General features: G+C 35.0%; 71 protein-coding genes, 3 long non-coding RNA genes, 1 other non-coding gene and 2 pseudogenes across 141 annotated transcripts; 43 read left to right on the top strand and 34 right to left on the bottom strand.

Annotated features, from left to right (window-relative positions):
- Positions 1-2,966: 2,966 nt before the first annotated feature.
- LOC140664787 (uncharacterized) lies at positions 2,967-13,145 on the top strand. Its single transcript, XM_072890260.1, has 3 exons — positions 2,967-3,135; positions 10,270-11,580; positions 12,639-13,145. Exons 2-3 carry the CDS (start codon positions 10,278-10,280, stop codon positions 12,803-12,805), a joined length of 1,470 nt encoding a protein of 489 aa, XP_072746361.1. The 5' UTR covers positions 2,967-3,135; positions 10,270-10,277; the 3' UTR covers positions 12,806-13,145.
- A 381-nt stretch (positions 13,146-13,526) lies between these two features.
- Positions 13,527-14,149, bottom strand: LOC140664790 (uncharacterized). Its single transcript, XM_072890263.1, has 2 exons — positions 13,924-14,149; positions 13,527-13,754 (listed from the first exon to the last, which is right to left on the bottom strand). Exons 1-2 carry the CDS (start codon positions 14,122-14,124, stop codon positions 13,527-13,529), a joined length of 429 nt encoding a protein of 142 aa, XP_072746364.1. The 5' UTR covers positions 14,125-14,149.
- A 2,352-nt stretch (positions 14,150-16,501) lies between these two features.
- Idh3a (isocitrate dehydrogenase [NAD] subunit alpha, mitochondrial) lies at positions 16,502-19,795 on the bottom strand. Of its 2 annotated transcripts, none has more exons than XM_072890261.1 (6): positions 19,653-19,795; positions 19,048-19,173; positions 18,265-18,437; positions 17,769-18,003; positions 17,428-17,706; positions 16,502-17,333 (listed from the first exon to the last, which is right to left on the bottom strand). In XM_072890261.1, the coding sequence occupies exons 1-6, from the start codon at positions 19,677-19,679 to the stop codon at positions 17,094-17,096; spliced, it is 1,080 nt and encodes a 359-aa protein (XP_072746362.1). In that variant the 5' UTR covers positions 19,680-19,795; the 3' UTR covers positions 16,502-17,093. The 2 variants fall into 2 exon arrangements, with proteins under 2 accessions (XP_072746362.1, XP_072746363.1); XM_072890262.1 differs by lacking the exon at positions 19,653-19,795 and adding an exon at positions 18,594-18,791.
- A 634-nt stretch (positions 19,796-20,429) lies between these two features.
- Positions 20,430-28,197, top strand: Rump (heterogeneous nuclear ribonucleoprotein rumpelstiltskin). Of its 3 annotated transcripts, none has more exons than XM_072890782.1 (9): positions 20,430-20,560; positions 21,043-21,415; positions 21,548-21,841; positions 22,202-22,448; positions 22,556-22,732; positions 22,813-23,261; positions 23,342-23,477; positions 23,716-23,802; positions 23,903-28,197. In XM_072890782.1, exons 1-8 carry the CDS (start codon positions 20,544-20,546, stop codon positions 23,769-23,771), a joined length of 1,749 nt encoding a protein of 582 aa, XP_072746883.1. In that variant the 5' UTR covers positions 20,430-20,543; the 3' UTR covers positions 23,772-23,802; positions 23,903-28,197. The 3 variants fall into 3 exon arrangements, with proteins under 3 accessions (XP_072746883.1, XP_072746882.1, XP_072746881.1); XM_072890781.1 differs by having other exon boundaries at positions 23,868-28,197; XM_072890780.1 differs by having other exon boundaries at positions 23,716-28,197.
- LOC140665071 (protein fem-1 homolog CG6966) lies at positions 27,350-65,395 on the bottom strand. Of its 2 annotated transcripts, XM_072890778.1 has the most exons (9): positions 65,200-65,395; positions 64,867-65,087; positions 34,276-34,435; positions 32,383-32,583; positions 30,889-31,140; positions 30,583-30,739; positions 29,434-29,872; positions 29,057-29,269; positions 27,350-28,958 (listed from the first exon to the last, which is right to left on the bottom strand). In XM_072890778.1, exons 2-9 carry the CDS (start codon positions 64,924-64,926, stop codon positions 28,554-28,556), a joined length of 1,887 nt encoding a protein of 628 aa, XP_072746879.1. In that variant the 5' UTR covers positions 64,927-65,087; positions 65,200-65,395; the 3' UTR covers positions 27,350-28,553. The 2 variants fall into 2 exon arrangements, with proteins under 2 accessions (XP_072746879.1, XP_072746880.1); XM_072890779.1 differs by lacking the exons at positions 64,867-65,087; positions 65,200-65,395 and adding an exon at positions 34,983-35,587.
- Positions 65,396-74,143: 8,748 nt separating this feature from the next.
- Gro (TLE family member transcriptional corepressor groucho) lies at positions 74,144-151,382 on the top strand. 5 transcript variants are annotated; one of them, XM_072890772.1, is made up of 16 exons: positions 74,144-74,715; positions 81,923-82,333; positions 103,835-103,941; positions 104,364-104,439; positions 114,592-114,636; positions 122,337-122,399; positions 122,491-122,565; positions 122,757-122,789; positions 124,579-124,941; positions 144,393-144,446; positions 144,846-145,034; positions 145,363-145,581; positions 146,286-146,353; positions 146,499-146,777; positions 147,096-147,699; positions 148,050-151,382. In XM_072890772.1, the coding sequence occupies exons 2-16, from the start codon at positions 82,298-82,300 to the stop codon at positions 148,155-148,157; spliced, it is 2,319 nt and encodes a 772-aa protein (XP_072746873.1). In that variant the 5' UTR covers positions 74,144-74,715; positions 81,923-82,297; the 3' UTR covers positions 148,158-151,382. The 5 variants fall into 5 exon arrangements, with proteins under 5 accessions (XP_072746873.1, XP_072746872.1, XP_072746874.1 ...); XM_072890771.1 differs by having other exon boundaries at positions 74,145-74,715; positions 144,843-145,034; XM_072890773.1 differs by having other exon boundaries at positions 74,146-74,715; positions 104,364-104,427; positions 144,843-145,034.
- A 2,946-nt stretch (positions 151,383-154,328) lies between these two features.
- On the bottom strand, positions 154,329-160,901 carry LOC140664775 (integrator complex subunit 3-like). Of its 3 annotated transcripts, none has more exons than XM_072890242.1 (10): positions 160,358-160,901; positions 159,318-159,916; positions 158,675-159,236; positions 158,388-158,583; positions 156,755-156,920; positions 155,914-156,462; positions 155,732-155,825; positions 155,265-155,632; positions 154,604-155,168; positions 154,329-154,501 (listed from the first exon to the last, which is right to left on the bottom strand). In XM_072890242.1, exons 1-10 carry the CDS (start codon positions 160,430-160,432, stop codon positions 154,427-154,429), a joined length of 3,249 nt encoding a protein of 1,082 aa, XP_072746343.1. In that variant the 5' UTR covers positions 160,433-160,901; the 3' UTR covers positions 154,329-154,426. The 3 variants fall into 3 exon arrangements, with proteins under 3 accessions (XP_072746343.1, XP_072746344.1, XP_072746346.1); XM_072890243.1 differs by having other exon boundaries at positions 156,755-156,917; positions 160,358-160,900; XM_072890245.1 differs by having other exon boundaries at positions 156,755-156,893; positions 160,358-160,898.
- Positions 160,902-164,782: 3,881 nt separating this feature from the next.
- On the bottom strand, positions 164,783-168,012 carry LOC140665045 (uncharacterized). Its single transcript, XM_072890725.1, has 5 exons — positions 167,793-168,012; positions 167,350-167,559; positions 167,018-167,171; positions 166,850-166,950; positions 164,783-166,738 (listed from the first exon to the last, which is right to left on the bottom strand). The coding sequence occupies exons 1-5, from the start codon at positions 167,811-167,813 to the stop codon at positions 166,496-166,498; spliced, it is 729 nt and encodes a 242-aa protein (XP_072746826.1). The 5' UTR covers positions 167,814-168,012; the 3' UTR covers positions 164,783-166,495.
- An 11,589-nt stretch (positions 168,013-179,601) lies between these two features.
- Su(tpl) (Suppressor of Triplolethal) lies at positions 179,602-256,015 on the bottom strand. The gene is made up of 10 exons (XM_072890893.1): positions 255,461-256,015; positions 230,372-230,419; positions 185,405-185,520; positions 183,913-184,029; positions 181,970-182,215; positions 181,671-181,741; positions 181,385-181,591; positions 180,446-181,298; positions 180,184-180,361; positions 179,602-180,091 (listed from the first exon to the last, which is right to left on the bottom strand). Exons 1-10 carry the CDS (start codon positions 255,602-255,604, stop codon positions 179,846-179,848), a joined length of 2,226 nt encoding a protein of 741 aa, XP_072746994.1. The 5' UTR covers positions 255,605-256,015; the 3' UTR covers positions 179,602-179,845.
- Positions 256,016-260,231: 4,216 nt separating this feature from the next.
- Blos2 (biogenesis of lysosome-related organelles complex 1 subunit 2) lies at positions 260,232-261,550 on the top strand. Its single transcript, XM_072890170.1, has 2 exons — positions 260,232-260,504; positions 260,588-261,550. Exon 2 carries the CDS (start codon positions 260,621-260,623, stop codon positions 261,098-261,100), a length of 480 nt encoding a protein of 159 aa, XP_072746271.1. The 5' UTR covers positions 260,232-260,504; positions 260,588-260,620; the 3' UTR covers positions 261,101-261,550.
- Positions 261,551-261,905: 355 nt separating this feature from the next.
- Positions 261,906-263,945, bottom strand: Eloc (transcription elongation factor elongin C). Of its 2 annotated transcripts, XM_072890776.1 has the most exons (5): positions 263,811-263,945; positions 263,246-263,305; positions 262,974-263,042; positions 262,618-262,811; positions 261,906-262,472 (listed from the first exon to the last, which is right to left on the bottom strand). In XM_072890776.1, exons 2-5 carry the CDS (start codon positions 263,276-263,278, stop codon positions 262,331-262,333), a joined length of 438 nt encoding a protein of 145 aa, XP_072746877.1. In that variant the 5' UTR covers positions 263,279-263,305; positions 263,811-263,945; the 3' UTR covers positions 261,906-262,330. The 2 variants fall into 2 exon arrangements, with proteins under 2 accessions (XP_072746877.1, XP_072746878.1); XM_072890777.1 differs by lacking the exon at positions 262,974-263,042.
- A 330-nt stretch (positions 263,946-264,275) lies between these two features.
- On the top strand, positions 264,276-266,086 carry LOC140664462 (phosphatidylinositol-glycan biosynthesis class X protein). The gene is made up of 3 exons (XM_072889589.1): positions 264,276-264,472; positions 264,557-264,686; positions 265,051-266,086. The coding sequence occupies exons 1-3, from the start codon at positions 264,339-264,341 to the stop codon at positions 265,504-265,506; spliced, it is 720 nt and encodes a 239-aa protein (XP_072745690.1). The 5' UTR covers positions 264,276-264,338; the 3' UTR covers positions 265,507-266,086.
- Positions 266,087-266,127: 41 nt separating this feature from the next.
- On the bottom strand, positions 266,128-272,851 carry LOC140664460 (putative inorganic phosphate cotransporter). The gene is made up of 7 exons (XM_072889583.1): positions 272,639-272,851; positions 269,816-269,949; positions 269,445-269,745; positions 268,316-268,554; positions 267,820-267,969; positions 266,757-267,134; positions 266,128-266,340 (listed from the first exon to the last, which is right to left on the bottom strand). Exons 1-7 carry the CDS (start codon positions 272,781-272,783, stop codon positions 266,128-266,130), a joined length of 1,560 nt encoding a protein of 519 aa, XP_072745684.1. The 5' UTR covers positions 272,784-272,851.
- Positions 269,704-275,105, top strand: LOC140664463 (uncharacterized). The gene is made up of 3 exons (XR_012046459.1): positions 269,704-269,792; positions 270,401-270,558; positions 275,027-275,105. It is a non-coding gene; the product is annotated as an uncharacterized lncRNA (long non-coding RNA).
- On the bottom strand, positions 273,776-282,635 carry LOC140664461 (putative inorganic phosphate cotransporter). Of its 4 annotated transcripts, none has more exons than XM_072889586.1 (7): positions 282,498-282,635; positions 279,256-279,389; positions 277,175-277,475; positions 276,451-276,701; positions 276,018-276,164; positions 275,053-275,427; positions 273,776-274,597 (listed from the first exon to the last, which is right to left on the bottom strand). In XM_072889586.1, the coding sequence occupies exons 2-7, from the start codon at positions 279,340-279,342 to the stop codon at positions 274,424-274,426; spliced, it is 1,335 nt and encodes a 444-aa protein (XP_072745687.1). In that variant the 5' UTR covers positions 279,343-279,389; positions 282,498-282,635; the 3' UTR covers positions 273,776-274,423. The 4 variants fall into 4 exon arrangements, with proteins under 4 accessions (XP_072745687.1, XP_072745689.1, XP_072745688.1 ...); XM_072889588.1 differs by lacking the exon at positions 282,498-282,635 and adding an exon at positions 280,640-280,658; XM_072889587.1 differs by lacking the exon at positions 282,498-282,635 and adding an exon at positions 280,596-280,615.
- Glu (structural maintenance of chromosomes 4-like protein gluon) lies at positions 280,292-291,028 on the bottom strand. The gene is made up of 11 exons (XM_072889582.1): positions 290,529-291,028; positions 290,010-290,378; positions 289,738-289,929; positions 289,451-289,630; positions 289,025-289,317; positions 288,648-288,927; positions 287,917-288,513; positions 285,285-287,629; positions 283,260-284,673; positions 282,488-282,639; positions 280,292-280,395 (listed from the first exon to the last, which is right to left on the bottom strand). Exons 2-9 carry the CDS (start codon positions 290,229-290,231, stop codon positions 284,535-284,537), a joined length of 4,248 nt encoding a protein of 1,415 aa, XP_072745683.1. The 5' UTR covers positions 290,232-290,378; positions 290,529-291,028; the 3' UTR covers positions 280,292-280,395; positions 282,488-282,639; positions 283,260-284,534.
- A 126-nt stretch (positions 291,029-291,154) lies between these two features.
- On the top strand, positions 291,155-291,226 carry Trnaw-cca (transfer RNA tryptophan (anticodon CCA)). The gene has a single exon. It is a non-coding gene; the product is annotated as a tRNA-Trp (tRNA).
- Positions 291,227-291,388: 162 nt separating this feature from the next.
- On the top strand, positions 291,389-292,652 carry Crcp (CGRP receptor component). Its single transcript, XM_072890912.1, has 4 exons — positions 291,389-291,528; positions 291,832-292,007; positions 292,075-292,342; positions 292,452-292,652. Exons 2-4 carry the CDS (start codon positions 292,000-292,002, stop codon positions 292,557-292,559), a joined length of 384 nt encoding a protein of 127 aa, XP_072747013.1. The 5' UTR covers positions 291,389-291,528; positions 291,832-291,999; the 3' UTR covers positions 292,560-292,652.
- On the bottom strand, positions 292,562-294,073 carry Denr (density-regulated protein). Its single transcript, XM_072890911.1, has 5 exons — positions 293,631-294,073; positions 293,283-293,367; positions 293,030-293,212; positions 292,805-292,944; positions 292,562-292,722 (listed from the first exon to the last, which is right to left on the bottom strand). The coding sequence occupies exons 1-5, from the start codon at positions 293,730-293,732 to the stop codon at positions 292,678-292,680; spliced, it is 555 nt and encodes a 184-aa protein (XP_072747012.1). The 5' UTR covers positions 293,733-294,073; the 3' UTR covers positions 292,562-292,677.
- Positions 294,074-294,368: 295 nt separating this feature from the next.
- Clu (clustered mitochondria protein homolog) lies at positions 294,369-308,646 on the top strand. 2 transcript variants are annotated; one of them, XM_072891118.1, is made up of 17 exons: positions 294,369-294,830; positions 300,235-300,512; positions 300,680-301,102; positions 301,382-301,748; positions 302,076-302,212; positions 302,401-302,681; positions 302,768-302,894; positions 303,222-303,396; positions 303,552-303,754; positions 303,881-304,025; positions 304,203-304,408; positions 304,508-304,714; positions 304,887-304,985; positions 305,122-305,466; positions 305,748-306,020; positions 306,277-306,402; positions 306,499-308,646. In XM_072891118.1, the coding sequence occupies exons 1-17, from the start codon at positions 294,716-294,718 to the stop codon at positions 307,156-307,158; spliced, it is 4,167 nt and encodes a 1,388-aa protein (XP_072747219.1). In that variant the 5' UTR covers positions 294,369-294,715; the 3' UTR covers positions 307,159-308,646. The 2 variants fall into 2 exon arrangements, with proteins under 2 accessions (XP_072747219.1, XP_072747218.1); XM_072891117.1 differs by having other exon boundaries at positions 304,508-304,732.
- LOC140665249 (uncharacterized) lies at positions 295,208-300,227 on the top strand. Of its 2 annotated transcripts, XR_012046576.1 has the most exons (4): positions 295,208-296,022; positions 296,125-296,772; positions 297,894-297,975; positions 298,625-300,227. It is a non-coding gene; the product is annotated as an uncharacterized lncRNA (long non-coding RNA). The 2 variants fall into 2 exon arrangements; XR_012046575.1 differs by having other exon boundaries at positions 296,125-297,975.
- On the bottom strand, positions 307,294-311,541 carry LOC140665246 (U6 small nuclear RNA (adenine-(43)-N(6))-methyltransferase). Its single transcript, XM_072891119.1, has 6 exons — positions 311,232-311,541; positions 310,732-310,948; positions 310,349-310,489; positions 309,883-310,240; positions 309,488-309,686; positions 307,294-309,369 (listed from the first exon to the last, which is right to left on the bottom strand). The coding sequence occupies exons 1-6, from the start codon at positions 311,334-311,336 to the stop codon at positions 308,821-308,823; spliced, it is 1,569 nt and encodes a 522-aa protein (XP_072747220.1). The 5' UTR covers positions 311,337-311,541; the 3' UTR covers positions 307,294-308,820.
- A 1,357-nt stretch (positions 311,542-312,898) lies between these two features.
- Positions 312,899-316,528, top strand: LOC140665248 (cytochrome P450 4V2-like; annotated as a pseudogene).
- On the bottom strand, positions 313,592-318,749 carry Rad51d (Rad51 recombinase D). 3 transcript variants are annotated; one of them, XM_072891123.1, is made up of 6 exons: positions 318,587-318,749; positions 318,019-318,128; positions 317,712-317,922; positions 317,200-317,376; positions 316,624-316,959; positions 313,592-314,443 (listed from the first exon to the last, which is right to left on the bottom strand). In XM_072891123.1, exons 1-5 carry the CDS (start codon positions 318,728-318,730, stop codon positions 316,636-316,638), a joined length of 966 nt encoding a protein of 321 aa, XP_072747224.1. In that variant the 5' UTR covers positions 318,731-318,749; the 3' UTR covers positions 313,592-314,443; positions 316,624-316,635. The 3 variants fall into 3 exon arrangements, with proteins under 3 accessions (XP_072747224.1, XP_072747222.1, XP_072747221.1); XM_072891121.1 differs by having other exon boundaries at positions 313,593-314,426; XM_072891120.1 differs by lacking the exon at positions 313,592-314,443 and adding an exon at positions 316,108-316,239.
- Positions 318,750-319,365: 616 nt separating this feature from the next.
- Dom (domino helicase) lies at positions 319,366-357,619 on the top strand. 6 transcript variants are annotated; one of them, XM_072891115.1, is made up of 33 exons: positions 321,017-321,242; positions 322,850-323,055; positions 323,516-324,326; positions 328,367-328,611; positions 329,472-329,798; positions 330,313-330,523; positions 331,174-331,397; positions 331,739-331,876; positions 332,696-332,789; positions 333,054-333,247; positions 333,507-333,605; positions 334,492-334,807; positions 335,160-335,334; positions 336,038-336,224; positions 336,398-336,534; positions 336,858-337,044; positions 337,139-337,472; positions 337,853-337,933; positions 338,550-338,801; positions 338,895-339,208; positions 339,736-340,028; positions 340,793-341,165; positions 341,475-341,671; positions 341,888-342,002; positions 343,175-343,534; positions 343,636-343,857; positions 350,102-350,137; positions 350,593-350,758; positions 351,525-352,015; positions 352,230-352,514; positions 352,725-353,537; positions 353,697-354,044; positions 354,395-357,619. In XM_072891115.1, exons 2-33 carry the CDS (start codon positions 322,861-322,863, stop codon positions 354,815-354,817), a joined length of 8,643 nt encoding a protein of 2,880 aa, XP_072747216.1. In that variant the 5' UTR covers positions 321,017-321,242; positions 322,850-322,860; the 3' UTR covers positions 354,818-357,619. The 6 variants fall into 6 exon arrangements, with proteins under 6 accessions (XP_072747212.1, XP_072747211.1, XP_072747216.1 ...); XM_072891116.1 differs by having other exon boundaries at positions 352,227-352,514; positions 352,743-353,537; XM_072891114.1 differs by having other exon boundaries at positions 352,227-352,514.
- Positions 357,620-364,190: 6,571 nt separating this feature from the next.
- LOC140664485 (uncharacterized) lies at positions 364,191-377,210 on the top strand. Its single transcript, XM_072889629.1, is given in 15 exon segments — positions 364,191-364,327; positions 367,174-367,301; positions 367,580-368,151; positions 368,822-369,046; positions 369,503-369,777; positions 370,263-370,301; positions 370,304-370,445; positions 371,074-371,238; positions 371,333-371,430; positions 374,588-375,060; positions 375,200-375,438; positions 375,576-375,809; positions 375,960-376,240; positions 376,363-376,552; positions 376,889-377,210. Coding segments are annotated over 14 exon segments (3,150 nt in total). The 5' UTR covers positions 364,191-364,327; positions 367,174-367,242; the 3' UTR covers positions 377,047-377,210.
- Positions 377,211-377,378: 168 nt separating this feature from the next.
- Positions 377,379-388,140, bottom strand: Mus101 (mutagen-sensitive 101). Of its 2 annotated transcripts, none has more exons than XM_072890054.1 (26): positions 387,793-388,140; positions 386,965-387,104; positions 386,679-386,814; positions 386,494-386,601; positions 386,115-386,321; positions 385,837-386,053; positions 384,788-384,925; positions 384,600-384,676; positions 384,343-384,512; positions 383,863-384,004; positions 383,438-383,555; positions 383,098-383,280; positions 382,548-382,729; positions 382,244-382,410; positions 381,738-381,943; positions 381,418-381,551; positions 380,976-381,206; positions 380,840-380,902; positions 380,528-380,703; positions 380,173-380,288; positions 380,012-380,076; positions 379,284-379,391; positions 379,003-379,203; positions 378,362-378,591; positions 378,221-378,284; positions 377,379-377,894 (listed from the first exon to the last, which is right to left on the bottom strand). In XM_072890054.1, the coding sequence occupies exons 1-26, from the start codon at positions 387,901-387,903 to the stop codon at positions 377,736-377,738; spliced, it is 3,849 nt and encodes a 1,282-aa protein (XP_072746155.1). In that variant the 5' UTR covers positions 387,904-388,140; the 3' UTR covers positions 377,379-377,735. The 2 variants fall into 2 exon arrangements, with proteins under 2 accessions (XP_072746155.1, XP_072746156.1); XM_072890055.1 differs by having other exon boundaries at positions 386,679-386,811.
- A 661-nt stretch (positions 388,141-388,801) lies between these two features.
- Positions 388,802-426,631, top strand: Sdk (sidekick cell adhesion molecule). Of its 2 annotated transcripts, XM_072891384.1 has the most exons (29): positions 388,802-390,098; positions 408,522-408,617; positions 410,341-410,520; positions 410,603-410,816; positions 411,057-411,230; positions 411,347-411,555; positions 411,813-411,963; positions 412,331-412,458; positions 413,067-413,180; positions 413,989-414,108; positions 414,308-414,463; positions 414,839-414,965; positions 415,282-415,583; positions 415,755-415,940; positions 416,041-417,335; positions 417,445-417,673; positions 417,807-418,109; positions 418,336-418,516; positions 418,811-419,026; positions 419,111-419,307; positions 419,618-419,814; positions 420,113-420,352; positions 420,515-420,712; positions 420,903-421,044; positions 421,332-421,610; positions 423,223-423,380; positions 423,602-423,764; positions 423,911-424,233; positions 424,323-426,631. In XM_072891384.1, exons 1-29 carry the CDS (start codon positions 390,005-390,007, stop codon positions 424,563-424,565), a joined length of 6,615 nt encoding a protein of 2,204 aa, XP_072747485.1. In that variant the 5' UTR covers positions 388,802-390,004; the 3' UTR covers positions 424,566-426,631. The 2 variants fall into 2 exon arrangements, with proteins under 2 accessions (XP_072747485.1, XP_072747486.1); XM_072891385.1 differs by lacking the exon at positions 413,067-413,180.
- A 378-nt stretch (positions 426,632-427,009) lies between these two features.
- Positions 427,010-430,070, bottom strand: LOC140665360 (probable aminoacyl tRNA synthase complex-interacting multifunctional protein 2). 2 transcript variants are annotated; one of them, XM_072891386.1, is made up of 4 exons: positions 429,746-430,070; positions 428,099-428,284; positions 427,747-427,963; positions 427,010-427,498 (listed from the first exon to the last, which is right to left on the bottom strand). In XM_072891386.1, exons 1-4 carry the CDS (start codon positions 429,932-429,934, stop codon positions 427,074-427,076), a joined length of 1,017 nt encoding a protein of 338 aa, XP_072747487.1. In that variant the 5' UTR covers positions 429,935-430,070; the 3' UTR covers positions 427,010-427,073. The 2 variants fall into 2 exon arrangements, with proteins under 2 accessions (XP_072747487.1, XP_072747488.1); XM_072891387.1 differs by having other exon boundaries at positions 427,011-427,498; positions 429,764-430,070.
- A 145-nt stretch (positions 430,071-430,215) lies between these two features.
- E(bx) (nucleosome-remodeling factor subunit NURF301 E(bx)) lies at positions 430,216-451,686 on the top strand. Its single transcript, XM_072891383.1, is given in 25 exon segments — positions 430,216-431,823; positions 431,825-432,818; positions 433,311-433,593; positions 433,919-434,127; positions 434,364-434,717; positions 434,923-436,071; positions 436,419-436,609; positions 436,809-438,303; positions 438,816-438,951; positions 439,697-440,001; positions 440,204-440,341; positions 440,416-440,523; positions 440,636-440,835; positions 441,007-441,213; positions 441,525-441,750; positions 442,009-442,317; positions 442,405-442,593; positions 442,825-443,058; positions 443,368-443,710; positions 447,399-447,603; positions 448,000-448,265; positions 448,637-448,804; positions 449,447-449,642; positions 449,873-449,957; positions 450,128-451,686. Coding segments are annotated over 25 exon segments (8,262 nt in total). The 5' UTR covers positions 430,216-431,754; the 3' UTR covers positions 450,331-451,686.
- A 4,185-nt stretch (positions 451,687-455,871) lies between these two features.
- Hps4 (Hermansky-Pudlak syndrome 4 protein) lies at positions 455,872-463,311 on the top strand. Of its 3 annotated transcripts, none has more exons than XM_072889677.1 (12): positions 455,872-456,416; positions 457,255-457,489; positions 457,584-457,814; positions 457,914-458,008; positions 458,143-458,212; positions 458,353-458,520; positions 458,636-459,033; positions 459,170-459,331; positions 459,417-459,754; positions 459,902-460,452; positions 461,177-461,403; positions 461,772-463,311. In XM_072889677.1, exons 1-12 carry the CDS (start codon positions 456,409-456,411, stop codon positions 461,944-461,946), a joined length of 2,658 nt encoding a protein of 885 aa, XP_072745778.1. In that variant the 5' UTR covers positions 455,872-456,408; the 3' UTR covers positions 461,947-463,311. The 3 variants fall into 3 exon arrangements, with proteins under 3 accessions (XP_072745778.1, XP_072745780.1, XP_072745779.1); XM_072889679.1 differs by having other exon boundaries at positions 461,177-461,411; positions 461,772-461,906; XM_072889678.1 differs by lacking the exon at positions 455,872-456,416 and adding an exon at positions 456,444-457,026.
- Positions 463,312-464,375: 1,064 nt separating this feature from the next.
- Positions 464,376-468,048, top strand: Hpd (4-hydroxyphenylpyruvate dioxygenase). The gene is made up of 12 exons (XM_072889680.1): positions 464,376-464,498; positions 464,768-464,794; positions 464,880-464,942; positions 465,248-465,352; positions 465,522-465,647; positions 465,876-465,965; positions 466,063-466,163; positions 466,438-466,515; positions 466,814-467,048; positions 467,469-467,591; positions 467,680-467,796; positions 467,934-468,048. Exons 1-12 carry the CDS (start codon positions 464,496-464,498, stop codon positions 468,006-468,008), a joined length of 1,143 nt encoding a protein of 380 aa, XP_072745781.1. The 5' UTR covers positions 464,376-464,495; the 3' UTR covers positions 468,009-468,048.
- Positions 468,049-468,200: 152 nt separating this feature from the next.
- Ntf-2 (nuclear transport factor-2) lies at positions 468,201-471,708 on the bottom strand. Of its 2 annotated transcripts, XM_072889682.1 has the most exons (5): positions 471,391-471,708; positions 471,205-471,276; positions 470,553-470,651; positions 469,991-470,111; positions 468,201-469,031 (listed from the first exon to the last, which is right to left on the bottom strand). In XM_072889682.1, the coding sequence occupies exons 1-4, from the start codon at positions 471,496-471,498 to the stop codon at positions 469,998-470,000; spliced, it is 393 nt and encodes a 130-aa protein (XP_072745783.1). In that variant the 5' UTR covers positions 471,499-471,708; the 3' UTR covers positions 468,201-469,031; positions 469,991-469,997. The 2 variants fall into 2 exon arrangements, with proteins under 2 accessions (XP_072745783.1, XP_072745782.1); XM_072889681.1 differs by lacking the exon at positions 469,991-470,111 and having other exon boundaries at positions 471,391-471,705.
- A 6,298-nt stretch (positions 471,709-478,006) lies between these two features.
- Positions 478,007-486,739, top strand: Ip3k1 (inositol-trisphosphate 3-kinase-like protein). 3 transcript variants are annotated; one of them, XM_072891231.1, is made up of 5 exons: positions 478,007-478,126; positions 484,430-484,747; positions 484,868-485,076; positions 485,174-485,645; positions 485,750-486,739. In XM_072891231.1, the coding sequence occupies exons 1-5, from the start codon at positions 478,022-478,024 to the stop codon at positions 485,963-485,965; spliced, it is 1,320 nt and encodes a 439-aa protein (XP_072747332.1). In that variant the 5' UTR covers positions 478,007-478,021; the 3' UTR covers positions 485,966-486,739. The 3 variants fall into 3 exon arrangements, with proteins under 3 accessions (XP_072747332.1, XP_072747334.1, XP_072747331.1); XM_072891233.1 differs by lacking the exon at positions 478,007-478,126 and adding an exon at positions 480,097-480,853 and having other exon boundaries at positions 484,414-484,747; XM_072891230.1 differs by lacking the exon at positions 478,007-478,126 and adding an exon at positions 480,098-480,853.
- Positions 486,740-487,233: 494 nt separating this feature from the next.
- On the top strand, positions 487,234-516,870 carry Centrocortin (uncharacterized). Of its 3 annotated transcripts, none has more exons than XM_072891228.1 (7): positions 487,234-487,760; positions 511,378-511,490; positions 511,732-511,880; positions 512,558-512,750; positions 512,840-513,114; positions 513,278-513,431; positions 514,984-516,870. In XM_072891228.1, exons 1-7 carry the CDS (start codon positions 487,688-487,690, stop codon positions 516,259-516,261), a joined length of 2,235 nt encoding a protein of 744 aa, XP_072747329.1. In that variant the 5' UTR covers positions 487,234-487,687; the 3' UTR covers positions 516,262-516,870. The 3 variants fall into 3 exon arrangements, with proteins under 3 accessions (XP_072747329.1, XP_072747328.1, XP_072747330.1); XM_072891227.1 differs by lacking the exon at positions 487,234-487,760 and adding an exon at positions 493,505-494,108; XM_072891229.1 differs by lacking the exon at positions 487,234-487,760 and adding an exon at positions 510,515-510,638.
- Positions 516,871-517,186: 316 nt separating this feature from the next.
- Positions 517,187-519,872, bottom strand: LOC140665298 (uncharacterized). Its single transcript, XM_072891234.1, has 7 exons — positions 519,681-519,872; positions 518,835-519,238; positions 518,477-518,694; positions 518,330-518,385; positions 518,017-518,239; positions 517,735-517,943; positions 517,187-517,486 (listed from the first exon to the last, which is right to left on the bottom strand). The coding sequence occupies exons 1-7, from the start codon at positions 519,752-519,754 to the stop codon at positions 517,408-517,410; spliced, it is 1,263 nt and encodes a 420-aa protein (XP_072747335.1). The 5' UTR covers positions 519,755-519,872; the 3' UTR covers positions 517,187-517,407.
- Positions 519,873-522,172: 2,300 nt separating this feature from the next.
- LOC140665141 (uncharacterized) lies at positions 522,173-523,957 on the top strand. Its single transcript, XR_012046557.1, has 4 exons — positions 522,173-522,712; positions 522,837-522,985; positions 523,246-523,464; positions 523,793-523,957. It is a non-coding gene; the product is annotated as an uncharacterized lncRNA (long non-coding RNA).
- A 1,586-nt stretch (positions 523,958-525,543) lies between these two features.
- Positions 525,544-529,521, bottom strand: LOC140664953 (F-box only protein 21-like). The gene is made up of 8 exons (XM_072890599.1): positions 529,182-529,521; positions 528,131-528,454; positions 527,597-528,050; positions 527,334-527,470; positions 527,124-527,235; positions 526,832-526,981; positions 526,360-526,642; positions 525,544-526,113 (listed from the first exon to the last, which is right to left on the bottom strand). The coding sequence occupies exons 1-8, from the start codon at positions 529,337-529,339 to the stop codon at positions 525,941-525,943; spliced, it is 1,791 nt and encodes a 596-aa protein (XP_072746700.1). The 5' UTR covers positions 529,340-529,521; the 3' UTR covers positions 525,544-525,940.
- A 3,541-nt stretch (positions 529,522-533,062) lies between these two features.
- On the top strand, positions 533,063-534,847 carry LOC140665387 (protein-lysine N-methyltransferase EEF2KMT). Of its 2 annotated transcripts, none has more exons than XM_072891469.1 (5): positions 533,063-533,326; positions 533,434-533,577; positions 533,662-533,850; positions 533,960-534,458; positions 534,549-534,847. In XM_072891469.1, the coding sequence occupies exons 1-5, from the start codon at positions 533,273-533,275 to the stop codon at positions 534,653-534,655; spliced, it is 993 nt and encodes a 330-aa protein (XP_072747570.1). In that variant the 5' UTR covers positions 533,063-533,272; the 3' UTR covers positions 534,656-534,847. The 2 variants fall into 2 exon arrangements, with proteins under 2 accessions (XP_072747570.1, XP_072747569.1); XM_072891468.1 differs by having other exon boundaries at positions 533,067-533,365.
- On the bottom strand, positions 534,720-564,573 carry Mical-like (MICAL-like protein). The gene is given in 15 exon segments (XM_072891442.1): positions 534,720-535,057; positions 535,135-535,247; positions 535,347-535,575; positions 535,657-535,792; positions 535,918-536,262; positions 536,417-536,642; positions 536,746-537,437; positions 537,439-538,161; positions 538,275-538,592; positions 545,994-546,082; positions 549,783-549,961; positions 554,917-554,939; positions 554,942-555,052; positions 555,054-555,207; positions 564,124-564,573. Coding segments are annotated over 14 exon segments (3,384 nt in total). The 5' UTR covers positions 555,072-555,207; positions 564,124-564,573; the 3' UTR covers positions 534,720-534,875.
- A 13,614-nt stretch (positions 564,574-578,187) lies between these two features.
- LOC140665382 (uncharacterized) lies at positions 578,188-596,934 on the top strand. Of its 9 annotated transcripts, none has more exons than XM_072891452.1 (18): positions 578,562-579,838; positions 585,625-585,845; positions 585,970-586,066; positions 586,154-586,204; positions 587,357-587,463; positions 587,564-587,680; positions 587,762-587,834; positions 588,728-588,927; positions 589,063-589,238; positions 589,326-589,399; positions 589,485-589,614; positions 589,706-589,927; positions 590,028-590,276; positions 590,457-590,513; positions 592,403-592,731; positions 592,856-593,108; positions 593,178-593,546; positions 593,696-596,934. In XM_072891452.1, the coding sequence occupies exons 2-18, from the start codon at positions 585,774-585,776 to the stop codon at positions 593,754-593,756; spliced, it is 2,637 nt and encodes an 878-aa protein (XP_072747553.1). In that variant the 5' UTR covers positions 578,562-579,838; positions 585,625-585,773; the 3' UTR covers positions 593,757-596,934. The 9 variants fall into 9 exon arrangements, with proteins under 9 accessions (XP_072747548.1, XP_072747549.1, XP_072747547.1 ...); XM_072891451.1 differs by having other exon boundaries at positions 587,354-587,463; XM_072891454.1 differs by having other exon boundaries at positions 578,563-579,838; positions 587,762-587,833; positions 588,733-588,927.
- A 4,686-nt stretch (positions 596,935-601,620) lies between these two features.
- Positions 601,621-607,563, bottom strand: LOC140665386 (uncharacterized). Of its 2 annotated transcripts, XM_072891467.1 has the most exons (9): positions 607,320-607,557; positions 604,348-604,413; positions 603,809-603,935; positions 603,558-603,688; positions 603,248-603,357; positions 603,014-603,159; positions 602,749-602,947; positions 602,527-602,643; positions 601,621-602,347 (listed from the first exon to the last, which is right to left on the bottom strand). In XM_072891467.1, exons 2-9 carry the CDS (start codon positions 604,405-604,407, stop codon positions 602,230-602,232), a joined length of 1,008 nt encoding a protein of 335 aa, XP_072747568.1. In that variant the 5' UTR covers positions 604,408-604,413; positions 607,320-607,557; the 3' UTR covers positions 601,621-602,229. The 2 variants fall into 2 exon arrangements, with proteins under 2 accessions (XP_072747568.1, XP_072747567.1); XM_072891466.1 differs by having other exon boundaries at positions 602,749-603,159; positions 607,320-607,563.
- A 548-nt stretch (positions 607,564-608,111) lies between these two features.
- On the top strand, positions 608,112-613,613 carry LOC140665384 (4-aminobutyrate aminotransferase, mitochondrial-like). The gene is made up of 10 exons (XM_072891463.1): positions 608,112-608,880; positions 610,326-610,453; positions 610,709-610,876; positions 611,161-611,247; positions 611,337-611,532; positions 611,611-611,783; positions 611,868-612,008; positions 612,124-612,281; positions 612,377-612,645; positions 612,716-613,613. Exons 1-10 carry the CDS (start codon positions 608,817-608,819, stop codon positions 612,829-612,831), a joined length of 1,500 nt encoding a protein of 499 aa, XP_072747564.1. The 5' UTR covers positions 608,112-608,816; the 3' UTR covers positions 612,832-613,613.
- A 132-nt stretch (positions 613,614-613,745) lies between these two features.
- Positions 613,746-617,600, top strand: LOC140665385 (4-aminobutyrate aminotransferase, mitochondrial-like). Its single transcript, XM_072891465.1, has 10 exons — positions 613,746-613,889; positions 615,136-615,263; positions 615,542-615,709; positions 615,949-616,035; positions 616,119-616,314; positions 616,395-616,567; positions 616,652-616,792; positions 616,883-617,040; positions 617,118-617,386; positions 617,469-617,600. The coding sequence occupies exons 1-10, from the start codon at positions 613,826-613,828 to the stop codon at positions 617,579-617,581; spliced, it is 1,497 nt and encodes a 498-aa protein (XP_072747566.1). The 5' UTR covers positions 613,746-613,825; the 3' UTR covers positions 617,582-617,600.
- LOC140665381 (VPS35 endosomal protein-sorting factor-like) lies at positions 617,600-623,182 on the bottom strand. The gene is made up of 18 exons (XM_072891445.1): positions 622,805-623,182; positions 622,536-622,623; positions 622,169-622,381; positions 621,920-622,079; positions 621,544-621,752; positions 621,313-621,443; positions 621,009-621,185; positions 620,587-620,931; positions 620,319-620,419; positions 620,052-620,233; positions 619,835-619,978; positions 619,581-619,744; positions 619,357-619,519; positions 619,067-619,259; positions 618,837-618,976; positions 618,610-618,771; positions 618,223-618,489; positions 617,600-618,136 (listed from the first exon to the last, which is right to left on the bottom strand). The coding sequence occupies exons 1-18, from the start codon at positions 622,819-622,821 to the stop codon at positions 618,041-618,043; spliced, it is 2,952 nt and encodes a 983-aa protein (XP_072747546.1). The 5' UTR covers positions 622,822-623,182; the 3' UTR covers positions 617,600-618,040.
- A 208-nt stretch (positions 623,183-623,390) lies between these two features.
- On the top strand, positions 623,391-625,328 carry LOC140665389 (SUZ RNA-binding domain-containing). The gene is made up of 4 exons (XM_072891472.1): positions 623,391-623,572; positions 623,991-624,055; positions 624,203-624,377; positions 624,458-625,328. Exons 1-4 carry the CDS (start codon positions 623,528-623,530, stop codon positions 624,647-624,649), a joined length of 477 nt encoding a protein of 158 aa, XP_072747573.1. The 5' UTR covers positions 623,391-623,527; the 3' UTR covers positions 624,650-625,328.
- Positions 625,329-625,657: 329 nt separating this feature from the next.
- Tlk (Tousled-like kinase) lies at positions 625,658-677,499 on the top strand. 8 transcript variants are annotated; one of them, XM_072891458.1, is made up of 16 exons: positions 632,927-633,082; positions 636,136-636,506; positions 640,348-640,433; positions 668,725-668,815; positions 669,071-669,333; positions 669,422-669,655; positions 670,910-671,002; positions 671,206-671,667; positions 671,763-671,966; positions 672,072-672,163; positions 672,285-672,432; positions 672,530-672,641; positions 672,752-672,890; positions 672,984-673,095; positions 673,194-673,301; positions 673,379-677,499. In XM_072891458.1, the coding sequence occupies exons 2-16, from the start codon at positions 636,476-636,478 to the stop codon at positions 673,589-673,591; spliced, it is 2,388 nt and encodes a 795-aa protein (XP_072747559.1). In that variant the 5' UTR covers positions 632,927-633,082; positions 636,136-636,475; the 3' UTR covers positions 673,592-677,499. The 8 variants fall into 8 exon arrangements, 7 of the variants coding, with proteins under 7 accessions (XP_072747559.1, XP_072747558.1, XP_072747560.1 ...); XM_072891457.1 differs by having other exon boundaries at positions 632,927-634,122; XM_072891459.1 differs by lacking the exon at positions 632,927-633,082 and adding an exon at positions 634,423-634,679 and having other exon boundaries at positions 669,422-669,592.
- Top2 (DNA topoisomerase 2) lies at positions 676,706-686,054 on the bottom strand. Of its 3 annotated transcripts, none has more exons than XM_072891441.1 (22): positions 685,709-686,054; positions 684,776-685,108; positions 684,439-684,682; positions 683,976-684,362; positions 683,660-683,899; positions 683,290-683,548; positions 683,058-683,227; positions 682,733-682,943; positions 682,058-682,646; positions 681,748-681,979; positions 681,392-681,591; positions 681,027-681,162; positions 680,655-680,954; positions 679,989-680,222; positions 679,737-679,925; positions 679,519-679,651; positions 679,291-679,431; positions 679,123-679,201; positions 678,965-679,047; positions 678,762-678,881; positions 678,562-678,674; positions 676,706-678,481 (listed from the first exon to the last, which is right to left on the bottom strand). In XM_072891441.1, the coding sequence occupies exons 2-22, from the start codon at positions 685,081-685,083 to the stop codon at positions 678,350-678,352; spliced, it is 4,500 nt and encodes a 1,499-aa protein (XP_072747542.1). In that variant the 5' UTR covers positions 685,084-685,108; positions 685,709-686,054; the 3' UTR covers positions 676,706-678,349. The 3 variants fall into 3 exon arrangements, with proteins under 3 accessions (XP_072747542.1, XP_072747540.1, XP_072747541.1); XM_072891439.1 differs by lacking the exon at positions 685,709-686,054 and adding an exon at positions 685,475-685,651; XM_072891440.1 differs by lacking the exon at positions 685,709-686,054 and adding an exon at positions 685,475-685,651 and having other exon boundaries at positions 676,706-678,478.
- Positions 686,055-686,767: 713 nt separating this feature from the next.
- On the bottom strand, positions 686,768-693,390 carry LOC140665388 (RNA-binding protein squid-like). 2 transcript variants are annotated; one of them, XM_072891470.1, is made up of 9 exons: positions 693,114-693,390; positions 689,832-689,872; positions 689,617-689,744; positions 689,370-689,516; positions 689,142-689,273; positions 688,778-689,039; positions 688,411-688,482; positions 687,565-687,680; positions 686,768-687,253 (listed from the first exon to the last, which is right to left on the bottom strand). In XM_072891470.1, the coding sequence occupies exons 1-8, from the start codon at positions 693,251-693,253 to the stop codon at positions 687,613-687,615; spliced, it is 990 nt and encodes a 329-aa protein (XP_072747571.1). In that variant the 5' UTR covers positions 693,254-693,390; the 3' UTR covers positions 686,768-687,253; positions 687,565-687,612. The 2 variants fall into 2 exon arrangements, with proteins under 2 accessions (XP_072747571.1, XP_072747572.1); XM_072891471.1 differs by lacking the exon at positions 688,411-688,482.
- Positions 693,391-694,533: 1,143 nt separating this feature from the next.
- LOC140664399 (uncharacterized) lies at positions 694,534-697,451 on the top strand. Its single transcript, XM_072889472.1, has 2 exons — positions 694,534-694,765; positions 695,647-697,451. The coding sequence occupies exons 1-2, from the start codon at positions 694,689-694,691 to the stop codon at positions 696,275-696,277; spliced, it is 708 nt and encodes a 235-aa protein (XP_072745573.1). The 5' UTR covers positions 694,534-694,688; the 3' UTR covers positions 696,278-697,451.
- Positions 697,452-698,052: 601 nt separating this feature from the next.
- Positions 698,053-711,929, bottom strand: Ttd14 (TRPL translocation defect 14). 3 transcript variants are annotated; one of them, XM_072889467.1, is made up of 10 exons: positions 711,410-711,929; positions 708,460-708,527; positions 707,721-707,758; positions 706,829-706,866; positions 703,201-703,329; positions 703,042-703,114; positions 702,282-702,682; positions 701,842-702,049; positions 701,215-701,396; positions 698,053-700,897 (listed from the first exon to the last, which is right to left on the bottom strand). In XM_072889467.1, exons 1-10 carry the CDS (start codon positions 711,447-711,449, stop codon positions 700,578-700,580), a joined length of 1,497 nt encoding a protein of 498 aa, XP_072745568.1. In that variant the 5' UTR covers positions 711,450-711,929; the 3' UTR covers positions 698,053-700,577. The 3 variants fall into 3 exon arrangements, with proteins under 3 accessions (XP_072745568.1, XP_072745570.1, XP_072745569.1); XM_072889469.1 differs by lacking the exon at positions 707,721-707,758 and having other exon boundaries at positions 711,410-711,928; XM_072889468.1 differs by lacking the exons at positions 706,829-706,866; positions 707,721-707,758.
- A 2,233-nt stretch (positions 711,930-714,162) lies between these two features.
- Positions 714,163-717,332, bottom strand: Slim (scruin like at the midline). 2 transcript variants are annotated; one of them, XM_072889470.1, is made up of 5 exons: positions 717,077-717,332; positions 716,441-716,902; positions 715,948-716,181; positions 715,318-715,644; positions 714,163-715,225 (listed from the first exon to the last, which is right to left on the bottom strand). In XM_072889470.1, exons 2-5 carry the CDS (start codon positions 716,879-716,881, stop codon positions 715,049-715,051), a joined length of 1,179 nt encoding a protein of 392 aa, XP_072745571.1. In that variant the 5' UTR covers positions 716,882-716,902; positions 717,077-717,332; the 3' UTR covers positions 714,163-715,048. The 2 variants fall into 2 exon arrangements, with proteins under 2 accessions (XP_072745571.1, XP_072745572.1); XM_072889471.1 differs by having other exon boundaries at positions 716,441-716,898.
- Positions 717,333-718,163: 831 nt separating this feature from the next.
- Rrp45 (exosome complex component Rrp45) lies at positions 718,164-721,900 on the top strand. The gene is made up of 9 exons (XM_072891500.1): positions 718,164-718,357; positions 718,513-718,607; positions 718,694-718,916; positions 718,990-719,207; positions 719,371-719,598; positions 719,890-720,017; positions 720,295-720,380; positions 720,501-720,612; positions 721,052-721,900. Exons 1-9 carry the CDS (start codon positions 718,292-718,294, stop codon positions 721,069-721,071), a joined length of 1,176 nt encoding a protein of 391 aa, XP_072747601.1. The 5' UTR covers positions 718,164-718,291; the 3' UTR covers positions 721,072-721,900.
- On the bottom strand, positions 721,161-724,361 carry LOC140665403 (tRNA (carboxymethyluridine(34)-5-O)-methyltransferase alkbh8). Its single transcript, XM_072891499.1, has 9 exons — positions 724,232-724,361; positions 724,042-724,097; positions 723,678-723,887; positions 723,376-723,607; positions 723,175-723,297; positions 722,900-723,100; positions 722,127-722,509; positions 721,904-722,059; positions 721,161-721,736 (listed from the first exon to the last, which is right to left on the bottom strand). Exons 3-9 carry the CDS (start codon positions 723,816-723,818, stop codon positions 721,161-721,163), a joined length of 1,812 nt encoding a protein of 603 aa, XP_072747600.1. The 5' UTR covers positions 723,819-723,887; positions 724,042-724,097; positions 724,232-724,361.
- A 122-nt stretch (positions 724,362-724,483) lies between these two features.
- LOC140665405 (small ubiquitin-related modifier) lies at positions 724,484-726,785 on the top strand. The gene is made up of 5 exons (XM_072891501.1): positions 724,484-724,658; positions 724,802-724,870; positions 724,959-725,036; positions 725,423-725,494; positions 726,360-726,785. The coding sequence occupies exons 1-5, from the start codon at positions 724,644-724,646 to the stop codon at positions 726,417-726,419; spliced, it is 294 nt and encodes a 97-aa protein (XP_072747602.1). The 5' UTR covers positions 724,484-724,643; the 3' UTR covers positions 726,420-726,785.
- A 1,286-nt stretch (positions 726,786-728,071) lies between these two features.
- Ubr3 (Ubr3 ubiquitin ligase) lies at positions 728,072-755,665 on the bottom strand. 4 transcript variants are annotated; one of them, XM_072891489.1, is made up of 28 exons: positions 754,689-755,665; positions 752,971-753,184; positions 752,592-752,720; positions 751,944-752,209; positions 751,556-751,800; positions 751,255-751,372; positions 750,760-751,166; positions 750,514-750,669; positions 738,044-738,225; positions 737,599-737,741; positions 737,319-737,461; positions 736,952-737,118; positions 736,629-736,872; positions 736,271-736,427; positions 735,283-735,582; positions 734,985-735,131; positions 734,669-734,823; positions 734,105-734,585; positions 733,787-733,932; positions 733,514-733,660; positions 733,062-733,370; positions 732,704-732,932; positions 732,336-732,539; positions 731,838-732,106; positions 731,249-731,605; positions 730,756-730,887; positions 730,503-730,642; positions 728,072-730,277 (listed from the first exon to the last, which is right to left on the bottom strand). In XM_072891489.1, the coding sequence occupies exons 1-28, from the start codon at positions 754,927-754,929 to the stop codon at positions 730,160-730,162; spliced, it is 5,946 nt and encodes a 1,981-aa protein (XP_072747590.1). In that variant the 5' UTR covers positions 754,930-755,665; the 3' UTR covers positions 728,072-730,159. The 4 variants fall into 4 exon arrangements, with proteins under 4 accessions (XP_072747590.1, XP_072747591.1, XP_072747592.1 ...); XM_072891490.1 differs by having other exon boundaries at positions 734,105-734,567; XM_072891491.1 differs by having other exon boundaries at positions 735,358-735,582.
- Positions 739,653-750,209, top strand: Orion (chemokine-like protein orion). Of its 5 annotated transcripts, none has more exons than XM_072891496.1 (9): positions 743,149-743,265; positions 745,182-745,809; positions 746,428-746,569; positions 746,907-747,047; positions 747,170-747,387; positions 747,755-747,975; positions 748,078-748,316; positions 748,409-748,538; positions 748,720-750,209. In XM_072891496.1, the coding sequence occupies exons 2-9, from the start codon at positions 745,306-745,308 to the stop codon at positions 749,051-749,053; spliced, it is 1,929 nt and encodes a 642-aa protein (XP_072747597.1). In that variant the 5' UTR covers positions 743,149-743,265; positions 745,182-745,305; the 3' UTR covers positions 749,054-750,209. The 5 variants fall into 5 exon arrangements, with proteins under 5 accessions (XP_072747594.1, XP_072747597.1, XP_072747595.1 ...); XM_072891494.1 differs by having other exon boundaries at positions 743,202-743,359; XM_072891495.1 differs by having other exon boundaries at positions 743,204-743,359; positions 745,189-745,809.
- Positions 755,666-756,131: 466 nt separating the features above from the next.
- LOC140664774 (small ribosomal subunit protein uS8A) lies at positions 756,132-757,713 on the top strand. The gene is made up of 4 exons (XM_072890241.1): positions 756,132-756,252; positions 756,793-756,927; positions 757,117-757,282; positions 757,583-757,713. The coding sequence occupies exons 2-4, from the start codon at positions 756,795-756,797 to the stop codon at positions 757,674-757,676; spliced, it is 393 nt and encodes a 130-aa protein (XP_072746342.1). The 5' UTR covers positions 756,132-756,252; positions 756,793-756,794; the 3' UTR covers positions 757,677-757,713.
- A 580-nt stretch (positions 757,714-758,293) lies between these two features.
- Positions 758,294-760,292, top strand: LOC140664717 (uncharacterized). The gene is made up of 3 exons (XM_072890132.1): positions 758,294-758,449; positions 759,108-759,296; positions 759,472-760,292. The coding sequence occupies exons 1-3, from the start codon at positions 758,399-758,401 to the stop codon at positions 759,700-759,702; spliced, it is 471 nt and encodes a 156-aa protein (XP_072746233.1). The 5' UTR covers positions 758,294-758,398; the 3' UTR covers positions 759,703-760,292.
- A 351-nt stretch (positions 760,293-760,643) lies between these two features.
- Sln (monocarboxylic acid transporter silnoon) lies at positions 760,644-766,253 on the bottom strand. The gene is made up of 7 exons (XM_072890131.1): positions 765,344-766,253; positions 764,665-764,927; positions 764,105-764,248; positions 763,715-764,013; positions 762,657-763,312; positions 762,008-762,228; positions 760,644-761,178 (listed from the first exon to the last, which is right to left on the bottom strand). Exons 1-7 carry the CDS (start codon positions 765,748-765,750, stop codon positions 760,991-760,993), a joined length of 2,178 nt encoding a protein of 725 aa, XP_072746232.1. The 5' UTR covers positions 765,751-766,253; the 3' UTR covers positions 760,644-760,990.
- A 1,574-nt stretch (positions 766,254-767,827) lies between these two features.
- Nmdar1 (glutamate ionotropic receptor NMDA type subunit 1) lies at positions 767,828-775,492 on the top strand. Of its 2 annotated transcripts, none has more exons than XM_072890129.1 (17): positions 767,828-767,985; positions 768,725-768,915; positions 769,272-769,523; positions 769,926-770,120; positions 770,186-770,286; positions 770,584-770,757; positions 770,981-771,094; positions 771,226-771,385; positions 771,603-771,819; positions 772,006-772,140; positions 772,340-772,497; positions 772,863-773,097; positions 773,289-773,437; positions 773,513-773,670; positions 773,911-774,083; positions 774,299-774,552; positions 774,718-775,492. In XM_072890129.1, the coding sequence occupies exons 2-17, from the start codon at positions 768,739-768,741 to the stop codon at positions 774,961-774,963; spliced, it is 2,898 nt and encodes a 965-aa protein (XP_072746230.1). In that variant the 5' UTR covers positions 767,828-767,985; positions 768,725-768,738; the 3' UTR covers positions 774,964-775,492. The 2 variants fall into 2 exon arrangements, with proteins under 2 accessions (XP_072746230.1, XP_072746231.1); XM_072890130.1 differs by having other exon boundaries at positions 767,829-767,985; positions 768,728-768,915.
- Positions 775,493-776,644: 1,152 nt separating this feature from the next.
- Lama (phospholipase B domain containing lamina ancestor) lies at positions 776,645-783,973 on the bottom strand. Its single transcript, XM_072890508.1, has 7 exons — positions 783,797-783,973; positions 780,666-780,927; positions 780,395-780,544; positions 779,334-779,580; positions 778,817-779,073; positions 777,849-778,083; positions 776,645-777,669 (listed from the first exon to the last, which is right to left on the bottom strand). Exons 2-7 carry the CDS (start codon positions 780,779-780,781, stop codon positions 777,037-777,039), a joined length of 1,638 nt encoding a protein of 545 aa, XP_072746609.1. The 5' UTR covers positions 780,782-780,927; positions 783,797-783,973; the 3' UTR covers positions 776,645-777,036.
- A 2,627-nt stretch (positions 783,974-786,600) lies between these two features.
- Positions 786,601-790,613, top strand: Tbh (tyramine beta hydroxylase). The gene is made up of 10 exons (XM_072890013.1): positions 786,601-786,977; positions 787,061-787,214; positions 787,312-787,458; positions 787,810-788,057; positions 788,244-788,397; positions 788,614-788,877; positions 788,992-789,222; positions 789,519-789,647; positions 789,790-789,964; positions 790,207-790,613. Exons 1-10 carry the CDS (start codon positions 786,832-786,834, stop codon positions 790,350-790,352), a joined length of 1,794 nt encoding a protein of 597 aa, XP_072746114.1. The 5' UTR covers positions 786,601-786,831; the 3' UTR covers positions 790,353-790,613.
- Positions 790,614-790,667: 54 nt separating this feature from the next.
- On the bottom strand, positions 790,668-800,966 carry Rhogap1a (Rho GTPase activating protein at 1A). The gene is made up of 13 exons (XM_072890012.1): positions 800,520-800,966; positions 798,600-799,089; positions 798,026-798,260; positions 797,561-797,840; positions 797,289-797,468; positions 796,997-797,212; positions 796,658-796,777; positions 796,326-796,570; positions 795,769-796,033; positions 795,353-795,635; positions 794,933-795,203; positions 794,440-794,611; positions 790,668-794,348 (listed from the first exon to the last, which is right to left on the bottom strand). Exons 1-13 carry the CDS (start codon positions 800,631-800,633, stop codon positions 793,926-793,928), a joined length of 3,294 nt encoding a protein of 1,097 aa, XP_072746113.1. The 5' UTR covers positions 800,634-800,966; the 3' UTR covers positions 790,668-793,925.
- Positions 800,967-805,236: 4,270 nt separating this feature from the next.
- On the bottom strand, positions 805,237-815,514 carry Ana3 (rotatin homolog anastral spindle 3). Its single transcript, XM_072891655.1, has 28 exons — positions 815,105-815,514; positions 814,806-814,990; positions 814,538-814,708; positions 814,305-814,450; positions 813,853-814,111; positions 813,597-813,755; positions 813,353-813,457; positions 812,756-813,277; positions 812,221-812,679; positions 811,902-812,111; positions 811,618-811,824; positions 811,284-811,457; positions 811,078-811,213; positions 810,668-810,898; positions 810,262-810,523; positions 809,894-810,069; positions 809,536-809,778; positions 809,198-809,421; positions 808,757-809,044; positions 808,309-808,546; positions 808,052-808,220; positions 807,777-807,973; positions 806,969-807,693; positions 806,681-806,885; positions 806,335-806,546; positions 806,081-806,221; positions 805,858-805,987; positions 805,237-805,782 (listed from the first exon to the last, which is right to left on the bottom strand). The coding sequence occupies exons 1-28, from the start codon at positions 815,148-815,150 to the stop codon at positions 805,508-805,510; spliced, it is 6,495 nt and encodes a 2,164-aa protein (XP_072747756.1). The 5' UTR covers positions 815,151-815,514; the 3' UTR covers positions 805,237-805,507.
- A 5,607-nt stretch (positions 815,515-821,121) lies between these two features.
- Positions 821,122-859,649, bottom strand: Hs3st-a (Heparan sulfate 3-O sulfotransferase-A). Its single transcript, XM_072891669.1, has 5 exons — positions 858,893-859,649; positions 844,711-844,803; positions 833,973-834,066; positions 831,187-831,400; positions 821,122-831,090 (listed from the first exon to the last, which is right to left on the bottom strand). Exons 3-5 carry the CDS (start codon positions 834,029-834,031, stop codon positions 830,188-830,190), a joined length of 1,176 nt encoding a protein of 391 aa, XP_072747770.1. The 5' UTR covers positions 834,032-834,066; positions 844,711-844,803; positions 858,893-859,649; the 3' UTR covers positions 821,122-830,187.
- Positions 855,958-857,390, top strand: LOC140665495 (uncharacterized). Its single transcript, XM_072891675.1, has 2 exons — positions 855,958-856,048; positions 856,258-857,390. Exons 1-2 carry the CDS (start codon positions 856,033-856,035, stop codon positions 856,752-856,754), a joined length of 513 nt encoding a protein of 170 aa, XP_072747776.1. The 5' UTR covers positions 855,958-856,032; the 3' UTR covers positions 856,755-857,390.
- A 455-nt stretch (positions 859,650-860,104) lies between the features above and the next one.
- Positions 860,105-867,258, top strand: LOC140665484 (probable protein phosphatase CG10417). Its single transcript, XM_072891662.1, has 6 exons — positions 860,105-860,379; positions 861,069-861,342; positions 861,505-862,330; positions 862,428-862,557; positions 863,172-863,627; positions 863,851-867,258. The coding sequence occupies exons 1-6, from the start codon at positions 860,269-860,271 to the stop codon at positions 864,091-864,093; spliced, it is 2,040 nt and encodes a 679-aa protein (XP_072747763.1). The 5' UTR covers positions 860,105-860,268; the 3' UTR covers positions 864,094-867,258.
- Positions 867,259-869,187: 1,929 nt separating this feature from the next.
- On the bottom strand, positions 869,188-872,304 carry LOC140665494 (BTB/POZ domain-containing adapter for CUL3-mediated RhoA degradation protein 3). 2 transcript variants are annotated; one of them, XM_072891674.1, is made up of 4 exons: positions 872,179-872,304; positions 870,504-870,816; positions 870,038-870,236; positions 869,188-869,954 (listed from the first exon to the last, which is right to left on the bottom strand). In XM_072891674.1, exons 1-4 carry the CDS (start codon positions 872,222-872,224, stop codon positions 869,763-869,765), a joined length of 750 nt encoding a protein of 249 aa, XP_072747775.1. In that variant the 5' UTR covers positions 872,225-872,304; the 3' UTR covers positions 869,188-869,762. The 2 variants fall into 2 exon arrangements, with proteins under 2 accessions (XP_072747775.1, XP_072747774.1); XM_072891673.1 differs by lacking the exon at positions 872,179-872,304 and adding an exon at positions 871,042-871,653.
- On the top strand, positions 871,896-872,932 carry Ift20 (intraflagellar transport 20). The gene is made up of 3 exons (XM_072891678.1): positions 871,896-872,019; positions 872,554-872,708; positions 872,789-872,932. Exons 1-3 carry the CDS (start codon positions 871,896-871,898, stop codon positions 872,900-872,902), a joined length of 393 nt encoding a protein of 130 aa, XP_072747779.1. The 3' UTR covers positions 872,903-872,932.
- A 567-nt stretch (positions 872,933-873,499) lies between these two features.
- Positions 873,500-875,805, top strand: LOC140665496 (transmembrane protein 234 homolog). Its single transcript, XM_072891677.1, has 4 exons — positions 873,500-874,122; positions 874,250-874,401; positions 874,490-874,649; positions 874,738-875,805. Exons 1-4 carry the CDS (start codon positions 874,107-874,109, stop codon positions 874,818-874,820), a joined length of 411 nt encoding a protein of 136 aa, XP_072747778.1. The 5' UTR covers positions 873,500-874,106; the 3' UTR covers positions 874,821-875,805.
- Positions 875,806-876,094: 289 nt separating this feature from the next.
- Positions 876,095-985,169, bottom strand: Blo (bloated). The gene is made up of 8 exons (XM_072891657.1): positions 985,003-985,169; positions 976,506-976,865; positions 961,006-964,577; positions 881,650-881,865; positions 879,212-879,372; positions 878,622-878,833; positions 877,682-877,957; positions 876,095-876,971 (listed from the first exon to the last, which is right to left on the bottom strand). The coding sequence occupies exons 2-8, from the start codon at positions 976,666-976,668 to the stop codon at positions 876,784-876,786; spliced, it is 4,788 nt and encodes a 1,595-aa protein (XP_072747758.1). The 5' UTR covers positions 976,669-976,865; positions 985,003-985,169; the 3' UTR covers positions 876,095-876,783.
- Positions 985,170-1,022,749: 37,580 nt separating this feature from the next.
- Positions 1,022,750-1,024,301, top strand: LOC140664484 (cytochrome P450 9e2-like; annotated as a pseudogene).
- A 927-nt stretch (positions 1,024,302-1,025,228) lies between these two features.
- LOC140665152 (cytochrome P450 9e2-like) lies at positions 1,025,229-1,027,437 on the top strand. Its single transcript, XM_072890904.1, has one exon. The coding sequence runs from the start codon at positions 1,025,485-1,025,487 to the stop codon at positions 1,027,003-1,027,005; it is 1,521 nt and encodes a 506-aa protein (XP_072747005.1). The 5' UTR covers positions 1,025,229-1,025,484; the 3' UTR covers positions 1,027,006-1,027,437.
- A 5,842-nt stretch (positions 1,027,438-1,033,279) lies between these two features.
- Positions 1,033,280-1,035,520, top strand: LOC140665488 (cytochrome P450 9e2-like). Its single transcript, XM_072891667.1, has one exon. It carries the CDS (start codon positions 1,033,729-1,033,731, stop codon positions 1,035,250-1,035,252), a length of 1,524 nt encoding a protein of 507 aa, XP_072747768.1. The 5' UTR covers positions 1,033,280-1,033,728; the 3' UTR covers positions 1,035,253-1,035,520.
- Positions 1,035,521-1,107,092: 71,572 nt separating this feature from the next.
- Positions 1,107,093-1,110,391, top strand: LOC140665491 (pancreatic triacylglycerol lipase-like). Of its 2 annotated transcripts, none has more exons than XM_072891671.1 (7): positions 1,107,093-1,107,237; positions 1,107,327-1,107,381; positions 1,107,453-1,107,598; positions 1,107,669-1,107,911; positions 1,108,633-1,108,800; positions 1,109,101-1,109,257; positions 1,109,387-1,110,391. In XM_072891671.1, the coding sequence occupies exons 1-7, from the start codon at positions 1,107,156-1,107,158 to the stop codon at positions 1,109,541-1,109,543; spliced, it is 1,008 nt and encodes a 335-aa protein (XP_072747772.1). In that variant the 5' UTR covers positions 1,107,093-1,107,155; the 3' UTR covers positions 1,109,544-1,110,391. The 2 variants fall into 2 exon arrangements, with proteins under 2 accessions (XP_072747772.1, XP_072747771.1); XM_072891670.1 differs by having other exon boundaries at positions 1,108,633-1,108,830.
- Positions 1,110,392-1,116,096: 5,705 nt separating this feature from the next.
- LOC140665492 (pancreatic triacylglycerol lipase-like) lies at positions 1,116,097-1,118,517 on the top strand. Its single transcript, XM_072891672.1, has 7 exons — positions 1,116,097-1,116,257; positions 1,116,344-1,116,398; positions 1,116,477-1,116,622; positions 1,116,705-1,116,947; positions 1,117,654-1,117,854; positions 1,118,134-1,118,290; positions 1,118,396-1,118,517. Exons 1-7 carry the CDS (start codon positions 1,116,179-1,116,181, stop codon positions 1,118,430-1,118,432), a joined length of 918 nt encoding a protein of 305 aa, XP_072747773.1. The 5' UTR covers positions 1,116,097-1,116,178; the 3' UTR covers positions 1,118,433-1,118,517.
- The last annotated feature ends 9,547 nt before the right edge of the window (positions 1,118,518-1,128,064 follow it).

Here is a 1,128,064-nt window from a genome sequence, read left to right as displayed (position 1 = left end):
CATCTCTGTAAAAGGATATCGACTTTGCACCATTGTACCCCGCGGTGCCGTTCTACCCCACGTTCCCCTATATATAAATTAAATATATCAAGTTAAAAAAATCAAATATCAATAAAATATATAGTTGAAAAGAGATAGTTGACATGATAATTTTATATGACAAAAAATAAGGCGATAAAATAATATATAAAGCTTCTTCAGCCAGTAAATTAATTTATTCACCAATATTCGAACTCTCAAATCCCAAGTCTCGTTCGCATGATTCTCCATTCACGTTAATGCGATTTTGATTCGCGCGTAATTTTACGATAATGTAAATTAATCTGGAAAAGATAAAACTCATTGTCAGAATCCGAGATACTCGCGCGGAGGGAGGGGGATAACTTTGAGAAATTCTTTACATAATTAATGAGCGGAACGTGTCGCGGGTGCGTGCAAGGATTTAAATCCCCCATCCTCGCTCCCGAATCGGCCGTGAAGAGGCGGCCAGAAGGGTAGAAATGGAGCGCCTGCTTGTAGTGCGAGCGAGTGCTTTCGCGCTTCACTCCCCTCGCGGTGGACCAATTAGCATCGTTTCACGTACGATGTGACGTAAGTGGTCATCCGGCCTGTGTGTCGGGCAAAGGGAGCGCGGCTGCGCGTCGCACAGGAAAAGTCTTGGTAAATAATAAATGCGCGCAACACGTCGCGATAAACTTTTGGCGCATTATTTATCTCCCTCCCATTAATCGACCGCTCGTGTGTTGTAAAAGAAACTAATTATTATTTCCCCAAGAAAAAGTTCCAATAATGTTGTCAAACTAATAGCGAATTCGGCTGGATTACACTAGTGCGCACGCAAATTTACATTAGTATAAGTAATTAAAAAAATAAAATATAATTAATTGTGTAAGAGTTGTCATACAGGGTGAGGAAACCCTGAAAAATTTTGAAAAATATAAGTTTTACAAAAAAAGAATCTAAGGCACGATCAATTCATTTTTTTCGTTTATTTCATATTTTATATTAAAAAGTATCATAACAAACTTTAAAATATTTCAGAAAATTTTTAATTGAAAGAAGTCTTATCATAGTGTTTTAGGAAGGCTCTCAAGGTAAGTTACAAAAATATGCATTTAAAAATAGGATATTTCATTTAAAAAATTAAAGGTGACCTTCATGTGACCTTCAAGCAACTGTCAAATGCTACATATTAAAATAAGAAATATTTTGAATAAATTATTTTTGACTACGATACGTAATTTTACAAATTTCTTGAATAATTTTAAGATTTCAACTATCAATGATACATCGCGGAAGGATTTTAAAAGGAACTTGAAAACTCTCTTTTGGTGAATTTATTACTTTTTATCCTCCCATTAATCATATTACATTACAATACAGAATACATTCTTAGTTACTCGCATCATTTGCATGGTGGAAAATTTTAAACGTTTATAAAGAAAAAAAAAAAAAAAAAGAAACATGTATACTTATATTACTCGGCGAAGATTTTTATCTCGCTGTAGAAAATCTTTCGTCGTGAGCATCGAGCACGATGATTGTACTCTTTCGATCTCCGATGGATTTAACGGGGAACCCATGTGTATTACATTCGCGCGCATGCATATACTCGTCTCTTCTACCTATTGAAAAGCACATCGCTCATTGAGGTGCGTTTCCATGCACGATTTTGCGGGCTCTGCCGCGCACATTACGCATCGAGGGAAGCCTCGATATCCTTTAAAATCTAAATCCGACCGCGAGGGGTTCGCTCGTCATCGATCCCATTGCGAAATTTACAATGTCGCGCGAGGGATCGATTTTCCCTTCTCGCGGATACCTATCTGTTGCCTTCCAAAGAAAATCGATGTCTGATTCGATAATGCTTTGTGTGTCGAACATTATTTATACAATAAGATATCTTTTTCTCAGATTAACAAAGAAATTAGGTCGTGAGATTTTAACTAAATTATCTGTCAAACTTGTATAAGATATTTAAGAGTTACTTTGCAAATGCAAAGAAACCTAGTATAATGTATAACGGTGTTGGTTAGCGGAGGCTTTGATAGTCTTATCGTATTTGTAAGATGAAGTTTCGCGCATTTCATCCTTTTATCGTTCATAGCACGGAGAGCCGCGGGGCCCTCTTCCCCGTCCCCCCCCCCCCCCGCCCTCGATTCTTGACAAATTGTGCGACGCATACACGTGAGTTTTTCAATTTCATCTGGCATTAGAGATCGGCGTGCTGAATCCAATCCCTTCGCGGTGACGTGCAAACACGTTCCGGATACGTGCATACGCACATCCACGCGCGGGGAGAAAGATTCTTCTGCCCCTCCCCCTCTTCCTCGCTTCCTATATCTGTTTTCCACTTTTTTTTCCCTCCGGCAGGGCTACCGCGAGAGCCCGAGAGCCTCATCCCCCCGCATTACTCTCTCCTTTTTAGTCTCTCCTCTCCCTCCTCTCATTCGCGTTACTCTTTCCCTGTATCTGTCTATCTTGCTCCCGTTTCATTCTTCGCGCCAGCAAACGCGCTGTCCCTCCCCCGCCTCCCCCACCCTTTCTCTCTCTCGCTCCCACTTCGTCTTTGCCTCGAAATGTGGCATTCAACAGGGCTTCCACGCTGCTTGCGGTGGTGCGGAATCCGCGCCGGTTTGCCGCTACGCGCGTGGCCGAGGGGCGGAGGGTGCATCGGGGAAATGATGCGCAGATTGGCCGGATCATCTCAAAAACCACCACCCTCCCGCCTCCTAGCCCACCTCCACCTCCTCTTTCATCCCCTCGTTCGTCCTCTGCCTCCCGCAGGCAACGCTTCCCGTTACTCTCGCACCCTCGTCGCCGACAGTCGCCAAGGGATGGAATACAACCCCCACCGCCGCTGCCACCGCCGTCGCCGCCGCCGCCACCGCCGCCGCCGCCGCCGCCGCCGCCGCCGCACCATCACCGAACAACCATCCCGACAGCCACGCAGCCGTCGACGACGAGTGACTGAGTCCTCCGATTATTATCTCATTTGCCGCCACGGCCAGCAGCACGCGCCGGACCACCACTCTGCGACAGGGATCCATAGATCATAGTGATTCCGGGTGACCGGTGGATCGTCGTCCAAAGCGGCACCAACTTCAAGGACTCCGCTGCTACTCGCGTGTGCAGGTGAGTGCAACTTCGGAAGATAAGACCTCTCTTAAAATATCCCGAATAAATTCGCAAAAATTTCACGAAATATAATTTTTGCATCCGCAATATTTTTAGATAGATTTCTGATAAATTTTTTTGAAAATTTTTTCAGTGTCTTTGGAAGCTATCTAATCAGAAGTGGTTCGTGATTTATTTCTTGTTACAGTGAAAACTGTCATGTGGATTAATTGTTTTTTTTTTTTAACGCAATTTATATTTACGCAAATCGAGATTCACTTATTAATATATAATATATTATTTCATTTGTGTGGTAATAGCATGATAATATTTTTTTGATCATTAAAGTTTGATTAAATGAGGTAAAGTATCCTTCGCTGAGATTTCAAATTCAGACTGGATTAACATTCCTTTCGCGAAGCGATGCAACTCTCTATAACTCTATAGCTCTGTAGCATTTAATGATGTTGCGGTTGTATCGCTTAACTGGCCTATTGCTTCCCGTCAGACATCTGTTGTGCATGTCGCATATACATGATAATGATGAGAACGATCGCTTCTACAAACACTGTTTTCTTTTAATGCAAGAATGCGACGCGTGTTAAATGTCACAGTAGCCACAATAATTCTCATTGCGTGACAATCGTGCGTTTGGCATTATATCCATCTTATTACAAGAGTAATATATCTCCATCTCTGTCTTATAATCTCCATAATTATTTTTCACATCTTCTCTCAGTTTACTTCATCTTCAGTCGAATCAGAAGCAATATATATTCGGATACCATTTTCGGATCTCTTGAAAAATAAAATTCCGTCAACAGACAATTTTATTTAAGATTAATATTCAACTGTGCTTATTTATTTCTTTCTATCATTTATTTGCACGTTACCGCGACTATATCTTATTATCTGTACAATTTTTCTCCACGGCTTTAAAGAGAGATTTATCAAAGGGCGTTGAATAAATAATGTTAAATGATAATAATAATAATAAGGAATCTGTCCAAAGACTGCAGGCTGTAAAGCCTTCCAAAGTGGCGGAGGATCGTACAGTGTCAGACTGTGATTATGTGTATTTCTCGGGGTCGTAAGATCCCCAGGATTCTTCCCAGAGTCGTTTGGCGGACGCATTCTCTTCGCGTGACACAGAAAGCAGGATGTTTGAATTACACAGAGAGTTCAACCGTAAAAAAAGCTCGGATTCTACTGCGACCGGCGACTTTTTCTTTCATGCAAAACGAGAAGATTTTACCATGAGAGCGTCTCGCAGTAAAAATATTTATGTGGATGGTAAAAGAATCGCGCGCGTCTCCCCTCGAAAAGAAGTTAAAGAAGTGAACTGTACTGTATAAAGATAGTCGAAACAGAGAGAAACGTTCTTCAGACTTTAAATATATATATATATATATATATATATATATATATATATAGTGTCATTAATTGTAATAAACGATTTATGCAAACCTAAATTTGGATATATTATGAGTTTTAACGAGATACTTATATATATATTACATATAAACTGTTGCGTTATATCGACATTAAAGATCTTTACACAATGGAAGCATGTAAATGTAGAAAAATATAAAAATATTTTATATGGAAAAAAAAGTGTCTAAATTTAAAATGAGTGAAATGCTGAGCATGTTTTGCAAGAGAAAGAGATTACTTATGGCGGACTCATCACATTTTGATAATTTTTTATTTCTTTATTTTTCGATACATTTTGCGCGATATACTTTTTTTTTTTTTAAATTTAGATTTCCAAAAATAAATTCTCAAACGATGGAAGATTGATATTTTCGATCTGCGTATTTATGCCGAGAAATATTTTGAAAATTGTCCCTCTCTTTCTATCTTTCTTTTCTAGAAATAATATTTAGACAAACCAAACTGTAGAAAAATATATAAAAATAGTTGGAGAGCGACTGAAAGTATCGAGAATACTGATTAGCTTGGACGCGGAAAAAACGCGCAGTCGTGACATATAACGATGCAAAATAAAACACACGGCTGTAATTGAGTGACGACAATTGTATCAAAATATTTCTTTTACGACAATTTTTATAGGAAATACCGGTGGAACGAAAAATACAAGTGCCATTGGCGATCTTTGAAATGAAGATAACATGCAAGACTTTAACACAATGGAAGCATGTAAATGTAGAAAAATATTATAAAAATATTTTATATGGAAAAAAAAGGTGTCTAATTAAATTTAAATTGAGCGAAATGCTGAGCATGTTTTGCAAGAGAAAGAGAGAATCTTATATATATATATATAAAATAGATATTAATAGCAAGAAGAGAGAAACATATATTGTTCAGTTGAACCAAGAGGAGGAATTCAAATAGCAGAGGGACGCTTCATTATTTGATATGCTCTGCAACTCGCGATGGAGATAGCGACGATAAAGAGTGAACGTCAAAAGGAGGTTACAGAGATGGAAAGAAAAGAAGAGAAAGGAGAAAGACGTAGGATCAAAAGAGAGAGAGAGAGAGAGAGAGAGAGCGTAGGGTAGAATCGTAGAGCGACGGGGTGGCAGTAGAGAGTCCTCGTGGCTCCCCGAGCGAGGGAACGCAGGAAAGGGGCAAAGGGGGGAGGGAGACGGAGAGGGGGAGGGATGGCAGGCCGATGGAGGTAGAGCAGCGCGAATGCAAATATTCGCAGCGACAGAGATTGAAACAATCCGCCAATTAGAATCGTCGACGCGAACGGGATTATGCAGATTCGCGCCGCCCGTCCGCTGCCGGTGGCAGCTGCTGGTAGCGCGAGCGAGCGAGCGAGCTTAATTCAATCCGCCGAGTTGTCTTATGAATCGTAAACCGGCCTTCCCTCGCGCGTCGCGTGAAACCGAGATTGTCTCTCCACGGGGACGAGGATGGCAACGACGAGGACGACGAGGACGAGGACGACGACGACGACGACGACGATGACGATGACGCGCCGTCGGCGACAGTGGAGTGATCTGCGCGCTCCATTCGCGTCGCCCACTTGATACGGAATAATAATGTAACGCCGGCCCCGTAAAGTCGCTTTACGGTCTTTAGAATAGCCGGTATCATTGTCTAAACGAATTTTCCGCGCGGAAAAAAAATCGCCCACATTCCCAGGGAAGATTCCCAAGTAGCACATATTCGTTTCAAAAACGTTTCACAAATGTTTCTGCGAAACGTTTTAGAACCGGCTTTTGAAATAGATCTTTTTTGTCTTGTCGAAAAGATGATGAAAAAGACATCTTTTCGTCGACTAAAATTAATTATGACTTTTAGAAGACATCTCTTAAAAAATGACTTTTTTTGTAGGTAGAAAGATATTCTTTTAGACATCTTTTAGTTATCTTTCTTGTCAGAAAGATAACTTAAAAAAGACATCTTTTCGTCATCTTTTAATTTTCTGTGCTATCTGGGCATCGTCTTAATAATGTGTATATATATAATTTTGAATTAAAAAATTAATTTTTGTTCTATTTATAGAAACGTAAAAAATACGTTTCTTAAACCATGATTTTAAAAATGTTTCTTCTTTGAAACGTTTCTTATTGGTGCTTGACGGTTAAAAAATATTGGATACGTTTATAAAACAAACATGTGCTACCTGGGATAAAATTAAATAAATGAGCTAGGTATAACTAATTGAAGAATTGTAATTTTTTAAAGCACCGTTGAAGTAGCGAAGAGGAGAAATTTTGCGAGAAGAAATCGTGGTCTTGTCATTGCAATCGCAACTTTGACATGCACCGCGCGATACGGATGGACGGAATTATGGCCGCGACGTTGTTGGAACGGCGGGCGCCGGCGACGGGCGCGTATTTATCACGAAGAGTAAAACTGACAGCAGTCCATTTCCCGTTCGTCCTGCCTGTCTGGCTGAACATAATATCTCCTGACGAAACAACGTGGACGCCGTTTGTTTGGGAAACAATGGACCGAAACAATGCCCCGATCCCTCTCTCTCTCTTTCTCTCTCTCTCTCTCTCTCTCTCTTTCTCTCTCTCTGGACGCGCGAATGCACGAACGACTCCACTCTCTGCTTTCCACGCCCCGTTGCTCTTTGGTCTTTCTGCTGCATCGAGAGCCTTTCCAGGGACCTCTGTTTTCTGTCACCAAGAAAAATTTCTTCGACAGTTGCGATCGACAAATTTATTCATCGCGATCAGAATCATCGTCAATTATATATGATTGTAAAATTCAGAAGTTAAAGTTTGTTGCAATGATTACTGAGAAAACAACATACTACCATGTTGTACAAAAGAATATAACTGCAAAATAATTTTTTAATTATTTTTTTAAGTAGATATTTATAGGTTGTCCCAGGTCCCAGATCTGCTTGTCCAAAGTGAACAAGTGTGAATTCAACCAAAACAAGGAACTTGTCTATCTGATATTTTGATCAAATTTTAAAAATAATACTTCCCTAAATCAAAATTTAATAAAAATGGGTATTGCTACTTGTGTTAAATTCAGGTATAAAATTAAAGGTATAAAAATCATTACTTAAATGATAAGAAATGCTTTGGAATATTTATTTCAACGTGCCTTTCATATTGTGTCTTTAATATTTGAATTTGATAAAAAATAGCAATACTCTATTTTCCTTAACCCTTTGAGTCACAGCAAGTCACCCAGAGACGCACCTTTTTTTCGTAGTTTTTTATTGTTTTAACTACTTTTTTATCAACAAATACTGAATTTTTTGTTTCTACAGAATCTCTAGAACATCAATAGGTGTAAAAAAATATGAACAGTCATTAATTGTTAATTGCAAAAATACCATATATAAACAAACAGTCAAAATTAGTATTTTTTTTACGAAAAAATGCATTTTCTACTAATCTATTATGACAATAAATACGGCAATTTTTTTATAATTTTAGTACACTGTAAAGTATTTTTCAGAATTTTTTTAGAATTTTCCACCGCGTTGTTTTTGTTAAATCTTCCTTTTTTGATAAAAAATATATAAAAAACAATATTTTCTGTTCTAAATTGAAACAGTTGTATCCTTTTTTGAATTTTTTTCTCTGAAGGTTTTTTTAGATCGCAGAATCTGAATCTAAAGGAAAAAAAATTTAATTTCCAAAATTTAATATAGGGATTCAATATGGCAGAAGTAAAATTTTGAAAATCTCGTCTGCCATATTGTATCTACCACCTTGAATTTTGAAAATCTGACAACGGATTCGTAATCAGCGACCTCAACCTTTACATACCAAATTTTATAAAATACTGACAATTAAAAAAATTCGTGACTCAAAGGGTTAAATTTTGATTTGGGAAAGCGCTTGTTTTGAGATTTGAGCAAAGTGCTAAATAGAAAAGTTTCTTGTTTTGGTTTACTGAATTCACCCCTTCAGTTTAAACATCCAGACGCAAATCTGAAATCCTGTATTTGCAGCGCAAATATTCGAATCTTGTGAAATGATTCTTCGGATATGCTGATATCAACTGGGATATCTGCGTTGACGAATCCTTTGTCGCGAGAATTCTCACTCGGCAACGAGAATAAAATTCTTCGCGAGAATTCTCTCACTTGGGCGAGACCGAACGTGTACTTGACAGAAATTAGTATTCCTTAATGGATGACGCGATACCCCAAGCCCAAGTTCTCATCCCATCACATCCTATCCGTAGACACCCCTCTTCCTTGGTCTTAGACTTAAGGCCGGGAGCCATTCAATTAATTTCAGAAGACAATAGTAGCTCACTTCCACATCGGCGAGTCGTCCTTGTACGTTCTTCGTACACAGTCATTACATCATCAAGAACGCGCTATTCCATTGTTCACAGAATATTCTCGATTACTTATGTATTGTAAGAAGAGCTAAAAATACGGGTCCATATTCGCATGTTTTAATCCCTCTTTTAAAACTCATGAAAAATCTTCCATTTAATCTTCACAAGAGATGTGAGAAAAATATCATTTCAAAGTAGAAAAATATCTTATAACGAAATTGCTGAAGGCACTAAATGATATAATATACTAATAAAAATTATATAAAATTATTAGGTAAAAAATTAATAACAAAAATATAGTCACAAAATTTGCTACCAGGTTTCAATTAATCTTACGTAAATCTTTAAAGTCCATGAATATCCAGTACGTATCGTATACCATACCTAACATGATATCATACATAAATGAACGATGTACGATTAGAAACAAATTAATAGACAAAAAGAAAGAGATGCCGAATGAGTTAGACAATTTGGCTATCATGTAAAATATTGCTTAAGGGGTCATGCTCAGTCAGGAAGCTAAAAAATGTGATTTGAGAATTTTTTTCTCAAAAACTGTAGGATTTTAGTAAAAAAGTTTTTATATTTGAGAAGAGAGTATGTTTTTACAAATTTCATATATAATTTTTTTATTAAAAAATATTAATAAATAAAAAAGATATAACAATTCTTTCGAAGGTCCCTTTGAAAAACTGTTTTACGGTGATTACTACAGCTCATATCTGGATCATCCGAAATAAAAAATTCGCAAAGATTTATTTAATATATTAAATTATCTAGTTCTTGAACAAACAATTTTTCGAAATATTGATATGGGACAAAATGGCAGACGTCTAAATTTGAATTTCTGATTTTGGATGAAAAAATCGCTCGTTTTTTGTCAATTAAAAAAAAAAACTATATCTACATCGAAAAAAATCCTTCGTTCAAGAAGTAGTTTTTTGTATCTAAAATAAACCTGTAAAATTTGAAACAGTATAAATAATAAGAATAAACAGAATAATTTGATACAGTAGTTTTTCGAGTTATCTTGGTCATCGATTTTAAAAATGCGGTTTTGAGGAAAACACGTTTAAAAACAGGTTTCAAAACAGGTTTATACTTAAATAAAATATTTACTTTTTAACTTACATAGAATCATTTCAGGCCCGCGTAATAAATTTTCGAAATAAGTTGTAGCCTCTAAAACATCAAATTGATACTTTGAATGCTTGTAACTCCGTCAATTTTATTCTGATTAATTTGAAGCTTACAGGGAATATTCTAAGATGTTATACTTACAGAAAATGTCAAAACCCAAAAGTCGATTTTTTTCAAAATTCTTGATCGAGCATGACCCCTTAAATAAATTTAAAGACTCGATGAAATAATTTGACATGATATAAATCTTGCGAGGATTTTATTCTTCAGCCGCCAAAATGACGACGACCACAGGCGACCCGTCGACTTTGAAGACCCCGGCCTCCCTGTCGGGCGGAGATCTCGTTTCTCGCCTGCTGGCGGCCACTCCTCCGTATCTGTACAACGTTCCGTTGACGCCTCACAGCTTCTTCTTCAGCGAGATGCTACGGTCCTTCGTGCAGGCCAAGACGGAAACAACGTCGGCCAATGGCAATGGCGGCGGTGGATTGTCCAACGCGTCTCGACGTCGCAAGCGATCCTGGAGAGACACCCGCGATCGACCGTTGGAGCTAACGACGAAGGAACGGTCCCATCATCATCATCACCATCATCACTATCATCCGCACTCGGACACCAATAAATACTACCATTCCACGGCGCAGCAGCAGTCCGTTCAGGTGCCGTCGGAGACGACTCGTTTGGAGAACGAGACCGGCAAGCGAGCGGACACCTATCCTGACGCGACGTCGGAAAATAAGGCTGGTGCGTTCGATCAGAAGCCCAACTTTGGCGGGGACATTCTTAAGCCCATCGATGAGAATAAGACGGACTTTTTGCCACGGCAGCACGGCAAGAACTTCTTCGATCATGAGCGACCGCGGCAGCACTTTGACGCCCAACTGCCGGAGAACGTCTTCTCGAGTGGCGGAGAGTCGCGGAAGGTTGTCAAACCGGAGGACTCGCAGCAGCTGGAACGCAGTAGCAGGAACTGTAATTTTGACAGCGGTAGGGGTTACGCGGAGGATCGCGCGAAGAACATCGTGTCCAATCAGGAGATCCAGGTGCCAGCAGGTCTGCAGCTACCTGATCAGAAGAAGCTCGACTTCCCGCGCGGTCCGTTTCTTCCCGGTTTACCCGGCAGAGGATGCGAGGGGGTTCTCCAGGGCGTCAAGAGCTTCGCCGCTCTACCTGGAGGCATATCTGGCAGCCCGGCTGAGTTTTTACCTGGACCACTATGGTACCCGCCGTATCCGATGCCGCAGTCTTATCCTGGCATCGATCCCCTGCACTTTTTCATAGACTTACGCGTCTCCGGTCACATCTGGGATCGCAAGCACGCCAATGAGCGGCAATTACCCTTCAAGACCAAGCATTGCTCGGCCTTTAGCGTGCCACAGTCCAAGGAATACAGCAATCGGCCGTTGAATCTCACCCGCGACGAGGCCACGACGTCCAAGAGCCTGGACGAGGAGAACACACGAGGTACCAATTATATCTTGAAGCATCTCACGAAAACATACCAAGAGATACAGCAGACAAGGATCTCCAGAACAGACACGTCGATGGAGAACGACGAGGACTCGAAGGAAATACACCAAGGTAGGAAACACTGTGCCATTCTTTTCGTTTCGAACTTTTATACCGGGTGTTTCGGTAAAGTTAATAAAAGTGAATAAAAATAAGATCTGAATAAAAGTTTACCTTTTATCGATCAAAGGTGTTTTTCTCCAATATAATTTTAACGAAATGAAGCAAGAGTATCTTTTTTTAAAGATTTTTAAGATTATTTTTTTCAGATTTTTAAAGAGTCTAAAAACAAAGTCTAAAAATAAAAGAAACTTACTGTTTCAACATTTTGTAAATTTGAAGACTTTATAGATGGTCCACTTCTGGCTTTCCGACATAAATCAAAAAATCTATCACACTATATTAAAGATCTTTGCTTAACGTAGAAATAATTATTATAAATTATTAAAATCTTCTGTAAAAGTTACTTAAGAAAAATGCTAGGAAACACTGTGTCATTCTTTTCATTTCGAACTGTTATACCGGGTGTTTCGGTAAAGTTAATAAAAGTAAATAAGATTTGAATAAAAGTTTACCTTTTATTGATCAAAGGTGTTTTTCTCGAATATAATTTTAACGAAATGGAGCAAGAGTATCTTTTTTTAAAGAAGATATTTTTTAAAGATTTTTAAGATTATTTTTTTTAAGATTTTTAAAGAGTCTAAAAACAGAGTCTAAAAATAAAAGAAACCGTTCCAAAATTTTGTAAGTTAGAAAACTTATAGGTGGTCCATTTTTGCTTTTCCGACAAGAAATCTATCACATTATATTAAAAATTTTAACATAACAATAATTATTATAAATTATTAAAATCTTTCGTGCGTTGTAGAAAAAAATTTTATAAGAATTATGGGGTTATTTTTATCTGCGCCCACGAAAGATCGCTTTACTGAAATAATTTGTATAATTTGTATATTTGTTATTGATTTTTTATTTTTTAATCTTTTTATCTGGTTTAAAAGTAGGCATCTAATTCCGAATTCACTATTAGTTTCGCTTATCCAACATGTTGAAAGAATTGTCAGACGTCATCTCCATTATTTTAACGAAAGAAGGAGGTTTATGATAAAACATTCGTGTTGCTTTTCAAGCCGGCGAGGATATCGCGAAGGTAGAAGACGCCGGTAGTACCCCAACGAGTCCCGAAGAGGAGAGGAAGGACCTACGGGCTCTGATCGGTCTTGAATTAGTAGTGGATTACGTGAAAGAGCCGAAGAGCGACCCGTCAGCTGAGCAAACGTCACAAGTAACGGAATAACTTGACTTATGTAACTGATGACAGACGCGCGCGCCGGACGGTCTTACCATTTTAATCGCTAACAATAAGATAGAGAGCCGTAGCATCGTTTTTTCCATTTTTCCTCTCGTTACACATTTTCAAAGCTGCACTCGCGATCGTAACCTTCGTCTAATCTAGCATCTCTGCCAAGGCAAGAGTCCGAACTAGACCGGATTGCTCCTTTTACAACTGTCATATATTTCCATGCGATGATTGTGAGGGAAAAAGAGAGAGGAGATATTCGCTAATTTATATAATAGTTATGATTTTTGCAAAAAATTTATTTTCCGAAGAATTTCTCTCGCGTGTGTACTTCCAGAAATTTATTTAACTTTTAATGCTTCAAGCGTCATATCGATTGCACTTTTGACAAGAGAATACTAGAGTTGTCCGACTTGATTCTGTGCGTGCTGAGAGACCAAAGAAGAAGTTACTGATCATTTCTCAGCGAAATTGAAGGGTAAAGACTATCGGAGTGGACAGCTCCGATCTGAATTCGACAATGTGATATGTAATGTAAATATTATAATAGTATATCCCAGTGTATCTATATGTTATATTGATAGAAGGTACTCGTTGTTGTAAATTGAACGTAATAAAAAGCAATGCGAGATTCAACTGTATAACTGTCTCGTTCGATCCTTTATATCGGTTTGCCTCCTGGTGATACGGCGACAGTTTAGATTTTAACGCGCGCGAGTCATGTGCTATCGTGATTAGCAATAACGCGAAGCTCCAAGATTACTTCACCTTTATTGTTGTCGTTTAATTTCATCAATTTCCGACCTCCTTGAGAAGGAACGAGAATGACATCGTCGAAGTTGCCTCGTCTGGTCGCAGCGGGCTCGATTAATTTATACGCGATCGGTCGATCTGCGTCTCTCCCTAATTCGACGTATGGTTTTTCCGGTGTGACAAGAGTGTACACCTAACGAAATAGATATGACACACAATCTGTCAAACTCAAATTCACATGGAAAATTGAGTGTAATAATACACTAAATAAATACAAGGATATTTTATTAATTTAAATAGAAAAAAAATTTAAATTTTGAATTTTAAATAAATAGAATTTTTCCAGCTTATTATTCACTGACCTTTCTGGTTGGAGATACAACGTTCTCGGTCTCGACTGGATCTCCGGCGGAAAACGCCAGGTCCAGATCGCGGGAGGCTTGCTCGCCTGGATAGATCGCATTATTTCGCACATTCTCCAAATTCTCCAGATAATAAACTCTGCCATCGGCATAGCTTGCGATAAAGACGGCGACCGCAAAGAGAATAATAGCGGTCTTCATATCCGGCAGCAGTTTGCTCTTGAAGATGCGACAGTTCGTGATGATAATGGAACGAGAGTTTCAGTTTGCCACGACGAATGTCGGACTTGTTAATCCGCGATAAGACGATTATCGCGCCGTCGAAGCAATTAATTAAACACGTGTGACAAAAAAAAGAAAGGGAATGACGTTCTCGCGTGGACGGGATTAAAATGTTCGCATTCGCAAGTGGATCTTTCCTGCGGATAATATTCCAAACCAGGGATGTCATCTCTCCACCAAACACTAACAATAAGCATCCCGCTTTTGTTGCAGGGTGTAATAAAAAGAGATAGGGTATATCTCAACAAGTGAGATGGTGCTCGATGGTTGTGAGTAAGCCTTCAATATGCATTGATATGTGATTAGGATTTTAAGACTTGTTGTAAAATGTTCTTCCTGAAACACTTCATATATTGTCATCGGGGATAATCCTCCACCCTCCGTTTCTTAAAGGGTCGAGGGGTATGCACAGGGGTATGACACGCGTTATTGAGGCGCGACGAGAAATTAAAAAGGACTTTTTCCAAAAGGATCGTTTCCATTCCGAGCGGGGTAGTTGCATCGCCGGTCCCGGCCATCCTGAATAATGCATGAAATTTGTTCCCCGGAATCGAATCGCGCCTCGTCAACGGCACGACGACAAGAGAGCGGGCATAAATCTAAATAATTTCAACCCTCGAATTTTTATTATTCCTATGACTACGATGGCGCGCGCACACACACGCACCACGTATACACATACACGTACACCTTCTCTTACCCCTCTTCTGCGATCCTTGAATATGCATGCGTCGCGCTTTCCACACTTCACCAGGAGTGTCGAGCCTTTGTGCAACTACCTGGCCTATGCACATCGCGCTTCTTGCATTGACCTCATACATGCTCGTTAGCATCACCGTTACATTGTACAGACGTTTTACAAGAGCGTAATTCGACGGGGGTTTATCAATTTTGCTACTGGTTCCCTCCTCTGACAGTTTAAAATAATATGACGTTTATATTCCAGAGCACATAATATTTATGATAAATATTTATAAATATTTATATATATTTTTTTTAAATATACAGTCGGACCTCTTATCTTACGACCCTCTATTGCTACGAAACCTCTTATCCTACGACAAAAAATCCTCTCATGCTACGACCGCGAAAGGGGAATTATACCCCCACTCTCAAATTTTTGTCGCAGGTTTAAGAGGAAGATTCCAGGCCGAAAATGTCGTAGGATAAGAGGTCCGACTGTATATTATATATATACTTTTTATATATATTTTATAAAAATATTTCGACATAGTTTTAAAATATAGATGAAATATTTTATATAATATTTATAGTAAGTAAAAAATAAATATTTATTGTAATTATTTTTTGTAAATATATTTTCCAAATATTTGCTAGGATATTTATGATCTATTCAATCTAAAATCTTCAAAATATTTATAAAATATTTAAATAATTATTATAAATATTTTGTGCTATCTGGGATAAAATATGAGAAACGCACGTCATCAGAGTATAAAAAACACGCCAAATATCTCTTGTCGAACATTTATACGCACTGATAAAATGTGTCTCATGTAATATTTTACTCAAGAGAATTCGTTATGATCCAGATATAAAATATTTTAAGGAGGATACAAGTCCTAATATTTTCTTACGATCTGTCAACGCGCGTGCGATTATCATGACAATTTATTTTCAATCTAATACGAGTATGATCGCGAAAAAAATTGTCGTCGTTCGTCTTAAAAAAAATCTAATATCGAAATTTCTCGAGAAGTTTGTCATTACTCACCCGGCGGATCGCGATAAATCACAGAAGGAATTAACGAGCGGCGAAGATGACACTTGGTCCCCTTCCTCGGCTCATCCTTTTCCTTCGCCGTTTCCAGCCCCGCTGTGAAATATAGCCGGTAACTTTTCTCATACTTGAGAGTTTTCCTCCGCATAGTGTGTACCATACCGGAGAACGACGTAAGAGAGTGGGGAAAGGGGAAGTTATGAAGTAGTCGCGGGATGAGTGCTATAACGTAACACCATGAGGAAGAGAAGGGAGAGACGATACATTTGTCCATGATGTTGATATTAAGAGCGATCAAGAGGACTTTTCTCAGACATTATCACTTTTCTTCTTTCCTTCGAAAAATCTATGGTGTTTTATTAAATTATGATAATAAGATAAATCGAAGATATACTTTTTTTCAAACAAATAAAATATACTTTTTTATAATCAGAAAATGTTTAAATACAATTTATGAATTCTTAAAATTGTTTAACGGGACAGAAAGAAAGAGAAAGCGCGATATAAATAGTTAATTAGCTAAAAGTAAGGAACTAGATGATTTGCCATGCAAAATAAGTTTTATAGATTTTTATTAGTTTGTAATACTGCGCAATTTTTGATATTTTAAACTATTTTTTCTATGAGACACACATATGTCTCGTGTAACAATTTTATTATTTTAAAATTACGATACAGCATTTCTACTATTTAATTTACATGGCTAACCTTTACAATTTTCTACTAAGATCCTTTCTCAAGGACTGAGATTAAATAATACATAATGATAAACATATACAAGAAACATGTTCAGTCGATGCAATCAACGATAGTGTATGCGCACTCTTACGAATAGAACGAATTTAAATGCCGTTCCATATTTGGCAGATCGTCGAAAATATAGACGTATCATGTCTGTAATGAACTAAGGGAGAATATATTCAAGAAGAGAAATTTCTATATCTGCGTGCATACGTGGACGCAAAAGAATACTCAACAATATCCAATCTACATCCGAGCCCAATCGTAGATTTACACTGACGCACATACAAGATTGTACGTACACAATATTAACAGATGGTAGAAAATAGCAGCCCTTTCGTCGTGAGCGCATGAATTCTACGAGTATTTGGCAGTTTGGATTTCGATTTACGAAATAATCTGCCTTTTATTTGGTTTGCGCGACAACCTTCTTACAAATCTCATTGGTATATTCGCTGCATTTTGCGGTACCGCCCAAATCACCGGTCAGATATTTCGCTTCTTTGATGGTATCATAAGCGGCATGCTCAATGATTTTTGCGTGGTTGTTAAGACCCATATGCTTCAGCATCATCACTGCAGAGAGTATTAACGCTGTGGGATTTGCTTTATCTTGGCCAGCAATATCAGGCGCTGTTCCATGCACCTAGAATACAATTGAGAATATTATTTCATAAAATAAGATTGATAAAAAGTTAAAAAAAAAAGAAAAAAACGCGTTTTGATAATAGTGGCCATACCGATTCAAACAGAGCTCCATTCAAACCAATATTTCCGCTTGGTGTGAGACCGAGACCTCCGACGAGTCCAGCACACATATCGGACAAGATATCTCCGTACAAGTTTGGCATAACTAGCACGTCGTATTGACTTGGATCTTGCACCATATTTAGGCAAACTGTGTCCAAGTACTTCTCTTCAAACTTGATAGACGGAAACTTCTGCGCGGCTTCTCGACAACATCTCAAGAACAAGCCGTCCGACATCCTCATGATATTTGCTTTATGTACAGCAGTGACCTATAAAGAGATTTTTAGTCAATATAATTCAATTAGTCCAACTTTAGCATTTTTATACATACCTTTTTCCTATTATTGTCTGTGGCATATTGGAAAGCAAATTCTGCTACCCTGAGAGAAGCCTCTTCTGTGATTAACTTAATAGACTGTACAACGCCTTCTACAATTTCGTGCTCTATACCTGAATATTCTCCTTCTGTATTCTCTCTAATAGTGACGACATCGACATTATCGTATAATGTCTTGTACCCCTCTAATGATCGACATGGTCGCACATTAGCATATAAATTAAATTCCCTGCAAATATAAACAGATAAGTAGACAGATATGTAAGACATGTGTATTTAATCTCAGAATATAAGATATGTAAGTAGATAAAGTGTAAAATATTTCAAATAGATACGGTGTGAAATATTTATAGATATCGCGTATTATCAAAGTATAATTATGTAATCATATATCACTGCAAGATACAGCTGTGCTAAGATTCAGAAAATATTTTCAGAGTTAATTTTAACTACGTTTGATTGCACAAGAATCGTGATGAAAGTGACTTACTTTCTGAGTGCAAGGTTGAGAGACCTATGACCTTTCCCTATCGGAGTCATCAAAGGTCCCTTTAGACCAATTTTATTCCTATTGACAGAGTCAATGGCTGCTTGTGGTATACCAAACTTGCCATCGGGACCCTTTACTGGTGTCACGTCAACTGATTCCCATTCTATTGGTACCTATTATTTTAGATACAAATTTTTATCAAAAATAAAGGAACTTGCTTGTTGAGCTTAAATATTAATATTTAGTTTACATCAGGTCTGGATAGAAGATGTAAAAATATATTGAGAAATATTATAAATAGAGTAATCATGTTATGCAATTCAAGCTACCTGAATGATTGTTGTAAGTTGAGTAAAGTATTGCAAAGATGCTTTCATTTGTTATAAAAGATAATTTTTCTCACTTTTGTAAATTTTTAAAGAATATAAATATACAAAAATCGCAAAAAATTCTTCTCTTTTGTCTTATTGTTAATTTTTCAGTCTCCTATATGCTTTCAAAGTTTTGCCATTTAAATTTGGAACAGCCTGTATATAAAATTATTATGATTTTAAATATTTTGATTACAATGACAAAAATTGATTCTTCGAACTCTACAAATTATACAAAGCAAAAAATTCATTGTTCACTTAAGATTACTGATAAGTATATTTAAATCACATTTTACAATTGAATCATTTAAAAAATTTAAATAAATGCCTTGATGAAGTAAGTTGTATCACTATATAGTGCAAATTGCAATTATTCAATAAAATAGCGACACAAAATGCGAATATACTTCACCTTGCCAGCATCGAAGATCTTTTGCACCGCGGCAGAAATTTCAGGTCCAATGCCGTCCCCAGGGATGAGAGTGCATTTGTGTACCTGGCTGCTGTAGAGCCGCGCACCGGTGAGCTTCAAAGAGATCTGTTAGCATTGACATTTGATCGTTAAAAACGATGCTCGAAATATATACATATATATATATATACAAAATTTCGATCTGTGTAACTTTGCGTGACAAAGAAAAATAGATCTGAATAATCACGTGAAGATCATTAAATTTTTTATTTAAATGAATAAATTCGCCGAAATTATACCGATTAGAATCTTCGGAGGATTACATCGCGACGGAGAGGAAAAGACGAGAAACGGGAAGGTCGTTACGGAATTAGAACATTGAGCTATATCGTTATAAGAGAACGCTATAGAGACGAAGATAGACGTGTAAGAGAAGAGAAAAAGAGAGAGAAAGAAAATGGAGTAAAAGCGAGACGGAAGAGCTAAGATACGACCCGCGAGGAGTTCTAACCTTGCTTGGAGCTGAAAGGACGCGTAGAAACGGACGGGATGACAAATCCTTGAATAATTTCGCGGATAACGTGACTCGTGATTCGCCTACTTACTGCTGTGCGAATCCACTGGGCTGCCATCGCCGGCGAGGTAATAGATTGGGAAAAAATATTATACACGACTCCTCTTGCTCAAAACTTGGCTCTGTGATCCGTGATCCGTACGGTTATGAAGAAGGGACGTTTTCGTGCGCATGCGTGACTTACGTCATTGAGCATGTAGTCGATTTCAGCAGACTCGTAACTCCAACAAAATAAGGCCCAAAGCAGAGCAGAAAATATATTAGGAAAATATTAATTGTTACTAATAATTATATCTAGTATATTTTTATTATGCTTAGTGCTTTTTTCTAATATTTAATTAATTATAATATTTAATATTAATTTTTTCTAATATTTATTTGATATTTAATAGGAATAGGAATAAATATTGAATATTAAAAAAAAAGGAAAGAGAGAAGATATCTCTTTCTCTCTTTCTTTTAATATTTAATAATTATTCTTATTATTTAATATTATTCTAATATTTATTAATATATTAATAATTGTATAATATTTAATAATTAATATTAAATACTTTTTTCTATTCTTCTCTCGCATCCACTTAAGCCCGTATCAGACTACGCATTAAAAATTGAGATTAAAGATTGAAGATTGAAATTTGACCAATCAAGACAAAGCAATTTTAGTTCCTTTTATTCTGATTAGTCGAATTCTAATCTTTAATCTTCAATCTTCAATTTTCAATTCGTAGTGTGATACGGGCTTTAGGAAGAACGAGGAACGTTTTGCGACTGTTCGTGAACGCGAATTTGACATCCGGTACGCGACTAGCGATTTCCTGTGACGGCCATTTTATACGACGCTCGATGTACACTCGATGTACTTTTGACAACTAGTTTGTAAGCTTGTGTTTAGAATATTCACGAGAACCGGCTTTCGACAATGATAAAGACGGAAGAGTAAGTACGAAATTGATCCGGATTAATCGCGCGATAAAACTCGTTAATTTGTCTGCGAAATCGTGCATGTGTGTGCGTGTATTGCAAGATGCAATGTATTCGCGATGCAAATGCCATTACGATAAAAATATTATGTTTCGATATACCTGATTTGTAATAATTTTCAGCACTGTAATTGTACTTCTATTAGGCGTAAATAAATTGCGAAATTCTATCTTAGCTAAGGCCATCTTATTCAGCTACTTATTTTTTCTTATATCTCTTTTATATGTGGTTTTTTTCTTATATTTGTTTAATCTCGTTTATATTTATGTATGTGTCTGTATATATGATGTAAGAAAGATTTGATGTATCATGATAAATTAATTTACTATATTCATGTATATACATATATATATATATATATATATATATATATATATGTATATACATATATATATATATATGTATATATGCAATTACTTTGCCATATGTGATTGTAGCGGTCAACCACAGAATAATGATGACAGAGACAGAAGTAGAGAGCGTGACCGTAATCGAAGGTCAGATAGACCAAATCGTATAAATTCAGCTAGCCGTGACCGCAGCAGAGAGAGAAACGATCGCAGTGGCAGGAAAGCTTCCGACAGGCGGATTTATGTGTCAAACATTCCTTATGATTTTCGCTGGCAGGATTTGAAAGATTTGTTTAGAAATGAAGTTGGCAAGGTAGCACATGTAGAGCTTTTTACGGATGAAAATGATAAACCCAGAGGATGCGGGATAGTAGAATTTGAAGATTCAGACTCAGTGAAAATAGCAGTAGATAAAATGCATCGATATGACATCAAAGGGAGAAAGCTTGTTGTCAAAGAAGTAAGTGAAAATATTTTCTAATCATTTAAATAATGTTTTAATAATTTAGCATTTTCACATTAATTTAATTGATTTAATATTTACTTTAATTGTAATTATTATATATTGAGTATATTTTTTTATATTTTTCAGGATTTTGACGTAGAACGCGATAAGTATGGTCGTTTAGCCACTGGTCGTAACAATGACAGAAATCGAGATGATAGATTCCGAGATCCTCCTAGGCCACAAGGGGGTGGAAGGCAAAATATGTCTGCACCCAGTGGAGGTGGTGGTGGTGGTAGTAGCGGTGGAGGCGGTGGTGGCGGCGGTGGTGGAGGCGGTGGGGGTGACAATAAATTCGGAAACACCTACGGTCTTAGTACACAATTCTTAGAGTCCCTAGGCATCAATGGTCCTTTGGTTACAAGGGTTTTTGTCGCTAATGTTAGTATAACACGAGTATATATTATACGAAGGATAATATTATTCCTTTAAAGCTGGCAGAATCATCTGTAGATTCAAATCGAACGAATATTGGAATATCTAATACTTATCTTGTACTAATTTGTACCAGCTAAGATAATTTTGTAACTCTGATAATTCTGTGCAGCTTTGAAAAAAACTGTAGCACTGCTAGCTTCCTGTTAAACTGGCAGGACTAAACCAAAACAAAAAAAGAAAAATATAAGACCAGAGATCCGATCCAGAGTACAAAATTATCTTCACTGATATAAATTAGTATAAAATTTGTATAAAATTAATATTTATGCAGTGAAGAAATACATGTTCTATTTATTTATTTAGTTGGATTATAAAGTCGATGAGAAGAAGCTGCTTGAAGTTTTTAAATTGGCGGGAAAAGTATTGCACGTTGAATTGGGGAAAGACAAGGATGGTAAATCTAGAGGTTTTGGAGTTGTTGAATATGATCACCCAGTGGAATCAGTTCAAGCCATCTCGATGCTTCACAATCAACAACTGTATGACAGACGTATGACCGTTAGACTCGATAGAGCTAATGAACCTGACATGCCACCCAAATTGCCAGAAGGTACTTGCGTATTCTTGGTTTTTTTTTTTTTTTTTTTTTTTTTTTTTTTAATTAAAGTAATATATGTTTGGTGTTTTTATATATAATTAATTTATTTTGTAATTCAGGTTTGAAGGGAATTGGCATGGGACTCGGAGCTGGTGGTAATAGATTGTTGGACGTAGCTAGAAACATTCCCAATGTTCAAGCAAACAGTCCACCAGTGGTAAATCCTATTTCAGCGCCTGTTTTAGCGGCAGGCGCTTTTGGCGCCGGTTTAAACAATGTCGTACCTGCACAATTAGGTGAGTTCTACATCTATTTTCATAGATAGGTTAAAATCTCGATATTGAGTGCGAACAGAAGATCGTGTCTTTGTTCACAGCATCAGCATTGTCAAATACGAATGCCGCGGCTCTTCAGGCTAGTCTTGCCGGCGCCGGTTTGGGTGCCAATCTCACTACTAGTTCGTTGTTGAATTCATCATTGACGAATGAATTGGCTTCGAATCTAAACAATTTCGGCGGTGGTGTAGGTAGTTTGAGCGGTCTGCAGGCATCTTTGGCCGGTGGACAAGGAAACAATTCATTTACCCCACGTGGACTATCAAAGTTGGACAATGATATAGGATTCGGCGGTAACAATGCATTTGGCGGTTCCAATTTCGGTGGCAGTGGCAGAGATTTCGACGGTGGCTTTAGTAGAGGAGATGGCGATCGCGTTTCCGGCGGTGGTGGCGGTGGTTTTTCCGGGAATCAAGGTCAAAGTGGTGGCGGCAACCGACAGAACTCCAACGGTTCACGACCGATGTCAGATACTATCCTCATAGGAAACGTATGTGCTTTGCTTTAGCGTCATATACTTTCTTTCAATGTTCTTCACGATTCACTATAATCATTTTTCTTGTTACACAGTTACCTCCAAACACAACATGGCAAATGTTACGTGATAAATTTCAAGATGCTGGAGAGGTAAAATTTGCAGAAATGAGAGGTGCTGACATGGGCATGGTACGATTCGCATCTGAATGGGATGCTGAGCGTGCTGTGAGTATCCTTTTACAAAACAATATGAATATGTAGAGAATATTTTTCTTAACGAAAAATACTTGGATTGAACATTAGTCATTTCTCTTTTTAATTTTATATTTTAAATGAAGTATGAGATCTCCAAAGTAGAAAACAAGGGGAGACGGTCAACTAATGATTGTCTACTAATCATTCATTATTACTTGGAAAAAGAAAATATTTGTGTTATATGAATTATTTTCCTTAATAATGGTATTTAGCTATGATGAATCGATCACGCATCGATGGCAGAACGATTGATGTGCGCCTATACTAAAAAGCCAAAAGGTAGTCTCGACGGATTCAAGGTAATGTTGACAGAAAAGATCGTATCGCCGAACTTTCGATGCTTAACCATAACTTATTGACGCAGCGTAAGGAAGCTGGGTGTTTGTGTGTCGTCTGCAGGATTGTTCTACTCCTGGTGACAATACTAGAAATTCATCCTAATTATCTGGCAGAGAACTTAGGACAGTGAATGCGAAGTATCTATCTTCAGAAGATCAGCAAGTTGTTTATGTGATGACTACTCAACGTTGAAACGGTCGTGTCGACTACTGACGATTACCCTCGCATCCCCTCTTTTTACCGTCTCAACTTTTTCGATTCTACATTGTTTATCACCAAATTATCGTTCCTTTTTACAATGGAAGTCTTTACTCTAATTGTTCACTTCTTAAATCAGTTTTTTTCTAGCGATCGTGACTATAGTTGCTTAGGCTTAGGTTTCATGATGATCTTACTATAAATCAGTAGGTTTCTTTTCAGTGTGTAGGTTATTTACAGTTACTATTTACAGGTTATTTACGGTAATTAGCGAATCTATAGTCTGTAAGTCTTTACTTCTTAGTTATCATGACGAGAGATTGATCGGTTCTCCATCGTTCCGGTCTAAAGTGCTTGACGCTTTGCTCGCTTCTGGGCACAGCTGGGCTCCATTACTGACTTACAAGGAAGGGATTAGAAATCGAAAGGATAATCTTTCGATCGTAAACATGCACTTTTAACGTTATAAAATCGTTATTCGCTCGAACTAAGATATTCCCGGCTTGCGAGATATGATAGGTACGTTCGTTTACAATCTTATTTTATGCAGATCATATCGTGGATTATATGTGTTGGATTTTTCGCATTGTTCGTACTTTCTTATACGTAACAAAAGGTACATTGTGATGTTTGACAGGGGACCGCGCTTCGTCACTGCGATTTCTGCGAAGTCATACAATTTATTATTATTATTATTATTGTTATTATTTTGTTTATTTTTTTGCTGTACCACGTTTCGTGCTACTGTTGAATCCTTGTAAACGATTTAACAACCTAAGTGCAGCATATGAGAAATCTTTCCTATAGTTCATTTTTTTAGAAAGGATCCCCTCTCTGTTCACATTGGCTTCGAAACTTTGGCGAACGAATGTTAGATGCCTTTATAAAACTGGATGACTAAATTTGGCTAAATTGTTCAGCGTTTTATGCACCATAATATGTTTACCAAAAAGTAAATTTAGTTTTTTGAGATGTCAAATGTCGATTTTTTAAAAATCTTATCAGTATGTGTAAATGGAAGAGATTTGAGAGTTGCTTCTAATAGAACGGATGGGATCAAATGTTTTCCGGGATGTTATTTTTTGGTAAACATAACTCCTCTCTTTCGCCATGTAGATCTCGAGGAACATTCTGTGCATTGTATAACCATTCTTGTATAACCACAATCTCAGTGATTGAATAAAATCCAAATCCGTTTTGACTACAAAAAAAAAAAAAACAAAAAAAAATACTGGTCGTTGTGTTTTATTTCTGTGCTGTTGTGTATGAATTTTTATTATAATTTTTTTAAACGACGCCACTCTCTTGTGTCGGTTCGGATGGATCTTGTGAAAGTGAGTTTAGCACGTATGTTTAAATGTAACACGTTAAAAAAAAGTGTTCCATAAACGCGTTGCATTTAAACAAATACGAGTCTATTCGTTTATTTTTAACATATCTTTAAATACAGATCGCTCTCCTGATTATCTTCCGCATATTGGGACATCAATAATCTGCGCAGAAGGAAAAAAAAAATGCTCGTTTGCACACATCGCAGGTGAGATACTTTTTAAGAGGCTTTTCTTCCCCGATTTTCCAAAGACATTCCGAGAAGAAGGAGAGAGAGAGAGACGATTGATGGTCATCTACCCCTGATTATCAACACAATTTTCTGTTCTGTCATTAAAGATGTTTTATTAGACAATTTAAAAGCGAAGCTCGCACCGAAATTCATCCGTATGTGATGTCACAAATAACGTTCTTCATCTCCAATAGCTTTTAATGGTATTTTTACTGTGCGGATGAAAATGAGCTTGATCGAGGAATTTTAATAGAAAAGGTGACCGAGAAAGGGATGATTAACACGGGATGTGATTTTCATCATTTTCTTCAACGTGGTGCGGGTGATTCTGTGTATGTAGAACTGTAGAATCATGGACGGCAAAAGATCTTCTCCGCGTGATATCAATGATTTGTATTCTATTCCAATGTATAGTTTTTATTACAATCTCTGTGTCGATCTGTATCGCATGCGGGAAACTTCGCATCTTTCCAAAGTCTAAATACAATAATTCTATGGTAAGTGTGTGTGTGTTCCTAAAATTCCGACGTTCCATCTGCGATTGATGATAGAAACACACTTTTTTAATGACCGAATCGTTCTCTCCATCGGTATTTAAATTAAATTCCCATGTGTTCGATGAGAGATGTGGTATTGTCCCCTTTTTTATTATTGATCAGAGGGCTGTGATACAAGAGTTATCCTATACCTTCGCCGATTAATAGGTCCGCCGATTTCAGAGGTCAGGAAGTGTTTGCTGTTTTGCCATTGTATTTATCGCAGTATAAATTTTACGAGAGAAACATTTTTCTTTCCCATAAGATAGAATAATGACATAATACGTATATACAAATTATCGTAGCGTAAGGAATACACTTTTTTTTTATTACACTGGGACATATAAATATACAACGTGGATGTCAATAATTATTTCCACAGGTCATGATCGAGAGATACATCTGTCCCAACGTGACCCAAATCAGGTAAGTTTTAACAGCCGACAAACAGTCACCTCACGCAAATATGTTGTTCTTCCAGGGAAGCTATCGCGAGCGACGTCGAATCTTGCGGGACGGTAAGTTGCATAGAATAAAAAAAAAAAAAAAGAGTAAATCGAAATCTTATTTTTACACTTGCATTTTTTTTACCTCGTCTATTTACATCATAAAAGAGACTTTCGATATATGGGTCAAGTGTAAAGATATCATCTTTGTAGAGAATGCGACGTCCTAAGTGTAACATGTCAACGGTGAAGTCAATAATTTAGACGCGGCGTGAATGTGTTAGTGATAAAGTAAGCGATTTGAATGCAACATGTAAAACCTATAAAATCGCGTAATATATACACGGATCATTTCGTACAAATTCGTCTTCGACAATTCGACAACCGCGTTAAAAAGAAAAAAAAAAGGTATTTTGTTTAAGTAACATGATTCAATACCTCGAAAGCAAAAGGCACCTTAAACATCACACGCTCGTTTATATATATATTGTACATAATTCTAATATAGTTTATATATGTGTATGGATTATCACATTTTTTAAATAAAGGCGAAGAAAAACTCGTCACTTATGAATGAATGAATCGTCAATTCCGATTGCTGTCATTTGCCCTAGGATATTATAATATTAATGAACCAACAAAATGTCAACTCGTATAATATTTTTTTTCAGACGTGCTGGAACGGAAGATATAAACGCAACACACGATTTTATGTCTCGCAATCATTTTTTTCGTACGCAGAGTAACATGTAAATATAGAATTACATTATTCATCGTTTATCAGAAAACTTTTATTACAAATCCATGTTTTTCTTTTCATTTGTTTATACAGTAAGGTAAAAAGTCATTTCTCTAAGGTTACACACTCTTGAATTCAACGTATATTTATCGTTATCGCTAAGCAATCGTCAACGTGGTATGTATATATATAATATGGCTCGCGCGGGGTTTATGTATAAGGGAGAGGCCTTTAATTAGCCGACGTAATAATAAAATCACAATATTCAATATCCCCACATTCAATACAACCGCGTTACAATGCCGATGAATACTTAAATTTATTCACAAAGATTTAGTCTTTCGTATCATCGCACACTCGACACCAAAGAGATCTATCCAAATTCATTATCGACACTCATCTAATTCACTAATCTCAACGATCCTAACGAGATGGCAAACAAGAAATTGTTAAAAAAAAAGCGTACGATTTTATTTCAATGAAAATATTGCCGCATCTTAACACAGTTTTAAATAACAAATATAATAAGATACTTAGTTAATATAAGCACCAAAAAGTGCATAGAGAAAATTTATGAATCAGAATAAATATAAACGAGATTTAAATTGTCTTGCATTAAAATTTTTCCATTCTTTTCAAAAGTATTTCAATATCAATCATTATAATCATACTATAGTCATATTAAATTGACATATATATACAATCTTTTACTTTATCAGACTTTCTTTTAATAGGGAAATGCACACACACATATAAAAACAACTTTTTTTTATTGTCTTTCTAGAAACTTTTATACTTCATGTATTTTTAAAAACAATTTAATTATAAATTTTTAAAATAAATTAATTATAAAGTGCAAAGGAAAGGATATCAATCGTTTAAAATTTTGCGCCAATTCTTTTGAGAAAATCTTGTTGCAAAACGTTTTACATCAGAAAAAAAATAATTAAGAGATCTTTTTGGGATCATGTGTGCTTTATAGTACATTGGGTAAGAGAATTATACTTTACGGGATCTTTTATTTTTATTCCGATATGTACTATATAAAAAGAGGAGGCTCAATGATAGAATAAATGAATCGTTAAATGAAATCTGATTCATCAACGTTCGAAGTTACTTCTGTTCTCGTCAAATTTTCTCAAAATCAGTCGATTGGGATGCTCCCCGCCGTGATATATTTCAATATCGGCGGTGTCGCGTCCTGTGCACGTGTACTTTCCTTTCGATATTGCTAGTGCATTTCGACAAAAGCGCGAAGGTGTTGGGGTACTTTACTAATCTTTTGAGTCTGCCTGACTACTCGGGCGGCAAGACAAGCGAGCTTGGTGTATTTCAAGGGATAAATCGAATCGTAAAGCTCTTTATCGCACAACAGCATCTCGAATGTCATGCCGTCGTTGTTGACGGCATCGAGATGCGCGCCGGCGTCAAGCAAATCGATCGATAAGGCCGCTCGCCAAGGACGCAACAACGCAGTTAGATGAAGAGCTGTGTTCCCGTCATTGTCTTTGGCAGTCACGTCCGCGCCGACTCTTAGCAAAGCCTTGGTCAAATGTGGAGATGGAAATTTGCACGTAGGATACCTGCCAACCAGGGCACCATCTTCGCTGTGGCTTAATTGTAACGCGTCGCGACCCTGAAAAAACAACACGTAAACCCGAAGACATAGATATTATAATGGTTGCCTTTACTTTCTCGATTCTTATTCGATATTCATTACTAGCGGTCGCTCACCTGTTTGCCTTTGGCATTTATTCGGACTAACTTATACAGTTCCTTATGTAAGGCGATGTATTCTTCACTACCCTCCTCCCCGGTCTCACGTGTCAACAGACATGCCAAGTGCAGGGTGATTACGAGGACTCTGTTCAAGAACGTTAGATCGCGTTCACACGCTAAGTCGCTCATTTTATCCAACATTTGCTTTCCTTTCGCTACTTCGTTAACCTGCAAATAATTTTTTACAAAGTGTAATGAAATAAAAAAAAAGTAAAATAAAAGTCGATGCAGATCCAGTGCTTTTTGTTATCTCGATAATGTCAATCTACGTTATCTACGTGAAACACTGATCGAGCCATATTTGCAGACGACAACGTCGTTTTCGTACTTACAGCTTTCTCGAAGACTTTCAAAAGATCTTCTCTTTTCACCGGTGGTACTCTACGACCTCTGGTTGTCTGTCTGCCTTCTTCGCCTACCATGAAGCTAAAGAGTTCGGTGAAACTGAATAGAGAGCTTTGCGTCATCGGATTTAACGGCTCCAGCATACTCTGCTGCATATCGAGAGCGTAGTTCCACAACTCGATACAGCGACGAAATTTACCCGCATCCGCGTAAACCGCCCCGCGATATCTGATGTAATAACTCGTGTCCGGATGAGCCGGTCCTAATATCCGTTCTCTAATCACCAGTGCCTGCATGCGCATCTCGTCTGGATCCGCCAACAAATCATCCAAGGCCTCGGGTTCGACTACTTCTCGGGCGAAATCGTAAGCGGCTACAAGGGGCAGGCATTCAGGTTTTGATATCATTGGGCCGTCTCCTCGATATCTGAGAAAAAATATTGCAAGACGTTAATTATTTTTAACTGAGAAAAACAAGATCAAACTTATAATATCGCGTTAAACAATTCAAGTAAAATAAAATATTTGCTTTCATGTTATATTTGAAAAGTATTTTCAAAATTATACCATATGAAAAATTCCAACATAAGGCATGCGGTTTCTGAAGTAGTCCACGGACATGTTAGACGCATATATATAAGTACTATTAATATAATGTGTAAGTGGTTGTGTTTGTAATTATCACGAGAGTTACATAAATTCAAAGGTCATCAGTCTGAAGAATGCGGGAGAAATTCTGACGTTAAAATCTTAGGTTCTGACTGGTCATTACAATATATAATTAATACGGTAAGAAAAATGAAATAATATCAAAACGTATATGTAACTAAATGTAAAAGTGCATACAGACGATCAGAGGTGTACTCGCTTATGCGTTAGATTGAAATTCATAAGATAACTAAAACATGCATCTAAATTAAAATTAAATAGTTAACATTCACCAAGCCCAAGCTGTATTAATTATACATTGTAACGACCAGTCAGAACCTAAGATTTTAACGTCAGAATTTCTCCCGCATTCTTCTGACTGATGACCTTTGAATTTATGTAACTCTCGTGATAATTACAAACATAACGATTTATTAATCGTTATGTTATTTGAAAGAAAAAATCGAAATTTTGTGAGTTTATCTTTACCTCTCGTCCATAGCTCGCTTCCAAAACTGGAGAGCGCCTATCATGTCCCTTTTCTTGTCCACGTACGTTGCCCCAAGTAACTCCAGCGCGTCGATGCGCTCTTTCCTGCTGAATAGTTGCGGAATGCTTATGAGGTATTCGACGATATGCGTGTGACCTAAGAAAGGGAGGCGAAGAAACGTTTTTCATTAGTGCTCGCTTTTTTCCCAGCTGTCTTATCATCGCGGAACAGATCGCTTCAGATCAGAGCAAAATAAACTATCTTAAGGGAACCTTCGAGTGATGCGTGGAACTTTCTGCTTTAACCTGTTACTGCTGCCGCGAGAAGTGGCGTCATCCCATACGAGTCCACGTCCATCTGAGCGCCGTGCTCAACAAGTATCTTCAATATCTCCAGGGATCCGCTCTCGGCGCAGTCGTGCAACGCCGTGTTGCCCTTCACGGACTTACGGTTCGCGTCCGCCTTCAGAGCGAGTAGGAACTTTGTGATTTTAACGTGACCCCGGTAGCATGCAATCATCAGACATGTGTGCCCGTGTCGATTTGCCATCTCGATATCTGTAAAGTCGAGCAGAGCGTTTTAAAAATTTGATTACATAAAGTAATTTTTTCTTTTCATATAGAAAAAAAAGAGGATTGGAAAAGTCCAGTGGAAAAGCCATGATAAATGGTCCGTTTTTATCGTCCTGGATTTTATCCAATAGATTCAACTGATAAAAACTGTAGAAATAATTAATGTGTAACACTAAAATATTTATATAACTTTATGTAAAAATATATTTTTGCTTTAATTAATAAATCATATTAATTACTACAACTTGAAAAAATAAAATGAATATAATAATAAAGTCTTTTTCAAATTAATATGTGAAATTTTTAAAAAACAAAAACTTTGGAAATATAAATATTATTTTATATTAATTTTTATAGTTTATTAACAAAAATGTAATAGTAACAGAATTAAAAATTTTTATTAATATAGATCTGATTTGTATTTACTTCGCAACATCTTCTAACAAAAACCAATTTATTTGCTTACATCGATTCCTAATCTATTATGGATTTTATTTTTGATACAGTTTAAATTAGAAAATTCTCTCTCAATTAAATATCAATAAAAATGTTTTCTATTTATTTTAATAGAAAAGACCAGTTTTTGCTGAATTTTCCAAATATCGGTTTTAATCACTGACATGAATTTTATCCGAAAAATGTGGAACTTTGCCAATCCTGGGAAAAAAATCGTGCTTGATCGAATATTTCATGGAATATTCCGTAAATATAATTTTATCGAAATTATATTTTCGCAAATGGTTCAGACTTTTCTACAAATCACGAAATCTTTTTGCGCTTTGCTATTATTTATTCAACAATTGCGTTTTGGAATTCATTGTTAGACGACTGCCAATATATGTATAGTCATCCTTGTTCACCGAATGTTAGACAAGAATGACGACATGCTAGCAATAATGTTGGAAAATTTTTATTATGCATCTAACTAAGTGTTTAGTATCATTTTAATCATAGAAATGTCATTAATCCGTTAGAATTATTTTCGAAAATAAAAATATTAGAACTAATTAAAGTTTTTTCTTATTATATTAAAATATAGTGACTAAAGTACATTTTTAAAAATTAGAAATTATATTTTTGTATATCTATAATAAAAATCATTCATTTTTTGTTTTTGGAGAATTTAGCTAATTAAAAAAATAATAATTAAAAATAGTAGTTTACGTAACTATAGCTGAATATTCTCAGCTATAGAAAATATATATTTATAAATTTATATTTTCTTACCTGCACCATGTTGTACTAGAAATTTCACGATGTCATAATGTCCGTCGAAACATGCAGCGCGAAGAGGGGTAGAATTCGTTTTCGTAATCGAGTTCACTTTGGCGCCTCGTTTCACCAACAGTCTGACTAGGGCCAAGTGACCAGCGGCTGCCGCGCACCACAAGGGTGGTGCGCCCTCGATTGTCTCGCCTTCGAAGACCACTGTTTTCGAAAAGAAACGTTGAAAAATATATAATATTTTAAATATAGGGTAAACTAGGGTATGATGGCCATAGCCTGTAATTTTTTCAATAATCCCTACATAGTGCGCTTTTTTAGTCATTATCAAAGATAATCGATATTTACAGTAATTTATGTGCATACATTATTCGAAATAACGATATTGTGAATCTTACACCATATTTTTACTTTTGACTACCTGCAAAGTTTTTCATTTGTCCAAAACTATTATAAATAATCGAATAAATTACAGTTAAGCTATCATAATTGACGTTAGACATATTATAAAGATATGTAAATTGTTATATGACCTATAATTTTTATTTTCGTTTACACTATTTTTTTATAAATATTATAGCCATCTTGCCGTCACTATGGTCATCTTTTCCTTAAAAGTTGGGTAAGATGGCCAATGCTTATGTTGTCCTATTTTGATAATATAAATTTCTTTCTTTTAATTTCCATAATATTACGTAATTTAAAATTCAGTGAAGATAATATGCCAAACACTATTAAAAAATAACAAAAATAAAAGTATGTTTTTTGCATTTTAAAAAATTATGGCCATCTTACCCGAGTTTACCCTATAATATCTTACAATTAATAGCAAAAGCGAAGACTTACAGCCACATTGCACGATGCCAGACAACAGGCAATAGGAAGTAACACAAACAAGAAAGAGAGAGATGATCTCTTCTTGCTTGTGCTATTCCTATTGCATTGTACAAGGGGCTTCACATAGCGAAAAAAATAATCACACAAACGTAGACGTAAAAAAAAAAACAAATTAAAAAAAAAATTTTTTAATATTATCATTCTTTATATTTTTTCTTAATATAATAAACAAACTAAAGTTCTTATACTTTTAATTTATCTTTTTTCGAAAGTAATTTTAGTGGATTCATGAAACTTTTGCGGTAAATTACATCAAACATGACATGATTTGGATATATAATTTTCAATTAGATACATAACAAAAATTTTTATTATTTATCTAATAATAAGTGTTTAGTAACACGTTAAACATAAAAATCTCATTAATTTATTAAAATTATTTTCGAAAACAAATAAAAATATCAGAACTTTAATTTTTTCTTATTATGTTAAAATATAGTGACTAAAGTACATTTTTAAAAATTAAAAATTGAATTTTTGTATCTATAAAGACTATTCATTTTTTGTTTGGTTTTAAAGAATTTACCTAATTTAAAATAGTAATTAAAAAAATAATAGTATACGTAACTATATAACTATAAATTTGAGAATGTGATCTATATTTGAAATAATGATAATTAGTTCATTTAATGTTATTAATGATATTTCACTCAAAAAATTTAAAAAATAACAAAAATTAACTTACAATAATCAAAATATAAAGATGTTAAATATTTTGGAGGAAAAACCTGAGACTTATTTTTACCTCCCAAAAAAAACTGTATTTTATGAGGAAAAAAAAAATTTTTTCCTACTTACATCTTTACACAAACATAATAATCGTAAATAAAATAATGAGTATACAGACTGTTTTTGATTGTAACGATCCTAATCTTTGCTATTTATATATTTGACCAAAAATCGATGGTAATTTATTGACATTACTTTTGCGTAGTTGAAAATTAGCCTCCATAGATGAATAGAACAAAGCCATTAATGAAAGAATGACTGTGGTCTTACCTGACCCAGGCTGTTCTACGTCTGCCCCGCATTTTTCAATTAGATATTCTGCCACATCATAATGTCCATTCCGACAAGCCATGACTAGGGGTGTTGCGCCATGGGTTTTGGCACCGACTAGTTGTCCTACCTCATCTTTACCGCGATGCTCCAGAAACACCTTTAAGGGAAAAGAAGAAATCACATGATACACGTGGGTCACAACTTTTATAATATGATATAATAAATTGCGTCGTAGTTATAAAACATTTGTAGACAAAGCGATACAAGTATTAAAATAAAAACTAATTGAACTTAGTTAACGACTTTTCTGCAAAAAGGAATCAACTCACAGAAATAAATTGAGATTGTAATATTTCGTGTAATAGAACAAATGTCAAAACTTCAGTTTATTTATCTTTGTAAGTTGTTAGCTTCTTGCAGAAAATCGTCCAAGTTAATTCAAGATTTATTTAATTCGTCATATTTATATATTTATAATTGATATTAAATGTTATGTTTTCACATCGAATCACTCTATAATTAATGTGTACTGGAAATAATATTTAAAAATGGAACAATATTGACAAGAGTTGTTACTATTTTCATCACAGGATGATAAATGAATGAAAACAGCAAATTTACAAATTTAATTTGGATAATCGCAAGGTGCATTCTGTCGAGAAAATATGTCACTTGAATGAATCAAAGCTCTCGCATCGACTTACGTTAGACAGTACGGAACCCGTGTTGGAGTGTTTAACGAGCTAACACGTTCACGAGCAAACGGATGTGCGGCGCGAGATGCGTGCGGGTAGAGATTTCAAAGTCGACTGGTTTAAAAGGATTATCGTTGCAACGCACACATACACGCACCGAAAACCTCGAAGGTTCCTCGAATGATAAATATTTAAATTCCAAAACCCCCTTTTTTCTTGTTCGCGTATGTATCGTCCTACGTTCTGAAGACTCTTCTCTTTGGTTACGATAATTTTTCTCTTGATCTTTCACAACTCTTCCATTCAGTCCTCCTTGTGAACTTTTTTTGTCAATACAGCCTCAGTCTATCTTCTTTTAATTATTGTACACAAGAATTTATGGAAACAAGTCGACTGTTTAGACGTCGTTTGGAGATAATATACCCGCAGTTATACTCGCTTCGACGTTCACTGTCGGTCTAAACACCACGTGGCTGTGGCGCACGTTTCATTTAAATGTTACGAGAGACGGGATCCTTGCATCACTGACACCTAAGAGATCCCCTTATAGACTTACGAGAAGATCATGCAACGAACCGCGAAGTGACAAAAGTTTTAGTCCGTCCTTCGCAGTTACACGTGAAAACGTATTTCGTCACCAAGTGCGCGAGATGTTAAGTATGTACCACGAACTAAGTGCTGAATAATTTTATAATAATGTACGACAACACATTAAACATTGAGAACAATTAAATTATTAATAAATTAAGTCTCGTAACTTCAAGAGGCAAATCAAATCAAGCCTCCCACGAGGCTGATTGAACGATAAACTCGCTTCACCTAAATTATCAAGCTCGAAAAAATTTTTTTTGTCGAAAGTCACAGATAATCAGAGCAATCCACGCGCGTACCCGCATAAAAGAAGACTGAGCACAAAAGTCGAACTCCGAACTCGCTGTCTTCTGGAGAAATCATCATTCTCCGGCCGTCGTGGATGTGCAAGTCCCGTTAAATGAATAATCGGAGGCCCATCGTGACAAGTGAACTTGCCACTTACGATGGTTCGCTCTACTGGGGAGGAAAAGTGGGGGCGATACTTTTTCGCTTTGTGTTCTTTCTTGTCCTTTTTTGTCCTCTCCCTCTTTTTAATGCTCCTCCTTTTCGAAGAGAAGACCTACATACTTTTCGTGAAAGCCTTACTTTGCTATACTAAAAAAAAAAGTAGTTGTTTTATATGTAACTTAGTATTTTTTTCTTTACTTAAAAATTATTAATTAAATAAATAAATATAAATTCATTTACAAAATTTTGATTAAAAACTCGATACTTTAATATAAAAATATATGATTTCTTTCTCCTTATAATGTAATTTACATTATAATATAGATCAAATTATTATTGTTATTGATAAAAAGAGAATATAATTTTACTATAACAAATTTATATATATAGTTTTGAAGAAAAAAAAACATGTTTCTATAAAATTTATTAATATCTAGAAAAATAATCAGAGAGAAAAAGATAAACATAATTGTAATAGTCAAATTTTATGAAAAAAGAAGATAAAACCGGATTTCACTCTTTTTATTAGTAAATTTTTATTAATAAAAATATAATCTTGTCATTAGACATCATCTTTTTTTGTTGACTTTAATTCCCTTTTAAGATACAGAATTACGTTTAATCAATTAAAAAACAAATCCATATTATTTTAATCTCAATAGAAATGAAAAATTCAATGTTTATTCGAGATCAACACAACATCTTTACTATTTTTATCTTATTCTTTTACTTCGGTCGAATCCACAGAATGGATGCCGTTATTTGTGTGACCGATTTACTTTTTTCGTTCGTTTAATTCATTCTGCTTCGACTCCCTACTCTTCCCCTTAATGTCGCGTTCTTCTTTGGTTCCTCGATAAAATGTAGGTAACAAGGTCAGCTGATGCCGAAACGAGCTCGTAAAAGATGAGCTAAAACATTCCCCTTTATTTTCGTTCTAAAAAGAAAATGCGCGCTTTACGAGCGTCTTTCCATCGATAATTTTCCACTTTAAAGAGACACGCGCGACAGCTGCGGCAAATGGTTAATCGTAGCAATCATGTCGGACAATCAATAACAATGACGAAGAGGCACCGAAAAGAATACATGAAGATTGTGAAACCGGGCTATTCGTATTATGTGACGAGTTAAAACGCAATAGAGATGCAATGCTTCTGCACAAAAATTGCAACTCCGGATTGCAATTGCGTGAAATTATGGTGTCGAATTTTCACGATGTCAGGAATAATATTTTCGCAACGCAAGTAACGAAATATTAAAAATGGAACAACTGCTTCGATTAATATAGAAAGAGAGAGAGAGAGAGAGAAACAACAAATTATTTTTCGTGTAGTAATTCTATTGTTATATAACGTTTGTCTCGTGGAAAACGGGCTATAACCAGCTTTTCGTCGGCTTTTTTCAATCGGCTGCTATTGATCCGTTTGCCATTTTTACGGTGGTTTAGAGAGAAAAAGATATTTTAGTACAGTGTTTCGGACCTCTTTTTCTTCCATACTAGCCCGCATAACAAAATCATGGAGTAGCGGCAGGAATGGGCGCTATTCCATTGGTCATATCAACGTGCATCATTTACGATCTTCCAGTCATAAATTTAACGTTAAAGTCAATTAACGCTAGGTGCAACTGCGGTCAAGCACCGGTACGCAACGAACACGGTATACATTTGTCTCGCGGCTGAATAATGCATGTGCAGTTGTTGTTGCAAGTGTGTAAGACACGTCCCACTTAAATTTTACGTTCGCCATTTCGAAAGGTTTAGTTTGCCTACGTCGCATTACGAGAAGTAGCACAAGTCGTAAATAGTGTTCTCCTCCTTCCTCAATTCATTTGCATTGTATCGACCTGACAATCTGTTAAATTCGTTGATATCGAAAGAATACTCTGATATGCTCGGACGCAAAACAAAGTAAACGTTTTAAATCTTACAATGTTTTAACAACGTCCGCGACAACGTTGAAGGAGGTTTACGAGCTAACTGATTCTATCATTGACAAGAGAGATAATAAAATATGAATGGATAGAATCAATAATAGTAATTGACATGTTTCTATAAATCATCGATAATAACTATCTGTAAATTAATCTCACGCATCAAGAATGATACATGAGTATTATGATAGGTATTATTAACACATTTGTTTCTATATGATAATTATTTATATCATATTTTATATACATTATATATATTTTACATAAAACTTAATTTTATTATATATACATAATATAAAATAAATTTTAAAGTCTTATATAAAATATAATAAATTTTTATATTATATATGAAAATTTATAAAATTTTATTTTATTTTATTTCATATAAAACTTGTTAATAATACCTCTTAAATATTGCTCGTATATATCATTATACAGAGTGGCCCTAAAGTTTGGAAACGGTCGAATATTTCATAAAGTATGCACTTTAGAAAAAAATGTTTCAGACAAAAAATTATAATGCTTAAAAAGAGGCATTTTGATGACAAATTGGACTCTGGGCGGCGCTGTCAAGATTAGATCAAGTTAATTTTACTTTTTTAGATGAAAATCCCTTTTTTATTAGATATTTTTGCAGCTAATATCGAGACGTTTTCAAAACATTATAATAAAGTTCTTTGTATGAAACGCTATTCAATAGTTTCCAAACTTTTGGCCCACTCTACATATCACATTCTTAATATAAATTAAAATCATAAATGATTTATATGATTACATTTATATCATTAATTCTATATTCACTCATATTTTACTATATATATATATATACATGTTATGACTGGCGTTCAATTTAAATTTCGATTTATTATACTACATAAGCACATTATTCTATTTTATATTACACTACGACATAGGTTTCTCCATTGTAAGTGAATTTCATTTAATTAATTGACATTGTCATTGTGACGTTCTTTTGTGGTTCTATTATTAGTTTTTTTTTTTTTTTTTTTTTGTAAAATGATTATACATCACGTAGATAATAACTGATCATAGAGCACATCTACTGGTTAACGAACTAGGGAAGGGCGCACAGTATCAGCTAATCATAAAGATCAACTTATGTACCAATATAAAAAACTACAATCACAGAAAACTCTACAGAACTCTCTACATGCAGATCAAAAATTTTTTATAACATCACGCTATGCGATACATGTCTGTAATTAACTCTTTTTACATCATATTTATTTTACTTTATTGATTAAATTTATGCGCTGAAGATGATCAGAAAAATCTGATCGAAACGTTCGCCTGACTGTTAACACACTAGATAATATTTTTAAAGTTAAAAATAGTTACGAATTTACTACATTATACAATTCATGAATTATATATTATTTATAAATAATTATATATTTATGCATAAATAAATTTGTTTTATTCATATAGTAATCATATAGCTCTAAAGCCAAATAATCTTTGTGTATTTTTATATATATATATGTGTGTGTATGTGTGTGTGTGTGTGTGCGTGTGCGTATGTGTACAATAATTCATGGTTACGTAAAACAGACACTTTATGACTTATATGTTATGTAATAGATAATAAAGTTAAATAAGCCTTTATATAATTTATAATTTTTTATACATTTTATTATAATAGATACATGATCTCTCTCTCTCTCTCTCTCTCTCTCTCTCTCTCTCTCTCTCTCTCTCTCTCTCTCTCTTTCTCTCTTTATTTATTAAGCTTTACATATAAAATATATTTTGTATTGTAATCAGCTTTTTTGTTTCAAACAAAGAAAAGAAGTAAACTCACGACCAATTAAATTAGATTTGAATTGGCGACAAATGTAATTTATGTGAGAATGCTGTGAAAACCTATCATGCTCGACCTCGACCGACTTGCTTCACACACAGTAATTGCAGTATAACATTATGTTATTAGTTGCGCGCAGATAGTCCAGAGCGGCGACAAATAGTTACCGCGAGATAATTATACGATTACGACATTCGAGTATTAAAAAATTACGCTCGCTCGGATAATTTCGCGTTGGAGACTTCGTCGGACAATGTTGTGTATAGCAAGCGATTATTTATTATCATAATCATATCTAAAGGTAAGCGCACAGATCTGATCGATAACGATTACAAGCGACACACGACACAATTGCAACGATTTAGAAAATGATTGATCGGCTGAAATGATTATTCGTCATTATCGGAGAAACCTGCAAGAAAATTGGATAATGCCTCTCACATGAAACTTTTGTGATAAATTACGCCAAACACAACATGAATATATATATATATATATATATATATATATATATATATATATATATATTGAATATATATATAATTTTCAATTAAACAAACATTTTTATTATGTATCTAACTAAGTGTTTAGTATCATTTTTAACATAACAATCTTATTAATCCATTAGAATTATTTTCGAAAATAAAAATATCAGAACTTTAATTTTTTTTTATTATATTAAAATATAATATCTAAAGCACATTTTTAAAAATTAGAAATTGAATTTTTATATCTTTAAAGATCATTCACTTTTTTGTTTTTGGAAAATTTACCTAATTAAAAATAGTAGTATACATAACTATATAGCTATAAACTTGAAATTGCGATTTATATTTAAACTAATTTATATTAAAAATAATTAGTTCACTTAATGTTATTAATGATCAAGAAAATTGGATAATGCCTCTCACAAGGCAATTTAATATATTTTTCGCTACTCAAAATAATCGCTCGATAGATTGTTGATTTCCGCCAATATAATAACGTGGATACATTCATTAAACGTTCTCAAATATTTTACGGAAAGTTGTCGAGCGATTAATTAACTTGGCAATGTTGTATGAGATTTGTTTCGCGAGCATGAATCTGAAAACCTCGATTAACTAGAAATAAAAAATCGTCACTTTTCTAACAAATTATTGTTTTGTCATACAAAAATATTGTAAACATAAATTTTGCGCAACGTAATTAAATTATAGACATAAATTACAAAAATAATATTAACAACGAGGCGCAATGTTCTTTTGTTAACATGACGTTCGCGATGATAATGACAATAACTTGGCTTGTAATACAAGTAACGCTTTGTCTCTCGAAAGATCATTCATCTATCAGATCATTTATTTATGCGCGATTACTAGAGTTTGATAATATCATGATAATTGAGAACGTAACTAATAAAAAGAAACAGAACAATCGTTGCAATATTATTATTATTATGCACAAATAATATATATTAAAGCGTTATAGATTGCTCGGACAACTTTGTAAAAATAATTCATAACTCACAAGGAAGAACTATACATATATTAAGATGAGAGATAATCATATAGTGTAGCTTTTGTATCTTTTTCTGTTTTGCTTGAAGCAACGACACGATCGAATTACAAATTAGGGTCGGGGGGGGGGGGAGGAGAAAGGAGAAAATTTAATATCTCAAAGCAATTTACATATCTTTTAAAAGTAATGTATATCTTAAACTTTGTTTCAGAAAAAGTTATAGTTTTAAAACAGGTTTTATCCGTTATTTAGTATTGATTTAATTTTTTTTTAAGTTCAGGTTCTTGTGAGTCATTGTCGGACGAAAATACACTCTAAAGACACTCGTGCACGCGCCTTTCGTCAGTCTATTTTTCACTGGAGACTCTTTCTCTTCTAATGCGAAAAGGAAATTATTCCGCATCATCATCACCATAGTATCATTGTCGGGATTTCCAACTGTTGTCGGGGTTGTTGTACCAATGTCCCACGAATAAAGAGGTCATCGCTTATAAATAATTAATCCAAATATTCTTAGCTGTAAACTTGACATTTCTCTAATAAATGTACCTCCTTTCACGGTCGCTTTCATCATAGCCAATCATTATATTAAATTATACGATATATATGATAATTATATGATTATATTAAATTATGTGATAATTTTGAATTATTTAATTGAGAAATATTTAACTGAAAATTATATACACCACGCAAGAAAATTAAACGGCCACTTTCTTCCATATAAAAAAAGGCCGATTTCAAGTGGTTGCAACTTCCTTAAAAATAATCGGAATAAGATCAATGAAAAAGTATTTCAAAGCTTGAAGTTTCTAGTTTTAGAATCTATAAATGAATTTCAATTATTTCTATTCGTCACAAAATTACATTGTAAGAAAAGGACGTCCGTCGATTGAACAAATTTTTCAAAAGTCTTCCAAGAATACCGAATTAAAAAAAATCCTGACACAATTTCATTAATTGGTTGTTAAAGAGCAGATTTTTAGCTTTATGGATCTATTCTGTAAGAAGATTTTCGCTCTATAAGCTCTGTAACTTTGAAAAATGTAAAACTGTAACGAAAATGTTATTCTATAACTATAATCAATCTCTACAAGATGTTATATAGCTCTGTAAGTGACATTTTTCTCGCCATAAGCGTTACATTTAGAGGTTACACTTCTTCTCCTTCAACTTTAATAGTTTTCAAAACGCAATGAATGATCCAAATTTTGGAATATTTTTGTATCTTCTGTTAGAAGAAGATTACAACAGGTAATTTTATTTATATTTAATAAATACAAACCCAAGTGATAACTTTTATTATTATTTTTCTAGAAATTATATGCGCTTGGAGAGAAAACTCTTACGAGATTCACAAAATCCATTTCATTTACCCGAAGAACTTAAGAATTTATTAAATATTTTAGATTAACCAAAAATATATTTCATGATATAATAATTCAGTTAAGACCACAATAAGAGGATCAAAAATACCATTTCATTTAAGTTAACTGCACTCTCCGATCGATTCAAACCGTTCAGTCGAAAATTTATTTACAAAGACTACTTAAAATATTGTCTACATAGTACAAAGTTATAGAGAATGTAACAGAATATCAAATATGTTATGCTTACAGAGCTCCGGATCTTGCGTAATTATAGTGTAATGTAAGCTACATAGTTTATAGAGATATAGCGTTACAGAGCATTTTTACAGAATAGATCCATTAATTTCTTTTTTTTAACGAATATTCTATGATTTTTTTTCGCCGAGATATTTATTATTAAAACAAAAGCGAGCTATCGAGCTTGACTTTGAACGCTTTATAACTAGTGAAAAAATAATCATTAAAAAAGCAATTTAAAATATTTTAAAGTAAAAAATTAGCACTTAAACAATTTAAAGAGAAAAGTTAGCACTTAAAATGCTTCTATGGTTTTTTAAATCATTATTCATTTTTAAAGCATAATTGTGGGTTAAAAATCAAGTAAAAAATGTACTTTTTTCTTTTTTTATTTAAATCAATAAAAGTTAATGAAAAAACGCTAAAATTTTCATAAACGTTACAACATTTACAAGTAAAAAGCATTCCAGTTACTCGTACAAAAAACTGAAGTGTTTTTTTCTGTAAAAAAACTTAAATAAATGATTATTGTACGATCATTTTCTCACTAGTTATATTACTACTTCAAAGTCAATAGCTCGATTTTTCTTTAATAATGAATATCTCGGCGAAAAAGAATCGTAGAACATTCGTTAAAAAAAGAAATTAAAGCTAAAACTCTGCTCTGTAACCCCTAATTAATGAAATCGTGTTAGGATTTTATTTTAATTCGGTATTCTTGGACAAATTTTTGAAACATTTGTTCGATCGACGGACGTCGCTTTTTTACAATGTAGTTTTATAACAAATAGAAAGAATTAAAATTCATTGAAAAATTCTAAAACTAGAAACTTCAAGCTTTGAAACGCTTTTTTATTGATCTTATTCTGATTATTTTTAAACAAGTTGCAATTATTTGAAAATTGGTCTTTTTAGATGGAAAAAAGTGGCTCTTTAATTTTTTTTGCGTAGTGTATAAAGAGCTATAAGAATTGTTTAAAGAAAAAATATTTCCAGCTTGTCAATAACAAAACAATATGATGTGAAGACAGAGTTTATAATTTTTATAATTTTATCTTCAACATTTATTGTTGTGAAATATATTTAATTTCTCATTTTCAAATATAATTTATAAATCTCTGCAAAAATGTCAAGATTTGCAAAAAAATGTTAATATTTACAAAATATAATTTCCAATTTTTTAATTTATTTATTAATAACTATACGTACATCTATACATATTAGTGCATAAATAAAACGAAATAAAAAATTATAACAAGTATCAGTATTGCAAATCTTAAGATTTGTAGAAATTTTAATTAAATATAAATTATAATTTATATTTCATCGCAATAAATAGAGGTAGATGTGTTACACAATACACATATACATATATACATATTTAAGATAAAACTACAGTTTCCAGCAAAGCATATTTTATTCTCCGTATTTATATAAAAGTAGAGAAATCTAAAAATAATAAATAAAGCTGCAGTTTTATCAAAATATGCTTGCTAGATATTTTTACAATCATTGCGTAAATATAACAGCGCTTGACATTATACAAAACAAGATTTTACGAATTTACGCAAATTATTTGTTTAAATAATCAAGAAATTGAAATATTTGTTTAAATTGTCAACAATTTGTTTAAAAAATTAAAATATTTTATTTGTTTAAATAATCAAATCTTTTTTCTTATTTATTTTTTTAAGTATTTTCTGACTCCACACAATTACCAATAAATTGTTCATTAAACTTACCCGCGTGAACGTTTCATCATCGTTAGACACGTGCTCCATTAGTTCCAACTGAATATTTAGATGTACCGATTGAGACGTTAGCGAATAATTGAAATCACGTAATGAGAATTCGAGATGCAAAAAATGTGAGCAAAATATACAAAAAAATTAATTTAATTTTAATGAATCGCTTATTATTATAATCCAACAACGTCGAAAGAAATATTCACTTATATTATTATATTATATACACAATCGGAATATAAATTTGAAATCTTATCGCGTAAGTTTCCCAGCATTTATGAGATGCAAATGCATGAGTTAATCTGCGATACGCGTTTGACAATTATCAGACACACAAATATTTGATGTGAAAAAAACACACAAATCTTAAGAAACGAATTTATAAGATTTATTTAAAAAAGTGAAGAGAATTTATTTTTATGTTTATGTATTATTATTAAAAGAAAATAGGCATTTTCGTCTTATTTAGACAAGCTTTTTTATCGATTACATTTATATGAAAAATAAAATTCAATTTACAAGTTAATTCGAGAAATAACTGAGATAAAGATGTAAAAATGAGATTGCAATCACACAAGAAAATGATTTTAGCTTGATTTAATCACCGAGCGAAGGAAGAAGCGTGCGTTTAGTTTAAAAACGAGGCAAGGACGACGAACAAGCTAAACGTAGGCTCAAATTATCACTGAAGTGACTTCCTTAAAGTAAGTAAGGATCTAGCGCGATTTCATAAGAAAGAAGGTAGGAGGGGAGCGATGTTCAATCACTAGCGCAACGTTGGAGGTGGATCGACAACTGTTGAAGTCAGGGATGTATTGAGCTTGAGAAAGTCGTCGGTTCAAACAGGTTCGATATTTAAGATGCACCGATATTTTCGTAGGATCTCGCGTATCGAAAATAAGATAATATCACAGAATAAAGTGATATTATTTCTATACAAGTTGAGGTAATTTATTTTGTCTTTTAATCATTTCAATTTTTTAGTAATATCAGTATTGGAAATTGATATTCATTCTTCTGTCACAAAAAATATCACGTGTTACAAATCAAAATTAATATCAAATTTTGCAATATATATCACTTTAATTAATTAATTTGCAACACAATAATGATGCATTATAATTATTATTTTATAATTCTATAATAAAGTAATATTTTTTGTTCTTTGTAGAATTTAGAATTTCATAAGAATTATTTTTACAATAAAAAAAAATATATAAGATCAATAGTTTAATCGAGCAAATTTTCTGGTTTGCTTGAAAATTGCAAAGTTTGAGCCATCACTGCCGGCAAGTCAGCGATTGGCCGAATCATACAAACGGTCATGCGGCCAAACACCTCGGTGCAGCTTTCTAATTGTTCTTCCTGATCGGCTCTTACCGGCAGCGAGCGATTATATAACAAGCTGTCACACCGGAGAAAAGTCAGATAATATTATTCGAGCGATTACGTGGCGCACGCGCGCGCGCGTGTTCTACGAGAAATTATTATGGTAAGAAACTCATACACGAAGCTCGCGTAATCTCAGAAAAAATTATGGTTTTTTTTGAAAATGATACTTACAATGCAAATATAATTAACTTGACATTCTTCATTCTTAAGAAAATAATTTTTTAAAACGCCAATAATTCATATATTTTTTTATTTTCCTATTTTTCGACAAAAATAAATTTCGAGAATCTTTAGAATCTAGCAAAAAATAACTAACTTTTAGCATTACGTTTTTTTTTTTTTTTTTTTAAGTACAAATTTTTTTTTTATACTTGTACTCTCTTTGATCTTTATCATTATTAATTTATAATATCTTCAATTTATTCTTTGACCTTTATTTTCACGAACTGTGACGTTTATATACATTTATGTATTGTTTTAATTATGAAGAATTGAAAAAGATCTTAACCAGACATTTCAATCCAATGCTTTAAGTTTGTCCTCAATTAATAATTAAAACAATACATACATGTCATAGTCAGTACTTTGTAAAAATAAAGGCCAAATAATAAATTAAAGATATGAAAACAATCGGTATTATAAATAAAGAATAATGCCGTATTATTATTATTTTAGAATGCTATAATAAAATAATATTTTTTTCAAACAAGAAACTATAAACTTGGCAAATAAGAGCCAACACGCAGAAAATAATTTTTGGGGTAAGGAGGGATTTATAAAATTCTCAAAAATGAGAATTAATAATCTTGGAAATATACCAAGAAAAATATGTGCTCTGTGTACTCATTAATTTCATAGAAAAATTATTATCTGCGAAATCGACGTATTAACATCTGTATTGGCTCTTATTCGCCAAGTTTATAGTTTCTTGTTTGTTAAACATTAAGAGTCTTATATTCGCAGTAATTTAGTAAATACTTTTTTCATCGTAGAATTTAGAATTTTTTGGATTGCTTGAATATATATATATATATATATATATATATATATATATATATATATATATATATATATAGAGAGAGAGAGAGAGAGATTGCTCACTCTTTCACCTGCTGTTTAGCTCTGGCATTGGGCTATTATTATAATTTACGTTCTGAAAAAATAACTCATCAAAATAATATTTATAAATTAAATTATCTACACGAGACTTTTCAATGCTATTTGATGCCAGCGCTATTGTATCGCGTGCAAATGTAATCTGAATGATATTAAATAATGATGGTATAAATAATGTATTTGCATTGCATAATACAAGGGACCTCGAGGAGATGCAACAGGTTATGCTAATATGCACTTTTAATGTAAATATTAATTCCTGTAAACTACATATAGTTTGAAATGTGTAATCATTGTACTTGGCATCGTTCGATGTCATATTTATATCGGAGTCTAATGTCAAACTTCTGACATATTTGTTATTTAATTGATAAAATTACCAAATATCATGGAAATCGCAAAATTACGCTTCTTAATTCAGTAAAACTAAATAAAATCACATCATCGCAAGTCAAATTAAAAATAAACTTTATAATAGGAATGAAATAAATTAATACATAAATTATTAAATTAAATTAATTTAAAATACAAGATGTTCTTAAAGTGACTATTTTGCGAAATAATAGGAATTATAAAAAAACACCTTTAAAATATAAAATAAATACAAGATATATATTTTTTTTAACAATAATAAAACCATAATAAATAAAGCTTCTTTACATATATGTATATACAGTCGGACCTCTTATCCTATGACATTTTCGGTCCAGAATCTTCTTAAACCTCTGATTCTACGACAAAAATTTGAGAGTGGGGGTATAATTCCCCTTTCGCGGTCGTAGCATGAGAGGATTTTTTGTCGTAGGATAATAGGTCCGACTGTATAAAGAAAATACCTATATTTTATAACAGTAACTTTAGGAATACCATGTATTGTAATGTAAAAGAAAATAATTTATTTCATAACAATTTAAATAAAAATCAAAGCATCATAATTATCAAAATGTGTAAATAAATCAAGATGGGGTATAATTAAAAATAATTGCAAAAATGATTGTAAACAATTAAAAATAATGCGGTGCTACATCAGGAAACGATGCATCGCGAGTCGCGTCGCGTATGTAAATGAAGTGTAAAGAAGTCGACTGGCGGAAGAAGCGAAACGAGACGCAGGATCGACGGCGCCAGGGGCACATAAGACCGAGTTATGTCAAGTTATATACAGCGCGTTTACTTTCTAACCAGCAACGTTACGTGGACTTTCGACGAAAGTATTATGATTGCAGTTGCAATAAGTAGTGATATTATCGATTATAATTCACTACTTACGAGGACTATTGCGAGATCTATTACGAGGCCTATTGATTAAGAATTGATTTAATACATACGTGTGTGCCAATGCAATTCACATGTAAATCAACGTACACTTATAAATTAAATTAACATACCCTAATATGTACGTATTTTGTAACTTTTTATTTTATAATGATAAATAAAACCATTATAAATAAAGTTTCTTTACAAATATTGTATTTTAAAATTAAGAAAAAAAGCGAGATACAAAAAATCTTAAACACCACAAGCAACTTTCGCTCATTTTTAGAATTAGTGTATAAAAAACAAATAAGAATTTTTACTAACAATGCCTGAAAATTGTTTATTGTGTTTGTTTTTTTTTTTTCCTTTTTTTTCTTAACTTCAGACAATTTGTAAAAAAATTTCATTATTTGTGCATTAGTTGTTTATTCTTTAAGATATTTTACAATATTACTATATAATTCATTTGAAATTACACATTTTATATATTTACTTATTATTTAAATATCATTGTTCTCAAATCAGAAAGCCGAAAATATTTAATTTGTCACTTGTATGTTCACAAAATAAAAATTAAATTCTGTTAAGTAATGTTATTTGCAGAAAAAAATAATAGCATCAATCGGAACTAAACAAATTCTCTGAATGTATAATTTGCATATCCAAGAAAACAGGAATAAGCGAGATCTCGATAAATAATTAACTAAGCAAATGCACGGGGAAGTATCGTCAAACAACTATCAAAAAAATGTAAGTCAAAGAAAAACAAGAATTTTATCATATTGTCAATTGGTATAAATTTAAAACGTTCGATTAAATGATTTTATTTTCGCTTTAACCCTTCTAACATAGGTTTTAACCATACACTTTAATCCCAATAATAACGTAAAAATGACATATATATACAGGGTGTCCTGTAATTGGTAAAATTCCTGTTAATGGCAGATTCTTGAGATCATTTGGAGCCGATTTTTCCTCATCGAAAATATCGAGGAACGTCATCATTTTTTTGCAAGTTTCCAATTTTATATCTTTATAATTAAGTAATAAATTAAAATTCTATTGAAGTAAATTCTATCTGAGTGATTAACTAAAAAATGTAGATTTGGTAATTTTTTAACTCCAAAAAGTTTAGTTGAGAAAAGCGTCTTTTTTTCAATCGCTTATAACTCGGAAATTATTGATGCCAACATTTTCGCTGAGGAAAAATCGCCTCCAAATGATCTTAAGAATCTGCCATCAGCAGGTTTTTCACCAATTATAGGACATTCTGTATATGTGTACATAATGCAATATAAGGTACATAATTTACTTGAAATTACAATATTTATAAATAATCATTGGAATTCCAAAAACATCTGCATTACTACATTGTTGTACGGTTACTCAACACAAAATTCACCCTTGTCATTGTTATTTCCATATTTCCAGACATTGTGATACCTGTATGCTTCTGAATTATGATTTTACACCGTATCATGTAGCAATGCGAATGAATACCGGAACAGCGGTGCGAAGTTCATTCGATTCATTAAGCCTATTGATCATTAGCATGCCGTAGTTGCTAATTACCTGCTCAATCACTGTCCTGATTTGGAACACTGGTATTTCGCATTCAGAATATTTATTCCACGTATTTATGATTCATGATGCCAGATTTGACCGATTTGGTAAAATAATCGATCATTTTACATATTTTCTTGAAAATGTCATCTCGATAAGAGATATAAATCTTATCTATTAATAATCTTCGAAAAAAAAGTATATTTTCAGAAAAATTTTATTGTATAATTTTATTTATTTCAATAAATTACTCAATTCCAAAAAAAACTTGTCTTGATTGTTTATTGCGAAGATTGTATAATTTAATCTTTCATATCATATGATTGGAAAACATATTCTTGCGATATGTCGCAATTGCAAATGAGGAAATTTCCGAGTGGATGACATGAAATGTTGACACTCCACGTATGAATGCGATTCTATGAATCATTGATAATGATCTCATGCAGTGATTTTCCGCGATTCAATAAAAATTAAGTGGATTTTTCGCGTGTGAAGAGGAAAATGCTAACAAAAAGACGCCAGTAGTCCGTTTTCTTTATAACTTGTTTTCATCTAAAAAAGCAATCATACGCATATTTTCCGCATTTATGAATATGAAGAACTTGTAAAACATGTTAAAAATCAATAAGGAAAACAGGAATACGTGATGAATAATGCGTTAGATGACGATCAACATCCGACTTTTACGTCGCGGCGAGAGATCATGCAATCTCACGTATTATTGCATTAAACGGCATAATATGCAAATTTCTTACGCTATTAAAATAAGACACAAAGATTCTCTTTCAAACTACCTTCTTACTTTCTTTTTAAAACAAACTACCTTCTTACTTTCTTTTTCTCTATTATTTTTCAAATATTTTTTACATTAGAAATACACATATATAATATAAACTATACAAAAAAATTAAAGGCCCACTTTCTTCGACATAAAAAAAGACCAATTTTCAAGTAGTTGCAACTTCCTTAAAAATAATCGGAATAAGATAAAAAAGCGTTTCAAAGTTTCTCGTTTTAGAATCTTTCAATGAATTTCAAGTCTTTCTATTCGTTACAAAATTACATTGTAAGAAAACGACGTCCGTCAAACTTTTCAAAAGTTTGTCCAAGAGAATATCGAATTAAAATAAAATCCTGGCACGATTTCATTAATTAGGGGTTAAAGAGCAGAGTTTCAGTTTTAATTTCTTTTTTTTTTAACGAATGTTCTATGATTTTTTTCGCCGAGATATTCATTATTAAAGCAAAATCGAGCTAATGACTTTGAACGCTTATAACTAGTAAAAAAAAATAATCGTACAATAATTATTAAAAAAGCAATTTAAAGTGAAAAGTTAGCACTTTAAAATACTCCTATCATTTTTTCAACCATTATTCATTTTTAAAGCATAATTATTACTTAAAAATCAAGTCAAAATTGCATTTTTATCTTTTGTTTTATATAAATCAATGAAAGCTAACGAAAAAACGTTAAAATTTTCATAAACTTTACAACATTTAGAAGTAAAAAGCATTCCAGTTACTCACATAAAAAACTGAAGTGTTAAATTTTTTTTCTGTAAAAAACTTAAATAAATGATTATTGTATGATCATTTTTTTTTACTAGTTCAAAGTCAATAGATCGATTTTGCTTTAATAATGAATATCTCGGCGAAAAAAAATCATAAAACATTCGTTAAAAAAAAAAAAATTAAAGGTAAAGCTCTGCTCTTTAACACTCAATTAATGAAATTGTGTCAGGATTTTTTTTAATTTGGTATTCTTAGACAAACTTTTGAAAAATTTTGTAACAAATAGAAAAAATTGAAATTTATTTAAAGATTCTAAAACTAGAAATTTCAAGCTTTAGAATGCTTTTTTATTGATCTTATTCCGATTATTTCTAAGGAAGTTGCAACTACTTGAAAATTGGCCTTTTTTTATATGAAAGAAAATGGCCCTTTAATTTTTTTGCGTAGTGTATAAAATTCTTTCAGAATCTTGTTAAAGAAAATAAATTTAATGAATTTATAATTTTCGAGGCATAATTAAAAAGAAAAAATCGTGCGAATGCATTTTCTAATGCAAGAATTTAAGTCTGTTCAAATGCGCGTAAAGAAATTAATTAATTAAATATTGCGAACGCATTCGCACTCTTATATTTACGTTTTTACATTGAGTTAATTGTTGCGACTGACTTGCTTTTCGTGGACTTCCGGCCTAGCTACAGATAGTACATGCGATAGGATATATGCGATATATAACGATAGTGCATGCGTATGTATATGCGATATATAACGAGTACACTCGCACGATTTCGCAAACGACAGGAAACATTGCAGGCAATGCTATTGATGTCCTTGTTAATTATGCTTTAGTGTCGATTAATTCATTAAATCGCAGCCATATAGCAATTGCATATATCATTATACGATCGTAGAAGTTTTTTTAATTCCTTTTTACTAATCAGAATTCTCTATATAGTTCATGATATATTGTTTCAAATTCTCACGATCTAGTTTAACCTATCGCAATTTAACATCATTTAATATTTTATTAGATTATGAAGCTTTATATTATTTAAGGATGTTTTGGCTATACAATAAAAACAAAAAATTATTAAAATTTAAAGATATTTCTTACAGTTATATTGTTTGGAAAATCAAATAAATAAATGTAGTTTATAAAAAGAATTAAAGTATACAAAAAAAATTAATGTATATAAAAATTAAAAAATAAATTAAATTTTTTAAAATTTAACTCTTAAATTAAAATTATTTAAGAATTAAATAGTATCAAAAATTTTTGATGGTACGTAAGTAAGTATCTCCTGAAATTAACTGCAAGAAGCAAAAAAATGAAAAATGCACACGCGCACATACACACGCATTATACATATAATATGTATATACACATACATATACATATAAATAACTATTAAACGAGTAAGTGTAACTAAATCAAGTTTTGCACAAATGTTTATTAAAGTTTTGTTAATATATGTGAAAATTTATATTTCGCTAATAATAATGTTTTTTTCCTTATTAAATTTATCAATAAGTACTAAAAAATGCGACTTTCCATAAAAATCGACACTAACTTTAAACTTAAATAATTTCCAAATCGTTAAAAGAATTGTGCACAAGTTTTGCATAGACACTCAGAAGAAATAGTACAAATTTTTATGCTTTTGTGAATGTTTTGATATAATCAAATACATCCTTAATGTTAACGTATCAATATGAAAACTTGATGTCAAATTAAACAAAATTTGTTTGTTATTCATAAGATTTAACACTTTATATATAATATTTTATATATGATTGTAAAAATGATAATGAGAAAGACGTATAATATTGATTTCGGATAAATAAATCTACATAGAAAAACAATTAAGTATCAATTATTAATATAAGTATCGTGAGAGGAAAGAGAACTCACAATTTATGAAGCTTTTTATTAGCATTTAAATATCTTAATTTCGAAAGTGTCGCATTAATCTCATCATTTATCTCGTATTTTTTATCTCGTATTTTTGCTTTTTACACGAAATTATGTCTTGGTTGTCTCTGACTCACCACGTATTTTACCACTGTACGAGTAATATTAGAACACAGAGGCATAGAGAATTCAGTGCAATTTGCTTCTTGAATGATGACGCGACACAAGACGAAAGTATCGCAAAGTATATTTAAATTTAGGAAAATAATACTTTATACTTTCATTAATTCATTTTTAAAATGCATATATTTTTTAAATATACAAAGAATGCTATCACGCACACACACATATGCATAATAGAAATGACAATTTTAAAAATATTAGTATTAATGATAAAATAAGAAAATATAAGAAAATATATTAGAATTTAATCTCACAATTTTTTGTGTCTATCAATTATTAATTAAGCAATAAAATATCAATATTAAATTTTAATAATTAATTTAATTTTTAGTATTTAATAATTTTTAATGTTGTAATTTTTGTAATGTAATTTATATTTTAATATCGTAATTTTATTTTTATTAACAACTGTTAATATTTTATTTCTAATAATAAGCTACTTGATTTTTATTGATATTTGTTTAATTTTTTGAATATCAATCATAAATCACAGATTTCTTTTACTGAGTTATTCTCTACATTTTGTGCAGAGCATCTGTTCATCCGGTTCTTTCTCATTCCATAGGAATGTTCGCACGCTCCTTAAAAGGGGCTGCGAACCAAGAGTCCGAGTGGTGTATTTCCAGGACAAAGTATCGGGAGACAATAACCCCCTCGAGTCACTTGCTCATGGAAAGATAAATAATATGAGAGGGTCGGTTTTCGACCTCGGATTCGTCTCTCGGAAGTTAAAATAAAGATTCAGTCCAGAAGTTCTGACGCATGTTATTGAACCTGATCCGAATGCAGAGCTGCATCGCATTTAATTTCGCATCCTGCTCGGATTTCATTTAGGAACAAAGACATCACAAATGTTGCTAAGTCAAAGCTTAGACTGAGAAGCAATCACTTTTCGGGAAAGACTCTGATTTGAAAGGATTAATTGAATAGTTTGGAAACTATTTAAGTTCAAATACAAAAATTCGAATTTTATTAATACAGTAACTTTTAACATTGAGTTCAATCAAAACATTGAAGATGATCAAAACCAATACGTTGAAACAAATGTTGTTTATTTTATCTAATTTATTAATATTACATAAATTTTAGCGTATGGCTCTTTAGCTCTTTATATTTTTATTCCTTTCATTATTTATTAATACGGTATTGTATAAGAATAAATCAACGACATATATATTTACCTAATCTATTTATCAATTTTTAATAAGATTTATAATAAAACGAATATATCAATCTAATTCTTATCAATATATAAATTATAAATCAATAAGCGAATAATCAAAAAATATTTCCCTATTTTTCTCTTAATATTCTATATAATTGTTATTTTCGTCTTCTTTATAGATTTATATCTGTAAGGCGGAATTATGGGGGAGCTAAATGTCAATCGCCAATGGAGTGATTATCACAAAGTCACGCGAAACGGAACGTGAAAGTATGTGATTACATGCTAATAGGGTAAATGGCGAGAGGTAACGCACGTGAAAAACGCAAGTCAAACGAAAAAAACATAATAAAGCGGAAAAGCGTGATCGTCAACATAAAACGTGAGTAATGGTATGTCAGGCGCAATGTCAAGGCACTGAAACCTTCCTGCGAATCGATTACACCAAGCTTGTAACGTGACTTTGAGAGATTCATGCTTTATTTGATGTCTCGGGACCGTGGAATTTAAATTCTCTACGAGATCGAGCCTGCAGCTGTATCACGAACTTGAAGAATGGAGTGTAGGAGGCACCTAGATTTTAGGTGCGGAAAGTGAAGCTCCTGCGAGAAGGAATCTGCACTTTTATCAATTGTTAGCTTCCAAAAGAGCTAAAAAATATAATTAAATATCAAAAGATGATAACACTAATATCACCAATCAAGATGGCGAAACCTTCCCCGCAGCAATTTTACCCCTTTAGCCTATTGTTCTATCTTTCAGATCCGTGATTTGTATGATTCAAGAATGATTGGTATAACGATCATCATTATTCCTCTACAACTTTGATGAGTTTCAAATATATTGTGTATATATTTAAACGGCATATTTTTTCAGATGTTATTTCTCACAAGCGGATATTTGAATATTTGTGTCTTCTGTTTACGTCTCTCGTTACGTCGCGTATGTTTTCACAATTTGATTCGAGGAACGAAACGTTCTACTAATCATAAAATGAGAGATATCTCCTTTCGTTGATATGGCTTGCTTCGCGTGAGATCAGTAGTAAGTTATCGATTTTTATTTTCACAACAAGTTTAATTTTATTTTTTTTAATAATTTTTCAATTTAAAAAATGTATGTGTGTTTATGTATAAGTATAAGAATATTTTTTCAATAATTATAAAAAGTATTTAAAATATATATTAAATATACAATTACGCAAAAAATTAAAGAGCCACTTTTTTCCATCTAAAAAAGGCCAATTTTCAAGTAGTTGCAACTTCCTTAAAAATAATCGGAATAAGATCAATAAGAAAACGTTTCAAAGCTTCAAGTTTCTAGTTTTAGAATCTTTCAATAAATTTCAATTCTTTCTATTCGTTACAAAATTACATTGTAAGAACGTGACGTCCGTCGATTGAACAAATTTTTCAAAAGTTTGTCCAAGAATATCGAATTAAAAAAAAATCCTAGCACGATTTCATTAATTGGGTTTCAAAGAGCAGAGTTTTAGCTTTAATTTCTTTTTTTAACGAATGTTCTATGATTTTTTTTCGCCAAGATATTCATTATTAAAGCAAAATCGAGCTATTGACTTTGAACGCTCATAACTAGTGAACAAAATAATGGTACAATAATCATTAATTTAAACTTTTGAAATGTACAGAAAAACACTATATACTTTGGCCTTTTGTACAAGTAACTGGAATGCTTTTTACTTATAAATGTTGTAAAGTTTACGAAAATTTTAACGTTTTTTCGTTAGCTTTCATTCATTTATATAAAACAAAAGATAAAAATGCCATTTTGACTTGATTTTTAAGTAATAATTATGCTTTAAAAATGAATAATGGTTGAAAAAACGATAGGAGTATTTTAAAGTGCTAACTTTTAACTTGAAATTGCTCTTTTAATAATTATTGTGCGATCATTTTTTTACTAGTTATGAGCGTTCAAAGTCAATAGCTCGAGTTTGCTTTAATAATGAATATCTCAGCGAAAAAAAAATCATACCACATTTGTTAAAAAAAGAAATTAAAGCTAAAACTTTGCTCTTTAACACCTAATTAGTGAAATCGTATTAGGATTTTATTTTAATTCGGTATTCTTGGACAGATTTTTGAAATATTTGTTCCATCAACAGACGTCGCTTTCTTACAATGTAATTTTGTAACGAATAGAAAGAATTGAAATTCATTTAAAGATTCTAAAACTAGAAACTTCGAGCTTTGAAATGGTTTTTTATTGATTTTATTCTGATTATTTTTAAGGAAGTTGCAATTACTTGAAAATTAGTCTTTTTTATATGGAAGAAAACGGCTCTTTAATTTTTTGCGTAGTGTATATACAATATGAATATAAATTTTATCAATTTTTTAAAAATTGTACTATCTTGTAAACATAAGAATAAAATTTAAAAAAATGATAAAATTGTTTATATATCTACTATATATCTAAGATATATCTAGGTAAATCTAATTTATCTTTAATTCATCTGTTTAGATATATCTAGATAAATCTAATTTTAAAATTTGCGCTTTGAATTTTTAAAGATAACTCGCAGAAACACATGCTCGAGATTTCTAACATCGGAAACGGAGTCAAGTTGCAAATTGGTGGCAACCTTGGAGCTGTCATCAGTGCGTTACGTAATTGTACGTGTGCACGGGACTGCGTTAAACGCACTGTTGGTAGTTCGACAACTATATTATCTTGCGTAATAATCACCACGTCACGTTGGATCGATTTGAAAAACCTTCTCCACGATGTGACCAGTTTCAACGTCGCGTCGACTGGTTGCTGACCAGTCTTGATTGCGTTAATTATACAACGTTAAACGTGATCGTGTTCGAGCAATGAAATAATCAAATAATTCCGAGCGTGCATGTTTCTCTTCTCGATAGAAATCATGTGGTAACCAAGATCATATCGTTGAACTATATACTATTGTAAAATACAACGCGATCTCTCTGACTTGAGACGCGAAATATGTAACAAAATCGAACCTATCTTTCGATGATGATAAGGCTCTTCCCAGCAATCCCGTTGAAAGGTCAGGGGTTCGTGAGATCGTTACTTGTCGATTGAGTGGTTCATTTCAGGTTACACCTATGTGAAGCTATTTTAATCATTCTATATGTATAACGCGCTCGTGATCGCCTGTTGACTGACTTTATAAATAGAATGGATCGATGCTATAGTGTTGTTCGTATGTGAAGTTGTTAATCGAACCTAACAAAAATTACGCTTTTTGAGAATAACCGAATTAATTGCGAATCAAGTATAATTTTCACTTGTAATGTACAATTTATGCGAGATATATGTGATTAATTTATTATATTAATTATATTAATTTTATTTGTTGGTACGTATCAAGAACTATCAGTGGAACAAATAATTACAAATTTACCAAAAATCGTATATTCTTATCAGATTGAATTTATTAAATTATATGAGATGAATTTTACAATTAGAGCTTTGCTCGACTTGATACGATTTGATAACTTTAATAATCATACGATTAGATAGATTGTTTCTCGTGAAAAATATAAGCAACTTATCAATCAACAACTTGTAATAGAAAAATCAATTACAAAGAAATAATATGGAACTTTCTCTTCGTCGAAAGATACTATGCATGTTTGCATTATTCATTGCATTGTAAGAAATTGCTTAATTGTAAGAATTCAGACATTTTTGTCTAAATTTTCAGATCTAAAATTAATTTTGTCTTAACCAGAATCATTGTTCTGAAAGTTCAGAAAAATGTTTAAAAATTCAGACACTCTTTTGAATAAAAAAAAAAAAAAAAATTTTAATGATTAAAACAAATCGTCTAAAATTATTTTCAGATCTGAAAATTGAGATAAATGTGTGTCTAAATACTTAGGCAATTTTGTTACTGTGCATATCAGTATTCATTTTATTATATCATTGTGTCATAAATAATCATAGTTTTATGATTCATATAGTTTCATCTCTGATTCTTCGTCTCATCTACATTTATAATCTTCACAAAAATTCATAATTCTTATTTTATCTTATTAATATTAATTCTTAATTTATTTTCGACTCATGAAACGCCGATTCACACGAGAAGTCTGTTGTCGAATTCGATGAATTAACCCTTTGAGTCACAGCGGGTCACCCAGAAACACACCTTTTTTTTGTAGTTTTTTATTGTTTTAACTCCTTTTTTTATCCACAAATACCGAATTTTTTGTTTCTACAGAGTCTCTAGAACATTAATAAGTGTAAAGAAAATATGAACAGTCATTAATTGTTAATTGCAAAAATACCATATATAAACAAACAGTCAAAATTAATACTTTACGAAAAAATGCATTTTCTACTAATCTATTATGTTAATAAATACGGCAATTTTTTTATAATCTTAGTACACTCTAAAGTATTTTTCAGAATTTTTTTAGAATTTTCCACCGTGTTGTTTTTGTTAAATCCTCCTTTCTTTGATAAAAAATATATAAAAAACAATATTTTCTGTTCTAAATTGAAAGTAATAGTTGTATTCTTTTTTAAATTTTTTCTCTGAAGGTTTTTTTAGATCGCAGAATCTGAATCTAAAGGAAAAAAAATTTAATTTCCAAAATTTAATATAGGGATCCAATATGACGGAAGTAATATATTTCGTCTGCCATATTGGATACCAAATTTTATAAAATACTGACAATTAGAAAAATTCGTGACTCAAAGGGTTAAATGACCCTAATCTGATCTACATTTCTTTCTTTCTCTATCCTTCTCTTTTTAACAACATACATATCATATATTCGTGCATAAACGTACTATAGTCTCACAATCAAATGCAATAACACCAGATGCGCGATAGCAGTTAAATAAACTTGCAGATGAGTAAATAGGTATATTCAAAGTCGATTCTCGAATTAGATTTCTCGAACGCGAGCGGTTGCCACGCCGTGGCAGCGGTAGCGGTTCGACGATCGATCCCGCAATTTATGATAGGAGTTACATCGCAAATTCTCGTTAAGTATCACGCGCGCGCGGCAACGTCTCGCCAATTTACTAACGGGTATTAATAGTCGCCCCAGAGCTAGCACTCTCTTAAAGCTACAAATACATACGGCATAGAAAAAGCATCTAATTTCATTAATTTCTCCACAGTGTTGTTTTGTGAGTTCGATAAATATTTACAAGCAGATTACGTACGCAGTAGCATACCTGAAATATTCATTGTCACGAATAAATACATTTTTATTGAGCCATGAGCATGCAAAAAAACATGTTGTGAACAACTCGGAAACAACGTAAAGATTAATGAAAATTTATTATATCTTACTTTTCAAGGGGCCTGAATTAATTCTTGACTTGTGGGCAAAAAATTAGGATAAAAGCTGCATTCATTAACTAGATTTATGTATAACAAGAATATTGCGAAGACAAAATTATTCTAATCAAAAGAAAAAATCCACAAGAGAGTATAAAATTTTTCCAAAAATTAATTTTAGAAAATGTATAATATTAAAAATTAATTTAAAGATTATATTATTAAAAATTAATTTTTTTCTTCATGTGTAAGAGAAATATCTTTAAAATACTGTCTGTTCGAAAATATTTACTCGTGATGATAAATTGAAAGAGATCTGAAAGTGTAATTGACATAAATGTAGACTTTAAAAATATATTTTAATTATAAAAAGAAAAAGACATTACAAATTTAAATAATATACAGTGAAATCGTCATTTTATATGTCAAGTTTAAAATGCAAAAAATTTTCGACGTGTAAAAATGTTCAAAGTACGAAAACGCCGTTATTAGCTCTAACAAAATTTACATCCACTACATTGCCATAATTTTTAAGTATAGTCATTATTTTAGACATCGATAAAACATTTCTATAAATTTCTCAAAAACATTTTCACATTTGAATACAATACATCAACGAAAAGTATCAGCGATTATCAACAAAATATATTAATATTTTTAAGATGCTTATCAGAACACGCATCGTGAGCGACCAAATAAACAAATGATAATGTCATGATAATATAAGAAAAAGATAAGTGGTTAATTAATTTAGATCTTAATCATTTTGTCCGAATAATAAATCGACACGGTTACTAAGTACAGTGAAAAATTTATATTTTGTTGACTCTCTTTCCGTTTGACACCGATCGATTAATTCGATACAACAACATACTGTAATCGTTGCTGCTCCATTAAAATTTACTAGGTTCCCTAATTGATTACCGTTGACTATTGCACGCATGCGGAATATCCTGCATCCGTTTCATTTGGGTGCCTATGAATTTGCGATTAATTTTTTTTTTTTATGGAAATAATGACGTAACCTTTCGACGACATCACGCATGCCAAATGTACTCTATACATAGTTAATGAATTGTCGACTAGACACTGCAGGCGAGCTTGTACACACAAATCGCTCGTGTTTACCCAGCGTTTAACGTCGCTGCCACGTCGAGAGCAGAAGAGACGCAACACTCGATTTCATCGATAAACCACGCAACAGCGCGATTTTGCGTTGGTCAATCGATGGTGCCCCGGCGATCAGCGCATCGAGAGTTTTCAACTCGCTCGGCGAATTCTCATTATTTCTACGCTTTTCATGATACGTGCCAAGCCAAGAGAGGCAAACGTATATGAAGGGTCGCGGGGCGACCAGGCAGATACAACCGTAAGAACGTCTATGAACGTCCCGCTACTAAATATAACTGCTGTTTGCTGAGGCTATTTCCTACTCGAGAGATAAACGCGAGTTAAGAGGAAAGAAAAGCACGCGCGTCCCTTGCTTTCGCCGCAGATTTTTGCCAAAAGAACTGAATCGTTTCTCCAGACTTTTACCACACGACATTATTATCAGCGCTTATCGAGGTGATAAAGTAATCTCAATGAATTTTTGTGTCAGTAGGATGGTTAATAAATATCGTCTTGATAAAAGGGGAACGATTGTTTAATTTAAACAAATCGATTGTGATTCAATATCGAGTAAAATCGGAATTAAATTTTGATGTAATTTTACAATGTCAGAATATTTATAGCTCTCTCTGAGAAAATTCCACGAATGTTATGACAAATAATAACAGCTGATCATGATATAAGGATACAATCTTATAACTAATTATGCGAAATTATACCTGATGAGCCTTAGTAATGCGATTATTTATAAATCTATTTTCTGAATTCATAAAATCGCAGTCTTCTACTTATATGTATTTATCTTTATCAATATCATATGCAGAATGTTTTATTTTCGCTACAAAAATCGATTATTAAATTAATTAAAGAAAGTTTGCTATTAAAAGTAAATAATAAATGAAAATAAAGATTAATAAATGTCTACATATGTGGTAATATATTTATTTAAAATTCCGAAATTCGATGTACAATATTTCTCTAACGAAATTTTGTTATATTGCGTATTCGTCGCGAGCTTGTCACAGATTGTTGCAGGATTAACCGTGCCAAACATTTCGAAATCGCGTACAGAAACAGAATACCGTTAAAGACAATTTTTTAGCACGGTCTGTTAACGCGCGCGCGAGCAAACACGGACAAAGTGACGTAGGTAAGAAAATGCTAAGAGATCGCGGGAAAACTTTCGATACCGTTGTTCACCAAGTTGTTTTACAAAGGAGAGTTAGGAGTAGTGATGGGCGATCTCGATTCGATTTTCAGAAAATCGATCTCCTCAAAAAATTGATTTTTTTAAATCGATTCTTTTTGTAGAAAATCGAATTTCGATCTGTTGATTTGATATACATACGTTTAGTGGTGCCAGAAGTGGCGCTTTTCAATCTGCGCACGAATAAAAAATTGAATAAATATATTTAAAAAAAAAAAAAAACGTTTTAAAATATTTTTATTCTTTTTTTAAATATTTTTGAGTGTCTCCGAAACTAATGTCAAATAATTTTATAAATCAAATTATTTTAAAGTAAAACATAATTTACTATAGTTATGCAAATATAATCCACCTTACAAAATCATGACTTTTTAGTTTTTGTTATGTAGTCTTGATTTTTTTAGATCGATTTTTAGGAAATCGATTCTTTTGGTCCAATTTTTTTAATACATCGATCTCAGTTACTTCGATTCTAGATCGATTCTTCTTAAAAAAATCGCCCATCATAGTTAGGAGTATTTAAACGTCGATAAAATCGTTGGAGAAAACCGGAAAACAGCAACCTTGTGTAGTATTCAAGGTCTTGGATATTACTAGCTTGAGAATTACACAATATACTCGATAAGTATGTAATAACAGAATCTAGTATAGAAAAGTCTCAGCAGAAAATTGATTTTAGCGCTTGCGATAAAAGTGTCACATTGCGGTGTCAATTACGTTTGTATGATATAAAGAATGAATGATAAACTTGGAAATAAATAACGAAACTTTACTCCTTCGCGAATAAATTTCTTTTAGGATAGATAAACATTTAAAATTACTTAAATTCGATAAGAAATTAAAAATTTATCCATGCTCAAAAATATATGCGATTAATTTGTAATTAATAATTAATAATATTTATCAAATGCCGAATTTAAATAGAATTGAAACTTTCTTGGGCTATTTCCATTTATTCCCATAGCAACGAGCTAACGATCAGGCAGCGAAATTTCGAAATTACGCTCGACAAGCCTGCGCATTCGCCATTTCTGTTTCATAAGCTGCGCGACGCGTCTAGAACGTCTCTGTGAGTTGCAAATATTTATCCTAAATTCGTGCGCCAACGCAGAAGCGTAGTCGCACAGTAATTTAATCGGAATTTTAACTGTCTTTGTCTATTCGACAAAATATTCCAATTATATTATATCACATTACTCGCGATTGAAGTAAATAACAAAATCCATACTTTTTACATTTTGTTTACTTTATATTACTTTCAATTTTTAATTACTTTTTAAGTACATTTTGTATCGTTAATTCGCTCTCAATATTAAGATTTAATATGCAAACAGATAATTTGTTATATTGTTAATTTTTATCTCCATTGAAAATATTACATTTATTTCATTTATATAAATGTAATATAAATTATAAGAAATCAATCTACAATTAAATGTAAACACGGTGCGATTAGAGACATTTCACAAACAAATACGTAAAAATTCTGGAGTAATTTAGTGGCGTAAGTACAGTTGCATTCGATCAAAGGTTCAGTTTTCAATCGCATCACCGTGTCAATATTTTTCTCGATCGCATGTCTACAAGTAGAAAAATATCGTCATCGAATACAAGATATCTGCGAAATGAAAGTGGGCTTTATCGAAAGCACTATCGAGAGCACTGTTTGTGCCACAACCTTTAAAAGGTCAGAGAGCTCGTCTGAGTGGTCCGATATAAAGCAAAACAGAATATAATTCGAATATAAAATAAAAATAGTTTCGTTGTAAATATGTACCCAAAAGTATGACGAATTATTAATAAATAAAATTTGATAATCGAGAGAAAGAGCAGACAGCCCGTATGTTTTTTAATACAAAATGTTTCTTCATTAAATATTCACGTGATTATAACTCGCGACATTCAGGCAGATATGCGTATAATATATATATATATATATATATATATATATATATATATATATTTAATACACACAGCAACTGTGTGTATTAAACCATTTTTGGTAAAATCTTGGCAAAAAATATTTACACTTCCATCTCGGAGCAAAAAAAATCATATCTCTATACGGAGTAGCTCACATGATAGCTCTAGATGTGGAATCATGTGTTTAAAGTAACGGTCTCGTAGAAACATCGAGAATTGAATCTACTCGGCGTTGGGAACGTCCAAAAGCATGTCCGAGAAACCTCGACAAACAAGATTTCAAACATCACTGCAACAATACTGCAGACTAGTTTCCCATTCTTTTCACTTACTATATCACGTATAATTTATCGAGCACGGAACAATAAAATTTCGTTTCTCGACCAGGCGAGTCGGATTTTCCATGCCAAAGATGATGGAAGCACGATGGAAAGTGGATGGAAATTTTTCAGCCGGATGAAAAATAGTGCAATATCTTTACGTATTTTTGACGTCAACCTTTCGACTCTTCCACATCCAGTACCGGTTTTGTAAGTTTGGTTCGACCGATATGTAACTGGCAGACCGAAATATCGGTCGCCCAGAACCATTATGTGCTAACAGAGTCCAGGGTACTAACCTTGAGACGTTTGAGTTTGCCGTCCCTCGCAGCGTTGTACACCACGTTCTTAAAGTCCATTTTTACATACTCCAGCTCACGTCACGTCGGCTGGGTTATCTCTCCTTCGTCGCACGTAGAGTGTATACACGTATTCCCTCTCGTCGACGTTGACGTCGTTGATGTCGTCGACACCCCGAAGACTGATCCGTTCGCGGCGCTTCCTCCGTCTCCCCCACCTACTATACGGTGGTAAAACGAAAAAAAATTCGCGTTAATGAGATCGCGTTACCTTTCGCTCGTGAAAACGTTCGAAACGCGAGGGATTGGATAATCCAAAGAATACGATCGTACGTATGTATGTACACGAAGAGTCGGGTCTAAATAACAAGCGAGGATGAAACAGTCGCGTTCGGCCCGCGTTTCCGTTCGTTTCTTCTCGTCAGGTGGCAGTAGCGATCCAGTCGGCTCAACGGCTCACAAACGACTGAAGTTGCGCCGCGCGCCGCGCGCTGCCAACCACACGGCAATCAATCGCCAGTCGATACCAGCTGTGTGCTGTGTGCGCGCTCGGTCCTCAGTCCGTCTTCGACGCCGCCGACGCATGCGCCGTGACGCCGAGCGCGACTTGACCCCCGGCCCCGGCGAGTTCGTGCGTCGTGCGTCGTGCGTCGTGCGTCGTGCGTCGTGCGTCGTGCGTCGTGCGTCGTGCGTCGTGCGTCGTGCGTCGTGCGTCGTGCGTCGTGCGTCGTGCGTCGTGCGTCGTGCGTCGTGCGTCGTGCGTCGTGCGTCGTGCGTCTCGTTTATTCCCCTCGGTCGGCTTCGCGCGAAAGAGAGTTTGTTTCCTTCTTTCGAGTTTTTTTCGCGCTTGCGGCGCTGCAGCGAGAAGGAAGGAAACTGCATGTCGATGCTGAATGTCTATATTCCGTTACCGACAGAGTGTGCCGCTGTCGAGCGACATATTGCGTCCCTACGCCGATAGAATGCGCACAAAGTTTCGAAAAGGTAAAGATTGCAGAACGATTCTCTTGATTTTAATTTTTATTTTAATTTTCATTTCAATCAAGTCTTTTATAACATATCTATTTAAAATAAGATGTCAGCATTAGATTATATGTCGAGCATTAGATTATTATTGATTCCAATCTTTTGATATATTATTCCAACCTTTTCTAAATACATTCATAGCGTTTTCGAGTAAAGCAATTTTGATCTTTTTGAAAGCGACTATAATGACATTATAAACTCTGTCTTGAGTTGCTAGGCATACTTGGATTATTAAATTAATCAATGAAATACTTTGAGTAAGCATTTGATTGATTAATCAGGGCGAAATATCTTATACTTTAAAGTAAAAATAGCATCAAATAAGAATATACTTTATATTATTTATATTAATCAAATTCAAAAACCTTTCAGTTAAACATACATATATGTTTATATAATGTATATATAGGATGTACCAGAAAGTAGGGGCAATATTTAAACAGTGAATTCTGCAGATAAATTGAATCGAAAAATCCTTTATTATTTTTTTAATTCGAGCTCTTTATCATTTATTTATTCTATAATTACCGCAATATGAAAAATTAAAAATGATATAATTAAACAAATAGCGTGACGCAGCGGACAGGCATGTGTAAGCGGTGAGAGGCTAACTCGCGACGCGCGTGCGAATTCTACTTAAGTTTCTTTATAGAAGTAATGGTGGGAGGAAGGACGAGACCGCGGTGAGCCCCCCCCCTTCCCCCCCCCACCGCTTTATATATACCTGTCCACTATTACGTCGTGCTATTCGTCTAATTATATCACTTTTAATTCATCATATTGCGGTAATTATAATTCGAATAAAAGAACAGTAAAGGACTTTTCGATTCGATTTAATCTGCAAACTTCTTTGTTTAAATAGTGTCTCAACTTTCTTACATCCTATCTCCTATATGTATATGAACAAATATGGCAAATTTTTTCATCATTTTCAGAGTGATCAAGCTTGCTCCATTCGAAAATGCTATTACTCTATTCTTATGTACAAAATGTTTTCTCGTGTAACAGTTTTTAGTCATTCTTGAAAATTTCATTCTACGAAAATATCGCGAAAAAAAACTTAACCGTTTCTTTTTAACGATTTTCTTCAGCGCTCAAAATAATCATGACGCGAAACGACGAATTGTCATGAAATTTGCAAAGAATCAACCAATCTGTGACAACAGATTAAGAATGTAGTTCCTTTTATCTTTTATTTCTCCTATTTCGATACAATCTAGGTACATGCTTCCCGTAAAAAGCGAGTTATCGCTTCGAACTATCGCGAAACGGTATTCGACGATAATTCGTGATATCGCATCCGTGGTAAAACGTATTCCAAGCTGGAGGAAAGGGGAAGGGAGGTTAACGGGCTGAATATTCCACGTTCCGTCGAGATAAGACGGACCTATTAGCTCCTCTTTATCTTTCACGTAGCTCGATATCCAACTTTTCCGTCAGAGCGACGATTATTCGAGGACGGTTCGCGTGTTTCGCCAGTTTATACCGGGATTTCATAGGAATAGTCAGAATCTTTTTACGATAGATTATTTTCTCCCAGATATGTCTCGACCTAGAATACGTGACGAGAAAGTTCGTGTTAATAAATCCTTGCGAAATCATTTCCGGTTGTATATACATACGCACGTGTCTCGTAAAATAATAAATAAATTTTCGCCAAATATATTTTCGCATCATCTCGTATATTGGCTCTATTTTAGATACATGCTTTGAAAGTAATTCTAGTTGATTATAGTTGTATGTATGTATATCAATGAGATATGTCCGTATGATTTCTCAATGACTTTGCGTGTACTCCATGTAAATATCGATTTTCTTGACAATGCAGCGTCTGCGAAAAAGCCGTGTAATATGTATTGCTCGCTATAATTACCGACCAAATTGTTACGGTTGAACTCGAAGAGCGGCTTGTTATTAGTCACGCGACAAGAAAACACGAGAAACGATGTTGTGCAGCTTTTGCTTTCGTGCGAAAATCATGCAAATTGCGAGCAAATCGTCATGCGCGTCACCGAGGAAGGAAATGTCACTCCGACGAGTCAATTAATTCCCGACCTTTCCTCGATCGATCCCTAAATAATTAAATGTGATTTTTTTCAGTATAAGAACAAGATTAGATCAAACTTAAGAAATCTCGAAATACGTATCGCATAAATTATTATTACATCACGCTATTATTTCTTGTAGGTTACATATTTTTTTGCACTATAGTCATATATAGGTCACAATATCTTATCGAAGTTTTAGCTGTCTCAAAGAGTTTGAAAAAAATCTACAAAAATTTATATATACATATATTATATAAATCTATGTATTTTTGACATTTGTAAAAAAATGATCACATGTACAAAAGTTAAAAAATGAATTTTAAACATTTTTTAAAATTGATTAAGGCTTTCGGAATATTCTATTGTTAAAGTATTGATATATAAGGTCAAAATTATCCATATATAATCTTTAAGAATTAAATATTATATAATATATAAATATATTGTGATGTAATATAAATATATAATATATCGTGTATATAATGTATTGTAATGCATTATAAATACATTACTTCTTATGCAATTATACATAATTTACTTTTGTAAACTTTTGCAACAAGATTCGTGAATTATATATATATATATATATATATATATATGTATATATATATATAGATATTGGTTCTCCCCTTCATTATGAATGAAGTTTGAGATCTGAATGTTATATTCTGTAGTGATTTTTCTTTCAGCAAACATATTCAATCTATATAACTAGCTCTGCTTTAGGAAACTCGGTTTTGTCAATCGATGCGGAAAATATTTTAAATAAGTTAGTACCATTAAATTGTTGTTTTGCACTTGGGTTAGACCTCAGCTTTAATATACAACCATAGTGTGAGATCATGCAATTCAGATTGCATTTATCAAGCGTATACAACATCACTTCCTTTGTAAAGTGAGTTTCAAGCTAGATAAACCCATGTGTTTTTCAGATCATAATTATAATAATGTATTAAATGAGCTTAATCTAATAACGCTTTGTAATTGGCGGATTTCCCTTAAATTACTATTTATGTTTAAACTATTGAATGGATCTGTTATCTGCACAGAGTTATTTACCTCCATATTGTATTCAGATCTCTAAGCTTTAAATCTTTATTTCACCAAAAGCATCATCGAACAGTCTATGGAGCGTTGAAACCATTAAATCGTTTGTGTATATTAGCTAATGAATTTTCCGATAAGATTGATTTCTTTTACACGAGTCTTATTCATTTAGGAACTCTCTCCCTGCTTCATAGTGCCTCCATTAATGCTTTTATTTATTTCTCTTATCTAATTTCACTACAATTCTGGTATAGTTAATATATTTCTTGTATACTGTTTTTGCATTCTTATGTATTTTTTATATTTTTATACTATTATTATATACTAAAAAGCTTTTCCCGTTAAATAAATAAATAAATGTATATGAAAAAAGGATCTGAATTTCTATATCTTCCGTCATTGTTGTCAGCGAATACAATTTTTTTTTCTACTGTTCGTGACTTTTACATAATACAAAGTTGGCATATTTTTTAATATTCACATGTCCCTCGAGGGATGAGAGTTTTCACGACAAAACAAATTATCTCCCGCTCACGGCATCGCTCTCGTAACTCTTTTTTCCTTATATATCCCTTAGAACGAACACCAACCGCAGGAGTGTATTTACGAAAGATTTCCAATTGTGTTTACGGCTGTTTTCCCGTATTCCCTCCAAGTAACTCCCCCACATTCGCAAAGACTCTCCTTCACGCGCTCACGTACACATACATACATATATATATATATATATATATATATATATATATATATATAAAGATTATATATATAAGCGCATATTCACGTGTCGAATGGTTACAAGCAATGTTCGATCGCACACAATATATATGTGCGTGTAATAAACGTGCGTGTGCGCGCGCGATCAAAAGTGCGGTGCGGTTTGTGGGTGCCTCGCGATGGAGGGTGGAAAGAGACGAGCGGACGTCGATCCAATCCTATAGACTATCAGGCGACCACATTCTCGCAAATTGCGACACCACCGACACCGGACTGAAGCCGAATGACAATAAGTCGACGGGCAAGCAGATGCGTTCGCATCGCGATCACGTACGCGTAGATTAGCGAACGTTTGTCCGGTCCACGACGCGTGATGACCGACACAAACTCCGTCGCAATCGTCGGCCACTTGCTTATTGTGAATTAGCTCGCTGCATCTGGAACAATAAATGTGTTAGGCATTGGGCAACAATAAACACATGATAATATAATACCTGTGTCTAAACCATACACGAACCATAAGCAATTATTAAATATTTCATTATTTAAATACACGACGCAAAAAAATTAAAACCAATTTTCAAGTAGTAACTTTCTTAAAATAATAATCGAATGAATTTCAATTCTTTCTATTTGTTACAAAATTACATTGTAAAAGAGCGACGTCCGTCGATTGAACAAATTTTTCAAAAGTTTGTTCAAGAGAATATCGAATTAAAAAAAGATCCTAACACGATTTCATTAATTGGGTGTTAAAGAGAGGAGTTTTAGCTTTAATTTCTTTTTTTAATGAATGTTTTATGATTTTTTTTTGCCGAGATGTTCTTTATTAAAGCAAAATCGAGTTATTAACTTTGAACGCTTGTATAATAGTGAACAAAATGATCGTACAATAATCATTAATTTATGTTTTTAAAATGTACAGAAAAAACTTAATACTTTGGCCTTTTGTATGAATAACTGGAATGCTTTTTACTTATAAATGTTGTAGAGTTCATGAAAATTTTAGCGTTTTTTTGTTAACTATCATTAATTTAAATAAAAAAAGATAAAGATGCAATTTTTACTTGACTTTTAAGTAACAATTACGTCTCCAAAATGAATAATAATTCAAAAAACCAAAGGAATATTTTAAAGTGCTAACTTTTTATTTTAAATTGCTTTTTTAATAATTATTGTACGATTATTTTTTCATTAGTTATAAGCGTTCAAAGTCAATAGCTCGATTTTGCTTTAATAATGAATATCTCGACGAAAAAAATCATAGAACATTCGTTAAAAAAAGAAATTAAAGGTAAAGCTCTGCTCTTTAACACTCAATTAATGAAATCGTGCCAGGATTTTTGTTTATTCGGTATTCTTAGACAAATTTTTGAACCATTTATTCAATCGACAGACGTCGGTTTCTTACAATATAATTTTGTAATGAATAGAAAGAATTGAAATTCATTTAAAGATTCTAAAACTAGAAATTTCAAGCTTTAGAACGCTTTTTTTATTGATCTTATTCCAAGTATTGTTAAGGAAGTTGGAACTACTCTAAAATTGATCTTTTTTATATGGAAGAAAGTGGCCTTTTAATTTTTTTGCATAGTGTATTTAAATATTTCCTATGGTCTAAACTGATGTTTTTTTCTTTCAATCTTGTTACTATGAATGTTTTAAACGCTCTATAACTTTTGTTTTTCTATGTTAAAAAAAAATTTATCTAAAATTAAAAAAAGTATATACTGTTGTTATGTAAATGAATATGTCAAATGTCCAAATTACATATTACGTATAATATGCATGTATGTTGTAATGAGACTAATTTTCCATGCACGTGTATATGTATAAACAGTCAATTGCGGTTGAAGTACAATGAATAGTTCCTCTCACGGTTCAGAAATTCTGTGTAAATCGCGATGATAAATCGCGATGCGTGGGTAGCTTGAAAACGATGCATCTCTGATACATCGAAATACTTGCCAATAAACACACACACACACTTATTTTCTAATGACGCATTTTCTGGCACCACGCTATCCGTTAACCTCTAATTTGCTATTAGCTTACAAAATGTTTTTAATTACATGGTTGCGTAATTTTACAAGTTACATTTTCAACTGACACTGAATTTTACAGTCTCTGACGTTTAATAACTTGCATAAAAAAAAAGGGGGGCGGAAACAACACACGCCGCTTATGTATATATTTTTTTCATGCATATTCGTTGATTCTTACGAATTTTTCAATATCTCCGATTCCATTATCTTGTCTCGGAACGAAACACGATGCGGCATCGTATCCCGTCGATTTCTATTCATGATGGATCACGCCAGCGAGGAAGACATACATCTCTCGCGACGAGATGCCGCAGGAAAACGCATCGGTGCAATAGTCGCCGTCGCCTCTCTCTCTCTCTCTCTCTCTCTCTCTCTCTCTCTCTCTCTCTCTCTCTCTCTCTCTCTCTCTCTCTCTCTCTCTCTCTCTCTCTCTCTCTCTCTCTCTCTCTCTCTCTCTCTCTCTCTCTTTGTCTCTCTCTCTCTCTCTCTCTCTTTCTCTCTCTCTCTTTCTCTCTCTCTCTCTCTCTTTCCCGCTCGCTTGGCATAGTATTGGAATTTCGAAAAGCCGGGCTGCTCAGGTAGACAGCCCTGATTTAGAGCATCCCCTCCCGCGGGTTGGCGGGCGTTTAACCGAATCGAGGATTCATCTCTCCTCGCGCGCGCCCTCAAAGCATCGCGCGGACGCGATGTATGAGCGATGTGTAATATGATGAGCACCAACACACACACACACACACACACACACACACACACACACACACACGTATACGCGCTCGCGCGCGTATTCCCTCGTATTTCCATCCCTTCTCCTCCCTCATCCACACGCTCGCGGCGGTTACACCCACGCCGAGCTCTCTACTTACGTTGCCGGTTGACTCGTGTTGTCCGGCGCTCTCCGCCACTTTGACTCGCTCCCTCTCTGTCGCAGTCGTAGTAAACACACATATGTACATATATATATATATATATATACCCACACATATATATATATACAGGCTGACACATTCCCGTTGCACCTCCGGTTTGTGGATTGCGGGGGCGCAAGAGCGGGCGCGAGAGGGAGAGATTAAGAAAGGCGGCAGTGCGACAGAGAGCGACGAGGACGAGGACGAGAAGGACGACGACGACGACGACGACGGGTGGCGGCAACGAGCGCCCCGCAGAGAGCACGGAGTATATATCCGTGGCACAAGAGAACGGCGAGGAGAGGAAGATGCTGTTGGCGGCGCGGGCGAGAGCATAAAGCAGGGGTGTCGATAAAGAGTTTTCGAAACTTTTCGCACGCGGCCGCGCCATCGAGAATATATTTCATTTGCCAGCAAGTCGCGTTGATCCCTCGCGTGATTGAAGATTGTCGGTAAATAACAATGAATCGCGATTTCAAAACAAGTGATATATAATATTGGCAATTATCAAGTGTCAATTTTGAAAAATGTAGAATGCGAACTTTGTTTAATAAAAATCCATTTTTTTCAATGACATTTTATTATTGTAATCTTGAAATTTAAAGAGGAAGTGAATGGAACAGTTACATCAAAAACTAATTAATCCAATACATTTTGCTCTTTTAAAATAGAGAATTAATTAATTTGTTAGTTAAGTAAAGATTTACCTTGTAGAATTACAATTTTTATTTTCACGAATTCTTCGTTTATAGTCTACATTATAAAAAATTAGTTTGGTATAATATAATATTTATGATTTTGAAATTAAATTATGTTCCACAGGAATACCATTGTATTCAAATATTTATTAACTTTTGACGAACCTGATCCGTCCAATTACTCCTTAAAGTTTTAATATTGAATTTATAAATTGAAATAGAAATAATTTGAGCATATTGTCGGCGCTGAGTGATGGAATTTGAGTGATCTTTGGAGAAATTTGACAGATACTAGGTATATGTATACCGTTATCTTGCAAATTATAATCGAAATTCGCCACAACGAATGACACAAGAAAGAAAGAGAGAGAGAGAGAGAGAGAGAGAATAGAAAAACGTTTGATGTAAAGACAGCTGCGAGTAGTATGTAGATTGAATTTTCAAACGCTTTTTGTGCGGAGAGGGGAAGAGCGGGGTGGCAAAGAGAAAAAGAGAGATACAAAGTCTCTTATTCGTAACCCACAAACTCCGAAAAGACGACAGAGAGAGATCTCTCGCCCCCGTCGGTCGACGCCCTTGACTCGTGCAGTGGAAGAAGAGAGGGGGGAGGGCCACGGGAAGGGGTAGGACAGCTTGCGGTGGAAACGAGACGGAGCGTAGCTGCCAGTGCCGCTTCTGTGTGTGTGTGTTGTGTACATGTGTAGGTGTGTGTGTGTGTGTGTGTGTGTGTGTGTGTGTGTTTGTTCGTACGCTCGTTCTCATTGATGCGTCGGTGTGGACCCGTCGCGGCGATTTTAGTGTTGGTCGTCGTTCATCGATGTGTGCGTTCCGTGGCGGCGGCGGCGGCGGCGGCGGCGGCGGCAACGGCAAGCGGCGTTCACACGTTCCCGTCATCCACTACCACTCGGCTCGCCTCGCAGTCGAGCGTCGTACGTTGCGCGACGCGGACGCGATACGTCGCTCGCTCGTGTTCCCGTCGTTCGTATCCCGGTCGCGGCATCCCGGGTCGTCGTACACGTACACATATACACACGCACACACACACACACACAGACATATATATATATATATATATATTCGACGTAGACGTGTGTTGACTTTGTGTGCACGCGTCTTCCCGTACGAAAGTGTCAGTGTCAGACGGGAAGCGAGAAAGAAGGAGCAGAAGAGGAGAGAAGGAGAGAGAAAGAGAGAGGAGAGAGAGCAAGAGAAAGAGAGAAAGAGAGTGCGGCAGGAAACGCGAGTGCTTTTTCACCGCAGTGCCAAGACAGATTAACGACGGAGACGCGCGCGTCAGACGGATTTCATCGTGTGCCTACAATCAGGATCTAGAATCGCGACGACCTGCGATGGATATTCCAATGAGGTATAAATCGCGCGTATATATCAAGAGGCCTTCCCTGTCTGTCTCCTTCTTCCGTATCGTAATTAATGATTTTCTTTTCTTCGACACGGCACGAGAATCTCGATTAAAAAACGAGCCGCGCGCGAAAGGTACAGTTCGTTGCAATAGTGGCGGCGCGCGAAGTCACGTGTCCTCGTTAGTTATGCGGCCAACTTGGCGAACGTGACGTGCGCCGCCTCGACGTGACGTATCGACGAAACGTAGATAATAGAGACGATGGATTATTACTTTGGCGATGAAGGGAGGGGGGAAAGAAAAAGAGAGAGAGAGAGAGAGAGAGAGAGAGAGAGAGAATAAGAAGACCTTTTTCGCTTTTCGTGCGAAAACGCGTCGCGTTAAGGTTAATCTCGTTAATCTGTCTCCCTCTCTAGAGTTTGCCGGCTCCAGGGCTAATAATTACAGCGCTCGACCGCGAAACTTTTGCGAAACGATGAGAGAAGCCGAAGATCGCGCGGCGGCGAGCCATCCGCAAAAACTAATCCCTCCTTCCCATACTGATCGAAGCTTAATTCCCTGCGCTCCACTTCTTGATCGATAAGGCACACGCGTTCTCTTCCGAGAAAACGCTGCGAACTCAGCCTTGTTAATTGAGTTTCAAACAACCGGCCCTGAATCCGCTCTCCAAATCTTTGCTCCTTGTTTAACGATCCTTGGTATTTGTAGATCGCATTCTGTCGTGACACGTTTAATAGATTATCGAGCAGGCGGATAAAAGTGATTAAACCTAGTAATTATTCGATGTCACAATTGTGTGAATATATATATATATATATATATATATATATATATATATATATATATATATAACTTCACAACAAATGGCATTTATACCACTTACAATTAGACTAAAATATTCCAAGAACTTTCGATTCCTTTAACGATTAGATATGTTAATATTTTAATTTTATTGTTAAATATTTAATTGCAAAGATAATTTAGCAATGGCCTTATAGTACAAATATATAGGCCTATCATGTAAAACTAAATATAATAGTATCTTAGATGTAGTTTTTGAACGGAGACTCACACACATTTGATCAATTTTTAAGCGATTTCCTCCCCCTCGATTTTTTTTATAATTTCTTAATTTTAATGTTAAATAGTTAATTCTTGATGGATTTTTAAATTTAATCAATTTATGAAAAACAACTGTGTATCATATTACCAATATTAAAGAAAGCAATCATTGAATAATTGAATATATCAAATAATATGTTGTTTTAATTAATAATACATCTTATTTTTCTATAAAAAATAACGAATCTTACTTGCGACGATAACAATTCCGTTTAAATCTTTACTGGTGCCACTTATGGATTTGGAGCAATGACGCAAGTAGTTAAATTAATTAAGCTGTTGCTTGTATTGTTGGTAAGAATCGACGGTGGAGAGAGTTGTGAAGTAATGAGGAAGAGGAGGAACGGATTAATGATGTTTCAGTGGGAAGTAATTGACGTGCACGTCTTGTAAAATCGTTCGGAATTGACAAGCCGCTCGAATCCGTTTTCTTTTATCATGCATGATTTGCGAAACTTTTACCTACATTCGGCGTCAGGAATGCCTTATAACATAAATTTGCAAATGGCAAGGCACATTCATGATATGATATAGTATATATACAATATATAATATAATAATTGTTATGATTGGAGCACACTGATTAAATTGAATGTTCATTAAGATATTCAAATTATACACTGTCCGTGCTGCGTGTCGAGATATTTGGTATTGTTTTGTTATTTAGATGTAAACTTTGGAAAATTGTGTCATAAATTTATTATTGAAAAAAAAAACAAAAGCTTCGATTTATTAGAAATATTATTTATAAGATTTATTTCTATTGTTTGTCAAATTAATTGATAATAATTCATACTGACGAATTCAATTGACACGATTCGATAGTTATTAATCCGCTGTTTAAACAAAATTTATATTCATAATCATTGTTCAAATAGAAGTTTAATAGTTATCGATTCCATTGTTTATGCGAAAATTCGCAATTAATAATCCGTTCTGTTTGAACAGAATTTTTACACACGCGTATTCTCTCAACTACTTCTACGAGCCATTTAGGTTCTTTCTCTCGCCGTATAATTATCGCGCTTTGTGAGATAAGGCACTTTACGACGCTATGCATTTTACCAAGTTCGCGTCGTCGTCGCGCCGCTAATAGAGGTACGATCAGCCGTATCGTAAGTATGCGGAATATTAGGACACACCGTCGCGTAATTCAACTCGAAGTTGTTAGCTTTATCGCCAACACAATAGAATTTTTACTTTCGTGTCGGTCGTGAAGGAACATTTTATTTCGCAGTTTGCAAAATCGACGATTTAATAATACAAATGTAAAAATTTCTTGCTCACTAAATAAATCCCAATTGTTTTATATATATATATTTTTTTTGCTCATATTTTTTACCGAAATAGTTGCAACCAAGAATTATACATAAATTATAATTTTAAATATTAAACATTATTTATATTTAATAAGAGTAATTTTTAATATTAAGAGTAACATTATTATTTTCAATTACAAAATATATATTAATTTTACCCTCATAATTTTATCACTTATTGTTAGAGAAACATTTTAAACTTACCTTGTGTATATTTCTTTTATTTGAAATATAGGTTTGCGGTAAAATTAATCAAATTTCCAGGACAATATAAAACGGAATCTATCGTGCAACGAGTATTTTGCACACTGGTTCGTGGCATAACGTGCATAACGATCGAAATCGCGGGACTCGTAAACTCGGCGCGCGCGGTATCACCTGCGATAATTAAAGCGCGGAACCGGCGTGTCTGGTGTGGAGAATCCTTTAATCCACGCGGTCATTGTGCGCCGCCGCTCGGCCATGTCGCGATAACGATCGAGAGGGTAAAGAAAATCATCTCTGATTAAAGATCGAAGGCCGAAGGCCGATTAGGCGAAAAAGATTCGTGATAATTTCCTCCTCCACGGCTTATTTTCACTGTAAAAAAATTGTCTAAGAATTCATTCACATTTTTGTCTGAATTTTCAGATCTGACAGTGAGTCATTTCAGACCACTTTCTACCTGAAAATTCGGACAGTTTGTCTATGAGAAAACTTTACGATTCGCGGTTATTAACACTTCATCTGCAGTTATTTTTTTTACGAGTTCGACAAAACCCTTTTAGGATTATAATTTTTTTCGAGTTTTTTAATTCGTAAGTGCTCTTTCATTTTTGGGTATTAAAGTGTCTTACAATTGGGGAAAAAGGAAACGGAAGGAGGGGAATATGAGATTTATCGATCGTATGGTCGCAAAATATTATAATTACGCGAATTTATTTGCATCGAAATCTCTGAAATCACTGAAATTATCGCGCTTTAGATGACCGATATCGGTTCACACCTACACTCCATTGACTCGCAAGACAATAGAGCGTGGGAAAACTTTTCAACGTTTGTGTAAATACAGGGGGTGTGGGAGAGGGGGATGAATTTAATTTTGCTCGGTGGCGATGGTAGTGTTTGCCGACGGGACGAGACGCGTCGCGACGTCACACGTCGGGTATATATTGTGTATATATATATATATATATATATATACATGTACACACATTATATATATATATATATATATATATATATATATATATATATATATATAATGTGTGTGTATCAAGCCGAAAAGTTTTTATCGTCCCAAACGCATTTGCTACAAATTGATGGAAATAATGGCTCAAATTTAGTCCTGGGTGAATTTTTCACGCCGACGCACGCGCGTATTATACACGTGTATTTATAAATATATATATAAATATAAATATATATATATATATATATATATATATATGTATGTATATATATTTATATACAAGCGCGTGTTATACTTATACATATATTCGTTCGCGAAATACATTATCCGCGGAGAATGGACTGTTAACGCGGTTATATGACTCCATTTTGTGCGTTACACGAAACATCATCCCGCGTTACAAAGAGCCCGTAATGACGCGTCATGTATATATATGCGATCGCGCGCGCGGCGAAAACGGTAAAAGCGTGAAAATAATAGACAACGTTATTCGGTCCGGCCACGCGAACGCGTTGCTTTTCGGACACGGACCCTCTCCTTCCCTCTCTCTCCCTCTCTTTCTCTCTCTCTCTCTCTCTCTCTCTCTCTCTCTCTCTCTCTCTCTAGTGGAGCGTACAATCGCAAAAATGTTTTCCGTAATTCGCGGCCGCGACACGCCCCTACGGCTGTTATAAAATAACGGCGCTGAAATCGCGCACGGCAATCTACGAGTGAGAAAGAGAGACAGAGAGAGGGAGACAGAGGGAAGGGGGGCACCGCAAATTATCCGTCCGCGCGCCCTCGCCGTTGTTAAATGGCCAATTCTCTACTTGGAAATTAAGCTATGGCCTAAACTAACCTAACGTCGCTGGCACGACCGGTGCATCCATCGGTTGAGTGTTTGCACGGTTGCTTTAGCGTGCACTTCCCTACCCGGTCTCTATCGCGTTGTCGTCGTCGTCGTCGTCGTCGTCGTCGTCGTAGTCATTGGATGTTGTACGAAACAGCGTCGGAGTATACACATATATATGTATATAGATTGATTCATATTGACTTATTTAAATGCCTGTGCGGTAAATGCGGAATGGATGTAAAGCGTAAAGCGAGTATTATGTTAATTCGTCCATAAAGTGATGAATTACGTATCACGTGTTTTATTTTGGAGAGAGAAAAGTTTAGAAATTTGCTTTTCAAACAAAAGGGTGTAATTTGTCTTACGGGAAAAGCTTTTAATGTAGCAGCATTAATTCCTTGATAAAGAATTTTTTTTAGTTATTGTGCCCTCGATAAACAACGGATAAAATCTTGCATAAATAATTCCGCGATAATGAGTAATTTCTATTTTGATTTTCCACGCTTTCTTCCTTCTAAGAAAGGACTGACTAGCTACGTTAAAAGTTAATAAATCTAATACTAATAATATAAAATCAATAATTAATTTATGAGCCAAAGTAAAGATTTGCCCTGTGTAGAATTAAAACTTTTATTTTCACAAATTTTTTTAACACTCACTATACAAATTTTGTGGACAGTATTACTGTAAAAAGAGTTTGATATAAGATAATATTTATAATTTTGAGATTACTACTTCTATAACATTATTATTATAATATTCCATAATTAATTCTATTTTATAGACAAGTCTTTACTTTTTAATTTACAAGTTAATTATTAATTTCATATTTTAAAAGGCTAAAAAATGCAAGGTCTATCTCAAAATTTATAAATCTCGAAATGTACAAAGGGCATTCAATAAACAATTTATTTATTTTTTTGACATAATCCCTTGCTACAATTATATTCTATATTGCTCTATTAGTTTTTTATGCAACAAAGAATTTGCTTTGAATTCAATTAATTGTCCCTGACGTTGTAAAAATTCGCGATTTATACAACATTTACCGTATTGCTTGAACATCCGAAAGTAAAGATTTAAATGACACCTTCAGAAACCAGGAATCTTCTCATTAAACGCTGTTCTTCAAAAATACACTTTTCAAAAGGACTTGTCATTATTGAATGAGTTTATATATACATATATAATAGAGGTATACTAAAATAGTTGTCAAACTATTTAAAATTGACGATAAGAATGCCAAATTATGGTTTTGAAAATATTTTTTTTAGATATTTTAATATTCTTTAGATATTTTTTAAACAACTGTTTAATTATTATTTACTTCCTTTAATTATTAACATATAGCACATTAAGTATAACATCTGAAAAATATTCATATTTCATGACATGGTAGCATCTCTGTAAAAAGATATCGACTCTGCACCATTGTACCCCGCGGTGCCGTTCTACCCCACGTTCCTCTATTAGATAAATCTTTGCGAATTTTTTATTTCGGATGATCCAGATTCGAGCAGCAGTGGTCACTGTAAAACAAGTTTTTCAAAAGGACCTGCGAAAGAATTGTAATATCTTTTTTATTTATTAATATTTTTTAATAAAAAAGTTATGTGAAATTTGTAAAAACACTCTCTTCAAATATAAAAATTTTTCTTTTTTTCTTTAAGTCCTACAGTTTTGGAGAAAAAAATTCCCGAAACACGAAAAACAAGTTTTCTTCGGCTTCCTAACTGAGTATGACCCCTTAATTCGTCCTTCGCCGTCGCTTAGAAGCAACTGTAAGAATTCCGCTTGGTTTTCCCCGGTAATGTTTTATTGCGGGATTTATTCGACATGTTTGACACGTTTGCGATAATGGTCGCAGCGCCGAGCCTTCTCTCTCGTTCGCCGTCGCTCGTAATGCACCGTGCGGCCGTCGCCGCGGTCCATTGAAAATTGCATTGTAATCAATGCGTCGTAGATCCTGGAACGTGACGTTGCGCTCAGCCGGCAGCTTTGCACCCGGGATACATATACATATACATGTACACACACGTCGGGCACGCTTTCTTTTCTTTTTCTATCCTATTTTCGTTGTATGTCGCGTCGCATCTCTTTCTTTCCCTCTCTTGCCTCCCCCTCCCCCTTCCCCCGCCCCTCCCTTTTTTCTTGCTTTTTGTCCCCTTTGGGTTCGAAACACGCCTCGGAGATTAGGATAAATGCTCCTGGAGCAGCGACGGAGCGCGCAGTTTACGCTCCTAGTAAATCGAACGATAAATTGATCGCTCGCGCCGTCGTAAAGCTTTGCTCACACGCGAGCCGCACCGACGAAATGAGAAAGCATGGTCCCCGCGAGATACAGTGCGGTTAATAGAGAATACTTTTTTTTTTTTTATTTTTTTCCAGCACTATTTCTCGAGAGAAAGAAAAATTTAAATGGCAACCGGCAAACAAATGTATCTCGATACATTGTAAGCAATTGCTTATAAGAATTCAGACACATTTTTGTTTGAATTTTCAGATCTGGATATCTGAAAGTAATCTGAATCAGTATTATTCTTAATCATCAGAGTCATTTCCCTGAAAGTTGAAAAGAAAATTCGGGCAATGTGTCTGTGAAAAAACTTCAGACCTCTATAGTTATTTTTTTTTTTTACAGCGTACATCTCAGCCTTTGAACATTATCAGAAATGATTAAATCGCATGAGCAAATTTAATATACTATAACATATTAATTGATGAGAAATATAATATAAAACATATAAAGAATAAATTTTCTTTCAACAGGGGAACGAAGACATTCTACGACGTGTGAGGTATTAACGGCGTGCGAGGAATTGCGAAGAATATTCGAAAAGTGTCTGTGAAAACGCAAGTCGGACTTAAGTCGAGATTCGTGCGAGATTGTTTTTCCGTTTCCAGATTAATCGATGAGAAAGTGCACTTGGACTCGCGATAAAGTAATCGCGATGAATCGCGTTGTGTTGTGAACAGTGCATAAAGAGAAGATCGATATAAAACCGCGGCCGTCGTCGAATAGAGTCGCCTTCCGGATCACGAGGATGCGTTTAAGTCTACGAACACATGGTCATGAAATGATCGTGTGCGTAGTGTATCGTGGATGCTGCAGCGATTTCTAAGAAGCAATTGCCTAAGACTAAGATGTACCCCGCGCCGGCGAGACATCCCGCCGCTCCCGTAAGTATATTTGCATTTTTCCTCTTTTTTTTTCCTTCTCAAACAAAGAAATCAACAATGACATAAAAGCTTGTTGGAGCGTATATAAAAGGTTAGATATTTATTTATTAAAAGAAAAATGAAAATTTGAGAGATGTGAATGAATTTTGTTTTAAGATAAATCAGAATAATACACTTTTACTATTCTTGTTTAATGTAAAGCGAATTTTAATCCGACGAATTTTAGTTGAATCACTAAATTAACGAAATAATTGCACAGAAGAAAAAAATATTCTTATTTTGACAATATCTTTAGTTTCAAAATGTAAATCTTGAAATGAACAGAAAAAATTTGCTTGACCGAAGACATTTTATATAGTTCAACCAAGAAAAATATATTCTTGTTATTTAAGGGGACGCTTTATTCTTGAGATGACAATTATGGTATTGAGATAAGATTATAATATTGTTGAAATTTTAGATTTTTAAATTCTAAGAAAATTATAAATTATTGCGTATATATGAAACAGGGAACGTGTTCATATGAATATATAATAAGTTTTGATTTGACACTTACTTTTTTCTGTGTGGTTTAGACATTTATCAGTCTTACATTTTGGAGCGAATTTTCCGGAGCTTTATACAGTATTTCTTCGTTTACGCTGTTATTCTCAACATTTTTATTTAGCATTATTCATTATGACGAGCGTCAAAGAGTAATATAGTGTAATTACCGCTCGCGCAGACACGAGAGAGAGAGGGACGAAAGAGCACGTGGGAGTCGAGCCGACCGTTCTCGCACTTCGCGTTACTAATTCGAAGAATGTTTGATTGTTCCTCTCCTTCCTCCGTACACGTCCCTCCTTCACCACCTCCACCACCACCTCCGCTCGTGCCACTCTTTTTTACCGCCATAATTTCACGCGTCGCACAAGCTCAAAGTTCCTTACGATGAAACGAGACCACCGGCGAATTTGCTAACATACAGACATAGTGGGGGGAGAGAGAGAGAAAGAGAGAGAGAGAGAGAGAAACAGACAGAGGCGGCCGTTAGAAATTGTGGGGATTATTTATAGAGCCCGCAAGTCAACGTACAACAATTGCCGTTCATAGAACCGACCAATGGGCGATATGTGGGCACCACTCGTTTGCTTATTGACGCTGATGTGGCGCCGCTCTGCTCAAGGGGCACAAAGTGACTCGATCGTTTCTTCGACGAGTATACTCGAAGCGCGCGACGATAACGTTAACTGTAATATTCGTCTTAATACCCAGAGTTGGCCGAAAAAAATCCGGTTTCAGTTTTTACTGTCCCAGACTTTTTTTTATTCAAAGGAATAAACTATGACAAAACCTAGAAAAATAACTAATATGTAACACTAAAATATATTTGTATAATTTTATGCAAAAAGATATATAAGGTGAGTCACGGAAACTTGACGATCAAAAGTAAAGTAAATAATTGAAATATAACTTAAATATTCATTTCTCTATTAGTTAGGTAATAATAGGATGTAGAATGCCATTCAAGTGTATTACTTCATCTTATTAATTTTTTAAAATTAAAAAAAAATTTTTTTTTAATTCGTAAGAATATATATCTATATTTTTGTTTTATCTAACAAAAAGTAAATATTTAAGTTATATTTCATTTATTTGTTTCACTTTTAAAAAAGTCGTCAGATTTCCGTGACTCACCCGATATTTTTGGTTTAATTAATAAATCATATTAATCACTATATTATAAGAATGAAATTGATATAATATAATTTTTTTTAAATTCAAATTAATATATGAATTTATATAATATTTTTTTAAATAATAACTTTGGAGATATAAATGTTACTTACTAAATTTTATATTTATAATTTTTAATTATAAGAAAAATGTAGTAATAATAGAATTAAAAATTTTACTAATATAGATCTCGTTTGCACTTTTATTTTTCAATATCTAACAAAAAATTAATTAATTTGCTTCGTCGATTGCTAATCTATTATGGATTTTATTTTGGATAAAGTTTAAATTAGAAAACACTTTCAATGGATGAATATTGATGAAAAGATTTTCTATTTATTTTAACATTTTTAATAGGAAAGACCAGTTGTTGCTGGCTTTTTACCGAAAAATACCAGTTTTTATCTAGTACCGATTTTACCCTAAAAATATATGGAATGTTGTCAACCCTATTTAATACCGCGAAACTACCGATAATTATCGCGGTGACTAATAGTACAACGACGTAATTGACCTAGGAAGAAGAATCACAAAAGTTAAGCGTCATTGTTAGCTCGATAATTTCTCCGCGAGCACTTGTCTCGAGGCGATAGAGTGACGATGATACGTACGATGATTGTACTGCTCTTAAACGCTCACGCGAAACTGCTGATAATTATCGCGGTGATTAATAGAATGACATAATTGACCCGAGAAAAGAGAGTTATAAAAAAAGTTATATATAATGTTTTTGCTCGATCATTTCTTTACGAGAATCTCTTCTAGATGTACAACCAATAACGAAATGACTGGTGGTAATAATGATATACGATACATATATAGATACTATCTTTAAGCTCGCACCTAACGACTGACAATATGTTATCGCAGCTGATTATTAGACATAATTGATCTAAAAAAACGAAACCAGACCATCGTTACGAACGTTATTATTTAATCCGGGAAACTAATTGACAGATGCATCGCGTGCTGTTAAAGAAATTTGAACTAGCCTTGCATTACGATTAAGTATAGAGTCTTTTGCTTCCGCGCCGTTCGAAGGGCGTCTTCTTTCTGTCGATAATAGCGCATTATTAGCGAGCTTTTAATGGAAATGAGTGGAAATTAACTGTGATATAGATTATGCGTAATAACGTTGCGAAGAAAGCGGTAACACACTGTTGCTATTAATAGCGGACGCATAATCAAGCGTAATCGTCGCCGCATATGATCGACTATTTACGCTCGGTCATTTGGCGGTTATTTATTACATTCTTCTCTCTTTGCGGCCTGCAAATGTCTAAGATGAAGGTTTCGTGCTTTACTTAATGTACGACGAGTAAAGCGAATTTGTCATAAATGGATAAACTCGAATGTAAATGTCATATTTTTATAATTATTACTACGCGAAAAAAAAATTTTGATATATATGTTAATAGTATAAAAACTATATTTAAAATATTCGCGACGCAGGGAGAATAAATGCAAAGAATATTTTTTTTCTATCTTTGTTAGTGATATTAATTATTTTTAAAAAAAGAAGGAAATTAATTTTTCGTACAGATGTAATTTTTTGAGTATAATCACACTCTTTTTTGTGGACCTCTCACTTATTCCATCTGACAGCTGATCGTCTGTAAAGCAAGAAAACTAGACGTGGAAGTCCTTGCCAACCAAATAAACGAATGCATTCTGGCGAGCGTTACGCTCGTAATTCTGTAACTCGATCTCCTTCGCAGGAAGGATAATAAAAGGTGAAATAGTTATTCGCGAGAGTCGTCCGTTGTTTTAGGACGCGTGTCTAGAAGACTGTAAAAAGCGAAGAAGTCAGGGAAACATTGGGAAGAAAAAGGAGGTCGGAAAGGAGAGTATCGGGGGAAAAGACTGAGGAACAGCTTTCGCAATTCCTCGAGTTTCAATAGACAGAAAAAAGGTGGACAATTACTTACTTATTGTTAGTTGTGGCAGTATACATGTTTCAATAACAAGTAATAAAACGAATAGTGTCAACAGCACACGGTGTTCCCAAGCGATCACCACCCATCCAAGTACTAATCGTGCTCAGTGTTGATTGACTTTAGTGATCAAACGAGAACTGGTACTTTACTTTACGCGATTTGACCGTTGACTATAACAAGTAATAAAACAAATGATTTTTTTTTATACGCGCCTAATATATTCCGGTTATTCTACTTTTTCTTTATTCAATCTATTTTTATGCGCTAAGTATTTTCAATCTGTCGTAGAAAAAAAAAAAAAATAGTCATCTCCGCGCGAAGGATGACACCCCTTCCCCCCCCCCCTCCTCCCCTCCCCTCCTATCGCGACGTTTATAATCCGATCGAATCGCGACGCTTCCGCTCTGAAATAAAAGAGGATGCGTGTGGCCACGTTTCACGAACGTGTCAGCTGTCAATCGCGCGAGCGATTCGGAACTATTCTCTCTCGCAGTCATCTATCGCTTTTGCCAAGATTAAAAAAAATAAAATAAAATAAAAAAAAAAAAAAAAAAGGGAAGAAAGAATTTGCCGCGGATGATCGCAATTAATAACGCGATGGCGTAACTAGGTGAATGCTCCTCCTGTCTATCCCCATGTTTCCTTTGGTTACGTCTTTGATTAATAGTTATATCTCGTGTCGCGGGCGCGTACATTGGAAGTTAAGCGAACAAAAGTGCGAGAGGACGAGCGCTCGCAACAGCAGCGCAGCAGCGTTTCTGCTGTGACGATATAGTTTGCGCAAATGTAGGAAGCAATATCGCGGACAACAAGAGAAAGAGAAAGAGAGAGAGGGAGAGAGGGAGAGGGAGAGAGAGAGAGAGAGAGAGAGTCTCGCGACGCGCTCTTTGCAAAATGCGCTTGGCTGAGCGCGGGGGCGAGAGCTGCACCGAGAGCGGGACAAAGGGACGCCGCTTTGTTTCGTCGTCTCTTTCTTCTCTCCTTCCCTTTCCCTCGCCCTCTCTCTCTCTCTCTCTCTCTCTCTCTCTCTCTCTCTCTCTCTCTCTCTTTCTCTCCCTTTAGCCCTGTTGTTCTCCTCGCCGACCTGCTCCGCGCCCTTTCGTGTCGGCTCGCTGTTGTGTCGTTTCGTGCTCTAGATTCCGCGGATTCTACGCACCTCGCCCTCTCATAGAGAGATCGCCCGCACTGGATTTCATATCAAAAATCTCGCCGCTTTATTGCTTTACCGTCTCCCTCCGTGTAAAAGAAAGACGGAAAAGTGTTTTCAAATTGCACGTTTCATTTTCTAGTTTATGATTATTATTACACACCGCGAGCTTTTTGTTACTCTAGTCTATATACACTATGCAAAAAAATTAAAGGGCCACTTTCTTCCATATAAAAAAAGGTCAATTTTCAAGTAGTTCCAACTTCCTTAACGATAATCGGAATAAGATTAATAAAAAAAGCGTTCTAAAACTTGAAATTTCTAGTTTTAGAATCTTTAAATGAATTTTAATTCTTTCTATTCGTTACAAAATTACATTGTAAAAGAGCGACGTCCGCCGATTGAACAAATTTTTCAAAAGTTAATTTTTCTAAGAATATCGAATTAGAAAAAAATCCTAGCACGATTCCATTAATTAGGTGTTAGAGTTTTAACTTTAATTTCTTTTTTTAACGAATGTTTTATAATTTTTTTTTCGCCGAGGTATTCATTATTAAAGCAAAATCGATCTATTGACTTTGAACGCTCATAACTAGTAAAAAAAATGATCGTACAATAATCATTTATTTAAGTTTTTTTACAGAAAGAAAACTTAATACTTTAGAGCCTTTTGTACGAGTAACTGGAATGCTTTTTACTTGTAGATGTTGTAAAGTTTATGAAAATTTTAACGTTTTTTCATTAGCTTTCATTGATTTATATAAAACAAAAGATAAAAATGCAATTTTGACTTGATTTTTAAGTAATAATTATGCTTTAAAAATGAATAATGGTTGAAAAAACGAAAAGAGTATTTTAAAGTGCTAACTTTTCACTTTAAAACATATATTAAATATACATTACGCAAAAAATTAAAGAGCCACTTTCTTTCATCTAAAAAAGACCAATTTTCAAGTAGTTGCAACTTTCTTAAAAATAATCGGAATAAGATCAATAAAAAACCGTTTCAAAGCTTCAAGTTTCTAGTTTTAGAATCTTTAAATAAATTTCAATTTTTTCTATTCGTTACAAAATTACATTGTAAGAAAGTGACGTCCGTCGATTGAACAAATTTTTCAAAAGTTAATTTTTCTAAGAATACCGAATTAAAAAAATCCTAGCACGATTCCATTAATTAGGTGTTAAAGAGTAGAGTGTTAACTTTAATTTCTTTTTTTAACGAATGTTCTATGATTTTTTTTTGCCAAGATATTCATTATTAAAGCAAAATCGAGCTATTGACTTTAAACGCTTATAACTCGTGAATGAATGATCGTACAATAATCATTTAAAAAGCAATTTAAAGAGAAAAGTTACACTTTAAAATACTCTTATCGTTTTCTTAATCATTATTTATTTTTAAAGCATAATTGTTACTTAAAAATCAAATAAAAATTGCATTTTTATCTTTTTTTATTTAAATCAATGAAAGTTACACATATATATTTATTTATTTATTTGTATATGTTTAGGAGAGAAAATGATAGATAGTATATTTATATATAATAGCTGCGAAACGTGTCGAATCTAGCTTGCACATTATTGAGAATTGTTTATAAATGCCATATAAAACATATACAGATATATGAGTGATGAACTTTTTTAATAGTCAATAGAGTAAACGATCTATTGGTTGCAAGATTGGTTTTGTGAATGCCTGTAACAGAAAAATATCGAAGGAGGAATATATTCGGGAAGAGAAAGAATTAACTGAAAAAAAATTACTCGGATACGACACGGCCCCCGGAATATTGTTTGCAGGGATTCTGCATTCGCGTGGCGATTGAAGAATCACGTTGTAATTGGTCGAATAAAAAATTGGGATTGCCACATGAAAATGATCTGCCCATCGGTCGGTTCGGCGGAGCTTTTTCCGCATATCGGGGGGACGGAAAAAAATTTGTCGATGACAATCGCTAATCAAATCGTTCGGCGACTAATTGTTCGGCCGAATGGCTCGTCCGAATTGGTACGAAGAGCGAAAATTGAAAATGTTCGCCGGAGGCTTCGTTGTGCTTTGAAAGAGAGAAAAGTCAGGCTAGACGTAACTATGCGCAGGAACAAATTGCATGGGCGGATAAAAAAAAAAAAAAAAAGAAAAAAAGAGGCAAACGTAAGAAAACTTCTTTCAGAGAGAAAAAAGAGAGAGTTTTACGAAATTTAATAAAGTTGACTAAAAATGTGTATATAATTGTTGCTCGAGCAATACGATGAAAAATATAAGCTCTCTAAATATTACAAGATTAATTTTTTCCCACACTTTACATAATTAGATCTCTCGTTTGCATCATTCTCTGCTTTAATTAATAAACAAACGAGATATTATATAAACATGATATTAAGGAAACGCACATATTTAATAATTAAATTTTAACTTTATTTCACGTTAAACTTAATTCGTAGAATTTAAGAGGATAGAAGAGAGAGTTATAAAAATATATTCTCATTTTCGTATCAACCTTTCGCGATTTATGTAACAAGCTCGTGCCAACGTTGAAAACCCTCTAAACCCGACCCACGGTCGGTCTTTCTCGCATTTTACTTCCTCTCTCGGAATAATGGAAACGCTCCAAAGTTTTTATGGCCACTCTCGCCTCTTCCTTGTCACGCGCTGCTCAAACATACCAAAATTCTTCTTCTTCCTTCTTTATGATTCCACGATCATAATTCGGTCCTCGCGCGTACCAGCAGCAAAGTGTAGAAAAGACATTGACCGATTTTAAGGTGTTTCCAGAACTACCGTATAAAATACTAACTCGCAACTAACTCTGTTTGCGGGTATTAAAAGCGCACATCGCTATATAATGTTGTTCGTCTCAACTTTGTTGGAATACGTCTATGAAATTTATTCGCGATATTCATGCATTTGTCACTTAATTGGAATAATTGAAAAATTTCGATAAATTAATATACAATATTAATGCGTCGATCTTTCATTCTTTATTCTCTTTTTTTTTCTCATTCGTAACGGGTTTCCGCTAGTAAGAACGATTCGCCGTCCGATGAAAAGTGCCTGGAGTGATTAATCGTGGGGATTAATTAATAGCGGGAGAAGGCAAGAAACGACGCGCGCGGTTTCCCCTGATTAATCCGTCACGTGAGTGTGTGCGGGATTTCACGAAATCGTAATCAAACGAATGGTCCTTTTCACCACTGCGGATAATGGACTATGATACATCGAAAGGGATTCTGTTCATCTCGTCCTTTCTGTACCATTGTTTGACCCCTGGCCGTAAATATACGTTATATCGCTAACACCTGGTTGGAGAGTAATCGCTTCTTCGAGCGTTTCAAATTGCACAACCTCGTTTCGATTGCACGATCTCTCATATTTGAAAAAAAACGCGCCAATTCTCTGCTTTATATTTTACAAGAGACCATCTTGTCATTTTATCATCAGTCGAGCCGTAAATCGATAAAGTTCCAATCGAAATTGTATTGCATTCTTTACTTATATAAGTTTTATATTTAAATTATATTTTAAATATTTACATATTATTTAATTAACAATTGATAATTTAGTTATTAATATTTAAAATTATATACAGGATGTCCCATTTTAATTCCTCCAGTCGAATATTTCAAAAACCAAGCCTGGGAGAGAAAAATGTTTCAGGAAAAAGTTGTATGGTTTCGAGGGGGCCATAAGATGGTACCATTGGTCTGACTTTGAAGAGTCATTTGAAGGTCACGTGAAGGTCACCTCAATTTTTTTAAATGGCACCTCCTATTTTTTGTTACATATTCTTGTAGCTGACTTCGAGAGCTTTCCAAAACACTATGATAAAATGTTTTTTCATTAAACACTTTTCGAGTTATAAGGCTTCAAAGTTGCAATATTTTGACATAAAATACAAGATATCTCGTAAAATATTCATTTCTCGATTATCTTACCCTAATACTTTTATGCACAGAATAATGAGACGAATCAATTGGTCTAAAGAAAACACATAGTTATCTTTAAGAAAAAATCTGAATTTGCAACTAGCAGTTACACATTTTTACTTTAATATAATTATGTGTTTCAATTACGCATAAAAGTGAATATTTTACGAGATATCTTGTATTTTATGTCAAAATATTGCAACTTTGAAAGCCTTATAACACGAAAAGTGTTTAATGAAAAAACATTTTATCATAGTGTTTTGGAAAGCTCTTGAGATAAGTTACAAAAATATGCAAAAATATATAGGGTGTTCCATTTAAGAAATTCAAAATGACCTTTACGTGACCTTCATGTGACTCTTCAAGGTTAAACTAATGGCACCATCTTATGTCCCCCTAGAAACCAAACAACTTTTGTCTGAAACATTTTTTCGTATTTTCCATATTTTTCGAGATATTTCACTGGAGGAATTAAAATGGGACATCCTGTATATATATATTGATATATTTTTTAAAAAGTATTTTTTTACAAATAGCACTCGCTAAAAATGTTAAATATCGCTAATAAAAGTATAATATTAAAGTACAGCGTTTGCATTAATGGTTTATAGTTGTAAATTCGAAAACCCGTCGGAAACTAATTACTCATTTCCCTCGGCGTGTTTGGAGAAGATACTTGGTGCGTTTAAGATTAAAGGAAGGTTGTGGACGAAGAGAGGAAGCCAAGCCGTTCGGGTTTCGTAATTGGTGAGTTTTAGCGGCATAATTCCCATCCATGCGCAGGGGCGTATCGCTCCGGCCTATGGCTTTTTAAGCGTCGGTCCTCGGTGTCCATTGGGGTAGTCGAGTTCGCTTTCCACTACACGCACACATACGCACACACACACACACACACACACTGACACAAACACATAAACATACACATATATACACAATCATTCTCTTTCTCGTTGTGTATACGGGGGGGGTACGAGGCTTTACTCGGCTGTTGGGATCCGTTAGGCTCCGGAGTTTGAGGGTAAGAACGGTATGACAAGCATTTGATGAGGGGACCAACGCCGCCCACTGAAATCCCAAGCGGTTCTCATTCTTGTTTCCGGAAATTACTCTACGTCACTAAAGCGCCAGACGCGCTCTCGTATATTTAACACGGAAAATGCTAAGCTATTTTCCACCACATGAAAAGATATCTCGCGCTTAGTTTTTTTTTTCTTTTTTTTTTTTCAATCGATCGACAATTAACTTTATATCATATTACTACGTAATATAAATTGCGTTCCGTTGTCGCCTTTGCCGGTTATTTATTTTCAGTCGTTTGCGCGATTAAAAGAAATGTTTATTATCGCCTTGACATTTTAAAGAAAATTTGATTTTAAATTAATAAAATTACTACACATTAATCCCGGACATTATTAAAATTAACATGATGAAAAATGGCAATCGATAGTGAATCAACTCTCGAAGACGCGTTATCGTAACGCGATCGGCTGCGTTATCGTTGCCGAGGCTTTTTATTGCTCGACTTTTATTGTTCCCTCGCATGAGAGAAGAGGTGGGCGTCCGCGCGCGCGGTTGGAATGTGTCTTTGGTCTCCAAGAGTAAGATTGATCACCACTGCAAACTGTGTGTCGGAGATGGTCGCAACACTCTTGCCACACACTGAGGAAGGGGAGAGGAGTTACCGAGTGTCCCCAACGCGAGTGGCTCTCAGAGACTGCTCTCTCTCTCTCTCTCTCTCTCTCTCTCTCGCTCTCTCTCTCTTTGTCTCCTTTCTCCCTTCTCTTTCTCTCTCTCTCTCTCTCTCTCTCTAACTAAACGCATTAGTTCGTTGACGTGCCCTGTGTTCGAGGTTGGGAAACCCTGGCGGGATCTTGTTCAACATTTACATTTACATTTACATGTCGAACGGGGATCGACCCTCGGCCAGCCTCGTTAAAGGACGAGAGAGAGAGAGAGAGAGAGAGAGAGAGAGGGAGGGGGGTAGGAGGGGGAAGGGGGTACACGGGACGCGGGGACCAGAAACATATAGACGTACAGAATGACTATCACTGCCGTCGCTCTCGCACGTTGAATCGTCGTCGTATATCGCGAATCATACCGATCGATCGAAAGAACGGCTGAACGCTGTGTATCGGAATGCTAGCGGCTGCCTCATAGCGGTTTCAATTAGCCGGAAATTTCGTTAGCTGCTTATTCGATCAGGTAGTTGCTGTAGGGTGAACGGTCAATCGGTAATTAACCGCTTGAATCGCAAACTTTGACTTTATACATTGTAATATCGAACGAGCTTTATCATCATGGTTATATCTTGCATTTCTAAAATGAGATGCAAATAGTTAAAAGGAAAAGTTTGGCATTATTTTGCCTCGCAATTTCGCGACGTATAACTGAAAGAGAGAATAAATTTTTTTAAATTTGGAACAATTAAAAAAAAATTCGGTGAAATTTATTGATTAATAAATATTGTAAAAACTGATTTTTGTGAAGCAAGATAAATTAATAAATAATCCTATTTGTATGTTTTCAATCGATTTTTTTCACGAGATGTTGATTGAGCAAGAAAAAAGATCGCTCTCTTGTAACGAGCATGAAAAAAAAAATGCTCGTGATAAGTGTAAAATCTCATTCGCTTTGCCTTGATCGCGATTTCTCGACTCTTTATAGTAAAAATAGACAATAGGAACGGCTGTGGCTTTGTTATCGATTTGTATACATGTACTTTTATTACGAGTTTATGTACATACGCGAAGTTAATTTGAAAATATACTTTAAGAACAAGAATTCGCTCTTTGCTAGTTGTGTCATTCTTTGTTAATGAAAACTGTCCTCTTTAATTGTACACCGAGAGACTGAACTTTTTCGTTCTATTTTCTCACCTAGTCTAACACACTGGATAATCAACTTGCGCACATTTTCTCGACATTTCGATTATTTTTATCCTATTGAATCCTCCACTATTATGAGAGACTCTATCCAGAAAAAAAGTTAATACATAGGAAATAGAACTCGAGTTTAGGAAAGTTGAGTTTTTCGCCAGACGGGGAGCGGGCGATCACTTCCGAGCGAAGGTTTGAGAAAACGAACAGGTGATACACGTCCCGTTGCTCTCATGTGGATAAAACGATTATCGTTCTCACGACGGCAGCGTATAAGACCAGGCTGGAGGAAAGGTTGTGATGCGCAAGAGCTCTGGCTGGCGAGCCAAGCTACCCCCTCTCGGTGGGACGCCTTGTAGGGAGACGCAAGGGCCGCAGGGGGATGCGCGCGCGCGCGCGCGCGCCCGGCAGAGAAAAAAAAGAGCGAGAGAGAAAAAGACCGACTTCCTTGTAGACTATAAACGGTTTCACCCCTCGCGTGACGAAGGCATTTACCGAAGGCGGTATCGTCCACGTGGAGAAGGACGATCGAAGCCACTCTCTCTCCGGTGGCTCCGGCTGGTACAGGCAAGTTCTTAACCACCCCGTGAGATGGCTACTCCGAGGATCGCCGATCTCGCTAGTGAACATCCCTAGCAACAGGATTCAGGCTTGATTCCTCTGCTGGCTGTATTTCTTTTCTAGCGTACGTTATTCATAAAGTCTTTGCGAACAAAGCGTCAATTTTATCGCCCGAGACGTTTTTTCACCCTTCTGAGAGATTCCTTTTTCAGGAGATGGATCGCGACCTCGCGATGAACAGGCAGAAATCCTGTTCTCCGCGGACAATGCTCGCGCGGACGAATCGATCTTGGGTAAATTACGTTCTTATAAATATTCTGTGTATTGTGTTACCAAATATTTCGTTGGAATTCATCTCGCCACGAAAGCTCATGAATTATTTAACTGACGACATTCTCTTCCATCGAGAAGACGATGGAAGCCCCGGGATCGTCGAGGATTTTCTAAGAAAGCCGCGACTTTTGGCACCAATTTCTATCCCCCTGTTATACATCCTTCCTTTCTTCCTCGTCCTTTCTCTCTCTCTCTCTCTCTTTCTTTTCCTTTTCTCTCTTCTCTCTTTATTCGAGCGCTGACAAATGCTCTTTCGCAGAGTCTTGTTTTAGCGGTGCGCAGATTAAGGAGGAAGAAGCAAAAACTCCAAGGGTGACGTCCATTGTGTCATACAATGGCACGTGTATTTGAAATGCGCACATGCATACACGGCATCGAAAATGACACATCTTTCACGTAGGTCACGTGCTACGAAGCGTCTGAAGCGCAAATGGAGATTGTCTTAATTTTTTCCTTTTTTTGTCATTGCACATCGAAAGAAAATGTTTTTATATAACCCCTGATATGTATATGTACTCATACCAATACACACATATAAAACCTGTAATGCCCAACGTGCGCTGGTCCATTGTTGCGACATGAAAGGTTTTATGCGATGGAATGAGAAGCGAAATCATGTTACACGAGGGGGGTGTCCCAGAATTATTAAATATTCCTTCGATCAAAGAAGACAAATTAAGTAATAGATTCTTTGATCACAATATTCCGAATTGACTTTTCTCTAATCAAATTAAAAAATTTAATTAAACTTATATTTTTTGTAATTATTTTAAATATTTAGGCCTATATTCAGAACGCGCTTTTATCGATAAAAATGCAAGTTTTTATTTCTGAAATTCTATGGTGTAAGTAATAATGTGAACTATATACTAAATGCGCGTATCAATAAAAACGTTTTGAATGTAAGACTTTAGTATCTGTATTATAGATTTTATCTTTAAAGATAAATCTAAATGGGGACTATAAATGGGATTAATTATATACAAAAATTGTTTCGCGCATATGACCCACGATATCTCTACTTCTAATCAAATTTTTAAATCATACATTTTCAATGCATTGATATATTTCCAGTAGTCAGTATAATCAATATTACAAATATTGCAGCTGTAGCTTCAAATGTTTATATATATTTTTTAGATAAAACAAAGAAAAAATATTTAAAAAAATGTATAAATGTGTATAATCATTGCAGTAATAAAAAATATAGAAGAGAATTATGACTTTTAATAATGTAAACTTGTAAAATTTAGCTTATTTAAAATATATTTATAGTAGGTATATTATTGCAATGTTTGAAAATAGTGAAAAATTAACACTTAGGATTTTATTGTGTCGAGCAATATAACACTGTGTTACAAAATATCAGTGCTAGGAAATATCCAGTATTTTTCTTTTCTTTTCGCTAATAATAATCAATTCAATTAGCGCGAGTATTCGATTGTATCGATTAAGAATCTCACCGATATCAGGGAAGAATATTACAGGGGGCGAATTCTTTCTCTTTCTCACGTTGATTCTTCTTTGGTTGCTGGGTTGCTGCTCATTATCTTAAGGGTCGACAGAAGACACTAAGGAGACTTCTATCGGCCGGCTGCGAATTACAGATTCGTATTTTACATATTACGGCTAAAATATAGAGAAATCGCAATAAAATTATGGTATTCTTAACCAGCAACATCATCTGCAGGTTTCTAGAGAGCGATTTTTTGGGGGAAAAAAGGTCGAAATAAAATTTTCAAAAATATGCTGCTAACCGCAAGCTACCGCAAATCAAGTGTAGCTGTTCCCTGAATTCGAATTCAATTTATTATAAATTTTTAAAAGTTGCAAAATCCGGCTCTTTAGAAACCTTTCAATTTTTATAAAGAATATATTAAAAAAAGATTCATGAATGTGAATTCATTTCTCAATGTTGATGACAATGACGCTGGAATTTTCTCGTCGGTTCTGTTGACCCTTAACATAAAATCGGAATCTATTCAAAGCGCACGCTTTTGCGCGCACCAAGAATTTTACCACGTGCTCTTTGCGCCCTGTGTGTCGCGCGTGTCCCTTCTGTTAGTTCATCTCTCAGTGTGTATGCGCTCGTCCCGTTTTCTGCTCTCCCCTACTGATGGCGAAGGACATTTGTTAGTGTTCTCGCTAACGCATTGACATTGATCGAGCACACATATGCTCTTAAACGCGCTCCGAAATCTCTAACGTGCCTATCCTAAACGGATATTATCAAAATTCACCGGACGAATACGTGATTATTTTGATGCCTACATCGATTTATCAATTTATTGGAATGCAGTAATTTTTGTGATCACATTGAAAAATATTTGGAACGTTTAAACTCAAATAGAAATAATTTAACTCTTTTGCGCTTACATCACGAATATTGATGTAATTCTGATTAATATTTGACAAATTTAGCGCGATACCGTGCATTTTCGTTATTATATATACATATAAAATCAAGAATAAAATTTTTGCAATACCAAAATATTTGCAATATCATAATATATATATATATATATTTTACGAGGTAATGGAAATAATTAACTCTTAAAAGTTACATATGGATTATTTTGATTCTATCGATATTTTAACAATAGGATTTCTCAAAAATCTTAACCAATAAAAAATGATTGAAATTTCTTTTTTAATTATTGTTGTACATGATCATTTTTTCCACGGATGTTCAGAAATATATATATATATATATATAAATTTTTATAGATTTTAACAATAAGACATTGTGATCCATATATGAGCAGGAACAGAGCAACAAAAAGGCATGACCTACAAAGATTAATATGTATTTTAAAAATATTTTTTATTTAACATAAATAAAAATTCCTTGATTTTTTTGTTTAGTCTTTTAAAATATAAATATTTAGCTAAAGTGTGATGATACTAAAATATCAATATCAGTGTTATTATAACAAAGCGCATCAATATACTATCGAGATATTCTAAGCGTCTCTCTCTCTCTCTCTCTCTCTCTCTCTCTCTCTCTCTCTCTCTCTCTCTCTCTCTCTCTCTCTCTCTCTTTCTCTCTCTCTCCCTTTCTGTTTCTCTTTGCGAATCTCATGCAATCCGGTTAGTTCTACGATGCGCGCAGAATCGCGCGTTTGCAAGAGGATCGTGATTCTATTAATTAATAATGATGATTAATGAAATGAATGCCGTCGACACACACTGGCAATAATATCGAACGCCTAGTCGCTTCGGGCGAGCGTGATTAGCTACGACTCTACGCTTCATAGAATAACGATTATCTATTCTCCTATAACTCCAGAGTTAATAAGTTTGCTTGAGATTTTTAATCTATTAAAATAGAATTAAAGAACTAGCTGTGCTTTTTCAACCGATTGTCTTATAGTCTAGGCTTACAGTCCAAGTCAAAGAGGGATGGTCGGAAAAGTGTTCCGGAAACGTTTTCCAGTGAAAAAACTGATTAATTTTAACTTTTACTGTCCTGGACTTACTATCTAATGGAATAAACTAGCAAAAACTATACGAATAACTAATATTAACATAAAATAGATTTAATATAAATCGATGCAAAACGATATTTTTGCTTCAATTAATAAATTTTATTAATCAGTATTAATTAAGAAAAATAAAATCAATATAATATAATAAGATCTTTATTTAATTTAAATTAATATGTGAAATTTTTGAAACAAAAACTTTGGCGATATAAATGTTTCTAAGTTTTATATTAATTTTTGATTTAATAAGAAAAATAATAATAACACAATTAACAATTTTTACCAATATAGATCTAGTTTCCATTTACCATTCAATATTTTCTAAATCGCTAATTTATTTATTTGCTACATCGATTTCTAATCTATTACGGATTTTATTTTGGATAAAGCTTGAAGGGAAATTTATTAAATTAAGAAACACTTTTTCAATTGACGAATATTAGCGAAAAAGATTTTTTATTTAAAAATTTTTAATAGAAAGAACCATAGTTTTTGTCTTTTTTTTTCGGAAAATATCAAGTTTTATCACTGGCATGAATTTTATCCAAAAAAAAATGTGGAATTTTGTCAATCTTATTTACAGTTAGTCTAGGTTGGTTCGCATCTGACATTAGAGGTAATGTACGAGAACCTTCACCGTTCTTTGTGCAGTGTCTTCTAATTACATTTGATACGCGATTTCATTCTAGACATGATTTTTTTTTAGTCGACCAATCGAGACTTAATTACGTTATGACAGCGGCACGGAATGTATGAAATAATTACACCGCTGTCTCGTAAAGGTTCTCTTTCTTCTCGTCGCGAAAAACTTGTTTGCCGTTAGTAGGACATGCACAAACCGCGCTCGTTTCGCCAAATAATTATCTCCTCTCGTTTTTTTCTTCCACCTTCGCTCGCGGATATTGTGTATCCATTTTTTGCGCCATAACGAACGATTACTTTTCGCTCATCCTTCTCCTTCCCTCTCGCTGCTCCTTCTCCTTCCCCACCGCTTTTAATGGCCGTTCATGCGCGTAATCGGCAGATTCGCGCGCATTCGCACGTTCCTGATGATGATGCTCGCTCTCTTATTATTTGCACATACGCGTCATCACTCCTCGTGCATGAGTTTCCTTCATCCGCTCGTTGTTCGATGCACGCGCGCGTCACATTGGCCCCGCCGATGTTTATTCAACTGCAGCTGCGTCAGCGAACCCGGCGCCTGAGCTGCATAAGGTTTGATCTATGCAAGAAGAACCCTATACTACGAGAACTCGAATGTCTGTGTTTCGGTAAATGTTTGTAAACGTACTTTCTATGATATATATGAAAATGAAAATATATAATCCGTAAAGTATAAGTTAAAGCGAACATTTACCCATATTTCTTTGCTAGATATAATATCTGTCTATAATGATAGTTACCCAAATTTGTAGAAATAATTTGCAAATAATTGTAGAATGAAATATCAAAATAACATAAGTATAAGAAAAAAAAAGAATAAATGATGCATAAAAGCTTTATATGTGATAAAAAGTAAATTTTAAATAATTTGGTAAAGAGACAGGTATTCCGAAACGTCACGATGTAGATGTCAAAAATAATTGTAACAAAGTAAAAGAAATTTTTCCTAAAAAAAAAAAAAAAAAAAAAAAAAAAAAAGTAGTAATATAGTTAGATGTAAATGTATATAATTAATTATATGAAAAGATCTGATAAAAAACATGTAATTTCATCTGATCATATAAATTTACACGCACACATGTTATCAGATTTTTTGTAATTAATTGTATATATTTATATCATTTCTTTTTCGAAATATCTCTTGAGCGAAGCGATATATATATTACGATTACAAAACATTAAAGTAAACAATACGACACAACACAATATAAAAAAAGATTTATTTAAGAATCGCGCCCTTGTTTTCGATGTATTTACAACTATTGATGATCAGGAGGGGGAGAAGGATTTATATCCGATGCGTGTTGGTTTCTCTCGTGGAAGCGCGCAGGACGCCTTAAGAGGCATCCTGCTTACGTCATCCGATCTTTGGGTCCCGTACCGACGCACGAGAGGGGGCAGAAGCAGAGAGGGGGAGGGGAGGGCTTGCCCTCCAAAGACCTATTACCTTATTTACGATTCGCACGGCCATTATCTCCTGGCAACAAAGTGAACCAGCCGGTTTTTCGATACTATCCGCGTGTATATACTCGCCGTGGTGAAAGAAAAAGGGGGGAACCTCTTTCGGACAAGAGACGAGCACAAAAGACACGCACAACACCGTCGTGGCGCAGTTTTGCGGTCGGGAATATGGAGGAGGACTTTTGTCTCTTCGTTCCTTAATAACACGCGCGTCCTAACATGGAAGACACGTGGTGACCCTGGCCAGAGGTAGAAGTGCTGCTTACATTACTATGATGTTAATAGGTATATTCATGCATTAGGATAGTGGAAATGTTTATTATATCCGTGGAATTTTACTAGTATTAATATTGGGATTTTATATAATTTTAATTCTCATGAGCAACGCGAGTAATATTTTATTTGTAATATTATAATAAAAATTAGAACAATTTAAGCATAAAGGAAGATTTGTACGTTTTACGCCATTTCGATCAAAGCTGTTTGCATTTTCATACCACTAAAATAATAGTGGCAATTTTACTCACCGCGATCGCATAAATAAGTGTTATCAGAATAATGACTCCAGAGTATATATACCTTTCTAATTTTGAAGTATGCTATTTAAATTTCCAAGTACCTATAAACCGACATTTACGTCAGATGTGAGCTACTGTACGACGATAATCGATCCTTTATTAGTTTCAAATCTCTTTGTACGATATATATACAGAGTGTATCGTAATTACCACATATTATGTAGGCGGATTCCCTGGCTTATTTGAAGACGATTTTTCCTCAGCGAAAATATTGAAGCATCAATAATTTTCGAATTATAAGCGATTGAGAAAAAGAGTTTTTCGCAAACTAAACTTGTGGAATTAGAAGATTAACATAATTATATTTTTCAGTTAATTTCGGATGGAGTTTATTTTAATAAAATTTTAATTTAAGACTTAGTTATAAAGATGTGTAATAGAAAAAATTAAAAGTTCCTAAAAAAATGATCCCTTTCGACATTTTCGCTTAGGGAAAATTGTATATATGTATATATATATATATATATATATATATATTTTTTTTGTTGTTGTTGTTTATATTATCTATATTAAAATAAAAATAATTAAACTGGAATAAACTAAATGTGAATTGAATAATAAATGAAATATTCAACAGTTATAATAAACAGAATACCTAATGGGTTTCTTTTTTTATTTTATTATCTTGCAAGTTTACTTACAGCGTTCATTTATCGCGAAAAAAACTTAATCGAGACAAGTTTAATGGACTGCAGTTTTTATCGAAAAATTTTTGGAGTCGCAGCCAATTTCGCGATCGAAACATTTCGCGATGGGAATATTTGCGCGGGAATGAGTGTTGGTGTCTGGTCAAATCGCAGAGGTATAGTACGTTAATTTTAACCGATGGATCGCCGTACTCGTTGCTGTTATAGGAGAGAGAGAGAGAGAGAGAGAGAGAGAGAGAGAGAGAGAGAGAGAGAGAGAGAGAGAGAGAGAGAGAGAGAGAGAGAGAGAGAGAGACAGAAAGAGAGCGCGAGGGAAAGGGAGGGTTTCGATGAAAACGAATTTGTCGCTGGCCGCGGCCACGGCGCAACAACCTGTTCGATGACTTTTCCGTTTGATGATTGCAACAAGTGAGGCCCACACCGCCGTGCTCTCTCCCAAACCATTTTACCACCGACAGCCACTCCCCGTTTCGCATTCAACAAGTGGCCAAATCATTCAGCGCGCGGGATCGCGGGATCTATCTGTCGAAAAAAAATCGGAATTTTTGAACGCGACGTGACTCTCTCTCTCTTTCTCTCTCTCTCTCTCTCTCTCTCTCTCTCTCTGTCTCTCTCTGTCTCTCTCTCTCTCTCTCTCTTTCTCTTGGCCGCCCTGGTCGTCTCGATCGATTCATCGTAAAACGAGGTGAAAAAATTCTTCGCATCGGCGACGGTCACATCGCAAGAACGAGAGATCATTAATGTCGCCATCGGGATTGCAACTCTTTTTTCTATAGAGTTTACTTTTACCGCGCGGCTAATTTCTGTGTTTGAAAATCCACACAAGCACGAATCGATGTAATGACAGTATTCAGCTGGTTCGCTTTTAAGAGACGCGCGTCCTTTCGAAATTCGATTGACGCCCTTTCACCGCAACGTAATCATTACTGTCATCGGAAAGCGCCGATCCTTTCCACCGTAATTTCAGTCGGCACGCCGACTGTCATTGGTATGTGTGCGCGCCTATATATATATATATATATATATATATATATATATATATAGGCGCGCACACACACATATATGTATATATATGTATACGTGCTCATATACCCGAGGTTTCCTCTCTGTAGAGGAAGTCCGTAGTGGTGGACTCGAACAAATCTCGTGGTATCTGGTGGAATGGGTCTCATTAAGGACGCCTTCACAGCCCTTCATCCTTGGCTCTTCAGGCCCGCGCCTTTGCCTCTGCCCTCTCTTCATCCTTCTCTTTCGCCCCCGCGCTCGAGACGCTTCGTCTTTTATATACCTGGCTGCCCCCTGCTCGCATTTCTGGGTTCGGTCTCGTGCGTTTGCGTGCGCCTTACGTGCCCGAAGGCCATTCGACGCTGCTGGTTCCTCGTCATTTTCGACTTTAAGCACCTCGCGCAGCTTAAATGTATTTCCAAAGGTATTCGGCGAAACGAGAAACTTGCACGCTTTTTGACCAACAATCTACCGCAAATATTTCCAACCATTAGCCACGAATGCCGCATGGATCTATTGAATTGAAAATTCTCTTCGCAGAAGAGAGTAGATTTTTTTTTTTTTGGAAAAGAATTAAAAAGAATTCAAGGAATAATGATAAAAAAAGGAAGAATAAAATCTTGTGCGCATAAATATTGGAAATGCGGAACACTATACAAATGAGTTAAAATAAAGAGATTTGTCTTGTAGAATATAATGTAATTTTAAAATCGTAAATATTATATCAAACTAACATTTTCATAGTGACTGTACAGAAATTCATGAAAATAATAATTTTAATTTTATAGGGCAAATTTTTATTTTAACTTACATATTAATTATTAATTTTATATTTTAAAAGTATTCGTGCAATGTGTCAAATTCTTGAATTTCGAAATGTATTAGATTTCTTATTATACTTTTGATATAGTTCTTCCTCGTGCGGTTCGTCCTTAATAGTGGAAGGTGCGCACGTGGATGACTGGTTAGGTTCTTGGCCTCAAGTTAGAAAGATCAAGCACAATACCACAAAGTGACGGCCAGGCTATGTTGGCGAATACGATTTTATTCGTATCACGAGTGCGTTTCGCGTACAGTTTTAACGCCCACGTGTATTCTTCGTCATTTTCTCATTGTCGTGTATACATATAACTAATCGAATCCGTTTCCTCTCCCCTTTTTCTTGCAGGGTGGCGGCGGTAGCGGCGGGGCTGCTGGCGGGCTGAAATTCACGGTGGCGGACACTTGCGAGAGGATCAAAGAGGAATTCAATTTTATCCAGCAGCAGTACCATTCGTGAGTATCTTTGTCTCTTTCCTTGCTTATGTTCTCTTTATCTTTCTCTTTCTTACCTTTTGCCTCGCGTTTTTATTTTCTTTTATTCTTTTCATTTTTTTTCGCTTTTTTTTTCCTATCTGTTCCATTGTGTTTCTACGAGTCTTCTGCAATTATTCGAGACAACAATTTTCCGCATTCACATTTTTCCTCATTTTTCCAATCGCAGTGAATTTTTTTGTGCGATATCGCGATTGTAGATCGATTCGCATGAATCGATGCAATTTTCTTTATATTTTATTATATGTATATCTGTTCTTCTCAGACTTTGTTATTCGTTTTGTTTATAATTATTATGTGTTTTTATCCTTTAAAAAATAAATTTCCCTGTAGTATTTATCTAAACCGATTCTATCCAATTGTTTTTGCTTTTTGTTTTACAGACTGAAACTCGAGTGCGAGAAGTTGGCTAGCGAGAAGACCGAGATGCAGAGGCACTACGTTATGGTAAGGCACTTTGTAAGTTTCTTTTTGTGTCTTTCTTCTCTACGAGGTCGAGCTTTTTTTTTTTCGCGAGTCGAGAGCGGTCGAAATCCAATAGCACTCGGACAACAATTTAGTTTCCTAACCGAAAATATTTGTATTAGTCTATCGGCATTTGATGATTCTTTTCGCGCAAAATGTGATAATACAATAAATAAACATCTAACACAAAGAGAGAATATTGTGAGAAACTATATATTAACCCGTTGAGTCACGAATTTTTCTAATTGTCAGTATTTTATAAAATTTGGTATATAAGGGTTTTTGGGATCGCTGATTGCGAATCCGTTGTCAGATTTTCAAAATTCAAGATGACGGACCCAATATGGCAGACGAAATATTACTTCCGTCATATTGGATTCCTATATTAAATTTTGGAAATTAAATTTTTTTTCCTTTAGATTCAGCTTCTGCGATCTAAAAAAAACCTTCAGAGAAAAAATTTAAAAAAAAATACAACTGTTACTTTCAATTTAGAACAGAAAATATTGTTTTTTATATATTTTTTATCAAAAAAAGGAGGATTTAACAAAAACAACACGGTGGAAAATTCTAAAAAAATTCTGAAAAATACTTTAGAGTATACTAAGATTATAAAAAAATTGCCGTATTTATTATCATAATAGATTAGTAGAAAATGCATTTTTTCGTAAAAAAGTACTAATTTTAACTGTTTGTTTATATATGGTATTTTTGCAATTAACAATTAATGACTGTTCATATTTTTTTTACACTTATTGATGTTCTAGAGATTCTGTAGAAACAAAAAATCCGGTATTTGTTGATAAAAAAGTAATTAAAACAATAAAAAACTATGAAAAAAAGATGGGTCTCTAGGTGACCCGCTGTGACTCAAAGGGTTAAAGACAAACGAAAGAGTATTATTACTTCACGAATTTTAACCCGACTTGTTTCTCTGCAAAATGTACAGAATTCGTTAAAAATGAAAACGAAATTCGATTATCAGCTTCGCGTGCGCTTCATGAAGGAAAACTTCGAGAAGTCTCATTCTCTCTTTCTCTTTCTCTCTTGACTTGCATTTGTATCAACACGCGAGAGAATGTACGCCAACAGTACAATAGGGTATTTATCGATAATGCATATGTGAAGGAAACAGGATATTATATAAAAGCGAGAATTGTGCGGGCGCGCAAATTAATGCGAGCCATTTTCTTCGGTTACGGAAAAACGATCGATATTATTCTCGTTTCATATTGCCGGGTTCTCTTCGATTTAGTTCCATCAGCAAAGGCAATTAGTCCAGCCAACCGTACTAATCGTATCGTCATCGGTAAGGAGCTTAACTTGGACTTACCTATATTAAAGTGCAGTACTAACATGGTCCAAAGTATTCGCCGCGAGTATCCGTTTCGCGTTGCTTTTATCTTCTTCGTTCCGAGACGAGTCTTGGATGTTATTATTATCATTACCCTAATAGATTTTCTCCCTTTACAAGGATATAAAATTATGTAACTCGTGGAGAGAGGTATCTGAACTTGAAAAAAATCTCTCGGACTGAGACGGTTTGTTCAGAAATTATGACAGCACGCTTCTATCTTTTTTTTTTTACTGATGTTTGAAAGAGATATTATCTTTTAGATAATTTTCTATATCTCTCTTTCTCTCTCTCTCTCTCTCTCTCTCTCTCTCTTTCTCTCTCTCTCTCTCTCTCTCTCTCTACATTCGTTATTTAATATTTCAAATAAAAGTAATCATTTTCTATCAGATCATATATTACTTGTACAGGAAAATTTGGACGCAGACTTCGAGAATTAAATGTTGTAAATAATATATTTTCGTTTCTCTGCTTTTTTTTATGAATAAATATTAAAAGGAAATCACGCAGATTGCAATAAAATGTTTTCTTAAAATTCGCGTATAAAGCGCGATATGAAATTGCAAAGTGAACTTTGTAACTTTTTTTTAAACACTTTTTACCATAAAAATATCACCATGTAAACGTCATTTGAAAAGTTACGTAAAAATTTCCGAGTATGTCATACGACTCGTTGCTCGTCTTCCACGGCATTCAAATCAAGCTGAGGAGAGACACGGTGGCTGGACTGAAAAATGAAAGTAAAAATCAAGGAGAACCCTCGCTCTTTTGTCCCGATACAAATTCAGCGTTGCACGAGAATGCGCTCTCGCAGGTACCGGGCGATTATGCGTTTCTGCAAATCGCTTTCGAGGTATACGAAAGCGAACGGCTCGGATTGGAGGGTCAATAACCTTCGTTATGCTCAATAGACGCAAATTTCAGCGGAGGCGAATGTTTATTCGGCTGCTCTACAAAGTTCTAGGATCGATTGCAAAAATCGAAAATTAAAACTAGTTTAACTTTGGCGATTTTCTAAAGCTAATCGTTGCGTTTAATGCGATTATATATAAAGATTCGAAATTTAAACTTGAAATTGTAAAACTGAAATTATGACGACATTTAACGCTGGTAATATTTTGCTAATTATTAGAACTTTACTTTATAATTTGTATTCGTTTAGCAAAAATAAGTTATTAATTTGACCTTATGTTGACTTTATTATCTCTTAATTACAGATTATAACATTTGTCAAAATTTTTGAAACTTTCTGTTTGTTAATTTATGAAGAAAGTTTGAACAAATTATTTTATAATACAATAGATAGCTCGGATATGCGCTTAATGCATTCTCGAGAAATGCAAATTTGAATTTGCGCGAGTGTGAAAGAGGATCGGCCAGTGTTTTGCATGCGAAAATTGCGCTCGTTTTACGTCAACTCTCTTCTCTGTTTACATCGCGTTAAAACACGCGAATTAAGAATTACTCTGGAAAATCAAGCATAAGATTCTGCAAATTGATATCAACGTCGGCGGCGTCGTCGTAACATTCGCATCCTTGGATTTCGAAGTCCTACACCACTGCCTTCTGTACGTTCGATCGTAATTGTCGCGAACTATACTGTCTCTGTAAACTGCTACACCGATGTGACACCGTGCAAGCAACCAAGCAGCAAGCTGGGCCGAGTGGAAGGGAGTCGGGGGTGCCAGAGGGAATGGATAAGGGGGGTCGGAGGTGACAGAGGGGTTGATGGGGGTTGGGAGTTGAGCCGGTAATCGATATCTCCAAAGTAAACGAAGAGAGAGATAGAGAAGGGGGGTAGCAGCAGGAGGAGTAGTTGGGGAGTTGGCAGAGGGTGGGCGATAGAAATAGCGGGCAAGAGAGAGGCAAGACTCGTCGAGGGAAGAGGGAGAGCGAGAATGCGCGCGCGAGAGAGAGAGAGAGAGAGAGAGACGCGGGCGGAGGGAGAGAGAATTATAGAGACAGAGAGAGAAATTGATGTCGAGGGTTTGTCAACCACCGACAAGTATTATATACGTGCAAGCCCTGAGAGAGGACGCGCGAACGAAGGCGATGGGATGTTGGTGTGCGCGTCGCGCACAGTACGTACACACCGCGCTCTATGCCAGCCGTATCTCTGATATTCTAATTCCACCCTCGTGTATTCCGAGGGTGTCTCCTACCACCTCTTCTCGTCGTCGCTGCCACCATCGCCGCCGCCGCCGCCGCCGCCGCCACCGCCGCCGCCGTCGCCGCCGCCGCCGCCGCCGCTGCCGCCGCCGCCGCTGCCGCCGTCGCCGTCGCCGTCGCCGTCGCCGCCGCCGCTGCTGCCACGCGCGCGCAACTTCATCCTTCGCGATTTTCATTAGGGTAACGCGCCGCGTAAATCCGCGCGCCGCTTCAATTTTTGCCCCTTCCACCCTTTTCCCCTCCCCTTTCACTCCACGCTTCTCTCCGAGTTTTCTCTCTCTCTCTCTCTCTCTCTCTCTCTCTCTCTCTCTCTCTCTCTCTTTTTCTTCTTCTTCGCCTCTTTCTCTTTTGTCCGCTCCGTCTTACGGATCATCGCCTTTCCACGTCGTTATGGAATATCTTTCCCTTCTCCCTTGTCGAGATACCGCCACCCTTGTCGCCCTCTTGGAGAATTTGATTGATATACTTGATTTATTTAGAGATGATTAATGCGTCCGGGATTATGTTTGTATTAGTGATAGGCGATCTCGATTCGATTTTCAGAAAATCGATCTTTCCCCTCGAAAAATCGATTTTCTTAAATCAATCCTTTTCTGTTCGATTCTTTTTGTAGAAAATCGAATTTCGATCTGTTGATTTGATATACGTACGTTTAGTGGTGCCAGAAGTGGCGCTTTTCAATCTGCGTACGAATAAAAAATTGAATAAATATATTTAAAAAAAAAATGTTTTAAAATATTTTTATTCGTTTTTTAAATATTTTTGAGTGTCTCCGATACTAATGTCAAATAATTTTATAAATCAAATTATTTTAAAGTAAAACATAATTTACTATAGTTATGCAAATATAATCCATCTTACAAAATAATGACTTTTTAGTTTTTGTTATGTAGTTTTGATTTTTTAAATCGATTCTTTTGGTCCGATTTTTTTAGTAAATCGATCTCAGTTACTTCGATTCAAGATGGATTAAAAAATCGATTTTTTCTAAAAAATCGCCCATCACTAGTTTGTATAGATTTTACTATAGGTGTAAAAAAATATATGCATATTGGAAAAAAATAATGCTTGCAAATTACGTGACTTTGAGAATGCATGAACTTGGGGTTTTAAAAATTCTATCTTTTATTAAAAAGTATTTTTATCTTTTCTCTCTCTCATCTCTTCGTTTGCCATTTGCTCTCTTTCTTTATTTATGATTCACATTTTTGCTCCGCAAATTTTTCGAGGAATGACATTTTGTATCTCACAACGATATACAGCAAGTGTAATTAAAGTGAACTGTTTCTTCGATAATCATCTTTTATCACATCTTATTAAAATGTGATCATCTCGTTCTCGATTTTTTATATTTTAAAAATTCATAAAAGTGTCTCCTTTAACGCGATATTAATTCCAATGAAAATAAATGATTCCGTTCATGTATTATATATCTGATCTTTTAATAATCATGCGTAAAATTTGCATTCCTTGAATTGCAAGTTACCTGCCGCTCGATTGCTCACAGGAGTTTCATTTTTTCCGTGACAGATTTGTCGGTGAATTAATTCTCCTAGCTTGAACAAAGTGACGGTCGAGATTTGTCCCTTCAATGTCGCGAGGAGAGATTAGTTAGGTATTTTGTCGAAAACAAGCGGAAAAATTTCCCGGGATTCCGAATCCCCGGGCCGTGGCCGAAAATTGATTTAATTTTCAATATGCGAACGTAATGATCGAACGAGAGAATTCGATGAGGGTATGAGGGACGAGGAATGAAAAAGGGGGATGAAAACGAAAAAAACCTTATCGAAAACGGGCCCGGGTCTCGTTGCTGCATCTCCGGCCCGCCCGCGCGAGAACGAGAAGACTTTCCAATTATCTATGTTTTTTCTCCGCCGCGTTTTTTCGCGCTGCAACAAATTAAACGTAACCCACATCCCTGGGGCGCGCTTCTCGATTACTCTTTGTTTTCCTCCTGTTTTTCACGGTTCGCCGTTTGCTTTCCACCCCGCGCGAGCCGGTACGCCTGGCAGATTGCATTTCTATCCCGCGCTCTATACGTTGTCCTCTGCTCTAAAAAAAAATTTTTTTTTCATCAACACTCGCGAAATTTTGCGTCGTGACGCTTGGACCGTGACGGACGATTCGGTTGACGATGCCGCGATATTGTTCCTTTATCCCCGCAAAATATAAATATCTACAGAGATTTTCTTTATTTCGCATTCTGACTAAGCTATTATTTATGAATTTCTCCTAACTTATATTTTAAATTAATATTATTTTGTACAGATAACACTTGACGCTAAACAAGAGCCTTATTTTATACAAGTATATCGAATAAATATGTATTTTATAAGATTTTATAAAATTTATTATTATTTTACCAAGATGTAAACTAAAATATCGAGAAACTTCTCAAGTATATTGTTATGATAATATACAGGGTCCCGTTTTTTCAGCCCATCCGTCCACTTTTTTTATTTTGAAAAGGGATGATGCTAAGAAGTTGAAAAAGATTTATTTATCATCTGAAAACCTATCTGAAGTTTCTGATGGTGGTTTCTGACTTTTAGTTTTGAAAAGCCCCTAAAAATACCGGAAACGGGGGCAACTAAAAAATTTTAAATTACAACATGGGACAACATGGGTCTATCGTTGGATAAAGCTTTTAAAAAGAAATAACTTTTGTTTGAAAAAAAATTTGATATCTTTTATTGTTACCAAGAAATGAACAAAAAATATTTGCATTTATTGTGACGCTCGAAAATGACCGAAAATTAATTACAAATGTCCAAAATCTGTCATCTTTCTATCCTTTAGCTCATACTGTCGATCGCCCTCAAGATTTCTGCAGAAGTAAAAGCTGGTTAATTGTGCGCGTTGCAATTAATGAGAAATACGCCGAACAACCGTCTTCTTGAAACCACATAACAAATTATCTGTGTTTATGTTTGGTCCGTGATTCGTATCACGAGTTTGACTCATGTTTATGTTTGGCTCGTAATCTGTACCAAAATATCGATATTTTAAGGTAATTTAGAAGTTACAATCAATGCAAGCATTTTTTAATCATTTCTTTCTAATGCTAAGTGATATCAAATTTTTTTTCTAACAAAAGTTGTTCCTTTTTAAAAGCTCTATCCAACGATACCCATGTTGCTCCATGTTGCAATTTAAAATTTTTGAATTGTCTCCCGTTTCTGGTATTTCCGAGGGATTCCAAAACTGAAAGTACCACCATCAGAAACTTCAGATAGGTTTTTATGATAAATATGTCTTTTTCAACTTTTTAGTATTTATCCCTTTTCAAAATAAAAGGGATGGACGGGTGGTCTGAATACCTTGTATTTTACTTATCATTCAATTTTATTTCCGAGAGAAAAAAGCTTGCAACTTCGTCTTTAAAAATATATATGATATACAAAAAGCTGATGAAGAAAAATTCTGCGGATATACCGACGTAATTTACACCGGCTTATTAATTATCCGTTAATTATCCGTTAATTATGGGCGCGACGTGTAAATTTCCGCGAAGTGAGTGAAGAGAGCGAAAAAGGAAAATGGGGATGTGAAGAGAGGTGAGAGAATACCAGGTCGAATCTAAGTACGATGTAACCAGAACGAAGAGTCTAAAGAGAAGATGAGAGAGCGAAAAAGAGAGAAAAGCGTAAAGAAGAGGCGAAACGAGGGAAAATGTCGAGAGAGCGACGAACGAGGTCGTCCAATCATCCTATCAAAGGCTCGCTACTAAAAGATCCATATCGAGTAATCGGAGGGGACGAAATTATCCGTACAACTCCTATTATTGGGTTCCGAGCCACGTGAAAATAGAAAATGAGAGACGGGTAGATGAGATCGATATCCACAGAACTTCTGCCGTCGAGAGTTTTCTCGTTATTTGATTACTGACTTACGCCGATATCTTTCCTTCGGCCATTTAAATCAAACTTCACAGAGCGCGTGTAAAGACATCGCCGACGAATATATGTATACATATAAACGACAAAATTAGTGTGTGTAGAAGAGTTTACTTTAATCGTGAGTTTACTTGAATCAATTTAAGGGAATTCCATTAATAATCATCGCTTAATTGTCACAAAAATTTCTATATTAATATAATAAAATAACTGACAACAAAATCATAAAATAAGAATAAAGTGTAAGTGAGCAAGGTACATAGGGTAAAGTAGCATAATATGAGAGGTTCTTAATATGAAACCCCTAATTATTTTACAAACGCGGCCACTACTTTTTTTTATAAGTGTTACTATTTCACGTTGATAATAGATAACCGTGAAATTGTAAATGACAGCAGCGTAACGCACGTGTGCGGACGAGTGTATGACGATTTTGTTAACGACGCTAAGGAAAGTTGTTGAATGTATTACTTCAAAGGAATGTAAACAACATAATTTAATAGCAATAGTTTGATATTCCTTTATCATGTTATTAACGTCATATACAACAATTATATCTTGGTGTTTGATCACTACTTTGGATATCTTACACGCACAACTTTATCATATATGTATATGATTTATATTGAATTAAAAGTTACAATTAAAGAAAATATAAGCTTTTCAAAAAAAAAATATCTCATAATTGACGCCTTTACCCTATATGTTATATATATTCTTACGTAATTTTAAAATAATATTATAAATATTGTAAATATAACGAATTTATCACATAATTTTTTAATTTATTACAATACAATCTAATATAATATTAGTATTTTTTTTATTTCTGCGCTGAAAAATGAAATACAATAAAAGTCCAAAATCTATTATATTGACAACATGTATTTAGATAAGTTGCTCGTTACTTAGCGTGGTTTTTCGAGGGCGGTAAGAGCCCTTGGAGGAAACGAATTATCGAGTCAACATTTGTTGCGCGATACGATCGCCAAGCTAAACTGACATGCACGGACGTAGACGTAGACAAGACGTCCCGGGATCGTTTCCTAAGAAGGAAGGAAGGAAGGAAGGCTTCGCGCGAGCCAAGTTCACCCGGCCGTAGTTATCGACTGCATTATTAAGTCGGTATATTTCCGTGGCTGATGCTATCGATCTCTTTGGGCCGAGTATCTCTTGGCCTGACCCGACATGTGTATTGCCTCCCCCTCCCCCTCCCCCTTCGTCTCTCTCTCTCTCTCTCTCTTTCTCTCTTTCTTTTTCACGATAAACCGCCTACCTCGAAGCCATTTGTCTCCGAACGAGAGAGAGAGAGAGAGAGAGAGAGAGAGAGAGAGAGAGAGAGAGAGAGAGAGAGAGAGAGACTAAAGGCGGACGTTAAACGACAGCCGCTAACCAATTTACGATCGCGCAAGCGCATCCAGCGGATTGCATCGTATGCACTCGGATGCAGTTTATCGAGACGTAATGTACTCGCTGGATCGAATGTCTACTCTACTGGCCTATCCCTCTCGCCCCTCCGTCCGCAGAATTTCGCCCACGAGAATGCCGACAGTGCGAGAAGATCGCGCCGGCGATCCATCGATCGCTCTCCGCGCGATTCGATACGTCTCGGGAATTTCGCACTTTGGTGCGCGAGCTATTTTAAGTTTGGCGCGAAAAAATGTGATTTCTCGAGGATTCTTTTGGTATTGGAAGAAAAAATTATATTTTTTTAAGAGAAAATATACAAAAAGAAGAAGATGCCAATGTGAATATGATTAGAAAATTAAGGGGTTATACTACTCAGGCGTGCTGAAAAATGAGGAATTTTTTTCTCCACTATTAATAAAGCAATCAAAGTAGAGTTTTTAAGGGTTTATTATATTGTTTTTATAGTGTTTTTAAGGTGTACAAAAATATTTTTTATTTTGATTTAAGGTACAAAATGACGTCGTGGCAGTAGATAACGTGAGAAGGTTTTTTTCCCGAGGAGGTAAACGGTGTGCAGGGTAACAATCTCCAGACAGCACCTAGAGGGGTGAAAAATTTTTTTTCATAATCTACATTAGTTTTTCTTTGAAAGAACAATTATTTAAAAATATTGATTTTTGCAAATTTGGTATCAATTTTAATTTTTTTTTTTTTTTCTTGGTAAAAAATCGATCTTAAATTGTTTATCGATCGTAAAAATCGTGTGTACTTCCAAAGAAAAACTAATGTAGATTATGAAAAAAAAATTTTCACCCCTCTAGGTGCTGTCTGGAGATTGTTACCCTGCACACCGTTTAGAGACGAACCTTCTCACGTTACCTACTGCCATGACGCCATTTTGTACCTTAAATCAAAATAAAAAATATTTTTGTATACCTTAAAACACATATAATAAACCCTGAAAAACTCTACTTTGATTGCTTTATTAGTAGGAATGGAGAAAAAAATTCCTAAAAAAAGCCTCATTTTTCAACACGCCTGAGTAGTATAACCCCTTAAGATGACGTTGAAAGTGCGTAGTCTCCTCTCCTCTGTTTTTATCTTGCGATTCTTTACAAAGCTTTCTTTGTGAATGACACATATATATCTCGGAAAGAATACAGTTTGTGATAGAACTCACCTACAGCTAATCAATTTGTGCTATTTAATATTTTAATTAGTATAATATTTTATAATTTTAGAATTACTATATTAAATTAATAAAAAGATAGACTCAGAATATTATGTAAACTGAAAATTGTGTCTTTTTTGTTACAGTATTACGAAATGTCGTATGGCCTCAACGTTGAAATGCACAAGCAGGTAAGTCCTTCACGTTAATGTTAATTTTTTAAATATAATGATTAATTTTCTCTAGTTAAGTAAGGGCCCGATTGCATCAACATTATTTTGGCTTTAAGCGAGACTTAAATGTATGTCTTTCTTTAATCATTTAGAAAGTAAGCTAAAGATAGACACATGTTTAAGTCTCACTTAAATCCAAAATAATGTTGGTGCAATTGGGCCTAAACCTTACAAGATGTGATTCGGTATTATTGTTTTGTTAATAGAGCATGAATTAAACAAGATAACGCTTAATCGTAAATAATATAAGTTTAGAATATTAAGTTAAAAGAAGGATTACAAGAGAATATTTTTAAATGTTATATATAAAATCTTTTAGAGAAAACTGTGTTTCTCAAAAATATACTTATTGTTAGACCATAAGAACGAATAATCGCGCGTAATCTTCAACTAACTTTGCACAGAGTTTATCAAGATCATATTCAACAACATTAAGGATTCCCTCGTTAAAGAGGAATTATATGAATCAGCTGTATAAAAAATTAATACATTTCGAGATTTATGAATTTGACATTGAGCAAAACACTTTTTTAGCCTTTTAAATAAAATAATTTAAAATTAAATCATTAATTTATAAGGTAAGATAAAAATCTGTTCTGTAGAATTAAAAATTTCATTTTTTTAACATTTTTAATTATTATAAAATTTTTGTGATACAGAGTCGCTATAAAAAATTTAGCTCGATATAAAATAAGATTTTTATTTATGTTTGTATTATAAGATAATATTTGTAAGATTTTAAGATTAAAATATATTCTATAGGATAAATCTTTGCTTTAACAAATTAATTATTATAATTTTATATTTTTAAAAGACCAAAAGTGCTTGGTGCAAAACCGGCAAATGTCAAATTCATGAATCTCGAAATACATTAAATTTACAAATTTTTGATATAGTTTATCCATAGAGTTTCTCCTTAATTGAGCGAGGAGTATAATATGTCAGTGAATCGTCTCAGAAATCGACCGCGGTCGCAAATGAGGTGTACGGCTGGCGGACGCGCTTAGGCCGGGAAATCGTGTAATTTCGGCTAATCAGAGGAAACAGCGGCGGGGCGGTCCCCTCTATCAGCAATTTTCTTAAAAGCGACCACGCGGTGGCCCCCTCGTCGCGCGGTCATGCTCAAAAGTGGGGCTCGCAAACTGGGAGCAAACAACCCTCCTGTCGTCCCGGTACAACGAGCTGATATTCATTAGCATTAGCGGCCGATCATTTCTCACCCTCGTACCCTGAGGCGGCGCTTAATGGGCCGAGGCGCGGGGAAGAGGAAAGGGGCGGACTACTCTCTCTCGGGTAGTTATAGGGCATAGCACGGTACCGAGATCACCGCGGAATTGTTTCCGGCGAATAATGCACGAGAAATCAGGGCGTCCCTCAAAAAGCGGTGCTATTTTAATCGGCATCGCAGATTTCGCGACGCAAATTTAAAAAGATGCCCTTTAAAATTAGAGCGAGGTTATTGTACTTTCTTAATTAGTAACGGAAATTGTCGTAACGTCCACGTGTCATTTCAAATTTAATCATCTTAAAAAATTAGACTTAATTAAATTGCTTAGTTTGTTAGAAAAAGATAATATATATATTTCGTATAAATAAATTTGATTTTCTTCTTTTAGGATAACGAAAATTTTCTAAATTCGTAAATATTGTATAAATGTGTATGTGTGTGTATGTGTGTGTATGTTTTAAAAGAGATCTTGAAATATATTTTTTAACGTTAGGTTACTTTTTTAAAATAAATGTTTTAGATCTCTTTAGTCTCAACGATTACAATAAAAATTTTAAAAGGTTAACTTTATATTTATAATTTATCAAATAATAATAATCGTCGAATATTGTTAAAAATTAGAAAAGGAAGATTTTTTTAATAATTTTGTTGGAAAATCTGGAAATCAGAATATTGCGACTTTAAACAAATTATAATGGAGATAAAGTAATGCGGATTCGCTTTTCTGTCGCTATAATTGAAAGAGAGATGAAAATAAGTTATCGGTTCTTCGCGACTCTCTAATTAACCGTGATAATAATCGCGTCGGTGCGACGCTCTTTGCTAGCTTATTTACTTTAATTGCCATTTTCCAGGCGCATTAAGACAATGATCACACGATGTACAAAATCAGATAGTATGATACATACTATATTTTGATACAATTTAACTTGATATATTTCTGAAAGAAATTTATACTATAATACATGATAAAAATAATGCTGCACATCTTTACTGTTAATAGAGAGAATCGCATAAAATTATAAATTAAATTACAAATAGAAATTCTATAAAATTACAATTCGAAATTTTTTTATTAATATCTAACATAACATTTATTATTCAATAATTTCATAATTATGCGATTGTAATCTGCATGTTTTAGTATAAATGTTAGTTAAGGAAAATTTAATTTTAATTCAGAGAACATATATCGTCTCTTACAAGTGAAGTCTAATTATCTTACATGTAATTACAAGATTACGTTTTATTACTAGTAGTTTTTCTCGTCCTTTTCATTCGCTGTCGGCGATTTAATAGGCACTCTGAAAATATATTTATTATTTTCATCCGGAGATGCTGCGCGTCGCGTTAGTCTCGAAACTTCCCCTCGCTTAGTAAAAAAAAAAAGAATAAATAAATCAAGCTCTCTTTAGTCGATCCCCGCCACTTAGCAGGCTTTCGAATCGCGGTTTTCTCGCTCCTTTTCAATTTGAACCCTCAAATGAAAACAATCTTCCCCTACGAGGTTAGAACCTTCTGTGTATCTCTGTCTCGTCTCTTTCTCCCATTTCACCACCCCTTTCGTTTTCACCCTTTTCACTCTGCCCTCGTTTTTCTTCGCCCTCTCTTTCTCTCTTTCCCTTGATTTCTCATCGCATCCCGCTGTTGTGTTCTTGCGACTCTCCCGCTCCCACCTCGTTCCCAGAACGCTCGGCCATTCCTCTCGGCATCTGCGCGACCCTCGTATCTCCTGCCGCAGCTCGAAGTCGACATTTGCCTCTCACCCATCCTACCGCAGCCACCACTTTACCACTCTCTACTCGACTAACTCGAATTTGTTGGCAATGTCCCAGTTCTTGTAGGTACGATTACTTCTCTCGCTCCATCCGTCGTCTCTCACCCTCAACAGGAGTCTTGAATTTTCTCCCTCGGTCACCCTCGTTCGCGAACATTGGCTCGCTTGTTCGATTTAATTGCACGATATAGACGACTGCTCGCTGGGATTTCTTAACGTATACACGACGAAGAAATGTAATTCTGAAAAACCATCATTGTTCTATATACAGGTTGTTTCAAACCACCCGTTCAAACCAACCTTTTTATTTTGAAAAAGGATGATGCTAAGAAATTGATGAAAGACATATTTATCATGAAAGCCTATCTGAAGTTTCTGATAGTGGCACTTTCAGTTTTGGGAACCCCTCGATACCGGAAACGGGGGCAATTTAAAAATTTTAAATTGCAACATGGGGCAACATGGGTATCGTTGAATAGAGCTTTTAAAAAGAAACAATTTTTGTTTGAAAAAAAAATTTGATATCACTTAGCATTAAAGAGAAATGATTAAAAAACGCTTGCAATGATTATAATGCTCCAACTTTTAAATTATCTTAAAATATCGATATTTTGGTACGGATTACGAGCCAAACATAAACATGAGTCAAACTCGTGATACAGATCACGGAGCAAAACATAAATGCGGATGATTTGTCATGTGGTTTCAAGAAGTTGTCCGGCGCATTTCTCATTAATTGCAACGCGCACAATTAACTAGCTTTTACTTCTGTAAAAGTCTTGAGGACGATTGACAGGATGAGACAAAGGATGGAAAGGTGTTTCCATTAAGGTGGCAGGGGTTTTAAACATTTGTAATTAATTTTTGATCATTTCCGAGCGTTACAATAATTGCGAATGTTTTTTGTTTATTTCTTGGTAACAATAAAAGATATCAATTTTTTTTTCAAACAAAAGTTGTTTCTTTTTAAAAGATCCAACGATACCCATTTGTTCCGTGTTACAATTAAAAATTTTTGAGTTGCTCCCCCGTTTCCGATATTTCCGGAGGGTTTCCAAAATTGAAAGTACCATCATTAGAAACTTCAGATAGACTTTCATAATAAATATGTCTTCTCAACTTCTTAGCATCCGTCCCTTTTCAAAATAAAAGGGATGGACGGGTGATCTGAAACAAACACTCTGTATATGCTTACTTGGATACTTTTTACGAAAAAGAATCTTGGAAAGATTTTTCGATACCATTCGAAAGTTAAAAAGGCTCGTCAAAATTTTATCGCTTTTAATCCTTAGGTTAATGCGAGGATATCGTTCGATAATATCGGTGATAAAACCTTTTTATCAATCGCTCTATTGGATTCTCGAGTCCGTCCCGTCGGATTCCATCAAGCGATCTTCGCGGGAAATGAGATTTGCAGTGGTGCGGAGAAAAATGGACGGCTCGCAAAAAACGTCCGCGATTACGCAAAAGAAAAGCGCGGAAGAGGAAGAACGGGATAAACTGAGCGAATCAGGGTAGCGAGGCGATGGCGGCGAGAATCGTAGAGACGGAAGGTAGCTAAAAATACATCGCGTTCTGGCATTACGTTTTCGCCCTATTTATCCATCGAATCGTACGTAACGTAACGTACATTCGGCCGCCGGCCATGTCTGTCCGATAGCGCTTATCGCTTAATTGAAAGGGTTGTCCTTCGGCACGGCTGCCACCTGCTCGTTGTCCAACTCGTTGTCAAGCCACCATCTACGGCAATATGTCGCGGATGCATTATGCGATCACGAAATCGGATTATTGTATAAGTCTTTGAAGAGTCGCGAAAAGGCCAAAGAAAATAGAGAATAGAGAAGCCAATATCGGGAAAGTGAGGTAAAACATTCATCGCGATATCTCTTTATTATACCAGACAAAATGTTAAAACGATTGATAAAAGAATGTAGTAAGAATAAATTGTGGGAAAGAGAAAATCGATTTGATCTTCTTTTATTTTTCGATTTGTCATAAAATAGATAATTTCGTGAATATATATAAAGCAAAATTTTTTTTTTATTCTTGGATAAACGATCAAATGGTTGTTGCATCCTAGAAGAGAGAATCAAGTTGAGAGATTGCTGCGAGGGAGAGGAGAGAGAGAGAGAGAATTGCATCAGCCCTAACGCGAGGGAATCTGCCAAGTTAAAATTTCGAGTCGACGACAGGATTCTACCGAAAAAGCGCGTATTCTCTTTGAAAGAATATTGCCACGGCGTTGTTGCTGGCGTTGTTCGTCGATACGAGAGTAACTACCATTTCCCATCGCGGGTACGCCCGGCGCCCGATAAAAAATGTGCAGGCTGACCAATTGCATATAACTCACCCTGCCTTTCCAGTTCTTCCTGCCTTCATGCATATATACGTCTATCTATCTGGGCGTTCTGTCTTTTACCCTCTTTCTCTCTGGACCTCTCTCGCCCTCTCTCGCTCTCTCTCTTTCCCTTTTTCTGTTTTTTTTTTTTTTTTTTTTTTTTTTTTTTTTTTTTTTATCATTCTCCCACTCTCTTTCTCTTTCGATACGCAACCTCTCTCTCATGTGCTCTCTTTCGGCGGTCGGGGGTCGCTTTTCCAGCGCTCTCTCGTCCGTACACACGTGTCAGGGTGTGAGCGAGCGAGAGAGAGAGAGAGAGAGAGAGGGGGGGAGGGAGGGAGAGAGCGAGCGCGTGTACACACGCTTGCGCTTGCTCGCACGGACACCTATGTCGCGCGCGCGCATACACCCTCCTAGGGGTCGTGTATTCGAGTTCTTTTATTTTGCCCTGTGGAGGTAGCAGAGGGTTGAGTCGGACGAGAGCACAGAGAGCGCGAGGGCTGGGGGCGATGACATCGATTTTTTACCCGTTGCTAATCTCAATGTTACCTCCTCCTCCTCGTCCTCCTCTACCTCCACATCCACCACTTCCTCCTTCCATCCACCTCTCGTTCGGTCATCTCTATACCCCTCCTTTCGTCCTCGTCCCCCTCGTCAACTCACTTGGTTCTCCTGCCCGCCGCTTCGCACCCCGCATCTCCGCCATCCCGGCCATCCGTTTTGCGGGAAAACGTGCATGTGCATCGGGCACATTCGAGAAGGAATAACCATTTTTTCGTGCTGGACAACACTCGCTCTGCGTCGCTCGCGTCCTGCAAATTCTCCTCGTCTCCCGACCGCCGCCTCCGACCAACCACCTCCCGCAACCCCCGACACCATCCTCCTCCCCCTCCCCCTCGCCCTCGCCCTCGCATCCTCTCTCCATTTTTTCGTCGAACCTTTTTTCGTCGCCCGCCCTTCTTCTACACCCACTCACCTACCTACCTATCCGTCCCGACTCCCTCCCACTCGCCCCCTTTGCCACCTACTGTCGAACAGGGCGAAATCGAACTGACGTGGACGCGGCAGTTTTCCATCTTTCTGTTCCCCGTGGGAACGATGACATTTTTTTTCGGTCTCTCAACTTTTAGATCTACGCGCCCGATTCGCCTGACGTGGAAATATCGCGAGGTAATATCGGCAAAACCAATACTATAAATAATTATATGCGCGATCTCACTCTCGCTAATTAACCACCGTCAGTTGTTGGTAAAGATTATATAAAATAATTTATAGTCGATTAAATATAACCACGTGAGAGAGAGAGAGAGAGAGAGAGAGAGAGAGAGAGAGAGAGAGAGAGAGAGAGAGAGAGATTTTCCGATTTAACATATATTATTAAAAGAAGAAAGATATTTATTTATTTATTGAATTGATTATGTATAGTTAAGCGGTACATCTATATATCTTTTATACTACGATTATTTGAACGTCACATGACGATCGCGTGAGATTAATCACCAATCGATTCGATCGGCGCGCATTAATGAGTAGCCGCTCGTTATACAAGAGTAGGTTGAGTTGAGCTCGCGTATGTTTGTTCGAGCAATCGTCGTTCTGCGACATGTAATTACGAGTACATCACGACGTAACCTCCGAACGACGCGACACGCGTGTCCTACGCGTTACATATACAGGGTGTCCCATTTTAATTGCTCCAGTCGAATATCTCGAAAACCAAGCCTGGAATTTTCCATATTTTTCGAGATATTTCACTGGAGGAATTAAAATGGGACACCCTGTATATATGTTTGTACATACACGATACGATTTGGATCGCTCTTTAGCTCTGTCGTATCGCGATTGCCCTTGATTTTTCAACTAATTCCTCGAATTCAAAGCATAATATATGACGGTGTTAAACCTACTTACCCATGCGATATTAAATTTCGTACAAATTCTCGACATTATACTCGCGCAATTTTACAAATGGATGATCAATCTGGAATTGACGTGTGTTGGTCCATAATCTTGAAAAATGGAGATAGCTAATTGAAATTGTGAAAAAATGTACACACACTTACGAATGTGTAAAAACAAATTCGTCATCTCACATCTGTTATTTAGATGTTACATATTCTCTTGGGGGGGGGGGGGAGGCAGAGGGGGGGGGGGAATATTACGCTTCAGAAAAATAATGTACATTTTATTTTTTTCAAAGTTGCAATTATTTTTACTTACGCTATTTCCAAGACGATTTATAAAACAAATTGCTTGCTTAATTAGTAGAAGACACAGGCTGAACGTTTATCCGATTATCCGTCATATGTTTGCAGACAGAAATCGCCAAGAGGCTGAACGCGATAATCGCGCAAGTACTTCCGTTCCTGGCGCAAGAGGTGAGTTTTTGACTTTCTGTCTGGCATGCGTGCCGTGCGATCTCACAATCGAGTGTGACGACGACGCGATAATGATAGCATGGCATTGCAGCATCAGCAGCAGGTGGCCAACGCTGTGGAGAGGGCGAAACAAGTAACCATGTCCGAACTGAACGCCATTATCGGGGTAAGTAGCTCAAGTAGTCAAGTTTTTGACATAAAACTTTAACGTTATCGATTTTAACGATGAAGATGGTAAAAAGTATATTTCAAAAAATACTTTATGTAAATGAATAATTCGGGCGAGAGATTTCAATATTTTAATTTAATTACTTATAATCGAACTGTTATTTGTTCATTTCTCTTTAATTCTTGCAGCAGCAACAACAGCAAGGCCTTCAGCAACTTTTGGTGAGTATTTTACATTACGTTTGATATATAAAATGTAATATAAATCTTTATATTGATAAAATTTTTGTGTCATTCTCTAGAAAATGACGATTCGAAACCTCATATGATTTACTTAAAAGTTTTCGCAATGCATTGTCGATAAAAGTGTAATAAAAAATATGCGCTATTGATAAAAAAGAGAATATTTTTACATAATCATCGTGCGAATTGCACGATTAGATTCTACAAAAGGCTGTTTAGAAATTGCATGTCTGTGATTGTAAAAGAGTTCAAATTTTTTCTTTTGTCTAATCTTTTTACTAATATACGCGATTTTAAGTATTATCAGATACCTTTGATGTGACAAGTCGATATTATAATACCGATTCGGCGTTTAATGTATTAGAAATAAATAAGGATTTAAGGAGAAACTAGATCAGCTACGTCAAAAGTTAATAAATCTAATATATTTCAAGATTAATGAATTTATCATTGTTCATTTTTAGTCTTTTAAAATATAAAATTAATAATATAATTTATGAGTTGAAAATTTGTTCTATAGAATTAAAATTTTTATTTTCATGAATTTTGTAAAGTCACTATACAATTTTCGCAATCCAATCATCGTAAAAAAAGCTAGTTCAATAAGATAATATTGATAATTTTGAAAGATTAAATTATAATCTACAGTACAAATCTTTATTTTAACTCAAATTAATTATTAATTTTATATTTAAAAGGCTAAGAGTGCTTTGTGCAATGTTAAATTCTTAAATTTCGAAATGTATTAGATTTATTAAACTGCAAAATATTGCCTATACCTATGTATATAAGAATTCAGACACATTTTTGTTTAAATTTTCATATCTGGCCGTTTAAAAGTAAGTTTCAGACAATCTGTCTTAATCCTTTGAGTCACAGCGGGTCACCCAGAGACTCACCTTTTTTTCGTAGTTTTTTATTGTTTTAACTACTTTTTTATCAACAAATACTGGATTTTTTGTTTCTACAGAGTCTCTAGAACATCAATAAGTGTAAAAAAATATAAACAGTCATTAATTGTTAATTGCAAAAATACCATATATAAACAAACAGTCAAAATTAGTACTTTTTTACGAAAAAATGCATTTTCTACTAATCTATTATGACAATAAATACGGCAATTTTTTTATAATCTTAATACACTGTAAAGTATTTTTCAGAATTTTTTTAGAATTTTCCACCGTGTTGCTTTTGTTAAATCCTCCTTTTTTTGATAAAAAATATATAAAAAAACAATATTTTCTGTTCTAAATTAAAAGTAACAGTCGTATTCTTTTTTAAATTTTTTCTCTAAAGGTTTTTTTAGATCGCAGAATCTGAATCTAAAGAAAAAAAAATTTAATTTTCAAAATTTAATATAGGGATCCAATATAGCGGAAGTAAAATTTTAAAAATCTCATCTGCCATATTGGATCCACTATCTTGAATTTTGAAAATCTGACAACGGATTCGTAATCAGCGATCCCAAAAACCCTTATATACCAAATTTTATAAAAATATTGACAATTAGAAAAATTCGTGACTCAAAGGGTTAATCAAAGGCATTTTTCTAAAAGTTTAAAAGAATGTTTGAAAATTCGGACAGTGTGTCTGCAAGAAAACTTCAGACACTTTGTCTGCAGTTATTTTTGGCGATGAACTATCGATGTAGCTGATCCATTCAGTTTCTCCTTAATGGAGAATTTTGTAAAAAAAAATGATGTAGGAAAAGAAAAAAAAAAGTTCATCATCAGTATTATCGTGTTATCCTTTTGTCTTGATGTCACAGCAACAGATCCATGCGCAGCAACTGCCCCACGGCGCGGTGGTCGGCGGTCTTCCGCCGGGCGGTCTGCTGGGCTTCGCAGGTGCGGCCGCGGCGGCCGCAGCCGCGGGTGTGCCGCCGCACTTGGCGCCGCCGCCGCATCCCGCGGCCGCAGCTGCGGTTCAGGCACAGGCGCAGGCGCTGTTGAAGCCTGCCGATCTGCAGCAGCATCGCGCGGCCGCGGAGACGCCCGAGGACCGTAAGCCGATCGCTTTGCCGGACGAGAGACTCGGCCATCGCTCGGTCTCGCCACCCGAGAAATTTCGCAGCCGCACACCCGACCTCGAGGGCGACCCCAAGAGGCGGAAGGAGGAGAAGCTAGGACACGTGAGTATATCCATTATCCGTACCGGTATCTGAAACTATCATCCCCGTTTTGCGCCCGCACCTCCGATCGATCGGCAATTCGATCGGGTTTGAAATTGTAAGAAAAGTAGAGACTGTAACTTGTAACAGAATGATTTTAAGCCTACTTTCAATTCGAGATAATGTTTTATTTGTAATTTTTATGTCAAATATTGGAAATGTCAAATACACACATATACATAGCAACACATACATCCAACGCATATAAAATTATAAATATACTTTTATCTTTAATTTTATCATTGATTATACAAGGTGGAAAAACGATCGAATATTCATATCATAAACAATACTTCAGACAAGAGTCATAAGGTTTAAAAAGACGCATTCAATAACAGTATAAGTTTGAGTGACGTTGCCAAAGTTAGATTAAGATCAACTTTATTATTATTATTTTTTTTTTAAACGAAAACCTTAATATTTTATTACATATTTTTGTAATTGATATTGAAATGTTTTTAAAATGACATATAAAGTCCAATTTCATCAAGTGCTTTTTGAATTAAATACTTTTCCAGTTATATACTTGGTATCATAGTTTTACGAAAGCGTCCTTTTTTCTTCGAGACGTCAGAAGTTTAGAGAGAATTTACGTATATCGGTAACAGGTGCGTACTGTGCATTGAATATTACCGGTTGGTCAGTGCACACTTAACTCTGGGGAGACTCATTGTCAGCGTAGGAAGAGTAGTGCATCACTACCGGCGGCGTTAGCCGAGAATTAAAATGCTAATTGCAGCGACGTCGAAAGCCGATAAAACGGCCGACACTCTCGACGACCGAAGGGGAAGGGGAAGAGAGGTTGAGTAAAGGGGCGCACGCGTTATATCGCCGGAAAGTAAACGCAAGAGTAATAAAAGGGCCGAGTTTAGAGTTGGGCTCGCGCAAAAAGGGATAGGAGAGCATCGATGCTAACTTCCACTTAACCCCGTCGAATCTATCGTGAAAAAAAAGGGAGGAAAAAGGAAAAAATGTGAATGGAAAGTATATCCTGCCGATAGTCTCTCGCGTGTGCCTATCTATCTATCGGCTTCTCGTCGGCGAGAGCGAGAGCTGCGAGAGCTGCGAGAGCGTCCCAAACGCAATCATGCGTTGCCGAAGTTTCCGTTGAAATTGGATTACCCCTCACTCGCTGCAAAGGCGGAAAAAAGGACCTGACCTCTGATCTCTTCTATCCAATTCACAGGAATCGTAACTCCTCCTTGCTAAGTCGGACGCTCAGTCGTCTATTTTGCTTAATGTCTAACCTGAAGTAAAATTTCGCGTTTCTTTGTCCGGAATATCGCGACGACAAAGCGCGCAACGCGCGAGAAGACTCTTCATGAGAGACGCAAACACGGACCGACGGACGGGACGCGAAGCAAAAGAAGAGGCAAGGGAAGGGCGTATAATTAAAAAGCGTGAAAACAGGCGAACAGTTAGCCGGGTCGCGCACAGCGCTAAATTGGATTATTTTTCTCAGCTGCTCCCTTACCTGTGCAAGCGTCTCGCTTACTCTCTTTTTAGCTCCCTTCATTTTGCCCTGTCGGTTTTTTTCCTTCGACGCATCTTTCGCGACGATTGCAGAACGAATCCATCAGCCGATTATGTATGTATCTCCCTTCTTTTTCGCGCGGCTAGATTTGTAGATTTGAGTTAATCATCTATTTAGTATGTGTTGTAAAATCGTCGAGAAATGTGGTAGCCATCTATTATATAGGATGAGTCATGTAATTCGAACGAGTTATATCTCTTTCACTTTGATGATAGGAAAAAGTGGCAAAGAGAGAGAGAGAGAGAGAGAGAGAGAGAGAGAGAGAGAGAGAGAGAGAGAGAGAGAGAGAGAGAGAGAGAGAGTTGAATGGTTTAATGATGCTCAACTTTTTATAATGTTACTTTTTTTTTTTTTTTTGCAAATTCGCGTTGCACGACTCATGCGGATGAAGAAGAAAAGAAATTAAATTACCTATAAAATATAAATGCTAAATAATAAATTACTTCACGAAAAAAGCACATTATAATATGCAAAGAACGTTACATTATTTTGTTTGTTCTTCAGTTATATTTTCGGTTTTCGAAGAATATATTTCTCAGGGGTTATTTGCTCTCTGATAACCTCGGATCAACACTGTTAAAATTGTTTCTGACTTGGACAACTGTGTAGTTGTCGCGACCAATTGTCGCTATCAAGCTGCTGGTAGAAAGCAAGGAACCGCGGGAACCCCACATTTTTCCCCTTTCCATCACGCTCTCGTATTATCGTTCCTTCTTTCTCGACGCACTAACGACGCGTCGTTTACACGGGCAATCTCTTCGGTCCCAAGAGTGTCAAGAGGGGAAGTTTGTTTGAAGTTGAGACATCGAACGGACCTGGTCATCAGCTGCATTTCCTCGCAACCGTATTGAAGTCACGATAAATGAAAAACGATTTTATGATATCCTTAACGTTTCAATTATAACTGTCAGAGCAAATATAAAGAATTCTACTTATACTCCGTTTGTATTTATCGTAATGTGGAATATAAATATTATTTGTCATTATTATATTGGAAAGAAATCTGGAAACTGAAATAAAATATTTTTATCATTATTATCTGAGCTTTAGAAACTAAAATAAAATATTTTTATACATTCAGGAATATGTTATTTTTTAATATTTTTTCGCGGCTAGGAAGTTAATCAGTCATTTTTCGGGAGCGGGAAATATCTATGCTTATTGTTAGGTTAGATTAGAAAGACATAAATTTTTTATAAATTGAAAATTAGATTTGTTTTGTATAATATTTAATTGTCAGATGTGTGTATATGTATGAAACATTTATATAACAAAATATAATATTTTTTACTGTAAAAATACAATATTTTTCATTGTATCTTTTAAAGAGATGGTAAAAAATTTTCATTTTTTTACAGTTATTCGTAAATAATAATTCTAAAACTTGAATATTTTTTTATCTATAATCATATCTATTGTATCTTTTTTATTTTATTTTGATAATGCCGTTTGTATTTAGCGCTATAAGCAGTTATATATATAAGATCCTATCTTTAGAATTAAATGTCTCAAAAACTAATGGTCAAATCATTTAAAATTTAAACAGTCGATGCATTATTCTGCTAATAACGTTTTATAAAAATTGCATATGATCCTTACTATTTTGGTATAACTGATTTTATATCTATTTCTGCAATTAATTTATTACCTTCTATTTATTTTTTAAATAATTTATTAATTTTTTTCGGAGAATCCTCGTAATCAATAGGAGCTTCAAACGTGTGTTTATTGAGAAATCCGCCACTGTTGTCGACGCGTGTTGATGGATGCCGAGTAGCTTGGCCAAGTCGTGTTCGGTCGTGTGTAATTCACGAGAGCAACGAAAACGCAGAGAGAGAGAGAGAGAGAGAGAGAAAGAGGAAGAGAGGTTGGCGTTTCCGGAAATGAGTTCTCGCTCATGTCCACGTTCGGATTCTTAGGTCTGCCGTACGAGTTCCGTATATACGCGCACGTCGAGAGAGGATTAGTCGTAGCTCTCGGCACACCACCATCTCCCTATATCCCATCGCTTCATCCCCGAGAAAGCATTAATCAAAGGAGCAACCGTACGCCCTGTTTCCGTCGCGATGAAAGCTGCTGCCGGTTCCCCACATGAAATCGCTATATCATGGGGAAGGGAAAGGGTCTATTTCTCGTCTTGTACTATCATCGAATCGTCCTTGGAGAAAGTAAAATCCCAAGTAAAATTTCAAAAATTTTAATGCCATTTACTAAGAGAATATCTGAACTGTTCATCTTAAATAAATGATTAATTTCACTGCTGTAAAAAATAACTGCAGACAAAGTGTCTAAAGTTTTCTTACGAACACACTGTCTGAATTTTCAGCAGAGTGCCTGAATTTTCAGACATTCTCCTGAACTTTTAGAAAAACGACTCTGATGATAGATCTTAAGACAGATTGTCAAAAGTTATTTTTAAACAGATCTGAAAATTTAGATAAAAATATCTGAATTCGTAGGCAATTTTTTTCAGAGTGTGTAGGTAAGTGTATATATATATATATATATATATATATATATATATAATACAATATATTTTTACAAGAGAGTATAAAAATATGTGCGACTTTATAAATGTAAGAGTGAATCAACTTGATATTTTCGTGGCAACACATTTCAACTCGACGGTAGTAATCTTTTTTTTCGCTCGCATCTTTTTATTTAGCGCAACTACTCGCGTACCGTGTAAATGAAGAGATGTCTGATTGTGTCTGGGTGTCCGATGGTGACCTCATTTTCCCTTAATCGTCATCCCGGCGTTGTCACCGGCGCTACTACGTTGCGAAGGGTGGAGAGGCAAAAAAGATTCCCGATAAAATCCTGGGATCTACCTCGCGCGCCCGCGGCGGTCTCGGTAATGCGACGGAGGATAGTGCTCGTTGTGAAATAACGTTTCAAAAGCGTGTCGGATGGCAAAGTGCATTTTTTATAGCGGCCGGAATGAAATTGAAGACGGAAAGTCTCAAACGTGTTAAATGGCAAAACTACAAAAATTTTCACTACGGTGTAAGATAGATGACGTATTATCACGTACGATAAAGTGACAAGTTAGCTAAGTACGAAAACAATTTAATTAATTATTATAATTCAAATTTAGAATTTATTTAGAAATGTACGCTGGCTATATTCCTTTCGAAATTTATTGCTATTTCTTAAAATTGAATTTATTTTATATTTCTTGTTACGATATTTTACGAGCAAGATTTGATTTATTTTTGTTATTTTATTTATTCGAAAAAAAAAAGTTGCGCTTATATACCGTGTATCGTTGAATGTGCGTACAAGTTTTCAGTTTTTATGGATTTAATTGAAATTCGCGTGGAGTTTAGACGCGCTAATGAATGGTAGTAGCTGGATTCAAGGCAGAATCGATGTTGGGTGTTTACGAAGACGACGGTTGAGGTCGGCCCGGTTTAACTTTGTCTCCTCGTTCTGATCCGTAGAAACGTGCAGACATCGAGATGCGCGTAGATGTACGGTAGATTCATCTGGTGGGAATCCGGGCGGCGAGTGAAAGGGTGGACGATAGTACGGATAGCACGAGAAACGGAGAAAGATAGCGCGAAGAGGAGGTGGAGATGAACCAGGAGGAGGAAGAGGAGGAAGAGGAAGAGAAAGAGCGTTGGAACGTGTTGGGATGGGTGGGTGGTTGAATTTTTCATCTGACCACGTCGAACCAATTAAAGCGGACCACGGTACCCAACCTCCACCTCCAACCTCTTCCACTTTTTTCGTTCTCTCTTTATTTCCGCCCCGCGTGCTGGCCTTTATCCACCCTCTCTCTCTCCACCTCCTCTGCGAGAGAGAGAGAGAGAGAGAGAGAGAGAGAGAGAGAGAGAGAAAAGAGACAGAAAGATAGCAGCCCTCTTTCTCGGATCTGCTCTTTTTTCCTCTCACTCGCACTCGTATACAACCCATCCATCCCCTTGGTCCCGGCATCGTGCATCCTCTTCCTCCCACCCCGTCTTCCTCCACTCACTCACTCTCTGGCAACTCGTTGGATTTTTTCGCGTCACGAGGCGGTGTAATTTATTTGGCCGAGGTAGAGAGGCACCCGCGGAGGTGGTCGACAAAGCGAGCGGGGGTTGGGTCGGCAGTACGAGGACTACGAGGGGGATATCGCGAGAGAATAGGTGGAGGCGGTGTGGAGGTGAGGCGGCACGGAGGTGACGCGGCCAGAATGAGAGCACGAGGAATAGCGCGGACCAGCGCGGGAGGGGAAGGGAAGAGGGCTGGTTTCAGTTTATTTTGTGGGTCCTACCTACCTACCTACCCGCTCGTCACTGTCCAACCCCGTTGGTCAGTCGGTACGTTGTTCCCGTTCTCTGTCTCGCTCTTATTCTTCCCCAACGCCGCGCTTCGTTTCCTCTTTCGTTTTTGTATTCGCACTCCTCCCCTCTCCCCCGCGTTTCTGTCCGTTCGCTACGCTCTTATACGTATCCCTTTTTTCCCTCTCTGTCTTTCTCTCTCTCTCTCTCTCTCTCTCTCTCTCTCTCTCTCTCTCTCTCTCTCTCTCTCTCCCTCCCTCTCTCTCTCTCTCTCTCTCTCTCTCTCTCTCTCTCTCTTTCTTTCTCTAGCGCGACCGTATACGTATATAATATAGTCCACTCGTTCGCTCCACGAACAGCAACGCGCCGATATAATATTAAAAAAACTCGGGACTTCCTGATGGATCTGCTCCTGTATTTTTCGATTACTTCGCGAGCACAGTTTTTTCCCGGTGCAATCCAACCCCTCCGCTCCGCCCTTCACCTGTTCCACCTGTCAACTCGAGAAGAGAGGGCTGCGCCTTCTGCTGGAAATTGAAAAGATCGTCGCTGTGATTTGTCGTCGCTCTACGGGCGCCTACGATTGTCTTCATCGAATGCGAACGATGCGACTACTCGTATCCCTTAATCACGCAATAACTTTCTCGCGAAATAAATGTATCAAGATTTTTTATCAATTGTAATTTTTATTAGCTACCCCTGAAAGCACAAAGAAAAATTTGTATTTCTCGTTTTCTTCAGCATGTTTAATACCTCCATCTTCATGTCTATTATTTATCGCCATATAATGTAATATTCGAGAACTCGATTTAAATTGTGTAATATTTTAGAAGCTTTTTCAAGTATTTTCGTTCCCGAAATATATATATATATATATATATATATATATATATATATATATATATATAAATCTATCAATTTTGTTTCCCTCAGGAAATTTGATGGCATTTTTATCTCGATGAAAAATCTTTTCCCAATGTTATAGAGCTGAAGCTACAAGTATCTACATACATATAATGGAAGGCTTAATGATGGAACGAAAAGGCTCGTTATCATTATGCTTTGAACGATCGAATCAATTTCTCAGCTGGAGAATCGTAGTTTCTTCGCTGACTGCAGATATCACGTCGTTCTAAATCGCGACTATCGATCCGCGTTCGCGTATTAACAGCGTCGATTAGATAACAATAATAAACGTCGGCGAGTATTACGCGAGGCCAGCTGCGCACTTCTTGGTCGATTATCGTCCACGCCGCCGGACTTCTAACTAGTTGCTCGTCGTAGTGGCTAATGAGAAGCCCGCTCGTCCACGAGAATTCCTCATCCATCATCCTTTCGCGCTATTTTCGATTCGCGCCGCGTACGTTTGCCGGCTATTCCTCGCACTCGATAATTCGCGCGTAAGTGTTCGTACTTTTATTGCTTCATTCACTGCTTTAAATTCATTAGTATTTATTTGTGCATCAGTAGAAGGAAAAAGAGAGAGAAAGCATCTCTGTGTAATATTATATCGGAATTTTGATTATTATTACATTAAGGAAAACTTTTATCTTTACCAATTCTTTGATTAAATCAGAATCAATTTTTTCGTCATCAAAAGAATAGAAACTGACTGATTTTTTAATTTTTGTAGGTCACATTTTTGTTCCTGATCACAATATTTTCTCACACTTTTAGCTATCTTAAAGTGCTTGAAAAAAAAATCTATAAAAATTTATACATATTTATTGACATTTGTAGAAAAAATGATCATGTTTTTAACAAAAGTTAAAAAATAAATAAAGAAAATTGTTATTGATTAAGGCTTTTGGGATATTTTATTGATAAAATATTGGATAGGGTCAAAATGATCTGTATGTGATTTTTAAAAGTTAATAATATTATGTGATCACACGTTTCGAGCTTTATGTTAAACAAATAAAAAGTTTCCGCTAGACTTTACTCTTTCGTTCTGTTCATGTGAATTTATGCATTTCCATAAAGCTAGAACTTATTCGCGATCCAAATAGTGTTTCTTGCTGACCAATCTCTCGGTCACCGTTCACCAAACACTAAGTGGTAAACAACTTGGTTATCGATTGCAAAAAGATGGCACCCTTCCCAGTTCTGGGAGAGAAGAGGAAGAGGTGAGAGGGAGGGAGGGAGGGGGGGAGGATTTCCGTCACTCTCAGAACCAAGTCTATCAATTCGGGTTGGCGTAACAAATTTTATATCCGTCTTTGCGCCTTATTACTTTTTCAGGCGCGAGAGCTCTCGGAACAGTCGATATCTCCGACGGGCGGGTTCTTGTTACAAAACGCTCTGTCGACCTCTCACAATCGCTTGTGAGAGACGTCTAGGTGGACCTGTCTTCCTCTCGCCAAGGCGGGATGTCGGGATCGTCTTTCTCCGTCTTGTTCACCCCCATCTCCGTCTGTGTCTCTTCCTTATTCTCTGCTTCGTCCTACTTCTCCACCTCCGTTTCTCTATCCTTCCTTCTCCTCCACCCGCCGCCTCTTCTTACTGCATCCCTCGGTGCCGCTTCTACCAGCTCTCTCTCTTCGCTAGGAATATAAAGATCTCGACGATCCCGGTTGTAGCGGCCGACCCAGTGGCGTAACTACGACTTTCAAAGCTCTCACCGCTTTTCTATTTTACGACGCGGCGTTTCTCGTGGCGAAAATCCCATCACGCCATATCTTGTTTCAGTTCTCATTGACGATGATACACAATAAGTTCCTTTCGTTGAATATTGAAGCGGTTTACGAAGCACATAGATAAAATGTTAACAGTAGATTTCTTGAGGAGTTTAACAACCGATCTTTTTTTCGGATAAAGCTTCTGTTACAATCAAAATCATTTAAAACGTAACAGAAAGAATCTTGAATTCATTTTTAGAAAAATCGATTTTTTAGCAAGATTTAATTAAAAATGGAAAAATTTATCGAAAACACAATGTCAGTTTGTTAGACCGATTAATGTTGGATTAGTGAATCGATCAATCAATTGACTATGTATAATTGAAAGTAGTAGTAGAGTTCAAATCTAATGATTGTGCGTCTCTTCTTCGATATAACGAGAAAAGACACATGTCCATCGTTATTCGAACAATTTCGAATTAGGTGATGAGAAGTAAAGCGTTCGACATGTTTTTGCAGTTGTTTTACGAATTCTGCTTTGCATAGTACGAGCTATAAGACGTGTAATACAATAATATCAATTAATATTTATTTCTGATTATCTTGAAATTAAAACGATATCCACATTCCTTTACTTTTTCGCTATTTTTATTGTATGGGCAGTGTTTTGCATAAATAACCTTGAAATCATCTAGATAAGAAATATAAGATTTTATCTCAGATAAAATAATTTATTTTGAGTTATCTAATAGATAATAGAACACAATTTATAAAGCATCTTATCTAGATGATTTTAAAGTAACATTGCTTTAAAAAAATAATTAGGGAAAAAATGAAAACCATTGTTATGTATAATCGTTATATATATTGTAATTCAGGCGAATCTTTCAGCGTTTAATAAATGCTTTCTCTAATTCTTTAATACATTTGGATCTTAGTTCTTGGACCTAAATGTAAGACTCAAATATATTAAAGAATTATAAAACGTTTACTAACGGCTGAATTATGCTGGATGCAGCCTCTATCTCTTAAATAATTTAAGATAACACATTTCTCTATGTAAGATAAAAATGTAAAATAGTACCATCCCATTATTATTTATAATACATAAATATTATCTCTACATATGTAAATATTATCATCTATCTAGGTGAAGACAATTGCATCTAAATGATTATCTAGATAACTTTGTCCAGATAACACAAAACATTGTATATAATGCAATCATAACACATTCAAAATTGTAACATTAAAATAATTCAACTTTTAACCCTATTTTAGAAACTGATTTTATGTTTATCGATTTGTTTTTGTATCGACATAGAAAATTATTTTCTAGCAATGCTATTCATTTCTCAAGTAAAATAAAATGTTGTTTAATGTGACAATCTTATTGCGCTCATTGCGAACGAACGACAGTGTAAATCATAATTAATTCTCAAATCTCAATTGAAAATTATTAAACGCATATTTTTGCACTTGATTTTGAGTAATAATAATGTGAATTATCGTACATCGGGAAAAGAAAGCACCTTGAATCAAAGAAATACCCGTGAATTGACACGCGGTTGCAAGTGCGCACTTTAGCGTGCATCGGTGCGCTTTGGCGCCTTCCTGTATCGTCATACGCACACGCATAAGCGTCGAAATGAGGCCCCCTTCGACGTTGACGACAAAACGTACACGTACACGTGCACAAGGAGCACTTGGGATACCTAAGCGGAAATTTCGAGGTGTGTACGTGGTTGCGAGTGTATCTGCCACGGCGCCTTGGGGCAAAGAGGGGCGGCGGCACGGGGGAGGAAGGAGGGGGAGAGTGGATGCTAGGAGACCGGGGTGGCTGCTCGGGGAATTGGGGGGAGGAGAGGGCGGCGTGGTGGTATGATGACAAAACATTCGCTCTGAGCTTCCGCAGGGAATCGGGACGCGGGGGGAGGAGGTGGCTCAATGTACAGCTTCGAAGGGGGGTACGGACTAAAAGAGGGGGAGGGGAAGGGGAGGGGGAGGGGAACGGAGGAGAGCTAGGTTAGGTTCGCGGCTGCTCTCGGGGGCCAGGGGTGACCGCGCGGGGGTGTGGGAAAACGTGAGCGCCGGGCGGAAAGAGACCCCCATCCACCATCCCTCATCCTCTTCCTCCTTCTCTTTCTCCTCTGTAAGCGAGGTGAAGTTGTACGGTCGGCTCCCCCGTCGTTCGTGTGAAACGCGCATGTACGTGTGTATATCTCGCGCACGGACGCGTATGGTCGCGCGCGGTTGTGTACACGAGTGTTACTACTCCGTGTACCACCCTTTGGCGAGTGTGTGGAGAACGAGCGAAGGGTGAGTGAGCGAGCGAGGGAGATGCATATATATATATATATATATATATATATATATATATATATGAGCGAGGGAGCGAGGGAAAAGAGAGATGGGAGACAGATAGATGGATAGATGAAACGAGAAAGGGAGAGAGGACGCGGCGAGGAGGTTTATATCTATCATTTTGTATTTCTCGCAGACATAAAAATCTATACCATCGCTAACCTCCGTCCGCCCACCGGCAGTAGTAGCAGCAGCAGCAGCAGCAGCAGCAGCAGCAGTAGCAGCAGCAGCAGCAGCAGCAGTAGCAGCAGCAGCAGCAGTAGTAGCAGCAGCAGCAGCAGCAGCAGCAGCAGCAGCAACACACCACGCCACACTATACTACATCACACTACGCACCACACTACGTACCACACCGTTTCGCTTCGCGTCAAAGCTTCGCGTCCCTTCGCCGCGACCGACCAACGCTTTCACCACCCATCCGAGCACCTTCTCTTTCCCTCTTCTCGCGACCTGCTCACCCTCGTCCCTTTTCCCATCCCCTTTTTTGCTCCCTTCCGTGCTCTATGTCGGCACCGAAACCTGGCTGTACGTCGAGAGAGAGAGAGAGAGAGAGAGACAACTGCCGCCTTTCTCTCTCACTCTCCTCCATCACCTTCCTGTACCGCGAGATGGATGACTGGATGGATGGATGGATGGATGGATGGATGGATGGATGGATGGATGGATGGATGGATGGAGTTGGGTCGCGGGGGTGGGATAGAGTAGAACGGGTGTGCAAATATCGTATTTATTGTATGACGAGTCCGCGTATCCCGAGCTAACGCCTCCTGTTGGCCCACCTCCTTCTTCTCCACCTCTCTCTCCTCAACCTCCCAACGCATCGAGAGAGTGAGCGCGCGTCCCTTTTTCCGACTTGCCATCTCGCCTCGTTGCTCCCCCCCCCCCCGGTTTCCCCTCTCGCGATACCTTGTGTATGTGTGCACGCGCCCGTTTCGCACCTTTCGAGAATGCTTCTTTCGTCCTTTATAACGTCCGGGACAGACTCGGACCACCCTGGGGCCGGGGCCCTTTATCAAGGGTGACTCGCTAAAGGAACGAGAAAGGAACGACATTATCGTCGCTGTCGTTGTGATTCTTTGTAGTACGATCGTTTGACAAAGATCGAGTTATCATCATTGGTACTCTTCTTTACCTTCTTCTCCTCTTCCTCTACCTCTACCTCTACCTCTACCTCTACCTCTACCTCCTGTCGTCTCTCGCTCGGCGGAGGTAATTATGAATACTGTTCAAAGCGAGGCGGGCAATAAGGACGCGCTGATTGAACGTTTAATAGGAAGTTTAATATCGCGCGCTCGGTGCCGCGTTCACGCTGCTTGGCATAACAACAAGTGGATTTACGACTCGGCTCAACAGAGGCACGAATATTCGATGTTGGTGGCCACGACCGCGAGCACACTTGAACGATCCCGTCGCGTTTTGTTATATACAAACTGATTGTAATTTGCTTTTATGAAATAATTATCGGACAAATGTATCACTTTATCTTGAACATTCAGAATTAGTTGGTATATCTGTATGATGAAAAAAAAAAAAAAAAAAAAAAAAGAAAGAAAGAAAGGAGAAGAAAAGTCAGAAGGTATTTCGGAAAAAATTTCAGGAGTGTTACATCTTACAGAATATTCAAGACTTTCTTGCATTGAAATTATAATACGAGATTGTACATAGTTTCTTATTCCAAGACATTAGCGTAAGTAATTGAAGAAGGAAAGAAAAACTTATATAAGAATTGAAATAGTAAAGTTGAAATAAAATCGCTAGATGTAACAGGGCGCAATATCTGTCGCCGAGTACGCGTCGTGTCGGAGAAATGACTCTCGTCGCAAGACACGGCGCTTTTAGTAAAACGCCAACGCCCCATACATGCGCGCGAAACGCGAGCGGGGAGGAGGTAAGAGCGAAGCGCGGGGGAGGAGGGGGAGGGGGGAGTCTGTTGTGGATGTCAGAAGCAAATGTGCTTTCGGCGCGGAAGGAGCTTAAGGAGCCCCGTAAATTTCCACACCGTGGAAAAACGACATGCACGAGCCTGTTGAAATCCTCTCGCCGAGCAGAAGGTCCTCCCTCCCACCCCTTTCTACCCTCTTTCGAACTTCGTTTCTCTCTTCTTTTTTCTTTTTTCTCTTTTTTCTCTTTTTTTTTTTTTTTTTTTGCTTGTTCCGCCTTTTATTCCCTTTTTTGCTGCCGCGTATCTCCCCGTCTCGCTTCTCCCCTGCCACCCTTTACTCTCGCGGCGCAAGGCTATTGGTCACTTTCGAATTTAATTTTCGAACACAGCGGCGATGCCGAAAACATTTACGAGCTATAAAGGATCGCCGATAGAAAGGTGCAAACTGCGGTCTAAAAAAATAAAGAAAGAGAGAGAGAGAGAGAGAGGGAGGGAGGGAGGGAGGGAGGGGGGAGGAAATGAAAAAGGGAATGCGTATGCACCTGACCGCAAAATGAACGAGAGATGGTAAACGTTACCATCGAACGATTTTTGTGACGTAAAATGTCGCATCGCGACGATGGACATCGAGTACCGTCGTCGAGTACGTCTCGAAATCGACCTGTCTGTGACGTCAGTTACTTTGTATTGCGTTAGCAAGATCTGAATCATGAAAACAAATCGTATACTTTTTTATTTTAAGAGATAAAAGCACTTAAAGTACCTAAAAAAAATTCACATTTTTTTATAGTATCTTATTTACGTGATAAGAGAGTATTTTATTTAGTATAATACTTTCTTCTAATATAGCAAATATATATACAATATATGATATTATTTTACTACTTTATTCTATACTACATTTTATTTTGAAGAGACAAACTGTGAAATTTAAGAGTATAATAAAACTAATTGAGTTTTCTATTATTTAAAAAAAAAATGTGTGTCTGATCGTAAATGACTTTTACTACTTATCCGCTCAACGGCTGATCTGTAGTAATTACTGCAACTTCGTAAATAAATAATAATAAGAATTGTTCAAGGGAAATATTAAACAAAAATTAATGCGAGGGAAGGGTGAAATAAACACGATCACAATAGTTATATCGTAAAATTTGTTCGAGTCGATAAATGTCACCATCGGCGCGCACGCCGTAATTAATGAATTATAATTGATAGCAACGAGTGCGATTCCCGCGAAGGTGAGAGTAAGAGGAAGAAGATCGGAGATAATGCGAGAGAAATGTAAGAGGAAGAGAGAAAGAGAGACGGAGAAACCGGAGAGGAAGCGAGAAAAGGTGGCGGAATAAAAGGGTGGAGGCCGCAATGAGCTGAGCTTTTCCACGCTTCCCCTAATTACATTTTCATACGAACCGTTTCCCCTTTATTTTCTTCTTCGCCCTACGACCATTTTTCCCAAGAGTTAAACCCCCTTCCACAGCTTGGTTCTCCGTCAACGGTTCTGCCATCCTTTTCTTCCGTTTCTTCGCTCTCATCTGTACTCTCTCGTCTCCCTTTCTTTCATTTCCCCTCCTTCTCCTCCTCCTCCTCCTGGTGACCCTTTCACCCACTCGCGCCTTTCCGTGCTGGAAAAACACTTTAATACGTTCTCGCCGTTCCCGTTGCCGCGCGAAGAGAAAAAAATATGAGAGCGCAAACAAGAGAAATATCTTCAGCTTGCAGTCTTCTCGAAATTCGTTAATTTTCGACCCGCGTACAAGTCCCGCATTAAGAGTGCATTAAGGAGCGTATTCAGCAAAGCATGGTTTCTGAACGGGACTCTCTAGGAAATGAATTCTGAGTTGTAAAGTCCGAAACCGAGATTACTATTACACTAAGAAGAGAGTATTTGCCAGAGTCCAGCTATAGTTTAGAACCAGTTCGAAGTCAGTTCACTGGATAATCATCAGCATCATCATTACCGATAATCGTGTGTATGTTCTTTAGACTCAGCTTACAACAGCAACTTACGATGATTTTCATCTCCACAATTTTGAATATAAAAAGATATTTCGTAATTTTAATATTCTTGCAGAATGTGTGTATGATTTGTATGCTCTTGGAGTAGAAAGAAATGTGTATTACCGTTATTTTTTATTTTATTTATTTATTTTTTATTTTTCATTATAACGGAGCTACCTTTGACCTACCGCCATTCTCGGCGACGGACGATTTTTGTTGTCGGCAAGCGAGTTTATTCTCCGTACGTCGTCTCTCGTCCCTCTGTGTATATTCTCCGTGCGTGCCACGTAATCGCTTTAATACATTTCCGCTGCGTCCTCGCTTCGAAACATAAAAGCGGTCGCCCCCGTAAAAGTTATGGGACAATGCTTACCGTCGCGTCGTCGCCTGGACCGAATACACACAGCACTCTATCATACGTATTTTGTATCACCGAGATTGACATCAAAAGATTCTTGTGGCACACGCCATACAAATTTCAATTTATTAAAATTGTCATAGAAAATATGTATCATATCATTGTTTTTTATTTTTTCCAATATGATATGTCTGGAGAAAATCAATTTTTTAGTTACGTCGCCAAGAAATACGTTTACACGATTGTGTTAGATTAGGTATATTAAAGACTTTACAAGGTAAGGTATAAAATGTAAAGTAAAAAAAAAAAATGGTCAATTTGCATGAGAATTTTATGCAAGTTTGCGCTATGCGAAAGAATGAAACGCCGATGTGCAAATGATATTCCTGCAATCAGCGACGGATTTTGCATGCGACGCAACAGCCGAGCTCTTGCATGGTCGGATAATTCCATTCCCGTCCGTGAGTGGACACGCTGCTTTTCCCATCGTAGCCACTCGCTTAACTTTGCGAAAGTCAGCAGTGCAGCGGTAGAGGAGACTAGGAAGAGGAAGAAGAAGAAGAAGAAGTAGTAGTAGGCGGCGGCGGGATGAGGAGACAAGGGCAAAGGCCTTCGATTCTTCTTTCGTTCTCGTGCGTTTGTTTACAGAGGACCTCGATAGAAGACGGCTAGCGCGGAACGAGAAGAGTGCACAGGATTCTGAGAGAGAGAAAAAGGAAAGGGAGAATATATAGAGGAGTCGAGAGACGGAGGGACCGTAACAGAAAAGTACGAAGGACAGGCGAGGCGAGGGGATTTGAAGGAAGGAACAAGCCGAGGTGGTGGAGAAGGAGGCGGATGAGGGAGCAAAAAAAGAAAGAAAAAAAAAAAAAGGATTCGAGGATTCTCGAGGCGAAGAGTCGAGTGGTTGGGTGGTCGAATAATAGAGCTGCCCTTAATACCGTCATCCCCGCGCTATCCCCGGGTTAAACGAGGGAAGAGGTCGGCGGAGGAAACAGCGCGCGCGAAAGAGAAAGAGAGAGAGAAGAGGGAGAGAGAGAGAGAGAATCGCGGTGGCACGGAAGCGAAGGACGAGATCGGGACGAAGAGAATCGGGGAAGGGGGGTGAGGATGGTCGCTCGTGGTTCGTGTGCCGACGCCGCAGTTGTCGGGTGGGAACCAGGAGAACGGAATAGAAGGGATGATAACATTTGTATCATATTTAACGCTAGAACGAGCGGGTTAAGGGGTGGAAGACAGTCTCCACCCACCGACCTCTTCTCCTTCTTCCTCCGTCTTCGTCTCCTTCGGTCTTCTCTCCTCCTCTCTTGGTCACCCTCCCGACCCTCCCCCTCCCACGGCCTCTCTTACGACCGCGCTCCTCCGTCGCTACCCTCTAACGCCACTTTGCGTCCCCTTTCCCCGCTACTCGCTCGCCACTCTCCGAGTAATATACCACTGAAATCAATACCACACTGCCTTCTCTATTTACCCAAGCTCATCATTCGTACACAAATTTATTGCGTGTCTCTAGCAGCTCGGGACATCCCTCCCGAGCTTGCCAAGAATATATCGGGCGATCAGATTGCTACGATTTCGTAGTAGCCCGACTAATGTCACGCGGCCCATTTAACGCGCTGATGATCATTCCTTCTCGGAAGCCCATCCGGGGCTATCTTTGGCAAAAACTATTTTCCGATTATCTCCTCTGGCTGTCGTGACGTGGGATAATAGAGATACTCCTTCAAAAACATCGATCCCGATAATGATGATGGAACAGAACGCATTTTGTTCTTCACCAAAATTTCTATTTCGAATGTGTACTATAAGAAATTTATATATCTTTTATTTTTATTATACTTTCTTATATACTGCTGTTATTTTTATAATTTCTAAATATATATTAAGAGAGTTTTATAAAACATAGGGGTCGCTCGATATATAACACAAACGTACGCAGTAAAATACTATGTAATTGTAAGTATAATTTAATAATTTAAAAATAATATACAGCTGTCTTACAAAAATTTACCTAACAATAAGAAAAAAAGTACTGCAGACGTCACTTTTAATTATCCTCAGTTTATATTAGCCCACCATCTCAATTCTGGTTTTCCCGCGCGAACAATTTTCTCTCGCGGAGCACAGCCGAATGTAATTTATGCACACGCTGGGACGTCGGGTAGGATCGCATTAGACGGCACGTGGTAGCTGGAGAGAAAATTTTTTTAAATACTCGCTCGCTGAATTATTTAAAACGCCGCGACGCGCACAGGTGGTTTTACACGTCCGTGTACGACGCATTCGCACACAATCTCACGCACCTCTTGATGTATGTATGTACATGCATACGTACGTACGATGCGTATTGCATCCATGTGAGCCGTTATACTTTGCGATATTACATTATTAGGCGGGCAACCCTACTATCGCATGCCCTGCTTTGAGCTCGTTATGCGTCACGTCCTGAGAAAACGGAACGGTAGTGAAGCAAGGGTCCTGTTCTTGTTACGAGGTGAAAGATAACTGATAAGTAGTGCTACTAGATAAATGCCGCACATAAATTAACCGTACGCGATACGTATATTTGTATATAGGGTGACCTATTTTAAATGACGCATTGATATTTCTTCAACGGAAACCAAAGCTTGCATTGAAAAAGATTTTGTACAAATGTTTTGTACAAATAATTTATTAACCCTTTCAGTCACAGCGGGTCACCCAGAGACCCACCTTTTTTTCGTAGTTTTTTTATTGTTTTAACTACTTTTTTTTATCAACAAATACCAGATTTTTTGTTTCTACAGAGTCTCTAGAACATCAATAAGTGTAAAAAAAATATGAACAGTCATTAATTATTAATTGCAAAAATACCATATATAAACAAACAGTCAAAATTTGTACTTTTTTTACGAAAAAATGCATTTTCTACTAATCTATTATGACAATAAATACGGCAATTTTTTTATAATCTTAGTACACTCTAAAGTATTTTTCAGAATTTTCCACCGTGTTGTTTTTGTTAAATCCTCCTTTTTTTTTGATAAAAAATATATAAAAAACAATATTTTCTGTTCTAAATTAAAAGTAACAGTCGTATTCTTTTTAAAATTTTTTTTCTGAAGGTTTTTTTTAGATCGCAGAATCTGAATCTAAAGGAAAAAATATTTAATTTCCAAAATTTAATATAGGGATTCAATTATGGCGGAAGTAAAATTTTGAAAATCTCGTCTGCCATATTGGATCCGTCACCTTGAATTTTGAAAATCTGACAACGGATTCGTAATCAGCGACCCCAAAAACCTTTACATACCAAATTTTATAAAATACTGACAATTAGAAAAATTCGTGACTCAAAGGGTTAAATTTTGATTTGGGAAAGCGCTTGTTTTGAGATTTGAGCAAAGTGCTAAATAGAAAAGTTTCTTCTTTCGGTTTACTGAATTCACCTCTTCAGTTTAAACATCCAGACGCAAATCTGAAATCCTGCAGCGCAAATATTCGAATCTTGTGGAATGATTCTTCGGATATGCTGATATCAACTGGGATATCTGCGTCGACGAATCCTTTAATTTGTGACATAATTTTATATAAATACACTATGAAATATATCTCATAGTTTATATTCTTTTAGATTTATTTTTTTATTTTTACCTCAATATTTTTATGTACGAAATTATGAGAGAAATCAATTGGCGTAAAGAAAACACATAGTTATTTTCATGAAAAAATATGAATTTGCAACAAGCAGCTACATTTTAAATGGGCCACTCTGTATACATTACATCGTATCACGTGAACGCAAATTTGTGGAAATAATAACGGTAGCTTGTTACAGATATAATCTGATATAAGATAAACATTGTACACGATAGTCGTACAAATTGTTTCGTGAATAATGATTTAACAATATAGCTTAAGTAATTGCAACAACTTTTAATTACGCTTTGTACGAATTAAACTTTAGGCACGCCACAAGGTCTGTCGAAAACATTCAAAGTGAATTAAAAAGACAGTTTTTTCCGTTCAAGTATTTAAGCATCTTTAGTTGATATTCATAAAACTTTTGAGAAACCTCTGCGAATTGGATTACATATTCATGAGCTGACGTGGATACCGTAGTGTTAGAGCTCATTAGTCGTGTCTCTAACGGCGTTTGCCGCTAACTTATTGTTAGAGCACAATCGGAGAGTTGTGCGAGTACACGAGATATCAAGATTGATAATGCATCTTTGAGGATCCATCCTCCAATAGGACACACAAATATGGATCGAGTTGCTCGGACGGGAGATGCATTATCAAAAGCTTGTTGATATATCGATCAACCACCGACTCGACGCTTACGTGAAACGTGAAGCGCCTCGTTATTATCATCGTCTTACATGTCATTTCTTTTCCAACTTTTCAGGAAAGCGACGCTGAAAAGAGCGATCAGGACTTGGTTGTCGATGTGGCGAACGAGGTAAGAAATTGTTATTAAAAAATATATAATTTGTCTAATTTTTGTGTCAATACACAAGCATATGTTGCTCATATAATTATATAATATACTTTTTTTACCTAAAAATAATTTTAAGTTTTGTTATTAATCACTTTGTATGCAAGTCAAAGTGATTTTACACACTCACAGTCTTTACATTTGTTTAACTATTGTTTAAATATTAAAATTATCTAGTCGAGAGAAATTTTGAAAAATTTGATTTAAATTCTTTTTTTTTTTTTTTTTTTTTCTAAGTATATGTTTATTTTGAGACATTAAAAGTTAAAAAAGTTGTGGCTCGCAAATCACATTCTTGTTCAAGTTCAATATATAATCTACGCGTTTGCATAAAATAAAAAATATATCTTTATGCGAAAGGAGGCGTCATCCCCGCACGCGAACGGAGAGCATTCGGATCCACGCGAGAACGGCACCCTGGAGAAGCTGGGCGCACCGGGTCACGTTGGTGGACCGGCATCAGGCACGGGATCGGCATCCGTGAAAGACAGGCCGCCATCGCGCAGCGGCAGCTCATCCGCCCGTAGTACACCGTCTCTGAAAAGTAAAGATGTAAGATCTCGCGGAGAGTAAGTTTATTCGGCGCTGCGACCTGGCCCAGTCGTGACTTTGTATCGCCTAATGTATCGAGAATTTCATCTCTCGCAATCCATCCAAAACGAATATAGAGTCAATCTGTTCGCGAACTATCGCCAGATGTTTTTTTATTATTATTTTTTTTTTCTTTGAATTACTCATATATCGCGCTTCATTTCGACCGGGCTGACACGCTGTCGACGTATTCGTCAGGGATTGACACGCGGTCGAGCTTGTTAGTACGATTGCGATGTAGTGTGCGTCTGCAAAAGTGGGTGCAAAAACACGGTGCGTTCGCCACCAGGTCGACAAGCCGGGTACACCTGTGGCGGCGGCGAGGGGCTCGCGCAGTTGTACGCCAACTATGGGCGGCATCCCTGGGCCCTTGGCATCGCGGGTCTATCATCCGCCATCGTCGCAGCAAACGCCACCGCAGGGTTATCAGGGCTTGCCATCCCGCGGCAATGAGCCGCCGCAGTCGCCCTCGCCATACAGCAACTTGCCATACGCGAGGCCCTCTATGGTGATTCACGACCCCGTAACTCCTTACACCTTATCACGCTTTATTAATCAATTATTACTCTAGAAGGTGTCTACGATAATATTTACTTTTTTTTCCAATTGTATCGTATGAATATTACAAATCCATGTAATTTCAACGTAAAATCTAAAATTGCTGGGAATATTTAATGATTCGACTGATAAAAAAAGTCCTCCTAGAGTTAAACTATAATTAGAGTCTCATGCCAATCAAACTCATGCAAATCATCATCGAGATCGACGTTTCTTAAAGGGACCCTAAAGTTGTTCTATATTACTGATCAAAATCTAACTTGACAATATATTTGCTTAATATAAAAGTTCTGCAATTTATACACACAAAATAAGATTGGTCCCCTCCCCCCTAAGAATTGCATGAAGGAATATTTGTGAACTTTTAGAAATGAGCTTAGAAGCCTAGGTAAAAAAGATTTCGTTGCAGAAAATGTTGTGCACTAAAATGTCTTTTACTAAGCTTCTAAACTTATTTCTAAAAATTTATAAATATCCTTTTGCTCAATTCTCTTAAATAGTAGGAACCTATCTTATTTTGTACATACAAATTAGGAGTCCCTTAAAAGTCATTTATGAACCAAACGAACGCATATATATACATATATATATATATATATATATATATATATCTTTACTCATCGTGATACCGAGTAATTCTACCTTTTTCCGCAGCTCGGTTTTGACAGTCACATGAGGATATCAGCGAGTAACGGGCTGAGCAACATCGCAGGCGGCAAACCGTACGTAATTTGACAATTTACGGTGCATGCATGAAGCTTTCTTACAATTAGATCCTTTTTCTCTTCCGTTTCTATCCCTTCTTCCAGCGTTTTATTGTAATAAAGAGCGCAAATGAAATATATTACGCATACCCGTTTCTCACAGGGCGTACTCTTATCACATGAACGGCGAGGGCCAGCTACAGCCCGTACCATTCCCTTCGGACGCTCTAATCGGACCGGGCATCCCGCGTCACGCACGTCAGATTAATACCCTGACTCACGGCGAGGTGGTCTGCGCCGTCACAATCTCGAATCCGACCAAATACGTTTACACCGGCGGTAAGGGTTGCGTCAAGGTTTGGGATATCGGTCAGAGTGTCGGCAGTGCCAGCGTAAAACCAGTTTCGCAGTTGGACTGTTTGCAACGTGACAATTACATTAGGTGAGAATACTTTGCTGTTATGTTTCAATAAGAGATCTTTTGAAAAGGGTGATCAAATAGAAGTAGAATAAGCTGTATGAACAAAGTTATATTTTTCTCAAGTAATCGATTGATGACTAAAGTGAGCTTGTTTATAGAAAAGGAGAAACGTAACTATTTTCTCTTTCGCATTGTTATGTAAATCTAAACGAAAACAATTACCGAGATTACAGAGATTATAACGCATTCTTCAGTATTATTAACATTCTATGTAATAATTTTGATAGCAAAATTAAGGGAGAGGAAGGAATTTGGTGAGACATGTCTTCTATCTCTCAGGTCCGTGAAACTTTTGCCTGACGGAAGGACGCTGATAGTCGGCGGGGAGGCCAGCCAACTGAGCATCTGGGACCTGGCGAGTCCCACGCCCAGAATCAAAGCGGAGTTGACTTCGTCGGCACCCGCCTGCTACGCCTTAGCGATCTCTCCGGACTCCAAGGTCTGCTTCAGCTGCTGCAGCGATGGCAACATTGCCGTTTGGGACTTGCAGAATCAGACGTTGGTGAGGCAGTTCCAGGGTCATACGGACGGTGCGTCCTGCATCGACATCTCTGCCGACGGGTCCAAACTGTGGACTGGTGGCCTTGACAATACCGTGCGCTCGTGGGACCTTCGCGAAGGCAGACAATTGCAACAGCACGACTTTACCTCGCAGATATTCTCTCTCGGTTATTGTCCGACTGGGGAATGGTTGGCCGTAGGGATGGAGAACTCAAATGTGGAAGTACTCCACGCCACTAAGTCCGACAAATACCAGCTACATCTACATGACTCTTGCGTCCTCTCATTGCGTTTTGCCTCCTGCGGAAAGTGGTTTGTCTCCACCGGCAAGGACAACTTACTGAATGCTTGGCGTACACCGTACGGTGCTTCAATCTTTCAGGCAAGTATTTCAATATGAATTTACTTTAGTTGTACATATACATTTTTTTCTCTAGATTATATTTTGATTTTTTCTCATCTCCCTGATTAGCGTTGGAGCTGCGTCGAATTTAATATATTATGAGATCATATGTGCGTGATACAGAATATACGTAGGATATAATATTCATTTCTTCTATTTGTCTTTGAACTTTTAAAAATTTGTCGAACAAAATCAATTTAATTAAAAACAAGTAGACGTTAAAAAAAATTCCTCTTTCTCTAAAATATTTCGTATTAATCATCAATTTCTATATATATATATATATATATATATACTATATTGTGCTCGAATTTTGTTAAATTTTGCAGTCTAAGGAGTCGTCGTCGGTGCTGAGTTGCGACATTTCCGCAGATGACAAGTACATTGTGACTGGATCCGGCGATAAAAAGGCCACTGTATACGAAGTGATTTACTAAGCCTGTTGTTTAACAAAGAGAAAGATTTGTTTTTCCTCTTTAATAGTGTTAAAATCGATCGAGAGAGAACTTGGTTAATCTCCTGTATATCTTCCCTTCGCGAGAAAGGGAGCGCGAAAAGTTTCCGAAAGTGGGATTCTTAGCAGCCTTAGGACCCTTTAAGACCACGCGACTGGTAATTGTGTACATATACGCATATGCGAATCTATAACGGAATTACAATAGAAGAATGTGAAAAATCAGTGTACGTGTGCGAGTGCGTGCGTGCGTATGATGAACGAGGATATCAGCGATGTATATTAATTTCTACTACTATTTGTCGCGTGTATACAACGAGCTGAACGCGTTGATGACTGTTGGAACGACCGTTAACGGAGCGGTTCGCATGCGCGCTAAAGTAAACGAGAGGAGCCTTCGCAAACGGTGATGTTAGACATATATGATTTTGTAGCTACGTAAATGTAGGATTATAACGCGCCTAAAGCGGATAGTCGGGCCGGTAATCATCAAGATAAGGCGTTGCAAGATTAGTCTCATCTATCAGCGAGAAATTGCATAATTCGCTTTTCATTGAAAAGTTTTCAATGAACGACAACGGCGTTCGTCGAGAAGTCACTTGAAACTTTTGCAATCGCTATATCTTCAAACGAAAACGTATCCTTCCTTTCTCGAACAACACAAAAAAGAATGTCTTAAGAAAAAGAAGCATTTGCAAAATGTCCGAACATCTATCTTTTATGACATCTTTGCGACGTTTGTTTTTTTTTTGTTTTTTTTTTTTTTTTTTTTTTTTTTTTTTTTTTGAGAGGCTTGTATTGTGTTGGCAGACTTTTATTAATGAGATGCACGTTGTCAATGTAAAGATAATCTGTTATGAATAATCAATATTGTAAAACTTTTAATCAGGGTTAACCGAAAAAGTCTGATGAGTGGAAAAAAACTATGATAAAAAATTTCAGTTTTTACGGACTTTATCTAATGGAATAAACTGACACAAACTATAAAAGTAATTAATACTGAAATATATTTATATAACTCTACATACACACATGCACACAAAGATATTTTTGCTTTAATTAATAAATCATATTAACTACTACAGTTAAAAAAATGAAATCAATATAATAACAAAATCTTTTAATTCAAATAAATATGTGAAAATTTTAATAGAACACAAAAATTTTGGAGATATAAATATTACTAAAGTTAATATTAATTTTTAATTTAATAATTATAAATAATTTAATATACAATAAGAAAAATGTGATAGTAATAAAATTAAAAATTTTTACAAATATAAATCTAGTTTGCGTTTACTTTTAAACATCTAACGAAAAATTAATTTACTTGCTACATCGATTCCTAATCTATTACAGATTTTATTTTGAATAAAGTTTAAATTAGAAAACACTCAATTGATGAATATCGATAAAAAGAATAAATAAATTTTTTCTATTTTAACATTTAATAGAAAAGACTAGTTTTTGTCAGTTTTTTTTTTTTTTTTTTTTTTCTAAAAAATACTTTTTATCGCCGATATGAATTTTACCCAAAAAGTGCGAAAGTTTGCTAACCCTGCTTTTAACTCGGTTCGATTAATTTCTAATTGCGACGAAAAAGCTACATCGAGTAATTTGTCGAACGTATTAAGTGAGAAGACAGCATCGTCTCACGCTTTGAACTGTCAGATCCTATCGGTGTCAATTTCACTATCATTAGTACTATATTGCTGTTTAGCATGGCAAACTTGGTTACAAAGTAAATACTTTTTTGCATCTCTCGTAAGCAGTGTTTTCTGTTATCTAGATGAAGTTATCTAGATAATCACTTAGATGAATTGCAGCAATTGCTTTACCTCATCTTTATCTAGATAATAATGGAATATATCATCTATATTTTTATCTTAGATAATAAAATGGATTGTCTGCGTTAAATTATTTAAGATAATTCTGCAATCAACAAAACTTAATCCTTAATAAGCACTTTTTAATAAATAAATTTGGTTCTTAGATTTATTTCCAAAGGCAACTCAAAAATAAGATTCAATCATATTAAAAAAAATCACTAAACACTTACTAAATGAGTTTTGTTCAATACAATCATTGTTTCATAAAATGAATTATTCAATATATAGTAATGTACACTGACTCACAACAGTGATGTCAGATTCGAAAGCAACATACTACTAGTGTTTTATATTATACTGTTTTCATTTTTTCTGTAATTATATTTTTGTAAAGCAACGTTATCTTAAAATAATCTAGGTAAGATGCTTTATAATTATGTATTATCTAGATAAACTTGAAATAAATTATCTTTATTTTATTTTAGATAAGTCTAAAATAAAATATTATATATCTTATCTTTATCTAGATGACTTCAACGTTATCTACGAAAAACACTGCTTACAAGCATAAAGAATGATACCTATTGTGTAATAATCGAATTTCTAAGTGATATGCGTGATGGCAGATACGCGAATGGCAGATACGAATTTGTACAGACTCCTTGTACATATTCGACGTTTTTGTGATTATAACGATTATAAAACGAGTGCGCATACGTTGCCGCGCGCGTGGACTTGGACTCTTTAAATATACCTAATGTAAAGTACAACCCCGTGTGCACAATCGAAACAAAACTATTTCTCTACTTTAATTAGGTGACACTAAAATGCGCGGAGATCAATAGAGGCGGATGACTTCTTGCAATTTTTAAATATCAATGAAATATTGGCATTGTACGAAAAATTGAAAGAGATCACGAATATCTTTATGTTAAAAAAAAAAAAAAAATATTTGATCAGTGGTATATAATTGAGACTTTATCGAATCAAATAAAATAAAATATGATAAGGAGCATTTTCGTAAATGCTTTCGTGAATGATTTCTGCTTTCGATTGATCTTCGTCCTGCGAAAATTAGCTGAATGAAATTCTCGACAGACAGACGAGCGCGAATTATAATGTATCATCGAAATGATTAAATTTGTGAAATTATACGGTCCTTCATTCTGTGTCCTTAACGTGAAGTAATAAAACCAAGTAAACCTTAAGAAAGACAGATATAGTTACTTTATTATATAGTTTTCGCAATTCTCGTCTTGCTGGCGAATATATGACAAATTGAAAGGTTTGATTAATGCATCACATATGTAGAGAAAGATATGTCATATAATTAATGATGACGTATCCACAAATTTCTTGAGGAAATAAATAAGAATCTATTCCACTTCTTCCCCACGCATTTTTAGCAATAATAATGTGACAATTGATATATTACTACACAAGTATATATGCATATATGATTTCATTTATTATCTCGCATCAAGTTCAATTTCTCTTTTTCTACTCTTTCTCTCTTTCTCAATGTGTAACGAAAGTGTCACGTGTGTGTGAGACAGAAGAAAATAAAATTGTTTTCGCAATGAGAGTTTTACGCGCTTTCTTGGAACGCACCGTTGCGTGTCAGAATTCATATAACGAATCATATTGTACAATATGACATATGTAATGTGTAAACAGCGATTATATCCAACATGAGTTAGTGGTCATTGCGAATGAAACATTATTCATCGGCAAACATTGATAATTGTCGCGTTTCTTTGTATGATAAAAATTATCTGATAAAAGCGCGTCACGAAATTACTGCACGATTATACAACTTTATAAAACGAGATAAAAAAAAAGTATTTGTGTGTGTGTGTGTGTGTACTCTTCAAGTACGCACGTATTATCATTGCTATAATAATGTCAGCGAGATAATTTATCTTTAAGATAATCCATGAGAGTAAGACTATCTCGAGGAAAGGTGGTGAATCGAGAGAAGAAGAAAGTAAGTACTACAAGATATATCACAAGTTTGCTTCCGATAATTTTTCGATATATTTACATTTTTTTTTACGTGTGTACAAGATCATTAAAAACATTAAATGTTTATGCGATAATCTGTCTATGTATTTACATATTCTTCCGTGTGTACAAGATTGTTAAAAACATTAGATGTTTACAGATTTGCATTCTTCTTCCTTTTCCTCACATATCGCTTCGCGCATGCTTTAAATTCTACTCTCTCTCTCTCTCTCTCTCTCTTTCTCTCGTCGGTCATCGTTTTTAAATATCCTCTGACGTATCGTCATTGTTTATATACAAGTAGAAAAGACTCTAGTAATGTCATTATCGTCATGCGTTATTACAAACGGAAAGGGAGGGAGGGAAGGGGAGGGAGGGAAGGGGAGGGAGAAGGAAATACTAAACACACATCCATTCTTTATATAAATTGTTCGCACGAACTCGTTCACAGACATGTCTGAAATTTTTTTTGTTTATCTGATTATTGCGACACAATTTCGTGTTCATAATTAATAGAGATAAAATCAAAGGAAAAACGTATGTAAGGGGAGAGGGGGATATGTGGAGGATGTTGAGAAATATAAAGTTCGTAAAAATGTAAAGTGTGTTTAGCAATTTTTCTGATCGCATCACGATACAATATAATCTCACATATACACATATATATTCTCTCATTGTCTTTTATCTCATATATGTGTGTATATATATATATATATATATATATATATATATATATAATTTCTATATTTCTATATACACATATATGCATGTGAGATAAAAAGATTACACATATATTTACTATTTATATACTCTATATATATATATATATATATATATATATATATATATATATATATATATACATATATATATATATATATAGAGACATTAAATATATGTGTGTGTGTGTACATATCTAGAAAATACATAATGCAATCTGACTTTTAGATTAATCACTTTTTACAGGAAATGTACATTGCAAATAAATGATGATAATCTCCACTCTGCCTTTAAGATTTAAATTTACAAAACGTTCGATCCAGTAGGGAGGGGGAGAAGACTACATTTTTTTCCCTTTCACTCATCTTTGGAAGGTGTTGCGTAGTTCGAGTCTTTTAAACATTTCAGAGAGAAACACGCATGTTTTGTATGTAGCATGATAATGAAATGAGAAATGACGTATGGTAAATAATGTGGAAATTCAATCAAATACTTTTAAGAGAATTAAATACTTATACAATGATGTGTGATAGACCGACTTAACGTGTATATAGTCGATCGTTATCTTTGCGAAACAATTTTACCTTACACGTCTATCTACCAATATCGGGGATGTAAAAACATATACAAAAGTACAATACAATTCATATTATGTCGCAATTAATACAATCGCAACAGATTACTAAATCACTCTAATAAAATTTAAAAAAAAATGATATAACATTGAATCGCTCCGATTACTTTAACGCTAACAATCTTCGTCATGCAGAACATATTTAAAAAGATATCCTTGGCGTCTCTCGAGAATAATTGTGTTCAATAAGCGTAGATGCGAACTGAATATATTTGGTCGTAAAACTGTACGCTTCTTGCCGAAATTCGATGCGCTGATTTACGGTCTCGATATTCCAGCAGAAAGTCCTTAATTCTAGAAAAGGAAAAGCTAACAATTCTTATATGAATTGCGTTCGGAGATATGGCAACAAATATGTCCGATTGCAGCGATTATTTTAAAAAGAAGTTTTATAAAAAAAAATAAGATACGACAATTATTTAAACAATGTGTAAAAAAAAGTGCAAAAGGGATATATTGTGTTCCTGTTACTCCTCGCAATGTTGCCAGATTCTATGCTTCTCGCTTTGCAAAAAAAATAATCAAGTGATTTGAGAGTTTAGTCCTGCTGTTTGGTAACTTTATTTGACAGATGCGAGCGATGGTCCGATAAATCTGCGCGTGAATATTTCGAGAGGAAAACACAGGGAAATAAAATAATTGACATACCGTTTTATAAGATTACTTATATCTGTCATAAGAATTATCGGAAAAAAGCAATCAATATTAACGTGTAAAAACATGTTCGGAATGAGAGAGATCGTGCTTAAAAATATGATTAAGTAGGTCTCACACGCCGATCTTAATTTTTTTTTGTTTAATAAAACGATTCAACAATAACAATCAGAGTCTCTGGCAATTTTGCTGTTGCTCTGAGCAACATTTACGAAACATATTAAAGGTTTTTCTGAATATATGTATACCTCTCCACGTTTTTTTTTTCATTCTTAACGTACATTATATTTACAAGTCGCGCTAAATAGATCTCTATTTATGTATATCATATTATCTTACTATCCTTAAGGCTAATTTAGCTTGCTGCACACACGTGACATGGTCCATGTGACATATGAAGACACTGGGTGGTCAGTCGCTGTCCGAGCCCACTGGATTGATCTTTTTCCTTTTTTTCGCTTGCTTTGGATTCACGATCTCCTCTTCCTGTAAGCGATAAGAAAAAAAGATGATTACTCAACGTTAATTTTTTGCTCTATTCTAATTTTTACATATACATACACACGCTGTTACAATAAAAGAACTTACTTCGCTACTAGAGGTACTATCAATGTGATATCGCGGAAGTGGTCTCTTTGAATTGGATCTTTCTCGCGTATTAGCACCGGTTTTCCTGTGACCGCCCTTACCACTGCCGCCACCAGTTCCTGAGGAAACGGTGTGCTTTCTCGCGGAGCTACTCGGCGGCGGTGGTTCGTTCTCCTCGTTGACTTCGGCAAGTGCGAAGAGATCCCCGTAGCTCTTTCTCAACGAGTCGTTGCTTGCAGCTTGCGCCTGTTGCAGCGCTCTCTGCATACCTTCCAAATGGTACAGTTGTAATTCCGCGGAGGACATGCAGTGCTGACGTAATTGGTCCAAATGGCCGAGAACTTGTTCCCCGGTAGGCGGTCCGGACTGTTGATTCTGTTTAGCACCGGAACGTTTCCGTTTATTCGGACTGGTCGCAGGATAACGGGTGCTAAGTAAGTTCGCAAGCAGCTCGCCGAGTTTTTCTTCATAGTCGCGACACCAATAGCGTAGCGCGGCCACGACGAACATGTCGCCATCAACGCTCTGCCGAGCGAGCAGTTGTCGTAGAAGATCCAACGTTGGCCTGTATAACATATAAAATTGTACATGAAATTGTTTTCATAATTTATACATAGGTTTTTTGATATGTATATTTAACTTTCAACTGTATTTTACTCACTTTTCTTGCTTAAGCATGAACAAAACTGAAGTAAGCGCCTCCGCATGATTGCGAAACTGTAGTTTGGGCAAAACCGGCAGTACGTAATCGATAGGAAAATCGTGCGCAAATATGAGCTGCCAAAAACAGTACTGCTCGAAAGTTTCCCAGTTTAAGCTAGCTGTTAATAACGCGGTGAAGGATTCTTTCTTTAGCATCTTCAGATGACCCTGCATTATTTGACAAACCAGATCCTGCAACTGGCACGAGTCCACCGTAGAGACGACCAAATGTAACAGTTGGACGTTCCCGAGGGCGACGTTTTGAAATTCCATGTACACGTCGGGCACGAGATAACATAACATGAATATGTTATCTTCATGGCAGAGCTGTAATAAAGACAAATGTATGTTATACAAAGCTACTCAAGTATACATATACGTACAATATTTAATTTATTTCTGTGTATCCAGACATAAAACTCGTACCTTCAAGTCCGATACCAGGCAGACATCCAATTTTTTCTCTCGCTGCGCACAGAAGTCCTTGTACACCGACGCTTTAACGTCATTCAAAACATTGCTGAAATCAAATATAGGTGATCGAAGTCAAAAATGTTTTCTTTTATTTACTGATTTTCTTTTTACAATTATTTTATTTTTACACTAACCTCGGCTCGCCTTCTCGTTTCTCCTCTTCTCTGCCCCAGACTTTCAAGAAATAAAGGAGGAGATAGCCTATTCGTGGTTGAACCGACTGCATTTCTGCTAGCACCCTAGCCAACAGCTTTCGCCTATTATCTTCCTCTTTGCACAATTGAAATTGATTTCGAAACATAACGAACAACGGAGTGCTTATACTGTCGGCTAACGCTTCCTCGTTCAAGTTATCCGACGGAAAGATCTGCGCCGTAATCTGCGACGATAAGATGGTCGATATGCAGGACGCTAGCGCGGGTATCATCTCGGCGTCTATCTCGTCCTCCACGACCATTTGTACTATTCTCTCCATCGTTTGACACCTCGCTTCATTGTCAGCCTCCGTGTGTAATGTCTCTGTGCTGATTCTTAACTCCTCCGGCTCCAATATGAGACGCAAATGCGATGTAATGTCCTCCTTCTTCACAACACAATTTGCATTCTTTTGATCGCTTTTTAGTTTTACTGTGGACAATGGTATATCCTCCTCGTCATCTTCATCTTCCACTTTTGTTACTATCCTAAAACGTAAATAAATTCGCAAAACTGATTTTATATCTGAAATACGTTTAATTTTTTTGGTTGAATTGACTATAATCATACATGTAGAATACATAATAAATAGTGCTTACATCACTTCATGTAAAACCGAAGCGTAATTGTCGATATTGATTTTTTATTGCTTTATTGATAAATTAATTATGAAAGCTATGGTTTTTCCATATCAAAAAGATTATTAGATTCATACGAATACTGTTTTATATAAAAACATTAACATATATTATTATAGAATAGACGTAATAGTTAATCAACCTGAGAGGAGACTCCTCCTCTTCATCACTAAACGCTGGTTCTGGGTCCTGTGCCACGTGATTATTCTCCACGGTAGAGTTTGTGGTATTCTCTATTACAGTCCCTGGATTGTGCTCCTTGTTGAGCTCTTCCATTTTACCTGAATATTTCATAACCTTATTACCTGCTTAAGGACATGAGGTAAAAAGTTAGTAAGCGATAAATGTGCTGAAAGCTAAAAGGAGTGAATCATCAGATTTTGCGCAAAAAAAAAAGTTTTTGCGAAGAAACACACTCAACATCATGTACATGTGGCATTTCCAGATATCTAAAAGTACTTCCAAGAATTTGGTAAGATTTTTTTTAGTGTCTTTCCATATTTTCAATGAAATACGTGTTCCAATTACGAAATTACATATTTGTATTGAACAACTTTTATCCAGTTAAAAAATGCCAGATTGCATATGGAGCCAAGCATAAATTTTCTTTAATTTGTTGATTTGACATTTTTATATCAAGATTTTATATAAAAAATTCTAACACACACACACACACAGAGATATACATAGAATTTGCAAGCACTACATACGAAATTATAATAAACAATAAAGGAAATTAATTTTGTTTAAATTTATATATATATATATATATTTTACTATTCAAGTATACTTATGCAATGTAGGATTGGTATCACAATAATTGAGATATTTTTTCAATGTTTTTTCTAAATACATTTGCCATATCTAATAAGAGTATTTGTTTTCTAATGTTCCAAAATGATAGTCTTAACTATCAGATGTATTTATCAGAGTGTCTTAACCCTTGTAAAAAAATGTTTTGATAATTCCCTAATCTTCTAAATATTTTTATTCAAAATGTAGGTAAAGTGAATATATTTTAAAGATTTTTGCTGCAATTTTCTAAAATGAGTTTTTTTATTGTATGCGTTTTCTAATGTTTTTCCCTCAAGAAAAAACATAAAGTCATTTAAATTTTAAGATGATAGATTTGCAAATGTACTGGAAAAAAAACTAAATAGCTTTCATAAGATGAATATTTGCATATTTTCATTTTTTTATCATAAAAAGTAAAATAATTACTGTAAAAAAATATGTACTGCATATTCAATATTTTAAGTAATTGAATATATGATTGATAGCTATATACATATTTATAATATATTAGCATATTATATAAATAATTTATTTGGCTTGTCGACTGCTTGCTAACAATATAGGAGCAAAATTATCAAAGAAAATTTTTCAAAAAATTCTCTGGAGTCCAATAAAATTTCCTGATTCTTCCAGATATAAAAGAAATCCTTGGTATTCAAGTTTTTTGTAGAGAGTATTTTTGCAAAAAGAATAACTACCTTATTTATTATTTATAAACATTCGGATATTTATAATATCCGACAATAATGACTTTAAAATTGTTTAAATTTGATGAACCGAAATGAAAGATATTAATAATCGTTGAGTGTAATCGATAACTTTAGAACTTAATAACAAAAAAAGCTTTCCCAATGTAACGATTATCCGAATTTGTGAATTAAAATTGATTCAAAGATGTTTGAATGCCAAAAATTTGGATCCCTAGCTTACTTTTTATGCAGGATGCGAGATAGTTATGCATGCAGTAATAATAATTTTACCAGGATCTGTATTTGGTGGTAGGCAAAACTCCTTGAAGGTCTCCCGTATTTTGCTCCGCAATTCGCGGTCCAGTTTCGGGCTATCGAATAACGGGTATAGGCTAGGCAAAACGCGTTTTTCCAAAATTTGCCGCAACGATGAAAATATCCCATTTCTCACTTTATCCGTTAGCGCAGGGTAAAAGTTTGGAATTATCTACGGACAAATCATATTTCTCGTGTTAGAAACGAAGAGATTACAACGATAAAAATTCGAACATTATGACACATTTGTGTATAACTCTCACCCTGCATAAAAAATCTAGAAGTGTGGCAGTGACGGGTGGATGAGACCTCATCGAATTGTGCATGACGAGGATCGCTGGCTCGATATTCATGATGTTGTCCTTGTCGGGTTCGAAGAACAGCCAATCGTAGAACAAGGCCAGTTTTGCGTTGCTGGCGGCTACGGTGGAGGTACACGTTGTGAATAACCAGCCTATTACCGCCCATCGCGGTATGATGTCGGAGCACAGCAACTCGTTCGTGGGATGTATGACTCCGACGATGAAGCGAATAAGATCGCATCTTAACGACTGAGATTCAGGTGTTGCCAAGTATTGCCTTTGGAACCAGTCCTGATAGCGCTTGTGATTACCGAAACGGACATTACTGGTGAGAAATACGAGTTTCCTCTCCATGTCCGGCGTCAGGCGAGATTGTAAAAATCTTCTCGAGGTTCTGGTCTGCAGTAACTGGAGAACACCATTAAAATTCGGACAAAGGCTTTTTGAATTGAGCAGTATGTCTTTCCACAATGCCTCGAACTCGGGTATTCTAGCAACGTTCTGCAGTAAACGAACCAAATCCCTGCAGAGGAAAAAAAAATGAAATTAACACATTAGTTTGTCCGATAATTTATTATTCGAAAGCACTAGTCGCTTTTTGTACCTTCCAATAGCTAAGCAGTCTGCCATTCGCTCTCTTATAAGAGACACTGTAAAGGTCACTTCCTTTTGTCGTAAACCAGCCAAGTGAGGCGCGTTATGGTCTTCTATTAACCGCAAATACGTGTATACAATTGATGCTACTAAAAAAGGGAACTTGTCCAACCACGCTCGATTCTCTTGAAAAATATCTAAGAGAGCGTCAACAAGGAATAAATTTCTTGGGGAAATATCTCCACCCGCAGCATGCCTCAACAAACTTAAACAAAGATTATCCACATTAGTTACACTAGTCCTTATCATTTCTCTCAGCAACCACAACAGTTGACTTCTAGTGACGTCATTTAATCTCAAATATTTCTCCAATACTAATTGATTGAGGTGATGCAGCACAATGGCAAGGCCATCTCGCGTGATTAACGTTAAGTCTCTGTAACTCTTAGCAGCATTCTGCGAGTCTGTCAAGATCACTACTAGTAAACCCAATGAGACCTCCTCGTGCGTTTTGTCCTTGCACACTGCATTGTTCAATGTATCGTGAACTTCCTTCTCTGAAAGTCCAGCAGTTAGATTTTGCAGCATCGAGTGGCATCTCTCCAATTTCTGAAACCATATTGTATCACTTGATTTTCCATAATAACGAAAAAAAGTATAAGCGAGAATAATGTAATGTTTTTATGTAATTCTTTGCAATAAAATCTTTTTTTTTTTTTAATTTTTTTTTTTTCTTTGAGAGAATACGAAGGAAAACATATGATGTAAAATAATTGAAGAGAATTACGAATTGAATAATCCAATAAAGTTGAAAATGTAAAAATTAAATAAAATCGTGATGAAGCTTTCTCTTACACAAAAAATATAAAGTTTATCAGAAATACTTATATGAATGAGGAAGGAAATAAAATCCTAAATTGAAATTTGGCGGGGAAACGTGCGTTTTCGCATGTGGCGCCGCCCGTCAGCAACGTGCGCGACCGTCGCAACAATGGCGGAGGCCCTCGCACCCGATACGTATCCAGTGACTATTTCAAATATTTATGTTACCTCTTCCAGCTCGTCCTTGTTCTCGATGCAGCTCGTGACGAGTAGCCGGGACGTTGGAGTCTTCGGCTGCTCCATTGCTCGTTGGCTGCGCCGCCGCCGGCCCGTGAACGTTACTCGAGGCCCCGTCGAGCCCTCAGCCCTCAGCCCTGTGCCCCTGGCCGCTTGTGCTCGCCTCCGTGCATCGTGATCGTCTCGTTGGCCTGCTCGTTCGCTCTATCTCTTTCTTTCTCTTTCTCTCGCTCGCTCGCTTGTACCGTCCGTCTCGCTCGCTCCAGCTGGGTTCTCCCTCCTCGCTCTCTCCCACTATGTGTCCTTTCTCTCTCTCTCTCTCTCTCTCTCTCTCTCTCTTTCTCTTTCTCTCTTCCTCTTCGTCGCCGTTGCGTGGACTATCCACTGTGTTTATTCCTCACTTCGCTACAGGCCTCCCCGACTTCGTGTACCGTTCCGATGCGATTGCGCATTGATAGAAGCGCCTAGTCGCCGAGAGGGCCCCCGTTTCGTGTTGCGATGCCCCCACTAGAATCTTTTCCCCCTCCAGTGAACATCGTTCGCCAATCAGCTCTCACCAGCCAGTACACACGATGGGTCTGGGTGAGGGTACGGTAGAAAAGTAGCGCAGGGTCGGTTCGTGCAGGGCGCTCTTAGGTGATAGGATAAGCGCTGGAGCTGGAGTTCACAACTCGATGTGACACGTGATAAACTTGACTCTGCTCGCAACTTTCGATAAATAATGAACAAAGAGGGAAAATCGATTTTTTTTCGTATAATATAGTATAATATGTATTAATATATATAATACGTGTAATAAAATAGTATTATATATATATAATATAATGTATACTTTATTTTACATTACCATTTTTTTTTCACAATGTATAAAAAAAAGTTAAACCTCCGATATATTTTTTTTTTCCTTTAGACTTTAAGCGCGCAAGCAGTGGGGCATTTTAATGACGGGACGAGCGGATAACAGAAAGAGTCTTCATGGTGGATTACGTTTTGCCTCTGCGCCACAGCGCAGACAAGCTTTGTGCAATTACTATAAGAAGTGTACGAGTCGTGAACTTCGTCCTTCATTCGCCACGCATTATTAATAAGTATACATATACATACGTTTTAATGAGGTGCGCGGAAACTTCGCGATTTCAACAGGAGTCACGGCTGCGAACTCCATAATGAAGAGGCGGGAAATAGTTACAACATAAACTTACAGGTTATTATTATGAAATGAATGGAAAATTGTGAATTTTATTGCAACCAAATTTTCCTATCCCAATAACTGTAATTTGTAACAAAATATATTATTTAAAATTTTTATAAATATTATTTTATAATTGTAAGATTATATCCATTCATATCTAAAAATAAAAAGAAAAATTTTCAAGATTAACGTATAAAAGAAACGTATTTGCTCTTTAAGTAACATTTATTCACGTTTTATTCCAAATATAAAAAAAAAAATTTCAAAAGGTTGATAAAGATCATAAAATATCGTAAAATCGATAGAGATCAAAGAAAAATCCCATTTTGTCGGTTTGATAGAGCCGAGGGTGTATCGCGCGAAACTGCGCATGCGCGCGCGCCTGCGCGTTGCGACAAGTACCGAGCGAGATCAGCCGCCTTTAATCGCATATCGCATTGGGCGTCCCGGCCACGCACGCTCCTTTCGTTTCCACGTCTCGTGTGCGTCTTCACGGAATATATTCTGCGATGCGTTTCAACTGCTTCCGGGGAAGAAGTGCAAACCCCGAGTTTCCAACCTCGAGTCTTGAACTTTAACTCTGTCCAAGTATCGACGAAAACCAGCTCCAGGAACTGCTCCGTCGACATTACCCTAACCCCTTGAAATTTCGTCTCGCGCGACGAGAGATTCTCCCTTCAGAGATATTCGCGTTCGCATTTATAGGAAACATTCTCAAGATCGAGATCTTGTCGCCATTTTTTTCGCAACGGGATGTAACGGGAACGAGAGTGTTACAAAACGCGTAACACCGGACGCGGCGTGCTGTTGATGCTGCTCTTTTATATAATGGCCATGTTCGCGACGACACCCGTGCAGCTGTGTGACGTCAATGATTTCGGAGGAGCATATGACAAAAATGCTGCAATTTCTGCAATTTTCTCGGCTGCCTCCGTTGATTTTTCTCTTGTATTTCAGGCGTACAATTCGATACATTGTTCCCTGACGAGTTCAATTCAATTTTAAATATAAACTGAGCCCCGAGTATCTCGATACTTTAGTCTTGAAAATGGATACTGGAAACTCTCGATATGATATTCGAAACTCTTCGAATGCTTCGAAAAAATTCAACTTGTCACAATTATATGAATTTCAGTCTACGAGTTTTCTATATTTAATATATCGCAGATTCGCGATAATATAATAATATATAATATATAATAGAATATATTTGGATTGTAAATTGTATTGCAATTAAAATGTGCAGATAATATTCACGAATCTATTTCTGTCGGTTGCATTACTATATTAGCTCTCTGATTCGCATCATCGCTTATAATAAAGGATCTCTTTGGTCGCACACAGATAAGAGATGCGTGAACGTTTCAAAGTTCCAAAAGAAATAATCAGCCAGCTCGACTAGCAATATATGCTTTCTGTGGATGTAAGAAATAACTGGACTGACTGTATGTGTGTGTAACCTGTGTACGAGATAGAAAACAAATTCTGTTTACGAGTAGAAAGGAGAAGAGGAGGCAGATATTAAGGATACATTATTTTATTGTTATGAAAAACGCGCGAAATTCTATAATTAATGCGATGCATTTAAACCTTTTAAAAATAATAAAAGATTAAAAATGAGCGAGAATTTTTTATCATTTTATAAAATTGCTTAAACCATTAAGTGTAAAAAACACATCGAGACGCAGGAAACATTTGTGAAAAAAATGAAGTCAAAAGTTAATGGTCGATTTATCTCATTTTTATCTCTTTAAGAACACAACTCGTTTACGTTATTGTCCTTGTAGAGCTGTAAGTTGAATGGTCATTTGTATAGATAGAATTTGGTAGTGACTGTTGATTCTTATCATATCACAGTTTTATAAGTCTTACAAGAGTCTGTTATACTTCGAATAAGCTTAATATACATAAACGCAACACAAACACACACACAATAACTCGACCGTTTATAAAAAAATGTCTATTTACAGATGCAAAAAATCGGCGATATAATAAAATGCAAACTGATTGGCTATGACTATAGCATGTTATTGATGCATCAAAAAAACGTAATATGCTTGAAACAAATTATTCACATAAAGTAAGTTGATTACTTACATTTTTATATTAGCAAGAAATACATTTTTTTATTTATATATATTACTAATATATGCATATATATATACATATATTACTATGTCGCATTGTGTTGTGGAGAATAAAAAAAATACCACTTATAATCATTTTTGACAGTTTCAAAAAAATACTTTTATTATTAGACTAAATATTAAATTTCCCACATTTTTCATATTGACAATTTATTGCATTTTAATATGTTGACTTTTGTTACAAACAAGCGAGTTAAATCAGCCCAGTTATTTCTAATGCCCATGCTGCGAATATCAATGAGACGCATGCGCCAAACAATGTCGTGTGTAATTTCATGTTAGAATTGTATGTGAAATAGGAAAGGGAAGAGAGCATTAAGCATAAAAAAATCTTGCATATATATTCCATAATTTTGATTTTTTTACAAAAAAATAGCTCCATTGATCGGATGCATACGAAATAAGTTTATTGTTGAGGTAAAAAAATTAAATTTATAGTAGAGGAAGAATAATTAATACTATTTTATAAATTAGATATAGAAAAGACGATTTCACACGCGAACATACTGTTCTTCAATATACGTCCTGTTTTTTTTATTTCGCAGTCATTGATTATTACTAGTTCTAAATTATTTATATCACATTATAAAAGAATGTTATGAATTTTTAATATTTAGCATCAATTTTTCTTGGAACTGTTTTTACTCGTTTTTATATTACTCATTAATATAATTATATTACTATAATTATTTACTTTTATCTTTTAACTATTTAGCTAGTTTTAATTCTGATAATTATCCGTTATAACTTTCTACACAGAAAAAAAGCAAGTGTCAAATCAAAACTTTATATACTCTTATGAACGCGTTCATTGTTTCATATATACACAATAATTTATAATCTTCTTAAAAGAACTTAAAAATCTCAAATTTCAACAATATTATTTCAATATTACAATTGTTATTTCAAGAATAAAATAATTATTTTAACTCTAAAAAGATTGTAATCTTCGATTTGAACATGTGTTATTTTCTATCCAACATTTATTCCTCTCCATTCAAGAAAATTATTTTTAAATAACAAGAATATATTTTTTTTTTTGTTAAACTATATAAAATGTCGTCATCCAAGCAAATTTTCTTTATTTAACGCAATATAATCTCATTTCAAAATTTACATTTTGAAACTGAAGATATTGTCAAAGTAAGAATATTCTTTTTTTCTGTGTATTCTGTTTTTAATTTGCTACGAATTTAAGATGTAATTTCGAAAATAAATCGAACATTCGAAATTCAAAGTTTTTTAAGGAATCGTATGTGATTTTTCTTGGAACTGTTTTTATTATTTTTACATTATTCATTAATATCACCGTAATTATTTACTTGAACTTTAATCAACTATTTAGTTACTTAATTCTGACTGTCCTAATTTTTCATCCTGTTTAATTTAGAAGAATTTATGATATAATTTCAAAAATAAATCGAATGTTCCGAGCTTCTTTTAGAATCATTATACAGGATGAGAAAAAAGTATGGGAACCATGAAAAATCTCGAAAAATTTAAGCTTTACAGAAAAAGAATCTATAAGGTAAGATCAAAGAAGGATCCGCGCAAATCTAAGGCAAGATTTATTAATTTTTTTCACTTATTTCATATTTTATATTAAAAAGTATCATTACAAACTTTGAAATATCTCAGGAAATTCTTAACCAAAGAAGTTTTATTATAGTAGTTTGGGAAAACTCTTAAGGTAAGCTACAAGAATATGCAATTAAAAATTAGAGTGTTCCGTTTAAGAAATTGAAGGTGAATTTTTCATTTTCCATACTTTTTCCTCAACCTGTGTATATCAAATTTGAAAGGATGATGTTTCGGGAATCAGGTTATATTATCCATCGATATAAACGCCGTTTTGTAATCTCTTTATCGTCTTTATTGCGTAACTATGTGATATCGTAAATCGCGGTTTGCAGGATAGTAAACTGCCGCGTAGCAACTAACGATCGGTATCGAATCGTATATAAACGAATACTTAACAATTTATAAACTGATGAATTACAAGTAAAATCTCTATTAGCCCTTTTTGAGTTTCATCCTGGAAATGATACTTCCCAGCCGAGAAAAGACTTAGGTGTACATATATATTATTCAGATATATTTCAATCGAAATTTATGAAGATGTGCTATGGACATCTGATATATTATATATTGTGCAAAAAGTAGAGAAAAGTGCAACGTTATCTTATAATACTAGATTGACATGCTTATACTTCGTTATTCGTTGTATAAGAATCACAAGGACGAGTGTGAATTTTAGAGATACTGTTTCTTGCTAAGTGAATTATAAGAAATACGAGAATTTTTTGAAATAGGATAGTCTCTTACTAGTTTTGGCTAAAACTTAGAAAATACATTCATTCTTTGCTAAAAATTCATACAGTAATTAAATATACTGGCAATGTGTGTAATTAGCACATGTTCCATTGAAATTGTCTCTTATAATTTCTATAAACTATATGTATAAAATTATTTATCACATATTGTGTGAAAAAATGTGACTCTCATTTAAAAGTAGATGTAATAATTAGTTAATTTTTCATTGTAATAATAAATATCGTCTTACGAGTGAATGATTTGTATATAAAATTGAAAATAATAATATGTGTTAGAAAGGTCAGAAAGATATCAAATTTTTCAATAAAAAAATAATAGTAACATTTAACTGATCATAGCCAATCGTATTATTTTTATCCCTATATATTATTTTTATGTTTGGCATCGGGATTTTATTAAATCTCTTAATTTAAACTATTTAAGAATGCACATTTTGAAACAAATTATCAACACTTACTACGATTTTCCTTTTCGGAATCGCTGTCGTGCTTGTGCTTTGCTGTATTTTGGATGTTTTTCCTTCTCGTTATTTTTCTCTACGTCGATATTTTCTAAATCTTCCTTTTCCTCAGGGAAGAGATCGACGGGCGGTTCTAGTAATGATTTTCTTTGGCATTTTACAAAGTAACGAAACCCTTTTGCCATACCAAAACCAAGCATGGCTATAGATATCGTTAATAACGCCATCAGTAAAGGATGCTGCAACAGAGTACAAAATGATTTTATAATCATGACAAAAGTAGTCTAATCTTGATTATTTATTCTTGTGCGATAATAATCGCAAAATGTAAAGTATGAATAAAAAAATACCGTTAGAGTAGGCTTGTTTGTAAAAACATAGTCAGCAATCACAACTATAACTCCTAATATAATGCCAACACCAGCTCCAAGCCACGGGATCTGTTGATCAGCTGTGAAACAATATTTTGTTATGTTTTTCAAGTCTTCACAATTCCAAGAAAAATTTATGTTACATACCTCTTCTGTCTTTAATCAGTGATCTAGATGCTCTGTTCATTGCTTCTAAAAGCTTAGGCTCATTTGGTTGCAAGGACAGAGCTTTGTTGTAAGATTGAAGCGCCTCACTAAAACGGAATGTCCTTAGTTCGACCTCACCTTTCCTGAAATAACCCTGAGAAACAGTCAGTATATTAGTTCATTCAGTATATTAATTTCAATGTATTTTTCTTCTCCTTACAGATAAATTTAAAAAAGTTTTCAGATTTTTAAGTAATTCATCCCTTTTAGGTAATTGATCTTTTATTTGTTGTATTGAATTTGACTAGTTTAAGAATATGCATCTCGTGTACTTTAGACCAGTCAGGCTTCAGTTGGATAGTCATCAAGGCATCCTCCATAGCGTAATGATATTGTCTCATCATTAGAAAGGCGAAGGACCTGTTACTGTAGAGAGAATAATTCTGCGGATCCAGTTTGATGGCATGGGTGTAATGAAACATTGCCTCTTCATATTTCTGTTCCTTGACACACGAATTTCCCTGCTGCTTAAGATTGTCCACCTAAATGAAACGAAAAATTACCTTATACATCTCCACAACAACACAACATATTCATCAATATTTGAAGGTTAACGGGAAAGATTTGTTTTTTTTCTTCGCACAAAATCAATTACTAGTACAAGTAAGTAATTAATATAGAGAATGTTATGTAATACCGCGATTTCTCATAATATAATAGCCATCTAATGCAAAATGTTAAGATATGATTACAAAAAGTTTAATATCAAGCTCACCTCCGTTTCTCGCGCATTCATTATTTCTGTTTTTTTTTCACGGTTTTGATTGAAAAATAACTCTCTTATGGAAAAATAATGATAAATCCTTGGATCATGTTTCTTTAAATCATTATCGGGATATTTTTCTCAAATTAAATATGATCGACAGTGAAAAACAGACAAACACCTGTCATGTCCACCGACCGGTGGGTGCAGGCGTGCGCGCGCGCGCGCGTTTTTGACATGTGTACACGTGACATGCGTATTCTCATGCACACAATCCCTACTAGGGAATGATATAAATCTTAAATTATCACAAATTATACATTTCGCTTTAAATCATATATAGATTCTTTTTCACCGCTATTATATTTCTCCTATTCTTAAAATAGGCATCAAAATATTTTACTATAGATTTTTATTTGTATCGTATTTTTTTAAATAGACAAAATATAATAATATATTGTGCAGTGAAGAAAGAGGAGGGAATTGTGGCAGCAAGAAAATTAAAAGCGACGTCTTTCATTCATGATTTTAATGTTCGAAATTCATTTCATACAAATTAAGTGGGGAGAGTTATAATACAAACTTAAGATATATACATCAATATTTCGTGAAATCTTGCTCATACAGTTATGCAACTTATATATCCGTTAAATCCACTGGATCATCATTCTCGTATCGTTAACCGTCTTATTACCTCTTATCTTTTTTTTTTTTTTATATGATTTTTTCTGCTCTTTTATGAGTTTACCTCGCCGTACACTATGCAACAAAACTTGGCAAGTTGTTCGAATAAATATAGTATTTTTTTTTATTTTAATTATCCGCGGCGCCAATCTTTGCGTTTCGAATCGGAGAATCGACATTCGAGTTGATTTTGCGAATTTCTCGCGATACATCCAGTCCCGTTCTTTCGGAAGCCATACAAAATCCGGCGAGAAATATTTTTTTTTCGACGAGATGCGCCACGTTTGCAAAGCAAACGAACTCTACGCGAGCGAGTCGATGTATTCTTTCGATGCATATTTATATTCATCTGTGCATCTACACACACACACACACACACACACACATATATATATACATACATATACATATATATATATATATATATATATACAGGATGAATTAGAAGTTGGAAAGTTTTTAAAAACAACAAGTTAAGATAAAAAGTTTGCTTTCAGAATAGCAGATGGATTTTTAACGAAAAAATCTTTCCAACGTTCTCCAAGACTTTCGTTCGAAAACATCCTATATATGGTATATTTTGACTTCTGCGAAAAAAATGGACAGAAATGGTTGAGACATTTGCCGAGACTTACGGACGAGCTTCTTTCACATTGGCCGCGAGAAGCTCGACGCAACTTATGGGACGGAAGTCACCGGATGTGTTGTGGCCCATCATTTCCGACTCGTTCCCGAGAGATCGTTGCCTTAATTTTTTTTAACACGAGATTTGTCGCTAAATCAATCAGGATTATTTGATTTTAATTCATTAATAATAGGTATAAATTTTAATCAATTTTAATTCGCCGCGTCGATCGATACGAGAGTGTTCGTTTCACTATTTTCGTTATCGGGTTTTGAGCTTCGAACCCGCACAATCGTGAATCACGAATCTCCCCGTGTATTATTATTTTAGCTTGCCGTTCGATTCAGACAAATTACAAACAAATTTTTCGCGCGATAACAAAAAACTATACGCATACGCAACAATCGAATAAAATCCGCTCGCTTTGTTTCTCTCTCTCTCTTATTTGCGCGCGCGCACGACATTCAATCCAATCGACGCAACTGGAAGATTAACAATGACGGAGGTTTAGCTCATTAAAATTATGTACAAATTAAATTAGTGTAACAACAGAGAGAAACACCAGAGAGACGGAAAATATGCGCCGATTCTCCGCTCGATTACGATCCTAATACATATGTACATATATCTGTTAGTGCGCAAATCACGATATCATCGCACGCGTGATTACTATCGTGAACCGCAAACAGACATCGCTTTTTTTCTTACGCATTCAAACTTCAACATCATTTTAATCGTCAGCATCGTCATCATCGATTTCGTCCACGTGAATTATCGTGTCGTATCGTCGATCAAATCGACTCGCCTTTCTCTCTTTCTCTTTTGCTGCCCTTTCGATTTTTCTCACTGTCACTATCACACATTTTTTTTGTTGCATGGCTTTTTCCCTCGTTTTTTATTCTCTCATGCACGATTCTTAAATAGAACAGAAAGCACGAGCACGGTTCGAGTTTGAAAATGTGGAGAAGCTCGTGTGGAACGTGATGAAATAGCTCTTTCAGCGAGAGAAACGAGTACCTATTATAGAAAAGAAATAATACTAATTCATAGTGAAAATAACTTAAACAACGTCGGATCTTTCGCATCCGAAATTCCAAGAGGGATGTGGTTGTAACAAAGAATACTCTGTATTTAGAAAAGTTTTTTGGCAGCCCAGTATATAGGTTTCGATTTCGAAAATAGTTTGAAGTGAGAGAAGTGGAGCACAAATTTAACGTTTCACGTTACGACAAAAACGATAAAATAAATATCGAATGTGGAGGCTGCTCCGTCACATGTGTCGCGCGCGAGCTAGATAAAGATTAAATCTTTGACGACCCGTTAAATGTTTTACGCTCCACCAGTTTTTGCATCGGCGCTGACATTTTTTAAATTGCCTCTGTTTTTAACAGGCCGTAAAAAGATTGACGAGATCGATTCGACGTTCGTTAAAACGGAATTTAGAACAAAAATAAACTAATAAAATTATCATAAATTAAAATTAATATTAATCATGACAGAGGATCAGCTAGGAATTTTTTCCTACACGTTAAAACAAATTATTAACTGTATTAATTACGCATAAAAACTGCACGATACCTTCGCTGTCTAGGGGAGACGATTTACTTTCGGGACGGAAATGCAAAGGGTAGAATTACGAAGCGAGATTGATCTAATTTTGATTTAGCCTCAATCAATTTGGATTTCCGAGGGACCGGCCGGTATGATCGGCCGCGTATAAAGACATGAGTATCCTGACAATCATTTATTAGGAAAGTCGCGTCCTGAAATTGCCTTGCGAGCACGACAATTGCACATCCCGGTAGAAAAATCGAAGACACGAAATCGGGAAGGTCGACGTAGCACCCCAAAGGCGGGAAGGCGCGAGAAGGACAGACTGGGAGACAGAGAGAAACGCGATTGAATTTATTAACCCTCCTTATTCAGCTCTTTTACCCGTAAATTATACCTAATATAATATAAACACACGTTAATTAAATAATTAGATTGCCGTTACACGGAATAGAGTATACACACAGGATGGCCACAGCCCTTCTAGCCTTAATTTAAAACTTAATCACCAAGTTATAATACACACAAAGTAAAATGGCAATGCGAACAAATTTTAATTTATTGACGAAAGAGCGAAGTGTATCTCGGAGAGTTAATGAGAGGAAAGGAAACAATCTATACCTTTCTCCTAAACTGGCATGTTCCACGTGAGCGAATACCGAAAACGAGCCCGCCACACAAATCCCTTTTCTCGCTTTTAACAATATAATTCCTCTTTATCCGCATTTTTTCGTTTTGTATACTTTAATTAGTGAATATAATATATATGTATAGGTAATATAATTGCAAATACAACTATGTAATGAATATACGAGCCTTTGTCAGGGGGAGCAATGCAGTCGTCATTAATAAAAGTCACGGGGTAGTACATTATACCTATACATGCAATCTTGAGTCGCCCGGTCGTCATCATAATCATCAACATCATCATCTCTCACTCTCACGCTCTCACTCTCTCATTCTTCTTTTTTCTCTCTCTTTGCGTCGCAACGCAAAAAATTTAGACGAAAACGCACGTATGTGTGTATTTCTTTGTGCGTGCGCGTGTGTGTATGTATATATATATATATATATATATATACACACGCACACGCACACGCACACACACACACACACACGTATATAAGTTTATTTTCTCGTCGTTCCACCTCTACTTCTCCTCTCGCGTGATCGGTGCTGAAAACTTAAGACTATCCTTTCGCTCCTTAAGTCACAATTGTCAGTCATCCGAGCGCGCTTTTTAAAAGACCTTTCTCTCTTTTTTATTATTTTCTTAAGCACTTATACAATATCTTTTCGCTCCTTCAATTGAGCACGCGGCGACCGATCTCTCTTTATATATATATATATATATATATATATATATATATATATATATATATATATATATATATATATATCTCTCTCACTCGGCGACGATCAATCATTCGCAAGTTTCAAGCCTGCGTGTCGATTGATCAGCTGCTTTCTTTCTAAATAGAGAAAGAAAAAGAAAGCTACTTTTTCGATGGACTTACATTTTTCTTTATTCTTAAGCGGATCCAAAAGCTATTTTATATTATCGACCAAAATTTAACCCAACATGACAATATATTTGCTTAATATAAAAGTTGCAATTTATAGACATAAAATAAAATAGGTTCCCACTATAAGAATTGCATGAAGGAATATCTGTGAACTTTTAGACATGACGTCTGACATGAGTTTATGTTTCGATCTTGCACACTCGCAGATGCACGAAAGCAAAAATTTTTTTTTACTAGGCTTCTAAAGTCATTTCCAAAAGTTCACTAATATTCTGTTATGTTATTCCAAACGCGGGCGCCATATCTCTTGCACGGACATACCGTAGAACTTTTTATATTAAATAAATATTGTTACGAGGCAACTGTCATTTTTCAATTTTTTAAATCATTTTTATATGAAATTATTAGCCTCCGCGTATTGTTTTTATAAGTACTTTAATTGGATTTATCAATCCTCTCTGTAGCCGAAAAAAAAAGATTTTCAAAATCTGTTCATGTTCTGTCAGTAATTTTGGATCCTCTTAAGGTTTACGCGACCTCTTTACTTACAATAAAGCATGATTAAAATTTTAAAAGTTGCTCTATAAATTCATCGACACACACACAGTTAAGTCAAAAGTTTTTTTATATATATTCCGTCGTAATAATTAAATTCGATTTTTATGTATGATTATACCTTAAACAATTAATGAGATCGGTCTCCAGCGTCTCGCGGACTAATCTTTAGTCTGATATGGGCGTTTAAATGACAGGAAAAACGTTCGATATGAATCGATCATCATCATGTCGAACAATCGCGTTTGCCCAGCTCGTCGCGTTTCTCTTTTCGTTCTCTTCTTCGTTCTCTCCTCGCTTCTTGGCGATTCATTTTAATCTCTAAGGCGCTTTTTTAAGTTATATATAGCGAATCTCTACGGTTGGCCACAATCATGGACCATGTTTCTATCCTCGTCTCTTTCTCTGTATCTGCATCTGCATCTGCATTTGTAATGTCGCGTCAACCCTTCATCTACGGATTCTCTGTATCTGGGTCCACTGAATGCGCATCTGTCTTCGCCACTCTTTTCTTTCATATAATCGAGCAAAAAGGAATGATCTCATAATCTTGTGTTGTATATTTTACATGCGCGCGCATACCGTAAATGTTTAAAATATACGTATATAAAATATCGCAAAGGGTTGCTTATTCCTTTTCTAATTGATCATATATAATCCCAAGAACAGACGCGAATCCAACAAATTGTGTACAGTAGACAGAGGGTTAACATCGCTCTTCCAAAACAAAAAAAAAAAAAAAAAAAAAAACTAACGCGTTTCATTATCTCTCGGCGAATATATTATTACAAAGTTCCTAATAACAACACATCACAGTCAAAAAGTATATCGCTATAAGATGAAGGGGACATTAATTCCGTTGTATAGGCTCGATTCTCTCGAGCAAATAAGTAACATGGGGGAAACAAGTAAAACTGGTGAAAAAAAGAAAATATATATATAGAAGTGACAAAGAATAAGTTTCGCTGCTCGTTCACCCTTTTATAGCTGTATCAAGTTAAACGATAAATGAAACCATATTGACTTACTGAATTATTGCAAAGAAAATATGATGTGATTGCAACTTGTTGACCAGAATTTTTGTCTCCGCGAAAAGAGAAGAAAGAGAATAAATATTGCGCAAGCTTGATGCTTCCAAATCAGAGATTCTATACTCGGGACTGAATTCCTTTACCAAGAAAGGTAGCTGCACTTTGCTCTCGCCGATTTTCTTTACTGGCCAGGTATCATTTTTCTAAATTATCGAAGGATTGCGAGAATTGAACGGAGGAGAGTGTGTCTCGATTCTTTCCTACGTCGGATGGTCTGATGGCGAGATTCCGTCAAGACAATTTGCGAGGGATCAGCACGTGATATGCTTGTCATAAAATAAAGGATATATATATATATATATATATATATATATATACTCATAAAATGATATGTCACAACTTGCACGATCGAATAATCTCGCGCTATAGCATAACTGAAATGTCCACTTGCGACTGAATCGCACTCGCATACCGATGATTTTAGATAAAGATATGCGAAATCATTGCGGGAATCGACCTGTCAGACTTGTTTTGACGAATATTGATTAATCCAGCGATTTATTTTCTCGGCTGAAATCTTGCTATTCGGATTGGTTAAATATTATTTCAGAATCGCCGCTTTCGACAAAGGAAGAATATTTGCTTCGATTATGTGTGTTCCTTGAGAATTTTCCTGTTGTGAAGAGAGAGAAACGGAGAGAACGGTTCAAAATGTCTGCCAAAGAAATGCCACCTTGGAGAAACTGCAAACAAATTTGATAGAGGAATTTGTCGCGGAATTCAATTAAACAGGACTCATCGCTACGGAAAAAAAAAAGATCTTCCCGACGTTGTATTGATATGGGAAAGTTTTATGAAAGTAGACACTTGTCTTGCACACTCGTAAATTCCGAGAAAATAGTTGAGTCTCGAATCTCTTCAAAGAAAAATAGACAATGCAAGTATACGAGAAAAAAATAGAAAGAGAAAGGTATGGAATCAATATTTATATATAAACTGTATATAATTTTTAATCTCTATGTTTTAATTTCACGTTATTCAAGTTATTATGCTTATCTTAGACTTGAGTATACCGGCTAATTTCATCATTATCATATTATCAAGGAAGAAATTCGCGAGTTCTCGTAGCCGAAATTTGTATTATACGTCCCTTATCAATCACTTTGCACATACTGATACCACTAAGAGATAATGCACGTAAGATTACACTATTTATATGTATATGTGTCTGTGTATGGTGTATACATACATATTATGTACAATAAATTCACGCTTTGCTAATATTGGCACTTGGACATTTTTCCTTTACCCAACAAATCGAGAAAAAAAAAATGAGAAAGGGAGAGAGCGGGGTGGAGCAAGAGGAGAGGAGAGGAGAGAGAAGAGAGAGCGAGAGAGAGGGGGGAGAGAGAGAAACACGAAGTTTGATGATTATTTGGATCTTTTGAGCATGAGTATGATCGTGTCTATCAAGCATCCACTCATCCGATCACGGATAATAAACATAACAACTTGACGACACTTAGGATGGTTTAGAGGCAGTATATATATATATATATATATATATATATATGTATATATATATATACGTTCTATGTATATATATATATATATATATATATATATATATATATATATATATATATATATATATATATATACGTAGAACGTGTACCTTGACACGCATCTAGAAATAAGGACACTGTCTTCCGCCATGTGCACTGAATTCGACTATCTGGACGTTGAACGAACACCTATAGCAACTTGGAAATAAGTGAACATATCCGCGTTGAGCGAATATTTAGAAGAGGAACAATGCTAGATTCACTGGGTGATCCAAGTGAACCAACAAAAATCTTCTAACGGTATCGAACGACGGTATCGATTCTTTTTTTTAAGTCACAGGGACGAGATTTTATTTTACTAATGTAAATTTTGATTCTCTTTCGTAAGAGCTAGTATAGATTAGAGAGATATCTTCGCATACATTTGTATACGTTCTCTCAACAAAAACTATAGGCGTGTACGATCCTACAACGAATTCATTCTGCCAAACAATCGAAAACAATAAGACGATACATCTCTTCTCTTTTTTACTTATAAAAACTATCCCTAATAATGATAGTCTTTTCTCGCAAACAATAACATAATTAAGGAGCAAGTGATAAGAGCACTTACATTCATTGAAAAACACAACTATCTCGACAACGCTCGAGTTTAAGGGAAGCGATGAGCGCGAAAGAGAAACCGGCCTGTTGCTTCGCTTAAGTAAGTTAACGATCGATATTCGAATTTTCTATTATCTCTGAACATGGTTTCGGTTCAGTCTCTTTGGCACTTTTTATACTCTTTTCTCGGTTGAATTATTAAGATTGGTCGGTCGACGAGGGTAATTAATCAAAGCAAGTACCGAAGCTTCCGGTGTTAGATCGTAGTTAACAAAGAATATCGCGCTTTTCCATTTTTATACAATATGATCGCAGCGACATTATTTACAAATGATACAATTTACAAAGGACTGGTATATGTGGTAACTATAGATGTTGAGTGAAAAACGCTCGACAACTCAAATCTTTAATATGGCACAGCGTAAAAGCCGCTAACCAGAAGAAAATCAATTCCTAATTCTATTCATTATTTGGTGAATATAAAATGAAAATTAAAAAGAAACATAAATTAATGTTATATACTTTTTTTTTTTAAATTATCTGTTTTAATACAAGAAGACCTGTATAAGCAGAATATAATTTATTTACTAATTGTAAATGACAAACAGGGCAAATAAGAGCAAGATTTGTAATGAATAATAATTAGGGCGTAAATTGTGTTATAATATCAATTTCACTTTCTATATTAATCTCTTAGTAAATCGTTATTACTTTAAGCCTATTACTTTTATTATATAATTTACTCATCATTGTGCGAATATAATGGTTTAAATATACCGATCGATTTCATCTTCAAATAACACTAGAATGGAAATATTCCGATTATATTTGATTTTATAAGTTAGTTGTCTACATCAACGTACAAATATATTCCTATATAAGTTTATTTGTACATACATATAAATATTTACATATAAAAATATATTTTTATTAACGCGGTTTTATCGCGATATTTAACACTGTGCCATATATTCGATTAGAGCGAGGTTCTTTCGATGCGAATTCTTTAACATTTACATTTTACCTTATATTTTTAACCAAAATATCATTCGTCATTTATTGCGTATTCTCAAAAAGAATCCGCACAGTTTGCATTTTAACTTATTGAGATTATATATACATATATATATATATATATATATGACTTTTGTAATGTTTTGCATTGCACAATTACACGAAAAAATTGTACAGTTATGTTTTGTAATAAAAAAAATTCATTCGATAACATAACAGATTTAACATTTTTATTATGTAGTATACATATATATCAATTATAAATAACTAGATGTTTTAAACCAAGAGAAACCGATGAACAACTCGTAATTATTTAAATTCAAAATGTTTAAAATTTATAAATTCTATTAACAATAGTAAATTGTAATATAATTATACTTGTTTCAATCAGATAGTAATACAATTATGCCTGTTTAAATAAAAAAAGGAGGAACACACAGAATTTATTAATCATTCTAAATGTTCTTATTGATAAATTGTTAAAATTTAATATCAGACAATCTTAAGAAAATTCTTAAAAGCAATATATAAATAAAAAAAATAATCACAAACAGAAATTTATATATTAAATTTAGATTAAATAGGTGAAATTTTAGCGAGGAAGAGATACATAAGGCAATTATAAATTCACCACTTTCATATTCGGTAGCTCGTCTTCAAAAATTTTTCGTAAGAATCTTACATCTGACAAACATTTCCACTGTTTTCTCTTTTAAATTTTATCTACGGTTCGATCGATGGTTTTAGTATATTCATAGTCACTTTTCGAAAACGTACATATTGAATAATAAAAGATAAGATTATTGGGAAGAAACAATATTTCATGTCCAAATTGATTGTTTAAATTAATGTAAAAAATGTTTAATCTTTAAAAATGTTTCGTTAGAAAAAGAATCAGATATTTCTAAATTAAACTAACTTTTATAGTTGATGAATTAAAAATAACAAACACACTTTAATATCAAAAAAGTGCATTTACTAGAAATTTATGTGTGTTTATTATATTACATATAAAGAATATGTAAAATAAAAGATTTATTAAGCAGCTAACCTAAATTTTTCGCAAACACAATATTTGAATGGAAATTATTTAATAATCCTTATGGCGGATAATTAGAAAAAATAATTTAGCACCGTAAGTTTCTGCCAATTCACTCAAAAAGATCACTTGGAAATCTCATCGCGATGTATTTGATGTTATCTTGATATCGTTTATATTTTATTTATTTGGATAATAATAACAATGATTGTGCAATAGTAATCATAATTAAAATTAATATAATTATTAATATAATTAACGTAATTAAAAATCATTTTTATGCAGATTATCACGAGTACTGTACACAACGATATTGTTCTTTAATGATGATTAATAATTATCATAAAAACTATATATATATTTAATATCAATTCTTTTTTTTTAATTTTATTTTTTTTACGGGAAAACGATTGCGTCGAAAGCGCTTGATTATTTATTTCTTTTTTACTATAATTAAAATTCTTTTTTTCTCATTTTAATTAAAATTTGAAATTGTTGAAAGACGTACATATTGTGACATATGTATGCTGTGCTTTCACAATTGAAATCGCTATTAAAATGATTTGGTCTTCTTAAAAGGTTCATCAATTTTTTTTTTTGCATCACCTACAACCTAATCCCATATAATATACAATCCTATTCGATTTGCTTATGATTGTTATTGCGCGGTCGGTCTTTTTTATTATTATTTTTATCTTTTTTTTTAGGCTGCTCATAGTTTCATTTCTTTTGTCAACCGACCATATCTATTATCGTCAACGAAGGAAAAAAAAAGAACGAAGAAGTAACAAAGAATCTTAAAATCACAAAGTACGGCCTTTCTCTCATATGTCGGAAGGTAACTCGCTTTTTTTACACGCCCTTTTTCAAGTTGCGACGAGCAATGCACGAATCGCGCGCGAAAGATACGTGCCAGCTCGTGGACAAATCGTGTGTATATATGTATATGTATGTGTATGTTTATGTGTTACGAGTCAGTTTTCTTTTCTCCTTTTAATGGACAAAAAGGAAACCCGGACGTGGCACACGGTAAGCCTTATTATCTCTTGGACCCTCTTCTCGCAATCGTATCTTATTTTTTTTTTGTTTCTTTTCTTTTAAATACGTACTCTCTTAAAATGGACGACACACTTGGACGTGCGCACGGTAAGTAACTTATTATAGAGTTTTACTATACTTTATCTCGTTACGCCTTCTCTCTTTGCTTATCAACAATGTCTTCCGTCAGTCGCCGCGAGACCAGCTTCAAATTTCCGTGTGTCTATACATCATTCGCATTTCGCTGGTCATCAAGAATGCCCTTACTACTATTTTTATTAATCCGGATGGATTTTTTGCTTTCTCTTTTTTCTAATTCTTGAACGTACTCGATTGTCGTCAGCCTTCATCAAACGATACCAAGAACTAATATTGGTCGAAGTTAGTGCGTGAGCCTTGCTCGCCATGGAAAGCCAACAAGTTGAAAATCATCAGCTCTCACGAGATGGGAAGGAAGAAGGATCAGCAGGAAGAATGTCTCGTGTACTCCATATACATACATATGTACACACACACACACACACACATACACACACATAATATATATATATATATATATATATATATATATATATATATATATATTTTGTGTGTGTGTGTGTGTGTGTGTGTGTGTGTGTGTGTGTGTTAGATGTTTTATGAATATCGTACACGAGATTTTGCAACCTTAAATCACTTGACTTTCCGGCAATAAAATCCAGGAACCATATGGATCGTGAAGAATCAGCCTTGGAACTTGCCGAAAAAATGCAAATTCTGCGACAATGTTGACAGTAACGTACCGACAACCGAGAGGAGGAGACGGGGAATAAGAGGCGGTCTTTTGAGTTTGTGTCAGTAATGCTGACTGTCGAGATCTCCGATGTTTACATTAGTGCTCGAAGTCGTGGTACTAACTATACCATCAATGTTGGTCGCAATTGACACTGTGTCTGGCGTGTTTTCGGCGTCGTATTCTAATATCAATCGTTTTATATGACTCAGCTTTTCATGCAGATAACTGAACCGTTGCTTCATCTGCTGGTATACGTGGTTTTGCTTAATTTCTTCATATTCACGCTGCATCTGCACCGCGGTTGCCTAAAAAAAAGAAAAAAAAGAAAAAAAAAGAAAAATACGATATTATTAATTCCTTTGTTCGAGAAAAAGAATGTCTTTAATGATTACGATACCTGGATCTCGATTTGATTGCCCGAATCCGTATGTTCTTTATATTGTGCGTACATATGTCTGAAGCGTTTCGCGATTACGACTACTTTAGAGTGCAATTTGCAATATTCATCATAGTTCGCGGAGAAATCTTCTTTATAACGTCTTTTCTGTTTCGCGTTGCTTATTGTCGTATAGTACCTGGATAAATATAAAACAATATAATGTTGCAGTGTTTTACATCGGTCAGCAATAATCGATAACATACATAGCAGATACACTTACGTGAGGTAGTCGGGGTATTCCCCGGGACTCTCTGGCCTCTCTAGTTCATTAGTCGGCAGCGAAATCGTCATTCCAGTAGAACTGGCATTATTGTTATAAATGTAAGAATTGCTACTGGAGGCTTCGCTTTGAGCAAGCAAGATCGCGTCACTCACGTCATTCGTGGCACTACTCCTATTTCTGCACTCCTTTTCCCTATTTCTCTCTTCCCTCGTGATGTCACGACTTCGATCACTCCTGTCCTTCCTATCGGTGCTTACGTCGCTTGCACTGCTTCCGGGATTTACGCTGACCATTGCGACATTGGCGCCGTTCTGGTGATGGCTATTTCTTTCACTGTCACTAGGTGACAACGTTAGATATGGCCGATTGGAACCGCTCGGAACCGAGACGGCACCATAGCCATTTCCAGTACCTCGCAATACATCACTATTATTCCTTTCGGCTCGGTAATCGGCGCGACTGCTACGTTCACGTTGCGTGTGCTGCCTCGATTCGCCACCGCCATTGCTGTTGCTGCTATTACTAGTACTACCACCACCACCACCACCAGCAACACTACTGCTGCTGCTACCACAACCACTATTACCACCAGCCGTACGCTCATCACCGGCGGTTGCACTGATACCACTATTACTATTACTGTAACTGTTGCTACCAGACACTTTTTCTCTAGTGGGGAGAAGATATATAGGTTCGGGTCTCTTATAATGCGATATTCGTGGTTTCTTCGTCGGTAGTCCATCACTACCCTGGTAGTATCCCGGTCTCTTATTGTTCAGCAGGTTGGGCGGGGGCGCTGTGATCGCCGGCGGCGAACCCGCATGGATGGAATTGGGCGATTGACCACTGCCTGTGAGTAAAAATGTATAATATGTATATATTGTTAAAAAAATAAAATTGTATATTTATGTACGGCGTATTGTAATAAACGCGTACCACTGGAACCATCACTCGAACCAGGTGGCGTAAGGTTCTGAGGTTTCCGCCTCCTCAGCAATGTCCTCTCCTGCTCGTTGTAGAAAGGCCAATCCTCCTGCACATCGTTCCAGATATGCCTTTGCAGGTGATACGTGTTGTCGCGCATATAAGCCACTTGTTTCAGGATTGTCGTCATGATGGGTCGTTCTCGCTCCCTTAAGCCCTCTGTGATTTATTGGAATATTAATATCGTGACTGAAGCTATATTCCGGGAAACTCAAGAGGCGTTCAGATTTTGTCTTACCTTTGTTAATACGATCGTAGAGTTCGGGTTTCTTGTAGGGCCTCAAAGCAAGGACGTGGATAAGTCTTTCTCTGTTACACGGAAAAATGTTAGATACTTTTAACTTAATACAAAGAGAGAAAATATTAATCTTTAATATAAATTTCTTCCGTATTTAAAATTTCATTGAGCATTGAACTTAAATCAAGTCTCATCTTATTAATCTGACACGAACGACAAGTTTTATTTCCGCATCTTTTATCTGAGCGTGACTTATTCTCTCGTATCCTTCAGTCTTATCGATTCATCAATGCACTTACTTGAGTGGCCTGCGCATAATATCGGAAATTTTTTTCTCCGGACTGCGAGTGGCCGCATGATTACTATTACTACTACTATTGCTAGCAGTCGGCTTGTTGGTTGAAGTTTTATGTTGATTGCTGCCGTAAGTTGGAATGCTCGTAGATTCCCGATGCTTTGGATACGGAATTGGTATCGTCCGTCCGGGTATTTGCACTTTCACCTTGCGTCCGATGTCTGGACCATTTGCTTTGATCACTCTCGTACTGGAAAAAAAAAACAGACGTAATTACTACAGAAACGAACGCAAACCCACATTAATCTGCATTAATTTGAAATTCTCTAGCGCACTAATAATTTGAATAATACAAAAAAATGGAAAGAGGATGATTAAAAAATTAAAAAGATGGAAAACAAAAATAGAAAATTTTATCGCGTTTGCATTATTTAAATTCGTTAAACTGTTAAACGTTACATATTTCTACCATATTATGTAGTTTATCAATGTAAAGAAAAAAATGTATTAAATATGATTTACGTCATTGTGCAGTATGCAAGAGCGAGAACAATTTCTAGTATTTCTTAGATATTTATATACAAATCGCTGGTCTTTTGTAAGACCGAACCTCGTCGTGTATATGTATAATTAATGCAATTTGGAGCATCGTCGCATAGGGATCCGGATCGATTAGCTAGTTGTGCAATTTTCTTCGACGCACACTGCAACGAAGGAGATGCGAAAAAAAGTGTTTAGGTTTGTGACGAAATTGCACTTGTGAGGCGCTCTTAACCTTGGCCGTGGTAACGACTAAACAAATTAGCCTCATCGTCAATGCAGACCCGCCGGGCGAGAGCGCAAATATTTAAATCGTGGTTAACAATTGCAGAGTCCTAAGATCCTGAAGATCGCGTTTCGTGCGTACCCGAAAATTTGAAAGAATAACAAGTGTTTTTTTATTATAAAAATTGATACAAAATTTTACTTTAATTGTCTATTTATTGTTAGTTTAAAAAAAATAAATTATTAAAATTTATTATAACAACGTTACATACATAGGTTGATTTCTTTCTTTTACAATATTACTTCGATCAAGTTGCTGAAATCAAAGTCATTCTTGGTACACTTTTTTTAGTGATAATTTTTTTTCTTTCTAACAAAAAACTTGTTTCCACTTCAACATTATAATCATACAATAATAAAACACATATGCAACAACGTTTAAATATGCGCAAATAATAGCATACTTGAATATTTTTATAATAAACAAAATTATAATAAAAAAATTATTAAACTATTTCATTTTTATTAATTTTTTTATATTATTAGATTAAATTATTCTTGTGTCAACACAAAATATTAAAAGTTTATTTTCATAAATTTTTATGTGAAGTCGATATAAAATTTTCGTAAGTGATTCATATGTAATTATATTCTATAGAAAAAACCTTTAATTTACAAATTAATTATTAATTTTACATTTTAATAAGCTACAAGCTTTGCGCAAATTCATGAATGTTGAAATCTAACAGATTGATTAACTTGACTAATTAAATTAATCCGTATAGTGTTCCTCTTTAATTTAGAGTCAACAAACTGCATTGAGATACGTCGGCGACGACGTGACATTCGAGGCATATACCTGAGAGCACGCAAGCACGTGCATGCAATTTTCTGCTAGTTTTCGTGACGACGTGTCCGCGACGCGCGGCTCGTAAATTCCTTCGTGAATCGCGCAAACATCCGTATCTACGAACGAAAGTTTGTAAAAGTAAGGCCACGACGCGAGCATTATTTACGGTTCCGCGATGCTCGGCAACCGGGAAATGGAGAGGAGAGGTACGCGCGCTTTCCTGCCTCCCCCCTCAAAAAAAAAAAAAAAAAAAAAAAAAAAAAGTCTTTCTCCGGAAAGATCGAACGGCTGTCGACGACCGTACGTCGTGCTGCTCGTGGGAATATCCATACCATTTGTTCTTGTTATTCTCCTCGGCGACCGCCATTCTGTGCCTAGTGGTCTCGTAAACGTCGTCGTTTGCCTGTATCCGCATTTTGTACGGTATGGCCCCGAGGCTCTCCAGATTTCTACGAAAGAGAAGAAAAATAAGGGAACAGAAGTAAATTTGTTAATCGATCGTACGCGATTTCTTTTTGTAATACTAATTGTAAGTAAAGAGACTTAAGATAATTGCGTGAGATTCCAAAAATATTATAGAGGGTGAGAAAAAAGTATGGAAATCCTGAAAAATTTCGAAAAATATAAGTTTTATAGAAAAAGTATCTAAGACAAGATCAAGGAAGGATCCGGCTATCTCTAAGGCAAAATCTATTCATTTTTTTCATATTTTATATTAAAAAGTATATCATAACAATCTTTAAAATATCTCAGAAAATTCTTAACCAAAAGTAGTTTTATTATAGTGTTTTGGAAAACTCTCGAGGTAAGCTACAACAATATGCAATTAAAAATAAGGTGTTCCATTTAAGAAATTGAAGGTGATCTTTACGTGACTTTCAAACGACTATTCAAGATCAAATCAATGACACCGTCTTATGTCCCTCTCGAAATCATACAACTTTTGTCTGAAACATTTTTCTGTAAAACTTATATTTTTCGAGATTTTTCAAGGTTTCCATATTTTTTCTCATGTATATATGTGTGTGTGTGTGTGTGTGTGTGTGTGTGTGTGTGTGTGTGTGTGTGTGTGTGTGTGTGTGTGTGTGTGTGTGTGTGTGTGTGTGTGTGTGTGTGTGTGTGTGTGTGTGTGTGTGTGTGTGTGTGTGTGTGTGTGTGTGTGTGTGTGTGTGTGTGTGTGTGTGTGTGTGTGTGTGTGTGTGTGTGTGTGTGTGTGTATGTCTGTGTATATATATATATATATATATATATATATATATATATATAATGTTATATCATACTTATATGTACATATCGGCAGGTTATTACTTGGAAAATGAATTAAAGTTGCGACATAATATTGCGGCAAGCAAATTAAAAAAAAAATCATTATTTGCATTTATATTTTTGCTATTAATTCGTGTTAAATCATCGAGATCGTACAAAAATAAATTGTATAAAAAGCACTAATAGTCTGAATCGGTTCTGCTGACGCAAGCATAATCGTTCAATGATGCTGTAGTCGCCAGTAGTCGACACCTGCTAGCTTACTAACAGCGCGTTAGTGTGTCAAGTTGCCATGATAAAACCACCTGCTCAAGGATGCTCCAAAGTTTGTTACGTAGCTCGGTTTAGATTGAGGGGATTACGTTTGAGAAGACCACTCAAAGTTACCGCGTCGAGTCTACTCAACGGAATATTATTTTATTTGATAATAATATTAGAAAAAAATAGAATGGTGACCCAAATCTTGCTTTCTCTTTCTATTTTCTGATTCGTCTTGACAATTGAAGATATAGGGAACACGCAGCCTATATATTATACATCTATGTAGTCGATACATACTTAGGGCCGGTTTGTCGGATGCATTCAAAGCCGCCCTGGGGACCCTCGATGTCTTGGTTGCTGGAAAGACTAAAGGTGAATCCGGTATATCCATGAATGGATGGAATGCTGAGTTTCTGAAATCAGAACAGGCAGAGCGTGTCGTTTATAGTTCGTCGTGTCCTCTTAATGAGATTACGTTAAATTACAAAACGACAGCTTACGCGATAGTGTCGTCTCTCACGGTTTACCATATATATGAAAGATTTTTTCGATTTTAATATATTCTAGTTAATCAAATTTATAATTAATAACTAATTTAATTTTATAATTAATTTAAATATAAAAATGTGCTCATCTGTATAAAGTATATTACATGCAATAGGTTCAATAATAGTCTCTTTCTTCCTTTTCCTTTTTGTTCACAAACTAGTATTAGCGATGTATGTTATTAGTTTTCTCGTTATAATCAAGAGAAGAGAATCTTTCATATTTATCTTTAACAAATTTGCGTGCACATCTTTAAGGTAATAGTGTCTCGAGTCTATCGTTAGAATAAATTGAAAGTAAATATTTAGAGTTTTAAATTAAGTCAGCAAGGCACTCTATCCAGAGAATTAACTGCGATTGACACAAGTGCAAGAGCAGGATCCGGCTGGCTTTTTTTCGCGATTCAATTTCATCGAAAGGCAGTCAAGCGAGACTGATCATTTCGCAATTTTGCGTATATATACCTCCTCCTCCTCCTCCTTCTCTTTGCTTTCACCGTTGTTTCGCCCTTCTCCCTCATCCTTGCGTTATTCTACTCCCCTTCTCTTCTCTCCGCACGCGGAATCTTTTTTTTTTTTTTTTTTTTTAATCTTAGCTAGTAATTGCACGGGAAGCATTATCGAATGAATTGAGAGGTCTGATAATTTAAATGAGAGCTTCAAAGAAACATGCGACCAAGATTGTTGATTATTACTTGAGCAGGAAATCAATTTTTTTCAAATGAATCATAGAAAAAGATGATTAAAAAAGAGCAAAAAGGTCATTTATATGCAATTCAGATTTTGTGAATGACAATGACGCAACAACGCAACATGACAAATTAATATACATATAGCGTTCTAGAACGGGTGGTGAGGGAAGGCCGACGCGCGATGACGATGAGCATCAGCGAAATGATGGTGACGATGATGACGAGACAGTACACGCGACGCCAGAGCGTACGTAATACAGATTGAGGAGCAATGAAGGGAGGGCGCTTCTCTCACGGACATTCATGATATCGAGGCCATAGGGGCTCCCCGAGCGTTCCCTCTTCCACTGATCAGCTGGGATAGATATCATCATCATCGTCGTCGTCGTCTCTTAAACGAAAGGTCGAATCGCGCGAAAATGCGATATGAAAGTTTGTGAAGGGAGCAACACTCATTGAAATTTTCTGTCTGTCTGTCTGTTGTCGGACCGGTTATCTTTCGGCTTGTCATAGCTATACCGCGAGATTCGCGGTATGTCTGTCCCAGACGAGTGCTCATTGTGCCCGTCAACACAGCCGGAACATCGACCAGCCGGTTTGGATTCTCACGCAGTCGTACGGATGCATGGGAAATCGAGATTGCGTGAAGGTCCCGATCGAGAGAAAAATTTTACTTGGAAATTATTATATTATTCTTAGGTCGATCTCAGCTAGAACGGCGGTTTTTTCCTCTCGGAAATCTTTCGTTCGCGTAGGCACGTTTAATTTTTCCAAATACAATACAAAAGTGGACACTACATTATCAGAGTTGTCAAATTCAATACACATATACGTAGATATATATATATATATATATATATATATATATATATATATATATATAATACAATTTTATTCTTATTCCATTTCAAGTGTAAATGTTTTGACAAAATTTTAATTAGATATACACCAGTTACACTTGACTTTGACATTCGAGAAGGTTTCAAAAAATGAGATGCGTAATTAAAATTAAAATTTCGTTGAAGAATTTCGACTTGAGATTAATCAGAGGATCCACAGATCAAAGTTTATCGGAATCGTCATACATAACGTCATTTAGTCATTATTGTGAAAAATAATCTATCAAGCTTCCATTTATATCGCATGTATAAAAAAGACAAGTTAGACTAGGCGCAGACGTTTCTGCGTTTCTCTCTCTCTCGCTCTCTATTTCTTTCTTTTTCTTTTTTTTTCTAATATCATAGATTGCATTTTTCATAATTTAAGTGCCGATAGAGGCATACCTAACTTAACCATCAACGGTTTATTTTGGTATGCTTTACGAACAGTGCAGACCATAGTAGTAGACCGTCCATCTACTCGCGCGTTGCCAGATTGAAATTATTTCGGTACGTAAGGCCACAGCTGAGCAATAAACGAACGAACAGTAATCGCCGCTCGTAGCATTCGCAACATTCCTACGTGTCAGGAGCCACCACCGGTATTGAGTCATATCTATATTATTAGGTTATTAAACATATCATATTAGATTATTAATTCACAAATTAAGAATAGGCATATAAAAAAAAATCTTTTTCTTCTTTCATTCTAGAATCCATGCTTTTGTACGTCATAAGATTTTATGTTTATTTAATAGAAAAATAGAGATTATTTTATATATATATATATATATATATATATATATATATATATATATAAATTTTCTTTGCATGTATGTTAATTTATTTTATTTGTATGACTTTGTTTTATTTGATCTTTTAAGCAAATCTCAGATATATTAACAAACGAGACAAAATAATTACGATAAGTTGTAAAGTTGTAAATTAAGAATTTTAATATATATTCATAAGACATTTATTTCAATTCACAATTAATCGTCATTTTATTTGTCTACCCACGATTGGAAACTTGGATTGCGTAAATATCATCATTTATAAACAAGAAAATTTCCTTATTTGTAGCTACCGTGTGTGAGAGATTCCAACGAAAGAGGTAATCATGAATGCACCATGATTAAAATTACGAGCAATTATGGTCGTCGGCCATATCGCTGAGACAAATGCAGTAAATTTGCTAATGAGTCTTATCTCCTCAATTTACCTGTCGCTGAGTCGGAATATATCCTAATCCTAATTTATTATTATTTTCACCGCGAATAATACTTTCGCTGTTATATCCGTCATCAATCATCGCGTAATCAGTGATTTATGAAAAAAATCCAAAGCATATTATGGCTCCGAAAACTTATTTATATTTCGAAATTATACATGCATTTAATAAAATAACGGCGAATTGATTTCAAGAGATCAACTGTTGAATAAAAATAAATATTAATAATAAAACTTATTTATTTCATTGTACGTTGTTATGAACATTATTATGAACTCATTGAACGTTCTTATGTCTGACATGGTAACATGTTGCTTAAAGACTTTTTTTGAAGAATATATCGGATATATAAGTGCGTACGTACACACCGCGAAGATTGGAGACGATGACTGACGTGTAAATAATAACTTAAATTAAATAATAAATATTTGGTATACGTCATCGAAGGAAGAAGAAAGATGGGCGTTTTTATTTGAAAAATGCGGCCGAGAGATATTTTCTTCGGAAGGAATCCTCCTCCTGAGAGACATAATGTCGAGAAATTCTCTTTTCCGTTAAATAAAAATTCTTTCTATATAAATCCTACTAAAAATAAAAATCCGTTTTGTTTTATATTACTGAATTAGAGAAGACTGATGAAAATTATCTAAAAATATACTTTTTAAATTTAAAAATATCACTTTAATCTAAAGTTTCTTTAATCTAAAAATATGTTCTCTCTCTCTCTCTCTCTCTCTCTCTCTCTCTCTCTCTCTTACTCGAATACTTATCTTTATTGAAATTTATATTAAATATTTTTTGTGTTATATCTCTTTGATATTTATTTTTTCTCTCTTTTTTCGTTTAAGATTTCTATTCGTTCCTTGAAATTTTCTTAAACTTCAAATTGTGTGGCTTCGAGCAAAGAGCGACCGGTCAACTGAAACGATCCCGTGACAAGATTGATCCTCGATCAATAAACTCAGGAGAGCAACTTTCACTAGGCGATCGTTGTCAATATTGAAGAAAAAGAGAGACACATATACAGGATATTTCATACTACCCGTCCATCCCTTTTATTTTGAAATAGGGATGGTGCTAACAATAAGAAGTTGGCAAGATATATTTATCATGAAAGTCTATCTAAAGTTTCTGATAGTGGTGCTTTCAGTTTTGGGAACCGCTTGGAAATACCGGAAACGGGAAGTAACTAAAAAATTTTAAATTGCAACATGGGGCAACATGGGTGTCATTGGATAGAGCTTTTAAAAAGAAACAACTTTTGTTTAAACAAAAATTTGATATTTTTTATTGTTACCAAGAAGTGAACAAAAAACATTTGCAATTATTGTAACGCTCGGAATTGATCAAAAATTAATTACAAATATTCAAAATGCCTGCCACTTTGATGGAGACACTTTTCTATCCTTCGTCTCATGCTGTCAATCACCTTCAAGATTTCTGTAGAAGTAAAAGCTGGTAATTGTGCGCCTTGCAATTAATGAGAAATGCGCCAAACAACCGTCCTGTTGAAATCACATGACAAATCATCCCTGTTTATGTTTGGTCCTTGATCCGTATCACGAGTTTGACTCATGTGTATCTTTGGCTCATAATGCGTAAAACTAAAATATCGATATTTTAAGATAATTTAGAAGTTTGAGCGTTACAATCATTGCAAGCGTTTTTTAAACAGTTCTCTTTAATGCTAAGTGATATCAAATTTTTTTTCCAAACAAAAGTTGTTTCTTTTTAAAAGGTCTCTCCAACGAAATCCATGTTGCCCCATGTTGCAATTTAAAATTTTTGAGTTGCCCCCGTTTTCGGTATTTCCGGGGGGTTGCCAAAACTGAAAATACCACCACCAGAAACTTCACGTAGGCATGATAAATATGTCTTTTCCAATTTCTTAACATCACCCCTTTTCAAAATAAAAAGGATGAACGGATGGTCTGAAACATCCTGTATATAAGTGAGAAATATGCATATCAACCCATTATGTAAATTCACGAATTGGCCAACGCACGCATGGTGATGATTTATCTTACTAGTTATTATGACAAATACACGTGACGACCTTAGACACGCGTGGAAACGCACGAGTGACATTCGAGTATGCGACCGAGATTTGCAACAACTCGTGGGATTGTCAGATTTTCTGTATTAAAGATCTATATACAGAAGGAGGAAAAAGTATGGAAAGTTTTACAGAAAAAGAATCTAAGGTAAGATCAAGAAAGGATTCGGCCATCTAAGATCTATTTATTTTTTTCATGTATTTTCATATTTTATATTAAAGAGTATTATGACAAATTTTGAAATATCTCAGGAATTTCTTAACCAAAAAAAGTTTTATTATGTTTTATAAAGCTTTCGAGGTAAGCTACAAGAAAATCCAATTAAAAATAGTCCCATTTAGAAAATTCAAGGTGACCTTTACGTGATCTTCAAGTGACTATTGAAGGTCAAATCAATAACACCATCTTATGTCTCTCTTCAAATCATACAACTTTCATTTGAAACATTTTTCCGTAAAATTTATATTTTTTCGAGATTTTTCAGGGTTTCTATACGTTTTCCTCATCGTGTATGATAGGTGCCTGTTTCAAGATTTTATTCTATTACAAAAGAGACAAACGGTTCAACTTTATTGTAGCTATTTTCTTTTTCGGTAATAAAAAGATAATTTCAACGAAGAGATTACTTGATTCTTTAGTGGAATAAGATGAATGTTTCGAAAACAATTTATTGCATTAGGCATTGCATTAGAAAAAGATACAATGACGTTTTCGCAGCCATATCTCTATGCATAGTCAATAGTGAAACAGAAGCGAGATAGAAAAGATAAGAAAGGTGTGTATCGGAGAGACCGACTGTCCCTGGCTCAGGATGACGCTCCATCTGGCACAAGGTCATCAGCGCCATCGTATAGGTGCCCCTTTCGTCTATGAGAAAATAAAGAAGAAAAAAAAAGGTGCATCTCGATACAAAACCGAACCGACCGGTGACCTCACCATCGTATTTTTATTTCTCCTTTCTCTACTACATATCCCTTCTCCTGTTCCTTCCACCACCTTGTTCTGTCGTTCCTTCGACACGGACACGCGGACTAGCACATGTATAAACTTACATGTACAGACGCAGTTGCGAGTGATGTCGTTAATTAACTCTGCCGACCGCGAATGGTAGGCACGTTCGATTCGCACGAGCATCGACGGCGCAGAAAATAATTCGCGCTAAGTGAAAGTAACATTGCGCCGGTTTTGTGCTGACGAATCGTCGCCGTTGTTCTACACACAATTGAAAAAAAAAAAAAAAAAAAAAAAAAAAAATTAGCTTAATGCATTCTCGCAACAAAAATGATATAAGATTGAGTAGAAATTTTGAGAGAAAGTAGTCTTTTTTCAGAGAAACCGTGTAGAAAAGACCGAAAACGTTTTTTTCCCAAAATTTACATGATACACAAAATTTCACTGTTTATTCGGATATTTTGACTCGACTGTGACTTTTATAATGCCAGTTATTTAATTTTTCTTCTTTAAGATGCCGGTAAATTCTATCGTCAACGTCTCGAAAGGTCACAAATTAAGCCGCGTTAAGTGAAAGCCGCAACCGATTGTAAAACTTAGTAACATAAAAAAAATTTATTGCGAAGACTAGAGTTTTAAACACACACACACACAAAGTAACATTGCAGGAAATTATATTGTTACGTCGCGCGTAATAGTGGTCACTTGTTAATTTGCGAGGGCTGTACTTACACGCGCGTCTATTTCATTTCGCATCGAAAAGAATATGCGAATAAATTTCCTCTACTGACCACAGAGGAGAAACTGACGGATTGCAGGTAGCAAAATGCTTGCTGAAATGTTACCACGGTCATTTATGAAGCATCGATACTTCCCGAAGACACATGTCAAAACCGTATTTATGCGGTCGTAAATAAAGGATCGCATAGCTTTATCGATAGAAGGACAAATATTCCATTCGGTTCGCATGATTCTCCGTTTATATATCTATAAAATTTACATTGTTTTACAGCATCCTAAATTTTATTCTCAATCTCGATGAATGGAGATGATATAAAACGTGGGAGGGAATTATCGAAGAAAGAGATGTGACGATTAATTATTATATAAAGTTTGTGAAAGTCAGATATCTTGTTATCTGTCTTGTTATTTTTTCACTATTGACAGAAATAAAAAAAAAGATAATCCGCCGAATCAAAATGTTTTATAATACTTTAAAAAAAATGTTCAATTTAATATCTACTTTAAAACTTATTATTAACAATTAGATCCTATTTAACAAATATTTAATCTATAGTTTTGTCGAAAGCTCCTTTTTTCACCTCTAATTTCGACTGAGGTTTCTCTATTAAATTTAGATTTTTCTTAATACGTGATAAAAAAGTTACTATAAATGACTAGAATTTCAAAACCATAATCATAAATTGCACAGATGACGTCTTTTTTATCGGTATTTTGAAATTTCTTTACCTTAATGAATAATAAGATAATAGTTAAATATACGCAGTAATATAAATTAAATTTTATCATTTAAACGTCAAAACACGAAATTATTATTTACATTGTTGAATTTTCCGTGCATCCAGGGCCTTCGCCTTGAGCTCGATTTATGCGACGTGTAATCCGTTTGTAGTTATTAGCATGGATTTATCCTGTAAAAACACTGATGGGGCTTCCGGGAAGAAATCCCGGGAATAAATAACGTCATTAATTGTTAGAATCGATTCCATCCTGTCTTTTCGATATGCATTCCATTCACTAAAGTCGATCCGTTTCCGCGCCAGGGTTAGACAACTCGTTAACCTCTTTACTTATTCAACGCCGACGTTGTCTCTCCCATCACAATTTTATAGCTGCTATGGTTTTACGAAACGACAGTTGCTACCCGGCTACGCGCTTTCATACCACTTATCGCGCACATGAAAGAATTCAGAGACATTCCTTACCAGAAATGTGATAAAATTTCTATAAATAGAGTTTAGTTTTTCTACAATTGAATTTTACTTTGTGCGTACATATTTCTTCACTATCATAATTTAATGAATTTTTTTTTAACAACAATCGAATCTCTTCTATCATAAAAATTATAAAATAGAATATAATTTGTAAGTACATTATACATTTTTAAATTAAGATAAGACACTTTTCTACGAAAACGTATTATTCGAAAAACTATTTTATTTTGATTGATATTTGAAAAGATAATAAATAATTCATAGAAAATTAAATTAAAATAAATAAAATTACAATTCGAATTTTTCGATTTCGCGATACACATTTTCGCAATAAGAGCTATTACTAGAGTTGTTACACATCGATGAGCATTAATGTATTTTAATGTAACGCGTTGAATTATGGCGATTCGATGAGAGAAAAATCAGCATTGCATTGCGACACAAACACGTTGTCTTGTGAAAGACCTGGGTAGGTTCCTCTTTATTTTAAGTTTTCAGGTTAATAAGCTACCAATATATATATAATGGCAATAAATAGCGAGGAGTTTCTAAGTTGCTCGCCTCGTGAATCTCTTCGGTTAGAGATTACGTAAGTCAAACTTCCAGGCTAGATCGCTCGCTCACGAATAGAAGAACGTGTATTTAAATGATTATGAAATTGACATCGCTAAACGTTAATCGGCGATATTGCTCTTGAAGTGATAGAAATAGAGTGTCAAAAGGAGTACATAGAAAAAGCATTTAAAATTTTCTTTATATTATAATTTTCATGAGCGATGAATTTTCGCACTTTGTGAAATATTTCAAATAAATCGAAAAATAAGTTTTTAAATCTTGTTTTCTACTCTTTAAAAAATCTTTATTTATTTAAGAATATCTTAACTATCCGAGAAACATTCATATAAAAAACTGTTATTGTTCATAAGAGATTAAATAAAAATTTCAATATAAGCAATAGATTGGAACATTTCTTGTAAATTCTATTTTTATCTATAAAGAGAGAGTAAAAATAACAATATATATTTCTTTTAGTCTTTTTCTTAATTTCTTAAGACCTTTTTTGTATGAATAAAGAATATAAATTGTAGGTTTTTAAAATATTTGAAACTTTTCTTTTACAAGGAATTGAACAATTCTAAAAAATCCTTTATACAGAATTCGTTTTCCATTTTTTCAAATAGAAGAAACCTTCGAATTTTCACTATTGTCCCGTCTCATATTGTTCAGACTGACAAATAGCCATGACTTACAAACGACAATGACAAGCAACTTAGTATTCCTCGTCTGAGAAGAACCTAGACCTAGTATCAACTGACAATTGCCTAATACAACGTCACAAATAGTGCGCAGAATTGGGTTAGAAAGTTTCTCGTAGCCTTCATTTTCGATGTTTAATGCAAACATCTATTACATCTTACTTAAAAATGCGCGTGAAAAATATTTGGCGAGTTTAATGTTCGTGAATGGTGTTCTCGCATGGCTTTTTCCGGATATTTTTCTTCCGATATTTTTATGACAAATTTCTTAAATTGACACGCTAAGTTTAAGCTGTTTCAAAGTATAAAAAAAGAAAGTAACATTAAAATTTACAAATTCTGTAACTTTTTTTGTGTCAATCTCCTCTCTCTCGTCGGCTTCCTAAATATCAAAATACTAGATACGCTTGAAAAAAAATATTAAAATAGACTTATATTTAGTTACATAGAATACATGACATACACGAGCAATTGCCAAATGCTAATTAATCAGATATGCTCATCGCCAACGTTCGAGGTCTTTTGCACGTGCTGGTATGTTGTCGATCATAAGGCAAAAAAGCGAACGATCTTGATAATTATATCGCTAATATAAGCAACAATATGCGCGATTGTCCGCTGATTCGCAGAAAGCGATTGAAAGAATCGTTTCGTTTGCATATTAAAACATACCTATATGTCTTATCGCGCGCATGCAGATAATGTTATCTAAATTCGTGTGTACGAGCGAGTTATTATTCAACGGAAAATTCAAAATACATGATTTTTTTACTTGTACTTGTAACATTTTTATAATATTATGAATGCGTCTAGTTTCTAAAAACTAGTTTAAAAAAATAAAAGAAACTCAATGTAATAGTAGAATAGTAGTCATTTAAAGGGAAAAATTTTACATGTGATAAAATCAAATATTTAATTTCAAAAATTAATTTTAAAATTTTAACAAATTGTCGAAATTTATATAAAAAATGTTTAGTTTTATTTTTAAACATTTGAAATTATTCTAATTAATTCTAAATTATTTTAAAAAAAGATAGATTAAATTACCGTTAGACACACATTAAGAATGTATCTGACAATGAGTTATCTAAAAATGGATGAAACTTCGAGGAACTCTCTTTTTTTCCTACACGGTAAAAAACATTTTGTATTTTTGTTGAAATATTCTTGTGTAGAAATTTTTGTGTTAAATTTTTAACATACTCTTATATTAATATAACATACTGTCGTTATGTTATTTTAACTTTCCTGCATTAAATTAATATTCACCGTTTCTAAGAGTTAAAACAACACAATTAATAAGTAAATCTTACACTAATTCACATTTTTGTGAATTAATTTTTTACATATTATTTGTGTTATTTGTTTACATATTTGCCTTCTGTTAAATTAACATTAAAATTAGAGTGGATAAATTGGGACACGAAAAATGTGTTAAATTTAACACATTTTTTATCGTGTATCTTCAATATACTAAAAAAATTTCAACCCTTATTAAGTTGGACCCCCTACCATCGCTAAATGAGACCGCACCTATTACAAAATTTAGTGCTAATTTGTTGCCATAGTCCGGATTTTGTTGCTCTTACCGTTTAGCAGGAATTCACTAGAATTTGTTGCTCTAAGATAGCGTGAAAACAATTTTAAAAAATTATATAGAAATATGAAAAGTTAATATCGTGTCGTTGCGTAACAGGTACGCCGCGCAGTAAAATCATTATAATTAAATAAAAAATTTGTTACCAGCATGTATATGGTATATAGTATATGTATAATTTTTTCTATAATTCTGATCTATTGATTTTTTAACCAATATAAATGTAAGAAATGTTTTTTTCTAATTTTAATACCTTTTTGCTACTATTATACATCCAAAATATTCTTAAGTTTTTCCAAAGCTTCTTTGATCCTTTGTATCATTCGTGACGAAAGGAAATGGAAAACTTGGAAGAAAAGCGGGCGATTTTGATTGACAAGAGTTCAGTTAATTTGAAAAAATAAATTATAAAGCCCAAGGGAAGGGGACTCTCATTGAAATCAGTGTCTTTATGCGTGTACAGATCGTGTCGCGAAAACGCGTGAAAGGTTGGCGATTTCAAATGCCAATGAGCCAACCATCGGTGGCACATTGCGCGAACTGATGACTCAGGAACGCATTATATTTATAGCGGCATACTTTTCTTTACTCTCTGCGAAGAGGCGGAATGAATCACGCGAAGTGTCATTGCACGAAATCGTCGCCGGATGAGTATTCGAAATGCGCGTATTCTCGTTTATCCTTTTCTCCTTCATTGATTCTTAAGGGAAAACCGGATCAGTTACGTTAAAAGTTAATAAATTTAATATAAATAAATTAATTTCGAGGTTTATGAATTTTACATTTTAGTCTTTTAAAATACAAAATTAATAATTAATTTGATTGTGAGTTAAAGAAAGGATTTGCTCTGTAAAATTAAAATTTTTATATTTTATTATTTCACGAATTTTTGTTTTACTATAAAATTTTTATAGTATAGTGTCATTATATAAAAAAGTTAGTTCAATATAAGATAATATTTACGATTTTGAGATTAAATTATATTTTACAAGGCAAATTTAACTCACAAATTAATGATTTTATATTTTAGAAAACTAAAAGTGTATTGCGCAAAAAATTCATTAATCTCTCGAAATATATTAGACTTATTATTAACTTTTGACGTAACTGATCCATTTAATTCCTTTTTAACCATCAAAGTTAAGTCTGAGTAATATGCCTACCTCGTCGGATTAATTTGTCAATTTTCCGTGATCAAATTTTTTTACGCAAATCAACTTTCTTTTTGTCGAATGTATTTTAAAATATGTACTTGTATTTAAATTATATAAATAATTAGTATGAACGCATAATCTGTTTTAGTTAATGTCCAGCGACAACTGGCTGTGTTCGTAAAGATAACGTTGTTGATTAGTATGTCAGTAGGTTGCTAATTCCAATTTTGAAGCGTCCAAATTCGACGACAAAGATTAAGATTCAACATGAGGTGCTCAGAATGTATGTTTTATTCACAATAATGTTATATTTTTTAATAAATTATCTTAAATTAATTCCAAATTTCTTGAAATAAAAAGTACTTTATTGTTGTTAATATTAAATAAATAATATTAGATAAAATATTGCACATGTAACTTGTTCGTCGTACAATTTTGAGAGATTTTCGATTTAATCGAAGAAGTGACGTTTTGTGAAATTCACAGAGATTGTTTACTTCGTGTACACGTGAATGCGTATTTTCTCTCTCTCTCTCTCTCTCTCTCTCTCTCTCTCTCTCTCTCTCTCTCTCTCTCTCTCTCGCGTTTACGTTAAAATTAGTCATAGTGAGCAGGAAACATTAGAGGCCAATTACATTAATGACAATACTGTACATACATATATTAAGAAACTACTGTAATTACATGAAAAATCCAAATTAAGTAATGTTATTAGCTTTGGAATCTTGGAAAATGTAATGAAAAACAAAATGTAAATATCAAAATTATCGTTCATTTTAGCAATGTTAATAAATGTCGACAATACTTTTATCATTCAACTTAACGTAAGCGAAAATTGTTTCTTTTATCTTTTTCCCTCCTTCTCTCTCTCTCTCTCTCTCTCTCTCTCTTTGATTTCCTGTTTTTTTACACATCTAAATTAAATTGAATATTACTGATTTAAACTCGTTAAAATAAAAAGTTTGAATAATGAAATCGAGATATGTGCATACAATTAACATACGTTATGAAGAAAATATTGAAAATTTCAAGATTATCCACTGGATATATCGACGCCTTTGTTTGTCATTTAATATCACACGCGAGTATCTTTACTATCGAAGCATCGTGAAAATATATTCCTTACACTTAGACGACACAGTTCCTTTTACATGCAAAGGAACCTTTGTTCAAAGCAGAAACCTTATCGATGGATCACACGGCGATCGCTCGAACGAGCTTAACCGACATCGATAAGATATATCAGCAATCTCGATGTCAGAATCGGACAATACTTGACCCCGCTGCTAGCTACCTGTTGGTAGATCCATCTAATAAGCAACGCAAAACTCTGTGTCTCGGGAAATGACGCTTCGAAGATAATGTCAAGACATCACGACAGACTGATAAGGTCTTGACGACGGTTAGACAAATGGCCGGAAATCACGTGGCTATTGCTCGAAAATGTTTTGGAATATCTTCACGTTATCGTTTTTCCTTTGTTTTCGACCACAAGACGTCGATAACTGCCTATTACAATAATCATACGACACTCAGTTCCGTTATCAGAGCGGATCGTCTAAAATTCAGGCGATAATGAGGTACAATAAAAGCATAAAATGAGCAATCATTGTTACATTGAAGGCAAAAATATCCGCATAAGTAAATCGAGCGAGAAAAGTTGCCGTTCCACTTTACTCGCTTGCTCGCTTAACGAGTTTAAGTTGCAATTAAATATACGGCGTAATTATGTGAAACGATTCGGTTACGTAGAAAAGAAACGCGTCGTTTAATTAAAGGGAAACCATCGCGAGAAATGTCCTCTCTCTTCTCTTCCTACGAGGACCGATATAGATTGAACGCATTATCGTAGCTCTATACAATATATAAAGCACAAGCTAAAAAAAAAATAATATATATATATATATATATATATATATATATATATATATATATATATATATATATAGATGACCTTTTGAGAGGTTAAGAAGATTCGACGAGTTAGTCTGAGAAAGACACTTTGCAATTCAACTTGCGCCGATCCCGATTGCGGTGAGCCTTATATTATTTTATCGCCTGGTCTTGTAACACGAGAAAGAGGGGGAGGGGGGAGGGAGAGAGAAATTTGTATCTACATTTTTCTTTTTCAAGGTAGTAAAACACAAAATCAGAAAGAAACATCTTCTCGGTAAAAGCGGCTATTCAAAGGGAAGGTAATTGATTGAGTTGGGTAAGTCTGGGAAGTTAAAGTGACTAAGATTTACTAATTAACAGGCGGAAAAAATAATTTCTAAAAATAAGAAAAGTAGTAATTAGAAAAACCATTATCAAGAATATTTGCAAACGCAAAGTTTTAAAATGTCCAAGATAAGACACTGAGAGATAAAGAAAGGAAAAATAAAAAATGTATTTATGCTGCAAGAAAATTTAATGATAAAAGTATATGAAAGTGCAAGATAACCTCTGTATCTACGGCGATAAAATTAAACACGTAAATTAAATTAACCAATACACGATGCAAGATTTCTAAAGGGAGACAAGACCGACGAGAAACAAAGTGCAACGAGGCTGAATAAAAACATTCTTCCTGTTTACGCGGAAACGATGCACCTGTAATAATCACAGCAACGACTACTAACGTCTAAAAAACATGTGAACAATATGTTTAGTCTAATTGTAAGCCTGAAGTTAAATCATTCTCCACCAAGCTGTAATATCATACACACAAATATTGGTTCTATTTCGAGCTTATCAATTTGCTTGGTAATACATTATACGTATATGTTTGTATATGCAAACATGTTATTTTAAATGGTGTGCGTGAAAATGCTAGATAAATTTATATGTATATGTATTTCCTTTATGTATATCATTTGAATTCGTATGCATGTGTTTCACTTGACAACTCGTTTTGCGCATGTATGTATTGCTTGAATCTGTGCGCACGTGTTGTGTTGTGTTGTATGTATGTATGTACGTAAATTACCAATACATTCCTAATAGAGTCTGCGCAAACAGATAACGACTCGTATCGTCAGATACACGCGTCTTGTACTTGTATGACGCGAAAGGTAGTAGAATCTCTTATCGGAATCTTAGTTTGTCAAATAAACTTGTTTTTCGAGTAGAGCGATAGTCTTTCATTGTATCATCTCACTTTTTCTTTCTCTTTCTCTTTCTCTCCTTGTTTCTTTCCCCTAATTACGCTGATAACAGCCTATGCCGAGTCGCCGTTCAATTTGAATCAAAGCACGAGAATGGAAAAACTCGCTGGACGATATTATTCTTATCAAGCTATTGATAATGCTAATGTTTCTCGATTTTTCATGTATCGACGTGTGTTCGCTCAATGCATGATTATCACGTAATAAACAAAATGAAAAGCAGCTTCGTTTTTTATTTAGAAAAATGAAAAAAAAAAAAAAAGAGAGAGATATTCCGAGACTTGCAGGCTTATAAAAGCGATGACGCGTACTTAAGCAATAGTGCATAATATTCCACATGAAAAATGTGTAATTAAAAAAATGTGTTATTCCTCAATACTACATAAAGTCTAAGAAATGTCATTTAAGAAAAAGGCATGATTTTTTTTTAACGCACACTTTAAATTTAATGAATTTGAATTTATAAAAAGAAAAAAGACCTCGTGTCATGTCTTTTTGTGAGCACCTTGACAATGAATTTTCGATGAGACATTCGCGGAAAATACCGGGCTCGCATAGCGGAGGCGTGTCCGCATTTTCCTGCAGTTGCCGAGGACAATTCTAAATCACCGTGGCTTCTCTCGCCGAGTATCCTGTCCTCCGTTTACTAGCCGGTGACGGCAATATGCGCGTTGCGCGCATATCTTGTCGACAAAATATTTTCCTTCGGGACTCCGAGTTTAGCACAACAGAGTCGGTATTTTTCTCCGACTTGTTGGGTCGTCCGTTAGGCTACGGAGACAGATTTATGCAAGTACAAAGAGATTCGTCGGATTCCTCGCTTTCAAAAGGCTCGAGCTTTTTTTTTCTCATTTTCTAGGAAAATTTTTTTCAATGGTGATCTCTCGAGAATTTTCGACAACCGTGTATGATTGATTTGCGCGACGGCTGAGTAAGAGACACGATTTAAAAAGTCGTAACCGGATTTAGAACTCAAGGCTACGTTCGCAAATAAAGAGACACGAGGTAAAAACAACGTTTTAAATATCACAAATCAGAAACCGAATGCCGCTAAGTTAAATGTTCTATACGCTAATCTTGCACATTCTCATCGCGCGATCAACGTTACATGTACACAATAACCTGGTCTGCTCACTTTATACTATATCTTATTAATAAGCATAATATATTCAAAATTAAAAGAAACTCGATATTCAAAAGAACGTAGCGTTGAATGAAATCGACAAGAGATGGGTGGCTTTTAGAAGTCTGATTCTCAGAATCGATAGAATCACAACAGAAAAATATCATATTAATCACTCGAACGAAAACACGATAAGATTCGCTCGAGGATCGAGCTGTTCGTTACTTCGTACCTCGTCGTACTCGAAGTATTTACACACGTTCAATGGCTCTTTTAAGAGCGTGTGAGTGTGCACGCGCGTCCTTCGGAGGCCCCTGCCTGTCGCCAACGTTTGCCAAGCCGAGCGCGACGTTGACGGGGAAAAAGTAAATGCACGCGAAGAAAAGGCCAGAGGCTTTACAAGAATCCGCTAATTACGTCTCGGGGATACAACGAAAATTTTTTAAGATCGTGAAACGTGTAAAAAAAAATATACACGTTACACTGATAGAAATCTATGAATTATCGTAATAAAAAACATGTTTATGTAACAATAAAGAAGTACGAGTGTATCGCAATGTTTTCTACAGCACAAAGTGAAAAAATAATACGTGCCGAAATACACACGCCGATTTCACAGGAATTGCCAGTTGTTTCAAAAAAAGATTCGATTGCGAAATATCAGTTCAATAATAAAGATATAAGGAATACGGATGTGATTAAAAAGCGTGACTGTTTTGAAAAATTAAAGAGACGCAAATAAGAATGAGAGAGAGAAAGAGAGAGAGAGAGAGAGAGAGAGAGAGAGAGAGAGAGAGAGAGAGAGAAAAAGTGAGTGAGTGAGTGAATGAGTGAGAGAGAGATATTGGACCCAGAGAAACGGCTTTGCGAAACGAATTGATGCGTCACGGGGAAACACGTGCGTGTAAAGTTGCATAGGTCTAGAGAGAGGAGAGAGAGCAAGAAGGAAGAGATAAGAAAGAACAAGAGGCAAGAAAATATTCCAAGAAACGAAGACGCGCACGCGCGGTACCTCTGCCAAGATAAAGAAAGTGAATTTCCGTTTTCACGGCGTTCCATGGAAGGCATCGGCCCCGAGAGTCTTCCGGAAGTAGTTACGATCGGATTTCTCGGTTGGCGAACGCGTTGGTAAGACCCAATGGTGGATACTAGTTACCATCTATCACAGCTAACGGCCGTCGGCAGAAGCCGATCTATCTTCGATATGCCATCTCGATTCCTTCTACATAATCGTCTGTCTCTTCTTCCTTTCCAACGATTATTCCTCACCTTTATTCCCTTCCTCCCTACTATGCCCACCCACCACCCCTTTAACCTACTTCTCTCTTAGATGATAGAGTTTTGTGTTTCTCGCGGTGTGCGTGTTCGTTTTTATTATTATCCACCACGCAACAATGATTGCGTAATATCTTTTATTAGACAACTTCGCCGGAGCGATCGTGAAATCGCCCGATTGTTTGCTCGCTCGAACATTGTTTTTGGCTGTATCGCGTGCGCGTTCGCCCATTAAACTTTGACCAACGATAATAATTGATCGCTTCGAGAAATTTAACGGAAAGAGTGATTAATAACGTTGAAAATTACTGAACACTACTAATTGTAAGAGACGCTTAAGTCCGTTGACAACAAAATGATTAATCTAACGTACGCACACGCATACTATTACTTAATGCAGACACGACGCGAAGCGTGACGCGTCTATATCTCCGGTTATATACTTGGTTCTTTCCTAGTCCGCCTTACGTCAGTGATGATCCAGGAAACGCAACCGCGCACGAGTTTCTCGAAATCCGATATATTATTTGTTTATTGGCAACGATGAGCAAGAGCAGATCTTGGCGATGAAACGACTCGTCAACGAGCTCGCGATATCGCGTGCGAGTCACGTGACAATTCGCTGGAAATCGAGACACGCGCGGATTACTGGGTCATCATCGCGTGTTTTCCGTAGACGGACGTTGCTGGATCGAAAAGATCTCTTTTCCGACGTCTCTCTCTCTCTCTCTCTCTCTCTCTCTCTCTCTCTCTCTCTCGTCTTGGACGACAAAAGAATCGAGATCGTCGAAGCCACTGCTTGAAAGAGACCTTGAAGTAGTGTAATAGTGTGACACAAATGTGTATGTGTAGGTAACGTGAGAGCCAACATAGGATGGAGCTCACGTGGCATAATCTTGCCATATGCAAAGATGTATATTCCGCGTGGGGCACATTCTTTGCCTCTTTCGGGCATCCCCGGGGGGATGCCACAGCAGAGGAAAGTCCTTGCGATTTCCATTTCGAAGGCGCGCAATTCTCCGCGCGATAATAATATCACGCCTTGGATTGATCCATACGCAGACACGCGATATATCCGTTCTCATCTTTCGAGAGGGCAACGTCCTCCCGCTTGTATGTCGCCCTTCCCCGCAGAGAGGAAGAAGGAGGAAAAGAAGGAGGAGAAGGAGAATATTGAATGACGATGACGTCTGTGCGAACACTGCGTCACTTCTCGAATTCCGTCAGCCTAGAGCAAGTCGATTGTGCCCAAGACGACTTTTCTGAAGTCGTTTAGCCGCTCGTGCACGTAAGCAGGAGCGCCAAAGAGCTTTCTCCTTCTCTTCTTTCTCGTGTGCACCTGACCTGGCGCGCGGTCAATGCACGTCCTTTCTTTTATCTCTCTCTTTCACTCTCAGGCCATTTGTTCTTTCGCCGTGTCTCGCATCGCCAGCCGTAATAATAACGTTCGTCTTCCTTCTCTCTCTCTCTCTCTCTCTCTCTCTCCCTCTCTCTTTCTCGAGTTCCTTAAACGAGCGAGGAGAGTACGGAGCGCATCGCGCTCCGGAGCCAGTCGTCGAGTGGCTGATTCTAGTGGCTTGCGCTCCACCTTATATATCCGCAAGACTCGATCACGTGGTTTGCATCCAGCATCCCCACCAGTCCACCTTTACCGTGGCTATATAAATGCATGCCGTTCGCGCTTGCGCCGCTATACGTAATACACATATACATACATTCATACATGGCCGCATACAATATCCATACATATCGCAAAGAAACCAGACGACCAATCGTGTTGAGAAGCGTTATTATGCGGACACAATGCGACGTCGCACATCTCCTTAAGTCCTCGTAAATCGTCACGCAAATTTGCGAAAGTGATATATACACGCGATGGGAATCTATGTGTACGTGTAATGTCGCGGGTGTACGAATAAAGCGTAACGATCGTGGGATCGTGTCTTCGTAACAAAAGCATAGCTTTCACGATGAAAAGAATGACCAATGTCATATGGCTTAGAAGTAAAATGAGATTTTTTAAATGTTTCTTCTACTGCTTTTTAATTGATTGCGTTGTGCGTTTAAGATATTAAATTTGTGTATTTGAGCAAGATTTCAAGATTGACTTAAAATATTATTGTCGTTATGCCATCCCCTCTCACTGAATTTCTCCGATTTCTTTCCGATCATTGGCTCCGTAACCATTTTTGGAGCGCGTGTAAGTTTCTGTTGAATTTCTATCATTTTTTCTTGGGAAAAAATTTTATTTCTGTTATAAAATTAAGTACAAATAAATAAATAAACAAATTCTTGTACCCGAAATTAACGTTTATGACAAAAAATCAAGAATAAAATATATGTAACGAAGAATACACTGACAATGAGAGAAACGTTTCGTATTAGCAACCAAAATTTGGTTACTAATGCAAAAGCTAATTGTTAGCATATAAGCAATTAAACCGTTGGTTAATCGTACATTGATATTAATTCGTTGAACTCAATTTATTTAACAAGACAAAACTGTTTTATATGATGTGCAGAGATCCATTATAGTGAAAAATAGAATATATTGTTATGAGAACGAAACAAGTAAGTAAGAATAATTCCAAGTAGCAAAATGACGTCAATATATCACATCTATGGGATGTAACTTTCTGAGATTTTTTTACCTTTTTTTTTAATAGATTACTTTTTTATTTTTGGACATATTTGTCTTTCGATTTTCCAAAAATTAGTTTAATCTAATATTCTTATATGGAAATATATCAGAAATTAAATTGGTAGAAATAGTTATCTTATTAGCTGCATTTTACAGGCTTCACATCATGATAAAAAGTTGAATGCGGATATAAATATCACATCGTTTCATGATAAAAAGTTGAATGCGGATATAAATATCAAATAGTGCATAGTAGTCGTATAGTGGGAAGTAAATAAACTATAATCCCAATACAAATTATATTATTTTGTCACTAAAAGAAAAATAACTTTATAAGTAAATAATCTATAACCCCGATACAAGTAATATTATTTTGTTAACATTACTAAAAAAAAATTTATTTTTTAACTGCGATCAAACTTTATATTATTACTTAGAAAAAGTAAGTAATCATATAATACCGTTTTGTTAATTCAAAAAGTTTACCAAACTTTGCTCGTCTAACAAAAAAATATTACACTTTGCCATCTTAACAAAATTGTAATCTAATTAAAAATAACTACTTGTGAATAATTCTATTTTTTTTTTTTTTTTTTTAATCACCATTAGTGTATAACTTTTTTCTCAGTGTAATCATTACGGTAGTATTCTTAATCAAGGTAATAGTAAAGTATAATAATGAAAAAAAAAAAAAAAAAAAAAAAAAAAAAGAGCAAGTATAGTTGCGATCAACGTCGGTTGGCGATTTAAAAAGGTTAAAGGAGGAGGCGAAAGGAAGAGAGAACCGAAAGGCATGCTCACGAGATGAGCTGTGTGAAGTGGGTTCGGGTTACTCTGTAAACGACCTTCTTAAAGACGGGTCGAGGAGGCGCGGACCGTTGCGATAGTAACCTACATAGCGACGATGGACGGCAGCAGAGATAGAGGTAGAGGTAGATGTAGAGCTGATCGAGTGCCTCTGCTTAGACTTGTTTACGGAGAAAAAGAGGAGACAGCAAAGAAGACGAGAATGACCACAACATGAGATGAAGACAAACGCTACAGCAAAGTTACTGTTATGAATATAACGTGAATAATTTTCATAGACCACGCATGATTGACGCATGGCTTCCCTCTTCTTCTCAGTCGCCTTCTCTATCCTATCTTACGCGATCACTCGTGCTCGATGAACCATGGCCTACGGAGGAGAAGCGGGCGTTCCACGTTCTACTATGGACGCGACCTACTGGTCTTGAAACGCGTCATTATGCGTTATAAAACGACATTATATACGCCGTAGTTGGCGATTATACCGAGGAAATTCGGACTCAATCTTTTTATCGCGACGAGGACTTGCGTTTTCGTAATAGATATACAGCCCACCCAGACCGGAAGAAAAGAGGGAGAGAAAGATGCCGATGACGATGCAACATTTTTGCTCTATCTTCGATACGCGCTCCCGTTACTTGAACAAAATAATGGAATATATAAGATAATTTCCTGCCTCTCCTAAACAGGATATTTATCATATATTTAACTAATTTTCTCGAAAACTATTACTTGTACAGTAAAAATGAATAGAACATAAAATGCGTTTTTCTAAAGAGATCTACAACTTTTACAATTTAGACTATTAAAACATCTTGCAAAGAAAAATTATTTGGTACCTTTCCGCAAGGATTCCATTGATTCGCGTTACGAAGCTTTTCGAGAAAACGACTGACGCGTGGGCGTTGAGTTGAAAGCAATGGGAAAGGAAGATGCCATGTGTATTACGCCCACCAGGCGTCTCGTGACGTCACCGGTTGTCGATATTACAACCCTTCTTCAAGGTGGGGTCGTGCTTCCTACTCCCGAAGATCCCTTGTCAATGCGCGTCGCGTCTGTTATTCGAGAAATTTGCGCCTTGTAATCGCCAATCGGATCGGACGTGACACGGGCTAATAATCAAATGACGTCGCGTCTCGCTCTCTCTCTCTCTCTCTCTCTCTCTCTCTCTCTCTCTCTCTCTCTTTCTTTCTTTCTCTGCCATTTCGGGAAAGCTGCGTGTCGGAAACTTCAGACGTGCGATTTCTAAAATGTGCAGAGAGAAGGAGCTTATGTAAAAGGAACCCCCTCCGATTTCCACAGAGGATTTCATAACACAATGCTTAGGTAATGGCTCTAATAAATTATGATAGAGAACGGCGATTAAGAAAATTACAGAAACATAGACATCAAAATCTGTCCGTCGTTAATCGAACAATCATAGTGAAGGTGAAAGAGCGGTAACATGTCAATGTAACGTCGGGATTCTTTGTCGACATCGTCGAACTGCGATCGCCGTTTATTTCCGTCGGTCGTGTCGCTATTTTAGGGCAGTGTCGGATTAATATGCTTTTTCGCGCATCTTTTGGTGCATCGAGATCAAGAAACGACTCTCTCACACTCTCTCTTTCTCTTTTTCTTTTTCTCGCATATTCCCTGTACGCTCTCTCGACGTACAAAAATATGAGCAAATGAGAAAAGGTAGGAGGACGATCAGCTGTGTCATCCAACGTATAAATAATTCCCGGCCTACTTTTATAACGTCGGTGCAACGCGCGAAGCCACTGTTGGCGGAGCTGATTGTCGTCGGCGTCGTCGTGATTGTCATCGTCGTCAAGTCAACGTGCTTCAAAGAAGACAAAGTGTGAGAGGAAACTGCGAAAGAGGACATTATTTAATGCTTTATCGAAACTCAGTGAGGCAAAGGCGAAGCCTTCCTTTCCTTTAGAGAATTTCTTTTTACAAAATAATTGATACACAAGTAATTACGTTCCTTATCTCCTTCCCTTCTTCTCCTTGCGAAAAATTGCATTAAATTCGTAATTAGTATTTTGAATCGCGCGCATCGAATAAACTTTAATTTTTTAATTTCCGATTCTTCCAACAACTTTATCTCGAAGGACAATGGAGATCCTCGTAAGAGATTCTTCTAAAATTGCTCATCACTCTCGATAAAATTAAAGTCCCGTGCAATGTTCCTTTTTTTTTTTTTTTTTTTTTTTTTTTTGTATTATAATAATTTGCATTTCTCGAATCGCCCCACTCTCGTTGCGATTGCTCGTAAAATCGCGATCGACATAAAAGCGTTGCGATTAAATTATCGGCGGCGTAACCTTAATCGTTAACGAGAATGCATTTAATGCGGATAAAAGGCAAGTACAAGCGAAAGAGAGAAGAAAGTTGAGAGAAAAAGAGAAAGATGTCGACATAGTTAATTACGACGGCGTAGAACATGCGATACGAGCGACGCGTTACACTTTATTGGCGTTACGTCAATCGTTGAACATACATTATCATTCTTACGCGCTCGTTTACGATGAAGAGCAACCTGCTTTCGCCGCAATCGATCGATCGCATCACCGTTTTTTCAATATTCATCATAAATATTCCAAATTTTTTCTTTGCTGTTTCACATACGTTTCTATGCACGCTTCATCGCCTTTCGCGATTAATCTGTCAATCTGCCATCTAATTTATAGAGACGCATATAGTAGAAAGAGATAATAAAATGTGTGATTCACGACAATGCGATTTATTGCACAAAGAAGCGCGTCGCGAATAATATTTACGAAAGTGCATTTGCATCAAACTCGTCTTTCTGGCATTCCTCGCCACAGCGGAGGCTGAAGTAAAGTCGGAAGGAAAGTCGGTTACGATAAAAGTCGACCATCTGAAAACCTCGATGTTAAGCGACGAAGAGTCAGCGGCATGAAAAAGAGGGAGCAACTAGTAATGCATTTGAATTAAACGTACTAACTACGCTCGTAATTATTTTATGAATGTGGGTAAACTTGTTTATCAAACCGAAAGAACGTTAGATGAAAGAATCAATTTTCACTTGTACATCGAGCTCGATACAGAGCTGGAAGCAGATCGTTATCCAAGCGTATTTCGTTCGATGATAGATTGAACGTCACTTGTTAATGCATTGATGAGAGAAAAACGAGAAGAATCATTTACGCGTTAATAAATAGAAGGAAGTTGCGTTTGATATCAAGGAGACGACGATGGCGGCAGCGGAGAGGAAGAAGAGGAGAGGCCGAAGGAAATTCATGTATGGGGAACAACGGTATAGCGAGCTCCATTCAGTATAAAGCCAAGCGAGGTAACGGTTTCCGGGCAAGGATGTGGCACAGCCTACATACCTTCGGTATGAAGTAGGAGAAAGAGGTAGCAAGGCAGAACGAGACGTTGGCGAATCAACGACGAAGAGTAAAAGAAAGAAAGAGAAGCCACGGGCGAAAAAGAAGAGGAAGATGGAGAGATCATCGTCGTTACCGGAGAAAAGATAGAAACGCAATTCTGTTTGCTTCCACTCGCTAATAGTCTCTGACGCGAGCAGCAGAATCTTCACGAATCGAAATCGCTGTAGAATTCTCTGCGGGGCGTATATAAGAAATGCACGAGCACATTCTATGCTATCGATACGCAAATATAGTCCTGATCGAAATATACTAGGGTAAGTAAAGTATGGAAATCCTGAAAAATCTCGAAAAATATCAGTTTTACAGAAAAATGCTTCAAACGAAAGCTGTATGGTTTCGAGAGGGCTATAAGATGGTGTCAATGACTTGACTTTGAATAGTCGCTTGAAGATCACGCGAAGGTTGCCTTCAATTTCTTAAATAGAACATCCTAGTTTTAATTGCATATTTTTGTAATTTACCTTGAGAGCTTTCCAAAAACACTATAATAAAACTTCTTTTGGCTAAGAGTTTCCTGAGATATGTTAAAGTTTGTAATAATACTTTTTAATATAAAATATGAAATAAGTGAAAAAAATTAATAAATCTTGCCTTAGATCGCGGATCCTTCTTTGATTTTACCTTATAGATTCTTTTTCTGTAAAGCTTAAATTTTTCCAGATTTTTCAGAGTTTTTATAATACTTTTTCCTTATCCTGTGTATCATATCAGAGTACATGAAAAATGTCTTGACGACATCGAGATATCAAAACGCAAATCATCTCTCGTAGAGAATCGTAGAATGATCTCTTACGACTGGCTTTCACTAACATATTAGGTTTGCAATCTTATCCTATATATTGCGACATACGTCTTTGCGCTTTGCAACAAATGTCTTCGAATTGCAAGAGACTTTTTCTTGGTGCTCGAAGGGAGGAAAGGAAGAAAGAGTGAAGTCTCTAGAAAGAGTGGATGTCGGGAGGATTAATTTACGCGGAGAAACTCTCAATAAAGAAATCGTCCGCTCGCAATGAACGCTGGTCGAGAGATCCGAGATTGGCCTTTTTTTCAAGCGGTCGTTAAATTTGTTCGTTTCTGGCAGTCGGAGGACCGCCAGCGAGCGTATTATACAAGAACACTTTCGCCGACTTGCCGACGTACTTGCTTTTACCTCCTACCGATCTAAAAGCGTGTGGAGATTCCCCTCCGTTCCTTCCTGAGAAGGTGACACCTGAAGAGTCGTACGCCGATTATGCCCCTTCTACACTGGGTGTCTTTCTCTCTCATCTTCTCTTTTTCGCGCGCGTTTCTAATCCTCTCTATCTTTCCTATTAACTCCTGAAGAATCCGGATCTATGCTTCAAGGTTTACATAAAAGAGGCTCTCGTTCAAAATGACCGATCTAGTTATCCTCGTGGGATGTATCTTTCGTTTTAATTCGTTCGGATAAAATTCAGAGCAAATTAGCACAATAGTGTTTATAAGCACAAAATATTTATGTAGATAAAAAAAATATTTAAAAAAAAATTTTCTCTTTTAAATACACATATGATTATACATAAAAAAATATATTAAAAACTCCAAATTGTTTTCTTAATAAGTACAGATTGCTGATAGGGAGAATTAAGAACGATGGAAGGTGATTCTATTTTTTTCAACACGCCGGTGAACGTGTAATTAAATATTTTTCTTAATTTCTTTTACTGAAATATCTTGAATCGCGCGATCCCTCGTCTCAACCATCGCGATGGGAACGAGAAATCTCTTCGACGTGTTTCGACATCGCGGGTTGCCCGGCGGCGGTAACACCTGTGTCGTTCTTTTCTCACATAAAAAAAGATCGCTTGTCCTTTTCCGCCCGGTTGCGATCCCCTTAATTGATCCATCGGAGATTTAGCGGCCCTTGTTAGATCGCTTCGGCCAAAACGGCTTGGATTATAAATAAGGATTATTTCAACGTTCGTTCGGCAAGGTTAACAAGTGGACAATTTTTCTGCCGATGATTATTGACTGTATTCGGGGACGATAAGCGCATTCAAATGCTGAAAAGGTATTCCGTTTTTATTGTTTACCGAAGGACACATTTATGGGATTTAAGATTAGATAGGTGTCAACGTCTGACCTATCTTCCTTTTTTAGAAAAATGAGTACAGTTCTTCTCACTTGCCTCCTAAAACGTGATAAGATCCCCAACATGCTCATCATTATATATAACTCGATATCCGTTTGTATAAACAGTCAAGCTATTATCACTTTGCAAACAATGAAATTATCTGGATCAAGGACACCCTATACATATTTAAATATGCCTTACATCGTCGTTTCAAAAGTATTGAAATTTTTATCAGTGTATATTTGGCGTGATATTTTTTTTATATTTTGTAAAAGAGAGAGACGGATGATATAACAAACATATAGAAAATACAGATTTAATTTTCTCTCTCTTTCTCTATATATTTGGTATTTGAATTATATTAAAATTTAAGCATTACTATATATATACATATACAATAAAAAATAAAATGTTAATTTTAACATTTTTTGCATGTCTCACAAAAAGTCCACTCTAAATTTTCAAATTGTGGTAACATAAGAAAATTTTAACATATGGACGCACAATTTTTTACTGCATATCAGTATGATTTATATGCGCGATAGACGCGTTTAGCTTTTCCCGAGAGATTTCAACGTTAGCTTACCGGCCTATCTGGAGCACAGCGGTCAGTAAAAAGCGGGGCTCCTTGCAGGTACCAGTAAGGAAGTACCACGGATCCAGTATAAGAGAAAAAGACGACAGTGGTAGCAATGGATTGAATGTAGATAGCATTAATACGGTCAAAATGAGACAAATTCCTTGGTAACGTCTGCTATTGCCAGGAGAAAAATTAACGTTTCCAGTTGCTGCTTGTCGATGACAAAGACCATTGTAATAACTAAACATTCCTATTGAAATCTGAAAATTATTGACTGAAAAGTCTGCAGTGATTCTACACAATGTCTATATATTAATAATATATACATATGTATACAAAGTACATGTCTAATGTAATGATAAATAACTGTTAATAGTTGAATTGTAAATAAATTCTAAATATTTTGTTAACGTTAATTGTAAATAATTTTCGTGATACACAAATTTGCCAACTGATGATGCATTGTATAATCGCACGCGATAAAAGGCTAAGCGATCAAAATGAGGCGTAGAGAAAAGAAGTGATATGCTATTTGTCTTAAGCGGTATACATTTTAAGTAAAGCGCGAATATTATACGCCTTATGGAGCAATTGGCACGCATTTAATAAGACGTTACCTGTCGACGCTGTTGTACGCTCCTCTTTGCTCAATTATTTCGAATTATGCATTTTTCGGTTTTATTGTGCCGTTGCAATTATTTAATCGACAAAAACGGCTATCAGTACGATAAACAGTTTATTGGGATAACTTCGAAAGTCTGTGATTTATTGTCGTTTTATGTTCGTTGATTTTAAGAGAATTTATTGATACACAAGCAAATATGATATTTTCAAAAATTATATGTGACATTGACATTATATTACGCAAAATGATGGAGGCCACTCGGTTGGCTCTATACAACCGCGCGATTGTTTGACGTTAATGCCCCACCATTGACGATTGTTGTCGCCTGTGGCATCATGCATATAGTTACGTCAGCACTTGTTGCGTAATTAATGTGCGAAAAGTATAACACATACGATAAAGAAAGCGCAACGACGTCGATCTTTTTGTAAAATTAAAAAGTTACGACGCGATGATATCGAGTTTTTGCTATAAGAAACAATCAATTCTAAAGAACTCCGCCAAAAACCCCATATATATATATAATTTTATTTTAGCCTCTATATATTAGTCGTAATACGTAAAATACAAATATACTTGAATAAAAATTGAGCTTAAGAGTCGACAGAAGGCACTGCAAAGACTCCTATCAAGTATATTCGTATTTTACGTATTACGGCTAAAATATAGAGAAAATTGCAATAAAATTATGATATTTTTAAGCTGCAACATTATCTACACGTTTTTAAAGAGCGATTTTTTGGAAAAAAGATTTAAATAAAATTGTTAAAAACGTGCTGCTAACCGCGAGTTACCGGATTGGGTCAAGTATAGCTGCTCCTTGAATTCGAATTCAATTTATTATACATTTTTATGTGTGCAAACAGAAACCAAATTGCAAAATCCGGCTCTTTAGAAACTTTCCAATTTTTATAAAGAATATATTAAAAAAAGATTCAGTAAGAAATATGATTTTTTTCGAGCCTACGCATACAAAAAGTACGAATATCGCTATCTGTATTTGTGCGTTTACGCAAATATTGTACGAATTAAAGGCACGTGCATTAATTTGTTTCGTCAGGTGAAACGTCGTACGCATAATACTCGAAAGGTAAAAAGAATAACTGAAATATTCGTTATAAATAATTCGTGATGCAATTATTTGCTTCACTTTTGAATCTTTTATGACCTGTTAATCTCGCGTATTGTATTAAAAACATGAAGTAATATCAACAAATTCCATGTATTTAATGTTAAATAAGAAAAAATTAACAATATATTTAAAATTAAGCATTTCTAATCTTTAAAGAGGCAACAATTTTTATTTTTATTTCTCAAAGAAATCTACCATTCTTATTTTTATGGCATACGGAGAAATCTTATCTAAGAATCATTTTTAATAAACGTAAATTGGTATACTATTTTCTTTCTTCGAAGAAATAGATAAAAGTGACATCGCGTATCAATTTGCAAGGAAGTTTTCATCTACCTTTCTCCGTATGAACGATAAGATAAACTGACTACAGAATAAAGATTAGTTTTTATTTTCGGGGTGATAACGTATTCTTTAACACAATAGAAATAAATATCGTAAAACGATGATCCTACACCCGGTATAAGTGTATGATGTATAAATCAAATTTCGGAGCAGAAATTTGACTTATACATCATGTTTTTTTTCATCAGGCATTTTATTGCATCTTTAATTAGTCGAAATGTTCATTTAATTATAATTAGCTAATCAACATAAAAAAAATATATATAAAATATATAATAAAAAATATAATAGGAAACATAAATTAATTTACCGCAGACAGAATAAAATTAATATTTAGCAACAGGATTCTTCAAAAATAAGATCTCACTTTGTATATAAAAATCGATTTAAATTGATTCAAATATGTCCCGTACAAATCCAGTTTGTAATAGATTATATAATTGTTATTACGTTCATATATCTTGATAATTGTAGCTATATATATATATATATATATATTGTCAATATTAGTGTATGGGATATATAATATATAATCGACTAGCCTAGTCCGTGCGAAATAACTTCGTTCCGATGGCGGAGTGAAAGTTATTCGTTGCTAATGAATTCGTAATTTCAACAAGTACGCTGCTTGCGTTACGATCTGAGAACGCGTATCGATGAAGAAAGAGGGCAGAACAAGCGGAATAGAATGGCACAGGGAGAAGGAAGGAGGAGAAAGAAGGATAGCGAGATGGTATATAGAGGCACGGAGAAGCGGGGAGAAAGAGAGAAAGAAGGACATTATGCGGAGAGTGCACACAGGTACGCGATCGTAGCCAGCTGTTCGTTCGTTGTTGCGCTCGCACGCTCGCGCCCGGAATTTCCGGCCTAAATCGTTCACACCGTCGCCACGGCTTGCTTACGCGACCTTGTCGCGGATTTCACTCGAGGACTTCGAAAGCGAGACGGCGCGATGGAGTTCCGCCGCCGTAATCCTTCGCGAATGGCGAGATCTTTTGATATCGTGTATAAAAGTTTCAAATATTTTCTACCACGTTAGAATTGGAAAACAATTTATAATCGGAGAATCTTAGCGCAGAAATGTAACTTTCATTAAATTATAATTATATTTCAAAGTATTATATTTTCGTAAATTTCATACATATTTCTTAAGGATGTTTAGTACCTATTTTTTAAAATGTAGGAATTTAATAAAATTTGCACAGATTGTTCTGATACATGTTCAGAGACTTATAAAAGAACCTGGAGTTGATTCACTGAAGTAATCAAAAGTTATAAGGATTTTAATTTGCAATGAATTTACCCGTCGATATTATTATAAATATAATTATTTTGTGGATATTAATATAATACGTCATAAAATGTTATGTATGTACATATCATAAAACTAGTTGTAGATAAATAAATATAATTAGGAATTCATTAATTTTTATAGAGCTCCACAGCCCAGTATTTAAGAAAAGCACGTAAGACACGGATGTTTATCTAGGTTTATTCGATACGATGCGGATTCTTAAAAATGTTGCATATACGTGTATGTATGTGTATAAGAAGACAGGCTCAGAAGCTCGATGATCGCGACAGGAAATAACGAGATTCTTCGCGAGCCTAGTAAGCGCAGATCGTGGCTTCGAATACGAGGACTACATATCTTCTGACTTAATTAAAGTAACGGAATGTACGAGCATCCATGGCCCCGAAATAAAGTATGTATCTTCAACTTCTTCACACATGCATACTTCTTACCAACTATCTCCATTATACATATTACATCTGTAAAAAGAGTTAGCAATTCTTTTCCAGAATTTCGATCTATGTAACTGATAGTTTTGGTTTGCTGAATATCACTGTCGTGATTCTATCTCGTTAGGTTATGATAAATCGGAAACTGTATATTCCTCATACGAGTAGCCTAACATAAATAAGATAAATAATTGAATAATCATCAATTATGTTTATTGCCTATCCATTAAAATTACCAAACATCTTTGTAGATAACTAAGATTTATTATGCAAATAATATTTAGTGGTTCTAAATGAAGTAAATTATTAAAATAATAAAAGGATTTGAGGATCACACATACATAAATGGATATAATATATATTAAATTAAAACAATATATACAATATATATATATATATATAAAATTATTAGATTAAATTAAAAAGTAAACAAAACTCATAATTTCAAAAATTAAAAAACCAAAATAATAATATAATAAATTTTAATACAAATTATATTTTTACTCGTAATTTATGTAACCATAAATATAATCAATAAGCTATTATGTAGATTATATCTGTATATAATCTCATTTTTTTTCCATCTACCTTTTCTTCAATTGTCACAAAAATAGGTATTTTATAGCCCGGATTAATGTCGATCGACTATTATTACATAATTCTTCTTTTATTATTATATAAAATTATTATCTGAAGAAACTCTTCTTGACGGTATGCATGCCTTTGCGTGACAGAAGACATTGAAATGGGAAACTATTTGTTTCCCGCATAGTTCATGCAGTGTATAGTTCGCATGAGAAAAAGTTGGCGCGCGCGGACGGCAAGCGGTGAAACCGCGTGGACGTACATAATTTTCAAGACACAAGCTTGCTCGAAACCGGTATACACGAATATGTGCGTGTATATGCGGTTACATACATATATAAACCGGTGTGTCTTTTCCTATCCAGGCCGCGCGCTACGATACGTCAGTCGTTGTACACAGGAAGCAGGGAATCCAAAACCGCACGGCGACACTCTACTTCCGGCCTTTACACGGTCCTTACGTTCACCTTAAAACACGTTTACGTTGAACTTCGCATGCACGACTTATGAGGAACATCTGCACATGTTACACGCAGCTTTATCGAATCCACGAGTGGGAAAAGCGGGGGACAATCTAACGATCGCGAAAGAGATCTCTACAAAGTACAAGTCTCGCGTTATTTATTGCATTTATTTTTCAGCTAACATTTTTTCTCTTCTTCGGGAAAACTTTGTGATTAAATTAAATTTTAATTTAATTTTAATTTTAATTTTAATTAAATTTGAATTCAACAATGTAGTATAGTGATTCTTTGTATGGAAATAGGATCTCCCGCGTGTATACACGCGTGTTCGAGGAGCGCGATCGATAAAGGTAATTTATTCCCGTGTCCTCGATAATTAACTATGCGATGTCCGCAGCCCCATGCTAAGGTTTACGGTGGCGAGAAAACAGTCGACGCGACGCCACGAACATGCTTACGGTTTTTTTTCGAGAAGGCGGCGCCTTTCGAGTCTACTCCGCAACGTCAAGCGTTCTCGCGAAAGCTCAAGCGGGAGAGAACAGCCCCGTGTAATTAATTACACCCGCATCCGTGATTAATGATTTTGTCTCGCTCGTCGACAAACAACGGATGCAACATTGGTTATTGATTTAGCAACGCTTAATTGCTGAAACAGAGTGGGCTTAGAACTGGATGGAGTATCGATATCACTATTGATTAGAGATGACAAGTTAGGTTGATGCTTATATGCTGCAAGTCTAGGGGATAAAATAATAAAACGCAGGAGATTAGGATTGATATTTGTTGTGCAATTTTGACAGCTGCGGTACCGCTATATTAGGCTATTTTATTCTAACGGCACCGGCGCCTACTAATTATCCGAAAATTTCTTCAACGGTATCGACTGACGTAACGCAGCCGGTTTTTAAGTTTGGCGCAGGCCTCCGCATATCCTCGAAGAATGCTCTCGAGCGTTCGGTCGCGCGATAGCATTAATTAATCAAGAGCACATGAGCCGCTCTCGACAATGCTAAAATTTTATGAAGCAATTTTATATTTTCGACACGCTCGTTATCGTGCGCATTCGCCGATAATGAACTTCACGGTCGCTGCACGTGTTATATAAATTTGACTTTATCGCCGATATTGGCCGTTATTATTGAACATTAATGCGTCGTCGATTCTACGGTTAATTGTCGAAAATAATTTCGTGTATGACAATATCTATAAAATATATACAATACGATGCATTCTGATGCAAAATCCGCTAACAATAAGTGTCTTTCATCGGTTTGAAATCAAATTTTAAAGAGACTCAAACTATTTAAATTTTACCTTTATAAATACTGTCCATAAATTTAGAATATTCCCAACATATGTGCGTACATCGATACGGACGTGTATCGCGGATATAAAGAAGTTAAAGCATTCATTACCCTTGCATGTAGACAGAATTTTCCACGATGGGATCTAATCGAGGTATAAAAAGCGCTAGAGAAAAGAGAGAGAGAGAGAGAGAGAGAGAGGAAAAATCACACGGGGATGAAAACACATGGCGGAGATAGTTGCATATTTTAGGCGAAATTGTTCTCACGACGGGAAACTCGATTGTTGCCTCTTCACTTTGATGTATCGTTCCCTTATAAATGCGAGTACAAAGGATATAACATCGATACTACTTATGATTGCATTTAATTGACTTGGTTTCAGCTTCGCGAGAAAACAAAAGTCAATAATTTTCACTATATCGGGTAGTAAAAATTGAAAAGTTTGCGAAGGATCTTAACATAAGTATATAATAAAATGTGTGGCTGAAAAATATGTGTCAATATTTTTATTTAACCGCGGCGTTTATTTTTCTGTTTGATTAGCAATATTATCCTCGATATCTCCTACTTTAACGAAGCCATCCATTTACGTCTTGACGTGTGGTAAATTCGATCGTCGAAGTTTGAGACCACATTGCCTAAGAACTCGCTTTTTAATCCGACGAATTGCGTTACAGGGTTTGAAATTATTATAGTCGTGGCACATTGCAGAGGCACATTTTTAACAGCAAAGTAAAAACGTATACCGTTACACAGTCGATCATTTATGGTTATTTCTTTTCCAAAGTAAGGCGTGTACCGTTTTCTTGGGTAAATTACCTAAATGCGTGATACTAATTATATTTATAATTAATTGTCAGTTGACCGCGTAATAGCTCCTCAGCACGAAACGAGATTTGGAGATTTTAGTCGTTTTTAATTTATGGAGATTTTTCTTCATATTGGTGAACTGTCTCGTTACGTGTATGCATATATTTGCACGAGAATAAATTTTTAAATTAATTTAACAAATTGAAATGTTAGTTTATTTCTTTAAATATATTTTAAGCGCAGAAAACGCAGCGCAAAATAGAAAACAAATTCATTGTAAAAAAGAAGTTTTAAAGAAGATTTCGAATTTGTTTTCTATTCTACGCTCCGTTTTCCCTCTCTGCGCTTAAATTAATTATTTGCTCGTTATTCCGTTGTGTCGTATTTATATAATAATTATATAGTTTTTTATCACTAACTAATTTCAAATTCTGTACATCTTTTCTGTACAGTAACTGCGCGAAAAGCGTTACATATTGATTGGGATCCTAAGGTAGTTTTACTGTTTAGTTACTAGACAAAAGCCAATATAACTGCTCAATAACCAATCAAAACCTGTATTAAATTTCTACCAGGGTAGAATCTAGATATTTTAAAATAGTAAACTTTTCTATCTGATATAAGATCGAGATTTCATCGATTGTATCAGCGATTGAAAATGTTCAGGGAATTTTCTGTTGATACTGTATATAAAGAACAAAGAAACGATCGATATGCATCGAGAAGAACGGAGGTAAAATTGTGTGGTGGTTAAGCCGCGAGTAAAACGTGAGCGGTTCTTGATGATATTTCTGTCGCAGTACGAGAAGCTAGCCGGTAATTTTCGATGTATACGTCACACGAACGAGGGGAAATCCAGTTTTGCAAGTTTCAGATCCTTTGGTTTCATGTCGTGTGTAACCGTCTCTCATCACGTGGCCAAAGTTTTACACACATACATATGCACGCACGCGCGCGCACACACACACACACATATATTTATGTATGTATACACACATGTGTGTGCTGGACGAGAATCCGTCGGGGTAGCCAGTTTTAAAGGCTCGATATGAAAAAAATTCGCGAGTGTCAAAAATAAAAATTGTTTGCTTAACTTTACGATCAAATATAATTAGCTCGCTCGTAAATAATGTTCGAAGATTAAAGGAACAATACTTCTCGTAACAAGTATGTATGGAGGAAAATTATTTTTTTAAACAAAACTTAAAGTCATAACTATATTTATCAAAATACATGGATCGCCACTTTTAGTTTTCTTAATCCACGTAATCTTTTTTTTTTTCGAAAGAATTTTAGATCAAAGCCTAAAATATATTCAGATGCATCCTGGCTTGTGCGAGACTCAAACGCTCGCTCACTTCACCTAAGGATTTCTATGTGGACATACTGGTATCTAAACTTGGATTAGTTGGACCGTCATTTATCACTGGGAAAGATTTTTAGCAGGCGATTTTCTTTTCAGCCCATACCTCACTGAAAAATGAGAGAAGTTGCGAAACGAGATGAAAGACAAGGCAAGGAGGAGGCCAACCTCGGCAAAAAGGTCTTTGGAACCAGTTTCTTCGGACACTTCGCAGCCCGTGATCGGGCTGAAAAATTTTATTTGACGGTTGTTCAATTGTGTGTGAATTGCCTCTTATATCGATCTCTCCTAGAGATCGACATAGATTTATTTGGACATGGTAACAGAGATATTGTCTAAACAAGCGATATGCTGTTTTGCAATAAATATCGATAATAGAGGGATAGGTTGTTCTTGATCTCTGATCTGTCGCAATCAGGATGCGTTCGATTTAATTCTCTCGTGAGATCCCCGCGTTTACCTAGCTGAATCAAACCGCTGATTTTTCTAGAGCAATCGCATGCGAGGCGAATGCGCGCATGCCATGGACATAAGATAACAAACCATGTGAATGAACGACGTAAACGAAGAAAAATGGAAAAAAATAAATACCACGAGAGTAGCGTAACACCCGCATATCGCCTACATACGCACAAGGCCGCGACGATAAAGACACACCTATACGGTATCCTAGAACTATGGTTCCGTTTATCTCATTCGGATAGTTTCTTCACGGATATTATTAATTTCCATATGTAATATAGTAAATAATTCTTCTCGATAAATTTTCAAAAATTTTTTATACTAATTGTAAGTGTATTAGTAACTGAATCTCGAAGAAAAATGCAGTTGGCGAAATGATAATTGTTGAGTTTCATCATAATGGGACGCCCTGTATATACATGTGTCCCGCATTCGATGCTCGCGCGTATCCTATTTACGATGTCGAATCTCGTTTACGTTAACGCTAACGTTTATGTTACTCCGAAAGGGGAAAGGGGAATTAAAACCACGATAGAATAAACGACTCTCGGCTCAAATTGTCGTTTCGCATCCCTCGCATTCCGATAAAAAAGTGTCAAATGATCGAACCGTTATATTTACGTACAATGCGGAAAAAATATACAAAACAATCTACTCTCTCGCGAGATATTTATTACCAGATTTGAAATGGCAAATTTGATGCAATAACGAAAGATTATAATTAAAAAACAATGTTTAAAAAATGCCGTTTTTTGTCCATGAATGGAAAACGTAAAAAACATAGTGAATCTTATAGATTTCAATCTGCTGAATACGATGGTACTAGTAGTTTTCATTAAAAATGTGGGGAACATTGTCAAGTTCTAAATTAAAGTCCTATTTCTTACTCTGTCTACGACTTATGCGACTTATCGTTACATATCAAGATTAGCCTCGCCACACGATTAGAATATTGAGTGTATGTGTATATATATCTTATATACAGCCATTTAAAGTGGGCCATTTTAAACAGTACGGTCAATTTTTTCGTAAACTAAATGAAATATCGAAAAATGTTTCAGACAAAAATTGTATGGTTTCGAGGGGGCAATAAAATGGTACCATTGGTTTGACCTTGAAGAGTCATTTGAAGGTAACCTCAATTTTTTTAAATGGCACCCCCCACTTTTTGCCATTTAAAAAAATTGAAGTAACCTTACTTTTGTCTGAAACATTTTTCGAAATGGCATTTTTAAAATAACCCACCCTGTATATATATATATATATATATATATATATATATATATACACACTCAATATTATAATCGTGTTGCGAAGCTAATCTTGATATGTAGCGATAAGTGGCATAACGTAGACAGAATAAGGAATAGGACTTTAATTTAGAATTTGACAATGTTCCCCACATTTTTAATGAAAACTACTAGTACCATCATATTCAGCAGGTTGAAATCTATAAGATTCACTATGTTTTTTACGTTTCCATTCATGAGCAAAAAACGGCATTTTTTAACATTGTTCTTTGTAAGTATAAGTGAATATAAAATTTTTTCAAAAATTGAAGGAAAGAGGGGGGAATTCGAAAAATCTAATTATGCAGTTTTAAAGTACATGAAAACCCTAAAATTTTTATTAGAAACTTTTTTTACAGTTCTTACCCCATTTCGACGTTTATTTACTCAAAAATATAAAAGCCGATTTTTCTCAAGAGAGTGTTGTATCAATGTAAACGTAAATGCAGTCTCCTGCTGTATGTTTAATAAAAAGTTTTAACAAGAATATAGTAATGTACAATAAAAAAATTTAAGAAAAGCATTTTTTTTCTTAGATCGTAGTTTCTACTCCTTGTTTTGCATCAAACTTATGATACGTGTTGTACAATTCTTAAAATTAATCGACGCATTGCGTATTGCGTACATAAAGGTCATCTGCGGAGGCAATTGCACGTCTTCGTCTCGCCGTTTTAATATCAACGTCGATATGCGATCCGCACGTATTCGGCGCGTCAGGATAATCACTATCTCCCAAGGCTCGCCACTTAAATCCAACGATCTTTTAATACGATATCGTCGAACAACATTCCAAACCACTACCTTTTACATCAATATAGCTGCTAATATATTCGACGTATTCTGAATATAAATTAATCATAAAATAGCAAACTAGTTATTTTCGCATTTTACATTTATCGCATGCCCTCACATATATAATAAACATATCTACAAATATATCAATAATAATAATCTAAATAGTGTCTCCAAATAATATTAGGTTTAGTACACATTAATTATTATAATTAGTTAGTTACTATATTATACAATATAAAGTTCCAGGATCCGCTCTTCGCTCTTTCACGATATCACTTCATCTACACGAGGCTCGCATAATAGAAAGATTTCCACTTATTACTTGTGCGAGGTCACATTCGACCTTCTGAATGCCGCGAGCGGACGACCTTCATTTTAGGGTTGCGTCCTGACGACACCCGCCTACCCGATGTGATTTCAGGTCGATTTACTTCTCATTGCGATGCTTAGATTCGACTGCTAGAATGGTAAGTGGGTCACGCGTAAAAGTAACTGTTACGGCAGCGACGTTTCGTGTCAGTCGCGATTGACCACAGTGGGTACCACCTTTATGCGTGCGTGTGTTGAGTGTGAACACATATTTTATACTCACGCGTGTTACACGTTGCGTGAGTACATACATGTAAACGGCTCAAGGCGGAAATGTTTATCACAAAGACAATAACGCACAAGAAAACTTCCGCCTTCGGAATTTGTCCCTGATTTTTCCTCTACCTTTTAGTTTGCAAATTAAACGAAAAAATTTGCGAAACGATACCCGATTGTCACTACATCGAAGTTGGCCCGTATTTCGTTCACTATGCAAAACGCAAAAACTTTCACACTAAAATATTGTTTCTTTTCAGAGAGAAATTAATTTTTTAATTGAATTCCATTCGCTCTGATTGAACTCCACTCGCTCGACCGATATTATTGCAGAAAAGAAACAATGCCATTGTACATTATAAAAGTTTTTTTTTTTTTTTTTTTTTTTTTTTTTTTTCCTTTTTTGCCACATATAACGTAACGAGAATTGACTCATGCGATTGCCTGTGCATTCTTGTGCAACTGGTGAAAACAAAGTTTACAAAATCACTCGGATCGAATGCCTGATCGATTGGCCATCGGATCAATGAAATTTCTCAAAGTTCAAACAGCCTTCTTTAAATAGCTTCATTATCACAAATGATAACCTCATTGCGATTCTCTTGCAGTAAACGTCGAATAGTGTATATAAATTAACTTAAAAGTAAAATGCTGAATTAAAAGAATTGAGTATTCTGTTAAATACGAGCATTTTCAAGGAAATATAAATTAACTTAAAAGTAAAATGCTGAATTAAAAGAATTGAGTATTCTGTTAAATACGAGCATTTTCGAAATATTCGCGGGAAGTGCGGCAATGTTTCTCACATAGTATGAAATTATCAAGGAAAGAGTATTTTCTCTCGTCGGTGTAAATCCGTTATGATTGACGAATTCTCGAAATATGCTCTTCCGCTTCTCCGAAAATCCGAGACCTTTCCATAAATTGGACATCATGAATTCTATCGAATCCATGGCACAATACGAAGAAATTGACATATCCGTCGTACCAGTTGTATTATCGTATGTCGAGTTGATGGTAAGGATCGTTCCTTCGATCCCATATAGTTAACAATATCTCGGAAAACCTTAATCTTTTTGCATGCTGATTCAAGGATATCAGCTGATGTGTACAATAGCCCAGAGAAAGAATGTCCTGTATTTTTTCTTAATTTCGCACGATGATATGGTAACAGATTTCATAAAATAACTTGAGGAACTGAAAACTAAACGGATATTTATTATGTAAATATCAGTAGAAAATTCTGAAAATATAAAAATCGATAACTTTTTTTAAAGCTTTTATAAAAATTGACAAAAAAGTTCAATTGTTTATTTAATATATAAATATAAAAGATATAAATTATTAAAATTTATTAACATGGAAACATACAGATTGCATACAGTTTGTATCATTCGATATATAATAGGTTTTTTATTTCGATCAAGCTACTTGAGATCGAAGTCGCTTTTGGTAAACTTTTTTAATAACAATTTTTCCTTTTCAACGATAAACTTGTTTCAATTTCGGCATTATAAATCACATAACAATAAATAATAATGTTCAAAGTTGTTCGCATAATTAGAGCGTTTCCAAACTGTTATACAGTGTAACCGTTACTTTTAAAACCAAACATTTTAATGTGTAGCATTGTGCCATGTCTACATAAGAATACTTAAATATTTTTTTATTAATAACAATAAAAAAATTATGGAACTATTTCTTTTTTATTCATTTTTCTATGTTACTAGATAAAATTATTCTTATGTCATCACATAGATTAAAATTTTTATTTTCAATTTTTCTGTATACATTTTTAAAATCGTCGTATAGTTACTATAAAAAAAGTTCGTTCGATATAAGATATTTACGATTTTGAAATTAAATTATATTCTACAGGGCTTTAATCTTTACTTTTTAATTCATAAATTAATTATAAATTTTATATTTTAAAAAGCTAAAAGTACTTTGTATGTCAAACTCATAAATCTTAAAATGTTTAGATTTATATTAACTTTTGACATATTTGATCTATATAGTTCTTCCTTAACGGCAATAATGTACCGGATAAAATCTATACCTATATATAATATAAACGGGCGCTCTAAGAAACCGAGTGAAAGGCAACAATGTGAAGGCGAATGTTCGCACATAACGCATACATATACGCAATTGAGTATGTGCGCGCACACAACTGTCAATCGCATCAAATATGCGCGAGGAAAAAAAACTATCCGTGTATTCGTACGAATAACAGATATTCTCCGCGTTAATGATAAAATTATGCAAGGAAAGCCAAGAGAGGAAAAAAATCCATAATCTGAAAGAGAAAGAGAGGAAAAAAAAAGTAAGATAATGTAGCGAGATATACGTGTCAAAGTCGTATAAGAAAACTCTCCTTCTTCATTCGATCGGCGATTGTTACACACGTATCATGGCCCGATCGTGCCGAGCATTGCTGTTATACATGAAATGAAATCGCTCATTGCGCACGCATACACATACGAGTGCACATACGTAGCGGCTGCCTGCGATCTGCAATTCAGACGGGTATTGTAAAGAAGGCATAAGCGAAGCTTGCTTCTCCCTGGATACGTCAGCCTCGACAAGGACGTCCGCTAAATGGCGAATTATACCAGAGTAATCGCTTTATGTTTCTGGCACCCGAAGCTCCGAAACGAATTTCGTTTCACGTAGGGAAATAAAAAAAAAAAAAAGGAAAAATATGTTCTTTTAGTAGTGCGGGACAATATTGGACAGACTATTAATAAACATATAATTTTTCCTCGAATTTTCACTAAAGAGAGTTAAAACAGACTATCGTCTGAAAAGATGGGATAACTTTGCAAGATTGTATCGTATTTTACTTGAAAGTCATAGATATATTTTGTCTGGAAAAATAGTGCTTTATGCTACTGTGCGTAACTTTCAATGATGTCAAAGATCTTGCTCTCCGAGAACTCTCACGCGAATCTGCTAACGAAATATTCCCGCAGAATAATTATTCAGACAACGAATGTGAGCCCTAAGGCATTACCTGTGCGCAAAGGTCGATGTTGATGCATCGCTCTTTAGAATTTCCAACAGTGGAAGACTATCAAAGGTCAGAGTGAAGTAAAAGACAAATAAACAATCTTCGTAGTGTAAATGAAAGAGGAGTTAAAGGAAACAATAACTTTTTATTGATTATCCGGAAAATAAATGAGCAAGAAAAGATTTGCAAGAAATTTTTAAATTCCACTTACATGTATATTTTGTTCTCAAATGTTTTTGGAATTCAAGAATTTTTCTGACATTTAGTGACAGATCAAAGTCACACATATTATTCTCTACCGATATAAGGATTAATTATGATATTGTAATTCACGATAAATCACGTAGGTAATATCATAAGTTAAAAAAAATCCATTTCAAATTAAACAAAGAAATATTTCGAAATGAAGTTGGACATCCTATACTTTATTTAGCTTATGTTCTCTGAGATCGATTAAATTAATTGTTTTAATTTTACTAAAATTAACGATAGAAGTTATCTTATCGAATTTGACATCATACGATCCGTTGCAACATATATGCATGAATAAACACCGTCTCTGAGACGATCTGAGAGCAAGAGAAACTGATGAAGGACGAAGGGAACAGGTCAATTACCTTCAGATCCACGAGAGAGATTTCGTATCGACGATCAACCGTTGCTGTCGTTAAGAAATACCCTAGTGGCATATGGTTGTTACGCTCTTCTTAAATATCGTTAAACACGAAGGTCGTTTTTTTAGTGAACATAAATAATACGTGTTAATGTGCAACGATAGCGATGATTATAAGTTTGTACTGAATAGATAAAAAAGTTGATTTCACCAACTTTGGGTCAATTAGTTAAGGCTCTTACAATTAGTTAAATTTGAATCAAGACCTAATTGCACGATTTAAGCAAGCATTAAGCAAGTCAATTAGTGATGATTTGATATTTTAAATGATTAATCAAAAAACAATATATGTAATTACTGTGTTTAAAGTACATATTTTTTAATTTTCATTCGTCTGATTTCTAATCTGATTAAGATTCGAAGGATACTTCTGTTAACGCACTTGTATACGTTACAATAAAATTGAACGAATCCAAATTAAGCGTACTTGATATGAAATAACGCAACTGCATTTTTTTAATTTTTTCAAATAACAAAAATACGCTCGATATTCAACGAGTTTTTGGTTTGAGAGATCGAACGGCGGCGGCGAGAGAAAATGGTGTATAACCTTGCTCGAACGACCTCGATCGCCTTCACCGAGGAACCTTCGGTGTGTGTGTGTGTGTATGTGCGTGTGTGTGTGTGTGTGTGTGTAAAGCCATGGCGAATACACACATATATACGGTCTCGCGACTGCTTGACCGGCTGGGAGATCGGACTCTCCCAACGCCACGCCGCTGTCGCGAGATCTCTCTCGCGTGTATAATGCGAGATGCGCCAGTGTGATGGTGTGAGAGAGATACCGTGATGACCAACTAAAATTTAATATGCATAATATATATACAGGGTGTCCGATAATTACCGCCTCACCTCTCTAGGGCAGATAGAGCAGGTCAAACTGAACATAAAAGTCCTCTATCATTTTGCGATTTGCACAATAATTATTAAACTATTAATTAAAATATATATATATATATATATATATATATATATATATATATGATATCGTTCGCTGAGCGTTTTTAATTAATAGTTTAATAATTATTGCGCAAATCGCAAAATGGTACAAGATTTTTATGTTCAGTTTGACCTGCTCTATCTGCCCTAGAGAGGTGAGGCGGTAATTACCGAACACCCTGTGTATATATATATATATATGTACACACACATACAAGCTGTTTCAAAAGACATTAAAAAAATTTAAGGGGAGATTTCTTAAGTTCAAGATAAGAAAAAAATATTTGTATAAACATGGGTCCGTTTCTGAAATACGGCCCTAGAAAAGTGTAGTTGAAAAAATATTTTTTTGCGAGTAAAATAATAATCGTTATTATATTAAATTTGAAATTTTAAGAATGTATAGTATTAGTAAAAGATCATAATCTGAAGTAGTCTTGAGTGATATTATCGCTGTTAATATTTTACCTATGTTGTTAGATAGTTAGAAACACAATTTTTATTTTTAGTTTTATCTTTGGAAAATGCGCCACGGCATTAAGGAATCAATCTTGTGCTAACAATAAGATTAAATAGTTGCTCAAATGTATCTTTCAAAGAAATTGCAGAGAGATTTATTTAAAAAAAAAAACTTGGAAAAAACGGTATTTTTTAATTTTTTCTTCAACACCCTGTATTTTTTAAATTAAGCATTTTCGTATATACATTTATTTAAAAGAAATGTTTTTCTTGTTTTGATCAAGAGAATCTCGTCTTAAATTTTTTTTAAACATACTTTTGACACATCTTGTACATAGAAAATAATACAGAATAAAGTATATGTAACATATGTGTACACCCACAGAAAAGATTTCCCGATTTAATGCTATTGTTCAATCTATTATAAACAAAATAATAAGACAATAAATCTTATTTAATTCGAGAGAGAAATAATTGGTTTAATTTTAAAATTATTTTAAATATAATAAAATTGTTTTATTTTATACTACATACATGAGATTGTGACGGTGACTAAACACATCAAGAATACTTTTTGTCTCGTAATCAGAAATCCTTTCGATGATTGTACATACAAAAAGCAAAATAAACTCTTTATAGAATTGCATAATGCCGTGGAATATCTAAAATATTGACAAATAATTACATAACTATTAGCCTCTGTTGATAAATTAAGAGAAAAAGAATATTGATATCGATGATGGATCGCATATCGTTTTCTCTCACTTTTACTTTTTTTCATCGAAAAAAAATTGTGTCGGGTTTTTTCCTTTATTCTAAACCCTTAAGACGGATATGCATGTCAATTCATTAAAATACAAGCATATATCGATGATGATTAACTCTCATCTCTCGTATTTGTGATCATCAGTAAGTGAAAAAAATCAATGTCGCAGAATATATCGTGTACTATATATATATATATATATATATATATATATATATATATATATATATAATGTCAATAGGCACTAAATAGATTCAGAGAAATACGATTGTTTACGAAATTAATAGTTTTAACAAATATTATAAAAGAAGATGAATAGGTACTTTCCTTCTACAAACGATGAAATTTTTTTTCAAAGAAAAAGTTTTATTTGCGCGAATGGTGAACGTTTTATATCTCTGTAATCTGTCATAATCTTTACGCGTAGACGACCGATAAAGTGGCGCTTAATGTTGCAATCTTCGTACGACTTTGATGATTCATACGATAAAATCGACAGCCAGAAGAAAAATTACTTATACTCACCCCTTCATTTTGTAGGAACTGTATTTTAGGTTTCTCGATGATCTTATGCTGAAACAGAAAAAAGTCAAAATTAATTCTCTTTCTCATAAATGTGCAGATTGTGAATACATACAAATATGTGTTTTAAGATTCAGTTTATTCTTAGAATTATATATACACTGCATTCGCAATATTATGATTTTTTTACTTTTTCTCTCTAACCTTGTTTTCTTGAGTTGCATTAATTAAGGGGTTATTTAGGGATTAAGAAGCTGAGCTCAACAATCAAAACTATATTACCTTAAAATCTCATAAATAGTTCCTGATTCTACCGCAAAGAATGATTTGATATTTTTATTTTTAAGTGGCGGGGTCGATATCGATTCAGCCTTCCCACAAAAAGTATTAAATTCCTGCCGTGTGTAATAAGCTCAATTTTTTTATTTTAATTAGTAAGATATGAAAGCTCATAAATAGCTCATCGTATATATATATATATATATATTTTATTATTTTACACTATTGATTTTTTTATTTTTGCAAGGTAGCGAGACCAGTTCGACAGGGGTGCAAAAAATTCCAGCCGCAGACGCTCATCACTAAAAGTTACAACAATAGTTAATTATTCAAATGAGAGATCGATTAGCGTAATTACTCGGTGTCGATTGCTCGTTTAACTTGATCTCGCGCAAGCAATGAGTCGCCGACAATTAACAAAGCAAACGCGTGCGATTAAGCCCGCATAAAGTTGAGTGTAAAAACGTGCGATTTTGTGCGTGCGCGTGAAACATATACAATATACACGCCTCTATTTTTTGACAATAACCTGTTGCAAAAAGAGAAAGTAAGAGTACCGATAAAAAAAAACATCATCTTGTTATCAAAACATGACGAAAAGATGTGTCGAAATATTTCTCCTACTTTCCATCTTAATTTTTAATTTAGTATTTCTTTTGATCTCTCGTTTGACATTATTTAATCTAATTTAATTTTAAAACAGTATGCTTTCATGATACCTAATTCCTCATGGCCGAGGAACTTGGATTCACGACGGTTACACTTTGATGGCCCACGGAAAAAGCGGCGGCGTTAGACAACGGCCGAGAAATCCATTACGGTCGCGGCGAAGGTTTTACAAGCGACTCTCTGTCACGCTCGCATGACAAACACGAGTATTGTTGTATATCCCGTGTGTGCTTGTAGATTGGTATTCACGGCGTAATACGGCGAATAATTATATTTCCACGGCGTGTTACATAAACGCAACGGAATAATCGAGCATCACCCTGCTCAGTCGCTTTCACTCAATAAAGGGATCCATTAGAGTTTTAATTATTCTAATAATCTCGCCTGCCTTTGATCGCATTTCGTTATTCGAAAGCGCGTTTCGCCAATCGCCGAATTTTATGCGTTTATTCACGCATCGATTTTTATACACACAACGGTTTTTAAAAAAATATCATTAAATTAATTTTCCTTTAATTTAGAATATTCGGAGAAACATTCTTAGGATAAAAGGCAGTTCAACGCAGGGGTTTAACGGACCCTTCTGCGACGCTCGAAAATTAACGATAGTCATCGACTGCACGCACGCGTGCGCATCCACATGGTGTTAAGAGGACAAAGTGTTTCCCTTCTGAAAGAGGGTGTCTTTCTCTCCCGCGGCGAAGTAAGTGAAATTTCGACGTCGCCATCGCTATTGTCGATGCGGGTCGTTGGCCTCAACGGTCGGAAATATGGGAAGGAGAAAAGGCGAAAGGACAAATGAAGGAGCTTACTACTATTCACTGATTAAACTCGTTTATGTGAGAACATCTATAAAAATGTAATAAATGATCGCAGGAAGAGGAAATAAAAAATTTCAAACAACGAGTATATGATTTTATTAGAAAAGTAAAAATATATAGAATGTATTTTATTGCACACTCTTTGTAAAATTTAAACTTCTATAAAATGTCCAGATTTTTCATAAAAAAGACTTTACAAAAGACTTGCGACATTATATAGAATTTGCATTTATATATCTTTATAACGCGCATAAAGTCAAAATGTATAAAACAAGAAATAAATAAAATATCAAGAATATAAAACAAAATGTTTAGATTTGTTGATCAAGAACATAATAATAACTGAATCGCACGCACTCTTTTCTACATTTCATTATAATTTGATGAAAACGAAAATGAGACGTTTCATGTTCTATACAAACGACCTCGAAAAGGTTCTTGCAAGCCACTCTCAAACAAGAGAACCTCCTCGGCGACAGGTCAATAACTCTTCGTCCTGGGTGCAACCCCTCTGACTTCTCCGCGTCTCTTACGCATCGCATTCTCACCCCCGACGGCGGCGGCGACGACGACGACCCTTTATCCCCTTTCTACTAGAATTGGATCTCCGATCTGAGTCCATTGCGTTAACAACAGCTCACCATGCATCTTAGTCCACGAGTTTTTCGCAGATTAATTATTTCTTCCTCTTGTGTCATATTCATCTGCTGGAGCGATCGATTTGTTAACTGTTAGCAAATAGAGTGTTCAAATTTCCACCTTAATGAAATTGCACGTGCGTTTTTTTCTAGACTTGATGAGTTGCCGTTGCGTTATCAATTGCTTTATCGCCGCTTAATTAATACGCATCTACAGAGACGCTGATTACTCTCTAATAACGAGTTAATCACGAGCTATCAGTAACATAACGTTAATGACTTGTTTATGAGAAAACGACGACAGTGTGATATTCCAGCACGTGTTGTTCTCCCGCAATATCAAGAAAAAAACTTGACGTCTAGTCAAAGTATTTAAAAATATGTACATACTTGGTCTTGCACGATCAGAAAAAGTTGAAAAGGCAAGAAGAAATCTATGTTGTGCGTGTACAGTTGCGTAAACATATACCTTTTACATCGATATTTTGCCACAAAACGTTTATTCGCAGATATTCCGAAGATGTCTGCGGGAAATATTTTCTCAAGTTGAGAACAGTGAGAAAAGAGCTTACCCAAAGTAACGTTAGGAAAGAGCACCTATATTACATAAAAATTGCTTTATGGCAACTTAAAATCTTTACTTTTTTTATGAGTAATAAATATATAAATGCGTGCATTAAAATTCTCTAGAAATATATAATACAATAGAGAAAAAGAGGAAAGTATTATATACATATTTCAATATAAATAAATATCAACAAGAGAAAAAAAATCAATCGAGTTTTATCTCTCTCAAAGCGAATTTTATTTTCTCAGATAAATGATAAAGTCGTATTTAATTATAGAACTACATTCACAACAATCGCTATAAGAAATCTCAGCTGCATACATCAAAACAAATATGTTTTAATTATGTTTTAATTAAACATAATAACTTAATATTTTTAGTCATTCCCTCACTTTTTTTCGCTTCCTTCAATGAGTAAAGGCGAAAGCGTGCACTTCACTTTGATTTCTGATTCAATTTTTTGCGATTCTACGCGAGTGCGAGCCGCGAGCGTTTGGCAATCATTCCGCAATCGTGATGTGAGAAAATAGGAACTATAGGAATATTTTTGGTTCGTTAACCCTGAATGCACGTAATAAATTGTTGTTGCTGTGCTATCAGCAACGCCGATACACGCGGCGGCTCTAATTCATACGGCAATCTATGTAATAACACGCGGTAAGAAACCACCTAATTAAGTAATTAAACACACAACTATGTGCTACGCGGTATCTATCCTCTTATGGCCGCGTTTAAACCATAAAACTGCTTTTATTAACCAGTTGAACTCTGTATTTTTTATCCTCAGAAAATGAGATGCATCTAGTACGTATATTACGAGCTATCACGGAATACAAAACGTCAATCGCATAATAAATTCAAGATATATTGCAATTATTAGGCAACTGATTCTACCAAAGATCCGCAAACCAATACTAATGAAAATATATATTAGTTTACAAAAGACTTTAAAGAATCATATACTGATATGTGTGTAGTTTATGATAAAAAAAGAGGGATTATATTTTATGCTTACGCACATAAATACAACTAGCAAAAATGTGGAATCACCGATGGCTGTCCACTTTTGTCTATAACCAGATGTTGTCGTGAGACTCGGTATTCACCGACGTGGAAAAGGAAGTGCTTTACCAAAAATCTCTCGCGTTCGCCGGCTCTCAATTAATTGCTTTGCGCAGGCATAATCGCCATGCGACGAGAGGCATGGTTGCCAGTTCGCAACAGGTAGACAGTAGCAAGCAGCACATGGTACGCTTATTTGCGACGAGAAATTCGCCAACACCGCCAACTGGTTCACTTTCTCTCAGGCGGCGAACTCCAGCCTGCTGTTCATTCTGCCTCCCTCGTACGTATATACACGCATACATATGCACACGGCGCACAATTGGTGCACGCGGACACATGTGCACGTATAATACATATGTGTACCGATCAATTTTGAAACCGATTTTATAAAATTGGATCGTAGCTAATCTAGAATCGTGGATACTCCAGCTTGACCTTAACTCTTTGACAGGAGACCAATAAAATTTTATATAAATAATTTTTTTCTATATATTTTATCAAGCTTTGAAAATATCTGTTGTCGAGGATTCCATTATTAAACATTATTAAAATTAAGAAAATCGAAAATGTCAATTTTCTCTCTAGTTCTCTTATCAGTTCCTCTTATCAGAGGGTGGTCCCTCTACATATATCTGCAAGTGCGTCTTTCCGCAGCTATATGAGATCTACAGTTTTTAACGCCGATTTCTAACGGCCTAGATTAGGGGATCTTATGGCAAGATATTCTCGGTGGGCTGTCACTGTCTTCCGAAAAGTGGCGATCGAATAAATTCGAATGAGTTCGATGTTTCTTATTGAATTTGAATCAGGGATCTTCGATACAGAGAGCAGACACATAATTCACTACAGAATCGCACGCTAATTTTAAGGTACAAACTTTACATATAAGGAATTCGTTACGAGGTCGATTAGATTTACAATTAATAATCGATCTTCACACGTAACATTACATTGCGCAACTAATTATGCATTTTGATCTTGCTAGAATTAAGAAGCGTTCGTTAATCCTTCGATTCTGCCGCGATCGATTATCTATCAACCTGCGAATAAACTCATATTAATAAGCATTATACGCGAAATTTATGCACGAAATTTGTGCACGAACGATGGATAGGTAAACTAGGTTCTAAAGGTCCGGGCAACGAGACAGCGAGCGTCGTAATCAGAGCGATTAGATGTACCTACGATAAGCGCGTAAAGTACTGCTTATTCGTTTGTCTGTTTAAACGCGCGCGTTATTTCTAAGGTCTCTCGGTTGTCTGTCGTCACTTTCAAATGTATGCCTTTCAAAATGCATTCGTACACGCTACTACTTTCTCGTAGCTTCCATTCCCGATCTTTGCATCATCGATATCTGCCGTTATTTTCCCGGCGGTCAGAGACCGCAAGAAAAATTACTCCTATTTCAAAGAGACCCGAGAAAACTTATTTTATGATCGCACAAAGATAAACTTTACGTTGAACGTTTTTGAAAGACCGTATAAAATTCAATAAAATATAATTGTGAGAATAAAAAAAAAAAATCAAAAGAATACTGAGATTTATTATAAAAATTATATTACTTAAATTTTATTATTTTATTCGAAAATAAAAAGTTATAATTTTTAAAAAATTAAAAAAGTGTAACAAAGATATTGCACGAGTAAAAATACCGGAAGCCTCAATACCATGCTCAGTTACGTAAACGATACGAAGCAAAAAGATAGGTACGTTGAAGACTATCGGTTATAATTACGGGGTGCTTGAGGAACATCTTGCGTCAGCGCTACCTCCAATAAATCACGCGTTACGTCAAGAATTAATATTTCCACGACAGCGTAGCGCGATCGAAACATCATCGGCAGCTCGAACTTGTACAATAAAGCCGCGATAGTCTTCGAACCTAAGATGATTACGCGTGTCTATAAATGTCAAACAAGTTTTACGTACCGTCTTTAGGAAAAGAAGAAATTGAATTCCCTGTTCGGTCAATCAATTGCCGCGATCGAATGAACCGCGCGAGTTTGCGAAAGGACTAAACTCTTCTCGAGCAGCGAAATCCATTTTAATTAATTCGCTTCGCATAAAAAGCAGAATATCCTGAGAGAAACAAGTAAGTAAAAGATTCCATGTATACCATCACATTGGAGAGCTGCAGAAAAACCGGAGCTGGTATTTAAAGCGTATTATTAACGCTTTATTTAGAAAAAAACTTCACAAAATCAGCATTTTCTCTCTATAAACTTTTTTTATTTTTATTTTCTTTTTTATTAGCAAACTTTAATTTTATCATCTCGCTGTTGTACAGTGTACAACAAAGTCTCTCATTTGCCTCTCAATATAAGAGAACAATAGAGTTAAGATTCGTTGGATGGGAAAGACAAGGGTGAAAAAGAAAAGAATGGCATTGATCCTCCAAACTGGAGATGACACAAGCTAACGAAGTTTGTCTTGTATTCTTTTCTTCGTAATCTCCGATCAATTATCATATTAATATCAAAACCCCCATTAAGTTAGCCTCTCCCCACCAACGTAAAATTAATTAAAACTAGTACTAAAAATAGGCTAATTAGGTGCTAAAGTCCGGAATTAGGTGCTCAAACCGTTTGGCAGAAAATTAAATTTATATTGGGTGGGACTGACTTAACGTTAAGTTGGCCCCCTCCCCCCCATTAAAAAAAATATAAAATAATTAAAAATAAAAACAAATACATAATAATTAGGTACTAATTAGGTGCTCTCAGAAACCGTTAAGATATATTTAAAAAAATTTTTTTTAAACTACTTTACACTTGTAAGTAAGTCAGTTGACGCGCCCATGATTTAAGTTCAAAATTCTGCCAAACAGAACGAGCACCTAATTCGGCGTTTATATATCCTGAAACAATATTAATTAACAAATATTTTGACACCAATAACTATCGAACACCTAATTTTTTAATAGTACTTTACTCTTGTAAGGTACCTTTAGAAAATTAGGTTCTCGATTGTTAATGGTACAAAAATACTCGTTAATTGATATTATTTTAAGATATGTAAACGCCGAATTAGGTGCTCGTTCTGTTTGGTAGAATTTCGGACTTAAACGTCGCTCACGTGTATAGCCTTACAAGAGTAAAGTCCAATTTAAAAATTAGATGCTCGATCTAAGTATCGTGTAAAATGGCACGTGCGCTTACATTGTATTTTTTACTGGTAATAATTGTCGCAAAGCTGTAAATCGTCGCGGAGCGTGCGCGAGATTGAAGATAAAATAAATTTACCGCCTTTGTACAACACGATACGATAAATAAATCGCGCAATTGCGTAATTTGCGAGGACTTTATGCGATCGTTTCCCGAGGAATATTTCCGAGTAGATAGAACGAGAGAGAAAGAAAGGGAAGGGAAAAGAAGGAAAGAGAAGAAAGTATGCAATGCGACGTAATTCGCTACAGTTAATAACGGCGATCCTGTCGTATAGTTTTTACCGTCGGTGGACAGGCAGATTTAAATTGCCAGACGGCGCGGCCACGACAATCGAATTACCAACAAGAGCAAACTCAGTTAGCTCGGGATACAATAGACTGCCTGTCCTGTCAGGACAACGTCCTTTTTTATTTTTCTCTTTTCTCGGTTGGCGAAAAAGTGTCTTGTGGAGTAGAGAGTAGGTGGAAAACAAAAGCTTGTGGATGATAAGAGAAAATGTGTGGGACTGAGGAAAACGAAGGGAGCAAATACGGTAAGACCGGACAATCGGGAATCATTATTTGTGCGTTTACCTTCTTAAGGGCAGATGGACAAGTAAAAAGAGGGAAGGAAAAACTGAGTACCAGATACGAGTACAATGAGAAGGCCCGAAAGATATCTGTCGCTTTTTCCAGTCAAGGATGTCGAATCGACGAGAAGCTCTTGTCGCCTCCGTAAGCCAGTAAGACGTAAGGATTCTTTTCGTTAAGGATTATATCAACTTGTTCCCAAGTTTGGTCGTGTCGATGTCACATCGATGACTACCTGTGTATCTGTGTACTCGCGTTTGTACCACGCCGAATTTCACTTGCTCTATAGAGGCGTGTTTATGCCGCGTTGAACCGGACGATTCACACCAAAGTTTCATTTTCATGTGATGAAATATGTTCTTATGAAAATTTAAAATATACATATAAATAAATAAATATATATATATATATATATGTGTATATACTATATACATATATATATATATATATATATATATATATATATTGTATACATACAAAGTTTTTACATTAAATCTTTTAAAGTGTTACATAAGATGTTTTCTCAAAAACTTGACGTCGTTAGAAAAAAAAAAAAAATGATTCGAACAAAATTGATAGAATTTGGAAGGGGGAAAGTTGATGATCTTGAATTTTAAATAAGATTTACTTTTCAAGGTCATGTAAAGGTCATTTTAATTTTTTTTTAAATAAAATTCCAATTTTTTACATATAGATTCTCGCAATATCCGGCATAAAAAGTTACAGATATGGGATGACCAAAAATTTACGAGTATTTTACATTTTAATTTGAAATAATTGTACAACTGTGAAATATCTCATGAGAAAAATCAATTGATATAAAATATAATAATTTTTATGAAAAAATATGAATTTACAACAAGCAGCTACATATGTATTTTGTGTCTTTTTCTCGTTACTCATAAATAATATTATGTGCATATATGTATGTATAGCAGAAAAATAAATTTTTTTCATATAAATGTATGTAATATTATTTTTGTATATATACAATATGTATACAATAGTATAATATAATATTATATTATATTATACTTAGATTTCTGTATAAGTCAAGACAGCTTCGTCACGAACTGCGGTGATAAAACGAAATATTAATAATCGTGCAACAGCATTGTTGGCCAAAAGTATTTTAATTTGGAAGTTCTGGGATTAAATATTCTGCGCACAAGCTTTCGGCGTACGTAACCGCAGGATTTTCCAACTACCACGGGAAACCGGGAAACGAAAGCGCGCATCCACGATAATCGCTCATTCTCGAACGTTTATTTCGAGAGAGAAAACGCTTAAATGCGGTGAACGAGTAATGACGCGTGGAATATAAAATGATAATATCATTAAACTCTATATGCGATATATCATCGCTTGTAGAACGCGAGTACACAGGAATATCGTCCCGAATGAAGCTGCGGCTTCTTCTCATTTCTTTATCGCCATTTATCATATCTTGAACATACACAACAGTTATCCCGACCGTGTGGCTGCAATATATTTTTTTTTCGCAAATCACAATATTTTGTCTATCTTGAACGACATGGCGGCTTAATTAATTCATCGGAAATTCACACAAAACTAGTTTCGTTCCTTTTATTTTCTATGCAAGTGCAAAATGTCCCACGTTTACCTCCGATTTTACTTAACTTTCTAGACGGTCAAGAAACAACTCATTCCATAGATCTACTTTTTGTGAAGTATAGTCACATAAAGAATTCGTACATTAATGTATTAAGATTAAAAACACATCATGCTAATGCGCGTAACTAAAATTTTTGTAGCATGATACTAATTTAATAATAAAATTTAAATTTAATAAAGAAATTGTGAGACGACGACAAACACAGACAATGACGGCCGGGCGGAGAGGACACCATCAATTATCGATTCGTAGAAACTCGACGACTTCGGAGACTTCGTAGTTTCTAGAGGGCAGTGACAGAGCGAGACTATGGAGTAACTCTTGACAGACACCGGACACATTGTCAAGTGTCATGAGCACTTGGAATGGGAACTCGGCGAGCGCGATTACGGGCCGGAAGTTATGTCGATATTGACAGAAAGCTACGGTAACATAGAGTGGCAGCTTCAATGCGGAAAGAAGCTCTTCTTTTCTCGCATACGAGTCATTGCTATTCATATCACGATTCATACATGTAAATCATGTTTACACGCTGCCGACGGAAGGACGACGTATGGTGGGGACGAAAACGGGAAAATAAACGGCGCCGGATATGTATGCACACTACTATCCTTCTCGTTGTCGGGTGTAACCGTACGCGGTTAAGTGTGAATGAGAACAGTATCTTCTTACAAAGTTAATCACACCACGGAGGTAAAAATTAGAGGTCGCTCGACGCCAACTAAGCTTGAGAACAAACGAATAGCATAAATTATGAGAGCCACATTTCTTTATGGAACAACGACAGCGCTAAAAAAACAATACAGGCTCATATATGAATAAGAATTCGAGAAAATAAGAATGCCCATATATATATATATATATATATATATATATATATATATATATAGAGAGAGAGAGAGAGAGAGAGAATCTGAGAGCGCAGATAATTGTTTTATAGAATATAAGTATAACATATATTAAGTATAATATTGTAATATAATAAATATAGAAAGAAAGACAGGGGGTAAACGCGAAGCAGAATCGTGTTTTGTACCTATATTTTCTTCTCCAAAAATTTAAAAATACATTATATTTATATGAAGACATATATAATATATGAGATAATATTATAATAAATAACTATAATTAATTAAATAAAATAACATACGAATATATATATATATATATATATATATATATATATATAATAATAGCTAAGTTGTGTAATATGAATAATTAATAAAAGTAATATTGTTAATAAAAGTATTCTTTTAAAATTTCTTTTGCTTTCATTATAAAATATGTGTTTTCTTATCACATCGGACAAAAGTTAATTTTTTTGTTCTATCCGTTATAGCTCTCTTGAAAGTATATTATGCTCATTATGTCGAACATGATTTATTACATTGAAATCGAATCCACATGCATAGCGTACAATGGATACACTTCGTTTCCATACATTGAATTCGATCGTTCAAAACACGATTTATACAACTGATTCTCAATATATCGTGTCGATCGATGACGCGAATTTGTATCGAAACCGAGTGGTTCACGCCAAAAACTTGTAGGCGGATAGAAATGTCACCATGCAATCGACACCTTATAATTCGTCACGCCGCAGCAGTGTTTCACAACCGCGTGTGCGATGAAAATACGTAACACGTCTAACAATAAGAGAGAAAGGAGCTGTAAATCAGAGAGAGAGAGAGAGAGAGAGAGAGAGAGAGAGAGAACAAAAGGATGCAATTCGTTGGACGAACTAGAAATGAAAAACAACCGAAATTAGTTAAATTTGCTTATCATTTAAAAGTTTGATCAATTTAATCTTAATTATAAAATTCTACCATAGCCTGTCTGCGAAATTATGGATAATTTTAAAACATTCGCAAAAACAGATGCTCGGCGTGATTTAACGATGAACGTAAGCTTGTCGGAACCTTCGTATAATCTTATACACGATAGATTGCCTTGCGCTTGAATCAACTGATCGAACGCACCTGTCAGGGGTTTGACGTTCCTTCTTACAGCTGATCTATTTGTCTATTAGTTTCCACGCGTATGTAAAAGTTTTGTATTCGTTTTTTTTTAGCGAAAAGTATGCGTTGCGCGAAACAAAATTCTACATCTTGTCGAGTTAGACCAAACGCACAATGCGTACAGAAAAAATATTAAGAATAAAAATGAAATATTAATATTAGGGGAAAAAAGAGATCTTTTATTGTGTGTTGAATTTTAATAATGACTGACGTCACTCGCAACATTCAAGATTTCCGCGTCATTAACCTTACCTCTCTTATGTACACCGAAAATACAGATAGAATCACGTGGTCGCACGTATCGCTGTACCTGTCATCGTCGCTCCAATATCACAAATTCATTAATTTTACGATCCCCCGTCTAAATTGCGCATTCTGCGAAGCACGCAATGCCGCGGGCTTAAATATGCCATGCCATCATTTCACGCTGTCAGAAAAACCAGAAGAATCGGGGTCAGGAGGTTAGGCTTGGATAATTTCGACGAAATTGTACAAATGCGGCCGTGTCTCTGTCCGCGTTCGTCCTATTTTAGTACTAAAAAACCAATATCATGGAACATTTGTTACGAATATAGTTGCAAACTGTATTTGCATTAATATTTTTTATTATGAGCCAACAGAATCGAGTCTTTGAATTAAATCAATTTCATTCATATATATTTCTAAATAATCTAGATAATACAATTTAACAAAGATCTAACAAGTAACTTATTATTTTGTAGCCCTTTTTATGTGTGATAGTACTCTATTATTATTTTTTTTTTTTTTATTATCAACTTTTCTTTACAAATATATGTTGCAAGAAGCGAATACTCATTTCAAGCGATATAGCCTCATAAGCTAAGTGTGATTCCATCCACTAAATATATTACAATCAATCGTGGATGAATTCGATGATTGTACTAAGAATAAAAAATTAATTAGATGACGGTCGCCCAAGTTAACGATTATTTTGCCCGCGCTCTTGACAAATCACGATCACTCACGAATTATTGATGATGGAATTCGAGATGGAATTGAATTATGTCTATGATTGATCTATGCGCAAACACTTCCGTATTGCGAATCAAAACATGTTGTATAAATTAGCACGGTACGAATTAGAGATCTCACAAAATTATTAAATTATTTTTTATCGATCTTATAAAAAAAACATACAATTTTACCAGCGCATTATGCGATCGACATGAAAATATATCTCAAATATTGTAATTACATATTTCATAAATGTCTCATATAATCCTGGATTAAAAACACCATCATAAGTGAGAGAACCGTTCTAAAATTTAAACGAAAGAAGAAAAGAAAAATCGTTTATACTATAACGCAGACATAAACGTATATTATGGTTTATTATTATCATTGCTATTTCTTAATTGTCTGGTAATTGTGTTTTTTACAAGAGAGCCTTTTTCATTTTTTAATATTATCGTTTTGTTGTTGTACAGTAGTCGTGCACGCTGCGTGAACTTAGCACACCATATTTTCGAATTCGATTTTTTGTGTTTAATCATCGGAACTATTTAAAATCTTTATATAGAACTTTAGAACTATTCAAAAGAATGCCAGAACTCTAAAAAAAATTTCAGATTTTTAAGTATGATGTGCCAAGTTCACAGGAGTCAATCGACAAATAGATAAACTGACATACCAACGTAAAACATTCGTAGAAAGCCAAACTTTATAGTCTCCACTTAAAAATACGTATTTAAATTCAAAAAGTATACAGTATAAAGATACACAAAACGTAAGTCATAAGCTCAACTAAAGTTTAACAAATTCCATTTTTTTAGATGTAGGATATAATTCACAAGTTAATCAAATTTCAAGATAGCACTTTGTTGAATAAGTAAAAAAAAAATTTCCATAGAAATCCGCACTCATAGTTTTACTATAATCCACATAATCCTTAAATAACATAATATTTTTTAGATGTATATATTTTTTTCCCTGCGCTCTTTTACTGTATTATCTGGCTTTATCGGATAGATAATGCGCACGAAAACATGGTAACATGCGATATCAGAAAAGTCTCAGTGGCGACAAGATAAATAGGTATAATATTCTTGTTTTTTGTGCATGCTGTTCAATATTTTATTGTGATATCAACTATCAAATTTTTCGTCGACACGATTAAACGTTTACAATTAAATTTATGCTAAATTTTTTTTCATCCGTACAATAATAAATATGTAGCTAACTTTTTGGTAAAAAAAATTATAAATATAGTTTGATAGATACAATTTAATATTTAGGCAGATATATAAATATAATTATAATAAAATTGTAAAATTAAAATAATGAAAACCAAGTAGTCTCGATCACTCTAACACAAAATTTTTTAAATAAGAAGAAATAATATACAAGAAGATATGTTCGGACCATTTTATAGCTTTTATAACTAACTACAGACGATTTAATATAAATGAAAATTACGATAGAGATCAAGCATAAAAGTGACAAGCATGAAATCGTAGTAAATCTAGTAATGAATTTTTCTCCCGACATAAACATGTGCGTAATTCACAAATCATCTTGAAGAAATTTCTCAAAGCATGTTCGACCTGTTTTCATCGAAAGCCGGAAACGCGTATCGATAGCAGCCGTTATGTTCCGCCTCGGATGGCGCATTAGATATACTTGTCTACCGGAGAATATCGCTTTTGTGATTAATTCCTATGATATCACCTTTGCAATATTGTTATTTGTGTTTGCATTGGAAATAATTCAGGCAATATGTCTAATCATGCAATTGAAGTAAATTTGATTTTTTGACAGACAAGCGTTTGAAAATCAGAGCAATTTATAACAATTCAGCTTGTACAATATTATTTATCTATTATCTTAAAAGAAATATAAAAACATTGAATTGTGAAATCATATAGTCACAATTGTAAATAAATATAAAAATGTTAACTTCCCTTCGACAAACAATTGAGTTTGCTGAATCTTGAGCATTTTCCGTATATTTCTCTACAATGCATTATCAGTATATATCTAGAATTGTTTATCGAACAAATTGTTTCCAGATGTTGCAAAGAATTAGATTTGTATCACATTAAACTTCCGATATTCAATAAGTTCTCTATAAAATAGTATCTGTGAAATTGGCACGACGTTTTATTAATTTTAAAAAAATAATGGCAGTTTCAGTAGCACTTTTCATAGTTCTATAGTTCTTGATAAACATTAAAAAAGTTCCGCATTTTTAATATCAAAAAAATAAAATATGACGTGCTAACTTCACGTTCCAGCACGGCACATCCTCCTCTAAAGTACAAGAAAACATCGAAAATCAAGATGTTCATTAAAAGTTCTCTTTTGCCTTGAAATAATAAATAATTATAGAATTGATATAGAATTAACGAGAACTTTTAATGAACATTTTGATTTTCGATATTTTCTTGTACTTTAGAGGAGGATGTGTCGTGCTGGAACGTGAAGTTAGCACGTCATATTTTATTTTTTTGATATTAAAAATGCGGAACATTTTTTAATGTTTATCAAGAATCGTGCCAACTTACCTATAATTAGTAAATTTAAGATAAAGCATATTAATTTGTGTTATTCAGACTTTTATAACAATACTGCTTTTCAATTTTCTTTGATTATTTCAGTTATTTTTATTATTGTTTTTTTTTTCACAGAAATAAACACTCTAATTTTGAAAAAAGTATGAATACTTTTTTATTTGAATTTAAAATAAATCATAAAGCAATTTAGACAGGCAGAAACAACAATTTTTCTTCAAAGGTTTTATTAAATAAAACAAAAATAATTCGATTGATAGTTCAAAAAAGGTCACTTTATTTAAATTTCTTAGGTAAAAAAAAGCAGCAATACTGATTAAATAAAACTTAGTTTTTTAAAAATATTTTTTTTGGATCTGTAAAAACTATTTCATGTAATATAACCTAGAAAAATTGTAAAGTATTTTCAAACTCAAACCCCGAAAGTTCCATAATTCTGACACTGTTCAATGTGTAATAAGATTTATTATATTGAATAAACTGAAAATATCGAATACTCTCAACTGGCCGGTTAGCGTAAAAAAAACACGGAGCGCCTTTTGTTACTTACGCTGGACTTAGCTAAGACACTATCGTGTCTCTTGATATCTTTAACAAAGTATAAAAATATTTAACGGTATGTACGTGCAAACAAAAAATATACTTGTCGACTCCTGACAAAATGACTTTGTATTTACACTAGTCGTTTAAGTTTCCCAGCTCAGGTAAATCTTTAAGTGTCATTCTTAAGAAATTAAGACATTAATACTAGAACTGGTGAGTTTTCATTATCCCTGTGAAGCCGGCCTTCCATTTTCAAAAATTTGAAAAATTTATTAGAGTTCTGATAGCCCCCCAAAGAGTTCTAAAAATTATCCTTAATAACCAAAGCGCTAAAATTGATAACAAAAAAGTTGTGACGTTTCAAAGTTGCAAAAAATGTGAAGTTGGCTCCCCGTATCTTTAAATGCCATTTTCTTTGTTTTAAACGACGGAACTATTTCTAAAACCGATAGAGAACTACAGAACTCTTAGAGGGGGGGGGGGGTTGGGAAAGGGGCTATCAAAACTCTAATAAATTTTTCAAATTTTTGAAAATGGGAGGCCGGGTTCAGAGGTGTTTTTGTTGTGCTAACAAATATTTTCTTGAGAGATATTCTGTCATAATCGCCCTGCACAAAATCAAGCGGCTTTGTACTTTCTTTCTTCATCGCCCCACTCGTTGAAATGTTTCAAAATATATTCCTTTTAAAAGAACATTTTAATTACGATCGTGGGGGGGGGGGATGGACGGCGCGTAAATTACCTCCATGGAACGAGTCGCGAGGCGAGAATTTTTAGTGCGCGCGTCCATGTTCTCTAACTGAGAAAGTGGTATTATGGTAAAACGCCGGGAAATTCCCGTAAGCGATTAACGCGACCGAGAATCCTTTTTTAAACCTGCCCTCATCCGTGCGATTTGCTTCATGTGTCGGTAAAATATAAAAACTTTTGTGACAAGCACCTGTGTGCCAGTTAGGGCGGATACATAATTATCGGTAATTAGAAGAGTGTGTATGATCAAACAGTGCAATATCGCGTTATATTATACTTTTATCCAATATTCAACAGCTTTGATTTTCTTTTCAACAATCTTTTTCTTGTATATTCTTTTGTATCTTTTATTTCTTTAATATCAGCATTTACTTAAATACGTAAAAAATTTAAAATAAAGAGTAAGTATAAAATAGACTTTTAGAGAAGAAAAAAGGATATATCGAAAAGATAATTCGTCTTTCATATTAAGTCCCATGATATTACCAAAATGCAGTGTGACGATGACATAGGATATTTACACAGACAATTGAAATGTGAATCCCGACGATCGCTATCTTTTATTGTTTAAATATCAGCGCCAAGGAGAGTTTCTACCATAATTATATAGTCACACATCTGGTATTGTATTTAAAACGTCTGAAGATTTCCATTAGGTCTCATTCGCCGCGGTCAGATTAATCCAAAAGGATTAATTCTCATTAAGTAATTTACAATAATACTTTGACTCGCGACTATGGTAAAAGCATGGGGACAGTGGCGTGACTCGATTCCCAGTTTGTAAAGTGAACACGCAGCATTAATTTCTTGTATAAGAGCAACGGCCTTGAGACGAACTCTTTTAACGTCCCGACGTCCTTAGAGAGAAAGGACGCCTCTCAAAGGCCTTCCTAGGAGAAAGCCTTTGCTCTGCTAGATAACCACACGGAATACCGACACAAGAATCACATCACTCTCCCTTCACCGATCTTTTTATCACAATCTCGAGACTTCGCCATAGACATGGCAACTGGGCAACTCCAACATTCGCGCACGTCGTGTTTTCTATCGTATACAATGCCTGTATGAAGTTAGTCCCCCATTTTTTTATTATGGATGTTTTGTTACTTGTCCCAGGTTGATCTAAGTTTCTTCTATATTCTTCCAACGTTACAAGTCAAAAAAAAAAAAAAAAAAAAAAAAAACAAAAAAGCAAAAAAACTTTTTTTTGAGTGGCCTCCCATTTTCCGAAAAACTCAAATTTTTTTTGTTGTTCTGGATTGTTCTAATTATTTCAAATATTATTCCAAAGTATTAAATTCCCCAAAGAAAAATTTAAAAAGATAGCAAAAAAATAACATAAAGCGTTCAAAGATTATTTTTATGTTTGTAAACATAATCCCATCATTATTGTTTTATGAACACAAAATTAAATATTCAAGCTCAAAATGAACAGAACAACCTGGAACAACTAAAAAATATCCAAAATAAAAAAATGAGGGGCTAACTTCATATAAACCATATACAATATTAACTTTTCCAATTCTACATCGATCACCATCTCCTACAGTGAACTTATTGTTAGACTAATCGTCCTTAATTAAAGTGTACACCTAATCGTTCTAGGTGAGATTTTTCCGCGCGAATTCATCAAAGCGCCGAGTTTCTCACTAATCTATCTCTCCATCTAGATGAAACACTAACAATAGACCGAGTGTGAATCAAATCCAAATGTTAAAATGTCGTATGAAAAATTCGTGAAAACCAACGTAAGAAAAGAGGTAACTAATGGATAATAATCAACGATAATAAAAAAAGTAAGCTCTGAGGAAATTCTTAGTTGTAAAATCTTTTTACACGTTCATAGAGAACAGAGGAGGTTGATGGAGTTTCAATCACATTACTTTCTCATCAATCCGCGACAGATGAGCCGACATAGGCACGAAACAAAATACAAGAGAAAAAGGAAATACCTCTAAAGTCAACGAGCTATTATTTTTAATGTGGGAGGAGGGAGGGGGGGAGAGAGAGAGAGAGAGAGAGAGAGAGAGAGAGAGAAATTTCTCGTGATAAATTGCGATAAGTAATAAAAGTGAGAGTAAATATCAAATTGCAATTTAATTCTTTAAATAATATTTTTTTCTCAAATAGATACAATAATAATTCTTTATTATATAATTCTCTCACATTTTCTGTAAGTTCAAAATTCCTCTCATTGTCAGCACTTTTCTTTTCATCGCACGCTAAAATTTTCTACGCGAACCAAGACGTGAACCTATATACCTTACCCTAACGAAGTCGTGTAATTTATACAACGAACTCTAAGTTTCATTGAAATATAAATCCTTACAAAGTATAATATTTGTATTTGATTAGGGAGAAGGGAGAAGAAACAAAGAAGGGTGCAATCGATCACTTTTATGTATTATATCCACGGATCGAGAGAGTCCAGCCGAGTGTGTAACCCATTCGGTAATTATTAGCCTGAATGCGCTGCGGCGCATGTTGCGTATTGCGTGGCGAAAAGGAAAAGCAAAAGAGGATGCCAACGATCGGGTGGGCGCGTTTAGGAGAAGTCCAACAATCGGAAGTTACAGCGCGATAACGCAAGTTGAAAAAACATGCCGTATTCTTTCGTCACAACCATGAAGATCTGTGTTGCGTCTTTTACCCCGGTATATGAATCACGCGTGCGAGAACGGAAGTTACTCGCTGATCACTGCCATGGGAATTTCCGAGCTGCAATTTGACCTATGTCGAGTTAAGTCCCAAGAAACATGACGATGTAAAAGAATTTCCATTTACCTTTTATGACATTATGTATTTAATATAATCATGAGTTTACAGTCTTATGTGTATAAAGTTGATCTTAAATAGACAATGGAGTAAGTCAATTTACTTCTGATTAATTCTAGAATAAGAATCATGAGGATTAGTGTCATCTCTATTAATCGCCCCGCGAAAAGAAATTAAGGGACAACCTTCGCTGTTGTTAGAACTCTTGGAGAGGACGAAAAGCTTAGATCTTCTCCGTGGAGGTCAAAGTTCACGAAGACTGCATTCTCAGGCTTTGTAAGAGCCATTGTCCTAACGACCACAACTTTTTACGATGCTTTTACACGGTTTTATCGTTTCAAAGTCTCAGACTAATACAACGCGACGATGGGTTATGTGTTAAACCCGGTGTCGTAATATTGCCAGGACTGGGATAATTCCGCGTTGCCATGACTCCCGGCAGAGTCTATACTCGATATAATGAATTCGTAATGACGGTTCTCCGGCAACTCCACAAATCAATTCACGCTCGTACCGGCAGTTTTACGTGAGACAGGCTCATCATCGATCTTTCGGGATTACCCGCATCATCTGATAATGAGCTACTCGAAGTCGCACAAGTTTTGCTCTCGTGATGTTGAAATGATTTCACCGATCGTTCTTATTGACATTTGTCGTTGGATGTAAAAAAACGATATTAGGTATATCTGGTTTGGATCGAATGCATATAACAACTATACAACTAAACACTGCGATTGAGAATGTTTCCGGGATATATCGATATTTATGTCGATATCTTATATCAGTATAAATGTTATTACGTCGAGATCATTAGAAAATTAGCCAAAACTTGCATGTGTTTATTTTTCGCACTTAAAAGGAAAATATTTATATATTAAGATTAAAATAAATCTAGCTACATCTAACATTATATAACGTAATATAAATATATACATATTGTCTAAAAAAAATTTTGCATATAAGACTGCAAATATCCTTTTTTCTTATTTAATTAATTATCATTTGTTTGATAATCGATGATGTTCACGAGATAATCGCAATGCCGTTAAAATATGTTGTTAAACATTGCTGATGGGTATGTTTTTGCTCCAGAGACGCATGCACAATGACATTTATATGACACCGTCGCTCAGTTGTATAATACGTTAATCATCGCACTAATTGACACGCGAAATTATGTCAGTAACTTACTCATTAAAGTCACTTTTTCCTCGTCACATTTACATTAGACGACTCGATATGATACATGGCTTTGAAAGGGAGAAGAAGAATACAATTGTGTGGTCGTAAACGTTACGAAATGCTTTTTCCATAGCGTCTCACCAAGTATTTGTATCAGTGCATGCGAATCTGAGCGCATTATTGCTAAAAGATAAAAACCAAGCTGTCTAGTTATCATAAAATAATATGACTATGATAAGACCTAGGTATACGCACGTGGTTTGATCGTAGCCCAGCAGCTATTTCATGCTGCATTCAGCAGCTTTTAATCAAATAAACCTTCAATCCCCTCCCCTTGTCAACAAGCTGATAATTAAACACGGATTAATTCTCCATTCCGAGATAATAAGCATAACAAAAATGATTGATATTATCAATATTCACAGTTACATTAATATGAGAAATATATATAAATATATGTATATAAAATATATATAATTATATAAATAAATAAATAAATAAATATATACATATATATATGTATATATAATTTCATAATAATATTGTCTGTATTGATAATATAAATATAGAATACATATAAGACTTCTAAAAAAAAGTATTTTTAAATTTTCTTTAAATATGTGAGGTGTTATATAATCTGTGAAATAGGTCGAGAATGTTTATTTGTGATGTTGCGTGTCACGGAAAAGAATATCGCAGAGCAAACGAGAGTAATATTTGCAACACACACACAGTAAGAGGCACGAGGTAAGCCTCTCCTTTTCACAAATGTATATATAGGTGCGGATTTATTTACGACAAAATTGTTACGGCAGAATTACCTATTTCTATATAATATGTTTGCATATATGTGTATGTTAAATGAAAACAAATCAAAATAAAATCATGATCGGCCGATATCAGCCGAGACAGTCGGTTTTACACACTTTCAAGGTTTTCAACGGCATTACTTTTTGAGGCACCTCCCCCTCTTCTTTCGTCTCCTGCGTAGCCGGCATTCACTTTCACCTCGCATAATTTATTCTACATCGAGCATAAATTGGAAGCGTTTGACATATATAAGTCGCCAATTTAATAGCATGATTACGAGATGGGATATCTTTTTTTCTTTTTTCTCTTTACTGAGACTATTTTAACGACCTTAATGTATACTTCATGTCACGAGATATGCACTTGGCGCGTTAAAATCATCCGATTTTCCCTTTGTCTTATATGTCCCGGTAGCATTGAGATATTTCTATGTGTGAGAAAAACCGAGATCGAAATTCCTGAGTTACAACTTGGCGTATGCGAATATTTAATTATGGCTTCTTTTTATAAATAAATTCGCGCATTTTTCTATCGCTTGAATTTACGAGACACTTAAACTCTCGCGATAACCCTTCCGCATCGACTACTAATTTACGACCGATTTTGTTCGTGTATTCTGACTTGGCTATTTAAAATATTTTGTCATTTGTTTTAGTTACGCATTGTGTTAATACTAACAAAGTGTAACACAAGAATTATAAATAGCAGTTAATTGAGAAAGACTCGAGAAAGGAAAAAAAATGAGAGAAACAAAATTTGCAAAAAGTAAAGAAAGAAAAGAAAGAAGTGAGAGAAAAAAGGAGCAATGCAATAAAAGGCTGTACAGCTGTTCAAAAAATTGCTTTTAAATATTTCGAAAACTTGCACATATATATTTAATAGCTGCTCAAGATAATCAAGAATTTTTTGAAAATTAAAAAAATGTTTGTAAGTTACAAGACTCCTGTTAATTGGACTTTAATGTCTAAGTTACAAAAATAAAGATTTTGAGAGTTTAGTAGAAAGATTATTATAAGAGAGTGTAGTGTTTTTTTTCTGAAGAAATTGTATATTATTACATTATGTAAGATGTCATTATAAATATTAGGTAGTTATAAATTAGTACCGCAGTAAATACTTATCCTTTTTGGAAAATTTTTAAATGACTCGCCTTGGTTACTTGGCCACCATTTCTTTTCCTTAATAGGTATCATGTCTATATGTATATTAGATATATTCCTTGTTTTCAAGGTTTTCAAGTCAATAATTATGATATGAAAATTGTTAAAAGTAGTGATGAAAAAAATAACTTTTAAAACAATAATTTAAAAAATTTAGCGTATACTTGTCATCTAATGCGTTAGCAATGAGAATTACTATAAAGAAAAGCATAAAGAACAGATTGTTCTAACTTTGATGATAATGTTAGAGAAAGGTTATTAATAAAATAAAATCAATATTAAATAATGAAGTAATTGCCAGAGAGACTAAATACATCATAATCCACTATATATCGTCATTTGAACGAACGAAAATCAAAAACAAAAATTAAATTAATCTAATAAGTATGTTTATAAGTCCTTTTATATATTTATAATGTTCTGTCTCTAAATAATAATTCAAATTATGACTATCCAATTACTAAGTTAACATATGTGTGAGAGAAAAAGAGAGAGAGAGAGAGAGAGAAAGAGAGAGAGAGACAGACAGGCATACGTATTCTCTTTCCCTCTCTTTTTATTTATAAAATATATATGCGATTGTTGTAACCCCGTTTCTTCGAGTTCAAGTTATTCGAGTTTCGAAGAACAGCTGTACACCTCTCGAAAGGGGCACGCCCCTTTTCTTTTTCTTACGGGATACAGCCAACGCAACAGGATCTGAACCGGCTTTTGGAATCGTAAAGGGAGTACGCTTTTAAGTTCTGCAGCTTTTACAACCATGTGCTATTTAAATTAATTTAATGTGCTCTTTTTTTCTCTATTTCTCTTGCCCTTTTGCATTTTTTGCCGTATCACGCAGACTAGGATTATTTATTTAAACATTCGATTGTTACTATAGCGGAAAAATTATTCCGATAGAAGAAAAATATTTATCGCATATCTCTTTAGGAGTTATATATTTGTATTCAAACTCTTTTATATATCATAGAAAAAAGATCGATATTAAAAATACTTCCATCGTTTTTAAAATTCTAAATAAATTCTAAATAAATGGCTTAAAACTTTCCTTTTTGATTAATTTATTTTCTTTTTTTGTTTTCTTCATTTATTTTATTATAATTATAAAGATAAGTTTCAAAAAAATGATTGCTTCGCTGTCTAACGTAAGATATGCATTCATTCGTTATCATTACATAAACTTATTCTCACACAGTATAATTATTATTTCGAAACTAGTAAAGCTTAATAATCAATTTATTTAAGTGAGACCACTGTGATTTCAATTGTAATTTTAAAGTACATATGTGTATTCTAATTAAACTTATTTCTTGCCAAAAACTCGATTAAATTTTCAGCAAAATCAGTTTAACAAAAATTTACATCGTTCTGATAATACAATGCTAACAATAAGTCGACTTTAAACGAAGTATCCCTTAAACATTGAATGACAAGTAAACACGACAATTTATGAACAGCGAAATTGTTTTATCGAGGCCATTTTCTCCGGTTTTATTGCGCTTCGCCACGACGTATGAAATGCAATTCGAGTTGAAGGCGGATTACAAGTCACGTGATAAAACAAAAAAAAAAAAAAAAAATGATATCGACGATAAACGGCGTAGCAATACATGTAATGCGATTAAATACTATGTATTTTTTGTTGACTCGCGGTCAACTGAAGCAGTGTACATATTTCCGCATTTAATAGCGTGATTTTGACGAAACAGTACTACGATTCTTCTATGTACTTTCAAATCTCGTCCGTGAGGTTAGAATCAGCTGATGTAATAATTCACAATCGCTTTATAACGCTTCATGCTCGTTAGACTTGTGATTGTGAGCATTTCTCGGTTTAAAGTGACAGAAAAAAATATGCGCGGTCAGAAAAGCGCCAGAGAAAAGCTCTTAAAAAAATAAAAAATGCATATTCTTTTCTTTACAACGTTGTCGGTATTTAACATTGATGGTTATGTGCAAGAGCATAAACGAGTGCAGGCAAATTTGCAGACGAGCTCACAGTTGAGTTAGGTTACAGAAATTGTGTGCTATCGATGTGATGTGACGTGAGATGATTCATCTGTTTTTACGTTCTCTACAAGAGAGGGAGGATCTTTCAAGAAAGTTGTGCGATTACGTCGAAGATACTTTTCTTTTAAATGCTTCGAGGACTGCAGCACACATGTGAAATTCCGTACGCGCGAAAGTGCGTGTCTAGCTTCGTGTTACGCACACATATAATAATTTTTCGGCTCGACTCAGTTTGTAATTTCGTGTTCTAGTATTACGTAATTATACCGTTGTCAAAGCAGCAGACGTGTCGACATCGCACGATTTGTTCGTTCGTTCACTCGCTCGCTGCTGCTACTGTTGCTGCTCTAAGTCATAAAAAGGAGGCGGTACATTGAGAACCGTATTGAATTTTCGGGTTTACCAGGTCTCGTGAAAAGTTCTTGGGGCCTTTCTCAAAGGAAGTGAAAGAGAGAGATAGAGAAGTGAAGGAGAGATAGGAAAAAAGAGAGAAAGAGCAGCTGTGCGAAGAGAACCGGCTCTCTCTCTCTCTCTCTCTCTCTCTCTCTCTCTTTCTCTCTCTCGAGCGTGATCTTCGAGAAGAATAGATTATGGAAAGAAACAGATAGGAAGAAAGAAAAGGTAACTGAGAAAAGGGAAAAAGGAGAGAATCACAACACGATGATCGGATATCTCGCCATCTCTCATTCTCTCTCCTTGGCATGATATTACGATATACATGTACGCGTATACCTACATGCCACCATCGCGACATACGCAGTCACACGTATGTGTGAGTAAATATATACATGCGCTTGAGCGTACAAATACACATCGAGGAGCGCGCGCGCGCACGCATGACGATCCTAGCCTCTCTAACGCGAAAAGCATGAATTGCTGATATGGTAAGAACTACTCACCCGATTCTTGAGGTATTCTTGGATGGCACGATACGATGAATCGGTGAGCTTAGCGAAGATTAGAGACTTGTGTTCGTCGAAATTGTCGTGCGACGACAAACCATACTGGACACCTGGTACCAGCGCCATTTCTCCGTCTCCCATTTCGTCGTGTGCGGCTTCTCACTGTCTCGCTCTCACTTACAAACTCAATTCCTCTTGGCGTAAAACCAGCTGACGTCTTCTTCGCTCGTTCGTTGGGGCTTGCCGTAAAACCAGCGTACTACAATAACGCGCACTTTTTTCTCTCTCTCTCCCTCCCACTCTCTCTCTCTCTCTCTCTCTCTCTCTCTCTCTCTCTCTCTCTCTCTCTCTCGTTTACCGCACACTCGCGTTTCTGTTTTAAAATTCTTTTTCACCGTCGTCGATCGGCGCAAAGCTTGCGCCGTACGGCGCGCAGAACGAACAGAGCCGACGACACCGACAACGGATATCTTCAGCCGGAACTCTTGACGCGAGACGAGATGTTACCTCGCGAAACGTGTTTTTCCTTCTCGCCACGCTCGCACCACCACCACCACCACCTCCTCCTCCTCTTCCTCCTCCTCCTCCTCCTCCTCCGCCGCCGCAGCCGCCGCCACCGCTACTTCCTCTCGCGCGCACGGTCACCGTATGTTTTCTATCTCTCTCTTTCTCTCACGATTCTCGACACACTATTACTTGCGATGAGAACCCCCCCCGGATCGGACAATGTTGCAGCGTGGCAGCAATGCACTCTGTAAGCGATGTTAACGAAGGCCCACCCTCGAACGCGCTCGCGATTTTCCATACACTCGACTATCTCTCAATCGTCACATATTACCGCACTGAGACGACTCATTTCAAATTTTTCTTACGATTGAATATCAGAATTGAGAGAGCGATACGAAAGCAGCGCACCCGTAGTTTTAGCGTAAAGAAACACAACTATACACTTTCGAACAGCCACCTGATAGGCGGGGCTTACGGAAAAGATCGTCAACCAATCGCGTCACATGCGACGGATAACCCGACAATCAAACCAAGGACGATCGCGCCGTCCTCGCACGGTGACGGCTAACGATCGACTGCCAGACCACTTTTATCGTTTCGCGCCACGTACCTTTGTCGCCACCTATCGACATTGGCACACAGTTTATTCGTTAATTCTTGACGTAATGGCGCATTTACATGTCAACGAACCGCGAAATTCTTTTTAAGCTCTGTGAAGATAATCAACCAAAATTAATTTCTCGAAATTTTAATAATTATTGTTTGTTTGTTGATTATTGTTAGCCTGATTTTAGTGTTTGCTAGTTATTAGCTTAATTTATTAACAAAATAAATCAATGTTGGGTAATATTGAAAGAGAGTGGTCCTCCTCAGTGGTCCGATTTCATTGATTTTCTTTTCCTGCTAGATTTCGATGCGTAGAAAAATTTTTTTGCTCTGCCGAATATTGGAATAATAAAAATATCAGTGGCCTTGTTTACACCGACACACTTTGATACGCGTACTAAATACTACTGGCCAATCATAGCCATTCCATTCTTTAGAAAACTGGCCATGATTGGCTAGTATAATACTTAGTACGCGTATCAAGTGCTTGGTGTAAACAAGGCCAGTGAGATTGATTTTTGTAAATATAAAAAATAAAACCTTTTCTTGCGAAATGGAGTGATTTGAACATTGACGAATTATTAAAATTCATAAAGGTACGTGTTCATGGTGTCGCTCGTCGCTCATATTCAGCGACAAAAGACATCACGTGACCAAAAATAAAAATACCAATTCGTCAATTTTGATCACGTGATCTGTTTTGACGCCAAAAATGAGCGACGAGCGACACCATGAACACGTACCTTAATTTACGTCTTTAGTATCTAGGAATTGAGGGAATTTTAAATAAGCGAGTTGGGAGTTGAAATCATATTGGCAGCACTGTATTTTGATGTAAGAGCTTATTTTCTCTGTCTCGATCGAAACAAAATAATTTGGTTATCTCGTGATTTATTGAGTTTGTTTAATAATGTCTTTGCAAAATTTTGGTGGTATTACATTTATACTGCTGTTTATACATCTAAATATAATGATTGCCACAGATTATGACAAGGGTAGGAGAGATCCATATGGTCCATATCCGAGGATACCTGATAAGGAGTTACTTAAGGTAACCTAACCTTTGCACGATTGTTACGGTTTTAATTTCTTTAATCTTGTGGCAAGTGGCCTTACTAGTGTTGATTTGTTAATCGTAACTTTAGAATTAGACTAAGATTGAGATTAATTTATAATGGTGAAAGTGTTTTATTAATCCCCTAAACTTTTGATACTTCTGATAACAAAAAAATTATAATTATTATTTATTATTTCAGAAAGAGATATCATTTGCAGAGGAATGCAAAAAATTCATAAAATCACCTAAGCAAACTTTTATTATTAATTAATATAATTGCTGTGTAGTGAATATACAATGTATACACATACAATGTATATCTTTTTAACAAGAAGAAAATATAGCAATAAATGAACATAATAATTTATAATTATTTAGTTGTGTTAATATATATACACACACACACATATATGTATTTAATATAATTTAATTAAAGGTTAAGAAAATGTTATTTTTTTCATATGTAATATACAAACTAATTATTTTATCTCAGATATCCTATAGCATATTATATATATGATCAAATTTTTTGTGTGATTATTTTTCTAGACAAGCCAAGTCAATATAATTTTTGTTAATAAAGATACACAAAATTATTATAGAATAATTTTATTTGTGAAAAGACAATTTTTATCTTTAGAATAGACATATATATATGTAAACAGATGTAGCAAAAAAAAATGTACATATATATCGAATAATAATTTACAAATCTTAATTTAATAATCCGATTATTTTTATATGAAAACTAGAAAGAATAGAAAACCCCCCCAAAAACAGCAGTAAAAGAGGATCATTCTGTTTTTTGTGTGACAAATAGTCAAGTAATAAAATAATCTCTAGTTTAACTTTTTGTTATAGGATCTTTTATCAATGGTATAATCCACATCTAAAGTCTATTCTTGCAACGATTATCACTGAACTTTATGGCATTCGTATTGAGTTAGCTGACAATCAACATTTCCATTAGATGTAGGTGAAGAATTAGATACATTATCTTTTTTTGATTTTAAATATTCTAAAAAACCAGAAAGATGTTCACTGTCATCAATTTCATAAGTTAATATTGGTTTTGTGAACATACTTATGACAATAAGTTTTAAATTATTTTTAAATTGTAAAGAATCTAAAATTACATTTTTATGCCGCAAAAGTGAGAATAGATTTTCTATGCAGTCTTGTGTAAGATGACCAGTCAAAACAAATTCAAAATTGCAATAGTTTAAAAGATATTGTACCAAATTAATAATTGAGATTGTAGAAAGTATAATGCCTCTTTGTACAGGTTTAAATATTCCTTTATCACCTATTTTAATTTTTTTAAAGAGATTAATTATCTCATGAAGAAAAGAAATATTATTATCATATATTTCTTTGTTCTTCATATCTAATGCTGTACAGCATGATCTAAAAGTCATTAATGAGAACCATTTAGATATTTGTTCAACAAACGATGCAGTAGTGCGAAATTCCGGCTTATAATTTTCATTTGCTAAAAATTGTAAGGAACTACTGACATGGGTTGAGAAAACATTTCTTACTTTATTTACACGCATTTTATTGTAAGTATTAGTACAATTAACATCATTATTGTAATTTAGGCGTAAGGAGAAATTCCAGGTCTTTTTGAGACTCAATTAAGTCATTAAAATATGTAATCTCTACCTTATTAGATAGTAAGTTGTATTTTTTAATAAATTCATCTGGCAAGATAAAAAATCTATTGGAAACTAAGGAAACTACTTTTTTAAATTTTTTAGAAGATGTGGTATATCTGCGATAAAATATAAAAATCTATGTAAAGCACGGGGATGTGATATATAATTTCTAAAATCAGAATATCGTCCCACATTTATTCTACACATTTCCATATTTTACTATTTCCAGGACCCATTTCAGAAGTTATATAATTTACATGAAGAGCAATGTTTTCAACTTTTTGAATTATCTGAAATATACAGTCAGACCTCTTATCCTGCGACATTTTCGGTCCGGAATCTTCTCCTTAAACCTCTGATCCTACGACAAAAATTTGAAAGTGGGGTATAATTCCCCTTTCGCGGTCGTAGCATGAGAGGATGTTTTGTCGTAGCATAAGAGGGTCATAGGATAAAGGCCGCCGCACACACTTTTACATAACGCATAATGCATATACATAAAGAAACTGATTGGTCTATAAACACATGCATAAGGAATTCAATCAATCGAATTCCTTATGTATGTGCATTATGCGTTATGTGAAAGTGTGTGCGGCGGCCTTAAGAGGTCCGACTGTAATACGCACATGCGTCTCTCTGACAACAGCAGCAGACGATGCTAATAAGCGTCAAAAAAGTAGACACTTAGGCCGGGTCTACAATAGATGTAATAAGCTTTAAGCCGTAAGAAATTAACTAATTACAATTGACTTTAGAGAAGAATAATGAATATGATTGGTTCATTTCTTATGACTTAAGGCTTACTACAGCTGTTGTAGACCCGGTTTTAAGATAGCGGCTTCCGTCAGCAATTTGGCTAGCCCCCACCACCGATACATTCCCTTCTGTTTCTTTTTTACTCTTTGGTCACTACCGTTTTTCCACCTACATAAGCAGTCTATTCTACTAAGTCTATGGTCTATGGTTGGTGTACATAAGGCCTATATGTCGATGGTTTTTACTGTTAATATTGGGTTGCATTCGGGCAGACACTATTCAGCGCTATTAAACTTGTTCTGTCCTTATTCACTTTGAGTAAATAACAAGTAAAGATAGAACGATGCTCTTTGCACTAATAGCGTCTCCTCGAACGCGGCCTTGATGTGATGTATCGTGCTGCGTACATTATTGTCTTGTTTTAACTGTTACAACAGTGTGCTGATCAAACCTTCAAGTATTTAATCAATGACTCGTAGAACACTAAACCTGACAGTATTAGACTCTATCTTAGTTAATCTGTGTTAATTCAAATCGTAGGATTTAATAATAGTAGGAATAATCATATCAATTATGGATCCGTCAAAGAACGAGACCGAGTCAACGTTAATCGAAAGTCTGTCAGGAGAGCAGTATTCAAGATGCGAATCACCAAAACGTGGCACCACACTTTCTACCAGCACCAGTAGTTTCGAGGCGCTGGATCCGCATGATCCGAATTTAAGTCGTTTGGCGAACACAATGTTCGAAAAGACGGGAGAATATCTGCAAGAGGAGCTCACTTCCACCCACGCAGACTATCAATTATTAGAACGCTTAAACAAAGAAACTATTGCCAAGTATACAGAATTGAAGATCATTTCATCGAATGTCGTGCAGTCATTGGATTCTCTGAATGAAAAGTATCAAAAGTTACAGCCGATTCTAGATAATATCAATCAAATTGATGATAGTGTTAGCAAACTGGAGCAAGCTGCATATAAACTTGCAGCATACTCTAAACGACTTGAAGCCAAATTCAAGGATCTTGAAAAAGATACAAAAACCAAATAAAGTTATATAATTATAAAGATATAAACCTTTGTCTATATGTACTTACATGTAATAGTATGTTATAATATCAGAAATAATTATTACTAATATAAATAATTATATAGAAAATATAAGGGTTTTCCAGCGAGCAAATATAGATAGAGGTAGCCCGTGTTCGTAAATTTTAGCTGGAATTGAAAATTTATAATATATGTGAACTGTAAATTTCCAGGTCCAATTCGAAAGTTTTGAATGCAAGCATTATGTCACACAATTGGTAATTAAATAGAGAACTTGTAAAAGTTTAAAAAAATGTTTGTACTTGATAACTAGTTATATAACATCGTATTTGTGGTTTTTTATTGGAAAAGTTCCTGTATAAGCAATAGTGAAAAGTATGTTTTTTAAATATTATATTTATTAATATATGAGTCTATAAAAACATTTTATTAAGATTTTATAAAAATAAAGTATTGTGCATTCCTTTGTGTATCATATAATTTATTCATTTTATAAGTAACTTAATGATTTATTGAAAATGATGCATTTTATTTAATTTATAAACTTGATTTTTTTTTTTTTTTTTTTTTTTTTGTATATTGATACAGTGTGTTTAGATAATTATAGAATTATTAGATGTAATTTTTAGTTATTGTACAAGTGTAAATACAATTTATATAAATTAAGAATATTAATATTTAAAAAAAGAAAAACATACTATATATATATATATATATATATATATATATATATATACATATATAATATTATATACATTCACACTTAATTTTACATTGAAATAGGATATTAATCATAATATAGCAAATAGGGTTAATAACTTAATACATAATATTATATTTATTTGTTGCTTAATGTTATTAACAATTTAACTGAAATAATGTACGAGTTATACACATGTGCGCGAAAAATGTGTGAAAAACAATCTATTATCAGTAATTGTCATATGTGTATGTGTATTTTACACATATACATTACAATATTACATTAAACATAAATTATTAAACGTAGCACACAAATAATATTAAGAATACATCTGTAAGGCTTCAAGATTGCATTGTCTTGTAGCATTAAAATGTCTATGCACAAGAGTAAAAGAGCTTAGTACGCTCAATTATTATGCTTCACTATATGAGCTTTCAAAGTATCACAATATATAGACACATTTAAATGATCATAATAAAGCTGCATTATTTTTGTAATTTAATTGCTGATACAGACCAACGCAAATATTTAACAATCTAAGAAATTACCAGCCATTAATAATTCTAGGGCGATTTCAGGTGCAATGGGAAATTCTGGTATTTCTGTACTGCTATTTGTGTAACGCACTTTGTAAGTGAAATACATACAGACTTTTTGTAACACATGAGACCTATAAAAAAAAAAGTATAAATTTGTTAAATAATTTAATTACATTTATCAATATATATCAATATAAGAAAACAATATTTTATATTATTGAAATATAAAAAATGAACAAAAAATCCATATATGTTTACTGTATTTTATATACTTACGGGATTTCTCGAAAGTTAACTTCATTAGCTTCATTCTCTGCAAACTGTCCAGGACCACTTAACATTGCTTTAATGGTACCGCTTGTCAATGCATGCTCTCTTTTTACAATAAACTCGTGTCCATCACTACTGACTAGTTTTACATACATTGCATTTGGTCCTTCACAACCTCCATAAATAGGGCCACTCTCTTGCTAAAAGTTTCAAAAGATCAATTATGACACTTACATACACATTTCAATTTCTTGTACATTAATAGATTATTTAATATAAACTGAAACCAATAGATATAAACAGTAGGATAAAGAAAAGGAATCATATCTAAGCAGCAAAATTTAATTTGGAGAAATAGGTACCACATGCAGGTCTTTAGATGATCTGCCCTCTTCTTCTTCGGTTTTATCGACACTTGCTTCCCCATTGGACTTGATCCAAAGAAATTAGTATCAATTAATTAATATTTTAATTTACCACAAGTTTTTGGCTTTTCAGAAAAGGAATGAATAAAATCTCAACATATAAAGCAATCCACTATGTGTATACATTTTTATTACAGAAAAGTATCATTATACATCCCAGTTACCACACAGAGCATTACAACATGCAAATAAAATTATTTTATATATACCTTTTCAGCCTGCATATTCACATCAGTTGACATGTTTTGCTATCGTACACAAATATTCTTCTAAAACAGAATAGATATGAATGTGTATATATATATATATTACAAATATATAAGCAGGTAAATTATATATAAAATAAATATGACTAAAGTGAAGTCATATTTATAAAGTCACTGTTTATAAAGTTGCAAAAAGTACTGAATTAAATAATATATATAATTAGTAACATCAAATAAAATATCCTGTAAAACAAATAGTAAGTTTTAATTAATTATAGCTTTTTAATAGCAATAAATTCAGTCATGTATTAAAACGTTCATAAAATATAAAAATAAATACTTTCTATTATTCCGAAATTATTTTATATTTTTAAGCACACACAAAATTATTGTCGAGTTTCTCTTTATTACTAATTAAGTTAAATAAAAATAGTTTGCTATTATCATCATGGATGTTATACCAATGCATTATTATTGTAAATGCTATCTGATCATACTTCTGGCTAGTTCATTCAGAAATATAGTTATAAATTATGTATTACGAAATTGCAAATAATTTTTTATATACCTCACACGCAATAAAGTTACTTCTTCTTTTATACAGATTTTCGTTTTGTATAAAAGGACGAAATACTACAATAAAGTTTCAGTCGGTAGAATTGACGGAAGCAGACGGGAATGACAGGCTAATTCCGAATTGATTTTGGAGCATAGACATAATAAGAATAGACTACTTACGAAATAGTCTGGCCGTAAATGGCATATATAAAGGTGCATTTTCACGAGCCCCTAAAACCAATCGTTTGAGCGATAAAAAAGATCACGTGACAACTTTTGTTGCTCAACTATTTAACAGTAAAGGTGCCTTTTCATGCTGACGCTCGACGCTCATTTTCAGCGTCAAAAAAACATCACGTGACCAAAAATAAAAATACCAATTCGTCAATTTTGATCACGTGATCTGTTTGGACGCCAAAAATGAGCGTCGAGCGTGAACATGAGAAGGCACCTTAATTATTGAACTATATTCTAACTGGAATGCGCACCAGACCAAACGTCAAAATCATGCAATTGGCGGTGATCTAGGCGTTTAAAAATGACAGTACGCGTTTCTGAATTAAATTTCTCGCAAATTGTCACGACATTGATTCTATGGACGCGATGTGTGCAGATTTGCAAGGGAATCGAGGCCGAAATCAAACTCGATGTAGAAGGAAGCGGATTTCATAGGTTAGAAATGTTCGATTATTGTGTATGTATGAGTAAACAATATAATACTTATCCGTGTAAAATTCTAATATTTTTCTTTTACAGGACATTAATTTATCACGCATATTTCAAGGATCTTATTAATAACAACTGTCAAGCTGCTATTTATATAGAATTACCGTCAGCATTGTACGTCAATGTCGACGAAATAGCAGAACTGAGAAGAAAGGGCACAGTATGTGTCTTAATTATACTAAATAATTTATATAGTTTAAACAAAAATAATTTTGCTTCTTAATACATATATTTAATTTCTCAAATAATTTCTTAGATAAATTAAAAAATTGCACGAATTATTTGAAGTTTTCTAAATATAATATAAATTTGGGATTACATTGAATAAAAAGTATTAAAGAGCAACATTATTTTTTATTATTGTACATTTTTGAATGCTATATAGTAGTTACATTAATTCAACAGCTATAGTTTTTTTTTACAGTTTATAATATATTTGTACATATTTTTATTTACATTTACTTAATTAGAAGTGTCTATTTGAAGGCTTAACTAATTAATGATATTAATTGATAACATTGCAGAGTACAATCTGTTCCATAGGTGAGACTGACGTCGAACTATTCGCCGAGAAGGCTGGTCGGCAAAACGTGACAACTTGTGCACCTGTAAGTTCGTCATTGTCTACTTTAATGATTCCACTTCATCAACGTTATCGATACGCTCGTGAGACCGGTGGCTACGTTGACGTAATCGTGCCTGAGCCGAAACTGCTCCTGGGATGCCGGGAAAGGGTCAGAGATCATAGAGTATCGAAGCTGGATCTATGCGAACCATGCGTCAATTTGGCAATCAAATGGCGCGAAATTCCGTATCGTATGTCAAATGATCGTACATATGTGTGGCCGATACCGGTCGGAAACTCGTCTATTTCAACGTTCGTCACTTATGGCACGTTATTGGCAACGATTATCGGCGCGATATTCATCGCTAATGCTATTCGGACCAATATATCGAAGAATCATTCAAAACAAGACTGAGGTAGTTTAAGATTTAATATATAAGTAATTTTGCAATGCGCTAGACATTTTTTTATTAATAATTATTCCAAATAGATTAAATATCCACTGTTTTTTAATATGAAAATTTAAAAAGACTTTATATAGTCTTACAAATTTTGCAATAGTGATGTTAAAAAATTTTTTAAGGTTAAATTCGTCGTTATTAGAGATTTTTAAACTAAATTAAATTAAACTAAATTAAATTCTAAATTTATTTAAAATAAATTGCAGCGTTTTTGCTACAAAGTCTATCCGAATTTGGTCGCAGGACTTCGTATATATATATATATATACATTTAATTCGATCAACATTCTCTTTATATGTATAAAGTGTCTATTATCTACATTTTATAAATATTTATATATTTGAGGTCTACATGCATACAGTTTACACAGCCCCTAGTCAAACTTTAATAGATATAATGAACAGTCATATGCACATGCCACATGTCTTCAAGATGATATCGCATTTTAAGTCATTAAGAAGTTATCACGCAAACCATATATCCACACATTTAAAATGAACACAGTTTAAAAAATAAAAAATAAAGAAAACAAGTGTCATATGTCGCGTAATTTCACACTTTCCTATTTTGATCCTCATGGAGTCTTTTCAATATTTTTTTCCTCTTCTATCGTTGCAACAGTCACCGGTGCCATCGATATTTTACGCACGTTGCTATTTCGCCTGTTTTTAATTTCGTCATTCCACTTTTGCACCTTACTGGTGCCGAATAGGATGAAGATTAGATTGCCCAATGTATATATTCCAGCCGATAAGAAGAACACGCTTCGCCATTGTAAAATATTAGTCTAAACAACAGAAAAAAATAATTAAATTCATTACGATTAGAGATAGCAATGTTATGAAACAGGAAATGCAGCAAATATATTAAAGTCCGACGAAATAAAAATAGAATAAAACTTATTTTTGATATGTAAATAACAATTATAAAAGAAAAAATAAAAGAAGCTATTCAAAATTTCATCAATATATCATCAAAATAATTTTCATGTTTGCATTTATGTCTCGATTCATCAAATATCGAATGAAAATGTAATCATAAATATTAAATTTTTTTATATTATATTTTTATAGCAAACTATAAATTCTAAGGAAAAGTATTTTACAAATTTTTTAATTTTGAATTCCGATTTAAATTTATGCTTAATATTATTCAATTCTTAAAATATATAATTAAAAATACGAAATGAGAAATTTTACGAACCGAATCTTTGATAATCACGCCTGCGATCAGCGGCGCGAGGATGCCACAAGCGGACGCGATGGTATTCGTAAATCCCATAAGCGTGCCGGCAAAATTCGGGCTGAGATCCATATGATTGACATTGTGGCCGCAGAAAGCGGCGATATTGCTGGACACGGCGATGACGAGGATGCTCACGGCTAATTCCGGTTGATCCTGTCTCATGTAACCCAGTCCGATCAACGCGATCGCTGGCGTCCACTGACCGATCGTGTTGCAGATCTTTCGTGACCTTTGCGTCGATACGATGTTTTTTCGGATGCAGAGATCGGACACGTAGCTGATTGGAAAGCTGACGATCCACGCCGTCAAGTAAGGTAACGCAGTCATCAAACCGTTCTGTGCAATTATTACATAAGGAAAAAGAAGAATGCAGATTATATTATTCAATTTAATTGATACAGCAATTATCTCTAATTTCATTAAGTTTGATTTTTTTTAAATTATTTACATTATTTATGTATGATATTTATTATTTATATATGATAATGAATATATATTAATAAAAATTAGATTTTAATTTTTTTCGACAGAGAGAGAGAGAGAGAGAATTTTTTTCAACATTAAAATTTAAAAAAATGAAAAATTATCTCACGAAGCCTGTTTTATATATATTTATGACAATTTATATAAAAATATAATTGTATATGTAAGGAATGCGCAATCTCAATATCATTAAATTTAATAGTTTGATTATTTTTTTAAATTTTATTTTTCATTAACTTTTTGCGACCGTCGTTGACTTATTTATTGACAATGGCATTGAAACTAATGTTCACCATGTTCATGATGATCCACCGGCAAGAACCTCGAATTGACCCGAGTTTGGCATATTAATCATCCTTCTATCGTTGACGTACGCATTGAACTATTAATTAATATTCCAAACGCACCATACTTAATTTTCGCAGTCGAAACACGCGCGCGACTCGGTCGAATTTCAAGGTCCAAGGTTTATTCCGAAATTTTATAAAAGCGCAGGAGAAGATTTATAATTCCATCCGAGATTGTATAAGAAACTCACTTGCTTGATGTCGAAACGCATAATCGAAGCCATATAGGATGGGATTTCTGTCAGTAGCATCCAGAATCCCCAGGATTGCGCGCATTGCGTCGCCAATAACGCCCAAACCGGTAGACTTTTGAATATAGATATCCACGGAGAGGAAGGTTTCTAAAGAAAGAAAAAAAGTTTTGCCAGACAAAATTCATCCCACAATCGCAAAATTTCTCTGAACTCAAAAATTTGAATTTAAAACCGTAAAATTAAGATTTTTCGTCTCCCCTTAAATTAAATCTAAGATTCTTAATATTTTTTATTTATTTATGTGAATTTACTTACAAATATATATGTATATAACAACGACTTATAATTTATAAATTTAAATCTTTCTTCTCTTAATTAAATTATAAAATTCTTGGACTAAATTTGAAAGTAAGTTTAAATATGTGACGAATTTAATTGATGTGAATTCTTTTTATTATTTTTTTTTTAATATAAGATTGAAGAAATACGTTACCTCATCGATCTCTGTTATTCCCAAGCTCGTCTCGATATACTCCTTTTCGTCAAAAGGTATGCTGGGATGTTCAGAGGGTGAATCCTTTCCAAATATGCAGAAACCGATGCCACATAAGATACTGAAGCTTCCCCAAACGTAAAAACAGCTGGGCCAGCCAATTGGTGATGCCGCTAGAAAGCCGGTACTCAGCAAACATACTACGTTTCCGATCCAGCCGCCGGAATAAACGAATGTTGCTAGAAAAATATGAAAAATATATCGCAAACCTGATCTCTCAAAACATGTTTAAATTTCATCTTTGAATCTTGCATAAATTTCGAGTATAAGTATTTGTTTTTATAAAATTTGCAACATTTTTTTTGGAAAATCTCGAGAAAATGTTGAGGATTAATGGAAAAAAACTGGAGAACAGAGAATCGAGAAATTTGTATAATTTATACTTGAGTGTCTTTATTACGCGATAATAATTATGACAAAAAAGGATTTTTTTTACGAAGCTTTTGTACCGAACAACAATCTCAACGTGCTTAATCGATTCAACATCACCAGGGGCTGTGATAAGATTTTTTTTCTTTATTTATCTACATCAAACGTGTCCGCGATTAAATTGCGATGCATTGTCAACCAAGAATGCTCAGTCGCAGCTATTAATTTTACGTCATACAACTAATTAAAAAACGATTAGATTGGAAAGAACGGATCGCAAATTGAAATTGAAAAAAATTGCAATTTGTCTCGACAAAATAAAATAAAGTAAAAAATTAAAATTCAAAATTAAAAATAAAAATCTAGAATACGCACAAAATGATTAGAAAAATATAACAGAATTATTATACAATTCGAATAATTTGTTATAATGTCAGTCTCCGAAGCTCTGCTTAAATGTTAATACGCGATAATATCTCACAAATCTTCAATTTCTGTTATAATTTAATTAAACGAAATGAGAAAAATATTTACGATTTGACAAGTGCATATAAAATTATATAAAAAATGCTAGTGGGTCTCCAAACATATTGATAACTCAACACTTCACTTCGATTAGAATAAAAAAAATTTGTCAAATAATTATTTATTATCAAATAAAAAAGCGACAAATTATTTATTATCAAATAAAAAAACTAACCGAGTCTACCGCGCTCTTCGGGAGGCGCCCACTTGGACAATAGGGTGTGAAGACACGGTAGAGCGGCGCCCTGAGCGAGACCGCAGATCACCCTGGCAGCGATCACCGCCTCCCACCCACCGTAATGAGCGGCTAACGGGCTGGCAAGGGTCAGCAGGCCGGAGATGATAAGGGTCGCCGCGAATAGTGTCTGTGCGCTCCATCGTTGAGCGAGGATGCTGGCGGGTATTTGCGTGCAGGTATAGCCCCAGAAGAAGGAACTAAGGATCATGTGCTTGATCGGCTCGCCCCAGTGAAACTCCTTCGGCAGAATGAGAAGGATCCGCACGTTTAGAATCTACGTGAAAGGTAATCGTCATTATTATACGCACCTCGAAATCGGGATTAGCACTATTCGCGTTGGTCATCGCCTCCAGAGACACAGAGGTCGTCACCCGGACGGCGTAGCAACAAAAGAAGCCCAAACACATGAGCACCACCTGTGTGTGTCTACATCCGTATCGTGCTGTGAGGATTAATGTTAATAATATGTATTATGATACATAAAATAATAATTGTACACTCTAATTATTAGAACGAGAGCGCGCAAAAAGATTAATTTATTTTTATTCAAAAATATTTACGAATTATTAATTTGCTGGCTAAATAATATTTTTGGAGAGTATAAACATAAAATATATCTAATAGTATTTTTTATACAACACGTGACATTTGAAAATCATTATGTACATACATTTTATTTTAAAATATGTATTTTTACATTTTTTTATTGCGTTTTTTCCTTAATATATTTTTAATATAAAATAATAACAAATTTAGACAAGTAAAACGTGAAAATTGAATTTTAAATTTCTAATTAATTTAAAAAACACATGTACAAAAAATAAGATTTATGATTCTCATTGATTGCAAATTCTTTTTTTGACTTTTATAACGATCGGTTTATTGTAATGCAGGTGATTATGTTTACATGGACGTCACGTATAAATGCGAAATCGAATACAAATTATGTCATTGTCATCAAGACCGCGCTGCGTCAGTGAGATCGCATACTCGGTGTTTGTACTTGGAATCCAACAACAATTACCCATTACGTCAGAGAAATCACTCGCTGGTATGTGAGTACGATCGATAAAATCTTAATAATCGTATTTATCCGACGGTTCCCTTACTATTTTATTCTTTATTCCGCACTCAATCCAAGAACGCGCAGAATGTGAATTAATTTTATAATTGCATGAGATACTGCTTTCATTTATGAAACGTGTCTTCTTCTAAATTCTTCTTGAAATACAGATTGGAAAAAAACTGATGAAGCGTAATTAAAGATTAAAAGGAAGAAATATAAATTATTTTAAAATATGTATTTTTGCGCAAAAAATTTAAATTGTACAACATAATGCAAGAAAGAGTAAAATAAATTTTGTAACGAGTCGTAAGAAAAAGATGCATCTATCAAAGAAAGACAATGTATTATTACTTTATTATTATGACTTTATTATTATCGTTAAGTTTGATATTGTTTAATATTCCGAATCAGTAGTCAATGTCCAAGTTTACTCTTCTTATCTTTTATATTTAGGCTGTTCACACCAATCTTTACTGATATAACGCTTTTTATATAATTTGTTTTATAAAAATACAAAGTGCCAATATGATACAAAATATTTGTGCAAAAGTGTCGCCAAAAGATCAATAATAAATATATTAAATAAATATATTAAATAAATATATTAAATAAATATTAAAACTTTATTATTATTTATAAACAAGTACTTTGAAAACGGAGCGACTTTATTATTATTAAACAAATATTGAAATCTTTTGTATATGTATTAATGAATGATTGCCTCAATAAAATATGTTTTAACGTTAACACAAAATATACATCGCGTATTAACATTAATCATTTCGTAATTGAATATTTGTAAATTGACTGTCGAATAATGATCATGAGCGTTCGCGATAATTTTCTCGATAATCCTATCCAACATTATCGTTATCAAACAAGTAATCGAAAATACTCGATTATTATCCAATACTCTGCTATGACATATTTGTGAAAATGATAATTGGCCGAGATAAATCATATCAACAAGATATGATAAGAAGGAAACAATAGATTTATTCAAATTTATTTTTTTAATTCTTTTAAACAGAACAAAAACAATTTTTTATATTGTGTTTTTTATTTACAATATTATTTCTATTTTTATTTCTATTTATATTTTTTATTTACAGTATAATTTGTATTATTTGTATTTTTATATGTCATGTTTATATTTTTATATTTTATAAAAGATTGTTAAATCTAATATTTATATATACAAAAATTAAATTAGTCTCAATTTTTCTATATATAAATATTAGATTTAACAATCTTTTATAAAATATAAAAATATAAACATGACATATAAAAATACAAATAATACAAATTATACTGTAAATAAAAACTATAAATTGAAAAAATTATTTTCAATCATTTTATTGTAAATCTTGTGATGTCACATATATGTGATATGTGTTTTACTACTGAATGTCTCATAACTTGCAACTTTAATTATATTAATGACAGATTTATTATAATTAATTTTTTTGTAAATATCGAGATAAAGAGGTTATTTGCTCTAATGTTTATTACAATCTTCATTATTGTAATATTTAACATTACAAATCTATATAATTAACATTCAAATTAGAATTCTACTAAAATTTATTTGAAGTTAACTAGAAATATGATTTTGATTTGATTTCTATTTCGCTTCTAAAAATTATTGACTTATTGTTAATAAAATTCTGCTTTCTCACAATTGCTTTCTAAGTCATGAACTATTCGTGCTTTCACATTTTGCTTAAAAAAAACTTTCTTAAAATTTTCTCTTATTCTCAGAATTTATCTAGAAATGTAATTAAATTTAAAATCAAATGAGCTGTCGTTTACTCTTTATATTTTGACGCAATAACAATTATTTTTTTTTTTATAAAAAAAGTAAAGCAATGTTTTATGTAAAAAATTCTCTCGTAAAAAATTTTTAATTAGACAAGTATCAATAAATTTTTTTACAACTCTTAAATTCCATCAAATTAAAATTTTTTTTTAAACAGGTTTATTTGCAAAATATTTTTTGCTTTTTCTAAAATATAATTTTTTATAGTATAAATATACTATTAATAATATGTATGTAACAAATCACCTTTAGGTTTATTCGGTGATATCTTCATATTCTCCGAGAGGGAAACGATAGACACTCTTTTCTTTCGCGTAGACGATGCCATTGCGATGAATTTCTCGTCGAGAAGCAGACACGGGAACAAATTACAGAAACGACTACGATCCATCGATCGTACTTACGTAGTTTTATACTGCATCACCGAAAACAGATTCTCCCACTCTTTTGCTCATTCAAACAACTTGAACGACGCTGTACACCACACATTGTTGAATTATCCTCGAGCATTGGAATCACTACGATATAACAGGATGTAATCAATTTGCATTATTAATTTTACGTCTACTCAACGTTCTCTCGTTTAATTCACATTTTCTTTGACTTATATATATATCAAACGAAATTAACATTTAATTATGATACAATTATTGTATAATTGAAAGGAATGAATTATATTCTCCGATTGCTTACAAATTAATATATCTTTAACAAAGAAAAAATATGTTTTAAATGAAGAAAAAAATTTAAAGAGAAAAAATTTTCTTTATTTATAAAATAAAGAAACTTAACTACATATTATATTCTTATATATCTATATATCAACATGTTGTACAAGTATAGAAGAAGAATTCGCTTGACATCGCAATTATCTTGAGGTAAACACGTTTCTTGAAAAATAATTCATTGGTTGAAAAAAAAGTGATTTAAAATTTAATAATATTTAATTAATTGTGTCCTAATTACGCACTTTCGTTTATATGAGCGTTGACAAGTATCAAAATTGATCGTGCCTCAATAAATAATCATTTCTTGTCTTTCGTTCTACAAAGATAAGTTTAATGCGGACGATTGTGATTTGTGAGTGTATGCATTTTCTTAGATAAGGATTCGCGTTTATAAGTTTATAAGTATCCAATATAAAATAGCTTTGTCGAAGTGAAATTGTATCTCTTGTCATTATATATCTATATACATATTAATCTTGAACAACGCGAGATAAAGAAAGAAGGTCAATATATGATCAATGGAATTTAAATAATTGAAATGGAGATAAATTATTAATTATTTTTTATTATTTTAAATTACACATTATTTTTTTATTATATATATTATTAAATAGAAATCAAAATTTTATAATTATACGTTTTTATAATCAATATAGTATGTAATCTGTTTCGTCATAAATTTATAGACAGTTTTCTTTTACCACTAATTTTCCCAGGAATTCAAAAAATTTTATTCGATTTGAAGAAAAATTTATCTTGTTAAATATAAATAAAGTAAAGCAAGTATATGTACATACAACATTCAAAATTGTATGTTACCTATGCAACAATATCTGACAATGAGAAATCAATTTAAATATAAAATAAAAATTCATTGTTATACGCACAACAATGTGGTTAAAAATCTATTTTACTTTTACCGATTAATCTAACAATTAGAGTTTGACGTTGCTCAATGAAAAAAAGTAGATAACGAGCGTACCAGTGTAATGTGTAATACAGTCGGACCTCTTATCCTACGACATTTTTTTGTCGTAGGATAAGAGGTCCGACTGTAATTGAAAGATTGTTATCACATATTATATAATAGAACAATAATATTTACAGCAACTTATAACGATGACAAATAGCGACTTAATGATGGATCGCAATTCCGAGATCTCAGAAGATTGATATTTAAAGTCAAATTTAACATATATGTAGATTAGTTCTGTCCTATGTATAATTTACAGTCATACATCAGTTGCTGCGGTAAGATTGAAAAATCCTAAAAGTGTATCATAATTCACGATTAACATAAATTTCAAGTTCTCTTATTTCTTACGTCTCCGTCTCGTTTTTGCCGTCGAGCTTCAACTTCTTCTGGATCGTTCCACCATTGTACTTCCCCTTTACCCCATATCATAAATATCAGATTACCCAAAAAGAAGATAGCCGCCGAGACATAGAACACGATATTCCATTGATACACGTTGGTCTGAAAAACGAGATCTTTCAATAGAGACTATATCATCGTTTCTGAATTAAATTAATGTGCATTTGAATAATGCATTTAAAATTTAAATGTCGCTCTTTGTATTTTCATCTTAAGCAAAATTTGAGTTTACAAAGAATAAAAGATCAAAATTTACATTGTAAAATAAGAAAAATCAAAAGATAAGAATAAGTAAAAAGAATTTATAAATGTTTTTTATACGCACATAATGTTTCAGAATATAAATTTTGTGTACACAAGAGATACCATAAATTTAAAAAAACTTAATAATTTCAATAATTTCTTTATATCTAATTTTATATATATATATATATATATATATATATATATATATATATATATATATATATTAATTTACGGATAATTGAAAGAGATATTTATAATTAGAAATGCGTATCACACTTTTACAAGACTTTCACGAGAACGAATATAATTACCTCGTCGGTGACGATCAGACCGCAAATCAGTGGCGCGATAATGGCTGTAATGGTGGCGAAGCAATTGGTGATGGACATCATCGTGCCGGCAAAGTTCGGACTGAGATCAATATGATTGATTTGGTAGCCGCACAGGGATCCGGCATTTAAGCCCACCGCCAAGGTAAGGATGACGACGGCCCAGGTATAATCGTCGGTGGGTACGATGCTCATACACGCCAGGGCGATGGCCGGGCCCCAGTGGGCCACTGTATTGCAAGTTTTTCTAACCGAGCCCCTGGACGCACCCTTCTTTAGCGAGTAATCTGCCAACCAGCTGATAGGAAAGCTGAGGATCCACATGGCCAAGTATGGCAGCGCGGAAAATACACCGCTCTAAAAAGAAAATATATATTCATTAATAAATTAATTAATTATAAAAAGTGTAAGAAATTAATTATAAAATATTGTTAATTATAAGAAACGTTTAACATGTAATCAATAAAGAAAATTATTCTATTTATGTGTAAATAAATGGGACGAACGCAATTAGGTTTTTCAAGAAAACAAAATGTTTTAAAACGTGAGTTTAGCTAACTTTGCAGAAACGTGAGAAATCTCGCATCGAAACTTTAAACGTGAAACAACGGGAATTGCAATAGGAATTTATACTCTACATATCAAAACATGTAATTGTTTCACAAAGTGATATTTTTTTCGAATAAGTTAGATTGAATTGGCATAAACGTGAGGAAACTCACAAACATCAGAATCCTATGGCTTTGACATAGATGCATCTTATTCGGTTAAATTAATGTTGAAATGTGTGTGATCTAATCGCGATAAATAAATTTTGAAAATTAACAAAATAAAAATACGCAAAACAATACGTGATTTTTTAAATATAAGAAAGAATTATTTATTATAAAATATGAGAAAAAAATATCTCCTTAAATTTCCTTTTTCTATAAAATTTTGCTATTAACCTTTTCTATGTTTTTCATTACGCCTGTCATGTAACTAGGCATTTCTGTCAGTAGAGTCCAATAACCCCAATTTTGACCGCAATGAACTATCATAAGGGCCCACATGGGTAGCGAAGTAAACATCTCTTTCCATGGTATACGCAGTTTCTAGTAAAAGATATGAAATCAAATCATAAATAAATGTATTATATTATGCTTCTTGTATATGCGGTTTATTAACAAATTATTACATAAATTTAAAAAATTTATCTTAAAAATGATTATCAATGCAATAATAATAATTACATTTTTTTAAAATAGAGTCCTCTTTATTTCACGATATTAAGAATAAAATCGGGGAGAAAAGTAAATATAAGATGTATATGCAGCATTTAAACTGCTTATGTCATTGATTTATAATATTATAATAAGAGTAAGTTATATATTTTTTTACCTGATTGGATTCATTTTCATTTTCCGTGGTTCTCAAACTTTTCTCTATAAACATCCTTTCTTTCTGAGAAATGTTACGATGTTCCGCTGGTGAGTCCGCTCCGAAATAGAGGAAAACCATACTCCAGAGTATCGCTAATGTACCAAATATGTAGAAGATGCTGGGCCAACCTAAGCTTGACATAGCGAGAAATCCGGAAATTGGCATAGTGATCACCGTACCGAATTGAGCGCCCGCATAAGCAAAAGTTCCTGATATGCGATCAAAAAGTAAATAACAAACATGTATTGGAAAGATAATTATCTACTATAAACAAAACAATTAATTATTGAGACTTTATACCAAATTTATCGATCGTTTCTCAATTGGTTTTCTAAAAAAAAAAAAGTATGAAAAGAAAGAGACGACGCAAAATTAAATACAAATTTCAATAAATTAAATAGAATCATATAATATACATTTTATATATTTTATATATTTATATAGAACGTCTAAAAAAATTTGTCATACCAATCGATCGTTAAATTTCTCAAATTTGTTAATAACTTTTTAGGCATCGGTTTACTTAATCATTTTAAAATACATGTACATATTTTTTTTATATCAAAAATAGGTTTATAAAAGTATATGAATTTTATTTTTATTATACAAGAAGCAATCTATGATATATAAACTTGCAATTATCTTTGTAATTAGCTTAAAATACCTCACGAAATATTCTCACCTAATCGTGCCCTTTCAGAAGGCGGCGCCCATTTGGAAAGAAGGGTCTGAACGCAAGGTAACAAGCAAGCTTGCGTAAGACCCATGCCTATCCTGCAAACCAGAACAGCCGGCAAATCCCATCGGCTGGTGACAATCGGTGTCACGATGTTAAGAATGCCGCACAGTAGCATCCCGATGCTGAGGAGCTTTTGACCGCTCCAGATGCCGGCGATGTAGCCGCTCGGCACTTGTGTTATCACGTAGCCCCAGAAGAACGAGCTGAGCACTAAATTCTTCTGCACCTGGTCCCAACCGTAATCCTGATGAAGTAATCAATATGATTTTCTAACAATTACAAAACTCTTTGATATACCTATATAATGAAAGTTTAGCAAGTAAAGTTATACATTTTAAGCAACAATTTCTGAGAGAGAATAACTCTTTCTATATATAATAAAATGACGTGTATAAAATTCAGGGTTGGGAAGTAACGCGTTACTTGTAACGCTGTTACCGTTACAGTTACTTTTTTTTGATAACGAAGTGATAATGGCGTTACTATTTTTTTTACGTAACTGTAACGGTAACGTAGTTACATTTTTTTAGTGACGATAACGAATTTAACAATTACTTTTATCGTTACTTTTTATATATGGAACTTATTTATGACATATTATATTTTCTATTTTCTATTTTCGTATATTCATTCTTCAATTATCAACAAATATTAATATAGGTCCGTATTTAGAACGCGCTTTTTGACTATATTTACAAATTTTATTCAAACCAAAATTTTCTTATTTATACTTTGAGTGTTTAAAAATTTTTTCCTTATTATTTATGGTTTTACAAATTTAAAAAGATTAATATTTTAATAATATTTTAATTATTAATTTTTTTAATAAAATATATTACAAAAGTATATTTTTTATTTAATTTTTGTTCTTGTTTTAACAAAGTAACGAATAGTTACTTAAAAAAGTAACGAATAGTTACTTTTTAAGTAATGATAACGATAACTAGTTACTTTTTAAAAGTAACTTTCCCATCCCTAATAAAATTATAATTATATAATAATATAATAATAAATCGTAGCATGAATCAACAAAGAAATTATCGCAACATCGCGATCTACTAATGCTTTCGTTGAGTATGATATAATAGGTCATTATCTATCGATTTTCTATCATTAGTGACCCTGTAAAGGAAATGATAACAGTTATGTGCTCTCGAGATTGTTATATATTTACGTTCAAGAAATTGAACGGGACTAAATCAGCGTATCAATCTTATGCTATATTTTCGATTAAAACAATGGAAAAATTGCTTCTGTAAAGAATCATCTACACGTGTGGCTAACAATTAGAGCTAGAGAGTTATCTAGCGATGATAAGGAAAGTATCTCATCAAGAATTGAAGTGGCCTTATGCACTTTAACTCTTCTGATTTCATAAACATGAGGAAAATTTCCTTACCCTGACATAGATTTCAGATTTTGTATCAACATAATTGTCGTTGAATTTATGAGACATATTCTACGAATCAGTAAAAATCGATTTATCGACGCAAGCAGTTCCGCTAGATCGATTAATTCAACAAAGTTTTAAATATCAATAAATGTATGATATAAAACTATTATGTACAATATATAATATTTTACAGCAATGTAAAATGTAAAATGTTCGATCTATATTATATATACAATATTGAATTTCTTTCATATCTTATATAATTTAATCATGAAAAAAGCTATATCAATTGTGCGTTTATTCGCATAGCGTTAATACAAATCGCATAAAAATAAACAATTTTGATACGTAAAAACATAAATCGACGATGTTAAATCAAATGTCAAAGATAAAATTGCAATTCAAATTGTATTTCATAAATGCAAATGAAATTATGATATTGCATGCGCAGATTTTTCCCGAGCAACAATAATGAGTTCGTTGTGTTGTTGTTATATAATGAATATACTCGATACGCTTATCTGACGTTTAATTGAACAAGAACATAGTCTCAAGTGTTTCAAATGGTGTTTAAGCGTAGAAACGTTTAAGCCACAAGAAGAGATTACAATAAAAGCATTACATAATTTACCTCGATATCTGGATTTGCTGTTTTCGCGTCTGCCATCGCCACTATGGCTACCGACATCGCGACCCTGAGACTGTAACCGATGGTCATACCCAGGAACAATAACAATATCTGTACGTGTCTGATCCCGAAGATACCTGCGGAATGATGATATCCTTTTATCTCAATAGTAAATGTAAAAATTATCTTGACAATATTATATTTTTCAATTGCTTATATTTATTGTTAGTAAAATTATTATTATATATAGGCTGTAATAAGAATCTTTTATTACACAGATTGGCCTGCTCTAAGAGAGTGTCACTCTTTTTTATTTCTTAAATTTTAAATTGAAAGACCAATAAAGTTTATTCAATCATACGAAAAAAGTTTTACGCGTGAGTCTATTCTGCGACTAATTTTTGGAGTCATTAAATAATAACGCGCTGTTATTTAATTAAAATGCCTTGTAAAAAATTATTTAAAATATTTTTTGATAATAAATTCGCAAATTAGAATTAGTGATGTAATAAAGATTTCATGAATTTTATATGAAAGACAATTGCCAAGTAAAGGCTGACAAAATTGATAGAAAAAATTTTTAAATACAAAACTTGTGTCTGGTTTAGCAATATTGTCAAGATAAGAATGACTGTCATTACAGTGTGCACATGTGTATCGAAATTAATCCTAAATATAACCAAGAGACATAACAGTTAAGTAACAGAGTTAAGTATAAGCAACAAGAAAGATACACAAAGATGAGTAAATGCAAAATTTATATAATCTTATATAATATAATCTGGAGACTCGTAGTAAGCAAAACTTAATCAAAATCTTAATTGTAATAGAGTACTAGCGAATAAACATGCTAAATTGTTATTATAACAAGAGGTAATGATGTGATATAATAATAATTAATGACAAAATATTTACCCATATTTCTCTCAAACTAAACAATTCTCAGTTTTCAACGTTTCGAAGGATCGATTAGAACTTTTGCTCAATGTCAAAGGAATAACCATTAAATTGTGATATATAATTTTTGATTCACTTTTCACACACACAGTTATCTGTGCTAATCTCGCGCGATAATGTAAGAATGATGAAATTCGATTAGCGCAATTATAAATATCACGGAATTTCGCGAAGGAGAGTGTCTCTCTAAATAAACCATGGAAAACTCAGTGTCAATATATATATGTGTGTGTGTGTGTGTGTGTGTGTGTGTTTGTGTATATATAGAAAAGGATGTAACTAACAATAAGGAAATTAAAAGGACTGCAGACTACAAATCCGGTTTGACTCGGTATCACTAATCTTACAGTTGTTTCTTACAATATATGTCAAATTATGACATGCACCTTACATACAGGAACACAATAAATAGCTATGAGCCGAATAATACCGAACCAAAATCGAATGAATCAAAGTGTCTATAGTGGTTCCTTGTCCAAGACTTGGTCTATATTATTAATTCTAAGGTCGCTGGAAAGGTCATGTTTTGTTAATTTGTAGGAGCTTTCTCTGACAAAACAAAAATAATTTGCGATGACGTTTGTATATCGCTTGTAATCTCTTTGATCGAAAAAAATAAGCATTTATTCAATATCATTATTAACATTAATAATATTAATTATTTAACACACGATAAAAAAATATCAGCTCATATAATTTATTTTTTTTTCTATTTATAAAATGTCACAAATTCAAATAAAATTAAAATTTCTGCAGGCTAATTTGCCATAACAAATTTGTTATTAACGTAATAATATAATTGTATAGAAAATATGGAAAATTATATAGTACTGTGTGTTGGTACGCCAGATAATAAGATAGCAGAGGAAGAATACAAAAAAAATAATGCGAAAAACTATTTAATATTTCCTTTAAAAAGAAATTGTCTTGAGATATATTATAAGTCTTTATATATTTTATTAATAAGATTTTGATTTAATTATCTTAATTAATTCGCTGTTGTCATGTCATTGTAAATTTCATCATATAAAGTAGTAAGCAAGTATAAGAATATAGAAATAAATATACAAAGTTTTACAAAATTCTTAAGAAAGACACGTTGCACAGCTGTATCCAACAATTGCAAAAAAAAGTTATCAACATGAATAATTACTGTCTTATATTTATTGAAAATAAATAATGGGTATACAGGAAATGTGAAATGTGACGTCAAACTTTATCGTACTGCTAACTTTTTAATGAAACTAGATAAAAAAATAATGTTGATATATCGTCGCTCGATAATCTAAATGCGATTCGATAAGATATAGAGATAATTGTATGGAGATAAACTACGATTTCCTTAATGCAATTAATAGAGATTTATAGTGTGATATATATACAAAGAAAAATCTCATAATGTGATTTATACAAAAATATACGCAACACTCATGCGCTTCTGGATCATCGATTACGAGAGAGGTAACTCACTCCGCGCGTCACAATTCGATCATTTTTTTATTACGATTAAACGAAGTAAAATTACAATTTACACGCGCGTAAATAATCCCAGATAAAATAACCAACGATAGACAGAAGTTATCAAATAACTTGAAAAATATTTTCAACATCATTCGATGATTATACACAAGATTAAAAATTGGCTTATGCGATATAATCAGATCAATGAAAGAAAATTATATTTTGAGAAAAAAATTTCACACCTAGAACTTTTCTTTATTTTAAATGTAATTTCTCGCCAATTTTAAAAAATAATACATACATATTTTATATATTTTTATCGTTATTCTTACTTTTGAGATTATTATTAATAAAGCGATTAATATCATCATTATTTTAATTTTTCCCTATCATCATTGCTTTTGATAGTAATGTACTTTGTTCACTGTAAAAATATTATATGATAAACAAATTTGTTTCAACTTTCCGCAGTCAATTGCAATTTGCTTGTTGATAAATTGTGTTTTTTTATAAATACGCTTTCAAAAAGTAAGCATATGTCACCATATATGTTATCTACAAGGTTGCTATTATATATTCCACGTCATAGGCAAAACATTTCCGTGTTTTACTGACAATGAAACACGTGACATTAATTCCAGACAAAACGTATTAAAAGTTTATTTCATATACAAACGTACTTTTAATAATTTCGTTGCAAAAACTCGATACATGATAAACCGGTCTCCGGCTAAATCTTTTTAAATTCCCTTTCTTAATGCATTTTTGTAAAGAAAAAATACAAAGCACAGAAAAAGTACAGAGATAATTTACATACATTTTCTTACACTTCAATTATTCACCGTTATTAACTTGACACCGACAATTATACAGTTGTTCGAAGATCTATGAATCACCAGTCGCAATCTCCAACATCCATCGATCGATTCGATGACAGATTTAACAATTCACTCTCTTCAATTTTAATCACTATAAATATGTATTGTTGTGTAAATCACAATTTGCAAACTTATCCCATGTTAAAAAAAAACTGAACCGGTTCAGAAATCACCGAATTAATATCGATGATACAAAATTAAAAATATTCTTAATGGTGGAGAAATTTTGATTGAAATCTTCATATCCAATAAAGTTATTCACTCGAAAAATTGAAAGTAAATCCAAATCCGTAATACAATTTATATATATAATTTCGAATTCATATCAATATGTCATAGATCTGCATCATTCTTGTTCGAGCAACCCTTAGTTGAAATTTTTTTCTGTATTTATATTTCAAAGAGAACGTATATTTCTTTCCCACGTTACACACATAAATTTATATTTCATAAAAATAGAAGTTTTTTTATATGTATATATATGTTATAAAGAAAATTTCCTCTCATAACTAAACACGTATATTTTTTCACTTTTAAACTATTTGTTTATTTATTGCAAAAAAAGATGCGTGCGTAGAAGAAATTCCTTAAAAAATGCAAAAATTTTTTAAATCAACTTCTTGATTACGAATCCTTTCATCACCGATTAAATTCTCGTTCAAATATCAAATTTAACAGTTATTCACAAGATCACACTGACGGTTTTCTTACAGCTCTGTTGTAAAATTGACGACATTTTCGACGACGCTTTTTCGATGTCGTCGACGGCATCGTCCTTCTTGATAGCCGTCATTTCGCGCGTCGCGTCTTCTCGTACTCCATTAAAATCTTAATCTAACACGTTGTAACGATACTTATATCGAGCTCCCCTTTCTTCTCCATCTCGCTTCTTCTCCCTCTCCTCATCGTCATCGTCGTCGTCACCATCGTCGTCGTCGTCGTTGTTATCGTCTGACAGGACAGGTGATTTACCCAATTTTTCCTTCAATAAGCGCGCGAATCGAGATATTTCATTGTCATGGATCTTTCTTGGGAGAAACTGCGAAAAGTATAAAACAAATCTAAAGTATTGAGGCCATTTCGCGGTAAGACAAATGTGATCAACCTTGAAGACACTTTTCCGGCTTTTTCGCATGTTTTATTCGGTCGGCGTTCGTGTTCTCATTTGTGATTAGCGTTATCACGGCCAGTTTTAAATGAATGTATTTGAACGTCCGAAATGAGAAAACTCTCGCCAGAAAGTTTGCATACACGTGTTTAATCTGTCTCTACAATATTTAATTACTATTATAATTAATTAACTAATAATTACGAAGGAGAAATTTATATAGGACTCTGTTTAGCAGAAAATAGAATAAAATTAAATGTAAAGTATATCTCAGTTACAGATCTATTTTAATTACAGTAGCGATATGTATAAATATATAAAAATATTTTTTTGCACTTTGCGTTTACTTACATGTCTGTTCTCTTTAATTGAACTATAATATATACTCTTTAATTGAACTATAATTATACTTTCCAAAATGAAGTATATATTTACTGGAAAATTATAAGAAAAAAAGAGACAGGCTCTATACCTTATAATTATACATAACTTTCAATATTTTACACTTTTACAGAGATCTTCAATTACAAGAGAACTGACAATTTATATATGTGTTACATATGTGTGTATGTGTATGACGTTATTATAACAAACTATAATATATAAGAGTCTCACTATATATTGAATTTATAAATTTATTACTAGAACCTATAACTATAAAATGTAAATTATTTTATTTGATATAATGCTTATTTTTCTCGTCATTAATTTATAAACCTATATGGTTTCTGAAAATATAAATTTAATATTATAAAAGAATGTCGTTATACAACATATTTAAAAAAAATTGAAACTAATTTCTGACATGGAGCATTACGCGATCATTTACACGCGTTTTAAGAACGACGACTTTCAAAGTCATTTGTGAAATCGTTCAGTCATTTCGTTAATTTTCGTTTTTTATTAACCGGTTCTTTGTTAACACTGTCTTGTATTTCCGTGCTCTTTCTGACAAGCCTGCTGGAACGTCGAGCAGATGTTTTCTGTGGTGTTGGACACACTTCCAAATCTGAAAGGCTGTAACACAAACAATTAACATTCAATAAATTTCAATTACAAAATACAGAAGTAAATTATTAAATCGCCCTTTTACTACTGCAGGAGTTTTAATGTTTCATATAATTGCTAGAAACATAAACATTTATATTTTTTGACTTTAGACAAATCCCAACATAATATTGTTATTTTTTACTGTTAACATTATATACGCAGAGAATGTTTTAATTTATTAGATTTATAAAATCTCTTAATCTTATCATGTAATATTGTTTTGATTATAATCTGTATCTTGAAAAAAATTCGATATAATTCATGTATAATCTCATTTTATCGTAAAAAATATATTTTTTATTCGCTAATTCGATTAATTTATTATAATAATAGAAGATATAACGATTCATTAATTTAGCAATGTGTGAAAAAAAAAACATTAAGGGAATTTTTGACATATTTATGTATGATATATATTTGATCTATGATTATACAAACGATTAAACCAATTCATTTCTACATAAAATTCCAATAAATAAATAAAAATAAATAAATAAAAAATTTTTTGTCTTTCGTATTAAAATATTGCTATAATGCAATTATCACAAATTTTAACAAACATTAATCTCAATGCCTACCCCAATTGATCGACTTCCGGCTGTTCTTTTTGTGATGTCTGCTTTGCGTTATTGTTTTTTGTGGCTGACATCTCTTCCACATTCAGCGAAATTTTCTTTGCTTTATTGTTCTTCGCACGTGGCGTCTTTTCTCTGTTTTGTACTACTTCTTTCGTGTCATTGTCCTTCATGGACAACACCTCCTCATTTGACTGTGTTTCTTTTGCATTATTATTATTTGTCGCAGGCGCAGTATTCTCCTTGTGCGAATTAACTTGAACTCGTTGCGACAAGAGTACTTGCGTTCTTTGCGTAGCCTGTGACGCGTAGGTCTTGGAAGTAAGTTGCGTGGGTGGCAAGATGCCGTTGTTCTCGTAGTAACGGCCCAGATTGAGAGTCACGCTCTTGGAACAATTATGCGTCTTGTAGATACCCACCAGATAGTCGGCCAATTCAAACATGTTCGAACGTAGTGAGATAACAATAAACTGCGCGTTCTTCGTGCGTTCTTTGATGTAGTTACCGACGATCGAGACATTTTTGAAGTCGAGCGCCGCGTCAATCTCATCCATAAAGTACAATGGCGTAGGTTTGTAGTGATGAAGGGCGAATACGAGCGCCAATGAACTCAGAGTTTTTTCGCCGCCACTAAGATTGCTGATGCTCTTCCACGATTTCTTCGGCGGACGTACGCTGAATGCGATACCCTCGCTAAATGGATCCAAGGAGTCCACTAGCTCCAACTCCGCATCACCACCCAACGTGATCATCTGGTACATCTCCTTTAACTTGGTGGTAATTAGGCTAAAACCATCTTGGAATTCTTGAATTCTACGTCGCCGAGCGGTTTCATAGAGGTCACGCATCTTGTTGCGCGTTAACGTCATTTCCTCCAAGTCGGAAGCACGGCGTATGTATAACGCGTCTTTTTCCTGATAATCCGCAATGATCTGCATATTAGGTATCTGCTCAGGTAGCCTCTTCTTAGTCTTCTGTAGATTCTGCGTCACCATTTTTATGTCTAATTGGTCAATCTCTTCGTCTGTCAAGTCTTTAAGCGGTTCCAAAGTCTCGCGAGGAATCACTCGTAACTTTAGATCCGCTATCTTCCGATTGTATTCGGGGATTACTTGTTGAAGTTCCTTCAGCAACTTTCTGCTCTCATGTAGTTTTTGATCCAGGTCAATCTTTACCGCTTTCATCTTGTCCTCGCGCGCTTGCAGCTTATTCAATTCGTCTCTTAAGGACGATATAGCGTCATCTCGTTCCGTCAATGCCTCATTGAACTCTTTCAACTCATCCATAATTATCTTGGCACGTTCTTCGAGCTCAGATTTCTCCTTTTGAATATTTCTTAATCTCTCCTCACAAGCGTGTATGTCGCTTTCTAGCGTTTCAATATACTTCTCTGTCTTCTTTACATTTCTCTCAGCAGTCTTGATGGCTACTTGTAGACGGCATATCTCCGCCTTGGCTTTGTCTATCGATTTCGTCAGCTGTGCGATTTTCTTCTGCTGATCCCGCACCCGATTACCAGAAATATCATCTATTTTGCTATTGATACATTCTACCTCTCTTTCTACCGAAGCAGAACTCTCCTTGACCTCGTCCAGATGCAATTTTGCCGCATCTAACACCTGCCGTAATCGTGCAACCTCCTTTGGATTCGATATCGAGTTGGCGGCTTTCCTTTCCTGCGCTTTAAGTTGTGCTTGCAATGACGGTTCCTGTTCCCTCAATGTCTGTACCTCGATACTGAATTTTTGTCTGTCGATTTTCATATCTTTCAAAGCAGTCATCAACACGTGGATCTGTTGCTCCAATGGCTGCTGTTTTGCTCTCAGATTATTGCACTCTTCAAACACAGCATCTAACTGTGTTTGCAGTTTTTCGATATCTGCGTTCGACGGTTCGCTCCTCACTACCTTTTGACCCATTCGACCTCGCAGTACTGAGCGTCCACCGCCACTCATCGTACCCGACAATTCAATTAACTCACCCTTCAACGTCACCACGCGATAACGTGTCGCGCCATAAGCAATGCGCGTCGCTTGATCCAAGTCCTGCGCCACTAGAGTGTCATGTAAAGCGTAGTAGAATGCCGGCAACACCCGTTCATCTTCTACTTTTATTAGATCAAACAGTCGATGCACATTTTCCGGCGTTTTGATCTTGCTATGACACTTGGATAAGAATCGCTGTTGTTTCTCCAATGGTATAAACGTTGCGCGTCCTATATTATGTTGCCGCAAGTATTTAATGCATTCTTGCGCCGTATTCAACGTATCCACGACAATGTTATCCAGTGGACCACATGCTGTTGATATGGCAACGTCGTATTTCGCGTCAATGGCACCCAAATCGCCCTGAATAGAGAAAATTTACGTGAAACCTTTCTTTTAACCATAAATAAAAGATGTAATAAAGATATAATTAATCTTGCAATATATTACTCAATAGTGAGTAAATCAAAGCATTTTATATGTAATTATGATAAAATGCAGTGAATTATAAATATATTTGCATTATATAATGAGATTTTGAAGCAATTAAATAAGATTTGTACATTTAGCAAATTAAAAGACCACTTTATCTCGATAATAAGTACACTTATGTTTCATTACGTTACAAAAAACTTCTATATAATATTTACCAATCTTCCGAATATTCCAGGCATCCGTCCTTCTCGCTTCTCTCTCATCAATGCATCCCGAATACGGTTCCGTGATGTGCTAGCTTGCATGGCAGAGCGTTGTTCTTCGAAAGCAATTCGCATCTTTTTTAATTGAGCAGTTTTCTCGATTTCGCGTGTTTTTGTCTCCTTCAACTCATCCTGTGCCTGTTTCAAGCTGTTTTCAGTTGGCGGAATTTTCTGTTCGAATAACGCTAACTGTTTCTGCCGTTCTTTAAGAGTGCTCTCTGTCCTCTCTACGGATTCTTGGAGATTTTCTAGCTTTTCTTTCTCAGTCTTCTCCACTGACGTATAAAGCTCTAGTTCGGACTGCGCAATATCGTATGCTGCTTTTGCCTGATCCACATTTTTCCTAAGAGATATCAGCTTCTTTTCCAAATCGGACCGCTCATTCAGCAATGGCTCCGTCTGTTTTTGCAAACCCGCCATCAAAGTTGTTAAAGCGGTCTCTTCTTTTTCTTTATTGATCACGTATGTTTCGATCAATTTCTCGCACTCTTTGATGTCTTTTGTATTCTTCTCTGGTACATTCAGTAATTCTTCCAGCTTGCTTTTTTCCTATCATCAGCATACCAATTGTCAAATGTATAATTTGATATAAATAAAAAATATATATAGCATTATAATTATTCATTTATAAATTTAATGTAATTTTTCGTTTTGATAGAGAGAAAGATAATATGAAAAATTACCGTCTTAGTGGAAGCTATGTTGGCTTTCCGCCGCTTATTCGTTTCGACCAGTTCGGCGTGTAACGATTCATCCTTCTTACGCAGTTCATCAAATCTCGTTGTAGCCTCATCCTTCTGTCGCTGTAAAGTATCCCATTTCTTACTCTTCTCCTTAATAACCTTGGTCTTTTCCTCTTTCTGCTCATGAACAATCTTCATCTCATCCATCAGCGCGGTCTGTTCCTTGTCTAGAATATCGTTTTTCGCGACATGTTCGGCAAGTTCCTTTATTGCTTGAGATCTGAAAAAAAAAAATACTTTCAACATTTAAACTGCCATAATATTTTAAAGATTTCTGATGATAAAATAATATAAAACTCTATTTTCATATTTCTTACCTTTTACAGTGGTAAAGTTGATGCTGTAATCTGATTAAAGTGTTCTCTGTCTTCAGATATTGCACTGCTTCTTGCATAGGCTCTTCCAGACTCTCCTTTTCTTTCTGCACAACTCTGAGACGATGTAACTTCTCTACTCGACGCTCCGTTAACATTTCAACCTTATCTGCTAATTTTGTCAGAGGTTCCTTATAGCGAGATGTACCAATAATGTCTTCTAGAAATTCTAGCATTCCAGTATCGTTTTCATTTTGTCCCTTAGGTTTCATCATTGCAATCTGTTCTACTTCACCCTAAAAATGGAAAAATTTCCCACATTTTTTAATAATATAAAGTATAACCTAATTAATATTATTATAGGTATATAATTAGTGAAATTTGATAAGCAAAAAGAAAAAAAATATATATAATTATACATGATTTTACTTGTAATATTAAAAACCGATTGTGATCCAAGTCAACTCCATGAAACCGAAGAAGTTTGGCAATTTCTTTAAACTGTACTTTCTTCTTATTAAGCTCGTAATATGAAGAATTATCTTTAAACGCAGTCCTAGATATAACAAACTCACTGTTTGGGATGACTTCATAGTCTCCTTCAAGTTCCTAAGAATAATTTAAATAAAAATTTAAATAAAAATAATTTTATTTTATTAATAGCATTACTATATATACTTTTACACTTTATATTTTAAAACAAAATTATATCTTACTTTGTCAATAATTCTTTGAAAGTGTATAGAAACAGTACAGCTATTCAGATTTGAATGATTGTTGGAATTGTGTATTAAAACAGAGATCTTTTTTGATCTGATCTTACTGGCACGATAACCAAATACAAACAGCATAGAATCTATTACATTGCTCTTACCGCTACCATTGGGACCAACTATTGCTGAGAAGCTCTGTAAAGAAAATTAGTTTAAATATCACCTATAACAGACAGATCTATATATGTATATGTGTGTGTTGGATTGAAATTTACTTTGTGAAAAGGACCAATGGTAATTGTGCCAGCATAACTTTTGAAATTCACATTGACGATCTTAGTAATCATGAGTCTTGGACCAGTCGTATCAACCTCGCAGAAGGTTCTCAGTGGCGGTGGGATGTATATCTCATCGTCAATTCTCAAACCACCCTCCTCATCTGTGTCGCAATCAGTGTTCCGTTCGTCGGCATCCATGCCATCGCCGGAGGTATTCATTTTCTCTTGACAGTCACTCACTGATTATTTTGAAATAAGTTTAGCCCAAAATTCTCACTTTGTAATTCGAGGTTAGCTCGACGATAATATTGTCCACGAGGATCATATCATCGGCATCGTTTGCGTCGTTCGGTCAATCTGAATGATCTAAGCATAAAGATATCACAAGCACGTTAAATAATCACATACGCACACATGATTTTTCACGTTAAATACAGAAAACAATGATATAAGGTTATGTATGATATATAAATATTATACACATAAATATTATTACGCTTCGTATAAATTTTATACCTAATATGTCACATATGCAATAATTCCGACGAGAGTAATTCCGAGGAGAGTATCTATCGTTAAATGTATGATAAAAATTAATCACACTGCCTTACAATATTTTTCCCCGCCATTTGCCAAGCCGAAGAAGCGTCGCGAATTCAAAATCCCGCTCGAATAACGAATTTTACTTGAATAACAATCCATAATAAATCTCGAATAACGCGATAATTTTAATCCCCCTGAAGATTCAGTTGTTACATACGAATTTTTATCGCTATAGAATTGTCACTTTTTTAGAACTCTCTCTCAGTTTTTCCGCAGCGATAAAATAATTCACCAAATATCGACCTTAAAAGACGTTGAATACAAATTAAATATACAACATGGCGGTAAAATGAATGAATATAGGTTGTGATTATTGTGGACATGGAAAATTTGTTCCGAGATGAGAGAGTGAGATTCTCTCAATTGTGAGATTTTTTTTTTTAAAGAACTTTCCCATTCGATTTTTGAAAATATCGACGATTTTTATTTCGCATTCTCGTATTTTCTTATTTCATATTTCACTTTGTTGGAAATGAAGCTTGCTTAACCTGAATTGTACTACGACTGAAGTGAGCCCAATTGGACTGTCAGAATCATATGACTCCGTGGCGCAACGGTAGCGCGTCTGACTCCAGATCAGAAGGTTGCGTGTTCAAATCACGTCGGGGTCAATTTCTTTTTTTTTTCTTTTTTTCAATTTTATTTAGTATAGTATTTGTTTCTCGATATTTTTATATACATATATAATAGAAAATAAATTTTTCAATATCAAATATGTATGATTATGAATTTATTTTTTGAGATTGCACTTTCTCGTGCACTTTCTGCACTAAATGAATGAATGTAAATAAGATTAGTACATTGTTAGATAGATGTCTTATTGTGTGTATTCGTCCTCTAAATTCTTCTTTCTACTTGGATTTCTATTCTAGTTGAAACGAAATATCTTCACAATATTTTCAATATATACAAGGTACTCAAAGAAATTAAAATCAAGTAGTTTGACTTCTTTATAACACAATCTTTTAAAGAAGTCAAATAGGTTAAAGAACATTTTAAAGATATTTTTAAAGATAATTTAAAGATGTTCAAATAAATATGTAAAAAAATGTCAATAGAGGCCACTTTGGCATTTGTTAGACTTTTTTAAACTTCTTGTATATATATGATCTTATATATATATATATATATATATATATATAATATATATTCAAAGCTAGCAAAGTTATTTTAATTCTTTTATTCTCTTAATTAATTTTTATCCGTTTATTTTCAGAGTTTCCGTACATATCGAGTTTATTCAATGTGTTGGATACTTTAAACATAATTAACCTATTAAGCATCATAATTTGAAAAATCGAAACATTTTATATTCAAAAACATTGATATACAATTTCATAACAAAATTAATATTAGAATTCTTTTTCATCTAAAAATTCACAAGATGAAAGTGTAAGTCATTGTTGTATTTATTAAATCTTTTTGTTTTATCCACAAAAATAATCTATGCATTTTTCAGTATAAAAGGAAATTGGAATACTCTTTTGAGCAATTACGAAGTTCTGGATATTTTACGAAATACAAAGTCGTATAAAAAGCAGAAACCAAATCAATTGGCAACCATTACTTATCAGACAATCAAATATTTGGAGAACACTCCATGTAAGACACAGAATCCAGAGAAAATCAGAGAGTTTTTGAAAGCAATAGAGGCTTTTAAATTGACTAAAGCTGAAAAGTTAGCTCTTCTCAATATCTGCCCTACCACACCGATTGAAATACAATTGGTATAGTATCTTTTTTTTTTAAATATCTTAATTAAAGCACTAGAAAAGTTTTATATCTATGAATTTGATTAGATATTTTGAAATAATTATTTTATATCTTTGACCGCAGTTAATAGAAGAAAGCGAAGAACGCTTATCAGAGAAGGATGTGGAAACTGTGTTGAAGATATGCGCGAAGGTACGAGAAGATAACGAACTTAAAGAAGAACAGACTTAATCTAAATCTTAATATGCCTTATTTAAATATATTTTATATTTACATTTTATTTTATAATAAAACATGTGATTAGAAATAGTATATTAAATACAATTGTGCATGCGTAATATCTGCAGCCTTATCTCTTTTGATCTCCAAGGTCATCTATAGAATCTTCATCAATCTAAAAAAAAACAGAATTTTCCATTTAAACATTTTTTAAATATTTAATATCTTTTTTTTTTCTCTCCTCTCTTATAACGTACTTGTGGCCATTTTTCTGGTATGACTTCAAAGAGATCATCCTTGACATCTCCTTGTATAACAATTTCATCATCTCCAGTCACACTGGATCCACAAGCAAATTTACTGCCAAAGAATTTTGCTGCTACCTTTAAATCTATATCTGTAAATTAAAAATAAAATATTTTTTATCATAAATATTTTATTTATTCATTTTTGAATTATAATTAATCAAATAACAGTATTACCAAAAGTGCTGAGACCAGTCACAACAGTGACAGATTTCTTTTTTCCTCTAGGTGCTCTAGAAACGGTTATTAACCGTGGTATGTCTTCTTTCTTTTTAGTCTTCAACATACCCTTGCCACCTCGCTTCTGCCGCTTCTTCTCGTCCTCTCCTCCACCAGCTTCTGTAGACCCATCCTCTGTGGCTGATCAAAGCATAATTTTTCAATTAGAAGCTCAAAATTATGCTAAAATTTTTCAGTTTTCTACAATTACCTAATTTCATTCTTTCAAATTCAGTAGGCAGATTCCTCTCCAGCCATTGCTTACACTTGTCATACTCAGGATAGTATTCGCAATACTGTAAATCAACGATTCAACTAATGTTAATCCTTATTATTAACTTTTTCAGTACCAATTTCTTTTCTTTTATAAAACATATGTGTCCTGTTAAAAATAAAATTAAAATACTAAATAATTATTTTTCATAATTTTTTGTCTAATAGTGTTCTAAAGAGCAAAATTTATACAGTTAGAATTAATTTTGATTATTAACTATACATTTCTACATTTCGTTTAATTGTTATACACTATTACAATTAATATTAAAAATGGCTAATTTACCTCAATAGGTAGCGAACAATTTCCGCAATATTGAACCTGAATAGGATAAGTAACATTAGGATCGGGTCCTAATCGAAAATCCGGCTGTTCTTCTGCTGACATTACTGCTTCGTCTAACCTCAGATCACGATTAAGTCAGGACAATTCCTCCAAGGATTACTAGTGAGATCTTCCGTTGTGTCGCGCCCTTGAAAAAACGACCCTTTTATTTCTGCAACACCGCCGTCAGCTACTATCGAATAAATCGCACCGCGCGCGCTCGTAGGTTAGGAATCGTCAAGAAGATAGAAATTTTCGGAGCGATTGAAGTATAGATAGTGCCTGGTAACATAGATAGTGCTTTTCGATCTCCCTTTGTTTTATTGATCTATTGAAGAAAGAGAGGGACAGCGAAGAATTTAATTGAAACAAAATTATTACAACTAATTATTAATTATAATAAAACATTGGATTATTATAATTTACATTATTATATAATTAAGAGCAAAGTGACAAGGAAAAAACATTTTCAATTTTCATTGGTTACGCCATATTGTTGCCTTCGACATACGCGAGTCAAATCTTGGCGCTATTGTTCCCTCTCTGTAAAATAACTAATCCATGCTCGAGCCTGGAGCATCCAACACGCCATAGAGCGGCTCGTGGGTTAACGAGCGGCGGACCAATCGCGGCTCACTGCGACGGGCCAATCGCGAGCGCGCCTCGTACCCCATTCGAAACGCACGTGCGGACCGCGGAACCGCGCGCGCTCGAGTAGTGCGTCGCCCCGTGAAAAAGTCGGACGTCGGACGTCGTCGTCGCTCTCCGTTTCGGTCGGCACCGAACGGACGATTCAAAAGGGTGTGCGTGCGCGTGATCGAATAATAAATCAGAACGAGGACCAGCGAGAGAGCGAAAAGACGGACGGAGAAGAGGAGTATCGTGTCAACCGGAGAAGAAACTAGAAGAATAGAAAGCGCGCATTATATATATATATATATATATATATATATATATATATATATATATATATATATATACATCCTATCGTTATCCTCATCGTTTTCTTCTCCTTCATCGTCATTGACATCGTCGTCATCGTCTAAATGGTTGCGGAAATGGCAGTCGGCCCAAATATCGACACGTCTGAGCGGGACACCGGTAACTCGACGATCCCCCTGCTGAACGGCAATCAGAAACATGAGACTGCAAAGACGACCGGTCAGTACAGATAATACGGATCCTCGCGCGCGATAACGAGCGCACGAGGCTGGTCGTGGTGCTTTTTAAGGTTAATCGTGTGTAAGAAAATCGCGCGACGCGTTTTTCAATTCGCTTGGATTTGGTTATGTAATCCCCGACGAGGACAACGGTTGCGTCCACGTCTCGCGTCTAGTTGACCATGTCTCTCAGCGAGATTCTTTCTCGTTTATGTCGTTCATCGCTCGTTGAACGTACTCTTCGAGCGCAAAGCCGGCCTCGATCGAGCGAGGGGGTGAAAGAGGAAGCGAGATGGAACACGTTATGTAACCTCGCGAATTGCGCGAATCTCAACGCACGGGGTCATGTGAGTCGCCATTGTTGGTGGGGTGGGAAAAACAAGGGAGAGGGAAAGGTCTAGCAGAAGATGTACCGCGGCGCCAACGAATGAATCTTTCCTCCCCAGGGTTGCATTTCAAAATCTCCTTGTAACGTTTGATTAATTAATCGGAGTAATCTTTGCTCTTTGATAGATCGATCGAACGTTACTTCACTTTATCGAATAGATTTTCAAATGCAATCAACCATTCCGGTTCGCGTGAAAGTATCTTCTCCCCTGATTTCCCTCGAATGCTAAAATATATCTGTATTTAAAATTCTTGTTTTGCTTCCTTTTTTGATGAATCCATAGCTGAGATATTTTTCAGAGTTTCTGCCTGTGACATCTCTCGAAATAGTCGGAGGTACTAATGAAAGGACAAACTTGTTTCCGACTAATTTGTGAAAGTATTCGAAAGTAATAATCGTCGAGATGCAAGTGAGAAGAAGTTGTGAATTGAGATCTTCGCGCTATTCTCTTCCAAAGTACTACAAAGACATTTACCAAGACAACTTGGACGGATAGAATGATAGAAAATTACAGAATAGAGATTCTAAATTTTCTTTGGCTTTTTACATAAATTACATAATAATTAACCAGTGATAAAAAATATCAATCCTCTTAAAATTAATGTAAATTTTGAAATGTTAACAAGAGATGCTTCTCAGGCAAGTGAAAATATGAGGAATTTCGTAATTAATTGCTTTGGAAGCCTGCTTCTGCATCAAATGATGAGAACGATAACATTCTTCAAATTTTTTCGAACCTATTTGGAAAGGGTCAATGATTATCTCGGATTTATGATTTGTCATTTACACAAGATGAAAATCAAACGTACGTACACGTGTGTTGTAATCGCGTTTACGTAATAGATTTCCCGTTATGTTCGTGTCTCGATTGAAAATTTGGATCGTTTTTTTTTTTTTTTTTTTTAAGTGATGTAAAAAAATTGTTGTGTAACGTCGATGAATCTCGATTTTTATGACGAAGAAGCGACCGTATGATGCAAAAGTTGTTTATGACGGACGAGAATGTACAATGCGAGATTGTCGATGTGAATATCGTAAAAATGTAAAGTTTAAACGTCGTCGAGTTTCGCGATACAAATCTCCGCATAATATATTGAGATGTAACATTCTAGGATAAACAACGATGTATGATGCAACATCGATACTTGCAAGTGACGTCAATATATATGGTCGCCTAGACACGAATAAGAGATATTTTAATAAGAGAAAGAAGAGAACCAGCTGATACATACTTTAATAACGTAAGATCGATCTTTGAAACGAATGAAGCGATGTTTAAAAGTACAAGGCTTTTGAATGATCCTCTCAAATCGATTTCATGTAAAAATTCAACTTCTTTTCTATCATGCTTTTTCTATCGTGCATTTTTTCTTTTTTTTTCTTTTTTTTTATTAATAGATAAATAGTGGAAAAAGGATGATGAAACATATGTTTCTCTTCCAAGGATTGACTTTGATTGATAGGAATACGCATTTTCGAAGGATACAAGACACCTGCAGGTAGACTTTCCACCGAGGTCTTTCCTCAACAGATATGGAACAGATGGAAAACACATGTATGTTAATGATCAGTTTGAAAATTCGTTGTTTGCATTGTTCTAAGTATTTAAAAAAAATTTAATAGAATATCTTCTCACAATCTTGGAATTTTTATCTTTTAAATTAAAAAAAAAAAACGAAATTTTAAAATCGTAAAATTTTGAGAACATATTACATCAGAAAATCCGGAAGATTCGAGAAACTTGACTGATCGAAGAAACAATCGATCTACATAACTGTTTGTATATATTTTCACGAGTTTAATGAAAAGCTAGAGAGGAAAAGAGTTTTGTTTTAGCGCATCCTCATTCATCTGTATCGAGGGAACAATTGTGGTGCGAAATCGTAATAAAGAAGCACCTACCGATAACGGGGGTTATCGGCGCCGGCTATTATAATGTTTTACACAATAGTCTACGTCAAATAAACATCCCTCGATGAAAATTCAGTCAAGCAAACTGACGCAATTTTTTAATACAATTGAAGCTCGTACTTTCACCTTTGAGCTCGCGTGCTTAAATCGATCCTCCTCACGTGTTTCCGACTCGTCTTGAACTCGCATATCTCTCGTACGGTAAACCCGTCGCTTGCACTCTATATTTAGCTGTAAATACTATATAGTCGTTCATCTATCTTCGCATATCTATCTTCGAGATTTAATATTCACACCTATTTTTTCTCGTAGATTCGACTTTTGAAAAGATACATGCTCATAAAATTCCAAAATACGTGGAAAATATCTAAATTATATGTAAAATTAACAAACGTTTTTTAAATTTCTGTATATAAATTTTCTATTATCTATATTTTTTATCAAATATACATTTATTCTTAATTTATTCTATATTTTTAAAATTCTAATTAAGTGATATATCATTTTAAATTTTAATTTTTTTAAGTTCTATTTTTTAACACGAATATATGTGCGTTTGTTTGCTATATTTTTTTTTATATTTCCAAATTTTTATTGCTTCGAAAAATGTTCAAAGTATTGTCTACTGACAATTTCGGCACACTGCATATTTGTTATTAAACTCAGAAATTATCGAAATATTATCAAGAAAAATTGATAAAAATTGTTCAGTTGTATCAGCGTATAAGGACACGAATAATCGATTACTTTTTCATTCCTGGCCAGGGTCAATGAATGATACGACATCGCATTGATGCGATTCAGGCCCGTGAATCAAATTAAGCGGTTTAATGGCGAAAAGAAAAACGTGAGCATTGATAATATTTCATACATAAATATTTTATTAATGATATTAAAGCCGGTTTCGCAGCACTGCGTAATGAACCGATGGTGTCATTCGTTAACACACTCCGCTTTGGCGACAGGTGTATAAAATATCTCATCCGTGATAATTGTTAATAATAATAATAATATTAATGTCGTGTCGCTCTCGGTAGACCTAATAATGTTCATTGATTTATTAACTCACTCCATTTGTCAATCATTATACGAACTAAGTTACGTATTACGATTGCATCTTATCTTAATAACTTTTTGTTTCAAATCTTAGTACTATGACAACTAGTAATATAGATAAGTGTAATACTTATTTCTTTTTTAGTTATTGAAAAGTGTTCGCATAATGATTTACAAAGGTTCTTGCAAAGATAATTTTTTGCTTTTATTTAGCAAGATATCTAATATTATTTATTTGCAGCAAAAAATATAATTGTCATATTTAAGAAAAAAAAAGAATTCGCAAATGCTAAAATTTTAATAAACGATTAAATTTTCCTTCCAAGTAAACATTGTTTTACAAAATTTGTAACACGTTCTTTTAATCCTACATATGTTATTTTGAGAAATAGATGTTTCTTTACACTATGTAATATGTAATCTTTTTCCCGTATTTACAGACCTTTCTCACATTAATTTATGATAAGATGCCTTATCTACATCCAATTACACACCCGCGTTGTAACCGGAGTACAATAATTCTACACAGAGTGACGGTGGAAGGGTACATACCGATAATATAGTGATAAGACAGCAAGTAAAAAAAAAGTGAAAAAAACTTATGTATTAAAAATTCAAGTATTTAAAATTTTGTTGACCAATCATCGAAAATAATTTTTCGTTTATGAGAAATATAATTAGATTAGATCTTTTACCTTACTGTATATGGTTCTACTATTTATGATTATTTACGTATAAAGAAATCTCTGAAGAAAAAACCAATACTGATTAAGCTATACAATTTTTCAGTTTTTTATTCGCAAAACAAATTTTTCCACTTCAAATTCTATTTAATTCTTGTCGACTCGAGTTATAGAACAGTTCTCTTATCATTCGCGCTTATCAACGACCAACATCGACAATTGCACAAGGTCTACGATATTTGCGAAATGTACCTTATCTAAGCACAAAATTTTAATTGTTACCTGTATGTATAAAATTGCTCTATTATGTGCTAGTTAAATGTTAATTTTAGGTTTTTGGAATGGAAAGAAATGCGCTTTGATCAGTGGAGCAAGTAAAAAAATTTTCTCGTTATTATAACAAAAATATATAGCATTTTTTATTAATACAGAAATTAATATTATTTAAATTAAGAAAAATTAATAAGTTTAGTAATGATTAACTAGAACTAAGCTTAATTAAAGAAATATAAGAAATATTACATAGAAAAAATAAATATTATTATAATGATCTATAATTGTAAGAATCACATTTAAATCAATAAGAACTAAATTAATTAGTTTTCTAACATTTAATATTCCAATAATGGAATTAAATTAAAGGATCCTGCAGATAAAAAAATGAAATTAAAAATATATATTTTTGTCATAAAAGAAGTAAGTCTAAAATTATTGTTAATGATGCAATCTTTCTGACTATTTCTGCTGCGTCAAAATGCATAAAGCAAACACGTGTTCCGATATACATAAATAGGACGACATTTCGGCGCGTACTATTTATTTTGTAAACGCATTGGTGAATGTAAGTGTCGAGAAAGTGCGTTTGAAAGCGCATCCACTATAATACACGAGACCACTCGGAGACTACGATGTATTTATATCTTTCTCACGAACGCGTCGCAACTCCCTTTCAGTGTCAGGGCGAGAGCGAGTTTAGGTATTATTCTGTAATTTATTCTTAATCTGATTTATATTCGGTGATATCTTTCAATTGAAAACCATGTTTTCTTTATGTATGCACATGTACGAGTCCCTACCGTGAAATATATTGTATAGAAGTTTGCGAATCCCTTCATGCATGTTATATTTTAAGTAAATTTAAAGAGCAATTGTAAATATTAGAAAATTTAAAAAATTTTAATTTAACTTAATTTTTTTATCATCGTGTAATTTTCTAATAATTTTTAGGCCATAAAATTTTGATAAAATTATACATGCGTCTGTGTAAATTGATAATAAATTTAATTAGGATTTTTATAATAAATATATGAGTTTGTAAAATAATTTGCGGAATTGTATTTCTTATAGACGGTGAATTGTATTTTCAGAGGTGAAACAGGAAGCAGAGGAGAGCGGAAGCACGAGTTCTACTGCGGAGAACGTTGTAGAAAAGGGAGAAGTCGAGGCGACGAAGGAAAGCGAGAAGGAAAAGGACAACAAGAATAATGACGGGAACGAAAAGGAAACCGACGTCACTGATAAAGAGAAAGATCCCACAAATGAACAAGAGGTTGTCTTTATTCAGGACATGGGTTTTACCGTCAAGATTGTCAGCCCAGGTTCTGAACCTTTTGATATACAAGTCTCCAGCATGGAACTTGTGCAGGTAATTGTTTGCCTTTCCATGATGGAACATTATTGTCCATATATTGTCTGATGGAGAAGAGTATTATTTATTTTATTTAATAATAAATTATTTTATTAATTTACTTTATATTATATTTATATATATTAAATTTATAAGGAATTATATAATATTTTTCTCTTTTCCAGGAAATCCATCAGCTACTCATGGATCGTGAAGACACGTGCCATCGCACATGCTTTTCACTGCAGCTGGATGGCAACACATTGGATAACTTCGCCGAGTTGAAGAATATTGAGGGCCTGAAGGACGGTTCGATCATCAAGGTAGTCGAAGAGCCGTACACGATGCGGGAAGCACGTATACATGTACGACATGTGCGCGATCTTCTCAAATCCGTGGATCCCGCGGACGCTTACAATGGCGTCGAGTGTAGCAGTCTGTCGTTTCTCAATGCCGTTACAAATGGCGATATCTTAGAGAAGAAGAAGACTCGAGCGGATTCGGTCGATTGCACGCCGCCCGATTACATCATACCCGGTTGTAGGGACAGGCCCTTGTTTCCTCTCCAGCCGCAGATGAAAGAGCAAAAGTGTCCGCCGTGTCTAAAGGTTAACAATTTTTTATTAATTGATTAATAATCTGATAGAGCTGAAAGAAGGAAGAAGAAGAACATTGTATATATCAGAATATAGTTAGTGATATTTTTCTCATGTATTCTAATTTAACTTACTCGAAGCAGCGTAAAATTACTATCCAAGGAAAAATCATTCAAAGATGATTAAGCAATAAATTTTTACATTTATATTTAAAATTGAATTTTATACTTTCATTTGAAGAAAAGAGAAAGTGAGACAAACTAAACTTTTAAACTTTTTACATTTTTCTAGGTCCTAACAACGTCAGGATGGAATCCACCGCCCGGCCACAGAAAGCTTCATGGCGATTTGATATATCTCCATGTGGTCACATTGGAGGACAAACAGTATTATTTGACCGCATGCGCTAGAGGTTTTTTTGTCAATCAGTCGACCAAAGAAGTGTTCAATCCTAAACCGGCCACGCCTAGCCACTTATGTCATAGCTTAATCGAGTTGCTGAATCAACTTAGTCCGGCCTTTAAACGAGGATTCGCCGCTATGCAACGACGTAGGACTCAAAGGCATCCTTTCGAGCGAGTGGCAACACCTTATCAATTGTACGCCTGGAGTGCACCACCAATCGAGCACACCATCGACGCCATTCGCGCGGAAGACAGTAAGTTCTAGAGTAAAAAGAAGCTTTCTAAGATTCATTTCAACAATAAAAAGAAAAAAATCTACATTCAAAATCTGAATATGCGTGAATATTGGTGCTAATAAATCAATACTAGATAATACCAATTTTATGATAAAAACTTTTAATAAGACCTGATTGCGTTATATTTGTGTTTAAAATAAAGCACTATACACACATATATACTACAAAAAATATACTACAAAAATATTATTAATCACTTGGAGATGGTACATAGGAGTAACCATAGATTAAATAAATCAGATTACCGACTAAATCAGATAACCAATCCTCTTTTATTCATCCTAGCTTTCTCCTCCAAGTTGGGATATGAAGAACATATCCCGGGACAAACTCGCGATTGGAACGAAGAATTGCAAACTACAAGGGAATTACCGCGTAAAAACCTTCCTGAGAGATTGCTACGCGAGCGTGCTATTTTCAAGGTACGCTGTGTGTTTCTCACATTAACATGTAATACAAAATAATATAATAATATAATAAAATTAAAATAACATTAAAATACTAACATAGTAACGCTAGTTTTTATCTTTATAATTTTGACAATAAATAATGTAATGATTCTTTTAATTAAAAATTTTTCTCTCTTCTTAATTATCTTTAAATCGTTTAGGTACACAGTGACTTTGTGGCTGCTGCAACTCGCGGAGCGATGGCGGTGATCGATGGTAATGTAATGGCGATCAATCCCGGCGAGGAAGCCAAAATGCAGATGTTTATCTGGAATAACATCTTCTTCTCGCTCGGCTTTGACGTGCGCGATCATTACAAAGAGTTAGGCGGCGATGCTGCAGCTTTCGTCGCACCTCGCAACGATTTACAAGGTGTCCGAGTATATGCAGCAGTAGATTTACCCGGTCTTTATACTCTCGGTACCGTCGTCATCGATTACAGGTACATTTCTCCGGATTCTGTTCAATGTTTTTTTTTCTGTTGATTTCTTAGTTAATAGCTAGTATCTCGTGACCTTTATCTTGTAGAGGCTACCGTGTCACTGCACAATCTATCATACCGGGTATCTTGGAACGTGAACAGGAACAATCGGTGGTCTATGGATCCATTGATTTTGGAAAAACAGTTCTCACGCATCCCAAGTATCTTGAATTGGTAAATGAATAGAATATATAAGCAAAATCTATATAGTGATGGATTAGTAAAAAAAAAAAAATAATTGATAATGAAGATGAAAATAATATAGACTCTCCTTGTAATTTTTTTTTTTTTTTTTTTTGCGTTAGTGATATAAAAAAATTGTCATTTTCTTAATTTTACTTAATTTTAATTTTTCTTTTAATTGAAAAAATATATATACAAATTTAATTAATTTTTTGTTAAAAAATTATATAGATCGATTTCTATTATTATAAACATTTTGGCATGTATTATAACTTTATTGTAACTTTTACACTTAAGTATCTTTCATACTCATTTTAGTTGAATAAAGCTGGTCAACAACTAAAGATCCTTCCTCATAAAGTGATCAACGATGCCGGCGAAGAAATTGAACTTTGCAGCAGCGTAGAGTGCAAGGGTATCATTGGTAATGATTCGCGACATTATGTGCTGGATCTGTTAAGGACTTTTCCGCCCGACGTAAATTTCTTAAAATGTGAGTCGAAAAACCGATTCTATTATCGTCGTAAGAAACTGTCCTAAGACTGTATTTGTATATGTATATATATATATATGTATACACACACACACATATATATATATATATATATACGCTTTATTTACTTTAAAAAAAATATTTTTCTTATTTAGTGGAAGGTGTGGAGCTAAGTAAGGAAGCGCGAGCTTTGGGCTTCCCAGTGGAGCATAAACACAGACTGGCTTGCCTACGTCAGGAACTCATAGACTCATTTGTTGAGGCCAGATACGTTCAATTCATCAAGCATGCAGCGGTTCATCTTCAGCAGCTCACGTCAGCTAGAAGATCTCAAAAAGAGAAAGAAGCAACTACCAAAGTAAAAAGACTTTTCTTCTTGTTATATATATATTTTATATTTTTATATTTATTACTCAAACTATTGCAAACAAAATTTAAACTAGTGATTGTAGAAGATAATGAGATTTAATAATTCTGGTATTAGGAAGATAAAAAGGAGGATTCGACCGCTATTGCGACAATAGATAGTAATAAGGAAGATTGCGCCCAAACGTTAATAGAAGCCGACGAAGCTAAAAAGATCGTCGAGAGCATCACGGATTCAATTACAGGCGGCGAGAAACAGGAATGTGCGTATTCAAATATACAAAATAGTCTGTAGCATCGATATTAATTTATTTTTATTTTTTATTTAATAGTAAATGTGTAAATATTAGTACAAAATAAAGAAAAAAAAATTGATATAGATTACAAAAAAATTTTACAAAAAAAGAACTAGTTTGATAAATCTTATCTTTGAACGATAGTGGAGGAGAGCACAAAGGAAATAGTACGAAGAGCTGCGGCAGCGGTGGGCAGTCTACGAGACGCCGAGTTTGACGTGAGATTCAATCCAGATGTGTTCTCGCCTGGCGTTAAACATCCAGATTTCAATGGCGACGACCTGAAAAAACAGAAACAATTAGTGAAGGACGCCGCGGATTTCTTACTTACAGTGCAGCTACCGACGTTCGTAAGTTCATTGTAAAGTTATAGTTAAATACTTGCAATTGATTTAATACGTCTATAATATAATTATATTTTTTCTCTTAATTAAATTTTTATTCTCTAGATAAGAGAGTGCCTAGACCACACAGCAGCTGCGATGGATGGCAGTACGTTGGTGGAGGCTCTCCACGGTAGAGGCATCAATGTCCGCTATCTCGGTAAATTGGCAGCCATGTTAGCCGCAGTGCCACAGCTTCAGTATCTTAATCGCATCGCTGTATCTGAACTGATTCTTCGATCGGCCAAACACATTTTCACCTCGTACATGCAGGTGTGTTTTTATGTGCATGTATGTATACAATGTTAAATTGTTCAAATATATAAAATTTATTTTGCTTATCTTACATCAAATATAATACTACTTATCTTATTAAATATAAAATTACATTATCTTCTCAATAGGTATCGTAAAATAGAATTGCGTACATGTATTTATTTTGCAGGGTACGGAATTGATGGGCCTATCCGCAGCTGTCAGCCATTTCCTAAATTGTTTGTTATCCTCGGCACAAATAATACACCCGCAACAAAATTTGGAAGAAGTTAGTTGTTTTAAATTACGCTTTAAATTACTCTACATTCATAATTAATTTCAAAATTAATTAATTCTCTCATAAAATACAATAATTGTACGCACAATAGTCAAAATTTTATTACAAGTTAAATACTCTGTATCAGCTTCAGAGCAAAACTGCAAAACGCCGCAACAAACGCAAGGGTAGAAACAACGGACCACAACAGTCAGAAGTGGAATGGGCATCATTAACGCCTAAATCATTGTGGCAGCAAATTAAAGGTGATTTGAAGGCCTATTATGATTGGGAAACGCCAAGCCCGGAGTCTCTGGACGCCACAATTGAACACTTCCATTTACAAAAGATTTCGCTGCTGCGTGGCTTCTGCATTAAGACTGGCATTCAGATATTGCTACGCGAATACAACTTCGAGAACAAGAACCGAGCGACGTTTTTCGAAGATGATATATTGAATATTTTCCCCGTCGTCAAACATATCAACCCTAGAGTAAGTTACCGATTTACTTTTTGTAGTAAATAAAAACGAGATATAATAATTTAATAACTTTGCAATTAAAAAAATAATCGATTTATGGAGAAATAATTCATCAGGTAGCTAAAAAATTAATCTTCAAAAAAAAGTTTTTTAAATCTCAATTAATATTCAGCTAAATCTTTTTAAAGAGATTGAAAAGAAAATCTAATAAATAATTTTCATTCAAGTTAAAATTATGGAATACACAAAATCAATTAATTTTATTAATTTTGATTTCTCTTGATTTCTTTTAGGCTAGCGATGCGTACAATTTTTACACAACTGGCCAAAACAAGATTCAGCAAGGATACTTAAAGGATGGATACGAATTGATTAGCGAAGCACTAAATCTACTGAATAATGTTTACGGCGCGATGCATCCCGAGATTGCACAGTGTCTCAGAATGTTGGCGAGATTAAATTACATAATGGGCGATCACGGGGAAGCACTCGCTACTCAACAAAAAGCAGTTCTTATGTCAGAGAGGGTCAACGGCATTGATCATCCATATACTATTACAGAATACGTAAGTTTGACTAATCATTTTAAAACACAATTTTATAATTTAAATAATGATAGCAAAATAAAGAGAGAATATTTTTCTTTGTATATTTTATATAAATTACATTATAGAAATTTATATATAAGTTAATAAAAAAAGATAATTTATAGAGAGATTAATATTAGTAAATAAATTTAACAGTAATTATACATATATAGTTATTTAATAATTCTTTATAAAAATGTAATTAATAATTTATTATATTCTGTTCTTTATACAGATACACCTCGCCTTATATTCCTTTGCCAATGGCCAAGTATCTGTATCATTAAGATTATTGTACAGAGCACGTTATCTGGCGTTATTAGTTTGCGGCGAGGATCATCCAGAAGTGGCCTTGCTTGATGTAAGTCAAAATTGCTAGTGTTCTCACTTGAGAATATATTTTTTATAAATTTTTAAAAGATTAACGTTTTAATTGCAATGCATTTGGTTTTTTTAGAGCAACATCTCGTTGATCCTGCACGCGGTCGGCGAATATGAGCTATCATTGCGCTTCCTGGAACACGCGTTAGCTCTCAATCTTCGTTATCACGGTCCGCGTTCGCTCAAGGTTGCAGTATCATATCATCTAGTAGCGCGCACGCAATCATGTATGGGCGATTTCCGAGCAGCGCTGAACAACGAGAAAGAAACGTATGCTATCTATAAGCAACAGCTGGGCGAGGAGCACGAAAAGACGAAAGAAAGCAGCGACTGTTTGCGCCACCTGACGCAACAGGCGGTTGTGTTACAAAAGAAGATGAATGAGATCTATACAGGCAAGTCTGGCGTGAGTTTGCCGCCAATTCAGGTGCAACCGCCTAGCATGGGTTCAGTGCTAGACATGCTCAATGTTATCAATGGCATTCTCTTCGTGCAAATTAGTCAGCAAGACATTGATAACTTTAAGGCGGAGATCGAAAAACGACAGAAGGAACAATCACAGTTAGATAGCGGTGAGGCTGTCAAGACTGAAAAGGACATAAAGAAAGATGATAAAGAAACCAAGAAAGTATCCATAATGGAGAAGATCGAGAAAGTCGAACAAAAGACGGAGACGAAGAAACTAGAAACTAACAAAGCTGGGACCTTAGAGTCGGTCGTGGTGGCGGAGAGCTGAGCTCTTCGCTTGTCGACGACGAACACGAGTAGATTTTCCTTTCTTTTTTTCTGAGCCCTAGTCCCTCTTTTCGTGCAAACAATTTTGCACGAGGATTATTGTATGTGTGTACTTTTATATATATATATATATATATATATATATATATATATATATATATAAAATACACAAATACTTGATATTTACTGTTTTGTTATATCGTCTAAATGCAGTTAAAAAGAGACTCTTGAAAAGAGACGAGATGCAAAACAATGTCGTCATAGTGTGTTTGCGAAAAAAAAAAGAATACATAACACATTCTCACGCAAAAAACGCGCACACTTATTTGTTATACCAAATGTGTAAAACAAGAAGATAAGGAAGTGCCATGTCGCTTAAAAAACAATCTTCAATGCAAAGATCTTAAATGTAAGAGGTATTGTGCCCTCTACGCATCATGAAATCAAAGAGCAATGTAATGTAATGTGATTTCTTCACTTGTGCGCGAATATATTTTTTCATATATTTTTTTTCTTTTTTTAAGGGCTAGGTGTTATTTCATCGAAACAATTTAATAGCATTGGAAAATTGATCGAATTCGTAAATTCTGAAAATCATCTTTTCTTTTTTTTTCTCTGTTATATATATTGTTTTATTCTTTTTAGTCCTTTTTATGAGATCGCTATATGCTGTTTTGGCCTTACTAGTCGTCATAAAAAAAAAAGAAAACACCATGATACACCTAAACTCGCGCGTATAACCCAAAATTTTGCATTATTTATTACAACAATTGCGTAAAAGTGCTTCCTCTTGTACGAATATTATTGATTTATATAATTTAGGTTTTTATTCCTAAAACATAAAACTTTACATTATATACAGTCAACACTTTCAACACAGTGATGTTAAGAATACAAATAGCATTGTTACCTCCATGTACGTTATAAAGATATAATTGATCGTTAATCGAGTCACCGCGATCGTATATTAATCGATTTCAAATTTCGGCGATTAGAACCGTAACGAAACAATTGTTACTATACTGTTATTAATAGTTTTTGTTTGTCTCGCCTGTTCGACCTTTCGACCAGAGTCGAAATCTCTCGCCGTGATTTGATCAATGAGTGATATAGCGATTGATAATTCAGTATGCAATAGTGATAGTAGCGGTAAACGCGGTTTTTAATTTTCGAAATAGCGCCAATAATATTGTTTTAGCGCCCTCTTAGAATTTAAGCGAAATACTTTAGGCCTGAGGTGAGAGCGCCAACATTTTTTTCGCTAATAGTAAAAATATGATTGATCAATCGTCAACGAAGTGACACATCGTCAATCATCATTGCCTCAGACGGATTCATTTTCGCATCGCAATAATAATCATAATAAATTAGTAGATTACACTTGTTAGCGAAATTGTATTATAAAAAGGATTATAATAGAGTATATAATTATAAGATCTATTATATTATACACACAAATAAAAAAGTTAAGAATTTGATTTACATATATCATCCTGTTACAGCAAACTTAAATATGTTGCATGAAATAAATCGTTTTGTATGTATAATACAGCGTCAATCTAATTTAAAAATATTTTCGGGAATCTTTCGACGTATTTTTCTTTATTATCCGAATAGATTTTTTATTGTCTGATTATTACAATCGTTCCAATGGAATAGCAACTTAATCAGAAATTTTCTTTCTCCTTTCTCTTCTTTTTTTAACTAATTTTGATGGATTAACGATCTTTTCTCTTACATCCAATTTATTTATCAAATACTGTCGTAGTGATTGTAATGCATCCAAACCACCGCTTCCATTTTCAAATATCATCCATACCTTAAATACATCATCTTGAACAATTGACTCTTCACAGTCAGGGCTTTCAATTTCTATCCAGAGTTTGCAAGTCAGTAAGGGGACGTGTTCAAGTACTTTTTTATCGGAACTTTCTTCATTTTCAGCCTTAATTATGGATGTTTTATCTGAAGAATTTTTATTAGTTTGCTCAATATCATTAGGTTTTTTTATGGTAGAGTTTGAACATTCTTCAGTTTCTACATTCGTTTTGATATGCTCTCCATCTTCATCCTTAACTCTTTTTAACGCAATCTGTCGTTGCGCTAAACGTCGTTTTCTACGTGCGTGCTCCCATGACCTCTCTCTAGCTGTTATTCGACCTGACCAGCTGTGAAAACTATCTCTAGGAATGGATAGGTCTTGTAATTTAATCTGTTACAATGACAAATTTAATTAGATCTAATTAAAAGTAATAAAACTCTTTAAATTGTATATAATTCTGAATTAATAATAATCGGTAAACTTAACAGTAAAAGAAATAATGCATTACATTTAATTCTTCTGCCGTTGTTCTTAGAAAACTGATTAAATCGTCCATGCAGGAAAATTTATCGTTCACAGGAAATGTTATCAAAGTTTTAAAATCTTTCTTTACGGACTGTACAATGGATTTTCCACTTTTTCTGATAACAGGCGCGTTACTCAAGTCCATGATGTTTTTCGGTAGAAAACTCCAAGCCAAACCCCACCTATCGACAAATGCAATTTTATTTCTAAAATCAGTATTTTATTTATTAAATAACTTAATAAGCAATAATTAATACAATTAATTAAGAAACTAATTTGTTTAAAATCTTTTGCTAATAATCCACGTATTAAAAGAGAATTTTAATAATAAAGTTGAACAAGCAAATTTTAATATCAATTTATATAACATTTATTTACCGTGTTGTGTGACCTTGGCAAAACTCTGTCCATGTTACATTCTCTATGCTTCTCGATCTTATTAGTTTTTTAAGACTAAACAAATTGGCTTTTCTGCCTATCATCGTAGTATAGATCTTTATTCGATTTCCTAAATCGATACTCTCCTTGATCATTCTTGTCACAAAGGCTACTTCACCACCCTTGGTTGTTAGCTCACCATCATTTCCGCTAGGCGCGTTTCTCGGTGGCAGATCTTTTGGGATTCTTTCGTCATCGCCATCGCTCTCGAAAAACGGCGGATTGCACATTGAAAAGTCGTAAATTTTATCATCTTCCATTGCATCCTTAAAAATTCTATCGGAATTTACTGTAACTACTACATTAAAAAGAATACCTTATTATGTAGATTTGTTTTTTTATCTCTTAAGCATCTTTCTCTTTGTTTTTTCAAATAAAAGAATAATAATTCTTTAATAATTCTTACCTTTAATTAAATTTTGCAAGTTGTTATTTATTATGCATTTCTCTGCATATTCCACACTTTTCTTATCTACTTCTGTGCCAATTATGTGACATCTGTAGATTTTTGCCAACAATAGAGCATATATACAAATCGCTCCTGTCCCTATATAAAACAAATTTATTTAAACATCTTAAATGATTCAAAACATCATATTAAATTACAAGAATAGAGGATACCTATTAAACATATTGTTATATTCGAAAAAAAAGAATGATTTTAAGAATTTAGTTTGTAACGCTTATTATTCTTAGATTAATTTTTTATTTTTCTACTTTTTAAATATAACATTCGTAAAATTTCAATTATGTTTTATACAAATTTTTCAAAGAAGCCTTTGTACTTACCAATGTCAATGCCTATGGTTTTATCCATTTCTAGTTTGTAATGCTTCATCAAATCTTCTATCCATAGAATATAATTCATGCGCAGAGTAATTGCTGGATTCAGATTTTCCGGTGGAATGCTCACATGTAGATTAAAGTCATGCTTCAAAAGTGTCTCTGTAAGTACACGTAGACTCTTTTTGTTTTGAAAGTCGATTCTGACCTTTCCTGCAATATCCTAAGTAACAAATATAAGTAGAATGCTGTAGAAAAATTTGAACATTTTGTACATTTGTCTTATCTAAGAGCATTACGTTTATCTTTAATTGTAAAAGATGTAAAAGAATAAGAAAAAAAGATTTGTAAGCAAATTTTTTTTCTATATTTCTGTTAACTTACACTTTTTTTATATTGCTACTTTCTTTTTTATTAAACCACGCATTACACATATATACTAATATTAAATTAGATTATATTTACATAATATTATTGGTTTTATAAAATTGCAAAAGATAGTATACCACGATTGCAATTTCGCGGAATTCTGGATACAAGACCGCAAGTTGTTTGTAATCCGGCGGTTTCTTGTATTTGTTTCTTGGATGAATATATCTTTTCACGTTCATCTTGATATCGAACGAAAAGGACCGCTTCGTTGGTTATAATTAATTAAAATTGCCAATTGATCATAGTTGAGCTAATTGGTCTTTTCGCGAATAATCATATGTGAGAGATGTTCAAAATACGCTGTCATATTTACTCGCTAGACATCAAATTGTTGCGTAGACTGTAGACGAACAAATATAATTTCTAGAATCTAGAGAATACACTATTTGGAGATTGGTTACACTGCGAATCAATCAGGACAAAAGAAACAAAAATTTCTTTACTCTAATTGGTTAGGTCCTCTGTCATTTTTGGAATAGGACTTAAGAGAACTGATTGGCTACCGCGTGAGACGCGCGTTTTTTTAACGTTGTTTACATTTTCTATATTCATTATCAATGTTGGGTCAATTGTCAAATAGATTCCTAAATAGCAAGACTAATGTCAAATAACAGCTTGACCGAAAATATTTAATTAATTTTTTTTAAATCAATGTTATGAATAATTAATCCAAGAGAGTACATCATGATTTCAAATATTTGAATTTTAACAAGTCTTAATAAAATTTGGAAATCACGCAGAAATACAGTCGCAAGACTATCTGATGATAGAATCTAATAAACGTATCAAATAAATGTAGATTTTTTTTGATATCATCATATTTTTATGTTTGCAAATTCTGTCAATAAAAAAAGAGGAAGCATATATATAAATAGAAACCATATGCACATAGCTCTTTATCTATAATATTATTATAAATAACTTTTTATATTACGTTTACTTTTTTAATTATCTATATAACACACTATTTTTAAGTATTAATATTTACTTGTTTATAATTATTTTAAATATCTTTAATATTAATTATTAGTAGTATTATTAATAATATATTATTATATTGTTGACATTAAATAATATTAAAAGTATATCAATATTTATCAATCTTATTAATGTTAAAATATAAAAATGTTATATGTTGTTAAAATTAAGGAGTCTAAATATATATTCGCGTTCTTTGTAATGTAAATAATGAATTATATTTTACACTATGTACATTTGACATTATTATCTTCCTGAATATTTTTCGAAAGTTTTAAGAAAAATGTTCATGCATATAATTCTCTACGGAATATGATGAACATCTATTTGACAATTGCACAATATTATTTTTACTTTTTTCATGATAAAAAATATTATAAGAAAAATAGATTCAAGAGAAAAATAATTTCGAAAGCGCAAAAAAATAGACTTAATTGAAAATGATTATAAACATAATATTTTAAAATTTATAACGATTAATTAAAAAAATTAGAGACTATTCTTATCATTTCAATTTCTTTATTTCCTTCATAGTCTACACTTTTCTTGCAGTGATTTTTAAACTTCATAAAAACGAATTACATTGAAAATTTTTAGTTAACTTATTAATTCCTGAAATAATAGATATTTTTTTATTATAAATATTTTTATTATAAATATACGATTGCAAGCAGATGCAGAAAGCTCTGTAGTCTTATATCCATCAAGAAAAACGGACATATCTGACATATAAGAGTCGTCAAATTTAATTGTGCAACGAAGGTTTTTCCTATAAAATATAATTTTCAGAGAAAGAGAAAGAGATTAAATCTATTATAAATTTTATAAGAAAAAAATTGTATTAATATAAACCGATACTGTATACTGTATTTTGCGCGGAATTTGTCATTGTTCCTTCATGCGATGATTTGTAGCGTTATATTTATTACTCTGATCGCTGTAAGTTATTTTGTCTTAAATTGTTATCAATTGTCCATAATTAAAGCTGCTAGATGTCTGCCAGACCCAAAACCACTTCCGTTAATTGGAAATGCTTGCTATCTTTTCAGGAAAAACTTTGATGGTAAAAAATGTTTATTTTTGGAAAACAAAAAAAAAACAGTAATTTTGATATTATTACTGTTATTACCTGCTATCCATCTTTGATTCGCATTTAATGTTAATTTTTTTTTCATATGGCTATTATAACTTTACCAAAAATTTCAGAATATTTAAATAGTATGTTGAGTCTTATGGATGATTATTCATCCCCTGCTCGATTCTGGTTTGGCAATAAATTATATATTGCCGTATATGAACCGGAACGAATAAAGGTATGTTTAACAAATATTGCAAGATAACATCAATTATAAATCTGTTAACGTCTGTTTTACTACATTTATATTGTAGATGGGTAAGAATAAAAAAATTATTTTATAAATAATATAAAATAATTATTATTTATAATTTATAATTATTATTTATAAATAATATGATCATTATATGCTACAGATTATTTTGAAAAATTATGGAGTTATTAAGCTAATATTCTATCTAAATATATTATATGTTTACATCAATGCAAATACAAATCCAATAGTATTATATTGTACATACAATATTTTAATATAAAGATATAAAGCAAATAAAATTTTATGAAATTACACAGACTGTTTTGCAAAGCTCTAGTTGCTTAGACAAAGGCAAAGTGTATAAATATGCTGAGTCATGGCTAGGTATGGGATTGATCACGGCTTCTGGTAAGTTACACTTTTCAGAATTTAAGTTAATTTCCTTTATACTATGAGTTTTCATAAATATATTCTTGAATAAATAATTTTTTCCTATATAAACTTTTAGCGTCCATATGGACTCATACTCGGAAAATGATAGCTCCATGTTTTAATGCAAGCTTATTAAAAATTTTTTTTGATACATTCACTAAACAATCGTTGACACTGGTAAATGAATTGAAAAACTTGCACCGTATGAAAAAGAGATCAATCTTTTTCATTATATATGGCTTTGTACCTTGGATATTATATACGGTAAGATTCAATATAATTTGATTATAAATTTGCCTAATTTAAAATTCGATAAGAACCAATTATTCTAAATTGGTTTTTTGATAAATAACTAACAAAAAATTATTCCTATTTGTATATTTTAAGTATAACTAAAAATCGAAATTGAATATTTATATTCTAAATCACTTAGATATAAGAACTGACAATTTTTATCTATTTATATGTGACATATTTAATAATGTTTTCATGTGATTATCTCTCTCTTTCCCTCTCTCCATAAAGAATCTACAACAGGGATGAAACTGGAATCACAGTCAAATAAAGATAATCGTTATGTAAAAGCAATTACAAGGTATAATTCTTACTTATTTTAATTATTGATAAAAGGATATATTCATTTTTTGGCAATATATATTTACATTTTTCTAAATAATACAGTCAATCAAATTAAATGGAAATTGACTTAACATCTCTCAATATATCCAAGTTAATAAGGAGATTGCAGTAAATTGCAATAAAACCATTTATGTACACAATCATTTCTAATAAAAGAACTTTGTTACGCTTTTGCAAATAATTTTTTAATAAAAGAATTTAAAAAAAAATGTTTTAGGGTAAAAGAGATAGTAGCAATTAGAATGCGAAATATATTTTTATTACCTAATACTCTATTCAATCTGACCCATCTGAATCGCGAGCAACTAAAGAATTTAACTTTGATCCATTCTTATGCCGATAAGGTATATGTAACTATATTTACACACCGGTAATATTTTATACGTATTTACATTATATTAATAGTATTTAATTTATTCTCACACGTACAGATAATACGGCAGAGAATATCAAATAAGTTAAATTGTACGAATAGAACTGAAAGTAGTAAGTTAATTCATCAAACTTAATGAATTTTATAAATAAAAGTATCAAATTTTATTTATAAAAATTTCTAGAAAGAGAGAGAACTTTTATCTATTCTTTTTTAAATAATATAGCTAATAAAACGTTTCCGGAAATTTTAATGGAAGCATTTCATAAGGAAGAAACGTTTACCGAGAAGAACATTCGCGACGAAGTTAATACGATATTAGTAGCGGTGAGTGCTATATAAATTATATTGTTCTTTGAAACGAACACAATCAGCAATTGCTGCCTATTTATTAATATTATTGTTAATATCAAGTATGTATTTCTGTTTATAGGGAAGCGACACAACCGCTGTAACAGTGAATTTTGCAATCTTTATATTAGCGAATTACCCAGATATACAAGTATGCATTCTATTCGTTCCAAATCAATTAAATTAGCATCATTTTTTAATAATTAAATATCATATACTACATATTATACAATATTATATAATTATATAAATAATTCTAAAAATATGTACATTTTACAAAAGGAGAAAGTATATAAAGAATTGTCGGAAATTTATGGTATTGAAGATCTGAATTCTGCACCGATCAAATACGAGGATTTGCAACACATGGATTATTTAAATCGTGTAATCAAAGAAACGATGAGACTTTTTTCTATTGTGGTTTATATGGTACTTTGTACGGCATTTGAAAGAAAATTTAAAAATAGGTTTGTTTATAAACATAAATTTAGTTAATTTTTTTTTAAAGTAAAATTATATATATTTATGTAAATGTATATAGATATGTACATATAAGCAGTTAAAGTTTCTTAACAGAGTTCCTCTAATTATATATAAAAAAAAAAAAAAAACATTTGGATCAAATGTGCAACTTAATTATTACTTTTTCAAAATAAACAACCCCAAGTACTTTTTCTATTGTTGTGACAGAGTAATATATGTACAATGCTAAAAATGATAAATTTAATTTTAAAAATATTTAATATAAATGTAAATTTTCTGACACAATTCCACGAATCTTTGTATATACTTAATGTATTTTACATTTGTATTGTAATGTTTTAGGAGATTTTATATTACCGAAAGGTGCTGATATTTTGCTGCCATTTATAAAAGTACATCGAAATGAAAGATACTGGCCGAATCCCTTAGTGTTTGATCCTGATGACAGATTTCTTCCACATAATATGACTGATCGTCATCAATATTGCTATTTACCTTTTAGTAATAGACCAAGAAATTGTATAGGTATAAATGTGATCATAAATGTCACATAATATTATATCTGTGTATGTATAATGTCATGATACAGTGATATTATTATGATTAATCAAATTGCAGGAAATATGGAATGATTTCGATGAAAGTCATGCTAGTTACTTTAATACGAACATTCGTATTTAAAGTAGACAAAAGGATTAAATTAGATGAAATAAAATTGAATGTAGCTCCATTATTAACTGTTATTAATCCTTTAAAAGTTAAGATTAAAAAAAGAAATGTATGACATCAAAATAAACATTTATAATAACGTAAAAACATGTACAAAGTTTTATGACATAATACATAATAATCAATTAGAATATTTAACAATTGACTGACCTTATAGACGGTTTATGCTGTGATCCCAGCATTGTTCACCATTACTATACAGAATGATTTCTCGTCTGATCTTAGATCTTTCCAAACAGTAATCTTTCGAGTTTCGCCGTATTGTCTTATTATCAATAATCTCGTGATTGGTATCCTCGCCCATAATATTCCTAATGCCGGTGTTATGGCGGCAGGATCTACTTGATCAGAAGAATTCCATTGAGTAACTGAGTTCACCGTGACCACGATTGCCTGGCATTCTTTCGTAAGAAATCGACATGCCTCTGCCAAATCATCAAGCTCGTAAGTCGTCTCAAGATCACGTTGATGCGCTTCTCGTGTTACCTTAAGAGAAATAAGAGAATAGCTGATTGTTAAAAATTCTAGAGGTTTACACAATTCCTACTTTTATATGTTATTTAATATTAATTATAAATCAATTATTATAAAAAATGGTATAAGAAATATTATTTCTTAATAGTAAGTGCGATACTCTTTAATCATGTTACATTAATATACATATTAAATATAATGAAAATATTTCAGAATTTAGAAATTATCATGAATAGATTTATCTATTGGTACCTTAAAGATAACTGCTGGTAAAGAATCGATAATCACGAGAGGGAATCTTTTTCTTTCAAATGACTCACTATTCTGCTCCGTTTTACAGAGAGTTACTAATTCGCGCAAACCACGTATTAAATCACGGGATGAACGTATACGACAGACTTTTGTACGTTGCAATATATCTTTTATAATCTGGAAGAAAAAAATATGGGATTTATATTTCTAAGTGTTAATAAGAATTGATTAAGATTAAGCAAATTTTATTCATATAATGCAATATGAAAAATTTATCAATATATAAAAATTTTAAAAATAATACACAATTATATTAAAAAGCTTTCACTCTACAAATATAATCCTATTCTTTTTCTAGAAAATGTTTTCCCTTCTTTTAATTGTACTGATATATAATTAATTTACAAGCTGTGTAATATTAAATTCAAATTGGTATTAAAATCTATTATTATCTAATCATTAATTCAATTTATTTAATGTGCCATTGTTTTGATTAACATTTAAAGTTTTACCTCCTGCCTGAAGTTTCTCGCCTTTAAAATTTCTTCGTATCGAAATCTAAAGAAATCTCCTTTCGTGTCAAAGTACCATACAATGATATCTGATTGAATAGCAACATTAGCAGCTATTGTCAAACATAATTGAGTTTTTCCAGAAGATGATGGCCCGCATAGTTCACACAATTGTCCAGGATATAAGCCACCTTTTAATAAATCATCCAAACTGTTCTAATGAGAATCAGAAATTAGATATCCATCTTGCATATATGTGTATATTTATCAAAATCATTTCAAGAGTTAATATGTGCCTCGAACATACCACTTTACATTGATTGGAACATAGCTGCGCTCTATTGCAAGAACTTCAATTGCATTCCTCTTTGTGCCACTGTAATTCTTCAATATGTACTTTTTTGCTTGCAATATATCCTGCAATTATTAATATTGTATTAAATGTGAATATCAAGTATGTCTAGTTCTTTCTATCAAGTTTTAATTTATTTCATTTTCTAAAAAAAAATTGATTAATAGCAATGAAAAAAAAAATTTTGAACTAAGTTACATTTCAAAATTTATTCTTTAGAGTAGAGTAACATTTGGTTTACCAAGACAAAAGAAACAAAAATTTCTTTAATAAAAAAATTTTAAATGCTCAATCTGTGGAATTATCACTTTTAAATTGATTCAACAATGTTAAAAGAGCTTCAAGATTATTGGTAAATATCAGTAGTAGTAGTATCAGAAATTAGTTCAAACAAACAAAAAAAACTTTTCTGTTTTTTTTTTATTCTAATATCTAAACATGAAATATATATGTGTGACACACAATGCATTTCCATTAATTTCTTTTATCTTATTTTTCTTTTTTTACTAAAATTATTACACACCATATGTGAAAGACCAGTGAAGGTTGCCAATTTAACCGGATCCGTCGTGACAAAATCCACAATTGTAATCACATTTTTTCGGCGCAATTTTTCTGTCACCATTTCCGACAAACTTGGATGAATGCTTGCATTCAATTTAATCATTCTTTAATCTTGGATGTATGTAAAAAGGCCAACAAAGAATTTGTATAAAATATGTTGCATATGTAAAAATTTTCAAAACAATTACATAAAGGTGGATAAGGGTATTGTTTGAGTGTCCGATTAAAATTAAGGCTAACACAAGTTTTTTTAACAAACAAGAGAGAAAGATTCTCTTTAGCACTGTTATATAAAAAAGTGAAATGTAATGATTTACAGATAAAAAAAATGCATCTCTCCAGCCAATATTAAATCAATCAATATATATAAAACTGAAGATTTTTGAATTACATATACATATTTCAACTAATAATCACGATGCAACGAATATCTAGACACGATAACGTGAGCTGAAAAGTCCTAATGACTTTAAAATCCACGAGTTGCAAATATTATGGAGAAACATTAGGGCGCTTTACAATTTGTCAAACGCATCGATACATTTTTATCTGTAAAAAAGAAATTTCTCTATTGGCTATCAGACGTAGGCTCTGAACCTATCATATTATTACATAAACCTCTGTACGAATTTTTAATGCGCGTAGTTCAAAAAGCGCGCACTGCGTGGGTGACCCCGGATGCTCTTCCGGCGACGATAATCCGTGACAACGCGCGGAACATCGGGGTGTCCGGAGTCGCTCACTTCGTCGAACGTTCGACGCGTACGCGGTTGTTAGGCATCGGACGGAAAGGGAGGAGACCCAGGAAGATCCGCGACATCCTGCCTGATCTTGGAGGAGATCCCGGAATCACCCGGTCGTTCGCCGAAACGATGATCGTAACCGCGCGTAAAAATGCCGCCCTGCGGCGGCACGCGTCTTTTCGCAAAAGACGCACGTGCGCGCACTCCACGATCGAACGGTGCTCCCGCGACACTCGACGGCACCGGCAACGCGAAACCGCATGTAATCGAGCGACATCGGCGACAATCGAGTGATCCCTGAGGAAGATCGATGCACAGGTATGTACATTTGTGACATAATGTTGCAATTTCGCTACCATTACGGTAGTAAAGGAAAAAACGTGAAATTTAACGTGTGCCACGTGGCTGCTACTTTGGGTCGGCCCGATTATCGATCGTCTTCCGCATGTGTGTGTGAATGCCGAGGTCTTTCTTTTTGGCTCTCTTAAAGCCCGATATCAGACTATTAAGATTTAAATTGCAGATTAAAATTTGATCAATCAGCTAAAGAAATTTTTACTTTTTTTACTTCGATTAATTAAATTCCAATTTTTAATTTTCAATCTTTAATGTATATTGTTTGATACACGAGCTTTAGCTAATCTGCATTTTCAAGTTTGTTTTCTTCTCTTATTATTAAATATATTTGAATATGCATTATTTTATTCTGAAAGCAGAAAGTATAGTTTATAGCATATATATACAGTGCAACTAAAATGATCTTATTAAATTTGTCCTTTTTTGTAGCGTTTCCTGGGAAAAAATGAAATAGAATATATATATATATATATATATTCTGTCTTTTTTCTTTTTCTCTTTTTTTTCTAATGTATATGTTCTTCATTTCGAGTGCACTTTGATGCAAATTAAAAGTGCAAACGAACAGTTAAAACATATATTAGATTATACAGGATACAGACTAAAGTTGAATCTGTATTTGTATAGAAATATCTCACTATATAGAATTGCATGTAAAAATCTATTAATCAAATAGCATCGTTAAATTAAGATAAAATAAACGAAGATTATACTGATTGATTAATCGAACATAATCTCGTACGGAACATTAATAATTTATTTTGTATGATTTAGAGTAAATTACGATATCGAGAAATTCATTATAGTGCAAGCATGTATTATTAGCTCGTAAGTAAATAACACGAAAATTCACACCGTGTATGTTGCGCGTTTTAATCTTATAATTAATTTAATTAATAATTAAAGAAATAATTAAAACAAATATATATATAGTTTAAAGTCGGAGAGAAAGAGAGAAAAACGGAAAGGTGCAAAAAGTTCGGTTAGAAAAAATCCATCCATATCGGAACAAAGAAATTTTAGCTCCCCTTATTCCGATTAATCAAATTCGAATTTTTAATCTTTAATTTCCAATGCGTAGTCTCTGATATGGGTTCATGAAGCTCGAGCGATGTTGAACTCGAGGTATGGATTCGAACGTACGAGCAGGTCGACCAATCGCGCGCGTCCATCGCTGCCACGTTGTCGCGCGCAGCAGCAGCGGCCGACCAATGGGGGAACGCGAGCCGCCATCTCTGCGCGACTGGCGCAAACACGGTGACTCGAGCGGCGGGGGGGAGACTGGCTCGTTTCGGCCGCGGCCGAAATTTGTCTCGTAGCCGTCGCCATGTTTAGAAGTGTGTACGCGTCCTTGGGCGTGTGGTGTGACAATGTATCGTAAAATATTAGATATAGCTCATGCGTCGTATATTACGTGAGGTACCCAATTGCGAGTTGACCCACGCGGCTCACGGGCGTGACGATCATTCCCGTGGATGGCGCACCTACGTCGCGGTAATTTGTGATTACATTATGGTAAGTCCGCGATCGTCCCGAAGCCAACGCCAACATGGCGGACGAGAGATTTCCTTTGTATCACGTCGCGCCGCGCGCTGTTGCGTCGGGCGGTTTCCCCACCCGTCGACGCCGTACGTCGTGTCCGGCGAGGCCGCTTCCTCGCGCGTCCCTACGTCGTCGCGACGTGACCTCCGTCCTGTACTCGTTCTCTACCGTCACCGGCACCCAGCTCGATCGTATAATAAAGCAGCGAACCCTCGATGCGCGACATTCTCGGATAGCAACCGGATCTCGAGCTATCGTGCGGTTTGCCGGTCCGGGATTTCGCGTCACTCGCGATGACACACTTCCTCTCCTGACACTCGCCGATCCCCGATATCCTGTCGTCATTTACGACACTGAATTTTCTTGTATGTATTGGTCGTATTCTGCGCAATATCTACTCTTATTTTATTTTTTTATTTTAATGAATCGACGAATCCGTATCCATTTACTCCGAATTCATCGGGTTTTTTTTTTCTTTTTTTTTTCTTTTTTTTTCTTTTTTTTTTTCTCTTCAATTTACATTTCCGAACGTTTTCGTCTTTTGACAAACAAATAAACTCGTATATTTGGAGATTATTGTTACTAGTATTTTTTTAGACAATTTACAATCTCGAATATAAAAGTTGTTTATACTCAATGTATTATTTAAAGAAGGATCAAAGTTTTTGTTGTACTATAAATCTGCTTGTCTATTTAACATGTTTATTTATGCACACTTACAGTATATATATTTTGCGAGATCCCAATATTTTATACACATACTATTTTTTCATTATATTTTTGTCTTACGTTTAATTAAGGATTAAAGATACATGTTGTAGGTATCATTTAGAATTATACAAAAATTTTGTCAAATCGTTGTTGTTCAAGTCTTTAAATTATTAATTCTATTTTATTGGATGTAATCTTTGTCATATTTTAAAAATGTATTCAAACATATTATATTGAAAAGAAATGTAACTGTACACCAACATACACAAGTAGATTGCTTTTTTTATTTAACCTTAATTCTTTATTTAAAAGTTACTGCACAATATTAAATGTCTCTAAATTTTGTTTTCTTAAATTTGCTTCTTTATTTTGTTTTCTAAAATTTGCTCCTTTATTTTAAGCTTTATATTTTAAATACTTTTTTATTAAGATAATAAAAAAATTATTTAGAATAAATCTTTTAAAAAATATATATATATGCATTAGTAAGATTATTTGGCAGTAAAATATCAAGTTATACAAGTATAATGAGGCAGAAATTTAATAAATTTATATATTAATCATAAAAAATCTATTTAAAGACATAAGAAAAATTTAGTTTTTATAAATTTTTTAAGTTTTTAAATATTAGAAATTTAATTATATTAAATATATATATATATATATATATATATATATATATATATATATATATATATATATTTTTAATGACTTCTGTTAGAGTATAGACTGATGTTATATTTTAAAACAATCGAATTTTCAAAGCATTTATATTGCAATATTTACGCTTCATACATGGTAAAACATGAATATTTATGTGGTGCAAGTCATGGTGAATCATTGTACAGTAGAATACTTTATCTTTTCAGCATAACGTGCAATGAGTGATAAGCAAGGTACACCTATCTTACCACCCCTTAATCGGGGTGCGGCTAATAATGGAGGAAATAATGGAGGTGCTGCTCAACAGACTGTCAATCTACAACAAGTTCTCGCTACTCAAGGCCTCAATGTGCTCTCTACTAGTAGCGGGCAACAGTTTGTCATTACGAGTCAAGTTCCTGGTCTTACACAGGTGAATCTCCATGCTTTCACATTTTTAAGTTAAAACATATTGTATGAAAAAAATATAAAATTTATATTTAAAGTATAGGGTATTTTATCTCTAACTTCATTATCTGACTCAGTAAAATATAACAATAATTAATAAATTAATCCCAATTGAGATAATTGTTAATTGTTATTATTTCTATATTATTTATTAATTTGTATTACTACTTATTCAATAATAACTTATAATAACTAATCATTAATTTAATTAATAAATAGTTTTATTTAGTAACGATTGCCAAAGATTACTTTATTCTTCATTATTTCTATTATTCATTAAAAGCATTGCTGATTGTTTAATTACGAATTATTCTGTAATTATATTAAATAATTATTAATTTATTCACACATTTGCACTTTAGCACAATTCTGTACTAAAGTTTTCTTTATGTCAACGATTAATACTTGCGTGTTTTTATTAATAGGTCATACCGAATAATATCACGACTAACGCAAGCGGAACACAACAAGTCACGAGGATCGTCAACATTGCAAACACGCCACCGCGTAACGCGGCGGGAGTGGTGGCCGGGGGTGTCAGTGTTGCCGGCACATCGCCGTCGGTCGCGTCGCGGCCACAGAACTCCACTAAGGTAGTGTTAGCGACGTCGTCGAAGCTCGTACGCATGGGCACTTCAGTGGGCAACATGTTCGTGGCGCCAATGTCGCAGGCGTCATCACCGCAAACGCGAGTGCAATCGCCGTCGCCACCGGCAAGAAAACGATTGAAATTATCAGAAACAACGGAGAAAGCGGTTGCGTTTGATAACAGCGGTTATCGTAGACGGATATTGGAGCACAAAATGCGGCGAATGCGCAATGTACGCGAGAAGTACGTCGAGAATGCGTCGGAGCTGTTCTTTTTGCATGTCGGCGGTAACATGATGGACTATCCCAATTGGCAAAAACGGCCTCCGACACCGCAATATTTACACTTTTTACGTCAGCATCCACTCGATCCAGACGATGATGACGAAGATCTGACAGCGCCATTGTCGTCGGATTTCTCGCAGTTGTCTGCTGTCACCACCGTTGCTACCAGCGCCGTCACTGCTACTATTACTACTACTACCACCGCTGCTGTCACCGCCACCCTTGCAAATGTCACCGCCGGTTCTACGATGGTACAAATCCCGAATCAAAGCGCGGAAGTTAAGATTTCCGGCGCGGGCGTCACGCCAATAGCGCTTTCCACTACTCTACCTGCTGCGGCTTTAGCCCAGCTCACTCAGCAAGGTAAATATTATCTAATAATTAAAGCGGTAAAAAATCTAATTTCTCGCCATTACTTCGAGCAATATTGACCTGACGTTTTCTTCGATTCATAATGCATCGAAACTAATATTACATTCGCAAATTAAACTATATGATATCATTCTTTTAGAATTGTTCACAGTGGATGCTTATTATGAGAGATACAGATTTTGTTTTTAATTAAAAATTGTGTGATTAATTAATAATTTTTATTAAAGCTACAACTGCTTTTACTTTCTAAATTTTACAGATCAATGCCATTTATTAAACAGGTAGTAATTTATTAGATATGACAATATCTTTATATTAGATATGATGAATTTAGAGATAGATATTTTTTTTATGTTTGGAGAAATTGAGCATTCTTGTTACAATTTAAAGAGATTATAAAAGTTATTTTATTTAGAAAATTTTAATTGCTATTATAAAATACTATTTGTAAAATGCTATATAATGCAAAAAACATGAAAGAAGGATTATATTTAATTAAAATCATATTAAATGTCACATATTAAACTTTGTGAATAAGTCGATCAAAACATGAGTCAAACTCTGATAAATAATTTGTGATCACTAGTTACAACATACACTTCTCTCGTACTTTAATAGCGAAAATTCCGTTTTCCGTTCGTTTTTCTCTTAATGTAGTTTAAGAAGTTTATTTTAACTCGAATGTATTGAATATTGTTACAGCCTTATTTGACTTTATCTTTAACATAAATTCTACGAATCTTTTTCACTTTTTTTTTTTACATAGAATTAGTTTTTTTCAAATAATTTGCATTAGATAGAGACATTATATATATAAAATATTACGAAATTTTTTACAAGAGAATGTTTTATTTTCCAATTAATAAAGAAAAATGGCATTTACAAGAAACAAGATATAGCTTTAATTCACTCTAAACTAATGTTAACTCTCAAGCACTAGTATATTTTCATAACTTTTTGTATTTTGTTACAACTTTTGTTAGAATATTTTAATAATTTCACATGATTATCATAACATTCTGTGGTACTTAAGAGTTAATTAAATATTGGCCTTAATTAGAAAACAGACCGATCCAAAGTTCATATAAATATGTATTTTTTATAATCAACAACTTTGTCTTTTCTTGGATATTCACTGTCAAGTATCTTCAAAATTAATGACTTTCTTAAATTTTTATCATTATTCTATATCAGTATTTATAATTTTTCACATCAATCAACAAAAATGAATCCTTGCTTTTGAAATAACAAATTCATTATCTGTTATTTGCTTTTTTTATTATTGTTTCTTTTTTTTAGTGCGACTTTATATAATTTAAGCAAACCATAACATGTTTTCTCCATTTCTTTTTTCAAATATAAATTTCTTTAGAAAATTAATATTTGTGTGTATTTTAAAGACAAAGATTGATTAAAACTATATCTAATATATTAGATCAATTTTGAAGTTGAATTGATCTAATTGTAAGCTATGCAAGATATAGCTTTGATGATTAAAAGTAATTAATTAAATATTAAGTAATTTGTAATAATTATTAATATATGAAATAAAATGTAATATATCACGAGAATGAAATTTAAATTCACAATGATTTTTGAAGAATCGACAAATGATATTTATTTTACTCAATATGTGTAATTAATTAGATATATTAGATAGAGCTTTTCTCTTTCTTTTCTCTTCGTTAAAATTTCTCCTAATTTTGCATCATCTTGAAAGAGTACTTTTTTTAACATTAATTATATAATAATAGACAAGCGTTTCCTTATTCGTGTTATATTTTATAGTTATTTACTTCTCAATATGAATAAAATCCGGTTATTGTATACCGAATAAATGATCATTTGCGCACCAGGACAAGTACCAGGTAGGCCTCAAGGGGGCCGCCATGGCATGGTATTTGCCTTCCGAGCGGCAATCCAGTCTTCACCATCAGTCACCGTTCACCCTCCATCCGCTTCTACTCTATCCGCACCTACGCTCATTATAGGTGATTACCGCAGCTCGCCTGTCGTGTTCGTTTCTTCGTGTTCTTCTTTAAGTCGCTCCGTATATTGATTTCGCTTTCGGGTAATCTATCAGTTGCCCAATTCCCTGAGTTCTCATCGAAACTCAATTATTTTCGTGCGATATATTTCCGTATTATATCTGTCGTACTCTTGACTTGAACTGTTTGAATGATGATCAGGAGACGCTCGGCAAAAAAGACCTTACCTATTGTTAAAGACATGTAGAAACTTGTATTTTTCATTTTTCAAATAAATTAGCTGTATAGAATATACTAGAATTGGCAGAAAGTAATTACATAAACCTTTTTATATGAAAAATGTTAAATGATTTTAACTTAATTATTTCTTAAAACTTTTTTATTTAAAAAATTTTTTTACATCTTTTTATATTTAACTCTCAGTAGATGTTTCACAGATTTTATAAGAAATATTACAATTAAAAGTAAAATATATAAAATAAGTGAAATATATAAAAATAAGTGGTCCGGTTAAAAGATCACAAATATTTGAATTTTAATTTCATTAAAATGAATTGCTTTGAGATGCAGTTCTCTTTATTAGAATAAATATTACTCATATAACAAATGAATCACATGTTACAATGTTTTTTCATTCCATGTTTACTTTATGCCAACTCTGCAAAACGAGTTCGACAAGTATAAATTACATGTAACTGTACAACAATGCTCTTTGTGGCGATCGACCTGATTGTTATCACATACAAACGCATGTTTTTATTTGAAGTTGAAGAATTTGTAAGAACAATGTACATCTATTCCTTGTCGTCTTTGTATCACACACATACACATACATTCTCTCAGATGCAAAGATGGAAGCGATTAGTTTATTTTATCTTAATTGGCGTGTTTCATGACGGTTTCATTTCTCGCTTTGGTAATTATTGTCAACCTTATAGATATATATCATCTTGTTTTTTGCCTGTCCTGTGGAATCTTCAATGTCGTCAAAGATTTATTATTATTTTTATTATTATTACTACTACTACTACTACTACTACTACTACTACTACTACTACTGCTACTACTACTACTACTACTACTACTACTACTACTACTACTACTGCTACTACTACTGCTACTACTAAACGCGTGAAGTGTATAATACTTTCGACATTTCAGAATACTGAGATTTTATTGTTGTCAATCTGTATAAATTATCCGAAATATCTCAAAATCTGATCGTTTGAAATATATTGTGATATTCTAAACAGGGAAAGTTATTAAGTAAAATTATATTATTGTGTTTATATTTTTAAAACTTATCTAAAAGCTCTATAAAATGTTGTTCTGACATCTAAGATTACATATGAGTTACAGTCGGACCTCTTATCCTACGACATTTTCGGAATCTTCTCCTTAAACCTCGGATCCTACGACAAAAATTTGAAAGTGGGGGTATAATTCCCCTTTTGCAGTCGTAGCATGAGAGGATTTTTTTGTCGTAGGATAAGAGGTTTCGTAGCATAAGAGGAGGTCGTAGGATGAAAGGTCCGACTGTATATAATAAGATATTTCTACCATAAATATCTATTTATGCTATAAATATTTAGAAATCATATTTAATTAAAAAATTAGAAAGTGATAAAGCTGTGATAATACAAAGAAATGTATTACATTGAGAATATGCATCTTGCTAGTAAATATGTAAAAAAGAAAGTATAATGAACAATGGATTAAGATAACTTTGTAAGTGATCAATATCATTTCAATTAATAAGTAATAAGAAAAATATATTGTTTAAGGAAAATTTTTAATCGCTAAATTATTTTATTTGGAACTTAAAATCTTTTAGCAAACAGTGATATATTGGGCGTTGAGATTGTTTCTGAAAAACAATAACTCCCTTTTCTTTTCTTCAGCAACTAAATTACTATTTATCGGTGTTAAATACGCTACTTCGCATTTGCCACCTCTGTGATTTGCATTTTTTATTTTATATATATATATAAAATTTACGTTATATATATTGTAACAATCTTTTCAACCGTGTTACCATTTTAGGTGGAACACCGGTGGTTACGGAACCTTCGAAGCCTGCGATAATGATCACCGCTCCAAGTCTGGTGGTGGAAAAGCCATCGTCGTCGATAACCACCACTGTCACCCCAAAAACGCCTACGACAACCAGTGCGCTCAACAACCCCCAGCCTGTCGTTAAGCTCGTTAAGTTGTCTACACCCACTACCGTAATTACTTCCTGTGATATCACGAACAATCAGGAGCAAATTGTAGAAAAGGCAAAACAGGTAATTATCATATTTTTGGTAATTAATTTTGAATACCATTTTTTTGCGGTATGAAAAATATTTATTGATAATAATTTGAATCGCCAGTGAAAATTAATAAGGAAGATAGTAAATAATCGACCCAAAGTGGCAAATATGCTTATTTGATTTTATTCGATGTTCGATATACAGGCGACGTTTCAACCTTAGGTTTAGGTTCTTATCAAATCTATAACGGAAAGATTGAAGATTTACGTTAACTTTGAATAGTTATAATGTTGAAAGATATATGTAAAGATTTCTTTAAAAAAGGAAAATAGTATTTTTCAGTCCTCAAACAAGTAAAAACATTGAACATACCTTGAAATTAACACGATACCGGTAAGGAATAAAAATTCAAACGTCACATTTATACGTCAGATATTCGACTGAATAACTATAAAAGCAATGACAAACAAACACAACAAGAAGGAGCAATGTCATTAAAAGTACTTTAAAATGTTGTTGTATATAGAGTTTAAATTTTCGGTATCTTTTTTCAGATTAATTGAATTGTCGAACTTCTTGTTGTGTTTGTCATTACTTCTATATTACTTCTATATTGAACATCGAATAAAATCAAATAAGCATATTTGCCAGTTTGGGTCGATTATTTATTATCTTCCTTATTAAAAATATTTATAAAACATTGACATTTTAACGTCTCCATTGGATATGTAAAAATTTTAATGAATTAAATTTAATTATTTTCAATTTATTTTCTTTATTAATTATTTTGTTATTTAATTGTGATATATATGTATTTCGAAAGAATCGGATGTATTATTTTTATATTTAAATTGAAACATTTTATGCTAATGGTCACGATTATTGGAATGTAGGAGGCATACGTGATGCAAAGGATCGCTGAGTTGCAACGTGAGGGATTATGGTCAGAGCGGCGATTGCCTAAAGTGCAGGAACCAGCTCGACCCAAAGCCCATTGGGATTATTTACTGGAAGAGATGGTCTGGTTGGCTGCAGATTTTGCCCAGGAACGTAAATGGAAGAAAGCTGCGGCGAAGAAATGTGCGCGAATGGTGCAAAAGTACTTTCAGGAGAAAGCGATTCAAGCGCAGAAGGCTGAAAAATCGCAGGAACTCCGATTGAAAAAGATCGCTAGCTTCGTCGCCAAGGAAATTAAAACCTTTTGGACGAATGTTGAGAAGGTGAGCTAGAAGAAAGTTACAATGTATATTTAGAAATTTTAAATGATCAATTCATTTATCATAATTCATCGATTTGTAATAAATCGATAAAAGAATTGTTTCAATTTGTTTTATAAATTTTATTACTATTATATATTATATGTATCACATTTTTTTCTTTTATAAAAATAGATTGGTTTAATTCTGCTCTTCACTATTACCCCACACTATTTAAGCCGACCTTCTCGATGTATTATTATCAGAAGCGTGTGCTCGTTGTGGGAACAGCAAAGTCTGCGCATTGTGTATGGTTGTTTGGTTCCTTAAATTCAACTAAAGAATTTAGCGCAGGACACGAATTATTAAATTACTCATATATAAATTGTATTATAAACACAATATCTTGCAAATGCTTTTGAACTTGAACAGATAAAAGTTTATTAATAATTTTAATAACATTATTTAGATAGAATATAAAACAAATATTTAAATATATATTTTTTTTTAAATAAATTTTTTAATAATTTGTTGACAGTTGGTGGAATATAAACAACAAACTAGACTGGACGAAAAACGAAAAAAGGCATTGGATCAGCATTTGAATTTCATTGTGGGTCAAACAGAAAAATATTCCACATGGCTGACAGAGGGTCTCAACAAGACTGATGGCCCACAAAGTATTCCAGCTTCTATAAATAGTTCGCGCATCTCTTCACCAGTTCCACAAGGGAAATGTCATTCCGATGGTATGTTTCATTCATAATATAAAAAATAATTAATTTTATAACTAATTTTATATAAAGTCACGTAATTAATAAAATATTTTAATTTACTGTTAATTTTATGTGTAACATGATGTTAATAATTATGTTAACATTAATAATAATAACATGACATTTATTTTGGTGCAATTATTGTTAATAAAGTTATTTTATAACATTATAATTTTAATAGTAAAACTTTTAATTATGATATTGTATAATTATTCTGAATACACTATGTAGTAATATTGTAAAAAAATTCTCAATTTGTGGATCTTTATTATTATAATTTATGAAAGATATATATTTTTTTAAGCTTAGTTTTTGACCTTTATTGGATAAATTAATTAAATTGTGCGTTGAGTTGCATATAAATTACTTTAACTAAATCTCTCTTCTGTATATAATAGATTATGTAAATATTATTTTGATTACATATAATGTTTAATAGACTGTAAATTATTTTCATTATATAATAGATTTTATTTTTAATTGTGTATAGATTGTTTTATTTTTAAATCGTGTGTTACTAAATTAAATTTCTATTTAGTTTAACTTTATTATGAATTTACTACAATTTTATTGTATTATATAAATTATTTGAAATTGTACAATATATGCATTGCACATTACAGAGGAATTTCAGCCAAATCAGAGTTCAGACGATGATGAGGAGACTATAGCTAAGGCCGAAGAAGAAATGAAATTGACGACTAATCACAAAGAAGAAGTGGAATTATTGAAAAGAGAATCGGAAATACCTTTGGAGGATCTTCTGAAGGACTTGCCACCAGATTATTTAGAAGATTGCAACAAAAGCCTATCGCCTCAAAATCCAACAAATGAAGCAGAACAAAATGTATGTTTATTGATATGGATAAAAAATATTTGTGTATATCTCATTTTTTAGATTAACTTTACAAAAAAAAAGAAATGTTGCTGCAATTTTTTTTATTTAATGTACTAATAAAAACAATAGGTAATGTAGAAACACATGGCAGTAATAATTTTCTCTTTTGTGCAAAATTATGTAGGTTTTAAAAATTGTTTTAAATTACTTTAATGAAAAAATTTTATTAGTATAATTTATAATATAAAAAATATTAAATTCCCTTTAAAAATTAATTAAAATTGCAATTTTTTAAAGCTATTAATATTTTGTAACAAAGATTAAACGAGATTTTATGATTTTTATTACAGGACAACAAGGAAGTAGCTGATGCAGATGCAGATTTTGTTGCAGCATCTGGTGAATCCTCGGACGAAGAAGATACTATCATGGAAGAGGAGAGACTTGAGGGAGAGATCGATTATAAACGAGAACTCGATGAGCTTAAGGTATAATTTTTCATATTTGTAATTATATTTATAATTATCAATTATTTTAATATTGAAAAATAAACGGGGACGCATGATTTTTTGTTTTTGTTTTTGCTTGTTGTAGAGATAGATTGCATAGATGTTGTTAGATTGTATAGTAGAGTGTAATGATAAAATCGAAATATTCAAAATTGATGTGTAAAAATTATGATTTGATTTCAATAAGAAACATGCAAAAGCTGTTTGCTTGAGTTAATATCTTCTATTCCGGCTCTCTAAAGTTTTGTTTTTAGGTGAAATTACTAAAACATATAAACAAGCTCTGATCTACTTATTAAATTATGTCAGTATGTTTTAGAATAGTTCATTATTATGCTGTAGGAAATAACAATTATAAAAAAGTATATCAGTATATAAAACAATACAATTTTCAGCCTTTTTCTTAAAATTTAATGTACAATACTTTAAACTGTGAAAACTTAAAGCTGTGAAAACGACTCTGCCCAATCTCTTGTTAGATCGCTAATTTAATTGTAGTGAGTTTTTTGAGTCGTCTTTACGATGAGCGAACAGTTGCATGTTAAATTAAAAAAAAAGATTGAAAAATGTATCGTTTTGAGACACTTTTTTACCGTACTGACGTAATTAGATCGGAGCTTCATATGTTTTGATAATTTCGCCTAAAAAGTGAAATTTTAAATGCTTTGCTAGAACAAAAGATATTAACTCAGAGCAAACAATTTTTGCGCATTGCCCGATTTTGAATATCTCAATTTCGATTTTTTCATTATCTACACCTCATTGTAAATGTATAAAAATATGCTTGTCTTTATTTAGGCTGACAACGAAATGTCTATTGAAGAACTTGCGGCCAAATACGCAAATATGTCGGACATGTTGATGGACGTAGACGTGGACGTGGAAGTTGAAGGTAATTATTATAATTGCATTTATTAATACATTATACGTAAAGACTTTGTAATTATATGAAGGCTTTTTTTATTTGTGTAAATTATTACGGTGATGATAATACCAATCCTGATGGTGCGAGATATTTGGTTTTCATTTATCTTGATTACCCTTTGTGCTGTAAAAAGAGGCATTTGTCTGAGAAAATTTTTAAAATTATATATAGCATTGCTAAAAAATGAAATAAATTTAATTTAATCAAATGCTATTTTTTATTCTTCTTTAGGTACGGATAAAGAAAACAGTGACAAGGAAGCAGCACCGGAAACTGAAGATCAAACAAGCAGTAGCGAGAATGAAAGTGAAGAGAGTGATCGCGAGAGCGACGAGGAAGAGGTTCGGACTCAAAGTGATACCGAGGCAGATGTGGGACTGCAATCTCTCCTTGAAGATCCATCTGAAAAACAATCGGATAACAGAGTGAGTTGTTATACTATACACGCATATATACATGAATTTTACATATATGTATATACATTACATATATATAACTTTTACTTTTTTCAATAATTATATCATTAAACTCACTACAAATTGGAGCGAGTTTGTAGTGAGTTATTTCTTGTTTTTGAATAAATTTGTTCTCTTATATATACATACGTATATATAAATATCAAATCCTATATATCTTATTTTTTGTAGTTTTTTCACATAACATGTGATTATTTTTTTGTTACAGATTTCAGACGATCATTCGGACGCTCGTAATGAAATGGATAATGTTGCCGCGTTAGCTGAAAGTATCCAGCCTAAGGGAAATACATTGCTCACCACTAGTGTAAGTCTTTATGTTTTTTATTTATTTTTATTAAATTTTATTATTCAAAATATAAATATGTACTTGGATATGTATAAAATTTTATGCATTTATTAATTTATTTATAATTTGTTTAATATTTGATATCTCAGCAAATAAAGAGTCTAAAATTAAAATTTTGCCAGAATGTAGTCTACTTGAAATTAGATAAAAATAAAATTTTTAATTTCTATGTATATTTTTATAAAATTTACTTTAGAAATGCTTTGTTTTTGTTTATAAAAATTATTGTCTCGATAATTTTTAATAGGGTGAAACTAATTTTAAAAGTGTTATAATTTATATGAGAATATATATTGCAAATTTTTGTTTCTATATTTTAATTATTTTACTCTGTATTAAAAAACTTAAATAATACTTGGCAAATAACCTTTCAATCCAAGGTAATGAAGCAATAATTTGCTCATTATCATTTATGAAAGGTATATTAATAGTGATAGTTTTCTTATGAATAAATATATGTTTATCTATTCGGGAAAATAATCACTACAAATTTATTAATAATTCTATACAGATTATTTAACTGTATTACATTAATCTTTAATAACATGTATTTGATAAATTTCGACTGTGATTTTTTTGCAACGTCCAAGCATCAATAATTTCCAAATTATAAAATCATTACACGAGAAGTTGTTTTTGTAAAGTAAACTTTAAATTTTCAATTAGAATGTAAATAGATAATAAAAAATTAAACCAAATACATATAAATGATAAATTCTGTCAACATGGTTCAAAGAATTTCAATAAAATTAAGTTCGTGATTTGTAATGACATCTTGTAAAAAATCTAAGTTTTTTAAAATCATCTTTTGTGTGCTTATTAACATTACATCTTATTTTTTCAGGTTGTCACTAAAATACCCTTCCTTCTGAAGCACTCCCTTCGCGAATATCAACATATAGGATTGGACTGGCTTGTCACTATGTACGATAGAAAGTTAAATGGCATTCTGGCAGACGAGATGGGTCTAGGAAAAACTATACAAACGATCGCACTATTGGCTCACTTAGCCTGCGAGAAGGGCAACTGGGGACCGCATCTTATAATTGTACCGACTTCTGTGATGCTTAATTGGGAAATGGAATGCAAAAAATGGTGTCCTGGATTCAAGATACTGACATATTATGGGACGCAAAAGGAGAGAAAACAAAAGAGAACAGGTAACAATATATAATGAATTAAATATAACTGTATATATTATTATAAAATATAAGATTTCTCTTTTCTATGTAAAATTTTTATATCATTATATATTTCTTTTTATCTTTGATTTATATAATTCATTCGCTGCCGACAACAGACATTAGTCCGACATGACCGATGTTTGTTTTATAGTACAGCGAGATAATAAAATTCTCTATAAAAACTCGCGTGTCAAAGTTCAATTCTGACATACGAATCCTGTCGGGAGAAACAAATATTTAATTCAATAATAATACAAATATTTTAATTTAATTAAATTTATTGTTCAAATTTATATGAAATATAACATGTGTTTTTCAACGTTCATAGGTTGGACGAAACCGAACGCCTTTCATATATGCATTACATCCTATAAATTAGTGATACAGGATCATCAAAGTTTTAGACGGAAGAAGTGGAAGTATCTCATCTTGGACGAAGCACAGAATATTAAGAATTTTAAATCACAAAGATGGCAGTTGCTCTTAAATTTCCAAACACAACGGTAACTAGTTACAAATTTTTTCATATTTAGTTAAGTGTGATAGAGTTTATAATTTGTGATAATTATATACATATAGTTTAAAAAATTAAAGATAAAATTTAGCATAACAGAAACACATTGAATATATATATCGAGTTTATTAATTGAAAAAACTCAGGAACAGTGATTAATCTACTTTCTTAAGAATTATTTTTACTAATTTTTCTAAATTTTTAATTAAACATTAATCATTGTTAAAATATTAAATTTGTTTGTATAATAAGTTTGAATTATCTTTATTTTAAAGATTCAATATAATAGTCTAGATCAAATTTTTTTTCTAACATTGTAAAAGTTAATTTTAAAATTTAAGAAATTAGATTTAAATCTTAGATTTTAGCAAATTTTACTAATTTTTTCGAAATTTTAAAAGAATAAATTTTGACCATTTTTGTAAAATGTTTATTATATATTTCTTTTTATCTATGATTTATATAATTCATTCGCTGCCGACAACAGACATTAGTTCGACATGACCGATGTTTGTTTTATTGTACAGCAAAATAATAAAATTCTCTATAAAAACTCGCGTGTTTAAGATGAATTCTGATATTCTGACATACGAATCCTGTCGGGAGAAACAAATATTTAATTCAATAATATTCACTCAATTTAAAATGGGAGAAATTATTTTATTTAAAGCTTGGCTTTTGATTTGTTGCAGGAGATTACTTCTTACCGGCACACCTCTTCAAAATAATTTAATGGAATTGTGGTCTCTTATGCACTTTCTTATGCCTAATGTATTTCAATCTCATCGTGAATTTAAGGAATGGTTTAGCAATCCTGTTACAGGCATGATCGAAGGCAATAGTGAATACAACGAGAATATAATTCGTCGTCTACATAAGGTCTGTACGTAGTTTTTTATCTTTTCTCGGTTTTTCTCTCTTTTCCTTTTTTTCTTTTTTATTATTATTTAATTTATAATATTATTAAAACAATTTTAATAGTTTTTATTCAGAATAAAAGATACATAAATTTTTTAATATATAATATTTAATATAAACAACATTCTCCGTAGGTGTTGCGGCCATTTCTCTTACGACGATTAAAAACTGAGGTGGAAAAACAATTGCCAAAAAAATACGAGCATGTAGTCATGTGTCGTTTATCAAAGCGGCAGAGATTTTTGTACGATGACTTTATGTCAAGAGCCAAGTAAGCCAATATCATTAATACCAATATATAGTGACTAAAGACGAAAAATACTTTAATTAAAAACGCAATAAAGTCTCTTTCATTTTTGTTTATAGACAAATATTTTATCATATAAAGTATATACGATTAAATAAAAATGTATTATTAATATTATTAATATATTAGAAAATCTAAGATGTAGAGAGAAATAATTTATTTTTATTTGTAATCTATATATAACAAAATAATCTCTATTATACACAAAAATTCATTTTTGTTATATATTGTTATAGAATTATTGCCGTTTATATTTTATCGATGATTTATTCCGTATTTTGTTAAAGGACGAAAGAAACACTCGCCAGTGGAAATTTGTTGAGTGTGATTAATGTGTTAATGCAATTACGAAAAGTATGCAACCATCCGAACTTGTTTGAAGTGCGACCGACCGTTTCCCCTTTTCAAATGGAGGCGCTCGAGTTTCTAACTGCCTCGTTGGTTTGGAGCGTGTTCGATTACGATCCCTTCAAGGTAAAACAATGACCGTTTCACGATACTCTTGCTTATTTTATTGAAATTTAATCAATTGTTACTTGATCTTTGCGAATGTATTTGACTTTTGCAGCACATTCAACTATCTAGCTTGAATCTTTTGCTATTAGATCTGGAGTTGACGCTTAGTGCATTCGTTGCACATAGAATGAGACGATTGCAAACACCTAGAAAGCTTATAGAGGAAATAGATAGCCAGCCAGAACCGACGCCAAGATGTCCGTCCGGCCGGATTAAGATTAACGTTAGATTGTCGAATCAAGCGAAACCACAGTCGTCAAATACACAACAACAACAGCAAACTCCAACTAGGCTGAAGAATCTTGCTGGGGTATTACCCACGCCAAGAGTGGGTACACCCCTTTCAATAAAATCATTAAATACCAGTCAGGCTGGTTCAGGACGAGGTAGGTCCAAGGCTCTTATATTTCACTATATTAACATTTTAACGATCTCATTTGTGCTAAAATTATTTTGCCAAAATTAATGTAAATTAATATCAAGATATAATCAAAAATTAAAACATAATCGAAATACAAATATCAAAGAGATAACATTTACAATAATAATAATTGTGCGTTAATATTATAACATATACTAAAAATAATATAGACTGATATTATACATATGTCTTTATATATGTTTACTATATATCTCTAGACTAATTTTATAGTATTTTTTTTTTATTTTTTAACAATTTAATTGGTATATTTAAACTGTAATATATATAAAATTATAATTAATCTCTCTTGTTTTAAATGCAAAATGCAATAATTTTTGTTCTTAGGTGTTACATTGAGAGTTGCGAGTGGTCAACAATTGCAAGGATATTCCGTGCAACTGGTGCCACATCAAGCCGGTGTGAAAGGTAACTTTTTTTATTTTATACTTTTTAGTAAATCTTTAAACGTTATTGATCTAATGATTGAACATTGTATAAAACAATTTGCTTTTAATTGCTTATAACTTGAAAAAAAAAATTTTTAATCTTTACATATTTCCAAAGTTTGTACCTATAATTTTATGATATTTCACATATCTTTGAATTTAATTTTGTCTTACATTTTGCATAATTATGCATATAAACCTTGAAATAACTATAATGTTATAGTGTGCATCATTAATCAGTGATTGCTGTTATTTCTCACTAGGCAATCATTTTTGCAGTGATGCTAGAATAAGTGTTCCTTAAACCAGCTTGTTTATAATCTTACCATTTATAAGCATTCTACAACTAAGGATACAACTATTCAAAATTATAACTTTCATTAAACGTGAAATATCTGAATTTTCTTATTTTTTTCTATATTTTACTATACTTTTATTATCTTTTCTTATATTTTGCTAAAATATGTTTGAAAGATTGGATGAGTATTCGTATTAATTTTAACATAAACAGCAAATGATATAAATATGATATATATGTTTATACATTATTTAAAATACATATGTGTATACATTAAATATAAATTTTTGTAAAACAGCTATCCCTGTGGCAACGCTGGGACATAATCCACAAAGTACTACTGTGACATCAACTACAACAAATGCGCAAAGAATCACAATGGGGAACGCTAGTCTCAGAGATGGCATTCAAAGACTAACAACGCAGACAGTTACGTTTAAGCAAGGCGATTCCGTCCAGAGATTAGCGATGCCTGGTTTCGCACAGTTGGTTCAAACTTCTACAGGTAGACATATTCTTTTGACGTCAAATCAACAGAATACTAACACAGGTTTGTTTTTGCGATTTTTATTAAATTATTATTTGCGGTCACTGATTGATAAAAGAAGAAAGAAAAAAAGAATAATACATTTTATGTTTACAGTTTCGTTTCCCGTCATGACCTCTAGCGGATCGCGTCTTACAGTACTATCCAAATCATTGATGGGTTTGTCACCCTCGACCGCTACGCCAGTGAACAAGGTCGTCAGCGGTGTGGTGACGACGCCAAGTGGGCGACCTGTTATGAGGGTGCCTCCTCTGAACGTTGCCTCGCAATCACAATCGAGCGGAAATAGCCAGCAGCAATCCAGTCAACAACAATCGCCATCGATACGCAGCATTGTCACTAGACAAGCTCAGAAGGAAGCCATTAAAGCGCAAAGTAAATCCGAACAGCCGAAATCCGAATTTCACTTGGTAAGTAAACACATACGTCTATAAAATGTTAATTCTTTTTTAGAATAATTAAATAAAAAAGAATTAGTAGTTTAACTTTTAAATACTCAATTCTATTTCCGAATAATTTTTATTTTTTTTCCTGAAGAATATAAAATTTTTACTTAATGATTTTTTTTAGGGTTGACGATTATCCGTTTTTCCGGATATCCGAAATAGAAATAGATTCGAGATTAAATATATTATTGAAGATTTCTGGATTCGAACAAGAACCAAATATCAATAATATATCATGATATAATATCATAATATAATATCATATATAATATAATATATAATATAATATATAATATAATATATAATATAATATATAATATAATATATAATATAATATATAATATAATACCATTATCCGGATAATCAGATATCCGGATATTTATAGATCCGGATGAAATCGTCAACCCTAATTTTTTTATCCTTAATTATTCCTCGTTAGATGCCCTGATATTTAAATAATAAAAACTTTAATGTTACTTATCAATTTACAGCCGCAGCTGGAGGAAGAAAAACGGCAGAGAAGACAGGCCAAATTGCGCTTCATGGCAAACATCAATGAGCGGAGATGCGCGGCATGTCCGCTTTACGGCGAAGATGTTTTTATGGCCTTGAGAATTGGCAAGCCTACGACGGCTTGTCGCTGGCACAATGGTTGGGTGCACTGCATGACAGCGAAAGACAACATTCGTACTCGCAAGCAATTCTTTTCACACACGGAAGCACTCGCTGAAGCTATCAAGAGTACAGAACAGATTGTTGAAGAACTAAAGGAAGTCTTTGAAAGGTTAATATGTGTAATAATATATAAATTAAGGCACCTGATCCCGGAGCCGAGAATTTTGAGTTTAACGGTGGCGACCTAATTGCGGTAGGAACAAGAATCCTATTTATGTTCTATCTCCTCTCGTATTGTCTTTTTCTCACGATTCGTTAGCCGGTCCGACGATTTAGAATCAATTATTGAATCGATCAGGGACGTCATTACAATTATGGTGGTACTAATCAGACCTCATTGCAGTCTATCTAAGTGTAGATTTCCATACGTCAGAATTTACATAAAAAATGTTTTTCAGTAAAAAAATTTTTATTTTAAGTTTAACCTGATTTTAAGCTTTATATATATTTTATTACTAATGAAAATATTGTACAAAAATATATTGATAAATATGGAATTCTAACCTTTCTTCCATCACTGACTGATTATCAGGCTTCGGGAAAAAATGTAAAGACGACTCTGGAATCTATTATCATTTGCAATATTACATATATTCTTCATGTGTACATATATATACAGTGAAATTAATTATCTATATAAATGTCCGACAATTTCTTAACTAAATCAAAATTATTTGAGATATAACGTTGAGCAAGCGAGAAATTTTTGAACATAAGATAAAAACGAAATTAAAATTAAATGATATAAGGGATTGTTCAATGAAACTAAAATTTTGGCAGCGGTCACTGCAAAGTGATCAAGAAATACAATTTTGTTTATTATATGTTATTTTACTTCTTAAATTTCTAAAATAAATTTTTATACATTTATAGATTTGTGGTCCACGTACCGGCTGTGCGCGCACCGACGCCTCGATTCCATGTGTCCCATCCACCGCCTCACAAATTGTGGGGCGAACGTCATTTGCGGGCCGAACTGCAAAGACAGCTGTCGCCAAAATCGGCAGTGTTTCATCCGATCTCGAGTCTCATGCTTACGCAATTCCCCGATCCTAGACTCATCCAATATGATTGCGGCAAGTTACAATCATTGGATCGTCTGTTGAGGAAGCTAAAAGTCGGAAATCATCGAGTTTTAATATTCACGCAAATGACTAGGATGTTAGATGTACTGGAAGCTTTTTTGAATTTCCACGGACACATATATTTACGACTGGATGGTACTACTAGGGTTGATCAACGTCAGGTAACAATCAATTTTTTATATTAATGGAATGCTATAATAATGATACGTTATGCGTGATATTTAAATTTTTTAAATGCTGATTTTATTTAGGATTCTTTAAATATGAACAATGGTTATTGAGAGTATATTAATCTTTTGTATTTTAAAAAAATTGTATATATAATGGGTGATAATTAAAAATGTAACAAAAGCCTATGAAGTTTTATGTATATGAGATATGTTCTTGTCGCAATGTTTGAAAAAAAATGAATGAAATGATTCGAAAATAATGAATAAAATTGCTAACAGCACTAATGATTCGACACGCAGATTCTGATGGAAAGGTTCAACGGCGATAAACGAATCTTTTGCTTTATCCTGTCAACGAGATCTGGTGGTGTCGGTGTGAATCTTACGGGAGCGGACACAGTAATATTTTACGACAGTGACTGGAATCCTACGATGGATGCCCAGGCGCAGGACAGATGCCACAGGATCGGACAAACGCGGGATGTACATATCTACAGGTACACACACGAATTAATATTAATAATGAAGAAATAATTTTAATAACTTATAATAATTTGTATTGAATAAGAATATATATATTTGATTGTATTATTAATATTATTAAAAACTATTTAAATAATTAAAAACTAGAATAAAAATTTAGACAAAAATTCTTTTATTAGTTTTAATTAACAATCTTATAGCAAATAGTATAACGACAATTTATATTTCAGATTAGTTAGTGAGAAGACTGTAGAAGAGAACATTCTAAAGAAGGCTAATCAGAAGAGATTGCTAGGCGATCTCGCGATTGAAGGTGGAAACTTCACTACAGCATACTTCAAAAGCGTAAGTACTTTAATAAGAACGTATGTTACAAATATATTGTTTTTTTATGTTAATTAAAAAATTTTGCAATTTCGATTTTTAGAAGAAAACGCGAAATTATTTTTTAACATTTATTAATTTAAATTGATCTATGGATGGCTTTTTTGCAGAAGAAAACTCTAAAAAAACCAGATCTTGCAATATTTTATTTCAATATTTTTGTTGAAATATTTAAATATCATCTGCACAAAAGGTCCAACTCGCATTGCGAATCGAGCGATATCTTATTAGGCATTGGAGCAATCAACATTTATTTCAATTATTAGTAGTTAAATATTTGCTGAATAAATCCAAGTAGGTTGGTTTTTTCTGTAGAAAATTATTATTTTTTGTTATATAGGTTTTCTGCAGAAAGCCAATCTATTCAAATATTAAACTGAGAAAAATAAAGAATTATATAAATTCAAAATTCCTCATTAATTTTATGCTCATTATGGATTTCTTGAGCTTTATTATCTATATTTTATCTATCTAGTTATGTAGAATTTATTATATTATCATATGAAACTAACAAAAAATAGATTTTTGTGAGTAGGTTCCTTCTGCAATTTATTGAAACTGCTATTGAAAATCAAATTTATTACATTTAAAAATTTTTAATTATAATTTATAGTTTAAAGCAAAACATTAAAGAGGATCCTAAAAGCTGTTCTATATTATCAACCAAAATCTAATCTAATATATTTACCTAATATAAAAGTTTTGCAGTTTATACGAAATAATATGTTATTATAATATATTACTCGGAATTGCATGAAGGAATATTAGTAAACTTGCTTAGAAACCTAGTAAAAAATATTTTCTAATTTGAAATTTAACTTGAATCAAGTTGAATTTTAAATTGGAAAATATTTTTTACTATTTATTACTAATATTTTAGACTTTTAAGCTCATTTCTACAAGTTTACTAATATTTCTTCATGCACTTCCTAGTTTACATATTATTTCATATAAACTTTAGAAAATTATATTAGATTAGATTTTGATCGATAATATAAAACAGCTTTTAATTCTCTTAAAGTTTAACAAAATTTGAAAAATATGAAAAATAACATATGTTTCACAAAATATCCTGTATCGATGTTGTTGAAGGCTATATATTTCAATTACATATATGATAAAATTATTTTCAGTCTACTATTCAAGATCTGTTCAACATTGATCAATCGGAGAACGATGCATCGACGCGAATGGCCGAAGTGTTGGAACAGAATCGGGAACGAGAAAAAGCTTGGAATAAGGAATCAGTGGCAGGTTCCTTTCAGGGTGGTATATCGAATCAACATACGGAAGAAAAAGCAGCGATGGGTGCTCTCGAAAACGCTCTTGCTGCCGCTGAGGAAGATCTTGATGTTCAAGCTGCGAGAACCGCGAAAGCAGAAGCCGTCGCTGATCTTGCCGAGTTTGACGAGAACATTCCGCTGGAGGATGCCGATAAAGATGAAACGCAAGTCAGCAAGGCGGAGCAGGAACTTCAGAATCTAGTTGCTCAGGTAAATATTTCTTATCGATTCGGTAGATTAATCGAGTCGTTTTCATTCATAGATTATTCTCATTTGTAATGCTTGTATATTAATTCTAATATTTTATTTAGCTTACTCCAATCGAGAGATATGCCATGAGGTTCGTCGAGGAATCAGAGGGCGCGTTCTCCGCGGCACAGTTGGCCGCGGCGGAACGAGAGCTCGAAGAACAGAAAAAGGAGTGGGAACTAGGACGGCTGCGGGCGCTGCGCGAGGAGGAAGAGCGACGGATGCGGCTGGCCGACGACGACGAGAAGCCACTCACATTCGGCCGCGAGGATGCGCAGAATCAGGTTAATAGCACCGCCGCCAAGAGCGGCGGTTCTAAGCGATTAGTTAGTAAGAGGCTAGCTGTACCGCGTAGAAGGAGTTCGCGTAGACGTCGTGGTGGTAATAGAGTAGGACGTGCGCGTCTCAAATCTTCGGAGAGCGAAAACGAGACTACCAGCACCGAATCAGATTCGGAGTCGCAAGAAGAGGACATAGTCGAGGATAGTCTCGACGAGGAATCGAGTCACACAGAGAGTCAGAGTCAGGGAGACGAGGAGGAGGGAGAGGGGGGTGGAGAAAAGGAAGAAGAGGACGACGACGAGGAAGAGGAAGCTAGCGAGGAAAGCGAAGATGGAAGGGCGAACGATCGCGATTATTCCGAGCGAGGGGGAGGTTTCTCGCGGCGAAAGGGTCGTTTAGCAGGATCCGGTTCTTGCAGCCGAAATCACTTCGATCTAAATAGCCCTCGCACTAGGTCTCGCGGAAATGTACAAATTAATCTTTGGACGCTGGACGTGAGTCCTATTCTGCCTGGTGTAAAACCAAATTGTCGGCGACAACGCAAGAAATTTCACCGCGCTAAATCCGAGGAAACTCTTTTCTCACCATCATCGGACACGTGTTCTAAAAGGAACGTACGTATTAACACGAACGCTAAGGTTCAGTCTATCAATTCTTATCAAAATGCAAAGATCTCTGAAGTTGCGGAGGTTGAACGAAATTCGACAAAAAATGATACGGATACGATCGACTCGAATGGTGTTGAGCAACGGGTTTCTAATCCCAAAGTGGAGCAACCTGTCGACGATCATGTAGAGCCAATGACGCCAGGTGCTAAAACGCAGTCGGAACAAATAAGAACGTCGGAATCGAAATCATCGGATAATACAGAAGGAGTTAAGGAGAAAAACGATGAAAAAATCATAAACGGCACTAATTTAATCACAGTCTGCTCTGTTCAGGTAACACGGTGTTCGCAAAAAATGTTGCCCGCAAATTATAAAAAATTCGAATCAGAAGTGAATCGTAACGAGGATGCCGAAAATCTTGACATAAATGTCAGCGCGAGAAATTCTCGATTATCTCCGAACGCGACACAACCAGACGCGTCTTTGAAGCGCTCGAAAGAATTGACTGCCAAGTCCGAATTTGGGATGTCCGCCAATTCTTTGTGTAACAACGCGCGAGGAAAACTAACTGCCGCGACGTCGAGAGATTCGGGAAGCGTCGAATCATCTTCGAGCCGTCCGCTTTTACGATCTAAAACGTTACGAAACGCAAGTCCCGACGCGATTGATAAGATTTCTAAACCGCTCGCGATATCTCGCGTTTCAATCGCACAGCGAATCTCTAAAACGAATACCGATAATACTCGTAGTAATACGGTCGAGGATGAAGATAAAGACGGTACATTTGATGATAATAATGACAACGCTGAATCAATAGTATCCTCGACGCGAAAGTATACTAGTCAAAAACACAATTTAAAGAGTGATTCTCGCGAGAATTTAAACGTTACCTCATTACAAATATCGGAAAAGGGAACTGACGATTCAATATCAAATGTGTCGGATTCTCTAGGCGCATCCTCGGTAAAAAGCGAAACCAATTCGAACGAACCCAAATATAAGATACGAAGATTAGAAGTCATAATTCCGCGAAGCGTGATAACTCGCAGTTCAAAAATTCCTTCGGTTATCAGCAATCATTCTGAGGAGAATAATGCGCGGTTAACAGACGATAAAATCGATTCATTATCGGAAACTAAAAGCGGATCGCAAATGAAAACGAGTCAAGGAACGCGAAGAATTGATTTGTCGGGCTCACAGCACTCAGTTGCTGAACAGAGCAGAATCACGCGATCGATAGCTCCTCCGTTAACGTCTTCACCTTTAACTGGCGGTGACGAGGTGACCAATTCAAAATTGGCGCCTAAACGACGACCGGACACTCCCCTTCCACGGCCGGTTACTAGATCCGCGGTATTTGTGAATCCTACGAGAGTTTCGCCTAGTCGAAGCGAGAAATACGTGACGCGGAATTCAAAGCAGTGTCAGGACAATGGCCTGGTGAGTCCGGTGATATTCAGACGCAGTAAATCGATACCGCCAATGAAACCGGAAACATCCGCTAAGGAGACATCGGCAACGACGATGAAATGTCGTCCAGATACTCCACGACCTAACATACCGCCCAATTATAACAACGAACAAATTTCCAGAGTGACGCGCTCAGGATTGACTTTAAATTCCTCGGCCTCCTCGACAAAGTCGGCGTCGTCACCATTGTTTCCTCCCGCTGCTTCCATGTTTAAAACAAGTGTCAAGCAACCGCGAACTTCGCCAACGAGCAGCGAGAACGAAACTCCTACGAACTTGGTATCACCAACCTATGAGAAACCTCAGAGAACCGCCAAGGTCGTAGCTATTCTCAGTTTGGACACGAGAAATCATCATAATAGCAACAAGACTATTTCGTCGATTCAGACCAAGTCTGTCGCGAGTTGCGAGACGAAGAGCCAGGACAAAGAGCTTCTCGTGCCACGATTGTCGAAAGATCAGGAGACAGATCGCGAGGAATGCGATTCGCCTGATACCAAGTCCAGGAGACTGCGCAGGGAAACGAAACGCGCCAGAAATGCTACTTCGGGTTCGCTGGAAGATGAGAGGGGTAATTCCGACGACAGTAGCGATAAGGAACCGATACAGAAAAGATCTTTTCGCTCGCATCTCTCTCCCACGTCCTCCTCTTCCTCCTCTTCAACCGTCGCGACGACGCGCTCTGACAAATTGAGGAACGCCACAATATCTTGAGTCTCGCTAAAGTGTCATTGTGGTGATATAGTTGTCGTCGAAGACCTGAGTTTTTTCGTCAGGAATACTATCGCTATTCGATTACACGATCATGTAGTCGATTGCTATTATTGTCTACTATTCAGTCCGCTTATTGCGCGTGTGATGCCGATTTCGCGTTCAATATTTGTCGCATGATATTGTCTCGTCGTTAATGCTTCTTTTATTAATATTTTTTTTTATATCGTATGTGATATATATGACAAATTGGTAGCACTTTTGTGATATATACACGCATAATAACAAACACAAAAAGATAAGTTTTACATATATATAATTTTCTTTTCTCTCTCTTTATGTTATATATATATAAACTTTTTCGAGATTTCAGATTATAAAATTGAAAGCATTTCTTGTAGATTTGGATTTTTATTTATTTCTCTTGCGACGTAAGAAAGAAACGATTGCATCGTAAAAAAATTAAAAAGTAAAAAAAAATTGTAATTTGTGATAGTTCAGAAAAATCTATATATTTCAATTTGATTGAATCTCTTAGATCTTTTTTATTATTATTTCTTATATATACTTTTATCGAATTAATTTGAGAGCTCGTTTTTCTTATAAAGAAATTAAAATGCAAAAAGTAAGAAATAATAAAATAAAGATAGGAAAGTAAATTACTTGGGGTAAAATAACGCGTTTTATTTTTAAGATTATTATAAGAGAACGTTAATAAGAGATAAAAAATATCATGGCATAAATATGTGATTGAAAATCTTGATTTGGGGTTTTAGAAATGCTTGGCGATCACATAGCGGACTTGATTACGCGTCTTTTGTCCTTATCTCATATTTAGCGCTTAGTGTTGTTTGACTTTTACTTCAAAATAACATGGCAACTTTTATTGGAAAGAACGAAAACTCTAGACAAGGAACACATACATGAGAGAAGAGAAAAATGAACTACATAATAATTAAATTAAAAATTGAATAAATAAAATTCAAAATAAAAATAAAATTTCGAATAAAGGAAATTGTACGAAAAGCATAATCGAGAGACAACATATTTATATGTATAAGAAAATATATATAATTAACTGTGTGAGAAAAACTTCAATACAATAAAAGAGAGAGAAAGACTCTTATATTGAAAAAAATGAAAGAATCAAATAGACACGTTTAGCGCTAACGTGAGACATGAGTACGCATCTGTACATAATCACAATACAGTTACGATAAATAATGCGTTTCCTTTTCGGGTTGTACCGCGGGTACACGTGTAATATTTATAGCGTTGTAAGTTGTGTATCTTCGGTCCCGCCTTCCCACTCTCTCTTATCTCATTTTATTTTTTTTCGTTGTAAAGGTAGGATCTGTTTCTTCTGACTGCACTTTTCTATCATTCCTGATCTGTCTTGCGTTTGCCTCTCATTTACGCCGAATATAGCATATTGAATTAAAAAAAAAAAAATATATATATATATATATATATATATATATATATATATATATATATATATATAGAAAAGTGCAGACGGTAAAGACGGATTTTTAGGTACGCGTGCATGGCGATTTATATAAAATGGTGTGATGAGCGAAACGGACGTGTGTATTATATTAGGAAAGAATGAAACCAGTGTAAAACGTTAGTCGAGCGATTGTCTAGTGCGCCATCCGAAACCATTCATACACACACACACACACACATATACATATATATATAGATGAGAAATGGGAAAATGATATAAAAAAAGGGCATGGGATAAAGTGCGTGATTTGATTCCACTCTAATTATTTGTTTCAGCGATTAAGTTGAATTTATAATTAAATACGAAGGAGAGGTTTAATATCTGATAATTTAATTAAATAGTAATTAGAGTGATGAAGAATTGCGTGGTTTAACCGGTTTATTCGCGAGAAAAAGTTTCAGTCGTGCCGTCTTGAACTACGTAAATCACAGAACAATGACCTGATTATTATATTACGTATTATCGTATATGCGTAAGAATAACCTTCCTCTGCTCTTTTTCACTTGCCTCCCTCTGTTCCTCTTCCTTCTCCTCCTGAAACACATATACACACACATGCACATACTGTAATATTTAAGTTGCGTGCCTGTATTTTGTATGATCGAGCGAGAGTTCGAAGAAGAAAAAAATAAACGAGATATTCCTTGCTATATATATATTATATATAGAAATGTGTTCCCTTATTTCTTGATGCGTTTCCAAGTCTGTGTCGATCAAAGGTTCAGTTCCGTTTTGGTGTCAAATCATTCTCAGCTCAGTGTGCTTGTTTATATATTTATCGCGATTTACTAGAACTTTTTCTCTCTCGATATCGGTTTGGTGTGGCAAGGCTATCATGACCGCACATTTTTCGAGAAGAATTATGTATCTTAGTATATGCGTAGAGAAAGAAAAGAAAGAGCTCCAATAAAATTGTTCATAAAATGGCACCAAAACACTGCCTTTGCCATTCCAAACTTGGAGTCCGCAGCAAGATATAAGCAGGCACATGAGTGAGATACGTCATTTATGCGTTACGTCACACGTATCTCATCCTATATATATATATTTATGATAATAATATAATAGATAAAGGAATATATCGTGTGAAGAATTCGTTTCTTTTAGAATATTTAGGATGAGAGGAACGAGAACCTTTGAGCGTCTACAGGGTGTCCCATAACCATCGTCCTATATATATATTTAGTTTTTATTATGAATTTTCTTTATTATGAATTGAATTCAAATTGATTTCTTCTTGGAAATTTTTTTATTTTTTTATATTTTATTTTTTATATTTTTTATATTTAATATTAATATTTTTTTTCTTTGGAAAGAATTATAGAAACTAGAATTCTAAGTAGCTGAGATAAATTTTTAACAGTAACTATATATAGATTATATAATTTATTAACACATTATAATTATAACACGCAAAAAATTTATATTTTGATCATGGAGAATTATGTTTAAAATCTGAAAACTAACGAAAATATGGGAAAGAGTAGCCCTTAACGCGCTCTCTTCTTTCTCTCTTCCTTTTTATTTTTATTATTTGTTGAAAATTTGCTCGCGCGTTGAGTCCGTCCTATAGTGTCTCACAAAACTATCATTTATTATACTGTTACATCCATATATATATATATATATATATATATATATATATATATATATATATATGTATATGTATATGTATGTATGTATATATGTACGTATAATATTTATATTTATTTGTTAATAAGCCTTTAAAATTCATTCTCGTTATTCGTAATTTAAACAAAGGCAAAAATTTCTAAGTGAGTTTATTAATGATTAAAAGGATTAAAGATGGATTATTAAAAAAGATATCGATAGTGTGGAAAAATATAGCACACAAGTTTTAGCGAGCACAGGGACAGACTTTATATGGGAGCGAGAATTTTCATATGTCTCACGATCTAACTCATATTTAACTTTAATGTCTTACAGATTTGGTTATCGGAACATACTATGGAACAAATGCCGGTAAGTCCAAAACAATTTTATCTCTTATATAAATTTGCAGGAAAAATTAAGCAAGACATGAGAAAGATTACTATATATATTTTTATTTATTTATTAAATTATTAAATATTAATTATATATATTTTAATTTATTTTTTATTATAATTGATATGTTTTAATAATTATCAAGTTTTATTAAATATTTTAATAACTATTTTTTATTGTAATAAGAATTAAGAAAGAAAAAATTTTGGACGAGTTTGTGCAGGGACCAAAAATATAAAATCAATTTATTTATTAAAAAAAAGTTGCTAAATATAATATACATAGATGTAAATTTAGTATAATATACATTTAAAATTAAAGAAAAATAGCATACGATTATAGAGATGCTTAGAAAAAATAAAAATCTCTATTTTTGATTTAAAAAGAACTTTTGGAAAAATACAATTAATTAAGCTAAATTTTTTTTTTAGATGTGGTGCCCTCCCACTCCTCCTACGACGGATAATGATGTATATATTGATTACGCTATGAGTTTTCTTTACGAGGATACCCCCATGACAGAGGCTCAGCTACCTCCAATTTATGTGAAAAAGGAGCGGAACAGAAGCAGGATCGAGGCGGGTCTCACTGACGATGGTGAGTTAATTTTATTATATATTATATACAGTTTGAGGCAATAACTATTATCACTTTAAATATCTTCGAATCCATAAGATCCAGAAACAGATTTGTGTAATTAAAATTGCATGGTACAAAAGCTATCATATGACAATAACAATTTTTGTTCAGATGGAAGCGCTTCGGAAATATCAAGGACATTTTCATTTTTTTCAATTTTATTTTTTAAATAGAATCTTAATTTTTTTTTATATAAATTGATTCTTTGTAATAATATTTTGCGTAAAAAGTTATAAAGGTATGATGACCAAAAATTGAATAGTTTATATTTTATATTTTAATTTCAGAGAGATATTTTATATTTTAATTTTACATAATTTTGCGTAAACTATAAAATGTGTAAATGTAATCTTGTAAAATATTCATTTTTTAATTATTTTGCCTCAATATTTTGATGCATCATATCTTCATAACTTTCTCCACCTGGACAAAAATTATTATCATATGATAGCTTTCTTTGTAATATGCGATTTTGGTTACACAAACTTTTCTCTGATCCTTATAAATATATTTCGAATATTATTCATTTTCTGAAAATATATTTCAGAATGAAAAAATTAGTCTTGTCATCACGCATTTAAATAAATTTTTATTTATCTATCAGCATTGAAAATGAATAACTGAAAATATATAAATAAATCCAATAACAAAATTTCAACTTGATCAAAAAGTTGTTACCTTATAACTCAACAAAAAATTCAATTACTAATTGCTTTTCTCGTAGGTTGCCGACCTATTAAGATGATGCGGCACAAAGAAGAGTCCGTGTATGCGCCAAGGTCTCTCTTCGATCGACCCTCACCGGCGTTGATGAAGATGCGTCGCGATATGAAGCTGCACAAGTATCGCGCGATCGTACGTCCACCGGTGACGGTGTTGAAGAACTCTTCACATGTCACTAAGAACTCACCAGAACCGGATCATGCGATAGACTGGTTAATCTACGAAGAATGGAGTCTTCTACATTCCATCCAAAGCTATCAGGGCTTACCATTGAACACGATAATCCTCTCGCCGGGTCATACTCCCAATTGGGACATGGTAGCCGACTGTGTCAATAATGGCACGCGATTACATAGATCGCCCAAGCATTGCAGAGGCAGATACGAGTCTGTGATAATACCAAGAGAAGAGGGTAAATTACTGTACGATACTCCTCCGAAGAAGCAAAAGAAACAGAAGGGAAGCGTTTACAAAACACCGCAAGTCTCCGAGGTGGGTTATTTACTCTAACACTGATAAATTCGGTGATAAGGAAAGTGTCGTAATTGAGAAATTGTAATTTTATAGAAAAATTTATCTGTATTTGTCTACGATAGTTTTTTCTATTCTCTCCAGGCGAAAATTTCTCCTTTATCAATTATACGATAAAAAAATTATATAGGAACTGTAATATAATCGATATCTTTTGTTTGACTTCTTTCAGCAGCAAAGTAAAAGCAACAGACCGATGAGGACATCACAATTGCACAATCAGGACAAGAATAATTCGTTCACGTTAATGGGTACTCAGAGATATGAGACTATAAAATCAGTATCTAATAAACGAACACCTACCGTAAAACCACCGTTAATCGTGAATCCACTGTTGAGGAGTCCGACCATTGCAGCTGCCCTGGTCGAATGTGGTATACAAATCGATAATCCGATGGTACCAGTGGACGTCGCTACGCGACGTGCAGATAGAATTGCCAAAGAAAAGATGAAGCATACGGTTAGTAGTGTAAAATATGTAAAAAAATAATTTGCATTTTTTATATAACAAAATTAATAGAAATACATATAACAATATATTCAAGCATTTAATTTTTTCAAATTTGTATTAAACTCAAGCCATAGAATCAATGTAATTTTCAACAAGTATAATTTTCCTTTGCTATATTAACACGTCACAAATAGAAATATTTGTTAATTAAATTCGTAGGTTTTTACTCCGGAACAGCAACAACAAGTCGCAGCGCGGCTCTTACAACATCAGCAGCAGCAGCAACAAGTCGCTCAGCAGCAGCTCAAGCTGCAACAGCAGCAGCAAACTCAACAACAGGCTGGGCAACAAGTAGTCACAAATTCTGTTGGATCTCAAATGCATCAGCTGACCCAAGCAATTTCAAATGTAAACAACGCTGGCGCTATGACCAGCGCAAAGGCCGCTGCGAATTTAACCAATGTGGCAACTACTACGGTGGTTACTACGACCGTGAAGGCTCGACCTGGTGGAAGTGGGCAAGTAATCATACAGGACACAAGAACAACATCGGCAAACGCTGTGAATTTGCAACAAGCCGCTCAACGAATTGTCACAGGCGGTTTAGCATCCACGGGTCAAGCTTCCGCTAATACGGCGGGTAGTCAAAAGGGAGGTTTGGTAGGCGTCACAATGGCCACGACAGGAAATAAGACCCCAACGGCGGCACAGTTGCAATATTACAGACAGCAACAAGTACTGCTGCGCCAACAACAACTCAACAAGGTATTGCAGACGCAAACTACTGGTGGTCAAAAGTTATCCGTTGCAATATCGACTACGGCAACAGCAGCGGTGCAACAGCAGCAGCAGCGAGCGGCGACAGCGGCCAATTTAATGAAGCAACAGGGTATTCCCACAGTGGGCACTGCGACAGCACAGACGGGTGTAAGCAAACAAACAATGGCCAGGCCTGTATCCGAAACAGAAATGGCGTTAATAAAGCGACAGGCGCTACATCAAGCAAAGACTGCGGCCGCAGCAGCTGGACAGGTGAGTGTCTTGTGATACAAAGACAAAGGAGACATTTTTTTTTAAATATAAATATAGCAAGATAACAAAATTATAAAATGTTCGATCTATTCATTCTGCATGTTGAGCGAGAATCTTATATTTTTAACTCGTGAAAGTAATCGATTGATTTTGCTGCAGATGTCTTCAACAGGCCTTACACCGGCGCAGATATTTGCCCAGGCCGGTTTGCAGGTACAACAAATGGGTACTTCTGCGAGTGGTACTCCGGTGGCGACTTTGGTTAAGGCAGCCAATGTGACGGGTGTTCGTACCGGGACGCCCCAACAAATTCGTCAGCTTGCACTTCATCCACAGATTATCGCTCAAAGGAAACTTGCAGGGCAGAAAGTCGCTGCGCAACTCGGTAAGGGAGGTATGCAGACGCAACTGATTGTGCAATCGCCGAAATCACTACCTGTGTCAATGCAGCAGATCCAGCAGGTGATAAAACAGGTGCAACCTCCGGCGGTACAACAATTTCCCCACGTATGTAAAACACTTATAGAAATAGAAGATATTGCTTTTCTTTTATATTTTTCAGTATTGCAATCCGTTTTGGTATCGCAAAAAAAATTGTTCATAAACTTGCTATTTCGGTCTTCTCATTAAATTCTTTGGATATCTCTCGTAAAAGTTATCCGCTGGAACTAATAACGATTTTGATTATTATTGGAATTTGAGAGGAGAAAAATATATTAAATATCTATTAAATATCTTTTTTAGAGCAAGAAATTATATTTTAGACTAAAATATATTTGAGCGAGAGACATATACATCCACGAGAAACGACTGGTGAATAGATTGATTAATAAAATGATGCTATTTTATAATCGCAGGTTTCAACTGGACAAACGGCATCTCAAGCTAATCCGATAGTACTAGCTAAATCACAACTGCCGACCCGTGTGATACCAGTTGCATCTGGATCCTTAAAACAGACCATTCAAGTAGTAACTGCTAATAACGCACAGTTGCGGCAGGCTATGCCTATTCAAGGAAAACCGATCGCTAGTGCAGTAAGACGAAGTCCCGGTCCAGGTTCCAGTCCAGGTCCGGGCTCGGGTTCCGCTTCCGGTTCTACTGCCAGTGCGGGTGCCAGTCCTGGCATAGGTGCTACCTCTTCATCCGCCATCCCGAGTTTGGCTTCTTCACCCGGTCTTGGTCAAGTGAGATTACAAACTATAGCACATTCGCAACAAATGCAGAAACAGCAGACCCAGCAGCAGCAACAGTCTCAACAGGACGCGCAACAAAAATAGCTTTGTATCACAATCAGACGGCAATCCTTTAAATTGAATTGGGAAATTCAGAAAGTGTATTGGTTTCGTGTATATATATTAAAAAGTTTTGCAGATATTTGTGTTAAAAATTAATTTTAGAAGCTTTTTGCTTGAAATATACATAGAAAAAGATAATTAGGAAATATTTTTTAATTAAGAAATATGAAATGTTTTAGGAATGTATGTGTGGTTATTAACAAAAAAAAATATTAGTTTTAAATAAAATATTAGCTTGAATATTTTTAATTAATTGTTAATGGAAATGAAGATTCAAATATGCTGAATCTTTTATAGACAAAGTAGGAAATATTAATTTGCCAAAGTAGAAAATAAAATATTTAAATAATTTGGGTTGATTATTGGCAAAAAAAGAAAGATTCTAATTCACTAAGAATAAAATATTAAATATTCTGGTCAATTAATGAAAGAGATAAAAAAAAATTAATGTTATTTTCTTTAAATAAATATTAATATAGACATATATATGTGTAAGTTTCTGACTTTCTCGATTCAATTAAACATTGAAAAGATTTTTTTTTCTTTTTTTCATGTTATAATCCTAATATTAGATGGGAATCTGAAGTTTGACAATGATAGCATAACACATATTAAAGATATAATATAAAGCATTCCAAGATTTGCTGCAAACAGTCGTATCTTGATGTTACATTTTGTGTCATCACAATGTAAAAAAATAAATTACAAATGGGATAAGAGAATCGGTTTATATCGTTTTAACGTCACCATTTTATTTTTGTTTTTGTAAAAAAGCAATAATTAAAATTTTTAGAATTTTTTTTATAATATCTTGAAACACAATAGCAAAATGAATAAATATTGAACGATGTTTAATGCACAATGTGAAACAAATTATTAATGTAAAAAAAAATAAGATATTCAAAGAAAATTGTTATGGATCAGTTTTCAATGTTGAATTATTATTACGTTATAAAATATTATAAAATATAAAATATTTTAATTTTAAATTTCAAATTTATATTATAAACGGTCTAAATATTTACAAGAATGAATATCAATTGAGTGTTACTAATAGTAAAAGTTGGATATACTAGTGCGCATTGATACATATAAAGATTATTGTACATAAATTTACAGTGGCATACATAATTAAAAAAGTAAAATCAAGAGATACAATAGTCTTGGTCAAGTACAACGCAGCGAGACGCACCTTGTATTAATACTAAGAGCTATCATTACTGTTATTTACGAATGATGATAATAATTTATACTATTGTTTTAATGTTTTTATTATTTTTGCTTGCATTATAAATTTGTGTACGATAACCTTTAGAATGCACTACTGCGGTCTAGTACATCCAACCGAATTTATTATAAGTCAAATTATCATTTACTTATTATGAAACAAACGTATCTGTATCGCGAAAATGAAAACATTATTCTTCTTTTTCTTTAAATACTATTTAGTGCAGCGTGCGATATTTTTTAAAGAAAAGTTTTTTGGAATTCTGAGCAAAAAGCATAAAGCGGTGAGTAAATACAGCGAAAAATATTATTTCCGCGATTAAAAATTCAAATAATTTTAATTTTTATAACAAAATTCTGAGGAGGTTTGAAAAGAGTGAATCATCTAATTTTAAACGATTGAATTTTTACAATTGTTATTGTGAACAAAACTTGTTAACGAGATCTTAATTTCTCTTTAAGTATTTTTATACAAAATTAAACTCGCCAAGATTATGATTGGTCAATTATCTATTTAATTTGCAGGCGGAACCCGTTATATTTTTGTTCGTAGTAATCGTTGTAAAAACTGTTCTACATTATCGAATTAGATGATTTACTTTGTCTATTATATATATATAAGTACTCATGATGTAAAATATTTGAACTCTATATTGTATATATTTTATAGAAGATAATAATGCGCCTGGTATACTATATATATATATTCTGTAATAGATCATAGTGAAAAAAAATACTTAATATATCGTCGATGAAATTACATGAAACAATTAATCCAAGCAATCTTCGAGAGATGTTTAAAAATTGTGTCTAAAAAACTCGGCTAGAAAATTAAGATGTTTCTTAGATGCTAAGAAAGATTGGGAAAATCAGAGCGTCCTCTATACAAAGATCGAAAAGATTAGGACTTTTATGTTATTTAAAAGATCCCTAAACAATTAAGACATTCTTTAAATGTCCGAAAAAATGGATTTGAAGAATTTTAGAGCGCGCTTTTTTTTATGTCTAGATGATATCTTAGAATATTATTTAGACGTCTCTTGGAGACTTACAAATTGTATCTCTGTATTTATGGTTGCTCGTAGGATATAGTAAAATTATTCTGAGAACGCGATGTTTATATTAGGACCGTTACAAAGTTACACGCGGTACGATACAGGGTTTCCATTCCGTTTACGTACAGTGCAAATCCATTTGGATGCAAGCATGTGACGTTTTCGAAAGAAAAATTTGTGACGTTTGATTACAAGAGCAAACATACGACGAGGCAGAAGAGAGATAATTATTTCTCAAAAAGATATTTTTTCTTATATATAAAGAAGAGCAAGTAATCCCAATTAAATGTCTCATTCTATACATTTGATTAAGAAGATATAGTTTACATGTGTCAAGCGAAGTTGACATATTGAATCAATCTTAGATGCATCATATGATACATTATTTTCTTATAATATTTTGTTCTGTACGACACCCTGTACGTATGTACAACATGTATGTATATATGTATGTATAATTTGTGTATTATAAGTGCTGAAATAAATCTCCTAAAGCAACGAAGCAGCTGAGAATGAGGATTTACTTTTATTTCGAGTTTAGAAAATTTATACATTAGCATCAATTTACATTTTTTTTTAATGTAATGACATCTTTAAACGTGAAGACTACGTCTTTACATTAAAAAGACATAAAAAACATTATGTTTAAAAATAAATTATGAAATATAAAGCATTTACAATTTTGAAGTTAAAAATTTACAAGATATTTAAAATGCAATAAAAAACCACATACGTTTCGTGTATTGTAAATGCTTTATGTTTTATAATTTATTTTTAAACAAAATGTTTTTCATGTAATGGCGTCTTTTTAATGTAATGACATATTCTTCCCGCTTAAAGACATTTGAATTTTTATATAATTTTTAATACATATAATATTTAATACACATGGGGGAAAGATTAATTTTAGGTATGAAAAAAGGACCTGATTTATTACATATCCTTATTGCAGCCAAAAATTTGTGTTTGAGACCGTCTTTCGAAAGTCTAGCAATTGCCATCATACAGATTTTAACATCAGACTCTTGTGAAGATCTCAGCTTCTTGAAATTAATTTAAAATTAAAATTTCTATTTCTTGTGTATCTTCTTGATTAGGTAAATAAATATCTTGGTTATATATAAAGCTTTAAACATTTTGCAATAATAATTGAAATCTTTTTAAGAATTATTTTCTTGTTCAATAACTTCTTTGTCATCAAACGTACAATTTTTTAACTATTTAAAAACTAGGAAATTTTTGGACTTCTCTTTTTTTATTTACTGAGAGAGATATTTCTATATAAATGCTTGTAAAAGAAGTAGAAATGATATAACATTTTTATGTATATATAATTGTATATCAGTAAAAATAAATGCTATATGTTATTTTCAGTGAAGACATTAAGTCATTGTATAAAAGTTAGTAGTTAGTATCACTGAATTGATATTTTAATTGCACTTTGCAAATATAGTTGTATTGGTGGACAACTGTATACATTTTCTTTTTTTCCAAACTATTATTATAAATAAAAAGTTTGATATTTTTTACTACAATTATTTTATTACTTATATCTTTTATTTGTTATTAAAATTTATATTATCACAGTTGAAAGGAATCTCGAAACGTAGTTTCTAATATAAATTTCGTTTCTTTTAAGGAGAGTTTGCTGTAAGGATATAATATTAAATTAATAAATTATCTTTTATATAATATATATTAGAAATTTTTAATCTAACAATAAGTGTATTTTACAAATTTTGTTATCTTATTGATAAATTCGGTCAGATACCGATAATTATTATGTTGTAAATGGTAGAATTATTTGATTCTTTTCTAATGGCTGTAAATACTCGAAATCAATTTAGACATATATTATAAAAAATAAAAGAAAAAGATGACATCAATCAATTAAAATTAAAAAGACTTCAAGAACGCAGTAATTAGGTTGAGTTTGGAAATTTCATCTGAGTACACTCGCCGAGGCTCGTACCATTTGGGAATGGGGGGGAGGGGGGTATCAAAGTGGAATTGGAGTCGTTCGGAAACAGTATATATTCGGTGCACTTTCAGGGGAAAAATTATCTACCCTGAATATGTATATAAATTAAAAAATATATACATATATATCGAATTATATAATATATATTTGTATATTTGTTACAGTATCGTAAAATTACTTAGAATATGCGCGACTGAAAACAATTAATGAATTAATTTAATAAATAATTCGAAAACTATGTTAATAAGTTATGTTGAAAAATTGTATGTTGGAATTCTAGTTTTCTGATTTTTCTACTTCTTTATGATTTACGACAATTTTTTTCAATACTCTATATTTACAAAGTATTTAAAAAAAGCAATTATATGGTAGATAGTACATACACAATACTAATTGTAAGTGAAAAAGGTCGAGTAAATATATAAGTCGAAAATTCAATCGTTTCAGAGATATAAACAATTTTGTATATTACTAAATGACTTTTTATTAGCCTCTGATGTGTCGATGAAAAAAATCTGTTCAAATCTTTATTTCGATATTAACAAAAAATATTTCATATATCTTTCTTCCATTTTATTGCACGTTTGGTATCTTTTTCTTACAGAGTCACGAACTCTCTCAAAAAATTCAGGCCTTTGTCGGATTATTTCATAAGCACGCTTGATTTGATCGTAACTTTTCTAAGTCATTTATCGGTAAAATTTCTTATCGGAATAAATAAATAATAACGAGGCTTTCTCATAAATAATAAAAATGGCAGTAGAGAGCAAAAGAGTACATCACAAAACTTATGATGTAACTGAAGGTATTATGCAGATCTAAGAATAAAATAAAAAATTTTTGGATATAATGAACAAAATAATTTAATACAAATTCATAAAATCAATAATCAAATTATAATTTTATTTCTATTTATAATTTGATTATTGATTTTATGAATTTGTATTAAATTATTTAGTTCATTATATCCAAAAATTTTTTATTTTATTCTTAGATCTATAATACTTTCAGTTAGGTACATCATAAGTTTTGCGATATACTCTTTTGCTCTCTACTGTCATTATTATTAATTTATTTTATTATTTATGAGAGAGCCTTGTTATTATTTATTTATTCCAATAGGAAGTTTTACCGATAAATAACTTAGAAGAATTACGTGATCAAATTCAGCGTGTTTATGAAATAATCCAACAAAGGGCTGAATTTTTTGAGAAAGTTCGTGACTCACTAATAATTCTTCTTCAGCGCAAATAAATATAAAATTGATTCGGTATCGGTGGTAATATATTAGTCGTTAAAAAACATAAACTGACCTCGGTAAAATAATTAGTCGCAAAAATGGTATAAACATACAAAAAAATAATAACGTTTATCGCAGTTATCTAAGATTACTCAGCGGTTGCTAAGCCAGGAAGTATTTTTTCGTAATTAGATATGGAGAATAGTGACTCGATTTTAGTGCCAGTTGAATCCTGGAAATGTTTTTAGATATTCATATAGACTAATTTGGAGTAATCTAAGTCACTAAACTGTACAATAGATTTTCTTAATAATTACTTACAATGTCGAATAAATCCACTTCCTATCGGAAGTAAATTTCGTATGCGACATGTCAGAGATCAATAAATCAGTCATGATAGTAATATAATAAAACCGCTATTTAACTATAATAACTGTGTGTGTTACTGATGATTATTAATTACAAAAGACCGATCGAGAATGTGCTAAGAGCAATATCTTAAAGAAATTTTAGTGTAAAGTAACGAAATAAATATATCATGTGCTGACCAGTTTTACATTGATTGTTATAATGAAAATATTTTTCTGAATATATACGCTAGATCAGCATGAGGAAAAATGTAATCAAATTAACATTTAAAAGAATATTTAGAAAGTTAGATTAATTAATAGTTGTGTTAATTCTTATTAATTTAATTGATTTTAATTTATTAGTCAAATACATATTTAATAATTTTAACTATATCTGCTCTCGTTCCTATTAAATCTCCAACCGTATTTATTAGCACGTTTATAGATATTTTAATTGAGAATTTTAGATGAAGGAATTTTTATCACTTTATTCGATACTTATAAAATATATTTTTTTGTGTTCTATTATACAATTCCATTATTAATTTACAGATATTTGCCAAGGGTAATTGTATCTGATGCCTACATGTCATTTGGAATTAATCTCAGGAGGTGTATAGATGATAATAGATATAGGTAATAACAGTTCTTTTATTCTTTGAAAAGTACATACTTTCTTAAAAAAGAATAAAAATGCTATACATACAAAGAAAGAATTCAAAATATATTATAGTAATATAAAAACATTAAAAAACAGAACATAGAATACAACGAAAAGCAAAAGTGTGCGTGCGTGTGTGTGTGTGTGTGTGTGAGTATGAGTGAGCATGTGCGTACGTACATACGTGCGTGTGTAATAATTAATCGTGAGCACACTTTTTTTATTTATCTATGACGACTGCAGATTTTAATTGTCATAACATCTTGATGGCATTATTGATTTTTTTTATATTATCAAAAAATCAATTAAAGTTGACATTAAAGTATAAATGAAATTTTAATTTTTTTAATAATATTATGATCTGGTGTCGTCATTGATCGTGATTGATAAAAAAACATGCTCATGATTAATTGTTTTTGATACGTAAAAACACAGTCCACAATTAGTAAATGATGTAATGATCTTATCTATTAAATCGAAATATAATTGGCGAAAAGATAATTCAGGGTAAAGAAATGAAGAAATTAGAACATATATAATCAAGTGATTATGTTATTTATAAGAAAAATGATTTTGAATATTATAATTATTATTTTAGTTTAATAGCACCTTGTTTCTTTCTAAATTTCTTTTTTATTTGAGATTTTTTAGAGAGGAAATTAAATTAAGATTTTATATCTTACTTTTGGTTCAATACCTCTTATTTGATAAGATACAAAAATCATCGATTCAATTTTAAGATTTCATGATCGTTTTATCACTGAAATCAATCTTTTATTGATTTGCAGGAATGTAAATAGATCAGTTACACCCTAAAGTTGTTCTAAGGTTTCTTCTGCGCGATTACGAGATCTGACAAATCAAAGGTAATGAAAGTTTTCTAGATCCACAATCAACTTTCCTGGCTGTGGATAATGGAATCTGCATTTTAGAGAGATGAAATGACATAAAGGTGTGCTAGGTATAATCTTTAGTTGAATTATAATTAAATCGATAAGAGTCACAAGAATCATAAAAACAAAAAAAATCGAATTAAGCATAAATCTGACTTTTTTCACAAGAAAAGAAGAAGTTAAAAATGTATCAGATCGATTTCCTACATTCTTAATATCCATAATAGAGAACGAGGTGTTTTAAGATAATTGATTTTTATTATTTTAGAACGCATGATAATATACAATATATACCAAAACAATAAATATATATATATATATATATATATATATATATATATATATATATATATATATACTTCAATACGTAATGAATAATTGCCAAAATTAAAAAACTGAAAAGCATCAGTTGAAGCTGACCTTCCCGTTTTTTCCTCAGATCGGAAATGTCTCTTCCATCTATCTGTTACTTTAAAATCTTAATATTTATATATAAAAACAATGGAAACAATAAGGCTTTTATATAAGAACTAAAAAAGATAATACGCCAATGAGAGGTAAAACATTATTATTTCTATATGTTTCCAGCTTTTTTTATTTCATTAATATTTATTACGGACTATCTTAACGGCTGAAACCGATTTGAGATTTACCGTTTGTTAATTGGAAGATAAACAATTTCTTTTTTTTGTACGTACTTTAAAATAATCAGTTATATTCTTAATTTTTAACCGTCTCCACATTATCAATATTTTTTTCATTTTTATAATTATTCACTGAAGATGGTCCAAAAACAGGAAATATCACATTAAAGAAAAAATTTTTTCAAACAATTATCTTATGTCTTTATTTCTTGGCTCTCATTGACCCATTATTTTTTTTTAAATTTATATTTATACATGTTTTCATAAAAATATTTATGAAATATAAAATAATAATTTTGTCTTAATATTTCTGAATATTTATCAAAGTCTATAAAGATATTTTACAAGTCCTCTGTAATTTACAATGTAATACAAAATTAGATGCCTGAACGACACCTTATATGTAAAATAATAAACGGGGTAAATTTAAAACTTGAATTTCAGAATTCAAAAATAATAAGAAGGAATACATCACAAGATTCTATAATGTTCATATATTATCTACGATTCATTATTGTTATGAAGGCGAGTGATAAATATAAATTCTTCGAATTATACAGCAAAAAAAAATACATCCTAAATAGTTCAAAGATTTTCTAAAAATATGTTAAGTGATTCTGTACAATAAGAAAAAACTTTAACTGACAAAATATTGAAAGTAAAGAGTATTTGAAGAAATCTTTGAAATAGACACGAGCACAAAAAAAGATCTTATAATAGAAGAATATATAATAAAATTGAGGGTGAAATATATAATAAAAACCTTGTTATTTATGCTTTGTATTTTAGATCCATTGTATATTTAATTAATATACATTATATATTATAATACATAAAATATGTGTGTGTGTGTGTGTGTGTATACATATCTGAAATTATATACTTGTATACTTGTATAATTTAGATTTAATTATATTTCGCACAAAATAGGAACATCGAATTAATTCCGCGCGCGCGAGATTATGTAAATATATTGAAATTTTACAATTAGTAATCAAACTTACAATTAGTAATTGAAATTAAATTTTTTTGTCATGATTGATAAAATTTTAATCTTTAAATTCAATTTTAAATCTTCAATATATAATCTGATATGGGTTTAAAAGTACCTTGTTTCTGACATTTTAGATTTCCCACTCTTCTTATGATTGGTTTACAATGGTACCTCAATCGATGGTACTTATATCTCAACTGATAAATCTACAGTCCAAATAGGTTTAATAATCGCTGTGTGTGTTATGGGTATTATATATATATATATATATATATATATATATATATATATATATATAATATTGGTCGAGAATCCGCTACGAGCAGTGTCTTCCAGAAATTTCATTGGAAAGTAAAGAAATAATATACGTATATATAAGTAATAAATATATTATACCAATTTTACATTGATCGTTATATCGATAATACTTTTGTGAATACACGCAAGGTTAGTATAAAAAAATGTAGTTAAATTAACATATAATTAACATATAATATTTAAAGTAGACTAATAATAAAATGAAATATATTTGTGAAAATAAAGGTATTTATAAATATTTATAACTTAAAATATATTTGCATCACTTAAAAAGCGTATGCAAACCATAAATGTATCCCTTACTTATTACATCAAATATTATGAAAAATCTCTTATATTGTACATTGTTTAATTATATATTTGTCAGTACACATAACTTTGACGTGCTTTCACTCACAACAAATAATTCTGGAACTCCGTTTATAAACTATAATATTTACATTCAGAGTGTATTTTCTACCCTTATTATAATAATAACTCTACTCTCAGAATAGTGTTTTCAAACGCGCGCAGTCTTTTTAGTGAATAATATATATTATTATCTTCTTGAATAATATATCATAATCTTGACAATATGTGTCAAGGTCAAGATCATTGACGAGGGATCCCCTAGTATACATATTTACCACAATGACATATCCAAATATTCCAAATAAAACGGATCATATACTATATATATATATATATATATATATATATATATATATAATATTGTTTGCTGAGCGTTTTTAATTAATATTTTAATAATTATTGTGCAAATCGTAAAATGGTAGAAGACTTTTATGTTCAGTTTGACCTGCTCTATCTGTCCTAGAGAGGTGAAGCGATTATTACCGGATACCCTGTATATAGTATATGATCCGTTTTATTTTGAATATTTGGATATGTCACTGTGGTAAATATGTATACTAGGGGATCCCTCGCCAATGATCTTGACCTTGACACATATTGTCAAGATTATGATATATTATTCAAGAAGATAATAATATATATTATTCACTAAAAAGACTGCGCGCGTTTGAAAACACTATTCTGAGAGTAGAGTATATAAAATCGTTTGCTGAGCGTTTTTAATTAATAGTTTAATAATTATTGCGCAAATCGCAAAATGGTACAGGACTTTTATGTTCAGTTTGACCTGCTCTATCTCTGTCCTAGAGAGATGGAGCGGTAATGTCCTCTAATAATTAGGCGGACACCCTGTATATACGTGGCAGTTGATGGTCGATTCATAAAAGTGCAATTCCAGCATATCATATATGCCGATAAATACATATGGAAAAACCAGTTTATGTAGGAAATAAGGTTAATTCCTCAGCAAAAAAGAGTAGTGATTAAAAGTCATCCACGTATTCATTCCAACTGAATGAATATCTTCTGAATAAAGTAATAAAAAGGAAGCATACAAGAAATGATTCATAGTGAAAAATAAGCAGGAAATAAAAAAGAAGTTACTTTTCACGTAAAATTTCGGTTATTAAGCTTGATCTGCGATCCTGTCAATGTTTTCAATATGTCACAGCTTTCTTTTTTTTCAAGATTGCTGATGATTTTTTGTATGTATTAATATTATTACGCATTACCGTAACATATGTATATACAGAATGTCTGGTAATTAATGAAAAACCTGTTGATGGCAGATTTTTTAGATTGGAGTCGATTTTCCCTTAGCAAAAATATCGAGAGACATCATCATTTTTTGTAAGTTTCCAATTTTATCATTATAATCTTTCTAATTAAGCATTAAAATTCTATTACAGTAAACTTGATCTAAAATTAACTGAAGAATGTAGTTTTGATAATTTTTTAACGTTAAAAAGTTTAATTTGCGAAAAGCGCAAATTTTTTCTCGGAAATTATTGATGCCTTGACATTTCCGCTGAGGAAAACTCATCTCCAAATGATCTCAAGAATCTGCCATTAGCAGGTTTTTCATAGGGTATCCGGATATTTGTGAAAAATAATACTTATTATTTCAGAAGAAATAAATAATAGATAGAGATTTTCTATATTTTATCATCAATTTTATTATAAATTGTTTTATAGTGATATTTCTTATGCAGTCGTGGCATTTGTTTTGAAGATTTTTTCAAATTTTTCAATATCTTTTCTACATTCAAAATATTGTTATTTAAGTGTATGTATGTATATATATATATATATATATATATATATAAATTAATTTTAATTTGTTTTATCAATACACAGTTTTTGCTCTCCATTGCCGTTTGTAATTAATAATAATAAAACAAGTTAGGTAACAAATCATATATTTACTCAACAAAGTAAGGTGTATTATAATTAATATCAGAAATTTTAACTTTATCATACATATATCGCAAAAACTCTAATAATAAATCACTGATATCGTAATTATGTATCGCATTTTCGCATCATTACCTAACCAGATATATTAAAACGATAAATGTTTACAGAAAAATTAAAATACAATTAAATATATTTCAAATGCGGACGTTTCGAGCTCAATTTTGAGGTTTCTTCAGCGCAATAATTAAAATATAAATTTAAAGCCGATTCCCATCTAAGCATAGGGGGAAGCCCCGTCCCTATAAAAAAATATAGCAAAACTTGAGAGTGCAGAAACTACCAAGGCTGACAGTACAGCCAGATAATCATTTGCCTAATCAAAAGCTATTTTCCTAAAATAACCACTTGCCTACGACATATACATATATTACTTAAATTGTTGTAAAGCATAGAGAAATAGGAAGATTAAAAAAGTGAGAGTTCTAATATAAAATTTATCTAGATAACTCATCGTACTCCTCGAATTAATTATTGAATTAATTAATTCAAGTTAGAACTCCCACTTTTCTCCTCACTTGACTTCCTACTTCTCTGTGATTGGTTTACAGCAATTTCTCAATATATATACCTGTACAAGAATTCTCAGTATCCTGTATACCTGTATATATATATATACATATAATTTTTTCATGTTACTGTGATTAAAGACCAACCTAGAATCTTTTAAGAACAGTGTCTTCAAGAAACTTCAGTGCAAATAAGTAACGAAATACATCATGCTCAATTTTATATTAAGTATTATCGTGATCGTAATACTTTTTTGGATGTACGCCAGGTTAGTGTGTGAAGAAAAATGTGATCAAATTAATATTTAAAAGAATTTAAAAGATTAAATAATAGATCTTAACTTTTTTTAATTTAATTAATTAATTTTAATTTATTAATCAAATATGTGTATAATAATTTTAACTATATCAAATCTCGTTCCAACATCTATTAAATCTTCAACTTTATTTATTAACGCGTTTATAGATATTTTAATGTAAATTTTACCACTTTATTCGATGCTTATAAAAATTTTTTTTATGCTTCATTTTATTGTTCTCTTGTTAGATACAAATTAAACTACTGGAAACGACGCGGTGTGGAATCTTTCTCGGCCGATCTGATCTTCGGCAATTTCAAGAATGCCGTGCTCTTTCGTATTGCACCAGGATGGCACATCGGTCAACTGCATAAGGAGGCCCGTACGAACGCACCCTTCGTCGGCTTCTACATCTTCCACAAGCCGTGCTTGTTATTGCGCGATCCGAATGTCATCAAGCGTTTTATGATCTGCGACTTCGATAATTTCTGCGATCGCCATTTCGCCGGTTCCGAACAAAAAGATAGTATTGGAATGAAGAATCTGTTTGGTCTGAAGAATCCGACCTGGAAATACCTGCGAACCAAGATCACACCCACCCTAACTAGGGGAAAATTGAAACAAATGTTCCCGCTGATGACGGAGATCGGACAGCCAATGATGAATTATCTCAAGAATTATTCGGAGAAATACGATGGTATAAAGCTGGTGGATGCCCAAGAGCTTAGTTACAAGTATACGACCGATTTGATCGCCTCGATTGCACTTGGCACCAAGATGGATTCCTTCCATTATCCGGATGAGGAATTCTCGTCCGAAGGTATACCCGGTTTGGATTTAACAATATATACATATAAATATAAAGAGTTAATTAATAGCAAAAAGGAATAAGTCAAGTAAAGGCAACTGATTATAGTGTAATATGTACAACAGTTTCTATCAAAACATTGTTAGTTATCTAATGCTACGAAAAATTGAAATTCTATTAAACAATATTATGTTATAGATATAAAAAACTTAAGATTTAAATTCGTTTTGGATTTAGAATCATATAACGTAAGAAAAATTTGGTAGAAATCAAAGTTCACAATTTAAGATATAAAGCTGGCAACTACATATATTTTTGCTTTTGAAATTCTTAAATTATTATGTAGTATGAAAAATTAATATAATTCTTGGTAATATTATATATATATATATATATATATATGTATTACAATTTCTTTAAATTTATAACTTAATTTTACAATTAGTAAATAAAGAGAGTAAAAAAATACACAAAATGTTTTAAAATTTTTTAATCAAAGGAATTGGTCTTTAACGAATTTATTAATATAAAATTATAAAATTAAAAAATTATTATTAACTCGGTCCATTTTTTTGACATCTATATCATAAAATATCATGAACTGAAATTCAAATATTGATCAAAGATTCTAAACATTATCGATTTATTAGGTATTTGAAATAACTCGAGAATGATTTTACAGTTTATGAATTCTTCCACGGATTCAAGAGGATGGTTGCTTTAGTAACAGTATTCTTCATGCCTGAATTAGTAGAAATAATTGGTACGAGAATTCTTGCAAATTCTTCGTTTATAAGGAAAGTCTTTTGGAACGCTATGGAAAGTCGCGAAAAGACTGGCGAAAAACGAGGCGATTTTATCGACTCACTGCTTCAGTTGAAACATGGCAAACAAAATCCCGATTACAGTAAGTAGCTTTAAATTGTAATTTATTTTATTACATTTTTTATCCTATAATACTCGAGCAATCTTATTATAAAAAGATGATCGATAGTAATTGTACTTTTTATATTGATTTATAAAGGATTTATAAATTTAGCAGTATTCAATATTATTAATTATTATTGTTATTATTATTATTATTTTAATTTTGTATTATAACATATACTCAATTATATAATATTTATATTTATATTATGCTTTATCATTTTTATGTTTTAATATATTGTATATCATCTTAATTCTCTTTCTCTCTCTCTCTCTCTCCATATAATATTTATATTATTATAATATTATAACACTATAATTAAAGTTTATTAATAAAGTTTAACTAGTCATGTATAAATGTAATAATAAAAACTAAATGATAAAAGTGATAAAGACTAAATAAAAATAATAAAATAATAAAGACTAAATATTTCAGAATTCGAAGGTGAAAATCTATTATATCAGTCCGGTACTTTCTTTTCGGGCTTTGAGTCGAGTTCTACTTGCATGTCTTTTACTTTAATGGAATTGGCGAATCATTCCAAATATCAAGAACTGGCCAGGCAGGATATTAACCGGGCGATCGACAAGCACGGCTGGACTTACGAAGCGTTTCAGAACATGAAGTATCTTGATCAGACAATAGCGGAGGGTCTAAGACTACATCCACCTGTGTCAACTATTGACAGATATACTCGTCAAAATTACAAGGTAAATCTGAAAGTCGAGCATAAAAATTTCAAAAATCTGATTATAATTTCGCAATATATCTAATCCGATCCGGAATATATCAAAATATGTGTTGAATGAAGAATTCTCAAAAACATTTGCTTTTTCTTTTTTGAAGTCACAATCTTGAAACATACATAAATAAAACTACAAATGAAAGAAATTATCGCATAAAAATTCTTATAAAATTATTTAAAGTATAGAAGAAGTAGAGAATTTTTTAGCATTCATTTCTCTTCTCTATTTTTTAATTTCTTTGAACAATATAAAAAATTATATTCTTCAAATATATGATAATGTTTTAAGAAATTTTTATGTATTTGAAGATTGGATATACATGAAAATTTAAACGGAAAATTATCTGTAACTAAAGTAATGTTGCCTTTATAAAATTTATTGTCACAAAAATTAAATTTATTAATGAATATAATTAAATTTTAACTAAATTTAAAAATATATAATTTCAGATTCCTAACACCGATATCGTCATCGAGAAAGGTACACCAATATATATGTTTCCTTATATGGTCTTGGATCAGATCCTAGGTTTTGGGATAAACCCGAAATATACAATCCCGATAGATTCGTCGAAAGTAATCATATCCCTGACGTCTATATACCGTTTGGAATTGGCCCCAGGATGTGCGTAGGTAAGTATAATAGTAAAGTATACAGAGTAGTAGTTTATTCTAAAAAAAAAATATATATATATATATATATACTCTCTCGAGGAAAATAAAAAATATTATACAAAAAAGTTCAAAACATATTTTAATAACATCAAAAGTAATAAAATCAACGAGTCGTCAAGGTTCTTACTTTTTTTTATTATATAATCTGCTGTTGCTGATCGATAAAAAAAACTCATGATTAATTAATGGTGATTAATGTGTAAATGCTCACGATTAATTGTTTTCGATGTGTAAAAGCTAGCAGTTCACAGTAGTCTTATTATATAATATTAGACTTATTTACTAAATCGAAATATAATCGGCGAAAAAATGATTTAGAATAAAGAAAAAAAATTAGAACATACATGATCGATTGGTTGTGTGTGTGTGTTATTTAAAAAAAATAATCTTGAATTTACTGTAATTATTTTAGTTTAATAGTATATTATTTCTTTTCAAATTTATTTTTTTATTTAAGAGAAAATTAAATAAGATTTTACCGCACTTGAATTTTGGTTCAATATTTTCTATTCGATAATACCATTTGATAAAATCATCATTACGATTAAAATTTCATAATTGTTTTATCATTGAAATCAATCCATAGGAATGAAAGTGGGCCAGTTACATGCTAAAATTGTTCTGGCGTTCCTTCTGCGCGATTACGAGATCTGGCAAACCAAAGACAATGAGAGCTTTCTAGATCCACGATCAACCTTCACAGCCGCAGGTAATGGAATTAATCTGTATTTTAAAAAGATCATAACGTCGAGTTAATTTTTTGTTTAATTGATAATATCGATAAAAATTTTATAAAAAAGTAAGTGAGTCTATTCATAGAAAATACTACGTTCGAGTTTTTATAGCGAAATATAATTCTAAGAACGTCCACGAGAGTATGTATGTCGTACAAAGCAATGTCTTAGATCGATCTCTAATAATGTCGTACGATTCCAAAGATAGAGTATAAAATATTTTAAGATAATTGATTTTTATTATAATTTTATAATATACATATGTTTTGTTATTTGTATAACATCAGAAAGATATTGGAATGTTATTATTATTAGAGAATATCTTTCCGACTTCGTTTTTATTTGAAGAAACGTTTCCGAGATAATATTTATTATTATTAAAGAAACATACGTTTGTTAAGCATAGTATTTTTTGCAAATCTTGAGACCGTTTTTATCTAATTATAAATCTATATTGTAATTGTAGAAAAAAGAAGCTTATTATATATAGGTACATATATATAAGCTTTTCTATATATATATATATATATGTACATGTACACATATATAGATAATGTTATAGATAAGACTGGATTATGAATGTATCTTTCCACTATGTTTTCTTACTAGTTTACGATATTATGCGACTTTTATTTGAAGACCAACGTTTCCGAGATAATATTTATTATTAGTAAAAAAGTATTAATAAAGATAGATAAAGTTTATTAGTGATAAAAAAACTTTATAGTAAATATGGTTCATAAAAATATAGTATTGTTATTTTTAATTTTTAATTACCATTAACTGTCAATTAAAAGTGACTGCGTCACACGCAATTGTATATATATATATAGATATATATTTAAGTTAAGATTATTTTATTTAGCACTCCATAAACTTATTAAAGGCCAAATACGTAGATATAATTACACAGTTATATAAAAAAATCATAAAATATGTAAAAAACATATATTAATTAAAAGCAAAGTAAAGATGAGTATAGAAGCACAGAATTACATTTTCCATATTCTTTTTTTCCTCGATAATATATTATTATTTTCTTATCCTACAAATAATACATTCAAAAGATGTTCAAAAGACATTCCAAATAAGATATTTATCCAAAGATGTCTCGGATATCTTTTAGACTGACTTGTATGCTGTCTGGGCAGCTAGTAAGCGCACGTGATTTTGATGTCAAATGACATCATTTGGAAGTCAAATAATTTGTTTCTTATAAGTAGTAAAAGAAAACGATAAAAATATCTCAGATAATAAACGCATCCCAGGTAGCACTGTTCGTTTTATAAACGTTTATTAAACGAACATGTGCTACTTGGCATGTCTCATTTGACGTCAAATTATATTTTAATGTCAAATGAGATGTGCATTTCCTGGGATACTGACTTTTTCATTCTCTTTTATTATTCATAAGAAGCAAACTGATTATTTATTTTTTTATTATATAGGAATAAAAAACGACTGAGAAATTAAAATTCAAATGCAATTCCTAAGCAATTATAAATGAATAATATCATCTTTTTATCTCGAAAAAAACACAAGCATTTTTTTATAAAAGTCTAGAAATTTTATTTCTTTGATTTCTTTATTTTTTATCAATGTTTTTTTTCTCTAAAATATATAATAAGAAAATAATATATGTATATATAAAATAAAATATATATACAGAGGATATTCTATTATAATCTTTCCATGCAATTATCCGAACTATTCGTTGTTTGAAAAAATGTTTCAAATGGAACTTATTCTATTTCGAAAGGAACATCTTGTGAACACAAATCTTGTGTGAGTGGAGGAAGAAACTTTGAAAATTTCAAAGTCAGCCGAATTTTTTTTTAATGGAACTACCTTAATTTTTGTATATAAACCGGCTCCTTATAATATTCTGTAAAAAGTTATAAAGATGATGACTAAAAATTGAATAAAAGAGAGAGAGAGAGAGAGAGAGAGAGTGTGTGTGTGCGAGATATTTTATATTTTAATTTAATATAATTTTGCATAAACTATGAAATATTTCGTAAACTATTCAATTTTTGGTCACCATACCCTTAAATTTTTTATGTAGAAAATTACAAAGAATCGATTTATATAAAAAAATTAAATAGTTCCATTAAAAAAAACCTAGATTGACCTTTAAATCCAAAGTGCCTCTACCCAGACAAGACTTACGTCCATAATAAGATATTCCTCTCAACACAGAGTAAATTTTATTTGAAGCATTTTTTCGAACACCTATAGTTCGAGAAATAATTGAGAAAGATTATAATAGGACGCCACGTGTGTGTGTGTGTGTGTGTGTGTGTATGTGTGTAAAGTAAAATATATAATACAAAATATATATGTTATAAAGTAATATAAAAAATTTATTGTTATAATTTATTGTAGAAACAAATAATAAAAGAAAATTAGATAATAGAAATGAAGCATACATATATAAAATAGATACAAAATAGAGATGAAAAGGAATAAATATATATAAATATGAAAAATCTATATAGAAGAGAGAAGGAAAGTAAATTTTGAGGGCATACATACATACATATGTCAGAAATACTTTCTCTAGTAAAACATTTGCGATTACAAAATTCTGATAATATTATTATTTCCACTTCATACACCAGATAAATGTCAGCATTTATCAAGTAAGATTAATCACTTGAAACTCACTGGGTGTTAAATAATATATAGTAAGTATAATATAAATAAATGTATTACTATCGGCATTATTATGATACATTTAACGGTTTTATAAATTAAAAAAATATATCTTGATAATAGACTGACTCTATTACTGATGGATATTATCGTTGCGATCGCATTTTCTTTCCGCAGTTACTATATTTATTATTAGATGCCATTTTTCCTCCTACTGTCTACATATTATCAGATCCATCGAATCTTTTGAACAGAATATATATACAAGATGTTAAGAATTTTCAAAAACTTTCTAACAAAAAAAACTTGCCAAGAATTAATCAAGGAGTGCGCGTAATTTTTTTTATAATTTTCTATATATATAAGAATTTAAAATTTGACCAATCATTGCAATTGAATAGTACGTTCATTTCTGTTGCAATGCTATTATAATTTTATAAGACACTTAGTATATCGAAAGAAAAAAAAACACAAGTACTCTCATGATAAATGACTCTGCAAATAGTATATGATACATAAGTAGATATTATAATTTTACTTTTACAGTTTAACGCAGCATTTAAAAGCGTACGTAGAATTTACGCGGAATTATTTTTTACCGATTTTACATATAATTTATAATGAGTTTCGTATAAAATTTTATAATTAAAACAGGATTTTATACAAGGAAAAATTTATAAAGAATTCACACAAAAAGTTTTGTAATTCAAGCAAAGTTTTATACGAATAAGTCTCCAGGAAGATAGATCCTTCGAAGAAGATTTGCAAAAAATGGCAATATTGACTGATTGCGTTTTCTTGGACATGCTTTTGGCATTCTCCTCTCTTTTTGCGACATTATACCTGTGGCTAAAGTGGAAACACTCTTATTGGCAAAGACGTGGTGTACGTACGTTACCTGGACATTGGTTTTTCGGTCACTTCAAGGATGCGTTACTTATGCGCAAACCAGTAGCAGTAGTCTTTGACGAACTGCATCAGCAAGCTGTGGATGACGACATAATCGGAATTTACATCCTACACAAGCCATTCCTACTCGTGAGAAACCCAGAACTGATCAAGAAAATTATGATTACGGATTTTCATGTGTTCTCGAATCGTCATTTCGACGGCAGAAGCAATTCCGACAAACTAAGCAGTTGGAGTCTCTTCACTATCAAGAATCCCGAATGGAAGCAATTGAGGTAAATGACTTGCGTACTTATATATAGGCATTAAATTCGATATACTGTACTTCAATATACTAATTATTTTATTCGGTTGGTTTGTTTGAAATTATTATTATTCGTTTTCGAATATAATTACGAAGAGACTCTGCTTCAGGACAAAAATGTCACCGGTGTTTACGAGCGGCAAACTGAAGAGGGTCTTCTTGCTTATGCAAGAGTCCGGGGAAATGATGAGAGAGCATCTGCATGATCAGTTCGCGAATGGCTCCAAGGTCATACCGGTACCTATCAAGGACACCTTCTACAAGTATACCACCATTGTAATAGCCTCCATGGCGTTTGGGATTCGGACGAATTGTTTCGACATACCGGCGCCGGAATTTTTCGTAAACTGTAAGTAAAATATAAAAACATTAGAGCATAAATAATTTACAAAGACGATTAATCAATGAGAAATTTGTGAAGATGTATCAAATTTAAAAATATGAGATATACGTTTTACCTAAAGCAATTTTTTGTTTCTTATATAGCACATAAGGCATTTCAACCGACCTTCTTCAGGGCTTTCCAATTCTTTTTCCTGTTCTTCTTCCCGGAAATTGGAAAACATCTGGGTAGTAAGATGCTCGGTGACTACACAGATTACTTCCGCAAAGTCTTTTGGGATTCTATGGATAATAGGAGCGTCACGAAGACGACACGGGGAGATCTGATCGATTCTCTTTTGCAATTGAAAAATGAAAATACAGATGATATGCATTTCAGTATGTATTCAACTATTGTACATATTCGAAGTTAATTAGTAAGTAATATTAGAAAACTGTGATTTGAGTCTGATATGGAATAAATAAATTCAAAATTAGGGCTGGCAAAATAAAGAACTTTCATATACTTCTTATTACGTGTCTTCTCAGAATTCGAGGGAGATGTTCTTTTTGCTCAAGCGGCGATCTTCTTCGTGGCCGGTCGCGAGACTAGCATTACCACTATGACCTACACTCTTTGCGAATTGGCCAAACATCCGGAAATGCAGAAACGCGTGAGAGAGGAGATCCTCGAAAAAATCCAGATCGCGAATGGCGTCACGTATGAAGCGGTTCAAGATATGAAATATCTACATCAAGTGATAAACGAAACGCTAAGACTCTATCCACCTGTGCCAATTCTAGACAGAATTCCCTTAGAAGATTATACGGTACAACAGATTATACAATTTACTACAAGTCGCCTCCCTTTCTTTCAATAAAGAGAATATTCTTTAGTCAAATAGAAATGTCAATACGGAGAATAATAGCTTAATTGAACACAAAATTACAGCTACCAAACACGAAGATAACTATCGAGAAAGAAACACCGGTATATATCGCATCACGCGGCATTCAGAGTGACCCCAGGTTCTATTCGGATCCTAAGCGTTTCGATCCTGAACGGTTCAGCGACGAGAGGAAGAATGAGATTGTACCTGGCACCTTCTTGCCTTTCGGCGATGGCCCGCGAAATTGTATAGGTTGGTGAACCATAGATTACAGATGGATTTGGAATGAATTTGACAGACTGTAGAATTTGCTGGAATTTTCTTCAATATTTATCATCGGTCTACCGTTCATTTATTACTTCTGCAAAAAAAACACGAAAAAAAAGATTAGTGAAATGTGTTAATTTTTTTTTAATCGTTGACAATCAAATTTCTGATGCTGCTTATAAAAAAATATATATTAAAAGAGATCAATTGGCGAATGATTTTAATATATGTTGTGTCTCTTACAAAAAAATTCTAAATCTGCTTATACACTCCCATTAAATTCTTAATCTTCTCCAGATTGATTTTTTATTTAATCATTAGGTATGCGATTGGGAATTTTACAAACTGCCATGGGATTGATAGCGATTCTACGTGATTACGAGGTTTCGTTAAATCCTTTGTGGATGTCCATCGTAGATCCGCAAAATGTGTTCACTACACCGCCCGCAGGATTCCTGTTGGATTTGAAGAAGCTATAATCGGTAGTTTTAATATATATATATAACTATATCATGTTAATCATATCTTAATTCTATTCTTATTTTGAAAATATAATTGATGTATGTTTTTTTTTCGATATTAAATCTAACTCAGAGGATAGTATATTTGAGAAAGATTATTGGAAATTTTCCATCGAAAAATATGGGTGTAAATTTACTTCCTAAAATAAAAAAACCATATAAAATTATTTAATATAATTTATATAGAATAATTGCATTAATAATATATGTATATACACAATTTTATATTGATTCTAACAATATATTCTTTTCGCTTCTCGCTTCGAAAAATAAGAATTCTAATAATGTCCTTTTTACAAAGTAATCAAAAAGATCAAAAAATACATATACAAGATATAAATATATAATCGATTAAAAATAAAATGTAAATTAATATACATATATGAATAAACAAAATATAAATATACGTATAAATATATAAAAAAACATATAAATAAATCTACCGAATCGTCATTCGATTACTTTTTGTGAAAAGGACTTTTATTTCAGCTACATATTTAACATTGTGGTATCAAGTTTACACCACTGAATTATGTACAATGTACACTATATTGTGATCTATATATTTTACAATGCCGTAGCGATATTTTCTCGTTTATGTAAATTTAAGTGTGATTGTAATCCCCGACTTCCGAAAAAATATCTGACTATTTCGGTAGTAACGTCAAATATTTTTTAAATTCCTGAAGCACACAGTCCCGTGGATTGAGGGGCTCCACTGCCATCAGGTAATCGTTGAGATATTGTGGCAAGAAGCAGAGGATACCCTTGCTAGCCAACATAGCCCAGTCTACAGGCTGGTTCACCTGTTACGTTTATAATATATGTTTATAATAATAATAATAATAATGTTTTCTTTTTGTAAAAAAGAATTTTGTAAAAAAAATTAGCAATTACATACATATATTTATAAATGTATATATGTACCATAAAATATAATCATATGTACATATATAGGTACTCATACATATAAATTATCAATTCATCTTTTCAAATTATATACGCTACACATATTAACTTTTTAAAAATATATATACTGGAAAATTTGGAAGAGAAAAAAACTATTAACTTTTAACATTTTTTTTACACTTCGAATAATTTATTTTAGAAAATAAAATTAGACACTATTTACCTGTTTCACATTGACGAAACAGTGCGTGATCCTGCGTCCAGACGAACTGGCATCATAGGGTGGTCTGTAATCAACGCAAAGGTATGTATGATAATGCATAATAGAAATCTATTTTCTTTATGAATTTTAATAAATGTTTACCTCGCTTGTGTAACTGAGCCTCCACCAGCTTCGATCAGTCTCTTGAATTGATCGTATTTGTCCTCGGAGACCATTAGCAGCGCCACCATGTCGGAAAACGGACCGACGGGTTCCTTCTGCAATTTCAACCGCCACTTATGCGCTGCAGCCGCGATCATTTGCTCAATTTCGCTGCTTGGTTCCGGAATTGTACGTTTGCTTTTGGGATTGCCCCATTCGTATTTTTCCTCCTAAAATTTATACGCATTCGAATATAAAGAATATGAGTATTGTGAGATTCCAGAGAAATTTAACTGTACTATATTCGAAAATAACGTTTTTTTTGTTTTTTTTTAAGAACCAAAGAATCGCAGTCATTAGTCTTTTTACCTTGCTTTCTATCTCTCAATAGATTTTAAATTTTCAAAAATATTCCTATTATTTAAGTTTAACATAACGTTTTATGTCAAATAACAATTTTTCACGTCTCAAAAATGGCTACATTGAGAAGCATAATATCGTACTTTGTTTTACAATAAATTATTTTCTGCTCTTCGATTTTCAATTTATATATGTTGAAAAAATAATACTTAATTGATCGAAAATATATCTATTAAGTATTTCTGTTGAATATGTAATATATCTAACAAATTCACACTAACATCAAGAAATTTGCCTTCTTGTTCGCAGTCACGTAGATATGAAATATGTAAGAGCCATTTTCCAGCAGCTATACTACCGAGCATCTTCTCATTTCTAGAGAGCCTGATGCATAAGAGATGCGTAGCACTATTGTCATATTTCGGATCCGTCGATACATCTCCGCCGAGGTTTCGTATCACTTGTTCGTACATTGCCTTATCCTGTTAAAATGCATTGAAGTATAGTGATTACAATATGTTAGATTAAGATTAACAACATATCTTTTTTAAAAACGTCATACCTTTATACCCGAGAGCATAAACCGTCGTGTTATTGATAGTTGATGTTCAGTGATATCTTCTTCGATCATGTCGCTCTGAATATCACTTGTTTGTTTGTCCAAAGTTAACTGTAAATATGAACAATGTTTAAGCAAAAATTGACAAATATCAGAATATTAAATAAGAATAAAGATAACACGTATAAAAACCATAAATTGGATGTTCATTGCAAAGATAAGAATATAAAAACAAAAAATTAAATAGACCACATAATAAAGTTATTTATATCAATTTCTGGCTTTTTTCTTTATAGTTTCCTGCAACAAAATAGCTGATATTTTAAATTTCTAACAATAAGATATTATATAAAAAATTATTTAAGAGACTCTCATTAACTCAATATAACATATATTTTAATGTTGCAGTAAATTACTAAAAATTATTAAATTTCAACATAATTTTTTTCAAATCAAATTTTCATGAAATTTTTATTATTGCATTAAATGTCAAAGCCAAAACTTGTTCATACCATTGCTCAAAGTCATTTTTTGTTCATGTTATATGCATTTGCATATTTTTTTATATTCTTTATCATGTCATAAACCACAAATCTTATTCATTTAATTTCAAGCATAAGAGTAGTAAAATGTATATAGACCAGGTTTATATATATATATATATATATATTATATGGAAGTTTCTTGCAGAGGAAAAATACAATCAATCTACGATCTATCAACCCGCATACCCGCTTTGGATGATTCGGATCTTCCCATACAATAGCATCGATAGGTTGTGAGTCTTTTATTATACCTGTGTTTGTAAAATAATTAACAAATCAGTGATAAAATATAATATGAAATTGGAAACATTTCTGCAATCTAATGTGTTCACGCGATGAGTACTTACATTTTTGTATGTCATCAGAAGCTTCGTTGTATTTCTTTGCACTTTCTCCTGACAATGAGTATCTATTTTCAGGAGTACGCGTTTGTTGAAGCATTTGATCCAACTTCGCTATTTGCCTATTTATATTATAAGACTCAAATTTAATATCATCAATTTAATAATATAAGTACATATATAAAACAATATATATGTAAATATAAAATTATATACAAAAATATAAATATTTATTTAATTTATTATTATATATAAAAATGTCTCTTATCTATGTCGTTCAAAACGTTTGTTTTATCTCATATTATATATCTCTTATCTTATTCATTATATTCCACAATTCAAAAAACAAATTGATACGTACATGTTTATTTCATTACTCGACTTATTTGACACTAGACTATTTTCTTCGTCAAAGTCGAGTTTCCGATTAATAGAGTCAGACGTTGATGGAGCATCTTTATTCTGAGCAGCCTCTGTCTCTTCAATTTTCTTCAAAGAATCATTATTCGATCTCATGGTTTCATTTGATACATCTTTCTGAATATTTAAAATATAGAGTTAATTGAAGCAATCTTAATAAATAAAGAAATAATAACATTTTAATGAGAAATCAACTGCATAAAATATTAAAACAAAATTAGACATGTGAGTTTTAAAGTTATTTATGTCTTACTTTTTCAGACTGATCCGCATTCATTAATTTGTCCCATAGCTGTCTCTTCAAATCTGAGAGCGGCTGCAAATGCAATTCTTAATTATACCTTGTAATTTGAACGCGTAGTCAGAAATCACAAAAGGATAGTACTCACGGTGCTAGGTGCGCGTCGTTTTAACGGCGGTTCCACTACTTGCAAATCCGGAAAATTGTCCACCCATTTGACCCACCCTTTTCGCGTGTCCGGTGAAGGATTAGATTGGAAAACCTGTCCATATGGGGACTCTGGAGTAGCCACATGAAATGGAGAAGAAGAACTCGGTGTCTGGTTCATTATAGCACTGAGTCTTTTGTTTACCAATGGAGTTTCGATGGAAATCATCTCCTGTTAATGTAATGTTATCAAAATGATAGTGTTATTATAAGTTATATATATATTTATTTATTATCCGCGCCTTGCGGCTTTGGATGACTTCCAGTTACACCTTTTTTTTACACTTTTTATATATATATTATCCTTATCATTTGCTATAATATATTATATACTTATATATATATATATATGTTACAAATAAAATTTATTTATATTATAATACCTTGACTTGAGGTAAATGGCGTTTCGGTGTAAGAATGATCCGCTCTTCTGTTATACTTGTTCTATTTTCGTGACTATTCAACGAAGTTTGTTTAAGAGTTGTTTCGCTGGTATTGGTGCTCGATTTATCTGACGCTATTTTAATACAAATTTAATATAACAGAGATTAAACAATAAACCGAAAAAATTGAAAATCATTCGCAATGTGAAATTAAATCAATGTATGTATGTATATTCTATATTAGAATATTTCCAATATTTAAAAAAAAACGGAAATTTAAAAAAGACTATAATAATTGATATATGTATAAATCACTTTACTTATTGTTTCTCCGACGAGAAATGGAGTTTCGTCTACGAGTGTTAATTGATCAGCACAGGTTTTCAGCCAATCGGCAGTGACAGCCGGTAGTTTCCATCTTACAGCTGCGTTGTATTTATTCCCTTCGGGGGTTGGACAAACCAGATGTGTACTGCCGTGCGTTTTCTTCTCCGCGTTAGCTTTTCGTGCAAACATATCTTGACATCTGAAAATATCGAAAGAATATATATTTTCGACGTACCTGTTGATATAAAATCATCCAATTTTCCGATTCAACTTTGTGTCCTCGATAACGTGAATAATTATATATGACTAGTATCTAATGTATGATTTGACTAGTTATACAATCAAATTCCAAGTTTGAATTTATTACTACTCGCTGTGATGATTACTAGTTGTAAGCTTTGAAAACATATTTTTGACGCAGCTGAATTGTCGACCAAAACATAATACAAGAACATAACTGTCATTTTAGCAACTTTACATATTGATAAATATACGTTACATAGCGCCAAGTTCTTTAGCCAATGCCGAAAGATAAATTCGTTCAGTCCCGGTATACATGCTCATCGTTATAACACACCCTGACAATGGTTTGCAAGGTTTTCTTATAGTGAACGGCTTGTGGTAATACATGACATCGACGATTCGTTCCAGAGTTATGCAATCTTCCTATAAACAAACCAAAAATTAGTGATTCATTAACAGTATTAGATATTAATAAAAAGAAGAATGTTTTATATTCACATATCTTTCTATAAGTTTAAAACTTTTAAAGAGAAATTAAAAAGAATATGAAAAACACATACGATAAACAAATCGGTCACAATTTCGTTGACTGTGTGTTTCAAAGGTGCTCCTTCTATAGGCACAACACCATAATCTGGGATACCGCTATACATTTTCGAAACCACGCGTCCACCCAACATTTCGATCGTTTCTTTTACGTTATTGTCCTCGTTCTCGAAGTCGGCCACGACAAATGTCAAACCTGTGTGTAACATTATATTCAGTTAAATCTTTAAAATGTATTTTTATGATGCTGTTTTTTTCTTTAAGAAAATGATCTTGCATAAGGAATTTATTTACAATCAATTATTTACAGAAAAAATCTAATTCGTCTTATAGTACTTTTTCTAATTATAATATTTCTCTCTCTTTCTCTTGAAAGATTATTATACTAAAAATATATGCATAGCTATCATATCTCTCGATATCAATATCCATTAACTGTTATCAGTTTCAAAAGAATATGAATAAAGTTTAATCACACTTTATACGATAAATAAATGAGCATACATTTATTTGTTTTTCAATAAAAATATGGAAATGAAAGAGTATAAAAATCTTTGATGATACCTCCGAGCAACTTTTCGTTTATTGTGCAGCTTTGACTAAGCGGCACAGAGCTGTCATCTTCCGCATTCTTAATTTGCGTAGTATTTAGACGAATTTCACTAGTATTACTCGAATTAGCTTCATCTTTATTTTGCGAAATAGATGTATGAGATTTCGTGTCGCTACACTTTGTAATCCAATTATCTACAATTGGAAAAGTATAACTATTCAATCTACAAATGTTTGCAATTTTTTCAAAAAAAATTTTCTCATAAATAATATCTTTTTTTAATTAATTAAAAGCAGAATCTATATAAAATACTCATCCAAATATATCATTAAAAAGAGTTCTTATTATTACCATTAGTTTCTTGCAAATATTGCTGCACGAGATCAGATTGTTTTTCTTTTACAACTTCTTTTTCTAAATTAAAAGATGGTATAGGTGGTCTTTTTGGTTGTTGCAACATTTGTAAATTCTGAAATACATAAACACCTACATTAGTTTTTGTCAACATGTTAATTTGTCAAAGCAAAAATACAGCAAATGCAAAAATCTATATATATGTAAAAATCATATTTATTAATATATCAATTTACTATATAATTAATAATAATTAACACAATTCAAAAGATAATTTTTTGTGGATTTTTTCTTTGCACAAAAAAAACTATATAGGCCAGAAGTTCTTTTAATGAGACATTTTGTAACAATCTAAGAAATCATAAAAATATCATAAATTTGAAATTGTTTTTTAATCGTTTTTTTAAATTGTTTATATTAACCTTCTGACTGAGCGGAGAAGCAGGCGTCTCTACGTTTTTCTTAGGTGTTCCGCTTTTTACTTTGAACAAAAAACGATCTTCTGGTGCAGGCCGTTTCAGTTTCATACTCTCTTCTAGCCATTCTACGTTCAATATGTAAGGACTGTCCAAAATAATATAAACAATAAAGTTGTAAAATTTTAAACATGGAAAATAAAAAAAACTAATTGATATAAAATGAAAGATTTACATATTAATATTAAATATATAAATTATTCAGAGTGTAACATATAAGTTAGTTAATTATAATAATATATACTTAACTTGAAATTTGAGAGGCCAGACCTCTCCAAATCAGTTCTTTTATTATTAGATTTAAGATAAAAAGTATTGTTTTTCAAAAAAATATCTTTTTATTAAAAGAAATAAATACAAATTTTTTTGTGAATTAAAATGTAAATAATAAATAATAACAATAATGAAATTGTATTTTTATCATACCATAAACCTCTTGATTTCATTGCTTTCAATTTCGCGGAGGCTTTATCTTCGTCCCCGACAATTACATGTGTTACGGCACTTGATATGTCATCAAAACGTGTCGCACCGCCTACATTAAATATTCTATTCAATTTATCTCTGATATTTGCCGGAAATCCAGCGAGATAAATCTGCAAAAATAAGATATTAATTACAAAATTAAAACAATAAAATAAGCGTAATGTACAAAAAAAATGTATATAGAAAGATTTATTTACATTACATCCGTCCAGAAATGGTCCAGCTGATGCTGCTTCACTAAAAGTGAGTCGATCCAAAACGGTTAACATAGTATCTAGAAGAAGAAAAGCAAAAATACAGTTTCATTTGAAATTAATACAGTAAATTGATATGATAAAAAATACGTAAAAATAACATTAACAAAAATATATTATTTAATACTTACTATTAAAGAAATTATTAGGTGCTGTATCCATAGGAGAGAAATTTGATATTGTTGAATTGTGAGTCTCGTTTATGTAATTATTGTGATATTTATCACGTGCTATAGAACTGATTTCAGAACAGTTGAATGTTTCTCGAGCTGAAAAATATATAAAGAAATATATTATTTATTCCCATTTTTTTATATTAAGAAAGAACTGGACGTCGTTACGTCAAGTTGAGAATGTAAGTTATGTCAAAAGTTTATAAATCTAATAAATTTCGAGATTCATGAATTGGACATTGCACAAAGCACTTTTAGTCTTTTAAAATTAATTAATTTGTGAAAGTATAAATATTTGCTCTCTAGAATATAATTTAATCTTAAAATAAATATTATCTTATAAATTAATATTACTAACTTTTATAGTGATTGTATCACAAAAATTTTATAGTAATTGTACACAAAAAATTTTAATTCTACAGAGAAAAGTTTTACATTATTTCACATATTAGTAATTTTATATTTTAAAAGGCTAAAAGTGCTTTGTATAATGTTAAATTCATGAATTTTGAAATGTGTAAGATTTGTCAACTTTTATTATATATCTGATCTAATTTTTCCTTAAATCAATAAATTTTATATTTTAAAAGGCTAAAAGTGCTTTGTATAATGTTAAATTCATGAATTTTGAAATGTGTAAGATTTGTCAACTTTTATTATATATCTGATCTAATTTTTCCTTAAATCAATAAATTTTTCATTATTATATTAATATAATATATAATTTTCAAAATATATATTCTCCAATTTTTCATTATTATATTAATATAATATATAATTTTCAAAATATATATTCTCCAATTATTTATAATTATCCAAAAAAATTACATTTTTATTATATCACACAGTTTTTAGTATTATTATGTATTATTCATTAAGAAAAATCCATTTATAAAAAAAATACAAAAATTATGAATTCGAAAAACAAATAAAAATAAAAAAAGATAAATTGAGATTTTATTTATACATTTAACACAAACTAATAACTTTCCATTAGTAATACATACTGTGTAACTTTTCAGGTGTTGAACACGCTTTCACAGATTTGATAATAAAATTGTAAAAAGGTAGAGCATATCCTACTTTAATACTTTCATGTATCCAGTCAGGTTTTAAACAAGCAATATCATTATCCATAGCATATTTTAACTTATCACTCATTGGACCATTTTCAGAAGCTAGAACTACTCGAACTTTTGTTCCATCAAGAGGACCCATAAACGTCTGCAAATATAATTCAAGTTACTAACACTTTCCGGCCGTAATTATGTAAGATTTAACTTACTCCTCCATTATCTTGTATCAAACATTTAATTTCTTCTTTCTGACGTTTGGGAAGATTTGTTGAAGTAACTATTAGGTTCATAAAAACTGGACATTTATATTTATCAAAAATCTTATCATTTGCTTGAGTCACTTTCTTCAAATTTGCTTCCCAAACGGCCTCTATCCATTCCTTCATCATAATTGGAATCTTCATTTCTATAGCAGCCTTGAAAAGAACATAGATAAATGTAGATATAAATTCTCCTAAATAATATATTTACGTTCAACCAAATAATATAATATTATTATATTGTAGTGTTACATATACATATATATGTTAATAGAAATTATTTGAAGAATAATTAAATATAGGAAGACATATGTATGTATGTACATACTTCATACTTTTGAGACATCACAGAGTCTGCTATCAAATGTGTGACAGAACTTCTTAATTGCTTTGTGAAAACACCTCCCATATATTCAACACGTTTTTGTATCTGACTCTACAATAACAATTAAAATTTGCAAATTAACATCTCATGAAATACCTATAGTTTATTCATAAAACCTATCAAAATACCTTGATTTCTGGAGTTACACCTGATACACAAATACACATTCCTCTCATGGCAGTTGTATATATTGGGTTCCTTCCTTCAGGAATCGGTTCTCCATTTAGCAAACAGATAAGCAAACATTTTGGCGATACTATTCTACTAAAATATAAATTAATATAGTTTATAACATTTTTTAAATTTCACATTTGAAATAAGATACACATTTGTTATTATAAAATAATAACTCTCTAATTATTTACATCTTAAATTTATTCATACCAGTAAAAATTAGCTTAAATTTGTACTTACGAGCATTTGAAATTTTTTAATTTTTCGAACAAGACACCATTGAATTCTTCTATAATAAATACATCATTTTTGGATGGTTTCATTTTATCACAAATCTTATCGTTGACCCATTCTGGTTCCAAGCTAAATTCACTACATTTCTAATTTGAACAAAATAAAATTTTTACTTAAATAATTGTTTGTATAATTCATTAGAATATTAGATATTAGATACTATTAGATATTTAAAAAAATTATATAAGATAGATATTAGATAATATTGTAAATATTTAATTAAAATATAAGCATACGCAAGCTCAATGATAAAAATAAAAAACATGAATTAAAAGTAATTCAAGCTAAATTCACGCAGTTGGACATGTATGTATTTGTATACATATTTAAAAAAGTAATATATCAAATCTAATAATAACACTAAATAATACTAAAGTCCAGATATTTTAAATAATATAATTATAAAGATGTAATCGCAGACTAGTAAAATTCAAATTGTTATAAATAAAAATAATAGTCATGAGAGTCAATATCCATAAAATAAAATACCAACATTGCACTTAATATTGAACCGAAGCAAACAATCTGTTTCATAATGTTTGTTGTATGTAATTTCCATTGTTCAATCTTTGACTTTAGTTTTGATTCAATATTTAATTGTGACATTTGTACATAAGGTGGTGAAAAAAGCACAGATAAAAAGGACAAATTTATAATAAAAAAATTTTAGAAGTAAGGTTTGTTCTTATATCATTCATGTAGTAATTTCAACATCTGTATAGAGAAATAAAAATGTATGAAAGAAGACATGCAGAAATAAAATAAAATACGAACGTTAAACGCCTGCCACATTTCCTCGCTGCAATCATTTTCAGACTCTAGATGATTCGGAACGACAAAGTAAATATTTACATTGCATTCTACATGACTTTCTTGAGTCGTCATTCTGATTTGTGCTCTAAAAATTGCACAGAAGAAAATGCATGTAACATGTAACTACGCAATGCAAAAGTATATACGAATTGGAGCACTCTAAACTGTAGAAATATTCGTCGCGAAACTTTAAAAAATCACATATCCTTCTTTTTTATCGTCGTAAATTTATAATAGTACAGGATCGGCAAGACGAGTAGCAAATCTCACATGCACCGATGAAAATAATCAGTGTATTATTATTGGCGGGACCATAGACTTATAATGTACGTAGACGGAATATTCGATACCAACTTAACAGATAAAACTGCCCAGATATGAAAAAATTTATATTCACAATATCCCTTTTACACGATACATAAAAATAAAATTACGTAGGTATATTGCTATAAATCTTACAAAATATCATAAACAATCATATCAGATACTATATAACTTCTTTTCAAATATTTTTCTCCTCCAAAACTCAGTTTATATTACAGATTTTAATTACAGATTAACATTAATATCTAAACTTGAAATTTTTAAAAAATCAACAGGTAAATAGTGCAAAAAAAGTAATATTTATATATTTAAAATACAGATATCTTTGTTTCATGAGCAACCGCGACGCGATTGCACGTGACGTATGAATTTTCTATGTATTCAACAGGTGATCGTCGCGGCATGATTTTCGAAAACTTACGAAATCGCTTGAATACACATTTTCAACTAGCGGAATCCCCCTAGCTGTGGCAAAATCTCATTGGTTGTCGCGCGGTCGCCATGTGAAACGGCCTTATTGCGACGCTTGCTCGTCCGGTGACGCATCGCCGAACGCGGCCGAGCGTAGCCGAGGACCGCCGAAGGTCGCCGAAGGTAGTCGAGCAAGCGCAAGCGGCGCTCGGCGGCGATTGGCCGATCAGTGTCATCTCAGGCGGGCATGCGCGTGTATGCGATTTCAAGTTGACGCTTCAACGTCACCCGAACACGCTCGTTGAACGACGCGCGGTGCATCCCGCTGATCAACTTAGTGATTCGAGGAGATCGAAAAGCAGGATACGCTGTCCGCACGCGGAGGGAGAAGGTACGATTTCGCGTCGAAACTTGTGTTCGAATACTCGCGCGTGTTCACCGTGTTATGACGAAATTTCGGTGGAATTCTGCTAGCGGTTTAACAGTGTTGTGTTCGCCAGGTGTTGCCAGGTGTTACCAGGTGAATGTGCGAGCGTTCGCGTCGCTTTACCTTCCCGCGGGGGGTTAGCGAAGAAGAAATTGTAGCGGTGACGAGGCGTGCGGTATCTCGCGTGAATCTTTCCCGCGAGACTCTCTCTGTACGAAGTTTACGTAATGCGTTTGATTAACACTGCAAACTTCGCGCGTGTTTGACGAATGCGTCGCGTGCGAGAAGACGCGAATTAAATTCGATCGGGGAATATCTCGTCGATCAGGCGACGATCGAAGGCTGCCGAGACGAGGATGGTGAACGGAGATCGAAGGTGAATAAGAAGGACGGGGAAGATCTCGGTCGATAGATCCCTCCCGTTCCTGCGGATTCTCACGAACGTGGGAGAACGAAGGAAGAAGAAGGAGGGGAAAACACGAGAGCGACGACGACGACGAAAACGCGCGTCGCATCGCTCTGCGAGGAATGCACTCGTCGCGGTGCAAACGGATCCACGAGAACTGTTTTTTTTTTTTTTTTTTTTTTTTTTCAAAAAACTGCAGACAAGTTAACTCGGCAAAGGGACGATAGAAGGGGCGAGAGTCAGAAAAAACGAAATTATGGATAGTGCGGCGGAATTTTTGTTGTGTTGTACAGTGCGTTTCTTCTGATTGCGCCTTCTTTCTTTACGAGAGGCTCACGAGTCCTTTCCGGAAAGTGCGAGAAAAAGACAGTGGCCGAGACACACATACATTTCGACCAGAGAGTACCACGCGAGATGCGAGACGCGAAAGACGCGAGCGTACGTGAAACGAAGACGCGCCGCGACTCGCCGCGATTGGCATAAGCTCCTTCCGGAGCTTCTTACGAGCGAAGGAACCAGGCGACGTTAGTGAAGAAAGAGGAACGAAAAGAGGAGAGGGACGGCGGTGAGGTGAGGTCAACGGCGCGCAACGGTGAGGTGAGAGGATGGAGCGGCGACCGGCGGCGACCTCCGCGAGGACGCGCGGCCTCCTCACCGGTCTTTGCCTCGTCTGGATCATCGGCAGCATCTGTGCCACCGGTAAGTCTCGATCGTGATCATAGATCTTTAAGTCGCGCATTTTTTTAAACTACTGAGTTTGAGAGATACGATTTCAGTAGGATTTTAAAAGGTCTTTGAACGAGGGATGTGAATTTAAAAATATGCGGCGATCGCGAACGATTGTTACACGTTGTGTCTTTCGAACGTCGTCAATGATGATTATTGGAAAATTTTGATAGACAAACGACGATGTGAAATATTATTTTATGACGCTATCCTGGAAAATTTCTGTGAAAATTGAAATAAAATAATTTTTGGAGAAACGGGAAAAAGGGAGAAAAAAAGCAGATGCAGAATCGATAGATACACTGGTTCTCGCATCAAATATCTGTGTTAATAATTTTTTCTTTCTCTCTCTTTCTTTCTTGCTCTATGTATCATCCGCTTTGAGAGATTCTCAAGTGCTACGCGTGATAGTACTAAATAAAACCGATGACTAATAAAAATTATTTCACAATCAAACATCAAATATATGATATGATACAAATAAAAATTACAAGATATTAATTACAAAACAATAATAAGACAATAAAAAAAGAAACAATTTTTAAAGAAACTTTTAATTCAAATAATTACATTAAATACAGTTTACTTGGAAACTATTTACTCAGCAAAAATAATTTAAATAATAATGTAATCAAAATTTTTTATATTATATAATTCAATAAAATATTTAAAAAAATATTTATCAGAATATTATTAGCAAATATTTTTAAAAAATTAAGCATTTTTTATAATATTGTATTAAATAAAATAATTATAATATTGTTATATATTAAAATAATATGATTTAATTTATAAATGACCTACTTATTTATGAAGGAAATAATACATTCATTGAAAAAAGTTAATTTATTTACAAGAAAAGATAATCCAGCTTATGTAAATAGATAAATAGCTATATAAATGTCGCACGTGACTCGTGCGGTGATTACTTCTCAATAAACGTCATTAGAAACCCTCAATGAACCAACACGTTGAGGGAAAATCTGCGAAATCTCCCCTAGAACGGTCCAGTGTGGCGTAGGAGCGACCCTAATTGAGATTTATTACGACGTTAATCCGAAGCAATTGTGCGAACGAAGTTAAACCGTTGACCTCTCGTCTCGATTGCCGGGGAGGATGCCTGTGAGCACGTGCCGCACGAGGACAATTCCAAATTAACCCCTTCATTTTTCACGTTTTATCTCACGTTTAAAAGTGTAAAAAGTATATAAATATGCGCATAATAAAAATTAAATATATACAAAATTTATTTCCGCTATGTTGTAGATTTGTAGATGGAACGTGGTATTTGAATAATTAATTTGAACTTGAATTAATTAAGAATTAATAAAAAATAATAAAATGAACTTAAGTAAAATAGTAAAATATATAAAATTTGACGAGTTCAAAGAAGACAAACAACAGCTTTTATTACTGTTTATGATAAATATGGTTTTACATCAAATTTTTGTCTTTGACGTTTTAAGTTGTTCAAACAGCCGAATTTTTTAGACAATTGAAATTCGATTAGACAATTTTATCATTGATTAAACTGCTCGAAGATTGTCGAAAATTACTACTTCAAATTGTCGAAAATTCAAAAAGTGCTCGCATCCTTCAGGTTTTCTAGAGATACATACAAAAATAAAAGACAAGAAAAAAACCAATCTCGCTCTTTATTTCGCTTCTAGCAACTCTGTCATAAAATAAGGACAGACCACCATTGATTAAATTTCCTTCAAACAACGCCAAGCATTGATTCTGGTCATCCAACAGATAAAGGGTGATAAGAGCGACAGAAGAGCTTCGTTCTTTACCGCCGAATCGCGCATATTCTATTTTTTCTGTCTCAAAGACGGAATATTCTTGTCCTCTAGACCGTTTTGTGTTATGATAACCGCAAAAAATCGCAAAATAACTGTCTGATCTGGTGGGATTTATAGCAGGTAGCTCTAAATATATACGCGTATCATATGTAACAAAACTGTGATAAGATTCTATATTAAAAGACGTTGAGAAATATTTTTATAATAGAATAATATAAAATAATATTAATATTAATATTAAAAAATAATTATAATCATTAATTATGGTGTTATTATAATTATAATAATTATAAATATTAATATTAAAATATTTATTAAATGTATTACAAATTATTATATTATATTATCTAGTGAACTTGGCTGAAAAAAGTAAAAGCTTATTTACATTATGCACAAATATACATATAAAAGGAAGTACATTCAGTAACTTGCGAGTAAAAGTCAGAATGTAGAAAACCGGTAGTGGTAAAAGCTATTGCCGGTAATGGTACCGTACGTGTATACTACGAAAGGTATCTATCACTGGCGTCAGCTCGTCCAACGTACAATAGAGGACAAGGGTCTTTACCTGATCCTCGACACAAGTTCCCTCTCCCAGCCCCCTCTCGCTCTCCTTACCTGTAGGAAAGTCCTCCATCTTTCTATAGTCTTCTACTCACTGTATCGAACGCGAGTACCTTTCTTCTGCTAGATAAAGCTATTGAGCGCAAAGCTTGAAGAGAACAAATTCTCTGCATTAGCTGTTCGTAAAACGTGACGAATTTCATAAAAAATTCAAACGGTAAAAAAAAAAAAAAAAAAAAATACAAACTTGAAGTCATCATTCTTAAAAAAAGTTTTGAAGCTCATCATTCTTATCGCAGTTTTTAATTACATATTGCATATTTTTTATAACGCATTTTCGTAAACCTTCAACAAGATGATTTTTAACACCATTATCGCATAACATATTTTGTGCAATTCATGTAGTCCTTTATCATTAAAAATTACAAAGAATATGTATTTTATATTCAATTTTATGTTAAGACATTGAGTATATTGTATAAATATATATATTTCTATTTATATTCAATGTTTTAATATAATATTTAATATGAAATACATATTTTTTGTAATATTTAATAATAAAGAAATGAAAATATTATATAAGAGAAAATGCTTATCTTATTGTTAGAAGAGTTATTCTAGTTTTTTAGTACATTTTTAAATCTAGCACTTGAAGCTTGAAAGACTCTGCGTTTTTCCTTTGATTGAATGAAAAACATTAGAAAATATATATAACACAAAAAAATTCATTTTAGAGAAAGTTGCATTAAAAGATTTTAAAAATATTTTCTTTACTTGGAATTTTAAACAAAATTGTCTAGAAAATCAGGGAATTTTTTACAAGATTTGAGTAATAGACACCTTGTTCAAACTAAAATTTTATCAAAGTAAAGTCTACTTGAGATTAATCGAACAAAAAACAATGTTTTTTGGCATCTATATATTGAGTCTTCTAAAGGTTAGTTTTTTTTTTAATTTTTTAAACGCTCTGTACGTGTGTTTTGGCATTTTTGTAAAAGAAAAATCAACTTAAGGAACGAGTTTAAAGTATTCGTGGGTTGAAATAAAGTGCCTTCAGTGAGGGACACCTTTTATAATACTTTTATTGCAACGCCATTCGACGCAACGTAGCCGACAGCACGATAACGATTTCTGTGAGTCGCAGTGACAGACAAAAACTCGACAGGCGGCGGGGATCGTTCGCGGCCTTTACCGGTATCAAGCGGCCTTAGGCCGTTATCCTCTCAGACCCTCAGCCGCCGTTCTCGAGCGACCGGATGTGCCGATCGTCCGTTTTGCTCTTACCTCTCTATCTTTACCAAGTCATCTTCATTATCGTTATCATCTCCCTGTCCTAGTCGTTTTTGATATCTTTCTTTTTCTCGCATATCTTTCTCACTTTTCTTCTTCCTGTCCTTTTTGCCGATTCGAGTACATACTCGAGTAATTTTATTAGAACATGAGAATATAAACGAGCAGTAAAAAGTACCAAGTGCGCATGTATTTTCATAGAAATATTTAATTTTTCTTTATTATTAAAAGGAAAAATATTAATATATTAGTAAACATGAGTATTTTGTATTTTGCGTTTTGTATATCTTTTTGGTATTTTAGTTTTTCTATTTGTTTTGTTTGTATGAGTAACGAACATGACGTAGTTTTTATAATTGGTATAGTTCGTTCTAGTCCTTTGTAGGGTTTTTTATAGTTATGGCGCTAATGTAAAGTAAACGTTGTAAAATAGGGATTTTAAATAGAGGATATATAAGTAAACATAAACAAGAACGGTATGGATGGATGAGTGAGGATAGGAAAGATTATGTAAACCAAGTCTTTTTTTGGCAAAAGTTGAAATAAATTTATATTATTATTATAAAAGGAAAAATATTTTGCCAGTTTTTCCAAAGATATTCGATAGAAAAGACGTCGCAGGAAGCTGTAAAAGATAAAAAAAAAGGATCATAAAAGAGGAAAAAAATTTCAGGCGCAAACCGGAAGACCTTTGAATTCCTGATCGACCGTTTTGTTTCCCGTCGTTCACGGCATCGAATTCTTCATCGGGGGGGCCTATCCGTCGGCTTCTCGAAGGAGAGACGAAACATTCGGAATGTCAGGAAGGAGAGGGAGGAGAGAGAGAGAGAGAGAGAGAGAGAGAGAGAGAGAGACAGCGCTCGCTCTCAGAGCGACCGCTATTGTCTCGACCTCGTTACCGTAGTCGCGGCAACGACAAAAAGCGTCGGGCCCCAAGTCCGCGATACCGTGTGTGTGTGTGTCTTCTCGTAATTCCCATTATTATTCGCCATGGAAACTCGTCGACGCGAAGCGACGCCACGGAACGCGGCGTAGCCGGTGCACATGAGGCCACTGACCGTCCCCCCGGCAAGGCTTTCTCGTCTTTCATGGCTTCTTCTCTTCGTCCTCTCTTCTCTCTTCTTCATCTTCTTCCGTAGCTTCTTCTCGATTTTATTTCCTCAGCTCAACCGCACCGCGTCATAAATAGGAACTTCTTACTACAGTACGTACAGTAGACAAGCTCCGTATATTTGTTTCTGTACCTACTTCGCCATTTATTCGCAACGATTTCTCACAACTATTTAATTTTGATTAAAATCTAATTGCAGTTTGAATTTACCAACGAAATTCTCGAGTGCCTCGCAAATTGTTTTCTGGTCGCTCGCCAATCTTAGATACCTGCAATTCCAATGCCGCATCGATTACCTCAGAACGCGCGGTAATCACGTTCCCAGCAAATTACCTGTGCGGGGACAGGGGAGATTCGCTTCTTTCTCGTTTTCCTTTTATATTCGTGTTGTCAAAAAAATTATATTAATATTTTGTATCTTTTCTTTATTTATTTATTTATTTATTTTTTTTTTTTTATTTAGACACTGTGGATGAATAATATAATAATTAAAATATAATTCATAGAAAAGAGAGAAAAATCGTAGATGCGAGATGAATACGATAAATTTCCATCATCATGAAGAATGGAGCAACATCACGCTTTCCGTCTCGCGATAAAACGTAATATCTTGGTGGAGAACGCGCAATGGAAAGAATTGCGAAATGCGCGACATATGCGTTTCTGTCACGCCCAGGAGTAGGCAAATTATACGGCTGTCGTTATTCACATTATTCCCAGCGTGAATCGTAGCGAGTGCATTCTCGCTTTAGGATTCTCGTCGCGGGTTTTTTTTTCATCTAATGCATTTTATTTCTTCCGCGTTTCCTTTGTTCCGCTGCTGACCACGCATCGCGGAAGACTCGCCGGTGGAAAGTGAAAATATCGGTGAACGCGCACGTTGCACACGTGTGTCTCTCGACGGTTTGCATTTTGCGTAACGCTGGCTCAAGGTCTATATCGGTAACGGAAATTCTCGCTCACCTGAGCACGAGCGCGAAAGGACATTACAGACGTAACTTAAAGCCTATCTATGTATTCCGATATATCCCGCATTCTTCGCACAATTAATCACCGATCATTACATCACGTTTCGAGTTGCAACGGATGACGTTTCTCGAGATGCGCGAACGAAGTCATTTTTGTCTCGAGAGATGACTGCATATTGTTATTAATAGTTTCTGCGGTTTACATAGGTGAATCTTTCATCGCATGGTTTTACATTTTGCACTTTGAATCGCGAATAGTACCTGAATAAAATATCACAGAGCGTTTTTCGAGAGTAAATCTTACAAAGATGGATATAAAATCATCTCGCGTAAACAAATTTACGAGGATGCTGCATCGAGTTGATCTTCAGGTTCGCACGATTCCTTTCTTCTCTTCAATTTCCTCCGCGTCTCACCCTTTGTTCACGTCTCATCCTGACCGCGATTTCCTGTTTCGTGTGAGAGGAATTAACGTCGATCTGTGTCTAAATCGTTCGCGATCTCCGGCGAGTCGTCCCTTCGGGCGATTTTCTACGTCCTTTCGCGAGACGAGTTTCCTTCGTGGCGAGAACGAGATCTGAAGGAAGAAGAGGGCGAGAGACGAAGGACGTCACGCAAAAGAAAAGATTGTGAGAAAGAAATTGCTCTGCACGCTCCTCGGAACACCATCTGACCTAAACACGAGTCTACATTGTAATTCTAAGAATTTTCGTTTTGTTAATTAATTTATTTATTTTGAATTAATATTTCAATATTTTAGATAGTACATAATAGAAAATAATTGCCTAAGTAACGTGACATAATATTAAATCTATTTCAAAGACGACTTATAATTTACGAATCGTAAATAATAATAATTAATTTTAATTATATTTAGTTTAATTAAATTATTTTTAATAATAATAATAATTTACGACTTACGACACAAAATACAAGATAGAATTCCATTTACGAGATTAGCATTGTATTTAATTTTACATGTCATATATAATATACGGAAAGCGTTTGAAGAAGTAAATTACACAATAATATAAAATTACAAATAAATTGTTTTGAAAGAATCGTCGATTATTTAAACTCGCTTGAAAACAATACAATATAAATCAGTAAAACGCACAGAATGTCTTACTAACAATAAGAGAGAATAATTTATTTTTAATACAACTTATATATAACATATAAATATATTTTGCAAAAAATTATGCATATTAAGGACATTTTGATACTGCAATTTCATTTGTTATGTCGCAATGGAACATAAAAATAAAAAACCGCACAGCAGGTGAAGTATAATTCTCGTAGACGCGTTTTTACTCCTCGTTGTTTTGCGTTCACGCAATGCCCAGTCACGATGACAGGGTAAAGCAGGATTTCTTCAAGGTCGTAAAATGAGCCACGCACAGAAAAAAAAAAAAACGGTCCGCATAATACATACTCCGCCACTTATATCGCCGCGTGTAGAGTCTGTCCGGCTGCACGCGTGCATTCGGCGCACGTACGCCAGAAATAAAGTTACTGGGTCTTGTTACATGAATCGTTTTCAAGATACACGCACCATGTATAAAAACTGTTTCAATTCAATACATTTTATTTTAGCTATTTACATTTGTCGTTGATTGAACACAAATAACTGAAAATCTCTTATATTGTTAATTAAGCATTTAGGAAAAATAATTTAGAGTGTCTACTCTTTAAAAAAAAATAAGGAAAATCTGGACTTCTCAGGAATTCATTGCGTCTGAAAAAATTATGGAATTTTTATAAAATTTTATTGAGACTCAGAGAATTTAAAGAAAAATTCTCTCTGATAATTTTGCTATTATATTGTAAACAGTCGACAATTCATCGATAAGCCAAATTGTGAATTTGTATTTAAAATATGTTGTAAATATATATCATCCATCTCTCACTTTATATATTCAATGTCTTAACAAAATTGAATATGCAATATATATTCTCTATTGTAATTTTTAGTAATATAAAAATGAAAAAAACGTTATGCAAGTAAAAAATGTTTATTTTATGAAAACTATCTATTTTAATTTTTGCCAGTATATTTGTAAATTTAGCACTTAAATGACTCTGTGTTTTTGTTTCATATGAATGAAAAGCATTAGAAAACACATACAATAAAAAATTTATTTTAGAAAGTTGCACTAAAAATTTTTTTCTCTCTGTCTGAAATTTTAAACAAAAATACTTAAAAAATTAGGAAATTTTCAGGAATTTTTTAAATAAGATTTAAATAGCTAACCTAACCCTGATAATTAGGATCTATGTCGTTTCATTGTTTTTATCCTCTATTTTATCATCTAAACAGAGATGACGGGAAAAGAAAAATCTATCCGTACCATCGATTGTAACATTTTTATCTCCGTAACTGCAAAAAGGGACGCCGCGCCGGTCAGAATCATTATTAGCGCATTGTATATCCATTAGGGCGCGTTAAAGGACCACCCTTCAGAGAACATCCTTGCATCCCTGTGCGCATCACACTTGTGCTGCATAAAAGTATTGAACCCCCGTTTACGTACAATCCCGCGGCGCACATGTCTCGACACAGCTGCCCTGTTCGTTTTGTTCCAGATTGTTCACTGAACTTCGAGTGCATTCCTCCCCCATCCTGTCTATCCTTTCACGCGTGCATAACAAGATCGAGGGAATGCACCCGCGCCGAAAACTTTACGGTGCAGCGCGTCGCGGGGTTGTACTTTGCGACGTAAATTTTAAGCCAAGTGTGATTTTAACGCGCGCATGATTAACACGTGGAAGGATCTGTTGCACTCGCGCGTGATGTCTTCAATCGAAAATCTTTGGGACAATGATTTTCTTTCCTTCAGATATACGATAAAGAAAAAATATTTATTGTAAACATATGAACGGACACGAAATTAACAATCTACCATCATGTTTCAATAATATTGATTTTCTCACGGAAACTTAAGAAAGAAATTTTGCAAACATGCATATACACAGTTGGAAAATTTGTATTAAAAACACAAATCGTATGTCCCAAGTGCTCCACAGAAATTTTTCTATTAATTTAACATGTTAAGCATATGTTAAATAATAACAATAATACAATATTATGTTACATTTTAACATAAAAATAAATGTAAATTTCATAATTGGATATAATTTTTGTGTGAAAATTTAACGAGAAAATAATGTTAAAGTAACATATGTTACATATATTACTTTAACATTATTATAATGTTTATGTAACATAGTCACTCTTATATTATAGAATAAAGTCAACACTTTTTTCTGTAAATTTTGACAGATAAATTCTGTCACTAATAATTCGAAACATATTTATAGTGTAAAATTAAAAATACGCACACATTGTGTTATTTTTATATTCTTTTTCAGTTACTTTAATAATATAACAGTTGACTTGAATTAACAGAACAGCAATATGTTAAATTAACAAGTAAATGTGTTAAATTTGAACATAAAAATTTTAACTAGGACAATTTTTAACAAAAAAACACAAATTTTCCTGTGTAATAAAATAAATAAAAAAAAATATTTTAAAATAATAAAAATAGTAACAAACGCAAAATATTGGCAATAAATAAATAAACAAAAGATTACAAGAGGATTGAATTAAAATGGAAAAGGAGAGATATAAAAAATTGAATAATCAGGATGTATGATACGGGTGAACAAATGGATTCCATCTATGGGAATGTATCTCTGGTGGGAATCTGCGTGTGCTAATTCGGAGTTACACCTCGTTGAACAAGCGGTTTTTAAACGCTCGGCCGGCACCGTTGTTACGATAACAGGCCCGATAAAACAGGCCCAGCGCGATACTTGCATACGAGCGACTTCTCTTGCAATTTCTCGCAACGATGCGCCTTTAACTATTAATCACCGTAATCGCCGACATACGGATGGGAGAATGTCAAACGTGTAGAAGGGAACCGAAGGTGTATACTTATGAAGGAATAGATATTAATGTCTTTCGATTGCACAGGTTACTTCAAAAACAAGGTACTGAAGAGAACAATTGTTTCTTTTCTTTTTTTTTTCCTACATTCGATCGAACGAGATTACGAAATGTTTCTGAGAAACGTCGGTGAATTTTTTTTTATTTATGCATTGTTTTCTTTCCTTGAATATATTAGCCGAATAAAACATAAATGAAAATGATAGTTTGTGTGTAATGAGATATTTTACTGTTTATATATTAGATGATATATATCTATATATATATATACACACACAAGCCACATGTGTATCGGTTTCTATCACGTTATCTTTCATAAATAGGGTGCTGAGAAGACAAGTCATCCGTTCAGGATTGAAATAAGCGGCTAGACGATCGCAGAGGAAAAAAATTCACGGATTGGAAAATCCCTTCGACGGTTCGTTAAAGTTAACCGCATTCCCCGACGCGGGTTATTTACGCTCAATAGAGCGAGCTTAAACTAACTCAATTTTCGCCTTTTTATGAGGTCCGAACGTGCGTCGACCCCGCTGACAACACGTGGCAGCAATTTCGTATGAGTTTACGTGCTCCAGCTTGCGTCCGATACCATATGTGATCCGGACTGCACGTTTTAGTGAGTGCACTTTATCAGCGAATAGTTATTTTAGATAAACCATTAAAAAAGGTCTCTTTCTTTAGTGGGCTCTGACTCATATCAATTCGGGCTATCATTCGATTATCAGAGTTAATTCAACATTTTAATCTGATAGATATATATGTTATATATAAAATATCGATTTTATATCCATGATTTTCAAGTAATTTTAGAAAACAAAATATATTGATGAATATTATGACGTTTTTTTATATTTATATTAATACGAATGAGATAAATTTTATATTTGCATATTTATTATTATATGCGAACTTTTTAATCCACAGAATATAATAAAAAATAAATCTTTTAATATAAATAGAAGATATTTTAATATGTTTCTAAAATTATTATAAATTAAATTTCTATTTGTATCTATTTGATTTTTATATAATTATATGTATACTAATTATTAATTTATTCTATTAAAAAATTTATATTCTTATTAAAATGTTAAAAATGCTATTTATTTCTCAATTAAAATACGTTTTTGGATAAATCTCTTAAAACAAATTTATAAAATTATTTTACAAGAAAATTGAAGAAAATCTTTTTACCTAAAAAAAAAAAAATCTAAAGAAAAGAGAAAGGATTAGGTAAGACGTGTAATGGATAACGCAATATTTTATTTGAACAAGACTTTCAAAAATTGAGGTATTAGAGTGTCTTTGGGATAAATAAACGCGTGTGCACGTAGCGAAAATATTTTCCCCGTCAACGTTTTAAATGACTTTCGTTCCCAAGGTGCAGCTTGAGATGCAATGCATCAATCAAAGCGGCTTCCGCACCCTTATGCGCGCAATCTCGGCGAAATCTCGCGCGATTTTTTTCGCACTGCGAAACCCCATAAGCCTTTCACGCGATGCAACAAAGGAACTAACCGCAACCAGTCTCGAAGGCTACGATTGTCCTAATTTCCCGACAACGACAGGCAACAATGGTGCAATGAGAATTTCGTAAACGATACGCATGGCGGATGCCACAAGTCAGAACTTGGCATAATTTATGGCGGTTTACGGTATTTAAGGAAAAGTTAGCCGGAAATATTTCAAGTATTATATGTCGTTTTACGAAATGTTTTCATATATCTCTTATTATTATTGTATTTCGAAAACTGTGCGTGGAAATATATATAAGAGGAAACTTGCGCAAGGTTAATTGAACGCGGGGTCACGGCCTCGCCTTCTGCAAGTCCCAGTGTTCTCTCTAAATTCCAATCCCGACCGTGAAACTCGCTCGCTTTGCTTCTGGTTTATTGGCGGACAGCCAAATATCCGTGGTAACGTGTCTCAACTGCCACCGACTTTTCGTACACAAGCTAGTTGAACACATTATATTGAACGATATCTCGTAGATAGACGCAAAAATAACGGGTGTCCCGAAAAAAAATATGTGAATCAGCTTATTACAGCCAAATTACAGCCCGTTATCAACTTAATCACAATTAAATCGAAATTTTTTTAATAGGATGTTAATTTCACAAAGACAACCTGTTCCTTGTAAGAAACATTCACTCCAAATTTGACAAGAAATAATTATTATATATATTGTTTGCTTGAATGCAACTATGTACACTTTATATGTAAATTGTATTCGGAAAGTTTCAGGAGAGAAGGAAAGTTCATCGCATGTTACGTCGTTTAAATCGATTAAACCGTCTGTCACTTGAGCAAATGACAGTTGATTAGGGTAATTCAAGGATCGCAAATCTACCTTAATTTGCAGTGGTAATTACATTTTTTTACATTCACGCATTGCCATTCTCTCATTTACATTTTGACAGAACACGCGAGGGTAATTTTAATATCGATTTAACAGGAAGGTGATTTTAACAAAAAGTTTCCTTTTATGTTACACGTTAAATTTTACATTGACTCAAGTTTTTTTATTCCTTAAAAGCAGAAAAAAAATATATTACGATGCTCAGAAAATTCGTTTTGCAAAAAATTTACTTATTATTTATTTCACAAATACTTGTACATATCATGTAATTTGGAAATTACCTTCAAATTAAAGTTTGACTTTTACACAATGATATTTATTATTATTATATGTGAACTTTTTAATCCACAGAATAATAAAAAATAAAAAATAAATTTTTTAATATAAATAGAAGATATTTTAATATGTTTCTTATTTACTTTATGCAAAATGATCGCAAAAATGATATTCAGAAGTTAGAAAATGAAAAGCAAGTTTCTGGCAGAATTCCTTCCAGGGAGAAGTGGTACCGGAGAAAAACATCTGCAATGTGGCGCGTCCTAGAAGAACTAGAGGTTGACCACCTGCAGACTGCAGTGAAGAGGGAGTTATGCACCTCTCCCACCCTTCAGCTGCAATATAGCTGAGGCTGCGTGCAGTAAGACGCAATGCGCAACATTTTGCGGTGCTGCCCCGGTGCTTTACCCCTTACCAATAAGCTGCCGGATAACCCCCGTTCAAATTCGAGCGCGCGAGCTGCACCTCCGAAATTATTTTGCCCAATTTTACGCAATACACTCGATTTCTAAACTCTCTCTTTCTATGCATATATTTTGTTGCGCTCCAGTTGCGCGCTGAAAAATTTCATGCAAAACTCATCTCTTATTATATAATACTTGATTTATCATCATTGTTATTATATAATATTTAATCTATAAATATATTTTATATAACTATCAGCATATTTTGTTGCACTTTAATTATACATTAAAAAATCATTCACGAATAATTTCCTGCATTAAAATATAATATAACAAAATTGTAATAATATACAAAATATAAGATATAATTATATCTTGGAGATGAATATATAAAAATAAAGGAATATTTTATTTTTACAATTTTTTTATCTTTATTTTTATAATCTATAAAATATTCAATTTATTTTTATATATTTATTTTTTAATTTTTTATATACTATTTAATTTACAATATATTTTTTATTTTCAAGTATATTTAAATTATTTCCAACAAGCATCTATACAAAATTCCATTTCCCTGCTAACAATAAACAGAACATGCTTCGTTTCTCTCTCGCAAGGATATCATTTGTCATACGCGTCCTTCGCAATGCATTGTCAGCAACCAAATTCTACCAACTTGGTCGTTTAAAAGATGAATGGACCGAGAATTCTGGGTCGCGAACGTGAAAGAAGAATTTCTTCATTTACTAGACAACTAAAGCCTTTCGTTCGCGAACCGTGTCCACGCCCCTCTGTAAACGTGCCACCCCGTTTTACCCTTGACAGCTGCGTCGCTTAAAATAGGGGTTTCTTTAGCGGTCTCGATCTGTATGTATACGTGGATATGAACATATGTTCGACGAATCACGCAATGATTGTCACTATAGCGACTCTAAACCCTCTGTTTACAAATTCTACGGAATGGAACGTTTAATTTGAATTTAGATTCTGCTTCTATTTTTCTGCCTCATTAAATATTCATAGAATATTTGAAAAAATCATTAAAAGTATTCTCTGAATTCAGAAGTTTTATAATTTTAAAAAGAAAAAAATATATATATATATTTATTATTATACTAGAATAAAATATATATTAATTAAAAATGAAGTAAAATATTATATAATTATTAATACAATAAAAGTTAATTATTTTAGAGAACTGATATTAAATATGGATAAGGCTAAATTTATTTTACTTACTACTAAAATTAAGAAGAATTTATTAATATGAATATAATTTAATATTCTGTAGATGGTTTTCTACAAAAGTAGAAAAATAATTAAAGAATTTAAATGAGAATTCCACTTAAAACATAAAACTTTATTATAAATATTGTAATGCATTTTTATATATTTATTATTATGTGTTTTTTTTCTTTTTTTAATTGACATACATTCTTTTTCTGACATATTGATCATGATTATTTTATCGACTACTACAATACATGTTATATAGCGAAAACTCACGAATTTCGATTTGAAAGTTATCACATCGTTTTCTATTAAGTCGTTTTCTTTAATTAAAATTCCACGAAAGTTTATTTCTAATTAGCTCGCGATTCGCATTCTCGACGATGTTCAAGCTTTCAACGTTAGCTTCAGAATGAACCTGCAATGAGCAATTTTTAAAGAGTATTCTGTGTGTGTGTATGAATATGTGTGATATATATTTTTCCTTTGATTAAGAAAGAAAATTTGAATCGATTTGGAATTGATTAACATTCTAAATAAAAGTAATTATCAATATTTCTACAGAACATTAAAAATGAATATAAAGGAAATGTACGCAAAACAATTATTATTTATCCTGAAATTTCATGTTTGCTTTTTGAGAAAGAGAAAGTTTTTATTTTTTATTTATTACAAAATATTATGATCTTTACATTATATTGTATATATGCATATTATTATACATATAGATGTGATAGCATTATATTAAATAATATATTAAATTTTATATTTACATATAAAAATAACGTAAAAAATAGCTAACCCTCTTTTGGAAACTCGACATGTAGAGAGCCGAAAAATTATTATTATTTAATCAATATTTGTACATTAAAGAAGATATATGATCATATTATCCATCAATAAAGTTCTATCTTGACAGTTTTGATAGCGATTCCATCCAGTGGCTTCGTAAAACAAAAATTAATTTTTCTTACAATTATCGATTTAAAATCTTATTCTAAAAAATCATTTTTATTATTAAAACCAATTCATTCAATAACTAAATTTTAATATAAAAAAAATTTATAGCAAAAGAAAGAATTGATTAATATTATCAATCACAAAAAATCGAGCTGAACAAAATTATTCGGACGCGTGCAGAGAATTAAAAATCCATGAGTATCTAAAATGAACATCTAAAACGCTTGGTGTTAAACGGCACGTTGCGGTAGTTGCACTTGTTAAATACTCCAGGAGCTTATGTTTACAATAATTAGTCAGCCGTAAATGAGAGTCTCGTTTGTACCGTTTTTTCATATTAACACTTCTCTTCTTCACGTTTAACAAAACCTTAACAAAAAAAAAAAAAAAAAAAAAATATATACATTGTGCGTAAAAATTTCAGGCGTTTTTGTATTCCAGTTTTAATGCACGATCTTTTATCCTGCAAAGCGGAGAACAAGCTAGCTGCGACAAGCCTAAAATACACAACGGTAATAAACGAGAAATACATATATAACGTGTAGAGTTTATTGTCACGACTTAAGTATTCAACAACCTCCTTTATACGTATATATTTCACGCGTGTTTGCATTGCGTATTCTGTTAGGCCCTGTTAGTATTATATAGTATCATCTCATGGCTGTGTGTGCGTGTGTAAGAAAGAGATAAGGAGATAACTAATCTGAGAACTGGAACTAATTCGTATGTTGGATACCTGGAGCGCAAACGAAATTAAATAAAACACATTTTTTTCCGTGAAACAAACTCTCGAGATGGAGATGGACGTTGGACAATCGCGTTGACAATCGTCCTGGAACGCTGGGCGTTTATTTCCTATAAAACATTTGATTCTTTTCCACGTCCAAATTACTAACGACATTGCTTCATTAATACTAACGAGCTGAAGAACGCACGAGAAGCATGAGCATAATTACACAGGACGTACTTTGGACAATATGTAATGTGAAATTTTCTTTAACGAATATACGAAAGGAAATAATGTGAAAATGTTATATTTTAAGATAAAAATTTGTTAATTTGTTTTTCTAAAAATCTGAATAATGATAGACATGTTGGAATACACGCATTGATTATTAAATAAATCTCTGAAATCGAAGATTTTGAAATTTATTTTTACATTTACAAAATTAAACTTTCGTGATAAATCTGTTATTTTTGCTAATTAAAAATCATACATTTTGTAGAGGAAAAATTGATTGATTAATTAAAAAACCATATTAAATATTGATGTCAGTGGCTGGAATATCATACCTATATAAATACCAGTCTATACTTTCGTTAACTGTACCTATCGAGCCGAATCGATACTTATAACGACTCAGGTGCGACACAATCATACAATCGTCCGTTCTTAGGATCTGGCAACGAGATATACAGCGTGACTGATTGCACCGCCTATGCACGCGATTAGAACGCAGACCGTGCATTACATGGTGTGCATCGACTCGGAATGAATTATTGGCTGAAAGGTAAACAACGGGTAGAAAACTATGTGCTATACTCGTCGCTCGTGATCACCATCGGTCCGTAAATCGTTATTACACATCTGAGGAATTTTTTCTATCTATAGAGCATGCTTGGCAAAATTCCATATTTTTTAGAGAAAATCGATGCTAATGGTAAAAACCGGCAAAAAATTCTTTTCTATCAAAAATGTTAAAATAAGTAGAAATTTTCATCGATATTTGTCAATTGAAAGAGTGTTTTCCAATTTAAGCTTTATACGAAAAAAAAAATCTTTAATATAATAAGTCAGGAATCAGGAATAGCACATAAATTAGTTTTTCGATAAAAGGGTAAACGCGAACCAGATCTACATATATTGGGAAAAATACTTTTCATTCTGTTATTATTACATTTTTCTTATTAAATTAAAAAGATTAATATAAAATTTATTAACATTTATATCTTGAAAATTTTCGTTTTAAAAATTTTACATATTAATTAGAACTAAAAAAAGACTATTAGATTTTTATTTTTTTTAAACTATAGTGATTATTATGAGTTGTTAATTAAAATAAAAAGATTTCTTTTGCATAAAGTTGCATAAATGTATTTTAGTATTATATATTAATTATTTTTATAGTTTTTATCAGTTTATTGATCAAGTTATTTGATAAAATCCGAGACAGTAAAAACCAGAATTTACCATAGTGTTTTTATTAGGCTTCAATTAACTTTACTGCAGAGGGTACTCGATATAAATTTGTCTCTCTTGTAAATCCTTGTATTTTAAATAAACCAATTAATTGTGATATTGAACATTCGTATTATACATCCATGGATGAATGTATTGTAAACCTTTTTATATTATTAATATTAATATATTAGTACATTTACATATTAATATATAAATTATTATATACTTATTATTAACCAGAAAAAGGATCTTTAGAGGTACTTCGTATATACATTTATATATAGATATTATATTTACTCTTTAAAAATTATTAAATATACATATTTTTTTAAATGCTCCGCTTTTCGACTTTTCACTCGCTCGGTACGTTCCCAATAAAGTGGTTTCACGGGAAACCAACGAGAGATTGTGGCACACCGGCAGTGCGCTCGTGTGTCAAAATCGTCGGAGCGTGGAACGTCCGGTAGGTGTGCAGGAGGAAGGTTTACATGCATGTGACTCGGCACCTCGGCATCCGCGGCCGTTCGTTCACATTCCTTCCTTTCGTTCGTCGGGTTTTTTGGAGCACTGTAAATTATTATACGTCTCGCATCCGCGGTGACTCAGTATCAGTCAGCTATATGGCATTCACGTGTAATAACACAATCGACCCAAATCTGCACACACATATATAATATGAGAAAAAATAGATTTATATACACTTAATTTATTGACAAAATACAAATGCATAAATTTTAGATTTGTACACAGAATAAAAGTAAGTGTCAAATCAAAACTTATATACTCATATGAACGCAACGTTTATTGTTTTACATATACGCAATAATTTATAATCTTCTTGGAAGAATTTAAAAATCTTAAATTTTAACAATATTATACTCTTATTTCAATACTACGATTGTTATTTCAAGAATAAAATAATTATTTTAACTCTAAAAAAATTATAATCTTCGATTTGAACATGTGTTATTTTCTATCCAATATTTTTTCCTCTTCATTCAAGAAAATTATTCTTAAATAACAAGAATATATTTTTCTTGGTTGAACTATATAAAATGTTCTTCATCCAAGCAAGTTTTCTTTGTTTGACGTAATATAATCTCCTTTCAAGATTTATATTTTGAAACTAAAAATATTGTGAAAATAAGAATATTCTTTTTTTCTGTGTACGAATTTGACGCAACTTTATCTCACAATCAGACCAACTTGTAAGAAACTTTTGTCAACAGGAAATTGACCTGAAAAAAGAAAACGCCGTAACATTTTTCTCATCTTTCTGTTCGCAGAACCACTTCAGGAACCGCGTTTCACCAATCAGCCGTCCAGCAGTGGCAATATACTTAGCGAGAATCGTACAAAGTTTCTGCAATGTCAAGCAAGAGGTAAGAATCGCAATCTAACATGAAAATCTCTCTAATTACATATTTGATAATTTCTTGATGTAAGAATAATAGTTTTCAAAAATTAGTTTGCTGATAAATTTTAATAACAACTTTAAAATTTAATAATGACTCTAATAATAACTTTCCTCGAAAAATATACGTTCTTTTACACGTTCTTTTACAGCTAAAAGTTTTAAACTTGTCATTTAGGTTTTTATCTTGCAAAACAAATTGCTGTTATTCTATTTTTATACTAAAATTTGAAACAACGAGATTCCAAAATACTACAATAAATTTAAATTTTATTCCTTTAATGAAAATATGTATATATAATTACAAAATGACACCAAGTGATATTATTTTCATTCTGTTTAGTATTAATATTTGCTAATTTTATCATTGTCGATGATTTAAATATTCCGTCCATTATTAAAAATATGACCAAAAGTATTATCAAAATTGATATTATTTTAAAATCTCGTTTTTTATCTAAAATATTTATTTTGAAAATTTATTTATTATTTATTTAAAAGAAATATAAGATTGAAGACCAAAAAGCAGAACCAAACTACTAGTATAGGGGCGAGTGACTATATATTTAAATTAAAAACAATTCAGATTACAAAATCAAATTACAAGTTTCGATCCTTCTCTTTAGAAACTTCATCAGTGGTACGTAAATAAAATAATTAAAACATTATTTAATAATATCAATATCATGTTGGTCGAGAGTTAAAATAATGATTAAAAATGTAAATAAGTAACGGCAAAACGGATATCTTAAGTATCGAGAAAAGGAATTTATTTTTATTTACTAGGATTAAATATTCTTTGATTTTAATTTTATTGTGCTTTAATGTCTGGTTTAAACACAATATTCTAACGAAATTATGTAATTTCTCAATTTTTACATAATTTATACACGAATTTAATAACAACCGCGTATAGTTGTGTGTCTCACTCGTTAATTATTTTTTTCTGCAGGCGTTAAATCATTTACCATCTCTTGAAATGTACTTTCGGACACGTTTCGCACGGTTGACCTCTACACCCGTTTGCCATTGCTTTTTGACCTTTGATCTTATATTTTTTTTATACCGCTAAAGCTTATGCAAATTGTTTTGTTTTAATTTGATATTTATTTATTATTATTAAAATTTATTTAAAAATATTTCAATATTGCATTAGCAGTAAAATAAATAAAAGAAAGATAGATATAAGGATCACAACAATGAGAGGATAAGGTTCGCCCATACGAGGTTCCATTGTCCTGTAGAAATATCGAGTAACGAGTGGATGAGACCAGATGAAGCCTCACCGATGCCCAGCACCGTGTAATTCGATCGTATGACCCTGTACTAATGGTATTAAATAGCTCGCGGTCTAACATTGTCGTCCGTGACTTTGCGAACGAGAACCATATTAAATCACTCGTGAATTTTTACATTAAATCGTTTTTCGCGATATTATACGAAACTGCATTTTTGAATAATTATTTTATACAACTTTGAAGAATCTGCGGTTCGAAAAAGTACACTTGTTAGTGAAAAGGGAATATTTTACGCAAAAAAAAATATATATATATATATATATTTTTTTTTTTTTTTTGATATCCTTCAAGCAAATTTGAATTTTAGATTACAATCTAAATTTAAACTAAATGATCTTGAAAAAAGAAAAATTATTTGTAGCAACAAACAAATTTTATATTTTATTTCCACAGGCAATCCTCAACCAAAGTACAAATGGTTCAAAGACGGGGTACCCCTCAGCAATGAGCTCACTTCCGGGCCTTACTTCCGTATACAAAGTACGCGACGAGAAGATGCTGGAGTGTATCACTGTGTCGCGACGAACGATGTGGGATCCATATTCAGCGATCGTCTCGCCTTCGCAGTAGCTTGTAAGTACCTCGACGAATCGTATAAATCTAGTTTATCAAGCTCTCGCGAATAACGGATCGACGGTTCTAATCTGTTTCTTAGATATGGGAATGTTTGATGATCTCACGGAAAAAGTGGTGACTGTTGAGTCGGGTAGCGCCGCGATTCTGGAACTACCCCCGATTGAGAGCCATCCCATCCCGGAGGTAACGTGGTTCTCCTCGGACGGAACACTTTTGTATGGTATAAAGTACGCAACGACTCATCACACGCTATTAATATTAAACGCTTCGGAAAGCGACGAAGGTCCCTATAGGTTCGTATAATTTACACAATCAATGGCTCACTTTATTTACTCCTTAGTACATAAGATTGCTTGTTCCCTGAATTCTGAAATGATGAATGAAAGAATAGCCTTTTTCAATATTAAAACTTGAAAATCAAATTTAAAGATTTTACTTTATGGTCTGCAGTTGCAAGATATTTGAGAGCTAAGAAAATTTCAATGAATTTTGACAAGTTTAAACTCACATCTTTCTGACGATTTATTGTGCAGAGCGAAGGCTATTAACACCCAATTGGGCAAAGAGGAGAACAGCCCGTTTTTCAAGTTGCAAGTCACCGGCGATCCATATGCGGAAGTGGCCCCTACTATAATCGTCAAGCCGCAGGACACACAGATAATCAAAGATCAAGATGTCACATACATAAATTGTATCGCGAATGCCAGGTAAACAAAAACTTTTCTACCTTTTATCACTCTTTTTTTCAATATTTATCTTAACAGGGTTCAATTTTTACTGCAATTTGGCAAGATTTGAAGCAACGAACCTGCATGTATTTTAGATCACTTCATGAATTACGGACCTTGTGGATGAAGGATGGCATTCCGATCGAAAATTCTAGGATATCGTATAGCTTCAACGATTCGTGGAATAGAACACTCGCATTGATCTCAGCCAACATAACTTACACAGGGATCTATTCTTGCCATGTAGATTTGAGGAGCGGTGGTTATCCGACTGTAAATGCGAGTGCTAAGGTTGTCGTATACGGTAAATATAATGTGTAATTAAGTACGTGATAAATGTGTAAATAATTGATGAAATAGCGCTCGTAATATAAATCACGCGATTATCTTAAAGAATAATAATATATACGATTATCAATCACTTGTTATTATAATATAATCAATTAAAAATTAATAATATTTTTAGAATAATAAATTATACAAAATTACGAATTAAAGTGTCCTAACAAGCGCATCAACAATTTTAATCTTTTCCATGAAATTCTCGTTATATTTTTCTAGAAAAACCAACGTTTATAACGGAATTAAAGAGGGAGACCCTGAGCGATTATGGATCCACGGTAACGTTACCGTGCGACGCTAACGGCGTACCGCCTCCTATAATTAGTTGGTTCCGGAATGCCGAGCCCGTTGATCATTTACTGGGAACCAGGTATACCTTGGCAAATATTTGATTTTGCGATCTGAAAAAACAGAAAGAAAGAGAAAGTTATAATCATTTCATCTTTTAAAAGTTTTACTGTTAAAACTTTTAAATTTGAAATAGTAACCGTTTTAAATTGAAGATACTTTTAAGTTATATATAAGCTAGTTATATTTCAAATTTTTGTTTGATTAATTAAAATATATACGTAACACTAAAGGAGTTACAAATTAAAATTGGTATTTTAATAAAATTTAAAAAAACATTAAAATATTTATAGAGAATATTTTACAATTTAAATATTTGTTTTTAAAGACTCGAAAGTCATTTAAATGACAACTGTATATAATTGTACACTTGTGCACGTGTTTTATAGATACATAATGGAAGAAGACGGCTCGTTGACAATCAAAAAATTAACTATGGATGACTCAGGAATGTTTCAATGTCTCGCGTCCAATGATGCCGGCGAATCGTCTAGTTATACATGGCTGAAGGCGAAAAGTGAGTAGCTGTCTAAAATTTCGTGCTACACCGCGATATTTTAATAGGAATAAATCATTATCATGTGTATACAAGGTGTTCGCGAAACACGTGATTAAACTGTTCTAACATCTTTTTTTTCGACACTGATAAAAAAATATGATAGTTTTACAAAAGTCAAAAGACTGTCCCATAATTTTTTTCTTGTTATTAATACATTGCAAGACTTATATAAACAATACACTATGATTTCCTAAGAAGAGATAGGAGTAACTATCATAAGTAATTTATAATAATTAAATAACTCTCATAAATCATAAATAACTATTACTACAATGTATGATTTTATAAAATGTGTTATTAAAGATTATATTCTTATCTTGTTCTCTTCACCAATATACAAATTATATAACATAGGTAATTTATTAATAAAGAAATTATTTAGCCATTCAAACATATGACATAAATATGTTGAAACGACATAAATACTATAAATGTTTGAATAAATAATAAATGCAGCACACACAATACGAATAGAGATGTCTGAGTGGCGTTTTTCACGAACACTTCGCGTAATAATGTCGCAAGCAGAGTTAATACATATGACGTGTTTTTTGTATGCGACACAGAAGAAGAATTAGGAAGCGGATTGAGAAACAGAGTTGCCCGCTGGGCGGCTGGCTACAATGTAGTCAGAATTCGCCAGTCTGACCACCGTTTTATGTTCTCTCATTATCCAGACAGTAAGAATATTGCTGCGAAATTTTTTCACTTTTCTTTTTCATTATCATTCTCGGCACATGCTTGTGAAGATTGCGTATAAATTTCACTTTTCACGATTTTTTGCTTCTTCTAGTGATAAATGTTTTTATAAGACAAACGCACCATGTTGGATATATCAGTTTTTTAGATGATTTATTGTTATTTTAATTATATAAAATTTTTATAGCGAAAAATTAAAAAAATCAATAGTTTTTTGTTTTTTATATGATTATATTAGTAATTTAGTAATTTATTTAGTTTAGTGTTTCTCCTTTTAAATTATGTAATGTAATGACGTATGAAATATTTTTGAAGAATTATCAAATAGAATGACTCATTATTATGTTTTGATACAACCATATAAGGATTCTTGGCACACATTTGCGGCATTGCAAGTAACACTGACACGCACGTCTTGTTCTCCCCAAATATGTTATAGATTAGAAATATATATTTTCAATAAGATCTGTTTTTAATTATGGATGTTTCACGATAAATATCTTATTAAACATTTAGCTATTATTTTAGACGTATTTATTGTGAATCAACCTGTATTTAGTCATTAGTTTGCGTAGTGTTGCTACTGAATATGTGTTTGTGTTTTGCTTTAAAAGAATAAGCTTGTTTTTTGAAATCAGTGTAAAGAAATAAAAAAAGAATAAGAATACGGATGGGTTTGATATACAATATATTGCAAGCGACGATCGTTCACCCTTTTTTCATTTGCACGTTGTGAGAAAACGTCGGAAATTGACTCGATATTAATGATGAAATTTCTGTAATTTGCAGCGTCTGGACCAATTATGGAAAAAGGTCCACAAAATTTAACAGTGTTGGACGGCAAAGATGCGACTTTAACTTGCTACGCAGTAGCGGCGCCTAAACCAAATACTACCTGGTACTTTAATGGTAATTAAAAATTTAATTATTAATTATTTTGTGTTAATTTATTATTTCAGTTTGGTATAAAATTATGATTTTATTAAATTATATTTTACTATAAAAATATTTATTCTTGTAAAATTAAGATAACTGAGATATTCTTTCTTACGTATTATTGCAAGAAGCATATATTTACACAACAAATCGCAAATTCTAATTACAACAGATACGATACCTGTGGAGATCGCCGGAAGAGTACAAGTCTTGGACAATGGTGACCTTTTAATCGCAGCGGTAAAGCCATATGACGCGGGAAAATATACTTGCATTCGCACGAATGAAGCCGGCTCTATCAACGGATCAGCATATTTGACCGTCATGGGTAATTATTAAAACAATTTTGAGGTAGATGTTATAAGATAAATAGAAACACACTTTTCACTTTATTTATTCCCTTATATTTATCCCACAAATAAACTGTTTCTTTAGAATTGAAGACAATTAAAAATCTAGAATTTTTAATTTTCTAAAATTATATATTTTTTTATCTGCATATCTCTGCATCACGTTGTATATATTATAAAAGTTAATTTAAATTTAAGTTTTGTAAGCTACTATATATGTGTTATTAAATTTTTAAGTATATAAAGTTTTTTTATGTGTAAAATTTTTTTTTAAATAAAAATTATCTTGTATTTTAATTTCACTTATAACTGTATTGTTTTATTATACATATATATAACTCTCTCTGTTACAGTTCGGACGCAAATTATCCAACCACCTGTTGATACATCTGTACTTCTCGGACACACCGCCGAATTACAGTGTAAAATTTCAAACGATCCTAGCGTCGTATACGATATGGCATGGTTTCATAACGCACAGTATGTATATAACGAAGAATATTATGTTTTTATATTAATACTTTAATATGATTTATAATATAAATTATAATATAAATAAAATTAAAAAATAATAAAATTTAAAAAATTTAAATTATTTACATTATACGTTTTAAATTATTTATATATTTTTTCACAAAAAAAAAAAAAAAAAAGTTGCACGATGCAAGTGTTAATTGTATGTGACTATTGACTTACTATCGAAATATGCCAGCAAAACTGTTTGAATTGAAAAAAAATAGATTCTACATAAGTCTTTCACCTAAAAATCTTAAAATGATTTTGTTTGTCGTTACAGAGTAATAAACACGCAAGCAAGTCAGAGAATAAAAATGCGACCGGACGGGACTCTTGAGATTGTCGCCGTTCGAGCTTCCGATGTGGGGGACTACACGTGTTCCGTGGTGTCGCCGGGCGGAAACGAAACGCGATCCGCTCGTCTGAGTGTGATCGAATTGCCATTTGCACCAATCAACGTCATGGCCACTCGAGTCGAGCGGATTTCACCGCGCACGATCAACGTCACATGGGTGCCCGGTTTCGACGGCAACAGTCCCACGAAGAAATTCATAGTTCAGAGACTAGAAGTATCTGATTTGGGTAAGTGTAATCCGGGTATAATAGACATATATTTAAAAAATATATTTCATAAATTTATAATAGAATAAATATAATGGAATAAATTTATATTAATTGACACATTTTATTTATTTGTCTATATATTATAATCATTTATAATGGATATTATTTATAATATCTTATTATAAACAGGACCTATAACTGGCCCGTTATTAAACTGGGTCACCGAACGCGACAACGTGTCAGCGACAAGCCGATGGGTATTGTTGAATAATTTGAAAGCCGCAGCAACCTATCAATTTCGCGTTAGCGCTGAAAATAGTGTCGGCGAGGGTCCATCATCGGCACCTAGCAACAGCGTTATTTTACCCCAAGAACGTAAGTGATTAAGAAGAGAATGACGATTCAATAAGAAATAGTGAACCAATTTCTGATATATATATATATATTGATTTAATTTGATTGTTTTGATCATCAGCGCCCAGTGGTCCCCCGATTAGCTTCGTCGGTTCGGCACGTTCGTCGTCAGAAATAATAACTCAGTGGCAGCCTCCACAGGATGAATACCGAAATGGTCATATTTTGGGATACATCCTGAGGTACAGGCTCCATGGGTACAATGACAGCCCATGGACGATACAGAATATCACCAACGAAGCGCAAAGAAATTATCTCATTACTGATCTGATTACGTGGAAGGATTACGAGGTGCAAATAGCTGCTTACAACGACAAGGGTGTGGGCGTATACGCCAAAGGCTTGCAGATTAAAACCAAAGAAGGAGTTCCAGAAGCACCGCCCACGAATGTAAAAGCGGAAGCGATTAATTCAACAGCAGTGAAAGTTTGGTGGAAGCCACCGAATCCGCAGAAGATCAACGGAATAAATCAGGGATATAAATTGCAAGCTTGGTTCGGCGGTAATTTTACAGAAGCGATTGAATATAAATCGATGACCGTACCACCCAGCTTATTTGATCCACTCGCTGAACAGAGTGCTATTATGATGGGTTTAAGGAAGTACACTCTGTATAATATTACGGTGCTTTGCTTTACCGATCCGGGTGATGGTGAAAGGAGTTTGCCCGTCGAAATACGCACTTGCGAAGATGTACCCGAAGAAGTAGAGAATCTGCAATTCGAAGACATCAGCGATCGTGCGCTGACAGTTAAGTGGAATCCCCCCAAAGAAACTAATGGCATATTGACACATTACCAGCTGAAATATATGATTAAAGACCTTCCAGATTCTTTGCGCGTCGAAAATTTTACGGCCGATGTGTTGTCAACAAAAGTAAAACATCTACAGGCATTGACCCATTACAAATTTGAAGTCACTGCGTGGACGTCAGTTGGACCAGGAAAATCGAAAATAGCGACCATACAATCGGGCGTAGAACCAGTACTACCAGAACCGCCTACAAAATTAGCATTGTCCAATATAGATGCCTTCTCCGTTGTCTTACAATTTACGCCAGGATTCGATGGCAATTCATCTATCACGGAATGGACAGTGCAGGCACAAACAGCGCGAAACTCAACGTGGTACAATATCTACGAAGTATCTGATCCTGACGCCAGTACGATCACCGTCGACGGTTTGACTCCTTTCATGCAATACAAACTTCGTTTAATCGCGAACAACGTCGTCGGTGCGTCGCAGCCTTCCGAATCGACCAAGGAATTCCAAACGATTCAAGCACCACCCTCTCATCCTCCTAAGAATGTCACGGTCCGCGCGATGAACGCCACTGAATTACGCGTCAGATGGATCGTGAGTATTTGTTATATATGATATATAATTTTTATATTAATTATTATTATTGAAAGGATATTTTATTAAGAGATGAACATAAGAATCTTACATATATAATTTTCTGTAGCCTCTACAACAAATAGAGTGGAATGGAAATCCACGCGGGTACAACATTACATACACGGAAGTACGCTCAAATATTTCGAAAAGCGTCACTATCGAAGATCCCACCGCAAACTCATATGTTTTAGAGAATATGGAGGAATTTGCGGATTATGAAATAATGATGCAGGCGTTTAACGACGTCGGTTCTTCAGCGGCAAGTCCAAAGGCCATCGAACGAACTCGCGAATCAGGTAAAACTATCAATTATTTTATGTATTTTATTTATCGTGAAAAATTAAATTTGTGAAAAAAAGTGACATTAAATCAGTTTTAAACTTTTTTTGTGTAATATGTAAAGATATATAATGCCAACATATTTTTCAGTTCCTTCTCTGGGACCGATCAACGTAGAGGCGAACGCGACATCCTCTACTACCATTCTAGTACGATGGGGTGACGTTCCTGTGGAACATCAAAATGGACAGATCGAGGGTTTTAAAGTCTATTATGGCGCAAATTCCAGATCGTCTTTCCAATACAAGAATATTCCCAGCAACACTACTTTTACGACTACACTAACGGAGCTCCGCAAATTTGTTCAGTACCATGTGCAAGTTTTAGCTTACACGAGACTCGGCGACGGGGCCCTAAGTATTCCACCCGTGAGAGTTCAGACTTTCGACGACAGTAAGATGAATTTTCTTTGCAATTAAATTCTTATTTAATTTTCTCATTTTATTAAAGACAATCAGAATAATTATAATGCAGAATACGATACTTATGTGTTTTGTGATATAATTATTATAATGTATAGAAAAATATTGTTCTAAATGAAAGAAATGCAACAAGTAACAAGAACGGAATTTTTCTAATAGTCGCTATCATGATATTAACGTTCTGTTTTATATCACAGCTCCTGGTCCACCATCTAACGTGTCTTTTCCTGACGTGAGCTTTACGACAGCGCGTATTATCTGGGATACGCCAGAGGATCCTAATGGAGAGATTCTCGCGTATAAGGTCATGTTTCATTTGAACAATAGCCAAGATCGCCAATTTTCCAAAGAATTCCCGGCGTCGGACAGAACGTTTAGGTATAAAGATCTTTTTGTTATTTGCCTAGATTTACATTTACGAAAAGAATTTTAAATTTAAATATATTATAAAAAAATATCTTGTCCATATATATTTCTATTTTCAATTTAAATATTAGAAATAATATAAGACTTTAGAGAATTCTAGAATTTTAAATTTTATTTATAACTTACGCACAGGATTTTCCGTATATTTTAGGATCATATATAAGTGCTATTATTTTAAGATTAAAAATATTGATTAAACAAACATATAAAAAAGCGAATTTAATATTACGATATTGTTGCTTGCAGAGCTACCAGTCTTGAAGCTGAGAAATATTATATGTTCTCTGTGACGGCGCAGACAAGATTAGGTTGGGGTAAGACTGCTTATGCGATCGTATTCACCACGAACAATAGAGAACGTCCACAGGCGCCATCGGTACCGCAAGTGAGCAAGTCACAGATCCAGAGTCGTCAAATAACATTTAGTTGGACACCAGGCAGAGACGGTTTTGCACCATTGAGGTATAAATATCTCTTGCAAACGCCAATTTTGGACCTGTTAAAAAATTGTATGTTAATCTTTCACTCTTTATATGATCCTGATAGATATTATACTGTGCAACAATCAGAAAATTCCGGACCATTCCAAACTATACCTGAAAGAGTGGAACCAACTTTGACATCCTATACGGCTAACAATTTAAAACCTTATACGCGCTATCAATTTCGTATTCAGGCTACCAACGATATAGGTCCTTCAGAATGGAGTACCGAATCTGCTCAAGTGCAAACTCTGCCTGCAGGTGCGTCAAATAACAATGTTTTAATTTTTAGTGATAAAAAATCAAAATGTTAAAAATTTGTATTTCAATAGAAGCTATTTAATTTTTTTCAGTACATTTATAAAAATCTACTTGAAACTTAAGTGGCTTTTTTAGTATGTGTAACGTATTAAATATTTATAAAACTAAAATTATTAAGAGACTTGTTTAAGCTAATATTGGTTCATCTTGTTTTAAGAAAGAGAAATTTATACTATCGAATTTTCTTTGGTATTTTTTATCCTTTGATTAAATCTTTCTTACTTAATCTTTTGTTATCATTTACTTACAGCACCATCTAAAGGTGTTACTGGTCTGAAAGTCGTACCGATAACAACGTCCAGTGTTGAAGTTCACTGGAACATGATCGATGAGGTGTATTGGAGCGGAGATTACGAAACGGGTGGTTATCGTGTTGCTTACCAACCAGTATCAGATTTTCCGACGCCGCTTCAGGCAACGCCCAAAGAAGAGATCTTGGGAATTAAGGTGATATATCTTTATTAAAACGTAATGTATTATATATACAGGATGGTTTTAATCTATAATTTCACATTTATCTAAAATCAGATTCAAAACCTGATTTATTTATTTATATTTAATAATTTATAGTAATAAAGTAACGCGCAAATTAATTCACTCTTTAATTACCAATAGACTCATATTCCCATTTATTAAAATAATTGCAATCGTTTTACTATCTAAGATTGATATATATTATATATAACATAATTACACATGGAACTTTTCAAAACAAATGATTAACTTATTTCTATACTCCTTTTAGAAAACTAAAATGGTTTTAAGCGACTTAACAGAGGATCGATATTACGAGATTATAGTACTGCCATTTAACTCAGAAGGTGAAGGCCCACCAAGTCCACCAGTCACTGTATACGTAGGAGAAGCAGTCCCTACAGGAGAGCCACAACATTTAATAGCCGAACCCATCTCTTCCACTGAGGTCCATTTACGTTGGAAACCTCCTCAAGCCAATATGCAAAATGGCGATTTATTAGGATACAAAGTAATTATTTTTCTCAAAATCTCTATTTGTCTTTGCATAGTATATGTTTAATAATAAATTAATTGTTTATTGCACCATGATAAAAATTGCTATTTCATTAATTTATAAATTTCTCATAAATATGAACATTGAGTGTAATTAAAATTTCTCTTTTTATTACAGATTTTTTATTTAGTAACTGACTCTCCTCAAAATTTAGAAAAGAAGCAGGAAGAAGAGATAGAGGTCGTGCCGGCGTCCTGTTTAGCACACAGTTTAGTCTTCCTTGATAAGTATACACAGTATCGTATACAAGTCTTGGCGTTTAACCCAGCCGGAGATGGACCACGATCTCCAGCAATTACCGTAAGGACAAAACAGGTAATTATTCTATAGATATTGAATTATTTTTTGGATAATATTAATATTTTGAACTTAGACAAATATTTAAAGAACGGTATTTAAACAATGTATTTTCTTTCTCTCTCTTTCACACACACACACACACAGAAACACTAATCAATTACATAACAGTTATCTAAAACATTTCTTATATATTATGTAAATGCAGGACATACCGGGACCACCGTACAATTTGCAATTCACTGACATTACCATGACAAGTTTGCGCGTCTCTTGGGAACCTCCAAAATTACGCAATGGCGAGATAATCGGCTACATCGTCACGTATGAAACGGCGGAGCAAAACGATCGTAAGATATCTTGATAATGAAATTGCGGTATTTCGTGAAGAATTTAATTTTACTTTTCCAACATATTTTCTCTGGTAAATCTTTTCAATTATACTATAAGTTACAGCACATATTTTGCATTTTATTATATTACTTTAATTAATACACAAATGCAAATGTATGCATATTTATTATACATAATATGCTGTAATGTTATATGAAGAAAATTTTATACACGAAGTACAGCGATATGATACATTTACCATATCTCCATTCTCTTACTAACTGATCGACGTATTCTGTTCAAGGTTTTAGCAAACAAGTCAAGCAAAAAGTGACAGAGACGAGCCTCCTCATTCAACCTTTAGAGGAGGAGGTGACGTACACCTTTATGGTTCGCGCGCAGACAATCGACTTTGGACCGCCAATATCCGGTAATGTTACGACTGGTCCGCAAGAGGGTTCACCGATGGCACCTAGTAAACTCGGCGTGACCAAAACTGTCTCCAGCGTGGAACTACAGTGGACCAACGGTGCTTCCGGCAAAGGTCCTATACTCGGTTATTATATCGAGACTCGTCGTAAAGGCAAGTATATATGCTTTCTTTACACTATTGCGTATTATCATAATATTTGTGACAATAGAAAAGACCTGCTCAAAATTTGAAATTTTGAACTTTACATTTTTACGCTATTGTTTATTGCAATGCCAGAAAATTATAAATAAGTAATCTCTCTTATTGTAACTAATTTGCAGAAAATAAATTTTACAATATATTATATATTATATGCTAAGAGAAAGAAGCTAAATATATTCAAAGAATTTTTGTTACTGTTACAATTTGAAATAGGGGAACATATACAATTGTAAAGTAATTTATAGAATAAATTTCGCGTTAAAATATTGTATAACTTTTTGCACATTCGCGTTGAATCAATTATCAGTTCTGCTAACACTAATACCGTCTTTTTTATAAATGTGTAGCAATGGAAGAATGGCAGCATTGTAAGTGTCAACGCACGTAATTACGCTGAGCGTCATTGCATAGATGGTTTTTGATAGCGAGATCCTTATTAGCGTAACAATCGCTTTTTGACCAATACAATCCGTTATATATTATTAATTATTATACGTGTCGTTTGGTCGTTTGCAACAATTTGCATGATAATGTCAAAGCATGACATCGCCAGAAATCCCATTTTAGACATTCATCCGAGATTTTATTGGATATTAACTTCGTGTAACGTTGTAACATCGTCCTGAAAAAGAAACAATCCAGTGATGGATCGTTATACTAGCGTGATGATGATTTATTGTATTAATTAGCCATTGATTGATAGTGTCGCAGTTTTTTTCATTATTTAGTCCCTGCAACTAATCTCGCGTTTTTGCAAACACTTTGCGTGCAATATAACTCAAGATATCCCATATAGCTAAGGTACAGATCGATACTACTGTATTTCTTATTAAAAAATAAGTATTTTTTCTTTTGGTAAAAATTCTGGAAATGAATCATTTTTCTCATTTTTTAATATGTCAGTACATTGCATTTGTCATTTCTTGAGTCTTTGTGTAAATAATTCTTCCCTAGGACTCAAGAAACTACAAATGTATTAGATATATAATAGATGTGCAACGCACTCAAAGTGTTAAATTAGTTTTTATCAAAATACAAATCCCAAATTACTTTATAAGAGGAATATATTTCATTCTTATTGTGTTATTTATTGGTGACATCTTTGTTGATCAATTTGAAATCAATTTTTTCTTAAAGAAAACGTCAAGACAATTATTTTTTAAAGTAATTAAAAAAAGAATTTTCTAACAAATTAAATTTAGAAACTGAGAAGAAAAATGACAAAATTATATATTTTTTAATCAGTTTAATTAGTTTAAAATATAAGAAGTTTACTTAAATAAATTAACATAAATTAGATTTTTACACTTTAGAATTTGATTTATAATTATTATAAAGATATACATAACATTTAATATTTTTGTTGAGATAAAATGGAAAATATAAATTGATCAAAGAATATCTTCCATTAAAAAATAACATTGTAAAAATGAGACATATAAAGATACTTGTGATTATACATAATGTGATGTGTATTTATAAACAAAAGAATGTTTTTACCTTTTTCTTAGAAAATACTTGTTAATTTAAAAATTAATGCAATATATGTGTGTAATTGTAGATGATTCACGCTGGCAGACAATAATTCGTAGTAGCAATGGACCACTGACGGAATATACTGTATCCTATCAAAACTTGTTGCCATCTACATCGTACTTGTTCAGAGTGATATCATATAATCGTTATGGAATCAGTTATCCAGCGTATTCCACCGAAACGGTAAGTCTAATTAAATAGAAAAATAAATGTTAATGTAACTCAATATTTGTATTATTTAAATAAATATTGTAATTTGCATACGCATTTGTCCACTTTGGATATTAAATTCACTTATTTTTATTATTATCATTGCGCACATTATATTTATTTATTTGTGAAACTTTAAAAAAATCCAATACATATAACTAAGATATTTTATTAATGGAATTTTATCTTGGCAGATTTTGACACCGTCGAAATTATATCTAGAATATGCATATCTACAACATAGACCGTTTTATAGACAGACTTGGTTTATGGTCACGTTAGCAGCTACATCAATTATAATTATCATTATGGTCATAGCAGTATTATGTGTAAAAAGCAAAAGTTACAAGTACAAACGTAAGTCAATATATTAATTCAATATATTTATATATATCAAGCGGTTTCTAATTATGAAAAATTTAGAGTAGCTTGCATACTTGCTATCTCTTAATGTATATAACTTTAAAAGAATTATACATTGTAATATACTATAATGATTACAGAAGAAGCGCAAAAGACTCTTGAGGAGTCAATGGCAATGGATGCAGATGACAGACAAGAATCGGATCTGGTGTTGTATAGATCGCGTCAAGGTGGAGGTGGCGTCGCCAACGCGGCGAGCGGCACTCTAGGTAAAAGGAACACATTAGCTCGAAAGGCTATGCACCCTCCTCCGCCGGCGATGTTGGGAAAATCGCCTCCTAGACCCTCTCCTGCGTCGGTCGCCTATCATAGCGACGAGGAAAGTCTCAAAGGATACGATGAAAATCCTGACGACAGCAGCGTTACGGAGAAGCCCTCCGAAATTAGTTCCACCGATTCTCAGGTAATTCCTATGACATAGAAATGATTGCGTATTTATTTCTAAATCATAAGCAATCATTTCTAAATCTAAACTGTGTTTTCTCATCGTAGGGTTCTGAGAGCGAGAACGAGAGTGTGCAATCCGACCCGCATTCCTTTGTGAATCACTACGCAAACGTGAACGACTCGTTGAGGCAATCGTGGAAGCGGCAGAAACCCGTCCGGAATTATTCGTCCTACACGGACTCTGAGCCGGAAGGCAGCGCGGTCGTTAGTTTGAATGGCGGTCAGATCATTATGAACAATATGGCGAGATCGAGGGCACCGCTGCCAGGTTTCTCGTCGTTTGTATAATTAAACTAAAACTTTATTGAGACAGGAAGACTTCCCTTATTAATAACGATAACAAAATTATCGTCTCACATTTCAAGCGAAGTCTTTTTTTATATTACATATATAGAGCGAAAGACTTACGTCGAGAACACGTACGTTTTATACACAACGTGTTGACGACTTATAGCAAACTTATAATAAATTGTAGGAAGCTTGAGGCATCTTCGTATTGTGATATAATGATATACATACTTATTATTTATAACTTTCGATAAAACATTTTGTGCATTTAATTGATACTTTTCTACTTTTTCGGATTAGTTTAAAGATAGGATACAGATCTCGTATGAACATATTGTATAATTTTCGCACCTGCGGAGCAGAATATATAAACTTGAAATTTCCTTAACTATAAATCTGCAAATATCCAAATCACCTATTAAATTGAATCACAGATAAACTCAGTTAGATGAAACTTACATGTTCATAAGGGACATATCAAAAGTAATACAATAGTTATATGATAATCTTATTAAATAATGGGTGATTATAATAAATAGCTTTATATTCGCACATATAGCAATCTCAAAAAATCGCCAGAAATTTGGTCCCACATATTCTATTTTATTATTTATAAAACTTATTTAAAATTCTACAAGATTTTACACAACATCTAAAATGTATCTAAATTTATAATTCCATAATTTTGGATTCATTCCGTTCTGCTTTTCAGATAAGCGATTATGTACACGATTACATATATAATTTAATCATAAATATAATTTAGTTTTACATTCTCCTAATACGATATTCGAAGATGCATGCGATTTCCGAAAGATAATTGCGTTATCGCGTATTTGCAATATCACAGCGTTTAAAAAAATGGAGTTTATTAATCTAATGTTCCAATCGTCCAGGCCTGTCATATCAATTGATTAACTGATTAAAAATTTTAATTATAGGCCATTAATTTTGGGACATCCTGTATAAATCTGCTCTTATGCTGATGTACTATGTCAGGTGTAAATATGTTGTATATTTTCCATTTCAAAAGTAGATAGATTAGAATATAGATTTTATATAATGCTACTAATAAGCGGATAATATATCTATCGCATTCGCGTTTTGTGATATACAGTAAAAACTCCATATTCGCGGGATTTATATCCTATTAAATTGTCCCGAATAAAAAAAATCGCAATACTCGAAAAACAAAACTATTGAATAAAGAATATAATATTATTCTTATATTAATATATTTATTCAATGAGCGAATATAAAAACATTAAATGTAAAAAAATATATATATAGAAAAAAGTTTTAAATTGTTTATATTTAATTGTTTTTTATTTTATATTGAAAAAAAATTAATAGACTTTTTAATTCTCGGACTTACTTGGGTTAAAAGTATTAAATATCATTTCTCTTTTTAAGCATTATTAAGATAAACAAATTATTTTAAACTTGTGGATATGATAAGATCAAATATCAAATCGTAAACATATGAGATACGCAAATGTGGAGCTTCTACTGTACATATATATATATATATATATATATATATTCTAGCTACAATATTCATATATCTTCTTAAACATTCTCATTTAATTAACGTACATATGTCCAAAGCCGGATATCGAACTGATTATTACAACTGCATAATGTCGCATTTATTATTGCAAATAATGACACTTGGATAAGAGACACAGAACAAAGCCTAATCTAATTAGTAATTACAAGTAAGACTATTGATTCATATCCGATAAAATCATTTTATACTCGCTATAATTATTTAGATAATAATTTTATTACTTTCTTAAAAAAACATTTTTACAAACGTTATGCAACACAGCGAATCCCTTTTTATAAGGTATTTCCGGAAACATTTATGTTTCCGCGACACTGCCAGCAAATACGTTTAGTGCAAATTTAATATTATTTATACTTCCATTTGCGCGCGATTGTAACAAAGTAAGGGTATAAAACCCCCTATTATAATGTCTAATCTTATAGGGGACATTTTTAGAGACTTGTTAATCTTTTTAATAAAAATTTATGCCGTTTTGGAAGAACTTAATAATGACAAACTGATCTCTTATTACACTTTATTATATATATTTGATTATTATTATTAATTTCTTTAATTATTACACACGTTCGGAAATAATAATAATAGAAACCAGTATATTTTAACAAATATATATATATATATATATATATATATATATATATATATATATATATAATTTTATTTTATTTAAAAATTCTTTATTTTTTTAATTAATCTTTTGAATTATGTTGCCAAGTAATACAAAATACCTATGTTAGATGGATGGAAGATATAAATTGACATATAGGATATAAATTGAGAGTTGCTTATTTTTATGCAAAAAATTAATTTATTTGACATTGTTTCTTAATATTATATAAAATCAATATCAAAATTTTGTTTATAAAACATAATTATCAATGACCATAATAGATATATCTTTTATAATGTATTTGTATTAATTTTATCTCAATAATTCATTAAATTAATTTGTCTTTACTAAATGGTTGTACCAAATGCATTTTATGGTTGTAGTAATTATCTATGAAAGACTTTTCGCATAACTCATACCACTGATCAAGAATCTTTGGTTTTTTCTCTGGAGGAAATTGTTTAAGCAAAGACCATAGTGCAATGTCCGCAATGTTAAGTTCACCATTAGATTTGTTGGACCATTTCTCAAAAGAATGAATCACGGAACACCAGTCCTTTTCAGAATATGTGCCTCCTGTTGTCAAATGTTTGTACATTTTATAACACCAATCAAGTATTGTATCCAATAAGTGTGGTTGCATATGTGTCTTCTCATAATTATGTGTATCTATCTGCCTGCTCAAATATCTGAGGAAATTGCTTTCACCAATTATGGGATACTTCTCTCCTATAATAATTAGCACCTCCTCAGCTGAAAAAAGAAAGAATAGTAATATAATAGTAATATAAAATTGAAGCAAATAAGAACATCTATTAACTGATATTTAATAGATAATGAGAACATGATTAAAAATTCATTTACAAAAGAAATTTCAATTTCCTTGAAATTTTATATCTTGAATTATTCAATATACAAAACAACAAATAGATTATTCATCGTTATTATAGAAAAGAACATTTTTTTTCTTAAGATTGACATAAAAATTAATTTTGTCTTACTCCTTTTCCATATCAATGATATATCTATAATAGTGTTTGCAGTACAATTAATAGTTTTTTTAAAGAGAAGCGGAAGTTGTATTAATGGTCTAATAGAACAATGCTGGTATGATGTCACACGAGTGTCAACGTCTTTCCAAATTTTTTGCAAAGCTAATATTGAATATGGCGGATAATTTGGATCTGCATACAGTGTAATCGTAATTGTGACTGGTTCCTGTAAATTATTTAGTAATTGTTTATTTTAAATCGATATGCATACAATATATTTATAAATTCAATTTTAGCATAGATGCTGTAATAGCCAACATATTAACCAAGGATGCTTTTAAAAGGTGCACAATTCATATACCTGAAGTGATACAGAAATTGTAGTTTTTTCTTCATTATTAATATTTTCATTCAATTTATTATTAGATGCTCCACTTGATTGTTTCAAGTAATGGCACAATGTAAAGACTTGTTTCTTGAGATCTGCCAGTTGAATAAGAATTTTGTCTTGTCTAGCCTCCAACTCTTCATATTCTGGTAAAGGTTTCTAAAAAAGATAATATTAATTATAAATATTAAAAATATATGCTTTTTATAAAAATTATTATGAAATATCTTTTTACGTAGGCTAAATCTGATAGTTATTTTATATGACAAAAATATATATAAATATTAAAAGAACTAAACTTTATATTATAATTTATATTATAATTATATTAGTACTAAATAGAAATGTGCTATTATATCATATATGAGAAAAAAAATATTTGTTGTATATAAATATCATACAACAAATATATATTAAATGTAAATTTAATTTTACATCTGTGCTAAAAATTTATATTTTATATTCATTGCATAATATTTCTGTTTAATAAAAATAAAAACAGAAACCATATTGTACAATAAAAAAAAATTAATGAAGAAAGTAGAAACATCTTATACTAAATATTAAAGATAAATTCAATTTTGTAGAGAGATAAGAAATATGTATATATTCCAGATTTATATATTTAATCTCTATATTTGCGTTTAATGAATACCAAAATTAATTAAAATTTTACGTAAAACAATTTCACTAATTTTCCATTACCAGCTCACTTAATGATATAATAGAAATATGCAATAATATAAATATAATATTAATATATGAATCAATTAGCTAGAATAAACAAAAAAAAGTGTAAGATTTTAATATAGAACAGATTTTATCTGATATAATATTGTACGTATTATTAAGCAGACCAATATCTATCCTATATCTATTCTACACAAATTTATTGTTGCAAAGACTTGGATCATTAAAAAATAAAATTGCAACGAGTATTTAAATTCTATCGAGCAATATTTTGATTCATATACTTTATTGACAAATCGCTCATGTGCCATATATATCGATCGTTATCAAAATGTAAATAGTCAAGTTTAATTGCAATAACATAATAAGGTTATAATATCTCGGCGAATTAACCTCCCTCGTTTCTAACGGCAACTCGGAATTTTACTCGGAACTTTTCCGCTTTTGACAGTCGCAGTCAACGATCGGAGTCGCGCGTCTCTCTTTCGCACGCGGCCAAATAGTTCCCCGCCCCTCGAGATCTACACGGCACATTCTCGCGGCTTTTGATCCGCGTGCCTTTTCTACAATTTTCATATTCGCTCGTACGAGAGATATACGGTGAAAAAAAAATTCCAGGGAGGGGTAGGAGGAATATCAATCAAGGATAAAAAAAGAGAGAAAGAGTGTATGTGTATATGTGTGTGAGAGAGAGAGAGAGGCAGAGAGGAACCGCAGCACGTCGCTCCTCCGCTCCGCTCCTGGTCGATCGCGGATCAGTGTGCTCGCGGAAATTTTCGGGAGGAGTCATCATGTCGCCCGCTCGTCCACACGACTGTTGCCGGCCGCGATTTTCCGCGCGTGTCTGCGCGCTCCGGACGCGAGCGAGCGCGCGCGAACGAGAGGGTATCACGGTTACGGTGTCGCGCGACGTAGAGACGAGATGGAAACCTCTAGAATACGGATAACCTCCTGTCCGATGTTCCTGCCGGGCATCTTGGTGTCGGCGGTCTCTTTGAGGCAACATAGCTGCTGATCTGTGAGCTGAGGCAACTTCCCGACGTGAATATTTTTCATTTTGTACATGACGTCCTGCGGCGGTATCGGTGGCAGCGTCGTTAACGATCGCATCGAGTACATGACTTGCTTGGGATGGCTCTTTCTTTCGGCCGAAACGATTTTCTCTCACTTCCGTTCGCACTCGGAAAATCAAAAGATCTTGCGCTTCGTCCACCACGATCTCTCACGCACTCTCTTCCCCCACTCGCCCTCTTGCCGCAATGATTCCGAGTTCCGGGCCACGTTCTTCCTCCTGTGCGCGGACTGCACGCCGTCGTATAATCGACGATATTACGCGACTAAGCCACGTGCCGCCAGATGGCGTTCGAGCGTCACCGATTCTCTATCGATAAGAAGAATCTTCATTTCGTCGTTCAATATATTAAATTAAAAACAATAGTCTCTTTTTTAAAATTGAAATGCGAGGTCTTTTCGTTCTGCATGCGATGAGAGATCGTAACATCTTTAATTCTTCTAGTTTTTCTTTTTGATTTTTTATTTATCGAACTGAAACGCCATGCATAGAGATGTCAAAGACAAATGGCACGAGAAGCTTTCATCAAAATTTGTTCCAATCAAGAGAGTAAAAAAAGAAAGAAAATTTTAATCCTAGATTCGTTCGTATCCAGGCTATTATGCATCGCGAAAAATGTAATTTTACGCGCAATAATCGTGTAACGTTATCGATCGAGAGGAATTAAAATGGCGGCCGGATCGGTGGTGTCCTCTAGTACAAATCAAGCTCAGACTCATGTCTAATGGCTCGCGGGTAACGGCCGGGTGCGCGTACAGCATACACGAAGGACGGGTACGAGGAAAGCCGAGAGAGGCGAAAGTGTCACACGTCCGCTCGCTGGCACTCGATCGAAGCGTGATATTTGACGATTCTCCCATCGAGTTCCGTCCCAAGTGCGACCGCTCCCCCCCGCGACTAGAACGTTTTATAAATTTGCGGTTAGAATTGCGTTTTTCTCTTTTATTTCGAACGCGCGCGTGCCGCCACCTATCGCGCAACGTCGATCTGACAGCAGGGACGACGGCAGGAAGTTACAGTGAAGGCGATTGGAGCACGCGAGCGTCTGGGTTGAATCGGACGATCGCGCGTTGTCCCAGGACGCGGTTCCCTTTACCGGATCCGAGGTCGTCGTGAACGATCGTCGGGGCGACGCGAGCGCGAGATACGCGCCAGGATAGCCGTTCGATAGTCCTTTTACGTTGTACCTGGCTCCCGTTTCGCCGACATGGCGGCACGTCGATGAGCCAATCACAGCGCCTCTCTCTCCGCCATTCAACGACAGTTCCGTCCGCCGCTGGCGCAGCTAGAGACCCCTTCTTCTGGCGTAGTTCGCGTCACTACTCGCCGATCTCGTTGTCGAATTTTGACGAGTGTTTTTTTCGCGATCGTATACGCGGTGCGGTGAACGTGAAAGGGTAGAGACAGTGAACGGGACGGTAAATATTACGAAGGGAGGATTCATTCGAGTCGCGGTACGACGATTGTGTTTGGTCACGTGACCGCGCGGAACCGACCGTGGGCCGTGAGAAATGGCGCAAAGATCAGAGTGCATCGGACATCATGGATGGATCCAGTTCGTTGCCGCGGCGATGTCACTTGTGTTTGTTTACAAGCGTGCGAGCACGCGCGCCACGTGCTGAGTGAGGAGGCGAGGCGAGGCGAGGCGAGGCGAGACGCGGAGAGGTGAGGAAAGACAAAAAGAGAGGTGAAGGAAGGCAGGCAGACGGGGCAGACGGGGCAGGCAGGCAGACAGGCAGGCCCCGAGAGCGGAGTCCCCCCCATTTATAGGCCCCTTCGTGTTCCGATACGAGATTGACAGGGCCGGTACCGGCATTAACGACAGCGATCCAAGGGGCCACGAGGACCACGGCGACGGACAGTAATAATGACGGGCAGGGGCTCGAAGAGGCGGGGGCGACCGCCCAAGTCGGTGGTGATGGAGCGACCGAAGAAGTTTCCAGTATCACCTGATGAAGAAGCCCAAGTACTTGCAAAACAGAACCCCCGGTGGTGCCGAGACGCCGGGTTCGCAGCCGAGCACCCCGACGGCGTCGCGACCGACGTCGCCGTCGGTCGACAGCGAGGAGAACAGTAAGCGCAACACGAGGAATCAGCGTAAGCCGCGAGGTGCGCGCGATAGGCACTCTCGTAAAGGCGGCCACTCCGGATCCACAGGTGGTGCCTATCAGCGTCGTGGTTACAATCCCAACGTGGATTATCACGATTCCGAATATCATTACGGTTCCGATTTCGGCGATGAGTCCAGCGAGAAGAGCGAACCCGAGGAAGACCAACTGCCGAGCGACGTAGACTCCTCCGAGAGTTTAGAGGAGCCCGATCCCTCGAGCGACAGCGATTTTTCTTTATCCAGTTTCAGCACCACCAGTGGCACACCCAGAAAGGCTCTGCTTAATCAGCAGCGACCACCCAGTCCTGATCCATTGTGGCTCCAGAACAGAGAATTGCCATCGTTGGTATTACCAAAGACCTCGGACGATTTGCTGGTTCCTAAAGAACTAGTTATGCCATCGCTATCCATCTACGAAGTGCTCAGGCATTTTCGTACTTTGGTGCGTTTGTCCTCCTTTAGATTCGAAGACTTTTGCGCCGCTCTTATGTGCGAGGATCAGACTAACTTGCTGGCAGAAATTCACATAATGCTGATCAAAGCGCTACTGCGTGAGGAAGACTCGCAGCAGACGCACTTTGGTCCACTGGATCAGAAGGATTCAGTTAATGTTAGCCTGTACTTTGTAGACTCTATGACATGGCCAGAGGTGCTACGTTCGTATGTAGAAAGCGACAAGAGTTTTGATCAGAATATTTTACAGATTTTAACCTCAACTGAATATCCTTTTACTGCCATTGAGGATAGAATCAAGGTCCTACAGTTTTTAACAGATCAGTTTTTAATCACTAATCCTGTGAGAGAAGATTTGTTACATGAAGGTAAAGTAGAATTCATTCTGTATATAACGTATTGTTTTATCTGTAACTCTTCTATGGGCATAATTATTTTCAAAATCAGCAGGGAGAAAAAAAATTTGCCATGTCCATGCTGATGTATTATTTGTTGCGCTTATTGTAATAATACTTTTTAGTCACAAGATTAAATTAGCCTAAGTTTCAATTAATATTATTTTTCATATTCAAAATATATTCAAGAAAATATACAATTTTGTTTTATATATATATTAATTTGAACGCTGCAGTTCTTCAAGAAAAACTTGCTTTCAAACAATTCAGTTTCTATATTGGATAGTTTTTTTTTTTTTTTTTTTTTTCTTTTTACAAAATGTATTTGTGTATCTTTATATATATTTTATAAGAATCTGTTTCATGTACAAATTATTATTCACTTTTTTAATTCTCGAAGCTTACAATTAAGAAAATTGAAATTTTATTAAGATGCACAAAATGAACAATATCTATGTTTTTCAGGGAGTATGCATTACGATGATCACTGCAGAGTATGCCATCGACTTGGAGATTTGTTGTGTTGTGAGACTTGCCCAGCTGTGTTTCACTTGGAATGCGTGGAACCGCCTTTGGTCGATGTTCCTACCGATGATTGGCAGTGTAGCACGTGTAAAGCGAACAAAGTGATGGGTGTCGTAGATTGTATTCCCGACGTCGAGAAGAATGGATCATTGTGCAGACAGGAGCATTTAGGATTTGACAGATATGGCAGAAAGTATTGGTTCCTTGCAAGAAGAGTTTTTGTGTAAGACATGTTTTAATATTATAAATTAAATCTATAGATTGATTAAGACTTTGCAAAATAATTGTTCACTACTTGTTACATTAACATAAATAAAGACACAGGCAGAAATTTTATATTTACACAAACACAGTTTATAATTTTGCACATTTTATATAAATTATTTACAATTATATATATTTTTTATAAAGTTTAATTTTAATAAAAAATTATAAATCTTTAAAGGCAAAACATAAAAGATAACAAAAAGCTTTGTAAAACTTGTGAATTTATATACATATACTATAAAGAATTTTTTATCATTACTTAGTGCTATTTTATTTTTCAGTGAGAGCGAAGACGGCGAGGTGTGGTATTACAGTACGCCATTACAACTGGAGGAGTTGATGCTGGTATTAGATCAGAACGAAATGGAAGTGGCGCTTTGTCGCGAGTTGTCAGATTACAAGGATGAGATAGTTCGTCAAATGGAGCTCACAGAAACCATCACTAATCAATTCAAAGGAAACAAGAAGTCGTACCTGGAAATAGAAAATGGTAAGAGCTTTCTATTTAATGTCATCTTTTATTTAATTCTATTTAATGTAATCTTTTTTGTTGATATGGAGCACTAAGAGTACAATTTATATTATTTTGTTTTTATTGCATAATTAATACTTGATATGCAATAATGTAGTACAAAGTAAAATACAGTATTTATTTATATCTATTTTAAATATATTAATATATCTGGAAATAATTATCAATCCCGTTTTGATTGAAATGTTCTTTAGGTCTTATACAAAAGATACAAAAACAACGACAGGAGAAGCAGGAGAAAGAGGAGGAGGAAAAAAAGGAAAAGCAGAGGCAGGAAGCAGAGGAAATGATACGCAGGATGCACGAAGGTACTGACTCTCTTGAAGAGCGTATGGCAATTGTGACAGATCAAAGTGAAACCAAGGTATCCAGTGAGGAATCAGTTACCCAAGTACCTGAGGTGGTCGGCGAAACTATTGAAGTCGACGCCGACGCGTCGTCATCTGCCAACACGGACAAGATTACTACAAAAACCAGCACCTCTACGTCATCATCTGAAGACGTAGACGAAGAGGCCTTGGAAGGAGAAGAGAAGATTGGAAAAGATGGTAAAGTTTACTATAAAACTTTTACTATCAAAATATCAATGTTAAAATTACTTTAAAAATGCTTGCTTTTTTCTTTTATCTTTTATAATAAAAATTATTGTATGTAAAACAAATATTTATACAGTATTTTGACTTTTATTATATAAATCTGTAATAATGTATGATATTTTTATATACATACTTATAATAATCTTCCTTTTTTCAGGCAAGAAGCACACCATTGTAACAAGATCAAAGACAGGATCGTTGCAGCCACGAACCTTTAACATGGATGATTTGAAGAGACGAAGCATGGCACCGTTGTCGAAGGAAGAGCTAGACAAGTTAGACAAGAGTTTGAAGGACTCCGAGGGCGAAAGTACTAGACTAACGCGGCAAAAGGCACATCAGATTGCATCTGGCACTCATTTATTCAAACTAGGCATGGACAACAACTTTAAGTCGTATGTCAATCAATATAGCAACAATCCTACCGCGTTGAATAAAATACAGAGGAACGAGGAACGTGACAAGAAACGTCACTTGTCGCACAAATTCTCACTTACCCAAGTGTCAGAATTTAAATGGGTGGGCAGTCTGACAGGTACTCGTGCTCTATTGGTCAGCACTTTACGTCAGACAATTCTGCAGCTCGAAAGCAATATTCAGGCGCCGTTCATGCACACAAATTGGCCGTTGCTACGGAAACCATGGACCGCGGCAGTGGGCGCGTGTGTGAATCCACGCGATTTTGCACGTACTCTCATTGTCTTACAAGCATGTATCAAGTCCGTTGTATTTGCGAGTGTATGGCACGATCAACTTGGTCATGTAAAACTGCAACGAGTGACCGCGCTCGAACGCGAAGAAAAAAAGCGACAGGACAAGAAAGAGAAAAAGGAGAAAGAGGACGAGGAAGAGCGTAATCGGCTCTTTAACTTTATCAAGTACACTCTTGGCATGAAGCATCAAGTGTGGAAGCAGAAAGGCGAAGAATATCGACTGCACGGCCAGGGCGGTTGGCTCTGGATATCGGCTAGTCGTCGTTATAGATTCTCTGAAGTGACAAAGTTGGGCCTACGGGCCGGTCCACAGAAAATCATGGTGCAAATCAGAGATCAGGGCGGTTTAAAGATTCTTGCGCTCGATCCACCTACTTATGAATTTCTCATTAAGGAGTACTGTCCGAATAAAACGGAAAACGGCATCACGGTAAAGCAAGAGATTAAAGAAGAAAATGTAGAAAATGATACGATCAAACAGGAGGTCAAGTCCGAAGGTATAAAAAAGGAGCCTACGACGAATGGTGTTGATTCTTCTTTAGCAAAGTCGGAATCTCAATCGATCAAACAAGAAACAAAGATGAATCTAGCATGTACGTAGCAAATTCAGTAGATGATTTAAATTGAGAATATAATTAAAGAGATAGTTTTTCTTTTGAAGAAAATACAACTAATATAGTATAATACTTTGAACTTACATTTTCTTTGATTTTTTAAATTGAGAATATAATTAAAAGAGACAGTTTTTCTTTTGAAGAGAATACAATTAATATGATATAAATAATACTTTAAACTTACATTTTCTTTGATTTTTTAAATTGAGAATATAATTAAAAGAGACAGTTTTTCTTTTAAAGAGAATACAATTAATATATAGTATAAATAATACTTTGAACTTATATTTTCTTTGTCAAAAATACTAACGACAGGAAATCTTCAGTTTTAGCTGGCATGAAAATCGAAAAAGTTTTTACTCCGATTACCGAATTTGAAGAGGTTGACATTACTAAGGCATTAACGACTCCTGGAAGATTGCTTTATCCAAAAATTGCAAAAAAGAGCAGGATTGATGATTTCTTGACACGTAGAACACATTTGAAGCTACTGGAAGAAAGGAGATTGCTACAATCTGTAAGTATATTTCTTTATTGATTAATATGCAATTTTTTATCACTTATTATTCTTTGTTTGATTGACGATTATTGTTTAAGATAATCATATTTTAAGATATCATTCTAATAAATAGCAAAAGTATCAATATTATATAAATTCTACATTATTATATCATATCTACAACTCTACAATTTATAAATGTCGAAATATTTTGCAGGAGAAAACGAAAGAAGCAAGCAAGACGCCTCAGAAGGGCGGGGGTGGCGGCGACTCTTCGGAAGTCGATACGGAGAACCATGAGGAGAACGATGCAGATAGCAGTAGCGTTGTTAGTGGTAGCGGAGACGGTCCTGTCTTACCATCGCCTATAAGTAAACAACAGCAAGCAAGTAAAGCAACAGTAACCGTTTCTGCATCCAAGGAAATGCTGACAGCAATTACCAAGCGTATCCAACAAATGCGCGCACAATATGCAAATATCGCCAAGAATTGGAAGAATGTTGGCTGTTATTCACGCTACTGCAATACGAACAATGCCGGGGGTAAGAACAACGCTGTGCAAGTTAACACCGCGCAAGTCATCACCGTACAAATCTCCGACACCTGCTACTCGCCTATATGCATGCAAAAGACGCGTATAAAGCGCGAGCTGATTGCGTTGGCGCGCAAAGCAAACGCGCTCAGTAATCAACAGTTATCTCCTTCCTCGTCACAAATTATCAGTGTAAAAACAGAAACCCCAGACGAGACGAAGGATGCAATCAGACGAGATTTAGAATCGGCAGTGGCATCAGCGACTCACTGCAACGAGGAATCGGCGAAAGACGCCGTTTCACCCGCATTGAAGAAGCTCAAACTCGAGAATGACGCCGTTTCACCTTCATTGAAGAAGATCAAACTTGAGAATGACAAGAGTGAGACGATTGTCACGACAAGCAACGTTGTTACGACTACCACGACGATAACGACAACTCGACAGACAGTGACAAAGAGCTCGGACGGTGCGATGCAGGAACGTTCTACTATGAATCGTAATTCCACGATCGTTTCGTCGGAAGTTACGACTACAACAACGGATAAGAGTAATACGAAAACTGTGATGATTGTGAACCGTAGAGGAAGGACGGTGCAGCGGAGCGCGATTACCAAGGAGTTGAACGCCGATGGCAGCGAACGAATTTACACGGCAACGTCGACGAAAGGCAAGATATACCTGAAAAAGGTGGCGAGCTCGTTGGCCGATCGTAGGAAGAAGCGCACCCCAGTCAAGTATCCGCTCTGTTCAACTTTTTGCACGAGAAACAAGCATCGCAGTATATTGGTGCTTCCTCAACACGAGCTGAGGAAAATGGCTCGCGTCGGCGGTAAAACACCCGTACAAGGATTTCATCATCAAGCCAAGGCGAATATGTCGGTGTGGCCATATTCATGTCCCAGACCATTATTCAAGACTTGCTGGTTATATAGAACGGTCGGTCTAAGATCGCTGGCCGCAGCCGCGATTCAACTGAGAATACTCTGGGCCTGTCTCAGGTGGGACGACATGGCGGCTAAGCCGTTGTCTACAGACGGCAAGAATCAAATCACTACCGACACGGAAATCATGTCGCTAGAAATACTGAAACATCGACACGTCGGACAGTTTCTCGACAGGACGCAGTATTTGCGTAGGAAGGTCGTAATACCGCTTGAACTTCCGAAACAAGTCAGAGGTTTGTATGAGAGATAATTGGCTTTCTGCAGAAAGAAATCAACCTTTAAAAATTTTTTAAAAAATTGCAATATTTTATTTTTTAAATTGTTATTTTTATATAAATGGCTTTCTACAGAAACAATCCAATCTACAAAATTTTTTTTTTTTTTTGTTAATTTCATACTATAATATAATAAATTCTACATAGATAACTATATAGATAAAATATATATAATAACCCTAGAAGTAGTATATATCTATAATGGACATAAAATTAATAAGGAATTTTTAATTTAAATCTTTATTGTTTTTTTCAATTTATATTTATATTATGTATTTATATTTTTTCTCAGTTTTATATTTGAGTTGATTAATCCCTTTCTGCAAAAAGGTGTCCAATTTATAATAAATACGTAAAAAGTTTATATTATTTGATCAATATTTTGTTAAAGTTATGAATGATAAAATGTAGTCTTTCAAAATCGTTTTTTATGTCGTATTTTTTATCCTATACATTTATTCTCTTTACAGAGGTCACGTCTATAAGAAGTGGTTTGAGAAAACGAAAGCGTCCAGAATCTCCGCAGAGCACCGAGCCACAAGTAACCGAAGAATGGGTCGACGAGGATAAGTTGGAGTTGTGGGAGATCAAACAGTACGGCGACAGGTATATAACGATTAATATATACTGCGCGTATCTAATGACGAAGTATTTGCATGTTATTTAGCGTTGCAGATGTTTGTGAAATTCTTTCTCTGAAATATTCTTATTATGTTGTTGCTACATCATTGACTGATTGATTTTATCAAACCTACTCGAATTTTAGTTTCAACAAACATTACGCGATAATGATTCTTATGTTATTAATAGATCCAAAAATAATCTAAAAATAAAAAAATATAATATAATATAATAAAAAAATTAATTTAAAAATAATAAGAATAAAATTTAAAATTGTTAATAGGATTATTAATTAAAGGAATAATTATGAAATAATAACCAGAATTTATAATTAAAATATAAAATAAAAAAAAATTGTGTCATTAAATTTTGGAAACTATATAAATTTTCCTTAATACTTTTTTATTAAATAAAAGAGATAAGAATAAGAGACGTCGATATATAAATTGAAGAGAAGGTGTTATATAAATTTATACATATAAATTTTCCTCTCAATATGAAATATTTTTCTATCCTTATTATAAATCTAAAAGTTGAAAACTTAAAAATTTTGCTTTTTTAATGAACAACGAATTCGTGTGAAATGTATCTCTATTTCGCTTTTGAATTTATCAACAATAACGTCGTTTCGTCTTAAATGTGAACCACTCTGACCGCTTTAACCCTTCGCTTGCTTTCTTTCTTCCATCGGGAACTAACCCTCCGCTTGGTGTGTCTGTCCTGTCTCCAGGTTAGAGAAGGCTAATGCCCAGATTATTACTAGGAGTCGCTCGGGAGCGCCGCAATCGGTGGTCGTCAGCGGTGGTAATAGAACCGCTGCCGCTGCCACCGGTGGCACGACCGGTTTGTCCGGTGACCAGCTCGTGAGCGGTAAAGCGACACCGGAAGAGATCAAAGAGAAGATGGAACAACAGTTGCGTATGCAACGAGCGGCTCATCAACAAAAGCGTGCTCTGGAGACTCTCAAGAATCAACCAGCAAACTCGACATCACCCGCTACTCAGCTTGTTAAAGTCACAGCTAATTCTTCTCACGGTAAGTTGATTACAGAAGATTGTACGTAATGAATCAATATAGGAAAATAGATTTACAGATAACGATGTTTTAATCTTATTTATTAAACCTGAATGAAGAACTTGAAGTTAAAAGAAAGGAACAAAATATTAATTAAGAGAGAATAAAAAATTACAATGATGATTAAAATAAAGCATTAAACTGATAAATTTTATATTTTTAGATGGCACAGTTAAATTAGTCTCAAAAGTCGCAATTCCAGCGAATCCCAACAGCACAAAGTCGCAATTAACTTCTCTTCTAACATCTCCTACACAGAACAAAACTTTCATCGGTACACGACGAATTTACATGACGAAATGTAAGTTATTTATTCTCATTTTTGAGCATATTATATGACAAGGTTGTATGAACTGGTCTATTGCCTTATTTTAGCTGCTGATGGCACTACTAAAGTAGTATCCGGTCCCACTAGTATTTTACCGAAAACACCGCAAGCCCAGACATTGAACCAATCGTCCTTGATTAAAATAACACAAACAGGTAAGTTTATTATTCAAAGTATATAATTGATGTGACGATGAAAAATTTTCCATTTTCAATCTATAATCCTCAATTGTATAATTCAATACGTTTCTTAATCATACCTTTTTAGGTACCAATTCGCCCATGCAAGTGCAACAGAAGGTGCAAATTCTTAGAGGACCAGATGGAAAGTTACAAGTGCGTGGTTTGTTGCCTGGTCAGCAGTTGATCCAGATGCCAGATGGAAAATTACATGTACTGAATATAAATCAAACAGTGGGCACTCCGTCTTCACAATCAAACTCAACAACGCCTACGAGCACTCCGCAGGTAATTCACTTGAAAAACTACATTTGTATTTGACATTCTCTCTGCTTGTAAAATAGAAAATTGAAAAAAATGAGATAATATAAGTATACACAATTTAATTAGTCGCAATATAATAGAAACCGATTAATGTATATATAAAGAAAATTATAAGTGACATTATATACATTTTAGACAAAGACTGTGACTGCAGTTAGTCCTGCAAAAGTAGAAACTTCTACGACTAAAATCAGTCCGAATACCAAAGTAACAGCTAATTCGACGATTCAACAATCACCACAAGTTGTGCAAGCTATCCAACGCGTAAAATCCGCGACTCTAACTCCTGCCACATCGACGAAGAACGCTATTGTAGTCGCCAATACAGGACAGACTGCACAGGTAATAGCTTTCCCGATATAAATTAAAAATTAACTCTTGAAGGTATACTCTTTTTAACGGAAAAAAATAGCAAAAAAATTCAATATTAGTAAATTTAGATCAGATATTGTTGAAAGAAAAAGATTTTCTAAGAAATGGAAAGAAAATGGAAAAAAAATGAAAAAGATTTGATCGAAAATGTTGAAAATAAAACTGATATTTTAAAGATCCTTTTATGCATTCTAGGATTAATAATAATAAATATTACATTTATATTATTCATTTATTACATTTATTACTATATATACATATTGTATATACAAATATTATAGGTAATATCTTCTGGTGGACAAGTGATAAGTGGCAATCAAATAGTGGTTACAAATGCCAACTTTGCCCAACAATTGGTGGCAACAGGCAAAGCCCAATTGACAACAATTGGAGGTCATCAAGTGGTAATACGTAGTACACCCACTGGAAGTCAAATTGTACATCTAAATTCAACAAACAGCGGAATAATCGTGAAAAGTACTGTCCCTGCCAATAAGCAACAGCAAGGTTAGTAATTTTAGAATTTTTGAAGGGTAGAGTCAATAGAAAAATTTCTAATTTAAAGTTGGTCAAAGTTTTTAAATAGTTTTCTTATTTTAAGCGGTTTTAATATTAATTTTAAATAGATTATTATATTAAAACAGATTATATATTTTATTTTATTTTATTAATTACACATATTTCTCGAGAATTATAGTGATATTATAATGTTACTGTATTAATTCTATGCATATGTACTGACGGGATAAATTTATACTTTTTTAGTGACGCAGTCTTCGACAATTACGACACAGTCTACTATTAATACAAATGCAAACACAACAACAACTGCCACTGCGACCCCTACTGCGGTGACGACTACTCAGAGCTCCGCCGCGGCTCCAGCTCCGGGAAGCATCGAAGCTTCCTTGTTGGCGGAACAACCGCCCGGCACGGTGATTAAATGTGTGACAGCGCAGGTGATCCAAACAACTGACGGCCCACGTATCGTACTACAGGGTCTTCAGAGTGCGGATTTCACGCCGCAACAATTAAACATGGTGCAACAGCAAGTTAAACAACAGCTTCTCAAAGGTTAGCGTCTAAAGATGTTAAAAAAATGCAATTTATTGGCGAATTTCCACCAAAAATATCGATTTAAAAATTTTGTATCGTTTTCAGCGCAAGCAGCAACCGGCAAGCAAGGTGTCTTAGGACCTACGAAGATTTATTTGGCCGTTCAACCAAGTCAACCTTCCAACAATCAACAGCAACAACAACAGACTTCGCAGGTTTCGTCGACAGCAAGCACTCCCGCGGCGTCAATTCCAAAGCAACAACAACCCATAGTTTCTCCACCGCCTGCCACTGGTACACAATTTTATATAATAGTAATAAATATTTAGTAATAGAAATATACTTTTTTAAATATATATACATATATATATATATAATTATTATTTAATGTAATTTATTATATACATATGTTATATATATATATATATATATATATATATATATAACATATGTATATATAATAAATTACATAAAATAATTATTAATATATTTTATGTACTCATTTTTTTTTTTTTTTTTTAATAGAGCCACAAGGGGCCACCGAAACCATTCCAGAATTTCCACAAGCGGTAACACCAAAATCGACAGATAAACCGAAAGTGGTTGTTCAACAAGTAGGACGTGTGGCAAACGCGACGGAGGATGATGCGCAAAAGGGGAACATAGCCAACGGACAGCAACCTTCATCGCAATCCTTGAAAGAAGGAAGCGACTCATCGTCAAATAAATTCATACTGACGCCAGATTACATTCAACAAAGTTAGTATATGAAAAAATTAAAAAAGCTATAAAAATATAAAAGACATGCACACGTAAAGTATATGTTTTGCAATATCTTCCGAATAAAGTTTTCTTATAAATATTTCTTAAATATTCAAATAAATTTCTCTGTATCTTACATATAAAATATGTTCTTGAAATGAAAATTTTCTTATAAACATAATTTTTCTATATTTTTATATATTTTTCTTTATGAAAAAAAGATTCTTGCAAATTTTTCTTATGAGCAACATTTACTAAATGTGTCTAGAAGTATTTATACATTTACATACATTTTTATGATTGTAGCAATTAAAAATGCCTTGAAACAAGAAAACCTCAATCCGGAGATAGAAGAAAAATTGTTGCAACTGCAACGTTATCAGGAGAAGCAGATGAAAGGTGGCGTGGAGAATTCTGTAACAAGCAACCAGACTCACCATAATTCGTCCGCAGTAACGACGCCACGTCCGCCATCACGCAAACGACCGGCACCTTCGTCGAACATTCCAGCAACGGCGACGACAACGACGACGCCGACGAGCATGCAATCATCGTCTACCGGTGGCGATAACAAAGACGATAAAGAATGGACTGAAACACCAAAAAAGAGACCGGCACTGAAACAGGAAAATCGCGATACGACCCCAAAGTAAGCTTATATAAACATAGATGACATCGACTATTAACGCAGTATAACACAGTAATATAACTTCGTATTAGTATTTTTAAGCGTTTGCGAGCATACTTTCAGAGAATTTCTTTTTTTTTTTTTTGAGGTCCTAAATTCATATTTCAAGTCTGGCCATTTAACCCGGGAACACCCTATATATATGTCTGAATATTTCGGTTGACATTTGAAATTTATATCTGTTTCTTCCAATATGGTTTTAATCGTTGACTACTTGCAAATGACAAATTGAAAATTTTTACTATAAATATGCGATAATTTTTATTATAACATATCAAATATATTGTGAGGGATAGTTAGTATGACTCATAGAAAAGACTAATTACTTGGCTAAATTAAAGAATATTTCCAAGAAGAAGAACAATCAGAGTAACTCATAACGTAACTTATAAAAAAAAATTATGTCGCCTTCCTGCGGCACCCCTAGTGCCGAGACAAGAGTACTAGTACTAACATAAATCTGTAGGTGCATAAAATAAAACTCAACATTAATAGATAAATAGATAATTTTATTCATCAGCATATAAGCCAAGAAGGAACTTGGATTACGAAAAATCTAAATCACACATTCTTCCATACCTTTCCTCGATCACATTATTACATCGTGCCTACTCTCCCTTTCGCAACAGTAACATCAATAAATATACACATAAATACCTCATCTAAATTTAATTCCTAAATCTACCCTTATCCTCTCACATTCTCACATACACTCTTATTCTTTCTAATTTCTTTTTCCTTCCAAAACCTTTTTAACAATGTTTCTTTCTTCATATCTAATTCATTATTGAAAATTCTTCTTATTCTTTCTTTAGCACATTTTTCACCTATTTCACTAAACCATTTCTTCGTCACCATACATTCCGATACAAAGTGTTCAATCTTATCCCATCCTCTATTACAAAATTTACATGCTTTACACTCATCACCTAACCAATACTTATAATATTCTTCTAGATTACCGCATCTTAACTTTACTAGGGCTCTTATCTCATCCCCATACATATACCTATCAAGCATTTCCTTCCTTAAAAAGTTGGGCTTTGTGTTCTCCATACCTAAATCTTTATACCTTTTATTGTACTTTGCCTTTCTGAATCTTGCATCTTCTAAATGTCTTCTATGTCACGCTCTCTCTCTCTCTCTCTCTCTCTCTCTCTCTCTCTCTCTCTCTCTCTCTCTCTCTCTCTCTCTCTCTCTCTCTCTCTCTCTCTCTCTCTCCCTCTAAAACTATTTTCAATATCTTCTCCATTATACCTTCTATTGCCTCTATACTCCATCCTTTATTATTATAGTATCTTTCCCTTTCTCTACTATACAACTCTTTTTTAGTCAAGTTCATTTTTTTTAACCAACATTTCTTTACTAAATGAACATCCTCTTTTTCCCTGACCTTTTGCTCATATTTCAAGGCTTTAATACCCCATTCACATTTTAATTTTATCAAACTTAGCTCTCTCTCTCTATATTATATATCTCGGTGTACAGAAATCTAGTCTAAAAATCCATCTAACATAGTCTACCATTATTTTTTCTAACTCCTTCTTTTCCTTCCACCCCACGGCTAAAATCTTTTGAATGTACTCATGACAGTGACCTTGACAACATATATCAAGGTCAACGTTATCGGGGCTAAATCTCCTATTCAGCATATTTACCATACACACACACACACACACACATACACACATATTTTATCTTTTTATTTTTTCTTTTAGTTTTTCATCTTTTAAATTTTAAATAAGCGAAGTTGTACTATTACATTATACTGTTATTAATTTCGCTATTTTGTTTGGGTCAAATCGCTTTGCTTTTCCTAACATTTAAAAATTTTTTTGTTTTTTTATTTTTATAACTTTTGTAATATTTGTATATGTGCATGTATGCGCGTGTGCGTGCGACATCAAAGTAGAAAAATAAAATTTCGTCATGCTCTATTTTAATCTATATATTTTTAAAATCATTAGATATATTTAAATTTAAAAAATAAGAAATTTTTTAATTACGAATGTGTACCTTTTTTCAAACGTGTCTTTATTAAAAAGTATCTTTGCATATGTATACATTTACCCATGTATATTTATACATATGTATATTATACACATGTATATTATACACATGTATATTTATTAAAAAGTACAATCCAATTCGAATTCAATGTTCTTGCACACATGAACACATACACTTATACAAATAAACAATATCGTAGAAATCATGTAAAGCATGTAAATATGTCATGTTTGTGTATGTAAAATTATTTCATTAAAAGTAAAAACTAATATCATAACATGTGTGTAAAAAGAACATTAGGCTATTTAATTGTATTTAGAAATACAATAGATATTTTTGTGACATATACAAAGCATAAGTATTTTGATAAACAAATTTTTAATTTTTTTTATTAAATATATGTAATAGTTTTAAACATGGAGAGCATGATAAAGCTTTATTTTCATATTTAATCCTATCTCATTGTCTGGATTGACTTTTCGTATCAAACTCAATCTAAATTATGTATATATGGTGAAATTTTAATCCTTATTCCGTACTGATGGATCATTTTTGTCTGTGATTTTTCTAACAACGTCAATTTCTCGAAAAGAAATAATCATAAAATAATATATTTAAGTAAATTATTTTTCAAATTTATTATTTTAGTCTTTATTTAGAATGTTCAAAGAAGGTATATACATTTTTTCAGATTTTTTAAAATACTTTTATATATTAATAAACTTATCAAAAATACGCTGACCCACCTGTACAGTTAGAAGGTGCCAAAAATAACAATACGGAGTAAGAGTTAATATATAATGATACTTCTTAATCATAACTTCTATTTTTATACTTTTTGAATTTGGGATAATTTTTTTAATGGCGCAGGAAATTATCATTATCTTTTTTTTTTTTTTATTTTTCTAATTTTTACTTTTTCTTCTTTCTTTCGTATCATTTTTATTTTCGGTATCTCTTAATTCGGTATTTTAATAATTTTCTCCTTTCACTTTCTTATATTTTCCCTTAGTATCCTGAACATTTCCCTTCCAAATTCACAAATTGAGATGCCATATGAATATGACTTTTCTTTATTAAATATTCCTTCTGTATTGTCTTATGAAATAACTCAATAAAAAGATATTACAGACACACACAAACACACATTTAGTGCACTGATATTTTTCTTAAATTCAATATTATTTTGTGCTACTATCTTTTCTTCTTCAAAGAAAAACTTTAAGCATTTTGAAGAATTGTACGATCCACAAATAAATCTTTTGGAACATTTTTCCACGAAAAAATTCTGAAATATTGTTTTATAATGTTGTTTAATACTATGTAGAAGTTTCAAAATAAGTGACACAATAATTTTGACAAAAGAAAATTCCCAAAAGAAAAGCTTTTTTTCCGACTCGCAACTGCACGTGCTCCCTTAAGAAGTGTAAGTTGTACATATTTTCTTATAATTTTTTGATTACTGAATATAATATCAATTTTATTTGTTCAAAGTCATGAAAAAATTCATCTTAAAGAGTCAAAAATAGTTTGACCTTTTTAAAACGATCCATCGTCCTTTATATTGCAAATTAATTATATCAAAATGATGTATTTTATCAATGTATTTAAACTTTAAACTGTATATGATTACTTGCAGAGTGTCGAAACTATCGGAGGCATTAGATAATGAGTCATCTCCTAAAAACCGATCTGCAAAATTGAAAGATACACAGGAGCAGCGAAGAAAACAACAGATGCATTCTCGAATGCAGGTTTTATTGTTTCGACATAAAGAACTTCTTAAAAAGGATATTCTTAAGAAAAGAGCTTTACTCGAGAAAGAGCTTCAAATCGATATACAGGTAAATACAACGTTTCAATGTGTATTACAAAAAAATAGTATATTTATATAATATATGTACATAGTATACAAAAAGTTTCCAGACTAATTTTTCGTAGGATGTACTAGTAGCTAATGCTATTTCTAGTGCGTCAACAAAAAGTTAACTACTAAAGAGAGAGTAAAAAGACAGAAGAACTTATTTCCAAATTATCTTAAATCGGTAATCATTATAAAATAATAAAAAGTTAAATATTTCATATCTTTTTAATACAAAGTATGTATAATTAATTATTAATTATCAGTTATTAATTTTTTTCTTTATGTAAGAATTTAAGATGTAGTTCAGAGATAAGTTCTTCAATTATATCCTTTTTTTTTTTGAAGATTATCATTATCGTAATAAATATCATTGCAGAAGGATTTGTCGACGGAACTCGCTACTAGAACGAAAGCGGAGAGGCATAAGCAAGACGAGGTGAAGGTAGGTAGCGCGAAGCGAAAAGCCAATGCTCAAATGGCGCAACAGATTAGTCCATCCAGCCGAAGCGGTGGTAGCAGTAGGCCAAAGAAGCATAAGACTCAGGGTAACAACTCGACGCCACCTAGTGGTTCGACATCCGCGAGTCGCATCAAGAAAGAAAAGCTGTACTGCTTGTGCAGAACCCCTTATGACGAGACAAAGTAAGATCATTAAGATAAAAGGACCTTGGAAGTCATACAAGACTCAGTTTAATTTTTGTGTTCTAGAATCGCGATCTTTTAATTAATTAAAAGCAATTTGAAACTGTTATTTTAATTACGAGATATCGAAACTGTACAGTATTAGTAAAATATTTTTTAACTATAACTGTCTTTTCAAAAATTACATTGATTTTTATTTAATTGACATTAGAATCGATATTATATATTAAATCGATATTATAATCTATTTAATAATTATTATATATTTAATCGGTATTATAATCGATTATAGAATAAAACCTTAAACTTCGATGTCTATTGTAAAATATTTTCCTTAAAGCAAAAAACTCAATATTTTTTTTTTTGTTTAGATTTTATGTGGGATGCGACTTGTGCAACAATTGGTTCCATGGTGATTGCGTTGGTATAACGGAGGAGATGAGTAAATCTCTGTCGGAGTTTGTTTGTACAGAGTGTAGACATGCGAGAGACACGCAAGAGTTATACTGCCTGTGTAAACAGCCTTACGACGAATCTCAGTGAGTACATTAAAGTGTAAAAACATATTAATATATTATAAATAATATATACAGGGTGTCTCAAAATTACCTCTCGGGTGCAGGTAGAGTGGGTTAAATTGAATCAGAAAGTTTTCTATCATTTTGCGATTTTTGCAATAATTGTTGAGAAATTAATTTATAAAGATCGGCAAATCCGGCGTGAGTGTCAGCGCGAGAAGGACGGCCCACCGCTAGGCTGGTCACTAAGCGCACGCAGCGTAAACAGGCAGCCACTGCCTCGCGGTTACCAGACAAAGCGATGATAATAGCAACAGATTAGCGATTATTAATTAGAGATGATACGGTCATTTTGAGACACTCTGTATAATAAATAATATATTTTATATTGTTATAATAAAAAAATTAAAAAACATAAAAGTACTATAATTAAATTGAATCAATTTATAAATAAATTAGTTTAATATATTTTCTTAGATTGTCATCTTTATTATACATATTTAATATTACTCAATTTTTCTATTTCACGTTTTTAATAATTGATTTGGATTTATATATTTTTAAGTGTATAATATATGCAACTTTAATAAAAAATTATATATAATTATACAGTGGATTTAATTTCAAGCTTAATCTGTAATATATCTTTCTTTTCATTTAAAGATTTTATATATGCTGCGATAAATGTCAAGACTGGTTCCACGGCCGATGTGTTGGTATTCTTCAATCGGAAGCTGACAATATTGATGAGTACGTTTGTCCAAATTGCCAACGGAACTCTTCTGTCAACTTTGCTAATATGAAGAACCTCAATGCAAAGGATCTTGAACTGTTGAAGAAATTAATTAAACAAATACAGGTATATATACTCTTTCTTTATTGAAATATTATAAAAAATTATAATCCACCAACTATATGTAAAAAAGAATGATAAAAGTTTTTCTCTATATAATTTTATATAAGTAAAAAAAAATGGAATATATCTATGGTATATAAGAATGGTAAATAAATATCTTCATTTAACTCTTTAGCCAAGAGTTAAAATCAATGGAATTAACATTTACACATGATATAACTTGTTTGTTTAAGGCTCATAAAAGTGCATGGCCTTTTATGGAACCAGTAGATCCCAATGAAGCACCAGATTATTATAAAGTTATAAAAGAACCAATGGGTGAGTTGATTCTGTGACTTCCAGCAATTTTACTTTTCTCTGAATCATTTTGCTATAAAAGTATAATTTTTTAAATATAATATATATCTTATTCTAAATAATGTAAATGTGCAAATATATAATTTTTTTATATATTTATTTAATTACAAATGCATTATTTATTATTTCAGACTTGCAAACTATTGAACTGAGAATAAATGACAGATCCTATAAAAAATTGAGCGAGTTCATCGGTGATATGACAAAGATATTCGACAATTGTCGCTATTATAATCCCAAGGAGTCGCCATTCTTCAAATGCGCCGAGTCTCTGGAAACATACTTTGTTCACAAAATCAAGAGTCTGAGGGAAAAATTCTCCGAAGGGAAGTAAATCAAAAAAATAAAATAAATAAACCCTATGGAACCCTATGTGAAAATTGAATCCAAGTGAAGTGCATGAGAATTAATTTACTGTGCAGTGCGTTTCGCGTAAAACAGAACGGAACACAGTTTGTGCCAGTACAGTACACTACACATAGAAAACTAAAACTCTTTCAGAATAGACTTAAGTATGTAAAAGTAGAGAACGCACCGGTCTCCGCTATATTTATTATAGTTGTGTGAACATTATCCTCTTCCCCTTCCTTTTCCTACTCTTCCCTTTTTGCAACTTGCGAATTCTGAGTTCCAATATACTGTACGAAGTGTGAATTTAAACCAGAACTTACAGCTCATGCCGTAAGATCTTATCTGTGAGATTTCTTTCACTGGTTACTACTAAGTGAACAAAAAAACCATATATAGGATACAATTAACTAAAAATTAATTAAAAAATTTTTTTTTTAACTATTGTTTTCCGTATTAAAATATAACTATGTAACATAATTCTTTTGTTTTTATTGTCAAAAGGTCATTTAATTCTTCATTAGTTTTTTCCTGACACAAGGAACTAGAGAGTTTGATAGATCGTAAGATATATACTTTACAGTTTATTTTTTTACAACTGACGACGAGCAAAGTATTTCTAAATCACTCTTCAAAAATCAGTAGAGTTTCTGCAATTCTTAAATATTCCATCGTAGTTCTTTTTGTACAGTTATAAATAATGTTCAGTTTTCACGTTTATATCACATATGCCTCATTAAACAAAAATATTCATGTGTCATGAATTTTGAACGTGATAAAAACATGAAATAACATACAAAATAGATTCTCAAAATACAGATTTACTTCATTCCCGTATTATAACTTTTTCTCTGTATTTTCTAAAAAATAAAAAATGTATTTAAAAAAAAAAAAAAAACAAATTAGCCAAATTTGTATCGTGAACTTTCAAAGATCAACTTTAAATGATGAAAATAATGAAAATGATGTGAAAAAGATGTAGCAATTGTTAAATTACGAATTTATTTCGTTTAACAATAGTACTAGTGGAGAGATAAAATCGTAATGCTGCAAGTTTATTTTAAATTGCATCTCAAAATATTTATCTTATTTTAATATTTATAATTTCTCCAATATAGTTCATATATATGATTTACTATGTAAATAATGATCTTCTCAAAACATGGAAAGATAAGGAGACTGTTTATATATTAATTTGACACCAATATAAGTTAAAAATATAAGCTCGAATTCACAACTGATTTAATCTGCACACGTATTTTAATTATAAAAAAGTGCAATAGACAATTTCGTGTTTTATTTTTTTTTTTTTTTTTTTTTTTTTTATTAAATCTTTCTACATATATAAATATATATATATATATATATATATATACATATATATAGACGCAAAACATATATCACATATAAATGAGCAACCGTTACATTTATTTCTAGTTCGTGCAGTAGTTGTAAGTTGTGGTTCTCAGAATTTATGCAATATTCATCACATTACGCTATTATTTATGTATGTACATATAATACGCGATTGTGACTTGACGCAAGTGAAATATAGTCTGGATTACATGGAAAAGAAACAGGAATAAGATTTACTATCTTTGGAAAGGTAGTCTGCGTCACATTGCTATTCCTCTATAGCGTACTCGATGTGAAAGAGAAAGGGATAAACACAATTGTGTCACCATATAGCTATAAGACTATTTTTTAGAATTACACGCATAATATATAAATTGTACAAATTCATTTATCGTCTCGTGCTCACAAAGTTCTAACGATTACGATTCTATTTACTTATGCGTTATTTTAATCACATAAATAAATTTTCTATGAAATTGTTTATAATCGACAACTCACATTTAGGCATTTAGATTGTAAGCAACGAGCAGTGAGGTCTGCTATGTATATATACATAATACATGATTACACATATGTGAAGAAAAGAAAAGTTCTCGAGAAGAGGCAATTGTAGAATTCTTTGATTTTCAAGCAAGGAAAAAATAAAAAGCCAATGAAAAGTATAGAAGAGTTTATTTCAATGAAACAATGAAAAGTATTGTTTTTGTATATTTTAGCTATATTCGAAAAATAGAGGAAGAAGAAGAAAAGAAGACGAAGAGAAGAAATAACGTCTGTTGTAAAGATTTGTTTGAAAAATACACTCCGATTCTGTATGATTTAAAGGAATATGAGCACTAAAGCAATACACGAATAATTCTTCGTGTTAAAATGCAAATATATAAATATATATAAATATACAAAGCTATATGCGTATATACATAAGTATTAGATGTATTGAAGGACTAGAAGATACATTTTACTTTTGAAACTTGAAAAATGTAATAACGGAAAAGCGAAAATATCGTATCTTGCAAAGTATGCTAGTTTTTCCCGCATAAACTTGTTACAAATTTTACGAACAGAGATGTGATCGAATAAAAATATTTCTAAAATGTAACAAAATTATAAAAGAAAGGGAAAATAATTTCCTTTTTATATTTATTTAAAATTATCATATTGTGTACTTGTTTATAATAATGTTTATAATAAACATATTTTTCTAAAAATAACGAAAAATATAAGAAAGATAAGATTATTTTAAGTTTTTATACTGATTTGAAATGATTGTATGCTTCCGCGCGCGCATGTCTAAAAAATACTTATATTTTAAAAAATACATATCATGATAATTCTAGTAAATTGAAAATCTATAGGATCCGCGATAAAAAATCTGTACTTTTTCTTAATTTTAGAAAAAAATATTTCTTATAAACTACGATTCTTTTAATTATCTGTTCGTAGAATAAGTCGACAAAGTTAACGAGGGAGAACTTGAAAACATCTTGCATTAAATTATCGATCCTAGAAAATGCAAATTTCCATTTCCAGAAAAGTTCTCCGAACGAATCCCGTGAATACGTTCGCTGTATATTGTATTATACATTTGTGCTGTGCATTTTGTCGTGCAAACGAGATCTTTGGCAAACTACAAACAGTTTCCTTAAAACGCGAAAAGAAAATACAAGTCGCTAAAAACAAAAGGAAAAGAAGAAAATAGGTTGTAAATTATTCGTCACGGTGTGCATGCGTGTGTGTATGTGTGTGTGTGTGGGTATGTGCGTGTGTATGTGTATGTGTGTAACGCTTGTACAGTATTTTTAATTCTGATGGGGCACACTGATTTGTTTTTCCTTTTTTTATATATTTTTAGCGTTCGATAGAAAGAGAAAGTAATTATAGACAAGCGCATATATATAATATGTAGATTACACATTCTCTCCAGGTTTATACACTGATAATCGCGATAAATTAGACTCGGAAAATTGTATAATTAGCAGCATGTTTCCGAAAGCGTTGGGGGAGAAAAAGCGGTATTATACATTGATATATATATTATATATAATAACCCATACAGCACAGAAAGATTGTATATACATTGCAACAATCTTTCATCGCAATATTCATACATGATAAAATATCAGAAGCATATGGACACATAAAATACAAAAAAGTTGAACTTAAATGTGCGTAATAATTTTTTTATCTAAAAAATATATTATAAATTTACATAAAACTATACATATAGTTTATATATATATATATATATAATTTATTATGTGTATAATTGTTTATTCATTATGTTTATATAATATTTCTTAGATAAATATTATTGCAAACATTTAAGTTCAACTTTTTCATATTTTATATGTTTCTTATACGCTTTACTCTAAAAAAATATAATTATAAAATTTTGATTTTGAAATTTTTCCGAAATATATGTTGCAACGACTGTGCTGATATTTTATAGATTTATATCTCTGCAATGTTTTTGTAATGTTTTATTGCAATTTGCAATATTGCAACGTTGCTGCAATATGTAATTGTAATGATCTGTGCTGTATGGGAATATATGATTTTGTTGAGGTCACTCGAGATTTTTTACGCTGCAGACATGCAAAAATAATCTCTACATTCATTGATCGATATGTATCAATCTATTTTTTATTTAAAACATCGGAAATTGACCTGAACGAAATGTTATACCGCTTTTTGATCTCAGTCTGAAAGTCGCCAAGCATTTTCAAGCCTACAGAGAGATCTATAGATTTAATTGGAAGAATCGTGGCATCGCAATATCGTGTAACACTGTGACGTATAATAATTAAAGTAGGTTGTAGATTACGTTAACGAAAAATTATGATCATCCATTTGACAAACATGTCAATATTTTGATAAAACTTTTCTGATTATTAATCTCGTTTGAAAATCAAATAAAAATCTTAATGGGTCAGTTCTATCATTTTCAGGGTGTAAGAGTTGACAATATTGAAAATTTATGATAGGATCAATTCAATCTTTCAGAAAATTCTTTCATTGTCACGTGCAAAAGATGAGGATGTTATTTGTTAAATATATTATTTATTTAATAATGTGAATAAGTAATTTGTACACAAAACGTATTTTTTATTCGTAAACTTAAAATTGTGGCGTTACGATTATTTCGATTAACTCGGTAATTGTCGTTTAATTAAGTGTAAAATAATATAGGAACGCAGCTCACACGTCACTTAGTGATTTAAATGGAATTTATTACAAAATAAACGATATAATACACCGATCGTTCGTACGTGGGTCAAAATAACGCACTTCGAATGTATAGTGTACAAATCAGGTAAAAAAGCTGTAATTTTTTTTGTATATCAGCTACTTTTCACTCTTTTTCTCTGCTGTTCGATGTTTGATGATTAAACTTGTAATAAGACATTTAATTTTTGATCAGAAATGAGGAAAAGAATAACAAAAACAACAACAACAACAAAGCGTGATTGCATATAAATATATTCTCGGAGAAAATAATATAATCTAATATAATCTATTTTTTCTCTCCAGTTTATAATGAAATATATTTGTACTCATTTTGATCGAACTTTGTTGTTTTTATTGTACTGTATATTTGAGTAGAGAGTGAAAGAGAAAATATATGTTAACTCTTACTTTTTCTAATTTGTAATTGCTTAGAAAATAAAAAAAACTACTGAATGACAATATGGCTCAATGAAATGACGTGAAAGTGGAAAAAGATTCAAAATTTTTTATATAACGCATGTATTTTATAAAAATTTTTCTTTCTTTTATAGATATAATAACCGAAAGAAATTTGTATCGGAAATCCAATAATATTCGAATTATAAATAAATTATACACAAATATATAACATGAATGGAAATACAGATAGAATTTTAGTTTTAATATATTTTTTTATATCATTTCCGAGAGAGATTCGCTAATTTTCTTCATTTTTGAGAATCATAAGTTATAAAAAATATTCTGAGAGAGAAAAAAAAGTTACAAATACCACAAATAAGAATAACAAAAAAATGCGTATTTCATATTTGCGCGATCCCGGAAGTGGCGAATGCGAGTGGTCACGTGACCGGTAGTGAGAAACATTGGCGCTACATTTAATCCTGCGCGCGCACATATATACACATGCTTATTTATTTCTTAAAAAATTTTCATAAAAGAATGTACGTGTAAATTATATTAACATTAACATATTACACAAACGCTTGTAAAGTACAACTCAGGCGTAATGACTTAATTTCTTAATAAAATTGTATTGCACGGATATATGGAAAATGACACATATATAGGAAATCAAGCGGAATAGAGAATGCGCGAATGCATCTTTCATGATATATTTTTGTGTGCACACATACATGCACGTATACTAATCGCGCCAAGAGCCAAGAGATCAATATCAGTATGGCGGTAAGAGAGGAGCGGTTTCGCGCCGTGTGATTTCGTGGGGCAATTGAGAGGAAAAAAAAAAAGAAAATGGCACGCGACTTTTCTTGCCGGTGGACGACGCAACGAGGGTGTACTTCCACGAGGCATCTTTATCGAATGACGAGCAAATGTCAAGGATCGTGTTAATGATTAAAACGGACTGTCTGACAGGGGAGCAGCGGGAGACCTGACAGCGGGGGACTTGACAGCGAGAGACCGGTCGAGGGACAACTATCAACTTCGTGCTTTGCAACGCGACAGCGATTAAACAATCACCATGGCGAAGTACGATAGCGTAATTGGCGGCTTATCAAATTAGAGTGTATACACACAATACGTACACGTATGCACAGATATGTCAGTAGGAGGTATAAGCAACGGCATGCGATAACGTTCGTGTTTACTTTTTTTCTCTGACCCAATAACGTAACTGCGTATAATAATATTTCTTGAATCTTTGGAAGAGAGGATGTTTTACAAACACAGAAAAAATTGTCTCTACGCGAGCTACCACTGGAATGCGTTTCTCCAGTGGACATGTTATTCAGACTCGCTTCGCGAACTACTGACTTAGCGAGGACTAAAGTTCCGTGACATATACTGTGTTATGTGCCATGTACTTGTATATGCCACTTTTAGCTTAATCTTATCTCTGTTCTGATATATTGATTCATCGGTTACTGATACTACCTAATTGGAGATCATTCGCTTATAAATGATTCATTCAGTTATACGCCAAAACTGAAACCCTCAGCAGAATTCTCAGTAAAATCTCTGCATCGTGTTAAACAATTTTATTACAATGAAAGACTTTAAAATATGTTTGCAACTGTCAAATTATTTAAATAGATTAAGCTTGGATAAGCTGCACAAATTTTACAATCAAGAAGAAAAAGTAAGCTAATCTTTCTTTGAGAGTTACGTAATAATATATAATTCATCATATCATCAAAGCTTTCAATTTTTTAAAAGAGTTTTATTGTTTTTATAATATTTATAGTATTTATTATTTATATTTCATATATTCTTTACTTTTTTAAATTATTTTATATTTTATATTGAAATAAGATAAGAAGAAATAAATAAAATGTTATCGAATTTAAAACAATACCTTTGTTTACAGAGAGATGATGATAGTATTTGTTTATGACACTGCAAAGTGTTGTAAAGAAGAGGATGACCCTGCTGAAGCAGTCATGTATTTTCATCCGGCTTGGGTATCTCTCACACAAAGACTGGCTCTGGCAGGACAGCTAATGGGTGTACACTATTTCCTAACGACATCATTTTCAGCACCACGCTCCATCACATTGCAAGGTGGAAAGTTTGTATTGAAGAAATTTGGGCAGTATGTGCTGGTGAGTACATTTTTCTATATTTCTATTAATTGCTATTGTAAATCTCTTATGATTAGTGATATTCTTATAAATTGTTTATGCTGGTCTGCTCTAGGCAGTGGGAACTGATAGAAACATACATGATTGGGTACTCGAGAGACGTGCCGACATTCTGGAATCGTTGTTAAAATTTTTCCACTGTGATCTCGTAAAAATACTAGAATCCCTTAACAATGATCGCAACAGATTCACTGAGAAGTTGTATCAGATGTTTGAGACCTATCTGCCGATTCTTCAACACAGTGCCAATCTATTTTCCAGCATTCCTGTAATTAAACTTCCAAAGGTTAGTGCAGGCGATATAAAGTAGACATTGAATGTAAAAATGTGAACATAAATATAAATATATATCCTTACATACATATATATATTGTGTTTTTCTTAGAGTGCTAGCAATATATTTCTGGAAGGGATGCAAATGTTGCAGCATTATCAAGAAATAAACGGTGTTTTGGGAGGAGCATTATTTTACAATAACAAGTAATAAGACAAATATTTATAAGTAAAATTATATGCTCAGATATTATCTTATCAGATATTATCATATATTGCTAATTGTTAATTATTTGCTTAATCTTCATTAATTTATTTTATTCATATTTTCTTCCTTTTAGAATAGTCTCAACGCAGCTGGGAGCAGAGTTAACGAAACAAATTGTTATAACTGATCCTTATAGGATAAAGGTATTTTCCACTCTCAAATTGATTTATTTGAATATAAATGTAATTGAACTTAATAGACTGTGCATATTAACTTTATCATTAACAAAATTGATCACTTGTGTTTGCGAGATATTCATTAAAAAATCGTCAAATTTTTAAAGGCTCCTGCGGAAAGGATATCCACAGAATTTCATTTGCCGATCGGTGTTCAATTGCTACAAGTATACATAGAGCGAAAACAATTTGCGAAACTGTTGCAAGAAGCAAATAACGAGCGATATTACAATTCGTGTCTGGACACTGTGACTAAGAAGATATTGCAGAGAAAGGTAAGTCATAAAGAAAAAAAAGACATAAATGCATATTTAATTGGATACCATAGTTTTTTTCATTACAACAGTATAATCATCATCTTTATGAATGCTCAATTTGATGAACTTTCAGAACATGTCTAAGAGCGGCGTCAAGGAGCCGCCCATCATGTCCGCCATGAAACGGGATACTTCGCGGATATTCACTGTTCCTGAGGAAGGCGAACTGGACTCCGCAAATTATCCGCTGGCGCCGCAATACGTGTCGTCGGTACCGCTTGGAATCAATCACGAATCGCCCATCAGACGCAAACAGGAGATCAAATCAGAGCGTCCCAAGATTAGCAGTGCCATTGTCAATCCGCTCACGCCCAGTGTTTGTGCGACACCGTTAAAGGACGTGGACCGGGTGTTGCACGAGAACGCCATGCTCATCTGCTCATCCGAGAGCAGCGGCGAAAACGACGAACATCGAAACTTGTCGAAAAGTAACGACGACGATATTCCCGACGTCGTCAAAGAGGCACTCAGGTACATACATGTTTACTTTAAACTATCTCTAGAAATTTGCATTTTTATAGAATAGAAATTTATGCGTTTCGAAAACTGTGGAAAGCTTCAAAAGTATCCGATTTTAGATAGTAATTTAATTTTGATCGTATAACAGGTGCAAACGTCTGAACAAATTGAGAAACGCCAGCTCGAAGGAAAAATTGATAAAGAGAAAAGATCCCGACCAGAAGAGTGTGAGCCTGCCAGATCTGACATCATCAGCTAAATCGCGTTTGAACGGTATTCCTAGGACTTTTCGACCACAGCTGGACAAAGTGTAATTGAATAATAGTCCGAATGTTATTATATACAACTTTTACAATTTATTTTCTTCTTCTATTTAAATTTTGTTACAACAACAGATTGTGCAAATTCAACGAAGTTTCACCGGACGACCACGATCTGAATTCACCCCAACGGAAACTCACCAAAAGTGGTAAACGATACTCGCGCACCATCACCGATCCCTATTATCCCGTCTTTCGATGCGACGGTCTTCCGGTCTCGCAATCGTTGTACGAGCAATACGTCGCTTCGCACTGCGAGGAACTGCGCGATGACGGTGGTGACAGCAGCGGCATTCATGAGCGTTGCAATAACAATGATAATCTGCAATCGAGGAACCTATCGAACGAGTTGATGAATGCGAAATTATCAATAAATAGTAGTTCGAGCTCAATTACAAGAGATACTGGCGAAGGTACGTAATTTGAATTGACTAAAATATATAATAGAGACTAAAATCGAAGAAACCTGAAAAGACAAAAGAAATACGTTGATATTAAATAGAAAAATCTTCAGTGTAATAAATAATTTAAACATGTACGTTTCAAATGTAAATATTTAGAATGCATCAAACCTGGCTACGACAAGAGCAAACAGGAGACGTACAAGAGATCGATGAGTCTACCGCTGAAGCCGCTCAACGTAGTCGCCGAGGTGCAAGACGGCGACGATCGACGAAGATCGACGTCGGAATGTGGCGGTAGCTCTTTTGATTTTCCGCAGAGGCGGAAGCTGGATGGTCTGCAATTAACACCGTTGATGTCGAAGCTGAGCCTGCTGGCCGACGAACGAACCAGTGGATTTTGCAGTCGCGATACTACACCGAGCGAATTCCGCGATCTTTCCGGATTCGCCGGCGGCGCAGCTACAACCATCGCTGCAACAACGACAATGACGACGACAATGAATCAATTGATGAGACAGAAGCTGGAATCGGTCGAGAAGGAGGCCAGCGACGGCGAGGATGAGTTGGACGAGGACTGGGTAAACAAGGACGACCCCGCCGCCTACCTCGAGAAGACCGAACTTTTCCTCTGTGGATATCAAAATATGGTGTTGGTGCTGCTCATGGAAAATGGTACTGCGAACAATCCGGATTTGATACACTCTCTAGTAAGTGAAAATTGCATGTGTTATGGAACTTGTTTTGTTGAGATTTAAAGGTCAAAAATCTAAATTGGCACTTTTTCAAAAAGTAAAAGGAATCACTCAAAAAAATATTTTGCTAATGTGTTATGGAACTTGTTTTGTTGAGATTTAAAGGTCAAAAATCTAAATTGGCATTTTTTCAAAAATACTTTGCTAATGTAGATAGATTTCTAGATGTCTCAATTAAAATTTATTGCTACTTTTTGTATCTGTTAGAATATTGTTTGTCACGTATAGAATTTATAGCTGCAATATTCTAGCAATACCTCTAGAAAATTTAGATCTCATTGCCAAATATTGATCACAGGTATAATTGTCTTTGACAATAGGCCTTAAAGATAGGCATCACAGAAAAATTTTCCGTCTAAATTACACTAATAGTACAGATATAAATTCTGTTTCTGTCATTTAAATTGAGTAAGTGCAAAATATATGCAGTATCACAGTATTTGCTAATAATTTATCCGTTTTAGTTAATTTTTTACACCTAGAAAATTTTTGTTGAAGTTGCAAGATCAATTTTTTGAGTGATAGAAAATGAAAATAATTACTTTTAATGAATAGTAATAAATAGAAACAAAACTTAAATAAAAAATAAAATAATATAAAACATGCTTCAAATATTTCCTAACGTTAATATTATATATATAAAGATGTGACTAACAATATAATAAATCGTTTGATGTAGTGGCATACCTGCGTGAGCACGTTGGGTAAGCTTGAGTCGCGGCTGCAGCAATGTCTGGAACCATTACCGTCAACAGAAAACAAGGAACTGTACAGTATTCTAAACATAGACCCGCAATGGGACACAGTACAACGTTTCGGACTCTGGGGTGTTACCGAGTTGGACATCGTGTCTTGCCTCCATGACAGATTTACGCAAGCAAGCAATTTGACGGACATCACCGTCAGGTAATTACGTAAGTCAAATCTTCGCGAATAAAAAAAAAATTAAATTTAATTATTTTTCTTTTTAGATTATGTATTAGATTCTTAAGACACTCTTCATAAGTTATTTTTTATCTCTTCTTTTTCCGATTCATGGATCAATATTATAAAATGTTCCTTAAAACAAATGTCTTTTAATAAGTCTTTATGAAATATTTCCCAATTTTTTCGCAATAATAAATTTATAAATAACAATGTTTTATTCATACAACGTTTAGTTGCAAGTAAACTATTAAAAAAGTCTATGATCATGGAGAGACCTCGTGTTCGCCTGTAATCTAATTATAGAATTATATTCGGCAATTAAAAAAAAAAATATTTTTATCGCACAGAACGGAAGATACAGTGGTTTATGGTAACCAGTGTGGGGGAGTAGAAGTGTTTTACCAGCAAGCGGTGGCACCAAGTGCTTTTGCGGTTCTTCCGACCCCGGCAGATCTGATGGGAATCGTCGCACTCAAGGCGAAGCGCCGATTAGAAAGAGATCATGGAATTGTGTTACTGTAAATTCAAGAAGAAAGTCGCTTTTTCTCTTCAGGAAAAGTGAGAAAAATAACACACACACACACATGCGCGTTTACAATTTCGCTTATTTATCCTCCGCAGAGAAAATAAGTTCAAATCTAGTTCATATTCTGTACAAAGAAAAAAGAATCAAAGACATTTCGTCAGTTCAATCGAAGTGAGATAATTTTAACAGGATATGCTGAACATTTTTCTACTGGTATTTTTATAATCTGTGATTTTCCAACGTGTCGAGTTGTGTAATTCCGATAAAATTGACTATGGCTATAGGAGGAAGGGAATAATCGAAGAGGTTTTTTTTTATATATCGCTGCAATGTATCTGTAGTATTCCTATCACATATTGCACGAGTTGAGAAATTTTCTACGATAATAATAATTGTCGATCATCCAATTTGTATTTTACCATCTCATTAATTGTGCAGATTTTGTGAACGTTATTTGTATTATATATGTTATATATTGTATATAAGATGTATTAGAATCGACGGAAAGTAGAAGTATAGTGTTATCGCTTTTAAAACTATGACGCAAGTTTAATATTTTTATTATTGACAAATATATATTTTGAGGCATTTCCATAGCTGTATAGAACAGTAAAAAGCAAAAGTCTCTTGAGAATCAGAGAGAGTAAAGAGCTTTAGAAATAAAAATAAAAATATTAAATTACTAAATAATTTCATTCGTACAAAGTTTTACTTTGCAAGAAATAACGCTTTATATATTGTTATTGTCCATCAATTCTCAAACATCTTATATATAATTGATTCATTGTACATATCTGTATGCATAATAAGCTATTAAGTTATTTGCACTTTAATCAATGACGTCTAGTTTTGAACGAAAATAGAGTTGAAAATATATCCGCGAGAGGAGGAAGACGGAGGTCAGTATTCAGTTACACGCTGCGTCCAGTATTTATAGTCGTCCAAACTGCTTTTATAGATAGAAAAAAAAGAAATAATAGTGATATTTATAGGACTCATCAAAATCGTCTAAATTGGCATTGTCAAATGTAATGTAAGAATATTTTATGCACTTTTTTTTTTACGACGTTATCGGCGTCTCGATGCTAATTCCGTTTTTGTCTCGCGATATTTGGATAAACATGATCTCGATGATCTCGCGCAACAATCATTCGCGAAACGAGTTTTTGGCAACAACGATATGTGAATAATGCGCTAAGTCCACATTTTTACACGGTTTAAACATTATGTTAATATATTGTATTTTTAGCGAGCAAAGTTGAATTATATTACGTCATTACACGGTGATCTTCTCTTTATATCTCACATAGTTTTCTTTGACTTTTTTTGAGAGGAAACCTATAATAAAACGATTCATTGTTTTTCAAGTCTCTTCCCCCCCCCCCCCCTCCAACTTATTTTCTAGTGCAGCCTTTGAGTCTTATGTAATGTAATATTATCAGTATTAGTTATTTTTTAAATCACTATAATGTACATATGTTACTGAAGTTATATTGAAAACTATATATTACATATTTAGTTTATAATTTAAAATTATATAAAAATAATAAGAAATACATAATGTAGTTACAAGTTAAATTTTTATAGCATAAACACTATATTTTCCATAATCATCACGCTAATATAATGCATCATTGCAATAACATAAACGACAGAAAAGATATATTCGGAATATTACGTAGTACAAATGCATAAATGCATTAGAGGGTGTGTACACGGAAAGATTACATTCTAACGCCGGACGGCATAAAGAAAAATATGTTTGTGACTTGTGGAAAGAAATATATCACGCGAAAAAAATTATTCTAATATGCTATATGAAGGTGACACGTATTAACTATAGAATTTTAGTTTTTTTCAAATTCTTTGAACCGAACGATATTATGGAATTAGGAAAATAAGTTCATTATAGAATTTTTTATGTAAATGTACAGAAAATCTCTACTTTCTCTATAATTTATTTTTATATATTTAACTTTAAAGTGTAACGATGAAATTTTACGATTCTACGTTTCCACAAATTTACCGTAACTTGAAAAATTATATTAATTATTTTACAATTTTAAAATCGAGATATAGTTTTACGAGAAGATATCACCTTGACGTAACACTTGATTAGTCGAAAGATATTTATCTTACAAGAGCGTTTCGTAAAAATGAAACTTTCATCATTCATAACAACGCAATATATTAGACTTTCAAAGAGCTTGTTTACTAGAATTTTTAATTGGAGAACTATGATCAACGTCATTAGGAAGGCGAGCCCACTGGGCGCGCGAATACCATTCGAGTGTACGTCGTTTATGATACACTCAATTAAAAGAAAAAAAAAAACCTGTTATCGTCATTGATCTGATTTATGAGCCGCAAAGAACCTGGTACAAACAAGCCTCCGCTATGAACCAATCGCGTGACAACGCGGGTTTTGCCGTTCATCCGCGGACCTGATATTTAAAGCGAAACTCGACGCGCGGCCCACGATAATCACGGAATCGCTGTCATCATCGAGAGATTCCTTTACCGCATTTTTCGATTTCAAAATACTATGGTAAGATCAAGAAATCATTCCTTTCCGGAAATTATTTTTTCAATTTTACCTATAATTTTTGTAATTAGATAAAATGTACACTTGATTATTCGATACATATAATTGCATGATAATTATACAAAAATCAACATTTCTCTAATCCTTTATTTTATGATATACTTTAAAGAAAAAAAATTGTAATTGTTATATTTTTTCCTACAATTTTTTATTATTTTTTGTTCAGCATTTGTATGTTCACATCTCGAAGAATAAATTCCTTTTGTTTCCAGACCAGCTACACCAATAAAGGGCCTCAGGTAAGCGTCTTCTCTTAAAAGGATGTTTCCTCGGATGAAATTATTTTTTGTTATGTATATGTGACACAAAATCTACGTTTTTCAGCCTGTCGGTGGAAAATTCCTCAGTTTCGATCACATAAGATTTTGGGTCGGAAATGCAAAGCAGGTAAATTATCATACAAGATATTTTTTGATATGTATAAATAAGCAATAGATGTTATAAGAGATTCGAAAATGCAATAAAAATTCATATAGGAATTCATATATTCAATAAGATTTTTTCTCAAGTTATAACTTTTTAAATCTCACATCATCATAGCTGTAGCATAGAAGAATGTTTATATGAATTTTTTCTTACTATTTTTTTACTTTCAATCTATCTCTACAGTATTTCTCACATATCAAGAAATTGAAACAAGTCTCATATGATTATAATAATCGCACGTGTACACGTGAAACTGTCAATTACAGGCCGCAAGTTTCTATCAATGCAGGATGGGATTCAAGCCACTGGGCTATCGTGGCTTGGAAACTGGTTCCAGACAAACAGCCGCGCACGTCGTGAAACAGAATAAAGTGAGTAATTTTAAATAAAAAAACAGAGACATAAAACATAATGTTAGCGTTAATAGGTTTATCTTAATTTAATAATTTATGACTTATTTAAGAGACAAGTGTTTCGTTCGAAACAGACATTAATCTTCCGGTGCATAGAATCTTCTAATCACACAATTCATATTCGTAGATCGTATTCGTATTCGAATCTCCGTACGAGCCTGGCAATAAAGAAATGTCAGAACATCTCTCCCGACACGGGGATGGCGTCCGAGATGTGGCGTTCAGCGTCGAAGACATCGACACAATCGTGAAGGTAAAAGAAAAATTATAAAATAAAATTTCCTCTGTATGAATAGAATTTTTATATCGTGATAAGATAAAACACTTCTTTCTCGAATTGGGAAAAATAGAAATACAAGTAAAAAATGTTACAAGTCTATCAAACAAAATTATGGTTATAATTATTTTTAGCTTTAACTCTATTTTAATCATTTATTTAAATTTAATTATTTACTTTAATCATTTTTTATTTTTTTAATAGATAGCTAAAGAGAAAGGCGCTAAAATAGTGCACGATATATGGGAGGAAAGTGACAAGTACGGCACCGTGAGGATGGCGACTGTTAGAACCGTAAGTATTTAAAAAAAAAGTGCGTAATACTTTTCTATTAAAGAATTGCATCGAACTTTTTCTAAATCATTAATTCATTTCGTCATTTTTATCATAGTATGGCGACACGCTCCACACGTTCATCGACAGGACAAAGTACAGGGGCTTCTTTCTGCCAGGCTTCATGAAGGCACCGGAAGATGTTCTCCTTAAACAATTGTATGTACGCAAAAGCGCAAAATCCTGCATAGAAATAAAATTAGGATTATTCTATCTTACAAAAGATTCTAAAATATTTTAATAACAATATACTTCACAAGATAGAATTTCAAAAAATATCTCTTGTTATAAAATATTTGCAATATATTCTAAGAATAATCTTTACAATATACAAACATAACATATTTATAAAACATAAATATAGTTTTCGGTATTATTGTAATATATGTTTATTCTCTAAACTATATCGACACATTTCTGTCAATAATTCTAGGCCTCAGACATATTTGAATTTTGTGGACCACGTGGTGGGTAATCAACCAGACAAACAGATGGAACCCATTGCGAAATGGTATGCAAATGTACTTTTGAACGTATAAACACATTTATGTTAATAAGAAGGCATAACTTTTTCAAGTGCATAATTCTTTTGGTTTTACATAATAGTGATGCAATGTTTATGTCACGCAAATCAGTTTATTAATATCCGGATAAAATATATTAATGCAATAATACATGTGATAAAATGTATAACATTTATGATAAAATTCGATAGATTTCATGAAAATCAAATCTTTTCAAAATCTCTGCCAAAAATAAAAAAATATTTTTAGCTAAAAAAAAAATAATAAAGACTCTTTCTCTTTTAGGTATGAAGATTGTTTGCAGTTTCATAGATTCTGGTCGGTAGACGACACGCAGCTGCATACAGAATATTCCGCACTGCGATCTATCGTGATGACGAACTGGGAAGAGACGGTAAAGATGCCGATCAACGAGCCCGCACCCGGAAAGAAACGCTCTCAGATCCAGGAGTACGTCGAGTACTACGGCGGCGCCGGCGTGCAGCACATAGCCCTTAACACGAGCGACATTATTACAGCGGTAAATAATTGAACGTTCTAAAAAAAAAAATCTGCGTATTGTGCATAACGCGCATAGACTAGATGAAAATGTGCAACACAGGCCATGTTCAGATAACTACTGTCAGTACAAAAAATCTATGATATATGTAATGTGAACTATAAATTTTTAATACCGATTATATCGGAATATAGCCATACATATTTAGTAATTTTAAAAGTCAATTTTTTTATTGTAACCGACTATTAATTATTGATTATTATATTGATACGCATTACGTTTTGCACAATTATAAATTATATATTTATTTTATATTAATATATAATTTTTATTAATATTAATATAAATTTTTATCAATAATCAGTTTCTTCACTGAATGATTAAGATATTTTCTAAAAAGATATATCGCTCATACGCAGTTTATCACACTTTATTATGCAGATAATGAATCTGCGTGCCAGAGGAATGGAGTTTCTCAACGTACCCGATAGTTATTACGAAATGCTAAAAAATCGCTTGAAAACCAATGGCACGAAAATCGTTGAAGACTTGGATATACTGCAGGTACCTTTATTGATAGCGGACTGAAACTCTGATACATTAAGTTGTAAAGTGTACTAGTAATTCCATTGCGCGCATTATCGCTTTGCAGAAATTGAAGATACTAATCGATTACGACGAGAACGGCTATCTTCTACAAATATTTACGAAAAATATGCAAGACCGGCCGACGCTGTTCATAGAAGTCATACAGAGGCGCAATCATAACGTATGTATCGAGAAGATGTATAAAGCACTCTAATATTTTATGTTCTTAAATCTGTAAAACTTTTTGTATAATAATATGTAAATTTGGAAGAAATTTGTTAATAATTGAAAATTTATTGTATTATTACCCCGTTTTAGGGTTTTGGCGCTGGCAACTTCCAGGCATTGTTCGAAGCTATCGAATTGGAGCAGGCAAAACGTGGAAATTTATAGACTATTAACATTATTAATATATTTGAATTACTATTATAAATCCTTTATTTCTCTCTTTCTTTCTCTCAGCAAGTAATATTAAAAAAGGGCGAAAAATGAGTATTTTCAGTACTTAATTATAAAACTACTCTTATAATTTTCTATAATGAAATATCACATTAAAAATGTATTATGCTACTTTTTCGCTTCAAAATTCATTCGGCACGGTCACATTACCTAAATATCCTACTGCATCATCAATGATAATAATTTGCACACATCACAATAGAACGATGTGTTTCGTCGTGATCGACAAAAATGTCAAGGTTTTATTTTTTCGCGTCTTTTTCGCTGTGGAATATAGATAATTAATTTGTCCGATTAATTCCGTACTCTGGTATATTTAATGGCCAACATTTTTGTATTACAAAAATACACAGCATTAATGTAAAAAATGTTACAATACATTTTGAAGCGTAGTAATGCAAATATATTACCTGCCGTCAAAAATCAAACTCTCCCGATCAATGAGACATCTATGTGTGGGTATGTGTATGTATGTATATATATGTTATCTGTTTGCGTGTTGTGCTAGTACGTATTACTAAGAAATGTAAATTTGTTTTTCGAAACAATGTACTTATATATGTACGAAGAAAAGCGACGCAATTATTTAAATTGTGTTATCTCAATGTTTCTCGATTTCTTTTCTGGTTTTTTGTGGCCAAGATATATGCGGAAATATATTCTTCATATAAAACTCGTGATATTATCTAGAAATAATGGGGATAGGTATGTGATCGTGATGAGAGAGGGTTATCGATGAGATTAGGTGGCTCACTTATTAGCTCGCGATCTCCAGGGTCTCCGTCGCCCGGCAACCTGCCTGTCGATCACACACTTCGCGGAAACCAGCCCGATCATCCTCGTTCATGCCGAATCATGAATGCCAAGGCGAAAGATATCGTGCTGACAATAGTATGAATTTCCCATCGGCTTCAACACAAAACATTGTGAGAAGGCGTGCGGTGGGTCTTCGTCTGCCTGTAAATTAAGAATGTAAGTTTGTATATTTTATACAATACATACACATAAAGATAGATGTTTAGAACATGTGAAGATAAAATAACATTAATGTTAGTGCTAATTAGTTGTTTCTGCAATAATATTAGATACAATATAACTGAGTTAAAAATATATAAATAACGTACATCTCCAAACATTGATATGTAAATCATTGCAGCCTAATTATTATTCCAATTTGTTCAGCAATTTAATCTTATACTATGTTAAGCCACTTTCTTTCTAATAGTTAGATTAGTGGTTTCACAAAAATAAAAGTGCGAGCTTATGGCTTACACGTATCTGAGATCTTCAAAAATTAAATAAACATTTTCCATGCAAATCTCTGCACTTTTTGAAGCATACAAAAAAGTGACAAAAAATCATTCCTGTTGTTATATAACGTGTAATTATTATAAATTAAATAATTGTAATTATTATAAATAATTAAATATATACATTTTTTTTAATTAAAAGAGATATATTGATTAAAAATAAATAAGAAAATACCTCTTTCTCTACTTAAGAATATAAAAATATTTAAAAAAATTAAATTGTAAAAATTAAAAAAAAATGTAATAAAATAAATAAATAAAACTATTTTGGGTTATTATAATTAATAATTATGGCCATAAACTTCTTATAGCCGTGATTGTAATGCAGATTTTTATTACAATGTAAGAATATCTTATGGATAGGATTGCAGTTGTGTGCTAACCAGGATAAAATAAAAGCCATGTACAAGGAACGCAAAAAATAATGTAAATAATGAAAAATATGTGAGCAAGATATGTGTACATTTTAACATTCGCAACAACAGCCAACTCATGTTGCACATAATGCGGGAAAACAATCTCTGCAGGATGCTTGCGATCGGAAATATCGGGCGAAGCTTGCCTGTCAACGCGATACGCAAAGCAACGAAAGGGATTTTGCGATACCTGATGCCTAAACCGTGTCGTGTAATGCGAGTCTGAAGATGTCGTGCTGCACGTAAAAGCTGGTACCAATCGGCTTCAGGACAAATGTCTGGATGTACGCGTGAGGCTGATCTTCATCAGTCTGCCCGATCATCAACAATAATCACTAAATATTTCTATATTCTATTTCTATAGTCTTTGGTAATTTGAAATAACTATAAATTGCTTAAAACTAATCTTTTGTTCTGTTTTCAATGTTCTTTTTATTTTCATTTAATATCTATCCATATAGATTGAGTCATAATTTTTTTATAGAAAAAGATCCTACAGTAGCTACACATCTAATACATAAACCTTCATTTTTCATAAAATTATATATATATTTAAGTAATATATTTAAGCTTGCAGAAATATTAAAAATTGAGAACACATAGGAATTAAATTACTGAACCGATTGGTTTAGAGACATATGTCACATGTGAAAATGTACAAGATTGCAAATACTTTGTTCCGCATCTTTTGCATCGGAGACAATCCTTAACAAGAAATTAAAGAATATTTGTTATTACAATTCTTTTCTTACCTGCAGCCTTCCTAATACGTTAATGAGAACTCCACCGTCAAACATAGGTTGTGAATCAATCGCTGTTATTATCCGATTTATTTTTTGAAACGATAAACTCTAAAAAATAAAAAAAAGAATTAATATATGTTAGGATAATTAAATCAATGATTTTTATTTTATATAAAGCAAGAATAGCAAAATAGAAAGATGGAAGATCTCCAAAATCAAAGTGGAAAGATTAAAAACATATATAAATGCAGACATGGGAGCGCAAAATTTAAAGTATTTAAATTATAACAAGTATCTGATATGTTTTCAGTTTTGTATCTATATTCTTTATCTATCCGACTTATCTTTCCATTTTAACTTAGAAAGGTTCTAAATATTAACAATATTTTGACCTCAAAAAGATATATAATCTCTTTATTTACAAACATATATAAACTAGTTACAGGGGCAGAAACTGATTCTTGTATAAAAAAAAAAAAAAAAAAAAGTCAAGAAGTAATCTACTAGGGACTAGGTAAGGAGCGCGAGCAAGAGATGCGGGGGGGGGGGGGTTTGAAAGAGGGAGGAGGAGGGCGGGGAATAATACAATATAACTGGAGATAACACATAATTGCAGAAGCTCGGATGCCCGAGCGCAAGAGTGAACTTTTCTACTACTCACAGTTAATTTCTCCATAATTTTGATAGCGCCCTGTATCTGCAAACCCTCGAACGTCATGAAGGACGTCTCGGTCTGTAAAAGGTTATGTCAGTGAGCGCGAATGGGAGAGCGTTTGTGGGCGAGAACGGAGGGACCGAGACCTCGGAGACGGAGCCCGAGGACGGGCCAGGGACCGACTGCACTTACGTTGTACATATTTATGAGGTTCGGCCTCTGCGTCGGGTCGTCGAAGAGCGCGTAATATTGCTGGACGAAGCCTTTGCCGATCGCCTCGTACGGCACGTTCATCGCCATGGTTGCGACCAGTGGTCGTCGATGTAGCTAGGGGACCGGGAAAAAAAAAAAAAACGCTGAGACGCCGATTAACGTGCGGCTCCTATTCTTCCTCTTCCTCTCGTCCTCCTTCGCCTCCGCTGATACGTCTTGCCGACTCGGAGATCTTACGACCGTGAAACGGCGCCGTACATCCCTCGTCCTCGTGTCGAACGGTACTCGAACGGGCAGGAAGTCACATTCGCGATATATCGACGTATCGCGATATATCGATATGTCGCGATATGTCAGAACCCGCGAACGGTTCTCAAAGGAATTTGCGAGGGCAAAGTTCGAAACGGAGAGGACTATGCATTGAAGATTGAGAAATTGGACTAATCGGGACAAAAATGTAGCTCCTTTCGTTTTGAATAGGCAAATTTCAATCTTTAATCCCTTCAATTAATTACTACTATTCATATTTTAATCGCACTTAAATCGCGAGAAATTGCATTGAACATTTTAATTGATACTCATCATCTATTGAATTAAAACACTATTATACAGTATACTTTTTTATAGAACACATTTAAATGCTTATTACGTTGCAACAACAAATTATTTTGGTATTTTGATATATTTTTATATTATTTTTTTCTCTTTTACCGCGCTTTTATATATGTATATTTTCTACGGAAATTCAGTTTTTAAATCGTTCCCCATTTTTTGGCTTTCTTCTCGAATCGAAACAATTTGATTCTGACTGATAATCGATACTGGAATTATTCGATTCTTATCGATTACATTAAACTTTTCGATAATACCTTAGTCGATTTTTATCCATCGATTATCTTTTGCATAAATGGATTCGTGTCATCTATATAATTTCACTCGCGTTTCTTTTTTAAATTGAATCGTACATAGCATTTTTACACAAGGATATATATATATATATATATATATATATATATATATATGTATATTTTTATTTCTCCCTCATCGTCATTTTACCACAGATATATTTATACATGCAACATATATATTATATTTATATTAGTAACATTACTTGTGTCGCCACTTGAGTTTAATGAGCGTTTTATTTTCGTTTGGGGTGTGGAAGGACGTTGCTTTCGTCTAACGGCATGTATGTACATACACATTACAAATACTGCATGCTTTTATATCGCACAATCGTACGATAAGCACGAATAAATAAGATAATAGATAGATCTCCCTCGCCACGCGCGCGCGCTCCTCGGATTTCATTTGCAGGCGTTCGACGATTGAAGATAATACGACTTAATTTTTGCAATGAGCGAGACGCGCGCAAGTAACACTCCTGCGATGTGCGACAGACATTTCAAAGAGAGATTCGCGAGTCGTATTGTCCATTGATGCAATTGAGATCGCGCTTTTTTTAGAAGGACAAAAAAACCGATGAGCTAAGACTCGATGACGCATTTTCTCGCAAAAACCATTTTTTTTCGAAAATTGAATTGGTAAATGTTTATTTATGTCTTTTATTATTTCTTTTTCTCTCTGTCTCTCTTCTTTTCTTTATTTTGTTTTTTATAATCAATAATTATGTTGCAAACTGTTTTTTTTTTTAACCGTTTTATATGACTGTAGTGCAGTTGCATGTATAGTGGATCGTTGATCGTTGCATAACCCCGCGGCATTGCAACACCATTGTGTCATTAATGTCGAAGGCATTGTTACATCGCGTCTGTTTTCGCCTTGTATTGTTGTATATGTGTATACATGTGTGTGTGAACATTCTTCGGGAGCTATAAAGGTTGAAATTTTAATAGAGTTCCATCGTGATGAGCGAATCGGGCAGACGATATAAAGAGCGATAATTTTTTTTTTTTTTTTTTCTTTTTGAAAAAAGTATATCTCGAATGAAGTATTCACGCGTAAATTGACATTATCGGGTTAACAATACAGTGACATGAAACGAGCTAAAAGATAAGCCTCTATTGAGCGCGCTCTAGGAAAACATAAATCTAGTAATATATTGTATGTACACATTATATAATAATCTATCTGGATTGTAAAAATTAAACACACGAATATGTTCCTAGAATATCGAAGTAATGTCTCTGAAACGAGCTATCCTGCTTGTTCATAAATTAATTGCTCGACTTTTAGGTCGGCAGGTACAACGACATTACGAGGCTGTTTAAAGAAAGCAACGAATCGTCGCGCGACATTGACCTGATTAAAAATGATAAGAAGAAGAAGATTGTCTTTCTTTCTCTTTCTCTCCTTCATTAAGTTTCACGCTGTTTCATTTTCCAGAATTGAAACTAGGCTAGCGCAAGGTCCTTGCTGACGTTATACATGTATACAGAGCGCATTTTATGAGAGAGAAATCAGAGACCTATCGAGAGGATGTCTCCTCCGTCCTCTTCTAAAAAGTATCGCGGTTACGCAAAGAAATTGTTATAAAAGAGAAAATGTACGATTGGAACGAGTCGCGGACGAAAGGCGCATCGGAAATCGAAATGACGGTATTAGAGAAGGCTCGAGGCTTTACAGACTTTACACGAGTGTGGCGTTCTAATTATAGCCAACAGACCTCTCTGCCGTTGCCATATGGAGCACGTTCGGGCAGAGCGCAAAGGGTTAAACAACAGGCTTCGTCCAAGCCTGTTTCCCGGCGCTTCCCGTAGCCGATTGGCATTCAGCGAGAATCGGCCGGTCCACCGGCCATTAATTGCCCATTATATCGTAACGTGGGTGGGCCGCGGAGTGCGATATTCACCGCTCCTTCCTCCCCCTGTTCTTCCTTCTGCCCGACGTCCTCGTCGGGCACAGCGATGGGACGACGGATTCTTTTCGTTTCGGAAAAAAAGAAGTACCGACTACCAGGTCTTTATACATATACATATATACAATCTTATTCTCGGTTCTCTTCCTCGCGGATATTTTCGAGGAGAGACACAGAAACCTGTTTCAGCTCGGTACAGTTTCACCGATACGCGTGTCGCGTTCTCAAGGTTCATCTCTCGATACGCGTCGCCGGCTCGACCCCATCGCTAGCAACCGCATAAATATATACGGACAGAAGAGGCATGGATTTAATGAAATGGTTTGGCGCGACCGGTCGTGCCGTTGTCGTCGTTCATCGCGTGTATGTATATATATATATATATATATATATATATATATATATATATATACACATATATATTGTGTTCCAGCGACCGTGCTCACGTGACACTCGGATAGATTTGCGTCAATGGTGACCTCCGCGAAGCTCGCTCCGCGACCACGCATACCATGCTGCCTGTCGTGCCGCTGCACGCGTACACGCGTGGCGTGGGACCGGCGACGAACGAAAGAGCGGCGTGCGAACAAGAGAGAAAGAAAGAAGAGAGAGAGAGAGAGAGAGAGAGAGAGAGACACATTTTTTCGTCTTTTTTTCTTCGGGATTCAATCTCTTTTTATAATCGAAAACAATATTTCTATATATATATATATACATACGTGAGTAGCTTATTGTCAAATACCAAGTAGCACGAGTCGAAAAAATAAAAGTTTGAGAAATGAGGATCTTTGCGTTCGCTTTATCATAAGAATACATCAATGATTTAATTATTTATGCAATCTGATTGATCTTGAAGACTGAATTCATTGCGGTTACGATGCCTAGCACTTGTTCATCTTGTTCTCAAATTTTTTAATAACTCGAAATCGAGTTTGGGTGGACTTGTGGACACTTGCATCTGAGCCACTCATAAATGTTTGTTGGCGGAAATAATAATAATAAGTAGTCAGTCGGTTATTTATTTAATATTTTTTAAGAATTTTTTTTCGACGATTCTCAGTTTACGTGGTCGTTCGTCAACCCGAACGCGGTTGTGGACAAAATTTCCACGTTCAATAACGCCAATTTATACGGCAAGTATAAATTAGCGGCCCTCGTTAGCGCCTTCGCGGCTCCTCTCTTCGTCTTTTCAGCGCTGACGAGCGTGAATTTCGAGCATAGTGGATAAACCACCACTATGAAGAGCAGCAAAACCCGAGTCTCTCGATCGTATTATCGGATCCGGTTTTGACAGATCGCGAACATCCGTAAAAGAAGGAAGATGAAAGAAAACAGTTGTCGAGAAAAATAAGGAAAAAACTAGTAACGTCGACGTCAATGGATGTAATTGCCACAACGAAAACACGACAGGAATGCTTTTATTTCGCAGCCGTGCATCTTGCGTTACACACGATATCGAAAGTCACGTATCTATCAGAGGCGACAGAATTGTCATTGATACCGATTATCGAGTATTTCTGCGTGCGTGTGTCACATGTCTCATGCCTATCTATAAATAGTATCATAAATAATACATCGCGTAGTCCACCACGCTCGCATTCTCGCAATCGAATAGCCGAATTTTTATTTTCTTTTTACAATCTCGAACATTCGCGAAATTGATCGTTGAACACCGCATAGATGTAAATTTGCAAAGGCTCGGGATAGCGGGATTCCGGAACCTGTTTCGCGAATTACCGGCTTTTATTTTTAAACATCTTCGATGCAACCACATCAAGGCTTCATTAAATTGCTAATCGCACACGTCAATGCGCAGATAAGACAAACGATAGGCATGCTTAGAATCCGCATATTACATCAGCTCGACTGTCGAAGAATATATTTATTCGTAAAAGTATATACTTAATATAAAAATGTCGCATTTTTCAAACGCGGGAGTCCCATCACGAGACCTACGGAAATGCCGATACTTGTGCGCGGAAATATAATATATTATCGCAGTTTTCAGTTGTCGCGTTCGGATTAGATAAAAACAGGAGGAAGGCGAAAGGCAGGAAGGAAGATAAATTTGTCATGGACACGCATACAATATGCCATATAATAATTATCGAAAATGAAAAGAGAAGCGTGCTTCACGGATGGCCGCCACCCACGCGTAACAAAAACAACATTTACACAAATTACAAGCTTCCTCCTCGCTTCCCCCCTTCACGAGTATACTTGCGTATACTTGACGAAGAAAAAAAAATGAAAATATCAAGTTCTAGCAATCTATGTTTGTTAGGTCGATAATATACGATTTTAATTATTATCGCGGTTAATTAATGAAGCAGTCGTCATTGTGGACGCAAGTAAGTTCCGGTCGACCTAATTAACTTTTTTTATTTTTAAATCTTTCTTTCTCTTCATCCACGTGTGTATATTCACGCAACAGTTTTCTCTTTCAATCTAGGATATATTAGATTTTTAATCCTTCAAGGATTTCGTCTTAATTATCAATTTTAGCCTAAAGATTATTCAAATTCGTTGTCTGACGTCATTACTTGGAACTGGTGAGAAAGCTCGACGATACTTTTCGAAGAAACAAATTTTGAAATACATCCCGGATCGATTCCAAAATAGCAAGCTCTTTCTCTTTCTTTATTCAAATAAAAAAAAAAAACTCACGAAATCGAACGGGAGCTAATATTTTCGCGACACGGTACATCGGACATAGTTGTTATCATTGTCGGTTGCGCGATGCACGCGTGGGTGTGTACTTGTCCAAGGGCGACTTGTGCAGCGAAGTCGCGCTCGATTAACGCTAAGAAGGAATAATCTCGTTAAAGATGCTGAATTAAATTATATCTTGGACCGAAACGTGTGTCGTTTTAAGGTCTCGAAGGCAGGAAACGTCATCGGCATTGCTTTCAATCCTTGTCAATCTCGCAAACACGATTTGCATTTTGTGCATATCAAGTATTAATGCTTTAAGAAATATGAATAATGAATAAGTATTTCATCATACAAACTTGTATACAAGATTCGAAAAAAATACTAGCAAGATGATTCACAAATAATTGCAAATTGCTATTACGGTTTCCTTAATTAAGCCAGGATGTATGTAATTGCGTCTCTTGTATCTTTCGCTATAGAAAATTAACGTTATTATTGATGCAAATAGTAGATGTATTTTATATCTTTTTTTATATGTAAATTTATTATTAATCCTATTGCAATATTTAATGATTTTTTTTCTTGAAGCTTAGTGAGGTTTATGTTTGTAATATACAAATTTCTCATATCGGATGACGCCAGGAGTCTCGTAAACATCGATACGAAAACACGCGTGTTGAAGCTCTATCGCTACCGCGGGTCGATACGTAAAGGTGAATATACATAAGCGAACCGACAGCGAATGCAAATTTTCAGATACTCGTGTTGGTTTGTTTGTTTGTTTGTTTATTTACTTGGTTTCGCGACGTACTAAACATTCCTGTTGCATTCTCATCTATATTGCACATGTTGAGTTTTCTTTGACGTACCGCTATACACAAGCGGATGCGTTGGAACGTGAATCAAATGCTGACAAAAAAATTCCATCGCAATCGTTCACATCTTCCAAACTTTAACAGCAAACATTCGCATTCACTGTCCGTTCACTCAGTGTATACATATCTTGACACATCGTGCGCACTTTAATCAGTGCGATTCCTGCACCACTCGCGCGTCGTATCAAAATATCTTTAGCGGACGCGATACGCGATTATTTGTTATTATTATATTCGTTACAATTTAATTATTGGATTTTTCATGAGGAAGGAACACGCGAAGAATAGCGCGTCAACCGGAGGCTCATCTCGTATTTTCGCGATCACACCTCGATTACTTTTCTCGTCGACGATAAAAGAAAATAAGGTATGGAATAAAGTTTTGGAATAAAGTATCAGACTACGTATTGAAGATTAAAATTTGATAATTAAAACATAGAAATTTTAACTCTTTTTGTTCTGATTAATCAATTGTAAACTTTTAACAATTCAATTTGTAATTTTCAATGCGTAATCTGATATTTTTAGGCAAACTCTCAGCAAATACGTCGTCACCGCGGAAATTCGCGAAACCGGTGAAATTCGCAGACGCGAAACTATCGTCGTGACGTCAGTCGGCGCAAGCCGTGATTCCGATTTCTCAAAATTTGTAAATAAAGCACAAAAAAAAAAAAAAAAAAAAAAAAAAAAGATAGTCGGACGTCGACTTTCTCTGTGATAAACACGGTCCGACTTACGTCAACGAGTATCGAAAGCGCATCATCGCCGATGACCGAGATCACGCGAGATAACGGCATCGATCGACCGGGATGTTATGCAGGCCGTTAAAAAAGTATCTCGGCAGCAAAGTAAGAAACGGGCTAATTATCTATCGTACACGTAATATCGAAAAACCATTCCGAAATTTTCCGTTAAAAAAGAATTTTACCCGCCAAATTCGCGTTTTATTTCAAGCATCACCACGACTCTTGGAATTTCCGGAAAACGCGGGTGTTTCTTAATGGGATCTATCCTGATTCACCGCCGCGATCACGGACGTACGATGTAGCCGGAAGTGAATCAGCGATATTCTTTGGCACAAATTCCGAAAAGCTCGATTCTTAATAGTTTAAATGAAAATGAAGTTACGTCAATCTCGAACAATACTGAATAGATCAGACTGGCGGTATTGAGAAACCATCCTGGCTTAATCGTACAAAGACGCAAGCGGATGTTTAAGAAACGAACAAAATGGAATTGTGAAAAAAATCGATAATCTGCGATAATCGAAATTTATGAAAATAAATTTTAGGAAAAATATGCTCAAGACAATTTTTTACGCATGTGAAATGTGATTTAAATTAGCTAACAATAAGATGACGCAGAATCTTACTCAACGAAACATAAATCGTAATTGCAATTATATCAAGACAGTAGAGTCTTTCTATTCTTTGCTTTCTTTCCTTTTTTTACCTTTTTTTATTTTTTTCACATTTTTTATTTAATACAAAATTTAATACATATGTGTCTACAATGAAAATATTTTTTTCCGTGTACATATGCGTAAAAATATAAGCGGAGAATTTATACAAGAATTGAAGGAAAAAAGAACAAAATGATGAGAGAAAGAAAATATGAAAATTCAACGATGTATCGATATTAATATTTTTAACAAAAAAATTGTCCGAATGAAAAATATAAATGTCAATATCAAGCTAAAGTATATGAATAAATCAATTTAAAAATTATTTATATTAATTCTGAATAAATAATGATTATACCTATAACATATTGAAGAGACGATATTCTTAAAAAACTAATAAAAAATTTTACAATTAGATTCAAATTATAGTTTTTCAGATAATATATTGTTCGTGCAGTAAAAAATTATGGTAAGAAAAAACATTTTTTAATATTTATATTTAATAATTGATATAATTATATCATATATATATATATATATATATATTACATGTATCTCAATGTAATATATATGTATAATATAATTAGCCGCTAAATATCATTTCAAAATATATTTTAAACGTATCTAATTGATATTTCATTCGTAAAAAAAATTTTTGTATTCGGTATAATAAAAAAAAAAAAAAAAAAAAAAAAATCGAATATCTTATCTACATCGATAAACTACATATATCGATATCTATATCGATAAACATTTCCAGGACTCGGCTCTCGGCGTAAAGACGACCGAACGCGATCTCTCGAGCGCGAAAAAGGGGATCCGATTTATTCCTCGCAGCCTCCTCCTAACCGCAAATTGCCAGCAACTTACATGAAAATGTACTGGCGGTCGGAGAGGGAGACCGCAGCGATAAAACTACATTCGCGCTCTCTCGTCGCTCAGTGCTACTCACGGTTTACGGTACGGTGTACGCATCGCGCGGTGACGTCAAACGAAACAACGCGCGCGCATACTTGTTCTCTCTGTCTCGTCGCACGACACAGGACACAACGCGCAGAAGCGGTGAGCGGTGACGTTGGCGCGAGGAAGCGAGAAAGAGCAAGAGTTGACAATATAAGAGAGGGACGACCGCACCTGACGTGACGGCAAGCATATCGGGTGGGAGAAGGACGGAGGATTATACGCGACCGCGTTAACGGGAGCGAGAGAGGAAAGGAGAGAGAGGGAGACGGAAAGAGAAAATGCGACGAGAGCGAGAAGGAGGAGAGGAAGAATGGCGAGCGGCCATGCGGCCAATCGGCTCGGGCGCCTACGGGCGTAGGGCGTAGGTGTAGATCTCGGATCTCGAATCTCGAATCTCGCATTCGTCAACGGTATCGGGGCCGGCGATGAGCTCGCCGACACGCTCGATGGAGGTTAGGTTCGTCCATGATTCACCACGGTAGAGACTGTAGAGAGTGCCGGAACGGTAATTTGCGCGAGAGAGATCCTCGGGCTTTTCTTTCGCGCGTGTATGTATCGTGACAAGTGCACGTCCACGTCCACGTCCGCATCTTCCCTCAAACGGAGTAAATAATGTCAAGCAGCGTGTGCCACGCGCCCCTACCAGCTCGAATGGAAGCGTTCACCACGAGGCTCTGCCTGCGTGCGGTCGACCAGTATGAGCGGCTTCGTCAGACGCACTTCAACAAGGTACGCTCGTCCGGCTCATGGGCGATGGGCGATGGGCGATGGGCGATGGGCGATGGACGGCCGACCAATTTCACGGGCCCCCTCTTTTTTCTCCCCCATCGGGAGAGATCGCACCAGACTCCCAGCGTCACCCGAACTTCAATCGGATAATCCGGCGCATAAAACGGCTATTAAATGTCAATGGAATGTGAAATATGGAATTACGGCAAACGGCGACGATGTTGTTAAACATCGCGCGCAGCTGTGTATATATACCTTAGATTAATATAAATCGCGACGACAAAATCCCATGATTAAACCAAACATTTATATCGGGAAATATTTCGTCCTATCGGTATTTATGTCTCTGTTAATCAACACGCACATATACGAGATTTAAACATGCCGTCCAACGCCGATTCCAATCGTTCGACTACCCGGTTTCCAACGGAAGATCATTGACCTGTTGTATCCACCCCACTTACCATTGCTCCGTGTCCACGATTTCATCTCGATTGACGTACGAACATATATATATATATATATCATACATGAAATGTTTTAAACAAAGATACATGATTACTTATTTGCGCATAATCCGAGTAATTTAATTCGGTCCAAAGTCGGTCACATTCGTAATATATAAATGGAATAATCGGTTAGCAGATTGTTTCGAGTTTTATTCCATCAAAGAGCTAGTGAATAATATCGCAAGATATGTTTATCTTTCTTTCCGATGGAAGTAATTAAATTTATTATCATAAGTTAATTTATTATCATAAATACTTGTACGCGGAAAATAATTTTTTGCCACGCGAAGGAGACATACTTTGTATATATTTCTGTGTATTTGTATGTATGCGTGTGTGTACAGACTGGCGCAACAGGAGGTCGCTTGAACGCAGTGACGTACACAGACACTTTCTTTCAAATCCTTCCGACTTTCCTCGCTTATAGCCGAAGATCTTCTCCACGCACGTGTTCATCCTTTCTAGGAAATGTTCGCTTTATCTTACGATATCGCGAAAAAAAAGCGGATGCAATTAATCATTAAAAGACCTTGATACAAGAGATACGTGAAAAAAATAATGATATGTTTTTCCTATTGACGCACACAACCGACTATGCAGTTTTAAAAATACCTTAATAAATGCATGCATGCCAAAGGTTTATTATTTATTATGACGCAATTTGAAAAAAAAAAAAAAAAAACATCTCCAGACCATCATTAATTCCTGATTATTCAGACAAAATTCACTTATAAATTTCGCGCTTCGTTTCGAATCGGCGGGTCGATTGATTAATCGAAAGACTCGACAAGAGGATTCGATTTCGACCATTCAGGCGGAAAGAATGCGTAGTCCGGTTCGAATATTTAATACAAATGAAATGATTTACTTTATAAAATAAATTTAATTAAATAATAATATTTAATAATAGCTTTTTTAAAATGTAACTTTTTCTTATCCAAAAAATTAAAATTTCAAACCTTTTAATTTTTAGAAATATTATAATTGCTCCTTTGGATTATCATTATATTTAAAAATTATTAAACGTTAAACTATTTGATCTGTAAAATTGAATTAAATAATAATATTTATTACAATTGATTATTTTATTTTTCGAGAACGATGCCCTGCGGTTTCGCGGAGCGAAATACGCAACTGCGAGAGATCGCTCGAGGCGCACGGTGACACAGTTTTCGAGCGCGGATACACTTGTTACCGCCGAGCGGAACGCCGCGAATTACGCGTTTCGCCTCGTGAAATTGCCACGATATAATTCGATGTATATCGAATTAATGAAAGACGTGGGCAAAAAGACAAAAATTTAAGGCCGATAATATCCCATCTTGTTGTCCGTTAGGAGAATTTTGCACGTCGCGAAAAGAGCGTGACGGAAGGCTCTCTTGGCAGACGCCACGTATACATTTATGTATATGTATATGTATATGTACATAATACGGTGTTTATGCGCGCTCGATTATTTTTGCCACAAAAGCCGCATTACAGTGATTTGCAACACGATGAATGGCCGAATAAGACGAACGCGTGTCAAACTTAACGGGCGAAACCGCGCACGACCGCGTCGTTGCACGCAATTAACATTTATTAACGCTTATTTTTCCTCGTCAAACACATATGTACTTAAACGCGAGACTCTCGTTTTGCGAACGCACAATCGCCCGTTTTAACGAATTTTTTTTTTTTTTTTTTTTTTTTTTTTTTTTACCGCAGTATCTTTACCTAACCGTATTCACCGTTTCGTCGATCTTCTCTCGCTTCTACGCGTACAACTGACAAGAGAAATTTTTCGCGCTATATAGAAACAATTTAATGACTCATCATTAAGTCACTGAGCAATCTCCGGTAATTCACGATAATTTATGATAATTTTCCGTTCGCGTGGATGTAACAAAGACATCGCATGAAGCAATTTCAATTTTTGCAGAAATCGATAATACCTTTAGAACGCAAGGAACGTTCCGCTGTAACGCTTTTCGTTCGATTCTCTCGTTGCGAAAAACATGGTCAATAGAAAAAGAAAAGTTTAATTGATCGAGAGAGAAACTTTAATTGGCGAGAGAGTATATTCTCTTGTTTTTTTTTTTTTTTTTTATTTTTCTGGAATTTTAACGGCGTAAACACCACAAACGCACCGTTTAAAAATAGAAATCGCGTCGACGAAAAGAGGTGTAATTAATTAAAAATAATTTGCATAGAGAAATGTCGAATCCGCAGGTCTGTATAATTAGCAAGTGAAATGGGTGGTGCGCGTCATTCACATCATCCCGCATCTCGTTATAAGAGCCTCGACATTTCGATCTGACCCCGGGGCGATCGAGTCTACTGGATCGACCGCGATTACCGGAATCAGCCCCGCGGCAACTCGACCGGTGCAACTGGAATAAAAGTCACTGACGTCAATGGGTAGCGTGAGAGAGATTCAATCCGCGAAATATTTACGAAACAGGTTTTTGATCGCGCTCTTCGAGTCTTTTTCCGCGATCTCTCTGCGAGGCATACGTCAAACATCACCGGCTGCTTTGACCACGTGCTTCTTTTATTTTTTTTTTTTCTTGTTCTTTATTCATGTAATGAAAGATAAATCAGTGCGATTTATTCAGGACTGTTCGGTACGATCGACGATAGGTTCGATTTAATTTCTCCCGTGTAATCCATGTTTACGTTCGCGCGTGGGAGACACGAGCCGATAATCGAGGCCGAAATCACGGCCGAATTACAACGTGGACCTTGTCGCGGAGATTAAAATGAATGACGTATCGCGAAATCGAGCATTCGCATGGAAAAGTGGCGATAACGCGACTTAACGCGAATAATGATAAACAACCTTCGGACGATTTTATCCATCGGAGAGCGGACGAGATAACCTGGGGGATTCGGTCTTGGAATTATTATTCATGCGGGCGAATCTCGCGATTGAAGAAATATCACTTATCTCCTCGGATACTGTTTCATCGCGTTCATATCGATTTCTCCAGTTCCGGGCGACTAAAATTTCGAGGCAGCGCGCCCCGTAATACGACGCATTGTGTCCCGGTTGGATTAAATTCTTAGTAGGCCTCTCTGGTTGCAGCCCTCGAGCAAGGAGCAAACCCGATTGAGTAATCATGATTCGACGAGCAGCAAAGATCACCGTCGGCAGAAGGATGGGTCCAGCAGTAGCAGCAGTAGCAGCAGCAACAGCACCTACAACGCTTTCCGTCAATGGCGACGAAGCACTTCGATGGGGTCCCACAACAGCCGCTCCAACAGCGGCTCCAGATCGTCCCACTCGCTCACCAAATTGCCCAATGATCCGGCCACCATCCGGAAGATGGAACAATTTCCCCTGGTCCTGTCCGACGCGACGATGCCGGACGATGCTGATCTCTCCCTGAAATTTCTCGCCCTAGTACGTATCTATTTCGTGTATATACATATATCTTGGACATTTGATTAGTTTACTTGTTCTTATTCGCACTCGTCCTCCATAGAAAACTGAGAGACTCAAAACAATTTTGCAACGTTGCAGAATGCTCTGGATCTGACGGCGCCGGCGAGCGATGTGCTGCTGAAGAATCGATTAAAATCCTGGTTTCAATTGTCAGGCCACCCGGATGGTTTCGCTCCCGCTGGTCCTGGCACTGTCTGGAAGAGAAAAACAGGCGGCGCTGAAAACACAGAGCGCATCGTTTATGAGACCCTGAGTAAAGAGGAAGCGTTGCGAGATTGCATACCGAAGTATGTTTCAAAGATTCACTCTTTTTTTTATTTTATTAAAGTGATAGAAAACGTAAATCGCGGAAGAATTAATGTGTGTTGTCATCGCTCTTCACAGATATTATCGAGAAGTCGAGTACAAAGGCGATACGTTCATCGAGCTGCAGGATTTGTTATTCGGTTTCAACGATCCCCACGTGATGGACATTAAGATGGGCACGCGAACCTTCCTCGAGTCCGAGGTGTCCAAGACCATCGCCAGGCCGGATCTCTATCAGAAGATGATAGCTGTCGATCCGGACGCACCGACCCAGTTAGAGCACGAGCAACACGCCGTAACCAAATTACGGTACATGCAATTCCGCGAGCAACAGAGCTCGACCTGCAGCCATGGTTTTCGCATCGAAGCGATGAAATTGGCGGGTGCGCCACCGATCACAGATCTTAAAAGGGTCAAGTCGCACTCGGAAGTACTCGACACCATAAGGCAGTTCCTCGGCAGACGCGAGGACGCCCGTTTGAAAATTCTTGAACGCCTCAAGAATTTGCGAACCAAGATCGAGGAGTCCGATTATTTTAAAACTCATGAGGTACTATATTGTTTAGTTTCTTTATATATCGATTGTCGTGGAATTTCTTAGTCATACATCTATTCGCCTCAAGATACTTGATTATATAATATTGTATCTTTCAGGTAATCGGTAGTAGTATCTTTGTGATCTACGATAACGAAAAGGTAGGCGTTTGGTTAATAGATTTCGCAAAGACACGCGAGGTACCAGACGGACGAAGGCTTACGCACAGACGTCCTTGGGAGGAAGGCAACCACGAAGAGGGTTTTCTATTCGGATTGGACAATTTAATTTCAACCATGGAAGAAATTCGCCTTTCTCCTATAAATGCTAAATAAATTGCACGGCAGAGTTCAGAGACATTTCTCTGCGCTATAAAACAACATTTGTTCGTATACATGGAGTGAAAAAAGTATTTGTATTCCAACATTTCTTTCTGTCTAAATAATCTTCAATTCGATAATACGTCAATGTCGTCATCATAATAGAAAAGAAGAGTACGTTATATATAAGCAAGAAATTTTGATAGTAAAAACGTGGTGTTTCAATACTTGTTTCACTCATATTCTGGTCCTGTTGCAAGTTTCTAACGTGTTCGTTATTCATGTCATCGATATGTATCTATATTGGTATTTTAACGAAAGACTGCTTTCTATTGCATTTTGCGCGCATTTTTGTAAGAGACATATCTTGAAACGAAATCCGCAACGCATTACTCTGTGTACAAACGTGTAATGTACAAAAGTAGCTTTTAAGACAGCGATAAGTAACCCTAACGCGTGTAAACTAGGCGAAATTATTTATGAGGAGTGCTTATACGTTATACGAATAATAATAATAATAATAATAATAAAAATAATATAATAATAATAATAATAATAATAATAATACGTTCTTACTTTTTTTAAAGAGTGCTCGTCGTGTTTTCAAGTGTCCTCGGTCGTTTGATATTGTAGTAAGGAATAAATAATCTTCATATACATTTATGTAAATTAGTTTTTCTATTTTAGATACATTTAGATACATGTCCTTATAAAAATATCATAAATTCAATAATTGTTATATTTGTATAATTAAAGTGTCGTGTATAATTAAAGCGTCTTTTCAATTTTTTTTTAAAGAGTCTTCAATTTTTTTATACAATTCGGTGTCTACCAATTATTTGCATAATGTATATTTTTCATTTACATTTTTTTATTTTTTTCATCATTTGGAGGAGAGAACAAAAAATTGTCCATAATGGAATAATAACATATAAAAAAACATATGAAAAAAAATAATGAGTCAATAAGTGGATGCTTATCAATTATCGATCATTATCTCTAATCAGACATGTCAGGATCTATTTCAAGAATGATGATTGAATCGAAAACGTGTCGTTGGAAAAAAAAAAGCTTTATCTTTATTGTGCATCGCAAAAGAAAAACAGAAGTATGCCTAACAAGTTACGTCAGTACTGCCCTCTCCAAGTATATGTATGTACATACATGGACGCACACGCATATACACATGGGTTATAACCGCTCTTTTAAAAATAAACAGCGCGAAAATCGCACGGCTCTCCGTAGCGGTAACGGCGACCGTGCGAAGCGACAACGACGAGTAGAGGTGGAACAAATCCGTGGCGTGTGCGTGTGCGTATGGAACGCAGGGGACCGGGCACCGGGCACCGGGCACCGGGTTTGTCGCGGTGGTTACTTTGACGCCTGTGTGTGCTCCAGCTTAGGCTCGTGTCCTTACGTCGCCTCGCGATTTTAAACCGGTCCGCGATTTTAACGAGGACCGCGGTCTATCGTGCATTCCCGTACATAGTTTCCGAACAAATCCTCATGTGATCGTAAATAAAATCGCTGGCGATTCTCCGATAGATTCGCGCCCGCGTTATTAAGTACGTAAGGATCTCTCCCCCGTAATAAGGACCTCGCCGGAGACAGGATAAAACGACACGTTGCGTGCGCCGTTTGCGAATTCCTTTCGATAATATCGAAGATAATATCCAAGAGAACGGCACGTGGCCACGTTTCTCGACACGAGGACGACGACACCTTCCATCATCGGCCATGGCTACTTCCCAGGACCTGGAGGACGACTGGTCCACGCTCTGCCCTGACACCGACACTTGGACGCAAAGCGGTGAGTCCTCTGTAATCGTGTGGGAAATATAAGCGGTATTTCGTCAAAGTCGAGCCGGTCGGTTTATAAAAATAATTGCCAGTCTCTCTCTCTCTCTCTCTCTCTTATTACGAAGGTGAAATGTTATTATCGAGAGTTACAAGTATTCACTCGCTTACGATATTCGTTACGAAAGCGACGGAAACTACACACGCAAGCGCCTCGTGACACTTCAGGTCAACGAGAGTGTCGATGAATAAATTGACTTAGCTCACATCTATAAACGTGTTTTACGCAAAGTCCAAATTCCTGAAAAGAGTAATAATACCGATATAATAATAAGTATACATATTTATATACATACTAAATAAATGTATCTCTCAGCGCGCGCTTTGCCCCTCAATCCTGGTATATTTAAAGAAATAATCCACGAGAGTTGCATTAATAGGGTCTCGTTCGAAAACGGAGAAAAATAGTAAGTTTACAGGAATTTATATATATTGGATGGATTCAACCGTTAATGCCCGCCGGGGCACCCTCGGCTCATAACATTTCTTCCGATTAATAAAAGGAGGATCCGTTGTGTTTGCGTGAGGAATTTCACGCTGTAAACGCAACGATACACGGTGAAAAATGTTGTGTTAAATTTAACACATTTCTCGTGTCTCAATTTGTCCACTCTAATTTTAATGTTAATTTACCAAAAGGCAAATATGTAAACAAACAACACAAATAATATGTAAAAAATTAATTCCCAAAAATGTGAATTAGTGTAAGATTTACTTGTTAATTGTGTTGTTTCAACTCTTAAAAACAGTGAATATTAACTTAATGCAGAAAAGTTAAAATAACGACAGTATGTTATATTAACATAAGAGTATGTTAAAAAAATTTAACACATAAATTTCAACAAAAATACAAAATGTTTTTTTACCGTGTACGACACGACCGATCAAGGCAGAGATTTTTATTTCTTTTTTTTTCGACCGATCAAGCTGGACAGAGACTTTAATATTTTTTCCTTTCGTGCGTAAGCAGAAAGGTAAGAAAACATTACGAGAATCCTCGCGAGTCGGTGAGATTAAAATCCCTCTCGAAATCTCGTCTATTACGCACGTGCGTGTAATAAACGCAACGTAACGCATTACACGTATATCGTTGGACGTGTCGCGAAAATTATGCCGCTTACGCGCGGTTACGTAAGGCCCGCCTGTTATTAAAGCTGAGATCTTCCCGCATCGACAATTCTCATTTTCGCTCGCGTGTATTATCGCGTGAAAGTGGAATTTCTACAGCACATTTCGTTTTGCGATCATTTTTCTCACGTTTCTTTTTTCTTTGTTTTTTTTTTTTCATTTCATAAAAGATACTTTATTTTATACTTTATTTTAAAATACCTCTACTTTATTTAAGATATTATAAAATATCGAAAAAAGAATCCTTCCAATACGTGAAACGTCATTCTTTCAATTTCCGCTGAAATCGCTCGAATAGACTTTAATTGATTCGTCTGTATCGAATGGCGTAATTGACAGCTGGAATGACAGAGATCGACATTCGTTGACGAGAGCTTCGCTTCGTTTCGGACTCATTGAAATTCACCGCGCGCGTGGTTAATATACATACTTTCTCGTCGACTACGATTACTTCGACCTTTCGCGAATCGCCTCGGATCGGTTTCGCGGATTCGCGTGATATTTCACAGGTAAGCCATCATCTTCGAATTTGGATCCCGTCCACGTCGATAAATACAAGGTGGATCATTTTGTTTGAATGGAACGACGTGCACGCGACTCACAAACTTCCGCGATTATGACACAGAAATCTCGTATAAAATCGACATTAGAATCGAGTCTTAAAAAAATGGGGAAATTGAAACTTCTTTTGCCGTTAATCGCCACGCCTTCGATATCGTCCCTCTTCGCGCACGAACGATCGAATCTAGAGGATGCTCCAGATGAAGCACCGATACAGGCGGGTAGATAAACTTCGCGCAAGAAAACTTGCGAGCGTAACGGCGCGACAAATAACGTTACGGTATCGGTTCGCAACGGGTCGTTAGACCAGGCCTCGCAATGTCGTGATTAGTCCCGCATACCGAACTGGAAGAATATATCGCGAGGATGCACGCGCTCGCGATCGCGATAACGGGAGATGCCGATTTTCTCCGGACAAATTGGAAACTTTCCAATTCATCCAGAGCGCATTTATATTCTCTTTCGCGGAGATTTATTTTGCCGGAAGAAAAAAAATCCCGGGCCCCGGGATCTTGTCGGTCACGAGAGAGGCCGTCGGGAGGCGAGATCGAGTATCGCAAAAGCTCATGAGCTCGCGTGGCTCTCGGTATCGTGGCCGGCAGATATGATGAACGGATCGGATCGGATGGTGGCGGTGTGAAATCGCCATGATCGTTTTCTAACCGCAGAAATGGAAGGCCGACTTTTCCGCGACTCTCGCCGCGTGCATCGAGCGAATTCAGATTAATTCACTTACCGCGATATCGCGAACGAGATATGGAAATATGGACAATCGACTCTGGTATATCTACCTTCTTATCCGGAATTGGCGAAAGAAACGATCCTCTCTTCGGCATCGTCGAAACACTTGCATTCTCGCATTCTTCCGTTCGTTTCAATCGAGTTTCTAATACCTGCGGGGAGCGTACCATTTCCGAAAACCAATAAAACGACTTCTCATAAATGCAATTCCCTTTCGTTTCTATCGTAAACCTAATTGTTCAATCCTGGGAGCGCGGAGATCGGCATGAGGAATCGGGCTTTAATGTATCTCTATCAGCACCGCGATATTACATATCCCCTCCGGAATAGTAATTTCTACTAATAACAGGAAGAGAGCACGTGTTCTTTGTCGTGTCTTCGCGAGGAATAGTCACGTCTCCGAAAGAAAATAGAATCTTGAGCGAGAAATCGTAGAAAAATCGCAAAAACAGAGTACCCTCGATTCAAAGAAAACATTGTCTATCCATCTGCGCCTGATTATATGTCATTAATAAGACGGACGTGTGCGCGATAACACGAGAGACATTTACTTACTTTTGGAGATTCTGAAATTTTTTTCAAATAAAACCAGAGATACTCTCTCTTTTTCATTTTATATATATATATATATATATATATATATATATATATATATCGCAAAATGATATAGGTCTGCGCGCGCGAAAACGTGTAATCACCTTACGGAGGAACCGACGAACAGGTAAATATCGGTTACAGTGCGGTTCAACTTCCCGCCCAGCTGCAGAAAATGAAGCCAGGAGAATCGGCGCGAGAGAGACTCTTATCGACGACGATTGCGTGGAAACCTGCTCCGCCCGTTCCGTTCGATCGGAAGAGGGAACGTCCCGTGATATCGCGGTGAAATTAGGCTGGGATAATGATTTTCGACTCTCCGGAGCCGATGTACAGCGATGGGTGCCAATTACGGATCATCCTACCGGAGGTCGACCGTAATTAGAAGACTTTGCCTTTCTCCTTTCGTCGCTGGAAAAATTCAAAATGTCCTTTCTCGATAGAAAATACCGCGCGAGAAATTTGTCTGCGACTTAACCGTTGCGCAAATTTTTTTTTTAGGACAAGCGTATAAATATACGCGTTACTTTGATAGGTTCGTAGGAGATTGGAAACGGGTTTTTATAGAGGATTCTTCATCGATTATCATTCCCGCCGAGTCTTTAGCGTTAAAGAATCGCGACGGGTTCTATTTTTTTCTTTCTCTTCTTTTTTTCACGTTTGTTCGCAAACGCGCGATGACGATCGCTAATTATTTATAGGCCACGCAATTAATCACCGGATAACCCGCGCGAATTATCGCACGGGTTATCTCGCCAATCAGGGAATACAACCTCGCGTACCGTTAACGCGCAAAATTATACCTGTCGTAGCGCTATATGTTTCTTATAAAGTTGGAAAGTCGATTTTTAAGAGGCGCGCGGAAATCACGCAAGAAAATCCAGTTTCATCGACTTATCGTTTACTTAACTACCGGCGTAAACTTTCGAAAAAGAATGTGAAAGATAGATAAATGTTTTGACAAATGTCGCGAGATATCTCGGAAAATTAATCGGCTCCCCCTTCGATCCATACGATAGAAAGAGAATAGAAAAAGGAGAACTCGACGTTCTTCCGGAATTAGGCGCGGCGCCGCGCGTTCACGAAACATCCGCCGCTATATAATGAGACGATTTATCCCGTTTAGCGTAACGGGACAGGTGAATTATTCTCCGAGTATTATAGCAGGTCGGAAACGGACAGAGGTTCGCGTATGCATGAATGCACGCGCAAAATGCGACGACGTCGAAGCGTAATGAACGTTGGCGAACGGCCGCGGATGTCGTGAGGAAAACTGCCGATTCCGTCATTCCCGAGCATGGGAATTCGGTGCCATTATAAGACCTTCTCTTCCCCCCTCTTATTACGTGGCGATAAAACATGATTGAGATTCCTCGCAACTCTTCATCAGAGAAATTAAAAAATAAATAAATGTCTTTTTTTTTTTTTTTTTTTAATTTTGTTTGATTTTACTTATGTATTAAACATCTTTACTTCCTACATTCGTAATTCGAATGTAGCATTTTATAAATTAAAAATTAATCCTTTTATTGCTTATTTTATCTTTTTGTAAAAACAATTTTAATAAACTAATAATAAGAGTTTTGTGGTCAAAATTATGTCAATATAATTAGAATAATTTTCAATTGAATAATACAAATTTTTGTAACGCACCTAATTAAAAATTATATATGTATATTTGAATCATGTACGGTACAATGTTTATCGAAAAAATTATCTTTGAAAAACATAAATTAAAAATATAAGAATTAAAAAGTTTTTTATATTAAAAAAAAAATTTTTAATGATGAAAGCAAAATATTTTATTATAGAAAAAAATAATGAGAAACCAAATTGTTTTCATTTGAAAAAAAAACATTCCTTTTCAGTTAGAAAAAAAAATAGTTCTTTTACACCTTTATTCTCAATTTTCGCGGTTCTCGGGTTCTGGTTAATTTACATTATAATAGAAGCAACATGCTATTACGTAATGCAAAGTACAGGTGGAATAGAGCGATGAAACAAGAATCTACTTAAATCATACAAGACGCGCGATATACGGTGTTTGCGTATCGTGCGAAACATTATAAACAATGATGCTTAAACCAGACTTTCTCCAATTTTGGATTACGTACGTTACGGATTAAATTAAAACGCATAACGGCAGAAATATTGCCGAGTAACAGCAATTTATATACGCGTGTAATATCGCCGTTAATTATGCCATAACAAAGCACAGAATATAATAACAAATCAACGTAATATCTCCAGTTCTACATACATTTTACCTGACTTACTTCATCATAGCTCTGAGTAAATGGACGGGGGAATGCTTTATTGCATCAAACGCTGCAATTTCTCCGCGCGATTCTTATCGTCGCCAGGAGAAGAAAACGCATATATTTTAGATACGACAAACAACCTACTTTGTCGGATTTTGCATCGTCATTCGAGAAATCTTCTTCAGACGAATCCATTTACACAGACATTTCGCGACGCAAAGCTAATCAGTCTCCCTGGTTATTACGTCTCCTGTCGGGCGTCGGGGTCCAATGTTGGAGACCTGTGTTCTCCACCTTAGCATCGGTAAGCGGATGCGCGATAGCGCAGACGCCACAGACGGCTCTGTTATTGATCGCTGCTCGGTCGTCGTCGCGTGTCATGCGCCGTTGCGTGTTTCGCGAGGAAACGCGCGGTGCGGGACGCACGCCTGGACGCGGGGCAGTGCCAGTCAGCGTTGTCCGTCAGTCAGGCAGAGTGACAACGCCGGGGACGAGCGCGTGCGAATTGTGTTTGTCAAGACGTCGGTCGCAGGGGTCGCCGTGGTACGCGAAAGACGTAGCCGCTCCGACGAAGGGTCGACGTCGGATTGACGACTCGCGCGGCCGCCTGGTCCAGCGGGCAAGCCTCCTGATCCTGAGAAGATAGACGGGCGCCGAGGAGTAGGAGAGCTACCTGCCGTCGCCGTCGCCGTCGCCGACGCCGCCGGGAGAAAGTGACGTGCCGGAATCGGCGGTCCATGGCCGGCGGCTTTTCGCGAGCTCGCCGAGGCCCGTGAGGCCCTCGTTCCACGAGGCTTCCCTCGCTGGGATTGGCTCGTCCAGCGGACGTGCGGCCAACGCGCGCCAATAGCGCCCGCGAGCGCCCGGGCCAGGCGGCCCCACTCGCGTCCAGGTCCAGGATCCCGCGAGCGCCGGCCGCGGCCGGAACGTCATCGAGAAAATGAGCCTGCTGTCCTCCTCCATCGGCGGCGTTCGCTACCACGCGGACGACGATGCCGACCACAACATGCTGCAGGGTAAATCTCGCTTCTCGTCTCAATATCTAATATATGTACCTAATGCATCGGACTCGCGAGGAGATCGATATCGCCCATGTAAATTTGTATCTGCGCTGAGAAGAAGCGGCATCGATTGTTCGCGAGTTCCGATTGAAGCGTCGCCGTCGCGCATCCCGTTCCATGATGTCAAGGCCGCGGTTGCCTCGCCAAGGATGCGCAGGTGCAACCGGCCGTTAAAATTACCAAAGTCCTTTCGAGGTCCATCTCGAAATCTCTACCCGGATGATAGATCAATGAGGCTGTACGTGAGAGTGTTCGTTCGAAAATATGATTTTGAAAAAACGCAAGATACGCGTTAAAAAAAAAAAAAAAAAAAAAAAAAAAAAAAATCGCGCATAATCGAGACGAGCTCAAAGTCCACGGTAGATATCGTTTGTTATTTAAGTGCGAATGCAAATCAGCAGAAAAGTACAAACAGTCGTCATTCTTACGTGACAAAATGCTTTCCGCGTAGGATAAGAATTACATATTCAGCGATTACATGAAATTTTGCACGAGCTATTCTATCGATGTTTAATCCACGTCTGTCGCGCTGTCTCTTTCATGTTGGAAACATGAAACATTAGCCTCGTGTGTTACATCAGGGCAAAACGACCGTAGCTGAGACAGCATGACTCATCGATTTGTCGCGCAATACGCGCACCCGTTGTCCGGGTGGGCATCGTGAGTGAAAAGCACCGGGAGGCTTTCCAAAGTATTCCTTCGTGGTCGCATCTTGATTGTATAGCGTCTCGAATATCGTCGACAAAGGGCTGGAGATGATACTTTCTTTCAGGATCGATATTTCCGTCCATTTTAATTTTCCAATTATAGCGTTTCAATATCCAATATGCGATATATTAATTATACGATATTTTCATAGGTAAGAAATGCATTTTTCAAAATAATGTACAACTTTTCGCCATTCGCTCTTTGATACCGCGATTAATTGCGCTGTTCCGGTGAAAGACAGATAGAGGCAAATGGGAGAGAAAGAGAAAGAGAGAGAGAGCCGCGCGATAAGCGGCGATTATATTTTATCATCAGCAGAGTGTGTGCGACCTTACTGTTATTTTCGTCGTCAATTGCCGCTAAATCATTCAGCGAGCGATTTGTTTGATAGCTACCGGGCACTTGAGATATGCTCCCATCGAGACACAGAATATAATAGATTTTAAATTTTACTTCTCTAATTAAGATTAAACTAATTTAGCTTCTAAAGCTACGCGTATGATTATCCTTCATTTTAAGAACCGTAAACGTCACATTATATTATTGTATTGTAGGTCTCTTCTGAAATTTTACGCGACGAAATGCGATTCCCATGGGACGCAAAACGTGTCCCGCGGGTACGAGAAAATCGCGTGTAGTCGCCGGAAATGCAAGTTTTACGAATATTGATCGGCAGGAGTATATTTTAGATCGCGGAGTCTGCGCAGAGAGCAGTCTCTCGAGTAGCCTGGAACTGCGTGATACAGGTGAGAAGCTTAACGCATAATTTCCAGAAATATGTTGCCGGCTCGTAAACAGGTACGGGAAGAAAAAAAAGAAGAAAAAGAAAAAAAAAAAAAAAATAGAAAAGATCAATCGCACCCAGCGGTTCGAATTAAGACAATTAATTTAATTAAATAAGATCTTCGTATTGTCATCATCACCCCCACCACCCGAGTCTATCTCGCTCAGAGCCGTTGGTCCATTCTTCGCGTACGGTATATACGGCTATTAAGCTTTTAAAAATCGGTCGTTATAATAGAGCGCGTATGTATAATAGAGAGCGAGCAAAATAAATAAAGCATGATGATTTATGCAAACGACTCGCGCCATTGCCGGTCGCGTTCTGGTTGCTCTTTCCCGAGGAGACTGGCGTGCCTAATATCGCCGGCAAAGAAACGACGGTTGCGCATATTTACGATCCACGCTCGGGGCACTCGCGCATACAGGCTGCCCGTCGTTCTCGCCATAAAAATGCAATGTATGTGGGCCGCGTGGATAATGCGCGACCGACTTGAGCGCTCGCGGTAGTGACAGACGATTAATCGATAATTGTGGCGCGCTCCGGAAAGGTGTTGCGGAATTAAGAACGCGCTAAATTCGCGATGCAAAGTCAAAAAAAAAAAAAAAAATAATAGATAGGCCTACCCCGAGAGAGTAAAGCGTGCTTCGCACGATGCTTTTTTTATTAATTACTAGCATGCTAGTAGTTTGTTAGCGTTTTTAGTTTGATAAAAAAGCAGCGTGTATTTTAAAATGCTAGTAGCTAGAAAAAGCATCGTGTAAACATGCTTTAATAAAACTGAAATATTGTAACTTAACCAGAGGATGCTAGTTGGAGCAAAAAACAAGCATGTTAACTAGCGTTTTAAATTAGACTATACCTTTTTTTTTTATTACTTGCTAGCTAAGCTAGTAATTGGTGAAAAGAGGCATTGTACGAATGACGTTTAAAAGGCACACGTCAACGAACCGATTGGGTCTTCGAAATTCAAGGGTTGATGATTTCGAAGGGCAAAGTCCGCTCGGGTGGATAGGTTGCCATGAAACACCCTCTCTGCTACTTTCTATACATCGTGCATCGATCGCTTTAATGCGGTGGTTTCTGACCCGGCGAGAATCAGACGATAACAGTTTGGGGGCGAAGGGAGTATCGGCAGAAAAACCTGGACAAAAAGTGGGGAAGCACCGCGTTATTGTTATGTATTTCCCCACTCTGTTTTAACGCGATCTATATTTAGACGAGCGATTGTACAAGCGAAACGCAGTTTATCAAGTCTAAAAAGAATATCGTATGTTTTGCTAACGTTTAAATTTCCCCGTTAAATTTCAATATTTTATCTTATCGTAGCGTTACTAATACAGGGTTTTCGTAAAATCCGAAAACGGTCGAATATATATATTTTTGCATATTCTTGGAGCTTATCTTGAGAGCTTTTTGATTAAGTACTTTTCGAGTTACGAGGCTTCAAAGTTGCAGTATTTTGACATCAAATACGAAATATCTCGTAAAATATTAATTTTTCGATTTTTTTAAAAGAAACAATCATGTATTTTCTTTATGATTATTATTATGTGCTAAAAAGTATTAAAATAAGATAATAAAAAAATTAATATTGGAACTTTCAAGCCTCGTAACTCGAAAAGTACTTAATCAAAAAATATTTAACTATGTGTTTTAGAAAGCTCTCGAGGGAAGCTACAAGAATATGCAAAAATATATAGGGTGTCTCATTTAAGAAATTCAAGGTGACCTTCATATAACCTTCAAACGACTATCCAAGGTCAAACCAGTGCTACCATTTTACGGCGCTTTTCGAACCAAATAACTTTTATTTGAAACATTTTTCTCTAAAATGATTCATTTTCGAGATATTCGACCGTTTCCGGACTTTTCGAAAACCCTGTATATCGAATGAATCTTCTTTATTTTTTAACCGTGGTAATCTTTTTAAATGATAATTGGGGGCGGGGTAAAAATAGCATCGCGGGGATATTACGTTCGTGTCATTATAAATTCAATCAAATGCATAATAATAAGTCGCTTTTCGTAAACAAATCATTTTGTCATTAGATATTTGATGAGAACATACCTATCAATAAATGAGTCCAATATCTACTTTATTATTCCGTTGTAATCGGTGTTTCGATCAACTTCTCCATCGATATCTCAATAGACCAGTTATAAGAATAACTCTATTGTTGCCGAACAGCGAAAGAATCCTGAGACACGAGAAAGGAAATCGAACTTTCTCATCGCGCGTCGCCTGCAATCAAAATATTATATACGCTTGCTTATGCGTTGCTATTGCGTTTGCAATCTTTTGTTGACTTTTGCGCGCAAATAGATAGATGGAACTTTTTTTCGCCAAAAGTTCTCGTGTATACAATTCTAACAGAATAGCTTCAAGATCGCTCGTCATATTGTAAACAGCCGAAGCGAGAATAAAAGTATCAAACTATCGCTTGTCCGAGAAACGATGTCTACATTCTTCTCATTATCGATTATCTCTTTTATCCAGGTTGATCGTCGACCTGCTTCTTAATTAATTTCAATCCGCTCATACAAGTCCGATTCCATTTATGCTATACTGTCGCTTGACGTTTTTCATCAGATTAGATTCAGTCATTCCATTCACGCAGTGAAAGCCGTTCTGATAAGGCTGTTTTTACCCTAATGAGGGGTTGTAAAGATTATCGAATCATTTTTTAACGTTCAAACGTTGACGAACGTTGCGATACACAAATCCTTTCACTGTAGAAAGTATTAAAATTGTACGCCACCTTCGACATTTGGATTATAATTAATTGAATGGTATCGATAGCGATGTTGATAATGAATTATGGCTTTCGTATTATCCACGGTGAAAGGAGGAGGCGGTCTAGTTTTGAGAAGGGTTCCAATCGTTGATCAAAATCAACTTGCGCGTTATATACTTTCGACTGTCGGGAAGCTGATGGGAGAACGGAACTTGTACGTATTGTATGAAGATTAAAGTGAATTTAGAAAATACACATCTCAAGATTTCTCGTATAGAAATACATTTTACTTGGAGATTATTGAAAGAAAGAAAAAGGAAACGAAAGCAATAAAACTGTATACAATAAAAAAAAAAAAAAAGGACACTTGTGTTAATACACGTGGCTTTTCTCGAGAATAAACATCTCGTAAAAATGAAAGAGACATATCCGCGCGCGTTTCCCAGACGTATAGCTAAAGTCTCACCGCGACACCTGCGCGTTAAACCGGAATTCCGGTGTATGTTTAGACGTGCGTTATTGAAATGATGAAGAAAAAAAAAGAGAGAGAGAGAGAGAGAGAGAGAGAGAGAGTTTGCAAAAAGAAAACATGGCTGCGTTAACGCACTGTGTCGTACATCAACATCGGTCCACGAACTTTCCAATGTCGCGCACCTTCCGTTTCACCTCGCGGCCAAACAGAACGGAACCGGTGGCCGCGTGTCATGTTCCGAATATATTTACATCGGTTACTTTCGTCGGTCGAGTGCAATCACCCTTCATCGATCGGCCATTAATTAAACGGCCGATTGAGTTTTGTCGGGCGACAATTAATGAACGTGCCAAGCGATATTTGTCTAATCGCGAGGAAAGTCGTCCGCGCGTGCTTCTTTGACGAGAGCCTGATTGGATTATAATTATTGCCTCGAGGAAATAGAAGAAGAAGAAGAAGAGAGGGAGTCTCTGTCTCTCTCTCTCTCTCTCTCTCTCTCTCTCTCTTTCGCGCGCGAGTTGTTTGCTTCCCGTGTTGCGCGCGCGAGAGAGAAAGAGAGAGAAAGGCAGAGACTAAACCAATCTTTAGCTGTCCATCTATCGCGGTCGTTGATTTACGGAATTACCAAGATTATCGAAATGAACGTTTATTAACGCCGGCTTGTGTGCGCGAGTGTGCATGTGATTTTTTCCGCGATTCTCCGATCGCGACGAAGATGTCCGATAAGGGATCCCGAACGACTTTATGGCGCTATTATTTATTTTTTTGCTACTATCGTTTTTGCTGAAACATTTCTCGCGTTCTACTAAAATCTATGAAAAATCTAATAAATTAAAACCGCATAAAAACCTTCCTCGTTTAAGAGTCTTCGCTCGGTTCTGTCGATGGGACGACTCGATTAATCGAAGCATTTAGCGTAGAACACGCGCGATTCTGTCTCGTGCAAAGCCCGCCGCGATCACGTTCCCGACCCGCCGGGGTCGAACGGCTAAAAAGCCGACGGACGCGGATTCTCTCGTGTAACACTTTGGCGATTTCGTGTCGATTAGTCAGTCGATCCCAACACAGCTCCCATGCGCGATACATTTATTCGTGAGAACCGGCCGGCGCGAAGATATCGCGATCATTTCGATTCGAGCGACACAAAAACTTTATCGATCAAAAAAAAAAAAAAAAAAAAAAAAAATGAAAAGATAGAGATGGTGCACCGATTATACTCGGGACCTGCTGGATTTAATAGTGGCGATAGGCCACGCGGTCGGCACGAATCCGATCGTCGGCCAGGTTGGTACGGTGGAGCGATTATACGCCCGGTAACGGTACAAGGTGCAGCGCACACTCGGCGCGGTGCATTCGGGATGACCGAGAGAGGCCCTCGTAGAGATTCCTATCCTCGCGTAGAAAGATATACAACCGGCGAATCTCCGTGACCTGGAACGGAGAGACTCCGACACTCGAGAGTTCCCCACTGAGATTCTCAAGATATCATATACTCCCATACGCTTACGGGGTTTATAACATGTGCGAAAAAATTTCGGAGATCATTTCTTGGATAATTTCTTGAAGAAGAGTCGTATACACCAATGCCTTTTTTTTTTCACTGCTTGTATCATGAGATATATTTACATGAGCTTTTTTTTCTCTGCAATTACTTGAAATTCTTAATTTATAGCACCCTGATTGAAAATATTGAAAAAAAGAATCGCATAATTGCAAAACATGCAAAACGATAAACCTGGTATTTTTGGAACATTTTCGCTAATCAATGAGATTCGTTAATCAATAATGTTTTTAACAATTTTGATAATTTTATTTAATTTTGTTTCTGTCGAAAACTCATTTTTTAAACCTCGAACATCCTGTAATTCGTAAATGCCTTAAAGGACATTAATTTTTCTTCAATAAATTACCCCAGGAATTACCCCTCGAAATTTTTCGCACATATTTAGAAACACTGTACGTAAGTACATATACATATACACGTCGCCGATGGCTGTTAATTGATCGATCGAATAGCCGTATAAAAATGTCTTCTCCGTATCTCGTAGCCACAGAGTAACGTAACCCGTTACAATATCGATAAAGTTATTTAATGCCGATAACGCGGTTAAACTTGGTGAGAAAGAAAAAGAGAAGTCGTGCAAAGAGACAGATCGTAATGGTAGAAAGTACGGTCGCGCGATGCAGGTGCACGACGGAAATGGCATGTCGCGTTGATTGGCGCATATAAAACTTGCAATATCCCGCATAATTATTCGTTTCTTAAACCCGATAAGTGTGATAAACCAGCGCGATATTATCGTAAGGAGTAAGTGAGAAAATGTTTTGTTGAATCGCGTCCCTCTTGCGCAAGACCTATTTTACGATAATAATATCACATGTCTGGTCTTATGAATCTTCATCCAAATCTTCATCCATTTAATATCAATTTTCTCTTATTTATGAATTTTAGAAAAGACAATATTTATATAAAAATTGAACTTTTATTTTATATTCCTCAAATAAATTAATTCCTTCTTGAAAATTTAATTCATTTTTATTCAATTCATATAATTAAATATTTATAAATTCAGCTATATATATAATTTATAAATCATACTGAATTAAAAAAATATCTGTATTATAAATATATATGAATGCATATAAAATTTTTTAAATATATGTAGCTAATAATTTCTTAATTTGTTAAAAGGTTAAAAAAGAGCTTTCGCAAAATTGTAAATTAGATTAAAGCATGAAAGTAGATATTGAATTGAAAATTGACATTGAAGAATAAAGGAGCAATTTAAAGTCGGATATCCGTCACGCATCGGTTCGTCTTCCGAATATGAATATGAATCTCTTCCTTAATCTCAACCCTCGCGGCCTCATTAGAATATCTCTCTCCTCGTCTCCCTTGCAATCTCTGACCCAAATGCACCGGCCGCGGCCGGTTGCTTCTCTCGTTGACCGTGCACTTCCATCGACCCGCGGCGATTGCCATTCCATCTCACGCGGAATCCTTCTCGCGGAAGGGAACGAGCGGAGAGTTCGTCATTCATCACACGGGGCCTCTCTCTTCTCGGGGCCTCTCGTATCGCAAATACAATTCCCTCGTTACTATTTATACGATAACTGCTCTCCGCGTTCTGTTATCCGCGTGTGTAGGCGCGGGTTCTTTTCTCGCGCGGCACTTATTGAACGTCGTTCACTGGGTGAGTGTACGGTATTTGGTATGCTTATTGCATTCCCGCGGTACACCCCGGTGTGTCTACGTTCGTCGCTTCCCACATATCCAGTTCCTGTAGGTGTCTACTGAGCACGCCCGGTCGACAGGAGTATGCGAGATTTTTGCACGCGATTGGGAAAATATTCGGAATTTTTGCCTCCCCAAACGAATATGGAAATACGCACGTATATCGTCTCTATCTCTCGAGACACGCATATATCGCCGATTACGTCAGCGCGAGGAACGTGGAACGAATTAAAAATCTCGTAATACGTACGAAGGTCACGCTCGGCGTACCGCGTAAGATTGTGTTGCGCGAACAAAAATCAAGCACGCCCGTAACCCAAGATATATACACGATGGATAAATCATATTTTTCTCATATTTAATTTGTTTTACTATTTCGTCACATTTCGATGGATAGATAAGGACGGAGCATGCTTAATCCAAAATCGAAAGAAATTTAGTCAGATCCGGATGGCGTCGTGATGGAATGGTCAATCAATCAGTCAGTCGGCTGGACATTTGAGCGAAAAAATCCAGGCTGACGTTACGTGCGCCGAATGGTAACGCTTTCTCGCCTCCTCGCACTTTGTGGAAAATCAAAGTATAATTTTCGCGAGAGCGATTTACATTCCGAACGGCGTTGATATTTCTCACCTCCCTCTCGTCACGCACGATATCATCGTAATTAGATTTACGGCATCGCTTAAACCTTTGCCGATCGCAAAGATTATACTCCTCGCAGAGGTCATTGATCTCTGCCACACAGATGTATATATTTTCTTCGTTCGAATGCCGATGCGATCGCAACATTCTCGAGTTACGCATACGCGTGTGTAAAATCAGTTTGACATCCGCATATTCAATATCCATTGTTATGCTCGTTTCTCTTGTTACCCGTGATACGTTAACCGTGCGCATCTTCGCACGCAATGCGGTATCGTCTTGTCTTTTGTATAATCTCCGTCGACTACCACGCACGCGACGGGTCTTTTCATTCTTCTCCCTCCCGTCATGCATATGATAATTGATAACATCGAAATATTCAAATGCAGACATTGTTGCTCGTAAAATCAAATATATTTCTAAAATATACGAACAATCTTATTTAAAGACAAAAAGCGAAACAATTTAATCGTCTAAATTGTATATTTTAGATTTAGATTTTAGATGATGGAAAAGTTTTTGGTTTTTCCAAGTAATTTTTAATGTCGGAAAAAAAATGAAAAAAGTTTTCCCATCAATTAATAATATTTGTCTATAATTAGATTATTCGTATTATTTATTTATAAATAATAAATGATGTCAATATTTTTGCGATTGAATCGATTGCTGTTGTGGGCCTTTAATTGTATATTTTAGATTTAGATTTTAGATGATGGAAAAGTTTTTGGTTTTTCCAAGTAATTTTTAATGTCGGAAAAAAAATGAAAAAAGTTTTCCCATCAATTAATAATATTTGTCTATAATTAGATTATTCGTATTATTTATTTATAAGTAATAAATGATGTCAATATTTTTGCGATTGAATCGATTGCTGTTATGGGCCTTTAATTGTATATTTTAGATTTAGATTTTAGATGATGGAAAAGTTTTTGGTTTTTCCAAGTAATTTTTAATGTCGGAAAAAAAATGAAAAAAGTTTTCCCATCAATTAATAATATTTGTCTATAATTAGATTATTCGTATTATTTATTTATAAGTAATAAATGATGTCAATATTTTTGTGATTGACTCGATTGCTGTTGTGGGTCTTTAATCCAATCGTGATTAAAGAGATAAATATTGTGTTAATTAAACATATATTTAAAAATACGTTCGATTGGCGCAATATTATACGATTGTACGTATGCAAGTGTCATAATGTAAAATCTAATCGCATCTTTAAGCTTTAAAACGCTAATACGCTCCATTTGCCCCATATGGTCCGCAATGTGGTCGGCACGTGAGATGCACGCCGCGCATCCCACGCAAATTTGCGTGAATTTTTGTGAAAGTAAAAGACCGAGCGCGAAGAATTCAGCTCGAACGCACGCGCGGCGGCAGCCGTACGGTTAGAAAATCACGTTTGGCACACTGACTCGATTTTACGCGCTATCGACCTCCTGGCAGGTTCCAAAGATGGATGGACGTTTACATGTCGCGTTAATAGAAACCGGCAGAAGAGAGAGAGAGAAGAGACTAAAGAAAATAGAAAACAATGGCGCGCGATCTAGAGACGGCTCGTTATGCGTAGGTATATATAGTACACACGTTATTATATTCCTCCGCAATCGCGACGTGTCGTGGGAATATGTCTTGTCGTGCGAAAAGGATGTGGCGCCGCTAACGAGGCTCTCTCTCCTTATTGCGAGACATTTCGTCGACCTCCAACCGTAACGAAGCGCCAAATTGCGCGAGATATTGCTCGTGTGCTTCGTCCATTATCCTCTCTTCAACGTATATTTCCCCCGTAAAAAAAAAAAAAAAAAAAGAACAAAAAATCGTACGATTAAATCGTAAAACGGCGTAAAATGCGTTGCTTTTTTTTTACAAGTTTCCCGAACAACATCGTATATTTAAAACGAAACAGTCTTGCAGAATGTCCGCAAAATGTCCGCGAATGTAGAAGGACATGCTGTGAATGTTTAAACGTAAACTCGGAGTATCCGCTCGCATTAATTACTACGCGCGAATGTTAATATCTCAGACGTGAAAATCAAATTAGCATACCGTACTTAGATAACTATCGCTATGATCCGCAACGATTATATTTTACGGCAACTGAGCATCTTAATGTCGTAGCTGGCTACCTCGTAACATTACCTCCCTCTCTCTTCAAACTACGTTCCAGAATTGTTGATCGTTTCCTCTGCCTAGCGTATATACGATCGTACAACAAATTCGCTTCCCAGGGATTTCGAGTTCCCGAAATGGCTTTTTAAAATCTAGGAAGTGAATTTTTATTCAAAAGGATTCATATCGCAACAACGATAAATATTCATCGTCTCGTTAATCATTTTCTTCCTTCCTGTGCTAAGACGATGTTTACAAAGTCCGGAATTGCTCGCATTAACATATGTACAACATCCTGCCAACGTAAAAATCCAAAGTCTTTTCGCTAATTTTTGAGAAAAATAAAATCTCATTCTTTCCCGTCTTAACCTTTTGTCTGACCGAATGATTTGACGGTTCTCACAATCAGAACGACGACGATGGCGCGTATGTATTTGTACATCGGTGAGGAAAAAGGCGATGTGAAATTGTCGTGAAAATCCGAGCAAAAAACAATTCCGTTCACTTTCATTACGATCTCGTCCCATTAATGCGATACCACTTTTTCCTAATTAACGAAGGCGAAAGAGAGAAAGAGAGAGAGAGAGAGATGGAACGAGACACACCGGCTGCGGCCTTGAGGAAGCGACCAGATCAAGCGCTATTCCTATGCACATAGATTAGAAGAGATTAGAGGAGATTAAACGTGCATTTAGCGTCTATTTGCTTCTGTTATAATAACTCTGTTAATTCCGTCGTAAAATCAGGTTACGCCTTTTACGAAAGCGACTCACTATAAACCAGTAATATCGATATTAAAACGTCGACGAAAGGTGAGATTGATCGTTCAAAGGTTGACGCGTAACATCGCAGCGCGATTACGTTTTAATGCGGCATAATGGCCGATAATTATGTGTGAAATAGGCAAGGCCGGTCGTTCTTTCGGCGATCGAAAGTACCCGAGCGACTTTCACTTCACTTCCTTTGTGAAGTACGGCAATATGCTATCGAAAGAGTTCATCCGGTGCACTCACTTCTCGCGTCCACCTCGTCTCGGTTTTTGTTGAGAAAAATTTCGAGTGAACTTTCGGACTCGAGAGTTGCGAAAAAACCTTTTTGCCTTCTCGCGCGACTTCTCTCCTGTCTCCTGTCTCTTTTTTCCGGGACACATTTTTATACCGAGACACCGGCTGTCCCGCGGCGGTTCGCACCCGCGGGCTGAAACTTAAGTCAGAGAGCTGGAAAGTGTGCGGTTAGACAACATTGAGAGGACGGATACTCTCGCCTATATCGAGTTTCCATTCGCTTCGCGCCGCTTCTCTCGTAGCTTCTGTTTTGTGCAACGGAATTGCGTACCGCAACGATATCGTGCAATCCCCTGTCCGAGCAGCTTGTTGATTCTTTGGAATTCCTTTCCTCATTCCGAACTGTATATTTTATTATCGCGCGTATGTGGCAATAATTGTAACGTAATTACGAATAAATTATTCAGTTATGTCATTATTTGATTGCTTAAATTTTTCGTTTCCCTGAATCCATCTCATGCATAATATAAATATAAATATAAATATAAATATAAATATAAATAGGAGGACCCACCGGAACCGTCATTCTCAATTTATTAAAAAAGCCTACAAAGCCTTGGCGTGTACTTTCTTCCGGTGCGCTTTCATCCAGTACACGGCGCGAATTTTTTACGTTTGCAGCGAAACAATGGTGGGAAAGCACAAGGTTCGCGGAATGTTTCAACCTGATGAGCCACAAAGTGCCGGTTACCTATGTATCGGTGAAAAAGCAAGGGAAAAGAGGGAGAGCGTTAGCAAATGAATGGCATATTGTGCTACCGCGATTCAACGGTGACAGGCATTCGACAGGACAGGAATCTCGTGTGTCACGCTCGCCTTTCCTCCGCCTCCGCCCACGTGCGCATTTTCTGCCCGACGTGCGGTTTAATTATCGCATTAGCGATCATTTGAGAAATGCGAAAGTCGGCGAGCTCTAGAATAGTAAACCCTCGGCGGCAGTCGGATTCTCTACCTTAAGTAACGAGATAATTGAATCGTTCCTGCCGATTATTATTGTTTTCTCGAGAACGCCTCCAGTCTCTCATTCGTTTTGTTTCACCGATGCAAATCACCTATATTACTGCCAGATCGACATTACCGCGGGGTGAGACGAGAGCTAATCTTTGTTCCGCTTGAATCGCAATCGAGACGCGTAGGCGGAGGCGTTTAATCCACGATCCAAAGAACGGCGGGATTAAAAGCTTGCAAGACCGAGAATGCAACACCGTTTCGAGTCGGGCACGACTCGTACGTTTCGCGCGAAAGACGGAAAATGATCGGCGTGATATTTCGACTGGTTATTACAACCCGGCGACCCCGATGTCAGTCGGAATAGAATCTAAACCCCTCTCGTCGTCGTACTTTCTCCTGAGAATGTTCCGGCCAAACATTATTAATCTCTTCATCGACCACCGACAGGCAGCAAGAGGGCAAGAGGGGGGAAGGGGAGAAACAAAACCGCCTATTGTTATTGAGATTTGAGCGCAGGTGCATCGGCTTAACCTTTCGAGCGCGCATGGAAAAAGTGCAAGTTGCCTACCACCTTTTCTTATCCGTTTTATATATATTCGAGACGTCGGTCTCGCCCGCCGAACAAATTTCGCGCCTATCCGAGTTTAATTGGAGTCTGTGTCCTGTGTACAGGAGATTCTTTTATTTCGATAACGCACTTTATTTTTTTATTTTGCCCCCGTCTCGAAGGTGTGATTTATCGCGGTCTTAAGAGCGTTCAAAAAACATATAAATGCCATTATGCAATCTCTTTCATATTTTACAAGGATCGATGTAAAAGTGACTTTCACCGTCGATGGGCGACGAACGTAACAGATCAAGAATCGTTAGTTATCGCGGAGATTTCCTGGCGACTCGTGTTTCGATTCGAGAATCCGCGGGGGTTAATCGCAGCATCTGATATTCTCTGACAGTCGGCAACTGATATTTACGCCGCGAATCGAATCCCCTCAAGTCACGTCGGATAATGAAGTCCCGCGAACGTAATGACGAGAAAAAGACGAGTCTTGTTACTCGCTTCCGCCGGTGACCTCGCGAACCTGATACAGGCGAGGTGCTTATTTCGTGACTAATGTACAGAATGTGAAGGAAGCCAGAATAAAAGGTTCTAGACGAAGCATCGATTTTTCGATCTATACTATTTTTCTTACATATGTATTTATTAATAGAATAAAAATTATTACTTTTGCCCAAAAGGATATGTCAAATGTATAAAAATGTACAAAAATTAATCATAAAGAATACTTTATATAATTTTGTTCTCTTAATTATCGTTTAATATTTTTTACTTTTGCTTAAATAAAAAAATGTAAATAAATTATTTTGTTAATAACGTTAATGCTAAAAAAAAAGTAAAATAATGTGTTCTAATTTTCTATACATTTTAAATAACGTGTATGCCACAGCACGCACAGTTAAAATATTGTCATAACGGTGGTAGAGAATAAATAACCGCGAATATATAACTTGTGTGTGTGTGTGCATACGGGCATAAAATTATTTTTTTCTATTATATCTAATATACTTTCCAAAAGCCTTGAGAATATATAATATATATTATATTTTAATTAATTTTTAAACAACTTTATATTTTAATTTATACATTTTACACTCAATTATTTATATAGATTTTTCATTTATCCAGTGAAAAAAGAAATGGCGACTACTAAAGGTTAAAAAAAGAATCAAGCATCTGACAATACATCCGATTTAATGACAAAAACATAAAAATTACGTACATGTAATAAATGATCCAAAACTACTATAAATATTTGCTTTACATCTAGTTTCCTTGTATTTTTTTCGCTAAACATTCGAGAATTACCTCATTTCACGAATCCCCAATTTAACTTAAACTTTAACAGAACAGAACACGTTGTGAATTTATCGTTGCTTACTTTGAATGAACCTCGCGTATCGCTTGCGCGATTCCCCGTCGCAACGGTTGGTTTACCGCTGACCATACCATTAAGGCGAGACGTCGATGTAACGGCAAATCATCAAATGCGAAAAGAATAGAATTTTATGTTAGTCTGTTGATCGTTATTGTCTTATAATAACGTGCATTTTTCATGAGTGTACGAATAACGAGGCTACTAGGTTACAATGTTTTCGGAAATTGTGTTGCAGAGATCGAGTCTGATTTTATAGACTGATTAGAAATGACAATTTGCAAAGACCCAATCGAATAGAATAACAGAAAGTCATATAAAAATAATTATTTGCAAACTGTAATATTTTTTTTATTAATTCAACCTTTCTTTAAAAAAATTTACCTTACAGTTTAATACTGCATTAAACATTTCTCAATGATTAAAATTCAATTTCTCTATTTATTTAGTCATGCGATTTTTTTTTAAAACATTTATGAATCTAATGATTAAGTGTCAAATCGCTTTTCAAATTTATCTCGCATTTCCTGTTACATCTTAATCCCTTTGAACAAGGATGACATTTAATGGAAACTTAGTATCGCATATACACGTGCATAATGAACACGTGTATATGTATAAATGTTTACATTTAATGTTCAATGTTCATCGTGAATAGCGAATGCGTTAAGTGACATCGGATAAAACTTTTCCATGTCTCTGTTAGGTTACGAGTGTTACATCTGATCGTCCCGTTCGCTATTATTATATTCAAGTGGATCAAGGTTCCGTCAATTATTAATGCAACATAACTAAACGTTGATATAGCAACTCGCGAGATTTAATTACTGTCATTATTTGATGGGTAGCCACGCACTCCAATTAATTCATATTGCAACCACGAAAACAATGGAACAATGACGCTGGTCTTGGAAGGTTTCCGCGTCCCTTTGACCCTTCGAGCTATTTTTAGCCAAGCAAATCTTGTTGTTTTGAAACCTCGGTGAAAAAAAAAAACGCAAGGCACGCGAATATAGAGTGAAATTTCATCTTCCTGAATTTTTACGCGAGCGCGAAAGATTCTTCCCGTCAAATCACCCTTCATCGTCAACCTACAGTCCCCATTTTCTCCGGCGTGCGTGCGGTCCAAACAAGTGGGACACCTTCTCTTATCACGTCCCGCAAACGATGGAAACGAACCATCGTAGAAAGGCGATATAAGGGAAAGGAAGATGATCCCGTACGCGGAGTGAGAGTACACCCGGAGAGTACTCAGGGAACCGAGTGCTCCCGAGAAAGGAGGACAAAGGAACTGATTTTTCTGTCAGAGTATGTAATCGGAATGAATATTTTTTTTTTTTACGGTAAACTTAGCGCCACTTTTCACATACAGGTACACAAAGGGGGTCAATGGCCATAGGTCTAATTTACATCATCATGCATACCGAGCGCGCTATCCGAAATTTAAAACCACTTCTGGAAAGTGGCTATCTGACAGCAAAGTGAGACCCCTTTTTGGGAATAGAGATAAAGAGAGACGAGGTACAAATCGGGCCTAGAAACGTGAGGGTGGGAGGGAAAGGGAGATGCGAATGAGAGAGGAGAGGGAGTTGGATTAACGCGCACGACGTTCAGAGTTCGGATCGGGCTGGCTACCGCAGAAGACCGGCCGCCTCCGAAGGAACCGGTTGCGCGTGTGTCGCGAAAGGGGCAACGAGTCCGGGAGCTGGCAGGCCCATCACGAGCGAGCCATGAGCGGCCAAAGCGTGGATGTGGTCTGGGACCCGCAGACCCAAACCAACTCGTTAGAGGGCTGGGATTATTCTATCGAGCTCGCGTATCTCAAGAGTCTTAAGGGCTCGTCTTCGGAAAATAGTAAGTAAGCGGGAAAGAAAAATGCATAGGGATCAAAATAGGGTGTGTAAAAAGTTGATGGTGTTGTCGACGATGTCAACGGTGGTGTTGTCAAAGAGACATGGTGTGTGATGCAAAGCAAGTGATAATATTAAGAGACGTTATGATTGGTGTGACTAAAGGATAAAAGAGATATTGCCCTTTTTTCTCGCCTAAATTAATCGATTTAGGAGTTGAGTTTTCAGTCACTTATCAAATCTGTAAAAATACCTACAATTCTGCGATTGTGCGTGATTCGAACTTGACGCATTTGTGAATTCCTCGAGTCGCTTCGTAGCGAAACCGAGTAAACGGTAACCGCGGTCGTTTGCTCTCTACGAAGGTCCTTGGCCCTTGGCCGGTGTCAGAACCGAGGGAGCGCGAACCAGAGCGTTCGCTCGGAAAGCAACCTGCAGCTATCGCGATTCATTGTCATTCGAAATGCCAAGCCAAGTCGATTTCGATTCTGTTGACACTAGATGTTTCTTTCGTATTCTCAACGAGTTCACGGATATGAACCGATGAGTCGAAAGCGTGCGAGATGAAAGCGTGTGAAATTTTTCGATAAATCTATATTTTATCAGCTTTTTTTTTGTACACATGGAAATTTTTCCGACAAATGAATGAATGAAAAAGATTCGTGTTTGTGCGCGTTGAAAATATTTTTTAATCCGAGATAAAACAAGTATTCGTATAAAAATGTGACTTACGTTCTGCGCAGATCTTCAATTGGCGGCGGAACTCGGCAAGACCCTGTTGGAACGGAATAAGGAGCTGGAGAACATCATCAAGCTGCACCAAGCTACCGTGGAGGAGCAAACACAGGAAATTGAGGTAACTATACATCTTGTAGCAATTTGTTTGTACAATTCGAAGGTTAATTATCGCCTGAAACACACAAACCGCACAGTTATCTCTCTCATAATTTAAACCGATAATGTTCGTTTATGAAAATATGTTATTTTTACAAGACAACCGTACCGGTAAAACAATTCAAACCCCGACAATCTGCAGAGTCAATCTTAAAATTGTGTTATGTCATAAATATGCATGCGTCATTCATATATTTTTGCAGTACATGAAAAAACAGACCGCCGCTCTGAGAGAGGTGAACAATACACGGTTGAAAGTCTACGAGCAATTGGAAGTTAGCGTACAGGATCTGGAACGTGCGAATCATCATTTGGTGATCGAGAACACGAGCGATAAGAAACTGATCAAGAGGTAAGTATTTCCTCGTTTGCTTTTTTTTTTTCTTCTTCTTTCAACGCTGCTTCTGCTCGATAGGCGCGAAACACCTATTAAGTAGCAAAGAAAAAAAAAAAAAGACAAAAAAATTGACAGCTTTTTCTCGTTTATCCGAGAGATATTATTTGAAATTCTGAATAAAATCTTCTGTTCTTTTATTCGGAAACATCGCGAAGAATATCGTTTGAAAAGCACTGGCGAGAGTCTGTTATTATATCTGTTATTATATACCGGTTTCTTATTGTATCGACCATGTGAACCGTTCTAAGCTCACCTTTCTAAATGCATAATTCATTACCATCTGATACAATTACACTTCATGTGGAGTCATTAAGTATTATTTTCCTATTTAACACTATTCTAATCTTCCGACGCAATCTATTTCTTTCCCGAGAATAATTTTTTTTTTCTTATTATTAATGAAATGCACGATGCATTCATGTGCATTTTCGCGGGATCTAGAGTCAAGAGAGACGCGAAACGCGCCTTCTCAAACAAGTCTGACTCGAAATGTCACCTCGCTGTGCATTTCTTGTCGAGCAAAGTGCCGAGCGGCACTTCGAACATATGTCGTTCCCGTCGGGTTGATTGTGCGACCGCAATGTTTCGCAACAATAATAATAATAATAATCATCATCGATTTGCGCGTCCAGCCAATCCGTGACTATTGAGAATCTGGAAATAAGATGCGAGGAACTTCAAAAGAAGATTGACGACTTAACCGAGCAGCTACGTCAACGAGCCGCGAGCCCGTCTAGGAGTAATAATGTGCAGCAACAGCAACAGCAACAGCAACAGAATATTAGTTGGGAAACTTTGGATACGCAAGGTGGCAGCGAGAAACAGGTAAGCGTGCAAATATTATACACTTCATCTTGTTCTTTAACAGTTCTCTAATCGAGAGGGTTTACAATGCGATACGCTTTCTCCTTCAGAGAGCTGCCCCGAGCTCGCCAAAGTCTTCTCAAGAGACTATCGCCGCGACCGTAGTGAGCGATCGCGAAGAAGAGATGACCGAGTTGCTGAGACAACTGCAAGACGCCCGAAATCAAAGGGCCAGAGAGCAGAAGAAGGTGTCCGAGCTCAGCCAGCAGTTGACCACCCTGTTGCAGGAGAACAGCGCGCTGGAGGAACAGTTGACAGAGTGGCGTAATAAGGCGCAGGATGTGAAGAGTTTGCAGGACGAAATTAGCACCTTGGAAGAAGTCAGGTACTCTTCTCTTTCTACACATCGCTCATTCTTCACGTCGTTCTAATTAAAAGATAGAGTTCACTTTTATCAATACGCACCTTATAAAAAGGTCTCTTTGATTTCAATCAAACCAATCCTTTCTTATCCATTGACGTGAGATTCTGCGAACGTGTCTTTATAGACGAGGTCAGTTATGTGGGCGATGTCTGCGCGGTATGGATACGAGAGCGCACGACGAACTTTCCATCATGTTGGATCAGGAGGAGTACGATGACATAAGCGTGGCCGAGTCGTTGATCAGCGAGACGCAGCGCGACTCTGAGCAGACAGTACAGGTATTTTCTCTCTCCTTCTTTTCTTTTGTATTCCATTTATTTCTCGCGAATCTCTCTTTCGTCGACTATTCATGTTCGCATGTATAACGATGAATCCTCTTCTCTCTCTCTCTCGCTCTCTCTCTCTCTCTCTATCGCTACCATGTCGCTTCTTTCAACCGGTTGTTCGCGCTTGTTTAGAAGACTCCCATAGTAATTCTCTTTTGTCTGCTTTAGGAAATGACAAACTTTGCGAAATACGAGCTAACGACGGCACGTAAATGGTATAATCCGCTGTTGTGGAGGATATTCGCTTGTACAAGAGTGCCGTTGTTGTTGTTTCATTTTTCCGAAGCGATCGTCTACGTTAGCGTCCGCTTCATCGTTCCGATTGCGCTCGCACCTCTCCGAATACCATCGTTCATTTTCCGTAGAATGTCACTGATTGTCCTTAGGCTTTGGCTGTTTAGACGCTGGAAATCGAAGATTCTTTAAGATTCAGCATGCTAAACGCGCTAAATAATCTTATTTCACTACTCGAAATGAGAAAATTCATAATCTCTTGATAATGACTCCCGAATCCCGATAAACAACGGAAGAGAAAATATTTGCAATTTCTTAAAGAGTTTTTTATTCTCTTTATTCTATTAAATAACAATTATTTAATCATATTGCTGATTATTTATATACATATATATGTATATTTAGAATGTTGCGCGATAATAAATGACACATTATGTAATAATATGTACATATTATGTTTTAGAAAGAAAGGATTTTTTTTTATTTTTATTTTATTTTCTTTCAATTACTGAAGATTTGATTTCATAATTAGAGCTTTTCCCTGACAAATGTTAAGGCATTTAATAATGTTTCGCGTATGTCACTGCGGCAAGTCTATTATTCGATTCCTAAAAATTATTAAGACTGTATACACTTTTCGGTATACTTTGATATATAATATTACGAGTCTAGTATAAGCAAATGTAAATATATGTGCTTATCGCTGTCGTTTTGAGCATGACAAAGCTTTTGTATCGAAATCACTGCGTATCGAAACTCTAGTCGAATTACTCTCTCCGATTACTTTTGTGTATAATGTACAAGTGCCAGATTTATAAGATATTAAATAAAATACCTTTTCTCATAAAACTTTGTAGTTTTTAATATCCTAATAAATCTGGCATGTATGTGCGTGTGCGTGTGCGTGTGCGTGTGCGTGTGCGTGTGCGTGTGCGTGTGCGTGTGCGTGTGTGTCTGTCTGTCTTTCATCTCTTTCTGCTTCCAATCATTCTTCGTTTCTGTGCACAATGTCTCACATCTTTTATTAATGTAGTAAATTGCAGTGATCTCTCGATGAAAAGATAAGTAAGAAAAAATATTGCATGATACATATATCCTTCAAATTATTATTATCAAAAATAGTGCATTTATAAATAGATTTTAAATAGTATAATTGTTGAATCCGATCGCTTTTTTCTTGTTCTCCAAATAACATTCTTAAATTTCAACTCGTAGAATTATATCTTTGGCATAGTTTCAACCGGGCATACATGAATTACCTTGCATACAGGATACAGGCAACAAGAACGAGTGTACGGATGAGCTGGACAGCGCGAATCCTTATCGAGTCCTGGTGGAGAAGTATCAGGCCTTATTGGAGGTGCAGAGACACTGTCAACCCCGTCGTAAGGACGTGCCCAACCCCGCAACGTGTCTATCGTTGCAGGAAGAACTGGAAATGTCCGGAGAGTTCAATAATTTCTATTCCACCGAAGGCGCGGTTGCCGGTTCGGAGTCGAACAAGACCGCCGCTTCGCGAGCCAAGGTGTCCGACAATTCTGGCAAGAAACCCTTCTCAGCCACCCCGACAGATTTCTCCGAAGCCGAGACGTCGTCCTCAGGCTTCTCAGACGAGACGAGCAACAAGGCGACGCAGACGGATGGCAGGCCAGGCTCGTTCCTGTGCTCCATCGCCGATGGTGAGGACTGCAAGTTCAGCATCTACGACGACAACAGCACCTTCGAGAGCAGATTCCGCAAAACACCCGAGTATCGGCAATTGTTCAGTGAGATCTTTGGTGTCCTGAAGCGAGCGGCTGAGGCAAAGGACGAGGGTGAAAAGCTGCCGTTGTTGGACGAGTCCACCACGTCTCAGACAACGTACGAGACATCGTTTCAGGAGGATCTGCAGAGCGAAGCGACGGACGATAATCAGAGCGTCATGTCATCCATGGTGTCGTCAGTGGTCTCGGAACCGGTCTTCAGCCGAGTGCAGTCTGCTTGCAGTCCACCCAGCACTAAGAACGATCAACAATCCGATAATAACAAGTCTACCGGCACGAAGCAGCAACAGCAGCCCGACGCAGGCTGCAAGATGGACTATGTGTCTATCAACTTGCGTATGCGTAAGAAATCCTCGGCGAAGAAGAACTCTGCCAAGAGAGCACACTATAACGACCGGTCGACCACGCCGGACGTCATTCCCACGACAAACCCGAAATTCGTGCCTCTCAAGCCCAACAGCGGCGGTCGAAGGAGATTCAAGCCATTCAATCCAGCCGAGCACGAACATCTGGGTACGTGGAACGGTCAGCACAACGGATGTACGACGACAACGCGGCAGGGTCCGAGAGACAACAACCGCAGGCAACAGCACACGTACGGGCGCGGTTCGAATGAGCCGCAGCAGCACAATAATTACGAGTACAGAGATTTCAAACCTAGCACAGCGTCGGAAGAGGTGGCTCGATTGAAGCGACTGGAGATGTCTTACGCGGAAGTTCTCCGCACGCCGAATAACAAGACCCGAACCAACAATCATCATCACCATCATCATCGTAGGAGTTAAACAGAACGACTATAAACAGACGGAGCGAAGCGAAGGAAAGCAACATGTTAGATTTTATATTTCGATTATATATATATATATATCTGTTTTTCTCTCTCAGACTAGGGTAGCGAGTCCCGCGCGTTTGGTTCACGTTATTCATTCCAGGATAAAAATTCAGTATTGTTTTGTACTTGTAAATATTCGACAATGCGGACGTGTAGCGTGGTGACGATTTTTTTTAGGCACTAATTACCGCGTCGACATTAGCTTTAAGTTTCGTATATCTTCTTATTGTATATCCCCTTCCTTCCATTCATTCCGGTGAGATGGCGATTATTGAGCGCTACTACGGTATCGTGCATTTACGGAGAAGAGAAGAAACCTATTTATGTGCCATTTACTCCCCGTGTCAAAATCCGACTTCCAATTCCAAAATTGCTCACACCACTCTTCACAATTACGTATGCCTACTTCCCTCTCCCTTTCCCAAGAAAAAGAGATGACCCTTAGTGCATGTCAGCAGCAGCAGCAGCATGCGCGCGGTGTTAGCTTTTGTATTTTGTAGGTATGAATATATTGTGATGATGATGTTGTACGTATATAAATAAATTCTTTATCGTATCACAAGTCGCGTTCTTCCTGGTTTGTATTCCATCGAGTATATGATGATATAATTCTTGAATTGAATTCCGATATAATTGTTAATGGGAAATAAAATTTTTTTTTACTTTTATATAAATAGAATCGAACCTTTTTTTTTATTATAAAATGCTCAATATTTTAATCACTTAATATAATTTTTTCATATTTAAAATGGTATATTTTTAAAATAAGCTGTAAATAAAAAAGTGCAATATACGATATAAAAGAAACGTTTATATAAAAATGACCAGGATAAATCCACGGGCACTCTCTAGTGTTAATCAATTATAAAAATCGCATATAGATTGAAGATAATGGGTGGTACAAGTTTATTTTATCGATACAATTGTAGGTGGGAATTAGATTCGCGCAGGTGTATTGCATATTATTTTCTCTCTATTCCCTTTCCTTAAAATTATTCTGCGTTGACGATGTCTTCTTAAATATACATTTGACATTTCCCTTTTTTAATATTTCTTATATCAAAAGCATTCATATTCATTAATACAGCAATATATTCGATTAAGAATCATCAAACAATGCGCGATGCACCGCTCCTAAACTCGGCTGTACATAACTCGAGCTGACGCTGCGTCTCGATCTGTCGGGAAAGAAATTGTCGTAAAGAAAAAAAGAGATTGTCGTCTCCTTTCAAAACTTCAAACTAGTCGCTGTAGCCACAATATTGACATGCAAAGAATAGTTGTATAAAATTATTTCACACGACACCGAAATAATGAGTTTGTATTGTATTCGGATTTCGTGTATCATGACGATTCAGCAAAATGTCAAATAAAAGTACGGCATAAACTGCACGTTATTAATATACAGAAAAATTTTGCTACTCACTCTGTAAGAGATCGCACAGCTGGTCCAGTTGGATTGTTTTTTGGTCGTGGATTAACAAGAAGGCATTTCATCGGATGACCATCCAATTGCCGATTATGGTAAGTTTCAACTGCTTTAGTCGCATCTTTCAACGTCTTATAAATTACTTCCGCTGTGCCTGGACGAACTAATCTCGATACCAGCAATTCCCCAACGTCTTCAAATAATTCCTATAAAATGCACTTTTTATTAATACTTTGTAAGGAATGCTTTTAACTTCAAAATTAAATTACTATACTGCACCTTGATATCTTCCTGCGTGACGTTTGCTTGCAAATTGGATACTACAATTCGATAACCCGTTGATTGCGTCGATGAACTAGATGAACTTGCTTTTGGTCGCGATAAAGTGCCCATTATTCTCGATTTATTCACGGATGAATCAAGACGCGACTTAACTCCTACGTCTCGAAGACTTCTAGACTCATAGTACTTGGAATCTGCGGTTTCTTCTGCCAAAATTGTTCTACAAAGAGAATCATAAAGAGAATATAAATATACCGAATAAATGTTTATAATCATTCTTAAAAATTATGTGCGGTTCAAAAATATTTACCTTGATTTTGTTCCAAAACTCCAATCTTCCTTGTAAGGGGGCGAAGCAGTCTTAGTCTGTAATAAAGAGACAAAGAATTATAAAAGTTAATTAAACACATAAATTGTAAGAATCTCACATGAAAGATTTTATCTCAAAGTTATTTACCATTGAGGAGCGTGCAACGAGCTTATAATCTCTCTGTCTTTCTCGTTCTCTTTCTAGCTCAGATTTTCGAGCTGGAATTCTAGTCACACTAGTGCTTGTGGGCTTCACCCAAGTATAAGGAGAAGTCGGAATATTGAACACAGGGGGTGGAGGTGGTGGTGTTGGCGCGTACTCGTTACTCACAGTTCTTCTCAATGAAGGGGAATCCATAAGATAGTCTGAAACAAGAAGAAATTACTATTTCAATGTATTTCATAAATAATTTTAATATCTTTCTAAAATACATCTTTAAAGTATATACGTACATATGAATACATCATCAGAATATTCATGTACCATTGATATATGATTCACATACCGTCGTTATAATCCATACTCATATCTCCTAAATAATGAGGTTCAGGGAGAGAAGGTGGTCTGTAGCCTACCACCCTTGTGGGAGCTGGTATATTTGGTGGTAATATATGCGGCATCAAAGGCGGCACCTTATTCGTCGATAACGAAAGTCTACCATTTCGGCCAGTCTTTCGCGAAATTCCAGGAAGCTGCACATCCATCTTCTTATATTGTGACGCTCGAATCTTGTCCAATTTGAGTCTCGCATCGCTCTGCTTTGCTATTTCCGCAAGCTTGTCCCTGGCGTCGGTCAATTTTTCACGATTCTTCTGTATTATTTTGAACCGTGCATCTGCAACTACATGCGGGCCACGTCCTCTCACAGAACCATTAGCGCGCGAGCCTCTGTTGAGTCTTCTGCGAATTCTGCATAACAATATAAAATTCATTTTTTTCTCTCCGATTTTCACTTTTTTTTATCAGTGCAAAATAATTATCCCAACGTAATCAGTTCACTTGAATTTTATCTAAAGGTCGGATCAAGTCATTATACAAACTATATACTTAAATATCATACATATCGTTAAGGGCGTTCGATTAGCAAAAAGGTTTTGCTTTTGAGCTATTTACAACAATACAGTTATTTAATACATTTTACATTAGATGCGTGCTAATTTATTTAACGCTAATTCTGTTAAAAAATATATTATTAAATAAATTCAAGCAGAAAAAGAGAGATTTCGGGTTACACGGTGATAATTTTGACAATTCTTGTCCGAGAAAAAAATAATTGTGAAGGTTATAAATCTATAGCGGAGAAGCGAAGCTGAAGAGAATTCCGTTGGATAATTATATGAATTTCTCTTACCCTCCTCTGCCTCTCATCCCTGGTGATTTCGACTTTTTAATAATGTCATCTAAACTTAGGCCCATATCAGCCATATCGTAAAAATTCGATTACACGGATACACACAACCGAATCAACTGAAATCAACCGAATTGAAGAGCTGCCGTTTTTCAGGTTTCAGGTTACGATTACTAGAATATCGGAAGCTTTGCTCCCGATTGGAGGATTGAGCCCTATGGTATAATGGCTTATATTAGGGTAAACCCAGAGAGAAACTTGGGAGAGGCCGTGGTGTCACTTTTTATACAACAGGTTTTTCACGTTATACACTAGCGCCGCGTTACGTACATTCATTTTACCCTTTCCTGAAACTACATGGTCACTTTCGGTGATGATAAAACAGTTACGGATGTATGAATAAATCAACCGGTTCATGTCCGTGCTACAGACCACGTGCTACATCCACAAATTGTAGATCAAGGAGATACGTTCATTCATTTATGAATTATTTATACGCACATGCAATAGAATAAACTTTTTTCAATAATGTAGAAGACATTAGCAATAAATATTGTTTCTTCTATTTTATTATTCTTGGAAGAAAATACGAAAGCAATATCTCTCTGTTTTTATCGAAAGCAATATATTAAATTATATGATGTTTTTAATTTTTATTGCAAATTACTTAATATGTATTAGTATTGATATATTATTAGAGACTGCTGTGTGTTATTTTTACTATTACTGGAATAGTTTAAGCGCGCGCCATTTATTTTGTTTATGTTTATATTGTGTTGTATGATTATATTGTGTATGTTTAAGTTAAGCGTTAAAGTTTTTTTCCACGATGCTAATTGATTGTTAAATATTTAATTTTAATATTTACAGTTTGCTTTAAAAAAAGCATCCTTCATTATTTTTCTTTCTTTCTCTTTCTTTATTTAATATTATATCCCTTCTCCTTCTTTCTTCCATCTCTTTTTTTTCTATTAATTACACATAATTACATAATATACAATACATGCATATATAATATATGTACCTTTCTTTTGTCTCTCTTTTTCTCTTCTTCGATTTCTTTAACTTTTTTCTTTTTAACTTTTCTTTAATATAATTTTTCTACAAATTGTCACACAAACTGTCAAAATTTGACAGCTGCAGACTAAATCCGGTTATGACAATTGTTTTTTTAGACAGATAAAATTAACATTTAATCGATATATACGTGTATTGCATATAATTCGCATATTTGAATTATAGTTATTATTTAACATTATTAAATACACAAATGTATATATCAAAAATGCATAATGTAAGTGTACATTTTGTGTATGTGCGTGTGTATGAGAAATACGTAACAAATATACTTAAAAAATATCCTTTTTATCAAATCTCTTGATATTACATCATCAATTTATTAAATCAATTATATATGTGCTTAGATTAGATCTTTGCTTTTCATTGTACATTGTACATTTTCAGAAGCACACTTAAAATTCACAGTGGTCAAGTCATAACTTAAGAAAATTTTCATGATCTAATAAATTTTATACTACGTAGATAATGCAATTTGTTTGTGCAATATCACATTTCTAGTAGAAACTCTATGAATTATTTAGACTATTTAAGAATTTTATTTAATCATTAATTATTTAATAAATTCTCAATTTGTCACGAAAAATCCATTATTCTCTAAAATATTGTATAAATATAATTAAGTAAATATAATTAAGTAATATAATTATGTATAAATTAAGTTGAGTACAATATGTATTATATTTTTTATCTCAAAAAGAAAATCTTTTAGGAATTACAAAAATTGTTTCAAAATTAATTCTAATATAATAACATAAATCAGCAATTTGTCATTCATAGATAGTTAATTCTATTCATCTAATTTTGTATTTTTAGATGAATTATAAGAGAATGTGTGTACAAATATTCTCTATTAGTGAATTTTTAATTAATTTTGTTTTAAAAAGAAATTCCTTTACAAGAGTTGTAGAGACTTTCGAAATGCGTAATGTTTATGCTGATAAATAAACTGTCAAAATAAATCCCCATCATTTTACACATAATAGTAAATATTCATTTTTAAAATTAGGACCTAAAAGCAGTTTTAAATTATTATCAACAATATTTATGAGAATTATGTGTATTATTCAAACATTATATTTATAAATTTTTTTGTTAACATTAATATTTTTTATTACTATTATATAACATTAATGAAAAAAAGTCGTAAAAAGATATTTTTATTGTTAATGCAATCGTTATAAGTATAAATTATAAAATATATAATATTATAATCTGAGGAAGTAAAATCGCGATGTGAACAATCTATTTTTACAACTGTAATTTCATGGATGTGCTATTTTTAATAAAAATATTATGTTTATTGTTCTGTGTGACCTGTAAACAAAGAAATTTTCATGAAACATTTCTACTCGAGAAAACCATCATATATATTATCATTGAACTATGTCCCCACTATTACAATTTTATTATCATTTATTAGTATACATATAAATCGCGCGCTTAAAATGCGAAATAATTTGTGGTAGATGTTATTTGGCTCATAGGACGTGTTAGAGATTGAAAAAATATTATAATTAATGTCAAAAAAAAAAGAATAAAGCTGTCTAGCACACTAAATTGTAATTGCATTATAAACCTAGCGCGCCTCGAAGTCATGCTTCGCGAATCAAAAGTCGCCTTTTCGTCTCGATTCGTATTCGACTTTGTCATGTAGCGGTCGTCCGAAAAAACTGAAAAAACAACATTAAAGTAAAATAACAATTTTGAGATTGACTTTCTATATACATCACTCAACGAAATCAAAAACATTCTACAAGGTTCTCGAATACCTACGGTATAAAATCTCCTTTGGACGACCGTTCCCGTGCATTTGATCTTGGGACGCAAAGAGATAATGTGCTATAGTCTTTTTCACGATAATTAAGTAATAAGAATTTATCTGTCAGTAATTTCTTATACATAATTAGATTAGACCGAGATTACCCGGGATCTTCAACTCCATTCGCATACAGGAGGTAAGAGATTTGTTTTTTTTTTTTTTTTTATAATGAATGCTTTTCAATAGTGTCGAGAAGTCTTAAATTACCAATGAAATGAATATGGACGAGAAGGGTGTTAAATAGACAATTGTCTGCATAGAGTCGCAGCGAAACTGTCATTCCGTATCATTTTTGGATAACGCTGATTCTACTACAAGTTTTAGAAAATATTCAGCCTCAAGATGAAAATCTACGTGTTCGCTTTTTTGGTCATGACTGCGGTCGTCATCGCATTTCCTGAAAATAAAGGTATATAATCAGAAGCTAAATATATTTACAGTTTCATAATTTAATCTTAACGCAAATATATACACAGTCTAATGAGATTGTTCACACGCAAATGATGACGTGTTATGCGTGTCTAAATTAAATATAATATGTGCGACAGTTTTCTTGTTTTCATGTTTTTTTATATTACATTAAAAATAATTCTTATCTTTATAAATATTGTGATTTTGTTTTAATATTATAACACCATTTTTCTGTTATGTGTATTTTAAATGAAAAAGGATCGATATACGACGATAAGGACTTGTGGTGGCCGAAGGAAAACAAATCTTGGCACATGGAATTTATCAAACAACTCAATGAGGAATACCGTTGTACTGGTGGTTATAAATCTCGTTTTAAGAATTATTATTGCAATAGAAGTTGTACTAATGACGAACACTTAAGTGGAGGAGAATGCAGGAACGATGTTTGCAGATGCTACATCCTACGCTATATGTGTAAGTCATGATTCGCGTAACTATAATAATTACAACTTTATATTTTCGATTACATTCTAATAATAAAATTATTACAATTTGATTAATATTAAACACATTGTATGCGGGTTCAAACTAATAAAAAATAGTAATTCTTTTTTCTTGCATACAATGTGTTAAATTTTTATTGAAAACTGCATTGATAATAAAGGGGAAACTATTAGCATGCCATATCGTAGAGTTAATAAAAGAGATTCAATAAAAGAACGAAATGTATAATGTGTATATAAAATGTCAAATTATTTTAATCAATATATACATAAAATTACGTTTTTTTCACTATTTTCAGAGGCCAGTTCCCTAACTACTACTAAATCAAACTATAAAAATTATTCTCTTAAAAGGTTAAAATGGAATTTTAATGAATATATATGACGTATTCAAACATTGAAAGTTTATTAACATTAGTTTGTATGTGTAGACAAATGTATATGTATAGTAATTCATCTATAATAAATATGCTTTAAATATCTTAAAACAATATCTTTTTTGTATGCTCTTATATCTTTCGTTTACTATACATAATATTTTAGAAAATTATAATTATTACTATAAGTCTCTCATCATAAACTATCATTTGGCAAACAAATTAGTTCCAAAATCGCGGGATCAAAAATGGGAAAAAAACGCCTGTTTTTTTTGGAGGTTCTTTTCATTCACGAACCACTACGACTTTTAGTCAAAAAGAGATTTAGAATTGATAAAGCGTTAATAAATAAATATAAGAAGCAAATAAATTATTACATTTAATAATAAAATTGTACTCTTGATACAGTCATAAAATAGTGATGGCTTTAATGTTTATTTATTTTTAATCTTTTTTACACAAGTGTACATACTTCAGATCTCGGTGAAAAAATTTTCGTATCACAGTTAATACATTTCTAGATAAAGTTGTATTAGAGTCTATTGCATTATCTATAATTGTTATCTAAAGAAGAAAATAAATAAATTATTTATAATATTTTATATAATATGATACTAGATAGTCACCGGACACTGATGACTTGATTTGCCACACGGAAATAAGGACAGACATATATTTAAGTCTCTTAAGCCAAAATAATGTTGATGCAATTGGACTTTACAGAATAAATAATACTTAGAACAATAATTTGAGAACATATATTAAGATCAAGATATGTTAATGGGCCAGGATTCGTTTTTTTTTTAACAATATATGTTTTAGGAGAATTGATTCTGCCAAAAGGCACTGATGTTTTTTTGTTAATAATTCTTCTACATCAAAATGAAAAGTATTGGCCCAATCCGTTGGTATTTGATTCAGATAGATTTCTCCCTGAGAATGGAGGAATGTCCTATTCATCTTACCTATGCCGTTTGGTACGGGACCAAGGAATTGTATAGGTAAACACAATTTAAATGTTATCATAAAATTGATTTGCATATAAGTAATTGACAAACTTTTGCAGGTATAAATTATGCAAAGATCTCAATAAAACCTGTTAGCAACCCTCTTAGCAACTTTGATACAAATATTTATTATTTATATTCAAACTAGATAAAAACACTCTACTCGAAAAAGTTAATTTAAATGCAGATATAACTTCATTTTCTCTTGAGCCATTAGAAGTTAAGATTGAGAAACAAAATGTATATTAAAATAGTGTAAGAAAATATGTATTGAAATATAATCTAATATTTTTTGTATAATGTTTTCTGCATACATTATATGGTATATGAATAAAAATAAGAAAAAATAATTTAAAGATAAGCCGCAATTTATTTATAAAGCGATTAGAATTAAATGTAAGATTATTCAACAATAATTAGACGCAAATAGTTAGAAAAAAGTATCTGCAACTATTTTAGAATACAATAATTGAACGGTATTTAAGAATTATCGTTATGCAATAGTAACGTGTGCTTCTTTCGTCTTTAACCAATTTGCATGTTCAGCAATATCTTTATCTTTTATCAGCCACTCTTTATTTGACAGTTTAAATATTTTTTATAGATCTCTATATCTATAAATTTTTATTTCATTTAACAACTTTTTTATGTTTTTCTTCTCACTTTTCTCCTTTATTCCTAATATTTTAAAATATGTGTACATAATTGATAATTGATATTATTTGTAGATATTGATTAAAATTTATAAAGAAGATAAACTTTAAATGCGCCTATATTTGCACATTCTCGATACTACTGGAACACAATATTAGGGTAAACTCGGGTAAGATGGCCATACGGAAACTAGGGTATGATGGCCATAGGCTGTAATTTTTTTCAATAATCGCTACATAGTGCGCTTTTTTAGCCATTATCAAAGATGTTCAGTCCGATCAGAGATCCGATTAGTTGTCGTAAACACCCTCAGTCTCTCGGATCTCCTCGACCCGCGGATCGAGAATCGATTCTCTGTCTAGCTCCACCTACCATCTCTCTACAATAATTTATATTTAAATTTATAGTATTAATTCTCTGATATTGTTTTTTTAGTAGTTACAGCAACAGTTACAGCGGCATCATGCGGGTAACATTTTTCCAGCGCTTTGTTTGGTACGTAATGCGTGCCTTCGAATTTGTTAAAGTAAGCACCTATCTCACTATTTTCTATCCATTTCGGCGTTGTTAAAGTTATAGCGTCTATAATAAAAATTAAAAAAACACAAAGAAAAAATCAATTACTGACAAGGAAAATTAAATAATAAAAAAGAAATACGATAATAAATAATACTAAAAATAAATAAAATATCTAAATTAAGAAAAAAGAGAACAAGATAAATTAAAATAAAATAATATACTATTTTGCAATACGTATAAAGAGATGAGACAAATAAAGAAAAAATTGTAATTTAAGATAAAGATATGCCAATATAATTATATTCATACTTTCTCCCACATAACACATTTCATTATTTTCGGTAAGAATTAAGTAATGTGTTTGTGCCTCCATGTCACTACAGATCTTTAATGGAAAATAAGGAGCCTTTGTTCTATCTTTTACGGAGATTTCAACCAACTTTCTATCTTTATATCGATGCCATCCAATTATTACGCCTGTAGGACAGTCTACAGATTGATAATCATGTGTTACGATCATTCCAACTGCAAATTTTACATCTTCTGATCTTCCTGTATTTAGCATTTCAACCTGATTCATTATTATGTGAAACTGAAAAATGTAAGTTCAAGTTTTAATTGATATTTCTTGTCAAGTAATTTTTATATAAACATTTGTAGGAAGTTAAATTACAACTAGTCAAATTATAAATAACTATAATTTTTATGTAATTGTATGTTATCAGAGAAAAGCTTTTTGTTTATTATTATTATTATTAATATACGTGTAATGCGTACGCACACACGACTGTGGTCCAATCCTTCTTTGTAAATTCGTACTCCAATCTCTAAAATTCATATTCCAGTTATAAACATATTTAGATGAATCAGTAAAAAACACTTTCCACAAATCTTTATTACACTGGATCATATCCGATAGTATTCTTCGCATCTATAATAAAAAATGATTTAAATGTGTAAATAATGTTTCAATTAGAAACGAAAAAATTATATATTGTGCAAGTCTATCAGTTTAATTTTAATATTACGTAAATTAATATTAAAATTGATAAAAATTAAGTGCGAGTAATTACCTTTGTAGCTTCTATTATTTCCAATTCTCTAAAACGGTAGTTGATAAAACAATTTGGGAATTTTTTTAAATTTATTCTAAAACATCTTTCATTTTTTGAACTATGTGTGACACTGTAAACAATATAAAATAATATTTGTATGCGTGTGTGTATGGTAAGAATAAAAATATCGAAAGATTCAAATAATTTCAAATTTGATATTATACTTACTATGTTGATTTCCAAAATAAACAGATGTGCTTATCGGGATATCCCATTATTATATCACAACGTAGACCAAGTCTTCTGGCAACGCTATGATATATTATATATATTATTATGTCTTGACCATATTTATGTTCTAAGACCTATGTCAAAAGTTACAATGCAGAAATTAATTAGAGGGAAAGTATTTCGAAGATTACAACAACATCACCATGTTCACAGCATAATTGGCCATATTTCTATAATACATTATAATCAATAGTACTTACATTATCTATACATTTGTATTTTAATTGTGTATTCCAATCTGTGTTTTTCACTTTCTTTGGTCGAAAGTTTAATTTGCCGAATATATATTCCTCGAGTGTGTTCATAATCTGAGTTCCTTCGGCTTCATTCCAATAATTATCGTCGATATTGTTCTTTTTCCAATAGGAAAAATTGTCTGTAGACGTCGAGAATATTGAATGGTCGGGATGTTTCTCTCTGAGGCTATTCAATACTTCTAGTGCCATAATATCTAGTATTGCTGTTACGGACGAGTAAAATACCTCCTTTTTCCTCTGTAAGCCTTGTGCCACAAAAGTAGCAGCTCGTTCTAATAATTGCACTTTGTCAGATTGTTCTTCAAATTTTATTAAATTTGTCATCCACATATCATCCCTCAGATAGTGGAAAAGTTGTACGTAGTAATATTTTTCTGTTAGATCGTAAACAGTTTTTCTGAAAAAATTTATATATTAACTGTGCAATATATATGTTAGTCCGTAAAGTTAATTGTACTTTAATTAATATAATTTTACCGTGAAAATTCAGGGAGCAAATTTTTAATCTCATCAATATAGAAAGCCATTTTTATATTATCTCTATCCGTGCTAAATCGATGCAACATATCTTTATCTAACCGAAAGTGGTAATTGTAATATGTTAAGTTCTCCATGAATAATATACCATGTTCATAATATGCTTGAATTTTTTGAGGCATGGAATTTCGTAATCGTCTTGACCAATTCATGCCTATTTCTATAAAGTTTAAACTTTCTTCATTTTTCTGTTCATTCCTTTCAGACGCATTCTGTTCATTTTCCTTAACCTTCTTGTTATAGAGTTTTCTCGCTGTAGGCCATCTGCAAATTGAAATAAATAATATTATCATAAATTTATAAAAAACGCTAAATTATTGCATTTGTAACAAGTTTTTCAAGAATTATATTGTCTAAATTGTGTAATATACGTAATTAGTCAAAATATCGTAAATACATTCTTGTTTTACTTTAATACAATATATAGTGTACGGTATACAATCTTCAATTTAAACTGTAATTAAAATTACCTAACTAAAATATAATTAAAATTACACTATACAATATACAACTATATAAAATGTAAACAATAGACAGCATGGTAGCCATATTCTGTAATTATAACAAATTAATTTTTATATTCCGTGTATTTATTAAACATCAGTTTAATGAGTTATTTAATAACATAATTAAATAAAATAATTCTATTATTAAAACTGGCTAATAAAATTCAAGAAACAGAAAAATAGATAGGAGCTATTTTCCAAAATTTTTCGTTTATAAAGAAAATACAAAATTTAACTATTCTTTAATTAATTAAAGGCTAAATTTAATTGATGAAAAAATTTAGTGAAAATAATTGCTCGCACTCTTTATGTGATTTAACTTTCATTGATCCGTTTCTTATTAACTTTTTTATATTGTTTACTATATTTTATATATTTTTTATATGTATTACTTTTATAAAATATATTTTTTTCAGAGTTGATTGTATAATTGGTATGTTAATGAAATTAAATTGCATAAAATTACCTAATTAACAAATAATTACCTCTGAAAAAGCTTTTTCTTCATAAACTTGTTGTATTTGGCTACGTGTTGAAATTTCTTGCACACACATCTGAAGTTAATGATATCCTCAATAGTGATATCGTTGGAGCCAAGTATGGTATCTATCACTTCTACAGGTAAATTCATTATCGTAGCCATTATTTCGTTTATAAAACAAATTTAGTTAAAAATTTAGCAAAACACAGAAAAGTAATTTAATTTAAAAAGATCGGACCGCGTATTATTAATTTTCTTTTTGTAGTCACATGAAATCTATTGCGAAACCTATGTTCTTGTATATATTTTCCAATTACTAAAAGCACGTGTCATATACACTACAGAAGTTCTTTACACTCTCTGTCTATACTTATTCTGGAAAAATCTGAATACCTAAAGGCTCTCCCACCATATTATTGTCACGTGACTGCACACAATAAAAAAATTTTGTTGAAGTCTCTCAGGTAATATTTGTCACAAATCTTTCGAATCTTTAATTTTAAAGGAATTGTCTGCCTTTCATTACACATGTCCCTGGCATAGTGAAATACATATTTAGAAAAAAGTTATATTTAAAATAATTCATAAAAATAGCTTTCAATTTTTATTTACGACAATTTTTTTTATATCTCCAGCATATTCTATGAAAATTTTGAATAAAATTAATAAAAAATAATGAGATTTAGTAATGTCTGTGAACTAAGCGTCGTACACACGCATCACGCGTGTTTCCTCGTGTGTATGTTCATATTCATTTTCTAATGTTAAGTTGTGTTTTCTATTGTCAACATGTTTAATTAATATTTTGTCTTTGTAAATTTTTGTAAAAAAGATTCTTATTATTACGTAGCAAAATAAATCTGTTTTTATTTCTCTTTTTATTCCTCTTTTATTTATATTCTCATTATTTCTTTTGTCTACTCTTTTTTTCTTTTTGTTTTTAATTATTTTTAATAGAATCAAACTTCTAAAAATATATATATAAATGACTTAAATGTTAAAAAAATATGTTTATTTATTTTTATTTTAGCATTGTTAAGTGATTTTACACAATAATCTTTAATTAATTTACAATTATTAGAAATTTTTTTATGAAAACACATTCACGAAAAAATTGTCATTAATTTATAGAATATATAATTTAAATGTTTGGCAAATACAATCATTTGTTAATATATTATTCTGAAAAGTACGCTGAATTTGACAAAAAATTGCCGAATAGCTATAAGATTTTTTTCATGGTGATCATTATGTTTTTATGGGGCAAAATGTGCAAGAAATTGTGAAATTGGTTAATTCCAATAAGAAAAAATGGAAAATAAAGTCAATTATTGTTAAAAAATTGCTTTCCAGTCACTGACACTACATTAACTTTTACTAATTATAAGTGTTAATAAGAGAAAAAGAAACATTAAAAAATTTTTTTTCTTTACCGACATTTTAAAAAATTCAAAATCGTCGGTGATAACACGCTAATGTTATTCAAAGCATACCACGAGAAGGTCGCACGGTCAGATATTCTTCATTTTGTGTGTGTGTCTGCACAGAGATCTTACAACTCGCCGCTTTTGTGATATTTTTTGTTTTCGAAATCCTTTTTATGCATGTGTGTATTGCTACCTGAGAATTTCGTTGCTAGGTTTGCCAAAGAACGTCATTTAAAGCATATCACGAGAAGGTCGCAGGGTCGGATATATGTATAATATGTATAATATGTATATTTTGTAATACAGTTTAAAATATACTCTCTTGTAAAATATTTTATATTAAATTTTGTATCATCAAATATATAATATCATACTTTATAATATATATTTGTAATCAATTCTATGTGTAACATATAAATACATGTAATAATGCGTTGAACGACGATTGTGTGCGCTTTGTTACAATTATGTAATACGTTTGAGATCTGTGAATTTCTTCCATTGTTTTTCTCTCAATTCTGCCACTATATCGTTATATTGAAAAATGCATTTAAGCACGTATTAGGTATTTTTGGTTTATTTAAAGCCGGTAAAAAAACTTATTATTACATTTCGTGTGTCTACTTATTTTAAGCTTTGATGAATTATATAATTATGTACATATATTTTACATTGTATTAAAGATATGAAACGTTCAAATAAATGTATTTTTTTATTTAAAAAACTTGAGTTTTTATTTATACTCATACACCCTGCGCTGATTCATTAACTTTTTCTTAGAAAAAATGTTGATATTGTTTATATATCATCATTAGTGTATATCATTTTTGTATATTATCTTTTTTTTTTTTTTGTTTTCATTGGCGGAGGAGATGGAAAATCCATCATGGATACCCTGTCCTATGGTCTGGACCAGAGTTATGACGGACTCCTACCGGCTGAAAACCACCCCCCATAACAGAGATAATCATTTAAAAATATTCGTGTCAAGAGAATGTATCTTTTTCAAAGTAGCGCATTTCTTCGCGAAATATATTTTCCTAATAGAATATTATCGAAATTTTAAAAGTTTAAAAGACGATTACAAGATGCGTATTCTTTTTATTCAATTTATATTTTGAAATATAGAACGTATTTTTAAAAATAAAATAAAAGTATACTGTATACAATAATATGAAAAACATTAAGATGAGTAATATGCAATTGTTTCCACTAACAAAAATAAAATATTCATGAAAATGCATTTTAAATCGCTTTATTGTTTCTAGAGTCCATATGTATATCTTTTGATAACATTTGCGACTTCCTTGTACAAATAATTAATATTTAATTATTTTAATACAGTAGACTTTTTTGTGACTTTTTTACATAAACCGTCTCACGCATTTACATGAATTAATCATACAGATTATCCTTTTTAAACGTACGTTTAGTCTTTAATAATGATATATGTTTCTGCATTTTACGGATTCCATTTCGAATTACATCTATAACACAAAATCTATAGTAATGGCATTATAATTAGCAAATACAATTTAATAATAATAGCAAATGCAAATAATGATTAACGAATACAACGGCGTAGCTAGAACTTTTAGACAAAGAAAAATTTTACTACTTTAAATTTATTACTGTTTTATTGCATCGCGTTTTAAATTCGTCTGCAAATTAAAACATTTAATCCTTTGCATATATATATATATATATATTTTTTATTTATTTATTAATATAAAGTATGGCAAATTTTTATAATAGTAAAACAGATTGCATTGGAGTTTGTATTAAACCAACTGATTCATGTCCGTGCTAAATCCATAACTATTTTATCATCAAAAATAAACGTGGCCATATAGTTCCGGCTGTCGTAAGATGGATGTATGTGACGCTAGTGTACAACGTGGAAAAAGCGTTTTATGACAAACAGCACCGTGGCTGTCAGCTGTCAGGCCTCTCTGATAGGCCTCATATATTATCTTAGAGAAAATCGAAATCACAAAATTGGAAAGAGACATTTATATTCTTATCGTTAGATGGATCTCTCTCTTTTATAACATCTAAAAACATTTCTCATCAGATATTTAGCAAAAAGCGATACAACACGATATGCACAGCTTCCAAGACATGTTTTGCTTTTATTTATCAATTTAAACAATAAAATTGATTGTGAATGATTAGAAATGATTGTGAATTTCTTTTTTTCAATTTGTGAAGTACATACATATAAAATTTAATATTTTTGCCTATACATAATACTATAATAGCGTATGACCAATCAGTCGTGCTTCTCTGGAAATAATGGACACTGATTGGTCGCCTTTGACGTGTCGTCTTGTGGTGTGTGCACGTGAAAGTTAGATTATGCATTGAAAATTTATTGCCATTATAATTTATTCCCATATTGAAATTATATGGGACTTAATGGACTGTCAATCATGACAAATTGTAATTTAGTTGTAATTTTGCGCATTGAGATATTCGGCGAATCCTTTGACACATCAAGTTGCGCCCAATTTTGGATGCCTATATCGCATCTAGATATTCATGACTCATGAGTGTTGATCATTCGAGAAAAATGACAGCGTGCCCTAAGCAACACTAATCTGACCGGTCGTAACATGTGACAGTTTTCAATTTTACTTTCAGTTTTACTTTTAATTTAATTAATCCAATGGATAGCGATACGCGACGCGACATTTCTATCGTGAAATATATAACGAAACAGGTTATTTGTTGTACCGCGATAAATAAAATTAATTTTATAGTATGTAAATATATTGCATGATTTTATATGCAAATTGACAATTTGACAATTAAACAAATATTTTACAGCCTTATGATGAAAATGAGGATTATATCTTCGATTTAAATATGCAGAAGCAAGTCTTAGATAGCACAATAAATAGCAATTTGATTAAGCGATACCCGATGAAAACGTCATATCAGAAAGCATTTTTAAAATTGTTTATGGCAAAGGTACTTTTTTTTAAATCATATGTATGGAACATTATAATTCATAAGAGTACACAATTTTTTCTATTATACACATATTTGATTCAGATAGAAGCAAGCGGCAATGATATCCATGATGATTTATACACGGCATATTGTAGATTAATATCATTGCAAGATGAAGAGTCTGTGCATTACCGCCACTTTTTAGTAGAAAATGCAACATTAAGTTGCATCACATTGAAGGAGAGTACAAATCTGATTTCGAAAGGAACTACAGGTTTATGTAGTTGGCAGGTATTTATCTCTTTGTACGAGGGAAATCTTTAAATTACGTTCACATAAATTAATTTACAAACATATTCAACAATTATTGAGTTAAGATGTATTATGATGCAATTAACAGGCTGCTGTAGTTCTAAGTGATTGGTGCGCAGAAAATATAGAAAAATTTCATGGAAAAAATATATTAGAACTTGGATGTGGAGTTGGATTGACCGGTATGAGCATTATTAGTATATGCTCTCCAAAACAATATATTTTCTCCGATTGTCATCCAACAGTACTAGATATGCTTTGTGAAAATGTAAAACTTAATTTCTTGTTGAATAAACAACATAAACTATCAAACATGTGCGACACATCATTAAGACTAAAATTACAATTAAAATACGAACAAACTGATATTCAAATAATAGACTTGAAATGGCAGGATATTAATAAATATGTAGCAGAGGGTTTCTCGCAGCCTGACATAATTATTGCTGCTGATATTCTCTACGAAAGCGATTCGTTTAATTCATTGACAATAGGATTAAAGAATCTTTTAACATCAATTAATTACGCTGTATTTGCTGCGACAGTTCGCAATGAGGACACTATTTCGCAGTTTTTGGAATATTTAGGTATTTTTTTTTCTAAAGCTAGAAATTTAAAAAATTTCAAAAGTTTCACTCCAAGTGTCAAAAAGAAAATCAAAGTCTTTTTCATTTTAGGAAATCACAATCTTGCTTTTGAAGAATGTATCTTACCGAAATGGACTGTATTGATACAATCGATTAATTCGCCTGTTCGAATATTGAAGATTTTTCGGAAAACTTGATATGGTAATTCTATTTCGAATGATTATCAACTTATGTACAATTAAGAGGTAATCAGACTAGGAGGACAATTAAACGGGCAAATTTATTATTAATAACCTTAGCATAAATTCCTACATACATAAATAACAAAGTGTTAAAAATATGTATAAAAGTATTAAATATGAAATATATTTTATATGTATCTATTATAAATGTTAACTGTTAACACTGTCATACGACTCAAAACCATTTTCGCTTGTTATGGCGTTTAACTTTTACCTCAGCCTCATCTACATCTTTATCGGCATCTTTTTTCACGACCTTTTTCAATTTTTTAAATTTCTCCTTCGCCTTTCCCTTTTTTGTTCTTCCTGCGTTAGAAGAATCGTTATTCCTATCCGATAGTTCGTTCTTGTTTCTTGCTGAAAGACAATATTAATTATTAGCTTGAAAAAACTTACACATTTTACATTAATAATCGTATTATCTTGTTGCCTACCAGCAAATAGACCCATATGTTTATTTATGCTTTTATCTTCCTCCACCTCTCTTCGACGATCCATTTCCAAGCATTCGACAATTTCGTTTCGCCTTTCTACAATTTCTATTAATCTACAATATAATACAAAGAAGAGTGTTATATGCATTTTATGCACCTATAACTCTTTAAATATTATATATACATAAATAGGATAAATATTTATAGAATACCTTTGTATCAATGCTTCTTCTCTCTGTTTGTCAAAGTCTGTTTTAGTAGCTTCCGGTTGGCACATGAGACATCGTATTTGATATTCCACCTCAGCATGTTCCTCCTCTAATCTTTGCTGTCTCCTTAGTAACATTAATTCGGCCTGTCTCCTAAATAACTCGTTCTTTTCGTTCACTAATGCAAACAACTCCAAAACCAGTTCCTCCACATCCGTACCGAGCGATGAATCTATCAATTGAACAGACTAATCATTAATTATGTCTTTATAGTAGATTACATAACTATGATTATTCATTAAACGTTTCTTACCTTCTGTTCTAGGTCCGGATTCGCATTTATCTCGTATCAATTGTTCCAATCGTACGCCTTGTCTCTCTAAACCTTGCTGTTGCAATTCTATTTCGTCTAATTCTAATTTCACGTCTTTCATAGATATCACTTTGATCTGCAAGTAAACTCACATTTATGTAAATCTCGAATCTTACTTATTTATACACCTGATTTCTCGGAAATTCTATTAATATAACAATTGTACTAGCAAAAAAAAAAAAAAAAAAAATTATGTTATACCTTTCTCCTGTGTGGAATGGGTCGCGGTGGGGCAGGACCCTTTTTCCTCTTCCACTTTCCTTGGATACTTTTGTCACTGAAAGATGTGTAGGAACTGTCAGTACACGAGATGCCGCTTAAACTCTGCCTATTTCGATTCGCTTCGTCTTTGTTCGTTTTCTGATCTTCCCACATGTGGGAACTGTGATCGTAGTCGCGAAGTTTGATTATAGGAGATTCGTCGAAACTTGGCGTGCTACTGATCGATACGTTACAAGGTGTGCTGGTGGGCATCGGCATTGGCGGTGGAGGTGCCGGCTTGGTTTTTCGAGCTCGCGGCGTCGTGCGAGGTGATAATGAGGAATTCTTTATTGAAAAAGAACAAAAGATAATAAAAAGTTATTTTCCTCTCGAGATTTATACATGTATAAAATCAACTATTTCGATTAAAATAGAGATTATAGACAAAAGAATAAATCAAGTTAAAAAGTGATCTAGTTAAAAGTATCTTAAAACGTACGTGATATGAGGGTAGTGTATTGTTACACTTAAGCATGGGCGATTCACGTTGATCGGACGGAAACAATTCCTTCGCGGCTGGCGGTTGCGGGGCGGGCTTCTTCTTCCTGTATGTACCGCTGGGAGTTGTGGTCGACTCAGAGCTGGTCAAAGAGCTATTGGACGCGTACATACCTCCACGATTCAAATCAGCTCTCCGTGATGCGAGGTTTACCTCAGAAGTGGCCCTGTTCGTATAACAGGAAAATTATTGAATGTTGTCGTATTCACTCCCCAAAATAAGATATAAATAATATTCGCTTAACTATTAAAAAAAAAAAAATAACATACTTGATAGTGCGCGGTTTCGGTATAGGTACATTTCCTTGCGGCTTTGTATCTCGTCTCTCTTCATCGCTATTGTGCTCTTCTTCCTCGTCGCTCCAAAATGGATTAAGATTGATTTGCGGCGCAGCCAGAATCCGTTTGATCACAGGCGCTCCCGTTAGGATTCCCCGATTTTCCAGTTTATTCCTAGCCGCTGGTTTTGGTGGTTCCAGTTCCTCGGCGTCCTCGTCTTCGCTATCGAACGGATTAGTCGACACTTTGCTGTTTTTTGAGCTATCTATCGCAGTCCGCTTTTTATCTTCCGTAATGTTATCTTCTTCGTCGCTCTTGAAGGGGTTTAAGTCTTCCGGATAATCCTTGTGGTTGCTTAAATCGATGCCTCTCGCGGTTAGCACGCTGCTTCCCACGACGTTCTCATAAGGTTTCTCTACTTCATTATCCTCTCTTTGTTCGATCTTTGCGAGGATCTCCTTTCCGCTCTCCACACTTTCAACTTTTGTGTTTTCTTTGAGCCGCGCATTATCGGTAGTATGTTGTTTTTCGCTATTTGATCGCGCAATGTCTTTTGAGAAACTTTCCTTGCGTTTCTCGATACTTGTAATTATCGAATCTTCTTCTTTTGGTAGTTTCTCGATATTCTCCAAACTATCTTTACGTTTATCGATACTTTTAATCATCGGATCTTTTTCAAGCCTTATTTTCGAACTGTTCTTCCTGATTCACTCGAAGAACGTCTGGTTCTTGGTCCCAGGACTCGCCCTGAGCCACCGGACTTCCCACCTTGCCTCGATCCATCATTCTCTCGGCATGATCTATTTTATCCCGAGCCTCAAACATTTGGAGTCTCCTTTGTACCAAGGACAGTCTCGTTTCGGGATGGGCTCTTTCATTGGCACGATCTGGTGACTCTTTGGTATCCTTATTTATTCTCTTATCCTTATCTATGTCATGGAATGAAATGGCAGTCAATCGCTGATCCTCGTTGCTTCTAATGTCTAAGCTATTTAACGCGCTATGTACATTATATCGCTCGATGCCGGACTCCTCCGTGTCTGGAGAATTCGTCACAGAGCTACGAGATTTCCCCTCTTCTTCTTCTTCTTCTTCTTCTTCTTCTTCTTCTTCTTCTTCTTCTTCTTCCTCTTCTTCCTCCTCCTCCTCCTTCTTCTGTTCTTCCTCTTCTTCTTCTTCTTCTTCTTCTTCATTCTCGTCGTCGTCTGGGAATGCCGAGCTGATCCTGCTCTTCCCCTTCTCATGATAATCGGAGTCGACCTCGACATCCTTTGTATTCATGTCTCTCGCGGTGGACTCGTCGATCTTCTCAGAGAGAAGGTGGCCGGCCATGAAACTCTTGCGCATCTGCGATGTGTGGGAGATCAGATCGGGCACCATAGCCTTTTCCAGTAGATTCTGTACATCCTGTATATACAACAAGTTTGCTTAATGTTTATTCTCGCTTATTCTCAAAAAATGATTTTCAACGCAAAAAAGATTTTGTAAAAAAAAAGAATAAAATAAAAAAAAAATCTGACCTTTCTCTCCGTTTTTTCCTCATCACTAAGCGGCCCTGATGGTTCACTCCTCTTCCGTTCCGTGTCCGACATCGTTGTCGATTCAGCGTACTTGCCACGTACGCTGGCGGATATCTCCTCGTCCGGACACGTCTCGCAGCAATACTGGCCTTCCTCGGTCTCGTAATAGTTGCCCGGCGTCAGCTGGTTGCCGCAGCGTGCACACCGGAAGCAGGTACGGTGATAAGGAGCGCGCGCTATCAGCAGCTTCTCCGCCAGGAAGACCGGCAGCCCGCACGCGGTGCACGGATCCCTCCGCATTCCCAGACGCGACCCCACCTGTGTTATCAGGACACATATCGAGACATGTCGCCATTATTTTCTCCATTTCGTTCTCCAGCAAGCATAGCAGCGAATGAACAAAGAGCGACATGCAATTTTATGCAGGCAACTTATCACCCACCGTCACCATATTTTTTTTTCTTTTTTTTTTTCACTGGAGATAATTGTTTTAAATTAGTCTGAACGTGCATCTACATTAGCGAAACAATTCTCGCAAATATTCATGAAAAAGTTGAATATTTAACTTTTTGAATACCGCATACAGGATGTCCCGAAACTACCGAATATTTTGTTAAGAGTAGATTCTCTGATCAATTTGAAGATTTTTCATTAGCAAAAATGTTGAAGCATCAATAATTTTAGAGTTCTAAGCGAGTGAAAAAGAAGAGTTTCTCAAACTAAACTTTGCGGAGTTAAACGATTAACACAATTACATTCTTCAGTTAATTTCAGGTGGAGTTTGCTTTAATAAAATTTTAATTTAAGACTTAATTATAAAGACATATAAAATTAAAAGTTTGCAAATAATGACTTTCCTAGATATTTTCGCTTTCAAATTGGCCACAGAATCCACTCTTAAAAGGATATTCTGTAGTTTCGGAACACCATGTATATGTATAAATATAAATGTACAGTTTTTTCAAAAGATGGAAAATATATAAGTTTTTAACTTTAATCAATATATATCGTATTTTTTCATGTTTTTCACTGATTTCCCTCCTAAAATTTGAAATTTTCTGAAACTAGAATCAGATTTGCATTGCTCAGAGAAATTATCAATCGGCATGCTAAATCAATTGAAATTGGAAGAAGAACAAGTGTAAGAAAACATCCGAAAAAAAATCTCTATGATGGGCATCTTTTCTTATTCGTAATCTGATAAAAAAGAAAACAAAGATGTATTGTTTGCAACTGGTCAGTGAGAAGAGAAAAGAAGAGTTTACAGAGTCAAATATATGAATGCACAGAGTACGACGTTGATCTCTGTGATTGCTTCGAGAAATATCATAATCATTTTTAATCAAAATTATGCTTGTTTTCATTGAATAAACATTTTTTACAAAACACATTTTACAAAAGTTTGATTGGAGAAAAAAAAAAATCACCGTCCTTAAAGTATTAAGTGCCAAATCTCAGCATTATTACACACGACGGGGATCGTTTCCCTCTCGGTTGGAAGAGCGCGTACAACATATAGCCGAAGATAAATATTGACAAATTGTAGGTCGCATTTGTAACGAGCCATTGGATATCGACGAGCACCTCGGCGTCGCGTCGGCCTTTTGCTCTAGCTTTTATACACAGCCAGCGAATTTCCACAATACCGGCCATACATCTCCAAGGTATTATCGCGGTATGCATCTAACGTCCGGTGAATCCAATAATAATGCAGCGAATCGCTGCGGCTTCTATATGTCTGGCGTGTATATCATACGACTGTAATGTAACGAGGACGTCGCTTTGCAAGCGGGATAAGAAAGCGGGAAATGGCGTCGCGTTAAATCTTCGTTACGAGAAAATGAGATGCGCGTCGTTCGCAGAAACCATATACCACTGGAAGCGATGGATCGCGAACGTTTATTCTTTTTTGAAATTCCTTCATCCATTTTTCTCGATTATATCGATTTACGAGAAGAATTCTTTGTCCCCGCGATGTACAACTAACGTTCGACAATACGTTTGAAAAGTTGGACAATTTTCCATTTATGGACGTATTTATGAACGTTCAATCGAGCGTTACTCTTGGTCGGAAAAGTTAAAGTTTTGATCGTAAGAGATCGTCTCGAGGAGGATTCATCGTCGATTATTTTTGTCGCACATGTATGTAAATGAGACGCTGTGTTGTGTGACGGAAAACTGATTTGATTAAAAAACCGATGACTCATATAATCAACTTATCTCGGAGTTCCTTTCGCGCGTTCGTAAGAGAGACCATGTATATGTATATTAATTCTCCTCGCTGAAAAATGGCATGGATGATAGGTTGCTAACCGCAAAATCAATTTCTATTAAACTTTCATCGACTGCCACGTGCATGAGTTTTACATAGGCGGTTAAATAAAGCGACAATCGATCGCAAGTACAACAAAAAAAAAAAAAAAAGAAAAAAGAAAAAAGAAAAAAGAAAAAAAGAATTCGTTCTCTGTCGTGAAATCTCTAGAATCCCTAACGCAAACTCTCTCTTCATGTATCGAAATTATTATCGCATTTCTCGCAAATATATAACGCATTAATGAACAAGAGTTACAGCATCATTATTGCCATATAGCTTAATTATATATATAATCGTGATTTAATTTAATTAAACGAACGAAAATGCATGGTAACTGTACAGCTCTCATCGCATTGTGGCGATTATAACGTGAAAGCACAAACATCGCCGACGTATCGATTTTCTCGAGCAACATTAAGCGCACGATTAATTAATCCGATTGGGCGATAAACGCGAAATGTTATTACACGTAAGCGATGTCGCTTACGCACCGTATAAAAATAATCTGGACGTAATTTGTTTATCTTTCCACCTGCGTGCGTCACTCGAAAATTTTTCCAAACTTTGTACAATTATCGCGAGATCGATCTCCTTAATCGGATTTCTGTTCGAAATCAAAAATGATAAAGAGAGAGAGAAAGAGATCAGAAGACAGCGGGAATTTTCGTCAAACATTTTCTCTTACCGTTCTGCGTAGTCTCTCGCCCCGGGAAATAGTATTACAGTCACGATTCGACTGTGTACAACTGTAGAGAGGCTGCTGACCGCACGTCCGATTTCTATTGCGTGAGTGAGCGAGCGCGTGCGTGCGTGCGTACGTGCGTGCGTGCGTCGAGTACACGCAACGAGTGGCAATGACATATAAATAGAACGTCGCGCTCCGCCGAGTCTCTCCGCACATGATTAATTATTACTTTCCTCGACCGGACTTTATATACATATATATATAATGTAAATACTATATATAAACTTTAATATAAATTCAATGAAGCAAATGTAATCGTTCCAAGCTCTCGCTTTAAACGAACGAAAGTAACGAGAAATGCAAGTTTCTCTTCTCTCTCTCTCTCTCTCTCTCTCTCTCTCTCTCTCTCTCTCTCTCTCTCTCTCTCTCTCTCTCTCTCTCTCTCTCTCTCTCTCTCTCTCTCTCTGTCTTTTTCTTGCTCGGTTTCGAAAAATGCCGAAGAAGTGACGGACGTTCCCGGACGGCCACTTCCGGGTGACGGAGTTTATTGGTCAAGCTCGATCAACTACCTCTATCGAAGGTACGGCGCGAAGCGAAGCGAGGCGAGACCGACGGGCGACGGGCGACGTGTCGTCTGGAAGAGTGCGAGACAGGAGGATTGATCGATCGTGTCCCGGATCGATTCTTTCAGCCGGGTATATATAGCGATATGCCGACGTACAAGAGTATTTCACGTTGGGACACAATCGAGACGAGTCGTCTATTTCGATATATAGTGTCCGGCCGCGACGGAATTTTCGCGTCGCATTCGCCGCGATTTCCGCAGCTCGTCGTAAATTCTTTAACGTTCACCATCTACCCGGAAAAAATATCAGCCGCGACGTAGAATTATTCTTTGATCGCGAATATAAATCCAACAACTGAGCACGACGAAGATTCGTGCCGTATTATCGTAAAAAGAAATAAAAAAAAAATAAAAAAAAAAAAAAAAAATACGTAAAATGAACGGTGAATATAACGATGTGACGGTGTCGTTAGCCAGCATGACATGAGGAAATGTAACAATTTCTACGAGTAACAAGTAACAAGACATTCCTCGGCCATCACGTGCAAGAAACGAGTCTCAATGTCCGGGTTAGCGTCGCAAACTTACTCTTTTTTTTTTTCCTTCTTGTGAAAAATCACAACCGCAGAGCGCGCTAGTTCTACTTTTACACTGTTGTTAACGGGAAAACGTTAAATATAATCTCTAGTCTTTTTTTTTTTTTTTTTTTTTTTTTTTTTGTATCGACTCACACACGCGTGTTATCGAAAGGTTATGCGTACAGCGGACAGCGTGTTTGAAACATGCGAGCATGCAGCTTACCCAATAACCACAAGCAAGCAAAACAATAACGACAAAGCGAAATTACCTTCTAGCAGAATATTTCAGGTTTATATTGCCCCATTAAGTCCAAGCTTTCCTCCTGGAGAACAAAAAGATACGATGAGAGGGGAAGGGGGAGAGATTGACAATACGCGTTTCAGCGCGAGGATTTCCGGCAATTTATCCGGGATATGACTCGACGTGGGAATTGTCTATGGATTATATTTACGTTGAGTGCATTCGTTTTAATTCCTTCTTTTTCTTTTTCTTTTTTTTTTGTTTTGTTTTACCTGACTTTGGGTCAAAATTCACCGATGCGGCTATTATAGAGAACTCGACCTTTCGTTGATCCAACGCCAACCAAAATGGACGTCCGCCGTTGTATAAGTCTACGAGTGTGTAGGTTCGCCGCGTGACTCACGCGTGGCGGCTTTAACTACGACCGGACGATTATGCGAACCATAATGAAGAAAACTCGACCCACGCGCGAACGGGACGAGCGTCCGTATATCCGTTCTCGTTCCTCTTCGACTCGTAAAACGAGTTATTACCGACGTTGCTGAGCGACGTATCTCGACGATTTGACCTTTCGTCAATTTTGCGGTAAAAATCAGGCCTGTGACTAACAATAAGAACGCAGAAAACCGGGGAAACGAGTTTTCGAGGAGAAAAAATTGTGGCGTGTTTGGATCGAGCTTCGATAACGAGCCGAGTCCGCGATAAGAATAATTAGTGCCGTATAACGATATGCGTACGATATCTCAACCTACTAGCAGAACGTCGTAATAATACGCGTCGACGTGGAAAACTTTGCTGGTCTTATCCGTCGCGGGATTGTCACAACTTTATAACAGAATAATATCTAACCGAGGTTTGCGCGTGACTTCTGCTTCGAGTAATAATACCATACACTTTCAGGTTCCATCGGTGGATTCCTGTCGAGAGAGACCTGGGGGATGGGGGGACGATCGTTCTCGCGAGTCGCTTGAAAATAATGTGGCTGAAGAAGAGCGACGAAAGCTATCTACGGGATCTTGAAGAAATTCGCGAGCAAACTAGTTTCGGAGCAACGTGTTAACTTTGTGTTCGCGACGTGCGCGACTATTCCGCCAGACGCTGGCGAGTGTTGAAGGTATTCAGGTTCCGGGAGCGAATGGATAAGTATGTTGTCGAAACTTCTTTAACGTCGTAAAGAAAATTGGCCGAACGTTTTCTTATAGTTTTGTTTTTTACCGCAACTCGCTCGGCTCGAATTTTTCGACGCGCATTGCTTCTCTCTCTCTCTCTCTCTCTCTCTCTCTCCTTCTCTCTCATGACACGCTGCCATCGGAATACAAATGTTCTCCCGGTCACTTATTAACAGGATGTTTACTCACAAATCTTGTAAAAATATTTCTTGAAAATTTTCTCATTTTTCAGATACTTTTATTCAAAATTCCAAGTAAAGAAATTATTTTAAAGATTTTTTTTTTATGCAATTTTCTAAAATAAAATTTTCTATTGTATTCTATTTTTCTAATTATTTTCGCTTAAAAGAAAAACACAAAACCATTTCAAGTGCTAGATTTGCAAATGTATTGAAAAAAAAATTAAAGTTTTCGTAAAATAAACTTTTCACTTTCGTAACTTTATTTCTTTCTCATTAAAAATTACAATAATAAATATGTACTGCATCTTTAATTTCACAGAAACAGATATATAAGACATTGACTATATAAACAGAGACAAATATATATTTCTAATATATTTTAAACACATAATTCACAACTTATTCGAAGCTTGTTGACTGCTCTCAAGAGAAGTGCAAAATTATCAAAAAGATAAAATTCCAAGAGATAAGAATTTTCTAATTTATCTATCTTTTTTTCAGAGTAAACCTGATTAGGAGAGACCGTAACAATAACGGATGAGTACCGGTAAATGGAACGAGGAAGCGTTCGGGGATTACGAAGGCGACACGTGTGACTGACAGAAGCGGTCATTGTCAGCCACAAAATCGTCGGGACGGATAACCGCGTTCACGCCAACCGCGTGCACGCCAACCGCGCATTTTCTCGGGGGGTTCGTTTTGTGACCTTCGTGGCGGGTGTTTCTCCACATCGTTTTCTACGAAACACGGAAGATTCCGCGAGACCGTAACGATCCGCGATATAAATTTTATCAAACGAGAGTGTAAAATTTTCATCCCTACAACTAACCGCGACGAATAAACCTGACAAACCTTCACCTTGCACGAGGACGAGATCACATGTTGTAAGAGTGACATCTTCAAACATCAATGATAATGTTTCGTAATTAATCATTCGCAAAAAGCACACACAAGCTACGGAAAGTACAACGTACGTATGTTCGTTTAAGGCAAACGTCACATTTGGTCTCACATTGCGTAACACCACGTCCATTTATTGTTATTAATTTTATCGAACGCACATAAAATTGATTGATTCCATGTAAATATAGAAATGTGTAGAGATGACACAAAAATATAATCGATCGTATGGAATGCGCGCGCGCACACGTGTGCGTGTGTATGTATGTGTATGCGTGTGACTATCATGCGTACGAGCGTCAGGTCTATCTCGTCTCGCCTACGCACTCATCTTCGACCGGTCGCCAAGCTAGAGATAATGGAAAAAGGGCGAATGTTAAAAAAAAAAGATGAGAAAAAGGGAACGACGCCTGTATATCGATAATGCGCGCGTTTGCGTGATTACGCAAACGCAATGACGACATTTGTTGTTGCAACGCGGGATTACACCGATGTCAAGGTAAATTGCGCACGAACGAGCGACTCTCTTCGAGATTATTCTCCTAGTTGCTGTTCAATGTGAGAAAAGATCCATGTATCCCCGAGTCTTTTAGACTGCTTAAACAGCGATCTTTTTGCGAACACAAGTCTGAAAATGAATGACAAAGTGGTCTCGCGGTGGTGATTAGACAAAAAAAAAAAAAAAAAAAGAGAGAAAGAGAAAGAGGGAAAAAAGATGCAAGATCGATTAACACGTTCGATGTCGAAAATGTTATTTGTGATAGGAAATGAAAAGTGCAACAACGAGATAAAGCGATTCGCACGAATATATCCCTCGTATTTTGTACAAACATGAATAAATGAATTTTAGAGCGTGACTCAACGCGTTACAAGATGATGATCCTCCGCTTCTGGGAAAGCTTGAGGGAATTTTCAAGTCTGCGATTTATGAAAACTACCGCGTACAAAATTGTATGGTACTTTTATGGTAAAAAAAAAAGAGAAAAAAAAAGAAAAAAAAAAGGGGAAAAAGGGAGCTGGCAAAAGAAAGTTACGAGAAGCGTATCTGCCTCCGGTCAATCGATTGATCATATTATATGGCGTACCTTTTGTTTAGGAGATTCTGGAACAGGGGCGATCCTCTCGTCGGCAGTCTCGGTCGTTCTGTTCGTTGCCAAACGACTGGGGGAGGATCCTGCGACAAAACACAATATATTCGTAATATATATTCATCAATTGCTTATTCATTCATTTTCCTTTTTCGTTTCTCTGAAGGAACCATGTTTTCAATGAGAAAAATAAAGTTTTACCGGAAGATATATTTATTAAAACAACGTCTTTGCCTTCTTTTAACGAGAAATTGAAAGCGGAAGCAATTTCCTGTTACTCGTTGTAGTTACATATCGATGAAATACTCTGATGTGGTTTATGGAACTTTTCTTCGTGGCATGAATATTTATGCGCGAGAAGCTGAAGGTACCGCTATTGCGGCCCGGTATTAGTCCAAGCGGAATGGAAACGGAAATACGTTTCTGTTTGAACAATAATATTGACTCTTTTGCAAGGCAGAAAAGTACGAAGAAAAGTTGTCCAACTCATTCGCATAAAATTGCTTACTTATGTATCGTGCGTCGCGATCAATCTACGTGATCCAAGGTGTAGGATAAATTCATCATGACATTTTTTCACGCTTGTAGCGTCTCTCCGCATATATATATATATATACGTATAGGAGAAGAAATGAGGAATAACATAACTCATCTCGTAGGCTTCTCGAGGAAGTGTGCATTTATCCTCTTCCCCATTAGCGCGCGATACACCGTTAAGGATGGATATCTGTCCTGTGTAAAATGCACAGACACATACGGTCGACGGCACCCTCCCGTACGCTAAATGTACCTCCACCTTCCGCTACTTCTTCTTCTTCTACTAATGCGGGACAAGAGTCCACGACGCTATCGTTGGTCGGGAGTCCGGAGACGATCGCGTCGACTCTATCTCGAGTGGCGCGGTCTAATGTAGCTATAAAAGCGGACAGGACGTCGACTACCGCGAGCAATGTGGCAATTTCCTCGTTGCAGGTAGTGATTTGAGAAACGGGATAGGTCCTCACGAACCGCGTTAATTTGCAGCCGTGCGGGCATTTACGGTGCAATCGAGGAAAGGGTCTCGTGCCCCACGATCGAGATTAACCGTCGTTCAAAGGTTAACGGGACGGTTAATCTACGGAGAATTCTATAAGATTATAGAAGCCGAGAAGGCGCGGGTGCAAGTTTTAATAGATTGCGGCTTCACCTTACCAGCGACATATACACTTAGAGAAACGTTTTGTATCAGTAACCAAAATTTGCTTACAGACGCCAAAACTATTTGTTGCTATGTGATCAATTAAACCGTTGGTTATCACATCAATTTTAATTCTTTGATTTAATCATATAATAATTCATTTACTAATACAAAATTGTTTTATATGCTGTACAAACATTCTGTCTAGTTAAAAACAAAATATTTTGTTACCAGAACAAAAAATCACATAAATATCACATTTTGTCATCTTAACAAAATTATCTAAATTCTTCTAATGAAAAACTGCAATCTGTGAATAAAACTTTTTTTTGGTTATTATTTACTATAACTTTTCTCTCAGTGTATCTCGTATATATCTAGTATACGACGAGCTCAAATTATATATCTTTGGCAAATGATGCGGTTGCGCTTCCCATTTCGTAACTGCAGCACGCGATTGAAAGAGAGGGAAAAAAAGATTCGCGCGTTATCAAATCGACGCTTTGCGTAACGAAACGCCGCTGGATTTCAAAGCGAGAGCGCGAAGCCGGGAGCTAGAAATCGAATAATTCACGCCACAATCTTTCTCGACGCAGAAAAGACGAGGAAAAGGAAGAGTGTAATGTGTAAAATACTACTTGAATTTTATTATTGAAGTTTAGCCGGTCAAGAGTTTCAACATTCTTTTTATCGCAAACTCCGAGAGAAGATTAAACCGCGCGTTAAATTCGCTCTAGAGAAAAAAAAAAAAAAAAAAAAAACTTTAACCGAATTATCAATTTGCACGGAACGAAAAGAAGAAAAATTTGCTTTACCCGATAATTATGGCAGAGATTAATGACATTTAAATACGCGTTGAGAAGAAATTAAATCCTTCCTTTTGTCGCGTTTCTGGATCCGCGAGATGGATTTGACGCCGCGTTTGATTCGTTCGCCGGATGGAAAATTTCGCAACAAACGACAACGGCGCGTAATAATATTCGTTCAACAAGTGGTTGCAAACGATAACGCAAAGGGTCGATGCCGTCGCTAGAGGTAGCTATTTTCCGATCGCGAGATGGGAACGGCGGAAAAGCCGCGGGAAAAGAATGCAAATCTTGCGACGCGCCGCGCCGGCTCAACAAGTGGCTACTCAAATTTTCAAAGCCAACCTCGCGGTCGGACAGGCGGTAATTGCGTTCCTGATAATCAGTGGCTTGCCGACTAGGCGGATAAAAACACGGAGTTAAATAGAATGCCGTAGCACACAAGTTTCCTCGTGCTTTTTCTAAGGCGCTACCTACGTCGCGTCGCGTATATATTCGGTCGTGCCAAGGAGAACTGGGTCATCTCGCGAATATATATTTAGACAGAACGGAGAAACTTTGAAAATATGTACAAAAGTGTACCGAAGAAAGAAAAGTTTATTTTAAATTCGTTCGGGAATCTAAAGTTAAAGATCGTTGGGACAATCTGTACCACGCGCGTGGAAATTCACCTTGTCGATTGACAGACAAGCGACCTTGTGCTTTTGTATAGCGCGCAACTTCCGCGACAAACGTCACTCGCGAGATATTAATCGAAGGGACAATTGCGAGGGAAAGAGATAGACAGATACGTCGGGGAGAAAGCTAGGAAACCACCAATCGCTGACACGTGCCCGTCTCCTGATCGGCATCACCTATTCGGCCTATTTAGTAACGGGCATCGAGTGCGCGAGATGTTAACGTGTTGCGACATTTCGAAATGTCATTCGCTTGTCAATCCAACTCGCCTGATTTCTACCTGAAATCGAGGGTGATGTGTATGCTGATAAATCATTTCTTTTTTTCGCACTTCTCCAAAACGTTCTCTTGTAACGTGATGTCATATATTGAGGAGAGAGAGAGAGAGAGAGAGAGAGAGAGAGAGAGAGAGAGAGAGAGAGAGAGAGAGAGAGAGAGAGAGATACGGCGTGAATTGCAAAGCTCGTTTAACAGAAAAAGCTTATATATACATAATCATATATGTAAACCGAGATTTTACTCTCAATCGTTCCCATTTCGATCAAAGTCACATGGAAATCAATTTTCTGTACCGTACTAAACTGAATTATGTAAAGTGACTTTTTGTCGAAAATTACTTTTCTACAAAATTCGCATTGAATGATAAAAGAAATACTGCAATATTTAAAATTATATGCTTTTTTTAGGAAAAAAATCTTTAACAAAGATTCTGCCGTACTTTCCCTTGAGACTGTATCCGAGCGAGCGAGCGAGCGAGCGATCGATAAATATATTGGAAACAAAAACTGACACCGGAATCGTCATTCTCCAAGACTGCTCACAATGGACCTATTTGGGTCAGATCTAGAAAAAATATAAGGCTGCCGAATGCAACTCACTAATGGATACGATGTACGAGGAACGCGCGTTGTTTGCATTATTCCCAGTTTCAGGAGGATTTAATATAGCGGAGAGACAAGAGTGGATGAAACGAAGAATGAAATAAATCTTTCAACGCGTCTGGATTTATTCTTCGCGCGACAAGATATCTAAGCAAACGACGCTCAAAGAAAACATTACTTTTCTCCCCGAACTCTTGTCGACGCGCTTTCAGGCTGATTGTGTGCAAAGAAAAAAAAAACTCACCTCCAAAAGTTTGGTAAAATTGCGAGAGGTAGGTGAGAATCGACAATCGATCGGGAACTGTGCAAGACGCCATATCCTCGGCATCTAAAAGAGCAGGAATCCCGAGATGCTGCTCGGCCGTTCTAAAAGCCAGCTCGTTGTTTCTGTACACATCGTCCTTGTTCAGGCCATTGAAGTCACTGTAACAAAAAAAAAAAAAAAAAAAAAAAAAAAAAAAAAATGGAATAAGACTACTTAAGACTGCCGTTATCCATCTGTCTTTTTTTTATCCTTTACTAAGCAGTATATCAATCTTCTCGCTATTCGTTACTTTTCCATGTATCCACCCCGCTACGTCCATATTTATTCGCTTCGAAGGCCACTCTCGATGAAACGTCGAATGTGTAAAAAGGATTCCTTGAATTAATCACACTGTCGGCTTCTCGTGGGCGCGTGTGGCGAGAATCGCTTTTTTCATTAAAGCAAGTATAAATAACCGGCACAATGCTAACCGCTGAATATGTAACTCGCAAACGACCGGGTTGAGTATTAAAGGTATATGCGCGATTGTGAAAAATTCGCCACAATTATATCTCGCTTAAATAAAGACAAGATTGGCGAGCGGATGTGACGCTGAATGTTAAAAAGAATGCAATGGGAAATATTTAAAATAAGAAAAAATTAGTCTCTCTTTACTTTATAAAAATACTTCTGTTTGTAACTCGCTTACAACTTATGAATAATCTAAAATATGCAATAAAATATCGCTCGTTATTTTAGTTATTTTAGTTTGAAAAATGAATTGAAAAGTTGTGACGCAAGAGCGGGCTGAAATGGTGAGAAATCAAAATACGATGTATTTAAATACGATTGCCTGCGATCGTCGATGTTATTTGTCGCTCGTATTGAAATCGGTGTAGCGTGTCATTATATGCTGTACAACGGAATATACCGGAAATATGTAGGCGAACTTTATCGGATTGCGTCTTCGCAGCGCGGTTGAATTTCCGCATAACTGAAAATGTCCCGCAAATGTATAATTTACCTCGTACATTGGGTCAAACGACCTCTGTCTCGTCCAGATAGACGATTCATTGAAACATACATTATTTACGAAGACATAGAAACGCGATGAAATTTTGATTGGGTAGAAAAAAAAAATTAAACTTTTCACACATTATTTTTCTTCGTATAAATTTTTCGCTACATTTCATGATTACTGGAAAAATAAGTTGATAACACTAGTATAAATAAGCGCTGACTTGTCGAGATGAAATCACGATATTGCCGACAAAATTTTCTCAGCATCCCAGGGATGCTATTCAGACAGACTCAAAGAAGAAGGTGATTTAGGATCAAGTATCCTGAAAAGAGAGATTAAGCATCGTCGAAAGAGCGTAGCGTCAAAGTAGCTCTTTAATAGCTAGAGAGGTTAAAATCCGAGAATATAATATTTCGCTTTTATAAAGAATTTTTTTTACCAATTTTTTACAATCAATTATTCTATACATTAATTATAATCTATTAAACACTCTTCTTTATAGCGTGCTATCGCTACCTACACATAATACATGCGCGCACTTTTTCGGGACTGCCTACTACGAGTGCTCTACTTTTAGGCGAATCGATATGCATAAGTCGCATCGGTGCATATTGCCTCGGCGGTTGAGGTAATACTTGAAATTCTAGGTCGAAAGACGAGCACCTGTTCGACTACTCGATTGATAGCGCGATAACAACTCGCGCGAATGTTAAATCCCCTTGTTGCGGTTTATGTGGAGCGTGAAATCAACACGTTCCTCATCCCTCGCCCTGAGGTACACATCTAGGAAAATTCTCGTATTCTCGCGTAAAGCGTAAAGACGATTGTCGAAGGAATCGAAGCAGCGCGAAATTCGGAACGATATTTCAGAGTTCATGGGGATTATCTTCGGCTGTTGACGTACGAAAAAAGTAAATCGTTTCTTCTCTCGCCAATATTTCTTTCCTTTCTAATAATCGCGATAACGCTCGCGCGATAAATTTCGGATCTGATAGACTATGGAGGGTCGTCCCGGGGACGAGGTCACGATGAGTCAGAGTTTCAGCGGAGAGACCGAGGTGCCACACCCACCTAACCCACCGCTTTTATTCCCTCTTCCCTTCCCTTCCCTTCCCTTCCCTTCCCTTCTCTCTCTCTCTCTCTCTCTCTCTCTTTCTCTCTCCTCTCGCTATCGTAGACGCAAAAAAACTACGCGAGTTTGACTACGTCTGTCTTTCGGCTTATTGGCGATATTTCATCCGTGCCATCCGACGTGGCTAATCGCTGTACATCATCTCGCGAGAGAAGAAACCTCTTGCGTGTCTTATGAATCGCGATGGGGATCTATAACGTGGATGAGACGCCGTGCACGTTGAATATGAATTGGCGACGCGACCGAGCTGACGATATTCCGGATGGAAGCTATATATAGAGGGACAATTTGCAGTTGTGCAAATATTACGTTTCTGTCGATTGAACGGCAGTGTTGCGAGCAAAAATTCATGATGCCACCATTCAGCTCTCCTTCCCCGCGTGGATACCGATAAATTTTTACACGTGTCCTTCTGTCAAATTAATATAACCCCGCATGAATTTCTAAAGACGCAAAAAGGTCTGCCCTTTGCCGCGCAATTCCCTCCTTCAATCGATTAGAGGCACACCTGTCGGTTTCACTTTCACTCGTCCCAGAGATCTCCGAGATATTCTCACGTGATACTCTTCCGGGGATACTCTTACGGCTCTTCTGCTCGGCTACTCGATGACAAAGGTCGCAAATCGACTGACCCGATGATTTCTGTAATTTTCAATCGTACGCATCTACACTGTATACTTTAATAAGATTAAATCTATCTTAATAATCAAGACGCCTTACCAAGGCATTGCTGGACGTGAAATGTTTCTCTCGATAGTTAAACTAACTCGATTCGCTATTTGCGAGAGGAGGAGAACGAGACAAGAAATGAAAAAGGAGAAAATTTTGTTTCAACCATGAAGACGCAAGGTAGTAAAAGAAAATTTCTCGCTGGTTTATTGCCTCTGCCGTTACGTTCGAGTAGATTTTTGTCGGACTAGTCGAGACAATAAGAAAGAGAAGAAATGAAGAATAGCCTCGCTACGATCCTTCCGTTCGCTATAGATAAAAAACGAATTCCCTTCGTCGTCAGACCTTGAATCTTAAAGCGCCGATTCTGAAAAGGGAAATTTTCTTTATATTCAGATATCTATAATAGAATATCTCTTCTTTTAAGAGAAGAAACGTCATTGCTTTCTTTAAAAGATCTTCTTAAAAAGATACTTTTCGAAAGGTACAAATTTGCATATCCTTTTAAGTAACTTTTTTTTTAAAAATACCATTTTCTATTCAATTATATAAACAAGGAAATAGATAAAAGTGCTTCGAACCACAAAAAAGAATTTATTCTACCTTTCTAATTCTATCAAGATACAATCGAATGAGACCAAGATAAAGCCGATAGAAAGTCGGAACAAAGAGCTTTTTTTAAAAACAACAAAGTAGAATCACACACAGACACAAAACTGTCTTGTCTGCGTGAGCAAAGGTATATGTTTCTCTTAAGAACGTTGCCTATTCTATTATATATAATGGAATATATTTTCATCTACGCTATGAGATTTAACGGGCAACGATCCAAGCCGCATTATTCTTTCGCGGTTCATCCTCGACACATTTTACGTCATAAGATTATTGAAATATACACATTAATCGTACACGATTCTTTCACGTACTATTTCCTTTCAAAGATTCTCTAAAAATGCGCATCTATGACAACGAAATATATATTCCGCTCTCGCGTTGTTTATCCGCTCGCATCAACGTGCCAAACACGATTGCAATAATTGTCAGATGTTTACATCTACCAGAGGGTGTTTATTTGAACGCCTGCCAAGAAAATTGGAGATGTCGTTAGTCTTCATGAATAATTGAACACAAATAAATCTCTGCAATGTTGTTCATCTTTTTATTCCTGGTTTATCGATTATTCACCAAAAAATACGATGTATGCGGATATGTAAAAAATTACGAGTATACTCGTTAATTCTCAAATATTAAAAGCTAGTTTTAATTTTTAAAAACATTATTGAAAAATGAAGAGATTGGCGACAGGGTCTTTCTTCGTAAAAAAAACATAAATAATATATTTCAGGAGTATGGGGACCGCATTATGCAATAATACGGAATTTGATTAAAATCTATAATTGTCGACATTGTAATTTGAAGAAAAATAAAGTTTGAGACGATTTTAGATAGCCGCAGAAGAAAATCTTTAAATGAAGATGGCACAAGTGCCGCTTGGTCTCATATTGCATAACGCGACACAATTCCGGCTGTGTTCCGTTATCACCTATAAAATACCGACGCACATCTCCTCCTGTGTGATGGGTGCAGGCTGCTGTTGCTTTATCGATCGTCAATTCACTGAACTTCTATTTTTAGAAGGACCTTCCTTCGTCGCCGAGCGACGGCGACGCGAAATCCTGGGATTACTACGAAGAGGACAATCCATCGGAGATGCCTCGGAATTTTTGGATCTTTTGCATCTCTCTCTTTGGGAGGTCCTTAGAAATTCCCAGATATTTTAATAATTCTTCACGAGAATACTGACGCGTTTAAAAAAAAAAAAAAAAAAAAAACTAAAATCCTTGAATATCTTGATTTCTGAATAAAATTTTGACTTTTTTTTTTAAATATATATCTTGTTTAATACTGTAGCAAAATAACGTCGAAAACCTACACACGAATTTTCTCAGCGAGTAATCAAGACTAACCGCGTGTAATTAGATGAAACATAACCGAGTCGAAACGATGAGTCTCGCGGACTCGAGTTCTCTGTTGTTATTATGACGCTAACAATCGACTTTAATGAGAACAATTTGGAGTCGCGCCAGAAACCGGGGATTAAGTCGCACTTTTAAAAGTACACACGATCGGCTGTCGCAATTGATCGTGCCCGGAGAGAATCGCGTTCAATTACATATTACACCGTCATGAGCGTTTCGTTTGGTAAAAGGTAATAACAGCGGAAAAATGAGATTTCGCATCATTATCCGCGTAATATCTTTCACCGCATTACGAGATTAAAGACGACGATTAAATACTCGCTATAGACTTACATGAGATCTGGTCGAAAGTGATGTGAATCATGGCACAGAAGGCTAGCCCGTCTCTCCAGGAGGTGGTCATGTTTTGCACATTTACACCCGGATAACCGTCGGTTATACGGCGGCACCAAAGCTCCAAGGCCTTCGCAACCGCGTCTCTCGCCCATCGCGTCGTTCGCGGCTTCTTTTTCCTGTCTCACACACTTTGCAAGATTTCCTCTAATAGCCACAAACACCTTTCCTTAACTTGGTCGATATCCTTTATGTCGTTAACGCTACTCTTCGTGGATATTAATTTGACTTCTGTAAAGAAGAAAGAAAAAAATTTCACATATTAATTTTACAGCAAACACGTAATATTATTCATTACATCACCAACATGATATTAAATATACATTAAGTAGAAAGTTTCAAGACCTACAACTAATGCTCCACTCGCGTTAAATAGAAGCAGTATTTTTCAGGTATTATCCCTCGAGAAAATAGTCGAAATATGTCACGGTTGTCGCGCACACGACAACTCACAAAAGAGAGAGGAAGAGAAAACAGACCAAATAAAAATAAAAAAAAAAAAAAAAAAAAAAAAAGAAAAAAACGGAGAGTGTCACCGCAAATCGGCGGCGCTCTCGGGATGGTCGAGTGTGTTTCGTCGTAACGGGCTGCGCATAGCGCGGCGCTCTCGAATTGGAGGGGGATGGGGAGAAAGGGCAAGCCGTAAATCGCGAGTGCCGTTCGCGTTGACCGTCTCGATTGACCAGAATGACGTTTTGCGCAACGTGAAAGCGGGAGGCTGCGTCAGCAGCGGAGTAACGCGCGAAACCGCGGACATCAACGGAAATCTAACACTCAAGTCTTGTAAAAAAAATTTCGTCAAACTTTCTTGATCTTCTGGGTATTTTTATTCAAAATTCCACGTAAAAGAAATATTTAAAAATATTTTTCATACATTTTTCTAAAATAAACTTTTTAATTTTACACGGTTTTTAATGTTTTTCACTTAATACGAAGAGAAAACATAAAGCCGTTTAAGTTTCGAGTGCTAGATTTACAAATGTAGTACTGAAAGAACTGAATAACTTTTATTAAGATAAAAATTTTTAACTTTTATAACATTTTCATTTTTTTGTCTGATAAGCGTACGCGTTGCATTCATTACCCCTCTTTTCTCCCCTTCATCTCCTCTTTGGCTACCTAGTACACTCAAAAAAATATTTTACTAATGTAGATGGATTTCTAGATGTCTCAATTAAAATTTATCGCTACTTTTTGTATTGTCACGTATAGAATTTATAGATTTATAGCAGCAATATTCTAGCAATACCTCTAGAAAATTTAGATCCCATTGTCAAATATTAATCACAAATATAATCGTCCTTGACAATAGGCCTTAAAGATAGGCATCGCAGACAAATTTTCTGTCTAAATTACACTAATAGTACAGATATAAATATACGCGGTATCACAGTATTTGCTATAATAATTTATCTGTTTCAATTAATTTTTTTACAACTAGAAAATTTTTGTTCAAGTTGCAAGATCATTTTTTTCAGTGTATCATTATTATTCTACACTATTCGCATATTGAAGAATCCTCGAACCGAGTCGGAATCGATGAATAGATGAAAGAATAGGTATAATACGCGAGCGGCCACAATATCTCGATAAAGATTCAGGAACGACGATTTATATTATATGATGGAGAAAAAGTATCGAAGATACGGCATGAAATATTTATCGGCTCTTCGCGGTTTCGAATCGATCAAATGACAAACGTTTCGCGAATAAGAGAATAGATGAGTGGCACGCGCGGCCAATTTAGAAGGAAATCCGCTCTATTTTTCGCCTTTCTCGTAAACTTCCGAATAACGCGAATCGATGAAATCGAGAAGCCACGGCAGGTGGCTTCTAAGAAATTCATCCGCCATCATCACAAATTTATATTACATGATCTTTTTCTCCCTTGATACGTACGCGAAAGTAGACCGGCGACACGTCTTGTAAGTGAGATTACTTTAAGATGCAATAGAGCTTGTTGCGCTGCAACATTACGCGCGATATCGCGCGGATGCGAAAAAAAAAGTGGAACGGATAAAGCAGTTAACGGGAAAGTGCTTGATCGCGCTGCCGCATTTAGTCTAACCCGACCGGTTTCTACTAAACGCAAACTCCGCGAGTTGTAACAAGACTCGCCAAATTATCCCACGGGTCCCTTCTTTCGCGTAAAACCGCCAGCTTCCAGTTTTTGCCCCCAAGCACGAGAAACGCCTCTACGGTTCGATGGTACGCGAAATTCTGCCTACTTGTAGCGTAGGCTTGTTTACAAGAGCCTGGCTCTTAGCTACTTTATTGTGTCAACGCACTTTTTTCACTCTTTGCAAAACTATCCACAGGCTATTCCCGCTGCTTTTGTCTCCCTCTTTTTATTCTCTTCGCGATACACTTGTATGTCGTCGGCTTTCACCGACGGATAAAAATCATTGCGTTTTATAGTTGGTAAAGAGGCAATCTCTCTCCTTCTTTTAAAAAAAAAAAAAAAGATTGATGTGCTTTGTGTGACGAATGGTTTTATAGACGAGACTCGCGATACAATTAAAGAGGCTTCGAAGAAGGCTTTCAAAGTTTTCATTCGCGCTTGCCGGCATATCGACGTGTCCTCCTAGCTTAGAATCGTTAAGCTCCGCGGTTACAACGGTATCTTAGCAACGTTGCGTACCGTGATTAATGATGCTGCCGTGAGTGAAACGTAGGTGCGCAGAAATAAGTAAAAGTTACATGCGGCAAAGTGGTCGGCCTTGTTCACCATTTGCCAACAACCGCGAGGCTGTAAAGGCCGTTTTACAGGTGAGAGACATCGTGAGACAAAAGAGAGGGAGAGGTAGAAGGTGGGGGAGGGGGGATGTTTTTGAGCGCGGGAACGAGCGAATAAACGACCACCATTGTCTTCGCGCGACTCTAGTCTCCTTCGATAAGATAAAGATCCTTGCTCGAGAAACGGCAACAACGTTTCGTCGCCTTCAACCGTGGTAAAGCGCGACAGAAATTGATTTAGCGGCAATTAACATCTCAGCGGCATTTTTCTCGAGCCACGTTATCGTTAACGTCAGCCATAAAATCATCCAGGTGAGAACCGCGGCGAATTATCTACGAGCCATTCTAGGAAAATGAGATGAGAATGGGTGAAAACAATTGGAGTGAAAGTAAAATGCAAGATAAAAAAGTGAAAATCGTTATTAAGCAAACGCTAAATAAATCGCGGCTGGGATCAATTTCAATCGTGAAAAACGGAGCAAACACTCGACAGGCAATATCGTTGCGCGCAATTTCACAAGAAAATAAAACGTACCGCGCGATACGTAGTTTGCGAAAGATGATATCTACTATACGGTCACGGTATAGCGTTGGTGGTAAAGAGAATATTGAACGTGCCCGTGAGGCTGGGCCCAAAGACACGAAGGCGATTAGGTTCTCGCCGCAGCGAGTCATTTCCAAAGACATCGGCTGCCTTTGGCCGCTCGGCAAAAGTGAAGGTGCATCTAATGTGGCCCCGCGGGCGAGCCCCGAGAAAGAGAGAAAGAGGCCTCATGAAAGATTCATGCCGACGAGGAAGACGGCCCGCGGCGCAGCAAGACACCTGCGGTAACCTCCGCTACGGCAGTTTCACGAGGCGATTAGGACGTCCCCGATATTTTTACAGTTAGTCGCTGTTGCGTCCTAGAAACGAGGAACGCGCGACAACAACACCGCGCGGCTCACTTCCGACCGATGTAAGCCGATAACACCCTACGTGTCTCGATCGGCGGACACGTAGCGCGAAATCCACCACTCACCCATGACCTAAAAATAGCTTAAATCAAAATGCTCTACGCGTAGAAACACGCGAGATTGAGACTTTTCTCTCGGGGACGGAGAAACGTGTCTCTTGTCAGGCGGGATTATAAAATAAACGGCGCTTCTTAATTCGCTCTACTTCTCGGACGTTCCAGTACGTCGTTATGAGAAAATCTCTGCAAGGACGAATCGGCGTTCCTCGAGCGTTTAACATTGCCGAGTGTTGTCCGCGAGTCTCTTCTTCCCTTGCAAACCGCACAGCGAAAGCACAAAGAGCTCGGAAAGCTTTCGTTTCAATAGTCACTCCGCCGCATTGCAGTCTCGAGTGACACTTGTCGTCGTTCAGATGACTTGACACGAAAAGCACTCGTGAAACTGGTTGCGGAAGAAAATATAGAATGTGCAGACATTGTTTACATACTAATTTTCGCCTCCCGAGATTTTGTAGACTTTCTCGCGCCTACTGTTAACTTGTTTAAAAAAATTCTTAACAAACTTTTGTTCGCGGCCTAAATAAGACGTTAAATGTGTGCGATTATATAGGATCCGGCTTATATTAATATATGCATGGCTAATTTGTTGAGAATTCAGCACAAAACGTTTAAACGTTAAATACGCACGTATCGTGATGTTTACGCGTTAATATTTCAACGTGCTCGTAATTAATCCCACAGACGCGATCCTGTTGCTCGAGAAAAGCACCAGGGGAGTCGGAGACTATTACAAGAAATTGCGAGAAGAGAAGGACTCTCCACCATCTACCGCCCATCTCTTTGTCGTTAATGTCTATTTACGTTGAATTACGCGGCTAGAGAAATTGATATATAAATCTATTTGATACATCTATTCGATAAAAAAAAAAAATTAAAAAAAAAGAAAAAAAAAAAAGAAATAAATAAATGCTTATCGACGAGTTTAACGTGTATCACGTATGATGTATTTTTCAGAATCAAAAATAATAAATACATTTAACATTTGTGAAATATATGATATAAAAAATATGTAATAATTTTATTCTTTTATTCAATTCCTTGACTTTCACTCTGATTAATTAATGTCGCGAATCTAAAATTTTTTTAATTTCTAAAAAGCTCGCTATCAAGGATCTCTCTCTCTCTCTCTCTCTCTCTCTCTCTCTCTCTCTCTCTCTCTCTCTCTCTCTGCAAATGCAGATTCTCAAGATTTAAAATGCGCTCTCGCACGGTGCTTGACTCGCTGATAAACTCGCATGTCCGTTTCCAGTAATTAAGGATCGCACTTTAACGAGCGTGCGCAATCGCCTCGATCGCAAAAAGCGGCTATCGCTTGAAAATATAGTTAGAGAAAGAGAGAAAAAGTGAGAGAAAGAAAGAGAAAGATAGCAAAGAACTTTACTTTACTTTAAGCCGCCTTTGCGCGCAATCCGTAATATTTATTATCGTGTTGCGGCGCGAACTAAACTGATAGCGGCGTGCAAAACGTTGTAACGAAATACACGTCTCATTATCGCGAGAGCGCGACATGGAAAAAGAGATCTACCCGTCTCCAGGTTACTTTATTATTTCGTAGAATCCGCGCTACATCCCAAAGTAGAGAGAGATCGGTATCGGAAAAAATAATTGAGAAACGCAGTTTCTCGCTGCGCGAGTTTCAACGAGTTTTAACCAAGGTCGGCGCGGCGGATGAAGACCGCGCTTTAAACCGGCGCCCTCGTAAAGCTGAATAAAGCGCGATCGTTAGATTTAACGATATGAATATAACGTACCGTGAACGTAACGTAACGTAACGTAACGTAACGTAACGTAACGATGGCGCGCGTACCGTAAATCCCGGAGCAACTTTACGAGTGTGCTTTTATCAAAGCGTAACGCGCACTCGTCTACCATTTCCCTCACGGAATCTCGCGACTGCGAGACAGGATCGTCCTTTCCCGTTCCCTGCGACCTCGGATTGTGTAAAAGAGAACCTGGACCTTGATTCTGTCAAACGTGGCGACACGTATGCTCCATTGTTCGCCAAGATTATATATACTTTTCTCCTTGTATAAAAGAAAAGACTTTGTACTTTCTTCTTGTGTATGTTTCGAGGATCAAAAGATCGAAGGGCTGAAAGGGACTCGTAGAGAGAGGGAGAGAGAGAGAGAGAGAGAAAGAGAGAGGGGGGGAGAGAGAGAGAAAGGGGGGAGAGGGAGGAGAGAGAGAGAGACACGGTGTAACCTTGCGACTCGGCCAAGAGCGTACTCGCCGAAAAGAGCCAAGAGGCCTCGAAGGGAAGGACGAGGGGCCGAAATGATTGCGAGGGGCAATCGGGTACGTCGGTGGGAACGCCGGTCTTTACCTTCCAGGAAGGTAATTTCAAGTTAGCGGGTAGGTGGTCACGCGATTGTGCGTCTTACACGTGGTGGAGGAGCCGAGGAGACGCCGGCGGAGCGAGCTCTCAAATTACCGATCCTTCGCGTCGGGCCGAGTTAAAGACTACCTGTCCGAAAGCGGCGTTGTCGAGAGTCTTCTTGAGTCGGGTTGCTTGAAGAGCCGTCCTTTCCTCTAAAAATCTATCCCCGTCAGTTCCGATGTTGCGCGTGGTTTCCTTGCTTTGGACCCCCGAGAGATCGGTAAAAGAGGATGTTTTTGTACGGTATATTATCGCGTAAAAACCGCAAGTTAGAATTTGGATTTTCTTACTCGATTTTTTACTGATCGATCAAGATTTGTTTTGACAAAAAAAAAAAAATCAATCCGGAATATTACAAATTTACTAACTAGAATAACTGTTCATATTACTGTGCCTTTGTATTTAAATAAACCATGAAAAAAAAAACTAGCACAATAGAAAAATATTTTTTTATTAAATTAAATCATGTATATGACACAAAAGAAAATATTATACGCTATTTAGGCTACTTGTTCATGACTTATTTATTAAATACAAAGGCATACTAATAATAATAGGTATAGGCGCAAGTAATACGGACAAATACCTTAATTTATAAACAAGATGTAGGGCGCACTTCCGACTATTTCACCATTTTTCTCATTGTCAGTCAAATTACAATAATATCCAAACTCTAACTCGAGGATCTCTTATCCGTAAAAGGGACCATTTATCAACGAACGCTTTTAGAAGTGGTGAGTCACGCGGTTTCACGCAGATACGCAAACCTGTCCGTCGTGACGGTAAACCGCAGGGAGCCTACCGGGGGCTCCGGACTCCGGGCTCCGGGCTCCGGGGCGCGCCTTTTATCTCTCGTTTTCACCTGGCCGACCGGGATTTCCTTGTCCTTTTGCTCGCGCAAACGAGCCTTAGACGGGTTTTTAGCCGGCGTGACTCACCGTTTCTTCTTCTTCGCTCCGATGCCCGTCCAACGAGATTCGACCGGTCACCGTGAAAAAGCCTCGATAAAGCGGCAATACTGACCCCCACGAGGGGAGGAAGTGTACTTAATTCTACGTCCCTTTGCCCAAGCACGCTTTCCTTAACTCGCAATGTTGTAGATATATGGCATCTTCTCGTTACAAGAAAGATTTCTCGGTCCATTGAAGAACGCAAGGTCTCTCTCCCTCCTTATCTCTATTTCTTGAAATAGCTAGATTTCAAGCCTTATCTGATATCAAATGTCAAAATAATTGACTTTATAAAATTTCGTTCTCTTCAGACGAGTCAGTTTGACAAGATTTACAAGACGGTTTCTTTAATGTTCTTTTTTTTCAACGTGGTTTAAAATTATTCGTGAGTTAATTTGCAAGATGATAACATCATTTAAACATTTCTATTATATTATGTACAATAATTGTCGTTAAAAATTTTCATGTTATCATCCTGCAAGTTAACCGACGATTAAATTTAAACTACGTTTATAAAAACAGCTCTAAAAAGGATGAATAAATTCGTTCCTATTAAAATGTCGCATCTCGATCCAGAATGAGGAGATTATAGTTCGTATTCTAAGTTTACATTTATCGTTAAATGTCTCTGTAATTTTACACATGTGTTTATATACATTTAGAGGTTTATATGCAATTAGAAATAAATGTGAGTCTAGAATACGGGCCACTGTATATATCGATATATAGAAAAGTACGTTTGGAGAAATATTTTAAAAAATTGTTTGCTTAAACTAAAATATTGTTACATTTTTCGCTGAATTATATCAATATGAAGAAAAGAGAAAAATTGCATCTTTACGCGAGATTTATCTCGCTAGAAACGCGCGAACGTTCAGATGGATGTCATCTTGTGGTTTATTTGTCGCGAGACGAGGACGATGACCTCGTTTGTTCAACACGGTATCTTTGAGCTATAGAAACGATTGTATACATTTCTTGGCATAGAGCACACGTATGAATATGTATGATACATCGTAATAGAACTGATACGCAGTGTCGCGTGTTGTTGGCCGCTACCCTGCCCGATAAGATTTATTTCTCCGGAAAACCGATTACGCGCGTTGGAGTGGCTGCTAATGGATTTATCGGTAAAGGAAATTTTGCCAGAGAAATACGAGAAACTTGTATATATATATAATAGGGAAAGACGAGTGACTCGAGGGATCTGTTTCTAGAAACAACGTGAAGAAGCGACTCGCTGCTAACGAATAGACGAGGAGGAAAAAAAACATGTAAACTCGTAAGCGAGAGAAGAAAACGATCATCATAAAAATGAACCTATATAGAAAAAAAAAAAAAAGGGGGGGGGAAATAAGAACCGGTATATTTAGTGGTTCCAGCACACATACACACAAAACACCGACGTACACAAACGCAAGGTCGTGCGCGAGTGTTGGAGCGCGTCACGAATACACGAAAGCCGAAACAATATTTCGGCGGTGCTCCTCTATCTTTTTGTTCCTCGTTCCCTCGCGTGCACCTACACGCGAGCACGCGCGCGCGTGCATACACGCACACGAGAGTGAAGCGAGGATACCGTGGGAACGAGCCCCGGCAGAACAGGTAGTGAGACAGCCCCGCGTCTCTTCCAACCGTGTTCTCCAGCCAGAGTGCATCCATGCGTGTGTATGAGCGTGAATAGTATCGACTTTCATTGAATTTTACGCATCATTTTACTGTGTGCAATAATCTCGATATTTCAGTTTTAAATGTGCGAAATGTAGGGCTCTCTGTTTAAAGAAACTGTGTATAATATGTAAAATAAAAAACGAGAACGCTTTTTCGCAATACGTATGTACGTGGGAAAAACATGTAAACAAACAAAGTATCGTACGTAATCGCAAAGTCGACAGAAATATTGCTTTATGGACACTTTATATAATTGGTTACAAAATTGATATAATTAATGCGTAAGAGAAAAAGTATATCAACCGATTGCGAATTTAATTCCAATCCATGCGAGGATACCTCTCTCTCCTTTCTTTCTGCCACTCAACGAAAGTTACGCATTCGTGAGGTGATCCGTTACCTTACGTCACTACACAACCTGCCCGCTCTCCGCTCCTTTCTGCTCCGTCCCTGTCGCTTGTTGTTCACGACCGTCCACGGTTGTTACGCCATTAGGCTCGCACTTAGCGTGTCCTCGTCACCAGCTGAATATGAAATTGACAGCCGCGCGGACCGCGTGTACAGCTTGCTCGAGTCGTCGCGCACGCGTGTCAACTACACTACAAAACAGGCGACGTCCCCTAACCTCAACCTTAACCGCGACTGCGCGATCGCGATCGCGACACGACAGGAATATAATACACGACAAGAGTCCGTTTCTGTATTCGAGCGCGCACTTGGTTATCGTACTCTCGGAAACGGCCGCGTTCGGCCTTCGCGACGATGAAGCGCGCAAGAACGTTCGGACGGCTATTTAGGTTGTGACACGACACGTCTGACATTCGCGTTCACGGCGCGCGCGCGTTGCTGCGACTGAAACGCCGCGCGCGGTGTGCTCGGTTTTACGCAGCCGTATCGCGCCCGCCGTCCTTGTCTCGCGCACCGCGCCACTTGCTCTCTCTCTCTCTCTCTCTCTCTCTCTCTCTCTCTCTCTCTCTCTCTCTCTCTCTCTCTCTCTCGCGCGCGCGCGCGCTCGCTCGCTGAGACGAGTGCCCTGCCCGTTTGCCGTTTGCGAGACGAACGGTGGAATAGGCGCTGTCCTGTCGCGAAATGTACTCGAGACACTCGTTTCTCTCGATGCCTGCGTGACCAGTAGTTCTATCAATGTGTCATTAAATATGTATGTACATATGCAGAATGTTTTCTTTAAGTATATAGACTTGGTTATTTATTTTTTTTTTACATAAGTGTTATAAACAAATATTTTGAATAAAAGTTATTTTATTTGAGAAAACGTACATGATAATTTAAATAATTTTTAGCATTATTTTAAAGATAATATAAGTTAATGAATATTAATAAACATTTTTTTATTGAAGATATTTTGTTGTTTTTTTTTCGCTCGTACTTAAAAGCAACATGAATAACAGTTTTATAAACGATTATTGAAATCACTTTATTACTTTGTCATAAAATGTCTTACAAAACTGTAATAAAATATATTACTCCGTTTAAAAAATAAAACTGTCATGAAAGAACATTAAAAAAAAGAATTTAATATTTTCATCAAAGTCATTACATTTTCAAATAAAATAACTTTTATTCCAACACATTTTTTTACAACTCTATTATTTAAAAAAATAACTAAGTGTATAGATTTAAGTCAAACACACTCTGTATACATATATATTGTATATACACACACACACACACATATAAAATTATGTTAATGCTGTATTTAAATTAATTCACATTTTAAGGCCGAATTTAGAGCATGAAAAAGTGCTAGTTTAATTAATTTTTTTAGAAAATTTTATATAAAATAATATTTTATTATTATATATAAAATAAGTTTTTACATTATATTATTAATTGAATAATGTTGAAACACTGAACGTTGTTCAATTTCTAGAGTAGATTTTATGAATTTCTCGCTCACATTGAATCGTTGAATTTTTAAATCTCGACACTTTCCGAGTACAATGATATCGCGAGATCTTGATTCTCGAGAATATTTGCTTATCGGCAAATCGGAAACCTCCCGCGTCTTCGTGATAATCTACATCTACCTACCGGTGTCCGATGCATGATGAATACTCGTATTACTCGCATTATCTTAACTAAAGATACGATGAGTATGTGTATGCGTATATGTATACACATATGTATTTATTGCCTATACTACCTTTCTCATACAGGTGACGCAACGCTTATGATGTATGTATGAAGCTCTGCTTCTCTTTTATATATAAAAGTGACGGTATAGCTTGGTATTGCAAATTTTTGACCTGCCTTTGAAACAAAGTTTTTTTTCAGCTGCTCCGGTCAGGTTCCCACATTGGAGGCGCTTTTATGTTCGTGTAAACTGGCAGAAACTTGTTACGGCGTCGACCAGGTGTTGCAAATGTATAGCGCTTTTATATATGAAAATAGGGAGAACAAGGATCTTTTACAAAGAAGCACGAAAAATAATTCTGATAAACGACTAACGAGTACCAATTTCGGGTAAAGATTTTTTTTTTTGTATTTAAAATTTAAATCACTTTCGCCGCGATTAAATCATCGCGATATACATTTGTATAGCAAAAAGCAAAAGCAAAAGCATGCGAGAGTCGAGCGTATAGCGGACACCTAATCTGATCTCTGCGATCTTGACCGCAATCAAGATTCACCTCGCGTGATATTGCTCTTATCGCGATGTCAAGCGTGGGTCGAACTAGTCGTTGTAAAAATCGCTTAATAAGAATTCCACGGTATCGATCCGCGCACAGAGACGGGGTCAATTTTAATAGACCCCTTGGCGTTCCTTCGCTCGAAATAATCGAAATCGCGCGTCAGCTGATGCCTTTGTCAGCCGCGTTCCTTACACGATCGACGGAAAGTCGCTTCGCGTTATACTCTCAGATTAATAGTGTCGGCTTCGAAATATCACCGCAATGACCTCGCGCGGCTCCGATTTGCCGGCAGAAATCATTCGGTATCCTTCGCAACCATCGCGCGTGTCACCTTTCGCCTCGTGCGCATATAATAGGTGTCATGATGGCCTTCTGCGATGCACCGTCGTGAATACACTTGAAATTCGCACGAGTGAATCGCGCTACTAAATCAACGGTGGAAGACCTTCCAGCCAGGTGGGATCGATAAATGTGACCCTATGCCGCTCTAATTCTCGGCCATCACAGGTGCTCTTCTGAGATTTTCCATGATTTCTTGCTTTCTACATCCTCGTAGGAAGTAGATAACCTCTCACATCCATATTGAGGGCTAGATCGGATTTTCGATCCTAATACGGTCGATTCTAACTCTTTTCAGAGAGAATCATTTTTTATTTTCTGCGACCGTGTTGACTCACGACTCGCGTGCAACGTGACCGTGATCGACAACGTGTGTTAAGAGGGACTAAATCGAAATGAGGTCAATTAGACCTTCTCGGGCAGGAACAAGGTTAACGTGAAAACGTCGTTACCCGGAAATCCAGCGTGATTTATTGCACCAGGAATAGTGTCTTTCGCGACGCGAAACCGTGCGCGTTGTTTGTCGCACGCGAGATGGAAGGAAAGCGGCCGCGATCGGACACACGACGCGCTAAAGTGGTTTTAAAAATCTTTTTCTACTAAAGTAGAAAAACGAGGGAGGGACGAGAAAGATCGCCACGTTTTCCCGGGAAAATAGAAGGCTCTGTCACGCATCGCGCTCCAGATTTCGACGTAATACTTGACATACAGAGATTTCCCAAGATTTTCCACTGCAGAGACAACATACATGCCGATTGTAATGTCCAAAATTATTCCAAGTAAATATTGTATTACGACATTAATCAAGAATTCTATTTTTATTCCAAATGCGGTTTTCGATCGAAAATCGAAACAGAAATAGGCATGAAAATTTATTTTTTTTTCCGCAATTTTTTTCGTTTAAGATTGAATTGAGTAAAATTTTATATACTTTTATGGAATCAAATAAGAAATGCCATTTTCATATTTTTATACCAGCTATTGAATAAAATTTCAATAAAATAAGAAATAAAAGTAATGTTTGTTTACCACCATACGGCGTATCGACTTTCTCCCGCATTTAAATTTCCACCACAGACTTGATATAAAGCCTGCAATTCGCGACTATTAATATCGTAAGATAAAAATGATAGTATATAACCTTAAAAAAAAATCTGATCTTTTATCTTTATAAAGAATTCAGAATATTTAAGTGATTTCTTGTCTTTATTTCAATCCAATGCTTTAATAAAAATTAAATATCAACCAATTAAATTAAACATCGATCAATACTAATTGTGAATTATTGTAAATTGTAAACAAGAAGTTTAAAATAAAATTTACTTAATTATAATATTGAATAAAACTGGGAAAAGAATTTTAAAAAATTAGAAAGCAATGATTCGCTTGGGTTTCTCGCATAGAATCGCGTTTCTAAAACATTATTGATCTGAATCTTTATAGAATCTTTTCTAATTGATCTGAATCTTTTTGAAATAGAATCCACGATTTTTTGAAAAATCTAAATTGCAATTAGAGTCCAGAAATTTTTCTATATACAAGACGCAACTCGATACTCGCGCGAAAACGGTCGCTTGTTGTCGGTCCCTTCGCACATGTTCGCAACGCCTGTAATTTGTTGCAATTGCTCAAATATCTCGTTCGTAATTTGTCCGTTTGTCGACGCTTATTATTAGGTTCGTGACCACTTAACCCCGTCAACAACTCGAAGTTAATTATGTTTGTTTCTGAATAGTTCCCTGACGAATGCGTCGTCGTAATCGTAGTCCTCTTCGAAATATATGTCTTGTCTTTCATAAATTAACGAGAAAAAAAAAACAACAACCGTACGTTATCGAGCGGAATCTTTTGATTTTGTACGATCGGCATAAATCGATTATATACGATACGTTTGTGTTTGGATGTTCTAATTCCTGCCTCCCATAGCTATTTCAGACACTCTAACGATTCTCTGCTCATTGCTCGGCATGTAGTTCTGGTACGCGTACCGTATCGATTTTGTATTAAGATGTACATAAAATTTAGAGGAATCCAAAACACTCTCGTCAAATCATCCGTATCAGACTTTCTCTTTTCACTATCGGAAAAAAAATGTCTAAAGCGACTGAGTTTCTCGTACGAATAAGAAATAAGTCTTAATAATTGCACTCTTGATAATCATACTCTTGTTAATTAATAAAAATTGCTGTTATACTACATCAGCTTAGAAAATATTAAATGGATCTTTCTGATCTCTCTGTGATAAGATTTGAAAGTGCGCAAGTCGGGAACGTTAAAAAGTAATCGACAATAAGAGTAATTATATAAGCAGATAACATGTTTCAGTTGAGTAGATTCATTAATATCCGGTCGATCGATATGATTTTTTTAATTATTCCGTATTTAATGTATAAGGTCACAAAGGTTATCGTATCTTTTTACAAAGTAGATTCTTTTATCAGACTCATAACTGATTTAAAAATTAGTAATATTCAAATAATAAAACTTGCTCATCTCACAAAAGAGAAACCTTTTTCTTATATATTGTATTGTATGTATGTAGTTTGACTTCTTAAAATCAAAATATCCGAAAACATATAAATAGAAAGAAATTGCTCGGTGAAAGCAGACTCAGCTGAATTTGCAAATGGGTTGTAATTTATTCATATGGAAATTGTGCATTCGCATGTAAAAAATATCAAATATGTATTTTATATGTTCGCATAAAAAAAAAAAATACTAACTAATAACTAATTTGTCAGGGATAATACACCGATAGTTCGATGGAGAAATTTTGTTTCTTTATTAATGATTCAGCTTTTTTTAAATGCTAATTTGATTTTAAATTCCGCAAAATTTCAAACTATTAATTTACATTCGGACAATACACCAAATACACATTAATTTTATCAATTTAAATCCAACATCTAGATGGATAACATATCAAGTCGTGTAAGTTCCCTAATAATAATTAATTTCTTTTTTTTTTAAAGCAGATTAACAAGAAAAAAAATACATACAATACTATATCAATTAAAATTGCGCAGCTTCATCTGTAACATCTTCTGCCAACAGTTCTAAAGTTTTCGTCTATACCGTTCTGTCAATGCACCTGTAATATTCCTCTTTGGAGAAACGCGACATTCACGTTCTATTTACATTACTCTGTGTTATCGCACAAGCATCGATTAATTGAAAACGGATGTCAAGAGAATCTACTTTGTTGATCTAGTCTGCTTTGTATGGTATCGTTCAATCTCGTTTACTTCTCCTGATCTACAGGTAAATTGAATTTCGCGCGACAAGGAAGATCCAGAGCTAATGTTGATCAATTATAACAGTTTTGCTATGTAAGCGCACTGAATTTTACGAAAGACCAATTTGCAACAACATCCAAGATTCGCGATGATCACACAATCAAGGAATTTAGGACAAACTTCTATAGTCTCTCGCTAGAACATCTAATTGTAAGACTAACACGAATTGAAGACTATTTATTCATACAAATTATCTGTTATTTCAGTCACATGATTTAGTATCATTTAAAAGTTTATTGACTGTATCTATCGCTTTATTATATTTTCATATATGCTGTTATCTTTCTCTTTTTTTTTTTTTTACTTCTTTTTTTATTTACGTTAATTATAAATGATTATTTGGTAAAATAATTTTAGAGCTGCATAAATAACGCTTTAACAAGTAACAATAATAAAAAGAAATTGATGAAATTTTTTTGAAAAACGGGAGAACGTTCGCCTCTTCTTCGGAAAATCCTTCAAAAACGAAAGGGCCTTGCGTTCTTTTGGATTCGCTCGACACTTGAGGTATTGTTAGCACGTAAGTTCTCAAAGGTCAGATGAGACGAGCAGACACGCTTCGCGGAAACGTCGACGGAATCGATAGTAAAAGCTAGTGGCGAGTCTCTATAGCGCGGCCTTCTTGCTCCATCGTAATCGCAATAAGAGCCAACGTGTGTTTTTTGCATTGTTATAATCTTGCAAACGACAAGTGCATTAATCTCGCGCTGTGACCCGTATTCTCGTAATGTGCACGCTGCTCCGGAAAGTTTCCTCTGCCCTTTTAAATTCCGAATAAACATTTATATAACCGACTCTGAGATTTTATAAAAGTCACTTGGTTTAAAACAAAAACAAAAACAAAACAAAAAAAAATAAATAAATAACAACGCACGGCGCTGTATGATTAAATAATAATAATAATTTGCAAGAAAGTATTGCCGAATCTTAATTAAATCTCAGCGCGTGAATCATAGGTGGTGTAAAAGCGGCTTATCGATAGCGACGGTAATAGAATGCATTTTACACGTAAGAAAATAACGAGCACTAAAGACCGAGAAATACGATCGGGCATTGTTGGCGACGCTGATCTGATAAACCTAATCGCGGCGAAACGAAAAGCCACGAATAAATCGGCCTCGAGTGCCAGGCTTGCGTAAGACTATAGCACGATAGATAAAGACATGCATTATTCCGGGCCTCTGAGCCTACGAAAGCCGAGGCGTAGTCTTTCCTCGACGTCTCGAGATCTCCAGACTCGATAGAGAAAGAGCCGCTGCTATGGAGGCTCTTGCCATTTTTCACTAGGGATTAAGAGAGCATCGGTTTGTAATCGCACAATCGGAGGCAAAGCTCACGCATAACGTTCGCAGAGTACAAGTATTTCTCTATTTAATCGATCATGCGTCCGTCTAACGTGCACGACTATAGTTCGATATAGTTGTTCCGATTCTATCCAGTTCCAGTTGGCGCATAATTTATTAAGGGCTGCCTGGGCAAACGTATCCGAGAAAGTGACCGGCCGACCGGTCGCGGTCGACGAATAGAATCGTTATCGCCGGCCGATCTTTGTGCCGATCGCTTTGAGCCGGGCGAAATATGCAACAACCCGGAGCATGTATGCGTTAACAACAACAAAAAACACAATCACGTGCGTCGCTTTCTAATTCGCAGGCGGGATTCGCCTCTCGGCGAACGCTTGACGTGTCCCTCACGCGTTTTATCGTTGAAATCTTTCTCGAAATTTATTTCGTCAAATTTTGCTCTTATTTTCAACCCCCATTTTCTCACGTTTATGATTTCTATAGGATTTCGACAGATTTAATTTATATAGGACAGTGGATAGTAAACGAATAATTTTCCACTTATGTTAGAGGTTTGAAAAAGAAACTTTTGGCAAATAATAATTTAAAAAAAAAATCTATACTTAAAATATCAAAGTAGACGTGTTAAGTTGAAATTTTTAATTAAAAATAGAAGAATACCGACTCTAGTATCGCGATTACTAAACGATAGTGGGGTTTGAAGAAAGTAAAAAAAAAAAAAGAGAGAAAAAAAACGTATGCCCTTAAATACGCCATTCATTCGCATATCTACTTATTTGTCGTGTTCGCGATGTATATCTCGTTTTTATTTTTATATGTTTTGTTCTTTCCGTTCCAATTGCTAAGCTCGTCTCGTTCAATGTGTGTCCGGTGTGTTCCGGAAGTAAATTCTAAAGGCTATTGTTGCATTTCCGCTTGTCCGTAAAACGACGGCTATCTCGACTATCGCGAGTACATAATGTTATGTTACGGTATCATTGTGGCACATTTATTTCCGAGAAAATGATATTGCACCTTCAAGTAGATACGATATAATGACTTAAATTTAATTAGTACCTTATACATTGCGGGTTACTAACAATAAGTAAAACTTGAGCACGAAACAATGCATAATGCTATTCGTGTATTTTGCACACGAAACTACGGATGCAATTACATTTCAGGAGCGTTTCTTGTGGGTCGTAAGTTTGGGTCGTCAATTATCTCCGCTATTGTCTTTCGTGAAAGAGAGGGAGAGGGAGAGGGAGAGGGAGAGAGAGAGAAAAGAAGGGTGACGACGACACCATTGTAACAAATGACAATTGCAAAACGAACAAATGAGTTGTTCGTGACAATTAGCATGTGTACGCTCAAGTACCGTAAGCGTTTTCACCTTTCTTCAAATTCATAAAAATCCCGCTAATCGAATAAAAGTTTCTGTTTCAGCAACGATAATTATATGAAAGCAACATCGGGAGAGAAAAGAAAGATGATAGACAGGCGATGTATTCGTGATCGAGCAAACTTTATGAGAAATTCGATTTATAACAGAAAATTCCTGAATTTTATTTTTGCGTACAAGATTTCAGGTGGTAAATGTCCAAACTTTAATGAATTTACACAGAAAAAAAGTAAGTGTCAAATCAAAACTTATATACTCATCGTATGAACGCGTTCATTGTTTCATATATACGCAACAATTTATAATCCTCTTGGAAGAATTTAAAAATCTTCAATTTTAACAATATTATAATCTTATTTCAATACTACCATTGTCATTTCAAGAATAAAATCATTATTTTAACTCTAAGAAAATTATAATCTTCGATTTAAACATGTGTTATTTTCTATCCAACATTTTTTCCTCTCCATTCAAGAAAATTATTCTTAAATAACAAGAATATATTTTTCTTGGTTCAACTATATAAAATATCTTCATCCAAGCAAATTTTCTTTGTTTAACACAATATAATCTCATTTCAAGATTTACATTTTGAAACTAAAGATATTGTCAAAATAAGAATATTTTTTTCTGTGTAGAATCTCAAAACAAGAAGAAATTTTCCTCTGGAAATATACCTGTGCAAGCTTTGTTTGAAAGATAGACATCTAAAGTTATGGGTAAAAATAATAAAGTTTTTTTACAATTGTTAATATAAACTTATTCCGTAACTGTACATGTCAATATTATAAAAACGATGCACAAATATCATGTTGGGATATTCACTGTTAGAATAAATGTGAGGTATAATGACGCGCTTGCAAGAAAAGTTTCCCAGGTGTCCTTCTCCAATTTGAACAAAACTTGATAGATTTGTTTTGTAGAGGATATCAAAATATTTGAAATATATTTTTTTATACATACACCCCGTAAACATGTTTAAGGGGTGAACGTAGCTCTCGAGAATCGGCCAAATTTTCGTTTTTTAGCTTTAACTTTTGAACGAAGCATGAAAAATGTCCAGAATTTCAAAACATATTCACTGGTGTAAAAAGATTTTTTTTTTGTATAAAAAAATCTGTGAGTCATAAAACGCATTTTTTTTATTTTAACATTTCTCTGAAACATGTTTGATTACTGATAAAAAAAAAATTACATATCGAATATTTTTATCCCTCTCTTTTGACCCATCAAATTTCATTAAAATCGGAGAGGGATAATACACCGACCTAAAAGACTTTGCTTGTTATGTAGTTTGCAAAAGCGTCAAACTAAGAAAGTCACTGTGCGATAAAATTTCACTGAAAAAGTTTCTCAGTCGATATGATTTTTAATTATTTTAAAATATTGTTTTTATAATACATAAACAGTTTATTGACCTATATATAGATTTAAGAAAACAAGTTCATATTAGCAATCGTATAATAATAAGTTTATCATTTTTACCTGTAACGTTAGGTATCAATATTTCTTAAACAAAGTGTTTATGGGCTATCTGTAGAAGAAAATTTTTTCTTGTTTTGAAGTCCTAAATTCTTATTTTAAGTTAGGACATTTAACCCTAAATGTATAAAACAAAAAATAAATATTACTTAAAATTTTTTTATTACTTCGTTATTATTTCGTTAAATTTTCGTTAAGATGACGAGCGTGAAAATTATGCAAGATTAACGCGAGTGATAAAGTGCCGATCGCGGATTTCATCACATTTTGATTATAAGATCTTTCCGCTTGACGGGCGCAATATCGCTATTCTTGGAGCAAGTCAAATCGGAAAAACCTCCCCTCGTCACCGTTCCTATGACGACAAAATGGAAAGGTATGTTCGAGTGTGACGACGGAAGAATCCTTAATCTTCCGACTCCTTTCCAAAAAGTATAGAGTTTCTTTTTCTGTGTTCGCGTGATAACTGGTAAACGCAAATTAACCATATATCAAACTAATTAGAGGCCGAATACTATTATTTCTGATTAGCATTTTATTATGTTTTCTGCAATAATTATCATAAAAAAATTAAAAGCTAAAATTAAAATGAAAAAGAGAGAGAGAGAGAGAGAGAAAAGCAGATTGGGATTATAAATAGTTATGCTAAATTACACAAAGTTAATGTAAATTTCACATACGAGTCTCGTATTATCGATCGACTCACGCAAGCGAAGGCCAACCCGATGGAAAATTAATTTCCAGCCATTATCGAGATCACGATCGATCGCTCCAACGAACCGTGCAAGGATTCATTAATTAAGATCTAAATAATCACTCGTGAAGCCGCGCAAGAATCTCGTTGGTCGAGCTGGTATGTCAATAGCCACGAATAGACTATTACGACTTCCAACTTCCAACGAGAGCGGCGTATGTTTGGGACTTCCTTGCGTCTTAAATAAGATGATTTTCTCAAGTCAATTTTATCTCATTGTCAGCGCGAAATTTCGATTGAAAGCTTTAATATAGGTATACTAGAGTAGTTCGACAAGAAAATTCTATAAAGTAACATTGTTCGCAATCGATAATATTGAATTGTACGTCTTGTATTATCTGCACGACAATACATGTCGTAAACTATTTCGCGATATGCGTAGTCATTCATATTCTTGTTCTCGTGCACATCCGATACTCCTGTATCCGGTGATCCGGTATTCCGCCAAACTAAAAAGTAATCCAACAAGAGATATCGCTGTTAACCAACATCCTTCTAATCGTTGAAACTGATAATACTCATTGGTATGTATCGCAGTTTATATGGTTGAAAACACAGTTATAGAGCTGTTACTCGGTTGCAGTCTACCGAGACTTTTGTTAATCCAGCCCATCCTATACCACCAAATGCATGGACGGTTATTCATAAAGTTATCTCATCGTTTAAATTATGCATTATATGCGCTGTAACGCGCAGTTGGGAAAACTGAAACTCGAAAGTTTCGGTTTTCACGAAAATGCCAGGCCATTAATAAAGCGGCGATTAATAGCGCGAGAAACACAGTTTCTTGTTACAGATATTTTAGCGATATTTTAGCGCGACCGACCCCGACACAATTAAACACATTGAAACAACGTGAACGGATCTCTCGCAAAACTCTCAAAACTTTGCGGTGGTTCCACGACAAAGCCCTGTAAAGAGGATTGCGAATACAAGCGTAACCATCACCGCTGGCGTGCTTGTAAATAATCCGCAAATGCCGCGCACCGTATAATTATATGCATATTCGTTCGTACGCGATTCGACAGCACGCAAGCATTTCCGCTCCGGGTCGGTCACGCGATTGGAAACCGAGCCGCTAGGAAATATCTTAACATCAAAGAACGTTCCCGCCGTCCGCGTCCGTACCCGTGCCCGTGCCCGTGCCCGTGCCCGTGCGTTCTCTAAATTGTCACAACGTATCGTTCTCGGAAATGTCAAACTAGAATTTCGACCATCTCGAGCCTCGGGCCCTGTTCGTCCTTGATTTTGTTGCCGCAGAGAACAGAGGCGATCGCGAATATAACTGTGAATGCAGTAATTTCAAACTCGCGGCGTAGAAAATGGAAACGGGTGAAGCCTCAATGGTACACCAAGAGGACCAAGAGAGCTTGCGAACGAACAATGAGACAGAGAAGAGAAGAGAAGAGAAGAGAAGAGAAAATGAGACGGAAGAAAGAGAGAGGGACGGTCGAATGAAGCGGCGGCCGCTTCATCGTACCGGAAAATCAAAACACGAAGGACAAGATGACGGGGATGACGGGGATGACGGGGAAAACAGGGAGCTCTTCTCTCGGCTTGGCACGGCTCGGCTCGCGTGCATAACACAACCCGGCACATGAATTAAACATACGTTGTTCGCGATCCGGACGACGAGCAAACGTCGAGCAAACGGGAAGCGTGGCGTCGCGGCAGGGTGAGAGGGAGAGGAATGAAAAGACGACTCGGTGAAATTGGTGTCGAGCGAGGGGAAAAGACGCGCGAGACAGTGTCGTGTTTATGTATTCGTCGAGGGTCTCGGGCAACTGCTCAAATGTCGGACTTGTAACATTTCGACGATACGGCCGGAATATTCAATTAAATTAGACATATATAAAGAGACTTGTAAACTGCGTAGGCGCGTAACATGTCCATGTCAAAATCTACTCGCGATTCGGTTTACATATTATATGTAAATTTGGCTTCGGCCAAAGTTCGCGACTCCGTGCGCCGGGGTATCTTGGTACTAGTATCGACTCCGATACTAGTTGATATTCACCCTTATATAACGCCCGTCTCTAACCGCCGGGTCTGTCCGACGACTGGAAAGACAATAGCCAAAGAGAGTTTATGCGAGGACCATATCGAAACTTGCCTCCAACGATGGAACTCGAAACTCACCCTTGCGAACGACCACCGCGTCCGCGACGACCTCAGCCGTCACCCGCCGCCTACCCCCGGCCGCTCTTCTCCCCTCCCCCCCCCCGTGCTCGTTCGCCTTCGGCTATCTCCGTTCGCGATCGGCCGCGCGCAACCCTCTCCAAAGGCGGACAGGGATGACCGGGGTGCGACCAGCGGAGAGGGCGCGGCCGAATACGGGCAGAGGGGGGGGGGGAGGGGGAAAAGAGACGAAGCGAGCGACGAGACGAGGACGACATGTCCGTGGTTTTACGACCGATCATCGATGAGAAGCGAGAAGAGTTTTTGCGGAGAATGTGTATGAGTGTATGAGGGGAGACACAGACGAGAAAAAGAGAGAGAGAGAGAGAGAGAGAGAGAGAGAGAGAGAGAGAGAGAGAGACGCGTATTTTCGAGCCTCTCTTTCGTCTTTCGTCCCTTTTTTCTCCTCTTTCGTTGCTCTGGCGCTACATGCGTGAGGCACACGAGTGTGTGTACGTTTGTACACATCAGAGAGAAAGAGAGAGAGGGCACCGTGAGGCTCGCACCTCGAAGAAAGGGAGCGCGCGCGAGTAAAAGCAACCACAGTCCTTTCACACACGCTCATATACAAATATAGAGAGATACCCGTATAAAATTCTGCCTGTGTCTATGTGTGTATATACGCATCTATACATACTCAGCACCGGCGGAGGGACTCGATGCACCACCACCGGGATTCCCCGACCGTTCCCCCCGTCATTGGATCAGGTCCTTTTCTCGCTTCAGCTCTCCCTCTCGCAATCTTCTCTTTCCCGCGCGCATGTTTTCCCCACGTACTGCCCCTCCTGCCGCCCCCGTTGCCGCTCTAACTCTCTCGCGCAAACGCTTTGCTCGCGTTCTCCCCACTATTTCACATCCGATATCTCTCTCCCTCACGTTCGTCGTACGTTTCCATCCCTTCCTCCCGTCTCTCCCACCCCCGCGGAAATGTAGCAGCGGCGACGACGACGACGACGACGACGACGACGGCGGCGACGGCGGCGGCGGCGGCGGTGGAGGCAACGGTGGTGGTGGTGGTGGCGGTGGTGGTGGTGGCGGTGGCGGTGGTGGTGGTGGTGGTGGCGGTGGTGGTGGTGGTGGTGGTGGTGGCGGCGGCGGCGACGGCGGCGTTAGGAGCGGTGTTGCTGCTGGTGGTGCGTGCGCGCGCGGTGCTGCCTTAACGGCGTATCGGTGCGGACGGTGGCTTTAGACTCGAAGCTGCGGAAGAAGGGCCGCGAGCTCGGCCGTGTTCCGATGGCCTGATACATATTGCGGAACGCATTCATGAAGCTCCACTGCCCTGACTCGTCGAGTGAGTAATACAAGTTTGTGACATTTCGTTGTGCCGCGGTGATTGCCGAATGAAACTGCGTCGAGGGGTGAACGCGAAGGAAGGGTAAGGGAGGGAGGGAGGGAGGGAGGGAGGGAATCCTCGCGGACGCGCCGCGTATTGGTACCCCTCGTCGTGTGCACCTTCTTCTCTCCCCCACGTTTCCGTTCTCCCTTCCTTTCTCCTCTCCTTCCGCGAGAGAGAGAAAGAGAGAGAGAGAGAGAGAGAGAGAGAGGGAGAGAGAGAGAAAATATTCTCCGCGCCGTATGAATCGCCCGTTCGACAACGGTAGCCTACGACGTTGTCGACGACAACGACGACGACGACGACGACGACGACGACGAGGACGACGGCGACAAGCGTGTTCGCGTTCCCGAGTACGTTCCGAGACGACCGTCGTGCGACATCACCAGGAACGTCGTACTCCGACCGTCCCTCCTTCGTGGCGACCGTTAAATCGGCGTGGGTCGATCGAGAGCCGGGGAGAGTAGGGGGAGGAAGAGGCGATATTTAGCCGGCGGAGGGAACAGCAAGAGAGAGAAAGAAAGAGAGAGAGAGAGAAAGAGAGAGAGAGAGAGAGAGAGCGCTTCCTCCTCGAGGCCGATTAACAGTTGGCCCGAGGGACGCGAGACGATCGGAGTCGGTTTCTTCGGAGCGGCCGCGAGCCTCGGCCGAGGCGCAATAAATATCGACCACCGGGAGTGGAGGCTTAGCGATGCGAAAAGTGGACCATTCGATCGGGCCACGTCATATCTCCTAGCGCATCGTCGTCGCACGGCGTCGTCGAAAAGGCGCGAGATGCACCACGATCGCGATCCATCATCACATGTGCACATTCCCGGGGGGGTGGCTCGTGCGCTACCGAGGCCGATTAAGCGCGCGAGGCTCTCGTCATGTTTGCGCTCTCTGCGCGCCAGCCCGCCAGAGGATTCGCTATAGTAGACCTCTCGCGGATTAGACGAACGCTAGTGCAGTGCGCCGATTTTTTCCATCCGTCGAAGGATGCTAAGCGGTCTCTCGCAGCTGAAGAAGAAACGTTAGGGTGCGTCTATCGTAGTGCTCGACACTACGAAATGTAACGTATCGAGATGTCGGTAAAAATGTATAGTATCAATTCTCTATATAGTTCCTCTATCATGAATCATATTGAACAATAGTCGACATCGGTTCATCTTATAGTAGAGTGCGCTAGGAAAAAAAAAAAAAAAAAAAAAATTATAAGTATAATTAGAAGGGTGTCCATTTCCCCGCTATTTCGACTAATGGATGATATTCTGGTCCGCGCGGTTCCGCGCCAATTGCTGATATAGTAATACAATGATGCATTCACGGCAATGCCAACGCAGTGATGGTTTAAGGTGATACATAGTGCTCATGCGACCATTACATTTTTCGGATGTTCTACCACACATGTTAAGGTACGTTTACATCATATCCTTTTACGATAATTATCTTTAGCGAAATATATGCCGAGTGTGTGTGACAAATAATACCGGCGGTAATTGCTTACTATAATTAGCGTTTCTTTACATATCGCAAATGTAATTTGGTAACGTTTTCCGGGGAAAAGTATTTCATTGTCAAATGTTGCTAAGTATCGCGGAAACTTCTGCAAATTAAAATTACAAACTAAAATTCTTATCTATACTTTTCAATATTTATTATGCCTTATATTTCTATACGTATGTCAAATATAAATATTACATACTCGTATTGCATCACATTCTTAGGAATTTAACATACTGCTAACATATTGCGTAAGCGATTTTGATCGCAATTGATATTCCGATATGCAATGTATGACACTCAAATTGGCAGATATTCCGCAGGTGTCGATCTATTCGCCGTGCAAGCGCAACCTTAATTTGTTGATATCGACGCGATAACGTCGATCGCGCGAGCGATGATAATTGGAATTCATCTTATCGCGCAGTATTGGTGCGCCCGTTTTGAAATCCACCTGTCTGCTGCGTGACTTTTCAAGGGCTGATGATTCATAACCGATTGAGCGTGCGAGCCGTTATTAAGGGTTGGTCGGCCAGTTTAATTCCCCATCGCATTTCGGCCTTTAAACATGCTCATTCACCTTTCTTTTTACTCTGCTCTCTAATCGCTATTGCTAGAATGAAAATATACAGCGTTAAAACGCGATAAAAAAAAACGCGCGTAAAAAAAAAAAAAAAAAAAAAAAAAGGAAACAAAAACCATATAATGTTACGATCGTCAAGAGACGTTAAAAAATATGTATTAATTTCTCAATCGCTCAATTCAAGCAGCTCGATAGCTCTTTCACCGATATAGATAAAGAGAGAGAATGTGAAAATTTAATTAAAATTTCAATCTATAGTAGCTATTGTTCCACGAGGCGCGAGATTGGGCGCCTTCGACCGTCTTCCTGATTTGACCGTTTTATTTACCCGACACGGGGGAGGCACGGCACGGCACGGCACAGCACGGCACGGCACGGCGCGGCGCGGCGCGGCGACCCGGGGGATGTCGACTAAAATTGTGTCTCCGCGGAACCATTCATTCAATCAATTTAGGGGCTATTTCGGGGTAACACTCGCCCCCGAGTTAGTCATTTGTAGACAAACTAGACTGATTATATATATATATATATATATATGTATATATCGGGGGGCGCTAGAAACAAAGGACGCGCGAACCGTGTTTATTTTTATTTATCTCCTTTACTGTCGCGTGCCAACAATGTCGATTGCGATTAAATATATATTTTTATACGCGAAGCGCACGTTTTTTCTCAGAATTATATCCACGATAAATTGAATAGTAGTTTTAATGATTCATCAAATTGCCTGACAAGTCGATAAAATCGATAATTTGAATTTCTCGTCAAATATAGCGATTCGAGTATATTTCTCGAGAATCTGAAATAGAAAAGAAATCGAAAATTGTAAACTCCAACTTAAAATCTAAGGAATTTAAAAACGCCAACAATTTCCCTCGTCTTGCCATTCAATTGGAAAAGGTTAATGCCGCGCACGCTTTTCCCTCCTGTTTGCTGAATGTCCCGCGTCTGAATAGGAAACAAGGAAATTCGTTATCGGCCGCACAAAGCTTCTCGGGAAACGAGTCCCGCCGAGAGAATTCCGCGAGAGTTAATCCCATAGAAAGGCGAGCTTAGTGTCGCTTCCCACGGAATTTTATGACGACCGTGATTTCTTCCATTGATATTACTTATTCAAGCTCTTCTCGGGATTGGTCCGAAGCACGATTTTTCTGGATTTTCTTTGTGATTCCGCGAATAGCGTTTCTCACGTATTTTCTACAATACGTTCAAATGGTCCGTATAAACTCGCGAGGGACATTTATTGTTTCGCGAATGTGGCGATCGTGGAAATACAAAACAACGAACATGTGTGTGTATGAAAAAATATGTTAAATTCTATTGCAAAAAAAAAATAGATATAAAATGGAAAGAGGCAGGCCTCTCTCTTTTTCGACTCGCAATCGAAATCTGTTGCATTTCTTTATTCATTTAAAGCACGCTCCGAACGACATAACATATGTATGCCAACAGTGGCCAATATGATATCGGCGATATCGTATGTATGAATTTCACATATAACCGATTTATATTCATACATTGCCAATATTGGCAACAGTCAAGTCAATAATATCCGTTACGATGACGATTTTTTGTCATTAAAAAAAACATGAAAAATGTTACCCTATTATATTATTGTCAATATATATTTTTTCATCCAAAAGCCATCGAAATAATTGAGAATACTTGTTGAAATGGATAGTTTATATTTAGTATTGTAAAGATTTTACATAAAAAAAAAATTATATTCAATGACCTATCGATTCTCTCTTACGACATATCTAGTAAATAATTGTTAGCAGAAAAATAATACACATAACTACGCGTTTATTTCTACAGGTATACACACACACATTTATTCACATTTATCCATCTACCAAATAACTAATTAAATTCTATATAAAATAACATAATTAATTTAAATCGTCGGTATATATTGAAATGTCATCTTGTTTACATGGAATACACAATCAATCCTATATTGCCCAGCAAGAGCGTTTCTCTCTGATAGAATAACACTAATAAATGGCAAATTGAGTTTCGCATTTGGCCTCAGTTATCGATGATACAAGATAATGTAATATATGCATCATTAATTTAAACGAAAAGGTGAATCTTTTAAATAAATATGCAAATATAGACAGGATAAACCTCAATCAATGAAACATAATGATACAATTTCATATTTAGTTGCTTTGACATAACGATGCATTAATACACACACACACACACACACACACACACACACACACACACACACACACACACACACACACACACACACACACACACACACACACACACACACACACTCTCTCTCTCTCTCTCTCTCTCTCTCTCTCTCTCTCTCTCTCTCTTTACGGAAGAAACGAGAAAGCGAGGCCTCATTGAAATCCCAGCCGGTAGTGAGACGAGGGTTAACGATACGCGACGAGAAACACCTGCCACCCCCGCGCGTGCTTAATTGATTTCCTCCTGTCGTTGAAAACTCGCCTGTAATTGAGCAGGACATTAATAACTCCGCGTACTGAATAATTCGTAGAAAACGTACGTCCCCAAAGTGCCGGAGAACTTATCGATTTCAGATTAGCACGTAAATTGGCAGGCAGAGGGAGGATGCAAGCTTGGCGAGGCTGCAGGAGAGAAGGGAGAGAGGAGGGGGAGAGGAGCGTGCTTTCGCCCACGCATCTGCTTGTCCTCAGATCATTTGGGGATTCATTTCGATATTCTGGCTATTTCTCTTCTTTCTATATCCAATGTTCCTTGATTGAAATTCCGCCCTTCTCGCTTTTTGTCTTTTTTTTTTTTCTCTCTGTTGAAAAGTCCGTCTTTGAATTTCTCGTCCACGATTCCCTAAAGATTGCCGAGCATCAAATCGAGGCTTCCTTTTACGATCGATTTCAATTTTAAGTTTAGGAAGCAAGGATAACGGGGCGAAAGTTTTGCGACAGATGTAGAACAACCAAGTTAACAACTTGTTTCATCGAAAATGAAAAGATTCGACGTTTGACATATCGCAAGAAATACGAAGGAGTAAACATACGATGAAAATCTAAAAGACTGGATAAGATAATTTACGACCGGACTAGAAATATCTCATTATTAGTATAATTCTGCATAACCTGATGATCGTGTATTTATTTCATCTCTCTCTCTCTCTCTCTCTCTCTCTCTCTCTCTCTCTCTCTCTCTCTCTCTCTCTCTCTCTCTCTCTCTCTCCGCGTCTGTCTTTAGCTAGACGAGAACACTATCCCATTATCGCCAGTCGAATGGGTCCGGGTTCGTTAACCCGGGGATACACCGATATATCGACAACTTTATCTGGATGCCCGACTTCACCGGATCACACAAAAAGCCATCTCCATTTTCAGGACACCACTCGTTTTCCCATCGATACGTCGCGCCGCGACCTTGATGACGATTCGTGTCGACCTTGCGTTTCGTCCGGATGGTAACGCGAGCGCATCAGTAACGCGATACCATCAGTAACGCGATATAGCGTCTCGCGGCGTCATTTTTAACTTGACGAAATTCCGATTTCGCATCGTTTCCGCAAACGTTTGACGAAATTCGACGAAATTCGACGGAATTCGACAGAATTTCGGACGATTCGTCGCGCGCTTTTAACGCTAAATACAGTCGGCTCTCGACCATCTCTCTTCCACGAGAGGTCTCTTTTCGTGGAAGAGCTCTTTTTTCATCATCTTTTTCTTCTTGTCTCGACTTCGGGTTTCTCGGCTTGTGGAAAATGTTCCGCGAAAAAGAAATGAAACATAAATAACAGATTATACTTTGTCTTATGAGTTATTCCCCGATATATTAAGCGGAAATGTTTTTCGAATTTACGACAAGAGCACACTGTCGGGAGAGTTTTATTTCGACTAAAAGAGAAGTCGACGGATCTAACAAAGTAAATCTTCATCCGCGAGAGCCTGAAAAGAAAGCGCGTTCATAAGCGTTGACCTAACCCGACGTATTTTGCTGTTCTCCGTGACGGTCGTTTATTATTACCGCAGTTTGTTGCACGAACGCGATGCGGAACGGCGGAAGTTGAGAGGCGGAAGTGCAATGCATCAGCGCCCGGTTCTCTTTTATTCGAGCTAAATGATCTCTCCGAAGATGAAATGCCCTTATTCATTTGTGAGCTTTACCATGTATGAGTGTACTAGATCTAGCGCCTCGGATCGCCGCGGGCGAAAATAAAAAGTGAATCGATGAACGCCCGTGATGAGCTGAAAAATGTATTACTCCACTAGATTCTCATGTAGTTTCTTATTACCGTACATCAATCAATAATTGCTTAATGCTTGTCGATCAATCAATGCCAACGACATTCGGCAAATATATAGGTGTATGTATCGTTATCAATAGCGACTGTGTGTAAAAATAATTATACGTAAACGTGCCTTAATATACGTTAATACAAGTGTCTGTTATTGTTAATTAAATGCCCGATATTTTTGTCCACTTTTCTTAATCCGATATGCCTTCATAAATAATGAGAAGGTACGTTCTCGTCGATAAAGTGTATCAAAAGACAAGGAATTAAAAATTTCTGACACTATAAAGATATACGAGCAGACAGCTATTTTTATAAGAACATTCAGAAGAGATATTCCTATAAAACTTATGGAAAGAGGTATCTGTGAAATTGCGATCCGAAAATAAGATCGAAGAGAATTCGTGTTACATCTTCGAGTAAGATTTTATTTGTCTATTAACCTGTATATATGAAATTCAGAAATCACTGTTATTATTAAATCGAGAGTATCGAGAGAACGAGCCTTTATTTATTTAAAACTGTTTTCTCTATATAAACTAATTGTAAAGAGTATATACATATACGAGAAACACGAATAATTAAACGACAAAATATAGAAGAGAATTAAAAATTATAGACACAAGTTTCTCTCTCCAAGTGCGATAAAAACCGACGATGAAATCTCTCTTAAGAATCGACGATTTTTTTTTACATCATTTTTTACGTCATTTTGTAGAAAATGAAAAATATTGTGCGCAAACTTATCTTGCAATTTATAATTAAATTCACTCGTGTCAATATGTACTCTATATCTGTTGATATATTAATGAGATAGATAAAAGAGATAAAAAGGGCGATTTACCGGATGTTTCCAGTGGGCGTGCGGGGGTGACTGGAGTGATGGGATGGGGCCAGAGCCCCATGGAGTTCGGGTAGACCCGTCTCCGGCCCAGCTCCCCAGCCCCCTCCGCCATCGATATCGACACCGCTCCTGCCAGCGACGCAGAGGGCCACCTCGATCGCGATGGAGGCCTCTAGCAATCAACAACAGAAAGAGAAGGAGCCACGCATTCACAGGCCTTATGCCTTCGACAAGGTATTATCCTTTAATAAACAAGCTTTTTTTTTTTTTTTTTTTTTTAATGCAGCTAAACATATATATGTATACATGACCTAACGACATTTTTTTCTCACGCAATAATCCATCTTTTTTCGCCCAGATGGAGGGGCTGGTGCGGGAGATGCAAGACCCTGAGAGCGGGGTACCCGTGCGCAGCCAAAAACAATTTCTCACCTCGATCCCTTCAGCGTTCATGGGTGAGTGCCATCGGTACCTGCGTTGTGGAGTAAGCGTAAGCGGCCATCACGGCCAGGACACTACAGTAGGCTGCCTGCGTGTTGCAGGTTACGACCTCATCGAGTGGCTGATGGAGCGGCTTGCCATCGAAGAATCAGGTACGGGCTCTCTCGTATGTGTCTACTACCGCTGTGATCATGTCAGCTGTCCCCTCTTCCCCTTTGCCGCTCTTTTTCACTCTCGCTCGCTCGTTCGTACGTTCGTTCGTTCGTTCGTTCGTTCGTTCGTTCGTTCGTTCGTTCGTTCGTTCGTTCGTTCGTACGTTCGTTCGTTCGTTCGCTCGCTCGCTCGTTCGTTCGTTCGTTCGCTCGCTCGCTCGCTCGCTCGTTCGTTCGTTCGTTCATTCGTTCGTTCGTTCGCTCGCCCGCTCGCTCGCTCGCTCGCTCCTTCGTCTCGTCTCGCCACGACTCGCCGCAGCCACACGCGCAACCGCAACCGCTCTTGCCTGAGGATACGCTAACGACTAAACACCATCGATACTGTCGCTTCGCCGTTTCCGATCCGCATTTGCATCGATACTTTGCGCTTGGTGCCTTTCAAGTATCGATTACATATTAACACATATATTACAGAGGAGACACTCTTTCGTTCGAGTTGAAAATGAATTATTTATATATATCGCTGGTTATCGAAAATATATAATCATCCGCGACGGACTGAATATTTCTCGCGGCTTTTTCGGCTTTTGCGGATTTGTCGGAGATTTTTGCGCGCGCATGCGAGCGATAGTATACGTCCACGTGCAAATAAAGAAAGTAAATTTCGTCAGATTACCGTTATTCCATTTCGCCGCGCGAGACGAGCGTGTAATTCGCATCGAGTGAATTTAGCGAAAATTAATGTCCTCGTAATTTTCTCGTTGAGATAGTTGGAGGAATTTTCGCGGATAGTATTTATGGAAATACCGAGAACATTTACGTGTGTGCGGACAGGTAAATTGAATTGAAACTGAATTCATTATTTAATGAACAAAACTATTTCGAGCTGATGTCATCTCCAACGCAAAGCAGCGTTCAACAATTAATATTTCTTACAAAGATAGCACAATTATAATTTAATGTGGACATCGACGTGTATGGTATACGTTCGCTGGAAAAAAATTGCGAACAGACAGATTCTACTAAAATACGACACACAGAGCAATGTCGCATCGTTTGAGTGACCTGCACGACCCTAAACGACAATTAGAGGCTTTTGTCGACATAAATGTCTCCTCAGATATCAAAGTGCATTATTATGTTTGACAGTAGAGGCGGTCCATATTGCTAATCAACTATGCCAGTATGGCTACTTCTTCCCAGTGAATGACTCCAAGACACTCACTGTAAAGGACGATAGCTCTCTGTATAGATTTCAGGTAAGTTGTATAGCTTTCGAAAGTAATAAAGAAATTAATCATTTCTACATCTCTCGTTCGCAATCGTCTAATTGTTTATCTCAAAAATTGATGCGCGTAGACACCCTATTATTGGCCGTGGCAACACAGAACCCCCGACAATGTCGAGTACGCGATCTATCTGGCTAAACGAACCCTGAAGAACAAACAACGTCACGCTCTCGAGGATTATGAGACCGTACGTAATGATATCGCAATAACAAGCAATTGACAAGTTCACTTAAGGACATTCGTAAAAAGAAAATCGTACTGTCTTTAGGAAGCTTTGAACAGCCTGCGCAAGAACTTGCAGAACAAATGGGACATAATACAACTACAGGCAGAAGAGCAGGTGATTAACTATCCGTCGCTATTGTGCACCTGTTTTTCGCAAAAAATAATAAATATGTCAAAACTATATGTATACATACACACACACACACACACACACACACACACACACACACACACACACACACACACACACACACACACACACACACAATATGTTTTATATAGATAGAATACAGGATGCTATTACCGTATTTCTTTGTCAATAAATATTTTTTTTCTTCGACATTTCCAAAAATATGTATCGTCGTTATCATCGAGACGTTTAATTTTTTATTACGACAATACAGTGCATTTGCTGTTTTCTATTATTTCCGTAAATAATTCTACGTGTAAAAATTTTAATATTTCTGTTATAATTAATATTAATATTCTGTTATAATTAAATTTAATATTGTTATAATTAAATCTAACATTTATTGTTAGGTATAAACATTATATTATATCTATTTTATTAACATAAAAGCTGGAAAAACACATTACACTGCCATAATCTATTTTATGTCAACTCAAATAAAATGTTTTCAAGTGTTTCATTATAAAATTGTAAATAAATAAATTTAATTATAATAGAATTATCAAAATTTTTAAAGCAATAATTATTTACAACAAACATTTACAAAAAAAAAAAACAGCAAATGCATTAGCATATTAAGAAATGAAAGATATTGGACAATGCATACTCGATGTACTTCTGAGAATTTTATTAAAGGAGAAAGGTACTTATCTTTTGGCAAAGAATACGGTAGCATTATGTAACCCGTATTCTATATGGAACAATTTTTATACACACACGTACACATAGCTATATACGATTATAATGCCGCGTAATGCCAAATTCCGCATACTCACATTCCGAACACGTGACTCCTTGAAATGCTACTGATTGTGTGGGGTCAGGTACGCCTGTCCAAGGAGCGCAAAAAGGGGGACAAGATAGTGAGCGACTCGCAGGAGCGAGCATTTTGGAGGGTCTATCGGCCGCCACCCGGTTGTCTCAGCAGCTTGGAAGTCGTGCCTGTACCTACTCGTTTTCGTCCTGGACTTCCACGACCACCGTCACGCAAACGCACCCTCGCCGATTTGCAACGTGAGGTGAGAAACGCCGTCGATGGTCGATTTTGACTTTTGTACGCACGTATACGGGGCGGCGTATTATATTCCTCTCTATTCGTCTCTAAATCCTCGATTTAACTAACATGCCCGACGTGTTAACGTTCGTTCGTCCAGGTGGAGCTTTTACGCAACAGTTTGATACGCACGAGGATAAAGGTTTCGACTGCTATTGAAAATTTGAAATCATACTTCAACACGTATGTGGAATACGACCCGATGTTTGTACAGCCGCAACCTTCCAATCCATGGATCACCGACGATCATATATTTTGGCAAATGAATAGCCCTTTGTAAGTAATCGATATTTAATATCATTATCTCTACATCTCTACATCCATGGCAAATCTAATAATGTAATAACGCGATCGCGCGTCTAGAGTGGAAGTTCCTACGGAGAAACGTGTTAAGCGATGGGCGCTGTCGATGGAAGAACTTATGTCTGATCCTACAGGTAAAACTTTTCGATCATATTAATATAACATCGCCTTCGTACCGTTAGCGAATCTTCTTACGAACGCCATTCTTTTCCGCAACAGGTTTACAAGAATTCACAAATTATTTAAGAAAGGAGTACAGCCATGAAAATATAAGATTTTGGCTGGCAGTCAAAGATCTCAGGCATAGTTTCCAAGCACAAATACCTGACAAAGTCAACGAAATTTTTAGGTACACTTATTATGTAACATATATTAGTTTATAATAGTTTAATTTGAGTTTAAGAGAGAAAAAATAATCTATGACACGTTCAAACACGCAGAGAATTCCTGGCGCCTGGAGCTCCCTGCGAAATCAATATAGATGGCAAAACGATGGAGAAGGTTCATCAGGAGATGAAAAATCCGAGCAGATTTACATTTGATTCCGCCGCGGAGCATGTATATACGTTACTCCTGAAGAAGGACTGCTATCCTAGATTTATTCGCTCCGATCAATATCGTAATCTCTTAGCCGCTGGCGTGCAACCTCTACAAAAGAAGAGGTAGAGACTCTCGTTTTTGTTACTATAAATCAAATTAAATTTTGCAAAGGATAACTGCATGCGACAATCGACGCGAACAATCTCCGTTTGTCGGTTTCAGATTTTTCGGCTTCGGTGGGCAAGCGAAAAAAAAAGTTTCCTCCACTTCGACACCGACGTCTAGCACTTTGCAGCAGGCAAATATAGGTAGCAGCGGCGGTGGTGGCAGCGGCGGTAGACGAAGGGGAAGCGACCGGAGCCTATCCGGAAGCGCTCACGAGCTAACCGTGTGCGGTGTCCGCGACGTATCCTCCGCACCGCGAGTGCCGCACTCTCACAGCCAATCGAACCTCACCGACATCCCATACAGGTACGCGGGGCTTGGGGGACTCGAAAGGAGTCCCCGGAAAGAAGAGAGAGCGTATCTGTCCCTCGCCGTCTTTTGCGGCGGGATACTCTATGCGCTTTTAGCATGCTATTCGTTCGCGCGACACCGCGGGTGGCACCGTGGCCGATACGATAGGCTTATCCGTGCGCGTCGTATTTTCAGGGGAGATCTACCACGACTCATAAAGATACCTTCGAGGCCTAGTCCACGTAGTATTCAGTAAGTCACACGACCGATACATACCACGGTTCTCTCTCGATTAAGTGTCGGAGCGGGCGTCAAGCGCGCGTTTGCGGCGCGTTAACATAGGGTAAACCAGGGTACGATGACCATAGGCTGTAATTTTTTCAATAATCGCTACATAGTCATCACAGCGCTTTTTTAGTCATTATCAAAAAAATAATCCATCTTTACAGTAGTTTATGTGCATACCGTATTCGAAATAACGATATTGTCAATCTTATATCATCCTTTTACTTTTGACTACCCGCAAAGTTTTTTCATTTGTCTACTAAAAACTGTTATAACGTCGAATAAATGACAGTTAAGCTATCGTAATCGACGTTAGACATATTATAAAGATATGTAAATTGTTATACGACCTATAATTTTTCTTTTCGTTTTCATTATTTTTTTTTTATAAATATTATGGCCATCTCTTTCCTTAAAAGTCCCTATGGTCATCTTTTCCTTAAAAGTTGGGTAAGATGCATTTGGCCAATGCTTATGTTGTACTATGATTGATAATATAAAATTTCTATTAAGTATTTTCCTTTTCATTTCGATAATATTACGTAATTTAAGCTTGAGCGAAGATATAATATGTCAAACACTATTAAAAAGTAACAAAAATAAAGAAAGGATGTTTTTTGCATTTGAAAAAACTATGGCCATCTTACCCGACTTTACCCTATGTATCTGTTCGCCTTTCCTTCCCTTCACGTCTCTCCGCGTGCCGATCTCGCGTATCTCGTGATAGCGATATCTCGAGCAGCGAGCGAGCGCGCACACGAAGGTGACTCGAGGAAGAAGACGACGAATGATTATTTATTAACTAACGCGTCTCAGCGCCAGCGTTCGCACGCACGCTCCACTGTATCCAGGCTCTTTGTCAAACCCTCTTATCTCGGTGTGTTTGAAAACTCTCGCACTCTCCAAGAAATCGTTACGTTTATGGAAAGTTCACCAAAATGTGTGTAAAGCAGTATCGTTGGTAATTGTATGACGTTATCATAATGTCCTGTTGTCTTTGAGATCCTACTTGATAATAAAAATCTCATTGTCAGTGTTTTTGAATACTATCAAATACTGTCGTATTTGCGCGGAGTGTTTCAAAGAAGCTGCGTCAATTATTCTCTCGAAATATAGACGCGCGTGTAAAAGAAAATATTGTAATTAAATTATTATTGATTTGTATATACTTTTTTTTTTTTTTTTTTTTTTTTTTGAGACGCTCCGTACAATTGCTTTGATGTTAATAATATTGTGTTGTCCGTATATCAGAATTACTTACATATATCTCTGTGTTCCTATATGTAATATACTTTATGCAACACATACGATATACTTGTCAAGCACATTAACTTGCACAGTGAAAAAGATATGTATCCATCTTTTTATGTCGTACAACCCCCCGTTGTTGATAATTTATCTAACGCCCCGTAAGAGAATTTGTTTCACATAATCGCGAAAAGTTGCGTTGTATTCAACAATGCGTGAGACAAGGACTCTGAGGATTCAAACTCTAGGAAAATACGCGAATCGCCCAGATTCCCAGATTTGATAGGATGTCCCGGAATTATCGCTCATTACTCGGCCACGGACTTTTCGAACAGGATAGTTCCGGGACACCTTGCGCACACGTATGTATATAGAGACCCGTATTTCTCCTAGTCGTTGAATGGAACCTTAACCACAAGCATGCATGTATCGACTGAAGCTGAGAAAGAACACGCGTACATATACACACGCAAACACGCATCACACATACATACACACACACACACACGCGCGCGCGCGCGCGCGCGCGCAAACACGCGTACAAAACGCGTGGTACGTTGCCGAGAGCAAACGGTGAAAACTAAATATAATAAAGTTCCTGTTGTCAGGGATGCTGGCGCGACGGAAGTAGCGGTTCGCCCTATAGACGACGTGTGCCCGTGGGAATCCGCGCCGGGTCCAGGTCCGGGTCCGAGCACCGAGCACGGTGCGGCGGATGTCGCTCCCTCTGGAGGGACAGCGTCAGCTGATCAGGCCCGACACGTGTGGGACAGCGGCGGTCACGCGACAATTCATACCGCCGAGGCAGCGCGCGTCTCTCGCAAGAATTCTGCACAGCTGGACTCGTGCAGCTCGTCGTCGGACGTCAGCCTCGCCATCGCGGAGGTCTCCGAGAGGCTGCGCAAGTCGTGTAGCTTGCAACATAGCGGTAGCGTAGGTCGGTTCGCAGTCGCGAAACGCGGTAAACGAGCGATCCTCGCCTAGAAATTGATCGCGCGTATACGCGCGGTGGTGAATTTCAAGTGATATTAATCTCTCTATTTTTCTCGAATGTCGCGCAGGTACAGCGACTTCAGGCCCCGGCACGATAACGCGAAACTATTCCACCTGCTCGGCGAGCGGCCGCATCAGGTTATCGGAGATGAGTCGCGCGTCCGTGTCATCCTGCAACTATCCGTCGCCCCAGCAATCATTCGAGTACTCCCATGTGGTGGTCGAGAAGGTGGAAGAAAGATCGTCCCTTGAAAAAATTGTGCCCGAGGAGGAGACGTCCGTGGAATCCGTCGTCGTTAAAGAAAGCCAGCCGAGTCCCAAGTAAGATACGTTCGTTCGCTATTTCGACGAATGACGAAATATCGAAAACGAAAGACGCCTATTCCTCAGGACGAGCGCGAAGGCGCCTCTGATCAGCATTAGCGCGATCGTGGGCGATCTGCCGAGCGACAACTCCGCGATGGAGAACATCGACGAAGACGTGAGCGAGAGTTGCACGGCCAAGGACGCGGGGGAGATGGTCGTCGAGGACAGGACGAGAGGAACCGGCGAAGCCGACTCGCGGGCCGATACCGGGGCGGACGTGTCGCCGGTGGCCGAGGAGGAACCGGCGACGACCGAGGAGCCGCCGGACGAGGCGCAGGTCGTACCTGTCTGGGAACCGGACGCCCAACAGGAAGACCGACCGGCGACGGCGCAGGCGGCGCCTCGGGAGAAGCGTGACAATAATGTTAACGAAGTATGCCCGTGGGAGGACGAGTAAGTACCTGATGACCTGACCCGACCTAATCTTAGGATTATGCTTCTTCTCCCCGCGAGAATATTCATCGTTTTTCCAAACCAAATTTCTCTCCGTACTCGCACGTAATAATGTTCTTTTATTCGTACGGAGTCACTGTCTGTTTCAGGGAAAACTGTAGAGTGGATGCGCCCTATGTAAAAACCTATGCGACTTTAGGTTACCTGTAATTTTTCTCGTGTTGATATTAAAACAAAAAAACAAGTATCTTTGCATTTTACATTTATAACAATCACACAAATTCGATTTCGATTTTCACTTTTAATCCACTTTACCGAGCTCGCGTGTTCAGACCATTACGCGGCAAAGCTTCCATCACAGCATTATTTAAACGACAAATATTTTTAGTTCGAACAAAGCTTGTGAAACAAAAAAAAAAAAATAAATAAAAAAAATAAAGTGTTGACAATTTAATCAAACAAGCACACTCAAATGCTATGGATAAATCCACGCAAAGTAAAAGATCGCGAGCAATATTTGCTCGATAGAATCGATATTTCGACGCAAAAATATACACGTCGACATCTAGTCGCTATTAATATTTACACGTATGGCCTAATGATACGCAGTTTAACGATCCGATTCGTCTGCTCGGAGTCACGAGGATTCGTAACGTATGGATCCATTTCAATCTTTTTCCGTCTTTTTTTACTTCTATTTCTCTTTCTAACCATCACTATTTACCACCTTTACTAAAACCTTTACGCGAGCCATATTAGGAAATATAATACAAAAATGATTTAAACGTTAAAGAGACGAGCGCTGTTGTCTATATAGAGACATTAGAGTGTAGTCTCTAACGTTGTTCGTAGATTACCGTAGTTTAACTTGAACTAGAAACCTGGTAGAAGATGTGTCGCGTGAGACACAAGAAAAAGTAGATAAATACGTGGTAGATCGTGTCGCTCTGTGTTGAGTAAAACGTTCAATGGCAGCATTGCCAGGCAGGGATAATTAGTGGGTAAATTCACGCCCGCGGATTGGGAACTCGTTATTCTCGTTTCGATTCAGTATCTCGCGCAAACGCACGCTCGTAGGGTGCTAGCCAAATTTGAGCCCTTTGGCCGCTCTCCATGGTCGTGCTTTTCCCGGATACTCACTTCTTCGCGAATCACGCGTTCGCGAAACGTTACGTTTCGATATGTCCCGTTATGCGTTACAGTAAAGACGCGATTCGCGTCTAACCCGTCCCCAATTGACCCAATTGAATTTTGATTAACGATATCGAATAAAAGATATCGCGATACATATATTCCCGCAAAAAAAGAAAAAAAAATTATATATATATATATATATATAATATATATATATTTTATCGATATTGCATCCCAATGCGTGACGCGTAACAATAATTTAAGCGCATCAATGTGCACGTTTTTCGTCTTACTTACAATTAGAATGATCGCTTAGAGTTTAGCGTGTCTTACATTGTGTCTTACGAGCGTTCGATATTAATTATTGACAAATTATCGTGACCTGATATATCGTAAGTGTCTAATTACAGATATTTCGTGTTATAGTACACGCCGCTTTGTCGTAATCGCTCTGTCAAATTAATTAACCGACGATAATAGTCGACGGCGATTATCTCACGGCGTTTCACTCGTTGATTCTCGCTTGAGCGAATCGCGCTCGCGAATTAATAACAGAAAGTAAATAAAAGAGTAAAAAATATCCGTTGCGAATTCAGAATAGTGTGTATTAAATTATTGAAATGTCAGTTTTGCTATCGAATCTTTGATCCTGTTACTGCCCCAGGAACTTTGATTCGACGCTATACAAATCGAAAGAGAGAAGATATTTAAAAAAATTGCATAAATTATGCTCTTAACTGTAACTTTGGTGTTTTTTCGTGTCTAGTTTTAAATTTAGAACGAAATAATTATTATTACACTAATTACCGACAACACGCGTTTGTCTCACATTCAATCGCGAACTTTATGACACGTCTGACAGCTGATTCCTCGCTTTCTTCGATGGATTTAATGGAAACGACGAATAATCGCCTAATTATACCGCGTTTTACAAACAGAGATGGAAAAACGTAGATTTCGTGATGCATAATCTAATATGCTTGCCAAGTTTTTTTTACCGAATATTGAAATTTTTTATTTCACTTTATTTCAACGTAAAAGTTCTTCGCTTACAGAATATTTGCATTTTTTTTTTTCTATGCGCAATTGCAAGTGCATACACAAAAGCGAAATACACTCGATTTTAAGCAATTATTTATAAACGAACCGTGCACGACTGGTCTGGACACGCGAGCGTAATCATAAGGATTCTAAAAGTATTCACGACGATCGTACTGTTAATTCAGCAGCTCAACTTAAGTATCGTAACGTTCTTATGATAGGTTAGCCGATAATAAGATTAGAGTAACACGTCCCGCGTGTGATTGGTGATAAAGGGAAATGAAAATAATATATTTACTACCGTACGATTTTTTGTTCGCGATCATATAGCGATTACGATACCGAACTACTTTTTCGATTCGCCCGCGTAATTTTCTTGTAAGAGTTGATAAAATTGCACTATGGTCAAATCTGATCTGTGAGAGGACTCACGCAGAGGACTCGGAAAAAACTCGGATGTGTGCTGGAGAAAAAAACGCGAATTCTAAGCAGTGAACGAGCCACGGAGCAAATCAAAAAAAAAAAACAAAAAATATTACTCGCCTAAGGACGCTATTCTGTGTACATAATTTCCAATATCATCGCGTACGTCGCACTTTTTCTCTCGTGTCTTGGAAGATATATTCATCGCAAGCCAAAGACCTTGTTGTCGTACAACACGGGGGCGCGCGCAAGTTTTACAAGGTATCCTTTATAGTGTTCTGTGTGATTACACTCGCGAGTTTATTAGGAAAAATTTTCCAAATAATTATATAATAAAATAACTAATATATTTTTTCAAATTAATTTTTACGTTAATAACTGTGTTAACTATATATACTATACTACTTTAGCTGCAATTTGTAATCAAATCACGATCTCGATTCGTCTTAAAAGTATATCGATGATCGTTTGACAAGAATCGAATCAGAAATAATGGACCGTTGCAATCTTGAGCGCGCACCCTCACATATCGCATTTTGTATAACTTTAAACCGCGACGCCTGGTGTACATCGATTACACTTTTAGCATGCCATTATCAGAACTGCAGGTTTAGCTCGGAAAGTTTACGTCGAGAGAGATGTTTAATAATGTTTAATATAAAACATACTCTGAAACATTGATAACAATCCCTTTGCTATTCCGATGTTGCGATTAACTCTTCAGTGTTAGAAAGGGACGTTACAATTAATTTCGAGCATGATTAATCTGACAGAGAAAGAGAGAGAGAGAGAGAGAGAGAGAGAGAGAGAGAAAGAGAGAGAGAGATGGCACTTATATAAATAACAAACGAAATGTGATTAGCGCTCGCATAACTAGCGTACGTAGGCAAAATGATAGTTATGAATAAAGTCCAGAGTATCTTTCTAAAATATAATGTATACTGCTAAAATATTATTACGTAATGAGAGAAATTAACTTGCATAAATTATTCGTGTTTTGCAAGTTGCACTTTTTTAAAAAGTCTGTAAGATCCGGTGCCATACATACATATACATACACATACATATATTGTAACATTGCTTTATACAACGTTTCAAAGTGTTTTCTTTTATAGAATGTTTTCACAGAATTGTACATACATTGTTAAAATAGTATTTATATATATTTTCGTCATACATTTATAGATTATATTTTTATCTAGATGTAACTTGTGTGCGTGTAAGTAACATTTTTGTAATAAACGCAATAATATTTTTAATGCGTTTATTATAAAAAAGTTGAAAAAAAAAATTGTCGCAAAATAATTTTTATTCACAATCACAAAGAAAAAGGAATAATTATTGTTATTATTTAGAAAAAAAAAATGTAGAGATTAAATGAGTTAAATATCGCGAATTTCCTTAAATTGACAAAAAATATATAAGAATATTTTTATTATTATATAGAAAAAAAAAACTCTAAACGTGGATCTGTCAGATCTAACAAAAATTTACGAAATTCATATAACAATATGCACTAATTAAAAACCAGTGCACCATCGCTTTTACGCTGGATTAACATTTAATTATTCGATTTGCCACGAATCTCTGTAATTAGTCGAGTGCGATATTATTTTGCGCCAAATTGCGAGATTTCGCATAAACGTGAAGCAATTGTTCAAGTGTGTATTTTCACACAGCAGCCTAAAGATGTAAATGCCATCGATAAGTGAGTGAAAATTTTGCGTATGAATCTATGTACTAGATTTAAGATCCCAAAACATTCTAGAATTTAATTACCTACGGATGTAAGAGTTCCCTAATTAATTCTCAAGATTCGAACTTCAAAGATTTTAGATTTATCTTTTAGTATAAATCTATTAGTTCACACACACACACACACACACACACACACATACACAATGCTTGATTTTAACCAACGAATTCTCTTACAAATGTGCAAAGATCTGAGATGAGATCAATATATCGATCGATGAGACGATCTAAAGATCCGGCAATTTTATTTTAAGTTTTGGAATCTCTTCTTAATTTAAATCTTGTCTTAATCGTTATTAAGGTTAAAGGTAAATTATATTTTCGTCACGCAATGTATTGTTGAGCGTGCATAAAAATTTGAAAGAGATTCACACACTCACCATTTATTGTTTTTTAATTCAAAATTACGTTTTGCACGAAACGCATGTGGCGCAATATTTGACACAGAGCCTAAAATGAAAATGCTAGTGACAATAGTATATGTTGCGTCGTTAAATTTGCGACAAAAAAAATGAAAACGAATTATATAGATCCAAAATAATTTCCCAAATTTATGCTCCTCTCCCTTATTCCTCTTTAATTAACTTGTCGCGTTGGAAGCGAATCGATGTCGTTTCGATTATTTCATTTTATTATCAATTACTTACTCTCACAGTTTACGATCAGTTTGAAGTAAATCTGATCGTAAACTGTGATTTATTTTTTATTAATCTTAACTCTGCATCTCTCTCGTAACATTATTCGACGTTAAGTAGAGAATAACTACAAAATATGTGCTTTAGAAAACAGAATGTCATGTTTAAATTGCACTGCCAATCAAACGATAGTTAAATCAGAACTATATTTTTAATTATTTAATAAATGTGACACACACACACACACACACACACACACACACACACACACACACACACACACACACACACACACACACACACACACACACACACACACACACACAGACACACACGTACGTTCGTGTGATGCGTATGTAAATCGCTATCACGCAACGCAACGACATCGAATCGCCGAGGATAGAGTAAACGAACGCAGAGATATAATGATCGAAATCACTCACCAGGCAGCAATTCTTCCGCCTTTTCGTCGATGCCGTCGTTTTCTCGTTCGTTGGCTCCTCCATTCCTTGATCAATCGTAAAATAGCGTTGAAATACAATCGTAGCGTTGATCGTACATCAATTAACGATTGCCCGTCACATTAAACCGTTTACGAATATCGAGAAATGTGTATTAATCGCGATTGCGTCAGCCAAATAACACTTTCAAGCGCTCACTCGATCGTTCGATTCTTTTTCCGACACGCACAATGCACGATTTGAACGAATAAATAACGCTCTGCGATCACTCGACGTCCGATCACTCGGACAGCTTCCGCGAAGACTGAGGAGAAGAGAGAAGCGAGAACGTAAGAAGACGCGGCGACAACTTCGCACTATTTACGCTGACTGTGGCCTGTGACGTCGATCGCGGCACGTTGGCGATGTGCGACAGTAACGAAAATCGAGATATACGTTCATTAATCGGAAGCGCAAAGCACGTTGCCTACAACATTCCACGGCAGAGATTACTCGTCGCGTCGCTCGATTCGCCACACTCAACACGCCAAACACTCTTTCGATCGCAAAAAATACACGATGCGTAGCGCAATGTAGAGCGATATCGGCGCACGATCCTCCCACCTCCCACCTCCCACCTCCCACCCGACTCGACCGACGCGCGACGCGCGATTCCCCCCACCCCAAACCCGACCGACAGCCGGCTCGGCTGAGTCGAGAGCCGAGAGCCGAGTAAACATGTGCGTGTGAGTCACAGAAAGGTCACAGACACGGCCGCGCGTACTACACCGTCGAATAGAGCGCAATGAAATCTTCCTCTCGTATTCTAATATACCTATAACTTCAAAATCAGCTATCGTCATTATTATTATTATTATTATTATAATTCTGACAATTGAGCATTGATACGTGAATTATTATCCGTATTATTAATACGGAAAGAAACTTTATTTAAATTAAAATATTCAACATTATTTACGTACAAATTTCATATTTTCCATTATGTTATATACGCGTATATTTATATTACGACTAAAATTTAAACTTTTATTTACGTTATTATAGTTATGCTTTCTTTCTTTCTCTTTCTATCCCGCTTTTATTTTGGAATTTTGCGTCTTTGTATCGGCGCAAAGTTGCCGACGCGTGTTTCGAATTTTTCATCCTTCGATGTATATACATACATACATCGCGCACTTGCGTAATATCGGGAATGCCATGCAAAGCGACGCGACGAGTAATTTTCTATTATTGCGTTATTTACTCGTTTCAAGTGCATTATCGAGCGTATCGTGCGTGGAGTAAGTCGGAAGTGCGAGTAATAAAGTGATGGGCTGAGCCGCTTTAATTAGTCGCGATTTTGCGACACTCGCGGAAGAATGGAGCTGTCGGCAAAGAGGAGACAACGGCGCTGCGTTGGTCGGTGAGTAAATTCATTATGTTGGAGCGAGATTAGTATAATTGCAATCAATTCATTTTTTATATTCGTGATGGTTTGTTTGACGTTATTGTGAAGAGAAAGAATACACAAAGCACACATAGAGACTACGTCTTCTTTTCACAATTCTGCGAGATGGAAGAAGTTACATTGCAAAAGCACAAACATTTCTCTGATGACTTTCCTGAATAGGGCTTGAGATGTTTTTATTCTTGAATAATTTCTTATCCTTGAGTAATTTCTAACGCGAAAAGTTAATATGCAATTCCTTCGCTCACTCTCGTAATCGCGTCGTCCTGAAAACCATATTCGTTGGAACGATAGACGCATACCAAGAGCGTTCTCAATCTGGTCGTCCATGATCGAAAAAAAATCAAGGCGATTGTCTGCGTATCGCGATTAATCCTCCCACTCCTTCGAAATAATTATTACATCGAAATTTTATTCAAATTTTATTTAAATATTTTTTCTTAGATTTAATTAATATTGCAATATGTGTGAATATTGCAATATTATATATGTGCATATTATGACAAAATATTATTAATTCTATTTAACTATAATTGAAACAAAAACACAATAACTTTACGTATTTTATGTTTTACCTCATTGTTAAATAAATCCAACGAAACGAAAAGTATTCACGCTAATTGCAATAAAATAATACAAACATTATACATCAAATGGGAATGAGAGGATTAATAATAGAACGAGAGAATCGTGTAAAAAAAATATGGAAAAAGGAAGGAGAGTATTTGAATAATTAAACCGCAACCGGCCGCGGACGTTAATTAGTTGCTTAGCGATTAGCAGTAAGTAACAAACAAAAGATACCTTTGTATTATTGTACACCTCGCGCTAGAATTTGGCGTAGCACGAGTTTTAACTTGACGCGCTAATATTACGCACTTTGGCGACGATTATTATACCGCGCGTCCGAGGAGACGATATAAATATAAATATATATATATATATAAAGAATATATAAAGAATATGTTGTATATGAAAAGAGATATTGAAGGGGAAAGGAGCAAAGAAAAAATATGTTACTATATAGTTAGCGTTGTAAACGATAAAGAGAGAAGGCTTTAGTGTATATAGTTTTGTAAAGTGTTAACTATAGTGAGATCTCTATAATATATATATATATATATATATATATATATATATATATATATATATATATATATATATATATATATATATATATACTATATATATATACACACACACACACACATATACAGTACATTGCTACGAAAACGTACGTGTGCATACGTTTTCTAATTGGCATGATTAATTATGAGTTCATATTGTGTGGCAATTGGAAGCGTATAAAAAAATTGGTAAAAATCGTCATTTCGTTAAAATATAGTTGCGTACTAATTAATATTATATCGTGCGTAAGATCGCGGAGATGCGTTGATGGTTATATAATAATGTGATATACGCGTAAAAAAAATTTTAAGCTGTCAATAGAGAATGTCCTAATATTAAATATCATAGTGCCATTACGCAGCTTCTTGTCACTCACCTTGTTCCCTCTCTTGTAAATTTCAGAGTAAGCACATTATTTCTTTTTTTTTTTTTATTTTAAATCATACTCTTGTGAAAGCAATTTTTTACAGTTTTCCAGAAAAAAATAGATGCAAAAAGATGGGAAAAATTTTGTCATAGGATATTTTTTCGCAAAATTATGCTGTGAAATATAAAATATTATGATTGGGTTTTTATTAAACTCTATTCGACGCAATGTGCGTATATTCACATCTCACATTTAGCGTTACATATGAGATGTCAATACCATGCTCACAGCTTCAATAACAGTTGCAGCGATCAGTCGGACAATTCGATGGATAGCGCATGCAACGTCTCAGGCAATACTGATCCGCTCCGGTTTTGTTAGCGATATCTCCAATGGCGTCGCACGTGTTTCTGCAAACACATATCAGTAAACGAGAATTAGAAAAGATTTAACGCACGGATAGATGGTATACCAAGAATTTACGCGCGATAAAACTACACGTAACGATTTGATTGCTTAATGCAATTTCGAATCAATTGTAATTTATCGCTTAAGCTTATATATCATACTGATTAATTTGAATACGCACAGACAGTGGCAGACATCCGGCGGGCAGTTTGACGGGATACGTATACAATTCACTTGACACCAATTGCTCATATTTTGCCTGTATCGATAAGCCGCGGTTGGCTCGCACACTTGAACCCTGAAATCGTGAAACGTTCGTCGTGCATGAGTGTCCCACAAGCGTGAATTAATTCAATATATGTCAATTATTAACATATTAATTTTTAATTATGCCGATTCTCACCTAAGTGGCCGTGCCAACGGAGTGCTCGTGAATTTCGGGACTATGGAATACAGCTGATAAATAGTATTTTGATACAGAAATCGCGGCGGTACTCCACCGGTGCTGGTGACGATCCTTACGTCGGCGCAATTTCGGAACGTCTCCGGTCTCCCGCATCCGACAGCCTCCGTGCCATTTTCGCATGTACCCCACATATTGCCTGGCATAATTAGACAAAATGAGAAATTAAGTCGCGACGGAGAAAGAAAGATAATGTAAAATTTACCTGTGTAATAATTCCATTGCACGACGCATTGCGAACACGTCAAAAACGCCGGTAAAGTTACCATATATCTGATTATTCCCTTTTTTCCTGTGTCGCGTGGAATCTCGAATCGAACGTCTTGTGTCCCAGACACGTACAAAGGATAACTATGAAATTAAGATGTATTAGTGAGAAGCGAGTAGTTGTAATTTATAATAAACGGAGAGAAAGAGAGAGAGAGAGAGAGAGACTCACGAGTCGAAACATTCTTGGGTCGCCTCGCGCGATGGATCGTCGTTAGGGCACAGATACATCTCGAATCTTCCGTAATGATTGGCCGTTAGCTCGACTTCCACTTCAATTTCCTACACAAATTGTACTCTGACAGTTTAAACCTGCGTTATTAGAAATTTTTTTAGAAATGTGTCTTTTTTCTCACGCAAGTGTTTTTTGTATGCAAGTGCACGTAGAAAATAATTATATGTCAGTTGTAAGTGGTAGCAGTAATTCATATCTTTAAACGTAATGTCCAATGCAAATGTGAAAAGTTGACAGATTACATTACCTGGTTCACGGTATAATGTCTAACGATGATGCCTTTGGCGAACTCGCCGCCCGCCTCGTGCGGACGCGGTTCGCTTAAATGATACGCGTCGCCGCAAACCCCGCATTTTCCTTTATTTTGCTCCCAATGAACTAATAATCCAACGAAACAATAGTAATCATTAACATCATTAATATTATATCTCTCACATCTAGTAGCAAATTTTAGTTAAATTAAGGAGGATTCCTGTAGACGAATTTGTATGAACAAACCTGCGTATCCTCCGCAAAATAACTCGTTATCGTTGTAATTAACAGGGTTTGGATAGCCGAACCTCCACATTGCGTTTCGCGAGGGCGGATCCATTAATCTTCCGTGAGCGTGGATCTCATCGGGTACCTTTCAAATCGCGACAATGGTAGGTGATTAAAAGAGAGGAAAGAAGAAATATTGCATAAGAGAACGAAACCGTATATACTTTGCACACTTTCTTCCATGTCGTTAAATGACCGGCTTCGCGTTTACTTTTACTCGCGTGTAAAGTATTAAGGGCGCGTCCGCAGGAAAGTGTTGTGAAATTTTGGCGAACCGCGCGAGGCTATTGAACGGGTATATACGTATCGACAAACGAGTGGGTAAGTCGGACTTTCGTTGCCATTGGCAAAAATTTATGTGAGAGAGCGCGGAAGTCCGTGAAATGTCTGAATTCGTTATTATGGACGTTCGTGAAAAAAAAATAAAAAAAAAAAAAAAAAACGGAAAGCCCGTTTGCATTTTGTTCGCGTAATTATTGTAAGGGAAATGGTCTTACTTGCACGAAGAGATATAATATTACGAACAGGATGTCGTTTCGTCGATGCCTCGTAATCATTTTTTCCTGAAAATCATAAATATTATCATTGTCAGTAATAATAAATATTTGTGCTCAAATAAAAGAATTTTCTTTGTAAATTTTGTATATATGTATATATCAATAGTCTTTGTTGGAGAATTTTCTTTACACTATCGACAAGTAAAACATTCATTTTATAAAACAAAATAAAACTATATAAATTTAATCGTTGAATTAATTAATGGGTAGATTATAAAGTTTTATATATTCCTCATCATCGTCGAGAGGAATTTTTTGAGATATTTAAAAAACATTAAAAATTTTTTTCCTAGGTGTACGTATTTAAAACTCTAATAACGAGTTCCGGTTTCGGAAGACGGGGGCGAAAAAATTGCGTCCTTGAATCAGCTGGTAGGTGCTGAACCTTGCGTAAGAAAGCGAGGCGACGCGTATATTGTGTTGTTACGACAATAATGGCGAATATACGTGTCATCGACACTTGTGTCATGTATTATTAAGCAGTACATGTAGCACGGATTAAGATAGGCGCCAAGGTTTGCTTCACATGTCCTTTTAACACAATCTCACAAAGTTCTTACGCTTCAATTTTAAACTTTGATACTCATTCCCTGGTCAGTTATATATTAAAATTCATCGATATGTTGTCAATCGATCGTTAACAGATCCATTAGCGTATCGGACTGAACGAGAATTTGCTGACATTTATGCATACATGTGTGTCATTGACAGCTGTTAGCACGTGACGTGATGACGACTTTAAAGTGACAGCCTCCATTAGGTCGAGACTCTAATATAAAAATCATTTAAAATATCATATTCTCAATCAGTTTCTGATTGCAAATCGAATTCGTTGATCGTAGCTTCAATAAATATTGTATAAATATTGTAGATTCATATCTCATGACAGATGCAGAAAACTCTATTTAGAGAGGCAATAACGGTACTTGATATACTTGATCTTTCAGATTCTACGAAATAACTGTGCGCGCCTATCAAATGAAAAAGAATAATCAATGCATAACATATGATTGATGTAGCATTTATATATTATCGCTTTACTCTACGAACTATCGATTCATTATACATACATAGATTTTCTTGTCTCGTTTCTTGGGTTTCTTGATCTTTTATCGTGTAACGAAATCTGCTGCTCTCAGACAGGTAGTTTAAACAGGTCGAAAGTGGATCCGCAGTAACAGGATTCTTGGAGTCACAATGGGACACATGTTCATTTCGTGATCGAAATAAAAAAAGATTCGCTACATGAAAACCGCAGCCGGTTAACCTTCGCCAAGAGCGAAGCTTTTATCTCGCTGCTATCAAAGCGCAATGATAAACCAAGGAGACGAAACGAGCGATTCGCTTCAAGGGACGAAGATAATGGAATTTAAAATGACGTCGCGAGGTGACGGTCAAAGACCGTCTATAAATCTAACACTAGTAACACCAAGCCCGTCTAGTTCTGACAAACAATGTTCTCGTCGTTCTTCGCGATCTTCATCGTCGGAATTTCCCCAACGTGAATCGTTGGAGGACTGTTTGTCGCATAAATGTCATAGGCGAATTTAGAAGAAATAACGATAATAATCGCGATCGTAAAACCTGAGACAAATGGAGCTTTTTGACTTTTGGGAGGAATACAAACCGAATAACACACTAAAATTCCTTCGTAGGGTGAACGACCGGAAAAAAGGGATTTGCAAGTCTATTCAAATCCTATATACTTTGGGCACAAGTATGACACAAGTGTGAAAACATGCCGTTATATGAAATACGGATATTTTTACGGATTTTTAGGATCCGTCTGGTTACGAATTATTCCGTTAGAATTATTTTTTTTTTTTAAATATATGATAGAATTATAGTTTTAGCTATCCGGCTGAATTATATCCCAACTACGTAAGATCGCTCGTTACCGAACTTGTATTATTCCGACCGGACCTAGTGACGTTTTTATTGGTTGCCTTATAGTATCTCGACTCATAAATATGTCAAAACGAAACGAAAAAGAAACGTAAAGATAAGCTAATAAAGCCGCGCAAGTACGAGCGCATAAGTTATCGGTATGTGAACACACGTGAATCCTCCTCGTATCATTCTCTTGTCGGATCAATCGCCCAATCGCCAATTTGAAAGTTGCAGTCGTAAATTATCGATCATTCAAATATAGTTAGTCTTCTCTATCGGTCGATAAACTTGTGACGTATAAATATTTATAAAAATCTCGCTTTCCTTGAAATAAGTATAAATTTTATTATATTAATAGAAAAGAGAATTAGAGATGAAAACAGACGGACGTTGAATTCACGGTAAGTATCGAAGAGATAAAAAATATTTTTAATGACAATAGATAATGAATAAAAAACTGGCCAACATTTAATGAACAATTAATTCGTACTTTGACAATTGAAAAATAATTAAATCGCATATCGCATCACCATGTAAATGATAAAAAAATGATCGGAGATCAATGAATTATCTGACCGTGATCGTCAAAAATCGAGTTTATCGGGTTCCACCGGTTTTGAAAGCAAAAATCACAAGATAAAACAAAAAGAAAAAAAATGAGATTAAATTTTTCCCTGGCTTCATCAAGGTTGCAAAAACGCAAAAAAAAAAATTGTAAAAATACAGACAAAAGATTGAAGTACGATAATCTTTCAAGTATAGTTTTAAAGCCTTTTGTATCGCGATCTGACAATAAGTGATAATTGATTAGGATCTGCGAGAAGTGAAGATGCGATCGAAGAATATGATCAATACGATAACAGATAATCGAATATTAATTTTCGTATAGATTTGGGGAATTTATGTGCGACATTGAGCCAGATCTACGACCGGTCGTATCCTCGATCTATTTTATAGGGCATTAACGGAGTGACGAATGACGGACGCACGCAAAGTCAGTACCGTAAACCAATTATACTCACACATCCGAGTGCACGTGCTCAGCCTGACGATTGGGTTCTCAGGTAGACGAAGTTTGGTCGCTCCGAAAGGTCGTTCTCTCTCGCGGATGTAGGATGTCACCCGGGAAGAGACGATTCCGTGGTAGAGATCGGACGGGCCCACTCGAGTGCGTTCGCGCGAGTGACAATACGCGTGCGCCGCGCGCGGCCCGAGCTGCCCAAAAACACGACCACCTCTCCACCTTGTAGGCAAAAGGTCTCGAGGCGTGGTTTCCAAGTAAGTCGGATTTGGGCCCGTATAATAGTGGGGACGAATCCGAGAACGGAAACTGGAAAATTGATCGAATTAATTTATCTGCTTGATCGAATATTGTATCGATTTTTTCTGTCGAAACGATCGCTTGCATTTCAAATCTGTCAAAATCTGGATAAAATAAGATGTATTTTCTTCTTTCTGGATCGTCAAGTAAGATATCTTCCGTCCGACGACCGTAGATCGATTCATTACTTTGCTCGAAAACCTGTTCGATTCTTTCATACTCTTCGTCTCGAGACGACAGCGATTGTAATCGATTGTTTGCCTTCTGTCATTTGTAATGAGGTCAAGCGCACTACAAACACTGTGGTACTTTGAATTGTGTATGCTAAGAATATATGCCCACACAAGAGTATATACATATGCATATATATTTATGTGTATATGTGTATTAATGATAGTTGAAAAAAATAACAATTATAATGACTAAAATTTTACAATAATTCTGGAATAATATATGTATATGGTGTATATGATATTACAGAATTTTTTTGCTTTCTTTTAATCGACGCCAAATTAATTATATAATCACTGCGTGACTTAATAGAATGAGCAACAATGGCAACATATAAACATAGTAAGTAATAACGAAGATTAAAGGATTTATCGGAAAGTTCCATTACAGAAGTTTAATTGGTAACGTTCTATAAGAAAAAAGTCCGAAATTGTACTTTCACTTTCTCCGAGACGTGGTCACGCGTCACGCCACGAATCGCTGGAAATGCAGTACTATTCCTGACACGAAGCGCAACGGTATTTTTTGACGGTACAACAGACAGACAAACAGACAGACAGTTGTGTAAGGAAGAACGACAATTTGATATCTTCCATAAATCAGCAGTTACTTTCGCAGTCAGGCCATTGTGAAGAGAGTTCATTTTTCAGCTTTATAACTTTTACGTGCTGTCAAATATCTATCGCTAAAACAAGTTTATTTTATCAAATGTCGGGAAGAATTTCTATACCTATAATATGTTAATAAATTGAAAATTCCATCAACTATAAGGTAAAAAAAAAAACAAAAAAAAAACAAAATCTCTACGAGCAGAAGCGGCATTTCGTGCGTAACTCGCGCCCTCAACGGGATTCTCTCTTTCTACACGCTATCAGCGCGTATCACCGACCAGTACGACACCATCCCTTCGGCAGTAAGGACGTCGCGGAAAACAGCCCTCGTATCCGTGCATCCATCTCAGACAGAGATGATCGTTAACAAGTGTCATCGTGCGCTGAATGCGCGGACCTCCCTTCGACAGCTGCTAAACGGTATTTATCATTTCGTTTCTCTCTCTAACGTTTCTATTAAGTCACATATAATGCTATGAGAACCGATCGGGAAACATGCCGCTCACGAACGAATGCTGCATGGACCACGACAAAATCGATAAATTTGTCTCGGCTCCGGCTGCTCCGCTGCTTCGCGGACCTTAAAACATTATGTGCCGAAGAGCGTGATTTAAAAGTAATAAATAATATCGACAGAATTAATATATTAATTCTCCCATGCATCTTTAATCAGAGTACTGAATTAACAGTGTATCTTTCGTACGTAGCCTGCTTATGCACATATTATCATTAATTTCGACACATTCGTTATCTTATCTGAAATTTTAAGTGCCACGCAGCTAAAAAGTAATGTTTTGAAGATATTTTGGTGCTAACCTTGAATGTTGTAATGCTAATTATAAATCAACTTTATACAGTGTGTTCTAAAATTATAAATTTTTTCTAACAAGAAGAATGGTCTCAAAATTGAAATTTAAGATTTTTGTTGCAAGATGTTTCATGAATTCATGTTCAATCATGAATGTAGGAAAGATTAATTAACGATAAACATTTAATGATAAATATTGATATTTTAATCTCAGTGGTAGAATTAATAGGTATTGATGTGTAAATATATATATATATATATATATATATATATATATATATATATATATATAAATAGCGCTCTGTTTTGAATCTTCAACAACAGATTAAATTAAAGCCAGAAATAACATCAAGAACAAACATTGTTATGGATTTTTGTTTAATATACATAATATACGAGTATATAAATGAGTATAACATAAACGTCAAAACTAAACATATTGTGAAAACGAATACATTAACATTTGCTTGATGCACAAATAAAAATATGATAATGTATTCTGATAAAAATACTTGGCATATCCTTCTGTTTTCTATACAATTATTTTAAATGAGATGAGAGGTATAACAATACTTTTTTGCATACGTAAAGAGAAAAAGAGATAGCGAGAGAGAGAGAGAGAGAGAGAGAGAGAGAGAGAGAAAGGGAATGAAATAATACTTACATATAGAATATATTTTTATTTCCAGAAAACAAAATAGATCTTACTAGGTATCTGAATATTCTATTTGATATTGAAAGGATTATCACTCTCTATTTTCTCTATTCATGATTTATTTTGTACGCCCGCATCCTGTATCTCGTATCATTGAAACCCGCAAGTGATTTAATGTGACAATGGTATATTAATCATAAGCATTCTTAATCGGCGTCAATGAAACTAAATATCATATTTGTCAAATAAATTAGCTATAGTTGTTTTTTATGTAAATACTTTTTAATCCATTAGTTCCAACGGTGCAGAGAGAAATTTATTTATGTAAAGATATAAAGATTTTTATTTAATGAAAATGAGAATATACTTAAGTTATAAGAGTGTAATATTATCGTTGTGCAGGTGTTACAACAACGTGGAATAGATGCTTAACCGGTTCAGTGTCGAGAGAACCAGAAGGGCCAGTAATTATGACGGAAATACCGGGTCCTCGGTCGCGAAGCTTGATACAAGAATTGAATGCGATACAAGTACGTCAGATGCTGACTTGACCCAATAAGAATAATCATATAATTTATACATGTATTAAATTCACGACAATTCGTTTTGAATTTCAATTCAATGGTAATTTACATATATTAATATTATTTAAATATGTAAAACACAATATATTAGCAAACGTAAACGTATATAACATTGAAAATAATGCGTAATCTTTTGTAAATATTAATACATACGCTGAAGAGAGACGAAACGGGTTACAATGTTAACATCTGTGACTTCAGCAAGCATCTTCCGTACAATTCTTCGCAGACTATGAAAAATCCTCCGGTAATTATATAATGGATGTTGACGGGAACGCGTTGCTGGACGTTTATATGCAAATCTCGTCAATGCCTCTAGGGTACAATCATCCGGCGATGTTGGAGGCTCTCGCCGATCCCGTTAATCAAGTGAGTGATATAAAGCCACTTTGGCACGGAGTACCGGATTTTTTTCCACATACACCATTTGCATGCTAATCTCTTTTACAGGACACATCACTTAAATCTTAACTGCATAGCTTACAGGACTTGATAAACTTCCTTCAATAATCTACTTTTCTTAGAATATCTTTCAAGAATCAGATTTCTTATTGTTAGATGAGTTTTTTTTTTTTTTACATACGTACAAGACATTCGTTGTATAAAAAATATTTAACGGTGTTTTTCTTTTTTTTTTTTTTTTTTTTTTTTAGAAAATTATAGCAAACAGACCTGCGTTAGGTGTCTTTCCGGGAAAAGATTGGCCTAACAGATTAAGAAATATTTTGCTTAACAAGGAGGTATGTAATAAACCTATTTGATTTTATCTCTCATCCCGCCACTTGTGTGTGGATGTGTGTGTGTAAATCTAAATTATTATGCTGAACAGGTTGCTCCATCCGGATTATCGCACATCACAACAATGATGTGCGGTTCTTGTTCTAATGAAAATGCTTTTAAAAGCATCTTCATTTGGTACGCTGAGAAACAAAGACAAGGAAAACCATTTACAAAAGACGAGATGGAATCATGCATGATAAATCAAATTCCTGGTTCACCGCGATACTCTATTATGTCCTTTACAGGTGCGATATATCAATTTGAGCAAAAGCAAGTCTCGATCTAATTATAAATGTTTTTGACAAAATATTTTATATCGGTAGGTGGCTTTCATGGAAGAACCATTGCTTGTCTCTCAACGACTCACAGCAAATATATACACAAAATAGATGTACCCGCTTTCGACTGGCCCATCGCCTCTTTCCCAGAATATAAATATCCTTTAGAAGAAAACGTCCGAGAGAATCAGACTGAAGATAAACGTTGCCTTGCAGAGGTATCATCCAATCACAATTGTTAAGCATCTCTGTGAATGTTTTACACGCAAGAGAAGATCTCTAAAACTTAACGGATATTTCAGGTCGAAGAATTATTTGAAAAGTACAAAAAGGAAAAGAAGGTACCAGTGGCTGGTGTCATAATCGAACCTATTCAATCGGAAGGCGGCGACAATCACGCATCGCCGGAATTCTTTCAGGAACTTCAACGCATAACGCGAAAGGTAAAGTGTATAAGAAAAGTGTGTAAGAAATAAACTGCTCGCGAGACAGTTATATCTCAGTTTGCGTTAAAAAGAATATTTCGATCTTAAATATTTCAGCATTAAAATATTTCAGCACGGAGCAGCGTTGCTTATCGACGAAGTCCAGACTGGTTGCGGGCCAACGGGAAAAATGTGGTGTCACGAACACTTCAATTTAGATACCCCACCAGACGTAGTGACATTCAGCAAGAAAATGCAATTAGGCGGTTATTATCATTGGGAGGATTTCAAGTAAATATTTTTTATGACAAAAACGATATATAACGTGTTAAAAAATTAATGACATTAATATTAATGAGTGACTGCTCCCTCCACTTTCTTTGCAGGCCGAAACAATCATATCGCGTGTTCAACACTTGGATGGGTGATCCAAGTAAACTGATACTGCTTGAAGCGATCTTGAAAGTCATTAAGAAGGACAATCTCTTGGACAGGGTCGTGCGCGTTGGCGATTATATGCTGAAGAATTTAATTGATATACAAAAGGACCATTCCAGTGTCATCAATGCAGTGCGTGGACGTGGGACTCTGATAGCATTTAATTGTCTCTCACCTGAAATGCGAGACACCATAATGAAAAAACTTGCAGCTAAAGGTACAGTGGTATTGTAATGTAAAATATAAACGTTAATAGTATAACTTAAGTTTTCCGTATTCTGTTTTAGGTATTCAGGTAGGTGGATGTGGTAATCAAGCTGTGCGACTGAGGCCTGCGTTAACTTTCGCAGAGCATCATGCTGATATATTTTTGGATGCACTTCGTACTGTACTAAATGAATAAGGGTAAATTTTGCGGTTTTTCGTGTCTTCCATATCAAATGTCTTCCAAATCAAATGTCTTGTATTAAAGAATGGTTATGGAGATATATATAGCGATGTGTGTGTGTATATGAAGTTGAAAATATATTCATTATTTTTATATGGCAGTTGCATTATGGGGATAACAAAACTTTAAAGAAAGTGATGCAAAACTGCAGCGAGAATGCATATCTGGCGATTCTAGAATTGTTTGATATGTATTTTTATTGCATAGAATATATATTATTACATTGATTATTTAAACATTTTGTACAGTATTTTCTGTTTTATTTGAAAAAAGATGATATCAAATTATATATGCCAAGTTAAGAAATAATTTTTTCTTATAAACTTAATTTTAATTTAACTTAAAAACGACTCTGTTTTTTTTAAATTATTTTTTTATTATTTTATTAATCAATTTGATTAATATAACGGATAATTTGTACGATCATAAAATATCTTCCGAAAAAACTGCCAATAAAAAGAGAGTATTTGAACTATATTCCGTGTTATCTATAAACTCCAATATTATTTATCTCGAAATTTTCCCGAGTATATCATGTCAGTATCAAAATGTCCATATTTTCGATGATAACTCTTGTGTCAAATAAGTCTTTCTATCCTTATCTGCAAAGAAATAATTAAAGAGTACAGAAACAAAACCGTACATAAAATATCTAAATCCTGATTGATTAATGTAAATATTTATCATCACTTTGAAATACATCGAGAACATCTTGTGCAACTCGACATTCTAATAAATACACACAATTCCAAGTCGAGGAATGATACGAGAATAATTCCCTCTGAGCAGAAACGGCTGTTCATAAACTCTCATCCCCTCCTTTTCCCTTGGAATTGTCAGCTCTTCGCACTGGGTAAATGCACGCTATCAGCGCATATCAGTGGTTAGTACGACATTATCTCTTCTGCAGAGAACATCGCGGAGATCCGCGCTCTTATCTCGAACGGAGATGATCGTTAACAAGTGTCATCGTGCACTGAATGCGCAGACGTCGCTTCGACAACTGTTGAACGGTATTTTATCAATTCGTTCTTCTTATCAAACTTTATTATGCTAAATTGACATAGAGATATCATAGAAACTGATCAGATGATAAGCATTATAGATGTTGCTGTAGAATCTTGTTGAAAAATGGAACGGAACTTTTTTCATATATTAATATTAAAATTAGAAGTTTGTTTTAATTAATTTATTGTAATGTCATAATTTATTTATATATATATATATATATATATATATATATATATATAATTCATATTAATTGTTGAAGGGATCATAATAAAATCTATAAACTCATTTTGACTCCAGGTACTTTGTTGCTTTAAAGTTCTGTATGCATCAAACAATAAACTAAAAGATAATAAATAGTATATCGCCAGAATCATTATATATATTGACTCTTTCATGTATCTCTTGTTTTTGACGTTATATCTTTGGTACATAACAATTTTTACGCGTATTGTTAATATCGATATACCTATTGTTATCTTATCTAAAATTTTATTTATATACAAGTAATCGTCTAAAAAATAATATTTAATTTTAAAGATATTTTTGTGTCAACTTTGTGAATTTTGCAATATTTTAAATTATCTATACGCAATTCCAGAGTTATAAAGTTGAGAATTGTCTAAAAATTAAAATTTTAATCAATGGTGTAATAAATAAGCTAATAAATTATGACATTATAATAAATTAATTAAAACAAACTTCTAATGATTAATATTAAAATATTTTAATATTGATAATGGAATTAATACATATTGATGTGTAAATATCAATGAGCATTAAATGTTTATCACTGAGCATCGAGAATTTGCTTTCTTCTAAAATCATTTATCTAATATTAATATTTGAAAAAAGTTCCGTTCCATTTTTCAATATATTCTCCGATACATAAAACATATATTATACAATCTTTATATTTCTTTTATTGTATGTCATGTCCATCCTTGCCTGTTTTTCACATCATTGTAACATAATGATTTGTGAAGGGTTAAAATGCAAAATTGCACTAATATATCAAGCAATCATTTTTAACTGGCGTCAATAAAGCTAATCGTCAGAACTGTTGGACGAATCAGCAAGTTAAATTGTCTTCCTGCAAACATCCAGTAATCCATGTCGGCATAACAAAACTCGAAAATGCGGAGAGAAATATATTTATATGAGATATATGTATATATACATTTATAGAGAAATAAGGATAATAATGCCTACATGCTAAAGAATAAGAACATATGTAATATCATTGCACAGGCGTTGCAACAACGTGGAAGAGATGCTTAATTAGTTCAGTGTCAACGGAACCAGAAGGACCGGCGATTACGACGGAAATACCGGGTCCACGGTCGCGCAGTCTGTTACAAGAATTGAATGCGATACAAGTATGTCAGATAAACTATTAATCTAACAGCAATAATATAATTATGTAATTTAATTTATCAATACTTTAAAACTACTCTTTGAATTTTTTAAATATATTATTATTGAATATATCGATGCATAAAACTAAAGCTTATATATATATATATATAATATATATATATATATATATATATATATATATATATATATTGATAATATATATATATATAATGTATAATCTAAATATGTTCAGCAGCAGAAATGAAATATGTTACAATATTGAAATCTGTGACTTTAGCAAGCAGCTTCTGTACAATTTTTCGCAGACTACGAAAAATCCTTCGGTAATTACATAATAGATGTTGATGGAAACACGTTGCTGGACGTTTATATGCAAATCTCGACAATGCCGTTAGGATATAATCATCCGGCGATGCTGGAAGCTCTTACTGATCCCGTTAATCAAGTGAGTGACATAAAATCGCTCTATTGTAAACATTGAATTTTTTTCACATATATAAGAACAATATTAGCATTCTAATTTCTTCAGAATATATTCCATTTGAATCATAAATTTATACTGTTCTTACAGTGCTTGATAAACTTTGGCTAATTAAATTTTCTCGGAACATCTGGCAAACTAGTTTACATCCCGTTCACAATGTCCGAACTATATAAAAACATTTTTATCTTGTTTCTTTTTAGAAAATTATAGCAAATAGACCTGCACTGGGATCCTTTCCAGGAAAAGATTGGCCTAACAGATTAAAAAACGTTCTACTTAAAAAGGAGGTATTTGATAAATGTTTTAGCTATAATTTATTTTTCATATAATTTAATTATACTATTTAGATCGAAATTATTACTGTCGACAGGTTGCTCCACCCGGATTGTCACATATCACGACAATGATGTGCGGTTCTTGTTCTAATGAAAATGCTTTTAAAAATATCTTTTATTGGTACGCCGAGAAACAAAGACAAGGAAAATCATTCACGAAGGAAGAGATGGAGACATGCATGATTAATCAAATCCCTGGCTCGCCGAGATACTCCATTATGTCCTTTAAAGGTGCTATATATCAATAAATCAATTGTACAAGAGCGAGACCGCATTATACATGATGTTTCTGAACTATCTAATATCGATAGGTAGCTTCCATGGAAGAACCATTGCTTGTCTCTCAACGACCCACAGCAAGTACATCCACAAAATAGACGTACCAGCTCTCGACTGGCCCATCGCCTCTTTTCCAGAATATAAATATCCTTTAGAAGAAAACGTTCGAGAAAATCAGACTGAAGATAGACGTTGTCTTGCAGAGGTATCATCCAATCACAATTGTTAAGCATCTCTGTGAATGTTTTACGCGCAAGAGAATATCTCTAAAACTTAACGGATATTTCAGGTCGAAGAATTATTTGAAAAGTACAAAAAGGAAAAGAAGGTACCAGTGGCTGGCGTCATAATCGAACCTATTCAATCGGAAGGCGGTGACAATCACGCATCGCCGAAATTCTTTCAGGAACTTCAACGCATAACGCGAAAGGTAAAGTGTGGATAAACTCTTCACAAGGCAATTATTTTTAACTTGCAATAAAAAAAGATATTTCTTAAAATATTCATTAAAATATTTCAGCATGGAGCAGCTTTGCTTATCGACGAAGTCCAGACTGGTTGCGGGCCAACGGGAAAAATGTGGTGTCACGAACACTTCAATTTAGATACCCCACCAGATGTGATGACTTTCAGCAAGAAAATGCAATTAGGCGGTTATTATCACTCGGACGACTTCAAGTAAATTTTTTGACATATCAAAAAGCAGTAACAGAATTAAAAATTATCAACGATTAATTATGCACTGCATATGACAGGCCGAATTTACCGTATCGCGTATACAATACTTGGATGGGCGATCCAAGTAAGGTGATACTTCTCCAAGCGGTCTTGGAGATCATTAAGAAGGAAAATCTCTTGGATAGAGTTACGCGCGTTGGTGACTATACTTTGAAGCATTTAACAGACATACAAAAGGATCACTCTAGTGTCATGAGTGCAGTGCGTGGACGTGGTACTTTCATAGCGTTTAATTGCGCTTCTCCTGAAATGCGGGACACAATCATCAAGAAACTTGCAACTAAAGGTAAGAGGTGATCATGCAACGTAAAATCATGTAATCATTAAGAATATCTCCCATGTTTTCATATTCTTCGTATTTTTATTAGGTATTATGGCAGGTGGATGTGGCAACCAGGCTGTACGATTGAGACCTGCATTAACTTTTACAGAGCGTCATGCCGATATATTTTTGGATGCGCTTCGATCTGTATTAAAATAATAAGGATAATTTTAATGAGGTGAATTAATAACACTGTAACATAATTTAATCAATTTATTTCTTTTAAAAATGTAAATATATGTATATATATCTATATATATTAATCAACGCATATACATGTACAAAATGTTTCAAAAAATTGTGCAATTAAAGGCGAATGTATGCTTTGATAATTCTGGAATTCATTGAGTAATATTATTATTATTAATATATATTGTGTAAAAATATAAATTGTTATGTCAGTTTTTAAATATTTTTCACTTCGTACAATATTTAGAAAAGCTATAATTTAGAAAAGATGATATAAAAATTAACAATTAATTATTATAACTTATTCACTTTGTTCTTTTTCCACTATTATTTGCTTTATTGATCGGCATTGATAGCCAGAAAGTTTATTGCATAATAACAAATTATCTTTCGAAAAGAACTACCAATAAAAAGTGTTTAAAGTATCTTCTATTGTCGATAATTTGACATTTTTGTGAGTATATCAGCAAAATGCCCATATTCCCGATGATGACTCTTCTGTGTCATGTAAGCTTTTGTTCTCATCTAAGAAATAATCATGAAATAAGAGCGTGATAGCAAAACTATTGTATAAAATATTAAAATCTTGATTATTGAAAATATATATTTACTGTCACTTTAGGATCCACCGAACCATGTCGTTGTGATAAGTTCCACAAATTTACGGCCATGTTTGCCAACGCAGCATCTCGCAAATCTGCTCGGATAACAAAGCAATTAAACAGCTCAAGTGCCAGAGCAGACTGTTTATCGAATTGCTCGATAGATCCAAGATACTTGAGATGACTCAAGATTTCCTCAACGATCTTGGAACAAATTTTATTGACCTCGCCAATAAATTTCTGATCAGATCCATATAATTTGTCATTTGAATCAACCTAAAATGTCATTGTCATGTGTTATCTTAGTTTCTATTAACTTTCTCTACTCTAACTTTACAGATATAAATGTCATGTCTTTTTACTTATCTCTTCAAATGCACAAAAGTATAAAATTACCTTGTCAATATGATAGGGATAATTTTCCTGCGCTACCGTTGAAAGAAGATCGAGTACACGCAAATACAAATATGGTTTGATTGAGGTATTCTCCTCGAAACAACGTTGAACCGCGTTGAGCAAACCTCTCATCAAATACAAGACGCCGTGTTCTGGGCTATCCTAATAAAACGAAGCAATCTCTTAATTATAATCAACATATAATGTATGTTAATATAAGTACATACCGGAACTACCAGCAATGTTGACAAGAAATTCGACAAGTATGAGAGCAAATATGGTTGTGAACTTTTCTGTCTTCCATCAATATCGATAGTTTTCGGCATTTCGGGAACTAAACTTAAGGCAGCTTTGAAACAGGCATCGGCTGAAAAGTATCCGTTTACACATTTATAAAATAAACAAAAGATCAAGAAAACAATATATTAAATATTAGAAAGATTAATTCGATTCACACCTTGGCCTAGACATTGATTCAAGAGAGCGACTTGTCCAGATAAAAGATATAATTGAAGACGCGTGTGAACCAAAGTTAATGATGGTATAGTGATGAAACAGAACGCAGCACAGGCGCGCACAAACGCCGATGTTCTTCTCGTGTGATGACCGCGCACTATTTTTCTGGTATCGACTGATAATCTATTTACACACTGAATACAAAAATACAGAAAATTGTTGTATAACCAATATACATATAGATTAGAATTAAAATAGAAAGAACAATCTAGTAATATATGTATATTATACCTGTACAAGTTGTATATGAACGCTATCAAGATTAGGAAACGCCGCCCTGGCCTCTGCATAAAAACTAAGTTGCTTCTCAAAATCACGACCATAATCTACTCGTTGCACCAAGCCGCATATTAGTTGTCCGATCTGTCGTTTCTCATCTTCAACAGTCAAAGCACTGCACAAATTTATTGAGTTTTAAAAATCGGAACAAAATTTACAAAAATAAATTGACATACCTAACAGAATCGTGCATAATCCTTGCGATAAACATGAGAGCATTTATGATAATAGGATCTGTAATGGGTCCATTCTGCACACTCAATCCTTCTATAACAGTTTTGCAAACTTCAACCTTAATACTTTCCTTGTGAAACAAGTCAATTAGAGGCAAAAAATTGTCCTAGAATGCAAATGTGAAATCAATGTTTAATCAATGTTCAATATTTTAAAGGCTGAATAAATACGAATATATAATTAAAGCATACAGTACCATAGCAAGGAGTGATTCAAAATCTTGCGTGTGGGCAACTATCTTCTCAATAATATTTTGCAATTGTGGATAATAATTTTCAAAAGCTTTGTTCGGTCGTAGATGGTCTATTATTTTACCGAAGAATAAATTAAGCTCATTTACCTGTAATACATGTGTATTAGTAATCTAATTTAATATATGTATAATAATAAAGAGCATTATTATATAAACTTACAGAAAAATGTATGACAGTAAATTGAATCCAGATCTCGATGCAATGCATAAATTTGTTAGGGTCTGTGAGATCCGTTATGTATTTCCATATTATGTTAAGCACCGATTGACAGTCTTCTTTTGGCGGAGATTCTCTTACAAGACATTCTCCTAAACTTCTATACAGAAGATATTGAGGATATCCTGTCGAAATGTTGAAAGAATTAACATCTTTTAAATCAAATATATGTATCGCTATATTTCTCGCTTAATCTTTTAATCTCGATACCGTCGTCTTGGCTCGCTACTATTAAATTTACAAAATCCATGGCGCGTGCGGCAATGTACGTCGGTTTAAATGCAGTCAATACTGTGTTCAATAATAATGATCTGAAAAAAGATATATATATATATATATGTTTGTGTGTGTGTGTGTGTGTGTGTGTGTGTGTGTGTGTGTGTGTGTGTGTGTGTGTGTGTGTGTGTGTGTGTGTGTATACAGAGGCAACTAAACGAAATTAAATATGAATTAAAAATATTTAAAATATATATTTTACCCATTCTCTTGTTTTTTACAACGAGACAAAACTTCCTCGAGAAGACTCTCGGGCGATGTTACCACTAAAACCTGTACAATCCAATCCAACGCCGGCAAATAGAGATTCAAGTAGGAATGTAAAGTGAGATTCTGTTTTGCTAATTCATTCTTCACAGTAGGCCCAAATAGCTGCTGGTATGTAAAAAGAAAGTCGTAGAAATTCTCCCGTACAAACTCAAAATCTGACGTTTTGTTCAATGCCAATCCCACGCGACATAAGTAACATCTCGCGTAAACCGCTATCAACGGATTCCCGATTCCTCTTATCATATGAGTTATACGTAATAGGGCAGTATTAAATTCGCTAAAATAAAATGTATTTGTAATTTTAATAGTTTAAACTCTTTCACGACATTATGAGAATCTTGCTGAGAATTTTACCTTGTTGTCAAAAAACTGTACGATTTTATTATCGCCATTTCTACATACAAACGGGGGACTAGTTCTCGTATAGAGGCTATTTTATAAAACCAATTGCGACACGTTTCCTTTGCATTCTCTGGAACCATGTCAGGCGTAAAACTGTCGGGTAAGCTCGTAGGTACTTTACTTCCTGGTCTGAAGAAAAAATGTTGTCATTAGTAATAAAGTCCTATAACGATCCCATAACATAATTTATATGAAATAAAAAAATATAAAATACATGCAGCTCTAAAACATAAGAATTTTTTGGTACGATAATTACTTGTAGTATTCAGCTTTCATTTTCAATCTTTCATATACAAGCTTCCCAAAGATATCCAATATATCTGTGATGAGAACAAACTTGCTTGGATAGAAAGCCATTACAGACGTATCTACTAATAATTTGGCACACTAAAAAATAATTTGGCGTTAATTCTGTAAATACTTTCCTGTAAAGTTTTAATCTAATTCTAAGCTTTATATTACAGAGACTAAATAAAGGAATAAGAACCTGTATTGCAATTTTAAGTGCCTTTACTCTTTGATCGGAATGCCATGCTTGTACTAGTTCATTATTCAATTGCTCGATTCGTGCGGTATACTGCTGTTGCGATAAATCCAACATTTGTCTTACAGAGCCTTCCTCAAAATCATCCAATTGCTCCAGTCGCGTTTTTACTTTATCAACCATTGGTCCACTTGGCTGGACTTTCACTACAACTGTAATAAGATTATTATATATTTAAAATAAATTATAAATTTATTTATATATAGAATGTATATTTAAATTAAATTTCTATATTTAAATATTAAATAATATAATAATAATTATTTTTCTTTTCATAAAATTAAATTAATTCTCACAAATCTCTTGAAAAAATAAGTACCTTTTTCTCCACCTGGTAAGAAACTAGTAACGATTGATAGTTTTTCAGAAGTTGTATATTTACTCAATATAGCAGAGCGTCTAACAGACCATGGCTCGACCAATTCTTCTGCTGTATCCTTCAACTTTTTACCAACAAGTGCAACATTAGAATAATCCCACTATAACATACATTATAAACATGTATTGTGAAAAATTATCAATTATCAAATATGTATAAAAGTATCAGGAAAATTATATATTATAGTACTTCATCTGCAGCCATTTTGGAAAGAGGATCGAGTTCTTCTCGAGCAAACTGTGTAAGAGGATCAGAGCCATCCAGAGAAGGATGGCTTAGTAATGGATCGCTCAGTGGATTTGTAGGAACTGGTGTATGGGTCGGTGTTGATATTCCGGTAGAAGAACTAGTACTTGTGCTTCGTAATGCACTGCGTCTAGTTGAATTACGTCCATCAATTAACTATAAACAAAAAGAGAAATACAAAAACTTATTTCTATAAATTACATTTATATAAAAAAAATATATAATTTAATATACAATATTAGAAAGTACATTTATGTAAGATATACTCCTATACTTTATGTAAAATATACTCTATAATACTACATCTTACAGTGATTACAACTGGTTTCAACGGATGATCTACAGCTTCTTCTAAACATGCAAACTTTACAGTTCCATACTCCATAGGTTTTGAGATCCTGTAACAAAAATTTTTGTATAATATAATATAAAAAGCCATTAGAGCATACTATCGCGCATGTTCTTGTTTTTGCTCGTATTTTGTGAGATTAAAAAGATTTATTTCTCAAAACGATTCATAAAATAATAACAGAAAATTTAACATAGAAAAAAAAATTATTATAAAAATAATTTCCTTACCATTCTATTTCTGTCATAATTTTGTATGTATCAAAATATTTTTCCTAAGTTATAAATGACAGTATACAATCTCTGCTATTATGACAATGTATTGCGGTTCATTATTCGGCTCCCGAATTTGACATTAGAGAATACATTTACAGAGTCAAACCAAGTCAAATGTCAGATAACTCTTGACACTCGACACCGTTTTCATGTAAACTATAGAGACTTCGTATGCACTCATTGGATTTAATTGGCCAATCAGGACAAAAGAAGCAAAGGTTTCTTTATCTTGATTGGTCAATTAAACGCTACATCTCACGAGTATTTTTAAACGTACTCCTACGATTTCGCAAGTTTTCATTCATATAATTATTTAATTAATGATCTAACGTAAAAAGTAATTTTCTCAAGCATCGGAATATATATCTTTTGCGCCTCTCGAATCTAAGCTATATAACTGATGGAGATTCGCGTAATCGGTGGATTCCGATTGTACAGTACGGCTTTATTTATATCTCGCGAGATATGAATCGAAAAACAATTCTAACGAACTGCCAATTCGGTCTTCAATGTATTTTGCGGCAGCACCGCCGCCGTCCTCAATTTTAACACTGGCGACTGGCGACTGGCGACTGGCGTTCCATTCTCCCTAGTCCCCAGTTGTCTCTGCACGCTGTCGATCGCGCATAGTTCGCGAAATTGGACGATTTCCGCGAGGAAATTCGCGACGTATCGGCCATGGAAGATGTTCTCGAGAGCTGGGAACAAATAGAGGAATCCAATGTAAGACGTGTCCGAAGTTTTGTTCTCCGAATTAAATGTAAAACGATATAATCTCGTGTTAACCTATACCCGTGCACGCGCAAACTCTGGTGTGCAAAGTTTTTTTTTGGAACGCGACAAGAAAATTGCCGAAACCGATTGTTTTACGTCCTTTTCGCGCTAAAAATGCGTCTACGGTTTCACAGTTTTTATTTGTGTCTTTTTTTTTTGTCGAAAAATTGATTGTAGTTAATTGCAGTAATAATAATTCATGTTACCATAAGGATACATTCTTGTGTGAAATGTATCAAGTTGTCGAGCTTGCATGCAGGCAATTTTTTTTCTCAGTGAATCAATACACTCGAATATATAATAATTGAATCATTTATTATTGCATGTTGTATACAAAAAGATAATATAAGATTATTATGCATTTTAGACACTCGATAAAAGACTGGAGGCCCTTCAGTTGGACACAGTAGATGAAGAGATAGAATCTTCTAGGTAGACTTAGACAAACATTTTTAATCTTAAATTCTCTTTTGCTTTATATTTGTTGGAGCTATTTCAAAGATATATATTCTTGTTGTACAGTTTTTACCATGTATCACATACATATATATCAAGTATGAAATAACTTTTTGGATACAGGTCTAGTCATAACACAAACACAAGAATGATCATTTTGGGAGAAGATGGTCTCAGATCTCAGTATGTACCTCCAAAGCCTACGGTAAAAATATTGAAGAGACCAACTTCACGGGGAAGTGGCGATGGGCCACTAAACGACGATAAACCTAAGCAGCCTATCAAATCTCTAAAACAGGTATGTAACATTAAATCTCATTAAAGTTATCATTTATCTTATTAAATATACAAGAGTATATAAAAAAAGAATTACTTCAGAGAGAGCAGGAATATGCAGAAGCGCGGAAAAGGATTCTGGGGGAGGAGAAGAGTCCGGAAGAAAAAATGATACAAGAGGTGAACAGAATTCAGTCAAAATCGAGCACGCCAAATGGCAGCAACTGTCCCAGCAACGTAGTTCGCATGCCTGCTGGCCCAGATGGTACTCGGGGTTTTAACGTACGAAGGTAGCGCGTCTTCCAATCGACTTTTTTCACCCATCTTTTTCCTATTCTCCTTACTCATTACTATGGGAAAGGAGAACGGCTATGAGGCCGATCGGAACAGCTGTGCATTCCGAGCAAAACAAACGGAAGATCTTCAGCACTCTGTCACGCAAGTCATCATTGTATGTGGACACAGAAATCGAGAGAGAATGGACTTATCGAAGACAAATATATAAGAGAGAAAAATAATTATATATTATGTATGTGTATATATATAGATATATATATACACATATACAAACCAGAGTTACATCCTGAGCAGCGCAATGAGACGCAGGCGAGGATTCGTCACATGCAAATGGCCAATATATATACATATACATATACAAATCAGAGTTACATCCTGAGCAATGCAATGGGACGCATTGAAGATTCGTCACATGCAAATGAAAATGTTTTATTTCATAAACTTGTAAAGTAAGTCAAAGTACCTAATGGATTGTGTAACAGGTATCCTTGAATTGTGTAATAAAAAAAACTCCCTGTGTATATTGTATATATATACACACACACACACACACAACACACACAACATGTGTATATTATACATATACATACACACACATACGAATATACATGTACATGTGACAATTCTGTATGCAATATATCGAGCGTTTTGTTATTAAATCAAAGATACTTTTAAACGAATTTTTTAATTGACTCTTGCCTTAGATATGATATAAATATTAAAAAAAAAAAAAAATAACTTATATATAAAAAAGTAATTTTTATGATTTTGTACTGTGTAATATTTTATATTACTCTTTTAATACACACTCTGAATCATGCTTGGAACAGTATAAATTAGGAGGGAACTAAAGCACGATGATGATTCATCGTTGTTATTTAAACAGATCATAATATCACAGATAACTGCATCATATGTGTATATATATATATATATATGACGTTATCGATAATGTGTATACGCAACGCACATACTCGGTAAAGTCAATTTTAAGGTTGATTTACACCAAATACATATGGCGTAAAATGTCTACGTGAAAACATATACATGTGAATCTTTTGAATGAAATAAAAGTAAAAAGTGGATAAAATGTTGAAATTGCGATTATTTTTATAACGGAACTAAATGATATGAAAACATATATCATCTGTCACGCATCGCTTATGTCAGTTTATGTTGGTAATCATTCCACGATACGATAACGATATATATATATATGATATGTCGCGGCTCGCGGCGCATGTCAAATCGCGCGTGTTCGCCGCTCCATCGGCTCGTCTCTGTCGAAAAAGATATTTTTTTGCGGTTCTGAAATGTGAGATCGGCGAATTGTCCGTGGAAACAAGTATCCGGAACTTGGAAGTGTTGTGACGTTATACTTTCGACCGGAGGCGAAATAAGGATGGCGGAATCGAACGGGCCGATTCTTCACGTCATCGTCGTCGGGTTTCATCACAAAAAAGGCTGTCAGGTAAGAATCTCTCGATTAACCTACTTTTCGATTCTATATCCGTGCATTTCAATCAGATATCGCGCTAACGTAACGTCATTTTAGGTAGAATACTCGTTTCCACCTCTGGTGCCTGGGGCACCTAACGAGTGTCCCTTAGGATGGAAGTACCTGCCAACGCTTGCCCTACCCGATGGTTCTCACAACTACGACGAGGATACAGTCTATTTCCACTTACCTAGTCTCAACGATCCAAAACGCACGATATATGGCATTTCATGTTTCCGACAGATACCAGTAGAGGTACATAAAATGTGTCTTGTGCCTAAAATTAATCCAATTTTAACTGATGATGATTTTATCAAGTTAAAGTGTTTCTTTCTTTACCATGTTATAGAAATTAAAAAATCGCACTTCTGATATAACAAGAGGCACTGTTCAAAAGTCAGTGTGCGTGCTGAGTACATTACCTCTGTATGGACATATTCAAGTGAAAATGGCTCTAATAACGCATGCATATTTTGAGGAAGGAGATTTTAGTAAAGTGTCCTTGTTAGAGGATACTTATCATCATCTTAATTCATGTATGAGTGGCGACAGTCAGATTCCGCCACAAATTTTTGTTGGTAATTAACAAATTTTTGATTGATAAATAAGTTATAAGACTTACATTATACATGATATTTAAATCGTTTATAGGTTTATCCGCAAGAGATTTCATCCTACAATTTCGTCATAAAGTATTGCTTTTATTTAAGTTACTTTTACTTGAGAAAAGGATAGTTTTTTATCAATCACCAGTACAGCCATTGTGCGCTACGATATTGACTCTATTGTCACTCTATCCTGGCATGATCGAACACGGTCTTCAACAAGCAGCATGTGTCAGGTACTACAGAGATAGTAAAAAATTAGTAAAAAATTTTCTCTCAAAATTGATCGATGAATAATCCTTTATCTCTTCAGACCATCTAGGCCAATGTCTCCGATACCGACTTTTGACGAAGAAGAATTCTCGACAAACAATGTCGATTCTAATTTATCGTCCACCTGTATTGTCAAAGACAATATATCTAAGTCAAACCATGAACAATGTAATGACAATAGCAATAGAAACTCCTTGTGTCTCAATGATAACAAGACTATCGAGTCCATGGAGGGCAAGTGCTTGGACGGGCTGCAACATGTGACTCTGCAGAAGAATAACAATGATAATGAAAATATAAATATGAAAGTCATCGAAATCGAGTCGGCGCAAGAATGTACGGAATATCTGGAGGAGAGTAACTCCAAATACTCGCCGCAGACAAACGAGAATGTACACAGAGTGCACAGTGTAAACGCAATCACGCTGAACACGGGTGATACCGATAATAGTTTACCTCGTGATACGAGTAACGATGCGCTCTCCGACGCGAGATTAACAAACAACATTACCCAAATTGCGCATATTAATCCTGAATTGTGTGGCCTACCTTTGGAGTTATTTACAAAAGTAACGATGCTTTTAACATTATTTTATCTGTGATACTGATGATCATTAGAGCGAGTATTTGTATACAAATATTTATTCTAGGGATATCTCTGCTTACCCTATCTGTCCTTACCTTATTTGGATCTTTTGGGAGATGTGAATGTTAGAGGATATATAGTGGGCGCTACAAATGTGTTGTTTAAACAAAAGAAGCAACTTATTGACGTGCTAATTGAAGTAAGCGTAAAAGTGATATTGAATTTTTTTATTCGAAATTAAATATAAAAGACTTAACTTGTAATTGTTTATCTTACTTAAAGATTGAAAATACGCGAATAGAGGCAACCGATCCCGAACTGAGACGACAGCTGCATCTTACTACCGAAGACTTGAGATTCGCTGATTACGTCGTAAGACACGTGGCCGAACCTCGGAAGGACATCTTTCTAGATGGGGTAGGATGGGAAGGCGGCGACGAGTGGATCAGAACGCAGTTCCGGGTATACCTGTTGAGCATGTTGCGTACCTCTATGCAACAGGATACCCGTCAATCGGATCATTATAACGCAGCATTCATGTCCGCGTGGCGCGTTACAAACAATTATAAGGCATGGTGCAACGCGAGTAAATCGGAGATACTCAATATCGAGCCTGGTCATCCCTTTGCTGGTCAGCTATCAGTACAAGATATGAAACTACGCTTGTCACAGTAAGTAATAAAATTTTTCTATGTATACGCGATTTTTCAATTTGCAATTTTTTTTAGCCTCTTGTTTGATTTCTGACCAATCGTAAAAGATGGAAAATTAAAATTTATTTCGTACACTGTTTCAGTACGATGCAAAACACAGAAAGCGGCAGGAAGTTAAATCAAGCAATGGCATCGACTGGACGCGCAGTGGCGACCACTGGGAAAGCCGTAGGTAAGGTTGCGTTTAATTTTCCTGATTTAAATATAAGTTTGATAAGATATAATAATATATAGAGAGCATTTAAATTTTTTTTTCTCAAAATGTTTTTATCTCAATATTTTTCTCGTTAAAAATTATACATTAATTTATTTAAAAAAATAGGTGTATCATATAAATAATCAAAAGTACAACTTTTTATATATTTTTTATTGTATATTCTCTTGTTTAAATTTATTTAATTATTATTGTACTGTGAAATCTTTTAATCGTGAATATAAATATAAGAGATATCAGAGAACGTATAATTTAAATGAATCTAAATTAATTTAAATGAATCTAAATTAATTTAAATGAATCTAAATAAATATAAATTAATCTAAAGTAATTTAAATTATTAATACGGTCGGAATCGTGTGCAATATTACTTTTGAAACTAACAATTTACAAAGGGGGAGCGCTATCGCAAGCGAAAGGGGCATTCTCGAACTGGTGGAGCACGCTAACGACAGTTCAACCGGTCGATGAAGCAAAGATTGACAATCAAACGGCAAACAACCATCACACGGTGTCCAACGCCACGGACAAAGAGTCTATCGAAGACGAAGAGATGAATGTCTCTGCTACCAACGCGGATATTGCCATAGATCTTGATTAAAAACATGTATCAATGAGAAGAGAATCGTGAACGATCGAAACTAAAAATGTGACTGGCACCCGTGAAGAGCATAACGTAAAGATACGATACGTAAAACTGAAAGAAAGAGTTTCTTGCAAAACGTAGGATATGCTTGTTAAATGATGAAATTTTTTAAAGATCTCAGTTTTAGCGAGAAGCAAGAAAGACTAAAAACCGCGCATGTACAACAGACTTTATTATTGTGATATGCAACTTTATGGGAGGTTCTTTAGATCTATAAGCTGCTGTATGGGCAAGTACTAAAACAAATAACAAGTCGAAATATCTTGCTCGACTGTAAGCTTTTGTAATTTTCCGAATACTCTGTACATAATTTCCATATTATTTATGTGTCTACAAAATATGTGATATAGTTTTATTACACACAAATGATACAATTATAACAATACTTTTAACATTGCATGCTACAATTAAGCAGTGTTATATAATATATAAATCTCTCTTAATTAATTTTAATTCTTCACCAAGTAATGAAGGAAGCGTTTTTCTTTCTCATAGAATCGATCGTAAATCTTGCCCGCTCTTGAAGAGCAATCGTATATTTACATGTATACGGAAATATTATCGTTTCGCGTTTATATAGAAATACTTTCGCTTAAGAAGTACCTGTATTCCTTGTACATAAAAAAATAGCATTGTACGTACAATCTCGATTATTATTGTGTAGTAATCTTTTTTGCACGCTTTGCATATTATTTTAGCAGGGTTATTTAATTTACTGTTCAGATAGGAGGAATATAATATTCTCCTGTAAAAAATACGTAACATAGAAACATGGGAGAAGAGTGGCATATATATTTGACATATGCCAAATCACAGATTGTCAATCGATAACAAATCATTTACAGGGTTTCAGTATTTTGTATTCTCGCGAATAGCGTGGATTATATATACGTAGAAGATATGGAAAGTTGGGAACTAGGACACAGTCACTATCCGACTTAAACGTAAATATTGTACATTGTTCCATAATTCATTTCACTAGGGCTAATCCTGTTATTGACAATATTGCTACCTCCATTTATTGTCGAGATTACACCGTACGTATTAGTTCCGTGTACGACATGACGATATCTACGATTCGCTAGATCCAGTAATGAATCTAAACCGAGATGGATAGTTAAACTAACTCTGTATCCTTGTATTCGTCGGAATAAATTGTTAGCTTACAAAGATCGTGGACGATCATTCGTGAAGAGAGCTGCCGTTTTAGTCGTAGCGGAATTACATTTTAATTAAGCTTAGAGCACGTGTAGAGCATTTCTAGCATTACTAGTGTAGTCAGTTACGATAACATACGTATCCGATAAGGTAAGAAATTGTTTTCTTCGTTATAATGTTCGTAGAGATACAGAAAAAATAATAATTTGTAACAATTCGTATGATATTCATTTACGATACGCTCTTTTTTGTGGAGCATGATACTTAACTCTATTTTTACACTATTTTTATGTTGAATAAAATTTAAAATCAAACGGCTACATTTGGCGCTAAATACTTTTTTTTTGTTAAAGACATTAATAAATAAATTATATATATACATATATAAAATTATATAATTAAAAAATGTATATATATGTATATGTTTTTGATTCTATAAATATAATTTTATAAATTTAATATATTAATTATATAATTTTTTATTACAACGGAATAGTACGAAATTTCTGTGTGATCTGTTAGATTTTGTCTTTAGCCATTATTTAATAAAAAGCGATGTGTAACAATTATATGAGCTGTTTATTTCGAAAATGATTAATTAAATATCTAATCACAAAATGATTATTTTACTTAAACATGTGTTCAAAGATATAACTAATATAATATATTTTTTTTTTCCAAATAAACAGTTCACATGCTGTGTAATCTAGTTATTTTAAGTATCATCTTTGTGATATATATTCTCTTTTTCTCTCTTACAAAGTTTATCTCATAGTCATACTTTACAACTCGAATGCGTGGATTATACTTCCTATCATTTTTTCTTAAAATTTAATTTGTATTTTACATATGTATATGGTATTACATTGTATAGGGTAGCATTTTTATTTATATAAATATAGTGTGCCAAATGTGGGACGTACACATTTTTAGAAAGTATCGATGTATGAACGAAATGTATTTTGCAATTTAAATAGCGCGATAAAGAGGCGAAACAACGACCAAATCACTAGTCAACAGAACGTGCATTGGAAACGTTTCATAATTTTATATGAGTTTTCAGATTACTTTCTTTTAAAAATATTTTCTTTGGATAATATATATATATATAATATTTACAATTTGATAAAATAAATTTTGCTCTTGCGCGTCAATTATTTGTGTTTATAAAAAAACTATGTAAAAAAATATTTGAAAAATATACATAAATGTTTTTATTTAAGATTGTATTTATAATACGTTATATATATTATTTATTGCAAAATATTTTTTCAATTAGCTGTGACAGCTATTATACTCCTACTATAATTTTATTTTTTAATATATTTTATAGCTCTTGAGGTTTTTCCCTATGATGTAATTACAAATGTAAAATGTGCTATATAAAATGTAAATGCTGTTTAAAACTCTCTTGAAACTTCTTGAAAAAAAAAAAAAAAAAAAAAAACAATTCGGCTTTTGCACAGTTTTAAATGTTATGTTATCGCGACAAAAAGTTATTTAAAGCCAAACTCCTTGTTGGATAATTGAATGTTTTTTTATATTTATAACACACGAGTTTTTGTACAGCTTATGAAGATGTAAAGAAACAAAGCGTCGCAATCAGAAACGTACTGTATTGTATTGTAGAATAGTACCGTCATTTGTCAAAATTAAAAAGAAACAATATATCCAATTCTGAGTGTGTCACGTAGTTCTTTATATATATATATATATATGTGTGTGGATTACTTTGTCGTATTTATATTATATATATTCTTTTACATTTATATAAAAATATGCTGATTTTCATATCCAATAACTTGGGTCTGTGTCGAGATACAACACACGTTTTTATAAATTTCTCGCACGCAATATAAACGATAATATTTATGTAACTTAACGTCAGGTGTCACACCGGCGCGGCGGCTGTGTGAACGCACCCTTAAAATTTGGCCTGTTCGACGCGGATCGGAACAGGCGATGGGCGACGGGCGACGGGCGACGGGGTAGCAAACGGTACGGGACGGTACACGGTACGGCAACGGCAGCTAGTAGGGAAACGAAAGCGAGAACCGAGAACAGAGCGGAGAACCGGGGATGATCTCGCCGCGAGCCGTGACTGGTCGGCCGATGCGCCGCCGAATAAACATCGTAGCTCACCGATAATAGCCGAAGCGCCGTAAGGTGCCGCTCGGCTTGCGGGAGCGAGATAGAGGAGGCCGTGCGGAACGCCATGGTGTGTGACTGGCTACGTCACTGTTGTCGCCTAAAGCTGCCGTTAAATTTCGCGTCGCGAGTGCAGCGGAAAAACATCCGAGAGCACGGCCGCGCGTTTCTCTTTCCTGGTGTCGATCGCACGGACTCGCAATTCCATCGCGATCCGAGGTGAGACAGAGAGACAGAGAGAGAGAGAGAGAGAGAGAGAGAGATAGATACGTATATTTATATAAAGCGAGAAAGAGACTCGTTGCCTTTTTTAAAAGTCCCGTGTGTATCTCGGCGCGCGCGTGTCCGCGGAACCACCGTCGTTCCTTACCCGTCTTGCCTTGCCTTGCCTTGCCTTGCGCCGAACGTCGCATCGTCGCCGTCGCATGCCGTACGGTGTACGGTGTACGGTGCAGTGTGCAGTGTGTACACGTACGAGGCCGCGTGCGCGCGCGCTCGCGTGTGTGTCTCGTCGGGAGTCGCGAGTGCCCCTCTGTGTTGCTCTTTCTGTGTACGCCGAGAGAGGAGAGTGCGTTACGGTTCCTACGAGGTGAGCTTTTTAGTACGAGTACTGTCGGGCGAGAGTGTGGCCGACGCGCGCGTACCGGCATCTAGGGCTTCTCGCTCCTCGCTCCTCGCTCCTCGCTCCTCGCTCGTGTCATCGTTCTTATCGTGTTGTCGTAGTCGGTTGTGGCCGTCGTGCCCGTCGTGCCCGTGTCGGATCGCGTCGTAATCGTTCCTCTCATCGTATCGCGTCTTAGTGTCGCAGTTTGACGAGCGAGTGCATCGGTGACGCGGTGTGTGAGCCGTGGTCTTCCCGGCTGGCTCGCGGTGGCTTGTCGCGAAAGAGTGCGCCATGCGAGAGAGGGATAAATCGGTGACTGGCGGGCGGCGGCCATCTTCCAGATGAGTTTTTCTCCTTCTTTCTTCCGATAAACGGAGTGCGCTATGTCGTGAGAGAGAAGGCCAAAAGGGAGCGAGAGATCGTAAGAGACCGATTGATAGACGGAGAGGTTAAGCGAGTGAGAGAAAGAGAGAGAGAGAGAGAGAGAGAGAGAGAAGGAAGGAAGGAAGGAAGGAAGGAAGAAAATTACATACGCGTCTATCATGCAACGAGAGATGCGGTGAACGGCGCGTGCTGTTCGGCGGAGTCACGAAATTTCACGAGCGCGTGTCGCCGCTTCAACCAGTTTTCGCTCGTGAGTGCGAGAAGGAAAAACAGAGTGGCTCGTGGCTCGTGTACGAGAGACGAGAGCAACGTATTAGGAAGTGCGCTCTTGTTGGTCTCGCGCCTGCGAAAAAGAGAGAGAGAGACAGAGAGAAAGAGAAAGGGAAAGATCGGCAGAGGGACGGTGAAACGAACCAGAGCGGAAGACGGAGAAAGAGACATAGCGCGTGCGGGGGAAGAAAACGGAAGCGGTGCGGAGGTGAAACGAACACGGAGAGGCGATCCCCTATTACCGCGCGTTTGTTCGTAATCGCGTCGTTTTCGCGAGCGTCAAAGAGAAGAGAAGAAAGAAGGAGCGAAGAGGAAGGAAAAAAAAAAAGAAACATAAAAAGGAGAAGAGGAAAAAAAAACCCAAAAAAGAAGTGAGTCGCGTCGAGACATCGTCTGTTGCTACAATCTCGAGGAATGCGTTGTCAGCGAATGAATCGATTACTCGTCGTGTGTAACCTCCAAGTCTCTGGCTGGACGTCGCGAGGAGACTGGGAGGCGGCCGGGAGGGAGGGAGGGAGGGGCTAGGAAGAGGAGGTGGAGGAGGAGGAAGAGGAGAGCCTCGGCGGTCCGAGCCATCGCCTTGTCGTCGTCGTCGTCGTCGTCGTCGTCGTCGTCGTCGTCGTCGTCGTCGTCGTCGTCATCGTCGTCGTCGTCGTCGTCGTCGACGTCGTCGTCGTTGTCGTCGTTGTCGTCGTCGTCGTCGTCGTCGTCGTCGTCGTCGTCGTCGTCGTCGTCGTCGTCGTCGTTGCCGTCGCCTTCGCCTTCGCCTTCGTGTTTGGCTCTCTCGCGCGTCTACTGAACCGAGTTTTTCGAGCGTGTTGCTACAAGTCGCGTGGATACACGCGAGCCAATCGCGGCCGATAATTCGCGCTCGGCCGGCGACGGGCGACGGGCGACGGGGATCCCGAATCGCAGGACGGGTACATACGTATGTATCGCCGATTCGAGGATCGGATCGATCGGCAGATTAAACGGCCGGTTATGCCAACTGTGCTCGCTGTCTCGATCAATTTGCTCTCTTTGACTAAAGCGGCACCTACGCGGTCGGTATTGTTGCGTTGTAATTTTGTCGACACCGCGATATCAGGGCCAATAAAGGGTCAGAGGCGCGACGAACTGTAAGAAAAATAAGAGATATCTTCTTGTCAAATCTACGGTAAAATTCCGCGGGATATTTCTTACCGCGATCCTAAGTTTTGTTAGAAAAATTCGAAAATTCACTATATATATATATACATATTATATATTTTCAATTATTATTATTATTATTATTAGAGACAGAGAAACGTCATTTTTCGCTTTAGATTTATCACTATTTGTTTTAATAAAATCTATCTGTTTGAAATATTCTCGTTACACTCTAGTATACTACGATATACGATTCGTAAATTAACTCGAATCGATTAAATAAACATGTATTGCTATTCGTTGTGCAATTCGGGCGTAAAGCCCTCGAATGCCGGCGCCTTTGGTTTATGTCAGAATGTAACCTCATCTCAGCGGCTCTCCTTAGGATTCACTCGGATAATCGCCAACTATCGACCAACAACAACAAAGTGTCGCGTTTTTTGATTGCACTTGATAACGAAACAAACGCATAAAACTCGCGCTTTAGAGAAAAACAAAATGGCAACGTCGATAAATGAAAAAAAAAAAAAAAGTATCAACGGAAAGTATAACGTCGTATAATATTTCTCAAGGTTTGAATATTTTGCGCTTACATTCGAGACGGATTCCTGATTCATCATGCCGCCATTATGCGCCTTGTACCCTGGTATACTTACACATCGTGGAGCATTAGTTTTCCCATCTCGCGGCTTTCCTTCCGATATTACTCCGGATGAGCAAAAGGAGAAATTATTCCTAAGAGAAATTGATGCGTGTGTCTGTTTGAATCTACGTGGATAAAGAGATTCTCGAAGACGCGAAACTGGCGTGCATCGATGCATGTTGATCATTACTGACCATTTTCTTTCTCAGGTTTCTTTCTCAGCTTGTGCTTTGCAATCGTGTATTCATGTATTCTCAGACGTTGGTCGTTACTTTGAATCACGTCCATTGTAATGAATTCGAGTAAACAAAGCTTACGTGACATGATTAAACTTAAAATGGTTTGATTTGTTTTGGCAATCAATTGGCTCGTCCACTTTTGACTCTTTATCAGATACAATCTTTACATTATCATAAAGATATACATCTTGTTAAAACGAGACAAGTCCGAAGTGAATTCTAAGAATGCCAGTCGATAACCGTTCGATAAAAGTTGCTCGAACTCCATTTAGCGATCGTAGAAATTACAAACTTGAAATTAATGAGCATACGATTAAAAAAGTAGTTAAACGCTCTCGACGGTTCTGTAGACGCGCGTGATCGGGTCGTTACAGAGAGGAGATCCACGAGGCGCCCGCCAGGGAGGAGAACTCGAAGCCCCGGAAGTCGGGGAGTGCGAAAAATCTACGGATGCTCCCGCGGTGCGGCCCACCCGGTACATCGCGATCGAGAGAGAGTGTGTAGTGTGAGATCAATAATGAGACAGGTGCTCTCATTGGTGTAAAGCGATGCGGCGGAGCTGAGAATTTTGTCGGGCGGCATTCTAGGGCTCATGAAAAGTGTATCCGGTGTGCGTTTCGTCGCCGTCAAGGACCACTGCGTCGCGAGACATTCCAGCGAGTTGGATCAGTGTGATTATAATGTAGTGCCAACTTTGCAGATGGATAAACAGGGATGACTGATAATTGCTGGAACTCTGGTGGTGGTAAGTATCACACGGATCGTATCATTTATCACGTATCACGCGCGATACTTATCGATTAATCTTCTCTCGCCGCCAGAAATAACGAAAAGAAAAAGAAAAAGAAAAAAAAACAACGACGACGACTATTGTGATACAGTCGAATCGAGCGATCGAAAGTAAAAGACACGATATTCGCAAAATTCCCATATCTCGACAGTTTCGAGACACTCGGTGTATGAAAAAATATAGATGTTATTTTCGTCTTACAATACATAAGAATAAAATAACGTAGGAATAAATCAGGTGACACGTTGATCGATCGCTTTATAACGTTAGAGAGATATTAATGAGATATTTATGAGATATTACTAGACTATTATTACTAGAACTTTGTGGCAAAAACTTATTTTGTATGGAAAGTTAAATCATACATACAGTTCAACTAACTTTTTATCCATCTTGTACGTGAAATGCGCGTAAGTAGCCTTGAAAATATATTTATTTTTTTTTTTTTTTTTTTTTTTTTTTTTTTTTTGTATAAATACTAGAGAAGAAAACAGTTTTTAAATATTTTATTGTTATGAAGGTTATAAACGTGACACACATATACACAACGCGTTTCTTACAAATCGTTTTGCATGGATCGTGCAAAAAAGATTATTCTTCGTTTTCTCATTTTAATAACTTTATGCCTATCTTTTGTCTGCGCTAAACAGTAGGCATCTTACACGGATTACACCGATCTTCATTCACTGAGATATTAATACCGAAGGTCTCAGTTGACTCTCCTGTGTTTGACCATGCGTTATTCTATATAATAAATATAAGTTTATTATAAGATTACACTCTGTGAGACACAAATTCGATGAGTTTGTCAAGAGTTTATCATTTTATCTTGTGGCGCAAAGTCGTGCAGGAGGAACTTCCTGCGGAATAAAAGCCCTACTAACAACTTGTAAGTCTTCCTCGCGGAACTCTCTTTCCGATAATATTACCTTAAATAATTGATATGATTGATTAATGCTTTCGGTTTTATCACGATGGAAAATAAAATATCGATGTTGAAGATAAAAAATTTACTCAATATTCCGGAAATAAAATATCTGGATTTTTTATATTTGGGATTTTTATAGAGGGTCTTGTAGAGAAATGGAAATTATTGCGCAACGATTATTATTTTTACATTTCGCATACATTGCGTAAAAAACTGCATGCTCATTGATCGTGATAAAACGTGACATTTTCTTGTTTTTATCGCGACAGAAATATACGTCCAAAGAACGCTAAATGTAACAGATTCTAATTAGTCATCTCTATATAAATACTGCTAGTCATGATAAAAGTGGCGATAAAGACGCTCCCTTCTGGCAGCGCGTAATATTCGGTATCGCGTCCTCTAGCTTACAAGTCCAACATACCGCGCGGAATGTTTTTCTCGATAGCAGCGTCTCGCTGACAGAAATCCAAGTATTCGATGACACACTTTTTCAGGAGCTGCCCAGATGCAGCGATGGACGTGCGCGCGCGCGCGCGCGCGCCCGCCCGTGTGTGTAATGTAATTCTCCGATGTTCGTGTATAGAGCTCGCCCGCGAAATATCCTGAGCAACGCGCGTCTCACATTGTTGCTAGCGCGCCTCGCTTTCTCCGCGCCTTTTGTAGAACGAATGAAATTCCAGCTGTGCCCGTCGTGACACTTCTCCGACGTAACATCGGCGTCACGTAAGAGTTTGAAAAGAAAAAAAAAAAAGGAAAATCATCCGCGATAATAAATGGGATCGAAATTTTGAGATCGATTAAAAAGGACTTTGGCACGCAATGTGTCAAAATTAACAACGGTACGAACGTGGCGTAAATTGTTTTGTTCTCGCGAATGAGCTTCAATGTATATCTTGCCTATCTTGGGTATCGCGTCGCGCATGGCCGTTACACGCTATGTCGTAAAAGTGCATTGTTTTGAGAGTTGCACAATTAAACTCGCGCCTCGACGAACCGCATCTATCTCCTTACGGCGAGTCCATTCGCCTCTATCCCAGGCACATTACGAATAAAATAGCCTTGCCCTCGTTTTACATGAAAATTGTGGCCGACGACGAGTTCAATGACTGCGCTACTGCACTGGCGCGCGCGCTCCGCGCGCGTTCACCCGCTCGGATTTATTAAGCAGCTCGTTGCGTCGTTTTTGCGCGATCCGCAATGAACGTCTGATTTTAATTCGTCATCCTACCTTTAGCAAGGACGATCAATTTTCTCGTCTCACTTTCTCAATTTGTCGGAGAGCGCGATTATTACCGGGGATCCCTTATCCCGTATCCCGTCCGCAGAACGGAAAGATCGATAAACATCGGTATATAAAAGAACGTTGGTAACGCGCAACGGCCGGTCACGCGTCGTGAACGTGTATAATGTCTTTAACGGATTGCAGTGATTCTCGAAAGTAACGGCGGAGCAGTGCGACTCATTCGGTCGTGTGCGCTTTTGATAACCGAACGAACGGACGAGTCCGGTAAAAACGCGACTGATGAAAAAAACTTGTAGAACGCACAGCGCCTTCTTTTCCTTTATGTCGCATGCGATATATGCAACTAATAGCTACCTTCTAAAGAATTTTATTGTATTATTATTTATTGCTAAAAGTTGTAATTGGAAATAATAAATTTCCGACTGGGCCGATACGAAAAAGTTTATCCTGTGCATGAACGGAAAGAAAATTTCAAATAGACAATTATTTTTCTTCGAAACTATGTGCTCCGAAAAAAAGAAAATGGTAAAAGAAAATTAATTAAACCGCTTAGGAGAAATTTCTTTTTAAGATAGTTTGATTTATTTGTAACGCGAATAAAAAAGAAAAGGATACGCGGGATGATGAAGGTAGATATTTTATTTCAAGCGCATCTATTTGGCTATTTTTACGAGATTGACTCCAGAACTCGCACAATGAACGGTTTATTCGCATAGAGGATCGGCGCAAGTTAAATCCAATCCGTTTGATCGAAATAGATAATGCCCAGCATAACGTGACCCCGCAACGTTAATTATAGCACTCGGATTGCGCCGTTTACGAGCCGTGGGATGTCCAGTTTATTGCGCGAGCGGTAATCATGGGTGAGCTTTATACCAGCGTCGCAGTAGTCAGAGATGCCAGCGATACCACACACGTCGAAACATGGATAATTATGGCTCCAAAGGTGACGGAAGATAATTCCCTACTCGCGGATTTCCCGTAGCATTTAGGAGGATTCGAATCGTAATACCGAACATCGAACGGATTAATATCGCTTTCTCCGTATTTTATCCTCCCGTTCGGATGCGCAACAGAGATTATCTCCTTTCGTAAGATAATCCGAAGAGGGAACGAAAACACGACCGTGATTAAGGCATTTCTCTTGCAGAGATACTCTCGCCAAGTTTTTTTTTTTTTTTTTTTTGTTTTTTTTTTTACTTCTCGATAATAGCGAAAATCGCGATCGATTGGAGACGCAATGAGCGCGATCTTCCTGCAATTGCATGGCGCATGTAATAGCGCCACTCGATATTTAATATCGACTACTACGCATATTGGCAAAGCTTTCGCGATATTTCGTTTCTCTTTCCGTTTCTTTTTTTTTTCGCGCGACTAACTCTTGCTTAATCTCTTTCTCGATTTCCTCTCTCGCCCTTTATGCGTATCCTCGTATTCCTCTTTATTCTAACATCGCATTGATTTCAAATCAATCAGAATCTCAAACACATGATGACATGCAATATAGACTGGTAGATCTTTGATATCTTTCTCCAATTCTTATCGGTAGATTTCTCCGTGTTTTTCCACCGACGCCACGGGCAAAAGGTCGGAGTGTAATTCGCTGTGACTTGTTGTTCCAGGCGCTGGCGTCAAGATGGAGCACTTTCAGGCCACCCTGGACCCAAGGAAGCAGGAGTTATTGGAGGCCCGCTTTCTCGGAGCGAGGGTGAGCTGTCTATAGCGTGCACGCGTTCTTTCTCTCTTCTATTCTTTTATCTCTCGGACAAGAATAATTTTTTCTTTTCGTCATCGTCATCGTCATCGTCATCGTCGTCGTCGTCGTCGTCGTCGTCGTCGTCGTCGACTTGTTCTCAAGTGCGAAACAAAATTCGATATCACCAAATAGCGATGCTCGCGAGAAATCGTGCGAGAAATGAGGATCAAACACGATCGAATAACTCTTACTTACTTTATATATACATATCTACTGATAAATTACTGATACTTAATCACTAACGCAGTATTCACATAAAAACACTATTTGCAAAACTCGGTTTATTTATGAACAAAAAATATTTGTGCGAAACAAGCAATTTTGACGTAAACTGCAATCAACTCTGATACAAACAGGACGTAAAGTAAGCGCAAAAAAGTTACAAGATATGTAGATGCGATCTATCGAATACAAACTGCTCGATAAGTCGCGCCTTTTACTTGACCAATTTTCTAAATCAATCCAGATGTTTGAAAAGCTCGAAAGAGAGTTGGTTGGTCTTTGTGAATTCGGTGACACATCACACGCGTAAGGCTATTATTCCAAATCATTGTTACTGATTATTATTAACTAATATTTGCATGCATTTGGTCGTTAAGTTTTTATTATCATTTTGCCTATTTTGGTCGTTGTAATTTGTTTACGTCGCAAATTTTTTACAGTCAACTTAAATTGTATATTTTTTTGCAATTTTTTAATAGTTTTTTCACGATTATCATCGAATGCTCTCTATTCCGTGATACGGATATTTTTCTGTCGCATAATTTTTACATCAGCAATTTTTCAATGAAAGCATATTACGATTTTAAACAAATGATATGCGATGACGGATCGTTCGTTAAGCGACATTCGTTTAGTAGATTATCACTCATTCTATTGACATACTATCGTCTTATCGACTTGGAAGTCGGCTGAAACGAGTAATTAGCTGACGCACGTGATCGTACAGCAGTTGCCGCACATTGGTTCTTTAGATTTTGTCCGCAAATTTTCTACTTTATCGTTTTATCGTACGCTCGCGGGGCCGGCAATATATCGACTCTTATCTCGATGCTTATGATGAAAACGCGGCATTTAAATTGTCACGCATGTCGTCACAACGTAATTACTCTTGTGTTTCTCTCTCTCTCTCTCTCTCTCTCTCTCTCTCTCTCTCTCTCTCTCTCTCTTTGATAGAGGAATACAATTAAAATCGTAAGATGTTTTCATTGTTTATCAAAAAAATTATGCGGCAAAAAAATATTCATGCGTAAATTAATGTCGTTTTATGTATTATTTTTGATAATAATTAAAAATAACGCTTCTCAAACATCGATAAACTCTTTCCCAAAAATTGTGTGTTTGTGTGTGTATCGATACGATATAATAAAATTTCCAACTCTCGTAGATTCAAAAGCAATGTAAATGTGGATTGATAAGATCGATACGCGAGCTAAAACACACACCGACATTGATAAATAATTCTTTTATCCAAACAATTGAACTTTTGGAACGTTTCGATCATTCATTTTGATTATCATCAACCGTGTATTCAATTGCTCTTTTATATTTAATTATTAGATTACACAATTTTACAAAGTAATTATGTACAATGTCCAAAAATGAATGATTGAAACGTTTCAAAAGCCCCCAATGGTTTGAACAAATGAATTTGATGTCGATATCGATGTTTTTTCGCACATATTGACTTTTCTTATATCGGTACGATATTTACAATTATTTAATAACGATATTTGCATTATTCTACAAAATATGTGCTGACGTTATGTTAAATTTAAACATTTCCAGTCGAAACTAATTTATAATAATATACAATCTTTACGCCCGAGAGATCGATTAAATCACACATTACGATTCTAGTTCTTTTCTTTCGGAGAGAGACGATTCATTTGTGTACACGATTCTATTTTCGGCAAATTACGACATCATGATGTATAGAGTGTCCCAAATGTACAAGCTGTGTAATACAGACGAAGAGAGAAGACTCGTTTCAATAATCGTAATCTTGTATCGATTTACGATTCACGGTAGAATTAAAGGATCTTCTCGAAAGTGTTTCAAGCGTATAGAACTCTCGCTTGTTCGAAATTACTTCTCTCCTTCGAAACTGCTTGGAAAAATATCCTGCAGAGAGGATATATTACGTGCTCGGTGTAGAAACTTGCTCCGCGAATAATGTAATATTTACAACGATCCGCCTATATCGATCGCGCTTGCATTTATTCAGACGTTAAGTATTCGCGTCTCACGATGACGTAACGTCGACAAAGAGTATTGACGAGCGAATATCATTATCTGTGTACGCTCTAGCGGTATTATTATTAAATACGCGGTAATACATCCGTTTCGTCTCGTGCATTTCCATATTTGGAATGACCAGGCACAATCGTGATTGGCTCTTATTTCGGATTTCTAAATCAGATATACCACAGGAGCGGGATTTCAACAATACTTGACGTCCCCAAAATGGAATCACATGTGGGATCGATAAGTTAAATGCGTATACAATATACTTTAATGCAAAATGCATACTATGTATATTATAACGAAGCATTCGCACGTAGCTATATATGACCCCGCGTACATCTACATGTCGAGTCTGTAAACGCGTGAAAGGTAAAAGACGAATCTCTGTCTCGTCTCGAGGAAGGGCAAGAAGTAAAAAAAAGGAGATAGGTCCGCCACGCGCGTGACACCCCGTATACCGCCGATCAGCGACGTTGCCGGGTCACTCGCACCGCTCGCATGTAAGATCCGCGCGCCCAGTGGGATAAACGCATGCATCCGTCACGAACGCGTCGTCGTGTCATCCGTTCCGGCTTGTTCTCCGAATCGCCCAGTCGCCGAGAGCTGCTCGTCGTTATTATCGTTACATCGCATCCGAAGCAGCGCGGCCGACACGAAAAGGTGTGGCCAATCGCGGCGCACCGTGCAATCGGCCCGCGTGCTATCGGAAGCACAGCGGCTGGGGTCGAGCGCGACGACGACGTCACGTGGCGCTCTCACTTAGAGCACGGCAGTCAAGTGCGCGAGTCCGACGCGCTCTCGCGCGCCGTGGCAGGGGCAGGGGCAGGGGCAGGGGCGCGGGAGGGCGCGCTTAAGGGTGCTCTCACATGGTTGCGACGTCACGGCCGATTCTCTCTCTCTCTCTCTCTCTTTCTCTCTCTCTCTCTCTCCCTCCCTCTCCCCCCCTCCTTCTTGTCAGTGTCATCGCATTACCGACCGTATTTACAGTGTTACTATATCGCGTTCGTTCTTTTTTCAGCCGCGCTTTGTATACGACAAAGATTCTCCATGATTGATTTTTCATTCTCCTTTTATCCGCAACGCTAAATTTTATCTAAGGAATGTAAAAGTCGCTTAATATATTAATGATATATGTGTATTAATAAAGCCTGTAAAGTGGCTGTACCTATATAGTAGTATCTCGACGAGTTTCTAGTCGAAGTGAGAATATATTTCGCCCGCCACTTCCGTCCAGAATCGTCGTCGACTTTCTTGTATTGGAATAACTGAACGTTAACTTTGACGATAATACCAACGTAACGAGCTAGATTTATAGGATATAATTGCTGTCTCATGTTCTCGCTACCTTCCGTTTCTCGTCGGCATTGTTGAGACAGCGGAGGATCCGCTTGGTTCCCGTATATACGCATCTCTTTGTTCACGGTCGGTTGTCCTTTTTCGTCCTCTCGCCGAAGGACATGAAATGTGCGTGCGCGCATAAACGCAGTTTCATCTACCTACACCCACGCGACTGCGCGATGATGCAGCGTGCACCGGTGTGCGACCGAAACTCGGCGGAGCTTCTTGCATCGCGGTAGGAATGTCACGGTTTCTTGCGTCGTGGCAAAAATCGAGACTTGTTCCCATTCTCGCGCTCTCAACGGCAATGCGCGTCTCGTGATTATCTACGAAGCCATATTAATCTGTATCGTCAAGATATTCTCTTCGTCAATTTGTAATTAAAAAATTAATCGAAACGGCTGCGTTCTCCTTTTTATCGACAGGTCGGCCTTTCGGTCGAAATTTATTAATCGAAAGTTTAATTTTATCTTTGCCTCGTTCTTTGTATATCGACCGTAATGGTCTTCTATACGTGAAAAGGGGGAAAGAAATCACGCATCAGCCGCTTGCTGCTCGGCCGCCGTCCAACGGCAAAGATTTATACCTGTCCTGCCCGTTCGAAGTGAGAGACCTAGAGAGTCGTTGTCCCTCCTCTAGTACTGCTTGTCTACTAACCGTTTATACAACGCAGTCTCCCCTATTTGTAGAGACCCTAGAGGCCGCAAAGGTTTGTGGCTATTTATATAATGTCGAATCAAGCCTTCGTAGCATCTTCGTTATACGATTGTCTCATCGCGAAATTCGTAATCGCGTTCGCGTTCGCGTTTACGTTCGCGACTGTTCGCGGTTCGTTTGTAGGCTGATTGAAACATATATATATATATATATATATATATATATATGATTCTTTCGAAAGTATTTGCACAAATTAAAAACGGGAATATTTGTCCGAATCTATTGATAATGATTGTAATTTCGTATCATTAATTTAATCGTAGTTTCGAAACGAATCGGATTTGTCACAATTTTTCTCTCCGACTATTTCTATTCGCCGAGTATCCGTCTGTATCCACTGTTTCGTTCATACTTTATACGTCGTGTCTCTTTACGGGACACCCGATGTATACGTGCGAGCACGGAAGGAATCCGTAGGTACCCGACATTTTGCAGTACTGTTCGTACCGGCGTGACGATGGCATAGGTAGTTTCCAAGCGCGAGCATCATCCCTTCGTTTCCCTTCCACTTGGCCCAATATTCTCATCCTTATCTAACTCATCCCTCCCGTTTCCCCTTTCCTCCCTTCTGTTCCCCTCTGCCTTCTCTGCCACATCCGCACACATCCGCAGCGTCTCTTGCAACCCCACCCCTATTAGTTATTTTCTCGACGAGTCTCTCGCTCTCCTCTCTTCTATTCCTCCCCCCTCTTCCCCGCATACTCTCTCATTCTTCTTCCTCCCCCCTCCCTCTCTCTGTCTCTCTCTCTCTCTCTCTCTCTCGCTCGCTCGCTCTTTCGGAGTCACCTCTGTTGGTCTACACATCCTTCGAGGATCGATCGAGAGGAGCCCAGCACTCTGTATATATGTATATATATCCATTTCCAACCCCTTCCTCCCCCTCCCCCCTTTCGACTCCCTGTCGATTCCATTTGCCCAAAGTCCGCATAGAAACTCGACGTTCTCCATGTAAGTTACAGCGTTAGATATCGCCGTAGAAGCATTCGTCTGCCGTATCCTGTATCCAAACGGTCTGTAATTAACCTTTTAGATTCTGAATCGAATCTCCCATTTAATTCGCCGAGACAGATTGCAAACGTACGCAACGTAAGATGTATATGCGACAAATAATCAGAAGCGGCCCGGCTTTAAGTAGAAATAAAAACTCAATTACTCCATTCGACAAGATTGTCGAAATATTCTATTAAATATCTCGGATATCCAGCAGTAGCGTTTTCACTATTATTTTTTCACCTTAATCATAAAGGTCACGAGAATCGTCGACTTTCTTAATAAGTGTCGTTGTAATCCAATGAAGAGTCTAAATCCCGCTGAGCTTCGTTACCTGTGGTCCATTTTGATCGATCGACTATGATACTTTCACTCCGCTATTGTGCAACGGTCAAAACTGACGTTTCGCTCGCTTTAGATCGCTACCTAGATCTCTATGGACTTCTTAATCCTTCAACTGGTTCGGTAAGATTCATCCGAAATATACGAAATATACGAAATATTAGATCAGAGCCGTTAAAGGTTGATGAAGCTTTGCTCGAAATTGTCTTAATAGCGCGCTGTTTGTTCTCCACGTTCTTGCTATAGTAAAATTGCGAAATTTGCACAAACAGAAAAAAAAATTGCACGACGTGTCGAGGCTATCGCTGTCAGGTTGGCAATGATTGAGCTTTCGTCGCATTGTGTTGCCGCTCCTTCGACATATGGCGGTTGCATAGTGATATCAACGATCGCATAATAGCAGACGGTTTAAGCTCGCTCACATTCTACATACATGCGTCTGTATATATGTATTTATTCGCGCGAGCAAATGTTAAATTAACATTACGCACATGCGAGGCTAGTTTACGATTTTTATCGTTTCGATTATTCACTTATTAAGCCACTTAATCGACGGTAATTTTGCAGACACGTCTCTTGCTTCTCCTCGTCCTCCTCGGGATGCGAGATACTTTGTCGTCCGCTAACTACGGAACCATTCATATAAGTTATTATTCTTCGTCGTTCGAGATTTCTACTCGGTCGTAACTACCCGTTCACCCTGTAGAATGCAATACAGTATTTAGTACGCGCAGCGTATACGTAGTATACGTACTTGCTATCGATCTCTCAGACCTTAATAGGTATAAAGTTAGCGTCTAGAGTTGGCGTGTTGTATCAGCGTTGTGGCCCGGTGTCTTCTGGCGAATGCATCCAATAACAACATGGCAGCTTCAACCGCACCGGATACTCCCGCAAATCATTTTCTTTCAAACTTTAAGAATCAATTTTTCTCGGTTCTCACAGAATGTTTCAATTAAAAAATTATTAGAAAATTTGCTGTAATCCGTGTATATATATATATATACAGATGAATATATGTACATGAATGGAGTTTGAAAGTTTTGATGTAAACGTTATTATACTTTCTTTTTACGTAAGCGTCGACTAAGCGAGCCGTTATTAATTCGAAGAATTGAATCAACGACAAGAGTTAAACGTCTCGCGAATTAAACGCAATTAATTACGCGTGAAACGCAGCGTGGATAATCGCTCACAGGAATTTTATTAATCGACCAGCAACAGCGAACGATGCGCCGGAAATATGGCAGTCAGTGATTTAAGAGCGTATATCGGAGCTGTTAATGGAAGCCACGCCATTGCAGTACGTACTGATGATTCGATACCGTCGTAAATAAGAGATTTGGATAATAATACGTGGTCGCCGAATGCCAGTCGAATTAACATCCTCGTTATCTGTTTACTCGTTAATAGCGTTAATTAACCGCCTGTGCATTATCGCAACGTGCGATCCGAAAATGTGAATTTACACGATGGAAGCGAAGTATAAAAGGTGAGACGAAAACTATGACATTTGGGAAAATCGAAAGTTATTTCCATTTATATCATCATTTATTTCGTTATCGCGATTACTCAAACTGCAGATGACTTTGACTTTGATCTTTAATTAAATATAATTTAGTCAACGATGGGTAAATGAGAGTTTATTGAAATGAACAAAGTAACGAAGTAACGTTACAAATTTTCCATTGATATTCTTTTCCCGTACGTTTGCACGTTTGCATCCTCTATTTATAAGTCGTGTTATGACTGCGGTACGAGGGAGACGCAATTTCCCTGCTAACAGCGGAATCTCTCCCAAGCATCTCGTAGATCTTTATACTTTTCTTACTAAACAGTTATACGCTCTTACTGTGTATCCATCTTGTTAATTTTAAATTTTTCTTGCAATATGAAATCTCATCTGAATGATTAGGAACAATGTGTACCGTGTCAACTTTGACTTTAAAATTCGTTTACATTTCTCCTCGGATCGCTCATTCGTCCAATGGTTAAAAACGATCGAGAATCATCTAAAGAGAGTCGTGTAAATTTGCCTTGACACGACTCTCTCTCTCTCTCTCTCTCTCTTTCTTTCTTTCTTAATGCGGGTTTTCGCGGTACACGAAAGAATTCGCCGCAAGGTCGACGAAGGCGAAGCGGACGGAAGGAACGGAAGCGAGAGAGGCGGAGGGCGAGACGGACGGCGGAGAGTGAGGTCGATGGAGGCGAAAGGGGACGAGCAGGGGTGTTATTGCGTGGTAGTGTGGTTAAACGTATTGATCCCAATCACTACGATATGTCCAGGCTCCGCTCTGCTGCGAGCATGGCACTATGGCCGGGTCATCGCCGGAAAGCGAGACTTTGCGACCCGAGTTGTGCGTGCCATCAATATGTTTCGGTTAACGTTAACAAAAATTCCGTTATCTGCCACGGAGATTCCGACGATTCGTCGTCGGTGATAATATTAACTTGAACCAACCATTACCTTTAAGCTGCAAGATATGCGATAACATTTGGTTAACTTTAACTTTATTTTATCACGAGGAAAGTAATTTATTTCCTTCCCTTGTAACACGAAGAGTCACGCACGTAAAAAATAAAACGAATGCAAGAATAAAATTCATTAGAAAATTTTTTAATTTTTTTAACATTCTAACATTCATTTCAATTCACGAAATGAATCGGATCGAATGCAAACAATAAGCAATATTCCATCTACATTCCCTCTGACGTAAACATCTTTCGAAATTTAAAAGCGAAAATTTATATTTGCCGTTCGCTCGCTCAATGTGTATCCATCTTAAGGATTATCCTTGGGAGAGGGGGGACCATTTCTCTTTGTCTTTCCGTAGGAAGAACACCCGAGGCCTCGAGAAGTGGAAATCGCGGATCGATGACGAGGTATCGCAGAACGAGAGACACGGCGAGAACGTAGTCGACGCTTACGTAATGGCCTTCGGGCGCTTTTAAGGCGTACGCAAGCACCATGCCGCGTCGCTCCGCGATTAATCGGAGCACGCGGAGACACGTGATGTAAAAAATCTGGCAACAGCGTGCGCGCATACCATGGTTGTCCCTCCGCGTATTCGTAACGCGTCGCGTCCCGTCGCGTCCCCGCTGTCGCGAGTTCGACACGAGCGTTACGCGCGCTAATTGGACCCCGCGCATTATCGGGGTCGTCAATCGCAAATCTTCCTGTCTAGCTCTGGTCTTCGTCTCTTCTCCTACGTTTAATTACCTCGCGGTGACATTAATTTTTCCACACAAAATCGAAGCCCCTTCAAGTTCGAGTTTCATTGCTACATTATCATACACGATTCATTTAATTCAATTAATAAGAAATTTCCATTTTTTTTTTTTTTCGATCTATGTTTAATTTATTCTTCTATATTATTCCTTCAAGTACAATTAATCTGATACGTTGTATTAATATATAATTCATAATCTACAACTCTAATTACCAGGTTGTATTTTTGGATGGAGGAATATTGTACGTTTGTCTTATTTTTGTCAAAACAATAGCTGATTTCACGAGTGAGAAATGAATTTGGTGCTCTTTCGCGTTAGAGAATTCCGTGAGAAGCTTCTGGTTTTGCGATCGATGTGACGCGCTCTCTGCGGCAAACCGTTGGTCGCCGTAGGTTTCCCGCTGGACCAATAGGGTTTCAAAAGAAATTACTGTGTAATCTGCACGATATTTACTAGTGAAAAAAAATTTATCGCCTCACAAAATGAATTGCATGTATTAGAAAAAGATTAATTTAAAAATTTATAATTTTTTTTTAACGCGAAGCTGCGAACATCGTTTTATAATATTTTATCAAATCACAATGATATTTTTTCATTGTTCCTTAAAGTGAAAATAAGGCATTTTTATATATGATTTATGATAATAAGAAACTACAATTATTTGTTTCGGAAAATATCAAAAAAAGCGATAATTATCTTTGATAGGCATCACGTGCTTGTAATTTTTCTCGTGTCAAAACTGATTTCACATATCGCCCATTATAAGTGTCTGAAGAAAATGTATGACGAGAGTAAATATCGGACGCGACGTTACCGAAAGCGATACGCGTTGACATACAAACTTTCCGGGAGTATCTCCGGCCGGAAACCGTTCCCTCTCCCCCTCCTCCCTCCTCCCTCCTCCCTCTCCCTTGGTGGATGTGTATCTCCCGAAGTCCCTGGCCGTCCGCGTTACAACATTGTCGTCGTAGTCGGTAATGCAGAGACTCGTGGCGCAAGTCGATATGAGAAAACCACCCCTCTCGCGCGCGTACCGCACGAGTGGCGTGCATGCAATAGCGTAACACCGGTGAGAGACCAGACGGTCGGTCGACGTGCCGCCTATTTATATACACTCCGCGCCCGCCGTCCAGTCGAGCGACGACGATCGTGTCGCGTCGTCTCGTGTCGGGAGGAGCCGAAAGCACACTCGCTCTCTCTCTCTCTCTCTCTCTCTCTCTCTCTCTCTTTCCTCTCTTCCCTCCTCCTTCACCTCCGTCCACCCGCGCCGTCAGCTGCACCTGCCGCGCGCCGCCGCCACCCGCTCTCTCTCGCCACTTGGGACGTAGCCGCCGAGGGCGACGGTTCGCGCCTCTCCTCTCTCGCGCGCGCGTCGTTCCCAGCTCAGCTGCTGTGCGACAGGATGCCTGTTGTACGATAACGGAGTATTTGGTTCACCGTCCGCGCAGGATCAGTTGCACCGGCAACCTTGGTTAATTAAGCCCGATTAGCGATTTCCTGCCCCTCTCTCGATATCGCTGTTGCCCCAGTTTTCCGATAGATCCCTAGCGTAACATATGTTTGACGATTTCCTTGCTTTTTAACAACACTGGTAATTCCATAACGGTAATTAATTAACGCAAACTCTTGTGTTTACTTTGAAGAACTCGTGTGCCATGGTATTTTACTGAATATTTTCACGAGATTATAATTTGATGAAATGCTAACGGAAATAACGTTGGAGTAAGACAAGTTTCTTTTTAGAAGCGTTCCGAGATTTTAGTTTACTCAATTATAAAGCGAAACGCATCCGCTTCGATTTGACCTCGCAACCGTTTAGCCGAGTGCGGGCAAACATTCCTGCCGGCGATCGATTAATCAGCGGGACACTGAGCCGAGGGCACTGAAAACATACTTTTCACGGGTTACTTGCATCCCCGTGCGGACACGCGGAAATCGAGCGGATACTTGTCGGATAGCCCACTTCCGGGGGATGTGGATGCCCCCGATTCTTTCTGCCCGCTGCGCACTTTTGCCTCGTAGGTCGCATCGACTCGATTCGTGGGGACAGATTCTTGTTCGTTCTTCTCGCTCGCTCGTTCTCTCTCCGCCTCGTGCATCCCAACCCCTTCTCTCTACCCTCCACCCCTCGCTTGCAAACGGCTCGGTCGGCTTGTACTCGGTAGCGAACTCGTGCGAATTCGGCCTAATCGGGCCGTCTCGTCTGTCGGGCGAGAACGCACGAACGCCACGCGCGATGCCGCAAGCTTCTTCTTAGCCGTGGGCGTGATTGGCCGACTGAACAATGAAGCGGACGGCGGGGCGACACGGTGATGGGCGATGGGCGATGGGCGAGAGCATCGATAGGAGAAAGAGAGCAAGGGGAGTCGAAATCCTCGCGGGCGAAGGCCAGCGAAATTCATTGCGGATAATATACGCGCCGTTACCGCGCGTATTAATCTGTTTATCCGGCAGGGAGTTTTAGCACGGGGTGTAGAGTGGATTTCGACCCGGGGAATATCCGAGAAGACTCGGTAAATACGCTAGAGAAACTTGTGCGACCATTACGCTTCGATGCGTTTGATTTTTTTTTTTTTCTTTTTTTTCTTTTTTTTATTTTATTATTGGAACATTATGCCATATTTTCTAAGAATAACATTAGATGTAATAAGTATATACTTATACTATGACTCATATCTCTCGACTAATTCCTCTTAAATCTCGACAAAGAGTTTTATCTGTAAAAAGATAAATCAACAAATCAATTTTTCAACTGTAAAAAGGTCCGCGCTATTTGCACTCTTAACGCTCGTGATTTCGTACGCCATGATGTAATTGTAATGTAAATACCATATATAGCTGTAACTGTATGGTTGGCAACGCTGGTGCGAATGAATTTGCGGATCGTTCCTCGCGAACCTCGTCCTTCTGCTCTCTCTCTCTCTCTCTCTCTCGCCGTGTTGTAGTCCTGCGAGAACACACGAGTGCTGCCGAGTTCCTCCGATTACGAGACGCGGTTGACCGAGGAGGGTGAAGGGCACTGTCCCGATGCTACACCCCTGGTAGGGTGACCTCCGTTTGTTCCCCGTTCCGCGCTTCGAAGAAACTCGATAGCTGAGCGACTCGGCTGAGCTCTCGCTTTTTGAGATCGCCAAGACGCGAAACCCAAGAGACGACTGTACGTGAATATCAACGTTCGTGTCGACTTTTATTAGTTTTTTTTTCTTTTTTTTTGTAATCATGCTACATCACGCGAGGATTATGATTTCGAATTTTTCATAAACATTCCGTCAGTAGTCAATTTTGTAGTTTGAATCAAAATGAGATCGTTCCTTCAAGAGCGATATGATATTTCCGTTTAAAAGGCATGCGGTGTTTTATATCATTATTAATCATTTAGTTTGTTTAATAATCGCTGATGATAAACTATATGTCGATGATGAATGTATTGACGTCGACATGCAATCGATATATTTCAAATGAGTAGTATTTCCATCCCGGGAAAGATTCTCGCTTCCTTCGAAATGTATATCTCTCTCCCACGAAGGCGCTTCGTGACCTACAGTCTCGCAAGCGAGAGATTCATAAACGCAAGCAGGTAGGCAGACAGGCAAGCAAGCAAGCAAGCAAGCAAGCAAGCAAGCAAGCAAGCACAAGTCGGTGCATGTCCCCCGTATTGATCCTTTCGATAGTAAGTGGGCACTACGCGCATTGTATGGAAGGTTTCTACATACCTACCTACCAACCTTGGGAACGCCGAATACATACAGGCACCGTATAGGCGACGAGCGAACTCTCCCGGTGCTTTCCTGAGAGAAATATATATATATATATATATATATATATATATATATATATATATATATATATATACACACACACACACACACACACGCGCGCGCGCGCACACACACCTTCTCCCTTCTTCGTGCATGTATGTGAGCGCGGTTAGTGTTTTTCCAGTCTTCCCCATGATCGTTACGGCGGACCATCGGTTCTCGGAACTTCGAAACTGGTATCGTTGCTTCTCTCAGACTTTTTACGAATCGCCGCGCATCCTTCCGCGCAACGCCTTCTAACGTGTCTACCGAGTGTCTCGATAGAAATTTCAGGCCAGACGAAATTACATCGATATTCTGATGAGAAATCTCCCTTGTCCAAGTCGAGTATTATCACTCGAATATTGCGAATAAAATTGGGAAAACAACAAATTATTTTATCATCCTCGCTGTGACACCTGATGATTTGAATTCTTTCTAGTCGTCACATTTGAAAGAATGATGTTTAATAAAGAATAAAAAAGACCATTAATATTAACATTCATTTCGAACGTGAGTTTTGTAAGGAATGAAGTTTCCGTCGAGTTGAAGTTTCGGGAAGATATTTGAGAATAAGAGGCACGTGTTTAAATTATATAATGACCATAGATATAGTTCACCAGATCAACGGTATCTGATGAATCGTGTCTCAGGTACCCGCATGTTAAGATGCCGGGCTTTCAAGAGCAGTCGGAAAGCTACCTAATCGGTCCGAGGCATCCTCGGACGAGCGTAAGCGGCGGCCAAGAGAACGGCCGACGAACGGGGGCGAAAGGACGACAGACCACTTTGAGAGATGTGCATCGTGCGATGCAACACGGTAACGGGAGACGCCCAGAGCCCGCAATCTGCATTACCGTCCGCTTTTACCGCCACATTGAACTTCTTTCGCCGACTGCTGATATATCGACGCCTGAGTAGAGCAAAGTAGACAGGGAAAATACTTGTCGCGGCTTTCCTCCCCCTCTCCCTCACCCCCACCCCCACCCCTTCCGTCCCGTCCCGTCCCGTCCCGTCCCGTCCCGTCCCGTTTCGTTCACGTTCGCGTGCCATCTCGCTCCGTTCCGTCCGCGCGCCGTTAGCGGAATGGCAGATAGGAATGCTTATCGAAGTATCGATATTGACTTCTTGATATTAGATATCTCATATAAAACAAATTCAGAACAATACATTGTCGATTCAAGGAGCGATACTATGAATTTCAAGCGCTTACACCGATAATACCCGTATACGATTGTATAATTGATCGCCGATATGTATAATTGATCAGAGATGGCTCATAATTTTCTACTCTATAATAAAACTTGTCGTTATTATTGATAATATTATAATGTTTCGCTTAGATACGAGATAACAACATATTTATTAAAGGATCTTGAGTAGAAGAGTTTATCGAATCAAAAAGAATTCGAAATGTGTTGACCGAGAAAAAATTGATTATGTTCGCTAGAAAATCGAAAGAAAGTATCAAATTAAGAGAGACGTTTTACATAATAATTATATAACACTAAGAAATTGAAATGAATTATTATATTTATATGAAATTAAATTAATTACATAACAATTATATAATAATTAACAATATGAATAATGATTCCATATTGCGTATTTAAGACACATTATCTTACAAAGTAAGATCATCAATTTGTACCGTATCATGGGACAGAGAAAGGACAGGTTTTTACGCGCATGGAATTTAGAGCCTGCAGAGACGACATACGTGGCCAAGGATTCGTGACAGAAAGAGAACAGAAATTTACCGCACGAAACCAATGTCCTTTTACCGACCGACCGTCAATTTGACACGGATATAACCCAGGTTGAAAGTTTAAGTCGTCATTGTATCTCGATAGTTTTTGCTCGAATGGAGCATCGAATTTGCGCGTTCCGAAAGCACATGGTCGCGAAATTATGCTATTATTTCTTGTGAGAAAAAGCAAATCCTCATCAATAGCCGTCGTTCATCGTCACGTTTGGTTTTCCGATCTGGCAAATACCATAAAGTGCAATGATGTGTGAAAAAAAAAAAAGAGTCAAACTGAAAACAAGTGACAAGGTAAACCAAAATTTTTCAGGTTTGCGATTAATAATCCGCGATACTGTAAAGCTTAGCATCATCCATCAGGTATGTTGAGTGAAAAGTTTTTTGAAAGCAAAGATTATATAAAAATCTCGATGACCTTTTCCAATAAATCGACCCGCTCTTAACTATATCTTTCATCGGAAAATTATTAATTATAAAAGTATTAATACATATGGCTGTCAGTATTTTAAGTTGCGCGTTTAACGTACGTTTTGGATGAGAAAGATGTGTCATCAAATATTTTAAGACTTACGTGGCATTCAGTGAATAGTTAAAAGTCGAGATGTGATGGAAACGCTATTACCTAGTCACCAATCATGATAATAATATGACTTAAACATTACATTATCATTAATCTACAAATATAAGATAAACTCGATAGTATTAGTCATATACGAATAAAAATGGAGGATTATTTTCGTAAGTCTCTTTATTGAAAGAGCTTAGGCTTATTCAGGGTCTGTAAGACTAAACCGGCTTGTCAGAACCGGCCGTTGATCGCGCTGATCGTGCTAGATTTCTATGTCCATTCATTATTTTCTCGTTTATCTTATTCGCTTGAAAAGGAGGCGAACAAACGAACGACGACCATCGCTAGATTCTTTCGCCGATATCTTTCTATTTCGGTCACTATGTATATAAATATATATCGTAGAAATAATTAATTCGTATATGCGGAAAAAAAACTATCGTTGATATTTTACCGAAACTTGAGAGAAGACAAGAAAAAGCGTAATCGTTTAGATTCTTCGCTTCTGTCATTTCACAAGCAACAAACGAGAAATGATAAGATATCTCAGCTATTACGGGCTACTTGTGTGTAAATTTATCAATTTCAGCGCATTATTAATTTCTCATAAACACGCTGTATTTAGATAAAGAAAAATTGCAGTAGAGAGCTAGTGTTAAAAGTGTTAAAAAAACAATTTCCAACATTATTATGAAACTATTTTATTATGCATGCAAGCCAATATGATTTCTGTCGCTTTATTTGTGCATATTAATCGACTCTTACGAACCTTATACAATTACAAACGCAGAATCTTGAGCTTCTCCGCGGATAAAGTCGGACGCACACAGCATCCGCGCGTATCCGCTTTTTTTCTGTCCGCCTGTGCGGGGAGCTCCCGGCGACCACCTAGTGCCACGTGCAGGAACTAGAGCCGGCTTTCGATCGTTACTGATCTACCTACGTTAAGTGTTTGCCCGATGTCCGTGTGACCGCCGAGCCCCACCCTGATTGTTATATTGCCCGCCGCCGGCAGCCGGCAGCCGGCAGACGCGCGCGAATCTTATGGTGAATTTGCGGCAATTTATTTTTCAACGCTCGCGAGTCCGACGTTACGCGACGTCCGCGTAAACGATGTTCGGTGAGATTTGTCATCTTGTATTTCGCCGGAACAAGCGGCAAAAGCACACAGCCCTATCCTGGTAAACGATAATGAAAGCTGAAAATAAACGCGGAAGTTCTCGAAAACATTCTCGATTTATTATGAAGGCAAGAATGGAAAGAAGTCGAGAGTCGCTGTTCTCGACTCGGACTGGGATGCATATTTCGGGGACGCATTGTATATCGAATCTGAGATGGCATCTTTTTTCATTCCTTCCTGCCTTTCTTCGCGGTACGCCCCTCGCCTCTTGCAAAAGGAACACATACTTGTGTCGACAGATCGCGCACAGTACGTGTTGCTTGTCATAGCGCGCGGTCGAGTAACAACACGCGCTCGACAATGTTGCATCGCTGCGATGATAAGCCTTATCTCTCGGTCAGCAGTTGTTCCAGGCAAATACGCGACGATAAAAGTCGGTCTTGAAATAGTTGTCCGCGTCTTGCAAGTTTCGCTTATTTACGAAAGCGACTACTTTATGTAAGATTCGTTCCGATGTATACTCGAGAATCTATACACACGTATAGCTATGGTAAGAGAATATTTTTTTTCCTTTTCTTTTCTTTACTTTATTTTTTTTTTTTAATCTGATTGAATTTTTAACGCTTAATCTTCCGATTATAAATGTTGTAATAATTTCGATGAACAAATAGCTGAAAAAAATTGAATTCTCTGGCGTAATAGTATGCAGACACTTTAATGTCTCTGGGTACAAAGTATTAACAGGCACCTAAGAGATCGTGTTGTGCCGACGAACATTCGCTATGTCACGCGACGCTATTGCGTAACGCTAAAGAGAGTTATGAAAATGTTGAACGGAGGCGACGGCTTCGCCGCCGCTGGATATTTCATTTTATACCCGCGTCTTATACGGGGCTTTAAACTTAAACACGGTCGTACAAAAGAGCGATGTGATACGCTATAGAGACTAACTGTGGTGGCGCCGCCGCCGCCACCGTCGCCGCCGTATGCTCCGATTTCTAGGAGGTGAAGATGTATCGCATATTTTACACGGCCTTCATCCGTATTATTTATTTACCGTCGCGTCACTCTACGAATTTTAGACAGATTGCAGTTTAAATCGCGCAAGACTTTGGCAAACAGAATATTGGAAAAAATTCATAAACAAACACGATCATTTATCGATTTGACAAAATTGAATTCTCATTTGCATCCAACATTTTATTTACGAAGTTATTTACATTTATCTCTTGTCTGTAAATCGTGCGTGGCGTAAATTGGCCTTAACTGTGGAGCAGAAATCTGCGTTACGTCTCGCTTAATGCGCACCGTCAGCGATAGAGACGTGTGCGCACGGGCGCGAGAAAGAGAGAGAGAGAGAGAAAGAGAGAGAGGGGAGAAAGAGAGAGAGAGAGAGAGAGAGAGAGAAGGAGAGATCGTATCGCGCGTACGTTGTTGACCTGCGGGAGTAGTCCGCGCGGTTATGTCGTAACTTTCACAATGAGCGTGCTCGTCATCGCGCACCCGCTTAGTGCCAACCATCTTCGGTGGTGATCGGGGAGACTCGGGCGCACGCGATCGGCAATCTTCGTACTTTTGGCGTACAACAATCGGCCACTCTCGACTCTCGGTTCTCGGTGCTGTAGAACTGCCGCTCGTCACGTCGTCGCCTCGCCGCCTCGCAAAGTAAGGAATGCTCACGATACGCGCTGATGGTATCGGAGCGTCGATATTTTCTTCCTCTCGACTCTCGCGCGCTCCTTTTCAGCACGAAAGCGAACGACGGGGCTCGAGGATGCTCTCTCACACGGCCTTGTTCCCGCCATTAAATCATCAGTAAAGCGGTTGCTATTGTTCTTAGAATAGACATCGTCCCCGCGACCAAACTATTTATTACTCGAATGCTTGCTTTGCCGAATAAAAGCTACGTACACCGCGTAAGAGTTTTGCATTTATTTTAAATGTATATATGTATAAGACAAAATTTACAAAATTGGGAGTTGACGGTTTATATAATCTAAGATCTTGTGTTTCGTTATTTTTATGTAAATTTTTATTTGTAGAAATCATGTTTGACGTCAGTAACGTTTAAATTGAGAAAAGAAAGTCGCATTCTCCTTTTTTTTTTTCACTATAAACATGTTAACGCAATTCCAGAATACAAAAAAATTATCACGTTGTTGTGAATTAAACGTCCAATATTACATTCTATGAGAAAGAAAGACGAAGAAATAAAAGAGAAAGAGAATGTAATATTGTATGAGATCGATCGATAAATCGGCGTTCAAGGTTAATGGAATTTTATCCCGACAATCATTTTTTAAATCTCATCGATCATATTTTTGCACGTGAACATTTCCTTTCCTAGTAGAAGCCGTGCCGTGTCGTGCCGTTGACCTGCCAACTAGTCCGCGCGGTTATGTCGTAACTTTCACAATAAGCATTTTTATCGCACTCGCTCTCCAGCCGTTCGCTAGGCTAGCACCATCAACTAGCAACGGTGTAATGAACTCTATGATGAGACACTGTAGCTTTTCTCTATGTTCTTACGCTTGGAAAATTTGTCGTGAGAATGACACTAATGCTATCTAACTTTAAATTAATAAAACGAATTCGTAAATATATAAAGCACCGCGAGATAAAACAATGTTATTTTCGTCTCGTCGCAATTCAGCGTTGCGAGACGGCGCCTGACAATTAAGTCGTGTGAATGTGGCTTAATCCGGCCGCGAACGCGTCCTTGCACCGTGTCGGCCGCCGCGCCGTTTACATGGGGCGCCGGGTTGCACCTAACCTAACCTAACCTAACCTTTCGTGAGTGTAACGTGCGCGGGCGCTCGCACGCGCACCTCCTCACCGCGTCAGCCGGCTCTCGCTGAAGCGACGTACACAGAAAACCGCGTGGCTGGCGCGCACGGCGCAAGCCAAGACAACGAGGCAACGCCGCGTGGCCGACCAGCTGATCGCTCGGCAACGTGCGGACCGCGGGTAGGAGCGGGGAGGGGGAAGTCGCGCGCGACTGGGCTAATGAGTGTGCGACCTATTGGGGGCTCTTTGGTGGGGGAGGAAGCGGGGGACGTAGAGCACAGGGAGGGGAGAATCGCGCGAGAGATCCCGCCGCAGAGTAGGGAAGGAGGGGTGGGGAGGGGAGAGAAGGGGCGCTGTGTTGCCGTCACGTCAGACAGTCGTGCCTCTTGTCGCCGCTACACCGACGGTGTTTTCTACGATCGAGTGGCGGTGGCGGTGGCGGTGGCGGTGGCGGCGGCATTGCAAGGTCTAGGAGGCCGCGCACTCGAGACGCCGCGGCCGTTTCTTGTTGCAATGCGAACGGAGCATCGGCTCTGCGAAACGTGTCCCCTCTATGCGTCGGATTTTTATTCTATCAGATTTCTTCATTTATTCTAAAATTCTGTAAAATGTAAAGATTGTTAAAATATCTTATTTTGAATGAGAGTATGTGAGCTGGCGATGTACGCAGCGAATGAAGGACGAATTTTAATCGATTGACGATGCGTCACGCCGAATAATTATTATGTGCCGGCTCGACTACCATAAACATTATTTATTTTTTTGAAATGACTTCATTCCAATTCATTTTACGAATGTTGAGATTCACATTGTTGTGCAATTCATTTAGTATTGTTCGTGAACTTGTTTATTCATTGTATAATTTCATTTAAATTATTATTTTATTCACAAATTAATCGGTAAAGATTTAATATACGTTGGTCACGTATTTCTAATGAATAAATTAAATTAAATCGTTTATCGCCTAATACCGCGACGATGTATATAATCTTTATAATCGCAAATTGACTTTCTGGATATTTTTAACTGCGATTCTCACAGCAATCATTCGAAGAAGATTGTGATTGATTTGCCAAGTCACCTTAGTCGTTAAGCATTGCCGTTAGGTAAGAGATTACGTTAATGACTTATGCTATCAAATATAATTTCAAATGTCAAATATACAGACACACACTTTCTTATTTTATCACATAATTGTAATTCCTTATTGCTATTTAAAATAAGAAAAACATTGACGCAGATAATGAAATATTTTTATCTTTAGCATTTAGTTTCTCGGACGTAGTAAAATCATCTCTATCTAATCATATATATGTGAACAATTTCTAAGTCTATATGAGCAACATTGATTTTTATGTATGTCGATTCTATATACCGAATATGCCACGGTGGCATAAAACTCACGAAATCACACCCGACATTTGTCTTCGACACACCGACGTGAACGCCATCATACGGAAACGATCGTGCTCATTTTCCATGGAACTTGCCTGAGGGGAAGGGGGGTAGGAAGGGAGAGAGGAAAGGGCTTCTCCTCCCGGCTCCAGAGGCGCGAGAGCAAGCAGACTTCCGAAAAGGAAGAGAGGAATTCAACAGAGCGACGTTGTCGTTTGCTGCTTCCGAAACGTCGCGCGAGGTTGCCTTCGTCGACTCGTATCGATAACCGTGTAAAAACAGTGTAAAAGAAGGGGAAGGGAGGGTAGGAAAAAGAAATTTCTGTGCCACACTCTGTCCTCTATCGCTCTTCGCAATTGTGTCGTTGTTGAAAACCTACCTACCGGCCGGTGCAATGGCGACCCGTTCTTCGCCACAAATTTCATGCCGACAATCGCTCGCGCGGTCAGTATCATGTTGGTATCAAATCGCACATATCTCGTCCTCTTGAACTGTTAAATTTATTATTCGCGGATTTGGATTGATATCACATAATGGCACTTGATTGGTCATGAAACTCTGCCTGTCAATCCTTGTCAGTCTAATATAAAGTACCAGTAGTTGTGTGTGTGGTTGTGGACAAACGATATATCACGTTGTTGACGAGACAGGTGAAATAAAAAGATGATAAGTTGAATACATATTTTACATATGTATATTTAATTTAACTAATTTCTCGCGCGAATTAAATTATAATTTATCGTGTAAAAGTTATTATCATCTGGAATATAATGATATAGATTTCAATCATAAATACTTTCAGTTTCTTAAGACTCGTTTTCAAGTGATGTTGACTGTGTTATTTATATCTCTACGTAATGTCGAATGTCACGGCGCAAATTAATGCGAAAATTGAATGTCATTGTCGTAACGTTGTAAATGATCATAATGTTTGAGAAAATAGTCAATTCGCGCTGACTTTAAGTTCTCACACATTGCACGATATTAAAATAGCGTTATCATTGCTTTTTGTGTGAACAATGTCGTTACTTTTTCTCGAGTGTCGTAAATATAGCACGTCACTAATCAGAGACTCACGTTACAAATAATATAGGAGCATTATTTAGAAATTAATGCTGTTATATTGTCACGCGCATTATCAAAAAGATTATCCAGTTTATCCAACACTTGTCGCGAGAATATGAAAGTTATCAGATGTAAGTAACTGATTCAATCCTTATTCAGAACTTCTTTAATTATATTTAGAAATTACATTCAGAAATCGCTCCTCATTAAGAGCTCCCTTTAACCCAACATTCACCCGCGAAACGTATTCTTCGATCATTCACTATTCCGTGAGATTATTTTCATTTGACAATTTCGTTACACAACTTGGACTGTACACTACGTCACATATTTCACTCGTTTTCAAATATTTACTCGAGACATGATAATCCTCTTCGTGTAAATTCGTTAGAATCGTTAATTTCGTTGATACCACTGTACATCCCAGCTCAGACTCGCTCGGTCGCTCGACCTGTTATGTTCGTCCGTCCTGCTGTGTTCCGTCCTCTTGTACGCTCCCCTCCTTTTCCCTCCATCTCCCTCTGTTTGCTTCCCCTCCACCTTTCGGCCTTTGCGTCTCTCTTGCTATAATACGCCCTCGCACAGGCCGAAGCACGCGTCGGCACGACATATCTCACAGGAACGTAACGAGCCGAATCATGACAAGGGCGCACTTTCGAGATGTGAATGTTATAATTTTGAAATTTTACTTTTTTTAACACGTAAATTTGTTAAATTGTTAGAGCCTTACTATATGTAGACGAGCAGATATTTATTAAAAGAATAGAATTTGGATCGTTCAATGAGTACGTAGCTTCTTTTTATGGCACGTATCTCTATTTAACATGACGTTTACGAATACATAGCTTTCTAGAACTTTATATAACACTATAAGGCAAAATATACATATAAGCAACTGTATACATTTGATTAAATATCAAATATGCAAATTAATATAGTATTATCAGCAAATAGAATAGAATATAATTATATACATAGGCATGTGCTTTTTTTAAGTTCCTCTCGCTGTAGTTACATTAAATTATGTCGTCGGAAGAATTCTTTTCCTGACATTATATATCTAAATATTTTTTTTTTTTTTTTTTTTTTTTTTTTTTTTTTTTATACGTATGTCGAAAACAAATAACATTCGATTGCCAGTGTTCCCAATTGCTCAATCTAGTAAAAAATTTTAACAAGTACATCCTAGTCGTTATGAGGGATGATAAGCAAATGGGACACTCGAAATCTTTTTTTTTTTAATTGCTCTCTGTATTATTAAATGATTGTACAATTCAATCGATCTATAGTTTGCATTTTCCTTAAATTTCTAGCGAAAATATTTCTTATGACAAGTGAAAGTTTTCGACTATTATTTATTATTATTGAATATTGATATTTATGAAAAACTTTTCGACGTATTTTATCGATCTAATGTTATTGAAAATGAGATATGAATACAAAGCTAATTTATTGGAAATGTAGTACAACCAAAAATCCGATCATAATAGCTAATAATGCAGTATACATATACAGTGAGCAATTGAAAATTCTATCAATCAATTAAAAAGAGCCAGAACTTTTTTTATTGTTTTTCTAATGTTTTGTAGATTATGTAGATAAATAGAAAATACATCTTTACGTTTTATTTTTATTTTATTTTATTTTCTTTTTTTTTTTTTTTTTGGAGGAAAAAGATTTGATACTCAAAAAGACTCTAACTTTCTCTTTGTTAGTAACTATTTTCTTTGTCAGATTTAGAACCGTTATCTTTCGGTGAATACCTGTTATATATAGTTTACCTCGCTATTTGCTTTCACATTGATCCGCAAACCGAAGCTCATTCAATCTGCTAGGTTTCCAAGAGAAGCACAGAAGATTTATATGGTTTAGGAATCTGTTGAAAAGTTACTTCTTCGCTTTATTATTATTAGTAATACACACCCTAAACTTTGTCAAAGCTATCCAAATAATGACCGCAGCTTCGAGTATTGTAATTATCCTTTTTGACTAATTTGTAAAATACTGCATTTAAAACTCTATTTGTATGCAAAGAGAGAGAGAGAGAGAGAGAGAGAGAGAGAGAGAGAGAGAGAGAGAGAGAGAGAGAGAGAGAGAGAGAGAGAGAGAGAGAGAGAGAGATTCTTTTCTCGCGGGATAAATTAACATAACGGCAAAGAAAGGGCAGGCAGTCGTTCGCCAACCCAAACTGCCTGCTTCTCTCCGAGATACAACACCGGGGCGCAAAGTAACGCCGCAAGGCGGAACCGCGGATCACACACGGGAAACGTATCTCGGTGGAGACGAAAGGGAGGGGGGGGGGGGTAGTGGCGGCGGCGGCAACGGTGGTGAAGAAGCGGGGAAAAGCGGGATGGCAGGGGAGAGAAGTACAACAGAGCAGAGCACCCTTCGCACGCTGTAGCGGCACAACCACACTTCGCCACATCGATTTTACCGGCTCGCTTGCACTCACACTCGGTCGACCCGTTCACTGAAGGAATGTCTCATATGCCTCCCTCTTTCTCCCCCCTTTTTCCCCCCCGTCGTATTCCCTCCTCTCCTTCAAACCCCCGCAGCCCCCTGTTCTCTGCTGCTCTGCGCCACCCCCCGCGGACCCTGTCTCCGTCAGTTATGCCGGTTCTCTTTCTATCTTATCCCGCCGTCCATCCCTCTCCTCCATCCAAGCTCGCCAACGTCTGCCCCTCCTTTCTCTCATCGGTGTCTCTCTCTCTCTTTCTCTTCCTTTCTCGTTCGCTTGTGCATTCTACCAAAGTGTCTCTCTTTCTCTCTGCCTCTGTTGTGTGATGCGAGGCGGTAGCGGCCTCGCGGGGAAGTGGAAGAGGAGATTGCACCTTTTGCCGCATCTCGGAATCTCGCGCGTTGCTCATTTGCCGTGCATAGAGAGGAGCGAGAGAGACGACGAGGAGCAGTAAGAGGAACGGGGGGACGAGGAAACGGAGAAAGAGAGAGATAGATCGGGGGCTAGGTGGTAGTAGTAGTAGTAGTAGTAGTAGTAGTAGTAGTAGTAGTAGTAGTAGTAGTAGTAGTAGTAGTAGTAGTAGTAGTAGTGTAGTAGTAGTAGTGTAGTAGTAGTATGCGAGAGCAGCGGCGGCGGCGGCGGCGGCGGTGGCGGCGACGGCGGCGGCGGCGGCGGCGGCGGCGGTGGTGGCGGCGGTGGTGGCGGCGGCGGCGGCGGCGGCGGCGGCGGCGGCACACAGTGGTCGGACAGTTCCAGTTCCGTTTCGATTAGGCGAGTCCACGCGCCGGGTTTTTGGCTCGCGGCTCGCGGCTCTCGTAACTCCACCGAGCGAGATGAGAGACGTACGCGCGATGCCGTTTAACGACGTGTCCATTGACGCCGCTCGGTGCTGTCGTTGCCGCTGATGCTACCGTCTCTGCTGTTTACCCGGCGCGCCAGCCGCACGTTAACATTCACGAGCGCATTCAGGAGGAAACGAAGTGAACGGACTTCGTGCGACGAGGCGCGCGCGCGCGAGAGAGAGAAAGATAGAGAAAAAGAAAGAAAGAGAGAGGAAAAGAGCCACTCTCGTAGTAGATGTGCATACAACGTGCCGCTACGACGCGACTCGGTCTACGTTTCTCGATTACGGTTCGTTCGTGAACGGACCGATCTTGAGTTGGTATGATCATATCAGGGGCAAGTCGCCAGAGTTACAGAAGTGCATAGTAAAGTCTGCTTGTGCCGATTTACCGGGTTTGTATAATACGTACGTATTTACATCGACGTATATTTTTCCGAGTCGCGAATCGCTCCATATACGTTTACACGGGCACGCATCATCACATACACACATACATATACGCGCGCGCGCACACACATCTGCTCGCGCGTATTCACACGCAACGCGATGTCATCCGTCTCGACGGCGAATCGCACCGACCAGAGCGAGAGAGAGAGAGAGAGAGAGAGAAAGAGAGATTCGCGTCCCTCTCTCTCTCTTTTCTGCCGGTCCTCTAGCCCAGTTCCGGGCACGGCCACTGATCCATCGATAAGGAAGTTTACTGTCCTCTCCCGCGGTTGGATTTGTTCGTGCGCGATGCGCGAGGAATCCGCGGGATCGAGCATCTCGTTGTCGCATAGTCGAGGTCGAGGCGCGATATACTACCGTGTCACGTGACTGGAGGAGATTACCTGCGAAACGGCGCGAATTATATGCGCTTGAGACGCGATGAAATGTAAGATTAGATAGGCGGATATACAATGTATTTACTGTATACAGATTTGATTTCTCGCAAATTATTTTAATCTTACATTTTTTTCTTCGTATATCAGCTCGTAACTTTGCAAGGCATATACATATATATCGCACCTTTCTTTTTATTTTCGCGACAAACGTCAAGCGCATCGATTGTCATGGCGATCGACGTGTTCTTGATGAAAAAGCGATTATATTTAATAATTTATAATTAATAATCTAATCGAGTTTCTAAAGACACATTACATATTGAGTTCTTTAAATCAATCTCAAGGATTATGCCAACCTAGAATTTACAACTTTCTCACCTGTCGTAAAATTATAAAAGTATGAAAAATAAGATAAGTATTAGTTATTAACCCTCTAGTTTTTATCAAATAGTATCTGATCATTGTAAGAAAATTTATTTTCATCATGTTTGTTAAATTGGTTAAATAAGATATATGTATATATATATATATATATATATATATATATATATATAGATTTATATACATGTAATATATAAATTTGTGTACATTATATATATATATATATATATAGAGAGAGAGAGAGAAAGATTACAGATACATTCATTTCCTTTCCGCAAAAGATTTATTCTTCGTAAATCTTACGCATGTTTTCTTTCCTTTGGTTCATTATATCAAGATATAAATATAATAAAAAACTCTCGTCTCGAAATAATATATAAAGTCTCACGACAAAAATAAAAGCTCTATCAATCTCTAAATAGATCGTACTGCAAAGTTGGCGCGCGCGTGAAAAAAAATCTAATAATAATAATCACAAACGTAATAATTAAATTAATTAGATTAAACTAGATTTTTTTTGGTAATCGAAAAGGAGAAAGCTTGTTCTTAATAACTTCAACATGTGGATAGATTACGCGATATACATACAATCAAAATGTAGTAGTAACCTTTCTAGAATCTTATCAACATTCCTACGATTTGAATAAAAAAGAACTATAATTATCGTACGGTAATATCTAATTACATTTGATTGCTTAATGACTTTCTCTCAGAGCAAGCGTCCACTTCCTGGGCTCTCCCTTCGATTTCGCGACGACGGTTAGTAAAACGGGCAACCCGCGGCAACCCGATGGGCATAGGCGCATGCCGTAGACATAAGCCAAGCACGTTGATCGGGGGATGAAGCAGGTAGTCGACGCGTCGCGTTGTATCGTATCTGCTTATGCAGCAATACGAGAAGAGAAGACGCGCGGCAATTTATCGCAAACGTGGGACCCAACGCTAGCGATCGCGGCGCGTCGCTAGTGAGTCACACGACGTCACACGCACCGCGGCTGGCCAGAGTGACGTAGTGTGTCGTCGCTCTCTTCTTTCGCTTATCAACGCTGTTAATCGAAGGCGTAGCGCGCGCGCGCCCCCGCCGATATCTCTTTTTCTCCCGTCCCCCTCTTCCTCTTCCTCTTCCTCTTCCTCTCGTTTCTCGTCTCCCGGTTCTCGGTGGCCGCGGCCGCGAACACCGCGTACGAAAATATGTACCGCGCGACACCGAGAGCCGAGAGCCGAGAGTCAGTTAAAACCGAGGCCGGCCCCGAGAGCCGTAGAGAGTTCAGAAGCGCAGCGTAGTGAGTAAAACTGCCCCCTCGCGGTGCGCGCCCGTGGTTCCCCCGATCGCTCATGCACTTCTCCCCGACCGTGCGCCGTCAAGTTCTCGCCTCCTCCCCTCACCCCTCCCTGTACCGCGACCGCTACCCTCCCTAGCCTCCTCCCACTCCTCCACGCCACTCGGCGCTCTCTCGCTCGCTTCCTCCCCCGCGCGCGCGCGCGTGTTGCCCCTTGGAACCTCCGTCGCCCTTCCGCTCCCTGCCTCCTCCTCGCCGCTCTAAGGTCCTCCATTTTGTGTGTCGTGATTCTTCTAAACGTGTATATCGGACATTTCCATCGCACGCCGCCGCCGTCACTCGTGGCAGGACCGTGCGCGAATTTCGATTACCGTTGACACATCGCCGAGCGACGATTATCATGGGATTTCACCATAAGTCGCTGTGGAAGGTGTCGGTCTCTCTCTTCCTCTCGCTTCTCCACGCGCGCGCGCTCTCTCTCTTTCTCTCTCACTCTCTCGATGTATTTCCATTCTTTCTCTCTGTCTCTCTCACTCTTTTGCACTCTCCGTTCCTCCTTCCGCGCCGCTCTGTTCCGTCCGGCACCCCTCATATCCCTACCCTTTTCTTCGCTTCATAAGTCTTTCTCTATCCCTCCAGTTTGTTCCTTCTAGAATGTGAATCGTGTCTTTTTAACAACACACGCGAGTCTCGTTGAGTCTGGTAGCGTCGTACGCCGGGTTTTGCTGTTCGCGCAGCGTAACCTCTCTTGTCGTATCGTCAAGAAACAGTATCGTTGAACCGCCTCACTCGTATACCTCGTACTGTATTCTCGCTCCCGTCGTTGTCATTATCTTTCGCGATCGTCGAATTTGTTGCCGTTTGCCTCGTCTCTGCGTTTTCATCGTATGACTCTTGGCTGTACAATGTGGTGGCGACGTGCCTTACCCTCGATAACGGTCAAATCGCACAGGCGCTCTTCGTGACTATAGTCCATCGCTATTTGGTTGGTTGCATTATTTTTTTTTCTCTCTCCTCTCTTGTGTGACCGTTTTTCTTCCCGTCGCGAATTATTCGCGGTATATCTTTATAATTGTGACGCCTTCTGCTTTCAGATGTCTGCTGGGTCACAAATTCAGATGGCACCCCAAACAACCGTAAACTCTGGTCAGACAGTTCATAGTCAAGACTCGAACATGAGCACTGGTAAGTCAGAATTATATTTCCTTGAAGATGATATGCGAGTAATATCAATTTTATGAAGAATCTTAGCTTTCTCAGTACACATTCTCGTCCATTGACAATTAACATATCTGAAGAATAAAGTTGTGTTTCAAAAAAAGCAATAAAAAAGCTCTTTTGCGTAATAAGAAAATTGATCTCTATCTGTTATAATTATCCACATTAAAGTTATAGTTTAAAGATATCTGACTTTTCTAATAAAGCTATAATTATGACTAGGCTCATCGCATAGTGATAAGGAGGTGGATGCAAACACTCCAGAAAAAGTACCACGGACTACTTCTGAGAGAAAAAGAAAACGTAAGGCTGATGACGGAGGTGGGGGTGTTTCAAGTAGCTCTGTAACAAGTAAGGGGGCTAGATCAGTCGCCGCTCTTGATAATAAAAAGATCAATGAATATTTCCCAAAGCATCATCTGGGCAATAGTCCTATTCGGCATGGTGGTGCCAAGAGCCCCTCTCCTCAACAGGCTTATCCCATGGTAAGATTCAAAATCAATATTACAAAAAATATTCGTACAGCGACAGCTTTGTGATTTATGTATAACATCTATGTTTTCTTGTCAATAGTTTCCACCATCGCCACAACAGTTACTTTCGCCACAAGTAACAACACCTAATTCTTCGGTAGCTGAATTCTCTTCGCTGATGCAGCCACCAAGACCTCATCCTCAACCTCCACCACCTCCACCACCCGTTTCGACACAACCTGCGGGCTCGATGGTCAGCAAGCAGGTGCAGGTAAGGCCTACCAACCTCAATAGGACAAGCCAGGTCAGGCAAGCGAAGACTAACACCCCAAATGTAAGCAAAATCTGGTAATATCTGCAAGCATTTTATAAGAAACTACCCACTGTTTGTATTAGTATCTCTGTTATAATTGATAATTTGTTATAAAGATATGGAGGTTTTAATTTCTTTTAAAACTTTCCTTTATATTGTTAATATCTAACAAAATATGGTAGCTTTTATCATTGAGCTAATTAGAGAGAGAGAGAGAGAGAAAGAGAGGAATAAGCAAAATTATTATTTTTAACTATTAAAGTGTACTGATAAAACAATTTTCAAATTAAAGATTTTTATCATACTTCTTTTACAAAACTTTGGTCATTGCTTACGCAAAAACAAAATAATAAGAGCATTAGATTTTATTAGTAATAACAGAAAGATACCATTGCAAAAATTAATTGATCTTTACTTTTCTTTATATTTTTGTAACAAATTTTGTTTGTAATTTATGAAATGTTACATGTATAGATTAGATTCTTCCATTTTTACCTATATGTGACCTGATGATGGGCATTTCTTGTCAAATGTTTGCAATAAAATCAGCTAATTTTTGGCCAAACTGTAGCACTGTATACATTTGTTATTATACAAATACAGGCTATCTTGTAGTGCCACTCTTTCTTATTATGATACACTTATCTTTAAAGATCTAATAATGTTTTTTACAAAAATGAAAAACTCAATTATTGGTCGCTCAAGGCATAAAGCGAACGTTAAAGGCATATTTTTATTACTTTGGCATATGCACATTTAGTTTTTGGGATTCATTGAACGTTTGCATTTGAGTTCTATGAATCCAACATATATTCCTTGACTGTTTCAAAATAAAAAAATGTACCAAAATTCTTTTGGGGTTGTTTATTAATTAGCATTTACATGAGCATCATTTATATATGCGTACATTTTTGGTGTTTTCCTTGCTGCCTGTGATTCTTAGTTCTATCAGCGTTTGCCTGAGTTTTGTTCTCTAGTTTATTTTCTATAATAAAAAAAGTGTGTCACCACATGTTGCGTAGCGAAATGTAGAAATTATTATGTTATATAATTAAATAGATAGTTATCTTCTTGTCAAATAAATACACTATATCCATGCAACTTTTGCTGGATACAAATTATTGACAATATGTTAAATTACATCTCATATATTATGCTCTTCTGCGTGCAGCAAGGTATCCAGTATTTACTACGAGCAATGCTGACAAATGTATCAGATGTTACGGTAATATTGTAAAATTCATTTATTGTAAAATTATACAAATTGCATTTCAGACAGAACTTACTTGCCAGAGGATACAGGAATTTGAAACTCAAGCCTCTTCAGACTTAGAATTACGTAACAACAAAATTGATGAATTAAATAGGGTAAGTTGTAATTATGATTATTAATCTATTCGAATTTTACTATTCTTATATCAGAATCAAATTATATGGAACATATATTTTTTTCTTTTCCTTCTCTTCTCTCTTAAACATCTGTTATAGAGGCTTTATTTCATTTTGATAATACTATGATAAATGAACTTATATATGTAAAGATATTTATTCCTTTTGAACTTTTGTTACAGACAACGGACGAACTTAGGCATCAAATGGCTAATCAACAAAAATTGATTGAGCAGCATAAATCGCATATAAATAAGTGTATAGACGTTGTAAAGAAGTTATTAAAAGAAAAATCAAACATAGAAAAAAAGGAGGCTAGGCAGAAGTGTATGCAAAATAGACTGAGGTTGGGTCAATTCGTGACGCAAAGGGTGGGTGCGACCTTTCAAGAAAATTGGACCGATGGTTACGCGTTTCATGAACTTGCTCGACGGCAAGAAGAAATAGCGACCGAGCGGGAAGAGATCGACAAGCAGAAGAAGTTACTGCTCAAGAAAAGGCCGTCGAACAGCGAAACCGGCAGGAAACGTAGTCAACCTCAACCCTCTTTGCATAACGGCACCGAGGCGACGTTTTTGAAGCCGGATGCAGTACCTGGGTCGTATACGTGGCAAGAGTATTATGAAGCTGACGAAATACTCAAGGTACATCACGATGCATTGCGAATGTATTATTTCCTCAAGATTCCCTTATTTTCATTCTCAAACTTGTGATAATGTATATGTGTATGTGCCCACAGTTAAGACAAAGTGCGTTGAAAAAAGAAGACGCGGATCTGCAATTAGAAATGGAGAAGCTCGAAAGGGAGCGAAACTTACACATCAGAGAATTGAAGCGTATTCACAACGAGGACCAATCGAGATTCAACTCCCATCCTGTTTTGAATGAACGTTACCTTCTGCTAATGTTACTAGGAAAGGGTGGTTTCAGCGAAGTGCATAAGGTGACAAAAAACATTTCTGTCTGTTGGTTTCATTAATTATATTAATCTGTACAAGTGTGAGAATATTTATTTCTTATCCGTGTCGTGTGTGGTTTTTTTTTATAGGCATTTGACTTAAAAGAGCAACGGTACGTGGCTTGTAAGGTGCATCAATTAAATAAAGACTGGAAAGAAGACAAGAAGGCTAATTATATAAAGTGAGTATCCAAACTATTACTGTTTATTGCAATCATGTTAATTATGATAGGAGGATACTTTAATAAAGATGTGCTTTCTTTTATAAAGGATGTTTCTATTTATTATTTTCTTTTACAACAGGCATGCATTACGAGAATATAATATACACAAGGCATTGGATCATCCTCGAGTTGTAAAATTATATGATGTATTTGAAATTGATGCCAATTCCTTTTGTACTGTTCTGGAATATTGTGATGGCCATGATTTAGATTTTTACCTCAAACAAGTACGTATGATTTGATCATCATTTCACGTGAGCTTTCTGCTTCAACGAAATAGTTCTATAACTATGTTTTTTATTATTTTCAAACCTCTTATTTCAGCATAAGACTATACCTGAGAGAGAAGCGAGATCTATTGTTATGCAAGTCGTATCGGCATTAAAGTACCTCAATGAAATAAAACCCCCAGTCATACATTACGATTTAAAACCAGGTAAACTTGAGATATTTAGAGACTTTATCGACAATAGGTTTGCCGAAAAAGTTTACTTTTATTTTTAGAGTAACGAATAAAGTCTCATTGTTTGATGCTTTTGTTTATAGGTAACATTTTATTAACCGAAGGTAATGTGTGCGGTGAAATAAAAATCACAGACTTTGGTTTGAGTAAAGTTATGGATGAAGAAAATTATAATCCAGATCATGGAATGGATCTAACATCTCAAGGGGCGGGTACTTACTGGTATGTATTTCTTCTTCACTGTTTCAAATTATTTTGTCATGTACTGATTATAAAATTTTATTGGAAATTATCAAACTTATATATTTATTATAGGTATCTACCTCCTGAGTGTTTTGTCATTGGCAAAAATCCTCCTAAAATATCGTCCAAGGTTGATGTCTGGAGTGTAGGAGTTATATTTTACCAATGCCTATATGGTAAAAAGGTATTTATCGCGATACGTACTTATTCCATACGGAATTTGTTGCTCGTTTACGAGTATAATGAAAGCACGAATATTTTTTTTATTTATTATTTTCGCAGCCCTTTGGTCATAATCAATCGCAAGCTACCATTCTGGAGGAGAACACGATACTAAAGGCCACAGAAGTCCAGTTTGCGAATAAACCGACTGTCAGTAATGAAGCAAAGGTAAGGTAGAAAATAATGTATATTCTTGTTTACAGAAATGAGAACATGTTCTACAACGTGACGATTTTTTGTTACAGAGTTTCATAAGAAGTTGCCTAGCGTATAGAAAGGAGGAGCGCATAGACGTACTGACACTAGCTAGACACGAATACCTGCAACCCCCAGTGCCAAAACATGGCCGCCAAGCGAACAGCCAACAGCAACAACAACAGCAGCAGATACAGCAGCAGCAACAGAGCTCGTTCAATATCGGCATGTTTAGTGGTATGAACGCGTCGAGCAGTTCGTAGTGGAGAGGAAGGACTAAGGACGAAATCCTCGATATATACTAATACATGCCAAATTTTGAGCGCTCGGACTGTGCACACCATCTCATCTTAGGGAAATAACGATTACTATAATCAATTGTAAATACTAAAACCGGATACTATCACCGTCACCACCACTACCACCATCACCACCACCACCACCCACCACAACCACCACCATCATCACTACAACTATTACCACAACTACCACCGCCATCACCACACCGTCACAACTATACTTACAGGATCGACTACATAGGACATTGCAAGAGAGATGCGAGACTGGTCATCCGCAAGTCCAGAAGCTTGCGTCTTTCTACAAGCCACGCCACATTATTCAGCATGACAAGAAACAATGTTGTGTTCGTAAATATTCAATTGTATTATCGTTCCTTGTATCAAACAGTGCGCTGACTTGATAATAGTGTTTAAAAGAAACGAGAGAGCGAGATAGAACGAACGAGCGTGCGAACGAGAAAATAACATGTGATAAGTCATTATGAGTTAAAAGTGACGCTTAGATTAAGGGGAAGGGGGGGAAATAGAGTATGAAAGAGAGAGAGAGAGAGAGAGAGAGAACAAGAAAGAAAGAGAGAGAGAGAGAGAGAGGGAGAGAACAAGAAAGAGAGAGAGAGAGGAAGAGACTACGGATAAAACGATAAAAATTCTTCCGAGTGAAAGCAAAATCACGTCGATGAAATAAAGAAAACAACGAAGAATAGGAGAAAAAAATATGAAAAAAACCGTAAAAAGCAATCGCAACAATCGCTTTTACGAAGACAACGTTCCTCTCTCCGTTTTAGTGTGCATGAGTGAACGCTAGAGGATTGTTAAAATTAGTGTGAGTGTATATATTTATACTATATATATATAAATATATATATATATATAAACTAATAAATCCGACATAATATATATATATATATGGTGTAAAAAGGACGACAGACATTGACAGTGGGAAGACAACTGTGGTGGCTCTATCCTCGCATGACCTCCGGCGCCGGTTTCCGGCATTCCATGAATGCTCGGCCTGCGTATCATGTTACTTTATTCGAATATTAACATTATTACCTGTATCATGACTAATAACGAGACTAATACACGCGCATTCACGCCCACACACGAAACATATACACGACATGATTACACACGAAGGAGATTTGATTGGTTGTTCCTATTCTGAAACGAGAGTGGGCTTTATATCTATAATGCCGGAACGAATAGTCCGATAGAAAGAGAGAATAAGAGCGAAGTGAGTATAGAGAGAGAGAGAGAGCGAGAGAGAGAGAGAGAGAGAGAGAGAGAGAGAGAGAAAGAAAGAAAGAAAGAAAGAAAGAAAGAAAGAAAGAAAGAAAGAATTGCAATGTGCTCCCAAAGTGAAAAATATAGGATCGTAGTCCACCACTATCACCATCACTTTAAAAAATCTGTTTTCACGCGTGTATGATTTAAAACTCCACGATGAGATTTGCAGTATCGAAGTGCGTTATGTTTTCCCTTCTTCACTCTACCTCTTCTTTTCTTTTGTCTCCTCTCCTTTCTCTTCTCTCCCTTTTTTTTCTCGTAAGAGTCAGAAAGAGGGAGAGAAAAGCAGATCCAAATGTGTATAGAACAAGTTTCGCGGAAATGGCTAGGCACATTAATTAATCAGATGACAGTTTAAAAAAAAAGGATAAAAGAACCGTGAAACGCTATACCGACCCAATCATTATTTCTTTACTCGTAATTTGTTTTATATATATGTACGTTATATATAGATAATTATGAAATAGAAGACTAAGTTATTTTATCAAGTGCCCTTGCTTTGTATTATAGTCGCGTCCGTCGACGAGCCGTAGCTTCTGGGAGTAAAAGAGAAAAAGGAGAAATGGAATGCGTTGAGAGCGAACGAGAGAAAAAAAAAGAGAGACTGAGAGCGAGTGAGTGTGTGTGTTGTTAAAAGTGTTGCGTCAAGTTGTTGGTACAACGTGGGCACCAGGTATTGATGACGGCTCAATACCATCAATGTGATTGGCAAAAGTGTGGTGAGAGAGGAGAATACAATTACAAGTCTGAACAGAGAGTCTACTACTACTTAGATCCGCTGCTTCAATTTTGACAAAAAATGAAAAAAAGAAAAGAAAAATTGCCAACTGTTCCCGCATCCCGCATCCTACTTCTCGTGAAAAAAGACACGCAGTCGCAAGTGCATTTTTTTTTCTTCTTTTAGCAAAGCATGTTTCTATTGACAATTTTCTACGATATGATTCCGAAATGGCATAATTTGTGTTATTGCTCGATATATGATGGTTTTCTCTATGTTAACTAATGACGTAGATTTTTAAAAATATTTTCGTTGACTCGCGGAGGAGAGAGATGGAGAGGAGAAGCAAATATTTAAAATAGTAAAATTAAATGGAAGAATTTGTCATTCGCATATCTTTCCAATTATATCATTTTGACTTCGAGTTTAATATAGTATGTATCTGTCGAAATTGTTACAACCGGCCTTAACAGAATTGTCCGAAGGTATAAATTCAATGAGTATTTATGTCATATCGAATATCTTCATTACAAATGACAAAGATATTCGATATATTTTGCGACAGGAAGGGTTTTACATTTGTACATATCTATACAATCCCTCGCATACGGGAGAAAATTGGTAAACTCGCATGCATCTAAGATAAGAGGAACGGGGAGGGGGAAGAGAAATTTTTTATCTACAATTGTTTCTACTGCGAGTATAAATAGAAAAAAATACCTTCCTATCGATTAAGCTATTATCACGATCTACACGTTGTCAAATATAATAATAGACGCTTTTTTTTTTTTTTTTTTTTTTTAATCGGTCCTGCGTGTCGGCATAGTCACGATCTTCCTAAACATAAAATAAAAAAAAGAGAAATAAAAGAAACATTGGAATTGCGTCGAGGATGGTGTATGAAATGTTATAGCAATAAATTTACGTATTTGTGTATAATTTAAAAAAAAGTTAGTAAACTTATTAATTAAATATAAATCTCACGCATCTCTCTCTCACGGTGTGTATTACCCCTCGCTGCTTTTCGTTTCTTTTCTGGTTAACAAACATGTTTAACAATGAATTATCGAGTCTAAAAAGATAAAACATTTTATTGATATATATATATATACCTATTTCGTGTATGCGAATTATATAAAAATGAAAATCGCTGAAGATATAAAGTATTGATTAGGCTGAAAACGCGCGTGCGCGAGGGATATAGTCGACCGATTTCGAAAATTTATATAATTGGCTCTCTGTATTGAGATATACTCACTTAATAGCAAGTGCAGGATCGCCGCGCTAATTGCAATCATTAATTCTTTTTATTCTTATCTTACGAATGAACGATTACACAGAACTAGATGTATATACAGTCAGAAATTGAATTTAATGAACACCAATAATCATAAAAGTCAATTAGTTTCCTCAATTTCATATTATATATAATTGCGAAAAAAATATCAATTGTACACAAGAAAGAGAAAGGAAGAGGAACCTAATTATATCAGGGAAATTAATTATAGCTATCCATCTTTTTCCTGACTGTAGTTTCAATTATGATTGTTCTTGTTACACCGTATGGGCTCTTTTCGCGCTCAGCATTTTAAAATCTACAAACTTCTTTGTTACCTATAATTAAACGAGCACGAAGTAAACTTATTTTATTCTACATGTGGTCAGTATAAAGCTAAAAATAAAACGTCCGACAGTTTTCGCTTAACCGATATTTGAGCGCCGCATTAGCCGTAAGATCCGTTCTATGTATATATGTATAATAGACATTTACCGCTGTGTATAATTTTCTTTAGTCTTTTAGATAACCTGAAAAAAACCATATTGTGACGCGTATGTAAAAATATATTTAAAAATTGTGTATATTTCATATTTTTCTTTCTTTTCATTTTTTATAAAACATTTTCCGGGATCAGTATACGTTTCTTTTTTTCCAAGTTTTACCTCAGACAAACGAGATTCTGGCGACGAGGAGTGTAACACGATTGTGTGTAACAATTGTGCGATAATCGTGAGATCTGGAAAGGACTGCTCCCTTCGCGCGGTGCTAATTAATCTATCTATAGTGTAGACAGTGCTGGACGTTCTCTTCGCTAGATGTGAGCCACGTATTTTCTCGTAGTTTTTTCTTTCTTTCTTTTTTTTTTTTTTTTTTTTTTGAAACAAAGCTCAAATATGCGCAATAATTGATATATTATAAATATAACACAATACAGCTTTCGTTAATAGACGACGAATATTTTGGGGAGGACTCAAATCACGCGATGAGATTCGTGTGAATATTCTGGATACACCCGTACGTCTTGTAGCGCCGTCCACAGTGTTTATTAATTTCGCGAAACTCTACTCGCATTTACAACATTATGTGTATTCGAGTAGTAAACTTATATACAAGGTTGTATGAAGTGTTTTTTTTTCTTTTTTCAAAAAGAACACTTCAGAGTTTGAATGTCGCTCGAGTAAATCTCACGAGTTTATAATTTGAGTAAATACTTCGAGAAACATATTTCTTTTAATATGTTTGGCAGATTTCAGTACGCATTCCACGTAAAATTACTACTAGTGTTACGACTGACAATCTCAGTGAAGACAAAATCTTTCTAAATTTCTCTGATTAAACTTGTCTTTTCGTAACGATTCCATCTGTCTTGCTTTCAAAGATTTACGCTTTAAATTAAACTTTAATCAGTCACACTCGTTTTCGACAAATGAGACATCGTTCAATCTGAATCTTCTTCGTAAGATATAGGCTTCCGAACTCGACCGACAACCTTGCGTGGCGGCGGTAATGGCGAATCATCCGTTAGCGCGTCTTCGTCCGAATCAGATTTCTTCTTTTTCTTTTTCGTCTGCTAAGAAAAAAAATTTCAAATTAGTAGACTAAATTCTCGCAAAACAAACACATCTCGATCCAAATTGCTACCGTACTTACAATATTTTGTTTAGTAAATATCTCTTCCGAGTCAGAGTCATCGGACGATTTTGATTTTTTCTTTGCCTTCCTCTTCGTTCCTTTACCGTTCTCGGTTTTCTTCTTAGCAGGTGCTGTAACATAAAAAGAGTACGAATGTAACGGTTATACAGAATACATTTTACTTGCAATAGTTGTCTGACAAAATAAATTTCAATTACCTTTTTTAGGTGGTGTAAACTTTACAGGAGAGTCTTCTCCAGATGAGGATACAGGTTTTTGTTGGCTTGTCTCCAAAGAAGAATTGCCAACTAACGAATCGAATAGTTCTTCCGAAGTTGCTATAAAGATGAATAAGTAATTAGTACTTTTTTAACATATAAAGCTATATATATGTATAACTTAATATATATATTACGCTTACGTGTTGGTTGGGGCGGTTTCTTGCTTGGCTTAAAGTTATCGTCAGAGTCGCTTAGTACCACAACAGAATCTTTTTTCTTGGGCCTGCAAAAACAAAAATATGTAATGACAAACGGAGCTGAGATCAAAATGATTCGTTGTAATATGATTAATACATACACTTGTTCGGAGTCGGAAGAGGGGCCAAAGATGTCCTGACTGTTATCGTCCGAATCTTCATATGTATAATCCTTCTTGGCTGTTATTCAAACAGATTTAGCAAATATTAACGATATAATATGTACTGTTTTAATAATTTTTGGATAGGGACAAAGAAATGATGAATACCTGCGGCTCTGCGAGATGACCGCTGTGGGAGTGGCGAAATGCTGCCGAAATCGATGCTGTTATCACTCTCGTCCGAGTCATTGAATTTCTTCTTTGCTCCTTTCTTAATCGGCTTGAATTGCAACGTCGATTGCTTCAATCCTGTTCACAATGGTAAGAATATACATTGTTATATTGCCTTCTGCAAAATATGTAATATGCAAGCGAGTTAAAGTTCTGCATACCAACCTTTCTTTGCAGCTATTTTCTTTTCTAACTTTTCGGGAGACATTCCAATTCTCTGATCGAGGGGCTTGAAATTAGAATCGACTAACGCATCAAATTCATTTTTCTCCTCCCCAGAGATTGCCTCTTTTTTTATCTGATACAAAAGATAGATTTACAGCAATATAATAATGAAACAGATGCAGGAAAATTATAAATCAGGTATCATATGATAGACTTACCCTCGGTTTCTTTACTATGCCTTCCTTCTTATCCTTCGATACGATGTCTGCTTTTTCTATCTTCTTCTTTAGTTCAACATCAATGACGGGAATTATGCGACGAGTATCTTCATTTTTATAGAACCTCGAAGGCGGTTTTTTTTCGTTTTGTTTTGTTTTCTTCTCTTCCTTCAGTTCCTTTTCTTCTAACTATACAGACAAATCACATGACAATTACTTTCATTTCAAAGAAGAAGAAAAAGATAAATGTACCTTATTTAATTCAGCCAACAAGTTGTCCAGATCCTCTTTCCATAAAGAGATTGGAGTGCGGGCTTGCAGTCTTTTTAATTCCCCTATCTTTTCATCCCTTTGTCGTAATAACTCGTCCTTCTTCTCCTTTGTCAGACTCCACATTGTCATTCCAAGAAGATAATCAAAATTCTCCTTTTCTATCGCTATCGCAGTTGGAGTACTCTCGTCATCGTTTCCTCCTGCTACTTCTTCCTATTTATTTACAATTAAAATGATTGATAAAATCATATATACACATAATTTATATATATATATATATATATATATATATATATATATATCATAATTAATATCAAATATATATATAGTCGATGTGATAACAAGGTTTTTCACAAGAGACAATCATAATCCAAAATTATTTAAACAAAAATTTCAGGTATATTTTTGTTAAATGGCAAAAAGAATTTTTGTCGAAAGATTTATTTAAACGATTTGGAAACTGATTGCGTTTATTGAAAAACCTTCGAGTTACGACGTTTACATTGAAAAAAGTTTTACGCACACTATTTCTGTCTACATTAACTTACTTGATCTTCCTAATGTAGCAAAATAGATAAATTCAAATAAGTATAATTATGAGTTCTTTGCGGATATACGATAATTTTGAAGCAAAATTCTACTTACTAATACTTGCTCCCTATTTTGCGATAGTTTCCAAACTATCACTGGATCCGAATCATAATTGCGTCTGACCAATTCCGCTATCATGTCTTTTTTCTTCTTATTCTCTATCACTAGAGTACCATCGCATTTTTCGAGAATAAAGCGAGCCTGATTTGACAACTTGGCTGATTCCGCTTTTAAAATGCCTTCCAAATAATCTTTCCTTTTGTGATACATCTCCAGACGTAGTTTATAAAACCCTTTTAATATCTGTACCACCCTGTCGTATTTATTTAAACATAGATTTTCATCAAACGCACACTGCAACAAAAAGATGTCATGTTGGTATTCCGTTTTTCACTTACAATCAGTGCCATATTGATATTATCTTACCATAGAAGTTATTGTCATAGTTGTCTGGAGTTTAAATGCTTTATGAAGACCGTCTCTCTCTAGCTCTAATAATTTGTCACGATTCAAGATTACTATAAAGTGCACTGCCGTATCAGTGTTGTACTCTTTGTAATCCCTACGACAAAATACACATGTGAAAAAAATATAAAAGAGAGAATTCCCACAAATCGTTTCATATCTATAATCGTAAATCGATTATACTATAAAAATCAAGAAATATAGAGATAAGCAAAAAAATGTGAATTAGACAGAATAGCAAAGTAGTTGTTTTATAAGTGAAAGATCTTAAGTTCGAATTTTTGTAGATTTTTCTTCTGCTCCTGGAAATTTTATACAATACTTACGTGATAACAGCTGGCGTTTTATCAGTTCCGTGTAACATGGGCTCCAACACAGTTTCTTTATAGGTTTGTGTCCATGTACCAATAGGAAGTTCAGTGATTTCTAGTTTATCGGGTCCGATCACTGATATCTCCCCGCTTATAACATAGCGATAATCGCCACAACTCTCCACGACGCCTTTGAAATTTTTGTAGTACGGTGACTGAAAAATAAATTATGCGACGCTATTGAAAAGTGATAAGCATCTATATTTTTTGTTTTTCTGCGAGAGAAATACTCTGCATATTCATTAAATAGCTATAAAATTATGATTTTAATTTTCTCTCTCTATTTTTAGATAATTTAATATCGATATTACCATGGGTTTCGGATCCGCGCCTTCCATCATCCTATGTAGATTCTCGATAATTTCACGAGGATTGTAGTTCGGAATCTTTGTCATCCATCCGGTGCCAATGCCGTCGGCGCCGTTCACCAATACCATAGGCATTACAGGCACGTAATAGACAGGTTCGATCTTTTGATTATCATCGTATTCGTGTTTCAACAGGGCATCGTCGTGTTTGTGAAATATATACCTTGCTAGTGGACTATGGGAAAAAAAAGAAAAAAAGAAAAGTAATGATATTTATAATTTTTTTTCTTTTATATAAGAAGGTGACAAATACCTGAGCATCGTGAAAATATATCTCGGGCTGGCAGCGTCCTTTCCTCCGGCGAGCCTCGTACCGAATTGACCAATAGGCTGTAGAAGATTAATATTATTACTGCCGACGAAATTTTGAGCAAGGTTAATTATAGTCGCCATCAAGGATGTCTCGCCGTGGTGGTAAGCTGAGTGTTCGGCGACCGAGCCCGCCAATTGCGCCACTTTTACTTCACGTTTGTCGTTACGTTTTAAACAGGTGAACATCACTTTTCTCTGGCCCGGCTTAAAGCCATCGATCATATTTGGTATGGACCTCACATTGTCGTAGTTACTGTACAGCACCAGTTCGACATTGATAAAGTCTGAAAAGGAGACGGTGCGTGTGTCCTTTTCGTAAAGATAACGTTCGCCAAGACCAATCTCCTTTCGTCTCTTTGTCTCGTTCATGTGGTTCATCAACCAATCTTTACGTTGATCGACGCATTTTTTACTGAATGCCATGATAATGTTTTGATCGTCTCTTTCGCCCTCGTATCGGAAGCGTATTCTGTGTCTGGCCATATTTTCAAAGTACTCCTTCGCCTCTTTGGCAGTGGAAGTACCCAAACCTATATAAATCCCAAAAAAGCTGTTAGATTTAGTTCTTTATATCATATTGATTAATGAAATGAATCTTAGATTTTTGAGTAAACACCTTTGTAGTATTTGATCTTATACGTGTGAAAATTTTCTGTGTCTTTCTTCCACGCCTCGAATTCTGGCAACGAGAAGAAAGATAGAGTTTGGCTACCCTTAGTAGCCTTCACGATTGGCGTAATAAATTCTTCAACAAAATTTAGCTTCAATAACGATGGCCAGTTGTGATGGATAAAATTAATCAAGAGACCTTTGATATGTGAACCATCCTAAAAAAAAAAAAAAAAAAAAAAAAAAAAAAAAAAAAGAGAGAAGTTTAATTATAAATATTTATAATAGATATATGTGAAATCGACGCGCGTCTTATACGAAAGAGATTTAACCTGATCCTGATCAGTCATAATCATCATCTTTCCATAGCGTAATGTTTTTAAATCATCTCGAGTCTCGTATTTCTTTTTGTACTGAAGTCCAAGGATTTTGATTAAATTGTTAATCTCAGCATTCTCCAAAATTTGTTTGTGAGTAGCCTCCCTGACGTTTAACATTTTGCCTATAATCAAGGTATCAGTTATTAGTATTTAATATTAAATTTTTACAGTAAGACAAATTCACCTCTCAATGGAAATATGCCATATTTATCTCTGCCTATGGAAGCGATGCCGGATACAGCCATTGTTTTGGCTGAATCTCCCTCAGTTAATATAAGTGTGCATTCCAATGACTTTGCAGTTCCTGCATCATTGGCGTCCTCCAACTTTGGTATACCATGAAGTTTTCTTTGTTTTGACTTGGAGCCCAATTTCTCAAGCTGACTATCGGCTTTAAATTTTGCCCAGGATAATACTGCCTCCACGACACCGATTTTCGTGATCTGCAATCGCAATTCAAGGAATGGTCAAGAATATGTGTACAAGATGCAAAAAAAGAAAAAAAAAAAAAAAAAAACATTTGATGTTTTTCAATGTTCAATGTTCGCGTTTACCGAAGCGATAAACTTATCAGTAAGCGTGCATTTGGAACCAAAACTTCTCGCTTGTAGAGTCATGTTTTCCTTGGTTTGCGAGTCAAATGTCGGATTGTTGATGAGACAGTTGATAAAAATCCACAAGTGATTCTTGATTTGAAACGGCTTAATTGCTACGCCAGCCTTATTTTTCTTCTTTAATGTTTCGATCAATTGTTTAACTATTAATTCGGTCACATGATCGACGTGTCTGCCACCCTATTCAATAATCTTGTTTAAGTACTTGAAGTAATTTTACATTTTATAAAAAAATTGCTACATACAGTTCTCTTACCTTTGTTGTTGCGATACTATTTACAAATGACATTTGTTGAAACCCTTTATCTGATAAAGTAAGAGCCACTTCCCAACGTGGACCACAATTTTCGTATACAATTTTCAATGGGTTACCAACATCATCCTCCTTTCCTTTAATATAAAAATCAACATAATCCTTAAAATTTTTTACTGGAATACGGCTTCCATTCAGATAAACCTTAACGCCCTTTGAAGACGCAGCTACATCGTATGCTCTTCGAGACATTAGAGCTACAATATCATTGTCGAGAGATTGCATTTTAAACTTTGTCAAATCTGGCGAAAATGTGACCTTGGTGAAATCTTCTCCATGGTATTCCTTAATCCTAGGCTCACTAGCTTTTCCCATATTGTTGCCCCATGTCTATATCGACGTGGTAAAAATTATAATATACCAATAGTAATAGAGATAATTAAATATATTGATAAATCATACTCACTTGCTTCAAACATTTCCTGTACTCCTTTGTGGCTGTCTCAACAGTAAAACGATGACTAAAAATATTACATAATTTGGCGCCATAACCATTTCTACCACCAGTCACCTTTTCCTCTTCATCATCATAATTTGACGATGTCAAAAGATGGCCAAATATCATGGTAGGCACATACATGTTCTCCTCTTTGTGTATTACTACAGGAATACCTTTCCCATTGTTCCACACAGAAATAGTGTTATTCTCACTACACAATATTACAACATAGTATTTAATTAGTTATACAATTTATATTGAAATTCTCTCAATTATTCTAAAATGCATTTACTCGATAACTTACGAATCAATATCAATCTTGATCATATCCATCTTTGGATCGCGTTGCTTGTTATCAGCAGCATTTACTAGAATCTCATCAAAAATTTTATATAATCCAGGAACATATTTAATATCCTTCATAACCATCATATCTTTTTCCTTGTCAAAGACCCACATCATTTCCGTTACTGGTTCCACAGATCCAATATAGGTGTCCGGACGCAATAAAATATGTTCCAACTGTGATTTCTTTTGATAAATACCCTCAATGGTCTTTTGTTTAGCACCCGGTTTGCCGTCGCCGGCTCCATTTTCCATAGCTGTACTCATCTTGACGCTCTGTCTCTTCAGATATCTATAAATCAGTGACAAATATATTATAACGTAGAAACTTATAATAAATTCTTTTATAAAAGAAAAAAAATCGGAATATAAAATGTACTTTACAATTAAAACTTTTTTTTTTTTTTTTTTTTTTGTAAAATCACTAAATAAGAGATCAATTTTTAGGCTACGTTTTTGACAATCGCAATGCTTGTGGAATAGTTTGCTGTTGATTAAAGTGAAACAAAAACAAATAATACTGGCAAACGTCAAGTGTAGCGTAGCTTTAAAGGTCACAAACTGTCTCTAACTGTTAGTTTTCGTACTCCAATTTAAACCAAAATTTAAATTGACATATATTTGGGAAAACGTTAGCTCGCGACACAAAAACCATTACCGAAGTAAGCGTCCACGTTGGAGGGAGCTTTGAAAAATATGGCGGGAAAAGGCCGTCATCTAATTGGCGCGGTTCCGAAGGGACGACGACGCCGTTTGTTGTCGAGACGGAGGAGAGAACATTCTCGCGTCCTCCCCGTCGATCGCGCGCGAAAAAGCCACGGTACTCGCCGGACCGCGAGCGATCGCTATCTCGCAGACGATTGCATACAACCCGGAAGGGACGACAACGTACCTTCAATGACTGCGTCTCGACGACGACGACGAGGGTGCGCTGTTCGTTGCGTAGCGTCGGTCGGCGAGGGCTCTAGGGCCACGGGACGTTCATTCGCGGAGCTGCGAATGCTAATTATTGGCATATCACAGGCAAGCGGAAAGGCGAGCGTCCTCGCTGGACGATAAGACACGACGACGACTCGCGATCGGTTCCTCTCACTCGTTCACTTCACGCCGGCGACCATTATCACTTACAAGCTAGAGACCGCTCGTGAACGTATATCGCAAACTGTGTAATCTATTCCACTTTCCACTGCGTCCATCCGGTCCGCGTTCCTTGCAACTTGCTTCGCGCTATTCGACTCGTTTCTATTGGGATTGTTGGGAAACACGATTGCCAACCTTTCGCGTGCAACCTTAAGCCCGTATCAGACTACGCATTGAAAATTCAAGATTAAAGATTAGAATTTGACCAATCGGAACAAAAGGAACTAAAATTGCTTTGTCTTGATTGGTCAAATTTCAATCTTCAATCTCAATTTTTAATGCGTAGTCTGATACGGTTTTCAAGCCTTGTTGGAAATTCTCCTAAAACTGTGACCGAGGATTTCTTTATCCCGATTGGTCAATTAAACGCTACTCTGTCCAATAGATTTTCGAACGCAATCTCGGAAATCTGTCAGAGTTCTAGCTTTTAGCAAAATGAATAAATCTATCGCTTGCAATCCGCAATATCAAAATTGATTATCAGTTGATGGCGAATTTTTAAAGTCTCTGGAAATATTTTTTCAGAATAACAGAATGGAAAGCTTGCTAACAAGAATGCATAGTGTCATATAATTGGTTGTCAATTATAAAAATTTTTGCGACTGAAAAAAATGCGTCCACCTGTTTTCTTACTGGAAAGCTACCATAGGGAAGATCCTTATTTAATAGCCAATTCAATGTAATGATTGCAATCGTTAAACGCCTGATGATTAATTTCTTTCTCTTTAAAGAGTTGTTAATTGTAGCAAATGAAGTCAGGAAGATAGGTCGTAATGTGGGAATAATTTGAAATGTAAAATTCTCTCTTCAATAATGACGCACATGTTTTGATGAGAAGAGACACGTTGTCGTGCTTACATTGTATATTTTATACAACTAATTCTTACTCCATTTTATATTTTTATCGTACGGCATATTACTTCTTGTAAGATTGTTATACTGTAAGATATACTTCATTTCGTTTTATTCGGCATTACATTCAAAAAAAATCTATCGATGGTTTTATATGCTTGCTTTTCTACCGCGAACGTATTATTAAAAAGGAGAAGAACGACACAGGCTCGTACTGCAAACGGCAGAAAGGAAAGCATATAGAGACGCGAAATAATAAATTGGAGTTAAATACAAAATGAAATCGCTACTGCTATTTCCATTGTAGGTTTCGGTGATTGACTTTCGGTTAGCAGCAGTTGTCCACATTGTCGAAAAATTGTCGAATTCTTGCTAGGAGGGGCGCGGCTTAATGGAATGATAATTGGACGAATGAAGAGATCGGTAGTAGTGTGAGGAAGAGTACCTGTGAAAAAAAGACGAAGTAGACCATACATTTGTGTGTGTTTGTGGCGTGTGTATTTATCAATTTTTTATAAATTATATTACAAAATATGTATAATTAATCGGTCGAAATTGGATTAACAAAAAAATTAAGAACATTAATTTAAATTAATTCATGCTTTTATAAAAATGGAAATAATGGACATCGATCACAACATTCATAAATGTGAACAAGCGACATTGAGAATGAGAGAGAGAGAGAGAGAGAGAGAGAATTGCCGCTCTAACTCTAAGAGTGCGAGAACACAAAGTTCCTGGAGCGCGGCAACTCACCAGCAATTACAACATGAATTGCACTGCGGTCGCGAATGAGGATTTTTGTTAATATGGCTGGTGCCTCTGATTTTGGCGACCACCACCTCCTCTCTGTTTGCCACCATAGCCAGAACCTGAAACAATGCCGATATTGTAATATTAGTCTCTACATTTGTCTAAAATAGAAGTTTTATATATATATATATATATATAAAGTTATGTAATTATATATATAAAGTTTATATATACACAATTGTAATTACATACACGAATGCGCGCGCACACATACAACATTATAGCATAAAAGATTGATTCTTATACAATATAAAACATACAACACGCGCGCGCCTCGATAGGAAGATACATTATACTACTATACACTATACTAACACAATCAGGTATAATACTATGGAAAAAATACTACAGATAATAAATAAGAATAAGAGGCTACAGGCTAAACTGCACACTAGTCGGATTCATACCCTTCTTTTCGATACACATCTCTCAGATTATAAATTTTTTTGTCTTGTTATTACAGTAATGGATAAGCAACACATGACAACTCATATAAGCAAAGCATGGAAAATTAAATGTATTTTCTTTTTTACAAGCACTATAATGTTTCTACAATTCAGATTAATCGAAATTTACGTCGAAAATGATTATTTAGTCGATTTATATCCACGATTGAAAGTTCGGGGTTAAATTGTTCCCATAGCAGTCAAAAGGATTATAGAAATGGGTGAAATATTTTAGCGGTGGCAAAGCGTCAAACTGAATATAAAAGAGAGAAAGATAGAGAGAGCAAAATACTAAAAATGATGGATAGTAAAGTATAATATCAAGGAACGCTGTAATGCGTACCTTTACCGCGTACACCACCGCGCCCGCCCGCGTAGCCACCATCGTAATTACCACCGCCATAGCCATAGCCATCTGCGTTTCATGAAACACATGGTACAAATGGAGTCAGTAGCCGCACGTACCATCGAGATTTCGATACGGTAGAAAAAAATTTAGAAAAAAGTAAAGTGTATATATACTACCGCGACTCTAAGGAAAAATTTCGATTCTTCGATAAAATTTTTAGTCCGAGAAAAACGTAATGTAAAGATCAAAATCGCCACTGACCAATTTTATGAAAGAAAGTACCTCACCCTGGGATATTATTTAAATTTGAAAATTCACGATTTATGCTATATGACGAAACAAACAAACAAAAGATAATCACCACCATATCCGCTGTAATCGTAACCACCGTAACCGCCGTAACCGCTGCCGTAGTAATCGTATCCTCCGTAACCATCGTACCCACCGCCGTAGCCACCTTGACCGTAACCGCCGCCGTAGCCGCCTCCGTAACCTTGTCCCCAGCCTCCTTGGCCTCCGAAACCGCGACCACGACCACCTCGGGCGCCTCTACCTCGGCCCATCATTCCACCGCGCATTCCACCCATGCCGTCCAATTTGGGTGTCGCCTTCTTTACGTCCACCTACGATAAGAATTCAAGTTTTAATTCGTTTTTAAAATGCGAAGAAATTAAATTGTAATAAAAGATCAAATAACTATTTTTATATTCCGTAGAAAAACTCACCGCTTTTCCATTGATGGTCTGTTTGGGGGTTTTGAGCAGTTCGTTGACCACTTGCTCAGATTCAAAAGTAATAAAGCAGAAACCTTTCCTTTGGTTCTTTGTCTTATCAAATGGCATCTCCACCTCGACAATCTGTGCGAAAGAATTTGAAAATTATGCGACAATCAATCAATTTTGTTTAGATATATTAAACTATTTAAGTCAATTTTCAAATGATAGAATATTTACGTTTCCAAATTGTGAAAAGAAGTTTTTAATATCGTCGTCGGAGAGCTCCGTCGAGAGGCCACCGACGAAGATCTTCCCGTGTCTTGCTTTTGCTTTTTTGGGATCAACCTTTTTGTTGTTGATGACATGATCGCCGGCCGACATAATCTACAAGAAATCATTTTTATATAGACTTATTATAGGATTATTTGCATACATAGTATTGCTTCATAATATTGAAAATATTATTGAAAAAGAGAAAAATTACTTTATCGAGAGCTTCAGCTTTGGCGAAAACAATAAAGGCGAAACCTCTCGATCTCCCCGTGTTGGGATCTGTTTTGACATTGATACTCTCAATGTCACCGTATGTGCTAAAATGTTCTCTTAACTCCTCTGAAAAAATGCAAGAGAAATTGCGAATAAAAATATAGATTTCCAGAAGAAATATGAGCAATCACGATCGAGAGTGAGAATACTTACTGTCAGTAGTCTCCCAGCTTAAGCCACCAACAAATAATTTTCTGTAAACAATAAACAGAAACGAAATTTGTAAATAAATGTAATGGAGGATAATGCGCGCTTGCCGCCCTAATTTTCCAATCGCTATTACGGTGCTACGATTGTTACGAGTAATATTATCTCAAAAAATTGAATTTTTGTATAGGCACACAATAATTAAAATAAAAAAGAAAGAGAAGAATAGAAATCGAATGTGCCTCTATCAATCATAGAGTCCTGATTACTTCCGGTCAACCTGCAAAGCAATGGAACTAATTTATTTTACCAAAGAAAAAACAGAGATCTTTTTATCAATATTACATTATTAATTAAGTTAATAGCTTCTCAAAATTTACGTTTTAACTCCATAGGAATCTATGCAAATTAGAATCATACTACGATTTAACAGAGCACAATTGACGACCCATGATGCTATCTGGAAAAGGCACTGCAAGAAATTTTGATATTGATTTATGTAAACACGATAATCATTTTTTTTTTCAATTGCAGGAAATAGGAATTCCAATTGCAGCAACGTGCAATGTAGGTGTTGTTCTACATAAAGATTTGGAAAAATAAACACGTTCCTTGCATGAGACTAAACAAGATTGTTATTCTGACAGCAAAAGATAAAAAGAGTTACAAGATATACCATATCCCTAGAACAAATGAACTCTGATAAAGTTAAATGTATATTATTAATACAATTTACATACGCAGTTGCTACGCGATAGCGTAGTGAAATTGAAGTTATGGAGAGACGGCGGCATTTTGCGCAACCACCCAGGCAATTCGATTTGAACATCGTAAAAAAACAAGTTTCGTGAAAAATATTAAAAGAAAAAGTTTAAAAAAAAATACATATGCATATGTATGTATGTGTGTATAATATTATAAGTCTGTGTGTATGTGAATAGAAAAAAAAAACGCATCAAAGAGAGCAAAGTACTGTTATAACGATGATCCAAATAAGCTAAACTCCAGTAGTTGATATATACGGCTGCCCCTAAAGAAAATACAAACAACTTCTCTAAGTTACACACACAAAAAAAAAATAATCCCGATTATTAATATTGGCCCAAAAATGGCACGTGGTAGTAGATCAACTGCAACTCTATAATATTGGAAAGCTAAAAATTAATTTATTACGATAGATTAACATTGGTCACTGTATGATTTTGCTCTGTTCTTATCTTCCTTGTTCTATTTTTTTTTTATTTGAGATTTTTTTTTAAACAACATTATTATGCGTTACATCAGACACTTGTATGCATACATATATAAATTTGTCTATTTTACAGTTCATGTTCATCGAGAAGGATTATTTTACATTATACGACTCATTATTACGATTTGTCTCGAGTCTTAAGACACTTTTGGTATTATTTTTATTGCATTCAAATAACAAGCTGCAATATGTACACACTTTGCTGTTTTTCTATCATTTTTTAAAACTTTTTTCCGGCGGTGTTAAATCTGTATTTATATACGTTTATTGATATATACATTATAAATATTTATCATTTTCATATTATATCATCTAGGGCTGATGATAAATACCATGGGTACCAGTCACTCGCCGGTATCTGTTGTCAGGTCAGGTCACAGTTAGCCGGTTGCAAGCAGTCCACCGTAATCGCACTGGGACGTTTGCCACCTGCAGACCAAGTCACAGAAACTGCGTTAATGGCGTTCCGGAGCTCCTATCGGAGATGTTTGCATTGGCCCTAGTGTCTCTGCGCATTTTTGTTCCAAATAATCCAAATATCACAATTCAGCGGAAATTACTCTACTCTGTATTATATCCAGCAGGCAAGTATATGTCACTGCGACACATTTTTGATCTCAAGTAACGTTTGACTCGACTTGACTCCAGCACTTTTGTGTTGTGACGGAACATGATGGACTTGAGAACTCGATGCTCGATCGTTCACAATAATTCCGACCCCAAAGTTCATTTCATCAAGCTTCGCAGCTCAATTCAGAGATCCCAGACAAGCATTGGACGTATTTTGTCAATCGTTTTGAGCAATTGACTAATCTGAATTTGACTGTAAACTGTTATTGTGAATAAGGACAGATGACTCGTAACTGATCAAACGTGTGGATTTCAAAATTATATTCTCTATTAAGAAAAAAAAAAAAAAAAAAAAAAGAAGAAAAAAAAAAAGAAAAAGAAATACAAATACACACAAAAAATGTTATTCTTAAAGAATACGTATATAAGTAGATCTACATATACATACACAAACTTTATCAATGATGAAATTGTCTCTGCCTTCCGTTAATTATAGAACTAGAAGAGAGTTAATTGGCTGAATAAAAACAGAAAGAAATTTACAAAAAAGTTAGAATGCTTGAAACAGACACATACCTCGTAATTATAGCAAATGTGTAATTATAATCACAGCATAATATATATAATAAGTATATAATTATATTTACCTTATTTTTTTATTTGTAAAAAACAAACAATATGTAAAATATACTTATTTCAGATTTACTGTGCAAGGGCAATTGTATCATAAAACGCAGTAAACTGTTCGATAACTCACATTTATCAATTTATTTCGTATATATAATTATCTAATTTGTAAATAATGATCTAATCGTAAATATTGAATTGCAATATATAATACAATAGAAAGCTGCAAAAAAATGTTAGATTTGTCGGATGTATTTTTTGCGCTTAAGAGAGAGAGAGAGAGAGAAAGAGAGAGATCAAGAATCATCGTATACGCGCAGAGAAAAGAATAGGAAAAAAAGACAAGACGAAGTGAAGAGAGAAAATATGACGCGCGAACGAATTTTTTTCTCAAAGAGAAGGACGTAAGAAAGAAAAAAAAAAAAAAAAAAAAAAGAAAAAAAAACTCCATCTCGTACGCTCTACGAATAACAATAAAGAAATAAACTTCGCCCATTCGCGGGGATAAAAACGCAAGAGTCCGTGGAGCGCGTCATGATTGCTGGATGCGAAGCGATCGCGCGGGAAAAGGATCGGCATCCGGTGTAAGACCGATGCGAACGGATCGCATTGCCCGTTTCGGTTTCTCGAATCGGCCCTCGCCATTTTGTTCGGCGGCCACTCGTGAGCCGCGAGCCGCGAGCCCCGGGAGGGGACGCCGACGGCAATTTCGCGGGAAAACGCTACCGTGTGAGACGTAACGCGTACGACCGGTAGCCGGGAACGCGAGGGGGAATCGATGCGATCGCGTTGATGGAACGCGACGAGGATCACGACGTGACGAACGAGAGAAATCTTACCTGTCCTCCTGCGAATCCTGGCCATTCTCCACGGCGTCTCCGCCGCCACCGGTACCACCGCTCTCGGCTTCACCGTTCTTCTCGAAACTTTGCTCCGCTATGTCTTCACTGAAGTCCTTGTTTTCTTGCTGATCTGCCATTGTTTACGCCGCGTTTTACGCACTCGCTGTGTTCAATGATACGGGGGAAGATCGGGTAGATAGAAAATAATTACACTCGCGCTATAAAGGAGAACGTCTGCGCCGAGACAGATTCCGCGGATGAAAGGAGAAGGATGAGGGGAATGTTCGCGTTGGTTTCGAGAACGCCGCGGATCGTTCGTGCCTCCCCCTGTGAGAAGAAATGTCAAAACGTCAGATCGAGAAGATAACAGAATGGTAACATAAAATCGAGATTTTTCAAGTTGTAATCTAGTGACTTTGTGGGTTTTCTCTCCTTTTTTCTCATCTTATCATGAAAATACGCTCATTGGTCGGTGTTTATAGTCCGATCTTATATTTAAGATGGTCTTAAGCCGTGATTACACTATAGGTTACGGGTTCGGCTGCGGTTGGGGTTACTGTTGGACATTAGGAACCAACCAATCACAGCAAAGGTTGCTTTGCCAACCGCAACCTAACCCGCAACCTACAGTGTAATCACGGCTTTAAGATCCCGTTCAGCATTATTTTATTGGTTGAATGAGATCTTAAGACGACCTTAAATATAAGATCGGACTATGAATACCGGCCATTGAGTACGCTTCAATAAATTTTAATAAACTAAAATAACAATCATATAATGTACAATAGAAATAATTAATATCATTATTATATGATGGAATATCAAAGAAAATAATTATCGTAACTATAAAAAGACATATTTTATTCAAAATACAATCATATTTACAATTATATTTAAATTTTCTAAATGTCTGATAGACATCCATTTTGCAACGTTTTAATTTGTCATTTTTCATTGCGTATTAAAAAATTTTTAACATATATAAATATTAATATACATATATAATTTATTTAATATACATATATAGTTGTTTACTTACGTATAGTATATGTGATATTACTTTTTAGCCAAACATTTCCGCAACCTTCAATACTATAATTTTTCATCATAATTATTTATTATTGTTGAGATTATTTATATTCGCGTTCGCACGATGCATATAACATAGAACTTAACTGTACATAAATTGTATATGTTGGAAAAAGAGAACTATACCCTGATGTTGCTCTCTCTTTCTAGACGGGTCACGTGACCCAAGAAAAATAGCTGCGCTCATTCCAGTTAGGATATAATTCAATGCTCCGTCCCGATTGGTCGAGTTTGCGCAATCTCGAGCTTGAGTACTCCAGAATTCACGGACGCCATATTGATTTTTAGTTTACATTTGCGAGAGATAAATTCCAACAGATGGCGTTGGTATAAACTTTTTTTTCTACGAAACTACAAGAGATTGTTGGTCCGGTCGGAGCCGTTTGACATCTGATCTCGCGTGATGATTAGATTAGTTATTATTAATTATCGCACAATTAGATCGTCGTCTAGTTTGTAGGAATCGACTGAGATAGTGTTATTATGGCTTCCTTGGTTGCGGATTACGGGACCTCTTCCGGCTCGGACAGCGAGGCGAACGGTGACGTTTCGGATGATGCGTAAGTTTTGATCACCGTGAGCTGCTATCCAATTTAGCTTTTATCCTTTTTTTAGCGCTTCATCATCATTTAACTTAACCTAATTTTCTATAAAAGGCATGAAACTCGTCGATATTTCTATTCCAACAGGAACATTGTAATAAGGGAAATCCAGTTTTAAGATATCGGATTTAATAGGTCATGCAAAATAAGGCTAAATGCATGATGACAAGTGCAAAACACTATGTATACTTTTAATAAAAGTAGCATTGAACTTAAGAAGAAACATCAAAGAGACGTATCACTTGTCAATTGAGTAAGATTGGATATAATTGTAATCAGAATTTTCTAAAGGCTATATAATTATTAACTATGTTAATTTATGAATTGTTGTTACAGTTAATACAAAATATTATTGTTTCAAATATATTTTGTTCTCTTGAATCTATAGAACTGGGTATTAAAGGTTTGCTTATATTAGATCGAATGCATTGTATTGCATATCTTCTTTTACTATTTATACTTTTTACAAGAGAAAATATTTAACACTTCTTAGCTTTTTCTTCCTTTCCTTTCTTCTTTTGAATTATGCAGCGAAATATCTATTTAATTTTTTTTTAATTAAACAGATTCGTCATCTTTGCTTCTTTTTATAATTTCTCTTGTCTTGTTTTTTTTTTTTTTCAATGCTTAAACACATTTTTATTTCATCTAAAAGTCTACTTTTACATCCACTCTATATATTAAAATACTCATCTTATAATGTAATAAAGATTAAATCATTATTATAATATTAAACTTTGAAAAAAAAAATCATGCTAAGCATTTATTCAATTTTAGCAACCCTATGTACATACAGAATGTGGCTTGTTCTTTGTAATCTGATATTGCCTCACCGTTAGCTTTAAGGGAGTTGACAAGGCGGAATCAGAGGAGGATGAAGAAGAAAAAGAGGACGATAATGACGAGAACAGCAACTCGCATAATGACGAGAACGGACACGTGAGACTAAATGAAACAACAGCTTCCAGAGAAAAGCTTCCATTGCCCACGCCGGATTTCAATAGCGCGCCCACGTTGTTGAGGACTTCGGTGTTCTCGAATCCGTTCGTCGAGGCGGAACGGGCGAAGAGCGCGATTCTGGAGAAGCATGTCAAGATGACGCCCACGTTGGACGACACCAAGATGATAAACGGTCGCAAGATCTGTTGGAATTATCGGAAGGGCCGTTGTCGTTTCGGTCACAACTGCACCTTCGCCCATGACTCGGATCTTCATCGTAGCGCGGCCGAATTAGAGGCTCTGCGGACTCCGCAGGAGACGCTGGTCTGCCAGACTCGATACAACGGGCAGCAACAGCAGCAGACGTCACCGATCGCGAACGACGAGGAGAACGAGGTAGATCAGGAGAATAATCAGACTGCGAATAAAAAACGCAAGAAGAGGCCCGGCTTGAGCCAATTGTTGCTTCCAAGTAAAAAAGTCTTTAAGCTGTACAAAGCGCAACAACAACAACAAACCAAAACTAGATGAATAATGTTCGTTCATTCGATGTAGCGATAAGAAATGAAACTCTGTCTTCTGATTAACTCGTTACGTGTTCTATGTGAGAAAAGAGAAATTTGAAAGACAAAAATGTGAGAGAAATTGCATGAAAGAGAAAAAGATTGCGAATAATTTTTCATTCGCTCTTGTATTACACGTATTCGGTCGAGAATCGAATTTCCATCTTTTATCAGCATAATAGAAGCCATTGTCTGACAATGAGACTAACAAAATCTCGCGCAAGCTTTAGATTAGCATTAATTAAATGAACAAAAGCGATATAGATGTAAACAATTCCGATTTATGCTTCCAATGTGAACCTAACCTGCGATATGTAGGATAGGAACTTTATTTGAGAAAATTTGTTATCTGATAAAATTGCATAAGACTATTCCATGTACAAAGCGCAAGCTTAACATTCGTCTCCCCTGACACGATCACATAAAATGTCTTCTTGTTATTCCATGTTTTCATATATATTTATCATGATAACTAGTTTATTATTTACTAGATAGATTAATTAAAATTGTTTGTCCGCAAAAAAATCAAATACCATCTTACAATAAATTAGATACATACTAGAGTGTATCGTAATACTATATATTTAAAATTTTATTCGACGATTTTAAAATAAATCTTTATACATATTTATACATATATGAAGAAATTATGTACCAGATAACGTTTCCATGCGCTTCTGTAAATTTACACTTAAATCAAATGCAATTGCTTTCAGTTGTATCTCTTTTCATAAAGCAAAATATGTTTGGCATTTCCTTATGCTACAATCAAATAAAACAAATTCAATACTCGGTCAGATTTAATTACAATAACTTCTAATCTATTATAAGAATGATCAAAAACTTATTTACTAATACACTAATCTCTTAACGAAGAAAATTAATTGATTATGTTCATAGGGATAAAATAGTAAAATATTATTTACAAATTAAAAGTAAAATTAAAACTTTAGCCAATTTTTTCCAATTTGAATGGTTAAACAGTTTAATGATAATTATGTACTAATTATCTGTTAAAGGAAGGAAAACAATAATTATATTGATAAGTCAAAATAGGAGGTCAGTGGAAAACCAAAAATTTATGTAACTGGAAAAAGTTGCTAATAAATAATTCAGCTATGCTGAAATATTGTTTCGTTTAATCTGTGCTTTCTTCGATACCCAATACATTAATAAAGAATACACGTAATATAATATGTATAAACACAAAAAAATTTCCAGAAAAAGGTTATCAAAAAGTAAATGAAAAAATTTTAAAAGACTGAGAAAAAAGATTAATACTCAAGATAAATCTCCGATTATAAAAATGTAGCTTATAATTAATTTTAGGAACGATAAAACATTTATAAATAAATTCGAATTACACAAGTCTTTGAATTTCAATATTCTTATCATCTGCACAAACGTAATTGCTTCTTGTTATCAATGATTTATTTCGATTAATCAATTATTATAAGAAATGAGAAATGACAAAAATAAAAAATAAAAATACACATTTTTAATTCTTCATTTATATAGACTTATTTATATAAAAAAATGTTTATCTTTTTAATTGGTTATTTACTAAGTAAAATTTTAAAGCAATATTAACGAATCTCATACGTGTTATGTGAATATGAGTAATTTCTAAGTTACAAGACTAGATTTAAGAATACAGTAAGGTTTAAAAATACAATTATCACTTTCAGAAAAAAAATTTCTTGAGCAGACTTAGCGTATGGTGGCAAGACATGAGACACGATAGGCACGTGACATTTTTTTTTATTAGACGCTCATGGGTACAATGTTCTGTCTTTTCCAGACCCATTATCTACGTAAACTGAGTGCGCGTTGATAATAATTCACTATTGTGTTCTCTCGATTGAAAATATAGACTTTCACGTTTGTACATATATATATTTATATATATATATATACATATACATACATACATACATATATTTTTTCTTTCTCTTTTCTTTATTTCCGCGAATGAATGTTTCACAGGCACTTCGTCTCTAAACAGTGGCAAAATTTACGGATGATCAGTTTGGCGTATATGGAAAATGCGAGAGCGATACGTATGAAGATAAGCGTCATCGCAGAATTCATCACCGAGACTTTTAGGGTCACGAGCAAAATGTAAAGATCTCGCACAATTTTTTTTTTCTCATTTTTATCACACTTTGTTTCACTAGCAAATCACATATCCGATTATATATGCGAGATCTTTTATGATTACATCGACAACACATATTACAATTAATCACAGAAACAGTAGATTCGACGAAAATGATTGCGCCACCCTATATACAGTTAACTTAATTATTTCTACGGGCAAGCACCTATTAAGTACTGATACATTCGATCGTTAAGAGTTCGCCGCAATTGCAATAACGAATTCGTCTACGCTATCGTCACTTTTTTTTTTTTTATTTTGACGAGTTATCAAATAGAATTTTTTGATGCCTGAATTTTTTCACAGGCTAAAAAGATGCAAGCGAATCATATAAAGTCACGAATGTAAGATTGCAAAAAGAATTTATCGATGTTACTAGTAAAATTGAAGTAAAACAATCTACGAGAAATAATATTGTAACACTTTGGTTTGTTTAATAAAAAAAGAGAAAGCGAACTCGGAAATATGTAAAATACAACCGTCTCTCTTTCTCCCTTTTACTACTTGAAGCTAAAAGATCTCGTAATTCCTCCCTCGAGAATCAAAATTCCGAAAAAATTCAATTTCCAAAACTTGCTTTAAAAGGATAAAAAATAAATATATACAAAATACATGTGTAGGAACTCTTTGAGAGTAATATGAGTAATATGAGAATAATGAGACATTATTATAAAATTATATTGGTTTCAATCGTTTACTCAAATTAAGTATCTCCCTAATTTTTATTTCAGAGTTCCACTCTTAATTAGGGAATAAAGATTGTTCGCCATATAAAATTGTCATGTTGTAAAATTGAAATGTTACATATATCTGTAAACAATTTGCGCCGAAACTGCCGCAAATCAATAGTAATATCAATATCTCTAAAAAAATTTTATGAAATATCTTAATATTGAATTTTCTTTGTGAAAAATCTGATAATTTATATTAAAATTTTTGTAAGCTTTGACATTGCATTACTGTATGCCTTAGAGGTAGCTTATAGATCGCCTAATAATTGGTAAAATTCGATAGCGGCCATTTCGAAATTCAGCAAAGAATATTTGAACTTTTGTTGTATGATCATGTTTCGCAAAATGCTACAATATCACCAGAATATTATTTTCAACATCTCTTGATATTTCTTTTTTTGACATGACATTAAGTAAAAGTTAAAGGGATAATATATTTAACACTTTTTAGATTTCCAATAAATTTTGCGATAGTCTCAAGAAAATCCTTCGAACGTTTCTTGGAATACGATAGAATCGTTCGAAATATATCAATTTTTTTCTTTGCGTATTCGAACGCTGTGATACAATACGTCTATATATTCTGTGTCTTTGTCGCAATCGCTCTCTCGAGCTTTCGAAAGTTGATAGACAATACTTGAGGTATGGTATGTAAAATAGAGTAGAGTAAACTAGTGTAAAGTAAAGCGAAGTACAAATACTCGGTGCATCAATGGCCATTGCTCGTTCAATGGGACTCTACCGAAAATTTGCCAAGGCCTCGTTTCACCAACGTCGTTTAATTTTCGTTCAACTTATTCTTCACTTCCTTCTGGAGTTAAATTTAGAAAGAGGCGAGTAATGAGTTAAACTACAGTGAAACTTATTTTTCGATCACACAAACGATTGAAGATATATTATATATATATTATGTATCGTCATATCATTTCTTTCCGATTTTTTTTTCATCTGAAGTTTCTTTGGAGGGATCGTAAGAAAATGTTAAAGTGAAAAATCTATTATTTAGAAATCTTTTAAATATTTAAATGTATATATCTTTTAAGTAGTGATCTTCTCTGAAACTCGTGAAAAAGTTTGTCACATTTTCGAAAGATTAGTGAAGTGCATCGGATTCCGATTCAAGTTCGACGTTGACAAAACTAGCCGTAGAACTTTCATACAAGGATTCCTTAAGTACGACACGCAAGCCCGATTAAAAAATAGACATATTATCTATGTGAAATTTCAGAGGTTCTATCAGAGGCTAATAGTTGCTATTTACCCAACACTGTTAAGTCAGATAATCGGCGCCGATACTGATAAATCCGCGTTACAACTCGGATTATTCGCGTATTGAATGATTTTCTTGCGCTCTAGTTTTTTTCATAGGCGTTCCGTCATTAAAAGATATTTTGGAATTCTTTTTTCTGTGACTTGACTTTTAGTTTTTGTAAACTCTCGTTTAGATTCGTGGTCGAACTGCCATTACAAACTTCCGGCTTTCGACCGTCACCGTTTATATTATATCGCTCGGCAAATGTCGCTTTACCGTTTGTCAGACCATTTTGTACGCCATTGATGCTCTTGTTGCAGATTGCTTGTTGCCCGTTTAAACTAGAACTTAATGTGCCGCTCACTTTGCAATCGAGTCCGTTGCTTTGAATTTCTCCTGGACTCTTTGAGAGATTGATACCTTGATTCTCTGTCAATTGCATTGTGCCTGCAAAATAAAATATCGAATGTTATTCAGATGTAGTTCGGTGGTATCATTACTAGTTTTTTTTTTTTTTAATAATCGCTATTGAAATCGCAGTTGAAATACATGAGTTTTAAATAGTTGAAAAAGTTAAAATTAAATTACTATTTAATTTTTAGATATAAAACCTTTTTAGCTGTATGTCGAATCTATGACTATATCGGATGTAAATTAAAAAAATAAGTACATATGATGTGTTTGTAAATTAAAAAAAAAAAAAAAAAAAAAATACAGAGAGAGAGAGAGAGAGAGAGAGAAATGTAGTTAAACTGATACAGTACTGTACATGTTGTGGCAATATTTATTGGTGCTGTTCCATTCTTCGCGCAAACTAAGGTTGAACATGCTGTAGTCCGGGTTGTTAGTAACTTCTTTCTCGATTGTCAGGAATTGAGGCAGGATGTTCTTTAGTTCATTACCCGTTAACGCTGTATACGTTTCGAGTAACATTAAGCCTCGACATCTGCATAATATACACACACAATTTAAAATAATATAGTATATTTTTATTTCATTTTCATTAAATATAAGAGATTAATATAAATAAGAGATTACACACAGCAAATAATTTTAAAAGATAAAAACAGAAAAAAAGCTGCTTTAATCTTTAATAATCTGAATCTTAAACTAATTATATAATGTAATTATATAATTTATAAAAATGTTTTATACTATATGCATGTAAACGTTATTACTATAGGACCAGTATAAATAAATCGAAAATCATCATCAAAACGTGTTAAAGTCACGTTTCTATTTATTTTTTAATAAATTTTCTGTTTTTAATATATTCTAGTTGTTTTTTAATATATTTTCTATATCTTTTTAATAAATTTGAAATTGATATTCGAAAATAGTACAAGTGTTATGTATTGCATTATTTAATTGTATCGATACTGTGATCTTACCTGGGATGTCCTGGCTCTCTATATATATCTAACTGAAAATACTGATTATTTATCAGGAAACAGCGACGGCGCTTAAAGATGGTGAAGTGTGAATCGTCACGTTGGGCCAGCATGTTTAGATAGTCTCGATGGGTCAATTGGGTTTTCACCTCAATCACTTGGCCGCACATTTTTGGTCGACGAATCGTGTGAATGTATGACCAATGACCTTAAAAAGTAAAAAGTTTAGATTGCTGTTTGAAGTTTTGTTCGACATAGAATAGTGTTGCATTATTGGTAACATTATTGGTCATTAATTTGCGCAGGAAGACGAATTTTTTTATAATGATCTGCCAAAGTTTATTAATTTTAAAGTAATTCGAATAAATAATAATAACGAATTTTAGATAAATAAATAACGATTAAGCATCTATAGGAAAGCTTTTCATCAGTTGTTTCACCTTTCTGGCCGCGCTTGCGCAAACGCGCCTGCATTTTGGGATTGTTGCTTTGCAGGTAATTGTGCACGACGTCAAAGTCCTGGAAGGGCGGAAACTCAGTATCTGCCGGTAGCGGTGCTTTCACAAGGAACTTGACCTTGCGACTGCTGGCGCGTAATCGATCACCGGTGTCGATGCCGAGCTTCTGACAAACGCATTCGATCATTCGGCAGATCTTTGTCTCGAAATCCTGAGAGTTGTCGATCACGTCGAAGTATGGATGGCCGACCCAGGAGGCCGCGGCCTTGTAGTCGAGTTCACGAGCGAGTTCCACACCTTCCGAGCGACACGCGTGTTCCTCCGTAGAATAGAACTCCTCGGCACCGTTAGCCGCCGAAACCATGTGAATGATTTGATTATACCTGATTGACACAAGAAAAAACACGCGTGAATACTTTAATAATAAAGATATATACTATTCTTAATATTTATAATATTATTTATATGTTTAATATTTTGAATATTTTTTATTATATGTATAATATTAATTATTATTATAATATATTATTGTATATTTACAATAATATTATCTACAATAATATTAGCAAAATATAATACGCGCGAGTATATAGATAGTTTAACCAGGAATATAACACTCTATCATTGAAAGCTATGCAAGCGTGAAGCAGAGAGAAAGGGAGATAAATTTTCCAATTATCGATTTTCTCCACAACAAAGATGTATGGATTTTCAAACTTTCCTTGTGTATCTCTGATCTTACCTGTTGTCTCTTAGTTCGACGTTATTCCAACCATTGGAAGCCATCATGAGTTCCCATTTATCCTTTGAAATAACTGAAAACAATCTCTCGTTCATCTTTTTTCAATAAAAAAAGTAAATCAAAATTAATGAAATCATTTTCAAAAGTATTTATACTCACAAGCGGAGGCGTCCATGGCACCGCGATCACAGATGATCAAGCAATTTCTCGAACAACTTTCTCCTAGTTGAAAGAACGTATTCTCTATTTGTATCATTGTGCGTAGGAGATTCTCCTGAAATTTGAACGCTGCAACACACGCGTGAAAAAAAATACATTATACAATAAATATTATTTATACATATTTTAAATGTTATTTATATAGGAACAATTTGTGTGTGTGTGTGTGTGTGTGTGTGTGTGTGTTTGTGATGTGGACTTTGGCGGTGGTTTGAAGCGCTAGCCTGAATATAATCGCGTTTAAAGGGAAAGAGATTTAAAGTTTGAAGCGAAATCTATAAATATCTACCTCAATAAAAATTTCCTTATATTATAATACATTTAGCATCACAATAAGTATAAACTAAACAACTTTAGTAAAATGTATCGTACAGATTTCTAAAAGACATATTGTTTGGATTGATGTTATTTATCCTTTTCAAGCGATATCCTAGCGAGACGGGCGGACAATCCTCGTTTATTTGAATGGCATAAAGAAACAAGTATCTATTATGATTTTACATCAATTTCTAGAATTTCTATTTAACATGTGTCCTTGGTTTTATTCATGTTATCTTGCCGTGATCTCATAGAACAAGATTTATACCCTGAATAGTTCTATTCTATAGTTGATTGAATCGATGCTATAAATTCTATTTTAAGATAGAGAAATGCGCGAGGATTCGTCTCTCGTCAGCGAGTTCTAGAGTTCCTTGCGTTTCAAGACCGAGACACAATGTAATAATAAAAAAGAGAAATAATAAGCAATATAAAATATAATATTACTGCTGCACAATGGTACAAAAACTACAAAAAGTAATCAATTAACAGGCAAATGTGACTAATTAACTGTAAGAGATAAGATTAAATTTTATGTCTACTGGTATGGAAATAGTATATCGAAAGACACTAATAATTAACCTGCAAAAATAAATAAATTAAATGAAAATAAATAAGAGAACAATAAATTAAAAGAGAATAACAATTTTTAATTTTAAAATTTAATTTTACAAAAAAAAAAAAAATAATAAAAGAATTAATCTTATATTACTCTTAAAGCTATAAAATTTTAATAATCAATTATTAGAGATTGATAAATATATTAATTCTATTTCAATTTTTAGATAAATATGTTAATAGAAATTTTATTTTACTAAATCGAATTATTTTGTTTAATTTATTCTCATGTCTCATCGTGTCTCGAACCTTCACACTCTAGCGCAGTTACTCGGACTCACCCACACCGGAATTGACTTCCAGGATCTCCGGCCATCTCGCTTCGCCTTCGCAAGCTTCATTCCTATGATCTAGACGCGAAGATTTCGTCATGACACATTGTCATTCACAAACTCAAAAAGATCCTCGAGTCGGAAAAATGTCAAATTATTTCACTCTTACGTACGACGATCGAATCGAGTAAAAGATATAACACACACTTTCTCTTTAAAAAATATAGAAATTGCTTATTACTCAACTTATTAGTCAAAGGTCTAAATTTAAAGTTCATGTCAGACTTTGATGTTATTCAAATTCTTTTCCGTTTCTTTTTGTACACTTGAAAACAGACTAATACCGAGAATCTAATATCGTCGACAATGAGAAATATGCGAATCATATTACCGCACCTGCGTTCTACAAATATGTATCATCTTTTTTTGCTAACAAGAGAATATGCCTCTGCAAAAAAATAATAAAATGGAAGAAATCCAAGATGCAATGCGAAGACGTTAATAAATCGACGGATTTAACTTGGTTAGTCTTTCGACTTAACGATAATCCCAATTCTTTCAATTTACTTCAATTTACTACAATCTGTGAAAAGTCAGACCAAAAATATCAATTCTTATCTTTGAAATTTAGATTTTAAAATGTAGAATATGGAACATACACAAAAGCAAAGAATAATGTCTTACAAATTATTCACGTTTCCACAAAATTAACAATACTGACCAGAGAAATCGTAAATCGAGCACGTTGTACGTATCTAATTTTACGAGATGTCCACTTTGTGAGAGAGCTCTCTTAAAAAAAACTCTCTGCGCATCTTATAAAGATTATATAACTGAAAGAGATTGACATGAGATATTCGAAACGTATTTCGTGATGAAAATGATAATCAACGTATGCATAAACGTAACCAAGGAAGCCTGATATTCGTATCCGTTCAAGGGCGAGCTGATTAAAGTGTCGCGATCGTCTTACGTAAGGGCGAACAAAAGCGCGAATACGTTTCGGTCAGCAATATCAGGCGGTCGTGTAGTATAATAATCGTGTAGTATTATCTTCGTTCTATATATAACTTTTTCAACCTCGATATACAATAAAAGAGAAATGACAATAAATTGAAAAATTTTTAGAAATAAGCATCAGCAAAATATAATAATATATATAAAAATTTAAGAAAAAAAAAAAGAAATGTTTAGATACCAATATAATCTAATCAAACATGACATATATTGTGCAAGATTTTAATTATTTAAAGAGAAAAGATGATGGCGTAGCAGATTGAAAGCTGAATTGGCACAATCGTATCTGTAGAGATTGAAAAATCATGGACTAATAAACAAAAGGAGAAGATTCTATTAACAATTTATAATAATAATAAAGTTTGATGATTGAGAGCAAAGTCCCTCGCACGCTATGTAATCGGCAGGCCAAGCCAAGAATTTTGACGTTATGCAATTGTGGGCGTTATTGTGCCGAATGCTAGAGAGCAGTTTGCATGCAATCCTTCGTGAAATATTATAGTCGCTCTAGTTGCAAGACGAGACGTTTATACGTATTTTACAAAAACGTTCCCTGAGTGAGACTGATGCTTTCGGAATTCGATTCGTAGGCAATATGACTGGTCGAGCGGGTTTTTCTTTTTTTTTTTTTTTTCTTGTCATCGTGTCAAGATGCTAAGACTTTTTTTTTGCTCTCCGTCTGTTCGGGATTTTTCCACCCGCGTTTGTTCTCACGTCACGATTGCAACGGTTGACGCAATCCGTCTTGCTACCGGGGTAATATTTACACGAGCTTTTCGAGGTCAGCAAGAACTAATGCTTCGTATTTCCCCGACATCTTTTCGTCTCATGTTCTTGGGAAAACTTGTATAAATTCAATAGAGAAGCTAAATTATCAATTCGTTAATTTCTATCGACTGGATGCACTGACTGTGTTGCATTAAATTAATTAAAATAATTTAATTTATTCTTAATTAATTTAATAATTAATTAAGAATCAATTAAATTATTTTAATTAATTTAACTTGCTTCGCGCGAGAAAAAGAACACAATGTTTGAAGACGTCATTTTTCGTGCTTGTATTATCGAAAATTTTATTTTTAACTGTTTCGATCTTTGGACCACGCTTACTGAACGGGACATTATTTTCAATATCTATACTCAACAGTTATTTTAATCCGTATTAAATAATTTCAAAAACTATAAGAAAGATAAGAAATTTTAACGCGAAAAAGATTAAAGATCTCGATAAATAAACTTAAAAAACGAATCTGCACCTTTAAGAATCGAGAGCTTCGTTGAAGTGTAGGGAGGGATGACGAGGGATCGGGGGGATGCAAAAGGGGAATAATCTGCAAACTTACCCTCTTCCGCGTTCAGGTCTGAAAACTTGATGCCGCCGCTGAAATGGAAAAAAAGCAGACAGCAAATATGAGACAATTGTATATAACACACATTGTGAGATATGCGCGTTTATTTACATAATTGAGTTTAATCAAAATGTTTATAACGCAATGACGTTAAGGATGTAATCTTGACTCGCAGCTGCAAATGAAGCGGCATTAAGCTTTCATTGTCGTTATACTATTTTAAGTCATCTCTAGTATCTCTGTCGCTATTATTTTGCCTTCGATTGTTTTTGGTGAAGTTAAAAAAAAAAAAAAAAAAAAAGAAAAAAAAAATCCTCTGGAGACTGAAGCAATTTAAACTGAAATTTTTTGCGTAACGTGTTTAACGTGATGCAAATCAGATGTAAATTAGTGTACGCTCGCTTAACAAAGGTGTTTACTCTTGGGAGCGTGCGTTTCGCGAATTTTTCTTCGCGATACAATCGATAATCGGCAAACTGACCGAGAATGCCCGAGACGCAAACGGCTTTATTTCAATCTCGAAAAATTTCTTTTAACCCTGGAATGCGTAAGACTAATTATACAAGATTCTGTATAATGTCTCGTATATTTTCGCATTCTCTCTCTCTTTTATAATGTTTCCCGCGCTTTCGTACAATTTGTAAACTAATTTAAGACCATTATATTTTTCTGTAATAGCAATTCTGTCAATTTCAATTTTTCAATGTCACTCTTCTCGATTCTTTTAGTTTTTACGAGTTCTAACTGTTTATTTCGAAGGTGCATTCCAAGGTTAATATGAAAGAAAACCGTAATTGCCCGTGCGTGACTCTCGTTCCGGCTTCTCTTTTCCACTTTTTTCTTTCTTTTTATTTTTTGGTAAATTTGTGATCGTGTAATTGCATACCTGAGCAGCACGGTCGCTGTCTCGGGGACACGGAACACCTGAAAAAGAAGACCACCGCTCTATCGAATCCACAACGAAGCGTAAGAGCCCCCCGAAACTAGATCGCGTTTTCACTTTCCTCTCTCCTCGAATTTTTCTATTCGGCTAACGAAACGCAATTTGCAAGGAACGTTTATATATATATATATATATACATATATGTATATATGTATCATCTAATTGTAAAATTAAAATTTATATAATTATCTCGATATTTTTTTCTCTAAAGAGGAATCGACATTGAATCGGTCGAAAGAAAATGCTTGACGACTGTTACTTTAAAATTACTCTGTACGTCCGATTATGTGCGACTTACGACGAAGTAGAGAATCTCTAGCTATGGAAAAGCTAGTTTCCGCTGTAATATATTATCCTTGACTCGAATTGTCATACAGCACGCGACAATCGAACGGTTTTTGTGTGTAAGTACATATAGTAATATACTCTATACAAGATTGTAAAATCATCCCCATCTCAATTATAACATCAATAAAGGACGATTCTATATAGAGTCGGGTACTATTATACGATATCTGTCGAATATTTCAAACTAATCGCGGAATCGAGCGAGTCTCTCGCTCGGAGAGAAAAGTAAATCAGTCAGGGGGGAAGAAGGGGAGGGGAATAAAGTTCCCCTCTTTTTTTTCTCCTTTCAAGGAAATCTTTCGTGAAGTTTAAAAGTCGAAGGGTCTCTATCTACCTTCCAACCCATGTTTTCGAAGAAGGTACACAGTCTGGTTTGTCCGGTTGTTTTGCCACCGCATGGTCCTGCAATTGCGAATACAATGCGTTTTAGACAATGTGTTCTCTATCTCTTCATTTCGTATCGCAAAAAAAAAAAAAAAAAAAAAAAAAAATCGGAAAATCAATATATCGAATCGTTGCACGTGAAACTTTCATTTTATAATATTGCTCCTCGATATTAGTCTGTCCCTCTTTGCTGTTTTCTCGTTACGTAAGATAAACCGATGAGCATACGAAAAGGCAGACGGCCAATAAAAGGCAAATTGAATGTAATTGATGTGCGGTGACACGGCTATTAACCTGACGCGACGTGACGCATCATATTCATGAGGATGACGAATTAGACATAGCTATCATAAGAGGGCCTTTTCTGTGAGAGTTCTTCCAATTCCACGACTGCAATTTAGCCGAAAAATTCCGATCTTATCTCAAATTCTCAAAAAGTAACTAATCAATGTGTCATCAAAATTAGCTTCAATGTGTCAGTCAAAATTATATCAAACTTTCTCTACGTTCTTTTCACGAAAACTACAAAAAAATTATCTGTCCCGAATGATAACAGAATAAATTCCCAAACAGCAGGCATATCCAAAACAAAAAAACATTCAGAGGACATTCCAAAGATATTTTTGAATGAGAAGATATCTTCAGAATGCCTTCTGAACAGCTTTTGAATATGTATGCTGTGGGTTATTTTTGAAAAAAATCTCCCTGCTCTTGTAAGATTCAACTTCGTTTTCTCATTCGGGTAAGTTCAGTGTCCGCAATGTAAATCTCATCTGGATCGTATCAGTGTGCTTAAATAAAGTTTAATCGAAAGGACAATAGATTTTTCTCCAATCTTCGAACGGGTATAATCATCCTCGCGATTACGATTAAAAATTAAATTTGTGGCAAAATGAAAAGAGATATCGTAACACGAATATACACTCCAAAATTTCGCAAACTCATATCATTAAATTATTATAGTTAATTGTTTCACCAATTTTTGTTTTGCCTTGTCGTTACGGCACGTGGAATCGACGATAATTCGCTTTTGTCCATCAAAAGATAAGGCACGACCTATAAAACGAGACTAACAAGATGTCGATGTCATTTTTTCTTTACAGTTTTCGAAAAAACAGATAGAAAGAAACTTATCAAAACTTATCGCCAGTCAAAAAAAATAAAAGCGTGTGACTCACGCAACGTAAAATGTTTGAAAAGTTCAGTATTTCGTTAAATGCTCATGTTTAACGCCAACAATTAAGTAACAAATGATAGAAGCCGACAAGTTTTACTTTTGTCACGTGCAACGATGCAATATAAATTGTAAATAAAATATAAACGACTTAACAAATAACAAATACAAACGACAAATAAATATTTTTCCGGATAACACCTTATAATTAAAGTCCATTTATGCAAACTTATCTCTTCTCTTGAATCACCCGGTATATATAGTTGTGGCCGCGTGTCCCTGCGTAGCGTATGGAATCGATCGACATCTGCGTGGCTGTGATAACGAAACGTCGCAAAACGCGAGGGAATCGCAAGGGACAAGTTGTCGCGACCGAGAAATGTTCACGATTAATCGCATGACATTTTTTTTTACATAATTTGATCAAAATATACCTTTCTCTCTCTCTCTCTCTCTCTCTCTCTCTCTCTATCTCTTTCATTTAAACCGAAACAATTGTGTCTTGAAAAGGAATTCGAGCATGCCACGTGCGCTCGTTTATGCCGGTCGAAATTTACATCAGCAAAATTTCGTCGTAAATACAATTTCGTGCGTCTTTCTGTTTTCGTGTCATGTTTGTCACGAATACTGGGAAGTTTTATTTTAAATGATCGCGGTAATTGCCTGAATTGGAAATTTCATTTTCGTAACAAGAATTTTTGAAAAAGAGGAATTGCTTCATGTATTAAGAGCGAAAATAAAATAGAAAATTTAGCAATGAGAGAAAGAACATAATGATACTATAATTAGTAGAGGAATGAAAATGCGAATTAAATAATTTTTTTAAATTAAAATGTATTCGTTAAGTAGCTTTTATTCAAATAATGTTTATATTTTTCATGCTTATATGTCTAATATTTGATATATTTCTGAATGATTGAAATATATAAACCAGTGCTTTTTTCGCTATTTACAATTTAATCGAATATTTGATTCAAGAGAAGACGTAAAATAATGTGTATATAAAAAATTGTTACAATAACTAGAAAAATTTTTGAAAAAAAAAAATATATATATATGCATAGAGAAAGAAAGAGAGAGAGAGAGAGAGAGAGAGAGAGAGAGAGAGAGAGAACGAGAGAGCGAGAAAGAGAGAGAAATTACACAAAAAAGGAGCAATAAAAAAATATTTGAAGTACAAATGTACAAATAAAAAATAAATTGTGCAAAGATAAATATGCAACAGACTTCACCGTTGTTTGTTGAAACTTTTATATATATGTATTTTATTAAAAAAATATATAAAATTATTTAGAAGGAAAGAAAAAAATTAAATAAGACAGAGAAAGAGAGAGAGAGAAAAACAAGTTTAGTTTTCAAATCTAAATATGAAAAAAAGAACATAGAAAATTTAAAATAAGCCTTCTAAATATACACGACCTAAGTAACACATGTTCGTTTAATAAACGTTTTATAACGTTTTCTAAACATATCTTTTCATATTAGATACGTTTAGAAAACGTTTATAAAACGAACAGTGCTACCTGGGGAAATACATGCATTTAAAAAAAAAATCAATGTCAGAGGAGAAAAAACTCCTACATCGTATATTTACTCTTAAATGTACACTCACTATCGCAAATGTAAACTCCTAAAATGGACTTGATGAATTACGCACTTTAATCTACTTCAAATCGAAGGAGTGCGTATGTACACACGTGAAACAATATTGCATTCTGTTACGTACCTCCAGTTAGCACAAGCTTGTACACGCGTTTCTGATCCATCGTCGCCACGACGGTTTTACTTCCGTTTTGACCGAATCGCCCGCTTCCTGTTCCTCTTCTTCCTCGACGATGACGATGTTCGTGCCTCTTCGACGAACCTCTTGTTCTTCCGGCGAGACGTAGATGTACGAGCGAATGTGCGATACTCTAAGGCGGCAGTAGTCGGTACTACATAAATACCTGGTGCATTCCGAGTCGGCGCGTGCTCGGCCGCGTGCTTGAACGATGCATGGAAACGGCGATGATGACGATGACAATGACGGATGAGGACGACGAGGACGACGACGAGGCGATGAAAAGTGTCTTACAGGCAAATTACTCGACGAGTAATTAACGCTCGTTCAAAACCCGTTCCTTCTTTCAAGGGTGTCTGTCGAAGGGATACGGAGTACCGATCTACTCGCGCTTGACACAACAAACGCACGCGTCCGCCTCGCTCCGTTGCTCGCAGGCCTCTGAAGTGAGTTGCGCAGCTGGTCGTGACAATTCGCGCGAAGTCACGCGCGTGCCACCGTTGGATCCGGAAGTGACGCAACACAATGACGTTCGCGCCAAATTCAAGCCCGTCTTCCTGTACTTGTAGTTTTATATATATATATATATATATATATATATATATGTATATAATTTCAAGATCAAAATTAAACTTACAGTTAATAAGAGAATTCGCGTCTCTTAAAAACACTGACTAATACGGTATTTTTATCTTTACAAAACATTTTTCTGTCGAATGATCATATCTTGGATATAGGATGATGTATATAATCAAGAATCCTTGTAAGTGTATGACGCGTGTGTGAATTAAATCTAAGATTGAAAGATAAATGTAACGAGATATTATTAGATAAATCAATCGATAAAAAATTGTTATGGCTTCTTTAGCCAACAGTCATGATATACGAATATTTTAGAAATTGTGTAAAAATGATAATCATATTATTGGTTGCATATAAAATATAGTAGATAATATTTACTGAAAATGCTTTTATCGATTTTTTTATTATTTATTAAAGAGAGAGAAAAATTATATTTAAAAATCTTCCAGAAAGAAAAAGTTCAAATTCTCTTTATCTTTGCTATCTCTATATTTATATTAGCTTTCTTCTTTATCACAAGATAAAATTGTCGAAATAAAATTCTGCGTCATTTTTAAGATCTACATATACATATGTATATATATATACAAAATACATATAAAAGATTTTATCCTTTTTCTTTTTTTATTTCAGAAAAAACAGAAAACTTATTCGAAAATATCTTAATAGAAGAAATGCGCGTATCTTTTTATCACTCTCGTTCGCGCAACTGCAATAAATAAAAATAACGTCCTTGGTACAGATAGCACGCTTCACTAACGTTTCATCTTATTTTATCTTCGCCTTTCGAACAAGATAAAAGTGAAATAAATCTAAAAAATACATAAAACATCTTTTTATGTTTTTCTTTTGGTTTCCTAAAAAAAGCTATCGCGTGACTCTTAGGAAACCAAAAGAAAAATAATGACAAAATAACAACACATGTAACAGAATATATTAAAATATTATGTTTATATTAGAGTGTTATGATTCTTAAATAGTTAAGTAATATTTATTAACTAATGATCTTATAATATTTGTTGCCTTTTTTATATCGCTGTAAATATGATCAAATATAGTTATATATATATAGTATATAGTATATATATATTGATTATAGAAAACTAGGGAGAAGAGTACATTCTAGATTCTTTATCGGAATAACGAGATGTACTCTTCTTGAATTCATCTTTTTTTCGATCCATACGGGATTTCTTTTTAGAGAAAAAAAGACGGTCAGTCTTTTAAAAACTCCATGAACATGCAAGTTGTTTACTTGTTTCCAATAATTAATTTATTTGCTTATTTAGGTAGGCGCTTTTTTAACATGATGATTTTTTAACTAAAAATGTTCAAGAAACATTTTTTTGTGATATGGATTCGCGAAATAAAATCACCTAAATCGGAAGATTCGATTTTTTTTTTATATTCTTCTTTCTTATTTTTATATTTACAATTTCTGTATTAGTTAATAATTTATAACTAATATACAGCTAATGTTAATAAGTCTTAAGTAAACAGCACCGAGAATTTATTGCAATGCATGTTTCACTGCTCAAAATAATTAGAAACTTATTTTGACCACTTGGATTTGTCAATTTTTCGAACAATAAAAATTTAAATCCACATACAAGATAACATTTCAAGAGAGAACTCAAACGAGACTCAAAGTAATAGCATTTGAAAAATAAAAAGATAAAAAATTAATTAAAAACGAGATATTGAGAAAAGTTTTTAAAATCTTACGTATTTATTCTAAACAATATCAACATTTTGAAAAGTAATTTCCTAATTGTTTCAAGCAATGTATCACGAAGAGTAATTTATAATGTAAAATATGTAAAATATGTGAAAGGAACGAATAATAACAATTGACTGTATTATCATATTTAAGAACCCCTAGAGAAGTTTTTGATCCAACGAACAATTTAGCGAGCATTTATATGATAATTTAGCATCGCCCTTTATTAATAGGCACTGCGGGGACAAATATGAAATGTAAATTCGATTGCTTTCCCAAATAAATACTTTCTAAATAGAATACTAATATCCAAATAATGAAACAGGGGTATAAGTAGTGGAGGATGGATCTAGACACGTTATAACAATCATCCATCCGTGGCAACGGCTGTCTTACTCTGTGTTGTAAAGGCATTCACATCTTTAAGCCCGAAAAATTATTGTTTATACCAATATTTTTACAGACTCGAAAAATATGTGAGGCACAAGTGGCTGATTCAGAAATCGAACTCGGGCCTTTTGCTTTCCGGGCACTTGTTCTTACTATCTGAGATATATCACACTCAGACCTCTTGCCTAATGCCATTTTACACACAGTAAAAAATATTTAAGATAATAACGCACAGTTAATAATATTTCTCGATATTATTCGTGTTTATCATGTATATTTAGATATTGAAATCTAAAGAAATATTTCATCACCACGAATTTGATGATATATTAAAAATTCTTAAAGAAGTAAAAATATAAGTAATTATAATAGTATATATTATATGTACTTATACTTTAGCAAAGGCAGAATGAATAGACTGTACAATGTAATATTAAATAGCTAATGATAAACTATCTCCCTCTTTGACTATATATGTAACTCTTTACATATTAATATATCGATTTTTGAATTATTTGTACATTTTAGACAAGATAATACCGTTATTTGCTATTAATACCATCAAAAAAAATATCAAACAATTTATAACATTGCATATTAAATATATATATAAATTTATAGACTCTTGAGAAAGAGAAAAATCTATTATTTCGCGATTAACGTATTATTATATCACAAATGTAGTAAATGTAGTAAAGAACAATTGTAAAATTATTTCGTATTTCCGTTATTATGCTAGACAAAGTTGTAAAAAAAAGATGCCAGTCGAGAGTTATACATCAATAAATATCGAATAAAAATAATCGAAGCGTAATTACCGCTGTAAAGTGCGCAGAGCGAGCTTTGAGAGAGGTGATCCAAAGATTCGACAGCGTTAGAACAATTGATAGCATTCACCAGTCGTAAAAATCAAGTCTTTGTACGAATTTCAATGGTATGCCAATGTAAAGCAATTTGTCCGGCGAATAGTCTCTTAACGTCGGATAATAATAATTCAATGCTTGCCAGCAGATCTCGGACAGTTTGGGAATCGTAAGCCAAGCAGAATGAACCGCGTTTGTTCTCTGCACCTGCAATAATGAAATCATTATAAATTTTTTATTTAAAAATGTATTTAACATTTAAATAGAATATCCTCCATCTAGAAGGATCCAATAATAACCTTGTTGTTCACTTTGACTATACCGCCGAAAATGTACATGCGACCCTCCGGAGTCAACGCAGCCGAGTGAAAGTACACCGGACACGGCAGGATGCACTCTTTTAAGCATGTCCATTGCAGCGTGCTGAGGTCGAGCCGCCAAACGTCGGAAAATACCCAGTCACCGTTGTAGCCGCCTGATATAACGACTGAGGTGACGCCGCTTCTTTCATCTGTATACTGAACGGAACCGTGACAACGTCGGGGCGCCGGCACCATAGCCTCGTCACTGCCATGTGTGTTCAACGTCCTCCACCTGTTAGTCTCCAGATCGAACGCTGGTATTTCCTAAAATATTTAATTATAAATATATTATATATAACATATATTATACATTATTATACAAACCATTATATTTTTATACAATTAAATTCGATATACATTGTGTATATAAAATTTATCATCAACATACAGAAAAATTATATTATATAGAAATAATAAATTTGTTGCATAGAAAATAATTCTTATTACATAAAAATTATATAATAATGATAATATATATCATCATGTTTTTTAATACTATATCAATATAATAAATATTATGCATATCTAAAATAAAATCTATATATTTGTATATATTTGTTTACTCACCAAAAAGCCATAGGCCTCTGACGAAGTGCCACCACCCAGGACATAGATTATTTTGCCATCAAAGGCAAGCTCATGTCTATATCTTCCATGTGGCTCTGACTCGTCTCTTCCAGAGCAAACATATACTGTCTCCCAGACACCATTTTTCAGGTCAAATCGATGAATGTCACAAGTGTATTCGTAACCGGTGGTACCACCGACTGTGTAGAGATAGGAACTATGATATACCAGGGCCTATTCACAGAAATACATAAGAAATAAATAAAAAATATACACAAATATGATGATTGATAAATGAATTAAGTTCCAATTTAATATTTATGTATACTAGTGTTTCAATTTTTAGTTCTGCCCTGAAAATTTACATTTAAAATATTAACGTATTGACTTATACTCTAGTCTTGCTGAAAATTGTGTTATAAAACCATGCATATATATATATACTTACAATTAATTCAGATTCTGTTTAGTCTTTTCATTCTCGATCAATTACCTGTCCGTACTGGGGTTCAGGTAGATCGCCAGTAGCCGGTACTACTTTCATCGTGCCGTCGTTTACATTGCAGACGTACAGCTGATTGCTGCAACTCTCGCCGAAGGGCACGCCGGTACCGCCGTACACCATCAGCGCGTTGCCGCGGAGTATCACCGCGTTGGATGCCAGCTCGTTCGGCATGTTTTCCTGGCCGGGCAGTCGCTTCCACCGTTCGCTCACCAGGTTGAAGCGCCACAGTTCCTTGAAGAGCGGCTTGCTGGCTACCCACGTCTGATCGTCGCGCATGTCCGGGTCGGTATCGGAGATGCACGGATTGAAGCCACCGTAAGAGTACAGATTTCGATAATCGCACGCGATTCGATGACCACTGCGCGCTTTCGGACGTTCCGGCCCGTTCGACGCGTGCTCCATGAACACGAATGGTTTAAATTTGTACATGTTTCTTCGTCGTCTTTCTACCTTTTTATATGTACGTATTTTATATATATGTATATATATATATATATAAAATATATATATATATATAGATATATATATTCAATTATTATCGTAATGAAGGGAGCAGTTGCAAAAGTTCAGTCTAAGGTTAGATTATGCGTTACTCTTCGGCCGCGCGTTGCGGCCATTTCTAACCTCAAGAGTGTCGATCTAACCTCCCTGCGAACTGTCACCGACGAGGCTCCTTTCGAGGTGGCTCTCCTTTTCTTGGCACGATACTTGAGAATCAGTTCTCTGGATGGACTCTTGGAGAAAGAGTCATCAGTCATTTCGCATTTCGCGTACACGAGCGAGATTCGTGTTGACTGTTTCGTCTTTTTCGCGTCGATCAACACACAATATCTCTTCCCCGAATTTAGATTACATACTACCAACACAGTATATATATATATATATATATATATATATATATATATATATATATATATATATATATATATATATATATATATATATATATATATCTTCTGGGTTACGTTCCGAAATGTCCTCTGCAAGGAAAATTTTACTCAATATAATATACTATACGTTACGTGTACTATATATTTCGAATAAAATTTTCCTCCAACAGTACGTTTTGGAACGTAATCCTGGTAGAGAGCTTCTACTAGATTCCTTGCGATTTGCGATTTATGTTATAGATTACTAGAGTTACGTTCCGAAACTTCCTCCCCGAGGAAAAAGTATTCGACACCCAGATCCTTATTCTCGAAACTGGGAAAAAAGTATCGCATGCGAAAATTACTCTGTGCAATCCTTATACTTTTAGATGCACCAATCAGAAATTGCGTAGTCATTTTCGTATACGATACTTTTTTCACGGTTTCGAGAATGATAAAATAAATAATGATGAATAAATAAATAATAAATAAATAATAAATAATAATAACAAATAATGATATCATTAAGGGTGAAATCACATGATGCGGAATTCAAGTACGGAATAGAAAATGCGTCATAGAAACAGCCAATCAGACCAGAAAAAAATCGCATATGTATGACATTACTATTTTCTATCTTCTTCGCCCTAAATTAAAAAAAATATATATATATATTATTATATGTATATATATTAAAAAAAATATATATATATGTATATTTAATATATGGAAGTCTGTGATATTTATTTTTCCTTTTTATAGTGGAATAGTGATTAACCAATCAAGATAAAAGGGATTAGGTCTTATTTACATTACCGTAACGTCTTCCATCTATATTATTTCAATCTTTCTTAGCTTGATTCACACGTGGTTATTATATGTTATTATTATAAATAAATTGAATAACAAATTGTTCTCTTTGTGTAATATGGTGAAAATTTTAATACTGCTATTAAATAATATTTAAAAAATGAGAGAAATCTTACTTACAAATTGTGAACGAAATTTTGTAAACAAATGTATAGAAGAAGAAACGGTATACATATACTTAATCTATTCTTTCATCTTTAATTTATTGAAATTTTAATTAGAAATATATATTTAGATATAGATATATATAAATTTTATTATAATTTATAAAACTGGATAAAAAAAATTATTTTAAAATATATTTAATATTATATTTCATAGAGATTAGATGGTCGAAGATTATTGCAGCCACGACCAGTGAAGATTTATTTTGGTTCCAAATGGGGATCTTGTATGGTGTCTCTTGGACATACTAAGTAAACTTTATTTAATGATGAATATGGATCATCTCTTTCTCTGTAATAAATATATAGTTAAATATTGAAGAGGAATCTCTTTGCAGAGCAATAGCACAAGTGTCATGTGACATACAACAACCAAAAGCTTTTCGTCCTAATGAAGGCACAATATACATATGTGTTGAGCTTACTCCACTAGCGGCACAGCACTTTGAAAGTGGCAGACCGTCTGAGGCTGCTGTATTAATCAGTAGACAGCTAGAAAAGTGTTTCAAAGATTCAAAATGTGTAGACTTGGAATCTCTTTGTATTGTAGCAGATAAGAAGGTTACTGCATATTAATATTTGATTTTATACAAATATTGTACAGCATATGTTTATATATATTGTTTTGATTCAGGTATGGAATTTGAGAGTTGATGTTAATATCATAAATCATGATGGAAATATGGTTGACTGTGCCTCTATAGCGACACTCGCTGCTCTCATGCATTTCCATAGACCAGATGTTACTTCCACTGGCGAGGAAATTATTATACATCCGGCATCTGAGAAAGATTTTCTTCCATTAACATTGTTTCACTATCCAGTTTGTATATCTTTCATGACTTTTGAAAGGTTAGTCAGGCAATCAAAAATTTTATCTGCTCTTTGAATTTTCATGAATATAAAATAATTAATTTTAATTTTGTTCAAGAATACGTCAATAAAGGTCAGCATTTTCTAAGAGACTATGTATATACTATTATATTTAATAATATAAAATCATTTTAAATTTCAGTGGCAACACTATAATGGATCCAACATACATAGAAGAAAGAGTTGGTGTTGCTGAACTTACTCTTGGCATGAACTCTTATAGAGAACTCTGCAGTTTACATTTCGATTATTTAACGAAAACTATGACAGTCGAGGACGTCATATCCACTGTTTCTAATCATGCGGCAAATTACGCGACTAAATTAGTGCAAGATATTAAAGAGGCAGTATCTAAAGATGTACAATCACGGTATGGATATTACATAATCTCAAGATGTATAGTTTTAAGTTCATGGTTTAAAAAAATATTTTTTAAATGTATAAAATATAACTTAAATATAATTTAAATATAGTAGTTTAAATAATTACAGTAAATGAATTTATGTAAAACAATGCTCTATATTTTTTTATCACTTTTAAACAATTGTGATTCAATAAATTCATTGGGAAAGTAACTTTTTATTTTGTAATTGGGTACTAAAGAGAAAAACAAATTAATTCGTGATTTGTGTAACATTTTAAAATACACTCTATATTTCAGATACAAAAAAGATAATAGCAATGCAAGTCGATTTAAAGAGAGCATTCAAGCAAATAAGATTACAACAATAATAGGTGATCACATTAGTATTAAATTACAAAAATGGGATGCAACAAATATGATAGATGGTATACTTTTATACAATTATATTATTTATATGTAATTAAAATAATTAAAAAATTAATTTATATATTTATTTATTATATATATATATATATATATTACAAAATAAAATTTAAATTAATATAATTGTTCTTATTAAACTGAAATAGAATTAAAATAATTAAAGATAAAATTAATTCTACTTTCTTTATTCTAAATTCAATTTAATAATTAGTTCATAAAAAATGTATATTATTTTAAATATTTATAAACATTTTAATTTATCGATAAAAATGTATATAGATGATTATATGGAAGTAGAAAATGAGAGCAAGAGCCAGATTATAAAACATGAAGAAGGATCTGCTGAATTAGTACCTATTTCTGATGTAAGTATGAATAAAAATATATTTAGTATTAAAAGTAGTTTCTCTCTTAATTTTCTTGTTTGCTTAATCATCAATTTAGTGGCATGAATAGTCGTAATAATTTTCTTAATATTGTTATAGGATTCATGTAAGGACGAAGTAGTGGACAATATATATGAATTATTCACAGATTCGGACAATTCGTGCCATGAGTCGTCGATTCCGGAACAAAAACACATAGTGATAGACTTAGGTATAACGAACAATATATCAATATTTTTTTCTAAAAGAAAAATGAAAGTTATAGGCCAGTGTGATAACAAAAAAAGTTGAACTGATGCTAAAAAGACTGATGTTGAATACAAAACAATCTTTTTATCTTTTATTTTTAATCTTTTAACTTTAATAATATCAAATTATAACTATTAATGATATGATACAATATCATTATATTATCATATTAGTTCATTTAATTTTTCTTTCTCTTTATTGATTCAAGAGTTTATATAAAACCATTTTAAATTAATATTTAAAAACCTGGAGATTGTGTTATACAACAATTTGAAAACTTTATAACAACAAAAGTAATCTTGATGTTTTCGATTAGCTGATAAATGCCATTTAGTGTTTAAGTAGTAGTAAAACTCTACAGATATTTGTGATATTCAACATACTATTTTTATTTATTTCAGTGGATGAAGACAGCGACTAAATTTATGCAGCAATATGTGAGAAAGAGATGTGTGAAATAAATCTTTTAAGAAAATTCATTAGATTTGTGTTATAAGTCTAATTTTTATTTCACGCAATCTCCATACATTTCTCTACAATTACGCACCAATTACCTTGATCGTAATACACTTCCTTAATCATGGCTGCAGATACTTCCGTGCATAGTTTTGTAAGCTCGTTTTCCTGAAATACGTGATAATATCTCAGGAAATGTTCGCCGCTTTTCTTTTTCCAAGGAACCAACATGTCGCTGTGAGCAAAGTTCGTTCTGTTTTCGTGAACCGGCAACGTTAAACCACATTCAGGAATTTTCTTGCATTCGATCTCACTCTGGACAACAATCTTTTCAGCCTCGTCCTTGTTTTTCTTGCCGTATTTCAGATAGAACGAATCCGTGGAATTCTTGCGCTGTTCCATTGCCCATACATAAATCAAGCATCTTCCTGTCGGTCTTAAAACTCGAATCATCTCGGAAATGGCGCGTCGTCTCCGTTCCCGAGTGGACAGATGATGAATCACCGCGATACTGATCACCGCATCCACGGAATTGTCTCTGTATGGCAAATACAAACAGTCGCATTGGAGAACTTCAAAGCTTCGCTTGCGACATATATCTGTTAGTCCGGAACTACGATCACATCCCATCTGAAATAAATTCTTATAGTTAATAACGTTTCGATGGCTTGCTTCGATAAGAGATAACGCTAACATTTTAATGTGTATATATTATTTCATTTTAGGCTTTGTGTATATGTATTCCAGATGATTGAGTATAATTTAAAAATAAAAATTTAAAGATTTAAATCATATACTTTATATATATTTTGATTTCCACAAAGATATTTGCCATTCCCACAGCCCACATCCAACAATAATGTGCCTTCTTTCAAACTTTCAAGAAATTTGGTTACATTAGGCCATTGTTTGTGTCGCGTCTCATTAAAGTGATTAGATATTTCGTCATAAACCTGAGAAAGCAATTTTAATATAATAATAACAAAATATTTTTATAAATTTCAGTCGTAATTTATGCACCTTATGTACATACGAATCTTCCAGTTCCAACGCTGCCTCGGCATCGACAAAAGTAGAGGTATCGGATCTAGTATCACAGTATTTTTTGAAGTTGCAGTAACAGCCACCTCGTCGTACCTTCCTGAAAGTGAAGGATACTCTGATGCCACGTTCCTGCGTTGTGGTTCCGTTCTCCGTTTCAATTACATCAGTATGACGGGGACAGATACCGTGCGTCCACGTGTATCTTGCCTCCCCTGTCATAATCAACAAAGATCTAGCTGGTAAGAGCACATTGATATTTTGATGTTCCTTCTTGAAGTTCATAATACATGCAGAACCCAGTGACAAGGACAATATTGTATCTTCAAAGACGCTATGTGTATCGATGTGCGATGGTATACCTTGAATTGTTATACAATCAGAAATTTTAATGATGTAGCTTATTATTCAAGTCAGCCCATCAATTTTGTGCATATTTACTAAAATTATTCATCACAATAAATTTTTAATACAAACGAAATACAGTAATATGTGAGGTGGTAAATTATTAGTTCAATTAAACTTGATTTAATGATTATATATAGCATATATAATTATATTTAATAATTATGTAAAACATATTTAAATTTATATAATATGAATTAATAACTAAGAAGCCACTGAGAAATCAGTATTGGAAGAATTCACAAAAAAAAAAAAAAATTAAAACATCATTTATTCACCTTGTTTAAAAATTCTTAAGAAATGAGCATATAAAACTTATGGATTGACAAAGATACAAGAGCTGATACCTTGTCCAGGTAGATATTTGTTGATAGTCAGCTGATCATATGTATATTTGTGATTGTATTTGTTGAATAGAGTTTGTAGAAATTTGTAGTCCTGTGGAATCGGCGCAATTGGATTGTCAGGATTCACTATATTTTTGCCATATTCAAATTCATATCCAAAATGCTTCACTTCTCTATGTTTTAACTGCGACGAGACAGATTCTGCAACAACATATATATTTTATATACTTTTTTTCAGATTATCTTTCATTAATTGTATTTTTAAAATATTATACCACATTCGTCCCAATCGAGTGTCCTTAATAAAGTTTCTTCTTGTTCCTTTGTTATAAAATTCTCTATTAATGAAAGACCAGGTGGAAATGTAGAATTAGACGTAACATTATCTATACTAGGAACTAAAAGAAAGCATCATTATCTTATTACACTGCTTTGATTGTATAATACCTCTATTATATTGTTATAATATTGTATACCTGTTTCAGTATAGCATACATATAATGGACCATTTTGGCCTGGAAGCTTAATACGTCCATGAATATAATTATATACACATGTTGCATCTTCCTTTGAATTACACGTTATGAAACAGTACGACTTTCCTGTTGGCATTATCAAAGCATACTTAGAAATCAATGCATCTAATACGCATTGCAATGTTTCCCTTTTAATACCAGTAACTAAACCACCGTTACATATCATCAAGTGCTGTGTAAAATAAAATATTAAATTTAATGATCTAGAGAATAATTTTTTGCAGTAACGTAGTGATATTTACCTGTGTGGGTCGATCTGAGCATTTAATATTCATATCTCTAAGCAGTCTGTGATGAGCACGTTTCTGTTTGCGTGAACTTTTCTTATCCTTCCTTCTTTTATGATCTTCAACTATAACATTTGTTTCGTCACTCGAAGACATAATTCCCAATACTTAAACGTCTTACGAAAAAAATAATTTCATGTCTTATTTTGTTGTTTTATTAAAATACTGCAAAAAGAAAGTTAATTACTTTATTTGACAATCTTTCACTCATAAATATATTATTTAGTAAGAAAAAAATAAATAAAAACGTAACGAATCAATTCAACAATTCGTTAAGTTATAATTATAAAGTTAATATATAAAATTTGACATAGCTTACTTCTTCGCTAGAAAACCTGTAACGTCTTCAAAACAGAAAACCTAACCTGCAAACACCTGCAAATTACATCATAAAATATACAATTAAAACATAGATAAGAGAAATCGCAAAGAAAAAGCGACTCTCTAAAGAGATGTTCGTAAATTTCCTAAAGCATGTGTATCACATACAACATACAACAAACACATACACACAGAGATCTTGTATTGAAGATTAAAGCTCAATATTAAAGCTTGACCAATCAGAAGAAAGAAATTGTAGCTTCCTTTGTTGTAATTGGTCAAATTCCAATTTTTTTATACTTGAATTTTTAACTCCTGACCGCTTTCTCTCTCTTTTCTCTGATACAAGTTTTACGACTTTCCCTAATCTAGCTTGACCTCTGTTCCAACCTAACCTAACTTCTCGCATCGTGAAAAACGGATACGTTTGTGAACGACACTTGACCGTTACGATCTTTCGTTCCCGGCACGCGAGAGAAGCGAGTAGGCTGAGAGTAGGTTGTGAAACTGACAAAAGCTCGGGCGCCATATTGCTAGCTTGTGTTTGGTTAGCGTTTCTGGCGCGTGGTGAAGAAGTTTATTGTAATTTAATTGATAACGATGTCCGACAATCAGGTAAGCAATCCGCGCGATCGGCGATTCTCTCGACCTCGCCACCCACGACTGCGACCGCGAACACGCAGTTAGCGACGATTAATTTTTTACACCGATTTGCCGAGTGTTTAAACTAGCGCTCTAACCTTGCCGTGTACTACTAGGAACAAAAACCCGAAGCCGGCCCAGGCGATGCGAATTCAGAGTACATCAAGCTCAAAGTCGTTGGAAATGTAAGCGATGCATGCTCGAATGTATTTTCCTGAGTGAGTTGCACGAGATGTATCTCCTTTTTTTTTCTTTCTTTCTCTTCTCTTCCAGGACAGCAACGAAATTCACTTTAGGGTAAAGATGACTACTCAAATGGGCAAACTGAAGAAGTCCTATAGTGATCGTGTGGTAGGTTTTATTTTTTTTCCTCGCTTTACGCTAAAACGTGCGCGATTGTACAGAATCGTCTAAAAATAACGTAGAAATGTGAATTAATCCTATAATAAATGTATGTTTGGATATTTGTTTTTAGTTTGCATTTTCAGTAATATGTGTATCAAGCTCTTTCTCAAGAATTGTTTTTATGTGATAGTGATAATTTTTTTTAATAATAAAAACACTGATGTAATTTTTGTGCAAATACTAATTGTTTGAAAAATATTTTTTCCAATTTGTAATAGCTAACTAAGATTTTACGCACTGGATTATAAGATTTGCTAATTTTATTTATTTAAATATATATATATATATATATATGATTAAATTTAATAATGAATTTATATAATTCTATTTAGGGGGTACCTATGACGTCACTTAGGTTTCTTTTTGATGGTAAAAGAATCAATGATGATGAAACACCAAAGCAGGTAATTGTTTAATTTTGATATAGAATCAATAGAAAAAGACAGCAGTCCAAAGTTCTAAAATTCTTTGATATCTTCTGATAATCTTTGATATATTAAAAATAGATTTAAAATTATAGTTTTATGCACATATTTATTTATTTTAATATATTATTTACAACACATTAATAAATATATAATATTTAAATAAATATACACACCTATATATACATATGCACAGGATGCTTCAAAAGCTCGTGGCATGACTTTAAGAAATGATAGAGGAAGGCATAATGAGTATTTCTTGTTAAGTAATATAGGGTCAGCATCGTTTTGTTGCATTTACGTTTGTTTGGTAGACGGCGCGCAAGTATACTCCACACACAACACATCTCATTGCTGGTACAGTGTTTCTTTACCTTTGTAGTTACAGGAATTGCTCAAACTGACTACCATTAACCTGTAAAATTTACAGCATCAAACCATTGATTGTAGGACTCCCTCAAAAATTCCAGGAATAGCACAAACCATGTTGTTTACAGCAAAGATGCCAGATCACTGTGAACTTTGTTTACAAGTCAATAGTAGTCAGTTTGAGCAATTTCTGCAACTGCAAAAGGTAAACAAATACTATAACAGCAATGAGATGTGTTGTCTGCGACGCAAACTTGCGCATCGTCTATCGGCATAACAAAGCAACGCCGACCCAATGTTGCTTAATAAAAAAATACTCGTTATGCCTTCCTCTATCACCTCTTAAAGTTATGCCGTGGACTTTTGAAACACCTTTTATATATATATATATATATACATACACATATGATGTATTTATTTTATTAGTAATACATTAAAGTAAATAAATGTAAAGTAAAATCTGTATTGATTTCAGCTTGAAATGGAGAACGATGACGTCATTGAAGTATATCAAGAACAAACAGGTGGTCATTAATTGAATTAGAAGAGGAGGCTTATTATTTCGTTCTAATATTTCTTAAAGTGAAAGTGACTCGTAACAAAAAAAAAAAAAAAAAGATGGACAAGTTTATAAGTATGCATATACATATTATATACACACACAAATGGTTAAATAATAAGTAATTTTTTTTTTAATTCACGTACGCTATTGTAAAATGTGCTGTCTTACATTCCTGTATCAAAAAGCATCATTGAGGAGGCTGACTAGCAAATCCGGATTATTTTGTAAAACGTACATGCGGACAGTTATGCCTTAACATTGCACACTGTGTCTGTCTTTTTGGTGTGTCATCAAGGCAACTCTCAGAAATAGAATAACTGAATTATCCGCCATTATAAATGCGTTTCACATTTGCAAAATCCTTGTCCATTTGTACTTGTCCTCAAAAATTTTAGTATTTTTCCTTTCTTCTTTTTTTATGTATTGTGATGGATACAGAAAAAAAAGATGTGAATATGGTATAACAAAATTGTTACATTTAAGGTATAATAAAAGTAATTGTAATTGTAAATCTTTTTCTTTTTCAAATAACTCTACAATATTAATAAAAATAATTTGTGAAGCGTAAGTTTAAAAATTTGGAAACATTTAGAAGTGACGTAATATACCTTATTCTTTTAGAAGATTTAGAACATTTTTAGTTATAAGTAATAACATATGTAATGTGCGAATCATTTTTGAGTACTCTTCGGAAATTTGTTCTCTGCGTTTTCGCGTGATTTCTTTTTAATTATCATGTGACTAATTTTTGCAATAAGAGTATCAAATTTATAAAAAGTATGATATAAAAATTATATATAAAATTTAAAAATATGAAAAAAAATATATAGTGGAAAATAATAATAAATGATACAGCTATCATTATTGCCTGTTTGTATTATTTAAACGTGATCACTTAAAGGATAAACATTGTTATTTTTTAATTATACATGGTAGAAATAATAAAACTCGAGATTATTCTTATTTATACATTTAACATGTTCAATAATTATAATCAATTCTCAGATCTTTATTTTATCATATAGGTTTTATATCATAAATTCTTACACACTATAAGCAAAAAAAAAAAAACATTTCTAAAAATAATTTTATAGTTATATACAAATCATTCTTATATTTTCCGAGCATTGACTAATGATGCAGTACATGGCGAGCTATGTATTATTATTATTACATATTTACAATACGAAAGTGCACTCTAAAAAAAGCAATCTTATTTCGCAAACATGTCTAAACATACAGGCAGTTTGGAATCAAATCGATCTAAATTTTATATATTTTATATATATACAGAATGATCTACGCATAACTCGCGATCTTGATTTTAATGATGACAGATTTGTTCATCAATTCTCATTTTTTAATATATATCTTTATAATAAAGATTTAAATTAAAATTGAATATAAATGTGAAGATCACATGTATATACATATAATTATATTTATTTATTAAAATTAGTCAAACTTCTTAGTCTAATTTTTTAAATTCAGTTTATATTTCTGATCTCTCACTTTCTTCTCTTTCAAAGATTTAGTTCACGAAAATTATTGCTACCAGGTACTATTTTTAATAAAGAAAACTTGAAATTTATTAAAAATTTCATTAAAAAATGTAAGCCATAAGATATGTGTAAAATACTTTATGTATCTCTATTATTCTGTTATCCTTCAAAAACATTCAATGTACAAATTATTTAACAGACGATATGTCGTAAATTAATGTCTCATTTAACATATGTTATAGTAAAAAAAAAAATCACTCAAAGAGATAACTTCTACATTTAAAGCGAATTTTTCGATTCGAATTCCGATGCTATAGATTATTATACAGTAAGTTTTCTAATAATTCTGAGAGAATTTTCCTTAAAAATGGCGAAGCATGCATAATTATCTGTGATAACTGTAAATGTAGATTTATTAATTATAATGATGATTAATTATAGATTAATTATGATTTGGTGAATATAGATTTAAAATAATTTTTAGTAGTGCAGCAATTAATTTTAATTAAATCATACATTACTTTAATTAAATTTTTAATAATGTATGAATTTGTCCAATAATTTTTAATAGTTAAACATAAAAAATATATTTTCGTTATATATTAAATCCAAATAAAAATTTTATCAAAAAGCAAAATTTAGAAATATGCAGAATTGTGTTTATATGAAAAAAAAATCTATAATATATAATCTATATATATATATATATATACATTATATTTAGTCTATAATTATGTACACTTATAGACTATAATAATTATATATAATCACATATTTAACTATTGATTTATATTATGAAAATAAAATATTAAAACGTAAATATTGTTTTCACATATCTATAGCATCAAAGAATCTGAATTGAAATTCTTTACGTGCATAGTTTCCGTGACTTAATAGTAATATGTATAACAAAACGTTAATTTTAATACTTTTTTCATATTATTGACATTGAATATAATGGATCACAACTCTATACTGTATTCCGAAACAAGAAATTATTGATTTTATTATCGTGTCATGCGCTTTTTTTCATGTGGTAAAAATTTTCGATCGACATTTAATGCATTCTCGCATCCTTTATTTTCGTCTTATAGTTTTGCATTTCTTATATCATAAAGATTAAATATATTTGGGGAGGTGTAAATAAAATAGTGTATTTCTGACTATATATAGATTCTAGTATCTTTGTCGTCAGGCTTAAATACAGATCTAAAGACATCAGTCTTTGACATTTCTTTCCTTCATCATTCTCATACTTCTAACAATAATCTTGTTCATATCAATTTTAATTATTTGGAAAATTAGTGTATTTTATACATTAATACTAAAATATAAATATTTGTGAGAAAATTGCGTTTGTTTTACATACATGTATCTGCAAAGTGCTTGAAAGAGAAGTAAAGAAATATAAATCCAAAATTATTATGCATTTCCATAACGAGATTCAATTACTCGAAACAGTATACGAGTTTTATCTTTTGCAACTATTATCACTTAAATATTATTTTCTTCTACAAAGTAGAAATCCTACATACTAGATAAGTACTTTTTTTAAATTATTAGGACGTGTTTTATATATGTATATACAGGGTATGCATTTCATTTTAATCTTTTCCATAATAATCACCAAAATTAATGGCTATTAAAAAAATAACTCATTAAAATTATTTCATTTCGTCTATTTGTTAAATAATTTGAAAAAGAGATGTAAGCTTTTAATGCGATTTTTTTCCAGTAACCATTTGTTTCAGAGATAATTACGCGGAAAGATTAAATTGAAAACGGTCCGATATATATTTAAATAAAATGTACACATTTTTATAATTTGAGAGCATTGTACATAAAATTTCTACATAAGTAATATGCTCTATTCAAGTTACACGTGACTATATGAACAAAATTTATTCTTTTCTTCAGATAAGTGTGTTTTTTTATAATACTTTCATTTGTCATTTAGATGCCTACTATATTTATTCGATTGAATAATAAATATATAATATCTATTAAGAGCGATCTATTTTTGTTAGTCTCTAAAGCGCGCGGACATTACTGCGAAAAGGCGAGGCATTTTGCGTGAGAATAATTGCGGGAATCACGAGAATAATATAGAAAAAAAAAAAAAAAAAAAAAAAGAAAAGGAAGGTGGGGAAAAAGTCTTCTTCGATTCTGCGATTAAGAGCGGCGAGCAATGTGTGATAACATCGTGAGGGGTCACAGAGCATCGCGATGCCACACCCATGTTTTCTTCGTATGGTCAAATCGATGTGCCAGCCATTGTTGTTCCAGTAGTTGGTACCTGTCCTGGCTAAGATATAGGGGTTTGCCACGTCTGTAATAAAATTATGTAATAATGAATGTGATATAAAACAATATACACTAAATAAGATACTATTTCTATTTTTAAAAATTTAATTAATTGTTATATGAGAGAGAAAGACTTAATGCTTTGACAAATTGTATCTACATTATTAACATAGATATAATTTGTAAACACTTAATTGTTTTATTGCTTATATCTTGTTTCTTTTAATATTTTATAATGAGTCGTCCTTACTTTAGATCTCTGTCTTCTTCTTCGAAATCATCGAGGTATAAAGATCCCCACAAACACGCTCGTCGACCGCGTATCACGATAATGTAAGTCGAAGTCACTACGAGATAGATGCCAGTTCCACCCCCACAATCGATTGAATGCTAAAAATATATTAAAAAATATAAAATTTGTATAATTTTTTTACAAATAAATCCCCTATTTATTTTGCAGATAATATTTTACATTTTCTTGCGCATGTATAAAATGTGCTTACCTGAATAGCTTCGCATGTATTTAACTGTTTGCAACAGTTTTGTTTGAGGCACACGATAGTGCCGCACAACAAACAGATGCTAATTTCCTGCGGGACAGAATGACATTGGCTGCACTGCCGCTCGTGATAGTACTAAAAAAGAGATATAAATAATGTACTTAACTAGAGATAAGAGCAATATATGTGAATAAAAATATGTGTAAATGTATATATGTACTCTATATGTACAAATAAAAATAATATAAATATAATAAATATATAAAGACACACAAAGCATAATACAATATTTAAATCTTAATTTAAACTCTATATAGAAACTTTATATATATAATATATATATATATATATACATATATATATATGTATATATACACATATATATATATATATATACACACATATATATATATATATATATATACATATTAATCATCGGCTTTGTAATATCCTTAAACGCAAAGGATAATTAATTAATTTCTAACTACTGGATTACCGTAAAGATCTTTTCGTATTCCCTCGGAAGACTGAGCAACTTCGGCGCGTGCCAGGATATATGCTGCTGCGTGACAAGGTCGCGGGCCGGTTGATGCTTCTGCCAGTTGTGAAGAAATCTGAGCAACTGTTCACACCAGAAAAATGGCACTGAAACACTCGCCTCTGGTTCCTGCCAGTTCAACGCCACCGTTGAGTCGAAACTGTCCCAACTCATGCCCTCCGTGACCAGCTCCAAATAGTACACCAATCTCACAAACTCGCTCTGTGACGTTCTAATTAGTGGTAACGGCTGCTCGTACAAGTGATAACGCAGCAACGATGCCACTCGCAGAAATGGCAAACATAACGACTGGATCTAAATGTGGATCAATCATCAGAGAAATAAATAATACATATATTAATGGCGCACTTGCCTACAGCAAGTTTTTAATCTTTTTCCAAAAATTACTATTGTTTAATTATCATATTATGTAAATGTTTAAAGAGAGTTTATATCTTGTAACAAATTAATATCTTAGAAAATATTATTAAAAAAAAAAAAAAATATTTACAGATTAAAATTGTATTATTCAGTTTCAAACATATACTTGTTGTTCAACGCAGTGCGTTTTCACTTTGGCATAAGTGGGCGAAGATGATGTAGATGGTTCGTCGTCATCTGTGTCGGAATAAAGCCCGCTTTCGTTAAAATTTTCGATAATCTCGGCCAATATGGTCTCTGAGGGCGTGGTGGCGCAGCTATATTTCCTCTTCAAGATTGTGTTTCGTTCGGCTTGCGAGAAATTACAGCTTATCTGAATTATCACTTGATAGTACAGCAAGTTGTAAAGGACCTTTACCACGCCCGAGAAGTATGCTATGAAAAAAGGATACATTAATTTATTCACTATTTGATTACATTCCGGATATGCGCCACGCAATTTTGATATAGTTTAAGAAAACGATTCGTATAATAATTTGTTTTTGTCTTTAATATAACTGCAAATATAACTATAGTGAAGAACCCTATTTTTAATTAATCAGAGAATATTGCAACGTAAAGCGTGAGCGCAAAAACTTTATGTATAATGTTGAAACGCGCATACTTTGATCTAGGTGCAGCGGCAACAACAATATAAATTGAATGAGCATAGCGGTCGGGTCTCGCAGGAGTAAAGGAACTTCTCTCTCGTACGGTGTTAAGGCCGGCTCTTCTATTAGCGGTATACCAGATAGCTGCTGCCACACATGATGCACCGGCCAAGTAACCAGTACACGAGCGTGCATCGCTAAGACGTGAAGGAGCGCAACTGAAAGAAAAAGATAAATATTTTTTTGATTATAGTATTTGTACAAATGTAGATTAATATAACAAACATACTAAATACATATGAAAAGTAAATAAAAGAGCAAAATGAAATATCAATTGATTATCGATTGATAAAATAATGATTGTCAAAAGATGCTAACGTACCTATGCAATCGCGTTTAGGCGTCAGAGGTATCGTGGTGGGCGGTGGAACGCACAACGATCCGCCACGCTGCACGAGTTCGATCTCAAAATTAGTTCGAGCTATTGACGTTACAAAAAGGAACAAGCCTTGGTGACTAGGGTTTTGACTCTTTTGCTTATATTTTAGATGCGTGCAACTCGTCATATCCTCCATCGCTTTTCCCATCGCGATAGCCAGATTCGAAGAGACCTGTAAATAACGAATATACTCAACAAATGTATGTTTAACATCTTAATTCTATCGAAATAAGTTATTCGAAATATAATGAATAAAAAGTCCATGAATAAAAAAAGAAATATATCATATGTATATATGTACCGGATTTTGTTGTATCTCTTTGAGGAAAGTATTCAGATCTGCGAATATGGTCTTTGTGGAAGCGTGACGAGATCGCACCACTGCTGAGCATTCACCTAATTGCGGCGATAATGGCAAAACAGAATTGGCCAACTGTCGACAGAGTGGACACAAGTACTCTCCTCGGTCCACTGCTACACTTTGTTGCCGTTGCTGACCACGAAGAGATTCCAAATAGGATTTTAAGCAATCTAAATGTAGATGGTGACCGCACGTTTGTACGTGGACACCGCCTTCCCAACCTAGATTCAGTGAGATTAGCCACGAAAGCTGCAAGATTACAAAATATACCATATTGGAAATTGTAATAAAGGAAGATTTATAATTTAAATAGATGAAAATTTGTACAAGACTGTAAGTATAAAAAATACATTGTATTATTATATGCATGTGTGTTATATCTATTCGTTTACCTCGTCAAATAAACGATTCATTTCGTCCATTCTGTGGTTAAAATAAGCCCCGCGAGTATTTTTCTTTGATATAAATGGATCCTCATCAGATGTGGGAAGAACTAGTCTATCTGCTTCCTGTCGTTCGTGGCCGATGATACTAGTTGCCTATATCAAGAAAATGTATACATACTAATTTAGATAAAATATAAAATTTTAAATATCTATTAAAATATCAGTTTGTGATAAAAGATAATAAAATGCTTCGATGATTAATACAAAAAAATTTATTACCTGAACTAACACGACAAGTCCCATTGGCTTGTCCTCGCTGCTAGGAGTAGTTTGATTACATATCACACAATCGTATTCCTTTTTACTAGTTAATTTAGTCGCGTTTTCCTCTTGATCCCAGTCCATTCCAGATGCACCTGCTTCGTCTATAAAAAAATGAGATAGACATTTAATCAATGTAAGTAAATAAATAATTAAATCAAAGCTTTTTAATTTACTTTTTGTTGTTTGAATAAAATATCACAAATTAACATTACAAAATTATCTGTAATAATTCATATACACTATTTATATGTATAATGTATTAATTTATTTTACCAGTCTTCATCGCTTTCTCCATAAATTGTTTCTGTTGATTGGCAAATTCCGCCATTAGCTTTTGCTGTCTCTCTTTCGCCCTCCTTCGTCGCTCTTCGCGTTCACGATTCTCCCTTTCGCGCTGCTCATCTTCCTCGCATTCCTGCATACGGGGCCACAATTTGTTCCTAGTCTCAATAATGGTTTGTTTGCACATAGGATCTAAATCCGCTATTTTTCTAAGTAGCTGCGATATGAAGAATGGCCCGTCGCCAATCCGCGAGTCGCTCGATGATGAAGACGACACGAAAGAACTATTACTGCTACTGCTACTGCTGCTACTGCTACCGGCTTCGTTGTCCGATATTATACTCTGTTCAGGATTGTAGCTGTCCGGTACGCTCGACAATTGAGAATGTAACTTCAATAGCAGGGAAATTATACTCTCTCCCACCTTTACAGTTTGTGGTTGCATCGATCCAGCCTGAAAGACATATGAGTACTTTATAAAAACAAACATGAATTGTGTGTGCAAAAAAAATATATGCATATATGTAAAAAAAGGTATATATTGTATTATATTACCTGTGGCTCTCTTCTTTTAAAATGTTTATGAGGATTTGATGTGGATGGAACAATTTCTGTAGTCCTGTAACTAGCTGGCTGTGCCGCGACTATCTCATTTCCGGCCATAACAGCCAGACGTTGAGGAGCAGGTGGTAACGCAGGTTGGCCGCCGACTACATCAAATTATTAGTAAAAAACCATCATACAAAATAAACAAATTATTATAATTATAAACTGTCATGTATGCATTAAAATTTATTAGAATAAAACTTATTAAAATTAAAACTTTTTTAATGAAAAATATATAAAAATATTTTAATAAATGTGAGCATACTATTTAGTGAAGGGGGTGATTCGATTTCTATAGTTATAGATTCTTCCCCAGGTGGTAAAGGTCTTTGCAAAATAATCAGGTCATCCTCGCTGTTACTACGGGGTATAGCAACGATTCTATCTTCAGGTACAATCAAATCATCTCCCACTGTAACATAATAAAATATTAACAATATTGTGTATATTTAGGTTACTTCTAAGGAAAAATTTATAAGCAACATATTGAACAAAATCATATAATTGACATTACAAATGTCTGATAAAATATATTTTATATACAATATAACATTTTTAATTACTGAGAGATAAATGTCTTCTTCCAATCAAAGATGTATATAATGCTACATATAATCTATGTGAAAATTCTTGCTGACCACTTGTTGATGGTAAAGCTGGCAAAGTAGCACTTTCGAATGATGGTAGTAAAGCTGGTAGAGATGTTGCGCTCGCATTCGATACGCCACTGTCGTCTCTCACAGTGTCTACAGAAAATCCTAAAAGCTCCAGAGAACTGTCTGCACCATCATCGGCACCATCATTCAGCATTAAGGATGTTGCCACTTCACCCATTTCTCCTTGAATCTCCCATTCAAACTCACCTAATCATTATTAAATACATTAACAAATGTTTAAATTATTTTATATATCAGTACATTGTTAAAACTCAGATTATCAGATTATTTGTATCATTTTATTATATTGTATCGCGATATATTAAATATATTGTCATATCTGCATTATCAGTCGTTTTCTCTTGAGTTAAATTACATTTATAAAAAATTATACTGAGATTTGTTTTTAATACAGGATATTTCATTTAAAATGTTCTAATTTGAAATTATAATAATAAATTAATATAGCAGTGTATTTCGTTCTATATGTCATATAATATGTCAACTGTCCGCCTAAGTACCGGTAGTATACGACAGCGTTACCGGAATCTGAGCATCGGTTCAAAATAGAACCTCTGGTGGGAAGGGTGAGCAACCGTCTCCCCCAGGAGAGTGGGTTTTAGTGGGTAACGTACGGTGAGCAGGGATTATTACGCCCGTTCATCATTGCACTCAGTCCCACATAACCCCTAGGCTAGCCCAGAGATATGCATGAAGCATTTCCACCCCTCTTAACCAGTAAAAAAAAAAAAAAAAAAAAAAAAAAAAAATTGAGTCACATGTTATCACTTACGTGGTCTATATTGTCAGTTCGTGATACGTCACGTACCTCCGAAGAGATAGTGAAATAAAAATAGAGAATTTCAAATAGGACACCTTGTATAATTGTACTCACTGTCCGAGCTGTTCGGCTCTGACTTTTGGACTAGAATTACTCGAGGTATTACTGTCCTCAGATTTTCGGACAAACTGTCGGTTTCGTACCATCCACCTAAGTCCATATCCTTTATTACACGAGGGTTGCAACCAGTGTATTGACATAAAGGATTTACCTAGAAATGGTTATCATTATATAAATTAATCAAATAGATGTAGATTTAAGATCTACAAAAAAAAGAGTTGTAAAATAAGTTAAAAAAAGGAATAAACAATAAATCATTCTTGCTTATTTTTTATTTTATTACATAAATTAAAATACCTGAAAAATATAAATAATTCCAAATAATCTAAAGAATTTTAATAAAGTTACTCACAGATTTATTCGGTGAATCCGCAGTAATCACCGCCATCTCCAGAAGATAAATAGCTAACGCCATAACGTGCTCCGAAATATTATGCCCGTTCACAGCCTTATACAGTATTATCAGGATCATAGCATGAAAGACCCTAGTGCGTAAAACGATCCGGGGATCGTCGTAATCCGACGATACTGGAGCGGGGTGCCTGAATGGCGGCCAAGGAGTAGCACTGTTTTTCAGTTTGCCGGATTGCTTTACACTACAATGGAAAGATACATTTAATTCAAATAGATCATTCTCTAAATACAGACACATATATTCAACTGAAATAAACATACTATTCCGTAAAACGATCCATGGATATCTGGAAGTCTCTTCTGTGCACCGCTCGTAATAGAACATGCAAAGGATCGAAGAGCTCGTCCCATACCAGAGGTTTTGGCCCGTACATACCTTGCTGCATATTGCCACTCGCTTCAAGATTCGGAGCTCTATATTGCGCTACCTATAAACATGTTGCACCAACAAAGCAAGTGAAATTAAAACCATAGTTTAAAATTAAAGTGTAAAATTAGAAAAAATCTATTATATCGAATTTAATGCTTGAAATTTATAAAATTGATGGAAAATTGTGATATATAATAGAAAAACATTAAGGAGATTAAAATGAAGTATAGATAAAACACGATTTATTAACAAACTTACATCAGCCAGGACAGATTCAAAGTCTCTGTTTTGAGTAGTTCCACAGCGTTCCGGCATCAGTTCCATTAGTTGGCTATGCGTCTTATCACCCATACATAATAGAGTAACCATTTCAAGACGAGACATCTCGGGATCCGATAAACCTGAAAAGATAAAAATATAAACGGCTTAATGTGAGAGAATATCGCTTTATTTATATATTTTTTTCTATTACGCTTTTATAAAACGTTTAGTAAATAATTTTTTAAAAAATCATAAGAAAATTTAATTAAAATCTTACCGAGATTCGTTCTCACGTTGACCAGTGTAGCCAAGAAGGTTAAACAGCTCTCTAACATCGGCGTATCAGGATACTCGCCATCAAAATATTCATTTTGTGGAGCATCGTACAAACATAAACTCATCCATTCCCTCACGTGAAATCTATACAGATTTTAATAAATCAAATAATAGTATGTACATATTTACAGAATGCAAAGTTCTTAAAATTATTTTTGCTTACACTTATAATATAAGTGTGTTATAATTATAAAGACATAAATTTATTGTAATTTATTGTAATTTAAAAACTCGCAATTATTGAAAAAATATATGAGAAAAGCATATTTTACTTCTGTAAAAGAAAATCAAGAATTATAGAGATTGAATAATTATATATTATGGTACTTGATTATAATTATGTTGTTAAGATTTGATGCAAAAGTAAATGAAACAAAGGACATTACTTTTCAATGATGGTTTTCAGGAAGATATCCGGCAATAATTTTGTGGCGCAAATTTGTAACAGATACAAATCTGCGTCTACCATAGAATTGCAGAAGTTACACTGAATATAGGTCATAGCCTGGCCTTTTATTTGCAGTCCGTTGCGAACCCACAATCCATTCAAGATCTCATAGAAAGCCACCTGAAAACAAAAAAAAATAAATAATTAAATATAAATATTTAAATAAATATTTTATTTTATGTAGAGAGAGAATCAATCTATCATTTATATTTATATTGAAAATATATATCTTGATATACGATATATAATATTAGTATCAGATATTCAACAACTCAATAGCTTTCTGCAAATTTTTTTTATATTTAATGAATATTGTAACAATTATAAATATCCTTAGAATTCGAAAAAAGCTGTGAATAACATATCCTCAATCTCCAATTTCTTTTTCAGTATTGTTGTTAAATTGTGCTGAGACAAAATACATTTTTTGATGACACGTTCGAAGTTGAAGACATATAAATACGTTATGTAGATCTAATCGTGTCCGCTTCATATCTCGTGTAACATACAGGATTTAAGCCAATCGCACACAAACTTATATAAGAGAATACAAATACATTGCATAAGCATTTTTTTATATAAACATGCATGACAAACTTTTATACAGCTAACTGACTTATTTCACCTCTGATGCAGCAATTTATAATATTTATGTTAATGATTTTTCTTTATTAACAATTATCGTGGCTAATATATAATAAGATTTAATATAATTTAATGTGTTTCATATTTTTTCAGGAAAAATGGATTTTCTCGAAATCGAAGGAAAATTATTAATTTACGAGAAAAAAAACTAATTTTTTATACATATTACGTAAATATAGTTGAAAAATTTATTGCATCTCTTTTTAATCAATTATTTAATTAATTATTTAACAGATTTCACCAAAACACTGCTTATAAATTTTAGAATCTTAATCCTTATTTTTTTAATTTCAGTGAAACTTGTTCTTGTATTTATTTGTGTTTACAATATTTTTAAATGCATCGTTTTTTAAAATTGTATTATATATTTATTATTAATTTATATATATATTTTTTTTCAAATATTTTGCTAAAAATATTTTTCAAAATTCTCTCGAATTGTAAGCCAATTCGGATTGCGTACAGTGACCTCTATTCTATACTGGAAGGGGTAGTCCTTTGTTTGAAAATACAGTCGACCTCTTATCCTATGACAAAAAATCCTCTCATGCTACGACCACGAAAGGGGAATTATACCCCCACTCTCAAATTTTTGTCGTAGGATCAAAACTTTAAGAGGAAGATTCTGGACCGAAAATGTAGAATAAGAGATCCGACTGTACAAAGAGCGAGAGGGAAAAAACGGCCATCTCTCTCCTTGTTTAGCAAATTCTGATATAAAATGTATTTAAAATGAAATGTATGTACATAGAATGTACAATAAATGTATGCAATATACACATTCACATTGCGGGGGAAAGAAGATACGAAGCAGGAACGCAACTAAAACGAACAAACTCATTCCATTCACATACCGCAGCTGCGGGATATCCCCTACCATATTCCATATTGCCTTTCTCAGTCTGTTAACGGTCGTCTCGTTCAGCCTTCGGTCTTTAGTCCCGGCGCGTTACCGTCACCAACAACAGCAGTGTTCGATTTTATTCATTGTTTCGCGTCGCGTGTTCATCTCGAAATGGCCAAGTTTCGGGTAAACGTGACGCTGGTTCTTGTACTGGCCCTGATAAACACTAGCTGCAGCTTCGACATCAGTCTGAATGATGCATTGGACTTGATTAGGCTGGGTCGCGAGACCGTAGTGGAAATATTGGAATCTTGGGAGATGATCCGTCCACATGCCTCTCAGGAGTCAGAGAGCGATTTCTTATTCGTGAAGAGGATGGAAAAGGAGTTGCGCCAGCGTATCGACCGGGTATCGGAAAAAATCGACGACTATCAAGAACGGATGGAAATTAAGACTGACACGATCCTGACGCAGTTGCTGCTGCAATTGCCGTTGCAAAACAGACTAGACGAAAGTCTGAGAGAGCTGGATCACTACATCGGCCAAGTACACGGATTGTACAGCATATTCGAGATGTATGTAAATAATACGGACAAATATGAGAAGTACACGATGGTACAGTTCGCGAAATCCTGCGTATCACCGAGATTGGGAGCACTTCCAGACGTTCTCAAGTCAATACACAGGCTGATGGTGCCATCCGAAAATCAACTGTATAACAGAAGTATTCTCGTACTTTTGGCCAATCAGATGCAGGTAGGTCGGATGCAGTGAAGCTGCAATTTGTGAAGATTCGATTGATATTAAATAACTTGATGAATAAATATAAATGGTTCCTAATCCTTTTTCTTTGGGAAAAATTAATGTAGCGTCTATTTCTCGATTTCCTCGAGAGATTTAATTTTTGATATGCCGACTTGCTTCATTTTATTCGTCGAAACATAGATTAAGTTTTCAATATTAATATTAATATTCCATTTACTTTTATTTTAAAATATTTGCATATTTTAAAATATATGCTAAAAAATGATTTGCATCCTAAAATGTGTGATAAATAAAAATAAAATATATCAAGCGAAATCATCTCATAAGAGAAAGTTTATATCATAAAGAAATTTTGTTGACATGTCATACTTTCATGAAAGCTATCGTTTATTGCGTTATATCTAATTGTAAACCTGAATGCCTTGGACTATAGATTAAATATTCTTTCAACTGTGAAAAATATACATTGTAACACATAAATAAATAAAACGCTTATCAATGATTGGAATAATCGCAGACATGTGTAGGAAAAAATTATTAAGATTATAAAGATTATTTTAAACAGGTACAAAATATTCGCTTTATATTATTCTCTCTATATGTGTTATTAATTATATTTATCATTTTATTTATCTATATCTATAGTTTTATTTTATTATATATCACATATTTCTTAATCTATATTTTCAATTTATTTTTTAAACTCATTATTGCATATATTATTTATATTGTATAAAAAATTAGCACTAATTTTATTATGATTTCTCTCAACTAATTACATTCATTATTTGTTTTATCATTTTATTATTGTGCTTATCTTTTATTGTTTTATTTGCTGTTACCTTTATTGTTTTTCTTCATTATCCAATTATATTATTTATCGTTTGTTATCACGAACAAAGGGTGGTGCGATAATTACATATGCGTAGGCATGCATCTAAATAACGGCCCGTGAAAGTGTTGAAAGAACACGCGATAAAACAGGAAGAATCGTCATCGGCATTGTTCTCGGCATACGTACTGTCTGGGTAAACTTGTGTCAGATTGGAGAGAGAAGTCATATTATGTTATAATACAGAAATTAACCGCGAGTCAACGTCATACGTAATTGTGTCACGAATAAGCAGAATCCATTGGAGTGGAATCCGGTTGGAGAATAATTTAGATTTCAGGCGACAAAGCGCAAAAGTGAACATGAATGATACGTTGAATTACGACGAGCTTGCACATCCCGTGTTATAAAGTTACGAGTAGCGATAACACATCGTAACGCGAACCCCATTGTATCTATTAAGCACGGGCGGGTATTAGGTACCAAGAAGTGGTATCGCACTTTGGATCAAGTGACTGACATGAGGCTCGATATACTGCAATTTTATTCGTGATTTTATTCGTGAAAAAAGAAAAAAAAAAAAAACATACATCACGTCACCGGAAGTCTGTCATTTTTCGATATCCTTTCCGGACTACGCGATAAATAACACGAATCAGCGAAAATCATTCGATTATAAGGTCGTGGCAAGTTAATTGACATAAGAATGTGTACGAATTATAGTGTGGAATTTATTTCCAAATCGTCTTAAATTCGTACCAAAAAATATAGAAATTTTGATTGTAATTATATATTAAATCGCTCTTTAGAGTTTCTTACAATATATCATTATCTTCAATCTGAAATTAAGTTTTCTTGAATGGAAATGCGAACTCATTAATAATTTTCGAATAATCAGTAATTGAGAATGAACAATTTTTGCAAACTAAGCTTCAGAGAAAACAATAAGTGGGCAAACCTATATTCTTGAATAAATTTTAAATTTTAATACGTGAGATTTAATTGCAAAAATATATAACTTTGAAGAGTTACGTTATGTAAATTATAATTGAATAACGAATTATCTAATGCGCAATATATTTGTGTTAATTTTCTATATATAATTTATAATTTTCTTATATAATTTTCCGATATTTTTATGTACAAAATCTTTTAATCTTTCATGTAACATTCATCATCATTTCATGATCAATTTTCGTATATAATATTAATATCATATAATTGTTAATATTGTTAATACACAAACTATTAATGTTTATTAATATTATATAATTATATTCAAATAAGTACAGTCGAACCACGTTAATTCGAATCCTATCGAAAAGGGAATAGAAAATAATTCGAGTTATCGAGTGTTTCGAGTTACCAAGTTTTCGAATCATGGAGACGTGAGAAAAAAATTATTATTATAGGGTCTTTGACAGAATTTAATTTTTCCCTGTTTATTATTCAAGACGTCGACTCAAGAAACGTTAGTAGCAGTATTACTGACAATGAGACTTGTTACTGTCGTTTGTTCACACATTTAATTGTATTTAATTTAATTTTAGCGAACGGGTGAAGAAAAAAAGGAGAAGAAAGAGAAGGAAGATAATGCAGAATCTTTTTACTTTAAGTTATAAAGATTTTGTTGATCAAACTTCAAAATGCAATATTTGATCTCTATATCTCGAAATAATTTGAATTGTAGAAATAAATTAAGATAGCTAAAAAAAAAAAAAAAAAGTTAATCTCCTATTTTTCTTCGATTTATAAAGATTTTTTGTAGGGAATAAAATTCGAATTATAGAGGTTTTCAAGTACGAGATCAGAGTTCGACTGTATATATTATAATTTCTGCTAAAAGTAATTTTCATGTAAATACTTTCGCATCAACTCTCGCGCTCTTGCGAGTGTGAATACATCGAGTTTGTGAAAGGAGGGACATTACGAGTTCGGTACACGTAAACGATGGGGAGAACTCGTGGGGGCCGGAGCTGGATAGAAGACATTGATGCAAAACGCACAACTCAGTCGAGTGCGATCGGCCGATCGGTGAACGCGTGTGTTGTAACAGTGTTGTGTATATGTATGTGTGAGTATGTTGCTCTTGTGGTCTCGAAACGCAATATAGCGGGGAGATCGTGTCCCGCATTCCACGAATACAGCACGAGTGACACGTCAAAAAGGTGCTTTGTCGACGAACTTGTTGACAAAACTTTCCTTTTTTTCAATAAACTTTCAAGTTGTCTTCTTAATAATCGTATACACAAAGAATGTGTTAATTTGAACGCCAGAGAAATGAATTAGGACGTGTTATATAAACGTATTCTAACGTTTGAACACACACATACACACAAATTAATTCAAATTCAATAAAATGTCGGAAAAGTGTTTAAGAGATATTTAAAATTGCGTCTTAAAATTTGTAAAGTCTTCTCTAAAGTCTTAAATTTACGAAATCTTTTAAATAGCTTTTGGAGTTTTTGTGTTGTTTTGATGACATTAGAGGTTAATGTTAAAAAATATTTGAAAATTAGAATGATCTTCAGGATTTTAAAATCTTTCGAAATTTTTGTTGTGTCTAAGTGTGTCTTAATCTTTCTCTATCCGTCTGCTTGGATGTTTTATTTGGCCATTACTGCGTTACATTTACTGGTCATTGATTGATAATAAGACAGACAATTATGTGTCTGTGTTATATAAATGATAGTGATTATTTATGTTGCTCGCGAACATGAAACATTAAAGTGAATGTCGAACGATTAATTGAAACGAAATGGTCGACTTTGATCCAGATTTAGGGACAAATTCCATCTTCCTAATTTGTTTCCCCTTATAAGCGACTGAAATTTACTTTTTAAGAAATATTCGTGACATTTTTTACAACTATGAGATCTTATCTCCCTATCTTTAATTAAAGAGATGACAAAAGACATGAAAAATATCGATATAAATTTATTAAAGATACTCTGCTTTTTTGTTGGTGTTTTTAAAAGTTAATTACTTATAAACACGTAACTATCAGCTTGGCAATGAGAGCCATATGCAAATGTTAATGCGTGAATTTCTTTAGAAAATTAATTCTTTCCGCGAAATTTGAATCATGCACAGGGTCCATATTTCACTTAGTGTATTTACCAAGAAATAGATTCTCATTTTTGAGAATTCTATAATCCTTCTTTAGTCCCCTAAAGAGATGTAGAGGAGAAAAAATATCGGGGCGAAGTCCCGTTAATTACTTATGTTATGTATAAAAAATGTTTTAATTTATCATTTTAAGTTTTCTATTTTCAATACATATTGACATGTACAAAAGTTTCAAATTTTTAATGCTAAACATAAATTAATACGGAATACGTATTCATACTTTTTATGTAATCATTGCATGATGAGTTTCATAGTTCCTTGAAATTTAAGAGTTTAGAATTGACCGGAAGTTATAAGGTAAGAAAAAAAGAAGACGAGAAATCTTTGCGAAATATTCCACGACATTTTTGCGGTTAATATGAGTGGTTATTTAATCCATGTTATTCATCGGAGGAAAACAGTGTCACCCACTAGTTTCCTAGTCGTTCTAGATTATGCAGTAATGCGTCATTAGAAGCCCCTTCCCTCTCTTTCATGTCATGACCCTCCGACCATGATCATATACATCTTCCCGCTCAGTTAATAACGAACTCACTGATGCGTAAAATTCGTATGGTTTTATCTCGCGAATTATATCGAAAATATAATCTATAATTTTAATTATATATATGTATGTATGTATAATAAACACATACAATAAACACAATAATAAATAATAAAAATATTAAATAATATATAATATTAAATAATATTAAATAATAATAATGAAAAAAGTTATTAATAAAAATATATATAAATAATAAATAATAATGTAAATAATAATATGTAATAAATATAATAAATCTATCAAAATGATTTATAACACTATTCCGATCTTTGATTTTCGTTTTTTTTTTTTATTTTTACGCATTCTATCTTCAGATATAAGGCTTGTCCGAGATAAACAAAGAAAGAAACTGACAAGTGAACTGTAAAGGTGAATTCTATTAAGTGAATTACAAACACGTGACTCATCGTCGAAGGTCCGACTCCAAGAAGAAGGAGAATGAGATACCTCACGTGTCTGCTAATATTGGGAGTGTTGGCTGCAACCTTCGCTGTGATAAAAAATGACGCGTCGACGGTTGACTTACTAAGACAGACCCTGTTACATCTGGAGAAGGAGCTGAAGAAAGATCTGACCGACGAACGTAAATGGATGAACGTCGAAGAGCAAGAAAAGTATTTGTATCTGATCAAGGCATACAAGAAATTCGGCAACCAGGTGGACGAACAATTTCCCTTGGACCGACAGAATCACCTGACCTCCTTGGACTCTCTGTGGCTTTGGGCCCGGACGCAGTCCGAGGTCAAGAATGTCAATGGCCTGTACGGGGTGTTCAGACAGATGCAGCGCGAAATTGTCGAGTTGAATGCGCCGATCAACGTTAAGCAGCTGGCGAATTTCGCCGAGACAATTTTACGAGATCCAAACGCCGCGATCCCGAGGGCTCTTGATCGTATCGCGAATCTAATCGTAAACGAAAAATTGTTCATCGCGGCTTTTCAGGTATCTAGCCGAAATAATTGCACATTTCCTTATGGGCCCTGTCTACTCCAACAGTATGAAAAGTTGATGATTTTTAGGAATTTTTTTTTTTTAATATAGGGGATTGATCTTCTTGACGTTTTATATATGTTTTTAAAAGTATATATTTTTTATAAATGTCAAAACATGAGTAAAACATCAAAAAAATCAATTTTTAATACTCTTGAAAAAATTTCTAAAAATCATCAATTTTTCATATTGCTAGAATACTGGGTCCTTAAAGATTTTTTGCAAAAAAGAAAAAATTTCAAGCATATAATGAAAATGTATTTTTATTATTCGAGATATACTTTTCTCGAATACACTGGGAAAAAATAAATGTTTGTGTGTAACAGCACAAGTAGATATTAGTGATTTAGCAATATACTTTATAATAAATGCTAGCTTCAATTATTTTTAGAATCTTATATAGATATCGACAAAGTTAGTAAAAACAAAATAATGTCAAAGATTTAACAAAGATTTACAAAGTGATGCGTTTATTCTCGATCATAAATAATTATTTTTGAATGCTTCAATTTACATAAATATACTCGTTAACGTCTCCGAAAGATTTGTAAAGTGTTTTTGTACGTACAGGAAGCGTCGCAGCAAATATGCAATGAGATGCAATCGCCGCAGCAACTGCTGTACAATTTGTACAATACCGTGGCACTGACGGAGATCAAGGGTTACACTATGATTCAATTCTCCTATATGCTACTTCGTCTGTACAACGAAGGTACTTGGTACCAATGATTACGTTTAAATATACGCCCTATATATAGCATTTTTGACATCACACGATCCACTATACAATTAAGATCAATTTTACCGAGCTCGTATATTCCATTTAAAACATGATTGCATGTAAATAGATGTTTCAAATTAAAAGTTTGAAAGCTATATGTAAGATGGAAGCTTGGAAATTCGATAAAATCATACAGAATAATTTATAAAATTAATCAATTTTTAATTAAATTAATTAAAATTAATTAAAATAAAATTTTGGTCCGAAAAGGCTAATAAATGCACGACCATAATATGTGAATGTATTTAATTCTTTGAATTTAACACAGGGAATAACTTTAACGAAGAGATTCAAACTCTGAAACATCAATATTCGATCAGGACATCCGAGACATTAAGAGCCGTCAAAACCGCAATGGCTTTCGCTCCGAGAGTTCTTTGGAGATGCGATCCGAGTGTACATAAGTTAGGTAAAACCCTTTTCTCAAAAATAAGATAATTTATACAGACTTGTATATATCTCAATTGCAGTATGAATTATAATTTATATATTAATATATATAATTTATATATACGATATTGATTTGTTTAGATGAAACTTATACCGAATTGAAACAGCTGTTTCAAGGATACATCGTAAACGAGGTAGATTTGAACAGTGATAACACATGCAAGGAAAACTGCGCTTATTATGCATATACTAAAGTGTACGGTTGCTACAAGGATCAATTTTGCGCGCAACAACGTCGGTGCAATGGCAAGATATTGCATTGCGAATACATTGATTCCGATATGTGGATCTGTCCGTCAGTAAGTATTTTTAATCTTAGACATATATACATGTGATCCCGTTTAATTTATAAATTGTGTATCACAGAGAAAAAGAAATCGATTCAAGTTGAATAAGTTTAAATTGTACAATACAGAGAAAAGTAGCTAGAATATAATTTAAGAATAATTTAAAACTCAAGCTTATAGAATGGAAGGATTAAAAAATTAAAATTATTATCGAAAAATTAGTATCTTTAGATTAGAAAAAATAATTTAATCAAAAGTAGAGAAATTATTATGAAAAAAATACTCTATGAAGTCTTAAAATTAATATCATATACTTAAAGAAAAGAAATACAATACGAACGATCTTCTAATTATTAATTCTAATATTCTGTCTATTTAGGATAAAAACAGTAATAGACGATATGAATATATTGAATATGAAAATGGTCTCGTTTACGGAAACAAAACCACGTGCCGCAGAGGTACAACCAAGGTTGATAGCTGGTGGCGATGGCTTTTCTGGCATTGCAGTTATTGCTTTTGCTATTGCGACGATCATAATTCGAGCTCCGATCGTTATTTCAGTCTCCGATCCGTGATGTCCGATATCGCGAATAATAGGTAAGAATTGTATAGCCGATTCAATGAAAAAAATTAGTATACTTAACAGAATTTTATGAAATGTAATATAAAATTAAAAATATAATATCTACTCATTGACAGAGTTATAACAGGGATAAGATTAAAGAAGATAAATCAGATTATTCATATACAAATCCAAGAGGGTCAATTACTGTCACGTGGAGCGATTAATACATCCACGACTGAATGGCAACCAGTCGACGCCTTTTCGATTATGGACGTTAACGTTAAAAGCGGAATTGATTATCATAAACTCGTGTGGGAAAAACGCGCTTTGGACCTCGATGATTTACAATCGCCGCAAGATCATCTCCTGACAGGTAATTTGAAAAATCGTTCGTAATAATATAATAATATATTGAACACAATTATATATATATATATATATATATAACAATAAAATCTGATTTAGGTATTCGATTCCGAATGGTTGGAAGCCGTCTAAACTTGGAAATAATGATGACTCCGTTCAATTTCACGTCCGGATTATTAATCCAACCCGAGGAAAAGACCTTTTGGCATAGCAATGACATTACTGAAAGGTATGAAAGTCTCTCGCTCTCTCTCTCTCTCTCTTTCTTAGTTTAAGTTTTCACAATTTATACAAATTTTAATGAGGTATTTATAAATATTCGCCATATTAATTAACTTTTCTATTAATTTACTTTTCTATCAATCTAAAACTCAATTTTTCATTGTCAACATGCATATTTGTACTTTCAGAGCCGAACTGAAGTTTATCGAACCCGACATTCCGATTCGCAATTCCATACAGAATGTACCAGATTCCGCGATGAATCAATATCTAAACTTCGCACCTAGTGATCGACGAAAGGACGTGTCGCAGAGCACGATTCCCTTCCTCGATGTTCAACCAATCATACCAAACCCGCCTGTACCGATCGCGGGCGCTGGTATCTTTCACAAGGGTAAAAAGGGTTCAGGCGGGTTCGCCGCCCTGAAATTGATTACCTACGACTTTGCACCGCATCTGCAAGTCGACCTACCATCAGCACCACCGGTTCTCGAGACCCCAAACGAAATAACAGCCGCGTAGAGAATTTTTAATTTTTTTCATCGAAATAACGCAATTTAAGAACCTGTGATTTATATATATATATATACACAACATATTATATATATATATATACACACCAAGGACACCTCAACGAATAGGTATCAAAGTGTACGCGAAAGCACAATGTATCGAGTTTCATATGAAATATTGGAGATCGGAAGTTTTAGTTCTATGGAAAAAAATAAAATTTTTAAAAAATAAAGTAAATATAACGCGAGAAAAATCAGTATTGATATACAAAATTTAACATGCAAGATACATAAAATGATATTGAAAATGTTTTTCTTTCTAAAACTTGTCTTGCAATTAAGACTAATTACATTTAAGTTTCTATTTTTCTGTAATTACATTTGAATAGAGATTTCCTTTCATTAATTTTATTAAACTAATTATTAATAAGCTCAATAAATCAATTATGCGTTTACTAGTAGTGTATTGTGTATATTTCAAATCAATAATTTCAAATAATTTCTAATAATTCATATCAATCTTGAAGTTGTAACAGCTTTATTTAAAAATGTTAAATAATCGATTTATATCAAAAAGTATTAGAAATTATAAGATGTTTTTCTAAATTAAAAATATAAAATAACTTCATAAATAAATTGAAATTATAAACATAAAACGTAAAGTTTTAAAAATGATTGGAATTGGAATTTATCATCAAATGTATGAATTAGATTCCTTCGTTTTTTTTCCATTAATATTGACAATTTTTTGACGATTTGAATTTCATATTGCAAGGGTTTGAAAAATTAAGTATTTTTAGCAAATTTTTACCATTTCCTTTGCACAATTCGATTTCATTACCATTAAAATATGTTTCACAATTAAGATTCACAAGATTATAACATAAGAAAATATTTCATTTTAGATTTAGGATTAGTATTAACACAGTATATATTACATGATACTTTTTTTATTATATTGCAATTTTATGTAAAATGGTTTTTGTTAACTGTCTTCCAGATTTAGTTTATAGCTTCGTAGCAGATATTATTTAGAATTATTGTATAGTCAACTATGTAATATTTTTATATTGTATATGAACTTTTCTTTATCTTTCTTTTCATGTAACTATAAATGCACCCAAGTCTTTCAAAATAAATTGCCATAGTGACAAAGGTCATATTTACATATACGTTAAATTTTTGCAAATAATATATAGCATAGTTTGCAAGTGCTGTTAATTGAAAGTTTCTTATTTAAATTATTAATCCTTCGCAAATTGAAATATATATATTTTAACAATTGTTTTCATTAATCTAACAATATCTTATCAAATTTAAATTAAATTAAATTAAATAACTCATTTTTTTAAATGTAAATTTCAGTTTTAAGGATTAAAGAATATATTTTTAAAAATTATCAGTATTAACCATATACCGTGGAATTGCGAAGGATCAATGGAAACGAAAAGAACAATGAAAAGTACTCACTTGCACTCGCAGTGGATGCATCATAAGAAGATGTAACATGTCCGTGGGCGGTAGTAATTTACGCAAAGTCGCTTCCTGTTGTCTAATTGCTTGACACATGAATACGGCGAGATATCGGTGAAGCGGCAGATGAAATGACACTTGCAAACTATCACTCTGTAAAAAAGTAAAAAAAAAAAAAAAAAAAATTCAAATAATTTTCTAACCCAATATATGCACAGAACACGAACAAGAATTCACACTTACCACGTTTGGATGATTGTAGTTCACCGCATCTAGCCAATTTCGCAAAGCAATGAGACAAAAATTAATCACTTGTTGACTTAATTCCGCACTTTCGGGTCCTCGAAGATGCGATACTAAGGCCCACATTGGATATGCACTAGCCTCTAATTCTGCGCTAAACGCTGCGTAATAAGTGTTGGGTTCGAATTCAACATGTTGGCTCAACTCTCTCTGGTTGACATTCATGCCTTGAAACATTGACAAAAAGTCAAACCACATTTTCAAGAGAGTTTCATCCTTCATGAATCTGACCGCGACTGGTTTATGTGAGAGCACATTGTTCAAATCGGACACTAATGGCCAGTAACAATGTTCCTTCATCACTTGACGTCCACAATCCACGACATAATGGATATTATTATCCGGATCTGAAATAAACCTTTCTTTTAATTTTTGTCCTTTGACTTGGATTCATACACTTTGATCCATTCTGTTTTAAAAACTGCCTATACATACCATGCAATGTGTTTTGAATGATTATTTTGCCCATCATGTATTTCAAACTGATAACCATAACGTGTAACAATTTCAACTGATCAACCATCCTTAACGCTAGTTTCTCGTTACTAAACAGCTGGTTTTATAAAAATAAAAAATTAATAAGTCATAAATAAATAAATAAATAAATAAATAAATAAATATATATATATAAATATTCTAGATGAAAATCTTATTTTCATGTAATACAAAAATTAGAACTATAATTAATTAAATATCAGCGATATTCTTATCTGTTATTTAAGTTTAATAAAATTACCTGTACGCTAACATGTACTACTCTATTACTCAACGTGTCGGGATCTGTGGAACGTTCGAGCATCATAGAGATTCTACTATAGTGTAACACAAAGGCGCGAGTTAAAGCTTCCTTATAATCAGGATCTGGCAACATGTTCAATAGCAGACAGACCAATTTTTGCGGAAATTCGTAAGCAACCGTCCAAAACATCAATTCCTCCAAGAATGTGGTGTGCTCCAAATGTTCTTGAAGCGACACACATCCTGAAACGAAGCAAATCATGTTATTAATGTCATTATGGTGTGTATACAAATTGTTCTATGTTTTTTATTGTGTTAGAAATTATTATTAAAGTTATAGAAATTTTCATAATAGCAAACCTAAAATTAAATCTAATAAAATTTACCTTTATATTCGTCGGGTGGTTCCGGATTCGGTAGCGATTTTACGGCATGTTGATATATTTTATTGCTATCTTGACAATAGTTAGCGTACTCGGATAGTCCCATTAAAACCGAAGAATCCATGAGACCTCCGTACTTTTGCGGATTCGTAAGAGCTGATGTCATAACGTGTCTCATTAATGCACCCATGTTGTTCAAATCGAGCAACATGGTCAAATATGAATCCGCTTCATGTATAGCACCTCTATAATCTGGTACACCCATTTTACTAAAATGTGCAAAACAGTATTAAATTATTAATACTATTTTATTTACATACATTATTGCAATTTTGTTTCGATATTATTTTAATTGAAGATCTTATTAGTATGTATATGTATATAAAATAATTTAGAAATGACTCCAAAAATGTTTCATGTATATTCTAAATCTCAAAATTAGGAAAGAATCCTAATAAGCATAAATTAAGCATTTCCTATCTTAAATGTAGCTACTTTAAATTTAAACATTATATAAGTTTAAGCGTTATATAATTTTGAACTATATATATGCAAGCTATTATAAAGTATCAATTTATGTTATGCGAGATTAAAAATATATCATTGGTCAAAATTGTAATAATAGTTTTTGTAAAAGTATAATGTCCATACCAATTCTCGCGTAAATGTTGTATAAGTCGAAGAATAATTCTGGGCATCATTGCCTCGGCTACACACATCAGATCTGATGGTGCGACTGATTTATTTACAGCTGCCTTTGGCCCGTGCCTATCACAAAATCTGTAACATGAAAAACAAATTAACAACTTATAAAGATATATTTGGCAAATTTTGGTAAGGAAATCTACGGTATCTCATAAAAAAATTTGCTGGTGAATTGTATCATAAAAAAAGAGAAATCAGTAATATTAAAAAAAAATTAAGAAATATATATAGACCAAGTCAAAATGTGTATGTGTGTGTGTGTGTGTGTGCATACAATCCTACAGATTTCCATTACTATATGAGATGTTTTTCATAATTATTTTACCCAGTCTCCTTCATCACAGATGTGTCGCCACAGTCACACGCACCACCTGCTTGACTGAGAAACATGTTGAAATCATGACGATGATGATTTCCCTTTTTGAAGCACTCAGTGCATAAGGACATACAGGGAGATATGCCACATGTACGACAACGATATGCTACAAAATTTGGTGTCCATACTAGACCACAGGTAGTAGCATTATCATAGGTACGTACTGAAAGGAAAGCAAAAATTTAATTAATAGAACAAGTTTTTCTATCCATAATAAAATTATTTTTCTAAAAAATAATTTTGTAAAAGTATATTTCTGTAGTTATGTAATTTATTAATAATGTTTATTGTTTTATTAAAACATTCTAATGCATAAATATAAAATAAGTATAAAATAAATAATAGTGCAAATAATTTGTTTTTAGAATATTTAAAAACCATAGTTAAATTCTTTTTAATAATGTAAATGCAAAACAAGATATAAACAGTAAGCAAATATATCTATAAATAAAATGATGTAATCTACATGTGATACTATATATATAATTATATATATGTGTGTGTGTGTGTTACTTTTGATTTGTATATGCATATATAATATTATTTTTTTTGTATTATTTGTAATATTATTTTATAAAATAAATCTATAAAAATAAATATTTCTTTCAAAAATGCTTTCTTAAAACTTATGTGATATTTGAAACAGAAATTAGAAATGTAAGTCTTGTAACACAAGTTAGGTTAAATTGGTCGACTATAGCTGTAATCCTATACTTGTCTTTTCACAACTATATATTTATCTGAAAAATTTTGCATTGCCAAATACGCAATTTGTCTATCTTTATATCTACCAATTTTTTTTATAAATCCTGTGATATTGTGAATAAGAAAAATGTTAATTGAATTATTTATTATAATAAAAAATATATAGTTCTATCTATAAATTAATATTATCTATAATAATTGTTAATAGCAATTATGATATTTAATTTTGTCACAAGTCATATTAATTAAATGTAAAAAACTAATCAGTTGTTATAAATTTTCATCTGAATCATAAATTTTTCTATTTGAATGCTACATAAAAGTTTTATAACTTTTGAAATATAAAATATCAATATTTAAACAATTATTATCATAATTATAACTATTTTAAATATTGTAAGTTATATATATATATATATATATAAATTTTTATAATTTTATAATTTTTATTATTGCAAATATATATTTAACAAAAATGTTTGATAAAAAGTATTGACAATATTACATAATTATAAATTGCTATTTATCTACATAAATAATTTTTTGTCATCTTGTAACCTTATACTGTATGTTATTTAAACTCTAATACAAAAAATAAACTTTCAATAAGGTGATAGAGTTTCCTGTATAACATGATAATTTTTTATCACAAATTACAAACAAGTGTTTATTGTAACATGTTTATTATAAAACCAATTTAGTTTCACGATATGTGATCGTTAAATAATTAAAAAGAAAATAATTAAAGGAATAAAAGATAATTACAATAGGAATTTTTTTACAAGATGCTGCAAAATAATAAATAGAAATTTCTTATAAGCTTCAAAGTTTTTTGTACACTTGAACAGGTTGCAAAGGGCAATTTTTTTTTCTCTCTGAGAATAATTTACATTCTAAAACAATTTAAAGATGACTTTTTAAAATTTTATCATTCTCATTGTAAAATCATCACGGATATTCACCTGTACTGGCGAACTCGTCGGGCGTGCGACCACCGGCCATCAACCACTTGCACCAGTCGATGGTCTCCCAATCGTCGATCGGCTTGCTAGGATTTAGCAAGACGTCCAGCAACTCGTTGAGATACGAACAGTCGCCGGTGTCCCGACCTGTGGTCAGGCTGATATAGGCAGCCGCACCGCGTTTGCCCTTACCCATTAACACTTGAACGTCGGGCGACGTGTTGCTGGAGGTTGAAGCCATCCTAACCCTGGTCGTCTACCTTAGAAAATAATGTCGACGTACTGTGCTCAAGAATCAACACACTTGAGTTTTACTTATTTCCAAAGCAGAGAGAGAGCTCGCGTATCTGAGGACCGAGTTTGACCAACGGCCCCATATCAGCAGTGAAAAGACGCGTCTTTTCCCTTTGACCTGAGAAACGTCGACGTCGCCGTCGTCGTCGTCGCGACCGCTGCGATTGACAGCATGACAGAGTCGGCGATTCCGCGAGTCGTGGACCTCCGTTAACGTCACGGCGCCACGGTGGTAATCGCGATGGGAGATAAACGGCGATCCGTCCCTCTGGATCTCTTTCGCTAGAGTCTTCCCCGGGCACCGGTACCCCCCCGCGACGACGACGAGTATACCGTACGAACGGATCGCGCTCTCCGGCGAATAGGCGGCCCTACGACGGCGACAAGATACGCGACACGGCTACAGGACAGCACAACACGACACACGGTCGACACCAAACGGATATGGATACGGTATAGATACGATATAACGTAAGGACGGACTATAAATGACAGATCATCGATCAACGAGCCGATCGATCGGGGGATAGAGGAAATTGGCGGACCAAGACGACTAATACGAGACCAGATATTTCTATTGAGTCCCACATCCCACCACTGGCGCGTCCACTGTCCACTGTCCACTTGCTGCTCGCTTGACGAGTCAATCTGATTGACCGAACTGCTTTATCGACGTGGTACGTGGTAGGTGAATACATATATATATAAGTGGACCACAGACGTTTGCTCTGAAACGAGAGACGAGAGGTGTGTTCTTTAAAAAATTTTTACGAAAAAAACACCCTGTATCTTCGATACCCAACCGGAGAATGCGCTTTTCAAAGAATCTAGGCGACGACATTTTTGTCTCTAGACGCAAGCTTCCTATTGGGTATTGTAAATCGGACATATTAAATGCGGTTTGAAAATTTTCCGTAAAGTCTATAAATATTTATGTATATAAAAAAAAGAAAAAAAAAAAAAAACCCAATTGGTGTAAATAATATTAAAAAATTGAATAAATGAATGTTTTTGACTTTTTACGTACGTCGTTGTTTGAAAAATCGCAATTTCTACTACATGTAAACCAGATTTTGCTCGACGCAGTGACGTTTCTTGTCAAGATGGCGAAACTGCGGAATTTTAACTAGGCGCATGCGTAAAAAATCATGGCAGCACTGGTTTCTAACCAGCTGGTGTCAGCAACCCTAGCCTCGTTTCTTCTTTCTCTTCAAGTTTCGGGCAATATCGGGCGTGTATGATACTGTGGTAAACAAATTACAAATCACAGGTAATCTCTCGTGATAAAAGCCATCGGGTTTGCATCAATGTGGAAGAGGGTGTATTAAATCCGTCCGCGTTTTCTACTGATCGAATTTCGCGATCGCGATAAAGTGTCTGCGAGATATTGAGATGCAAAGTGAACCGGTGCGATCGTTGCTTATGCAGCTGCTTTCTTCGTTTGAATTTCAAAAAATTGTATCGCGACACAATATTTACCGCGAAACTACTCGGTTTATTTATGTTTTTATGTGACCTGTGCAATAATTACAAAATTTACAAAAATTCGTTTATTTGTACTATTCATAAAGATTAGATTAGATTAGGTTAGATTTATTGTAGGAAAATTAAAAGGAATATGCGAATAGAAATACAATAGTTTTTATTTATGCAGCAGGGTCATATTTTTTTTATTATCTAACGTGCAGTAAAATAAATTTATGAATTTAACTTTTCGAAGAAATTGGAATTTTTAATTATAGTAAAATAATTTGCATTACTACATAGTGCAAATATATATGATTGATATTTACCATGTTTAATTTTTCAGCCATGGTGCGTATGAACGTTCTTAGTGATGCCCTCAAGTCCATCAATAATGCCGAAAAGCGCGGAAAGCGACAGGTATTATTGAGGCCTTGCTCTAAGGTGATTGTCAAATTCTTGACTGTCATGATGAAGCATGGTGAGTAAATCTATAAAGAAAATATATTTATATTATTTATAATACTCGTCTTACTTCTTATATACATATTATTTATAATTTTATACATTTTTATAATTAGATTTAAAAATATATAATTTTTTTTACACATGTATGAGAAAGGCAAAGATTTGAAACTATACTTTAAACAAATACTTCTGTTATATACAGGATATATTGGAGAATTTGAAATTGTGGATGACCATCGCAGTGGAAAGGTGGTAGTGAATCTTACCGGAAGGTTAAACAAATGTGGAGTTATCTCCCCTAGATTTGACGTACCGATCAATGACATTGAGAAATGGACCAACAATCTCTTGCCTTCTCGACAGTTTGGGTAAGTGCTTATCTATAAATAATAATTAAGAGGTTTTACTTTATAAATAATGATAAATAATTTTTATATTACATGCAATTCTACATTGTTTTTAATTATAACAAATTATCAAGATAATTATAAATATAAAATTAATAATAAAAATAATAAAAAAATTAAACACAGAAAGTTTAATTCTATTTAAATCCAAAAAATGAAAGTAAATTATGTAGTACATATTGTACTAAATTACATTACATATATTATATTGCATTGTATTACATTGTATTATATTACATGCATATTATATTTATATTTTAGATACGTCGTATTGACCACTAGTGGAGGAATCATGGATCATGAGGAAGCTAGGAGGAAACATCTTGGTGGGAAAATATTGGGATTCTTCTTTTAACTTTTTATTTAAATAAATAAAGATGTAAAAACAAAAATCTCAAGTTTAAATGACTTTTTTTTATGAAAACCAAATACCTATCTAAATTTTGATTTTAAGTTTGATAAGAAAATTTTTTATATCTTATGAGTAAGATATATTTTTTCTTGATTATAATGTGTACATATTTTTAATTTTCGATAAAATTTTTATATGTAAGGAGTCAAAGGTGCCTTTCTAAATGAGATAGAATATAGTATTGACAATAGTATATGATCATTAGTCAAATGTCTAATTTTAGGCATTTTACATGTCTAGTGCACAAAGTTTCTAAGATATGTGTTAAAAAAATAAAATTATGTACTTTGAATTTTTTTTCTCTTTCGACTGAATTTTTCTGTATAAAAATTATAAGTATACGTAGAGTTTGCGCGCGCGCATCATACACATCGATGCTACAAGATTTCAATACCACATAGGCTATGTTCCATTTGATGACAGCATACTCACAAGTTTTATCTATCTTTGTTTATCTTTTAGTGAGTGAAAAAGATGAAACGATTCCATCAGCGTTGTGAAACGTCAAATGGAACGTGTCTATATAGTTGGCGGCGCTGAATAACCACATTGAAGGAGCCACAATCGCTCATTTCTTTGTTACAATTGTCATGTATGTATTTATATTTCTGAATCGAAAAGTGTAATCTCTTTGTCTATCGTGCAATAGAATTCAGTCCAGAAATATGGCCAAAACCAAAACAATTAGTAAAGGATGCCCCAAGTGTGAACAGCAGGTATTTTTAAATAATCTCTCTCGTATATATTTACATTTATTTATTAAATACAATATATATTGTATATATAGTTATATATTATTTATGTTTTATAATATTTTCAATCCGCCATGATTAATTTTCTTCTACTTTTGCTGCACGCCTATCAAACATATCTATTTTAAATAAATCTTTGGTAGACAAATTTAATATTAAAAATATATATATAAAATAATAATGAGAAAGGATATTTTTTCTTTATGAATCTCTAAATTTATATATGTGAATGCATACGTAGAGTATTCGAGTTTAATCTGTTAATTGAATGCAAAAGAAGAAAATTATCAAATTATATATATATATATATATATATATATAAAATAATATTAACTAACATCTTTTATATAATCAATATATTTAATATATATATTGCTTATATAAAGGATTATATAAAGGATGTTATTTAATATTATTTTTGCTGATAAATGTGTTAAAAATTTTTATAATTCTACAAACATGAAATATTTATTATTGCTGATATATATAATATATATTTTTTGGTTTGTTAAAATTTTAATGTATAATAATTGTATTATGCATTGAATAAAAAATATTTAATAAATTTAATAATTTAATCAGTTAATCACTTTTTCTATAACATATTATAATATATTATAAGGTACCTGTTGCCTGCAAAGCTTGTCCCTGTGGACATTCCTTCTTCAATGCACGGCGCAATTCTATCAAAAGTCCACCAAGCCCTGACAGTGGAGTAATGAAGACAAGGAGGACTAATCGTATTAAACGGGAGAAACCAAATTATTATGATTCTTTGGAATATGACAAACAGACGAAAAAAAATACCAAGGTAATAAACACAGTTATATAATATTTTTAGAAAATAGAGAATATTACTTTTTATATTAACATTTAATTGCATATGTTTCTATAATTATATAATTAAATTACCTTTTGACAAAGTATTTTATTTCTTCACAGAATATTTCATATTTTCAATATAGAAATTATTCTATTTCTTTTAGATCAGACGAACCACAGATACTGCAAGTGATATCGATTGTCGGCAGTTAAACAAAAAAAAGAAGCGGAAAGGAAAGGGAAAAGGCAAGACTGGCAGTAATAGTGGGATAGGTGATGATGATGATGAAATGGATGGCATCAATGGATTATCTCCAGAGAAACAGCTCACTTGTTCTCTCATATTGCAAGAACTGAACAACAAGATGAGAGTGGTAGCTTGGAAGCCTACATGAAATTAAAATAGATATAGATACATCGTATCTTTTTGACAAATCTAGCAATGTCAATTTGACATGATTGCTTTACTATGTGCAGTAAGGAGCAAATAAAATGAAGGTAAGCGGTGTAATACGAGTTCCTACGGCATTGGAAATTTACTGATATACATCGATTTCAGTCCTTATACAGATTTATCTACAGACATAACTAACTGCCATAAAAGTCTCTAATCAATGTAATATTTTTTATGTCAATGTGCTATTGTGGGTTATTTATCATCGTAATTGATAATTGTGATGTTATCTTGACACTATTGTATATAAGACATATAGATTTGTAATTTTAGATTGGTTTGCGTTTTATTAGTGCAATCATATTGCCTATATTTGTATTTCACATTCATCTTTAAAAATTTTTTCATCCGATAATAAAATTACAGATAATGTAACTGTTATGTCAGACTTATAATCACGACTGCCATATAGCTCTTAATGAGGAATATAAATACAGACTTTACAGTTTAAGAAACAAAATCTTCCAAATCGATTTAGCAATCAGTATACTTACCTATTTAAAGAATAGAAATATACGTAAAAGTCATGACCTAATGTGTACTTTATTTACATAAATACTTAGATTTACCTATAAATTTTTTTTTGTATTTGTAATTGTTTTAAATGTTGTGTATAACCCTAAAATATCAATTTCATACATATATATATATATATATATATATATATATATATATATATATATATACATTTATATTAAAAGCTGAATTGTGGTTTTAAAGATTTGTATATATGATGTAAATAATAAAGATAAACAAGGTAAAAAGTTTTATTTTAAAACAGGATTTATATTTAACATGTTCACTGTTCATGAAGCTTTCAGTAAATGTTATTTAGATTTATCAGAAAGGATAAATCTAAATAACATATATAAAAAGTGTGACAATAATAACAGGTGTGTGGATGAGAAATACTTAAACTTTATAACGTTGAAAAAATGCAAGAAGTATTCAAAGAATAATTTGAGAAATAAAATGCATGGACAGTGAACGTATCAATTGCTAATTTATATTTAACTTATTTAAATTAATTTAATGCACATCTTGCGAAAGTATTTCGGCGCAGTACACGGAAGATGAAAGAAATTGATTTAATAGGAATTTTATTGATACTTGAAAAAATTCAATAAACATAATAATGTCCTTTTTTGTGACAACTGTTATGATTTATTTATTTTCCTATTACACATTAGATCACTTCATATTATCAACGATCACATTTTCAAAATAATTTACTCTTTTACGGTAGTATCCCCTTGACGATTATTATTTTCGGTGTTTACGGGCAGCTTTGTTGCTGTTGTTGGATCTGTCTGGTTCTCATTGAAAACCAAAAGCAGAGGTAAACCTCCTATGACCATACATGTACCCATGCACAGAAAACACACGGTATAACTTCCGGTTACGTCGCGCAAGTAACCTGGAACAATATTATCATCTAAGAGAGAATCGTCTAAAGATGAAAAAATATCCTAATTTAAATACAGAGTATCATATAATATGCAATCCATTTCAGGGAGTCTTTAATTATTTTCTATTAAGAATTTCAGTAAATATTTGATATTAGAAATTAATTTTTTTTTTCGTTTAAAATTGAAAATTTTATTTGTAATTGAAAGAATGTAAAATTTTGCTACATATTTTTGTCCTTTTGAAGTTTAATATTATCCATTTTCAATCGTTTCTAATTCGAATTGAATTTATTAACATGTGACATTTCTTCTAAGAAAAAATCGATTCCAAATTTGTACAATAATGTGATTATATTTGATATGTTAATACATATATTGATACAACATTATTGTATCGGCCAGTAAAAAATTTTATTAAAAGAAAAAAAAATCTGAAGAAATAGAAAAAAGTTTCAAAAAAGATGTAGACGATAATTTTCATAGACAATAATCTCAAGGTAATTAAAAAAATTATTGAGTTAAAAAGTATCCCTGGTAAATGGTATACATAACACTGTGCGCGCGCGTGTAGCTTTTATATTTTTATCTTCGCACCTTTGACATAATTACGTGCACATAATTAACATGATATATAGTATGACTCAATACTTTTGCTGTTGTCTGAGGATGCACGAGAAATATTTCGCGCATTATTTCTATAGTTATAGATTTTTAGATTAATTAATATACATTTAAATTGTGTAAATAGTTAATAAATTTAAATTGAAAGAATATTTAAATCCTAAAAATTGCTTTTGGGAAATAACATTAATATATAGTTATACATCTAAAAAGTACCTGCGAGTGGTGGAATGGAAATCGCACCGAAACTCTGGAACATCCTCACCAGACCATAGCTGGACGATATTTTGTCGGTGCCGTATTGATCGGCGAGCAGGACGGGAACGAGTAGAAACCAACAACCTAGACACAGTCCATACATGCCGACGGAACACGCCAATACATAAAAGGAATGAGCCATCGGGATCGCGAGGACCGCCACGCCGGCACCCACTACACTGCTCGGTGACAAAAAAAAAAAAACAATGGCATAAATAATTATGCTTTCATCTGAATTTGTACGCCAATCTCTCTCAGATACACATATAAAAGAATTTCTCTAAAAATATCGCTTTGAAAAAATTTATTGTATGTTTATTTAATATCCAAACTGAAGAGAGAGTGTAAAATATCTTTAGGATCCTAAAATATCTTCTAAATGTGATGATCTATAATTTCGGTCATCAAATGGAAACAATTCGTAAATAACAGAGTCGATCATACTTGAAAAAAAAAAAATGATCAGAAATATGAGAATTTTTCTATAGGACATAAGTTCCTTATGTCCTCTTGTAATCGATGTGATATTTTATAATAATTTTTTCACGCTTGAATTAGATTTCAGGGAGACAGGCACGTATCGTGCGTAAATAAAAAAAATGCTTGCCTTCCGATATATCCTTTCCGTCGATCGAACAGCTTGAGATCCGACAGCCAGCCGAGGCCGAGTCTACCGCACAAGTCGAGAACGGCGGAGATAGCCACCAGGTAGCCAGCCTCCGACTTGGTGTAACCAGCGGCGTGGACATACGCCGGCAGGTAGTACAGCATGTACGGGCTACCGGTGGACATCAAACTAACGGAGATGCACATCATGATGAACTGTGGATTCTTCAGCAGTGACAGATCGAGATAGCGCGTGAGTCTCTGCATGAATGTGATCTTGGATTCCGTCGACGCTGACAATGTCAAGGACGTCATTCTGCTTCTTGGCGGCGACGGCGGTGGCTGTTGCTGTTCCGGTACAGCCATCGCCGTCACGGATGATCTCAGCGATCTCAACGACGTTCTCGCGGCTTTGTAAACGCACGTCGAGTCCGTCGACAGATCCTCCACGCTGTGCAGGATGCTGGAACTGCGAATTTTAGCGATAGGCTTCATACGGAGACCCTCGCCCATCACGTCCTTCTCCTCGTCGCTGTCAGTCAATTCGACCGCTACCACACTGTTCTGGTGGAACAGTTCGTTCAGCATATTGTGTCGGGCAGTTGGGTCATTGGCGAACAGCAGTTCTAGTTTCTGTTGCGTCGATTTGTCCTGATCCTGTCGGAGAGATAATTTACGATACATCGTCATTTCCTACAGTCCTATCGGCTCGTCATCATAAGTAATATGATTATATTTTTCTATATATATTTACAATTGCGTTTACAAGGAAAAGGATTAAGAATGTTTAAAAAGATATTTTATTATAAGTATCTATTAGATGTTCTATTAGACGTTTATAAACATTTTTAGATGTTTAATAGCCGTTCTCCGACTTGTCATTTCTCACTGAACCAGCACAAGAATATACTGATAAATTTTTCATAAAATATAATATTAAAGAAAAGAGATATTACAAAATAGCTTGTGATATATCTAATAAAAATATAAATAATAATAAATGTTGATATCAATGGCAAATATGTATAATAAAACTTGAAACTTATGGAGAATTTTTACCTGCTCTTTCACTTCTTTCTCGAACTTCTCTACCAAGATATTTTCCTCAGGTGCGTAATTTTCGTCCAGTGGTCGATAGAGCGTCGCGCTGACGCATACATGCAGCATGCAACCGCCCAACAACAATATCGTGCCGTGGAAACCGAAGTCTTTGACTAGAAACTCGATCAGAAGCGGGAACATGAAGCTACCCGCGGCAGTGCCGGAAACGCAGATCCCGTTTGCCAATGCACGATGTTTGTCAAAGTATTGCGACACCAGAATTATACCCGGCGTCGTAGACAAGCCGCCGCCGATACCTATAAAGGTATTTTTTCCTCGATAATTATATGATTATAGATGTAGAGAAAATTTAAAATGTCAAGGAAACGTAATTGAAGCTTAGCAAACCTGTCAGCACTCCAAATGTAAAAAAGAGGTGTATCAATCGCGTGGCAAAGTAACTAGTTGTAAGTCCTAGAGCGCAGAAAAGTCCTCCCACAAAAACCACCGTTCGACAGCTGTACTTCTGGCAGAGCATACTTGTTACCGGAGCTGTAATCGAAATATCGATTTAGTGCATAAAACGGTATATTGATGTATATATTTAAAAAAGTATAGAAAGCTTAATTTTGAAAAGATCTACAAGATCTCTTGAAGAGAAATATATCTGAAATATCTTATCGATATTTTCCAAAAATTATATTACAACGTTATTGGACAAAAATTTTATATTATTTCACATTTATATATTTATGATTTGAAAATTTTGCGAGTAAAACACACTGTTATAAACTAACACTCACGCGCATGATGTTAAAAGACATTAAAAGACTTAAAAGACATCCACTTTAAAAAGCTACTTTAAAAAACATCTATTGTAAAAACATCCTATAAAATAATTTCTGAATCTAAATCTTCTCAAACAATACAAAAGCGGAACAGAATCATTTACGATGAAGATGACTTACCGAGCGCTAGACATAGGCACGTCAGAATCGCCGGTATCCAGGACGCGACCGCGGCAGATGAGTCCTTGAAAGTCTCCATGACCTCGACGTAGAGCACGCCGTAGGATTTGACCAACCCGGCTACCCAAAACTGTACGAAGAAGGCTCCGAACACCACTACCCAGCCATAACCGCCGTCCAGAGGGACATACGTGGTGTTCCGGGGTTTCCTGGTCTCGTTTCGCCGCGATTTTCTGCCTTTCGGGACTTTACACTTGACGGATCTAAACCGACGTGCGGAATTATATTAATAAAACACGAAATTATTTGCGAGTACACTGCACATAATACACAGCAACTGTTTTTAATTTTTTTTATTTAGCTGCACGATTTTTTATGAATGACACGTGAAACTCTAATATATTGTATTTGGAGAGATTGGAAGATTTACAAAAAAATTATTCACTAAAGAATTTGGATAAAATTCTTATACGCAAACTAGGAATATCTGTAAAGATATAAATTTCATACTCGAGAAAAAAATTATTATATATATGTATTAAGAGAAATGAATTAGCACTTGTCAATACTAAAATTTTGAAAGTATATGCTCTTGAGATCCTTAATTATTAATCGACTCGTCTTTGCGACACCTGATTCTCATAATACTCTGAATATTCGCTTCGACAACCTAACCGACCTGAGCTCCCTGGATTTAGCGATGAGCGGCCGGGCAGTGAGACTGGATATCGTCAGCAAGTTGTCATTGTCCTCGTCCTCGAGAAAGGTGCCTTCAGGGCTTTGCAAATGCGGTGGCACGATTGGGGTTGACGTCGCCGTCGCCTGGACCGCCAAGGATCCTTGTTGATTTGGCGACGGTGCCCCGGCGGCACTCAGGTCGAACACCGGCGCCGAATGAATGGAAAACAGCGAGCCCAGCTGCGTCGCCGGTTGATTATTCATGTTCTCGTCGATGATCGCGTTGCTGTTTGTGACGACCATCTCCTGGGACGATGCTGCCGTTGCGACGACGCCGACGTCGGTGTCCGCGAGCAGGCCCGATGCCCGACACGCGTCCTGAAAGCTCCATTCCCGTGGTAGCGACATGTTTCCTCGGCGGCTTCCTCTGCGGAACCGGGGGGACCGTAATACATTGGATTATGTTACTTGGTTGGTCGCGCGTGGTTTACTTGTACTTTGGTCTCTTCTCTGGTCGGCCGACGTTCCTCGAGCTTTCTCCTCGGTCACTCTTTACTCCAGATTCTCCTTCTTCTCCACTGAATGGAGAACAAATTTATCTCTCTACCTGGTTAACGATATTCACCTAATCGTAGTGTAGTAGTGGTGCCGTTACAATAACGTATACAACCCCTTTCGTTTCTTTCCTTTTCTTTCAGCTGTATTCCTCGAACCCCTCAATGGGGCTTTGATACTTTTCGATTTGGCTTTCGAGGATAAGCTGAATGAACAGGAGCAGGTGAAAAAGTCGACGCGATCAGGATCCTCTTGTCTAATTATCAAAACACTTCTCCCGACTTTGTAGAGTAGACTAAAAGATTCTCGGTGAACACAAGGTGAGTTCGCAGGGGGTGCGCACGCAGTCTGTGTGGTGGAGGGTTGCCATTAACTGGAAATTTACAGTGGGATCGATACATCGTCGGCTGTGCTGACGCGCAAAGACACTCTTCACGGAAATCATCCACGACCCACGTGCGAACGCACTGACAGAGGAAAAACCGTGTACTATATAGATATGTAACAAATGCGAAACAAAAAAAAACCATCGTCTTCTCAACCAAACTGGGTTACATGCATATGGAAAAATACAAAGTTTTGCAATAAAAGAGAAAATAATCAATCAAACTATGTTTTAAACATTTCACATATAGAACGTTAACAATCGGAATGTTGGCAATTGGGTGAAACTTGATTGTACCGAAAACATATAAATTGCTTAGAGATGAACAAGACTGTGCCATGCTCGATATAATTACACATCCACGTAGAAATGTAAAGTTTGCTAATAAAGAGAAAAATGAATCACTATGCTCGAAACGTCCTGTATATGAAGTCTTACATAACTGGTCTTTGGTTGTATTAAGAAGATAAAATGCTTAAAAAATCGATATTGTACATTACGAGTCACTATGTTTCAAAGACTTTATGTATGAAATGTTGGTAATTAGACAAATCTCAAGATTGTTTTATAAAAAAGTAATATTTAAATTAATTCTTACAAAAAAAATTAAAGTATTTGTATAAGAAAATTATCATTACTTATTATTGTAATATATGATTTATTATCAGAAAATATTTATTATACATAAGAATTTTATATAATTTTATAAATATGTTTAAATAATATATACTTTCTTTTAAATTGTAGAGTTTATTGATACGATATCTTACGATGTAATTAAATGAACAAATCATATGATTAATGCGATGAGTTTTATTGAATTATTAACAATGGATTTAATTGCATCAAAATTTACTCTCGTTATTTATTATTGAAATGAATTTAATATTCTTTTTCAAAGTCAGACCGCTAATCATTTGAAAATTGTCAAAATCTTTGTCATCAGAAAGCTTCGTATTACGGTTCAATTTAATTATCTCCTTGATGTCGACCTTCGCTCATCGTTACGTCATCTAGCGTGTACCTTCCGTCCCCGATTGCCGCGTAATTATCAAACTGCAATTATGGAGGAAGTACACGCAGGGATGATTATTTCACGAATTGCTGCAGATAAATATAATTCAATCATAGGTCGAGAAAATAAAAAAGTTATTAATATGCCATTTATTTTATTATTATTTAATTCATTTTTATTTAATTTAACATTATTTGACGAGTTTGTTGAAAAAAAATCAAATTACCTCATCAATTTATTTCTCAAAATAATGTATCAGACTTGCTTGTAGGATAAATCTTGCATAATAAATAGAAAATCTATAGAGCGTATAATGACGGTAATAGAAATAACAATATTGATAATAAATATTAGAAATATTAGAACATATTATTTTACCTCGATCAACCCCGTTTGAATTTGGCGATTTCTCAATAATCAAGGCCCCTGTGACGGGGGTAACTTCTACGCGCAGCATCCGACTGGATCGATGACAAATCTGCGACTACATCCCTCGCTTGCGCTCGCGCTTTATTTCGAGGCACGACATTAGTACTTGGACTGCTCCAAGGTGCACTTCCTTTGGGTGCGGATCGGTTTTGATATGTGACAAATAATAGATTCCGATTGGATCCGTGGAGATCCCTCTCGCTCCAGAGAATCGGATGAAAAGTTAGGGTGTATAATAAAGCGTTGACAACAAATATACGTAAGTAAGAGCTGTTTCATCTTAAAATGCATTAATTTTAACTAAAATTTTAGTCAAATTTTCAATAAAGTATAACGATTATCATTTTCAAATGTGTCCGTACAATGTGTTGGAGAATCAATTTATATAACAAACTGTATTAAAGGATATATAAGCGTCTATTTAAACACAAATGTATAAAACAAAAAAAACGAAGGTAATATACACAAACATAATAATAAGATTAAAATAGTATTTTGTTGACGTTAGAGAAATGTAAAGAGCTTTTACATTGAAAAAGGGCGGAGGCTGATTGTAGAGTAGGATACAAACTCGTCGATAATTCAGTTAATCTTTAGGAGTAAATAAAATTCAACAAAAAATTATTATTTATAATTAAATGGGTTTTATAAATACTCATTTTAAAAAAAGCTGGCAAACTGACTTATAATTAGACATATTAAAATAACAAATATTATATTTATCTTTTTTTTTAAATTAAAACAAAAATACATTTAAAAAATTAAGATTGTTATCAATTAATTGTTAATTATTAATCGATTATTTAATATTGTTTACTATTAAATGATACTTTTTTATTGCTTTAAATTAATTATTATTTCAAAATAATGTTATAATTAATTATAAACGTTAAATATTAATAAATTTTTGAAAAAAAACATGTCACATGTGTAACGAATTTTCAAAATTAAATGAAAAATTAATCATTCACTGACTTACCTCGTTAATTTGTTTACAGCAGGTGATTGCACAATGAGGAGGTTACACGTGAAGACTGTTCTATCCCTCGTCTTTATTATTTTACACAACGCTCCACGTTTAGGATTTGTCATCGCCAGGACGATGAATTACAATAATCCAAATTTTTTCAAGATCGGCGGTGTCCTCTCCAATAACGAGAGTAAAGCGCACTTCGAGAAAACGGTCGACGTAAGAGACAAATTATGATTGATAAAATATTCCTAGAAAAATGACAAGATGTTAGTGAAAAATTGTCATATAAATATATAATATAAATATATTATACATATATATATATATATTTCCAATCGCATGTATATTCAATTAGTATTAATAATATAACATAACTAATATTTGAAATCAATTTACGGAAATGTGTCAAATAATATGAAAGATGTACATGTCAAATTTGTTATTAAATTTCTTTTTAAAATTTTTTATATTATTACGCCACTCGTACACATATATATTGTATATTCAATCATACAGATTTATTCATCTATGTATAAATGTTAAGTATATATGTATCTTTACGTATGTTTCAGCATCTCAATTTCGATTTCCAATATGTCAATAAAGGGGTCACATTTAGGCATACTGTAATCGAGATGGATTCTAACCCAATCAGAACTGCACTGAGCGTTTGCAAATCTCTGATAGCCGAACAGGTGTATGCGGTAGTGGTATCGCATCCGCTTATCGGCGACTTGTCACCGGCTGCGGTTTCCTATACCAGTGGCTTTTATCATATACCTGTGATTGGCATATCATCCCGAGACTCTGCCTTCTCGGACAAAGTATGCAAAAAAATTAAAAAGATTGATCTGCAATGTTCAACAAAATCGGATACAGTGATATAAATTAATACAGAATGCTGTCGAAAGCAGTGTGTGATTTATCGTGAAAATAAATTGTAAAATAAATAAAAAAATTTAATATTTTAAATAGAATTTAGACTAAATTCTCTTCTTTAATTATTTTGTGATTTATCGTTGAAAATAAATCATGAAATAAATAAGAAAAAGAATTTAATATTTTAAACTAGACTTTTCTTCTTTCGTACAGAGCAATGTTTTTCTAAAAAAAATTAAGATTTTTAAAAATTGAAAAAATATATCATTAGACTCTTACTTCTTTTACGTTATTCAATAGTGCCGCATTATTCAATAAACAAAATTGCATAGTAATATTCTTTGCAGAATATCCACGTCTCATTTTTACGCACTGTACCACCGTACTCGCATCAGGCGGACGTCTGGGTGGAATTGCTGAAGCATTTCAACTACATGAAGATCATCTTCATCCACAGCTCCGACACGGATGGTCGTGCGCTCCTCGGACGTTTTCAGACAACGTCGCAAAATTTGGAGGCTGACGTAGAAATCAAAGTGCTAGTATGTTGTATCAAGTGCATAAAAAATAATATATACTACTGTATGTTACTAGACCTCTATTTCAGGTTGAATCAGTCATCGAGTTCGAACCAGGATTGAACAACTTTCTGGAACAATTGATGGAGATGAAAGGTGCACAGTCGAGAGTTTGTCTCATGTACGCTTCGTAAGTATTCATCAATTCTCAATATTTATCTCAAAAATTATACATATAGAACAAAACAAGAAATGTTTGCTTTATAATATAAAGTATAAATTATATATTTTATCTTTATTCTAATTACATAATACATGACAACGATCTGTTATTGTACAGTAATAAATATTACCAACGATAAAGCTTATTCTTATATTTTAATTTTTATCCCTTTAATTAAAACAATCTTCTCTGTGACTTGGGCTTTGGAATGTTGCGAAAATATTTAAATAAATTTGTAAATGCTTTCGGATGTGTAAAATATAGGAAAACGGACGCGAGAGTGATCTTCAGGGATGCTGCCGCTCTGAATATGACAAGTGCCGGATATGTATGGATCGTTACTGAGCAGGCATTGGAGGCACCAAATGCGCCAGAGGGTTTACTAGGATTGAAGTTAATTAATGCCACTCAAGAGAAATTACACATCACCGACAGTCTGTCAGTATTTCCGACATATTTGTATTTCATTATATTCCAAATTTATTAGTCTATTCAGAATCGTTTTTTCTTTCAAACTTGTTCGAATATTAACATACAATTCTGGAAAATTAGCGTTTCAAGTTAAAGAATTTCTCACGCAAATCTTTAATCAAGAGCTGATCTCACCTGAAAGAAATTTTAAGTTTCTAATAGAGGGCTTCTCTTTTTTTATTTTTCACAGACACGTACTTGTATCCGCGTTACGAGCGATGAATGAAACGGAAAAGATCACCGAGGCACCAAAGGATTGCAGCGATTCGGGCTCCATATGGGAAACTGGCAAGAATCTTTTTCAGTACGATTTCTCGTCTTTTTTATAGTTAATTTTTTTAAAAATAAATATAACAATAAAATTCTAACGCATCTTTAACAATAGCGAAATCTGTTATTGCGATTACTGTTGTATTATGTTTCTTTCTCAATTAGGTACATTCGTAAGCAGGTACGACCGCAGGGCGCGACAGGTCGAGTGGCATTCGATGATAATGGTGACCGCATATTCGCCGAGTACGACGTAGTCAACATCCAGTCCTCAGATCCAAACAATAAAACGCAAGTGTCTGTCGGCCAGTACTTTTATCCCGCTGTGAGTAAATAATTCCAGCAATCTTCACAATTTTACGATTTTACCTTTACCGATAAGAGGCACTTGCATGATAACGAATAACGCCTACAAATGTGTTATTAAATGTATCTTGTAAACGAACAAGTTGTTACATTTCCATATTAAGTAACGAAAAAGCTTTAAAAATGTAAAGATATTATAAAAAATTTGTTTTTATTTTATCACATACTGGTAATAGAATGGTACCAAGATGAAGTTGCGAATCAACGAGTCCAACATCATATGGCCGGGTCGTGTAAAGATCAAACCCGAGGGTTTCATGATACCTACGCATTTGAAGGTGCTGACAATCGAAGAGAAGCCATTCGTTTACGTTCGCGAATTGGTCGATGGAGAGTTTAAGTGCATGGCCGAGGAGATCGTGTGTCCTCATTTTAATACGACAGACAGAGAAAGTACGTTGCTCCTAAAGTTAAATTAAGGATAATAAGTTTTCGTAGCAAATCTTGCTCCAAATCTTAACGTTTTAGTTAAGACAAAAAAGAGAAACTCCAAGGCGATAGTGGGGGACACGTATTTCTAAAGTTTGATATTGATATTTTTTGAAAAATATAATAATAATGAATCTTTTTCATTTGCAGACACGCGAATGTTTTGTTGTAAAGGATATTGTATAGATTTATTGAAAGAATTGTCAAAAATGATCAATTTTACATACAGCTTGGCTCTGTCGCCCGATGGACAATTTGGCAGCTACATGATCAAAAATAGTTCAAGTGAGTAATTGAATTAGAATGAATGATACACAAGAAAAATATTAAATTTGTAAAGAAAGAAAACATTACAAAAAATTCTATAAAGCATTGCTTATCGTTTAATTTGTAAATCTTCGATCTTAAGCGTCAGGAAATTAATAATATGAATTATTCTTTTTTTTTTATTTTCTATCTTTCGTGTTTTATTGATATATCAAAGTCGGAGGGAAGAAAGAGTGGACCGGACTTATCGGTGAAATAGTGAACGAACGGGCTGACATGATCGTCGCACCGTTGACAATCAACCCTGAACGTGCAGAGTTTATCGAATTCAGCAAACCTTTTAAATATCAGGGAATCACTATTCTTGAAAAGAAGGTACGTGTTATTTAGAATTCATTTTAGACTCACAATGTGTTACATCTTATATCATATAAAAAAAAACAATCTAAAAGCAAACGTTTTATTTTAAAATTAAAAATAAAAATGTTTGTATATAATTATTTTTTAAATTATATTATATACAAATGTATACATATTTCATCGAAAGTTCTATAATATAAAAATCGTAGTATACTCTTAATTAAGTATTCTTTTTGCAGCATAATATTTCAAAATTAACTAAAATTAATATTTTTAATCCTTTTGCCTTTTAACTAAATAATATAGACATATATTTCACATATAAATTATTTGACAATAATAAATATAATATGTATTAAACGAGATTTTAATTGGTTCAGCCTTCAAGATCATCTACTCTGGTTTCCTTCTTACAACCGTTCAGCAATACTCTTTGGATTTTGGTGATGGTATCGGTGCATGTAGTGGCACTAGTTCTGTATTTGCTCGATCGATTTTCACCTTTCGGCAGATTCAAACTAGCTAACACTGACGGCACCGAAGAAGACGCTCTCAATTTATCAAGTGCTATCTGGTTCGCTTGGGGTGTATTATTAAACAGCGGTATAGGAGAAGGTGAAGATGACACATTCTTTTGTCTTTTTTTGTTCATTTAATCGGCTATCACTCAAAGAAAAGAAAAAACGAGCTTAGACAGAAAAATCGACTTTATGTTGAAAGTTTGAATCAAAGAATATTAGGATTCTGGGTGAAAAATTGATTGTCACATATCACGCATACTGTTATTGTCAATTAAAAATTTATAGGTACTCCGCGGAGTTTTTCTGCGCGTGTCTTAGGAATGGTATGGGCCGGATTCGCTATGATCATCGTCGCCTCGTACACCGCTAATTTAGCCGCGTTCCTCGTCTTGGAACGACCCAAGACCAAGCTTACCGGTATCAACGACGCTCGAGTGAGAATAACTAATTAATTGTTTTTTTGAAAAAAAATATTTTGATATAAATACCTGACTTTTGTGTTCATAAAGCTCAGAAATACGATGGAGAACTTGACGTGCGCGACAGTGAAAGGATCCGCCGTGGATATGTATTTCAGACGTCAAGTAGAATTGTCCAACATGTATCGCACCATGGAGGCGAATAATTATGATACCGCAGAAGACGCGATTCGCGATATTAAAATCGGGTGAGTATTATTAGGTCCTTGGATCGTTGCTCTTTCATGTAACATTTACGTTGAAGTCCTTTAATTTTTATACATATCCTACAAATCTTTGCATTAATTAAAATCTTAAATATTATTTTGCTTTAATTATTTTTCGCATATTTGAAAATAATTATATTGTGCAAAAAGCATAATTTTTAATTAATAATAACATATTATTTAACATTGTTTTTTTATTAAATCACGTTATCTCTTTTTCAGAAAATTAATGGCCTTCATTTGGGATAGTTCACGATTGGAATTTGAAGCCGCTCAAGATTGCGAGTTGGTGACAGCTGGTGAATTATTTGGCCGCTCGGGTTATGGGATCGGTTTGCAGAAAGGATCACCTTGGGCGGATGCCGTGACATTGGCAATCCTAGATTTTCACGAAAGTGAGCTGCATCAATTTCACGCTATTCTCTTTGTTTTTATTTTTTTTAAATTTATTTCCCATGTAATAAAATTCAGTTTCGTTGTAGTAATTACAATCTTCGTTTATATAATTTAAAATTGAATAATATTAAATCTCTCTCATAATGAAAACATTGAGTTTAATTTAATATATTAAGTATCTAACGTTAATGCCACTATCAACAATATTTTTTAGGTGGTTTTATGGAGAGCCTCGATAATCTCTGGATATTACATGGTAACGTACAACAATGCGAACAGTTTGAAAAAACGCCGAACACCCTCGGTCTGGAGAACATGGCGGGGGTATTTATCGTCGTCGGCGTCGGTATTGGTGGTGGAGTCGGTCTAATCATAATCGAGATGGTATACAAAAAACATCAAATACGTAAGCAGAGAAAGATGGAGCTAGCAAGACACGCTGCCGATAAGTGGCGAGGGATGATTGAGGTAACATTATAGTCAATTCGATGAAATTAATCAAGATAATTTACATTAAATTAATTAATGCCTTGGTTCTATATATTCGTTCAAGCTCGCATTTGCTCTCATGTTTCTCTAAATTGTACATTTCGTACATTTTTGTAATAAACCATTGTATTCTGTCGTGAACAGAAACGGAAAACTCTGCGAGCGTCAATTCAAAGCTGTCAGCGAAGGATCCAAAGCAATGGTTTGAACGATCCTGCGACGGTGAGCCTGGCGGTCGATACGGTTGCCAGGTCAAACGTAGGCTCGCGCAGCCCAGGTCGTGCCTGGCCAGGTGACAGCGACCTGAGACAACGGCCGATTTCCCGTTCCGACGACATCCGATTGTCGCCAGCCGCCTATACCGCCGATGTATCGCATCTCATAGTCTAATCTTTCAATTAATTTGTAGTTTTTTACTGACTAAAAAGTATTGTGTCTTGATCGCTTCTAGTAGATTATTATGAGATTTTTCCTCAATAGCGAAATATGTTGGCAAGGATATATTTAAAACGGCGGATGCATTTAAGATAATTAATCATCCGCTCGTTAGATGTTTATAGGAGATTGCGATGGAATATCTTAAGAAAATCTGATTAAATATATTTATTGGATCGTTGCATATAGAATGTTGATTTATATAAATTGTTAATTTTTTACAAAAAAAAGACTCTTAAATAATTTTTGGAAACATAAAATAGATATATAATTAAAAAATTTGATAATATTTTTTTATATCTATTCTCACATTCACGTGCAAATTTTTGTTTCACCTAATGTTAAAATGCGAGAAAGTTGAAAAGTCAGCCGTTGAATTTTATTTGCTATAACAAACAAGAAACATTTTTGTATTTTTACATATATTTATCGTGGTAATCATCACTGCGTAATGTTGTCAATTGTAAAAATGTGTTGAAATATAATTGATTTTTGTTTTATACAAAATTTTCTTTAACCCTACCATTTTATTATAATTATCTGGTATTAAAACATTTTCTCGCTTCGTAATCATTTATTAGATATCTTACTTATTTTTGTATTCAAATGTGCAGAGTGAATGAAACTCTAATAATTATAAATCCGTACTCAACGTATATATATTTTTTCTTATGTTGGAATTTATCATGTATCAAACAATATTATTATATAAATATTTCATTTATTTAAATATATTATTCTTCGACATATCATAAAACTATTCTTTGAACAAAAATCATTTTTTTTCATTATTATATGTATTTTCACATATGGTATTACATAAATACAATACCATATGTTGCTACACAAATACCATATGGTACTGCTAAAATAATACTGATAACAAGATATTCTTTGCATTTTTTAATGTCACATATTTTCCTTGATGTTATTTTAAAACAGCAACAACGCGTTGCATGGCTAATGTCATTTGTTGCAACAGCATACTTTAATTAAGATGAAAAGACAAATATAAATTAGTGTATGTTCAATAATGGGAGAAAAAGACTATTTCGCGAAAATAGAATTATCCCGACAATAAAATCAGAGTTATAATAAGAGTGCGACATTGTAATAATATGCGCGCATTACGAATACGCATATATGCAATTATTTTTTGAGAGTACATTATTTAGAAAATCAAATTATTATTTAAATTATACATATTAAAAAGTTTTACACATATTATTCTGAGATATTTTTTGTATAATCTGTGTACATAATATGTATATATCAATTTGTATATTTAGATATAAATTATGTATATTGTACAATAGATTACACAAAATCTGTGAAAAAAATTGAAATAATATAAACTTGAAAAATATCAGTAAGTATTAAAATTAAGTTAGAAAAAAATTAAATGGCAGGAGTAAATATACTTATTTCCAAGAAAAAAATAGCAAAAAATATACTAATAAAAAATATATGTGCATTTTTGCGGATATTATTTTTATTTGCCGTTCTTGTTATTTGAAATAATACGAAAGACTTATATTCTTTTTAAATAAAGATTTAGGTTTGTTTTTTTTGTTTGTGAATGAGCAAAATAAATAGAATAGAAATCATAGAGGTTGGAAATAAATATTTCACTGTATCATTTTTTTTGTTTTATTTTTCAAAGATTTTACATGGTAGGTGGCTGACATATGAACCAGCTGTTTTTATTAGTTTAAAATTAGAGTTAGAATAATCTTTAAAAATTGAGAATCATCTCTCCATGATTAATGGATCATCAGTTGCTGACAATTTAATTTCGCGTGCGGGAATTATCTTTATTTTTAAATTCTGCAGTTCTTACTTAAATTTTTTTACCAATTACTAATTAATTTGTTTTTATTGGTCAACTGTTTTTATGGAATTAAGAAAGTTAGAATTCTTTTTTTTCATCATTAATCTCTAAAACTCGTTCAAATCAGAGATTTCATCGGATGAATTTTAGTTTCAAAATATTTGATCGAATATCATTTTAGATAGAAGATAGATGATTCAGAGCCAAACCCATAGAGGAGTAACGCTATCAAAATTGAAGACATCGGGATGGCCGATGTGTGAAATGTTGGGAAAAATTTTCGACCATTGAAAGGGTTGCTTGGAGCCTAATGTGCTCGGTCCAGAAATGGCTTCGAAAGTGTCTATACCATTGATGTCGGCCAATATAATCTTCGTATCAATCACGCCAAATGGTAGTGGTTCTTTTCTTAGATCTCCTCTGTAAGTTAGGATTCGCGCCTGTTCCTCGTTCTCGATGATAGATGTCTCGTGATTGTGTCCTCGCATGAGCCTTCTAAACTGTTTCATTGTAGTGATGTTTGTCTGCAATCTCGCGATCATCTCGCTCTTTACTATATCATAAGGATTTCTGTCAGTCTCGTTGTTCTCATGCAAACGAATTTCTTCGGTGCTCCAAAGGACGCCGCTGACGGCAATCTGTTTGCTGATATATGTCTTATGAGTGATCCTCGGCAGTTGTTTTATAAACCAGATAGTACCAACACGTGGTTCTAAAGTAATCCACTGTCGCCTTATATCAACATCATTTTGCAACGATATGCTATCAAACCAGTGTTGTCCATTAGTCTTTAGACGGTTTGCCGTCATTACCCTTATGGATGACATCACCTGTTGAGTAAGAAACTCAATCTAATCTGCTGACTTGTAGCATAATCTACTTGAAAAACATTAATAAAAGAAACAAATCCAAAGTTGTATATAATTTTATCGTAAATTATCGCCTTATATATTTCTCGACTATTTGGAAAATTGCAAAATTGTAGAGATCAAAGTGAGGTTTTGCCCACCTGATCTTTTGTATTTATAAAATTCCACAGACTGCGTTTAGCGACTATCCACGGCGCTCCAGCAACAATCAATTCGTGATTCTGACCTTGGATTAAATAAAATTCGTCGTGGGACGACAGAGCACCGGGATAAGATGACATTATGATGGATCTTCCTGGCACCGGCGCGGAAGTCTTCGGCAATACGTGATAATCAAAAGTGTACTTCTTTAGCAATCTCAGCATCTTAGTGTATCTGTAAGAGAAATATGAAATATGTATAATGGCTCGTGGTGTGTTTGGTAATCAAGCAATTATTTTCATTTGCATTAATATGACATAGTATACTCACGCTCAAATACCCTCGCAGCGAATAAATACAAAAGTTGTAAATTAAAAATTATAGACTCTAGTGGAAATATAATCTCTATGATACGCACATACGCATACATATATAAGCGTCTCTTTATTTTAAATTTTACATCCATATATATATAATTAAAATGGATTACGCGGTTGACGCAATAAACAAAATAAATGAACAAAATTATTTATTATCTATTTATTTTAATTTTAAAGAAAATTTTAAAGAAGTACTTCAATAGTAATTAATTTTATTTTATGTTTTTATTTTTCTTGGTAGTGATTTATAAAGCAACTAAAAATAATTAATTTATATTATACAAACTTAATTAGATATAATAAAAGAAAGTTTTTTTGAATATAATTTTTTTTCTTTTTTACGTAATTACTATAAAATTTAACAAAACAAATAATAATTTATTTACAATATCTTGGAAGATTTTTCTCATATTCTATTGTCTGAATGCGGACATTAATTATTTACGTAACATTTCTAAGATATTTCTTTTATGTATCTAAAAAAAAATTGAAAAAAAGAAAAAAGTTTATTTTATAGTGTAATATTTCTAAAAAAAAGTAATTAATATATTTCTTTGCATATACTGATGTGAGTAGGGATTACTTACGGTGCAATAGTATTATGTCCAATAGCTATCAACGGCTCCAGCCCTTCACGAGGTAGACTTTTAAGAAAAACCATGCCTTTGGTGTAATTGCTTTGAGAATCGGAATCGTTCAACATTTGCTCGAGATCTGGTAAATCTACCGCCATCGCCAGCCAGAGAAAATGTTCGGTATTCATTTCTACTGTCTGCCGACTACGGCGAACCGCGTATTTCCAGCCAGCCTCCAGACCGTCCAATTGAATATAGAACAATCGCACCTGTCAAAAGACATATAAATGTTCTGTGAAATTCATGAAAATAAATTGCAATATTTTTATTTTGATTTATGTAATTAAAAATATTCACTTTAATTCATTATTGGCTTTATTAAAAAACTAAATAAAAATAAATACATACTTACTCAAAAATTTCAGCATAAAGAAAAGTAAATGTATTAAACAAACGTTTGACGACATCCTAAGAAATAGTTTAAATATACTTTTGTAGCATAAAAAAATTATAATCTCTTTTAATTTACCATATGCCAAAATGAATCTGTGGCTGCCAAGAGTTCAGCACGTTCGCGAACGGCGGCGGCATTTTCGCGAAAGAATTCCATCAATCTCCAACATTCGATAGGCCATTTTTCACAAACTGCATTAATGGTATTCTGCCAATGATGATAAATCAATTGCCATGTTAGGCTACCTTCCAACAAACCAGCCGCGTAAGCTTGGACGATGTCCGGATATTTGGATGATGTTTCTATTTCGATGAAGGACCATCTGGAATATTGTAGCGATTCGCCGTGCTTATTTTACTCTATATCGTACGCGATATCTGCACAATATTCTGATTTGATGTATGAACGGATAAGCTCCACGAAGTTCAAAATATTTGCAAGCGTCAAAAGATATTTTTCTACAAGATTAATTATAGAATTATAAATTGCATCAAACAATTATTATATAGCGCAAGTAAAACTATTGCTTATCTCATTAAATCATTAAAATCTATTTAATCATTTTAATTACGTAAAATTAAAAACTACGTCACATATATACATTTTGTAGTAGTTAAGTATCAATTAATAAAGTAAATACAAATTACTGATTTTCTTTAAATAAATTTAAAATAAAACGGAGGATAACTTATTAAATATAAAGAGATCGATTTCACGTCGACAAATTACAGTCGGACCTCTTATCCTACGACAAAAAATCCTCTCATGCTACGACCGTGAAAGGGGAATTATACCCCACTCTCAAATTTTTGTCGTAGGATCAGAGGTTTAAGGGGAAGATTCCGGACCGAAAATGTCGTAGGATAAGAGGTCCGACTGTAATTTCAATATATCAATGTGATTGAAATTTACATTAAAAAAAAATCGAAAATATAATATATAAAAGATTATTTAAATTTTATCTCTAATTACTTTATTTAATTTTTGTAGAAACAAACCACAAAGTGACATTCGCGACTTTACAAAGTCATGTTTAAAAATAGCTTGCTTGATAGCTCTGTGTACTTTAACGATGCCAGGAATATCTCAAAAGAGACACGACTGTAGATTTTCTCTATTTAATGACATTGACCTACCCGGATTCGAAGATGCTGGTCTTGTAATAGGCACGGGCGACATTCAATTGCACGTTTGCTAGGTCATTGCCTTGGCCCCAAAACTCGATGTGATATCCTCCCTTGTGATTCCACGACACGGTAGCCGAGTAAATTCCATCTTTTTCAACACTAATGCAAAAACATTAATACTTTATTATAGAAAGATTTTGGCAAAAATTTTTTTTTATATTCAATATTTAGTTATTTTTTTTATTCGGGTTTGTCGACGATTAAATCAGTATTTTCTTACTGTAAAAAATCGAATTCGCCGAGAATGATCGCGCCGAGGCCGATGAGAGCAACGGCTACGAGGATGTAGGTGGAGATGCGCGTTTGCAACCACGAGGCTCCAACCACCTTCAGCATGGCTCATAGGTAAGCTACACACCCTGATAACGAAAAGAGAGTGGCACAAATAATGTTGTCAACCCATCGATTACCGACGCCTGATCTGCCGCAGATTTTCAATGGCGCTTCTTCTTAAAGACTGCCTGTACCTTCTTTTTTGGCCACTGCAACAATACATATTGGAAATTTATGAAAATTATATTCTTTTGAAATTAATACATAATATGAATTGATCGCATAAAGGCAATAAAGAGCCAACGCGGGTTAGGGTGGAGGGCGTGAAAAAAACTTTTGAAATTACTTTAACCGTAGATCCTTTTACAATACATGTCAACTATACGTTATTTTTTATTCATAAATAAAGTTCTTAAAAATAAAATATTTGAATAGAATATTTTTTCTTCCATTTGATAAAGTAATTTTCTTTCATAAGTCATATATTCTCAAACATTCTTGTATTATATATTGTGGAACTGGACTTAACAACCACTTTTTCATATACAAGAGAAAGAAAAATAGTTTTCGAAAAAATAAAAATTATTTTATACAATTTCAAACTTATTTGAAAAGTATGATATATGCCAAGTTTTCTTTATAGAAAGTGATAAAATGTTTTCTTCTTTTTCTTTGTAGACTTTCAAAAATAATATTAACATTAATGCTTTCGTATAATTTATCTTTTCGGAAACTATATAAAAATCACTTATATAATAAATAAAAATATGAATTATTTATTATATGGTTTAATATTTTGATTTTTATGTCTTGCAAATGCTCATAAATATAAAAAAAAATTAAAATTCGATAAAATAAATACAAAGTATTCATTGAGAAGATAGGAAGAAAGTGCTATCAGATTAGTGAATTGCAAATCAAAGATGAAGGCTAAAGTTTTCACTTGTTCGTTATCACTTTTGTGATTAGACTTTTCTAGAGAATTTCATCGTGCGTTTACTAATTTTATCAACGACTTTACACACATTACGTAATTACTTATCTCCATTCAAGGTTAAAGCTTCCGACATTCCGAGTGAAATGTAATATATATGCATACGATATGGACATTTTTCAAACATAAATTGCAAACGATTTCAACTCTCTGTTAATTAAGCAATCGCATTTAACGCGAAATGTGAAATATAATATTCGTAAAAAAGTGAGTTATTTTTTTTTATTATTTGTGTGCATAATATATTATGCGCACAAAATCTATTCATATGAGAATTTAATTATATATAATTATATATATGAGAATTCAATTTGTTTAATTTGTTTTGATTTGTCGAATTAAAAAAAAATAATATGCAAAAAAATTTCGGACAAATATTTGTAAAAATTAGAATATTCGATGTAAACGATGTAAAAATAATAATTTTGTCGCGAATAACATCTCTTTCCTCGAAATCTCATGATTTTCGACTTGCGAAACAGTTTACAAATAATAGTTCGCATTATTTGACCTTATCGTTTTCTTACGACAGATTTTAATGGCTTTGACATAAAGATCAAAGAATATTTGTGTAAAATACTACGTAAAAATCGATGGTTTTATTTCTGCTAATAACACATACCACACATATAGCACAATTTTACAAATTTACATTGTACATTTTTAAGTAATTGAATAGTCAACGTTGTGTCAATTAACTTATCACGAAGAAATAAACAAGAGAGTCAATATTTAATCATTGGCTCTTCGTTGACTTTGATTCACTGCCAGGAGGAAAATTTTCTGTGATGTGTTATATTTGAAAAATTATAACAGACAAGCGATTTATGTTTCACGAAATGTAAGACGGGTATTTAGATTCAGGAAGCTTCGCAAGTTATTTTTAACATCGTCAGAAAGAATTGCATTATTTTGCTTATTGCAGTAGCTTATTCAGCAGTTTAATTTTATCTCACTTTCTTTAAATATAAATTTTTTAATATTGAAATGTAGTTATTATTATTATATATATATTTAAAATTTTATTTTATTATTTATTTATTAATCATTTTTGTATTATACTTTATATTACGTTATCTATAAATTATTGATTATTTTAGTTGTTAACTTACTTGTAAATTAATAATACCTTAATGCATCTTCATTACTGAAATATTAGCCAGTAATGAAATAAAATTATTGAGATAAAATGTTAAAGCTAGATATGTATATACAAGGTCAAAGTTGCATTTGTCCTATTCAATAGTAGCACTTGTAAAAGTCATAACTTTGTAATATTTTTTTGCAATATTCTTTATCTCTTGTGGACTTCTCATTATATTTAAAAGAGACAAAGTATATCTATTTCCTTCATTCTATTGCTTTTTTCAACATATAATTTTATTTCTGCAAAATTTTTCAAAAAATTTTGTGACAATATGCATTTTTCATATCCTTGGAATTCTTCCAGTTCCGTTGTCAACAACGGAAAGTTAGCGGTTATAATTATGAATCATCAAAGTATTTAACAGATAGAGCAAATTTGCACGTGCATACGCACCACGTGCATAAAAAAAGATAACGCGAAGAATACTGATATATTATGCCTCAAAGCATTGATATGCATTATGCATTTAAATGTCTTGGACGGAAATACTGAAATACATACATGGAATGTCCCGGAAAGAAAAGAAATAGCGTAAACAAAACTTGCAAGCTTAAAAAATAAGTATGTTGAGGAGCAAAAGAATATTTTCGCAATTTTGCATTAAAGCAAAATTGCAAAATATCGATTACGCATATTTTCGCAATCAAGCGCGATAGATACACACACACGTGCACATTTTTTTTCGTCGGGAAACTGCTGAAAACGGAGGGGAAGAGTAGAAAAATCTCGTTGTTCATTGTTAAACGATCATTCGTTAAAATTGATTTTAATTAATATCTCTGTATAAAATCAGAATAAGAATAAATTTTATTTCGATCTCCGTAAAAATGATTTTCGTGCGTCTCTGACTCGAGAATCGAATTCTAACGCCGATCTATCTGGATTTCTCCGGAAGGTCCGTGCACGTGGCTTTCGCGTGATTCAGCCGTTCACTTACCCTGGATGAAATTTGGCAGTTTGTAAATTGCAGAGCGTCGTACACTGGTAACAAATGGGTCATCGGGCACAGATTACATTCCTCATACGTATATATGTATATGCTTCGGACTGGTTGCTCCGATACTCCAATCCAAGCGTGAGCGCTGGTTTATACCGACTGACTCGTCGCCAGCTGGCCGTCAGCCGTTAACATTTCCGTGCCGTTCCCTTTCCTCTTTACCCTTACCATCATCATCATCTACGAGTATGGTCCCCCACTACGATCATGATCGTCGCGCCGCGTCATTGTCCCGACATCGAAGTCAAAGCGACGAAGCTGAAACATAGGGAGTTGTAAGAAAGATGCCAGAATATACCTAGAGGAGTTACATAAAAGATCACATAAAAAGTCGAGAATTCTAGTCAATGTGATCTCAATACAAACAGAATTGTGAAACATGTCTGAAAAATGACAAAAGATGATACAAGAATCTAATTATGCAAATAAGTTGTCAAATTATTTTTCTATATCTCTCTTTATTTCTTGCTCTCTCTCTCTCTCTCTCTCTCTCTCTCTCTCTCTCTCTCTCTCTCTCTTTTGACGCAGCAAAAAATTTCAATACAACCAAGAATTTAATGCGAAGAAAGGACTCGGATAAGTAAAACCTTTGAAAAACTTCGAAGAAAATTTATTTTTAAAAAAGAGAAATATAGATTGATGTACAAAATTCAAATTTCATATATTTTGACATAAAAATTAAAATAATTTTGTAAAGTATTTGCTTTTGAATAATTTTAATTTCATATTTTTATACAAAAAATTGTATTCCTTACTTTAAAAATTTTGTTTATTAATTAAAGATAAATTCTTTATTTTCAAATATTTCAAATTATTTCAAATGTGAAAATAAAGTTTGATTGTTTTACTAAAAAAGGTTGTTTTCTACATGCCTTTCATGTTTTCCCGTAATTTTAATTTATGAGTCTTTTAGTCTTTATTGTTTAAATTCTTTTTAATTTTTATCTTATTATTAGTATATCTAATATTTACATATTGTATGTGTGTATATATATATATATGTGTGAAAGTTGGAATTCAAGAAACTTTACAACTATCTCCGATTTTGGAATTCATATGCGATCTGGTTCGATACATTAATTTTTTACAGCGTGATGATAACTTTTGTTTACCGCGAACGACATAACTTTATGGAGCATGATTAATTGATTCCAATTAAGAGTCGTAATAGTTGCGTGAGAACAGTCACAGGCGCGCCTCAATATCGTGATGAAATTATTTTCCTACTCATACTGGGTAATATATGATAATATAAAATATTTGAAATGTAAATTATGCCAATAATTTTAATCGTCGTAACATTCCTTAACTCTTAAATAATCGTTTATTTTTCGAGTGCAGCACAACTTGTATGTAATTTGAAAAATTGTAAACTACCTTTTATTAAAAACTGTAGCATAATTTTGTAAAAAATTATATCACAACATAATATATAACGTATTTTATTTATCAAAACGTGCTCACTTTATACGCATTTATGAAATACTTTCGTGAAATAAAAACATTTGGAATTAAACTCTTTTGAAATACATTTCGTACTCGATTTACAGTGACAGTTTCTTTGGTATGCCGAAATTTTCACGTTTTGCTGATCTATTGTTTACGCTATTATGCTAAGTAAGATACACGCATATATTTGAACGAAAAACTTTCGCATGATCGACATTCTTTCAATTCATCTCCCTCGCACGAGAATTGTTTCCCGCGTTAATAACGCGCAATAAGGAATTCCGACCGCAATAAGCGCTCTGTGGAATTTTCTGATTGCAGTCCGGCACGCGCCATGAATGGAATGCAATATTACTCCGAAAAATATTCGATTATTAGATGTCCTCCTTCTTTCGTATGGATGGAACACCTTGAAATGCCTTAATCTTAATTTTAATCATCGATCGATTCGCGCTCGATCTTTCTTTTACGTCTGAAAATTGAAAACAAGAAACAGAAAATTTAAATAAAAATATAATGACAAAAGTGATGAAATTTTTTACTACTACATACGTCATAATTAATTATTTACTATTACGTAAATAATTAACTATTTGCTTTCTTTCAATTAGTAATTAGTTATACACAATTGATTAAAAACCCTTATTCTAAAATTTTCTCATAGATTTTTATTAAAAATTTAAGATACATTTCAAAACATTTCACACTTAAAAAGTTAAATTAAATTCCCAATCTACGATATTTAATTTATCCCTCAGCAATATCGATTGTCAGAAATTATTCATCTCCTTTTAATTAATCTAGGATAAGATTTTTTTTGTTTAATATGAGTTGTCAAAGGATATTTGTGTGACGAAAGAAAGAACAGAAATTAGAAGATTATTAAATTTAAATTTTGAAGATTCCGAATTACCGTACAAACAAGTTTTACTGTATTCTAGTGTTTTAATTGTTTAATTGTTTAATGTGATATTATATAATAATATTATGACATTGCATAATAAAAAATTAATAATTAATAATTAAATTTAAAATTATAATTTAAAATTTAATAAATTTAAAATTAAATAATTAAATTTAATAATTAAATAATTCCCCGAAATTTTTACCACATAAAAAACAAGATTAAAATTAAATTTAAATTGAACTGAAATTATTTTTCTAATAATTTAAGAAAAATCTTCCGAGGATTTTTTTAATCTAGTGGAAGAGGGTTTTTGCTTCGCATTTCCACGAGTTTGCGCATTTCGCGTCGACTCGCAAGCGCGGACTCCTTTCAGAATACGAAAGTTCGCAGAATCATCAGTACAGATTCACCCTTTGCAGGCTCTTCGTGATACAATATCTCATAAAAACTAACTCGATAACTCACTTTGAGAAAAAGTGTGAGCGACGTTTAGGAAATCAAAATAAATTCAACTCCGCCACTAAAAGATCCAGACTTAGTTAATCAAAAATTCAAATCGGAGACGAATCGCTCAGGAAATTTACTCGAGGACGTTGATGAGGATTTGATCATATCGACGATGATGTTGTTTTTGCTCTTGTTAGTTGCTCTCGTGGGTGTCCACTCGAGCTGGTCTTCGCACGATTCGAGCTCGATCGCTGAAAACGTACCTGCAAGCGCGATCCACGCGGTTCCTCTGGGCTCGGAGGCGACTCTCTATTGGAAGTGCGTCTTCAAACAGAATTGCCTTTATTGTTGTAATCGTCAAGTTTCCATGGAAAATGATACAGAATCGAATATGGTTTCAGGGTGGATTTAATGAACGAGCTGGTAGTCGTAGAGATTCATTACGTCGGCAACGATAGCAGCTGGTTCGCGATTGGATTTTCCGACTACGGAGAGCTGAAACCAGCCGATTACTGCGTCTTATGGCCCGACTGGCATCAGCAGATTCATCTTCAAGTAAAATTTTTAGTGAATAGAATATAGAAGCATTGAATCGTCGACATACGCGTACGACATATCGATTCCATCGGTCTCTTCTGTTAATAATTGACAGGACTCATGGGCGGATATCGATGGGAAATTACACCTGGACAGCCAACAAGACTGCAAGAATTTTGCATGGAAAAGACGCGGCAATGTCACAAAGTTCACCTTCTCCCGCAAATTTGACACCTGCGATGAGCACGATTATATTATTGAGGCGAGTCAATTTTATTGCAATTTTTTTAAATAATACGTAAATATTTCGCAAAAATTGAGGCAAAATAAAAAAAGTTAGATTGAAATTGAAGTAAACTGAGGCTAAAATAAAAGAATTCATTTTAACGTACGAAAGAAAGGAGATATTTGTTTTATAAGTGTTTGATAAAAAAGTGAAACATTCGGAACTCGATATTATATATGTAACAGTTCGATATATTGTTATCTACATATATTGATAAAGGACGAGGCAAATTTTAAGATTTCTGATCTTGGACTCATATTAACTATAAAAAATATCAAATTTCTCCAAGGATTAAATCGTAATAGATTAAAATACTCGTGTTTCTAGAGAGGTACCACGCATCTCGTATGGCTTCGCGGCCGCGGACCATTATCCTCTTTAACCGGACTCCAAATTTCGGACGCGAAAGCATCGGGCATGTCTCGCACGGAATTGCATAGGGTGTCTCATGAAAAGCCCAAGTTCCCACCGAATGCTTGGCACCTCGAATTACTTGCCCATCGGGTTCAAGTGCCGAAGCAGGAGACCACCTATTGGTGTCACGTGCAGAAATTACCGTCAGTGTTGAAACAAAAGTGCGTACAAGTTAGATAAGAATGTACCTATTTCAATAAATTTACGAGAGATTTCTGCATATCTACATCTTAGTAGTCTATTTCGAAGACACTGATCAGCTCAGAATCCGCTTAGATTTTTCATTAATTTATCTGTCAAAAATTTAATATATGAATAAATGTATAAATATATATATTTATCGGCAGACATCACATCTTACAATTCGGCCCCGCTATCCAAGAGGGTAACGAACATATCGTACATCATATGGAAGTCTTCCATTGCGTCGGGCCCGCGGATGTGGAAGTGCCCATGTACGATGGTCCTTGCGACGGAGCTGATAGACCAGAAAAGACACAGGTAGGTGTCTATTCATGAAATAGAACCAATAACAATAAATAAAAAATATTTTTCATGTTATTAATTACGGAAAAATATTCAAAATGTTAGAATGTAATTATAAGCTTCACATCTTTCCTGTTTACGATTAATTCTCAATAGACATTGAATGTTCTTTTTTTCGAGAGGAAAAAAAATGTGTCTTCGATATCTTATTATTCATTTTGGTCCACATAGATTTGTAAGAAGGTAATGGCGGCATGGGCGATGGGTGCCGATGCATTCATATATCCGGAGGAAGCAGGTCTGTCCATCGGTGGAGCCGACTTCAATCCGTACATCATGCTGGAGGTGCATTACAATAATCCCGAGCTACATCAAGGCGTCATCGATTCCTCCGGGATCCGATTTGTTCTCACCAAGACTCTAAGAAAGTATGATGCCGGTGTGATTGAGCTGGGGCTTGAATATACCGATAAAATGGCGATACCCGCGGGACAGGTAAAAAAACTAATTATTAATCAATTTTTAAAAAATACGTAGAATAATAAGTATCTGGATTTGCAACTTTTGATTTACAGATTTAATAAATGTAAGCTTTATTAATTTCCTTAGGAAGCCTTTACGCTATCCGGTCACTGCATAGCGGAATGCACCGGAGTTGGATTACCTCAAAGTGGTATACATATTTTTGCCTCTCAGTTGCACACACACTTGACAGGCACAAAAGTCATCACCCGTCACATAAGGGATGGTGAAGAGCTACCGCCGTTGAACTATGACAATCATTACTCCACTCATTTTCAGGAAATCAGACTGCTGCCGAAATCAGTGACCATTTTGCCTGTAAGAAAATAAATACGAAAGTTAGGTAAAAAAATAAATATAGAAATAAAACAGGTAGGAGATTAATAAATAAATCACACAATTCATATTTAAAAGTTAAAAACAAAAATAAAAATAGAGTTATAGTGATTATCTCTTTCTTCTTTTGTTAATTTTTGTTAATTAGGGGCCGTAATAGAAAAGAACGAAAAATGAGAGAAAATTCTTTTCTGACATTTTACATTATTAATTTTATAATATAGAATTGAAAACCCCTTCCCCTCTCTCCTTCTTATTATAAATAAAATATTTTGTAGGGGGATTCTCTAATAACTACATGTACTTACAACACAGTGAAGAGGAATAACATAACTCTCGGCGGCTTTGCTATATCCGATGAAATGTGCGTTAACTACGTTCATTATTATCCTAACGCGATACTAGAGGTAAATTAAAATCATTAGCAAAATAAAGAGAATAATAAAATAAATAATATTATTCACACACATTTGCACGAATTTATTATTAGCAAAAAATAAAAAACATCTATGTAATATCATAATTTTTGTGAAACTTCGTATTACTCAGGTGTGCAAAAGCGCTATAAGCGACGATGCCTTGCGGACGTACTTCCGTTATATGCTAGAATGGGAAAATCAGGATACTAGCACCAAGAAGGGCATCTCAGCGAATTACAAGAGCATCGAGTGGACCAAGGTCCGCGTGGAAGCTCTTCATGATCTCTATGAAGCTGCACCTTTAGGTATGTGTTCCTGAAAACTTCATACTTAAATTTGTGCTTTGGGATTTTTAATCTTAATTCATATTCATCGAGCTTTTTATTTTAATAATTTTTGACAAGTTTGCTCTCAATAAAAAAAAATTTATATTTTTGTAAAAAGTAATTTATATTACTCATTATTTTTAATACTGTTTGCAATCTTTAATCTCTTTTAATCTCTTTATTATAAAATTTCTGTAATTCATTTTTAATCGATTTACCAGGGATGCAGTGTAATGGTTCAGATGGCTCTCGATTGCCTGGCTCATGGGACAATATTGCGGCAACACCGGTTAGATTACCTTTGTCGCCGCCGGCTAGAGATTGCCTGGAGCTTTCGTTTCAACAAGAAATCTTGAATCAAATGTGAATGTTTTATTTCAGAATTTTAATTATTCGATTATTCGATGAATATTTCAAGGAAATTTCAAACAAGTAGTTAAAAGTTTAGAAGTTCCTTCTTCAAAGTATATTAAATTTAATGCTGTTTACTTGGAAACTTTTCTGAAACCTCTCCTAAATATTTATTTTAAGTTTGGCAGTATATTCTTTAATTTGACAATACTCGATTATCAGAAACCGTGTTTATCAATATTTCATAAAATTCTAAGATTTTAGAATTTAAAGAATGTTTTTTTTTGTGAAATGGAACTTTAATATTTCATTACAATAATTTAATCTAAACTTTTAAATTCATTTTTCTTTAATGCTATCAAGTCTAATAATTGATAAAAATATCTGATCGAAATAAGATGTAACAAATCTAATAAATACACGATCAATATCAAAACTTATACAGAGTGTATACTCAAATTCTGTAAAAAAATTCCCTGAGAATTCTAGGATCTTCCAGGTATTTTTGTTCAAAATTCCAGGTAAAATTAAAATATTTTTAGATGCAATTTTAAAATAAGCTTATTTATTTTAGCGTATCATTTTTTTGACATAAAAAAAAAACATATTTTAAACAATGTTATATAGACATAAACAAAAAAATATATATTTTAAGCAGATTTTAAAATATTTTAAATTATTATAAAAAAATTTGAAAATAAGTACTTTTTTGACATTTTTTTAAATTCCCTGAATTCTAATAAAATTCCATGAGAATTCCATGATTTTTCAAGGTATAATAAAATTCCCTGAGAATACCAGGTTTTCCAGGTTTTTCCCGGAAGTATACACCCTGTTATAAACGTTCAGTATATTTATACTGTTTTGCCGAGTTTAGTATTGATCGGAAACATCTTTGTGTTGTGTGTGTGTTGAGGCAAGATATAATAAATTTACTAAATATATACATAATCGATGTAAAAGTTTATAAACCATCAGTATATTTATGCACTTTAAATGATTTTTTCGTTTTTTGGCAGTACATCGCGTTTCGTTGCGAACAAGCTGGCTCGATCAAACTTCGTAACAAATAGTTTATTGATGCGATCATAATTATCTCATATATATATATATATATATATATATATATATATATGTATATATATATATATATATATATATATATATATATGTAATGGAGTAATATTATTAATAATAATACACAAATATAATAATCAAGGGAACTCGTTTTTACACTTTGTATCAATGTACAAAATAAGGCGGACGCTTCTTAAACGCTACGACGATATCAAAATTAATCTTATGCGATACTTTTTTTTACGGTATAATACATACACGAGGAGGGGAAAAGTAGTAATGCACGCATACAAACAAGCACAAACACGCACGCGATATAATAGTTACTATTCTTCGAGCGTAAACAATTTCATACTTCTTACATATGTTTTCGTTTTTATCGAACACTTTTTTAGTCAGACTTGGCTCTTTTTTGTTTTCTTTTTTTTGTGCTTTTTTGCATGTTGCTTTATAATTATTATAAATTTCGTAGACGGTTTGGCATAATACACGGTACACTTACCGATTTTTACTAATTTGTACTGCCAAACCCGCGTGTTTTTTTATTTCTCTTTATTACGACTAGAGTGTTCAAAAAAATCATTTACAAAGTCAGCGATATTTTGTAAAAAAGGAAAAAATTAAGAAAAAAAATATATTACAATGATTTTTTTCTTAATTTAAAAATAAATGTCCCAAAAACAAAAATATATCTTCCTTCATTCTGCACTATTAGCTAGTTCTTTTTTCTTCTTAAAGAATCGCATTTTTCTCGTTTAAATGATTTTAAGGACACTCTATGCGCGCGGGAAAGGTTCTTTCTCTTTAATGTATTCTCTTAAGCTGCAATTGGACGATAATAAAAAAATCTAGTCTTGTATCAAGAAATTTCAGTCGAAAAATAGTGCTTTGACGGAATAAGGAGGACTTATTTTTCGAGATAGTCATGTCTTTTGTTTGACAAAACTTGAGTTTTTTGCGCAAAAACTCGAACTGTTTTTCGGATTTTAATTTTTGGTAGACAGTTCGAGCCAAAAAATGGAATGGACGATTATATTATATACGTATAAAGCAGATTCTCAATTTTTTCCACACTATGAGGAACATCGTTCCCTGAATTTCACAGGATCTCCAAGGAACAATAAACCGCACAAACACACATTCTTTCTCTCTTTCCCCTGGATGCTTTTGCAAGATGAACGCTATTATGAATACATGAAAGTACAGGATCCCATTATTTAGAGCAATAGCTTACTTGCTGCAAAGGGTATAAAAGGGCTTGTATAAAGATTTAGATTCTCTGCTAGGAACACACGTCACGTGGAAAAGTACTTAATTTCCTAAAGCATCGACGCGCTAGAAAGAGATTGCATATTCAGTACATGAATTTCAGGCTTTTAAAGTATCGCGATTTGAGACTTCATATATAACATTTTTTATTTTACGCTTTTAAATTTTTTTTCAAGAGACTCTTATAATCTTTTTAATAAATTTTCTTCTTTATAAATTTTTTTATAAATTTATAAAATTGCAGGATACTTTTAATATACAATTAATACAATTTTCAACCAATTTGCTCGCTTTGGCTAATCTAAACTAATCCTCTTTGGTCAATTTCTCACCTGAAATTTCTGCACCACACTTTTCTCTTAAAACTCATTTTAGGAAAGGTCATCAATTTGATCGTGCGCGAGTGGCATCGTCACGCTCGGACAATACAAAGTAGAAAATATATTATAAACCTCAAAAGTAAAAAGATATATAATATATATGTATGTATATATATATATATATATTATTACGCTTTATATATCGTTTTATAAGAGCAGCTCTGCTACGTTAATTTGCACGCATTCGGAGTACAGAGGTTTCACGTGGAGGATTCCATCAAAGCCAGTCTATTTGCTTAATATATTTTCGGTCTCTAGTTCAGCATTACAAAAGGAGATAAGTTGTGCAAAACTAATGTCTACAAAAGAGACCGAATGGATTATTGTGCCATCCTGCGCAATAGAAAACTACTGATAGATGTCTGAAGGATAGGAAATAGTTTCTTACAGTGAGAGATCTCTCAATTTAGTGATAAAATATTAATTAAAAAATGAAATTTAAAAAATGTGATTTGTTTGAAATGTAATAAAGAATTCTATATTATAGTGTATATCAAATACAAATAAAAAAAAATATTTTAATTAAATAAAAAGTTTCATATTTATCTTCTTATTTAAAAAATATACAGATAATTATCAATCCTCTTATTTGATGATGTATAATTATACGTCATGTAGGTCACGTTATGTAAACGACACATAAAAAAATATGGTAAAAACAAATATTACATGTTTGAAATTGACAAGTAAATTGATTGATTATCGATTTAAATCAAGGTTATCGTTCAGGCATCGTCTTTCGAATATAATATCTACATTGTCGGACAAAAGGTTGTCGTGTTTCTGATTACCTATTAATCTCAAATTGAACGACAATATTAATCGCAGGATCCGGGTTCTAAAGGACCAACGGGCTTTGTCGACTAGAGCGATTGGTTGTTTTGTTGTTGCATGTGTAACTGCAGAAAACAATAGAGAATGCCGGCCTGCGCCATCACGTCGACGGTACCGGCGGCGAGAGGATCGCGACTTTTTGCGTCACTGCGCGAATTACTTGTTCCAGGTCGTAACAATGTTGGTCCAAACACTGTGGCCAAGTTGTGCAACGACATCTTATTCTGCGCCTCGTGCTTGTTCACACGAACGAGATGCGCCAGCAGGAAATCGATTATCGCTTTGTTGACGGCAGGTAAACTGTCGTAGACGCGGCGCAAAGCAGCACCCCGTGACAGATCGCCCGTTTGGAAGGCCTCCAGGAATGCCGGATAAAGGGCGTCAGTGAACAATGCCTCTGGCATTTCGCGAAGGTATAGCTTTAGCACGCCCGTCACCGAATGTACGTCCACCTTCATATTCACACAAAAATGTCAGTACAATGCGAAAAAATTTCTGTGACAATTATTAAGAGCATGCAAAATATTGAAAATAAAAACGTACCTCTTTAAGCAGCTGCTCTGCTTCATACGAGTTACTCTCGAACGACTTGCGTAATCTTGCTACATCGGATGCCGAGCCGGACACCCGATATAAACCCACCTCGCCAACACCCCGTCTCTCCACTTCTCTCACGCATGCCGTTATGATGAAAGGCACGTCACGTTTCTCTCGTCTGTAACAAAAAGTAGCATATTAATAGTAATTTATTAAAGTTAGTAATATTATTTAAATAATATTACTTAAGCATTATTACTTAATTGATATATTACTTAAATAATAATAATATATTTTCTTTAGAATATTTTATAAATAAATTAAGAAGTATTTAGTAATTTTACTTTTATTATAGGAAGAAATAAGAAACGTGTTTCTTTCAATCGCGAATTGATTTGGATATTAAGTTAATATTTTCTTGTTAAAGATTTAATGGAAGAATACAATCATCGACTTCTTAACTTTTCAATCTTTTTGATTCGAATAAAATTGCACGTACTTGCACACTTGTTGAATTTTGGCACCAAATAAGCCTTGCGGTTTGGCCGAAGGCACTCTTCTCAAAGTGACTTCGCTGGGAACAAAACGTAACGCTACATCCAATGACGTGGGTCCCAAATTTAGTGCCCTTTCCACCTGATCTGATTGCAACCAAGATCTGCTCAACCGCTGAATGCATTTGCCTCGTAATAGTGAACGTGTACCGCATTCCTCATACAACAAGATTCTAACATTTTGACTTCCCTCCAACTCTACCACAAAAGTCTCGCCTGTAATTCAAACAAATAGAAAACTTCATAATTTATAATCATATAAAGAATTTAAATATTAAGATCAATAATTATCTATATTTGCTAAAGATTACAAGTTAATATTATATTACAAGTATTATTTAAAAGAAGTAAAAAAGATATCTTACCCCAAAGTGGAGCTTGACCTTTGGCAACGCGACTTCGTGCTCTTTTGAAGTAGTGTCCATAGCTGTCGACTTCTACAATAATATACAGGTCACTCACTCTGTCTAAACCTGGCGGAGTCAGACCAAGTAGCGTTAGATGAAGATCACCCAGCAGCAAACTTTCGTCGCGCCCCGATCTCAATAAATAGCTGCCCATATCTGTCTGCAGAAACGTCCGACAAGCGGTAACCCAAGCTTGCAACTCGTACATCGATAAGGGCAGTTGTCCTGGAGGCTGTCCGCCCTGTAAAATATCAATTAATGATGTTAATTCTCTTGCTTTTTAAATTAAATATTATATATATATATATAATAGATTATGTATATTATATATTAATAACAAAAATATTAGAAGTTATTAATTGAGATTCAATGACCTGCTGTAACGCGTCCACCGCTTCCACCCATTGGGACCGTTCAAACTCGCTGGACAAAAAGAAGGTATAGGAATTCTGCACCCGGTTTTGTTGACTTTTATGCGCGACGCGAAGAACCAAGTTTGGCGAGGCTAATACTAGCTGTGCCTCGAGCTCGGCGAGTTTCTTGCGATTTTTCTCTGAGCCTCTTCCACCTAGTCGGATCCGTTTTTCGTCGTTCCTCTCCTCCCACAATATCTGATCGCGTACCGTACACGCTTGCGATCTATTTTGACAATTTTCAAGTTACTTTAGGTAGTTTAATTAGACGTTAGATTGATTGAAAAATTTGTTTGGTTCCTTGTTTGTTTCAATATAATATAACGATGTGTTGGCAATTTCATATGAGTCACTATTACTATCACTATCGCAATTTGATAACGATATTGAATAAATGTGTGATAAATCCGATAACATGTTTATCGATATTAATCATCAATATTAATAAAAATATCATATATATCAAAAATTAATTTCAACATTAACGACAATTTATTGTGAATTGTAAGTCGACTTACCTCAAAGCTACCACATTAGCAGGACTGGCTTCGCGTGGCTCTACACCGTCTTCCGTAACAGCTGCTTCTGCCACGGGGACATACCACTTTAATTCGAACGTGAATTTGTCCCTGCCGGATGCTTTGTACTTCGCACAGGCGATTACGTCGTTAAAGAGAAAAAGATGTCTCAATTTTCTGTGACCGTCCGAAAGTTCGACTACAAATGAATTCTTTACTAATCTTCGTTGAGCTCTGTCGTGACTCTAAGCAGAGAAAGGACAAAATTAGGTATAAAGTAGCACATCATATGAAAAAAAAAAAAAATATTACGTATTACGAATCTTTCTTACCGGAAACATGGACTTTGTTTGAATAATATTGAATTCATCTAAGAAATTTCTGGTCATTTGCAGAGCTTCTGACAGAGGCGCGTGATCCGCATGATTGACTGGCGTATGCTTCAGAAGATCCTGGAACCATTGAACGAGAAAAATTATCGCTACGAGATAAGATAAACTAGAGATTATATGATGTATTTACAAGGATCTGAGACTCGTGAAACTAGTTTATCTCTTCAATTTTATCAGTTATGTTGTAGAAGCTCGCGCTCTTTCTTACTGACACATATAAAGAGTCCGTTTATAAGTTAAAATGCTATATAATAAATTAAAAATGTTATATATACTTACATGTAAAACTAAAGCATTCTTTTGTACTCGCGCAACTGGCTTATGTAACAAATCTTCTAGCGACAAACCCGGACCTTTTGGAAAACCTCTGAGTCTTATGTCTCTGGTAATCTCTCCAAATTGAGTGGAATGGGCAGAGCATCGTCGCACGGTGTCGGTCGCGCGACCGTAATTATGTAAAAACGCACCGTATAATCCTATATTACTGGCCATAATCTGAAATCAACATAATGTTACGTGATTACTCCAATTTTTTTATTCCTTTTACACAAGGATTATGTATCAAATATACCTTAAATTGTTCTCCTATAGTAGGTTTACTGTCCCACTTTTCCGTCTTCTTTCGAAGACCGTCCAGAAATGTCTGATGCAGAGCATGCAGTTCCGGAATTTTGTAGAACATTGTTCCAAATTCCTCTTCCGAGATGACTGGTTGAGATGTCGTTAAAGTTGCCCTAATTGCTTTCATATACTGCAAACAGAAAAAGATAGCGAAATATGTATTTTAAATAAATTGTTTTAAATATCTAAACTACAAAATAATACAGTACATAAATTACTTACTTGTAACATCACAGTTAAACACTCCACATATACAGTTTCGCTCTCCACTACCGAATTCACGATACACTTTATCATCGACGTTCTGTCATCTTCGCGATCTTTGCTCTTCTCCTGTCTACGCGGCGTCGTTGGAGTTGGTGATTCTAAGCTACCCTCGCTCAAACTCAATGGTTCGGCGTCGCTGCTGCCGGTTTCGTTGTCCGTACTGAGAGCTCGTAGTAAGATTGGGGGTGCTGGACTGGCACCCTCTTCGTCCTCGCTGTCCATCGCCGCTCTATGTCTGAAAATAATGCACGAATCATACATATATCTATATTTTCACTTTAACCCAGGAGTACTCGTACGTCAATTCAACCAATACATTTAAAAAACATGCTCGAAATGACCAAGAGAAGCACGCGTACTCCGCGTTAAAGATTTAACATGATTTAATTAAAGCGAAGCGAGAGATGACGAACGACTTACTGTATAAAATAATCGATGTTGACATAATTACTCTGATTGCCCGGCGAATCTGGCAGAGATGGAGGTCTTCGAGGTGCTGCTTTGTTGCCATTGTTGCTGTTAACAATAGGGACACGCGCGTCAATGTAGACATATTCTCCCGTTTGATCCAGGGCTACTGAATCGTAATAAGGCTCTTCTTCTGATGCTTCCGCATCGCCATCCTCATCGTCTTCATTGATCGCCTTTTCTAAGTCTATTCAGCAAACAATGATCATCATATAAAATTTAAAAAAAGTATAAGATTATTGTCTTTCGGTAAATACTTGGAACTTTTTAGATTATAGTAAGATAGTAAAATAATCTACAGCATGTATATAATTAATAGTGCCTTGCAGAGGTTTGCAATTAATTCTCAATTATTTGTATTAAGCGATACAAGTGAAATTTTTCTTGTAAATTTATCAAAATTTTTCAATGATTTTTTTCTTAAGAAGAAAGGTACTAATATAGATTTCACAATAATTATATATGCAGATGTTTTTAAAAATCTTCATAAAAAAATTTATACACAAGATAAGCTAAAAAAAATTACCTTTCTCATCTTCCTCCTTGAGAGATTCCTCGTTTTTATCTTTTTTCGAGCTTCCAGTGACTTCAATTACTGTAACATAATTACTTGGCACATCTGGATCACTGTTTCTTCTAAGTTCAGGCACTTTCTCGGGACTCTTCGGTATCTCGCTCTTAGGTCTCTTGCTTGCCGTGCCGAGAGTCGAACTTAATTCAGACACACACTTGTCCTGAAATTTGCTAATGTCATCTCGTTCCGTCAAAGTAGGAGCAGACGACGTTCCTCCGACGTTTGTCGAATTCGAAGAGTCCGCCAAGCTATTCTCCGCTGCTTGAGAATCCTGTTGAGGCTGCAGTTGCTCCGCTGTTGCTTCTTGCTTGTTCTCAGATATATTCGCACTTAAATTGGTATTGTTAGCCAGTTGCTTGTGTCGCTCAACATCGGCCAGTAATCTTTCTAAATACTCCACATAAAATTCTTCCTTTTCAAGTTCTTCTCTCAAAGCTGTCACCTGCAAAAGAAATAAATGTGAAAATATACATTGTTTGTTGTTTTATATTTAGGCTGTAAGCCTTTTAAAAAGTTTTTGCCATTATTTGACAAAAAGCAAATTTCAAAACTTAACTATTTTAAAAATATTTTAGAGAATTATATTTTATAAAAACTTGTATATTTTATTCTCTCTCTCTCTCTCTCTCTCTCTCTCTCTCTCTCTCTCTCTCTCTCTCTCTCTCTCTAAATACTATTAAATATTCTTCAAATTAAAAAAACTAATTGTTCTAATTTAATTTTTGTTGTAATAAAATATTTTGCAATTTTTTAAGCAACATTCATATTGTGTTTTAATAAAATTTTAACAAAAATTAGTTCATATTATATATATAATCTACATTTAATAATTCTCACTTGGAACCAACTGGGACTGGAAATCTCTCATTCATGTTACATATATTATAGATTCTTGGCTGGAAATTTTCAAACTCAGGCATAATCACACACAACTTTTTAAAATAATCTAATATAATCATAATTAATTGCTTTTAAATGTATGAGAACAAACTAGAGATAATTCTCCAATGATTCACACAAGTAGTGAAAACAAAAATATTTATTATTTTTCTTATTCATTATTCACTTTTTTGTTTGTTCATTATATATAAAAAATAATAATTTACTTTGATATTCTAAATATCATGAGTACTCTGTTACTAATAGGTTTCAGACAATTAATTCGATGAGTCATCAAGTCCCACTCAACTCATATTAATCGAATTATATGTGACTAAGTTTTTATTACAGTGGTGTGAGAAGTTATTTCATTTTTTTATATTTATTTTTTATATTTATTTTCTACATCAACACATTTGACTTGTATATTTCCCTATATAAAGTTCTTTGCAATCTATTTAAATCATATACACAAACATCCTACTCAAGTGTGACTAATAAATGCCTGGTAAACATTGCAACACCTCCTCTTATCTTATGCATCCTTAATCATGCAATTCATGATCATCACCCATCGTCACAAATATTTATCTCTCTACCTCTTCCAGCAATCTGACAAAACTTGTCAAGAATTGACAATTTAACCTATTTATTTGATGAGTCATCAAACCACTTTTAAGATACTAATTGAATTAAATAGAATTTTTTTTTTTTTTTTTTTTTTTTGCACACATAATACAGACACATAAATCACACACTCACATCCAATTAATAGATACTTGGTGAACATTGCAACACTATTGCAAACTAGTCATTGTTCATCATTGAAAGTTTCCTCATTTCGTATATTCTTTTACTTTAATTATCCATCACGTCCAATACGTCCACATTCCTCGCAAAAACTTAATTCTGAGACTTGTCAATAAAAATCAAGTGCTCCTTGCATCACGAGATCTCTTTCTCGAAGAAGAGAATTATCGCGTTCAAACTCACCTTCTGCTTGTGTTTAACGAGATTCGCTCTAACGTCTTCTTCCCAGGCGGCCGGCAAGGCGCTGTCCGGGAACCGCTGCACCCAGACACGCTGAAAGTCCCCGAACACGCTCATGCCTCCGGATACGCGTGGGCGGCGACGGCACTCCTCGTCGGCGACCCCTCCTCCAACGAATCCAACTACCACCAGCACCAGCACCAGCACCAACACTCACGGCGCCGTCGTGCGCATCGCACGAGGGCGCGGCACCCACGACGATGACGGCGATGTCAAGTCTCGCTTTCACTTCGTTCGCTCAACTATCTTTGTAGGCGCACTTGGCGCACCTCCAAGGTGCGGTACGACGTTTTCTCGCTTCTCTCGTGGCGGGCACAACGGCGTAGCCAGCCAGCCAGCGTCGTCATACGGCCGCTGTCATCTTGTCGACATCTCCTGCGTAGGTCACGTTCCGATCTCTCCCCCCCAGCGTGCCGATGACGCCACCGCTATATCGCCTTCGAAATAACTTCCCGCGCGTGTTATCGGAAAGAAGCCACGGAGAACGGGGACTCAACACTCATCACGCCATTTTTCACACAACGCTTTTTCTACGTTGTACACTAGCGTCACATACATCTACTTTACGGCCACCTGAAACTATATGTCGACAATCATTTTTCGTGATGGTAAAACAGTTATGGATATATCACGGACGCGAATCGATTGGTTCTTATCCGTGCTATAGTCAAAAATTGTAGATCAGGAATGCGACTAGTTTATATCGATTTATATACGTATATATGCAATAGACTAAACTTTTTTAAAATACAATGTAGAAGATATTTGGAATAAATATTATTTCTTCTATTTTATTATTCTTAAAAAAAATATGAGAGTCATTCATTCCGAGTCATTATTCTATGAAGTTCATCTCTTTCGCGAGGTTTATTTTTATTTATAATCACTTATTCATATAATCACATATAATATATATCATATATTTTACTAAAGAAAATCAAACTTTCATATTTCGCATTTTATCAATTTAAAAATAATAGATTAATGAAATTTTTACAATTAAAATATATGACACCAAACGCAACATATAATTCGGATAATTTTTGGTTTATTTTAATCATCATCAATAATTTTTAATTAAATAAGTATAATTATAATTTTGATTTACATATTTAAATTAAAAATTATATAAAAATCTAATAGAAATTTATAATTCATTCACAAATATTTTTTGATTTATTTCAAATATTATTTGATTACTTATAAATTACTTATTGTTAATTATTTTGTTATAGTTATCAATTATTTAATATTATTATTAAATCTTTTAAAGTTAGATTATTGAGAAATCTTAAAAAATTAAATAATTGAGATCAAAATTCATATTTTAACCGAATAAATTAAATAGAATAATATAGAATAAATACACATATATAATAAAAAAATTTTTGTAATAAATAAATATTAAAATATTAAATTGTATTTAATAAATCAATTTTTAAGAGTAATGATAAAATAAAATAATTAGAATATCTGTTCTCTCTTTTTTTTCTTCCCTATGATAGAATGAAAAGCCAAACACGTATAATATACAGGAATAATTAAATATTAGTTACTACGAAAGAGAGAATATTATATAATTATTTTCAGTGATGATAAAAAATTATGGATGTAGCACACGGACATGGACCGATTGGTTGCATCTCCAATGCAATTAAATATTAATATAATTATATAATAATATAATATAATATTCAATACAATCTGTTTTGCTATTATAGAAATTTATCATACTATGTTAAGGATTAAATAAATATTCTATCTTTTTTTTTGTCGTAACTATTTAATTATTCTTATATATTACCCGTATAATGTTTATCTTTTTCTATCAGGAAGAAAGAGAGGAGAAAAGAAAAAGGAGAAAAAGATATTCTATTATATCTTTTAATCATCTTTAAACTTTTAAAACCTTTGTGAAAATGATTTGAGGAGTCTTAATTCGCAATAATACAAGATTTGGGAATTCGTGATCACATATATTTTATTTACGTATTTCGAAATCCTTTTAGACATATTTTAACACGTTAAGTTTTGTTTATTATTATTATTGTATATTATCGTCGTGAAAAACGTTTATGAAAAGCGTTTACGGCGCGTTCGACTTCGAGGTGACCGAACGCAAGACGCACGTGCCGGCGCCGGCGCCGGAGTAAAGACACGTGCGCACATTAGGCCCGCCAGACTCGGAATGAATGACTCGCGGCTGTCATGAGTCACGTACGCGACGGTCTCTCCCCTCTCTTACTGCGCGGCGCATGACGTCAAGTATGTTATTTTCTCACTCTCACTCTCACTCTCACTCTCTCTCTCTTTCTTCTCGCACCAAACGAATAACAAATACTATCGTATTACGTGTATGATAATATATAATATTATCATACACGTAATAAAATTTGACGCATTAAAGTATATACATCAAGTGATTCTAAAATACATGTAAAATTTCTTACCTAAAATGATATTATTATTCGATATATATTTAACGCGTTTTAAAATGTGCGTATGTGAAATGCGATTACGATGAAATGCGTAAAGTTACTTACCAAAAATCTTATAACTTACTACATAACTGTGTACAATGATTCTATTTCCTAATTACATTTATTATAATAAATACATTTTGTAATGAAAATTATTATATATATGTTAATGATGTTAAAGATTATTTGTGAAGAAATGGAAACAACTACATACATATGCATAAGTATATGCTTATTAGACATAAATTGAAATGTAAAAGTTAATAGTAAAAAAATATGTGGAAATTTACTGCGTGTAAATTACTGAAAATAACTCTATGCTATTGTAGAAATTTATCATATTAATTATATTAAATAAATATTCTCTCTCTCATAATAATTATTTAATTTATTATTTCTATGTATTACATGTGTTTTTGTCTTTTTCTATATGAGAAAGAAAGAGAAAAAGAGAGAGAAAAGAATAGATAATATTCTACTATATGTATATAGATACTTTCCCAGGTAGCACTGTTCGTTTTATAAACGTTTTCTAAACGTATCTAATACGAAAAGATACGTTTAGAAAACGTTATGAAACGTTTATTAAACGAACATGTGCTACTTGGGTTTATTCTATCATTGCTTTTAAAAATTAATTTTTTAAATACAATTTAATATTTTAATATTTATTTATTATAAATTGTTTTTATTATATACATATATATGTATGTATGTGTGTGTATGTGTGTGTGTATGTTTATTATAGATTATTCTATTTAATTTATTTGATTAAAATATAAATTTTGATCTCAATTTATAAATAAATTTTAATAATAATAATTATATAATAATTAACAATATAATTTACAAGTAATATACATCAATCAAAAAATATTGGAAAATAAATTATGAGTTTTTATCAGATTTTTATAAAATGTTGAATTAAATATGTAAGTAAAATTATAATTACATAGGTATGTAATTAAAAGTTACTGATTAAAATTGAAAAACTATTGATTAATATGGGATTTAAAATTATTTTCAAACCGATAAAATGCCGGAATTTCGTTTTAGACGTATTTATAATGTTATCGTCGCAAAAAGGGTTGGCGGTGCACTCGACCTCGAAGTGACCGAACGCGAGACGCACGTGCCGGCGTCAGTATGTAATAATTCTAAGCATGTAAACTTCTTTAACTAAAATGATATTAGTTCAATACATTTAACACGCTTTAAAGCGTGTATGTGAAACGCGATTACGAAATATAATATGCGTAAAAAATAAGCAATCTTACGACTTGCTGTGTACAAACTGTACAATGATTCTATTTCCTTATTTTACATTTCGTATTATTTATTTATTACATTTATTATAATGAACATTGTAATACAAATTATAATGATATATTAATGATTATTTGTGAAAAATAAAAATCTCCTATTATGGACACACGCATAAATATATTTATTAAATATAACTGAATGTAAATTTGATAATGAAAAATATGTAGAAATTTACTGTGTATAAATACATTTACCAAATATAACTCTATACTAGTATAAAAATTGTATAAAAATTCATCATATTATATTGACATATATAATTTCTTTCCCTTCTTATGGATTTCTGTCTTTAGAGAGAAAAAGAAAACGAATTAATCGCATTTAGTCGAAGTGGCCTTCAGGCTTCTTTCTGGTGTTATTTATCACAGAATTCTTCTTGCACCTTTCGATATATATTTCTTAACTTGATCGATAACGATATGAAGAATAAAAATTAATTAATAAAACGAATAAAAAAATTTATCTTTACAAATCTAAGAATTTTTTAAAAATAATTTTTAACAGAAATAAATAAAACAATATAGAAAAAAAGCGTAAAAATATAGAAAATGTACTTTTTTATTTCTTTACTATATACTTTTCTCATTTATTACTAATCTTTTTTCTATACCTAGTCATAGATTTTTCGAAAGTAAAAGTCTAATCCAAATAAATTTGCATAAAAAGCACACACAAAGAACTTAATCAAATAACGTACTTAAATATAAAAATGTCTTAACATATCTTAATTAAAAAATGCAATATATTTTTTAGATACAAAAAGTCAGTTTCATTAGTTTTTCTTTGCATATGTACAGACTTTTTATAAATTCTTCTGAATAAAAGATAGAATATATTTAGACAATTAAGCATGTTTGCATAGATAAGTTAACATTTATATATAAATTTATGTAGAACATGTAGATTTGTTACAAAAGGAATCATTGATAAACAAATGTATGTTGCTTAATTACCTAAATTGACATTTTATAGATTACTGTATTTATCCAAAATGTGTCTCTAATAAAAACTATACAACACTATGTATATAAAAAATATTACATCATTGGGTTATTTTACAAATCAATGTAAATTATAAGTAATTATGTACAACATTCGAATGTTTGGTAAAATTGCAATTAAATTTTATGTGCCACTGTTCTTTACTTCGACTGGGCTGAGAATGGTGAGAACATACTGCAGAATCTTGACTAGTTCCTGCTCCTGTTTACTGGCATCAATATTCGACAATGTAAATCTACCAAGAGCTTCTCGAATGCTCTGTGAAAATCCTGCGCTTCTAATAATGAGTTTTCCCTTTTGATTATTGCTGATTAAGGACCATAACATAGAACCGGCCAAGTTGATTTCGCAAGGCGATCCATTTTTAAAGATATCGTGTAAAAAATTGATAAAGTCCACTAAAAAATAATAAAGATATATATGACACAGTCTATAGTAAATAAATTAGTACTGACATTAATTTATGAATTTACCTGAACTAAGGAGTCGAGCTCTGTTCGTTATGTTGAATGCTAAATTGCGTAGAATCGATATTGCGAGAACTTTGTTCGATGATGATGAACACTTTGCCAAGTGTATTAAAACATCTAGAGCATCAGTAGCCTAAAATATTACAATATACATGTATTTATTTAAAGAACTAGTACATATCTATTTTCTGTTTTTATATATATATATTTTTTTACGTATTTTTACCTTTGGTACACATAACTGTCCTTCTTCATAATAAGTAAAATCTATTAAAAATTCTAGGCAATACATCTCTACTAATGGCCACGGCTTTACCCTTTTAGTAATAATAGGATGTATTTTAGTAAAAAATTGAAGAAGATTACTCTGTAAAATAAATAATTTTTTAATTCATAATTTATAACTTACGACCAATATATTCATTTAAACTCTCTCGTGTTTTATCTTTATCTGATATAATAAGAATGGACAATTATTACCTTTGAAATACAGACTCTACACTCGTGAACATGCACCGCATTTCGTAAAATATGAAAAGCAAAGTGCATCTTGTGATTATCGAAAATTTGACCAGCTCTTTCGATTTCTTTGCTCACCACTTGTATGATAATGTGTATCAACGCGAGCGTATTTGGCGTTTTCCTTAATCCGCTTCCCGGCAATATTGTAGTTAATGTTAAAGATTGCGCGGCTGAAAAAAGTACAACAAAATCGGATTAACTAAAAAAATTACATAATAAATAAAAAAATATATAAACATTTATTTATACATATTTATCAATGGTTTTAACAATACTTTAGTGCCATATTAATCCATTATCTTACCAACGTTACATTTTGTTGTGAATGTCGCCAACAATTTCAAGGCAGATATTGACACTGTTTTATTTAATGCTATCCAGGCCCATAGTTTGTGCACTACATCTGCTAAACCTTCCTTCGTTAGGCTTTCCTTAACGTTTGCATCTCCATACATAAAGTTCATCAGAAGTATGAAAATACTGTTCACATCACGTAACAGAGGATGAGTCTGTGCGATAAAAAAGGTGATTTTTTTATAGAAATTGCAAGGATAGCAGATATTTCTAGAAAAAAATTTTAATATTTTCTTACCTTCTTTTCTACTTGTTTCTTATAAAGTTCAAATGGTTGAAGATTTAACTTAACATACAGTTCTTTGAGAATCATCAATGCCGTCTCAGGAAGATTACCCTGCAGTGCAGTTTGTTTTGCTTCCTTCGACACATACAATAAATTAGTCAGTGCACCTATAATAAGATCTTTATCCTCCGACTGTTTGCAATTTTTTTTGGATTTCGCATAATTATGAGCAATGAAAAGATGTAGCAAGAGCCCGCATAATTCACCTCCTATTGTAATATGTTCTTGATTCAGTGATTTGTCTATCGAATGTGATTTTTTTTCACTTTCGTTCGATTTTTTGGAATGCACGTTCGCATCTCTTATCGACAATTTGTTCACGCTGGATATGACGTCTCGCAAATTATTGCTCTTGTTTTCAATTGCGACACGCGTATCGAGTACCGTATCGAGTGTTGTCCGTAATAAAGAGACGTCGCTTTTCCCCAGCGAGTCTTTCTGAATCTCCTGGGAGAGTAGAAAGGCTAAACAACCGATGGCACTCATTCTCAGATCTGTCGTCGAGTCTTTTATCGCAAAATAAATGGAAACCATTACAGTTTCTGGCCCGCATAATTCCAGCGCGTTTTGAATGGCTTCGAAATGTTGGTCTTCCGTTAATGAAAGCATAGCTATAAAGTTATAGATTTCCGTCCACAGTCTATTGCGTAGGTACATCAAGCGTGGTTCGGCAGCTTCTATATAAATAAGTTATGGAAGCAAATATTAAAAGAATATTAAAAGGATTTATATTTAAAATAAATTTGCAATATATACTTACGATACAAATCTATATTTAAATAGCAGAATAAAGTGTAAAGCGAGTCCGAGGAAAAAAGAACGACCGCTGTGTATTCGTTGCTGTGCGTAAGGCAATTTGTTAGAACTGTACAGATGTTAATATACATTTCCAATACATCGGCATAATGGCTTAAATTCTTCCTGCTTTCGTTATTTTTTGGAATTTCTTTAAAACACCTTGAAACAAAAGAGAATAAATAAAATAAGTTGAAAATAATTTGTATGTTTTATATACAGATTTTTTCATATACATACCCAAATAAATACTTATCAATAGAATGTTCATAAATTTGTCGAACTACTTCGTGTAGTCCGATGAATATTAAATTGTTCAATAAATGACAAGCAGCTGTAATGAGCGAAGGTGTCGCGATTAACTGAATAGAACTATCCACGTCTGTTATTTCCGAATCTCTGCCGGAAACTAAACTCGATATAAAAAAAATTATAAATTATATAAAACAGATATACATATCACTAAAAAAAGATAAAAAATTAAATAATGTAATTACATGCTTGTAATTCATCCTGACAGTTGTATAGATATGATACGATGCGCGGTACCAGTGAAAAACAACCAGATTGCGTACTCTGTATGAAAGTTATTTTGCCATTATTTCTTTGATATTCCGACTGTTCTGCATCTAAAGTGGTCGACGTATAAATGTTGGAACACAGGATACCAATTTCATGATAGATATTGCATTGCTCGACATATATTATAATGGCTTGTGATTGTAAAGAATCATCCTGCATAAAAGAAAAATTTCAATTAAAAATCAAGATAATTTTTTAAAATATATACACATTTTCCAAAGAAAAGATATGTATAAATTTTTACATAAATTCAAATATATAGACACACGAATACATTATTTAATAGCAAGGAAAATAAAGTCCGAAGTTTAAGACTAAATGTCTTTACATTTTTATTTAGAGATATGGTCTCTTTGCACTTACACATTGATAAGTCACCGAATTCTTCAGCATATTGCAAAATGCGATACATGCTTGTTCTCTAACTAAACAAGCTTCTTCTCTGTTCGCGATGCATTGAAGTAATGTATGACATAGATCACTCGGCGCCATAGCAATTGCATTTAGAAGTTGCGACGCAGTGTGTACTGTGTTCATCAGACCTGCCAGTAATTGCAAAGCCGAAGCGCGTACCAAGGGATCTCGATTTTGCCATAACATAGGCAACCAATTAATAGAGCGACCCTCTTCATGCCAAAATACTATCCATGACTGAAATAATATAATAATTATTCACTTTTGTTGAAATTAATAATTAATCGGCTATGCAAAAAATGATTATTAAAAAATTATATCGAGGATTAATTTTAGTAATCGATAAATATATCGTTCTCGATAGACATTAAATCGAAGATATATACTTACATTTTTATTAAAATGCACTTGCATCTGATGTAACAAGTGATTAAGACATATTATTGAGTTTCTTGTTATCGATAAACCCATAAAACTAACTGTACCAGCACCATGAAAGGACACAATTGGTTCTATAAGCGTGTTGCAAAGAGACAATAATAAGGTCTTATGATTTCCCCATTCGCATTGTCCGATTAAATATGTTAAACATGTTAGCAACCAATCGAGATATGCTATAACAAATAAAAAAGGAAAAAAATTATGACATTAAGTTTCGTAGAAATCAATTTTCTATAACAAAATTTTTTGTTTAAATTACAATTTGAACAAATCTAATAAATACTAACCGAGATTGTAAAAATGTTGCTGATCTCCGAAACATAGTGTCGAAACAACAAACTCTACAAATTTAATCCAAGTATTCTTAGGTTCCTCATTGGATTTCTGCATCTTTTCGATCGCGGAACATGTACGTACTAATTTAAGTATAGATTGATGTACATTCTGATTATCGACTTCCAAGTTCTTAAATAAATCTGCCAACGACCTTGTCATGTTTTTCATAATCTTACTGATCCACGATCCTTTTCCTGAGAATTAGAAAAGATTTAGCATCATTCTAATATAATTTTCACTGAAGAAACAACGATATCGAAAGATAATGTTATTTAAAATCTAATATAATGTTATTTAACATCTTTTTACCTTTTTTCGTCACATTTAGATATAATTGCAAAAAGATTAAAACGTCTACAAATAAGTCGCAGTCCTCTTTACTAGTGGGATGTGATAATAAAAATCGTTCGAACGTTTGTTCCCAAGGTAGTGAATCCATATCTTTTTCATTATTACGTTGTAGTATTTTGTAAAATTTTAGATACCTAAAAAATAAAATAAAATTAGTAAATAATGCATGCTCCTTTTATATATATATATATAAAAGGAGCATGCATTATTTACTAATTTTATTTTACTAATTTTATATATATATATATAATATATATATTTAGCTTTTGATTTAAAGTCAAAATATATTTATATAGGAAAGATTATTGTTATATATAATAACTTACATTGTGAGATAATCTAATGCACATGTAACACTATAGTGTGCAGTAGAATTTTGGATATTGTAGAGTTGCTGTTGACAACAATATTGAGGAAAGCTATATTGCAGAGAGAGGAAATCCTTTTCAAGAATCATCAATTTTTGTGTGATTTCAGAATTCTTTAAATCATCCAAGCTTTTCCATAACATATTTATGCCATCATTCCATTCCCATGCCCAATATTGTCTAATGAAAGTTAAGGCTACTGGATTGTTACCATGAAGTACTAAAAATTGAAAAAGATTGTTTGCTAGTTTTAACTCCATGATTTGAAGATAGCAAAAAGCTTTTCATGCCAAAATCAATTTTTTTTCCAGTTGTGTGAAATAATTTATTACTACAATTATAGATATTATATCTATAAACTTACATGATATATCAGATCGTCTGTGTAAACTCGTTTTCCAATGAGATTTGCACTCAAACGGCAATTTCATATTTGTCACAACAATATAAGGTAACGAAATATGTGATGCAATACTGTTTTCCATTAATGTTGCTTTTTCACTAACTCTTATAATGTGCTCGCTATAAAGAAGTAAACACAGCAGTTGCGCGCCATCGGTTTTTACACATTCGTTGTTTGGAAATAGAAAAAGACCTAATACAGAAATTTTTATACATTTTTTGAATTAAATTTATTATAAATTATAAATTATAAATTATTATAAATTATATTATATTATAAATTATAAAACAAAAATAACAATGGAATATTATTAAATATTTGTCTTTGATACTTTTTGAACAAAATGAGATTGTATGATAAACTATACATACTTCTTATAATATTAAAGAGAACATTGGCGCTGAGAGATAACTCGTGTCGTATAGAACATTCAAAAAAGGCCAGCAGTTTTAATATGCTGATTATTGGTATCACAGAATCTGGATAATTTATATAGTCTTTCTCAATCTAAAAGTAATGGTTTCAAATAAAAGAAACGTGATTATAATATTCTCTTTTATAAAGTACAATAGCTTACCAGAGCTTTGTTGAAAATGTCCAAGATTAAAGGCAATCCACCTTGATTAATGAATAATTTGTGCAGAGAAGTATCAGAAAGCATCACGCTAATTTGTACTAATGCGGATTTCCGTATTTTCGGATCGACGTTTGGTTCATTCAACATTTCCAATACTGACAACATGTTGCTCCTCTGAAAATGAAATATTTTTATTAGAATAATTTCTAAAATCATATATCTTTAAAAGAATTTTATTTGAATACAAAAGACTAGTATAGGACTAATATATGTCAAGTAGAAATAAATCAAGATTATAAAAGACTTCTAAATATTCTGAATGTAAATATGTAACCTGATAATTGCCTTCTGATCGCTTAACGAACGTTTTACGTTCAAATATGCAGAGTGAACTGAGAGGTAAGCCGTGTAAAGATGACAAACGTGGTAATTTTTGAACAGAATCATTTTCTTTGCCAAGAAGCCAGATTAAGCGACATAATGCTTCTTCCCGTATATCACTGTTAGGTGAATAGAGAAATCTTAAATTGCCTTTTAACACCTGAAATCAAAAGTTGTGTAGCACGACAAAGAATGTAATGTAATATGGAAAATATATCTTCAATTATGTCAAATTACCTCGATAAATGGCAATTGTATACTGTTGGAAACATCAGGATCAAATATCTTGGTTACACACTGACCTAAAACTGTATGGGTATCAGCATGACACTGCAAAAGATAGAGTACAGGAACAAGAGCTTCTAAAGTTTTTAACCATCCAGTTTCGCCCATTTGTATGCTTCCTTTCAGAATAAACACTAACATGTCTTTTGATATCTCATTTATCTAAATATCAAACCAATAAAAAAAGCACTGTGAAACTAAACACATAACACTTTGTAATAGTATTTGAAAAATATATATATTTTAATTAAAATATATAAACTTTTATTACCCTACTATCCTCGCTCATCGCACCGTGAGAGATAATTTCGGTCAAAACATTCGGTTCAAGTAAAAACATCAAGTTTTTCCATGATAGTTTGTCTTTGTTATATTCTACTCCCAAAATATTTTTAACCAGAATATGGCACTCGACATATGTCGCATGCTGAACATTTACATCTCCATTTGCTAATAAATTTAATATCAGTTTTGTTGCTAGTGCATAGTCTTCATTACTCAGAGAATATCTCGAAATATCTTGTAGAAACTTTACAGCAATCTTTACAATAGTTAAATTTTTATGATATGACAAACTCAACTTAGATGTGTATAACATTTTTAAAGTCTCTGAAGGCGATTGTTCCAATGAACCTTTTAATACAGAGATAGCTGCGTGCATAGACTTTGCAACAGTTTTAGTTTCATCATATAATTTTATCAACTCTATCTGATTAGCCCCTTGAAATTGCTGCAAATAAAAAAAAATTGTATTACTAATCAATATTATGATAAATGAAATAGAAAAATATAATAAAGTTACTTACACGAGTATATTCCAAGAGCATGGAATGTAATGCTGGATACAATAGGTATATCGGAGCATCCATTATAGCATTTGCTATAGACGCCTTTAAACTATTTGGTATAACAGTGTCTGCCAGTTCCAATGGTACAATACTGCTCAATAATCTCATAGTAATGGTGGTAAGATGCAAGTATGTTATCCTCAAGTAATCCACATTACTACAGTTTTCAAAGTACTCCATCACCTCCCCCATTAAATTAAATAGCGCTTTCAAATCAGCGTTTATCTTCAATGCTGTACCATCATTGCAGAGCCAGATATTCGGCATTATACTAATTATAAGCAATTGTACTAATTCGTGAGTTAAATCTGTGATGTACTTGATGTTTCGTAGAGGAAAAGTGGAGTCGACAGGTAAACTTAACTGATTAAGAACAAGTTTTAGAGACTCTATACAATAAACTGGCAGAAGCATTTGTTGCAATTGCAAGACAGAATCGTCGACATTTTCGCTGATACTCTGACTCCTATCGCTAGTTCCCTAGAAGATAGTATTGTACAATTATAAAATATTAAGAATATGATAAACTTGATAAAAAATTTAAATGATACTTGCTGCTGATTGATATGCTTGATAGTTTGCCTCGGGTAAACCACCATCCGGACCATCTCCAGCTTCCGAAGATGTGTAAACATTGCTATCCAATTTACTAGCTAATAACTGTGTAAATAAAAATATTATTAAAGATACATAGTCAATAAGTAAAAAACTTGATAATTATGTTCTAAGAAATATTAATTTTTTGTATCAAAAAAAGGAAAATATAATTATTAATTGTTATTATTACATTTTTATTTACCTTTTGCTTTTTATTTGCCACACATGGTTCACAATAATAGTAAATACGAAACTTTAGAGACCGCGTCAGTTTACGCAAGGTTCTTAACACAGTTGGAACCACAGATCTGATGTTAGTTTCTGACATGTTAGTGCTTGACTTAAGAAGCCCATGAAGTATCTGTAATGTTATTTTGGATTACACATATAGCGGCATTTGGATTATATATTTCTACTCAGAACAATAAATATGTAATTTATAAAGAGAAGCCGTTTACCATAATTATGGCTGGTCGTTGAAGAAAAACCTCTGCTGGAAAATCTTGCATCATAACATTTGTTATAAATTGACATGTATGTAATATATGATTAATATCAATAATATTATTAAGAGCTTCTTCAACCGCAGTAAGTACTCCTTTGTCTGACGTAACCAGTGGCTGCCATGGCATTATTAGCCATTTTATACCACTTTCTGTCATCTCAGAAACTTGTACGCCATTCTCGCGTTCCAATGTTATATCAAGTGGTATTGTACTACACATACAAATGTATATACATATATATATATATATATTAATTTTGTATTGCATACACAGCTATATACATTTAGAAAAAAACATTTTTCTCAGTATCTTTTTCTTATAATTTAGCTACTGTTGAAATTTTTCTAATGCTTAACAATGCTGTAACAATAATAGATTTCTAACTTTTGTGTCAATGATCTTACCTATCCAAGATAGATGGCAGATTGAATACACTGTGTAAATCATCATGATCTTTTCTTTCATAATCCTTATTTTTATATCTAGTATAATTTTGTGTTTGTGTTATATATCTATCAAAGTCTGAACATACTGCATTTAAAGACGAATCCTACAATGTGACTATATTTATTTCTTTCCATGTATATATATGAATAAAAAATAATATAAAAAGTAATATATATAAATATTTTCACACCTTTTTATTTACATTTGAGACATCTATCTGATTTCTTTCTGAATGAATAACAGCTTCCTCAATTTCGTCCAATTTTGCATACCATTCAGGAGAGAGCTTTCTTCTTAATTCGTAAAGTTCATTTTGAAACTTTAATTTGCCAAATGCATTCAAGTAACTTTTTGCATCTGTCTTAAAGTAAAGATTGTACATTAAATAAAATACAACAAGTTCTCCATAATAAAATGTTTCAGATTAACTTGTCATATAAGCGAAATAGCCCAAGTACCTTTGCCAACCGCAATAATAAATTCAGTACTTTCTCTGGCTGTGGAGCAAGCTCAAACAAAAACCAATTGAATAGCCTCTGAATGATCTCTCTTTTGACAGCGTCGCAGTCGCATACGAAACCAAGATCGTATTTGGAAATAATATTATCCAAAGCTCGTAATCGTATTTCATCGATTGTATGGCCTAAAAGCAACGTTAAAGTATATCGCGAAAAAAAATTTATATATATATTGCGAAAAGATACATGAATGTTTGTTCTGGTTTAAATAATTAATCGCATCCTCTTGCGTCGCTTACCTAATTTTTTAACATGTACAGATGTTATTCCGGCGGTGGCTAACATTATAAATAAATAAAATAGTCTGTCAGACTGTTATCGTAGAGGTTATCTGTCACACGTATAAACTTTGTAAATTTAACCGCCAAATTCACAGCGGCACTGTCATTTTTCGAAGTGTCGAGCGATCGCAGCGACCAATAGTGGTCGCTCGTAGAATTAATTATCATTACATATCGGTAACAATGTGCATGTACTTTACCAACAGCGACAAACTTCATTTTTCTCTTTGCGCGTAAAAAATGGCGCGTATATACAAGTTCTACGGTCATATTTCTCGTGACAACGTTGATACCGTGCGCATGCGCCGCAAAGCGTTCAATCAAATTTCATGCGGCATCGCGCGATATATTATTATATTTAGCGAGAGAGAAAATTTTTGCGGAAATTTATGACATATATTATCTAAAAATCTAAACAAATATCAAGTTATTTTATGGTTGTGCAAAAAAATAATAAAAAGGAACTGGAACGGTTTCTACTGCGACCTTTTAGCAATCAACAACAACGAAGATTTCTCAAAGGATTTCTCCGTTTAATCGTCTTATGAAATTTTACAAGGATAATTCGAAGCATATGCCTTTCGCTAAACGAGGTACGTGTAGATATTACAATCGGTTTAATTTTACGACACTGAATTACATAATTATGTACACATCATTTAACTGCATATAAACATACAAAAGGTTTTAAGATTAATCATCGAGTCGTTGATAAATCGCCACCGAAATATTACCGCCTTTAGCACCAGAGCTCGACTTCTCGAACATAACTTTGCTCGATAACTTTTGGTATACCGGGTATCTATAAAGCTCGAAGCTTTATCGCGGTCCAAGAAAAACGAGTCGTCATCCCGTAAAACTTGAGCATATTTTGATAACTTTGTAATTTTCAAATTTTTTTCCCTATAATCGATACATTATGTAAAAATAATTTATAAAGTATACTTTTATAAGTATATTGACGATCTTTACACATAAAATATCGAATGAGATTAACACAAATTATACTGGAATAAATACAAAGCCCACAAAATTAATTTCACAACGATGAAAAATCATTACTTATTGAATTAATTACGAGATGATCGATACGTAAGCGCCGAATAAATACGCGCGAGCTCCGTAGGTGCTCTTTCTCTTTCTGTCTCATCTACGCTAATGATATAACGTATTTAACATAATGTGGCGTATATGCTCGCAATTCGGTTCGTTATTCGGTCGTTTACAAATGTTGCCATAAAAACATGATTTATGACGCTTTGTGTCGGCGGGGGCGCCGGAAATAAGCCATCAATGAGATGATCGCAATGAAGCACGCTGCTCGCACGCACGCTTCTCACGCAATTACGTAATTATATAATATATATAACTGCGTGCGAAACATATAAGCGGCTGCTTATTATCTATATCTTTCTATTATATGAAGTTACGCGGAGAAAATAAGATTCTCTTATTATTATATAGACCGTTCTCGAAGCGAATCCACGTTAATATCATCTCGATCGCAATGGGACCCGATATACGATGTATTTTTTAGTGATGCACGTCTGCATCATATTATCAGAAATCGATTGCATCTTCTGATGCGACGTATACGTATCTCGATGTTTATTTCTCTCACTCTCGATTCGACAGAGACTCTCGACTCGAACTCTCTTCTTGTTTCTTTCTTTCTTCCGAATAATCTACGGCGTAGCAAGAATTCTTCGCAAGCATTCTTTTCGACGAAAACCACACCGACAAGATACGCCGAAGATTACACGCTTGATTAAAATGCGCTTACTCGCGAGAGCTCGGGTCTCGTCTTTATAATCGTGGGTCGAGTTTTGTTACGCGTGTAAAGATTATTGCTTCTTGTTTCTCCATATGACTTTAATCGCGCGACGAACGCAAATTGCATATTACTTTATCGAATTCCGCTCGCCTATTGCTTTTAATGATATTCAGCGAGATGAATCAAACTCGAATGCCTTTTCCATGTTACAAAATAATTAAAAAATTATATTTTTTCTCATTTTTTTTTTAACTAAAATTTACCCAACTCGACACAAAAATCACAATTATCAAAAATTACAATTTATTTTGACGCATGTAACAAACAAAATATTTATCGCATGCCTTTCAATTTTCTGATCAACTTGTATTGATTTATGCAAAGCTTCATATTTGGCAAAATCCGTGGGAAGCTCAATTGACAAATAAAAAATGTATACATGTACATATATATATATATATATATATATATAACAAGTTTATTTATCAATTAACTTCATCGAGGTTTTGTCAAATATAAAGTTTGCATGTATACATACAATATAAATATGTAAATACATATATAAAGGAAAATAAGTGTTTAAAACAATCATGTTTATTTCGCTGGATATGTTATATGCTAAAAATAATAGGCTTATAAATATCGTATTGGTCGAAAAAAATACCGTTTTATCACGTTTTAATAACACGTTCGTCCGCGATTTACAATAATGTGCACAGAAACGCGATGGAAGCGTGATTATATATGTACGTGGTTAAGCTACGAGCTCTTTGATACTTTGATCCCTTTTAACCCCTTCCTAACGACAATGTATTAACGTAGTGCGTATGAGACTCTTGGTATAATAAAACTCTCTTATCGATCTCTGATATATAAAAAGGAATGTAAAGATATAAATTATGTAAATCACAACAACAATTTATTCATCTATTTAATTCTACACACATTATTCTATGAATTCGTAACAATACTATGTAAATATTTTACAATAAAATTGCATTCTATCAAACGCATAATGTACACAAATTTGTCACGTATTTTCCGTGATGAGATTCTGTGATTTAATTATTTTTAATAGAATAACTATATATAATTTTAAATTTATTTTTTTTTTTTTTGAGTATTTTTCGCGCAATCGTATAGGTTGCGTTATAAATTTATTTACATTTAATTATTTGAGCTAACTGATCTAAAAGATCGTTTTGTTTGACACCGAGAGTCCCATAAAAGTTTCGTTGCATATTTTCCAAAAAATCACTAATTAATAGCGTAACGTTATTTTCAGTCGCATGTGTAAATTTGCCGGATAATTGTAATGTTGCATCGAGCAGAAGGGGTTAATTCAATGGTTGCATTGCAAAATCTCAGTCCTGAGTACTCGAGATAATCCAATTACTGCAATTTTCACGCAATGGTATTTTTAATTAATTATAATATTAATTATAATGTATCTTTATTTTTACACATTTTCAGGAAAATTAATATTATGTCCATATAGATTCTTAATAAATGTTTTCAATATGTACTGTTATAATAAAAAAACTTTATGATTTATTTCAGACACGATGGTGCAACCTCGTGTATAGATCATTCATCTTCTTTAATCGAGCATTCTCATTCTTTCGCATTTTATTTCTGTTTCATCCTGTATCTTTTTCACATGTGAAGTTTCGAGTTGTATGCATACTACATCATCGTTGTGTATGTATACAGTATGCTGTGCATTACACGTTCTCGCCTTGCGAACAAAACAAATATACTCGATGTGACAGACTCGGGGCGAAACATCGCAATGCCACCCGATACGAAGCAAAATTGATGTCTTACAATCACACAGACGTAACAACGGCTAGAATCGATTTTGGCTCGTATATGCAGTTAAACAATCGGACCAAGTACAACGTATTAGGGAATTAATTAATTAGATTATACGGGGGGCCGAGCGTCTAATGGAGCGCCCGTTAAGAGGTACAAGAGAGTAAGAAGCGACACGAGAATTCGATATTCTTAAAGTTCCTACCGAGGTACGAGGAAAGAGGAAATGGCAGGGTAATATCACGACAGGAAACATACATGGTATATGCTATTAGGAAAAAAAATCATAAATATTATTAAACGTTAATTACAAATCGGCGAGTGACAACGATTCTTTCTGAGATTCGATGTCACTTCGTTTCTTTGGTTTAACAATTTATCGTAGACATCGATAACGATAATATTTTGGTTAAGAGTGTACATGTATGTGTAGGCGTGGGTGTGAATGCGCACATGTGTGTGTTTCTGTGTGAATACAAGCTATATTTTGTGTCACTTTCGATCTAGAGCAAAGTCGACGAGAGGAAGAGTTGCTTTAGGACAATTCATTAAAATAAAGATTTTTCTTTGCCGTCAAATTAACACGCGTGTATAATAGTTAAATATACATGTATGTATATAATTTGTCGATAAATCTCTCAACAACAATAAGCTGCTATAAAATTTTATTTTTGTGGAAGCGCAATTGTGCTTAATTAACATTCGGCTTTGTATGATAATTAACATGCAGGAATTTAGAATTTTTGATTTTTAAACATTACAACTTTATGCGAGAAAAATAAACGTTGTAGATATATTCTTTAAGTAGAGCTCGCTGATGCACTTAGGCAGTTGTTCGTCGAAAAAAGTGTTTATGCAGTTATGGGAAAAAATAAAAAAAAAAAGAAAAATAAAATAAAATAAATAAATAAAAACTCTAACAACAAAACCGATCAACGATGCTAAACGGTACGTAATATAGTACGTAACTAACAATCGCTATCTACGCTCATTTAAAATACTGTCTGGTTTCGATCGACTCTTATTGATATCAATGGAACAGCTTTGTTCGCATGTCGGAATTATTCGCGACGAATAATCGTCGAGTTATGCGCACATTCAAATTATACGCATTCCCTCTCCCGTTTCTCTCTATACACATTTTATTAAAACTTACACGGTAGCTTGTGTATATATGTACGTGTGTACACACACACATATATATATATACATATATATGTGTACATATATATATATATATATATATATATGTATATGTATATATAGGTATCTTGTATGTATACATACAATATCAATTTTTATATGTATATTATATATATGTATAAGATACGAGTAAATGTATAATAAATTAATTGTTAATGTCGTTATTAAATCTATTTACTATGCGCCGTTAACAACTAGTGATATGTACTCGTTTTGAACTATAGCGTTAATTTGATGCGACCCTGAGGTGGTTGCGCGTCACCCTTGACGATCGAGAAGCGATCGAGGTAAGAGAAGCGTATCTCTTTTAGTACGATATAAATTAAAAATTAATTATGTATTTATAGACTCTGCATATACCTTTATATTTGTGCAGATTCGACCGGTCCTGCCGGTCGTGCTTCCCCGCCTGCAAATGCAAATGCAAATCCCACGTGGCGTAGCGTCGTGCCATTTCCGTGTGTTATCGGAATCAATTCTCGGCCGATTAGGCGAATGCCGGCCGACGACTCTTGCCGGGTCACCGCGCAAAAGCCTTTTGTACTCCGCCAGAGGCTAAACTCTCTCGACGAAAATGCGGCCGCGCCAGACGAACACGAACCCCGTCCGCCGATGGTTCTCCTTTTTTTTTTTTTTTTCTTTTTCCCCGGGAACAATTTGATTTTTTTGTTATTTTTTTTTGCACGCCGCAGCTCGGGACGATCGATATTTTCCGCGTGCATTAATTCGCGTTCTCGCGCGCGCGTGAGAAGAGGGAACTCGTTGTTCTACGGAACAATTCTCTCGCATTTTTTTCTTTATGTTCCGTTATATTTTTCGTGTCTCTTTAAAGTTAAAAAAAAAAAAAAAAACTCAAAAACTTTCCAACGGAAAGCTTTTTTACTCTTTGAAGGTCTCCTGATATATATTGTATATATGTATGTATGCAAAAATATTTGCTGCGAAATAAATATATAAGAACATGTTTTACAAATGTTTATGGCGTACCTAGTTGCTTATGCTATCACACACACATATATATATATATATATATATATATATATATAATATATATACATATGTGTGTATATATGTATAAGTTTGCGGAATATTTGAAAAATTTCAACCACTATAGCTGCTCGTAAATATACGGATAATCGCATTTCGTGAAATCTCGTACACGCGATACAACAGCATTTTGCCGGTTTTCGTAACTAACGCGATCGCTTCTCGATAGTTTTCAGCTCTGCACGGACACCTCGCTTTTGTGATATTTTTTTTTTTGTTTTCGCTTAATCCGGTGCACGTGTCGAGAAACAACACCGTATTACACCGTACAGGCAATTGTTGATATGTATCGTCTTTTTTTTTAGCGTGGCTTATTGCTTAACGTATAGCTATGGCTCTTTGTAAATCTAGGGCCTTATATCTATTCTCTTACGCCTGTACCAGCGGCGCGCAAACTCGCTTTTGTGTCACCCGGACAAATATTTCAGAAATATATCAAGACAAATCACACACACACAGTGATATAACGATATAATTGAATAAACAAGCGGGTTAAAACAAAATTAATCAAACTTTTGTGACTTTTCCATACTTAATTGTATCTTTCTTCTCGAAAAAGGATGCTGGCCCCTGTTCACACTAATCAATTTATGATCTCTTTTTTTGTGGCTTCAATTTTTTTATCGTTATAAAAATAGATTACAAGTGTGATGTTAATAATAGCAAACTTAATACTACAAAAATAAAACATACGATATTTCGACATATCGAAATTGAATAAAAGAGGTGATTTTGTATAAAATAACATGACGTTTGATTTCTTTTTTTTTTTTTAACGTAAGAATGTCTGTACATTTTCCCTTGTCAAGTAAAAGTGTAGAGAGTGCTTTATAGAATATCATATCTTAACTTAATTCTATTTATACGTTTCAAAAAAATAACAACAGTTGGTCTGTATACCGAGTTGAATGCGTATTAGTTTGTGCACCTCTGATTTAGCATTCTTCGCGCGAACAATATCAAATATCTTATCGGGCCAACAACTTGAAAGACATTTCGGCGTTCGAGAAGCTGTCATCTCGATAAAATATCTGATATTTCGTCGACAGAACGTCAATTGCGCTCGCCACGTTGTTTCGTGATATAAAAAGGAATCGTATAAGCGGCGAATAAATACATATATACATTATTCTCCCGCTATTTGTTTTCGATCGAAGGAATTTCCTTGGAGTATCATTCTCGATATCTCGAAAGTATCGCACAGATATTGCAATCTACGCCGAGAAAATGGATAGTTGGCTGAAAGGCGAGGTTTCAATAATATTTGCAGTTATAAGCGATTGAAGATTAAAAATATTAGTGTACAAGATCAAATCTAAATTCCATTAATTGAAAGTGAAAAGTATATATTTGCTATACGTTCGGATTAAAAAAATCGTAAACTTTAATTTGAGTTAAGTGCGAGATAAATTTAATCAATCGAATATAGATAAAAACAATCGCTAAAAATAAAGGGGATCGATAAAGAATAAAAACAATTAAAGAAATAAATATTGGCCACAACAATCGATATTATAGCACGCAAAAAGAAATCGAAAAGGAAGAATAAAAACATCGAAAGGAAAATCGAGATGCGTCCGAGAATCGAGCGGCGACGCTTGCTGAGGGCGATGCGCCAACGTCGACTTCGTCTTTTAAATAAATCAGTGCTCTCCCCTGGGGTGCGCGATACAGACGGTAAAGGTGAGGAGAAAGAGAAGTCGCAGGGCGTAGGGATGGAGGCGCTCTCTCATAGAGATATCTCTCGTGGTGGAGAGTGTACCCCCGACTGTCGCTGTCGACTCGCGAAAGCCGATAAGAAACGGAAAGCAAGCGCAACTTGTACATACACATTGTATCCGTAGATATACACCGCATGTTCCTCCATTCATAGACTCCTGCTCGGCTGAATTTTCTTTCCTTGGCAGGCTGCCGCTTGTCGTATATCTTTTGTACTTTTTATCCCTAACAATAAGTCTTAGTCGTCACCCAACTTTTTCATCTTCAAATTTTGATAATGCCTTGGCAACAGTTGGTTATAAATTTAATTTATGTGCGAAAATGACGTAATCGAGTATATATGTATATATATATATATATTATTGAGAAAAGACTCGTAACCGTATTAAATTATATTATGTAGGTACATGTAATTTCACAGAATCGCACTTGACAAGAATGAATTCACGCAACAAAAATCGTGGCGGGCGCAACAGCGCGAAGAAACGATTCACAACGATCTCGATAATTCGCGGATCCGATACGTAATTCGAGAATTTCAATGATCCGAGGATTCAGCGAAGTTAGCTTCAAAGGATCCAAGGATCGTTGAGCGTTTCTTACACTACACTTATCAAGTATGATATGTTACTTTCATTTTAACGACTAGCTCTACGAGCGCGAGGATGCATGTCATTTTTCCTTCAAAAAGAGATATTTTCATGCATCCTCTTTGTTTACTTATTAATGTCTTTGGTTTCATTGATCGCTCCATGATTTAATTCCCCCTCCCCTTCCCTTTCGTGCGATTCGAGGATTCTTGCGTCAATTTCTTCCAAGGATATTGTTATATAAAACGTAATCTATCTCGCAATCTTCTTTATAAATTTTGCGATATTTAAACTCGATAGATTCGATATATCCAATAATAACATCTGATATTTTTGTTTCTAAAAATATAAAAGTTTTTTGAGGAGATATACTCGTATCTCAATTTGAAGTTTATTATCCGCTAATAAGTAATAATAAATTTTGGATAATTACGATAGTATTTGAACAGACCGAATAAAGATAAATTCCTTCTGCGAGAAAAGAAAAAGCTCAACTGTGCAATGTGCTTATGGACCGTAATTTTCTGGACCTAACTGATCGTACGTTCAATGCCGATTATCGTGGCAACGAAGGGCAACGAAATAACTGAGGAGGAAAATGGGGTAAATCGATCAATGGGATACGAACCGAGGACAAACGAAGATCGAGCGATTCTCATCGATTATTCAACAAGGTTGTACAGATATATATGTACATAGTATCGGTTCTTCGATATTCGGACGAGTTTGCGTTCCAGGTGTTTATAAAAACCATTCGAGAACATCCGTTTGTATGAAAATTGATTTACTTTCATGTACGATTGTGTAATACAAACGAAGAATTGTTCTGCAAGCATTAAAGTATAAATTTGAATTGTAAAGAGTTGGAGTAATCGTTTTACTAGAGTATTTTCGACGACTCTCCCCCTCCCTTTCTCACCGCTGCTGTCACGTGACCATACCCAAATGAATGACCTTTGTGTCCGTTTTTTTTTTTTTTTTTTTTTTTTCTCGTTCCGGAGATGGAGTCGAAAAATTTTAAAGGTTCCGGAGTTTAAACTGTGTGTGAAAAAGTTTGCGCGAGCGATTAATTAGATTTTCGCGGGATAACAGCCCATGTTTTCACGCTTTTTCGCTTTTCTCCGGCTTCCCGTTGTAGCTTTGCGTATTCCGCGGCTGTCGGAATAATCTACCATTTTTACTTCCGTCCATAGAAACACGAAAAAATATGTGTATATGGAGATATTATTTTTATTATTATTATTATTATTACAAACAATGTTCGTTCAAACAAGTTGCGCAATTACATCGCATTAATTTAAATATTAAAGAATTTTACATATTAAAAAAACACGGGTATCCGACATTTTTCCTTACATAACGTTATGCGCGCATGATAATAATTCGTTTTTAATTCATAAAATTGCGAAAAAACGAAAAGCTATCCCTCCAAGATAAATCTCATTGATCCAAAATCCATTATATAATTTTTTAAAGTGACCGTGAACGTTACAATTCAATCTCGCGTTTATCCGTCCGATATGCGAATTCCGACAACGTTTCGCATGCATTATTAAGCTGTTATTCCGCGAAACTTCTCGAGGGTTGATTACCGGGTTATTATTATCCCGCGAGACCCAAGTAATCCGTCGCCCACGCAGAGTATCGCATAGTAATATGCTATTAAGAGAGAATCGATTCTGAATTTTATCGTGCTTAGATAATTACTCGATACTCGACGCACCATAAAATTTCCTTGGGGAAGACATTTTCCCCTTGCCCCTCTCAACTTATCTATGCATATCAAATTTTCTTAATGCGTTGTACTTATTATTATTTTTTTTTTATTTTCTTCGACTTTGTACTCAGGACGGTATTACGATGTATTACGGGGAAGGTCAATCACCTCTGCATTACGAATATATTCGAATTCACACGCGTAATTAAATCAGAATCCACGATCTTATCATCCTGCATAATTCCTTCATTCGCAAAGACCTGCGCGAGATTGTTAGGCGGCCCGGGCTTTTCCTTCCTACGAAGCCTCGGTTCTTCTTCCTCCTCGACTTCGAAGTTGGCGAATGCGGCTGCATTTTGCATAAAATGCATATTCATCACACGCGAAAAGAAGCGCTTCCCGCGACCCTCGCATCAGAGAATTTCATTGTCCGAGTATCGATATTAATATTAAGAAAGAAGAAAATGAGAAATATAAAAAAAAAGGAGACGCTAGAAAAGTTTCGCGCAACGTTCGTTATGTTTTTTTTTTTTTTTTTTCCCTCGACAAAAACTCTGCACAAAGATGATTCTTTATCATTATTTTGAAGACTAAACCTCTTGGAAGTAGAGCGGGACGTTATTATCCAGCGAGGAAAGCGAGGAAACAGGTTGTATGAGAATAGGTGTCGGGACAGAGCCACGCTGCTCTGGACGGGTCTTTACAAATTTCAGTACTTTCGCGTGGCGAGCTCGCTGGAAAATACATATTCATCTCGGCCGCTCCGTAGAGGGTGCATCCGTAATGGAGACGAAAGGGACAAGAGGGATCCGCCGGATCTGCGTACATTTCGCCGGACGTCCGCGTGAATGGCGAGCAATATCGATCAGTCGGGGCAAAGAGGTTATCCGGGCACAGGCAGCTGTTTCCGAAAGACCCCAATTCAATTTCTACTTTCAACGCGACGCGTATTACATTTATGGGTCAACTGGCACGCGTAACAAAGTGTATGACACATTCAACACTGTATAGACGCCGCGCGTTCTTGCGCATTTCATATTTCGCTCGAAAGATAGGGGGGCAAAATAACGGGTGTTTACAGAGGTTTTTACTCGCCATTTGTTACGTTTGACGTTGAAAATATTTGTTACATCGCGACGGATGGAAAAGCCGCGTGAAATCCCCCGTAGATTGACCGGACATCGACGAATAAAAAAAAAAAAAAAAAAAAAAAAAAGACGGGAGGGAGGAAAAAAACACTCGCTGAGAGGAGAGGGGTGCTAACTCTGCTAAAGTCGGGGTGAATGGCCCGAGACCGGGGCCGCGGAGGCCGAGGGAGAATATCGTGATCGCGCGATGCGCGCCGGGGAATGAAACTTTTACTCATTCCCTCTTGCAGAGTAACGAGAGAGGTAAAGAGAGGTAGAGAAAGAGAGAGAGAGAGAGAGAGAGAGAGAGAGAGAGAGAGAGAGAGAGAGAGAGAGAGAGACAGACAGATATAGGAATAATATTTATCTTGCCTTGCACTAAAGATCATATTTTTTCGCAGTGTAATTTCAATAACATTTGAAACAACAGATGATTTGACGGGAAATTCAGTAAAGTCGCGACAATTTAATATTTGAATAAAAGCATCTTTCTTTGCTCTCTCTCTCTCTCTCTCTCTCTCTCCCTTTGACGTCACATAATTATGTCCAAGATATTATTATAATTGAATGTGCAACAATTTAGCCGTGCGCGAATCGTGCCAATTCTCACTCGTAAAAAATCTCGATATTCACTTCTCGTGGAGAGAAAAGAGCGGAGAATAGGATTAATCAATGAATGAACGTCACATATAAAAAAATTGCTCGTCAGAATGTAAAAAAAAACTCATTGAAAAAAATGTTCTCAATCATTTAAATAAGCGTAACCGAGCGTAATGTAAGATGATTAAGGTGACTAGTTACAAGACTCCTTATCACGGAGAAGTGCCGTGACTTTTAAAGCGTACAAGTTCCTTAATTGGCTGCAGGGGTCAAAAATTATAACGCGATCCGTTCGCTCGTCACGAGGAGGAATATCGAGCGAATACGTGCGTTTTTGCGTGCGTTTAAGCGAGGCTGAGAAAAGGCGATCGCGTGTCACGCGTGTAATGTACAAACTCTCGCTTGGTCATCGAGTCAAGGTGGAATTGAAAATATTCGTCCGCGAGGTTACTGGAAGATTGTAAAGGGAGACTTTGATGGCGTGACTTTTTCAAATTCGTCCTCGGTCACGCTGCGATCGCTACCTAGTAATTGAAAATTTACTTGTAACAAATGTCCGCTCGTTTCGAGCTGTAACGATCCAAGATTATTCGAGAATAAAGGGAACAAGTATTCAAGATATATATATACCTTCCCCCTAAATCTAATCGTGGAAAGATTTATGTTTCGAGTGATCCGTAAGTTGGATCAAGTTATTTAAAGAGAGAATTAAAAGATTTATATTTTTTTCATACTTTTATAAATTCAAAATATATATGAAAAATTTGAGGTGCAGAAAATTTCAATTTCACTTTAAGCAAAATAAAATTGTTATTTTTTGTACTTTCAAAATTTTCATGCGCAACGCGTAGCATCGGAGAAACGCTAGAGATGTAAAGAGAAATTCTTTTAAGCAGCTCTCTCTCTCTCTCTCTCTCTCTCTCTCTCTCTCTCTCTCTCTCTTTTAGCGAAATAATTTAATCAAGAATTATTAAATCGCGTAATAATTATGGAGTTGTGAACTAGTTAACTAATTAAGTAAAAATAAAATAAAATAAAATAAAACACTTTTGATGAAAATTACGATTCTTATGTAAACGCAACTCGAGTCTCGAGTCCTCGGGCAAAAATGAGCTCAAAGCGCTTGCGTAAAAAAAAAAAAAGAAGATTCTCAGAACGCGATTCTCTTTAATTCGTTCGGAATCAGAAATTAACGTTGTCGAAATTGTCAAGTTGGAGAACCGATAATCGAAGTATGTGTAACATCACGGCTAAGATAATTGCGGAGATGAGATAATTAACGAGGTCGGGATAAAATGAAGCTTGGCTTTATTAAATAGCTATAAATAAAAACTAGGTTCAGTCGTCTCTCGTAGAATGTACTAAAGATAAACATTCTCTCTTCTCGCTGAAAGTAATTTAATCGACGCAAACAGAATTTTCTCCGCCGGCTTAAACTTACTACCGTATCTCACTTGCGAGGATGTCAAATATTAGAAACTACATTCCTTATTTATGGCGCGAAGGAAATTGACGCATTTGGCTTCGAATCGCGAATTACTCTCGAGATCTCCGGCCGCCTGAAACGGAGCCTAAGCGACCGCGTATTTATCGCACGAATTAACGCACGATGCACTTTGTCACACATGCACGATTCACTTGCGCCGTAAAGCGAATTATTTATGGCGTCGCGTATCCTTCCGAGAGAAAAACTTGTCGCTGAGCAACAAGCTGCCGTTTCTCGCGCTTCTTTTATCTCGCTTCTGTTTTCCCCGCGTTCTCAATAATTGCAGATGCGTATTACGTTAATAATCATCACAGTGAGATTCTTATCAACGAGCGTTGGTGTCTGAAAAAATCTGAAAGAGAGAGATATAAAAATTCATGTAAAATTGCTCGAGAGCGTGAACCGCTACAAGCATAATTTGTGAAACCGCGTGAGGTTTAACGTGTCTTCATCTTGAAATCCGCGAACAGATTCTGTAAAGAGCGTTTATCTCAATTTCTAATTTCTCGCGGTTTCGTCATCCTTGTCGACGTCGAGCTGAGTTATTAATTGTCCGCGTAATTATTCACAACTATTTCGGAGCAGGCAAAAGCGTTGACACATTTCCGTTGTCGCGTCACTTTTATCGCACATCTAATATTCGGTTTATTTTGATTCGGTAAAAAGTAACTTGTACCATATATGTTTGCATGTATGTGTGTGTGTGTGTGTGTGTGTGTAAAACGTTATGCGCGTACGTTTACAAGCTCTCTATCGGGATTTGGAAAATAATCGATTATAAAGATTTCTAGACGATACAGCCTCTCGGCGAGCCGTTACATCTACCGTTGACGAGTTTATTCGCGGTTCGTCGGATTCCACCCTACTTCTCTTCGTGTTCCCAGAGGAACGCTTGCGCCGATATCCAGTGTCAGAGAACGATGGAGAAGAACGTTCTCTCGCGTTCTTTCGCGAGAGAGAAGAAATAAAGTTGGAGAGACGGCGAAAAATAAAAAGATTGCGCGTTCAGTTTGCTTTCGATTTTTCCTATTCGCAAAAAAAAAAAAAAAAAGCAAACTGGTGTAATTATTCCGTTCTCTCCGTCTTTTTCCTTTCATCTCTCTATTCTCCCTATATCTATATACTTTGATAATAGTGAATCGTACATGCGTGAGACGCAATAAATAAAACTTTCGATCTTTTTGATCGCCGCGAGAGATCTCTCGCGTTATGTAATATCCTTAACGACATAAGCGATATAACAACTTCCAATGTGGATTATAAAAATATTCAATCTTTGTCGTACGAACTAGTTAACCTATTGATATGTAAACTATCGATATGTAAAATTGATATGTAAAGTCACGGACCAATGTGATCCGCATGCCGCGTGGATCCACGAGCGATTGCGGTTTGTCTCGCGGATCCGCGTCTCTATTTTATTTTGGCCGGCGTTATTGTAACTTTGTGTGTGTGTGTGTGTGTGTGTATGTGTGTGTATATATATATGTGTGTATATACGTATGTGTGTATGTATGTATACATTCATGTGTACGTGTTTTGTATACGCGTACGCTTACATTGATAATGCAATGTATAACAAGACGCTGATTTCGCGTGCATCCGTTGATCAATGTTGATGCTCTCATCGCAAAACATCAGCCCGTTATATCTCTTTCTCGAAAACAAAGAACTAGATTAACTATTTTAATAAATAAACTACTTATCCTTTTGTGTCGGTGTCCCCGAAGAGATCAGGTCAGGTGTCGCTGATGGAAACGATGTAATCTCCAAGAGTCTTCATGAACGACGTCAGCTCGGATCTTCTCTTCGACTCGCAGTGGTCAATTTGGCCGCTGATTGGTAACGGTATTTCTTCTTCGGTGACGGGAGGATATTCGATCTTAGTTAAAGGATCGTGTTGGCCGCTGGATGCGCGCGCGACCCGCGTGGATAACGAACAAGTCGGTATTCTCCACGATGGTTATTCCTCCGGCCAGCCAAGATCCTCGCCGACTAGTTCGTAGAAGCGTTGATTGTGCTCGTTGAAGAACTTTCTCAGCTTCGTCACTACCATCGGACTGACACGCGGATGACGACGCCCTTTGCTCTCCTTCAGACACTTTTCCGAGGTCTCGTTCCTCAGGCAGTAGAAGCCCTTGGTGTGATTGAAGTAAAAGTTGTGCCGGCCGATGCGCGATTCGAGTCCGAGGAAATTCTCGATTCGACGCAGCTGTGGCACCGGGTCCTCGATCAATTGATCACCGTTCACTATGAGGATCTGTTCCCTGGGGAACACCTCCAGCCAGCGGTGCATATAGGTGTGGTAGAGAGAGATGGCGACCGGTCTGTAGGATTCGTTAATGGTACCGTCGGGTCGTATAACGAGCTCCTCGAAAGTGCGCGCCGTTTGTTGTTGTTGTTGTTGTTGTTGTTGTTGTTGTTGTTGTTGAGGCGTGCCGTTGTTGGTTAACGTAGACGCGGTCGCGGCGTGTGTACGCAATTGCGTGTAGTCCGATATCGCTCGGGTAACCGGTTCCCGCACGATGAGCAGCAGCTTAACGCTGCCGTTCATCGCGCGAATTCTTTCGGGTACCTCGGGGGTCACGAAGTAACTTGGACTCTTCTCGATGGTGATCTGCCCCTTGAAGGAGTAGGGCATCTTACGCCGATACCATTCCAAACCCTTTCCGTAATTGTCGTCACGGTCGAAGAAGTGAACTTCACCGGCCGCCTTCTGTATCTGCGGATGCAGGAAGAGCATCTCCAGCAACGCCCTAGTGCCGCATTTGCGTACGCCGATTATGATGGCCTGGGGGAGGTGGCGATTCGTTCGTGGAAAGTGTACCTTGGAAGTTGAGAAAAGGAGCGGCGGCGTCGCGCGTACCTGCCGTAAATCACCAGTAGCAGTGGCAGACCATACATAGCGAAGGTCTTTGGAGACATTAACGCGATATGGAATTCTAGTCAGAGAGACACGTACCTGAGAGACTAGCTCGACCGTGCGTCCTTCAACGGCGGAGACCGCGTGGAGGCTGTAAACGGCACTATCGTAAAGTATGTGGAAGGTGAGGAAGAGGGATAACAGGGCGACCGACAGGAAAGCGACGGCCATTTTTGATCTGGATACGCCGACTACCAAGATGCAATCCGACGCGTCACCCTCGGCCGGCCTCATGGCGGAGCGGGACATCCACCTGCGACAAGCAGAAAGAAACGTCGTTGTCTCGCTCTCCCCTCTTTCTCCTCTTTCATCTCTCTTTTCCCTCTTTTCCCTCTTTTCCCTCTTTTCCCATATGCCATTCGAAAAGATATCCACTCGGTTTTCAAAGGGCAATCGTGTTATTTCCTCGTTTTTCCCTCTTTCTTGGCACGCAACAGAGCCGTTAGTTGCAGACGGTGTCTCTAATTTATTCTTTCCTCGTCGAGGCGCGGCAGGAATGATTAAACCCCGCCGTGATCGTCGATTATTACAGTGTGCCGTGCACCGTGCACCGTGCACCGTGCACCGTGCACCGTGCACCGTACACCGCGCGGATGTGCACGTACTCTAATCCAACTTGCAGGCCATTACAACTTTAACAATAAGTTCAAGTCTGATTTATCGGAATTCATCTTTCGACGAATGTAAAATTAATTGATTATTTGCCGCACGCGCGCAATATACAGAGCTTGTTTTTCGCGTAACATTTCGACTGAAGGAGCTGAAACAATTTAGAATCACCGCAGTGGCTCGTGACTGATAATTATGCGCAGCTGATTGGCATTTACACGAAACGCTACGGTTACCGGCGCAAATTTATCGCGTGACGGACGAACAAAGCGGTTGTCAATGCCGCGCTCGCTAATTTCGTTCACCATTGAATGCGGGCTCAAAAGTATCGATCGATGTCGGTGGATTTACCGACGTTTACCGTGCGCCAGCCGTACATTAAAGATTTCGTAGCTCTCTTTCTCCTTTTCTGCGAACGATAAATCATCGGCCCGCATGCTGTCACGTAAGCGAAAAATAATGGGCCTTCATCAGAGAGCGATTAAACTCTCGAGCTATCTCTTAAATGATATGTTTTAAATTTTAGATATTTTCACGGCTATCTTCTCTCTTTTCGCTATTATCGATAATTATATTATATTAAATAACTATACGTAACTAACTATCCCGCGTTTATTATCGCTCGCGATATTTAGATCTATAGAGATGGTAGATGAATAATGAAAAAAAATGAGAATAGAGGTTTTCCCGCTAAACTCGCTCCAAATTGCACTTGTCACCTTAACTGAAACGTTTACAGCATTAGCGCAACAGGCATGTAAATTACATGTTCCCGAGCGAATAAAGATCTCGTGGTAAAAGTTATACGCGAAGGATGAAGCACGGAACGAATCGGAATTCACAAGTGACGAAACTAGTCGTACTCGCGAGCTCTTAAACTCCGAATAGCTAACGAACTTGTGAAACCAAACGTAGAAGGACGAAGGAGGGGGCGGAAGAGCGGAGGATCGATCCGCTATAAATGATGCAGAAAGGTCGGTACCCCTGAGACAGAGCGCAATCTAAACTTGATGTGGCTACATTTTGTATTCCGACGTAATGGCTCTTCTAACGTTTATCGCCGATACGCTTTAATCCATCGCGTTACATCATTATTGGTTTTTCATTGATTTGTCACAAAGAGGGGGGGAGAGAGAGAGAGAGAGGAGAGACAGTGTGATAGAAAAACTATACATTTCTCCAACAGTTCCAACGTTCGGTCTTAATTGCAATCCGAGTCGCAATTAGCGAATCTGTCGTGTGGTTGGTAACGAAATCGCTTTTCCTTCATCCATTTTCGTCTCTTTCTCTTTTCCGTTCCGTTCCGTCCCGAGAATCTTGAAAAACTGCGCACGTTCGCGAGAGATTGCGGAGATATTTATATGCGGGAGTGGTGTACGCTTTCCCATACAATTTTCCGTATCCGTAAGTATCTATACATATACATATATACATATATACATATATAGATACTTGATGCTGCGAACCCGCGACTTTCTACGTGTATATATGTATTCACAAACATTTTAAATATTATACCTTTATTTGGAGAACGCTCGAAATAACATTTGCGTTGTATAGTCGACTACTCCCCGGCCGTTTGCACGACGGCAGCGTCGTTTGACGCGCAAGTTTTCTGGCTAAAATTTGCTTTGTGCCATGGCGCGGCGCGGCAGGCCGAGGTGTTTCCGTGGGAAATACGCGGCCCGTGTTATCCGAACAAATTGCAATTTCCAGAGTTGCCTTCCGCGTCGTTGCATCCCCCTCCCCCCTCTCCTTGCGGGGGCCCCGTTCTGCCGGCTATCGAATACGACCGCGCTATTTACTCATTATTGCCGTAGTGTATCAACGTATAATTATACGGTCAAGTAAGTTTACAGCGCGTTAATATAATCCCATAGACCACGAGACTGATTTAACTTTGTTCCGACATGGGATATAAAAATTTAAAAAACAAGAAAAAGAGAGAGAGAGAGAGAGAGAGAGAGAAACAATCTTCCGTGCTCCGTTAAAATTAAATATTATCTTATTTAATTCAATTCAGAAGGAAGCGGAGAGTGGCAATTTTCTCGTCACGGGAGAACACAAGCGCGGAAACTTTAATCAGCTAATTACATATCCGCCGCTCGCGCGGATATCGCACGGTTTCGATATAATCGAATCGAATAAACGAGAGAAGGAATATAGCGAAATGTATTTCGCGTATATAGCTTTTAATGGTGACCTTTAATACTTACAAGACATCTATGGGAGATTGAGAAAACCACTCTTGACGAGGCCGCGCCTTGTTGGGCATCTGCCTTTTTTTATACGTTCACATTTTCGGAATTTCTGAAACAATGCAAAGCACAAATCATTAGAGAAAGCTCCTATTACACATTTTACTTTTTTCGCCAAAACAATATAATCTACCTCGATATATATACACTGTTATTTTAATTACATATACTGTTAAATATACTATTGTCTTAATTAAATATTTTAAACATTATTACTTCACGATATACGGATACTTGAATAATTACGTGATAATTGTAACATTCACAGGATACTTAATAAATAATAATCCGTTAAAGTCACTATAGACGTTAGGGGACAACCGTTAGAACGGTGTTATGGGAAATCAAATGCTTTTCAAGAGATTCCTCTCTCTGGGCGACCCAGTTGTGCAGCTCGTAACTTGTACAGAGCGCGTAAGTAGAATCACTCGGGGAATAGCAACTTTTCTCATTCCAAACTCTTCGTTCGCAGTATTGTTAAAAGCTCCATGCGTATAAATGTACTTCAAATATATCTTATTTCTTCGAATCGCGTATCTCTTAAGCTTCGACAAAATGCGCGACACATACATTTACATATACGTTGTTACGTTCATCGATATTAATCTTTAAAGGTCATATATGAATCTTTTGACCCTATTGATATTTTAACAATAAAATGTCCTAAAGGTCTTAATTAATAAGAAAAAAAAATATTTACAATTTATTTTTTAATTTTTGTGATGACATGATCATTGTTGACACAATTATTTTTATAATGTCAAGAAATGTACATATATAAATTTTTGTAGATTTTTTAAGCGCCTTGAAACAACTAGAATTATATTGCAGGATATTGTGACCATCAAGAACAGAGCAAAAAAAAAATGTATGACTTATAAGGGTTAAGGTCGACAGCTTTAAAAGATTACGAATGTTTGGTTCCTCGAGAAATATCGATTTATGTTTTCTTCATCTATTATATTTGCGTTTCTGTCTCTCTCTCTCTCTCTCTCTCTCTCTCTCTCTCTCTCTTTCTTTCTCATAAATAAGTAGAAATTTCATTTCTACGAAACGATTATTCTTATCAGGTATATGTAGTCAGACTTTTGTTCACCAGGTGCATTCTTCGGAAAACCGGCGCGGCGATGCACAACGGTGTATAAACACGCATATCCATTCATCTACGACGTTACGACACGTGTACCATTACGCTCGTTGATATATCGCGACGTTCTATCTGAGAACGGGACGACGATCTATGCATTACCGCATTATATCTGTCCCCGTTGCACGATGCATCGCGTATATACACATAATAATAATGTATGAAATAAATTAAAAAAACTTGTGAAAAGACTCGGCTAAATACTTAATCATATAAAAAGTAATACAAAAGCAATTAAGAACTAGCGCGATAAGTAGAACACAAAACTTTATTATTAATCAAAAGATGATAAATATCACAAACAGCATACTTATAAAATAATACTGACGTGTAAGAAGTAAGAAGAATAAAATAAGAAAACCAAAAATTGGGGTCGATTTTCAATATCGCTGGCCTTGAATACAATCATCGCAAGAATGCATATCGATCGAAGCCAGTGCTTCGACAGGGTTGCTCAGCTGTCGATTCGTTTCCTCGTTTGTTCTAAATACGCTCGCCTATTTTCATCTACGTCAGTCTGGCGACCGTCTGACCGTAGCACGAAATAACAAGGACACATAGCGTCGTGTCGCGTCACGTCGAGTCACGTTGAAGGATGAATCGATATATCGAATACACGGCACGGGGCACGGGGCACGGGAATGTGATGTAACTCACGGCATTCTTTCGTAACCTTTCGCGAGAATCGTGGAAGGAAAGTATGGAATTAGCGACGGAAGTGAAATTACATTCTATTCATCGACAGAGTAAGAAAGAGAGAGAAGAGAGAGAGAGAGAGAGAGAGAGAGAGAGAGACGGTAAGGCTCGCCGTGATATCCGGACATTCCGCTATCTATTCTCCTTGAGACTAGACGGAAGATTGTTTTTTTTTTTTTTTTTTTTTTTTTTTAACAAGCAAGTGCTATCGAAGATGGATAAGATAATCTTATGCATGGAAATGAAGAATTAGGATAAAGAGGATATTAAAAGTTGAAAATGCGAACGTCGCGTTTTTCTCTAAGAGGATGGAAAATAGGATTGAAATATAATTCTTACAATCACGAAGTCAACCTTCATCCTCGACTTTGTCTTAGAATTGACTTTAAATTAATCAAATAATACCGAACTAATAGAAAACGTGATAACTTTGTCTGTTGCATTAAATGTCGATCAGTGACACATTTTTTCCCGGTTTTCTTTCGTATCGCATTGAAAACGAAGATAGAAAAGGATGTTGTAATCTTAGCCAATTATGATTTTCCCAACGTCGATGAGTCTTGGAAGAAAAATGCAAATTCCAGTAAATTGCATGATTCCCGGACGGCGCTTATAAGAATCGTTCGAGGGTTACGGCTACTTTAACGATCGCTTTAGAAGTTGCTGGTCGATGTGTCTGAAGCACGCGAAAACGCTAAAAGTTCGCCCGCCGGCCGTGCCGGCGAATAGCAGCGATAGCGACTACAATCGATATTTTCCCAGAAACTTCCAAGTATGTCGTGATTTTGACATATCGGTTAAAAGTAGCGGGAGAAAATATTTCTTCTCACTGACCATGCACGAAGGTATATAAATATGAAAATTAATTCTCTATCTTGAATCAAACATAAATCCTTTAGAGTGTCGCGCGCGGATATTTCAGGCACAGATCGTGTTCTTAAAACGGTAGAATCGGCAAAAGATTAGCGATTACGTCTACGAATTGTTCTTGAAATTGAACGTCGCCCAAGATAAGACAGCTTGGAATAAGTTTGACGGAGTTAAGCCGCCTGCTTAAATAATGGCGCGCGACACTCGAGATTCGTGCCCAAACTTATTCTCTGCCTTATCGAAGGGTCGAATAATTTGCTGGACCGATGAAAAGGCTGCATCGCCGAGATAAAGGCGCTATTTGTCAGTAAGGGACCGCGCATTGCTATTATAGATAAACGTTATCTCCTCAAGCTCTCCTCGTAAACGCAAGTATGAAATTAAGCGTGAAAAAGTGCGTTTCTTAAACCAAATAAAAAAAGATGAGAGGTCTTTGAAAAAAGATTCGATTATCTTAACTGATTTTCGTTTGGAAACTATAACGAGAAACTTCTCAAGTCCAGTACGATTTCTGGAATCTGCAATACCACTCTCTTATAGTTCTCTCTATGTTCCCATCCTCGCTTTCTTTTATCAAGAACACTTGACATAGTTTCCAATTTCATCGAGTGTTCTTCATCGACACATTTCCGTTGTGTGTAGCTCTAGGGACGGAGAGGTCAAACGTTCGTTATAGTTTCAATATATAAAGTGAACCTTGAACTTGTTCGATTCTTTCCTCAACGTTGGAATTTTATAGATGTTGTACATTTCTCTCTCGACCATGTATCCGTATTCGGCTAAACCTGGTTAAAATGCGATCGACAAATATAAACACGCGAGGGTAAATAAAAATTTTTATACATTTTATATCCCCTTATTTATCGTAGTAATAAAAATTCTTAATTTACATATTCGCAGTTGAAATATAGCGGGAAAAAAATTATACTTGTGGGCGCACAGCCCTTGGCAGCACGAATTTGAAGGTAGCGTGAACGGAGGAGCTTCGGCCACAATTCGCATAATCGATGCTGCAAACCCGATTATGGTAATTTGCAGGGTTAGATACAGCTCGTGCGCGCTTTAAAACTTTGGAAAGCGACCATTGTACAACTAGAACGTTTCGGTCTTTTCAAGGACGGAGACGCGCGTTCCGTTATCTCGGTGCATCCTTTGACCTTTTCCACTTTGTATATCTGTATAGTCATTGGATTTATTTAGTATGTCTAACCGCATATATAAACAACGTATAAATAACGCCAATGTTAAAAGGATTGAAGAGGAATTTCACGAACGTGATTAGAGATTGTTACAGCGCTTTGTTTTTACTTCGTATATATCCGGGCACGTATATTTATTTTACGTCAAATGGGGAAATGGGATTTCACACAGTTTCGCATACGTTGATATCGGATAATTGTAAAGTCTGATCAATATATACTTTGCGGTAGGTTCTCTCGACATTTTTACCGCAAATTGCATAATTATTCATAACACGAACGAGGTGTTAAAGCATCCATTATGCTCGACTAGAAAACGGATAGTATTATCAATCATATCGTAAAGTTTTTTCGAGATGCGACGGTCTCTCTTTCGATAACTACTGACATCGAGGCTGTATATATACAAAGTATACGTTTTTTTAATGAATTTTTAATCAATTTAAATTTTTTCTGCTTTCTCGTAATTAAGATTCTTTTTTTATTTTTTTAATACCTAATTATTTTTTTTTCATCTTTGCAATTAAATTTTTTATCAGTCAATAAAGTTTCTCGAAAAAAATTGATTAATTTTCTTATTTATTCCGACGACGCGGAGCTCTGAAAAAAGATGCACGAAAAAAAATCGGTTATGCATACTAATAGACCGACTATACGTGGCAACGATGAACAAACAACGTTTATGTGTAAAAACGTTTGTATGTAAAATTATAGTAACCTCCATATGAAACATGCTAATTGCCATCGGCTAATAATAACTACTACGTAAATGATAAAATATCTGTGTATACATATATATGAATGAGAATTGTGCTCGAATTCTTCACTGAAATATAAACATAAGAGAAATATAAGCAGAGACGTCTTTGGGGCAATCGATCGTCGAAGAGATGAGATTATTCCAATATCCTATTCTAAATCGCTCGAGGATTGACTTTACCTTTTCGTCGAACGTAGGAGGTCAGGTCAGGGAATTGAGTGTCGAGCGCAGAGACCTCTTCGTGACGTATTCATTAATTGCGTTGCGTAGGAGAATCGTGTCGTACACGTGAGTGGAGTATCGTAGGCGTAACGAACGATCGCGGAGAAGGGGAAAGAGGATGGTAAGCGTAAACGTAGTAACTGTAGTAGAGAGACGTCCAGTAATAGCGGCGCGCGGATGTTTCTACTGTGTGTTCTGTCCTGACTTATTGCCGTTAGACTGATAGAAAGAGAGAGAAAGAGGGAGAGAGAGAGAGAGAGAGAAAGGGAGAGAAGGTGAGACAGAAACGCGTGCGCACTCGCAACTGAGTACGGCCACTGAGTCAAGGTCTCTCTGATTGGCGATCGACCTGACCTCGCTTTTTATCCTTAAAACGAATAACGGAGGACGAAACATCGATCGGAGATACGCAAGTGCGTGTAATCATGCCTGACAACTTGGTTAACATCCTTCAAACAGCTTACAATTTGTATCACGACACGTTCCTTTCTCGTTTCCTGTCTCGGACTAAGCTGTCAATCAATTTCCGCTATCACAGTCTACTTGATTACTCGTACATAGTTTACCTACATCCCAGAGAGAGAGATCCGTAAACGGGAACGGACAAATAATATATTTGCGTTTGTGTCGTGAATGAATGAGTTGGCACGTTTGCTCTGTGAGTAGTAAAAGCCCCGTATTGATCAGACGCGCGCGTAGCGTCGCCCACGCGAGGATAAGCGTGGACGACACAAATTAGCCCAAATACTTCTGTAAATAACTGTGTTCCGGTTGTTCAAAATGCGAACTGCAAAGTGGTTTGAATTAATGCGCTCTTTGCTATAGCTAAAGATAATTGTTCTTTCTTCTCTTCGAGTTCTTTCTTTTCTCCGAGGTTTTTTCACTTTGTTAAACTAACTAAACCAATTGCCACAGATTCCCTTCGCTCGCCAAAGACGATATTTAATTAATTACGTGTGTTTTGCATGCGAGATTTGTACAACTCCAACGGATTCGTGATACAACGTTCTATGAGAATTCTACAATAAGCAACGTAAAATTCGCAAAGCTATACGTTATGAAATATACATTGATATCAAATAACGAATTTATCATTTTCACGATACGATCCTTTCACGTTCATGAATATTCATGAAAAAGAAAAAAAGAAGCATGTGTGTGTTGCTCAACTATACGTTCATTTTATTCGTTTATTCGCGTCATTTATATCCGCTCGCATTAATTAATTTCTCATAATTTTTGAAAAAAACGGAAACGAACAACGTAAACGGAAGTAAATATTCATTGCGGTTAAAGCGAATAAAATCGTGGATACAACGCTGAGGTCCGTTTTCAGTAAATTCATTCGTCTGTCTCTACTCGTATGTATTTATGAATATCGCGTAAGAAGTACAATCGGGTCAAAAGTTCACGTGTCTCTCCGATAATGCAGTTCGTAGCTTTATAATACGCAACTACATAACTGAATGACGATCTCGCGATCTCCGTGTAACGTGATATTAAGCTGGGATAAGTCAACGTGTTGTTCCGCCCAAAACCTATTTTATTTCAGTTCAGAAAAAAAACGCACGACTTTATTTCAGCTACTTAATAACTATCCATTTTATACCCGCTGGTGCTCGGTAACCGAAGTGCTTTATTTTCGAAATTTAATGCACGGCAAGTTAGATCGTGGTACATAATTCGCGGTGCACTACGCCGATGCATTACAGCGCGATAAAACCTTAATATAAGCTGCATGCCATCCTCGTGGCGAGCTCGTGAACGAACAGCCGTGTTCCGCGTTCTCCGTTCACACGTGACATCCATACTCCTCGCACACATTTCTTTTTCCCTCACACTCTCTTTCTCCCTCGTCTGTTAACGGTCTATCGAGTGTAGGTGTTTGTAATCGAATGCCACGAAGCCCGAAATCGAATTGGAAGGTCGTGAGACGCGTGGCGGAAGAAGGGTGTGTTACCTTATATCGTCGGTTCCGTTTCACGGAAAAAACCAACTTTATCGTTTCCTTCGAGAAGTCGGGCAGACAGCATCATTAGTTTAATTATCGTGCTTTATGGCAAATGTAAGCTGAAGCTACGTAAATTATCCGGCGTATTGTTTTATAGCTCGAAAAATTGCCTTCAATCGTAAAAAAAAAAAAAAAAGAGAAATTTACGATGTTTTATTCCTATACGCACGTGGATTATCTGGTCATCGTTAAATTTTAACGAAGCAGTTACGACGTAATAAACACCGTGAGTAATAGTAATTTTCTTTCCTATTTCCGATTCCAAACATCAGGCGTACAAATTGTTTTAGATCTCATTTAAACATGGAAGAAACGTTTTTTTTTTACATTCTTTTCGTAAATAAGCAACATCTAGAGCTCATACGTGAGTAAAACTTTGCGGTTTGAAGCTCGTACGTGACCGAATCGGCTAAATGTCACAATGTGATTGTCCAACTTTTGTTACGCTCTCGTGCGAATAATGTCGTTTCACGTGGATGCCACTCGACTGACCCGCCGCAAATACAGTCCCGATAGCGTCCGCATCCGGATTTATTTTACCGTCGGTTTCGCGCACGGAAAGAGAACGCAGAGAACGGGAGAAAGGAAAAAGGAGAAGATAGAAAAAGTTCGATGCGGGAGAAAAAGTTGTAGTCTGGGAAAGGTTGATTTCAAATTTTTTCCCAAAATGAGACTTCTTGCGAAACTGGATACTGTATAGAGACGTTTCCAAAATATACTAGTATGTTTCATTTGTTCCAATGTCTGTAACGCCATTATTTAATTAGTATAATTATAAAAGAATATCAAATTTTTTTTTAATTAGTGTAATTATATTATATGTAGAATATCACACTTGGAAAAATTTAATCAAACGTTTTAGAAACGTCCTATATACGTTCTGCTAATTTCCAAGAGACGTATATAATTAAAATTCTTTTAGACATTTTTTTTTTTTTTTTTTTTTTGCGAAGATATCTGGAATACTTTTAAAAACATAGTTAAGTCAAAACAACTTGGAAACTTAAATATATCTTTGGTAAGATGTTTGGCGAAACGTAATATAAGTTTATCGAAAGTTCTCATAAAAATAACGATAACGCGTATGAAAATACATGTTTTACGAGACGCCGCGGGAACGAGCATAAACACGATTATTGCATCATTATTACTGGCTTGATATTATCCGCCTACAGTGGGGGACGTGAATTAAGTTAATTACCAGAGAGTGTTTTTTCGTAGAGGTCTGCCGCCTCGCGCAGACCTTGCGTCAGTAAAAATGCGCGAAAGTAAAGCCGCTTTAAAAGTGAGTTAATACTTTAACAATGCGAAAAGTTTTGTACACGTTCGAAAGGAGCGGAAGGGGAAGGAAGGGAACTCCGAAGTCGGATACCCTGTATACTCTACGTAGTTGCGCTTTAATCTATTCAGCCACCGGCTCAACTTCTCTCCGAGACATTTTGCAACTTACTCGTTAATGTTGTTCCGAGGAAATCTACTCCTTGCGAGAATGGCTCGCAGACAGGACGCATAATGGAAATAATCCATTCACTTAACTTGTTGCTAGAATGATTACTTAATCGAATCATTAAAACCTTAATGAATTAAATGACCAAAAACTTGAAGATTATATAATAGATTCATCACATCATATTTTCTTCTATTAACATAACACGTTTTATCTTGCAAGACATTGTCATCTATTCCATTCAAAGAGGCCCCTAGATCGATAGATAGCAAGGTGTGATAGAAGCCTAAGAGAATAGCTCGTCACAAGAGAGGAAACAGGATATACAGTTAGAAGAGCCGTGGGTAGATATCGGAAAAAAGGGAATAACAACGTGATCGACGATTACAGGGTCAATCCGATAGGTCAACGAAACTACCCACAAATCTCTGACAACTGATTCAAGCGCCTTTATCAGAACGATTATGCGAAAGGAAGGCGACGATATTTCCGAAACACACGCTTCGTGATCCTTGTATGAGGTCGAATTGCGTGGTTAACTTTAACGTCGACACTAACTCGCGATTTCACGCATCATCTTTTTTTTTTTTTTTTTTTTTTTATCGTACCGTAACGACACGTACTTCCCACACCTACACCGCCCTTTACACACCCACGAAGTCTCTTATCATAATTTACGTACGAGTTTAGCATCGACGGGAGATGTAAACGTTAAATTTATCACATCTACACGTGATTAATGATAACGTTACGGAGTTAAAAACCTGTACCGCAAACACGAACATTTTTCTGTGGAAAAACGCGATGGAAAATTTCTTTGAAATGTACCATGAGGAGCAACACGCAAAGTGTTTTCATGTGCCATTTGTCTCTTAAAAGGAATAAATTAATGCTTTTCTTATTTCAGAAAATATTCCGTGCGCTCTTTCGTAGTCCTTTTATTTTTGCGTTGAGGGAGACTCGAGTTCACGCTACTAAAATATTCATGAAGCGACTCTCTTCCTCAAACATTTAAAAAAAAGCAGTAATGTTGTCTCGTATTTAGCAATTGCTCGTCCGCTGTGACAAATTAAATAAACGTGAACGTGAGATTTTGCCGAAGCAAGCGGAAAAAGCTCTCTCTTTCTCTTTCTCTTTTCTCTCTCTCTCTCTGTTAGCGCTTCATTTAAATAACAGTTTCATTACAAACGCATACACACATATACAAACACACGATTTGATCGTTACATTACTGTCTATCTATATTATTATCTAATGCAAATGAAAGACCTTTGTCCTTTCAGATAACAATCGAGAATACGCGTACAAATGCAACAATCCGAAATTAGATCAGGTACATACGCTTTCCGCCCTTATTGTACTTTACGTTCTCTGCTTCCGATAAGGAGATAGACTGAACTGTTCGATATCGTATCACAGAGTCTCCTTTATCCTCGAAAATGCCGATGTATCTGTTAAAGGAGCGTCCGGAATTCCCCGGAAACTATTCCCGAGCGAACCTATTTCTCTTACGCCTCTCGCTTAAATTCTCCCATACTTCACAATGTCATGAATTTCCCAACTATAGGGGCAACTTCTCTCGCGAGAATATGATCGCTTAAAAAAGAACTCCATTTATGATTGAATAAAGATTTAATACAATTATAATCACAAAGATTTAATTCAATTATGATTGAAGTAAAATTAGTAAATAAAAAATCATTATCTTGTAATTTCCAGTTTTTAGACGAAAGCTAAGTCAATTTTTTACTTTATGGCTCGAATAAAAGCGTCTTAAATAAATAACAAGGAAACAACTGGGACGAATGATCGACATCTCTATAGTGTATAAGTTTTTATATTTAAGATAAAAATGTTTGCCCGTAACGGTTTCACACTTGGTGTGTATAATTCTTTTTTCCACTTGGCAATTATCGCGCGAAATGAAAACATCGTGTCGACGGAAATATCGTGACGAAAAATTTTGCGTCGTCGCGGAAATTCGAATCGATATGTTGCATCGTAACTCGTCCTTCACATGTTGAAGGCTCTCTGAATTATTCCTGGATACACGTACCGTGCTCTCGCGCCTGTACATATGTGTGTGTGTGTGTATGGAGATGTACATTTTATCGTTCGTTCCTGTTTTTCCGATCGGATTCCGAATCCGAGCGCAACAGGGTAATAGCAACGTTTGTCGAGTGTTTATTATCAAATAGCGAATAATTATTACCATTGACAGAATTCTTTGACACGCAAATTAAATACACACGGTATTTTTTTCCACAAGACATTATTAATACGTCAATTTAATCCTAGAAATATTAAAAGATAAATTATTAAAAAACTTTCGTATCGAACTTACCTTTTTGCGTCGCGTCTATTAACTCCAAAAATCCTCGGGATCTATCAGGAATAGAAGTTCAAAATCCATACATGACGATCGAGGATGGAAATTCTGTAATAAAAATTCATACATTTGTTGATAAAATCAAAACAGCTAATATTCAGCAAATAAAATATGTATGAATAGTTCGACATATGCATAAACATATGAAAAATCTATAGAGAATGTAAATTAATTATCGTTATTCGTACTTAATGAAGCTAATCGATAACGATGCGTGCTTAATCCATGCGCGCAAGTTTGTCGATCATCGAGTCTTCGGAGTGAGATCAAGCTAGATAGGCAACAGTTCCAATTTCCTGCGAACGCCGGAATAGCCAGCCCTAGGATTCTGGTATCGTACGCGAAAACGGAACTGAAGATAAGTGAAATTTGATGATCGAACGTCTCACTATCGCGGGAATATTACGCGAAATGTTAATCAACTCTGTAATTATTATGTCGAAACCAATATACATAATTTAGAACTAACGCGAAATGAAATATAATAATATGTGTATGCATGTATGTATGCAGTCCCTATAATTTCCCGACAGCTTCGATTATTTATTCGAAGCAATTTGATCGTCACTACTCACTTTTTCATGTGGATATGAGATAAGCGTCAATTCTTTTTATTATCATTGTTCGAACATCGAAAATGCTTGAGACGAATCGATCCATTTCAAGGAAACGTGAAAGGAAACAAGTTTATCGGTAATGCATAGATGACGTAACAGGAAAACTTCACGTTTTTGCTCGTGCTTCCGCGTCAAGGAAATTCGCAATGTTGTTATGACATCGTTCCGAGAAGCTTTTAATTGGAATCGAATGGAAGTACTATAAACTCGTAACTTTTTATCTATCCCTTGTTTAATTGTAAGACGAATCTCGTGAAGAATATTTTTTCGGTTTGTTAATTAAATTGAATTTTTAAGAACACATTAATTTAAATGTAATTAAAGGCTCTGATGTCACTTCACTAGAAAGAAATTGAACTAATTCAGAGTCAGGTGCGGCTAATAAAGCATTAAATGTTTTTTTGGTTTTTCTTTACTATTAATAACTACATTTCAATCTCTAATTTGGGTCATCATTAATGAGTATCAGTTAAAATTTACTAGTAATGTTACACGAATTTAAGAAAGAGATTATCGATTTCTCGATATATTTTAGTAAAATAAGACGTACAAATCGCGTGAGAAACTCTTTAAGTGAAAATAAGAAAATATTGGGTGGAAACCATTATAACTCGTTAAGTTGAAATAAGAAAATATTCGTCGGAACACCGTGAGAGCACACGTACCCATAGTCTCATTACACACCGCTGCCGTTCTTTCACATTTTGATGCGAATAGCGAAGTTGCGAGTCTTTCTTGATTATCGACGTGTAGGTTGCCGAGTTAAGCAACGTGAGCGCAAGGAAAATAACGAGGTTGCAGTCGAGAAGGTGATGGAGAATGACAAGGCATCCGCGGACGTGAAATGGGATATCAAGGAAATCAAGAAGACAGCAGAGAAAAAAAAATGAAGAGACAAAAAAAAAAAAAAAAAAAAAGGGGAAAACGAAGATGGAGAAGTAGAAGATGAAAAAGAAGACGTATAATGAAAGAAGAGGGAACGGGGAAAAATATGTAACAAAAAAAAGGAAGCATTAGGCACTTGTCACTATCGAGTTTCGGCAAACTTTGACACAAAATAACTCTCATATTGTGAGTGGTTGATAACAATGTTAATGTCTATCGTGCTCGATTCAAAATGTTATTAGATCCTCTTTTTTCCAACCTATAACTAAAAATTGTTACCTCGAAATTATAATGGGTTGTGATACACATTAGATGCAAACACAATTCTCTCCTTGTCTTGGCTCTTTGTAATTTTGGTAATCTAGCCGTCACCAAATGCTATTAGGTGATGGAATGATAACTATATATTCGTCTTGTGGGCTTGTAGGGTTAATTCTACTTGCTATCCAGATTATTCTGTTTATCTATCGTACGATTCCCAAGATGAATCTATTGTTTTATCCGAACCACCTAATTGATATTTGCCATCATCTGGCTTTCTTCATCGAGAAAATTTTATAACGAAAACCTAAGATATAAAAAAAAATATTACACTTAAATAGTTAAGAAATAAATATTTGAAGGTAATGATTTTTTTACATTTAAAATGAAATTTACACTTGTATAGTTTGACGAATATCTCTCACCTTGTGCTTCTGATCTATATTGAATTCTTTTTCTCGAATCGAAATGTGTAATTGCAGTGTCTTTACAGAAAAGCAAGATTCGAACAGAATTAAACGTAACAAGCGGGAAATAAGTGGAGTAAACACGGACTCCCTCAACATTCAATATATTCACTAAAAATATGTAAACTAAAACAAAAAGAATTTAAATAAAAATTTAACGCATACTGCTTCGTGCGAATTTCTGTTGAGCATAAAGACAGGAATTAAGACGTTCGTTCAGACAGTGTGAAAGAAAAATATGTATATAAAAGGTTACATTTTAGTCTTGTGTAACAAGTGAATTTGTATATCTGAAGTGTGGGGTCACAATTATTTCTCGATTTATTTCAACCAACTATATATGTATATAAATAAGAAAATATTAATGTATTTTGCATTATTTTAATATTTTCTTATTTGTTTTTAAATTTTTCCTCTAATGTGTAACTTAAATTTACAAAGTTTCATTCTTACAAGTATGTAGATCACAAGATATATATGTTTATATAATATATTCGATTAGTGTACACAAGAAAAGTGCTAGATCGAATCATAGCTTCGTGATATTAATACTCGGCTCCAACTCAAGTCAAACATGAATATATTTTTTATTTCAACCTGTTTTTATTTCAACGTTTTGCGTGAATAATCAAGAATTTAGATTTCAAAATCAAGTAAAAGAAAATATATAGTCGGAAAGATCGGAAGAAAAAAGATCGCCTTGTCTTGTCCAAGCGCGCGCGCGCGCGCGCGAGCAAAGACGTTCTTACAATTTCCCAGTCGTTCTCGTTCGCGGTTTCGAGTCACGGCACGAGGAAAAACATTTTCCGAGCAAATTGGAACGGGGATAGAGCTCGGCGTCGACGAGATGAAGGAATAGAGGCAAGTCTAGCGAAAAGCTGCTGAGAATTTTTCTGCTCGAAACGAACTTTCGGAACAGCGGCTGCGGTGTCATTGTTTCACAAATATTTATCTTTTGTTAAAATTTTTATCCTTTAAATTTTAAAATATTAATTTTCCAGTTAATTTATCCCTTGTATATAAATTATATTTTTCTGCTGTCCCACATGTTCTGATAATCTTTTATTTTATCGTATTTACACACGATTGCTTATCGTCGAATTTCATAAAGTGCAACAAACATAGATATATTTAACGTCACCTTCGATGCGTGATATTGGATCGTAAATTAGCATAAACGTTGCAATTGGCTCGTAACTCATCCAAGGATGACGCTCTTCCGATTCCCTGTTATCCTTGGACTCTGTGATTAATTAATAAAGCCACGATTAATGTGTAATCGGTCGAATGGACCAATTGAAAATTAATGACTTCAATCATTGTCACGCGAATTAATTGCCGTGTCACAGATACGCAAATAAAATTGTTATATGTGTAGCATAGTAGCGTGAAATACGAACAGCGGTGGAAATCGATATTTTCCCGCGGATAAGACTAGCAAATCCCTCTTCCTCCCCCCTTTCTCTCTCTCTCTCTCTCATATTTATTGTGCGTATTCAAGTAAAAAACAAAGTTTAAACAAAAGTTGGAGTTTTATAAAGTAAATTGTATTATGTCCGACAGCGCGCACGACCAACTACGCTAACATTGTTAGTTTACGCAATATTTACCGAAGCTCGTAACATACGCTTCTTTACGGAAGGATGTAAGAAAATATGAAAAAATACATCTTTCTTTGTATTCATAGAACGAGGAACGATGACTCTCGGAATACGCTGTAATATAATACTGTTACAAATACGTTTGTAACGTCTTGAAGAATAGAAAAAATTGGACAAATTTAACGCACACGCAGACAATCTCACGTATATAAGAGAAAATTCCCGAGCTTTTATGTTGTAAGGACGCGTAATACGCTCGTAGAAAATACCCCGAGCCCCTTCGGCAATTCATAGTCCTGACGAATGACGTTAAAGCGTCCGGTGGCGTGAAAATAATAGCGAAATAGTCAGCTGGCGTGTTGCCATTGTTATAGTAAACGCAACGGGCGTTTATTTATAACCTGTTGAAAAACTTTCTTTCGTGGATTGACCGATAAATAATGAACGTCAACCGTCGCGCGCATAATCGCATAATTATCGCATGCTTCCAACGGCATGGACACCTATAATAAGACATCTGATCGCGTAACACGCGACTCTTTGCGGGAACAGCTGAGTCACACTTACACACTTCTTTTGCGGCGCGATCACATGATTTTCTGTGCCCGGAATCATGCACGCGACGCGTCAAACTGTAGCTCGAATTTTTTTTCTCTCCTTTTTCTGGACGGTTTCTCCGGAGTATTTTTTATATGGAATGTCCTACATAAAAGAAGGCACGTCAATATCATATTTTATTTCAACGTTATTTGTATAGCTTTCGTCAAAATCACACACGTATCGGCCACACGAATGTATTCACGAAACAGAAAGAGAAATGAAAAACGAGACGCGATATAAAAAAGAACCAAGAATTGGGTCAAATTTCCGCCAACAGACGGACAAAACTATTGGCGGGACAGTATAGAAGCGACCACACTTGTACTCGCCCAACTTCCGCGTTATCATGAGAATGGACAGAGGAAGTTTCTCAAAGATGGCCGCAGGCAGTTTTTCCTCTTCCATATAAGATATATATATCACATATTTTACCTACAAATCCTACCATACCGTGACGTTTCACCGTATAACATGAGGATTTTTTTTTTTCTCCTTCCTACATGGCAATGATTCCGCCCGTCCACACACATATAGGCACGTGCGTAGCCCCAAGCGGTTCACCCTTGTGTGTTTCCCATTTCTCTCGGTCGATTCTTTCACGTTGTATGCGCAGTCTAAGGCGATATCGAGTTTAATGGATTAGATAAGAAGGAACTACAACTCTGTGTGTGTGTGTGTGTGTTTGTGTTTCCCATTCGCGTTGTACCACTGCTTTAAACACGCAGTCGCGTTTCACCGCAAACAAACGTTTGCGCTCTATATTCCACAGTTACGCAGTTTACGACGTTTCAAACTTCTTTGAGAGTTGGCTAAAGAGAAAAAGGAAAAAAGGAATTGGAATAAGCGAATCGTCAAGGATGAAATTTCGCGATCGTGCGCGAGACATGATGATGAAAATCGTGTCAAAGTAAAGCGACTTATTAATTGGACGATAAACATTACGTCGCAATACTCGCGTGTAACTCCTAAGACTATTAAGTACAAAGTCACGCGCGAAAGATAAATCGCGTACACAATGAAAGACAAATTGCACAGCATGTTAGCGTTGAATTATTCGTCATATCTTGAACCTTTACCGTCGGAGCTCGCTGAAAATTATGTACGCTTGTTGAATATCTACGAAATGAGCAAAGGCTTAATAAGGAGCTGATTCTGAGGTGCTTCGGGGGCTGCGTGTCCTGAAAAGCGTCTCTGTACCGTTTTATAATACTAGACGTAACTCTGCGGTGACGATGTTAGATGTGTCTACGTAATGAAAATCATCGGAATAAAATTCTCTCATGCGAAATCCAGACAATCAGCCGGGCAAAAACGAAAGACGTATCGTGATCCGAATAAAAAGAGATATTCGATACATGTATAACGCGAGCGAGCGAACAAGTAAGGTAAGAAAAAATTCAAAAATTCTCCTCGATTCGTGTTAATTTAAACGCCTTTTGCCTTATAAACTTGTTAATTACGAGTTGCAAATGTACTTTGAGACGATTACAGCGTAATACGATAGAACGAATTCGGAAATTCCGAACACGCCAACGACTATTACAGTCAATTCGACTTACGTAGGGAAACTTCCAATGTTGAAAGTTCAACATTAAACATCAAAGACAAACTCTGATTTTAATCCACCATTTCTCGGCGCGATTTAGAGACGGTCAGGTGTTGCGCCATATACGGGAAATGAATGCATCATCGTGTGTAAACGGCATCCGGAAAGTTTGTATGTACTGGGAGTTTCGTAGAATATCCGACAATTTAAGCAAAGAGAGAAACGACGTTTCTCATTGGAGCTTTAACTCTGTAAGATATTTGTGTCATAACGTAAATCTTCATAAATAATTTATATCGCAATAGAAAATGTGCAGTAACGTCTTGCCAGCAAATATTTTTATCGAGGAACCTTATTTCTATCCACCTATCAGAAATCTATTAAAGGAAGTTACTTGCATTTTTCAACAGTACGACGCCAAAGTAAACCTACCTATCCTAGAAATTGTTATCTTTGTCCAAGCAAAAAAAAATTAGGTTATTCGCTCAATACAGGATTGATACTTGTTTCTTGACAAAAATTATGCTAATTATAAGCAGTGGATTATCACGGCTCGCACGCGAAGCTCAACAAAAGAGAGAAAGTCACGCCGGTGCAATAAAATAATCAAGATATCATTAATGAAAGAAAACCAAGCGCAAACTGACTCAATCAGTATCGCGTTAAAAAAAGCAATAAACATATGTGTTACATAAAAAAATATCCTCAATTGACTTTATTAACAAAAGATTCAATTCGCTTTTCCACGAGCGTTATAGTTTTATAAGCACTGTTTGTGATCAGTGCTGAACTCGACATTGATTTAAAGCTACTCCGACTTTGATTACTGCATAAAGTTGAAATTATTTAAAGCTATCGGACTTTGATTACTGTATAAGTCAAAATTATTGACAAACGAATAAACGATTAATTACAGCTGATATGAATAGGAATTATATATCGAAATATCGTATATTCATTCATCGTGACTGAAAATCAAGAAATAAAAAATTATATTTTTATTAACGTCACCTGTCATATATTTTCGGCTTTAACTTTTCATGTCCACTTGAAGATGTCATAATATTAAAAAATATTCTCAGCCGTGATGCAATTTAGACACGATACGAAAATGTCTAATTTGAAAGTAAAAGACGTTAGTGATATCTGACAGTACAATAATTGTTATGGTACAAAAGTACCCCCTTTATTGATAACGTATTTTCTAATTTGAGCCATATAACTTTTTCCTTTGAACATATAAGCCCGAGTGCGATTAAGAAGATGAAATTTATTTCTCTGGTTAAGCAGCTATTCTTCGTTCATCGTTGAAATTGCGATTCATCATTCTATATATGTTGAAAATGTCTGCCGTACCGCAAACCTGCCGAGGAAAATCCAGAACTAAAAAGGGCAAGAAGAAGAGAAAGAGAGAAAAAGAGAGAAAACGCACAGTGCGTTAAAAATTGATTCTGGTTGCTGAATCACGATGTGCTTGCTCGACGTGCGCCGCTTTACGATTCGCAAGGTCCCAACTTGCAGCTGCTATGCGGAAATTGCTGGTAACGAAGCAAGAAACGTACAATACTGCGAGAGACGGTATCTTATTATGAGGAAAATAGGACACGTTACACGCAACGCTCGTAAAAGGCTACTGTACATTCTGACTAGAAGAGACATTTTAGGTAGAGACATTTTTCCTAGTTATTCTCTAATTGACCAACGAGAGACTTAATAACCTTATCGTAAATGTACCATTTCGCAGAAATTCGTTAATTTCGCGCCTTGATCTGCAGCTCTCGTAGCTTCTAAGCTACGTAGACTGCACATGTGGAGACTTTTTAAGAGAGACGCTGTAATTGTTAAATTTTTAAGTGGTGCTTAAATCTTTAATCTTTCTACGCAGTTTATTATCTGTGCTTTTATCTTTAAATCGCCGTTTATCGTTCTTCCATATTATAATATAGCGAGTTACATCAAAAGGTTCGTTTTATAATTTAAATGTACAATAAACAACAATTTAATTTTATGCTCGTCAATTAAGGATATTATACAATTAGAGTCTACAAAACTTGACTCAAATTCTCCAACGTGACATCATATAAAGTTGATTTAAGATCTCTGATGTGAAATCACATAAATGAAACTTGTATTTTTCATACAAATGTATTTTCCGAGTTACCACATAATATGATTTTCTCCTTGGTAAAACGTTGAAAATTAAAATAAGATCGCGTCAGAACATAAAGTCATTTCAAAAAAGTGGACAAATTTTGCGAGCTACGTGAAAATGTGGCGTGGCTTCTCGCAAAAGGCTTTGCTAAGAAATCGAAGGATTTACCGTGTTTCCGACCGACCTGGATGTCGTTCACTTCGACGGACATCGCCGAAGGAACATCGCGTCGCGTATCCTGAACAGAAAAGAACGCGCTTTGGCACAAGACTGGTCACTTTTTACAGGTCAGAGTTCAAGAAGAATCGAAAGTACAGTTTTCCAATGATAGTATAGTTTACGTTGAATTTAAATATTTTGAAAATTTTCTTGGGAAAAAAAATAGAGTATAAAATAAATTCTGTCAAATTAATTTTCTTAAAATTCTTATAAAATAATAACGAGATTATAGGTACGTAATATTTCAAGATTTCAAGAATAAATAATAAGATAGACTTATTGTTACTTTTGCTAGATAATGACAATGTTAGATAATAACATATTAAATATTTAATGGATGAAAAATAATTATTAGATGAAAACGAGAAATAGTTGAATTTCGTAATGCAAGTACGAGGGGAATTTTAGATTATTCTACCATCAATAAATTACAGAGAAAGAACAGAGTACAGCGATATAAATTGCGAAGTTTTCGCGAAACTTGAGAATGCTTTAATCAATCATGTTTAAATTTCTCTCATTACTTTGATTGTCAAAACAGATGATTGATGCAATTTTTCGCACTGCCCGTTAAATTTGACATCGTCAAACGTGTTTTTATTAGCGTTCGATATTGTTTGCTGTATGTCATAAAATTTTGTTACTACAATAACAATCAAAATATTTATTTACTTATATAATATTGTTCTCTTTTTCATGTGTAACAATTATTAAGTATTATTTAAATGATTTTAATGCATATATTGATATATTGTATATAACATATATATATATATATATATATATATATATATATATATATATAATATAAAATAATTTAAATAATATTTAATAATTGCTGTATACGAAAAAAAGAACAATATTTTAATTGTATAGTATGTCATTGTTATTATATATTTACATACATACACATAAATATATGTAAATATAATGTATCGTATATATGTATGTATAAATTACAACCTTATCATTCAAAATATTGCTTTCTCTTTAGCTTTGGAAAAAGAGGAAGGTGTAAAAGCCTTGCCTTACAAGTTTGAGCACGGTGCATTTACACGCATGCTTTTAGGTGCACCAAAGATCACTAGAAGGTCTCCGCGTTCGATCGGAACAAAGTTTACTTTTATATCGTCATGATCGCACATCACGTAGCGGTAACTTCGAGGCTGATGTCTTCGAAAAAGCTTCGTCCAAAGTTTAAATATTCCCTGATACTCTTGGACTCTCTCTCTCTCTCTCTCTCTCTCTCTCTCTCTCTCTTTGTCTCTGTCTCTGGTCCTTTAAACCCTTTAACCCACCCGTTTTACAAACGACGCGAACGTCCAACGTACATGGCGACATTGTGCTCGAAAAAAGCATTAACCTCCTTCTTCGACTTCTGTTTCAAGAAAGCTTTCTCGCATATTTCCGAGTGAATTTATCGATCTTACTATCAGTCCATGAAAAATTTAGTAATATTTAACCAAAAAAAAAAACAGAACATTTTTAATTTCAAATTTCTGTCAGGGACGAAAAAGAATGGTACCGCGGGAATTATCGATGTCGTGTTTACAATTCTCTTACGACAATAGCTCACGTAATATGAGATTTAAACGAGTATCGATATCCGAGTGAGTCAATTATAGTTTGCTTCATAGAAACGAGATCGCGAAAGGAATACATCGAATAAAAAATGTCTTTTTAATTTTTTTTATAATCTTCCTTCGAAATAAATTTTTCCTCATTTTTTTTTTCTATTCTCGCGTGATTCATTTTCGTAAGTAGTAGTCAGTATTATAATTCTTCACTCGATAATAATAGATAGATATGGAAATTTTCATATGCGAATAATATGAAACTATGTAGTTTAGTTTAACAACCGTGCTCGTAGAATAATAATGCGCACTCTCGTAATGTAAATTCGTTGAAATAATAATAGGCTAATAAAATAACAAATAATGAATAGACATTTAATAGAAACGCAAATGCAATTTCAGCTTCTGTGTTTGCCAACATTAATTTGTAATTCGATTGCATATTGTAAATTGCATATTTTTAGCAAACCTATCTTTTTTTTATCCGTCAACTAATTACAATGATAGGTTTTTTTAAACATATTTTTTAAACATGTTTTAAACATTCTAAAATAATAAACATAGAAATAAAATATGTTCACACGTAAATAGTTTTTTCGGACAGTGCAACACGGCAACTGCTGTAATTTTCGCGATACGGAACTCGAACAGTAAACTAGTTTACATGATTTGCGGGACGATACTATGGCAGCTTGGCACGCGGAGTAGTATCTAGTAAAATACCAACCGTTAATTATTGCTTCCATGTGGTCGAGAGGTAGGTGCAAAGACAGCAAGAATGATCTCCACGTTAAAGGTCAAATAAATACATTCGTCGTCGCGATTTCCGATTATTTTCTCATATCAATTTCACGCGAAACGGAAATTAAATAATCGATAATTGTATAAACTTGAAAATATTTAATTGGAATGATAAAACATTTTATCTTTTTTTTCGGCTATTATCTACGAACTGAGCGGAAGAAAGACTATGTATCAATAATCAATGATTGTATTAACTTGAAAATACTTAATTGTAATGATAAAACATTTTATTTAATTTTTTTTCCTGTTATCTACGATCTGAACGAAAGAAAGATAAACGAGATGTACGATAGAGATAATCATGTTTCATAATTGTATTAACTTGAAAATATTTAATCGGAATGATAAAATGTCCTGTTATTTTTGCGGTTATTATCTAAGCGACAGAGAGAGATTTAAAAAGTGAACAATAGATAATCATGTTTTGTGATAAAGTGATGCGTATTTATAGAGTCGATCTGACTGATTTTAGTCAGTCACGTATTTATGATCAATTAACGAACGCGGCGTTTTTCTCTTTAAGTTTCTCTCTTTAAGTTTAAGTTGAAAGTATGCAGACGATGAAAGGTAAATGTTGAAATACTTGAGATATTTCTATAATAAGAACCCATTGAAAAGAACTAAGATGAGATTAATAATATTATCTATTAATATTATACTCCATAAAATCTTTTTTATCAATTCAAATTTATATTAATTTATATCTCCTCTTGATTGAATTATGATTTGATCATATTGTCATTGATATGTCTGACTACAATTTTTGTTCAATGTAGGAATATACGTAATCGCCATCATCTTTGTGGCATCTTGGAGCATTGTTATCGCGAGTGGATATTTCGACCAAGATAAATCTGAATCTATTTGGGAGCAAGATGTAGACAAAATTCCCACAAAATGCCCACTTATCGACGTAAATGGCACAGTCGTTCATCTCGCGCATGAAACTGATTGCACAAAAGCCTACAAGTGTTCTTGGGGTAAAAGATATCTGTTTGATTGTCCTTGGATAGACGAGCGAAAGACGCAAAGGTTGCATTTTAATATATACAAACAGTACTGTGATTGGCCAGAGCAAGCTGGTTGCATCGAATGTCCCAGAAATAACGGTGGCTACCTACCAGCTAAGTTATCTTACGATAACAACTCCTGCTCCCAGTACTATAATTGCGTAAATGGTTTGAAGCAGCTAAACTTCTGTTCCTCCGGATTTTGCTTTAGTGCCACATGTCAGACTTGCATCAGAAATCGAACGGGTGGAAATTGCGATTAAGTTAATTTATTAATTAGAATAGAAGCTTTATCAAATCACGAGGGGTTGATCACTAACAGTTATAATGTACAAAAATAACCCTTTGATACGGATTACCTTTAAATTATACCTCGGATTACTTAAGATTACCTAAAAGTATCTTAAATTAAAAAGAAATTTTACTTTAAATTATTTAAACGCTAAAGATTATTTAGATTTACCAAAAATAACCTTGGATTACCCAGAATTTTGCTGGGATTGCCGCTGAATTATCTAGCCCATGTACAAAAATTTCCTCAGTGACCAACCCCTCGTCAAATTACCTCTCTACTTTGTGTAGACGTTTCCTTCGTTCTGTGTTAATAATTCAAAAATCTTTCGAACGCATTAAATATTACGAGTTTCAAGATAAAATAGGATTATTTGCGTAGGAATATAATGAAAATTTTCATCTAAGAATAAGAGCAACGGAAAACCAATACCAATTTGCCTCTCGCGTCCCACGATGATTTCCTCATCCGTGAAATTAAATCGAAAAGTAATTTTTCATCATACTTTTGTGCGTAAAAATGTAACACGCAAGTTCCGATTGGTATGAGAAAATTAATTTTGATTGTAGAATAAAGGGCGAATAAAAACTAAAAGTTTGTGAAATTACTACTGCTACTCGACTACTATATAAGAATTTCATAACATAAACGTCGCTTTACTTTTTAAAGATTAATTTGAAGGAAACGAGAAAAACTTTAAAACTTACTTTCCTCTAATAGTATATTCCTGAAATTAGATTTGTGTTCCTCATTTGAAAATACTATTTACCACTTAGAGTCAATCGGAAGCGAATTCGTTGAATGGCGCACACGTGCAACAGTTTGTATCGAGCAAATAATGAGTGAAATGAACGGATCAAACTAGATAATTAAAATTGATGTTGCAAGATTACGTACGCTGGTTCCGCTTAGTATTTGGACACTTGCCATCGACCTGCTACAACGGCACTTGGTAACTTGTCGCGAAATAGGAGCAACGCGCGAATAAATTGAATGAAACCTTTCGGTGCGCACGCGACGTATTATTATATAATTTAAGTGTTATATCATTTAACTTGTTTAACTCGATTAAGTTCCGAGTATAGAAACACACAACACTATAGATAAAGAAAAATTGTAGGAAAAGGAAAGATAATCAACATCGCAAAAAAATATTATTTTATAAATTACTTTTAAATTTCAGGTTTCTAATATTGTATATGTAAAATCCCTCTCTCTCTCTCTCTCTCTTTCTCATGTAAAATATATAATATAATATTGTTAATTTTCTTATAATTTGACTCATACACACATACAGCGAAATAACCGTTTGTCTATGTAAGGAACGATATTTTGCGTGGCTAGAGAGATTAATGATTGTTCGTAGTAGAAATGGTCTCTTGTAACTACAGCAGTAGACAACGGAGCGTCGAGTCAGACACGGTGGTCGGTGGGGCGATGGTTAAATAGCTTGCTAACGGGCTTTGCGTGATAACGGACAAACGGAAAGAGTTTAATTGCAAATATATACATAGTTAATAATACTCATTTGCCAAAGGATTCTTGCATTCTCGCTCAGAGTAAACTTTTCAGATATTTTATGCACGAATCGTGTAGGGTGATCGTCGCACGACACGAGAGAGAGAGAGAGAGAGAGAAAGAGAGAGTTAAAAGAAAAATATAATTGCTACAGAGATATATAATTTGTACTTTATACATGAAAATTTTCCCAATTTAATTTCGATTAAACAATCATTCTATAATCACCGAACTACACAGTGGTAGTAGCCAACCGTTTAAAACCGCAAGGAGATTCGCAATAACAGAAACACTTTCAGATCAATATACGATGGTTCATTTAACCGGTCGGGTAACCGCGTAAAGATAATGCATCGATATCGAGCATTCGAAGGCCTTAAGCCTACTATCCAGACACGAGCTCCAAATCCTCTTATCTGCAACACGTTCGCGCGTTAAGCATCCGGAATTAGCAGCGTGCGTGCTACTGTCATATATCGCTTATAACCACTCCAACATCGTCGCGATATATCGGACATAAATAACAGAGAAATATAGCTCTCTCGGCAGAAATAATCGCGCGACAGGCATAAATAAACATAAGTAACATACTTGGTCGGGCCGATCCAAGGTCAGGTCACTAGGCCGGGAACACACGGTGTTGGCTTATCCTCGTCTCCGTTCGGGGATGCGTATCGACAGGTACGACAGGTACGACAGGTGCGATGTTACACACGGGCGACGTAAAAATTGACGATGCTGTATAGCCGGCTGCAACGATGACGACGACGACGACGACGACGACGACAACGACGACGAGACGACGAGACGCCGTTGAAGGGATGAGAGCGATGCGCGGGGATGAAGCGGGGGTGCAGCGAGAGAGGCTCGCCCCCGTTACTGCGACGAGGACAACGATCGACTTGCTGCCGCTCGCGGCGAACGCTCGCCAGCGAGCGAGAACGGACGACGACAGATTGGGAATGACGGGGAAAAAAAAAAGCTACTCGCTACTCGGCGACGATCTCGCGCCGCGTATCCGCTGCGACGTTCGTCGACGATCGTCGCGCATTCGCCGAACATTCGCGACGAACACGACCCGACCTAACCTCCTCGAGCTTCGCCGAACGACTGGCGGGCTCGAGGCTCGAGGCTTGAGCTTGTACTCGAGCGCCCGGCGCGCGCCGCGCGCCTTCCGATTAGCCCCCTTCTTTCCCACTCCATCGCGTACGGTAAAGCGCGACATCTACCTGAATAAAGATGTACTCACTTCACACTTTACCTCTACGCTCCTCATCGCTGGAACGAAGAGCGGAACATTCAAAGAAATGATTCGAATATTTATTTTGTTATGTTTCGAGGTTAAATTTACATTCCACGTCAACGTCTTCCTGAAAAAAGAAATCTTTTCACATTAAAATTTATTAAATAAATATATATATATATATATATATATATATATATATATCGTTATTGAACAAATATTACCTTATTAAATTCCGATGCATCGATGATGCATCAGTGATGCCACAATCGTGTTATTCTTTTATTTTAATCTCGAATAAATATCCGTTAAACGATGATAATAAAAAAAAAATGAAAAATACAAGTTGTATAAAAATAGAAAACATCCTTTTTTTCCCCCGACAATTCACGCGACGACGCTACGACCTACGACACGTAAATGCAGTGACCATGACTATTTTTACATAGAGTGGAATGTACGCATATCCGGTCATTCGCGTTTCCGATCCACATGCGCACGTTGCTTTAAGTTTGGCGCGAAAGCGCGCGCCGTGTCGTGTCGACGGCCCAGCTGGCGCCAGCAGCGTCCTGGAAAACAGAAAGCCAAACCGGTCATGAGAGGCTAGTTAACGACTGTGCACCGCGTTCATCACGTTTGCGAGGTTCTGTTTTCTGGCGGAATATTGCGATATATTACGCGGACACCGCGAAAGTGACACGACGGCCAGCCGGTATCTCGAAAGATGGGAGCGTACCTGTCAGAGCCGATTACGAAGAAGGAGTCGAGCGACGAAGCGGGAAAAAATGTCGCTTACGGCGCGAGCTCCATGCAGGGCTGGCGAGTCAGCCAGGAGGTAAGCAGCAAGTCGTGCCCGTCGTCCAACAGCGGCAACCGCGGCGACAACAACGCGGTCGTGAACGCGTGCGCGCGCGCGCGCACCGTTATCTGGTCTCGGCGAGTTTCGGGGGCCGGGCGTTTCGCCGGCTAAACCCGGCGAGACCGGCGCTGATCGGCTGATCGTCTGATCGTGACATGCCGCCAATCGACAACGACGCCCGACGCCCGACGCCCGAGAGCTCCGGGCACGACGCGACTAACGCTCGCTTGCAACTTTCGCTTCTCTTTGGCCCAATAAATCAACTATTTCGATAAAATGTCATTTTTGCGACGGATTAGTCGATATTGCATTTTTTTATTATTATATAAATATAATTTTATTATCAATATTTTTTTGATACATATATATATATATATATATAAAATAATGAAAAATATATCAATTACTAGTCTACGATAAATGATTAAGTTGTTATAAAATAATATTATGTGTATGCATAATGATTATTTTATCTTAATTATTGATAGTAATCTTTACTATCACATTAAGGATAAATCAGTTATCGGAACAGAAATCTAATTTTGTAATAGATTTTCTAATCGATATCTGAATTGACTTGTAAGGTAAAAATTTCTATGATAGAATCCAAAAAAGAAACTTTATCGAGAATATTGAAACTATTAATTATAATTGTTTATTTGTAGGATGCGCACAATTGTTGCATAGATTTTGATGACAATTGTTCACTGTTTGCTGTATACGATGGTCATGGTGGACGTGAGGTAGCGACGTATTGTGCACGTTATCTGCCTGATTTTATCAAACAGACGGAAGCTTACAAAAGAGAGGATATCAGACAAGCTCTAATAGATGCTTTCCTGGGTTTTGACGCTACTCTTACAAAACCGGACGTGGTGAAAATTCTCCATGATTTTGCACAAACATCATCGGAGAAAGAAGAAGGAGACAACGAATTTGGTGCGTTTTTTTACATCTTAAAGATATGCATTATTACAGGATATACTCTTATACAGATAATCTTGCTAATTGCGCATTTGACAAGCTTTAATTTATTTCTTTTATTTACATGCGCGAACAAACTTTTAATAAGATTGTCTTCGTACATTACATTATGTATAGATGAGGAAGAGAATGTTAGTAATCTGTGTATGGAAGCGACAATGCCGTTGGAGCAAGTAATGGCAAAGTATAAATCAGAAATGTTGAATACTCATATAAAAAGCTTGAAAGGTGAGAAATGCGGTAAACGCGCATTTGCGAGTCCTTTTCTACGAGGTAGAAGGGAACGAGAAAAAGCGACCTGTTCGTCCCTTGGCGCGGGATGTTCCTCATCGCCATCTCCACCACCTTCGTCATCGTCGTCATCGTCGTCCTCGTCGACTACGACTGCCTGGAATACCAACGAAGCAGACGTTAGTAGTTCCAGTCAACCATGTGGCTCAACTCTGTCTAGCACAGTGGAGCGAAAAGAGTCCGAATGTCCAGGAAGCAACGAAGCCGAGCAAGTGCTGGACTCGACGACGAGCAACGGCAATGCTGCTCATGTGTCACCACCTGTGGGATCTACTGCAGATGTAGAGCCTACCAAATCTATGGATATGCCTGACAGCTCGGAGGACGTGAAAGAGAAAGTTTCGAGTCCCGGCAAGACAACGCCATGTGCGGAGTCTAATGCGAATGAAGTGGAAGTGAATGGCGCGGAGTTGAAAAGGGTCGGAGACGCGGACAGTAGTAAGGGAGGCGGAGGAGACAATGTATCGAGTAGTTCTGGCATTCCCGTGGAAAATGGAGATGCAGATCAGCAAGAACGGATAACTAGCAGTGGTCGAAGAAGAGTTCCATCTGTAGATCTTTACCAAAGCTTACTGAAAAAGGACAGTGATGATTCCGAAGATGACGAGGACGATGATGAAAATGACGAGACGTTTGATGGTGTCCCTGATAGGTATGAACCTACAATAACGTTCATTGAACAAATGTGATTTCTAAGCAGTGTTTTTAAATTGCGAAATTCTCTCTCTTTTTTTTAAATCGTTTTGCAGTGATGAGGATGATACGGAAGATGTTGACGAAGAAGAAACTGATGATGAAGATGATGAGGAAGTAGAAGAAAGAGCTCAAATACCTGAAGTGGATGAAGATGATCCTGATGCTATGTTAAACATGGAAAAGGTATAATATATCTAAATTTTTTTTCTATAAAGAGAGAGAGAGTTGAAACTTGGTTCTCTTTTATTGGGTTGTCCAAAAAATAGATTTTTTTTCTAATTGAAGTTTTTGTGTTTTCAAAACACTGTTTCTAAACTATAAAATATATACATATTCTATGAAAGCTGATATTTTAATATGTGATTTAAAACTAAGAATTATTACATTTGATTAAATTTTTTTGAATTGGCTTCATTTTAGAAATAAAGGAATAAGAAGGTATATTTTCGAGCATTTATGCTTTTATTATTTTTGCAAATGGAAAAACAAATCATGATAGGAAATTTTTTTTACCGTTTTTTTTATGAAAACAAAAAAGTAATTTTTTGGAAATATATCTTTTTATTACTCATTTTAAAATAAGATCAATTCAAGAAAATTTAACAAAACGTGATAATGTTTTTTTAAATTACATATTGAAAAGACAGTTTTTGCAGAATATGTATATATTTTATAGTTTAAGAACAGTGTTTTGTATTTAAAAAAATAAATAAATAAATAAAGAAAACAGATGTATATTAACTACAAAAAATTGAAAACTTTCATTAATGAATATAAAAAAATGTATTTTTGTGTAGCCTGGTGCGGATAGTGGATGCACGGCGGTGGTAGCAATACTCAAAGGAAACGAGTTATATGTAGCCAATGCTGGGGACTCTCGATGTGTTTTATGCAGAGACGGCCAGGCGGTCGAGCTTAGTTTGGATCATAAACCCGAAGACGCACCAGAAATGGAACGTATAGTAAAAGCAGGTGGAGAGGTGACAGCCGATGGCAGAGTGAACGGCGGTCTCAATCTTTCAAGAGCGCTTGGCGATCACACATATAAGCAAAATATGGTATTACCAGCTGAGGAACAAATGATTTCCGCTTTACCGGACGTAAGGCATATTACGATTGAACCAGGAAGAGACGAGTTTATGGTACTCGCGTGTGATGGTATATGGAACTTTATGACCAGTCAAAACGTCGTTCAGTTCGTACGCACTCGTTTATCACAAAATTACAAGAACATCTCGAAAATCTGCGAAGAGGTATGGAGAATCGCGTTATATTTTACATAAATTATCCTTTCTTTTGTATTTTTTGGTAAATTTTATTTGTCAATTTAATTTCTAATTAGACAATTAGATTGGAGTAAAAAAAGGTTTTTGAACCCTTTACAAATACATGTATTTTTTTCACCTTCAAAAAACTATGAATTCTGTTCTTTTTATATTTATTATTCTATTTAAATCGAAAATTGATGTTTTTTAGCTATTTGATCATTGCCTTGCACCGGATACTCTTGGCGATGGAACGGGTTGCGACAACATGACTGCCGTAATAGTTAAGTTTACATTGCCAGCGACCGCAACTGCTAAAAGTAACACCGTTGCCGAAGTTTGCGTCACAAAAAAACGATCAATCTCACCAACTGTTGAGGAAAATAACGAGTGCATCCCGGAAGAAACCAAGGTAAACTCTTGTAAACGCATGAAGACCGAGGCAGCTATTTAAATCAAGAGTCACCACATGTCATGAACTGATCTCTGGAAGCGGACAAATTAATGTGAGTTATTGTAAAATTATGTAACAACTTTGTATTACTGTGTAAAGTTGAAACGGCACGATTATGCGGTAATAAGCACATGAAATGTGCAAGATGTGTTGATGTGTTGATTGCTGCTGACAGATTGCTCCTTTGGAGCACGTGGGAGTGATATAGTATAATTTTCTTAGTGGACATATATATTTATATATATGTCATTTTTTGATTACGATAAAATAAATCATTATACAGTGTTTCAGTTTTTCTCTCAAGATCGTATCTTGTGCATATATTTATTTCATACTACATGATGTTCGATAGTCTCTGAAACTTCTGAATATGAAAAAGATTACATGAATATTCAAAGTTTTTTTTTTTTTTTTTTTTTTTTGACTTTGTAAGAATTGGAAATTGAAAGTTAATTAAAACCAAAACGAAAAAGAGATTTGTAAGATATAACACGATTCCATATCTTTTTCTGAATGTTCTCATGACTTTATAACACACGAAATAAACACTGGTCTTTTTGACTAGTCATAAATTATATTTTGACTAGTCGTAAATTATATTCCATATCCTGAATCTGAGAGCTGATATTGCATTTTATTGTTGAAAAAAACAATTCAACATATACGGGCTAATATTTTTATTGTGTCATGTATATAAAATACTAATAATAGAAAATATAATCCTGATAGAACTCACACAAAATCTCATCCATTTCTTCATAAGCATTTATTGACATAAAAGTAATGACATGAAAGGTAATATATATTATACATAAAAAATATATAATACAATTATTCTCTGGAAATTTTATAAGATTTAATTATAAATCTCTTGTAACACATTATGATATAAATTGTAGTTGCTTCTAATTTAATTTCATACATAATCCTTTCATTTAACTGAGATGATCTATAATTTTTTACTATTATTATTTTATGCATGTAAATGATGCAATGATACTGATGAGAATTTGCAATGTGTAATAATTTGTATCTAATTTTGCCTTTGTTTCCTTGTGTTACATCTTAATTTTTGTTATTATATATAATCCATTATATTCTTACTTTTTTGTGTCCAATAAATAATATATAACACATATAAAAGGTATTATTTTTCAAAATGTAGTAGTAGAAATAAAATTTGAATCAATATATTTTATTAGAATGAAGAAACAAAAACACACACTCTCATAAATAAGTCTATTGTTACATTAAATCAATAAAATACATAAATATATTTGTATCATTGCAACATTTATTTCAAATTGTAATGATTCTCTGATTATTACAATATCCTATATTTATAAATTGACAATACATTTTGAGTTTAATAATTAAATAAGATTATTACATGTTTGATAATCAGATAATAAAAATTTTAAATTTTTCCATATATCATCCCATCTGCTCCAGCTGCACTTGCAAAGTATATTCCTTGAGTTTTTAAGGGTTACACATAGTATAAATGTATATATTTATAAATGTAGACTAAACTTCTATTTGTAAGTCAATACATTATCTCTTTATTTTTACGAAATAGAATTTATTTTTGAATCCTTGGGTATATAATGGTTGAATGGATGGGTGTGTGTGCGAATAGCCTTAAGATGTTTAAACTTAACTAATATAATTAAGGCAATTGCGTATAACGCGTTACCAATTTGTGATCTTGTATTAATGATAATGTTAAAGAACTACAAAAAAGATGTGTACTCGCGTTAAATTATGTCAAATGCTATGTATTTTAGAACGATCTAAATTCGAAAATTCGCGTATGTCAAAAGTGTGTTTTTTGTAAATTTATACAGCCTTGTATAGATGTATTGTAGAGCTTTGAGAAAACGGTAAACGCGTTTGTATTGTCTAAAGGATTGCAATTGCAGAGCAAAGTGGTAATTTGACACATGCATTATAGTTGTAGGGTATAAATAAAATTATGATAAATTTAAAATATAATTATCATGATATTTGTAGTACTTTGATAAATGCAGAGTACTCCTGACATGATCGTAGCTGCAAAATTCTTTTCCGATAAAAGCAAAATGTTTGTAGTATTATAATAAGTGCAAAATACTTGTAGTATTCTGACAAACACTGACAAAATAGAACAGAACAGGCAGAACATATTATGTCTAAGAGCAAATACGTATCTATTGTTTAGCTATTGAAAATAATGAGGGATTTGGTATTCGATGATTAAAAAAAAAATTAGTTTTTTTAACAGTAATTAGATGAGATTTGTGAATTTTTGCTCTTAGATATACTTAAATATGCTTACATCACGCTCCTCCATCCAATATTTACCCAACATGAATAGATTGACGATGCGCGTGTTAAGCACAATGTCTTTGTAAAACATTTATCTAACAATAAGTAAACTACTATTTTCAAAATAGAAGCTAAATCCGACATGCGCGATAATTGTAACACTCGTCGCATGCTTTCAAATTTGATCGAAGCTTGTGTTACATGGTTAATATTATTATTAATTGTAAGTAGGCAATATTATTTAAACAAATTGAAGATCTACCGTCATTGGTATCTTTCTTTTTTTTTGTTTTTACGTACTAAGACTTTCACATTGTATAGAAGTTCCCGATTCGATCGCAGAAATGACGGAATATTTCTGTGTGTTTTCACATTGTAGAAATTCATATAACACTACATTAAAATTCTATGAGATGAATATAGAAGATAGAAATGTGAGACTAGCGAGTCGACCCAGTGACATCTTTGCGATATTTGACATTTTCCGCCAATATATATTCTTCTGTCGATGCTCATGTGTAATCGCGATTGTTAGTATAGCAGTAATTTTATTGAAAAAATTATTTATAGTTAAATGCAGAAGCAATCACGATACTCTCATGTAAACACCGTTTGCAAGGTGATCAGTAGCGTATCGATATTAGACGTGCGATACTTTTAGTGTCATCCAGAAAGAACTGATGTGCCTTTCCAATTCAGGGGTTGACAACCTCCGCAACATGTGTATGTACATTCGATTCCGTCTCAAGAAGAAAGGTTTGCGCCCCAAATACTGTCTTTAAATGCAAACTCCATCATATATACACACTTATGTATAATAATACCTTGTTTCATAATACATGTCACATTCGAATCAATCACTTATTTCCATTTTCTCTCCTTACAAGTTTTTTATTTTTTCCTCTTGCCTGAAAAAAACGAATTATATATATTTTTAAAGCATATAAAGTTAGGAAAAAACGATTTAAAAATTTGCCTGCTTTTGCATTTAATAAAATTAATTTCTTTATTAAATGCAAGTATTCCAGCAAATAATAGGACAAATCTGTACGTGTAAAATTATCTTTACTACTTGTCTAAAATTCACATTATTCTTTGCTACAAAATGCATCATATTCTGTATTGTGATAAAAGTATTTTTCTAATTTTTATAATTATGTTGTAGATCTTGTATATTCTTTTTAATTTTGAAGAATATATACATTTCATGTAATATATATCTTATTATTTGTTATCCGTTTGATCTTTTACAATTGATTATAAAATCGCTCAAAGGGACAAAAAATTTATAAATTTTGTTTTATTCAACATAGATATATTCGATTCAATGTACAACATACATATTACAGAGATATGAATGAATCCTACAATGTGCAGGCAAGTAACGCGCAATACATATGGTCCCTTTATTAATTCTTTTTTTGGGGGGGAGGGGGGGGATTATAGATCGTATTTTTAAAAAACACGCAAAAAAAAATTATATATATATATATATATATATATATATATATATATATATATATACTCGTGCATATATTTTTCATTTGTATAGTTTAATATATAATATATATTTATGCCAGTATAGATCACACAGTTTGTAATTGTTTCTATACATTCCATCTTTACTCATTTAACACCTTCGGAAAATTGAGCAAAACTTATTTTTTACTATTATTATTCTACTGCAAAATGAAATTATAGTTTTCTACCGTCACATTTATGGTCAGTAAATATTTACTTCACATTGATTTCTAAAACATTTTGGTTCCAAATGTTATTCGAGAGATTCATATAGATGAAAGTCAGTATAACAAAATAATGATCACTATACACATGACAATTACGACAGTAATGAAATAATATATTTGGAATGACATTAAAATAGAAAATTTAAAATAAGCTCGTTTATTCAAAATTAGATATATATCACATATGTTATAAGATCCGGATAATTTGCAATCTAAGATCGGAGAAGGGAAATATTCGCAAGTACCCCCTTTATAATGCGAAACTGTTCAATCGTTGCATACATGTTTGAAGAATGCACGAAGTATCAAATAATCTCGAGCACGTGAGATTAATTATGGCTGCGCGCGTCGTCACGTGGATTGCTCATTATCGTATTACATAAAAGTAATACGATAGTGTTGTGAATGATTGTATGAAAAAGTTATCAAAATTATCCGGGTCCTACTGTATTGTATTATTCATTCAAACTGTAAATTTTTAAATACATGTAATTTAACATTATATACGTTTAATATTTCTAATTCAATCGAAATAACAAAGATACGTTTAAAACGTGTCTCTTTAAAATCATTTCTAACTGATATTAGATTTTGATTTGTTATTTTAATGGCAGTGTTTACTCCACATCATCCTTTAAGCAGTTTAATAGAATTCTCGATCTATAGAAAGAAAAAAAAGCAAATAATATAATATATTTTAATCATTTATTGAAATATAAAATTATGCAAATTTATAAGAAAATATATATATATATAACATAAAAGGGATTAACTATAATGATGATGTAGGAATAATAAGCAATAAGAGCAACTAAGTATCATGACAATTAATCATAATAATGCAATAATGATGATGACGAGACAACGATAATGATAATGATGAGAATATAATAAAATAATACTTATACAACAGGTAACAATGCAGTTTTAGTTTTGCACAAATCTTTTCGTAACAGTGTGATTTTAATTTAAATGACTGCTTAAAAGTTGTTATAGAGTATAAATTCATAAATAATTTTATCAGTCACAGAATGGCAACTTGGACTTATTCCCGTCGCAGATTTAATGTAACAATTTGGCACATGAATAGTAAACGCATAGGACACTTGTATGATTTACAGTTTTACAGAATGAAATTAATAAAAGATGCCATTCTCTTATTCGTACATTTATATACATTTATAAATACGCTTGTATAGCAAGAATAGTAAAGAAGAAACTTAAAGACACACAAATTTGTCATTCCATTTTACGTTAATTCCGGGGTCCACGTGTATTTTCTTATAAATGTATTTTCAAGAATCGGAGCATTAATTATGCATGAATTAATTATGAGCATAACTATGCACGAAATTAAGGTTGTGATGTAAGAAATGTATTCGATGATGATCATCCGACCAAAGTTCAACTCTAGCTTTCCTCGAATATTCCACGCACAGAGACGAAAGGGAAGAAAGAAAGAAGAGATTCGACCGACAGGTGATAACCAAGTATCATGTGGAGTTTGTGCTTGGTTATATACTTTGTGTCTTATTTTATATTGATTCGTGTCTTGAAAGAACGAACGACGCTGAGGATCGCGGTATGCGGTGGACTGAGGAGAACAAGACTGGGTCAGTTGGTGTTTTGTTTGTTGGAGCGAAGGCGAGCCAAGCCTGAACGCTCGCCCTCCTCTTCGTCGGATGTGCAAGCTACTACACCGCGCGAAGACGTTGCCTGCATCAACTCCTGATCCGGACCATTTCGATGCTCGTACAACAAAATGTTCAATGTTTCTTCGTATATTCGAGCTTCCGGGAATTCAACCTAAAAGTTTCGTTTGTTACAAAACTCTCTTATCAACGATTAAACATTGTATCACTGTATGCATTTCTTCCTGATGTTTCTACCTTTGTATGCTTCTTATCAGTCGTGTAAACAATCGAATGGCAGCAGACTTCGGCCACTTTACGACCGTGTCCGTAAAATGTCCAACAGCAAATCTCACTCGAGCCGATGACATCTTTAATGAATAACACTCTACCGCTGAATCTAAGTGACATTTTGTCGAATAATTCTATGTTCTTTAGCAGATTGTCATCTGATGTACTGTAAAAATTAGATTAACTTTTTTTAATGACTTTACAGTTACAATAGTAATAGATAGCTATATCAGGAGTAACAAATTTTATTCGCTGAGTCTTATCATCTTTTGTAAATTTAGAGTATTATCTACAAGTTAGACAAGAAACAATATTGCTTCAACATTATCAGTCTATCTTTATATTTTTATTTACATTTGTAAGAGCTGAGAAAAATTGATAAAAATCAACAAAATATCACAATATTCCATTGCCAAGCAGCATTTTATATTACCTCGTATAGGAATATTTATTGTTATGCCTATTAATGAGCAGCTTGACTACAGGTTTAGTAGTATTGCTTATGAGTAACTGCTCTTCTTTCTGAGACGTGATGAGAGGGACTCTACAGATGGGTTCTGCTTCGCGCTCTTTCCGTAGGAGCGCCTGTTCGCACGACTCGGACAGTTCACTGATGCAGTAATACTTTGCTTCAGCTAATAGCTCTGCCATTTCTTTTGTACTTTCTGGCAATGGAACTGAACCGTCTCGCAAAAAATTCAAAATTGTCCCAAAATGTTTGCCGCACCGATCGATTAATATCCAGCCTGTGACAGAAAGAAAAATCATGTAATTCGAAAGGTACAAATAAAATATTAAGTTGAGAAATTCTTAGATGAAATAGATGAAGATAAAAATAGTTCATCATTTTTTCCGAGGATCAAGCGACAAATATTGATACATTCTCCTTTGTAGTTTATCAATTTAAAAATTTTTTAAACTATTACAATCGAAATTATATATCGACGGTATGCACTGTAAGTTTATCTCACCTTCGGAGTCAGTGAGCACTTCCATGCGACCGCTGAACATAGCACGTAGCATAGTATCGTGCTTTTGCAAAGTGCCTATCGTGGTATAATGGAGCGAGCCTCCGATGTTCAGTTTGACATACTCCGAGGGATATTTAATTACCGTCTTGTGCTCGCCCGACATAACGAACTTTTAACAAGTGAACCTGGCGGAGCCGAGGCCGAGGCGAGTACTAAACTGATGACGCGACGACGCGCGACGCGCGACCGTAGAGAAACCGTATATCGATTTTGTCGATATAATCAGAGACACGCTGCGTGTGTGTATATATAACAATATAACCGATAGATATCTAAAGAAACTTTCCCGACGAAATGACGTGACAACGCGCGGTTACGAGCGTGCTCGATGTGGCATCGATCAGCTGTCGCTTTATACTCGCTCTCGCTGACATCGAGAAAGCAAAAAAGACGCGGGTTTTAACGTGTCTGCATGTCGCTCCATTTTCTCTCATTCATTACTGCTCATTATACCAGCATAGAGAACTATGTACTGCTATTATGAACTAACCAGAACTAACAGCAAATGCGAATGCGACTGCGACTGCGACTGCGACCAGCGACAGCACCTTTTTTGATCATGGTATATAAAATTATCAAGAGTGTCGCGAGGTATGTGTAATATTGGATCGTATTAGAGACCCTCTAATAAATGACTGAGCGCAGCGTCATTCAGTTCAGTAGAAAATCTAGTAATGTTGCCAAACTGTTGAGTCCGCTGAATGCGCCCATTGATTTCGACCAATCACAATCGTTCATTCTATTCATCTCGAGTGGAGAACTTCGTGTTATTTTATTATCCTAGACTCGAGAAAATGGCGGACTCGTTAACGAAGTACGGGATTTACATCGATGACTTTAGCAAGATACTCATTTTAGAGCCAGAAGCGGCCAATCAATCAAACAAACTGAAGGACGAGTGTCAAAATTTCGTGTCCAGTAAGTTATGTTGCCCTCGCATTGTTGAGAAATGATATCAATAAAGTCACTCTTGACACTCGCACTTTTGACACTCACCTGATTGCCTTTACTGGCCGCGTAAATTTTCTTACACGTTTACGTGTGTCTGCGTAAATTATTTATTTGATGAATGCTTACATGCGAAAGATGCACGTCCGCACACTCGGATAGCAGTTACCGTCATTTATGATTGCGTTAATAATTAACGAATATCGATCTTATCTCCTTGATGGGAACGCTTAATCGTTCGCGACTGGGATTCCATTGGTCATTGTGGCGCGAATTATATTAAATTTGAATTTTTTACATATACATGCGAAAAATTAAATACAAACCAATATATCTGTAACGTTATATAATATATGAAATAAACGAATTAGCTGATATTAGACTTAATCAAGTTTTTAAAACACTCTATTTTGTCACTGATTGCAACTTTGTTTTATAAATTTAATTTTATTTAAAAAATATTTATCAATCATTATATGGTAATTGAAAATTTTCACTTTGCAGAGATTACCGAATTTGAAAAAAATTCCGATGACTTCATCAAAATATTGGACGATTTAGGAAAGGAAGTAGAGAAAGAGAAAATGAAAACAATCGGTGCACGAAATGTTTTACGTTCCATTGCGAAAGAAAGAGAAGCTCAAAAGCAACAAATGCAGGTTTGGAAATAATTACAAGGATTTTGATAATAATACATGTTACTCGTCTTCGATCGATTTCAGTTTATTTCTTGTTACAGGCCTTAATTTTAGAAAAGTCTATGGAATTGGAACGATTACGAGTACAATATGATTCTTTAAAAAAGATAGCAATGGAACAATTAGAAACTATTGAACATTTGTCAGTGAATTAATATCGAATTAAATTTTTAATTATTTTTTTACAAATTTACGTTAAATTATATTATTCTTTTGTTAGTAATAATTTCAAAAAATACCGACATTTGTAAAATTTAGTGTTTTTAAATTTTAAAGCCGACATTACATATATGTCTCTGACAATAAAGTGTGTTCGTCATTGAATAAGTAGATTTCTAGCTTAACAGCCAATTGTTACATTTGTGAAAAGTAGATAGTGACGAACGTATCCGCCAATCAACTCGCTGGACAACGCAGTGTGTCGATATTTTTGAGAATGGTAGTACGCTCCTGGCTGGATCTTGAATCGTGATGACGTCAAAAAAACTTCGCGCGCGACAAATTATTGCAGACGTTTCTCGTCGAGCATCTGATATTCATCGTACGAGTTTAATATCACGAAACGTCGTTATTATCACAATTTTGATATCTTGTCGATTTATACTTTTTCCCTCCACACGATCAGAATCGTTTTTGCATATGTCACATTGCTTTCCGGCAAAAAGATATATCTACTAAAATAACGTAGGCATCATCGAAAGCAGGTGCGTACATATTTTCAGTTCATTAATTTTTCGTGATTATATTTTTTGTTATATAGTGTGTAATTGTGCATATTTCAACTATTTCTAACATTTACTAAAATATTTCGAGAATAGCAATCTTTTCGATAGATCTTGAATTACCGACTCAGTTTTTACTGCTCCATATTTGTGTTATATTTATAGTGATTATTGTTATTGTGTAAAAAAATACACGACACTTGCGTGTGATAAATTATTGCGTAAAATTCCAGACATTTTTCATAATATATTAATAAATATTATATATAATCATGATTATGTATAAATATCGTATTTTTTAACGTCGACGATTTCAATTCGCTTTTGTGGAAGTCAGTTCTTCGCGTCAGTCATTTGAAGTTATTTGCGCGTCCTTTTCAATCGTCATCCGACAATTAACCGCGCAATTTTATATAACGGTTAACGATGGCTAAAAATATCGCAATTTCGATTTCGATCTTGATCCGTAAAGTCTCGATCTCAAAGATTAATCGACATTAATTACGTTTTTCTAACCTATCTTTAACGGTCGTGATTTATAATAATGTTTTTATTAAAACTTGTGAAATATTAAACGAACTCTTGTAATATTTGCATTACGTGTGTGATATTTTATTATGTGATATAAACGACGAGAATGGCGGTTACTATAGGTTAGGAGACTTTGTATTCTTTCACACATATTTGTTTTTTTTCCACAAACTGTTATAAAAAAAAAAAAAATAAAACAGAAATGAAAAGATATTAATGTGTGTCGTGTGTCTCATTTTTATATTACAGATTCTATCTTATATTTGTGTCTCGTGGCGATTCTTTGGGGAGTAACTAATCCATTTATAAAAAGAGGTGCGCAAGGCTTGGAAAATGTGAAGGCCACCTCCATTTATGGACAATTTATCAAGGAGTTCATGTTTCTCATTACCAACTTAAAGGTTTATAATATTTCTTTTTCCATTATTGTATCAAATAAGTTTATATTATAAAACTAATGTTTATAATTGATTTTATTATTTTACACAGTATATTCTGCCGTTCGTTCTTAATCAGTGCGGCTCAGTGCTGTATTTTCTTACTCTGCAAAACACTGATATATCTCTGGCTGTGCCAGTTTCAAATTCCCTTACCTTTGTGTTTACCGCAATCACAGGCTGGTTCCTGGGTGAGGAAAAGGTCCACAAAAGTGAGTATATATATGAAATTGTTTTCATATTTTTATAAGAAAAAAATATAAATTATTTAATTTATATATGATTTGCTTTACTTTTCAGATACCTATTTGGGAATGATACTTATTCTCTTCGGAACAACATTATGCTGTTGGGATAAATTGAATAAAACTGTGGAATTGTGACTTGTACATTTAAGACAATCATGCATCATTATCCTGTTCCTATCCATCTATAACCTTTTATGGATTTAATTAATCCACATCCATCCTGTATAAATGTGAGTACCACAATAATTAACACATATGATCCAACAAATAATTAACACATATGATCTAACAAATAAGATAAAGTGATATGACTTGATTTTACAAATATCATGGAATATATATAATAATATTAATATATTTAATATTAATATATTTTGTTATTAATGATATTATATGCTAGTTTATTTTGTTTATTAATCATGTTACAAAATATAACTTGTTCTCAGTTTTTGCGGGTTTCTATGTATTTAACGCATCTTACACTTATAAAAAAAAATAGTGTATATTAATACATAATAGATTTTATTGGTAATTACGTACAATATTGTTAATATATATATTCATGATATTTACATGCAAATTGTTTAATGATCCGTATGTACACATACACATGTAAGTAGCACCGAGTAGGAATGAAGTAGTCGCTATGGTGCAAGATGACTATTTATGTCGCCATAGTTAATTTATTTCTTTGTCCACACGCTAAAGCGTATCAGAGTACAACAGATAACGTTTAGCGTTGAATTTTATTCCTTTACACATATTGTTATCGGAAATGGCAAAGGTATTTCTCAAATATCTGAAAAGTTTGCAAACAATATAACTGTACTGTAGAATATAACTGTAATCTGTGATCCACAAATCTAGCGACAAGAATTATGTAGAAACGCGATAGATTCTAATAAAAGTTGGTTAAAAATTACGATTATCAACACAAGATTTATATACAATAAGCATGCAGAGACGAGACTGATCTGTGCACAGAAAGATGATAATTATTATACATATAATTGCCCGTATTTTATATTCTCTCAATTATGGTGATAAAATATGAAAAATATTTTCTCAGAAAAAATTTTATCTAGTAAATATATATATATATATATATATATATATATATATATATATATATATATATATATATATATATATTATATATAAAAAATGATAATGGCACTCTGATTCACGGTAAAATGAAATGACGCGTTAATTTTTCATGATATGCGCAACAAGAATAATTATATAAAAAAATGAAATAAGAAAAATAGTTTTTGTTGAGTCTCGAAGGAAACTCGAAATTTGTTAATACACAATGATATGTTAATTCACAATGAATGTGTCTTAAAAATGCATTCTCATCTTGTGTAACAAATTTAATTCATTAAATTTGGCAGAGAGAAGGCTATAAAAATAATGTAGTATATGATATATTGAGAAAATTCTCCTTTTAGAATACACAATTCTTATTTAAACTTATGCTTCAGAGACTTATAATATTGATAATATTTCTTTTGCAATCTTCTTTGTTATGAGAAGTGTTATATTTATTTAATGCGCAAAGTATAACAATATTAATTTGACGAGCAATTTAGGTTTGAAGCTTCCTCACGTGTCACGTGTACTTATTTATATTTGGATAAGTGTATTTATATTACGCGTAAGAATTTGTGTCTTAAGTGACACAGAAATTCTATAAATTCGCGAAATCGATTAACATGCTAAGAACAATTAATTGCACGTTGTTGCCGCAATTATGCGCTACTCGGTTAAAGAATTAGAAACCCGCGCGATTGCGATCGATATTCGTGTACGTTAAAAAGTATATAAGGCCCGATTGCATCAACATTATTTTGGCTTCAAGCCAGACTTAAATATATGTCTGCCTTTATTTATTTAGAAAGAAAGATAAAAGTAGACACATGTTTAAATCTCGCTTAAATCCAAAATAATGTTGGTGCAATCGGACGTAAGAGGTGTATATTATATCGATAAGTCGCGTTGTTATTATTCAGCGCGCGCCAGATATCGACGCTTATTAATCGCCTACGAGATTACGAGAATTACTCGAGAGACTAGCATTGATCAATGGCCGTCTAATTCAAGCGCGAGATTTCTTGCTCTTCAGCTTGAACCATCCCGCGCTCTTGTTCGGATCGCGTGGCACGGATGTGGACCTGTTCAATTCCGGCTTGGAGCCCCGTGATTTTGTGGCCAGCGATTCCGTGGAGACGGTTCTATCCACTTTTTGCTTGTCCTTCGGTTTCAGGGTACTGCGGTTGATCGTACCTGCAATGATTGTTTATTTTTTATTATCATAAAATATTTTTTAAGAAATTGAGGGAGGGGAGGTTGCATTTAAAAAAATTTTCAAATTTAAAATATATAGATAGCATTTTTACACATTATATATAATAATTTGAAATATTAAAAAATAATTAATATTGAGAAATGTTAAAATGTTGAAAGTTTGATTGAAGGTATTGTATTTTTTTATATAATTTAAGATTAATTAGCGTTAATTTGATATAAATAAAATTAGTTTCTCTAAATTATAAATAAGACAATAATTTGTAGAAAAAGATAATATAGGGCTTGTGTTAATTCAAATAATTGCTCCAATTTAGCCTTAATGATTAAATTCCAAATTAAAAATTGGATGATTAGTTTCCTTAAAAAACTGAGAAAATCTATATTTAATTTTTTCAATTTTTTAAAATTTAATACAATTATTTAAATATTAATTATATTTATTATAAGAAATATTTCTCTCTTGCTTCTATTAAAAGACAAACTTATTATTCATTTATTGAAGTTTAGTACTCTCTTTGCAAATCTTCATTAGCAAAAATTAAATATAAAAAAAAGAAACATTTTCATACTGTAGAATGTTTTATCAAAAATAGAGACGTTTATTTTCTGTAAGTATGCGGGATTTATTGACACATTTTATTTAACGGTAGGAATATTTGTTCATTTTATCCGAGAAACATATTTACTTGTCTTGGGAAGATTTTCTTTGCTTCGTCGAGTTTCCTTTCCTCGACGACTGAGAGTCTCGCGACTCCGTTGTCTGCGTCTCATGGTCGTGATCGGTTTCACGTGTTGTTGCTGATCGTAGTTGATCTCGAACGGTTCCCTGTAATGTCGCGGCTTCCACGGTGCAAGGACACTCACGCTCCTCGACACCGTTCTCGTGTGCGATTGCAACGGTCGATTTAATTCCTCGCGACTCGCCGCCCGACGTCGTTCGTTCGGACCCGGTATTTCGCCGACTGGAATGCAGATATATCAGAGTTGAATCACAATTACAAAGTACGGTTACGCTTGACGACATTTTCCATACTTTCACTGTCGAATATTATTCAACTCGTTAAATAATTTTAAACGGTCAACCAGAGGAAGAAAAAAAGGACGTTTTTCATATTTTCTATGACGTAAGTGCAACCGGTATTACATAACTTTGAACGCTTTTAATAAACAATGGACTAGACCGTATCTTTTATTGATAGCGATAATATGTTATATACAAGATATTAAAAAAAAAAAGATTTAAGTACACGTATTCTTGGACTAATAATAGAACTGACATTTCTTTAATGAAAATTTAATTAGGCAATATATCTTTGTAAGAAATTATTATTTATTTCAATTTTTAAACCTTGAGCTGTCAAAAAAACTTTTTGTTTAAATCGTTTATATAGTATGATGATTATTTAAAATATTTTGACAGCTTTGACAGATATGATCATAAATCAAATTTTGAAATTTATGATCGTGATTTTCAAATATCTTTTGAATATTTGAAAGGATTTTACGTGAATACAGAGAACGATACAAAAAGAATAATATTGCAATATTGTAATAAAATATTAAAAAATAGAACAATTACTAAAATGCTAGATGAAAAATATAAATAAATATATATGAGAAAGATACCTGTAGCAGCATGGAGATACACAACAGATCTTTGTGATCTCTGAGAGTTTTGACTTTGCTGGCTGCTATCGCCCGTTGTGCTCTCACCCGAAGACAACGCGCTTTCAGCGAGCCTCGGAGGTTTCCTCGGAGCTGATATAATACCTAAATGATGGCGGTTCGAATTTGTGACATCACGTCTTGAGCAGGCGTGGTCGTTGAGTCGTTTGTTTCTAAAAATAAGTAATCATTATTGTAGAGAGTATAGAAATTATATCGTAAATTATACAAAACATGCGTATGTGTACATACATTATATTTTCTTCTTCGTAAGAAATATTTTGCAAAATAATTTATTAATGAACAAATTAAAAATTATTTCTCACAAATCTTACATAATCAGAAACTACAAAATAATAATAAATGAATGAGGTAATCAAAAAATAAATAGCATTTATAATAATGATATTAATGATATTAATCACATACAATAAAAAATGTCAAATAGTAATAAAGTTAATCAGTTGGAGAGCAAACATTTAAATCACTCTCGTACAAAATATTTCATAGGCGCATAGCCGTATATGCGCGGTTCGTATTATAGCATTTACCTGCGGTCTCTGTTGGACGAGACGGACTCCTGATCCGTATCGCCGAAGAAGCGAAGATTCTTTTGCACGGAAACTCGTTCAGGCGCGGAGGAAGCTTCCTCATCCTCGGTGCCGGTCGTCAAGATCTCGCTCTCGGGTATTCTCGGCTTTTTATCCACTGGCTGCAAAGTTATCGACGCTTCATTATTCATGATCTCGACCAAATATAGCCGCGCGCGCAGATTATTTCTGCGTATAACAATTACGCCCGCTTATTCCAAATATCGATTTATCGAACGTTGTAATTTTGCGAACAGAAGACGGATTTTGCAAGAGTGCGATAGATTGAAACGTATCGCTGTAATGATATATTATTCCATGGTAATATGTAATTTTCATAGCGCTAAGCACATACTTGGCTGCAGTTTCTCGACTTTTAAGGGTGGTTTTACCAATCTCGATTAATCCTTTGACTATAGTTTTAATTTTTCAGAAGAAATCAATCTTTGAAATCTTTTTTTTTTTTTTTTTTCAGAATAAGAAACGTTAGGAACGTTTAAGAAATATTTTTAAATCACATTTTTATCACAAACATTTTTTACAATCTTTTTGTAATAAAATTCAACAAAATACCATTTGAATTGATTTTCAATAGACATAATTGTATATAATCTGCATCTTTCTATCTGTGATACAACAATATGAGTATATTTCCAAAGAAAATATTTATTTATTATTCAGTCTGAAATAATCTTATTATCCTTTCTATAGGATAATGAGATTAAGGATAAGGATTAAGGACGCTTCGAGTTACTAACGGCGCGAAATAGTAACGTAAGCCTGACTCCTCTTTGTCGATTGTTCGAGACGAACGCAGACGCATAACTAGGCCTCTCCATTGACGGCCGCGAATTTTTTTCGACTCCGAACCTTCTTCGCGTCTCTCCCGATCGACCCGCAGAAAATCGCGCGAGCGCGTTTTTCTGCCAGTACAAAGCCATATTCTTCCGGCGGTTCGCAAAAATCGCGGCCTCCCCCCGTGGTTGCATCGCACGGCGCTTTCATGAGTCATGATTCTTCCCGGGCCGACTCATCCGATAGATCATCGTCCACGGCGAGAGATTCATACGCACGCAATCATCTCGAACGAGCGCGGCTTTACAGTTGCGCGCGCGAGCGAGCATCTTTTCTCCTCTCCTCTCCTCTCCTCTCCTCTCCTCTCCTCTCCTCTCCTCTCCTCTCCTCTCCTCTCCTCTCCTCTCCTCTCCTCTCCTCCCCTTTCCTCTCCTCTCCTCTCCTCTCCTCTCTTAGCTCAGGCTAAGAGATCGGGTAGGAGAGAATCGGGACCTGACAGAGATTATTCCCGCGCGGGCGGGCTTATAGGGCTAGGCAAGCAACCTCCTCTGATCGGCACTTAATCTCGCGATTAAATTAAACCACAGAGCGCGGAGTTAGTTAAGCATTTAATCAAACCGGTAATTGGAGGTTGCGCTGCCCTAATGGCTCCGCGCAGCGACCCGCGCTCTGACTGATGAATGCGTACCGGCCTAGGTGCGCGCGAGATAACCACGGACACGATCCGGAGGAGAGAGAGAGAACCCGCTCGTTATCGGATAATATCCACGAAAAAGATCCTAGATCTCGCGGAGGATGATTTGCCGCGTTTCCGATCAACGGTTGATTTTTTCCGCGATGTCGATACCGAATACGAGACTCCTCGCCCACTTCAACTCGCCTGTTTCGGAGAAAGATATTCATTCGTCTTGAGACTTGAAGACTATCGGTTTTGATTATTCCACCCGAACTCGAAACATTCGGAATGACGTCAGTCGACGGAAATATTTCGCATTCGCTTGTATCCTGTTACTAACGAGGCTACCGGGCAGAACTCGTCGCAATTAGACTTGACTCGTTGCATTAAGTTTTTGTTTTTTCTATATATCGAACGATCAATTGCAAGTAGTAAACATTTTTCTAATATAATCGTGGAGCTGGTTTTTGCGATTTGTCCACTTTACAATTCAAGAATTCAATATGTAATAATAATATTTTGTTTTGCAAATGTTGAGAAAATTAAATATATTATTCAACTTTTTAAAATTGAATTTCTCAAGTTTTTCGAAAAAAAAGTACATCAAATTGTTGTTGCACAGAAAAATTAATGATTTATACAGATATATATACTTCTTATACAGCAACCTTGTGTAGATCAATCTATTTATAATATTGTATAAATTTTTAAAAATAGAGAAAAAACACGCGAAAAAAAAGTATATCAAATTGTTGTTGCACAGAAAAATTAATCATTAATCGATAACGATTTCTACAGATATATATATATATATATATATATATATATATATGCTTCTTATACAGCAACCTTGTGTGAATCAATCTATGTATAATATAAATTTTTGAAAATAGAGAAAAAAAAAACAGAAAAAACACGCGATGCTTACTGTAGCGTTGGATTTATTTTTCCTCGAGAGAGACTTGAACCAGCCTTTGCTCTCCGCTTCTTGGGCCTGGTTGTCTCTGGTCAGGGTATTGCTGGATTTACAGAAGGACTCTTCCTCTCTGGTGAGAGTCCCGGTAGATCTCGAGAGTCTGGTCGGTCGGGGAGGGCTCGGGCTGCCGCTGGGTGTCGATAAGCGTCTGCGTTGACTATAGTCCTCCTGAAACAGAAAAGTCGCACGTTACATTCAGTACCTTCCAAAGTATATATTATATCTGCATACAACGCCATTACATTATATGCAACTACGCTGTCGCCATCCGGACCCCTCCGATTTACCCCATGATTTACTTTCAATTGTTTATCAAATCCAGGGGAAATTTATAGCCCGGACAAAGTGGTCACGGGAAACGTATTAGGCTCCTAATTAGCGTCATCTTAAATGGCACGCGATCTCGTATTATTCTCGAGTGTCTTTCCATACGATTAAATATATCGACTTAATCTGGAGAATACGCGAGAAACACAAGTTCCATACACGTTCGAAATTAAGACCTTCGAGTCGATGCGATAGTGAGGAAATATTAAATGAGATTTTCGGATCTGATTGTCGCGATTTGCCGCAGACTCCAAACGCAACTAGCTAAATTTCTTTGATAAATGAAAGCATGATTCGCTGGCGGAACGCTCTCGTTATTTATTTTAACCGGCGTTTTGGCGGAAAATCGCTCCCGATCTTCCGTCGCGGCTTTCCATTCCGCTACTCGACTCCACTGGATATATCGTAGGCGCCTCGCGGGCCCAGTCTCGGTCTGAAAAAACTCGCCCCCTCGAAGCGGAGGATGCGCGCAGGCAGGCAAGCAGGCAGGCAGGCAGGCAGGCAGGCAGGCAGGCAGGCAAGCAGGCAGACGCGTGTCCGTTTCATTCCTGACGACGTCCACGTCGTCGTTATTATTATCATCGCGTTTTGCATCATCACCATCATCAGCGCTGCCACCTCCGTCATTTACTCTCGCTCTCGCGTATGCATAATGCGCGCTGGCGTGCTACGGCTCCGGGCGCTTATCACGACTCTCTCCCTGTTTATTCATCGGTAAGACCTCGCCAAAGACCGCGCCGACGATCGTAATCGCCGCCGTCGAAGGCCGCCGAAGCCGTCCGCACACGTAACGCGCTCAGGAAACTGCATACAGGAAGTATCGCCGCGTATCGGAATGTTATCTCTTTCAGATCCATTGACGCAATCGATGCGCGATTATGCGTTACTCTTCAATGAAATCAGAATAAACGGCAAAGATATCGATGTAAGATATATTCTATGTATGTGGGTAAGCCTTATAATAACGAGCATTTATAATACGCAATAATCTGTCATATTTTACAGTTCACGTCTTATTAATCCTTAGTTGTTTGAATCTATTGAAATCTTTATCTTTATCTGAATTTTTTTATTCGAATATAAACGATCTTGTGATGTCATGATATTTTATATGTCGGGCCGTTTGATGTATTTATAAATATTCAAAGATCCTTACATACAAGAACTCTTCTCTATCTTTTTAACTAATTGTTACGTCTCTTAGCAATACAGATAAGGATCTAATCGACACGTGTGAAAGATAAATATATGTTTCGGAAGAAGCAGAGTGTGCTGCAAAGAAAAAGTTTTAGAGATCTCTATTGTATATAACTATAATAACATTGTATAGCTCTTTCGCGATCTCTGACATCGTTCGAATAGCAAATCGTAGTTATCGTGAATTTTCTGAAGTACTAGACGAGTATATGAAAGGACGCTGATTCCGTAGTGCATCGATTCTTATCCTCTTTCTCTCTATAGCGACTTACTGTGCGTGCTCGCCGGACCTTTCAATACGCAATATAATAACATATCACGCGTGTACATATGTGCACGTACCCACCGCGAAATAAGCTCTTAAATGACTCACAATGAATAGCCCATATCGCGGAATCATCTGCATAGTACAAGCACGGTGCGCTTCCCTGGTATTCTCCATATATACGAGCAACAATATCCCGCGTGTGTGCTTTCCATAACGAGCCGCGGTGCGCACGGACAACGACGACAACGACGAGGACCGCGATGACGACGAGGACGAAGAAGAGGTCGAGTGATGCTGAGAACGAAGAAAAACCCGGGGTTCCCGGTGTAGAGAGGAGGAAGAAGGAGAAGAGGGAGGGAAGAGAAGGAGAAGGAGGAGGAGGAGGAGGAGAGGAGGCCCTAAGGGTATTGTGACCCACGCACCGCCCTGCTAACTCTTATACCGTCCGTGGCCTTCCTCCTCGACGCGTTCTTTTCCTTCCTTCTCGTCCTCTTCTTCTTCTTCTTCTTCTTCTTCTTCTTCTTCTTCTTCTTCTTCTTCTTCTTCTTCTTCTCCTCCTTCTCCTCTTCCTTCTTCTTCTTCTTCACCTCCTTCGTCCCGGAATGCGTTATGCGCGGCTACTCCCTTGCTCTCTCTCTTTTGTGACTCGGCGTGGGCCGTCGAGATTGGGCTAGGTCGCTTACATACCCAAGCGTCCGCACGCGTCCGCGCGCGTGCGTGCACGCGTGTGTGCGTGCGCGCATCCCCGACGCATAACTCTGCAACATTAAACCGCCCGCCGTAGGTCACCGTAGATTACGCATAAATTCCGAGGGATGCGATTTACGACCTTAACTGGCATCCCACCCTCCCTCCCCTTTTCGCGTCCTGTTCTCGCCGCCCAACTTCTTTCTAGATTTTCTCCCGCTAACTGTGCGCGCGAACGGCCGCCGCCGTCGCCGTCGTCGTCGTCGTCGTCGCCTCCGGTAGGCAAAGAAAATCGGTCACGAGCGAATCGTATTTCTTCCCCCTGTCTTCTCGTTCTTTGGTCGCATATTTCTCGTCACGGTGATACAATGACTTTCCTACTCGATCGAACACACGGTTACGTGGAAAAGAAATAAATCCCTATCACTTTCTTTGTTTTGTTCTCTTTCATTCCCTATCGAAAAATATGTCAGTTGCTAAGAGAGATTAATTGATGAATTAATGATCGCAGGTGCCTAATAAGGATTTTTAATATTCGAGTAAGAGCGAAGAAATCTATAAATACTTGTCAAATTTATATTTTTGTTATTAAATGAAGAGATTCTGCCTCTTCAATCGGCATCGCAATGTATCGCACCGAGTTGATTCAGTCGTAAGAGAATCGAGATGAAATAGGCCACGTCGGTATATTGCCAATGATGCAAGAAGTGTAATAAGGAAAAAAATGGAATCCCGGCGCTCTCTGTACAAAGAGATATTATAGTAAGATCTGTAACGCGTAAAGCCGCAAAATAAACGAACGGTCACGTAATGGGCAATGGAGCTCTGTTGTATCGGGATCCGACAGTGGTTCGCCGATGCATGCACGCGTGCGACTGCATAACCGTGACCATACACCTAGGAAAAGAGAGAGAGAGAGGGAAAAGATTTGCAGTGCGCAGCGAGCCAGGTTGGAAATAATCGCGGTGAGGAAAGCAAAAGGGATGAAAGAAAAGGGAGGGGACGCGCCGCAAGAAACATCCACCTTGAATATCGCCGGCGGAGGACGGGATGTGGTTTGACCAGGAATGCGCATCTGGAGAGAATAACGCGCTTCCATGCGTTAAAGGGAATCCGTTATGATTTTTGCGCCTGCCACCCGCTTCGATTTCTCTCTGTTTATATGTGATAGGATCTGCAAAGCATCGAGGATAATCGATGGAAAGCGTTATCTTTATATCTCTATAAAGACATATTTCTAGAAAATAATTAAAATTAAGATTTAAATGCTTCTTTAATGTTTAATATTATTTAATATTGGGAATATATATGTGACGAAAGAAATATTAAATATGAAAGATTAAGATTACAAGAGCGATAATGAAAGTTAAATTGATCGAGGAATAATGTATAAATATACTAGAAAATATTGATAAAATAATTTGCAAATGTTACGAAACTTAATAGAAAGAACCATAGAGTTTTCTACTACGTGACGATATTTGCGTAGCCCGCAGCTTTTTAATATAATATTGAGAAATTCATTACATTTGTATAGATTGTGTAAGCGCAAAACTCTTTTAGAAATTTATTGAGTCGCACAACTTTCGCGTAACAAAATCTTATATTTGAATTGCTTATGTCATATTACATAATAATTCTTTGGATATTTATTGCGATGTAGAACGTAATTCTCGTATATCATCGATGATATCATTCTTACCTAATGTTCTGTAATCATAACAACTTTCACGTATGTGTATTTAATTTATAAAATTAAACATCTAATTCTCTATGAATCGAGGAAAAATATGTTCTTTTCTTTTTATCGTTATTTAGAAATAAAAAACAAGGAAAGACTAATTTTCCATTCCGAGCTCTCTCTCTCTCTCTCTTTCTGTCTCGTGAGATTCTAATTCTCGTGACGCAAGGTCGTCCTCTTTCTCGTTCTGCACCGGTGGCCGACGCCACCGGGAGTTTTAAAGCACAAGGGTAAACAGGCTATAAGAGGAGATCGGCGTCGATGGAGGGTACCGGGGTATGCGCTTTCGCTCTCGACGACGACCACCATCGCGGTCATTAATAATCAACGGCATGCCGTAGGGGGAAGGACGTTCCTTCTCTTTTTCTCTCTTTCTTTCTCTTTCACGGGCACGGTTTATTTTCTTTGGAACGCATGGTGTCCGACTATACTCAAGATCGTACCTCGATGATACAATTCTTCAGACCATCAATGAAAACTCGCGAAGTACATGATCTGTTGATAATCAAGCTCGTATAAACAAGATCTAAATTTGAATACCACTCGTTTCTTTAAATTAATATTATTTTTATTGTTGGAAAATCTCTTGAAAATCTTTGATATTATAAATTATAAATTTCGTTATTTTCGTATTTTATATATATATATATATATATATATATATATATATATATATATATATAATTTGTTGCAACTTAATAAATTCAATTCAATAATTTTTCTCTTTTATTCTCGACATTTTCATATTTTATGAGTTTAAAGAGATACTTTATTAAATGAAAAATTATTAAACATATCGTTTCTAAACATTAGAAAGAAATGTTTGTGGAACGCAGTGGAAAGATAAGAGAGATTAATTATACATTTATCTTATCGTATTAAATTAGCACTATTAAAAAACAATATATGTCTACGAAATTAATTATCAAATAAAAAAAAAGTATTTTTTTTCATCGAGTTCTACTTGAGCGTGAATTGACATCGGAATGTTTACGGATGAGTTTTTCTCTGATATGGGTGTAAACACTTGCGTGCGCGGACACGCTCTCATTTCGCCACGCCTCGGGAATAATTATAATTAATGAAATGACATCGCGGACTGCGACGAACGGGGACTTTATCGAACGTTCGCGATCACCTCGAGAGACACCGTGTGAAAGAACGCGGGAGGAAGATGCGTATGCGCGATACGTACGAGGCTCGCAGCGACTTCTAACGAGAACCACCATCCCGGTGGGTGCTTCGACGATGTCGATGAATATTAATTATTTCGATCGTGACAAGATATTCTCGTTCAGCTGTTGTCGATTACGACACGTACGACTGTGCATGCTGCCTTGGCCTAAACGTCCTACTTATCTCTTGGCAACGACGTATAATATACAGTCGCGTCAATTATTATAAAATGTCCGTTCAAAATTTATGATAATATTTATTGAAAATCGCAATTATTAAAAATTATTGCTTCGAGAAATAGCTTATCCAAAATAACAGCAGCAATTTGACATATTCATATGCATTTCGAATAACAAAAAGAATATAAATAGTATCGCATCAACTTGGTAGCGTTGGTTTCTAAAGAATATAATGTTTTATAATAATATAATAGAAGCTTTGTAATATAATTCATACATTTCTTTTCAAGCGGTCTTAAAAATGTCGCCAATTTTATCTTTTCAACGATGACTCGAGAGAGAGAGAGAGAGAGAGAGAACTTGTTCCAGCAGGCATAATAAACATTTCTCTTCCCGCTTGTCTCGTATTCATTCTGACAGACAGTATCCTAATTCGCGCGGCGTGAGGTGCTCGACGCTACTCGTAGGTACGAAACGAATAGGGATAGAGCCGCAGTTAGTTGCAGGAAGAATCGTATCTCCCTAGTATCTCTGCCAGTTTTGCCGAGCACATACGGGTCCGTGTACTCGGGTACGACCAGTACGATACATATTGACCGATCAGCCGGTCGACCTGCGTGTATCCCCAAGACCCGTCGCTTAGAGGATAGTTACCGAGGACGTATCTCCTCATATCACCTGGTGGAAATCGACTGGCTGATCCTAAGCGAGGATTTTAACCTGGCCTAGACCAGAATATAGAGACGAACATATATATATATATATATATATATATATATATATATATATATATAGAGAGAGAGAGAGAGAGAGAGAGAGAGATAATAAGAAACAAAGAGAGAGGAAGAGATAGAGATAGAGAGAGATCAGAGGAGAAGAGGAAATTGGCGCGCGATGCGGCAGGTAGAGAATCGTATCGGCAAATTGCAATCGGCGACTGCCTTGTCGGCGACTCCTCGCGGCAAAAGCGGCGCTGCTCTACGCGAGAGACAGAGATAGGGAGAGAGAGAGGGTGAACGCAGGGTGGCGGAAGAAGAAGTAGAGATGAAGAGGCTATCTACAATCCCACAAGTGATACGAATATCCGGCATTGTTTAGGTCTTCAGGGCTCGAACTTATCTGCTCGTGATCGTTCCAGGAATCGCGCGCAGATCGCGGCCTGCTCCTCATTGATACTTTCTCGAACCGACGCGTGCGTGGGCCGAACGATCTAGTTGAGGCTGGTGGATAGACGTGGTCGGAATGTGCGTTGCCGCCTTCGCAGCAGGTCGGCGCTCTTTCTCGATATCGTCATATTTTTCTTGTTGTGTACATGTATTATTATATTATACGAATCGTCAAATATTTAAAATAGTGACAAATCATAAGAAATACTATTTTAATGTAAATTAATTAATTAGTTTATTATAATTTAATAATTACTTTAAAAGTACACAATATTATATAAATTTTTTTTTAAATGATTTTATTACTTTTATTACTTTTCTTTTTTAAAAGTATATATAAAAGATGAATAAAATACATTTAAATTTTGCGTCGAAAATGTCTTTACAAATTTTTTTACTTCTGATAATGTATGAGAAATATGATCTATATTATCGTATTTTTTCTCAAGGATGGATTATCGAAATGACACGATCTTTTCATTCTCGATGGACGAATGCGAAACGAAAGACTTTAGGATGAATGCGAAATGTGCGTTTCAACTCGCGGCACGAAGTACATTTGAGTTGTGAGAATCGAGAGAAAGAAGATTCGCGGCTAAATGACCGAAACTTATCTCAATTACCGCGAGAGATACCGCGAGCTGCGCGCGAGCGAGTCTGTCTGCTGTGAAAGCCGCGCTGGTGCTTTCGCACGGGACGACTCCGTTAATGGTACAACTATTTCGAGAACCTCGCGATCTCACGGCTAAACCTCCTTAACCCCTTATCTATCTCGCCCAGACTTCTCGACTCGAGATCGCCACAAACTCCTCGGCAGCTCAGGACTCGGTTCGCGCGGAAAGTGAGTTTCTTTCTGTCTTTCTCTTTCTCTCTCTCTCTCTCTCTCTCTCTCTCTCTCTCTCTGCAGAGAGTCTGGACACCGTTGTGTTATTGTTATTGCGATGTGCACGTGTGCATGTGATACACATGGCCGCCGTCCGTGTAACAGCCTGTGAGAAACCATCATCGTGCCGTGGATGAACAGCGTGAGTAGAAGAAGAGTTGCTTTACCTCCTCTTTTCCCGCGTGACGCAGTATCCACCGCCGACATCTCTCTCAACTTCTCTGAAAAAGATGTCAAGAGAGACATCTATCCCCGGCAGGCACGTAGAGCCTCCTCCGTCGCGTCTTCTCCTTTCGCTTTTAATCTGCGTTACCTCGACCTCACCGGAAAAGGTAGCCAATCGTTCGCAATATTTTTCGTCAAATTCTTTCCTTTTAGCTTTGATAGCATTTCAATTTTCACCCAATAAATATTTCGGTCTAGAATTTTTTCGATTTAAGATGTTCAATAAATTTTAATTTATACATACACATTTATTTTCAAATTCAAAAAATTTGAATAATAATTATTTTCCTCAATTTATAAAATAGAACATTTATTTATAAATCATGGAAATTATTATATTAATTGATAAAAAATTTTACAGCAAAAAATTGTTTTTTGTAATTAAATTACTTTGCCTACAGGACACTATATAAATTTTAACTTTATAATGTTTAAATTATTTCTATCATCTTTTCGAAGAAGAAAAAAAAATATATTTCAATGACATATCGCATTCAGTCTCCATTTCGCACAAGCGTGATGCGTATAATTACGAATATCCGGCTAATTAAGCAATAAAGACAATCAGTACAGACCGCTTCATTAGCTAATGTATTCGTTTTTACAAGCATGAGTAAAGCGTTATTATCGCGAAATTAGACGATAGGTAGGGACGAAGGAAAACTGGCGACAGTGCTAATGGAATGCTCTCATTTAATATCTAACATTAGACTTGCAATATGTTGAGTGACTTTTTTTATACGACGCTTCATTAGTAACGATTTGACAACTCTTTTCAATTTTACCATCTTGCCATTTGTCTGTGAAAAAATATAGGATCGATTTATATTTCCTGCCGCTCATGATTCCTCTTCTTCGTTCTCTTTCGTCTTTAATATCCTTAGTTATCAATGATATCAAAAAAGCGACATTCGTTTCTGATTTGCGTAATGAGTAAAATCCGATTGCACAAATATTTCTGGTCAATTAATTGAACGATTGCGCGTTGATTTCTAATTTTAATGATAATGCAAATAGAGAAACGAAGATTGAATTAATCGCGGATCATTCAATTTTCCTTCTTTAATTCTATGACATTATCCAGATGATGATTTGGCAACTACTAATTAGCATTGATGCTATTATCATTAAGGGTTATTTACTCCTGGAAACGCGAAAAGTGTAAGTAATTTTCAAATACGAAGAGAAGAAACGGAAAGAAAAAGATTAAAAATATTTAATTAAATCTTACTTTAATGTAAAAATAAAAAAATCGAAGCAAGCCATATTTTATTATATGAATTTGGAATTTAGTCGTTATATTCTTGTACTGATTTCTTCAATTATTATATCATACTATTATTCGTAGTTATTCTTACATATCTTACGCCTTTTTCATCTCGATCTAAATTACAACTCAAGTCTCTAAAGATCTATCACTATTCCCGCTTGACGAGAAGAATAAGATGCTATCGAAAGAGTCGCCGCGAGTACATCTCGATGAATGTTACCTACCTCGGTGGAGGACACTTTGGTAATCACGCGGAACGAGCGATCGTTTATTTGCCGAATGACACAGCGATAGTCGGCCGTTTTAATTTTTTTCATAACACTTTTGAAGGAAAATAATCATGGATCTTGACGAAATGAATCGATCGGGAATCGGCCGGATAGTTTCCTCGCGAAAAGACGCGAGAATCGATCGGTAATAGGAACCAGAAGAGAATCCTCGACAAGTACTCGAGTAGGCACGAAGCGGTGGAGGGCTTTTCCAATTGCTTCCTGGTCTCTGTCGATAACAGCACAACAGCCTTCTCCTGCTCTCTTATCTCCCACCGTCGCCCCCCGCCTCGGGACGATAATTCCGGATTAACGACAGGACGTCGGTATCGATTGTTTATCGTGTGAAAGACCGTCCGTGAACGATCGTCCATTACGTCGCCCCGCTATGCTGCACGTCGTGCTGTGGAATAGACTCGGAAACCCCCGATATCTGCCCTCGATAATCTCTCGTTCGCAATGAAGGAGGCTCTCCTCCGCTTCGAAAATTCGCGGAATATCGGCTACGAGCGTAAAATTCTCCTCACCGGGCGGGATAACGACCGGCAGGATGCTGTGGCTTGTGGAGTTTGGAAGACGGTCTCGTTCAAACGTACATGACATTTTTTTTAGAACGCAATGCTAATGTTTCGTAAAAATAATACATACTTTAATAGATGGATAAAATGTGTTTTCCGACATAAACATACACAATTCCGTAAACAATAACGTGGGCGAATGAATAATTTATCTTTCGTCGTCGACGAGCGAAGACGGCCGGGAATAAATCCTCGGTTAGTATCGCTGGTGATTCCCTGAAAGGAGTTTCACGGCAGGGACAATGGATAAAGATTTCCTGCATGCTTAGTAACGTTAGGGTGGAAACGCATAACAAGAATAGTATCGTGACCGCGCATGAAAAATAGATAGATAGAAAAAAAGAGAATTCTGAAAGAAGGGAAAAGGGAAAGAAAGTAATAGAGCATGGGGGAGGAGAGGAAGTTATCGTGTTGCGAATAATTGAACGGGGCTTCATCCATGGTACATTAACTATTGAATATCGCGCCGCGCGGATCACACGTGGTGAGACGAAAGGGATGACGAATCAAAGGGGTAAAGGGAAGGTAAGTAGAAGAGGAGACAAAGACGATGGGCGACCATTGTTATATTCGGAAATCAGAGTCGTGTTAGAGCGTGTGCAATCGTAGAACGGAGTACCTATATCTTTTCTTATAAATTTCTACGATATATAAAATAATACGAGTATACTTTTCACATGAAAAGAAATAATAGTGTGTGTATATATTCTTCTAAATTTAAATATATCTTAAAATATTAGAGAAACATACAATCTCTCACTAATTTATAATTTATAAATTAAATTGCTCGTATATTGAAGAGTGTACGATCGTGTTCTGCACGAAATATATTTCCAGCTGGCGAAGAGATTAGCTTATCTGACAATAATTCTTAACCGGTCGTTCACTGACGTATTTACCCCAACCCGCGACCGAGCACCCCACGGGCGGCGCGTAATGACCGATCCCGAGCCCTTCGATGCTCGGCTACATGAGGGCAATACCGTATTGTTATTTGTTAGGGTTAGGTATCTTCTTGCTTCCAGATCAAGTGCTCTGCGCGTACCTGCGGCCGCGATAGCGCGCGGAATAGAAGGTATGTATCCCGGCTCCGCTCATTGTTGCCGCTCTCCCTCTTTCTCTCTCTTTCGCCGTAGATAGATCATTCTATTATCGAGATAGCGACGCGCGCGGCGAGGGCCCCGCGTGCACGTGAACACGCTGCCGCACGGACACGCGCGCGATTTATTCGCGTACGATGGCCACGTTCCCCCGGCCATCGTGCGGTCGTTTAATTGGCTGTCCGCGAGCGTACTGGGTCTCATTTCATAAAACTACGACTTGTAATACTAGACGATGTCTGGGAAGAGTGAACGTGGTGTTTACATTACGTGTACGTATTTTTACATATTTTACATTAATACGAAAATGTGTCTTCTTTTGTAAAAATAATTTAGTACATAGTTTCAAGAATAATATATATACGATAATAATTTTTTTTTATTTAGGAAAATATTAGGATATAATAATTTCTTCTGTGAAAAAAAAAAGATTTAGAGAATGTATAGATTTTTTTTTTTTTTTTTTTTTTTTTTTTTTTTTTTTTGTGTCCCGTAGTATCGGATACTTTGCGTCATCGAAGGGTGAAAGATCGCAATATATATATATACTTGATTCAGCAATACATAACATCGTCCAATTGCGTCTATCCTCTCGTGCTCGATTACCAACAAAGTCGGTTCTCGAGCAGTGGAGAGTGCTCTCGCAGCGGCAAACAAATGTCACGTATGAGGAAGACGTTCGCTTAGGGGATCATCGTCTAGAATCTTTCCGGAATTGGCACTCTACAAGTAACGTGAGCGCTCGTTGAGATGAGATCTGCGTCGTGTACAAAGGAACAGAGAATGGTGCTCTGAGGAGTTCCTCAACTCGTCTTCTCAGAACCCCAACGGTCGTCCTAGACGATCTCTTGTCTATTCGCCCCGTAAAAAGTACACGATAGTGCTTTCATAAGTGATGGATTCGCGAGCGTGAGAAAGAAAAAGACAAGATTTTATTTATTTCCGTGCGCAAGTTAAAACTGTCACTCCAGATGACGACTCGAAAGAATGCGATTTATTCGTATATTGTTTGGAGATAAAATTCATTTATTAGTAGTCTATTTAATGTTTAACATTCTTAGCAAAAGCGTTTTATAGCCACGTACACATTACGTTTTTTTTAATTAAATTTTTTAAATTAATTAAAAAATTAAGAATACTTAGAATTGTGACAGTAATATCTCTCTGAAAACTTTTCGGTAATACATTTCTATTTTAAATATATGATATAGTATTATAATTTTATAAATTTAATTTATAATCTATAACTTAAATAAATGTTTTATATTCATTATACACAATATTTAGAAAAGGAAAATATGTAAGAAAAATTAAATTATTATTGAATTGTCGAGACTGACATCTCTATTTAAAAATTACTGACTATATAACTAATAAAAAGTGATTTTAATTACATTTGACTTTATTAGAATTATATGAATAAAAAAACATTTATTAACAATATATACTAATTCATATTAGTCAGAGATAAAAATTTCTCGGTAACCTATCCCCAATTGATGATTATCTGCCCAAAGAATCTGCGTGCAAATCGAGGTGAGAAATGCGTAGACTCTTAAAAAAGACATAGGTAACGAAAAGAGAGATATTTTCGTTACACAAGTGTGAAATCGCGATCTCGATTACACGCGATTCGCGCCGAGGAAGGCGAATTTCCTTCTCATTGTCAGTGGTGCGAATACTCATTCTTTCGGTTCTTTTCCGATGGTGCAATCCGCTGGCGGATGAAGAAGGTGTTGCGAGTAGTTCGATTGAATTAGGCTGCACTCCGCGAATTGCCTCGACCGCATGCTTCGGAATCACGCTTTTTACCGGACTGTGAGAAACTGCTAAACTTTCCTCCGGCTCGCTCCTAAGTCCCGTAATCAGCAAGCGCGAACGAGGAGCGAAATTCTCATTGAAATTCGCGAAGCCTCGATTCTTGCTTGTCTCTTCTCTTCGTAATTAAATTCCCGGGCCCCCTTATTAACTGAGCTCATAGAATTTGCATCTGGCAAGTCTTTCCCTGCGGACTATTTCGTTAACTATTGTCTCACCACTGTCAATATTTCTGATCCGTTCGAGTTTGTGAAATTTCCCGAGCATTAAGATAAAATTTCAACAGTTGAATCGTAAAATAAATATGTAGATTTATTTTTTGGATTACTCGATTATCCATTATATCTTTGTTAAAAATTTTTACTTCTTTTTCTTTTTAATAATTTTAATAATTGATATTTTCTAAAAATATTTACGGAATGCTGATCCTAGTAAAAATGTGAAAATTTTTCATCACGAAGGGATAAAAAGTTCAATCTTATTAAATCTTAGCAATATAATTTCCTTTGATCCCTCATCAGATTTGCTTCTTTTCGCGTATAAAGTCTTTTAAATATTTTAGTTTTTGAAGAAGCTGCGGCACGGCATTGTACTCTTCTAGATCGCCGGTTCTATTCGAGCGAGGCGCATACATCATACGCCCGGTCGTTAGAGGTCTCCAGCCTTAACTAACTGCGTTCCTTATCTAAATGGCAATAATAATTGGCTGCGAAGCGTATCCCGTATCGATACCCGCGGCCGACGTGCGGTGCACCGCCATGGGAACAATGCGCCGTCTGACTTACGACGTGCTTAGTAGAAGAGCGGTGGAGGCGGCGTGCAGACGTAACGCGCGAGCGGAGATGATAGGCGCGAGGAATGCGTTTCCGAGACGAAAGAGGGATAATTCGAAATTATCCCGGGGCTTTAATCAGCGATCGCGCCCGTAGCTGCGAGATCTTCCTACGAGTTGCATTCCTAAATGTCAGCAGGCACGATCGAAAAGAAACGCCCGGCTTGGTTTTATAAAGTTGTCGGCTATACTGTAATTAACGTTCATGCCGCATCGCGTTGTAAATATAGCTTAATTTATAGCTCTTATTAATTACGCAGTCATTTTGACGAGATGAGTTTTACGTCCTCGAAATTGTATGCGATTTTATTTTTATTAAAAACAATTTATTTTTTGGTATATTTTTATCAAGATCCAATCTTATATTTACGTATTATTAATATATTCGAATAATTTTTTTTTTTCTCTATGAAAACTCACTCAAATTCTGATTTATTTAATTTCTTTTTCTTATTTTATATTTTTACATCTTTTTTGATTGCTTAATTCTTTTGTAATCTCGATTTGTGTATAATTCCCTTAATTACGCAATTATTTTATCGATAGGGAAAATACGCGTTAGGTAAATTTCAATTTGTGGGAGATTCGACGATTTATAAGCGGAACTAATTGTAAGAATTTTTTCCGTCTTTTAATTCCTAAGATGTAGTTGCTGCGAAAACCGCATCATTCACTCTTATAAAGAATCTTGTTAACTTGACAAATTGCCTACAGATAGGAAGCAAGTCGATGATTAAACCAACAATAACGGGGATAATTACAACAAGGGGAATAATCAAGATTTCCGCATTCTACGTCAAGAGTGAGGACGTATGCCTCGCTCTCAATGACTGCTATTGAATGAGTCTGAAAAGCGGACGATTGGTCTCCTAATAGTACGCTAATTACTTAAACAAGTCACGTAACGGTCATGCTAATTAGAGAATAAGCGTACGTAACAATAGTATTGCGATCACGCTGCGTTAAGTAATTGAAGGAAGTATACGTATATAGGTGAGATATCTTTTTTTTCTCACTCAACAATTTATCTCGCGATATGAAAATGTTATTTAGATCACCGACTATGTATATCGAAATTATAATATCTTCTTTAATCCATTTTTCTCATAATTTAATATCTTTTTAGATGTATTTTAATTTTATATTCTTAATTTTATAATAATAATAATAATATCTAATATTTATAATAATAATAATATTTTGATATCGCGCAATGATAATAATTAAGATATTTAAATGGAAACTATGAACAAAAGCAAATAGATTATTATAGATATTTAATTAAGCAAGTCGGCAGCAGAAAGTGCCGTTGGTCAAGAGCAAGAACTAAGCATGTCGATCGTAAATCAACAATTTTTCCTACCGCAAGCTCGAGAGGAGAGAGACTAGAGCCCGTAATCTGGAATTTATAATCTGTTAGAGTAAGATCGTTAAGAGTTGCTTTAACAGCATTAAATCTACCGAGATGTGTAGTTAAAAAGGTGGACGACGACGTATGCACGCGTCGTCCTGATACTCATTCGCGTCCTCGTACAATTGCGTAACGTGAAGCGCATCGTATAACCGTCCTGCCAACTCGCGATCGCAGTAATTATGCCACTAATTCTAAGACGAGGCATGCCTGTTTATACGCGGGCGTAGCATTCATTACATATTACGGGCGAGGGTAGTAATTAGACGGGTCGGCCATTAAAAGACCTGAGCGCGCCGTCGTAAATGCGAGGACCATTCTGTCGGGCCGCGGGCTACTTTATCGCGCGCGATTACGTGACGGGGATAACTAGCCCGTTCCACGTGTATATCTGTGTCTTGGAAAGAGAGACGACGAGAGACGGGATGATCCACGGTAGCGACGTTCCGCACGCCATCGTTTGGTCGTTTGCAATCGGGGCCCGGGGCTCGGGGCTCGGGGCTCGGGGCTCGGGGCTCGGGGCTTGGGGCCCCTAAGGTGGAGCGAAATAAATGGTTGCATTAGGAGACTTTAGAACCGGGCGTGGTGCAATAAGTGAGCGATAAAATAAAATTCTAAGGAGAGTATAATAAAGCTTGTGAAAAAAATTTCAAGGAACCATTTTTTTATTCTCTAATAAAAGATTGTTTTATCCCTTGCTAAAATAATTTTTTGGAAAAGCGTTTACACGTATAAAACATGTTTAAACATTAAATATCAACTCTTCAACAAACTATAATATATATTCTCTATTATAAAACATTTGTAATATTATAAACATTTAATTTGTTAAAAATGTCTATTATTGATTTTGCATTTTCAGCATCTTAATTATTTTCAAAATATTAACCCTTATTCCGTACCAAAAATGGATCATTTTTGTCTGTAATTTTTCTAACAACGTCAATTTCTCGAAAACAAATAATCATAAAATAATATATTTAAGTAAATTATTTTTCAAATTTATTATTTTAATCTTTATTTAGAACGTTCAAAGAAGGTGTATACATTTTTTCAGATTTAAAAAAATACTTTTACATATTAATAAACTTATCGAAAATATGCTGACCCACCTGTACAGTTAGAAGGTGCCAAAAAAATAATACGGAGTAAGGGTTAATAAAAAAAATACATATATTAAGAATATTATTGATATTATGAGGAATGAAGCTACAAAATTCCAGATCGGAAATCGGCATTCCGTCTATTTCTCGCATCGCATTAGGCTTTAATGCGTTTCTCTATCCACTTGCGCAGTGTTGAAATTAATTCTCTCTATCTCCTCTTGAATAACTCTGCTGCGATAGGAGGGGAAACATCGCATTCGCCACGGCGCGTAGACATCGTGCGTCCTTTTGTCAGCGAGTCGCCGTCGATGTACAGCCAAGGTAGCCACTTAAGCGAGGGATCGATCGCTCCTTCGCTCATGCGAGGGGGAACGAAAGGGAGATGTCCCGTCCTTCGTCCCTTCGTATCTTACGTATTACGAGTGCGAGCGCGAGGGTAATTGAGTTCGGCGCACCGACAAAGTAAACCGTGAAGCATCGCGCGCTTCGCCGATTGGCCGGGTGACGTCCCGTGGCCGTTGTGTCTCGTAAAGATTACACGGTGCGCGGGTTTCCATAAATATTCATGCCCCCATAATTGCCCCTACCCCACGTCGCGCGTCTCGCGAATAAACGATCGCGCGATGAGATTCAGATTTACTACCCCGCTCGCTCTCGTTCGTCGTCGTCGTCGTCGTCGTCGTCGTCGGCGGCGGCGCATCGCGAGCTCGATTCTCAGGCGATCGGTGTCGCGAGACGAGCGACGTGCCGTCCGGGTCGCAAATTCGATTGCAAATTCGATGGATTCGACGGCAGCGGACGTTGGCCGCTTTCGCGGGGCCGTTGACCCCCGCGAAGAATGATGACGTTTACGAGAATGTCGTGCTCGGAAATCTCGAAAAAAAATTATATTCGGCTAAAAAGAATGATGCTTCTACAGAAAGGTTAAAATATAATTGTTACATACTTTAAAATATATATATATATATAATATTAGAAAGTTGAATATTTATTTCATTAATTTTTCACAAATAATTTTTATCAATCTTTTCCAAACAATAACTTCTTTGTTACTTCAGAATACGTTCCTGTGACTACATCATTATTTTCTAGTCCAATGGGGCTCGAAATCCCCGTGAATCTCAACGGTTCCCCAGGCTCAGCGAAGCGTTCGGTCTCGCGACATTAATCCGCGAAGAGGGTTTCCTCTGGCGGCCGCACGCTTTCGTCGGTGCAACGCGGGCGGCATTCGAATTGTGCAGCTAAGGCGACCGACGTCGGTAAAAGAAAGAATTGAATAAGGAGGAGGGAGGGGGGAGGGAGAGGGAGACGGGGGAGATTTGCGGTTCTCTCGCGGCGCAACGAAGGTTTCTCCGAGACAGGTCAGTTACACCGCGAAAACGTACACCGCCGTCGTCGTCGCGGAGCGATACATTGGGCATCGAACCGCAGGAATCAGTTCAACATGGCTTGCGAAAAGGAGAGGCACAACGTCGGCTGTTGTGTGTCACGGGAAAGAAAGGAGTGCCGGTCTCGCCGGTACCGAGGAACGGCCTTTGGGAAGTGCGAAGCAGCGCTCGACGCTCTGTTCTCAACTACCTGTAACTACCTGTAATAACCGGCTTTTCTCGCAACACTTTCACGTTCGTACAAGACGGACTTTCGTGTCGGCCTGCCGTTTAACGCGAATCAGTTTGCCTGAGACCGCGAGACGATCGGGAACGTCGAGTCAGGATGACTTCTTTTTTTAATCCTATAAATTAATGCGCTGTCATTCGATAAAATTTTCGTCGATAATATAGTTTTGAAAATTGCTCAAATAAGATATTAATTAACCGGAGAAAATAAGCAGCAGAGAGATGCGAATCTTTAGTCGGAATTTTAGCTAAAATAAAGAAAAAAAATGTATGCAGTAATTATACAAATATAATTCAAATCAATCGCTATATTAATTCTTTAATTATATTTGAGATTACATACACGATATTTTTAATGCATTTTCATATATATATTAATATTTAATTTTTTGTTGCATACAATTATAAATTTAGAAGAAAGAAAAGAATGTTTTTAATATCATCTTTTTTTGACTTTCGATCCGCTTTTACGCCTAATTCTCACGTGACAAAAAAAAAAAAAAAAAAAAAAAAAAGAAATAAAATACTCATCCTTATTGCGATACTGCGTCGTCGTGTATTTAGCATGATAAAATCCGAGACTTTATGTACACCGTAGCATGTAATCTGATATTCTACCAAGACGTTTGGTATGCGCTTTTTCCTTTTTCCTTCCTTTTTAACGAGAGATTATGCCGGATTATGAATGCTATATCGATTTAGTCGAAGTGATATTGATCGCATGTGCCAATAAAGGAAGGGAATACATTGAAAATTAATTGCGCTCATTAAGCTCGTCTTAAAATGCAATTCTTCTATTTTGAATTGAAAATATTTACTGCGATACGATGCGTTTAAGGACTGTGCACATCGACTCGTTCGCGAGTAAAAAGATAACTTTGCTGGGAGAAAAAGATTTTTAGTATTTTGATAATTAAAAATTTTTAAGTTTGAAGAGATTTTAATAATTTCTGAAATATCAATATTATGTGTGTTTGCGTCGCATATTTTTATAATCGAAAAACAAGCTAATTGTTTCTCTCAAAGTGAGAAGAGCGCGATGACTAATGCGTACCCTTGTATCCCGCGAATGGCGAATATTTTTATAAGATCGAATGAACATGGTGAATCGATCAGAAGCGAGAATCGCGCATTTGTCTCCGTCGGCCGGCAACGATTAGCGACAACTTAAGCGAGAGTGCCGTTGTCAGCTCGGGCAGATCGAATCCCAGTCGGATGCGAACGAGAGGATGCATCCTCACGTTTCGCTAACCACCCTGGCGACTTTTCCTCGACCGAACGACGCGAGCATCTCCTCCGCCTGCCAACCTATCTGCCTACCTACCGTGCCGACCGTTCACGGCTTTCTTTTTTCGTCCCCCTCTCCATCTTACACCCCGTGGTCTCTTTGAGCCCGATGCCTGCCGCACAATTTGCGCTTACAGGCCTAATGCTTCTCGGCATTATGCTAATTCCTTCCATTGGGGGCTCCCCGAGATATTTGCGCAATTGAAGACTGTGCCGCGCGTGAAGACGCGCTCGTGACCGCCTTTCCTCGTCTACGTCGTTTCTCTCTCTCTTTCTTTCTCTCTCTCTCTCTCTCTCTCTCTCGCGTCTCTCATTTGCTCTTGCTTAATTGCTCCGGCACGACGCCGCTCGTCAAAGCGTGGCGGTCGTCCGCTTTCGTTTACGCTATTGTGCTAATTTATGATTTACGTAAAATTGTTATGGAGAGCTAGCGAGTTTTTTGCTTTGGATTTGTGTTTACGTAAAATAACACTTCGATGTACGATAACGATAACATTGTACATATATTGAAATACATTTTTTATTCAACTTTCTCTCCGCACGATGTATATAAATCAATCGTTTTCATCCCTTTAACATATTATATGATAATAAAAAAATAGGCTAATTATCGTGGATAAAAATACGTGTTGTTAATTAATTATGGAATTTGTATTCTTGTACGCGTACACCTATTAATGCTTATCAGTTTACATTGACGGTGCATTTTATCGACCGCAAATTCTCGTCTCTCGCCGACGATCGCGTTTCCCAAGGCTCGTTGCGTTCGTTACTTAGAATAATATTATCATGCGGCAAGCGAACGAGTGCGAGTCGGTTTTACTGAAAATTTCTTCCTACCCTCTTCGTGATATGTGCGCTTCTCCAGCATTGGGTGCATATTGTGCGGAACGGATCGAAGAGGCGTGACTCTCTCTCTCTCTCTCTCTCTCTTTCTCTCTGTCTCTGTCTCTGTCTCTCTCTTGCGGTGTAAGCGAGATTTAAAAGATGTTCCACGCGGAACAGAGACGTTCCCGGTGGTCGTGACAGCGACTTCAGGGAAGAGGACTGGTTCTCTCTCCGTTGATGCGAGAGCTCGGTACGTAGCCCCGAGGGGTTCGGACGTCGTGCTCGACGTACAACGTTGGCGCGAGCCTCGCTTATTATCATATCCGGACGTTTCCTAGACCTGAAGGAAAACCTCTCGCGAGCCCATCTCCTCTCTCTCTCTCTCTCTCTCTCTTTTTCTCTCGCTTTAGAGCCGGGGATCCAGAAAACAATCTTTCGCATGCCTCTCGAAATTCTAAGCGTTTGCCGCGCGCGCGCTCGTAAAACGTGCCGATGGAACGTGACGTGTCGACGGCTGTTTCGCTCGCGGATGACTGAAGTTAAAGGCGGCTCGTTAGTCTCAACCGGGGATACTTATCCGGGAATCCGGCCCCGGCGATTTGCGCATCCTGGTTAATGCCGATGCAATGATATGCGCTTGTACCAGATATACATACACAGTTAACATTGTTTCGGATCATCTGTCGACTCTTCTGTGATTTTCATTTATATTAATAACAGAATAGAGAGAGAGAGAGAGAGAGAATATACCGCTCTAAATCCTCTACTAAAGAGATACAATCAATGTTAAATGAAAATAATTTTGAAAAATGTTCCTCATTTATATAAAGATAGTTTACAGCGATAACGTAAGATGTCGAGCGTCAAGATGATAGAAAAGTATTACATAAATTAAAAAAAAAGAAGTTTCTCACATCACAAAATTTCTTACTTTATATACATATATGTCAGAAAAAATAATTTGCATTTACATTAATTTTCTTTGTTAAAATCCGCGAGAATGTAACTGACTTAGGAAGCCTAACGTAATTTATCGCTCCTGGTTTTGAATATTCTCCGAGATGTGCATATCTATGTTTATATACTTTATACGCAGACTAACGGTGGACATTAACGAACACTTAACGAAGACTCGCATTATTTGTCGACGAGCGAATTCCCGCGGCAACTTTGTTCGGCCGCTTCTCGCGCGATACCGCGGAACGAGTAAATAAATCGCGGCGTTGTAAACTAGGCTAGATGAGCAAGAAGAGACCGCTTTGATGACTACTTTTCCTCGGCGTCGCGGTCGCTCGTTCGTTCGCGAAAGCCGCCGAATCATCTCCCGCGTACGAGTATATACTCGTCTAATGTTTTTCTTGATGTGACTTGCGAGAGAGCGAGCGAGCAAGTAGGCAACCAAGCAAGCAAGCTTACACTGTTCGATCTCTACCGATGGAAAATATCGCCGAGAGGATACGCAGCGCTGCTGCGTCACTCTTTTCCTCTCTCACCTCCTTTGTCATTGCTGTGCGTGTCTCCGGTAGATATCAACCAGATAGAGAGAGAGAAAGAGAGAGAGAGAGAGAGAGAGAAAGAAAAAGAAAGAGGGAACAACGACTACTTCCTCCCTACCTTCGTCAAGGGTTAAGCAAATATTAACATTTGACTAGTTAGCAGTTGCATTGTCATCCCCGTTCGCGAAGAGAGCCGGGACTGGCGTTTTGTCATTTTGTATCGCGCGTCGAGTCTTCTGCCGAGCACCTCCCATTTTGCGCTCTTCGATCGTTTGCTTTTATGTCTACGGCGCATTATGACGTTATCCCGAGGATAACGAAGAGGAGAGCTCTCTTCTCCTAGCGCCGCGCTCTACGTCTATTTTATCTCCGTAATTTTCCTTTCACATGTCACCGGTTGCCGTAGCGCGCGTAGCGCTATTGCAAATCGCGCACGCTATTACGAGGTAACGCGCCTGTTTAAGGTGCAAGGTCGCACGCTGTTAATGCATTCTTTAACGCTCTTTTCTAGCGCGCGTGCGCGAAAAAAAAACCGCGCCTGTTTATTCTAGCGATTGTCGTAATAGTGTTGGTGCCGCCTTTTGACTCGGCGACGACTCTGTGACGTTTTGTTGACGAAAAGTTTTTCTGGACGACCGCGACGATTCGCCTCGCGCGAGAGCGTGTCTTGTTGTTGTTAGAAACCTGCTGCCGTCAAAAATGACAATGACGCAATTTTTACTTTCCGTCGTTATTTTGATAATAACATCTCTCTGTCAATCAAGGACAACGTTGTGCTGTTTCTAAATGCAATGTTTTCTTCTGATATGATCGATGATAGTCATTTCATTTTAAAAGCGAAAGAAATAAATATTGATAGAAATTTGAAAAGTTTGATAAATTGCAACTTCTCACTTTCTTTAAACTTCAAATTAAATTCGTTCAATTAGAAAAACAAGAGATAGAAATCTTAATTAATAGAGATCTATGTGTGTGTGTGTGTGTGTGTGTCGTATATGAATAATGCATTATTGAATGTAAAATTATCAATAGCAACCATTTTCCTTTTGACGATGCAGTGCGATACGAAGCAATGCCGATGATGCAAAGTCAGCCGCGCTAACCGCACGCCTCTCTAGATCAAAGATCTAGGAATGTGCCGGCGATCGCCCGCGGGAGAAATCGGTTTATCACTTTCGCCGATAATTACGAGTCCGAGCCGTCTGCCGATGTTAGCGGTAATTGCCTGGCGTGGACGAGAAAAAAAAAGGGAAAAAAGAATAAAAAAGAAAGAGAGAGAGGAGAGGGCTTCGCGGCGAAGGCGACCAGTGACAATGCAGTCAGAGATGCGGTTTCTTTCGCTTTTTGCAGTTCGGTTTGCGTCGGTGCGCACCGACCGACCGCCTCGCCCTTTTCGCTTTTTGCTCGATCGGTGCGCACCCAGGGAGACCTTGATCGGACGGACGCGATGGCGCAGAACGGGTCTGCGGGCATTATCAATCACCAGCCTTAATGGTAGCCTCAAATACATCCTCACTATCTAGCCAATCCTCCTCGTAGCATCGCGGATGAGCGACTTTCGCGCAAACATCGCTGTATGAGTCAAGCGAAATGCTGGCAGAAGCATCTAGATAAAAATAAAGCACAGGTAGATGAGACAAGATGGCAATGACAGATATACGTTTGACTGTAATAGATTTTACGCTTCGATTACATATTATTTACACATGTAAATAAATAATGAAATTCATTAAAATATAAAGAAATTTATATAAATAATTAAATTATTACGTAAGAAAAATAAACGTGTGTTTCAATCATACACTTATGTAAACATAAATGAAATGGATTATAATGTGTGCATACTCAATATTTTTATAATTTCCTGAATAAATCAAATTTTATATATGTATATATATATATATATATATATATATATATATATATATATATATATGTATATAATATTGCGTTTTGTATAGATTTGCATTTTGTCTCATATTTATTCCTCATTTTATTTATTCTATATATTACAAAATTGTAAAAACTTATGTAAATTGATAAAGGTTAATTACATTTGTGTTAGAACGTAACATTGTTCAAGAGAAATCCGTAATGTTTTTGTACTCGCATTCAGTAAGTTTATTTCATTACACGCGCGATTGCGATATGTTAATTTTATTATTTCCCCGTGATCTCTTTGCAGAAGTCATACTAGAAAAAAAACAAAAAAAACAAAAAAAAAAGAGAAACGCGATAGATCGTGAGATATCGTTAGTATACAAACGCCGTAATCCTTACGACGTTGTTCCTCAACGGAAGCGGTGTCGTTTTTCTGCGCCCACGTTGTACATGGTGTGCACACAAGCCGGCGGTCGCGTGTGCGTGCACGCGGCCTCCATTAAGTCTTTAAGCAGCGGGAAGGCATGAAACTATGAATTAGTGCGTACGAGCGAGAGGGGAAGGTCTTAACGGGGGCCCGGCGGTAATTCCGTGGCAACGCCACTTGCCACACGGGGCCGGTTAATGGATTTGCAAAGCGCCAATTATATTTCCGATGGAACGGGAAGAGGAGCAAGCGAAGAAAAGATGGAGAGAAAGAGACAAGAGAGTAGACGGGGGGGGACCTTTAGGCGCATTTGCGAGCGCGATGTTGCGTTTCTCTGTGCGGTCCCGGTAGCGTGCCATGCGCTTCGTGGGAAAACCAGCAATTTCTCATGACGCGCGTTTCTAAAGAAGGGAGGAAGAGGGGCTGGTACAACACTCGATCGGCCGGCCCTCCCTCTCAATGAGACGCGCATTCCGATCCGCTTTGATATATTTATCTATCGCTTCTCCCATCTCTTGCTCTTTATCGCCCGTCCGCATCGCCTCCTTCTTTCACTCGGCCAGGATAAGACTATGGTCGCTGATCGCCGTCCCCGTCGTCGTCGTCGTCGTCGTCGTCGTCGTCGCCGTCGCCCTCGCTTCGTTCGATACATCTAGGTCTACCCTTTAAGAGATTCCGCCGGCCGTTCTCAACCTTCGATTGCGCGTTTATAGGCGTATGTATATGAAGCGCTGAGAATCACACAGCTGCTGTAACGCTCGTGTAATAAAAGTGAATTATAGCGACAGTTTTGCCAGTCAAGACTTTCCGCCGATTTTTGCAACGATACATGTTTAATTAATGTACGACGCTCGCCCTTTATAGAGCAATGCGGCAAGAAAGTAATCTAAATAAAAAAATCAGGGATTAGCGAGACAACGAACAATATCTATATAAATAATGCAGCTAAAAAAAGTGATCTTAAAGGCTATTGGTCTTGTATAAAAACGTTAAAAATCATATACTATGCTTGCAAAATATATACTACTTTTTATAGTTATGTTTATAATCGATTTTTATAAGAAAATTTTATCTATAGTTTATAATTAAAAAACTGGCTCGTAGCAATTCCATATGCACAATTATTGCGCGTGATATTCAAACAATCAATATTTATTTATACTTTTAAGATTAATATTTAGATACGTGATTTAGCCAACATTGCAATTTTACCGACATAAACCGTTCCAAATTCATAATTATTGAAAGAATTATTGTGTGAAATTATGTTGATTTTAAATATCGCAATAATTGAGATATAATTAACGTAATTTCATACTCTTTTAATAATTATAAATATTTTGGGACGTGTTCTCTTGCGGCAGTTCTTGAACCCAGCGACTTTCACTCGCAATACATTGCCATAAAGTCAGTCTTTAAAACGAGTACACGTGAGTTACATAACATTGTCGAACGTTTGCCGCAAAGGCAACTTTTAAACCTCTTTACAGTAGCTCGTTCGTTTTCTTTGACATCAAAATGCATTTCAATCTTGGTTCAAAATAATCTTCCTTTTTTTATATGATAACTTTAAATATATATCATATAATAGAAACATAATATGATACATAAAATGAAATAATAAGAAGTGTAGCCAATCATAAATAATAAAAAAAATATCTTCTTAAATATTAAAAGCAGATATATGTGATAAAAATGATATATCTAAAACTAATTTTCAGTAGCAAAGATATTTATCTCGTATCTTTGGCAAAATTGCAAAAATTATTTTTAGATATTTAAATATTTTATCAGAGCTTTCATATATTTTAATATGAAAGAAGAAGGAAACGCTTCCCTCGCTGAAAAGTGAAGATTATATCGACACAAAAGGTATCCGCAATTTCAATGGCAAAGAAACGGCAAGGATTGCGAAGGGCGAGCAAGAAGCCGGTCGCGTCCTTCGGCAAACAGCAGGCCCTTTTATTTTCCCTTCGTGTGCGAGCGTGCCCGCCGGAAGACGCTTCTTTCATGGTCGACAGCTATCTTCGCCCGTGTCTTCGGCTCGTCTTTTACGCTATCACCCGGTCGTTGATGAAGTCGTTAACGGCCGGATCGGGCGTAATGTACGTATACGCTCCCTATGCGGTGCGCAAATCACTATACGGACGCATGCGGGCGAAGGTGCGACCATAAGGGACCGGCCGATAGTAGCGCGAGAAGAGGGAGAGGGAGAGGGGGACGAAAGCACGAAGGCAGCGTCCTGTCCGATGAATGGATGCTAATCGGAGATTTGGCATCTTCCCCCGGCATCTTGACCGGTTTTTCGAGCGTACATATTTCAAGCTGGCCCGGCAGCAACAGAGCAACGGGCCCCGGAACACAAACTGGCACGGGCTCAATGAACCTCATGAATGATGCAACAATGTGTAGCCATCATCGTAGATACAGATACATTGGTACCATCAATCGAGAATACCTATTAGTAATGCGATTCAATACGACACCAATTGATACACTTAGTCATCATGTCTCATTAGTTGCTAATTTATGCTGCATAATTGCATGCCTCGAAAATCCTTTTCGAGCATTTTTTATTATTACGGAACATTTTGAAATGGCTATAATTTGATTTTTTGCATCAAAACATGTGGAAAGGTATGTTTTACATTAATTGTCGCTTTTCTATATTTATCACTCAAAAAAATTTTCTAGGTGTAAAAAATTAACTGAAACAGATAAATTATTAGCAAATACTGTGATACTACATATATTTTGCACTTGTCAATTTCAATGACAGAGATAGAATTTATATCTGTACTATTAGTGTAATTTAGATAGAAAATTTTTCTGCGATGCCCTATCTTTAAGGCCTATTGTCAAGGACAATTTTATTTGTGATTAACATTTGGCACTGGGATCTAAATTTTCTAGAGGTATTGTTAGAATATTGCTGCTATAAATTCTATACGTGACAAACAATATTCTAACAGATACAAAAAGTAGCGATAAATTTTAACTGAGACATCTAGAAATCTATCTACATTAGTAAAATATTTTTTTGAGTGACAGATAAATTCAGGAACTTTTTCTGCAAAGTCTCTGTGCCAACAATAGCTTTCTAAACAAAAAAACTTTGGTTTCGTAAAAATTTTGTAAAAATAGGTGAACAATACATATATTATCTTGTACACTATAGCGTAAAATACTGCTCCTAGAAACGTACGAGACATAAAATCATGTGACAACATTATTTCACGAAACTTTGTCATGCATATTTGTAGGCGAAAGTCACTTTCGTCACGTCGCCAGCAGCGTATCGCACAGGAATATCATTACGGACTCGCTGTAGAGAATCGAAACGCTTGTTTTATATAGTCAGCTGTAACGAGGCCGTTATAATTTTATTTCCGCGCGGCGGGGCAAATGCGGACAGCGGGCCCCGATAATTCCAGTAATAATACTTATCGGTGCTTTAACGAGCACGATAATTATTTCAGTAGAAATTCAACACACACGGGAGAGAAAGAGAGAATAAACGCGCCGAGCAATTTCAACCCCGTTCCCCGACAGTGTTATCCTTTCGGTATGTTTAACGTCTCGAAAGGTTCTCGCTCGCGTAAGCAAGAAAGGGAGTTATGCCCCGAGAGATCGAGAGGAGCACGTAGGAGTGAGCTATCGCAGGAATAAGCAGAATGTCTGTTTTCTCTCCACCTCCTCCTTGCTCCTTTCGGCTCTCGCTCGACAAATAACAGTCAGTGCCAATCAGCTGTGATTGGAGTACGAAATAAAATGCGGGCGCCTCGTTGCCGAGTGCGCGCCGCCCGACGGGCAAATCCTCACCGACTAGATGCTATATAATTACCGAGATTATACATATCAACACACACAACTGGAGCGAAAAACACTGACCTGGTTGTTAAACCGCCGTCGCCGCCGCCGTTGCCGCCGCCGCCGCTCAAGTTCAGTATCGGCTATCTAGTGCACGGGTCATCGGCTAAAGTGTTGGGTCGATTCTATCACTTTCCGTCGTTCTAACTATTTTCTTTTAACATCGAGTTCCGATTGAAAAGCGTAATTAGATCAAAAAAGGATCGATTCACGATCGATTCGCGTGCCGAGGAAAATTTCTTCGATCGCGAAAATGAATCTCGTTTATTGGACTTTGACTTTTTATTTTTCGAAAAAATAAATTGTAAGGGATTAAATCTAATTAAATTCACGATTATATACTGCCGAATAATTTTTCAATCTTGAAATTAATAAAAATAAGCAGAACAATTACAAATTGAAAATAAATTGAAAAATGTAAACGAGTATGATAAAAATGAATAGTACTACAATTTCTCACTTTTATTTAAAAAAGAACAATGTTAGTACAATGCTACTAGAATATCATAAATTGCATAGAAATCAGAGCAGGTTTATTCAAGTTACAAGATTGAGTTACAACTCCAAAAGCGCGAAACTTAAGTCGAGCTCAATCAAGTCGAACTTTTGTGAAATAATATGATCCGACTAAAGGCATTTATCTTCCCTCGAAAGAAGAATGTGTCTCAACGTTACGCGAGCTCTAGATTCAAGAACGTTACACGCAACTGTCCTTGTTGTACGTACAAGCCCGAACCTTACTCCACCGCGCGTTTGTCCTGAAACGCACGGCGGCCGACCGGGAGGGGCCTTGAGATGTCTACATGAATATTTATAAATGCGCAGACGGGCAGGATGCACAACGGGAGGATGCAAGTCGCGGGGATGCGCTGCAACGCGGGGCTTAGTCCGGACAGCGGATCATTACGGGCGGCGACTCGCGCAAATCGACTTGACCAACTGTAGCGGCGCGCGTTAAGCATCCGACGAGAGAGCACAATTCGTCCCTGAGAACGCGTCCTTTGTTCTCGTTGTGCTCGGTCGAGCATTATGTAAGGCGCGTTGGTTGATAGCGCGCATAAAGAATATATATATATATATATATATATATATATATATATCCCGTCGCATTGAAATCGAATGATTATCGACGCGTTTTTCCTCCCGTCCTTCCGTCCTCCCGCCAATCGCCCTGCCCTTCTTCGTTCGCTTATCGGCGGCCTCCGCCGCGTAAAAGAATCCGCACAATGCGCCCCGGTTGGAATATCACGGTCGCATATACGCGTCGCAATGGACGGAGCAGCATAATAATCCATTCAGGTAGATATTGTTAGTAACGGAGCCGTGGCGTGCGAGTGTCTAGAGTCGTTAGTGACATGAAAAAGCACCGCCCTTGCTTACGCGCCGATATCATCTCCGGCATATCCCCTGGACGGGTAATGTACATTCGAGAGAGTCACTAGGACTGCGGGTTATTCTACTCACGTCTTAGGGACGACAACTCGCTAGGTCTGATGATTTTGAATGGCATGGCGTTGCGCGCCGAGTCTACACCACTTGCCATATATTTCACATGAAACTCTTACTTTTTCTACGTTTCATATCGAAAAGTGCGATCTTGGAATTTAAGATTTGTTTTGTATACATTATGTATGCATATTATATCTATTTACAAAAATTTTTTCTCTTAATATTTTATTTTACACGAGGAACGTTGCAGCAGTAAGTCCGTCATATATATTTAACAATAAATTAATGATAAGAATAATTTATAATATAATTTTCACGCTTTAACATATTTTCTAGAGATACATTTATTTATGAAATTTTGTTCTGCTTTTAGCGTATTTAGCATCAAACGACCTATGTATAAATAAAAAGCGTATCTCGCGTGAAAGCTGCACGCTATCAAGCAAAATACACTCGTTCTCGGAGCGGCGTTGAAAATTCTTTTATTTATCGAGGATAATTTCCGTCGCCGGTCGTAAATGGCGTGCGGACGAGCGTTAGAAGGAACGATCTCCTTTCTGTGGCCGGCGGCCGTCAGGTGTCAGACCCGGTGAACACTCTCACCTCGGTACATGGGCCCCATCACGGCAGGCCACCGTGCGAGCCTAGCCAGAGCTGATATAACTCATCTGCGGCGGCGATGGCGGTCGCTCTCTGAGAGCCGCGAGAGAGTTCGCAATTACAACGACGGAAGAAACGAAAGATCGAGCAAGATACGACGTCATAGACGCGTATACGCGTCTACGCGCAGCTCAAGTCAGTCCAAGTTTGATATATCGATGTACGGTATCGGGATCGGTATCGACATTTGGCGTCAATATTAATGCGAATTACTGATTGATATTAGATTGAAAATGATTGTCGACACTCGAGTATCATCAGTTTTAAAGAGAGATAGTGTGTGTGTATTCAGGATTTTTAAATTTATAATCAATATAAAAGAGTCAAACACTGCAACGACCATAAAAAATGTAATTTGTAAATTATTAAATAATTATTTTAACGATAATCGATATTAATAATATTTTTTTCTCTTGAAGAAGATAAAAAATATCATTTTACTATATATTTTACATTAATATGCGTTTGGCAGTGTAATATTAGTAAGATATATTTATAAAAGACATTTGCATGAAATGTCATTACATTTACAATACATGGAAGTATCAAAATATAAAAGCCTTTATATTGCTCGCCATACTGATGTGAAACAAGTTGCTTTAAGCAATTTACGTATCGATGCCTTGTATCGTTGTCGTTAGCACATCGTACATAGTCGACGCGGAAAGGAAGAGGCAGACTTAACGCACTTGGACACTAAGAGTGCTCCGTTCTTTTCCGAGCGGTCAGCCCTGAAAGCGACAAGAAGTTACGAGGCTGTTGACAATCGCACGTGGGATTCGCGGAATCGTATAATTGCTTCATATAACGAGAGTCGGGACGAGTGCGGGAGCGTCTCCTTAAATTCGTTCTGCATCCCTGGGTACGCGCGCGCGTGTACACGCTGTCGTGAGCGCGATGCACGCCTCGCTTTGGCGATCACTGCGAAGAAACGAGAAGCGCGTAATTGAACTTTATTACCTGTGCAACGCGGCACGCATCGTCCGAGACAGTTTGCCGTGAGCGAAGGTCGATACTGCGTCATAGCAAGTTTACGCCTTACGTTGGATACGCGTTCGACAACGAGAGCCTTTTCTATCATTATAACCGCCTTGCATTAATTTGTCCAAAACGTATTACATATCTTCTATCACAGAATATTTTAAAAATTTAAACGTGCAAAAAGACTTAATTTGATCTGTCGGTTAGGTATCTTGAATAAAACGATTAAAATCACTAAGATTTTTAAATAGAGTGTGAACCAATATTTATAATAATATTACATCGATGTTTTATTTATTAGCAATTAGATATAGTCTTATGTAAAGAAAAAAAAATCTTTAAGACCTATCTGCGATTAGGGTCAGTGCTAAAATAATAATGGTACTGAGCCCATTTTACTTGGTATTATTATTTATTATAAGGTTTTATATTAAAATTTTTTAAAGATTTATTTAGACAAATAATATTTTGAAAAATTATAACGAACGGCGACAGATCGATAAGCCAATAGATTTGGTTTTCATGAAAGCAATACGATTGTCAGGAACCTGTAATAGGTACGCGCGCGATGGTGGTCGCGGGATAAACTTTACTACGAGATGACGAGCATCAGCTGAAGCGGCTTTCTGGTCGACCAGTCGACACGCTATGCTTTCCTCTCCTCCGCTCAGAGGGTGGAATGTCACCCATTAACATTCCCATAAAACCGCCGCCGCGTGTAAACACCGCGAACAGTGTAAACCGTGGTGGTGGCAGACGACAGAAAGAGAGAGAAAGAGAAAGAAGAAGAGATTCCGAGGGAGAGAGATCGTGTGAGAAATTCAATCCGCTTCCGCGGGGTTATTATAGTGATAATTTACTGCACCTCCCCTCGATGCGCGGACCCAGCCGGCCCGTTTATGCATAGCCGCGGAATGCCATGGCGGTAGGTAGGTCCCATGGGAAAGCGCGTCGAGGGCGAGTTGCGGCGCGGCGTTTCCCGCATTTAGAAAAGGGGAGGCCTAATCGCCCCCCGGGCTGAGCCTTCTCTTTCTCTCTCCTTTTTTCTCTGCTCTCTTCTTTCCCATTTCCGTCCTCGTAATCACCGGACGGAACTGAGAGACCGGCCGACGCCACGATTAGACATTGAACGTCATGATGCCTCCTCCTAGTCAGTGATTCCGCGCAGGGGTCTGGTATGCGGTTGGTACATTGCTCGAGTGTAAATGCGCGGCTGTAAAACGTAACGTTCAGCGGAGACGACAGCTGTACGATCATTATGCGGTTGAATTTGATTAGTGTACAGCCTGAGATTCAACGAATTAGATTGAGCAGATATAAACTGATCTTTCTTTTCGCAAAAAACGAGAATGTTGAGATGATTGAAATCTGCCAATATTGTTTATTCAAATATCAAAAATTTTATATTAAGTATAATTAAAACAAGGAAATAAAAGTTGAAATAATATTTTATTAAAGTCTTAAGTTTTATTAATTAAATTAAAAATATGTAATTTGTTTATAACTGATCTAAAAATTTCTTTTTAAATGACTTTTTTTTTCTTTTAATGACTTTTTTAATCACGTATATAATAACAAGAAATTATCACTGTGAATGTTTAGCTCCTTAGCAACTCGTTAAAATTTATAACTTTTTTCTTTATGTTGACAAATTCTTGAACATGCATGTATGCTCAATATTAACAATCAAAATTATTTTGTAAAATTTTATTTGACAATAGAAGTCTTTCTTTTCCTAAAAATTTGAGGGTTGCAGGTTTTACGTTTTGTAAAAAGTCACCAGTAAACGACTCATTTCTTCGCGACCTTATTTATCATTCTATATAAATAGCATACGGGAACGCATCACGATCTCTCCATATACGGTTTATGAAGGCTAAGGATAATACTCGATGCAACTAGGACAACCAGCATCCATATTGGGCGTTGCGGAGGACGTTTTAGTAGATGATCCAAGGATTACGAGCATAAAGGTCAACGGGACTGGGGCCTTACCCTAATTCCAAAGGTCGAGATGGTGAGTCATGAATCGTAAAAGATGGCCCTTTATTCTCTGCCACTTGTTAATTCGTTCATAGAAAGTTGCAAGAGCGACACATTAATTATTTATTTATGCAGTCAATTTTTTCCGTCATTTATTTTTCGTCTATATTTTTTTTATTAAATTACTTTCTGCACCTCAGATGCTATCTCACAATTTCTTTTATATAATATTATATAATATTCTTTTATATTATAGAATTTAAATACTTATAATAGGAGTCTTCCCGAGAAAAAAAAATTTCCAGATTATATATATATATATATTTTTATCAGAGATTTTTTATCAATGTACATAATACAATACAATATATTAATTATATATAAAAATCTTTGATAAAAAATATAAAGATTTCTATTTATATTTGTAAAAGATAGAGAAATTTCTATTCTAATCTTCGAATGCGCCACTGGGCGGTTAGAGATACGCGTTGCACGCACTGCGTGCACCGCATGCACCGTGGCGCGCGCGGATAGACAGATGCGTGACACGCTTGCCTGGCCTCTGTCGTCGTGGACCGCGTCGCAGATTATGCAACGTTGCGTTCGGATCGCGAGGACCATATGGTGGCGGCGCCTTTACATCTGCCGTCGTTATTGGCGCGCGAGACTCTCGCGCGTCTCGCTTCCCTTCCTTCCCTGTCATGTCCAACATAGTCTATAACCCTTTCCCGCGCATCCACCCCGTGGTGTGCGTATTTATCTGCCGCGCTTTGCCGCTTCTGCCGCGACGAAGGGTCGTGCCGTACACAATACGTCGACTGCACCTTGCGCGCGCAGTGCGTGCAAAATGCATTTGACTTCTTACGTGCGTTATTTCATTAGCTAATCTAAAAGTTGCACGTGATATAATTTTTGGATAAACTTTTTACGCATAGACATGAATGTGTAATTATTGTGAGACTATTTTAGTCAGTAATAATTTTTGTGTTATTATATGCAATGTTTTTTAAATTACTTAAGAGATTTTTTAAATTAATTAAATAATTAAATTAATCATTGAGAAAAATTATCGTTTGACTTTCCTTTTATCTATTGAGTATTAAGACCTTTTTTATACACTCTCTCTCTTCCTGAGCCTATTTTAATAAAATTTTAATATGCAGATGTATGACAAACGCAAAGTATACTTTGTCTAAAAAAAATCTTGCTTTTTCTGTTTCGCTATTGTCGATTAGTAATGAATTTAGAACATAATGAATATAGAAGATGCGAATTTTCTCGCCCTTCCGGCAATTCCTCTCGTGCAGAATAAGCGAAGCGCGATGCGTGAGCTCAACAACTTGAGAGCTGACATCTCTTCGCGGAAGAATCTAAATACCCAAGTCCGTCCATTAGAGCGGCAACAGACAGGGGCGCGATTAATCGCCGTTTGTCTATTACAGACTATTTTGACTGAGAATAGCGTGCGAGCGATAGCTTTCGGGTGGCGTCTATTAGAACGGAATGGCGCTCGAGATCGGCAATTGCGCGCCGACCGACCGAACCCTCTTCACCTTGATAATTCTTGGGCACATATAAGCGACCCTATATGTTAACCGTCTCGTGAAATATCTTATCCCGCAACGTATAGAGCACAACACACGTTTCTCTCCTTCTTTTTCTTCCCTCATTCCCTCCTCGCGTGGAGGGCGCGTGCGCATCCCGATAAATCTACGTAAAGGGCCCATATAAAACCTCAAGAGAGAAGAGATCCAATCCTCCGGGGGGGATTTTCTCTAGAACTCTGAGTTTCTTTTTTTCCCCTCTTCTCTTCTTACGTTCCGTTCTCTCGTTTCTTTCTCTCTCTCTCTCTCTCTCTCTCTCTCTCTCTCTCTCTTTTATACATTCTTCGAACCAATCGATACACGATAGCAACTTCCCATGGCGAATCGGTTCTCATGCCTCGAGCCGCCGCGAAAGAGTGGCATTATATTCTGGAGCGGCTGTATGCGCGCACGCACAGCACGCGTGCACGGTATGGCACGACCGAGTGTATGTGTGTGTGTGTGTGTGTGTGTGTGTGTGTGTGTGTGTGTGTGTGTGTGTGTGTGTGTATATGTATTGGTAATTCGCGGCGCGGAATCTATATAACACCGCCCTACGAGAGGCCCGAGAGGATCGGAGGCTGCGCGGTTATCGGCCATACAATTTCATCGGCACTTAAAACGTCATTCCGTGAGACCCCACCTTTTCATCAGCCGCTAATCTCGCTCGCTCGTTCTCGGACGTCGATGCCTTCGATGTCGCGCGCGTATTGCGTATTTTACTTATATAAAGCGTATCAGGCCTCGTGTACTTTTATCTAGGGATTGCTTCGAGCTGCTTTTTCTCTAACGATATCGTTGCAATAGTGCAGATATATAAGCTTCATTGAAATCTAACAACTTTTAGCAATTAAGTTTTAGGGGCATGCAAATAGGTATAAAATAAAAAATCATATTCTTCATTTAAAATATTTTGTATATAAATATTTCATATTTATATTTTACTTTAATAATATATTTTAATATGTTGTATTAAAAAATTTATATGATAAGCGTAATATCGTGACAAGCTGATTAACTGATCTTTTTAGAGAATTCTAAACTCGGGAATTTTTTCAAAAGCGAAACATTATTAATGCGCATTGTGTACGTTCGAGGTTTTACCGGAAGCGATTAGTTCCTCGATTATTTTACTAACTCTTATTAAAGCTCAATTTCACGCTATTGTGCGTGTTCTTCGGCACAATTTCTTCGTTATTAATTTCCTGCAGAATATGCATTCGCACGATATTTTATAGTATTTCTGCATTTTTTCCTCGCTTTTTCACTCTCTTCTTTCCTATCCGATAGCAGAAAATTTAAACGACATCACTAATTTGATTTGCGTGCGTTTTTCATTAACCGCCAAATTGTACACGCCGCATGAGCCTCGCGTTTCTTGCATTTCCGGGGGGAGGAGGGGTAATTCGTTCGAGGGTCAATGAATCGCTTGCACGGAAAAGGAAGATGAACCTAGGGTCCCTTTCGCTAACCGGAAGCAGCCAATTCCCGTGAACAAATCGTCCGCTTTAAATTATTATTATTTCGGGTATTCCCGCTTTTGCCAACCCCTTTAGCGCATCGTGATAAATTTCTTCTTAAAGATTGTATATTATCTTTTGCAAAGCTTTTAATTTCATGCTTAATTATTAAATAACCGTTTTTTTCATATCCTCGAAGTGCTTTAATATATGAAATAGATCGCTACTTTGTTTTGTTCTATTATTTGCTCTATTTTTTTTTATTTATTTTATTAATTATTCTTCCTTATTAGACACTGTATCTTCTCTTCTAAAATTTCGTGCACTGATGTTTATCAATTGGTATTTTTTTTCTAATAAAATAATCTCGCCGATTGTATCTTGGCGCTCGTTGTCAAAAATGGAACTCGTTTGCGGGTTCCGCAAGTTTCTCATTTTCGTCGAGAAAGAAGGAGAGATCGATCCATCGTCGTACGATTAATGCTATTGAATGAGAAGCGTGCCCGCAAATTTGCACGATCGACGCGCGCGATTAGACGACTTTCTTGCCTGGCGATCGAGATCGTGATTCGCTCGCATTACTCGCGACATTCCAGAGCTTTATTGCGGCCCGCGGCAGGTTTGCATTAGATAGCACGCGCGATCGCGCAGCGATGGACCTGACGGCAGCTCGTAACCAGCTCATTCGAATAATTTTGCTAATTCGATCCAGCCGCTACTCTCGTTAGAGACAAGTTTACGTCCCTCGGGGAGATTCCTGCGGGTCTGCTCGCAGCCCTTATAAACGCTGCTCTCTCCCTCTTCCTCTAGTCGATCGGCGGTCGGTTGGCCGCGATTTAATTGCCGTATCGATATAATTTCAAGGAGAAGGAGGAGCAATCGCTGTATCTCGTGGTCTTCTTCTCCAATTTCAAGGGCGGCGGCGACCGATCGATCGACCGATCAGACGGACACTCGATCCGATCGAGCTTTCCGTCAATTTATCGCGCGAAGTCGACCCTCGCGGAAGTCCTTAGAGTGTTAAATGACGTGTGATACCCGTAGAATCCAAGACCCTTCTTCCTCTTCTACTCGGACGTTTTGATCGCGACGTATATATTGTACATGCGTGTGGCACGAGGTGAATGCGGCCGAGGCATCATGCCACGGCGGGATGAAGACGTGCAACGGCGGCTGGCACTGTGCAATCGCAAGTGGTCAATTAGAATCCGCGTTCCCTCGCGCACCGACACATACGCATACATCGCGCCGCCGCGCCGCGGTAATCGGGTCTTTACAGCTACTCTTTTTTCTGAATTTATAATTACGAGGCCTGAGGCCGTGCGTTCCGTAACGATCCACGCCTTCCTTTTACCTGGTGTTCACTTCGTTCCTGTCTCTTCCCGTCCCTCGTTCTCTCTCTTCTCGGCCTCTCTTTGCCTCTCTCTCTCTCTCTCTCTTTCTCTCTCTCTCTCTCTCTCTCTCTTTCACTCTCTTGAAAATAATATAATAATAATAATATTATTCTCGATGAAATATTACTTGAAATATCTGAATTTATATTATTCTATATCGTATTAAAAGATAATATGAAACTATACTTAATTTTAATGTGTGGAAACTGAAGCAGATAAATATATACCAACTATTGGAATTGTTACAAGAAATGTATTTGCATTTATATTTTATAGCATAGATAAGGCAGTTGATAATTGAGTTTGTTGTGTAACTTGGAACTGTGTTGCCTAACCATTCATTTACATTAATTTTCATTGCACCATAATAGTCTAAGAATATTAAAGTCGCTTAAGTGTTTGCTGAAATATTTTGCAGAGTATATTATTCGTTCAAAGATGTATGTGCGTGCTGTATACGGCATTATATACAATTATATGCATTATATACAATTCTTTAAATGAAAGAATCTTTCACTAGAAAAGTTGCAACTTATTTCTGTATGCATATCTGAATTTATTAGTTAAAAAATTGGCCATTTTATTTCTTCACGCCAAACTTTTTTTAAAATGGTCAAAAAATTTGTATCAAAATAATTTGCAGAATGATCATCTTTCGCGTTATCTAGACATTGATTATCGCCACCTGAATAAAGTATCGTTCGACAAAGTTTCTCCGTATCTCCGATACGCAGAGGAATACGTATAGAGACGCATCGCGCTTACGCACGCATTGACTTCTCCGTTTCTGAGCCGTTTGACCTGGTTCTTTGCCGGACTTACAGTTATGACGGGGTACGCTTACCGGCCCGTGTCCACTCTCGATTTTGCCTGGGGAATTCACTCTCGTGTTCGAAACGCGAACGTAACTCGCTCTGAATTTCCATTGGTGGCCGACGCGCTCTACCGATCGCGAAACGGCCTTGCCACGATCACCATCGCGACCAGTTACCGGAGCCTGGCGATTGCACACCGGGCCTTAAATTTCGATCTGGCAAATCTAGCGTGTCGGTGATTAACAGTCTCCGGAGGGCGACCTGGTTCTTTATCGTAGCGGCTGACTACTCGAATCTGTTTCTGCTATCAATGAAATGGCTCATAAATAATATATCACCTTTTTTTATCGCAAATAGATTTCAATTTAGATCATTTATAATAATTGAGTGCAGTAAAATGAGATTTTATTTATTGTAATAACGTTTTCATGGAAATTGATTGCTTGGTTTTCTTGTGTGAGGAGTAGCTAATTAAATTTTAGTTTTATATAAATCAATATCTTTTTAAATATACGTATTACAATTTGTTTCGATAAATAATACTTTAGTCTAGTTTATATAAGTCTTTTTAAGAGATATTTTATCTTATTTAGTTACATTAATGTGACGAAATGTTAATAGATATTCATTATATAATAATTAAATTTTAAATCAGATTTAAATTATCACAACCATATTTATTTTAAGAAATACTTTTCTAAATCAAACTTTATATAAGATTTTATGTTCAGTTCCAATCATTTTCACTGTTGCAGTAACATGACATATCGCATTTTCACACGCAGAAATTATAAAACAGTTTCACGATTTCTACAAGTACATAATATAACTGTGTTTCTTATAAAGACATGAATTAGACTCTCACTCACGAAGCTAAACTCTCGTTCACGAAACTAAAGATGCTTCACGGAAATATTACGTTAACGCTCATCACGTTTAGTGCAACATACATTATGCTACATTTCTAATCAATTATAGGAGACGTTACTAATGTGCATGGAAATCGTTTTCCATCGTTTCCATTGCTGGAAAGTTGCTACGACTCGTTAGTTCTCCATTAAAGATGTCAGAGAGAATCGTTCGGTCATGAGTTGGATTTGATACGGAATATTCGTAATTTGTGAACTCATTTGTCGTATTATTTCGAGTTAGAAAGCTTAGTGAATAAAACAAATAGATATTGGATAGATCCGATTAGTTTTAATACATATTATCATTCTGCGATTATATAATACATTATACAAATAGGTATTACGAAAGAAAAAGAGCTATTTTCTTTTAAAGCAGTTATTTTTTAAGTAGACTTTTTATTTGATTTTGATATTCTATAATTTTGCCTATTTATTATCTGTTATGGTATAGTTATATATTTTATTGTACAATTTATTCTATTAACGATATCCTTACTTGACACGTATTTAACGTGAATGCCAGATACTTATCTCGCGTGCGTGATCATGCATTTATGTGCGACATAAGATTTTGCAACATGCCAGGGAAAACGGGGAATTTGTGTCACTCAATTAATGCATGACAACGTTTCCTTAGCGATTTTTCCGCTTCCAGGAAACCTTATGTGTCGACCTCTCGACAAATTGCCGCGGCTGTATACTTATGTCCCTCATTAAGAAAATACGCATCGATCAACGCAATATCAATAAGTATTCATTATGGATAAATGCGACTAGCGGAGATAAGTATTGATAAACATACAGATATAAAATACTCTTTAAAGACAATTCAATAATTGCGAGCGATTACATTTATCAGTTTTATCTTTGATGTGTATTCCATTGATAATTACTAATAGTTTATTAAATTAGAATTAATCTGATTCTTGTGTTAATTTAAATTAGCTAATTTATTATTAATTCTAGAATTAATCTTTCCTTTCCCAGTAAAATATTAACAGCCAAATTTTTAAAAATGTTTCTGAAATTTACGCTGTCAATTCTTATATATGAACATCAATAGAAAAACTTAACCGTGTAGAAAATTAGTAAAAAAATAATGTATTTAATTCATGCCTTTTTTATCATCGAAATATAAATAAATGTATCGATCACAACATAATGTAAGTTGAAAATATCTGATGAATAATACACACGTTGAAAGATACTCAAAATGAACGTAATATAGTTTTTCTAGAATTTTTTTCGTCCTCATGATTGCAGTTAAATCTGTATTTAATATAAAGCTTTATGAAGTCGATAATGTAATCCTAACTTGATTACTTGATACTTTATTGCGAGATATACATATATTCTTTTTTTTTCCTAATAATTATACTTTCTACAGATTAATAATTACAAAATACCGATTTGCTGCCGAAATGGAGAAACAAAGATAGGCATCACGCGAAGGGATAATCAGGCGGTGATAGGATACATTCTGTCTGGAGCGCGGCTCCATCGAGAAAAAACAAATGACAAGCGTTGTTAATTAGCAGCCTTTAGATGGCAATTAAGATTAATAGCAATCGTATTGGCTGCTCTTTTGCCAATACTCTTCTCGTAAATGCGCAGTATAAACGCGTTTGCAACAGGGCTGGTCGTACATCTAACTATTATTAGATATTCCCATTAAATAATTTTTTTACACACTTTTTTAATTCTATGATTATATATGCGATATGCGGTCGAGAATATATCAATGAGATAAAATCGACGAATTCTTCACGAAGAATTTCTTTTTTTGCATATATTAATCCCACGATCATCGCGTCGAATTTGATACTCATGCGGAGACGTTATTTGAGGAATCAAATATCTCCGCTACCGTCACCGCGCAAGAATCTTTATATGGTGTCTTACGAAAAAGGATACATCTCTCTCGTGCGACATCCTCAGATGGCATTCTCACATGTCGCAAGTTGCGCGAACAGTCTTTCTCGATGAATATCGATGATTTTACGATGCGATTAATAATTACGCCAGATTTAATTGATGTTATACTATTTGCCTATAGGTAGGTGGATATAATAATTTTTCACTTTAATTTTAATTTTTTATATCTCTTTCTAACATGAAAAAAAGTTTAATGGCATCAACACTGGCTATAAAATTAAAATATTTTTAAATTAAAATTAAAAGTAATTCTCGTGTGTAAAAAAAGTAGAATCAAATTTTGTCAATAAAAATTTTGTTATGAAATTATTAAGATTTTTATTATACAATTTTCAATAAAATTTTTGATTAAATTATAATATCTCAATAAAAATTTACAAACATAAGCTCTTGTAAGAAAATATGAAAAATAATTATATAATTACAAAAAATATTTACCGTAATTTTAATATTTAATATCTAAATATTACAATAAAAGATTTTGTTTTACATTGCCGAAAATGTATTAAATATCTTTCGACGTGCTACTCAAGAGAAATCGGATAATCGGCGTCCGTTACGTCATTTTTTTCTCTCGCGATCAAAATTCTCTCGTGCTCTTACTATTCTCTTTGGCGAAAAGGTCGATTCGGCTGTATCATTTATTGGCAGACGTGCAACCGCGAAATATGCGGCAAACCGGTCGCTCACGCTTTCGAATTCACTCTCACTCTACTCGTCTTGTAAGAGCGACTCAAACTCCTTCTCACGTGCATCGATCGGGCCATTCCGGACCTTTTAATCGCCTCTAAATGGACACATCGGAGGTCCTCTTGTTTCTTCTCCTTTAGCTCTATCGGATGTTGGGTCTTTTCTCCTCGAGACGACGGATGTCGCGACGAGGCCACGCGTCAATCACTTTACGAATGGTCGATTAGTCGAATCTACTCTGTTCGCGAATTGGGCAATTTCACGGATGAATGTTTTGCAGATGCTTGAGATAAAAATATACGATCCGGTCCAGCCGATATCAATGTCGAAAGCCGTTATAAATGCCGCGTGATTTCAAAGTAAATATATGAAACTTACTATGTACTATTTTATTTTTTACCAGATTTAATTCTAACATAAGAATATATATATTTTTTATCACGTTATCGATCTCACGTTATCGTAGATAATTCTTATGTCTCTGAAAGATGCTACGTGCATTCAAACCAAAATACTAGTTGCATTAGTGCAGCCCGAGGCGACAAAGATGCATTTCTTCCGTGACTCGCGTAATTACGCAGTTATCTTGTGTTCAATCAGATATCTTTGAGATCGAGTATTGCGCGATGGCAATCATCGAATGTTTATCTGCGAAAGAAAATAGACGCGCAAACTATTGAAGTTAATGCGAAGAAGTAAAGTGCAATGATATACGAATAGTAACGCTGTCGATAGGCGCGACAATAAGTTACCATTACGTAATAGATCGATTACGCAAGCCGCCTCGGTAGTGGCAGCATATTATAAATGACGAGATCGTGCTCATCGTCTAACGATCTCTAATTAACCGACTGTTCTAACACGCGCGTGTCGGTGGAAGGCGGCAGTTCTGACCTAGAAGCTTGCATCTGTCATGCCTCATTAAATGCCTAAATGATCGCCATAATGCTCTCTTAGATTCCATACTCATTGTCAGACATTAATTTGCGAAAAACTTTACGGTAGAATACGCTTGATTTTTACGTCACTAACATAAATGCTTCTTATTAAATATATACATGTAGTAAAAGACAGATAATTATATCGTATTTAATAAAATTAAAGATGTGCATTTTTCAAATTTATAATTAAATGATTAATTTATTAAATGATGCGAAATGTCAGTTGCATCTCTGCATTTCTTCGTATGAGAGACGAACAGATGCAAAAATGGGCGTTCTTCGAGGTTCGGCGAAATCGAGGTTAAGACAGAACAGGTTGACGGATTTCGTAACCCGCATCCAGTGGATACTTTCGGGGAAACGACGAGCGCGAGCTTGCGTAAGGAATCGCGCGTAGCGATTTTGCAAGACACGGCATGTCCCACCGGTCTCTTTCGGCCAGGAGAGGAGCACGCTGCCGCGTGCGGTGCGTATTTGAGCGGGATGGAAAGCGTGGGCTCGCATGAAAAAGGGAAAGAGAAACAGCGAAAGAGAGAGAAAGAAGGCACACATTGATATATATTTTGTAGACCCACGCGCCTTCGCCGAACGACATTCCTTACGAGATGGAGTCGCCTCTGGTGCGTTCGCCGCGCACCCCGGGCCCGGGGCCCGGGACAAGTTGAGAGAGATGGCTACGTATGTATCTAGAGAATAGATATATGTATACGCGACCGATGCGCGAAGAGAACAGCTGTCAAAGGCCCGAGAGCGCAAGAGAGGCTGTTACGATTAAAATTCTCGGGAACGAAAAGATACATGGCCAGCACACGACGACCTACTTGGCGCTCCTCCTTCGTCTCCACGTGATCCGTCCGCGCGAAAATGCACATATGTTACCGTATTTTACTCTCTTTTTCCTAAGGTTTATTTTGCATATCAAAAGAAATGTAGAATCTTACGTGAGTTCCATACTTAAAAATGCGAATTGAGCAACAGATAAAGAAGAACGCGACGATGTCTTCACATTTTTATAACGTATCACCGTAAATAATGTATTTTATAATGCGTTTTATATTGTAGTATTAAAATATATATATATATATATATATATATATATATATATATATATATTTGTGTGTAATATTCGGCCATTATATATTCTTATTTTTATTATGCGCATTTCGGAATAAAAATTGATATTAATAATTTTCGACTTCAGGTATATTTTTTATTGAAGAATGCGAGGTCAAATTGGTCGTATAATTTGTAGTTTAAGGGGATATGCTTTAATTTGTTTGCCAATTTCCATAAATTCTTAAGAATTTTAAGACTTTTTACGATGTGACATAAGTATCACGTATACCTGTGATGACTTCCGATAATCAATGCCGCTGCTTAAAAAGATTCACTCACCCGCAAACGATGTATGGAACAGGTATCTTTTCACTCACCTGCAACAAAAAAGAGGAATAATTTAAATTAAGATTTCCTTGAAAGGTCGCTCGACGGCGCATTTCAAAATAAAAGTTTATACTAATGATTTCCGACTTTATATATGTGCATATATTGTTTATTGAAGAATGCGACAGCAAAAAAGAAACCTATTATATATTTCTCTGAAACTGCAAACACATGTAATAATTTATAACTAGTTAAAGGTCACATCTACTTAACATTATAATTTTTTTATAATATTTTACGATCCCTTACAATTTAATAAAAGAAATAATAATGAATATTAAAAATTTATATATGTATATTTAAAAATCTTATATACGCGTATGTTCTACATATTTCTCTCTCTTTATAATGTATTATAAAAAAATAAAGAAATAAATATAAATAAAACAGGATAAAATATAGAAAATATAAAAAATAAAAATTAACTTATATTAAAATATCCAGTCAAGTTATATAAGTTTAAATTAAAAACAAAAAATTTTTTAATTTTTGCAAAATTTGCTGTTGTACTTATTTTTTATCTAGAATCGTTATGTGAATTTTATGGTTGGCTTACACGGATGCCGTGCGTGGATTATTATATAACACAGTATATTCTATGATTCGCATTAGGTGCGGAAACACATTCACTTAATGACCAACGCACGCGACAAAAAAATGACGTATACTTTCTCGGATTTCTACTAGTCATTAGAAAGATATAGGAGGTGCGAAATGTATCCATATCGAGATACATTTCGTCATGTTGCGAACATGATCGGAAAAAAGCTTGTCACGGTTATTAAAAATAACAAATCCAAATCAGTATATAATTAATATTGTATTTTGTTAAAAAATAGTTATATAATTATATAATTAAATTTTAAGCTATAATTATATATAATTACAATATGATAATTATTTTCTCGATGCATCGATAACGTTTGTCTCTAGTCGCTTTGTGTAAAAACACAATGTTGTGTTATGGAAATTAACGTTTATTAATTTTCGCCACGGGCTATACGGAGTTATTAAATATCTTTCAAATTATCTTTCATCAGCGTGCATTAATTCAGCACAATGTGGTAAGTTAAAATTGTTATTTTCGGTTAATGTAAACGGTGGAATGCCTGATATACAATATGAGAGTGCAGTTTTATCCGGGAATATTTTTCCACTACTCCAATCTCATTATATTTAATTATATCTCGCGTTAATTGTCACGTTCCGAGGAAACGCTTAAGACCGACGACATTAAGGGATCGCTTATTAAATGTTGGGCCATTAATTCCACGCGCGGAATACCGGCGGCAACGGCGAGGATCTCGAAACGCAAAAATGGCGCAAAAGTGCCGCGCTCAAAATGCAAAAGTGTCGACACGCACGATATCATAATGTTCATCATCGGTGGTTCCGGTAACCACGCGCGTGGACAGTCCTCCGGGATTTGCATAATGAGAAATTATATTCGCGCCAACAGCACTAGGAATACCGTGGCGAATAGATGCGCGCACGCACGCACGTACGCACGCACGCACGCACGCACGCACGCGTTGCGCACTTGGATACCGAGACTATAATGATCGTCGGTTATTTATACCGCCGTTGAACTCTCTATACGAAGGGCCTATCGCGTGAATTACTTCGCGAATCCAGTGAACATGGATTCTGAGAGAAAAGGACATGGACATTATAGAAAATACACATTGCTCTTTCTCTTATTATATTAATTGCTTTTCAATATTTCGCACATGACAATCCCTTTGTTGTCTGATTTCTTAATCTTCTTTGTGCGATTGAGATAAAATTTTAGGTTGATAAATTTAGTTTTAATAATTTTGTCGAACTTACAGACATGTAAAAATTGTTTCATTAAAGCAGATTATTTTTTAATTTATTTATACTTCTCCAAACGAGTTAACTCTTCAAAGTGAGACACACTATGTATAGCTTATTTCATGCAATCTCGATTTTGCTATTCAAATGAGTGTCTTTAGATTATATACAAGGTATGCCGCTCGATCTATACATTAATAGGGAAGATAACAGCGCTATGGGGACACAAAAAACATGAATTAAACATATAACATTCGCATATCAATTTTAGGATCTTGAAGAATGTAACGAAAAATTAGCAAGCCGAGGAAATTCTAATTAGATTAATAGAACGTTAACCCTTTTCTCGATTGATTAGCAGTAATTATTTACATAATGATAACCCTGTCGCGATACTCTTTGATAAATCGTCTGCTACGCGCGCTGTGAATTAGAAAAAGCAAGACGTGCAGATAAATAACGTCACATTGCGCATGTTTAGGTAAACCAACGCGATTAATCGTAACGTCAGATCTCACGGTAGCTAATGATTGTTTTGACGTAACGATTATAACCGGCGCGGATATAATCACGTTAAACATATCGTCGTGTTCTATGCATACATAATGATGAGCTCCCGCGTAGTAGGTTCCATGTCTCTTCCGCAAGTACTATCTAATCTAAATCTATAAAATATTAATCAAGTTATTTAGATATGTATTATTATTAAAATACACGTAATTGCATAATTATGTCACGATAAGGAATAGATATGTCGCTCAACGATTCATGCATTAATAAAAAACGTTCAAAAATTTCAAAGTGTTTAAAAACTATTTTGTTATATTTTTATTTTACCTTTAATTAAAAATATTAATACTGACAATGAATATAGGAAAGAATGGTCCCCGATACTTCATATTAAGAATATAAATACAACAGAATTTAAATAAAATATATAAAAATAGATTTATTGCCTGAATAAAAATGTCCATTTTTTTATATTATCAATAAAAGTACCGAAATATCATTACTTTTATATTAAGTAAATGTATTGAGTACTGATATCTTAATCATCGATAAAATAAAAGGATTACTGTTATATTATATCTTGATATTATATATTATCGGCTAAATGAAAGTATCGATACCTAATGCATATATCTTTAACGGCTAAGTGAAGCTATTGATATTTTCAAGCATCTCGCGTTGCACGCGAACTGCACGTACACTTATCTCCGCGAAAAGAAATCGTACGTTTGACAGGAACGGCACTTGCTCAGGCTTACTCCGGGGCAACTCTATTAATTACTATTAATCGCGGTAATTAATCGCGCGACGTCTGGTGCCATCTCCGGATGAGTTACTGCGTCGAGCGCGGTGTAGCCGTACCTCACTGTCATTGGCGTGCGAGTTATCGTTTCTTATCGGGGTCGTTACCACGCCCGGTATCAGGTCTTCCGGACGAGTCCTCGATGTTACAACCACTCGCCGTCTGTTACAACCCTATCGTCTATAAGCCGTCATGTTGGAAACGCGCGAAAACTCGTGTGAGAGCGGGTTTACCAACGAGAAGCGTAACGAGAAGCAAAGAAAGATATTTACATATCAAAGTACGTAATCTTCAACTAAACTATCTCATCTTTAATTATATATTTTATATTATTCGTATAATATTGTAACGACATTGTAGATTTTAAAAAGAATGATGCTCAAATAGCTAAAATTCTTATGTAAAACTCACAAATAAGCTATAGCCACGTAGAAATCAAATTCATGAAAAATTCATACACTTTTTTTTAGTAAATAAATACACATATGATTTAAGAGAGCGGAGAAGGAGAGAAAAGGAGAGAGGTAAACCGGTCCCGTTCGGCACCACTGACGTCCAAACGCGCGTTGACGTTACGCGAAAACTCGAGCGAACTTCTCAAGGAGTTCCAGTCGGCACGTAAAACAGGTAATTCGCGTCCCGAGATGCACGAACTCGTTTCCCTCCGGCCTGTCTATGCGTAGATACACATACGCGTATGTGTGTGCGTCAGTCGCGCCACTCGCCTTCCCGACCTTCTCCGTGCGTGCCGCAAAGGAGGGAAGAAAATGGAGGGAAAAAAAAAGGGGGAAAAAAGATAGCGAGAGCCGAAGGACTTGCATCGCGAAAAAAGAGAGCGCCACAAAGTGGAGTAAATGTCAACGATTAATTGCGTGTGCACGAGTTGACGCGAGCCAATGTGCATGCATGTATACATGGTGTGCCTCAGAACTGTCGTAATTCTCCTTTCACTACTACGGATGCCTTTATTGAAATATAATTAATTTTGTCTTTAAGATCATTAAAACGCATGCATGACGTCTTTTATGGATACATATTGTTTTTGAAAGTATATATTTTTAATTGTCCAGAGAAATTTGAAATTAAAATTCTGCTTACGTAAAGTTTACTGAAAATTATATAAAGAATAGAGCTTTCTCTTGTGCACTATTAATTCTTTGCGGTATTAATTTTTTTTTCTATTTTATTTCAAGTGTGAAATTTTACGACTTTTTTCATTGCTTGTGACTCGGAAATTATTGATATTTTTACATTTTTGTTACGAAAGATATTAAATTAGTCAAGATGTTTGTAACGTTTGATATTTATAAGACACATTGTACGTGCTTGGAATGGATTCCTAAGACCCGTTCTGCGGCTCGTGGACTGTCCATAGACTACTGTAAATCAATCGGTTGCGGTTTTGCAAAGCGGTCGCGGTTCTGCGGTGTTTAATTATACCATTATTCGTCGTCCTGCCGCCATAGTCCGCGTGACGAAATGGCGAAGCGTGCAATCGCGAATGAGAAGTATGCGCCATCGGATGAGATTCGTTCAAAATTGATTTCTCATTAGAGCAAACCTAGTTATTTTAGTCCTTCGAATTATGCGGCTCGAAATTACTTGCAACCGGTCATAAGCACACCTATTCATATTAATTGTTCGTAATTAATTACGTTTAATTTTAATAATTATTTTTTCTACACATATTGCAGAAATTTCGTTACTTTGTTATATCATTTGTAATTTTTTTCAAATATTAATCAAATATAAATAAAAATAAATTCTTCTACAATAAATTAAAATAAATTATATAGTTTTGATTTTAAATTAATATTCATTGCCATCTGAATTTTAATTTACTTTGCGATATATTTTTTATCGGGCGGACCTTTAGCTGCGATCATAAGTAAAATAATTTCTATACGCAACATCGTTGCATCGAAAATGCATCTTTTCTCATAACCGCGGTGAGATCCATCACCCTCTGACCTTTCCACGCATAACAACGCGTTTCTAATTCATTTAGAGGCTCGCCGATGTATACTCACACGCTTCTTGCTTCTCCCTGGCCGCAAATTTTCTGTGAGCCGCAAAGTGATTTCGCTGACCGGCAATTTGTCGTAATCACTTTCTTGCGTGCGTACGAAGAGTCGTATTATCGCGCCGCGGATGTGCTCTAATATATAAAACGAACGAACAATGGCCACCGGTTGTTGTTCCTTCCTAAATTCAGTTCATGTAAAACAATCGTGTATAATAATGGAAAGTGTCGTACCGTATTCGCCCCCCCCTCCTCCCCCCCAGACATTCGAGATGATGCTTTCGATAATTGGAAGAAAGTATTTGATTGCCTCCGTAGAATCAGGCTGTGGTGCATGCGTTTAATAACATTTTAATAAGTGTTATCTCAAAATAAAGTTAGTATCTAACAATAAGTAAATAGAACTATATCAGATGAATGGGATTTTAAGTAATTTCTAATACCTCTCATTCGTATTATAACTTTAATTATTTCGCAAACACTCGGCTCTGATTGCGTCTTTATATTTCTTTAGGAATGCACTGCTTGAAGGTTGAAATCTAATTTGTTGATATGATTCATCTTTTCTCTCTAGTTTCTCTCATTCGCTATCCATTACCACAGATATAAACTTCATCAATTATGGATTTAGCGTTATAATCGTTCGGTCATTAATAATCGACGTTCTGGAAACCGGCTTCGATTACTAAGTCGGCGATGATAACCTATCACGCGTCGCCGTTTGCAATGTAAAGCCGCGTATGCATAAGTACGTAAACAATTACGTTCGCCGCATAAATCGTCAACGCGGGTACGTGATACAAGTAACTTTACGATAACGAAATTCTGCAGCGCGTCGCGTTGAATTTATAGTCGAAGGATTCCCGTTCTTTCCATTCCGGAGGAGGCAACCTTGCGGTGTACACATCACGTGGGTGTGGACCTAAGACGAGTTCTGAACGTGACGAGAGACGCGATATTGAGAGTTGGGCGAGGTCGTGGTAGGTCGTTCCTTCGACTCATTCATTGTGGCAAGATATAAAAAATTCTCACGTGAAAAATAAAAAAATTTTCAGAAAAAAATCAGGAGTGCAATTGAAATAAATATCGATATTTTTTTAAGTATTAAAATTTAAACTAATGTTTTAATAGCTATTAATATAATTTCAAAAGCAGATTGCTAAAATATAAAGCGCTAAGTTTTATAATAATGAATAAGAATATAAAATTTGGAAAATTTTCACCAACTTTCAGTATTATTTTACATATTTTTTTTCTTTCCTACGACTATGGTATCTTTTGCGTGCTGCTTCTGCAGAGCAACGGAGTGCACAGTTCAAGTTCACTAGGCTAATAATCATCTTACATTTTCTCATTCTCGTGTTCGCAGATCTCTTAAGACATCCTAAGGCATGGAAAAATGGTAGACTGTTTCAATTTCTATTAAAATATTCTTCCGCGATGTATTATAAATGTGATAATCTTTCTGTTAAACGAATTCTCTAAATTTCTTATGTATGAGTATAATATGTACAGACAATGTAATAATAGGCTTACTATAATTATATAAATGAGTTCTATGAAAGCTGTTTATATTAGATGGCATTATAATTATTGCAGTTTAGTAAATCATTAATTTTTTTATTAATGAATTAATGTATCGTGAGTATATTTCACTGTCTAGTGTGAGAACATAAAGTCTAATCTCGTAAAACACTATCTGTTTTACAATCTACCACTTATACCAAGTCTATAAAAGTCTTTTGTATGTGTAATGTTGCAATAAAAGCATTTAAGGAAAGATTAGTGCGAAGTAAATAGATTTTGTAGGACGATACGCAAGTAATGAATGAAAGGTTCATTCTTCTTTCCATGTTGCGTCCTCACATCTCCCTGCTAACTGAATTGCTTGACTAAAATATCTGGAAGAAGGACCACAGCGGAATTCTTTATACGTTCCGGGAGAAAAGCGAGGAGATGTAGGTGCGACACGTGAACGGGCTCGGCTTTCCACGTTATTTATCGCCGCCCGCTTTATTAACGTCCTTCCTCTGCGGCTTATTAAATAAAGCAATTCCCCATACGGAACAAGTGCGGGTGGGAGGGGTAACCTCTGATCCCGGCTGGCGCAGATCCCGCAGAGATATCGGTTTCGTTTTCACTGCGACGCAATCATATAGACGCAAGTATGTGTGTGTGTGTGTGTGTGTGTGTGTGTGTGTGTGTACATATTATTCTCTCCTGTATGTACGTTTGCGTGTGCATCGAATATATTGTCGATGTTGCACCGCGGGCAGGGGCGTGGCTACCGTATAGGCTCAACGGAGCTGTATCTTTCTCTTCTTTGATAAAGAAAAAAATCCGACATAAAAAGAGATAGTTGGTAGAAAAAAATTAAAATAATGCATTTCAAAATTAACATAATTTTATTACAATTATAGTTATAATTATTATATAATAATCTGATTATTTTAAAGATCTTTTTGGACGTTAAATCTAATTACCCCAATGATATATTTACGTATTTATAAATGATGATTTGATATTTTGTGTTTACAATTAGAAAAATTAAGAGAGATTCATATCAGTAAATTATGGCAATATTATAGAGTATACGCTCATACATCAGTACTAAATACTTTCCTTACTCCCCTCGCGAAGAATCATTGCGGCTGTGCTAAAGCGTATATCTGTTTATACGCGGTGAACGCTGGTGGTTTGTGTTTTGCGGTTGCATGTTTGTCGGTGCATGCTGAGCAGCCGGCGTGTGCAATAATGTATGTTCCATTGAATAATATGTATGTATATAAAGTAATAATAACGATGAGAAAACGTGGTAGTCGTAACTATTTTCAAAATTTTCATAATATTCGTAATAATATATATTTTAAAGAAAAGATACTGAAAAGATAAAGATTTGTTTAAAAGGGATGCTTTTAAAAATTCTGCAATATGTTGAAAAAATAAAATACTAGATGAATAGAACTTATACGACACTTGTTATATAGTACTTTGAAATTAAAAATGTGTTTTGTATCTCCTTTTCGTGTGACTCGTATTAAATTAGTTTATTAAATAAATTTTGAAAGAAAGAAGAAAGTTTTCGTTTCAATTTTTAATTCCAATCGGTCAATGTTACTTTTTTCTAAAAAAAACTTCTCCTCGTATAATATGAAATAACATCATGCATAAATGTTGATTAAGACTATGTATGCATGACAGACGGTGCATAGATTTGATTGCACAGCCAATTTTGAGAGACGCCGACATATTTACGGCTACGTGTGCACGCTTGCCGCTACTACACGTGTTTGGCGTGCATCGTGCTCGACGTGGGACGCGCGTGATACCTATACGTGATAGCGGTACCAACTAACATGAATTCACGCGCGAGCAGGTGCAAGTGTGTGCGCGCGGGTGCTGGCGAACGGGCTGGTCCCCGCTGCCGCTTCGCAAGTGAAGGCGATATTGAAAGTACGGTTCCGTTTTGTTCTCCGCGAATTCGTACCGTGCGAACGCGAGCCGGACCCAGAAGTGCATTCGAGAGCATCGATCTACGACGCGATTGCGAGGAAATATAATTCTTCTATACAAAAATTTTTACACATGGGATTAAACGTCAAAATTTCGAAAGAAGAAACAATTGTTTGTTCAGCACGTCGGACGATCGTCTTTGGTGTAAATACGAATGAGGATGTCTCGCGCGACTGGTATGGCAGATGTAGAACAACATATGAAAGAGAGAACCAAAGGCAGATACGAAAGAAGCAAAAAGGAAAAGCGCCGATCCTATAATCTATTGCCCAATTATTGCCCGGCGTTTAATCCATCATTAAATGGCTTACACGATCAATAAATTATTCAGAGATCGCAGCATTTGATAATATTCTCAGTGCATTCCTACCGTGTGAAGGTTCATTCACGAGTTCCGTTTCGCAGCGTCATGTTAATATCTCCATATAAACTCGCTCTCGTAAACTTAATATTTTATTCTCCGCGTGTTTATCTCGCCCGTTCACGAAAATCGTGCTACATTTATTGCGTATTTGACTGTCGCGTTCGGGGCACGCCGAGCAAGTGAAAATATGCCGTCGGCAATTTCACTTTCCCGAAGGAGAAACATTCGGCAAAACACCTACGGCGCCGTCGATATCGTAATTTATGCAGTTGGCATAATAATATTCATGCACGGTATAGTTCGAGCGAGAATGGAAACACTCGGCCGTAACGATAAGGCCTTATAGTAGTCATTGTCCTGAATTCCTTTCGGTTAAATGTGAAGTTTCTCCGCACAGGAGGAGGGAACGGCTACGTCGCAATTGATGCAAATATCCTAGCTGTCAGAAAGTCTGACATATGATAATCAGACAATTGTAGAAAAAACGGAAATAACATTGTAATAGAAATAAATTATAGATAGATTGTATTCGATCCTAAGAAAGTCTAGATATACCGTGTGAAAACTACAGAAATTACAAAAATCATTTAAAAATTATAAAATTATTAAAAGAGAATTCAATTTTTGTAGAAAAGAAGAAAATATAAAATTACAACTATAATTGTATTAATATTTCTAAAGTAGAATGTTGTTTTTTAATCAATAGATTTAGAAAAAAATCACAAGTGCATGTATCGCGTATTTAATGAAATATTTCCAAGCATATATTTTTTTAATTATATATACTTAATTATATTTACTTATTAATTATATACTTAATTATTAATTATGCACTTATATACTTAAATATTTGTAATTTTTTTTTGAAAATTTGTGGAGGACTATAAAATGTGCGTTTCAAGTCTCAACTTGAACTCTTTTGGCAAATGCAATCATAAATAGCTTATTATGATCGAAGCGGATCCCCGATTTTCATAAATCTCGCATTTTTTCGTTGACAACATTCATATCATTGAATCGGCATAACAACCTATGAATTATAGCTACAAGTTTCTCCGGATGTCTTTGAAAACTATTGCAATATTTTTTTTCTTTTGGGAATTATCATTAATCTTGATTAAATTGTTTTGAATATATAGCATCAACTTTTTATAATAAAATTTCAAATTAATACTATTATAGCAAAATCCAATAGTAATTAATTAAAAAAATAAAAAAACATTTATTCAATATGCTCTCTCTCTCTCTCTCTCTCTCTCTCTATATATATATATATATATATATATATATATATATATATATATATATATATATATATATATATATTCAATGTTTTATATAGTATAATTATAATTTTTAATATAGAGATAATATATAATATTCATAATTTACATATATTGCATATATTACTTATAATTTTAAAAAAATCTTAATATTCCATAGTTTTTGTTTTAAGCAAGAGTCAATTCTAAACTGATTAAAATGATCTATTGTAAGATAAAAGTGTGTGACTAATATTATAATTCAAGAATACGTATACTATCGGGAGCCTTGAAAGCTAAATCATGTAAAACACGCGTAACAAAATTACGAATTGTCACCGCGAATTAGTCGCGGACACGTTTCTCGTTTTTCTCGGCTGATAAAACGGAAATGTTTATTCGGTTACAAGGATAAAACACGAAAAGGAAATAAATAAAGACACTACAGGAATATATTAGCTCGTATTGTCCTTGGTCGGAGTCTATGAGTAAGCTGTTTTTATCATGTAAATTTTTCATCACTTGAAAGATCGTATTTTTATATGCTCCAGTCGATTTCTAAAGTTCGTATCTTTGAGACATACATTTACCGACATAAAAAAACAAATTCACAAAAAATATAGGTATGTAAAAATATAAGATTGAGTTAGGCTAAATACAATTTATATATAGTGTATGTGTGTTGTGTATAACTTCAAAAATATATTTTGTAAAGAAATAAACTTTTAAAAATTATGCGTTTTCAAACATTGAGTTGCACGTTGTACGCACGCAAGGGAACAGAAGGAAAAATTCAGAATAAAACTTGCGTTGTTTTTCTTTTATAGTCACGAGAAACTGCGAGAAAAGTGACGCCAAGTGTGTGAGTCATAATCGAGAATAGATCAGAGGATAGATCGGTGGATCTACGACGAATCCATATAGGGTACGGAGACAGGTCCTTGCGAGCAATCGGCGCTACTTATGGCGAATCTTTCGAGAATCCACTTTCGATTTCTATATGGACGCCTTCATCGGCAACGCATAAACAGAGTTTCGCGACGTATATATCGAGTCATATGTGCGCGTGTAAAGAGAGGAAGAGGGAAAGAAAGAAAAAGAGAGAGAGAAAGAGAGAGAGAGAGAGCAAAGAGGTTCGCGATCTCTTTCGCATGCTATGCTAGATTCTTTGTGCGGGAGCAAAGGACCTCCTTCTCGGCGCACCACCATGGCTTCTCTCGATGAGATATTACGAAATTCAGCATCTTTTATTGCTCACCGTAGGAGTCAAGTTTCCTTCTTGAAATAATGCCCTTCCCTTCCTTCTTCTTTCGAATCGCGTCTGTTTGCCTGCCTGCCTGCCTGCTCGCTTGCCTGCATCAGCCACCTCCTGTATTCTGAGATTCCAGCGTGCATGCCGATAAGGCCCGCGTAAATCCGCGGATTAATCGTGTCGAACGGTGCTTCGTTGCTTCTTCGTGTCTCTTATTTACCGTCCCTTATTGGCTGTGTATTTCTCTTTCTGTCTGTTTCTCTCTCTTTTATTTAGCACCGTCAGGGATAATAAATCGAGGAAGGTGCGTTCCCTATTTTTTTTTTTTATTTAAGGAGAGGGAGGATGAGATTCGCAATAATATTCTATTTATACAGTTACGTTCGATTTGTGCTTCTCTCACGGTCCGACATTTAACGAATTTACAACCTAGCGTGTATAATTAAAGAGTCAGACGTTTCTCATCGTTAAATTGGCAGTTTAATGTATTTTAAATCGCCTACCGTTGCACCAATATGTCAACATAAAAAGTGTAATAAAAGATTATTGCGAATCATAGTCCGAAATTGCATTTCTTTACGAACCTGTACTATAAATTAATTTTTTGACAGCATCACAAAAAATTAATCTCATCAATTATATCAAGAATAAATAATTGCAATAATTTTTAAATAAATTTTGTATCATTTTTTAGCATGCATATTGTTTAATACAAATTACGACTTGTTAATGATAAAATTTACATAAATAAAATTATAATCTTAATTTATTTGATTAAAAAACAAAAAATTTTCACCTTAATTAATATATATTTTACTAGTTAAAAGTTTTTTTATTATATATCGTATGGAAATACACTTTATTATTTTAATTTAACTATAATTTTACCTTAATTTTAATTCTAATGTAATTTAGCTAAATTTTAATTATAAAGTAAATATCAAATTTCATTGATTGATTGCTCTAAATTTACAAACATATCGAGAATTGTCTAATTAAAAGTATAATTAATCTAAAAAAATTGTGAAATAAAAAAAAACTTATTAAGAATTTCAGATTATTATAAATATAATAGAATAATATTATAGAAATACATTAATAATTAAATTAAAAAGGTACGATAAAAAGTTCTGGATTTTGTCATGGACGAATTTACGCGGGCATAACGCGACAAGCTTTTATATCGGGCGATTGAAGCATTACCAAATACGAGCTACACCTTGATCAACATCCAGTCGACGTGCTCGGTGACGCGTCATGTGTACCACTAGGACACACGCGGCGATCCGATCGGGCACCGTCGAGGCCGTACAGGTTGGCGCGCGTACAGGCCGTATAATTAAAGGACTGATCTATCGATCCTTTTGGATCTGTCGACATGCGGGACAGCTACTCGTACCGCGCGAGATGCACGTGTATGTATAACGTACGTTACGTACGTACGGTGCGTGCACGTTTCTCCTCGTCGCGCACACGCGACAACCATATATGGTGCAGAGACGTTAGTGGTCAGTCCACCGTATGTGGTGGTAGTGACGCGTCCGCTACCATCTTTATCTCGGTCACGGTGACTCTGTGAAAGTGAGAGCCAGCCGAAGAGTCTCTCTATCTCTTTCTCTCTCTCTCTCTCTCTCTCTCTCTCTCTCTCTTTCTCTCTCTCTCTCTTTCTTTCTATCCGCCTCCCTCGCAATGTCTCGCGAGTATATACTCGCACAATTCTTCGTTTGCGTGATCGCAGTTTTCTTCTCTCTTTCTCTTTCTCTTTCTCTCTCTCTCTCTCTCTCTCTCTCTCTCTTTGTTCCGTTTGTTTCATTCTTTGTTTAGTTATTCTCCTTCATTGTTCTTTTTCTCCGTTTGCCGTTTTTCCTCCGCATCGTTCGCATCTTCCACGTGTTTCTGTCGTTCGGCTTTGCTGAAGGAATGTGTACATTCGCGAGAGTATGTATTCGCTATGTCGATCAGATGATCACGATTGATACATTGACGTGCGTTTTCTGGAACGCGAACGCGATTTTACTAATTTCAATAATATTTTTCGCAAAATCATATATGGATTCTAAGTATAATATCTTGTTTAAAATAAGATATATTTAAAATTATTGAGGCATCATTTATTTTTCATGATTGTATTTTGTGTTTATCGGTGAAGTAAAAAAAATTGATACCATCATTGATTTTAATATAATTATTATTGCTTTTCTCCGAAAAAGGGGATTCCTCCTTTTTTTTTTTTGCAGAATTATTAATTCCCCGTTATTATCTGATTGTAGTCGTCCAATTAAAGTATATTGGGTTACCGCAAGGTTCAGCAATTCGATAATTACATGTTGGTTAACGAGAATTTTCGGCTGGCTTTATACAGACGATTGTATCATAATTATATCACAATTACAAATGCACCTCAGTCTTTTATAGCCTTTACGATATATTTTATAGCTTTCTAGTTCCTGAAAGTCTTAAACAATAAACCATAAAAATCTCTGTATTGATAATTAATATTTTTAAAGATTAGCTTTCTCGTATCTCTATTTTCTCCAAGTATATATTTGAAATTGTCGTTTATTTCTCTTTTTATATAATTTTTAATACTCTCTCTCTGCTGTTAAGTATTACTTTTTTTATTTACGCATTATTTAGTGTTTGATATAATGTGATTGTAGCCTTGAAATTCACATGACGTATACGTCTTGGTCTCGCTTTCTGGTTTTCATTCCTTTTTCGTCTTTCTCATCTTCGTTCTGTTCTCGTTTTGCATACGCTGCTTGTAACCGGGTCCAGTCTATCGATCAAATCGCTGGATCCATCCGCAAATATATCAGTTTGCACGCAAGTTTGTTCTTGACTAATTATACGTTAAGCACGATTAACTCACATGTGAATGTCGCGCGAAGAGCATCACGCCATTTTTTTTAATAGACCATAAAATTTCAGTCACAACTCGCAATGCACCGAATCGTTTTCGATCGCCAGAATAATCAATATAAAAAAAGTGAAAATAACTCTAAAAATACATTTAAAAATAAAGTAGTATTATATATTATATTTTTTTTATATATTATACATTTAAAAATAAAGTAATATTTACATTAATAATATATATTACATTAATATATTTTATTAATATATTTTTTATATTATTTATATAGTACATATATACATGTATATTAATTTTAATTATTAATTTTTTTCACTTTTTTTTTTTCAATACATTATATAATATATTATTAAAATAATAAAGAATAATCAAGAATATAAAAATCTTAATTTTTTAAATATTTTGCGGTTCTTTTACATTGTAAATTTCTAACACATGATTAGTAGGAAAGGCCGACTTGTGGTTGACCACGTTTGTCTGTCTCTACTAAATTCGAGTAATTCGTGCGTCAGCGAGTTGTAAATCGCATAAAGTTTCTTTGCTCCTTTTTATCCTATCTCGACAAATAATCGCGGCAACTAAGAACTTTATCGTCCTTTGACATTGCTTCGAAACATCCCGCTCTTATCTCTCATCAAGCAGTTTTTTTGTGACAAATCCCGATCCTGCGAAATCCTCTTTTTTTCTTTCTCTTTGTTTCGTTCTTTTTCGATATCGCGGTAGTATGTAGGTAAAAATCTTCAGCATTCATCTGGCAACGCCCTGCCATTTCGCCGTCGCAGTCCAGAGAACGTTCGAATTTATGCACCGACAACGTGTGGCACATTCTCTCCGCAGACGTAAACAACGTGAGTCTATCATGTATCTTTGTGATTTTTATGCCACGTACATCTGAGCAAGCATTAGAGAGATGTGTACTGTATTAAATTTCAAAATAAAATAGAAAATATTAATTCTTTTATATAATCTAAATAATTTTCTTCTGCGATTAGTTTAAATATTTTTCACAAATTATTTTTGTGTAACAAGAAAATTAAATTTTTTATTGTATTAATATTTATAACATTGTATATTACATAGTTTTTAATATCCTTGTTATTTGATTACTTGTTTATTAATATTGGTTTTTTTCATCCAATCTTTGTGACGTATATAATAAACTTTAATTAAATTTTTCGTAATTAATAATAATTCCACATCATTCTTTCTTAATATGAATGTTTTAAAATGTATTGTATTATGAGGTGTAACTTCTGTTGACGGGAAATACAATGCGAACGGATTTGCCAGGTGCAAATAAATGCAAGCGGTTACATCAGCAAGATTTACCACACCCAAACATAAGCCCGACTGCGAGAAAGATCGACTTTTGAATCTGTGGCGGATTCGCGATCCGGGAGCAGACTCTATCTCGATGAAAGATACAACGGTTTGTTTTCCAATTTTCCCACCCCCGTGTTTGTTTTCTTTTTCCTCGTTGCTGAAGCGTGTGAGAAAGGGAATTGCGCGCGTGCGTTTTCAGCGATAACGAAATAATCGTAAGTGCCAGAGCGTGGCGTAACTTATGACTTGTCGATTTATCGTTAAAATTATCTAGACTATATCTTCGTTACGGTACCTGTCGGTCGTCCGATATCGTTTCGATCTACCACGCCTTAATATATAATAAGCATTCTGGATGGGAAAAACAATGCTTTCGATCGGTTTGCGTAATGACGTGGTGCATTCATGAAAGCGATCAAGAAAAAAAGATTCATCTCGACATTCATTCTTATTTAAATTCAACGACGAATACACGAAATTCTAACAGCTTAATTTTTTCACACATTTTGAATATTTCATTAGAATCTGTAATATTTACCATTAAAACATCGTTACGTGACATCTTTTTCACAATTTTATAATTTGAATTTCTGAGATTTATCAATGTTCTTTTTTCGGAATATATAACGCGAATATCATGTGGCGAGCTGCGTAAACCGATCGCGATAAATATTTGTTGCCTAATAGAATTTACGATTATTTCCATTGAATTCTTTTGCGTTGATACGCTGATCTTAATGCTTTTACGTAGACACGGAGAACAATGTACGAGTGCACAGGCGTTGCCCCAGAAAACCTACATTCAACCTGCCACACCTTAAGCTTATCTTTATCTTCTTTAAGAACAATCAAAGAATCCGGAAGAAAACTCTATGTAGAATCTCGATTTTAAGTAACTCCAAGACGATGGAAATAAATATTCTAAAGAAATGTATTTAATTGAAAATATCACTTAAAAAATATAATTAATATAATAAAAATTAATAATAAAAATTGTTTCATAATTTTTTAATTTTTCTTTATATCGCACATTACATAAAAAAATCATAATTCTGTTATAAAAATCTAGTTTTTAATCCAGGCTGCTCTCCCCTCTCAAGTGCGTTTTAAATTAATTCTTAAATTAATCCTTGTCTATTGTATAACTTGAAGTAACGTTTATCTCGCAATGTGACGAGCATTCGGTTGTCAAACCATATTACCATTTCCACGCGAGAACAATAACGAGGACTCGTTACACCGACTCGCACGCTAAAAGAGTAGCTTACGATTCGCGCACAATTATTTCGTTCGCGTTAATGTCAGCGAGGGTGCACGGTGGAATTTTCGCACAAATGAGAAGAACAATGCGAGTCTTGGCGGACTCGTGGAACCTCAAACAGGTGGGCTACATAAGGAAAGAGAGATCTACCATGCCTAGAGATACGTACAAGAACACATTAGCAGTATTATCACGGAGCGAAACGAGTTATGTTCACTGCCAGGCTATTGGCATTCGTGTTGTATCGTAAATCGGATCTGACACCTCCCCCAGAATAAAATCGGTGGTTGTCAGAGCGCAGCCTCTCGGCGAGGCGAGTGTCGGTGCAGTCAATAGCAGTTTGTAGAGGCGCGTGATTTCGCAAAGCTCGTGGCAGGTCGCGACTCGCGCAGGCAGGTTGGCAGGTGTCCCTTGCTTAATCGCCGATCACGCCTAGAGTCTTGTTCCTTTGTATTTTTTCCGGCGAGAAATATTGCGTCGCAGAATGCTGCTTTATATCTATGGAGAGCGAGGTCGAGCGGATTTGACGCTCACTGTATTGTATATTCGAGATAACGATTGAAATATTGTACGAATTATTAATAGCGTCATTTATCGTAATCTCAACTGCTATTTCAATAATCTCTCTTTTATATTTACAATTAGCATAAATATGATATTCAGTCAATTATTTTTATTATTATATTTATGAGAGAAAAAAAAAAGAGAGATAAATAAAACTCTTCAAAAATAATCAATTTATAGATATTATTTGACGAGGTTTTTGAAGTACGGCATTTTTTTGTAACAATATTCTAACGTTCTATTTTTTACAGATAATTGTATTATGCTTTAATAAATATACGCAATAAATGATACAGTAAATTATAGTAATCATAATCACTAAAAAAAATTTTTTTAATTACCAAAGAAATTTGAAATCGAAAGGGATAAAAATCAAAAAGCTGTAAATTAAAGTAGAAAATAAATTCTTACACAGCGAATATATATTCTTAAGCGAATTATTATGTCTATAAAAACATATGGGATAATAAAAGATAATTAAATTATTTTTTCCTTTACGTTGATGATGTCATTGTAAAATCACTCAAGAATCTCATCGTGCTTTTGGATGGCGGTGGTAATCATGTCGTAAATACGTGTAAATAAAGAGACGTAGAAAGTTGACGTTACAAGTATACTTACTAACATAAGTGCCACGTTAACTATCATAAGTGACGGAAATCTGTGCGCGGTCGGCCGTACAATTCATTACCTCGACGTATGCGTCTTGATAGCGCGAGAGCGTGCGGCGAGAGATTTCGCGTGACGGTATTTGTTGTGCGAATGGATGCTTTACGAGACAGCTTAATAATATGATCGCGTGACATTTCAATAATAATACCTACTGCTATTTCCCTTTTAGTCATAATGATAGGATATCGATAGGATAAAAATGAAGAAAACTGTGTGCGCGAACGTTCGCGGACGCATGACAGAAGGTCGACGACGAACGACGGCGACGACGAGAATACAATGTGATGCGTGTTCATAATTTATCGTGCGAGTCTACGCCACAACAATAACTAGTGTTGCGTCAACGAGCTGCTGGAATGGCGGTTGTAATGTTTCTTGAGAGGATATTTGCCATTATTAATCGCGTTTCTTTTTTATTAATCTGTTATTTTTCAATGACAAAATTTTTTTATTAATCTATTGTTTGTCAATTAACTTATTTATAAATTAGAAAATAATACAAAAAAAAATTATCTTTATCTTTATTTATGTAAATTTTTATATGTCAATAAAGAAAATTAATAATATTTTTTTGCAATTTGGAAAAGTATATAATACATACGTATTTTTATTTAATGTTATATCATAAAATCACTGTCGCGGAAAATATATATTTTCAAATTTTATAAAATATTTTTTTTTTCTTTTTTATTACAGATATTAGATAAAAGATTGCATTTTTGCGATTAATTCCATATATATATATATAGCGCATATGAATATAAAATACATTTTAATTTTAATCAAAAGATTAAGTTGAAAATTAAATTCTGAAAATATTAATTTTTAATAAATAATTAAACTATTCTTTTAGATATAATATATTATGCAATTGATGATTATTCAATGACTACTGAATGCTAACTAACTTTTTTATTGAAAAAAAAAATTAATTTTGCGTGTTTCAATAAAAAATAGTATTTCAATTTATCTTATTTTTTTTCTCTAAATTGCATCGGTGTGAAAAAAAAGATATTTTGAGAGATGTCCTGCGAGAAATCTTGATGAAACACTTTGTACGCGTCGTCAACGTCGTAATGGCAAATGCTTTGCGGTTACAAACGAGCCGCGGAAAAATGAGCAGCGCGAAAATCGTGTTTGCAACCCGCGAGAGAAACGAGGCGAGGAAAACAAGAAGTTGAAACGCGCGAAGGTTTCGAGCGGAAATTTTGCCTTATGACTGTGAATCACAGTTGCGTTTTGCAGCTGACAACCCGCAACCTGTCGCATCTCTTACGCAGAGATGGCAGAGATCAACGCGACTATATCGTGCAACATTGTAATTTGCAAGCTGCATTCGTGGAAAATCGCTACACTGTCGTTTTCCATGAGGGACATTCGTTCACCGGTGTTCAATCGAGCGCGAAAGATGTCGACGATGTCATTACAGATATATGCGGACGTTGTAATGATACGTTGCGCGTCACGAGATCTCCCGCATACTCGATAATCAACTGATGATGTGAGAAAAAGACGGTCACCGCCGGCGCGGCATTCCGCAATATGTACACGACACATATAAAAAAAAAAAAAAAAAAAAAAAAAACCGAAATGTATGCCGAGGCCAATTGGCAGTAGAAAAATTTACGAAATATTCGCGTTAGCAGATATTTCTCCGAGGCGGTATTTTGTCTCTTTTTTTTTTTTTTTTCCTTTGCGCTTTCGTTCTCGTCTTGGCACGGAAATTTCCAGAATGCCAATCGCCAGATGCAATCGCGAGATGCACGTGTCTGCAGAGCCGGAAACAGGCCGCGAGCGGGCACCTTTCTAGTTTCTCTATCGTACGCTACAATACGCGAATTCGTGCAAGGCTCAGGGGACGGATTTTTCTAGCACGCTTCGCGAGTGGCTGAATCGTGCGCGGGTACCGATCGACCCGCGAATTTTTGATGATTATCGATCCGTATGCATCAAGCAACGGTCGATCGCTCAGCGCGGCACCGTTCCTGTTCGAGTAAACGAGGTAACGATCGATTGGGCATGAACCACTCGAAACCTTTATTTTATATATCGCATGAATATAAGTGAAACGCCAACTGTTCCATTGCATGATCGACTCGTTCCTTCTCGCCAGGCTTGAAAGCGAGCGATTCCTTGACCAAGATCGTCAAGATCTTATGGGACGAATCTATTAGACGGCTTTTATTTGAACAAGGTATAAGAAGTTGCGAAATGTATACTTACACTTATGTGTTTAATATTGAGAAAAGAGATAAAACGTAGAAAATATTTTTTATTCTTTTTCATTGGAAATCGTTCAGAGAAAAAAAAAATATATGACACTATTTTTTGATTATACATTTTTCATTTTGTGGATTTGTAACGATGACAATATTGTTCGAGATTTTATAAAAAGACGTAAATTTTTACTCTTACAAGTTAAATTATTAGAGAAACTTATTAGAAGCTCATTACATGTACAATACACATGTATTTTAAAGAGAAAAATATTTCAAAGCACGCCAATAATCCAATATTCAAAGCATGCTAAAAGTATCAATTTTATTCTAACGAATATGTAATTATAATGAATAATAATTAATTAATATTTTTTTTTAGTTTTAGAACAAGTTTTCTCGAAGTTCCTGATTACGTGGCCAACTCGCACAAATAAAAAAATAAAATAATACAAAATAATTCGATATAGAATTGACTTTCATTGGAAAAGAATAGACTCATAATGCCATTTATTATACATATAACATAATAAAATATATGTATACGAATTTTCTTACATACACGGCACCTATGTGAAGTTTCCTAGACATGTTCGATCGTTTGTCTTTCGCAACCGCGAGTAGCTCCCGAGAGTTGTATTTATACAATACAGAACCTCGCAATATGGCGCAACAGCTTGTGCTTGCTTGTCTACTTCGAGTAGTCGTCATCGGCACTCGGAACTCGCAACTCTGCCGACAAGTGCGCGTCGTTCCTGTTGCTGCGGAGCTTTGTTCTCTCCGTGGGAACATCGTCGGAGATTATTGAAGTGGGTAGTGGTATGCTCGTCGCGCAAATTGCCATCTCGAATATTGCATATGTCAACCAAGATAATGTAATTCTACATTTTTTATCACCATAATGAATATTTATTTAAAAAGTCAGACTGTCATTCTGCGATTATAGGTGGAATATCACAAAATATAATGATAATAGCTTGTCACTGATAATTATGTGATGTGTATCGTTGATAATAAATAATTAGAAGTGTAGAATATTTCATATTTATTGCATCTTTTATTACTGCGGATTTTTTAACGTTAAAAAGTTTTTTCAAGATATTAACTTAATTCAACGTAATTTTTTCTTGTAAATAAAATCTTTTTCTCTGACAATCTTGATTTTCTTAAACAAATTTCCTTATTTTTCTTAAAAATATTTATTGATTTCAGTAAAATTTAAGACAATCTCATTTTGATTTAAAGTATGTATGACGATATATATGACGAATGATAATAAATTTGTTAAAAATGATGCTAACTGGTTTCTATAACTAATAAAGCTCTTGACGCCTGTCCGACTCGTAGCGAATAATCTACGATGTAAACATGGAAGATTACATTGATCGGCTTAATACCGCAAGATGTATATATATTAAGCGTGCCGAATATAATACATGGTGGCGTGCAATTCCCCTAAAAAACAATAAACGGTACTGTCTGCACCTGCTTGATGTTTGATCCCACGACCTTGCAAAGTGGGTCGCGCAACGGGGAAAGATACGATTATGTCGAGTTAAAACATGTACTCGGGCATAATTTACGTGTAACATACTTAACATATACGGAACAAAATGACGGCGTGGAGTTTGTACCTGCGTGACCCCGCGGACTCTGCGTATATCGCGTGTACGCTGGCGCTAAAGGATAAATTTCAGCCTTTTAGCATCGTTGATACTTTTTACGACACTTTCACAATACACAATGCAACGTATGCGATTCGAAAGCTGTACGCGAGAAAGTTTTTCTTTTCGACATGCAACTTCATATGCGTCCCACAGGTGTAAACTATCGTAATTTTAACATATTTCGTTCCCACACTCATTGTCAGTATTGTTCGTATGAAATTAATCGTTGCATTTAATTCTTTTAATCCGCGATTTTTTCCAATGGTGAGTAAATTTTGCAAAGATAAGCGAACAATTATCTTTCTTTTCTACTTCAATTCAATTCAGTTCAATGGATATCAATTTTCACAGACTTATAAAAATGTTTAATCTTGGAAAAATACAATCAAGTTGATGAAATCACCCCTATAACCTACACATTAATTTATTTCACCAAATTGCAAACCGATGATTCTTATAAAAATCTAGATACAGTTATGTGTATGAACAGACTGTCTCATAATAATTATATTTCAAGTCTAATTTAAAACGTTCTTTTTATGTCAGCATAACAAACATCGGTAATAAATTAGGTGAACTTTCCGTTATGTGTTTTCATGTACATACTTTTCTTTTTCCAAAATAACAAAAGTGTGATTTACGTTGGCACATTTTACCGAACGGCTAAATTGGATACCGCGATATCGTGTCGAAAGTCATGTCGGTGTTAAACTGGTCTTTACGCACAATGTTTCTTCTGGACAACGACACTGGCGATCGGCGTATCGATTATCGAGCGTGCATCAGGGCGGCATGTATCGAGATTACGTTGTCAGATGTAGTAACAAAGTGCGACACGAGACACTGACACGGGAGTTAATAAACCCGCCGTGTAACCCCGAGGAGACGAGCCTCGGTTCTCGCTCACCGGGATCGATAACACGTAATCAGAAGTATGCAAAACATCCGGGCAATCTTCGTCGGCGGCATCGCCAGAGCCAATGGGAAATCGGATAACGAGCTCTCAAGACACTCTCGCGACCGGAGTCTATCTTGCATCTAGACAAACTAGGCGCATGCTTGGTAAATGATACTGAAGAATGTCGGCGATTTTGCTAGGCAGAGTAAATAACTGCCAGCAAGAAGACTAATGACGTTCTTTTAATCTTAATTTTAAATTATTGCCTTACATTTTCTTTTTATCAAAGCAGAGAGTGTAGGAAAATGTCGAATAATATTATTCCTAAGACATAAATAATATATTCCAATAGCATAGTAGCATATTGAAAGCTTTAAAAGTTTTAAGTGAAATAATATTTATGGCCTTCCTTCCTAAAGATATCAAAATCTTAAATAAAAGATAATACATGTTATTATTATAAAAATATAAAGAAGAAAATTTTGTTTCAGACTACAACTAGGTGCCTTATTTTGACTTGGAAAATTAATTTGTATATTGCGGATATATAAATAAAATACCTATATTTACTATTATATAAGATGAGAGATAAAATTTTCTCATTGTTAGAAATAATCTAGAAAACATCGGTTTTTTTTTCTACACGAGATTATTGTTCAATAATACTTTGATATCTCTTACAAGTTAAATTATTAGAGAAACTTATTAGAAGCTGATTATATGTACAATATATAATACACAAATATTTGAAAGAGAAACATATTTCAAGATGATTTATTAAACAAAACAAGAATGATCAAAAGCATGCTAAAAGTATCAATTTTACTCTAACGAGTATATTATTATAATGAATACGTTAATTAATATTTTTTTAGTTTTACAACAAGTTTTCTTAGGGTTCCTGATTACGTGGCCAACTCGCACAAATAAAAATAAAAAAAAAATAAAATAATAAAAAATTATTCGATATATATAGAATTGTGATAATTTGACTTTTTTGTCAAAAAAAATTACTCGAATTGATTGAAAATTCAATCTTTAAATAATAACAGGCAAAAGAATACTTAATACTGGAAGAGAGAAACATGATTTTATATAATTATAGGAAATATCTTGGTGTATATATACCGCTGATATAAATAACTACTACCGGTCGAAAAAACGGTTGCCCGATTTGCTCTGGTACACACTGGAACGAGTCAGGCATTGAATGTTAATGTCCGGATTAGTCGAGTCTTACAAGAAAGTGTACGCGACGTGTAAGGAAGTGGCGAGCAAAGCGCGCCGATCAAGGTATCGACGTTTAGTAATGTATAGACTCGTATTGTGCCACTGTTCGCCAGCAGCGCTCGAAACGGACCACCCGCACATGTAATACGCGACGTTGTCGTAACTAACTAAGTTAATAATTACATAAGCAACCCACTCGACCTTCCTTCAACCGGAGGCGTATTGATGAACTACCTCTGGAAAGAGATGAATAATGTCGCCAGCTATTCAGTACAACAAAGCACTCGTCTCGCGTTCCTATTTACGTACATAGTTCTCGTCCTATATATGTATGTATATTATGAAACGTCGTGGAGTGTCTTTGAAAAAATTTGCAAAAAGAAATAATTTATTTATTTGAATCTTTAAGTTAGTGGAGTTATAAATTTTTTATATTTAGTCGACAATTTTGTAATTAATCACAATTTAAAAATTTAATATTTAATATTTAACAAGATTAAAAAAAATAATTTGAAAATACTCTTAATTATAAAGCTGTTTATTGTAAAAAAAAAGTCTTGTAATTAGGACAATTTTATAAATTAATTATTCTTTATACCGTAGAATATAGAAAAATATTTAAAAAACGATTAGTTTTTAAAGTATAAAAAATAATAATGATATTTAATTTTAAATAAATTAATAATGAGAGATGCATTTTACGCACCAATGTTTCGCCCAAATTTAAATCGTAAAATCCGGCATATTATACGCGCGACGGCTGTAAACGTGATGATTGCATATGCGGATCGGAGAGTGATTTACGTCGACGTGAATGCTGACGCGACGAGTATCGTAAAATCCAAAATGCACGGCGAGATATTACGCGTCCCGTTTAACGAGTCCACGCGCGATCCAATCGCGAGCGAGCGGCGCCGATTATTAAAATCTCACTTTATGTCGATGATTGCGCAATTATGTAGATTATCGCTCTCGCACTCGCCCTGGACTTTCAGCCCCGCAGCAGGTAGAATGGCGAAAGGGCTGCACAGGCAGATTGTTGCATAATTATGCAGATCGCCTCCCTCGTTAATACCAAAAACGTCCGGACGACACCTCCTGCGGATAATCAGCCACTTCTGCGTCGGCTCTTTGGCCGACTCGACCACCGTGACCTCACCTCACCATTCCCGATTTGGTTCTCCAAGCGACAACGGCATTCTACACCTGCGCAATCGATTCAACGATGGGCTTGGGAGACCTTGTCGCACCTGACGCGCCGCCGTGCCATGTTCTAAACGTGACTGTGTTTCGTTGTGTACAGAAAGTGTGTCACGCAGCTGGTTTTTTTTCAAAACTGTCGTCGAAGTTCATACATCACTTTGCTTCTATGTATCTTATTGGTAGTATATCGGCCGCGAAAAAGATAAAAATAAAATACCTTAAATTTTTTCCTATTTATAATTGCTCGATATATTGTTAATTAAAGAGTTTATGTCTCTAAATCGCATTTGTATTAAAAAAAATAAACAAATAATTATTATCCATTCGAAATTGTAGGCAGCTTATAATAAAGTGCGTAATTTTTTAAATTGAAATATTATTATAAGATAATCTACAATAGAAAAACAAGTTACTTTTAATCACATGATAAATCCACCACAATAAGAATATTTTAACGTATATAATGTATAATAATATATCAAGTCGCGTCAGAGGATTATCAATTGAGAAGCCTTACCTTTCTTTCAATTTCAAGCATATCAACATCGGGAAATCTCTACAATCTTTCTCATGTTTACCGCACATCTCGCATACATTTACATATGCATGTGCGATTTTTTCCGCGCTATATCGCTAAAGATAAGTCAAGAGCGGCTCTTGCGTGTCGGGCATTCGGAAAAATCGCGTCCTCGCGAAAGTGGGTCCGATCGAGCGAGCCGCAAGGCTTGAAGGATGACGTTTGGCGAGCGAGCCGCTCGGCCGCGAGGGGCTTCGAGGCATCATTAATCGCTCGTTCGCGTAATTAATTACTTCTAACCGGTGCAACGATTGGCACGAAACCGTGCTGCGTGCGCCCCGCCGAGGGAAATCTTCGTTGCAACCTGCTCGCGTCGTTCTTTCGTTTCTCGCCGACGTGTTCGCAGATCTCTCGCGTGGATTCTCACTGACCTCCGGTCTATCCTTTTTCACCGCTGTGGGAAGATTTTACTACAATACTGTAATCAGAGCAGAGAGAAAGGAGCGGGAGGAAGATTCATAAGGCTGAAGAGAATTGAGTCTGATTAAGAATTACGTTAACGGGACATCAGACTACTTTTGCAAACTTATTAGCAAGTTTAAAAAGTCCCCTGTACCGTTTTCTCTCTTTTCGAATTATCGCGAGAAGATCGCGCCACGTTTTCGTTTAACCGCGATGTTAAATTCCGACGAAGCGACCGATCGCCACTTTCTTGACGCCTGCTATATAAGTATTTCATAACGGTGCGCGAGTTAGCTTAATGCCCGACGGATATCGCGAAATATGCGCGTAGCCCGTACACGTAAGCGTATACTCGGAAAAAGCAGTCGGAGGCGTGCGGAGCTATCTGCGGATCTCGTTGAATATGCAAATCGCGATCGCGGACCGATTTGGACGACGGACGAACCTGCTTAAAACGGCGCGAAGAAGGCGGAATACAGAAATTGGAAAGTGAACGCGGAATATCTCGCGCCTGTCTGTCGCGTTTATAGGCATCAAACTGACGCACGAATCAGTCGACGAACCGTCGCAGATCCGTGCGGATACGATTCCGCGTGAGACAAGAGATATATCGCGCCTACGTCCCAAGTCCCAACACCTACACCGAAACCTACACATCGCGTACACAGGGTATTTTAGTCCCGTCTCAAGTGGAGCTGGGTATTATCATCTACAGATTCTTTGAACTAATTTTCAATTGACTTCTCTCCTTATCGAGATATCCTTGTGTCGTAAGCGATGGAAATGAACAAAAAATTTTAATCTTTTTTTAATTCAACAGAGATAAATTTTATTTTATCTTTATATTTTCATTAATTAAATATATCATGATGGTGCTGAGATTAGAAATATTTCTTAAATGAAAATTTTTATAGAATATATATTCATAAAGAGTATTTTCTTCAAATTTGCAACTTTTTTATCATAATTTTTGATTTTTTCTTAAAAATGCAAGAAAAAGAGTACTATTTAGGGACCGTCGTCGCGTATCGAAGCCACAGCTCTTGATGAGGTTTTACCGAGACAAGTATCTCTCAGAGCTATCAACAATACCTCCAGCAGGATATTATACAGACGGTTTCGTATATAACAGTATGAAGAAGCCAAGCTAACGTGGCAGAGTATTCCTGCAATCTCGCGAAAGGTTTCCGTGATGGCACATCGGGCATAGAGCATCGTGGCAGCCTCTAAGCTCGAGATATCAATAAATAACCTATCGGGCAATATTATCTCAGCGGTTTTATGCCCCACGGAACGGGGAATGCGATCCAGTTCCTATGTCCTATCCAGTCCCGGCTGGTCCTTTCCTTTAACCCAGGCGCAACAACCGGCCTGGCCTCCACCGGAGTGGAGGTGTGAATGATCCGCCTACCATAAAGCAAAGTGCATCTAGCTTCCAAAGCATGCTCTCTCGTGAACGTGAATATTCTAGGGATCGTTTTCCCTTCTCTTCTTCCGCACCGCTCCTATCGTTTTTCTCTTTCTTGCGTTCTCGCGATATCGCGGTGCATAACCGGTGTTTCGATCTTCGACGATTCATAGGAATTTAGCATCTTGTTATGAAGTTTCGATTTATTCTTCGTCATCATCTTCGTCGGTCATTTTCTACACGCGATGCGACTAAAGTCGTTAGAATGTCTCAATCTGATCGAATCTGATTTTGTAAGATGTATTTTCGCTTTTTATCGGTTTTCTTATTTTAATATCAATGTTAAAAAACCATTTTATATATATATATATATATATATATATATAGGGTGGATATTTTCAATATAATATTGATATATAATTCGTGAAATTCTTAACGGGTGTTTTTTTTATTTTTCTTCTAACATTTCAATATTATAATTTAATATCTAATAATTTAATAAGGTGCTCCCTCTCTCTTTCTCTCTCTTTGTTCCTAACATTATATTTTAATTATCTTTTTTATTTTACGGACACTAATTCTATCTAAGTATTCATAATAAAATAAAGAATCGAATAATCATTAGTTTGATATCTAAACACCATCACGTTTTATTGCACAAACATGTTTTATTATGTTTCATATATCTTATATTTCCGGAATAAGGCCTCAATAATGAATCAAAGGTGATTGTGTTTGATCGAATGTCTCAATCTGATCGAATCTGATTTTGTAAGATGTATTATCGCTTTTTATCGGTTTTCTTATTTTAATATCAATGTTAAAAAACCATTTTATATATATATAGGGTCGATATTTTCAATATAATATTGATATATAATTCGTGAAATTCTTAACGGGTGTTTTTTTTAATTTTTTTTCTAACATTTCAATATTATAATTTAATATCTAATAATTTAATAAGGTGCTCCCTCTCTCTTTCTCTCTTTGTTCCTAACATTATATTTTAATTATTTTTTTTATTTCACGGACACTAATGCTATCTAAGTATTCATAATAAAATAAAGAATCGAATAATCATTATTTTGATATCTAACCATCATCACGCTTTATTGCACAAACATGTTTTATTATGTTTCATATATCCGGATAGTTATATTTCCGGAATAAGGTCTCAATAACGAATCGAAGGTGATTGTGTTTGATCGAGCTATGACGTGTGCAGACACCGCGCAAAAAGCTCGCGATATCGGCCAGCTCAGTCCGGTGTATCGAGTTGTTTATTTCAGAGCCGCGAACACGCCCGCGCCAGCTAATAAATTGTAATTGGCTGATTGCGGTCTATCTCGGGCCGCGTGCACGATGTGTGTAGAGCAAATGCCATTAGTGTGAACTTTCGATAGAAATGGGATACGGTTCTCTCGACGGCGCGGCGCGGCGCGGCGGCGTGCGCGTCACGGGTGGGTGGGTGCGCGTCCGTGTGTAGGTCACAGCTCGTGGGTGCAACGCGCATAGTAAAGGAGGTGCGGGCCTCGTCGCATACCAGGGATCTCCCTTGTCGATAAACGTCGATCCTTTCGAGCATGCACCTCTCTGTACGTTCACCTCTCCGCGAAATTCCGATTTCTGATGAATAGAATCCGCGGCATGCGATCGGAATTTTCACATCGAAAGTATCGCGTTCGCAATGGATGCGTAATACAATCGCAAGTTAATAACTTGTTCGCGATTTTTCACATTTTTCATTCGAATAAATCATCTTGCACATTTGTGGAAAATTTTTTATTCATAATATTGCGTAATATTAATATATTTTTTGTTTACAAAGATATTAATTAATAAGTTTTTTATTGATTCTAAATCGATAATAGATTGCATCGCACATTACATTACATTGAAGAAGTATTGCCGGCAGATAATTACTGATGACAATTATCATGCACAAAGATATTGATCATCGCAGTAATATTGTTAGCTTTATCTGAACAATGATCAGCTGATCAGATTGCTAATTAAATTAAATCTCTTGCATATACGAGTTTAAATAAATTCTATATCGACATAGAAATGTTTATACAATCTTTTATATGGTAGTTTTCACTGTATGTATTAAATTACAATAAAAAGATAAGTTATAAATTAAAAATCATTTCTATCTCTCTATCGACTATGTTCGCAAACTTTATGATCGGTACTGCGTTTAAGAAAAATTATGTGATTGGATAATGTACTTATTGGCGACACTCTATCATCGCCGATAGAGGATATATGTAGTATGCGTGAGTAAATGTCCCGAGTGTGGCTACCGCGAAACGGTGGTATTAATCGGCGAGCAAGGTAGGCAGATAGATAGGTAGATAGACAGATTTATTCTATCCTTGGATAAATCCCCTACGGACAATCGGGAGATTATGCGAAGTAACATAACTTACAACTCAATATATACACAGCGCTACGATACGATTTATAACGCTAAGGCTACGAATGTGACGCGATAACGCGCAAGTTCTTCGAATAAGCGTGACGAAAGTGAGACATTGGAATGATTCACGATTATCCGGATTATTACATAAGCGGAAAATGAAGCATTCAACGTTTCGAGTACAAAGCCGACAAACAGAGGCGAGATAGACCGACGAGCCAGAAAACGCCAGTTGTCGAAAAAAATATAGCTAGGAAAAAGCAGACGAAGAAGAAAGGGCTAGGGGGAGAGGGGGAGAGGGTTGAAGAAGCCGGCGGTAGAAAATAAAGGATACTCTTTTCGTTTTACGGCCATTTATTATTAATTAGCGCGATATAAGGCAAGTCGCGTCGCGGGGATCCGCCACCTCTCCTGCCGGATTACGGTGAAGTTAATGGGCCTTTTTTGCGCGTGCCCTCTCCGGCCCCCTCCCCCTCCTTCGTTCGTTCTCTCTTTCTCGCGCCATCAGTCCCCCGTCTGTTTCCCTCTCGCTACCGACATCTTTGGTCCCTTTTACGCCGGCGGTCGTTGCGAAAGCACCACCGCGCCTCCGTGCAAGAGCATGTGTCTTTGCACCTGGGCGTGGATCGGTCGGCCGCGACACCAATGCCCGTTCTTTCCTTCGTCGTCGTGCGACGCGGCGGCCGCGCGCGTGGGTGTTCCGAGATACGATAATGCTCGATCATCTCGCGGGCGCGCGCGCGCGCACGCAGCCTCCAGCCGCAACCGAGCGAGTCCAACTTTACATGCTACTCGATTCGCGTGCGCGCAAACACCTGCGAGGAAGAACGCGACGTGCATGTGCGCAGGTGAGAAATCATCAAGAGTTATATGTGGAAATTAATATTTTATCTCATACAAATAATATTATTTATGGTATAGTATATATTATTTATAGAATAAAATAAAAATCTATATTTAAAAAATATTTTTATAGAATAAAATAAATTTTTACTCTTATTTGTAATCAACGGATAATCATTGTTGAGGTACATATTTAATCGAAAACGTATAAATGTAAATATATAAAATCGTAATTGAAATAATTATCTCGTTCTGCATATATATTGTTATAGAAATAACAATGTTAGATATTTTTTTCGAAATTAGTCAAACATATATCGCGAATTATACAGCAAGTTGTGTAGCGTGATGAAATTGGTCAATAAGACTTCGGAACTTTCACGTTTGAAAAATGATACTTAGCGCCTTATAATTTCGCGCCATGCAAATTGCACAACCGAGTCTCGAGTCCCGCCGCGTGAGAAAACGAAGTCTCCGCCGAGAACGGGCAGACACCTTCGTCGGTGCATGCCGCGGTTTGTTTGCCCCCAGTCGTGTAACTCGTTCGACGAGAGGAGGGAAAAGGGTAAGGGTGATGAGGAGGAGGAAGGAAAATACGGTTTCGATGATCGACGAACCGCTGTGTTGGACGTTGTCGAACAGCGGGGAGAGGCAAATGGGTTTCGTCGTGTCCCAGGGCGACGTGGCCGCGATTAATGACAAAGTGCGAAAGCACTGGGGGATTAACGGAGACGGAATGACAGAAAATGGGATAATGGCACATAGTCGCGAATTAGATTCAACAAATAGATCGTCCGACGAGATGAATTACGAGCTAATAACGAGCTTAGTCGAGGTACATCCTAGTCACGTGTAGGTTCGCGACGAGACGATCGTTAGTCTACGAGCGTGCAAGTGGAGTGCATAAAATTCGAGACGCCTTCTCAGTTCAATTCACTCTCGACGCACAAACACCTGTCACACGCGTTGTGTAACGACTCGTTGTGAGATCCGTTCTGCGGGCGCGTTTCACGCTCGCTTTTTTTTTTTTTTTTTTTTTTTTTTTTCCTTTACCGTCATACTTTTCTTTTTAGAGTTGGCAGGGTTCGGTCCAACAGCCGACGACACGCTGTGGTCCATTAATCTCTCATCGATGAAACGCGATCGCATCTACGAGAGCTATTTGACGCTTCCTCGAGCATGTGTATCAATCTCCGGCAAATTATTCTATTATTGTCCGAGCAAATTTTTTTGTGTAAACTTTGCGCCGATCTTTTTTGCACGGAATTTTAAAATATATCTCTGCTACTTTTCATCGGAAATTGTTAGTTAAATATAAAGAATACTTTCTTAAAACTTTTTGGTTAAAAACAGATAATTATAGCTGCGAATAAGACACAAATTATATTAGATTTATTTTTAACGAATATTTGAAGGAAAATTAAAATTTATTACCGATAGTTTGCGAAGGATTGATAAAATAGATTATCGTAGTGCTTGATTTTCTTCCGTGATTTACGGCAACAAATACGTTTTACTGGGGAAGGGGAGGGGAGAGATGTGTATTTCGAGAGTCATTATCAAACAGGCGGCTCTCACGATTCTCGTGTTGAAAATGCTCGTCGCTTGAACGAGCGAGTAATTTTGTCTCCCTTTCCACGCCGGCAGCAGCGAGATATATATATATATATATATATATATCTCATATAAGCAAAGTTATTTACGGCGTGCTCGTCTAATTAGATAATGGCGTCGATATTTTATATTTGTGCGTTCGCATGACGCACGTTACCCAGGCGCTTACAGCACCCGGTCGGCCGGCAGCGATCGCGACCTTCACCGCAAATCGTTTACGGCTGTAACGCGCAGTAAATCGACTTGGATGAGCGCGGCGGCAGGAACGCGTGTTAATAACACGTGCTCGCGCGTAATCGAGTTAGGAGCTCGCTTAAGGGAAATTAGAGCCGAGAGCACTCGGTCGGGATCGACCGAGCCCCTATGCTTCGAACACAGAGACAACAGCGGAATATTAAATAACCGATTAATCAGAAGGCGATAGGGCAAAGATACGCTATCTCTTATACATACACATTGGCGTCGAGTGCGTTACCCTATGTGTGCGTGTATTCTATTTATCGCGCGCTGTTCGTCGCGAAATTGAATACCTGGCGGGCGAGCTGCTTGATGAGTTGCGCAATCGAGGAATAACGATCGTTCCGAGATTTACTGCGAGGAAAAATCTCCTCGGGGCACGGCGCGCGAGCGCAGAGAATTATCTATCATTCGGGTTAAATGTTACGTCCGGCGAGTCTCCGTGTGCGCGCGCGCGCGGGACTTCGACTTATTTCCCAAGAGAGGAGGCAGTGGGCTTTCATGCCGATGATCGCTCGCGGACGCAGTATCATTACTCTTCATACGGGACCCCGGCGACGTCCGACAGCGAAAGCTCCGTTACGGGGTACCGTCTATCCCGCTTAACTCGCGAGATCGACGAGCCTATCGTGCATCTCGTACAAGATTCTCCAGTCTAACAATAACATTCGTAACTGTCTATTGGTAAATGAATCGAATTCAGCAATTGTCAAATAATCGTGTTGCGCAAAAAAATGAGTTAACTGAAAGTATGTCATAGTAGATGAATATTAATAATTTGTAATATTTCCCAAGTTTTTATTTTTATTTTCATTTTCGTTTTCAACTAAGTTAAAAAAATAATCAACTTTTATTAAAATTTTACATATATATTATATGTATATAATAAAATGTTTAATAAATCTGAGATTTTTCTTCTATCACCATTAAAATATTTCAAAAGTTTGTATATAATTAAAACTTGCTGTACTTTTCGTCATTTTTAATTTTTTATCAAGTTAGGTCTATATGGGAAAAAAAATAAATTATATAAGTACCATTTTTTTTATATATATCGTATTATACTTTTATCTATCTCATATGGAAAATAACGCAAAAAACTGAACTTTTAATTTATATTTTTAATAAAAATTTCTGATATACCGCCTTTTTTTTAAACTAAAGTTAAAAATAAAATGTCATCACGTGCGATGCGAGCCAACTCGATTCAACATGTGTGTCAGAGTTTATCTATGGGTTTCGCAGAGTCGAGTGTCGCATTACCTTGTCGCAACTTGTGTATATATGTGTGCGTTTGCATGATAGATATTCCGAAAAGGATATGTTTCTACGCCAAGCGTAGGCGGCAATCCTACCACGTGGTCGCCCGTTAAAGTCGCGCTTTTCAGCACGACTAGATGTTTAAAGGCCGGCTAGGTGTACAGTTAGACATGACGCAATTGCAACGGCAGTCGGCGACGACTTGGGGCTCAATTACTCGGTCACTTCCGGTTTGCCACGCGTACCGAACATCGGTGCGTCGCCGACGATTAAAGTCGCGGAAAATACGCGAGAAAATTATACAACGTTCGATCGCGGAAGCAAAACCGCACGCGGGAACCGTCTCTCTCACCTTTAATCCGCGACAATCGCATAAATACGGCGTGAGCGGAACAGGAATCTTTCGTAACGCCCTGTAACTCTCGCGCGCACCGGTCATCCTGATTAATATCACGCGAGCCTTATCTCCTCTTTTTTCAGAATAACGGAGATGATGTTCGAAACGCTATCAGTTGCAGTCGCGCACGATCATATATTATCGTGTATATTCTCTTTCCGCGAACAGCGCCGACAAGTTGGAAAATGCCGGAAATACAGTGTTCGATATATTAGCTTGAACTGATCGAGTTTATGATTCATATATTTACATTTTTTTCTTTCTCGAAAAGATGTGGACTTATCTCTCTCGTAAAAGTATATTACACTGTTCTATTTGTTAAGAAATATTACAAATGCACAAGTTAATTAATATAAACAGATATATATATATATATATATATATATCTCTCTCTTTTAGTTTTGATAAATTTTATATACATCGATAATTTTATAATTATGATTTTAATTTATATTTTTAATATATTAATATAAATTATATATAAATGTATCAATTAAAAAACATATTACAAACTTTTTTCTCGCACGCTAATGGTTAATTATTTTTATCGCTACACTTTTTCATGTGAAAATTTCTGATATGCCGCCTTTTTTTAAACTGATACAATACATCCATATGGGATTTCATTGACTTTATTTAACACAAGATTCAGTGACTCACAATCAACAAAAAATAGCGATGCCAAAATCAATCAATCATCAGGTATCATCGTTGACGTAATCCGTTCGACCGCGGTTTTAACCTTGAATTAGTTAATCTGGCGCGTGAAAAGAACGGCTACCGTGAAAAGGAAATAAAAAAAGAGATTCTCTTACCTGATTGATGTCGCTGCGATGTCCCAAATCCCGTGCGCTCTTGGCACTTCTCAGCTGATCGCCGCGATACTCTCGATACCTCATCGTTACTTCGTCGTCGGTCAAGGCGCCGCTGCTGCTGCTCCTCGCGTTCTTCTTGTCCTTCTCCTCCTTCGCTTTCTTCTCCTTCTTGCTGAACAGCTGCTTGACCTTGCTCATGGTGCCGCTCTTCTTCGTCACTTTCTTCTCGTACTTCTTGTCGGCGGCGCCGGTGGGCGGCTTCGCGGTAACCAGCGGCGGTTTCGCGTTCGACGAATCGTTTGCGTACTTGTCGTACTTGCGTCGATCGGAAGTAGGCGTCAGGTTCATGTTACGATCCGTATGACGTCGTTCATGCTTGATGAACTGCCGGCTGACGAAGCCCTCGTCCTCGGATTCGAGCTGCTCGCGTCTGTCCGCCTCCTGCGAGTCTCTCCTGTAATCGTTCTCGATCCCAGAATCGGCCAGTCGATCCTTGCGATCCGGATCGTTCAGCTGAGTTTCACGATGACGACGCTCGATGTGTCCGCGCGTCTCCTGTCTCGCATGCCTCGATTTACCCTCGTGGTAAGTCCGGGGTGGTCTAGTCGGACTCTCGTCGAAAGTTTCCAATCGACTGATCGAGGATACCTTCCCTCGGGGGCTGTCGGAATCATCAAAGTAGTCGAGCCGATTGCGCGATCGCCTCAGCGGTTTCTTCGGATCGTCGTCTAGCTTGCGGTGCTCTTTTCTCAGAGTACGTGACGTCTCATCATAGCGCGTCTCGCAGCGGATTGAGTCCCTGGCAGTGGTATCCGAGTCGTATCGGCTAGAATTATAGCCACCGCGATCGGTACGTATCCGCGGCGGCGAGCTGTCATAATCATCGTGAATCGGATGTTTACCGCCGTTCGCGTATCTCTGGGTGGTGCGTGTCTCCTTGTAATACTTGGACTCCAGCTGACTGCTGGTCATCTGCGAGATGTCGGTGTCATAATCGTCATTCGGGCCCTCGCGCAAACTGACCAAGTGGCGCTTCGCAAACGGCGACCTCGTCCTACGTCCGTTCATCGTCGGACTGTCCAGCAACGCGGTCGGCCGTCTCGAGTTGACGTATCCCGCGTGGCTGGTTAGGTTCTCGTGCGACCTTGTAGTGTACTCGCTCCTGAGTGCCCGAACCCTGGCGTTCTCTCCGGTCACCTCGTCCAACCGTTGTGTCGACTTGCTTATGCCGCGGATCGATTCGAACGGCTTTTTCTTCGGTAATACGCGTCCGATCGGCCGATTCTCCCGATCCAGGAAGTCGTCGCTCTTCGAGAACTTGCGCTCGTTCAGTTTTTTAGCGATAATCGGCGACGATAATTTATTTTCTCGCGATTCGCTGCGAAAGTGATTCGTCGTTGAGTCGGTACTCTCGGATAGGTAATGCGATGGTTTATAAGAGCTGCCACCGTTTCTAATGGTTTGAAATCTCTCTTCCGGGCTGCTCCGATTACGATCGCTGAGAAACGAGTTTAAATCATCAGTGTAACCCTCGTGCGTGCGCGTTTCTACGATATACTTGTCACCGTATTTGTCTGTCCTGGTCTCTACGGTGTAACCGTCCTTCGGTTTTGTGTCGAGGTAGCCGTTCGTTGGTATTTTGTTGGTAATCTTTTTCTCATAACCATAAATCTTGCCGTTATCCTCGTGTATCTCCTTCTCAAAAATGTACTTCTCGCCATTGCTGTTCGTTCGCTTCTCCGTGATGTAAGTGTCCATGTATCGTTTCGGTGACGCAATACGATTCGGCGTGACTGGCGACGGCACGATCGGCTTGTCGATTATCTCGTGTTCGCTCTTCTTCACCGATATATTGGCGCTGTTCTTAGCGGCGAACATCTCGTCGGCTAGTAATCTGGACTTGATTCTGGACTCTAGGAGATCCCGCCGCGCGCTCAACTCGGACGTCTTGTTTGAGATTCCGCTCTCGTTCTGTCTTGGCAGTTCACCGCTGTCTCTTCGTTTAGAATCCATACCGTCGGCCCTGCCACGGCCGGAAGTGTCCACAAACACGGTCGATGTGTATTTCTCGGGCTTGTCGTAGAAACGTCTATCGATATCATCGAACTCATAACGCTTCGTGACTTCGTTCGTTCTAGAGATAAAGTCCTTTGAGCTGTCCAAATGTTTGCCGAAGAGACCGCCGTTTTTCCGATCCTCCTCATATCTCGATTTTAAGGCGTTAATTTCATTGTTGCGACGCAGATCGCTGCTGTATGAATACTCGGTTCTGCGGTACTCTTTCTCCGCAGGACTATTCTCGCGCGAGGAGTCCTTCCTTTCGAGACCAAGGCCTTCGTCGCTGTCGGAATGGCTCCGCTGAGCTTTCTTCTTATCCGGTTGCACTTGTGCGTAGATGACGTTGGTTTGCGCCGGTGGCGGTGAGCTGCAACATTCATTCGGTCTCGTGTACGAGAAGGGCCGGTTGTTGTTGTGGCTGAATCCCGGTGACGGTGACATCATCGTCCTGGTCAGCTGCGGTGGCGGCGAACGATCGTTGGACAGTCGATGAATCATCTTATGAATGGTGGACTCCTGCTGGTTACGTTGCTGAAGATCGTAGCGGCTGCTATGTAACATGCTATCCGCGCTCGCTTTGTCGACCTCGTCTTCCCCACGTTTGCGTTCCTTCGCAGGTGAGGGAATACGGCTAGGTCCCGCAATTTCCCTCTTCCCTTCGTCGTCTCTGCCCTCGACAAATATGTGATGCTCGATCACCTTGGCCTCTCCGCTGGGCGATCTATCAGCCAGCTCGTCGACGTGCGTTTCGATCGTCGTCGTTTCCTCGATCGTCTCTTTCGTCTCGGGGTGTCCCGTCGATATCACGTCATCGACATCGATAACCGGACTCGCTCGCTCCTCTTTCCCTTCCGTTCCCTTCTTCGGCTTTGGTCGATTATTATTCTCGCGGTCCGCGCACACCGAAGTGTCAAAGTGAAACGGTTGTTGATCAACGTGCGGCGACGCCTCGATTATCGGTGACAGCTGCTTCTTCGCTCGCTGGCTGACTGTGCTGAGGTGCGAGCCCTCGCTCTCGCTGCCACTTCGCTTGCGCTGTGCGCCGTAACGGGTCCAGGTATCGGCGTCGCTCGCACTTCGGCCGACCGGCTGTCGCCGCCTTTCCAACTTCGGCGAGAAGAAGCGCGCCAGCGGACTCTTCAGCTTCTTCGCGCCGGCATCGCTGACGCTTCTCTGCAGCAGCGGCTTTTTCTTGGTCCGCGGGGTGCCGAGATCCGCGGCTGTAGCGCTGCTGCCGATCTCGTCGCTGCCGCGGCGAGACGTCACATCGATCGGCAGCTCCGGGCGTTTCTTATTACGACGTGCCGGGAGGGTGCTGAAGCGACCGGGCAGACTGCGTCGGTTGTCGCGTGCCACGCAGTGAAGACTGCCCGCTTGCTGCAGGACCAGAGCCGCCTCTTGTGCGAGATCCTCCTTGCTCCTCGCGGCGATGCTCTCCTTATGAACCGGAGTGGCGATCAACCTACCTTCTCCATCGTTCACGAGAGCTGCGGTTACGCGCGGTGCACCACGTCCTGCAACACGCACCGTACGCAACGCTCTTTAATCTCGCGTCCAATTATTACTTAAACCATATTATACAATTAATCCGAGTGAAATGAATTATGTACTTTTTTTTTCTTCGCTGCATCAATAAAAAGGGACATTTTAAACTTAATTTAATTATTATAAAAATATTATAGTTACTTGGTGGATTATATTTTTATATGACATTTATTTATTAAATGAAGAAGTGTTATGAAAAAAGAAAAGTGTCCGAAAAATAGAAAAAATTGACTTTAGAATGATTTCTCTGTAAATTGGTGAAGTGTTTGAACGCGACGCTGATTTGAATTTCTCTGATAGATGTAAGAAAAAAAGGAATTAATCATTGTACATAATTACCTTACTCGTGCCAAAATAACCAAATTTGAGTATTTTTTATAGTATCTTTTTATTGGTTCTTGAACAGGAAACAAATCGGTGTCTTAAATCTCTGAGATTTAAACTTATTGATATGATTAAGAATGTAAGATAGCATATGTAACAAAATAAAGGAGAAAATATGTAAATGACTAAAGGCAAACATTGGTAGTTTCGACACAGTTGACTAATAAATTGATAATAATGATGAGATAAATAATAATGATGAAGACGGCTTATCAATAGATATTTTTTACTTCTTTTAGAACAGTCATCGATTCTACATATATGGAAATCAGGTGTATAATTTCTGAATTTTAAATAAAATCACGAAAAAGATGTAGTTGTTATTAAGTTGGCAAATTCAATAAGTTAATAAATTACATTGCGACGCTGCTCAGCGTTATTGGGTGTGTAAATCAGCTATTTATGTTAAAGGAGCGAGCGCGCGATCGTAAGATGTTAATCGAGTTTAATTAAGCGTCCGGTTTAGAAGCGGCTGGCTCAGAAGAAGCGTTAGAAACTAGAATCCGACGCATAAGAAATTGCCGTCTTTCCGCCTCAGAACTACTTCGGCTGAATCGGGACCGCCATTAATTCGCCACATCGTCCGATCCGCGATCGATATAATACTTGTAATTAACACTGTCATATTTATAAATGAGTCGCTTAATCAACAGCTCGTTAACAACTATGTCGGCTATTTCGAGATTGATGCGTGCTAATTCAAAAGATAACTCAAATTTCTCTTTTTCTCCTTTTTGGTAATGGTAATCATGAGTAACGTAGAAAGATAAAGGATATGGTAAAATGACAGCTGAATAAAAAAGATTGGATGTTATTTCAAATTAAAATAAAGTATTTTAGTTAAAGACATAATTAAGTAAATAATTCTCGACGATTAAAAAATCGAGTAAATAATTGATTGTGAGGAATAAAAACAAAATTGATCAATTTGATCAAGTTATTAGTTGTACTTAAAATTTAATTCTTTCACTGCTTATTATGTTTGAGCTATACAAACATTCCGTTTCTATATTGGATCTTTCAGTTGAATCTTAGGATTACAATTCTGACAAAAGATGAAAGCTTTCTCACATCCGTGTGTGAATTTAATTTAAAAGTAAAATATATCTCTTCACATCGAGTTACACACTTTTGAAAGCAAATTCATCGTTTTATATTCCTTGATATAACATTCACCGACATTAATTAGGTCTCCCACGAAATTTTCACTGTAGATAAAATCATCCTATACACGCGACCAAATATATGCTCGGTCTATCATTTTTATTCGCGCGGACGTTTTATCTTACATAAGGAGAAAGCACCGCGATCGTGGACGTCTTCCCACGTCGGACCAGTTTGGATCTCATCGTACCTTACGCGGTAGACGCTAATCGACGTTAAATGAAAATTGATTCATTATCCACCCCGTAGCGTGCATCGTCATCCTTGTCGTCGTCGTCGTTACATAAAGTTGCGTTAATTGCTTTAGTCATGAGGACATTTAACAACTTAATCCGCCGCCTACGTTTATTCTATTTTCGCACTCGTTCAGCGGATTCACACCAAATAATTAAATCTACAGTGAAAAATTAATGGAATAAAAAAGAAGATGATTGCAATGTAGAATAATAATAATAAAAAAAGAATGATACCCTAGATGCAGCTGTAAATACATCTTAATTAATTATGAAAGTTACAAGTATTGCGAAAATGCAATAAATGCCAAACATTTTGAGTCATATTAAATTTTTTTTAATGACTAAAAAAAATAGTTTCAAAATAGACTAAAATATTTAATTGATTCTTTGTTTTGTGTTTTTGATATCTATTTCTAATTAATTATGCCTCAATACAAATGCTGTTTATTTTCCTTTCATTGGTCTTTTTTCTTCTTCTGGCATTTTGTGAAGAGACTATACTATTTCCAGAAAGATGTATCTCTCCCTCTCTCTCTCTCCAACTCATCACCAATCGTCGTTTAAAACGCCGCCACACGAAAGTGCTTTTACGACCCGGTCGCTCGGTTTCCACAAACACGCAATTAACAGCCTCTCGCGAAGCTTTGTCTCCTAAAGGTTTGTCCCGTCTAACGGGCTTCTTAGCGCTTAGCTAAGTTATACTGCTTTCGGGGAAACATCATCTCGAGGAAGGAAAGGAGCGAGGCTTAGAACGCGATTTCCTCACGACCAGTCCGGTCGAACGTGTCTACTGAACTTTATACATACTCGAACGTGCTCTCCCATATACCTGTCATATAAAAAAAGTCAGAAGAAGCAAGGAAAGGGAGGAAGATAGTACGTTCTAAGAAGTAGCTATCTTTCAAGTGTAAACGCATAAAAGCTCTGTATACAAGTTTTGTCGAAAGTTTACTATTCATTATAACTAAGGATATTATCCTCTGTAAGACGTAAAGGGAACTTTCTTACTAGAATGTATATCGAAGGAGACAACGCTATCCTTTATCGAAGCTATTATCCCTCCAGCTGACGCCGGAGCTTGTTGTGGCACGCATAGAGTTCGTTGGTCGTGTTCCTACTGCACGTTGTAAATCGTAAACTAAGACGACAAACTTTGCGTGGTTTACGAGATTCAGTGGCGCGAATCCCGCGCGACTGTCACGCGCGGGAATGTAATCTCCTGAGATATCGTTGGATTTAATTGCGCGCAGCACATCGCCGTCGCCGTCGCGCGGGATTACACGACATGAGCTCGGCCGAAGGACGCGCGTTTTCAGCTTCCGTCGTGTAGCGCATCGTGTTCCCCTATATAAACGGACGTATCCTCCGCGGATCGAGATTAATAAGGCGTATAGCTCACGCTGATATCGCTGATGCGGAATGCGGGTTAAAACGAGCGGAAGAGAGCGGCGATTCTCCGATCTCGGACGAGACTCGGTTCGATCCTGCTTTCCCCAACACTAATTATCGTTCGGATGTATGCGCCAGAAATATTTCGCGAACGTGTACAACGCAAACATACTTGGGATTTTAGCGCGAAAGAAACGAGAAAGAGATGGAGAGAGAAAAAGAGAGAGAAAAAGGTGCCTTAGAATGCGGTTGCACGTAGCGAGAATCGATGCGCTTAGAAAACTGATCTTAAACGTGTACGATTGATTGATTCAACGGGTTGCGATACAGATAATTGTTCAGTGGTTTTTAAACTTTTTTCTTTTTTTTTTGTTTTTAATGACAACTCTTTTGAATTTTTAATACGGAGAGATCGTAACTTTACTATAATTAAAAAAATATGTTGCTGTAAAGTTAAATTTTATAAATGTGTATTTAAATCTTGTGTCTAAAAAATATTCAAAATAACAAGTAAATCAAGAAAAGTTGATATTGAAAATGCTCACAATATTTAAATGTCAGAAAGAAATATTTGCAATTACATTTTAAAAGATATCTCTATAAAATTTGAATTGCGAATAAGAGTCAAGTGAAGTATTCATTATAGATTTGCAACTACTGTTTAGATGAAAAAATACATGTTAAAAAACATGAAAATCACTGCGATGAATTCAAACATTGATATATAGGCACATCTGCGTGATTATACCCAAATGCTTTCAATTACGGACTTGTAAATTTGCCATAATATCAGCTTATTATTTACCGGTTCGTCAGATTGTTTATGTTTCCTATTATGGTTATCCTGTAGGATGCGTTCCTGTCCACAACACTCAGCGTTGCTAATGTCATTTAATGCAATATCACGAGCGACCGTTAACGAGATGTAATCATTGTGCTCGACTGACCGATTGATATTCAGGCGCATCGTATAGTCGATTTAATTATCACGACATTAGCGCCAAGATCTTGCACTAGAGGCACGACATGTACGTTCGATGAATTCATGATGGAGCACGGCTGGTGAATGCGTACGCGCGTCATCCTGTATGAGACATATCATTACGACGATATCACGTTGTTAGCCATCGTTCAAGTTCCCGTCACGAGTGCAGGACATTCTGAATCAAATCATCGTCAGATAATTAAATCGAAGCGCAATTTGGTTTATTGGTTTTTTAAATTGTTAAATTATCAGATTTTCAATTTTCTTTTTACTTTAAATTTTCGAAATCTAGAAGTGTAGGAAAATCTCATTTTTTATAAATCCACAAAATTATAAAACCTTAAATCGCGTAGAGAATTTAAAATTTAATGTTTCTCTTTCAGAGAAAGTTTTATATTTAAAAAGTGTTAGAGAGTTTCAAGCTTTTAATTTTTTCAATTCCTAGTGCACTTCTCAACGAGACTTTATTATGTATATCTTTTAAATTTCTGTTAGATTTCATGAATTGAGAACTATAAATATAAAATCCTTAAATAATTAAATTCTCAGAACCTCAGCTTTTCGATTGCTAAATCGTTAAAATAATTAAATATAAGATTCTTAATTTTTATATTCAATGAATTATCCTTTAATTTATTTATTTCTTCTCGATAGTTAGTCGCATATTTTAATACGAATTAAAGTTGACCAGCGCTAATTAACTTGTTAATCATGCTCTTAATTTCTTAATAAGAAAAGAAAAACTATATCTGAGAAAGTTGCTTTGGCACTTTTGCTATCTGAATCGAATCGAAGTAAATTATTCATGCCAACAATGTGAACGTTTTCCATCAAAAGAAATTCATCCGCCGTATGTATGCCACATTGAAACGCCACCGTAGTCGAGTCTCTAGACTATGCTTGACATTCTCACGAATTGTTATCTTTTAGGGGCGTACACTGTCGCCATTCTCTCGACAACATTCTGGGAACGTTGCGCAAATATAAGTCATATTTTTATATGAATCGATAAAAAGCAGAATCAAATATACATAATATATTATTAAAAAAGAAAAGAGCACATAGACGCGCGCGCGCAAATTATTTTTAATATAATTTTATTATATAATTTTAATAAATATTTTCTAGAAATTTTATAATCAAGCTAAAACTCTCTAAAAATTCGAATGCTTAAGTTAGATTTTCATTATCTGATTTGTTTTAATATTAATAACGGAAGTAAGAAGTAAAGTATGAGAAAACGGTATGTTAGAGGCTTGTTTATTATTATATTGTTATACCGTTGTAATAATAGTATCAAGTTTGCGGGCTTCGAGTTAACCGAAGCTCTTAATAGGCATGAAATTATTGGACGGTTTCTCTCGCGATGCACTTGCCTCCTTCTTACCGTCCTTTCAATCGCGGCGCATACATGTGGCTCAGTCGGGATTCCGGAAATGATGAATCTAATCTACGCGCTAGCTTAACCCGATCGATCGCGAGTGTGAGTTAATTATTATTCGACGTGCCCAACCTGCTCGCGTATATACCTGACGATTATATGTCGAGATTCCGCATTCCGGATTTCACGAATAGTAATATATGTATATGTATATATCTTGGTAACAGAAAAAAAATATGTATCAAACATAGATCGTAGAAATATAAAATAATATAAAATAATATAACGTATAGCATTAAATATTAAATGCGAAAAATTAAATTTTATATCCATCAGCAATATTGAAAGATATCATTGTGGAAAAAATGCATAAATAAATAGATCTAAATAAAATCAAATGTATATAAATAAATCTAAATAATAACTCAATATTACACAAATATTTTCCATATAAAAAAATTCTCAATTATTCGGTCATGTCACTCTATGATTTTATCTATTTAGTAGAACGGAATGCGGGTTACTATTTGGCGAATCCATCGCTCTCGAATGACGTGCGGTAAGGATACCAAGCGGGTGAAAGAATTGCCGGAAGTGCAAATCTCGCTTGCACGGGGTCAAAGTTCGCGCGGATCACGCTGACCTACTGCTTCGAGGGCCGCAAACGCCGTAAACACTTCGTGCAGCACCTCGTATCGGTCAGTTTCGTCGAGTGAATCGATACGAGACTTCGGCTTCGAGATTGCAACGGAACTACAAAGTGCAACGACTTGATTTCTCCGTCGTTGCACCTCCTTGAAACACCTTCGCTTGACTTCTTAGCATGCGAGTTTCCTCGTTAGCAGATCTTTCCGCGGAATGGCCGTAAAATTTTACCGTTACGCACAACATCTTCGTTACTTCGCATTATTTCCTGTTAATTTTACATTATCTTTTTCGTATTATATCTCATCCTTTGGATTTTATCGGGGAAGAAGTTTGTGCACAAGCGAAAGCTAATTTCCGAAGATTGATTACCAGCGACCAACGCGAATACCTAAGTAAGCATCTGGGAAAGCACGTAGCGTTGACACTGATGAATGATTTTAGCGCATGATGTCATAATTGCAAGAGGAATGTTTTCTCTGCCGTAATACACTGACGACTAGTCGCGATCAACGTGTCTTCCGTAAATCGCGGATCTTGCTAACTAAAGGAACTTATGAGAAAATCTTGTTACAGCGGGCCTCCTTCCATCCTTTTTGAGTTTCAAACTTGTTCTGAATTTTTCTGACACTTTTAATTCATTCTACCAAACAAAGGTCCAACGGAATTCCTTTTGCGGTAAATGTTTCGTTTATTTATACCAGTAGAATTTCACGGTAGAATACACAGTAGAATTTTGTTGAGTCGTAGGTAAATTGCGTCAAGAGCACTGGCTAGTTGCTCACGGTTGGATTGCGCTAATTTGTATTCTATAATCTGTACGTGTTTCACCTCTGTAACTTCTCATCCTTGTCCTCATACACGTTGCTCCTTCCTTCCTCCACGTCTTACTTCCACTAAGCACGCGTTTTACAAAAGTGATGTCAGAACGACCCCCACGTTCTCAACTTTACCGGTCCATCCAATATCCTGACACTTCCTCGTTTTCTGCAGGTTGTTTGCAACCTTAAAGCTACTCGGCACGCAACCGACGAAGACAAGGATTCGAGTAACAACGATATAAACAAAAATGCAACAATTATAAAATTTATAAAAAGCACATAGTCAGCTCAATATATTAAATAAATAATTTCGATATGAATTAAATACAATTTGAGAAAATTTTCTGATAATCATAATAAATTTCGTACAATATATATTTGGTTAGAGAAATTTATGACTATAATAAACCTCTCGTAAAGAGTTAAAAAAAAATGATCTCGCGAGAAATAAAAAGATTAATATGCCGTGTAAGTCCGTCTTAATGTCAGTATTCATATGTTTAGCACTGTTAATTCATAATTGATCGTTGGCACTTCTCTAGCAAGAGAGGCGATTAACGCGATCCTACGGCATTAATGACAGCGGTTTACACGCCAAGTATCTGATACGCGATCTCTATGCCGTTGATACCGATCCATTCGTGGTGCTTGGAGTATCTACTTCCTTACATCCACTGCCTACGTCTCGTGCGATCTGATCCCATGTGGATTCACCGCGTTATCATGAAACTCGCTACGCATCTCCAACAATCAACATGCAAGGAAAGATAATAATGCAGAGTTTAATGCCAGATTTAACGATTCGAAATTAAACGAGATGCATGATCGCGTTGTGGAAATAATCGTTTATACCGAAGAAAAGGTCTCGACCGTAACTTCCTGTGCAGTGATAGAGCTACTTTTTCCACAATCCGCATTCTATCTCGTGACGATTTCCGTGCGGTGTCCATTAGTGATCTAACGAAGATCGTAACGCGAAGCGTATTACACCTCGTTACAAACACATACGCAACTGATGCATCGGGCGGGTTAAGGCCGGACTCTGCAATCGCGCAGCACGCGACGACCCAGGAAACGCCGAGAGGCGGGATAATGCCGGACGACACAAGGGGCCCTTAACAAGCTTGGAGAGGCACATGCGCGAACGCAATGCTACACACCCAACTAGGCTGACTTCCCGAGACCGCCCGCATTGACGACGGAAAGGGAAACGAAGAAAGAAAAGGAAAAAAAGGGAGAGAGGAAAGATAATAAGAAACATATACACTTCACACCGATGTAATAAGAAATATCGTACGATCACTGTAATGCACCGATTCGATTGTTTGTCGTAATGCAAAGTCTCCCTTTTCGTTTTCCGAGCGATATAAATCATTTTCGATTGATAAAAGATCGCTCTAAAGTCAACAGATTTACGTGTTATTTTTTTAACACATAAATACAATATATAACACTAGAATAATATTTAAAAAATAGATAAAAAAAAAAAAGAGACCCTAAGAACTTAATAGAAAATAATTTCTATCGATGTTTTAATTAAAAATATTTAAAACATATTTTTGAGACCAAACAACTTTTAATTTCAAAGTCGCTATTATTGAACAGTGATTGCATCAAGAATTAAGCGGACGAGATGATAAATATTCGAATTTAATTATGCTCTTGCGACTTGAGTCGATCATTGCGATTTCGCGGTAAATACTGAGCGAAACATGTGCTTTTGTTGTTCATCGTAACGAGCGAATGGAGCCGATGAGAGTTTGTCGACCGTATCCGATTACGCCGTTGACACTCGACCTTGTCGATTGAGATATACTTATCTCTCGATTCTCGAAAAAAGAAAAGCTGAGAAAAAGTATTCTCATAATTTCTAGAAATGGCAATATTAATCAATATCATTAAAAATCTAATAATGGATACAGTAATGCAGTTCGAAATATAATTAAATAATTGTTTAGAAACAAATTCTTTAACAAGTTTAAAATCAAAATTCATTAATTACGAATCACTTATAAAATATATGTACGTGTGAAAAACTCGTAAATAAAGCTTCAAATATTTAAATAAATAATGAAATAAAATAATATATGGATTAAGTTGAGATTTTTACCAACAGTCAATGTATATGCAAATATATTTCAAAAATATCACGCACGTGTTTCATGACATCTCAAAATTAATAAACAGCGCATGTAATTATGTACAGCCCCGCCCAGTGGAGATGCCAACTATAAAATATAATGCCACCTATAAATTGAAATAAAACTCAGTCGAATCTTAAGATAATTGCCTCGATTTGGTAGCCATTAATTTTATCTCCGCCGCTCCATATAATTCGAACTGTCAAAACAAGTAAGAGATGTTGAGAATGCGAATGAATTTCGATCGCTATGTTGGCGATACACAGAAAGCGGAAACGCTCGTAACTTGCGACGGTTCGTTGCATTTAGCTTTATCTGCCGTGTTTATCCCGTACTTTGCCGCGGCTCGTAGTGTGTGGCATATTAAGTTGCTTCCCTGAAACTGCGTATAAACAAGATAGAAGTGCGATCTCCGTATAGAGCTTTTAGTGTATCTACGTGACCTAACATAATATAATGATCGCGCGGACTCGGCAACCCGGAGGGGTTATAACAAATCAATTTTTGCACAATTTTTACTGATATATTCTTTTTTTTTTTAATTTTTTTTTATTCTAATTAGAGGCAGCTTATACAGAACGTATCGCAATAGCTAGACATAACCGAAACATAAATTTTCAATTAATTTTTAATGAATTTTGTTTGACGTTTCCATTTAATTTTTAATTACACATAATATATATTAAATATTGAATTTTCGAGAGTGTTAAAAAAATAATAATCATGAACAACATTAATATTTGTTAAAATGTAGGCAGGCTTATCGCGATTCCAGCAATTTACAATATGTTCTGTATGCGTATTCTTTGCGCTTAACGTATGTTAAGAATTCAGTAAATATTTTGAGAGCTTAGCGGGACGTAATGTGAATCAACGTTTACTTCGCGCAGCATAAAAGGGGAATCATTAATACGATTAATAATTAGCTAGTAATATAGGATGGTTGAGTCCTGTATGCACACACCAATACCATTACAATCCCACATATTGCATTAAGAGAACTGCGAGAGACAGAGAAGACGCGTGTCCTTCAATGAAATCGTCTCCTTTCGAATTCAAGATGGCAATGATCTCGCCGACCTTGCCAATGTCAAGGTCATTGAGATCTCTGCCATTCTTCTCTAGGGAGAAAAGAGAGTCGTCATTAAGATTATTGTTACGCGACCGATTGCCGATAATTAGCTACTTAATTAAATGGGGTCAATATTAGATAACACGCAAGAGAAAACGAATCGATCGCATAGCGTAACGATTATTTCGTGCCGTTAGTCCGTGGCAGGCTCTGCTGATTAAGTATGTTACACATTGATATCGAGGGGATTGCGTAAGTTAGACACAAGTTAGGCAAATTAGCGCTATGGCACTGCTTGACGTCGCTTGGCTCGGTCTTGGTCGATCGCGCAATTTACTCCTGCTCGAGAGATCCGAGAATCTTTTGCTCACATTTGCATATAAAAGGGCTTCATCATGTTGGCATAAGAGACATAACGTTTATTAAACATACATGTCTGATAAAGAAGTCTGATAAAAAAACTGCTCTTTGATTTCTTGTTGCTATTATATTATCGATTTTACATACTATTTGCATAATTCGTGTTTATTACAGATCTGAGGATGCATGATGTATTTATAAATGTTGTGCAAGTAAGAATTCACGAAAATTAAGTAACAAGAGATCTTTAATCAGATAAATTACGGATTTTAGACTTATATTATTTTCATAGGTGGATACGTAGTACGTTATTAAAATTTTAAATTGACATAAGTATTAATGTAATGCGATATACTCAGATTCTCTATTAAAATATTATGAAATTGAGATCCAGAAAAGTTCGAATGAGGAAAAAACCGATTAAAAAAATTCAAACACAAGCGATTTTAATTAAACATGTTAAAAGCTTTGAAGCTCTTTTTCGTCTGTCGCGCGCTCTCATCTTGATAAAATTAAACATGATTTTTGTTTCGGTAGAATTTCGCACGACCACGTCACATAATTTTCCTTTTCGGAGCTGCTTCTCGGAAACGATGGCCGTCGAGAGACGAGATTGCTGAGAGAGCGAGAGTTCCGTCGCGAATAATTTCTACAATCTGGGATCGCTCTCTACGGCTAGTCCGTAATTTTTTCTTTTTTTTTTTTTTTTTGAAATACAAGGTATCACGAAATCGCAAAGTAAAATCGCAATCTCTCCTCCCGTTCTTTCTCTCTGAACATCTCTTCTCTCGCCCGTGCGTACACTTTTATAACGCATTAAATTCTGACCGCGTATATATCGTACCGGAAGATCGTCCTTGTGAACACGTCGTCTTCGCATTTATCAGATTTTAATTCGACAAACGGTACCTGGCCCTCACGCGCGCGGGTACTGTTAGACGAAATCTGAAGGGCTGGCCTTCATGGAAGGTCGGCAAGTAAATTTAACCGCAGCTTATTTTTTTATATTATTTAAATTTTAGATTTTATTATTTAAAATTTAGATTTTGTCGCTCGCGTAAAATTTAATAAAAAAATAAAATTTATCTCGTACACAAAATTGTTCATATTTTTATATTACTTATTTACTTAAATTAAAAAAATCTGTCAAGCTTAATTAATATATATAAATACGTGAGAGAATATTATTTGATAAAATAGCCGACACGGGTCGAGCCCCGAAACATCAAGCAGTACCATTTCTCTCAATCTCTCTCGCTCCGCTACATATGCAGGATATGTCGATAGTTTGTGTGGTGTGTGATATTGCCTGGACTCACCGATCCTCTTCACGTGGACGTCTCGATTGAAGGAGACGCTCCTCTCGGCGGGCTTCCACCCGGAGACGGAAGCCCCGGACCCAACGGGGGGTAGCAAATGCGTGCCGGGGGGATTGCAGCCTTCTGCCCTTCTCAACGACTCCGTACGCTGTATCGTAAGCATCTTGCCTTTTCGCCTTTTCGCCCGATCATGCCACGCGACCGGCTATAGGGGCACGTTTCCCGTTTCGTTCGCCCTCCCCCCTTTCACACGTACTCGTTCTTACACTTTTATCACCCCACCCTAGAGCGTCTCACCCACGTAACTTTCTTTCGCTTTTATCTCCCTTCACGAGCACATCCGTAGACCCGATCACCCACCTGTAAGCCAAGCAAAAGCTGCGCTCTTAATGCTTTGGATAATCTCATCGATGAAGATTTATGCGCTTAATCCTCTCGTCCGTTACTTTTGATCATGAAACTGTCCGTTCGTTCGATCGATAGCGCGAGAATCTATTTGAAAAGAATGCAAATAACAGGATGTTTCAAAGTATCAGAATATCGATTGAGCATATAACGAACGTTAAACAATATAATTGCAGAAACTGACGGCCTGTATCAATTGTAACGAGAGCTCTCCGCAAATTTATTCTACTTTCAAACGAACAATCGGTCGAACAATTGTTCCTTAGTTGTCATGAGAGTGCAGTTTATGTACGGGAATACGTATGCGCTTTGTGTATACGCTATTTCTGCGTGTGCACGTGGAATTATGAAAAAAAGAGAGAGAGAGAGAGAAGAGAGAGAGACAGAGAGAGATAAGTGATAGCATCGTGATGTTCTTCACGACGTGTCTATACTAGCGTATGCCAACTATAGGTAGACGATGATAAACGCGCAACGAGTGATAATGGTTCCCTTTGTCGTCATGCAAGCAGATGGGATACTCGAGATACGTGCACAACGTTATAATGACAGGGATGACGGTGACAGTGCACAATATCGGCAATAGATTCGCCGATGAAAACATTGCTAATAGGAACGATTATGCGATAAGGCCTCCTTCCCTCTCCCTCGTCTTACTTTTTTCCTCTATACTATCTATATTAAGCATTATAATAATTATGTCCCGTAATTAATCGGACTTTGAACGTAATTTCGCGATTTTCTTTTCGACGATTACGATTTAAACACGACATCTAATTTAAATTTCATAGAAGCAGAAGTAACAAAGCGTCGCGTCACTTATTCAAGGTTACAAAACGGATACGTCAATCTTAATTAATTTTTTAAACGTTGCGAATAAATTACACTGTGCCATTTTGATTTTGTCATATTTCGTGCGTATATTTTCATGTTTCTAAATAGTATTTTATATGAAAACGATTATTTATTGGTAGAAGAAAAAATGTCTGGCAAATTTACGAATGAATTTTTATAAAAAAAATTTATCAAATTAATAATTGTCAATAAATATTTTGCTAACGTTCAATCTAACAAGTCTCCTAATTTTTAAAAACTCCTCTCTTTGTCTAAAAATAATTGATCCTCTGATGCAGTTGTTTGGGTATTATTTCATAACGTTCTGAGGACCAGCAGCTAAATGTACAAAATTATGCATATTGAGGGAGAGAGGGGTGCGAAATAGAGAGGGGCGAGGAGAGTAGAATTTCTTTTTCGGAAATAAAAACAAGAAATGCCAAACATGCTGAATATGTCGCTCCATTAACCGCAGCCGAAGAGTCATTCGCAGTTTTCGTGAATTTGTGTAAATTGATAAAGCAATCGATCCCAGACTTCACAGTATATAAAAGGATCGGACATGGTCATCTCCATATAAAAACGGCTCTAAAAATATCACTGACGACAGTCATTCAGACGGCACAGACGGAAGGGGACTGATCATTATCATCATAAGCGGTTTATTTCATTAGATGTTTTTCGCGATCTCGTGTAAAAACAACTTTGTTTTTTCAAGAAGTTGACCTTCGTCACAATCTTTTTACTGACAATGAGTGAGGCGGTTTCAATGTCGCAAAAAAGTACAAAATTTTACATATTCTGTGCTAAAAAATTTATCATTTATTTTAAAATTTTAAATCTACTGTTTTCTCTAACAATTTCATCTTTCCCTCTGAAATTTTCTATTATATTTTTTCCCCGAAACATAATACAATTAAAGTAAATTAGTTCTATTTTTTTGGATATAAAAACTGTAATTTAAAAAAAAATAAAACAAGTAGGTAATTTGCAATAATAAAAAAAGTTTAAATTATTTTAGAGATTTTCTCCCATTATTAAGCATACTGTACAACTTGACTAAAAAAAAAAAAAAAAAGATTCTCAGATAAATCGCTAAAGCAGAAATTAGCATTCATGACGCGCTTTTGTCTACTGATTTTGTCATCTGCCCTTGAAACAAATAAAGGTGACCCCGCGCGCACGTGTTTATCTTTCAAGGCCATCAGCTGACCAGAGATCTGGATACGTCTTGGCGAGTTCTCGCATTCGAGTGATGCACGTGGACGGAGTTGCGCGTCACTCAACGACTTTATTAGCGCGAGGGAGGAGACGCTAGCACCAAACGAGACAATTCGCATGAGACCGATCGAGGGAATAAGGTACTCGCGGTAGGCTCGGTGGCCATATTTGGCGAACAAGACCGCAGAATTTCTCGTCGTGCTCTTCTTCGGCGGGAATCAACGCTATAAAAACTGACGTTAATATATTTTTTTCGGGAGGACGGAAGTTTACAACGGGCCTCTTTCGCGCATCAGCTCCCACGCATCTCCTAATCTAGTCGCCTAATCGCGCGGAGAAACGTCCGATTCGATCCAGGGTACAAAAAAAGACGACAGGAGCGCAGGTTTCCAGGACCGCGCCTAATGTACGAGGGGATCCCATAATGCGTCCTTCGTTACCCACCATGGGGCTGGATAACAGTAAAGAGGAGGATAAAAAACGTTGCCAAGTGCAGCGAGACACGTTGCTATATTCTCGCGATTTTAATTCCACCTTGCGCGCATTCCACGTCGAATATTTTTTCTTCCTTACGAGAGTAGTCGGGAATTAAGATAGCTGACGGAGAACGAAGAAAGTTGTATCCAGTCAAGCGAAAATATTATCGCGTCATATTTTTCAGTTTTCAAAGCATAATCAAAAAATAATAAGATTATTTTACATTATTGTTTATTTAATATCATTACGATTGCATAAGAATATTATGCTATATTTTTTTATATATAAATTTTATAATTGAATCAGTTAATAAGGAAGATCATTCTTTATATAATGTGCATCAGCTTCAAATATATTAAAAAATTACAAATAAAACTTGACGGTTTTAATCTTATAAATCTTCTTCTATAAATTTTTACTTATAAAAATATAAATACAAATAGTAATATATATAAAAATCACATATATACAAAAAAACTACGTGAGAAAATATATAACTGTATATACTGTGCAAAATATAATTCAAATTTCAATTTATTTAAGAGATATATATTCATTATACTTTAGCGTGCGGCATCTTTACTCTCAAATGTATAAAATGAAAATAAATCCAATGACTTCATTTGTATCTCTAGCATTATCAAGGAAATAATGGCAATGAGAAATCTGTTTTTTTTCCAGCATACTGACACATGTATACGCGATTCCTTAATATATGTTATTTGCCGCTTCCTCGTGTTGCATAACAGCATGAGCGGCAATAATAAAAACGTAGCCTTCTCTGTCAAAGAACGATGTGCGACAACACTCACGTTGCGAATTTCGCGATGATTTCATGTCGCGGACGTCTCTGTTGTTATCGTCCTCGATGTTAGTCATTAGCGGCGAGATCGTGACAAAGGCGCGGTCAAATTCGTTGGTTCTATTGCATGTTAGAATTAGAACGTGGAATCTCAGTGTGGAAAAACAAGAATAAAAGGTCGGAACACGATATAAAAGCGTACAAAGTCACCGTCATCGTTCTTTCGAATCTTCTAACGGTCCGCCCCGTCTCTCCTTCAAATATTTCACATTCGTTACGGGATAATAGTGCGAAAATCAAAAACGTGCCGGCAATAAAAGCAACAGCTAAGGCTCACACCGGTTATACACCACGCTATTCTCTAGGCTAGTCCTACGCGCGAGGCATTCGCACACCGAGACGTAATAAACACTCCCGTTTTTCGCGCGCGCGCGAAACGTTTAGCACCTTCCTCATTGACTTTTATTGACGGCGTGAAGGAGCCCGATAATAAAATCAGTGGTAGCGAAGCGCCCGGACGTGAAGGGCATCCATCCGGCTCTCGGAGGTGCGAAGGCTCGCGTCTGCAATCGCGATCAAACCGCTATTAGAAAGCTGCTGCTGGATTATAGAGCACGAGTGGATCCAAATGGAGCGAGAATCATAGCCGGTTTATACACGGTGCTCTGGAAGAATTCTCTATGTGGTTTCAGTAGCTTAATAACAGCCTTGAAATCCAGGAGATTTCTAGATTACATCTTGTACACTATACTTTTGTCTGCATGGGTTTTAGAGAAAAATTTATACATCAATCTCTACACAATAAAAAGTCTAATTTGACTTTTAATAATTTTATGCTCACTCAATAAAAGGGATTATTTTGCACATGCGATCTGTCACATTTAAATGGTTTCTTTTTTTTTTTTTTTTTTTTTTTTTTTTTATTGTTTAGCCAGTCTATTCCAGCAGCTTTTCTCTTTCTGGGTCAGAGACTTTAATCTACAATGTTTAATAATGAATTCCTCATAAATTTTCTTAATCAATTGGTTTAACATTTTACTATTATAATATTATATAGACACATTCTATTCTATAATAAAAAATTATCTTTCGTACGATTTTTCGTACCTTTATATGTATAATGTAAACTAAACCTATTTCTTCCTTCTTTTGGATTTTTTATTGGGTCGTTCTTCGAACGTGCTTGTTGGCGAAAACAAGTTGATGAGACTCGTTTCTTTTCGTTACTTTTTATCACGGAGCGGTGCATTTTACAGTTAATATTGCCAGACCGATAAATTTACGCAAACGTCGTACAGCGTGACTGAAAAAAAATACGCCCGTCTCGACCGGACGCTCGTTACACGAGCGCCAGCACGGCAGCGTTTCCGTGTGCGATTCCGTCTGCTTATTTTTCTCGACCGTTACGCCGAGCAGTCGGAGAATCGACGAGAGGCTGGGGAAAGATTTTAATTTAGATCGCGCTCGGCAGGAGAGGATATCGCGCCGCGCTCGTGCAAAAGCCGGGAGGATCCTTCGCGCGCGTATATTTCTCCGGAACGAGGCACCACTTATAAAATTCCTGCTCTTCCCACTCTACGCGTAGATTCGCCTACGAACTTTATCTTCAACGCCTACCGAGCCTACTACTCAGGACAAATCCCCGAGTTTACAGTCGACACAATTTGCGAACGCTTCTTTGGACTACCATACTTTCAGTTATTCGTCCTGCGATCACAAAATTCGTTGCGGCTTTTTGGTTGCTCTACATTTTTTTTCACGCTTTCACTCCCACATGTATGTATATGGTAAGGTGCTCTCTTCGTTAAAAAACCGCTATGTGATTATCGACATCGCGGATATAAAATTTTCAGAAATAAATCTGTATTAAACATATTCTGTTTTTATTATCATATTCTGTTCTACATGTCACAACATTATCGATTATCATAAAACAAGTTTCTAGCATTTGCACTTCATTATGGTATTAAAAATGTTGACGAGTTAACGAATTCATAATTCTTATTTGCTGTTTTGGTTGTCTGAAAAGATAGCTGAAATTATCATAAATTACTGTCACATCGCAGAAAGTCGAAGAATCACATGTATAAAGTTTCATCACGAGAGATCCGCCAGACGCTATCATAAACATCATGACTGTCCGATCATGATTCGATAGAAAAAGTAGTAGTGACTGTAACTTTTTTGATTTATCAGAAGCTGTAATTATCCATATTAAATAACTCCGCGATGTTTATAAAATTCTTGCGACCCATAAATCTCTCTAAACGATCTCTGTGATAATCAAATCAATATAATTGATTTGTGTATTCGATTTCTAAAAAGCGATAATAAATATCGTTCCAACGAACCGTCACTCCATCGTCAGTTTAGCCAACGCGGAAATATGACTCAAAACTAATAGAACACGTACGACGGCGCGAGCATGACGCGAATACCAGAAATGGAAATGGAAATCATAAGTCGCACTCGTGACTCGCAAAAAAAAAAAAAAAAAAAAAAAAAAAAAGAATCCCACGTGATCACTTCATTTACACGAGCCTTCTCCGTCGTCCCGATTATGCGAGGCAGCAGGAGAAATCTGGACACGAAGGGTCACGTTACGCGGATGCATTATGGTGAATGGAACCAGCAACGGTGATTCCCATCGAAAGCGGTTCCTCTCTTTCCCTCCTGCCCGTTCGCTCGCTCGCGCGCGCGCGCACGAGTAACACTGACACACTTTGTACACGTCAAGGCCGAAAGTTCCTCCCGGTGCTTATCGTTGCACCGTCTCGCGTGTATTCGTCTTCTTTAAACCCTTACGTCTCTATCACGGTGGTTACACGCGACGCACGTCCGCCCGCCGTACGCTGAAACGTGCGATAAAACCGTATCGGAGATTCAGCGAGGGGATTTGCACCTCGGGCTGATGGGCGCGATCTTCATCTCGTGAGTGCGGACAGGTGAGAGGGTGAGAGAAAAACAGGAGAAAAGGAGCAATCGACCTTTGCGCATCGAGTCTATTTACGGTGAACGATACTTGATAGGATGTGTCGTGCGCGCCTAACACATATACAATATTATTTTTTTGCAAGATTAAAACATGTTTTCAAATCAAATTATTTTAGCAGTGGCTAAAAGAGGAGAGAAAGGTGTTTTCCAAAATATCCATTCATTCAACTACAATACTTAAAATACTTAAAAATTACTGAAATAAATTATTGAATTGTATTTTTGAAAAATGTACCGATATGATGAATCATATCTCTGATTTTTATTATAAAGGTGGAGTTTTTTTCGCAACTAGGATTTTCACATCAAATTTGTTTGAGAAATAAACTCGAAGAAATTGTTACATCAATAATTAATTGCGATAGTATGTATATATTAATTTTTTCCCTATGTTATGCTTATTAAACAACTCATCCGACACGCCCGACAGATCTGACGATTTACAGGCATGTTAACTCGATTTGTCGCGATTATAAATCTCTCAACATATTAATTCGAAAGACTCGACCTGATCGAGTACCATCTCGAAGACAGACGTAAGCGCTGTCACGCACAAGTACCGAGCAACGAGCAACATTTCCATAAATGTTTATTCCCGCTCAATGCGCACACTCGGATGCGTCAATGAATAATACGCGTTCCTTTTCTCGATATCCTGTTCGTCTCTTCCCCCTTTCTCCGGGAGAGGCCCTTATATCGCGATCGCTCTTCATAGCGAGGAGCTTGCGCGTATGATCGGTCGACTCGATCTCGGAACCGGGCAGATTAAACGCCTAGATTCGCGCTCGCGCGCGCACCGCGAGAGAGGCCTCTAGCTGCACATCGGTGATTAAAGTGTCCGTTAACGCGAGTTAATTGATCTTTCAGTTAATAGGATATTACCCTTCCGCTGGTTTGCCCAGCGTCGAGCCGAGCCGAGCGGAGCGGAGCGCAGCGGCCGGCAGATCCAATCTGCGCGCGAAATAACTCGCGCGCTCTCGCTCTCGCGGGGGACTCTATAATCTATTCGGCTCCGCGAACACACGCAGCAAAATCCCTACCACCTATCTTACCTACCCTATTCTCGATCTACCGAAGATGCGCTTCACCACCGTTTCCCTTTCGATTAACATTCGCGGCAAGAATCGAGCCGAGCGTTCGATACCGCTGATCGATTTGTCGCAGCAAGTCGTCGTCATTGTCGTTGTCATCAATGCATGTCAATGTTAGATTTTGCCCCTATCGATATTAGATTTACCTTCAGTGACACAGTAGCATTCCGATCGTTTAGATATCCGGTACCCTTTCTCTAACGTTATACCCCTTCAGGTACTTTCAGTTTCCCGAAGCAGAATCAGAAGAGGGAGAGGAAGGAGGATTCTGTCTCTTTCTCTCTTTTTTTGCAGAGATTTCGTGGCAATATTCAAACTAACACTCTCACGTTTGACAACTGTCACTATTCACCGGACCATGAAATCGATTCGAGAGAATAATAACACCAATTATCATCCATCAATGATCGCGTTATTGTCTCTCATTTTTTTTCTACCGTCGCCAATTTCGACACTCGATGCTGTTATCTAACACCCAAGATATAACACCGGTAGATCGATCCTCTAAATTGTTTCGCACTGATATACATATATATATATATATATATATATATATATATATATATATATATATATATACACATATATCCGAAGTCACTCAATATTACGCGATCTCTCGCGAAAACTCCTTCTTATCGAAATCTCGTCGCCGATAACACGTTGCTATTCGTACCTCCTCGCGCGACTCGCCTCCGAAGATTCGTAAGAGACTGCGGTGTCTCTGAGTTGCAGGTCGACTCGGGGTGATCAGGTGTGCGAACCAGAGGTGTCACAGATCGCCGCCGCACCACGCACGTCGTTCGTTTTCCGTTCGTTCTCCGCCGAGCGCCGAAGAACTAATAAAAGCTGGGACCCAGGTTGAAACTGCGTAGGCCGCTTACTACTCCTTCCACCGCGGCACACCGTCCTATCCCACCGGGCACCAGGCCCAAGCACCGACAGAGACAGGCAGGAGAGTAGGCACGGACGTACCGAGAGTGATTTCAAGGAGTACACACATCGGGAAGCGCCGCGACTGGTGGTAGATAAATAGTGACAGTCCTCGGACGAATTCTTTGCTTAATTTAATCGACTATTAGATAAATATTAGATTATTTAATCGGTTTAGATAATATCATTTTTCTAAATACAAATATATTTTGTCATATATTGTGTGATTGTTTCAAGTATCGCTTTAAAGTTACATTCTCAAATAATTTCAGTATTAAAAGTAATTGCTTTAGATTTTCGTTTAAATAGCAAAGTTTTAATTCTGATATTTTTAGATTAAAAATAATTTTCTAATTTTTAAGTGTCAAATTTTCTAAATTTAAAAAAAAAAAAAACTTAAACGTAATTTCTCCTATTTCAGGATAAATGAAGATTAAAGAAACTGCGAATAAAATAAAGATCCGTTATTAAGAAGAAGATAGTTATATCAATGTTAAGTTTGTCTAAATACATTTTTTTAAGAGTACTAAAAAATAAAATCACTATTAAATAATTATAAATTGTAATACATAATTGTATTAACTATTATACTTGCAACATTGTACTTATTAAGAGCTAATTCTAAATCCTTGTTCTAAATAAAAAGAAAATATACTTGGTCTAAATAAAAAAAAATATAAGATAAGAGATATAAGATAGAAATTAAATCGGTATAAATGCAATTTTATATTTACTCTATGTATGTTTCTTTTAATAGTCTTCTAGAATATCAACTACAAATTGTATTTATATCGTCTCGAAAGAGATCAACATCTACTTTTTAAATATTTTAATTTTATAATTGTTCATGTTTTGTAAGAAATTTCAGTATCTCTCAATATCAGCGTACTCGAACAATGTGTATGCTACAATATAATAAATATTTACATTTTCGCATATATTACTTATATATCTATCTTAGATTTTGCTCGATCCTAAAAGAGTTCGATGATTCTACGATATACCCGTTTGATTAATATTTCTGTCAAAAATTTGATGTCTTGACTTATACTGATCGATGATGAAAAATATTAAGTGCCGAGTGTTTGATACCTCGGCACCAGTATATCATCACTGTCGGTAAGGTTCAGCCAGCGATGGTCACTCGACCGTTGTTTCTGCAAGCTCCCTGTCTTTTCCTATCTGTCAGTTGTAATCTATATTGATGTAAGATTCTATTCTACCGCATTCAAAACGGTTCGATGACTCTATTTCCGCTTCATTAATATTTTGGTCAAAAAGCTAATGTCGATTGATGTTGACTGATGATGAAAGATACAAGACGTTAAGCGTTCGATGCCTCGTGCAAACATATCTGTGTCGTCACTAGCGATCGGGTCCAGCCAGCGCTATTGCTTCTGCGAGCTCTCTGTCTGTCTTTCTCTCTCTTTCTCTTCTCGGAGACCATTCTTCCCTACCTATCTACCTGTCTCTCCCTACCTGCGCGATTGCAGGCTGCCGCTGGTGAACGTCACTCGGTCAAGGTCCCCCACCAAAAACCTGCAGCAACAGCGCTGGCTATCGCCGACGTTCGCCGCTTCGCTTCGTCTTGCCACGGTCGACTTGGTCCACGGACAATGCTATACTTGGTGTGAACTGGCGATCGCGCGAGGCCGTTCAGGCGAGGATGAGGCTGGTCCGAATTGTCCTCGATGACGCTTTCATGCTCGATACGGTGCTGATGTGAGTGAACAGAGATACGGACCCCAGCCTCGGTGTATTCATCGTTTCGTAAATGCGGCTGTCTGATTATTGACATTGAATGCAATATTTTCGATCGTGTCACTGCATCCAACAGGAAAGATTCATGTAGTATAAAATATAATCTCAAAATTATATCCGACAAATACATCATACTCTTACATATTTTTATATTCAAGATTAATTAATATAATATATATATATATATATATATATATATATATATATATATGCGTAATAAAATATATGTAATGTATAACAAAGAATAAATGTGAAATGTTTAATTGTTCTCTTATTAAACATAAAATATTGTAACAAACAATTGTACTTTAAAAAAATAAATAATAATAATACATGACACGTTACTTTGTGCTCGAGTCTCAAAATATGGTATAGATATCTTCTATATTCAAAATAAATTGAGATTACAGAGATAAAATCTAGATATGGAAAAAAAAGTGTGCGATCATAAAAATATTCATATGAAGAGTAATGTGAGAAAAAGTCACTTTTTGAATTTTTTTCTATATAATAAAGTACATACACGCGCTCCAAAAAGATTCTGTCGACGTTACTCGTTTGTTCGAAGTTTCTACAGATTGTTACAAATAGTTAGGGGAGTAAATGTTTATAGTCTCGGCGGAGTGCAGACTCGCGATGATACGTAGACGATCGGCGTACCGGGCGGTAGCATGCCCCGATAATAACAGGATATTTTACGATCGATTTGGCGGATAAGCGTGTTTACGTTAGAGATCTCGGCCTCGGACTTTATGCGGGGCCCCGTGCGGCGTATCGGCGCGCGGCGTTGAGATGATACGCGGCGTTTCAGCGAATATGACTATAAATAAAGAAAATAATGAGAAGAGAGGCTACTGGGGGCTGCGGCTGGACTGCGAGCCGAGAGCAGCAGACACGCAGCAGGCGGGTTACCGAGAGAAAATTGTGCGCCACTAAATATAAGTATCAAGGAGAGGTATATACTGGTGTGTAGTAGAACAGACAGAGTACAATTACACGTGATTGAGGATCGGTCTTGTTTCTATTTTGCTTGATTTCTGTGAGTAGTTAGCCCTGATCCCCAGTGTGGCAAGCCCAATCACAATGTCGATTCTCTCTCTCTCTCTCTCTCTCTCTTTCTCACCGGAGTACAGACCTATTATGATTGGCGTAATCATCGCATGGGCGAATCAACGGCACTCACTCTCGGCTACATAAATAATTGAGCCTTAAAGTCGGCCTACGTGCCGCGGATCTAGCTGATGAGGGGTGGACGGACGGATGGACGGTGCTCCACATTGGACATGCCGCCGCTAAGAGGAGAGTTATTGCGTAGCATGATGATGGGGCAGCAAGGCGGATCGTTAAGATGCGCACCCTCGATCCAGCATCGCCGTCCGTCCCCCGGAAAAATGCGTTTATGCAAAGCGCCAGTCTAATAAATGTCCCCGGGTTACTACTCAATCAACGCTGCCGGGCTTATTGAGTTACACGGATTACGTACGTTACAATACTTTGATTGATTCCTTCCGCGGCACTCGCCCCTGTCCGATTTACATATGCAAAAAGCGTAATGTGTCGCGACGCATAATGTAACAAGATTCGAAGCTCGAATACTGCATAATTTTGATGCTTTACTTACGTAGCTTTCCAACTCGATTCAAGTCTTTGACTTTGTTTATTTGGCGATTATTATTTTATATATGCTCTCGATAAAAAAAAAGCGGCAAATATAAATTTTATATAATATTATTATAATCTTTTTTTAATTATAATATAATATCTTTCTTTAAATATTGTCATCTTTTAAACGTAACAAATTTTAAATCAATAAATATTGAATATATATTTGTTTTTATTTTTTCCAACATTTTTGTAAATATATTAATGTCTTAATATTAGTAATTATATTAAGATATATTTTTGTATACAACGATATTTAAATATTTTTTACAAAAAATTAACGAGATCTTGCAATGTGTCACAATCAGAAGAATGGTACAATCGGATCGCTCCGGTGCGTTTCCAGGTCGGTGAACGAAGATCGGCGACTTATATGTACATATATGTAGACACTGCGAGATGAAAAGATTCTAACCGCGCGATGGCGTGATTGCATCTGATCGGCGGGCAGTGACGAGAAGCGAGGGAATGTCCGTGTGTTTGCATGATTTACGATCGACGCTCGGCGATTCTAGCGGAGAAACGAACTCGCGGGTCAGGAGATTTCCCTTCCGTGGTGGACTTGGCGAGCTTGGTTCTCACACGTGATTGGCGTGCGTAAATGGGTGACGACTAGACAGACTTGGGTAGAAGCCACAGGATTTTCGAGATGATGATGATAATGATGATGATGGTGATAATGATGATGATGACGACGACGACGACGACGACGATGATGGTAACTTAAATGAAAGAGCATTCAAGGTTGAATATGATGTCATTCTTTTCTCTCCTTTTCTCTCGCTTTCTTTCTCTATCTTGGTTTGGAACGTGCCGGCCTTGAACTTGCCGCCGTGCTAATGAAGAGCGCCAACGAAGGTCCTTTGCTCACGGGGGACAGCCGTGGCGGTCTAACTAGCCGCATTGGTGCTATCTGATGCTGGCAGGCCACGGCGAAAGGGGCGACGGGCTTCGATGAAGAAATTATTTTCACTTTCTCCGTCACTGTCTTGAGCCGAGAGTGTAAGTCGCTACACGTGTACGCTCTCGAAACTCAGCCTCCTCTTTCAGCCGGAGTTAATTACGACGTTGTATCGTTCTGCCGTGGAACGCTAAATCCGTGACGTAACCAATGGCGTAACCAAAGAAATCGAATACAAATAGGAAGTGATACTTTCGTTTTCACGGACGCAACAAAGTTGACCGTTCTAAATAAATTTTGATTATTTAGAACAACTTTTATAAATAAATATAAATATAAATAATAATTATTTTATCTAATAAGATATTTCTAATTCTTTCTTCAATTAATTAAAAAATTTGCTCATGGTGCATTTTGTATTAAATTATTAGATATGCAAAGATGCAAAATGTAAGACAATTTTGATAAGCTGGTAGACTCTTGCCTTATGTTATAAAAAAAAAAAACGTGAAAGTTATTATGTCGCGATTTCTCGCAATTAATAATTTAATAGTCTTAGTAATTATGCTTGACACTTTGCGACTAGAAAAAGAGGCAAAAATAAACAAACAAAAAAGTCAATGAGTTCCTGTAGGTAAATGCAGATGTGTGTTATACACGTGCGAGCGAGTGTGATTACCGGTATACTTTCTCCGATCAAGTCACGTGCGGATAGCAGATACGAGAAACACAGCCAAGAAAAAAAGTAAAATAAGAAATGATTATACGTTTCGAAATCAAATATAATCAAAATAAATGTAGGAAGCAAATGGGAAAAAAGTAATGTAAAATAAATAAAACAAATAAACAAACATTTAAGGAAAAAATTAAAATTCTATAGATTATCGTCTCTCAAGCAACTGATTTTTTTTTTTTTTTTTTTGTGACAAATTATATATAAATAGTATAGATATCAAAGAAATTTGTAACATACGAAATTTTAGAATAGAAACTAATAAGTATGTCTCAGTGTGTCGGGATTTTTTAAAAATGCGTTCGAAAATTTATTCAAACTTAAACTATCTGGCGATTTGCCAACAGCAATTTTCTTATTTTCTGGTGTCTCTCAAACGTCACGATTACATGATAATTATATTTGCATCAAATCCCTCATATTGCGTGAAAGCGTATTACACTGTATAAAGCTGCGTTTTATCGCCTGAATCTTAGATCGCGATACTATTATTTGGATCTTGAGCGGAAATAAATCATGATATCACGAACAGGTAGTATTGTCTAGTTTCACACACGAAGAATGGCAACATTTCGTAATTTTTAAGAAAGACTTTTCAATGCAGTCTCAAGTTGAATACTCCTTACGTGACTCGCAAATGTTTTTATATCGCAAGGAACAATGTAACAAGAACAAAACACGTCCTTGTGCACGAATATTAATCGTTGCTTCTTGGGTGGCATGAAAATAAATCACTATATAAAGGACAAAGTTTTATATGGAATTACATCAGCTCTTAATTATTAAATAAGATTTTTTTTTTTCACGTCGTCATCGCGTTTATCGAAGCCTTTACGTGACTCGAAAGCGTTCACTCATGACGCAGACATGAGAAAGAAAAATTAAGATGACCGATGCGAGACTGGACTTTATGTATCAGCGGAATCGTTTTAGTCACGCGCCACATAAATAGTAATCCGGCGCGGCTACGGCAGAAAATTTATGAGTAAGGGCTGCGAATTTACGAGTATCTACGGCGAAAACCAAATTCGGGCAGGCTGATCCTTGGATTCTATATCGCGTGCGGACCCAAAAAAAAGTTTCGCGCAGCACATCTCAGAAACGGCAGGAAGCAGGCGTATCGCCCACACCGCGAGAAATTATCGACCAGACCTAAAATCGGATAGCTATTTGTTCCGCGAAAAAGAAAGAGAGAAAGAGTAGAGGAGGAAAGATTTGAGGGGGAAGGGGGGAGGGGAAACGCTCGATAAATTGCTTCTCCCTTTGCCTCTCCCTCCCCTCTTTTTCCCTTCACGTCTTTGGGACTCGTCTGAAAAATCCATTAAGTCTTTGGCCGAGGCGAAACGGCCGTGTATCTGCTTACGTTTCCGTCATCAATCACGCGTTCTCGTCGCAACCGGTGTCCGTGAATTACGCTCGGTCATTTATCGCGGATAGTTCTCGACCCGATTCCCCTGACCGGCCCTGTTTTATATCTCAATTCGTGACACTCTCGCAGATCTTAGGGAGTCCAATCGTCGCTATTTTTCTTTATTTTTTTTTTCTGTTGATCTCTCTCTAGATCGTAGTCTCGAGAAGATCTTCTCTGAAATAGTGTTCTCTCTATTAAAAACATGATAAAGCATCTATAGATAATTATAATTTTGACAGAAAAGAAATATAGCCTTACAATTTCATGTAATCTTTTCTAATATAATATTTAATTTTAATTAAAATAATTATTTCATATTAATATATGTACGATAAATATGTATGTATATATCACGAAAATCAAAGAAATAAGTTGTTCGCGTATTAAGAGCATTTTAAAAAGCTTAAGCTAAAAAAAAAGGATTAGTAAATTTTCGTAATTAAATTATAAAATTTTCTTCGCGAGATCGGTCGATTATTATCTCGAGCGATAGTTCGAACTCGCAACGTCCGACATTCTCCGCGATCAAACCGATCTCTGTCTTCCCCTGTTTCTCCCTCCCGTCAGTCGGGTAAATTAATTCTCGCGCGGAATCGATCGTCGGACCCAATAACGATTTCGTAGCCGGCGTAATTTACGTTTAATCGCCGGGGAAAAGATTCATCGATCACGCGGTCGCGGGACTACGTAAATCAAACACTCGGATACATTGACTCGCCGGTGAAATATGGAAATCGTGAGTTCGTGCAATCACCGTTATATCCCCGATACCGAGAGCGAGAGAGAGAGAGAGAGAGAGAGAGAGAGAGAGAGAGAGAGAGAGAGAGAGAGAGAGAGGGAGAGAAACTCTCTCGGCGCTTATAGATTCGAGTGTGCCTCGCGGCAAGGTAAGAGGAACATCGGTACTCGCGATCGGACTTGGAAGATACACGTCTTTTTTCCCCGCCGATTTCTCTCCTACCCCCGTTGCACAGCAACTCCGTATCCGCGAAACGGGTCCTTCCTGCCAACGTTACCGTTCGATTCTCTTACGCGACTTGCCGTTGTAAGTCTTGTCGACGAGTCTCGAGACAAAAATCCGGAGACCTCCAACCACGATTCATCGTTGCAAGGATAGTCTGTTTTTTTTTCAACCAACTTGTTTCGTGATCATCGAATGTCGATTTATGCCGTTACTGTACTTATAAAAACGAAAAATCGAAGTACCTCTAATATTTTAACGTTATAAAAGTACAAATTCTATTTTTAAATCTCAATGGTAAAGAATATTTTGTTAAGATGTATATAGGTCTATTAAATCACATATATACATTAAATATATGTATATACAATTAATCATAAATTGATTTATGAATGACGTTGTGAAAATCAAATTACTCTTATCTGCCTTTTTATTTTCGCAATCATATTTATGCCGTTTTGTAAATCACTCACACATGCATTTGCCGTAACCGTTTCTCTCGTTATTTCTTGAACGCACAGACATGTAAATAATAATACATATAATAACGCGCGCGAGGAACGCGTGAACTATCGCACGCCTCTAGTGGAGCATATGAAAATCGATATGTACTTCTCCAACTTTGAATATATCGAGCGAATAAATTACAGTCGAGTTGGGCGCAAAAAGCGCGCTCAAAATTATGCGCCAGACGATTGTAGCCCGCGGTGCGTTCTGCCGCCTCCAGTATAATCATTATACTAAACCATGTACACCAGAAGTTCGATAGTTTTTCACGTCTTGGCGTTACTACGTAGTACGCATGCAAGCGAGAAAATTAAATTCCGCTTGGCGGCAGCTTCATCGATGTTGTTTGAAAATTATTTATGAGACTATAATTCAGCGGATCAATTTTGTTACAGTTTAGGATAATTTCTTAAAAAAAAAAAAAAAAAAACAGCAAAAAAAAAAATAAAGTAGAAAATTATATCAATCATCAATTGAGGTTAATCGGCGTCTGGTTCTTAAGCAACTAGCCCTTAAAGATTTCTCATTTTTAGTTACAACTGCAACGAATATGTATATGAAAAATTTACAGAATAAGCCCGCAGGACATGCTCCAGTATCTCTAATCCCTAGCGTAAGAAACATTAACCGCGAACGACGTGCCGCAGACCGGTGGACCGGTATTTCTTTATCGTTTCACTTTCTATCGTGGATTTAATAACGGAGTCACAACCGGACGCTGTTGAGCGTGACGCTCATTATGCGCCGCGAAATTATTCTTATGGAAATTAAATTAATGCACCGACATGAATTTACATCGCCGGAGGAAGAGCGACAAAGAGATCGCGTGCGTGTGTATGTGAAATGCGCGACGCTTTTTTCCACGACCTCGAGTAGCCGATGTCGCGTAATGCGGCCGATCGAAATCTTTTCTCTCATCGATATACATACGGGGTGTCCCTGACCAATCGCCGACTTCCTTTTAACGACAGACTGCTGCGTCAGCGGTTGAGAAAAACGCCTCCTCGTGATATCTCGTGAATCCGCTTTTTAAGAGAAAGACGATTGAAGTAGGTCATTGAAGATATTAATTGATTTTTACGCAATTATCGTACAATATATCGCGTTTGAAATTACACGAACGTGATAGTTTAATAATTCGATATAACAGTTGATTGAAATCTGCAACTTTTTTTTTTTTATATATACAAAAATCATTTCTATAAAAACTTGAAGATGCAAAATTGATTGAATTATATTACTATTAATATTTTATAATCGCGTTTTATTTTCTGTCTCAAAGATTAAAAATATAAACGAGAAATAGAGAGAGAGAATATTTTATATATTATATATTATATTTCCAATTACATTTAATGCAATTAACTGTCTGGAAAATAGTGGCTTTTTGATTACATTCTCTCAAACATGATTTTATTAAGGTTCTAAACGTGTTGTTCGCCATTAAAAGAGAAATGCGCTCAGGGTCATTGTGCACATCGAGTATCCGCAGCAGCGCTGGCATCCAGGCTAGCGCGTCGGAACGAAGGTCCACTTCGTCTCAGGAATGCAAGACGGCCTAGGGGAACGTTTGTCGCAACGATTTCTAGTTGCACGCGTTTCTGGAACGACGCCTCTGCCTTGCGGCATTCCGAAACATCTTTAATTGCAACACCGACGCAACGCGACGCGGCGAAAGACGCGAAAGGCGCAGGTGCGTTGTATTAACTGCACGTCGTAATCAAGTCTTGCCTCGTCTTGTCTTGTCTTGTCTTGTCTTGTCTTGTCTTGTCTTGTCTTGTCGTCGTCGACGACGATGTGGCGGACCGTTTGTGTTCGATCTAGCTTACCCGTGCAAAAATGCAGAACTTCCTCCGCTTCACAGCCCCCATTGTAAATGACATCCAGATGCGTAACTACGGTAACCGGGCTACATCGGGGAGTACGGAATGTGTACGTGAAAAGGAGAGAGAGTTAAAATCGAGGGAGGCAGGTATGCGAAGTGATACAAACATGTAACTGCCGTGGGGGCCCTCTTTTTGCGCCGACACCGGAGTTACTGGCTACAAGAAAATAACATCATTACATCCGTAAGCCGCCGCCGCGCATCGGTCGAGATGCGGGATGCGGGATGCGGGCTCCAGCGAATAGCCGTGCACGGTGCAAGGGACACTTGCTGCTTTCTTCGTAAGTCGGTTAAACGGCCCGACATCGTTGCCGTGGATGCACCGCTAACACACTGAACCTCTGTCACGAGGATCCGACCGATCTGATGAGAGACATATCGGCTTCGCTGATAAGTATGCCACGAGCCTCGTATCACTGCATTAATCTCATGTGTATCAACATTATTTTAATTCTACATGTTGTATTTTATTTTCTTACGATAAATAATTATACATATGTGCAAATAGAATTATGTGTTTGAGAATAAATACAATGTACCCTTTAAGAAACAAAATATGTATACGGTTACAGTTTTACAGAAAATATTTGAATATAGTGCATTTCTCCCTTCCGTACGGTTGACAAAACTGTAATAATTTGATGAAAGGAAGAAAATTATTTTTAGCAAAATACTATATTTATGTTAAGAAAAATTTATTTTATTAATAGATATTTTAGAATAATTATTTTATTAATATTTTATTATAGGAGAATCTTGTACTCGCGATAATATGGCGATTTCCAAGATTTTCGATTAAAGACAGCTTTAAACTTTCACTTTCAGGCATTTTCTCAAAACTGAGCGATCGACGCTTTGTATCGCGTGCGTTCCTCCGCGTCAACGACCGGCGTCTTTGAGTTCGCGTCTGCCCGGAGTATCAATTTTAGGACGCTCGAGGCGAGTGTGATGAAGGGAACAAAGTGAATGTTAACGTAATGACCGATTTGCTCCTATCGACGATGCGAAATGTCGAAGCGGTAGAGGAAAAAATTTGCAATTCGAGAAGGAGGGCGAATCGCATCGAGACGCAGCGATCGGTGCAACCATAGATTAGGGGCTAATTAAATTTTGACGTGACCGACATTGTATTTGACCGATTCACAAATCGTTTTCACATCAGCTTCATATAATGCTCCAGTCTCAAGATTGTTTCATTCCATGACGAAGCGAACGCGCGTGTCTCAATATCCGCGTTATTACTTCCTGAACACCGTGAATCCAAGAGACTCCAGACATATCATCGGTTTTCATATATCTTGTATTGATATTGATACATTATCAAGTATAAGTATAATAATAGTAGGAAATAATGGTATCAAGAAATAATGCAATATAGTTTGAAAACTCAATTTCAGCATTTTTAAATCGAATAGTTTTATTTCTATTTCGATTCTAATTTTTTATAGATATTTCTTTATTGTCATTTCCTTCTTTGTTTGAATTATATTTATCTGCGTGGAATAAGCTTTGCATTTCGAAATAATCATAACAGTACTTTTATAGTCTATCGATTATATTTATAATGTAACGGGAGCTCTTATTTTTAAATTAAAAGGCACGTTTAGACGATTTTCTTGTCTATCGTTAATATGGGTAAAATGAAGAAGGTAGAATGCATTGTATTTGTATTATATAACATAGAGGAATATAAAATTTAAATTTCCAGAAGCATAAATCACCGTAATATTCAATTCGCACTCTGATATTATTTATCTTACTTTGTGCGATACAACGAATATATAGATTTAAATTGCTTGGAGCTATTCTCTTCAATTACATCTATTTTATTACGAGCGATTCAACGTGCCGTTACAACGATTTTCTCAATCGTCGACAAATTATAATGTCCATATCATTTCAGAATCTCCGTATTATCATCCTACGATCAATGCGAGTTCTAGCGCGCGCGCGCTTCCGGTATTTAAATCGTCTTTCTCTTTACGTCCCGGAATATCAATTTCATCGCACGACACGGACGAGCCCTGATAAAAGAAACAAAGTAAATAGCAATCATGACGACGCCGGAGGCGTTATTTGAGGACCAACTCGGTTTCAACGCACGAAGGAAGGTAGACGCGGAAACGTAAAGGCGAGAAAAAAAGAGGAGGAAATGTTACTGCCGCTATTGGAGCTGATGCATCCTGGTGTTCTATGAAGTAGCAGGATGTGCATCTGAGTCGCGGTAGGTAATAAAATCGCGCGAGGAGTTCGCAGTGCTTGCATATACAAAGGTAATTAAATGTCGACAATACATATGGACTACATGAACTTGCCGATTATTTTTCTCGTACGTTCCCTTTCCTTCTGCGCACTTAGACACAGCGAAAGACAACGCAAAAGCTGGACAGATGGATTTACACATATGTTTATTTTCTCGATTTTATATATGCTGACTTTTGTTTTTTAAAAAAAATGTATTTTTTAAAGAATATATTATATTTATTTTTTATATAAATTTTGATATAAGTTCTGTTTAATTCCATATATGAATCGTAAATATGATACTTTTGAAAAATATTGTATATATTATAATCCACGATTACGAAATAAATAATAATATTTTCATTTATTTATATCACTTTTCCGTATCTCTAGTTTCTCAAATTTATTTCTGCAAAAATAATACAGAAATAAATAAAATTTGACACATCTAACGTGATCTATATTTTTTTAAGATTGAAAGATTGCAAATCTATTTCTTTAATAGATTTTTCTATCCTTTATTTAAGAAAGTAGTCCATTAAAATGTATGATTAATTGATTGAAAGTGTCTATATTCATAACTACTTTCCGCATAGCATTTTAGCTTATAGATATATTTTTACCTTTAGAAAAAAGCCACGTACCATACCGTCCATGCATCATTTCTGCCACAATATTTTTTGAGCGCTTTTTCATTATAATCATCTTCTCTTTAATATACTATATATATATATATATATATATACTTGTTCATTTCATTTTCTTATAACAGCTATAAATCAAAAAGGCTTAATACTTTATATAGGAATTATATTCCCACGAAGGCAACCAAAAGACACGCTCATCACTGCGCGCGGAGATAAGTAGACGTAAGATTTCGTAATTTCAATTACATCGCGTTAAACGGCGATAAAATTGCGCCGCAGACGCGTGATGGAATACCTGCGCAAATATATATATATGTATACGAGAGAGAGAAAGAGAGACTGGGAGAAAACAACCGAAGGCTATCGGCGATTCGCGTTCGAGCGGCAATAAAGAACGTCAAACGAAGGGAAACCGGCCAGACGTCCGGTGCGCATTACCGAGCAGATCAGAAGCTAATTAAATTCCGGCGTGAGAGAGACCTGCGCGTGTAGTAGGCTACCTCGTGCACGGATTCGTTTTGCGAATCGTTTTCACGCCAATTTCGACACTATTCCTTTACGTCCATCCCGCGCTCTTCTTCGACATCATCTTTGATACAGCTAACCCCGTTGTTTTTTCTCGGGTAACGCAGCGCGATCTAGACCTCTCTCCCTCTCTTGAAAGAGAGAGAAAGAGAGAGAGAGAGAGCGCGCGGATTTCTTCTTGGACCCCGGGCCTAACCATTTACATTATACGAGACGAGAAGAGAGAGAGAGAGAGAGAGAGAGAGAGAGAGAGAGAGAGAGAGAAATTGTGCTCGCTACCGTGGTACAATGAAGCACTGGAAAGCGTTATAAAGGGCTCTGTGTAGTTATTAGAGATTATGACGGCGGTAATATCTCACTCAGCGGGCTTCTCTCTGTAATGTTACAGCCAGGGCCCCATCCCCTATTTTCTCACGTCGAACCCCCTCTTTCTTTCTCTTGCTCCGCGCCTACATTCAGCGTTCCCTTTTTCTCGCTCTTCTGCCCTTCTCTCTCTCTCTCTCTCTCTCTCTCTTTTTTTATTTGCCTCGTCGCCCTACTCGGTTGTAGCCGCGTCTAACGTTAAATTCTGCATTCGAGTAAGAAACACAAGGTCAGCACGAAACGGCCGGTTGCTCCTTTTGCCATCCTGTTCCCGGCAATTTTATGTGCTCTCGGCACCTAGCGCTAATCAGCGAGCCCGAGTCCGCGTTGATAAGTATGCCTCTGGAAACGCACACGAGTCACACCTGTGCGTACCAATGATCATTCCGATCGATTCTCCGTTTCCCGCATAATCGCTCGCGGATCCTTGTCATTAGCGTGCAGTTTCTCGCTTCTCGCGATTTTGCGCGCGATGATGGAATTGCCGACTTTCTGCAAAATTTCCAGTTCCAGTCGGATTCTCAATCTCAATTTCCTGGAATACATAAAATTTTATCCAACACGGAGTATCAATAATTACACGCATTCCTGTTTTACGCGAGATTTTCTGCTTCATGTTTTGAGCGTCGACTTTTGGTAACTTTGAGTTTCCCCTATTAATTTCGATTCTAGAATGCGTGAAAATCGATGCGAGTTAAATACGAGCTCGCGAATTCTTTCATCTTTAACGATAAATATGTTTTAATTAAATAAAAATGAAATGTTCCAAAACTAACGAAGAATTAATTTAAGATTTAACATTATCTCCATATAATTATTCCGGACAGATTCTCTTTCTCTCTCACGTTTCGAAATGTCTTTTCTTGGATTAAGCAATCTATCGTTGTGATCTTCAGTGATGACCTTAGTAGATCAAGACTTGCGGTTGCGGTGTCGACGGTTTGTTTTTTTTTTTTTTTTTTTTTGCGATACCATGACAACGACACGGCGGTCCATCGACCGCCACGGTGTGTTAATTGGATGTCAGCGGCCGCCGAAATTTCGTAAACCGTGTCATGAGCGAAGCGCGGTCGTTCGACCGTTAACAATGAAGACGTTACGAAAATGCAGCTCGTGCGCGAACACCAGGCCCGGTGTACCGTTTTAAATTCGCGAAGGTCAGACCGAGGATTAATGATCGCCGACGAGAGAGGCAAACGAACCTTCCTCGGCCGGAGACGTTTGCCGCGTGTTTCCTGTACACCGTTGCCTCATTAGCGTATAACGTATTAAAGATCATTCCAAGAAGCTCTCTTACTCCGGCTATCCTCTTTCTCTCCTTCTCTCACATTGTTGCCGGGAGATCATCGTCGTTTACCTCCGCTATCCGTTCTCCGATCTCCGCCGGCTTTTAAATTGTTTAGACGGGGTCGCGGAGGACGCGCCAAAACGACCGAGAGGTATTCCGGAACGCGCAGCATCCCGGCTCTTTTCCTGATGGTGCGCTTAGCGAGGACTGGTTATTCCTGGCTCGAGGATAAAGCAAAGGAAGGGAATAGAGAGCGGCGAGAGGAGAGGGGGGAGGGGGAGGGGGAGGGGAGGGGGAGGGAGAACTATGTACATTATTCAAATCCCATGTAGATCCGTATCTGGGAATGTAATTCTAGTGCGGACGCGTGTTTCAGCCCCGTTGTCGGGGCAACACTTAATTTGTCCGACCACTCTCTTGCGTTCTACGCCGCGGGACATTCGTCCACCGGGTAAATCCATCGTCGTCATCGTCGACGATGGAGTGCGTCGTAAATCTATTTATTATCAGAGCAGCCGAAAGTGCGTCTTTGTGATGGATACACTATTAGAATTGTTAGAATTATTAGAGCCAAATTTTTTTAGCCAATCGATGTAATTCACATTTTGGTAAATATATGGAGTTTTTTTTTTTTTTTTGTTTTCATACGTTTATTGATTTTAATTTAATTTTGAAGGAAACAGAATTTAATTAAAGATTTAATTGCACGTTTATGTAAAAATAATAGTCGCGTCATTGTCTGAAATTAACTCCGACGCAATACGATTAACTGCCACATCATTTCCTGCCTGATTTTTGACCGTGTTCTCTCGTAAACGCGCGTCGGTCTAATCGTTAATTAAGAATTGTGGTTCACCGCTATTAGCATTGGGTCGGGCGAAAGAAGATAATACTCGTAACGCTCCGTTTCTCATTGCGACACAAAATTTCGAATTTCTCGTTCTCATCTTACGTCTCGTATGGTCGTCGAATGCTCGTTCGGGCAAACGCGTAGTACCGTGTCGGACAAATGATAGAGCCTCTAAGTACACTCTCTTTTTCTTACCTACAATCTTACCGGTAATATCAGTGTACGCTTGAGAGGAAGGTGTCGGCACTGTATGAGCCGTCGAGACGAGAATGGAGAAAAGAGAGAAAGGGAACGAGCGAAGAGCAGTAAAAAAGAGAGGGAGAGAAGCACAGAGGAGAATGAGACAGAAGAGGGAAGGCAGAGGGGAGGGAAGAGCGGCTCTAATTATTACAAATTACCGTGATCTTTGGCAGGCGATCTCAGACGGGTTACAATTCTACGCCGACACACGTAACAGGCAGGAAGATGGGGCACTTTCAGAGGATAATGACGGCCGGACGGTTAATTGAAAGCACGTCTCAGCTCTCTCGTGAAATTTCGCAAAGTTCTGCGGTCTAATGTTCATGTCTCGGACCCGTGTTCCGGTATCTCTTCTAATGGCGCGAGAATCATCGTCGATTAACTACTCTTCCTATTGAAATCCCGTCATCCCTCTCTTTCGAGCCAAATTAAAATCGCCAGAAATTAATAATTATACAAGCATCGTAATAGTTAACAAATTTTATAATTTAATTTGAATTTTGTTTAATATTAAAAATTATATATTTATTTAAAATTTAATTAAACATATATTCTTTCAATGTAAATTATATTTCATTTTCTAAATTATATTTTATATTCTTTGTTTCATGAAACATGTATATTATAATTTAATTAAATTTTCTGTTTTTTATTTTATATTTAATCACTGCGGACAATTAACTGAAAGAAAATTGGAAAATATCTAAATATATATATATCAAAGATATATACATAAAAGATTTCACGATAAAATGTATCTGATAAGAATTTCGGTTTAAGTGGTATGTCCACTTTAAGAATTCTTGCAGTTGCAACGCGAAAATTTACCCGTCAATCAAATTGACCTAGTTCGTGCAACCGTGATAACCGGTATGTTGCAGGCAATATTAAGAAAATTGTAGATCACCTAATATATATTTCTGTGCTTTGTCGATGTTAGATTGGCGAAAGTAGCCGGGTGATTTTATCTATCGCAACTGTCTGCACGCGTTTTCACGATTAACAAGGCGACACGCGCGAACAATCATTCTACCAAAGCCTAACTACGGGTGTTAACTATGAACCGATTATCATGGTCTTGTATCCATTGTCGTAAATACATAAATGTAGTTATTACGATACAATGAGAGTCTTAACTTTCTGTGCCAATAGTACGGTAGCTGTAATTTCATTTCCAGTGTAATCTTATTTTTCTAGTACACGTGATCCGCGTCAAGATTTATATATATATATATATATATATATATATATATATATATATATATATATATATTTTTTTTTTTTAAATCCTCTTTAATTTTAATTACTGTAAATTTTATTTTAATCCTGATGCAGTAAATCAATCGAGAAAATTATGATTAAAGTATCATGACTTAATTAATATAATTTAATATAATTTAGAATTAAATTTTTTATAATTATAATTTAATTATAATTTTTAATTTGTGTGAGAGATAGAGAAACTTTAATAGAACCTCTCGACAAGAAATGTGTCGCGTATTTTTTCGCAAAAGTTTCCTCCTTTTTTTAAAAACTCTTGATATACGGTTTCAAGAATATGATCCAGTAAAACGCTGATTATACGCTGGAAAATCGATGATTTAATACGGTTTTGATCCGTCCGTGTTACACGTGTTCCTGAACCGTGTAAGGTCTTGCCGAGTTGGGACAATAGGTCAAGCACGCAAGTGTACGCTTATGTACGTAGATGTATACCTTTGCTCCTCGCGATCTTAAAGGTCTCTAACCGTTGTAGGATCCTCCTTTCTCTCCGGTGCGCGTCACGATTTCTTTACCGGTTAGATTATTCCATCCTCTTATCGTCTCCACTCCTCGGGAATGTCTCTCTTCGTCTTGGTTCAGTCTCGTATTTGTCAGACGTCACTTCGAAGATTAGAATCGTTGTTGCGTGCTCTGTGACCGAAATCTCGCATTTGCAAAGCGCCTTAAATCCGCACTTCTTTAAATAACTCCGTATCTGAAGAATGTAGAAACGAATTGCGATTTTAATCTACGCACATTATTGAATTTACTAATGAGATCTCTTGTAGCCACGCTCCCAGCGATTTGACCTCCACCATCGTGATCATATTAACGGTATCGCCGATCTAATAATGTTGCCCGAAATCGTGATGTCATGCCTGACATCGGAATGGCACTCGAAGCAGCATTATTACTTTCGTCCGCAGTCTATCTATGCAAGAGAATTTCATTTCAAAGATATCCAATTTAAGTTGGTGCACCAAATTGGTGGTTGCACTTTAGACCGGACGGTAAACAGAAAGAGGGAAAGAGAGAGAAAGAGAGAGAGAGAGAGAATGCTGTGCGGCATTTGTATAATGTGCAAACACAACAGCGATCTCAACTTCCGTAGCTCAGCGATCTATCAGACTGTAATATCACTTTCAATATAATTCTAGCATTGCCTCGCTAAGATTACGTGTACCGTATCTTTTATCGTCTATTATACAATTCTCTGAATCATCTCAAATGCGTAGAGTGAATCCACGTATGTATTAATGTACAATAATCGCACGCGTAATCGCAAATTAACACTTGCATCGTTAAATAATCGATCGAAGTAGCTCAAATGAAACGGAAACTTATATCACATGTCGATTATCGACCGAGCTGAAAAGATAACAGTTTCTACTGAACACTTGTTCCGATTAATGGATCGATTGATGAAGCTAAAGCACGATATGCACGGTATACAGTGAGGAGAGAAGGGATAAACTGTGCGTGCGTTTGAAACGACGGCATGACAGGACTCCACGACAGTGAAAGTACACACGTGATTGCGTGAATAATCAGCGGATATATTTTCCGGGTATGATTGCGGATTACGCAAACATTCGCATGGAAACAGACCGCGCGCATTCAGGTTTAGTCCGTTCATTCAAAAGCTGCTTCGGCGAGGGAAATGGGGTAAAAAAAAAATAATCTCGGAGATTCGGTTCTCTCGAAGGGGAAATTGATCGAGAACCAGATTCGAGAGAAAATTACGTGGAAATCGGACGCGGCAACTTTCCCGAATCGAACTCGCAAAACCTGTAATCTCGCAGGGATAATTAACGAAGAGACGGCGTTCGCCACGAATTGCGTCACCATTACATCGGGAAATTTAATAGCCACATAATTGGCCAACGAAGAGTTTTGCAAATGAACCGGTAATCGCCATGTTAATTACACTTTGACGTAATTTAACGATCTTGACGTTCAAACTTAAACTCAAGATGCTAATGATTATATAAGTTATATCACTATATATTAATTTAAATATTACTTTAATTAGATTGCGGCAATCTATTTTATTTTAATGTATAATTAACCTCTTATTGCGCATATATTAATATATTGTACATCGCGATATTAACGTCACTAATATTAATGGAAGTTTGATAATCTCAATCAAAATGGCATTAAAATTGATTAAAAACTATCAATGTGATCACATAGTATATTGAAAGTTTATCTATATTACAGAATCCTTTTATGTCAAACAAAATTTGTTTTATGTTAAGTATTATAGAATAAGACGGAAAAAAATTACTCGTCAATCGGTAGCAGGAGATACTTTCGAGCGCTGTTCGTTAATGACCATACATTCATGCTCAATGATTCTTGACGTTCGTTTTCAACGACACGCGGTTGAGACCTTGACGCTTTTTATCCCGGAGATCCCGCTCGGTCATCTCCTTGTTTTACCGCTCGCGCGGTCACTTGTTCTCTCGCGAAAGATCGTGGTATGCGTGATCACCAGGATATGTACCATTAAGGGTGTCCGCGAACTGAACGCGTCAGGTGAATTACATAGTTTCTGAGTATTCGCGCACCGGTCGGTTCCGCGTTCCGTCTTTCTTGCGCGAAATAATAACGACGTTTTAAGACCGTGTGTGCGACGTGATCGACATTATACGCAGAGGCTTGATTAATCCTTTCCATGAATGCGATCGCGTATTTCAACTTGGATATTCCTTTTGCTTTCACGCTCGCTACGTGGTAGTCCGGAATCAAATACCGATTATGTTAGTTTGCATAATTGATACAATATTAGATATAGTCTATTTTCAGACCTAATCAATAAAATTAAAATATATTTCTAAAGATCATTTTACATTATAATTGAAGATTAATACTTGGAACGATGATTGAGCGTTTTGCTCTAATTGATCATCTTTGCTAAGATGATGAATGAAGATAATTTAATGAAGCGAAGTATTTTATCTCTCCAACAAATCTTAGCAAAAAAAAAAAAAAAAAAAAAAAAAAAATCTAAGACCGTAATTGCATAGAACTCAAACTATCAGCGAGATCGATATATCCGTGCATCATTTAGTTTCATTAAAATCTAATAGCGATTATTTCTTCTCCAGCTCGCGAGGAGATTTCGAGCGTGATAATCGATATTATCTTAACGGTATATTTCCTCCTCGTATAAAGAGGAAGCGCGTGTTAAGAATTTAACGGCGGCGCAAAGTTCATTGATCATCGGTCCTTTCAACGGTGGCATCGGCTGAGTAATTCAGTACGACTGCGCGCTTGCAGAACAAAAGCGTCGGACAATAAGACAAATGTGACAAAAAGTCGCACGAAACAGTGGTGAAAAAAAAAGGCAGAAGTCTTCCTCGAGGTCGTGCCATTTTGCGATCTCCTCATCGTGTGGCATGCGTTTGTCAACTGACAAAGAGAATAAATTCACGCGAAGCCTCGATCATAACGATTCACGATCTCAAGAACGCGTCAAGCACGCGTCAGTCATCAAAGTATTCGACCATACATACCCTGTGTCCCACAGTTGCCGAGAGGGGCCGATTTAATGATTGATGCAAACGTTTTAATTCCGTCACGTCGAGTGAATAGTGAAAGATACCAAGCGATTAGATTGTCCGAGGCGTGTAAAGATGATTTATAGTTGTTTGAATTATTGTATTAAATACTTTTATTCGCTATTTTTTTCTCATTTTTTATACTGCAAACAATGACAAAATTGTTATGCCTATAGTTACGTATATACATAACTTAAATTGATGAATAAAAATTAATTTATTAAAATTTAACTTTAATTAATTTTTGAAACATATATGTATATAGTGATTGAAAATTATAATTATTAAATAACAATTTAATGATATGTTAATAATTTATATTATTATTAGTTAATGTAGAAAAAAAATTAATATGTCTTTTAATTTAGTAATTTTTTTGTGAATGTAACGTAGAGTATTAAAAGATCTTTCAATGACATTATATGTAATTACACGTAGAGTGTAATTTATCTTTTTGAATTTGCGTAACCGGTTTTAATAATCATTTGATTCTTAATTAGACATTTACTTTGTTCATAAAACAAAAAAGATACATTAGAGAATATCATAACAGATATTGCTCATCGCCGTCTTTGATCAGGCATTATATATAGTTTCGAATTATATTGAGGGTTTCAGTAATAATTTTCCTTAAAGTAAGAAATCAACTCAAAAGTTATATAAAGAAAAAAATAGACCGTTAAGAAAAATTGTAATACAAATTGTAAATTGTCAAAGGTAATTATAATTAAAATAATTAAAATTATTCCAAATATATTTGTAAAATATTTTTTTCATAACAAAAGAAATGTTATATTGTTAGGTTTTTTTCTTAATAGTTAATATATACATATATATAATGCATGAGAAATACAATAAAATATGATAAATTACATACCTAGATTTCCATTGATTTGCGATGTTCTCTTATCTGTAACAGAAATGTGAAAAATGTGTTGTAAGATAAACGTGTCAATTCAATACTTATATGTATAGTATAAAGAAAGTAAAATTATATTTGCAAAACATTTAACGAACTCTCGTCATCGTTACGAAGAATTCTTGACCATGGAGAATACTTGAATAAATATTATAATTTTTTAATATGCGTTCCCGTTATTACAATAGTCAAGTCTTTGCGAGAACGACCCACGCGGCACGATAGAAACGACCACTTGGCTTGTAAGACAATGATATCCAGCGAAGCAGTTGCTTAACCATCGCGTCGCGAGAAACCATGCTCCCGGCAACTCTCTTAAACACGAATAGAATAAATATCGATTTAAAATAGAGATTAGCAGAAAAACAGAGTTAGAGAGAAACAGTTTATATTACATCTTGTGTGAATAAAATCTTTACCTAAGTATACCGTGAGATAGAATTAAATTGATAAAGAAGATATTCTCTCACTCTACAGAATAAGTGTATAATAAAAAGGATTAAACATCAATTGTAACGCGAGTGAATCGTAAGTAAGTTATTTACGAGAGCGTCGAAAAGGGATTACATTTGTAAGAAATATCTTATTCTCATAATCGAGCTTTAAGAAAAATTTCCTTAACGTAAGTCAATATGCAGTCAATACAGGCGATATAAATTGAGAGTGAGAATTCAGCGGCGAAAGAGAGAGCAGATAGCGGAGAGGAAGAGAGATAAGTGGGTGGATTAGTTAGTTAGGTAGGTAGGTTGGTAGGTAGGTAGGTAGGTAACAGTCAGGCAATCAGGTTGCGCGGTGCAGGGTTCACGATAGCGTTATTATCTACTTGGGTGGACAGGTGCTAAGGGGGTTTATAAGCATTCTCTCTCTCTCTCTCTCTCTCTCTCTCTCTCTCTCTCTCACTTTCTTGTCGGAAGATTATTATCAGCGAGAAGAGAAACAAAGGGGATGGAGGAGAGAAAAAAGAGAGAGAGGGTGATCTGCTCCTGAGATCGAACTGGGATCGAAGAGGAAAAGATTCTATGAGCGCGGCATGGATTCATATGAACGCGTATACTATTATACTAGACACGAGCGACTAAAGACGTATAAGCCACATTAAGGTAAGGCAGCAGCGGCGGCGACGGTGGATATCAGGAGGAATAAAAGGTCCAGGTAGCATAGTTGCACGCACATTCCCGGTTCACAGCCTTGACTCTGGTAGTGAACGAGTCGACTAGAGGAGGCAGCGACCGGCGGCGGCAGCAACAACGAAGGCGAGGAGGAACGTCGGCTGGACGGACTAGCTCGCGCGAAACTCAGCCGACGAGAGTCGCAGATAGAGAAGGAAGAGGAGGAGATCGAGGCCCTCTCTCTAGCGCGCTCACCAGACTACGCTCCGTTCGCCCGACGATGGCAATTATACGCGCTGAAGCCATCCCGGCTAGATTCAAGATCAGATAATCCCATCTGTCGGTGTAAGCGGTCCGCAAACGATCCCGCGAAGCGATCGGATATCCTCCTCTCGAGCCGCGCGCTAGCGATTTTTCCGCAGGCCGGAAAGCTGCGCCGGTTCGGGGTTACAAATACAGGACGAAGGGGATAGAATCGAGGGATTCTGTTGGATGCCGAAAATATCACGTGAAATTATTATGTAAAATAAGAAAACCAAAAAACATGATTGAAATTGTAGGACGTAAAGCTCGCAAGTTATTTTATATATTTTGATTGATTTATTGAAAGAAATTATCAATATTAACAACGAGAAAGCCTTATCTTTAATCGGTTATAACGTAAAGATTATTTAAGAAAAAAATAAGTTGTAAGAATCTGTTGCTAAAATTAAAACAAAAGAGATCTTTTAAAAGTATTCTGTATAAATGCCATAATGATACAGCTTGAAACTGTTGATAAGATCAGCTTGTGTTTATAGCTGTCTCACTTTTCGTGAGCAGAAAAATAATAGGTTATTTTTCAATGATGACTTAAACGTTATAAATCTTATTTACAACGAATACGCGATAGTCATGAAATATTCACGTGATGTCTGGCTCGTGCAATAAAGTGTGCAAATTGTAGTGTAAAATATTTTGGAAGCGTCCGCGTCGAAAGGTGAACACGAACAAATTTGGGCTTTTTAAGAATTTCAATTGCACATCGATGGAAAGGACACCACTTGTCTCGCCGACTGCAAAACGTGCTAACGGATACGTGTCTGGCGTATCGAACGCCTACGTAAGATCTATGCCGACGCCATTCCAATATTAATTGAGGTACCCAACACCTACAACGTTTCGCTCGCGATCGGCTTGGCACACAATCGTCAGTATCGATTATTATTAACTCGATCGCTATGTCGATAAAACGTTACAAATTCTTGTGATAATTCACCAAATGAGATAGCGGTACCTATAAGAGGAATCTGTATCATCGTACATAGTGTGTGGTATAATTTTTTATATCTTACAATAGATAGATAATGAGAGGATTATATCAAGAGAAGTGGTATCATTAAATATAGCGTTATATTCTCTATTGTTTGCAAGTTGCAAGTATATTATTATATGAACTTAATCAAAAAAAATGTTTCGGTGAGCAAAAGTTAATATAAAACACTGATACACTTTTTGTAGCAAATTTTAGGAAAAAAATTAATAAAATTTGACATTAAAAATTAATATTCTTTAAGCCTTAAAAAATGGGTTAAATTATTGTTGTTCTCCGAGCTTTTTATAATTCCAGAATACAAGGGAAAAATGATTGAAATATTGTGAAAACCGTTAACGAGGACAGGAGATGAAGGAGATGAGGGAAGTACGAGGACGAAAACGCAAAGGAGATCACGGTCTCTCGCTTTTAGCAAATGGAAGGGCAGACGGTGAAGAATAAAGCCACTGTCTGGTCCAGCCGGAAAAATCGGTTCTGAATCACTGCGCGCGGCCTACCTGCTGCCATATTGAGGAACTCGCTCCTTGGCCATTCTTTTCAGTTCATGCAGTCAGGAGATATAAATAGCACTCTTTGAGAATGTGCTCGCGTATGGAGACACACCACCGCGAGGGCACGCGACTATGCATCACCTCTGCATTGCTTCCTTCTCTCAAATTTTTTTCCTTATCACGTATGTACATTTTGATAAACCTCGTAATGCAAAATAGACGAAGGATAAGCACCTACCTTTTGTTATTGTATAAAGTGATGGACATTGATTTCAGTATCGTATCGAATAATTTGTGCGCACAATCTATTCTCGATATATTATTCTAATATGTTCTCTAATAATGAAAAACAAATTATATTTAAGTAGAATTGCAAACTTAATCGGTGTATGCGATTGTTAAAATTATATCAGACAGACAGATAATTGTGATAGAAAATTTGCTTCTATGTAAACTTCAATTAAATGAATATTGTGCTTCATCAATTTCAATTGATGATATCGAGAAATGACAGTATATTAATTTCTTACTCAAGTCAAATAAAATTATCGCAAATCATCATAAATGCTCAAGTCAAGAATTTATATACAGCCGCGTATCTTTGAATGCGCATGCTTCCGTAATATAAACGGCAAATTTATCCTGAAACGTCAAGAGGATCATCTCAATAATCGCCAGGCGACGTAAGAACGGAGATTAGAAGATGATTTATGCGGCCGGTTCGCGCGTATCATCGACCCGGCTCGAAGCGCGGGATTGAAGCTCGCGCGTGACGTTACAATGCGTCGATCTTCCTCCTCTCGGTATATCCTCGCCTGCCGCCGCTTCGATTCCGCTTCGTTATAATAGATAGAACGGCGCCTGCAGCGGAGAGACCGGCATGGGACCAGTGTGGGCGTCTTTATCGATGCAGTAATACACCGTGGCCGAGTCGTGCGCGTTCGCGCACGAGTCGAGCGAGAGACTCGGGGCCGACGTCGTCCTCTCTAAAAGCGCGGCCGCTCTCGCGTCGGCAAAAAGCGCCAGTTTCGTGTCCTTGCGGTAACACCTTGGATCCCGCGAGGACGGGATAACAGCATCTCCCGGTAAGGACCGAGGAGACCCTGGGCCTCGTCCCACGTATCCGATCGACTCACCATCTCACCGTCGCGTCGCATCGTTTCGCCCAACCTTCTACCAACCGCAATCTACCGCCGCCCTCGCCGGGATAGTAAGGTATACCAGGAAGAACGGTCTTACCTCGGTATAAACGGGCTTCTTAAACCAGAGTAGAATGCCGTATCTGTCAGATTTGATTTTGTTCCTTCGTCACGAGACACGAGAGGGTATTGCGTTCGCGCCAACGTTCCCTGTATGTGCGGCAAAGGATTATACCAATTTACGACGTAGGCTCTTTTTATTAACGGTGTCCCGTTTCGCGAGAATGAAATGAAGTCTTTAAATTAATGGATGTACGGGTGGGCTTCAATGAGACTTTGTTACGGGATTTATGGTTCGCCTATTACTGTAATTTTATTTAGGTATGTCCGGCCATTCAGGTGTATGTTATGTAAACGTTAATCTTACTTCTTATTTCGTTAGAATTTAATACGTACGTTAATCGTATATTCTTTGTAAATAATTTCTAAGTGTGTTGCAAAATATATCTTTTCATTTCTTCTCGCTTGTATAATTATCATCTAATATCTAATTATTAAATAACTAGATAATTGTAATTATTTTATAAAGCTTGTGATTAAATTCATAAAATTCCAATGTATCGTTTTATCTATGTCTATAGTATTTAAGAGGTCGTTGCCTGTGATTATCCTGAAAATAAGAAGATTGAGTACATCCGGTGAATTTAATACTTGCATTGCATCCAAAGGAGAAGGAGAAATCTCGCGAGCAATTTCTCGTGTCGACCTACTCGTCCGTTTTCGCCGAAAGGATCCGAAAGTACGAACACGTATCTTCTCTGTTGAGAGTTAAGTCCGTGCTCATGTTCATCATTTGATAAGATCTTAAGAACCATACAGACTGATTGATATTCAACTCAAGAGGACTTTATGGTTTACGAATACGCGAGACAAGTCACGAGGACATCGGACGCGTATTTATGAGCGATTAGTCAAGCGTCAAGCCCTATACAATAAGGCATGTGGAAAATCATTTCGATTCATACGAATAACTTTAAAGTTAATTTGAAATTCGAGAAGCATAAATTTGAAATTAAAAAATAAAAAATTGAAATAATTTTTTTCAAAAGTTTTATAAGCATACAATTCGAGATTTTTACACTTGTCTTTTAGTTTAAAAAAAAAGACTATATTAATAATATCTTTAAATAAAAGTTTTCAAAATAAGGGAAGTGTTGTAAATATTTATTATATACATAATTTTATATATTATATTATAAATTATTATTGTGTTTGAATTTTTATTTTATTATAACTTATTCGCTAAGTAAAAGTGTTTCATGTTTATTTCAAATTTAAACTGTAATTTTGAAACTATATTTAATCTTTTGTAATTAATAACTGAAAGGATTTTTTATATGTTTGTTTATCGCTACCAAGAATTGTTCGTTAAAACTCGGCAATGTGTGTAATATTTTTAATGTCGAACATCATTCGCCTATCATCGGCAAGAATATATCGACGAATAAATCTATGAAAGAAATCCTAATAAAATAAAGATTAATTATTTAAATAAATTTTTATTTTTTTTATAAGTAAGAAATAATTTAAAATATGTCAACTAAAATTTCAAAATTATTAAAAATGTTAATAATTCCATAATTAAAAAAAGATCCAAATAAAATTGTCTGTAATTCTACGACTTTAAAATCTGTTTTTAAAATAAATCTAATTTTCATATGTGTAATAAAGTCCTTCGAGACTATTATATGAGTCTTCAATTCATTCGGATTCTACAAATTCGAGAGCGATCTTTCGTTTAATTAGTGACACGTCGTAGGATTTATCAAGAGATCCGTTATGTAGGTGTAAAGGATAGTGATTTCTGTTATGGGTTTCGATGATCGCACGGTCGCACCAGGAAGTATTTCTCGTCCAGATGGCTGTGCGTTTTCTCGCACCGCATTGGGCGATGTGCTTTCATCGTGAATTTTATTAACGAATTCGTAACTCCTTTACGGGAATACGGATGATTCTGACACGTTGAAGTTGCGATCACTATCGATAGCGGTTCGTGTAACGCAATACGCGCGCGTAATAATAAAAACCACGTTGTATAGAGTAATAAATAATAATGATAGAGAGACAGTTTGAATCTAGGAATTCTAGCGGTGTTATTTTTTTACTGTAAGCTGAACTTCCGCGTGCAACGTGCTTAAAAATCGATTATAGAATCGCGTAAAGAATTATGTCATCTTATGTACGACTCTTGTATCAATTTTCACGCTAGATTTATAAATTATCGCAGATTACGTAAAGGTAGGTAAACTTGTGCATGGATGCTGATTGTGACAAGGACGACTGAATTTTAATCACTCGCGTAAACATGGTATATCAATATCAAATCAATATTAATATTGCAGGATGAAAGGTTTTTTTCTGCTTAGCATGTGATTGTAGACGAATAATATTATGAATATGCAACTAAGGAGTTCTATATTAATATCTATTTTGTGAGAAATATTATTAAATAGATCATGATGCGTAAGATGAGTTTTGCAAATTGATTTATGTTGTATTTGTATTGTTAAATATTTACACAACGTTTCAGATATAAAACTCACTTGTACACTTCAAAAAATATCGAAATAAAAAAAAATATTATATAAGAAAAGATGTCTGATGATCGGAAAACAATATTAATTTGCAAATAAAAGTAATTACGCGTGTAACAGTAAATAAAATAAAAAATATAATTGTTAAATTAAGCATAAATATTTAAAAATATATGTATAAAAAATATTTAAAAAAATATATTATTCTCTACAATTTATATATATATATATATATTTAAAAAAATGCCTTCTCTTTAAAAATTACATACCCATATATATAAAATATATTGTATAAATTTTTTTATTAAATGACACGCGCGGTGTAGATTCTGGTAATAAATGCAGTTAAGACTCGCAAGAACTGGCCAAGAGGATTAACTTTCCGCATCCCAATCGTCGCGGGGGCCAATTAACTCCCCGCGGGCACCCGGAAATCAACTGTCGTCTTTCGTGAGAGACATTTAATTTTTTATAATTTGTTTGTTGAATAACGTACCCAAATAACCTCTAAGTATTTTTCATTCCCTCGCAAAAGGCTCAAGTTTGTAGATTAAGATTCTCATTAGCGTATTCGCGGAGGGCTAATACCCTGTTGATTTAAGTTTAATGAATCCTCAGATTTGCGAGTATTATCTCTCGTCGCAATGTATTATGCCTAAAGACATTTAATTCGATAAAGACCAGTTTTTGCACCCAATTTATTCTTAAGCTTCTACGCGACGTTAATATGTTTTTTGCTATATACAGGATATTTATAAAATGAAACGTATGCTTTAAAGAATATTAGAAATAAAATAAATGAGGAAAGAAAAAAAAAAAAAAAAAAAAGAAAGAGTTTCAACGAGATTGTATCCACATAATCGTTAGTTAAGCTCCATGTTGTGAAACGTTCCAGGCTTTAATCGCGAATGCTTTGGGTAATTAGTAGCAGAGATATCCTGTTTATCCAATACTTTTTTCATTTTCTTGATTTACGGGTCCCATATCCTAAGAAAAATTCGAGAGAACGCGTAAAGTCGACTAGCGATAAATTCCGCGGAGACAGCTAATTTTTTATTAATTTCTCAGCGCGTGGCCGACGAAGATATATTCAATAATAGATACAGCCAATTAATGAAATCGCCGTTATTCACCCCGCTGTCCCTCACGTCGCTTTTTCCCAGCGTAATCGCGCCTCGATACGACTACGATCGCGCCGCAATCGCACGGGGAAATAATTTAGTGCCGGATCGACGCAATGATTGCTCGCGATGAACACCGGTCGCACCAGTTCGCACGTATGGGGTCCACCGGTCCCCGAGAGACGCACCACACGTTTCGCCCCCTCAAGTTCTTTTTTTTTTCTCCGCGTCTCCCTCTCTCTTTCTCCTCTCCTCCTTGTTGTTTGCTGGTCCTTCCCGCTTATCATCTCTCCGTGTCCTTCTCTCTCCTGTCCTTCTTTCTGCCACCGACTCTCTCTCTCTCTCTCTCTCTCTCTCTCGTATTGCATTCCGCGGCCAGTTTAATCGTTTATGCGCGGTTGGATGCGCGAAATGGAGTTGCGTGCCCGGCGATAAATGGGACACTTCGTTTCTCGATCGGGCATCTGCCCGATCGGACGAGTTTATTCATTCGCGAGTCCGCCGAACCGGCCGATTGGACTGGTTTGTACACGTGTACGTATGTAGACACGCGTGTATATGTAATACAACACACACGCACCTCGGAGAGGCCCCGGTGCTATCGCGACGGAGATGATGCAGGACCGCGCGAGTTACCGTATTGCACAAAGTGTAGCGGCGACGGCTTGAAATTACAACGGGTGTGGCGACGTTACGACTCTCGGATGTTCGATGTTATCGACGCTCCCTCTAAATAAAGATCTAGATAAACGAACCAACGACTGTCAAGTTCCGCACTATGTTGAGAAAAGATTACCGCGTATTTTTAGATTGATTAGACTTCAAATGGTTTAACGAATTATCATTATGATTGGTCTATTTTCGAAGAGCAGTACTTTTTTACTCGAGTATATAACGATCATCTTTATATTAATTTGATATGGTTATAGAAGCATTTCTAAGCACGATAAAGAAAAAGTCATTAGTTCAGTATAGAGTTAGATGGTAAATTATTCTCATCAAGATTAGATTTAATCTTCCTCTTACGCAATATGATTTTTTCTTACCACAAATTAGTCTTCTCTAGAATTGATGTAGCTCTTGAAGATCTATCTATTTATAAGTTTTGATCTCTTAGACTTCTTAGAGACTTTCTCACATCGCTTTAGTAGCGGTGCTTCTGTTCTCAGTTGCACAAAATGGAAGATTACTGTCGGGGGTTAATACGAAGAGCGGACGATGAACTTGAAACGCGGCCGAGTATCTGAAAGACGAACAGCGAATCGGAAAAGGTCGGCGACCCGTGATTTAGCGAAAAGGGACCCGGTCTCGGAGGACCAGACGGACCCGACGTGGCTCGTTTGGACAAACTCCTCGAATCGAAATGCTCTCGAGTAACGCCTCCGGTTATCTCCCCCGAGACGAGCAGATGCTATTATGACAACGGTATACGCGCGCGCAACGTCACGTTCGGATTTTAGAGGACCTGCGCGAGTTGTGGCCTGGACGTTGTGCCTTCCATTGCTACATGTATAATATAAATAAACCCCACGCGCGTGTAGATGTAGAGGTATATTACTCGTGGCGCAGGCCGTCGCTATTAAGTCGCATTGTTCCGCAACCGTGCAACGGTGCATCCATAATCCGAGCGTGCTATCCGAGCGGATACAGTTATGGCCCCGAGGAGTCTATAAGAGCGCATCCTCTGTCTCTCGGCGCGCCATTGATCACGGAGATGATATCCCGGCGTCCGTGAAGTCGGGGAGTCGTGCGAGATGCCGGTCGGCGCGCGTTTCGGATGGACTTCATTTCCCGCGAAAAAGTCACCTACGACCCGCGCCAAATGACGATCCTGCTCGATCCAGAGAATAGACGATGCTCGATCATGATGTGTAGTTGCACGGAAAAAAAAAAAAAACGACCGTAATAGAAACTCATCGGTTCTGCTATAAACGTTGCTCGGCGTAATTTTGCCGAGTAAATCTCTGCCGGCGATTGCAAACGATAACTATTCGCAAAATTTTTCTCAAGACTAATTTTTTATTTCTCTAAAAACATTACTTTAAACATTTTCTAATTTTTCGTGTTTTTACTTATTATATTTTTTTGAAATATTTATAAGTGAAAATAGATATAGATATACACTTGGATTATAAATATATATACCTACATCTATGTATTTTCAATTATAAAAATTTCAAAAAAATGTAATAAGCAAAAACATAGGAAAAATTGCAAAATTTAAATAAATTGCATCGAAATGTATGTGTCAGTACATATTAGATAAATGTTTCTACATAAAAAAATAAAGTTTAAGCTGGCATGTGCGGGTACGTCTTTAAATGCACAGAGTATCTTGGCATTAAGCTTTGCTTGATGTTTCCACTCTTCGCTTAATTCCAATTACATCGCGTAGACGGTTAATAATTAAAGGGCTAAAAGCAAAAATGTACCAAGTCCATAATTTATAAGATCCACTTTACATACGACTTCAAGTACTCAAAGCAGGTCTTACAAATTACAGACCTCGTCCGCTTTAGCTTTGAAGCCCTTAATTATGCTATGGTCTCTTTTCACTGAGATTTGTCCATCTTCCGAGAGAGAGAGAGAGAGAGAGAGAGAGGGAGAAGAGCAACGACACGCGAGAAACCCTCGCCGATTAGCTCGTCTCGATTTTTCCCACATTCGAAATCGAGGGGGTAGATCCACGTCAACGGGACATTTAATATTCAGCTAAGTTCCCGAGAGGAGGACAGGCCCGTGCATGAAGTCGAAGCCCCGTCCCACCCTTTCGTCGGATAATTCCAATTTCGCGGCGGACATTGACGAATCATCGATTCGCGCGGGCATCATTAACCACAAGCCGGCTACCTACGTGCATCCGCATGTTCGTTGTCAGTCTTGGACGAAGAGCCAGGTTATTGGCCAAGCGCCTCCTTCTCGCGCTATTTTTTCGAGTCGCCGCAATTGTGCTATACATCGTAGACTATAGATAATATTTTAGCATTCAAGCTAATCGTTGCTTGTTACGTGATTTATTGTTGAAAAGACTTGAAAAGTTCAATGTATATTTTTTTTATTTTTATTAACAATTTTTTTTCCTCCTTTTCGTCGCGAGACGTAATTACTTACTACTGAGAATAGCTTTTTTATTATCCATTAAATCCTGTTTATAGTTTATTAACAAAATTAGAATTAGTTTTTGCAAAATTTTATTTATAACGAAAATCGTTATTAACAATTTGTTCAATGACCGTCGAGGAAGAGAAATTATCATTAAATAATGAAGATAACTAGTATTAATTTCCTGAAGTTGTTTGATAATTATGAATGATAAATCCAAAGAAACAGGATATTTAACAACTGTGTAACTTTAAAAATAATCGCTGTGAAAAGTTTCTTGTTTACGCGTACATACGCTCCATGAGATATAGCGTATAGTCTACTCTATTTTTCATAAAAAAAAAGAATACTTGCTTCTCTCGATATGTGATACTCTCTCGTGTGTCGCGTATCTCTTCGCCAAAAGAGATAGCGTCGTCGGGGTACTGACGAATCGCGGATACGGCGACGCGTAATAGACCTTATTAATGATCGTTTTGCGCGACCGGACGAGGACACGCGCGCGCGTGCAGATAACGCGTACGAGACGGATGACGTCACCTGCCGAGACGTCCTACTCGCGCACGGACGCCCGCGAGGCCGAAGGCAACCGTGAGCACACGTACACGCGATGCGAACACGCTCGCGAGTCGAGGGCAGCGCGCGCGAGACAAGTGGAAGAGGGGAATAGATGCAGAAGTGAATGAATGTAGCGAGAAGCGTGGGCGACCAGTGGTTCTCCAGCTGTAACACCTCCGTTCTCGGTACGCGAGATAAAGGTCCATCAGTCAAGATCAATGGCCGACAGATTTTCAGGAGATTGTCGAGAGCGCCCTGCCATAGCCATTGTACATCACATAATATCCATTGTGCGCGATTGTAATGATTGGAACAACAGATTTGTCAGTCCATCAAAATACGTTATTTTTAATAACCACATCAAATCATATCGTTCGGAATTTAGAATAAATTAATTGCATTATGTTCGCATAGAAAGCTAAATAGTTCTCTCGAAAAGTTTATTCGAAGAAAATATCAGAGGTGAAAAAATATTTTTAATTCGTGGTAACCAAAGATTTTCCCATCATTACATTCACATTTGCAGTTCTTAATTTCATAAAGTATTACTTTATTAAAAATGTAAACATAATTTCATTAAAAGCCTTAATGTCAAAAATAAAATGAAAAGTAATATAAAAATAATAATAAGAGAATAATATTTATAAAATTTGAAAAAGTAAAAAAAGCAGAAATGGAGGAAGAGATGTAAAACCAATTGCAATAATGGTATTGATATTTTAGGTAAAGGAATGTTACAAGGCAGTCAAGTAAAAAATATTATTCCGTCAATCTTGTATGAGCGAAGCTTAAAGAGAGAAGGCGCGTGCATGCACGCGACCGTTCGCGACTAGTCAAGCATCACCACCGGGAATAGTATCCTGCCATCGCATCGCCGCTTGATTCATTCATGAAAAACACGAGGCTTTATCCTAATTAACACGAATTTCCACTCACATACACACGCGCAATTCATGCGGCCGCGACGACGGTCATTAAGTTCCCGCGGTACTATTTGCCACTGCTTCATCGATATCCGCAGCGTTAAACATAGGATTGAGAAGGAGATGTACGGATGGGAACTCGGAGAGGATGGTGTTGTAGATCGAGTGGGAAAACAGGGATTTCTCTCTCTCTCTTTCTTTTCGACCGGTACTTTAGAGCCTTTCTCCTAATATATATATTTATTCTTTAATTGAATAAATCAATAGCTCGTGGTCCAAAAGTGCTGCAAATAAAAAATTATTATTAAATTATAATTATATTCAATTATATACGCTCTTGTTGGAATTTTTTATTTATGTGGCTCTCAATTTCATGTCTCGTTCATTCAGGTCAAAGACGCTTCGTCTCTCTCTCTCTCTCTCTCTCTCTGTGTGTCTACAAACTTTTATATGTACATATTATATTATTATCGTAAGAATGTTTCCTCTCTGGATCGACACTTTTCTCTCCGCGAATATCGTTGGATGCATCTTGTCTGTCCTCTCCGCGAGCACACATCCATTTCCTATCGCGATAAACGTTAGTTAATCTGCTGTCGCTTTATTTTCTCGGTCATATTGTGCAATATCCGTACGTTTACACGTACCGCGTCATGTTCGGTCTCTCACTTGTAGTCGTGGCCTCCTATTTTCGTATTTTCGAGGCGTAGTATTCGACCTTGGCAGATAAAAGGAGACTTTTTGTGACACGAACGCGATCCTACGCAGAAGCGAGTGCTCGTTACGTATATGTGATAAAACACTTGCTTTTAGTAGATCGACTTTTCTAACGCATTAGTTCATCTAATGAAAAATAAAAATAAATCAACTAATCAGCGACAGTAATTTATTTTCTTTTTTATATTTCGAGGAATCTTGGATTCGGGAAATTTGATCTTGCGTAATCTTTCTGTTAAGACAATTATCGCGAATGTATGATTGAAGGTGGAGTAACGTTCAATGGTTAATCGCGCTATGAAGAATTATTACTTTCCGATTATCGTACATTTGAATTTTTTCTCATTGTGCATTTTCTCAATCCAACGTAAAGTGTCTCGAGCGAATAGCCAATAAATCATTATTAACAAGTATTAAATGTAAACAATTATAATGATTTTTATATTATTGAAAGAATCATACTCTTCATAAACAACTCGTAACAGTGATGGGAAAAGCCGGAAGATCGATAACCGTGTATAAACTATTCTTATCTCAAATCGGACAGTGTAAACGACGAGTGCATAGCTCCGAGAGTCGCCGTGAGAAAATCGTGATCGTTCGCGACATGACTTTCAGTTTCTCAAGTGGTTCTTCCCCGCGTGAAAGTCCGGGAGAATCATCGGATATGTCCGATAGAAAGCTCTTCCGCTGACATGCATTTCGCTCGTCAATATTTGGGAAACAGTTATGTAATTCTCCTAACAAAGACGACTCGAGTCAAATTCTTGAGTATGAAATAAATAAAAAATGTGTTAAATACATGATGAAAGAGTGCCATCTTATTAAAAAGATATACTACGTTGATTATCATTGTTATTAATTTTTGTCTTATTAATTATATAATTAATTATTGGTATCATAATTTAATAATATCTATTATTTGCGTGAATATTAGTAGTACATACATATATACATGCACATATAATTAACTAATGCAATTTCGATATCTAAAAATCTCACAACTTTATCTAAAATTATAATTAAAATAATTAAACAAAATAAATAATCAAATTATATATAATATTATTGTATATTTTTTATTCTTCTTTTATACTAAAAATAATTTTTATCTTATTAATATATCAGGATATGCAGTGAATATTTTGTTTAAAAGAAGATTCTTTAAAACTTCTGTAGGACATTTCTCTATTAAAATCTTCTTTGACTAAAAAATTTAATTATATAGTTATTAAATTATTGATATGTTTATTTTTGTTACTATTAAATATTTATCTACTATTATTTCAAGAATAATGAATAATAACATTATTAAAGTGAGAATTATCATTGATTAGATTTTAACTTGAATCACTTCAAAAAAACAAATCACACACTTGATAAGATTAAATTGACGAAGGACAAAATAAATCAGTAACAATTCCTTACGACATTCTTAACTACGCAGTTTGAAAAATTAGTTCTTGATGATGAACATGTAAAGCAGTCATAGAATTTCACAGTGTATCTCTTATTGTCAAATAATTTATTGAATTAATATAATATTTATAGCCTTTGTGAATAATTAATCGCGAAAGTCATTTTTAATTTGAATTCTAATGATAAAACTTTAGTCAAATAGTAAAATTAGCAAAATTAAATTTACTTTTTTCTTAATTATATTGATACTTTAATAATTAAGCATATAAATCTTTAAGTTGACTCGATAAAAACTGAAAACAATGAGCCTTCTCTAAAAAAATTGAGCCTTTTTTAAAGAATTACAATTAAATAATCGGAAAAATCATTCGAAGAGAATATTATTTTTATGTGAATTAAAAGTTTGTAATTGTTTTGATAATAATGAGTTAAGATTAGAAGTATACATTAATTAACTAATAAATAGCTAAGAAGGTTAAAATTATAGAAGGTGTTAAAATAATTTATCTATTTGAATGCACAAATTCTTTTATTTCATTTTTATCTTATTTTTTATTCTTTAGTTTTTTATTTCGACTTATTTTAACTTTGTCAATTCTCTAGAGATAGGGTGTGACTTATGCACCCTGTATGTATGTATGTATGTATGTACATACTTCTGTTATATCTTTATATAACAATAAAAAATTATAAGAAAAAAGGTTATATATAAATGTTTTAATTTATATATTAGCATTAAATTTATATATTAAAAATAAATATTTATCGATAAATTGTTCCAATAATAAATCAGAATACTATCTATTAAACGATAACATTAGCAAGAATTAGCAGCAGTTAACCTTTAACCACTTCACGATTTAATAATAATTTATCTTCCATATCAATAAAAATAAATTTGCCAAGGACACAGTCGATGGCAGCGCCTTCTGTTATTTATATTTTTTCGTATTTAGCAAAATTAATTTTCCATCTTGAAAAGCAGATAAGGACATGTTCTCAAGCGTATATCTCGTTATCAGATAATTCATCTAGTTATAGTAGTAAACAATCTCGATCAATACAAAATGTTTCCAATCTCTCGGCACAATTCTAACAACAATATATAAAATGACAATTGAATAGAAGAACAAAATTAACAACAATCTGAATTTTTATTCTTTCCTCGCGTTGATAGTCAAATTATCAAACGTAAAAATTGTTTCAATTTTGACGAACAATCTGTCAATCATCAATCTTTTCCTCTTATATGACAAATTAAAAAATTAGTATCACAATGGAGTTATCTACATTTTTCCTAACTATCCTCACAGCAGGTATCTGTTTATATTATTTTGTTCTACGCAAGTTATCTCATTTCGCGCAACTCAAGATTCCACATGTGCGACCGATTCCGTTTCTGGGTAACCTAGTGCCCTTCATATTCCAACGTGAATCTTTTGCGGAGGTCATATGCAAAATATATAATCTATTTATTTCCGGAGGCGAAATATTTCGGCTTCTATGACCGTCTTACAAGACCGTTGTACGTGATTCGTGATCCATAATTAATCGCCACAATAGCTATTAAAAATTTTGACAACTTCTGTGATCACCGGAGTTTCGTGAACGAAAGCGAACCAATGGCCAGTAAAAATTTATTCAGTCTACAAGGCGATCACGTGGCGCGACGTACGGAAACTTATCAGCTCAGCTTTTCACATCCAGTAAGATGAAGATGATGTTCGGACTCATGTGCGAATGTGCTGAAAACTTCACCAATTTTCTAGTGACACAATCCGGAAAGATTACTAAGACATATGATATGAAAGAAACGCTGTGCAGATACATCAACGATGTAGTGGCTACATGCGCTTTTGGCATTAGCGTGGATTCCTTTAAGAATCCAAATAATGAGTTCTAGTTGCTCGGCAGAAAAACATTTACCTTTGATGGTCGGCTATCTCTCATGTTTTCATACATGCTCACTTTCCTTGTTGCTCACAAGGCTTTTCAAATTGAGACTGTTTAGCGAAAGAGTGGAAAAATTCTTCAAAAATATTGTTAACAGCACGGTACAAATCAGAGATAAGCAGGGGATTTTTCGACCAGACTTGATCCAACTGATGATGAAGACTAGGAATAAAGATCAAGTTAAATTCGACATTGAAGAAATGACTGCTCAGGCGTTTATCTTTCTCTTTGGTGGATTCTGTCTCGATGGCTATGTGCTTTCTGACGCATAAATTGCTGTTAATTCTGATATTAAAGATAAACTGAGAGTAGAGGTTGATGATGTTCTTAAGAAAACTAATGGCAAACCTACTTACGAAACCATTAATGGTATGAAGTACTTGGATGCTGCTGTGAATGAATCTTATAGATTGTATCCGATAGCGAGTTTCCTTGATAGAGTGTGCGTAAAAGAATTCAAATTGCCATCAGCGACTTCGGATGGTGAATCGATCATATTAAAGCCCAGAGATGCTGTGTGGTTTTCAAGTTATACTCTACATCACGACCCCAAATATTATTCGCAGCCAAACAAATTCGATCCCGACAGATTTCTGAAGGGAGATGTGAATAACTCGGTCTACATACCGTTTGGTCTTGGACTTTGCTTAGGTAACAGATTCGCTTTACTGCAAATAAAGATCATGTTGTTCTATCTTCTGTGGCGTTGTGATTTTGAACCTGATGCTAACAAAACCAAACATCCCATAACACTGGATAAAAAGTCACAAGTCACAATGGCAGAGAGAGGTTTCTGGTTAAAGTTGAAAGCAAGAAACTCGGAAGATTCTGTAGCACAATATTTATCGAACGGAGTATTTGAGAACAGAAATTAATCATACTTATATAATTCTTATGCATTTTAAGAGTCTAACAATAAAATTATACCTAAAATAAACATTTTTATTATCAAATGCGCAAAAGCTTTTTCTAATCTAAATATTTAATCTAAAGAAATTAAAAATATTAAAAATAAAAAATTTCAGAAAATTATTTTGTATATATGTACATGTATATAAAACTTTTACTTTAAGTTGTAATTACAGACAAGATCTTGAATGATTATAGCGATAAAATTACACGATATTATTTTGATAGTTTGTAAAGAAAATAAAGTTGAAAAGACAAATAAAAATTTTGCTAAGAAATTACTTTAATTTATTCTTACACCTCTCATGTATATATGCTTTAGATATTGCATTTAATATTTACATTATTAATACCTTTTTCAAATGCAATATTTTTGTGGATGGATCAAAATTTAAATTAAGTTTTTGCTTTATCGTATAAGAAAAGGTACTTTCATTTTGCATATATTTATTTTTTATGATTGATTCTTAATTTTAATCGGACTTTTATAATTTAAGAACTTAAGATTTATTATAGTTCAAAATTGATATATGTTTTAATCCATATACTATAGTTTGACATAAAAATACTATTATATTACAAGACTGTAAAAATAGTTAAAATGAATAAATATAAAGTACATATAACATTTTTTTATTGCATTATTCAAAAATATTTTATCATAATCGTTATAAAGTAAGATATCATTTATTAAGATCCATATATCACATAAATTAACCTTGAACTCAAGTGAATTAATCAAATATCGAACATCATACGGTAAAAATAGTTTTGCAGATAGTAACACAATGATAACAGCCGATTAAAAGATAATTCTTCAAGTGGTATTTATAACGTAGTAACTGGTGCAGTTAATAAAACGAAACTGCTTCAAGCAAGAAGCAGCAGTCAATTTTTACATTTAACGCGCGATACACGTATCTAGATAATATAATATTGAATCCATAGAGATTATCATTTGCTAAAAGTGAAAATTTACAAACGTAAAAAATTGATAAAAACTTAGAGACAATAAAAAAACTAATAAACTTGTGTGCTAATGATATCAGTATAATCAAATTTAGAAACTATTCACCATCTCAATAAAAACTATATTAGCAAAACATTATAATATTGTCTCATCGCATAATTAACTGGAAAATCAGTGTGATGGAACTTTCTACTTTAATTCTGATTACTATTACGGCATGTATTTATCTATATTATTTAATCTTCGGCAAGTTGTCTCATTTCAAGCGACTTAAGATCCCACATGTGCGACCGATTCCACTTCTGGGTAACTTAGCGCCTTTCATTTTTCGACGTATGTCTCTGCCAGAAAACCTTCAAAAAGTATACAATCAGTTCCCGCATGTAAAATATTTTGGTTTTTACGATTTTATGGCGCCAGTCTATGTGATGCGTGACCCAGAAGTAATTACCACAGTTGCCATCAAAAATTTTGACAACTTCTGTGATCATGTTGATATATTCAAAAATGAACCACTAATCAATGGGAATCTATTTAGTATAAAAGGTGATCATTGGCGCGAGATACGCAAGCTTCTCAGTCCTACTTTCTCGTCCGGAAAAATAAAAATAATGTTTCAAATGATGTGCGAGTGTGCGGAAAACCTTACCGATTTCCTGGTAAACGATTCTGGAAATATCGGAAAGACGTACAATTTGAGGGATGTGCTGGGCAGATACGGAAACGACGTGGTGGCCACATGTGCTTTCGGTATAAGCGTGAATTCGTTTAAACATCCCAACAACGAGTTTCTTCTTCTCGCCAAGGAAGCCTCGATGTTCTCCAATAATTCTCTCAAACTCTTAATAAATAAACACTTCCCACTATTCGTGGGACTTCTCGGATTAAAACTGTTTAGCGCAAGAGTAAGAAATTTCTTCAGAGAAATTATTATTGATACAGTAAAGACTAGGGATGAACAGAAAATTATTCGTCCAGATATGCTTCATCTGATGATGGAACAAAGAGATAAGACTGATGGTGTTTCGATCGACATTGATCAGATAACAACTCATTCGTTTGTCTTTCTCATCGCTGGATATGATTCGACAACAACAGCTATGTGCTTTCTGGCACATAATATCGGAATCAATTTTGATATTCAGAACAAATTGAGAGCTGAGATTGACGATGTTCTAATTCGGACCAATGGCAAGCCTACTTATGAAGCCATTAGTCAAATGAAGTATTTGGATGCTGTGATAAACGAGAGTCTTAGATTGTATCCACTAGCACCTCTTCTCAGCAGAGTATGCGTGAAAGATTTTGAATTGCCACCAGCGACTCCGGATGGCGAACCGATTACATTAAAACCGGGAGACCACATCTGGTTGCCAAGTTATGCTCTGCACCGTGATCCCAAAAATTATCCTCATCCGAACAAGTTCGATCCTAATAGATTCCTCAACGATGAAGTAGAAAACTCACTCTACATGCCATTCGGTATCGGACCCAGAAGCTGCATAGCTAAGCGATTTTCTATGATAAAACTGAAAATTATGACATTTTACTTGCTATGGCGTTGCGATCTCGAACCTGATACTAAGACTAAGATTCCTATGGTATTGAGTAAAAAATCTTATGTAATAAGACCAGAAGGTGGTTTCTGGTTAAAATTGCGAGCGAGAAAATCGAAAGCTCCTGTTACGCTTATCGATTGAAAGTTTAAATGCAAAGATTAATGATAATAAAAGATGGATTCACTAATTTTAAAAAACAGATATACTTTAAATACAATTTTATGCTTAAAATAAAGTTACAAATATAATTAATCTAGATATTATGTAGAGGAAAGTATGATGGTATTAATTATATATTACTATGGCCAATTTTATAAAAACTAAAACTTTGTAATAGATTTCTAAGTTAATAGATAAAGTAGGTTTTAGATATATTGTAATAATGTGCAGACAATTTAGACATATTGTATCGAATATTGTATCGAATAATCTGCGTAATATAAATAAATTAACTTTGAATGAGTTTCAGAGTTTGCTGCTCTAGTTGCTTTAAAATAAATTAAATATTAATTCATTTATTAACAATTATTTCATCATTTGGTTATATAATTATACATGCAGTTCCTAGAAAGTATTTATAACGAAAATGGCATATTTTTAATTAAATTTTTGTTATAAATAATAATATAAATTAACCATAATAAAATCTGCTGAATATATTTTAAAAAGAAACTAAAACTTTGTAATAGATTTCTAAGTTAATAGATAAAGTAGGTTTTAGATATATTGTAATAATGTGCAGACAATTTAGACATATTGTATCGAATATTGTATCGAATAATCTGCGTAATATAAATAAATTAACTTTGAATAAGTTTCAGAGTTTGCTACTCTAGTTGCTTTAAAATAAATTAAATATTAATTCATTTATTAACAATTATTTCTTTAAAATTTGATAAGAGCTTAAATTGTTATGACAATATAATTGTACAATATTATTTTAAAAAAAAATTAAGTTAATAAAAATAAGTTAAAGATTAAAATTTCGGTATAAAAATTCTTTCTCATATGTGTGTTAAATACTGCACTTAATGCATTTATATCTTTCAATGTCATATCTAAGATTACGTAATAAAGAATGTTACTTTGTAATTGATTTGAAAACTATGATAAATTAAATATTTTTTACCAACATTTGTGAATATGCATATACGTAAGATAAGTCCTATACACATTTTTTTAATAAAGGTAAGAAGTTTGATTATGACACTGTTATAATTCATCTATTAAATACATATATTGTACCTAATATTAAACTATAAATGTTGTACGTGTGTGTGCGTGTTTATTTTTATTGTTTTTTATATTATAACAGCAATAAAATAAATAACAATGAAACTGTATAAAAAAATATATATATATAGGTATATATATTGAAAAGAGCGTCTATAAAAAATAATAATATACTTATTAAAAATAATTAAATGATGTTGAATAAAATATTTTTTTACTTTTAAGAATATTTAACGTTAGCGTAAGAGAAATGAGATATATGTATTATTGATTGTTGACATTAACTTTAACCTAATTAAACTAACGATAAACTTCGTGTTCACTGACAAAATCTTGTGATTACATATATATACGTATGTACATACACATATATGTAATATACATATTATAACAACAAATGTTAGTACCCTTGATTAGAAGGAAGACTTTTAGAGTGTTTTATTATTGTATAACATATCTACATATCTACATATCATTTATATCATATCTACATATCTTCAAACAAATTTGTTATTTCAGAAAAGAAGATAATTAAGTATATACTTAATTCCTTTATCTACAATCGCGACGCATATATGTAATATACATATTATAACAACAAATGATAGTATCCTTGATTAGAAGGAAGACTTTTAAAGTGTTTTATTATTGTATAACATATCTACATATCTACATATCATTTATATCATATCTACATATCTTCAAACAAATTTGTTATTTCAGAAAAGAAGATAATTAAGTATATACTTAATTCCTTTATCTACAATCGCGACGCATATATGTAATATACATATTATAACAACAAATGATAGTATCCTTGATTAGAAGGAAGACTTTTAAAGTGTTTTATTATTGTATAACATATCTATATATCTACATATCATTTATATCATATCTACATATCTTCAAACAAATTTGTTATTTCAGAAAAGAAGATAATTAAGTATATACTTAATTCCTTTATCTACAATTGCGACGCAATTTCGTTTCTATATTTGTCGTACAGAAAACGAAAAGGATTACTCCAGCAAAATCAATTCAAGCATTTAATTCAAGCGTTTTTTAAATTATATATATATATATAATCGCTGCATTAATATTAATAAAATGTAATTAAATTTTTCTTCCATTTACATCACGAAACATGATTGATGTAATCTAAGCCGGTCGAGAGAATATATCGTCGGCCAAAGTTAGTTAAAGGCTACCAAGCGTAATTTACACCTAAGTCTCCGAGAAAATAATCAACAAGCTTGTCGATGCAACTACAAGTCGCACGTCCGTCGTCTTTAATCCTGTCTCGGAAAAAGAACGAAAAGGAAATCCACACTCGGCTGCTCGCGAGTTCTCATCATCCGGCGATGTAACGCGAACAGAGGAAATATTTAATGGCCATATCATCGGCCACTCGATGGAAACAAGAAATGAGAACGGGAGAAACGCATTACGGAGGAACAAGCGCGAGCATGCACGTTGATATCGAGATGTCCCCTGTCCGAATTAATCATAGTCCCAGTCGGTCGTCAGACACTAATACGGCCAGTTAGTCAAACTGTGTGTGGAATGGTAATCTACAAGTCAACTGACTTGGTTTCATGTTCTCTCTTCTGAAAGAGTGGTTAAAAGACCAATGGCATAATTAAAATTTCTTTTATATTCAAGACTGGGTCCCCAAAATTTTATATATCTTTATATTTTAGCGTAACTATATTTTATGTAATACCTATATCAAACAATATGTTACTATATTTTATACTTTATTTGATAGCATAATGTACTTTTAATATGTTAAGTGATAAAAACTAATTTGAATTATAAAAGTTTTCAAGATTATTATATATACTAAAATAAGACTAAAATTATTAATATTATCTATTAATTATATTATAGTTTTTATGTATGTGTGTAAATTGTGAAGTCCTTATTTAAAAATTTTTTATTTCTTGATCGTGCGTTGCTATATTTTTACTAATTATAAGTAATAATTACGCCACTGTTCGAGAAAAGTCTAAATAGTTTCGTCTTTGAATTTTTTGTGTCCGAAAGATTGAGAAACGCTTAGATAATCGAAACAAAGAGCAAAAATGAGACATTTATAAATCATGCTTATTCGTTGCATGCGTGTTATTTATTTGTGCATTCGATGGTAAAGCGTGTACTTTTGTCGATATGTACTTTAACATAACCGATGACTGCTTTTATGCAATATTTGCAACATTTACGTGCGCAGTTTCACTTTCGTATAATGATCTTAAATTGCAGCATCATTGTTTGCTTTTAACTCGTAGCTATAGTATTTTTTAACCTTTACAAATACATATATCATAAAAAGAAATAAGACTAAAATTTATTTCGTTAGTTTGAATAGAATAAATAGAATATTTAGTCATATAAATTTTATGCATTTCTAAAAGAAATATTTAAAAAATACAGTATTAACTTATAATGTAAATCGTACTCTAAATTATTTATTCCGGCTAAAGTATTAAAGAAATATGTTTTGTTTGAAATCCTGGGAATCACTTATAGCCTTGTTTCACGAAGTCGTTAATTATTTTCCACGAGAGAGACAAATGACGTTCACCATCCGCTATGCTGCGAATCAAATGTTTCGCATAAATATCCGGGATTACATCTCTAAGAGAATTATTCTTATGCCTGCTGTCTTACGTAATCCGACTTCTTGCACAATTTCTGTGTCAATTAGGGCAAGGTAAAAAGTACTTTGGTAGAAATATTACGATTTATGTACTTAGTGGAAGCTTTTCCTGTAGTCATGGCTGTTTAAAGATCTAGTCATCAGTCGATCCGATTTACATACAAATAGCATCCACTTTAACGGCAGTATCTCATTGTCAACCGCTGGTAATAGAAGGCGATGACGCAATCTGTGACATAACATCGAACTCACCAGTCGCATCGTAGCGATGAGAAAATTTCCAGACAGTTCGCAATTCACGGTCTAATGTTGTGTACGTTGACGTGTCTCAAGATTATATAAAAAATTTTTCTTTTAAAAATATAATATTTACTAATATATTATATTTGTTTAATGTATCGTATATTTAAAAAATATTTGTTTGCAGTTTTGCAGTTATTTTTTAAATTATATAGAATCGAAGCAATTTAAATTTTTTTTTATATCAAGTATCTTTTTTTTGCTGTAAAATTGCCTGATGACAAAGAAATGCATCAGCATTATGAGAGTGTTAATTATTTCAATGTCTATAAAAAACAAATCATATTATCCAAGTGTACTATATATATTTCACTTCTAACATCTATATAGTCTGAAATATTTTATTATAAAATTTTGTTATAAAAATTATTGAGTGTGTGTGTTGATTCCCATCAAAATCGGCCTAATTAAATAATCGTAAATGTCACATTTTCCATAACAGCAAATAAAAAAATTGTTTTTTTTGGATTAAAATTTAGATACCGCTTTTTATATATTTTTTTCTCTGACAAGTATTTCAAGATTTTGTTTCAAATTAGTGCTTTATTTTTTTTACAAAACACAATCTAAACAAAGAGATGTATGCATCACGCTATCCTTTCTATCGAAGTCAGCGTGATGCTCGTGTTACGACAGGCAGAAGCGAAAGTGCAATTCGCTGATTATGAGATGCGTCTCTCATATAATCGCGACCGATAATATATCCGTGCATACATGTATCCTTCTTTTCCCTCTCTGTCTTTCGTCGAAACTAACGCGTATATTATAAATTAGCTGTGCACAAGCGTTAGCGATTGTTCTTGCGCTCGGCAATATAATAGAACGCCGATTAGTTCGAGATAAGCGGATTAATTGAGTACGGATTTTGTTTCGTCGGCGTTTTTATGGTGATGCGTAAAAGTCTTTTTTACCTGTCAACTGTTGAAAAAAAAAGTGTCGCCCTTTCTAAACGCTCCGATTAGCGAGATCAGCTCTTATCGCAGGGCACTTAATTAACAAGCTACTTGATGCGATTCGAAATTACATACACTGTAGTAAATATCGATAACTAAGACATCTCCTTACTTAGATAGATATAATTAAGATTTGCATGTAGAGGCTAATTAACTAATATGCAAGCTATTTTGTATTCATTTGATTTTTTCTAGGAATATTTGCGTTCTGAAAAATCTTTTAAATAAGGAATAATGAATATTAATGAGAATTTTAAAGAATATTTAATATTTACACATTTTGTTTGCATAACAAAAGATAATTATTAATTATATGATGTATTGAAAATAAAATCTGATTAATCTTATAACGGTAAACTATCCTGGATGCATAATCGCAATTTGTCGAACAATTAGATGCAAGTTTAAATACAATTGTGTGTGAGTACGATAGTATGAAATAAATCTGTCTAAAGCCTGAGTATAATCGTACGAAACAACCGTTAGCGATTGATAAAATTATGATTGCTCTGTGGGCTTAAGGTATATTATTAGATTCGATAATTAACCGTTTACAACTTTCGAGGAGGTACATGGTAAATAAACTAATAGGTAAATGAAAACCTCATGATAAATCGTTCATGGGCGTTTCAATAAATATTTGAATGTCGAGTCATAAAGAATCAAATGGTGTTCGATATGAAATATCGTTCTGGAATAATAGCGACTTAATAACACTATATGTAAATTACATGTATTTACAGTTAGCTCATACAATTCATGAAAAATCTATCTTAATTCGATCTCTGACTGGGTAGCGGTTAGTTTAATTGATCTTTGATAACCAGGTTAAATGCAATATAGAATTTCGCTTTTTTCTGATATAATTACTATGTAATCGATATCACGCCGATTGTAGGCGTGTGAATGACCAGCAATCTTCTACTCCTCCTATAATCAGAATTTGACGTTACCTAATATGATGAGTCATAGAAACAAAGCGGAACACAAGTATTTTTGACGTTTAACGAGACTAGCGTTTCGATAGATAAAATTAAAAATAATAAAATTGTGTCTTTCGTTTATTTTTGTTAAAGCAAAAATATGAACGATGAAGAATATAAATAGTATTAAAGATATTGGTCAAAAAAGAATATTTACAATTATGTTTCAATCATCAAGCTATAAAAGATATAAGAAGAGAAACCAATTTAATAATATAACATAAATTTTTTAAGTTATATTTTTTATCATAATCATAGTAAAGTAAAATATCATCATTTATTAAGATCCATATATCACATAAATTAACCTTGAACTTAAGTGAATTAACAAATATCGAATATCATACGGTAAAAATAGTTTTGCAGATAGTAACACAATGATAACAGCCGATTAAAAGATGATTCTTCAAGTGGTATTTATGACGTAGTAACTGGTGCAGTTAATAAAACGAAACTGCTTCAAGCAAGAAGCAGCAGTCAATCTTTACATTTAACGCGCGATACACGTATCTAGATAATAAAATATTGAATCCATAGATTATCATTTGCTAAAAGTGAAAATTTACAAACGTAAAAAATTGATAAAAACTTAGAGACAATAAAAAAACTAATAAACTTGTGTGCTAATGATATCAGTATAATCAAATTTAGAAACTATTCACCATCTCAATAAAAACTATATTAGCAAAACATTATAATATTGTCTCATCGCATAATTAACTGGAAAATCAATGTGATGGAACTCTCTACTTTAATTCTGATTACTATTACGGCATGTATTTGTCTATATTATTTTATCTTGGGCAAGTTGTCTCATTTCAAGCGACTTAAGATCCCACATGTGCGACCGATTCCACTTCTGGGTAACTTAGGGCCTTTCATTTTTCGACGTTTGTCTCTGCCAGAAAACCTTCAAAAAATATACGATCTGTTCCCGCATGTAAAATATTTTGGTTTTTATGATTTTATGGCGCCAGTCTATGTGATTCGTGACCCGGAAATAATTACCACAATTGCCATCAAAAATTTTGACAACTTCTGTGATCACCCTGATTTATTCGAAAAAAATGAACCACTAATCAGTGGGAATCTATTCAGTGTAAAAGGTGATCATTGGCGCGAGATGCGCAAGCTTCTCAGTCCTACTTTCTCGTCCGGAAAAATAAAAATAATGTTTCAACTGATGTGCGAGTGTGCGGAAAACCTTACCGATTTCCTAGTGAACGATTCTGGAAATATCGGAAAGACGTACGATATGAAGGATGTGCTGAGCAAATACGGAAACGACGTGGTGGCCACATGTGCTTTCGGTATAAGCGTGAATTCGTTTAAACATCCCAACAACGAGTTTCTTCTTCTCGCCAAGGAAGCCTCGACGTTCTCCAGTAATTCTCTCAAAGTCTTAATAAATAAACACTTCCCACTATTCGCGAGATTTCTCAGATTAAAACTGTTTAGCTCAAGGGTAAGAAGTTTTTTCAAAGAAATTATTGCTGATACAGTAAAGACTAGGGATGAGCAGAAAATTATTCGTCCAGATATGCTTCATCTGATGATGGAACAAAGAGATAAGACTGATGGTGTTATGATCGACATTGATGAGATGACAACTCATTCGTTTGTCTTTCTCATCGCTGGATATGATTCGACATCAACAGCTATGTGCTTTCTGGCACATGAAATCGGAATCAATTTTGATATTCAGAACAAATTGAGAGCTGAGATTGACGATGTTCTAATTCGGACCAATGGCAAGCCTACTTATGAAGCCATTAGTCAAATGAAGTATTTGGATGCTGTGATAAACGAGAGTCTTAGATTGTATCCACTGGCACCTTTTCTCGACAGAGTATGCGTGAAAGATTTTGAATTGCCACCAGCGACTCCGGATGGCGAACCGATCACATTAAAACCGGGAGACAACATCTGGTTTCCGAGTTATGCTCTGCAGCGTGATCCCAAGAATTATTCTCATCCGAACAAGTTCGATCCTGATAGATTCCTTAACGGTGAAGTAGACAACTCACTCTACATGCCATTCGGTATCGGACCCAGAATCTGCATAGCTAACCGATTTGCTATGATAAAACTGAAAATTATGGCATTTTACTTGCTATGGCGTTGCGATCTTGAACCTGATACTAAGACTAGGATTCCTATGGTATTGAATAAAAAATCTTTTATAATGATGCCAGAAGGTGGTTTCTGGTTAAAATTGCGAGCGAGAAAATCGAAGGCTCCTGTTACGCTTATCGATTGAAAGTTTGAATGCAAAGATTAATGATAATAAAAGATGGATTCACTAATTTTAAAAAACAGATATACTTTAAATACAATTTTATGCTTAAAATAAAGTTACAAATATAATTAATCTAGATATTATGTAGAGGAAAGTATGATGATATTAATTATATATTATTACTATGGCTAATTTTATAAAAACTAAAACTTTGTAATAGATTTCTAAGTTAATAGATAAAGTAGGTTTTAGATATATTGTAATAATGTGCAGACAATTTTAGACATATTGTAATATTATATCGAATAATCTGCGTAATATAAATAAATTAATTTTGAATGTTTCAGAGTTTGCTGCTCTAGTTGCTTTAAAATAAATTAATTATTAATTCATTTATTAACATGTATTTCATTATTTGATTATATAATTATATGCAGTTCCTCCAGTATTCAGAAAGTATTTATAACGAAAATGGCATATTTTCAATTAAATTTTTGTTATAAATAATAATATAAATTAACGATGATAAAATGTGCTGAAGATATTTTAAAAAGAAACTAAACTTTAAAATTTGATAAGAGCTTAAATTGTTATGACAATATAATTGTACAATATTATTTAAAAAAAATTAAGTTAATAAAAATAAGTTAAAGATTAAAATTTCGATGTAAAAACATTCTTTCTTCTATGTGTGTTAAATACTGCACTTAATGCATTTATATCTTTCAATGTCGTATCTAAGATTACGTAATAAAAAATGTTACTTTTTTTTCTGTTAGAAATATTTGCTTCATTTTTATATCACGATCCAACAAGTATACTCACGAGCATTTGCTGATCAGGTGGGCGCCAATTAGAGAGGCGAGAGATTTCTCGGAGAGTTAACGCGGCGTCGTTCACGAATGTATTTAGATCGCGCTGAGAACGGGCCCCCGGACGCCCTCTCCCTCCCCCTGGTCTAGATTTATTATCCAGCGGGACGTAGGCAGATCGCCCACCACCGTCGCCGGACCCCGGCTTCCCACGCATCTCTCATTCACCGATACCTATTTAATCGCATCGGGGGTTGCCTCGGGTTAGATTGGCTCGCCGCGCGCGAGTTCGGCCCCATTGTGCCATTAAAACACGACGGCGAAGTCAGAATGTAAGCAATGCGCGACCGCGTGTTCGCTCTGTCTTACTCTAGCGAGATATGATTGTGATATAAAGAGTCTATCTAGTTCTAACAATAAGTACTGACACTGAGTGCATCTGCAGCAGTTATTTCGTCACCATAGAGAGTCAACTAATAATAATAGCGTGTATTTTCTTTCAAAATATTTTCAAAAAAAAATCTTTCTACCTAAGAATATTACTTTGCATCTAATCTCATTGACAATCCAAGTATAATATTCTATTGAATATAAATGATTCTTTAAACGAATCTTCAAATATATAAATAAATAGAGGATTATCAAGAACACAGTAATTACTTTATGCTGATGTAAAATTTATCCTACGATATCTTATTTCTTAGTCATTACAAGTAGTTTTGCTCTAATCAAAACTTGACTTGACTGTGCGCTTTGATTTCCATATCTATATTCTTGTATTTAAAAATTTGCGACAAGTCTAATAAAATGAAACTTACGGTGATACCCCGATGCGATGTATAAGGAAAAGGTTTGGCCTCATCAATTTCAAACACACGATTCCAGACAACCTGTCGCTCTAACATGATAACGTGGTAAATCTAACATGTTCCCGTGTGCGTGACAAGCTTCTCCCCGGATAATCGACAAATATATACATGTACACGCACCGCTAGATATGCTCGACAAGGATCGAAAAGCGGCGCCAACTCAGCAGGTTAACCCACACACACACGATCGACCGATCGCGTCATCTTCTTATATCTTCGATGACGTCACGCCGCGCATGTTGTGGCGAACAGGGCAGGGCAGGGCAGGTTAAAGACCTCGAAATATCAGCTCGGAGACCGCCCTGTTTCTCGATTAATCCGGCCTGAGAATTAATTTTACATTAGCCTGGCACGCGTGGCCCTCGTTTTGGCGAAAATGGATTAGCGCACCTACTTTAACTTTCGTGACCGAGAGAAGGAATTAATCCCCTTGGCTCTTGCCGATAAATTCGCCATTTCAAAGTCGCAACGTATTATTATCCGGCACAAACATTATACATACAGTATACGTCAATGTTGCAATGCCTATGCTATATCTACGGTAAATTATAAATCATTTCGTATAATTATTACAAAAGACGGATGCGAACGAAGGGAGGGGTGCAATGTGTTATTATCTAAAATTTGACATACGGCGATATACAATATATTGCGTCGCGAGGATATATAATAACACACTCGTCACACACACCATTATCGTATTCATATTTACCTAACCACGTGCAATAATGCCGCGTGACAAGTGCAATTTGCATATAATTTGTCGAGTTTTAGCTGAAGAGATCGCGTTTACGGCGTGCCATCTCTCATTTCGCGAGAATTGCAAAGGAATTTCTTTAGTAGATGTGTGCGTGTATGTATATAAAGAGAAAGAGAGAAAGAGGCTGAGATAGAGTTCCCTCAAGTTATTTATTAGACAAATCGCACGCGGTACCGTTAATCGCGCTGCGTTCGGATTATTCGCTATGTAATTTCTATCCGACGCGATTTCGAACGTTTAAGCGGTCTTAACGGAACATAAACTTCTCGTTTCCACGCGACCGATTCTCGCTGTTAACCGGACTGATACTGGCGGCAATCGATAATTACGATTCACCGCCAGTGACGGAATAATCTGTCAGTGTCGATAATTGTGATGATTACAGGCCTGCGTCGCCTTACGCAAACAACCCTGTCATCGTTTAATTCCTTTTTCGCCGGACGCGTTCCTTTTAATTCCTTTTTCTCTGTCTCTCTGGGTATACGCGACTCGCGAAGACAACGCCTCGGGCGGCAATAAAATAATTAGTGAATAAAAAGTCTCGGCGCGCGTGCAACGAACGAGAGCTGCATTGATTGGAGAACGAGACTCGCGTGATGCGTGATACTCGGGACGAAACGCCTCATCATCCCATCACGGCGACATTAAAGTGTCATTTACATAACAATTAACCCCTCAGAAACGCGTGTCGTAGACTCGCTCGAAAGAATCCACAAACAGTTTTCGAGACTATATGTTGAATTATCGCGCAACGTAATGTATACAAATATATGAATCGCGTGCACGAGAGACACACGTGAACTTGGTGTGAACAGGCTCCCTCCCCCCTCCCCCTCCCCCTCGCCCTCGCTCGAGACCGAGCGCGATTTGCACGATCGTTATTACGTAATACGTCCGCGTGATAGATAACGGAGGAAAATTGTCGTGCCGATTTTGCGCCATTGCTAATCGAAGTCGTGCGACGTAAAATCTCCCTTAGGATATAAATGCCGCGTGTTTGCGCGAAGCAAGCGCAAGCCCTGTCCCTCCGGGACAGGGATAAAAATTCTGCGAGCACACAACTCGCTCGCCGTGCGATTTACTACGCCCACGGCGACACACGACCGCCCTGGCCGGCGATAATTAGCGCGTGTGACGGAACGATCCGTCATCATCGATAATTATGACGATTACGAGAGAACGTTCGCGCGCGCGCGCGCAAAAGAGAGAGAGAGAGAGAGACAGAGGGGATGAACAGGCGGCATTGCGTGCGTTAATGCGTCCGGGCGCGCCAATCGCGGCGCGCCCGTCGGGCTTAATTGCGACTAAGCTACGAAACGTCGATTAACGATCGCAACAACCGGGCGCCGCGACAAGCGTCTTAAATCAACGGCAGTGAACGTCCGATACGACCGATGATAGTTCCCGGCGTAGCGCGCGCGAGCGCGATCCTTTATCTGCGTTTGCGCTCGCTTATACCGCTCGTGCTTCGCGTAGCGTTGCATTTGCGTGCCGCGCTCATCCATTTTCTGTTCTTTCTCTCTCTCTTTCTCTCTCTCTCTCTCTCTCTCTCTCTTTTCCTCTCTTTCTTTATTCCCTCCTCTTTCTCTTTCTCGCTCTCTCTCTCTCTCTCTCTCTCTCTCTCTCTCTCTCTCTCTCTCTCTCTCTCTCTGCCGGCAAGCGCGCGACGAGATTGTTATTGCTGTAATTTCGTCCGGCTGGATTTCCTATCTCCTACGTACCGAGAATTGATGTTGCATTAATCAAAGTATGTATTCGTCCGATGATAACGCCGACTCGATTCATCGTAGTCGTAGTCTTTGTCGATTCGTCGTCGTGGTCTGTGACTGTGTCCGACGCGATTGGCGATTACTCGTGCTGCGCCGAGCAGCAGTGGTCATGAAATTATAATAATTTGCCCACTGTTTAAACGCGATACGAGTTATAAGCGAAAGAGATCCATTCGTTCTCGAGAAGATTAGAAAAAAAGAAAACAATGATTAATTTCTAGATTTTATTCTCAGTTGCTTTTTTCAACCTCCATCCATTTCTCAAACTCATTTAGATTCAATTAATCAAGTCATTATGTGATATCCTGTTTGGTATTTTTAAATCATTAAATTATAAAATAAATACATCAAACACAAATGTTAATACATCGAATCCGAAGCCTTTTACTTTTTGCAAATTAAATTTACGCAAAATTATATTATTTAGTTTCAGATTGCGCTTTGGAAGTTATTTTGTCTGGTCGTTCGCGTTTATATTATATTTATACTAGATGAAAAGTTTCATCAATCAATAGCTTCTTCATTAACAAGGCAAATGAAAAAATATGGTTGTTCCTCGCATCAGCTAATACACAACTTTTTGCTCAAACTTTCCTTAATCTCGTTGATCAATCCACGTTACAATTAATGAGTAACGACGAAGGCCGCGATAGAGACGTATCTGCCTGCGCCCGTACTCGTGTTCCCTCATTCATTATTATATAATTCCACGTTAAGAGAGAAGTCGCGTCCCTGCCGCTCTCCCCCGAACGGTCTGACACGACGCCGATCGTCGGCATGCTAATCTCACTACCTGCCGCGTGTGCGCGCGCGCGCGCGCGAGAGTAATTAAATGCGTACGAAGGGAGAAAACATTTTCTCGACGATAACGAACGTCCCGCCGTAAATTACAAGAGCGAGCGAAAATCATGGTCGACGGTTGAGACTTTGCCGTCTCTTCGCGAGAAGCGGAACCGAAGTCCATCGCCCCAACATTTTACTAGATACGTATGTACATTAGAATGCATTATTCGAGAGGACGCAAAACCAGCGCTATATATTAAAGTTGTTCATTGAAAATCCTTATTTACAAGAAATTCTTAATAATGCTGTTGGTTTAATTTGTAAAAATATTTATATAAATAATTGTGATATATATGTTCTTTTTCTTTTTAAAATATTTAAATTGTTATTTGCAACATTTGTGTTGAAATAAAATAAAATTGAATATAAAATAAAATTGCACATTCTAAATTATTTGCTAAATTAAAATAAAAAAAAGATAAGAAAATTCTAGTTTTTAAATTTCTTTTGTCTTTTATTTGACGTGGCGTGCTCTCGAAATTATATGTTACAATTATGTGTGGACACAACAAAGAAACACACTTTCGGCGAACGTATTAATGCACTTGATATTTCTCATTTTTTCAGAGAAAAAAAATACGTCTTTAAAGAAATGCGCCTTTAGTCTAAGTTTATAATGAGACTGTTTTATTCGGTACATCTGTGCTGGAACTTATGCAATCGAATGCAACCTATGCACACGAAGAGCATGACACCGACCTTAATCTCGTTACGCAGTTGCCCACACGTGAAAGCGAACTCGTGCACTCGAGTGAATCAACGTGACGTGCCATCGCGAAATTTATAAGGCATTAATTACATGTGTGTGAAGTTGACGTCTCACTTTGTGGAAACTCATTAATTGTTGAGAGTTTTAAAGTTTTGATAGATTAAATAGATAGTTCTGGCCATTAAATTAAAAAAAATATAGTTTAGATAAACTGAGACTCCAAATGCTAAAAGCTACGTCTCACTTTGTTCGTCAATTTTTTCAGTTTTTCTTGTTAGATTTTAAGCGCGTGAGAGTTTCACAATAGTTCTACAAAAAGTTCTATGGGTAAAAATTATTAGAATATTAATTAAACAAATTATGTTGCCGAATTAAACTCATATTTCGATAGTTTTATCGATTTTAAATGAGATTTCGTGTTATTCCGCAATTATTTCTAGCCAGAGTTTTATGCGTAATTATTAGAATATTTATTAAACGTCAATTTGTTCTAAACTATTTTTTTTACTTAATAACCAAAACTATTTATTTAATCTATCAAGAATTCGAGAGTTATTAAAAATAAAGCCAGAACTCTCTCTTCAACAATTAATGAGTTTCTATGAAGTGAGACGTCAGTTTCACACATACATTAATTACCCAGTCGCGATTTGTAGATAGTCTACTTATTGCAGTAGCATTTAAGATTTGTGTGAACATTTCAATTTAGCAAACTAAAACAAAACAAAACTAATTTTTGAATTTCTCTTTTAACTAATTTTTTAAATCAAAATCTGTAAATGCATGTATATTTTTTTCCTTGAATTTATATTATTATGAAACTAGATATATTTTTTATTTTCGATTATTTTTTTTATTTATTTGTCTTTAAAATACTAATTTGTTTCTAACATTTCTTCTGTTGTATTACGATTATTTTGTTCATTTTAATATGCCGAAAACTGAAACAAAGGAACGTTTACTCAGTAATTAAAACTTTGTTATGCGAAGTAAAAACAATCGTTCAATAATTAGTTAAAATACTTATTTTTTGTGTTAATAAAAGCACGCGTATATTTTATATTTAAATATTTATTACACGTATATCAATATTTTTAATAAAATTTTGAACCTTGTCAAAGAGTAAACATAATTATGCATTGCTCATTATCTTTTCTCATTATCATTTCTTTTATGAGAACGATACAAGAGAAGAGAGACAACTGACAGAATTATTATTTGTACAACAAAAGAGCACTTTCACTTGACTGGTCCATGTTACAAATGGCTCGAATTGCAAAACGCCTGTCGTGACGAACTTTTAAAAAGGTTAATGGCACGCGTGTAGGACGTATTTTCGTTATTGAGTTATTTGTTCGAGTGCTCGACAACGTATAATCGTGATGACCGCCTTTCGCTTGTTGAAATGTGTCCGATATAACCAATAAGTTTTTACAGGCCTCGCGTAGGAGGTGTGATTGTGCATACAACATGGATAGCCTGTCGTTTCGCTATCATCGTCATTTCGCCAGACTCGATCGTACGCATATCGTACTTAAAAAAACACACACAAATGTGATTTATTAAAGGTTTGATGAATTGATTAAAAATTTATTCAAAAATTTGCATTACATTTTTTTCCGTCAAGCTATTTGTTTAGGTGTGATTTAAAAACCTATTTCATATTTTTTCAGTGTTAAACTATGTAGAAACTAGTTGAAGCAGAGTGTTATTCTGAATAATCATGCAAATATTCATAAAACTGCGCAAACGGATGTGCATAAAATTGCTCAAGCGAATTGCGCGCAAATTGATCATTGCGATATTCCGCAATTTGAGATACCATACGAAGTGCCACTCTCGCTCACATAGAATACCAAGGCCATTAGATCACGATCACGTTTAGTCTTCGATTTTATTTCGGGCTATTTTGCGCCTTGACTGCGTTTCTCGTCCGGGTTATGCTAATTCAAAGGCTCGATATGGTATTAAATCAAGGTGCCAGATTTGTGTATATTCAGTGTGGTGTGCAAAACACATATATATATATGCATAGTGCGCGGATAACAGATGCTGAGATGGAGAGAGAGAAAGAGAGAGAGAGAGAGAGAGAGAGAGAGAAAGAGAGAGAAGCACGCGAACCAAGAGGCGTATTTATCGTATTTTGCTCGTTTTTCATTCGACACCGATGAGATTCCGGGAATTAGACGCACGTGGAGCGCGATCGTTTCTTTGAGAAACCAGTTATGTATCGCAACTACATGCGTTCTGCTTCCATCACGAAAAAAGAGATTCGACTATTAAGCGGCCGATCCTCTCTGTCCTGCGTTTAATCTCGGACCACTTCAGGTAAACGCACATCGGCGTCTTTTCTTCCATTATCTCGCAGTCGCTATATCTAACGACCTGCGATAAATGAGACGAAAGGTGATAAACCACGAAGAGAGAAGAGATCGAACAGAGGATCCCTCCTTTCGCACGGTTCGCGGTAAATGAATTTCAGTTTTTATTAGAATCATTAAGTTTTGGCTATTAGTGTTATCATCGTATAATGTTGATGAATATGGGAGAGGAAGGCTAATAGTGGGCTAATATAATTCAAAGCAATAATAATATTCTTTTTTGTCTGTATCGCATGTATCTGTTTCAGCGCCACTACTATTTATTTATTAAACCATTTGTTATGACAAACAAACTAAATATAGCAACATGTGCCATACATTCAAATGAGGTTTAATAATTATTTAGAATAGTTGACGAAAAATTTCGATTAATATTTAAGAAAAAAAAAATTTACTTAGAAATAAAACTTAGTATTAATTAATTAAAAATATTTAATTAAAAATAGATAGCAAACAAAATAATATGTTAATGAATGAATATTTTTTGATAAATAAATAAAGAAATATCTTTGCACGTTATTTCTTGTACACAATCTAAATATGTAATAATTCAGTGACGTAAATTGTTCTGTTAGTTAATTTCATTCATTAGTATTTGCTTTTATAATTTCCTGTAAAAATGTGAAAAATGTTTGAAAAATCTTGAAACTAAATATATTGCAGATAATATTGAATATGGCAACATACAAGATATTTTTCGCTGAACACTTTAGTGCTAATTTCCTAATTCTGATTCTTATTGAAAAGACAACTTGATTTTCGGATTCGCCCGAGTTTGCTTCGCGTTCTTAAACCGTTATCGCTTCGTGCGATCTAACGACCGGCAATAAAGGAAAGAGGAAAGGATTAAAGACAGTATATATGCGGCAAGACTAGACAGATCGCGAGAAAGACTCTCTGCGAGAGGAGAGGATCTTCTTCCGAGCAAAATGTCAAGAAGTAGACGGTTAATTCTCAGCATTTACCGAGGCAGCAGCCTGACCCAACTATTCATTAGACAGGAGTGCAGGTTGTATTCTCGTGTTGTGTTCTCCTCTTCCCCGTCGTCCGATGCAACAGAGGACTCGAGGAAGGGAGGGAACAAGGAGAGAGGGAGAGGTTGTGCAACCCAGCTCGATTCACTTATCACGTCCTCTGCAGAAACGAGACCCCGATCCAGCTACGAACATGTTGCAGCGAGCTGATGTAGCAAGGTGCACTTACGTCGATTACCTTTTCGGCAACCACAAGAAGGTTTCCGGCAGAGCCAACAAGCGTTGCTCGATTTTACAAAGGTGTAATTTTAGTTAAGATTGTTGGATTCAATTCAAATGGGAATTAGAAAATTGACAATTAGATTGTACGCTCAGAGATCAGATTCTAGACTTAGAAAATTACTATGTTGCCACAGCAAACAGCTTGAAAAAAATCGAAATTACTTCATCTTATAATCGAAGATGATTTTTGAAACAATATTTATATTAAAAAAGTTCAATGTAATATGATTTTTGTAAGAGTTTAAATTAAATAAAATGAAATATACGTTCTTATATAATATTCATTATAATTGATAGAAGATGGCAACGTATTAAAGGAGACTATATGTGTACTTTGTATGAGTTAAACAAATCTGTCTTATTCATCTTTATGATTTTTTGTTGCTGGTAATTTTATTCACGAAGAATATCAATGTCTGAGGAGAAAAGACGATAATAATGAACGGTGAATTGACGGAAATAAAGATAGAGATACAGGTCGACTTTCACTCCGTCGGCTGATCGTCATCGTTTATCTCATCGATAATAATCTGCGTCTCACGTAACTTCCGGCAAATTCCACAGCTCGCTATTTCATACATTTTATCGGTGAAAATCACACTAGATACATGTTAACAATTTTATTTGCTCGTTTTCTCCATAGGCAAATAAAAGAAAATCGCATACATGTACAGAGATACAGAGGGAAAGTATATTTGTGTACATATGTATACGCTTATTAATTTAATTTCAGATCGTTGTATTTCAACCATCATAAAGTTAAAAAAAAAAGAATTTCATGGATCGATGAATAAATTTAAATGAAGCAATTTAGCGATCTATATAATCTACATGGTAGATTTGCATACATATATTAGATAGATCTAGCGATCTAGAGCTAATTTATATACTAGATTGACAACAATTTCGATTAATTAAGATTTTTTTTTATAATAATAGATAACAAAAATATTTAATAATGAAAATTATAGTAATTTCTTATCAAATTAATTATAAAAAAATAAATAAATAAATCGAAAACAAAATTTTCAAAGAATTAATTTTGTGAACAATAAATTTAATTTATGATTTCATTGTTAAATTATTTATCATTGAATATTCACAATGTTTGTGTTTCATTTTTAAATTATATTTCTTTCATCAAGTTCTCGCTCAAAAAAGTTTAACGTGAGCTGTTTTATAATATAATACTTGTGTGAGAAATTAAACATTGTGACTGGGAGGCTTCAATTACTTTCTATTTAATTCTTTACAGGAAATAAAACGATTTGAACATCAGACACTTGCCGCTTCTTTCCATTTGCATGACTCGCCATCGTTTATTTGTCCATTCTTTCGTTTCGCCGATTGAACGAACGAGAGTGGAGAATGAGAAAACATTCTACATTTCGCTTCCTTCTCGTATGTCCTGCTTATTCGAGCGTTAATTTAATTAATAGTTAAAGGCTCTTCCACATTCCAATGAAAGTACGCGGCCGTCACGGTGCTTGAGAATACTTATCGTCCCGACATTCGCTATCATCTCGATGCTCGAATTAATAATGCCGTGTGTAATGTTACTAAATTATCGCTATCGTTAACGGAAATTATGACTGAAACTTTAGATGATTTCTACTGATGGTATTGAATCTCTTTGCTCACACACACGCGCAACTATTAAAAATTCCTCCTTTCTTATCGAAGAAAAAGCGACATAATAAATGTGAGTAAATAAAAATGGATGAAAATTTCCGTATAATCGAGAACATAATTTAGCATTTATAACCGAAAATTGCTATTTTGCCATACGTATATGATATAGATTTACTGCAAAATTAAACGGAATAATTATATGAAAGTCTAATGTGCAATTATATATGTATATGTACATAGTTTCAAACAATAAAAATAAAAAAAGCTCTAATAAATAATATGTAAAACATACAGTGAAAAATGGTCTAATGAGAGCTAAGCATGGCAAACATTACGCAAATAAATAAAATATCTGTACAAAAAATCTTTTAATTAAAAAAGAACAATACGCTCTAATAAATAATATAAAATTATTATTAAATAATAAATATTAAGTAATAATAAAAAATTTTAAGTTTGTTGCGCTTGACTTAGCCCATCTTATTCTGTGTTTTTTAGAAACTATATCATAATAGTATTCGGAGGATTTCTCAAAATGTTATCTAAACCAATCGAGAAAGATTAGCGATTCGAGACAAAAATCACATTCATGCATCCTGCAATCTACTATTGCGTATCGATTGTCGACAAACAATCGGTTTTTCGGATAAACGAGCGTTTCATCAAAAGTGGTTCTCACACGTCACCGAGCAGATTGGTACAATCGCGGCTAGTGACGTAACTCGTACGGTTTGCCCGACTTCCACTCTTTTCACACACGCTCGTTCCTACAATCGCGATGCCGTTAACGAGGGCCGCAATTAATAACTTCTTACGCGGAAGTCCTCGCGTCTCTCTTACCGACATATCGCGGGCTCTTTGTCTTCCGCTACTATTACGGCGCTGAAACAGTGATCTAGCGGTCGATGGAAATGGAGCTGCGGAAGTTTCCCGTGTGTGCCGATTCCCCATTCACCTACACATCTTTCAACAATAGCGGGCGTATGTTAATAGTGGAGAGAGAGAGAGAGAGAGAGAGAGAGAGAGAGAGAGAGAGAGAGAGAGAGAGAGAGAGAGAGAGAGAGAGAGAGAGAGAGAGAGAGAGAGCGAAAAAAGCTATCGGAAGCATAGAATACAGAATATCCCGCTAGCATTTTGCTAACTAAACTGCAGGTTGTTTAATTAATTTGGAGCATTATATAATATAATACCCAATATATGTGTAGAATATTTATATCGTTTACTTTCAACAGTTCATAAGTTATTGTCATTTATATTGCTTTTAGATATGAATAAAAAAACAAAATATCCTTGATGAAAACTGTCTTGGATGTACAAAAAATAATTTACGATTTTTGTTTAAGTTATATATAGGTATTTTTAAACGAAATAACTTTAATTCAACAAAACATTTTTACAACTATTATTTAAGTATCTGAGTACTTACTCAAGTACTTAACTCTATTATAAAATAACTGAATGTATACACTTAAATCAAATATATTATATATATATATATATATATGTGTGTGTGTGTGTGTGTGTGTGTGTGTGTGTGTGTGTGTGTGTGTGTGTGTGTGTGTGTGTGTGTGTGTGTGTGTGTGTGTGTGTGTGTGTGTGTGTGTGTGTGTGTGTGTGTGTGTGTGTGTGTGTGTGTGTGTGTGTGTGTGTGTGTGTGTGTGTAAATTATACAATATATAGTATATATAAAATAGAAAAAATGATATACAGTACTTAAAATTATTATGACTTTGAATTGATGTCCTCAAGTAAATTTCCATTAAATTGCGTGAATGCGTAATCAGATGATCTTATAAGCGATCCGAAAGGACGAATAATTTTCTCGCTTTCGTGTTGGGCGCAATCTATTCCAGAGTAAAACAAACTCGTGTTTTAATCCGCGCACTACCGTTTCCGCCCGATCTTACTTATCGTCATGCGTGTATGCACGCATACGCACAGTGTTCAGGGCGCGGATGTAACCGCTCGCAAACGTATATATATCGCCCTGCGTTTCTTCACGCATACGCCTCTCACCCCGAGGCCTGTAATTTGGCAGGCCCAAAGCGACAGATCTATAATCATTTCACGCTCTCCATATCCGGTACAATTGCGGGTACGTGCAACGGGACGTTCTCGTGAAACACAGACAGTAGTAATAACCCTTGTAGCGATACTCACTTCTCATTTCCAAGTCAAGTACGAATGCTTATGCGGGAATAGTGTATTGACACTTTAAAGATATTACTACTTGTTGCTAACATATTACTGTTATAAATCAGATTAAATAGTTAAATTTCGAATAAACAGAAGAACATCAAGAAATATTGCATCACTTGTGATTTGACTTTGCAGTCCATTATTAATATTATAAAAAAAGTAAAATTTTCTTTTCTACCGTAAAATTATAAAAATAGAAGCTATATTCATAATAATTATTGCATAATAAATATTTTTACAAACTAAAAGACATTTAAAAATAAAGTAAATAAACTGAAAGACATTTAAAATAATTAAAATAAATAAGGAAGAAAAGATTTCTTTTGAGACTAATATCTGCTGGAATTTCTCGTTGCTTAAGTCTCGATAATCAGATGTTATCAACGAGGCGTCGTTAAAAATCATTAGCTTCAAATCGGCCTGATATTTTTGCGCTATTATTCCTCTCGTTCGGCGATTCGAATCCGGAGGTATGCCGTGTCTGTGTCATAAACGCTTCTTGCCACCGCTATTCCATCGGCACAGAATTAAGAACGATTAATAAGAATCCCTTCTTCTCCCCCGCTGGCGCCGCCACGCTTACCATAATTATCGTACGCCACGTACACTATTTTGATTCCGCGTATGGGTTTGGCGATCGGTATGTTAATGACGTGCGCCGGTGGTCCAGCCTCGCTTTCCTTCAAATATTTACTTGCATGTACGGGCTCTATGTACTCTTGTCCACGGTAAGAGACTATGTATATCCGTGAATGTATGAAAAATCGAAGTTGCTCGTAAAATTAAAGCCGCGGAGGAGATCGCGAATAAATCACGCAGATTTACGGAGAGAAGTCAGGCCTGTATTACTTTTTCCCAGAAAACACATGGCCTTGCGCTCTCTCTAGCTACCGCCCAATCCCTATCGGCTATTATTTAGAATGATCAATGCCATCGTAATGGATGATATAAGCAATGCTTCCTCGAACACTGATAGAAAAAAACGCACTTTGACGATAAACGTCCTCTCGCGAAAATTAACCGCTTATACTTCGTACATCGTCTTCAACATCGTAGCATCTGTCCGTAAAATAATCACGCTTTTTTGTATATAAACAACCGCGGAGAATTTGATGGAGCTAGTCGAACACGTTTGATACTTTTTAATGTGACTTTTAATGTAATGCGTAAATCGTTTTTTTTTTTTTTTTTTTGTATTGTCGTTTACAGGAAAAGCGATGATTATGTGACGATAAGAAATATGTTAAAATTTCTTATCAAGATTACTTCTTGCGAAATAAATCTAATATTTTATGTACTTTTGATAATAAATTGACATAACGTTTACATACGTATATTAAATTAATATCATAAATTAATTTATAATTATATTAAATTAATTATTAATAAATATATCTTGGTAATTAGGTCTGAGATTCTGAAAAAAATCCTTCTAATGATCCAAGTCCATCTAATGATTCATACAGTTATTACATTTATCAGTTTTATTATACATTGTAACAAGAATGAAAATTGAGCAATGAATATTATTATCATTAATAAAGACTGCTTCTGCTGTTATTAAAAAGAGACACGTACTACTTTTCCAGATAGAACCTGAGCCAAGGCAATATTCTCGCGAGAAAAGTCTGCCCCAGTTATATTCAAACAAAAGTAGTGCGTGTAACCGAGAAGAAAAAAAAAAAAAAGTCGCGTAAGAGGAACCAAGCATATTCTCAGAGTTAATAAATGAATGAAGTAACGTGTGCTTCTTAGGCTCTCGCGACGGCCATGACAGATAGCGATTATAGTCCATCTGCCACCGCGGTCAAGTTTGTTTCACAAGTATGTTGACCCCGGCTGACCCCCGGGTATATCGCGCGTTCCACGACAACGTCCCTTCACGTCGCGACGAGCCATTTCGCGCGCGTACATAAAGGTTGTACAGTGTTCGTAGGAACGTAGGCATACATGCCCGGCCTGGCAGCCCCAGGTCGGCAAGTATGCGACATTGAGCCAAGGCCATCGTGGACTGCACCGACACAAACGTACGTATATAAGCACGGTGCGCATCGAGCCACGCATCTTCTTGAGAGAGAGAGAAGGGAGGAGAGGAGCACGCAACATTATCTCGTGTTCGTATATGCGAATTCGCGGCTGCAAGATATCTACATATATATATATGCGTATATACACGTGTCTGTGAGCGAGTCTCGTGTGTTCGTCCTGCAGGTGAATTCGCACCTAAGTACACGAGGGAGCTGTTCCAGGTGGTTGCGTGCGCGGACGAATGTGCGTGATGCCTTTTTAACGCCGTTTATTTAACGCTCGCTGCCGTGTGAGAGCGCGTATATGCCTGATGAAGAATGGCTCTGATTTTCAACGAAGTTATGAGACCAGGAATTGCATTCCAACTCTCATATTCTAGGAAATATCGACAAGTGAAGAAAGAGAGCGAAAGCGATGCGTAAATAGTAAATACACGTCAACGTGCGCTTTGCGAAATTTTTTCATTAATAATATGGTCATAATATAATAAGCGACAATAATATAATAATATTATATGTATATGTATACTACTATTATACAATATATATATATATATGTATAATTAAATAAAGATTTTATTAACATCGATGAAACGTTTAAATTTAATTTTAGAGAGAAAGCGTATCATCGTGTAATAATGCAAATAATAATTTAAATATTGATTGAGTTTAAACAGTAATAATAGTTTCATAATATAACAAACCTATTTAGTTTAAATATTTTCATTTACATTTACAATAGTCTACAGAAATAAAAAATTTAGATTTGTATAAATTACATGCTTTTTTACATGCTACTTTGCATGTTACCCACTTATTAGTTCGAGAGATTCGATGAATGGCTCTCTCTGCGGTCCGTGCATATTTGACTTTCCTCAATTCTCCAATTTCTCTTTTCTTGTTTGCGGTGGTCTTTCTCGTTAAACGAATTCAGCCTTCGCGGAACTAGAAACAATGCTCCTAAATTGGTCACTGTACTGATATATAGGTTCGCCCAGATTGGTTATATCTGCCAGCCTCATCTCCTCGCTTTTTTCTTCTCAAATTTTAATGATCGCGCGTTTAATGCAAACTCTTTAACCGAATTAAGAATACTTCAGCTAAACCGGTTTTGGTAATTTAGGCTAAATTGATTTCCAGCGATTATTCAATGACCTCAATATTACGTTACGCGACAGTAACATTTCCAATTATATATTAACGTAACGATGCACTTCCTTAATCTATGTTTGAGAAAAAATCTATTTATTATAAATACATATAATTCTTTCTTTTTCAATGAAGTATTATTTTCTGAAATATTTAAAATCGTTAATCGTTAAAGAATTGACTTTACAATCGCGCCGAAATATGTGGGTGCAATTAGACGTCGTAAAGCTGCCGGTGTCTGAGGTTTCATAATTTAGCTGATAAATCAATCGTCCTCGATCGGTTCCCCGAATACAGGGAACGAAAGAGTTACGACGACGTATCGTGAAATCTACGGGCACTCTCTCGGAATTCACGAAGAAAACTAGAATAGCCTGAAGGGCCAGACATAGGGGTCCTATTATAGGCACCTATGCCGCCACTTAAGAGATCCTGAGCCACACGGATGGACCGGATGGGAGAACTATTAAAGCACTAACCGCGGCTGCAACCGTTTTCGAGCACTTTTTGTGTCTAAGGTCGGATCGTAACGTTCTCTTAGATGCTGTGTTCCCTCGTTAGTTTGCGTTAAACCTTGTTAGAATTCACAATAGACCGCATGAGACTACATTTCGGCGTTTTGCAAAAAATCTTTCCGACTCTAAAACTTTGTGGTATTTTATATATCAAACAAACCGATGCAAAAAATATACTATTAAAATTACTGTATTGTACTACTGTTATTTAATTAATGTTTTGCACAATTTATATAAATAAAAATAATCCGTTTTTTATATAATTTTTCTTTCACATTATTCTTTTATACGTAAAAATTTTAAAGAACCTTGATAAATATAATGCTATTTATATAAAATTTTTATAAAGAATAATATTTCTTTTCAATGAAAAATAAGAAACCTTGATTTTGATCATTGATTTAATTATAATACATAATTAATTGATTGCTATATAACTATAATTGTTTTACTTATTATTATAATTTTAAGCAGTTTGTGATAAATAATTGTTTAGATAAATAAAATAAGGAATATGTTTACTATCTATCAAATTCGAAAAATCGAGAAATTAACTGATTAGCTGTGATTGTTTAGCTGATGACAACCGACAATTTTTCGCCGAGCCTACCTCACCCGTAGGCAACTTCCAAAAGTCGTTAATTCGACTTGAGTTAGCGCCCCAAAATGTAATCATCAATCACAATTAACTCCTCGACCATCTTAATCGTTCTTGCCGAAAATAAAAAATCGTAAATGCCAAATTTCACGAACTGTGCGAGTCGATTGGCCGTGACAGGAAATAATCTCAAATTTTTTTACGTCTCTCATCGATGGCACTTCTGAATATGTTCCGATACACTCAAAGAGAAGCCGTGTATCATCTCTCAGTAAAAAAAAAAAAAAAAAAAAAAAAAAGAAACTGTCGAGAACCCCTACCATGAGCCGCGGTGCTCGATAATTTAGGGAATTAACGAGGTATCCCAATAAATCCGATGATTGACGATTCCATTTAATTCCTCGGCAAGGAAGGCAAAAAGGCCGAACAGCAGGATTAATCCTTTCCGCGAGGGTTTGTCCAAGCGTCGATCGCTAATAATCCAGCCACCAATTTGCGATTAAAGTAACTCGAATCGAAAAAGAACAACATATAAAAAAAGATTCAGATATAAAAGTTACAAAAAAGTTAAGAATGCTTATTTGCGAAGTTCAGATTATTCCTTTTACATATGCAATAATTTATAAAAATCTTGATAAATATAATGCCATTTCTCTTATTTCATTCATATAAAATATTTATAAAAAATAATATTTTTTTAATGAGCTATGGTACAATAAGTATTTTTAATTGTTTAAAAATATGAGAAAACATCAATTTTAAAATTGAAAAAATACAATAAAAAACATATTCTCTTTTTTTGTTCTCTAAAAAATGTTGTCCAATAAATTAAAAAATTACTTAAGTCAGTTGTCGTTAAATCAATCCATTCTTTTTTGTAGATTTTTTCAATCACACATTTCCTATTTATCGCGCACAACACATGTAAATTAAGCTGACGCATAATCATTCAATAATTTCTCTTCTGTGATATTAATTTAATTTGAATTCTACAAATTTTATAAATCCCGACAAAGAGCAGTTGTTCACGCTTGAAAAATCAGCATCCTTTGTTTGAACATTAACAGTTACTGTTTCCGAAAAAAATGCCTCGAAATCGTGTTGCGACTTTCTCGGCTCGCGGAGAAAGCGCGCGATCAATCGCGGGGATAGACTTCCTCGACACGGCGCGGCGCGCATTCCGCGAGACCGACGACCGAGATGCGGCATGCGGCATCGGAGGTCGAGAGCTACGTTCTCGTGCACCGTAATCAGAGACACGCGCTCGAAGCTCGAACCAAAGAGGGTCCTGCCTTTAACCCGGCAGGTTAAGTATAGTTTTGTGCCTCTCGCTCGCAGCGAGAGATCGGAGACCGACGGTGTTGGTTGGCGGCAAAATCGACGAAAACGAGAGCCGGCCGGCACGAACGGAGGAGCCGCGGCCTTTCTCGGAAGTGGTTCGACCTTGGCCGGATACGTCCGGGAAAACAGTCGCAAAGCGGCTCCGCGTCCAATATTACGCGCCGCACGCGTTGCACGCACGCACGCACGCACGCACGCACGCACGCACGTAGTCGCGACCTTGACTTATGCCGGACGAGGCAAAATTGCGTTACGGATGTGTCAGTCTCCCTCTCTCCCCGCTTCTTAACAAGCGTAAAATTGCGTTTGCATGGCCTCCACGAGATCGAACAGTCCTGATCAAGCACGGAAATTTTCTCACGTGAATTATATCCTGAAGCGCAGCAGCATAGCGCGACAAAAAAATCATGGCGATTTCCGACACCGGCTATTCTTGGCAACGATCTTCAACGGTAATTAGTATCTGCAAATTTATTCCTGCCACAACGAAAGCTTTTTATTTAGCTCAACTATAATGTTGAGTGATTGATTAAAAATAAGATACGTTTCACAGTCGTTGCATCTATCAGTAATCTATAATAATAATCGCGAATTACGAGAAAGAAGAATTATTTATATATAATATTTATAAAATATTATAAAATATGATATTAATTAAAACATGTTTTATCTTATTATTAGTAGAATATATTAAATTTTCTCTAATACATTTTATATTAAAAATTATAGCTAATTAAATAATTTAGGTAAAAACTAAGATATAAGGAAACGTTATGATTACATTCCACTATCATCCAAAAAAATTGTAAAATAAAGTAATAAATATTTTTATAAGAGAAAAATATCAAAAATTAATATGATCTATTATATTTTGAAAGATTCCAGTTTGCATATCATTTCGCATCTTATTGTTCTTATCTGCTTGAAACTTATCATTACTCGTATTTCTTACAATCAGTACAGAATACGCACTCTATTTTTACAAATATTGTTTCACAACTTGTTCTTTTGTTAAAGATAAACTATGAATCTGTGCATGCACGATTAAAGAAAATCAGGCTGTTCTATTGGTAATTGCGTAGAAGCAATTAGACTGCGTAAGCCTTTAATCTAAAGCGTCCGTCATTCATTGCGCGTGTTATGTTTTCAGAATTTCAGAATTTCAAGACTGCATATAATAATCGATCATTAAGCAACGGATGCAAAGGTGAAAATTCCTATGAGCCATTTAGCGAACATTATACGCGAGAATAATTATCCGTCGATTTCAGACCATGTCAGTTCTTTGTGGGAATATTTAAATGCTTTTCTTATAGGTATTCAACATGCATAATAATATATGTGCGTTTGCATTTTCGTGCTGAGAATATTTCAAGTGAGAGATTACTTACAAGACGCGTATAGTGTATATTACAAGTATATTATTATTATAAGTTTTATACCTTCAGTTATTAAATTTTTCGATAGATTCGACATTGACTTTACTTAAAACATTTTTAATAGAAATTGTGTAGTCCAGCAGTAAAAATTTATAAACTTCGAATATCAAGATTGAGAAATGTAATAACAATATTCTACATCTTAATGTAATTATAATATTTAATTATTTTGTATGTGTGTTAATATATATTTTAAATAAAACGTGATTTTCAAATATAAAAATTTTTCTTATCATTGAAAGTTGTGATTAAGATTCATAAAGGCTTTTAATCAAATACATTGTGTGTTGAATAAACTATGATATAATAAAACTAATATACATATAAATATATAATTATAATAATAATTAAATTATAATAATTACATAACAATAGATTAATAATTATTACGTAAAAGCGCATTAGTAAATAATCTCAGCTAACTGAATAACGTTAAGGCGAACAGTGCGCGTGGGTCGAATAAAAAGTAGGTGAAGGGTCGTTCTCAACGAGTAGCGAGAGATTAAGCAATACATTTAACAAGGGTCAGGTGTGTCGAGACAATTATTATTACGGTGGCTTGACGCTCGATTGAACAGCAACTCGAACATGTGTATGTATACTATTAATCTATTATGTGACATTGTGCGATCGTGCGCGCGTTAATATTTCCTGCCCACTTGATTGGGCCTGATCAGGTCACAGGTTGTGATAGGTACTATGAATAGAACACGTAATACTGAGTGACTTTCAATCTGACAATGAGCCATTGAAAAAGTAATTAACATTGTATTGTTTAAAATTTTAGACTAGTTAATATATAATAATTAATTCCGCGAATAATAATACGTAATAAATTAATTATTTAACGTAATTATCTGCTTGTTCCCAAAGTCTGTTCATCTTCTCCTAATTCTTCGTTCATACATCTTTCTAAGCACAAAACACTCTGGTGACATTTTGCACTACACTCCCGATTTCGATACATATTACGTTTATCGATACACGAAATCTATGTCAGATCGATACCTTCCCTTACGTGTCGTCGCACGAAATACGAACACAAATAAAATCACCGCGTACAGCGCGTTATATATACAAAAAATTCGATGTATTAATAGACTTTTTCGCGGATTAATTGATGTGTCTAATGAAACGATTCCATGAAACTTTCCTGATTTTTTTCTCTCTCATATACAAAAGAAATCCCTGAATATTCCCGGTTTTTCATGTTTTTCCAAGGAGTGAAATACCCTGATATAATTGCATAATTGAGGTGTATGTACGCATGCATGAGAGATACGCGCTTTATCACGCATCGTTTAAATCTGTTTCCGCGCGGAATTACGCAATCGTTACGCATCCATGCAGACATGCAGCTCGATGCACACGCAACCAGTTATTAATATCGCCGCATTGCGAGCGCGGTCGTAATACCGTATAGTCTCCCCTGTATTTTAAGAGGGTTAATACAACTGTATCATTTATCAACCGCAATATGTCGAATGAAATACGGCCGAAGTAATAGCCACCGTAAAAAACCCGGAATGCCCTGTGGATCCGATCGATAACGCCTACATACACGTACGCGCGTTCGGCACCGCAATTTCCATTCCTTCTGGGGAGACCAAGGACCAATAATTCGACCAAAAGCTTCCGCTCATAATTAAATCTATCTCACGTAAGATAACTCTCGTTTTCGCGTTCTTTCTTGTCACAATATTTCTCTGGCCAAGCGATCTACTTTCACAAATTTTGCCTGTGTTAAGAATAAATGGATAAACTAAGAAAGATAAATTAATTAACAATAAACACAATTCCCAGATAATTTTTACTATTTATATATATGTACATGTATGTTTGATACATTAAAGTATCGAGTAAATTTTACGCAATAAAATTGATAAACACTTAATAGAAATGTATTGTATGTATCGTAGTATAATTTTGAAACTATAATATCTATAAAGGCTAACATTATTATAGTTTCATTAATAAAACACATTTTAAATATTTTAAATTATAAAAAATAATGTTTTATAACATCTCTTTTATAAATACATCACAAAGAATATAGATGTAAAAAATATTTTTAGTAAAGATATATACGTTAGAAATAAGATAAATAAACATATATTTATATATAATTATACATAATATATATAATTAAACATATAATTATACATAAATACATAAATATGTAAGTATACATTTTTGTATCAAGTTTCTCAATTATCAAACTGCCGAAGGCAATTGAAAATTTAATGCTCTTAACTCGTCGGTAACTCCAAAGCGATTCCTACGGAATGACGTATCCGGAGTCAAAGTAAATTGATATCAAGAGTCACGTGTAATGACAGCGCAGCAAGGACACCGACGTCATTCCATATTACGACACTTCCTTCGCGTTAGTGTACAGAAACACCTTGGTCGATATCATGACAGTACAATGGACAAAAAAATTACATAAGCTCTCGACGGGACACGTAAAACAAACCATTGTCTTCTGTTTACTGACCTTTTGTAGATGGGAAAAATTGCACGCATATTACCAGTACTATTGCATTCAAGGATATGTCATGAATCGCAATGTCATGTCGCTCGCTGGACTATAATTTCGCGATCGTCCTAGTTAAAATGCTTGCAAATGAAAACATAGTTATTTGATTTCAAACTGTTTACATAAGTGAAAAAAAAGATAGAACTATGAAATATAAAAAAATATATAATACAAAATTGAAATACTTGAGAAGGATGATTTTAACTTTTTTCAGTATAAAATATACAAATATTCAATATATAATTTGAAAGCTTACAAATTAAAAAAAAAAAAAAAAACGTTTAATTTTATTATATAATTTTATTTTACATATAAGTGAAAAACATAATAAATACTTATTCCTATCTAACAATAAGTATTATTTATCTCAAATAATTATCAGATCTTGTATGTCACAATGGTTATTAAGATATTGCACACACAATATTAATTATGAACAAACAAAGTTTCTTTTGATCAATTTTTCGAGCAGCATCACTTTTCTTTACATTGCAATGGAGCCATTTGGCATTTCTAGATGTTATTTCTGGTTGTTATTTCGACACTATATTTATCGATGTTGGCGCGATTCATTCAATGGGAATATAAAGTGCCTTATTTTCAGAGTTTGACCTTGATGGAACGATCGTATTAACAAAATTCAGACGATCACCTCGAAAGAGCTGTCCAAACGACAGACGAGTAAAAATGAGAGAGAGAGAGAGAGAGAGAAAGAGAGAGAGAGACTGCCTTGGATTTATTCGAATTGTAAATTTTATATCTCACGTACCGTACTTGCATTATTTTGTGCAAAAAGATATTAGTGGAATATTATTTTTGATCTCTTATTTTTCTCTATAACAACAATCTAAAAAACAGTCTAAAAAATAATTTCAATAGTTATAAAATTAATTATTCACTAGTTAATATTAGATATTTTAATTAATTAAATGTACATATATGAGCTATCCTAATCAAAATTTTTCTCCTTTTTATTTCAATGTGTAATCCAACATCTGTTTTGAAAATATAAACAGTCAGATCACTCTATTTTGAAATTATTTAAGTTTTTTCAAAAGTTCTTCTTTTAAACATTTTTAAAGCTGAGAACTGTTCGTTTACTGTCTATTTAAAATACAAAATATAAAAATTTGATACAATTCCTATATATAAATAAAATCTATTAAAATTCTTCAAAATTCATAAACATGAAAAAATAGAAGCTAAAAATAGGAGCAAAATTTATATTCGAAATGTTTTCCGAAATATTTTGTCTTATTTTTACCCGATAAATTACAAACAATATTATAAAGGATGAACATGTAATATGATATAAAATGATATTATGCATTAAGTTTCGTTTTATTTTGCATCATTAAAACGATACATACTGTTTTAATTTATTGTGCCGGAAGTAACGATGTTAGCCAAGCATGGTTAAGCATTGAAAACGATTCAAGACACAAGCAAAAAGCAGAATGAAACTCGTTCTGAATTCTCGCTCAGTGAAAATACTAAAAGCAACCATACGTACCGTTCGTGGGAACGCAAAACACCTTGCGCATTTGTTAAATTCGTAATGAGTTGCACGCTACACTAATCTGACCTAATCGCGAAGTGAAAACCGCTGTAATAAAGATAATTGTGCAGAGCGATATGTTTCTTACGGACAATTTAGGATATTCACCAAATTAAAAATTGGAATATATGTATATTTACGAATGTGTGTTGAACATTTAAAACATTTATAAAATAAATCTGCACATTTTTAATTAAGAGAGATTATATATACACATATATACTCTAATGAGTCTATTAAATATTTATTACAACACATATTTATTTTTTTAAATAATTATTGCATAATATTTCAAACAGTGCATTTTGCAATTGCAACGTATACAATTATTTTATCAAATTTATAAAGTTATTTTATAAATTTTTGCACTGCTTATCTAACAACAGATTTTGAAAAGTAGTAATCGGTTCTTCTATTATCGATGAAGTAAGGATTTTAGGTAATTTTCGCATTCACGATTCTAAGCTTTGATAGTGAGATTTTCTTCAGATAATCATGATGTCGACTAACACGTAGAATGGTGGAATAGCTCACGTTAATCGTACATATCGTCCGCAATGAACTTTGCACGCCCACGTGCATTTAGGACACGTATATATTATGCGCCGCATTCCTCTCGTGTGCGCACGTTACTAATTTTTTCATAAGATAAAGAAACTCGTATATATAAATCGTTAAATCCCGCTACGCGCGGACGAACCGAAACGGAAGCGAGATGGAATCGCAGACAAAGTCTCCGCACGCGTCGCTCCGCTTCGGGCTGGAGCCCGACATACATAAATGCATGAGAAATACGAGCGTGTCGTAGATTACGTTTCGCCACGTTGCTGATTTTAATAAATCCGCTCCCACATGCCTTATTTATCCACAGACGCGCCTTCAGACTTCTTCTCTTTTTCCCTTAAACTTAAAGATTAAACGGTAACATTTTTCCCCTGAAATCATGCCTTTACCAGTCAATCAAGTCACAATTGTCATTTTAAATAAATATACAACAGTTTCATTCTTTTATTATTCCCATAATCTGATTACTTAAAAAATTGGAAAATTATACCTTTTTATATTTAATTCTGTAGAGATTTATTGTTTTTGAAAAACGAATAACACAGCATATGTTTACTTTCTTTTTCGCTTACATCACTACTCGCACATTTCTGTGGGGAGGGGCATCTAATTCCTCAAACTATAATTTTTCCCCTTTCAATCAACCCGTCCCTATACATTCTCCTACATACAATTCTATACTGGACGCGATAAAAATCATGCTTGACCTAAGGCTCCCTACACGCATACTCGCCATACTTCCTACACCCATCGATCGCAAAGTAATCTATCCAAGTCGAAATATCGTCGACGAAATCGAGAGGAGAAGTTCTCACGTTACTTCTCGGCGTATATGTGTGTACTCGTGTCCACCCGCCTCCGCACGTACGTAAGTGCGTGTGCCGTTTACACGGCCCACGGCACACATATTTGCAAACAAGATGTATATATACATATACGCACACGCATACGGATTCCTTCCCACCCTTTTTACGTACGTACGCACACACGACGCGACGTATCGCGGCGCGTTCCCAGGCAGCGCGCGCTTTTTCCGCGGTTGCGCAATCGCCGCGCGGCGCATCTCTCGCGAGCTCTTCCTGAATGCATCTGACGTAACTCTTGTATATCCACGCTCTCGCTAGCTCGGTGCATCGCACCGTACGTAATGCACCGCCGTGGAAGATCCTCCACCGGAGGATCATCCGGATAACTGTGCACGCTCCGTGGACACGACGTGGACCGCTCTCTCTCTCCCTGTCTTTCCCTCTTCCTTTTATCTCTCTGTCTCTCTCTATTTTTCCTTCTCTCCCTCTCTCTCTCTCTCTCTCTCTCTCTCTCTCTCTTTCTTTTTCTCCTCACCGTCGGATGCTGTACTCGAAACGATTATCAGCGACCGTGATCTCGATAACACGTCGCTCCGAGCCGGCTCGCGAAGTAATTCGGAACGCGCCGAGATGATCCTCGAGATTCTTCCTGGATGTACAACGCATTTTTGCCCGGTGCATGGCCTGTGTGGTTATTAATCCCTCGGGGGATGCGCTTTCGCGCGTTCTGTGCGATGTGACTCGTCGCAAAATTTATTCGTTCGTAACGCAAGAACGAGATTAGAATCGTGAACTAATGAAACGCGAATGATCTCACGCGTATATATAAGAAAAAGAAAGTAATTTACTTCGAATCTATTTTATCCTCGACAAGATATTTTCTACTTTCTTATATGTGTAACATACAAACATATATTTTTAATATTACGTTTAATGTAATTATATTATGTTCTTAAAGTTTTTTTATACAAAATGACAAAGACGATTTTAGATAATTATTTGAAAGTCAATATCCAGCTAATAAATTAATTTTTCTTGATTTAATAATATTTGACAGATGTTTGACAGATAATAATTAACATGTAATTTGTGTGAAAATTATATAGTAAAAGAAATACTTCATAATTTATGTAAAATGCAATATATTTTAAAATAAATTTTTTATCTGAAAGAGAGAATTATATAATATTTAATTTATAAATATTTTCTTTTGCATTAAGAGAGAAAGAAAAAAAATGAACGAATTTAAATTAACACTTCTATCTCAGAGCAAGTATATAATAACGGAATATATAATAATGGAAATAATTCTACGTACTTTTCTTTATAATTTATAGGATAATTAATTAATTTTAAGATAAATTCGCGTTCTCTCTCTTTGACTTTCACAAAATATCATTTATCTAACGTTATTACAGTTTTTAATCTTGGAATAAGCATCACCCGAAATCGCTTTGGAAATCGCGTATTGCCAGCACTTACGACGTTATTTCGTATGAATGTAAAAATTATTTATCGCAAAATGTCGGAACATGTTTGACGTTGATTTGATATTCATAGATTATCCGGACTCGCATGTATATATATATATATATATATATATATATATATATATATATATACACACATTGCACTTGGAAAAATCGGTATTATTTTTTCCTTCGCCCTTTTCTTTCATCAGAGTGCGCGCAATAAATCGTCGGCAGCGTACCGGAATGTGAGATCTAATATTGATGATTAATCGACGCTCTTGGGACCGCGACTCTCTCAGAAGAGAATGTTTCGTTCCATCAAAATAGAAGAGCGCCTCAGCATCTAGTTAACGTTATCGTCACAATCGTAAACGTTCGACGCCGTGCAATGTAATGTTGATCGCCTCACTTCACTACATTTTTTCCATTCTCGTTTAGATAGGCTAGTTGCAAATTTATTTGTCATTCAAATTTATCTGATTTATTTAAAACCATTTAGTGCCCCAAACACAAAAGATAAAAAAAAGTTTTAAAGAATATTATTATATAAAAAAATCTAATAGAATATACATTAGATTTTTTTCATGTAATAATATTTTTTTAAACCGTTATATGTTAATATCCTATCTAATTTTTATCATAGTATATATATATATATATATATATATATATATATATATATAATAATAAATATATAACTTATTTAAAAACAGAAAAATTATCATGAATGTGTAGAAAATTATATACATACACATATACATATACGAAGACGGATGAAATAAATAAAATAAAAAGTAAAATTAAATTAAAAAAATTTTTTTAATAAATAAACAATGACATTTGTATCTTTTTGTTAATTTTTATTAATTTTTTGTATCAAATTTAAAGTGCTAAAGTGCAAACTACGTGAGCCTATTGAGAAATCCGCCATTGAAAAAAGTTTTCACAGATTCCGACTCGAAAGAGAGAGAGAGAAGCTATTGCAATGTTCATTCCGAATAATCTGCCAAGCATTGTCGGATCTACGAGATCGATCATAACGAGCGTTTCCTTATTGCGGAGGGCTGTCCGTCCGCCGACACGTAAATCGGAGTTTGCATACTTGGCCGATAGTAGAGATCGTTTCTGTCGGAAGGGCGTGGGCATTCCGCGGTGCGCGGCTTTTCGCTTTTTTTCCTATCCTATTCCTGACAGGAAATGAAAACACAGTTAAACTTTGACGAGGCATTCGCGTGCATCTAGATGGCTCGGAATTGAATCGATCACTGCACAGGAAGACTTTATTGCGATGAAAGGCGAAACTTTACGAATGTGAGAGAAAAGGTGCTATTGCAATTTTATTTTATAAAAACTATATATTTTTCAAATAAATTTTTTACATCATAAAAAAATTTTTCAACAATTATGACTACTACTTAAAAAGCCATGAGATAATGAAGTAACTGATTTTTACATTTACGTATTATCATTTACTATATTTTTTCTTATATTTTGCAAAATTTTATTCCTCAATTATATCAGGTTATTAATTTTTCGCAAATCATTAAAGCTGTAATGATAATAAAAATCTATATTTACAGAATACTTGTGTGTATATACGTTCCCGATATCTATTCGTCGTACCAAGAGTTGCGTAATTCATCATACACGCGGTTAGTTATGTAACTATGTATCAAGATTGGAGCGCATGTATCTAGAATGCGCATAATGAAAATGCAAATACCAGTTAATCGCCATGTCTCGATATCAAGATCAAGGACTGTTTGATCCATGAACTCTAGTTATTGCTCCGAATTATCATAGATCTGTATTTTATATATATGATACATAATAATATGTGTCAATTACGGAGCATTCTAACATATCGCAAAATTCTAACATATATCATCGATGCTAAGCAATGTTGTTTAATAACTAATAATCCATATTAAAAGCAAAAATATATTTAAAAATATATATATATATATAGAGAAAAATTTTAAATATCAATGATAAATTTTATTTAATAGAAGATATAGGGTTTTCTAATACATACATACATATATATATATATATATATATATATATATATATATATATATTAATCGATAATCAAAACTTTAATAATCATTTTAATGAATCGTTCTAAATCGAACTGCTAAAATATGTCATAAATTATAATCAAAAATTAAAAAAAATAATATTTAACAAAGTAGCATGTATTTTAATTTTAAAAATATAAATTCGTGATCAAAAGTCAAAGTTAAAATATTTGGTTGAATTTCAAAAGTATTTTTATAAAATATTTTTATAAGAATTTTGATATAAATTCCTGGATTAGTTAATTCTCTCAGACAGATTTCGTCAGAATCAATGACAGAATTTAATCGCTAACAAATCGTAAGATTCGCAGAAGTCGAGACAAGGTCTTGCCTGATCAAAAGAGCGGCGGATACTGATCTGTTCTCGTGGCGACTAGAAAGAGATACCGGAAAGTCTGGCAAATTACATTTAATGCCGCTGCGGTTTTTAGCGCGCGTGCAAAGGAGACACTGAGAGAGAAAGAGAGAGTGAAAGAGATTTCCTGCGTCGAATTCTTCGTATTGCCGAAATTACAATCACGCACGTCCATTGGTAACGTTCTCGAGCAAAATGAAAAAAGGACCACCGAAGTAGCGCAAACGGATACAGTTATGTCATCAACTTGCGAATCATTCGTCAGTTAAATTCTCTTTTTACGAAAGGATAAAATACGGAAATAATTGAATATTATGTCTTAATAAATGACATATAAAGAATTTTGTATATATTAATTACTATAATTTTATTATACAGATTTTTTTTTTACTTTCGCTAATCTAACAAGCTTAAAAAATTGACATTTACATTATTTTCTGAGATTCTTTAATTTTATTTTGTTTGTATGCGTACATAAATAAGACAAGAATTTAACATTTAAAAATCCTAAGCAGTCTCTTTTATTAAATAAATAAAAGAAAGATTTATATTTAATTTTAATCTCCTAGATAAAATATATAATATACCAATAAAAGACCATACAAATTAAATTATACATGTACACGTGTTTGTACGTGCAATCTGTACTCACGCTACGATACCGTGAAAGCTTGTAACATTATTGGCATTTATTACGTTTAGTTGACATTCGTAGGTCACATTATCCACAGTGATCACCATTGCGTTTCTGTTAGAGCTAACGCAAAGACATGATATAATATGCTTCTTTAACTGTGAATCATTTTTATTCCAGGATTCGAACGAGCGCGGTTAATATTACAGCCCACAGATGAAGGTAGGACCGGTTTAAGGCACCGTGATTATTGGCGAAAGAATGGATTTAAAAAGATACGGTTGAAATTCAGAATCAAATAAATATTAAAGAAGTATTAAAATTCTTTAAATTTTTCTCATGATCTGTATAATTAAAATTAAAAGTAATATGGTACAAATAGCATAAAATATCCAGCTTCTACATAAATTTATAGTACATATGTGTATATTAAGATTACATGTATGTGTGTTCTATAAAACGACAATAATTTTTAATTATCAAACACAAATGCGTACTTTCCCATTTATTTGGTATTGTGCTGTTCCAATGTACGGCTTCAATTGTGAATTAGCATCAAGCCACTCGTATCCTATTTTAATATAAGATCAATCCTCTCATTAATTTTATTATCCGGTCGCGTGCTGTCGCCGGCGGAAAAAGACGAAAGAGAGAAAAGGAGAGAGAAAGAGAAACTGGTCTAGAAAAAATCCGATTATTGACGAAGTACTCATAAATACGTCGAAGTACATACAGCATAAATCCGATAGTAGCTAACATGTCTACCGTGCAATAACCGTTGTAAGCAGTGAGTACGTCGACGACGACGACGACGACGAAAACGACCACGACATCGACGACGACGACGACGAAGAATAGCAGCAGCACGCGCTGCTAGGCGAGCTACATGATGCCAAGCTACCAAACCGGAAATGCATCATTGAGAGATACTGTACGAGTGGCCAGAGGCCGTACCACACATTGCACACGATAGCAAATGCCTTAAAGCGTATTTATACGGTTTGCTCCTGATAAAATTGCAAGTTTATCTTTTAGATACGATATAGTAGCTGAAAAATGTGGCTCTATTTTTTTATTATTTATTGTAAATAATAAGTTTTATAAAAGCAATATATTTACACGGATGAATAGATTTACTCTGGGCAATGGATTCATGAGAATATTTTTAAAACAGAATTATGTAAATTTTTTTTCATTTCTGCACACGACTTGACACTAGTAAGTTGATACAATCACGTCAGCTCTACAACGAAATAAAGAATATATATTCTTACTTTTTTCCAAAGCAAAGTGTACCCAGTCCACAATCTTTAAAATTCATTTTAAATATTAGCTGTAACACCATGTGTTACAGCTTAATAATAATGAAATATTTATAAAGACCAATTTTTTATGCACTTTTCTTCAGAAATCATTTAAAAGAAAGTAAAGATTAAAATAAATATGCAAGAAACATATTCACACAAAGATAATTGTACGATTCTGTCGTTACGATCTAGTCGTGTAATTAAGATAAATATAAAAATATATTTACGCACACTAAGTTTTAACGAACAACCAGAAATTAATTCTTCGCAAGTAATGAATGATAGAAGTAAAATTTATGGAAATAGTGTTTACACGATTTGTGTTGGCTGTCGCTTGAAATATTTGTTCGTGACAATCAAAAGTGAATCGTGCAAATTTGCCTTTATACACACGATCGCGGCGCAACTTACAATCATCCAACGAAGTCGTTGGTCGCGCGAGCGTTATGATATACAACGACGTTTCGCGCCTAATGCACGATGTACACCGCACCCACGTGCCACGGGATACGAGAATCGAAAGCGTCAGTTTATTACGCCACGCGGCGCGCGAATATGCTTATCCGGCCGCAGGAAGTATGTATTCGCGAATGCTGAGCGGGAAAGTCGGCGCGCGATAATTGGTCATTAGCCAATTGACAAGAGTAATGAAGTTTCTCTTCACATCATTTCTCCTCTATCGACTCTATCCGAGAGCAAATTGTGCAGTTGACATTTTTAACCATCGAACAAACATCATGACGAGGTCAGAACTGAACCTAATGCTAGGATAGTTGAGTCACAAAGCGTCATATAGCGCTGCCCAACCCACAATTTGTAATATTTCATTTAAACGAGGAAAATGTAGGTTTGGCAGGTATAATCGTACCCGGGTATAATGATATCGCTCTGGGCCACAGAAATCGTGGGCTGAGCCTTTGGCATTTAGTCATTTATTTCAGAAGGAACCAGACTTTTCTAATATTTTTTAATGTCTTCATAAGTTTACATATACTACTTTCACCTATCTATTATACGACGAAATAATAAAGGTTAAGTTAATGTTGCTAATTATTAAATTATCTAAATACTATTCTTTGATTTGAAATATGTTTAATTCCGAAAAATTGATGAAGATAGAAATTATTGATATTATAAGCAAATGTCATTTAAAAAAATAACATTGTTAAAATTTGAAACATATCAGAGTACAAATTAAAATTTTGTTTTATATATACATATATATATATATATATATATATATATATATATATACATATGTGCAGATTTTTTTAAATTTTGTAAGTTAAATTTTTTTATAAAAATCTTAAATTTTTATGAAACGGTCTACGAACATTTGATATTTTGCAAAAAGACATTACATTGTACAAAAAATCTGCAACACACACATATATATATTTTATAAATTTATTACTTCGAGATTATAGATGTATAAGATAAAAACTAATTTAGTACTCACAGAAATAAGTACGATGTGTAACAGCGGAGTTGTAGTATACACAATGATCTATAAAAAAATACAAATATATACAATTATAAAGCAGCTTACAAAAGTATATATTATTTCAACTATATAATTACTATCTAGGAAAAATATATTATTACGCACAATTAAATATTATCGATTTATCTTTTTAACTAATATTTAAAAGGAAAATTATATAATTTTCAAAAAAAAATTTGTGAAGACCTAAATATATTTTTGATAAAATATAATGAAATAAAAAACTAATTCTTATTATAAGTAATTTAAATAGTTATATTATAAATTTTAAACACTATTAAAATATTTTATTATTTTATATATAAATTACTTTTATATAAAAATATTGTATAAAAAATTGTATATAAAATTGTAAATAATTTATTAAATATGTCAAGTATTTTTAAGTAATCTAAAGAACAAATTAAATAAACAATTAATTTTACAACAAATAATAAACTGGGTATATTGCAAAATATCTCACAGTCAATAATATATTTAGTTTGCTCCACCGACGTTTCCCCTGGGCCTTTTCCTTCTTTCGTTTATCCTTACTGCTAGTACCCATTTGCGAATATACGATTAATTATGATTGCCTGGTGATTTGCACGGTAATCCTGACATTAATCGCGCAGGCGACGCGCTCTTTATTACATTGAGACAGTACAACGTGAACAAAATTATGATAACATAATGATTCACACACACAAACACCTCCCCCACCCACACAAATATATACGGTATTTGATGTTTACGCGCCACCTTTGTCGCGACGACTAGACATGTAGATTAAAGATAAAAATTCGCGAATATACGATTCGTGAAACTAATATATTATTTATTTCACATAAATCAATGGCATGAAATACTTGCCTCAATAAACAGTTATCGTTTCAACACGCTTACGATTCGTTAATCGTAATTATCGTAAAGAATAATCACAATTTCTCGAAGAGTAACAACGCACAGAGTACTTCGTGTCATTGCTTCCCGTTTTCCCGCGTTCCCGCACAACTTTTTAGGCTTTAGGCCGATATTACATTTGTCATACGATAAATTGTTCGAGTGTATTGATTGGGTGCAGGATAGAAAAATCACATCTCTAAAAATTTTCTATCCTGAAGCCAATCAATACGCTAGAAAAATTTGTCGCACAAGTGTAATGGTACCCTCACGATGCGAACGCCACGCCATACACGGCGCAAATGTCATGGTATACACAATAGCGCGGACGTCGCACATAAACAGGAATGTTATAGTAATTACGTCACAAAGTTCGATGCTGTGTTTACGCGATCACGTTGTTATTATTCGCGTGGTGGGATTATTATTCGCATAGTGTGTTTATAGTAACTACATCACAAAATTCGATATCTATGTTTACGCAAGCACTATGTTATTATTCGCGTGGTGAAACTCGAAGGAAAAGGTATGTAAATAGTAACGCGCGGAATGCTCCATGCGTCGTATAATTTCTCGTGAAGTATGATTATTCCTATGATAATTACACATTTAACGATTGAAAGTTCAGAAACGTGTTGAAATGACAGCTATTTATCCAAGCAGGCATTTTCCACAATTTATTATAAATACGAGTAGTATATTAACTATGTTTTATATGTTTGTGCGTATAATAATATAATATAGAATTATAAATTTTTGTATGTTTTTGGTGTATTGCATGCCAATTAATCATTAACACGATTTGCATAGTATTAGGATAAAATTGTCGATGAATTTTTCTATCATTAATAAAATGCGCGTCGTGGCTACAGGACGGATTAAACCCGCGATACGTTTAATTGTTAGATATGATTGTAAAATTAATTACCTGATTTAATACCTAGCAATCACGTATCAAAAATGGCTCGGCATTTAAATATCTCATTTGTCTATTACAGCTCGTATTTTATGAAATATATTTAAAAGTTATCTTTACGGAAGTTAGCAAAAAATATCGTAGATATCGTGAAAAAATGTAATAGGAAAAAAGACATTAAGAAAATTAGATGTTAACAATTTTATTAAAACAATCAATTAAATATATTTTTTTTAAAAAGAAGATAAAAAATATACTCGTACATTGGTCAAGTATATAAAAAAATATTTCACTCGTATATACGTACCTGGTTAAAATTTCTTGATGCTTCTCTGCCCGAATTTTATATTAAAAATACCGTTTATTTAAAATGTAAATACCATATATTTAAAATGCATGATAAAAAAGTAACAGTTTACTAAAAGTCAGGTTCGAAAAGAACCTTACTCAGAAATTCTCATTTCTGCATATTTGCACATACGGAGTAAATTTTTTGACGTAAATCGCACATCTGATTTAAATAATTGATTCGAATTTTATGACAAAAATAAAACCAGACACGATTCTAATAAATCTATAAAAACTCCAGCTTTTTTTTCACCAATAGGTTTTCATTTTAATTAAATTAAATTTTTTGCTACAAACAAACAGCATTTGAGCAACATTGGTAATAACTATAATTTATAAAACATAATTTAGAGGATTTGCCATCTCTTGCTACAAACTCCCATGTGATTTATTATATTTCAACATTAACGGAGAGTATACTTTTCTCAGTCGGCAGTAAAGTGGAACAATTAGTAAGATATGAGGAGAGAGAAGAAATTGATGAGTTCTTTCGATATGTACCCGATAATTGTAGATCAGTCGAAGTGTAAACTACGAAGTGTAAAATACTTTAAAGGCACGCCCGATGTCCGTTCAAGAGGCGTCGACGTTATCTCGAATCTCGCGAACGCGGTCGTCGCTGGAAGGCGAACAGTCGCCGCCGGAAATGACGCGATTTCCTCGAGACATTTTTTTCATGGATCTATGTGATGATAAAGAAAAAATAGTGAGTAAATCGTTAGTGTGCCATGACGCCGCTTGATCGGCACTTCGATCGATATTTTAATAATAAGCTTGCATTTTAGATTATTTTTATTAGATTGTGCATTTTATTGTTTTTATTAGATTGTTATTCAATATTTTTACAGAAAAGAATTTTGTCGCTAATAATATCGGAATCAATAACATCGTTACCAATATTATGCCCATAATTGATACATTGTAATATCTCAAAGAAATATTAGCGAAATAATGTTTTTATCAATTATAATATTATGTCAGAATAATTATATATTAAGGCACAGTACACTGAAGATACGGAAAAGAGTATTATCAGTGACAACAATCTTGTCATCAACGTCATATCACGCCGTTAGTTGATACGCTATGATATATCGAAGATATATTACCAGCGTGATTGTTGATCATTAATAAAATTTACTTTGTATCAATTACTTGTCTTTTATCTATCATTGCATGTGTATACATTTATGATGTTTATGATTTCTACATCGTCATAGTCCACGGAACAACCCTTGTTTTCTTCAAGATGATAAATCAATCAAGGTTGCAATCAAGGTTTGTATACAAACTACTTGAGATTAATGAAATAAATGCTTAACCTGCGAGCCTTAAAGAGCGATAGATCATTGTTGCTATTTTCGTTTCAAATGCAATCTCGCATAAAAATTTCATCCTAAGTCGCCAAAAAGATAAATCGAGATAAATAACATTAAGAACTTTAGAGAAACGTTCAATATCAATTTTACAAATTTTTTTAACTTACATATTTTATGTATTTCTGAGCTGTCACAACTGATTCTGTCCTTGAAAAATTGTCGCTCTTATCTTATTTTTCGTAAAATTATCTTTGACAGCAACAATTGTATATAAATTCTAAAGCCAAAAAATAATTTGCTTTTTATAAACAGTGATTGCATTTTATAAAGTGACGAATCTTTGCTTGTCAAAAAAGATGACCGCTATATATTTACATATCTATTTAACAAAACTTGAAACTATGATCGTGTGGAATTTACTTGACAGAATTGTTCCGAGAATATATTTGCATATAATATACAATATACAGACTTTTCTTTGAATATGACAACATAAAATAAAGCAAGTATTTACCCGCATTAATTTGCGCCAATAATTCGGTCAGCGAGAAATACTTGAGAAAATGTACTTAATTTCTTTCTAAATAAGTACAACATCTGTTGATAACATCTCGGGATGCTTTGAATAGCACTCAGCTCGATACTCAAATTGCATTGCGGAATCGATTAGCTGCCACGCAGGCTGCGTCCACGATTGGAGCCGTGGAATCCTATAGGGAGCCGGTCGGCCATTCAGTCGCGATTACAACGAGTTTATTGCGAGCGGATGTCGATTATTTACAACACGCCGCGCGCGCTCGCGTGTAGGAAGTTGCACGGATACAAGTCCCGCGAGGGATCGAGCCCCACGCTTTCGATCATCGACATCGTGCCGGTATGAGCGATCGAAGGAAGGGACAGGGTTCCACGACGCGTAGTAAGAGCCCGGGCCCCGTAACAGGAGTCGGCTCCGCTCTTTCTCAGGGGGGATAACTGGGTGAGGGCACGATACCATTAAATAAATGACTTTCTCATTTTTGTCATTAACGCTAATCGATTTTGCCCAAGGAGACGGAATTGAAAGTAATCGACAAGGTTATACTCGGTAACGAGTCTCAGGGTTTATACGCGACGCACACGACCGTTAATAAAGTTATTTACTTTTTCCATCTCCGCGCTCATCAACGTTCCGCGTTCGGAATAATAGTACTCTATCGAGCCTAATTCTACAAGATGTATTAAAATTATTGTAGAAAATCATCCGTTTTATTTATACTACTTTTTTTTTCACGTGTAACCAACTTTTTCTCAAAATATCGAAATTAATAATATTTGTTTTACAAGTTATCGAGAGATTGATACCATTCTTCTCGCGTAATATGACTATTAAATTTTTGTATGCAAAATGATATTAAAAATGTACGATTTATTAGGAGAAAAACTTAGTTTAATGAGAAATGATTCCGAAAAATATAATAATAATGCAACGTCATTGTATTCTTTGATTCAATAGAAGGAAAAACAAGGAAGAAAAACAAGGGAACTGCTCGGCATAGGTAGCAAGATAAGTCTCGCGTGAGTAAATCTCCTGCGATCATAAGGAAGGGTAGAAAATATTGCACGTTCGTGGAGGGTCGGAAAGTGACGAATGGTCAGCGAGAATAAAAAGTTAACAGTAGACAACAAAGAAAAGATGGGAAACTTGGCAATCAAGCGATGCTCGACAATTATTATTGTTTTCGCCATTAGGGAAGATTGGCGTAATCTGCGCGTCTAGTTTCGCAAATTGTACGAGTCGCTGGAATTCTTGAGAGTGAACCTTCGCCGAGCAATTACACAATCCGTAGTTACACCGGCTAATTATGTGCAACGAGAGTACCATCGCATTATCACGCGAGTTAAATTCATTACTGGCACGAAAGCTTAGTTATACAGTGACAACAAAAGAGAGAAAGAGAGAAAAAAGGAAAAAGAAAGAAAGAGCTTTTATATTTATAATTTTAGAATTCAAAATAAAATATAATATATTTTTTTTTTATAATTCTTTTACAGTAAGTTTTAATAGTCTTTTTTTTTTTTAAATCAGTCAACACTTGTAAAATATTATATACATATGTATATACCATATCTTTCTATTGCATGAATTAAGAATTGATGAATTATTTTAGCGTTTCTGAAACAAGATTTGACAAAACTTGATAAAACTAGTCATTAAAATTTCATTCGATCTTTTAATCGTAAATAAATTTCAAATTAAGATTCTTTCAAAGTTTACTAAAACTTTAATTAAATTTATTTAAGTATCTCTGAGAGAATAAATTGTAAAATTAGAGGAGAAATAAATTTAGATTTTTCCTAATTAAAATTATATATAAAGACTGTTACAGAATTATTATCTTACGTCTATCATTATTATTAGTTGAGAGATAAATTTAATATAAACACCATTCGTTTGCAAAATATACGAGTTACTGACGCATTGCTCAAACAAAACGTCACCGTGCGTTAACGCGCGTTAATTGCAATGACGAATGAATGAACGTATTGACGTTAAACTACCCAACGTCGAGCCGAGTGCAGCAGGAAGTGCATCGGACAAGAGTAATGGTGGCATTGCACCTCGATGCGGTAACAACAACGCGGAGTGAACCAACGGGAGCCTCCATTTCTATCTCTTTCTCTCTACTCTTAGACATCTCCTCGAATTCACCTTCGTATATTATAATGCTAGACATTCGATGCAGATGTGACGTTGCGCCGCGTCTTACATCGAACTTGACGAACCTTGCATTCGCGTTCGTTTCCTTCGATTGCATAAACTTGCATATTCCGGGACCAGTGGCGTAAGAAGCTGTGTATTCGGAGTGTTCAAATATCGGATCGATATTTAAATATCATCGGTGTCTTTTTTTTCTTTCTATATAAAATTGATACAAATTTCTTATTACTAATTAGAGATATTAATCATGGTAAATTAATCAAGATTAGGGATCTTCCAACAATCTGCGGATGCGGAATTATTTTCAAATTTTCTCCTTTCGCCCTTGTTACGCCTCTGCTCTCTGGACGTATCCGGAACAGGTATCACCAGCTGGAAACCCGGCACGTCGTAAAGCGCGCACGAGCGGGCGCAGGCCATTGACTGGTACGATGGGGACCTCGTCTAAAGATCATTTTGTAAAAGCCAATAACTTATCACGGTGAAAGCACTGCAATAAATTTTGCGGGCGCGTCTGCGATCGTTTTCGTAGGAACTTTATTCCCGCCTTGCGGAACGATAAGCTCGATACGCTCGTTAACGTTACGACAGATTCGCGGAGAGAAAATATTGGCGATAGTGCCAAGTTTTACGTGATATAAACATTTTTTTACTCACTTTTCGTGAATTTTCGTTGCGTCGCGGGACGTCTTTACTCGAATAATTTCTTTTAAGAAACGTAGATAAAAAAAAGAATGAAATGCGAGAAGTTTGACATATTTCTCGATTAAGAGAGATTTATTTAAAAAATAATCGCTAGAAAGATTTGTATTTATCTTATTTCTCTACAGCATCATCAATTCCGACTAGAAAAGCTAGGTTTCATTAACTGCTAGAAGTAAATGGGCATATTATCGAGATAATTACCGATATTTTTTGTAAAGATCGATCATCAGGTAATTTTGAATCAAAATTCATCTTCGAAGCATTACTTTTCAATTAACAATATAATCTTGACAAAAAAAGACATTGCAAGTCATTAATAATTTGCCAACTTATGCCCGTAGCCAATGAAATTTCCTCTATGCTGTAACCATATATTCACAAAATGATAGTCACGAAGTAGTCGAATTAATGTCTGTACCTAAAATGATCAGTGACGATGAGCGGTTGTTTACGATCTCGTCACCTTTGAGCTGCTGACTCGAACGTCTTCTATAAACATGAACCAAATATTCGATCTCGCTGTACAAAGCAATAACCCGATTCTCTTCCCCTCTCTTTCTATCCGTCAGGACATATGAAAAACAATCTTTAAACATCGAGTCGGCGTTGGTTGTACTTTGCGGGTGATCTTGCGATCGCGGTTGGGGATAGGAGTCTCGTATAAGTTACATGAATAAGGATGGCAGGTAGGACCGGCCTTGGTCCAATGACCTCGCCAGAGATCGACCAGCGGCCAGGCTCACAGTTCGTACATACGTTCGATGCTCCTCGTCGACGTAACAACCGTCGAACATCATCGTGCGCCGGCAAGGTCATTGACATTGCGCGCCTTCTTCCCCGTTTCTCGATTCGCGCCACTCGAATAATCGTGGTCCGCGTATTTAACGTATTTTACGAGACGTTACTATAATCAACGACGTCGCAAGCTTGGCAAAATTGACAACGGGGGGGGGGGGGGATCTTTCGTTGGGGAATAGGACCTTGTTCGTCGAGGTGGATATTTTTTTTACACTTTGTGAAAGAATCGTAAGAATTTTACAATTTTTATTTGCGGCACGAATAATCGTAAATCACAACTATATTCCGAGAAATTTGGTTAAACAATTTTCTTTGGTTAAGAATTCTCTGAGATATTCTCTTACGAATAGTTTATGACAGTTCTCAATTATAAGCGCATAAAGGAATGCGATACTCGAAATATTTGAGACTAAGACGTGTAATTTTCTTTTAGATTCTTCTTTAAGTAAATTTAAAAATTAAAAGAAGAATAATACTAATTTATATAAAAATCGCGTTTATATATATATATCACATGAAAATGTAATGTAAATATATATTATATTATATATAATATATTATATTAAGCATTAATTTCATGATTTAAAAAATATTATTTTTGTTCACAAAAAATATAAGTAAATATTTTATAAAGCAAATGATTCAGTAAAGATCCGAATAATTGAATTTTTCTTGTTCAGGATTAAGCAAGTTTTTGTCCAGCATCAGCTGTGCGATGATTTTTGTGAATGATTATTCGATAATACATTCATGTGTCATTCGATGATCGAGATAATAATAAGCAACAAAAAAGAAATGTGGACTCAGAAAAGAAGTGTTCGGTAATGTAATTCGTGGATCGACCGGTCTATTGACTGCAGTTCATTTCTATACGCACGGTCGTTAACAGAAATATTATGCCAATAATATTATATTTCCCGTGGTGTTTCATGGCTGTAACGGATTTGAAATGTAGATTGTCGTGCTATTGTAACGTTCGACGGGTGGTAATCTTTTCAGAGTTGTCGAAAGTTTCACGCTTGCATAATTTTGCCACGAGAGCCATTAAGAAGAAGAAGGAAATGAGCACACAATTATAATAAATTCCACACGCGGCTGACGACATAACACAATTAAAAAATTTTTATTACAAAGATTTCTTAAAATATTAGCTATTTTGAATTTTTTCTCTGTGTAAATTATTTCCTTGGTACAAATTTTTCATCATTCTTAAAATTTTACATTAACGAGATACATAAACATTTTAAAAAGATGAAAACAGATTTTGTCTGTAACATCATTTTAACATTATAATAAATTATTTTTTTTATGAATGGAAGTTGCACCAGAATCTTTATAATATTTAAAAAATGAAATTGAACGAAACAGAATATATTTATACTTAGGTCGCACCTTTTCAAAGTCAGTATAAGATAGAGAGAATGAAGAAGAGAAAAGGAAGTAACATGAGGAAAGAGAAAGGGATGAGGAAGAGCAACGTTACGCTAAACTATAATATTGTAATTAATACCTTTATATGTAAATAGAGTTAAGTCATGCACACATATAGAATAGTACAGTGCTCGTTATCTGAAACACATATTATCCCCGAGGCCCTTAGAAGTTCGTGCGCGCCGGTACGCGCTTTACGGCTGCACTTCCTCTAGTATTAATTGTAAGCGAACTTTGAGACCACCAATGTAGCTGTAAGAACGCCACTTCCGTATACAAATGCGGCTGTGATTCCATTTCTGAACAGGTCGCTCTCGCATATCTCTTTAGAATTTAAAGAGATTTCTTATTTTTTATTAACAAATAAACCATAAACAAAATTATGCGCGTAGGAAAGTTTGTCTTAAATAAATTACATGGCATGTAAATAAATTATTTTTCAAATAATACATTTAAAACATTTTATTCTAATTTTATTACAAGTGATTTGAAAAGAGAAAAACGTGCTGGGTGTAAAAATTATTTTCAAAATTATCAAAATTGTTATAAAAATAAAGATTATGATTGATAGATTGATATAAGTTATAAATAGCATTGATTTCATTTTCAGGATTTACAGATTATTGCCATAGTTAAAATTAACAAAATCCCATTTTAATGAAGATATCGCATTCAGCGATAATTTGCACTAACGATATTATAATATTGATTTTAAATATTTTTACACTTTATCTTTCTATAGACAATAGAAATCTTTATTTAATATTTCTCATGACAAAATTGAACTATATATAACTGCTGCTACCTTTTCACGATTATTAAGGTCATCCTCGGGAGCATTCGCAGAATTAATGACGCGCATCGTCATATGCTGCTAATTGCAAAGGTGACCTCTGAAAATTGCACGTTGAGATGGCAATTACTGACGGTGCAGAGAGAAATATGATCTTTGTATTGTTCAATAATCTGTGGTATTTCGCTAGCGCAATCTGTGTGAACCAAGTTATTTCTAGATGAATCAGAATCTTACAGGAATCTTTCTGCGAGTTATTCACAAGACTGATACGATATATCAATGAATCAAGATTTAATACAATTTTCGAAGTAAATTATATAAATTTTCATCTCGAAAATGTATGTCTCATCGACCTCGTTAATGTGCCACGGTCGTTAAATTTGCGCTTAAGAAGGAGAAAGTTGGACCTTTGTAGATGCAGACGGATACCTCGATGACTTCGAATCCTCTGCACGAACGATTATGTAATGTTCTTCGTTCCCGGCAAACTAAGATTTTTATCATTCTTCCGTCTTTCATTTAACGTTCGCGACGAGATGACAGTTGTGTGCGATCACACAAATCAGTTTAGACTATCGAATGTTGTCCTTTAACATTGCAAAAATGTCTTGCAAACACATACATTTGAAATACAGCTAGATAATAATTATAAAAAAAAGTTGATTTATTTAAGCCAATATTTATAGCATTAAGACGCTTAAAGATCTAAAGAATTGATCATAGATCGACTTTAGCACGATCGGCAATACAAACGTTACATAATTTACAGCAATGAATATTGAAAAATCACTCGAGAAATAACTCAACCGATTTTATAATAAATAAATATTTATCTCTTACTATATAGGCTATGCATGTATTTAGAACTATTTCTAGAGAAAGAAAAGAGGAAAACAGAGAATTATTTGTATGTAATTACAATGTAATTTATTATTAATTGCAATTAAATTATTCGAGCGTGAAATACAAAGTATCTAATGTTTAAAAAAAAATAATATTTAAACTTTTCTCCTGATCTCGCGAATCAACAAGTCGTTGCGTTATTGCCACAAAATATCACGGTTCCTCTTGCATCATTAGCCTGACTGATTGTATAACGTTTCTCTAGCACTGATCGAAACTCCTTTCCATTTTAAATGGCCAACACGTTATAAACTTATCCGTGAAATCATGCGCCCAGCGATTACATCGGAGCCGCTTGATTATTTAACCATTATCTCGCGCCGAAAAATATATCTACTAACGCGGGAAAACTCGCATCTTGCTCGAAATGTCGACTTTCTCCTCGAAATTATATATTATAAATCATTAAGCTATTAGTATTGATAAACTATGTAGTAATAAAATCCTCGCTCTAATAATTTAGTCTAGAAGAAAAGTCGAATCAATAAAAATCTTTACTTTAAATTACTCAAATATAATAACTTTTAAAAAGATTTTTCCAGAATTTTAAAACTTCCACGTTCTATTGACATATTTTTAATCAAAATCCTTCAAACGATCTATTGAGATGAATATTCTTAATCGTTTTCTAACAACGGATTTTTATCAAATGTTTTAATATAGTCTCATTAGTCACTGAATGATTTTATAGAGTTTGAACATAAAATTCGTAAAAGTCAATGTTGCGATCTCGCAAAAAGGTATCCGTACACTTTTTCTCGAGTTTCGATTAGATATAGAAAGATCTAGATTAGATATAGATAAATATAGAAGGGTATTTGCAACGAGGAGCAGAAGCATAAAATCGGACGATGATGCTCCTAGACGACGATGGCAAACGCCGGTAGTTTCGACGAGCCGGTCGGTAATTAACTTGGCTCTTAACTTTCCTGACCTTCTTCCACCGGCGAGACTGGCCTCCCGACTCTCTATCGAAGCCTCGACTTCCCCACCACCCTCTCGGGGAAGCTCCGCTCGGCGGAGTATCCTCAGGTCCCCGCGCTGCATTCCAGAGCCCGGATACATCCCGCAAGTTGCATCGCAAGATGCACCGCGTGCGCGCACACGCGTAGAAAGGATCTCTCTTTCTTCCGGGACCGCGGCCCCGGAAATCGGAGAGATCGCGCTCGCACGAGGCGTGGCTATTAATTCCATCGAATCCTGGTATATAAGTAAGATTAAAGCGCGCGTATAAGTACCGCTTCAGCGCGAGTCGCGTATTCGACTCGCTCGATTCCGCCATGCGTTGCCGCGCTAAAAGCGCATTCACGCGGTTTACTTTGCGGAAGAAACCAATAATAAGTATAGTAGTATATTGATGCTAGAATATTCTTTGTTTCATTACAGTTTGATTATTTTACATAAATTGTAAGGAGAAACATCCGTGATACATTTCAAACGATTTTATATATCTTTGTGGCTCATATTCTGAATCTCTCGAGAAATCACTAAGCGAAGTACACTGCATTGTTCTAATTAATTACTCTTAAACTAATAATTTTAAATTAATTAATTCTAAAGATCTAGAATATGTACTATAAAATTTTTATGTCATAACTGTAAATATAATTTGTCTCGAAAAATAATCAAAAACTAGTCGTGTAAATTCACCTTAAAGTTCGCATACGTATATTCTCTAGATATTCTAGATGTCTCTGTTGCTGCTATTAATTATGTCGCATGAATACAAGCGACTTTACGCTGGAAATTGGAGCCGCTATTGTAATCCGCCGCGGGGATTCTTGTGCTATGAATTGCTCACGATGTCGAGAGAGAGCAGGGGTTTGAAGAGGGTCGTGGTATAGACGTCATTTGAATTATGAAATTAATGCGATCGCGTGGCAAACGTAGTCTTCGTGTCGCGTAATTGCGCATTAAATTCTGCGTGTTCGTGGATGCTATCGGAATTTTTATATAGTATGTACCGTAATCATTTTCTAAAGAATTGTTATTATAAAATATTTTTTTATTATGTTTATTATTTTAGTAATATATTGTAGTAAAAAATAGAAAAAGTTATATTTGTAGATTTTATAGTAAATTTATCAATTATTGTTTTTTTTTCCTATTCATAAAGTCAGAATTTATATTATAAATAATTGGTAAGTAATAATTGTCACAATGTGTATGATTTTTCTTTATAATTTATAGCTTAATTCATAATGACAATTCAATAGTTCAAAAACGTAATTTATATTAAGGCTCGTTAAGTCTATTTTTATGCCTCAAGTTCACGCATAAAAAATTGATGTCTTAATTAATTTTAGATTGTGTAAGAAAATTAGTATAATTTAATTGTTATATATGAATTATGTGAGTTATTTTATACATATCATTATCAAAATTATATATATATTTTCATACGTGAATGCTACTTATTTATAGAAGGTAAATTAATTCAATAGATAAGGAACTTTGAACTATTTAGAGTATATTTAGAAATCGCGAAATTCCGACGCAAAACCGCAAACCGCATCGAAGGTGCATCTTCGGTCGCATCGTGGACACGCGCGTTTGCTCGGGAGGGAGAGAGAAACGCGACGTATATAAACTTTCACCCTGCCACACGTTGTTCGCGTGGTAGTCGTGTCTCCGCGGCGTGTACACCACAATGGTTAACCTTATGACTTCGCGCGCCAAGAGGCCTCTTCCCCCTTTCTCTTTGTAAAAGGAGGGAGGAGAGGAGCCTCTCTTCTCGTCACCTGCACGCGCCCGTGTTGGGGCACCGGCACCAGTCCGGGGCGAGACACACGACCTATCAATCATGCAGTGATACTCACCTCCGTGACGCACAATCTAGTAGTGGGCGTACGGTAAAGAGTCGTCGTCACCTTTGACCTTCGACGCGTGTCTACGACCGCTGCCGTTCTCGTGAGCGACCATTTCCGTCGCGGGATTCGCACTTGACTGTCTTTTGACCTTAGCTATTCAATTATTCAAACCAGTGATGACAAATATATATGCGTTTTAGACAAAATAATAACGATATATGCATTAGAGACAGAAATAGAAGAAAAAAATATGATATTAATTCTTTAACATATTCTATAGCGATTTTTTAAAAAAATAGAATTGATTTTATCATCAATCTTATCGAAATGCAGTCGATCGTAGAAGGATCAGAAATTTCAATTTACTTCTACTCCGAAATTTCGCAGATACGAGAAACAGACCGTAGTCCTTTGGAGACGAAAGCGCGAACTCGGAAAGGTACTTTGCAACTATCGCGACGACCTTTGAACTTATAAAGTAGTAGTATCAATAGTGCTGCCGTTTCTGTGTCTTTGCCCACGAATGCATGAGCCGATCAATGGCTCACTTTTCGTCGAGAACGACCCTCGACCTTCCACACTAAGCGAAGATAACTCGTATACGAGATTGCAGCATCGATGTTCCGCTTCCTCAAGCTTTCGCTGTTTCTGCTAACCTTCGACAGTGATCTCCGCGAACTGTCGTGAATTTCTTCCGGTTTCGCTCTTCGAACCTTTCTAACGCAATGAAAATTATCTCCCAGATAATAACGATAATTTTCTTTCTAATTTCGAGAAATTACGCGTTAAAATATTATATTAAATTAATACACGGGATACATTAAATTAACCAAAGAAAATTATGATGCAAAAATTAATTTTGTACTCTGTCTAAATATTTGCTGAATAAAGTCAGGTGTGAATGTTTGATGAAGCATACGGAAAATCATGCATGTGAAAATTTTAAATTACTTTCTTAATAAGATAATTTTATAAATTTTATTTAAGACGCGTTAATGTGGAACAAATCCATAAAAGCACAAATTTTGCCTTTCATCAGTTTGCCGTAAAAAATTTATATTATAAGCAAGATAATATATATAATACAACAGAAACCACTCCGTGATACTGCTTAAAAAGAGATATTTCATACGCAATATGTGATCTTCGGCCTTGATAATTAACAAAATTATAGCCAATTTAGAAGAAACCAATGACGTTTAATCATTTTAAACAGAAACAAAAAGCATTTGGCCTTCAATCTTTCCGCCACGATGTAGTTCGTGTAAAATTGGTACGCAAGAAAATATGAATATCGTCAGAAATACCAAAACATTATATTTAATCAGGTTCCATTATATTGTGTTTTATATTTCAAAAATTACACTTCTTTTTTTCTTTTTGTTTACTTTTTTCTTTCTGTTGGTTTTAGAAAAAAAAAAAAAATAGGCTTAAAAATTTTCTGTGTATTTTCTGAAACTAAATTAGTGCAAAGTACAATAAATATAGTAAAATAAAATTTACCGCGATATTGAAATTGGTTGAATTAATGCCAAAACGAGTTAACGTTGCGTCGAGAAATATTGTTTGTTCGATAAAAAAATCTGTTCTGTGTGATAATGTGTATATATATCTTGGCTATTTGATAGGCCTGTTTACGACGTGAAAACAGCCTGCGGATCCTCTTCGCAACTGCCTCTCTCTTCATCGAGGTGGTCTGTCTAGCCTTTGATACGCCGGGATGTTCCTTAATAATTCAAGCGGCCGCGTAACGTTCGGAGCAACGTAATAAACACGCATCTTCGTGCTTTACTTGTCGCGAACCGTGCGTTTTTCTCGTCTTTGTCGTCGATCGCTCCGTCCCGTCGCAAAAAGTCATTAGAGAAACTGGTTTTAGAGTTTCCAGTTAAGTCATCAGGGCAATATTTTAAAGCCGTCAATAGCGCCGATGCGGCAGTAGTCGCTCAGTAATTTACAGTCGTTTCAATATGTGCGCCTAGAAGTGTATGACCGTTTTTGTGCCGTTGCAATTCCAAATTACGTGCCATAAGCGAGAATCGCGCGAAATGCTCATGGAAACTCGCAAAAACTGATCCCGTCTCGCTTTGCAGCGGCGCGATTATATAAGTTCACAAAGAGAACATGCCTATAATGATATGTATCGCGATGATATGTCAATGATTAATTTACGCGCAAACACGGAATGCATAACACTTTTTCCCATCAAAACCTGACCGCAGTTTTGATGGGAAAAAGCGTTATGTATTCCGTATTTGCGCGTAAATTAATCATTTTTTTTTTCATATTTTCCTAAAAAAAAAGTCAAAATTATATACCTCAAGTTTTTATTCTATCTCGAATTCTTATCTTCAATTTTAATCGAATTCAATTTACAAGATTTTTTTGTTTTTGTTTTCTTATAATTAGTAATTGTTAATTATTCTATGTGCTTATTATTAGATATTTATAATCAGAATATTATAGTATATGCTATTTAATGTCTTATAATAACTCATTAATCGCGGAATTAATAAAATTTTAGAATAAATAATTTAACGCGAAATCCAATTTTATACACAAATATATATTATTAAAATCAAATAACTTTTAATCCTTATTTAATATAAAAAAAATATTTATAGATTCTTTTATTTCATATTTTATCTCTATCATCCCTTTGGTAGTTTGGTCATCAAGAACGAGCAGGTTCACCCCTTTAATTTTCAATCTCAATAAAAGCGGTACAAAATGCATTATCAAGCGAAAGCGTAAACGAGCACGGCACACGTTGGCGCTATGAAACGTCCTCCGTGTGGGAAGGTGCAAGGACGTCGTTACGGAATAAAGCCGCGTACACACCTACGGATGACCGTGGCTGAGCTAAGTCTTAAGTAGCTTACGGACGTCTCGATGTCACAGAAATATCCGTCGAAGACGACCGCCTTCTTCACTGCACTCCCTACGCGAAATCTCATTCTCTTACTCTCCATCTTTCTCCCTTTTTGTTCCCCTTTCTCTTCCTCTCCTTCCTATCTATCATCTCTCACCTTCGCTTGCTAGAACGACGATGCCCACGCTGAAATGCCTTCATGAAGAGCGGCTAATTGTGAAGCAGTTGATAAACTCGTTCATCGTCGCGGTGACAGGCGCGGTGTATTTCTTCAATGCACGATCGGTATTATAATGCACTTTGCAATTACTCTTGATCGAATCGAATAATGTTCGTGTACTTCATCTTCTCTCGTAGGCTTACATGAAAATGGCATTAAGTCTAAAAGGTATCAAAAAGAGGTGCCATGAGCTCTATTAATTCTTCTTTACAGATAAAATTTTTACGTATCATTTACAAAAACTTTTGGCATTAATAATTTACCTGAAATTTAATTTTTTTTTGTCCTTTTTTTAGGTAAGATCATAATTTATGGAAATTGCGAATTTTATCATCATATTAGTGTCTCATTAAAATTAATATTTCAACATGTGTGCTGCACGTATATGCACATAAAATTCTTATCTAATTAAAGTGATATTATCAATTAGCATGTAAAAAAATGCAAATGCAATACATTGAAAATGAAAGTGATAGCACGCCGAAAGTAGCCCGCCAGCAGATAGAAATTCCTCACTTCTACCTTGTCTGGCTGCACCTCCTTTCATCCTCCCTTTCACCTTCTCCGTATTATCGCCGTTATATGAAACGAGACCCACGCGTATATGCGTTGCGAAAACGCGTCGGCGAAGGCTGCCCAGATCGATTTCGCAGGTACAATACGCCTGTCTCTCCCAATAGCCTTGCACATGTATGCATACATGCTGCACCGAGTAACATGATAATTCTTCATCGGTGATATATTGTAACCAAAAAAAATTGCCCTTAAGCTAAAAATATTATTCGTTGAAGAATACGTCCTTCATTACGGAAAACAATATATATATATATATATATGATATCGTCGATCATTAATGTGTGTGTGATCGTTCAATATAAAATATTTTAATTTAATAAAGACTGCAATCGTCCTTTGGTTTTATCGATTTTCTACTCTTATTAATTATACGATTCTTGATTTTTCTTGAATATAAATAAGATCGATTTTCTAAATTTTTCCATTGAACCCTTCAATGGATCTTAAATGGTCCATTGAACGATTAGATGTCGAGCGGTTGAATCGTTTCGCTGATTGAAATCGAGAACAAAACGTAGCGGACGCGCAGCGCTCGGAATTGAGATGAATGCGGCGCGAGCAAGATTGATTCCCTTCATTAAGTCGCGGCCTCCGCGCGCACAATTAAACGCGCATTACGGGATGCAAAACGCGCACGAACGTCGAGCCAAGTATGTCCTAACAAGAATGAGCGTTCACGGAGGTCCCTCTATTATTGCGTTTGAGATTGTAATGCCCGACGATGCGCATTAAAAACGCGTTATCTCCCCGTTCCCTTTCCCCCCCCCCTCCCCCCACGTTCTATTTATTCGCTCTCGCGGGATACTCCACTGCCCTTCATCGAAGAAAATACAGCCCCATCGCGCCGTCCCAAGGACTTTCCACCGCGCTCGGGGACATGACAAATATAGACAAATGTAGATCGAGCTGACCACCTGTAGCGCACCAGTTGCACATACAGTGAATGTACCACTAAATTCTTAATATTCTTATTCAGAAAGCAGTCGTATGTATTAAGGAAAATTAATCTAGAGTTAATCTCTAAATCTTTTTATAAAATTAAGAAAAATTTATTTAAATCTGAATAATTTTCCAAGAGTAGTTTTTTTCAAATTTTCTTAGACAGTTAAATCACGCTGTCGCCGATATAATATTGATATATCGATAAAAATACTTTTGTCACGTTTGGCAAGAAATGACAGTAATGACATCTATAAATCTAAATTCTTCGTACTTTCAGTAATATTATATTTATTCAGTTATTTATTAAACGAAAAAAAGATAATAAAAAAATTTTTTGGAACAAACATTCAATCCTGCTGAGCTATCACGCGACACGCGTTGCTATTTTTTGAACATCGACCAACCGAAAGCACCCCTTGCGTTGGGTGGTCCCATTGTGCGTGACCGGACAGACCAAAGTGGATTTTAAACATCCAGCTGAGCATTAAAAAAGCGCAGAAATTTACGTTTGTTCGTTGCTCGCTCGCAGACGGAATAGAATCTGATGATACACCAGTTTCGTAAGGTTCCGGCCGCGTCGACGGAATCCTCCTCTATCTCAGGAATTTCCCGGCATTAGCTCTTTTTCTGTGCGTGCGTACTTTGTTTTTAGAGCTATGTGTGTCGATGACACTCGTTTGCGCAGGATGCACAAACGACGACGCGGTGCAACGGCGACAGGAAACGTCTCCTCGCCTCGATACTGGGAAACGCGGCTAATAATTCCTGCCATTTCTCAGCCGCCGCGACGACGTGGCCGTCTCGTCATTACGATTATCATTATTTCAGCAAATGGACCTTCTACTTGCCCGCTTGCTCGATTACCCGCTCCGAAGACGATTCTTTTCACTCGTCTTGAAAGGTTTAAGGCCGCACTACGACGCAACGTGCTGAGGCCACTTTTTGTCCATCCTGCGACCGAGCGCTTCTTCCAATCATGCGATTTACACGACACGCGAATTTCACGCAAAAAGGTAATAATATAGAGTATCATCTATTTATTTGTATTTGCAAAGATCAAAAGCTCTATATATTATAAAAAATATTAGATTGCAAAAATATAAATGTCAATATTCACAGTAAAAAATTCTCAAATAATTGACAAAAATTATAAAGATTGAAAAAAATTATAATTAACAGTATTATAAACAATAGAAATATAAATCGCATTCGTGTAAAAGTGCTATTATTATTTTTTCGAGGAAATTTAACCTTATATAATATAAACACACTTTGTATATTCATTTATTTTTTAAAATCTTATAAAACATATTGATGCATTTTAAAAAAATATGCAGATATTTATTATACAAGGGATATATATTTTTGTCACACATTTCTTATTAATCTGAACAGATCATAGTTCTTACAAAAATTCATTAAAAGTCCATCATTAAAATTAAAATTAGATTCTTTGAGACAGATTATATAAATGGAATTATGCTGCGTAATGACAAGGTTGACATAAGTGGCACTTCGGATATAACAGCAGCTGTCAAGTCCATGACACAAGTACTCGTCGTGGAAATTTTTGCCTTCACATAAACATATTTAAATTACAATCGTCTGATGGTTGCTTGGTGTATTATCAATTCAAAGTTAAGAACGCGCAATGTAACTCTTGTCGCTAACGACCTAATCGTAAATCGAAGTTTTTAGTTTTACTAAATTAACTTTAATTCTACTAATCCTCTAACTATGCATTTTGTACTAATTTAAATGTTAAATATGTTGTTTATTTCCGTAGTAGAATTTTATTTTAAAAAATTCGTAGTATATATTAATAAGCTAAGAAACCAATGTATTCTTGGATTATTAAAAAAAAGAAAAAAAATATTTTTACTTTATAAAAGTTTCTTATGCTCAATGCTTTTTTGAACAAAAATTTTTATTGGATTAAAAAAAAAAGATAAAATAATTTTATTTCAGTGACGTAATTGTATTTCTTTCCGTTTACTGATTTAATTATAATTCAACTGCCGGAATTATTCAGGTTCTTCACACTCTGAAATTTACATGTTAATGAGACAGCAGTAGGGCCTTAATATAGATGTCAAAAGTTAAGTATCGATTCCGAGAAACTCATATATGACTTCCGTTCCTTAGTTATTTGCGTTTGCCATATCGTAGTTGTCCGACTAGAAATATACATAGCAGACACTCATGACACATCGGGACTTTTTCGCTCATAAATTTGCTAAGTAATCACTTAATTTCCGCACGTTTTTAAATCATTAAAGAAATACTGGCGCCTCATAAAACTTAGTGCCGAATCTGACATCACGTGTCGTTATAGAAACCCATTGCCCTAGGATATTACAATATTTTCTCAGGAGCGCCAATCTCATATGCGTCGCAATGCAAAGGGTAAAAAAAGACCTCGACATCATGATTCTTTATCTCTCTATAAAAATATAATTTATTAATATTTAGTATAAAATATTTTTAGAAATTTCTATATAAGAGAAACATTTTTTTTGGAATCCATACATATCTCTAAGAATAATTTTAATAATGTTTAACAAATTTTAGAGCACTTGCACTTGCAAGTAGGTACTCTATGAAATTTGCAAAGAAAAGAAAAAAGTTTGAACAAAAGATTATAATCCTCTTTCTTTTTTATTATTGCGAGACAATATATTTGTTAATATTGAATATTTATATTAAATATTATTATGATATTATTATATATTATTATATATTTAATATAATATAATACAATATAAATTTAAAAATAACATATAAAGATTAATAAAGGCCATTCTGTTGGTATAATTTTTATAAATTTTATTAGTGTTATGTGTAGCTTTCTTACAATTAGAAAAATTTTGTTGGCGCCCATGGTGTTGACCCGCCCCGAATAGCACGTGCACATCAATTGTAAGATGAGTTTTTATGGGTCATAAATCTGCTCCGTCGCAATCGTTTGATCCCTTTCTTTTCTCCAAGAAGGCTAATAGTGACGCCCGCGCCTGAATATCTATTTGGCGCCAGGTAGATATAGATAAAAGATGTAACTCTTTCTATAAATATGGAAATATTAGATATCCTTATAATAAGAGAAGGTTATTTTGCTCTCAATAAATTCGACTTTGACTTAATATCTTCTCCTATTATTTGTTCATAAAAGAACTAAAGTGCATACATTTTACGACTTTTAATTGACGTTACGATTTCAATGACCGAATAATTATTTAATTGAGAAGAGACGTGTATTATTTTATAGATAGCTAATTCTTTAGTAAGCCTCAATATTTTATTACCTCGCTATATATGTGGAACTGATATTGATAATAATTTTCAGTATATCAAAACAAATTTCGTGATAATATAAGATCGTGATATATGTATAACAATGATACATTGCCATTATAAGGACGAGATTGTAACAGAATGTTAGGATGAGACAAAAAAATTAGTATAAGAATTTCGTTCGTTCGTAATCAATTGTGACCTTAGAGATTGTCGATTTATTAATAAAAAAATTTGACTCCAAATAAAAAATAAAACATATTTCCATACTTTAAAGAAAATAGTAAGAAGAAAATGATAAAAATTGAGTTCAGTTGAAAAGAACAAACCTATTGGCATGTCTGACCATCATGTCTGTATTCACTTAGCGATCAGCCGCAGGAACGAGTCTTCCGTGTCGGTTTGCGAGCGAGACGAAAGCGGCGCTTTCACGGTTGGCTTCGGCACATCGAGACAACGTCGCTTGGCAGGGGCCGTAGGTTTAACGGTGGCCAGCCGGCCATAGAAAGAGAAAGATCGAGAGAGAAAGAGAGAGAAAAAAGAGGACGTCACGTTTCGCGTTTTCCTCGACGACGGCGACTCCGTCCTTCTCACCTTCGCACGCTCGAAGCGTGCTCGTATCCGCCGCCGATGGTTCAAGCTGTTCGTCGCGGTCACACTTGTTCTCGAAGAAGCAGCGGAAGATTGGCAACGCTCCGCTGCGATGCCCCTTTTTCGCTGCTCCATTCGTCGTCTCGCGGCGCGACGTGGTGCACCAGGACGCCGGGTAACCTTTACTTAGCCTACACTTCCACGGGTAGACAAAAACCCAGCCGGGTGGGTGATGACTCTCGAAACATCAGAGGCCCGGCGCCCGCCTCGCGGGAACACAGTTCTTTTCCTACGGCACTTTCTTTTTCTCTCCCTCGCAATCACTGCCCGACCAGGGCATAATCGAGACATAATGAAATATAAAAATAAAGTAGAAGGAGTACAGAATGTAAGGAACCAATTTTTATATGACCTTTTTTTTCACGGAGACAGGGTCAAGCGTGGAGGTGTTAAAATCCACTTGTCTATTTTATGTGATAAAACGCGGTAAAATTGACACAAATAAAAATATGTGATTTTAAAATATTAACAAATAATTCTTTTTCTTTTGCAAAATAATTTTGTAAGATCTCTTAACAATTGAATTTTATAAATTTAGATAATCAAGAATCGATCTCTTCTCTCTTTTATGATATAAGGAAAGCTTTAAAAAATATAAATATAATTATTTTTTTTTAGTGGGAGAAATAAAATATTTTTCAATTAAGAGAGAAATTTATTTGATGAGAGAAATAAAATATTTTTTTATTATATAAGAAACGTATACTTAACCAAAACTAATATTTCTATAAGAAAAATTATTCTGTGCTAAATCTGTTTCTTCATACTAAGAGGTAACTTTAATTTATTCAAGATTTTTTATATTGAAAAAGAAATAAAATATTCATAAAAATATTGACATTTACCTTTATGTGAAAGAAAAAAATATTTATTACGTGTCATAAGTACCTTGAATTTAATCGAGTTTAGATAAATAATATGTAAAACAGTATACTGTATCGTGTAAGATGTCGCATGGATATTTTATAAATGACATTTGTTAATATTCTGTCAAATTCTTAGGAATTTGTTTCATAACATTTCAGACAAGAAGATTCTTACACGAATGCAAATGTGTTTTGTATCGTAAAATAAGCTATAAAATTCTAATGAAATCATCAAATGCATTATTCACTAACTGTTAAATTATCTAAACTTATATGTGTGACAGTGTATTCTAAACCTACATCTCTGTTAAATTCTTTTTAAGTTATCCTAAGTTTAAGATTTTTTTTCGAAATTTGGAGTACTTCAGCAATTTTTATATCATTAAAGTCTTGAGACTTGCGTATACATCATATTTCAATATATTTTCAATTCAATATTTATTAGTGTAATACACAAACGTTCTACATAAACGATATTTATTAAAAAAATTAATGTTAAAGTTAACACACAAATTTTGAAATTATTCATATTTTTAAACTCTATTTTTATTTTATATTTTTTGTCATTAAAAGATAATATTTTAAATATATTTTCTTAATTTTGTCAATTTTAACATTACTGGCGTCGAGAATGTTTTAGTTTCACTTACACTGTTACACTTAGTAAATAGCCTTATTATCTTAATAGTCCTAGTTTAGTTTACCGCTCGAGTTAGCCAAGATTAAAAGTAGCATATATTTATGCTCAGTCGACGCTCGAACAAAGAGAAATACTAGCAGAAAACTATGAAGGAGGAAGAAAGGGAGCGGAAAACGGAGATGGTTCGGAGTTTGCTAAGAATCGCCGCTAATAGCTGCTTAAACGTGAAAATAGTAAACCTACAAGCGATACGTGCAGTCCTAAGAGGTCTATCCTAGCTAAAGGGTTGCCCGAGAATTAATAGTCGTAAAAATTCCTAAAGAATGGTCAGCGAAACGGAAGAGCCTATTTCGGGCTCTCATCTTTCCCGGCCTTTCCTGAAATCTTCTTCTTTGTTTTACCTTTCGTTCAATCTCTTTGACTTTTTGTTACCGCTTTTCTCTTCTCATCGCGCTCCTTTTCTCAACATCGAGAAATAAACGTAATACATAATCTGAGGCATTGTAACATGCGTAATGAACATGATTATATGCTTCATATTTCATATATGATGTTAATCCCTACCATAGGTCTTGTCTCTAGCCAGAACGCGCGTATCAGCTAACTCGGAAAGAGATCTCTCTCTCTTTTCTTCGAACCGTAGACTATGTTCCAAGTCTGCTGACAGGTTGTAAAATCAGCCTAACACAAGGTTAAATTACGAGGCTGCTCCTGGAGGGACCGCGTAAGCAGAGAAAAAGAATGGACTAAGATGCCGCCGATTAAATGTTCAGCGTGTCTATTCTTAGAGACCGACTCGAGCTTTCTCGCGATATTTTACGTGTAGAATTGTTCGACGCTCCTCGTTACGCCTCGTACTCGGTACTTAAGTCTTGCTTGCAAGTTAAATGCAGATCGGATACGATCCTACGTCTTACGCGAGTCTATAAAACAGCAGTCATTATAAGTAGTTACGGTAGACGATGGTCAGACAAATTTGAAGCGCCTACATGGTTATCAACCTTGTAATCATACGTCATTTATTTAAGTCACGCAAATTAAATGTCGAGAAGCATATTAAAATAGACTTTAATTAATTGAATTGTCATTTTATTTGAAACAAGAAATTTCTATATATATTATTTTTCGCATGCAAAAGACTATACGCGAATAAACAAAAATGCACGAATACAAATAACTTTCCAAGATTTATAATTTCTTACGGCGTTTAATTTTAATAATATAAGCATTTCGATGTAAGAACATCTGCAAAACCGTAAAACTATTGAAACAAAATAATCAAAGTCGTGCCGGACATGCTTCGCTATACGGGGCCTAATTTTATCTCCTTGCCGAATCGTATAAGGTCGGATCTGCTTTGTATCCTTCGTTTATCACCCACGCCTATGCTCAAAGTCATTGTTCGGCGTAGGAGGGCCGTTTCGAGCGAACAGGTTCGCATTAAGGCAAGGAATCCGATGTTTCCTGGAAATCACTTGACAATGTGACGTGCGGATTTTCGAATCGCGATGCTCACGCTATTCGATGGAGCGTTTCTTGCCGTGTGCTCTCTCTGCGAGATTCGAGATTAGCTATATCAGATAACGGCCGCCTGGTCGGTCTGCTGATTGCCCACCTGAGCGCAATCCAGTTAGAAATAGATGCCGCCCGTGAACCTACGACCTCCTTCGGAATTTCATCCTTAGACTTTATCAGAGGTGCTGATTTTATTCCAATCGGACAATAATTTTTACACAAGTTGTAACATATATATATATATATATATTAAATTTATATTTATTTGTTAATTTATTTATAATAATATAAATTATAGTTTTTGTTTTCTTTAATATTTATATAAACACAAATACAATTTTTTTCTTTTTATATCTTAAATTTGCACGCAATAGAAATTCTGCTTAGTTTCATTTTTTCAGAGTTATATGAAACATTATGGAAATAGAGATATATGTATATATATATATATATATATATATATATATATATATATATATATATATCTGATTTATGCAAATAGAATTTTAATATGATAATGTTTTTGGAATAACTATAAAATAATTTTTTAATTAAATTTTGAAGTAAATTATTATGCATCTTGATTATATACACGTTTATCATAGAAAACTTGTAAAATGGGGGTAAGCAGAAGTTCTATTGTGCAAATTTAAGATATAAAGAGAAAAAATTGTATATTTGTTTATATAAATATTAAAGAAAACAGAATAGTATAATTGTTATATAATAATATAATTAATTTATTATAAATAAATTAACAAAATGTCAAAAAATTATTAAAAAATAATTACAAGAGTATATGTATAATTTTACTTTTCTATAAATTAATTTTTCTAATAGATATTTTCTGAAAATAAATCATATATTTTTCAATCTTTTTTCCGCATTTTGGAATTAATTTCATTTCTACCTAAAATATCAAAAAATCTTTATAAAAAATAAACAATAGATGTGATTGTACATTTTACGCATTTATGTAAATGAGTGAGAATCGAGAAAAAATATTAATTTGACAAAAAAAAAAGTGAAAAAAGAATTCTCACGACAGAGATTGTCTTTTGCTGAACAAAGTTTGTGTTTACATCTATGACAAAATAAGATTCCTGCCAAGAATGCAAAGCGATTAGAAAGATACAGACCGGTGGTTTTTGCGGCACTATTAAACCCACACTCCTTACTAAGATATAACCAAGGTAAAGAAATATCTGCATCGACAAAGTCGCTGAGTTTATCCAGCCGAGCGAGGAAACGCCAGCGATTCTTCGTCATCATCCTTATTACCTTCCGATGTTGGCGATGACAGTTTTGTGGTTGCAGGCCAGCGATTTATCGTCGAAAGCGAAAGAGTGAGCTATTTCGATACTAATTGCGCTCCAGATTTAAATGCGCAAATAAACGATTATTGAAAGTGATTTAGTTAGTAGTTAGTGTCAAACGAAGCATTTTGTAGAAGCATGCTGCAGTAACCTCATTCCAACTAAAATTCTTGCGTAATAAGTCTTCTTCCAATGATTCGCAACATGTTCTTTTCAAAATATATTAATAGAAAAAAATGCAGCTTATTTTCTCGATTTTTATTGTTTTTAGAATTTTATTGTATATATATATATATATATATATATATATATATGTATATATGACGTGATTATATTAATTCAAATTCCGAATTAAATTATGATGCATCATGATTATATAAGTAAATCGTTAACGAATAAGCTGCTTATAGCCTTGCTAGTCCTTTGTGTTATAAATTGCGTCGAACGTGCGTGTAATTTTGAGGTTGAGGTCGCTTACATAGATGTTGTGCGTCGAGTTAACATCGCTGCGGTAACAGCACCGCAAAGATGTCACCGGGTTACTTGCTTAAACATACGGTATATAACATCATGACAATTACGTGGCATTAACTATAGTCCGCTCACGTAACGCAAAGCAATCTATTTTCTAAGTTAAGTGCATCTGTTTCATCAGTAATACTTGCAACGCGTTTCGTTGGTAACATATACGAGCACATATTTTGAACAAATTTTATTAAACATTTAGCATTTTGTAAGAAATATATGTTTATTTATATATTAAAGAGTATAATAATCTAATAATTATCTATATTTTTTAGGATTCATACTTAGCTTACCTATTACTTTCTAAAATTAGAAATTCCTTTTCTTTACTAAGAGTACTCCGTACTTCTCGGAATATATTCTACATCTACATGATATTTAAAATAATCTTAAAGGATTTAAATAAGTTTCTTTAAAGATATATATAATATTTTTTTTACAATACATTATTTTTCATCTTTCCAAAAAGAAAACATACATATATTGTATTACTTTTCTCGTTACGTGTTAGAGAGAAATAAACATGAAATAAATTTCAATTTTTTATTTCTCTTTTAAATAAATAATCTCTACTTTAATTAAATTTTTTAAAACTGTATTTAATATATAATACTTTCCTATATAGCGTATTATTTTTCTCATTCAAAAGAATGAATAAATATTGCATCTCTTAAAGGCAAAAAGGTTAAAGAGATGTAACTGAAAAGAGAGCAAGATTCACGTAGAGCATAGGTCACTACTGCAGGTTAACGATCGTCGGAGAGTACCGCGGCAAATCGCTATAGTAAATCGCTATCGGAGCCGTTGTATAAAGGATACCCTGCGTTAATCTATCTCGATAGGCCACGGAACGCGTTTGGTGTTAGAAGAACGGCGCTGGAAACGCCGACACGCAGCAAGGGGCAACACGAGCTGGAAGAAGCAAGATTAGGGCCGATGCACCTGCGCCCGTCACTGGTATAATCGTACATTAAGTGCCTCTAATCCGATAAGGAATTGACTGACAAATCGTCCTACTCTGGCGTGCTCGCACACATACATGTATACACGTGCGCGTACACATGCTCGTGAACCATCGTACACGCGGATGCTGACCGAAAGAGAGAGTAAAATCTCTAATGTCAGTCGACGCTCCGTCATTTCCATAGAGGAACTCTACGTATTAAATTACGAATCGATTCTACGTGTTTTGTCGGCCAGATCAAGCGTGTTCGAGCAAATCAGAGAGCTGAAAGTAGTTTTCTAAGGTGTAATTTTCTCCATAAATGTAAAAAGAAAAGCGTGCATATTACGTGACGCATGTTTGATGAAAACATTCATCGTATTCACTTTCGCTCGAAATTATAATTAAGCGAATAGAGCATTACAGTCTTACGTTTAATGTATCGGCTGTCATTCTATTTGAAAATGATATATGAAAGGTGGAAAGGTTCCACCTTTACATTTTGCTTTGTAAGACCCGCATAGTAATTGAGCAATAACATAACCCGACTGGAAAAAGGTATATTCAACAATAAATACTAGTAGTAAAATAGATTGCATACATGTATGTAGAGTAGTTGTTTTTTACTAATTGTGAAATAGATTGGCAAATATATGACAGATGATATTTCGAATTGAATGAAAGATGTATGTGATAATAATCTTGTGATAAAAAATAGTTCTTACCTTGTTTAACAGAAGGGCGTCAACTTTCGAGAACTCCTATTGAAAAATTCGTTATATTATCACTTTACACTTCCTGACACTGATTCAATTCAGAAACAGTAGCCCGCTTTTCAGTTTATACGCAAAGTTCTACTGTCACTTCCACCATACGGAATATTCGTTATGTTTGACGGACTGGTAATGGTTTCGCTTGATTTATTCAATCAAGTCGGTTTCTTTGGATCGATTTAATTACTATTATTAAATGTGATGGAAATAAAGTCAAAACCTTTATTGAAATATTTTAAAAAATGGAAATTTATTGATCGCTCTAATTCTTTTTTTAATTTTGTAAGAGTTTACATAATTTTTATTATTAAGGCAACATCCCCAAAGACGTTCTTTTATTTTTCTTCCTTTCTTTTTCTAATTTTTTTTCTCTTCGTCCTCGACAACCACTTTTTTTATTCCCTCCTCTTCTCCTCCTCCTCCTTTTTCTTTTCCTTCTCGTGGAATCCTATGATCGCGAAGAGAACCAACCGGGACTCCCGATGACGCTCAAAGTGTCACCTTGACGAGACGCTACGAATCGTTCGTCGTGCAGTGGGAAGTTCGTCAAGAGGGAGATCTCGCGATGGCTCGAGCCTATGGTCTCGGGAGAACTGACAGCGGCCTCCGCTCACCGAAGGTAAGGTAAGGTACACCCTACTACTACTTCACCACTACAGTCGCTAAAGTACTACTTCTACCACTACTACTAATATTAGTCCACGCGGAGATCAGCTCTCCCTCTTTCTGCAGTCTTGGCCGAGTCAGCGTTAGCTCTCCGGTTAGATGTATCCCTCGCTCTTTCTTTCTCTTTCTCTTACATTGACATATGTATATAATATATACTCTCTCTCTCTCTCTCTCTCTCTCTCTCTCTTTTGTTCGCTCCGCTTGCGCCAATCTACCTTCGTTTTCTCTCGATGTGACCGACTGAATGTCCTTACTACAAGCGAATGGCGCATCCACAGGAGCTCGCCTAGGCTTCGCGTCCGCATGTCGGCATCGGCGACATGTGTGGAAGCCGGGGCACGCGTGTACGCGCATCGTGTAAGAACGCGGGGATGCTGTGGTACAGACTACTATGTCGTCAGTGTCTGCCGATCACGTTGCTGCCGCTGCTGATTGTAAATCACCGCGGTTCTCGTGCGACCAACAGGTTGCATTTCCTCACACCCCTTTTTTCACGCCATCAATAGTAGTGCATATCGATGTGAATGCATTTCAGAAAGCGAAAAATCTAGTGCATGGCTCGCTTTCTGAAATGCATTCTTTAGATGGAATATGATTAAATTAATGTAGATAATTTTATCACAGAGAGTGACATTTTTTATTTGATTTTTTACATAGTTTAGAATATTTATAGAGAATACTGAATAAAAATTTATTCTGGCAGATTAATGTCTATGATAAAGACTTTAGTTAGTAGATTTATGTATCTACAATACCTCATTTTAACGAAATTGATAAACACGTCAAAATTTATGGAGAATATAATTAAATACATACAATCTGTTATATAATGACATTACATATTACGTTCTATACGATTAACTCACATATACTCTGATGCGCCTCATTTGCATGACAGTAGGATTAAAATATCCTGTTGCTTCACCGATGATATATAAATCAGGATTAAAATATATCCATACATATATGCATACATATATAGTATGCTAAGCAATTGAATTAAAATATTTAAGAATGCTTATAATACTGTATGTAATTATTTAATCAATCTTAATACTCTGCTATCTATGAGACTTAGCCAATATCTTAATCTGCGATTGATTCATATATCAAATATTAGGTTAACTCAAATTTGCTTATTTAATATATTTTATTTATTTTCTTTTTTATATTGATCAACTGTAACATTATGATATCTCGTTAGGTTTAAGGTAAAATTATAACGAATCTGAATTGAATCTCATGCCAAACGCCAGAATCAGTCAATTAGATTCAAATATCGTGAAATTATAATTTACCTATAATACCTCATATATCTTATATCTGTTAAGTTCATCATGATGTATGCTTGATAAACTACATTGTCATGTAATACTTAAATGCTTGATAAATTACAATGTCTTAAATGGTTCTTTAAAATTATATAACTGTCATAACTCGTCAGACAAGTTGTACTAAACTGAAATTATTATAACGCTGATCATTTGACAAGCATCTATTTTGCAACCACCTATAATTTTTTAAACACATTCTCACGTTTGTTACAAATTTGTTAGAAATTTTCGTCAGAATAGGAGATGTAATCATACTGTTAGTTAACCTTTCATTGACATTGCACCAATAACGCAGTTGCGCGCTTAGTAGCTTCAAGCTGCAACATTTTCAGCAAAATCGCGCAGCTGGCGAGACATTTGCAAATACACGCTGTGGTCGCGAGAATATCGGTGTGTCTGTGTCTATTTCTAGTAGTCATTATTATAGTTGCAACCGGTTAAGACGTTCGGCAATGAGCACTATGTTGTCGCCAACGCTAATGTGCGAGAAGAAGAACGAAAGAAACCGCATACTTTCTACAACTCATTCTTTCGACAAAGTATATTTGAATGTGTAAATTTTACTGCTTAATACTTGTTTATTATATTTTGATGAGTTTATATTAATCTTAAATTATTATTAATTATTTTCAATTATTAAAAAAAATTAAAAAGAAAGAAACTACAAAAATATTAATATCTTTTTTTAATTTATTAAAATATTTATTATAATTCTCGTATATTTTTTACATTTATTTTTAATTATCTTTACAAATCTATAAAAACATACTTTTAAATGTGTACAATAAATGACAATAATAAATTATATTAATAATATTAAATTTAAAAAATGTATTCTCTCTCTTTCGTGAACAGTGATTGATTCACTCTTGAAACTTTATGTTATCGTGACTTGATTAGATCAAAATTATTTTTCTTTATTACTGCGTAAAAATAAGCGGAGAATTGTATGTAATACAGAGAAATAAATTTACAATAAAGTGGCTATAAAATATCTGAATAAAATCTCAGTTTGCCACTCAGTAAAGATTTCTTAAAACTTCTGCTTTTTTTGCAAGATACGAAATGCTCGTCAGTTCATTAGTTTGCAGCATACAACCTGAGTAATCTCAAATATAATTACAGACACCTGACAAGAGTAGTTTCAGCAAATAGCGATTGCGCGGTTGGTACGTCACGTGCTAAGATAATTAAGTAAATCGTTTGTGACAAAGCAAAATGGAAACACGTCACTTTGTTATTAATCATAATTTTAATTTATCATATTTTTATAATTGAATCTTGTTTCAAAAATTAATCACAAAATATGAGCCTTTTTTCAAAAATTTAAGTCTCTTTAGTTATGATTAAGTTTTTCATATATTAACATTTAAAATTTATAAGGATGTCTTTATTCTGTCATGTCAAAATTATACATAATTTACATTAATTATTAATAAAGTATTTCATACCAAGACTTTTATGTGCGAGATCATTTATAGCTTCTAATAGTCGCTAAAGTTGATAGATTTGGAAATGATTTCCCAACGCATCATTTAAAATAAATCATAGAATATAATGACAGATAATAATATGAAAAAAAGAAATGATGTATGCATTTCAACATCGAATGAAGCCCATGATTCAGGAGCGCTTCGAGATCGACAAAATCGAGTCGCCGCAGCAGTCATTCGAGAGCGGTCCAAGTCCATTATACGATGACCACGCTCGTGAGTTAAAGATTTAGGTGATGTTGCAAATGAGAGAGCCTCCACACCGTGCACTTGCTATTTCGTTTCCTGGATCGTAAATATACTCTTGAAGCGAACGAGGAACGGTTGAACGAAAGCGAGAGAGGGAAAAAGAGAAAGGAAGATGCGGTGAGAAGGGGTTGGTTGGACGAGGAGGGAGCGAAAAGAAGAGAGGGGGTTGATTGGAGGGGGGAAAGAAGAAGAGATGCGGTATTTTCTGTCCGCTCATGCGGAATCGGCATGTCGTAGGTATCGTTCGCGACCTTCCTCTCTCGGTGGCGGGACCCAACTCGAGTTAACGGTGCACATACTACGTGTCGATGCTGTACTCTTCTCGGTTCTCGGAGTAAGGATGTAGCCGTAAAAGGCCGCTAAATCGTAATCAAATGTATACCGATGGCCGGTGTAACAACGGCGCGGATGTACCGCCACGAAAACGTGCACCGCAAAAGAAGCCGTCCATTGTGTATGTACCGGCGGCGATGTTGCAGCAGCAATGACTGCATCTCGGGTATATATGTACTTTGGCGAGGAAATACGCGTAACCACGTAACGTCGAGAGAGGGGAAAAAGGTGAGAGTTGCATACAACGAACAGTTGCAACTCTGGTTATGATACGCGTTTGTTGCGTCGTATGTACGATCAACAAATGTCCGAAATACTTACCATGTATTTAAATTATGCTTTCGATTTTTTTCGAGAAGAATATACCTAATATATATCATGCGCATATATATAAAATATAATATGAAAAATATAAACATATTATTTATATATATATATATATATATATATATATATATATACAAATATTGCTAGAATATACTCTAGGATTCATTTCCAATAAACTTTTTATATTTTACTAAACTAGGAAGAAATACTTGTAAATGAAAAACTTATAGGTTTTTTAAAAACTGATATAATATATTATTGCATTTAAAAATATGTTATCAATAAGATTAAAGAGTCAACGTAATCACGATATTATTATTGATATCAAAGTAATCACAATATTAATATTCGTGAAATATTTGTTCCAGATTTTTTAAAAAAGAATAATGATCCATAAATAGATATTAATTTACATGGTAAATATTTCGGACATTTTTTATAAATCATAATTTAATGATTTAGGGGGAGAGCGAGAAACAGAGAGAGAGAGAGAGAGAGAGAGAGAGATAAATCTATTTGTTATTTAACATATTTATCTATATAAACTATTTTTTATTTTAACGTGAATAATGTACCTCTGCAATTTTTGTTATACATTCTAGCAACAATGTATAGATATTAATATAGATATAATGTCGTGAAAATAAACTATATATCGCTTTTTGCGACAATATCTGCATTGATCTCGGGAAGGAAGCGAAATTTTCGCTTTGTGACAATCTCTAAGGAGACTATGCATTTTGACCATAATTTTCGACATTACTTCGCAAGAGTCGCGTCATAATCTCCATAGCGAAAAAAATCCCACGCACGATGGGAATAACGCACGGCGTTCCCCCCTCTCTCTTCTGAATGGCGCAATAAAATTAGGCTACCATACATAATGCGTCCCGAGGCGCACCACCGACAGACGGGACTCCCATACCTTCGCATTATCCCCGCGGTAATTCTTGGGTACGCGAAACGCATTAGTCATTTTCGCGTAGGGTGGAAAGAGCGGAGGGAGGCGGTGGTGGTAGTGGCGGAGCAAAGAGAACGAGAGAGAGAGAGAGAGAGAGAGGAGCGAGCAGAAGAAGGGAAAAGGAAGAGGAGGGAACTGACTATATTCATCCACCTAATCCCCTTCTGATGATCAAAGATCCCCGACTGTTGGCGGCACCCGGCACCGCGGCCGCGCGCGGCAACAACGACCGCCACCACACTGCGCGCAGTTTCTTCTGCGCTGCCGCATCGCGCCGTGGGGTAATACAGAAACGATCCGTGCACTTCCGACGAGCGATTCACGTTTTCCGTGGCCGCGGCGCGGCTACTTGGGAGGCGAGCCGGTTGAATTAACTTAACCCTAACGCCTCGTTTGCCACGCCGGCTCCGCTCCTCCGTGCATGCATGTATGTAGGACATATATGTATACATACATGCGTGTGCGCTTCTTGATGCGTCTGGTCGCGTCGCACACGCGTTGCTAGATGCGTCCCTCGCGGTGGCAGCGGCTGCGCGCGTGAGAGCTTACCGGATAAGAGGGAGGGTAATAAAGCAACAAGACAATGACGGTGATTTACGCGGTCCTACGGCAAATGGGCTTACCCGTAGATTTTTGCGCGGGTAGCACGCGCGTCGGCGCGAGAGAAAGGTGGAGAAGCCTCCGCACGCGATTTATTAATCTCGTCCGCGCGACACGCACGCAAATGCGACTCCGGCCTCGGACTCGACTCCACTCGGCTCGGCTCCTGCGCGACGCGATGCGACGAGACCAGGTGCTATGGGACTGGAAGGATTATTTATTTAGTATTTGCTGAATGCGCACATATGTATAAATCTCTATGAAGAACGTAGGAGAATATTTTCCATGTATTAAATTTATGCAGAAATTATTTTTCAGATATTTCTTACATTTTGCAAATAAAATAATGTAACTCGAAAGAAGAATTAAAATAATATATTTCTTTTTTTAATTTTTTACGGATAAATGAATATAATGAATTACTAAATATTTAATTTATAAATTATTTTAACGTCTATACAAAGTAATGCATTTTACACAATTAACTGAAAACATATACGTTAAAAGTGAAAATTTAATAAAAATGCGATTAAAATAATGAATAATTACTATTGCGGAAATAGTTATAACTGGTTTTGGATGCATTTAATATAATTCATGACAAAAACACGGCAGTTGATCATATACTAAAAAAAATACACTATAAGATTTCAATGTAAAAAATAAAATAAGAATTTTTTTTCAGAAAAAGGTATAGCTATTTTATATTTTTTTTCTTCCGAAGAAGGAAATTATTAAAAGAGGCATCTTGGTTTATTATATATACATAGACTATATTAAAATAATTGTACTTCTTAAAACATCAGGGAATTGAAAAAACGTGAATTAAATTTATCGAAATTGTGGAAGTTTCAACTGCTGATACCAAAAATATGACAGTTTCGTTGATCAGATAATATCGTTTATTTGCGAAAACACTTGTGTCTGTCCTTTACCTACAGCGAGTTCCCGCAAGATCTCGTCCATGACAAGCATGGTGTGCGAGCGTAGATCACATTAGTCACGGTCGCACGCTGTTCGCAGATACTACCAGAGTGCCATCGACGAGACGGTCGCGATGCAATTGCAATTCCGAAAGAATGCATTACGAGAACATGCGAGTCGCGTGTTAATTCGTGCTTATCCGGTGTTATCGATCATAATTTTGGTCGCAACACGTTGAAACGCGATAAAAACGATCGACTTCCATACCGAGTACATGCAAGCTGAACGAATCGCACTTGTAACTTGTACGCTACTCATCACGTATGCACTGATCGTATATGCATCTGTTCATATGCGTGCATACAAGGTGCTTCTGATATCTTGCTATTTTATTAGATTTTCTTTAAGCCATGTTGAAAGTTGAGATCTTGATAAAAAATATTGGAATATTAAGATTATCTTTTAAACAAGATAATAGACAATTAATTGGCTATTGACATTTATTAACAGTTATATTAATTATTATCCAAAAAATATCAAAAGGATTGAAAACTGAAAGAAATTATTAACATGTAAGAGATTAAAATTAAATTGAAAATTGTTATGAATTGTTGAAAGACGATCGTTAGAATATAAGTTCACTTTCGGTATTTTTATAACGACTACTTATAATCGAAGAGTGAGTTTCCTCAATCGATGACACCCCGTAAATGGGCGAGAAACTGGTGTGATATCACAACATCGCGTTGTACAGATATTTAAGCCTCTCGGAGTATATAAGCCGGTAAGAGTGAAAGATGCGCTGATACTCCGGATTTAAAGTGTATTCGTTACGCACTATTATTAATATACGTGATGTATCTACCATGCAGGAACATATTCGTGTATTAAACCTGCCAACGTCTATAGAAGAGCCTTTACGTATCTGTAAAGAAGATCAGACGCGACAGAGTTAATTAACGTAATTGTTAGGACCAACGGAAGCGCGATGGATAATTCTTCCGTTTGCGCGTGTAAGCCATCGCTTAGAAGATTTGCTTTAGAATTAATGTATAGTAAATTTCTAGAGTAGATGTTATATCTTTTTCTTTTTCTTTTGCTAGCAACATCGAATAAATGCAATAATACATTATATAGAATGTTTTAGCTTTCGTTTTGATTCTAACAAAAGCAAAAGATATACTCACTCAAAAAAATAATCTTGCTACTTAAACAAAAATTTGTTAGGTATAAAAAATTAACTGAAACAGATAAATTATTAGCAAATTCTGTGATGCTGCATATATTTTGCACTTAATCAATTTAAATAACAGAGACAGAATTTATATCTGTACTATTAGTGTAATTGAGACAGAAAATTTTTCTGTGATGTCAATCTTTAAGGCCTATTGTCAAGGACAATTATATTTGTGATTAATATTTGGCAATGGGATCTAATTTTTCTACAGGTATTGCTAGAATATTGTTGTTATAAATAAATCATATACGTGACAAACAATATTCTAACAGATATAAAAAGTAGCCATAAATTTTAATTGAAACATCTAGAAATCTGTCTACATTAGCAAAATATTTTTTGGAGTGTTGGTGTTTTTTTCTTATGTTTTTGATATGTTTTTAAATGAATTAATTGTTAAAGGTTTTAACAAAATATGTTTGTTAAATTATATTACTTGTATATCATAAATATATATATATATATATATATATATATATATATATATATATGTATATATATGTATATGTATACATAGAATTTCAATTTGCTTTAATTAATAATTAAGTATCAATCTTTGTGTAATGTAAATATATAAAAAATATTATTAAATTATTACTTATTATTATTTATTTATTTACGTTTTATATATTTAAAATTATATTTAAATGTAAACAAAACATAAATAAGTAGATAATAAATAATAATTATATAATAATATAATAATATAGAAACTATAATTCTTTGTCTATATAAGAAAAAAAAAATTTTTCTTTATTAATTTTTTCTCTGTAAATTTCGAGAAACGTCACGAATGATTTTATAAGGAAACTTCATTGTACGGCAACTACTCTTAAAAAAATTTACATCAAAATCGGTGAAACAGAGTACGTGGCCAAAAGTTGCGAATGCAAATAAAATAAAATTATTTTTAATAAATAATGTTTTTTTTTATTTATGTATAATTGTTAATTATTAATTAAATTATTAAATTATTTATTTTGTCTTCCTTTATGAGCATTTAGATTGCGCGTACATTTTGCGTTAAACTTTTATTCGTCATTTTTTTTCTTTATAAATTTTTTTCTCTCCAAATTCGGAGAAGTGCATCGAATGGCTTTGCAAGGAAACTTTATTGAACGACAGCTATTTATAAAAAAATTTTTATCAAAATTGGTGAAGCAGAATACATGACCTCTCCATGTCAGTTTAATTGCTTACCTTGAATTTCTCAGAACAAATATGTTTTCGCAAAAAATGTTCTTGATTATTTTAAAAGAAATATTCCACAAAAGTTATCTGATCTAATTGTAAGAAAAAAAATAATGACAAAATCAATTTAAAAAAAAATATTTGTTCAAAGTCATCGTCATTGTTTAAAATTGTACGATTTTTTTTAGTTAATATTATAACACTCTGTTTTTAAATGCTTTCGGAAAATGGTTAAAAAGTAAGATATGGAAATAAAAAATGCATTTAGGGGATGAACTATATATTAATAATTTCTAATTAGAATTTCAAAATGACATTGACCTTTTTTTACAAAAAAAAAATTAAAATATCGTAAAAAAGCCATTTTTTCATATTTAATCTAATTTTTTGCACATATTAAACCTCAATTATTCCGAAACCTGACGTGCTGGTGAATATTGATTTGCGACATCGTTTTTTAATATTTAAAAATTGATAAAAAAAACGCTTTGTTTAATTGCAAATAATAAAAACAAATATTTTTTTATAAACTATGTATTTAACATGTATGCGCGAATTAATAAGACATTTGTTAAATATATTTATTTTTGCTTGTCTCAGCTTATCTTATCTGTTCGTATCTGGTATGTGTGGAGATGGCACTGGTATATATTACATTAACATCGATTTTCTCTTATACAGAAAAGGCCTACACAATAAAGAGTTCATATTATAAATATAGACAATCTTTTCATAGTTCGTGAATATTTTCGAAATGTTAACGTCTATTGTATACCTTTACCTTCTGTTATTTTTCATGATAAAGATAATGTATGGCGAAGGAAATATGTGTTCTTGTATGTATTTTATTTTTTAATGAATATTTATTAGTTATATTATATGAACACTAAGAATTTGTATTATGTGTACATATTATTATTTATAGGTACCCCGCCGGCTTCAAGTTTTACGACTGGTGTCAATCTCATTTATTATAAATGGTTGGTATTTAAAAGAGTATCTTAAAATAATAATTACAAATAATAATTAAAATAAATATATGCGTGTATAGCAATAATGAAACCCCTGCAACGATCTCTTACCCGATCACGGCACCAGAAAAGTTGTTAAATGTGTTAGAAGATAAGCAGACAATCTTTTACATCTTTGGATTTTTACAAAATCCGGAAAAGGAAAATGTCCAGTCAATGATGAACGGTAATGCGATAAGAAAGTAGATCATTATTAAATCAAAAAGAAATATAATAGTACTTCTTTGCATTATCAGCTCTCTGTTATGGAGGAACGAACGTTGTGTTACTCGATTGGAGTAAATATTCTAGCAGCATCAACTACTGGAAAGATTTTGAAGAAGCCCAAAAAGTAGGCAGTGCATTCGCTCAAAGTCTACAAAAGTTAGTAGACAACGGCCTCAAAGTATCGAACATTTATATTATCGGATTTTCTTTGGGTGCTCATATAGCTGGTTTAGCTGGTAAATGCACTAAGTTCAAGATACCTCGCATTACAGGTATGTGATTAAATTAAGTTTGAAATCTGCACAGCAGCTCTAAGATGTTTTGAAAATATGTAAAGTGATAACAAATGATAACTAGACTGAAAGATATGCATATATATAAATTTAAGGACATTTTAACTTAACATAATCCACTACTTTTTAATCTGTTTTTACTCAATTATTTACTGACATATTATTTACCATAATTTCTCATCTTTAACGTTTAGATATTCCAATATTTAAGTGTTAATTTTTGGTGATGGCATGATATGTATGTTTCATTTATAACTTTTTTTCTTAAGTTTGCTGAGATATTTTCGCTTTATTTGCGACGCTTACTGCAAAAAAATATGCAAAAAAATTTAATTTATACAGATAATAAATTTTTTCATAAGATCTTTACTCGCGAAAATAATTTTATATTTTTTGTACTAACGTACAGGTTATATATATTTTATTTTATTTATTTTTATTATTAAATATATATAAAATATTAGTAGAAAAAATGTGTGTATACTATATACATGCACATACATATATGTTATTAATTATATTAATAGTGCATATATATTAACAAATCATTTATTTTATTAATTATTTTTGCATGTAAATAATCAATGATTAAGTAACTTATAGCTTTTTGATTCAGCCCTTGTTAATTAGAAAAGAAGAATAAATGTATGAGAAAAGCAATTCAACATTTTGGAAATTAATATAAAATTATCATTTATAGGATTAGATCCCGCAAATCCTGCGTTTTATCCTTCAGGCTGCTACCTTACATCCACAGATGCGACGAAGGTTGATGTTATACATACGGACATGGGAGGATTTGGCACTCCTACAAGTATGGGAACTGCGGAATATTACGCAAACGGTGGCTATCGTCCTCAGCCTAATTGCAAGTGTATTGATATATTATTGCTTAAATGTAAGAATCAAAGCAACTGAATATGCCATTAATTCATTACAAATCAGTTTGTTGCCCGATATAGTGCAAACAAATTTTGATATTTACGTAAAACATTTTATAAAATCTAAAGAAAAGATAATTTGTTGATTACGATTGATCACTGTTTGAAGCATTTTAAAAATTAGAAGAATAATCCGATATTACAATGTCGAGTCCATCTTAATATAAATCTTCAAAAATTTAAATTACCAATATCTCGATCTATCTAAACATTTATTTTGTTATTAGTTTTTTGCAGTCATATAAGATCAGTCGAACTGTTTATAGCCTCCATATATAACCCTACAGAATTTTCTGCGATATCGTGTTCTTCTTGTGATCTTTATAAGGCGGATAAATGCAGTAGCAACAACACGACTAACGTTGGATATTCTGCATCGAATACGTAAGATAATAATAAACATTTGACTTCTATTTAGCAAGCACAATAATTTAAAAATTGTTTCATATTATAATTATTGTTTAATTTTGTATATAATAAGAAAAAGTATTGATTTATAACAATTTCTTGCAGAAGCGGATTTTATTATTTCCATGCAGGAACTTACAAGGTCAGGTGTAAACTGTGTCAAGATTTTCTTCAATCGGTTTTAAAATCAATTTTGGACAAATTTTGGAACAGTTTCTTTAACCCCTTGACAGTCATTGACGCCATATGGCGCCGGAAATAATTTGACCACAACTGTCACTGACGCCTATAGGCGCATCGCAAAAAAACTAGACTAAATCTATTTTGATTTCCATAAATTTCGGTATCCGAAGGTTTTTGGATCGCTGAATCCGAATATGATATCAGAATTTCAAAATTAAAAATGGCGGATCCAATATGGCGGACCCCAGTTTCAAAAAATCAACATATTTTTATAAAACTTTTTTTTCAATTACAGAGAGAAGAAATGAAAGTAACTGCATTGGTAATAATTCCAATACATACGAGAACTAATTTGAAATTAGAAATTCTCAAAAAATCTTAGAATACCGAGTTTTATAAAAATATATTGACTTTTTAAAATTGGTGTCCCCCATATTGAATTTTGGGATCCGTCATTTTGAATTTTGGAATTCTGATATCATATTCGGATTCAGCGACCCAAAAAACCTTAGGATACTCAGTTTTATGATCATCAGGTCTTATTTTGTGTCAACGCACTTTTGGCCTACAAGGTAAAATTTGCTTGCGACTGTCAAGGGGTTAATTACTAACTAGAGAGAGAAACAAATATATTTCTTCATACATCAAAGTAAAAATAAAATTTAATAATCAATTTTATTTTGACAGAATCAGAAGAAAAATTTAATATATTACTACACATATATAAGACAAAAATATGTGCATTCTTATCTACCTTTTTTGTTACATTTAAGATATAAAGCTGTAACTTGATCATGATAATATCAAATTAATTCATTACTTGAGGTATTGTGTTTTTCTGAAAATAAAGACAAGTGTACAGTTTTTGAAAAGTAATTACATATATACATATATTACGAAATGTGTGTGTGTGTGTGTGTGCGCGCGCGCGCGCGCGTGTGTGTGTGTGTGTGTGTGTGTGAGAGAGAGAGAGAGAGAGAGAGAGAGAGGGAGAGAGAGAGAGGGAAAGAGATATTTTTAGAATATTATTGTACGTAATTACAATACTAAAATTTCTGGAATTTTATTTTTATCTGCTAATAAGAGTTAATAAATATAAATTATAACAAATGTTAATAAAAGTTTGTTTGTGCATGCAGTATTATTAGTTTTTCTACCTAATTTTTCTGTCTAAATTGATATAATCAAGAATAAAGAAGAAAAATAAGATTGTTTGCCGTTTAACATCTATCGAATTAAAAATGCTAGCAAATTAGTATGCAAACAATTTGAAATGTAAACTTGACATAATCTGTAGTAGTTTAACCGTGAGATAGTTGCAAGCATTGAAGCTACTATTTTTTAAGAGATGCCCTCACATTTATGTTAATGATAGGCTTAATTTTATGCTAGATTGTAAAATAGAATAGTACAATTTCAACGATCGACGAGCAATTATCTGCGTTAAATCGATATATTTGTATTTTTTCGGAACAATACTATTCAAGAACTTTGATATTATTATTCAGTGCCTTTTTTAATGAAAAATATGAGAGAAACTAAAACGGCAATTTTTATAATTAATATAACATTTTTTTAAACACGATCATGTACATCTTAATATTTATCACCAGAACTTTATTTACGATTTTGATCCATAAATATTTAGGCAAATATTTACATAATTATCAATTTGTGTACAAATTATGTATTTAACCAGACAAAATATTATAACTCATGCACGTGCAGATTATATTAACTCGTCATAATTAATTTTCGCGTTTTACGTAATTTCTCAACCAGCCGCTAAATCCGGGGCCGCATACGGAATATATTGCATAAATATACTCGACACTCTCAGCAAAGAATATTGCTACTAATTCTGTCTTAATTAAGACTAAAGGAGACTTTGATCATTGTTCTAACAAGAGCGTCTTGTTCTCTATCTCCCTCTCCCTCCCTCCCTCCCTCCTTCTCTCTCTCTCTCTCTCTCTCTCTCTCTCTCTCTCTCTCTCTCTCTCTCTCTTTCTGTTTCTCTTTCTCGGAAGAAAAGAATATAATTTATTAAATAGGACAAAAGGCAATTTTCTCTCAAGTTTTTTTTATTGAATCTTTACGTCCATGTGTGCTATATTATTCGCGCGAGAAATAATTGCATTCCACAATATAAACAGATTCTTGCTACTCCTTTCAGTCATTTAATTAAATATTAAGATTTTATTTAAAGCATTAAAATTTTATTCAAGGTTTTAACAGAATCATGCGTGAACTTTATTTTACCTATAACAAGTATTATCGCTGCATATAAAAAAGCATGAGATGATAAATTGATAATTGATATATTATTATAAAATATTGTAATATTGTAGCGTTATAAAAATTTTAGTTTACAAATATTATTGCTTTGTAATAACTATACGCGATAATCTTAAACTATATGTATATATATGTATATATGTAAGAGAAAAAAAGAAAACTAATCGAACGTTATATTTTATATCTGTATTTTTATTTATATATTTTGTATTTGTTGCGTGTTTTGTCGTCTCTCTCTCTCTCTCTCTCCTTGCACGTATTGTTGTTTGACGAGAGATCGAGGAGACTTTTGAACTGCTAACGAATTTAGAAAACGAGAAACCGACGATGTAAACGGTCGATCTTTTTGTATCTTCGCGATCTTCCGCCTATTCCGCTTATTTAATACTTGTACGGAAACTTTACGGACATATTAATTATGCGCTATTAATTACTCAAACATCTCTGAGTTATTTTATTTAAATCTTTGCCCGTATTCTACATTTCCCTATATATATAAGGTATGACATTAGTTTTTAAAAGACGCAGTTACAAAGAGAAAAAGTGTTGATTTCTCATTGTCAGAGTATTCTACAGCATTGGAAACAAATAGCTGTCTGCATTCCTGTCTGCCGCGATCAAATACGTTGCCTTTGTTTCGGATACATAAATGGCACTTCCGCCCACGTACTGTGCGCACGTATGTAAGGAACTAAGAGCCAATTTATATATATGGTTGACTGACGCACGAATGACTGATTATAATTTCATATCAAACATTGATCGTCATGAATAATTGATACAAATTGTTTCCATCTCTCGACAGACAAACCTCCTATCGCGAGTACTCGCACGCATTCCACAGACATCTTTGAAAGGTATCACTATTATGATTGCAAAGCAGTCGATAATTTTATAAAGTAGTGCATAAATCTGAATATACGCAAGATAATCGCGAAATAGATGATACTAATATTAAAAGTTTGAATTAGAGTTTATATTAGAGTATTGACAATAAAGACACATTATGCCATTTTAGAAAATGAAATGTTGAGGGAATCTTTATCGTAAAGATATATTTTATTTTGTTTCATTTAACTAATCGACTAATTATTTGCTTGAGACGGAAAATGGTCAGCACACAGTTTGAATTTTTTTTACTTCTTCTATTCTTTTCTTTTTTTCGGATTGTTTATGTTTGTTTCTTTTGGAAGCTACTGACCTCTTTACCTGGCCCAACTCTCATCATAAACGTCGCGTGCAGGTGCACGTTAACATGCATGTTATAAAACAAATTTCATTTAAAGAAACGCAACGAAAAGAAGCGGAAAGATTGTAAGAGAGCAGAGAGAGAGAGAGAGAGAGAGATACGTATAGATAGAGCTTATACAGTCCGGCTATGTAATTTTCATCTGCACTTGTGGCAGTTTAATCGCGAGCAGAGAGGAATGAAATAAATGCTTAATGAAATATGTGTATGTACAGGATGATTCACGTTTGGATCCGAAAAGCTATGTATACAAATATAAAGGAAATACTTAGTGTACTCTTTCGAGTTCATTGACGAGCTCAGTTATTTAAACGTAAAAAGTTCTTTTCGATATTAAACATTTTTTTACTGTAGTAAAAAAAACACATTATCATGATAGGTCAATGGTCCCAATGTAAGTGAGACTTTTCTGATTGTAAAAAAGCACGAAATTAAATCTCGTTTATATTTAAACTATCTAATATAGTCTTGCAAAGATTTTTTGAAGATAATAATTTTCACATGTGTGTCCTTTTTTACTAAAGTAAAAAAAATTTTAATATCGAAAAGAACTTTTCGCGTTTAAACCCAAGTGAAATTTAACAGATCTCTTAAATTCTAAAGAATTTATTGATACGCTGTTTGAAAAACTTGTTAAATATTTGCAGATAAAAAGTCTCTTAATTGTTCTCGAAATTTTTCTTCTTATAAATTTGTAATTGTTAACATAAAGTTTAACGTACAAAGAAAATAGTAGTTATATATATAATATTAAATTAATGCATTTATTTTTTAGTAACACAGGAAAAATACTTTTATAAAATTACAAATATTACATAAAACATGTTTCGCATTTTCAGGGCCTCGAGATTTTATTATTTAATTTTGCTTTATCTGTATTTTTGTTTAAATATATGGAAGATTGATCTCTGTAGCATGTGATTACATTTTTAATTTTGAGCAAAATTTTTCGGTCCAACTATGTATTGTCTTGTAGAAAATTTCCAGTTTGATGAACGAAAGCAAAGTAATTTCAAGTCGAAAGTCGCTAACGGACTAGCGTTTTTTTCGACTTTAGTATCATTAGCGGTAAATTAAAAACCGACCTTCAAATAGACTGAATGAGATTATGAGAGTGGCGTTTTGCATACGCAAATGAGTTCTAATTACAAGTCAATAAAGCATGTTTGTGAATGAACGTGCATGCGAGACGCCCACGTTATCGTTATTTTCAACAGCAATAGCCATTTAATTTTCACGCCTTGTTAACTTTGAATATTCATCTAAATAAAAATAACAATGTCGGTGTGATCTTTAGCAATAAAAGAAGAGAATATATTTCAATATTCTACTTAATTTTAGTTTTGTTTTTTTTTTTACTTTTTTCTTCTTATCTTTGTACGTAATTATTGTATTTTGCATAATTTACATTGTAGATACTAAAAAAGATTGTTTTACGTTTAATGATTATTTTGATTCTTACGTTAAAATTATTTTTAATTATAATAAAAAAATAATTATATTATTTTTTTATTATATTATAAACAATAACTCTCAATCAATAGCAAAGTCAAATAACAGATAAAACTATGAGAGTAAATGTTAATTTGAACATTGTTACAAAACTTATATAAATAATTTAAAAAAGCTATTTAACATACATATGATAGATAGTGCATATAATAATGAGTAAAAAAAATCTTACAATTAGTTAGTAAACATAAAAAAACTCAATTGTTTCAAAGATATAAACAATTTTGTATGTTATTATCATAACTCACTTATTAATTTTTATATATATTTCGGTGTTTACAAACCACTCAGTGTTTAAAAATCGCGTTCTGAATGTTCTCATTCAGATTTTATACATACTTTAGAAAGATTTCACCGGTAATTGTTTAGTTTTAGTCATTATCATCACGTATTCAGCGATTGTAGAACTGCATTATAAACAATTTTCAATGGAATGATTATTGATGAAATCTAAAATATATATGGAATAAAAACACTTAGAATGCGGTTTGTAAATACTGAAACATGTAGAAGCATAAGTCATGATAATAACATACAAAATTATTTATATATTTCTGACACGCTTGAGTTTTTGATTTATATTTACTAAGGATATTTTACTCAGTATTATGTATATTATCTACTATAAAATGCTGAATAGTTTTTTTAAACTTCTTGTATAAATTGAAGAAAATATTAATTAGACATTATAAGATCCTGTTCAGTAAAATACAATACATAGATATCGATTAAATCGTTACATAAATGTCAAAGTCGGTCGTAAATGAGTAAAAACAAAAAGAAATTAGTATAATATTATCAATATTATGGTATATAATGTAAACAATACCCTTGTTAACAATAAAAAATGGAAAATAATTTTAAAAAGTAAAAAGAAAATCGGCATGTTTTTTAAAGATGGTCAGAGATGTAAAATAATAAAAAAAATAAAAAAATAAAATTGAATACATAGAATATAAATAAAAATACTTAAATGCAAAAAATAAATACAAAACTTGACAGAGGAACTTATTAATTAGCGCGTTTAAAGTACGTATTGTCACTAACACATATTTTCTATAGTATTACATAAATTAATATTACTTGATTTACATATTTATATATTAATATTAGTACTTTTCATCATTTCAAGTTAACTGAAATAGGATGATTGTGACAATAATAACATTATAATAATATTTTCAGTTCGCGTTAATTATATGTTGATTACTTTAGTCTCGTGGAATAATGCATTTTGAATAATAAATTTTGCAATAAATTGTGATATTTTGATACAAAGTTTATTAGACATAATTTTGTATTTTATGTAAATAAATTATAAAATTTATGGTTCAGATATAATTTAAGAGCAAACTAGGAGAATAAAAAAAATTATATGATATGATAAATGTAATGCAATTTTTTTACAATATTTTTTTACGCGATGTTTGACGTCATTAATTACGAAGGAATGAGAATTAATTAACACATATTTGCTAATAAAACGAGTTTTTTACTTATTCATCCTTGCTTACGCATTTTTTTTATCTGATAATATGGAAATGGCATTGGTATATATATTACGTTAACATCGGCATTCTTCTAGCCAGAGAAAATCCGCACGACGGAGAGTCCACATTAAAAATATAGACTTTTAGCTGTTTGTAAATATTCTCAAAATGTTAATGTCTATTGTATATCTTTACTTTCTCTTATTTCTCGTGACAAGAATAATGTGCAAAGAAAATATGTGTCGCTGTAAATATGTGTTGTATTTTTTAATTCTTTAGTTACATTACGTGAATATCAAAAGTGCATACTATATGTGCGTATTACTTTTATAGGTAATGTGCCGGATTCAGATTTTGCGGCTGATGTTAATCTCATTTATTATAAATGGTTTGTATTTGTAGAAGAGTATCTTAAAATAATAATCACCAATAATAATTGAAATAAATATTTGCGTTTATTATACAGCAATAATGAAACCCCTGCAACGATCTCTTACCCGATCACAGCACCAGAAGAGTTGTTAAAAGTGTTAGAAGATAAGCAGACAATCTTTTACATCTTTGGATATTTACAATTTCCGGAAGAGGAAAATGTCCAGTTAATTATGGATGGTATTGCATTTAAATATAAAACTACAATAAAGCATTCTTTAATTAAAGAGAAATACAGTAAAGTATTTTTTTGCATGATCAGCACTCTGTTATGAAAGAACGGACAATGTTGTATTACTCGATTGGAGTAAACATTCTAAGGGCATTTACAATAAAGCTTTTCAAAATGGCGAAAAAGTAGGCAGTTTGTTCGCTCAAAGTCTACAGTTGCTTGTAAATAACGGCCTCGATGTATCGAAGATTTATATTGTCGCGCACTCCTTAGGAGCTCACATAGCTGGTTTTGCTGGTAAATGCAACGATTTTGTTATACCTCGCATCACAGGTACGTGATTAAATTAAATTTTCACAGTGTTTCATGTTTTTTTAACTGGTAGAAATAATAGATAATTAATGGTAATTAAAATGAAGGCCATACATATATATATTTAAAGACATTTTAATTCAATATAATTCAAATATTTTTCAGTTCTGATTACTCAACTGTTCACGTATTGTTATATAGTATAATTTAATATCCTTAATATTAGATACTCTGATCCTTAAATGTTAATTTTTTAGCGATAGCGTAATATATGTATTTCATTTACAATTTTTTTTAAGTTTGCGCAGATATATTTGTGAAGAAAAATATTAAAAAATTTAATTTATGAAACTAATATACTTTTCTATAACATTTTTACCCAAAAATAATTTAATAATATTTTTTATACTACTTGTACATAGATTATACATTGTATAATATATATTTTTATTATTAAATATATATAAAATATTAGTAGAAAAAATATGTATATACAATATACATATACACATATATTACTTATTGTATTAATAATTATATTATTATAAATACTGATACATTAACAAATAATTTATTTTAACTTACAATAAGTTGTATGTAAATAATCAATAGTTAAGTAACTCTTAAATTTTTCATTATGTTTTTGTTAATAAGAAAGTAAAGAATCCATGAAAGAATTTATAGTTTAAAATTTGTTTGAAAATTATTATAAAATTATCATTTATAGGATTGGATCCTGCAAATCCTTTGTTCTATCCTCGCGGATGCTATCTTACGTCCGAAGATGCGGCATGGGTCGATATCATTCATACGGATATGGGAGGATATGGTACTCCTCCATATCAAGGAACAGCGCAGTATTTCCAAAACGGTGGTGTTCGCCCTCAGCCTGGTTGTAAATTAATTAGTATACCATTATCCCTGACCGGTAAGAATCAGGGCTATTGAATATGTCATTATTAATTTTCTTTACAAATCAACATTTGTTGCTCGATATATTGTAAACAAATTTTGGTATTTAAAACATTTTATAAAATATGAAAAAAAAAGAAAATTTGTCAACTACGATCAATCACTTGATTGCAATTTTAAAATTAATTAGCAAATAATTATTCGATGTTACAAAGTTAAATCCATCTACAAAGCTATAAAAATGTAAATAACCTAATCAATATCTTGATCTAAACATTTATTCTGTTATTATTAGATCTTTGCAGTCATCAAAAATCAGTCAACTTGTATGCAGAATCAAAACGGCATCCTACAAAATTTGTTGCGACACGGTGTGCTTCTTATATTGATTATATACTAAATAACTGCAAAGACAGTCTACAGACTTATGTTGGATATGGTGCATCGAATATGTAAGATGATAATTAACATTTGACTTATTTATTTAATAAGTATAATTTAAAAATTATTATTATATAATAAGAAAAAATATTAATCTAAAACAACCTTTCTTGCAGACGTGGATTATTTTATTTTAAAACAGAAGTATTATAATGAAAATTACCTACTACACTTATATAAATTTAAAAATGTAACTAGATAATTTAATAGAAATATACTAATTATAATTTAATGTTCAAAATGTTCTAATAATATGCTAATTACTCCATTAATCTTTATGTAAAGTTAAATTTTAATTTAATTTACGAATTATAAATCAAGATAAGTCCACATATATTATTTTGGTAGATTAAATAGCTTTAATAATTTGTCAGCCTTTGAAACTGCAGATTATATAGAAAAGATTATTTGCGGCCTTGAGATAGAATATAACAGAATAAAGTCGGGATTTTCTTTTTCATTGCACCCGTCTCGTAATGAAGATCGTGTCGAACATCTGTTATAACAAGCGCAGCACGATATATCACACGTTATACGAAGATCATCCCCTCGTGATTTATTACACATTATGTCTGAGCATTATCGGACTGCGCATCGCGGCGCCTCACATGATGTCCATCAAGGAGCGATAATTAAAAAGAAGAGGGTTTAAATCGCTTGGACGTGGACGAGATCGGCCATCTGCTTCGCGCGATTGGGATAAGAATGGTATAAGTCATGCTTACTATGAGATATCGTCGTCGAAACACGGAGCGCTTGTCTTAACGATCGTATTTGTAATTCTGCATTAACTCTTACTTTTTAATAATCGAAAAATAGGAGTCATACATATAAACGAGTTTTTAAAGAAATTTAAAAAAAATCTTCATTTATCATAACTTTTATAAAACGCTAAAAATAATATCTTGAATTAAATTCAAATTAAAATTTTGCATGATTCTGTTTGAGTGAATGAGTAATAAGGTTTCGATATATCTGATTCTTGAAATACGTATAAACATTTTTTTTTTATTATTTAGTTCATGTAACACTCGAAAAGTATAGAAAGGGTTCTCCTCAAAATTAAGAGAATATATTAACTTAAAAATGAAATATTTTTCATTAAGTTCACAAGATAAGACGACATAACTTCATAAACAAAACGACTAATTTAAAATGCTCTTAAAGTCTATTTGTAATTTAACTTATTTTCAAATTTGCAATTGCATTTTTTTAAAACTATTCGTGTGATTCAAAATGTTTCGCATAGCTGTCGGCGTAATCGCGAGAAACGCGCAGAAATAGAGCAAGAGAGAAAGAGGGAGATTTAGGAAGAAATAGAGTTCTTCCATTGCACCGCACGACAATGCGCTTCGACTCTGACGTGCCTTCCGCCGCGACTCGAAGCTCGGTGCAACCGAGAGAAAGATAGATAAATAGATAGCTACAGAGAGAGAGAGAGAGAGAAAGAGAGAGAGAGAGAGAGAGAGGTAGAGAGAAAGAGAGAGAAAGAGGACTAGCCTCTCTTCTCCAGAGGGTATATTTCTTTGATCTCGATTTTTGTCCCGCCTCTCGCCACCCTTTTCACCCCTCTCTCCCTGCAACCGTGAAGCTCAAGACCGGTTAATCCAGATTAACTTTGAGCCCGAGCATATAGATACACACATACACACACTCACACTTTATATACATATACGTATATATCGTACGTATATTGATAGGTGTATACATGGGGTGTAAAAATTTTACGCGCGTCTAGACAGTTTCGCGCGACTTCCCGCGGGAAGTTCCTTTCTTACAATACTATTACGTTTTACAAAGTCGCGGCTTTAATCGTATTTATGTTGAACATGTGATTAAGTAGCTATATACTTTTTTTGATCGTGTCTTTAGTCTTTATGGACATTTTGCTTACGAGAATAGATGCTGCACTCATTCTTATGTGTTCTCTTGCAATTAATTATTAATAACGGTTATCTACATTATTATAAAATTTCTAAACATCGTTATTAAATTTCTAAATTTTGTAAAAAGTGTTACTTTGTGTTAGCCAATTATGTAATGTTAATTATGTATGTCAAATGCATTACAACATATTGAGTCATATAATATCCATTATAAAACAATTTTTTTTCATCTTCTTCATTCTTTACTCAATTGTTTGGCAATGATATCAAGCAATCTTTTTTTCCCTATAATTTTAATAACTTTCCAAAAGTTAAATTTCTATTTCCGTGTAAATTAATATCTATTAAGACCTCTTTTTAAATTTTATAAAATTATAGATTGAGCTTATATAGAAATCTTTAGTGAAATGTACACAAGCTCTGTATGTATATATTTTTTACAATATAAGCATGTAAAAAAAAAGTTAAAATGCACGATTACAGATAACGTCCTCACGCGATTTTATTATGCACTCGGTCAATCAGCGATGCATGCATTATCCTATTCATGGACACATTGATTTTTGAATCCCTGACCTGTGAGTTTTGTACAAAATGACAAAGATTGTGTTCAATGCGCTTTAACGAGAATATGTGTGCGGACAAGGATAGGATACTTACGTGGTTGGTCCTTGGAAGTTGGTAACGCGATTACGCGAGATCCCGGCGCGATCCGATCTCGACGATGGGATTAAAGGCAATCGTGAGGCGATCAAGAACCGCCATTGGGTAATAAATGCGGCACATAATGAACCGCCTTTATCTAGCGAACTCGTTGAAAGCCGCCGCCGTTCGTGAATGTAAATTTATTCTCTGTGCGTAACACCGTTGCGTTTTGCCCCCAAGGATAGCGCGGGCACGGCGGAATCTCGTTAAAACGAACACGTTATGTCCGGCCGCCGAATGAAACCGTTGATTGCTCTAAAATTTTGTTGCATTATCGTAAAATTATCTTATTCTACAAAGTGTAATAATGTAACCGAAACATTGTGATAGAAATAATTATTTTTACAAATCAAGTTGAGAAAGAAACAACCTTTTTTCATATAAATCCATCGACTTGTTACGTTATGATTTTTGGATTTACGGTATCTTGGTTTATTTCAATATAACATCTAATTAATATAGTAAAATGTAACAATTTTATCTTACATAATATTGACAATATAATTACATATATTCCCAAACATATTAAAAGGACTTTAAACGTACGAATCTAGATGTTAATCAAAGATTCAATCGAGTTTATTTGTGGCTTATATAGTATAAGATAATTTGTTAAACTTTGTTTTGTTATGTAGTCTGTATGCTATAATCACACAAACTCTGTCGCTGCACGAGGATAACAGACGTGAACGCATAAAAAGGACACGCGCATCTGTCAAGCGCCAGCAGTGTCCCGAGTTTAAACGAGCCCTAGAAGCGCGCATAATTTAGTTGCACTGATATGCATTCATTCGCGAGAGACACACGCTACTTCTCATGATGGAACAACGAGCATGTTCAGGATCACCATCTAGGGATAAACGACTGGGCAATGTAGCTCTCTCGTACTCTCTCGGCGGTCACCAAAACCTGTCCGACACTCTGAGTTGACTTCGACATTTTTCACGGATCGTTCTCGATACCGACCCACGCGCACGAACCACCAGTCCACTTCGAGAAGTGGACCTTTTCCAAGGTCAGTGACGTGTGGGCCGCTAGAGAGCATTGACGAAGTGCACTTTGTTGCAAAAGCACTTGCAAACGTCACGCATGTCGCGTGACGTTTTGACATCGCGACGCGAATGCAATCTCCGCAGCCAGCAATGAGATTTTTTTTCCGCATTAAATGACCGCCTCGTAAAAATTGCGACATTTCGTAGAGTCGGCTTAACGGTCAATGAATTCGATTGTACTCAATGACATCTTCTTAAGAATATGTCTAGTCTTAAAGAACTTATTGTTAGAATGATATTCTTTAATATCTATTATTTGTATATTGCTAATTAAAATTAAATTAAATTGTTTATACAGCCAAGTTAAAGTTTATTAAAAATATATATTCAAAGCAACAAAAATAATATTTAATATTGAACTATACTCTTTGATGACATAAATCCAATTTTTTTAAAGAATAATCACGATTTCATGTTTGTTACATAATGTAAAAATTGCAGATTCCACTAAATAATTTAATTTAAATTATTAAATAAAAACATCTTTATAAATGTTTAGAGCTTTAGAATATTATTATAATTTATATAAATATATGAGAAAATTAAATTATTGCAAACAAATTAGAATAATTCTCCTGTTATTATCTCAACATTTATATATTTTAACTATTTTTGTATAAACAAAAATGACGCTTTTGTTGATTACTTTATTTTTGTCGAAAAAATTCTTAATTCTTTTTTTAAATAATTGTTTAATAGTCACAAATTATATTTATTGAAAATAAGGAAGACATATTTATACATATTTATATATATATATATGTATATTCACAATTGTGTATGTGTGGAAATACTGTGAGCGACAGAATTAAACACGATTAGAATCAAGTAACTGAAACTTATTGTTAGTACTATAATGTGGTTTCAAGTATATTCGCACGATTATGTAAATCTACGACACGCGCGACGAGATCGATCTGCGCTGACGTGCGCGCTTTCAATCAGTTGAATAAATTATAATCTGGATCGTATACGCACTTCTCGCGCGCTGGGTGAAGAAGTCGATCGATGTTGGAGAAGGAGGCGTTAATTAAATCTAATGGCGTTCGGATTTGCGCCCGGTTGCGACTCGAGGAGCGTAAGATGGGCACGTTTGTCGGGCACGACGCACGATGCGCTCTCTATAAGGCATCGTTCCCGATATTAATGATGGCAACGCATCCCTAGTAATGAACACATTCGCGACCTGTCCCGCCCACGTGCGAGAGAGCCGCAACATGCGTTAGCCGGACGATTCCGCGACGTAATACGCGGATTACTCTCGCGTGGATTTGTACGGCGAGACCCCCATTAAATTAGTCCCCTCCATTAACGCTAAATTTATTTTAATATATCTTAAAATTAGGGTTAATTAGATGCTGAAATCCGGAATTGGGTGTTTAAATCGTTTAGCAAAATTAAATTTATATTGGGTGAGGCTGACTTAACATTAAGCTGATTCCGCATGTAGAAAAATATAAATAAAATAATTAAAAAGCAAATATAATAATAATTAAATGCTAATTAAATGTTCTCAGAAATCGTTAAGATATATTCAAAAAATACAATTTTTTAATATCATTTTACTCTTACTAAGGTGACAAACGCGATCAACGTGAAAGTTCGAAATCCTACCAAACAGAACGAGCACTTATATAATTCAGCAGTTGTCTTATATGACATTAAATAACGAATATTTTGATATTAATAATAATTAAATTTACTTAATTTTTTAATACTACTGGTATATATAATACCCTATTTTATATATATTATATATACCCTATTTTATATACTCTATTTTTTTAATACTACTTAATTTTAAGATAAATAAAAATTAATTAATTTAGTGCTTGTATGGGAGGAGAAGGAGGAAAGACTAACTTAATAGGGGCTAGTCCGTTGTCGGATGAGGGTTCATCATTAAGTTTTGCGGGAATCAACATCGCTTCGAGCTATGAGTTATTTACAGTAATTATTATCTTGGGCAGTACGAGTGATGGTTTGATAAGAAAGAAATAAAACGCAGCATTTATTTATATATTTTATTAGATAAATTCATAAAAATGAGAAAATATATAAATATGCTTGTGAGATATTTGATTATATAATTAGAAAAAAATAAAATCTAAATTTGAAAATCGACCGTAATCATAATTAGATAATTGTAATCGTAATTAAATAACTGAAAAGAAAATAATTCTTTATTTATTCATTTGTATTTACAAATAGTATTTAATAATATTTGTATTTATAAATAGAGAAAAAAATACAGCGGATTGTTATCTGCGTATATATCATTTCGATATTTTAATCGCTTTGGGTGCTTAAAGGCAGTTAATTTCTATTTTAGTTGTCGAAATATGCATAGGTGCTATCTAATTTTACGTAATGCTAGAATATGTTATACATATACTAGTTCATATAAATTCATACTTATCGGTATGATAAGGTAATATAGTTATGATCATGTCTGCCTAATGAGTTAGGTTGTAGTTAGTATAAAAAAATGTTGCTAAGAATATTTGTTATTACAATAGACAATTATTTTTATTGTACAATACTGTTATTTTTTTACCGTTTCTAGGCAATTATATTTATTGTACAATACTGTTATTTTTGGACCGTTACACAATACTATTATTTCGAACTAATATCCATAATTGACTATTAAATTATTTTACGTATATCTACTTGCGATAAAAGTGCTCGTAATTAGTTAAAAAAATTTTTAGATATTTAGAATTATTTCTACGAGTTATTAAAAAATAATATAACGGTATAGTATAATAAATAAAAATAGTATAATAGTATTGCACCTAATGCTCTTTTTACCTTCATCTTTATTATGTTATTAAATATTAATATTATACCTATTTAAATTATTAATGTATGCTATACGAGTTCATAGTAGCATTAAAAAATACCGCAAATCAATTGAATTAAATATGGTTAAATCAAACTTATAATATGTTATTTGCTTTATATTTTTTATATTTGAAAACTTGAATCTTAATTCTTCTTCATCATTGAGTCTTAATTCTTCCTTATCATTGAGTGATTTTTCGAAATTATTCTGTTATTATAAATATGTCCAAGAAAAATTATGAATTGAAAAATACTTGAATTTTTAATGGCTTTGATAATATATAATTGATATTTTTACTTCATTAGTATTAGTTTTTGATTTATAATCTTTGTAGATAAAACTTGTTTTCTCTGTTATAATAATGACTATTGTCGTAATGATATTGACTGATTCAAGTCAAGTTAGCTGAAGACTTACCACCTAAAGCAAGTGAATCGAGTGATTCAAGTTGATTAATTGAATTAAATTCAGTTTTAATTAATGTTAACAAAAGTTCACCAAAAGCAGGGAAAACGAAAAAGAATTTATATATACAATATATAAAAATTTATGAAAGGATTTATTAATTACATAGGAGCTTTAAGATAAATTTGCTTTTAAGTACGTTAAATTCAACAAAATGTGTAAATAATTTTCAAGGAATAAATATTAAACAGTATGTCATATAATTTTCTTTCTTCAGTTAAATAAAATTGTCGACAAAAGAAAATAGTACGTTGTGACTTTTAGATGTTATATGATCATTCTAAATTTTTCGATTAAAAAAAATTCTATTTCTTTATATAATTAGGTTTAGAAATTTTTTTTTTTAAACTTGCAAATCTTTCTTATAATCTTTAATTTTTTAATGTTTTTATTTTATCTTAAAAACTTCAAATTTTAATGTACTTTTAAGGATTTTATCTAATCATGCTAATAATGCTAAATTAAGAAGAGAAAAAGAAGACGTGAAACTGTCAAATAACTTTTTATTTTTAAAAATTTTCTATAATATTTTACTAGATCTTAAAACATTGAATATTTATATTCACCAATATATAAGGTGAGTATAATATATAAGTGAATAATTTTTTAACCTTCATAAAAAGAGATGCAAAAACTGTTTTATAATATCACTTTATTAATATTTTTTCCTTTTTATTAAAATTTGTGTCACACTGGAGATAAATATAAATATATAATATCTCCACATCGTCAAATTGATTTTTGTTACAATTGTAAGAACGCAAATTATCTTCGCCATTGAGTGAATTTCAAACCTTATTTAATGTCAAAAATCAAAATAATTGACTTCATAAAACATAATTTTATTCTTGCTACTTTTAATCTTATTTTGCTTTTGTCCGAGTCTCTAAAAAGTTTTATGCAAAAATTTCTGAAAGAAAAATAATTACACGCGGTTATAAAATAACAACTTATTCTAAGCAAGATCTTACAATCAGTAAAATGTCTTCAAAATTATTCATCTACCCATTTCACGATTAATCTATGAATTAAATGCGAATCGTACATTTCTTCTCGGCGTCTACCAAAACAGCACAAGATGAATCGATGATTGCAGAAGATATCGCTTGCCATAAGGCGTTCAAGTTCATTAAGTATCATTCAAGAACGAGCCGATTATGCGTGCGGTTGGTAGGTGTGTGCAATTTTTTCTTAGAGACGTGCAATCCGGTCGATTCATGCATAGTAGTTCGAGATTACGCTTGCAATATTTTGTTGCTTACGTTCAAAATTTACAAGTTTTAATTCTTAGAATAAAACGCGAACAAAGATCTTGATCCGTAGTAAGGGTAAGGTAAAGTAATAATATATATGTCACTGTAACAAGAACGTATGATTCTAATCAAGAAATGAAGAAAATTTTAAATAAAATTCAAGAAAATCTCCACAAAAAATTAAATCTATATTTAATTCGCAAGCTATCATTTTTAATTATTTTAAACAGTTCTTAAACAGCATATAGTTGTGCTTAATGTTATTTATTGAGAAACGTAAAGATAATTAATGATTACAGAGTTCCTGCGATTATATAAGCCATTTAAGCAGATTACTTAAGAACTGACTAATCAGGATACGTATGCTGTCACTCTTTCTATATTTTAAGCATATCCTTACATCTCCTCATGCAAAATATATATTTAATTTTTTATAATTTTTATTTACTATAAAATAACACTCTTATATTTTAAAAATATTATTTAACATTTTATATTTTTATAAGCGTCTTATATTAATAGTGGAAAAATTATGAAAACTGTAAGATATATAGAGATTAGAAAAATTTTGTAAGATTTTTATCACATTTCTGTTTATAATATTAATTCTTTCTAACACCAGAGGGAAACGAGTACAGATAGCAGAAGTTTATTCATATAAACATTCATATAAAAAAAGATATAATTTTGAAAAAATTTTAATAATTAAAAAAGTGCACAAACTTTTAAAACCATTTTGTTAAATTTCTACGTATATATCAATAAAAATATTATTGCGAAAAATTTATTCTTTGATAATTGAGATAATTCATACAAAAGAGAGATATACATTTTAATGTAATTATCTTCAGTTAATAACTTGTTAGTGTTGCTTACTGAAGGTTCGTAATTCACATTGAACGTTTTATGTCTTATCTTACGTCAATAATTCGAGATTTTATTTGTGAATAAAGTAGTGTTACATAGATTTTATAAAGATCAAATTTCTCGTAAAGATTGTATTTTTAACAAAAATTTCTAGCAAAGATTGTATTTCTAACAAAAATCTTAAATAAGATTTTCAAAGCAAAGTTTGTCTATATTTACTATTATTGTCAGCAATTAATTTACTGTTAATTTTATTATAGTAATATAAATAAAATAACATAATATTGCTTTGATATTTTATTATTTACTATCTTTTAATGTATTTTTATAAATTTTTTCTACAAAAGTAAGAAAATGTGTTTATTGATTATACTATATCATCGAAAGATGGCCAGTCATAGATAAACTAACTTTAGTATGATTTTTGTTCGTCTACACTATTGACTCGGATGAGCCACAAATAAAATCATCTTCTGATGTAGAAAGGATATTATCATCAGACTGGTTACCTTATAATAATATCTCGACGGTGCTACTACGTCAGTTCTTATCATGAATTGGTAAAATATCGATACCCGATATATTCATCCTTATGAAATAAAAGTAAAATTGATAACATATCTATAAAAGATAATAATTTATAATAATTTATAAATTATTTGTAAATTATTAAACATTATACAATATGTAAAACTATTCTTTATAAACA

The sequence above is a fragment of the Anoplolepis gracilipes genome, chromosome 4 (assembly GCF_047496725.1).
Source record: "Anoplolepis gracilipes chromosome 4, ASM4749672v1, whole genome shotgun sequence".
Lineage (NCBI taxonomy): Eukaryota > Metazoa > Arthropoda > Insecta > Hymenoptera > Formicidae > Anoplolepis > Anoplolepis gracilipes.
This window is presented reverse-complemented; position numbering and strand designations above follow the sequence as displayed.

Excerpts from the sequence above, each read along its gene's own strand:
- LOC140665494 (XM_072891673.1), bottom strand. The coding sequence starts at position 871,204 with ATGTCGGGCGAGCACAAGACGGTAATTAAATATCCCTCGGAGTATGTC. Across the intron at positions 870,817-871,041 it reads AGTGCTCACTGACTCCGAAG|GCTGGATATTAATCGATCGG; the intron begins GTGAGATAAACT and ends TTTCTGTCACAG. Across the intron at positions 869,955-870,037 it reads CTGATAAGAAGCATACAAAG|GTTGAATTCCCGGAAGCTCG; the intron begins GTAGAAACATCA and ends CGAAACTTTTAG.
- LOC140665385 (XM_072891465.1), top strand. The coding sequence starts at position 613,826 with ATGATCGTTAACAAGTGTCATCGTGCACTGAATGCGCAGACGTCGCTT. Across the intron at positions 615,710-615,948 it reads TTACTGATCCCGTTAATCAA|AAAATTATAGCAAATAGACC; the intron begins GTGAGTGACATA and ends GTTTCTTTTTAG. Across the intron at positions 616,793-616,882 it reads TTCAACGCATAACGCGAAAG|CATGGAGCAGCTTTGCTTAT; the intron begins GTAAAGTGTGGA and ends AAAATATTTCAG.
- Hps4 (XM_072889677.1), top strand. Across the intron at positions 458,213-458,352 it reads CTGATCCTTATAGGATAAAG|GCTCCTGCGGAAAGGATATC; the intron begins GTATTTTCCACT and ends AAATTTTTAAAG. Across the intron at positions 459,034-459,169 it reads GTCGTCAAAGAGGCACTCAG|GTGCAAACGTCTGAACAAAT; the intron begins GTACATACATGT and ends ATCGTATAACAG.
- Rad51d (XM_072891123.1), bottom strand. The coding sequence starts at position 318,730 with ATGATTAAATTGAATGCAAGCATTCATCCAAGTTTGTCGGAAATGGTG. Across the intron at positions 317,923-318,018 it reads GTTCCAATCAATGTAAAGTG|TTTGGATGATTTATTAAAAG; the intron begins GTATGTTCGAGG and ends TCATTAGAACAG. Across the intron at positions 317,377-317,711 it reads CGAGAAACTTCAGGCAGGAG|ATTATAAAAGATATATTGCA; the intron begins GTAAAACTTTAA and ends TTTTTCTTCCAG.
- LOC140664717 (XM_072890132.1), top strand. The coding sequence starts at position 758,399 with ATGGCCAAAACCAAAACAATTAGTAAAGGATGCCCCAAGTGTGAACAG. Across the intron at positions 758,450-759,107 it reads GCCCCAAGTGTGAACAGCAG|GTACCTGTTGCCTGCAAAGC; the intron begins GTATTTTTAAAT and ends ATATATTATAAG. Across the intron at positions 759,297-759,471 it reads AGACGAAAAAAAATACCAAG|ATCAGACGAACCACAGATAC; the intron begins GTAATAAACACA and ends TATTTCTTTTAG.
- Rhogap1a (XM_072890012.1), bottom strand. The coding sequence starts at position 800,633 with ATGAGCGTGTTCGGGGACTTTCAGCGTGTCTGGGTGCAGCGGTTCCCG. Across the intron at positions 799,090-800,519 it reads TCGTTAAACACAAGCAGAAG|GTGACAGCTTTGAGAGAAGA; the intron begins GTGAGTTTGAAC and ends TTTCTTTTGCAG. Across the intron at positions 796,778-796,996 it reads AGAATGCTTTAGTTTTACAT|GATCTTCTGAAGCATACGCC; the intron begins GTAAGTATATAT and ends CAATGGTTCCAG.
- Slim (XM_072889470.1), bottom strand. The coding sequence starts at position 716,881 with ATGTACAAATTTAAACCATTCGTGTTCATGGAGCACGCGTCGAACGGG. Across the intron at positions 716,182-716,440 it reads CTGAACCCCAGTACGGACAG|GCCCTGGTATATCATAGTTC; the intron begins GTAATTGATCGA and ends TTCTGTGAATAG. Across the intron at positions 715,226-715,317 it reads TAGTCAAAGTGAACAACAAG|GTGCAGAGAACAAACGCGGT; the intron begins GTTATTATTGGA and ends TCATTATTGCAG.
- LOC140665386 (XM_072891466.1), bottom strand. The coding sequence starts at position 604,407 with ATGATTACGAGGCATCGACGAAACGACATCCTGTTCGTAATATTATAT. Across the intron at positions 603,936-604,347 it reads TATTATATCTCTTCGTGCAA|GTACCCGATGAGATCCACGC; the intron begins GTAAGACCATTT and ends GCGATTTGAAAG. Across the intron at positions 603,160-603,247 it reads ACCCAAGAATGTTTCGACTC|TTATCCTTTGTACGTGTCTG; the intron begins GTGAGTCTCTCT and ends TTAATTTCATAG.
- Lama (XM_072890508.1), bottom strand. The coding sequence starts at position 780,781 with ATGCTGAAGGTGGTTGGAGCCTCGTGGTTGCAAACGCGCATCTCCACC. Across the intron at positions 779,074-779,333 it reads CAGATTCATTTTGGCATATG|GTGCGATTGTTCTATATTCA; the intron begins GTAAATTAAAAG and ends GTCTTTTGACAG. Across the intron at positions 778,084-778,816 it reads GGACATAATACTATTGCACC|ATACACTAAGATGCTGAGAT; the intron begins GTAAGTAATCCC and ends TTTCTCTTACAG.
- Crcp (XM_072890912.1), top strand. Across the intron at positions 292,343-292,451 it reads CACCGATTGAAATACAATTG|TTAATAGAAGAAAGCGAAGA; the intron begins GTATAGTATCTT and ends CTTTGACCGCAG.
- LOC140664790 (XM_072890263.1), bottom strand. The coding sequence starts at position 14,124 with ATGAAGACCGCTATTATTCTCTTTGCGGTCGCCGTCTTTATCGCAAGC. Across the intron at positions 13,755-13,923 it reads TTGTATCTCCAACCAGAAAG|GTGTACACTCTTGTCACACC; the intron begins GTCAGTGAATAA and ends CTATTTCGTTAG.
- LOC140665384 (XM_072891463.1), top strand. The coding sequence starts at position 608,817 with ATGATCGTTAACAAGTGTCATCGTGCGCTGAATGCGCGGACCTCCCTT. Across the intron at positions 611,784-611,867 it reads ATAAACGTTGCCTTGCAGAG|GTCGAAGAATTATTTGAAAA; the intron begins GTATCATCCAAT and ends CGGATATTTCAG. Across the intron at positions 612,646-612,715 it reads GAAAAAACTTGCAGCTAAAG|GTATTCAGGTAGGTGGATGT; the intron begins GTACAGTGGTAT and ends ATTCTGTTTTAG.
- Tbh (XM_072890013.1), top strand. The coding sequence starts at position 786,832 with ATGATGTTGTTTTTGCTCTTGTTAGTTGCTCTCGTGGGTGTCCACTCG. Across the intron at positions 788,878-788,991 it reads TGGCGATACCCGCGGGACAG|GAAGCCTTTACGCTATCCGG; the intron begins GTAAAAAAACTA and ends TAATTTCCTTAG. Across the intron at positions 789,223-789,518 it reads AATCAGTGACCATTTTGCCT|GGGGATTCTCTAATAACTAC; the intron begins GTAAGAAAATAA and ends AATATTTTGTAG.
- Sln (XM_072890131.1), bottom strand. The coding sequence starts at position 765,750 with ATGTCGCTACCACGGGAATGGAGCTTTCAGGACGCGTGTCGGGCATCG. Across the intron at positions 764,928-765,343 it reads GCTAAATCCAGGGAGCTCAG|ATCCGTCAAGTGTAAAGTCC; the intron begins GTCGGTTAGGTT and ends ACGTCGGTTTAG. Across the intron at positions 764,249-764,664 it reads GTGCCTATGTCTAGCGCTCG|CTCCGGTAACAAGTATGCTC; the intron begins GTAAGTCATCTT and ends TTTCGATTACAG.
- Ttd14 (XM_072889467.1), bottom strand. The coding sequence starts at position 711,449 with ATGGATCAGAAACGCGTGTACAAGCTTGTGCTAACTGGAG. Across the intron at positions 703,115-703,200 it reads TGCCATGGACGCCTCCGCTT|TTATTTCAAAGGATAAATGG; the intron begins GTGAGTATAAAT and ends GATTGTTTTCAG. Across the intron at positions 702,683-703,041 it reads GTCGAACTAAGAGACAACAG|GTATAATCAAATCATTCACA; the intron begins GTAAGATCAGAG and ends TGTGTCAATCAG.
- Top2 (XM_072891439.1), bottom strand. The coding sequence starts at position 685,533 with ATGACGGCCTTTTCCCGCCATATTTTTCAAAGCTCCCTCCAACGTGGA. Across the intron at positions 683,228-683,289 it reads TGGCATATTTCCATTGAGAG|GCAAAATGTTAAACGTCAGG; the intron begins GTGAATTTGTCT and ends CCTTGATTATAG. Across the intron at positions 678,675-678,761 it reads GTTTACACCACCTAAAAAAG|CACCTGCTAAGAAGAAAACC; the intron begins GTAATTGAAATT and ends TTTATGTTACAG.
- Dom (XM_072891111.1), top strand. The coding sequence starts at position 322,861 with ATGAGTGATAAGCAAGGTACACCTATCTTACCACCCCTTAATCGGGGT. Across the intron at positions 341,166-341,474 it reads CTAGGGTTGATCAACGTCAG|ATTCTGATGGAAAGGTTCAA; the intron begins GTAACAATCAAT and ends TTCGACACGCAG. Across the intron at positions 342,003-343,174 it reads CTACAGCATACTTCAAAAGC|TCTACTATTCAAGATCTGTT; the intron begins GTAAGTACTTTA and ends AATTATTTTCAG.
- Hs3st-a (XM_072891669.1), bottom strand. The coding sequence starts at position 834,031 with ATGCCCAACAAGGCGCGGCCTCGTCAAGAGTGGTTTTCTCAATCTCCC. Across the intron at positions 831,401-833,972 it reads CAATCTCCCATAGATGTCTT|GTGGATGTCCCGCTCCGCCA; the intron begins GTAAGTATTAAA and ends TGCTTGTCGCAG. Across the intron at positions 831,091-831,186 it reads CGGTCGAGCTAGTCTCTCAG|GTACGCGCGACGCCGCCGCT; the intron begins GTACGTGTCTCT and ends GATTTACGGCAG.
- LOC140664462 (XM_072889589.1), top strand. The coding sequence starts at position 264,339 with ATGACAGTACGCGTTTCTGAATTAAATTTCTCGCAAATTGTCACGACA. Across the intron at positions 264,473-264,556 it reads GAAGGAAGCGGATTTCATAG|GACATTAATTTATCACGCAT; the intron begins GTTAGAAATGTT and ends TTTCTTTTACAG. Across the intron at positions 264,687-265,050 it reads AACTGAGAAGAAAGGGCACA|AGTACAATCTGTTCCATAGG; the intron begins GTATGTGTCTTA and ends ATAACATTGCAG.
- LOC140664399 (XM_072889472.1), top strand. The coding sequence starts at position 694,689 with ATGGCTTCCTTGGTTGCGGATTACGGGACCTCTTCCGGCTCGGACAGC. Across the intron at positions 694,766-695,646 it reads GGTGACGTTTCGGATGATGC|CTTTAAGGGAGTTGACAAGG; the intron begins GTAAGTTTTGAT and ends CCTCACCGTTAG.
- Nmdar1 (XM_072890129.1), top strand. The coding sequence starts at position 768,739 with ATGAGGAGGTTACACGTGAAGACTGTTCTATCCCTCGTCTTTATTATT. Across the intron at positions 771,386-771,602 it reads GCCAGTACTTTTATCCCGCT|AATGGTACCAAGATGAAGTT; the intron begins GTGAGTAAATAA and ends TACTGGTAATAG. Across the intron at positions 773,438-773,512 it reads CCGGTATCAACGACGCTCGA|CTCAGAAATACGATGGAGAA; the intron begins GTGAGAATAACT and ends GTGTTCATAAAG.
- Idh3a (XM_072890261.1), bottom strand. The coding sequence starts at position 19,679 with ATGGCAGCCCAGTGGATTCGCACAGCA. Across the intron at positions 18,438-19,047 it reads AGATCTTCGATGCTGGCAAG|GTACCAATAGAATGGGAATC; the intron begins GTGAAGTATATT and ends CTAAAATAATAG. Across the intron at positions 18,004-18,264 it reads CTCAACCTTGCACTCAGAAA|GGAATTTAATTTATATGCTA; the intron begins GTAAGTCACTTT and ends TTATATTTGCAG.
- LOC140665045 (XM_072890725.1), bottom strand. The coding sequence starts at position 167,813 with ATGAATGCGCGAGAAACGGAG. Across the intron at positions 166,951-167,017 it reads ACTGATTAAAGACAGAAGAG|CTGATCAACAGATCCCGTGG; the intron begins GTATGTAACATA and ends ATTGTTTCACAG. Across the intron at positions 166,739-166,849 it reads CAAACAAGCCTACTCTAACG|CATCCTTTACTGATGGCGTT; the intron begins GTATTTTTTTAT and ends ACTCTGTTGCAG.
- Denr (XM_072890911.1), bottom strand. The coding sequence starts at position 293,732 with ATGTCAGCAGAAGAACAGCCGGATTTTCGATTAGGACCCGATCCTAAT. Across the intron at positions 293,368-293,630 it reads ATTGTTCGCTACCTATTGAG|TATTGCGAATACTATCCTGA; the intron begins GTAAATTAGCCA and ends GTTGATTTACAG. Across the intron at positions 293,213-293,282 it reads ATTTGAAAGAATGAAATTAG|CCACAGAGGATGGGTCTACA; the intron begins GTAATTGTAGAA and ends TGCTTTGATCAG.
- Hpd (XM_072889680.1), top strand. Across the intron at positions 464,943-465,247 it reads GGGTCGGAAATGCAAAGCAG|GCCGCAAGTTTCTATCAATG; the intron begins GTAAATTATCAT and ends TGTCAATTACAG. Across the intron at positions 465,648-465,875 it reads ACATCGACACAATCGTGAAG|ATAGCTAAAGAGAAAGGCGC; the intron begins GTAAAAGAAAAA and ends TTTTTTTAATAG.
- Ubr3 (XM_072891489.1), bottom strand. The coding sequence starts at position 754,929 with ATGGCTTCAACCTCCAGCAACACGTCGCCCGACGTTCAAGTGTTAATG. Across the intron at positions 752,210-752,591 it reads CAACATTTACGCGAGAATTG|TAAAATGGGTGTACCAGATT; the intron begins GTATGGACATTA and ends TGCACATTTTAG. Across the intron at positions 735,132-735,282 it reads AAGAAGACATTTATCTCTCA|TGGGAGATGATTTGATTGTA; the intron begins GTAATTAAAAAT and ends ATTATGTTACAG.
- Blo (XM_072891657.1), bottom strand. The coding sequence starts at position 976,668 with ATGCTTACGATACAGCGTACGGAGTCGTTGAGAAGGGCAGAAGGCTGC. Across the intron at positions 881,866-961,005 it reads ATCGCAGCGACATCAATCAG|GAGGACTATAGTCAACGCAG; the intron begins GTAAGAGAATCT and ends TTTCTGTTTCAG. Across the intron at positions 879,373-881,649 it reads AAAATAAATCCAACGCTACA|CCAGTGGATAAAAAGCCGAG; the intron begins GTAAGCATCGCG and ends ATAACTTTGCAG.
- LOC140665360 (XM_072891386.1), bottom strand. The coding sequence starts at position 429,934 with ATGTACTCGATGCGATCGTTAACGACGCTGCCACCGATACCGCCGCAG. Across the intron at positions 427,964-428,098 it reads CAATTTCTGTATCACTTCAG|GAACCAGTCACAATTACGAT; the intron begins GTATATGAATTG and ends AATAATTTACAG. Across the intron at positions 427,499-427,746 it reads ATCATTGATATGGAAAAGGA|CTGAGGAGGTGCTAATTATT; the intron begins GTAAGACAAAAT and ends TTCTTTTTTCAG.
- LOC140665484 (XM_072891662.1), top strand. The coding sequence starts at position 860,269 with ATGGGAGCGTACCTGTCAGAGCCGATTACGAAGAAGGAGTCGAGCGAC. Across the intron at positions 861,343-861,504 it reads AGAAGGAGACAACGAATTTG|ATGAGGAAGAGAATGTTAGT; the intron begins GTGCGTTTTTTT and ends CATTATGTATAG. Across the intron at positions 862,331-862,427 it reads TTTGATGGTGTCCCTGATAG|TGATGAGGATGATACGGAAG; the intron begins GTATGAACCTAC and ends ATCGTTTTGCAG.
- Ana3 (XM_072891655.1), bottom strand. The coding sequence starts at position 815,150 with ATGTTAGCCACCGCCGGAATAACATCTGTACATGTTAAAAAATTAG. Across the intron at positions 811,458-811,617 it reads GATCAGAAGGCAATTATCAG|AGGAGCAACATGTTGTCAGT; the intron begins GTTACATATTTA and ends TTTCATTTTCAG. Across the intron at positions 808,547-808,756 it reads ATTCGGTGACTTATCAATGT|GATGATTCTTTACAATCACA; the intron begins GTAAGTGCAAAG and ends TCTTTTATGCAG.
- Gro (XM_072890771.1), top strand. The coding sequence starts at position 82,298 with ATGTACCCCGCGCCGGCGAGACATCCCGCCGCTCCC. Across the intron at positions 82,334-103,834 it reads CGAGACATCCCGCCGCTCCC|GGTGGCGGCGGTAGCGGCGG; the intron begins GTAAGTATATTT and ends TTTTTCTTGCAG. Across the intron at positions 104,440-114,591 it reads ACGTTATGGTAAGGCACTTT|TATTACGAAATGTCGTATGG; the intron begins GTAAGTTTCTTT and ends TTTTTGTTACAG.
- Mus101 (XM_072890054.1), bottom strand. The coding sequence starts at position 387,903 with ATGACGACTCAAGAAAGTCATGTAGAATGCAATGTAAATATTTACTTT. Across the intron at positions 386,054-386,114 it reads TGATACAAGATAATGGAGGA|ACGTTTATGGGTCCTCTTGA; the intron begins GTAAGTTAAATC and ends TTATATTTGCAG. Across the intron at positions 379,392-380,011 it reads ATCCGAATCATCCAAAGCGG|TTAACTTTGGACAAACAAAC; the intron begins GTATGCGGGTTG and ends TCATATTTACAG.
- LOC140665388 (XM_072891470.1), bottom strand. The coding sequence starts at position 693,253 with ATGGCAGATCAGCAAGAAAACAAGGACTTCAGTGAAGACATAGCGGAG. Across the intron at positions 689,517-689,616 it reads AAGCTGAAGCTCTCGATAAA|ATTATGTCGGCCGGCGATCA; the intron begins GTAATTTTTCTC and ends GATTTCTTGTAG. Across the intron at positions 688,483-688,777 it reads CGATTACAGCGGATATGGTG|ATGGCTATGGCTATGGCGGT; the intron begins GTGATTATCTTT and ends CATGAAACGCAG.
- LOC140665387 (XM_072891468.1), top strand. The coding sequence starts at position 533,273 with ATGGATAGCGATACGCGACGCGACATTTCTATCGTGAAATATATAACG. Across the intron at positions 533,366-533,433 it reads TAAATAAAATTAATTTTATA|CCTTATGATGAAAATGAGGA; the intron begins GTATGTAAATAT and ends AATATTTTACAG. Across the intron at positions 533,851-533,959 it reads CAGGTTTATGTAGTTGGCAG|GCTGCTGTAGTTCTAAGTGA; the intron begins GTATTTATCTCT and ends TGCAATTAACAG.
- LOC140665246 (XM_072891119.1), bottom strand. The coding sequence starts at position 311,336 with ATGAACGTGAAAAGATATATTCATCCAAGAAACAAATACAAGAAACCG. Across the intron at positions 310,949-311,231 it reads TCCGCGAAATTGCAATCGTG|GATATTGCAGGAAAGGTCAG; the intron begins GTATACTATCTT and ends TTTGTTACTTAG. Across the intron at positions 310,241-310,348 it reads CTTGCAAAATTTAATTAAAG|TAGTTACAGTAAATTCCGAT; the intron begins GTAAGAATTATT and ends TTTTTAATGTAG.
- LOC140664461 (XM_072889585.1), bottom strand. Across the intron at positions 276,165-276,450 it reads ATGAAAATGAATCCAATCAG|AAACTGCGTATACCATGGAA; the intron begins GTAAAAAAATAT and ends ATCTTTTACTAG. Across the intron at positions 274,598-275,052 it reads GTCTGATCGTCACCGACGAG|ACCAACGTGTATCAATGGAA; the intron begins GTAATTATATTC and ends CTCGTTTTTCAG.
- LOC140664774 (XM_072890241.1), top strand. The coding sequence starts at position 756,795 with ATGGTGCGTATGAACGTTCTTAGTGATGCCCTCAAGTCCATCAATAAT. Across the intron at positions 756,928-757,116 it reads GACTGTCATGATGAAGCATG|GATATATTGGAGAATTTGAA; the intron begins GTGAGTAAATCT and ends TGTTATATACAG. Across the intron at positions 757,283-757,582 it reads TTGCCTTCTCGACAGTTTGG|ATACGTCGTATTGACCACTA; the intron begins GTAAGTGCTTAT and ends TTTATATTTTAG.
- LOC140665298 (XM_072891234.1), bottom strand. The coding sequence starts at position 519,754 with ATGGCTGATATGGGCCTAAGTTTAGATGACATTATTAAAAAGTCGAAA. Across the intron at positions 519,239-519,680 it reads GGGATGAGAGGCAGAGGAGG|AATTCGCAGAAGACTCAACA; the intron begins GTAAGAGAAATT and ends ATTGTTATGCAG. Across the intron at positions 518,695-518,834 it reads GAGTATGGATTATAACGACG|ACTATCTTATGGATTCCCCT; the intron begins GTATGTGAATCA and ends TTCTTGTTTCAG.
- LOC140664775 (XM_072890242.1), bottom strand. The coding sequence starts at position 160,432 with ATGGAGCAGCCGAAGACTCCAACGTCCCGGCTACTCGTCACGAGCTGC. Across the intron at positions 158,584-158,674 it reads TTCTAGATTTTTTATGCAGG|ATAATTCCAAACTTTTACCC; the intron begins GTGAGAGTTATA and ends ATTTGTCCGTAG. Across the intron at positions 154,502-154,603 it reads ATAGTACCTCTAGTAGCGAA|GAAGAGGAGATCGTGAATCC; the intron begins GTAAGTTCTTTT and ends TATCGCTTACAG.
- Rrp45 (XM_072891500.1), top strand. The coding sequence starts at position 718,292 with ATGAGAGAAATCTTACTTACAAATTGTGAACGAAATTTTGTAAACAAA. Across the intron at positions 718,917-718,989 it reads GTATTGTAGCAGATAAGAAG|GTATGGAATTTGAGAGTTGA; the intron begins GTTACTGCATAT and ends GTTTTGATTCAG. Across the intron at positions 719,208-719,370 it reads TCTTTCATGACTTTTGAAAG|TGGCAACACTATAATGGATC; the intron begins GTTAGTCAGGCA and ends TTTAAATTTCAG.
- Clu (XM_072891117.1), top strand. The coding sequence starts at position 294,716 with ATGGTTGCGGAAATGGCAGTCGGCCCAAATATCGACACGTCTGAGCGG. Across the intron at positions 294,831-300,234 it reads TGAGACTGCAAAGACGACCG|AGGTGAAACAGGAAGCAGAG; the intron begins GTCAGTACAGAT and ends TTGTATTTTCAG. Across the intron at positions 300,513-300,679 it reads CCAGCATGGAACTTGTGCAG|GAAATCCATCAGCTACTCAT; the intron begins GTAATTGTTTGC and ends TCTCTTTTCCAG.
- Ntf-2 (XM_072889682.1), bottom strand. The coding sequence starts at position 471,498 with ATGGCGATGAACGTGCCGTACGAGGCGATCGGCAAAGGCTTCGTCCAG. Across the intron at positions 470,652-471,204 it reads AAATTATGGAGAAATTAACT|AGTTTATCGTTTCAAAAAAT; the intron begins GTGAGTAGTAGA and ends TTTATTTTTTAG. Across the intron at positions 470,112-470,552 it reads ACGTATTAGGAAGGCTGCAG|ACTGATGAAGATCAGCCTCA; the intron begins GTAAGAAAAGAA and ends ATGATCGGGCAG.
- LOC140664953 (XM_072890599.1), bottom strand. The coding sequence starts at position 529,339 with ATGGCTACGATAATGAATTTACCTGTAGAAGTGATAGATACCATACTT. Across the intron at positions 527,471-527,596 it reads AATACAAATGTATAGATAAT|GTCTTAGAACATAAATATGG; the intron begins GTAAGTACTATT and ends CTTTTGACATAG. Across the intron at positions 526,114-526,359 it reads AATGTGTTATGTGGGAGAAA|ACGCTATAACTTTAACAACG; the intron begins GTATGAATATAA and ends TTTTTATTATAG.
- LOC140665381 (XM_072891445.1), bottom strand. Across the intron at positions 618,772-618,836 it reads CAACATTGCTGGTAGTTCCG|GATAGCCCAGAACACGGCGT; the intron begins GTATGTACTTAT and ends TCGTTTTATTAG. Across the intron at positions 618,137-618,222 it reads CGGTGGATCCTAAAGTGACA|ATGAGAACAAAAGCTTACAT; the intron begins GTAAATATATAT and ends ATTATTTCTTAG.
- Tlk (XM_072891458.1), top strand. The coding sequence starts at position 636,476 with ATGACTGATAATTGCTGGAACTCTGGTGGTG. Across the intron at positions 671,668-671,762 it reads AAGCTGACGAAATACTCAAG|TTAAGACAAAGTGCGTTGAA; the intron begins GTACATCACGAT and ends ATGTGCCCACAG. Across the intron at positions 672,891-672,983 it reads CAAGGGGCGGGTACTTACTG|GTATCTACCTCCTGAGTGTT; the intron begins GTATGTATTTCT and ends TATTTATTATAG.
- Ip3k1 (XM_072891230.1), top strand. The coding sequence starts at position 480,737 with ATGTCAAGCAGCGTGTGCCACGCGCCCCTACCAGCTCGAATGGAAGCG. Across the intron at positions 484,748-484,867 it reads CCCTGAAATTTCTCGCCCTA|AATGCTCTGGATCTGACGGC; the intron begins GTACGTATCTAT and ends GCAACGTTGCAG. Across the intron at positions 485,646-485,749 it reads ATTATTTTAAAACTCATGAG|GTAATCGGTAGTAGTATCTT; the intron begins GTACTATATTGT and ends TGTATCTTTCAG.
- LOC140665492 (XM_072891672.1), top strand. The coding sequence starts at position 1,116,179 with ATGTTAATGTCTATTGTATATCTTTACTTTCTCTTATTTCTCGTGACA. Across the intron at positions 1,116,948-1,117,653 it reads TGTTATACCTCGCATCACAG|GATTGGATCCTGCAAATCCT; the intron begins GTACGTGATTAA and ends TATCATTTATAG. Across the intron at positions 1,117,855-1,118,133 it reads TATACCATTATCCCTGACCG|ATCTTTGCAGTCATCAAAAA; the intron begins GTAAGAATCAGG and ends TGTTATTATTAG.
- Centrocortin (XM_072891229.1), top strand. The coding sequence starts at position 510,515 with ATGAGCGGCCAAAGCGTGGATGTGGTCTGGGACCCGCAGACCCAAACC. Across the intron at positions 511,491-511,731 it reads AGCAAACACAGGAAATTGAG|TACATGAAAAAACAGACCGC; the intron begins GTAACTATACAT and ends ATATTTTTGCAG. Across the intron at positions 512,751-512,839 it reads AAGGTGGCAGCGAGAAACAG|AGAGCTGCCCCGAGCTCGCC; the intron begins GTAAGCGTGCAA and ends TTTCTCCTTCAG.
- Orion (XM_072891493.1), top strand. The coding sequence starts at position 739,766 with ATGGCCAAGTTTCGGGTAAACGTGACGCTGGTTCTTGTACTGGCCCTG. Across the intron at positions 747,048-747,169 it reads TCCGAGTGTACATAAGTTAG|ATGAAACTTATACCGAATTG; the intron begins GTAAAACCCTTT and ends TGATTTGTTTAG. Across the intron at positions 747,976-748,077 it reads TCCGATATCGCGAATAATAG|AGTTATAACAGGGATAAGAT; the intron begins GTAAGAATTGTA and ends ACTCATTGACAG.
- Glu (XM_072889582.1), bottom strand. The coding sequence starts at position 290,231 with ATGAATACCTCCGGCGATGGCATGGATGCCGACGAACGGAACACTGAT. Across the intron at positions 288,928-289,024 it reads CAACTTTACCACTGTAAAAG|ATCTCAAGCAATAAAGGAAC; the intron begins GTAAGAAATATG and ends TTTTTTTTTCAG. Across the intron at positions 288,514-288,647 it reads ACATAGCTTCCACTAAGACG|GAAAAAAGCAAGCTGGAAGA; the intron begins GTAATTTTTCAT and ends TGCTGATGATAG.
- LOC140665403 (XM_072891499.1), bottom strand. The coding sequence starts at position 723,818 with ATGTCTTCGAGTGACGAAACAAATGTTATAGTTGAAGATCATAAAAGA. Across the intron at positions 722,510-722,899 it reads CAAATATCTACCTGGACAAG|GTATACCATCGCACATCGAT; the intron begins GTATCAGCTCTT and ends TAACAATTCAAG. Across the intron at positions 721,737-721,903 it reads GAAATCAAAATATATATAAA|ATGGGATGTGATCGTAGTTC; the intron begins GTATATGATTTA and ends AATTTATTTCAG.
- LOC140665389 (XM_072891472.1), top strand. The coding sequence starts at position 623,528 with ATGGAAGATGTTCTCGAGAGCTGGGAACAAATAGAGGAATCCAAT. Across the intron at positions 623,573-623,990 it reads AACAAATAGAGGAATCCAAT|ACACTCGATAAAAGACTGGA; the intron begins GTAAGACGTGTC and ends TATGCATTTTAG. Across the intron at positions 624,378-624,457 it reads CTATCAAATCTCTAAAACAG|AGAGAGCAGGAATATGCAGA; the intron begins GTATGTAACATT and ends GAATTACTTCAG.
- Ift20 (XM_072891678.1), top strand. The coding sequence starts at position 871,896 with ATGGCGGACTCGTTAACGAAGTACGGGATTTACATCGATGACTTTAGC. Across the intron at positions 872,020-872,553 it reads GTGTCAAAATTTCGTGTCCA|AGATTACCGAATTTGAAAAA; the intron begins GTAAGTTATGTT and ends TTCACTTTGCAG. Across the intron at positions 872,709-872,788 it reads CTCAAAAGCAACAAATGCAG|GCCTTAATTTTAGAAAAGTC; the intron begins GTTTGGAAATAA and ends TTCTTGTTACAG.
- Eloc (XM_072890776.1), bottom strand. The coding sequence starts at position 263,278 with ATGTCAACTGATGTGAATATGCAGGCTGAAAAG. Across the intron at positions 263,043-263,245 it reads TGAATATGCAGGCTGAAAAG|TCCAATGGGGAAGCAAGTGT; the intron begins GTATATATAAAA and ends CTTTGGATCAAG. Across the intron at positions 262,473-262,617 it reads GTTAACTTTCGAGAAATCCC|GTCTCATGTGTTACAAAAAG; the intron begins GTAAGTATATAA and ends TTTTTTTTATAG.
- Blos2 (XM_072890170.1), top strand. The coding sequence starts at position 260,621 with ATGGATCCGTCAAAGAACGAGACCGAGTCAACGTTAATCGAAAGTCTG.
- LOC140664787 (XM_072890260.1), top strand. The coding sequence starts at position 10,278 with ATGACGACGACCACAGGCGACCCGTCGACTTTGAAGACCCCGGCCTCC. Across the intron at positions 11,581-12,638 it reads CTCGAAGGAAATACACCAAG|CCGGCGAGGATATCGCGAAG; the intron begins GTAGGAAACACT and ends TTGCTTTTCAAG.
- LOC140665491 (XM_072891670.1), top strand. The coding sequence starts at position 1,107,156 with ATGTTAACGTCTATTGTATACCTTTACCTTCTGTTATTTTTCATGATA. Across the intron at positions 1,107,599-1,107,668 it reads TGTCCAGTCAATGATGAACG|CTCTCTGTTATGGAGGAACG; the intron begins GTAATGCGATAA and ends TTGCATTATCAG. Across the intron at positions 1,107,912-1,108,632 it reads CAAGATACCTCGCATTACAG|GATTAGATCCCGCAAATCCT; the intron begins GTATGTGATTAA and ends TATCATTTATAG.
- Sdk (XM_072891384.1), top strand. The coding sequence starts at position 390,005 with ATGGAGCGGCGACCGGCGGCGACCTCCGCGAGGACGCGCGGCCTCCTC. Across the intron at positions 417,336-417,444 it reads AATTACGCGTCAGATGGATC|CCTCTACAACAAATAGAGTG; the intron begins GTGAGTATTTGT and ends AATTTTCTGTAG. Across the intron at positions 418,517-418,810 it reads GCGTCGGACAGAACGTTTAG|AGCTACCAGTCTTGAAGCTG; the intron begins GTATAAAGATCT and ends TGTTGCTTGCAG.
- Rump (XM_072890782.1), top strand. Across the intron at positions 21,842-22,201 it reads CAAGGGTTTTTGTCGCTAAT|TTGGATTATAAAGTCGATGA; the intron begins GTTAGTATAACA and ends TTATTTATTTAG. Across the intron at positions 22,733-22,812 it reads TGTCGTACCTGCACAATTAG|CATCAGCATTGTCAAATACG; the intron begins GTGAGTTCTACA and ends CTTTGTTCACAG.
- LOC140665071 (XM_072890778.1), bottom strand. The coding sequence starts at position 64,926 with ATGGACTTTAAGAACGTGGTGTACAACGCTGCGAGGGACGGCAAACTC. Across the intron at positions 31,141-32,382 it reads TCTAGTACAACATGGTGCAG|ATATCGAGATGGCAAATCGA; the intron begins GTAAGAAAATAT and ends TCGACTTTACAG. Across the intron at positions 29,270-29,433 it reads TGAAAGTCTTCGAGAAAGCT|GTTAACGAAGTAGCGAAAGG; the intron begins GTAAGTACGAAA and ends AATTATTTGCAG.
- LOC140665496 (XM_072891677.1), top strand. Across the intron at positions 874,402-874,489 it reads TTCTCATTACCAACTTAAAG|TATATTCTGCCGTTCGTTCT; the intron begins GTTTATAATATT and ends TATTTTACACAG. Across the intron at positions 874,650-874,737 it reads TGAGGAAAAGGTCCACAAAA|ATACCTATTTGGGAATGATA; the intron begins GTGAGTATATAT and ends TTTACTTTTCAG.
- LOC140665405 (XM_072891501.1), top strand. Across the intron at positions 724,871-724,958 it reads AGCTCAAAGTCGTTGGAAAT|GACAGCAACGAAATTCACTT; the intron begins GTAAGCGATGCA and ends CTTCTCTTCCAG. Across the intron at positions 725,495-726,359 it reads ATGATGAAACACCAAAGCAG|CTTGAAATGGAGAACGATGA; the intron begins GTAATTGTTTAA and ends TATTGATTTCAG.
- LOC140665488 (XM_072891667.1), top strand. The coding sequence starts at position 1,033,729 with ATGGAACTCTCTACTTTAATTCTGATTACTATTACGGCATGTATTTGT.
- LOC140665152 (XM_072890904.1), top strand. The coding sequence starts at position 1,025,485 with ATGGAACTTTCTACTTTAATTCTGATTACTATTACGGCATGTATTTAT.
- LOC140664460 (XM_072889583.1), bottom strand. The coding sequence starts at position 272,783 with ATGGATCGTAGTCGTTTCTGTAATTTGTTCCCGTGTCTGCTTCTCGAC. Across the intron at positions 268,555-269,444 it reads CGAAGAGCGCGGTAGACTCG|CAACATTCGTTTATTCCGGC; the intron begins GTTAGTTTTTTT and ends ATATTTTTCTAG. Across the intron at positions 267,135-267,819 it reads TGCGTTTCGACATCAAGCAA|AACGGTTTGATGACTGCGTT; the intron begins GTGAGTTTCTTA and ends ATAATTGCACAG.
- LOC140665382 (XM_072891447.1), top strand. The coding sequence starts at position 585,774 with ATGGAGGCCTCTAGCAATCAACAACAGAAAGAGAAGGAGCCACGCATT. Across the intron at positions 587,681-587,761 it reads CTCTCGAGGATTATGAGACC|GAAGCTTTGAACAGCCTGCG; the intron begins GTACGTAATGAT and ends TACTGTCTTTAG. Across the intron at positions 587,835-588,727 it reads ACTACAGGCAGAAGAGCAGG|GTCAGGTACGCCTGTCCAAG; the intron begins TGATTAACTATC and ends TGATTGTGTGGG.